This window comes from Urocitellus parryii, chromosome 6 (assembly GCF_045843805.1).
Source record: "Urocitellus parryii isolate mUroPar1 chromosome 6, mUroPar1.hap1, whole genome shotgun sequence".
Taxonomy (NCBI): Eukaryota; Metazoa; Chordata; class Mammalia; order Rodentia; family Sciuridae; genus Urocitellus; species Urocitellus parryii.
In genome coordinates this window covers 81,080,072-82,233,504 of record NC_135536.1, presented here as the reverse complement: position 1 = coordinate 82,233,504, position 1,153,433 = coordinate 81,080,072, and the positions used below count along the sequence as shown (strand labels likewise).

General features: G+C 39.0%; 12 protein-coding genes and 2 non-coding genes across 16 annotated transcripts in view; 4 read left to right on the top strand and 10 right to left on the bottom strand.

Annotated features, from left to right (window-relative positions):
- Fmn1 (formin 1) overlaps positions 1-75,674 on the bottom strand; it is a 368,173-nt gene extending 292,499 nt beyond the window's left edge. The window contains exons 1-2 of one of the 2 annotated variants that reach the window (XM_026392750.2): positions 73,814-75,674; positions 6,235-6,410 (exon numbers count right to left, since the gene is read on the bottom strand). In XM_026392750.2, coding sequence (XP_026248535.2) covers positions 6,235-6,410; positions 73,814-75,674 — 2,037 coding nt within the window. The remainder of the gene's footprint in view (positions 1-6,234; positions 6,411-73,813) is intronic. The other variant, XM_026392761.2, reaches the window with a different exon arrangement.
- A 62,044-nt stretch (positions 75,675-137,718) lies between these two features.
- LOC113183878 (transmembrane and coiled-coil domain-containing protein 5B-like) lies at positions 137,719-148,168 on the bottom strand. Its single transcript, XM_026390351.2, has 11 exons — positions 148,134-148,168; positions 147,304-147,453; positions 146,886-147,003; positions 146,531-146,581; positions 145,906-145,971; positions 144,769-144,825; positions 144,254-144,313; positions 143,702-143,766; positions 139,314-139,389; positions 139,019-139,062; positions 137,719-137,917 (listed from the first exon to the last, which is right to left on the bottom strand). Exons 1-11 carry the CDS (start codon positions 148,166-148,168, stop codon positions 137,719-137,721), a joined length of 921 nt encoding a protein of 306 aa, XP_026246136.2.
- Positions 148,169-346,483: 198,315 nt separating this feature from the next.
- Ryr3 (ryanodine receptor 3) lies at positions 346,484-711,263 on the top strand. The gene is made up of 104 exons (XM_026390365.2): positions 346,484-346,552; positions 348,762-348,881; positions 388,067-388,174; positions 412,257-412,331; positions 414,552-414,630; positions 420,248-420,360; positions 421,249-421,348; positions 424,013-424,106; positions 427,013-427,087; positions 429,014-429,170; positions 441,293-441,466; positions 444,957-445,078; positions 453,970-454,138; positions 455,482-455,617; positions 457,667-457,762; positions 459,587-459,705; positions 467,464-467,597; positions 469,359-469,600; positions 478,391-478,583; positions 488,522-488,738; positions 493,149-493,253; positions 494,759-494,862; positions 496,153-496,236; positions 498,121-498,280; positions 499,584-499,731; positions 500,558-500,763; positions 501,315-501,489; positions 508,981-509,189; positions 510,635-510,810; positions 511,715-511,751; positions 513,266-513,429; positions 516,583-516,748; positions 520,354-520,440; positions 520,840-521,066; positions 522,434-523,229; positions 525,620-525,820; positions 531,300-531,402; positions 532,199-532,336; positions 556,604-556,877; positions 558,465-558,579; positions 560,090-560,219; positions 561,359-561,462; positions 574,530-574,665; positions 586,492-586,672; positions 587,783-587,891; positions 589,672-589,792; positions 591,556-591,725; positions 593,943-594,163; positions 598,164-598,254; positions 599,883-600,023; positions 601,392-601,555; positions 603,903-603,981; positions 607,666-607,755; positions 608,970-609,116; positions 609,328-609,390; positions 610,530-610,605; positions 610,725-610,848; positions 613,257-613,372; positions 613,859-613,926; positions 614,809-614,930; positions 620,665-620,714; positions 621,130-621,190; positions 623,980-624,218; positions 625,531-625,612; positions 637,165-637,295; positions 642,413-642,733; positions 645,322-645,562; positions 655,173-655,260; positions 655,363-655,455; positions 660,061-660,075; positions 662,725-662,895; positions 663,183-663,242; positions 664,766-664,897; positions 665,551-665,663; positions 668,786-668,882; positions 670,484-670,590; positions 671,090-671,141; positions 672,060-672,116; positions 673,061-673,160; positions 673,309-673,388; positions 674,863-674,939; positions 677,558-677,631; positions 677,883-677,900; positions 678,330-678,410; positions 678,809-678,897; positions 681,172-681,300; positions 683,615-683,719; positions 685,469-685,550; positions 686,194-687,524; positions 689,349-689,407; positions 690,352-690,523; positions 691,642-691,728; positions 694,636-694,836; positions 698,408-698,538; positions 702,389-702,431; positions 703,078-703,205; positions 703,555-703,615; positions 703,931-704,077; positions 705,506-705,640; positions 707,326-707,482; positions 708,223-708,287; positions 708,658-708,758; positions 710,238-710,289; positions 711,052-711,263. Exons 1-104 carry the CDS (start codon positions 346,484-346,486, stop codon positions 711,145-711,147), a joined length of 14,631 nt encoding a protein of 4,876 aa, XP_026246150.2. The 3' UTR covers positions 711,148-711,263.
- An 800-nt stretch (positions 711,264-712,063) lies between these two features.
- Positions 712,064-871,535, bottom strand: Aven (apoptosis and caspase activation inhibitor). Its single transcript, XM_026391639.2, has 6 exons — positions 871,073-871,535; positions 838,094-838,271; positions 716,714-716,784; positions 715,370-715,465; positions 713,286-713,646; positions 712,064-712,504 (listed from the first exon to the last, which is right to left on the bottom strand). Exons 1-6 carry the CDS (start codon positions 871,316-871,318, stop codon positions 712,389-712,391), a joined length of 1,068 nt encoding a protein of 355 aa, XP_026247424.1. The 5' UTR covers positions 871,319-871,535; the 3' UTR covers positions 712,064-712,388.
- LOC113186217 (small nucleolar RNA SNORA11) lies at positions 864,095-864,221 on the bottom strand. The gene has a single exon (XR_003301246.1). It is a non-coding gene; the product is annotated as a small nucleolar RNA SNORA11 (small nucleolar RNA).
- A 16,403-nt stretch (positions 871,536-887,938) lies between the features above and the next one.
- On the top strand, positions 887,939-889,537 carry Chrm5 (cholinergic receptor muscarinic 5). The gene has a single exon (XM_026392912.2). The coding sequence runs from the start codon at positions 887,939-887,941 to the stop codon at positions 889,535-889,537; it is 1,599 nt and encodes a 532-aa protein (XP_026248697.2).
- Positions 889,538-905,684: 16,147 nt separating this feature from the next.
- Emc7 (ER membrane protein complex subunit 7) lies at positions 905,685-923,822 on the bottom strand. Its single transcript, XM_026391739.2, has 5 exons — positions 923,547-923,822; positions 919,343-919,462; positions 912,429-912,567; positions 909,038-909,118; positions 905,685-906,149 (listed from the first exon to the last, which is right to left on the bottom strand). The coding sequence occupies exons 1-5, from the start codon at positions 923,777-923,779 to the stop codon at positions 905,997-905,999; spliced, it is 726 nt and encodes a 241-aa protein (XP_026247524.1). The 5' UTR covers positions 923,780-923,822; the 3' UTR covers positions 905,685-905,996.
- Positions 923,823-952,961: 29,139 nt separating this feature from the next.
- Positions 952,962-953,033, bottom strand: Trnav-cac (transfer RNA valine (anticodon CAC)). Its single transcript has one exon. It is a non-coding gene; the product is annotated as a tRNA-Val (tRNA).
- A 6,383-nt stretch (positions 953,034-959,416) lies between these two features.
- Positions 959,417-994,669, bottom strand: Katnbl1 (katanin regulatory subunit B1 like 1). Its single transcript, XM_026391895.2, has 10 exons — positions 994,560-994,669; positions 968,450-968,580; positions 967,320-967,360; positions 965,425-965,704; positions 964,123-964,241; positions 963,492-963,542; positions 963,304-963,393; positions 962,868-962,957; positions 961,970-962,063; positions 959,417-960,598 (listed from the first exon to the last, which is right to left on the bottom strand). Exons 2-10 carry the CDS (start codon positions 968,564-968,566, stop codon positions 960,566-960,568), a joined length of 915 nt encoding a protein of 304 aa, XP_026247680.1. The 5' UTR covers positions 968,567-968,580; positions 994,560-994,669; the 3' UTR covers positions 959,417-960,565.
- Positions 994,670-1,004,749: 10,080 nt separating this feature from the next.
- Positions 1,004,750-1,010,365, top strand: Emc4 (ER membrane protein complex subunit 4). Its single transcript, XM_026392625.2, has 5 exons — positions 1,004,750-1,004,962; positions 1,005,301-1,005,415; positions 1,009,485-1,009,638; positions 1,009,916-1,010,076; positions 1,010,313-1,010,365. Exons 1-5 carry the CDS (start codon positions 1,004,877-1,004,879, stop codon positions 1,010,346-1,010,348), a joined length of 552 nt encoding a protein of 183 aa, XP_026248410.1. The 5' UTR covers positions 1,004,750-1,004,876; the 3' UTR covers positions 1,010,349-1,010,365.
- Positions 1,010,366-1,012,658: 2,293 nt separating this feature from the next.
- Positions 1,012,659-1,106,573, bottom strand: Slc12a6 (solute carrier family 12 member 6). 2 transcript variants are annotated; one of them, XM_026392617.2, is made up of 27 exons: positions 1,106,001-1,106,114; positions 1,105,333-1,105,409; positions 1,104,948-1,105,228; positions 1,057,913-1,057,957; positions 1,044,282-1,044,376; positions 1,041,458-1,041,589; positions 1,040,309-1,040,455; positions 1,038,813-1,038,867; positions 1,038,172-1,038,302; positions 1,037,242-1,037,483; positions 1,034,783-1,034,997; positions 1,033,596-1,033,754; positions 1,033,312-1,033,410; positions 1,032,995-1,033,052; positions 1,025,772-1,025,946; positions 1,025,369-1,025,487; positions 1,024,962-1,025,060; positions 1,022,772-1,022,891; positions 1,021,976-1,022,080; positions 1,021,413-1,021,581; positions 1,019,048-1,019,243; positions 1,018,115-1,018,284; positions 1,016,565-1,016,696; positions 1,015,891-1,015,998; positions 1,015,510-1,015,694; positions 1,015,014-1,015,147; positions 1,012,659-1,013,637 (listed from the first exon to the last, which is right to left on the bottom strand). In XM_026392617.2, exons 3-27 carry the CDS (start codon positions 1,105,216-1,105,218, stop codon positions 1,013,546-1,013,548), a joined length of 3,453 nt encoding a protein of 1,150 aa, XP_026248402.1. In that variant the 5' UTR covers positions 1,105,219-1,105,228; positions 1,105,333-1,105,409; positions 1,106,001-1,106,114; the 3' UTR covers positions 1,012,659-1,013,545. The 2 variants fall into 2 exon arrangements, with proteins under 2 accessions (XP_026248402.1, XP_026248392.1); XM_026392607.2 differs by lacking the exon at positions 1,057,913-1,057,957 and having other exon boundaries at positions 1,104,948-1,106,573.
- Positions 1,106,574-1,110,748: 4,175 nt separating this feature from the next.
- Nop10 (NOP10 ribonucleoprotein) lies at positions 1,110,749-1,111,536 on the bottom strand. Its single transcript, XM_026392720.2, has 2 exons — positions 1,111,426-1,111,536; positions 1,110,749-1,111,094 (listed from the first exon to the last, which is right to left on the bottom strand). The coding sequence occupies exons 1-2, from the start codon at positions 1,111,477-1,111,479 to the stop codon at positions 1,110,954-1,110,956; spliced, it is 195 nt and encodes a 64-aa protein (XP_026248505.1). The 5' UTR covers positions 1,111,480-1,111,536; the 3' UTR covers positions 1,110,749-1,110,953.
- A 2,000-nt stretch (positions 1,111,537-1,113,536) lies between these two features.
- Positions 1,113,537-1,123,971, top strand: Nutm1 (NUT midline carcinoma family member 1). Its single transcript, XM_026392996.2, has 7 exons — positions 1,113,537-1,113,567; positions 1,116,117-1,116,828; positions 1,118,834-1,118,962; positions 1,120,511-1,120,650; positions 1,121,125-1,121,402; positions 1,121,593-1,121,709; positions 1,122,019-1,123,971. Exons 1-7 carry the CDS (start codon positions 1,113,552-1,113,554, stop codon positions 1,123,969-1,123,971), a joined length of 3,345 nt encoding a protein of 1,114 aa, XP_026248781.1. The 5' UTR covers positions 1,113,537-1,113,551.
- Positions 1,123,972-1,125,138: 1,167 nt separating this feature from the next.
- Lpcat4 (lysophosphatidylcholine acyltransferase 4) lies at positions 1,125,139-1,132,882 on the bottom strand. The gene is made up of 14 exons (XM_026391538.2): positions 1,132,692-1,132,882; positions 1,131,285-1,131,427; positions 1,130,755-1,130,975; positions 1,130,321-1,130,433; positions 1,130,165-1,130,225; positions 1,129,836-1,129,894; positions 1,129,605-1,129,639; positions 1,129,016-1,129,070; positions 1,128,810-1,128,892; positions 1,128,428-1,128,553; positions 1,127,923-1,128,055; positions 1,126,264-1,126,362; positions 1,125,763-1,125,919; positions 1,125,139-1,125,467 (listed from the first exon to the last, which is right to left on the bottom strand). The coding sequence occupies exons 1-14, from the start codon at positions 1,132,803-1,132,805 to the stop codon at positions 1,125,292-1,125,294; spliced, it is 1,575 nt and encodes a 524-aa protein (XP_026247323.1). The 5' UTR covers positions 1,132,806-1,132,882; the 3' UTR covers positions 1,125,139-1,125,291.
- Between the last annotated feature and the right edge of the window lie 20,551 nt (positions 1,132,883-1,153,433).

The following is a 1,153,433-nucleotide window of genomic DNA, read 5'->3' as shown; positions in this document are numbered from 1 at the left end:
TTACATACTCATGAATGGCAAAGCCAGGATATGTATAGAATCCCTCTGATTATAAATGTTTGTTATTTGTGTTACAATGAGAAGAAGGAGAAGGAGAAGGAGCCATGATATTTTATAACATTTTTCTTTCCTATTGAAATATAGACAGGGATGAAAAACAGATCATGCAGTTACCCAAGCCAACTGCCTACTGAAGTCAGAAGAAGTTTGTGGAGAGTAGAAAGAGTCACAAAGATTGTGAATTCAAAATCAGTAATAATTCCTTGAACTTAATACCCATATAAGAAGTCATTTTAAGAGAAAAAAATGTGGAAACAGATATCACTGCATTAAGGTTACAAGGAGAAAGAAATGAGGAACTGCCATGGATCCTATTTTTAAACATAGTTAAAGAGAGAGCAGAGAAAAAATAGTAGAAAAGGCCAAGGCTGTGGTTTTGAAATGGGGTGCACTTGGGTTCATTATGAAGTATTCAGTAATGATCATACACTAGCTGTGTCACTTTAGGCAAGAAGGTAAGCTTCTTTAAATTCTTTAAGCCAATGTCCACGTGTATAAAATGGAAAAATAATAACTCAGAATTGTTCAAGAATTAAATGTGCTACAATTCCTAATCCACAGATGGCCAGTGCTTACTCTGAAGCACGTATGGTTGCAGGGATCCATGGATGGCAAGGAAAAAATCACATTTCCCCAGTTTTGAAATGTATTGCCTGTTGGTGCCATTTGGCACACCACTTTAATTGGAGATTTAATAAGACAAATATATATAATGCTGTGGTCATTTTCAACACTGGAAAAAGTATCATGAAATACTCTAAAGAAATGTTCCCAGAACCAAGGTCATATATTTTCTATAGCTGAAGAGGGAGGTTTATGATATTCATACACAAGACATGTCTGTAGTAGCTGCAGTCCTTAATATAATTTAGAAATAATGATATTAATAAACCAGAATGACATAATTAAACTCAGAAAAACCCTAAGGGCAATAGACAAATATTTAGGCCATAAAAATTGAAACTTTGTTAACATAGGCGTGTTCTCTAATGGCCTCTGTTCAACAGCTACTGCAGTTCAAATTCTCAATGGGCCATATGGGATTATAATTTTAACCACAAATTCCCACCCCATCCCCCATCTTGGAGGAGAAAGAGACCAGGGTTTAAAGAGACTATGTGAGAATCACAGTACCCTAAGTCCAATGAACAGAGAAGGGAAACTTTGGGGACAAAAAAAAAGGAGGTCAAAAATAACCACATGAATTTCAGAGAAACTGAATAAAATATTTCCACAGCAATATGCCATCTTGCTTACCTAAAATTCCCATAGAAACTTCTCATTTAAAAAAAATAAAAATCAGTTCTATACTGTGTTCTTTCAGGTTCTGAAAGTATACTACAAAGTTTTCTCTGTGTATACATCGAGAGTAGAAATTTCATATGAATCACTATTTCATGTCAGAATATATAAAGAGGAAATAAGAACAAGGAGTGTTATAAAGATCAAAGAAAAATGAATTTAACAGCTACATTAACCATTAAGTTGGTTCAGTGATTAAGTTTATTGTCCTTTTTGTTTTACAAATAAATGTGGTATGTTACCAGATTTATCATTACCATGCAGTTTGTGGGGAATACAGGTGGATGTCATAGAATTGTGGAAATGGCATGTTGACACAAAAGAGGATTTTTATTGAAGTGTAGTACCAAACCATCACAGCAATTCCAAAATTGGAACTAATTTGAGAGAGCAATTAAATTTTATGTGGATTTGGAATCATATCAGCTTGTTTTTTTCCAACTGCTTTATTATGACTTCAAGAGACAAGATTTTTTTAAAGAATCCATTAAAAATTCATCAATTGCAATTGTTCTTTTTACCTTGCTAATTCCTTGATCATTTACTGTACCACATATGTCTCTCTCTTTCTTATACTGACACACACACACACACACACACACACACACACACACTCACATATATACCCACTCCTTCAAGAAACAAGCTACTTTGATATTTCTGAATTCGTTTCACTTGCAGTACTAGCCCCATTTGCCCTGAATATTCTAATCCTAATGATTTGGGCAAGTCAATCCTGTGGCTTTAGTGGGAGGGTGATTCTCATTGGCTTTCAAAAAAGCAATACAAAGATGTGGGCCCTTTCCATGTCATGCAAAGGCACCATTTCAGAGAGCAATTTGTTACTGATGTGCTGTCTAGTTAACGCTGTGGGGATTGCCATTTAAGAGTAAAGGAAAGTGGGGTAACTGACATCTGCTTATATCCTCACCTATATGCGACTGGTACATGATGAGGGATATAGTGCCCCGGATTAGCAGCTGCAGTATTTTCACTAGTTGAGTTATGTGTGCTAATACTTGCTGTAGTTCTAACTACCTAATTCTGAGCCTGGTCCTCCATCATCATCACTGATTATGGAGTTAACCTCTACCCATTAAATGAATGTCTTTTGTTCTTAAATTAAAACAAAACAAACAGCCAACAACAATAACAACACATACACACACAAAAAAAAATAAAAACAGAAGTATCCAAGTAGTGAAGAGATAGAGGGGATTAACATTTAAACACTTTATACTCAGACCTGGGTTCAAGTATTGCTGCTGTCTTCACTGAACCCCTTGTCTGATTTGCACAGTAGACTCAATAATACTGCAGAGAACTGAACTTGGCATTAGAAAGTGATCGGTACCTCTAGATTCTTGTTACTGGCTTAGAGAATTCAAGGTTGCATGTGGAATTGATGATTATATCCTTCGGTTCATAAAGTGCAATTTATTTGATTCTGATGCTGTGTTTTCCCCAGACAATTAAGCTAATTCACTAAGGAGCATTCACAAATAAAGAGACTGATGATCCTTGTAAACTAGGAACACCAATATGAATTCAAAGTTTATATCTTAACAGCTGGCATGCCAAGTCCTACTTTCAAAGTTTCCTGCAACCAATAAGTAACTCTGATGACTGTTCACCTCCTCTGCTTTTCATAGCTCTGTTTTCAATCTCAGGCCGCACCTTCCTAGTACCTTTTCTCCCTACCCATGTGCCTTATTTATAGACATTTTACAAACTATCCTTCAGCATTCCCCTCATGGAAGCTTCAGGAAACTGCCCTTGGTGTAAGGAGTTTGGTCACTTGGGCTCTTTAGTCTCTCACCACATTCAGTTGCCTGGTTCAAGGTACAACGCAAACTGAGGTGCACAGTTAATAGTAGCTCCTAGTTTGCTGGAACATGGAAACTTCACTTTAAGGCTAAGTTCTTAATGTTTATGCTCTAAATGGCTCTCTGGGATTACTGAGGTGGTATCATACATAGATACTGTCCTAGGACAACTCATACATTTGGTGGTTTTGAACATTGTCCCAAAAGTGACACCCAGGGTTGCTAGATTTAGTCAACAAAATGCAGGACACACAATTAAATTTGAATTTCAGACAAGAATTGTTTTTTAGTATCAGGCTATTCTATACAATATTTGGTAATCGCATAATACAAAAGTGGAGGTGACAGACCATAGGGTATAGTCCTCTAGAGCTTTGTCATTTGCACAGGATCCTCTGCAAATACGCTGAAGGAGCACTACAGGGTAATCAGCCTGCAGAGCCTCTCCTCACAGCAACTTCCACAGCCACAAGACCACAGTGCTGGTTGCTTAGGAATTGAAAGACACACTGGCTGTTTGATATGGTGACATAAGAAGACATATGGATCTGGCCTTCATCTTTGGTGTCTGGCCAGAGCTCTTAAAATTATTTTATGTGATAAGTGATAGGAGCATCTTTTGTAATAATATTTGGGTTTTGGCCCCAGCTCCTAAAACAGCTCAGGAGGGATATAATGAAAGGAGCAAGTCCCTTTTAATGACACCTGAGTTTATATTAATGAGGGGATTTTTGGAAAGCCTCTAAGGATAGGAGATTGGTTTCCAGGGAAACTAACTATGTGACTGGAGGACTAGAGGCTGCAGCCTCACCCCTGATCTCCAGGGAAGGTAAAGGGGCTGAGGTTGAGTTCATCACCAATAGCCAATTACTTGACCAATCATGCCTACATGATAAGGTCTCTACAGAAAAAAAAAAAAATGGAAGGAGTTCTGTGTCCACAGGGACCCTTCCAGACCTCACCTGTATGTCTCTTCTCCCTGAAATTCATTTTTATTCTTTAAAAATATCATTTATAATAGATAGGTCATGGTAAGTAAACAAAGTCCAAGTGTTAACAATCCAAAGAAACTACTCCCTCCAATTTTTAAAAATTATAACTAATGGAAAACTAAGAAATATAAATGCCCATTTATTTTTATTGTATATTAAACAAACTTAAATATTTAGCATATAAAGACATATGTATACATGTATTACACATGCATTGTATATGTATAGATAATGCATACTTACAATATGTGATATATGACATATATATATATATATATATATATATATATATATATATATATATATAATAGGCTTTTTATGTAGTGATATGTATCAAAAGCTTAAAAATATTTATACAAAATCATTTGCCTCCAGAAATTTATTATAAGGAAATAGTTTAAATATTGAAGAAAGTGTGGCTATAGTATTTGTTTCCAAACAGTAGTACTACTCTAGAATTGAAACAACTTCAACGTCCAATAATGAAAAACATGATTAAATTTTGGCACACCATTAAGTGGAATATTATTCAATCACTTAAATAACATCTATAAAGATGTTATAAATCATGGGTAGGCAATGTAAAAGTAACTGGTTATAAAAGAAAAAAAGTTATAGAATAGTAGACTTATATTTTTAAAAAGCTTCATTGAAAATACATTATCCAAATGTATCAAATTTTCAGCTGTGGAGACTATGGGTTAATTTCTTTTTTCTAATGTATGTACATGTTTCTAATTGTCTATAAGGATTGTGTATGATTTTTAGAATTGTAAGAAATTTAGTAAAGTTAAAAAATAATTTCATTTACAAGAATAAAAACTAGGAATACATAGTTTTTTCTTTAAAAAGAAAAGAAACAACAAATAAGAAAAAGAAAGTAGCCTTTCTGTATTCTAGGGCCTCTTTCTCTTTGTCACCAGCTCAATTTAAAGTAATTCACCAATAGATGTCACTGTTACACTTCTTTCTTTAAACACATCTCAGGATGTACAACTTGACTTTTCAGGTAGGGAGGACAAAGACAAGACTTTACAAATCCCCATCACCTAAAGAACTATCAATCTGTCATCTTCCAGCTTTATTCTAAACATCTGGTTATAAAAATTAGTATCAACTGCTTTTCTAAAATAATATGCAGTGACTATGGTTTTATGGTTACGAAAAATACAAGGTTCTCCTATTCACTGGTTACCACCTACATGATGCACCTAACTCAAGAATTTGAAAACCCATGTTGCTGCCTATGTGATCATAAGTCTAACCCGTGCTCATCCTTGCATAGTTCCAGGTTGGAAAGTAATAAACCAGAGAACAAGATTATCAGCAGGGCATTGAAGCTAACAGCAGAAAAAGAAAAACTAAAATGCTTCTTGGATTCCCAGTGCTCACCCCCTCTGCCACAGGAAACTGGGTTGGGGAAAGGAGAGTGGTGAGAACCACGACAGTCTGGTCTATTCTATCAGGCCATCTAAATGTGAAAGTAGCTAAATCCCAGCCCAATGCTTTGTATTAGGGAGTCAATGCTTCTGTGTCAATGAACATACAAGTGAATGAGAAAGGAGAAGGCTATGTTTTTTAAATGGGTCATCCTGTATTCGACAGATTTCCTGCCAACCTGTTCACCTGTTATTTGAGCAGCTGGAGAGAAAGAAAGGTTTATAGATGTGCGGGAAGACAGGCTACTTGGGTTTCACTGGAGAATGCAGGGCATACCAGTCAGCTGTCAAGTGTTATTCATAAATTTTTAGTAAAATGATATTAAATGACCATCAGCAAATAAATTTTCCCACAATGAAGTTTAGACAGCAAAGCTAATGTGAGTACTCTGAAAAAACATTCAGTTAAATTATAAACACAGTCACTTTCTAGTGTACACATTTCAGATCCAAGATACAACTTGGTTTTCTACAACCCAGTGATTCATCAAAATACTGGTCCACCCACAAAATGCAGCTTTGAGAGATTTATATGCAAAATTAATATTAAATGAATGTTAGGTGAACTTGTGTTGACCACAAAGAACCACAACACAAACAAAGATTTCTACTTACATTGAGATCCAAGTGCAATTCGCTTCTGTTTGACTTCTCTCTTTCCTCGTGAAGAAGGAATGGACAGGGTGGGCCTGCTCTGTAGCCCAGGACCCATGCACTTCCATCCCTGGAGGGAAGGTCTTTAGTTGTCTGCTCATTGAAGCAGTCCCAAGAAAAGCTCTCGGAGGAGTTACCTAAACAAACAGAGAAGATGATCATTGACACAGCCGCTGAAATGAAATGGGAAACTCCTATCCATCCTTCCATATTTGGGGAACTTCTACAAGGGCCTTTTAAGACTCTCTCTCTCTTCTCTTTCTAATTTTAGAATTTGCTGTCCTCCAAAAGTGCTTCTACCAATTACTCTTTCTGGACTAACACCAACAGAAAGTTAAAATATATGCCCTCACCACAACTTAAAAGGATAAATCTATCAGCTGTACTCTATGCTTACCAACCTGGGCTTCATGATTCATGCTAGGTCAGAATGAAATCAGGAGGAGATGCTGTTAACAGAAATCAGAAGGCCTGGGCTATTGGCTTTACTACTAATTGGTGTCACCTGAACCAAGTCACTAGTGCATCTGTTCTTCAGGAGCAGGAACTGTGCCTTGCTTTATGTTTCTGGGGACAGAATCATCATGCATGGTTTGTTGAAAGAGTGAGTGCTGTATGAGTAACCTGTTTGGGACTCACTTCAGTTGTCTCTCAAATTGAGGGTACTAAGTTGGCTCATTCTTACCAAAACTGTCAGAGTGATAATAGTACCAGGCATTGTTCTTAGCCCTGTTCTTCAATTTTTAAAATAACCTATAGTTAGGTATCATTAGTATTCCCATTTTAGATGGGGAAACTGAAGCACAAAGAAGTTAAACAATGTGCTCCAGATCATAAAATCAGTAAATGGTGAAGCTAGGATTTGAACCCAGACCATTAAACACTAGAGGACATGCTCTTAGTGACTACACTACATGGCCTCTGACTGATATTCTCAAGTTGGCAACGTCTGTTCTACACTAGAAGGACTGTGTGGTCAGAAAAGCCACATGCTGTATCCCTTGGAGAGCAGGATTCATGTTTGCATACTGAAGACCTTGAGAAGTCCTTTGGTAAAGAAACATAACTCATTGTATAACAAAGTTTTCCAAACTTATTTGGCCACAGGATTCATTTAAAGGGACATCTGCATAATATGTTGCAGGCCATTTGTATTTTACTGGAACACCGTTGGGAGAATATTAGATTAGATCGGATCATCTCTAAAGTCCCAGATAGCACTCAAATTCCTAGACCTCTTTTAATACCTGTGTTCAACCTTGGCAAAATATTAAATAATTAGGTGGAAGTTAAAGATTTAGGCTCAGTGTACTTTTTTGTAGGAGAGATCATTGTTGGACATATGATAGGGTGTTTATTACACATACTTCTGTAAGAGTCTCTTTGGCAGTGACCCAAAGACAACCAACAGCTTCCACCACACTGAGTACCTGACTTACAAGTAACTTGAGCTGAGAATAAGTCAGCATACAAAGGGACTGTGGGATAACATGCTTCTCCCTTTATATTAGAGTAGCATTCTAGAAGAAAGAAAATTTGAAACTAGTAAGGCTTTAATTTTTGTTTGCTTGTTTGGTTCATTGGTTTTTAATCACATTTTCAAGTGAAAGTGATGCAGGTCATAATGTTTCTACAGGTGCCCTGGGAAGCTCTCTACTAACCACTTTGTTGCAGTCACTGAGAAAAATGAGAGTACAGGATCTCATAAGTCTATTCTCACCTCTGTAACATAGGGAGCCTAGAAGGTGAGACCTCTAGAGGGCCACATGCTCTAGAATGAGTGCATTTTCAGCCATGCCCCTTGCTACCTACTGTCTGCAGACAGACGGTTTCCTAAGCTTTCATTTAGGAAGCCACATGTTTTGGAGCAACCCTGCTCCAAAGAGAGAAAAAGACTACTGCTTAAAATTATCTCGGGAAGGGGGCAGACTACTAAGTACCTTCAATTTTTCCTGAGAGGAAGTCAGTGCCAGATGTACTTCAATAGATGAAGAAATTAAAGGTCATACCCCTTTAACATCTATGTATATGATTCATCCCCCTCCTAGGGTATTTCAGTCCATGATTGGCAAGAAAAGAGGAGATACACCTTTTTTGATGTATGATGTGCTTTGACCACACTAACTCACTTCCAAAACATTTAATTACTAATCAGACCCCTCATTTTAAATCCCTTCACTTTTTATTATTTGCTGGTTTTGGACAAGTTCACACATACTAATAAAACAATATAAAACATGATATATACATCACAAAACACAGTGTACAACACCTAAGGTAAGACATCTATATCATCAGAGGCACATTGTCTGGTGAGTTAAGTTCATCATTCAGGTTTGAGAAAGTGGTAAATTCCCATGATAACAAGGGCTTAGATAAACACATGTGCACACACGCAAACACAAGCATGCCTCCAGTGGCTATCCAATACTGCAGTAATCAGGGGAGGCATAAAATCCATTCACTCTTCATGCACAGCCAAAACAATGGAAAGTTTAAGAGGAAACAATAAAAACTAACTTGGCCAGGTGCGTGGCACACACCTGTAATCCCAGAGGCTCTGGATAATGAGCAGGACGACTGAAAGTTCAAAGCCAGCCTCAGCAATTTAGTGAGGCCCTAAGCAACTTAGCAAGATCCTGTCTCAAAACAAAAAAAAAAAAAAGAAAAAAGAAAAGGGGCTCGGAATGTGGTTAAGCACCCCTGGGTCCAATTCGTAGCACCAAAACAAACAACAACAAAATTAACTTGGATTCTAGAGATGGCCTCAGTTTTAAAGAGCCAATTTCTAATTGCCTAATATTTAACCAGACAATATCCCTATGAAGAAAACATGCAAGGTAAAACCAAGATGCGGAACAATTTTGATAAGGATATTTAAGACAGGAAAGGGCCGAGGGAAGAAACAAGTAACATGAAGGCCATTATTCTCCAAAGTCAGACAAAATCAGTTAGGACACAGGACAAATTCACCTTTCCAAAAATCATTTGTAAAGTCATTTTTTGAATGCAGAGTTTTAATCATAAAAACACAAATATTTTAGTTAAAAATAATGTGTGTCTGTAATTATTGAAATAAGTAGTATCCATGTTTCCCTCTTCAGCTGAGTAAACTTGAAAGAGAAAAATTACCTGAAATTAGATAAATATATTCAAAACAGTTAATTGCCATTTAGGTTCTATTACAGATTTTAGAGTGTTAGATTTACAGGAACCTTTTATAAAAAGCTGAAAGTGTCTTTTTTATTTAATCATGTTTTCTCCTTTAATGTGCAAATTACAAATCTGCTTTATTCAATATTTGTTATTTTGTTCCTCAACAGCTTGATCAATCACACATACACACACAGGTTAATTCAACAGCCAACCATGGTTAATACAACATACAGCACAGATACACAACAGGTAGGTGACTTACCTTGTGACCATTCTGAAAGTCTGTGCTCTTTCCAACCATTCAAATGATGAGCTGCACTTCCTGGTGCTAACCTATAACACCAGTCTGGGGTTTGGCTGTCAATTATCAAAGCAATAAAAGCAGACAGAAAGAAAAGGTAATATGCCATTCAAAACAGAGGCAGTATCTATAAACCATCTTTCCAAAATGGAATCAAGCTCTCTACCTGTGGTACACTGGATTACTGCTCAACTTCTTCCCTCCCTCCCTACATTACCATTACAGACTCAAGGCCTTTTCTATTGCCTCTGTAGCTCCTTGCATTGGAGTGAAAGTTGTAGATTTCCCCATATCATGGAAGTTGAGTCTGGTCATATGACTTGTTTTGGTCAACTGAATGTGGGCAATGTGACAGGGCACCAAAGTCATAAAAGGGTGTCTTGACACCCTGCTTTGTGCTTCTGCTATCATCATGAGACAGGCATGCCCAGGGGATCCTGGAATTAGAAATGTGCCTAGATACAAATGCAGCCTAGAACCAAGTTCAGCTAAACTCACATTAAGATCAAGTGAACCTCAGTCAATTCTTGGGCCAATAAATGGGAGCAAAAAATAGCTGTTGTAAGCCATTGAGAATTGGGGTCTATTTGTTAAAATAGTTGCCTTATATACTCTATGATCTGCCCTTAACAGCAGATCTATAACTTAAAAACTTTTAACTTTTTCACTGAGGGCTTGAAGACTATAGAATTTTTATTTTGTAATTTTGTACTGAAACCAATTAATGCATGAGTTTTTGAAAAGTGAAAACTCATGGCACACCCATTTCCTCATTCATACCAAGACTGTGCACATTTCATTAAAAAACTAATTAACCTTATTTACCAGGCATTACCCTTAATATCTCTCTCTCTCTCTCTCTCTCTCTCTCTCTCTCTCTCTCTCTCTCTCTCTCACACACACACACACACACACACACACACACACATACATCTCTAAGAGAAGTTTCAAAACACAGCATAAAATCAGAAGATCTAGACAAAGTCTCTAAGGAATAAAATTAGAGTGCCTTTCAGGCTTTCTCTTCTAATTTTCTTGTCATGCAAAGCCCTAACTTGACAGAAATGATAAAATGGTTATGCCTCCAAAAAAAGAGGGGAAAAACACCCCTCAGCTTGAAACCCTCATGAGTTTTCATTCTTATGCTGTAGTTCCTGAGGCCATCCATCATTCTTGACTTAAAATAAAACTAAAGAGGTGAAGTTTTCTCAACCGCAAACATCAGAACTGACATGTAAAGGTAGACAGGTTGACTTCCATTATGCTATTCAAACATGTTCTTATAAGGCAGAGAGACAGCAATCTGGACACACAACTAATAGAAAGTGACATTGTTAAGTACTGGTAGAGAGGGAGTGTGCCCATATGCATGATCATTCACATCTATGTCCAGAGCACTGGCAGTAATGGTTTCTATCCATTAGAAATCAATACTTGCCAAAGCCACTGCCCCCATTTTCATTCTCAGTGGTACCAGGTAACCAAACTAGCTATGTAGATATAATTCTGAGAAAATATCTTATCTACCCATCCCAGCCCCTAATTGTCCTCACAAGAAGCATTGAGGAGCAAAATTATGAGCTGGACTGACAGGTGGAGGGTGTGCTGCTAGGTAGAAGGAGGCTGTCATGGATGGAGAAGTAGAAAGGACTGGGGAGTAGGCTTCGGCAGCCGGAGAATCTGTGAGGAAGTATCACAGCCATCTCAGAATTGGAAGTGTTCTTGAAAGTCGCCCTGCCTACCTGCTCATTTTAAAGTTGAGGGAACCGAAACCCAAGAAGACTGCAACATTCCCAGCACTTCCAGTTAGTGGTAAAGACAGAATGAAAATCCTGGTTCTAGGGACATCTCTTAATGCTACTTAGAGAAGGACACTATTGCCTTGCACAGAGGAGAATGATGAGGTCTAGTACGCATGAAGGCTTGACAGCCTGGGCACAAGGCTTTGATAGGTGGCTCAGTTGTTGGCTGTGACTTTTACTAATTGTTTGACCTTGGTGAATTTACCAAACCTCCCTGAGTCTTTATTTCTTCATTAATAAAGTGAAGATAGTAAGAGCATACCTGATATTGAACCAGGCTCAATTTTTTTTTTTTTTAGGAAACTTTTTCTGGGCTGAGGGTGAGTAGATTTGGTGGGGAATATAAACAAGTCCCTGTTTTAAATAAACTAACCCATATGCGATGAGGGCATATTAACTATCACACATTCATGTGAAGGAACGGCTTTTGTCAAATAAAATAAAGAGAATAAATAAGCTCATAAGAATTCATGGAAGCACTGCAGTGCAGCAGATCCCAAATCTGTTCAAATTCTAAAAATAGAACTCACGTCATCAAGTGGAATAGCTCCAAGGAAGTGGCTGATCATCTCGGGAAACAACTGCTCCTCAGGGTCCTTCACAGACACCCTGCATTTCCTCCCTGAAGGTCAAACATATAAGCCTCGAGCCATGAATAAAACTATTTACAGGCACAGTTTTAAATGAAATAGCATGTTACAGAGGCATATAAACACACGCTATTGTGATTATAACATTCACCTTCTCCCATGGTCTTTTCCTATGAAGAATACAGATGTTAATTGAGGGGCAAATAATACTCAAGCCAAGAAACTCATTTGTGGCTGTACTTTTGCAGAATATTTTAACACCTGGAAAAAGGGGCACGTATTTGAAGAAAGGAGCAGTATTGATGCTGGAAGTGGACCGAAAGCAGGTGCAGCTCGGCAAGGTTTGGTTCAGAAAAGACCAGGAAAGCACTGAATTTAGAAGGCTGTAGGGTGCACTGAGAAAGTAGGAGCCACTGTCTATTCTCAGATAACAAACATTCAAGAAATCAGATGTTGATATTTCAAATTCCTAAATTATCAAAAAATTTGGTATATCTGCTTATAAGGAATACACTTCTTTAAAAGTATTATTGAAATGAAGAACAATGATACCGAAAACCTGTCATGTAGCATTCATTACAAGTAAATTTGAATAACATTTCTCCTTTAATGTCGAATTATTCCAGTTATTATCTGAATAGTAGCACCAGTGGGAATCCTGAGTTTTAAAGAGATATGATGTGATTATTAATTAAAGAGATATGGTAAAGAAAAAACTTCAAAATACTAAGCCTTTAATTATAAAATATATTACAAATGTTTTTTTAAACTCCAAAATGAAAGGACCTTAAGAGACTCATAAAAATATGAATATACATGACAAGCATAACAAAGAAAAAAAAGGTAAATTTATTAATATTAATGGTAAACATGTAAGAGCTAAGAATAAAATTTGACTCTGAGCACCCTTGCAAACAAAGCAACAAAATGTATTCCATTGTTTCACTGCTGTTATCAAAAAGAAGAAAAATACTGGTCCTTCCGATGATTTTTCTGATTTGAAATTCTAAGAGAAATAGCTATATAGCTGTGTTCTTACCTGAACTTTAGCTCCATCCCAGGTGTTTTGGTCAATTATCTTTACAGAGCCTTGTTGCCAGCACAGGAGATAATAAGGCTGATCTAGTTGTCTATCAATAACTTTTGTTTTGCTAATCATAAAAGTGTGAGCATTTTCTTGAGTGGCCAATAATGTAGAACTGAAGTGATACGCTGCCCAACAGTGGCCTCTACGGAACATTCAGATTCCCAAATTACCCTCTTTGGCCAAAGTGTCTTAGGTACCAGAATTTTACTATTTTCCACTAGGCATTAGTGCTTAGGAAGAGCCCTATCCTTTGCCCCAAAAAACCTTAATTAAGGACTGACACTCACTTTACCTTTCAACAAATTCTTTTGCTTAAGGATAAGTAATGTCTGATGTTTGGGACATTTACTGTATGTCACGTACTTTATAAACATTATACATTATTGAGGATCTTCTCAATAATCCTGCAAGACAGTAGTAACCCCATTTCAAAGATGGCAAAATAATAAAATAGGAAGTGAATTTTTGCTCATGATCTAATTGCAAGTGGTAGAACTGAGTTCTGAACCCAGAACCCAGAATTAAACTGCTGCCATAAACAGCTAAAAACTAAATACATATAGGAAGAAACTATATTTACATGTTCAAGTACAAGCAGTCTAATACTATAATCCTTGGGAGAGGTAAAACAAATGAGGTGAGCCACTGCCGAAAAGCGATTTCTGGACTGGAAAAAATTAACAGGGCCCCAGTAACCTACAGGACATTGCCATGCATTCTAACACATATGTCATTAGAAGCAGGGGGCTAGGACAGAAAAAAAAAATTTAAAGAAATATTGTCTTCTATTTTCCAAATATAATGAAAATTCTAATCCCATAGGACAAAGAAGCTCAATTAATCTAAAGCAAGATAAACACGAAAACACCATAATAAATAAAATTGCTGATAACCAGTTATAAAAGGAGGATTATGAAAGGAAACAGGAAAAATTGATATTATGTATTGAAAATTAAAGAAAAGAATCACAAACTTCCTATCAGAATTTGAAACCTAGAAGACAGAAGAAGTACTGACAGCACTTTGGGGGAGGAAAGGATGGGATAAAGAGTGAAATTCCACATTGAAAAAGGAGACAATTCATCAAAAAGATATAACAGCTCTAAATTTGTATTATTTGTACCTAGTAACAGAAGTGCAAAATACATGAAGAAAAACTATCACAACTGAATGGAAAAATATATAAATTCAAAATTGTATTTGGAGACTTCAACATTCCTCTCTCAGTAATTGATACAAAGGTTGACCACAAAAATCAGTGGGGTTTTAGGGAAATAAAAGAATTCAGAAACATTAGCCATCAATTTCATTTGATATTTATGATATTCTATTCAAAAATTGCAAAATACATATTCTTTTCAAGAGCATATGGAATTTATTCTCAAATATTTGGAAATTAGACAACCCACTTTAACTCATAAATCAAAGAAGAATCACATGGAAAATTAGAAAATATTTGGAATGAAGCCAATGAAGTGAGCCTTACTTAACATCCAGTGACTTCCCCTCCCATACTCTGATCAACAGCATTTGTTCTCCGGACTGTGGGATGTAAGGCCCAGCTGATGCATAGAAACAGAGGAAATGGTAATCATGTGCTTCCTAAATGCTAAATGAGGCCTTAGCTTTTCTCCCCCTCGAGGGTCCCAGAATACTTTTGAGTTCTAGGGTTAGGCAATTACTAAGACATTATTTTGGAAGAAACTTGATCAGCTCAAAAGAAAAAACCTGGATGTAATATCTTTGGAGGTTCCTCAAAAGGCAACCACCGCAGATCATGCTGCATGAAGTTCAAAGCCAATATCCTTACAGAGGCACTCGGAATAGCTTTGCAGGCCCCAGACCTGAAGCAGGCACACTGTCAAATTACAAGACAGCAGAGGAGAATTTCCCACATGAGGAACAGAGACAGGAGAGCCACAGGAGAAAGAGGCTGTGCCACTCTATCCACATTTGCTGGACCAAGAATTTAGAGGAGGCTACTTTCTTCTACAAACATAACTTACTACATGGCCCTTTTCCATGCTTCCAGCCTTACACAATACTGGTCCCTTCTTTCCCCTTCAGACCTGGGCTTGAAAGGGCTTTCTGCTGCTGCTAGCTCTGGGAACCTCATAAACCTTTGCTTGTTTTCTTAAGTCTGTCATTTGGTCACAATCTCTAGTTGTTTTCAGTTTATACCCTTTGAATGTACCATCTATTTTCTGTCAGGCTCTGACAAATACAATAATTAGAATCAGAAATGGTGTTTATTTCTTGCCCTCCAGCATGTTTGTATTTACTAAAGCATCTAGGTACTTGCTACTGAAGCTCACTGTAGTCAACTAGAATGATAGTAGCAAGGTAATGAATGAGTTTATATAATCTTCTGTGAGCTTGAAAATGATCAAACTCCTTTCAGATTATATCATGGAATAGGAAATTTATCGTGTCCCTAAAGCAAAGCAGTTATGGTTCCTTCCAGATAAAGATGAAATGATTAGTATAAAAATGAAGCATTTTTAAAAACAAAGGTGTATTAGGTCCAAGGAGCTATGTTGATACATTTGGTATGGATATCACATCTGACATAACACTTATAATTGGCATCTCCATATAATTAAGTGTATAATATTACTGTTATTCTCCAAAAGCCATCTAGTTTTTTCACTAACCAAAAGGAATTTAAGCAGAAATATGGTATGAATCACCATCTCTGCATCTTTCCTATCTTTGATGTTGGCAAAAATCTGCAATTTCTCCAGGGTTAAGCATATGCCTCCAACTAGCAGGAAAAATATGGCCTGTTTCTCCTAGAACACACTTCCTAAGAACCACTATTACATCTAATAAATTATTCCAGAATTTTCTCTATCAATGCAAACTTGGATGTGGAGGTGTTGGGGTCTTTGTGCCTAAAAGAGGTAAACTTCCAGTAGGGAACACAGCCATGGGTTCACTAATCAGGAACTGATGATACTCCTACTTAGAGGTGTTCTTATTGGGTTTCAGTGCCTAAAAAGGAATGTCTTCAGAGGAATATTTTCAATTGTGTCTAGAGTCTTAAATTTCTGGGGTGAAAAAAAAAAACTAAAAGTAGCAAAAAAGGTAAAACTTTACATTTTGAATAATGGTATAGTACAAGAATGAGTCATTGAATGGAAGTCCTTTATATCAATATTAAGATAATGAATAATCTTGAAGATTACCAATAAAAGAGTAAATTGGTCTATAACCTTGAAAAGTTATTTGGTAATATATCTCTGAAACAGGGTTGGCAACTACAGCACTGGGGCCAAATACAGCCCGCAACCTTATTTATTTATTTATTTATTTATTTATTTATTTATTATTAACACTTTTAAAGGAGGAGAAGGAGAAGAGGGAGGAAAGTAGAGGACAAAGAAAGTGGCAGCAGCAGCAGAGACCAAATAGACCACAATGTCAAAAATATTTACTATTTGACTCTATGGAACAAGTTTGCCAATTCCTGTTCTAAAATATTAAAACATGTTCTTATCATTTGACCTATAAAATTCCATTTGTTTGAATCTTTCCTAGACTAATTATCTTTGTTTTCAAGATCTGTATATATTAAGATGTCCATCAAAATAAGATACATGATAGAAAAAAAGTGAGAAACTAAATGTCATAAGTTATAATACAGCCAATATTGCGGAATATTATCAAGTTATTTAATTTTCAAAGAATATTTACGTGTCGAAAAGTATCCAAGGTATGATATGAGGTACAAAGTATAATTTTTACTTTAATTTAATGTGTGCAAGGAAAGATAGCAAAATGTTAGCACAAGTTTCATTTTATTTACATTTTTCTGTACTCTCTACATTTTTTCCAATGGACCTTTCAAATTTTATTCAGTAAGCAAGTATTACTTTATAATAAAAAAATAAGTAAAAAAGGTAAGAAATGCATTTAAATAAGCCTGACCACCAAAGAAAGGTATAGCATTGAAAATTCTTTAGTGAATTAATGCTGCATTGTGAATCAAATCTGGCAGGTCAGTCCAAACCACTGACTGTGATATATTTTTTTCAAGATGTGTAAATTCAGAAAAGTTCAGAAGGTTGCCAATGTGTTAGAGTATTCTAATTTAAAAACTATATAATTCTGTAATACTTCAAAGTAACCCCTGCCTGATACTTCGTATACACATCCAAAGTGCAAAATAAATTCTATTTTAAACAAAACTATATTTACCTGATATTCTTTGCTAATATGAGATCTAATGAGACTTTGTGTAGTTGTTTTTAAGTCCTATCCCCCCAGTCCATGATGACATTTCCCTTCTTATAAACCTTCAATGACCCTTCTTATAAACTCCCTGATGGGATAGGAGGCCCTTTGATGCTTGGTCTCAATGCACTTTTCAAATCCCCCTCTAAGACCTGGCACATGGATCCACACAGTCTCACTGGGCTGCTTTCCATTCCCATACCACACAGTATTACCTGACCATCTACCTGTATCTGAAAGACAAACCACTGTCCATCCTTCAGAGCCCTCCTTAAACCTCAGTTCCTCTAACAAATTTATTTGTGTCTTTCCAGACAACACTAATCTCCACTTTTACTTTGGCATACTCTGTACTCGTGCGCAAACTCTATCATGTTGTAGTTTGTCATGTGCGAGTTTATTTTGTGTGTCTGCTTCACCAAGAGGCTGTGAGACTTCCGAGCCTTTTCCCAATGCTGTGTCTTCATAAGCCACCTAGAACAAGCCTCAGAAGCATTTATTCTTTTATTAGAGATGGAGTTTCCTCCTTAATTTCCAGTGAAAGAATGCTATCTGTAGGAGAAGTGAAAATGTGCTGGAATGGGTGTGTAACTAGAGGAGTAAAACTTTAGGGGGCAGGAGAATGGTAACTCTCTTTCAGGCTCCATAGCTGCATTATTTTCATAAGACTAAAATTTAAGCAAACGGAAACTAGTGCCATCAGGTAGAAGGTAAATGCAGTCTTAAGTCACCCCTAAGTTTCTCCTTCCCTCCCTCCTTTCTTGTTTTCCTCCCTTCTTCCTTATTACTGTTTTCTCTCTTTTCTTGACAAAGAACTTATTCCACCATAAAATTTAAATGCTATTGGGTATCACTGAGACCAACATTATAAGATGAACCCCAAAAGTTTGCTTCATCAGGCATAACTCATGAGAAAACCCAAATGAAATGACGCCCTTCTGCTTTTTGCTCCTTCCATATGCCTTCTGAAGTTGGAGACAGAATGTGGAAACACTGTCTGACTTCAGTTTTATTCAATTTCCATTAGAGGGAAATTTATGATAAAATCTTCACATATGAGTATGCAATATTTATATATTTTTCCCAAAATTTTAAAGCACAAAACTAATTAGGCCTTCTGATCTCCTTGTTTAAAATTGATGACTCTAGAGTTTATTTTCATAGCCATCTAAGTTTTTCTTTACAGAATATATTTATATACTTGTTAATTTTGTCTCTGAGGTCCAGGGGAAAGTTTTATGGGGAGGTAGAACTTTACCTGGTTCATTCATCAGCTTCTAATATAATGACTGTTTTTAGAAGTGTATAATGATACTTATTGAATGAATTTTGCAAACATTGCATGAACAGTATATGTATAGAAGAACACCCAGAAATAAGTCCCATTCCTTTTTATCAGTTGTAGTGAGCACCTACTTTTAAATTTGATGTGGACCTTGGAATAGAACAGCCTGAGTTTGTGTCTCAGTTCCAACCTCTGACTAGCCAAAGGAACTTGGGATATTTACTCAAACCTCTCTACATTCCAGTGTACTCTGTGAAAGGATAGTTCCTGTCTTCTGGAGTTGCTATAAAGATAAAAGAGTTAACATGTGCAATGCACTCAGAGCAGGGTACTACATAAATTTTTGCTGTTAGAATTATTACTTGTTGCCAAGTGCTGAATTAGATGCTATTGAAGCCAAAAAGATAGATTGGGACAGAACTACATTTTTCCTTAAAGTTCATATTCAAGTTCAAATAAATGGTTCAATGAATGCATTCTCAAATTTTATTTTACTCACTTTGAAATATTTCTGTTGTTCATCAGCCTCCCTTCTAAGTACAATATGACAAAGGTGGGGAAAACCACTAAGGCAGCAAAGTGAGTTTCATGTTTTCATGCAGTAGAGGAGTCTTTTCAGAAGTCTTATTCAGCTAAGTTATCATGTACTTTTTCCATTTACACTTTAAATCTATTCAGTCAAACATGAAAATAACCTTAGTCACCTTCAATTTACTAACTTGTTTTTAGCATTTTATCACTATTCTGAAAATTGCCATTTTCTTCCTGAGGGGATGTTACTATCTCCAATGTGATTTTGTCATGCCTTTGGGCTATAATCCTACTGGAAAACACAACTCCAATTTAAAATACATGTCAGCATAAAAAATCAATTTGCTAAAAGAAAATTAACTTCATAAGCAAAATTTTCAGGAAAATAACTGATCCATAAAGTGAGTTAAATCTATACTAAGAATAAAATGGAATTCATCATATACTTTTCAGCCAATAAGAACTTATCAATATATTCAAGATCATGATAAACTTTCCCAAGACCAATTCCACAAAGTAAGAGTCTAGTGTTGTTGAGAAATTGTAAGTGCAAAGATAGTCAATAATGGCTTCAGAACTGCTAAGATGATTAGACTGAATTGTGTTGCACTGACAAGTATTTCAGGGGTCAAGTCTTTACTATCAGCTTACATTTTACAATTTAAAATAAGAATGCAGGTCACAAAGAAAGACAGTGGAATGAGTTTGATATGACTTTCCTATATACATATACAAACATACCACAGTGAATCTTACCATTATGTACATCCACAAGATTGGGACACTAAATAGAAAAATATATATTCCATGCTTGTATAAATATATCAAACTAGATTCTACTGCTATGTATAACTAAAAAGAACCCATAAAAAATAAAAAGAATACGGGTCACAATAGTTACTCATTGCTAGTGAATGACAGCACCAAATGTTTTATCTTTTCTTCCTTTATTTGCAATGATGATCATATATTAAAGATAGGAATGCAGAAAATTCATTGGGACAGCCACCCCCCTTTCATATGAGAAAATGACAAATCAGAGAACTTAGCACACCCAAGACAGCTCCAGCTCTTGGGAACCAAATCAGCTGAAGGAAAAGAAAACATCATTACTAGGGGCACTGGAAATAGGCATCTATTCCTGCAGCAATGTCTTCAAGCCAATTTAATTCTAAAACAGTTCTGTAATTTGCTAAGGAATCAAGGACAGTGTGAATTAACTAAAAAGAGAAAATAGTAAAGGAAGAATTGAATAATTAGATGTAAATTAGAAAAGAAGTTACTTTGCTGAAGGGACTTGACACGATTTTCTTTGCAGATTTTTTTAACTCTATTTTTAAAACAACAGTAATATGAGTCTTAATATTTGTACCAATTTTTTAAAGAAGTCATGAGAAGGTTTTAATTTCATTTATGGTGTCTGTAGTAAAAGAAGATAGAATGTTCCTCTTCCAAGGCCTCAGAAGGGTGGTAGAAGTACCCTGGGGTTCAACACTTTGTAAACTGAGGAATTACAAAGAAAATTTCTTGGGAAAATCACAAACACCCTAACATGAAGTTAGGGAAAATGACATATCAGAGACTCAGCACATCCAAGATGGCTCCAGCCACTGAGAACCGAATCCCCTATGAGCAGGGGAGTTTTCTTTAGTAGGAAGTACATGCTCTGGCCTGAAAACCAATGCACAATACTCTCTCTTCCACTGCTTAGATCCAGGGGATCAGAATGGGAAGGGCTAGTATTAAATAGTTTTATTCTGGCTCTATTGATTCTATGCCATATGCTAGGATGCTCTGGACGTTTTATTACTAAATGGAGGCATGTTCTCAGACAGCAAGAGTCATCCCTCACCATTAGAAACAAAAGATTTTCTCTGGGACATTCTGAGTTCCTTCTATCAGGAAAAGAACAGGCAAAAACAAATAAACAAACAAAAAATCAGCTAGCATGAGTTATGAAAGGGAAATATTCTGGGCAACTGAAATAATCTCCATCTCTTCTCCCTTCTACTACTTCTGCCCCTCCCACCACATAATATTCTCCACAAAGCACACAAGGGATCTTTTAAACAGTCACACCATTCCTCAGATCAAAATCCTCTAATGACTTCCCATCATAGTTAAAACACAAAGCAAAACCCTGGCCTTGAGGAGCATCCCCTACCCTGCTCCTTACTCACTCAATTCTTGCCACCTCGACCTTCTTGTTCTGTGAACATAGCAACCTCACTCCCATCTCTGGCATTTATACTTGGTGCTTCCTCTGCTGGAATTCAATCCCTACCCCGCTCCGAGATTTCTTAAGGTCATTCAGACTCCTGCCCAAATATTCTTCCAGCTGAATGGCCTTGGTATAACAGCCTTTTTGTCATCAATTTTCTCTCTCAAGTAATTTATTCATAGCACTTACCACCTCACTCTATGAGCCTCAGAGTTAGCTATAGCAATCAAAGGAATCAAACCCATTTCCATCTACTTAGATGGCTGTCTGTTTGTCCCTCTTTTTAGAAAAAGAAAAGGGAAATGACATTATATTTCAGATATGTCATATAGGCCACTCATCATTGAACTCAAGTTAACTTTTGAAGCCCAAGAGATGTGTTGTAGATGGATCCAGAAAAGAACATAGGTTTCAGATTGGATGCCATGTTGATGAGAATGAGTGGCTAGAACACAATGTGGCAAGAACTCTGAGGCCATGTTCAGGATCCATGGAAGGGTCTGTGACTTGGTAGTGATGCCTTCCCTGGCACAGGAGAGAAGAGTGTCAGGGTGTGTGCCATGTTGTGGCCACCCTTCCACGAAGCCATGTTGTGGCCACCCTTCCACGAAGCCCTAGGTTCTCATTTCTGTGTGCTTACGCTTTAGCAGTTTTTTTTTTTCTCATGGGCATCTCTGTCAGCCTAACAAGCAATCAGAAGCAATATTAAACTCAGTCAGAAAACTTAACGAAATACTTGCTACTTTGGTAAAAAGTTTTCATGAAAGGGGAAAGAACACAAAGGTAAGGAACATGCTGAAATAATCAGTGGGTGTGAATCTTCTATATATCTCTTACCCTCATGAATAGAGAACAAAGAAAATAAAATAATCCCAAATGGAATTATCCTGCTTCTCTTAAACTTAAGGAAAACAGATAAAATCATGAAAGTACAAGAGTGCAATGTGGAGGACCCATGAAGAGTCTCTGGTATTAGCAAGACATTACTTTTATTTTCTGATCATTTAACTGCTACTGAATAACTGAGCAAGGATGGGCCCAGAGAAATTTAAGATGGAGACCAAAAAAGGGGAAAAAAGTGAAAGGATAAAAAGAAAAGGTCACTGTTATCATAAAAACTACCCAATCATCCAAATTCCTCTCTCTGCTCTTAAGAAAGGTCAACAGATAGCCCTTGGCTCCTGATACGTAATTGTATCCGATTCCTCTTTTGATGTTCTCACTGAGAGGGATTTAACTGCCCTTTTCTTGATTCATGAGATGGCCACTTCAAAGAAACCCTAAAAAGACAATATTTGCCCAAACAACTCCCTTGTCTTAGTAAATCCAGACAAACCCCCAAAAGCAATTCATCCTAAATTTCACACATTATTGACTTTGGCCCCTGTCAGTGACCTCAGCCTACAATATTGATTACTACTCTGCTTCCCAATATGAATCCTTCAGATGATCAGTTTGTAGAACAGGGAGTTATCCAGTCTAATACCAAAAATGGCCTGATGTCCACAATTAACCCAAGAAGAAACCAAACAACTTAGCAAACTTGCCAGAACTTTATCTCAAAACCAAGGAAGAAATTGATCCAAATTGGACTGGAGCATTCCTCAAGATTCTAACCAACATGAAGACGGGTACTTGGTTTAGTCACAAATAAACTAAAATATTCTATTAAATTAACACATGTCTTTATTCTATCATGCAAATAACACTTGGGAGGTACCTGTGCAAAGACACCATGCAAATCCATGATGGTTTCTATATTTTTGTTAACACTTTAATAGATAATGGGCAAAGTACAAATAAGGATAAATGACCAATCAGTATGGGGAAATTTTCACTATCACTAGTAATGGAAGTAATATAGTTTAAAAGAACAATAAAATATAACACTCCCCCATCAAATCAGAATGGCTAAAACTACAAATCCATGCAATGTTAGTAACAGATTAGTGGCTTAGCCCCTGTCTACCAAGAAAGCAGGGCAGAGCCCATCATGTGTGCTAGTCCTAGTCTTCATGCAGCACCTGGACACAGAAATTCCTGATAAGCTTTGTCAAATAAATACATGAATATATGTATAAATACTCTTTAGGTAAGAATATATGGAATACAATTTGGATGAACAATTTGATAATAAATATGAAAAGGCAAATAAAATTCATTTTGATAATATACTACTTCTCCTAGGAATCTACCATAAACAAATTTTCTAAAATGCATGTCCTATGTTTATCACATTTTTAAAACACTAAAAAATTATAAATAAGCCAAATTAGGAAATTATAGTAAATGTATACTTATTCTCTCAAGAGAAGAATTCACAATATTAAAACAATGTGTTGAAAGATTTGAAAATATGTGATAATGTTTATAACAGGCTGAGCTAAAAACATTATATATTCAAGTACAGAGATTCTTTAAATGTATTTTGAGAAAATTGGATGGATATACAATTGTAACAGTAATTTTTCTGTGAGTGATGATGAGAGAAAATATTTTCTTTATCCTGCTGATGCATTTTTTCCATAATGGTCATAAAATGTTTTTTTAATGACCAAAAATAAAAAAAAAAGAATAAAATTCTGTACTAGTAAAGTGGGAAGAGCACTTTTTGAGGAAAGCTATTTTGTTGCACCCTCCAAATTACATCAATAGAGGATCATACACTTTGTATTAGAATTTCTCTTTTCTCTGTCTTTTAATGTCTGACTACATTCAAGATGGATTTCTATGTATGCAACTCAATAAAGCATTTTTGATATAAGGCATTTTAAAATAACAAATATTTTATTTTAAAATGTATTAAATCTCAATTAAAATCATTCTGCTATCCAGTAGACATTTTCTTCTTGGTAGTATATACAACTTGCCAGTATTCTTAGCTCATTAAAATTTTTCCACACAAAAATAATTTTTAATGCCTTTGCATGTAATATATTTTTATTAACCTTAATGAAGATTCAAACACAGTCCTTTACATTTTTTAAAGTTGCCTTTGGATAACACTTAAGATGATAATTATTCAGAGTAAATGGGTTAATATATATGTGCTATGTAGTTATAAACTGCTACTCAAATGTTAGTTGTTTTTTTTAATGCTATTTCTGATCTTATATTTATTTCTGATGGCACATTTCTCTCACAGTCTTTAAGCTGATTCATTTCTGTTGTTTTCTATGTGCTTTGCATATTCATTCTATAAATTATATTGATTTTAAAAACATGTGTTGTAAAATGCTTTCAACTCTACCCAGGTAATTTAAAATATGAAAAAAGTTTTTTAAAATCCTGTGAAATGCATATCAATAAAATACCACTGTATACCTAGTAGAGTGGCTATAATCAAAAAGAAGATAACAGGGCTGGAGATACAGCTCAGTTGGTACAGTGCTTCCCTCACATGCACGAGACCCTGGGGTAAATCCCCAGCACCACACACACACGCACACAAAAGGCAGATAACAAGTGTTGGTATGGATGTAAAGAAATTGGACCCCTCATACATTGTAGGTGGGGAGATAAAGTGGTGCAGCAGCTCTGGAAAACAATCTGGCATTTCCTCAAAAGATTAAACATAGAATTACAATATGACCTAGAAATTCTACTCCTTTGTATACACCCAAGAGAAAGGAAAGCGTATGTCTATACACAGACATTCATAGCAGCATTATTCATAACCACTAAAAGATAGAAACAACCTAAATGTCCACCGGCTTATGAATGGATAAACATAAGGAGCTATATCCATACAATGGAATATTTCTTTATGTATATATTATATTATTATATTATTTATATTATATTATATATAATATATAATGATTCCATTTATTTGAAATGTTCAGAATAGGCAAATCTACAGAGGCAGAAAATAGTGGTTTCCAGGGCTGAAGAGAATTGTGGGGAAACGGTGAGTACTACTGCTAATGGATATGGGGTTTTAGAGGGGGAGGATAAAGAAGATGTTCTAGAATTGTAATGATGGTTGCACAATCCTCTGAATATATTAAAACCTACTGAATTTTACTTTTTAAATGGGTTAATTGGATGGCATGTGTATTATATCTCCATAAAGCTGCTTAAAATAAAGACTGTAATTACCATTTTATTTGTATTGATAGTGTTATGTATTAGGATAATTCTTTGGAAGAAAGCATAGTATTAATAAAATATGTCTTTTTATTACTTATATTTCTATAAATTTGCTTTAAGGAAATAATCTAATAGAAACAAAAAGCTATGTGAATAAAGATATCAACCATGGTATTTTCTATTAATTTCAAGTCAGAAATAACCTAAATGTTTAATAATAGATTTAGTACCATGGTTCATCTAAATGATAAAATATTATCATCCATTATAATTTAAGAAGCTATAATTAACAAGATTACATAGAGATATTAAAGGTTTGAAGTAACCTTAGGAAGTAGTATAAAAATATAAAATAGATGGACCTTATCTGCCTTTATGAAAAGAGTTGAGGCAGTTGGGTTATGGAAGATTTAATTTTTTGTTGCCTTTTTGTTTCCTATAGTAGTTTTCCTTATATAATTCTTTTAATTAAGAAAAATATTGAAATTGTTATTGTTCCATTTAACTAGTAGTAAGCATAGCAATCCAAAAACATTTTAAAAATCCTTGGAGGTGCCTAATGAAAGGGCTACACATGGGAAGAATTTCAGATACCAGGGGGTTTAAACTCACAAAAACTCTCCAGTGACAGTAGAGGTGAGAAGGTGGTTACCAAAGACCCCAGTGCATTAGGTGACTGGCATATGCTCTACTTCATTGCTGCTCCATCAACAGAAGTTTAAGATGTCGTCTCTGTGCTCCAAGAGCCCACAACTTAGAGTTGAGGAATGGCAATCAATGTGCGATACAGATAATGGGATGGGAGTCTTCTGGCAAGTGATGTGCGCAGACGGGAAGAAATGGAGGGTACAGCACAAAGTTACACAACTCTGAAGTCCTAGAGCTACTGAGCTTATATTGTCAAAAAGGTGTAGCTGCCAGGTCACTACCGCACTCTGTAGTATCAGTGTGCAGAAATGAAAAGAAGGTAGGAAGAAGTTCACAGAACCTTTGCTCTCACACACGTTGACAATTGAGTAAAGGCTTCTCTGTTTTCTTCACAATGGCTTCAGTGTGGAGGGAACAAGGGAATAAAATACTTATGGCCAAAGCACAAACAAAATGTTTGACACCCCAAGGCATATCAACCTCTAAATTGGCTACGTCTCCAATGTCTGCATTTCTTGGTATAATTTGGAGCCCTGTGTCCAAACCTTGACCCATGTACTCTGTGGTCATTTGTTCTAACGTATACTTCCCAAAAGTCGACTGACTACTTGATGTGAATCCAGTCAACTTCGAGGTAGGAATTAAACAAAATGAGTATTTCTATGTATCTGTGACTTGGAATGATCCATTGTTTTGAACCATCCAAGCCTCTTATACCTTTAATTAGGAGTTAATTAAAATAAAGCACAAGCTGCAGTTATACCTCAGATGTAGAACATTTGCCTGGCATATGCAAGGTCCTCGGTTGAATCCCCAGTACTGAAAAAATATTAATTGATTTTTTTAAAAATGAAGCAAAGCTGCGTAGCTGGTGACATTTGTTTCAAGAGCCCTTCTATCTGTCCCTTTAAAAATTTATTATTAAGGTAGAATTTGCTTTTAGTGAAGATACAGATGAATACAAGGAAAAAAGTCAACTATAGCTCCAATATCGAGGATGACTATTACAGTATTTTAGTGGATTTCTTCTAGTCTTTCTTTCTATACACAAGTTCTGCTCTTGTTCAATATTATTTTTTACATAAAAGCTGTGAACATAGGGTAGGGTATACCCAATTATGAAGCCATCTTCTCCAATGACAGTTTGCTCCCCCATGAAGCATGGCCCTTTCAGTCAATAGCTGGATTCCTACAGAACACCCAAAACTCACCAGGCATCAGTACATGAAGGCACAGTCTACCCAACCTTAAATTAAATAACACCCACCATTATTACAGTCCTCTTTCTAGATGGGAGCCCCTTGAATAATAATACCAGCCACAATAAAGCACACATTTCCCTCATTACTTTGAACACTTTGTCTGTGATTTTTAGTGCTCCATCTCAAAGCCAGCTCCATGGCCATGGTGGTGAGTACCTTTAGCTCTGACTCCTTCTAGACCATCTCCTCAATTATAAGGAGTACCATCACCACCTTTTCAACGCAGATGGTTCTCCCATAGGCCACAGCCACAAAGCAGCCAGCACCTACTTCAAAGCAGAGATCTCTTTAACAGTGAAATCAATCCTGGCTGAAAATTGCTTCATTAATTAGTTATGCAGAATTAGTTACCCTACCCTTTAATTATTCTTACCAAGTTTTTACCCACAACTGTGGGAAACCAGATAAAGAGCCATTTGCTGCTCTTTAGCTCAGGAATTTCTCCAGGCTTGGCTCCCTGAGGTCTAAGTCAAGTCTCCTCCCTTGGCAGCTCTCCAGGGTCTCTGCAGCTAGTTTCCTACTGTCTCTTCTGTATAGAATGTCAACTTGATTTCCTTCTGAATCTGCTGTGTCCTAAAGGCCCTATAGGATAATACTGCTAGTACCTGTACTTCATCTTTAACTTCTGCAAGAATGGATAGCCCAGGCCTGTGGAGTATTGCTCCTGTTTGTCCAAGGAGGAACAACCAAGCAACCCAGGACTCTAAGCAAAGCACCCTAAGGGCCTAACCTCAGGGCAATGATATAATTAGAAATAATTGGCCTAGTGCTTCCTGAACATTGAGACCTAATCATACATATATAGAAATCATGAAAATCTGAATATTTTCCAAGACATTTTTTTTCAGGAAAGACTTGAACATGCAATGTATGGTCACTGGATTGCCAGAAGCCTGTCTGTGTCTCATCTGTTCCTTTTCTGGAACATGTCATTGTTGTTTCAACCACTTGAATCATCCAGCTGCTTGTTTGCAATCACCACAAGAACATCATGCAAACATGAGTCTCTCTTTGTCTCATGACAAAAGCACTTAGGATTTCCTTCCTCTGTTGCATGACCAACAATGCACCTTTATTGGAGAGAGCCAGTAAGTAAATACAGAGTAATGGCTGCTGCAGTGTCTCATGGGAGCTGTAAAGTCTGTGTTTTCCACCTCCTGATTACAGACAAAACCCAAAGCCTGTAAAGCACCTTAATTAAAAAATGAAAATGACTATTTTAGCTGATAAGATCATTGACTCGTGGAAGTTTTCTTCCTTCCTAATTTTGCCTATCTACGTTTGAAAAGTTGCAAACATCTCTATCTTTACCATTCAACCAACTGCTAAGCAGGCCTCAGAAGATGAACTATGACCTTTGCTCATCTTTAGTTCAATATATGATCAGTGTATCAATTTTACAAGCAATATTTACATGATCATCAAGACTTCATTTGTCCATTCAGTCAATGCTGGTTAAGCACCTAGTACACTGGGTACTGCATTATGTGATGCAAAGAGAGCTAAGACAAGTCCTTGCCTCCAAGGAGTCAGTCTCCCACAAGGAAAATGAAGAACTAAATGAGTTCTTAGAACCTAAGTGCTAAAGGAGAGTGCTAATGTGACCCAGAGTAGAGCCATCTAAGGCAGTGCTAAGAGAGAGGGGCAGGGCAGGACCATTCTCACAGGAAATAATACTTGATGCTTGCAGAATACGTACAATTTACCTGGGCAAAGCTGAAGGGACACATATGGAACGCATAAGGAATGTGTGTGTTCAGAAGATGGCATATGTTTCAACAGACTGGATCATAGGCTGCTCAGGAAAGAGATATGTAAGGCCCAAGTCCTTAAGGGCCTGTGCTCAGCTCTGATAAGGAGATCAGATTCAACCTCAACTCACAAAGATATCTTGATCAGAGACAGACTTGCTGTCTTGCCAGCCTCCCTCACATCCACCCCCACCCCCACCCCCACCTCCCTCATCGCCACCTTTTCAAGGCAGATGGTTCTCCCACAGGCCACAGCCACAAAGCAGCCAGCACCTGAGGCTCAGCTGTGGTCAGCACCTGCATCAATCAGGTGATTGGCACTGCTAACCTGTTTCCACTAGACCTGTGGTTCTTCCTCACCTGTCTGGCCCTCATGTTCCTAAACCTGCTCTCAGACTCCTGCTACTGCTTTTCTTGGCCAGATTTCAGTTACCACTTAAGGAGTTCTCTTTCTACACCACTGCTTGACTCTTAACTCTTTGTAGTCAGGAGGTTTCATAGACCTTAGTGGTTTCAGGTGACAGCATTCCCCACCACCTTAACTTCTCCCAGCAGAGCCATTTGCATCATTATATTTCACTAGGTTCTCTCACATGCCTGCTTGTAACAACATCACAATGTTTCCCAGGTAGATCTGGGCAGGTAAGAGTCAAAGAGTCTAGTTGAGGTGGACAGTGGTTGGAGTCTCTCATCTTAAAGGAATATACAAGGTCTAACTATAAAAAGGGGATCCCCAGCAGCTCTGGAGGCTGAAGCAGGAAGTTTGCAAGTTCTAGGCCAGCTTCAGCAATTTAGTGATAGCCTGTCTCAAGATAAATAGTAAAAAGAACTGGGGATGTGGCTCAGTGGTTAAACACCTCTGGGTACAGTCCCCAGTTAAAACAAAACAAAAACAAAAAAATGGGTACCAAATTTTAGCTATTACCCTGACATTTGGTTAGTGCTATGATTTTCCTTAGCCCTAAAAGCAAGTACATGAATTCCCATTTTACTGAGGAAATACTGTTAAAATGGTCATATTACCAAAAGCAGTCTACAGATTCAATGTAACCGCTCTAAGCAATCAAAGATTCAATGCAACCCCTCTCAAAATACCAATGACATTCTTCCCAGAACTAAAATGAACAGCTTGAAAATTCTAAACAAAACAAGGAATGCTGGAGGCATCACAATCCTTAACTTCAAAATATACTACAGAGCTACAGTAACAAAACTGGTGTGGTCTGGTACTGGACTCGTAGAAAACGGAACAGGATAGAAAACACAGACAAACCCACAGAGATACAATCATCTGACCCTTAACAAAGGCACCAAAATCACACATTGGAGAAAAGACAGCTATTTTTAGATTGAGTTTTTCACTGGAGTTGACCTATAGAGTTGACCTATAGACCAGAAAGCCTAATTTTATTCTTTATAACTGATTAGAAAAAAATTCCCTAAAGTGTTCTTTTTTAAAAAAAAAAAATACTAATTCTTGCTTTGTTCAGGGACATAACTTGGAAAAAATCTTCTTGTGCATTCAACCTCCTGGGATTAGATTCCTTCTGCTCACGATTAGCTACCCCATTCCTCTCTCAGACTGCCTGCAGAAGGGAACTCCAAAAACAATAATAAATTGCAAAAATAAATAAATAAAGATACAATTTTTTTTCCATGAGAAAATCTAGGCCTTGGATTCAGAATGGTTACTATCCACCTGACTTTGGGCATTTTTTTTCATGTATAAAATAGAACAGAGATTTCCCAAACTTCTTGTGAGAATTAAACAAGGTGAGATCCTAAAGCACTTTTTATAGCACTCAATAAATGGTTGTTATCAATATTACCACCAACACTATTTAATACCACAACCAATTAAGCACAGCAATGAAGTCAATGACCCAGAGTTAATATGAGGTATGGATTATCCCACAGGGGCTGAGAATATCTGGCTTGAAATTAAACTCACTCTCAGGTCCAGGTTTATCACTTATCGAGAACTCAAGAACAATGGGGGAGAAAACAAAAGGTCCAGTTTTCGGTCTGTGCTGGTAGTAAAAGGACACAGGTCTTTGCTAGCAGTTTCTGGATGATTAATGTAGGAAATAATGTTTTGACTGTTGAGTGTTGACAAAAAAATCACACCCTTCCAACAGCGCTCACAACCCCCCAGCCCCCATTTCAAAAGAGAGAGAAAGAAAACAAACCCAGGTGCCACTGCTGGAAGCTATACACCCTCAGATTCTGGCAATAGCAATGAAAGCAATTTGTAATTTCCTGCCATAGAGAGGACAATGTGGATATCCAAAATTTACCTGAGAGTAATTTAAAATCTGGAGTGAAAGGAAGCCATAGCTACATTTTGATTACTAGCATTCTGGGAAATACAGGAGCTATGAGATTTACAAGGTAGCATTCATTTCTTGGAGTATTCTTATTTAACTCAGATATGCTCTTTAACAATTTCTCCCCCAAACAAATAATTTTACTGTAATAATTGCTATTGAAAAAAAATCTCAACTATATGGATTAAGCTACATATGTTCTTGTACTCCAATAAATTTATAAAGTCCACTTCAGAGATAAGAATTTATAGAGGTGGGGATATAGCTCAGTTTGGGGATATAGCTCACCACCAAAAACAAAAAAAAACAAAACCATGAATTTATAGAGACATGGAATAACAAATGTAAAATAACAAATGTTTTGCAGTGATTCTGATAATAAACATTAATCTGTGCTATGTGCTTCACCCACATCTACTAACAATTAGCACTCATTATACAGCAAACATGTTTGTATAATCCCAATTAAGACAGAAAGGACACAAAGAGGACAATCTTCTTAAAGGAAGAACCATGAAAGCAAAACATTGGTTATAAAAAAAATGTACTCAGGGCCATGGAGCAAATTAGTTTTTGGACTAGGAATAGAATTCAGATTAACCCTGCATTTCAATGCCTACTGTTCTTTTATCATAGGTTATTGGTAATGGGATGGTAATAGGGAAGAGGAATAACAACCTTCTCTATGTTCCTAGAAAGAAAATCTTTGATATCCCAAATAAAAATACTGATACAATATGTTCTGAATTTGCTCAAACTTTTTCTTAAACTGATTCTGATTTATTTTCATCAGATGAAACTGTGTCAATTCTAAGCAAATGTGAGCCTGCATGTATCTCTAAGTAATGCTAAAAGTTCACAAAATATAGTCTGGAAACTTAAAGTTATCTTACTCATTGTCTACACATCTCTATAAAAATCTTCAGCTTTTTCTGTTTTAATTACTAGTCTCCACTATGCAATTATAACCTAAGGAATATTCTCATTTGTTTTATCAATAAGTTTTCTCATGGTTTAAAATCCACTCCACTTGTAACCATTGGAAATGCCTGATTTCCTCTCCAAATGAAGATTCTCAGGGGTATATTAAGAAGCGCATCTAAAAGATTAGAACAAACTAGAAAAAAGAGAAAATATAGACAGCCTCAAATAAGCATCAGGAAACAGAAATAGGAAAGTAAAAAATGTCAACTTTTCCCTTAAGACTGAAATTAATATATTTTACATAATTTATTTCTCCTAAGTAATTTCTCTAACTTGAACATAAAGTGAAACAGGTTTGATAGGGATGAGAGACAGTTCTTACAGGTAAAAAGAAATAGAAAAATCTCTTTCTCTTACATTCTAAAAATGCCCACATTAACTATTAAATGCAAAGAATATTATTTAAATATTAGACACAAAATGTTTTTGCATACTTTGGCTAAATGATCTAGATAAACTATCTGTCAATATTGACATAGCATTTTATTACATCAACCTGTCTTTAAAGTGTGGTATAGAGCCTTTGTATTTAAAAAGAAAGTCACGTTCATACTCCAAAGACCTTATGATGAAAACAATCTCTCCAGAGAAAGATTACTTCAAAACTTTCCTTTACAAATTAAGCATACTAATCCTTAGTTTTGTGCAATGGAATATAAGAAAAATATTAATATTCAGATGATATGATTTTTAATTGAAATCAAAAGCTCTACAGGCTATGATTGCAGGACATCTAAATTAACTTATGTGCCAGACAATGACCTTTCACCAAGAATTTTTCTTTCACAGTACAGTTCATAAAAACTAGAAAAGTAAAGAGGAACTTCAACTCTTATAATCTAGACTTATCTCCATCTCAAATAAAACTCTTCTTTCCCCCACCTGCAAGTAAGAGCAGGATTCTGCTTTCAGGCTTACCTTCCTCTGGGGTTACTGACCTCCTGAGTCGGCACTTCCAAGCCTTGGGAACTGAAATTGGCTGTCTGTACCTTGGACTATAGTGGTAGCGCGCACTCACAGTGCCAAAGGGTGGGGAGCCTGCAGTAAACATGCTGGGCTCTCAGGACAGCCTGAGAAGGAGGAATGTAGGGAGAGGACGTGCGTCCTCGGCTCCATCACAGGAGCAACTGGTACAGTGCCACCTGGGAAGAGACTGCCAAGCAGCGGTGAGTCAACCTTCCCTATGCACCGTGGGTCAGACAGGTTTCACCACTTCACCAGCATATTAATGATAAAACTTTATAAATAGCAACGATATTCTTGGAGAGCTTCCTTTTATTTTTTCCTCTTTCAGGAGATGGGAGAGATCATCTCATTTACAAAAGATGTTTTCAGCTAAACATAGAACTTAATTTTGTACTTTCACATTTTGAAACATCTCTCAAAACTAAGCTGTCTTTTTCTAAAAACCAATATTTCTACTATATCTACCCTCAGCATGTGTTAGGAATTTTATTTTCAGATTTGGAAAGACAATCTCCATCCCTGCTCTCCTAGGATGACCTCCATCATTGCATTCAGCCTTGGATATAAACCCTAAATGTGAAAAATCACTGTATAATTATCCTAATGTGACTTTGTGTTTATATTGTGTCTTTTATCTAAAGAGCTCAAAGCATTTTGCCAACATGATCTTATTAAGCATCACAACACCCCACTCAGGAATGTGACGTTAAGGATTATTATTATCAATTTTAACAGGTGGAGGAAACAAGAGATCAGCAATTAAGTGACTCAATTTGAGGTCACAATGCTAACTGAAGGCACAGTTTGATTCAGGATTCTTGACCTCTAATTCTAAGGACATACACAACTGACAGAGAGCTTCAAGTTAGAGGACAATTGTTTTGTATTTCTCACAAAGAATCTGTTCTTTTGCTCTAAGACTTTAAAGAACATTTTTTTTAAAAGACAGATAAAAATATTTTATGTTTGCAATTTATGGCACACCTGCTAAAGATAGCACAAGTGCTAATTCTACTCAGTGTATTTGCCGCCTTACCTTTCCCAAGGGCCACCACCATCTTCTGTGTTATGAGTCAGACCACAGACTGTGCTCATACTGTGTATACAGGGTGGTTAGCCAGGATGCTTTTCCATGCACCAGGGGGAAAAAAAAAAAGATTTTCAAAGTTGATCATCTTGTGCATGTTCATTGGGGAATACTAATCAATTTGGAATTGAATGATCTAAAAATGAAAAAAAAATTTTCATGTTCCCTCCCTTAGAGATTACTATTGTTTTATGAGGGGTATATAAACATATCCATGTAGTGAGAAAAACATACAGCTCTCCAGGTTGATCTAGCTGTCTTTTCATTTTCCAATATTTCTTGGTCATTATTCTTTGTTGGTTCATATATGGCTACATCATTTTTTAAAAATAGGTGACTACATACACATTTCATGGATACAGGTACAGGAATTTATGCAAATTTATTTTACCCATTCCCTCTTTACTGGATGCATCTTTTTCTCTTCTGTGAATTACAATGAACATCCTCATATATTTAACTTTATGTGTTTTTTTAAAGTATTTCTTTTTCATCTACTTCCCATTTTTGACAATCTCTAAGATTCTTGCTTCTGAAAATGTGTGGACAAACATCTGTTGCTCTATACACTGAGCTGCTTATAGTACTATGAGCCTACAGTCTGGGATGAAAATCAGGTCACCTCCTTCTTCCCATTACTTCAAGTGGAAATTGGGGCTTTTTCTGTAGGGTACTATACATATACATCTATATGTCCCCAGATATGTGAACTGGAGAACATTCTACATAGGACAGATGGAAGGATGGCTAGAAGATATTATAAGAAGAACAGTATATAAAACCAACCATCTATGATTTACAGTCCACTTTCTCCAAAGGCTTAGTTCAACAACAACAAAAATTAACTTGCCCTTTGTCAATAAGCAGAGTCTACTTTGTATTTCAGCTCCCTCAGGCCACATGGGAGACTAAGGGGGCATATTCAATTCAATGCCAATATTGTTTGCAATGTTCTGGACTGTCTATAGATCAAAGCTCAAAGGAAGTACCATATTCTCTCATCTCCAGTAGAGTTTGCCACAGTATCACATTTATTTTCCCATGATATAAAAGTGGAGATCCTCTATTATCTCACTTCCCAATAACAACATTGCTGACAAGAATTCCTTCTCAGTTTTAAGAACCTAAGAAGCAAAACAAATAGAGTTAGGGCCACAAGAAAGAAATCTAGAATATAACTAGGTCTCCATCATTGTTTTTCCTATTAATTAATTGGTTTAGGTACTTACTAAACATGTACTTCAAACAGTGTGGATGAGGCACAGTCTCTGATTTTAAGGGGCTGATGGTGCAGTCAGAGCAGTGGACTAAGGAATCCACAAAGGAGGAACAACAACCCCCAAGCACAGCAGAGGATTCCTGGGAATTATCACCACTCACCAAACAGTGAAACAAATCCTCCCTTGCTGGCAGGATGAAGCACTATGTTCTTAGTCAGCTGAAGCCTAAAAGATTTTGAAAACCCTAAGCTATACTCACCCCAAACAACTAAGTCAAGGGGACTTATTTGTGCTCATGATACTCTAATTCTATTAGTTTTTATTCTTCCTTAAAACATTCTTGCGCTTTCTGAGCTCAAGTAACTATATAATTGCACTTTTAAATAAAAATTCGCCATAGTGGGAAAGTAAGGTAGTTCAGAAATGGCTTTATAAAATTAACACTGATTCTAGGAAGTATACATCAGACTCACCCTTTCAATGCTTAGCCCTCAGTAAATTTCATGCATGCCCTCTACGTGCCTTGAGTGTATAAAATACAACAAAATAAACAACCAGGCTGATATCCTGACATGGCCTTTTAAACAGTCCCACTGGATGATGCAGCGATATTCACATCTAAGGGCTGCTGGTGACCCGTGCAATGTGAGAGAACAGTCTTGGTGCCTGTGTCAAAGCTGTGAATGCCAAGCTGACCCATGCTGGCCTATCTACTCTGAGCTTGTTTCTACAAAGAGCTAAGAGTCAGGGTCTTTGTTCAGAGGGCTGCTATGACCTTGCTTCATAATCTGACAGGAGAGGAAACTGGTTATATTTCTTATATGTAGGAACAGTGGGAGATTGGCACAGTGCAGAGTCAAGTACTAACGTTAATTTAGCATGTACCAGGTGCCAGACATTGAGGTAAAAGCTATTACATAGCTATGTCTCTATCCATCCTCATAATCACCTGCTAAGTAATTACTCATAGTTATAATTAATGCCTCATAACTGAACAGACAGTCCACGAGAGCTTAAATAGTTTGGCTACATTCAAATGGGTTTATGGCATATCCATATTCTTATCACTGAAGCTCGAATTTTAGAATTATTTAGAATCCCTTTCTTTCCTTCAATTGCAGATTATCAAGCCCTGGATCTATTTGTACAATGGTTTTCATATCCTTCACTTTCTTTCCAGCCCCCATTTGAGTTCTCAATTGCAACAATCACAAATTGACCTTTTTTCTAAACTCTTGCCACTGTTCACTCTGCTGTCTGGTTACTCTTTCTGAACCAAGGTTGGGGACATCACTCTTCTGCTCAAAGGCCTTCCCTGGCTTTTCATCACCTGTCGGATTAGGTAAACATCCCTGAACCTGGCATCCAGGTCCTCTGCACTGTCAGTGTATGTCCTTGATTCAACCCTGCCTGTGATTTAACACATGGCACACAGCTGAGCTTCTCTCCATGTGGCCATGGTTCCCAAAAGTAGTGTTATAGCACATTAAGTACTAAATTAATTTTCAGGGGACAAATAACAAGGCCTAGACTCTGTTTAGTCCTAAACCAAGCATATCCAGAAAAGGAAACCCTGAAAGTAGTAGGTGGGGGTAGATGATATGGAAAAGGTTGTTGGTCAGACAGACCTAGTGCTTTGGGGTGGGGGGTGTTTTAACAGAAACTTAGACTTCCCAGAAGGGTATGTTCCTGTCATGATTCTTCAGCCCAATAGCAACACATCATTTCCTTTGTTTGGTGTCTTGGCCCCACTGAGAAGAGTTAGTTCTAACTCTTTATATTTCAAATGACAGAAATCTAACCAAACTGGCTTCAGTAAAATGGAATTCAGGAGCTCATTTAACCCAAAGGTCCGGGATTATGGACATGGTTCAATCCAGGTGCTCAAACGCTATCATAAGGCGTCTCTCTGCACCTCTTGATTCTACCTTCCCCTTGTGGGGTCAGAATTGTCATTACAGCCTCATTACCCATTTAGCTTGGTAAACAGTTATTAAAGAAGTGTGCCAACTGGTCCAGCAAAAGAGTGGGCAGTAACTCTTCAAAGCTTAACTTGGAAAATGTGCCCATCCCTGAGCCTGTCACAGTGATCAGGTGATATAAATTTGCATTGGCCACCTGTGTCACATGATCACCTCTAGTTCCAGAGACTAGCTTCATTCTAACCACACAAAGAGATAAGGGTGCGATGCAGATCCACAAAGAAAAAGAGGGGTGCTAGCTTCAGAAGAAAGGAGAAATAAATATGGCATGGGTAAAAGAAAACATAGGCATTCACTGTGGAAAAGTTCTAAAACATAAAAATGAGGTGGAAGTGGTCAACTTTTTGCTATGCTGGTTATAGTACTGTGCCACTCACCACTTCTGACCATGTATGTCACCCACCTGTGCTTATCAGAAATGTTTCCTATGTCCCTACCATTAAGCAGAATGTATGGGGTCTTCTTTTTGGATTACTGCTTGGGATTGAGCATTGGAATTTCTTTAAAGTTCTCTTAGTTGGTCCTGATGTGTATGCAGCCAGGGTTGAGAATCAAGGGAATATAAAACAGTTTTTCTTTACCATCAACACATAAAATATTGCTTTAATCTTATAGCATCTATTTTTTCTAACTTGGATATATATATATATATATATATATATATATATATATATATATACACATACATATATATATATTGTACATTTATGAATACATGACCTGAGTAACTCCACATCAGTACAACCACAAGAATGGGAAGTTATATTCCATGTATGTATGATATGTCAAAATACATTCTACCGTCATGTGTAACTAAAAAGAACAAATAAAAAATCCATAAATCAGACACTGGATGCCACAGCATTCTTTCATTCCCTGTATTACATTCTTTGCACAGGATTAATTAACACTAATTTTTTTAAAAAGGGGAGGAGATTTGTTTTTATTTTTCTTCACTTTTTTTTTTTTTTTTTTAATTTGGAAGGTCACAGAGACTTGCTTGTCATAAGGACAACTCTTAAAGACACAATGTGTCACTGTCTTTTGCTGGGGCCTTGAAGTCTTTGACATCAGCAGAAACTCACTGAGGTTCTTCCCTGGGATACATGAAAGCCCTTTGCAAGCCCACTGCCCCCCATTGTGAAATTCTGAAATAACTGAAAGGGGCTGAATTTCCCCTTATCACCCCGTTCTCAAAAATAGCATGATATCTTATAATAAGATTACATCCGGGGAAGGCTCGTGAAGCAGTCAAACACAGAAGCTGATCCCTGTCCAGTTCCCACTAGCTGTGAGCAATCAGCTAAGAAGGTCACCTTTCATCCTCTATACACTGGAGGGAACAACCTCTCTCAAAATCTCTGGTAAGGTTTGGAGATAATACATAGAAAGTTCTGACATCTAGTAAGCTGTAAATAAATGTTAGCTATTATCACCTGGTAAAATAATTTTGTTTTAAAATTTGGTCTTGAAGATTAGTTTTAACTACAGAAAATTAGACTCTTCCTGGATTGCAAGTGCCAAAGCACTCAGACAATACCTATGAATACTTAGTTACTTAAAGGAAATATCTAGTGGGGTTTACAAATTGTGGTTTGGCTTTTCAAATCTGAATATCTGGATTACAGCTTTAAAAGGCAAATTTTATGTGGTGAAATTTTTGTAAAAGTACACACATCTCCAGTGACTGAGGACGTCTTATTTTCATGCAAGTTTGTACAGAAAGAATTTCGGTATGATGCCTCTAAACACCTAAATGTTTAACTTCCTAAGCATGATTGATTGGCTATTTACAGACCATTTTAAAAATGCCAAATTTCCCATTAAAAACCATCTCTTTTAATGATTAAATGCTATTCTTTGCAATAAGTCACTCAGTTGAAACAGTAGCTTCTAAAAATCTAAATACAAGCTGATGATGATAAGACCGACCTCACAGTGCAGTTGTGAAAACCAGACAAGATTATACAGATGAAAGGGCTTCACAAATGACAGAGCACTGTGTAAACGTGCAGGTGTGGCTGCCACTGCACACACTGTAGTTGTTGACCACAAGGAGTTTTCCCTGGTCAGGAGCAATGCACATCCTCATCAGAGACCCAGTGTATTATTAAGCACTGTGTACAGAGACACAGAATGTTCTCCTGGACTCTGGAGGAATACACGGGCAAAGTGACTAAGGAAGTGTCACCAAGATGGGGACAGGATGCCAGGTGAATGGGGAGGAAACTGAAGGGCATGGTGGGCAGTTCAGCAAAGCAGCACGCAGTGCTCAGAAGAATGAAGAGCCTTGAGGCACACAGTTTGTGTGCAGGGAAGCAGCCTGGGAGATAAGAACTGATAGGAAGGTGGGGCAGATAGATGGTGGGGAGTCGGGGCCTCTAATGTCCAAAGATTTGAGAGAGACCAAATCTACATCTACTCTCATTACTCAGGAGTACCTCCAAAACTCACTGAAGAAGTGTCATAGCTTTAGCTGAGGGTTCTCAGCACTTCGGTTTTTTCTGCAGGAAATGTGCTGAAATGAAAGAGCCGTGAATCCTGGCCCCAAGCCTGGATCGAACCGATTCGGCAGACAAGAAGAGGAGGCAATAAAAGGGCAATGCAGGCTGCAGGCAGGTTGGAGCAGAAACCAGGGAAAGGGAGGAAGGCAAATTACTGCCCTGGCCAACATGCAGGAGCATGAAACCTGAACTCCTGTGGATCCGTCTTCCCAGTGAGGCCTCTGGCCCTGAAACCTGGGGAAGGAAAACTGATACCCGTAAATAACTGTGGCTGTGTCACTGCAATGTGGGACAGAGTCTACATGTTGATTAAAGGCAAGGTGATTCCTGACAAAGAAAGAACTGTGGTTTCGAGGTCTGCGGAGAGTTTGCAAGATGCCATCATGGTGCTATGTGGGAGTCAGAGAAAACTGCAAGAGGCATGTTGCAAAAAGCCATGTTGAACTCCTACTGTTTTCCAGGCACTGTATTAGGAGCAGGCTGGCTAGGAAAGTGATGAATGAGACAGTCCTGTTGACAAGGATCGAGGAAGAGGTTTCACATTTTAGGTTCCTTCCAAAGGAGAGGCGGTCAGGCCAGTCTGTTTCCCTTAAAAAAACAATCATCTCAAAAAGGATCACATGGGGGCTGGGGATGTGGCTCAAGCGGTAGCGCACTCGCCTGGCATGTGCAGGGCGCTGGGTTCAATCCCCAGCACCATATAAAAATAAAATAAAGATGTTGTGTCTACCGAAAACTAAAAAATAAATATTAAAAAATTCTCTCTCTCTTCTCTCTTCTCTCTCTCTCTCTCTCTCTCTCTCTCTCCCCCCCCCCTCTGTCTTAAAAAAAAAAAGGATCACATGGTTGCCTGGATCATCATTAATGAACCACAGATCCTCTTGCTCAATAAATTTCAGAATAAGAACCACTCAAATAAGTAATGCTATGGTTAATGCTCCCCCAGGATCACATCAGGTCCTGAGACCCTCTAACAAACTGGATTCTGACCAGACAGAGACCTCTCACTTAACCACTGTCTCAAGAAATGGACAAGAATTAATATGTTAACAGGTGAGCCTAGATCTAATTCCAACTAAAATAAATAAAAAGAGATCACTATTACTAAATGAAATACAAGTATAACTGCTTTTTTTTTTTTTTTTTTTTTTTTTTTTGGTACCAGAGATTGAATCCAGGGGCACTTAACCACTGAGCCATAGCCCCAGCCCTTTTTATATTTTATTTAGAGACAGGGTCTCTCTGAGTTTCTTAGGACCTTGCTAAGTTGCTGAGGCTGGCTTTGAACTCTTATCCTTCTGCCTCAGCTTCCTGAGCCACTGAGATTACAGGTGTGCATCACCACACCTGGCTAGTAACTTACTTTATAAACTGAAAACTCTAAATAAAGATTTTTCACACATTGATGAAACTTTTAAGATAGAAATCAAATCTGAAAGTGTCCTAAAGCTGCTCAACTAGTATAACAGTTAAAATACAAATATTTTCAGGTCAAACCCAACTCCATCCCAAGTGAATCTCCTACTTGGGATTGTGGGCTGTGAAACACCCTCTGGGGTGTAGGCTGTGCTGAAACTTCAGGGGTGTTGCATGAAGCCATGGTTTTAAGGACACCAAAGTCACATCCACTTGCCATGTTGGAGAATGAGAGGCCACATATCCAAGACCCTATTCCAGGTCTCCTTGAGGAACTCCTGAGTAGGAGAAAGGGAAGTGAGGATGGGGCGGTGGCTGTGCTTCTGAGGATCTCACACCTCTGCCTCTCTACAGGACGTGGAGAGAGAGCGGAGGAAGGAGCAGCAACGGGACAGGAGAGCGAGAGACAGAGCGCAGACCATGCAGAATGCCCAGATGTGGAGGCCCACCAGGAGACAGGAAGAAAAGGGAGAAAGGGCTGGAAGGGAAGCCAAGAATGAGGCAGGAGAAGAAGGAAGAGGAGAGAGCTCAAGAGAAGTAGAAAGGAGAAGCAGAGGTGAACAACTTGTCCTGGAAAGAAAATTAAAAAAAAAAAATGGAGCAAACAACCATAATTTCTAACACCCTCGGAGGGAGGCAATGAGAAGCTGGTAAATTAAAAGTTTGGTCATGGTGCTGCTTAGACCAGAAGGTCAATAAAGGCTCTGACTGGTCTGCTGACTCTTATAGGACTCCCCAGCTCCCCAGCCACTCTTTGGACTCTGATCATGTGTCATTTGCTCCAGAAAAACAATCTTTCCATCTCCCATAAAAAGAATTTGTATTCACATGACATTTCAGAGTCCATTTGTAAAAAGCCTCACCAAAGGCATCCGTCATTACGCTGAGGATGAGACAACATGATATTTTATGTAAAGATATATTTTAAGGCCCATTAACATAGCTCTCGGGGAAAACAGCAATTAGGCAACACTACCATGTGATTACCTACCAGAATCTGGAGATGAGAAATGTAATCACTCAGTGAAATCTACAAATGATAGGTTATAAACAAGTGTCTTAAATATAAAAATTTATTGTGTATTTTTTTTCCAAAAGGGATAAACCACCAAACTTAAATAAATCTGGAGCTGAAAGAGCAGCAGGCATGAATAGCCATGGTGAGATTACCAAAACACTGTTGAATCTGGGTGTCTTTTGGAGCTGTCGGCACCTGCACTCTCCTCATCTGCAAATTGAAATTCTTCTTGTTTCTAACATACCTTTCAACTGACAGTTTAAACTGGCGTTTTCTGATGTCTACTTCATGGTATGCCCTGTGCCAGACACCCCCATATGTATGACTTCAGAGAGTGTCACAGACGTCTACTGTGGTAGGTGTGATTACCCCAATTCCACAGATGGGAGACTGAAGCCAGAGGTGGTTCAGGTCACAGAGTTGGTTACTGGAGCCAGGACATGAACCCAGGGCTCTGACTCTATGTCTGACACAATTTATAAAATATGAGACTGATTCCATTGTTCATACCTCTGACGAGAAAGGAGTTGATTAGTATCTAGATAGGCAGGATGCTGGAAGGTAAAGATTATCTTTTTATTCATCTATGAGCATGTCAAATATTTCACAATAAAAATATTTATGGAATACTGGTATAGGCTGAATTATGTTCCTCCCAAATTCCTACATTGAAGCCTAAACCTCCAGTACTTCAGAATGTGATCATTTTTTGGAGATAGAGCTTTTAAAGAAGTAATCAAGTTGTAATGAGGTCTTTAGAGTGGGCCTGAATCCAGTCTGACTCGTGTCCTTACACTAAGAGGAGACTGAGGTTGACAGAGACTCCAGGGGCACATGCACTCAGAGGGATGATGGTGTGAGAAGGCACCAGAGGGGCCTCAGAGGATGCTAACCCTGTGGCCTCTTGATCCTGGACTCCCAGCCTCTGTAACCATGAGGAAATAAATCCTGTTGTTTAAGATGCCCCTCCGTGGTATTCTGTTATGGCAGCTCTAGCTGACGACTACAAGTACCTACAATGTTCCAGGCACCGTGCTGACTGCTATGAATGTGATGAGTCCCTTTTCTCAGGAGGTCGAAGTTTTGTTGGAGCCACTGGAAATGAACAGGCAGGAAGAATGTGGCAAGTCTGGTGCTTAAAGGGACGAGTAGAGAGTGCCATGCCATTATGTAGGAAGACTGTGTGATCTGATACTTGATGTGTACACCACAGGGATGTCTGGAAACGTTTTAAGGGAAATAATATCTAAGCAGTGATTTAGAGAGTTCTGTCTCCAATTTCCATTGACCAAATATCTTTCCAGTCTTGATCCCTCTATGCCAGTCATGTAAGACTGCTCTGCTGGCATTTTGTTTCTATGCCTGTTATTTATAGTAACTCTGTTATTAAGAAACTCATCATGTTGGGAAGACTGTACAGAACCCAAAACATGGCCCTACCTGTGAATAAAAGTGAACATACATTTCAAACACTAAACATGTAAACATGCTTCAAATTCTTTAAGTCTGGGAATCAGTTTTTATGAAACTACTTTGAAATATCAACAAATATTTAGAGAAAAGTTGTGAACTGTACAGTAGTTTATGCTAACAAAGATTAACACAATCTAAGAAAGCAATCAGAAGCTTTTAAAAGTTATCATGAGGGGCTGGGGATGTGGCTCAAGCGGTAACACACTCGCCTGGCGTGCGTGGGGCACTGGGTTCGATCCTCAGCACCACATAAAAATAAAATAAAGATGTTGTGTCCACCAAAAACTAAAAGATAAATATTAAAAATTCTCTCTCTCTCTCTTAAAATAAATTATGATGAATTTAAACACTAGAATATATACAAACATTAGAATTGATTTTAAGTAATTTTGACAAGATGAAAATGCTGGTCTATTACGTAAAACAGTTTTATTAATATTTATTTTAAAAATCTAAATTATTAAGTGGTAACTTCAGATTTTTAAGATTTCAAGTAGTTTTTATGCATATGTTTATAAAGAATAACTTCTGAATCTCCAATATGCATACAAGGCCACACTATACTCTTCCAGTTTTAGAGTCAAAAATACCCACTCTGTCTTACATTTGAATCTCATAATTTAAAAAATTTGCACTGAATAATCAAGATCTGAGTCTGGGCTCTGTCTCTGACTAGCTGAGCTCTTTTAGAGTTTACTTCTGCCCTGGGCCTCAGTTTCTTCATATGTAAAACCAACAGTGATGCCTGTCATGGCCGTCATGCCTGATGGGAGGATCCAGCAGGAATGTCTGTGAAAGTGCACTGCAAACCATAAAGAGCTGTATTAACATGAGGGTGAGTGTGCTTATTATTTTTATTGGCTTTAGTGGCACTCTTCCTGAACAAGTCAGTGTCGGCTGAACATGGAAACAAGTTTTGAAAAAAAAACTCTCTATGACTACTCACCGATAGATATATTTGCTCATTGTGTGTCAGTGTGGTCCGGACCACTTTGGGGTGGGCTCTTGTGGAGCAGGGATCACATCTCGTAAACTGTGAATGTACTATGCCATGCCAAGAGCTTCCCTCAGGGAGTATCTTTCACAAACACCACTACCCACCGAGAGGTTCGTAGAGACAGAAAATGACGTCACTGTAGGCCACCAGCCTGAGCAGACACAGGACAAGCATCAGGAAATTAAAGAGGATGGCAGGTCAGAGCACTAGACAAGGGCAGAGTGAAAAAGGTAGTCAACACTTACTAAGTAGATGCCCTCGGGGGTGATCAGGCTCAAGTGACTGAAACACTCACACCTTGCCATTACATGCTATTTAAAGAGATGTGAGAAAAACACTCCAAGAGCCCTGCAGAAAGCAGTGATCAGATAGTGTGCAGCACTACTTTCCCACTCCTGCCCTGACCCTCTCTATATGAAAGGAAAACAAAGATAAAGGCAATCAAGGCCTAGGAAGTGCCCTGAAGTGACCTCTGCCTTCCTCCCCATCCAGGGCCATCTTTCAGGCAAAGGGCCCGAAACAGTATTTTCCACAGCTAATCAAGATCTGAGTCTGGGCTCTGTCTCTGACTAGCTGAGCTCTTTTGGAGGTTACTTCTGTCCTGGGCCTCAGCTAGATCAGAAGAGTTAAGAATTTCCTTTTCCTTCCATCTGCACCAGTAACTGTCCAACTCTTAAAAGTGTCCATTTTTTTCCTCTTCCCCTCCTTCTTTTATGACCATAAGGGCTAGTCTAAATTGTGAGTGTATGAAATATGAGCAGGGGGATATTTTTAATATGACAGCTCTTCTCCTAATCTACGCTACAGCTTCAGCATTTCTAAAACTGTACATCTCCCTCCTGCTCTCTTCCATACTCACACAGGAGATCTGGCCTCCTGGGACTCTGTCTTGATCCACTGTGGCCTCCCCTGAACTAAAGGAGAAAGAACTGGCTGTCATTTCCCAGATCTCAGCTCGCAGGCTTCAGGTAAGAAGATGCCACCTTTGTAAAAACTGGATGCTGGAAGATATGAATTGTTCACAACAACCTCCAACCACCTCCTACTCCAAGCGACGATTTCTTCTACTTTGCTGCTACCTCTGCGATTATTAAACTGCCATTTATAAAGGCAAAATAAATAAATACTGAGTGCCAAACAGAGACATTATATTTCTTCCTAATGTGCCCACATGATGTCATTTGGAAAAGGAACCTCAGACCAGAACTGGCACGACACGAGGCAGAGCTCTGAGGGTCATAGATAAGTGCCAGCCATTTGCTGAATTACTATTATAAGCATATGTGACACCCAGGACTCTCACCGTGCCTAAGAGCAGAGGGAAGTATGGCAACAGGAACATCCAAGCCTGCAGCTTCCCAGCCTGTTGTTCTTCTTGGTGTGGCCTTAACCTAAAAGGAACTTTGAGGGCCCTGGTGGTTTGTTTCCTAGGCATACTTTCAATTTCCTTTGCTAATGGCAGGCATTACAGCCACTTGAACTCTTCCACCACTGTTTCCAACCCCAGCCTCCCCCGAGTCCTGCCTGGGCTTGTCTCTTAACCACACCCTTGGGGCATCTCCACAAGGATCCAACCTGGAGGAGCACAGAGGGGCTGTCAGTCTATGAGCACATACCCCCCTCTACTGGGCAAAACACGAGACACAAACACCTCTGGAAAAGGGTCGCAGAATTCTAAAACATAAAGGGACAACTACACCTCCCTGCCCTCTCACTGTAGACAAGAAAGCTGAGGCCCACAGGAGGGCTAGGAGTCACGGACTCACAAAGGGAGATGGACGCAGAGCATCACATCTCTCAGCCTCCCGTGTCAGGCACCATCATCACATGGAACTGTGTGTCCTTCCACAGTTTAGCGCACCAGCAAGAGGACTCGGCACCTGAGTTCCTGGGAGTCTTGGTTGTGAGTTAAAACCCTCTCCAGGTACATCCATCAGTAAAGCAGCAGTGTTGTATGTCAGAACCACATGCTGGAGTCAGGGGCTGGTCTAGTCCTGGTTCCAGCACCCGTAGCCTTCGTGAGTCTAGGCAAGATGGGGGTCTCTGGGCTTTCATTTCCTCTCTGTGAGTAAAGGATCTGGAGCATGTGGTCTCAAAGGGGTCTCACAGTTAGAAACCCATGTGGCCGACGAGCACAGTCAGCTTCCCATCTGTACGTGACTGTAAGTGACGGGGCCTAAGAGCGACCACAGTCACAGCACTGTAGAGGAATGAGCATGAACTGGAATGCTGTGTCCTCATCCTGGCTCTGAGACTAATGAGCCCCTTGGCCAGAGAAGAGTCAGTTCCTCTCTCTGGAACTCTGGCTTAGGAACAGAGATGAGGCTGGAAAGTCTTCCCAAAATATATAAAATCATGAGTGATGATAACTGTGAGTACTGATGCTCTCTTTAAAGGGTCTAAACAGCCACAAGGACAAGCTAGTGCACCTACAAGATAAAGTATGGAGTATTAACCTCTCTACTGTCAGAGTTCAGAAGAACATAACAGAATGTGCTTACTTCCACCCCTCGATATAGGTGAGATGTGTGCCCAGGGCATTGCCATCAAGCTACAAAGCCCTGTGGACCATGCCACAAAACAGCCAGAAAACCTCTGCCTCCTATGAAATGATAAGTAATCCTAACAAATTTAAAAATCAGATAATTAATCCCAGTGATTTTTAGGACTGATGCAAAATTGAAAAGAAGAGACAAAATATGGTAAGGATGCCACTGGATGGCTCACAGATGGCTCAAGAAGCAGTGGAATAAGGGGTTCCTGAACTAAAAGTTCCACCTCACCCCACCGCAAACTACCCAGTAAAAGTAATCTAAATAAAAAGAGGGTGCTCTTCAATCAAATGCAGTTTCAAAGCAAGTTCCCCATCTGGCTGCATCAATACCCCACTTTGCACCCGGCTGCAGGCTGTAGCTGTCCAGTCATTCTGGATCTGCCACAAACACAAGGGGAAACAGCAGTGGATTGTGACAGCTTCAACACAAGGTCAAGTGCAAGAGCACTGGATGGAGAGGAAATGAGAAAACTGAGACCCAAACAGAGAGGTTTAACCCCCATGAGATTCACCTCTTCTGAAATATTTAAAAATACATTTGAGTCACAATGTTTTGCAACATAAAGGAAGCCTACACATGGAAAATTTTATTCCTCAAGGAAAATTCCTCAAGGAACTTCTTACGTGTTAAAATTCAAATGAAGTTGCTGTTTGACTTGCACACCAAGACCAATAAGCACTTCAAATGTTCTGAGACCTTGTCCCAGAAGTTTTGCTGTATAAATGATCTTTTCAAAAGGGCCAATATAAGAGTCTTTAGAATCTCACCCCCTCTCTTAAGTCCTCTTTTGTAAAGACAAATCCCTGAAAATAATGAGAATATCTATTTTAAACTTATATGCAAACTGAACAACAGCAGGAAGATTTCAAAGTAGATGAGTTTCAGCACAGAGTAGCCCAGTCAGAGAGGAGGAGAGGGTTGCTGTGTCCGATGCTTACTCCAGAGCAGATGGCTTTGTGCTCACAGTTTGGAGCAAAGGGGCAAACAGGTGACTCAAGGACAGTCTCCCCCCGCCCCATTTCTTTAGCAAGTTGCCCTCTGACTTGCTTCCCACTCAAGCAGAGTTGACATTATCTCTCAAAGATAGGGTGGTTAAGAGTCTCACAAAAAGTACAAGATCTTGAAGAGGCTTAAATCTCTTGAAAGAATATGAAGAATACACATTTTTATGCATATATACCACCTACTCACAAGGAGAGAAGCATAAGTAGAAACAGTGACAGAAAGAAGTGTTTGGAGACAGCTTCAAATTGAAAAGTAAGCATTCAGCTCCTAGGTCTGTAAAAGAGTTCTGACACTCTGCTTCCCAACATTATAATATACTTTAGGTTGAAAATATCCAAGCAAGAGCTTTTCTTGGCAAAAGATGTTATAGCTATTTCTTTCTGAAAACTGAGGCAAAGGTCGCAGTAAGGGTTCCATAGAGTTTGACTCTCAAGTATATCATCAATCTCAACAATTCACGCTGGTCAGTATTACCTATTGCTTTCTTCTCTAGTTTTTATCACCTGTTTAAAATACATTTTATTTGCTTTGTTGGATGCAGGTCCCTTCATCCTTTCTGGAACAAACCAAGTGAATTATACAAAAGCAAACAGAAATATACACACCCGCCTCACAGGGATTTTGTGAGAATCTGTTGACAGTGCATGTGAAACTTCTATGTAAGGTGCCCACAGAGGTCCCTGAGTTGGCCGCTATTCTTTACAGCTCTCTTCAGTCAATGCCACCCTGACTCTGTTCCAGGTTGCAGTGAGACCTTCACTTCTGCCAGCAGATGCAGCTGGGTATCTCTTCCACATTTGTCTCTTCTACTTGAGAGTTTTAGCAGCATTTTGGAGTTCCCCCTGCCTACCTTGAATGAGAGGGGTAGCTATATTTCTAAGGACAGGAAAAAAAACCCTGCATGATTTTGAATTAACATAGTCTCCAAAGAATGGATATGACAAGAATGAGCAATTAAGCCCTAGATTGATGAGCCCAAAGAACAATGCTTAATGTTGTCACCAAGGAAGTGTCCTGGCAGCTACAATGTTCCCAAGAAAGATTCTTTTTAAAAGATTTTTGTTCAGATTCCGTTCAAGAAATTACTTTTCCATAGGCCCAAATCTTCACCATGCTGACTTAGGAACCAAATTCCTCAACTGAACCCCTAAAGCACAAGAAGTAAAATCAAGAATTAAATCGGGGCACTGAGGTTGTGGCTTAGCAGTGGAGCACTTGCCTAGCATGTGTGGGGCCCTGGGTTTGATCCTCAGCACCACTTAAAAAAATTGATAAAATACAGATATTGTGTCCAACTACAACTAAAAAATAAATATTTTTTTAAAAAAGAATCAAATGGGATGATATCAAACTAAAAAGCTTCATCACAGCAAAGGAAACAATGAAAACCATGAAGAGAGAGAATATCAAATGGGAGAAAATCTTTTCCACCTGCACCTAAGACAGAACATTAATCTCTAGGGTATATAAAGAACTAAATAACTTAACACCAAAAAAACCCAAACAACCCAATCAATAAACAGGCAAAAGAACTTAACAGAAGCTTCACAGAAGAAGAAATACAAACAGTCAACAAATATGTGAAAAAATGTTCAATATCACTAGCAATCAGAGAAATGCAAATTAAAACTACACTGAGATTTCATCTCACTCCATCAGAATGGCAATGATCAAGAATAACAAGTAACAATAAATTTTGGCCAGGATGTGGGGAGAAAGGTACACTCATACATTGCTGGTGGAACTGCAAATTGGTGCAACCATTCTGGAAAGCAGTATAAAGATTCCTCAGAAAACTTGGAATGGAACCACCATTTGATCCAGTTTCCCCACTCCTCAGCATATACCCAAAGGACTTAAATCAGTATACTATAGTGATGTAGCCACATTTATGTTCATAGGAGCTCAAATCACAATAGCTGAGCTATAGAACCAACCTAAGTGTCCTTCAATAGATGAATGGGGACTGGGGTTGTAGCTCAGTGGTAGAGTGCCTGCCTAGCACATGTAAGGCAGTGAGTTTGATTCTCAGTACCACATAAAAATAAATAAATAAAACTAAGGTATTGTGTCCATCTACTAAAAAAAATTTTTTAAAATAGATAAATGGATAAGAAATGTGGTATATATACATAATGGAATATTACTCAGCCATAAAGAAGAACGAAATTATAGCATTTGCTGGTAAATGGATGGAACTGGAGACCATCATGCTAAGTGAAATAAGTGGATCCCAAAAACCAAAGGCTGAATGTGGTTCCATTCCAAGTGTATGCTGACTGACAATAGGTGGTGGTGGGGTTGGGGGGGGTTGGCCAGATTGGGCAGGGGTAATGGGGGGGAGAGAGAGGAGATGAGAATGGGAAAGTTAGACATAACCTTCCTATGTTCATATATGAATACACAATGAGTATAACTCCAAATCATGTACAACCACAAAAATGGGAAGTTATACTCCATGTATATATGATATGTCAAAATATTTCTACTGTCATATATAACTAAAAAAAATGAAAATATTTGAGAAAAAGAGTTACTTCTCCTCCCCAAAATGATCAACATATTTCCTTTCAACATACTACATGAAATGCTTGCACATTTTTTTTATAATTTGTCCTAAAAATTATAATTATAATTTTTTATAATTTGTGGTAATACATGGTAGTAGAATACATTTTGACATATTATACATAATGGAATATAACATCTCATTCTTCTGGTTGTACATGTGGAATTACATTGGTCATGCAATCGTATCTGCATATAGGATAGCAATGTCCAAAGTCATTCTACTATCTTGCACATTTCTTTTTACTGGAGTATGGCTTCTCTACATGATTCTGAGCCTTAGGGAAATTAGGAGAGTATCAGGCACTGTAGCTTTTTAAAGAGCCCTCCACCAATGGGGAAAGGGGAAATACTGGGGAATGATATTGGCCAAATTATACAGTTATATAATTATATTGTGTGGATGTACAGATATATAACAACAAATCCCACCATTATGTATAATTACAGTGTACTAATAAAAATATGGAAAAAAAATCAAATTAAATTAAATAGGGCTCAATGGATTGGCTCAATTCCGTGTCACCAGTGAACAAGAGACTGAAATTGCAGTTGGTCGGACCTAGGTTGACTCTGGGTGCTGCCACTCCTTAGCTCGGGGACCTGGGAAATTTACTTCACTTCTATGACTTTGAGTTGCTGCCTCTGTAAAGTGACAGTAATAATAACTATGGTGTAGTTCATGGTTCCAATGACAGAATATTTATCAAGTGCTCAGTTCAGCACCTGGCACCTAAGAGGTGCTGCTCAGTAAATGACTGCTGTTGTTGTCACCCATTGGGTGTCAGCCAGAGGCCGCAGCCACGGCCTATTTATTATGGCAAGGGCAGAGCAAAGCCTATGTAGGAAAGGGAAGAGATGAAGGAACACGGGAAGAGAAATAAACAGGTGGCTGTGCTGGGAAAGGCCTCCAGGAAGGGCTCAGTCAGTGGGAACAGTCATCGATTGCCACACTCCTGGGGATTAGATTCCTATCAGGAAGCCTACAGACAGTGGGTTGAGATGCATCGCCAGCTCCTGGCCCCACGCTCTGCAGCTGCTGCTCTCTATGCCCACCAGCTACCTACTGTTCCATTCTCTTCCGTCTTGCCAATGGGATGTGGCCAAAGCAGGTGTCCATATATGGTCCCCACATATCCTCCTCTGCCATCCCCTCTTCAAGCACAGCCTGCGTGTCCCTCAATGCCTCTCCTCAGTGAGACGCTGCCTTTTTCTTGTCTCACCCTTCACAGTGGACATATGGAGGTTTGTACTAGCCTAGCAATTCTGCATTTCCCTGGTTATTAGATAGCCCTCATCTTTCTAGAGGTGAGGAGACTATTGCTTTCCTTATGAAATGAGGTACGTGGTTTTGAAATACAGATGTGATGACTCTAATTACGAGGGTTCTCTAGGTGTGAGAGCTACGAATGAGGGCTCCTAGACCCACTCAGAATCAGAGTTCACACCATCACTGCATGGCCCCCTTGGCCTGAGGAGATGGGGGCCCTTGCAGTGGCAGAGGCCAGAGAAAGGGTTCAGGGCACACGCCAGGAGCAGCACTGGCCCAGAATCTGGGCCTTCGTCAATTCTGATCTTTGAGAAATAAGGACTCTCTGATTCCAAGTCCCTGGAGAGCTTCACGAAGTTCACACCACATCTGCTCTGTGCAGGATGCTGTGCCCTGGCTTCCGTCACCCCAGGACATGCTGCTGCATTTCACAGGTAAGAAGAACAAGGCTCCAGGAAACTCACCACTCAAGACCACGGGGCTGGTGAGTGACAGAGCCAGGAGCAAACCCAGGTCTTGGAGTCTCGGGCTTCTAAACTGGAAGCTTTCATAAAATAAAAAATCAAGTATTTGTTTGTTTTATTTCTTTTGTTGAAGGATTCCTCCTTATTTTTCTAAAGCATTATATGATTTCCAATTTTTTTGTGATGACTATTTTCAAACATACACAAAAATAGACAACCACATAATAAAGCCATGCATACCAAATACCCCAACTCAATTATCAATTTCGCTACACTTGCTTCATCAAATCCTTCCCTTATTTGCACTAAGTATTTTAAAACTATTGCTGTGTTTAAGATCTTGCATTCTTTCACCTCTACTTACTACCCATGCACCCCTTTGGAAATACGGATAGCTTCTTACACCAGTGATTCTCTCCTTTCTTTCTGGGCCCACTCTAGAGTTTCTTATTCAGAAGGTTTGGGGTGGGGCTGGGAATACTCATTTCTATAGTATCCCAAGAGATGCTGTTGAAGCTGGCAAGCGGCCACACTTGGAGAGATACTGTCCTTACATAATCACAATGCATTATCAAATGGCAAAAGAAAACTTAACAGTAAGTCCTTAGTATCATATAATACTAATATAAGGTCCACACTCAATTTCCCTAATTGTCTCAAAAATGCCATTTTACAGACAGCTTATTCCAAAATCTACACATTACATTTGCTTGCTATGCCTTTTAAGTTTCCTCTGTACTCTTTCCAGATAAATCAGTCTTCCTCTCCTCCCCAACCTGTCTCATTTAATACCTTACCTTCTTAAAGAAACCTAATCCCACATCATGGACTTCTGTGGTTTGAATTTTGAATGTCCCCTTCAAGTCCCATGTGTTAAAGGCTTGGACTACTGAGTGGTGCTATTGAGAGGTAGGGGAATCTTTAAGAAGCAGGGCCTTAGAGGTGGTCTTGGGGGCTGGGGTCTTGCCTTTGTAGGGAATTGTTGAAATTCTGTGCCCTCCTCACTCTCTTTTGCTTCCTGACCCTGGAGTAAATAGTTTTGCTCTGCCACATGAACCCCACCATTGACATCTGGTACCCTCACCACAGCCTTAAATCAGTGAGTCCACTGAATCATCAACTGGAACCTTTGAAACCATGAGCCAAAATAAACCTTTCCTCTCTATATTAATTATTCTCAGGTATATTGTTATAGTTAAGGAAAGATAACTAACACATGGACTTATAACACATGGACTTGTTTATTTGCTCATAGCATTGCTTAACTTATTCCTTTATCTTCCATATTTCCTGTAAACTGGAAGTTAGTTGTATATTTCTAATTACCTATATATTGCAGTTTTAGGGCAAAAAATATTCCACAAGTGGAGCTGTGCATGGTAAAATCAAGGTTTCAAGCTCCTCTGAGGGAAATGTTTGGGGCATATATTTTTAAATAATACCTATTTTTAGACTGCTTAAAAATAATTCATGCCCTTTATGCTAAAGCACTCTGGAAACTTATGGATTCCTCTTTTTTCCCTAAGAAAAGAAATTTTTTCTCAGATGCTTCATTAAGCCACATATCTGAGACCCATTTCTTGGTTATACTGAGTCATTTTATACACTCAGCCCTATAAAAGCTAACATGTGTCCCGTGAAATGCCTGCAATCTGATGAGGAAATGATTTGGTTTTTAAATAATGAAGGATGCTATCTGCAGAGACTACTGTCTTGAAACCCACATCTGTCTAAGCTACTCCAACCCCAGCAGTTCTGTCCTCCAATGTGCGCAGCCCCTCTCCCCCGCCCCAAGGTGGCAGGGTGCTGTCCTGACTTGTACCTGCCAGCTGAGGAAAAGCAAACAAGCTATTTAGGGATGAAATGTTATCTAGTGGATAAAAGTGATGAGAATTCACTGAGGAAGCAGAATTCTTGGGAATCAATTCCAATTCCTGTGATCTAAAAAGCATGGGTGGCATTTTAAGTCCCTAAATCATAGACGATAGATTAGACTTTCAAGAAAAGGGTCTATATTAACAAAATGACCTGCTTGGCAATAAAAGAATATTTACCTAATGGAATTTTTTTTAATCAGAGTATAAAAATGCAAGAAGCCAAAACTAAAACCACTATACTACACAAGAGTCCTCCTTCAGAGGGTCTCATTTCTGAGCACGGAGGACGTGACATGATGGTAGAGAGCACACAGACTCCTGAGGGTTAAATTAATTCCATGTGATTAGCCCCACACAGTCAGGGACACTGTAGTAAATGTCAACCCCTCATTCACTCTGGTTTTTCTATGCTTAGGCAAGGGAGAAAAGAGGAACTGGGCTCTGGCAGTCAATTAATTAATGATGAATAGATTCTTCTAATCTCTTCTCAGTAAATTAGAGGAACAGGAGAGGATGGAACACACATTTGTAAGTGTGGGCAGAAATATTTTAAATTGTATACTAGAGGAAAATTTTGCAGCAATTTAAAAAAACAACTTCTGGTTGTAATAATGTACTCTAAGCAGCACCAGGTCATTGATCAAAAAACTTAATTTTAGATAAGAATTTTCATGGACAAGAATAAAATGCTTTAGCAATGCAGTCATATTTGTCAGACCAGTACTTAAATAAACAGCACTACTGGAAAAAAAATTATTTTGTTGTCAGCACATTTTAAATTCTTATACTCACTGGTTTTTTTAAATTAACACTAGTATAATGCATAACCCACTGGGCTAGAAATATTCTTAATAAAGCAGCATTCTCTTAAGAGCTATTGCTTATTCTATTTTCACTTATTCTGGGAATCAAAATCTTGTTTATAACAATTAGGCAAGGCCTTTAAATCTGTTATAACAATATTCAGCAAGGGACTATCTTTAACTTATGACTTCACAAGGACAAGAGAATTATTTGACAATGAAGAACTATATACAATCATTGCACATTATCCTGAGGCAAAATACATGCAAAAAAATTGTAAGTAATATATGGTATAGTCAATTTGGATACAGACTGCTAGATTCTCTTTATGAAATACCAATTGAAACACCACTGCTTGTGTGTTTATGAGAACAGTCTTGGTTGAGGTCAAGTCTGGCAGGGAATCTAGTTCTTCAGTCATTGTTTAGATGTTGTGATCATCCCCTGCTGATGGTCTCTTGCCAGTCTTCACTGGTCTTTGTTACTCCTTTGTTTCAGAAATATTATGCATATGGGCCACAAATGATCAGTTGCTTCATATGGAATTGATTAAAGTTCCTTCTAAATACCAAATCTTTACAATCACAATTTGGAAGAAAGTTCCTTCCATCTCATATGCCCTACAAAATGCTCCTTATTCATGCTGGTTAGATGCTGGAGGTGCACACATGAAAAAGACTCGATTCTACAGTAAAGAAATTCACAAGTTACCTACTCCAGCTTCCATGGAAATTTCCTATTTGGTCTTTCTGAACACTAGCAGAAAGCTAGAAATCCTTTTGTTTTGCTATTTCTTTAGGAAGGAAAGCAGAGGGAGTATTGTGAGGATCAGAAACATATTCCCCTCTTCACCAGTTCTTTCAGTTTTTGACATTTGTCTTGAACATGCAATCAATAAGTTCTGTGAATCCCAGTGGCTCAGAAGGCTAAGGCAGAAGGATCGTGAGTTTAAAGCCAGCCTCAGCAACTTAGCGAGGTCCTAAGAAATTCAGTGAGACCTTGTTTCTAAATAAAATATAAAAAAGGGCTGGGGATGTGGCTCAGTGATTAAGCACCTGTGGGTTCAATCCCCAATACAAAAAAAAAAAAAAATCTGTGAAAACACATATGCTAGGACAGCAACAGAAAAGTACTCAATGCTTCAATGAAATCAGTAGGAGAAGAACAGCATCAGCCCCAAAACCAGAATTGTTGCTGGCAGTTATTCCACTGGGCACATCCTAATGGTGTGATTGAAGACAGTGTGACACTGCGTGGCATCTCGTTTACTTTGCATAAGAACTCTATAAAGTACATTTTGTTATTCCCATCATAAACAAAACTGAGAGGTTATATAACTTGCATTAGATCATAGCAGTAGAATTCAAATTGATTTTCTTCCATGATGCCTCCTTCAAACCTTATATTTATCTAATCAAGTATAGAGAAACCTACTCAAATATTGATTTGAACACTATATTTGGTATCAGTAAATGATAATTTTATCAATAAATGAAGAATAGAAAATACATATATGAGGGATTACTGAATGAAATTCCTAAGAACCTTTCAGAAAGACAGAATTTTAATTATATATCACTTTTCAGAAAACTAATAAACAATCCATTACATACAAAGAAATCCTTCTTTGATGCTTTAAGCAAAACTTCAGGCATAAGTTACATTTGCAATACAAGCAACATCTGGGTTATTAAAATCACAGAATCATAATATTTAGAATTAAATAATTCTCAAAGGTTGTTTGTCCCTGGAGATTTTCCCTTTTTAAGACAAATTTTACCTATGGAATGATATTTCAATTATTATATAAGATTATTATACTTCGAATCTTTATTGTAACTTAATTGATGAGCAAGTAAATATTGAATTTATTTTTCAAAACTTTGCCTCTTGCTTCTTACTGACTAAAAGTCTAAATAATTATATTGCATTGAAATAGAGGTGCTTATTTCATTGAGTTTAGGTACAAATTAAAATTAATTATTAACAATACAAATTAATTATTAACAATACAAGGCAACTGCTTGAAGGGGAAATTTCTTTTTTTTTTTTTTTTTTTTTTTTTTTTATATTTATTTATTTTGAGTTCTCGGCGGACACAACACCTTTGCTTGTTTGTGGTGCTGAGGATCGAACCCGGGCCGCACGCATGCCAGGCGAGCGCGCTACCGCTTGAGCCACATCCCCAGCCATGAAGGGGAAATTTCAAGTTTCCCAAAGTAAATACTTAAGTAGTTCTTGTCACTCAAACTCAGAGTCACCAGAAGTCCACATAAATCTCCCATTACCTTCACCCTGGAGTAGGGACAGTATATGAAGAAAGGGAAAACAATAAAATGAAGTTAGAGAATCATGTCCATGCTGTCACTCAACACTGAGCATGCTTTGGGTGAAATCTTGTTTCCATTATCTGAAAAAGAAGACCCTGGGACAGGGATCCCTCCCTGGTCTACCACTTTATAATCGCGATAAGAGACGACAAAGAGTCACCAACTTACTCTTGTACTCCCAGGCAAGTTTGTGAAACTGTCTCTGTCTGGCCTTTAAAAAATAAGTTAGAAATTGCTTAAAAATCTTAAGGGTGTATGTTTCCCAAGCCAGATTTCCTGAGGGAGATATTTTACTGTTTAAAAATATGTCAACATATTTCATCTAAGCAAAGTATACTTAAATCATATTTTTTTCAGAATTAAAAATAAGCCTCAATGGTAGTATTAGGCGGCAATACAGCTGAAAGAAAAGCAATGAATAAAAAAGAGAATCAAAACTTATGTTTTGTCCCTATGCAACTTTCCTCCTATGGGAAAAAGACTCCACGAATCCCCTCTGATTAAATTGAGGGTGGAGATCAATTTAACCACATGCTTCATTGTGGGTAACTGTCAATTTTAAGAACTCTTCAAAAGCAAAATTAATCTTGCAATGTTATAGGGTACACCAAAAAAGAAAACCAAGTAACCATCATTGAGCATTTGATTTTTTTTTCTCTCTCATTTTGAAGGGATCTGATCTTATGGAAAAATTGCTGGGGCAAAGAACTGGTGCCTTTACCCATCCAATATGTATTTGCTGATGATAAACATTAGAGGCAACCCATAAACATTCTATGATTCCTGCCACCCAGAGACTGGTAATAGTGTCAGCGATTCACAGGCAAATAAATAATTACAACAATGTTAAGTGTTTTAAAATGGAGGAAGCACAAAGCCCTATCTGGGTATGTAAGAGGAGGTGCTTCACTCTAACCAGGGAGGCTGGAGAACTTCATGGAAAAGATGGCATGAGTATTTGAAGTTCCCTAAGGGAATAGCATGTGCAAGGCACAGAAGCAAGGGAAAAAAAAACAAAGACAGTAGAAAATGAACTAATGTCTTCTAATGTGACATATATGAACTAGAAGCCAATTTTGTCATTTCCCTGATTGTTTGTGAGATTAAGGAAATTTTCATACACTCATTCATAGTTCATACTTTCTCATGAGCAAATTGATGGTCTTTGTTCATTTATTCCTCCTGGGTACTCTGTCTTTTCTTTTTCTTTTTTTATTCTTTTTCTTTTTGGCAGTACTGGACCTTTTCTTTATTAATTTAAGTAAATTCCTTTATTATTTTGGATTCTAGTTTTTTGTCACTTATAAATGCTGCAACTATCTTCTCAGATTTTCTTACTACTTTAAAAATATTATTTATCATCATAGAATGATTTTAATTTAATTCTGATTTTATGTTATTTTCATTTAGACAAACTCACCAATGATTTTTTTAATGGTTTATACTTTTAAGAAACACTTTTCTAATCCTTCTAAATTTTCTTCCAAAAACTGTAAAGTTCTTCTTTTCACATCTTGGTTCTAAATCCACCTGGGATTAATTTTGTGCATGTCATGAACTGGATTCATATTTTTGGGGTTTTTTTGTGTATATAATCAATTGTCTCAGCATTATTCATTGAAGAATTTATCCTCTCCCATCACAAATAATGAAAGCTGTTGCAGGTAATGCACCATGGTGTCAGCTGCTACAGGAAGGATTCCCTGGAAAATGGTCTCTGAGAAGAGAATAGCTGCAGGAGGTTCAATGGGGATCCCTCTTGGGAACAGCCACTGTAGAGCACAGTGAGTGAAGCAGGTTCGGACAGAGAAGATGTAGGTACAGCAAAGGCCCGAGTTGATCATAAGGAGGTCTGAAGCTGGGATGGCTTCAGAGGCATCCTGCACAAGGCACTGAGGCTGGGCATCTAACCCTTCACATCAGACTAGTCATAGGATGGGGCTGCCCTCCTGGGGGTGGGGGGGTATATGTTAACTTGATCAAGAGAGCCTCCTTCTTCAGAGGGCAGTGCCTGAAAGTGACTTAGTTCTAAGCCATCAATCAGCAACACTCAGGAGAAGAGGAAATAAGGGCCTTGCTGGAAAGGGTACCTGGGTAGAACACATATATAACTTCTTCAGTTTTTAGGCTCACTACTCTAGTGAACTCTCTTTATTAATGAAATAATTCCCAGATATAATTCCTGGTTTCCTAAATGTATAGGCCCCTTGAAACCATACTGGTGACTACACCAAAACATTCATCAGCCACTGTAGAGCACAGTAGCACATCTTCCCCCTATTATGAATATCAATTACTAATGCAGCCTTTTTTTCAATAGTTACATTATGCACTAGCTCAAAACCAATAGGTTGTCAACTAAAGCTGAAACCAAGGTCTCTCATGTCCTTTACTTGTAAATGGATATTTTAATCTCAGTGCAGGATGTTTCCATTATCCTCTTGATTTTCATCTTGTTCCATTTAGCTTAGGAAGAATTTAACAACTATGATTCCATCATCTAACACCTCTCTCCATTTCAGCTTTTCTCTGAATTTGATCAAGGATGCCAACAAGATGTTGAAAGGGAAAGATCCAAATGTGACAGAGAGCAGTGAGGAGTCTCGTGGCATGCCAGTGATACCCTTCTGCTTTGACACAGATCCGTTAATCAACCATCTGAGTATGACTGTTCAGCTGCTGCAGGCCAGTATATTTTAATACACAATCTGTCTTCTTCCTAGTCACTCGGGGAAAGGACCTTTGAGTGAGCCTGGACTTTGTTTTCTTCCTCGGCTGCAGATCCAATCAAGTCCATCCAGTTTTGAGTCTACAGAGTTTCAGAATCTATCCCTCATTACCACCAACACCAAGACAATTACAGACCTTCTTCATTTTCATCCCTGTTTTCAATGTATCACATTCCCCTATTCCCACAGCTCTTTGCCTTGAAATGTAAAAATGTTAAAGTTATTACCCTTTACTGGGCATCTAAACCTTCACATCAGACCAGTCATAGGACGGGGCTGCCCTCCTGGGGGTGGGGGGTATAATTTATTGTCAACTCTGTCTAGAAGAGTTGACAATAAATTATGCCCCTGGAGGATGAGAAAATAAGTGTAGCTTCCAAAATGTCTGTAGAGAATGTTCATTTACTCCTGGCCTCTTCCACATAGGCACTGCTGGGCTCACTAAGAATTATGGGAGGGTGAGTGCTCTTTTGGAGGCAGCCACTTATAATGATAATTCTTTACACTGTTTAATTCTTTTAATGATTCTGAAAGAGTGCTATTTTCTCCTTTTATTAAGTAAGACAATTGCAGTGGTCACATATTTCTCAATGACACATAACTAGTCATTGACAGATGTAGGATTTTAACATAGGTTTACTGATATCAAGCCAGGGGCTTCTTCCTTACCCAGCTCAATTGATTGGTGGTGTGAATTGTGGTCTGTTTAGTATACACAGGAAAAAGCTATTTAAAGGCTTGTGAGTTCTCAAAGGGCAGCCCTCATACATATCTCTAAAAAGAAAACCTTGTTCAACAGATATAATGAGGAGATTTTTTTCCCAATATCCCAGAGGTTAAAATCTAGCAGCCTCTGCAGCAAAGAGGCTGGAGGACATGCTATTCCTGACACAGGCTCTTTGCGAAATTAGTCACATGTTATCATGTGATTTTTCAAGACATTCGCCCTTAAGAGAGTTGGAAAGATGGCCACACACAGTAATATCGCTCATTAGAATAAAGCCGAAGAGGGGTACTTACAAAATCTTAAATGTTTAGTAGATGAAATCCTGTAACTTAATCAATATTTGCTGATAACATCAAGCTGGTTGTAAGAGCTACATACTAGAAGACCAGTGTGTGCTTAAATATACTTGGGAGAATAGTGTCTTGCATTGCACAGCAGCAAATAGCACTTAGCAGGCATCCAGTTATATGAAGACACTGGTAGGGAGGTCAGAATGGCACTATTATGATTAATGATAAAAAAAAAATGTGATGGCAGCAATAAATGTCAGACAGAAAAATGTCAAGACCAGTATTATACCTTCCATTGCTTCCAGTATGAAAGCAATGCATAAGAATTGGTTGGCATAAAGCTAATGGAAAAATTATAAAAAGCTTACTTATGTTCCTCTCTTTGAGTGAGCAAAGGACCTGTAAAAATGATGGCCTATCACTTCTGTGATTAGGTTACATCATCTGGCAAAAGTGAAGGAATCTTGCAGATGTAAGCATGGCCCATGGGGCTTTCACCCTGCTCCACCAGCCCAGGGCCCTAAATTCTCATACCACATCTACCCACACCTTTACTAGCCTTGGCTTCTGCATCCACTCTTGGAAACTTGCCCATAACCCATTATGTACAGATCCTGCTCTTCTAGTTAATAATAGCAGCTTTATAGGCAAATTAATAAAATGACTTAGAATGAATTTTGTGCATAGCTTTTGGAAATCAATCACATGGCCGCAACTTAATTTGCATCGTACACAAGTTTTTAGCACAGTGTTTTTACATAGAAGGTAAACTTGAACAGTGTGCATGAGACACCCAGTAAGAACCCCTGAATCACAGCCTAGAAGACTTACAGGTGCCTGCCCGGCCAATGTGTTGGGTCATAAAGTATACCTCAGTGCAAATGTGCTGGCCTTTGATCATGCATAATACAACACAGTTAATCTGTGACCAATTGAATTACATGAAACGTTAAGCCGCCCCCAGTTTCTATTCCAAGTTTGATCACTTGACTGCCCCTCGGTGACTGGCTTTTACATGAAGTGCAGTCCCATTTTAAAATGTAGGAATATTTGTTCTGATAAAGGTAATTGTGTTGTCAAATTATTCCAATAAAAAGAACAGAGTCTTTTGTTGTCACTGTTCTTGTTCACAAAAAGACTTGTCTTTGAGTACCCAAATTTTGTTTCGTTTCATTCCCATCTTCTGAGTACATTTGGATTCCAAAACCCATGCAGGGATGAATAGTTTTAAGGTTACTTAAAAACCAAAAAGGCGTAATCTACCAAAACAGAATTAGAAACACCATCAAACATTGATAGTAATTATATAAAAATGTCATGAAATCAGTTTCATCCTGTTTTACCTAGGATTAATGAGAAAACTTTGTCCCTCTTATTAATAGATAAGTTCTCTCCTCCTTCATCCATCTACTTATTCACGCATTCATTCATTTATTCAGTAAAACACTGTGTACATGCCAAGTGTCAGTGACTGAAACTGATTCCAGATATATGTGACATCAGTGTTGTTTTTGAGATCGTATTAGAAAATTAAAAATAAAAATAAAAAACATAAACATCAGTTTCAGTTCTAATATGTTCAATCACCAGCACAACGTGTTCCAAGTGATCATGGGACACAAAGAACAGGGCAAGAGCAAAACCAATTTGTTCCTCTGGTAGTATATCAGCTGAAGGAACTTCCAACGATTTTGATGGGATTCTTCTTTCACAGTATTTGGGATTAATCCAGGGTCTTGTGCATGCTAAGCAAGCACTCCACCACTGAACTACACCCTTGGTCTTTTCTATTTTTTATCTTAAGACAGGTCCCATTAAATTGCTCAAGCTGGTCTCAAACTTTTAATCCTCCTGGGATTACAAGTGATTGCCACCAAACCCAGACTAAATACTTTATAAGGACAATTTGTCATTCATAGTCACTGCTAGTCACAGTAAAAGTTGAAGTTTGTTTCTAATTAAATTCAACAATCACAAAATTTTTTTTCAAATCAGTACCTATTGACCTACTCTTTAAGGATTGCACAAGATAGGTCCTGAATTAAAAAAAAAAAAGACAATGAGAATGTTGTAAACACACACACACACACACACACACACACACACACACACACTTGTGATAAAATATGGATAACTGAGGTCCAAAACCTATTGCCTTGATGAGAAAAAGAATGATATGGAAATCAAGAGGAACAAGTTTACTATTATTGGCAGAAATTGAGAAACTTTTGTAGAGGGAAAATATGATTCAGAAATTATTGGTATGAGAAAAGGAAAGCTCTGTTTTCTTTTACACTTTCATCCTTTAATTTGGGGTTTCCTATTGAAAAGATACTTTTAAAATCAGATATCCTTTGTGATTTAATTCAATCAAAATTTTGAAGCCCCAAGTAAATTAAAAAGCTACTGAGTGGACCATTATAAACTAGACTCTGTGCTGAGTGCATCAGAGGTATCAGACACCATCCCTTTTGCTCAGTTTTTTTTTAAATACAAATTACTTAGGATATGCAATATTAATCTACAAAACAATAAGACCAATAAACATGCTGTATAAGTGCTTCAATAAACAGAAGCAAAGGTGGCAATTTTAGTCAACAGAAAATTGAAAAATTCACATGAAATAACTGGTTGTGAACTATATTATTTGTAGTACCATTTTATCTCTGAAAAACACTCCCCCCAAAAGTGGGTTATTAAAATCCTTTTTGGCCCTCTGAGGCAATAACCATCAGTGAATATAAAATAAGGTATTTTTTCTTGTGCTATCTGAAGTACATTCACTAAGATTTTTTCATTCGATTCTCATAGGACCCCTATGAATTTGATATTATTCCTTCCAACAACTGGTTGGAGTAACAGTGAGATGCAAAATTAGTATTTTGCTGACTCCACGAATTTTGGTGATTCCCCTCCCCCCACACCAATTTCTCCCAAATCCTTCCAGAAATCACTCAATCAATCCCCCCACCCCTCATCACCACTGTCCTTTTTTGCTCTGGCTACTTAAGATGCCTCTTGATGCTGCCAAAATTGGCACCAGGGTTGTCATATTCACAGGTGCCAAATGCATTGGCCAAGGCACAACTACACACCCCTCCCATTTTTCCTTAAGAAAAGATCAAATCTAATTCACTCTACCAAATCATACCTTGTCGAACTGCTTCAAAAGATGCTGGAATAGGGACTCTGCATCCACAGAGTCCCTATTGTTCATTCTGTTATGAAGATCTTGCCTTCAATGTCTTAAAGAATATTTTAGCAACACTAGTCTTGAAAATTTGGCACTGCTTTTAGCTTTTGTTTCTTTTTTTGTTTTGCAGTTTTCTCTCCCTAAGATCCAGGTGTGGGTCCACAGAGCTGGGTCAGTGGATGATCAAGGGGATGTGTGTCATGCTATTTTCAGAGTTGTCCCTCACTGCTTAAGCCAGTATCCTCCTATGTACCTCAAATCCTTGTCTTCCTTAGGATGAGCTCTGTACTGTGATGATCCTCCAAGCACTAAGCAGGAGATTCTGTTCAGACCCAGCCAGCCAGCTAATTATCCAGACATGCCCAGACAATTCTGAATCCTGGAGAGACTAGCTGCAGCTCAAGCTGCACATATTATTCACTCTCCACAATTCTTCTGGGCTAACCTGGAAATCACCAACTTTCTCATCAGTCACAGGATGATTTAGGGCTATTTCTCCAAACACAAAATTCAAACTCAAAAACTTTAAACTAGGTTTAAAAAAACAAAACAATATCATTAATGTTTTAGGAAAAACATGTGAAACCTGGATGGCCCAAGTTACTGCCTTCCTGTGAATAAAATTATGTTACACAAATTACAAAAGTCTGAATCACAATGTGTGAAGCCCTCATTCCCTTGCTAGCAAGAAGGCCAGTTGTTTCTCGGGCTCCTCCTCCCCAGGGATCTCCAGGGGTCTCATGGGTTCTTGGGTCTGAGGCCTGCTGCCCTTGTTGCCCCTCTGTTCTGTTGCTCAGGCACTCTGCTGTCCTGGGTTGTTAACAACCTCCTTCAGACTGCTGAGCCTGGGCCTGTCCTTCTGGCCCGCAGGAAAGGTTCTGCTTGTCTTCAACAAGTTTTTTCAAACTGCAAGCCACTGGACTGCTAATGACAAAATCATTTCTTCCCTTCATGCCAACGTCCCCTTTCCTGAGCACCAGGGGCACTTCTAGGACAATTACGGAATATTTGTGCAAAAGATATCTTGACCCAGACTTTTTTTCTTGGTACTTGATCTCAGGCATTGATATTTCACCCTCTTGCCCAACATCCTTCAAATCCATCTGTATCCTATCTATGCCTGAATTCCAATTTTCACCCGGTTTCAAATACTTTCCTGTAAGGCTCTGGGAGCCATAGAAAGCATCAGGTTCAATGTACTGGAAAAATCCATAACCATGAAAAATACCCTCCTAGGACCTCTGTGAGAGTAAAAAAAGAAACATGCTATGACAGAAGGCTGAGCCACTGGGTCACGTAGAGGAACTCTAAGCAGATGGTATGGTCTGATATCACAGCCCATGTGCATTAACTATGATTTGATTTCCACTTAAGAATTATCTAACAGAAGTTATTATGCACATAAGTGATGAAAAACTAGATGAAATAAGATAGGTGGAAAAAGTTATTTCCTGATAAGTTATCAACAGGAAGAGGATAGACTCAGAGTGATATTGACTGTTTTCAAAAAGCACTCTCTCCCAGAGCCCATAATCAACACAACAAAAAACACACTTTCAATACTTTGTTTTATCAATTTTATAAAATGCTTGTAATCTGATTACGCTTGCAAAGGTTTGTAATTTTTTAATGTCCCAATCGATGATATCATAAGGTAGAATGGTTGAGTTATATAAATAAACATATCCAAAAACTTCCTGCAAAATTTAATATCTATTCTTTTAAATGTGATTTTCTCTTTTAGATTTTTCATTGACTCTTCCTTTTAATCATGGTGTTAACTCTGTCACTTCTGTACCCTCTTTGGAATCACTTTAGATGGCTACACATAGCCTAAGACCACAAACTGTCGCCCTACTTTTAAATCTTGTGCTCTGGATCTAAGAATAGAAAAGAGACAAATAAAAATTTGGTAGAAGGTGTCACTCTCAAAGCACAATTTAACCTTAATCGGGAAGAAAAAGTCACATGTGTAAAGCTGGTTTAAACATTAGATTTTGGCCACAGTCCTGGCCTTTGAAACATATTTGCCTTTGAAAAACAAAGCTTGAATGAGAGAAATAATTTATTTTATAAGAAATAAATTATTTTATAGGAAAACTGACTTCAAATTCAAATTGTTCATTGGTAGAAAATTTATTTCCTGTTTCATATGCTTATCAGCTATTCTTAATTTGAGATTTCTGGGGAAGATATTTTTAAATCTTCTTTGTGTTTTCCACAAAAACCAAGCAGTCACAATGTGATATTATTGATATGTATAAAAGCTTTGTTTTTTAAAAAACTGAATTTTTTTTCCTGAATCTATAGACTGAAAGCTATATCACCTGGCATTCTAATTCATTCACTTCCTCTATGTATGAACTTTTGACAATTAATGAGAGAGTCAACCTGACTGAATTTAGAGGTAGAAGGTGATATGAAAAAGATGTAAAGATTACAGTAATCACCTAGTATCAAGATAGTCATTGCTTCAGAACAAAACTTACATCACATAAACACACATTCTTCTTTACTCGGTGTAGTTCATCTAAAGTACCATTCTTTATTTCAGTATCCACTCACTAGTAGATTGGGGGAAACCTGTAGCCACTATTTCCACTTCCCCATCACCTTCTCATCTTCAGCCTCTTGCAGATGATTCTCCGGAAATAGCCCCCATCATGGGAATTAGAGGCCAGTTCTATCTTGGTCTTCATGGCTCACTCAATTCATCTGCATCATCCAGTCTCTCATCTGCCATCAAGATCCACTCTCAACTCTTCCCACCTGCTCCTGGCCCTGGAAGATTGACCTTGAAAACCACATCCAGCAGCTAGGCTTATGTAAGGTCCTTGCTTAGCATCTGGATGGCCATCTCAAGTGACAGCCACCATTTTAGGAAAAATTTTGCTTTCCCACCCAAGGGCATTTCTGAGAAGGGTTCACCACTCCCTCATACCAACCCAAACGTTCACCTCTCACCTCTCGTATTCTCCACCCAGCACCAAGGGAGTATCACCACTCCCTCATAGTGAGGATGGTCTTAGGCCTGAGCCTAAGCAACTCCATTTTAAAAACTCCAGTTTGAAACTTGAAGTCTCACTAGGCATGCCTAATGGAGCCCTCCAATATGGCCCTCAGACACAAACAAGTCAATTCCCCCCACCCTGATAAACTCAGAGTGAAGCTCTGACAGGCTGTCCTTGCCTGATAAGAGGGAAAGGCGAAAAGCTCAGGGTGGGGACCACCATACCAGATATTTTAACCCCAGGGTAAATGATGTCACTGAGGACTGCCTCTTCAGCCGGCCATCAACTCCACCTCAGGAGAAGCCTACCTTGGTTCCGGAGCTAATACCATAGTCTGAGTGAGTGTGCATCTGCTGCACTTAGAGCCTAAGACATGAGACTTTTAATCTGACTCTTGAACTTAGCACACAGAGAGAATGTCTGTCATTAGCCTGTCATGATTAAGTATGTTTGCAATGCTTAAAATTAATTAATCTAGAATTGTTTGCTGTGAATTAATCTAGGATTGTCTACTGCAGTGCCTTGCATTTAAGATTGTCATTTTCTTGATTAAGAACCTATAGAGTGAAATTGTATTGAGTGATTTGAGTGAATAAAGCATTGAAAAGGACAGAAGCGCATGGACTTTTTTTATTTCTCCCCCTCAACTGCATAAATAGCACCTCTTGCCATGGCAACCCCACCCTTAACCTCCCGAGTGAGAACCTGCCTGGCTCTAATCCCTGAGCCTGTTCCATGAAAGTCCCGAACACCAAGCCTGTTTTGCCTCTCTCCATCTATGCAGAGATGTGCCTTTGTCAGCTTTGACAAATAAACTCTCTAGTATGTATCTCTGCCTGGTCTCCGTCTTTCATTTCTCACTCGTCTTTCATTTCTCGTCTCCTAGTTCCTCACTTTGCTTTCAACTTAGTCTTGTGGTAGGTTCTGTTAGAGGAGACAAGAGCAGAAGATCAGAGGACAGCAAGGTCACTATATTTATCTCATAGCTTCCTCTCTGCTGGGTGGCTCTACCACAAACCACTGCTGCTGCTAGATGGTCCTCTCCTAACCCCGGCTCCCTGGGTTCTAGTAACCATATCTTCCCTTGCTCCTTCGGGCCTGGGTGTGTCTGTAGAATCCAGGAACCATCTTGAATTGCCACCTTTTGTTGGCTTCTGGATTTTTCTCTATCCTCATCTAACCCTGCTACCAATCAGCTTTCTTTGGGGTATTACTTTAAAGCTCTCTAGTCACCTACATTTCCCCTTGTGACAAGGCTGTATTCTCAATGTTGAAATGGTTAAAATCACTCTTCAAATATTGTAAAAGTAACATATTCATCCCATCCAGAGAAACAATGTAAAAACATGTAAGGTAAAAAAGCCCACATTCTCCCCCAATGCTTGTGCCCCTTCCCATTCACCTTATTCCCCACTTCCACCTGCCTGACTGTCTGATAAGGTGCTCTACCTGGTCAGTCTCTCTCCACACCCATATCCATGATATTCAAATGCATACTAAACATCTGTGTTCATTGTGGAAAGAATTGATACTTGTTTCACTAAAATTTAAAAATGCTAAAAATTATTTTGCAACTTAATAGACATAAATCTAGATCAATACTCCATATGATGTAATAGTGTCATCATATTACAAACCATAAATGTACTAGAACTTATTTAACCATTTCTCTACTGGTGCACATTCATTTTTTCCAGCTGTTTTTGACAATACAAACAATGCTACAATAAACACCCTAACCCATGAATTTTGTTGTTGTTGTTGTTGTAGTTGGACACAATACCTTTATTTTATTTATTTTTATGTGGTGCTGAGGACCAAAATCAGTGCCTTGCACATGCTAAGTGAGTGCTTTACCGCTGAGCCACAACCCCACCCCCCACCATATATTCTTACTAGTATAGCAACTCAGCTAAACTCCTGAAAGTAGGATCACCGTGTCATTGTAACATGTAGTTTCAGTTATAACCCCTTTACATGTCCTATCAATTTAATTCTTAAATTCATTTTATAGACTGAATATGATATATTAATTTTGAGTCTTATTTCCCTCTTAATAATTACCATTTACTATTTACCACCTACTATTTGAATTAATTTAAGTGGCTGCATGTACCTATTAACATTGTGAAGTTTCTTTATTTTTTATCAGAATTGCAGCAAGCCTCAAAGTTTACATGGGAAGAATTCCAAAAGAAGTATTTATATTTACTTCCCATGTGTGTCCAGAGAGAAATCAAAGATTTGACAGAAGCATTAGATACAATAAAATATCACATTCATGTCTCTCAACCCTTAATTAGTTGGCATCAATTGGCATCTTTTGATAAGCATGAGAATTAGTCAAATGATCCTCAATATCAAGAAGAACTATGCCTGGGGCATGTGCTTGCCTCACCACCTCAGTGACTTCAATCAAAGGAAAAAGATCACAAGACAGTTGAAGAGCACAGGGCATCTCCCAAGTACAGTGAGCCAACTTTCATGTGATTTTCGTGGCATTAAAAGATTTTTTTTTTTTTTTGGTACTGGGGATTGAACTGAGGGGACTTGACCACTGAGCCACATCCCCAGCCCTATTTTGTATTTTATTTAGAGACAGGGTCTCACTGAGTTGCTAAGTGCCTCGCCATTGCTGAGGCTGACTTTGAACTCACGATCCTCCTGCCTCAGCCTCCCGAGCTGCTGAGATTACAGGCGTGTGCCACCACACCAGGCATTAAAAGATTTTATTTCAGGTCAAAGATAAATAAAAGCAGCAACCAAAAAAGAAATCCCAGCACCAATCCCCAAGGACACTGCTAGGCAGGGCAGGTCATCACTATTAAAATCCCTCAAGGTTTGAGGAAACTTCATGTTTCACAAAAGCTTTGGAACATTTTACCTTTGTCTCCATCACCAAATCAAAATACTATAAAACCAATTCCAAGTATGGAAGAAGTGGTGTAGCCATGAGAAGATGAATCTGATCACCATTTATAGTTATTCTCAGTTATCACCATATTCTCACATTACTACCAGATAAGAAATTTCTGTGTGTAGCTCATAGAAAGAAGAGTTAGAAAAATTACAAAACCAATAAATAGAAGGTAGCTTCTTTGGGACACATTTATGCTATTTCCTGAACAGGAAGCAATGACGTTGCCTTTACTGCTTGGTCTTGGGAGAAGTACATTGCCCTCTTGGGTAGGAACTACTCCTTGCCTGTAACACTAGAGTCTTCCAACTGGAAACAGATCTGATTACTTTTGCCAGACTTAATCTCTTACTTGAGCAGTTAATGAGAGCTTTCGATAATCTCACTGGCATCACTTGTATAAAATGCCTAGATGTTATTTCCACAGGAAATAAATGTCCACAGACCATAAACTCAATCTGGTTAATAGCTAACATGGGAGAAAGGCAGGAGTTGGCTCCAGACAAAGGGCCCTTGCATAGTGATCCGTAAATGAGCTACACTCCCTTCTGGGCTGCAGGCTACTGTCTGAGGCCTCCCCTGGGACTGAGCAGGAGGAGAAATGGAGTGAAAGACAAAGGCAGCTAGAAGCAGGAGATTCTCCCTGCCTGAACCCACCAGCTGTAGGAAGTGACTTCTAGAATAGAAGAGGGTTCCTAGACACAAGAAAGGGAAGGTAAAAAAGAGGAAAGGGGACAAGAATGCATGCTAAAGATCAAAGATACTATCTCAAACTCTCCCTCCTCCATGTCTTTCAAAGATGGGCCAATAAGAGAAAGCATCTGTCTGGGTGTCCCAGGGGAAGATATTCACATAAAAAGAAGCTATTTTCACTGGGGGGGGAAAAAAAAAAAAAACCAAAGTAGAGGGCTGGGGATATAGTTGGTGGAGTGCTTGCCTCATATGTAAAAGACCCTGGGTTCAATCCCCAGCACCACAAAAATAAGTAAGTAAATAAATAAGTAAAGGTGTGTTTCACTCTTATTCTTCTTTCCCTTTTCAAATTCTCTTTTCTTAAGGTTAGGAGCACAGGAAGTCTCCCTGGCAAGGAAACCCCATGATTCTTATGACTGATAAAATTGCTACTGAAGATCCCAAAGGAAGGCTGGGGCCAAAGCAAAGGGGCCTGCCATGAATAACTACATGGAGAGACCTCAGGAAGGTGTGACTCTCCACTCAACTTGTCCCTCAGGGGGTTCACCACTGGTCACCAACAGAACCTGAATGTCCTCTGTGTGCCTCCATATGATGGACTTTAACCAGGACACAATGGAGCTTATATAGTACTTCTATATTAAAAAGGGTAATGAAATAATAATCCTAAATCAAAGGGGAATAAAAAGGTTTACTGAACATCAATGTATTTAATGCAGTTTCTGGATGAAAAGCACACACGATCCTAGAATTCAATGTGATTTCTAAAAAAGACCCTTTGGGGTTATGGCAGCTGTTCTACACCATGACTCCAGGAGTCTCCCATTCACCTCTACAGTGTGTTTCCCTGCCAAGTATTTCCAAGTCTTCAACATTCACAGGAAGAAATAATTTTGTCACTTAGATTCTATGATATATGATATAAAATTTACAGTTCTATGCAGACTGGTTGTATTATGAAATTAGCAAGTATTACCAAACTAAGGTCAATATATTATAAAAACAGGAGAAAAAGTATTTATCACATTTTTAAAGAAACACCCTCCCCCCATCAGTGATTTGGAGATTTATGATATATAACCAGTTCAAAATAAATAGAAAGCTTTTGAAACTCCTCTTTCCTAGATAGATATTGTATCTAAAAAATTGCAGGAGAATTTTCTCTAACCTTTAAAAGATCATATATCATATTGCAAGCTATTCCTTATACAAAGACATTCACCATATGCTGTTAGAGGATGCTGGAAAAGAACATATTACCCACACAATGGCACAGAGAACCTGAGCATCAGCCACGTTAGCTTAGAAAATGTAATGAGTAGAGGAGTGGCACCTCTTACTAAACTCCCCAAATTGCTTTCATGTAACATTTTAAATCACATTAAGCACATAAGTCAGAAGAGCTCTTTAGTACCCTTTGCATGAGAAATGATAGCACCCTAGTCATAGCAGTAACCCATAAATAAAACATAACTTTAGAATAAGCAGTTACTTTGTGCTTGTTTATAGAATTAAGCAAAAAACAACAAGAACAACAAAAATTGGAACCAAGTTTCTTCAAGTTAGACTGAATTCTTCCCTTCTGGTAAAAAATTATTTTTGTCATACATGATGGCACTTATAACAGTGATTAAATACAAGCAAGCAAAAAGCAACCCCCTAACTACAGACAGATGAGCAACAACACAGCCTGCTTTTGTGCTTCTTCTTAGTGAATCCTTAGAAACGACTGTAGCAGATTGAGTGTCAGAATTAGGTCAAGGGGCCAATTACCCAGAGTTAGCATCTAGGGCAGGGACAAGTTACTCCTTCTCTCTGCCTCCTGTTTCCTGGAGCCCCTGTGTTAAGTAACCATGGAGGCAACTTTAGAGTGTGCCATAAATAAATAAATAAATAAATAAGCAAACAAACAAATAAATAAATAATAAGCACAAAGCATGTACACAGCATTGCTTCTGGAAACAACTACACCTTTTAATCCCTAAGTCAACACCACCTTCACCCTCTCCACACACCCCTGTACAAACTCCCAGTTCTCTTGCTACCCAGACAAACTAACAGGCCTAGGAATTCTGGTCTGTTGTTAATTGGTCAATCTCTGAATGACACAAGTAGACTGATAGTTCTTGAGTTGCTCAAAGATTGGTCTAGATATCTTAAACAGGACTGACCTGGAGGCGACTGATGCTGGGCCTGAGCTGTGGTCTTCCCTGGCCCCCAGCTTTTTTCCAGAGGTTCCCCAGGCACCAAGGGAGATGGGCCTGTTCTGAAGGAGGTTGGGCTGGCTCCTTTGGTCTCCGTGACCTTAGCAGAGGGGGGTAACTCCAAGGTATCGGCAGACGGGGACTCAGAGAAGACACAGCTCTTTCTATCAGGAGAGTCATTAAGAGCAGCTTCCCTCTCTCCAGGCAGTGGGGGAAGCCGGAGGATCCTGTGGTGCTGCTGGGGACTGGTGCGCCTTGGAGGTAAAGGCGAGGGAACAGGTGATGTCCGTTTGCATGCGCTGGACTGAGGGGATGAATTATTAAATACCATACCAAGAGCGGCTGGTGCTGGGGGGGATGGCCTCTTGTCAACGTCTCTGGGTTGGGAGGAGTCAGGACCTACAACACGCTGTGGATCCAGAAGCAAGGATCTGCGGCCCCTCTGAGATAGCCCAGCCCTCCTTTTGCTTCTGGTTTCTGGGAGGGTGGAGGTGGTCCTTGTGTTGAGGGGGAAGCCCAATCTTTTCCCCTCAGTGGCTTCATCTAACTTCTCACTCTCTATCACCTTCAGGAGGACCTTGTTCACAGCCCCCTCAGCACTGGCTAGGGAACTAGAAATGGATGCTGTTTCTCGGGCCAATGACTGGGATGACCTGTCCCCTTGCTGCCCCTCACCCCACCACCTGGAACCAGGAGCCCCAGCCTCAGGTCCTGGGAGCTTGAGCAAGTCTACTTTGGATATGAACTCAGCCTGGGCCTCTGGGCAAATGCCAATGCTTTCCTCTGCCTCAGGATCCATTTTAACTACTCTTTGCACTTGGGAGGACAGATCCTGGACTTTGGCCACTACTTTGGAAACAGGTTTCGTCCTACGAGTTCGCCCAGCCGATTTCCCCATTCTTCCCACCTCTGCCTCTGGACGTTTCTCAGCGTCCAGATTTTCAGGCTGACGCTCCAGCCCACCAGGACGGCTCAGTGGGCCTCCAGTGCCACCATTCCCTGCCTCTGTGGAGCTGCTGTCAGGGGGCAGTGCTCCTCTTCCAAGCCCAGTGGCCTCTGAGGCTGTCCCAGAGGTCTCGATGCCAAGGTCTGAGTCCGGTGTCCTGGGGATATCTGCAGGGCAGTGCTCTCTCCTCTGCAGGGAGGATGTAAGTGCCCTATTTGGGACCAAGTTTCCTCTTTCCTCTAGGAGCTGAAGATTAGGCCTGGCTGGAGAAAGAGGAAAGGAGTTGCTGGAACAGATCTGGTCTTTCCCCATCCAGGGAGCTGGTTCCCAGCCTCCACGCCCTTTCCTTCTTGTTCTCTTCTGTGGGAGTGCCTCAAGGCTCTCTCTCCACCCACCAAACCTCAGGGGTTGTTTGTTCCCATGGGTGCTTCTCTTACTGAGAGGGCCCACGGGCTGCTCCCCCGACCAGTCTCCTGCACTCGGGAAACAGTCGTCCTCCTGGGCCAGGCTCACCGACAGCTCCAGCAGTTTCCCCTCCTGGTTCCCCGTGGAAATGCCCAGGATGTGGTCTGAGCTCAGCAGATTGGCCAGCAGTCTCTCCCTCTCTGCTGTCAGTTTGTACAGCTCAGTTAGGATGTCTTTCGTAGGAGTCTGCTTGAAAAATATGTCGCCGGGATGTTCATTGGGCTGCTGGCTGAGGCTGATGATGTCTGGCCCCTCCCTGACTTGGTAGCAGTTTTGAAAACCTTTACTGGCTCTGTCTAGAGTTACAGTGCCCTTGTATGAAAATCCTCTGATGTCCCCTCTTGGAAGATAGAAGCTGATGTAGCACAGTTCAGTAATGGGCTTGCGCAATTGGAGTGTGCAGCAAGTACCTTCCATTATGCCTACCTAATTATTCATGCCTTGGAGATGCTGGTCTGTGGTCAGGCTTCCCAGGCTCCAGTGGTGAGGCATGTGATGGTGGCAACGCAGAGAAGGCAGCTGACAGTCATCTCCAGCAACGAGACTGCCTGTTAGAGGAACAGGGGAAGAAAGCAGCTTGTCTAACAGAGTGCACAAATCACACGCCAGCATAAATCTAAGCACAACCACCGCTTACCCTTCCTCTCTGGCTGACCTCAACCAATTCAAGGCATCTGCCAACAGCCTGACTACAGCCTCTCCCTGCTCCCTACCTTGGCCAGTGGAGCTTTTTCACAACTGAGAGATGGCAGAGTGCTCCAATTTTAGCCCCAAGTCAAAAGTCCCCCTGCCCCATGTGGGGACTCACTGTGTAGCAGGTCTCTCAACTTCTCCAGGCTGCATTTTATGCTCTTCTATAGAATAGAGCTATCAAACCTCCCAGAAACTCTGAGGAAAGAGGCCTTTGAGATGCTTAGAAAACAACTGTTTTAATGACTCGTGCTTGGAATATTGTGCAAAGAAGCCTTTGTAACCCTCCAAGAAGCACCTTTTAACTTAAAGCACAATAAGAGGGAGAGATTTTACACCAAAATTTTGAAGTTAGAGGTGAAAATTTAAATTTAAAAGATTAAAATTAAAGAAATCACTCAGGAGGTTAGATCAAATTTTCTTGGTCTTTTTGTTGTTGTTGTTGTTGTTGTGTTTTGTTTTTCCTATTTCTTGCCTACTTGAGACCAAGTAGAATGGCAGAGAAAAATACCTCTGGCCCTGATATGGTTTTTTTGTTTTGTTTTGTTTTGTTTTTGTTGTCATTTTTTGTTTATTTCTTTTGGTACTGGGAATTGAAACCAGTGCGCTTTACTGCTCAGCTATATCCCCAGCCCTTTTATTTATTTTTTTTATCTTGAGACAGGGTCTCACTAAGTTGCTGAGGCTACCCTTTAACTTGCAATCCTCCTGCCTCAGCCTTCCAAGTTGCTTGGATTATAGGTGTGCACCAGTGTGCCCAGCCTATATTAATTTTTAATCATTTCATCAGATGTCACTTAAGTAGTGAATGTGGCTTGAACATTTTCATAAATGCTTCCATAACCAGCATTCCAACACCTGGACATGGGACTTAGAGTTTTATATTGCTATGCTTCATTTCTTAAATAAGATATTGCTCAATAATCAAAACTTCCTCACTTAAAAGAAATCCCCCTAGGATTTCTTTTAAGATAAGAGAAGATATCCAGAAGAGATGGGAAGCCAGCTTTTGTAACAATTGTATATGAGATGATTCTTATTCAACTAGTCATATTCTTAAAACCATTCTAAAATGCTCACTGTAAGAGAGTCCTAAAGATGCACACATGAATAGATACCTAATAACTCTCCATATATATCCAAGAACTCACTTGAAAGGTGTTCTTTTATTATGTGATTTACAGCCATCAGTTATTAAAGCGGAGCTGTCAATATCTACTGTGCCTGATGTAAAGCATGAAGTATGAAGAGTTCAGTTTGTGAATTCTCAGAAAAGCTGAAGGAAAGCAAAAGAAATACTATTCAATTCTGAACTGTGGAAAAACAGGATGGCTTCCTCTGTTCTCAAGCACAATCCTCCTCTATCTTTTCTTACCTTCTCATATTCCCTGGATTAGAAGTGTGTGATGTGGGAGAGAAGTGAAATGAAAACTTTTTTTCAGAATCTGCTCTAAGTAGCAGCACAAAGTTTGGGCCACAATTTCAAATTGGATTAGAACTTTGTTCTGAAAGTCTGTTTCCTAAGAGGCAGAATTCTTATGTATTGAGGATATAAACACACATCCACTTTTATTTTGTTACTTAGTCAGCAAGGCTCTATTTCACATATGAGAACATTGAGATGGAGAGAGATAGTGGCTCAGCAGTAGAGCATTTGCCTAGCATGTTCGAGGCATTGGGTTTGATCCTCAGCACCACATAAAAATAAATAAAATAAAAGTATGTAGTCCAATACAACTAACTAACTAACTAAATAAATAAATAAATAAATTTAAAAAAAGAGATCAGAAACTTGTCTGAAAGGATATGGCTCAGAAGAAACAAGCTTCATAGTGAGGTCTTCCTCACTCCATTGCTTCATGGGTGATGTGGCTCCTCTGTCTTCTACCAATGAATTGATTTTTCCAGGCAGTTTGAGAAGAAGAGCTCTTTCATTTGGCTAACTTGATGTTATATAATTGCTTCAGCACTGTCTCACTTCTTCCCACTTTTGACATTTATTGGAGAGACTCAGCATGCCTGTATTACTCCCTAAAGTTATCCCTTAAATGATGAAAGTTAGAAAAAAGGGGCATGGAAAATGTCCTGGATCTGGAAGTAAAAACTGCCAAGTGGAGGCCAATGAAGATTCTGATTCAGAAATTAAGATGGAGAGGCTCTCACATAAAGGCCATGCCCTTTAGGAAGATTATAGACATGTGCTGCTCTATTGTAGGGTTGAGCACTTTTTTCTCCTGGTCTTTGTGAGTCTTGGTTATATAAATGGAGAAAACTTCATGATTAGTACTCCATATGTTATTCACAGTTGGGAAAATTCAAGTCAAGGTTTAGTGAACTATGACATGGATTTATACTAATAAATCCATAATGCAAGGCATGAAGCTATTAGTATAAACAAAACCACATCACACTACTGCCTCATCCATCCAGAAATTTCAACACAGTGTGCTCTTTCCAGATTTGTAGTGCTCATGTCTGGAGCTAAGGAGGACTTAGTTCAATAGTCCATCTTCTTACTATGCTCTTCTTTAGGTCTCCAAACTCAAGCTTCAAAATCTTTCAGTGAGTCTGTATCCAGCTAAGACCAGAATCCCCATCTTGAAAGTCAGTGTTAAATAAATAGTAACTTAGTACATCCACAATCAAGCAAGTCTTTCTTCCTTGATAGTAGCAAGAGTTATATGCTCAATTATGTGCTTAAATTATTAGATTGAACCTCTTCTATTCTCCCCTTATTAGAGATCTATTTCATTTTCTTTCTACAACTTCTTTTACTACATTTTCTTTGCAGGGCAATAGTATAAAAATAGTTGAAGTCACAAGCATGGTGTTGTATCTGCAGGTAATAATGATTCAGCTAGGGATCAAACCGTAGGGTATAGAAGATAAGAGTAGTGATTTGGGGATAGCAGATCTTAACTTTTGGCCATGTGATTTGGGGCAGGAGATGCAGTAAAAGTAATTCCTCTTGAATTAAAAACTAAAAAGGTCTCAATTTCTGGAATTCTGAAATTTAAAAACATAATCTTAGAAGTTGTTCTCTACTTCCAAGATGAAATCTTCTTCCAGGTACCAGAGGTCCAAATCCAAGTGCATGATGTGCTTCATGCTTCTTTAAGATATACTTGAGATTCCAATGGTCATATAAAAAAGTAGGGAGGTACTCCTAATTCCTCTCACTCTAGACTTTGTCATTTAACAAATAAAATAAAATAAAATAAAATAAAATAAAGCAAAAGACATCATCTGCATTATAAGGCAGAAATTAGGAAGCAGAATGAATTATTTTAATTTATAAGGTAGAGTGACTTGAAAAGAATGAGTTTCTCCTCTGAATGCATTTGTCTGAATTTGGCTACTACATGAAATATTAGAGACAACTTATGAAAGAAGGACTCTTCCCTATTTTCTGGTCCTAGCATGAGTTTTAGAAGGAGTTTTGCTACAATTTGGGACATCCAAAGTCCAAATAATTTAGGGTAGATTATTGCAAAGAAGTAAAATAGACATTTTTCATATTTTTTATTCCCTCTTTTCCATATTAGAATTTATTTTTATCAAAATAGTTGTGCACACTACCTCCACTACCATAAGAGAATATTTATAGAGCTGCCTCTGGAGCATAAAATAACTAAATTCCTCTCTTTATGAAAGAAAAGGAGTCAGCTATCAGTCTTCTATCCCTGACAACTCTGCCTATGTCTGGATCTGGAAGAACATCACATCCACTTTCTCCCTGCAGATCTCCTGCCCTTTGTGGAATGAGAAATACAATCTTTAAATTTCTAGCTTAATAATTCAAAATATTATTTAGTGAGATCTACTAGATGATCAAGAAACTACAAAACAAACAAAAAAGAAGAAACACATTTGTCTTGAGAAAACACATTCTTTGAAGAAGAAACACATTTGCCCTAAGCAAAAGCACTTCAATCTACACCCTCTGACCCACCACATGAAAAGAAGGCTTTAAGGCAGGAGGAACTTTTCACTGTGACTAGCCATTAGCATGTCAGAGTGTAGTGCTTAGTCATCACACGCATTTTCCATCTGAGAAACCAGGGGAAAAAGAACTGCAAGTCTTAGGAGGAGGAAAAAAAAAAAAAAACAAGGAAAGCAATTTGGAGTGGTGTTAAATACACCAGCACTACTGTTCCATGCTGCATTCACAGGACTATTTCAAGCACCATTTCCTCATTCTGCTTTGACTCAGATTCAGTGGCTCTGCAGGCGCCACGTGTTAAATTATACATCTTAATTCAGCCTAGGAAGTGACCTTTGCTGGCACCGCTCAATGTAAAAGCACTTTGTATCCCAGGGAGTCTCCACGTCTCCACATCCTCTTGCAAACTCCAGGCTGCCATTCTCTCTATGACAACACCGCTGCAGTGATTTATTCCTTGCCTCTTTTCCAATAAGTAAGTAGATTATTTCACTCTACCCAGATGGAAATATCTGTTGTGCTTCATCATAATGAGAAATGACTGCTTTTTAGGAGATGCTCTCCAAGGTTCATAATATATTTCACATATGTCTAAAGTAAGATCCAAGAATTAGCTGCAGTCATTCTGTCTGCTAACCGTAGATTTCCTAATTGATTCTGGTCTGAAAGGGCCAGTGCAAAGTTTTTTTGTTTTTTGTTTTTTTTTGTTTTTGCCTGGTCATGGTGTAGTCATACCCTGTGACTTCACTGGAGCCCAATACTGCTGTGATAGGTTATCTGTAACTTCTATTATTGAACTGGTAATTTCTCATTGGTCCATCCAGATTCATGCTCTACCCCTTACACCATTCTAAGCACCAGAAGACTGACTTTTATGGACTCAATCTATGATTTCTCCTGTGCTCTGGCAGCTACTTGGTTTAGCCATTGAGAAACAATAGTAGCAGGATTGCAAGGCAGACTGGAAAAGGGGTCAGGATCTTTACTCTCCAGCCTCCTTTTTCCTGGGATATGGTCTGTTGTAAGTGTGACTGCAAAGAATAAGAAAGTAGGCTGATGGTTAAATGAAGAAAATATGAGTAATAATCTAACAGCTTTTAAGGGTCTGTCTTTGCTAGGGAGATCACAGTTTCTTTTTGGGTAGCTCACCTTCAGCTGCAGCTGTTTTCTCTGGGTACCAGTTATTACTGCCTCCTCTCTCTTACTTAGTTCTAGATGCCTTTGAATTCTGCCTCTCTTATGATTTTGGCAAGTTGGTACCTGCCTATCTCCTTTCCACCCATCCCCTGGGATGGAGTACTGTGCTACTGTGTTTCAAACAGGTGATATAAAAACAAAAGAAGTTCTGCAAGTTTCCTGGCTCTTTTCTCCCTGGAGAATTTTTTTTTTTCTTCAACGAACATACACACTGCAGGAGTAGGAATAGGAATAATAGGGAAATCACAATATAAAGCAAAAAGAGACCATTTTGTAATTAAAAGAGACCCATTCTATATCAAAGGACAAACCAGACTACATCATGTTTATAAGATCAGAATAATTCTTCAGGTAGAAGAAAATATTTGAAATAATTCCTCGCTAGAAGGATTTGATAAGTAGAGATTAAGAAAATGGAACTCCAAGAAGAGGGAACATTATATAAGATATAGAAATCAGCTAAAATTTTACAAAGATAAAAATTCTCTCTGTGTTTTAGATATGTGTCAAGAGAGACTAGTCAAGGAAAACCTGGAATTGTCTTAGTTCATTTTGTACTGTTATAACAGAATACCTGAGGTGAGGTGATTTATAAAGAAAGAAAATAATTAGCTCACGGCTCTAGAGACTGGGAAGTCCAAGAACATGGCTCTGACATCCAGCAAGGACCCTATTAGTGTGTCATCCCATGGCAGAAGATGGAAGGGCAACAATGTGCATGACCAAACTTGGTTTTATAACAAACACTCACAATTAGCAAATCCACTCCTGCAATAACATTAATCTGCTCAGGAGGGTGGAGCCCTCACAATGTACAGACCTCCTGTAAGCCCCGTCTCCAAACATGTTTGCACTGGGAAATGTTTCCAACATATGAACCTTAGGGGACACATTCAAACCATAGCAAGAGGTGTAAAAGATTCGAATCCAAGTTGGGAAATTAATGCTAACTTCAAAGACAAGTGAGTCATGAAGCTACTGTGAGTTCTGATCAGGGAAATAGTATATTCAATGCTGAACTTCAGGGAGGTTAACTTGGCAGTACTGTCAGAACAGATTGGAATAAAAAGAGCTTGGACAGGAAGTCAAGAATGAGGAGTAGGGACATCAAATTCTGCAAAGAAGTGGAGAAAGAAAATAGGAGAGATTAACAGAGTTTTAGATGGTTATTTTAGTAGAGCAACAGAACACCCGACTGTATTGCAAACAGCAAAAGAGAAGACTGATGGTTAAGAGGAGGAAATACAAGTAATAACCGGTACAGCTATTAAGGTTTTGTCTTTGCCTTTATTTTTGTTTTGTTGTTTTAAGATGTGGGATGTTTTTAGGTTGAGAAGGAGCTATTGAAAAGGAAATTAGTGATGACACAAGGGAAAGATGGTGAAAAAAAATATGGGACAACAGACAGAGGTAGGTCCCAGGGGAAGGAAAAGACATGGGACCAAGGACACATGGGGAAGAATTGGTCTTGACAAGAAAGAGGTCTGTTTCAAAAGACTAGGACTAAGGAGAGAAGATAGAATGAGATAGAAAGCACTCAAATCAAGGAACTTTATAATTCTTCCAATCATTTCTGTTTTCTTCTTACAGACTCTATGACTTTCTTGGCATTCTTACAGTGTCACAAGAAGGGACACATTAAACCAGTCTATACTGCAGATGTTAAACTCCTGCCTTTGAAACTGACTTGACCATGAAATGACCAATGCTTCCAGCTAGGTCTCATTATACTGGCAAATCTCTATTAAAAAACAGAGGTCAACTTTTGGTCAGTAGGGTTATTTTAGTCAATAAAGACTTAGCCAAAGTCATCATAGAAAGCTATAAAAGGGGAACAAAAAGGGCTTCTTTTTCTTTTGTTCTTTTTTTTTTTTTTTTTTTTTGATCTAGGAAACAGCCTGCTCAGTTACAAGCTGTGAACCTTGAAGAGCCTCTCAAAGACTTTAGGGAATCCTTTCTTCATCTCTTCTTCACCTCCCAAAAGCAACATCACATAAGAAAAAAAAAATGAATACCAGTTTCCCATCTGATCTCCATGAGAATTTAGGAATTGGAGATCCTCAACACATCTGGGTTCATATTGTTACCTGATTTGTATCATCATATGGGTAAGATACATTAAGCACACTGAGGAATAAATATTTTCCCCACAATTTGAAAAAAGAAGTAGATATGAGATTCTCACTTATTGAATGATCAAGGCTTTACCAATAATGGTTGACTATAGAGTATCTAACAAGGGTAGGCTGGGTACATTCTATGTCACAGTTAGTAAGATTGTAGATAGCTTCCTTTCAAAAATTAGAAATATTTCTGTTCAGATATGTGAACTCATTCTGTGGAATATATTTTTTTAAATGGGAAATTTAAATCAGGGACAATCATTGCATATGTTAAGTGAAATCTGCATTTCCAGATTAAGGAACTTGCTTTTGAACAATAATTCTCCAATTAGACCCAACAAGGAGGTTTAAATTGTCTTTTCTGCTCAACAGACATTTTTGGTACCATTTCAGAAAGGATCAAGGACTCAGGCAGGGTGTCTTGAGGGTATATCTTACTTGAAGGTCTGCCCCAAAGCAGAGCCTCCAAGGAGGGGAGGAACATGTGAACTCAGAGGGGAAGTTGCCATGATATCCCCCTACTCTACCCACCTCTAGCCACCTCTGTTGAAAGAAAACCCAATTGTTTTACATTGTGTGTGTTTAGATTTTATAAATTCTACCAGTACTTGACAGACCATAGTAATAGAACATCTGTATAAAACTTTCAGAAGAAAGGTTGTTTGGGTTGAACTTCATTTGAGACACCAAACTACCCTCTAGGGCAAACATAACAGATGTTGTCACTCTCAGGGTTCTCACAGGAGGCTAATGGAAACTAGAAACTCTAAAGTGACTTGCCCCTGGTCACATGACTAGTGAACAACAGACATGCAACTTGGACTATGGTTCTCTTATCATTATCCCACCACGGCTGACAGTCAGTTAAAAAAATTAAAAAAGACCAAGAAACAAAATAACATTTTTAAAAACCCAACACTTACCATTGGATAGGATTTAAAATGCAATGCTGCACTACACAGAATGAAGCAAGTGGACAAAGCCACTCCTTGGTGAAGCTTTCCCATTTAATATGACTTTATTAAATCTTGAAGTAGATATCTTTTGAGGAGAATTGTATGTCTGGTTAAATATTCAGTATTCTGTAAGGGCTATAAGTTATAGGCAACAGGTTTAGGAGTATATCCGCTTCTCCTTTTGACCCTGTTGTTGTTTAAGGGGACATGTCGGTATTAAGATTTTAATGAACTCTTATGTTTGATCAAAGAAGGTCCCTTCTTCACATTAATCTAGTGTCACTTTAACAAATCCACTGTAAGAGACATTTTGCAAGATATTCATTGTCGTATAGAGTGCTTAGGTAGAGGATCTCCTTGGGAAGACCAGGACAGGGCAGCCCAGTGGGGAGAGCAGTGGCCATGAGTTGGGGGCACTGCAAGTCAATCCAGCAAGGACAGCTACAGTCCCCACTGCTATTTGCCAAGCTCATAATCAAGGGGCAGGAAGATGACATTTGAGGAGAAGCAATAAAAATTAAAGATAGGTGTGAGTTAAAAAAGTAAGCAGATTTTTGCTCTGTTAATAAGTAGGTGGAAGAAGAGGAAGTGGAAGAGGAAGATAATATTCACCAAACCTTCATGAGTTCTTAACCAGATTAGGCCCCAGACTAAGTGTGTCCCCTGCCTCATTCATTTAGTTCTCACAGTCTAAGAGGTAGGTACAAGCAATAGTCCCATCTTAACCACATCAACTTAGGGAGGTTAGGTAACATGCTCAAACTCACAAAGCTATTAAGTCACAGAACTAGAACTTGAATTCTACCTATCTTAAGGGGGTCTACATATAGAAGTTACAACATATTGTATTTCTGAAAACTTCAGGCATAAATAACTTCAGGCATAAATAAATAAGGTCATCTGGGGACCTAAGGTTCACTACAAAGGATTATATTCCTTTTCTTTAGAAAAAGACTATCAGCATAGTATTTCTATTAAGCAGGTAGCATCATAATCTATATACCCCTTAACCAGAATATAAATTACTTTCCACAAAGAAAAAGAACATACAATGTTTAACACATTCCTATTAGAAATTCTATTTTGTCCTGAAAAAAACTAGTGCCCTTGGTTTAATGTTTCTGCTACAGCCCGGAGAAGAACTTGCTCACCATGTTCCACCATGTCCTACAGTAGTTTATCTACTTAAAATGTCTCTTACACTAGATTTCTTAAAAAGAGAAAGGTAGAAGTTGGACATCAGCATTACATTTGCCTCAAGTGAAGTAAGAGAATTATGACTGAATATCCATGGTTTACTACCATAGAGGATAGAATAAAAAGGATCAGAGCACCCCCACCTTTGGCACAGTCCCCCTTGTGATGGAATCGGCTATGAATGTGGACAGTTGAACTATGTCTGCTCAAATATTTAAACCAATTCTACTTTTGACGTAAGGCTGCAATTATGACGGTAATACAGAAACTATCTCTATTTCTTTTCCCTTGGCATCAGAATTTAAAAGATTTAAAGTCTCAGTCACTGAGGGAAATTATCATCATATTCCTCATTTCAACAGCTGCTAAGATAGAGACCATCTATGACACAGCAAGTATGTTCTGACCCAAAGGCTTAGCAAAGGGGAGAGTGCCATCTTGGGATCAACAACACTGACTTCTCTTTAATAAACAGCAACTCTAAGAATTTCCCATTGGATGACCACTCACAGTCTCATGACTTTATGCAAAAGCACACCCACAATTCCTGCAGCTGGAGATATCACATGGGTGTCTAACAATTCTTTCACAGTTTCATTTGATTTTTGAAGCATTTCCAGGTGATTCCATAAATCAATTTTCAAAAATCTATTACTTGATTGCAATAGAAAGAAAAAATATAAAAAGGATATTATATCAGAAATAATAATTTTCAGTTGTTTAAATGGCAGATTTAAAAGAATCAAGGAGAACAAAACCCTCTATCTATCAGAGTAATGTAAAAACCAAAGTTTGTGATATAGACAGTTGTCCTAGAGAGTAGCCTCATGCCACAGTTAGAAACCTGTTTTCCTGGAGTTTTAAAACATATCCAAAAATAGATGAAAATTCTTTGAAAAATATATAATAGTTTAATAGAAATATTTCTGGTTTTGATATTGCTAAAACTTCTAATTTTAAGAAATAAATCCATCTAGTGAAAAACAGAAGTTGAGTTTTGAGACAATTAAGACTAGAAATGGCTGGACTCTGGTAGATCCCCCTGGGGGATCTACCAGAGTCCAGCCATTTCTAGTCTTAATGGGAAGATTGGTGGGAAGAGTGATTCCATTGCCAGTATTTCAGGGAATCCCTGGGAATGAAGGACTCTGAGCATAGAAAGATTTATATTGTCTCTGGCAAGTTTCAAAGACAGTTTGAAATAAAAGCAAATATATAAGTACAGTAAATACATTGGCACTGGTATTAGGAACGAAGAGTGAGAAGGAAACTAGGCCTGGGGCTCCAGCCTTTCATAAAAAGGCTTTCTTTTCTTTTTCTTTTGTTGTTGTTATTGTTGTTATAGCCTTGAATAAAAAGTGCCATTGGCACATCATTTTTGCTCCCAAATTGCTAAATAAATCTGTGAGCCAGATGAGGCCACCTGTAAGTAACAGTGTTCTCTAAAGTAGACGCAAGTTTGTGTGATGAATCAATTTTCCAGTTAGAAAATTCTATATGATTTAAGAGATCAAGATTTATCAAGAAAGCAATTTTGAAAGGGCCTGACATCATAAGCAGAAATATCCCTTTGGCTGATTGGGGACTTATTGAACCAAATAAATTTTCAGTTTTCATATTTCATTAGTGCATATTAATTATGCAGATGGTGGATTTCATTGTGGCATGTTGGTACTATATATTACATAATGTGATCAATTTTGCTGCCTTAATACCTTCCTATGCCCTTCTCCCTCCCCCTGTTCCCCTTCTTCTATCCTACCAGTCTCCCTTTCACTTTCCTGATGTCCTTTTTTCCCTCTAGTTTCCACATAGGAGAGGAAACATCCGATTCTTTTGAGTTAGGCTCACTTCACTTAGCACAATGATCTCCATGAAACAAATAGATTTTCAACAATCAACTCTTTCTTCTAAAAACCATGTTTCAGTAAAGGCCAACATTCATAATATAAGTAACTTCAGTGCATACTAATTCCATTAATGGTTCTTAGAGTTTAATTATTAATGGAGGAGAAAATGAACTATGGGGTTTTTTTGTTTGTTTTTAATCTTTACAGGATCCAACATTTCCCTATTTTTTTCTTCCATCTTAATTGCCTTCCCAGACCAAAGTATCACTAGTATACTATAACTGGTTAATGCTTCCTCATTCTAAGATGTCTTAAGAAAATATACAAAATGCAGTTCACAAATACAGTTAGAAACATGATGAGTTATGCAATATCAAAAGGCAAACATAGTGTTTAGACACCTGATCCAAAAAAGACAAATGTGTTTTACCTTTACGGTCCTTAGAGATTTTATGGTAATAATGAAAATTTCATGCCATTACTAAGGTATAAAGAGGTGGAACATGTGGATTTATAAGTAAATGATCAACCTTACCCAAACTTAAGTTTCTTTGAGGAAGCCAAGGCCAAGCCCACTGCCATACTCAGCTTTCTGGAAGTAGAACAGCAAGATGAAGAAAGGCATGACAGATGCTGTGGGAATGTTATGCAGATTTCACAAGCTGAGCCACAGCCAGGTGTGTAGCCAAGCAAAGCAGAGTCACCAAGGGATGGGATGAAAAGAAGATGAGGAGAAAGATATTGGTTATGCGGTTTGACAGTGAGTTGGAAATTCTATTTAATTTTTAGCTCATTTAACCCTAGTAATTAGTTTCTGCTTCAGAAGTTTGTTATTCTCATTTTGTACATCACAGTAAATGAGCTTCAGAAGCAGCTAGTGGCAGAGTTGGGCTTCTGTACAAGGTCAATATAACTCCAAAGTCGATAGTCCTCTCAGTACAGCCCATTAGAGTAAGTTGGGCTTGAAGATCATTAGTATTCCAGCTTATAAGGAAGGATTTTAAAAACTGAGAAAAGGGAAAAGAGAATGTATATAACTTCAATAAAAGTGAAGAAAATATAAAAGACAGAGAATTTTAGAATATAGCTTTGAGGAAGAAGAGGGCAGGACAGAGGAAGAAGGAGAGCCAGATCATAGAACTATGGCAGTAAACATGAGGATGATCTTCTAGGGAGGCTTTCTGATAAAAGCACATTATATATCCCACAAGACAAGGATGTGTGTCAGGGGGATCTACCAGAGTCCAGCCTAGTCAACCTCTTTGTGAAACTGATGGACAAAGATTCCTATTATAGGAGTAGGCAGTCAGGGAGATGTACTTGGGATTGAAGGAGGAAGAGGACACATTTGTTGAATCTGGAGGAAAGGGGGAGCTGTAGGGAAGAGGGATGAGGCGAGAAAGATGAAGGCAATGGTGAGAAAAGGACAAGATCTGACTTATGGGAAAGAAGGCAGCAAATTTCTTTGTGTTCATAAAAGATTTTGCAAGACCTTAGTATCAGGCAGTTCTGCTTCAGGGCCCCAGTGAGAAAGGATGTTCAGTGTGCAACAAAAGGCCATTCTCTTCTATGTGCCACCTCCTTCAGTACTCTAAGGACTCAAAAAGTCTGTTACAGAAGCCTGCTGTGCCCAATTGGGCATTGTTGTTTGCTTTTCTTTGTTGTTGTTTTTCTTTTCTGCTGCTAGAGATTAAACCTCACATGCTGGGCAATCACTCTACCACTGAGCTATTTCCCCTGTCCAGGCGGCTGTTCTCACTGAGGGAACCAATAGTAAAGCCCAGGGACAGGTGCTGTGAGGGGGAGGCTGGAGCAGAGCATGACTGATCTGATTGCTGAGCACACACAAGACCCTAAGAAATAACAGGGAGGATTTACAAATTGGATAAAGTCCTGCATAAATAGAAAATAACTAAGGATCCACATAATAGCATCTTATTATTATTATAATTAATAGGGCTTCCCTGGAACTCATACACAAGTAATTGGTGGATTAAGTTTACATATGATGAAAAAGAGATAAGTAACACAGAAAAGAAAATGAAAAAGAAGAAACCCCATGTTAAATATGGCTCATATCTTGAAGAAAGAAAATAAAATGTATACAAATGGAATGGGTCATAGGGAAAGCTTCCTACTCTTGAGCATTTTAAATGCACTTAATGACTATTTGAAGGAAATTAAAATTATCCATCCAGTTCTACAGGTCAATTGGGCTTGCTTCATACTTCTTCCTTTTCAGATTCTAAACCATGACCAGGGCCTGTTAATTTTACCTCCATGAAGGCTAATGCTTGGATGAGTTGGCCTTCAAAACCACTTCTATCCTGAGAGAGCATTTTTGTGTGTGCGTATGTTTTGGTGTGTACTTCTTGGAAAGCCAAATAATCTCTGATTTCTTAAGTTATATTCCATAATAGTTAAGATCATAAAATTTTAGTTTCCACCAAAAAATAGATTCCAATAATTATTATGTTTTCTTGATTCAGTTAGTTGGATCATTTAATTCCTCAATACATAAATTTGATCCATCAATATTTAAGGGAAAAATAAAGAGTATCCATCTAAATATTAGCTACTGGATTCTCAGGAGCATAGGATCTCTTTTCATATTCTTCTATACTACTTTCCCCTACTAACGTCACTAATGACAAGATCTCTGTGTTCAACTGACCAATATTTCAACTTACACAATAGTTGAGCAATCAGAAATATTTCCACAATTTACATTACGGTTTTCAAAAGCAAAGTGCAATGGACCAATTATATCAGGATTTCTGTTTCAAAATCTGGGTGGTAACCTGTGAGGCTCAATGGGGATCCCATTATAATAAGAAGAGCTTTCAGATGGAGTGAATTTTCCTTTCCACATGCCTGTGTTCGTTAGTAAAGCTATATTCCTTTCAGAGGAAGAAACTATTCTTCAAGAGTTAGGGTCTCAGTGATAGAAACTTCCCAGGTTATTTCTAGGAGATAAATGATACCCTGGAAAAAAAAAATGCCCTCAGTAGTTTAAGAATCATGCCATCTATTTTTTTTCCTTTCACTACTTTTGTTTTGTAAGAAATTCAAGATGACATACAGCTTCTATTATTCTGCATCTATTCCCCTTTTCTTTGCATCTAAATAAAGAAGCGTTATGGTTTATATATGAGGTGTCCCCCCAAAACTGATGTGAGACAATTCAGGAAAGTTCAAGGTAAAATGTTTTGAGTTTTGAGAGCCTTAACCTAATCAGAGCATTAATGTCCTGATAGGGATTAACTGGATGGCAACAGTAGGCAGATAGGTTATGGCTGGAGAAAATGAGGGGGGTCGCTGGGGAGTGAGCTCTTAGAGTTTATATTTTATCAGTGGCCATGGGAAGTCTCTCTCGGCTTCCTGGTTCCATGTCCTGAGCTGCTATCCTCCACCACACCTTTCCACCATCATGTTCTGCCTCATCTCATGCCCTAAGGAATGGAGTTGGATGTCTATGGACTAAGATCTCTGAAACCATGAGCCTCCAAATAAACTTTTCCTTCCCTAATTGTTCTTGTCAGATCTTTTGGTCACAGCAGCAAAATAGCTAACTAAAAAAAAAGAAGTGTCTTTAGAAATCAAACACAGAACACTTTACATGGTCCTTGCTCTATATTTGTGTCCTGACAACTGCTAGGTGAATAGCACAGCAAAAATTTAGTACACAGCAAAGCACAGACACCCTGAAAAATACCACTGCATCCCCCGCAACACACAGACTTAGAATTTTTCACATGGATGTAAAAAAATCATGTAAGAAATTTTGACCCATATATGAATCCTCTCAAATGAGTTGAAATATGAAATATTTACTATTATCAGAGTTGAACTGAATATGACCACCGGGTACAGTGCCTCAAAATTGCACAGTGCCTTATAAGTTTTTGAAGGAATCTCATAAACATTAGCTTATTTAAATAAGCAATTTATATGAAAATTCTATCAATATTAGCATGTAAAAATGTGGGACACACAGACTTCACTGAGGGCGGTTTGAGAGAAATAGCTAGTTGGAGGAACACCAGAACAAATGGTATATTTTCCATTTAAAAATCACTCATGAAGTGCCCGTTATGTGTCAGGCATTCTCCCCTGCACTGTTCTAGTTGGATAGTCTGTCTTTAAGCATCTCTAACAAGCCTTTTCACATTTCCTTTCCCTTAGTTGTAATACTTTCTTTCTGTCCCTAAGAAAATTCATTCTCAAAATATGACCAGTTACAAGCCATTTAGCTTTTGATTAAATGTATTAGCCATCATGTGATATTCTCATTTTCAAGGTCATGCTGTCAATGAAGAATGACAGGCTGTACTAATCACTAGGGTATATAAATAACTCAAAAAAACAAATAACCCAAATAATAAATGGGCCAAAAACCTGAAGAGACACTTCTCAGAAGTTGATGTACAATCAATTAATAAATACATGAAGAAGTGTTCATGATCACTAGCAATTAGAGAAATACAAACCAAAACCACCCTCGATCTAAACCCAAAGGACTTAAAAACAGCATACTACAGGAACACAGCCACATCAATGTTTATAGCAGCACAGTTCACAATAGCTAAACCATGGAACCAACCTAGATGCCTTTCAATAGATGAATGGTTTTTAAAAAGTGGCATATATACACAATGGAATTTTACTCAGCAATAAAAGAGAATAAAATCATGGCATTTGCAGGTAAATGGATGGAGTTAGAGAAGATAATGCTAAGTGAAGTTAGTCCCAAAAAAACAAATGCTGAATGTTTTCTTTGATATAAGGACGCTGATGCATAGTGGGATAGGGAGAGGGAGCATGGAGGAATCGATGAACTCTAGATAGGGCAGAGGGGTTGGAGGGAAGGGAGGGGCATGGGGTAATTAATGATGGTGGAATGTGATGATCATTACTCTCCAAAGTACATGTATGAAGACATGAATTGGTGTGAATATACTATGTATACAACCAGAGATATGAAAAATTGTGCTCTATATATGTAATAAGAATTGTAATACATTCTGCTGTCATATATAAATAAAAATTTACATAAATAAAAAATATGAAATTAAAAAAAAAGAATGACAGGCAATGAAGTCATTTAATGAAAAGAACTCCAGCTTCACTTAAACAGAAGAGGCACTGACAGGGTCTTCCTGGCATTAATGAGGTCCTTCCCCTGCTGCCTGCAGCCAAGACGCTACTTAGTGATATCAAAAGTATTTTTAAGCATTGGTTCTTACGCGAAAGATGAAGAAATACTCTGTCTTTAAATAGTTAAGATAATTACTATCACCTATTGATCACTTGCCATGTATACTGGCCATTCTTCTGAGGGTTTTACATGGTTTTAACACAATTTTCATAAAAAATTCCATAACGTAGGTAATATTATTTTTCCCATTTTAAAAGGAAGAAAATGAGTCATAGAGAGGGTAAGGACCTTGTCTGTGGTGTCACAGGTAGCAATGGCTGAACTGGGATTGGAACTTAGGTAGTCTGACCCAGAGCTAGGTTCTCAAGAACCTTTACAGGACTGACAGGGTCCCCAGTCTCATTCAGAAGACAGACTCTCTCATTTTCTAACTCCTCTTCCTTAAGTTATAGAATATGGAGCCTCCACCCATGTACAACTGGTCTGGAACTTATTAGTCTTCATATGACATAGTGTCCCTTCAGCACCGACTGAGGAAAAAGCAACATATTCAGAGTCAGAAGCCTTGGACTCAAGTGTGGCTTTGCTAATCACTAACCTCTCTTCACATCAGGGTTCTCATCTGTAAAATAACCTTTTACTCTATTTACAGTACAATTCCATAATCCTCCTGCAGAGAACAGAGACCACTCACCAAATCACCTCTCCAGATAGACAGTAAATTCAGGGCACATGGGATCAGAACCCAGATATGTAGAGTCAAAAGACACAACAAAACCGTAAGGGGAGGAAACTGGCAAATTAAATGGTATAACAAATTAAGCTGTATAGAGGGAAAAAAGCCAAACCTTCATTAGGAATACCAGAACCAGAAGAACAGCAAATGAAAGTACTGAAAATAAGTAATGGCACTTTATATAAAATTAACATGGGTGAAAATGAATGAATTAATCAAGGCATATTATTTCCACTTTCATTTATAAACAATCATTGCTAATTTAAGTGAAACCCAGGCCACAGGCACCTCCCCCCCCCCCAACACTTCTCAGGCTCCTTCCCCTGCTTTGGTCCAAATACTTTGACACTTAACATGTACCACATGAAGTGGTGCCAGTAACCACTCCCTCCTGGACCATGTATAAAAGAAAAATCTCCAATCTGAGGCCTTGTAGGGCTTTTATCTTTTGGTCTAATCAGTTTATGATGTTCCATATGCCTTTCTGGGTCTCCAACCCATTTGGCCATCTCTGTCACAATGATTGGCTCAATTCCAACCATGTCCATGAAATCAGACTTCGTGCTCCATGCTTCACACTGTAAAGGACCAGAGTATCCTCTCTCCCACTCCTCAGCACAATGTTAGGACCTACAACTGCCTAAGTTCAAAGCCTTGTTCTTCCACTTAGCATGCTAACCTAAGATGGCTATGTAATTTTTTTGTGTTTTAGTTTCTCATCCCTAAAATATAGCAAATAATGCTGTCTGATAGCTCATTTGTAACTAGAACATGGTATGTGGTTCTATATAGTAAGAGTGATATAAATAATTGCAAGTATTATTATGTGCTCTAGACCCTCATTATCCAGGAATGGAATCCCAATGCACTCTGCTTCCTATTGCCAATGAACTTTTCATAGTATATTTTTCCTAACTAATCAAAAGTTCCTTAAAAGGAGGGACTATCATCACTACCATCTTTGTGTTCCCTGTAGTACACCCTTTAAAGACAGCAGATGTAAAATAAACAGTGGATTAAAATAGCATTATTTTAAGATATAAAATCAACGTGTGCCTTTGCCTGAAAATTCAAGCATGATATTATTTGTGGTTATCATGAATGATTAATGATAACGATAACTTGAGCTTTACTTTCCAAAAATCCCAACAATAAAATAGATGATAAAATCATTATCAGGAACAAAATCAGCTCCCCAACACTAGAAAAAAAAGTTAAGTTCAAGAATCAAAGACTAGATTGATAATCAAAATTCCACCAACAATCAAGTTAAAATGTCAATAGGGAATGTAAAAATCATTTTAAAAAAAGATTTTTTAAATGTTCCCAGATACTAAACAGGGGTAGGGAAATGGATTTATAAAAACTTGACTTGTCCCTGAAGTGAAAAATAAAAGCTATGATTTCAAGATTCCAACATAAATTTTAAAATATGTTTTTACAGTTCCCTTTACCTGAACTGCCCCAGAATCTTTATGACTCAGTATCAGGCTACCTGCAGGTATCTGCTGAAATGATGTATCATTAGAAAGGCTTCCTTGCCACCTGTTATGAAACAATGCCCCTGGCCAACATCATTCTCAAGTCCCTTTCTCTGATGTATCTGGCTCCACAGAACTTGTCATGTGTCACATCATATACTTATAGTTCTCTGTGTCTTCCCAAACTAGAATGTAATCATCAGAAAAGAGTTTTTCCACTGCAATGTCCAGTGTTGGCGATTAACTAGAAAATTGCAGGATCTCAGTAAAAATTTGTCCAAGGAGGGATTCACTTATTAATACTGATATTAACAAATATATAGGTAATGCTTTTAAGAGTGCCTGGCACACAGTGAGCACAGTTATGTTAGGAATAGAAGCAGCAGTTTTACTCTTTCATCTCTTTTTGATTGCCTTGGGTGACCAGAAAAAAGTAGGAAGAGTTAGATAAGTGTGTGGACAGGAGAAGCAGCTTTGGAAATCTAGGAGTGGAAATATTCACTTCATGGGAAGTGAGAAGAGACATCTCTGAAATGTCTTTCTCCTAGCTCCCTGGTATACCTGAATGTGCTCTTGAACACATCATGGGTAGACAGCAAGCTTTATTGGAACTGGAGGCATAAAAATGTGAGAGGAAAAACAAGGCTACAACCAGGAAGCTAGGAGAAAGACATTGCAGAGAAGCCCAGGGCCAGAGTGTAGCTTGACCATGAGCCAAAGGGACCAGCTATGGGTCCACCTTCTTACCTAGATTGGCCTCCGCTTGGGCAAGCTTCAGGCGTTGAGATGTCAAAATCGTGATGCCACCAGGCCTGCATAGAAAAAATAATCAAGGTTTACCCGAAGCAATTTGCACATGGGGAGAGGGGGATATTGCCAGGTTGCCTGTTGCTTATATATGTGGGGAAGCCATTTCAAAGGGGTTTTTAGACTAGGGAATCACGATTCTGACCCTATTCCTTCCTGAGTGAGACTTGGGAAGAGAAGATCTTACATTTTCCATGAGAGAACCATGACCTTTCGCCTGCACACTGCACAGTACACCAATATGCTGGTTTGCATGATGGAAGAGTTTCCAGAAGGCAAAACTTTCTGTGCTAAAACCATTGAAGTCCAGGCAAACCAGTGCCAGTGACAACCTGCCACTTCAAACTTGTTCCAAACTTGTAGATTCTCTACTTGTCCCCACTGTAAGAAGAACAATCTTTTCAAAACAAAGTGTCTTGCCGTGTTACTTCCTCAGTCACATAGTCAAAACCTTTCAGTGTCTTGCTCTTAAGACAGACATCAGACCTTAAAATCCTGAAAGACCCAACGAGGTCAGACCCTTATCTATTTTTCTAGCTTCATTTTGCACCACCCAGGGACAGTTACCTTTTGGTGGCTCACATGCGGGCCACAACTTCCTGCTGTGGGGGTTCCACACATGCCATTCCTTCTGCACAAAATATGATTGCCACTGCTCTTTTACATTCTTTCTCTCCCAAACATTTTTTGCATATTTCACATAGTTTCATTCCTAAACATTTTTTATATCAGAGTTTTACCAACTGACACTGTTTCAGAGATGTCTCTTCTCACTTCCCAGAGCAGACAAATTCCCTCTTCTGTGCCCTGAACAGTAGCCACTGCTATTGGCACCCGCCCACATCCTCTAAATATCACCTTCACATAGAGAGTTGCTCACTGCAAATACCCATGGCTTTCTATCCAATGTCTTCGTTCTGTCCATGAGAGTACCTCCCTCACACACAGGCTAGTAGTTGATAAGTTTGGAGTGACTGGCAGAAACTGGATCATGACATAAGTCTAAATTTTGTCCTAAGTCCAATGAGAAGCTACTGGAGAGTTTTAACACAGGGAAGAGAAAAGATCTGATTACACTTTAAAAAGGTCACTTGAACTGCTGCTTTATAGAAAATAGACTATGAAAGGGCAGGCATGGAGGCACAGAGAGACTAGTTGAGAGGTTAGTTCCAAGACTACTTTTCTAGAAGGAATCATTGGAAGTGCAACTGAAAGTAGAGTGGCCTTCTATAGCCCAGCAGCGAGCTCCTTCAACTTCAGGTCAGCCGCAGGAGAGCAGATTGCCTAAAAGGGACCTTAGAAATGTTGTTCATTCAAGATGGTCCTCAGAAGGGGATGACAATTGTATTCTTTTAATGTATAAAGCAGAGATAAGCAAACAGAACATAAAAAGGATAAGCAGTTTATCTGTGGTACTAACATTTCACAAGGGGAAGATAATTAGGTGAATAATGTCTAAAGGAAAAGAACAATGAAGAGAAGTTTGAGAAACACTGTTCTAGAACATTAGGCGGCAGGCTCCTTCTTAGGGCCACCAGTTGCTATTACGCTGGCCTGGGATGGCCCCCCCCCCAGCCTCCTGGACCAATAGCCCCAAAACTGCCCTGTCACCTCATGTTTCCTTGGAGAGGTACAGACACTGACTCATTCTCCTTCTCAATGGGAAGATGGTCCAGTAAGATAAGATGGTCTATTTGCAAGTCAGCCTCTCTGAACACAAATGCTCCTGTTTGCAGACTCTCTAGAAGCACAGTGAAAGAAGTAAGTTTCAGGAGTTACATAGGGTAATGCAGATATTGTGCATCTCAGCAGGACCTCTGGTTCCATGTTTCACGTTTCTCTTTCTACAAAGACTCCTTCAACCCCTCACCTGATAAAGTTCTATGCTTTCAACAAAGTACAGGCAAAAATATCTCCTGCCCTGGAATCTGGGGGAGGGGGTATTGTGGAAAATTATTCCTTCCCTTAAGCATCCTGAGTACTTTATAAAAATAATAGGAATAGCTACTATTTCTTGAGAACTTGAGACAGGCATTATGTAAGCATTTCATCTGAATGGTTTCATTTAATCCTCCCACTATAACCCCATTTTACAGATAGAAAACCAAGGCTTAGAGAAATGGAAGCACTTGCTTGATGTCAGATAGCTAATGCATGGTAGAATGGAGATTCAACATCAAGCAGTCTCTTAAACTATAGACTCTACAGACACTGTTATATTACTCACTCCACTGAGTTTTAATCAGCAGCACATGTGCCTCTTTCCTCTATTAAATCAAACATACACAATCCAAGCCTGGTATCATAAAAACAGAAAGAGTTTTAAAATAAAACCCTTTTGTATAACTTTAGGAAATGACTTATTGAGACTCTGCTTTCTCATCTATAAAATGGAGACAATAAATGCCTATCTAATAAGTTTGTTGTTGAGACAAAATTAGATCCAAACTTCAAGGCACTTACCATAGTGACACATAGAGGCCTATTTAATTAATCATGTCTTAACTGAGTGTCTATGGAATGCCAGCCCTGTAATGGAAACAGAAATAATGAAACACCTGTCATGGAGCTCACACACCAGGAATTTAGTACATGTGGGCTGCTCTCACTCTTGAGAATAGGGACTGTGTTACTAAGCACGGGATTTCTAAAGTTCTGTAACACCTGGCACCAAGTACACAGCCTAACATCTTAGTGAGTGAATAATGATGACTTACACAATTCCAGAGACCCAGAGTACTGGGGATTATGAATGATGATGTTAAGGTTGTGGATTGATACTTATCAAACAGCAGGTAAAACACCTGAAAGTAAAGGGCAGCAAGATCACACCTGAAGGTTATATGTATGAAAGCCATTTAATTATAGAGTTACCTCTGAACAACTCTTAAAATTATATTTATGGAACAAGGTAGAATGTAATAAAATGAATGATATAGAAATAAAAATACATTTAGCAATATTCAAGAGGTGTGGTGGGGAGGAAGATTCAAAGGCATTAATCATCCCCAAAAAGGTAGTAAATGGATATTATCCATTTAAAGGACAAAGTAATTTACAAATACAGCATCATAATGACAACATTAATTTATTTTTAACCAAACTCATTATCATTTAATTTTAGATAGAGAATTTTTGTTAAAGAAATAATATGTCTTGAAATGAGGTAAAATTATTTGAAGATGTAGCTAATTCTTCCCACCAGAAATACAGATCATTGTTATTTTATTCTTGATATTTTTTTTATTTTTTGTTGCAAAGAAATTATTTCTTTAAAATGATTTCACATTTATGATTGTTTCTTTTAATTACATCTAAAAACAATAGAGTGTGTTTTTTGCTTATGCTACAAATGGTATCTTTAAAATCACTTTAAGAATCCCATTTGCCAGGCAGAAAAGATTGGTTTCTTTTGCTCTTTATAAACCAATCCACTTAAATATACAGCTAATGAATGGCCACATATATGTTTATACTTTTTAGGGTTTTTACATTAAAACTAAGAGATTATGAAAAGCTTCATGATGTTAGACTATGTCTGTTGGAGTCTTGAAGACAAGGATTTTCAACCTCAGTGGCTGTCCTTGTCCCTTCCTGTTTAAGACATTATTATTGAATGTCAACACTTGCTTGCTGTCATAAACAACAAATTGGAATAATCTAGACCTAGAAAGGAACAATAATCTAAAATACATAGCAATGACATAGATGTTAAACCTAGCTTCTACCTGATGTTTGGTTGATGAAATAGCTGAGCTACCTGTTTAGGTTTGGCAAAAGGTACCATAGCAACTTTTTTTGTTTTTGGGGAAACAGTTTGGGAGAAAAATTGGTATGGTATTCTGCACCGCTGGTGGGACTGCAAATTGGTGCAACCACTCTGAAAAGCAGTAGAAGATTCCTCAAAAAACTAGGAGTGAAACCACCATTTGACCTGATTATACCAATCCTCAGTACATATCCAAAGGAGTTAAAAATCAGCATACTACAATGATGCAGCCACATCGATGTTTACAGCAGCACAATTCACAACAGATAAGCTATAGAAACAATCTAGATGCCCTTCAACAGATGAATGGATAAAGAAAATGTGGTATATATACACAATGTAATATTAATAAGCCACAAAAAGAATGACTTTATGACATTTGCTGGTAAATGGATGGAGTTGGAAACTAAAAGTATATAAGCCAATACTCAAAATCCAAAGGCCGAATGTTCTCTGTGATATGTGAATGGGTGGGAGAAGTACAGAAGTTTGATGGATTAGACAAAGGGGAATGAAGGGAATGGAGGGAGAATAGGAAAGATAGTAGAATAAATAGGATATAACTTTCCTATGTTCACATCACAGTGAAACTCCACATCATGTACAACCACAAGAATGGCATACTAATTAGATAAAATATACTCCATGTATATATTGTATGTCAAAACACTCTGCTGTTATATTTATCTAAAAAGAACAAATAAAAAAAAGAATGAGGTGGCAACATATACAGATATGGAAAGCTCTCCAAGACATATTGTCACATTTTTAAAAAGCAAGGTACAGTGCATCACATGATGATACTAACTATATAAATCTTTAAAGTGTATTTATGTACATATGGCATTTCATTAATTTTAAGATGTACACTTTGTTTCCACTGCAGAATTTTTCTTAGAATTTTTATTTATGCAATTATACAGATATAATTTGTATTTGTGTAACTGTATAAAATTATAATCAATAATTATTTAGGTTTGATAAAATACATTGTAGGCTTTCCAGACAATACAAAATAAATTATCAATAATTAAAAAAAGAAAACCTGGTATTTTGATTTATTTCTTAGGCTAATTCAAAGAATCTGCTGAGTTCTGAATTATTACATTAAAATTACAGAAGGTATTTTTCAATTTCAGTGAACCACTAGCTGTTAAAATTTTGTAAATTCCAGTTTAGAGAATAGAAAATATATTTTTGCTTTTTTTACTTTTGGGAAATGTCTTCTCTCAAAGAAAGTTTATATGCTGTGTTTTTATAAATGAAAGAAGAAACTTTTCATAAAATTATTTGTGAAGTGCTTTAACTCTATTACTGCACTGTATTAAAGTACATTTCTAGTCTAGGAGTTAGTGATATTCACAAGGAAAATGATAGAGAGTTCTTTGTTTAAAGAAAACTCAGACATTATCCATCCTATCCCATCTCTCTCCTAAAGCTGAACTTTCTTTCATTGCAACCCTCGTGAATGGCCATCCCATCTTGCCTTAAATTCTTTATAATTCTTCTATAGCAAAGAGTTACCCACTCCAGAAGGAAGGCTTCGTGGCATTTCAGACACCTCTAAATGTAAAAGCTTATCCCTTATTTTGAGCCAAAATGTACTTTTTATTAGTTTCTTTCCAGTAGTGTTTATTCTTACTTTCAGAACTGCAATGAGTAAATCCATATTGTCTTCTGACTAATTGCCCTTTAAATACCACCAGCCAACTTGTTTCCTGAGACATCATCCTGACCAAAGCACTCAACCTCTTCAGTAAGCTCTCAGATACAACAGTTTTCATCCTTAAAGATCCTATGTATCAAATAAAAAGTACACTGAAATTTAATTTCATTCCAATCAGAATGGCAATCATCAAGAATACAAATAACAATAAATACTGACAAGGATATGGAGAAAATGCTACAGTTATATATTGTTGGTGGGACTGCAAATTAGTACACCTACTTTGTAAAGCAATATGGAGATTCCTCAAAAGATTAGAAATGGAACCACCATATGACCCAGTTATCCTTGGTCCAAAATAACTAAAATTAACGTACTGTAGTTATACATGCATACTTATGTTTATAGCACAATTCACAAAAACCAAGTTATGGAATCAGGCTAGGTACCTATCAACGCATGACTAGATAAAGAAAATGTGGTATACATACTGTAGAGTTTTACTGAGCCATAAAGAAGAATGAAATTATGTCATCGATGATAAATGAATAGAACTGGAAAACATCATGCTAAGTGAGATAAGTCAGACTCAGAACCCAGGGGGAAGGAGGTAGAGAGGGCAAAAAGAGGGGCTAGGAAATTAAATTTACTAATTTATGCTATGTGAATATACAATAATGAATCCCACTATTATGTATAATGTACCAATAAAACTTTTAGAAATTCCTGCATATCATCCAACTATTATCTGTGGTCAACGGTTTTACTTTACAAAGTAGCACCCACAGTTAAAAACAGTTCCTTTTAAAAAAATGCCAAAATTTGTTCCAGGATTAAATATAATTCATGCAACTGTCACTTTAAATCATTAGATGAACATACCGTAAATAGCTAGATATTATCTTACTATCCCTTCACGTATCTTGAGTTTCAGTTTCCCCTTTGCCATAGTTTTCTGCCTTTGCAACTTTGGAGACTATTTTTAAATTCTGATTGCAAGCAACTAAAACTGGTTTTGGAAATCTTAAAAAAAAAAAAAGCATGAAATAAGAGTAGAAAGCCAAGAGTAGGAGGAACAGGAAGTAGAGCCTCCAGGGCCTCTGCAGGAGGTTCACAGGCCATCCCCTGCTGCACCTCCCTCCCTATGACTTAACTCCAGTGACTTGTAGTCACTGTAATCCTCCAACCCAAAATGCTAACTTGGGAAAGAGAAGCGATGTGGCCCAGGTTGGATCAGCTCTCTATTCCTGGTTTAACTAGTCTTGATCAGGGACAGTGTCATACAGGGCACTCCAGGCCTACAGACTGAAGTCATTACTAGAGAAAGGAAAACGGATGTGAACAAGACAAAACCCCCAAATTGTTGTATTTCTAAAGGAAAGTAATGATCAGAGACATTAATCTATTTATTCTTATTTCTCCTTATTCCCTCCTTTTGCTTGAACCTCCCCCCGCCCCATAAGACAAGTATCAGAATTGATACTTATTGCATCAGGAGAGCTGTGTGACAAGGAGAAAAAGAGAAATAGTCATGGATATTTCTAGATTTTTTTTTTCTCAACTCCTAAATTTCTAGAACAACATAAGGAATTTCTGGAGGGATACTTAAAAAGAGAGATTTATGGGTAAGCAAAGTCTTGAAGAAATGTGAAATACAAATGATCTCCCCAGGGTTATCAGAAAAGGAGGGAGGGAGGCTTGAGGACCCTAGAGAAGAGAGCACACAGGCCCTGCTTCCTTTATACATATCTACCCTGACCCTTCTTCCTTCTCAGATGCGGTTTGGGCAGTGGTCCCTTCACAGCCATTTTAGAGTCTTCACTGGCTCTCCAGTTTGTCATTTGCCCTTGATTTTAAAATTTTGTTCTTCTTAACAAATTATGTTAATTAAGCTCTTGAATTTAACAAATGGTGATACAAATTGGCAGCTATGGATATGTTATGATTACAACCAAAGATAAAAAAAAAAAATCCCCTCCCCAAAAAGCCAAGCCCCAAAAGCTGAGTCTGGGAGTTGATTGCCCTCTTTGTTTTTTGTAGTCATCAGGGATATTACTTCCTGAAGACAAGTTGAGTGATGTACTGAACAAAGCCCAGGGAGTCGGGTGACCTGGATCTATTCTTAGCTGAATGTTTGTGACCTTGGGCAAATCACTTTTGTTTCCCCTCTCAATATTCTCCATGTATGAGAAAAAAATCTTGTCACCTACATAGAGAATAATTTAAGTACAGTAATTATACCCAAGATGTAAAATGCAAAATATTGCTGTTTAAGAAAGCGTTGATTATTTCTAAAAACAATCAATATGCTAGTTTTCCTTAAGACACTGCAGCTTTTTGGAATTTTAGTTCTTCAAATAATTATAAAAATTAACTTATGTTTTCATAGCCTAAAATTAGGGCCAGCTTAAGGCAAATCAGAAAGTGACCTTAACACAAGGACAATACCCCCTGTTATGTGAGATGTGTTCTAATCATATTTACTTGGCCGCTGTATAGGTAGAAAAGAGAGGGAACAAAAGCCCTGCCTGTTTTCTATTGGTAAAATGTTGATGATGCTACAAAAGAAAAGAGATAAATGGAGATAAGGACACTAGCAAATGAGAACAGGACTGATGCCAATTTTGTAGATGAATTCCATTTTCTGCAAATCTGTGGGCTTTTAAAAAAATTATTTGCAAAGCTTTTCAAATATAAGCTAGGCTTAGAAAATTTTCTAAAGTGGATGCCTTCATCTAAAAAGAGAAAGGATGACCATTTTAATGCTTAAATAAAAGCAACCCCTGCTTTTCACTATATCCACACCCACAATACTGCACTATATTTATGGTTTATCCTGCTTTGAACGCTTAACAATAAAATTTAAAGCCAGGAATGTTCTCTGTGGCTTACTAGGATACAGACAGAAAGTAGTATGCAAGTCCATCAGGTAAATACTATCCAGATTCCATTTAGAGCTATACCCTTGAGCATATTAGCTTCTCTGACCTCATCTATGGGTGAAGCAGAGCACCATTTGCCTATTGCACAAGAGCTATGAGCAGAATAAGTAACCTAAGGAAGGAGCTTAACTCTTATTAAACCCAAGATGGACAAGAGGGATATATAATTCATTCTCACTGCTGCCCTTAGAATAGACTTTGAGGACAATTTTCTCAGATTAGAGAACATCAACAAGTTACATGGACCCTGTGGTGTAATGGTGAGAAATCAACTTTATTAGGATGCACAAGGCTAAGATCACAAGGATGTGCTTCCAGTTAGTGAATGATTCAATGCAGCAAGGCACCCTCTGGAAACAGTGGCAAAGATTTTATTTACTGCCTCCTGGGCACTGGACACATTTAAACATAATATTTGCCAAGTTGTAATTCAATGGGAAGAGGAGAAATACCATTAAACACGATGACAGCAATTATTCCAAAATACTTTCTCCTTCCTACCTCATCAATTTTATAACACTAAAGAGCAGAAACTCTGCTCTGTAGCACTTAGAGAAACTGAGACCCTGGAAAGAGTTCTTGGGATTCTGAAGAGGAGCTCTTGGGGAACATGAGACAGTACTATGATCACATGTGTCCTCTTCAGAAGAGTCCTCACTCAGTCACATGAATGATGTGATTCATTCAACCAATTCCATATAACTTCATTTGTGCAAATATCAAAGTTAGGGGAACTTTGCAGTTCCCCAAAATTACCACAGTGAGTAGACCACTGGAGAGGCAGGTTCTCTTTCTTTTTTAAACACCTGTATTTTTCTTTCCATGTTCCACAAAGGATTTCATGAGAGAAAGCATCTGAACCTGGATGAGTATGTATAAAAACTTATGTGGGTAAAAATGGAGCAAACATGGGCTAACAATAGCATTGCTCTCTTTGATGGATTTTAAAAGTATCAGTCTTCTGGTTACTCAGGTGCTTCTTTTATAAGAGCATGCAGAGCTTAGAGCACTCTTATCTGACATGAAAAGCCTAGGGAAGATATGAGAGTACTAGGCCCTTAGAGTAGCCACATAATGGTTGTTCTGCTTTTATCTCCCCTCCCCAGTCAGCCTTTTAGCAGTGTCTGCTCCTTCTCAATTAATGTCCAGATCCTGATGGCCAAGACAAATGCTGATGCATCCTGCCTACCTTCAAAATATTTCTCCTAATATCTTGTCACTTGGAAAACCAAAAGAAAAAGTGTTTAATTTGGAGAGTGTTGATCTTTAGTAATGATCTATGACACTTTGGAAAAGAGAACTAAGCATGGTATTAATAAGAAGGAACACAAAAGAAATCAGTTTTGATTACAGTAAGGCTATTAAAAAAAACAGGTTTAAAAAGAGGAAAAACTTAACTAGAAGCCTGCTTCCTGTAGAGAATTTCAGAAGTATTGGTCATTTCAAGAAAGTGGTAGGATAAGGAGGCCCAAAAGAGGACCAGCCCTCTCCCTCCTCCCAACACCTACACATCACTAAGGCAGTATATGTTCAATGCCTAGATAAGGACAGAAATCTGGACTACTCTGGGAAATTTTTATACTCTTAGACAGAGGACTTTAAAGTCCTAAATAAGAGAGAAATGTTCATTCCCCAGATCTTTGTTTTACATGTTGATAAGTAAGGAAATTTGTAGCTTTCTTTACATCTTCCCATCATGGTAATTATTATTTTACAGGGCATGCAAATAACTGCTTTATCAGCACTTTAACACAGGCATCAAATTCAGGGATGTGTCAATTCCTTCACAAGGCCAGCCTGTTGGTGCAAGCTTATATTTGCTATACAAGAACACAATTCCCATGGTTTAGCATCTTTGCAAGATCAAGCAAATCAGATTAACAGCTGTAACTCTGTCAACACGAAGGTTGGGGCCTGCTGAGAATTAAGCTTATTTTTTAATAGAGACTATGTACCTCTAAAAATAATGACTGTTATTAAAGGTTATGGCCCAACAACATATTATGAATAACCCCCAAACATGATCCAACTACCAACAGTGGAATCACTACATGTTATTAAATATCTCTGATGAATTTTCACACATAAAATTTTAATTTAAAAACTCATTAAAGATAAGGTCATTTGAAACACTACAGCTTGGGACATGCATAAGCCAAAAGCTTTAACATAAGATTAGACTTTGAGACATGGTATATGTGGTAAGAGAGGTGGGCTTCTCCATCCTCTATCAAAGGTGTTTAGCATCATCACATCAAAGTAGAGTCTCTTCTCACTCCCCTTCCTTTGGGGATAGTGCTATCAACTATATGTCTGCATATGGAGGAAGACCAGGATATGAAACCCACTCTCAGAAAATCATAGAACCTACTGAACCCCATTCCCTTGGTCAAAGCATTTAATCTACACAGATTACAATCATGACCGTGGCCTCATCAATCAGATTTCTTTCCTGGGATTTTTCACTTTGGAGGTGGAGGAGAAAGGAGCTGACCTTGGGTAACAAAGCTAGAAGGATGTGAATCTAGAAGCTTACGAAGGTGATAAGACAGGGTCTATGATAGAAAAGAATAAGGCCAACACAGAGAAAAAAAAGAACAAACTAGATAGAATAAACAAAATATCAAGAGACAAAGAGACAGAAACTTTGAAAGTTTCTGAATCTTAAAACCCAACTGTAGGTAGACCAGCTTAGAAATTCAGACATTTGAATCTGCTTTTATTCAGTGAGGAAAACCAAAAATGCTTATTTTTGCATAAGATTTTTTTTCTGCTGAGTTTCTATCCCATATATCAGAAAGGATCTTAACTAATATAACTAAAAAAATACTCTAAATTTCAAATACTCCTCCACAAGTGGATAGAACTATTAATAGCCTTTCAGAATGAGAGAATTGATCCACAGAGATGTTCAATGATTGCTTTCTGTTTTCTATATGAATAAGGAGAAATATATTAGAAAAGAAAAATACTGTAAAATATAAGTTCTTCCACATTGGCAAGTTAAGAGTTTCTTTAATTCCCAGGAACATTTGAAGAAAAGCACTTTGGCTTCCTCTGGGCAGAAGCCAATGCATTCACTAATGATTCCATAAAAAGCACAATTAACTAAATCAGTGCACTGAGCATCCAGTGAGAAAGCTATAGCCTAAGATAGGCCCAGAGGCCCAGAAATTGTCTCTAAAGCTGCATCTTTATTGCATATTAACTGAGACCTTGATAAGGACTCGTGGTGGTAAGAGAAATTTCTGTCCCAACACATGTGACTTCAGTCAGTGTCACCCTTGCAAGATGTAGTCCTATGAGGAATCTGAAGACTACCATCCCCCTTTGCATTATCTCTGAGACCTAAAAGGGATGGGGAAAGTTAAGTAGGAAAGAATGCACACTTTTAAGGTCTTTATTATCCCTTTTGGCTAATATCATTAATGACAGTTAACATTAGTTCTCCACTTATTATTTGCCAGTAATTACTAAGCATTTTACTTACTTTATTTTCTTTAATACACACAACTTCTTGTATGAGGCAGGTAATATTGTTCCCATTTTAGAGATGAGAAACTAAAGCTCAAGAGCCAAAATCACTTAGTTAGTAAATGACTGGTCCAGAATTTCAAATTATGTCTGACAGGTTTATGAGCTTAGCCATTATGATATACTGCCTCTTGACCATTGTCCATCATATCCCCCCAGTGATGCCACTACTTCTTAGTTACTGCAGTCTCTCTAAAAACATTTTACTTTTTGGTTCTGCTACTAGATTGTAACACAGTTGAAAGGGAATTAATGTTTAGATATCTCTGATCAAGGAGACCTAGGATTCACAGAATACTCTTAAGGCAACATCTTTCACAGTGACAGTTAATTTATTATGCAATTCTCAACTTTATAGTTTTCTTCCTGAAAGAGGGTTGGTAAGTCTGAGACCCAAGAGATCTTGCAGTAAGCCCTGGAAACAACTGAGCAATGACTGTCAAATCTCAGTGATATGCCTATGAGTTGCTATTTGGTATGGGAAATTGAAACTAATTCTCCCTCTCAGGAACTCAGATCCCCCAAGGTGGAATAGCACATGATGAGACATACCACCTATGTAAACATGGACAATAAACATGCTTCGGTAGTAACTAGAGCCCCTCTGAGATAAAGTTAGATGCTCTGCTGCTTGATCTAGACCTCTTAATGGTATAAGTCTGGGCATTCACCTCTCCATGACTGAAATACTCATATTGCACAGGTCTATAGATAGGTCCAAGACTCTGCATTCAGCCCATCAGGACTGTGTGAATGCCAATGTCAAACTCTCCAGAGTCATCAAGACAAAATGTGAATGATTAAAATACTGCTTTTCCTTTGGCAATCTCAACTGCAACTGGGGATAAGGAAAATCACTGCCACCCCACTCTCACTCTTCTCTAACTACATGTCCTTGAGTTCACTGAGGGCTTGGCTTTGCCTCAGGAGATAAGGGCTTTGCTTGCTATTTGGGGGAAAAGGGGGAGGGGGTCCAGCACTTACATGCCTGAACAGAGGCTGCCTTTACAGAACCTGAAGAGCTCTGATGGAGGAAGAGAGAAGCTGTTGATGGTTGTGGTCGTGGTGGTGGTGGTGATGATGATGATGATGATGATGATGATGATAAAGAAGAAGATGGTGATGAAAACGACGAAAATCTATAAATAGGAGCACAAAGCAGCAACAGATATCCTTCTAATCATTGCCAATCATAATCACTAAACGATTTTGTTCTCAATCCAATCCCACTGCGGTGCTCGACCTCCAAGCTAAACACTTCCAGCTTCAAAATAAAGCACTGCATCCTTCCCTCCCCAGTCCTCCAACCCTTCCGTCTTTCCTTTGCCAAGCCAAGAATGAGATTGCACTGACGGGTCAGAAACTAAGACCTGAGAATTAGCGACAGGAGTTCTGTAGGGAGGAGCTTTGGGGTAACCCCCGGGGGTGCCTATCAAGGCACTTCCCAGTAGCTTGGTTGGGGAAGCTCTGAAGAGCCAACGCAGGAGAGGGAGATAATGTATGGGGCATAACCGATTTGACAGAAATCTGCAGCCAGGGGAGGTGGAGCCATTGGTCGGGAAGAAGAGATGGGGCAGACGGCCGGGAAGAAAACTGGCTTTCTTTACCTGACCAGGTGTAATAGCCGAGGCGGCTGCAGCGAGGATGCTGAGCTCCAGTCCAGAGCCAGAGCTGGAAGAGGCTGCTGCGCCGTCCTGCGCCGAGGCACCGCCCCCAACCCGAGGCACCGCCTCCCTAGCACGCGCCGGCCGGACGGGCTGTTTGGGGGAGGTGAGCAGTGGACTGATTGGCAGCGATCACGACCAATGGAAACATGCAGCGGTTCTGGGAGGTGGATGGGAAGGTGGGGCGGGAGGCGTAGGCGTCCAATCAATAGCCGAGCCGCTAGGCCTGGCTGGGGGCTCCGAGCTGCCACTGGGGACCTCCAGGTTCAGGCTGCTGGGTTGGGGGCGGTGGTCGTTAGGTTAGGTCTAAGGTGAAAAGCCAGGGCAACCACCAATCCTGACGCCATGTGCCCGTTCGCGGGCGCCTCTCAGGGCCCATTCTCTGCCTCTGGATGGTTCGAAGTAATGGGGGTCCGGAACGCCCACTGTCTCAAAGATTCCCTCACCTCCACGGAGGGGCAAGGACTGCGGCTCCAGCCCTCTGCTCGGCGCTCTCTGCCCCGGCAAGCTCAACCCAACCATTTTCCATCCTAACTGCTCAAACTAACAAAGGAGGAAAACTGAAGAAATAGAATCCAGGCGTAAACACAAACCCTTATGTCGACACCCCCCGCCGTGCGCACACACACCCCCAACCATCTCCCGCCCACCCTCCCGGTCCCCCTCCAAACCGTGATTTAGTCATAACTGCCGGGTGGCGGGTAAATTCGTTTGACTACTGTGAGTTAAAAGCTAAATCGGCTTACCAGAAAATGATCAAAGACCTTTAGCCATCAGGAAAAGAAAGACTTAGTCCGGATGTCAAGGGGCCTGGGCCTCACAAGGGAGCTTGTCTGCTTGGGTGAAAACTGCAGAATTTTTTTTTTTTTTTTTTTTTTAAAGAGAGAGTGAGAGAGGAGAGAGAGAGTATGTTGGTATGTGGTGCTGAGGATCGAACCCAGGCCGCACGCATGCCAGGTGAGCGCGCTACCGCTTGAGCCACATCCCCAGCCCAAAACTGCAGAATTAAAGATCTTGTTACCACTATTTCTGTGCTGGTGATTCAGTAGGGACCTTGAAACCAAGGCACGATGTTTTGCCCCAAATAAGGGTCTAACCATTAATGATTACAGTTTAAACCTGCAAGCCTTTTATAAGAGGATTTGGATCCCCAATGACATTGAGATTTGGTGTGATTTGGAACTTTTTGCAAGTCGGTAGGTAAGAAAGGGCATTGCCTTCACTCTTTTATAAATGTAAAATATATCATCATTCTGAATCTTAAAAAGCAACTCAATCCTGAATAGATTGTTTCAAATAATAAACGTGAAAAAAATTGAGAAGTTATTTTAAACTGATTTTTCCCCTCAAATTTTTATCTAGAAATAATAATTTGTGGAAACTCTGATTTATTCTTATTTATTGAAACATTAGCTAAATGATGATAGTCATTTTATATACAATATCTCCTTAAATTTTTACATCTACCCTGTTCAAATTCCACCTATAGATAAGGAAACTGAGGTTCCCAAGAGTCTCTCTGGGTCACATAAATAAGATGAGAGGCCATATTAGGTTAATATATCTGTTTAAAACTTATCATCAATTAGGAAAAAAAAAAGAAACATTAACATAACTCTTATTTCTTTGAAGCTTTTTATTTTTCCTGAAAACTATCCTAAAAGGATCCAGTTCCCACTGTCATTCATTCTTGAAACTTCAACCTCAGAAGCACCTCCAAGAGTGAAGCATTTCCTCTGAAATATGTTGGGAGCAATGTCAAGTCAGATTTGCTCTCAGAAAAGAACTGTGATTTGATATTGATTAAAGAAAGAAAATTTTTTTTTCCAGAGCTTTGGCCAGACTAGGTTTTAATTGATGTAGGAACTCTTTAAAGTATTCCAACAAAAAAATACTATGGTCATGGGAGCTTAGTCCTAGAAAGGAAAAAGAGGGTAATAATAACCTAAAGTCTTATTCTAGCATCATTTCAACAACCTTTCAAATAAATTTCTAAATCCTGTTCTGATCTTTACTCAAATCCAGAAATATTATACTTGATCTAAGCTTGATGGGGAGAGTGTAGGGAGATAGTGTGTCAGTCAGCTTTCCATCACTGCAGCAAAATACCTAATATAGTCAACTTAAAAGAAGAAAAGGTTATTTTGCTTCATAGTTTCAGAGATTTTAGTTCATGTCACTTGATCTTATTGCTTTGTATCTATGGTATGGCAGTCCATCATGACAGGAGCCCATAATGGAGGAGGTTGCTCGCTTCATTCATAGTGGCCAGGAAACGAGAGAAAGAGACAGGGAGGGGGGTGCTGAGGTCCAATACACTCTTTAAGGACACATTCCTTACGGTTTCACTCTTTCATAACTTCCTTTCATTAGGCTTCAACTCCTACCTCTCAATAGTGCCACAGATTAGGCACCAAGGCTTCAACACATGGGTCATGAAGTATTCCATATCCAAACTATAGTAGGTGAATTAAAGCGAAAGTAGAAAACCATATTTTCTTAAATAGCCTATTGGTAAAGATAAACAAGTTAAAAGGTGTAGATCAATACAAAGGTATAGACTATTTAACAAGTTAGTCATTACAGATTTTTGTGTGCTCCTTTAATAAACAGTTACATACCTTAGATGCGGTACTAGAATCTGGTGATACTCAGTTCAATAAAACCCATTTCCTTATTTCAGGGAAGTCTAGCAGAGGTCACTCAGTCTGGACTAGACTTGACGGAGTCATTTTGTCAACATAGTTACTGATCTTTACAACCACCCAGCAGGGTATTAGCCCCAATTCACAATTGAGAAAACAGACTAAATATCTCACTTGAGACTGCATATTTGACAAAAAGAGAGGGGAAAGGAGAAAGGAGTGAGGAATTTCTTCCACCCAAGAACTGATGTCAGAGAAGGGGTAAAATTGGCATATGGATATCAGAGAGACCAACTGGAGTGCCTAGGCTCTGATAGGAAGGAGCAATGGGAACAGCAACAGGAAAGGCATCTCAGGGAGCTCCCCCAGGGGAATGACTTGCTGTCTCCCAGAGAAGGCAGGAATGACTTCATAACAAATAATTCCTGGAAGAAACTCACGTTTCATCCTACTGACTAGTTATGTGACCCAGCCCAAATTACCTTAACCAGTTTAGACCTGTTTTTTCATCTGTCACTAACTGGGAATGACAAAGGTATCCCAAAGCACCTGCCACAGGACTAATGCTTATGCTCTTCTTTGTTCCAAGATAAATTTATACGTGCAACATTCTCCAAGATAGATTTTGCATTTATTTCAATCACAAAACAAACTATCTACAGAAGGGGAAGGCCAAACATAGGAAATATTAAACAAGAAACCAATGATCACATCCCTCTGAAATATAGGACACTAGGAGCAAACCTAATCTCTAAGATGTTTCTACCTCATTTGCCCTCAGCTGGATAATCAGCTTTTCATCTCAACACCAGATAAGTGCAACTTGCCTGCTGCTGCCATCCTCATAGAGATGCTGTTTTATGGCTCAATAGTTCCTCATCATTCCCAAATTCCTGAAAATGACATCAAAATGATGGTCTCTGCAACATATCTAAGGATCCCAGACACAGAAAAATAAGGCTTTACGCTACAATATAGTCAGTGAAAGTGGATGAGAAAAGATAAATAGACTATGGAAAAGTCAAAACTTAAATAACAATTGAAAATATTTATCTGGACCATCAGAATGACACCTTTTGAGTTGAGAGGGCTTCTTCTCTTCTGATGCATCATCTATGTTTATTTATTCCCAGCTCATTCTGAAGCGGATTTGAAATGACAAATTACCCTTGTAACATTGTGAAGTGTAGGTGAATATTGTGGAGGCTGGTAAAATGTTTGCAGACTGACAAGATTTTTTTTTAACTTGCCTACAGAAGTCTTAAAAATATCTTAAATGCCACCTGAAGCACCATATGGAGAAATTACTCTCACTTAGTTCCAAACACGATTGCATTTATGCTGTCATTTTGTACAAAGAAAGCAAGAAGTTGAATCTCAAGCTGAAACCATGAAGTCACTTGTATTAATTCCCTGAAAAAGCTCGGGTTTGACTCCACAGGAAAAGTCATGGTGATTATAACTGTCTTAGATACAGGAGTGAAGTGTGAAGGATTCTTGACAATCCTCAGACACAACAGCAGGACTTACATTCAGTAAAATCCTACTGACTTGTTATTTGCTGGCAGACAGGTTCAGAGTGTCTTTGTCAAAGGGTCATTTGTGAGTCACAAAAGCCACTAGGCTGAATCCCTGAGGGCAAGGGAGAGATAACTGCAGGCTCCCAGTCTACTTGCATTATGGTGAACAACCCAAAGTTGATGGGCAGAGCATATTCCCAGCTGTGGCAGAATTCCAGACAATGCAGCATAATCATGTTCCATGGCATAAATGAGCCTAGAACAGTAGCAGTCAGAGGAATCAGAGTCAAAAGCAGCAGCTCTGCAGAGAACAGCTGCAGCCTCAAAGGGAAAGGGAAAATATTTATAAATGATTATTTTTTATTATAAATGTATCACTTGATCATTGTGATTTGGAAAATATAAGAAAACTCAAAGGAAAAAAAGGAATAAAAATTTAGGATAATCCCATTATTTATTTATTTAATCAGCAAGTGTTTTTTGAACCCTTTCTAAATACCAGACCTTTTCCAATTACTGGAGATGCGTAAGTCAGCTCTAACCTGTTGTCTTTGAACTTGTAGCATGGGAAAGAAGACAGAGATGAGTAGCATTCACACAAAGGGGAAGATCATCATTTCCCAGGCCAAGTACCACAAGGAAAGGAATTCAGTTTCTAAAAGCAGAACATGAGGGAACCTGGCCGGACTCTGGCACATATGAGAGGAAGAGTGGTCTGAGCAGTCTTCCTGAGGAGGTGACCCTTAGACTGAGGTCTGAGGGAATATTTAGTCAAAAGAGGATGGAGAGCCATCCAGGCAGAAAGAATGACACACAAGAAGCTTCTTGGCAGGAGGAAGCGTGAAATACATTGAAGAGCTGAGAGAAGCCAGTGCCATTAACCTCATAGCAGAAAGGAGAGGGGACATGGTCAGAAGGCTAGCAGGGCCAGACCAAACAGGGCATAGTGGACTATCGTGTAAGTCCTTCAGACTTTTTATTTGTATGTATATAGTATACATACATAATACATATTTATATAATGTACTTGTGTATATGTTTGTGTGTAAAATTTACCATAAACTGTGAAGTTTTCCTTCATAAAATGATGCACCGATTTATATTCTTGAACTATCTGAATGTCGGTTTCACTTCATTCCCAACAACATTCAGTATCTTTTTTAACTTTAACATTTGATAAGCAAATTGATATCATTTAAGCTCACTTAACAGTGAATAAATATGTATTATCCATTGTTTTTTCACTCGCTTCACAGACAGCAGGACTTTCCCCTCCTTGTTGAAATGTGCACATTATTGCTCACAGGAGCTGAAGGCAGCTGGAATAGCCCCACTGTTAGAGGTAGAGTACAAAGATATGGTCTAGCTACCTAATGTTCCCTCATTCCTTGTCCCTGAATGAAGGCATTAAAGCATGAAAGCAACCCATCAATCTAGTGTTAGCTATTAGGCAGCTCAAATTAACACATGAGATTCATTTTCTCCTGACCATTTACATAAGACAGCACTGAGGGACAGAGAGAATCTACTAAGACCTGCTGAGAGGAGAGAAAAAGATCAGGTCCAGGCTTCACAGAATATGAATCAATCCTAAAGAGGTAAGGAACTATGAGACCTAAACCAGGGAACCCTGAAGGGGCTCTATGTGGAGGAGAAAGGGGCAACCAACGGAGGATGGGGTAGCAGAGAGCAGCAGTTTAAACACAAGCTTGACAGCTTCACCACTCTGCCAAGGGAGAACTGTGTTCATTTGCATGCATCATGCAAAAACTCATAGGTCTATTCATAAGTCCCTTCTGCACAAACAGATTTTGATCTCAGAAAATCAGGATTTTGATTGAGGGTGTGTGGAAGATGGTGGAAGCTTGTTCAGAAGTCACATGTGACATTTATAGTTTTGAAGCCAGAATTAACACAGGCAGTCAGTATAGATAGGTAAACTGGGTCAGATCAGATCAAGGAGGCAAACTTGGGTCTGGGAAGTTGGAGAGGGATTGAAATGTTAATGCCCTAAGAGCCCTTCCTCCACCTTTATCAACATAACCTGCTCCAACCTGTTGCTAAGGTAACATGTCCCAGGGATTGTCCCTCCCTCCAGAGAGTTACAAGAGTTGTTGTTAATGCACCTTGGACCCCCTTCCTGCCCAGATTATTCTCCCTTGGCCCCTCCAGCCTATCTGCTTCTCATTTTTTGGCCAACCCACTGGAGCATCTCCTGGGCCTAATCAAGCAGGAAGGAGAAAGATAAGGGGAAGAAAGCAGGAGAACGAAGGAAGCCTAGGACATATAAAAAAGGTAGAACGCCCTCACTTCTTGGGATATCAGGCTACCAGCTATGGCCCCCTTCTCCCTCCTGGAAGAAGTCTGTGTTACCCCTTTTTAAATAAACCCTGCTTTATATGCATGCCTCGGTTTGCTTCTCTAATGTCGAACTTCAACATGTGAGGAGGCAGAACTTGTCACCGATAATCGGCGGTATCAGTTTCTCTGGACCTAAAATCACACATCAAGGCTGGCAAAAGGCATGCCTATGGGATAGATTGGGGAGGTGGGAGAGTGGGGGAGGAAGGCTTACCTGTTTTCAACCACTGGGACACCAGAATCTTTTTTTGTTTGTGTGGGGGAGGTGTACTGGGGATTGAGGGGCTCTTAACCACTAAGCCACATCCCCAGCTCTTTTTTGTATTTTATTTAGAAACAAGGTATCACTGAGTTGCTTAGGGACTTGCTAAGTTGCTGAGGCTGGCTTTGAACTCTCGATCCTCCAGCCTCAGCCTCTTGAGCCACTGGGATTACAGGCCTGAACCACAGCTCCTGGCCAGAATCTTGATAGCAATGGTCAGAAGGGACTTAGTCTAGAGAACTTGCTGCAACATCACTGGAGTCGTTTTAAAACCCAACTTTGCGACACTGAGTTCAGACAGATCAAAAGCACACCAAACAGTGAGTTCAACGTGTTTCACTATGTAATCTATATCCCAAAAACTACAAATATGATAAGGTGTGTTTCCTACATAAATTTACAGCTCCAGCTCACTGAAGAGGCTGGTGCGTCTAGCATGTGTTCTCTCTTGTGGTCTACATGAGATTTTCTCATCTTTTGTCTGGCTGTCATTCTGTAGGTGACCTTCTGTGAGTCTCAGTTCCATATTCCACTGGCACGTCCCACTGGAGCTTCATGGATGCTTTCCCTGTGCAGTCACGCAGGGCCCTAAGTCGAAGGGCCCCACAATTTGGGTAATGCTCTGTTGTGGTTATCTTCAAATTCTTTTTTTTTAAATGCATACTCAAGAATCACCAAAGACCATTGTTTATTATGATATTAGTTGAAGGTAATTACAGACATTATATTCAAGCGAGAAACAATTTTTGGCTTAAAGATCTCACCCTTCCAATATAAGGGCAACCAATGTGTACACGTAAAATGATTAAAAGATATAGAAATTCCTGTTGGGTGGGGTAATGACACCAAATGGGCCTGTTGAATAATCTCTTGTGAATAGCCTGATACACAAGGTGACCATGTTTCCATATGTTGAAACTGTTTAGGTTTTCAGAATCCAAATCAATGGCGGTTACTGATCCCCAGAACTGATCATCCTCTAGGAGATACAGGCTCCACCAGGGCTTAGGTGCTGCCTCCAGGTTTATAACCTGCACTTCAGGGCTCCATTCCAGAAACCTCACGAAAAGGCCAATGCTTCAGGCTCCAAAACTCAGCTGCTGATGATCCTTTTGCTAATATGCAATCTTATGCCAGGCCGCTCCTTTCAATATTCCATATTAAGCCCGCCATCCAGCTTTGTCATGTTTGCGCAGTCCTCATCGCGGGACTCAGTTCTGGGTCCTTAAATCTTCGGACCCGAGGTGCCTGCTGCGGTAGGCTCCACAAAGTCCATAGTGAAAAGTCAAATTCTTAATCATTCTTGAACAATGGAACTTGCATTTTTATCTTGCATGGGGTTCCACAAATTTTGTAGCTGGTTGTGTTCCTGTTCTGTTACTAAGATTCTTATTTCCAATATAGAAAAATTTTAGAGAATTCACAATATACTGTGTACTTAGGAGAATATGTCTGAAATAAGATAGAAGAGGATTCATATCAGAGTTCTAGCATTTCCTAACAATGTGATTTTTGAGATATAAGCTATCTCTAAAACCTCAATTTCCTCCTCTGTGCCTACATCATAATTTTTCTTTTTTAAAAATAATTAAAACATGGCAAAGAACTTATCTCTATGTGGCACAAAACATGAAAATACCATAAATGATTATACACATTTTACTTTTATCATGTGTACTTATTTCACTACTTAATGAAAAATTTGCTTCCCTACAACACAATCAGCAAAATATTTACCACTAATTACCACAGTAAAAACTTGTCTGATCACATGGTCCTTTGGACCTCCAGTCTTCTTCTCCTTAATCTGCATACTTCTTTATTTGGTCAGTAACTGCTGAGATCATTCCCCATTGTGTCCCTCCCCTTTAGCATTCTGGATTTTCTTTGTGTCCATTTGAGAGTTGTTTGTAATTCTGCATCTTTAGATAGAAAAAAATCACTCATTAATTTTGATCTAAAAATAGATTGCACTAAAAATAGATACTTGAATTATTTTTTTAAAAAAATACCTTTATTTTTATGTGGTGCTGAGGATCTAACTCAGGGCCATATGTGTGCCAGGTGAGGACTCTACCACTGAGCCACAGCCCTAGCTCCAAATTCTGAATAATTAACCCTTCATATCTTCACTGGCTTCACTGCCATCCTATGACAATTCCTATATAACATCATCAAGCATCAGTCCTACCCACAGCAGTGCAGTGGCATAATTTGTTCTTATGGTTTAGATATGAGGGGTCCTCCAAAAGTTCACATGTGAGACAATGCAAGAAAGTTTAGAGGTGAAGTGATTGGGTTATGAGAGTTTTAACCTAATCAGTGCATTAATCCCCTGATAGAGATTTACTGGGTAATAACTGTAGGCAGGTAGGGTGTGGCTAGAGGAGGTGTGTCACTAAGGGTGTTCCTCTGAGTCCTATAGTTGTCCTTGGTGAGAGAAGTCTCTCTGCTTTCTGGTGTGATGTCCCAAGTTGATTTCCTCCTGCCACACACTTCTGCTATGATGTTTCTTCACCTCTTGCTGACCTAGAACAATGGAGACAGGTGTCTGTGGACTGAGACCTCTGAAACTTCGAACCCCAGATACTTTTCCTTTTCTAAATTGTTCTTGTTGGGTCTTTTCATCACAGCACTGAGAAGCTGACAAAAATACTGCGTAATTGTTTCATAATCCAAAATGTGCCAACTCAGGTATAGAAGCTTCATTTTTACAATATAGGGTGTGTGCATGAGCACACAAACACATAAAAACTGATGTCAAAAGAGTACCAAAATGGGCAACAGAAATGTTTCAGAAGTGTTCTGATGTCTGTACCTCAGATTGATGTGCATAAGAATTAAGATGGACTGATGGATAAGGGTAGATGAATAGATCTAAAAAAGCAAATACAGGTAAATGTTTCCTACAGAAACTAAGTGATAAGGACATGGTGATAATTGTATAGTTCTTTCTTCTTTTCTTTTCATTCAAACATTTTAATAATAATATGTTGTAGAGGAAAGGGTAGCCAGTCAAGTATTGTTTGCTTTCACTGTCTGATTACAATCGGAAAGTATAATAAAATCAAGATTTTTAACTTTCTATAAAAATCGAAATTCTGGCAATACTGAGCCTATATGGATGGAAATGGATGATGGCTGCCTTTGCAAGGAACATGAACTCACCAGGTGTCCAGAGTTCCTACTTCTTCCTGGTCTACTGCCTTAAGTCCTTCCTGGGTCACTCATTTAGGTTTCCCATCTAACCTTGACAAATATTTGAGTTCCAACATCTATTTTAAATGTACAACCCCTGGTAGATTGTTTATGGAATGATAGATTACTTCATAAATTAATTCACCCCACAATTCATTTTCCAGGAATTTTTAACATAAAGCCTTTAAGACTCTTCCTTAGAAATATTTATTAATTTCCTAAAATCATATTCAAAATATTGTGCTTGTGTCTTTATGTTCATATTTCTGGGAATATAGGCCATAACTTTTTATTATATTCTCAAAGAAATCCATGATTCAACAGTAATTAAGTACTCCTACAAGGAAGTGTAATGATTCAAATTTAAATGATTCATATTTTAAAATGTCATCTACACACAACCAACCTTGGGCACTCTTATCACAGATAACAAGACACCTGTTTATCTTTTCCAGAATCAGCACAGGTCAGAATCTATGTGTATGAGTGTGAATGTGTATCTAGAAGGTGAGATTTATTGAAGGTGATGGACCAGCGCAGAATAATCCCCAAGCACTCTGTGATCCCAGAATTGGACATTTTCATGCACATACATAAGGCTGACAATCTCTTCATTTTCACTTTCCTTGTCAAATTAAGCTCTTCAATTCTGTCACTGGAAATTCTCTGAATAATTCCATCTTATTGATTCTAGCTTCATTGCATTTAAGTACATCTATAAAAGTTAGAGTCTGTAATTACAGGCAGGTAAAAAAAATACTATTGGGATTTTCCAACGTTTTTCCAGTGGCAGAACAAAGACAAAAACTGGTACCTTAAAATTAAACATAACTTTTAAGAAGTGACTACACTTGGGCTGGGGATGTGGCTCAAGTGGTAGCATGCTTGCCTAACATGCGATTCTCAGCATCACATAAAAATAAAATAAAGATATTGTGTCCTCCTAAAACTAAAAAATATTTTAAAAAAAGAAGTGACTATACTTAAATGAGCTGAAAGTCTATGTAAATCCAACCAATAGGACTCCAATATACTACCTCATCTAAAGCTTATGGTTATAACTCCAACACTCAAAGGATCTTAGTACCAAATATTTCTTTACATTTCACAACAATACCTTCTGTTGTGATTTGGATCTAGAAAGATCCCCAAAGCCTCATGTGTTGAAAGCTTGGTTCCCCATGCAGCAGTGTTCAGAGGTGGAGACTCTTGGGAATTGATTGGATAGTGAGGACTTTGACGTTATCAGTATATTAATCCATTGATGGATAATAATTTGATGGCATCATTGAGAGGGGGTGGAAACTGTAGGAGGTGGGGCCTACTTGGAGGAAGTAGGCCACTGGAGCCAAGCACTGGAAGGGTATATCTTGTCTTGAACACTTTCTCCCTCTCTCTATGCTTCCTGGTTGCATGAGGTGAGCAGTTTTTCTCTGTCATACTCTTCTGCCATGATGCTTTGCCTTACCTCAGACCCAAAGCAAAGGACCCAGCCAACCATGGACTGAAACCTTTGAAACCATGAGCCAGACTCAGCTCCTCCTATAAGTTGCTTATGTCAGGTATTTTGGTTATGGTGGCACACTCTCCCACCTTATACTATACAAACTTGGGACTTAAGGTTTGGGGAAACTGATGCCCAGGCCTGTTACATAACCACAAGGGACCCCAATTACCATCAAAATCTGTCCTCTCCAAACTTCCCTACCTGTTCCTCCTCAAATCAACTAACCATCCAGGAAACACACTCTTAGTAAAACTGGCATTTATCAGATTCCCTACTGGAGCCAAACAGAAGTAAGAAAATAAATCTATAAAAGATTCTCAGTCTCAGCCCTATTGACACTGGAGGCCAGTTAAGTCTTAGGAGTGGCTGTTCTAAGTATTGTAGGATGTTTAACAGCATCCCCCAGCCTCTACCTGTTAGGTACCAGGAGAATCACTCACCACCCAGAAGTGAAAACCAATGTCTCCAGACATTGTCAAATGTCTTTCAGGGACAAAATCAAGAGTGCTTTACTATTACCTGAGTCACTTAATCTTATACCAATTTTTTTTTTAAGCCCACAGGGAAACTTCAAGATAAGGTCACAGAATGAAGACATGGAGCATGGGTTCTGTCCACATCACCACAGCAGCTCCAAAACAAGTATTTATATGTTATTGGGCTACAATTCTTTGGGCTTTTCTCTTCAGTGTTAATCCTGCTTTTTAGGGACTAGAATACACATCAAATCCTTTTAGGTTGCTGTCTCCTTAATTGTACTTACTGCTTTAATACCTCAACTTTAACTCAGAGAACCTCCACCAATGCTCACCAACAGATATCACCCCTACTAGGTGAATTTTTGGATGGATTTCACAATAGACCTTTCTTAATCCAACCTGTCCAGCTCAGTTTTTCTCATTTACACAGAATGAGCTACTAGAGTCATGTGAGGTTTAATGATGCTTCTAGTCGGGAAGAAAACAATGACTATGGAGCTGGAATTTATGATTCCCTGTGGATATGAGAAAGCAAGAGCCAGGGACACTCAAAGGGATCTGCTCTCTCTCTCCATCCACACTTGTTATAGGGTGCTGCGACCTTGAAGCCAGCAGGTGGCTTAGCTTTCTGCTGCAGTGAAAGGACAGGACATTTGTTCCTACAATACTGACAGGACAGCTGCTTACTAAATGTAATCATTAATGAAAATGCAATTCATTGTGTACCATCAGTTCACATGTAAGTATGTCTCAAAGGATTAAAAAAAAAAAAAGAAAAGAAAAGCTAGGCTTACACTTGGAGTGGAGCCAGAACTAAGGTGGCCCGATGACTCTACCAGCCATCTGAATTTTTGTCTTGCCTAGTCCAAACATCTGGTTCCCATGCTAGAGCAGAGACTCATTGACTCCTTGCCAGAGGGCACATGACTTGAACACCCATATCTTACACAAGTCCAGATATGAGAGAGGAAGAGGAAATAAATTGATAGGAAGATGGTCTTCACCCTTAAATACTTTTCTTTTCTTTCTTTTTTTTTTTTGCTTCTAAGTTTTATTTAGAAATTTTTATATCATTGATTTTAGAAGAGCACTTTGCAATTAGTTCATATTGATTATTTAAATGATAAGGATAGAGTCTTCAGATATTTCATCATGCATCATTGAACTTTTATCACAAAAGTTTTTATATCCATATGAGCTTGAATCCCTCTCTCTTCCAATCCCTTCATCCTCATCATAACATATAAGACATGATGCTGCATCTGGTCTTTTGGCTCTTGGGAGCCTGGGGTCTGCCTGGAAATCCAGCTGGGTTAAAATGCCCCTTTTGGCTTTGAAGCCCATAGGACTTAACCACACCAATAAATATGCCTGAGCTGGGAAAGCCAGTTTAAACCAGCCGTCCCAAGACCTCCAAAACCAGATTCTGAAGATGGGCTCACATGGTTAATTTGGAATACTGTCACTTGGGTAAAAACCCACTCACCAGAATTATAACCAACAGGGATATCTTGGGTCACCATTTAGCTCACTGGGTAGAGCTAGTTTCAATCTTTTTAAAATTTTTGTGTTCAGCTTTGTTTTTTAAAAAATTCTTTTTTTTTTTACTTTAGCTAAATGGGATAATCTGAATAACTGTACATCAGTTAATTATGAGCCACCTTAGAGCTTAGAAATCAGTTATGGCTAGCATTCATAGTGGAGGAGAACTGGAAGAGGAATAAACTTCTTGTATTAACAAGGCATTTCCTAGTACCCTTTAGAACTGGTGCTCTCATCCAGAGACCCTGAGAAAATAGCCCCTCAATTAAGATTAATATCAGACCACATAAAGGATAATGATTTTATTGAATATTCAATTATAAGCCAAACTCCTCCTCTCTGGTTAGAAATGCCTTCTCAACCTCACAAAGATTTTGATATTAGACAATAAAAGGCAAGGAGAAGTACAGATGAGACTATTTCATAAGAGAGGAGTGTAGAGGGGCCCTGTCATCTTTGTGAGGTTGAAGAGAAAAATTCAAGGAAAAGAGCTGGCGATGAGAGGGGAGGTGGGGAGAGAGTTTTAACATTCAAATTAGATAACAGAAGATTTTGTTTTAGTTGTCTAGGGAGTAAATGTATTCTGTTCCCCTGACTCTGGAACCATTCTAGAAATTCTTTTCCAGTTTTCCATATCCAGTTTCCATATTTAGGAAAACAGTGTGTGATCCAAGATTAACCTTCTCAGCCACCAGTGTATTTCTTTCTTTGCACTTATGTATTGTATTTACAGACTTGTGATTATGATTTACTTTAACCATTTTCTCCTGTTATATATTAATGTTTCATAATACACAATACTAAAAAGAGTAATTTTCTATAACGAATTTATTCAAAGATTTCTAGTTGTTATTTTCTTTGCATTTCATCTCCAAATAAGTCAGCCACTCCACAGTTTTCATTTTGCCGGAGCTTCGTATTGAATCTATTATCACCCCCCAAAAAAATATATGTATGCTCCTAACTATGGATCTTTGACTCCTTCATTATCTCCCCTGAATTTTAACAAGGGTTCTACTTGATGATGAATATCAACATAATCATCAGTTATGGCTAGCTAGCATTCATTGAGAACCAACTCTCTGGCAGACACTGTGGTGACTGGATGAGGTAATTGGCCATAGGCCCTGAGCACCCCTGCTTGTTTCTTGTTATGTAGCCAAGATTGCAGAGCTCCAACTACCTTTCAGTTAGGCCATTTCTCAGGGTGGGGTCTGCATCATGTGACCTTGAGGAATAAGGTAATAACTCCTCTTGAACAAAAACCAGGCTTATGTTCTTACTATGCTTACTATGAAATGGTGACTCTCCAAGCTTGGTGTTCCTTTTCTGTACTTAAGCCACTGTGTGTGCAAGCATCAACCACAAGCTTTATGTTGTCTTGGGACTCGGGTAACACAGAGAGTGAGGGTAAATGAGGATGACGCTTTGGCTCTGCTTTTGCTATGAGAATGAAGCCTTTTGTTCCTTTCCCAGCAGTTTTGTGTCTTCTTCCAACATCCTTGGCAAGATAATTTGTTAGCTTCTAAGTATGGTAGCATTACAGACCCTGCCTACAAAGTTTTTTACATTGATTGCCATATTCAGGTCCCACAGACCTCCCATGAGACTTACCTTCCACTCTTCTGAAGTTGCCAACTCTACTGATCACACTTTCCCTTATTACCAAGCTGGATCCCATTATCAGCTCTCCTGTCAGCATCCTCAACTCCATATGGTTTCCCTGGAAACTGCCAGGTCAAACCCACAAAGATGGGCAAATCCCAGTTAAACTCTTACTCTTGTTCTGTTGATAATACTCCCTCTGTCGTTAGCAGCTGAGATTCACAACGTCCAGCCCCAGATGAACCTCTAATAGCATTTATGACTTCCTTTTGCTTGTGTTTGGGCAGTTCTTCCTCCCATTTACTCCATTTACTTCACATGCTAAAACCTCACTCTTTCCTCAAAACCCCTTCTCTAACTCTTTGCCTCCAGTGTCCCATTAGATAAAAATCACAGAAATTCCCAGGAAACAATTCCCCTGCACACAGACCCTTACAGGTGGATCTATGAGCATACCCGGCACCCTGCCAGGCCCTCCTTACTTTAAAAAAACAAGCTATTCAAGTCAAATGCTTCCTCCATTCCTCCCAAGTTTTTTGATAGACTCTTTGCCCACCCAAATCAGTTAAATTATGCTCAGATTCCCACAACCTGTATTCATCCCTAAGTTTCCAAGCCTGAAAATAAAAATGTGTTCTCAAGACTCTTCCCCTGGGATCTCTTCCCCCATTTCTCTCCTTTTCGCAGCCAGGATGAGTCCTGCCACCTCCTTGCTGCCTATACTCCTCCACCAAGTCTCCCAACAATTGCACCCCACAGAAGTGCTCTGCCAGAGTTCACCTAGGAACTCCTGACTGCCCAGTCCAATGAATCTCCTCCTACTCAGCACACCTAAAGCATGTGGAGAGAGGGAGGATTAGTTAGCAGAAGTATGAAGGAGCTGGGCTGGGTTTTTCTGTCCTGGATGAAGGACACAGCCTTTCAGTGAGCAGCAGAGAAAGTAAATACCCTAATCTCCCTCTCTTCCTTCCCTTTCACCTGGTGTTGGTCCTCCATCTTGACTACACCCAGATGAAAGCAAGGGAGCTGTGTTTGCTCAGTTACGCATGTCCAACCTCCTAGGCTAGGGAGAGCAGCTGGAAAGGATGAGAGTTGACTGGAAGGGCAAGATAGAGGCTATATACCACAACCTGGGTCCTTTTTTTTTTCTGTATTTTGTAATGCCCTAAAGCCCCCAGCACAAAACATTCTATGAGAGGGTCTTAGTTGTATGATTTTTTTCAAAACTTTATTAAGCAACCTAAATTCTTATCTCTAGAGATAAGGAAAGAGAAGGCAGCATATATGGCATTCAAAATACAGTGAAACAAATGGCTTTACATTTTCTCAATTAACAAGCAAAAGCACCACTTAAAACTCTAAGAACTTCAAGCTATGTAACTGCAATGTTACTATGGATGATCATAAGTTGTTAATTACTACTGTATAAGGAGTGTGAAGAGGCTAGTGAACTATTAGATTACTTTTAATAAGTGACCTTCAAACTGAATCTGTTGGATAACTTGTTACATAGGGAAAAGAAAAGTAAAATTCATTTTTTTTTTAGTTTTTGGGTAACTTATTTGGGCCATTTTTGGAAAACATTTTCATCACATGCTTATATACCTGAGGCAGCATACAGCATTTCCATAAGAAAAGGAAGCAATCTTTGGAGAAATAGATATTTATCTTGACATGGAAGAGTCAGCTATTCCTTGACCTCATAACTTCCCTTGACTGTACTTTGTATTTAATTGTTTGAGAACCTCTTTTATTTACATGACATGGGCAGACATAAAATATGAGAGTGGAAACTGATTTTCACACCAACATTTTACAGGTGAATCTAGATATGCTACTGAAATTACCCCTGGTTAGGCACCTCTGCTGGGCCAGGACCTCAGACTCCAGCAGACCTCAGTGTTCTGACCTCAGCTTGAGTGACAATACTCCACCAGAAGAATTCCATCACCCCTGCAGTCAGCATCAGAGAAAGAGAGAGCACTCCACAGTGACTGGAAAGAGGACCAATTTGTAATCAAGTGTCAAATTCCATCTGTAAATACATTCTGTACGCCACAATGGATTTTTACACTCCCTGAATAGGGGGGAATTTAAAATCTTTTGACCACTGCACAAAACTTCATACCTTCACCAATAAAAGCCACACTCCTGACATTCAAACTATGAACTTGCTATTTCAAACTTCCTTTTTAATGTTTTCATTAGTGTATTATAATTATATGTAATATTGGGATTCATTTTGACTTAATCACACATGCACCGGATGGGATATAATTTGCTCCATTTCCGTCCCCAGTACTTCATGTTTTCCTCCTTTCCTTCTCCTTCTCCTGTTTTCCTCCCTCTACTCTACTGGTTTTTCTTCTACTTATTTATTTTATTTTACTTTTTCCTAAATTGATGATATGATATACACACATACATGGAATTCACTGTGTTACGTACATAGCATAATTTGGTCAATTTCATTCCATAGTTGTCTCTTTCTCCATCCCTCCTTCCTTCTCCCCCGCTTCCTCTGCTCCATTGATCTCCCTTCTATTTTCATGAGATTCATTCCTTTTTTTAATTTATTTCTCTGTAGCTTCTGCATATGAGAGAAAACATTCAACCCCTGACTTTCTGAGTCTGGCTTATTTCACATAGCATGATGTTCTCCAGTTCTATCAGCAAATGTCCTAATTTAATTCTTTATGGCTGAGTAAAACTCCGTTGTGCATATATACCACATTTTCTTTACCCATTTGTTTGTTGAGGGGCACCTGCGCTGGCTCCATAACTCACTATTGTGAAATTCATTTTATTGGTCAAGTGTCCGGTGTTCACGTTGATTTTAGGGTAAGAGAAATGCACGGTAGTTGCCTTCAGAGTCCGAGCTTCCTGATTAGGATGCTGGCCGACCATCTCAGCCAGCTGCCAGCTGAAGCTGGGTTGCAGCGAGTCTGATCTAATACAGACACACATCATCACCAGGTCTGTGCCATCTGTATTTATCTCAAGGATATTTACATACATCATAATCCAGTGATTTCTCCTTCTCTTTTATGGAAGGAAGAGCTCTTTATTCATTTTCTCAGCACTTGTCTGCTACAAGGATGAGCTGGCCTTAATACTCTCCTGCTGTGGACCAGAAGTCCTCCCTTTCTGGCCCCCCACAACCACCACCTCTCCTCTCAGTCCCTCTGCTCTTCCCCTGCATCCTGTTCCTCCTGCCTGAAGACTTGTGCCCTGCTCTTCTGTCTTCTTGGAGTGTTTTTCCCCTGGCTTCTCACTTGCCTACCTATTTCTTATCCTTTAGCCTCTAACTAATGTCACCTTCTCAAAATAACCTTCCTAGTTTAACTCACCTTCTTCCTCCATTACTTAGAACTTCCCTCAGATTGTTTGCTACCTCACATTTTTCACAACCTGGAAATAGTTTGCTATTTTAATTATTTTCTTGATCATTTCTATTTTAAAGGCCAAGAGATCAACATTGTTTGGCTATGAGTTGTCCCCCAGAAAGCTTGTGTGTTAAGCAATGTAGGAAGGTTTGGAAGTGGAAGATTTCTCTATCATAGCTGTAACCTCACCAGTGGATTAATCCATTGGAAGAGTGAATCATTTCAATGGATTACTGGGTGGTTACTGTAGGCAAGTGGGGCGTGCCTAGAGAAGTGGGTCACTGGGGGTGTGCCCTGGGGATTATATTTTGTCCCTGGCTCCTCACTTGCTCGCTCTGCTTCCAGCTGCTGTGAGATGAACAGCTTTCCTTGGTTGGACCTTCCACCATGGTGTTCTGCCTCGCCTCAGGCCCAGAGCAACACAATTGGCTCACCATAGACCGAGTGAAATCTCTGAAACTATGATTCCCCAAATAAACTTTTCTTCCTCTAAATTGTTCTTATACGGTATTTCGGTCACAGTGACAAAAAGCTGAGTAACACAGGTATCATCTGTCTTATTTACTGCCTCCTCAGAGATTAGAATATTCCTCAAACCTGATGTGAGCTCATTAAATATTTGCTAAAAAACCATACATGGTCTAACCCCTTGGCAGGAAACCTGGACTCCATGATCCTTCTCAGGTAACACTACTAAACCCTCTTATTTATAGCAGCCAGGATTTCCCTATTTATTCATTTCAGGTCACAAAGTCATTGGGGTCTTCAAATAGTAAATATTCCTGTATACACCACTAAATCTTTCATCCTTCAATCCCTAAGTCCCTTTGCTCGGTTTGTGAAAATAAGTTTGCTCAGCCTATTGCTTTATGGAGGGCTTTTTCCTGCCACTGAAATTACTATGCCCGTTTCAGATTTATTGAATCTGAGCTCTAAATTTACTTTTTGTCTGCTTTGTGAAAATGGATCTCCACCCTTTAAACACTGAATGCAGCCATGCACTGCATAGCATCTTTTCAGTCAATGATGGACCAGACCACATGTATGGTGGTAGTCTCCATAAGATTTATAATGGAGCAGAAAGATTCCTATCACCTAATGATACTTTTACTATATCTTTTCAAAGCTTAAATCTGTTTAGTTATGCAAACTTACTATTGTGTTAGAATTGCCTATAGTATTCACTGCTGTATAGGTTTGTAGCTTAGGAGCAATCCGTCATACCGTATGGCCTAGATGTGTAGTAGGATATACCATCTAGATTCATGTAACTACACTCCATGACATTTTCATAATAATAAAACTACCAAATGTTCTTGTTTTGGTTTGGTTTGGTTTGGTTTAATTTTGTTTGCTAGTTGTTTGGGTTTTAGGCTTTGCCTGTACAGGGCCCTGGAGACATGTTGCCAGGAAAAGGTTTTGCTCCCTGGTTCCTAGTTTGTTATTCACAGATGCATTAAAGCCTAGTAACAACAGAGAATGTCTATTTATCCCAAGGTGATAGGCAAGAGGTACTTGATAAATATAATAAATAAATAACAATGGATTTCTGGTCTTAAATTCTATTCTCAGAATTCAACAACCCAGAATTGTCTTATACGCTTGACCTGGTGCCAAATCATTTGTTAACAAAGTTTCTTCTACCTTGTCAAAATCTATTGGTGTTGCAGCAGAGAATTTGTATTCCTGGATCTCCTATAAATAGCTCTGAGAAGCACAATTCACTAGAAGGAGTCTATGGAGAGTCCCTATGCCAGAAACTACAAAAGAATGTGAGATAAAGTAGAGCTAGATACCTTCAACACAAGTACATGTGCACAGTGGAATACTGTTCAGCCTCAAAAAAGAATGTAATTCTTACATATGTATGCTGTGTGATTCCACTTATGTGAGGATTAATAGAAACAGAGTAGAATAGTGGTTACCAGAAGCTAAGGGGAGTAGGAAATGGGAATTATTGTTCAACAGGTACAGAGTTTCAGTTTGGGAAGATGAAAAATCCCTGAAGATGGACCATGGTACTGGGTGTGTAACACAGTAAATGCACTTTAAACCACTAACTTGCACACTTAAGATAGTTAAAATAGCAAATTTAACGTTATGCATACGTTACCACAATAAAAAGTAAGAATAGTGACACGTTCCAAAAGGAAAACATAAATGGACCTTCTGCCCTGACCTCCTACAATTTCAACAACAAACACATACATGCACACACCCACTCATGCACTCCATCTTGCTAGAATTTTGTAAAATTTGTAACCTTTCACCTCTGGGAGAAAAAAGGCACAAAATTGTTTCATAACTCCAGAATAAGTGCTGTTTCACTCAATAGATAAATCATTCACATGCTTTAAGGCAATGCAGAAATACAAGCTGCCTACTTTAAAAACCACATTTCAAAAGTTTAAGAAAAAGGTTTAAAAGCAAAGATAAGTAAAATTAATGTTAATATTGCCTATTATTGAACCCACCATATTCAAAATATTATCACTTCACTGTTCAATCAATAATGAAACATTTAACATTCTTTTTTTAAAAAAATCAAACTGTCTTTGAAATATCTTAGTTTACCCCTACTGCACATCTCATTTGCAGCTTGCCACATGTGGTCAGTGGCTACTGTACAGGATAGAATAGTTTTAAGGGTGATAGGTTAGAACACTTTTAGAGAATTTCATATTTTATTTTTCTAACATGCAGTGTACAGTCAACAGATGGAAAATTGGATTTCATTTACAATGTGATTTTCAAATTAGAATTCAAAATGGTGCATGTTGTGAGTGCTGATGACGTGGTACAGTTACCAGTGTCTTTGCTTCTTAATGGCACACGGCGTAATGGTGCATCTTATATTCAGTGCCATTTGACCTTCAGAATCTCAGGTTCTTCCTTAATAAACTGGGACAGTAAGAGGACCTGTGGAGCAGGGTTGTGGCAAAGGTTAGGAGAGTGTGTGTGTAAAATGTCACAGGGCTTCTCCAGGCTGCCTGCGTTCCTTGGTTCCTTCTGTCTTCAAAGCCAGCCCCTCACATTACACCCCTTCTGCTGCACTTATCGTATCTCCTCCCACTCTGCCTTTCATTTCCTCTCTCAGGATAACCTTTGTGATAACATTGAGCCTGCCCAGGGAAATCCAGAAGAATGTCCCCATCCCCAAATCCCCAATCTGCAAAGTCCCATGTGATGCAATATAGTCCCAGCATCAGTGATGGATGTAATGTTAATGTTTCCCAAAATTCATATTGAAATACTAAACACAGAGTGACAGTATTTGGAGGTCTGGCCTCTGGGAACAATTAGGTCATGAGAATAGAGTCCAGAAGGATTAGTGTCCTTATAAGAAGAGGCCAGGGGACACATACAAAGGATGCAAGCCAGTAGTCTGCAACTTGAAAGAGTGCCAAACCAGAACTCAGCCATGCTGCTACTCTAGCCTCCAGAGCTGCGAGAAATTAACATTATTGTTGAAGTGTTCTCTGTTTCTGGTACATGTTAGAGAAGTCTGAGCTAAGACAACATTTTAGTTGGGATCATTGTTCAGCCTACCACAGCAGAAAAGGACAAATTTTTGCTTTACCCTGCTCTCTGCTCTCTATACTCTCTCCACATAATAGAAACAGTCCGGCATGTTGAAGAGACTGTTTTTACCAACATGAGGTAAACAGGAAGTGTAGGCCAAAGATCAAGACCAAAGATGCCAAAGTAGTTATAAATGTGAAAGAGAATAATCAGGAAGAGTAGCCTAATGTTAAGGCCGACTTTCTCTTACTACATAAAATGTCCCTGCCTCTTCTCAGTTATTTTCCCACTTTGGAAATTGTTCTTCCTTATTTCCCTCTTATTTGTACAAAGGGTCTGGAGAACATCAAAAGTGCTTTTGGAGCAGTGGTTCACAGCCTGGGCTATACCTTGGAATCACCTAGAGGGGCTTTTCAAAACTACTTATGCCCCTAAATAAAATCAAGGTATCTAGTGTTGGGAACACGCACAGTATTTTAAATATCCCTGTGATTTTAAAGTATTACTAGGGTTGAGAGTTTCTGGTATAAAGGAATTAACTGGATTCCTTTCCCACAGACCCACAAACTGCTCTTTCTCTTCTCCGTCCTCTCTTCTTTCTCCTCTGCACATTTCACTCCCTTCCTTTTCTCTCTCCCCCCTCTCCCAACAATGCCTTAGTTTGGTCTGAATATCTCTGGATATAAAGTGCCCTTGAAGGTTTAATAATTGAGAAAGTTCCACCTGGGAGAGCTCCCATGATTATCTGGTACTTATCCTCCCTCACCTTGTGGCAATACCTAATCCATAGGAGATAAAAGATTATCGATTCCATTTTAAACTATTTCTTGCATCCCAAGTATAAGTGAATAATTAATAATGCATCTTGAACAATTAGTGATGGAGTAACTGCTGTAAGTTTTTTTTTTTTCTACAGGGAGAATTTGCTTTCAATATTCAAAGCATTGATTCTCTACAAGCCCACTAACATCTCCTAAGCCATTTATTTGAAAGCTGGGGAATATTTAGGCCTCTGTCCCTCACTTTCTCTCAGTCAAAAGGTTCTTCTACCCACAGTGATGAAAACCCACTCTCTGCGGTCACCAGTACCAAATGATGCCTCTCGCATTAGCTCCATCCTATTCCAGATGTTAGTTTTCTCCTCAGAACGTCCTTGGCACTATTAGTGGCATTTCCTCACTCCTTTGCTTTAGTTATGTTGTACTTTTCCTCCTTCCTTTCTAATAGATTATAAACTCCTTCAAGGTAATAATTCTACTATAAAATCCACAATCGTCTTGTGCCTGTTTTTCCTAGCATAGTAATGCAGGTAGGAGGAACTTTAAATTTTGTTTGACATTTTCCCTTATGAGATTGGTCAGTGGCAATTTCCTGGTATGTCAAAACCTTGGGGAGAAAATGGGGTTCCCACTATACAGGAAATCACTGGCAGACAAGGTTGCAAGCCTGTGTTGATGCTTCAATAGACCTCCTCAATAGAATGGTTAGGAAATGGACCATTCCTGGAGAGGCAGGCAGAACATTTAACATCTAATCTCAGATTTACCTCTTATTGCTAGAGTGAAGTACTGACTATGGACTAGATATATTTTAAATTAGTGTATCTTTTCATTTAAAGATGATTGCAAATGCAGTTCGATATTTAACCAGGCTGGAAGGTAAGGGAATCTCCTAACCACCTTCATTTAAAGTAGGGAAACTCTAGCAAAGGAGAGGGTTTGAATCCAGAAAATCTATTCCCTCTCTCCTCAGATTTTCTTGGACTTTCCCCACCCTCCATACCACCCTACCTCTCATCCCACCCCATCTTAGCCTTTGCTTCACAGTTCTCCTAAGAACTGCTGAAAGCCACTGATGTTTCTCCCTCTACTCTCCTGTGCTTTCGCTCAGAGGAGCTGAGAAATACAGAATCATCAGGTCGTTAGGTTAGATCTAGGCTTCTCTAACCTATCAACAAGACTCCCAAAGAAAAAAACAACCCCAACCTTTAAGTAGGCAGTCAGATTCCTGAAATCTACAGGCAGATCACACCCCTGCTGGTAAGAGTGGATGGGTCCACCCTGGGGCAACTTTGCCAGCTGACAGCCCTGAGAACAGCAGCCTGGAAGGGAAGCTGCTAGCAGCCCAAGCAAGTGGAGGGAGCAGTGTTGCCTGCTCATGGTCCCTGCCCCAGGGCTAGCACTCTTTGAGCTTTTAAGTTCTCAGAAACCTTCAGAATTCCAACTCATTGCATTTCAAGATGGGGTCTATTTGGCTGCTGTAATGAATTACTAAAGACTGAGTAACTTCAAACAGAAATTTACTTCTCATATTTTTGGGCACAGAGAAATCTAAATCAAGGTACCAGCAGGTTCAGTGTCTGTGAGGTGGCTTATGATCCCTGGCTCTGCTGTTCACTGGCAGGATAATCTCAGGCAGTTCAGCAAACTAGGAAATAGTGGCCATGTGGGAATTATCTAATGATATATGCAATAGAGTGGATGATCGATAAATGAGGAGGGTAGTAAAAGTTCTGAGCCTCCATTAAGCCAGAATTCATACTTCAGAGAAGCTTCAGAGTTACTGCTAACCTTGATGTTGAGTGCTGGGATCTGCTGCCAACTTGGGAGTTTTTGAGCGCGTGATTAATTGCTAATTCTCTAATTGCTCCTCTGCTCCTTTTCCCACATCCTACTGCATTCATTGTGCAATGTCTGGTGCCTATCAGGCACTCAATAAATGTTTGCTGAACTAAGCGTATAAACCAAACTTCTTAGCTTATTCTAAAGAAACACTGCTCTTCTGAAGAGGATAGGAATTATGGGAACATCGCCCACTGAGACTCTTGACAAAGAAACATGAGAAAGCATTTCCAGGCTTGTGGTGGATCCTCTGGGAAAAAGCAGAAGTCAGGAAAGAACTGAGGCTGCTTGGAAGGCTGAGGCTTGGGGGCTTGGAAAAAATTGCAAAGAGTGTTGTTTCTGACTAACCAAGGACCTGAGTGGAGTAGTTCACTGAATCAAAGAATATTAATATGAATGATTTAGAAACCACCCAGAAATCAGTCTCAGGCCCAGAGAGGGCATGTGTCTTATATAAAATCAGATTAATAATAACAAAGAAAGGGCCAGGGTTCAGGGTTAATTATTCATTTAGTGCTTTTTTTTCAAGATTGCGATTTTTTTTTTAAATGGTACTTTTAACATGTTTAGAACAAGTAGAAATGAAAGGGATAGGTCACTCCTTGGTGCATAGGGAATACTGTTGATAGATAAGAGTCCGATTTCACATCAGCCTTCTCTATCAAGGAAATTGATCTTTAGCATGATAAAAGGATAGTCTGAAGTAGTTAGCAGATAATTAAGTTTTAGGACAGATAACAAGATAGAGAGTGCCTAATCAATTTAATTGAATTCAAGTCTCCAGTCCCAAAGACACTCCACTTCAGGCTACCAAGAGAATTTGCACCAGTTGTAACATGCTCCCTGGGGGGGAGCCTTGGAAACTACTTTCAGGGAAGGGTTAGCCGGCTGCATGAGGCCACCAATTCCTACAAGGCCTTTCACACCTAAGCTCTCTGTATCCAACACTTCACAGTTTCCATTCTACCCGGTGTCCTGGTCACTAAGTGGGCTAGCCAATTCTTTAATAGAATAAGGGCTTAAAAATTACAACAAATAAAATGAAGCATCTAAACCAACAAAGTGAAATTTAACAGAACAATGGGAAGTCTTGCATTTAGCATTGTTTCTCAAACCTGTGCAAATATAAAACAGAAGATATGTGGAATAATCATATTCAAAATGCTTAGGAATCTTGATAGAGCATGAGCTCACTTCTTTGTGTGATACTGCCAAAATGGTTAAAAAATATCTTGGAAGCATCAGTAATGGCAGAATAAGAGGGCAGAGACTACTGGACTCTGTCAGGAAGATGTGACCTATAGTGTTCTGTTCAACTCTGTAGGTCTCCAAGGAAGAAAGAATAAAAGATAATACATGATCTGGAAGCCAGGTCATGAGAGCTTAAAGGACTTGGGGGTGTTCATTTTGGAGAACAAAAGTCTCTTCAACTGTAATAACTAAACTGTGGAGGAGGTAGTCATTTTCCTTTGTCATTTCATAAGATTAATTAGCTGAAGACAAACTTTTATCAACATAAGAGAAAGGAAATTTGCATTGGTAGAATTCCCACTGCATGCTCCTTTGTGGTACTAGTTGCTTTTTATTATTTTGTTCAAACCTTTCAGAAGCAGTTGGATATTTAGCAGGTGGTGAGTGCCCAGGCACTGGAATTCAGACCTCCCGCTCAATTCACTTAAAGCATTGCGATCCCTTTTTCTGCATCCAGGACTTGGGAATGCTGTCCAGGCCCTCTTGGAATCTGCTTAATACCTGGAGTCAGGCTTTCTAGGGCAGCAAAGGCCACTGTGCTTTTGCAACATGGATTTCTAACAGTGTCCATGTTCCGCCTGGATGGCTGTCTGTGAATGAGTGCTATCTAATCCATATTTTTCCAAGCCACTATTTTCTAACCAGTCCTAAATTTTGGAATGGTGGGATGTGTTTGTGGGAAGGAGTAGGTGTAGTGGGGAGCTGAGGAGTTCCTTTAATTATGAACAACTGAGTGGCAAGGTATGGGAATCAGTGAGGGAAGACTTAATACATTTTTTGGCCAGTTGCACCCTTTCCTTTCATGTAGGCTTAGAGTCACCCAAATGCTGAGACCCTTCACCATAAGGAATTCTCTGGCCAGTGAACAGGGCATCAGACTGTGTCCTATCCTGGCAGCAACCTCAAGTGAACTCAGGGTTCCCATGAAGAGACTTATTGAAGAGACCATTACAGAGATGTGAGCAGGGAATCAGCAAAGGAACCTCGAGGTACCAGGTGCAGTCCAACCTCAAGCTCTGGTGCCTGCTATCTCCCTCTCTGCCTCACTGCTCCCCTTGCCACTTCTACAGCTCTTTCAACTCCCTGGAGTCTTCCTTATAATGCCACCTCCTCAGTGAGCACTATGACCACACCTTCCCACTACCCCCTCCTCCCCCAGGGATAACTACCTTGTATCACTTAACAGCATCTGATATTTGTATATTCAATTGTGTTTATCATCTGCTTCTACCCACTAGACTGTGGACAGAGTCTTGTCTGTTTTGTTTATTGCTATCATTCAGGCACCTAAAACATTACATAGCCCAAAGAGAATGCGCAATAAATATTAGTTGAATGAATGAAGACTAATTGGAATTTTTAGAACACATAGAAAGAATTGCACAGAAGTGATATCTAATCCATCTTTCCCTCTTCCTTTGGATAATCACTCCTTTATGTGAAGCCTGCTGCAATGCAAAGAGCTATCTCTTGGCCACAAGAGGGTGCTGTTGATCAGCTTTTCATTTTGTAGGCAACTTAACACGGTTCTGAGATCATTCCCTCTCTTCCTCTGTAGACCCCAGAAAGAAAACTTGCACCAGGGTCATGTCTGCAGTCAATGCAAACATGCAGTGTGTCTCATCTACCCTGATGTTACCCAAGTGAAATTCAGTTAAAATTTATATCAAGAATGATCTCAAAAGAGAAAAGGTCTCTATACAAAACCACAGCATGAGAAACATGGAGAAGGAAGGAGCTGCTCTAGCCCTCCTTGTCTTCCATAGTCTTCACCAACTGGCCAGACAACCTCTTGTTTTGTGCATGTCCCTTTACCTTCCTTCCTTTTGCACCAACAACACCTTCTTGGCTGTTCTGAAAAAGTGTGGGCTCTCACAAAACAGGGTCTAGCTTAAGGACCCCAAATGTCACCTTTCAAGGACTCCTTCATTCTTTTATTAATTCCTCTTTTGTTAAGACATGATGCTAAGGGGCTGTATGGGATAACATAGAAATCAAGGGGACATAATTCAAGGTTAAGGCACCCAGTTATGACACCATAAGGCAAAAATAAGTAGGACGATAAGTTCAGAGAAGGAGTTAGCAGCATTTGGAAGAAGGCCCAGAGAAGCTATCTCTGATTGGTAGGGCTCAGAGGCGATCTCATGAAAGTAAGACATTTGAATTGGGATTTGAATGACAGATAAGTTGCACATTTTTGTTGGGCGTTATCAAAAGCCCTCTCTGATTTTACACCCTTTCTTTTATTCACACTTGAAGTTTAGAATGATTTTCATTGTAGAATGGGTAAACCAGCTATGTGCATTAGAGAGGTTAGTTTAACACTTTTTTTTAGTACTTCACACTCCTGTAAGACATAGCATAACATAAAAAGAGCTGTAGGAAGATAATGTGTTATTAAATAGTAGAAGGGAGCAAGACTTATATCCACATTGGTAGTTCTCAATTTCATGCCCCTAGCAATGCCAAAGCAGAGACTGAAGAATCTAACAAATTAACCTGTGTTTACTAAAAAACAGACAAACAAAAAACCCTGGGAGAATTTATATTATCTTGTCTTAGGTTTAACTTTTCTCAACAGCACATGTAGAACCCATGAGTGCATAGTAAGGCCCCAGGACTCACAAAACCAATATGGTGAACTCTGGTCAAACATATTCTTTATTTGAAAGAGAGATACTCCAGAGGGAAAGCAAAAAGAAAAGAAAAGATTGGATATCAAGTAGCAGCTCTGGGGTGAAGACTTCTACCTTCTTCCCGGCCCACACCTCTAATACAAGGCCACAGCCACAGCTCCTCCTCTTAGGGGTAGTGTGAGGTGCAGTGTGAGGTGCAGTGATCACCCCAGATTAGTGCGGTAGAACTTCATCCACTTCTAGAGTGAGGAAGGGAAATAAGATATCCCTTAGCCTCTTCAAACTGCTCCTACTCATCATCAGGGGCAGGGCATCCACAAGAAGGTCTGGGTTTATGTACTGCAGGTGGAAAAACACATAACCCAGCAGCCTAATGAAGATCATGACCATGAAGACAAAACCACGGAAATGCCTGCAACAAGACAGTCATCATTAGCATGGGAGAAAGGGACAGCCCAAGGTCAAGAAGTGGGAGGTGAACCTCACACTCATAAATGGCTTGAGAATTGTTTTCTTCAGGCAAAAATCTAATGGGGAAAGGCAGGGAATAAGGGTACAGTGGGAGACAGGTAAATGCAGAAAGAGAGTGAGATAGCAGACAGGAATTGAATACAGCCCCCCCCCTGACACTTAAATTCCCCCAATAGAATAGATAGATGACCATATGGAAAGTTGGAAGTCCAAAAGAAGATGACTTTCTGGGTACCATATGTGGGGCGGGCATTTTGAGGTTATTAGAAAAAGTTGAGAGCAGTCACACTGTGAGCCTCATTGCCATTAGCCCTCTTCAGGTCTTCCACAGTAAGCAGCTTTAGGGTGTGAAGGAAGATTTAGCCATCTCTGACATTGACATCCAGGCAAAATGATGAGGACTGGCTTTTTCTACACACACAATACCAAAATGAACCAACTCAAACAATAAAATGTGTGTGTGTGTGTTTTCTTATGTGCCAATTCTACCCTGACCAGTGGTCTTAGACCTTAAGTCTTTGATTGTGGAGAAATAACATAAACTGGAGCTTTTCACAAAAGTACAATACAAAGAAGCACTTCAGAATCAGTCTCCTTATTTCAAAAATTAAAAATGAAAAGGTGCAGAGTTCAAGTAGTGTTCTTTTTGCTTCTAAAAGTGCAGGAGAAGCAGCAAGAGAAGAAAGCACCCTGAATTCTCTTTCCAAGAGAGTAGAGTAGAAGGTTACCATGTTCAGAACCAAGAAAATAAGAAGAGGTCATACTGAGGGTCATTAATGGAAAAGTAAAGTGAAATGCAACACCTAGTCTTCTAAATGCAGAACTTCGCTTAGCAATAGCCACTAACTCCTCTCCAGCTATTTATAGCTCTGTGGCTCTGGTGTTAAAACTGTGTTGAGAAAGGAAGGGTTGGAAGAAATCTGGGGCTGCCCAACGTGTTCTGTTTCATGGGTATGTTTCTACCTATTCCTTTGTCCCCTATCAGGTCACCTGTAGAGTGAATGTGGCCTGACAAGGTCAAACCCAAGATTCTGCCACTTACCTGTACCAAAAGATCCTCTTGTGTTTCTTTTTGATGGCTTTCTCCTGTGGGAAGCAATAAAAACCAAAGCTGTGAATGTCCCGTGCTCACACAGAGGCAGTATAACAGGGTGGCTGGAAGCAGAGATCCTGGGTCAGGCTGCCCAGGTTCCAATCCTGACTCTGCCACTTCCTAGATGCCATGGTGGCAATCAGGGCATTAAGCCTCATTTACTAAGTTATTTAAAAGAAGAGGGAAGCAAACAAAGGAGAGGGGAGAACAGGAGAAGCCCTAAATTTAGAGAGGTAAGCCTTACCATGTTTCTTTGGATGGTCTCTACTAGAATTGACCCAGGCTTCACTATTTGGGAAGAGTTTTTCTGGGCTTTGGATCTGGGGGGAAAAAAAAAAAAGATCAGAGTCAAAAGGTTAAAAAAAAAAACAGGATCAGAATAAAAAGTCATGTAACATAATCTGAGGGCCTGATAAAACGCGCTTTTCTAACACATTCAATGTGTCTGATTTTTGTTTACTAGATACTTATTAACATTCACAATGTTCAACATGCTAGCCAGGTGCAGAGGCACACACCTGTAATTCTCAGCAACTCATGAGGCTGAGGTAGGAGGATCACAAGTCCCAGGCCAGCCTCAACAACTTAGACCCAGTCTCAACATAAAGTACGAAGGGCTAGGCATGTAGGTCAGTGGGAGAGCACCCCAGCATTTGGTTCTCCGTACTGCACAAAGCAAACAAACACAACGCCCAACAGTCAAAATTCATAATCACTCAGCATACAAAAAAACTAGGAAAATGTGATCCATTTACAAGAGAAAGACCATCTGTGAAGACAAAGCCTGATGTTGCCTGATGTTGTATTCAAACTGAAAGCCTGTCTTTCCAGGCAGCTCAAATGTCAGTTCACATCTTACCTCCTCAGCTGTGCTGCCTACAGACAGCCCTGAGCGTGCTTGGCTTGGAGATTGGCCAGAGATCTGAGCAGAGTTTAGGGGCAGAATTTAGAACTCCCCTTGTTTAGCTCTCTAGTTTCTTTCCAGCATCTGTGGCTCCCTGGAACTCTATTCTCTTTTCTTTTAACCCAGAAAGATTTCAGGTTTTCTCTTGGTTTTAGCTGCCCCTTATATACACACTTTGGCAGTTACCCACAGGCTAGAAGGTATAAAAATGGAAAAAAACCTCCTGCGGGTCTCCTCTTCCCAATGTCAACTCCTCTCTAGAATCTGCCATCCTTATTCATTCCCTGGTGTCTTCTGATCACTATTTGTTTATTTGTTGCTTTTTGTTCTCATTTAGAATCTATAGTTATTTTCTGCTGGAGAGTCAATCCCAGTAAATCCTGACCCAGTCTTCTATTTTTTTTTTTAAAATAGGAATTTCTTTTTATGATCATGAACTATAGGAGAAAGGGGAGAAATGGCACAGACTCCTGATTCTTACCATAATGAGGTAGCTTGTGTTAAAGGAGCCGACTTCCAAAGGCAACTGGACAAAATACACAACAGCTGTCTGAATACACAGGCGAATTCAGTCAGAAGTAAAGCCCACGAAGAGGAGCTCCTCATTAATCCAAGCCCCTACACCCCCGCAAGGACATTTGCCAACGTGTGATGAGCCAGGGAATAGAGTCCACGCAGCCAGTGGCAGCATCAATTGACTGAGGAGTCAGAGGTGGAGTTTAAGACCAAAGTGACTGCGATGGAGGGGAAAAAATTCAAGGGAGGTCTTCTTGATGCGGTGGCCAGCTCCTAAGCTGTACACAGGTATCTCAAGATCGCACACACACACACACACACACACACACACAAAGAAACTCAAAGAATACAGAAAGTGCTCAAGAGTTGATCAAAGGTAGTGCTGGGGAGCGGAAGTTGGAGTTCCAGATCTCTCAAACTTGAAGGGGAGACTGGCACACTTTGCAGGGAAAAAACATGATCCTTTTAATAGATACCACAGGAGCACTGAACTAAACTTAATATCTGCCATGCTGAAAACACAAAGGACGCTCTAAATAAAAGAGAAGAGTCTTAATCTGATAAAAGTGTGTGCAAGCAAGTCACAGGGCACATGTGCATCCTGGTGACTAAGTTAATACTTCACCCCTAAGTCCAGTGTCAAGTGTGTCCCCCCAGCCTGTATTACAAAGTCATAGCTGATGCATTAAAAGCAAGAAAAAGCAATAAAAAGATATAAAGATTAAGGAGGAAAAAACATAAGTATCATTCTTCATAGATAAAAAACCTACAAAGTATTAGAATAAATGGATTTAGCAAGATTGACAGATATACGTTTAATAAATGTAAAGAAGTCAACTGTATTACTATACTCTAGCAGTAATCAGAAAACCAAATAAACATATCATTTGTAGTAGCATGAAACAACCAAATACCTAGAAATAAATCTGATGAAAGATTCATTAGAACACGATAGAGAAAACAACAATATATTATTGTGTGAAATTTGAAAAGATTTAAATAAATGGAGATCTAAAAACTTTCATGCGCTTAGAAAACTATTATTTAGATGCCAATTATCTTCCAAATTTATCTACATATTCCATTCAAAATTTCAGTAATGGTTTTTCTGGTAGAAATTGAAAAATCAATTTTATAATTTATATTGAAATTCAAGGGGCCAAGAAGAGCCAAGATAATCTCAAAAAGTTAAAAAGTTACAGAAATTAAGTTACCATATATCAAGGCCAAGTATAAAGCTACAATAATTAAAACAGTATAGTAGCCGGGCACAGTGATACACACCTATAATCCCAGCAGCTCGGGAGGCTGAAACAAGAGAATCACGAGTTCAAAGCCAACCTCAATGAAAGCGAGACACTCAGCAATTCAGTGAGACCCTTTCTCTAAGTAAAATAAAAACAGGGCTGGGGATGTGGCTAAGTGGTCTAGTGCCCCTAAGTTTAAAGCCTGGTTCCAAAACAAAAACAAACAAAAAAACCAAAACAAACAAACAAAAAAACAGTATAGTGCTGACACAAGGATAGAGATGGAGACTAATGGTACAGAATAAGATATTCAAAAAACAGACTCACACATATACGTCATCTAATATATAAAATAAGGCTCCTCTATAAATTCACTCTCTCTTCAATAAATGGTGCTGGACCATTTGGACACAGAAAAAAAAAAAAAGAAATTCCAGATGAAAGTAAATGTAAGTGTAAAAGGTAAAACAATGAAATAAATCTTGGTGGAATCACAGGAGAATAGTCCTATTATGGCCTATAAAAAGCATTAGGTAATAAAGTACTGATAAATTTTATGGCTTACATGTCCTTTAAATGAAGAACTAATGTTTATCCAAAACTTCCATTAAGAAATTAAAAAAGAAAAGCCAGAGAACAGAATGCAGTACACTTTACAAAAAGGTTAAAGGAAAAAAAAAATACAAGAAACTCCTCTAAATTAATGATAAAAGACCAAAATATACCAAATATAGGCAAAAGATATGTCATGTAAATGGATAGCCAAATTTCCAAGAAGCATTTGGGAAGCCATATAACATCATTAGTACTCATTAATTATAATAATAAAATAAAATTTTATATCACTATACCTCCTGCCAGAATGGTTAAAAATCAAACAGACTGTCAATACTAATTGAAAGTGAGGATGCAGAGCAATTAGAATGTTTGTACAGTTTTGTGGGAAGGATATCAGTGTAGCCACTGTAAAAATTGTTGGGCTTATCAAGTAAAAAGAGATGTGTACCCAGTGACTGGAGAGAAATGAGTGGATAGGTCCACCAAAGGACAAGAACAAGAATGCTTACTTAAAAAAGAAAAGAAAAAGAACATTTATAACAGTTGTATTTTAATGTCCCCAAACTTGAAATAACCTGTTCATCAAAACTAGATCAATGTGCTGTACTCATACAGTGGGATACTCTACAGCCACAAAAAAAGCAACATAAGGGAATCTCAGTGAAAGATACAAAAGAGAGTACATACTGAATTTATGCAATGTTCAAGAATAGAGTTTCAAAACAATAAAAGAGTAATTGTTAGTGTTACCTTTGCAAGGAGTATTGACTGGGAAGAGGATCTAAGGGAGAAATCTAGGGTGCTCAAAATGTTCTACACATAAATGAGAATTTTGATATTTTATTTCAATGAGAGGGTGGTATTAAGTGTGCATCTGTGTATAAAAATTCATCAAGCTATATACTTAAGATTTGTGCAGTCTATGACTATTATACGTAATACAATTAAAAAGTATCGCCGGAAAGTGTGATGAGTCCTGAGACATGCAAGTCCAAGACACGGAGTTTAAAAGGGCATGACTGGGGCCTCTGGTCAGTCCAGTGGGTCCACTGTGTGTGTCCTGGGAAAGGGGATAGCACACCCACATGGAGAAACATTTCTGGGCCTCTTTTTAACTAGGATTCTTCCTCTCTGAATGTTGCTTAAGTCAATTGAAGATATGTGAAAGGAACATAAAAAAAGAGACTTTCTAAATACCAGTTACTGAGGAGGGCGAAAGAGAAGCCCGAATGCTAAGGATTTTCCAGTCTAGAACCTGGAGTCGAGGCTGCTGGGAAAGAGTTGCTGGAGGTCATTTACACAGTGACACCAACTATCCTGAGAACGGTTCACCAACTACTCCCCCCTTCAGGGATCTCCCAGGACTGTCGCCTCAGCCCATCAGGGTGGTCACTTTTCCAAACTTACATTTCCTTTTCAAGCAACAGCATTTCTTCTTCCTTTTCCATCTTCCTCAGAATTTCCTGGTATTTCTTCCCACAGGGGGAGGAGATATCATAAATGAGAATTTTGATATTTTATTTCAATGAGAATAACTCACAATATTCTAAACATGCATGGGTATGAACAAAGTAGGGAAACGTCTAATAAAAACTAAGGAGACGGTAGAAACCAGGATGGAGCTACATGAACAGCAGGAGCCCTCACTCTGGACCCTGCTTGAACCCAGATCCCAGTGCTGACACATGAGCTCCCCAGCAATGCTCCCTAAGTCTTTGAGACCTCGGTGTTCTCTTCCTCATGACAGTATCAGCCTTGCTGAGTTACTAGATACATTAAGAAAAAGACTGCATTTTTCAAAATAAAGACCGAATCCTTAACATACATCTGTTTTGTTGTTGCTGCGATTGCTTAAAAGGCATTTTCCCCAGGGACAGATCCCAGCCTAAGGAGAAACCAAGCATTCCGTGGTCTTGGGGGAAACTGCCTCTACTCTGACTTCTTCTGGAGGTGGAGTACCTTTATGTAGTGGGCCTGGTCCTTGCAGAGCTGATACACAGATTGGTAGTCACTCTCTAGCTAGAAAGAGAAGGAAATTAACAAGCTTCATGAGTTAAATCAGAACTAAGCTGTTCCCTGAAACCTGCCTGGGGGCACTGGACACTTGGCTGGTTACCTAGCAACTCCTGACTTGAAAGGAAAACAACCACCTCACAAAGAAGTGATCTCACCATTCACACAGGATCTAATTCTGAGAAAAGGAACTCGCCAGAAACGCCAGGGGATGGTACAGGGCAAATAGGACTGGGATTCAACAGTGGTATCTGGGGTGGGAAATGTTTAAGAAATGGGAAGAGCAGTACTTCTAATGGAAGTGCTCTTTCTCACCATTTGCATGTGAGCTGGAAATTCACTTGCCAGATGTTCTTGTACCTCCCCCTCCCTTGCTTCCAAGTGGTTCTGTTTTTAAGACCCTGAGAGTTCCCTCCTATTCTAATCCTGGGTAGACGCTCAGTGTGGTGACACTGCTCTACCTTAATCATTTCTTTCTCCTGCTCTGCACAGGACTCTGATGACTTCTGCAGTCTCACCTATGGAAGACAAGGGACAACAGAAAGTTAATAGCATTTCTTTGTGCAAGACAAATGTGTAAAAATCACCTGCTCCAGACGAGTAGAATGCATGATAATAACGGTTATCCTGTGTTGTGGACATGGGAGGCTAATGTAGGGTAGGCATGATTATTACTCTCATTTTACAGATGAGGAAACAAAGGCAAAAAGAAATTAAGTACATAACTGGTCTAAGTCTCTTAGGGGCAGAGCTGACATTGAAACCTCAGGAGACTGATTCCTCGGGGAGCCTACCCATCCTCCCTCCTCCAGTCATAGTCTGCAGGGTGCACACCGTGTCCTCTGCATACACAGGGAGCAAAACAGAAAGCTTGCTTCTCCTTTTCAGACAAACGCTAAGATCAGTGGGACTCTGGCACAGTGAGCTAGACCAAGTTGCAGTATTCATCACAAGAATCTGCAGAGTTTCCCAGTAGGGTGTTTGCCCCTATTGGGAGTACAACTTATTCTTTCATTCAACAAACATTTATTGGGCATTTACTATGTTCCAGCCTTTACTCTAGACATTGGGTTATAAACAACATAGTTTCAAAAATTTATGATCACATTGGTTTACCTTTTACTAGAGGGAAAAGATAATAAAATACGTTTCAAAATAAAACTTATTTGGCCTGTGAGCCATTGCTTGGAAAGTCAGATGAGATGATTAATACACTCTTATATAATTGTGGTAGTTACTATTTCTTCCTGCTCCAATACCGGTGTTAGAGTAATCCTCACTAAGATCATAAACTTCTTGAGAACATGTCCCAGTGGACATTCAGAACATGCATTTTATTAATGCGTGATGAGGACTCTGTTATAATTCCCTCCACCAGGTGGCACTGTAGTCCTCTCTGATACTAGTATAACTAATCATGTCCCTGCAAGACATGGGATTAAGTAGAGGGAATAAAGGCCACCTGCTCACCTCTGATAAGCACACAGGCCTCCTCTGCACCTTGCCACCTTGCCTAGGAGAGTTCTTGAAATAATTTCTCCAAGTGCCTGGCAGTGATACATCTCCCAGAAAATCTCTAGGATTGCTGTTCTACTCACCTTCAATTCTTCTAAAATCTGGTTTTGGGCACTGTTATCAAACTCAACATTCTTAAATCTTGAAATCTGAAATGTATTCCAAAAACTGTGAACTTAGTAAGACATACAAACATAAAAACATGGTCCAGTGGTAGAGTCAGGGGTCCCAGGCTGCACGATGGGACTATTAACTCAGATCCTGAATTAGTTCAGGAAGTTGACAATTCTACTGGGATTCCTAAGAAATGATCCTGGTTTCCAGGGTGGACTCTGCTGAGTGGAAAACAGCTCTTATGTTAGAGTACTTCTGTATTTCCACATTCTGAGTTGTGCACAGGACTCATTTCTCATGTTCCCATCCCACCTGCCCTCCCTCCTCTTTTTGGTACTGGGGATTGAACTCACTGAGTTATATCCCCAGCTCTTTTATATATATATTTTATTTAGAGACAGGATCTTGCTGAGTTGCTTAGGGTCTCGAAAAGTTGCAAGGCTGGTTTTGAACTTATGGTCCTTCTGGTCTCAGCCTCCTGAGCTGCTGGGATTAATACAGCATGTACCACCACACTGGGACTGCCCACCTTTCTCTTGAGCAGGTAGTGTGCTAGGGATCCTAGGACACCCAAACCCAGAATCCACCCCTTACCTTGTTCTGAAGCTCCTTCACATTGTTGCTGAGGATCTTATTTGTTTTTTCCTATAGGAAGAAGGAGGTAAAAGGGACAAATGTGCCCTGCTCTTGTACCTTTCCCCTCACTAGACCACTCAAATCATCAAGAAATGAGTGTGTCTTGTGGGAAAAGTGCATTCTGGGCCTCATGTTTGCAGAACTGAGACAGAGCCCAGACCTCAACTCCGTGCTGAGCACTTCACTCTTAAACCACTGCAATTTCTACAGATGCAGAAGTGATGAGCATCAACATGATGGTCCCCTGGGAAAGAGAGTGGAAAAATAGGCACAAAGGACTCCTATGGTCTTTCTCCACCAGAGGGCTCCTTACCAGCTTTGCTGACTCTAGTTCCAGGTTCCTCAGAGTATCCTCCTTCTCAAATATGATCTGGTTTAACTCCTCCCTCTCCTTGGCTTGTCCTATTGACAGGGTGATATCTCTTTCCAGACTGAAAAACATAAAGTCACCCAGGTGTGCCCCAGTCCTAAGGAAGCTGTGGAGGCCCCATCTTGAGAAGCCACTCCCAGCCAGACTTAGAGAGCAGGAGCAGTTACATATTGCAACGGCAATCCAATGTGGAGAAAATTCCCTGGATAAACCCTTTGACGGTACTACAGTTCATGTTTCAGAATTTAAATAAGGGGCAAGACTGGCTACCAAGAAAGCAAACCTTCCTCCCACCTTCTCTCTAACCCAAGGGGCATCCATGGAGCCCTTCTTTCCAACCATCTGCAAAGCAAAGCCTGACCTTTGAATAGTTTCTTCTTTCTCCTGAATTTGTCTGAGAAGAACCTGATTTGCCTCATCCAGTCTCAGCAGGTCCTTTTCAAGGTCTGAGTTCAGGTAGTCAAGGTTCTGCTTTGTCATTTCTAAGTTTGGTATGTCCATCGTCTTGTGCCTACAGGAAAATCCTCTTCTTTACTAAATTCAGGACAGGAAACAAAAAAAAATCAAGAAGACTTTCCCTTCTAATCTCATCCATTCCCATCTCCTGTTGTCAGCAAGCCTACCCAGCTCTTTATTTTCATGATAAATTGATTTTCCTATAGTGTTTTGCATAAATTCCTCAAAATCAAATTGCACTTTAATATTAAATACTGTAAGTGAAACCCATTAAAACACAAATATTTCATGAAGCAAAATAAAAGACTTTTCATATGAATAATTATACTCCGACTAACTTGTCCTTGAAAACTTTAGATGGGGTATGTGGAATCCAAGCAAAACCTAGAAAGCATTTAAAGATCTGCAAGGGAGAGGACTTTCTTCAGTCTCCTTTTATTACAAACTTGAAAGTCTTCTAACTCAGGCAGGAGTCTAGGCTGGGTAGAAGGCAAGGAGGGGGATGGATTTTTTTTCCCCCACAAACAGGACCAATTTGCTGTGTGAGACACAGCTATTTGCTATCACTTTAAACCCTGTGAATAGAGTCTCATGAAGTACAGGAATAAAACCAAAGTTACTTCTCTCTAAGAAACCTCCCCAGTACTGAGGGGAATCACGTTCAGCACTGATGAGGCTGATTATCTTAACACAGTGGTTCCTCTCCTGAATTCCATTATTGTTCCTGATACTCGCCCATCATCCAATAGATTCTGTCCAAGTTCTTCCATTGTAGATTTCCTAAAATGTTAACATACACATTTGTTGTGGAAATGAAGGACCTATTGTTCTGACCAGTGACTGGTCCAGGAAGGAGCAGGTACAAGTTAAACCCTGTGATTAAGCAAGACAGAGCCAAGAAGAGACCAAAGCCTTTATTCCTTCACTTTCTAGCATCAATTGCAACATTTCAGCAAACTAGATCATAGTTTAAGATCTCATAAATGAATCCCACTGAAATATAGAAATCTTTTTCATTTTTCAAAAGAATTCACTCTATCTTTTCCCTTTCTTGTCTATTTTTGTCCCATTGGGCAAAGTATTGGGGGTACTCATGCATGTCTACAAATGCATTGACACTTTATTTTTAACCAAAACTTTCATGGAAACAGGGAGAAAAATAATCATGGAAGAGTCAGAGGGTACCACAAACTTGACTGCCTGATTTCTGTTAGTCTATTGCCCTCCTACTTTCAGGCAAGCTCTGGATATCACAGGCCAACTTGATCCAGAAACAGCAGCACAAGCAACAAGATGACAATTGCTAGAAGGAAGAGACAAATATCAAGGTCTGAAGGGGCGTCTCCTAAGCACTGCACCAAAACAGGAAGTGCAGTACCAAATTCAATCTAAAAAAGGCCGACTGCCAAAACCTTTCTCTTTTCACATTGCACCTTCTCTTCTTTTCTCTGAGCATTGAGCTTTTTTTTTTAACCTCCTTTTTAAATTCCTTCTTTTACCTTCTTTTCCTTTGATCCCCTTCCCTACATTTCTCTCTTTTTTTTTCTGCACTTTTTTGCACACAAGGCACCTCAGGCTGTGGTGATGCACTCTGAACTCACCTTTCTTTGCCCAACTGAGATTTCCTCTGTCCCAACAGAGATTTCCAATTGATATCAGAACTTCCAGGAAAAAAAAAAAAAAAACATTTCCTGGCTGACTGAGTTTTCCAAATATAGGGGGGAATGTCCTCTCCAGCTGGGTGGGGCAGCATGTCATAGTGAGTAGGGATGGTTGGGGTGGCAACAGTACCTCCTCATGCCTCATTGGGAGCAGAGTTCAGAACTTTTGGACAGTTTAGAGGTCTTCTCAAACAGCAATAAGATCTATGGAACAAATTTCCAGGCCCAGTGTAAATCTCTTCTGAAGCAGTAATCGACTCTATGGATTGTGGTTTCATTCTCCCAAATTTCTAGGCCTAGCAATAATTGTGATCACTCTCACTTCTCTTCCATGATCTCTGTGTGGCATCTTCACAAATTTCTGCCCCCAAATTCAAACCATGCATCTCTATTCAATGCATCTAAGATCTCCTAAGTAGGAATGCCGGCAATGTTCTGAGTGAAGTCTTATTCGTGGGCTAAGTAAGTCCTCAAATCTCTACAAATTGGATTCTGGGAGCTGCAAAACAAACTCCTTTGTTTTCCCCAAACTGGCACTGCCAAGTCATTGGAAAGGAAGGATCTCATGTTTCAAAGGTGGAGTATGTGGAGGGGGAGCAGGAATAAAGGAAGAGGAGTGTTTTGTCCAGATTCCCACTCCTTCAGAACTCCCCCTTTATTTTTTAAGGTCTTAAATTACTGGAACAGCAAAGGGAATTTAACATATACCAATGTCGCTGTATGAAGCTTTCCTGAATTCCTCCTTGTTATAGTTTGGATCTGAAATGTCCCTCAAAATCTCATGTGTAGGCTTAGTCCCCAAGGCAGGTGTGTTCAGAGGTGGGACTCTGGGGAGGTGATTGACTCATGAAAGTTTTGACCTCATCAATGGATTAATCCATTTATGGTTTCATAGTTTAATGGGGCATAGGCAGGTGTAGAAACTTAGAATGTGGGGTCTCATTAGAATGAGTAGGTTCTTGGAGGTGTGCCCTTGAAAGATGCACCTTATCTCTGGTCTTTGGGCCACTCCCTCTCTGCATCCTGGCCACCATGAAGAGAGCAGCTTTGCTCTACCACATTCTTCTCCATCATTTTCTGGCTCATAACAGACCCAGCAACAATGCGATCAGTAGACTATGGACTGAAACCTCTACCCATGAGCCAAGATAAACCTTTCCTCCCTTAAAATAATTTATCTTAGGTGTTTTGTCACAATGATGGAAAGCTGATTAATATTCTGTGTGTTGCCTAAGAATATAAGACAGGATACAGAATGGAAAGACATCCATAAAGATATGTACTTGGACTTCAGATCTGTCCATTTCTGAACCTCACAGTCAATTCACTCTTCCATGATCGAAGTCCAAACCTTGTCCAGATAAATTGCAGTAATCTCAAGTCTCTGAAAGTCATTCTAGAACACACCACTACCCATAGGAATGTCTCTTCCATGCACTAATATCTGTCACAATCTTATCTAGCCTTCTCGACTCAGCTCAAATGCTGCTGCTTCTGCACCTTCTGCAATATACCAAGCCCTAGTCCCTGCAGAATAACAACAGCTGCTCTTCTCTTTTGGCAGCTTATATTATTTTAAATCTGGTCTCCATCTTACAGTTTGGTTATAAACTCCTCAGGAGAGTGTGTTTTAATTGTGTTGATTTTGATACTCCTCCCTAGTTGTGCTCCAGAGCCACTGTTTACAAGGAATTCAATGTGGGAATAAACTGGGTTAGAGACAGAATGCATCTGCCTTTCATTCTCTCCTGGGACTTTGTGGTTGCATTACCTTGAGAAAATTCCTTAATCTCCAAGAGTCTGATTCCTGACCTGTGAAATGAGCATTACTCCTACTTCACAAAGTTGTGGTGGGGATGATGGGAAAAATCATGTGCAAAGCCAACACATAGCCAGCCAGGTGTGCAGCAGTACTTCGTTCTCACCTACCTTCCCCAACACAGTGTGCACTTCATTGTCCATCTCATGTTACATTTGCACATGACACATGCTGAATGATTTCGGAATAAATGATTCATTCCACTGTCTTTGTCTAGAACAGGTGTTGCCCTTTTCTTCTTCCAATACACCTGAGAGACTCCCACCTGTACACTCGAATTAGTACACTCATTAGCCACACGGTGCATCACGGCAGAATTCTCAACAGAAGGCCACATCCCTCAGGAGGCTGATCCACAATCAGCAGGAATGTAATTTAAAAGCCTTGTTTAAACATCCAGGGAAGGAGACACCTCTGTGAGAAGCACTGATGAAGAACATATTCTTCCCACCAAACTGTACCTTCCCTAGCCTCAAAGACACCACACAAATTCATCCTGTCTGTAAAGCCTTCCAAAATGAGCACTTTCTAGGTTATTGCTGCAAACAGACAATATATACTTTGAGAGCGACCATATTTTCCTTTCTTCTTTGAAGCTGCCCATTTTTATCACTGTACTGAACGTTGCAGTCCATAGTTTTCCTTTCATTTTATTCTCTATTCTTATTTCACAAGGTCCTGATTTTAATGTATTGCCCTATCATTTTGTTAAATATGGATATAGAGATGGATTGTACAGATATAAATAGACGAGGCATGGATACCCATGTAGACATTAATATAGAAGTAGCTAATAGACAGGGATATGAGAGAGGAAGTGGGCTGAGTGTAGTGGGTAATAATATTGGCTGGGGAATCAAACCAAAGTACTTTGAGCAACTGTTCTACAACTTCCCAGATGTAAAGACTTGAACAAGTGATTTAAACTTTCTGAGCCTTGGCTCTCTAATTTACTAAATGGACATAATGTGTTCCTAATTCATAAAATCATGGTAAAGTTGAAAAAGGATGTATCATAATCTCTGACACAAAATAAATGCTCAATAAGATGAGAACTAAAATTATCATCATTATTAAAAGCATCTAAATGTGCTCAGGATCATTAATAGTTCCATCTTCACTCAGCACTTCAGGGAATTCCTCCAGTCTGTCTCCACCAACAATCATTTGTCATACCCTTTCCTTAGTTTCTGCTTTTTGTCTAGCCTCTGGCTTCACTTGACCTTCACTTGTGCCCGGACACTGCCCTTTGGCTCTTCCTTACATTCACTCCCTGTCACCCATAGACCATACTCCTTCAACCCTGTACCAGAATACAACCTGGAACTAAAAGTCCCAATTTCTTTAGGTAGGGCCTGAGGTCCATCAGATGCTTCAAATCTCTTGTGAATATGTAGGATATGTGACAGCCACTCAAAGAATGGGACATAGACCAGTGAATAAATTTATACAGTAATTGATTAAGGGAGAAAATTGGGGGATTTTATTGCTAGAAGCAGAAATTGGGGCAGGTTATGCTAATTAAAAATTGAAAGCACTCTTAATACAGAGATATTTGTGCTGGATATTTATAGCAGGTGGGCTGAGAATTTTCAGTTTGATCCAGTGTTTGGAATATCGGGATTTCTAAATGTTCTTAGTTGTTTATCATCTTCTTCTGATAGATTACTCCAAGATGATAGCCTCCTTTATTTAACTTTTTATTTTGAAATAATAAGTTGCAAAAATAGTGTTGAGAGGCAGCACATACCCATTTTTCCCGAATACCTTATGTAACTATGGTACAATATTGAAAGCAGGAAATTTACATTGGTTTAATGTGTGTGCATATTTTTATGACAGTTTGTCAGAAGTGTAGATATGTATTACCCTCACTGCAGTGAAAATTCAGAACTTTGATCTCCACAAACATCTTCCTCATGCTACTTCCTTACAGTTCACCCTCTTCCATCTCCTCCACCATCCCTAACCCCTGGATGCCCTAGTCTGTTTTCCATATCTATAATTTTACCTCTTCAAGAATGTTATGTAAATAGAGTCATATGGTATATGATCTTTTGAGATTATCTTTTTAAATATTTTTTTTACCCTTGAGACCCATCCAAATGATTTTGTAAAACAATACATTGTTCTTTTTTATTGATGAGTAGTACTCCATGTTGAGGATGTTCCACAATTTGTTTAATAGTGAAGGGTATTTTTGTTGTTTCCAGGTTTGGCTATTGCAAATAAAGCTACTATGATCACATGTATAAACATTTTTTAATGGATATAAATTTTCTTTTTCTGGGATAATTGCCTATAAATGTGATGGCTGGGTTGTATCATAAATCTATGTTTAGAGTTTAAGAAAGCATCAAACTACTTTCCTGAGAGGCCTATGCACTCTTTTACATTCCCATTAGTGAATGCATGGAAGATCCAGTTGTTCTGCATCCTTTCTACAGCTTGGTATTGTCATGAGTTTTGTTTTCATTATTTTAACAGTTTTGCAGTAACAGGCATATCATGGTCTTAATTTGAATTTGCCTAATGACTAAGAATGTTAATTAAATGTTTTTTCCCATGCTTATTTGCCATCTGTGTATTCTCTTTGGTGAAAGTATCTCATTGCCCATTTTTTAATAGTAGTGTTTTGTTTTATTTTACACTATTGATATCATTGAATTCTTCACGTATTTATATATATGAATCCTTCATCAGGTATGTGATTTGCAAATATTTGCTCTCAGTTTGTAAGTTGTCTTTTCATCCTCTTAACCGAGCTTTCACAAAGCAAATTTCTAGATATTTTACTATCCAATTTATAATTTTTAATTTTACGGATCATGTTTTTGGTCTTATGTCTACAACTCTTTGCTAAGTCCTTAAGATTTTTTTCCTGAATTTTCTTATAAAAGTTTGTAGTTTTACATTTTATATATAAATCTATTATCCATTTTTGGATCAATTTTTCTCTAAGGTGTAAGGTTATGTCAAGGTTTTCTTCCTTCCTTCCTTCCTTCCTTCCTTCCTTCCTTCCTTCCTTCCTTCCTTCCTTCCTTCCTTCCTTCCTTCCTTCCTTCCTTTTGTCTTTGGATATCTAACTGCTCCAGCACCATTTGTTGCAAAAACTATACTTCTTCCACTGAATAATTTTTGCACTTCAGCCAAAAACCAGTTGGCCAGAGCATGGTCTTTTGACAATTTCAGCTTATTTGATTTGATAGTGAGGTAGCGTTAGTTTCCATATCTCTCAAATTCTGTTGTAAGTGGAATTTTTCTGTTATGACATAGGTAGCATACACATATATAATTAAATACACTGTTCTTAGATTCTCAAGCAACTATAGTAGTCCTTAGTATATATGCATAACTAATTAGTAAAGACTTTCTGAATCTTTCTATGACATGGAATATATTTCAAAATCAAATCCCATAGATTGAAAATTTTAGAAGAACCATGATGAGTTCTTTCTCCTTGGTTTATCTCGACACAATGGCAAGTCCATGAATGTGAACCACCTGCTTTGACTACGTACAGCATTTCAGGCACTCCCTTGCCTCATTTACCTGGTTCCATTCATACCATCCCAGCAAAGAATGGTATCATCTGTACAGAGATGACAAAGACCTTACGACACTAGATTCTTTAGATGAGTCTGAAATAACCAATCCTTTGAACCTTGCATAGCCCTTTCTTCTAGTAGCACATTTGCAATAGTGCATCAGGGATTTCTAAACTTCTGCATCTTGGAGAAACAGAACTGAAGGCTCCTTTTTTTTTGTTTCATGCTCAGATTTTTTCTTCTCAACAGCTTACATTACTGAGAACTGCTCCTGTCTTGTTCTAGCACCTCAGGCTACAATGGTGGTCTATGCTAATTCATGTGGCTGCATAATGCATTTTAACCTTTTTATTTGAAATCCCACAAGTCAGAAGGGTTTGTGCTGTTCTGCTATTTTAGTTCTGTACAAATATCACATCATGACAAAGCAAATTGTTTCAGGGTCATGAATTAACTCTATCTTCTGACCAAGGAGAATTAACTTTCAGTTACTGGATTGTATAACTGGAAGAAGATCAAAAATGTAGATTTAAAATATCAATTTCAAAAGACCTTGCATTCTCTGCTTCACATGCAAGGATATGAAAAATTAAATCTTTTGAGATTTAGAAGAGATCATTATTTTGCATTTTATATAACTTCTCATAACATTAAGACTAAGTTGTCAATCAAAACTAATAGAATAAAATTAAAATATCCTATATTATTAAGAGAGTTTTTTAACAAGGTAATAGCTGAATTATACAATTCATTATAAAAATTTGTATTGCAGGATGGGAATATAATGAATAGCTTCATACCTAAAAATCAAAATATGCTTCATTACAAAAAGCTTTCCTCGTGGTAGTCTTATATCTGGGAGAGATCTATATTTTAAGAATGCCAGAATTATTATTAGAAGACCAGGATCATGGATCAAAATAAGGAAAATACTGGATTCTTGAGAACTCCAAAATCTGATTTTTCTTCTGTAATGCAACCTACAGCAGACTGTGTTAATAAAAATTTAACTAGTGCCTGCTTTCTATATTGGTTAGAATCATGGGAAAAAAGAAATTTTCAGTTGGAAAATGTTAGGTAGGTATGAACCAATAAATCATGTGAAGCAACAAGGAATCATATACACTGTCTATGTGATATGAATTGGGATAATAACAGTACAAAACAATTCAGATAAAACCACCACTTCGCAAAAACATTTTAGGAAAATTGAAAATGGCAAAATAGAACATGTACCTGTTCTATAAGCCAAACAATTTCACTATATGACATACCCTACTCTTGCACTTGTATCCCAGAAGAAAATACACAATAGTTTTTACACAATATTGCTAATGGTAGCAAAACACTGAAAGCAACCCAAAAATCTATGATCAGTAGAATGGAGAAGTAAGTTATGATATATAGCAGCACAAACAACTTATAATTATACCCCAAAACATACTGAATCTCCTAATCATAATGTTGACCAAAAGAGGCAGATCACAGAAGTTTGTATGCATTTCAGTTCAAAATATGAAAGGTACAAAATAGGAAAAGCTATTTTAGGGTACAGATGTAGGAGATAAACCTATAAAGAGAAGCAAGGGAATAATTATCATAGAATTCTTAATGGTTAATATTCTCAAGGAGAGAAGAGATGAGATCAGAATAGCAGAGAGGAAACTTCTGGAACATATTTTGTTTTCTGACCTAGGTACATGAGTATTGATTAACAGTCATTCCTTAAACACTGCAGGTGTGTCTATGCTACATTTATGTTCTACTTTGTATTAAATGTATAACCTAAAAAGGATTAAGATGGCATCCTTCTCCTCTGCCTCAAAAGAAAGTCACTTGAGGTTTGAGTTCTTGATGTCTGAGTTCCCTCTCTCCCCAGGGTGTGGTAAGTGGAAGGGGGAGCTTAAAGAAAAAATTAAGAAGGGGCCCCTTTCCAAAATGGGGACTTGGTTCTGAGGCACAGTTTGCAAACTGCCAGGGAGGAATGTGGTACAATTTGTCCATAGGCATGTTAGACTTGAATCACAAATATTCATAATTTTCTAATCAGTTGGCAGCAACTTGAAAACAGAGGACATCATGTGAAAAACTTGAATTCCACTTTTTCATGAAAAATCAAATTGGGTAACATTGGACCCATATTTAGATGAAATATTCACTCTTTACCTATCCTGGCTCTTGGCAAGTCTGGTAAAGAAAGAAGACTGAGGAAGCCAAGCATTTCTCATGAACTCTCTAAGAGTAACCCCTGAAGAAACTTGACTGACCTCCAAAAATTAGAAAAATAGTCCCCTACAAGACTACCTATATAGTCTTGGGCATCCCATGAGACAATAAAGCCAGAAACATGTTTAAAATTACATTTACACTTCCCACAGGTTATGTTATTAGATATACTTTGACTTTAGAGGCCGCTTTTATTCTACTTTATAAGCACTATTATACTTCTTAGATTATAGGATAGATTATATATGGCATTGTCTTCCAAAACTTCTGTACAACTCAGTTCATATAATACATTATAAACTAAAACTCTCACTTTTTAGGTCATACAGGTACAGTGGCATACGCTACCAACCAAAAACCATTTTTATTCAAAGGAGCCACTAGATTATCTCTATTCCATGTCACCTCACACAGGAAACTTTCTAATTTACATATGACAACTTTAACTACTTTTAAGGTTCAGAGGAAACTTTTAATAATAAAGTCTTAAGAAAAGTATTAAAGATCTTTACAGTCCATGTGCCTTTGTCACCTTGCATATTATTGATGGAATATGTAATAAATGACTATCTATACTAAAAAAAAAAATTCACTCTTTAGTTCAACACAGGCCCCACCATTCCCTGTTGGTTCATACCCAAGTTACTCATTTGCATCAACAGCCTGACTACTGAAGGATCAGGCAACTCCTGGTTTGCAGGCTCTTTGAGTGGCATGTGAATGAGGCCAGTGCTCCAGATATAAGACAAGGAACAGGAGGAGGCCAAGGGAATGCCCACGGAAGCAGGATGCTAAGTGACTTGTCTGTGAAGTCAGAGTGAAGGTACACAGGACCAGCCTGGTGTGACTCTGGCATGGAGGTCCTGGGTTAGTAGACTGCCCCTTGAGTCCCACAGCGGTCGGGACAGGTGGAGTGTTGGTAGAGTCCATGATGAATGACTACCTCTTCTCTCCTAGTTTTTCTAGACAGTGAAAGTTCAGGATCCTGGTATAATAAAAGTTATAGGTTGGATTTTCTCTGTGGTAGGGTGTAGGCAGAGAAATTGAACAATATGTCTTTGAAACTGATGCTCACACAGGCACAGGACAATGAGGATCGGGGACTCATAAGGATTATCCCATAGTGTGTAAACCAACAGATCCACACTCTCCAGAGCAAATAAGGGACTTTCATTGAAGAGAGAGGGACCTTCCCAAGCTGGGTAGACAGTGGAGCAAGTACTGATGGAGCAGATACAACTTGGGCAGGGTGGATAGTCAGGAGTCAGCAAGGACTGTAAGAGTAGTGATGTGAGCCATCAGTGCCAAAGCAGAGGCCCAGGGCTTTCCCTGGTTTCTACACGGCCTACAGTGGGATAGGGAAATAAGTCAGATGCAGGCCAGTAAACCCTGATGTTGATTTCTGCTGAAAGCATTCAATAGTTTGGGGCAGAACATTTGGGTAAATGTTTTGCATTCCCCACACCTGACCATGCCCCACTGCTGATTAGTGGGGGCTTATTTATTTGGAATTTAGAAGAGTGTTTGATTTTTATGATTGCCATGCTGTCAATCATGCCACTCCAAGTACTGGAATTCAAATATATTCAAATCAACTCATTTGAATTTTATACATATTTACATAATGCCTATTGTTTGTATAGTATTTTAATTTTGCCAATTGTGCCAATGCTGTTCTTTTTGTGTGTGTGTGCCGGGCAATTATGGTTTTTTTTTGTGCTGGGCAATTGTGTGATACAGGAATTTTCCTATATCACAGACTGCATTCAGTTGTCAGGCACTTTTGATTCCTTTTTTTATGAAGCAGTTCTGCCTTCTTGTCTTTCGTGACACTGATATTTTTGAAAAATGGAAGCCAGTTGTTGCATAGTATATTCCTCATAGTATATAATAAATGACCTTTATGTAATCTTCTTAAAGCTAAGAAAGGCAGAAACATAAGACTCTGAACGCTCAAGGGATCTGTGAAATTATTGCAATTGGCTTAATTTTTCATGAGAAAACCAATCTGTAAGTGAATTTAAATTAATTCAAAAACAGTAATTCAAGCATTAAGTTTTCAATAGTAAGTCAGCATATGAAAGTTTGGCAAAGGCTTTAGTATATTCAGAATACCCATGAAGGAGGAATCAGGAGCCTGCAGGCTGGGTAGGACTTAGATCATAGAGTATCATGTACCTTATGAGCAGGGTCCCTCTCTTTGGCAGATTACATTTTCCAAAAATGGCCAAAAAGCATCTCCTTCAAGAATCTACCACTCCATTATCAAGTTGAGAAGTCCAAGTCCCTTCTCCCTTGAATTGGGCAAAACTTGGGATTGTTAAATAGAATACAATGGAAATGATACTGAGTGGCTTCTGAGACTAGGTTAGGAATGGCCGTCAACTTCTGCTGAGTTCTCTTGGAGCTCTTGCTGTGAGGATGCCCAGGCAGCCCATGGAAAGGAATCAAGACATCCTTCCAGAGTCTTGGCTGAGCTCCTTGTCAAATGCCAGCACTAGCATTCCAGCCACATGAGAAATCTTGACAGTAGCTCCTCTAGCCCCAAGTCAAACAGCACTGGTTAATACTTTATGGATCAGAGAGCAGTGTTCCACAGAGCCCTACCGAAGTGGTAGACCAGTGAAGGAAGAAGAAGAAGAAGAAGAAAAAAAGGATTGCAATTTGTTCTCATACCCTAAGTTTGAGTGTGGCTTTCTTGCTTCATAGCTGTAGATAACCAGAATGCTATCTGATGTGCAAGTGTCACATGAGTAAAAGGAAAGGAATCAGGAACAAATTGCTCAAATCCTTTTCACAAAGAATGATGACATCAAAAAGCATCTAGCTCAAGGATTCCACAACTGAGGGGACCTGAGCGGAAGTTAGACAAGGCTCTTTGTATTTCTGGACTTCATCTGCAAAAAGTGGAGTCACACCTGAAAGGCTCCAGCTTAAAAAGCCAGACTGTCATCCATGTTCAAAGCACCAGTTCCAGAAGATTTACTGGGTTCATGCTTCCACCTCCTGCACTTTGTGCTAGTCCTTCCCCTAAACACGATAAAACTCATCTCCATTCTACTTCTGTTTATAGTGATAGTCCTCCAGTCACCCTTTTTGTCACCCTGTGATTTTAACTCCAGGTCATTGAAACTGGTGTTTGAAATATATAAAGCTCAGTGTGAATCTATACAATGTAGACCTAAACCTGACAGCCATCACACCCTGTATCAGCCCAACTGAACAAGAGCCTATACCCCCAAATACCTACAGCCTGAGAGCATCCCAGGAAAACAAAGCTACCATCTGATAGATTTCCCCAATGCAAGCTAAGGTTTCTCATTGGTTGGTAGTGGCCCTCTGACAGCCATAGAAAGAGCTCTCAATCTTTTCTAAAGTTTAATAGCAACTCCTTTTCCCTTTCTCAAGAACATCTAGGGAATAGCTTGAAGAGTTAATTGCAATTGGTAAGCTGTAATTAGGGACTTATGGTTTCCCTAGAGTTTACAGCCAAAAGCTACCGAATCTTATTAGAGAATTTAATTAATGTATCTCCATTTACATTTTCACTTACTAGCGGGGGAAACCAGAACAGTGATGAAAGACTTTTCATAGAAATAAAAAAAAGTTAGGTAAATTGCCATTTTAAAGCTTCATTATAAAAGGAAAACACTCAATTAATGAAAGCTAGCTCAGCTAAATGAGTAAAGAAGCTTTTCTGTGCTTTTTAGATTGCTATTCCTATTTTTAAAATAAATTAAAATTAATTTAATAATAAATAAATTACTCAAAAGAATATTCCAACCTCCAGTAAAATCAGTTTGTCATGGATTTGGAAAAATATAATGTTGATTGTAAGGGCAAATTGGACTAAGATTATTTTGGGTAAGGGACAACCTGAAAAATAATTACATTAATGTCTGACTACTCAAAAAAAAGGTGGGGGGAATATTGATAATTTTACACTGTTCTCTCTAGTCTATGAAAAATTGTTTTAAAACTAATGTATTAAGATATATCCTTATCAATCTATCAAAATGACTAAAATTCCCCAAATAATTATTCATTTATTAATAGTAAACTTTTTGTGGTTAAGATCAACCTATTGAAATGTCATTATTCCTGGAAAAAGTATAGCCATATATGATCATCTGGTATGTTCTTATCTTATACTTTTTGAAAAAAAGAAGAATTATTGTCTTGGAAAGCATAATCAAATGACCAGAATGGATGAAGATGTAGGACAAATATATTTTGAAATGAGAAGGAGTTTAATAGCTTTTTAGAAGATCTGGTCTTTGTGGAATGAAATAGACGGATAAAGTTGAAATTCAAGTTCAGTCTCTTTTTTTTTTAAACATTTACTTTTTAGTTATAGGTGGACACAATATCTTTATTTTATTTGTATGCAGTGCTGAGGATCTAACCCAATGCCTCACGCATGCTAGGTGAACACTCTACCACTGAGCCACAACCCCAGCCCCTCAAGTTCAGTCTCTTCATCTTGATTTTTGAGGACTGGTCCTCAACTTTGGTAGTAGAACTCAGGGAAAACTAGATTATAATTGCTTAAAAATAATTCCTGGATAAAACATAATGAAAGCTTACCTCCTCTATGTCTTCTTCTTTATCTGAATGTCCTTCTCTGGTTATTTCTTGGTAAATACCTAGTTTTTTTTCCCCCCCCCCAAGGTTTACTTTGTATCTCACCTTCTCTTGAAGACTTCCATAAATTGACCAACCCCTTATTCAACTAATTACCCTATCTTCTTTAATTTCATAGCATTTTAGATCTGCCTCCGTTATTAACATGTAACCACTTCCTAGAACACAGGTTTCTAGAATTTTAATGGTGCTGAAATAATGAAAGGATGTCTAAAGGTTAACAGGTCAAAGAAGAATTGTGGCACCTTTATTATGTATGTAGAAGGAGAATTCTTTTCCAGTTCAGATACAACCCTTAAATTATTTTTTCCTACAGAGGCTTCAGGAGCATTCAGAATAGACAGGCAGAAAACATCAACAAGATGCAAATCTGAGAAACTGTTACAAGCAATGAGTGCATATTGGCAAGCATGTTGCCAAGCTTACTTAACAAAGCAAATCTCCTAAGAAATAAAATTGATAGAAACCCTGTTACATAATGTCTGAACCTGTACATTTGTAAACTGATGAACAGAATTCTCTGAAATTAGCAACAAGTGCCTTGACACAAGGAAACAGCTATTTAATACCAAACGAGCATGAAGCAAAAATAACATGGGAGTCCAAAGAGAGGGTCAGTAGAATCTGAGTGAGAATAAAAGTCCAGAGCAGGAAAGAAAGAATGCACCAACAAACACCATTATATGGCATATTTACTCAGTCTATTTTTATCCATCTATCCAGGCTGTATTTAAGTGAACTAAATGGTAAACTATTATTCTTGTTCATGGGTGTGACTTAGACATACTTGGTCCTTAGATTAGCTTCACAAAACTTACAAATAACCTCTCAATTATTATCATACGTAGTTAAGTGAATCAATTCAATCTGTCCAAAATTGCAAATGCAACCAGACCTCAGGTGCTCAGAAAGAGTTTACCAGGTAAGTGTGTTTCCCCATAGAATCTCCCTAATGAGCATATTTCTCTGTGTGCTGTTTACACTTTAAATATGCATTCTCTTTAATGTCGTATCCTCACTTACTAGTACATTGATGGATGTGTACTATGCATCCAAAAAATATACTTTAGATGAATAAGTGAAAAAAGGATGAGCATAGCTCCTCTTAGTGAAATCCTAAAAGTAAGGAAGTTTAGTGTTTTAATGCTGGGTACATAATCTATTCAGTTGTTTATGATAAATATCATATCATAAAATGATTTGTGCAAAATGACATAAATAAAAAATAAAAGTACTTAAATACTTAAACAAAAGTAGTTTTTACTTGAGTCTTCACATCATTACACAGAACAAGTGATATGAGTGCTGTCATTTTTTTCTTTTTTTTAAACAGTGACTGGGGTTTCTGTAAGTGAAAAAAAATGTGTTCTCACAGAGCAGGTGGATGTTAATGAGTTCAATTAGAACCCTGAACTATTTTTCCCTTACTTTAAGTCTAGTTTGGAATTGAGAAAACAAATAGTAATGAAGAGAATGTATGTGGGCTTTCAGTTCATGCAAAAGAGCATTTTTCAGGGCTCAGGTAGTAGCTCAGTGTTACAGCACTTGTCTAGCATGTGTGAAGTACTGGGTTTGATCCTCAGCACCACATTTTAAAAATTAATATTTTTTTTTGATGATTAACATCAGATTATTTATTTTGCTTACACAAAATAAGGACAAGGGAACTTCATTATTTCGCCAGTTGAGAATGGCTGTTCTCCCTCCAATCCAGATTTCTCTTGGATGACCAGATATGTCAGCTTGGTTTGATTGACTCCATGTTTTATTCCCCCCCCCCTCCCGCCCCGGAATATTGTCTCTGTTGAAAAACTGGCTTCACAAAGAAGGTGGCAGCAGGAAAATTTCAGAATCCAAAGCTTAAAAATAAGTCTTGGGCAGTGTGGGGTTATTTTCTGTCTCTGGGGGGGATCATCCGGTGCCCGAGGCCTGGGGACAGGGGCAAAGTCTCCAACCACCCATCTAGGAGATGGCACTCTCAGTAACATCTGGTGTCCTGACCTGTGCTCGCCCAGGATGATGGTGGGTAAGGAGCAGCAGGTCACAGGGGCCCCCTGACCTTCTGGGAGACATAACTCTCCCTGGGCAGACCCCCGGGGCTGAGGGTCAGTGGCCAGGGGAGAATCAACGACTTTCCCTGCCTGTGGTCCCTGAGGTCCTGGGACAGGCATGAGGAGGCAGCCAGTGTCACAAGATATCCCCGTCCCCAGCCAGGCCAGGCACCTGGCTAAGTGAGGAGAAAGACAGTGTCCCTCTACAGGGCCTGGCCCCTGCGCCTGGTCTCACTTCCTCCCCTGCACCGCCTGGAAGGGGAGGAAGTAACACCCAGGGGAAGGCTGGGAAGTGAGGCCACCCACTGTCACATTCAACGTCAGGGTGTTAGTCTGCCCCCCAACAGGCCCCATACTCAGCTCCCCTTCATGGGCCACATCCCTTCTTAGAGTCACACCCTGCCCTTTATAGGCACAAGGACCCAGTAGTTCCAGGGACACGTCCATGTTTAGGCCCTCTGATCCGGAAGTTCCTCAGGCATCCATGTTTAGGCCACCGGATCTGGAAGTTCCTCAGGTGCACATCCATGTTTAAGCCCCAGGATCGTGAAGTTCTATGGGTGCACGTCCATATTTAGGCCCCCAGGATCCGGAAGTTTCTCGGGTGCACGTCCATGTTTAGGCCTTAGCATCCGGAAGTGCTTCAGGGGCACATCCATGTTTAGGCTCTAGGATCCGGAAATTCCTCAGGCGTCCATATTTAGGCCCATGGATCCGGAAGTTCCTCAGGTGCATGTCCATCTTTGGGCTCTTGGATCTGGAAGTTCCTCAGTCCTCCAAGTCTAGGCCCCTGGATCCAGAAGTTCCTCAGTTGCACGTCCATGTTTAGGATCTAGGATCCTGAAGTTCCTTTGGTGCGAGTCCATGTTGAGACTCTAGGATTCGAAAGTTCTTCAGGCATCCATGTTTAGGCCCCCAGATCCGGAAGTTCCTCAAGTACATGTCCATCTTTGGGCCCTCAGATCCGGAAGTGCCTCAGGCATCCATGTTTAGGCCATAGCATCAGGAAATTCCTCAGGTGCACATCCATGTTTAAGACCCTGGATCCGGAAGTGCTTCAGGTGTCCATGTTTAGGCCCCCAGATCCGGAAGTTCCTCGGGTGCATGACCATGTTTAGGACCCTGGATCTGGAAGTTCCTCAGGCGCACGTCCATGTTTAAGCCCTCCGCCCTCCGGCCACCCGGAAGTTCCTCAGGCATCCATGTTTAGGCTCTAGGATCCAGAAGTGCCTCAGGTGTCCATGTTTATGCCTCAGGATCCAGAATGCCTCAGACATCCATGTTTAGGCCCCGGGGGTCCGGAAGTTCCTCAGGTGCTCGTCCATGTTTAGGCTCTAGGATTCAGAAGTTCCTCAGTCCTCTATGTTTAGGCTAAAATATTAATATTTTAAATTAATTACTAATTAATTAATTAAGTTGTCCATCTATAACTAAATATTAATATTTTTAAATTAAAATATTAATATTTTTAAATTAATTACTAATTAATTAATTAAGTTGTCCATCTATAACTCAAGATTATATATTTTAAAAAAGAGCATTATTCTACAAGACATATCAGGTTGGTTTGTATGCCTTATTTATTAAACTTCTGATTTTTTAACTTTAAACCTACAGTGAGCCAGACAAAAAGCTTTTCCAAATCAAATTTAGATTGATTTGAGTCCATCTCTCAAGATTAACTCTGAGCCAGGCACAGTGGTGCACATTTATAATCCCAATGATTCTAGAGGCTGAGGCAATTAGAAGCCAATCTCAGCAATTTAGCAAGATCCTGTCTCAAAAATATAAAATGAAAAGACCAGGAATGGAGTTTAGTGGTAGAGCCTCTGGGTTTAACTCCAGAACTAAAAAACAAAGACAGAAAAAGTAGAATCTGGGTGGGGCTTCTAACGTCAGATTTTAGTTGGAATGCTGTAAGGCACGAAGTACTACCTTTCTGTGTGTATTCTTCCAAAACCAGAAAACTGGATGCTTCCTTTTCTGATAAAGACAAATACCAAAGTCATTGTTGCTACTTGAAATGGAAAAAATGGTATAAAAATTGTTTTAATTACCACTTGGCAGCTATGAATGGTCACACATATTTTTTATTTGTCCTTTTTAGATATGTATGTCAGTAGAGTGTATTTTGACATATTATGTGCATGATGTTAACTTACACTAATTAGGGTACCATTCTTCTGGTTGCACATGATGTGGAGTTTCACTGTGATGTATTTATATGTGAACAGAGGAAAGTTAGGTCAGATTCATTTGATTAAAGTATTTGGAACCAGACTAAATATCAACACAATCAGCAGTTGTCACCTTTTGAATTAACACATCAGAGTAAAATTATAACAGTGAGACCAAAGAAAAGCCATGAATGGTGACAATAAAGAAAATACTTTTATTTATTGGTAATTTGAGTGACACATAAAAATCTCTTCCCAAATTAAAGTCAGAAAAATGGTTCATGCAAAACTGGTCAACTCAAGCACCTACTCTTTTTAAATTTATATATATATATATATATATATATATATATATATATATATATATATATTACCAGGAATTGGACTCAGGGGCACTTGACTACTGAACCACAACCCCAGCTCTATTTTGTATTTTATTTAGAGACAGGGTCTGGAAACCTAACTGGATCCAGATCAGAAGGCAAAATGTGTCAGATGATTGTTGGATGTAGGTAAAACTCCTGCCTCCTGCTACCCACTCTGATCAGCAGAGAGAGAGGGTTTGGTTAATTTCCAAATTTAAATTATAATACTGAATTAATTACACTATTTTTTATTACACAGAATGGAATTTCAGTCAGCAAATTAAGAAAAATAAGGTGAATCATAAGGCACAAGAATCAACCCATGAAGGTCTCTGGAATCTGAGGCAGGTCTACAGAACGCATGCCCCTAGTTCTCTTGGCTGGTGGAGCCCACTCCCCGAGGAGTCTTGCTTTCTTGGGCATATCTACTCATCAGCCTGTTTCCTTATTTATAGATGGTAAGAGTCGTTCATACTGCATAGAATTGTTGTAAGAATTGATCGATTAATTAATTAATGGAAATAATTTAGAGCAAGGCCACATTTCAACTCAGTCATCTCTCTCTCTTCTCCAAGCATTTCTCTTTCTTTTAAACTTCCCCCACTCCCTGTCCCGTTCTCACTGGCAGCAGATGATTTGCTTCAGATTGACTGAGAATACAATAGCCATCAGAAGAGAAATTTCATAAACACTTTCACCGTATCTCTGGGGACCATGGATGCCTGTCTCTGTACCTGCCTAGGACCCACCCCCCTATCAATGCATAAGGCCCTCTTCACTCTCACATAATGACACCACCATCAGGAAGGTTCCTTTCTCCTGCTCCATCATGTTCCCTTTGTTAATGGGATTCCCATCGGTAAACAAAGTGTAATTTCTCTTATCATGAAAAAAATAAAAACAAAAAGGCCCTCTCTTGATCCACAACCCCTCTGACTACCATTCCATGTATTTCTTTCCCTTTACGAAGAAAACTTGCAGGAATTTTCTACTTTTCTAATTCCTCTTTCCCCACTATCTTAAAATCATTCCCATCAAGCTTTCATCCCCATCACTCCATCAAAATCGCTCTTGTTGAGGCTGTTAATAATTTTCACAATGCCAAACCTAGCTGGTCTCCTTTGGCCCATCTGCAGCATTTTGCACAACCGACCATTTGACTTCCCACTTCTAGTTTGTTCTCATCTCACTGTGTTCATATGTTCACTTTCATATCCTGGCTTTTCCTCATCTCCTGAATTTTTGCATAGTGGAGAGACCCAGGGATGGTACTTAGCCTATTTCCTTCATCTCCCTACATGGCCTCCTTCATCCCACACACTGGAAATTCACAAATATATTCCTATAGAAAAATTTTTTTCTTTTATGTCTAATAGGCACCTCATATGAAATATGTCCAATCTGAACAGCCTATCTTCCTCCAATAATCTGCTGTTCTGACAGTTTTCATTATCATAGGAAATGGTAAATTTATCTCTAGTTGTGCTGCCATCCTTGACTTCTCTTTCTCTGAATATCACTTCCAATCTCTTAAAAGACCTGTTAATTTTACCTTTAAAATGGATCCAATTTGCAGTCCTATCAGCAATGGAATTAGTGTATCTTTTCCACATCCTTACCAACATTTATTGTTGCTTTTATTCTGACTGGAGTGATAAAATCTTAGAGTAGTTTTGATTTGCATTTCTCTAATTGCCAGAGATGTTGAACCATATATATATATATATATATATATATATATATATATATATATATATATATATATTTGTTAATGGATTGTATTTCTTCTTCTTTGAAGTGTCTGTTCAGTTTCTTAGCCCAATTATTGATTAAATTATTTGGGGTTTTCTTTTGGTGTTAAGTTTTTTGGGACTGCACATTAGTGCAACCATTATGGAAAGTGGTATGGAGACTCCTCAGAAAACTTGGAATAGAACCACATTTGACTCAGCTATCCCACTCCTCAGTTTATACCCAAAGGACTTAAAATTGGCATATTGCTGTGAAGCAGCCATATCAATGTTTATAGCAACTTAACTCACAACAGCTAAACTATGAAACCAACCTTTGCTGTGCAAAAGCTCTTTTAGTTTGATGACCATTTTTGCTTTTGTTACCTGTGCTTTTTTTGTCATATACAAGAAACCAACTTAGGTGTCCTTCAACAGATGAATGAATAAAGAAAATGTGGTATATATGCACAATGGAATATTACTCACCCTAAAGAAGATGAAATGATGGCATTTGCCAGTAAATGGAGAATATCATGCTAAGCAAAATAAGCCAATCCAAAAAAATCAAAGACTGAATGTTTTCTCTGATATGTGGATGCTAATTCACAATAATTGAAGCTTCTAGGGAAGAATATTGTTACTTTGGATTATGCAGAGGGGAATGAAAAGAGAGGAGGGGAGTATGAGGTAGATAGTAGTATGAATCTGATATTATTACCCTATGTGCATATATTACTGCACAACCTGTGTGAATGAAAAGTTATACTCCATTTATGTATGATGTGTCAAATTGCATTCTACTGTCATGTGTAACTAATTAGAACAAATAAAAAGTTCAAAGGATATAAAAAAATGGATCCAAACCTTGCCAATCCCTTCTCACATCTTTCTTACTACTGCCTGTTCCAAGCCACCAATCACCTCTCACCTGGAGTGTTGCCATAGATTCCCATCTGCCTTCTGCAGGCCCCAGTGATCTCCACTCAACATAGCAGCCAAGTAAAAGGAATAGGAATGTATCACTCTTCCATCCCCACACTCAGGGCCTTACATTTTACTTTGAAGTAAAAGCTGAAGTCACTTGTTGTCAGACTGCCTGACATAAACGGCCCATCCCTTCCCGCCATGAACCTCCATCCTCATCTCCTCTATTCTTTGTGCCGCCATCTAGTCATTCCTGCCACTCAGGACTTGGCACTTGATGTTTTCTTTGCCTAGAATGCTCTTTATCCTGATATCCACATGGTTCATCCCTTCACCCCCTTCTGATGATTATCCAAATGTCACCTTCTCCAGGAGGCCTCCTGATCACTGAATTTAAAATCATACTCTCCTCTACACCGTTCCTTTTTCTATCTTACTTATCACAATTGAACATGCTATTTCTTTTACTTGTTGAAAAAAAAATTGCTTGCTCCCAAATAAGAATGGAAGTTTCATAAAAAGCATAAATTGTTTTAGATATTTTCTTTACTTCTACATCTCCAGTGTGTGAAGAACTACTTGGAATAAATTAGGCACTCAAGAAATATTCCAACAGTGATTGACACAGGCTAAATGCTCAGGAAGTACAAGTAATAATTATCATCTTACTTTCTTCTGATCATTTCTGTTTTCCTGAGCAGGGGACAATTGGTAGGAAAATTTCTCTTTCTTTAAAACTACTTAATTGAAGTATGATTATGTTAGATTACTGTTTATTTGCTTTTGAGCTATCAAGGTTCCTTATGTATTTTGTATATTAACCCTTTATGAGACACATGGTTTACAAGTATTTTTATCCAATTATGTTCACTGCCTTTACATTTTGCTGATTGTTTCCTTGGTTGTGCAGAAGCTCTTTTAGTTTGATGACTATTTTTGCTCTTGTTACCTGTGCTTTTTTGGTCATATACAAGAAATCACTGAAAGACAATGTTATAGAGACTTTCCCTTTTGTTTTCATTAAGGAGTTTTACTGTTTCAGTTCTCATGTTTAAATTATTCAAATTCATTTTGAGTTGATAGTGTAAACTAAGAGTCAAATTTAATTCTTTTGCATTTGGATATCCAGTTTTTCTAGCATCATTAAAAAAAAAATCTATCCTTTTTCCATCATGTATTCTTGGTATTTTGTCAAAGACCTTTAGACTGTATGTTAATGAGTTTACTTCTTGGATTTCTATTGTGTTTCATTGATTAATATATTTGCTTCTATGCCAATACCATACTGTTTTGATTACTGGAGGTTTATGAAACATTTTGAAATCAGGAAGTATTGTTCGAAATTGTTTGAAATCAGGAAGTTTTAGTATTCTTGCTCAAGATTGCTTTGGCTATTCATTGTCTTTTGTAGTTCCATATAAATTTTAGGATAGTTTTTCCTAAGGCAATAAAAAAAGTCATTGAATTTTGATAGAAATTACATTGAATCTGTAGATCACTTTCAGTAGAATGAACATTTTAACTATTAATTCTCCCTGTCAGTTATAAGGGAACATAGGTATGTTAGTTAGGTTTGCATCTCTGTGACCAGAATACCTGACAAGAACAACTTAGAGGCCATCAGAGATGGCCACAAATGTCCTACTCCATTACTCCAGGCCCAAGCTGAGGCAGAACATCATGACCAAAAGGCATAGTAGAGAAAAGCTATTCAACTCATGGCTGCCAGGAAGCAGAGAAAGAGAGTGGGGAATGGTCTCAAGGAAGATGGACCCTTCTAGGGCATGCTCCCAGTGACTCACCTCCCCCAACCATGCCCCACCTGCCCACAGTTACCTCCCAGTCAACCCATTCAAACTAAGACTGATTAATTAGATCATAGATCTCATAATCCAATTACTTTGCCTCAGATATTCCTACATTAACACAGGAGCTTTGGATATAACATACCTCATATCCAAATCATAATAATAGGCAAAGCAAATTCAGAGTTTTAACCATTGTGTCTGTGGGACACATTGCTGGTTGCCTAAATTGCTGCCATCATAGCTGACACATTTGAATTCTGCCTTGAGAAGGAAATAAGGCATGGTCTGCTCTGCCTTGTCCTCAGTCCTTCACTAGAACTGGGACCCACCTTTGGTTGGGAATGGGGGTCAGGTGGCTGATCTAAGAAAGATCAGAACAATTGATGAAAGTAGAAGCATCTGGGGCTGGGATTGTGGTTTAACGGTAGAGCGCTCGCCAAGCAGGGCAGGGCCTGGGTTCGATCCTCAGCAACACATAAAAATAAAGGTATTATTGTGTTGTGTCCATCTACACCTAAAAAATGAATATCAAAAAAAAGAAAGTAGAAGCATCTGGAAGAATCCCTAGGATCTTAATATTGGTTGTTTCTGGGAGGATATTTTATATTTCGTATATTTTGTTTGCCCCAATTTTCTGCATTATATATAGTAGAAAAAAGTTGGAAACATCTGTTTGCATATAATGAAGAAATGAAAGTTGTATTCAGAGTGTGTCTCCAAAATGTCCAGGAATGAAAGTGCCCCACACTAGGCATGGAACCTCTGACCAGGGGAACAGTTGTGAACCTAGGGAGGGAACAAAATGCATCCATCGATGTATCTTTGAACACCTGACCAGTTTCTTTTGCTGTAACAGCATTCTCACCAAGCAACATTCTGATTATAACTAGCATCCCAGGAAAACCATCTACAGGGATAGGTGCACTCATTGAACACAAGCATCCATCCTCCTAATAGTTACATTTTCTTCATTAGAAATTAATATGTTAGCTTTCTGGGTTTGGTTGTTATGGTGATGGAATTTTTTTTCAGATTCCAGCTGAGAACAATCTACCCTCAAAGCCATCTCATTCAAAAATCTTATTTCAGTCTGGCTAATGTGTTTGCCCTAGTGTATCCTGGGGTGGATGCAGGCTCTGCTTCTTGTCTGGTGATGAGGGTGGATCTGAATCCTAGTTTGCAACCATAACTAATTAGTGGAGATATTGCAAAAGATCAAAAATTGCATTGAAAGCGTGTCAAAGAATAGAAAGGTTTAATTAGAGAGGTTTTCAGACCCCTTTCACTTAAATACTATTTACTCAAAGATCATCTTGCAGAATTTTAAATTTAATTCCTTAGAATAACAGTGGAGTGAAATAAAAACCTGCAATACCAATTATGAATGTTCATCAAATCATCCAAATGAATTCCTAGCTGATTAAAAAAAAAGCCCAGATAAGCATCTCTTCTTATTTTGACAATGGGGCTTCAGGAGTGCAGAGAATGGGCAGTGTGCCCTGTTTTACTGGGTGGCTGGGATGACCACACATGTCTCCATTCATTACCTATCATCATTAGGATTATTACTATACCTTTGTTTTGGAATGTGGTTAACTTTTTAAAGTGTGAGTGTGTGGGTGTATGATTGTATACTATATAGTTATATTAAATGTAAAATTATAGAAAGTAGATACAAATAATTGATTTGTCATTTTTTTCTTATAGTCTAATAATCAGTGGCTTCCTAAGCAACCTTGGGGTTCATTGTACCACACAAGGAAAAGGAAATACTGAATAATAAAATACCATTTCCATTCTGAGGATCCACGCACTCCCTCCAACCAGCTCAGTAAATTCAGAAGTCTTTTTTTTCTTTTTTTATTTATATATGACTGTGGAATGCATTACAATTCTTATTACACATATAGAGCACAATTTTTCATATCTCTGGTTGTATACAAGTATATTCACACCAATTCGTGTCTTTATACTTGTACTTTGGATAATAATGTCCATCACATTCCACCATCATTTCTAACCCCTGTCCTCTCCCTTCCCCTCCCACCCCTCTGCCCCTATCTAAAGTTGGTCTACTCCTCCATAAAGAGAAGCTTTATGGAGCTAGAAATGGTATTTCTAAATTCCAAAGCTCCCTCCCTTCTTTAACAGATCAGTGCCGGTGTGTCTTGACCTTTGAGTCTCAGGTTAGGGTAGGCCTGTAAGAGAAGTTAGGGAAGTGATAAGCTTGAATGCTTCTGCACCTTCAGTTTTGTGCAAAGGAGAGGAAATCAAAGGCAAGCTTATAGATTAGTGCTTTAATTTTCTCCCCTTCAAGAGCCAAGACTTGAGTAAATGGGAATCATAAGAATAGATATTGAGGCACCCACAATCCAGGACTTCAGGGCTGCTTCCCAGGAAGAGGACTGGAGGAGGCTGCAGGCATCCTAGGGAGCCCAGGCACTCCCTTGGCTCCAGGCCCAACATGGCATCAGAGTGATGGAGCAGAGGAAGCTGACGGCACAGGTGAGCCTGGAGCAGTGCTTCTGGATTCCTGCTGGCCTCATCTTGCCTGTAGAGATGCCCGTGTGCCCTGCCAAAGTCATGGGAAGTGCTGGGAGAACCAGGGCACCAGTAGAATGAAGAAGCTCCCATGAGGGTATCTCCATAAAGGGCTAGGTGGCTGGGACCTGGACTCCAGGGTTGGGCACCAGAACATGACAGAGAGGGCCATATGGGATCAGTGATTACAAGTTAAGGGTGCAGATCAGATGAGCCATATTACAGCAGAGACCAGCAAGCCCCAGAGGACACCCACCACAGGAGCACTGTAAGGTGCCCTGAGGCAGGAAAAGAGGATAAATCAGCACACAGGAAGGCTGAGGATTTACCCAGAGAGACTGAATCATCCAAAATGTACAATTTACACCAGCTCTAAAAGGAAATTAAACTTTGAATAATCTGATTACTTAACCAAAAGGAGACTGTTAAAACCCTAAGAGACAGAAACTTTAATTAGCAAGCTAATTAGCAACCTTCTCTGGTACTTAGAGAGAATGGGGGCTTATAGAAAATTACCTACATCGTCTTTATATATTTGAGTATATAGTCTGAGTAATTTGTATCCCTGCTATGTTGGCTGAGTAAACATACATGAAACCCAAAGGACAGTTCTTTCTTTCCGTTTGGCTTTGATTGTAAACTGTATTTAGAAAGGTAAAGAGCTGGGTGGACCCAGTCCACCTAACTTACCCCAGTGTCTATCCGTGGGCTCAAGTATCACTGAGGGTATCTCCATAAAGGGCTAGGTGGCTGGCACCTGGACTCCGGGGTTGGGTACCAGAACATGACAGGAGAGGGCCATATGGGAACAGTGATTATGAGTTAAGGCTGCAGATCAGATGATCCATATTACAGCAGAGACCAGCAAGCCCTGGAAACACTTTCCTCACCCATAGTAAATGGTTCCTCTGGACCTCTTCCTCTTCCCCAACTCACAGTGGCTAAACAATAAGGGCACGTATTATCTTCCATCACTAGAAGTCCAGAGGCCTCGGGTGTATTGTTACAGTGGCTCATCAGTGTTACTAAGGCCATGGTTTCGTTTCATCTCTCTGCTCTGTTATCATCCCTGTTGTCTCAGCATTCTGCTGGTAGAAGATGGCTACAGCAGGTTCAAGAGTCACATGCAGAAGTAATGTCCTGAGGAAGTAAGACCATTTCTTCCTATTTTTACAAAAGCCCTCAGCAGACTTCTCTCTACTCTCATTATCAAAATTTTGTCACCGGCGTATTCCTAGCCAAAAATCAGCAAGGGAATTGAAATTTGGAAGATGAAATTAAACAAATTCTCTTCAAAAAAACATTGGTATTATGGAATCAACAACAAATATCTAGGACCCCTTCTTGATTTTCCCCACTTAGGCAATAGAGGATTCATTTCTTCTTATCCCTCAAAGTCTTGGGTATATTCTCGAAGGGAAGTCTTCCCAACCTCTTCTGCAACTTTCAAGGGGGTAGTGTCATAACAGTTTGCTGTGTTCAAGTGCCTAGTACTGAGAAGGGGGAAGAGGAGCTATAGGTCCTGAAAGTGGAGGGATATGACCTCCAACATCAGCTCTCCAGCTCACTGTATTTCTCTTTTCCTCTCAGTGTCACTTTTTTTTTCTTTTTTAGGGGGAAAAAAATCTGTTCATATGAAAACTTCTCTTCCACCTACCTGACTTTTGAAGCTTACTGTGCCAGAAGAATATCTGCCTTTCTCTAGATTTGCATTATAATGCTGTCTCCTATGGACTTCAATCACCCTTGGCCAATTTAGTGTTAGTCCTTAATTTTTCTTTACCAGCTTGACTGAAATGGTTGTAATAGGATCAAGCTGTCACACCACTTGTTAAGTTTTTACAGGAGCTGGAGACACAAAGGCTGGGAAGAGGTGGGAGCTGTATTTAAGCCAGGGCCACAGATATAAGCTCACAGGAGGAAAGAGAACATTCCCTGTCAGCAATTTGCCCAGTTCCTAAAAGCCACACTGGGTAGGGCTGGCCTCAAATTCTCCTTGGGAGTAGAATTCTAATAATTTCCCAAAGATTAAGAAATAACTTGCATTTTATTTGCACAGAGTATAGCTCATTTTACAACTACAAAGTTCAAATATGGTCATTCATGGTCAACTATAATTTTAATTCTATTTAATAGGTATAAGATATTAGCCCTGTTAGAATACACCATTTACCTTCTGTATCTACAGGTTCCACATCCACAGATTCAGCCAACCTCAGATCAAAAGTATTTAGAAAAAAAATTGCTAACCATGTGCAGACTTTTTTTCTGGTTAATATTTTCTAAACAACTCTTTACATAGCATTTACATTGTATTAGGCATTATAAATAATCTAGAGATGATTTAAGTTATACAGAAAGATGTACGTAGTGATTTGCAAATACTGTGCTATTTTATAAGAGGGACTTGAGCATCCTTAGATTGTAGTTTCTTCAGGTGAAAGGGGAATACAGGAACCAATCTTGCCTGATGCCAAGGTACAACTGTTCATAATATAATAATTAGGAGGCAAAAAAAATCACAAGAAACATTTTTCCAGTTAAGTATGTGAAACCTGTAATTTACTAAAATATTGTAAAATGCCAAAACACACCAAGAATAAAACAGCAGCAATTTTGATGCCGAAACTGCTTTCTTTGTTTGATAATGTTCTATATGTATGACATTTCCTAAAAATACACAGACATATGTATGTGTTCATACACAAATTAAAAACACAAACATATAATTTTGTAAATCACTTTTCACTTAAAAGTATATCCTAAAAAGTATATCATGAACATTTTCCTACAACATATATATTTTTTTCTTAATAATCATGATGAATATACTATGCTGTAGGGACCCTGAGGGACTATTAGAGACTTTTTTTCACCTTTCTTGCTTACAAGGTGAAAACAATGACCCAGACAAATTCTACACCTTGTATTAAATACACACAGAAATTAGTTTAGGGAAAAAAAAATCTTGACCAGAGCCCAGACCTATAGGCTCCTAGTCCAATTAGAGAAAAGAATTATATCTCTTATCTCAAATTTTCTGACTTTTTATACAAAATTGAAACTACTGACCTATCATCAGTAATAGTTAAAAGCCATTTTGATTTCTCCCCAGAAGTCCTTTGATCAGGATTTGAATGAGGATTAGGGGATCCTTTTTGGCCCAGTATAGTCTCCTGTTCTCCCTGGGATCACCATATTCTGTGCACATACAGGTCCCTTTCTGCCAAACTGCACCATTTTCATCCCTATTTTCCTACCCACTATTCTTCAGCCCCTGGCATGATATGCAAAGCACTACCATAGGTACAAAGAGTCCTCCTGGGGTCAGTGAAACAGTGAGAAAGACACCAATGGAGAGCCTCAGGTAGTCTGTGGCCCTGAAATCAAGTGAAGTTACATACTGGAATTTGTCCTAAAACTTTGACCACCTCATCATTAAAGAGCTGCCAATCATCCAATGTAATGGAGATAGAATTCTTCCTATCAGAGCATTTTCACTTTGTTATTGTGGTTGAAATACACATTCCCTGGATAGCCACGAGAGTGGGAACATGGTTACCTTAACAATTGAACACTGGGAGTTGGCCAGTGACCAGGCATGAAGGGAGCAATGGTACACCAGACTGATGTAGCACTGGCCCTAGAGGAGTCTGGTGCAGGAAGGATGCCTTGCCTACTGAGAGAGTACAACAGGGTGCCACCAGCATTAGCAGAAGTGGGGAGAGGGCATCTAGGCAGCACTCGGGAGAAAACTGAACCACCAAGCTAACAACAGGTGCAATCAGGGAAATCTTCCCAGATAATGAGAATAAAAGGATGAGAAGGATTTGTCCAGAAAAACTAGCAAGGGTTGGAGACCTGGTGGGGATTCACACAACAGAGGGAATGGCATGTGCAGACTCATGAAAGTGGATCACAACCCAGTTCCTTCTGCTTAATGAAACCAGGGAGCACCACCATCACACACTGCAGCCTGCCCCTCCCCACCTTTTTAAACTCAGAAATAAAACATGAAGTGCTCATTGCTTGGTAGACATGCAATTGAATACAATTTCTTTTCTGAAATGCTTCAGTACTAGCATTCCTAATAAGTCCAGTCGTATATCAACATTTAGATAGCACTAACTTGAGAGTTTATTTTTCATAAAACAAGTATATTCCAATAGCTAAATGCTGATTTAAAAGAAAAATCACAGCAAGTACTTTGATGAACATGCTACAGAGATGCCTCATGCCAGTGGGCTTTTCAGTTTGTCTGATGTCCCATTTTAATGGATTTTGTCTCCTTTCTTGCCATCAGAATGTCAGCTGTCCATCTCACTGATATTAGTGTCCCTGACCACAGCAATCCTTCTTTGCTCCTCTAATCATATGTGGGCTTGAAAACCATGTAATATATATTTTGTTAAAAGTAATGTAATATAAAACTATATTGCTTTTGAGTGAGAAATAAATTTCCTTTGAATAATACATTTCTGCTTGTGGGCATAAACTTTTCCAGTATATTTTATTTTCTCTACACTCAATCTCCTATTCAACTGTGTTCTAAATAAGAAAGCTTTTTTAAGTAACTGAATTTCACAAAGGTGAGGCCTTTTGTGGTCTGAATACTGCATGTAAAATCTCATGCTTTTTCCTGTTCTGCAGGCCTGTCAACTTCAGTGGGGATGGGAGCACAAAATTATAGCTAAGTCACGGGATGTAAGAAGTGAGTTATAGCCATGATGGGTTAGAGGTGGTGGTGGTGGGGTGACTAGAAACCATATCATCTGTGAAGTAAGGGTGACTTACAGGGGAGGTCATAGAGACCAGAAAAGTCAGAATTTATTCCAAATAAGGTTTTCTAATTGTGAGACACAGGACTGGAGTGAAACATTGCAAACCAAAAGACAAGAAATTAGTAATTATTCACACTTTTTTTTGGCAGTGGGGGGGGGCAGGAGATACTGTGGAATAAATAGCTCCAAAACTTAGTGGTTACAACAGTAAACATTTGCTTCTTCATCCGGTCTACTAGTTTAGTTTTGGCTCTGCTTGGGTTGACTGAGCTGTGCTGGGCTTATCTAGACTTGGGTTTGGTGCTCAGAGCAGCATGGATTAGACTGAAGTGCAGCCATCCAGCTTGGTATGTAGTTCTCCTGGCACATGACAGGAGAACAAGAGGAGAGGCAAAACAGGCAGGACCTCTGCTCTGAGCTTGTACCTGTCACTTCTCCACATGGAGGAATGGGAGTCCATGGGATGGGAAAGTAAACCTTGGGAACAAGCAGAGGAAGCAAGAATTGTGAACAAATGAGCCATTCTATCACAACAATTGATATGAGAAGAAATTTTCTGGGAAAATAAAGAGAGTGGACACCTAATCTTTCAGGATATCAAAGTGTAGATGAGAAGGTACCAGCAAATTCTGGTTTGCAGAAGCCTCTCTTATTGGTGAGGGTGGAGGATGGTCAAACAAATGTTTGATAAAGACAAAGAGCTGGGTTGGACACCAGGTTCCAAGGAGAAGACAGGTGCATATGAAAATGATGGTCAGCACCACATAGCACAGCACTTGCCCTCTTCAGAGAGTTTATCACACAACCATGCGGCTTGCTTTTCCACCTTTTGGCATTCTGCACCCTTTTCATCTTAATGGGGGATTGATATAATTCTTTTTTGGCTGGTTGCACAAGTAAAATTTTACCAGCTGGAACACAATTAAATTTAATTGGATACTCCTAACAGTAAACATTGTCCAAGTTACCTATTAAATGTCCAGTGATTCTAGTTTTAGTTCATGTCATTCTGTCACACCTTTTTCCTCAAATTATAGATTTTTTTGGAAATATCATAAGTAATTCTTGACTTTGATCATAAAATTAATGTTCCAGTCTGTGAAGGTGGTGCCCTTCTCTTGGACATCTTGACTTGAAAATTCCGTCTCCAGAGCCCACGTATCACATCTCTTGAGTGGCCAAGTTTGGGTGGCTTTACCTATGGAACATCTCTGGCTTCCTTGTCCTATCTATTCCTGCAACCACCTGGCACTTCTTACCTTTCTTGGATAATTGCATTGGCCTCTTGGGAGCCTCCTAATCAGTTACTATATTATACTGCATCACTACATTGTGTGTGTGTGTTTTTTTAAATTTCAACTTTTATTTTGACATTATTTTACATCTATATAAAATATTTGAAAAAAGTCCAATGAATTGCAGAATACCCCATTCCCAAACTTCCAGGTGTTAACCTATCACATTTACTTTTTTTTCATTCTCTCTCTCACACACACCCCGAAACCTATATGTGTGTATTCATTTCTGAACCAGTAAACAATTGAAGATATAATATCTCTTTATTCCTAAATGCTTCATTATACATTTTGCCCAAATGAAAATACTATCATACACAACCACATGTAGTTAGCAGAATTGGGAATTACCTTGACACAATATTATTTTCTATTCTCTATATCTATACTCTTATTCAGATTTTGCTAATTATTCTAATAGCAAAAAATTATTCTTATAGCAAACAAACAAAAAATTCCAGATCACATATTACATTCAGCTGTCATGTCTATTTAGTTCACTTTGTGATAGTTTCTTGGTCATTTTAAATCTTTCACGGCATTGATACTTTTAAAGCCAATTATTTCTGGTTTGTCTGATATCTTCATTTTTATGAATAACATTACTCTTTTTCTAAGCCTCATTCTGGCTAGGAAAATGCAGTTGCTTTAGTTACGGCCTATGAGATCCCCAGCAAAGTCCTAGACTTGATCATCTGACCCTATCCCTCTCTCCAATCTAACTTTTTATGCCCCAGTCAGATTGAACTGCACATTCTATAGTCATCCCTGCTTTGTTTTAGAGTATTTGAGTTTTACTGTTGTTTTCTCACAGTACTGGAGATTGAACTTTGTGTAAGCTAGACAAGTGCCCTACTGAGCCCCTCCCCAACCAGCCCTTCTGACAGTTCTTAAGATGTTCTTTCCCCCTGGATCATTGTCTCCACTCTTATTCCACCATTTGACACTGTTATGGTTTAGATGTGAGGTGTCCCCCAAAAGCTCATGGATGAGAAAATGCAAGAAGGTTTAGAGGAGAAATGATTGGGTTATAAGAGCCTTAACCCAATCAGTGAATTAATGCCCTGATGTGATTAACTGAGTAGTAATTGAAGACAGGTGGGGTGTGGCTGTAGGAGGTGGGGCATTGGGGGCAGAGTTTTGAGGTATATTTTTTATATAGCAAGTGGAGATCTCTCTCTCTGCTGCCTCATCATCATGTGAGCTGCTTCTCTTCACCGTGGTCTGCTGCCTTGATGTTCTGCCTCACCTCAAGCCCTGAGAAATGGAGCCTGCTGTCTTGAGACCTCTGAAACTGTGAGGCCCAAAATAAACTTTTCCTCCTCCAAAATTTTTTTGTGTCTGCTGAGAGCCATTGCCAAGTAGGAATGACGCATTGAAATTTCCTTGCCAGTGTACCCCATGTTGCTTAGAGGAAAGACTCTTGGACTTGCCTTGGACATTCGCTGTGACATTGCATGTATGTTTGAGAAAGGTGACCCTGCTCAAGGACCAGGGTGGATTGGGGTTTAGGGAGGATCCTACTGGATTAGGGCGGATCCAGGTTTAGGGTGTATCCTGCAGGTTTTAGGGAGTATCCCCGCTCCTTGGGTTTGGGGCTTTCCAGTTTAGGACAATCTGGGTTTAGGGCGGTTCCAGGTTTAAGGTTATTCCTGCTGGGAATAGGGCGTATCCTGCTGCCTGAGTTCCCGTTGAGTTCTCGTGGGATTCAGAAAGTATTTGGGATTCAAAGCCTGGTGGAGTATGTGAATTTTTGCGGCAGAACTTGGATTTCCCCAGAACGTGTTTGTAGAGGGCCGGTGTGAGTTTGGGAATAAAGAATTGCTGTTTGAATCTACAAGGTGTGTGGTGGCTCGTGATTCTGTGCCCAGCCAGACTTCGGCATGTGTCAGATCTTTTAGTCACAGCAGCAAAAAGGCTGACTAAAACACTAACTCTTCATCCTTGCAAAACCACCTGCAACTACTCATATTTTTCCTCAGATGTGGAATCATGATTTCCCTCCTCTTAGTTTTGCTTAGAGTTTATGTTTAATCAAAATTAGGATCAATTATGAAACACAACCCTGAGAGTACTTAAAAACGGAGCAATAATCAGTAACAGCCACAGCCTTCCCACAGTCAGGACAAGCTACATTAGCATACTCTCATTCCCTGTTGTAATAAGATAGTGGGGCTGAAGTTTCAAGGGAATACCAGAAGCATCTCCAACTGAGCAAGACATGTGACCAAGTGTGGCAGGGTGGACCCAGCATAGCAATGTGAGCTGCTTGTTAACTTCTGACAGGCCTCTAATCTCTGGAACCCTCCTCTCCTGCACCTGGGTCACTGATACCTCACCTGCAGGCTCGGTTTTGCTCTGTCTTCAGGCAAGAGGTTATTGGGTTGTCGACCCAGATCACACTGTGGACAGTCCAGCTGACTCAACATGGCATGTCTAGTCTGCTTCGTTGCTCCTGAAACCCAATGCCCACTGGTGTTTAAGTTCCAATAAAGGTTCAGTTCTTGCTTATCTCCTGTGCTTTTATATCTAGTGCTCAGCCTGGCCAATGCCCATAGTGAATGTACTAGGATACCCTTCTCTGTTACATTTTTGGTCCTTTTTTTTTTTTTTTTAACCTCTAAGACCATTTTTTGATTTTACTATATTTTCCCCAGGGAATTGCAGCCTTGCCCATGACTGGAGTTTTACCACATTATGGATTATTTTCTTGATGCTGAGTGAGCCCCCAAATATCTGCCACAGACACTTCTCTGTCCCATTCATCTATTAGAATAAACCCATATGGTATGTAATCTTTATTACCTGCCTTCTCCAGTTGACTACTTGCTTGTTGTCTATTACCATAAAATCTAGATACTGGCTGCTACCTGTTGGACTGGGTTCTCCTCAGCAGTGATATGGTATTTTTCTTTGATGCCTAGGTCCCCTTCAGCAGATGCATTTCCACACACTCACACATTTTTTATTGGTATATTATAATTTTATATATTTATTGGATTGTTGCATATTCATACATGCACTCAATTTAACAATACAATTTGGCTAATATCACTCCCTAGCATTTCCCCCTTCCGTGGCAGATGCACTTTTATATCTGAATCTCTTCCAAATTGTCCTACCCTGCCATTCCTGGCCATAAGTAACGAAACTATCTCTCATTACTGCAAAGTGTTAGCTAATTAAACAACCATATGTGTGGGCTGTGGATTGCTGGATCAATGTCAATTTGTCAGGAGATCTCTAAAGAATACTGAAAGGCTTTGGACTTGGTACCTCACTGTTCAATCTTTTTTTAAAATAAAAAACTAGAAGGAAGTTAGAGAAGGAAAGAGTGTTTTACCAAAGTTTCGGATGATCAGTAGCTCAGAGAAACAGTGAATGTAGTCCTTTAATACTTTGGGTGTATTCTAAAACTATTATGAAAGGGCAAAACAAATGATACATGTACTAAATCAACATATGCATTGGTTCTGAACTTAATTTTCTCATAAGAAAAGGGGAAAAATCTAGTTTATAACTATTTACATTTGACCATCCAGCAATAGCCAATTAAAAGTAGCACCCTTTAACATACACCATGCTGTTTCTCATTCTCTGGTTTTTTTTTTTTATCTTATTTTTTTTATTATTATTTTTTTTATTGGTTGTTCACAACATTACAAAGCTCATGACATATCATATTTCATACATTAGATTGAAGTGGGTTATGAACTCCCAATTTTACCCCAAATGCAGATTGCAGAATCACGTCAGTTACACATCCACAATTTTACATAATGCCCAATTAGTAATTGTTGTATTCTGCTACTTTTCCTATCCCCTACTATCCCCCCTCCCCTCCCCTCCCATCTTCTCTCTCTACCCCATCTATTGTAATTCATTTCTCTCCTTGTTAATTTTCCCATTCCCCTCACAACCTCTTATATGTAATATTGTATAGCAATGGGGGTCTCCCTTCATTTCCATGCAATTTCCCTTTTCTCTCCCTTTCCCTCCCATCTCATGTCTCTGTTTAATGTTAATCTTTTCTTCCTGCTCTTCCTCCCTGCTCTGTTCATAGTTGCTCTCATTATATCAAAGAAGACATTTGGTATTTGTTTTTTAGGGATTGACTAGCTTCACTAAGCATAATCTGCTCTAGTGCCATCCATTTCCCTGCAAATTCTATGATTTTGTCATTTTTTATTGCTGCATAGTACTCCATTGTGTATAGATGCCACATTTTTTTTATCCATTCATCTATTGAAGGGCATCTGGGTTGGTTCCACAGTCTAGCTATTGTGAATTGTGCTGCTATGAACATCGATGTGGCAGCATCCCTGTAGCATGCTCTTTTAAGGTCTTCAGGGAATAGTCCGAGAAGGGCAATAGCGGGGTCAAATGGTGGTTCCATTCCCAGCTTTCCCAGGAATCTCCAAACTGCTTTCCAAATTGGCCGCACCAATTTGCAGTCCCACCAGCAATGTACAAGAGTACCCTTTTCTCCACATCCTCGCCAGCACTTGTTGTTGTTTGACTTCATAGTGGCTGCCAATCTTACTGGAGTGAGATGGTATCTTAGGGTGGTTTTGATTTGCATTTCTCTGACTGCTAGAGATGGTGAGCATTTTTTCATGTACTTGTTGATTGATTGTATATCCTCCTCTGAGAAGTGTCTGTTCAGGTCCTTGGCCCATTTGTTGATTGGGTTATTTGCTATCTTATTGTCTAATTTTTTGAGTTCTTTGTATACTCTGGATATTAGGGCTCTATCTGAAGTGTGAGGAGTAAAAATTTGTTCCCAGGATGTAGGCTCCCTATTTACCTCTCTTATTGTTTCTCTTGCTGAGAAAAAACTTTTTAGTTTAAGTAAGTCCCATTTGTTGATTCTTGTTATTAACTCTTGTGCTATGGGTGTCCTATTAAGGAATTTGGAGCCCGACCCCACAATATGTAAATCATAGCCAACTTTTTCTTCTATCAGGCAAAGAGTCTCTGATTTGATATCAAGCTCCTTGATCCATTTTGAGTTAACTTTTGTGCATGGCGAGAGAAAGGGATTCAGTTTCATTTTGTTGCATATGGATTTCCAGTTTTCCCAACACCATTTGTTGAAGATGCTATCCTTCCTCCATTGCATGCTTTTAGCCCCTTTATCAAATATAAGATAGTTGTAACTTTGTGGATTAGTCTCTGTGTCCTCTATTCTATACCATTGGTCCACCCGCCTGTTTTGGTACCAGTACCATGCTGTTTTGGTCACTATTGCTCTGTAATATAGTTTGAAATCTGGTATCGCTATACCACCTGATTCACACTTCCTGCTTAGAATTGCTTTTGCTATTCTGGGTCTTTTATTTTTCCATATGAATTTCATGATTGCTTTTTCTATTTCTTCAAGAAATGCCTTTGGGATTTTGATTGGCATTGCATTAAACCTATAGAGAACTTTTGGTAATATCGCCATTTTGATAATGTTAGTTCGGCCTATCCATGAACAGGGTATATTTTTCCATCTTCTAAGGTCTTCTTCTACTTCTCTCTTTAGGGTTCTGTAGTTTTCATTGTATAAATCTTTCACCTCTTTTGTTAGGTTGATTCCCAAGTATTTTATTTTTTTTGAGGATATTGTGAATGGAGTGTTTTTCCTCATTTCCGTTTCAGAAGTTTTGTCGCTGATATACAGAAATGCCTTTGATTTGTGCGTGTTGATTTTATATCCTGTCATTCTCTGGTTTTGACTTGACTTTTCTCTTTCATTTAGGAATTCCCTCCCTGTTCCTTTCATTTGCCTAACTTCATTCATCCTGTAATAGTCAGTCACCTCCCCAGAGCCTTAGTGGACAACCTAGCTTCTATGTTACTTGCTCCTGTTCTTGGCCCCCACGTATCCCCCTCATTGTACTGAACACATTATGTAGCAGGTAGATGGCCTGCTTCTATCGCTCCAAGGAGGCTGGAGCTGGGTCTCCTTCATCTTTTATATCTAGTGCTTAGTCAAGCCATGGCACATAGTAAATGTTAAATGTTTGGAAATACTAGAACAAATTTGTTCCCCTTAACAGCTTCTTCTTCTGTGGGCTTATCCTTAGGAGACCTAAAATTGTGTCAGGTTACCTTTCTATGTCCCACCTCTGAAATTAGATTTTTATTCTTGCCTGTCCCTCATTGAAGCCATCTTACTTTTGGAACTTAATTCTTATCTTGACTTGCTCCTTAGGGAGGAAGTTTTTAAGTTTCCCTTAAAAACTTTTTTTCTGCTTAGCCTGAGCCCTAAACCCAGACAAGGCTGAGCTTTGTTCATGCCTCCAACTGCAAAACTCAGCTTCTTTCTTTGAGACCCAGCAGGTCAAGAGGCATTTCCTTAGCCAGTGCTTCCCTGCTCCCTCTCTTATGCTCTAGTCAGACTGAAGGCTGGAATGTCAAGATCTAGTCCTTAGTTAACTTTAACTTTTGGTATGAGATGAGCTGTCAGCTAGGCACTGTGGCACACGTCTATAATCCTGGCAACTCGGGAGTCTGGGGCAGGAGGAGCATCAGCAATTTAGCAAGACCCTAAGCAAATTAGAGAGAGCCTGTCTTAAAATAAAAAAATAAAAAGGGGTGGGGATGTGGCTCAGTGTTTAAGTTCGAGTTCAATCATGGGACCAAAAAAAAAAAAAAAAAGACGAGTTGTCAGTGAGACACAGAGGCTATAAAAGCACATGCTTTTGTGTGATTAATTAGTGGAAGTAAAACAAGCATCATGAAATAAAATAGACCCTTTACATTCTGAACAGACAGATCCAATCAAGGTGTCACATTTGAGGACAATACAAATTCAGTTCTTTCAAAAGAGGCAAACCAAAATGCAGAAAGATTTTTAGGCTCTATCCTGGAAAGTAGACAACCTAGGGTACACAGGTGCAAAGCTATCCTACTCCTCGGTCTGTACGCAAAGGACTTAAAAACAGCATACTACAGGGACACAGCCACATCAATTTTAAATTAAAATTTTAAAAAAAGAATGACACGAAAAAAAAAAGAAAACCTGTCATAGAAAAAGGTTTTTAGAAATAGCATATCTTTCTAAGTAAAGATTTTTGCATAATATTGGGAGAATTTTCTTTAAGAATTGTGTAAATGCAAAATGGGCTCATAGGCTCAGACCTAACGCATTATATATTATATGAAATTATCATATAATTAAACATTTAAAATTTATGTACTTAAATATAATTTGCATGTTTATATTATAGATGTTCTATATGCATTTTTTATTTTTTAAATTTTCATTTGTTATATGACAGTAGAATGAATTACAATTCATATTATACATAAAGCACAATGTTTCATATCTCTGGTTGTACACAAAGTAGAGTCTCACCATTTATGTCTTCATACATGTACTTAGGGTAATGATGTCCATTGCATTCCACTGTCTTTCCTTCCCCATCCCCCTCTTTTCCTCTCCCTCACCGTCTCCCCTTTGCCCTATCTAGAGTTCAGTTAATCCTCCCACACCCCCCCTGCCCTGCAGCACATTATGAATCAGCATCCTTAAATCAGATAAATCATTCAGCATTTGTTTTTTTGGGTTTGACTAATTTCACTTAGCATTATATTTTCCAGCTCCATTCATTTCCTTGCAAATGTCATGATTTTATTCTCTTTTAATGCTGAATAATATTCCATTGTGTATATATACCACATTTTCTTTATCCATTCATCTACTGAAGGGCATTTAGGTTGATTCCACCGTTCAGCTATTGTGAATTGTGCTGCTATAAATATTGATGTGGCTGTATCCCTGTAGTATGCTGTTTTAAAATCATCTGGGTATAGATCAAGGAGTGGGATAGTTGGGTCAAATGGTGGTTCTATTCCCTGGATAGCAGACATTCTACAGGGTACTAGTATACCATTCTCTTACCCTGTAAGAGAAGCTGAACTGCATAAAGCTTCCGAAATTCCAACCCTATGAACTTCTAAATCATCCATTTCAGTTTCTTTTCTGTATTTACATATATGGCTGTTTCATTGGTCCTACTATGTTGCAAGCACCGAGAATACAAGAATATCCAATTTAATTCACCTTTGTTCCCCTTATAAGAGCACATATGGGGGCTGAGGTTGTGGCTCAGTGGTAGAGCGCTTGTCAAACAGGTGTGAGGCACTGGGTTTGATCCTCAGTACCACCCAGAAAAATAAATAAAATAAAAGTCTAAAAAAAATCTATACATTAAAAAAGAGAACATATATAATACAATGACTTGCCCAATAATGATCTGATGAATAAATGAATAGATGGATTGATGGATGGATAGACCAAACAAAAATCATGTGGGCTATTACTAGTTTGGGAATTTGTCTGTGATTTTGAGAAATCCCTCATTTTTGTCTTGATTAAAGTGTGAACATTAACTCATGATCCTATTACCCAGAGTATCAGAGGAAATAGTTAATATATGAATAAAAAATACAGGAAACATAAAAATATTAGGCAAAACCATACTTTGAGAATGCTTTTTCAATGATCTTTGCTCCCATCTCAGATCCTTTTATTAGAAGTTTGACTTTTTTTTCAAATTATGGAGTTTTATAGCACACATTTAAGGCTCAGATGTATTTTTATCTGAGATTAATTTATTTTATTATGCTATATTCTTTGTAAGAAATCTTTACAGAACCATTCAACATTTTTGTGGCATGGATTACAATACATTAACTAAAAATATGACTTTAGTTATACTATCTAAATTCAATGTCATAGATTAAAAAATTAATATTAATTACCAATAGCAGGAACAGCAGCATACAAACATGTTTAGCAAGGCTCAAAGCTGCCTTTTCAATCTGAGTTTTCCCTTTCAGTTCACATCTATTTATTATCTGCCCCAGTGTCCCTGTTCACAGTATTCACAGAAATAGTTATACAGGCCTGGGTGGCCCCTGACCAAAGCCAGATCCATCACAAACCTTTTCTCCAAAATGTGAGTTTGAGATGATTGAATGACAGGTTCTTTCAGGGTTGTGTGTCTATAACATGACAGATTTGACATTCATGTTTGTCATATTCCCCAACATCTTTCAAATAATTGGAGGAAGTCTTCTTGTGCAGCCATCATTTTTAATTGTCTTTAAAATGTGTATGCATATATTATTGGGTCTGTGTTGACTGCAGTCTCCTGGAGAGTATATTAATTGAGACTCTTTAGGTTATAATTAACATTGGTGGTACTAAAAGAAAAAAATAGGAACTCATTTTAAGGTCATTGGGGTGCCTAATGAAGCCAAAAGCACAGAGCTAGATAGTGACAGTATCCAGACTAGAATCCTGTCTGTTGATTAAGCTTATTGCTTAGATAATTACTGAAATTCAATTATTATTTTTTTCTTACTTCCTGGATATTTTCAACAATCATTAACCATTTTTTTTCTTTTCAGGTTCATTTTAAAGTAGGTTTCAAAAGATTGTCCTAGCTGAGGTCATCTCTTTATAAACCATCGACAGTGAAAGCTTATTCATCAAACATGCTGTCAATCTCAGTGACATGGGGTCCCTGCTGACGAAATCTCTTTTCATTAGAATATAATGAATATTACTGAGGTTCCTCAAGAGTCCAACTGCTTTCTGAATTCTTTACAAGAAATGGAAAAGGGACTGTAATTATGTGTCAATTGTTTCTTCATTCTGTGAAAATTGTGAATTTGCATTTGTTACATGTAAAAACTCCGTTGAGAATATTTAAGATAAAACAGCCTGCTTTATCAGAAACTCAGTTAAGGTTCCTGCCACCAGAGGGCAGCCTAATCTAATTATGTGAATGTGTGATTCTGGAAGGACGAATTAGAATCTGGAATGAGCCCTAAATGGCTCAGAGAAAAATATTACAAACAAGAATGTATACTTAAAAAATTAAAATAAGGACACCCATGTCGGCAATCGTCTAGTCAAAATTCCTTGCTCTTAAGAAGCCTGTTTTGTTCATGAAAGACATATTTACTGTTCACTACTTGATATTTCTATGACTTGCCTTGGTTATTTTTAATTCTTATTGTCTTCCTGTTTGAGGTCTTAAATAAAGTGTGTATCTAGGTTAAAAGATTTTATAGTCAGAAATTTACTACAACATTTGCAACTTGCTACCTAAAATTGGAAGGTGGTTGAGAGCACTGCTGATGCTTAGGGACCCTCCTGAGGAATTTGTCCCATACAGTCCCTGCTCTCCTCTACTGTTATTATAGTAACAGCATTCTCATGGTCTAACCCAAATTCCTAACTCACTAGGCCCCCAGTTCCTGCTATTTTGTCTTAAGTAGTGAAGGAAACGGCTGGTTACACATAGAAATTCCCTATACTTTCTTTGGCCTTTTTCCCTTCTAGTGAAATAGTGCACTTTTGGCTGGGAGGCAATACTGGTGATTGAACCCAAGGGTGCTTTGCCACTGAACTACATCCCCAACCCTTTTTATTTTTTTTATTTTTAGACAAGGTCTTGCTAAATTCCTGAGGCTGGCTTCAAACTCACCATCCACCTACCTCAGCCTCTGAGCTGTTGAGATTATAGGCATGTGCCACCATGCCTGGCAGTATGCATTTTCTTTAGCTTCTTTCCAGACATTACTCAATGTTGTTACTTTCCAATCTTCCTGTTATTTTCATATGCTCTTCTAAAACAAGAAGAAAAACAAAATTCAGTTATTCTAGTTGACTTCATTTTTAACATCATTTTGCCTCAATCCCCTGCATTATTTTTCCTCTTTGGGGGCTATGTCAGGTCCATCTGTGTGTCATTGGTGAGATGGTGGTGTTTCATTGTTTACTCTGGTTTTAACTCAGACATCTACCAGACCCAATCATTCAGTCTGAATCTATGCTGCTTTTTATTCCTTTTGCAGGAGAACATGAAAGCAGTCCCCAAGCCCTTTTCCAGATAAACAACATATCATTGCCTGAAATCAGCCCTTTGATTCTCAAATTCAGCTCCTGGGCAAGTCACAGTCTCCTCCCTACTGAAGGCAATTTCCTGGGTAGGCCATGAACACAAAGCAGCTCGCAGGGGCTGGTAAGGGAGGAGCCTTTGAAGTTAGGTGGCTGTGTCCTCAGTGGCATGCACCTCACTCACAGTGCTCATCCCTAAGAATATCTCATGAAGATGATCTTTACTGGGAAATTAATCAAGCAGCCGCTGCAATCTGTGTGACAAGCTATGTGTCACCCTGCAAGCATGTGGGCATTATGAGTATGTTTTCCTGGCTGCAGATTTGAAAACCAACTCTGCCCCAAGACCTTTCCAAGAGCCCCAGAACCCCTGGCAAACAAACATGCTGCCCGGTCAACACTGTGTCCTTCTCTACTCTAATAAGAAACGCTCCTGTTCAAACTCAAATGAGATCCTACTGGATTGAAGGGGATTGTTGCACATGCATACATGCACAAAGTCAAAGAGGAAGCATATATATATATATATATATATATATATATATATATTTTATTTTTTTTTTGTAAATGAGTGGTCTTCTGTTCCTCTTGTCTTTTCCTCAGTCTTTTGATGAGAATGAAACAGAAGCAAGAAAAGATCTGTTTTTTTTTTTTCTTTTCTCATTCTCAGCAAGGACTGTGGCAAACAATTAGTCTCTCTGGTGCTTAGCATATTAAATATTAACTAACAAATAAGAACAGAAAGTCCATTTCCCAGCTCCTCTATTCTGCCTGACACAGAAAAGTATTATATATATATATATATATATATATATATATATATATATATATATATATAATAGTAGTAGTAATTGATATGTTTTTAAGTTTTTCACTGCGCCAGGCACTTGAGCTAAGCACTTGGCATACTTTATTATCATTTAATTTTTATGTACTATTATTATTATTATTTCCATTTTACACATAGGGAAACTGAGGCTAGCAAAGTATAAGATATTTGTTTCAGTTCTCACAGTTGACTATGAGAGGAGCTTTGAGTCAGCATTTGCAACCATACTATTATGTTTTGGATCTGAAATGTTCCCCAGAAAGTTAATGAATTGAAGGCTCGGGGGCCAAAGCAGCAGTGTTCAGAGCTGGGCCCTACGGGAGGTGACTGGATCAGGGGTTCTGACTTCATCAGTGAGTGTTTCTTACATATGGTACAGATCCACTGGTAGATTCATGGCTTAGTGGGCTATTGGTAGATAGTAGAAACTTAGGAGGTGGGGCCTCGTTGAAGGAATAGGTCACTAGGGGGTTATTCTGTCCCCAGCCCTTTCCCCTTCTCTCTCTTTGCTTCCTCGATACCATTAAGTGAGCAGCCTTGCTCCATCACTCCCACTTCTTCGATGATGTTCAGTCTCACCTGGGTCCAAAAATAAGGGAACTAGCAGACAATGCACTGACACCTTTACAAAGGAGAACTCCAGAGTCTGTTGAACTTTGTGATTCCACGGACCAAGGCAAGATTCCAGGCTCCAGAGAGCAGGTTCTGGCTTCTTGAGTGGGAAACAGACCTTTCTGCCGTCTTTATGCCCCACCCATTGAACGTAGAAGCAGCAACGAGTTGAGGCCGGGTGAGCCTCCCAAACTGCTCAGGATTTAGCCTGAGGTCAACATTAAGCTGCTTGAGCTGTGTGACAGATTCTAAGTTAATACATTTTGTACAACTGAAGATCAATGTCTATCAATCAGTAAGTATTTGTAGAGTGTGTGTCATGTGCTCAAGGCCCTTCTGGGTTCTGTGGAAGATAAAGAAGGAATTGAAAGATGGCTTCTATGTGGATTTGGCCATTAGCAAAAAGGACAGGATGCAAGGTTTTGTGGCCACTCTAAATAGATCCCAGTTCCTGAGGCCAACTAGTTACCCCTAGGCTTACATTTTGCTTCCTGTTCCAGCTAAAACGTAACCAATGAACTGTAACCGTGCTTTTTTTAAAACAAGCTTTCTGTCTTAGGATTCCTTGGACCTTTAAACATTGTGGAGAACATAAACAGCTTTTGTTTACATGGATTATATTTAATGATATCTGCCATGTTTGAAATTAACAGATGATTAACTTAAAAATAATAGTCACAAACTCATTGCATATAACATATTTTATTGTAAAATGATTGATTTATCACCCCACATTAGTGGGGGAAATCACATCATATACACATTTAAAAAAAAAATCTCTGTAATGGGTGATTTAAAATACAGCATGATTCTCATATCTGTTCCTTAGTTTGTCATGCATCATGATATGTTGTTTTAATTAAAGTATGTAAAGAAAATATACTTCACAAAAATGTCCGCTGATAAAGGAGGATGAAGAGATGTCCTGAAAGTGTTGTGGGAAACCCTTATGGTCCTCCCTCTTGGAGACTGTGGATATTTATGTGGGTTTGGGCACAGGCAGCTGTGAGGCTTGCTGGCTATGACCACTACTGGTATAGACGTGATGTCTGTGATTTGCCTGTGGCCAGTCAGGCAGCTCCCTGAGTAGAAGGATTGGAGATGCATGGAAGTACCTCCCTTTCACTGGCCTTGTGGGTGCATGAACCTCATCATTAGTCTTATCTTTGGATTAAGACATTGAATGCTTCTATTTAAATGCAAATTTATTAACCATCCTTTAAATAAAGCTGTATTGAGTGACATGAATGTGCAGGTCTTAGAGCAAGGAGTGTAAAGGTGAATAAAACAGAATAATAGAATAACTTATTAGTTCCCTGAGACGATAGAAAAATGGGATAAATAAATGTTGATGGTATAGACCAGCAGGGAAAAGCCAAGAGAGGATGTTATTGAGGACCAACGCAGACCAAAGAGGAGGTGGCCATCCTGGCATAACTTGAAGAATATCTGGAGTTCTTATCCGGAAAAATAGTACCTCTGAAGCTCTGAACTCATTTTTCCAAATTATTCTATTCTTATAAAATGAAAATGTGCTTCCCTCTCCCAACCACTATTGGCCAGTATCAGAACCATTGGATATTGCCAGCTGTGCCAGTCAGAATTCTAGCAGAGGCACAGAATCAGTAAGTTCTCTCTGAGTGTGTGTGTGTGTGTGTGCGCACGTGTGTGTGCGCACACACACACACACACAGGTTTGTTGTAAGGAATTGACTTACATGGTTGTGAAATGAGGAAAGGCCTAAATCTGCAAGGCAGGTTTTCAGGAAGAGCAAGGTGGAAGTTCTTGGGCAGGAGATAATATTGCAGCCCACAAGCAAAACTTTCTCTGTAGGAAAACCTTTCTTTTGAATGGTTTGGGCCCACCCATATTACCCAAGGTACTCTCTTTTCTATAATGTCAACTGATCATAGATCTTAGTAAAGTCTACAAGATGCTTTCACAATACTCAAATTAGTGTTGGATTGAATAATTGGGAACTCTAGTCTAGCTAAGTTGACACACAAAACTGACCCTCACAATACCATGTTGTGAACCTGTTTCCTTCGTAAGTACTTGGATAAATTAAGAATTTAAAAAACTAGAAATGAAAAAGGGAAATAGAGAATAAGAAGAAGACAGCAAGAAAAAGCTAGTCAAGTAAAAGGGGAATGGAGGACAGACACAGAATAAAAGCAAAGTGCCATAGAGAGACATGAAAAATTATGAAGGAATGAAGACGGGGACAGGGAGAGGAAGAGGAAGGTGACCGTTCCTGAGGAAAACTGCTCTCACCCCTGGCTTTAAAATAGAAATTAGAGAAATAATAATTGTTCACAAGTCTTTATCTTTCGTATCCTAAATGCTGAATGAAGGAGGCATCTGAGTTTTCTGGGTAAGGAAATAATGGCACTTCAAGTTCAAGCAACCTGAAATTTATTTATTTTAAGTCCTTGCTGATCTGTAGGCTACCACTTCCCATCCCTGCACTCTTTGTTAAGGTAGATTTATTTCTTTCAAATTTGCTATAGGGAAAATGTGTGGCCTTCTCCTCTCCTGGTCAAGTCACAGACTCTGCAGTCCGACTGTGTTGGAGGGAACCTTTCAGGCAGTCCCCAGTGGTCTCCACCTCCTGGTATCAATGCCCTTTGTGTTATGACCTCCCCTTCAGTGTGGGCTATGCCTAGTGATTTGCTTCTAATGAGTAGAATGTGTCACAGTGCCAGGATATCACTTCTGAGATTAGATTACTAAAGACTGTGACTTCTATCTTGCCAGCACTCTCTGTCTTTGTCTCTCTGAATCTTCTAACTCATTCTAATAAAGCAAATTGCCAATGTTGTAAACTGCTCAAAGGAGAGGCCTATGTAGCAGGGAATTGAGGGTGACAAGTGACTTGAATTCTATATATCACTTAACTCATTTGTAAAATTCGGACAGTAATAATAACAATGATGCTGTTGGCACAGAACTACCATAGGACTAATGGTTTAATTCATGTGAAAAACCACAACAGTATTTGGCACACAGTAAAAGCGTAGTAAATGTTAAGTTATAACTACCACCATCACCACTACCACCACCACCACCACCACCACCACTACCACTACTACTGCTACTACTACTGTCATCATCATCTTCATCATCATCTCTGAAAGTTCAGGGAAAAATCACTGGAATCCTTCTAGAGAAAGAACAATGTTACTGCTGAACAATTAAAAATAAATGCTGTCCCCAAGGCACCTAGTCTGACATTTCCAATATTAGCTTTATGCAGTTCTAGTCTCAGAATGGCAAGTCCTCATCCATAGATAGTCCTGGAGAGCCCAGTGCCTTACTGAACCCAGAAGATTTTAAAAGATTTGAAAGATTTCTTACTCTTACTGCCATTGCTGCCTACCTTAGTGTACTACAGTATATTTTGCATTTGGAGCTGAGTTGCCATTTCTTGAGAGCAGAAAGTGGAGTTAACTTCTTCAAATCACACCTAGTAGTACATTTCATGAACTGTGCTCCACAAATTGCTCTGCGAATCCCTAAATTTTTGTGAAGGTGACTCAGGCATATCACTTGGGATGAGATGACTGGGTTCACAGTTCAAGATATTTTTGAAATATCTTCCACATACATCTTATTCTATTTGGTTCTTTTCATCATGTGATGATTTTACCCAGGATTTTAGTGTCTAATCATGGAGTTACCTACTTAAAAAAAAAAAAAAATGGAGAGAATCTCTGGCTGACCTTAAATAGAATTCTGGGCAGTGTCTGCATTTGCCCTTCCCATGATCAGCTCCAGAATCTTGTTGAAACTTCTCCTCCAGGGATTCTTACTGGGCTGGCGGAGTGTTGGGGGTGGGGTTCTACAAAATGCAAAGAGCAAATGAAAGGGTCATTATTGATCATCTCTCTTTCTGTAGTTATAAATCAAGGCTAATATTTTACTCTTTCTATTTTTCCAAACTGTCTAATTAGGGATGAATGAATAAATGATTGCATGAATGATGGTATCTTTAACACATCTGTTATAGTGAAAGGAAGGCTTCAGGTAACACATCTCTTTGATTAAAAAAAAAAAAAAAACTGCCAAAACGTAACAGATGGAATCTTACGTCTTAACTGAATAAAACTCACAGTTTTGCAAAAATGGGGCTGAACCCAGATCTCAAGGAATTCTTCCACTCCTAGATATCCAAGAATGACATAAATGCACCATCTGTTGGCCAAGGCAAGGAAGCTGTCACTCAAGTGGGGCTCAATCTATTCTCTCTTGTCCCTTCCCAATGTGTTTTCCATAAGCTTTGCAGCACCTGCTAGGATAAATGCAGGCTTAGAAGTAGTCCCCATAGGTATATCAATAACGAGGGAGACTAAACAACCTATAAATATAAGTACTTTTTGAACAATCTTCAGATCTAATTTGACTAGCCCAAATTTAAAATAATTACAAGAATATTGTTTCTTCTCTTTGCCCGAACTGGAAACTTCAAAGCAGAATTATTTGGTCTGATTTCTAAGTCAAATGAGCAAGCATTCAAATGCCAGCTTAGCTGAGAAACATGAGGGAGTTTCCTTAGCTGCCTCAGTCTTGGTATTCTCATCTGTGAAATAGGGCTAATATGCCTATATCACAGGGTTGTTGATAGCTAGTTAATGACATGAAAGAGGATGTTTAATATGGCATAGGAGTGGAGAGCAATTCTGAAAGCCAGATCTGCCTCTGGGAGCCATTTTGGATGAATGGCATCACCACTGGATTTTGTTAAGCACCAGTCCTAACCCCCTGACCTTGGGCATCAACAACCAGCATCTGAATCAGTGGAGCTCTTTGGCCTCGAAAATAGTTGCCTCCTGGAAATTCTCTGCTGACTCTGTTCACCAATCTAAAAACAAGTAATCCTATAGGACCAAGCTTAATCTTATGTACTCAACGGAAGCCACTCTGACTGCCCTAGCAAGTGGCAATTTCACCCTTCCAGCAATGTCCACTGTACTCACTGGGCACTTGGCAAGCTCTTATTGCCATTGCTGCCTACCTTAGTGTACTACATTTATATTTTGCATTTGGAACTGAGTTGCCATTTCTTGAGGGCAGAAAGTGGAGTTAACTTCTTCAAATCACACCTAGTAGTACATTTCATGAACTGTGCTCCACAAATTGTTCTCCAGATCCCTAAATTTTTGTCAAGGCAACGCAGGTATATCACCTGGGATGAGATGATTGTGTTCACAATTCAAAATTCTGGGCCCTTCCTCCTATGACTCCCCCCAGGTACAGCCAGGATAGCCTTTCACCTGCCTTGCCCTTGGCCTTCGGCAGTGATGAGGACAATAGTGTCTGAATTGAGCATGGTGTCTTTGAGAACCTTACTATGATAGGATACGTGCCAGCTCTGTCCAAGGACTTTCTCTAGCACCTGGCACAGCTGGAAGCACCAGAGAATTAACACCATTGGGAGGTTTTCACTCACAGATTGACCAAAGTGAGCACATAAATAGCCCAACTTCCTTAACCTTCTAGGGTGTGATTTGAGGTGCATAGTTCTCACTAGTTTCCAGGGCTCCTCAGAAAGATTAGGCTCCACTACTCAATCCTGGTAGTTGGCTACAAACTTACTCCTTAATGGCTTTATTCTCTTCTCTGCCTCACTTCCTTACTCTTACTGTTACTTCCTAAGCTCATCTTCCAAATCCCCATTTCAGGGTCTGCTGAGACCAGACATTAAGTCGACATCTGCTCATTACCAGTCACTGTTCCAGAAGTTTTAAAGACATTGACTGTTTCAATTCTTCAATCGCCTTCTTCACATTCTTGGAAATTTTATGTCCATTTTGCAAATAAGAAAAATTGGGACAAGAAAAGGTTAGGTATCTAATGCAAGTTCACATACACAGGATTTTAAAGTACAGCACTCTAATGCAGCAACTTTGAAATCTGCTGATGCAGGTACATAGTCTGCCCACTGGTTAAGAATCATAGCTTCCTCCAGAAGCCCTTGCAAAGCTCATTTTCTCTAACTCCCCTTGTGTTTGCTATTAAATGTTTTAAGTCTAGATAACCTTGGTCTATTGTTCGAGGATAACTCTTTTTTGGAGGAGCTAGTTTTGTTTCTTATACATTTGCCTCCGTTGTGGAGGCCAGAGCAGGTGCAGTGCAACATGGAGTAGCAGTGTGTCATGGTATCTCAACTGAGTGACGCTGTTATTTCTGCTGGTTTCACCACTGTCACCGAGGAGGAGATATGGCCTTGGTTTCAAGCAAAGATGTTGGTACAGTAATTTGGAAGGGGAAGCCAGTTGGTATGGAAAAGGAGAGTTCATAGGATTAATTCTGTTTCATTCATACTGTATTTGAAGAACTGGTGAATCACAGTTGGAAACACCCAGCATACACTTAGAAAAGTGAATTTCGGACTTGGGAGAGTTGGCAATAAAGATCTGAGCATAGAAGTGGTGGTAGCTAAAGTCATAGGAGAGGAAAAGTCTTGAGAGTGCAGAGAATGAAAGGAAGTTCAAGGATGGAATCTTGGTGAATGCCCATTTCTGAAGTCAGAATGTGGAAGAGATGTTATCATAGGAGACCTACAATGGCAGAGAAGTAGAACGAGAACCAAAAGAGTATCAGGACATGGTCCCCCTGGGATAGGGAGTAGGTTCAAGAAATACTAATAAACTTAGCCAAACATAACAAGGGTCAAGAAGAACAAAGACTGGAGAGTAAAATGTCATGTTTAAGATGTCTCAGTGTATGAGACCATAGACTATGGTGTTGAGGTAAAAAGAGAAAAGAAAGGTGTGGAAGATGTGAAAAGTGGCAGGCAAGTCACGTCATTTAGTAAATTCATCTTTTGCTTTTGTGAAGGACTCTTAGTAGCACCCCAATATTCTAAATTTACTGTTTCAATGTATAATAAGTATTTAAGTAAAGAATCATAAACAATAACTTCAACCTTGATTTTTTCCTCCCTCCCTTCCTTTTTTCTCTTTTTGGTTGCTTCTTGTTATCAGTTTTAAAGAGTGCTAAATAATCCCTTACGGAACAGGTACCCTAGTCACTAGAGAGTTTCCACACATTTATTATCTATATTTAAAGAATTAGGTCATACTAAGCAAGGCGTGGTGGTACACACCTGTAATCTCAGCAGCTCTGGAGGCTGAGGCAGGAGAATTGAAAGTTCAAAGCCAGCCATGCAAAATAGGGCTGGGGATGTGGCTCAGTGGTCAAGTGCCCCTAAGTTCAATATCCGGTAACCCCCACCCCCAATAAATAAATAAATAAATAAAAAGAAAAAAGAAAGAAAGAAAGAATTAGGCTATAGGCCATAGTAAATTTACTTAACATTGCAACTTTAGAGAGGACAGAATAAGTTTATTTGGTGATTAAGAATATACTCCAGGATCTTGCTGTACATCTGTGCCATTACCCTGAACTCAATTAGAAGAAAGCAGAGGAAATAAATACTAAAATAGAAGCCCAGAGATCTGTGCTCTGGTCCCAGCTTTCATCAGTTGAGTTTACAGTTGACCTCAGGGGGCCTTAATCTCTTCATTTTAGAATGAGGGGGTTGGATTTTATCAGTGATTCCAAAATCAGTGCTGGTCCCTGATGATGTTTTCCTGTCCTGAGCAAAGCAGCAAAGGGGGAAAGAGAGAGAGAGAGAGGGAGAGAGGGAGGGAATAGAGATAGATTATGCATAAATTATTCTAAAGACATTTGTTTATTTTTAATATTAATATTTATCCTTTCTACTGTTTTATATTAAAATAGACTGTCTTTTATACAATAACAATAGCCATAAGTAGTTGGATTTTCAGTGTGCTTAATAGTAACAAATAGTTGGCAACCCCAGGACACTGATAAATTTTTTTTTCGAAATTTTTACTAGTTTATACATCTATCTACTGGATTAGAATGCTGATTTCCTCCTATATTCCAGACAGTATGTGTGTCATTGGTACAGTATAAAATCTCTGACTTTTATTTGGATCTCAGATGAGAGCAATAGGAGCCCAGAAGCACTGCAAGTCTCAACCACCGAGAGTCAAGGAGCACTCTGTCCTGCATGTTGGCAGCAGCAGTGACATACTGAGAGGGAAATTTCAAAGCATAGCTTGCATCTCAAGACACAGGAGCTCTGAATACCTACAGAAAATTATGCATCCTTGTTGTGCTAAAGAGAAGTAAGATTTGCTTTGTTAAATTTCTTAAGTTATTTTAAAGGAAATTTCACCAGCTCAAAGATACTGGAAATGAGATCTGCTCAGAACAGGCTGCAGAGATAAGTTGAACTCAGGGGTCCACTGTAGAATCATTGCCCAGGGATCACAATAAAAGTCATTTACCTATATTTTTACCTACTAAAATGTGGGTCTTGCCCTGGCACCTGAAATAAATGACCCCAAACTACATTCATCTCCTTTCCCACTGTGTTTCCACCTATTTCAGCACAAACTATTAAAACTGCAGCGAGTCAGAGTAAATTGTTGCTGGCAGCAGCTTCAATAAATCTGTGCCACTGAGCTGCAGGAAGAATTAAAATGCAGAAATTAGAAACCAAAGGCATCAGGTTTAGTGTAAGTGAGACTTATCTGATTAAGTATAGTTTCATAAACCACTAGATCCCAATCTCATAAAGCCCAAGGGAACACCGGAGGGGGATGGGTACTGACGTCTCCACCTTCCAGAGGAAGCCATAAATTTCAATATGCCATAGCAACAGAGTACAGTTCTCATTAAACATGCGGACATAATACAGCTTGGAATAAAACTCCCTAGAAACAAACATGAAAAACAAAAAATGGTATTGGTGCACACCATTAACTTGCAACACAAGATGTGCCTAGGATGTTTTGCTTATTGGGGCAGGAAAATGTTTCCTGAAATCAGAGGCATTGTGTGTGTGTGTGTGTGTGTGTGTGTGTGTGTGTGAGAGAGAGAGAGAGAGAGAGAGAGAGAGAGAGAGAGAGAGTAAGGCCTCATAAAAAGTCAAAAGAGAATGGAACTTAAGGAGAGGCAGGAACACAAACACACCCGATGTTCAAGAGCTCTCTCAGGATTTTATACTAGCACTTTTATAAGATATTCTGCTAAACAGTTTATAATCACTAAGTCATTTAATCCTTAAAATAATCTTGAGAAGTAGGTATTTTCATCCCCATTTTCCAGAAGATGAAACAGGCTCTGAGAATTTAAATCACTTGCTCATTGTGTCATACATCCTTAAATGGCATAGTATAGTCTTATCCAGGAGTCCAACCCTCCTCCTGCTGATGTCAAAGCTGGTGCTCTACACAGTGGCCAGAGCCTAAATTCATGGTTAATCAGAGGCTGACCTGGAGGCAAATGCAAATGAGATGTGATGCCACGCCAATGGTGGCTTAATCTGTTGCTTTAACATACTGATCCAGCTGGAGGCTCTTTGAAGATGAATCAGCTCAATGGATGCCACATGGAGAAAGCATGCTTCTCCCAGGCTTCTGCAGGTGTGCTCAGCTTGCCTTCAGCTCTACTATGACACATTGGCTGTGAAACCCCCTGGGACAGAGCCCCTTCTTTGAGTGGTTTAGATTTAGTAAATGTTAATTTTTGCCTTATAATGCAATCTTTCTATATTAAGATATCAGGAAAGAAGGAGGAGGCAGAGAAGGTGGAAGAGAAGGAGAAAGAAGACATTTCCATGTGTTCAGCTTCAGGGAGTTATGGGTAACTTTGGATTCTTGCCTGTATTAAGTAGTTGTGGTGTTTGTGGCTTTTTGTGTGTGAGAGAGAAAATATCATCATCAGAAGAAGAGTATTTTCCATGTACTTGTCCCCCTTCAAATGAAGAAAGAAATTAGAATTCAAACTTTTTGGTATGGTTTCCAAGTCTTTGGGGCAAAGATATGTAATAACTTAGTAGTTTATTGTAAAAGTCATGAAAACTAATGATAATCTTTTTAAACATTAAAAAAGAGACTACTGTAAAGTATGTATGCCATCTTTCCTATTGGCACCAAATCAAAAACAGGTATACTTTTAGAAGTTATTTCTGTTCATGGGGTTTATGAGTGACAATATCTTCTTGCCTGATTACCTGTAAAATAGCTTCATGATTTAAACACCTGAACAGAAAGCACAGAAAGGAATTTTTTGTTGTTCTTGCTATTTTGTTTTTTGCTAATGGACAAATAAATAAATCTTCAGTCAATATATGGATAGTATTTTTGTGTATTGCAAGATATTAAAAATGATGCTAGCTAGCAGAGTCAGCTGCCTTATCTCTACAATTCTTTCCATCATTGCCTTTTATACTTTCCCCAGGTGGAACTTGAGTCAATGCAGACCAAAGCCATGAGAGCAATTAACTAGAGAAATGCATTTTCAGCAAATGGATGACTCCTATAGGAGGGAGACTGAAATGATATAGAAGATAGATTCAGTGTTGTGTAGAGTTTAATGTGTCTCCAAAAATATAGGTGAAGGCTGTCTATCAAATACGATCTCATAGCTTCTGTGTCCCCAAGTTTGATGGGTGCTCTCTAGTTACCAAACTTAAGACTGCTCCTTCTTCTATGGCTAAATGAACAAAGATTTATGAGGCTCTTAGCCAGAGTGAAAGGGCCAGGGTCTGTGGCTAGCAAATAGAGTGAAGCTAACTGGTCCTCTGGGAATTGAATCCACAACCCTGGCCTCATTAACACCATCTTGGCAATTGGCCACATAAATAATAAAGCATAGCCAATTTCATAATTATATAACTGTGGCCATTTTTCATTAGTATTTTGAAGCTATATCAATTTTATTGGTAAAGTACGTATCAATTTTATTGGTAAAGGCCCTTTTATGTGAGAAAATCCTCAGGACCAATACGCCAAGAAACTACCAGAGGAGAAAATAAATGCATGAATTTTATTTCAATAATCAAACTTCAAGCCTTTCAAAACCATATAAAGCATTGAAAAGATAACAATGAATAATTTCTAGTTTGGCCACATAGACTTGTTACTAGAATCTTTTCGGCTGCTGTTGATATTGGCTCCAAAGTGCCCCAACATTCAAATGCTCTGCTTTCATGGATGATTTTGAACAACTTAAGCATTCCAAGGATATTTTATTGCTCTTCATTGAAGTCCTAATAAGGGTTGATAGTTTTCCCCAGGGGGCTAGAATTCTAGGAAGCTGCTTTTCCCCCTCCCCCTCTCAAAATGCTGTCTTGTTTCCACTGGTGGAGACAAGAAAAATCTTTAGTTGAAAGAAAAGAAAAATGAATGGTGGGTCATGGAGGCCAGCATGACAGGTGCCTTCCAATATGTGAAGTGCCACAATGTACAGAGGGTTTGACTCCTCCAGGAAGGCTTTAGGAGGGGCACTAGGTTCAAGATATAGCCTCTAGAAGTAAGTAGTTTGGGCAGTCAAAAGCACATTTTTCTTGGCATTTCTGATGTCTAGCAGAAAATGGGAAACTGCAGCTCAAGAAAAAGGTCTTAAGACAGAACCAAGAGATGGAGGTCATTCACAAGGAGGCTAAAATTGTGAACATATTCGGAGTTCCCAGTTTCTTCTGCCACCACCAACCTAGAATTACCACCTTCTGATATGCTTTCCATCCTGTCCACATCTCTTTCCAGTGACCCTTCTGAACATTTCCCTTGCAGGGGAGATTTTGTCCAACGGACAGAAGGGGGCACCCTGCACCCTTAGCCTTATAAGGACCCATCTGACAGTCCCCAAACGCTAGAAAACTACCTAAGCAAGGTGGGATGTCGGCAACCTCCCAAGGACCTGGAAGAGGAACTCTATGTGAACTGCCCTTTGCTCTTTTAGAGTCCACAGGCTGGCACTCTAAAATGTCAAGTAAGATTATGGGTGCGCAGAGGAAGGATTCCGATGCCACTGGTCTTCCAACTGAAGATAGAATGGGAGCCCCTAGAAATTCCCTGGGGTACAAAGAGAAATTACTGCAATCCCATAATTGGGGGGTTTGGTAGAGTGTACTTATTGGATTTTGAAGAAGGGAAAGAATTCTCTTAAGGTGCAGAAAGGGCTATCCAGGGAGTTACAAACTTTGTTATGAATGAACAGTCACACTCTCAGCACCGCTGTGTCCTAAAAACCATGGCACACCCATCTCACTCAGCCTTACATGGCTGGGGGTCTGACCAAGGCATTCGAGTCCGAATCAATTCTTTCGCGAGCTCTCTCTCTCTCCGCCCCCCCGCCCCCGACACACACACACACACACACACACACACACACACATACTCAAAGTGGGCAAAATGAGGTTGGTGCCAGTCCGGGCGCACTGGAGCTAAGCAAGTGGCCTTTGTTTGTGAATCGGAGCAGTGTAGGGGACATCCTCCTGTCGCCGCGGGGCGCGCGCCTCAGCTAAGGGTGCGGTGAGGGGGAGGCCCCATCGAGCCAACCCGGGTTCCTCGCGCTGCCCTCAGCCCACCCCACGCGCCCAGCGCTGCGCTTTCCGCGGAGTCCGTGGCTGCAGCGCACTAGGCTGGGGCGAGAGGCGAGAGGGGTGGGCGGGCTGCTTGGTTGGCGTTGGCGCTCTGCAGTGCAGTGGAGTGTTAGCCCAGCTCCCTATATGGTTGGGGATTAGCTCGGCGCTGCTGAGGCTGAGCCAGGAGCCGGAGGAGGAGGAGGAGGAGGAGGAGGAGGAGGAGGAGGAGGAAGAGAAGGAGGAGGGGGAGGAGAAGAAAGAGCGCAGCAGCAGTCGGCGCACGCCGAGCTTCTGCCAGGGGAAGCAGAGGCGCCGGAGGCTGGAGCACCGCCGACGCCTGGAGAGTCATGGCCGAAGGAGGAGAAGGAGGAGAGGATGAGATCCAGTTCCTGCGGACTGTGAGTCTACGCGGTGGGGGAGAGGCGGCCGGCAGGTGGGGAGGAGCGCAGAGCCGGGCGAGCAGGGGCTGCGCTGCGCCGCGAGGCCGGGTGCCCAGCGCGCTCTCCGAGCTCGGGGGCTGCAGAGGCGGACCAGTCACCTACCCTCGGAGCGGCGAGGGGCTGCATGGGAAGGGGCAGCTTCTCCTGCCTTTCCTTCGTTCTCTACCGTCCCTCCCATCCCAGACCCCCACCCTGTACTGCTCGCTTTCCGGGCAACTCGCTACTTGGTCTGAAACCTTTGCTGCCCAAACTTCAAGCTGGGATTGGCTCGTGGTTGCCCTGACCTAGAAGATCAGAGGTACCCCAGAGTCGGCCCTGGTCACCTCCACACTCTACCCCAGTCCCCTTCCTTGGAGGCACCCGCACGCAGTGGGGAACTGCAAGGAAGGAGCCTGAGGGACAGGGGCAGGGGCGAGAGTGGGTAGTTGGGTCGCGAAGCGAGCTCGGGTGCTTGGTCCCAGTCCTAGGAGCTCTCTGAAGGAAATTTATAAATTCATCCATCGCTGCCCCTCTCTTGTTATGCCTCAAACCGGCAAGTGCTGCCAGAACCTTATTTGACCGACCGCCCAGTGTGTCTTGCCTTGGCCTCTGTTCCCCGCCCGCCAGCCCCGCAGGATGGGAAACCCCGGTCTACAGCTCCGCGTCACTCAGGTCCTCTCCCTGGCACTGGAGGGCAATGCTCCGCCCCAGAATTGGGGGCGGGGGGCGAAATCTCTTGCAGCCTATCAACCTTGCCCCTTAGGGATTAATATAAAGACTTTCAAGGTGGACGACCACCCAGAGGGATGGGGGGCATTGGGATGCTTCCTAGAGCTGATTTCAGCCTCGTGACCTTGAGCTTGTCACATAATCTAACCTACCTAGCCTCAGTTTCCTCATGTGTAATATGGAGAAAACATAACTGGCATTTTAGGGGTGATAATAGTTAAATAAAATAGTGAACATTATGTTTTTTAAACTGTAAATTGTTTTATAAGTACTAGGTAATTTTATATGAGCTGTTTAGCTCTCATGAATTAGAATGAAATTCTCTCCCTTTCTCAAGTTCACCCTTCCCTCTTCTGACCTGGTCATTCAAGATCACAACTTAGAGCTCTTGTCTATCTTTTGGAACATGCCCTTATTGAAGTGATTACTTTCAGTTCCCTTCAGTTTTTCTCCCAGACATGGTTCCTTTGTCAAGGCTGGGGCTTGGGTCTTATTGGGGGAGATTGTGAAGGACCCTTTACTCTCCTAATATTACTTAAAGGCCAGAGAACTCATCACTTCCTCCTAGGTCTGATCTGCAAATGTAGTCTCCATTCTCATCTCTTACACTGCACACAAAATGGTCCTACACTCACAACTCATTACAACCTTTTGAAAAGCAGCCTGTACCTCCCAGAGCCCTGTGGAATCCTTTGGCTCTTCCTCCAACAGGTGTCCTCAGTATTGAATGGGTGGCTGTTCCCTTCCTGCTTTGTCCCTCCTCAATCAGTAATTTTTTTCTACTTATTTGCCATCTTCTGGGCACCAATGATGAAGAAATTCAGACAGATTGGAGGGCATCTTGGAATAGATATCCCAGAGAGTTTAGACTTAGAAACCTGGTGGTTTTCCTGAGATCTGCATCTTCACCTGTTTCTCTTGGCGTCTGTGGCCATCTTCCCTCTCCATTGGAAGTGTAAATGTTTTTTGTATACCTGTAGCCATGGCTTTTTGTAGCTGTGGTTCTTAAACTTTGTGTCGGGTGCTTCTGGCCCCAAAGATCTGAGCAGATGAACCTCTTTTAAAGCCCATTTAGGACCCCTTGTGGGATTCAATGACCCATGTTAAGAACTCTATTGCAGAATGCTGCGGGATAGCTAAAGCAACCATGGGGTCAGTGACTTCATATGTGACATTATTGATTCTTTTCCTTCTTGTAATTGCCTGAAGGGTGTGTGTGTGTGTGTGTGTGTGTGTGTGTGTGTTGATGTATTTCTCAGTTCTATACCCTATGTAATAGTTTAACTTCCTCATCTTTGGTGTACTAGGGAGAAAATAGGGGATGGAACTAAAGCATAGGCAATCAAATGACTTGGTTAGGTTGCCCAGAAAGTTTCTGATAATTGTCCTTATGTAATGTTAATTAAACCCCCACTGGAGCCTGGCAGTGAGCAGTACTCCAGAGGTTATAGTCTTAAGAATATACTGAGAACTGCAGCTTTCTGAACTTGACTCTCTTTCTGAACTTGACTCATCTATGAATTAGACAAAATGATTTATTGGAATTTTATTATCATAAGCTTTCAAACTACAAAGAATTTTGCTGCTATCTTGCTGCTTTTAAGGGAGCCAGGAATCACTGGGTTATGCTAGCAGTGGGATTTTCTCACCTGTGAATATGCCTGGGTTAGAAAAGGTGTTTCATTTTGAATTTACTTACCTCTATTTGGAGTTTCTTTCTTTTTCCCAAACAACATCTTCTAAAGCATTTTGGCCATATATGAGTCATATAATACTTCCTCATCCTAGCATTATCCTGGACCAGAAGCTGGCTATTTGACAATGGAATAAAATTATATCTTTGCAGCAGTGAACTTTACAGGATTGCTATCCCTAAAAGCGGAGGCTTTTAAGAACCTACTTTAAAAAATGGGCCACAAAACATCATTGTGTCAAGGATTCTAATCAAATTTTTGGTGACTATGGTATCAGGTGTATGATAGTGCCCTACAAATGAAAGCAGCTAGAATTATTGATGGCAAGCATTGAGAAATACTGCAGTAATCACTGTAGGTACATGTGGTGTGGCTGGAGACACTTCCTAGGTGGTGGTGTTCATCTTGGTTATATTCTTTGATAGGTTGGAAGCCCACTGTCTCCAAAGCAGGGGGCAGGCCCCAAACAAGTGGCTTGGAAGCATAAGCATATTTGTACCCCAAACCTTAGGAAGGTGGTAGAAAACTGCAACCCTCTTCTGGCCTTCTGAAATCACTAACAGTCTTGATTGCCAAGGAGAGAGTCAGACAGAAGGATAGATGGAAGAATCATCTTTAAGAAAGAACTGTCCCTCCTGCTGCTGTTGGCAGTGGCATCATCCTGCCTTCCAATTGCTCTTGCTGACGTAGCCAGTGTCACTGACGTGGCTCCAAAGCTGCTCAGAAGCAGATAAACCTGCCAGCCACTGATCTGAAAGCAAGAAGTTATGGTGAGAAGAGTGACAATTATCCTATCTTCAGACAGGCTGTTGGGCGCCTGGCACCACACCCTGCTTTTGGAGTTGACAGGGAGATGTTATCCCCCCATGTTTCCTCTTAGACTACAGTATCCATTTACAAAACAAAACTCCAAGCCTTTGCTGATTTTTCTGAGACACCCCAGTCTTCTCCTTGCCAACCCCTTTTCCACAAAGGTAATTACAACAACCCAGAGTGAGATAGACATTTGTTTCTGTAAGTTTCAATTAAAGATTGGTCCTAGATGGCCCAATTTAGCCCTCCCTGTAGAAAGTTGTTCTCCGTCACCTATATTTTCAGATCTTGTGGAACAAGAGAAGGTGCTTGAGCTGAAAGTCAAGGACTATTCCCTTTATCTGGGATTCCTGCCTTCGGGGCACCTCAGACAAACCCCTGAATTTGAGCTGGGGCACTACTGTAAGCTCATGTCCTTTTAGAGCACCTTGTCCCAGGTTGGAGTGACAATGAACTTTTACCTGGTGGTTTATAGATTCCTGCTTGCTTCTCCTCTCAGCAGAGTCCATTTACGTAACAGCAGTGTGGTGCCTGCACTTTGTAGCTTTTCCACAGGGAGCTAAGAGGGAGGGGAGGGCAAGAGTGACTTGTTTCCCTAGGCACAGCGGTTCAGGGTGCTGGTGAGTAGTAATGGAGGAAGTGCCGGAATGCTGACCCTGTCACCCAGGTGTGCTTAGCCAAGCTGAGCATGGGCTCTCTTGCTGAATTAGTTTTAATGGTTAAAATGACTAAACTGAGAATATTCGCACTGTCTGGGCCTCCCAAGGTCACTCCAGGGCTTCCCACCTTTACTGTCTCTACTCCTTTGGTTTCTCAGAGCTGAACTGGTTTAAGACCCATATCAGTGGTGCACCTACTGCACCAAGAGAAGCTGAGTCCTTTTTCCAAGAAGTGAAGTTGACTGGGAAAGTCTGCAACCTTTATCCTGGACCAGAAGCTGGCTATTTGACAATGGAATAAAATTATATCTTTGCAGCAGTGAACTTTACAGGATTGCTATCCCTAAAAGCGGAGGTTTTCCAGGACCTGGTTTCCAGGACCAGGACTGTCTTAAGGATTTCAAGATGCTGAGCTCATCCTGGGGAAGGAAGTGATGATGGCCAGAAGCTTGGAAATATTTGGAATGTGCTGTGACCCACTATAAAAGGAGTGAGACCGGCCTCAAGTCTGCAATTGAAAGACATGTGGCTGATGCCCCTGCATATTTTTTCTTATGCTAACATGATTATTAAGCAACGAAGAGCATAGTTAAGTGAAATGCTTTTAAAACGATTTTTAATTTCTTTTCTAATGTTAGTTTAAAGGAAATACACATCTCTCTAGATCCTTGGGGCTGATCTGTGGGGGTGGGGGTGGGGATGTTGGAAAAGTGTAGGAGGAATTTATCTGGACAACAAAAATCCCTGATGATTATGTTTAAAGGATTTGTATTTTAATAGGTTTTATAATATATACATTTATTTGCCTCTTTGCTTGTTTTGTGATCATTTATTTTCTCTCCTTGGGAAGGACTTTTTATTTCTTACTTTGATTTTGTCTTTATATTACTACTTAAATAATTAGGAATGCCACTGATTCCATCGTTTTCTGATTGACTTGGCATCCTTCTGACTGATTTGTATTAATCTCTTGTGTAAGGCTAGGAGGCCTTGTGTCTGAAGAATGCAACACTGTATGTAGCTCATTTCCCTCAATTCCACATCAATATAAACCCTTCTAAATTAGCTCCATCCTTAAAGCTGCCCTTAATGCAAGATTTATCCAGTAGGAGAAGATTCCTGAATAAGATATTTGAATTTAGAGGAATTCTTATTTCTAGCACTAGCTCACTATGACCTTGAACAAGTCACTTAAGAAAATCGAGATTTTGTTTCTACTTCTGCATATAGAGAGACCCTACCTTAAGTGTCACGAGAGGCAACAGTAATTCCAAAAATGCCCCAAATGAGAGAAGAAGGTGTGTTTCACAGAGTATTGTCATTGTGTCTGTGTCTGCATAGGAAAACGACCCTGCTTATGATTGTCTCTTGTTGCAAAAGCACCGCAGCAGTTGCCCCTGTCCCTAACATCATCTCCATCCAGTGTTGGTCTCACCCCAGTACCTCAGGGCCAGCTTGACTGAAATGAACCCCACTTTTCTCAAGCGATTAGTATAGAGGACATGAGAACGAAAGTCGGCCAGTGTGACGGTCTTCAGGCAGGCAGGTGGGCTCCCAGGATTCCAGCCTCTAACAGAATATTTAGTTATTTTCTGTCTTCCCAGAAAATTGCCAGAGCTACTGTTTCCCAAAGGATCACCTTTTCTTATTGAATCCCATACCTCTTCCTTTCAAAGCTATCCCTCCTGTTCCCCCTCCACTCTCTTTATGAGCCTATTCTTCCTTTTCTTTAGAGCATTGGCAACCAGCTTCCTTATAAAACCAACCAGCTTTTCCTCCCGGGGATTTCATTGCTTTACTTGCATCTGCTCAGGGAGTGGGGCCTTTGAAAAGCTCTTTTGGCTGCACCTGGATGAAGCAGATGCTTCTGTGGTGGGGAACTCAGCCTGCACTGAGGCTGCAGGAGGTGGTCTCCAGGGAGCCAGGTTGGGTCTTCCATGCCTCAGGCTGGTGTCCTCTTGACCAGTCTCTCGTTTGGGGTATTTTAGGGACAAAGACGTTTCCAGCCACTGCAGTTTCCCTTGATTCAGTGAGTTTTACCATCATAGCACCTCTTCAGTGCAGAGCCAGGGAAGAAAAAGTGCTGGCACCTCAGCCCTGATCCTGCCACAGGAATGAGTCTCCTGAGGTGCCAGGATGATTTTTTTTCTCCACCATAGGTCATATCTGATTTCAGGTTGCTAGAAAACAAAGTTCGGGCCAGTTCTGAGACTGACGATACAGTATTCCAAGACAAAGGAGCTGTATCTCCTGTCCTTCCATGCAGTTTTTCCCTTCTCTAGCTCAGAGTGTATTGCTGACTCCACAGTCATATACAGGGCTAGTGTCCTTTAATAGGGGGATACAACTCACCAATAGGAGGCATGAGATACCAGACCCTCTTTTTTCACTTTCCATCTTCCCGGACAGTGAAGTCCACATTGATTCCAAGTCTCTCAGGCCTTACACAGGCTTGTCTTTAGGAAGTCTGGTTATCACTGCATTCCATGCCCAAGAAGAAGAAAAATCAACACTCTGTTCTAAAACCAGAGTACAATGAGATTCAAAAATTACACTCAACATGAGCCCTTCCCTCTGGGGTGACAGCTGCTTGCTGCTGCTTGCTTTAGAGTGCAAAGGAGGCAGAAGAGAGCTCTGGAGACAGCGCTGTTGCCGCTGATGCAGAATCTTGCAGGTCACCAACAGTTTTTGTACTGAGGTCAGTGTATATATGGTTTTATGCTGTGGGAATCAGCCACTGATGAGCAGATAGGACAGCTGTGTGGAAAATGCAGAAATGAAAGTCTGGTTTGGTGTCAGTGTCAACATGGGTAAAAAGTATATCTTTTTCCTTGGTCTGCCTTTGGAAGAGGCATTGCTTCAAGAAATCCCCTCTACTGAAAAAAAAAAAACTGTAAAATTGTTAACTTAGCAGGAACCATTAATGATTAGCATCATTAACAGCTGAGTAGAGCCAGTTCCTAAAGGAACGGGAATTGAACCAGAGGAAGATGGAAGTACTTTAGAGCATTGCCGAGAGGGACAAGCTTGAAGGTGCACTACATTGGTTCTTGGAGAACCCTGAGTAGGAGCAGAAGCACTAGGGACCAGGAGTGTGGCTGAGGGTGGGAGTATAGAGACTTCATCTTTTTTTTAGATCTTTGAGTGGAGGAAAGGAAGCTTGAACTACCTGGACGCATTCTTTGCAGCCAGGACTGATGCTAATATGTACTTTCTTTTAGACAGTTCAGAAACAGAGACAGCATTGAAGAAAAAGAGTATCTCTGCTTTTTATAAGATGAGGTATCTCTATATCAAAGTGAGAACTAAGATGTCATTTTCCTGAAGTAGAAAAGTGTTCAACTGATAAAACCCTATTATTAGTTATCCTAACTTTATTAATGTATTTCTCCAAGTAAATAAATGCCCCAGAGTCCCTGGAACCAACTCAGAAAAATTCCAATAGAAAACAAGGAGAGTGCTGAGGGGAGCTCCTGTCTCCCAACAGAGTAAGCAGGAAAAGCTCTTCCTGGAAGGTAAAAGTCCTTGTACCCCATCAGTGACGAGGCTTGGCACCACCTCTCTGACAATTTCACAGTCAAGTTCTCTAATGGGCCTAAGCAGAGAGAACTAGTCAGTGGGACTACAGGAAGAAATGGAAACTTTTCCATCAATGGCACATAAATGTCCACAGTATAAGAAGTATTGGTTGGAACTGCTGCGCTCTATGCCATGGACCAGATCCAGACTGTAAATAACACTAGGACAACAGCAAAGATCCAGTTGTCGACAACACCACATTGATCCAAGAGCTGAATCCAACAGATCAGATGGAAATAGGGTGACCAGGATGAGGTTGAGCCTCTCATGAGTCCCTCATCTCAGCCACCAGGACACATGGCTACGGTTCTGAGCATTCTCATGCTTCACCTCCAGTCATCCTCTTTTGTCCAGGCTGACTTGAAGATGAGAAAGGTCCAGACGTGAGGCTAAGCAAATTTCATCTCTGCAAGAGGCATTTTAGGAGAGAAAATGGAACACACCAGTCAAATAGATAAAGTCAGAGCTAAAGCATTTGTTGTAATTCTGCAGTATTTCTAGTGCCAGACACCTGTAGGACTGTCTGCCTTTTCCTCAGTTTTAGTTCACCAATTTATAATGGCATGGAAATGATGCTTCCATTTCAGGGATGCCTGGAAGGGACTCCAAGTCTCCTCCAGGAGAACTAGATATTATATACATGGAAGGAGTGACTTGGACTAATAGTTGCCTGATTGCCTTAAAAAGTCCTGTTATGATTTAGATATGAGCTGTCTCCCAAAAGCTCATGTGTAAGACAATACAAGAATGTTCAGAGGTGAAATTATTAAATTATGAGAGCTGGTAACCTAATTGGTGGGTTAATCCACTGATACGGATTAACTGGGTAGGTACCATAGGCAGGTAGGATGTGGATTTAGGAGGTAGGTCACTGAGGGCTTGTCTTTGGGATTTATATTTTGTCCCTGGTAAGCAGTACTCTCTCTCTGCTTCCTGGTTGCCATGTCCTGAGCTGCTTTCTTCCACTATGCCCTTCTGACATGATGTTCTCCCTCACCTTGGGCCCAGAGCTATGGAGTCAGCCAACCATGGAGTGAACCTCTGAAACCATGAGCCAAAATAAACTTTTCCTCCTCTAATTGTTCTTGTCAGGACTTTGGTCACGACACAAAGCTGACTAAAACAGGTTCCTAACACCCTAAGGCATGAGTCATATATTACAAATATCAAAAAAATAGGGGTCTTAAATTTGGTCTGTTCCAAGTAGATTTAAGCGATTCCTTCTGTAGATTGAAGGAATCACAAACTTAAACACTTTAGGATATCAAGCAGGTAGCTAAATATGTGAACCAGCCTTTATTTGCAAAGAGAGGTAGCCCTGTTCTACACATTCAAATAAAAAATTCTCAGCACTGCCAGTCCAGCTAAACACATCTGCAGCAGGATTCTGAGCTGCCTGGCAGTTTGCAGCTGCGGCTGAACACTCAGAATCTGTTTGAATGAATGCATTCCCTAAAATGCATGAATATTTTTTATGATTAGGATCAGCTTCACAATGCCCATTAAGGTCCTTGGATGAAAATATCAACATAAAAGACAATGTATCACGTATCACAGTGTATAAAAGAGGGATTGGCAGACAGATTAATAGGTTTAATAAATGATAGTCATTTCATCAAAATGAATTCAGATTTTTCTACTCTTAAACATCCTTTAAAATTGTCCTGTAGCTAAAGACATCATGAAATTTTGAGTAAGCAGGGTATCCATTCAACATTTATTGACCAACTACTACTCTCCACCTGGCCCCAAACAAGTTTTTTGGGTACATAGATGAACAGGACATCTTAATGTTAGATACTTCTGGTAGCTCAGGGTTAAGAGAAAGCTCATTCTTTTTTTGAATTAATAAGGACATCAGTCACTCCAGAGGAATTTATAATAATTAGCTTTTTCAAGCTTCCATGATAAAAACAGTTTCTTGTTAAAATGTATGACCTTGGGGAAGTTTCTTTAACTCTGTACCTGTTTCCTCATGTGTTAAATGAGAGTAATAACAATGCCTGTTGCAAAAGGTTCTTATGAGGATTAAATGAGTTAATCCATGTAAGGTGATTGGAATACTGCCCAGCAGACAGTAAGTCCTCAATAAATATTAGTTATTAATATTGTCTCAACAAACAATGTAAACATTGATGTTAGTCCTACTAGCTATTACAAATGTCATTGCTCATTCATTTTATACTTAGAAAGTATGAAAGGACAATCCCCTGTGATTATTCCATAGTCTTGATTCCTGATATTCTGCTTAACTATAAATATAAGCAGGTCTTGTGAATGGAAGTGAGCCTGAATTGTTTGGGGCCTCAGGAGTCCAGACTGGCAGAACAGTTCTCAGAAGGTCTACTTTGCAAAAGCCAAACGGCCTCCCTGATAGCAAGTTGTAATTACCCATATCAAAGAATGGGCAACATGATTTGAAGAATCCTCAGCCACAAAAATCTCATCGTCTTGTTTGGGAAGGTTTGTTTTATTTTGTTGGTTTGCTTGTCTAGCCTATATTTTAAGTGTAGAAATTTGCCTCTGTGGGATTTCCAACAACACAAGATCATCCTACCATAAGGATCTGGCCATTCACCTTCTCTGATCCCTTCTCTTGTCTAAGAATACAAAGAATGAACCTAAATTGAAGTTTGATTCTTGTGTCCTCTACTGCCCTCCCATGAGGGGCCCTGCTGGGGGCAGTGGTCTGAACCTCTGATTCATGCTCCCTCCTCTACATCAAACATGATTCTCATCTTTGTCCTCTCTGCTTTCCATGGAACTAAGGTGGATAATGTTGATTATTTAACCATGTTAAGAATTCTTCCTTCCCTGAATGGAGTAGATGTTTCCTACACTCCTTTAGGACAGACAGGTACATAGAAAGTCTAAGCATGTGGGCAGGCTGATGGAGCCTTGTTTTTATTAGGTTAGAGACCCCTAATTGTCTCTTTATTTTACTCATAAAGCTGGCCCCAACAACTAGAAGCTTAATCAGGCTAAGTAGATGGGAAATTTAATTTTAAAAAATTATAGCATCATTTCTTCAAATAACAGAGAATGGGTAGGTTTTTTGATTTCCTTAATGAAAGGAGACTTTTTTTTTGAAAAAGTAAGTTATTTTATTAAAAAGAAACATTTACAAAATTTTATGCATGTACATATTCTCTGATGACATATTCTATACTGCTCATGTTCAAAATTATATGTTTGCTCAAGTCCACATACTACAATATTTCACATTAGATTGGGTAGAGAGAGGTGATGGGAGAGGAGGGGAGGGGAAGTGGGGATAGGAAGGGTAACAGAATAAAATAGACACTAGTATTGCTATATAAATGTGGCTGTGTAACCAATGTGATTCTGCAACCTATACACTTGGAAATATGAGAAATTATACCCCATTTGATTCAAATGTATGATATGTCAAGATCATTGTATTGTCATGAGCAACTAATTTAAAAAAAAAGAATTTCCAGCCTCCAAAACTGTGAGAAAGGAGACTTCTTATGGTACTGAATCTGGGTGTTTCATTAAGTATCAATAACTTTCACTTGAGTTGTGAATAGAAAAGCAAACTACATGGATGAGCTATTTTACCTATTCTAGCCTCAGTTTACTAATCTACAGAATGGTGAAAATTATAATTAACTCACAGTGAGGTGTCAGAATGAAGTGAATGGATTCTAAGATTATGCAGACCCTATTTTATGAGTGTGCTGCCTGTTTCCTCCCAATATCTGGTGATAAATGGCATTTGCATATATTGTCAGAGGATACTGTATAAAGTATTAAATACTATAAAGATGTCACACATTCATTGCTCCAGTTTCAAACATTCATTACTACCCCCAAATTCATTTGTTGGAAACTTAATCCCCAAATTTATACGTTGATGGTATTTGGTGGGGAGCCTTTTGGAGGTAATTATGGTTAGATGAGGTCATGAAGTTCGAGTCCTCATAATTAGATTACTGACTTAAGAAGAGGAAGAAAGATAGAGTTTAAATGCTCCCTCTCTGACTTGTGAGTGCTCACTTACCTCTTTGCGATCTTATAAAACAGCACAAAGACTCTCTGTAGAAGCTACTATCACAATCTGGGAACTTCTATCCTCTAGAACTGTGGGCCAAATCGGTGTCTATTGTTGATAATTTAGCCAGTCTATGGTATACTTTTAAAGTAGCAGAAAACAAACTAAGATGTATTTTAGCACTTGGTAAATTGATATCTGATTACATATGTATAGAACTCAGTATTCTAATTAAATAGATTTTTAGATCAAAGTTACTCTGACATTTATTTTTATACACAAATATTGTACTGGCTCATAATTAGGCAGGATTGTACACAATTCCCATGAATGATTATAATTAGTACAAGTTTTGCCTAGCTAGAACATTGATTTTTTTTCATTGACTGTCCTATTTCTTTCTCTCCTATTACAAATTTTAAAGTTGATGGTTTCTCTGGTGCCACATGCCATTTTCAGAACACTGTTGTATCTATATCAGTACAGCTTTCATATGCAGTCTCTAAAATGAATGGTAAAGAACATAAGGTAAGACAGACAGACCCAAACGTGAATTCTGGATTTGTTACTTACCTGATCTCTAAAATGAGGATATTAAGAATTTTTCATGCTTACAGAGCTGTAATGAGCAGCACAGGACCTGGCTCATTCTATGCATACATTGCCTTTTGCGCTACCATATATGATGTGGTACATAATACACACTTTAGTGGTAGATCCTACACCCAGTGCCTGGGGATTCCTTTGCCAGGATGCAGAACCCATGCTCCACCCAGGTTTTTATGAACCACTTGGGATCCTGAAGCAGCTGTTCTTCAATGGTATGGGACTGTTTGGGGGGCAGAAGATGTGCTAAAATTGTTTGTTTACTATGATTTCTAACTCAATTAATTGGGAACAAAATCTAAATAACTCTCCCACCTGCACCCTGGAAGACTTAGCTAAATAAAAACTTGCTCGTGTATGTATATTTGTGCTTGATTTCATGAATATACGAAGGTTGTGGTCCCAAGTCACACTTTTAATAAGCAACAGAAACCTGTGCTTGACTTTCAGCTATTTGGTAGGTGATGACAAATATTTGGACTGGTCCCCAGGCTGGCTGTGCTAAGGCCCTGCTGGTTCACATCTTGGTGAGGCCTCCAGAATACACAAAAGATCAAATAGATCACAAGGCCAAAGAGGCTCCTAGATCTTGTCTATAAATTGCCTAGATTAAATGAAAATTTAAAAGCATGTTGATTGTGGTTTTAGAGTAAAGAAGATTTAATGCTAACCCCTCTGTAATCCATAGGTTAGGTATAATGTATTATTGAATATAACGAGGTATTTTTTCAGTGTCTACTAAGCTAAGACAAAATTAATACCTTTCTAAAGAGCTTTAAGACATTTACAGCTAGGTAAAGAGCCCCGGCCATCATTTGTTAATTTATTCAACAAACATTTGTGGAATACTTACTATGTAAAAGGCATGTTTAGGGATTGAGGAAAATTTAAAGTTGAGCAAGACACATAATCCTATTCTCAAGGATCTAAAGTGTAGTCAGAGTTAGACATCTAAAGAACCAATGATAAAGCAGCACAAAATGTGTTAAATAAATGTAAAAGATTTCCACCCCTCACTACTCAGAATTGTACCTAGGGTTGCTCTACCACTGAGTCACATCCCTAGCCCTTTTTATTTTTTATTTTGAGACAGGGTCTCACTAAGTTGCCTAGGGCCTTGCTATGTTGCCACAGCTGACCTTGAAATTGCAATTCTTCTGCCTCAGCCTCCAGGTAAACATAAAAGTTATATACCACAGAAGGAATAGTTAGGTCACTAGGGAGTCAGGAAAGATTTGAAAAGAGGCAGATTTTATACTGTGTTTGTAGATTGCAAATGGGGTCGAAAGGGCATTTGAGACAGAAGGATCATCATAAAGAAAAACCTGGAGGAGGGTTAGTATGTGTCATGTTTGAGGAAGTATGCAGACTTCTAGGGAAGAAAGAGATAAAACTAAAAAAAAAAAACTATTTGGGGAGCAAATCAAGATTATTTGGCTTCAATTTCCTAGTTAATGGAAAACCAGTTAACATAAATACAATTTAATCTAAAAATTCCCAAACATACATGGCTACATGGTTTCGATAGAGTAGACTATGTAGATTATGTAAGAACGCTTTTTATATTGTTTTCTTCCACTCTTATATCTGATGCTTTAAGAAACTAGGCAGATCTTTAAGTAAAAATGTAGATCATTGTATAAGGAGGTTGATTCATAGTGGGGTAGGGAGGGGGAACATGGGAGGAATAGATGAACTCTAGATAGGGAGGGGGGTGGGAAGAGAAGGGAGGGGGCATGAGGTTAGAAATGATGGTGGAATGTGAAGAATATTTTTATCCAAAGTACAGGTATGAAGACACGAAAATGTGTGAATATACTTTGTATACAACCAGAGATATGAAAAATTGTGCTCTATATGAATAATAAGAATTGTAATGCATTCCGCTGTCATATATAAATTAAAAAAATAATTTAAAAAAATGTAGATCATTGGAGCAATTGTAACTGTAAAAACTGGATTTGAGAGGTCTTAGGCTATTAGTGAAAAAGAACCTCCACTGATGGAGAACTGGCCTTGTCCCATAATGGAAATGAAAGAGTCTCAGGTTGCACTGAAACTTTTCTTCATGGAATGAGAACTGCTCTGTAGCTCTAGACGATGATTCACCTTGGCTCAGACCAAGGGGTTTAAGGTGACTGAAAAAGAAGCAGGCACTTCAAGCACATGCAGAGAACAGAAACAAACTAGCTTGAAGGGCTGTAGCCCTACTAAAGGCCTTGCCGAGGGCTCTGGCTGTTGAAAGCTCCAGCAGTATCCCTCATGTCTCAAAATGTTGAACTAATATGACTCCTACACCCCTGCAGAAGTCACCACAGATGGGGCACAAGCCCTCTTAAGGTCACTAGTGCTAATGCAGTGTAACTCCTTGAATATACATTTCAGATCTCTCTGCCTGACTCTTTGAACCTACCATTTGGTCATATCTAGTAGTGAGGAAAAATAGTCAGTCAGAGTTCAAATCAACACATTCAAATTGTTATACCTTTAGTAGAGAATATAACTGGAAAGTGATTTTCACTATTGCTTTATCATCTCAATAATCTGGTGCTTCATGATGGTGCGCAGATTTGTTTCATGGTTTCCTTTTTTTCCTAGCAGGTTGTCTCCTGGGAAACATTGGGTAGGAGACAAGATGCTTTTTCTTTTTTTCTTTAGTTTTATTTCTCCCAGTTCCTGTCAATGCTAAAAATTCAGGCATACTGTGACCTAGTGGTTACTTCATTTCTCATTCTTCATTTCTGCCAGATCACATTGCTTAGGCTAGATATTCAGCAAGTATAGCTTCGGACCCTCTTCCTCCAAGGGTAAGCTTTCCCTAATTACTGAAGAAAAAGGACTCCACATTTGGAAATTACAGGCTCTGTTCTGAATAGGCAATGTGAACTTCTACATCCAAAATTTTTAAAAAGATGCGCGTGCGTTCATGAATATGTGTGTCTTAGGTTTAGTCCGGATTTTTATTATCGTTTTTTTCTGATTTGTCCCCAATGGCCAACACAGCACTTGGGCTACAGCATTTGCAAGATAAACATATGTTGAGCAATCTAGTAAACGTAAATGGAAGAAAAGAGGAGAACGTAAGTTTATTTGAAATCTGATGCCTATATTTCAACTAAACTCTAGGTCTGGTGTCTACTTGTGTAGTATTATCAATTCCCCTGTATGGGTGTGAGCACAGCTCTGCTTACAAATATCCTTATTTTCTGAAGAGCTTTATCTAATCCCTTTCAAAACTTATTATTATTGCTGTGTGCTTAATTAAGAGGACCACCTAGCATAGCTTCTTTTACCTAAGTTTCATTTGTCCCTTCTCAGATTATTTTTCTCAGGTCTGAGGTCCCAGGCAGCCTTCCAGATGAGCCCTTTCCGTGTCACTAATCTACATGGGTCATCGAAGTGACTCCATGTCACAAAAGCACTGTGCTTTTGTTAAGAACTTCATTGTACTTCTGGGAACATCAGACATAAGCAATTAAAATGCACATATTTCCTGTATTTTAGCTAAGATTGATCTGCAAACTTCCTTTCCAGCTGTTGCAGAGGTGCATCTTGGACTTTGGTTTTGTGGATCTAGTGTTGTCATTTAAAATGAATCTCTTTGCAGCTTTTTAATAAGCCCCAGATTTGGCATTCATTTGCACGTCTAAACCTGTTCCAGTACTTTATTTCTCCTCCTCCTTCTCATGCTTGTTTATTCTCTCTTCCTTCATTCCTTGCTTGCTTTTTCTTTTTTTTCATTTTTTAAATTTATGTATGACAGCGGAATGCATTACGATTCTTATTAAGCATATAGAGCACAATTTTTCATATCTCTGGTTGTATACAAAATATATTCACATTAATTCGTGTCTTCATACCTGTACTTTGGATAATAATGATCATTACATTCCACCATCATTTATAACCACATGATCCCTCCCTTCCCCTCCAACCCCCTGCCCAATCTAGAGTTCATCTATTTCTCCCATGCTCCCTCTCCCTATCCCATTATGAATCAGCCTCCTTATATCAAAGAAAACATTCATCATTTGAGTTTTTGGGATTGGCTAACTTCACTTAACATTATCTCCTCTAACTCCATACATTTACTTGCAAATGCCATGATTTTATTCTCTTTTATTGCTGAATAATATCCCATTGTGTATATATGCCACATTTTTTTTTTTATCCATTCATCTATTGAAGGGCATCTAGGTTGGTCCCAGAGTTTAGCTATTGTGAATTGTGCTGCTATAAACATTGATGTGGCTGTGTCCCTGTAGTATGCTGTTTTAAGTCTTTGGTTATAGACCGAGGAGAGGGACAGCTGGGTCAAATGGTGGTTCTATTCCCAATTTTCCAAGAAATCTCCATACTCCTTTTCATATTGGCTGCCCCAATTTGCAGTCCCACAGCAGTGTATGAGTGTAGCTTTTCCCCACATCCTCGCCAACACTTACTGTTGTTTGTATGCATAATAGCTGCCATTCTGACTGGAGTGAGGTGAAATCTGAGAGTGATTTTGATTTGCATTTCTCTAATTGCTAGCTTTTTCTACCTCGGGTTTCTCTCTCTCTCTCTCTCTCTCTCTCTCTCTCTCTCTCTCTCTCTCTCACACACACACACACACACACATGCACACCTGCTTTCTTCTTCTTCCCCTTCTCCTCCTTCTCCTTCCCTTCCCTTGCTCTCTCCCCACCCCCTCCATTTTCAGCTACTTTCTCTTTCTTTCTTACTTTCTCTGGAACCATCATGTACACACAAGTAAAGCTTAGCCCTAGAGTAAGAAGATATGCCAGAAGGGTTCCATCTAAAGGAAACCTAAGGTCAAAGTAGCAACAGTTGCTCCCTGTTCATTGGCTTTCTGTAGTTGTCCATCAACTGGTCTGCAAGCCTGGGGACTATCTCCTGCCTCCTCTTCTTTCGTACCCCTCCATTCATCCCCTGATTTAGAACAGATTTCTGGAGGATGCCTCAGGAACATGGACTTTCAAACTCTTATCCATTTGTTGCATATTAAGAACTGGTATGTAATTCTAAGCTGAATTTCTCTGTGTGGGTCAACATCATATATTCATCTCTCTCTCCTAAGAAACAAAAATGTTCCTGTCCCCAGAGAAGTCACTTACTGAGGAACATGAGGATTGCTAATGAAAATTTTGAGAGATGTATCTAAAAACTGGAAAGTCAGGCTTGAGATATACCAGGGGAATACATGTCTCAAACTGATGATCTATGTAGGGTTTTAAAGTTCATTATGCTGTTCAGTGAGTGAGGAATTGATGGGGACAAAAGGAAATTGATGTTCCCAAAAGGCTCTTTGTATCACATTCATTTGGTTGGTGTGTGAAGTGTTTCACTTTGGAGCTTTATCATCAGAAGTACCAGGATTCAATACATGCTAGGAACTCCAGCTACACCAGGGAATTCTCCCCAGTTCTCAAGATTCTCAATATTTTTTTTTAACAATGAAATCTTTTTGCCATCATAACATTATCTATGCTTACAGTTGGACAAACTATAATCTATTTTTTATTCAACACCAATCCATAGGACTGGCCTATGTTCCATATAAACAGCCCACAAGATAGTGCTCACTTGCAAGAGACTCCAGTCTGTATTGCATGTATTGCATCAGCCACTGAGCCACATCCCCACATCTCCACAGATAGTTATCATTGTATTTGCCTGTGGTAATGTAATGCCAAGAAAGAGATAATCATCATTCTCCAGGAATGGAGCCCAAGTTTGGGAATTTGGAAGGCAATGGTTGGTAGGTCAGAAGGGCAGCACAGATCTGAAAAGGGGAGTAATCCAGGAAGAAAGCACAAATCCTGAAAGATCTTAGAGGGCAGTCTTCCTACACAGGCTTGGGACACTGTGGCCCTATAGCAGTCACAAGTCAAGCCGGTCAGTTTGTCCTGTGTTACATTCTGTGGAGGCACCATCATAACCAATAACCTCATGAGTGACTGAATTCAGGGTGGTGATTCTTGATGGCTTCAATTTCAGGGTACATTTTCTTTCTTTCTTTCTTTCTTTCTTTCTTTCTTTCTTTCTTTCTTTCTTTCTTTCTTTCTTTCTTTCTTTCTTTCTTCTCCTCCTCCTCTTTCTCCTTCTTCTTCTTCTTCTTCTCCTTCTCCTTCTCCTTCTTCTTCTTTTGGTTTAGGGGATTGAACCCAGAGGCACTCAACCACTGAGCCACATCCCCACATCTCCAACCCTTTTTTTTTTTTTTTTATTTTGAGACAAGGACTTCGTAGGTTGCTTAGGGCCTCTCTAATTTGCTGAGGCTAGCTTTGAACTTGTGATCCTCCTGCCTCAGATTCCTGAGCAGCTGGGATTAAAGGCATGCACCACCACACCTGGCTTCTTTTCTATGTTTTTTTAAAATTTTTAAACTCATTTTATTTATTTATATATATTATATAATAGATATTATATATATAATATATATTTAGTTGTTGATGGACCTTTATTTAACTTATTTATATGTTTTGCTGAGAATTGAACCTAGTACCTCACATATGCTAGGCAAGTGCTCTACCACTAGCTACAATCCCAGCCCTTTTCTATGTTTTTAAAAGGAGTAATAGTTAAAATTTATTGAGCTTTACTATATTCCAGTAGGGGCCCATTTTTTTATCCTAAATAATTGTAGTACCCCTTTTTGTGGGTTCTATTGTTTCCCGTTTAGCAAGCAAACTTACCCATTCTTCTTATTTATGCCTTCTATTTTATTACTAGAACTTACACTAAAACAGAAGGGGAGTTTCTTTGTTTTTGTTATCTGTCCTTGTTACCCACCCCCCACTTTTTGAAGTAGTCTCCTCACTATAGTTGCCATAATGGTCTTTTTTCATTGTCCAGTTTCTCTCCCACAAACTGTATGTTCTAACCCACAATATTGCTCAAAGCTAGCTCATCTGCAGAGATCTTTATCTGATGTTCTAACCTTTTCTGCTCTTTTCCTCCTCCAAAGTTTACCTCTCCATTGTTCCCTCACATCACAATTCAGTTTGGCATCTTGTTAGTACTTTTATGAATTAATTTGAATTAGAATATTGAAGACTGACAGATACTGTGTTCCCAAAATAGTTGTGTTTTAAAATCATCATCAATGTTTTAATCCACATAACTGAATCTCAGGCATGGTAGTACTTAGGTGATAGCTGCAATGAAGTATAATTACTTGGAGCCACCCTACCCCCAAGACTCTTCATCCGTCTTATGGATATGGGGATATGGCTCTGAGGTAGAGAACCTGCCTAGCTAGCATGCATGAGGCCCTTGCGTTCAACCCCTGGCACCACAAAAGCAAACCCCAAATATTTCAAAACCCCAAAATGGTAGAATGAATTTAAATGCAATGAAATATTAGTTTTCACAGGATTTTCTCTTTAAAAAAAAAAAAAACAACCCTCATTTAGCTGTGGTTTGAAGTCTCAACTTTGCCATTAGTTCCACAAACTTGGTCTGTTGTTCATTCATCTCTAAAATGAATGCTTTGTAAGTGCAGAGGCCCTCGCCTCATTTCCAGGTACCTGCTTTCTGCAGGAGCAGTGTGCTTAAGTGACAGTCTTCTTCACAGTTATGTGAGCAGAGTTGAGAGAATCTATTTTAAAGGCTGATTTTCAGAACAGAGCCTCCTCATCCTACTGAATATGTTTTAATAATTCAAGTTAACTTCTTTTTAGATAAATGTACTTTGGATCTTTCAGAATAATAATTTCTTAAAATTGATTCATTCTCTTTCATATACTAATTTAAAATGTTCTTGATGCCTCAGCACTTTAGGATATATTCACATAGTTAAGAAAGTAAAATAACCTGCCCTTAAATTCATTTCCCCTATTATAGCTACTTAATTTACTGATTTTCTTATAAGGTAGAACACTAGCTAATTCTCCTTTCTAGGGGGATGAACTGAAGCATAGTCTGATTTAATTAAGTAATTTTGGGTAGCAAATTAGTTGTTTAACTAGAAATAGACTCATAGTTTCCTTGTTTCACTTAGTAATAAAAATGCTCCAAGCCATTCTGTTGAGAGATGGATAGATACACACACACACACACACACACACACACACATTTATATGTTAAATGCTGAGAGATAATAATATATTCAGTAATCTTTGAATCTTCTTCAATCATCTTTGAAGAAGGAGAAACTATATAGGATATTTTCAGACAAAACAAACCTGAGAAATTTGCCACCAACAAAACTTAACTAAGTAATATAATTTAGGTTGACCATGGTGGTGTAAACATGCAATCCTAATGACTTCCCAGGAGAGAAGGGAGGCTGAAGTAGGAGAATCCCATATTTGAGACCAACCTCAGCAACTTAGTGAGGCCCTGTCTAAGAATAAAAAGGGCTAGGGATATAGCTCAGTGGTAAAGCACCCCTGGGTTTCATCTCCAGTACAAAAAAAAAATTAGAAATAAAAGTGATCTCAGAAAGATGTTCTAAAAAAGAAGAAATGGCTAAAACAAAGTTAAATTAAAACACAATGATAAACAATTCTACATAAAAAAATAACAAATATATTTATAAATTGGGGAATTAAATACATAATCAGTATGTATTTAATTTAATCATTATGTATTTCATAATCATTATGTATTTAATCAGTATGTATTTAATGTGATTATTATCCAGAACTTTGATAATAAAAAGTTCAAAGTTCTGGATAATAATCACATGCAAATAACATGAAAAGAGGGATGTATTTGATGATAAGGAATTCTTTTTAATATTTTTTTTAGTTGTTGATGTATATTTATCTATTTATTTATTTATTTATGGTGTTGAGAATCAAACCTAGTGCCTCATACATGTCAGACAAGCACTCCACCACTGAGCCACAACCTCAGCCTTGATAATAAAGAATTCTTAAGCTCTTTTATTATTCTAGAAAAGTAAAGATAATAATACATTTATACTTTAAGATAAATATGCAAATTAAAACATCTAGAGTAGCCTCAAAGAAGGGAGGGAGGAACAGGAACAAAGGAAGGAAGGAAAGAGAAAGAAAGAAAGAGTATATGCCTTTAAAGTAAGTAAAAGAGAAAAGTGTAGTGGGGAAATTTCAATGTAAAAGAAGAAAAAAAAGGAAGAAGTGGAAATTGTATAATCAAGTGGGCAAATATGCAGACGCCATAATGACTGGTGAACCTAATGGACATACTCTCCAATGACAGCTAGAGATTCTCAGAGTAGATTTACAAACAAACAGCAGAAACTTTAAACAAAAACATTATTAGAAATGAATAGGAAAAATTCTTATTTTCCTGAGAGGGTCAGTTCACCAGGAAGTTACTAAAGGTTTAATTGGTATGTGTTTGAAGACATAAAGGAGAAATGGTCAGTGCTGCAGGAGTTTATAAATCTTCCCTTCAGTGGGAGATGTTAACACATTTCTCAGTAATTCCTTGGTCAAACAGAAAATCAATAAGGATGTAAAAGAGTTTAAATGTACAATTAATAAGACACTACATCCAACAGTTACAAAATAAAACTGTTTTCAAGAACATATAAAAAATTGGTCATGTGATAGACCAGAAATAAAATTTCTGAATGTTTTAGACAATTAGTATTATACTAATTAAACTAATCACAAAACAATTTAGATTAGAAGTCAGTTATAAAAAAGATACCTTGATAAAGTTTCATGTTTAGAAATTTGAAAAAAATCACACTTTCAAGTGACCTTAAATAATCTTCACAAATCAAAGAAATCATACCATGTAATCAAAAACACCAAGCTCAGAAGAATTATGAAAATACTGTACAGCAAAATTTGTAAGACATAGTTCAAGTTATAGAGGAAAATCTTAAAGCAATACCCTTACAGCAACAGTTGGCAACGTTTTTTTGTGAAGGAACAGATAGCAAATTTCACTACTGGGATTACTCTGTTCCATCTACTCAGCTTTGTAATTCTAGCCCCCGAACAGCCAAAGACATCAGGACAAATAATGGGCTCAGCTGTGTTCCAATAAAACTTTATTTACAGAGACAATGAGTGAAAAGAGGAGCAAAAAGCGCATGAACTGGCCAGGGCACAGCATGTGGCACTCAGGCAGGTTCACTCTGCGAGGTCTCCATCCAGGTCTGAAAGCAGAGCATGATCCCATGATCCCACACAGGCGGCCCATGCAAGAGACAGAAGGAAAAAGGTGTTGGTGGAGCTTGAAAAGCCTGTAAGATTTGTGTTGCAAACCAAAAGACAAATAAAATGTCTGGAACTCTGAAAAAGACTGATATAGAAAAAGATCCACAAGTAAGCAGCATGAGGAATAAAGATTATGTAATCGATGCATCAGATTTAATAGGTAGGAGATTATGAATCACTTTATGCCATTCATTTTTTTAATATCTTTATTTTGCTTATTTACTTTTTTTAATGTGGTACTGAGGCTCAAAACCAGTGCCTCACATGTGCAAGGTAAACACTCCACCACTGAACCACAACCCCAGCTCATTATACTATTAATTTTGAAATGTGGCCCAAGACCAGGTATTAGATCAAATTCCTAAAAAAACCATAAATTAATATAAATGATCAAACTTACTAAAAAGTCAAAATGCTCCTATAATTATTAAATAAAATGAATATTATAATTATTTCATTGTTGGGAGGAAAAGAGTTTCCTCCCAAACCACAGAGCTTAGATAATTTTATAGGCAAATTCTATAACAAAAAATTGAGCAACTTATAATGCCAATCTTGAAAACCTTTTAAAAAGAGTAGAAAAAGAAGAATGATTCTTAAATTAATGTTTAAGTTTAGTATAGCCTTATGCAAAGATTATTTAAGGAAAGTTAGAGTCTAGGTTCACTTTTGAACAAACATGCAAAAATCCTAAACAAAGTACCATCAGACTAAATTTATCAATAAATAGAAAAATTAAGACATTATGATTGCCAGTTGTGATAGCCATGTTAGAAAACAACCTGATATTACTTGGTAACATGGTGAAGTTTGTCATACACATATCCTGTGGCTCCAAAAGTTTTGCAGACAGAGCCTATAAAATTCACACATTTTTGCATCAGATATGTGTTCATGATATTGAAAATTGGACATCACATGCATGCCCATCAACAATAGAATGGAGAAAATGTGCATATTATGTGTATATATTTATAGAGAGAGCAGCACAATGAATTAGCTACAGTTACCCATAACAGTGTGACAACAATGAGGGCAAATCACAGGTACATAATGGTGAAAAAGAAAACCTTGAAAAATATGAACATGTATTTCTTCTTATAAACAAGCAAAACCAAATAATATATTATTTATTGGTATGTATACATGGAATAAAACTATCAAGAAGAATAGGAGACTGGGAAACTGCAAATTAGGCATAGCTGCTACCTCTGGCAGATGGAAGGGAAGTGGAGAGTGGGCTTTCTAAGATGGGTAATGTATCTTTCTTACATTGTCAGTGGGAATACAGGCATTGTTGTTTTGCCATACACACAAAGAAAACAAATGGGCATTTTCCAGAAGAAGTTAGGACCCTATACATACAGACCCAGGGGAGTGGAGGAGGGAGCATGCTGGATTCCCGGCATGGAGGGTTAGGCTGCTGCAGCCTGAGGAGCTAGAGTAAGGATATGGCTCAAGATCAGGTGGGAAGGGCACATCGAAAAGCTTTGTCTGAGACTAATATTTTGGAGGCAAGATTTTTGTCTGTATTATGGAGAGAATATCTAAAAAGTAGGGTCAGTGGTGAGAAGAAGACTTCATGTGTAGTCCAAGCAAGAGGTGACAAAATATCATCAAAGGTAGTGGCAGCCAGGACAAAGAAGAGTGGAAATATGTTTCAGAGGAAAAAGGAATAAGATTGTGTGCTGCCTGGATGGATGGGTGGTTATGGGAGATGAGGGAGTTGAAAATTCAGAGGTGACCTGAACGGACAAGAATTCCAGAGGGCAGAATCAGAGGCTTTATGAAATGCGATTGCTTGAGTTATGAAATTCCATTGGAAGAAGGATTTTGTGGCTCAGAAGATGACGGACTGGACTTCAGGAGTCTTCGGGGCACTTTTCTCCAGAGTTGGATTATCCACAGGGCGTGTGGCCGCTGCCCTTCCTAGAAACCCAAACCGATGTTACTTCCCACTTCTCTGAAGACAAAGGCAGCCTCCCTCCTGCCAATCAGTCTTGTCAGTTTCTCCTGACTCAGTGGCCCCTTTGAGTCAGGACCACAACTCTTGCATCACCAGTGGCAGAACCGTCACATTAGTTGCAGGTCAGGAGAACACACCTTCCGGGCAGGTCCTGACCACCTCTCATGGCCAACCAAGGGCGCCAGGAATCTCCCTCTTACTGTGTGTCACTGACAGAACCGCCTTCCGGGAGATTCACTTGTTTCTTTAGATGTTGTGGGCTTGGTCCAGAATTCCAGAATCACTTAAATAAAATCAAATCTTGACATCCAGAGAATCAGAAGACCTGGTATATTAGTCTGCCAGGGATGCCAATAATAAAATACCACAGACTGGCTGACTTTAATAGCAGAAATGTATTTCTCACAGTCCTGGAGATTGAGTGTCCAGGACAAAGGGGTCAGCAGGTCTGATTTCTCCCAAGGGCTCTCTCTTTGGCCTGCCCATGGCTGTTTGTTAATGTGTCTTCACACTGCATTCTCTCTGAGCACTCAGACTCTTGGTGTCTCTCCTTCTTTTATTAAGACACCAAAGAGCCCCACACTTATGACCTCACTTAATCTTAATTATAGCTTTAAAGGCCCTGTTTCCAAACATAGTGGCATTGTGACTTAGTGCTTTATCAGTGTCGGGGTAGGTGGAGACAAAATTTAGTCCATAACACCTGGATGCTAATCCTGACTCAGCCACACACTGGAGCAGTGGTCTTGGGCAAGTCACTTTGTACTCTCATATTTTTCATCTGTATAGGAATGTCAAGGAACTAGAAGGATGGTTCTCAAATTTTAGTGTGCATCAGAACCACCCATTGGGCATTTACACCACACATGGCTGAGCCCCATCTCCAGAGTTTCTGATTCTGTGAACTGGAGTGCATGAGATATTGTATTTGAAGAAGTTTTCAGATGCTGCTGCTGTTACTCTGGGAACTACACTTGGAATTTGGACTTCATGTTCACTTGGCCATTCCAGGTGCTCCATACCTACTTAATATGATAAATGTGTGATTCAACAGGAGAAGTAAGAGCATGCATGTGGGAGTGGGTGGGCAAGAGTTCTGCTTTCTAGCGGAAACAGCAGGCCCTGCCCCCGCAGCTGTGGTGGGGTGCCTGCTTCAGCATTTAGTAAGGTGGCATATGCTACATAAAGCCCTCCTGTTGGGAGTCTGCACTGACTTCTGGCCCCTGCCATCTGCAGATTTCCATAGTGTGGGGTTTTGAAAATCGACATTTGTTGCATTGCCTGAAAACTCAATTTTTACACTTTAGGAATAAAATACAAGATGACAGAAATTACACTCATAAATGAAATTGATGGCTGTTGAAGGTTGAGGCATGATCATCCTTTTCAACTGAATTGAGATGTAGCATTGGTGTCTTGGATGAAGATCAGAGCCCTTGATACCAGTTTTCCTTTACATATCTGCCTGAGAACTAGAGGTCCATCAACTAAATATTCAATATTCAATATTAATAGGTAGAATTTTCATAACCTGCAGCAGTTTAAATAATAATTTTCAAGGAAAGCAGATCTCTAGTTTCATGTACACAGTAGTACTCACTGAACTTGTTTAGTGTAGTAAAACCCAATTTGTACTAATCAATTTCCTCTTTTGGAATCCTTTTCCCTTCCTTCAAATTCAAAAACAGAGATAAAATGCCTTTGATTGATTGATTGACCGTACTAGAGATTAAACCCAGGGGCTCTTAACTACTAAGCCTCATCTCCAGTCCTTTTTATTATTTTATTTTGAGCCAGAGTCTCACTGGATTGCAAAGGCTGGCCTTGAACTTTAGATCCTCCTGCCTCAGCCTTCTGAGTCACTGGGATTACAAGTGTATGTCACCATACCACTTTGCACCAGCTACCTGAATCTATGCCTCAGATTTCTGGTTCACACTGCTCTTAAAAGCAGACTGTAAATTCCCCCACCATAGGCTGAGGCTCAACCTTAGAACCATTTCCAAATGACCAAAATATCTCGTTTATATGAACTCATTGTTTTGTTTAGTTCAAGCTCCATCTCTAGATCCCTCTTATTGGAGGATAGACTACAATATGTGATAAATGAAATACCTTGATACCAAGGTACCTAGATACCTTGGCATTCCATGGGGCATAAAAATAAATCACAGAGCTGGTTGTTTATTATGTTCTGTCTCATTGCAGTTAACTAAAACAGAAATGAACATCCACAATAATGTGATTTTTGATCTCGGAAATGAAAAATTGGAATCCGGGAGCATAATTTTCATACCTTCCCACTTCCCCACCATTAAAACAAAATAAAACAACCTCCCCCAAAAAGCAAACAGCCATTGAGATGGTGCATGGAGCTCCAGTGGCTAGGAGTACAGTATTTTACCACAGGCTTGAAGTCTAAGAGACTCTGTCTCCACAGGTTCTCTGAAAGTTCTGAGTTCTTTAAAAGCTCTTTGCTCCCCCTTGAGCTCCCTTTTCCTTTAACCTGCCCTTCCCTGTCAAATGTAAAGTTAAAAATCCTCCCACTTTTATTCCTGTCTCTTTTACAGTGGAACAAATACCTCCCTTTGTGTTTGTCTTTGAACTGTCTTCTTTGTGGCACCTCCTGCTGAATCACACAAGAGAATTTATTTTGGGTTATTTTGTCACTATTTCGTGCCTCCCCCACCTGCAGTTTGACTTCTCAGATGCTCTCCCTTCCCTGCCATTTGAATTTTCCTATCCTTTCCATCTTTGGAGTGATTTGTGATCATCCTTACCTATTTTTCACTGTCTTAGGAAAAGAGATTGTTGTAATCAGTGGAAAAATACCGTTTCTTTCCCTTGCACAATCTTTCTTGTCTACACATCTTGGTATTTTCAAAATGGTTTGCCATTTATTATTATTCTTAGGTCCCCATTGTTTTGATTCCATTTTTCAGATGAAGTCAGAACAAAGTGGGAGATGTCCCATCCCAGGAATGGAAAAATGATTTTGCTTGGGCGTCTGATTATCTGGCCCAGTTACACACAGCTTGACTGCTTAGGAATTCAGAAAAGATGTCTTAGGCATTTGCATTTTTTTTTTCCTATAGGGTAGTAATTCTTGAGATCTCCTGGCTTTGGAGCAGTGATTAGTGGAATGGAGAAAGGTTAGTAAGGTTTTGAAAGATGGTAGCTTCTAGCAATCTTATTTTAAGGCTGAGAAAATTCTCTGCCAGAGAAGTCTTGAAATGCTGTTGTGTGCTTAAATTCTAAAACATATGCTCACTTACTATAGTCTTTATTGTTGATTTTTACAAAGTTCCATTACTGCAGGCTACCTATCTGTACCAGCCACAGGAATTGAAAACTCACTGCCCGTATGAGAGGGAAAGTTCAATTTGCTCATGTGAACTTGAAGATGGAAACTCACCTGTTGCCTTCATTAAAGAGCTTGCATCCAGGACTGAAATTCATTTCATGGTTGAACAAATGTGGTTTGGTAACATTGAGTTGAACAATGCAGAGTAATTTCTTCCTAAAAAATATTTCCCAGTACAGACCACTTGGCAATTTAAGACTAAAATTAGGAAAATTACACCCCATCATGGGTGTATCTATGCTGATAAGTGTTTTCCAATAAAGTTTTTAGCTTTCCCTTTGCTTGTTTTTATATACTAATTCTTGGCAGACAAAATATTTTTTTCCAGAAGTTATGAAATCATCCAATTCATATAGAAAAAATGTGTTTATTTCCCCAGAAAGTGTGTTTGTTCTAACACACATTCAAAGGTTTCTCAAATGATATTTGACTAACTTTAAAGATTGGGCTGAAGACTCTGGATGAGTATAGTGATTCCAATATTTTGAAGATGGTTTCTTTAGACAACCAGATCTATTTTCTGATCATTGAAGGATAGGCCTCTCTAGCCACTACAAACTTAAAGGTAGAGTCAGGGAAGGTGATTTTGTGTAAAAAATTAAAACACCAAAACTAGCAAGATGATATCTAATATATGTAATTGAAAAGTCCTAGGCTTAGATAATTGCTCATATAGGATGGCAAAAAGCAGATGCTAAAGCTTATTTTCAGAAATTTATTACAGAAGCCTGCCTTCCCACTTCTCCTATATTTTACAGGTAGGAAATAGAAATTCACAAAAGTGAAGTGACTTCTTCAGGTTCACACAGCCGATAAATAGCACAACCAGAAGAGTACGAGCTTCCTGGTTTCTAAACCAATTCTCTTTTTCCTCCACAAATTAAATATGAAGTAACTGATACCACTGGTTATTGTGATGAGTTCTGCTCCCTCACATGTTGAAACATAATATTAGAGAAGCAAGCCAAGACAAGCATATAAAGTGGGGTTTATTTAAAAAGGGGTAATATAGACTTCTCCCTGGAGGGAGAAGGGGACCATAGTTGGTATCCTGGTATCCCAAGAAGTGAGGGTGTTCTGCCTTTTTTTTTTATATGTCCTAGTCTTCCTTTGTTCTCCTGCTCTCTTCCCCTTATCTCTCTCCTTCTTGCTTGATTAGGCCCAGGAGAGACTCAGGTGAGATGGCCGAAAGGTGAGAAGCAGATGGATGGGGGAAGGGCTGGATGGAGCTTCACAGGATACATTAATCAACAACTTTTATAGCTCCCTGTAGGGAGGGACAATTCCTGGGACAGGTTACCTTAGCAATAGGTTGGAGTAGGGGCAGATTAATGGTGGAGGAAGGGCTCTGAAGGCATTTTAATCTCTCAGGGGAAGTCTGCAACTTCCTAGACTCACTCAAATTGGCCTCCATCTACACTGACTGCCTGTCTAATTCTGGCTTCATAACCATGTGATGTCATTGCCAAAATTTATATTGTAAATTTGGGTGAAAAAAAATAGAACTGAGTGTAAGTCTACTTACTCTCAAAAATCAATGTATGCATTCAATGAATATTTATTGAAGAGCCACTATGTGTCAGGCATGGAGCTTGGCACAACTTAAAAATAGCTATAGAGGATGTCATTGAACAGCTGTTCTATAATTTTAAGCAGCTATTTAAATTTTTTTTTAAAATATGAATAAACTCCTAAGAATATAAGGGCCATCTTGTGAAGTTCTATGGTCCCTGCCTCCAGCCATTTGTTGAATAAGCACCAGCCCGGGATTCAGCACAGAGCAGAGTGTTTTCTTCAGTGGATAAACGGACTCAGTGAAATTGTGTCTGAGATTCTTTATAGTGCCAGAGGCCTCTTAAAGCTTCTATAGATGTTTTCATAACAGTTTCTACCCAGAAGAGGTAGTATGTGTCCTTGGTAAGCACAGGACTCAGGAGAGGCTCTTAGACTTTGTCATGCAAGTATGCAGCCAAGGTCTGGCAGAGCTGGAAAGAGAAGGAATACAGCTTCCCATTGACTTGCGTGCCAGCTCTGTACTGTGTCAGGCCACATAGCATTCAAGAAGAAATTCAGAGATTTTTTTTTTTAAACATCGAAGCTATGTTAATACAAAATTAACATGTTTTATCTATAAAACTTCAAACCTTACAGAAATTCCTATGTGAAAGTGGAAGTCCATGATCTGTCAACCGCCTTGTAAAGCAGTTTGGACTGCATTTCTCCAGATATGTTCTCCTGAATATATAACATATTGCCACATCTTAACAAAAATCACATTAGGTTGTGCTTCTCAACTTTAAAAAAAAATCAATTATGTTATGTACCGTTGACCCTTGAACCATCTAGGTTTGAACTTATATGCAGAATTTTGTTTGAAGATTTATAATAAATCACAAAAAAACTTGCAAAAGAATATAAAATAAATGGAAATGGAAAAAAAAACACCAAGTAAAAGGTATGTCATGAATGCATAAAATATATGTAAACAGTAGTTTATAAATTAAAATTTGTCAAAACTTTTGTTCATAAACATTTAACATAGAAGGTGTTATTTTAAGCTTAGAGACATGTAAACAAATGTAAAATGCAGCATTAAGTCATACCTGCATAAAATAACTGTAGTACATCCTGTACCACTGTAATAATTTCACATTCCCCGCCTTTGCTGTTGCTCAGGTGTTGCTAGCATCCACTTAAACAGTCCTATGTCTCTGGTTATCTCTGCATTGCAAGTTACATGTTGGAGTAAAAAGTGATCTCTCATGGTTCTTGAGTATTTTTTACCATATAAAATACATATAGCATAAAAAATGTGTGTTCACTGTGTATATTATAAGTAAGGCTTCTGGTCAACAGCAGGTTACTAGTGGTGCAATTTTGGTGATGTCAAAAGTTATATCTGGCCAGGTGTTGTGGTACATACCTGTAATCCAGCTAGTTGGGAAGCTGAGGAAGGAGGACCATAAATTCAGGGCCAGTCTGGGCAATTTAGTGAGATCTTGTATCAAAGTAAAATTAAAAAGATCTGGGTATGTGACTTGACAGTAGAGCACCCCTGGGTTTAATCCTAAGTATCAAAAAAACAGAAGGTTACATGTGAATTTTGCCTCTGTAGCAGTCGGCATCCCTAACTCCTGTGATGTTCAAGAGTCAGCTGCATTTTTTTATGTTAGAATTTGTATTTTAAAAGGCTGTATAGCATTCTATCAAGTGCATGTAGTGTAATTGTAAACAATTATTTACATTTTTTCTATTTTTAAAACAGGAATTTCTAAAGGATTGTGACCTTACAAACCTTTATTTGTAAGATGAAGGTGACTTGATTCTTAGAATAGGAGCCAGATACAAAACTTGATTTTTAAAATTGTGTTTTGGGGTAAGAGAGACATAGCAAGAGGGAGTTGGTTATAAAATGCGCTAAGTGAGGTTACAACTTCTCTGGGAGAACCTTGTATCCACCTACTGTTCCTACATGCCCACTTCGTTGGTTTCAAGGCAATGCTACTACAACTACTGGGGAAAATCCATTTTTCCTAATTTTTACCTAAATTCCCAAATGAAACTTTCACCAAAATTGTGGCAGTAACCCAGGGATCTGTGAGGACCATTTACAAGGAAAGCATAGTAATTTACCCATGGCTTCACCTCCTTTTGGAGCATCTTGCAACTGAAATCCCAATGACATCAGAAGAAAATGGTAGGCAGGTTTCCCCCATCCTCCTTTTGTAAGTACATCAGAAAAAAGAGGCAACTGGCACAATCATGTTTGTTTTATTTGAAGAGGTCCTAAAACACAAATTAGTGTTTGTTTTTTAATTAATGAATACACTGCATTTTAGGCAAGCACTCTACCAACTGAGCTATATCCCCAGTCTACACTGCATTTTAGCATAGTTTTCAATTTACATAAAGAAAAGAGCAAATAGTAGAATTTTCAAATCACTTCCTTCCCACCCCACAGTTTCCCTTATTATTAATATCTTACATTAGTATTATACATTTATTATCATGATAACCATTATGAATACATAATTATCAACAAATAACTAAAGTTTACTCACATTTCCTTAGTTTTTAACTAATAATGGTCTTTTTCTGTCCTAGGATCCCATTCAGAATACCATATTACATTTAGTTTTCATGTCTTCTTAAGATCCTATGGGCTGTGACAGTTTCTCAGATTTCCCTTATTTTTGATGTCCTTGATTGTTTGAAGAGTATTGTTCAGGTGTGCAAAGAACGTCCCTCTCTGGGCTGGGGTTATAGCTCAGCGGCAGAGTGCTTGCCTCGCACATGTGAAGCACTGGGTTCAATCCTCAGCACCATATAAAAATAAATAAAATAAATAAAGTAAAGATATTGTGTCCATGTTAAAAAAAAAATCTTAAAAAAAGAGAATGCCCCGTTTCCTAGATCATGTCTGATATTCTCCTTATGACTAGGCTGAAGTTATGGGTTTTGAAAGGAAGATCACAAGGACAAAGTGTCACTCTCATGGCATCATATCTAGGATGCATGCTACCAATGTTAATCACTGTTGATGTGGACTTTGACCATCTGGCCGACACACTGTTTGTCAGGTTCATTTACAAAAATATTAGTTCTCCAACTTCCATAATGGCCTCTTTGGAGGGAAGAAGTCACCATGCATAGAACACTTCTAGAACAGGAAGTTATGCTATACTTACTTAAGGGTGGAGTATCTATATAAATTATTTGTGAATCTCCTGAATGGAAGATTTGTCTTTCTTATTTATATATGTATAGAATCATGAATGTTTATTTTATACTTTGAGTTAAAATCCAATGTCACTCTATTTTGTAACTCATATTCCAGTTTAGGGGCATTGGGAACTCTTTCTCCTAGCTTTTACATTCTGTTGACATAACCCTATCAATTAAAAAAAACTTTTTTAATTAAAAAAAAACTTTTTTTAACACTTTCTTAATTTCTGGCACTAAAACTTACTCAAAGTTTGTCTTTTATATGTCCCACTTCAGTCTTAGAATCAGCCATTTTCCCAAGGAGTTCTTTTATTGGAGCATAGTATTAGAAATTAAGTTCTAGGGTCTAGGTATGCTGGTTGCTTCTTGGCATTTTCTTCTTTTTAGGCCCTTTTAATTGTCAGAGCAAAGCAAGATATGTGTTTATATTAACTCTGGTATTCATGCGCGCACGCGCGCACGCGCACACACACACAAATACTTTTGTCTATAACAATCTATCTCTAAAGTTAAACATGAGTGCTTATTGATATTATCAGCTTATCATATGAATCATCCTCTCCTCTTCCTTGCTTATCTGTAAATTCTTCCACAGTGAGAAATTTGCTTCCCACTATCCACCATCCATTTACTTAATTGTTTAATTCCAGTATACATAGACAGGAGTATCAGAGTCATGGCTCCATGGGAGACCATTTAATCAACTGGAGCACAGTGTGAAGTTCTCTTTGCCTTTAGTCTTGCAGACTTCATTCATTTCCAACATTTCTTAGACTACCATCTTTTCCCCCACTTACTTTGGTGAGGTTGTTTCATACAACCTTTTCAGTGCAGTTAGATTCTCTTGTCATTGCCTTCATTCTGTCTTGAGGTCTGCTGACCTCTTAAGTGATTTTTTAAATTTGCATACATTAAGGTTCACTCTTTGTGTTGTCAAGTTCAGTGAATGTTAACGGGTGGATGGTGTCATGTATCCATCTGCATAGTGTCATAAAGAATAGTTCAATCACAACTCCCACCAAACAACAACAACAATAAAAATAACAAAAACAATCTGTTTTATCCCTTTCTTCATTCTCCTGAACACCTGGAACCACTGATATTTTCACAGTCTCTATAGTTCTGCCTTTACCGGAAGGAATGTAGTTGGAATCATATATTTATTAGATGGCCTTTCTAGATTGGCTGTTTTTGTTTAGCAATATGCACTTAAGCTTCCCCATATTTTTCAGTGGCTTGATATCTCATTTTTTGTTTTGCTAGATAATATTCTACTGGGTAGATGTACCACTATTCATTTATCCATTTTCCTATGGAAATATATTTTGGTTGCTTCCTGATTTGACAATTATGAGTAAGCAACATAAATGATATTCATGTGTAGGTTTTTGTGTAGAACTAAGATTTCAACTCAGTGGGTACATATCTGGAATCATGAATCCTGGGTTGTATGGTAAGAAAATATTTAGTTTTTATAAGAAAGTGACAAACTATCTTCCCAAGTGACTGTACCCTTTGTATTTCCACCAGCCATGAATGGGAGAATGCTTATTGCTTTGCATCCTTGTCAGTACTTGGAATGTCCATTTTCTGGATTTAGCTATTCTTATAGGTGTGTAGCGGTATCTCAATGTTGTTTTCATTTGAGATTTCTTAGTGACAAATGATACTGAATTTTTTATGTGCTTTTGTCCATTTGTATATCTTCTTTAGCTAGGTGACTATTCAGATTTTTTTGTCCTTTTTACTAAGAAGTGACATTTATCATGTGTGAAATATAGGCCAGGTATTAGGATGTCTTTTTTTAATATTGATTGATTTCTTATTGTTGAGTTTTAAGAGTTCTTTTTATATGTTAGACCTTTAGCAGATCCTTATATATAGGTCCTTTGATAAATATCCTTTATCAGATACATATTTTGCAAATTTTTCTCCCTTTCATTGACTTGTCTTTTCATCCCCTCAACAGTATCTTTCATGTTTGTTCAATTTTATTGCCATTTTCTTTACTCTTAAAAGTAGTGATAGAGTTGAAGCCTCTGGTGGTAGGCAAGATTAGTCATTCAGATTCAGGTCATGCCTTCTCCCTTCCTTCCTATTGTAGTAACCCTGATCTAGACTCGCAGTGCTGGGCTCAGCCTGCCACAGTGTGGATCCTCCCTTTGTTGAAGCAAAGGGGAGGCAGGTGCATGTAGACCTGGGAGACGTGACACCTTGGTTCTGTGTCTTCATTACTACCAGTATAGCTTTATGATGATAGTAGCATTTCTCTGTGTCTCAATTATTTGGGATCTGATACTCCTTACATTAATAATGTATTGGATGTTCACAAATAAAAGATTTAGTGCCTAAGTATTTGATTACTCTCACTGAGTTTCAAAGTTGGCTACTATAAGTAGCTTTTAAGCAAAAGCCTAATCCCACTTGTGTTCCACTCAAGGAACACATGGTGGTCACTTAGAAAGCCATTGTCAAAGCTATGACTGGACCACGTCTAGAAAATAGGTTCAAGCAAATCCAAATGCTTCACTTAGCAACAGGACTATATGGACCTGTTTGCTTTTCCCTTAGTATATTGTATTTACTATAGGCTTTGAAATTTATCCAGGACCTAATGTGAACGCTCCTTTTGAATGTGCTTCTACAAATGGGGAACCAGTTTTGAGGTCTTCTGACATTTATGAGATCAAGTCAAAAGGCTTAGAGTAGCAAATTCAGGGCTGTTTCATCTTTATTCTGCTTCTCTAAGGTATACGAATGCTTTTTTACAAATATGTGTTTAGCCTGAATTTCAATGAGAACAGCCCAATTCAGCTGTGGGGAAAATAGTAATATATGCCAAGTCTGATTTTTGCCTTGGTGAGATATTTCTATGTTATTCTGTCTGCCAAGGGAAGCAATGGAAGGATTTTAAGGAAGATATCCATGTGATTTGATATCTTTTTTAAAGAGATTATCCTTGATGGTGTATACAGAAGGGATTTTAGGGGGACAAGAGAGGAATCAGGGAAACACATTAGGAAGTGATTGCAACAGGCAGAGCTACCAAATAGCTTGGACCAGCTGATGGCACTGGAGTTGGTGAAAAGCATCAGATTAGAAGTATTTGGGGGACATGGAGCTAATTATACTTGCTGATGGATTCAATCTGAGTAGAGGATAGGACAACTTACCATCCTGATATACTCAAGACTGACCTAGTTTTTTAACTGAAAGTCCCACATCCCAGAAACCCCACCTGGAATGGACAGTCTCCTTAGTGGGAGAATACCCACTCTTTAAAATTTGGAGGTGGATTCACAACTCATACACACCTTCCTAGCTTTAAACTCTTTTTTTTTCCTGGGATTTTTGTGAAGCCCTCCTGGAGAAAAATTTTCCCCAATTATTAGAAGAGCTAATAGTGATCTTGTTTTTTTCTGATAGATCCAGGATGTATGTCAGAAGAAGACATCCTCTATAAGAGGAACACACTCATCTGATAACACCTATGGAAAAGAAAGTTTTTTATTTACTTAGCTCAAAAAAAAATGGCATGTTGTGGCCTTTGGAAAGGTTCCCAAAGAGCAGACAGAACATTCATGTGTCTGATGGCTGCCCAGAATCAAAGGAAAGTTGGACATGACCTCCTAATTTTAATTCTGAGACTCTCTGGCAAAATGAGTTCTACAGAAAAATAAGTTGACAAATGAAAAATTTAATGAGTATTTATTGTCACTAACCAACATAAATTTTTAACATCCCATTTTCTCAGATACAGGTGGCATTAACGAGAATTCGTTAGAGATGCATTTAGCCTCATAGCTGTTAAATTTGGCCTCTATGCAGCATCTGCCAAGAAACCACTTGCAAAAGAACCCTGGAGTAAGATACCCATTTGTTAATGTTCCTATCTACGCCATTGTATTTCTGTCTTGGAATCTAGTCTGCCCTTCCCCCTTCTGATAAGACATTGCCTTCTGTTTGCCTTTCTTTCTATAAACTGAATGCACAAGTGCAAACATTTTGACTACTGCCATGTATGAAGCCTTGAACCTACCCATGGGGAAATACTAAGAGGCTTCTCAGAATGTGAAAAAAAGAAAAACTGCTAAGTGTCAAGTATCACTTCATAGTGCAGCTCTTGACTTCTGATTATTCAAGAATGCTAGACCTTTCATCTGCTTTGCAAACCTGCTCTGAGATTGATTTAATCAGCTTTTTGTGCATGGTGAGACTTCTGTGGTGTCCGGGCAGAGTTAGGGACCAGGTTTTCATGACTCTTAAATACACTTTTTAGAAAATCAGTAGGTCTTTCTTTTAGGGAATGCCTTATCAAGGCTGGTCTGGAAGCTTACCATTTTAACCTTTACCAATTTCTTTAGCAATTCATAAGTAAAGTAATTGGCCCATCTCTGACAGGACCAGTTTGAAATCCTTTTAGCAGTGTTTCTTGTGTGTTCTGACCACCAAAATCATGTCATTAGCTGCTTTGACAGGCTTGTCTCCTACTATTTTCCAAATGGAGCATGAGATTAGGAAAGCTTATTTTTCTTTATTTAACTGTGAAGTTTTTGAACCTATAGCCATTGTTTAATGGCAAGGAGAATAGACTTGTGCTTATAATCATAACCAGTATTTACTTAGCATCATACAATGTCTCATTTAGCAGCCTGCCTACCTGCCCTGTGAGGTGTCCCTACTGGACAGATGAGGAAAACTGAGATTGGAAAACTTTAAGGCATTCGTGCAAGCTTACATTGCTCAAAAACATTAGAGATAGATGGGTTTGAAATTACTGTGGACCATCAAAGCCATGTGTTCATCTTCAGACCTCTCTTCTGCCATATTTTCCCATATGGTCTTAGAGAGTCTTTCATCCATTCATGAGACACCCAGACTCTCTAAACCTCTCAGGTAGGAATTCTTCCCACTGCAACTTGCTCCACAGAGGCCCTTTGTCACTTGGGATGCCAGAGGGAAATGGCTACTTCTCATCCTTAATCCCCAAGGCTGGGTACAACTGATGCCCCTGATGTTCATTGTGGGTGGAGAGGAGAAGATTTGGTATTCCTGGGCCCACATGGGCCAGATCCCTGACGTGACATCCAGCTCAGATATTTCCTTTATTGATTCATTAAAAATTAAATGCCTTGTTTCTACAGGACCCTGTAGTCCATACCATCAGAGAAACAAAAGAATAATGATAATAAATTCGGATATTCAGATGGAGATTCCCAGCAGATGGATATCATGGTTACACTTGAATTTGAGAGATAGAAAAGGAATATGAGTGTGGTTTTGTAAGTCATGCATATAATGAGGTTCAATGAATCTAAGTGAAACAGCCTGATTTACTGGCAAGAGCCCAGAATTTGGAATGAGAATGTCTGTATTAGTCTCATTTCTACCTCTTACTAGATACCTGTGGCAAACTATATAACCTCAACTAAACCCATAATCCCATCTCTTAAAGTAGAATAATTATCATTACTACTTACAGCATTATTACAGAATGGCAAGAAAGTGTGCTGCATGCTTTATAAAGTGCTGTCAAAATTTCAGCAAAAGTAGATGAGGTGAACCTACCTGCAACAAGCTCCTAGTTACAATCTACCAATATTGAGGTAGGCTTAGAAGTCCAGATCTGAGTTTGAGAGCTCATCCTTGTAGGAAGCTACAGTATCATAGGTGGAGGCGATATGGCAATTAAGAGTTTATTAAAATAAATGAAACTATGTATACAAGAAGATTAAGTCACTTAATCTATCTGAATCTTGGTTTCTTCCTCAGTAAAATGGAATGGTTATATACACATTATGTGTTTGCTTTGAGGATTAAATGAGATATTTCGAGGAGTAAATGAGACAAAGCTCCTAGAATAGTCCCTAGCATGTATTAACCATCCAAGAAGTGGGCTCAATTATTGTTGAGAAGCAACCTAATGTTCTGGTTCATAAGCCCTGCCACTTGCTTTGACCAGTTACTCAAGTTTTCTACCCTCTGTTCCTTCATCTGTAGGTGATTTATTATTACAGTGCCTGGCACATAGTAAGTATTCAATAAATGGTAGGTATTATTAATAATAAATTTATGTACTTAGTGGGTGGAGAGGAAATCCAATGGAACCAAATAGGAATTTCCCATCTGTTTTTCCATTAGTAGACTGGTAGGGTGTTTCTCACTTTCTGATGTTTCCTAGCACTGGAGGCAGAGGACCTAGAAAAGACAGGAGAACCTGGAATTGCCTCAGGAGAGCTACTTGAGGATAAAGATGACAAACAGAAGTAGAAGCAAAAAAATCAGCTGAAGTTAGTGCCCAGAACTATGTAGTGAAGAGATGAGTTACTTTCATTCACTCAAAAGAATATAACCAAATAAAATTTATGGTCTTATGGACTCATTAACTTCAGTAAGCATCATAGTTATGCTGTAAACTAGCAAACACCATTAGCTCCAAAACAATAATTAGAATGATGGATGATTATAGTAAGTCACAGTTCATCAAAAATAATTTACAAAAGCTGTTGTTATAAGTTTATGTAAGGACTCTGTAGTTGTATTCATTTTGTAATATGTACTAATATTTTTTTTTGTGGGGGGGGGTCTTTCTATTATCAGTTCTAAAGTTTTTTATTGAAATCTGGTAACTGGGTGATTTCTAAAATTTAAGTGTATGAGATAATATACTGAATTGAACTGGATAAATGATAAAAATATCAGCACTCTGGAAACCTATAATCTGTTTTAAGAGATGTCATTGTGGACTAGTTTATCTAGCTTAGTCTTGACTGAAAGGAGATTCACTTTAAAAGTGAAATTAATAATAGCAACACATGCTTTCAAAATGCCAAATGCGGACATCCATCTTTAGGTCCTCAACACTGGTAGAGCTATTCTCCTAGGTGAGTCAGGTTAGCAGGGCTGAGGGTGGCAAAGGTAGAGATGACCACAAGACATGGATCAAGAGGAATGATGTAGCAAGATCCTAGGAGAGGATGACCAGCCAGGCAACCCCTTTGAAGAGGCTCCGGAGTGAGGCAGGATGATACCTGGAGGTGTGAGATCAGAGAATGTGTAAAACTTAGCTAGGGAATGAAGGGCATTGGTTCTCTGAGTTCCTGAGGAATCTCAGGTACATCTTAGGTGGTCCTTGTAGGCCTCTGCTCAAGCTCTGACATTTGGGAAGAAAAATATAAAGTCCAGAGGAAGCTGTTCGGTGAGATAAGATGAAGGTCTATTCTCTGGGAACCAGGGTGGCATTTGACTTCAGTCAAGTTCAGTCAGGCTGCTCCAAATCCTGGCTGAGTGATCACTGGCAGCTCACGTGTTCCTCTGGGTCTTGCTTCCCCCTTTGGGAAAATGAAGAAAAACATGCCAATTTCACAGACTTGTTCATGTTGGCAATGAGCAGCCAGGCCCACAGAAAGTGTTTGGTGGGACATGGACTTGGTCCTTGTGCTGACTGCTCTACTTGTTGGGTCACTTGCTGCCAGCAACAATAAGAGAAACAGGACTTCCTTCACTAACAAAATCTCTCACTCTCAGGTTTACTTGGAATCTGTTTGACTTTAGCTGACCCACAAAGACAGAGATTGAGACAAGGTTGAAATGCAACAAATTTATTCCTGCTCCACAAATAAACACTTTGTCGTGCTGCTATGTGAAAGACTGAAGAAACATAGTGAACTGCCATGCTTCAGCCCAGGACCATGATGGAGCTGAGGTCCTTAATGCCTGCCCCAGGGTCTAAAGTTCGTAAAAGAGCCTTCCTCTACCCGTTGAAATAAGGATACTGGTATTGTGAAAAAAAAAAAAAAAAAAAAAAAAACACAACAAGAATTGTTTTAATCTAAGTTTAACTATTTGTTAAGTTTTGCCTCTTTCATAGTTCCTAGCACTTAGCAGTAGTTAAATTTGTGAAATTGAGGCTCACTCAAACCCATTTTTTGCAAAAAAACAAACTTTTTTTTTTTTGTCCTGGGGGATGCTGAATGCTCTTTCACCAGAGAGTAGTGATAATCCTGGTTCATAGAGTTGATACTTACCTTTGTGCCAAGCTCTATTATGAGCATATTTCTATATTATTTTCTTTAGAATATTCGAGGTACTATTCTAAGCACCATTGCAGGTGCTTGGAGTCTGCAAAGTACTTTTTAGATTTGTCTTAGTCACCCAAGAACAAGCGGATAGGCACTCTTTGTTCCCTGTTATAGTTTGAATCTAGAGTGTTCCCCAAAGGCTCATGTGTTGAAGGCTTGATCTGACTGGATCATGATATAACCTCACTAATAGATTAATGGATTCATAGCTAAATGGACTTTGGGGAGGTGGAAACTGCCATGATATTCTGCCTCACCTTGGGCTGAAATCAAGAGAGCTAGCTGACCATTGACTGAAGCCTCTGAAACCATGAACCAAAATAAATACTTTCCCCTTTAAAGTTGTTTATGTCATATATTTTTGGTTATAACAATGAAAAGCTGACTTAACACAGTTGCCATAAGTTGAATCTGTTCTTATGCATGATTATCTGTACTTTTTCTTTAGAATATAATCTTCCTCAGGGAAGAGACCTTGCTCATTATTGTATCCCAGCACCTAGAACTCTATCTGGCACATGGAAGGACTACATAAAAATAAATTTTACTGAGATAACATTTAAATAAAATAAACCATATCTATTGAAATAAACAGTTTGATGAATTGACAGATGCATGATCCTGTGTGACCACTATTTATAATCATGAGATTAAACAGTTCCCCATCTGCCCCTTTACAGTCCATCTCTGCCTACCACCCTGTGTAGCTCCAGGCAGCTACTGATCTGCTTTCCATTACTGTGGACTAGAATTCTTTTCTAGAATTGCATATAAGTGTAATCCTACACAATACTCTTTTGTGCCTGGCTTTTTGGAATCTCAGAATAATGTGTTTTTGAGATTCATCTAAGTTATTGCATATACCAATAATTGCTTCTATTTTATTACTGAGTTGCATTGCATGGTATGGAATACCACTTCACCTGCTTATGGATAGATACTTTGGCTGTCTCTAGTCTTTGTATATGATGAATAAAGCTATTTGGAGCAAATCTTCCTGGGGACATATGTCTCCTCCTGCTTCTCTTCACTGTTTCCCCCTCTGTGCACAGAGCAAGATGGCTACACTGAGGGACGTGCTGCTGCTATATAGCTTCTATTCAATCAGAGCACATGGCATGTTTCCCTGTATTTGGAGACTCCTCATCCTACACCCAGAGGGGCCCACATGACTCAGGGATTCAGGTAATTATCTGGGCTGGGGCAGCCTAGCTACTGCACCTTCCATGGATATAGTGAGAAAGGATCTCTAGATCTCAGTTCTGTTTGGTAAAGAAAATTTTCTTCCTCACCTGGGAATGGGTGCTTGCTAAACACACAACACAAAATTGTTACTAAGGGTCAAATCCCTTAGCAAACTGTAGCCTAATTGGAAGGATAATGAGCAAATATACTAACACAGTTTTTATTTAAAAAAATTATAGAAATAAAGCCTCTTGTCTATGCGTGGCTTCCTCTCTTCTACCAGTGTAGGGATTACATGGTGGTGGCACATGTTTTTATCAGTAGGGTAGACCTCACAGAAGACAGGGAGGAAGAGGGAGTTTTAAGGATACTTAGCTTTGTGCCTTTTGAGCAGAGAAAGGTCAAGGAGACTGCAAAGATGGCAGGTGCTCTGGCCTCTGACATCATCATAAATGTAAGATGTGGGCCAAAAAAGCACTAGAAAGCACTTTCTTGATAGTGATGTGAACAGCTCCCTAACCTTGTGGAACCCCTTTATTTTGTGATGTTCTCTTTGGGAGCAGGGGCAGCTTGAGTTGTGTATGAGCCATGGTACCTAATTCCTAAAGTATGAGGCATAACCTGGTAACTTATTCAAAGCAGATTCCCATAACCTACCCCCAGTGATGTGGAGGTCATTGATCTGAGACAGGGCCTAGGAATATGCATTTTAGCACTCCCTGGATCCTTTTGATGCTTGTTTCAGGGAATCATACTTAGAGCAAGAGTGCACTAAGCCCAGCATCCTGCTCTCCAGGGAGCAGGGCTCCATGGAGCCAGGAAGCTAGCTGACTAGAGGCCAGAGGAGGTACCTGGATTCCTGGGGCTGAGCCTCCTGACCAGCAGCCAGCCCTCCACAGCCCGACATGACCCGCTTCAGAACCCGCTTCACAGTATCCCATGGGAGGCGAGTCTGACAGGTTAATGTGTTATTTATAACACATCTTTCTTGCCTCCTACAGTGTGTCGCCTCTTATTTTTTGTGTGTGCTGAATGCTCTGTAGCTCTTGTAAATAAAAATTCCCTATTGGATTGTGTTATTGCCTTTATTGTTTGATATTTTTGTCTTTTATTCTCTTTTGCCTTACTCTGTTCCAAAATGAACAGCCTGATGTTTCCCCCTCTCTGCACAACATCGAGTTGTTGGGAGAATTCAATAAGCTAATGCATGTACAGCATTTAGAAGAGGGCCTAATACACAGTAATCACTCAATAAATGTTGATTATCATCATTGTTGTTATTGTTATTACCACCACCATCATCATCTCACGAGTAAAAACCTGCACACTTGTATAAATATGCACATGTTTAAACCCTCTGTTCAAATGCCTTTAGTGACTCCCAATGTTCTACATCATAGGGTCCAACTAATTGCCTGGCAGCCACAGCTGTCCTTGGATACCTAGTCAATCTCAGCTTTCTTTTTCACACATGCCATGTTTGAATTGAGCTGAACTGCTCACTGTTCCCTCCCAGGCTTTTCCATGTCTCTTCTCATACTGGACTTCATGCTTAGAGAGAGCTTCCATGAAATATCATGCACTATGACCACCCTTCAGCACCAAGGACAAAATACAAAAGTCACCCCTCTTCTAAAGTTTCTGGGGCCCTTCCAGACAGCATTAGTATTTCCTTCTGTGACATCAGGGGCTCCCTGTGTAATCTACCTGTGCTTGCCTTACAGCATCTACCATATTCTTTCTATAATAGAATCACTGGAGCTTAAATCTTTTCTCCCATGCCAGAAAATAGAGACAGTGACTTTAAGACATGGCTATGAATTACATACTTCTTTGTATCCTCACCTTGTCTTAACTGCTCCTCCCCCAACACAGTGACCTGCATATGGTAGCATCTCCATACATATTAATGAATAAATAAAAACATAATGAGCATGGGTGCCATACATACCAGTTAGCCTGAGTTTCCAGGTTTAAAAAGAGTAGATTATAAAGACTTTCAGAGTTCTACACCAATTCTAGGCAAGATTCTGGTATAGATTAAGAAGAGAGTAGTTTGAACATTAGAAAACATTGAGAAAGCTAGGAGTCAGAATAAGTGCAGCAAAATGAGTCATCTCATTGATCATGCAGCATAGTGCCTATAGCTGACAATACTATATTCTATATTTAAAAATTCCTAAGAGGATAGATCTTATGTTAAATGTTTTCACTACAAAATTAATAATAATAATAATAATAATAATAATAATAATAATGGAGACAAAGGGAAACTCTGGGAGGTGATAGATTTGTGACCTTGGAGGTGGTGTATACTTATTCCCAACTCATTCAGTTGCATATATTACATATGCACACTTTTCCCCATAGCAATCATAACTCAATAAAGTTTTTTTAAACTAAAATGGATGGAATGGAGCATCATAGGAGGAAGAAACAAATTACCTGTCTCTAGAGGGATATAGGAATGTCAGAATGATCTTGAGTAGTTGATTTCTTTTTTCCTGTCGTGATTATTGGACTGGAATTCTGGATAATGATTTGGCTGTTCATCTGCAGTTCTTAAGGAATATAACAATGTCTTTCCTTAAAGTGTTGTGAACCAAATTGTGAAATGTAAACTGAATGGTAACAAAACTGTGCTCAGTAAATAGTGACCATAATTGAAGGACACTTATTGCTTGAAAAGAATGCATGTGGGCAGAGTTTTTATTTTGTTTCCTTCTGTTTCCATAGCACCTGTATGCTTCATACATAGTAGGTAATTGACAATTTTTTTCTAAATTAATTAATTTGAAAAATTTAGGTTGGTTATCTACTATCAGTGAACATAGATCTATTTTCTGGTCTTGTGTCATTTGCTCTTTTCTTGTTCTTGTCCATTCAACATTTTATCAATTTAATTAAGTCAAGCTAAAAAAGATGTGCTCATCAATTTGCAGATGACTTAAAGCTTTCAGAAGTACCTAACACATTGAGTGGCAGAATAAAAAAAAATGGATCTTGACAGGAATGATGGGCCCCATCTAAGAAGATGAATTTTAATGGTATTAAATGAGGTGCACTATGCTTATTTTCAAAGAACTAACCAGAGGTAGTGCTACATATGAATAAGACTGAGGGGTTTAAATTGATAGAAAATTCAATATGAATAAACAGGATGGTGTGCCTGCTGAAGAATTAATGTGAATTGGACTACACTGAGATGGACAGAGATGCATTGGAAGAGGAGGACAATTGGAATGGTGAGGAGCCTGAGTATCATGTGCTGGAAAGAACTATTGGATGCACGAGAGTGTGAAGCCTGGAAACATAGCACCTGGTTATTTACCTAAAATACAAGAGAATTTTGCTACATGTAAGAGTCTTGCTAGAAAAATGAGAGATAGAAAATCAATAAAAATGAGAGAGATGGGTTTGAGCCCAAGAAAAGGGAGCATTTTCTAAAATGGAATGTCATAGGAGGAAACAAGCTACCCTCTCTCTAGAGGGATATAAGAATGACAGGGTGATGTTGGCTATATGCAATATCAGCATGACTCATGGAACACTGAGAGTATTACATTTTATTCATTTATTTAAATGCTACTAAAGGCATGGCTGATGATTTAAAAACTATAAAAAAATGAATAACAAAGTTTTATTTTTATTTCTATAAGCAAATTATTTTCAGTAGCCGGAGGCCATAATACCCCCTAGTGGCTGTTATCGAGTCAGAAAACATTCAGTTTATTACCAGATGTTAAGTTCTGTTCCATTGCATTTCTGAACAAAATTTAGAAAATATAAAGAAAATGAACCACCCAGAAAAAAATATGAAGAGCTCCTCTTTATTTCCTCTGGATTCTCCCTTTTGTCATTGTTTTTTCCTCTTTACCTGCCTCTTCCTGCCTGTTGCCCTTGGGTAATCTTTTCTTCACTCTGTTATTAGAGTTTTTCTACACTTGGTTTGATTTAAGTGGTGGGGAAGTCAGACTGAACTAAGGAAAGCATATGAACACAGCTTTTCCAATCGTAAGATTACATATGCAGAGTAAGCTTGTGGTGAAGGGAAGGACATGGTGGGGCCCAGGCTCTGGCTAGTTGAGGACCATTTTTTAATGATCAAAATTATTGGTTGGGTACCAGGTTTGTTGGTAAATGAGTTTATTCTTAAGTTACATCATGATTTAAAAACAGCAGAACAACTAAGCCCTTTTTCATATATCAGTATAGTATGACAGACAAAGTTCTAACCTGCTTCTGACACTTGACCTAATCCCAGTAGAGGTGTTGGTTGATCTGGTGACAACATCTTCCCTAGGTTCACAAATTCTAGGTATTGCAAGGGACCCTGGAGATTCCCAGTCCAGCCTCACCATTTACAGATAAGAAAATCAAGGCCCATGGAGATAACTGACATATAAAGTCAGGTGTCTTCTCTTCAATGAATGATATTTTACATCAAAAGTTTCCCTTTGTGTTTCTTAAGAGACATATATTTTCCATATCTGATGAGATAAATGTAGGTAGGATGGAGGAGAAGAGAATTACAATGAACTCTGATTTGTTTTATTTTCGTTATTATCTGCCAATAAATTGGAAGGCCCTTTAACTTTCCTCATACAGTCTAATTGTCCCCTTTAGAAACACCAGCCTAGATACCAATGCACAAAGGTAAATTACAAAAAGATATAAGGACTTAAAGAATAAACAAATCTTAGTTTAAATTTTCTCAGCTCAACCAAATATAGATCACTAGACTCAATTCTGGGTCATAGCTTGGTTTCGCAGTTTGGGAAGGGGAGTTTTGTCTTCATGTAGGAATCTTCCCTATCCTGAGGCCTAGAACCAGCAGAGTTTTGTGGCTTAAGTGGGCAGCAGGGTTTGACTTCCAACACTCCCCACACATCTAATGTGGCTTTGCCTTTGGGGTCTTCTGAGGCCCTTTACACTGAGACTGCAGGAAGTTGGTGAAGTGGAGGGATGAGCCTCCTGATTTCAACCTAGTCAGATCCCATTTAAAGATTGTGTTTAACATAAAGTGACTACACCATTCCAGAGCCTTTCCAAGGCCTACCCTCCCAGGAGAACTCCAATGGCCCATCACTTCTGATTCCCTTGTTGGGGACATCCAGGGAACCTCCTGACCAGCCCTCTGTGCAGCATCCCACCCTCGGTCTGCAAGGAGAGCAGTCTTCCATGGTGTGGGTTCTAGTACCCTGGGATCTACAAAGCAAGCCTGGAGGCCCAAACTTATAGTCAGCTCCAGAACAGAAAGCTTTAACTACCCCAGCCACCTCAGAATCTTGGGTTTTAGTCATCACATATATTTCCCAAGATTTGGGGAGAAGCTCTGTGAGCTCTTGCTTTGCACCTGCTGTTCCTGGATTGATCACTCTCTGCTCAGGTAAGACTTCTGTGTGCCACGGACTACTTAACACATTTGAATTGTACAAGTCATTTAACCTTTACAACCCTGTACTCCCCCAGTTTGCAGAAAAGGAAACTGAGTCACCAAAAAGTCATTTGCTGAAAGTCACGTAAGTAAGAGGTAGGATAACCAGGTAGGCTGGCTCCAGGACCAAGTCCCAGCCACTGCCTGAGCTTGAGTGTCCCAGACCAGACTTTTCAGGTCTTTCCCTTCCTCCTTCAAACCTTATATCCTAGCCAAACCCAACCATGCCATTGTCCACAAGGACCTCTGACATACTTCCTCCTGTGTGCCTTTGTTCATTTCTGATCCCTGAATGTCTATGGTCTCCTCCCTGTTTGTTAAAACACTCCTCCCCACCCATGGCCAAGCTCACATGCTGTCTCCTGGATCTCTGTGCTCAGGGAGCATTGTAGTCATAGAATCCTGTCTGTTACTTTCATGGAAAGCGTTGGTATACAATCCCTCTATCGTTTGTCTATCTATCATCTGTGTATCTACCTTTCATCATAACTTTCCTACCTAATCCATCACCTTTTGCTCTGATATCTCCCTGCCCTAGACTTTAGAAGAGGATTCCCTGTTCATTTTTGTTAGCACTGGATCCACTGTACCTCTAACAGGGCTTGGACTTAGTTATATTTTGAATGAATGAATGTACAAGTCAATCAATTGTTGTACCTTTCCTTTAGTAGCTGTTGCATTCTGCCTTATGTTCTAGTTCTCCTTGCAAAATGTTTCTCTGCCAGAGTTGATTACAAGCCCCTTTGACTCTAAGTCATAGAGCATGGGCTGCATCTTACTCATCCTAGCATCCATCCCCAGCCTAATCCAATGTGCCTGACACCTAGAAAATGCTCAACAATGTTTGCTTGTTCACTTGAATTGAAGGGGCCTCATGACACTTTTAGCCATTGCACTACCACTTATTTGAATGTTTCTGTGCTACTAACAAGTGTTTAAAAATGCATGCAGCACCCCCCCCCACACACACACACACCTTGGTGCCATGGCAACCACATTGGTTTGATTTGGAAGCATGTCTTAGAACTGAAGACTTTCCCTTCTACCTGCTGCTATAACAACCACAAGTGGAGACATTTTCCAAAAAAGGCTATTGTTTACATCTGAGCAGATTTGAGTAGGTAGAGCCCTTTATCAGGCAACCCCTGACATCGTTTCCACCTGGGCTGTCCACCTCCACCTCACCCTATTCTGATGAGTTATTTTGAGGTCTATAATTACGACATCAGAAAATCAGCAGCAATCACTCTCTTGGTGCTCCTGTTGGCTGGGAATTCTAAAGTCCTGTATTCCAGGGCCTGATATGCTGCTTATAGGCTGGGCACAGCTGCACATAAGAAGGCTGGCTGTCCATTCTTTACATAGGTAATCACTGTCAAGACCCAGATGCAAAACAAATTTATGGATGTGTTACGTGTATCCAGATTTTCATTTTATAGCTAGGCATTTTATGGGAAGTGTCATGCCAGGACATTGGCAGCTTGGGTGCAAGATAAGCAAGGCTGTGAGCCAGGGTGGAGAAAGTCAAGCGAAGCATATAGATGAACCAAGGAACACTGGAACCAAGGCAGAAATCAAGGCAGACTCGGGTTCAAAGCAGCATTAGGCAAGCAGAGAGGACAGTCTTGATTCACTGGAAATGAAGATAAGTCATAGTTAGAGCAGTGGCTGTTAGAGATGGGTGTTTTGCCATTTTTGTTTTGTCTCCATCCCACTAGGTAAACATCACAGGGCAGGGATTTTGGTCTGCTCCCCCCGCCCACACACACACACTTGATCCTCAGCTGCAAGAACAGTTCTTGTCACACAGAAGGTGCTTATCCAATATTTGGTGAATGAATAAATGAGTCCAGAAAAGATAATAATGTTCATTTAATATTCATTCGGTAACATATTAAGCAAAAGCATTCCCACATATAATCGCATGGGAACCTTGCAATCTTTCTTTGAGGGAGTGTATAACTTTGCTTCATAAATGAGAGAACAGGCAGAGAGGTAAAGGAGTTGCAGGATGAAAGGTCACTTAGCTGGAAAGGGACACAAAACAGAGCTTGGGTCCCAAGTCTGGAGTTCCTTCTGCTACACGGAGTTGCCTCTCAGCAGATAATCATCAGGGAAAAGGAGAGCTTGGAAGTAGAGATAGACCAACACACAGCAGAAGAACTCCTATCCTTTTTCTGTCATCCAACAACTAATTCTCCAATTGGAGCAGCACAGTGATGGAAAGATAGTTATTCCTGATGCCTCTGTGGCTAGGACAAGCACAACCTGGGTTCTAGATTGCTACTCAGGAGCCCAAAGCATTGTCAGATGCAAATTTTGCAGAGGAAGGGTGAGTTGAGACAGCAGTGATGGCTGACTCTGCGGAAGCCTTTCTGAGAATCAGCCAGTTTGCTTATTTATCACTAGAGCCAAGATGCTAAGGCCTAAGGGACTTCAATCAAAGCTTACTTACATTAGCCAACTAGGCATTTGCCTTCATGAAATTGCTTTGAAAACAATAGCTCACACTTGCTGATGCTCACCATGTGCAGGCACTGTGCCGACTGCTCTACACAAATTATGCTCTGCAGACTTCACAGCAGTGCCATTAGGTGGGTTCTGCTGTCATACTCTGTGGGTTTCTTGCTCCATTTCTCCTATCAGCAAATTTACTCCATGATCCATTCACCTTGATCAAGTTATGGTTGATCATGCTGAGCAGATCTTCTTCCTTTTCTCTCTTTAATTACTCAGAACATGTCTGCAAATAGCTGACCTGACCAAGGAACAGTAACATCAACTTTTGTTTTTGGAATCTCCACATGGGGTTCTTATAGTGCCTGCTTATTTCCAGTTTCCTTTTCTACCTTCTCTGTATTAACATCAGAAAAGATTCAGATGATGAGATGTATTTATTCCTAATTCACCTACCAGATAGCAGACTTCCAACAAGTTAAATGACTGTTTTGAATCAGATTTCTAAATCTGCAAAATGGGCTAAACCTTCCTTCATAAAGTTGTTGCATGGTCCAAAGGAAATAATGTTTGCGAAGGGACAACATAGTAGATGATTAACCCATGTTTAGGAAAAATAGCTATTGATGATACACCAAACATGCAAAATCTCTCTCTCTCTCTCTCTCTCTCTCTCTCTCTCTCTCTCTCTATATATATATATATATATATATATATATATATATTTCTACACATTTTTCAGATATTGACACAACAGCCATCCAAGTTTTTGTAGTTGTTGTTTAATTTTTCCAGGACAAATTTCCAGGAGGTGACTTGATTTTTATGTTCTGATGTGTCTTAAATTCCACATAACCTTAGCAAAAGACATCACAGTGCTAGTTCTGTTGATCTGAAGTTAAATTGGATTCCCCCAAATAGTTCCAAAAGGATCAAATTGAGAGCTCTTAGAAGTGGAAAACATGAAGGAGAAAAAGGCAGCACCTTGTCTAATTTTCTCAGAGTCACTGGAGCTGTGTGCAAATACAGTTGATTCCATGGAGCATGAAGCAGGCAGACCTGGGCCCTGTGTTCTCCAGGACAGCATAGCCTACCCTGTGGACTCCATCACTTGTAGAGCAGAGTATGTCTTGAAGGGCCCTAATAGCTTAATTTATACACAGCATTAATAGTATGTGAGGCTGAAAACATATCGTTTTCTTCAAAAATAGCTAAAAGTTCTGACATTACAACCTTTAAAATACAATACACATCTCAGGGGGATTGAGAAAACAGCTATTTCATGGCAAGGGATTTGGCCCTGCACAGTGTCTGTTTCTGACTCTAGAAGCCAAGTGTGTGAGACCTGACTCATGCCTATCCCTAGGAGCTGCCAATATTCACAGTATTTTGTTAAAGTACAAGATGAATAAAATGGAAGGTAAAAGCATTTTTAATACATTTTGGTTGAAATAGAGAATAAGAGACCAGGAACTATAATGAGTAATTGAAATGTACAGATAATTAAGAAGGAGTCTTATTTTACCAAATGGTTTAGACTATTTCCCTCCTAATGACTTGACTCAGGAATGCTGTCAGAAAACCAAATGGACTGACTTTAATTTGGTACCTTTTTATTTCCCTGTGAAATCTCCAACAAAGCAGCTAAACAGTAGTGAAATGTTAAAATGATAGGCAGCTAAGAGGAAAAAAGATGGGTAACAACAATAGCAAATTTAAAAGAAAAAAAAAAGCCAATCTCAGAGCCTGAATTCTTAGCATTTGAATAACGGAATATTGACTGGGACTCAACCCCGGGTCAGCTCCTCCCTGGTTTAGCCAGCAACCTCTGTAACATCACATTGCTTTCCATGGCTCTGGCTCTCTTTTCACGCATGCGCCCATCAGTGCCACCTCTGTCTGCTTTGCTCTCAGCAGTCCCTGGCAAGGGGAAGTGGAAACTATCCATGACTTAGTGATATCAAGAAAGATTCCCCAACATACCAGATCACACATGTCCCTCTGGGACAGTTTGAAGTTACATCTGGTGGCCTGAACTGAATCAGGGTTAAAATTTTTACAGAAAATTTAAGCTATGGGGCTGGAGTTGTGGCTCAGCGGTGGAGCACTTGCCTAGCACATGCGAGGTGATGGGTTAGATCCTCAGCACCACATAAAAATAACTAAATAAAATAAAGGTATTGTGTCCAACTACCAAAAAAAATTGAGCTATGAATGATAATGAAATACTAACGTTTTATTTAAGAGCAGATGAAGTATACTGCACTGAACATTCAATGCATAGAAATATAATTGTGGTAGCATGTGTTGGGACTTTTGGAAATATTCTGGAGCCATCTAGAATGCTCAACAGCTGTGTTCAGCTGCTCCTTGGACTTGACTCTGGGTGGGCTTTACCCAGAGGAAATCAGGACCAGTAAATTGATGCCTCTTATTTCCAAATTAAAAAAAAATGCTGTTATTTATTTTCAAGAACTATCTTGAATATTTATTAAAATCACTGCACTATTTGTATTGTAGCTATTTTTCTTATTTAAGCAAAAAAATTAATAAACATATATTTAAAGTAAATAGTGTCAGGGTCAGAGTTATCTTTTTAATTTTTTGCTGATTGTTTTGTAACTATGAATAAATTGCAAAATTTCTCTGAGTCTTGCTTTCTTTCCTGCAAAATGGAGCCAATAATAATACCTACCTTAATGGTTTGCCCTGAAGTTTTAAGTTGTATAATGTATACAAAGCACTTGGGACGTGGATCAAGGTAAACACTGGAGAAATGGTAATTACTGTTGTTGTTGTTGTTGTGAAGTTTTCACTAGTCTGGGGGCAGTGGGGAGGGTGGTTTCTTAACTGGAAAAAGAGAAAATAGTGAGTCTGGTCATCTGGAACCTGTGGATTTTTTAAATCTTATTTTTTAACTTTTATAATTTTAATTTATAATAACAATAAAAATGCAAGTGAATGAATTTTAATAATATCTCACATTTAGCACTAGGCACTTTCATAAGCACTTCAGCTATACTAATTTAATAATTTTCACTGAAATACTTGTTGAGATTCAGGACTAAGGAAGGGGGGTTGTTTGGAGTCCTGGAGGAGGCAGCCAGAGTCTTGGAGGTGAGAACCCCAGGAACTAGTGGATTTTGAGATGGAGACATGTTGGGGAAGGAAGCTGTTTAGAGAATCTTAAAACTCCTAAAACAGAGGGGTTGGAGAGAGGGCGAGGGAGGGAGGGAGGGGGAGGGTGAGAGGAGAAGGAAAGGGAGGAATAGAGAATGCACATTCAGGCAGATACAATAATACAATTGAGGAGAATGATAGGAGAGTGGTGAGTTCCAGATCAAACCAGATAGGCATGTCTCAAGACTACACCCAAACATGGGAGTTGTGTTATGAACCACTGTTGAAATTAACTGCAGTGAATAGATGAATATGACAATCCCTAAATACATTGTGCAGGTGGTTTGGTAATCCCAGGTGTGAAACAAACTTTTTTTTATTGAGCTATAGTTTTTATACAATAAAATGCACACATCTTCTAAGCATACAGCTTGATGAGCTTTAACAATTGCATGTACCTGTGCAACTAGCACTACAATTAGGATATGGTACATTCTTGTCATCCCAGAAAATTCATTCTTACCCTTTTCCAGAAGTTTCCCCCTCCCCACCCCAGAGACAACTACATTCTACTTTCTAACATGAGAATTTTATCTGGCCTGGTGTTTCATACAGATGGAATCATACCATGTGTACTTTTGTGGGTCTGATTCTTTCATGCAAACTAATGCTTATAAAATCATCCATGACATCAGGTGTGTCAATAACTAGTTCCTTCTTATTGCCGGGTAACATTCCTTTGTATGTTTATCCATTCTCCTCTAATGAACATTTGGGATTCTGATTTATTATGGATTTCATGAATAAGGATTTTCCAGGCATTCATGAATAAGTCTTTATGGTTGTGTTTCATTTCTCATGGGATAACCTTCAAAATTGTCCCAAATTGAGGCAAGGGGACAGATCTCTGTATCCAATTTGACCAGTCACTGAATGAATGCTGCTTCTTGTGAGGCAGATCCCGTTTGTGGAAAGAAACATCTGGAGGGAGACTCAACTGTTAGCTATAGTGGCCAACACCTGCAGATGTGGGAATGAGGGTTGCAGTCTGAAGGGGACCTGGAGGTGTACCACAGCCTGCACCACAGCTAAGAACTGTTCTCTTTCAAGATCATGCTTTTGCCCATGTTTTCTTCTAGAAGTTTTATGATTCTGAGGTTCACATTATGTCTGTGTTCCATCTCAAAACTTATTTTTGTAAAGTTAGTTACTATTTGATGCTCATTTTCTTTTTTTAAACATACATATATTCAATTGTTGCAGCACCAGTTGTTGAAAAAAAAAAAAAACAACTTTTCTTTCCCTATTGAATTCCTTGGAGCCTTTGTTGAAAATCAATTGACCACATATGTGTGGACCTATTTTTGGACTCTCTATTCTGCTTCATTGATCTATTTATCCCTACAGGAGGCAGTTTTGAACAAAATCTGGTAGGAGCACTGTAACCCTTTGTTGTCAGAAAGGTAATTTGCTGCTCTAAAGACTCAAGGAAAGCAGTAAGTAGCTTCATTTAGGTAGATGTAGATAATAATGAGATCTGAGAGCTAACACCTGAGGTATATTGACAGGCCACGCCATAGTAACTACCCAACCCTGAGATCTCAGTAGCTTAACCCAGTAGAAGTTTGTTTCTTGCTAACATAAGTGCCTAGGTGGCTCTCCTGGGCAGCTTGTCTCCAAACAGTGACTCAGACACCTTGGCTACTTCATCTTGTATCTGTGCCACCTATGACTGGTGTCTTATAAGGGCCCAGGGACAAGGAAGAGGAAACTTGAGGACATTTTGTGTCTGGCCTACACATGCTCACATTATTTCCACTCATACCTAACTGCCCGGTTCCCAGACACATGACCTAATATAAGAGTAAAGAAGGCTGAAAAATGTAGTCCTTGGTAAACATAATCATCGTCCCTGCCACAGGTGAGGCTGGGAAGAAGTGGTACTGGAGCATGTTAGACCATCATAACTTTCATATGGGAGACTTCATTGCAGATTTGTGAAATGCATGCACTCCTGATCCTCTTCCTCCAGGTTCAATCTATTCCTGCCACTTACCACATGGGTGACCTTGAGCATGTCATGTACCTTTCCTGACCTCAGATTCTTTACCTGTAAAATGAAATGGCAAGAGATACTTATGGTTGCTGTGAGAATTTAAAGAATTAGTATGCATATGCACTTAGCATAATGCTTGTCATAGAAATAAACACCTAACAAATAATAGTTATTATTCCATTTAGAGGCCTGTAGGTATTTCTTGAAAGAGTTCCAATCTGGGGAAGCCAGTTCAGCACAGTATCCTCCAACTACAGCCAGTACCTTCTACAGCTCCTGGGGATTTTTGTAGAGACCAATACATCAGGACTGAAACAGTCTTTGTCCCCTGTGCTTGTCTCTGAGCCTCACACCCTAACCCTAACCCTAACCCTAACCCTAACTATTTCAAACTTCACAGAGTTGCTTTCCGGGAGAAGGTGGACAATTGGTCAGAGTCCATTCAAGTAGAAATTTTACACAGCTTCTATTCCCAAGCATCTGGGCTTGTTTGGAGATATTTTGAGGCTTTTTATAACAGAAGCTAATGTGGTTGGTAATGAGCTGGATTATAGTAACAGCCAACAAAACCCAAATTGTTTAAATAAGAAGCAAATGAGGATAGAGGTTCTTGTGTTTCTTTATGGAGAAACCAGAAAGGTGTTTGTGCCTGAGGGTTTGTTTCACTTGTTAGCATTCAGACAGAAAGCAGACTGCAAATATGTTCTAATATTATATTTAACCAAGTACAAACCTTGTCTAGGTTACTAGAAAAATAGATTCTCCTTTTCTCTTTCTAAGTGACTTGGACAAACTATTTCACCCTTCTGGGTTTCTGCCTCTCCATACTCATAAAATGAGTGAAAAATAGAAAATTCTCAATCTTCTTTCTGGTCAGGAAAAAACAGGGAGAAAAACAGGTCTAGCTTCTTCTTAGTAATCACATGAAACTGGTGTCCTCTGACATTGTAAGATACTAGAGTTTTCAAGAATTTGAGAAGCTGCTGATGTAATAATATTCAGAAATAAGGATAGAAGTGACACTTGGTTATTGTTGACTAATCATATAGCTGTTCCTTATTTCTCTCAGGAAGAGATGGTGTGAAGGGTCATGCTGGGGGATGGGGACAAAATAGACCTTGCAGTTGGGCACTGTGCCTAGTTATAGTTTGGTATTGGGGCCAGGGGAGTCTTTTATCATTGTCCTGTTAGAAGAGTCCACCTGACTTTGACTTGACTGTCCTGACACCCAGGGTTTCCACACTCTTCATTTTGTTTGTTTTTTATCTACTGAAAGCCAATGATGGGATTCATAAGTCAAGAGTAATGGAACTGAGACAGTCATTGAACTCTGCTCTGGTTTCTAAATTGGTGAGTTCTCCCCCCCCCCCCCCCGCCCCGAAGGACCTGCTATAAATGGTTCCCTGTGTCCCAGGCTTAGTGAAGGGGACTGACAAGAGACCCATTCTTGAAGGCAGGAGGTGGGACTGGGGATGGGGCTAGTTAGTAAATGCTTATTACCCACTCCATGGGAACCCTGACAGCCTTCTATTTTAAGGTATTTTCTGGCAGGGAACATTTATCTTTGAGTGACTTCTAAAGTTCTTTTAGCCATGGGAAGGCCTGACTAGAGATGGCTGAGTGATTAGCTACTAGGGTGATAAGCACTCTAGAATTTTCAAGCGAGAAGGCTAAAGATAGCAAATTCCGCAAGCCATACTTACCAGAATGCCAGGGGATACGACTCATGTTGCTTGGGCTTCATTCATCTTCTAGCCAGTCATATTCATGCACATTGCAATCCATACCCTGGGCAATGTTTTACAGCTGGTATGCGCTGTATGGCATCCCTCTGGTATGTGGGATATTCCTTTGGATCCCACAAAGCAGCACATGTACACTTAAGCCCAGCCTTATACTGATATCCCCAAATGTCTTTAGTTTACAAAGCTCTCCCCAGTTCTTCCTCTCTTGGTCAGTATCATGAGGATGAAGCTATTCAGTAAACCCAGTCAGTATTTTATAAAAGAGGGAGCTTACTGGTGGTTTCATTAAATTTGTGCTATTTACCCATGGTTATGATTCTTAGGATGCAAATCTGAACCCTTATCATCTTACACAGATCAATAATCACCTAAATTGTTTCCAGCTCCCAATTTCTCTCTTCTGTCTACAGTCTATTAAATCAGTCTTTTTACAACTCCACCCTGAAAGTGGTCTCAGGTTACAGATTCTCAGAGGCCTCCTGTAGCCCAGATGGAGTAGTCCAGGTTCCTCACTTCTACTTGGGCTACCCACATTTTCAACCTTTTCCTATTGATATTAGAATACTGTCAAGAAAAGGGATTTTAGAAGTAACCATGACCCATCTATTACAGATAAGAAGGTAGATCCAGAGCAGTGATTTACTCAGGGAATTTACATTAGGAATTAGCATTAGAACCCCCAAAGGCACCATGAGGTCAGGGACTTTATTTTGTGTCCTGCCATAACACCAGTGCCCAGAACACTGAGTACTCAATAAACATTTATTGAATTAGTTCCTGAGGGAACACCCATCTTCAGAATCTCAGTTCAGCTCTCTTTCCATCTCTGCAAACCTTGGCTCCCCTTCACCAGCCTCTCATACCCCAGTCTGATGGGCCAACCATTCTGTTCTCCAGGGATTCATTAATAACCTCCTTCCTCTCTTGACCATTCCTTTCAGTTCAACTCTTCCTTCAAGGCTTAGTATCCTCCACTGAGCTCCTGTGGTATCTGCAATCTCTGTGGCTCACTTAACCCATGGGACCTTAAACTGAGGTTTTCCTCTGTGTGCATATTTTATTGCTCACCTACTTCAGCACCCTCTGCCTGTGGGTGCTGTTCATCGGTAGTAAGTCTCACCCTCAGTCCTGTTCCTCTCTATTATGTGCTTGCTTCCATCCATCCTTTGTCTTGAGCGCTGGGTTCAGTGGCAGGTAAAACAATGACTTTGTGAGTCCATGGAGCTCGGAATGGCACAGAAATCAAGGGGGTTCTGTAGGGGGGCGTCACAGTTAGACTAGAATTTGAGTACTTTTAAAAGATTGGTGAGGGTTGGCTAAGAAGGGCAGAGGACATCACAGGAAGATGCAACCTATCAGGACAGTGTTTGGGGGAATTGCAAGTGGTTTCATGTGGCTGGAGGAAAGCTGCATATGGAAATGAGAAGGAGGTAAAGCAAGGTATGTGGACAGCAGCCAGATTGTAAGAGACTTATCTGCTGAATTTAGGTATTTAAATTTGATTCTGGATACATCGTAGTTTTCTTTCCAAAGTAAAGGATGAGAAACCAACATCAACCTACACAAAAAGATGTGAATTAAATAATATTCTATACTTCCACTTGAATATCATGCAAAAAAAATAAAGTAGATGTGTATATATTCATATGACATAACCCTTAACACAAATTAAGTAAAAAAAGTAAGATTTTATATCTATATCCATGTCTATATATAGATATAGAGATGTATTACATATGTATTATATACATTTCCATAGCATAGATTTATTCATTGAAAAAAAATTTCAATACTATTAATAGTAGGATCCTTGGGGTCTTGGTTGAGTGAAAAATTTACATTTCAAGAAAATCACCCTTCTGTTTTAATGACAAGAGTCATTATATTCCCTTTGGTAATATTTAGAAATTTAAACTTGTGTCTATATTACCGTGACTGAAAGAAAAAAAAACTGAGGTTAAAAAAAATAAACAAATTTTTATATTTGGAACCATTTGTAACCCCTGAAATATTTTAAATGAGGAACTAATATAATCACATTTTAAAAACATCATATCAATGGGCAATGGTGAGGAAAAAAGAGATGGAATAAGCGCTTAATAGAGGCAGAGAGACCTGGTGGTGTTTGGAGACTATCACAGGAATCTCAGGGAAAGGTGATGGGGGTGTAGCAGTGAGGATCAAGATCAAGTGCGGATGGAAAAGTGAAGTATGAGCTTGGCGGAGAGCTGTGTGCATGACTGCCAGGTTTCATCTGTGTGCAACTGGCTGTCTGGTGTTGCTGTCACAGAGAGGGAAAACAGCAACAACCACCACAAAAAAATAAAAAACAGAATGCATTTGGGACATGTCACAGTTTGGGAGAAAGTCACATTTGAGGATTTAATATTACTGGGCTAAGATGACTGGTGATCCTTATTGTTTTTTCTAAGAATGGCCTTCTGGATTTCCTACCCCTTGATATCAGTAAATATCCAGAATTTTCATGAAACCCAGTGTCAAAATCTTGCCTTTCAAACTATACAGGTCCTCTTTAGTCTCTAGTTAGTGTGACAGGAAGACCAAAGCAATTACTTTTGTCCTGTATAATCTGTCCCCATTTGACAGGAAGGTAAGTTTTGTCCCCTAGGTCTTAAATCTAGGTCTCCCATAGGGACTCTTGACATAGTAATCATGAAAGATGTCTGGACTGCTCATCTTATTAAGCCTAGCAGCCTAGATCATCTGCATTCCTCTGGGCATGTGACAGGGTGACAGTGAAGGAAGGGAACCATTTGTTCACTAAATAATGCAATAGGATTTTGCCTGAATTATCTGATTATTTGATTATTTGGGTAATTATTTGATTCCCCTGATTGTAATTTAGTTTTGTGGACACAAATTGAGTATTTCACACCTGTTTGTGTTTGTCATTATTACTTTTTTAGTTGACAAATATAAATTGTATATATTTATGTATAGGACATGAGGTTTTGATATATGTGTACATTGTGGAATGACTAATTCAACTACTTAATGTATCCCTTACTTTCCCTATTTATTCTTTCCTTGTGATAGAAACATTTAAAATCTACTATTTTGGCAGTTTTCAATAATATAGTATACTATAATCTCTGTGTTGTGCAATAGATCCCCTGAACTGATTCCTTCTAAAATTTTGCATCCTTAGACATCAAGTCTTCCCAGTCCACCTGCCTACCCCAACTTGACTGCACTCATTTTGACTAATGGTTTTGTAAAGGTTGATGGGAGGTGGTGTGGAATTTCAAGACTGTATCATAAGCAGCAGAATGAAAGGTAGATCTGGAAGGAGTACAAATATGGTTGTGATAAGTTGGCTGGATATCTTCCTTTCCACACTAGGTGATCCCAATAAGATGTACAAAGAGGAAAAGTAAATGGTTCTTGGAAATCTGATGTAAGACTAGCCCTCACCACAACTTTTTCTTTATTCCTTTACTTTTTCATCTGTATTAAGGCTTGGTTATTTTCTGGGTTTGTGTAATGCTCTCTATTTCACTCACAGAAGCAAGATGCTACATCATTAGTTAATAAGTGTTTATTGATTTCTTCTGGGCCTCTTGGCAGACTCAAATTAGAGCCAGGTGCTATCCCTTTGTGCTGGATAGTAATTTTTCTTTGTTGTTTTTCTGTAGAAGATGGAGAAATACATTCTCTTAGCTAACATCAGTGACAATGGAAATGTTCTTTTTTAATCCCAAATGCCAGGATACTTAAGCTTGACTGATTATTTTTAGCTGGGTGATGAGCAGTATGATTCAAGTTTTATTTATTTATTTTCCTGTAGCTGCCTCTACTACTGCTTTTATATGTAGAGTTAGGTGACTTGTAAGTTATAAAGCATCTGCCTATCTTTCTACACATACAAAAAAGCAAACCTTAAAGTGAGTTTAAAATCTGAGTGTCAAAGCCAAATACTTACTTACCTTCTATGTGATTACTGACTGTGGCAGGAATACTTTGCTTCTACATTAGGGATTCTCATGGAATATCTTACACCAATGCCCTCTTTTCACTAAAAATGTCTACTATGATTAAGTAGAAATATTGCTTCAAGAAAACAGGATTCATGAATTTAAAAGACTGACATATTTGGGAAAGCCCCTTTTCACCTACATCAATTTGTCTTAAGTTGGTAGCATTTTAAATTTATTTATATATCCTAAAATTCTTCATGTCCAATGCCACCCTCCTTGCTTGCTTTTTATTTTCTTATGAGATTTGAAATAAGAATCACAACTCATGCATTCTGAGCAGTTTTTCCAACATGCTGACCTTTCATTATTTGATGCATCAGTTTTATCATAATTAAGACCATTTCCAAAATACAGAACAACTTTTAAAATGTGAGCAAGGCCATGTTTTGGAGAAAAGTTTTTATATAAATGTACAATGCTAATATTGATTATTATCACATCCAAAATTCAAAACATTGCCACGAACAGAAACACTCAAATCAAACAAGCACATGCCAGCAGGGGCCACACTTGTGACTGCTGAGAAGGTGACAGGCGAGACCCCAGAGCTTCTGCTTCAGCGTCATTTTTAAAAATAAATCATCATAATAATTTTTAAGTGTACAGTTCAGTATTTGTAAATACATTCACTTCAGTATATTCTAACATCCAGAACTTTTTCACCTTGCAAATTTGAAACTCTCTATCCATTCAACAATAGTCTCCATTTCTTCCTCCCCTTGGTCCCTGACCAGTGAGCTTTGTTTGATTACTCAAAATACTTTGTATAAATAGAATCATTACAGCATTTGGTTTTTTTATTATTTATTTCTCATTAGGATAATGCCCCAAGATTCATTCATGTTGTAGCATGAGCCAGAATTTTCTTCCTGTTTAAGGTTGAATAATATTTGTGCTATCTATATTTCATGTATTATCTCTTCATTAATCTATTGATAGTCACTTGAGTGGTTTTTAACCTCTTGGCTGTTGTGAATAATGCTTCTATGACCATAGATGTATAAATATTTTTTGAGACCCTGTTTTCAATTACTTAGGGCATATGCCAGAAGTGGAATTGCTGGATAATATGGTAATTCTACATTTAATTTTTTGAGGAATTGTCATGTTCTTTTCCATAGCACCTAAACCATTTTATATTCCCACCAACTGTGCACAGGTATTTTATATTCCCACCCACTGTGCACAGGGGTTAGTTTCTCCACCAACACTTGTTTCATATAAAGTGTATATATATATGATAAATATGGTATTTGAGAGCAGGCATCTTGATGGGTTTGAGAAGCATCTCAGATTTTTTTGTTGCTTGATTGTTAAATACTGATTCTTAAGTAATGACCACAATATATTTGGAAAAAATCTGAAAAATTAAAGGGAAAAGAAAAAAAGAAAGCAAAACAATGAGACCTCACAGAAAACAGAAATAAGTCAGGGGAATAGGAGAATGAGAGTGGTTTTTTTTTTTTTTTTTTTTTTTTGTGTGTGTGTGTGTGTGTGTTTTTATTTTTCTCTTTTTCTTCATATGATTCCCAGGAAAATATGTGAGTAGTTTGTCTTATCCATAAAGTAAAATGTTCTAACAAGTAGCAAGGAACAAAATATCTAAAATATGACAGTTGAAATAAAAAAAGAAAAGGTAGAAGATAATGCTGAGGAAATTTCTTACAAAGTAGAATAGGCAGATACACCGATGGGAAACCTGAGAGAAAAGAAGTCACAGAGGACAAGTCTAGGAGGACCAGAAAGGAAAACTACAAAGAAAAGAGAGAGAAGGGAATTAAAAAAATATTTTTAAATAACTTTCTGAAATTGAAGGGTAAGATTGAAAACACATTTACTGCCCAGTACAAAGTATAAAACACATTGAACTCCACAGACTTATACTGAAAGGTCATAGTGTACTCCGTAAATATGTACAATTATTGTGAGTCAATTGAATTTATTTATGTTTAAAAACTTTACCTACAGAAGAAAACATGTGTTTCTGAAAGTTCTGAGCCCCCCCTGGAATAAATGGAAAGTTTTATGAGTTTGCTGAGGACAAAAACAAGACATAAAAACAGGCCACCCACAAAGGAGCGAGAATCACAACAGCAAAGGATGCAACATGCATTATTTTCAATTTAGATTCCTTTACTCTGCAAAACTATCAGGAAAGCATAAGGGTTGAGTACATATCTTAAGAGGAATGGAAAAAAGAAAAAGAGATGAGGGAATCCTGGAAATAATAATTTCAACCCAATAAAGCAATGAAGGAGAATCCTGGGATGACAGCTGGAAGGTACTGACACTCATGATTGAAAGAGGAGGAAAGACCTCTTTGGGAGGGAGGTGCCAGAGATTAGTGATAGGTGGGGGAAAGAGGTTCTGTAGATATATGACTACCCTTGATTCTTTAGATAAGATGAGGAAGCAATAAGACAAAACTACAAGAAGGAAAATAAGGCAACTGGAAATTCCAGGAAAAACTAAAAGCAGAAAGGAAATATGACTGCACTATACTAAGAATGGACAGTAGGTATGGAGTCATCATTATGTAGACACTGTTGATTCCAACTTTTAGGATCCATTTATAAACAAAGCATGAAAGACACACATGGCTACAGAACAGCATGTAAATGATATGCGTCTTTGTGTTATAAAAGTGTAAATATGAACAAAAGAATTCAAGTTGGGAAGGAAAAATGAAGAAAAGGATAGGTTACTCATAAGGTACTCTTTACCTTACAGAGTGGAGAATTATAATCCTACCCATAGTAGACTGAAGAGGAAATGAAGGGGTAAATATGATATCTAATTATAAAGAAAACCAAAACTAAAAAAATGGTAATCAATAGCTTCTAAAATCAAAGAATTAAGAAATAATAGTATATTATTTAGTGAAATGGAGGTAATCAGTAGAGAAATTAAAAACAAGAACATACCTGCAGTCCCAGCTATTTAGGAGGCTGAGGCAGCAGGATTTCAAGTTCAAGGCCAGTCTAGGCAACACAGCAAGACCCCATATTAAAATAAAGCAAAACATAAATAAAAGTAAGACAGCAGCTGGAATGTGGTAAGGCAGGGGACTGTGACTTTCTGCTATGTCATTTTTTAAATTATTTTTAACAATGGGGATAGGTTACTTTAATTATGAAATAAGAATTTATTTAATAGACATATAGTAAAACTGTATTCTAGTGCAGCAAATGATGTGATGGAAAAACAATTAATGATGTTCATGGAGAAATGTGGAAAATATTTGTTGTGTTAAATCTGAACAATGATGCACAGTATGGTCATAACTTTATAAAATATGCATATGTGTGGTTAGAGACTGAAAGATAACAAGTGGATAATAAAGGTGTTTTATGTGAAATTGTGAGTGATAGTCTCTGCAAAATTTTGTTTAATATTTTTTATATTGCTTTTTCAAGGATACAGTTTAGTATTTGTGGGTTGTTATTATAGGTATTTTATCTTTCAGGAATATTTATGAAAATATAAAGTGACAGTGAATTACATGAGAAAATGGCATCCTATAAATATGCTACCTTGGCACTAAGAAAGGTCACTTTGGCTATAAAAGAGTTGCAATGAAGAGGGCCATTTATTTAGGCTATGCAGATCAATTTCCAAGTTCTTTCATTTCAGATATGTAAATTATTGCTGAAAACATGGTTTATGCTTGTGGCAAATGGATTTTATGTCACTGGATGACTTGGCTTCATTGCTGAAAATCTGTACTTTTATTCCAAGCAGAATCTCACTGTTGAGAGAAAAGAGATGAATTCTCAGTCTTTAATATGCTTCTCAAATGAAAACTATCATCAAGAATAGCCCATTTGCATTATCCATTTCAGAGTGATTAAACAAGCCTTTGGGTTGGTCTGATCTTTTAGCTGAGCCCAGATAGACGTCAATACCCATATACCTTTGGGTGTCCAAACTTCACCTGAACTACTTAACACTAGTGTTTCCAAACCATTCAGAACTAAGTCACTGCAAAAGAGAATTCCTGTAAAATTTCATAAGTTTCTTATCTTTATCTGTTGTTCTTATGATGTTGAAAATAGGGAAAAATCTGGCTCATTTGTTTTCACAATTTATAATTCATGGGTTAATAGGTGTATAGAAAAGAGTTAGCATAAGGCTGAGGCTATTTTTAGAAAGGTTTGTTTGTAAGTCATGCCACTGGCTGGCATCTGGGAACTTGGTAATTGACCCATCCTGGGAGATAAGGGTATTCCACTATGCCTAGACTATACAATGTGATTCATGCTAATCCTCTACGTAACATCTGGGGAATCTGGAAGAGTGAAGCTTTCTAGACAGAGGGTTCACAGGTGTCCATACCCCAATGAAAAACCTAGTTACCAAGTTTCTGAAGTTTCTGATAGGATGCCTAAGTAGAAATATTGCATACCATACTTCATTTCTACTTGCTGGAACAAGAAGCCTGCTCAGGTGTGCACCTAATAGGAGGGAGCAAGAGTAAGGAAGTTGGCATTAATTGCTCAGCCTGTGTATCCTTACTATATGTCTTTAGTATTTCCTAGCCACAAGTACAACTATGTGCTGAGTCTCGTGGGCCTTTCTAGCAAATCTGCAAAGGTAGAAGTGATCTTTAGGACCCTGAAACAGTAGGAAAAATACTTATCATGCCTCTTCTCTCTCATCCTTCCACCTCCACTTCTCCACTAGATCAAATTTTTGAGAGTAATTTTTAAACATGGACATCTTTTCTAAGAAAGTTCTAGAAATGCAACCATTCCTAACAGGTGTGCTGCCATTGAGGTTTTACTCCCCACCTGGCTACCTAATTTTACTTTTGAACAACTTCAAGATTTCATGTTTAAAAGTAATTTTTAAGGGCTGGATGTAATAGCAAAATTAATTAGATAAGTAAAATAATAAATTACTTAATGAGTTAAATAATAGTGTTGAGTTTTTCTTTTAAGTCTTTACTGAAATTACACAGCCATTTTCAGTTTATTTAGGGTCCTTTGCCCAATTTGGTCACTTATAAAGGATCAAAGGAGGAATAAGGTTCCTCCGTAATGCTCCAGCCACATTTGTCTTCCCTCTGCAAGGCTGTCTCCTTAAGCCTCAGGGCTTTTATACATACTGATTCCTCTGCCCAGGATGGTATTCCACCTACTCTTTACTGCTTACTCCTACCCATCCTTTAGCCTGTGGCCAAAAGCTGCTTCCAAAGGGAAATCTTTTCTGCAAATGTGGGTAGTCTTCTTACTTTATACTCTGGTTGTATTCTGCATCTCATTTTCACAGCACCATCAATTAGGTCCTCACTTGCTTGATGTTTCTCCTGCTAGACTATGAATGTAATGAAAGGATGGTGTGTGTCTTGTTAACTGTCTCAGTCCTAGAAACTAGTACAGGGCGAGGTAAAGGTTAAGCCCTCAAAAACAACAACAAACAAACAAAAAATAAACTCACCTTCTTTTTTTGAATCAAGGAATGAAGAAAATGTAATGGTAAAAGTGTAATGGTAAACCTTTTTAGTCTTATGGTGCATGTCCTAGGTTGGACTGACCTATATGCATACCTTCACATGAGGTTGGAGTACAAGTAGTTTATTTGGAAGGTGATCCAGAAAGCACTAGCAGAGCAGTGGAGAAGTGAGGCAGGGAAAACATGAAGCCAGCCTTGGGAGAAGAAAAAGAAAATCACCTCTGTGGGGAAGTGGGACACCATCTAGCTCAGGGTCTCTGAGACTGTGGAACATGCCTCAGAGTTGTTCTGAGGGGTGCAGAACTGGGTACTTTGTGGAGAGCAGTGACTGAGATGGGGGGGGTCTCTGTTAACCTCCTGGTTGTGTTGTACCTACTGCCTGAGAAAGTTTCTGTGCAAGGGCACCCTGTGCCTAGCTGCTATGGTAACATCTTGCCTGAGGAGCTCTGTACAAGGGCCTTATCAGCTTCAACCTTGATCTCAAACACATAGCTCCCAGGGATAGAGACTCTCATGCTAGACAACCACAGTATTTCACCAGCTCTGCTCTTCCTGAGCCTATCCACTTAACAGGAATTTTAAACAATGGACCTCCTTGAGTGCTACACAAAGCTCTTAACTTACACATTACAACTGTGGAAAAGCTGCACAGATGTTTCTAGTTCTTTAACTTTCTTAAGTACAAAGAATAGTCTTTAATATAATAATGAGACATATGTAAATGAAAATTGATGACATAAATCTTGATCTGTTTCACCATTAGAGAGTAGCACTCCACACCTAATCCCATTTTTATCTTCATATCTGCGTGTATGAGTCTTTATTTTCTAATCCTCCATCGCCCCTTGCTGGTACTGTGAGTTTGGCCATGCTGGTGATGGCAGTATTTATTCACTGATTTGCTTCTATTTTGTTTGAAAGCTATTCCTGGGACCATTAACTCTCTGACACTTCCGACCTATTCTACTTGAGGGCTTAGAATCACAAAGTATCCGCCTCTAATGAAATGGCTTGGGGGTAAGGTGAGTGTGGGACCCACCGTAAGGGCCATCAGAAACCCAACTGGATGAAACCAAAGCAAGAGGAACTTATAATTATATGTCATATTGAAAGGAGGGAAGAAAATAAAATTTTGTATGTATACGCACAGCTGTGATCATTGCTTATATTTTAGGAAGTGTACAAGGGCCCTGAATTGCATGAGAACCTAACATACTATAGATAAATGACTGTGGCAATAAATATATTGGTTATAGAGTTGGAAGCTTTAAAAATAGGCTCTTCTAAAGGCCTGGAATGAGTGGCTGGTACCATCTCAGCTCTTGTCACATGGAGTCACCCCTGTTAAGAGGGTTATTGTCAATAGTATTTGTTCGTGTTGTTTTGTGATTGCTTGAATATTTTGGGGGGAAAAGTTTTGCTAGATGGATAGGAGTAAGTAGAATTTACGTAAGAGCATATCTACCTTAAATGAGGAACAAAACATCCCAGGACTGAAAGAAACTTGTTGAGTATTATCTCATAACCATTTCCTATTTTCCAAACATTAGTGTAAAAAAAAAAAAAAGTGAATTTTCTTCATCCTTGCTGACCCTCAGTGTTATGGCTATATTTCTACAGCATGATTGTTATGAAGGTCACAGGAGCCAGAGAGAGGACCTACATAGCATATGTGAAAGTGAAATAGGCTTTCTGCCACTTTGGGGAACAAGGGGTGAAAGAACCATATATTAAAAAAAAAAAAAAGAATGAGTTGGATCAATTTGTTATGTGCATGTACATATATGGCATAATGGATCCCACTATTATGTATAATTACAAAGCACCAATAAAAATAAATAAAATGAAAAATAAGGGAGTGTAAATAGGAAATGTTTACTGCATGTAGGTAGTGAAGTTCATTGTTTATGAGCCTCCTGTGAACCTGTTATTGTTGGAAAACAAGGTAAGGAAAATTGAGCCACATTGTATGAATGGTGGGGCTCATGAGTGGGGCCCTTATGGATTTTAGGTTTGGTGTGTTGCCAGTTTCTTAAGTTCTCAGAGTCACTGTTGGATACTGGTGCAGGATGCTAAGCATGAATACTAAGGCAGGCAAACTTACAGTTTTGGATCCTTGGATCACAACATGGCATTTCCTGTGGGTTTTCCCAGTCTACCCTAGTTACTGAGGTGGACCATGTGTCAGACACAACGTGAGGGGTTCTGTGGTACAACAAAATGGGGACTTGTGCAGTTTAAGAGCTGACAGGCTGCAGTTTTGCACACTGACACATAGCAGCTCTGCATACTGACATTTAACCATAAAGGCTAGCAGTGGCCAGCAGGTACCGATAACAGATAACTGCAGTAGCAGAAGCAGGAAACAAAGCAGTGAGAACAGAACAATCCCCCTTTAGGCTTAGTGCAATAAACGTCTCTAAGCTGTATGAGCTAAAAGTTCCTAGGTTGTTGATGAGCTTGTACCCCTATAAAGAATGTAGAATGTACCCTCCAATAGAATTGCACCAACTTCCTTGCTTTGATGTTCCCCAAACTTGCTTAGGTATAAAAGTAAAAGCCCTGTTATGCTCAGAGCTCAGACTTTGGGAATTATGCCTCTGGGCCATGGCACCTTGGTGTTGTTTCCCGTTCTAGGTGTCCTGACCCTCATTTCCCGCTAGTGTTCCACAATATGATACCTCATTTAATGCATCCAGCATCCCTATGAGATAGATGTTGTAGTTCCCTTTTCAGAGGACAAAACTGAGGCTCAAAGAAATCAAGCAACTTTCATAAGTTCATCCAGCTAGTAAATAGCCAAGCCAAACTTAGATGTGTCTGGTTCCAAAGTTTGTGTTCTTTGTGCAGTGTGGCACATTGGCTTGTGACCTTGGAGAGTTAGTTGAAATGTTAATATCCTCGTTTTCCATGTTAAGAGATGTGGAAGGCAATGTGTTTGACACTGCATGACAGTATCTCCTGCCTGGAGTGAAATGACCCCTGGGGTTGGCACAGTGCCAACCCTACAATAGCCTGAGATGGTGGGGAAGAAAGGCAGTAACTACAGGATACATAAGCTTTTTGACAGAGTTCAACATTTAAAAAACTATTTTCTTCAGAACCTAAAAAAGAGAGGGGAGACAGTCAGACAGGTAGTCATCTGGTCCTAGCGATCTGAGAAAAATAATTTACACTTTACTTTTGAACTTTCCATGTCATTTAGGTTGACCCAGATTATTATGTAGCTTTTGATTCCTTAGGTCTGGGCATGGGGGAAAGAGACACCTTGTTATTCCATGTTTAGTCACAAGTTGTCACTTTGGCTGCTAAACTGACTTTCTCCTTAGTATCTCTTTGAGGTGTTATCCTGTGAAAAGAACTGTAATTTTAGTGGAAGGATTCTTTCCTCCATTCTATGAGATTCTTGGCGGAAGTTGCAAACTAATTTGATGCTGAAATGATGCTGTACAGAAAGCTCATTTCTGAATCTCTAGGGCTTTTACCAACCAAACATACACCATTCTGTTTTCACAAGTCAAGCTAATTTCCAAATAATGTAGCAACCAGTTAGGGCAATAACAGTAGGGAGGGAAATTGATTTTGAAAGCCAATTCTGAGAGATGAATGGGGGGAAAATTGGGATTTCAAAGGTGGGGATAAACATACAGATATGTAGTATACTGCTAGTCATCAAGAGTTTAAAAAATACCAATGCCTGCCTCTCGGGCCTAGAGGGTCTGGTTAATGGGTATGGTATGGTATGGGTTGCAGCCTTGACCAGAATTTTATAACCTCCCCAAAGTTTGGGGAACACTGGACTGAAAATAATACAAGTTGTAATAAAATAATTTTTGAAAGAAGAACAAGAAAGATGGTGGGCAGTTTTAAGGTCTGATTGTGAGAAACTAGTGCCCACGCTCTTAAACACACATCAAACTGTGACTTTTCATTTAGTCACAAGCATGGGGATCTGTCTGGAGCCCTTACCTCCAGCAGTAGCCAGATTCTGGGAAGGCAATTCTAATGCAGAGATGACCTTTTATATTTTATTCTTTCTTACCTGTAGCCCCTAGAACACTACTATGTTTTACAATAGTTTCTTAAAAAACAGAACTCAAAATTGGAACCACCCAGGACCTTTTATCTCCACTATCTGCTACATAAAGCAGTACACAGAAGTAGTTTGACACTGGGCATTTCTGAATATCAGACTGGGCTTTCAGATGATTGACGGGCAAATGAGAAAGATAGGCAGACCATAAAATTTGAGCTGGTGATAGAATCTGTGCCAGACTCAGTGACTGACAGCCCTTTAGTGACATAGGCAGAGACTCTGCTAAGTCCTTCCCCTGTAGCTAGAGTCCCATGTTTGTCAGACATCCTAGAAATCATATCTGGCTGCTTTGTGAAGTGACAAACATGGACCTGGGTCACTCTGAGAATCCTGCCTGTTAAGTCTTCTCAGGTTAGCTAAGTGATTTATCCTGGGGACCATTTTGCCTGGAAAAGTGAGCTCTTATCTGTGCCAGTATGCCTGCCCTGCTTTGGGCTTCTGGCTGAAAAGTGAGTAGTTAAGAGGCTGAGTTCACTGTGCTGTCATTCAGGGATACAGACATTTCAGATTTACATTGGTGGCTTTTCCATAGTGCCTAAAGAGATGCAGGTGTCATCTGAAATGATCCCATATTCACTTGCTGGCCCACTTGTGTAATTATGTAAGTTGAACTTGCTCTGGCCCAGAACAGCACCCCTCACCAGGAATGCCCTAGGCAGGTCTCCTGGAGGACTGCATGATCTAGCTTAAGAGCCACAAAATAGATCCAGCCTGCCTGGGTGAGGGATGGAGACCTTCTTACCCCTTTGACATTTTGTGGCTGACACCCTGAGTGTCATCTCCTGCCTGTGCCCAACAGTGAGAGTCCCAGGTGTCACCTGAATGGTCTTCTGGCCTCTGCCCACACACTGAGAACCACTTTATCAGCTCTGAGATGACTTTATCACAAATTTTCCTAGACTTTTTAACTCTCTCTCTTTAGATCAGACGTCTCAAGCCCAGGACAACATATGTGCAAGACAGCACATGATTGAAACATGATTGTAAGAGGCTGTAGGAATACCCGGGACTGTAGCACACTGGAGAGCAGGTGACCCATCTACGGAGAACACCTGCAACTCAACTGCCTTCAGTTGTTGCCAAAAAGGAACTTGAAACCACGGAGTTTCAAGAGAAACTGCAATACAGAATATTATGAGATGTCTCCTGGTTTTAAATGTAACAACACATTTCATAACGTCAACATGCTATTTGAGACAGACAAAAACTTCAGTGGACTAGATGGGATCTGGGGATGCCATTTCCGACCTCTCATAAGCAACCTCTTTCTATGTCTCTGGGTTTCCCCAGTCCCCGACCCACACCCTGCCACCTCTCCCTGACCTTGGGACTCTAAATTAATATGTGTGAGGGATCTACTTCTAATCATAGTCAGTGAGCTAATAAATAATCTAGGCCTAGAGACCCACGGAGATGTCTATCTCTTATCCACAGAAATCCTATACTATGGCCAAATTTAGAGAGGCATCTTCCTCCAGCCCCCGTCATAGATTTTGAATCCCAGAAGAGTAATGCTTACATGATCAAATAACACTTTTCATTTCCTTGGTGAAGAAACTAAGCCAGATATATTTTGGTATTATTACTATAATAAGGCAAGGAATAATATCTGCAGAAAAATTAGAGCTAATATATGAGAAGGGAACATATTTGATTTTTGTTATATATTAAAACTCTTTATATGCCAAATATAAGATCTATACAGAATAATAAAATACTTCAACTCTTTTTGTACAGTCCCATCAAGATAAAATTCTTCACTCGGTGCTCCTTAGAAGAATGATTCCATATAAATTTAAAGGAGCTTTAAATGAGATGTGTGCTGAACACACAATGTTTACAGAAACTATTGAGGAACTGTTTTTATTGTTTCAGAATTATGTAGATCATGGAATATCGGTGGGCAGAGCAAAGTTGATAGGTATTTGTTATGAAGTTGTCAAGGTGACTATGGATCCACAATGCCTGGGGGTATGAAGCACCCTGTCCCTTGGTATACTCAGCAGTCAGAGGGATTTCTGACTTAGTAGCACCTTTACCTGCCACGACACAAGTTTAGTGAACTCTGAGAGGACAAAGTTCATGGTGTACAGCAACTTGCCATCAGAAATTGGGGGCTCTGACTCAAAAGGGTTAACAATGAAGTAACTGAACATTTTCGTAATATTAAAATGTACTATCCTGACAGAATGTCTTTAGAGGGCAATTAGACTTACAATAGTTTCACTGTGTGTAAAAATAAGAAATTTTTCTCTGCATGGGTTTTCTGGGAGTCGTTTTCAGAAAGGGCTTTCTCCCAAGCTTCTCTCTCCCAGGCACTTTGGCTGCCTGCTGTGGAGTGAGGTCCTGTAGTTAGAACCCTGTGAGGCAGCAGAGATGGGCACGGCCAAGAGCTAAGGAGGTGGTGGGAGCCACAGGACACAGCTGAGCCACTCCAGGTGATGAAGGAGTGAGGCCCCACCGGGAGGACCTCGCTCACACAGGAAGGTGAGGGTATCTCCTGTGGCCTGGTACCTGGGTGCAGATGGGCACTGCAAGATGTCACCTCACATGGTGTGCTGAGGATGGCCCTCCCAGATTGTACTGACACCTCCTGGTTCTTTAGGTTTAGTTTCTATGTACTATAGCATTACACATCATGGCTTTACACATGGGATACCATTTAAGAGGACCTCAAACCCTAAAACAGAGATGCTGTGATAAAGAGAACAGATCCCATCACACCAGGGTCTGAATCCTGGCATCACCTTTGACAAGGGCTCACCTCTTTCTGAGTCTCTCTCTTCACTTTTGAAATGGAGCCAAATGGGGGTGAGACTTACATGACAATTTGTATTTGCTTGCTAGCCAATTTGAAGACAGCATTTACAGTGCTCTTAGGTTCTGCATTGTTACAGTTTAATAAGTGAGTTCATCCAGATCCAATCTCTTTTCTGTAAATTAAAAAGTGAATCTGGAACTGTTCATGGGCCACAGCTGCTTTACCTAGACCTCTAACCCCGCAGGCAGGTAGGACAGTGCCACAGTAACTGACACCAAAATAAACATCTCTACATATAGTTCCAGGAATAGCTGTAGTTATAAATAAAGGTATGGATATATGTGTGTATATATGTACATGTATAAATGTACAATCAAATCATAAGTCTTCCTTTTTAAACTGAAGTAAGAAAAACAGGAAAATGTACATCCCATAACCACACAGCTCCATGTACCACAGCCCCTATGCTCTCCTCCCCTCACCCCCTTCCTCCAGGGAAAATTCTACCCTGACTTCCTAGCCCAAGGATAAATTGTGCGAGTTTTGAAATGTATTTAAATAGAATCACATGGATATTCTCTGTGTCTGGCTTCTTTTGCTTGCGTGCTATTTGTGAGAGTCGAGCACTCTATGCATTGGTTTTAAGTGGTCCTAACACCGAGGTAAATGGGGGCCGTCCAGGTTTATGCTGCTGCCTTGATGTAATTACTGATAGCACACCTTTTCACTCCCAGACCTGATTTGGAAAATAAATGGAATGATCTACCTTACCTACCACTAAGGCAAAGAGATGGAATCCTCTCTCCTGCATGCCCTATAGGCTGCTATTTCAGAATTTCTTCTCTGTTGGAGCCCACTCCCGAGGAAGATAATTGATTTCACCTGTCTGAATTCACATGCTGAGGTGGGGTAGGTGAGAAGGGGAGGAGCCAGGCCTATTAAAGCTGCATCCAGGAGCTGATCTCTTACTAATCTGAGCTTTTTGTGGGGTCCTTTTCCTTTGTGGTGAGCTGTGTGGAGCCAGGTAAGGGAAAGGGGCGGTTTCACATTGCTAGTGGGGTAAGGATGCTTACTCTTTTGGTAATTTTTTAAAAAATGGATTTCTGTAGCAAGGTGCCTGGTGTCATTCCACAAGGGTATGGAATTGCTCAAGGTATTCTTGGTTGTTCATTTTAATTTTTCTTTTTCTTCGAATACTGGGGATTGAGCCCAGGGGTGCTTTATCACTGAGCTACATTCCCCAGCCTTATTTATTTATCTATCTATCTTTAAATTTTGAGACAAGGTCTTGCTAAGTTGCTGAGGCTGTCCTGGAACTTGCGATCCTCCTGCCTCAGCCTTTTGAGTAGCCCTAATTACAGGCGTGTGCCACCACACCAGGTTTATCACCCTTTCTCTTCCCACAATTCATAATCCCACACATTAAAGTTACACCCTGAAAGAGAATCTCCTATAAGCCTTCTTTTATACATGCTTAATATTTTCTCACCTCTGATCTTTGAGTTACTGTTTGGATGAGTCAGTAAGATAGTCAAGACAGCCCACGCAGGTGAATCTGAAGTATATGATTTGCAAAGCCAGCAGCATACCCTCACCATCCACTGTGATCTGGTCACCCTGAAACAACTGTTGTTTCTGTGACAGGTATTTTCTGATTACCAGTACATGTTAAAGGCATTAGAAACCCTGGGCCAAATATGAGCTAATGTCTTTTTTATCTGCACCATGTGAGATGTGCCCTGGGAGAGTCTTATTTAGCAGTGTCTCCTCAGCTATTATGAGGTCTTAAAAATAGTACTGCACTGTGGAGGCAAGCATCCTGAAGGGAAACAGAGTCGAGAGATCCTTGGATGCCTTCTTCATGTGATGGGAGCATTACATGACACTCACAGGACACTTTTAACTTCTCAAAGCTCATTCAAGTATTTTTTTTTCTTATAGTCACCCCAATCGGGATAGGTGGTAACTTTCTTGTTGCTCAGGTGTCTGATATCTGGTATACTATATGTTGCATGAATTTAAGCCACCCGGTACAATCCTGTAACAGGTCTTCTAAAGGTTATATTCAGCTCTGTTCCAGCTGAATAATATGTAGCCATTAAAATGAGCTATAGAAATTCTAGAATTTTGGATCTACAGGATATATTTCACAGGGAAAAATGTTCATAATATTTTACTTGGAAATGGGTTACAAAAGTATTTATTGTAATGCCATGTGGGGAAAAAGTTAAGTCATGTTTCCTTAAGTCTAGGATGAATGACTTTTTCCCCATCTAATCTTTTTAAAACAAGGATACTTGTCATAATGTGCATGCCTCACCTCTGCAAATGTTCTAAGTGGGTAAAAAGTCTTATATTGGACAACATCTAAGAATCAATTGATGTTATCTCTTCCCTCTCAAATCTGTATCTGTATAAATAATTTCCAAGGATATTGACCAAAATGCTCAGAGTGATTCTGTACAGGCTATGGTTGATGTAATTTTCTTTTTCTGTGTTTCTAGATTTTATAAGTGAGTGCATATTAATCTTAGTAATGACTTTTTAAAAAGGTATTATGCAAGGCTCTCAATCAGGACAGTATATTCTAATAGAAAAATGATGCTCTCCTTATGAGTATGATAAAGTAGTTTATGGAAAAGTAGAGCATCTAAAATCCTTATACATGGATAGTTAGAAAAGTATTGAAGAGGTTGGTTTAGAAGAAAGGAAATAGAAATCAGCTAAAATCAACTAAGAACATTTTCTTGGTCATAGATATTTCTTTTAAAAAAATTTAAAATTTGTTGATGGACCTTTATTTATCCATTTACTTATATGTGGTGCTGAGAATCGAACCCATTGCCTCACACATGCCTGGCAAGTGCTCTACCACTCAGCTACAACCCTAGCCCAGTCATAGATATTTCTATACCTTTTAAGAATTGGATAGGAAAAAATTTGAGACATTATAAATTCATACTTGAGTCTATAGTTGATTCATTAGCAAATTCTTGATAGAATAGGGAAACCAACAATTTCCATTTTATAAATTAAGAAGGGTAACAGATAATGCAGCTGAAACAGCATGATTAGAAACCAGCAATGGAACATGAATCTTCAAATTTGATTTTTTTTTTATTCCCAAATGTTTAAAATGCAGAGATAGTTTTCATAATCCAGTTGTGTCAAATATGTGAAAAGCATGGACCAGGTGTTTGGTGTTTCTGACACCTGTGTAGATTTATAATTTGCTGGGATAAGTAGTCTTCATCAGCTTAACCTAGTCTTCTACTTAAGAGCTGATTTACAATGGAAATATAGATAGGTTGTTGCTGTTTTTGTTAATACCAGCTTGAACTTCACATATTGAACAGCTTTGCTAGACCTAAGCCACCAGCTTTGAAGATGATCTTTTCAGCCTAAATCCTGCACAGACTCAGAAGTCAGTGAGCAATTCCCTAGGCAGAGGGGCCCCACAGACTCCTCCTCAAGGACTTGAAGGCTGCTGCTAGGATATCAAATTTGTGTTTTGTTAAATCTCAGTGGGACTTGGTGCTATTTGTTGTTATGAAATCATATGCCCGATAGGACCGCGACTAATTAGGTTGACCACAGTGTCAGCTGCAGAGATGCGGGCAGGCCATTATCTTGCCACAGATGGACAAGGATGGGTAGCGCCGGCCTCTCTGCCTCAGCCATGAACCACCAAGCCCACCATCAAATGACTAGAGACATGATGACTTAAATGAGCGGTTAATGGCATTTCACTTTGGTATTTTGTTTTAGTTTGCATCTTTGTTATGAGGCAGTGTAAAAATGAGTGAGTGGCTGGCACAGCTGGTTCGGACATGAAGAATGTTAAAGACTACGTTTCTGAGCCGGGACTCTATAGAGAGGTTTGAGCTGCGGCAGCTAATGAAAGATCTTTAGTGTGTCTTTTAACTATTTGTGTTGGTATTTTGCTTTCTAAACGTGTGTAGGTGCATATTAAATGTGTGTGATAATGCTTTTTCTTTTTAAATGGTGGGCCAATAGCTTTAGTTAATAAACAAAATATTTGGGTTTTGTGAAGATGAGCAGATCTAAGCTCTTTATAAGATATATGATCAATAGTCAAGAAACGAACTTCCTACTATTACAGAGAAATGCCAATATTTAGCATTTTAGGTTTGTGGGTATCATATTTTTTAGTCATCAAAGATGAATTAAGATACTTTTAAAGTGTCAACAGCATATTTTTCCAGTAATGTATGTATATGATATAGGAAATTGACAGTTTACAAATATGTCAGAATCTCTGAAGTTTCTTCTAGGTCACATTATAAATTTCATCACAGGATAATTCTATGACAGAACTTTTAATGAAGATGCATGATGCATTTTTCTAGATTAATGTAATGGAGAAAACATAAAATAAATTATGTTTCTCTTTTCAGTAAACAGCCATAATTTTTTATTTCCCATTAGTTACATAGCTAATAATTCAAGTATTTGTGTGTCCCTGGTAATTGCTGATCTAAATCATTAGTAAGAATCTGTGTATAATCAAGCACAAAAATTCCTCCAATTCTTTCAGAATATCTTAACTCTTCTTTGGGGTTTGACTGAGTTTGGCCTTTAAATCTTGGCTGGTTTCCAAATTAAAGTCAAATAGAGTTTACTTAGCCCAGAGGAGTTGTAATAAAATAAATGCAATTGCCAAAAACCGTATGGAATATCTTGTCAACTTAGAGATAAACAGTTGTGTTGTTATGGATATTGCTTGCTTATAATAGCAAGCCACATGTTATTGTTCTCTGAGAAGTATTCCTGTTTTTCCCCCTCTGGGGCGGATGTGGTTTTAAAGTAATGGTTAGTTTGCATCTGGAGTGGTGCCTTTTGTTGGTAGAAATCATGACAGAATGTGAAAGTCCAAATATTGCTTGTGCCATATTTTGTTTCAGCTTATGCTGGTGACTATAAATGATGTGACACATTGGTGACCTTTAGAGGGAAGGAAATTTGCACTTATTGTACATTTATGTATTCCTGTACTCACCAAATCTTAACAGTCCCAACTGGTAAATATTCATTGCTTTGTTGCCTATTAAAAAGTGGGCCTCAGGATTAACTGTCTTGGCCAAGGTCACACAGACCAGGGCAGTTGTGACCTGAAATTAGCTTCAGGTCTCAAAAACCTGTTTTCAAACCTCAGGTTTTTTTTCAGGCTTTCCCTGATGTTCTCTTTTGCCAGCTGGTTGTTCATAACACAAGGCTATCATTGAAGTAGCTAATCCAGTTGGCATGTTAACAAAATAGGCACCCATTTACATTCTTAAATGAAGGATGACTATCTGCAACTGTGTGTGTGTCACTTTTTGCTGTCAAAGTTGGAAAACACTAGGCTTGAATCATTAAAAATGTAAGTTAAGCAAATTCTCAAAACTGAGAAACATGAACCACTATAACAATCTTGGTGTGAATGGAAAATGGATGAACATCATGAAAAAAGTATGAACAGGCCTGGAAAGAATTGATTTGGTATTTGAAGGCTATAGACTTAGACTAATTGTTTTTTTTCTAAATAGAACATTTACCTTTAATCTATACACATAATTTTTTATTTTAAAAATCTGGGGATATTTTTTGTGGCAGGTATTTTAGGGGCCTGAGGAAATTTGGAAATATAATGAAGAGGATGAATCCTTGAGTCAAAGGACCTGAGGCTGAGTTTTGGCTCAGCCACTGACTAGCTGTGTGACCTTGGGCAAATGGCAACCTTGGAAAGCCATAGTTGTCACATTTGAAAACAGAAATATCATCATCAAAGCTCTGGTGGGATATTTATGGAAATATTGGAAATGCATAGTGTTCTGTGAATCAAAAATGACTTTTTCCCCCCAAAACATATAATTTGGTCTTCTTAGGTGGGTGTTTTGAGTGCCGGAGGTGGTTTAGTGACCTGGGATGGCAGCCAGGGCTGTTTTTCATTCTTTAAGGCCATGATTCTGGCATTGGAGACTTGGGCTCTAATGCACTCTCCTGATACACTTCATTAGGTATGTGGCTTGGAGTTTAACTGGGTAAGATGTGACCTTATAAACTGTCTGTGTCCACTCTCTAGGGATCTTCCCTAGGCTTTCTCCCTGAGTTATTTGACCAGGACATGAGGCTGCTACATAAAATTTTGGCTCTGTCTCTCTTGGTGTTCATAGTAGAAATAGAGAATCGGGTGAGTTGTTAAATTCATTTATTCTACAGATAGTATTTATCCCATAAATACTTTCTCTAGTAGAAAACAACATAATTGGTTCATTCAACATGCTAATGCCTTGCCTGCCTATATCAGTGAAGCCTGTCAGTAATAATGTCTGTGAACCAAGTATCAGAAGTCCCAATCAAATGAGCTTGCAAAGAGGAAATCTTATTTGCTAATGTAACTAGATAGTACAGTTGGTGGTGCTGGCTTCAGTTCCAGTTAATCTGAGGATTGAGATATTGTCATCAAGACTCTGCTCCCCTTGCTTAGCTCTGCTGTCCTCTGCCTCAATTGTAGGGAGGCTCTCTATAGAGGCCCATAGTGGTTCCAAGCCCAGAGTGCCCTCCCAGATATGTATCATAGAGAAAAGCATGTGTCTATCTCTCTTCTAGGATCCATATAAGTTCCTGGAAAGGACTCTCAGGACTTCCTAGGCCACATGTCTACCTTGAGCCAGAGAATATTCAAAGGAGGATGTGTTCTTTTGATGGTCCATCCTGAGTTACCTGCTCATGGCCATGACTGAAAAGAGTATCCTGTGGCACTAGGGAGAGAGGATGGAAAAGATAGCACTTTGGTTTAGTAGAGCACTTTTTTGTTTTGTCATGGGTATGTGGAAATAGTCCTGCTGGATGCCAACGAAATGTTTTCTTTCTGCCCATTACCACCTTCTCTGCCTAGATAAGTGATTGAGGAAGAAAAATCCCAGGAAGTAGATGGACTTACAGATGGTTAACTTCCTTTGGTCCAATAGCTGTCCCTCTTGGCATTCTAGATTCTTTCATGGGAATCCTCTTTTCTCTACCTTTGCCTCAACCCACTTCCACAAAGCTTCCATCTATAAGATACACCCATGACTCTGGCTGTGAAAGTGTTGCATGAGGTAGCATTGCCTTACAAGAAATTTATATTGTAGATTTTTTTCAAAGGTATTCCTTTAAGAGCTAAGGAATAAAGAATAAAATTAAGTAATAGGCAGAAAGTCTTTATTTGAAGGTCAGGTGGTCCTGCTCAAAAAGAATAAAAACAAACAAACAAAAAAAACCTTCAATCATACAGTGTAGGCAGCCACCTCGCTGGCTTTGGGCTACAGTCTCTGGACTTGTTCTGAAGAATCAGTTTGGATGCATCTGAAAGTTAGCAGTCAGACAAGGACATGTCAGATAAAATGTGAAGAACTGCTCATCGATTGCTCAACAAATAGTTGAGTTTCAAATACAAGCCAATTCTAGACTACTAGAACTTCTGAGGATACACGGATAAACAAAACAAAGTTTCTGCCCTAATTGTTCATTTTAGTATAGGAAAGTGGGTGTATTATATGTTTGTGCTGCTATGACAAAATGCCACTAAATGGGTAATTCATAACCATAGTTTATTTCTCATGATTCTGGAGGCTGGGAACTCCAAGACTGAGTTACCACCAGGTCTCACATAGTGAGGGCTTCTCTCCGCTTCCAAGATGGAGTTTTGTTGCTGCATCCTCCAGAGGGGAGAAATACTGTCTTCATATAGCAAAAGGAATGGAGAATTTAAGTGGGTTCTCCCCAGCCCTCTTAAAGGGCACTAATCTTGCCCTTATAATTTAATCACCTCCTAGGTCCCACCTCTTAATACCAATACAGTGGAGTTTAAGATTCAACATGAATTTAGAAAAGACATTAAAATTCAAACCACAGCAGAGGGAGACAATAAATGAGCAAACTTACATCGGAAAAAAAGCAAAAGAAAGGGTAAAAGAGATAGTGCATGAGAAGGGAGGGGAGTAGTTTCACTGCACAGAGACCTGATAGAGGAAGAGAGTGAGCCACAGAGCTATCTGCAGACAGAATTCCAGGCAGCAGAAGAGTATGCTTCTGAGACAAGCCATACTTGGCATGGTAGAGGAAGAGCAGACGATAGAGTGGGAGCCAGATAACTGGGTCCTTGGAGGTCAGTATAAGGATATTGGATGGTAATCTAAGAAAGATGAAAAGACCTTAGTATACCATTCATCCAGGCACCAAACTTAAGTGTTGGGTAGCTTTGATCTTTCTGTCATTAGATGGAGTTGGATAAGATTCACATAGCTTCATAGTAGCTAAGTGGAAACGTTGGCCCATGGTAATGGGAGAGAGTGAAGTCTGAGGAAAATGGGAATGGAAGATATGGAAAAAGGCTTATTCTTGGAATGGCCTCCAGGTTCCAAGTGAACCATGAGTTGTGTATAGTTAGCAACTGAACAGTTCCCAATCGTGTGTATTTCTTCCTTCCCCTTTTCTTTCACTCAAAAGAGATAAATCTAGTAGCTTTCTTCTGTATAACATTGCTTAGGAGTAAGGTCACTCAATTTAGAGAAGAAAAAGATCACCCAGATAAACATGAGTCTTAGATAAACAATTTTTAAGTGTAAAAAGTCCAAAATATTGCATGCAATCCTGTATTATATTTGGCAATCTACTAAGCAGTAGAGAATATGAACTTGTAATATTTTTGCTCTGAACCTCAAATGCTGCTCCTATAGAATAAAAAAAATGGATCTTTAAGATTTATGGTCATCTATTTATAGTGTTCTGTAAGTAGAAAAATTCATATCTGTCAAAAGTGAGGATCCATGGAATCCAGTCTCTGTGGAAAAAATGGAAAAAAAATACACCCAAATCCTAAATATCACTTTTCATAACATGAGGTGTATTCACCTTTTGATTTCTTATCAGTGTCCTTTGTGTTGGAGAGTACTGACAGGTGGACAGTTTCCTTGAAGTTTGGTTATGTAGTTGGCTTGGTCAATGGTGTGGCTAACTGTAATCTTAGGAGTACAGACCATCTTCTCTGGCACCAGAGATGTTCTCTAGACTTCTCTCTCCTCTATGTCCTGCAAAGCCACATAAGTCTCCCCAGACTCTCAGCTTTGTCTCCTCGACTCGTGCCTCACCTAGGTGTCCCTTCCTTGTACTACAGCCTGAGATTCTCACAGGCAGAGAGCTAGAGCAGGTGTTGGGCTCACTGTCCTCCATTGCCTGGTGTCCAGTGTCTTGAAACCTTTGTTTCATATAGAGTATCCTGCCCCCGCAGCCCCATGTTTGAGGTGGGAGGCTAAATCTGATCCTTTGACTTCATCTTGGTCAACGGTGAAATTCATGTATCTTAGGAATTACACATTCATGGAATTCTGTCTGAAAAATACCCGAATTAAGAGCACTTGGAACCAAGAACTTGCCTCATAGACAGAAAGGGCACCAGGAGAGTCAAGTGGGTCAGGAACTGTCGTTCCATCCCCTCTATCCCTCAGGCCTAGAAGGGAGGAGGATCATAACCTGAGACACCTGAAGGAAAAGGAGAATTAGAGCCAGTGATCCTGGGATTTGTTTCCCCAGCTTAGAGTGGCACAGTGAGGTATGAACTCCCCAAAACGTAGAAGTCAATTGGAAAGATATTGTTTCCTTTCTTTCATTGTTTGGTTTTGAACATTAAACACACACACACACACAAACACACACACACCCATATCCTGCTGCTCGTTCACTATCGGTGGCTCTGTGTGTTGTGATAAATGGCAGCAAGAAGAGCCATATTCTTGGCTTATGAGATGCAGGCGCCTAGGGAATACACTAGCAGTACTGATTACACAGATATTTGGGCCTGATCTGCTAGCTCATCAGACTCTGAGGCATTATAGCTTCTCATGTATTTTTAAAGACCTGAATACTGATGCTTTGTTTCTTCGGGAACACTTGACAGGCTCAAGACTCCCTAGTTTGAAATCATCTGAGATGAATTGGACTGAACGGGCAGGTAGCCTCCACAGTGGAAACTAATTATTCACTACATGTCAAGATGTAGAAAATGATTTGTTACAAGTTTAGATGAATCCATCCATAATGTGTTCAAGAAGAAAAGTTTGTCAAATGAAGAAAGCCAACTCCTCAGAAAGCAATGTCAGTCTGTGTACTTGATTCTTCTTTTAATCCAATTGTTGGAGTTAGAATGGAAGCAAAAACATCTCTCTGAAATTTGTTCCCCACTGTGACTTCTTTCAGTCTCAGTGATGTAGCTGGTGTGGGTCCCACAAAGCACAGCAGTGGGCAGAGCAGCCAGCAGGATGCTATTGTCACCTCCATCCCTGGCTTAGAAATGAACTTCCTGCTGGCATCCCACTTCAGCCCCTTGTGGCTGAATTTGTCTTCCTTTGGAGATTTGAAAATATGCTTGCCTTGTGCTGAAGTTGTCTGGCTGAGCCTCTGAGAAGTTGAGATATTTACCCTACATTTGAATACTACGTTTTAAAATACATTTTCTTATGTGTATATAATACTTAGCCATCACTTTGCCATTTTTAGGATATTAAGTGACACAGGCAAATATACTTCCAGCCTTGAAGAAGTCTGGCCGATACATGTCATTGTGAGTATTAAAACGAGCGAAACTTACATTCTATTCAGATTTCCATAGGAGGAATTTCTGTGATGACACATAGTCAAGAGGAAGGAAGGTGAGATAAGATGATTGAGTTAGCAGAGTAAAAAAAGACATGCTGTTGTGTGTTTCCAGAACTGGGGATTGAACTCAGAGACGCTCTACCACTGAGCTATATTCCTAGGCCTTTTGAAATTTTTCTTAAAAATTTAGAGATAGGGTCTCATTGAGCTGCTGAGGCTAGCCTCAAACTTGTACTCCCCCTGCCCTATCTTCCCAAGTTGCTGGGATTTAGGTATGAGCCACCATGCCTGGCCAATGCTGTGTTCTCAGAGTCAACCTTGTGATTCCTCTGGAGATGATTATTTCTTAGTTGTTATTATCAGTTAATAGTTTGGCAGAGCTGCCAAAATGTGAATCATAAACTTCCTACATCAACTTAAGAATTAATTTTCCTTACTGATCAACACATAAGATCATAAGTGTGTCAGAAGTTTTGAGATTTCTGAGAAGCTGTTTACATTAGAAAAAGATGTTTCTGTACAGGTCTCTTCTGTTCGGTTGCAGAGAGCTGGCTTCTAGAGGCAATAAGCCTCAACGTGGGACAAAACTGACATCAGACACTTCACAAATGTCTGACCTGTCTTTCCTACCTTTTGCGTGTTTTCTGTAGTAATTAGCTCCATGAAGACATTTTAGGGCCAAATTAACCCCCAGGAAAGAATTTGTCACAGTTGTCTGTCACAAAATCTCATATTACCATGAGTACAATATCCAATTCAGATTCCTTGTGTGTCAGCTACACCTGTTGTTGCCCATCACTAGGCTACTTGGTGAACAGTTTCTTAGTGACTTGGAATAATGACTTGGGAAACATCAGGCTATAAGTATGATCATTGAAATGAACAGACTTTTTTCCCCTCTGAGTTTAGAGCTTGTAGATGCTGTGGACTGTGTTGAATGTAGCGTTTCAGTTTACCCTTTGGCACCACTCTGGAAAGGCCATGGGTGGTTCTGGGCACTGACTTGCAAGTGACCCTCCCAAGTGCCAGAGGTATGTTCCTGAGCTGGATTGGGGCTTTGATGCCCCTCCCAGTGGGGGAGCAAGATGACAGCGGAACCCCCGGCTCTATTTAAGGCCTTTGGAGGGACAACAGGTGGTGGTGTGTGGAGACTCATCAAATAATTTAGCTGTCACCAGGAGGCTCACTTGCAGCCATCCTGACCATGCTTCTCAGCAGAGGTCCCTCTGCCTGTGAGCAGAAGAAAGGAAAGCCCAATGATTCCCTTTAGGAGGACCTGGAGTTTGTCACCAGGACTCCAAAAGGATGAGACTTGAGCTTTTTCCTTCCCCACCGGAGATGGACCAGTCTGGGTGGAACTCTCTGGAGCCAGCAGTGTGGCTAAATCAAGCTCCTGCTCCACTGTTGCATTTGAGAACTGTCCTCCCTGTTGCCTCTTTCACACCCTCCCACTTCTGCAGCTTCCTGTTTGCAAACAGATTCGCATTTTAAATGGAGAAAACCACGTTTGTATGCATTTGTGTCAGGGAAGGAGGAGGAAAGGCAGTCTTCCTGGAGAAAGGCAGCTGGGGTTGAGTGCTGATGATGAGAAAAAGATTCTGTTCAAGAACACAGTCTTTTTCTCCATGTTTGTATTTCTATGTCCTTTTTCAAGGGTGGATCTATGCATCTCTGGACCAAAACAAGTGTGCCATTCTGAGCGTTATGATTTTGTGGTATCAAGGATATTATTTCATAGATGAGTGGCATACATATTTATTTATTTATTTTTACTGGGAATTAAACCCAGGGATGCTTTACCACTGAGCCTGGCATTCCTTTAAATTTTTTTTTAAATATATATATATATATATATATATATATATATATATATATATATATATATATTTTTAGTTGTAGATGGCCACAATATCTTTATTTTTATTTATTTTATGTGGTGCTGAGGATTGAACCCAGGGCCTCATGTGTGCGAGGCAAGCACTCTACCACTAAGCTACAACCCCAGCCCTGGCATTCCTATTTTAAAGGGAAAAATGAGGAGTTCTTGCAACCTTCTAAATTCTGGTATTTGTGTTTCTGGAAGGGGCGCAAACCAAAGCACAGATGACAGTCTAATGTACAGTGGAAGACTCATGTGAGGGAAGGAGGGGAGAGGGGACAAGAGTCTTCTGTCACTGTCACAAGCTCCTGTGCCTCCCCAGAACCTTCTCAACCAGTCCAGATGGTATCCTGTCTTTTTGGAATGGGGAGGGCAGCTGGCAGGGGAAGTTCTGTTAATGGAAAGATGTGTGTATTCTGCAGGCTTCTGACCCAGAACAAGCCAGAGACCCTTTTCCAGTCACTCTGAGAGCCAACCCTAGGCAAAATTGGGAAGTAAATCCAAGTGAGTTAAAGTGCTCTGCACTAAGGCTCTTCCCCTTGATGGCCAGGGCCCCTGTACTGTACAGTAGCCTACTTTCCTGCTTCCTGCTCAGCCTGCCTCTCCTGGGCTCCCAAGGATTCTGTGCTACCTTCCCCACAAAGCTTCCCTGTTTTGTTCTCCATATGTCTTCTCCTCCTAACTTTACACTATCACTGGTAGTCTTAGTAATAGACAGTGTTGTTGTATTTGAAATGGTTCTTTGTGGCTGTTCTTGCAAAATAAGGAAAGGGAATTCCAAGTACATAGCAGGCCCTTTGGAAGAGTTTTGGGAGTTTGTCATTTAAACATCTCTCAGATATATTGAATATGGATGCTACTATATTAGTATAGATAGACTATGCAATTTGACATGCATTTTCAATCTAATTGTTACATTATTGATACCTTCAGGAGCCCCAGATTCCTCTCCACCCCTCTTCTAAAAACAGTAATTAATCACACTATAAAACCATAATTTTTTTCATGTACTTTTGATGTGAAAATATTACCTGACAAAATTTCAAAAATCATATATTAAAGAGTAAATGTGCATTATGGAAGAAGCTAAATAACTGAAGACTTCCTAGAAAATACTGTCTCTGAGCTGGGATTTTTCAACAGTGTGGACAGTGATGTGGTGAGCTAGAGGTAGAAAGTCATGCTGTGTGCTATATTTAAGACCTGGTGGTCTCTACCTTGCTTAATTATGGGGGTAGGGGAAAAAACTGGCTCCCAAACCAGGGAAAATGGCTTCCTTAACATTTTGGTAATGGTAGAAACTAGGTGATGTTTAAATCTTGATTTAAGAGCTAGAATGGAAAAAGAAAAACACAGGTGGAGTTGGATCTCAAGAAAATCAAAGGGAGGTCAGTAGAGGAAAGGGTCAGAGTGGTGGGAGGATAGGAGGGAGCAGGAAAATGCTAGAGAGTGATATTGGCCAAATTATTTTACAAATACAATTGTTACATTTTGTGCATGTTCTAATGAATAACAACAAATCATATTAATATGTGAAAGTATATTGCACCAATTAGAAAAAAGAAATGATGCTGGGATGTGGTGTGGCTTCAGGAATACTTCCAAGTTTTAATAATGAACATTAGTGGTTTGCCAATAATATTCCAATTGTCCATATCCTGATAACTTGTGGGTAGTATACAGGCACCTCAAATATATGCATGCATTTGAAATAACCATCCACCTGCCAATATATGTGACTACTGAGCACTTGGAATATGACCATTCCAAATAGAGATGTGTGGTAAATACAAATAGTATACTAGATTTCAGAGACTTAGAATGAAAAAAAGAGAATAAACTACCTCAAGAATAAGTTTCTTGGTTATAAGTTGAAGTGATAATATTTGGATGTATTGGATTAAGTAAATATTTTATTAATATTCCCTTTTGCTTTTAATTTTTAATGTGGCTACTAGAAAAGTTAAAATTACTGTGGCTGGCAGTGTATTTCCATAGTATAGCACTAATTTGTGTATTTCTTCTCTTTCTTTTTTAATTTTTTTTTTAGTTGTTGATAGACTTTTATTTTATTACGTGCCGTGCTGAGAAGTGAACCCAGTGCCTCACACATCCTAGGCAAGTGCACTACCGCTAAGCCACAGGTCCAGCCCACTATGTATGTATTTTTGTGTAGACATCTGTAAAATTCTCTCAAATATTCCCATAGTTTCTTTTTTCTTTACTATTTGTGTAACTGAAGAGCCATGCGTTACAAGATGGCTTAAAAATAATAATCACAGTGCCACATTTAAGGGCTGTAATAGAGAATTGTAGGGCGCTGTAGGAGAGGAGAGAGAGGCGGGGGTGGGGGGAGAAAGGGGGGGGGAAGAAAGAGAGAGAGAGAGAGAGAGAGAGAGAGAGAGAGAGAGAGAGAGAGAGATGCAAACACCAATGACCTACCACTGCAAGCCAGGTTGTAGGCAAAGGTTTCAGAGGAACAAATAGTTGAGCTAGGATTGAAAGAGTAGAAATTGACCTGGTGGACAAAATGGGAAGAGCATATTCCAGGCAGAGAAAGCATAAAGGGGGACTGCAAGACCTGGAAGAACCTGACAAAGTGGGTTCCTGCAGCAGGTCATGGTAGCCAGTGAAAGTAGCAAGGGGAGGAAGGTGATCCTGGCAGAGCAGCTGGGAAAAATGGACTTGAATCCTACACAATCTTACCCTAAAGAATAAGACTGACCTATAGGGATATGTCATTGGAAGGTTTTGAAGGGGAAGCAATATCTGATTTTAAGATGGCTACCTCTGGAATCCAGTGTAACTGAGGAAGAAGGAAGGCAAATATTGCAATCTCTCTTCCAACAAGAAAAAGAAGGCCATAACTCCAGACTCTGGAAGTAAGGATGTGACATGTGACAAAATGTTTAGGTGGTATAGAAAACAGGATTTGAGAATTAAATTGCTAGCACTGAGGTAGGGACAGGAGTTGGGGAATGAATGGAGAGAAGCTTGAAGGTGCAGGAAAAAGCATAAAGGTGGCAGGTCTTGGAAGGACATCAAGCCATCAAGCCATCCTGCTGTCTGTGCTTTATGAGGGAGGCATAAGCTTTTGATGGGCAGAAGGGTAGAACCAAGTAGAAAGAGTGAGATTCAAAGTGGGAGAGCAAAGGGTTGGTGGATGGGGAAAGCTTCCAGAGGAAGCAGGGGCAAGATTGGGAATCAAGAACTAGGTACAGGAGAATTAGGTAAGTTTGAAGATGGCACTGTGGAAAGCAGGTTGATGAAACCCTCAATGTTTTGTTTTGTTTTGTACCAAAGACTGAACCCAGGGGTAGTTTATCATTGAGCCACATCCCCATCCCCATGCTCAGCCCTTTTTATTTATTTTGAGATAGGGTCTCACTAAGTTGCTGAGACTGACTTTGAACTTTTGCTCCTCCTGCCTCAGCCTCCCGAGCTGCTGGGATTACAGGTGTGTGCCACCACACCTGGCCTCTTTTGATGATAGAAACATGACTTTAAACTGCTCAACTTAAAGCAAGCATCTCAAAGGTATCAGTCCTTCTGCTTGTGTCAACTTTCCTGGTAGGGGTGGGGAAGCGATTTGAAAAAGTAAGTTGATATTGGCAACTGGAGGTCTCTGTGCCTCAAAGGAGTAGGGGGACATTGGCCACTATGGTTTCTAATCTAAGGTTTGTCTCCTGTCCCTCCTGCTTTCCTCCCTCGTTCATTCTTCTATTTTTATGTGCTATTTTAGAGAATTGTACTGGCACTGTAGGAAATGAGAGAGATATCTTATACCTTTGAAAAGGTATAAGAACTGTCTTTCTGGTGAAGGACTATGTTGAACTTTAGGCACAAATAGTACCTTTATCTGACCAGATTTTTTTGTATTTTCTGGGCTTCTTATTCTTTCTCTAAAATGTAGGCATTAGTGTAGATTATCACCAAGGCTCCTTTAATTCTAAAATTCTCGGGTTGCATGGTTCTTAGTTGAACTGGTGCCCGTTTACAAAATGTGAGACAGAAGGGAAGAGTGACACAGCGTGCGCTCATCGGCGAGGGTGCTGGTGTTGATGCACTCCATATGCACGAAATCCCCACGTAACTTTCCCAGGCATCTGCAGGACTGGGACATTATGCCTGCATAAGCAGCGTATGCTTCAGCTCAGAATACATGCCAAGCACACTTCAGAACTTGCGTATTTTGCAGCTGAAGTACAACACAGCTGGTCTCCTAAATGATTTAAAGTCTTCCTCTCCCCCAGCAGAATTAAAAAGGAAGAGACTGTTATGGTGCCTCTGAAAGAAGGCGATGCAACCTATAATTATGAATTTATCAGACAATAGGTGACTTTCCACAGCAGTCCTTAATGTGTTAACATAATCACACTTTCTCCTTTAGAGAATCAAGCCTTGTTTTTCAAGAATTTAAATTGCATGGAAATAAGGGAAGTGGGTTTGTTGCTTATCCTAGGAAGATGAAACCCTAATTGGTTCCCTGCTTATCTGCAGTAAAACATCACAGTGGCAAGGGGATGAATGTGTGGCAGGTGACCTCTGGGGCTCCAGCACAGGGCCCTGTTAGTCCCTGCAAAGCTTAATATTGTAAGGGTGCTGGTATTAGTGTTTAAGTTTGGCCTTTAGTTTTATATTGATACAGAAGAACAAGGTGAATCTGTTGGATTTCTTGTAGGCCATTCTGTTCAAAGTAGAGGTACCTCTGTGTCTCTTATTACTTATTTTCACAATATCCTGGTAAGGTAGGACTTATTATCAATTTTCAGATGAAAAAAAGTTAAGGCACAGAGAAGGCAGTTTTGGAAAAGCAAGTCCAGGGACAGATAGGGCATTAGAATTGGGTCTCTAAATTTATAGCATGTTTTTCCCCTTCCCCTTTACAAAGAAAAAATTCAATTTTAAAAATTGAACAGGTAAAAAAATAACGGAGCATGGGCTGGGGATGTGGCCCAAGCAGTAGCGCCCTCGCCTGGCATGCGTGCAGCCCGGGTTCGATCCTCAGCACCACATACAAACAAAGATGTTGTGTCCGCCAAAAACTAAAAAATAGATATTAAAAAAAAAAATTCTCTCTCTCTCTCTCACTCTTTCTTTTTTTTAAAAAAATAACAGAGCTTAAGTTTGAGTAGTCTGTCTGGTCCTTTGTCTACCTTATGAGTAAGGAAGCTGTTTGCTTCCCATAAGGTCCCATGATGGAATATGTCCAGATAGAAGAAATGAAGAAGCAAAAGTATTCTGGATCAGACCTGCCTCTGGCAGTTGGTCACATAATTTGGGGAGATGGAGAGGATGGATTCTACTTGCTGCTCTTTCCATCTGCAGTCAAGGCCTGAGGCTAAGAGAGATCCTAGGGAGTGGAAGGAGAAACTAAGAGCTGAATGTTTGGACTGAAAGCCATGCGTGAGGAGACTGGATAAAGAGGCAGAGGTCAGATACCATAAGACAAGTTGTTAGCCTCAACCATCACAAGTGCACTTGCAATTAACCAGACTGGCCTAGGGTTGGAGAGAGATGAAACAAGGCCCGGGGACCAATTCAGTGAATGGACAACCAAGGCATGGACTAGGTTACGGCACTGAGGATGGAAGTAATCAGGATGATTTGGGAAAAAATTGGAGGACTTCATGGTCTTTGGCTCTAGAGAAAAAGGCAAAGGAGGGGGACTTCAAGAATGGTATGGGGTGTCTGGATCAGAGGGAAGAGGTGGAGAGAATGTGAAAGGGAAGCTTAGAGGCAAGGCGGGGCTGAACTTGCTTTGGAATAGAAATTCAAGGAAAGATGCCTGGGAGGTAACAGATGTGTAAATCAGGGGTCCAGAGGAGAGACCCGTGATGTAGAGAGAGATCTGAGTCATCAGCAGAGAAATCAAAGCCTTTGGAGAGGTTGAGATTACCCAGGCAAGAAATAAGTACTGTAGAGTGGGATGAGTTAGAGGACCCAGGAGAGAACCTCAGGAAGAAAAGCATGTGGAAGAGATTGAAAGGAGCCTTAATAGTTGATCACTGAAAAAGACACATTGCATGATTTGCTTCCATGAAGTGGCCAGAAAAGGCAAATTCAAAGAGACAGAAAAGAGGTCAGAGGTTTTGGGGGGCAGGAGGTAAGGTGGAATTGGGGAGGGACTGCTAATGGGTATGGAGTCCCTTTTGGGGGTGAAGAAATGTAGATGGAGGTATAAGATGCACAATTCGGTGAAGTTACTGAATACCAGTGAATTGTTCCCTTTGAAACAGTAATGATGGTATGTGAATTATATTTCACTGTCTATCCTATTAAAACCTAAGAACTTCAGTAGTCCAATGCCGTCATCAAGGGAGGGGAAGGTGAGTGTGCCTGGGGTGAGAGGGCAAAGGGATGTAGTAAACTAGGTTCACTTTGGCTTGCTTTCCTTAGTCCTTCCGGGATTGGGCTAAGCCATCCTCTTTCATAGGGTTGCTAGTGCCTAAAGGTTTTTTGCTTACAATTCAGTAAATTAAGAACAACAGGCCCACATGAAAAGGACATCTCATTTCAAAACCATACGAGTGTGAAAAGTGTTTTCGTTGGTACAGTGACTGCGAAGAAGTCCCAGTGTGAAAGGACTCAGTCACCCAGTGCTTTGAATTGCTATCAGTTTTCACATCACTCCTGAGTGAACAGTATTATCTGGTTTTATTTTTTTATTTAACCACAAAATAACAGGAACCTATTCTCGAAAAAGTGGGCATTTAAAATCTTCAGCTGAAGCTAAAATTGTTTTCCATTACAGCTTCTGTGGGCTGGGCCTCAGCCTTCACTCTTTCCTGTACCCTGCTGGGCTGCTGTCTCCTGGAGGCTTCAGTTCAGCAGAGATCCCCCAGGGAGTTAAAATGGATAAGTTAAATTGGAAATGCAGCAAGGGAAATCCAGTTGTTATGGTTTAGATGTGAGGTATCCCCTGAAAGCTCACGTGTAAAACAATGTAAGACGGTTCAGAGGAGAAATGATTGGGTTGTAAGAGTCTTACCCCAATCAATGAATTAATCCCTCAAAGGGATTAACTGAGTGGTAACTGAAGGGTGTGTCTGGAGGAGGTGGGAATTGGGGCGTGGCTTTGGGCTTTGTATCTTGTGAGTGGAGTTTCTCTGCTTGCCGATCATCATGTGAGCTGCTTCCTTCCCTCTGTTGTACTCTTCTGCCATGTTGTTCTACCTCACCTGGAGCCCTGAGGAATGGAGCCAGCTTTCTGTGGACTAAGATCTCTAAAACCGTGAGCCCTCAAATAAACCTTTCTTCCTCTATAGTTGTTCTGGTGGAGTCTTTTAGTCGAAATAGCAAAGAATAAAAACAAAAACACCCTGACTAAAACACCACTGCAGTCATTGGAAGAGCAGGTATTTGGGGAGCAGATTTGAGAGCTCTGGGCTCATGAATCAGTCTTAAAAAGTGCAAGTTTCTGGCCCTTGTATTATAGTGACCCAGTCTTAGTAGTACTGTTGATTAGTCAGGTTCTCAAATATGTAGGGTTTATATGCGAGTATTGAAACCCAGAGGCTCTGACCAGTGAAGAGCAATCCAAGGCTCACACAGGGCTCCAGTAAGGAGCAGCATCCTATGTGTAGCTCACCACCTTCCCTTGCTGTGGCCTCAGCTGAGATTCAGGTCTAGCCCTGTGGGGTTGGGGAAGGGCATGAGTGAGGACTTAGAAATTGGACTTGCTGAAGAACACCTGTGAGCTCTCCTTCTCTGTCCCTGCATGTTTAGGAAGAAGCCGAACTATGTCCTTCTGAAATGAGCCTGTAAAAGCCTCTGGAAAGTCCTGATGGGATGTGCTATGGCCTTTAAGCTTCCCAGCAAGGCTGCTGGGATTGAAGCATGGCAGAGTCCATCTTTTTCCTCTTTGGAATTCTTGAAAGCCAGGAAGACATGTGCTATGGTGTCTGAGGGTACCTCCATGGGACCAGACCCAGAGCTCCATCATTTCCAAGTATTGCCATAGTGGAGCAACGATTCAGGCTTCCCCTGAACTTGATAAGAAGCTTTGAAGAAGCAGAGGAATGGGTTTTGATATTTGTGTCTATTTCTCTGTGTTATAGAGAGTTCAGCAAGCTGGTTAAAGTAGGGTTGGTTACTTACCACAGGGGAGTTGGAAATTCAGTGAACACATCCTCGTGTGATTCTTGTCCCATCAGGGCAGGGATTCTGAACAGAGTCCAAGCTATAAGTGACCAAAGATTTACTTCAAGCTGGCTGTTGGAGATGTGAATCAGTTCTTCAAAGAAATTATGGTATAAGTGGTATAAATGGGAGAATTTTTTTTAATAAGCAGAACTGGAATTGGTTAAATGACAGGAAATTGGAAAGTATAAACAACCAAGCAACTGCTTGAAGGGAAGTAAGGAGGTGACTGGGAGGAGGTCTTGCTTCATATAGTTCCTGTGTTAGTTGCAGAGAAGGGCTGATGGCCCTGATATACCACTCAGTGCACCTTTCAGTCTCAGAAGACTGAACGCTTGCTGTATGCATGCTCATGTATGCTGATTTGGACCTACTTCACACTGAATTCCATGAATTCATTCATGATTAAGTTTAATTTTTATTTAGACATCTATCTTGTGACTAAAAAAAAAAATCCTGTTTGTATCTGTTCCATCTCATAGGTAGAGCCTCAGAGAAATTTGACCATCAAATATATTTAGAAGCATAACAAGGAAAAATGTGTAGATTATTTTAGAGTCCTAATTTAGTCACATAGAACGTGGAGGACTTTTTGCTTGGAATCGGATATATTTAGAAAGGGGTCAAATTAAACATTTGAGGTTATTAGCATTGAATGATTACTCACCTCTTTATCTTTTACCTTATTTGAACAATTCTATTTAAACGGCTTCCCACTTGCCTTCTCAGCAAAATTTCCTCACCTTTCAGATAGTGTGGATGATCCTCCAGGTATAGACAATTCTTTCCAGTTTTTCTGACTTTGATTGTATTGTTTTTCCTTAATGCTGGTATTCATACTGAAATTTGGTGTCTTTTGAATGCTATCACAGAAGCATCAATGAGTGATAGCTTTTTAGAACCTGGCTGATCAGAGTCTTCATTCCCCAGCTAAGTGTTGGGCTTATTCTCTTGCCCATCTATTTATAAACTATTTATGGAGCTGGGTACAGTGGCATTTGCCTGTAATCCCAGCAATTTGGGAGGCTGCAGCAGGAGGATCACAAATTTGAGAAAACCCTCAGCAATTTAGTGAGATTCTGTCTCAAAATAAAAAGGGTTGGGGATGTGGCTCAGTGGCTAAATGTCCCTGGGTTCAGTCATTGGTACTCCCCCCCCCAAAAAAAAAATATTTGGAATACACGTTCTAGCAGAGAAAAATGAAATGTCTTATTTCCTATTCTCAGTAATAATCTAGTAGAATACAGACATGCAAATTAATGATTTGAATATTATAATTACTGTCACAAAGGAATAAGTCACAGTAATAATCATGAGTAAAAGAGTCCCAAAAGTCTGGGAAAGGCATCATGGAACTGAACTTGATTATAGATAGGCATTTGCTAGATGATAAAAGTTAGAGGTGAGGGAGAACACGAGCCCATTCTAAGCACACAGAACTACACTGGCAAGTGGAGAGATGAGGGAACAATCCACATCTTGGAATTTTTCAGTATTGTGGAAGGATAAAGTTATAGAAAACAGAGGCAAGGTGGGAGATAAGCTTGGACTTGGACAGATGAGTAGGAGCCAGATCAGGAATGGTTTGAGAATAGAAATTTGCCTGTAGGTTGGAGGAAACCAGTGAATTATTTGGAATAACATTTTGAAGGCATCTAGCTCTATTATCATTTGCATATGTTATTCTTACCCAGCATAGACCAAGTCAGACATAGACCCATGACATGACAAGACTGTGTTTATTTTTGTGGTGGCAGTTGAGGCAACTCTGAATATTAATGTTTGTTTTCATTCATTGTTTTATATATCAAGTTTGCCATTTAAACCATTTTAAGTGTACAATTCAGTGGCATTAAGTACTTTTACATTATTGGGCAACTGTCACCACTATGTATTTCTAAAACTTATCTATTACCCCAAATAGAGACTCTTTACTATATAATAATTCCCTATTCCCCCTTCCCAGCCCCTAGTGACCTCTAATTTGCTTATTCTGGATATTTCATATAATTGAAATTATACAATATTTTTCCATTTCTGTCTAGCTTATTTCACTTAGCAAAATGCTTCCGAAGCTCATCCATGTTATAGTGTAAGCATTTCATTCCTTTTTACAGCTGAATAATATTCCATTGTATGTATATACCACATTTTGTTTATCCAATCATCTGTTGATAAACATGTGGTTTGTTCCTACATTTGGCTATTGTGAGTAATGCTACCATAAACATTGGTCTACAAGTATCTGTTTGAGTCCCTGTTTTAAGTTTTTTTGGGTATATACCTGAAAGTAAAATTTCTAGGTCATGACAATTCCATTTTTAAGGAATGGCCAAACCCTTTTCTGTAGTGACTGTATCATTTTAGTTCCCTATCATCAATGTATGAGGGTTCTAATTTTTCCACATCCTCAATAACACTTACTTTCCAATTTATAAAATTGGAATGTGGAGGACTTTTTGCTTGGAATCAGACATACTTGGAAAAGAACTTATAAAACATATAGCCATCCTAGTGGGTACGAAGTAGAATTTCATTGTACTTTTATGTACCTTAGTTTTGAAATATGCAAAACATGATTTCTAGTAATACCAAGCTTTGAAGACATTTTTGTTGATAAGGCTTAAGTGTGTCTATTTTTTGCTTGGAAATACTTGATTGTAGACTTCTGTTTCCAAGGTATGGTTGTTTACATTTGAAGCATTTTTTAATAATATATATTTTAATAATATATATCATTGGTGCATTATAGTCATACATGATGATGGGATTTTGTGACATATTTGTACATACACACAATATAACAATATATTTTTGTCAATACCATTCCCCAGTATTTCTCCTTTCCCGCCCTTCCTCGGTTCCTTGGTCCCTTTACTTTTTTTTTCCCTCATGAATTCCCATCAGCATTCTTTCCCTTTTTCCTCTCTAGCTTCAGCCTTCCAAGTCTGGCTTATTTTGCTTAACATAAAGATCTTCTGTTTCATTTATTTCCCTGCAAATTACACAATTTCATTCTTTCTTATGGCTCAGTAAAATTGTGTATGCATTCCACATTTTCTTTATCCATTAATCCATTGGTGGACACTTAGGCTGGTTCCATAGTTTGACGATTGTAAATGGTGCTGCTATAAACATGGGTATGAAGGCATCAATATAGTATAATGATTTTAATTCTTTAGAATGAATACTGAGGAGTGGTATAAGTGGGTAGGAACCTCCATACTGATTTCTGTAGTAGTTGTCCTAATGAATTATCCCCCCAGTAGTGTAAAATTGTTCCTTTTCTCCACATCCACTCCATTATTTATTGTTGGTATTTCTTGATGGCTGCCATTCTGACTGGAGTGAGATGAAGCCTCAGTGTAGTTTTGATTTGCGTTTTCCTAGTTGCAAACGATGTTGAACATTTTTTCATATATTTCATGGCCATTTGTCATTTGTATTCTTTTGAGATGTGTCTACTCATTAGCCTATTTATTAGGCTTTTGTTTGTTTTGTTTCCAGGATTGAACCTAGGAGCACTTAACCACTGAGCCCCAGCCCCAGCCCCAGCCCTACCCCCTTTTTTTTTATATTTTATTTTGAGACAGGATCTTACTAATTTGCTTAGGGCTTAGCTAAATTGCTGAGGCTAGCTTTTAACTTGAGATCCTTCTGACTCAGACTCCCAAGCTGCTAGGATTACAGACATGTACCACTGTGCCCAGCTGACTTTGATTTTTTTTTTTTTTTTGGTGTTAAGTGTTTTGAGTTTTTCATATATGCTAGATACTAATCAGAAAAGTACTTAGAAAAGATTTTCTCCCATTCTATAGGCCCCTTTCACATTGTTTCTCTCACTGTGCAAAAGTTTTCAAATTTGATGTCATTCCATTTATTAGCTTTTGGCATTGTTTCCTGAGCTTTAGGGATCCTACTGAGAAAGTCATTGCCTGCTGGAATGTTAGAATGGCAATCTGTTTTCTTCTAGGAGTTTCATAGTTTCTGGTCTAATTTCTGAATCTTTGATCCACTTTGAGTTGATTTTTGTACAGGGTGAGTGATAAGGGTCTAATTTCATTCTTCTACATATGGTTAACCAGTTTTCTCAGTACCATTTGTTTTAAAGGCTGTCTTTTCTCCAACGCAGGTTCTTGGCAAGTTTGCTAAGGAACAGATGACTGTGGATGCATGGTTTTGTCTGTTCTGTACCATAGGTATGTGTGTCTGTTTCTTAAAGGTAGGTATTTTGATGCCTCCAGCATTGCTTTATTGGCTTAGAATTGCTTTGGGTATTTGGGGCTCTTTTATTCTTCCTAATAAATTTTAGAACTGTATTTTCTAGTTTTGTGAAGACTGTCATTGGAATTTTGATGGTGTTTGCTTTGGATCTGTATATTGCTTTTGGCAGTATGGCCATTTTAACAATATTAATTCAGCCTATCCATGAACATGGGAAGTCTTTCCATTTTATGTCTTCAATTTCTTTTTTTTTCAGTGTTCTGAAGGTTTCATTGTAGAGGTCTTTCACCTCCTTGGATAGATTTATTACTAGTTTTTGTTTATTTGTGAATGGGATTATTTTCCTGATTTCTTTCACAGCAGATTCATTATTGATATATAGGAAAGCTATTGATTTTTTTTTGTATGTTGATTTTGTAAACTGCTACTTTGCTGAATTTATTAGTTCTAATGGTTTTTTTGGTGGCGTTTTTTGGACCTCCTAAGTATAGGACAATATCATCTGCAAACAGTGATAGTTAGACTTCTTATTTTTATCCCTTTTATTTCCTTCTCTTGCCTAAATGCTCTGGCCAGAATTTCTACTACCAGATTAAATTGGAATGGTGAAAGTGCTTTGATTTCCTTGTCTTTTTCCAGATTTTAAAGGAAATTCTTTTCAGTTTTTCCCCATTTGCTATGATGTTGGCTTGGGGTTTTATATATAGCCTTTTGATGTGGAGGTAGGTTCTAAAGTTGAAGCATTCTTTTAAAAAAAATTTAAGAAAGTTTTGCTCTGACATACCTTCCAATGCATTCAATATTGATTTTTCCTAAATTGCAACTCTTGGTCCTTCCAAGATACCTGGCTATGTAAGTTCCAGTCTCCTTGCCCCAGCTCAGACATTTCTTGTCTCTGGGTTAGACTAGTACAGTAGCCTGCTAAGTATACTCCTATGCCTGATCTCTTTTCCTGCTTGATTTTTCTAAATGCTGAAGGCATAGGCATCAGAATTGGATCCTAGTTTGTGTCCCAGCGCACTGATACTATTGACACCTTTGACAAATTATTTCATCTCACTGGACTCCTGTTTTCTTCCCTATAAAATTGGAATGCAGTGCCTACCTGGCTGAGCAATTGAGAAGACAGGTCTTTTCAAATTCTTTTTATATTGCTTAACACATAGAGCCTGCTCAGTAATTAGGAGCTAGGGGCCTACTGCATTGTCTGTGGACTTCTCTTTCTAAAGAAAAGAATATCCATACCTATACGGATATTCTTTATTCAAACCACTTCAAATTTCTGCTCTCTCAAAACAAGATCTTAACTGGTAATCCATAAGAGGTCCCCTCCAGCCTATGATGCCAGTCTTGTTAGCTGCCTGAGACCTCCAGAGCCACTGTACAGTACAGACCAGCAAAGCATGGGGCCATGGCCCAGTGCATCTCTCCCCACTGCCTGATGGAGCTTCATGCAAGAAACAAGTCCTTTGCCCTCTGTCATCAGAGGGAGTCCCAACTGGCATGCTAGACTGGGTCTTTCCTCATGCGGAGTGATCACCTATCATCACAAGGATGTTTAGGTGGACTCCTCTGTCTTACATATCCTACTTATCATATTTACATGATGCACACTCTAGGGGCTCAATTAAAATGTAAATAAGAAAATAATTTTGCCTGTACAGTCAATGATAGAGAACAAGAAAATGGGTCTAATTTCTATCTTGATGTGGTTATTTCATGAGTGAATTATGGATAAGTCCTGTTTGCTAGGTGTTGATTCTGACAGTGTTTTTCTTTTTCAACAACTCTATTGAATACCTGGTTTGTATAAGTCACTTAATTGTCCCCTAATGGAGATGAAGAATTCTAGAAGATGTTTCTGTTAATGAGGCTTCTCAATGTTCTTACTTTTCTTGTGGTTGGTTTTGAGGAACATAAAATCTACTGGTAAAAATTATAGTTTCTATGCATTTTCTGGAGAGGATTCTGGAAATCCTGATTCCTCCTGTCATTGCATTTCCAAAATAGTTGAGCCTTCTTGCTTGGCAGATGTACAACTACTTGTAGTTCTGACTCAGCTCCTGAATTTCTGGTGGAATCTGAAACTAGAGAAACAAGAGAAATCGGTGTATGAAAGTCAAAAGGGAGATAACAATATGTAGCAATTCAGAAGCAAAGACTGCACAACAGCCTCTGTCCTCATCCACAGACTGCACCCTGGTTTCAGACACTACCCTTCTCTTTAGGTCGAGACTCACAATTTTGTCATTTTTAATCTTCAAAGAAAACAATGTATTGATGTGTTTCTTCATTATTTGTAACCAGTCTTCCTAACTCTAGTCTTATTTAAAGATCAAAGATCTTAGAGCTACAAACTTAATGGCATTATTTTAAAATGATATGCATGGAGGAAGATATATGAGTCCAGAGAAAAAGTTAGATCAAAAAAGCATTGTGTATTTTCTGGCTGGGAGTGGTAATGCAGGCCTGGAATCTCAGGAACTCCAGAGGCTGAAGGAGGAGGATCACAAGTTCTAGGCCAGCTCAGCAACTTAGCTAGACCCTGTCTCAAAAATAGGAAAGATTGGGTATGTAACTCAGAGGTAAAGCACCCCTCAGTTCAATAACCAGAACCCCCACCTCCAAAAGAAGCATAGACTAAACATTCTTGCTTAAATAGACCCAAAACTTACTTCTGAGCTTCATAAAAGTGAAGGCAAAATAGAAACAAAAGTCAAAATAGAATTGAATTAGTATCTTAAAATACTTTAGTTTCACTAAAAATCACTGAGCTGAAATTTTGTTTTTTTTAACCTATTATGTCCTATTGTCCCATTTATGAAACACCAAAAAACCCCACAAAAACCCAACAACCTTAAATTGAGCAACAAATAGACCATTTGTAACTTTGAAATGTTTTTAGAGTTCCATTCTTTTGGGAAAAATTAATAGGTGAATGAATGATTAGTGATGATCTTAATAATATGATTAACATTAATGGTAATAAATTATAAAATATCTAGACTGATTTCCAACCTATTTTAATGCACCTGTGTGAATTTCAGTGCAATATTTATAGAACTGAAAACTTGGGACTTAATGGGTTAAAAAAAAGTGGCGGAGTAGGTTATCTATGGTATGCTTTAGAGTTGAGATGATATTGAATTCACCCTTGGAAGTGAGAATGGGCCTTTATTTCTGAGACTGAAAGGTGAAGGCTGCAGGCACTATTTCTTGTTTCTATGCTTTAAATAAAATATTATAAAAATATTGCTCCTGGAAGTGGCACCTTGCCATCCTTTTGATGGTAAAGCTAATTTTTCTTTTTGTACTGAAGATAACATTATAAACCCAAAAACTACATAAGAGTTACATGGCTTATTAAATATTTTATATACACATGATACCCTAAAGTATCATCATCTGCATTTAATGGGGATATAACAGGCTGAAAGAGTTAAGTACATTATCAACTAGTTGGAAACTAAGTTCTGGGATTATGAGCTTCATTTTTTCCATTGCACCAAGCACAAAATTATTCACTGGTGTCTTAGTTCAGGCTGCTATAACGAAATACCATACATCAGGTGGCTTACAAACAACAGAAGCTTATTTTTTAAAATTCTCAAGGCTGAAAGTCTAAAATCAGGGTGCCAACATGCTCAGGTACTGGTTCTCTTCTGGTTTGCGGATGGCTGACATCTAATTGTATCCTCACATGGCATAAAGACAGTCTAATTTCTTTATCCACTTGTAAGGGTGCTAATCTTTTTTTTAAGTGATCCATTCTCATGACTGCATGACTTCCCAACATCTCAGTGGTCACAAACCACCATCATGTTGGGGATTTAGACTTCAACATGTGAATTTGGGGTGGGATTTCAAACAATTAGTTTATAACCGCTGGATTCCATGGTTACCAGCTACATGTACCTCTGATGGATGCAGGAATCCAGAAATAGTACACAGCAAGGCACTGAACTGGAGGTGTGACTGTGTGGGTCCCTGAATCAGTGGGTATGCTTTACAAAAGTAAAGCATCAGGGGCTGGGGATATAACTCAGTTTGTAGAGTGCTTGCTTTGCATGCATAAGGCCCAGGGTTAGATCCCCAGCAACACACACAGACACATACACACACAGACACATACACACACACACGATACAATAGTATCAAAATATGATGCTCTGTTCTTCTTTGGATTTGTCCCCAATCTCATTTTACATATTGGATGTTTTTAAAATGTTTCTGATTAAGGGTCAATAAAGATGCAAACCATGATGATTGGTAGTTAGTAATAAAGAACTTTGCTCCCAGCTACAATTTTTTTGTGTGTAATGAGTATTCTCTTAAGTGCAGATTTATATCTAGTATCCTTTCTTACTTGAAAATACTTTTCTTAAATCATGATCTTATTTTCTGGAACCATGATTTTATTTTCTGGAACTGGATGTTGTATTGCATTGCGTCACTGAAAGTTTATACAAGGCTCCTTCTGAAATGAATATTTATGAGCCTATTGAGAAGCTCCCCTCACATCTCCAGACAGGATCAGACACAGATCAATGATTCCCTATCAAATGATGCAATAATACTTACTCCGTGAGTGCTTAGTTATTTATAATGATAGGTGCTGTCTCAAGTTGCAAAAGCTCTGTTCAAAGAATTGAGTTTTTTCTCAATTTCCTTTGTGTAAATTGTACGCAGATATTAAGACTTGTACTTTGAAAATTTTAATAATCTTTACCCAAATATCTTGGAGAAACAATCTTGTTAAGCAATCAAAATCAAAATACCTCAGACTCATATTTTTGGATCTTCTGATATCCATTAAGGCACCACATGGGAGCAAAACCTTCATCTAAATTTGTTTTGTTTTCCCTCACCCTTGAAGAGGAAAATAAGCAAGAAAGTTTCTCTGATGTTTTTCAATTCTAAGATTACTGATTCCTTGTTTTCTAACACATAAGACCCATTCAGTCAGGAGCTTAACTTTATTTATGTTTCCCTTTTTCAAAATGATCAGTGTAGTTTCGGGGAAAAATTTCAATGAAAAACAAAGTCAAAGATAGTGACATAATTTTATAGGGTACTATTGAGTTTTTCACCAAAGTTTTTCAAATACCTGAGACAACATGACCTGCCAGGTGCCCCCAGGGGTTTGAACATCCTGAGACCTCTGTTCCCTTAAAAGGCTGCTGAAATTGTTCCCTGTGAAAGTCTGAGTATTCCAAGATCATTAGCCCAACAGGAACCTGGTCCTATAGCCTCAAATAGACCAATAGCTGGAAGGCCCTTGGTGGGAGTCTATTTCTGCTTTGCAACTCTGCCTCTCCTTCTTGTTTTCTAACATTGGTCTTGAAGTGTGTTCAACCATCTTGAAGAGTTATGCCACCAAGGTCCCCAAAGCACTTAGTTTTATTTCACCTCAGTTATTGTGTGCTGGCTTGAAGATTGGGAGGAAATGAGGAAAAACTTCTCAGCCTTACCAGTACTCTACATTAGCAAAATATGGGAGTCACTAGGATTGTTGTTAGTTCAAAGAGATTTATATTTTTTAACTCCCTTTATAACAGGAAAGGTTTAAAAATCTGAGATAATAAAATGCAGGAACGGTGCTGCAGGGTTGTTCTTTCTTCCTGTGAGCTTCTTGAAGGAGAACTCTGATTATCAGATTTGCACATTTAATGGTATTCTCATTTACTAGTTAAAACATGTCATTGATGTCCTAATGTTTTTGTTGTATTTTGTTGAATCACTTTGAAGAAGAAAATACTCCAGGGACTTCTGAATATTTCTAGAACAGCATAATTCCATATCCCCTATCTGAAAACACTATTTTATTTATTTATTTATTAAATACACAACAATAGTGGAATGCATTATACTCCTTATTACACATATACAGCACAATTTTTCATAACTCTATATATAAAGTATGTTCATGCCAAATTATGCCATTATACATTTTTGCATTACAATTCTTAATACACATATATACCATAATTTTTCATATCTCTGTATATAAGGTATGTTGACACCAAATTCAAATCTTCATACATGTATTTTGTATAATGAGGACCATCACATTCTACCATTCTTGCTAATACCCTTCCCCCTCCTTTTCCCTCCCACCCCTCTTCCCTATCTAGAAATAATCTTCCTCCCATGCTCTCCCTCCCTTCCCCACTTTGAGTCACCCCCTCCCCCTTATATCAGGAAAACATTCAGCATTTGTGTTTTTGGGTTTGGCTAACTTCACTTAGCATTATCTTCTCTAATGCCATCCATTTACCTACAAATGCCATGATTTTGCTCTTTTTTAATGCTGAGTAATATTGTGTATAAATGCCACATTTTTTTATCCATTCATCCACTGAAGGATATCTAGGTTAGCTCCACAGTTTAGCTATTGTGAATTGTGCTGCTATAACATTGATGTGGCTGTGAAAACACTAAAATGGATTAAGAACTTCTTGAATGTCTAGGAAAAAATCACAAATTCAATGAAAAATTTAGGAAGCTACTGTAAGTGACTTGATAGTTTTTACTTTTGGCTTCTTGGAAAGGCAGAGCTCTATTAGATACTGTATGACATGAACAAGACTTTTCCCGGTATTTTTTGAGAAATAGGAATAGCAGCAAAGGGGGTTGGTGGGTGGAGATGGGAAGATAGCTTTGGTTCTCCAATCTACCTTTAGGTGGAGCTTCTCCAGGGCACATAGGACCTGCAGCCTGGTGTGCTGGTGGTTGGTCTAAGAAGGGAATGAGTAAGTGAAGGAGATTTCCCACAAGCATCAGCAAAAAACTAGGGAGGTTCATACTACTTGTTTTGAGAAATGTCACTGCTAGTGAGCAATTCAACTGTTGGAAGCCCCAGAAGAGGGTCTGAATTGCTTTCTTACCTATGTTTTGAGGCTCACCATCCTTATCCCTGTTATAGTGAAGTTGGACCTAACGGGTCCAAGGAATGGGTCAGAGAGAACTGCCCTAAGTAGTTATCTGATGATACCAAGAAACTGGAGTTACTGGGGCTCTCACACACTGCTGATAGCATTAGAAATTGTCACCACCACTTGAAGTGAGTTGGAACCCAGTATTTCTCTTCATTGTATGTAGCAAGAAGTAAGCTCAAGAGTATTGGATCTTTTGCCAAATGGAAGTATTACCATATCAATGGGAACCAAGCTGTGGAGCAGTTAAAGAGAATGAGCCAGATATATCCCCAGCTCAATCTCAATACCGAGGGACCTCCAGTGTGCATTGAATATTAAAAAAAAAAAAAAGGTAGGCACAAGTGTGTGTGTGTGTGTGTATGTGTGTGAGAGAGAGAGAGAGAGAGAGAGAGAGAGAGAGAGAGAGAGAGAGAGCGCATGCCGCACATCTGCTCCTGAGAGGCCATGCAGCTTCTGTGTCTACATTAATATCTGGTTGCACATTGAGTGCATATAGGTGTGTCTGGAAGGAGACACCATTTTACCTCTGGGGAAGAAAAGTAGACAGGGATGAAGAATGGTTATTGAAAATGTAGGCTTCTCTGAAATGCCTCCCCAAATAAGTACATGTTCATGTATTACCGATCTAACTTAAAGCTTAAAACAAAAAGAGCTTGCCCATTTTTATGATGGGACTCAGAAGTTTATAGAGCCAGGGGAGGTTTTTACATCATCAAATAATAAATTGATCAAAGGGAGGGAGGAGAGAAACAAAGATACTAGGGAATGAGCAGGATCAAATTGTTCTAAGCATGTACAGATGTGGCATAATATATCCAACAATTATACATAATTATAATGTACCAATAAAAATAGGCCAAAGATAATTCTTGTCAAGTTATAGAATTGAATAAAATATGAAACACAAAAAATGACATATTTCGCTTAGCAGGCAACTAGATTTACAGAAAATAGGAGTTATTTCTATTATTGAATTGCTGGTTCCCCTTACTCATTGCTTGCAAGAGCCTTCCGTCATATTTGGCTACTTGTAAAACGCTGGGTCTTATTTAAGTTGTAGGTGCCTCACAAATATTAATTATGCAGTTTCTGGTGAGAATAATTTCATGTTCCTTTCATGGTTGAACAGTTCTTTAGAGAAAGCCAAGAAGAATGTCAGGAAGTTGTGAGGATCACAAAAGTCATAGGTGCTAATGTGAAAAGGTGACTAGTACAACAGAAAAAGAGCCAAGTGTCTGCGTTTAGTTAAAAGGAAGAACAGCTTGGTATCTTGGGAGCTCAAGGATGTTATTGAACTACATAAATGCTGTTTCCAATACAGCACACCTACGATTAACCTGCCAGCCCTCATCCTGTGGCCTCCTCATCTATTCAAGGAAATGGCTGTTCTAAAGCTTTTGCTTCCCTTAAAGACAGTGCCCAGTTCTGAGATTTGCATTAAGCCACATTTCCTGGTGACCACAGAGCAGTTTTGAGACAAAGTCAGCTGTCCTTTGCAGCAATTTCTGACCATGGAAACCACTCATATTCCATTAGATGTGACACTCCTTCTAGACTCAGTAATTTCACATCAAATTAATTAGGTTTCCAATGTCTGACTTACATGAAATAAGGATAAAAAAAAGTCAATAGACCACAACTCTTTGTCCTAAATTAATCTAAGAATGCTGGAAATAATGCCCATTGTGTTGGCTGCATCAAATTAGTTTATTGATCAACCCTTTAACTAGTGTGTCCATTGCCTGAAACCTATTTTGACTCTTTTCCTCCAATTAGTCTTTGATGCATGCAAATATATTCTATAGGAAGATAGATTGAGACTCTCCAAATCACTGATATTTGCTCTTTGGAGATACATATTATATTATACACTCCACTACATACTTTCTGTGTTAATATGTACTGAGCATAAACTTGCTGTCTGGGGTTGGACCCAGAGAACCACATGCTACTTCACTTGCTGTCTCTCACAGGAAATCAATGGATTCTGTCATCAGTATTTACGATTTTTATTGTTTATTTTTGGTATTAGTATAAAATGTTAGGCATGCGTCCTAAAGCCTTTATTCCATTAGTGGAATAATGCATCTTCAGATTTTCATCTAAAACTATTTTGATCTTTCATTGTATCATTTAGTAAATACAAATAAAGTACCCCAGACTTGACCGATAAAATGAAAAAGAAGTAACGATGTTCTCAACGAGGTTGAAGGGCAGTAGAAAAGAGAGATGTGTAAGTAAATGTTCATCCATACTTTTGGATAAATTGATATATTTCAGTTGCATTGCCTTTTCAATCCAATCTTTCAGATAGGCAAGCTCTCACACATTAGAATGACCTTTTTGGTCATAACCTCGTTCCCCTGATCTTGCCACTTAATTTTTTTCTTTTCCTGCTCCATTATATTTTTCTTCAAATGCAATAATTTAAACTGAGCACAGCATTCCTTATACAGAAGTATCTCATTCTCCAAAATCCTAGGATGAGATCGTGTACCTTTTCTGATAACTGACATTTCACTGGACCTGTGTCTACATAATAGCTCCCTAGGTCAATGTCGTCAAAAATAGTGACCCCATTAGGGCCACTTAGGTTATGCCTAAGAGAAAGTCCATCAAGCAACCAGAAGAATGTGGACTATTTCTTTAGTAAAACTGTCTCATAGCATTTGCTTGCATGAAAAATCATCAGTTGTCTGTTCATAGTTTGCTGGTCACAGCTTCAGGATATTTGCTCTCCTAATCACCTCCATTGTCTTGGCGTTTCTAATTCCTATTAATTGACAGAACTTTTGTCATTTGCACATTTAAAGATTTCAAAGTGTGCTTACTCCAGGAGGTGTTAAAACTCAGTGAACCCATCTCTAAAAAGATCTACTCCCTATAATAGAGAATAACATTGACCAATTTCATGGCACTTTTTTGGAAAATAGTTTGTGGAATACTGAAAATTTCATGGAAGATTTCCTACACATAAAAATACCTAGTGCCTATAGGAAAGGCAGAAAGAATAAAGATGAAATGGATACTTACTTACCTTCCAACCTAGGCAAAAAGGCATTACTAATAACTGATTGTCTTTCTCTCACCACTCTGCAGAGGTAAAATATGACCAAAACATACTATTCTCTTTAGGCACTGATAGCTAGAAAGATTTCTCTAAACAGTAATGTACAATATATAGGTTTGGTTTCTTCTTAAAAACATTGCATAGATATGTAACTCTGTATTCTTGAACCTTCTTTATTAATATATATAGTGTTCATCAATTTGCAACTGCCCCACAGTTTTAAATACGTTCACACAATGCACATGTCTGTGGAGAGTTTGGAGTTTTCTGTGCGTTGTTCATATTCTACTGTTATGACCATTCTTGTACTTCTGAGAATTTCTTCAGGGTCTATGCATAGATGTGAAATCAATGGGTCAGATGGGCTATACTTATCAATATTATGTAACAGAAAAATTTGTATTCCCAAGTGCTGTTTCTACAAGTTCACATTCCCATCTATAACCAACATCATCCCTTCTCTGCCACCATCTACACCCAGGCCCCAGTAACTGCCTTTCTACTCTCTATTTTGATAGTTTTTTTTTTTTCTTCTTCTACACCTAAGTGAGATGAGGGAATATTTCTTTCTCTGCTTGGTCTCTGTCACCAAATATAAGCTTAAAAATGTCTTTTTGGGTGATAGGCAAGCCCCCCCACCCCACCATCCCCTGTTCTTCTTCCTCCTTCAGGTGCATCAGCTATTCTTGCTCCTTTATCTTCCGTAATTTTTAGAATTAACTTATGAAATTACATACGCAGTAGATAGTTTCATTGTATTGTACTGAATTTATAGATTAATTTGAGAAATTATCATGATAACTAATTTTTTTTTATATTTAGTCAGATCTTCTGTTAAAATGTCTTTAAGGGTTATGATTTTTACCTAAAATTGATCGATTTAAAAACATAGTAGCTAAAAGAATGAAATAGATAGCATGGTATTTATCAGATAAATATACCTTCACATAAAACAGTAATGTACACTTCTCAAGAACTTGTCTGAGCAAATGGATATACACTAACCACTGTGGGAGGTTCTCCTATGGATACCATGGGGTTGAAACAGGAGTGACAGAATGGGTCAGTGCTGATCCATGGGCCAAGTGCTGAGGATCATTAACTCAAAAATTCAAGATGTTAACATATAATAAAATGTTCAGTTCTTCTGGGCTTTGTTGTTTTGGCTATTTAAGTCTTGTTATTTTAAAAATTGTGCTTGTAATCTTTCACTGCTCTGATAAAAAAATACTTTTCATTTTTTGCATGTTGATCTTGGCACCAGCCACCTCACAAAATTTTTCAATTTTTTATTTGTCTTTGGATTAATTTGGTCTTTCTGTTCAAGTAATTATATGGTCTATAGATAATGATAGTTTTATTTTTTTTGCCATCTTATACAATAGCATTCAATAGAACTAGGATAATAGATATACTTTGACTTATTTTAATTTTTAAAGTGGCTCTTAATGTTTTATAACTATAATTCAAATTCCCTTAAGTTTCTAGTTTGCTAGAATTTTTGTTTTTGTTTTGCTGGATTTTTTGTTTTGTTTTGGTGAGTGGGTATTCAAATGATTTTTTACATATATCTGATCATTGTATGATTTTCCTATTTTATTTCACTAATATGATTGTAACATTAGATAATATATTCATGTACTCCATCTTAAAATTCTTGAAATGTGCTCAATTATAATGTCTTCATACTCGAGAGGATTGCTTACCATTATCTTTTAAAATTTATGGTCACAAATTAGTAATCTTTTTCCATATTTTCCTATGTGTGTTGATAACATAAAAATGTGTAAGGAAATATCCCTTATTTCTAATCTTTATTCATAATGTTTGAGTAATTCAACTACAGCCATAAGGTAGATGTATGATCAGACAAGTTACTCAGCCTCAGTAAAACTCACTTTCCTTATAAGCATAATAGGAATAATAATAGCAATAATTCCATGAGATTGAGAGAATGAATTGAAATAACCCATAAGAATTGATATATTAAATGTGTAAAAATAATAGCTATAGTAAACATGTTCTTTCCTAATGGAAAACATATTGCCTTTTCTTATAGCTATATAAGCATGATTTTTTAAAATCACTAAATACAGTCTGATCAACTCTTCTAGAGCACAGTTAGAATGACCAAGCATCAGTGATCAGGTCTTTGGGAATGGGGGCTGCTCCTTGGCTTAAAACTCATTTGTTCCCATTTGATGTTAGGTCAGCTAGCAAAAAGTAGATCAAAATACATTCCCTTTAAGTTCTCAAATTATAATTCTTCATTTAACCAATTGAGTTCAGCCTCATGCAAAGTGGTGTTGGAACAAGTATGAAACTTGGTATGTGGACTATTACTGGAGCCTGCCTAACCCAGGCTGCGCATGGGTAAATGCTGGAACCTTTCAGCTTCACCTAGGCAGTTGTCACACACTCTATCCTGTGTGGGTTTAAGAATAGACTAGCTCCGTGGTTTTTAGATAGAACCAATCATGCCCCAATTGATACTTGACAATGTCTAGAGATAACTTGGGTTGTTACAACTGGACTATTGGTGGTGCTCTTGGTATCTGGTGGGTAGAGGCCAGCCATTGTGCCTGCTGGACATCATGGATTGCATGGGGGCAGTGCAATAGTAGAGGAAATTGTCCAGTCTGAAATGTCAACAGTGGTAACTAAGCCTGCACATGTACAGATGATTTTTTTTAACAGTGTCTCTGAGGGTCTTTTGACCTTATGGTTCAAAATCCCACAATTCCAGGCCTTATTCCTAGAGGTTCTGTTTCAGCTGGGTAGAGTCCCAAACCTGGATCTGTACATACAGGTATGCTTAATGTAGGAGGTCTAGGATATTTTCCGTAAGAAATACTGAATAAACAAAATAGTTTATATTATTCAAAAAAGCATATCACTACATTAGTTGAACAAGTAAGAGATGGCAATAAAAGAAAGAATGGGGAGGCAACAGGAAGAATTTTAGTGCTTTAGAGTCTTGGGTTCAGGAGTAGCCAGATCCTCACAGGCTTGCTCTTGAGTGGTAACAATAATTTCTCAAGTGGTTCCTTTTGTGTGGCTTTGTGGTTCTGTTCACAGCCCAGCTGAATGCTTTCTGTCATTATCAAGCACTTTGCACTCAGCCAGCCACATCTTCAGGGTCACTTTAGTGTGAGAATCTGCCATCGTTCTAGGTAGGCTGAAAACAAGGCTGAGTGCTGTGGATTAAATTTATAGTATCATTCACAGAAATGTATTTATTGCCATCCTGGTCTTAGGTAGGGTTGGGAATACCTAGAGGAAATTGTACATGGAGTTTTACCCTCTGTTGCCAAATTGTTCACTCTGCTTTTCTGATCATTCATTTCAACCGTAGCATCAACTAACGTCACTTTGACCAAAACGTCATTTAAAGAATCTACTTTCTTTAGTGCTTTGTAGCCAATGCTGATATAGTACTTAATTTTCCAAGTATTGTTCTAAAAATATTAAATATATTTATTTTTTAAAACAACCAGATGAAGTAGGTGCTTTTTTTTTTTTTTTAAAGATAAGGTATGTCAACGGTAACTATGTTGTGCCCTTAGTAGGGCCGTTGGTAGGCTGCTGGCTCCATTAAGGGCACAGTATAATAATTGAACTCGATTTCAATGAGGTTAAGTAATAAATAATGACTAGGGGTTTTTTTTGATAGAGGTCATTTAATAAATCAAATGTTTATAGTCTCTTTTAAAAATAGATTAACCCATTTATCCCTTGAGAAATTAGAAAACAGTACCTGATATGACAATATTAAAAAGTGTTGCTTGTCTTTTTAGATAGGGGAGTTGGAATAAATTTTTGCATGATCACACAGCTAGTAAAAGTAAAGACTCAAACCCCTGGAGACTGGTCCTGGAGTCCATGTTCTTGGCCAATTAAACAAACCAATTATCTGTTTTCTCAAAACTCTATAGTCATAAAATCAAGTTTATAAAATATTTCATGCCTTTAGAGGTTCATTGTTGAAAGATCTCTATTTCTAAATGAATTCCCCATTATATGCATTTGGATTTTTTCTTCTATTTGATCTGCAAATGTCCTAAGGACCTTACTGGTTTAGATCTGAACTACCAGTCCTATATCCCTCTATGGCCACCACATTGGATTCCAAAGAGTGTCCCTTGCTGGCAGCTAAAATATTTCCTTGAGGGAAGAGACGAGCAAAAAGAGATTAACTGTGAAGGAAAGGAAGTCATTGTTATTGTTGTTGTTGTAATATCATTCTGCAACTGAATTTTCGGTTGTTTTGGGGATTATTCATAGAAATTTCCAAATTTTATTTTTTTCTAATTCTCAGCTGGGTTGCATGTAGTTTCATCTGAAGAATGAAGTCAGAAATATTGCTGTCAGCGAGTGACTTATGAGTATATCCCACCAAATAGAAATAAGGCCAACTTGAGAAATCAAAACTTATCTGTTCCATACATTTGCATTTGAAAGTTGACTATAATGATAATCAATGTTATAATTACCTGTGCTTTTTATTTTGCCATCCAAGAGGAAATATATCTGAAAGATGGTTGTGAAAGCAATATTCAACCAAGCAGTTGAAATTTCCATTGTAAGTTAATGACAGTGTTTCATGATCTCATTTTAATATTCTCTGGGAACTGCATTAGCAATTTTCACACAACTTCCTTTTAAGCATTTGTGTTCATTGTTTACTTTGCTTAATATTAGCTGGTTTAAAAATTGTATATGCCTCTTTACTGTGCTTCTAAAATTAAAAAGTTTCAAAGAAGCATTAGATTGGAGACTTTCAGCATGAAATGGTTTTACTCAATGTTTTTGGCAGAACTAAATAGGGGAATGAGTTTTTTTTTTAAAAAGGTGACATTTAATAATGGTGATGCTGATAACAAAGACAATTAATGCCACAGGTTATGACCACCTGACTATCAGAAGATTGCATATGGCCTAAAAATGCCACATTTTATTTATTAATTTATATCCCTTCTGCAAGCCAAATAAGTTTTAGAAATTCCAACCACGCCAGTATTTCATTATCTGGAGGTCACTTATCCGGTATCTGAACATTTAAAAAGTAATTGGTAATCTAATAATAAGCAATGACCTCTGAACAGCCAAAATAGATGTTGCAAAGCCAAAACACAAAATCTATGTATTTCTTCATTAGGAATGGCCATAATAAAAATGTATTTGGTCTTATGTTAGACCAGTTCTAATTCTTCTGATAATGAAGATTTCCAAAACACAACACAATAGAAGGTAGGAGGAAACTGGGAGTTACAAATTGCATAAACAAAAGCAGAACATTTCTAGTTGACAGCTAAGAAATGAACCAAACTCTAGAAGTCAAAAATTAAAAGGGCAATGTGCCCTGGAGCTGTGAGACAGGCCATCAGCCACGTTGAAGGTACAGCATAATTATTTAACTTGATTACAATGAGCCTAAGTTATAAACAATGGCAAAATTATGTCCCATATAGGGCATTTAATAAAGCAAATGCTTAGCAATCTATTTAAAAAGAGATTAACCCATTTTTCTCTTGAGAAATTAGAAAACAATACCTAATAATGGGTCAATCTCATATTAAAAGTGTCGAGTACCTAAGATGATAAGTAAGGTGCTGCTTTGACATTGGTTGGAGTGGTAACTGTCAGGTTGTTAAGTCCTCTGTTTTACAACACATGAGACCAGACCCCAGAGTTGGGAAATGGAGTAGACACACAATAAAAGTGGCCGTTTTGCTCATTCTAAAGAATCCATAGGCTATGCACACAAAGAAGTGGGATGCTCTTCATTACACTTTTCTTATAATTCCCTCTCATTTTCAGCCTTCATCCTGCCTCCTATCATCTTTGGAGAGTTCATCTGGGATTCTCTGTAGGACAGCTTGAAAATCTGTTCCATTCCAATGTACAGTTATTGCAGGAGACAGCCACTGCATGAATTCAAGTTATCTCGCCCTGTAGGTAATATTGGAGTGATAATTGCAAGGTGCCCAGTTTGCCTAAAGTGAGTTTGAGGGTTTGTGGTTATCATCTTTTGGAAATTAGGGAAAACTATGTTGGGACCCATAGGACTGAAACTTTGGGATTTTGTTTTTATTTTATGAGGTACTAATGGGGGTCTGTGTGCAATGGCTAGGACTGGGAAGCTATCAGACTCAGTGTAGACAGGTAAGTGACACTAATTATTCTGCTCTGGAAGCAGGAAGCTTATTAGAACAGGAAGTTTTCTTAGCTCCTCAAGTTGAGCTGATTTGCATTTTAATTTGCCTTCTGAAAAATGAAAGGTTTAGAAGTATTTATTTTTGCTAATTTCACTTACTACCTTGAGAGCAATAGGAAAATTTAAATGTCCCACCATGTGATATAGTCAGTCTGTACCTGGTCAGGTTTGTTGAATGGCTTTAGCACACTGTTGATGTTAGAGATACCCCGTGCAGGAGATAAGATCTCCCAGCCCTTGCATTCTGCTGAGGGAAAGACAAACTAGTTTTTAGCAAGGATCAGGGCCCATGTTCCAATGTTGTGTTTATGATGGTATGAGAGAGTAAGGGTGGGGCTGGAGACACATCTCGATGGTATAGCACTTGCCTAGCATGTGTGTAGCCCTGGGTTCAATCCTCAGGACTGGGGGACCAAAAAATAAATAACTAGAGAGGGTAAGGGCTCTTTCAATTGGGACATCTGCTTTCAAAGCTTAGACCTGAGTAGTGAGGGAACCAACCACCCTCAAACCCAGCAGAAGAGCACTGCCGTGGAGGGAACAGTCAGCAAAATAGCCCTAAAAGAAGAAGGGATTGATGCATTCAAGGAGCTGAATGAGGCCAGAGGGAGTAGACTGGTAGGCTGGAGGGAGGATGCTGGGAGTAGAGGGAGAGATGGAGGCAGTTGGTAACCCATGTGTATTTCATAGGTGTTTGGATTTATCCTAAGAAAAATCAAGTAGTTTTTGGCAGAGGAGTGATATGGTCTCGTTTATGTTTGTAAAAGGTTCCATTTGGCTGTTAAGACTGCAGGGTGGTGGGAACAAGAATAGAAGCAGAGAGACAGTTAAAGAAGCTGTTGGAGAGCTGAGAGCTTGGGATCAAGGTGAGGGGTGAGGGTGCCACAAAGTGGACAGACGGGATGTGTTTTAGGGTGAGTGTGATGGGAACTCCTGGTGGCCTGAGTATTGGGCAATAAGGGCAAAAGAGGAACCAATAATGAATCTTAGTGTTGTAGCTTGAACAACTGAATAAATGGTAGTATTCCAGAGATGGGGAAGACAAAGGAAATGACAGTGTTTGTCTTTGAGACACTCTCGCTAAAATGTATATTAGCCATCCTAATGGAGAAATATATCTGATTTTTTTCCTTATCTAGGATCCCACTAGGGAATGTAGTTGAGAATGTAGTGGTGGGCCTTACATTATTTAGATTTCAGGGAACCTGCCCCTCACTTTCATCTTACTTTGCTACAGTTAAAAACACCTCCCACAAATGTGTGTGCACACATGCGCATACACATACTGGAAGGCCCTTAGAGATTCTAAAACTTGGGATTCAGTGAAGTGGTGTTCTGATAAAGTTCAAAGTCAACTTTGTCCTTGTTTGGTATTGGAATGCTGGATTTGTACATTTTATAGCCAAAGAGGAAAACTGATGTGATTTTACATTGTTATGAATAATGATAAAAGTCACTTCACATTATAAAAAAAGATAAACCCTAAGACCCAGAGGTTCTGGAACCCTGAGTTTCCTTGATAGGAAATGCTGTAGTCTTGCTTACCTTAAACCTCAGGAGTGCCTTCTGTGATTGACCAAGGCTAGATTACATCCTGAGGGTAGTAGAGGCAATCTCTGAAAAATGTTCCGAGCCTTAATGTTTGTTTTGTGCTTTGTAAAGTTGTAGAATTAGAGCAAGAAACTTCCACAGCCTGGAGAAAAGTCTTTTAATTACCACTGGTCTCAGCAACTTCTGGTTTCCCTGATTCTGTTGCTCAAATTAGTGTTCTCCTTATAAGGACCAGGTAAGACATGGGGGTAAAAGATTTTCTTTTTAAATGGAAAACTAAAGATGACTGAGCTTTTCTCTTCTGGATATGGAAGCTTTAGAATAAACATCTAAAGCTTTATAATAAAACATGTCTTTATGTGGGTGAACAGTGGTATGAAAATAGACTTCATTTGCCAGGGCTGCCACAATAAAGGACCAAACTATAGACCAGGGGTCTAAACAACAGAAACTTACTTGCTCATAGTTGTGGAGGCTGGAGTCCAAATCAAGATGTCACTAGGCTTGTTTTTTTTTCTGAGATCTCTCTACTTGGCTTGTAGATGGCCATCTTCTCCCTGTGTGTGTCTGTGATCTTTTTCCTTCTCATGAGGACACCAGTCATACTGGATTAGGTCTCATTCATAGGGCTTTTATAAAAGTAATTAAAGTAAAATGAAGTCCTATCTCCAAATGCATCAAATTCTGAGATACTGGAGGTAGGACTTCAACAGGACAAATTTTGGAGATGACAATTTGGCTCCTAACTGCATGTCTAACTTATTTAGTTTCCCCAGAAAACTCACTCTAGTGTAGAAACTTACAACCTAATGCTTTCCAGTTAGCACTTCAATACTGTTAACAGATGTTATCCTTCTTTCCCTTCCTACCTTGTAGAAGACAAGTTCAAGAGTGTTCTCACAGCTTTAAACTGCCTCTGGCTGTGAGAGAACTTTTTGCTCTGACTCTAACAAATGCAGTTGATTTCAGACTTTGCTGCCTTGTGATGTATTTATCACTCTGCACCCTGATTCTTGGCTTGCATCCCTAATCCAGATTAGAATGGAGAAATGGGGTTGTTTCAGTCAGATTTTTCCCCGCTCTGTGACCAAAAGACTCGACAAGAAAAATTGAAGGAAAATTTCATTTTGGCTCATGGTTTCAGATATTTGGTCCATGGTCAGCTGACTCCATATGTCTGGGCCCAAGATGAGGCAGAACATCCACGGTGGAAGGGCATTGCAGAAGAAAGCAGTTCAGAACATGGCAACAAAGAAGCAGAGAGCTCCACTCACCAGAGACAAAATTATAAACCTCAAAGCACACCTCCAGTGACCTCCTGCCTCTAGCCATACCCTACCTGTCTACAGTGACCACCCAGTTAATCCACATCAGTGAATTAATCCACTAATTATACTACTACTCTCATAATCTCATCTAATTTCACCTCTGAAAATTCTTGCATTGTCTCAAATGAACTTTTGGGGGATGTCTCATATCTGAACTATAATAGAGGTCAAAGGCTGTGTTTAACTTGACATTTTAGTGTGTAGCCTGCCATATTTAAGTGCCTAGTAAATGATAAGGTGAAATATATACAGTTGGGGATATCTTTCAACTCATGTAGTGTGTCAATAAAGCAAATCTGTTGTCCTTTGCTTAGAACTTGCTATTAATTACTTTGAATCCTTATGTTCATATTACCTGTACACAGCCAACACCCTGACTTCATTCTGCCAGTAGCTATTAGGGTGACAAAAAGAGAATAAGGATAACTGTGTACAGAGGAACCAGTATTTTTTAGAATTGGAACTGAACATCCTATTAATAGTATGTCAGAAAGGACTCCTCTCCACATACATTTCAGGTGTATGGAGTGTTATCCTCTGAGTAATACTGGGCTCTTGGAATACTCAAGAGCAGGAGGTGGTATTTTGCAGTATTCTCTGGTCAGGACTAGTGACTCCTTGTGCTCTCTGTGGGATGGGCAGGAGACTTGTGTGTCTCCTTTTGGATGATAGTGGCCTTTGGACAGTGCAGTTTTAGAGGAATCTAACTACATGTAGCTTCATAAATTTAAATGAACTGAAGTAAAAATTCAGTTCTTCAGTTATTCTAGCCACATTTCACATGATCAGTAGCCCTACATGACTAGTGGCTACCCTGTTGAACAGCACAGATTTTGACCATTTTTACCATCTGTTTCCATATTGTCCAACAGCTTAGGTCCCAACTTTAGTCAAATCATTTATTTTCAGTAGGTGATCATAACCAGTACCCTTTAGTGTACACTTATATGTGTTAGATTCTGCAAAACCTCAATATGAGGATATAAAAATATTCAGCTGACTAGGTAATTTGCTTAAGGTCCCTAAATTAGTGGCAAAGCCAGATGATAATAAAAGTATATTTTTGTATTGCTAATTTAATAGATATAAAATGGTCTGGCACTGTACTTTCAACTTGCATGTCTTTTACAGTGAAATGAAATGAGACAAGCTAATTCTTTGGGGAGGTTTTCATCATCCTGACCTGGCTTCAGGTTCCCACTGCTCACCTTGTCCAGGTTCCTACATCTAGAGACAGCAGAGCCCTCCACTGAGGAGCTCACCTTGGGCGGCTGCTCTCAGGGAAGCACAAATCTACCTGGCTAATGACCCCAAGAGAACATGGAGAGAGTTTCCCATCCTTATCTAGAAGTGAGACTTGAGTTCCATGACAGATTTTTGCTTTTCTTCCTTTTTTAGATATGAATCATGCTTACTTGGAGTAAGAACAGAATTATACAGGTTGAATAATTTCTGAAATGTTTGAGACCTGATGCATTTCAGATTTCTTTAGATTTTGGAATATTTACAAATATAATGAGATATCTTGGGAATGAGACCCAAATTTAAACACAAAGTTCACTTGTTTCCTGTATGCCCTACACACATAACTTGAAGATAATTTTACATAATGTTTTAATAATTTTGTGCATAAAACAAAGTTTGTGCACATTGACTCCGTGGAAGGTGAACATGTCACTGTCTGAGTCACCCATGTGGACAATCTGTGGTGTTGGGGGAGAAGGTAGACCTGCACTGAAGGGGACAAGAAGAGTTTCTCCCCCTGGAGATGCTGAATCCACTCTGTTGAGTGTCTGTGTTTGACTGTGACCCATCACGTGAGGTCAGGTGTGGAATTTTTCCATTTGTGGTGTTGCATCAGTTGTTCAAAAATGGATTTTGGAGCATCCAAAATGGATTTGGGGTTTCTGAACTTAGTGTACTTAACCTGTACCTTTTGCCCTGAGGCAACCCAGACTACTGCTGCTGTAAACAAGAACAGAACCCTAAAAGGGCTTATTCAAGACTTCCTGGGAGTTATCACACCTGTTTGGAGGAAACTATTGTAGATTTCTTGAAGAAATGAACAGAAATTTCTGAAGAAGGGAGTAAAGGCAGAGCCTTGAAATCGAGATGTCAGGACAGCTGAGCACTAATGAAATAATGTGCATAAAATAAAAAGCATGAGCAGGAGTTTCCACAGATGGTAACAAAGTAATGAGGGGCCTTTTGCTGCTGTTTAGCCAGAAATTGATTTTTTTGTTGTTGTTTTTGCATTGTTTCAGTATAGTTGAGCTCCTGAAGCATATCAGAGTTGGGAGTGGAAACCATGGTAAGCTGACTGTGGGCCTGCCCCATTAGGTAAAGATGGTGGCGGTGATGATTCCTTTCTCACAGCTCCAAGGACAAATTGGTTTGCATTGGCTGTCTATAACTGGGGTGAGAATGTGATAACCTGTTATCTTGGCCTTCCACAGGCTCAGTATAGGAAGTGGAACTACAGATGTTAGGTATCTGTGACTCAAGGACCCAAAAATACTGTCCTGGGGAGAGTTTCAATACTCAAGTTTCTGATACAGAGTAATGGTCTATTGCTGTATTGCAAAATACCCCAGAGTTTAGTGATTTCAAACAGCAAATTATCTCCCCCGTTTCTGTGGATCAGGAATCTGGGGTAACTTGGGTAGGTCCTCTGGCTCAGGTTTTGCCTCATGTGGCTGAATCGAGGTGTCGGCATGGGCTGTAGTCTCTTTGTGGATCACTCCTAAGCCCACTCACCTGGCTATTGGCAGGCCTTTGGTCTTCACTAGCTATTAGCCAGAGATGTCCATTCCTGACCACATGGGCCCCACCAGAGGGCAGCTGGCTGTCACCAGGGTGAGCAAATAAGTTGGCAAGAAGGAACATGAAGCAAGGAACCCTCAATTTCTGTGACCTAATCATGGAGATAATATCACAACAATTTTGCTGCATTCTTTTAATCAGAAGCAAGCTCCAAGGTACAGCCCCTACTCAAGGAGTGGGGATCGCAGAGGGATGTGAACCCAGGGAGGCAGGAATCACTGCAGGCTATCTGACAGGCTGTCTACAAACATTGTACACAGAATATGGGGTAGGATATGAATGCATTACAGAAATACATTTGTTTCCTCAGTAATATATTTTAAAATGTAGCAGTGCCATGTGTACTCCCATACTGAATTTAAAAATAACACAAATGCCATAATGAAAACTGGAAGAGTTCTGACATTTCCCTTAAGTTTAATCAGATTGATTTTTGCAATACCATCAAAAGAATGGAATTTTTGACAAGGTGTGTAGGAGTAGGTCAGACATTTTGGAGCATGGATCTCTGTTTCAAAGATAGGGTGCTCATGCTGGCATGAAAGCAAGGTACTCTGTGAGGGGGGAGCCCAAAGGACTGAAATCCTGGGGAGGGTGAAAAGAAGGGGGACAGAGACAATTGAGGACACAGAATTGGGTCCAGATGAGGCAGAATATAAATTTTGAATTTTTGCTTTGGGACTGCCCTATCCTTTCCTGCCATAACAAAGAGCAAAGTATTATAAATTCTCAATCTACTTTTCTCTTCCATTACTGAGGTTGAAGCATTAAGACCTAGAGAAAGAAGAGTTGGTAGCAGTGACTTTCTGGAAGCCATAGCAGGAGTAATATTCACATGGAGGAATGCCAGGGGCATCCCTCACCTACAAGGTCTTACAGGGAGCTGAGTGGGCTCAGGCATCTGACTAAGAATCTGAGATTCCACAATGCTTTTAGACAAAGGAAACATCCTGCTAAATGATTCTTTATTGGCTGTACTTGATTTGGGAAAACCAGCATGCAACCAAGTGATTATAACATAATTGATTCCTAAAAACCAGGAGGCAGAGAAGGGAAGGACTGGGACTGGATGCCACAGAGCCCCAAGGCACATGCTTTATAGCTCTGCATGCAGCAAAGCACTCCATCTTGCTTCTTGCCCTCTTCTCAGGCTGCCCCAAGTCAGGTGTTTGCACACAACTGTTCACAGAGTCTGGAGTGCTAAGGTGAAACTGGGGCACAGTTGCACTGTCTATTCCTGGGTAGAGCCCCAGCACTCCCTGCTCTTTAGATCTGATTTAGAAGAACTTGAGTTTGTGGGTTTCTTTTTAAATACAACGTGTGCTTGTGGACTTACTAGGTAGCCTCTATTTAGATGGCAGTCTCTGCACCATCCTTATGTTTGCAGAAACACCGAGTCCTAGATTCATGAATTTCATGGCAAGTAAATGTATTTTGGTCATACCTAGTTCACGTGTACATGCCAAGCAAGAAAGAAAAAAAACATGCAGAACACATGCTCTGAACCACAGAAAACCGGGTACGTGGTGTCCAACTCAAGTTGATTCTCCCAGCCCCAAGATGGGCATGTTTAGTCTTTCCAGCTTACAAGTTCCAGTGCCCATTTCCATCCTCTGAAGTTTGCTGATCACTGAAAGAAGCAGAAATAGGATGTCCTGTGGTTCTTAATGAGCACACTTCAGGGAGCTTCTAACAACTCAGTGGTGGCAGAAGTTAATCCATTCCAGCAGACCTCGAGTCTCCCATTATCACCACCACTTTGTGGCATTGAGTAAATAACATACTGAGTCTTACCAGTTTTATGAAGTATTACAGGTGTTATATACCACCTGTAATAACAGTCACCATTTATGTAATACCACCTATCTTCCCCTTTCCCCCAGAAGATAGCAGGGACTGTCATTACCTCTATTCAAATTGGCACCCTACTCTACCCCCCCTTCCCGCCAACCTTTCCAAGTAGTAACAGTTTCCATTTTCCTGATTGACTCCCAACAATACACTGTATTGTCTGTATTAACACCAGAGTTAGAGTATATGTATGGTACTTGCAGCATCCTGTCACAAATTGGCGGAATGGAAGAAAGGCTAGAAAATCAAGAGACCAAAGGTCAATTCCAGAGAACCCTGGGGGTTACATAGGAAGGAAGATGAGGTCCCCAAGCCATATTGTGAGACTAAAAAATAAAGGATAAGAATTTGGGTTGATATTTGTTAATGATCCCATTGCACTTTATAGTTTAGTGAATGTATCTGCATGTATGATTATGTAACTTCTCAAAAGAGTCTTTGACTTGCATGTTGTTATCTTCAGTTTATTGAAGTAAGGACCTTGCCCAAAGCCAAGCAGTCAGAGTAATCTAATTGGTAGGCAAAATGGGGTCTCTGGAATTTCATCCTGGTGCTTTTTCTGTTAAATCACCATTGCTGACTTAATGAAACTGAGGTATCGGGAGTTTGATTGAAGGACAAGAAAGGGTCTCTGTGCTCCAGTAACTAAATAGAATTTGATATTGGAAGAAGACTTTGCTAGCCAGCTGTGCTTATTTGCCTTGCTCAAAATTAGAACTGGTACACAAAGTGGGATCCTTCCCATTCTTTGATATTTTTAGTAAACTTGGTTATGGTATGAGTAGGGGCAGAAAGGGAATATTTCCTATTTTGGGGTTCAGTCCTGTGGTCACCCAGAGAGATGGCAGTTCATTGCAAAACAGAAATGAGACATTTCTCCTTTAACTTCCAATTTCCTAAAGTAAGCTGTTGCTTTGGATTAATAATCTCTGAAGAGTAATTTAGGTCATTTGGATTTAAACAAAGATAGTAGCATCTTGGTTCCTCCTGTTGAATACCTCAAGGGGGTCTCCCAGTGAAACCGTAAGATGATAATGGAGCTGAAAATTCCCTAATGCCTTGTGATGTGATAACCATCTGTGTTGTCACATAACACTCATGTACTTGTGATGCTGGTGTGTACCTACTGCACAGACAGTCATAGGGAAATGTAGCATATGCAATTATGTGCAGTGCATATTACTTGAGAATAAACAACTCTCCTGGGTTGTATATTTATTATATTTTTCATCATTTTAGAGTATATATGCATATAATATTATAAGTTAATTGTAAACAGCCTCCAACAGGTCATTCAGGGGGACTCCAAAAGAAGGCATTATTATCCCAGGAGATGGCAACTCCATACATCTTGTTGCCCCTGTAGAATTGACAAGAGGGTAGGGGTAAAGACAGTAATGTTGATGATCCTGATCTCTGTAGGCCTCAACTAATGTGTCTTTAGTTTTTTAATTTTTTTTTTACTTAAAAAAAAAACAACCAAACAACAACAAGAAGTGGGCTGGAAGTTGTAACTCAGTGGTTGAACCTTTGCCTAGCATACAGAAGGCCCTTGATTCAATTTCCAGTATTGGGGATGAGTACAAGGGAAGAACTTACTCAGTAAGGACATAAAGAAAGAAAATATTTTTTTTATCTATATAATGTGTTTGTGTTTTAAGTCAAGTGCTATTATAAAAGAATAAAAAAGTTTTGAAAACTTTTAAATTTAAAAAGTTACTATAAACTAACTGAAGAAACATTTTTATGAATTCAGTGTAGCTTGAGTGAAGTGTTTATAGTATAGAGGACAGAAATGTCCCAGGGTTTCACAGCAACTTCTAGTCTTGCAACATATACTTCAAGGTGTAGCATTTTTATACTACATAGTTGTTCTTTTTTGTTAATATTATAGAACTGTCATGTCTTATTTTATATTTCTACATTTTTTATGGACAATAAATCTATGGGACTTCCCAGGCAATCATTGAAACAGATGTTATACAATTTTTTTCTGCACTTATGTATGTTTAGATACATAAGTGCCACTGTTACAATTTCATGCAATATTTAATATAGTCACATGCTGTTTAAGTTTGTAGCCTGTAGGCAATAGGCTATACCAGATAGCCTAGATATATAGTAGACTCTAGGTTTCTTTAAATATACTTTACGATGTTTGCACAGTGAAATTTTTTTAACAATGCATTTCTCGGAATGTATCCCTATTGTTAAGCAATACATGACTGTAGTCCTATTCTGGAACAATCTGTTCATAAAATGTCTATCATTTCTTATGGCGGAAAGAGACATCTGTTTCAATGACTGCCTGGGTGAGAAAGTCCTACATACTGGTTGTCTATAAAAAAGCAGAAATATAAAGTATAGCTGTGACAATTCTGTAGATTTAATGCAAAAAGGGCCAACTGGTGTAGTATAAATAGTGGCAATTTGGTCTCCTTTAAAAAAAAAGTGTATCTGTATGTAGATCTCGACTATATGCTTGCTATACCACAAATCTGATTGTGCTTGGAGAATGAGCAGGTAGCACTGCATTGCCTTTGTGGTTCTGCAACGGTCAACACACAGGCTTTAGTTCATGATTTTTCTGTCCAAAGAAAAAGAAATGAAGATATTCTTTCTAAAAGAAGTATTGGCTTCAGGGCTGGAGATGTGGCTCAGCAGTAGCGCGCTCGCCTGGCATGCGTGCGGCCCGGGTTCGATCCTCAGCACCACATACCAACAAAGATGTTGTGTCCGCCGAAAACTAAAAAATAAATATTAAAAAAAAAAATTCTCTCTCTCCCTCTCTCTCTCCTCTCTCACTCTCTCTTTAAAAAAAAAAAAAAAGTATTGGCTTCAGAGGGGAAAACACTTAATTTATAAACAAAGGAACTCAGACTGCATAAAAATACGATTAACCTTTGACTCAATTGGTGAAGAACAGTTAATCAAACATACATTTGTCTTTTCATTGGGTCCTTCGAATTGGTAACTGTTTTAGTCAGCTTTCTTGCTGCTGTGACTAAAGGACCTGACCAAAACAATTTTAAGAGAGGAAAAGTTTATTCAGGGGCTCGTGGTTTCAGAAGTCTCCATCCATAGAAGGCCAGCTCCGTTCCTCAGGGTTTGAGGTGAAACTGAACATCATGGCAGCAGTGTGTGGCTGAGGGAAGCAGCTCGCATTATGGTGATCAGGAAGCAGAGAGAGAGAGAGAGACTCCACTCCCCAGATAAAAATATATACTCAAAGCCGTGCCCCAATTTCTACCTCTTCCACCTACATCCTACCACTTCAGTTACCACTCAGTTAATCCCTATCAGGAGATTCAATCATTGGGCTAAGACTCTTATAACCTAATTATTTCTCCTCTGAACCTTCTTGCAATGTCTCACACGCGAGCTTTTGGAGGACACCTCACATCCAACCCATAACAGTAACAGTGGACTTCTCTTTCTATCTTTTCTCTCCAATGGCCTAGACTAAAAAAAAAAAAAAAAAAAAAAAAAAAAAAAAAAAAAAAAAAAGAAAGAAATTAGCTTCTGACTACTTTGCTATAACACACCAAGTTTAAACTTGAGACTCTGGCCCAGCTAAGCTCAATCATCTAGTTGTTATGCATTTACTGGTCATATCCTGTATGCCGAGTCTTGTTCTACACACAAAGATGAATCAGGCATAGTTTGTATCTTCAAGGATTTTGTAACCAGGAGAATGGAGGCAGATAGGTAAAATGGTAGTTAAGGTACAAGGTAACAAATACAGGGCCTGAGTCCTTGGTTTCTATATGTAGTCTCTGAAGGCCCGTGTATTAAAGGCTTGGTCTCCAGCTCATGGTGGTATTGGGAGTTTATAGAACCGTTAAGAGATGGAGATTGGTTGACAGGAAGTCAGGTCATTAGAGATGTTCCCTTAAAGGGGATATTAGGACCCTGGTCCCTCTCCATTTCTTTCATTGCTTTCTGGCTACCATGAGGTGAGCAGTTTCTTCTGACACTCCTACCATGATGTACTACCTCAATATAGACCCCAAACAATGGTGCCTACTGAGAATGGACTAAAATCTCTGAAACCGTGAACCCAAATAAATCTTTCTTCAAGTTGAATATTAGGTATTTTGTTATAGTAGTGGAAAGCTGACTTACACACAGAGGTATGCATTGGAGTACTATGGAAGCACAGTGGTGGATTAGATAATGTATGTGGCAAGTGTTAGAAAATGTGTGATAGAACAAGCATTTAGGCCAAAGGAATTTCATGTGCAAAGACTCAAAGATGAGAGATAGCATGGCACTTCTGCAGTTACTGAAATTTAGCATTTGGGTGGGGAGGGGGCAGGAATTGAGGCTATGGAAAAGAGGGTAGGAACCAGAAGGGAAAACTTGGACTTCATCCACAAAGTCTGAAAGTTATGGAGAAACCATGGAAACGTTTTATGCAATAGAGTGAGGTGCTCAGATTTGTCTTCTCAGATATCTCACGACCATAAACATGGAGGACTGATTGAGAAGAGAGGAATATAAGGCTGGGCTCTTTGAGGAAGATAGTACAGTAATTCTGAGGCAGTGGTGGGACTAGGAGAAGTTAAGGAAATTCTAATTATATATGTAAAAGAGGAGCTGGGGACAACGTCAGATTTTTCCACCAATATGAGGAGAATGATGATAGCTGTCACAATATAGGAAATGCATATGGAATAATTCTAGAAAAGAAGAAAGCAGGAATCCTGGATTAATTTACTTGCAGTGAGTTGGGGGCATCCAAATGGAGAGGATCAACATCCGTTATCTTAACAATAGGGAAGTGAATCCCAGATAAGATTTAGGAGTTATAAATAAGTCTGCATTAAAACCAGTGATGTGGACCAGTCACTTGGTCAAGAGTTTGAGAAGAATAGAGGCTGAGGACAGAGCCAGGACGGAGGAACCCCAGTTGTGAAGGTGCAAGAGGCTGCATGACAAGGGAGAGGAGGGGAAGCTAATTGGGAGAACAGGACATTGCCTTAGATGGTCCCCCCCCCCCTAAAAAAAAAAAAAGGTTTCCAAAAGAAGGAAGAGGTTCAGTGTGTTGCTGCCACATACAGAAGTCAAATAAGGCAAGGTCAGAAACTGTCCCCTTGGGTAAGACAAATGGAAGGTTACTTGTAACCTAAAGTAAAAGTAATTATCTGCAGGAACAGATAACAGAGATAATATTGTAGTGGTCATCCATGTACTTTGTCACATTGTTACAAAGATGGAGTCTCTTGATATTGATCCTAAACAAAAGTATTAGGCAAAAATGTCTATCTTTATAAACAAAGAACAGGATAAGTATTTTTTTTGAAGCTTTACTTCAGGTTTTTATTTGGAAATAATTTTGGACTAAACATTTGCATATTAATGTAGATATTCCCCATGTGTTCATTATCCAGTTTCTACCAATTTAACATTTTATGTAACCATAGTACATTATCAAAACTCACTTATTTATTTGTACATAACTCCCTGCTAAAAACAGTGAAGGGAACCTTATACATAATTTATGCATTCATGGACCTCAAATTTTTTAGTGCATGAGTAATAATACTAAAATTGGGTAAATTGTTGTTTGTATTCTTTATAGCGGCCATTCTGACAAGAAATGGAATCTTAGAGTAGTTTTGATTTGCATTTATCTAATTACTAAAGATGTTGAACATTTTTTTCATGTATTTGTTGATTGATTGTATATCTTAGAAGTGTCTGTTCAGCTCCTTAGCCTATTTATTCTTTGGATTGTTTGCTGTTTTTTTTTTTTTTTTTGGTGTTAAGTTCTTTTTATATATCTTGGAGATTAGTGCTCTGACATGAGTGTGGCAAAAATTTGCTCCCATTGATTCTTTTGCTGAGAAGAAACTTTTTAATTTGAATCCATCCCATTTATTAATTCTTGATCTTATTTCTTATGCTTTAGGAGTCTTGTTAAGGAAGTCGGGGCCTAATCCCATGTGATGAAGATTTGGACCTACTTTTTTCTCTATTAGGTGCAGGGTCTCTGGTCTAATTCCTAGGTTCTAGATCCACCTTGAGTTGAGTTTTGTGCATGGTGAGAGATGGGGGTTTAGTTTCATTTTGTTCCATATGGATTCCCAGTTCTCCCAGCACCATTTGTTGAAGAGGCTACCTTTTCTCTAAGGTATGTTTTTGGCTCCTTTGTCTAGTATAAGATAACTGTATTTATGTGGGTTTGTCTCTGTGTCTTTTATTCTGTATCATTGGTCTGAGTCTGTTTTGGTGTCAATACCATGCCATTTTTGTTACTATAGCTTTGTAGTAAAGTTTAAAGTCTGGTATAGTGATGCCTCCTGCTTACTCTTCTTGCTAAGGAGTGCTTTGGCTATTTTGGGTCTCTTATTTTCCCAAATGAATTTCATGATTGCTTTTTCTATTTCTATAAGTAATGATGTTGGAATTTTAATTGAAACCACATTCAATTGGTATAGTGCTTTGGATATAATGATCATTTTGACAATATTAATTTTGCCTATGCAAGAGCATGGGAGAGCTTTCCATCTTTAGAAGATATTCTTCAACTTCTTTAATGTTCTGTAGTTTTTATTCTAGAGGTCTTTCATTTCTTTTGTTGATTCCCAAGGTGTTTTGTTGTTGTTGTTGTTGTTGTTGTTGGTTTTGAGGCTATTGTGAACAGGGTAGTTTTCCTAATTTCTTTTATAGAGGATTTATCACTGATGTATAGAAATGCATTTGATTTATAGATATTGGTTTTATATCCTGTTAATTTGCTGAATTCATCTATTAATTCTAGAAGTTTGTTGGTAAGGATGTGGGGACTTGTACATTGCTGGTGGGATTGCAAATTGGTGCAATCATTTTGGAAAGCAGTATAGAGAGATTCCTTAAAAAACTTGGAATGGAACCACCACTTGACCCAGCTATCCCGTTCCTTGGTCTATAACCAAAGGACTTAAAAATCAGCATACTATAGTAACACAGCCACATCAATGTTTATAGCAGCTCAATTTACAATAGCTAAACTGGAAGCAACCTAGATGCCCTTCGATAGATGAGTAGTTAAAGAAACTGTGGTATATATACACAAAGGAATATTGCTGAGCATTAAAAGAGAATATTATAAGATTTGCAAGTAAATGGATGGAGTTGGAAATTATCATGCTAAGCAAAGTAAGCCAATCCCCCCAAAACCAAAGGCCAAATGTTCTGATAAGTGGATGCTGATCCTTAAAGGGGGGACAGGGCATGGAAAAAATAGAGGAACTTTGATTTGGCAAGGTGGAGGGAAGTAAGGGAAGGGGGGATGCTGGTAAGAGAGATGGTGGAATGTGATGGACATCATTATCCTAGGTACATGTGTGACTGTACATATGGTACAATGCTACACAGTGTACAATCGGAGAAATGAAAAGTTATGTTACCAATATGTACAGTCTGCTGTCATATATACCTAATTAAAATATTTTTTTAAAAAGTTGGGTAAGTTGACCAAATAGAACCATTTTTAATTGCTGTTTCCATACAGTATATTTTTACAGAATACCTATCATACACACTTTAACCATCAGAGAGAGTTCTGTATTGTGTGTAAATAACTGTGATCCAATCTTGATAATTTACAGGAATGTTTAACCCTCACTTTCAGTAAATCCTCTCATATCTCATTTCAATCTTTTTTGCTCTATTTTTAGGACTATTCTGTCTCTTTCTGATCTCAGTGGATAACACATTGTTACCATCTTCCATATATCAAACCTCCCATACCAGAGGGTGAATAATGAATTTCCTTTCTGCTTGGAATTTTTCAGGCTAAATAATTATAATAAAGCCTAAAGAATTGATCTTGCAGAATGCTAAGAGGATTAACTAGTTAATGGACACAGATTGCTTGTAGGGAGAGCAGGAAAGCGTATGACAGAAGTTTTTTATCAGAAAGGAAGTGTGCAAGATAGTGTATCTTTCTGTTGACTTTTTACATGTTTTCTTTTGGTGCTTTGCATATGAATTTCTCCTCACAGAACATTTTAAACTTTTGAACTGCTGGGAGGTATGAATTCAATGACTACTGAGGTATTTCACTTCCAAACACTGATTCTACAAACTCCATTTATTCCATCCCCTGAATTGGTTTAGAGGTATATTTGCACAAAAGAACATGGTAGGGACAGAGCATGCAAATGAGGTCATGACCACCTTTTGGGGGTTTTCTGGTAAAGATGAATTTTGCTTTCAGCTGTTTCTGGTGGGGTTTGTCTGTATATTTTTTTGGTGGGCCAATCTTAAATCAGAACTCCCCAGAGTGCCAATTACTTGTAGCTATGAAAAAGTAAGGACCATTCTTTACCTTTGATCAGCTTTATCTAAAAGGAGTAGATGTTGATGCTCAGTTCCAAACTGATTCAGGGATTCATAATCTAAGATTATAAAGAGAAAGGTTCACAATTCCATGGACCTTTAAATAATGCATGATGACTAGCATTTTGTGTGTGTTAAACCTATGGATAGGTACCTATAGATAACTATGATTTTATAAATTTTCTTGGAACATATTTACTTACACATTGTTTAACATGGTGTAGTACCACCCATACACTTTCCCACATTTTGGAAAAAAGACTAAAATTTCTTGCTCTATTTCCATGTAGAAGGGAAAAAATGTGCTAAATAAAAAGTAAGGTGGACATAAATTAGCTATGTAACATTGTTTACATATTTTAACTCCTGCTACTGCAAAGAAAATGTAAATTGTGGAATGGAGAGATCTAGAGTCTCCAATATCTACCATTATACAACAGGCAGATGCATTTGAAGATTCATGTATTCCCAGTTATACAGCTCTTCCATTTTGTTTTCAGGGAATAAAAAGAATGTTATTCATTCAAAATAGTTTTATCTGAAAGTTATTTGCCCTTGGCACAGCAATTTGGGAATGAATTGGGGAAAGAATAATCACCAAGTTTCTTGGCATAGGTGGAGCCAGGTACTTTGAAAACACTCAATAAATACTTGGTAGTTGGTTGGCTAGTGTGTTGGTTGATTCTTATGTGTAACTTGACTGGGTTTAGGGATGCCCAGGTAACTGAGAAAACATTTCTGTGGTGGTGCTTCTAGAAGAAATTAGCAATTGAATCACTAGTCTCAGTAAGATAATCTATCCTCACCAATGTGGGAGGTCATCATCCAATCTGCTAGGGGCACAGATAGAACAAGAAGGCACATTCTCCTTCCCTCTGTTCCTGAGTTGGGTCATTTGTCTTCTCTTGACCTTGGCCATTAGAGCTTCTGGTTCTTGGGACTTCAGACTCCAGGAGTTACATCACCAGCCTTCCTGGTTCTGTAGTTTGCAGATGGCATATTGTGGGACTTCTTGGCTTCCATAACTGCATAAGACAGTTTGTGTGTGTGTGTGTGTGTGTGTGTGTGTGTGTGTGTGTGTGTATTATCTCATACTGGTTCTGTTGTTCTAAAGAACCCTGATTAATACGGCAAGGCTTCTGTTTTAAACCTCCAGTCCATTGTAAGTTTATGATTTCCTAGTTCCAGAGGCATCTGTGAGGTATTAATTCTTGTTGATTCACTTAAAACTGCCAGATCGTCTCCCTGTCTAGTCCCGGTATCCTCATGTATTCCATGGAGAAGTATTATAAAGGCTTTGAGAAGAAGAGAAAAATGAATTGGGTTCTGTTTTAGAGGGAATTACCTAATAAGAGAGAGGCAACTGAGAGCCTTTGGTGATTGGCATGTCTGGGGTTAGTGGTGGCTTTGGAGCCTTGATGAAAGGAAAATGAAGACCTAATGCTGGATCTTTTCCCTACTACTTTTTTTTACTACACCCAGAGTTCACTTGTTTCCCCCTGTGATCCATACCTGTATCAGAACATCTGTTAGCCTTCTCTCGCTTCTCCCACTGGAACTACTTGAACTGGGTCTATTGGGAAGTCCCCTCTCTCCACTGTGTCAGTCATCTAGGGAGCTCTTAAATACCTGAACACAGCACCTGTCCCCAGAGATTCCCATTTGCTTGGACTGGGCTAGGGCTCAGGCACCAGTATATTATTATTTTTTTAATTTTATTTATTTAATTGTCAATGGACCTTTATTTTATTTATATGCGGTGCTGAGATGAACCTAGTGCCTCACACATGCGATTTTTATGTTAACAAGCGCTCTACCATTGAGCTACAACCCAACCCAAGCATCAGTATATTCTTAAAAGTACTCCCGTGATTTTTATGTCCACATGGGGCTGTGTCCCACTGCTTTACAGTAGATAAGTTTTTTTTTTCCTATAGACTCATGGAAATAAGACAAAAATCAGAAAAAAAATAGAAGAAAAATGAGATACTTTCTGCTCCCTTTACCAGTATGTGGAGGGATTATCTGAGAGATTTGGGACATCCTTTTCCCCAGCATGAGCTAAGACTCTTATTTCCCAAAGTCACTTAAGGATAAAAGTTTGGATAGTTCTAGGAATAGCCATGAGGCTTGGACAGGTGAGGCCAGGTAGCCAAACTGGAAAGCCATGCTCCTGGAGGCTGGAGAGGGCATGGTGGGGCTTCCTAGGTGGCAGGAACCTGTAATTCTGCCCAGCTACTTTCCCAGGAAATGGTAGAGCTGTGGGGGCCAAGGTGCTAAAGACCTCAGCATTGACCCTGAAGCCACCAAGACCTTGGGAGTTGTAGTATCTGTGGCTTTACTTGCTCTAACACATTTCTGTGTTCTCAAGATCATGGTGTGTAATGGACACTCAATCAAAATATATATATAAATGAATGCATGAACAAAAGAAATGTCCATCTCACTTTGGGCAGTCACTTAACATGTGAGCTCAAGCCTGAATATCTACACCTATAGAATGGATATAAAGATAACAAGAGAGAATTTTTAGGAGTCTAGGAAATACAAAGTGTTTAAATCAGTGCCTGGAGGAATCATTAGATCTGAGCTTCTGCTGTCACCCCTTCCTTAAGTGTTATGTATTCACTGATACAGGGTGAGAAGAGCCTTTCTGTACTACAACCTTTAATACAGGAAGTTGCCACACACAATATCCAACTTATAATCCCAGACTATCCTTGGGAACTAGATATACTAACTGAGCCTTGCCCAGGAGAATGAGTTGAGAATTCCTGGCATTTCAGTTATGCTGGTCCTTGTTATCCTCAGGAGGTATGTCTTATAACCCTGGAAAGTTCTTAATTTTAATTCCTAACAAAATTTTGATACTTTAGTCTATAGGTTTCTACTCGAATTTTACATACCATACTGATTGACTATTTCTCCTAACCATTATTTTTATTCATTGAACATCCATGGCATGTTTTCCATAGGGCAGATGTTGGGAGTACAAGATAACCAAGCTGGAGATGAACAGGATGTATTCCTTGCCTTCTATGCATTAAACATCTGGAAGGGGGGATTTAAATAAGAAACCCAAGAGTTATAATATTGAGGTGTAAGTTCTTCAATAGAAACTCACAGTGGCTCAGCCTGGGGCAGAAAAGCTTTCAGGAAGGAAAGAGAAGTAGCTTGAACATCCTTGTGTTCTTGTCACTGTCTTCTTCAGTGTCCTGAATTATATCAGTGTCTTTGTAGGTCACTGCTATGCAAAGCCTGTTGGAGCCAGTGCATGAAATATTTGTCCTCCTAGAATGTGAACCCCAGGAAGGCAGGCACCTTGGCTGTCTTGTTCACTCCCAGACCACAAGACAGTCTGGCACTTAATTGAGGGTACAAATATTTCCTGAATGAATGTATGACTTAGATCTGAATGGAAGTAGAAGAAATGGGTAATTCTTTTTAAGGAACTTAGTCCTGGACAGGTAATTCATACGGCTTTATGTACCATTAAATTATGAAAACCTTCCTGTTGCCTGTACGTGACCTCATTTCCAAAGATTTACCCAGCTGAATGTCAGCCCATAAATTTCATTAAAATCCACTAACCTCATCAGGAATTCTTTTTGAAAAAGGCACAATGTTCCTAAGCTATTAGATTTGGTATGGAGATTGCTTGGTGCTTTGTTCTTGCTTTCAAATTTTACATCTGTCACTATCTTGGAGTGTTGGTGTACACAGAATATTCAGAGAGTCCCCTCTGTTGGTTATTTTAGTGTCCTTTACTTTTTTTTAACATAAAAAAGGAAATTCTTTAAAGCACCCTGTTTAAAAGTACTGCAAGTAGAAAGAATCTCAGTAGCTTAGTTATCCTCCCCGCCCCCAAACAAAAAAAAATAGTGGACATACTGAGGCCCATTCCTGGAGTCTAAGTATTAGAAGATCTGATGAAAAGTAGTCTGTTGATTTGGGTGACTTGTGTGGCCCAGAAAAAGAATTATGCTTCATCTTGTGAGTCACGGGTCCCAAAACCAATGACAAAAGATGAGAAATTGACTTAAAGAGTAGATCTAATGACATGCAAACATAAGTATCACTGTATAATTTTTCAAGTTCATTCCGTAGGGCCCTGGATGCTCTTCTGCTTCTGGGGCTACAGTGCTTAAGAGAACGAGATAAGACAAAGTCACGAACATGCATTTATGATATGAACCTGGACACTTAAAGTGTCCTAGGAATAAGTTTTTTTAAAAATAAGGTTCAGAGCAACATTAGATCAGAGACCAAAATTTTTCTGGCATGACTTTACCACCAGTCCTTGCTGCCTCTGAGGTTAGACAGTGAACATCAGGATTTGGTATAGTTTGCCAGATAGCTCCCATTCATTCTTATTCCTGGATGATGTATCTAAAGCAGAAAGAAATCAAAGAAGTGTGTGCATTTACCTGGGTGTGGTCACTCACCTGGTGTTTTCTGATTGGATGGGAGAGAAGAGTACAAAGTTATAATGTTATAGTTAGAAAGCCTCAGGTATAGCCTGAAATTCCCTGGTACCAACTATATAATTATTTTTTCCTTTTTATGGAAGAGAAATTATTAATAAGTTGACAGCTATTTCTAGGGAAATGTCGTAGGCCACTGCATTTGTTCACATCCCATAGCAGCATGTTCTGCCTGAGGGAGAATTAATTGCATATGTGAACCCTAATGGCTGTATGTCTCCTTGATCAATTTAGGGAAAACTTTCCCTTTTGCTTTTTTTTCCCTGAAACTTCCAAAGGGAATAGCCATGGGAGGCTGAGTACATTTTGCAATCAAACTCCAGCCTCTGCTTCCTTTGTCAATGTGAAAAGTTAGAAACTTTTTGCAACTGGAGCAGAAGGGGTCCTGAGACTGAGGGTGCCTCTTTTATTTCTAAGTCCCAAACATAAGTATGTAATTCTAGCTGGGACCAAGGACTATTCGGACACTTCCAGTAAAAGTATAAAAGAGAAAATAAATCCCCAACTTTTTGTGATGTTGTATTTAATAGAAAAATGACTGATCCTCCATCCAGTGACTATTTGAGTGTCCGTCATGTTTCAGGCACTGTTCTGGGTAGTGGGGATACAGCAGGGAACAAAGCAGTCGCCACAAAGGTTGCATTTTAATAGGAGGGATAGATATAAAAATACATATAATTAGAGGGTGAGTGCTAGTTTCAAAAGAAGACAGATGAACAAAATGGGAATTCATCAGGAGAATGGGGTTTTACTTTTATATTGGGCAACGAAAGAAGGCTTTCTGGCAAGGTGACGTTTGAGATAATACCTAGAGGAAGTGAGGAAGGGAGTGCTGCAGGTTCTGGGAGAAAAGCGTGTGGGTAAAACAAAGAGTTGGAGGAAGGATCACCCTTCAAAGTTCAAGTTCCAAAGGAGAGGTCAGTGTAGTTGAAACAAAGCAAGCAAAAGAGTGCTACAGGAGAATTGTAGGGAAGTGTTTAAGAGATACAACTTGATGCTTTGAGATATACGTATGTCATGAAATGATCACCACGATCAAGCCAATTGACATTTCCATCTCATGGAGTTACCTTTGTGTGTGGTGAGAACATTTAAGATCTACTCTCAGCAATTTTTAAGTACACAGTACATTATTGTTAATTGCAGTCACATGCTTTAGCACTTATTCATCTTCGTGTAACTGAAGCAATTTGACCCTTTGGCCAACAGCTCTGCCCACCTCAACCCTGGCAGCTACCATGGTACTGTTTCTGTGATCTTGACCACTTTATATAAGTGAGATCATGTAGTATATGTCTTTCTACATCTGGCTGATTTTACTTAGCATAATATCCTCTTGTCCATGTTGATACAAATGGAAATATTTCCTTTTTCAAGAACATGTGATATTCTTCTTTTTTTTTAAGAGAGAGAGAGAGAATTTTTTAATATTTATTTTTCAGTTCTCGGCGGACACAACTTCTTTGTTTGTATGTGGTGCTGAGGATCGAACCCTGGCCGCATTCATGCCAGGCGAGCGCGCTACCGCTTGAGCCACATCCCCAGCCCCATGTGATATTCTTATGTCTGAGAAAGATTTTTTATCCAACATCTGTCAATATTTAAGTTAACTTGTATCTTGTCTATTATAAACAATGCTGCTGTGAATATAGGGGTATAGATATTCCTTTGGAATATTATTTTATTTCCTCTTGATATGTACTCAGGCAGGATTACTGAATCATATGGTGTTCTATATATTGTTTTAATTTTTCAAAAAAATCTCTCTACTCTTTTCCAGAGTAGCTGTAATGTTACATTTCCACCTGGGGAACGGTAACTGGTATCTATCAAGTGTACAGGAGTTCCCTTTGTTCCACATCCTTGCCAACTCATTTTCTCTTTTAAGTAATAGCCATGTTAACAGGTATGAGGTGGTATTTCCTGGTGATTTTGCATTTGGAGGCTGGTCTATTCTTAGGACTTGGAAGGCTATGATAAGAATTCTACCTTTCCCCTAATGAGACAGGAAGCTACTGGAGGGTTTTGAGTAGTGGAATGAATTGATCTCGGGTTTAAAAGATGCTGGCACTGTGTAGAGACATGAGTGAGAAACAAAGTCAGAGGTGATTACAGTAACTGTGACAAGAGATGGCAGGAGCTGGTAGATGGTGGTGAGGATGTAAGTTGGTGCAACTTACAACTATGTTAAAGGTAGAATGGACAGGATTTCTCAGTGATGTGGATGTGAAGTGAAAGAGAATCAGTATAACTTCAAGATATTTTTTATTTTCTTTTTGCTTGAGCAACTTAAAGAAAGGAGTTTCCATATCCTGAAGTAGAGGAAGAGACAGAAGGAACACCCCTGGGGGAGACAATCCATTGGACATCCTAAACTTGAGGTGCCTCTTGGACATCCAAGTGGAGATATTGAATATGCAGGTGGAGGTATAAGTCTGGAATTCCGAGGAGAGGTTTAATCTGGGGGCACAAATGTGTTGTAAGCTATACAAAGCTTTTGAGTCATGAAACCACCATAGAGAAGGGTGCAGGAAAGAAGAGCACCTAAGGATTCAATCCTCTCTACCCCAGCATTAGAGAGGGCGAAATGAGACAGAGAAGGAGCTTCGAGAGCATAGGAGAAAAAAGTAAATTAATGTGTATTTCACAACCCAAATGATGAAAGTGTGAAAGGAAAGGGAAGCTTTATCAACTTTGATTCTTGGTCTCATGAAATTTCCCTCTTACTGCACTTTGCAATAATCAAGGATCCAGAAATAGGTGGGTAGCCATTCCAAATTTTTGATAGATGCTAAGACAAAGAAATACCAAAGGGGTAATTAAACTAAAACTAAAAAGCAAAACAAAAGCAATGACAAATTTGTCAAAAAGCTGACTCTCATCCTTGGAGAGTTGGACTTTGGACTGGTTATACACGTTTAGTTGATAAAGTTGGGTTACTTGCTAAATATTTGTGGGTGTGACCTCATTCTAAAACTTTACCCAAAAAGTTAATCTAAAACCTTAAGTTTATAATTTATAAAGTAGGATTAAGAATATTTGAATGTGGGACTGGGGTTGTGGCTCAGTGGCAGAGCACTGACCTAGCATGTGAGAGGCACTGGGTTCAATCCTCAGCACCACATAAAAATAAAGGTACTGTGTCCATCTACAAGTAAAAATAAATATTTAAAAAATTTTAAAAATTGGAATGTCTCAAGGGTCACTATAGAAGCAAATATCATCAGTACTTTAAGAGAAATCTTTATTATGTAATTTTTATGCATAAGCATTTTTGTTAATATTAGTTTTCAGAATATGATTCTTAGAGTTCACAAATGTTTCTCTGTGCAGTGCTCGGGTACTATGTTAGGCACTGAGGATTCATAGGGAAAGGGGAGATTCTTAAAACTGAAAGATGCAAATAGTAAAAACTATTCATATTTGGAACATATGAAATAGGTGACCAGTGCCATTAATCTCTGTGAAATAATCTGCAGATTGTCTCATCAATCCAAAAAGCCCATCCATTTTCTTTCTTTTTTTTTTTTTTTATCCTGGTGCTAGGGATTGACCCCAGGGGTGCTTTACCACTGAGTCACATCCCTAGCCATTTTTTTTTTTTTTTGAGAGTAAAATGCTAAGTTGTAGAGACTGACTGGAACTTGCAGTCCCTCTTTCTCAGCCTGCGGAGTTGCTGGAATCTCGGGCATGAACCACTGTCATTGGCCCCCACTTATTTTTTATTGAAGAGATGATTTGGGGTAAAGCTTCAGATTAAGTTGACATCCATGTCTTTACCTATATTTAGCAAGTAGCTCTAACTTTATCAGTTCCCTAAAATAGAGCCTGATGTTCAAGACAAGTGGGTAGGACATGTCTTCCCCTTTAAAGCAGCAAATGGTTATGGATTTTACTCTGCATTTGAACATGGACCGGGAGCTCTGCTGGCCTGCACGCGGTCCCATGTGTTCAGGCTCATGAGCTTCTCAGCACTGGTGATGCGCAGATCTAACTATAGGGCTGTCATCAGCTGCCTGATGATCTACCTTAAATAGAGCTGTCAGCCATTTTGTCTTGTCCCAGAATGTTCTTTGCTAACAACCCAGAGAGAAGAGAGAGAGCCAAGGTGCCCCACCATCAGCTCAGAAATGGCAAACGTGGCACTCTGTTGTTCCAGCCGTTGGGCTGTGAGCCAGGGAGTGAGAAGGCAGCAATAGGAAGGAATAAGCAAATTCCATTTTCAAGTTCAAAGTTCTTTGGCCAAAAGTACTTGCTTTGTCAGAGATGACCTGTGACAGTGAGATCTAAGCTGAAGGCTGCATGTCCTTGTTCAGGGACAATCACTCAACACCACCACAGGTTGAGTCTATGACTGGAGGGCCTGGCGCGTATGAACCACATAGCTTGGAGGGAATCTGACATATGATATACCTTGGATTTTAACCACTTTCCCCCTTTTATTTCACATTTTGAGCTGATGATCACTCCCTCCAGTATTGCAGTCACTGGACGCAGAAATGTTTTTATTGGCTTCAGCACTCTGGCTGTTCTCCCTGGCATTGTGCTGTATGATTTTTTTTTTTTTTAACTATTCAATGTTGTTTGACCATGTGAAAGGGCTTCAAGCTATTTTTATCAACACCATCACTATGAGCCTTAGAGACAGCAGACATGAATTCAGTTCTATTGGTAAGGTCAGTATCTTGGAGTAAGAGATCCAGTTTGGCATCATGATAAAGAAGACAGACTCCTCAGACAACCCTCAGTTCAAGGTCTGGGTGTCTCATTTAAAAACTGTGTGGCACTGGGCATTCACTTACCCTTTCTGTGCCTCACCCCTTTACCAAGTAGGGAGCATATTAGTACCCACATTCTAGGGTTTTGTAAGGATTAAACGGTTACTGTAACGCAGTGGTACATAATGACTGTTCTTTATAGATTCACTGTTATTAAAATTGCGTTACTCCTCTGAGCTTTGGTGTCCACACTTGTAAAGTGGTTATGTTGTTAGGTTGACTTAAATAATCTAGGGGGACGTATCAGTATAGAGTCTGATTGAGAAGTGCTAAATGAATGATATCATCGATAATAAGAAATGCAATCTAAACACTTTTGAAATGGACTTAAAAACCTCATTATCACTTTATTATGTCAGCATCTGTTCTCATTTGATTATTCCATTCTGGCTCATCAATGAAACAGTGACCCTTATGGGTGAGAGTAAGGAAATCTCTTGTAATCTGATTATCTGTCAGTCAGTGTGTTTTTGCCAAACATGCCATTCCCAGCTTAGATGAAAAAGCATAAGTTTTCTGCTCTCATAAACTTTAGATTATAATGTAAAAATATATCCATGCAATAAATTATAATTTGGTACATAAAATACATTAGTCACCAGAGTTCCATTGAATGGGTATAACTCTACAGAGAAGATAATGCTCTGTGATGCCATGAGAATATAGGCATGGGAGCAGGGGATGTCTCCTAACCAGATTTTAAAACAAAAAACACATGCCTGTCATTAGGGATTGTCAGTTCGCCTGATTCAGATATAGTAGGTGACATGGGACTGGGAATTTGGAAGTCCTCAAATGCTAGTTCAGGAAGTTTGTATTTGTTTTGTGAACATTGGAGAGAAAGCCATTGAGAATTTTCAGCAGGAAAAGCATCAGAACTCTGTCTCTGGAAATAGGCCAGATTAAGAATGCCGAAAGAGCCTGTCTTACCCTCAGACCTTCAATCTCCTTTTTATCCTTTGCCCATGTGCTCTGCAACAGGAAAAAGGCAGAACTGAGAAAGGGAAGATAACGTCATCCAAACCTGGTTTTCATAGTTGGAAATGCCATTAACACACATGGGGAAAAATAAAAGTGACAGACTGAAAAGTTCTTTGTGTGCATTGGGACATGTCAGTGTCCACAAATCCAGGAATTCATTTAGGAATAGGTGGAGGTTTAGAACCCTAGAAGCCCAGGTGGCTGGAGGCACCAGTCATGTGGCAACTCCTCAGAAGCAGCTAGAGGCCTGAAGAATGGACAGATTGCCAAGGAAAGGTGACAAAGACCAGTTCTTGGGAAAGCCCTAACTTCAGGGGTCTCAGGAGAAAAATGAGATGGGAAGGATTCATCAGAAAGAAGAGCTGGGAGGACAGATTGAATATGGGAATTGAGGGTTTGAAGAGGAAGCATTTTGGAAGCCTAAGCTTGACTGGGAGGCAGTGAGGCATGAGAATGAAGGGGAGAGACGGAGCCAGATGTGTTAGATAGAGCTCAACAGTGGGGGCAGATCCAGCCGAGACATTTTGACCTCTTGGATTACAAGCAGGGCATCTTTATATGATCCTGAAGATATTATTTCCTAGGGACTTAAAAGATTCATACCCCTTACCCATAAGGACAAGGGGCTGAATCTGAAAGGTCTTGTTATTCACCCCTACCTTACTGATTACCCTCCAACTTGGCACTTTCTTCTGTTTCTCTTTCTTTTAAAGATAATATATGTAGTTATTTGATATTGACTGAATTATATGTGCTCTGATTCCTACAAAAAAGAATATCTATGGTTTTATCCCAGTGAAATCAGAATTAGAACAAGCTAAAAATAAGGAAGCAGAAGGCCATAAATTTATAATGGCATATAACCCCTCAGTTTTTACTTTTTTTTTTCTATCAAAAGATCAGCCATTCTTACTGAAGCAGAGGAAATAAGTGGGGGTGGAGGTGGCTTCTTGGAACTGGAAAACTTGAAGTTGAACTTGTCTAATGGAACTGAGAGAATGAAAAAGAAAGAGATCAGTTTCAAAGAGTGGAAGAGTCTAGTTTTGATTTTAGAAATGGAATTGTTTCAGGTGATGGAAAAGAAGGTTTATCATGGTATGTTACTGAAGCAGAGTAGAAATAGTTGGATACAGAAGTTCATTTTGGACAGATGATCCACATAAACCATAAAGTTACTTGGGATGATAGCTGAAGTGGAGTAGAGAAAAGCTGGAAGCTAGTCTTTGTACCCACAAGTTCATTATTACATAATTAATGGGTCTTTCCTTATAAAACAGTGTATAGCCATAGTATCCTAGCAGGATGCTTTTTCATTGGTAGATAGTCAGTAGACTGAAGTCGTATTAGATTTTTTTTTTATTGTCATTGAGTCACATAAATGATAAGAGAAGTAGCCAAAGATGATGTGGAGGGTAGATTTTGCATACCAAAATGGAAGAGGTTTTGCACATAGATGAAGAGTAATGGTCTAAATGTAGCACTGGGACTAATGAGAGGAATGCAAGCCTCTATAGAGCTAGAAGCAAGATGCAGAAGCATTTGCAACCTCTGATTAAGGGGGGTGCCTTGGAAATGATACCTTTGGGCAGTACCCAAATTTGATTTAGAGCAAACTGAGAAAGGATGAGAAATAATTGCTTAGCAGGGAGACAGTGCAGGTCAGTACAGGCATGAGTAAATTTGGAAAGGCTGGGAACTGAAGGGGCTTGTGTTCGGTATATTAGTAGGAAATGAAAGCAGCAATGAGATCAGTTGAATTAACTCATCTTGTGACTCCAACTGGAATTTGCTGCAAAGATTTTAGTATATCAAGCACTTGAAGGTTCCAGATGTCTAGCTGTTGTAGGGAACAAAGGCAGGTGCAGGCTGCCACTCCAGGTGGTGTCAGCAGCTAGGTCAGCATTGAGCATAAGGTTCCAGATGGAATCTGGAAAAAAAAAATAGTATTAAAAGAAGCATCAGTTTGGCCAAGAACTCCACACTCACATGTGTGTCACTCAGACTGCCCAAATATAAACACACTGGGACAGGGCCGCTCCTCACAAATTGAATCAGAACAGGTTTGTTTCTTCCATCACTTTCTTGGAATCCTGTGTTTTAAGGATATGGAAAATCTCAGAAGACAAACAGACCCCAAGCAATCCAGTGCAAGGTCAAATCAAGGTGATTTGGGCACCTTGGAAGGAAAGGGAATGGAACAAGCAGTCATGGAAAGGGACCTTGAAAGCAAACTTTAAAGGGGAAACTTGATTTCACTTATTTGTGGGAAAATGTGGTCCGTAATCAGATGCTTTTTTCTTTCAAATGCCTGTTTTGGGTTCTTGTTGTCATTTGTTTGTTTTACCAGTGAATTTTGTATTTCTCAATGCAGGGTGTTCTTGGTATTTTGGAAGAAAAAAAAATAATGTACATTGAGGACTTCTTCTTACATTATAGACCATTTAACTTCCATGACCCCCGGTTCCAAATGCAAGTAGCAGCCCCCAGTAATTTTGACAACTAAGAGTATTCCATTACTTCCAGTACCCTTTAGGAGGGTCACATCAGTTCTGGTAGATACAGGATCTAGATGGAAACTCCACACAGAGAATATTTCATTCCTTTCAGGCATTTCATTGAATCCCAATTTTAGGAAGAGTGATATTCTGGAGTTTTCTTCTGTCTCAATTAAAATGAGAACCTTGAATTCTGACTTCACATAAGCAGAAGTTCTTGAATTTTTTTTACTGACTCAATATGATAATGGACAATGATATTTCAGTGCCTTAGTAAAACTCTTCCCCCCGCCCCCAGTCTTTTCATACATCTGCAATTTGTGGCTTCCCAAATTTCACCGTAGCCCCTCACCTATTTGGGGCAGCAGCAGACATTTTTGTGGGCTCTGTTAGTAGTGACCATGTTCACACTCCCACCTAGTGGACTCATTTTATTTATTGACTTGACAGATACATCACAGACAACAGTTTAAGAAACCATTTTGACTTAGTCTACCTTTCCAACACTGCTTAAGTCAACTTTTTCTCTACTGTGACTAAAAGACCTGATAATTATAGAGGAAGAAAAGTTTATTGGAGGGCTCATGGTTTCAGAGATCTCAGTTCATTGTCTTCCTTCCTTATTGGGGAAGAGTATGATGGAGGGAAGCAGCTCACATGATCAGGAAGCAGACTCCACTAGCTAGATACAAAATGTATACCCCGAAGCCACACCCCCCAATACCCACATCCTCTAGCCTCACCCTACTACCTTCAGTTACCACTCAGTTAGTCCCCATCAAGGGGTTAGTTTACTGATGGATTGGTCATAACCCAATCATTTCTCCTCTAAACCTTCTTGCATTGTCTCACACATAATCTTTTGGGGGACACTTCACATTCAAACCCTAACAGACACTCAAGGACAAACCCCAATACTGTGGGGACATGAGGAAAAGATAGAGCAATGGATGAAATAATGCTAGGGAGGAACCTGCAACCGGCTCTCCTCTGTGGTCACATTTTTAACCTAACCACACTGTAGTCTTTCTGATGTTTAACTTGATAGAGCATGAGAGGAGCAAGGATGAAAGCTTTGGCAGGAAAAAGGTCCTTTCTACTTCAGGCAGGAAGTACACATATGAGTGGAAATGGAGTTCAGACTCCTTCCTAGGACCATCAGCAAGAGGAATGCTGTTAAAGCAAGCTTTCTGAAATTTTAGGAGGGCTGCTTTTGAGAATGTGGGAAGGAGCTCCCTTCCTTGAGAATTCAGTATGGCTCTTCTGCTTGACCTTTAATTCTTCTTTCCAATTTGAATCTTCAAGGCTTCTTTTCCCACTCCCCTTCTGTGACACTCCAGAACTTTAATCCATCATTCCCAACACATGTGCTGCCTACTGCCGATGCTTTCTTCCTCCAACAAAACGTTTCTCCCACCTGAAGTAAGCTCTCCCTCCATTAATGTCACTTCAATCCAGTTTCTTCTGTATCTGTTCCCTTTTAATCCCATTTTATTGCTTTAATCCATATTTGGAAAGATTGCTTAGATTTGTTTTTATATTCATCTAAGCATTGAAGTGTTTTGCTCAGCCATATATATAGACTGTATGCCTTTTTGTGTATCTCAGAAGCGAGGCCCATGCCGTATGTAGTCTCTCCTTTCCCCAGTCAGGCTAAGTATTCTTTATCTGATCAAAATGCTCGGACTAGAAATGTTTTGGATGTCAGATTTTTTTTTTTCAGATCTTGGAAAATGATATATCTTTAGGATGAGATTCAAGTCTAAACACACAAATTATTTCATATACACATCTAATGCATAGGTAATTTTATATAATATTCTTGGTGTACCTGTGTTTTGACTGTGGCCCATTGTAGGAAGTCAGCTGTGGAATTTTCCACTCTCGGCCTTATTCTGAACTCTAAAGAGTTTTTGATTTTGGAGCATTTTGGATTGAGGATTTTCAGATGAGAGATGCTAAACCTGTATTTGCTTTGACTGACTTTACTCCAGAAGTTAGTAGCATTCTGATTCACAGCAGATGCTCAGTAATGTCATGTGAATATAAGCATGTGGATAAAAACTCTCCTTCACTAACCAGGTTTAAAACAAAAGAAAGGATGTGCCTGTCATTGGGGATTGGCGCCTGCCTAATTCTGAGGGAGACGGCCTCTTTCCACTCACACTGTGTCTCTTCTCCTGGCAGGAAGATGAAGTGGTACTCCAGTGCATTGCAAGCATTCACAAGGAGCAAAGGAAGTTCTGCCTGGCTGCTGAGGGGCTTGGGAATCGCCTCTGCTTCTTGGAACCCACCTCAGAAGCCAAGGTGAGATCAATTGCCTGTCCTGCACCTTTCCTTGTTGGCGCCTCTCTAGTCATTCAGGGGAGGAGACTGCCAAAGATGGCAATGAAGAAGAAAGTTGGAAGAAAAGACAGATTTATTTTTCAAACTGGAAGCAAATCAAAGTCTCCTAGCTTGGGAAATGGGGTAACATAGGATCCCCAAACAGTGAAGGAGTAGAGGTGCTCCTGTCTGTCAGCATTCTCCAGGATGCTGCTTGAACTTGCCCTGAGGAGAATGCCTTCTTTGTTATTAATTCCTAGAAATCTAAGTGTATATTCTTTCCTCCCAGCAGTCATTTTTGCACTATGGGGACTCCGAGTTGCTTAAGCAGCAAGCACACCCTCTTTGAGTTCTGACTAGGTGGATAGAGATTATTCTAACAATTTGCCTACTGGGACCTGATGGGGGAGAGGACCATTTGCTCTGGTCCCTCCCTTCACTGGGGCCAAACTTTTCTTCCTTCGTTTCAGCCTATTTCTGCTTTTTCATAATCTGTATGTCAAGTGGATCTGTGTGCACAGCATTTTGGGAGCATATTGAAGTCCTGACAAGACCTGTATATCAGTTAGGATTCTCTGAAGAAATGGGACCATGTGAGTGGGTGGGTGGGTGGATACAGATAGGTTTATAATAAGAAATTCATTCATGTAATTGTGGCTGGTGAGTCTGAAATCTCAAGATGAGATCAGCTGGAAACTCAGGCTGAGTTAATGCTGTAGTTAGAAGCAGAATTTCTTCTCCAGGAAACCTGACTTGTTGTTCATAAGGTCATCAATTGATTGGATGAGGCGTAGCCAAGCTACCAAAGATAATTGCCTTTATTGAAGGTCGAGTGTAGATGTTAATTCTATTCTAAAATCTACACAATACTGTCACATCAAAACTTTGATTAAATAACTGTAGTATGAACTAGCCAAGTTAACATACAACCAACCATCACATCCTCTAAGCTGTTTTTCTTAGAGCATTTTTTTAAATCAGAAAATGATTTGCACAATCACTGGAATGTCATTTCCCACATAATCATGCACAACACAAACACATAAATTTTGGTCAGGAGTGATGGCCATATCTCCCAGAAGATCCTTCCTTCATGTAGATTCTTCCCCATCCTATCTAGGACATGGATTTCTGAGGACCAGCATTGGTCAGTAACTTGTAGAACTAAGTCTACTTAAAATAGTGGCAAGACAAAGAGTTTTGTCTTTTTGGAGGTCTTAGACTTGATTTCCCTGAGCTTTCTCATTTGCTTTTGTTTTTTAGCTAGGTATTTTTCTATTCATTCTCAGAAGTCTGAGATAATAGGAAGATAATTAGATTCAAAGTCAAGAAGTTAATCTTCAACCATTAACTAATCATATGACCATGGACAAGTTTTCTCATCTGCCAAATTGGATGCAATATGGTGCAGTTGAAGGAGTGCTGGCCTGAATTGGAAACTATTTTGTAGACACTCCTGAGTAGGGCATGAGGCAATGATTTGGGGAACAGGTTCTAGAGCCAGATTGGCAGAATTGGAATCCTGCCTCCACCACTCACCAGGTAAGTCCAGACCTTGGGCAAGTATATCTCACCTGAGTTGAGTTTCCTCATCTGCCCAGTGGGAATAAATTCTTATCTACCTAACAAGCTTGTTCTCAGGATTAAAGGGGTGAATACATGTTAGTACAGGTAAATTGCCTAGCAAATGATAAGCTCTACATAATCATTGTTTAGTGTGATTTAATTTGGGGCAACCTAATTAAATTGAAACCTGGTTTCTGGTGACTGAAAATAAAGAGAAATGATATATATGAAGATTGTAGTACTAAACCTAATGTTACACACTGAATAAGAGCTAGAGTTGATGACAATACTAAGTAATATTGTTATCTTTTTTTGGCTTAAAAAGCTTATGTTATGTGAATGGCAGAAAATTTGTGAGTCAGCTTCGAACTTACAAAATCTCAAGCTTTAAAATGAAAGTCTTAAAGATTCATTTACTTGTAAAATTACATAATTCTATAAGCATGACTATTTAAATTGATCCAACTTAAACCAGATTAAAAAATAAAACTATATATTGTGACCTAACAATGCTTGTATACCCCAGGTATAAAAATGACAATTCATATCACTCTTAAGTGCCTTAGGGATGAGAAAATATTCTAAATCCCTCTTGGCTAAATGATTCTAATGTTAATGTTTTCATTCTGTATTTAAATAAGATAACAGAATGAAGACTCTTTAAAGGAGATACAGTAAATCATACATAATCTTACCACCTGGTCACAACTGTTTTCATTCTTATCTTTGTCCTCTTGCATGTATATATGGTCAAAGTTGAACTCACAGTGGCTATTCGAACAGTTCCTCATTGCTATGTAATCTTTCTCAATGTTAAAAAAAATCATGCTTGTGGTTTCATTGGTTTATTTTACCTTTCTGGAATAAATATTGAGGAATGGAATCCATAGGGTCTTGTCAGACATCTGTAGGACCCGGATACCTTTTCAAATCCCAGCATTCACCTTCTTTAATCCATAGGGTCAGGTACATGCTTTCCCAAAAGATTATATCAACTGTTACAGTTGACATTCCCACTGTCATTGTGTGTGTGTGTCTTTAAGCAACTGCACCACCAAAGTTGTCATAGAGAAATAGGGGCAAGATCATGGAAAAGATAGAGTAGGTTTTCAGATTTCCTGTTGTCATTCCTGGGAACAGCCTTGCTTAGATGAGCCCACTTTGTGAGAGCTTCATTCTTTCCTAAGATCAGCTCCAACTATGCATGCCTCTCTCTGGCTGCCTGTCCCCTCCCTTTTCACTAAATAGTTGTTCTAATTTTCTTCCCTCAAATTTCACAACCAGCAGTGCCACTCTTAGGTTCTTGGAACCTAAGATAAGTCATGCAGTGAGGTGAGAAGGTGTATTTCTGAGCTTGGTGCTGAGCATGAGGCACAGACATCAAACACCGTACTCATCAGCTGCTTATGGAAGCAACCGATGATCTTGGATGTTCCCAGCCAAGGGCATTTCAAGCTAGTTGAGACTCAGTAAAGTGAGATGAACTCTAGGGGGAAGGAAAGGATTAGAGAAAGAAGAGTTGAGATAAGGTAGTCAAAAGACCTTTTTCATGTCTGGGTCTGAAAAAAAGGAGGTCCAAAGAATGAGGTGGTAGGAAATAAGCAAATAAATATAAAATCATCATAACTGTCTAGCACTGGGGAGAGCTCTTGTGATTTGACTCTGTATGGTGTGGCCTATCCTTCCTTGAAGGTCCCCTAAATCTGCTAGTATTAGATGGTGGAAGCACAACTATTCAGCTTCCCTATCAAGTAAGCACAGGTCCAGGAATTAAAAAGGGACCTTTCCTTGTGGGAAAGACTCAGTTATAACCAGAGACCAAGACACATAAGAGGAAATGTTCTTTTATTTTCTTAATAGTAATAAATGCCATTTATGATCATTTTAAAGTAGAAAACATATCGGGACTGGTCTTCTCAAAAGTATAAAAGATGAGAACACTGGCTTCCTAGCTAGAAGTGTCAAGCAATGCTCTTATGCAGAAATCCTTGTAGCTGTTCAGGGACTGGCCCTGAATTTTCCACCCCCAGATTCCTGCTCAGGCCACAGCAGGCTTGTGTGAAAGTCACCATGGCTTAAATGCCTCAGGCACCGCAGGAGCCAATATATCTTACAACAACTTCACAAGCACAGCATTTGGGGACCCTGCAAAAGATGTCCCTAGCTACAACTGTTGCCACACTCATGCAATCACAAAGATGCGGCTGCCCATAAATTATGGATGGTCTGCCCAGGCCAGATGCAGGCTGCCAATCAGGGGTCACTTTCATCACCAGCAGTGTTCCCTGGTAACATGCCAGTTTTATCTGATTGCCCCAGGAACAAAACTGGAAAGTTAATTGGGAGGTTAAATTCCCATGCAGAAGTAGAAAACAGTTTCATAACCATTACCCCACAGTAATCTTCATTGATGATGATTACTCAACTTCTGTGGTCTTGTCGGACGTCTGTAGAACCCGGAAACCTTTTCAGATCCCAGCATTCTTTAATAATAGATCATCATCAAAAAGTGAAAAGTATATGGAACTTTTTGTTTCACTAATTTTAAAGATGAGTTAACTGAAATAGGTGGAGTGAAACAATGTAGGGTAGTTCCTCTAAGTCAGTAGCAAGTTTTCTCAAATCCTTGGGCCCTGGGTGTATGAGCACCAAGTTCTACCACCACTCCCCCTGCCACTCCCCACCTCACCCCTGCTTTTTTTTTTTTTTTTTTTTTTTTTGGTACCAGGAATTGAACCCAGGGGCACTTAACCACTGAGCCACATCCCCAGCCCTTTTTACATTTTTTATATTTTGATACAGGATCTTGCTAAGGCTGGCTTTGAACTCCCAATCCTCTTGCCTCAGCCTTCAGAGTCTCCTCCCTTTTGAGAAACACTTTGTCTTACTGATCATGGCCAATATAAACTAGAAAATCCAACTTTAAAATCCAGTTTCCAAAATGAAGGTTTTCTATTGTTTTCACCTCGTGTGTTTAAGATAAAGAATAGTCTGTTATCATTTCTTGAACGCTGTACAGGTTCTCAAGATCTAAGATTACACATTAGCTGTTGAATAACCATCATTATATAAATGACATAAATCGACAGTTTTTAGCTAAAAATAACTTTCCATTATTTTTTTAATCTTGAGTTTAGAATTTGCTATTTACTCAAAAAAAAAAAAGTCTCCAAGTTTGCAAGACGGAGGCTAGGCCTGAGGTTGTACATGTTCTTTGAACTTTTGATTTATATTTCAGTAAGTTGTATTCTCTATGGACCTGAGTATGAAAAATTAAACTACTACAAAATTTATTTCAAAAAACTCAGGTACTCGGGGCATGGTGGCGTGTACCTGTAATCCCAGCAACTCTGAAGGCTGAGGCAAAAGGATCACAAGTTTGAGGCCAGCCTCAGCAACTTGGAAAGACCTTGTCTCAAAATAAAAAGAGCTGGGGATGTTGCTCAGTGGTAAAGCACCCCTGGTTTTAGTCCTTGATATCCAACAAACAAACAAAAACACCCCTACCAAACTTTCATGTAATATGAAATAGTGAATAAGTTGAGATTGTGGTTGTCTTTTTTACATTAATTGGGCATCCTGTGCTGTATTCCAGGTACTTTAATGGTGCCTACTGCTTAAGTTTTATGTCCCTATGAAGCAAACATTGTCATCACCAAGAAGAAACATTAAGAGTTTCAATTGTTGAGTGATTTCCTGAAGATCCTTCACTCTAAACTTAAATCACTAATTTCTATACTACTCAGAAATAAAAGGTATCATACTTAAGGGTGAAGAAGCCACACTATCTTTGTAGTTAGGCTTAAAGAGTACTGGGTGCATCTTCATGCCTCTCCACAACTTTTCTACGTCTGTCCATAAATTCCTAACATCCCAAAGTTAGAACTATGCATTTAGCTTAGATCATAGAGGAACTATGAAAATATAAATGTTGTCAGCAAGCACATGAAATAGCATTATTTTTTATAACATTTTTTACAGTATACGTGATTTACTATATATTTTCTTCAAAGTTTATAAAGGCGAATAAGGCAGATGACTAAGTGTTTCTGTATCTGGGATACAAGGCACAGAAATGGAGAAATTTGGGGTGGTGGGGAGCAGACTTTACTGCATTGAGTTATGCTGGTGTGCTTGTCTGTGGGCACTGCAGTTGAGCACTGTGTAAATATATAGCACTGTGGTCAGTAAACATGACCTTGGAATCGGATGGCCTGGGCTAGTGTTTCTGCTTCCCTTAATAGCTGTGTGACCCTGGGCAAATGACTCTTTCTGCCTCAGTTTCCTCCTCTTTAAAACTGTATCCATCTCATAGAATCATTATGAGGATTCAATGGCATACTTCATGAAGTGCTTTACAACATCATTATATCAAAATTACTATTTTAAGCAGTAGCCTTTATGATCCCTATCGTAGAGTCAGACACCTACCAGGTCCTCATGAAATGTTGATTGACTCAGTTATATTGCCTGTATATTAAACTAATTAAATATTTTGAAACCCTGGATTTTAGGACCAGGAGGACATTTATAGCTTACAAAATATTGAGGAAAGTCAAAGTTAGGTGAAAAGTTTTAAACAATGAGTAGCTGGTTTTAAAAGTCAATGAGTCTGTGGAATATAGATTTTTAATTGTTCTTGTTTCCCATTTGTTTCTGTGTGGTCAGAGAACAAACTGTCTGAATTCAATCTTTTGCAATTTACTGGGACTTATTTTATGGCCCAGCATATGGTTCATGCAGCAAATGTCCCATGTGTATTTGAAAAAATTGTGTATTCTGCAGTTGTTACATATCATACTTTATGAATGCCAAGAGCATTCATAGTAGTGCTCACACATTCTATAGCATTACTGAATTATACCTACTTGTTCTATCAATTCCTGGAAGGAAGGTGATAAAACTGTTGAAGGTTGTTGTCTCCTTTTAGTTCTGTCCATTTTGTGCCATGTATCTTATAGCTCTATTGGTAGGTACATGTGTATTTAGGCTTTCTGTTTTCCTTGATGAGTCAATTCTTGTTAAATAATTCACTCATCCTTGGTCTTATAGTATACTTTGATCTTAAGGTAGGTTTATTGCCTGTGTGGTTTTGTTTTTACCATGTTTATGTATTTATATCTTTATATTTAAAATATGTACCTTTTAAATAGCATGGAATTAGGTGCTATCAGCCTCCCCATTTGGTAGTCCCTGTTGTTTAATTGAAGTGTTCAGTCCATTTGCTTTTATTGCAATTAAAAATTTATACTGTTGGGTTTTAGTCTTGCATCTGGCTTTTTTGTTCCCTCTGGACTTTGTTCCTTTTTGCTTTCTTTAGGAGAAATTGAGAATTTTTCTGTCTGGTTGGTTTTGTTTTGTTTTTAGTATTCCCTTTTATTTCCTGTGTTGCCTTTTTAGCTCTATCTCTTTATATAATTTTTGAGTAGTTCCTTTAGGAATTACAGCACAGATTAACTCATCACAATCTACCTTGAATAAGTATGATACAATGTTTTGAAGTATTCTTTATGCTATTAATATCATCAGGTGTTTTTATTTATGTTGTAAATTGTGCAGGACGTTCTCTCCTTATTACAATCAGTCAGTCATCAGAGGGCTCAGTGGTACATGCCTGTAATCCTAGCAGCTCGAGGAGGCTGAGGCAGGAAGATTGCAAATTCAAAGTCAGCCTCAACAACTTAGGCCCTAAGCAATTTGGGGAAACTGTCTTAAAAATAAAAAGGGCTACACATGTGGCTCAGTGATTAAGTACCCCCAGGTTCAAAAAAAAAAAAGAGTGATAAAGAGACTCAATTGTCTTAAAGAAACTGATTAGAGAGGAAAAGAGTCTTTTATACTGTTGACATATTTACCATTTTAAGTATTTTTTATTCTTTCCATTAGATCCAGATTTCCACTTGGCAGGATTTTCCTTCAGTTGGAAGAATTGTCCTTTAGTATTTCTTGGGGAGCAGGTTTGCTAGAGACAACCCCTCCAGCTTTTGCTGGCTTTATTGGAAATGTCCTTTTGTCCCTATTTTTGTGGGCTGTTTTCTCAGGGTATAAAATCCTGGCTGGCCTTTTTCTTCTTTCTTTCTTTCAGCACTTTAAATAAAGACGATGGCTACTTGTCCTTTGGTCTTGTTGTTTCTAATGGAAAATTAGCTCTCATTCTTACAATCATCCTTCTGTGAATAATAAGTCTTTTTTCTTGAAGGATTTCATTTGTTTTCTTTATAACTTTGATTTTTAGTAGTTTGAATGATGTATTTGAGGGTAGTTTTGTTTTAATTTATTCTGGGTTTTGCTGAGCTTCATAGATTTCTTGGTAGTTGTATTTCATCAAGTTTGGAAATAGGGACCGTGATCTCCTAAAATACTTTATCTGCTGCCTTTGTGCTCTCCTGGAACTAAGTTGCTTATGTTACGTTGTTTTATATTGTTCCATAGATCACTTTGACTATTCTTTTCTTCAACTGTTTTTTTTTCTATTCACACTTTAGTCTGCATATTTCCTATTGACTTATTTTTATTACTACTTCTGTTCTAGAATGTAAATATGCTATTAACCACTTACAGTTAATTTATTTTAGGTATTTTATTTTTTTTTATTATTGGTCTTTCAAAATATTACATAGTTCTTAATACATCATATTACACGGTTTGGTTCAAGTGGGTTATGAACTCCCAATTTTACCCCGTATACAGATTGCTGAATCACAACAGTTACCCTTCCATTGATTGACATATTGCCTTTCTAGTGTCTGATGTATTCTGCTGTCTGTCCTATTTTCTATTATCCCCCCTCCCCTCCCCTCCCCTCCCCTTTTCTCTAGGTATTTTATTTTTAAATTCAAAAATTTATTTTTAAGGTTTTTAATAGTCTCTTGAAATTATCTCTTCTTCCATTAGTCCCATTTTTTTTCCTGAAAAAAAAAATTTCTATAAAATTTACATTTGTGCATGCCTGTAATCCCCAGTGGCTCTGGATGCTGACGCAGGAGGATTATGAGTTCAAAGCCAGACTCAGCAACTTAGCAAGGACCTAAACAACTTAGTGAGACTCTGTCTCTAAATAACATATAAAAATGGACTGGGGATGTGGCTCAGTGGTTAAGTGCCCCTGGGTTAAATCCCTAGTACTCCCCCACACTCCCACCCCAACCCCACCAAATTTACCTTTATAATAGTTCATTTAAATCCTTGACTACTCTTCCAACATCAGGTCTGTCTTGTAAGTCTGATTCTAAGGACCTATTTTTCTCTCAATATTTGAGGTCACATTCTTTTTCTGTTGTTGAATTTTTTATTGTATATTGAGCATTGCAGATGGCATTTATTGTTTTTCTCGGGTCTATCACCTCCCCCTGCAGAGTGTCTTGCTTTAGCAGGCAGTTAAATTGCTGGTACATCTCCTTGGTCTTGGTCTAATTTAATTTTGCCCTTAGTTGTAGAGCCTAGTTCTTGGTACAGGGATATAACTCGTTTGGGTTTTAATAAAAAGCCTACAATATTTCTTAAAGCCATCTGATACAGCAAGATTTGAACACCCAATTTCTAAACTCCCGAACTTGGTAGCTTCTAAAACTTTTGCTGATTTTTAGCATTCAGATGTTGCTTTTCACTAGGTTATGGGGACGTTGCCCCATACAGCTCATGAGCTGGTCCAAACCTTAAGAGTAATTTGTACATCAGTATTGGGTTTTCATCATCTGTGGTGGCTCCCTCCTTTCTAACATTAACATCTTCAATTTCCAGACAGTCCACCAGCACTAGACTCAGGCTTCTGACTCCATAGCAGCCTTTTCTTATATCTACCCCTGTGGATCCTATGAAGGGCCACACCTTCCAGGGAAAACTTAATTAAACATGGATATCACTTGGCTGAATTTACAACTTTAAGAGTTCTATTTCCTCCAGTTTTAGGTTGCTCCCAGCACCTTCAAACAGTTTAATTTTTAATACTCATCCAGAATGCATCATTGTTATTGGCAGCAGAATTATTCTACTGTGTCTCCATCCTGACTTGAAACCCAGACCGCATCAATGAATATTCACAGCTCTATGAAGAAGTTGAGTATTCAAAGGAAGAAAATGGTTGCTGAAGCAAAGTCTAGGTTATTAAGAAGGAATTTCCATGATGAGAAGCATGTTTTTAGGCCGTGAGGAAAGGGGCTCTAGAAAAGAAGATTTCAAAAGAGACCTAACAGATGAGCTGATAATGAGGGGATTAAATTGAGTGCAGCTTTCTTTTCTTTTCTCTTCTTTTTTTTTTATAGTTGTAGATGGACAGCATGACTTTATTTTATTTGCTTATTTTTGTATGTGGTACTGAGGATCAAACCCAGTGCCTCACATATGCCAGGCGCAAGCACTCTGCCACTGAACCACAGCCCCAGCTCCGAGTGCAGCTTTCTTGACATGCACAAGAAAGAGGAGGTGAGGGCACAGACTCCAAAGTAACAAGGATGGAAGCTGAATGTGAACAGGGACTTTTTTACATTGGAGGAAAAGAGGAACTGGTAGAAATCCCATTTGAAATGGAGGTGAATAGAATGGCATTAAATTACATTCAGTTATGGTTTCTGGCAAAGGGACGAAGCAGGGAGGAGTCCAGTGTGACGTTAGAGTTATGGGCTATAGCTGCCTCTGATGACATACTGTGTGGTGAAATGCTGAAAAAGTACTAAATTAGGACAGAGGGTGGTGATGGCACTTATGAACTGAATTTTAGACATGTTACGTCCAGAAGGCCTGTAAGACATCCAAGAGGAAGTTTTGATAGACATCTGGATACACAGATCAAGAATTCAGATAGAGGTAATATTTAGGAATTATTAGTTTACAGATAGCAAATCAAGATGAGAGTAAATAGAAAACATGGAATAGAAGAGACAATGTCCCAGAAAATGATATTTAAAAACTGACAGGAGAAACACACTGCAGGGAATAAGCAGGAAATATCCTGAGAGACCAGAGGAAAAATGTACATGGTTATGTCATATAAGCCACAGTAATCAAGAGAATAGTGTCGAGAAAAAGTAAGAATGCAAGTCAATAGAGAAGAATGCCACATGGAGGTTGAGTAATGTGAGGTTGAAGTGTTTCCAAAGGATGCAGCAATGAAGAGGCTCATGGCAGTCCTGGTGGGAGCTCTTCAGTGGGATGATGAGGGCAGAAGCAAATTTAGAGCACAGAAAATAAGGAAATGACGATAATCAGTGCAGACCTCTCTGAGAGAGAATGAGAGGTGCATAGGGTCTCAGGATGGACAGACCTTTCATGCTGAAGGGAAGTTATAGCAGAAACAGAAGAGGAAGGAGATAGAGGAGAGGGAGGAGGATGGCTCAGTGTAATGGAATTGCTGATATGCAATGGCTGGTATTATCAGAAGAGAGGAGGAATTGAACTTGAGAAAAAGGAGGAATTCCTATGCTACTGAAAAGGAAGGATGAAGGCAAAGATGCAAGTAGATCTGTAGGTTTCCTGCAGAAAATTTTGGAGAGTGAGTGACTTAGAGTAGCAGAATTGCTAAGCAGTGTGAGGGTCGAAGGCCAGTTGAGGTTGATGACCATGAATGTTCACTGCTGCCAGTTTTCTGCATGGTGTCCCTTTCTACAGCAGTCCGAGTGCAGGGGTAAAGAGGGCGGATAAACTGAGCCAAAATAGTGCCAGGCAAGTGTGATAAATGATAAAAAGATTATGAAATTTGGGATTTAAGTTGGATGAGGCTGGAACCAAAGGCTGGAGTGCAGAGGACCAGGGAATATAAGTGGTAATGAGCCAGCAAGAGAGTTGGAAGATGAGTAGAGGGTTAGGCAGTGGGTGTCTGAGGTTGTAGAGTAGAGCAGTTTGACAAAAACAGGCTCTGGGTATGTGACCGTGTGAGACAGCAGTGGGAGTGGAGCACAGGAGACCATTAACAAAGAGGAAGCAAAATAGTGGAGAGGTCATAATATAAGACCAGTTATTCATTTATGTATTAGTTTCCTAATGCTACTATAACAAACTCCCCAAAATTATGTGGCTTAAACCTCAAGAATTTATTCTCTCATGGTTCTGGAGGCTGGAAGTTGAAATCAAAGTGTTGTCAGGCCCATGCTCCCTTTTAAAGTCTCTGGTGGTCCCAGACATGCCTGAGCTTGTGGAAGGATAACTGTGATCCCTGCCTCTGACTTTTCATTGCCTTTCTCCTTGTGCACATCTGCGTGTGTGTGTGTGTGTCTGTCTGTCTCTCTGTCTCTCTCTCTCTCTTTCTCTCTCTCTGCATCTCCCTGCCTGCCTCCATAGTGCATCTCCATTTAAAGGCCATCAATCATATGGACTATGTCCCACTCCAATAATTTCATCTTGATTGCATCTACAAAAACATATTTCCAAATAAAGTCATATCATGGGCATGGTGGGTGGGGAGAGTTAGGACTCCATAATATCTGTTTAGGGGCTTTGGGTAAACCCAGAGCAATGCGAATGCTCAAATTATCAGGAATAGGGTTGAAGAGAAGCCAGAGATCTCAATGAGGGAAGAAAAGGTCAAGGAAGTTCACCAGTACCAAGAGGAAGGAGGTGTGTGAAGCTTAACAGAAGAGTGAACAGGTTGTGGGAGGTGAATGATGTGGAGACAGCGCTGGGAGGGAGAAGGCACAGACCCTGCTTCATAAGCCTGGATTCTGTAGGTATGAGAGAATGAGCATCCTGTAACCCACAGGTCCCTTGGGAGGACCAGAATTTTCTTTTTAAGTTTTTAAGTATATTTAACTCTTGGAGAATTATAGCAAAGTTCAGATTTTAAGGGGGCAGCTTGATGATTTTTTTTTTTTTTTATACATGTACATACCCAGGTAACCATCACCCTACTGGAGCTTTCCGTGAGTGGAAATGTTTCATTCTTTTGCCATCCATTTCAGCAGCCACAAGCCCCATGTGGCTATTGAGGAAAAAATGTGGCTGGTGCAATCAAGTCTCTGAACCTTAGGTAATGAGCAGGTGGCTACCACTTTGGATGGTACAGACAAAGGGTGTTTCCATCATCTCAGAAGCTCTCTTGTAAATCTTTAAGTTGATGCCTACTAAGTCCCTCTCTTCTTCCCCAGCTCAAGTAACCACTAATCTCATTCAATCACTGTAGGTTTTCTCTTTCTACTCCTGAATTTCATATAAATGAAATTTCAGGCCTTCTCTTTGTTATTTGGATATCTTCTCTCAATATAATGTCTGTGAGATTTCATCCTTCTGGTTGAATTTAGCAAGTTTCTTTTTTTTATTGTATTCCATTTAGTGAATATATCATGGTTTATCCATTCTATTGATGAATCTTTGGGTATTTCCAATATTTGGTTATTAGGAATGGAACCACTATAAATATTCTTGTATGTATCTTTGGACAAATATGCTAATCTCTTGGGTGTATACAAAGGGATGTTACTGCTGAGTCTTATTCTCCTTCAGTGGTATAAGAGAGGTCCAGTTGCTTCATTATACAAAAAAAATTACTGTTGCATTATAATTATACATACAATGGGATTCACGTGTACCTACATATAACATTTGGTGAATATCATTTCCCAGTACCCCTTCCCTTCCCCCTTCCCCCCTTCCTTTGCTGGTCTCCCTTCTGTTTTGAGATCCCCATTTTCCCTTTTTCCTCTGTAGACTTCACATATGAAAGAAAACATACAACCCTTGACTTTCTGAAACTATGGTAGGAGCAAGGTTTTATTCAGGCTAAGAGCATGAAGTGCTCAGGGAGAAAATGGGATGGATCATAGAATAAGTCTTCCTTCGGGTTTAGAGGGACAAAAAAACTGGGTCAGGATTGGAGGGTGCAAATCTTATGGAAATGAGAATATAGAAGAAGAAAAGTGATATGACCAAGGATTAAGAGAATGGCAGTTGTCTAAAGAACATAAAGGTCTGAACTTCTGTGGATTCAGTTCTGCAATCTTCAGGATTGTAGGGATGCTGTGGTCATTCCAACAGACCCCCACATTCTTTTATTTTAGCTACCAAAGTGCCTGTTTGCGAGTCAAGCGTTGTTGCCCAGTGTCTGGTATGAATAGAAGTCCTGGGGTGGTGGCAGGATCCTGCCATCATGAGTGGGCTGGCCATATCATGGCAATATTGGAGTCCAGGGTAGATCTCACATTGAACAGTTACTCTACATTGGGTTGCTATTCATCTGGGCCAGGGACAATTATTGTCACATGTAGGCAGGACCAGAAGACTCATTTCATATTAGTTCACACATGAATTTGTCAGAGGATTGGGATACCATCCTAACTTTGCTCACATTCTGGAAACAGAGCTCCACATTCCATTTCTCCTCAACTGGCAGACAACTTGTTTTCTTTCAGCGGTTTTCCTCCCATTTCTACATGCACGCTGACTCTCACGCTCTGCTATTTCTTACAGCGAAGAAATGGAGAGGGAAACAGATATCCACAAAATAGCTTAGAAGTCACTTGCAACAGATGTCAAGTTTATTAATGCATTTGTCATTTGCTGGATCCGTAGTTTAAAAAGGGGAAAAAATAAAAGTCCAACCTCTTAACTCTGAGATCTCTTCTCATCTATCTTGTCCTCCTTCCTACCTGAATTATGAATACTGTCATGATAACTTATCTGCTAGAAGCAACACCTGCCCCCATTTTTTATTTAAAGGCAATCTGTACCTCAGTGGTGGAAATCTTCACAAAGAATTTTTCAGTGTGTGAAGTAGCACCAGAGCTCTGCTGTTCATTTGTCATTTACTTGTTCACAGCAGGCAAATGGCCCCAGGTGAATTATGAGCAGGTATTATTCATACCCGGCTCTTCAGACCTAATAGCTGCTATTTTTGTTTCGATTAGCAGTATTTTTTTTCTTTCTCCACCAATTTCTAAACTTACTAATGAGATCACAAAGGCTTGCCTTTTTAAAAATGTGATTAGAAGACATCTCTTCTCAAGTTGTTGCTTTTACACAGAAAACAATGTGTTACGTATGCATTAGAACTTGATTCCTAAGAACAGAAGCCATATTATATCTATCGTCTTTATTCTTTCTGAGTATTTCAAAACCTGGGGATCAAACTGAAGTCATGGTGTGTGATCTTTTGAAGTTGGGTGCATATTCATAATTCACAAATCACACTTCTGTTTACAAAGAACACTGGATAGTGATCCAAGAGATCTGGCTTTGCTTTCTCTCTTGCTTCCTTAAAATGTTATGCAAAATAGTTTCATAGGCCTGAGAGGCCATCTGTCATCTAAAGAGCCTTTTGTTAAGGGAATGTTTAAAATTGTTTCAGAAGTTAAGATTTTTAGAAATGAATGTTGACAACTTTATTTCTCCTTACAAATGGTGTACCTATTTAATGTTTCATGAATATCAGAAACTCCTGATCTTTTTATTTTTTTTAGTTTTAGTTGGACACAATACCTTTATTTATGTTTTATATGGTGCTGAGAATCGAACCCAGGGCCTCGCACATGCTAGACGAGCACTGTATCATTGAGCCACAACCCCAGCCCTCCTGATCTTTTTAAATAATGACCTGAACAAACTCTATGAACCAATATTTCCTTTAATCAGTTTTTTTAAATTTATTACACTTTGTTACATATGACAACAGAATGCATTACAATTCATATTACACATATAGACCACATTTTTTTCATCTCTGGTTGTACACAAAATAGTCATACCATTCATGTCTTCATATGTACTTAGGGTTATGATGTCCATCTTATTCCATTGTTTTTCCTACCCCCATGTCCCCTCCCTTCCCCTCACACCCCTTTGCCCTATCTAGAGTTTGTCTAATCCTCCCATGCTCCCTCCCAATCCCATTATGAATCAGCCTCCTTATACCAGAAAACATTCAGCATTTAGTCTTTTGGGATTGGCTAACTTCATTTAGCATTTTTATTCTCCAACTCCATCCATTTACCTACAAATGCCATGATTTTATTCTCCTTTAATGCTGAGTAATATTCCATTGTGTATATATGCCATATTTTCTTCATCCATTCATCTACTGAAGGGCATCTAGGTTAGTTCCACAGTTTAGCTATTGTGAATTGTGCTGTAATGTGGCTGTGTCGCTGTAGTACGCTGTTTTTAAGTCCTTTGGAAATAAGGAGTGGAATAGCTGGGTCAAATGGTGGTTCCATTCCAAGTTTTCCAAGTAATCTCCATACTGCTTTCCATATTGGTTGCACCAATTTGCAATCCCACCAGCAATGTATGAGTTTGCCTTTTCTGCCACATCCTCACCAACACTTATTGTTGTTGATGTTCTTAATAGCTTTCATTCTGACTGGACTGAGATGAAATTGTAGAAAAAATTTATTTGTATTTCTCTAATGGCTAGATATGCTGAACATTTTTTCATATATTTGTTGATCTCTATTTCTTCTGTAAAATGTCTGTTTAGCCCATTTATTGATTTGGTTATTTGTTTTGGGGTTTTTTTTTGGTATTAAGGTTTTTGGGTTCTTTAATATCCATGTATCCTAGAGATTAGTGTTCTATCTGTGCATGTGGTAATATTTGGTCCCAGAATGTAGGCTCTCTGTTCACCTCACTGATAATTTTTTTTCTTTTTTTTTATTGGTTGTTCACAACATTACAAAGCTCTTGACATATCATATTTCATACATTAGATTGAAGTGGGTTATGAACTCCCAATTTTACCCCAAATGCAGATTGCAGAATCACGTCGGTTACACATCCACAATTTTACATAATGCCCTATTAGTAACTGTTGTATTCTGCTACCTTTCCTATCCCCTACTATCCCCCCTCCCCTTCCCTCCCATCTTCTCTCTCTACCCCATCTACTGTAATTCATTTCTCTCCTTGTTTATATTCCCATTCCTCTTACAACCTCTTATATGTAATTTTGTATAGCAATGAGGGTCTCCCTTCATTTCCATGCAATTTCCCTTTACTCTCCCTTTCCCTCCCATCGCATGTCTCTGTTTAATGTTAATCTTTTCTTCCTGCTCTTCCTCCCTGCTCTGTTCATAGTTGCTCTCATTATATCAAAGAAGACATTTGGTATTTGTTTTTTAGGGATTGGCTAGCTTCACTAAGCATAATCTGCTCTAGTGCCATTCATTTCCCTGCAAATTCCATGATTTTGTCATTTTTTAGTGCTGTGTAATACTCCATGGTGTATAAATGCCACATTTTTTTTATCCATTCATCTATTGAAGGGCATCTGGGTTGGTTCCACAGTCTAGCTATTGTGAATTGTGCTGCTATGAACATCGATGTGGCAGTATCCCTGTAGTATGCTCTTTTAAGGTCTTCAGGGAATAGTCCGAGAAGGGCAATAGCTGGGTCAAATGGTGGTTCCATTCCCAGCTTTCCCAGGAATCTCCATACTGCTTTCCAAATTGGCCGCACCAATTTGCAGTCCCACCAGCAATGTACAAGTGTACCCTTTTCTCCACATCCTCGCCAGCACTTGTTGTTGTTTGACTTCATAGTGGCTGCCAATCTTACTGGAGTGAGATGGTATCTTAGGGTGGTTTTGATTTGCATTTCTCTGACTGCTAGAGATGGTGAGCATTTTTTCATGTACTTGTTGATTGATTGTATATCCTCCTCTTTGCTGAGAAGAAGCTTTTTAGCTTGAATTCATCCTATTTATTGATTCTTGATTTTAATTCTTATGGTATAGGAATCTTATTAAGGAAGTTGGGGCCCAATCCACCATGATAGAGACTTGGGCCTAGTTTTTCTTCTATTAGATGCAGGGCCTCCGGTTTAATTCTTAGGTCCTTGATTCACTTTGAGTTGAGGTTTGTGCATGGTGAGAGATAGGGGTTTAATTTCATTTTATTGCATATGGATTTCCAGTTTTCCCAGCACCATTTGTTGAAGAGCCTATTTTTTCTCTAATATGTTATTGGCACTTTTGTCTAATATAAGATAAATGTAATTATGTGGTTTTGTCTCTGTGTTGTCTATTCTATACCTGTCTGTTTTGGTGTCAATACCATGCTGATTTTGTTACTATTGCTCTGTAGTATAGTGATGCCACCTGCTTCACTCTTCCTACTAAGGATTGCTTTAGCTATTCTGGGTCTCTTATTTTTCCAGATGAAGTTCATAACTGCTTTTTCTGTTTCTGAGGAATGCCATTGGGAATTTGATTGGAATTACATTAAATCTGTACAGTGCTTTTGGTAGTATGGTAATTTTGACAATACTAATTCTGCCTATCCAAGAACAAGTTAGATCTTTCCATCTTCTAAGGTCTTCTTTAATTTCTGTCTTTAGCATTCTGTAATTTTCATTGTAGAGGTCATTCACCTCTTTTATTAAATTGATTCCCAAGAATTTCCCTCCAGGCTATTGTAAATGGAGTAGTTTTTCTTGTTTACTTTTCGGAGGATTTGTCCCTGATATACAGAAATGCCTTTGATTTAAGAGTGTTGATTTTTTATCCTGCTACTTTGCTGAATTCATTTACTAGTTCTAGAAGTTTTGGGGTGGCATTTTTTGGGTCTTCTAGGTATAGAATCATATCATCAGCAAATAGTGCTAATTTGAGTTCTTCATTTCCTATCAGTATCCCTTTAATTTCTTTCATCTAATTGCTTTGGCCAATGTTTCAAGAACTATATTAAATAGAAGTGGTGAAAGAGGACATCCCTGCCTTGTTCCAGTTCTTGGAGGGAATGCTTTCAATTTTTCTCCATTTAGAATGATGTTGGCCTAGAGCGTAGCATAGATAGCTTTTACCATGTTGAGATATGTTCCTTTTATCCCTAGTTTTTTTTTTATAGTTTGAACATGAAGCAGTGCTGTATTTTGTTGAATGCTTTTTCTGCATCTATTGAGATGATAATGATTCTTTAAGTTTATTGATGTGATGAATTTACATTTATTGATTTCCATATGTTGAACCAATCTTGCATCCCTGGGATGAATCTCACTTGATCATTTTTCATATGTTTTTGTATTTGATTTGCCAGAATTTTATAAATTTTTGCATCTATGTTCATTAGAGATATTGGTCTGAATTTTCTTTCTTTTTGTGTCTTTGCTTGGTTCTGGAATCAGGGTGATGTTGACTTCATAGGATGAGTTCGGGAGTGCTTGCTCCTTTTTCTATGTCATGAAATAGTTTGAAGAGTTTGGGTATTAGTTCTTCTTTGAAGGTCTTGTAGAAGTCGGCTGTGTAGCCATCCAATCCTGGGCTTTTCTTGTTGGTAGGCTTCTGATGGCATCTTCTATTTCATTGCTTGAAATTGATCTGTTTAAATTGTGTATATCATCCTGATTCAACTTGGGCAAATCATATGACTCTAGAAAATTTGTTGATGCCTTTGGTATTTTCTATTTTCTTGGAGTACAAGTTTTCAAAAATTTCTAATTATCTTCTATATTCCTGTAGTGTCTGTTGTAATATTTCATTTTTCATCACATATTTTAGTTATTTGAGTTCTCTCTCTCCTTCTTTTTGTTAGCATAGCTATGGGTTTGCCAATTTTGTTTTCAAAGAATCGACTTTTTGTTAATTTTTTCAATTGTTTCTTTTGTTTCAATTTTACTTACTTCTGATTTTAATTATTTCCTGTCTTCTGCTTTTGGTGTTGATTTGTTCTTCTTTTTCTAGGGCTTTGAGATGTAATGTTAAGTCATTTATTTGTTGACTTTTTCTTCATTTTGGGAATGAACTCCATGCAATGAACTTTCCCCATAGTACTGCCTTCGTAGTGTCCCACAGATTTCAATATCCTGTATCAGTGTTCTCATTTACTTCTAAGAATTTTTTTTAATCTCCTCCTTGATGTCTTTTGCAACCCATTGTTCATTTAGTAGCATATTATTTAGTCTCCAGGTGTTGGAGTAGCTTTTATTTTTTATCTTTGATTTCTAAGTTCATTCCATTATGATGTGATAGAACCCATGGCAGTATCTCTACTTTTTTTATTTGCTATGAGTTGCTTTGTGGCATAATATATAGTCTATTTTAGAGAAGGATCCACGTTCTTCTGAGAAGAAATTGTATTTGCATGTTGATGGATGAAATATTCTGTATGTTTGTAAGTCTAAGTCATTGATTGTATTATTGAGTTCTATAATTTCTTTGTTCAGCTTTTGTTTGTAAGATCTATCCAGTGGTGAATGGTGTGTGTTAAAGTCACCCAGAATTATTGTGTTGTGGTCTGTTTGACACTTGAATTTGACAAGAGTTTGTTTGAATATAAACACTCGATTGTTGGGGTATATATATATTTATAATTGTTATGTCTTGTTGGTGTATGGTTCCCTTGAACAGTATGGAGTATCTTTCTTTATCCCTTTTGATTAACTTTGGCTTGAAGTCTACTTTATTTGATATGTGATTTTTCCCAAACTTTCACCTTCAATCTGTACATGTCTTTTCCTATGAGATGAGCCTCTTGGAGGCAGCATATTGTTGTGTGTCTCTCTTTTTTAATCCAATCTGCTAATCTATGTCTTTTGATTGGAGAGTTTAGGCCATTAATATTCAGGGTTATTATTGAGACATGATTCATATTCCCAGACATTTTTGTTTATTTTTGGCATTTAACTTGACTTGGTTTCTCCTTTGATTAGTTTTTCCTTTAGTGTTACACCTCCCTCTGCTAATTTTCATTGTTTTTCATTTCCTCTTCATGGAATATGTTGCCAAAGATGTTCTGTAGGTGCAGGCTTTCTAGTTATAATTCTTTTAACTTTTGTTTATCATGGAAGGTTTTTATTTCATTATCAAATCTAAAGCTTAATTTTGCTGGTATAAGATTTTTGGTAGCCATCTGTTTTCTTTCAGAGCTTGGTATATGTTTTTCCAGGGTCTTCTAGCTTTCAGGGTCTGGGTTGAAAAATCTCTTTATAATATAATTAGTTTCCCCCTATATGTAATCTGATTCCTTTCTCTCAAGGTTTTTAAGATTCTCTCCTTATTCTGTATGCTAGGCATTTTCATTATAATGTGCAATGGTGTAGATCTGTTGTGATTTTGTACATTTGGTGTCCTGTAAGCCTTTTGTATTTGGTTTTCCAATTCATTCTTCATGTTTGGAAATTTTTCTGATATTATTTCATTGAATAGACTGTTCATTTGTTTGGTTTGGAACTCTGTGCCTTCCTCTATCCCAATAACTCCTTAATTTGATCTTTTTATGCTATCCCATATTTCTTGCATGTTCTGCTCATAGTTTCTTACCATCTTCACTGTGTGGTATACATTCTTTTCATGATTATATATTTTGTCTTCATTGTCTGAGGTCCTGTCTTCCAAGTGGTCTAATCTGCTGCTTATTTTTTTTTTAAGAACCTCTATTCCCCTATTAAAGTAATCTTTTGCTTCCTGTATTTGCTTGTGTAGCCCTTTATGGAAATGATCTTTTGCTGCCTGTATTTGCTCTCTTATATCATCCTTTAATTCACAGAACATTTTTATTATGTACATCCGGAACTCCTTCCCTGTCATTTTTTCTGCTGTGCTGGCAATGGATTCTAATAATGTAGTGTCTTGATTTGTTTGGGACACTTTTTTCCCTTGTCTTTTCATGTTGTTTGTCTTCTCTTCTAGCACTGCAGATCCGAGGCATTACTGTTTTACCCCATAGACTAATATGGCCCCTGCAGGATTCCAATACCTCTCCTCTGAGGGGATCCCAATACAACCTTAAACCAAATAGTTGCTATTAAGATAATTACAGTTTGGTTACAATATACAGAAATGGTGAATTCAATTATCATCTACAATATAAACAATGGGTTTGCAAAATGGTTTACTGTTTCTGATGTTGGACAAAGAACCAGCGGTAAGGTGTAGGATGATATGCTGAGGAGATAGGAGGTGAGGATATAGAGTTATTATATCTTAGGAAGTGTGGAAAAGAAATCTAAAGACAAAGGTTGGTAGCAGGAGAAGAGAGAAGAAGTAATTTGGGGCAGACAAGTGGGAAGATAGTAGAATACATAAACACAAATAATAATAAATAAAAAATGTAAAAATAGGATAAAAAGAATATACACAACTGTAATATACTATTCAGACATCCCAGTCCTCTGTATCCTAATTCAAAGTTCTTGGTTTCACATATGTTAGGGATGTGAGGGTGGGAGAATAGAGAGGGGGAAGAGAAAAAAAAATCTCAAAGGAAGAAACAAGGATTTGGTTGGAGATCAGTATCTTTCCTGCTTCCCTTCTTATCCAATAGGTGGGGTTGTCTGTTGTTAGCTGCTATCTCCGCCCTCAGGATGGTGAAGGCTACCAGTGTAGGAGGGTTGGTCCTGTGTTCAGGGCATCTGGAAGTGGGGTGTGGCACCCACTGGTCCCGTTGGGAGACTGCACTTCAGGGATCTCCTTTGGAGCCTACTCCTATGATGTGGGCACCTGGTTTTGTCTCCTCATCTCGCCTGTCAACCTCACAGTTCCTGGTCTCTAAATCGTCTTTAAGCTGCATCTCATTCACCCTCTCCCTTACTACTTCCTAATCAGGAACCTTTCTCTCTGGAGGTCTTGTGTGTGGTGCTCTGTGGGGGCTGTGCAACTGTCGTGGAAAGCTGTTTTGTATCAGGCAGTCACTGTGCCAGGTTAGTGGCTGCTGGGGAGAAGGGAGAGTTAGAAACTATGGGTACCTGGCCAGCTGGGGTTCCAAACTGAGAGTTGTCCCAACCAAAGATGGTGATGAAGGTGACCCGAGATGGGGATGGCTGCCTTCAGTGATGAGGTGTCAGGTCGGGTGGGGAGAGCCAGGTGATAGCATTGGGTGATGTGTTCAGAAATGAACTCTGTGGTATGCAGAGCTGTGTAATGTCCCCAGGTACAAACAGGCTACTTTGTGTAAAGGACTAAGGCAGTGGTTGCAGAGTCCCATGATGGAGGCGACAGGGGGAGCCCCACATTGGTAGATGGGAGTCCACACAGACGTGGTGGCTAGAGTTCCTGCACATGGGTAGTGGCCAGGCATCTGCATGGGAGCAGCATCCTGGATTTCTGCATGGGTGAGTGGCCCAGAGTCTTTCGGCGGGTGGGAAGGTGGGCTGATGCCAGTAGTCTGCTCTGGCACCTGGAAGTCCTGCATAGGAGAGTAGATGGGGGTGCTGCTCTGACACTGAGACCTGGAGCCTTCACGGCAGCTGTGATTCCTGCATGGGAGCAGCTGTTGGGGGGTGGGGGGTCCTCTGAGAGAAGTAGTATTCCCACTATTTGAGTCCCAGGTCATGGAGCGACACAGAATACTGCTTCCCTTTGGCCCACCATCTTGGATCCCCCTATATCTTTTAATCATTTGAAAATAATATATTTTTTAAATTTCCTAAAGGGCAAAAAATAACTGATTTTAACTAACTTGGAACACTGTCAATTCATGTGCTTTTCTTCACCTGCATCATTTCAGGGAATGATTTCAGTGGGTTCCTGATTATCATTCCAGGATCTAGCTGCTTTCTTTATGAAGATACTTCACATTGTTTTTTTTTTATTATCATTCCATTTCTCTTGACCTAAACTAAGCTTTGTCCAAAGTGTGTAGTGGGTGAGACAGTTGGTACAAGAAGCTGTTGTCAGCCTCTCTGCAACAGCTGCTTTTCACCTCAATAGTGGTTGACAAAATTAAGAAATCCTTGACCTAATGATCCATTTCTTATTGGAGCACTTTCATCAGAGATTGTTGCCGCAAGCTCTACTTTTGCACTTCACTACACATTCTAAGATATTTCTACTTCAAACTAGAAGGGAATCTCATCGCTTTGGGGGCGGTGCAGCTGTGCTGCTGCCTAAGAGCACAGGAGGTGGAATAATTGCTTCCCCCCACCTCCTCAATTGAAAGAGCAGTCACTTCTGACTTGAAATTTGAATTATTACCCTAATAAGCTGTGGCCTCTAGGTTCAAACAATTTCACTTCTTAAGGATGAAGAGAGTTTGGGAGATTTAATGCAAGCTATAAGAGTGAGTGAACCCAAGAAGGCTTAATATTATCCTTCAAGCAAAACCACTCATAAACAGACTATTTTTCTTTTTGTATATTAAAAGAAGAAGAAAAAGAAACCAAGAAAGGTGACATTTTGATGTTCATGAAAAAAAATTTCTAAAAAAACACCTCTCATCACCTTTCAAGTTGAAAAATGAAGGCAGTGGTTTTGCTTAGTACTTCATTGCCCAGATAAGTTGTGTCAAGAACCTTTCTCTGAAGAATAAAAGCCTGGCCAGCATCCATGGGGTCTGGCAGAGCCCATTCAGAAGGCTCCTAGTCCTCAAACTTGTGCCAGCATAGCCATCAGTTCTCATTTGTGTGTCCACTGGGTCCTGAAATCTGCTTTTATATTCTTAAGAAACTCCACAGTGATTCACACATGGCCCACAGTTTGAGAAATTGTGTCAGGGCTAAATTTCTGTCATTGGCTGTATATACCTGTTTCCTCATTTGACTGATATCCTCTATGACAGAGTAGCTCATCCGCTTAGGGGTGCTACTGTGATTATAAAATCACCTTGACTCATTAGGATCACCTTCCAGCTTACCTACAGCCTGCCATGGAAAGTTTCCAGTTGCTGTAGTAATGAAAGAACTCGCTGCCTTCCCAAAATGTACCAGCTTAACAGGAAGCCAGCCATGGCTTTCGTCTCCATCTTGCTCAGTGAAGACACATGGAAGAATGCCACTGGAGAGCAACTCACTAATTTGGAACATTTATCTTCATAGGGTCTGACAGACTTTCCTTAGGTCACCATGAGCAAGAACTTTCCTTTGTGAGGTGTGGCATGGCTCCATCAGTTTCTATCCATGTGTTCATTCTCTCTGGTGCTGCTCAATTAACCCAGCTGTGATATGTTGGCAGTACCCCCTGGCTCTCCAGGAGGGGCAAAGAAAGGCCTTCATCTGTCATGCTGCACCCCTTCCCTGCCCCCGTTGTTGATGGAGAACCTCAGTAACCTGGGTTAGATACATAGCAGTGCAAAGGCAGCAAACCCAACATGAAAGCGCAGTGATGTGACCTTGGATGGTTGGACAGCGGCAGTATTTGACATGTTTTCTGGCTGGTCTCACCAGATTCTGAGTGATGCTTGAGTTCAAGTAAGGTCCTGAAGGTTTCCTTGTGTTTACTAGAGCTAACTCATGCCTTGGGTGAAGTCTTAGTGACTTAAACTGAAGAAGCTTTGGGGATTCAACAAACTTCCACAGATCAGTGAGGATTTTGATTTTTTTTCTTCTTCCATATATAAAATTCTTCCTGAAAGAATGGCACTATTGAAGAAGAAAGACCTTGAGGAGGTGATATGTCTCTCTGTGACCACAATACTTAAGTGGTACTTATTACTGAGTGAGCATCTTTAATTCCTGTAGGTACTGACTAGCAGTGCTAAATCCCTGCCTAATAAATTATTTTTTGAATGTCTGTAATGAGTACCACATGGCCCCTTGCAGATGTCAACATCTGGTGGATGTACATGTCTAGTGTGAAGCAGTTAGAAGATTGAATCTAGTTCTCTGGAGACATAAGAGGACTCTCTCCATCTTAGAGAAAAAAATATTTGCACCATTTATTTTCACAAAGGCTTTCTACAGCTGAAAATTTAATGAATATCTATCCATGTAGTCCTGCCAAATTTTTAAAATCCAGAACTTAGTTTATAATGATAGGCTGGCTTCTTTTTTCCTCAAAGCAAAAGTGTAATGTAGGGGGCAAAAAATAAAAATTGCATGTCCACATTGGAATTTGAATTCAGCTTCAGATTGGGACAGGATGTTGAAAAAAATCAAAACATTGAAAATCTCAGCTATTGTCCTTACCATTAGTTGCCCTTAGTTTTGCCTCCACTTCCTACCTTGAGACCATGAGCCTCTAGAATCATGTGGTCAAGGCCAGGACCTCACATGCTGAAGGTGCTCCCAAGAAGGTACAGTGATGCTGATGACTGATGTGCTATGGGGACAGTTCTGTTTGTTAGCACTCTCTGTTCTCTAGGTCTTCAGTTCCAGGTTGGCATTTTCTCGTCTTTTTTGGTAGCCTCATAATTCTTTCCTCGAGCATCTCCTTCCCATTGTGTAATACAAAGGCCAACAGAGACCCTTCTTGCTACTTCTGGACACCACTGCCTTGGTAATAAAAGCCTCACAGGGTTTCTCAATGCTGTGACAGCAACTACATCACCACCCACAACTCGAAGAGAGGTTAAGTGAAAGCAATGAAGGCTAAGGAATATGTGGGAGGTGTGATGCTGGTCTGTGTGCCTCTTGCTAAAGTAAACCAAGTTTCAAAATAAACCATGACTATTAGCTTGAAACTCGACTTCCTTCTCCCTTTCCACTTACCTTTTACTCCATCTCTTTATGTTTCTGCTCCACCTTGCTTTAATTCCATCATCCTACACTCCACCTTACTCCCTTGGTGGATGCTAAGAACTCTTTTTCATGGGACATTGTGATTTTTATCTGACATTCTGCCTTGCCTATCTCCTGGTCTCTGTTACCTTTCTAATATGCAATCTATTCGTAGCACCATCTTCCCAGTTTCTCATCATAGTGCCCATTGAAAGCTAGAATCCCAGGGGTTCTAGGTCCCTGTAAAGCATCCACAGAGCTACTTGTAGTATCTGTGCTGCTCATTAAGTTACAGTTTTATTTATGGCCCTATATTTTTAGAGCCTTATAAATCAGTGTGGGTATTAGTGCTACTCATCAACGTGGCTTGTTTTTCCAGGTGCAAGTGTTCCAAGTTTCCACCTATTGGCACCTTTGTTATTTAACATGCTGACCATGTACTGCCAGGCAGGGGAAAAAAAACTTGGCTCAGCTGAGAACCAAATCAACCATCAAACTGTCACTTATGCTTTTTCCCAGCAGGCATTTTGCAAGCCAGCTGCCCAGTGTTTTCTGATTCTTTTGGCTGCCCCCTCTTCCTTATTTTAAAGAACACAGGCTTTGAAGTACTAATTTCTACCAGGCTCTATGGTAATGTTTTTCTTGACTGTGCCAGAAACAATCCCTGATTGGCAAAATATAGGTATCCTGGGCACCTCAGTGTTACTTTTCATTGGAGCCTTATCAGGTGAGATCATAAACACAGCAATCATATGGATACCAAATAATTGGGTTATTCATTTCAAAGCATGTTTGTTTTTGATGAGTTATTTAAAGAAGGGTCTAGAGTGGAAAATCATTGCTCTGAGCAGCCTGATTTTGTTTGGTCCAGTTGTTCTGACATGTTTCTCAAACACGGGTCAGACATGTCCCGCTTCAGAATCACCTGGTTTGTTCTTTCAAAGTCCCCTTTGAAGAGCACCAGTGATCTGAAATTTTAGCACTCGTTCAAAAGAATCTTGGGCCCACCGTATTTATGCATGAATACTTCCAGAACAAGCACATATTTATTTTAGGTTTTGTGAGAAATCAGAAGATTAGTAAAAGACTAATATCACTCTCGCTCAAACTGATAGAATTGCCCCAGGAGAGGATAAACTTATAGATCTGTCAGTCAGTGTCAGTTAAAACAGCCAGTATGTCTGGGCATTTGAAGAATGGCAAAGAAACAGTCATCACAAGTGGTTTTGTTTGTTATAACCTCTTTATCACGTTGGGGTTTGATTCCTCAGCATGGATTTTTGTCAAAGGATATTTGCCCTGTAATTTGGACTTTCTACTTCCAGATGGCAGCGGCACCTCCCTTACATAAGAAGCATTTCAACAAGTGCTCTTCTTAAGAAAATGTTTACTTAAGCTCCCTGGCACAAGCTTTTTATTTTATTTTTTAAAGAATCAATACTCTTCTGAAATTTGATAACCTTCCCCCTTTTCCTTGCACATGGTCAATTGATTCCAACTTTTTCCTTCCGATTCCTCCCTGTTGTATTGTTGTAAACCTTGGCCAACTTGGTATCTGTATGCTGTAATCATTCTGCCCATGGCCCGGAGCACTTCTGCTTCCTAACTCCTCTTGTGCTTCCCTATGTTTTCCACAGGGGCCGGTTCTCCCCAGCAGCTCACTGAGCCCTAGAATGAGGCAGTTGGGTTAGAATGGCTTCCTGCTGACAGCACTGCATTCCTGTGGTTGACTCCTTAGCCAATTAGAAGGGGTCTTCTGTCACCAGCTAGCCAGTCTGGCAACATGAGCTGTGCTCACAAGAGCTGGCTATATCAATAACCAAGAAAACTGCGAAGGAAGCATGCAACACAGAAATACCGTTTGCTTGCAGGAATTAGGGACAGCTCTCGACCTTAAGGGTCCACTGGAAAGAGAGAGAGCACGCCTGAGACCCTTTTTATTGAGGAGAAAAACACTGGAGAAAGTTCCACCCAAATGAGGCAAGGGATTGGGTTTCAGGGGGGGTGTAGCCCAGTCTCATGGGGGTGACGCCCACTCTCAAAGCTTTATTCCCCTGCCAAGTGGAGTGAGATCCACCTGTTTCCACAGGCAGCAGAAACCAGTCTCACACCTCCCTCACTCAAGGCTAGTATTTCTGAATATTCTGATGTTATCCCAAGAAATGTTGGTCTTGTTCAATTCCTATGTGGCAGCTCCCTGACAGTCTTCTTTATTTCATTTTGACATCTTCCTGTTTCTCTCCCCAAAAAGATTTCTTTCAGCTTTAAATTTGAATTTTGTGCACCTTACGGTTTGCATATAACAAGTTTTTGATGGTCAAGCAAAAACTTACAACTCAACTATTTTGAAATGATATATATAAGATCTTGTGTCCTTTAGCCAAATATTTTTTAAAAAAATAATTGAGGCTTTATCCATTTTTTAATCTCATTCTATAATAACAGCTCTTATCGCTACTTGGTTGGCAAAGTCTCTTAATTTTTAAAATCTGGATTATACAGCTTGAAAATTTACAAATGCATGTCTGTGATTGGTACTTGCCCCATTGTTCTCAGAGCTGAATCGCTTTTTAGAAGAGAATGTTTACATGCATAATTGGTCTGATTTTAGAACTCTGTTGATGGAATGATCATGCCCACCAGGAATCTAGCTCTTATAAAGCTCTTAATCCCTGATAGTACCCGTAAGTTCAGATCATAGTCTTTACATTCCCATTGACCATTCTAAAGTAGAGAAGTCTTCTGAGAAAGTCAAGAATCTAACATGAAGTCCTTCCTTAACTTACGTTCAAGTACAAAAGCTGGGAATGAGGCAGCCTAGCAGGATTAGAATTCTGCAAACTTGGTATAGGAATGGAAACTCTCCATTCAGGGATATTGATGCAGAATAAGTCTAAATTCAAGGTTGAAATGTTCTAACAAAACAGGGGCAAGATTATAGTTCACAATAAACTCTTACATATTTTATGAATAACCAGAAGAGAGGGGCCCAGAGGCTCCACAAACAAAATAATGAGATGAAAACATTAATTATCCTGATATTCAAAATATGTCTAATATATACTGATAATATCACACAGTATATATCATATCAGTATATATTAGACATATTTTGAATTATCACACAGTATATATCATATACATATATTAAATATACATATATTAAAATCATTCTGCCCATGGCCTGGAATAAGTGCAATTATTACATAGTAAATATCTTTTTTTAAAGTTGGAAATGAAACTGTTAACTCCCTGATTTGATCACTACACATGTTTATACTACTGTAAACATGTACCAAATTATTAGTGTATTCCATAGTTTATACAACTTAAAATAAAAAAATAATTTTATAAAAAGGGATTAAACATTCTTTCATGAAATATGATTGCAGGGGAGTTATTTTAATCTTCTTGAGTTTGTTTCCTTGTGTAATTAATCTCTCATATGAAAGGATTTGGATAAAGGTTAAATGTGATCATATTTATAAGCATTTAGTGCAGTGCGTGGCATAGTTACATAGGTTGGTACATAGTTACATAGATGTGTTTAAAATGTATGTGTCTGAATATATATACATTCTAATTTCTGTACTGCCATGTAAGATTTAGCAAATTCCTTTATATCTCAGTTGTCCTATTTCTAATGTGGTTGTAAAATCATTACCTCTTTTGTAGACATCCAGTGACTAGGCAACAGCTTCCCATTTGGACATTTGCTATGTAACTTTCATTATAAACTATCAACAACTTTTTGTAGGTAACCAAGAAAAAGCACTGCATAAAAACTTAAATGAATTTGGGCTGGTAAGGGGTGTAAAGGTTAGTTTGGTTAATGACTGCCTCTGTCTTTGAAGTATAAACACAATGCAAATAATTATGTATGATCAATAATTGATAGCTCATAATGAGCTAATGTGTGCTGTAGGTGGATGAGATAATGTCTGTAAAGTACTCAAAAGCTCTTGAAATAAGAGCTACACATCCATTTCTGAATATTCTAATGCTATCCCAAGAAATGTTGGTCTTATTCAATTTCACTCTGTACTCCATGGGGCCTGCTTAGCCTGGAACATTTTCTAGAGGAAAAAAGGGGTTTCTACCTAGATGAGGTGATTTCCCAAACTTTTCTATGTCTTTGAGTGGGACTACCTGGAGCCGTCTTACGGAGATGGTTATCAATCCTGTTGGAGGCTGGGTGATAAAATGGAATAAATACAGAGCACGTAGAAGCCAGGCCACTGGGGACTGAGTCCAGCTCTGCTTGCTACCAGTACATATAGTGCTCTTGGAAAGAAAGACTTTTGTCTACAGTTTGAAACTATTGCCATGAGAGTGAATACCAGACATATTCATTCCTGGACCAGATAGTCCCAAGCATGAATGGAGATAAAGGGGGCGGATTGGTCAATTTTTCCATCATAAACAAAATCCTTGAGGCTAAGTACCCTATAAAGAAGTATTTTTGCTCAGTTTCAGAGGCTGAAAGTCCAAAATTGGGCAGCCACATTAATTCAGCCTCTGATGAGAGCCTAATGGTGGATAGCTTAATGGCAGGAAGAGAGGGGAAATCATTAAGACAGGAAGCTGGGGGTGGGGGGGTGCAGTCTTTCTCTTTTATAACAACCTATTTGTGGGTGAACTGGGGTTCCATAAGAACTATGTAAACCTTCCTAGGGCAGGATCCCAGGGACCTCAACCCCCTTCCCACTAGGTTTCAGCTCTGTGAGGGTCCATCACCTCTCGTATCACCACCTTGGGAACCAAGTTTCCAACGTATGAACCCCTGGGAGACAAACCACAGACAAACTGTAGCAGGGGACAACTGAAACACTTTCTCCCTTATTAAAATGCACAAGTTTCAAGGATTGCTTCTGAGTAGAGCCATCTTTTTGGTGGCTGGTAAAGGAACCCCAATTTTGATCCCCTCTATGTTCTGCTATCTTGATAATGATTTTTACCATCCTGATAGCCATGCAGAAGCATATTACTTTCAGTGTTCTGGCTTGTTTGCTTACCAATTTTTTTTCTTTAAAGTAATATATTGTAACATGGCAGTTTTTTTTTAAAAAAAAATGTATTAAACACTGGAGAGTAATACAAGTAAAATAAAGATGGAAGATCTAAAATATTATGACATTCTGGCTTAAATTTTGATTGCTACACAATCCAATCAATATTGTCACTGCCCCATCCCTATTTACATAGGAGGACATGAGGCCTGCCCCAGTGTGTTACTTAGCTTCAGACCTGTCTCTGATTGGATGTGTCCATAACATTTGTTGCCTAAGAACATCCCAGTAACTATCTTGATGGTCCATGAATGTGAGATTCACTTCTTCCAGCCCCAGCTCTGCTTGCCTAGTTCTGGTTTCTTGTGCACGCTCATTCCCTATCCCCAGGTCATTAACATTGGACATAATTTCAGCTTGCAAGCATGCACCCATTGCAATAGGGCTGATCCATAGATACCATCAACAGATATAGTGGTCTCCCCTTATCTTCTGAGAATATGTTCCAGGACTTCCTGTGGATTCCTGAAACAGGCTAGTATAGAACTTTCTTATGTTTTTCTTGCACATACCTACCTATGATAAAACTTAATCCTCACTCAGCCTAATTTATAAATTAACAATAATAATAAGAGAACAATTGTAGTAACATACTAAAATAAAAGGTATTTAAAACTTATGAATAGTTTATTTCTAGAAATTTCCACTTAATATTTTGAGACCACAATTGACCTCAGACAATGAAAATTGAGTAAAGTGAAACCACAGAGAAGGGGACACCACTCTTATACCATAATACCACAGCATCTGTCTCGTGGCTCAGTCCTGGGAATGGGGTGGGAGATATAGGCAGAAAGATCAGTAAGTAGAGTTATCCAGTACTTTCTCCTTCCTTTGCTCACCACTTTTTCTCATTCACAATATCTTTGTGGTCGTGATCTTTTCTTTGAGAAGTTGGGTTAAAAAAAAGCAAAGGCAGGCGAGTATACTTAAGTCCCATAATGTAAAAATACTGCCTCAATTAATGGAATTTTAAATGGAAAGGAAATAATTTATACAATACAGAACATGGAAAAATGATTCTCCTATCTCAAACATTCATTAAACAAAAAGTTGAATTCTTACCAAGTGCAGGAACTTTTTGCTCAAGTTAAGAATATATCTTGTTCATCCCTTCAGACCAACCTCCTGCCTGGGTAACTTTCCTAATCATGACTTCTCTGAAAGGGTTCCTACAGAACTTTACATACCAAACCTCTCAATTTAGCATTAAATATACTTGCTGGTGCCTGGAAACCTCAGAGGAGATTTCTCTTCAAATAGGTAATAATAATAATAATAATTATTATTATTATTATTATTATTATTATTAGTTCACAAGGACAGAAATCACCTCTTACTTTTCTTTGTTCCTATAGCAGTTTTTAATGTATTGAATGCAAACATTTGCTAAGTTTTATTGACTGCATGATGGACATGAGAAAGGAAGTGTAGTTATCCAGATCAACTCCAGGAATTCTCTTCAATGTATGAGAGCCACACAGATTGTCCTCTTCTCCCAGATCAACCCATCTCTGCAGATATCTACAGGAATACCCATATCATCTCAAGGTTCCCAACTCTCTCATCACCTTTCTGCTGGCCCAAATGAAAGATTCCAGGGAGCACTTTGCCAAGTGTGGTTGCCGTCTGCATGGTCCTTCTGATACTTGCTGTGACTTAGTCTTGCTGATTCCTGTTTGCATTCTGACCCAGCCAGTAGAGACCTGGTCATCTTCCAATTTTTCATCATCTCCCACATCCAATTAATCAGCAGGCCTCTCTCTCTGATGTCTCCTTGAAATCCATTCCCTTCTCCGCATTCCTGCTGTTACTTCTTTAATTCAGGCCATTGTCACTTGTCTACTTTCCAGCAATAATCTCCTACTTAATTTGTCTCTTGGCCTTGGTCTAAGACCTCTTTACACTGGACCTGCAATGATCATTCAAAGTTGCAAATTTGATTGTATCACTTCCTACATAACTCCCTTTAATGCCACCCTACTGTCCTCTTCCTTAGCAAGAGGACTCAAGACCCTTCTCAGTCTAATGCCTCTTCCTCCTTCTCCCTCATTTTGCATTTCTGTAAACTCGTTCCTTACCCCTCACCTCTTACACATGATCAACTCCTTTCTTGTTTTCTCCCCTACCTCACCCATCTTCAACTGTGTTTCCTCACATGCTCTCTTACTTGAAAATTGTCCATCGGCTTCCCCAGCGTTCCTCTAGATCACACAATCCTGAAGGATAGGAATGTTGCCTTATTTTTAGGTTATTTTTGAAGTTTCTATTTTACATAAGTGAGTCTTTGACTTATTGCTATTTTAATTTCATTGCTCCATTGGATAATATCTGACACTTAGTATTTACTAGACATTATACTCTATTTTAAGCACTTTAGGCATAAAAACTTAGTTAATTCTGAAAAGTAGGTACTGTTATATCTATCTTACAAATAATAACACTGAGGCATAGAGATTATGTTACCTGCCTGATATCATTCAACTAGTAAGTTTTTGAACAGATTTGACCTCAGACAGTCCTATGCCAGTGTTCGCTCTTCACAATATGCCCTATATTGATTTCAAGTTGATATAGTTTGGATCCTGCATGTCTTCCAAAAGCTCATGTCCCCACTGGAACAGTGTTCAGTGTCTGGCTTTTGGGAAGTGATTGTAATGATGAGGGCTCTGATCTCATTAATGGACTAACTCATTGATGGGACTAACTCATAATTGAATGGACTATTGGGAGGTGGTGGAAACTATAGAAAGTGGAGCCTAATTGAAAGAAGGTATGGGGGTATTCCTTGGAACAGTATGTCTTATCTCTGGCATATTCCCTTCTTGTCCCTGGTATGGCTTGTCCCTGGCCCATCCCTTGCTTTCTCTCTGCTTCCTGTCTGCCATTGGGTAATCAACTCTGTTCCACCATACCCTTCCTGCCATGATGTTTTGCCTCACCATAAGCCCATAGTGATAGGACAAAGCAACTATGGACAAAACCCTCTGAAAATGTAAGACAAATAACCTTTTCTCCTTTAAGGTGATTGTTTTCAGGTATTTTGTCACAGCAAGAAAAAGCTTACTAACATACAGGGGGATCACTGGGACATGGCTGTATGTGAGTCAGATAATTTAACCAAAGTAAGAGACTCATGACAATGGAAGAAGAAAACATCTTGAATAACAAGGAGACCCAGTATAATTTGTCTATAGCTATAGTCACCATCAGCCACATACCTGGATGGTCTTAGAGGATACAGAGAGACTGTTCAAGAAGGTGTGGGTTGGAACTTTTACTGTTTTATGTACCAGGGACACAAAAAGCAGAACACAGCACCTCTTTTCCAAAGAACCCACAAACTCATGGAATGGACAGTTTGTTTTAGTTTGCATCGTTTTTGATGCACCAAACTATGGTTTACAGTATAACAGAGGTGACAGTTCTCCTCCTTTGTAACCAACTCTGCACTTTGTTTCCCTGAAGGCTAGCACCGTGCTGAGTGCTCAATGTGGATGCTAAATAAAGGAATGTCAAATAACCAGGAATGGGGCACTGGGTTCCCATGATCTTGGGTTCAGTACATCTTAGAAAAATATGCTGTCATGTAGGCTATGGAGCACAGCATAACACATAAACCTTCCCCTACTATTTTCTACGTAGTGGGGTTAATGAACACTGGGTTCCTGGCTTACCCAGAGCCCTGGCATCTCAAGGTCTCCTGTAGGACACTTGGAAATGAAATGCTTGTCCAGGGTGAGGACAGAGCTGGGGAGAGTGATGAGGAGCTGTTTCACAGCAGATGTCAACAGAGCCCTTTTCTTCCTGCTGAGAATCATTAAACACAAGTCCCCACCCAGCAGGCAGAGTGACTGAGGCACTGGCTCCAGAGCACAGAGACGGTGAGCTGCCTCCTGGGGTACTCTCCCAGATACAAGCAAATGGGCTTTGATGATCCAGTGGCCTTTGCTCATTCTTTAGGAGTGTGGAGGTGGAAGCTCAGGCCACTTTGGAGTTTAATTAAGGATGACAGCTGGCATGGTAGGCCCAGTGGCTGTAGACTCCATTCATTTCACAAGTTGCTAGTTGGATATTGTTTTTCTCCAGGTATTCCTATTGCCCTGTTCCCTTCCTTGTCACTGCCCACACATTGTTCTGTGTGCTGTTCGAGTGGCATGACCATAATCCCAAGAAGAGAGAGTCCAGGCAGGGGCCAGGTGCTAGAGGTATAGAAACTAAACTGTTAGGAAACTGGAAAATGGTGCTCCCATGCACACTATCCCCATGTTTCAATGTACCCATTCTGTTTAAGAGTAAAGTCATGACTACCTTGAGACTTTGAATACCTGGAGGGAAAGGGCAGATACAATTATAGCCTGCCCAGTGTCTGTGTTATCTGTCAGTGGTTCTCTATCAGAATGGAAGATGGCAGAAAAGAGAGCACCTGTCCCTGGTCCAAGCAACTAGACACAGGGAAGAAAGACTACTGATAGCCATGCAGTCTCAGAGAAGGGAAATTTAATGCTTGGAGCCCTGAAGATTTCTGTCTTAAGGAGAATGAACTGAATTTGTCTATTGTTTAGACACAAATGTTAAATGTGTCTTGTTAAGACCATTCCATTGATTAAACCAAAAGCACCTTTAAAGTACCAATCCTAACTGAAGTTATTCCTAATAGAAGAATCTCCAAATCACATGCTATAATAAAGTGAAGGAGGAAGAAAGGATCAGACCCTGGTTTTTATGCTTCCTATTCTGGGAACATAAAATCCAGGCAGGCTAAGAGTAGTAGAAAAATCTGTGTGAAATCTCTTGAGATGGCCTTACATTTGGGGAGACTTAGGTTGGGTAATGCTTATTTGCAGCATAAGGTTTAGGGAAATCCTCCATCATATAATTGTATACTACTTCATAATGATGCTGTATGTGTGCAAAAACACTTCCTGGGTGGGAGGCTTGCCCTGTATTACCAGCTGCTGCTCACCCAAGTCCCATACAAATGAGTTAATTACCTGCTACAAGAACAGACTTTGCAAACAAAGCAGAATACATGCAAAATAAAGACTGTGCTCCTCCTTGTGTTATATGGTTGAACTATTTGAATAAAGGAAATCAGAGGAATTTCCTTAATGTCAAAATTCTAGGGAGACTTATTTTTATAGTTCCTAATCAAAAAGAGACCATGAGTTTAAAAAAAAAAAGTACTTAAGTAAAAAAGTACTCACTCAAATCCATAGTAGAAATGTAAGTTGCCAATAGCCTTTGCAATAGGATTACTGTCCTTGGCTTCAAACTTTAATAAAGGGGTCTTAAAACTTTAATAAAGGAGTATTGAAGGCAGGTCCAGCAGGGGTACACCACATTATTTTTAAGGACAAGGGAAGGTATGAAGAATGTACAAACACTTGGAAATTAAAGGGAACTTAAAGATGGCAAATTTCATTATCTTTACTTTTAAAATGAAAATCCTAGTCAGAAAGGTTATCTGAGTCTTAGTAGCAGGCTAGCTTTAGCTTTTTAAATAGGAGCTCCATGGAAACAGCTCTACCTGTCTTGAAGTGTTAGGAATAGCTGTCAGTGATTTCTGGCCCACATTCCTTATTCCTTCTATTCTCCTGGTGCCAACATTCTGCCAATGGATTGGTATGCCAGACAATCGAGTGTTGTGTTCTCAGGAAAGGCGGTGTATTGTGAACTGTAAGCTCCCAAGGAACAATGATTTTGTTTTATGTCTCTTTGTATCTCTCTCATTATCAGGCACTGCACTTAAGTATAATGCTTAAATATTTGCTGATATACAGTGTTCTAGTCATGAAAAAAAATTGTAATATTTTTATTAGCAGGAACAATGTTAAGTGCATGAACTTTGGAGATAGGCTGCCCAATGTCATTCTGGCTTGGACAAATAAAATACCTGGACATCAATTCTCTGTGCCTTAGTTTCCTTTTCTATAAACTGGAATATTAAGAGTCCTTATCTTGCTGGGTGGGTTTAAGGATGAAATGAGTTAATTTTTGCAGAGCACTTACAACAGTGCCTGTTGGGAAGTGCTCACTCAGAGTTAACTATTATTAGTGTTCAGAGAAGGTCTTTAACCATTGTTGAGAAAGGTTCCAGAATAGGCACAGTTATCATGCCAGTAACTGACCACCGTCAGCTGATTCTAGGACATCAGAGTGGTTGCCGTAGAGTCACCAGTTCTTATCTGGATATTTATTGTTCAGAGCTCTACTTATACAGCTTTTAACCCCCTCTACTGCCACTTTTAATGCTGTGGCATCCAGGGTTTCTCAACAAATAGATGGATTCCCTGTTTTGACAACTGTGATCTAGAGCCACATTCTGATCTGTCCACTGCCCTCTTGTAAATGGATGAGATTCCAGGGACCTTCTTCTTTTGGTCCCACTTAGACATGGGTGTGAAGGACCCTGGCCTCATGGCCCCTCTGCAGGGACATTGGGGGTTCTCCCAAACACACCACCAGCCTTAGCTCAAACTGATCCTGACCTATTGGTCACCGTTCCCTTGAGATTGGGGCTTTTCTTTTTCTCAGCCTGAGGAATCCAGCTTAAAACTTGAATAAAAGGAAGCCATCTATTTTTTCCAAATTTTTTTTATTCTAATTAGTTATACATGACAGAAAAAAGCCATAAAAAAACTGACACATTATACATATATGGAGTAAAACTTCTCATTCTTCTGGTTATACATGATGTAGAATCACACTGGTTGTGTAATCATATATGCACATAGGGTATTGATGCCAAATTCAATCTACTATCCTTCCTACCCCCTTACCCACTCCCCTCCCTTCACTCCCCTCTGCCTAATCCAGAGTACCTCTATTCTTTCCTACCTATCCCTTATGTGAATTGGCATCTGCATATCAGAAAACATTTGGTCTTTGGTTTTGGGGGGTTGGCTTATTTCGCTTAGCATGATATTCTCTCTCCAGCTCCATCCATTTACCTATAAATGTCATAATTTTATTCTTTAAGGCTAAGTAGTATTCCATTGTGTATATATACTATATTTTTTTAATCCATTCATCTATTCAAGGGCATCTAAGTTGGTTTCATAGTTTAGCTATTGTGAATTGAGCTGTTATAAACATTGATATGGCTGCTGATTTTAAGTCCTCTGGATATAAACCAAGGAATGGGGTAGCTGTGTCAAATGGTGGTTCCATTCAAAGTTTTCTGAGGAATCTCCAAGCTTCTTTTCAGAATGGTTGTACCAATTTGCAGTCCCACCAACAATATATGAGTGTACCATTTTACCCACATCCTCACCAACACTTATTATTGCTTGTATTATTGATAATTGTCATTTTGACTGGAGATGAAATCTTAGAGTAGTTTTGATTTGCATTTCTCTAAGTGCTAGAAAGATTGAATATGTTTTAATATATTTGTCAATTGATTGTATATCCTCTTCTGAGAAGAGTCTGTTTAGTTTCTTAGCCCACTTATTGATTGCGTTCGTTTTTTTGTTTTTTTGGTTTTTTTTTTTTGGGGGGGGGGTGTTAAGTTTTTTGAGTTCTTTATATATCCCAGAGACTAGTGTTCTATCTGAGGTGCAGGTGGCAAAGATTTTTCTCCCATTCTATAAGCTCTCTCTTCATGTTATTGATTGGTTCCTTTGCTGAGAAGATGCTTTTTAGTTTGAATCCATCCCATTTATTGATTTTTTTTTTTAATTTTACTTCTTGCGCTTTAGGAGTCCTGTTAAGGAAGTCAGATCCTAAGCCAATATGGTGAAGATTTGGGCCCACTTTTTCTTCTATTAGGTGCAGGGTCTGTGTTCTAATTCCTAAGTTTCTTATTCACTTTGAGTTGTGTTTTGTGCAGGATAAGAGAGATGGGTTTAATTTTATTTTGCTACACATTGGTTTCTAATTTTCCCAGCGCCATTTGTGCCTATCTTTTCTCCAGTGAATATTTATGTGCCTGTGTCTAGTATGCGATAACTGTATTTGTGTAGGTTTGTCTCTATCTTCTATTCTGTACCATTAGTCTGCATGTCTGTTTTGGTGCCAATACCATGCTGTTTTTGTTACTATGGCTCTGTAGTATAGTTTAAGGTCTGGTGTTGTGATGCTTTCTGCCTCACTCTTCTTTCTAAGGATAGATTTGAAAAGCCATCTTTTTCTATCTATCCAATTGTCATTTTGCTTCATAGGCTCTTGCTTCTGAGATGTGATTGTATGACTGAATCCTGACTGATACAAATAACTATCTTCACTCTGGTTTTATTTCCACAGTATATTCCTCCAGATCTCTGTGTCTGCAATTTTGTGCTGGAACAGTCCCTCTCTGTCAGAGCCCTTCAGGAAATGCTTGCCAACACAGGTGAAAATGGCGGTGAAGGGGTGAGTACCTGAATTATGCCCTCAATTGGGATTGGGACTTACCACAGTTGAAAAGCAGGTTACAAATTTCATTCCTCCAGCGTGGAGCTAGAAAACCTTAGGAAACTTTGAGATGATCCATATGAAGATAGTAAATCTTTGTGCCTAAGCAGGGCACAAGACTCTGAACCTACTCCCTCTCCTTCCCCAGAACCCACCAAGAGAGGCTGAGGGAGACTTTGAGATTGAGGGTGACTGTGAAGAAGGGTTTGTTAATGGGAAAATCCGACTGGGGATTTATGACTGTTCTGATAGAGCACAAACAACTAGGCTACATGAAGTTTGGAGAGCATTTTCTATAGAATTCGGTCTTTGACATGTGCCCAGGACTCAATAGTCTCACTGCTTCTTGGTAGTGAGTAAAATGGTCTTTAAGTGTTTAACTGAGAGACGGTGCTCCATATCTACCATTTCTTCGGCCAGATATTTCAGAATAAATTTTGATTCTTCTATTCCCTAATGACCCACATTTATTTGTCTATTCATCATCAAATACTTTAATTCTACAGCCTCCGTATTTCAAATCTCCTTCTTCCAACTAGTTTTCTCCACCCTCTGTACTCTCCCACACTCCCTCATCTATCTACTGAAATATTGCAGCAATCCATTAACTGCTTTGATTCCTTCTGTACTTACCCCCTCCTCAGGCTTTCACTCAGTAATCATAATCTTCTTTCTAAAATGCAAATTCAATTATTACACTTCTGTGTTAAAAATCCTTTGCCCATTACCTTCAGGTAAATTCTAAATTCCTTAACACAACTTAATGCCCCTTATGATTTGGTGGACCCTGTGCACCTGTCTGCTCCATTTCTCACCACAGCCTACCAAGCACTTGTCTCACCCAGTGGAATTCCTTTCACTGCCTCAAGCATGCAGTTCTTTTTTCACCTCTGATCCTGCCCATCAGCTATTTCCTTCATGTGGAAGAGCTTTCCTCCTCCTCTCTTTCCTCTTATATAATCCCTCTGGATCCTTCAAGGAACCAGTTTAGGTATTAGATCAGCTGAGAAACCTCCAGTGACCCCGCAGGTCTGTTGTGTGGGCAACACTAAGTACATCCTCTGCCAGTTCTTACCACTGTTCTGTAATTGCAGATCTTATTTTCTTATTCTGGAGAGGACCCTGCCTGTGGGTAGGAACCATTTGCAGTTACCAAGTAACACAGTTTATCATTACTTTCCTTGCATGAGCTCATACATAATACAGAAATGTCTCCTTTGTGGTAGAAGAGACAGTGACCACAGAATCCATTAAAGCAATTTTTATAATTTGGTCATTTTCCAGCTCTTAATGAGATCTTAGGCAAGTCTTCTAATCTCACTGGACCACAATGTTCTCACCTATAAAATTAAAATGTTTAATTAGATCTCTAGGATCCTAAACACCAAGGGTTTGTGGTTCTTCACTCTTTTGATTTAAAACAATGTGCTTCAGTTAGTCTCCAGAAAATAGCTTTTCTCTTTCCCTTGGAGCATTAATACAGTGAGATTTTTGTTCGTTTAACATTGACCTTAATCTGGGTCCATTTCCCCCTTCCTGGCACTGACCTCAGCTCTTCACAGTTTTTACACACCCTCAAATACTTGCAGTTTAGTGAAACAGTATATTTTTATTACACTTTTTCCAAGACTCATCACGTACAGGAATCTTTGAGAAGGAAGATCTGATTGATGTTATCAAGTGATGATTATCACCCTACGTCCTTACTTCCTTAACCTAGAAATTGTGAAAGATCTAGATGCTGTACTAACTGGAGAATTATCCCTTGGGTATTATCTTATCCTGTTTGGTTCAAAAAGTGCATTTCGAAGGACTCCTTTTTCTCTAATGTTTAGCTTGAGTGGTTCAGAGAGTCCTACAGATGAGAAAGCAAATTCAGAAGTTCATTGTTCTCCTTTGTTACCAAGAATTTTAAAAAAATAGTCTTAACTGGGCTTCTCTTAAAGAGAAGTAAGCAATAACTCATTTCCCATATAGAGGGAAGAGCAACTTAATGAAATTTGAATCCTTAGCTTTAAAAACATATGAATAAGACCTACCTTAATCTCCATCCATGTTATAGTGGAAGATTTTTCAATATAGCTGTATATTTCAAGGACTTAGATAATTTACAATGTTTAGAGAGCAATTCACTAAATCTTACTGAAAATTCATATCCAAAATAAATGATCAATAAAATTTTTATTAAATATCCATTGGATAACAGTCACCATAGTGTGTCAGACTCTGAAATTACCCATGTTATTGCCTTTTTGGTGCTATTTTACCAAAGATAGGAAAAATCTGATAGTTATTTCCTGTTCTGACACATTTATTATCATTATTCACTGAGATGATTTTACAACCCATTGGCAGCTCCACAAAATAGTTACCCAGACAGAAGCTTCAGGTACTAGAACCTCTTAGAATCCTCTTAAGTACTGTTTTTAGAAGTACTGTTTTTAGTACTTTGCCATATAATCTCTTGCATCTGATTGGTTTGCTCTCTGAAGTGACTACTGTGCACATTTACTATTAGTACTTAACTTGGTTTTAGAAGATAATATTCAGCAGGGGGGGGAAAAATGGGAAGATGGAGAGAGAAGCGAGTTAACACGACAGATCATAATGATTGTCTGGAAAGCCTGGGGGTTGTGTGAGCGGGATGATGCCTCCTTTGCATGCCATTCCATTCTGTTTTAAAATAGCCATTTACTGCTTTTAAATAAGTATTACTTCCACTAATGATGATGACTGCCACCAAACGGGATACTTTGAGTGGTGCAATATTTTTTACTTCTGGTCATAAATAAGCCCTTGTGTGGTGCGTCTATTCACTGCTGTGTAGCAACTGAGTGTTTTTTTTTAAATGACTTCAGTTGTTTATTCATTCATAGAAGTCTGCAAGGATTTATGATTCTGCAGCAATTTCCCTTGCTAACAAAGAAAACAAAGGCGCTTAACTAAATTTAACACCAGAGAGGTTCTTTTTAATTTTTTTGTTTTATTATTGAAATGTCCTTAACTCCAGCCAGGAACACATGGGAGCTGGCTTTATGTTGAAAGGAGTATAAATGAGGAGGAGGACCCAGGGACAAAGAGGATTTGGTGCTTCTCAGAGCCTGCCTAGCTAAGCTCATCTTTGGGTCACTTTGCCTCTGGTCTAATCCTGTCTCATTTTCTTCTGGGGAAAATTACCAGGGGGTAGATACTTGGCACTGTGGCCAATTTCATGGCTGGTGGTTACAAGGAAAATCCCTGCATATGAATATTAAAGTATTGTCACTTTTCAGTTGACTGGATCCATAGTCTGTGTATGGGAATGTCCATTACCTTTTAGCATGACATGGATCCATTAGCGGGCGATGTCACCATTTCCCTCTAAACCCTCATTTGCTGTTCTTGTAGAAATAACTTAAGTTAGAATAAGCAGCATTCATTTGGGGGTGGGGGGAGAAGATCTCCTTAGAGTCAGGCAGATATTTTCAGTCTAGCCTATGCAAGACCAGGTGACCTCTGGTACAAGTTATTTCTCTTCCCTTCCCTTGCCTCCCACATGGTCCAAATGCAACCTATCTCATGATTGGGTGAGAATTAAATGATATCATTGCTCACAGCTGCCTGTGGGGATGGGCTCTTCTATTTCTCTCTGGTCTACTTCATCCTGTCACAGATTCTTCAGTAATATTCAAACTGCCTATAAGGAAGGAGGGTCCCAACCTGCATGACCAGGAGCATATTAAGTGGAGGGCTACATAAGTCTCAATGGATTTTGATATGAGCTAGCATAATGCTTCCAGAAATAATTAACACTATTACCAATTACATCCTTCTGATGAGCATTCTGTTTCTAAAAGTTGACTTCATTAATGAAGACTTTTAAAACTGATGTGAGAGAGAGAGAGAGAGAGAGAGAGAGAGTGTGTGTGTGTGTGTGTAATATATATATATAAAATGAACTAGTGCTGTGGGTACAATGTGAATGTTATGTTTTATCCATATCCATGCCTGACTGTAGAAGCTAAGATATCTGGCATGCTAATATACAGTCAGTCTTCTAACCTTGATTGAAAAATGTGACCTGGAAAGATATTATTTCTACAAGAACCTTTATCATAAATGTCCTCACTGAGAGATTCTTCTTTATTTCCCCGTATTACTTGTATAATAGCCATTATCTCTAAAGTAAGTTTCAGGCTCCTTTCATTCGTCCTTGTCTTTGGAGTGAGAAATGCTACTCACAGTGCAGCTGCTAGAGAAATGCTCAGGTATGATGTGGCACATTTGTCACGTGTTCCTGCTTCCTGAGGATGACATACTAGTGCCTGTCAAGAGGCGGGGGTTAACGCCTGCTATCATGTGAACTCAAAATGGCCAGTGAAGCATAAACATTCATATTTTCATAAAGTTCCTTAAGATACATGTCATGAGATACACTAATGTCTTACCTTGCTGCCAAGTTCAGGACATTTATCCATCTTGTGAAGTCACAGAAAGTTGAGCAACAGGAGAGAACATCATTTAAAAAAAGAATCTGCCAAAGGTGTTTCTATCCTGATGATGCTCAGCGATGAACAGCAAAACAGGTGTTGATGAGGGGAATTAGAAGTCCCCTTGCTTGAAGACTGAGCTCTGCCCAAACTTAGAGATTTTGCACAAATGCCCCTGGAAAAGGGAAGGCAAGAGAATCCTTGTCTCTTTCTTTCTGGCAGGATAAAAATAACATTCTGACATTGAATGCAACTGGGTTTTTGTTGTTGTTGTTGTTTCTTAATCTATGGCTTGTAGTCCACACCAACTACAAACAAATCTCTTGGGAAGAATACTCTTATGAGTAAAAGTTCATCAAAACCTGCTCTTTAAAACCTGCTCTGTTGGCATTCACCTTACAGATTTACTCATGGGAGGTAGCCTGTTTGGGGGACAAATCTGGGAAACAGGTTTAGGTTTGGTCCTAACATTGCCACCAACTGGAAATATAACCCCAGGCACATCTCGTACAGACTCTGGGCTTTGGTTTCACCATCTCTAAAGAAGGACTTCACTTAAGTGCACAAGTTGTCTCTCCTGGGCTGTGGTGGGTGTAATACACCAAGTTAGAATGGGAATGTGTCATTACCTCACTTCCTCCGGTGCCCACAGGCTGTACTCCATCACTGAATGGCTATGAAAATGTTGACTTGTTTGTTTTAGCCATTGCTTGAGACCTCAGCTCCCATATATTTAGGTAGAATGAGTCAATGTGTTTGTTATTTTCTGTTTTGTCGTGGACAAAAAAGAATATTCCATAGTCATCTGGGACAGCAGCCCTACGGCATAAGGTGTTGGTTATATAATTCTAATTTTTATGAGGCCTGATTCCTTTTTTCTTATGCAAGTAAAGGTATTCTGTAGTCTTGGTAGCATTTATTTTCTAAAAGATCCAGCCATTATTTTGGAGAAATTAAATATTATAAGTGAAGTTCCTCCCCAAAACTAAGGTTTCAATGTTTTTCCCCTCACAGAGCAAATTGTAATTAAATGTCTTTTCTCTCCGCCCTTTCCTTTCTACTCCTTACTGTTTTATATCTTGTTTTGCTATGATTTTAGAATTTTAGGCTGATATAATGGATTTTAATATTTCCTTGATAAGCTGATATTTATGAATACATGTGCAAATAACTCATATTTCATTTTTGGACTAGCCTTTTGATGACACGATTTTTAGTTAAAATATGCCATCTTGAAGATCTATCTTCATGGTAAGAAAACACCTTTTTTGATATTTAAAAAAAAACCTGATAAATTAGAGCATTTCTAAGATAAAGATGTTCTAAATTGTTATTTTGCTCAATGTTCTAATATAAATGTAATTCTGCAAAAGTGCTGTAGTCAAACTGAGGCTAAAACACATTGCTTGCTTATAGTCTCTTGATGACCTCAGCACTGTACTAAGAAAAAAGAAGTAAAGACCAACTTCTACCTCTACTGCCACTGCTAACATCTAGCAAAGTGAAATATTCACCTGGTAGGAAATCTACCCCCTTGACTCATTGTGTGTTCTTTTTCTATAGTAAACATCCATAGGTACCTCAGATAAGTTGAAAGCTTTCGGCAAAACCTGTGCACACTAAAATGTCCACTTACTGTTTTGTTTTTGATTTCGCTAGCTCGGTGACCTCTCGGAATGGGTATGTCATACACTCATTTAATATACCTGTATTTTTGCATGGAACACTGACTTCGGCTGTTTTTGTACTGAACCATGCCTTTCACTTGTGAGTGCTCAGGGCATTTCCATTCTTTGTGCCTCTGCAATTTTTGAAAAGAGACTACTGCTCCCCACATTGGATCTTGTGGAATTAGAGGTGGCTGCACACTTAGAAATCTTGGCCAACCAGCTTATTTTACCACTGTTCAATTAGGAGAATGGTTTATCTGTGGACTCATTCTATTTTCCTTTAAGACAAAATCTTTTCCTCTTTTCAAAGTCTTTTACTTCTGGTGTGGTCTAGATGGACTGTGGCCATAGGTTTCCACTTGATAAGAGGACAGAAGTGTGCAGCTTTGCCTTGCTCCAAGCTTTTCAATGCTTCAAAACCAGACCAGTACTATTATGCATCTCCAGCCCTGCTCTTCATAAGGCTGGAATTCATAATAAAAATGGAAAAAGCTAGTTGGATATTATTTTTTTTTTACTTTTCGTACAATACCCCCAAAGTGAACCACCAGAATAATCGAATGTTCCTGTCCACAATTCAGAGCAACCATGAAGGTTAACTAGCTTTTTACATTTCTTCATGTCCTCCTAGAAGCATTTTCAAACAGAAGAGCCCACAGAATGAAATTTTAAAGTTCCAGACGCTCTTGAATCTTCCATTTCCTGCATATCATGCTGCAGCCTTAGTACAGTTGTCTTTTCTTTGGTGAAGCTGGCTTGTTCAGAAGTTGGCACCTCATGCTGAAGAGCAGTGTGCCTGTGTAGCCCTGATGTGGTTTTGCAAGTGTGATAAGATTTAGCTTTGCTAATGTTACACACACTCTGGAGTTCTTTACATTCTTGCTGTGATGTCGAAATGCTCTGTTAGAATAGTTGTGTCATAGTGACTTCAATCATCTTAGAAAGCTTGAGCTTTTTCCCCAGGTTGGACTGAAGGTGTTTGGTTTTTGTATTTTAATTGCAAAAAATTTAAACATCTTCATTAAAGTTTCTTAGAGGGGCATGGAGGGATCTGGATGTCTAAGCTTTCTCTGGGACATACAATGTAGATATACCTATATTTTTCAAGGGGTTGTTTTAATGAGAGATTTCCCTGAAATTTTTTAGAGAAATGACTAATCGGAGGGCAGGGGCAAAGATGGGCTGTGAAAATGTACTTCAGCTGCAATTTTAGGAGTATGTTTCAATCCTAAATTGTAAGATATCTGCATTTAAGGGAAACCTTTTGTTTTAACACACTTGCTTGCCTTTTTAAAAGTAATACACACTTGGGTCAGGAGTGGTGGTGCATGTCTGTAAGCCTAGCTGAGGAGGCTCAGGCAGGAGGATCACAAGTTCAAAGCCAGCTTTAGCAACTTAGCAAAACCCTAAGCAACTTAGTGAGATCCTGTCTCAGAATAAAAAAAGAGCGAGAATGTAGCTCAGTGATTAAGTGTCCCTGGGTTCAATCCCTGGTACCCTCCCCTGACCCAAAAAATAATGCACATTTGGAATTTTGGAATTCAAGAACTCCTGAGAGAATTGAAGTCCTTCAGTTTATTTATTAGATATTTTCTTTGATCATATAATTCACTTTTAATAGCTACCAGAGTTTAAATTATGTATTGGTAGAGAGAGGTAAATGAACTAGAAAAAACTACAACTTATTTCCATTTTGTGAAAGATTAATAAAAGCACCAATTTTGATATTTCAGTAAAGAAAAACTGGCATCAGAGAATCCCTGATTCCCACTGTTTGGTCTTAAAATGCAAGGATCTCAGAGGATGAAGTTGAACCAATGAAAAGAAAGCACGAATAAAGGCAGGAAGATTGAGGAGACCCATGGGGTCAAAATGACCCCTGCTCAGCAGAGGGCTGGAATGGTCACCTGCAAAGGAGGGGGAAAACTGGAGACAAAATGCTTTTGTTTTTACCTGGTGTTTCCTGTGGCTGAGCTGGGGCTCCTGCTGAGAGTAGAGACATAGAAGGTGCTTTGCTTTGTTGATGGCCCTAAAGTGTTGCTCTGGTGTGAGGAAGGAAAGTGCTCCACTAGGTGGGGTTGGCCATTCTGGCCTTCCTGTAGCTACTCTCTGGACCTTGTTGTCCCCATCTGTAAAATGTGGGCTCTTGGCTTACACACTGGATCTGGGACAGATATTTAATAGCCACTAACTCTGATGAAAGGCTCTCCAAACACCAGGAAAATCAATTTATTAAGTTAACTTTATAAACCGAAAGATTTGCTTTAAAAAAAAAAGGATTTCTATGATGATAGACTGTGCCCTTTTTAGTACTTAAACAGTTTTATGGTTATAAAGTTATTTTCATTTCAGATATTATGGCAATAATGTCAGTGACCATTTTCTTTTTTGGATGCCCTTACTATGCTAATTATTAGCTTTTCTCCGGTAATTGAAATTTTACTGTTCTTAAACTTGTGAAACTTATAAACCTATTGTATAGAGCACATGAGTTCCATGTGCTAAATGGTTTTGCCCAAGTATTAGATTTATGCTTTGACTTACAAGTTGTTGCTTTAATTTTTTTTTCCCTTTGTAAAAGCCAGAGAGTCGATGCCCTTGTTGGTTGTAGTTATTTTGTGAATAACAATGGATCTTATCTCTGTGATGGAAGGGGAGAGGTGCTCTAAGTTGTAGGGGCTCTCGTGATGCCCCTTCTTTTCTTATTATGGAGAGAAACATGCAATGACAATAGCATGCTTACAGTAGTCACCTGCTTCCATTCCATTGATGACGTGCAGCTGGGGGTCAGGCGGCCCTCATGCCATATGGTGCTGCTCATCTGCTTTGAGAAGGTGAAGTGAGGTAGGCCGAAGAGCTAGAATGTTGTCCCAAAGAAGGATGTGAGAGCTGTTCCTATGTAAGTGAGGCTATCAACACAGAGTTTTCCTCCACAGAGCAACCTTTGGGGAATGTACTTTAGAGGATGCTTCATCTTGGGCGACTCCCCTGAGTCTGGCTCCTCTGGGCTGGGGTGGAAATTTGTAGTGAAACTTTTTAAAAAACTTTTTTGTTTTCAAGTCTTTGATGAGATAGTAGAATGGTAAGCTGAATGCATTACTTTTTTGTATCTTTTACAGTTGTTTATTTTCTAAAATTATGATTTGGTTTTGGAAATTTTCAGAAATAAATGCTAGGGTGCAAAAGCCTCCACATTTTCAAAGGGTGTAGGTGACCAACTTGTAATTACTGAGGCATCTTCAGTCAATCATGCAGAGAGAGCTGTGGTGCCAAACCTCTGAAACTGAACATCATACTCTACATTTTCGATTGAGAACACAGCCACAGAGGAGAAAGAGACATTTTCCCCCCAGTGCTCTGTAGTATTGTGTCCGCATACTTCAGTACCCTGGCAACTTAACCTTCTATCTTCTCTGGGGAATTTCCCATGCCATTTTGGTAAAGAGACTATTTGAAAACCCTGTTACAATTTTAGAATTAACACACATGTTGGAAATAACAATCTGAAGCAGCATATATCTCAAATTTATAACCCCTCTGCCTTAAAATGGGTTAGAACATGTTTCTACACGAGTTAAAACCTATGGATTTCCAACATTAGAAAAAGAGGGGAGTTGAACTTTTAATGAGATAGCATTTCAGAACCTCTTGCTCTGCTCAGGGTTGTCAATTTTATGGGGGTCTTGACTTTATGTTCATCTCAGCATCCTACCCAGGAAGACCTAACTCCCTGAACAGATGCTAAGGGCCTGGGAGCAGTCTAAGCAGCAGAAGCCACATTTCTTTGACCTTAGACAGTTGACCCTGGTTGCTGGGAGAATGAGCAACTGCTGTCTCCCAGTTCATTGTTCCTTCCAGGCGACCTCTCGAATGCATAGGGTAGGTGAAGCAACAGGGATACGACTCATGATTTATTAGCTCATTTCAGTCCAAGTCAGCGCAAGAAACAGAATTCCCAGACTCCCTCGAGATGTTAACCCATTATAAGCTCCAATCCCCCCTCTTATTGCCTCAGTCTTTTCCTGTGGCACAGATCCCTTCTGAACTCCTTGCTCTCTCTCTCCCCCACACGAAGCCACCTAGATTGTGGTTACCTCACCTCTAACTCTGCTCATTTCAATTGCAATTCTTTATTAGATTGACCTGTTCCCAGGGCAAAGGGGAATTCATGGTGTTAAATCTCTGATCCAAACAGATACAATTCCAACTAGTTTTGTGTGTCATCTAAATTTTTGTGTTTACAGGAATTGAGAGCATTCTTGAGTTCTGTCAGTCCCTTTCTCCCATTTGTCTGTCGATCCATAATTATGGACTCGTTGACATGTACATTTTTCTAAATATATTAACTTAATTCTAATGGTCTTTACCTCCTTTGGTATTGTTTTTTTTTCTTTCAAATGCATGGTTTATATCACTCAACATTTGGATAGGCAAGTATTTCCAATGCATCCTTGTGTAAAAGAGGAACCTATGTATATCTACCCTTTTTATTTTACTTACTGTATTCCGCCACTAAAATGTAATCCTAACAGAAGAAAAAAGCTTCTATTATTTAGATTTGTTACACTGAACTATTTTTAAGTCAATTTCTTCAATCCCTTCTTCTGAAGAATGCTCGAATTGCTGTATCTTATAAAACATGCCAAAATAATCAAGAGAGCTCCATATTTCACACGACCCTATGTTTCATTCAGTAGGGACTATTTTAGTTTATCCTCAAGTTCTATCACAAAACAGAGGTACGTCTACCTTTAGAGAGGATCCTGTTTTTAACATGTATACATGTGTGTATCCCTTCAAAGCAAAAGACCCATAGCTATAAGATCTGTTTTGTATGCACAAACTTGATCTAGGAAAGTATCACTGGCCAAATCCAATTTTTTTGTGACAAATTCCAGTGGGATCCCAAGAAGGAGGATGCTGAGTCAGATAGTAGGCCACCCCTACTGTTCCCAGAGCTCCTAAAGCTCCTTCCAGCTGGCTTTAGACCATCCAGTTTGTAACCCAGGAGGCCTTGCACAGCATTCTCTCCCAGATAGATCTGTAATTTTACAGACTGGCTTAAAAAAATAAAAGTGACCACCAAGAGAACCTGGATCACTATGATAATGAAATTGATGTCAAAACCCGAATACATTACCCCGCATTCTGAATAGCCTAATTTATGACCTTATTTTATAGTCTTCTAGTGACTTACAAATTCACTACTATCATAATTTGAACCAAATTATCCTGCTGTAAGTTTACACTGGAAATTCACAGGTGCATGATAGTGGCCACTTCATGCCATGTGCCACCACTATCAATTCACTATCATCTTGGAATCACATCTCTCTTAAAATATGTTACAAAATACAGGCATCATTTTCTCCTGGATGCTCAGACGCTCCCTGTTTGAGCCAAGGGAGCATCATTAACCTTTTGTAACATTACCACTGATGTCTTTGAGTAATAAGGGTGACCCAGGTCTATCTGAATTTTTCAGCCACAAGACATGAAATTGGACAACTCTTCAGTATCTCTGGTTTCATTTCACAGAGACTAATATTAGAGAATAAATTCTGGCATTGGGGATGTATATTTCATTGCTCCTGCCATGACCAGTCTGGCATGAGATTGGAGGAGATGCTAGTGCGACACCAGAAGAGAGGCAACTTATATCACCCTCGTGACAGAACAAGACTTTATTTTTATGAAGAACATGAATTTAACCTTCACAATGATGACTCCAATGTGCTTCTAGCCTCTCCTTTTCCCCTGCCTTGCTTACATATGAAAGCTTACTCGGCCGTTTTGCTCTCTGAGGCAACAGTGTTCCTGTGGTCCACAGCTGTATCGAACTGTGCTGCTCTTTCTCTGCTCATTCATTTTAAAAGCGCGCTGTGTCCTTTCCAATCTCTAGTTCCATGGCAGTTTTCTAGCGTCTTGAAGATTGTCTTCCTTGAATCCTATGATATCTGCGTATGTAGATATTGACAGTGTTGGCTTTCTAGGGATGGTACAACCTGCTCTGGCTCCTGTCTGTCTGTCTGTCTGTCTCCCCTCAGGCTTTCATCCCTGAGGACCATCACAAACTGCTTCCCTCAGATAACTTACTTGCTTCTTCAGAAGTGCTTCTGAGGAGCACCCCCTGTTGCCAGAGATCCCTGCCCATGGGGAGAGCAGAGAGATTGCAGTGTTCTGTACCATGTCCTCGAATGACATCAGTGATACCCACAACAAGGCCTGTGGAAAATGACTGGCTTATTTTCCCCCATCCACTTCGAGAAGACCAACGTGAACACAAGTAGTTTGAGTTTTATTAATTTTGTAGGGATTGTTTTCCCCACGTTGTAACCCATACTCGGCACTTCAGGGTTAGCCCTCCTCTTGCTCTCACAGGTGCTCTGTGGGTACTCCTTTTAATATGCTTTCTTCCCTTGCCACGGTGTCCTGTGGCTCAGGGGAAGACAGGTTTTGCTGTCAGCCCAGTAGGTTACCCTCCCAATGTCAGTGTGATAAATTTGCTCCCTGCACAAAGGGGAGAAAATAGATCAGGTGAGGCTTTCTCTGTTCAAGTCCCAGCTTCCATTCACCAATCGGCAGAGGAGGCTTTAGAAGAAAAACAAAACAAAAAAAACTACCTTTTTTATTTGAAAGAGCTAGCAGTGGGCAAACACTTGGACCTGAGCCAGGACTCTGAAAGGTGGGCTTTTGAACGCAGCCATGTCTGACTGCACCCATGCTACACGGTCACAACTCTGAGTGATGCTAGACCTGCAGAAAGGAAAGTGAGACAGTGTAAATAAGAATGCAGGTTACCAAGGTGCACCCTGAAGGGGACCTGCAAGTCATAGAAATCAGAGTAAGGACAAAAGATCAGAGGTGACCCATTCCAGGGGGGTATGTGACCAAGCAGTGAGTAGGCACAGTGCCAGTCCTTGTCCCCCAAACTTCTCTGTATTTTCCATTAACTCCATCTCTTCCCAGGTCCTGTGGAGTCCAGGTAGGTGAGGACAGAGGTCCCCACTGCCTTCAAGGCAGCTCATGAAAGGTCCAGGTGACCATCAGTTATTGTGAGGATGGGTGGATGATGATGATCAAGGTGGGTCTGTACCTCTTTCTGTGTCAAGCTGGAGTTGTCGGGGGTCCTCACTGCACATAGATTTTGTGGGAGGGATTTATGTCTTTCCATCTTCACAGGTGTATGGTAGCAGCATTGAGAGAGTTGAATATCAGCCCTACAGTTGTCAAGGCCAAGGGGAAGTGATCATATTTGTTCTTTGCTTCCGTGGGAATTCTGGAGAAATATTAAAAGGAAAGTTAATCTTGGGTGCAGAAGATGCTTCTGAGAGCAGAGTAGTACCTGCTGATCATAGTACCATACTGATTCTTGAGGTGCAGGGTCCAGTGTAGCTGTGAAAGTCCCAGAGGGGAGGCTGTCAAGCCTGGATGTGCATCAGAATTTGCAGAGAGCCCGGGTCCCAACACAGACCAACAAATCAGTCTTGGGAAGGCGGCTCAGCATTCTGTTTTGCACTTTTCTTGTTTTTCTTTCATTTTTAAAGTTCCTCTAGTGATCCTGGTCCAGGGACAGGTACAGAGTATCGGGAAGACCTGTTTTCCTCTCCACCCACAGATCCACATATACACAGAGCCCTTGAGCATCAGCTTCTCTACCCCAGACCATTGCATACACTTCAAGGGGACATCAAGCTGTTCTGCCTAGGAATATAAACTTGGCCTTGGGCTTTCTATGTAAATGTAGAAAGAACAGGATGAATCCATGTACATGCAACATAATCATAGTTGGGACGAGGACAATTGAGATAGAAAGATGAAGAAAATGGAGAGACAGTGATACAGAACATCAGGGGGGAGGGGAAAAATCTGTAGGTTTAAGGAATGCAGAAGAGAGGGAAATAGACTATATTCAGTTTCACCTTCTACTTTATAGCCCACACAGGTAGACATGTTTGCACCCAGTAAGACTTAGCAGGGATTATATGATAAAAACTTACTCTCCTTTAACTTTAAATCCCCAGGATGAACAGTGATTTTTTTTTTTTTACAAAGAGTAGAGTTAGTGTTTATTTTGTCATATCAAAGTGATCTGACTTTTCAAATGTTAGACTCTTTGTAAAAAATATTCATGTACATTACATTTAGTAAAAAGTAATGAGGCCAAGTCGTTGGTCTTGACCCTCTGTGGCTGTTGGTTCATCAGAGATCTGATGAATGCTAAGGAGAATGGGTGCTTCATATAAAAACCAGAAAAGCGAAAAACAAATTTTGCTTACGGAGTCCTCTTCTGTAAAGAATGCACTTGGAAATGTCCAACTCTAGAAATCCATCTGTTAGCTATGGGAGAGGAAAAAAACTCAGAGGAAAAGAATTGACTTACTTTTTTCCAAAGTATACTTGTCATCGGTCTAAATGTCATTAGCACCAGGACAAATCTCTCCTGTTGATTTTTAAAAGGCATCATAATAAGAAATGTGTGCCAAAGCTGCTTCTTTGTCTAACTTTCCTGTGGTACCTATGCCCAAGGGAAATCACAGGTGCATTCTAGATGACCTCAGGCCCAATTTAGAGGCATCTCAAGTCACTGTTGGCCCTCAGTGGAAAGTGCTCATCCACCTCCTTCACATAAAGTATCTGCAAAATCCTGGGTCTAATAGGGACTTCAGAGTCATTTAATTTGTTCCACAAATATAGTAAAATGGGACAGAGGATGGGAGAATGGCTGCACAAGTCTACATACATTTTCATGGGTCAAAAACTATAGTGTGTGTGTGTGTGTGTGTGTGTGTGTGTGTGTGTGTATACATGCAGAAGATTGAACCCAAAGTCTCATGAATGCTAAACAAATACTGTACCACTGAGCTACTCTAAGCCCAAAACTCTTTATTTTTGAAAACTTGAAAGGCAGGAGATCCCTGTTGTCTTCAGCCCTGCAATCATAATTTAAGTGTGCAGCGCCCAGGGGCTCTTCCTTCTCGTGACTTCAAGTGCCATAAGAAAGTATCAACTCTGTGTCGCAATCACAGCTACTCTCTGGTCCCCAGCTCACCTGAACCCTCTCAGATTTGACTCATGCAAGGGGCCAGACCTTTCTTTGCAAAATGAAAAACAAGTAGGTATTTTCCTAGAAGAGACTACCTCATTGCCATGTGGGTTTTTGCCGCAAATGATGCTCATGACCCAGAATTCAGTTTCTTAAATTAGTCTCTGGCCTTTCACCTTGTTGTCCTGAAATACTTCCGTGTAGCTGTGAAATTAATGACATGAACAAAAAGGAGATTGCACAGCCTTCTCATCCAAGAGAACTCATTCTAGCACTTCCAAGAGGGAGGGATGGCTAGATTTAATAAATTATAACCCACAGGAATGATAAGTTTGGCATTCAGGGTGGGGGAGGTTGTCTGGTCTTGTTTATGTTTTCCCTTTTTATTAGCAGTGTGCATACTTAAAAATTGAAAGAAATGGGAGAATAGGCTCTCTGTGCATGGCTTTTACAGTATTTTTCCTTCCAGGCTGTGATGTGAGGGATATGGTAGGTGTAGGAGGTGGGGCTCCCTGCAGTCAGGGACTGCTGAAGGTCCTTCTGCCATCAAATGTTGTCACCATTTCTTGAAGGGTGAGGGGTGGCCTGTTGGGCCTCTTAGCCACTGACATTTGGGCCTACCTTTTGAGGAAACCAACAGCTGACTTGCCAGGTAAGACTGCGTGACCACTGAATTTGGGACACTGGGGCTGTCAGATGCTAGCCCTTCCTCCTTTTCTCTGAACTTCAGTAAAATTCTCTTATGATTTTGGTTTTTCAAAGTATCCCAAAAGGCCTGCAAAATATGCAGGGAATGTGACAGCCCTGCCTGAAGGCTGCCTTGCTTGAGTGCCCCACGTTCACTTGAAGGCTTTTGTAAGACGGGGGAAGTCTTTGGGGGGTTCCTTCATGCAGGTTTCTATAACCAGTGGCTCAGGCACCTTCCACTGTTGATTTTAGGCTCATATTACCCCAGTGTTACCAGTAGAAAATCAAGGTGTCAAAACAACAATACTTCCTACTTTTGCAGCGTTTTTATCCATGGGGATCCTCAGGGAGTCAGAGGCATCTCTGCCCAGCTCAGGAAAAGCAGGCTTTGGCAGCTGCCTAGTTCAAGAGTGGAATGTCTGATCCAAAAAAAAAAAAAAAAAAAAAAAGGGGAGTGGTGTTGAAGTAAGTTAAGTGTCTTGCATTGGACTCTTTGGGGTTTCACACCAAATTACAGGGAGTCAGGGTGGCTGTGATGGACCTATTGAAATCCTGTTATTTTATTTGCTGGCCCTGCCCTCTAATTATGAACCTATCTGTGCCTGTGCCCCTCCTATCCTTAAATTAGGGTTTCTGAGTTCCACTGTACTACAATGAGGTCCCTTTTTTTAACTTTCATTGAGGAGGAAATATCTTCTTTGTCACCAGGTAGTTATAATCCAAGACCTGTTTGAGACATGTCCATCAGTACTTCTGGTATCTGAGTGAGACAGTTATTATACAGCCTTATCTGTCCACCCCTCATAAAAAAGTTGCTTGAGCCGGGTCGTGGAAGTTTGGCCAGAAAGGGGTGGTCCTCCAGCCTGTAATAGGTACAAGCATCCACTGGCTGGGTGAGGAAGTCTTGAGAAACATAGAACGGTGGACAACCAAGTTCTGAGCCACAAGTATTGGGATCCAAAATGAGGAGTCCACAGCAATCAGAGACTCCAAGTGGGTTTGAAACACAAGTATGAATCCCTGTGGTGAGATTTTATTTCCTATGGAGTCTGGAGCTGAACCTCATGGAGCTAAAAGAGGGACTGGAGGTGTCTTGAATAAAGGCTGACTCTCTGGGGTTTCCATGTCATATCAAGGTAAGACTAGATTCTAGGAGTCAGTTTCTAAAAGCACTCATGCGAAAAATGCATCTTGGTCTGCCACTGAGGTGAGCCAAATATTTTACTAAGGATCCTAGCAAATTAACTGCACACTTGAGCAACTGAAAATTTAATGAATAGACAAAAATCCTTCTATAGCTCCATTTTTTTTAACCCCATGCAGTATGTTCACCCCCTCCCCCCATGGTACATTTTTTATTGAAATTATGATACAGTACTAATGTTAAAGAAAAACTTAGAGAAGGATAAAGCCCAATAGTTCTGCAACCAACCAAGTAGCTATTTCATTTTTATAGGTTTCCTTATCATCTTTGTGTATACACATGGAATAATTGAAGGTATTTTGTATTCTGCTTTTCTCAATGACATGTCATAAGCATTTTTCCATTTCCACATAGCCTCTGTAATTGCAGCCTTTAATGGTTGCAGAATAGAACATCCTAAAGAAGCCCCATAATTTACTAGACAGTATTCTCTTTTGGATTTTAGGTTCTTTTCAGGTTTTTGTTTTGTTGCACTCATTATAATGCTCTTATTGCAACTGTGTGCATATATTCCTGCTTCTCTTGAGTTATTCCCAGAAGTAGAATGACTCCAGCAGAGGTTATAGACTTCTTTATGGCTCTTTTTATATATTGCTATATTGCCTTACAGAAGAGATGTACTCAGTGCCACCTTGCACAGGACCATATCAGCTAAACTGCAACTGCAACAGCATTTTCCCTCCATTTGTGCAAATTTCATAGATGTGAAATGATATATCCAAGTTCCTTTAATTGTCAGTCCTTTCATTATGGAAAGAGATTAAATTTTTTCCATATGTTTTAATTTTATTCTGATATGAATCATTCATATCTTTGCCTTCTGGTTTATTCGAGCCTTGGTGTCTTCCTACATTTCAATGAGATATTAACTCTTTGTCATAGCGATAGTCTTTCTGTAGCCTATTAAATGTTGGCGTTTCCATTGTTCTGAAGTTCAGTCATTTAGGCACAATCATTTCTTTTATTTCCTGTGAATGCACTTGTTATTTTAAAGCAAGGATAAGTATTAGGTCTGTACGGAATATAGACTATTCTATTACAGGCTGGTTGTTCTGGAATTCAATTTTAAAATGAAATATTTAATTTTCTTATCCACGCAGAATCTATGTTCTTATCATCTTATGTTTCCTGTAGCTCTTACTGAATGCTTTTCTGATTTGCTATCCACACATCAGAGACATGTGCTTAATAATCCTAGCTTCCCATTGTTGTACTGAAAATCTGGTTTATCAAATGCTACATTTTCATATGGTCAGATCTGTTTATCAGCTGAATCCATACCAGAGTGAATTAATTTTGCTTCATGTCACTTCTTAAAACTCAGTTCTTCTTAGAATAAAAATTTATTACTGTTTATATTTCCAGATTAGTTTTAATCACAGTTGAATTCCAAAATACCCTATTTGAATTTTATTTAAAACTACAGTAAAGCTATAGTGAAGTTTTAGAGAATAAGCATTTACAAATATTCATATCCTCTTTCAGTAACAAAATATACCTTTTCATTTCATTGAATCAAATTTTATACAATAATGATTTTGATTTCCTTTTAAAGACTCCTCTCACCCTAAGTAAATACCTAAAAATCTGTTTTCTAGTAGTAGAAATCATGAATAGAATCTTTCATTATTTCATCATTAGTTGTCATTTGTACGGAAAGACATGGAAACCTGGGCAATCTAAAGGGCTGCCATCAAGTTCCATTCATGTTATGTGACCTTGTAGAAGGACTTCTTTCTTTGGCCAAAGAGTGGAACAGAAGTAGGATGAGAAAAGAGAATTATAGGACATGCATGCACATCCAGACAATGACATCATAGCCTTCCTGTAAGACCTCCAAGAAACACAGCCCCTGAAGCTTGGTGGGTTATATTATATATAGCAAGGGACCTTCCTAGAGCCCTGGAATGTTTCTTAGAGCCTAGGATTCCCAAATGGAATTTAGTTTCTAGATCATAAAATGATACAGCTTAGCGATCTAACAAGTCTTGAAGCATTTATGTGTGGCTGGATGGAAGTTGAGTTACCCCCTCCTCAGTTGTTATATCTGGTTGACCTCACTGGGAGGCAGTGTCCTCTGGAAACTACAAAAAGAAATGTCAGTGTTAGAAATTAATCTTGAAATTACAGGTGAAATGATTGAATTAATGACCTAATGGAACATTTTTCCTCTGTGCATGGCATCAGGGACTTTTACCAGTTTTTTTCTTGACCAACCCCTATCCTGTGAAGTTGTATCAAATGTTCTCCTTTTTCTTGTGATGATAGATAAGATCACTCATAGCAGGGACAGCATCACCATCCCAGGAAAGTTCATATCTTGAGGTCTGGATCTCCTCATATGAATGGATGCATATAATCTTCCATGTATCTTTCTTAAAATATTATTCCATAGTTGGTCTTCAATAGTGAACAGTTACTAGAATTTGTACTTAGCCCCAAGTTCAAATCCAAACTCCCTGCTTATAAGCCAACCATGGGAAGTTTCTTAAGTTGTCCACAACTTTTTCTTTCCTATCTGCAAAATGGAGACAAAAGAACCACATCTTCCAATTATTTATTCATTCATTTAGGGAATATTTAATGTGTGTCTCCTATGTACCAGCCACTAATAAAAATGCCATGTCCTCTGCTCTATCAATGTCATGAAGCTGATATTCTAGGGAAAGAGAAGGTACATGGATATCAAAAATAACATGAATTAATGTCAGCTACTAATAATGTCATGAGGAATAATAAAGCAGAAAATCATGATAGAGTAACTTTTTTTTTTTTTACAAAGAGTGATCAGAGAAGTCTTCTCTAATGAGATAGCTGAGCATGGAAATGAATAAAGGATGGAAACTAATTATGAGATTGAGAGAAGAGCATCCTAGGCAGAGGGAAACATGTATGCAGAGGCCCTCTGGAAGGAGCAGGTTTGTCTACAATATAGAGGAAGGCCAGTATGTCTGGAGCAGAAGGAGTTATGGGGAGCATGACACTTGTAGGTGAAGTCAGAGAAGTGTAAAGGAACCAGATCATGGAGGGTAAAATTCAGCAAATTACAGCCAGCCAGCCAAATCCAGCTTACAGTCTGTTTACATACACCCTCCAGGTTAAGAATGGCTTTAAATTTCTAGAAGTGAGAGAGAACTATATTACAGTGATTGTATGTGGCCCACAGAGTCTAAAGTACTTGCTGCCTGGCCTCTTAAAGAACTTGCCAACTCCTCATGCAGGGTCTTAGGGAGAACTTTATTACTTCTAAGTGGCATTGGAAGCCACAAGGGGGTTTTGAGCAGCAAAGTAATGTGATGTGGTTGACAGGTTTAAAAGAGTGACTCTGGCTTCCCTGTTAGCTTGCATCATACCCAAAGGAAAGGCAGAGCAGGGAGCACAGTGGGAGGCCACTATGATTGTTCAGGTGAGACCTGAGATGACTACACTGGTCGCATCTGGGTACCAGCTGGTTAGACACAGAGCATATCTTGAAGATGGCATTAAAAGTTGCTTTGGATTTAGTGTGGGATATGAGTGCAAAGAGGAAGTAAAGGCAGACCTCAAAATTTTAGGTATATTCACCCCTCCTAATGTTGCCATGGAAATCAAAGGAGAAAATGATCCTTTCTACTCTGAGCTTGACTCCTCCATTAATCCACTATTTTTCAGTCTGAGTTCCTTTGATCATGACGCCATCCTTTCAAAAACCTACCTGTGTCCCTTAGCCATTGAACAGAGATAGCCTTCCCCACACTGCTGGACCAGTTGGTCTTAGCACTGCATAACCTCACCACCTACAACAGCTGTCTCCAGCTGCTTCCATTCACCAACCCCAGCGCTAACCAGTGAATGATCTTAGACTTCCATATGTGAATCATAGCTTCCATTCCCAGGCCCTCACCTGGTGAGTTCCTTGCTTCCCATCAGTTCATACCAGCAGTCTGTGGTGGTCTACCTCCCAATGAAGCTCTTCCTGAGGGCACCCATATGATTTATCTTTCTTAATAGGCACACTGTTTATATTTGTACTACAATTTTTTTCAACCATTCTTATCTCTAATCCTACCAAACTACAGAAAAGGAGACACGGTAGCATATGATTTGGTGCCCTTGCTTTGTTGAGTCCCAACTCTGCACTTGGAACCTGTATGACTTTGAGCAAGCTACTTTATTTCTTTAAGCCACAGATTGTATAGATGTAAAATTGAGATGATTACCATAGTTATTTTATAGCATTAATTAAGAAGATAAAATGAGGTGATTCGTGGATACCACTTAAAGCTAAAAACTCATTAAGTCCCAGCTCTTTCAGCTTCTCTCACTCCATGAAGGAACCGAGGAAGTGGCTTCTGTCCTGTTCTTCCTGTGCTGTGTACATTCACTTTACACACAGTGGGCAAACGAACATAAAGAGCAGAGCCAGAAAAGCCCATGTTAATATATCCCCCTGACGCATCAGCTTGATATATAAGGCAAGCTACTTTCCCCCTTTTAGCATCATATTCCTGGCATGCAAAGTGGGGGAGATCACTCCCACCTTGATGAGCTGTGGAGGTCTGTAAAGCACCTGATGTGCATCGCATGTTCTATAATAGCAATAGCATGCTGATGATCAAAGGCTCTGTAGGGAAAATTCCCTGGCTCTTACAGCACTGAAGAAGGATTATTCCATGAAAGGCAGTGGTTCTCAAAATGTCCCTGGAACAGGGACATCAGTGTCATCCAGACCTTGTTAGAAATGGAAATTATCAGGCCCCATTTCTGTTTGCGGGAGCAAACACTGTGGAGTGGGGTCCAGATGATTCTGAGGACCACATAACCCGGGATTAATAACAGGAAATGTAATTTAGTTGGTTCAGTTTAAGACATAGGTCTGGTTTTGGAGTATGCGCCTACAATATAAGCCTTCAGGAGCCTAAAAGGATCTAAGGACCAGCATCTAAGGACCATTGTCTTAGAGGAGGTAGGACCTGACATCTGAAGGCTCTAGGGTTCTGCACAGTGACTTCTCATTCAATCCCGAGGGTGGGGAGCATTTGAGTTCCTCTGCTTGTCTGGTAGCACTATAAGGAGGGTCCTGAGAGCTCAGAAGTTTCCAGTAGTGCCAGAGAAAGAGAGGAACTCAAGTTCTTCAGAGCAGCTTTTTGGGGTAAACAACTCTTGACTTATGATTATAGAGCTAATAGGAACACAAAAGAATCAGAGGACCATGTAACTCAGGGTTAATAACAGGAAATGTAATTTTAGTTGGTTCGATTTAAGACATAGGTCTGGTGTGGGAGTATGCCCCACAATATAAGCCTTCAGGAGCCTATAAGGATACATCAGTTAACTTGTAAGAATATAAGTGTGTGGGGACAATTTTGCTTAGACTGACAAGATGTGAAAATTATTTAGTATGTCTAATTTTAATGTAAGGTGTTGACACATTTGTAAATACAGAAACTGAAGTTACTGCAAATGATTTCAAGAAACTTGGAAATATTGTGAAGAGCATTGAAATTCCTACAAAGTATTAAAGTCTGAAGAACATTTTAAATATCTCCATTGCTGTGGGGGAAAAAAAAAAAGCACAGCCGCTTTTATATTTAGTTATCAGCTTTTTGGGAACATGATACCGCGTTTATCTTTTTTCTCCTCTTTAGGCTCATTGTATGACATGAAAAACCATCTCTTTGACAGAGTGATTCTGCTAATCCACGTAGAGTTGAAATAGAATTACTCAAGGCCTTAGCCAGACGTCGACCATGTCTCCCTGCTGTCTGATTCCCCTCCTCCACAATGCTCATTATTGTGATTGGAGGGAACCCTCCAGACAAGGACAGCATCTCCAACAGCCAGGCTTCTAGGCTGCAGAACTAAATAAAGGGGCTACATAAAAGATGGCAGTAGCCTATAAAAAGACAGTGTTGATGACTTTTGTCTCAGGCTTTGGATTCTCTGTGTAAGTTTGAGGAGGGCAGAGCCTTCCTAAAAGGGTTGTCTGATCAAAAACTTTGACTTGGGTCAGGTTGGCCAGAGAGGTAAGAGATGAGAAGTGTAATGCCAAAATATTCTAGATTTTCCTGCAGATTTCAGCTTTCCATGCTGCCTAGTTAGCTGTAATTAAAATAAATTATAGTTTTGTCTCATACTATTCAGTTCAGGATAACTACGTGTGAGTCAGATTAAAAGAGAAAGTAAGAAACAGACACCAATGGCTTTTTCTTTTCCTCTCACCTCTCTTCACTCTTTGGGAGCCACTGAGCGCATGTCTAAAGTGGAGCTGCCTGGTGATGCAGAGAAGGCACTCGGACGCATCAACCAGAGCGTCCATTTCTGCTTAATAGTTCCTTTTAAAGTCCTGGATTTCAGAGCCATCCCTCGTTGGTGAGATCTGTTTAAAAGGACCCATTTAAGTGAGTGGGTAGAAGGCACAGGTGCCTGGAAGGGAAAAAAGACTGCAAGACGCATAATGTGTGTGCGTGCGTGAGCTCCTGCCAGCCAGCCACTCTCCTGTCACTAGGCTGTAGTCACATCCCATTTGTTTCTCTCTCTCACTCTGAAGGCTTCTGAGAAGTTTCTAATAAAGGTAAGTAGCACCTCTCTCATTCCTGTGCTTCTCTGGTAGAACAGCTCTGGTTATCTGCTGATCCTGGGCCGGGGCCATTCATGAGAAGAGGTGTGGTCCCTGTGCTCTTTCCCAAGGATGTTGCATGGCTGTGGTCACAAGCCTTTCTCACCCATTAGCCCAACACATGCTTCTGGAATGAACTCATTGGGAGCCCTTGTAATAAGTCTTTTTCTTGGTGTGTGTGTGTGTGTCTCTGTCTCTGTCTCTCTCTCTCTCTCTCTCTCTCTCTCTCTGTCTCTCTCTGTGTGTGTGTGTGTGTGTGTGTGTGTGTGTGTCTCTCTCTCCCCCCCCAAAAAAATGTTTGTGTTGCTTTGCTGTCAGAGAGGCCACATCTGGTCCATGCTGATATTTTCCTCCTCACTCCCACAGGCAGCACAAGGGGGTGGCCACAGGACCCTGCTCTATGGTCATGCAATTCTCCTGAGACACTCTTTCAGTGGAATGGTAAGCTTATCTGTTTGTCGGCTTTCACCACTCAAGGAGGAGGAAAAAGATGAAGGGAAGAAACCAGTCACTCCAAATTAACATTAGGAACAAGTTGAAATATAAACAACTATAGTACATTATTGTCTTCCTCAATTTTTTGATTATGTTTTGTGTTTTCTTAATATCTGATACATACCCGCTCCATCAGGAAGTCAGCCATGTGTCATTGTTGTTTTCTTCACTGAGCCCAATCCAACCAAGTACACTGCCTGGTCATAGAGAGAAATAATTGTTGAATTAATGACTGATCAAATGAACATGTAGTAACTAAGTTCTTGAGTATATGAGGATAACCAGCCTAGAAGAAAATCCAGTCGAATGGATTTTTATGACATTTTCCTTCTTATACTCAGCTAAAAGAAATGGGATGATGTTCATGGCCTTCAATCCTGGAAGAAATTGGAGGTATTATGTTAATCCAGAGGGAGAAGGAAGATAAGGGAAAAGGCAGTCCATCACAGAGAGCTTGGTCAGGATATAACTAATCAGGGATTTAGAACCCAAATACCCAGAATGGAGATAACTCGGTGTTACTTGGGAAAAAACTTGCAAATGTTTAATAAATATGACTTTTGAAGTATAGCTATTACAGATCTCTTTCAGGAATGGTTAAGAATATTATGATCTCAATCAGGTATAATATGGGCCAATTCCAATAACATTTACTCTCAGTTCCTGAGTGTATTATGCTCACTTGCTAGCAAGATAAGGGAGATTTGTCTTCTTTCTCTAGCCCTAGTGAAAAGCTGACACATTAATTCAAGACTTTATTTCACACATTTCCACCTGCAGCATGATGCAAAGCTCAACTCAAAGCTTGAACTATGCAGTTGTCACAGGATCAGCAATTGCCTCTTAAATAATTTATTTATTGCTGCATTCTTTTTTTTTTTCTGGGCACTGATAAGAAGTTGACCTGAACATCCATTTGTCCTTCATGGCAAAGCTGAAACAAAAAAATGGCCAAAAAAATGGAGACCTTTTAATAGTAGGGAAATTTACGCTGCTGTCTCTAGCATTGAAAGGTGATTGCTCTTTTAGAATCTATTCTTATTCATAGGGTTAAATAAAAACCTAACACCTCTCTTTTTCCTACCTAAATAGGTTTAGCAAACTTCAAACTACACATTTATCATGGCTTCAAAAACTCAGGCTAACACACTGGTAGGGAAAGGAAGACTTATACTATTTATCATTAAGTTTACTCCTTTAAAAAAAAAATTCCACTCACAGTTAACACAGGCTCTGCACTGGTAGTTCCTTTGAAGATTAGTTCTGGGAATAAAGCTTGTGAAATATGACTCTGTACATTGCAATGATTTTCCACCTTTTTGTAGCAAACTAGAAGTATAGCACAGGAAGTGTGTCCCTAGTGAGCATCTACCTCCTGCACCATTTCCAAGGTGTGCTGCTGTGCCACCATGAGGAAGGCAGGAAGTGGCCATGGCTTCCTTTCCTTTAATAAGCTACTTTAAAAATCATCTTTCAACTTTTATCTGTACATGTTTATAATCAGAAAAAAAAGTGTAAATGCAGTTTTGAGAAATTTTTAAACTCGTAGAAAATTTGACTGAAAAATAAATGAAAGAAGGGAATCGTACGTGGTTCCCACTCCCCAACCTCCACTATCTAAACACAACTTCCATTAACCTGATGTAATTTCCTTTTAGTCTAGTTGTAAACATTTAAATTTTGCACACATTAACTATATAAATGTATAATTTTGTATATGACTTTGTAGCTCAGGGTATTGTAAACAAAGTTCCATGCTTTTATACATTCTTGATAAATACTGTTAACAACATAATATTCCATAAAATAGAAGTACCACAGTTTATCTAACTTTCCATTATTCTTGATCATTTATGTTCCATTTATGTTGTTCCCAATTTAAAATTTCCAGCATTTCACTGAACTAAAACATATTTAATATTTCAAATTTATTTCTATAACATATAGTTCTGTATGTTAAATCAAGAGAGCATCAAATAACAGCCTCTTTGAGGCTTTAAATTTATTATAGAAGTATTTCCCAAAAGCATTGTACCATTTAACCTTCCAACAGGCAAGATGGATGAGCCCATTTCTCAGGAGCTCACTGTTGAGGCTAGCTAATGATGGGGTACCAAGACCCTGTAGAAGAGTCTGACTTCAGTAGCATCTGCTCTTGTTTTGCAGTATCTAACTTGTTTGACGACATCAAGATCCCAGACAGATAAGCTTGCCTTTGATGTAGGTCTACAGGAGCAAGCCACAGGTAAGTCACCATCCCTGAGCTCCTGCCCTGTGGGGTTTTGTACTAAAAGCTTTCACTTACTCACTTGGGATTCCAAACCAATCAGGTCAAGAAACGGGTCTGGAAAAATTTTAGAAAATGAAACACTAAAGAAAGAATATGTGAGGGGCTGGGGTTATAGCTCAGGGGTAGAGTGCTTGTCTCACACAGGTGAGTCACTGCACTTGATCCTTAGCACCACATAAAAATAAAGAATGTGTGAAGTGTATGGAAACATAGAAACTAGGCGTGAAGAAGAAAATAAGGCTTTAACCACAAGTTCTTTGAGTCTCAGAGAAAAGCTAGTCTTTAGGGTTTGATACTTAAAGTAAGAACTATCATTCCTGATAAGAACCAATGTAATTGAATAACTGCTAAGAAAAAAAAAATAAAGGCAGCATAATAACAGCTTACGTAATAAAGGATAGTGTCCAGGTTAAAGGGGCAGGCCCCTTTTATTCTGCAGTGACCAAGCTATTTCTAAAGCAGTTTTCCAGCTGTTAGTCAGCCAATTCTGCCGTTCCAGTGTGTTCCCTTTAGTATCTTTTACTTCATATTTTTCTTTAAATTTACTTTCACACTTAAAATTTTATAGACCAAAATTTTATTATTCCTTTAAGTAGAAAACCAGTGTTGCTCACCATAAAAGTAAATACAGTGAAAAGAAAAACATGGTAAATAATTGAGATGTTGACAAATATTAGAAAAGTGTTAGTTTTCACTAGTTCTACATTGATTTTTCTTCAGATAGAACTAGTTTAAAAGAGAATAGAGTAGTAAAAAGAAAATTATCATGATTCAATTCCATTCCATTTGTTTTTTAATAATGGTATATATCGTAAATTTGGGGATTCTCTGGCTTTTTTTTCTCCTGAAGCAATAAAAAATATTGGTAGTCAAAATGTAGCTTCTAAGTAAGGTGGTGACCAGGATGATACTGCAGAGGAACAGCTGACCTAGGGGTATAATATGCTGTCTATGGCTGGGAATATTCATAGACAATCTCACCATCTGTCAAGGTCAGTATGGAATTCCTGCTCCATTTAGAGGTCAGGTTATTGCTCACCAGGATTCTCAGTTGCAAACAGAAACTGATTCAGGTTAACTCGAACCAAATAAGAATTTATTCAGATAAATAGAATATTTGGTAGAACGATCACTAAAGCTGGAACTCCCGACTTGGAAATTGGGATGCCAGAAAAGGACAGGACAGGAAAGAACCAGAGCAGAGGGCAAACTGTAAGTACTTCTAATTTGAATACAGTCTTGAATATCATGACATTTTCCCAAAATAGGAAGGGGCTTCCCATGTTAGATAGCCAAAGGAGGACAAAAGTCTGTGTTGTTACTGTAACATTGGGCCAGCTTATAAAGGATACACATTGTTTCAGTTCATAGGTTGTCAAAAAAAAAAAAAAAAACTAATATCTAAACCATCTTTAGCTGTTGTTTCTGTGTATTGCACAGTAGGGTCCTAAGAGTGCCCAAGGAGAGCACCTTTCTCCCTATCCCCTCTTCTGCTTTTTGAACAAAGCAGAAGACTAGGCTGCCTCCGCCCATTATGAGTTTTTTTTTTTCCCCCTGAAAATAAGATTATATTTGAATTTTTATTTGGTGTTTCTTTATTTTCACCTAAAGTGTTTTTCTTAAAATATAATTTCCTCTAAGGTGTTGTCAACTGTTGCTGAAAATTGCCAAATGAGTGAAGTGCCTCTCTCTGAATATGAGTTGGCCTCTCTGTATAAACTCACTGTCAATCTTGGAGCTTATAATTGGAAAAGTCATATATGGTCATTCTATTTATATCAGTAAAATGACTTTATACTTTATGAAAGTTGGGAAGCAATTGAAAAATAACACTTTCTAGTCATGTGATCAGGGATTCTGTTTTAACTACTAAAGCCTTCAATAAAAATGGAGGAAAAAAATAACAGCAGAGAATATTACTCTTTTGGGTACTTTTTTCTAAGCTCCTGAAATCAGACTTGGTGGGAATTATGACAGACTAGGCAAACACGTGATCAAGATTATGTCAAGATCAAGTCAGCTGATGAGATGTGGCAAGAGGCGGGGGTTCTTAGCTGGGTCTTCATGAAAATTTTAGGCCTAAAGTAGTTTACTTTTATTTCACCTGGCTCTCCACAACCCATTTCATATTCTCTTTAAATAAGGGTGGCCTGGTATTTGTGAAGGAGAAAGAGAAGCACATGCAGCCATGATAGGGATCTCCTCATCATAGGAGGAGACTCATGTGCAATCCAATAGGGTGGGATCCTGGTTCCTGACTGGATGATCCTATGAATGCACTTTGGGCAGAGAAAAGTCTTCAGAGTTGTGAACAAGTAAACTGCTTATCGGTTGAGGGGAATCTCCAGGAAAATGTGAAAGGAGAAAGTTTGGGGGATAGGGATGGAGGTTTGAACAGTTTGGAAGCTCTTTTCCCCCTACACACTGGGTAATAAATTCTAAACAGAACTGATGATAAATTTACCCTTGATTTTACTTAATTCTTCCTGTTCTCCTGTTAAAGTGTTTTATTATTGTTGTTTTATTCTTTTAAGGATTTAGTCATAACTTTAGAATCTAGACTTGGAAATAAATCTGTTTTGTTTTGTTTTTTTAAATTGCACACACTTAAAGTGCTGGTATGTATTTTAGGGCCAGTGATGGGCTCATCCTCTTAATTCAAGGAACAGCTGTCTCCCTGAGTTCCAGAGCACTCTTCCCTTCCCAAGCATGCCTGATCAGGGCTCACCTCATGCTTGAGGCCCTCCCATGGTCCACAGAGTACATAAAGGATACACATCATTTTCCCCTTCAAATATCCCCTGAGTTTAAACTTAAAGTAATACCTATGCATAGTTTAAAGAGAGAAATTGAAGCTTATCATAAACATCAGTCTCCTACCCTCCTGAGCTCCCTGCTCTGAACTGTTCATATCTGGGGTACCCACTTTCAGGTCCTTCAGTATTATTTCCCATTTTTGATGGATGTGTACACACTGCTATTTTATCATTCTTTTTGGATTAGGTGTTATCTATTGATGTTCTGATAAAAATTAACTCATATTCATTCTACTCTTCTCTATCGTCTCTCTCCACACTCCCAGTGTATTTACATCTATTTTTATGTAATGAACAAATCCACGTTAACCCTTTACATTGTCATATCTGTCACTTTTATTTGAAATAAGCCACGTAATATGCTAAGATCATGTTTATTTTATTTTGCAATTTTTTGATTGACCAGTAGTCAGTTGCCTATTTGTCAAGTTTTGGTTACCCAGTCATTTTTTAAATTTCCAAATGTTCCCACAGAACTGAAACTCTCCCCTCATTAAACTCAATTATATTATCCCTCTGTCAGTTTCATCTTCTTAGAAGTATCCACCATCATTCAGGGCCTTCCCTTTGCCTCTTTCCATGTTTCCTGAATCTTGTGGGTTTTTCCTTTCTTGGTTGACCAGTTCACCTTGGTGAAGCATGCTGCCCAGTAGCTTTTATAGCAGAGGTCCATTGGGGAGATAATTGTTGTCCGAACATTTCTTAATTATAACTTCATAAGCACTTCATAGTTTAGTTTAATTTTGTGCATAGGAGAAAAAATTTCTCCTCATCTTCCTGAAGGCTTTCTTCTAGCTTAAGGTCTGGCTGTTGAGAAATCTACATTCTGATTCCTGATGCTTAGTATGTAACTATTTTTTTCTTTTCTCAATGCTTACTAAGATCTTTTCACCCTGGTGTTAGTGATTCCACAGTGTGTCTTGTTCCTGTATCACAGGAATGGACCTTGGTGTAGGTCTCTATTCTTCATTACATGAGGCACTTCATAGGTCCTTTCAATTTGTTTGGAAATGACTATCTTTCAGCAATGGAAAAATTTTAATAATAATATTTCTTTGTTACTTTCCTCTGTTCTTGCTTTCTGAAATTCCTCTAGATGGATTTTCTAATTCTCTTTTTGCTCCTATTTCTAATCGTTTTTTTCTTTCTGGAAGAATTTTTCCACTTTATCTTGGAATCCTTTTTTTTTTTTTTTTCCTATTTTCTTTTTTTCAGGATCGAAGGGTATTTTATTTTTCTCTAAAGGGGTTCTTCAGAGAAAAGCAGAACTTTCCTCTTACCTCTCTGATATTATTAATTGTAAGATTTTATAAAGTTCTTTTTTTCTTTATTTCCTCCAGCCTTGCCCCCTTTCTGCTTTGTTCCTATCATTTTGTATTGGGGACTTGGCTCAGGTTTCTGGTGATCCGTGATCTTCCCTCCTGTTCAGGTAAAGACAGCAGAAGTTGTCTGGAAGCCAACTGTGGCTTGACATCTTCTGAGCCTCGCTCTTGTAGTGTGGCAAGACCTGGGCCTTTTGTGGGAGACCCTCGGCCCACAGTATTTTTTATCTTAAATAGTTTGGCTTCCCTAAAAATTAATCTTCAACTCTGGGCAGCAGAGCTGGGGTAGTTCCGCTTTGCAGTGGGCACTCTGGAAGCTGAGAGGTAGAAGCAGAAGAGAAGAGGTGGGCTTTTACTAATCCAGTGTAAAGTTTCAATTACTCCATCCTCAGCAGGACTCCGCTTCCTCCTCTGATGTGCCTGGTATTTCCAAGGCCAGATCCTTGGTAGTTTGCCATTTGATTGACTAGAATTCTCTTGTAGCAAGGAGGGGGGGGAAAGTCAACTGTGCAGGACAGGGAAGGGACCTGGGGATTGGATATCCTTTGAAGCTTTCAGCCAGCCCTCCCTTTTTCAACCCATCTTTAGCTCCTTCCTCCTCAAGTAAATTTTATCTCCAATCCCAGAGATTTTTTCTAAAGAATATAGGCTATATTTTTATTCATTGGTAGTTTCTTCTCTATTTATTACTCAAAGACTTGGGTGTTTGATTTCTCTTGGATAAAAGCATCTATCTGCTTTTCTTTTTCTAACAATTTCTCTTCCTTGCTTTGACCTTGTTATCTGTTGTCTTAGTCCTTATAGGTTTAAGCCTTTATGAAATCCCTTTTCTGCTGGGCATGGTGGAAAATGCCTGTAATCCCAGCATCTTGGGGAGACTGAGACAGGAGGATCTCAAATTCAAACCTCAGATACTTAGCAAGGCCCTAAGCAACTTATTGAGGCCCTGTCTTAAAAGACTTTTTAAAAGGCTGGGGATATGGCTCAGTAGCTCTTAAGCACCCCTGGGTTCAATCCCTGGTACCAAAAAAAAAAAAAAAAAAAACCCAAAAAAACTTTTCTAATGTTTTAATAGGATTTTATAAAAGGTGGGGGGCAAAGATAAAAGTGTCTAAGTGTGTAGTATACCAGTGAAATAAATTCTTGGATTTAAAAGGGAAAGCATTTTTCTATATGCTTTGAAAGCACTCTAACTTCTATGACGTCTGATCTCCAATACTCTTTGCCACACCCTGTCATTCTGGACATGAAAGATAGGTGTAATCAAGGGAATATGTGAGGCCAGCTGGAATGGTTACAGGTTAATGGAAATTTAAGACTGAGGTAGGGGAAGAGAGAGTTTAAGGGTTGTCATCAGGAGGAAGGAGAGTGAGGGACAGAATGAGAGACCCTGTCCTCCAGGAAGCAACAACTAACTCAGGAGCCTTCATGTAGGAGAAGCCTGTTGGTGGACCATACATCCTGCTTCCAAACAAAGGTCAGAGGGAGAGAAGGTTCGAATTGGCGATGACCTGATCCTCGTCAGTGTGTCCTCTGAAAGATACCTCGTAAGTACCTCGTTCAACAGCTGCTTTTCAATTCCGGAATTTTTCCCTTTAGGAGTAGAGAGCCAAGGAAAATTGAGCCTCAGCATGTTGAACAGGATAAGATGCCTCTTCACATTACACTTGGGAAATGGAAACTTCTCTCCCATACCAGGTGCTCATGGGGCCTGGAACTCAGCTGTTAGTTACCCTTTGAATTTTGTCCAGCAAACTCTGCCAACATGTCCCAGGCATTATTCACACATGAGTTAACGTGACATGAGTTTACGTGACTATGATTTTACCACATGGTTTAGCTTTTGCCCAGTAGAGAACAAATCAAAAAGAATGTCATACAGGAAAATAGCATTCATTGGAGAAAGAATGAAAATTTAAAATGTGTTAGAGCCTGGGGTGCTGCAGAAGTGGAAGATGCAGGTGAGATCTCGCAGCTGGGGATGAGAACCAGGCAGACATCACTGACACCAGCCCCCTTGTGGAGGATGGGGATGCCTAAAGAGAAGTTTTAAGCTTCTCAACAGTTTTTCATAGTCAACCCTATCAGATTTCGCTTTGCCTTGTCCACATGCCGGAGTTCTTTTTCCCATCTGTGAGTTTCCTTATCCTACAGAGAATAGACATTTTGTGACTTCACGTTGAATCAGGGATCCAGCTGAGGGGATGAAGTCAACTGATCTGCCACCTCTGAGGCTGAATACTTCCTCTTCTCCAAAGAAAGTATCCCACTTTGAAGCTGCTTCTAGATTGGGTGGAGAAATCTCCTACAGGCTATGTAGAAAAAAACAGATAACAGATAGGCTGTTTGATTTAATCCTTGAAATTGTAGGTGAGCTGCTCTGACAGGACTAGACTGGTGATTTAAAGAGTGTTTCATTTCTGTTTCTGCTGCAGCATCTCTCGATATCAAATGGTAACATACAAGTGGATGCCTCCTTCATGCAAACACTCTGGAATGTACATCCTACGTGCTCAGGAAGTAGCATTGAAGAAGGTGTGCTTTTTTGTGTGTGTATGCAGTCAGCTCTGAGCCTGCCAATCTCTCTTGTGTGCATATATTGACATTTTTCATTTCCCAGCTCCCACCAGAATGTCTTCGTATACAGGTAGCATGGTTTTAGTTCACATAAATTTATTTATCTGATGTCTGTAATGGATTTTTTTCTTTCCTTCTGATTACATGAGCATCCCGACTTTATTTTTCAATCCACCATTAGCTTAGCACTGTATGCATTCAGACTTGAATCACCACATCTTCATTTTTATATATGGTTATGAGTTACAGGTAGACAGACCTCAGCAACTTCTATTTTAGAAGTGATCTTTTGCCAAGAAGGTGATACTTTACAAATTCCTCTGCAGTAAAACTGTTTTTGGTTATTTGCTTTAACTTATGGAAGACCATTTAAAAATCAGTGAAAATTTCTCAGGATGTTATTTTTTTCCTTGGAAATAACATCATCTCACTTTGCTCTCGTATCCTACTTTCCTGAGCCAGGCAGTCAATGTACCTTGCAGGTTATGTAATAAACATACTGGCCTTGGCTCACTTGTAGTTAATACCACAGCTGAGCAGAATAATAAAATGTGAATGACCTGTGGGTTATTGCATTTCATTCTGGCACTTTAAAGCAAGATCAGAATTTTTAAAAATAGTTATATCACAGACTTTAACCCTATTTTTCTTCCTTCACCTACTAAGTTTCAAACTGGGAGTGCCCGTCAGTGCTGTGCTTGAAAATAGAAAAATAAGAGTTGTCAAGGTGATACCCCAGTTTTAGATGGCATCATAGCTAACCTGCATAACTGGGAAATGACAAGTTCTTAACTCTTTGGAAACGTGGAAAACAGTGAAAAGGCAGGGTGCATTCAGCCCCCTTTCTGGATGCTGGGGTTAACCCACCAACTTAAGTCTATTCTCAACCTTCCTCTTCCAGTCAGGAGAAACCCCAGGTTTCAATCTTCCCCTGCAAAGTTTTGACTCAATCCTATGTTAAGTTTTTCATTATCAATATAGGAATAAAATTCTCTCAGTCTCAACAGAGGGCCTATAGAGATTAATGAAGTAGCATTTGCAAATCATGTCAAAAAGGTCCTCATAGAAGTGTTGAGTGCCTTTGTGGTGGGGTAATCTGGGTAGCTCATCACTTGTGCCATTCAGCTCTGCAGAAAATGCCCTTGGAGCATCCGCTACTGAGAAATGCCCTTCATCCCTCAGGAGCATTAGCAATCCTCCTCATTATGCGTCTTTCCTGACGGTGGCACCATGTTTTAGTTAAGAAAACCTAAACCAGCACTTTGCAGTTTTCTCTGGTGAATAGGGCTGATTGAAGGAGCCCACAAACTGTTAATGATGAACTCCTAAGAGGGAGTGGCCTCACCCTCAGGAAATGAGGGAGAGTTTAATCAAGAACTTGATCCCTGAGAGAGCTAATTTTCTAAATAAAATTAAGAATTCCCTTATGAATTATTTTTAATGCAAAAACATATAGCTGGAAATATTAGTACAACAAGATACAAGATATAGGAATATTGGAAAAAGACTTCTGTATATTTTTTTAAAAGTTCAAAGAAATCCTTGCCTAGAGTAAAACAAAAAACAAACCCTGAGCTAACAAGTATTACACTGTCACTGTACCAGATGCACTGATAACACCCTTTACCCCCCCCCTGGCATGATTTCTCATTACTGTTACTGTAATCTAGCACCCAAAATAGTTCATGACAGCCCCCCCAAGTGATCTAATTATATGACTTAAAATTCTGAATCAGACATTGAGCATATTAAGTCCATGTGTCTCCTGAGAACAGAGTAGCCTGGAGAATTGGGTGGTAGGGGGTGTTGTATTTTTAATTCAGAGGAATAACAAACCCTTCTTTTTTTCTTTTTTGTGCAAAGCAAGCTCAGACTGGGGACTCACTCCTGCTTGTATGTTCTTTGAATTAAGGCTCAGAATTTATTTGAAGACTACTGGTGATCATGTCCTTGAAGTTCATTGTTTCCTTTTAGTTTCTGAGCTCCATAATTATTGTGATTCCTTTATTCTGAAAACTTAGTCCTTCTTGATAGCACCATCCACATTTGTCCACCACAGATGCTAGAGAGGACTTCTGCTTCCACCTTTGTGCTTTAGGAGTGCCATCCAGATTTGATCTACATTTGTTAAACATATTTCTCAAGACAGCTCCTTACAGCAGTTTGCTGTCCCCCTTCACAGCACCTTTCTTTCTTTCCAAGGACTGTGATTTGGATTTTACCACAAAGCTTAGACATTGAGATTGTACGAATTTATCTGGGAATTTGGTTTTGTATGTATTTACATAATAAGTAACTAGAAAAATCCTTATCCTCCTCATATTAGCAACTTCGATTTTCATTTGTTTTTCAGTGATATCAATTGACACACTATTTTCACCTCTCCTTTTGATGTTGAACTTGCTCATTTCTGAAGCTCTCTATTTAGCTTTCAGTGTTAGAGTTGTTTTGACTTTCTTGTTATTTCTGCCTGAGGCCTGAATTCGTGGAATTTATAATTTCGCAAATGCATCTCTTGGTGTGTTCTGTAACTGGCACAGACCTGCATGATTTTACCCTTTTAAACATAGTGTTCTCTTTAAACTTCCCATTAGTTCATGGTAGAATGTGATCATTTTTCAGGCTACCTACTTGGTGGACACGTGGTACGTCTTTTCCATGGTCATGACGAGTGTCTGACGATACCATCTACAGACCAGAATGATTCCCAGCACAGGTAAGTTAATAGCTGCCTCTTCCTCCTACCTGCTGCCAGCCCCAGATGACACAAACTAAAGAGTTTGCATTTGTGTTTGGCTGCAGATGAATTCTGTAGGTGTTGCTCAATTGGCAAGCCTTCCTATAGCCATGAGTTCCAGTTTGCAAAATAGGAGTGGCAGGATAGTAGCATTTGCTCACAGGAAGAGCTATCTGTGCACACTCTTATTAGGCAAGCAATTCTATAATGCTTCCCAAGCCCTTTTTCTTCAGGTGCTCCCAAGTCTAAGGAGTTTCCGGTTACATTGACTAGAGACTAAAGCACCCATTTTGGAGATGGAAATTGGGATAATCATCCTAGTAAATCTGTGTGCTTACACAAATTATTCACTGGGTTCTTCAAAGGCAAATCATCTCTATTCTTCCCTTTCCATGTGCTAAGTAATTAAGGTGGAGCTAGTTGATTTAGTTTTGCTTATTCCCAACTAGCATTGGAGAAACTCAAAGTCAGTGTCCAATAGGAACTAGATTCAGCAGGAGGTGGTGCAAGGGCAAAGGCGGTGGCTAGAGGATGCCACTGAACTGATGATCTCTTTGGTCCTCCAGTTGAACCTTGACAGATGTGTATCCAAAAAAATCCAAACCGATATAATACAAGATACTAGTTCAAGTCTTAATACTAAACTGATATATTTTTTTTAAATCAAACTTCTGATCCACATTAGACTGAATTTGGGATAACAGTGAGTGTGATCTGGTGGTAATGCTTTCTTTTCCGTTTGTGTAATGCCTATGGGAAACTTAACCACATTTCTTTTCCTTCATTGGAGACATGGGCTCACAAATCTTCACATGTTGGAGATTGTGTAGGTCAGGTTCCTGCCAAAGATTCCACACTGACTGATTTCAGATGGAAGTCTAGAAGCCAGAGCTTTTGGCTGTCCTTCAGGGCTCATTCCTTATTTGTACTAAAGGAGGCCAGAAATGCTATACTTGGATGTAATATCTGTGCCTCTTAGAAGCTATCCATTGGCAATATGAATCCCTTATACCTCTGAATCTCTTCTACTTGCTGTGTCCTCTGAATAGCATTTCATGAGAACCAAATGTGACCTAGAACAGTGTTTAGAGCACAGATCTATATCAAAAGTCATGATTAATTCACTCCCCGCCTCACCAACACTGGTCCAGTTGTTGACAGTTATTTCTGAGAAGGGAAGTTCCGTTGACCTGATTTCCCTTAGAATTAAGAATCTCCCACCCAGAGCAATGCCAGGCAAGCCTATTCAGTTGCAGGATTTTTTTCCCTTTTGTGTTAGGTAGTGAGACTATGCAGTAGCTCATTTGCTGTCTGCTACATCAAGTTTTGCAGGGAGCTAAATAACTAAAGTTTTGTGGTTGAGCTTTACTGTTATCTATATCTAAGATGGAATACACTAGAACTTCACTAGTTCTTCTTCCCATTCCTGTCCTACTTTTAAGGATAGAAATTTGGAAAAAGTGAAGTACTCACCATGAGCTCCCAACACCCTGCCCCACCCCATAGAACCACAGCCTGGGTAGAAACTAGGCTGCTTGGAGAGGTTGTCATTTGGTGTGAGCATTCCTACTACAAAGGAAAGGCAGGGCAGGTATTTGAAAGGAGGGGTGAGGAGATTGAGTTAGAGAGCAGCCTCCAAAATGGGCTTAAGGAAGCAACACGCATTCCATGACTGAGATAAGAGAGGAGGTGGCCTACCTTTGGCTTAGGACTCCATGGACTCTAATTTGTTTTATAAAAAGAAACACCAATTAAAAATAAGAGGGCTTATCCCTTTCCTTTGTAAGGAAACAGGGGGTTGAGATTGAAGCAAGTAAGCAGATATTGGGTATGCTGAAGTTTTGTATGAGTTGACGTGTCAATCAAAGTGGAATACTTTGGTTTTATTTGATGTCCGGGTGACATAAGTGGCCTTTTCCTTATCTTTTGTCAGGAAATTCCTCAGATCTGGCCAGATGGTCAGAAACACTGAAATCTGGGAGAGAATAAGGGAACAGGAAATGGGGAACATGCTGAAATTCCAGTAGCCATGAAGGCATGCTGTGGTGCTGGCTCTCCAGAGGAAATCATTTTTATTCCCTCTTAAACTCTGGGAGCAGTCAGGCTCAATAGACAGAGACTCCCAGAATGGAAACCCAAGATCAACAATATCACATTCTGAGCTCTGATCCCCAGCTCTGCCTCTGGCTTGTCAAACACCCTGGGATAAGTCATTTAACCTATTGAAGCTAAGGCTGAGCTGTCAGCCAAGCTTTCAAAAGCACCTCAGCTCACCACCCACTTCACTCCTCTCCTTGGAATTGTTTTAGAGAACAGGAACAAGTTGTTTCAACCTCAGTAACCTTGTGAGATCAAACAGATCAAGCTGCCAGAATATCCCAAGTAGGAAGAATGGATTTTGAAGAATCCTTCAGATGTCAGGAGTTAGGGGGTTCTCTAGGGCCAGCCCCTGTGCTGTCTCACCTGTGACCTAGGGTCAGCCACTTTACCTCCCCCTGAGGGATCCTTCCAGTTTTCACTGTTTTAAAAGTACAAATCCATTTATAAAAGACACAAAGCTACATCATGGAGCTCAGCCCTAAATACTTGGAGCATTCTGTGTTAGTGTCATGGTATATGACTGGGATAATTTGATCCTATTGCAGAAATGGAGATGTTCTTGTCCCCTTTTTTTACTTTACCCTAGTGATCCATGAACTGGTGAGCAGTTCCCTCCCCTTAAGCAGTTTTTAATCCCTCCTAGGAGACTGGGAAGTGTGCTTGCCTCCTTTTAAATCTTGCTTTGCATTTTGCTGACTGTGGGAAAGCCTAGACAGCAGCAGTTCTGAGCAGCCTTTGCAGGGAGCTGTTCCTCGCCTGGTGCTGATCTCCAACTCTGCTCACAGGAGAGTATTCTATGAAGCCGGGGGAGCTGGGACCAGAGCCAGGTCTCTGTGGAGAGTGGAACCCCTTCGGATAAGGTAACGGAGGCCTGCTTTTCCAGTGTGGTCCTTTCTCGCAAATATTTCATTTGCCCCATGTCACCTGGCAAACTCTCAGAAGTGCTTGGTACACAATTGAGCTCTGAAATTTCCCTGACTTTGTTTTTAAGGAACAGTGCACTCAAAAGATTTCTAAGACCACCGTTTTGTTAGAGAGATGGCTCAGCTGCTCTTATGGTAGCCAAGTAATAAAAGGCAAGTTCAGACATTGGTCGCTGAAAGCCATCAAAGTTCTTCCATTTGTTTTCTGGAACCCAGATAGTCTTCTCTCTCCTCCCAGATTTATGGACTCCAGCAGAAAGTGTGATTTAAATGAAAAAGAGACAGACAGCCTCATGGTATGGGGTAAGAGAAACTTCACTGGAAATGTAGCTATGAAGAAAATTACTTAACCAGAACTTTTCAGAGATGGTAATGTGCCCCAGTGAAAGGGGCAGGAAGCTGACTTTCCAGCCTTGACCTTGAGTAACTGCTTGCTAAAACTATAGTAACATGTCCACTAAACTCCAGACTGCTGAAGACCAATCCAGTTGAGAGCAGGGACTTTGTTTTGCTGAGCAGGTAGGAATTTGGGCTAGAATGAAATTTCTGGGAATGAGAGAAACCATCTGGTTTCCCTTCTCTGCCTTTTTCTATAGCACTCAGTTCAGCATCTCCCCGAGTACATGTTCAGAGTAAAAGTCTTTCTCATGAGGCATGTATACCCCCCAGAGGTCGTCAAGATAATCCACTGGAGATAAGAAGAAAATATCAGAACATGCACACATACTCATTCAAACTCTTACTGAGAAACCGGTTGGAGACTGCTGATTTAAAGGATACTTGGTATAATTGACAAACGGCACATATTTAGTGTAAAAGAAATACTGTTTTTTTAAGAACCACCTATTTGTTAACTAGCTTGGGGCATTTACATTCTTGTCCTGTTAAAATCTAATGGTAGTATGCCCTTTTTCTCAGGATAGTAGACCTTCTCAATTAACTGACTTTTTAAATAAGTCAAAATAGGGACATACATACAGTGTTTGTTATGGTTGTGAACTCATTGTCCCAGGGACCGAAACATGAAGAATTTAAGATTTTTATATGTGATTTGGGTCCACTGATTCTCCAAATGTTGTAATGTGTAAAGTAATTTAAAAATATTTACACATATATCTCTTAAACATCTTGTTCTAATTTAACACACCTTATTCTAATTTAGAAGATGAATTTTGAGTTCCTAGTTTTTTTGGCAGATACTTTCTCCATGACAAGCTGCCGTAATTTGGTTGAAAGCTGATCTTTTGGTGAAGGACCATGAAAAGATTTACATTCAGCACAGGATCTTCTCGATCTCAATCGCTTTATCCAACTTGACTTTTCTCCATAGAATTTATTTCCTTCTAGCACAGCACAGTGTTTGCTTACCTATTGTGCTTGTTTATTTTCTACCTCTCTCTGGGAGGCATAAGCCTCACACATTTCTTTCTTTTTTGACTATTTCTCTTGAAGATAGGACTGTTGGTGGTAGTAAAATGTTTGAGTTCAGATAACACATTTGGAAAGGCTTTGCCTACCCAGATACACATTTTCCTGAAAAGGCAAGCTTTCCATCTATTTTTGTGCTTATTTGCATTAAGATTCTTCGGTGGAGTGAAGGGAAAATTGGCAACTTGGGACTTCCAGTTATGTTAAGCCACTGACCTGCCTTCAGGATCATGTTCCTTGTCAGGTTTTTAAGAGGAAAGAGAGCGCACAGTGCTGAGTCAAAGACACATATAAGACCCTAGGCCAGGCGGAGGTTTGGTCCAATATCGTTTAATGATGAACTTCAGAGCGGGGCAGAAGTCCATTGGCATGTGTAAGAAAGCACAAGGCATATACTGACAAAGACTTATTTTTGTATCTGCTTCCTCCTCCCAGCTGGAGTGGCAGTAATATCCGATGGGGCCAGGCTTTCCGACTCCGGCATCTCACCACAGGGCACTACCTGGCTTTGACGGAGGACCAGGGCCTTCTGTTGCAAGACCGGGGAAAGTCGGACACCAAGTCCACAGCCTTCTCCTTCCGGGCATCAAAGGTAAGTTGTGAAGTAGATTTTGACCCTTCTCTAAATGAATGATCAGAAACCTCCAGGTAAAACTCTGCCTGATAAGGAAGTAAGATGAAGCAAAGTAAAATTGGAAATCAGAACTATACTAATCACTTTCTTCTGTTGTGAATTGAGTTTTTGGAGGAATATGTGCCTTTGAGTGAAGGATGAAGTCTTGAGTAAGAGCCCCAGAGAACATAAGGATCACAGGAACAGACGTTGTTTCTCAGGGTCTAATGGGAAATACCAATGCTGTATACTGCAGTCTATGTTGGCTTTAATAAATTCTATGTTATATGTCTCACTCCCCTAAAGAAATGGAGGCATGAGTGTCAGAACATTTACTTGCCAAGCATGGCGACTCACAACTGCAATCCCAGCTCAGAAGGCTGAGGCAGGAGGATTGCAAGTTCTCAGGAAGAGCACTGCCCTTCTTTGAAACAGGAACACTGAGTCTATTCCTCCCATTTTTATTGTTCTCTAGTCCTTTTAAGCAGAGAAATTCTTTGGCATGTTTTTCTTCCCCAAATTGCCCTACACTAGAATTAGACTTTTCCTACATGTATGTTTAAAACAGTGAACAATGTGAGCCTTGGCAATTTAATGAGGCCCTAAGCAACTTAGTGAGACCTGTCTCAATATAAAAGATAAAAACGGCTGAGGATGTGGCTCAATGGTTAAGCCCCCCCATCCCAAGGTTCAATACCCAGGACCCAAAAAAAAAAAAAAAAAAAAAGAACTACATTACTACCTTTACTTAAGTCATGCAATTTATTTCAGAGAAATTGGAATGATTCAAAGACATAATTCTGGATGTGACATGGTCTTGTGGTTGTATTGTACAAAGTTCTAATACCTTCTCCATCCTTTCTCACCGCAACCTCCACTCCCAAATCTCTTAACTTCATCCTACTCATCCTCAACCTTCAATAAGAATGGATCCTATGCTAGTGAGGTCAATCGAAAGCAAACAGCTTTGCCGTTTGATGTGTATATAAACACCTGTGTTTTCTTTTTCCCCCAAACCTCTCACTTTAAAGCTCAGCCAGGTTTTGATTCTGTATAACTCAGGGTTGGATATAGTTGGGTAGTCAGAACTGCATGCTGCACTAACTTCTGATGGACAGTTGGATGTTCTGCCACTTGATGATTGTTCAGGAAAGACTATCCAAGCATAAGAAGGGCTCTGTATAGATGTGTGCACAGTTATCAGAAAGTCTGTGTTTCTGAGAGGAACCCTCAAAGTCTCCTTTGGGAATTTTGTCTGTAATTTCATTCTTCTTTGCTCTTTTCCAGAATAGATTTGATTTCTGTTCTCAACATGATTTCAGGGAAGGGTTATTGATGATTCTGTTCATGCAGGCAGGCTTGGGGTGAAACTGACGGCTGAATGTTCTGTGGGGTACTGCTGTTTCCTGATGTGTGAGAAGAGACCGGTCTTTCAGAACTGCCCTTCTTTGAAGCAGGAGCACTGATCCCTTTCCCCCACCTTTATTGTTCTCTGGTTCTTTTAAGCAGAGAAATTCTGTAGCATATGTTTTTTCCCCCTCCAAATTGTCCTACATTAGAATAAGACTTTTCCTATACCTATTTTTAAAACATTGAAGAATGTGAACCTCCTGCCCATATTTTCCTAAACTCGCCTCTGATGTCACTTTCCATCTACTCCTCTTCCAATGGCCTATGGACTACTTAAATTCATTATGATTTTTTGAGCATATCTCCTTCACATTTTAATCAATACTTTTTTTGATTCCCAGCATAAGTAGGATTTTAAATTCAAATTCATATCTACTTAGTCAACATTTTGGGCTCCAGGAAGTTGTTTAATGTAGTATAGCTTATTAAAAAAAAAAAAAAGCCACAGAAAAGTTTAAGCCCAGAGTCCGGCAGAATCTCATCCTCCCCTAAGAGGCAACTGGGGTGTGGAATGGAGGTGAGAGTAGCTGGAAGGAGGTGGAAAAGGAGAAATGACTCATTATGGCTGATGACCAAGTAGGTGCCTATGTGAGGACACCAGCTTGGCCTTTCTTTACCGGAGCACTCCATCCCTGGTTCCCCACCCCACTCTAGATGTACTGGATGACTGCAGGGTCTTTACCATCTCTCTTGTAGCTGAGGAGTCAGGCAGCCTCCCAAGCAGCTGGCAGGATCCATTCATTTCTTGGCTTAGCCTTATAGAGCATGGCTCAGCACTGTGCCATAGTCTCTGGGGAAAGCCAGAAAAACTCAGAGGACCACAGGATCCTCCTAACACTCCTTCCACCTGGCACCACTTCTGGCCTCTGAATGCATTGATCACTAAAAGGCCCATTGCTTATCTCCCAAGTCCCTCCATTTCCATGCATCTGGAGGCAAGCAGCTGATAGCTGGAAAGTCCTCATGTACCATGGAGGCAACCAGCATAGTAGAGCTGGAGGTAAAAGTCACCCATGGGTCACATTGTCCTGTGCACTTGGCAGTGTGCCCACATTTCACTGAAGTCACTTTGTTAGAAGTTCTCAATAACTCTCAGTACAGTAGTGCTCAGCCCAGTTACCCTCATTTCCATTTGAAAGGAATCGAAAGTAAAATTACCTAGGCTCCAAACAGGGCACATATGGCTGTGTTCCCACAGGAAATTGGGGCTTCCTTGGGATGTCATATGGAAGGAATATTTGGCATCTTAGACTGTAAAGTTATACACAAAAAAGAAAAAAAAAAAACATGTGGGGCTCACACAACTCTGCCATACATTATCCACATTGCTGTGGGGGAGGTACCTGATTTCTCCAGGCCTTTAGTAAGGAAATTCCTGCCTCACTGGTTGCAGGAGATCTTGAGAGAACACTACTCTGCCCCCACATAGTAGTGAGGATCCCAGCTAACCAAGGACAGGAGTTGGAGACTGTTTTTCCATAATGCAAAAGCATTGAGTCGTCTTGCCATCTTCTGACTGTTACAGTTGTTAGATGACAAAATAGACAACAGAAAGCAGTCTGAGATGACACACCAGGATCTGGGTGGTGGTGCAGGAATCGGGCCACTCAGTGGGAGTAAGAGGTTGAGACAGTAAGCTGTGTCCTATGTGGGTGGAATTGGGAAGGAAGTGGGACGTTGATCTTATTCTCTCTGTAGGCTAAAGGATACGGTATACAGAAAAAGAGATCCCCAGAAAGAGCAGTATTTGGGTTCAGTCATGCGTTTTAGAAAGGCACTGTGTCACCTGAGCCATGAGACTTTTGGTAACAGTGAGCTTCCCACCCTGCCGGGTTGCATTAGCCTATGACAGCTTTGACTACTAATTTGGGGGCCATGGAACAGCTGCCAGTGCTCAGTAACATTCTTAGCAAGCAGCCCTGACAAGGTAGTAGGTACCCCTGGGAATCTTGTGTGTGCCAAATAAGATGGGGGTGTGAATGAGCCTTGCTGCAAGGTGACCACATCCAGACACCAGTCTGGCTTGGGGTGTGTGTATGGGGGGGTGTATATATATATATGTATAAAAATGCACACATATCGCACATATATACATACATAATATACATCACACATATATATTCACCTACACATACAATCATGTGTGTGGATATATATATTTTCTGCTATAACAGGCAGAAAGTGATCTAGGTCAAGATCCTCCTGCCCTCCCTTCAGCAGGATGATGCTGGTCAGAGGGAGGTCTGGGATGATCTACAGTGTGGCACCACAACCTTACTCTTAAAGTGATACTGGATGAGACACAGCATGGCTTCCTAGTTGCCTAACTCTGACCTTGACTTCATGTGCTTCTGTCAGACCTGGAACACAATTCTTAATCTGTTTGTACTTCATCAGTAGTCTGTCTTAAAAGATCCGTTCATATCTGACCTCTGCCTGCCCTACCACTGTCTCTTCCCACTTGCTCCGGGTTATTGTATTGAGCTCCAGCATACTAAATATTTATCAGTAACTGAACGTGTGATTTCTGCCTACCACTTGCCTCTAGAATGCTCCACACACCACCACTAGAGAGTTCCTTCTCTCTTCTCATGCTTCCAGACAAGTGTCATATGTCCATAGGAAGATACTGTTCGTGCTTCTGTTATAGCCGTTGTTCCTCAGCCTGATGCTCTGCCTGACAAGGACCTTACAGACTCTCCATTCTTGCATGTGTGTGTGCGCACGCACGCCAGCACCTTACACAATGTGCACCTGTGGCAAGTTTGAAAATTGCTAACTGAAGGAATGCCTAAATCTGACCACACACTGCAGCACAGAGTGGAATCCATTCCACCTTCACCTCCGTCATATTTGTGGAAATGTTCTGTCATCGTTGTGTAATCATTTTGCTGTAGAAGTCTGATCGCTGGACATGTTCAATGAGAAAGATTCATTTTGTTTTGAACATCCGAGTCAAATTTCTATGAATTTGATTTCATGTCATTTTTGCATGCTCTTGACATTGCAAGGCCGTTCCCTAAGGATTGTCAGGTAATGTGATTTAATATTTACTCTGGCATGGCAATGCTATTTAGATGTCATGTCTCAATGGCAGTTTACAACAGCAAATTCCTTTCATGGAAGGGTGAATTAATAATGTTAAAGCAGGCCTGATTACATGAAGCCATTTATTTTATAGCCACTCTAAAAGTGCTTTAAAAGGCCGCTTCAAATGACCATGCCGTAAGTCTGGAAACGACTGAGATGGAATCTCAAATTTTACCCATTGCATTGCATAAGAGCGTAGAGATGTCACTGTTTCCACTTGGAGGAAATTTTTCCTTGATGGCAAAAACATTAAATTGAATTTGGGAGGCATTTATCAAATCTCTGCTGTGTGCTCAGCACTGTGTTCTTGGCCAGGCGTGACGCTTCTACCTGCCTTTCACGTGCCCTCCAACCTCAGCTGCCTGTAGCAGCCCCAGAGGAGGCAGCTGGCTCCTGGTGCATCAGCGTGTGCATACAGTGCTGCGGGAGTAGAGCTGTGTTGGGGGCCATCCTTGCTTGTTCTGCCTGTTTCCCACAGGGATCATCAGCTGAGGAGGGGAGAGAAGGAAACGGGGACCCAGATCCGAACGTCTAGGCCCAACACCAGTTACTGCCCTTTTGCTTTAAATCAAACCTAGGAAGGATTTTTTTTTTTTTTATTGTTGGTAGTTCAAAACATTACATCTATTTTGATATATTTCACAGTTTGATTCAAAAGGGTTATGAACTCCCATTTTTAGGAAGGATTTTTAAAATGCAAATTGGTGTGCTTTCTTTAGTCTGTTGTTCTAAGCAAACTGAATGGAGAAGCAATCAAGGAAAACCAAGGGCTGTGAAGTGGAAGAAACCTGGATTTGAACCAGGGAGCCTGCAATTTGTTTTTCAGTCTTAAAGTCCCTTTTTGTAAAAATAAGGATAAAGAAGTGTGCCTTGAAGGATTTTGGTGAGGATTAAGTGAGATGAGGAAAATGACTTGTGAAGCTCTTTCCCTATCCATTAGATGGGTGTTGTGTTGCCCACTTGGAGGTGGTGGTACGGGGATTAAGTGAGAAATATGGAAAGAAGAGCCCAGCAAGGTGGCGTGGCCTCTGCTCAGAAAATGTGCCTAGCCTAATGGTGAACCTGCAGCAGGTTGTCAACAGCAGAAGGCCCCACGCATCTTTCCCCCAACAGAAGAAGCTTTGCAGCAGTCCCAGAACCTACCAGGCTCCTAATAGTGTGTGTGTGTGTGTGTGTGTGTGTGTGTGTGTGTGTGTGTGTGTAAGGCAAAAATAAGATTTCAAATTTTTGATGAGATATTCAGAAGGGGACTACATTGGTGTACAAAGGAACCCATTGGTGATTCCTCAAGGTTTCTCCAGAGACACCTAGGAAAGAGTGGGCTAACTGGGACTTTGTTGAAGGTTCAACCTGGCAATAGTGAATGGGCCCCATCTTTCCTTCTTTTCCTCTGAAACATTTTTGGATGCTTATAGTCCGTGCTGGAAAGATAGTTTCTTGACCTCTGTGGACTCAGGTGGTTTAATTGTGTTCACTCTAATGAATAAGCATGAACTAGGATCTTCCGGTCATCATCCTATGTAGTGTTGCCATAACTTAAAACTCAACCGTCTCTGGCCATGTTTCTTGCCAGTCCATCCTTCACAGTGATGCTGAAATGGCTCTTCCAAGCTGCAACCCTGGTGTCTCAAAGGCTTTCCATGAACTACCTTAGTTTTTTTCCAAAAGGTATTCTCAACAATGATTTTGTGGGGAGAGAAGCAAAATGCTGCCTTCAACAGAGCTCAGCAGGTGGCTTACTGGGGCTGTGATGATGTTGTCATTTGCTTTTTACTGTAGGACTAGGAAGAGCTTTTGCTCTTGTAACATTCTCTTGGTCTCTTAGAAGATACGACGTTTGTCTAAAGTCGTCTTTTCCCACAGAAAGAGTGTGAACTTTGTGAGTCTGAGAAGCAGCCTAATAGAGCTTCTATTTGAGTCCTTCTTGGTTTAACTGTTCTCTTTGCCACATTGTGCTCATCTAACTTGACTGCTTCCCCTTCCAAATTTCCTATTCTGCTATGGCTTGGCTATAATTTGAGTGTATCCCTCAAGGGCACATGTGTTAAAATTTAATCCCCATTGTGAGGTATTAAAAAGGTGGAAATACGTTTTTACTGTGGTGTTCAAAGAGGGGCCTTTGGGATTAAATAAGGTCATGGAAGTGGATTCCCCATGATTAAATCCTTATGGCTTCTTAAGAAGAGCAAGAGATGAAAACAAACACACACAAGTCCCTGTCCCTTGCCAAATGATGCCCTGCACCATCACCTTAGGACTCTGCCAGCAAGAAGGACATCAGTAGATGTGGGCCCTTGAACTCCCAAAACTGGGAGCTAAATAAACGTTTTCTTTATAAAGTTACCCAGCTTCAGATACCCTTTATTATAGTAATGAAAAGCAGAATAGACCTTTTTATCCTCTCTCCTATCTGAGCTCACATTAGATATATAAGACCATTCCTATGTTCCCTAGCAAAATTGTTCTACACTGGTCGTGTATTCATATATGAACACAGGAATGTTATGTCTGATTCATTCTACTGTCTTTCCTATTCCCATTCCCCATCCCTTCCCTTTGTTTCATTTTGTACTTTGAATACAAACCTTATCACCTTATTCTAATTATTGACTCATCAATCTAACAAGCTTGAATGAACCCATTCACTTTCTTCACAAGGTAATACTATGTATCTTTAACTTTTTCTTTCTAATAGCTATAAACAATTAAAACATTAATACAGTTAATTACTTAATTGTGTTAATGGTAGTAACTATTTCAAATCTATTAAAATGACAAATGGACTTTGGAATCATATCTGGTTTTGTATTCTATTCCGGTTTTTGCTAACCATGTGGAGTTAAATTTGCTGAAACTCTACATACCTGTTTTATCATCTATAAAACAGAGTAATAAAAACATCAGGGCCATTGAAAGATTTAGAGAAAATGTATATAGTACATATTGCTTTGTGGGTCCTTGGTAAATGCATGTGAGACTGTGCCGTCATACAGGACTTAGCACAATACCTGGCTCAAATTAGGCATCGAGTAAATACTAGGCCTGACTCCCCTCTCTGTCCTTCAAGCAGTCCTAAGCCAGTCGGAAGAGTAGCAACTTGATCATCTAAGCTAAATGCAAACATGACAGTTACGATGTACTATTGAGCATTTCCTTAATGAGTTGTCAATAGAGGCAGAGCATAATGATCATTGCCCTTCAACACATATTAGGCCAAGTAGCCTATTCCTTCCCAGAGTCAGCTCATCCCCTAATATAGGCGAAGCTGATGGAGATAAACAGATACACAAATCAAATGCCTGCAGAACAATAAAACAACAACAAAAACTGATTTGCAACCTAATTCAAACAGAGCGCTGAGTGAAATGCAAAGATAAATACTAGTGCTGCACTCTGAGTTTTCGATATGGGAGGGGACAGCTGATGGACCAGCAAAGGTTTCACACTCACTTTAATATGTGACTTTATAAAGACTCAGGAATGACAAAACACATAGTTTAGGAGATGGTTGGTATTAAAGAAATAATTTGTCACAGTTCCCAAAAGGACATGCCATACCACACAGGGCCATGCAGGGAAGTACCAAGATCAGTCAGAAGGCAGAGGGAACAAGGGGAAAGTGAGAAAGAATCTTTCTGTGGTTCCCATGGAAAGAAGTGGGCTAGGCAGGGTTAATGAGTTGAATAATTTCAGCAAGCTGTGGAGCACAGGGGAGAACAGTTGTCTTGGACCTAGCCACGTGGTGGTTAGGGCCTGGGGATGGTGGCCTGGAGGGAACAGGCCCAATTGGTTTTCCTGTGAGATGTATACTCTCAGGTGAATCTGTCACTCTCTTTAGGAGTTGGCTGACCCCAGGAAATGTAGTACCTGCAGGGTCTACAAGACCATGACATCAAGAGATGCCAAGGTGTCCTTCAGTTTTGGAGACAGAAATGTATGATGGATGGGATGTGATCCTGTTTTTTTTTGTTTGTTTGTTTTGTTTTTTTTAATGCAATTGTCAATCACATCCTGGCACAGAAGACAGAAGAGGCTCCAGGAAAGAAACCTTGTTGTTCTCATAGGCCCTAGCAACATGAGGCTACTCTACATGGAGCTAAGTGGAAAGACAGGTCAACACAGATCAAGAGGCGCAAGGAGACAGCCTAGGTTGTTGCCTTTGGATTCCAATGAGCAGGGCAAGATGGGTCAATGGTTTAGGATATGCTAGTTGGAATAATTGCAGAGGCCCCTAAGCCGTAGAGGTGGTCCCTATCCACTACCTGGTACCTGACCTTGGGATGCTGAAGGCAGAGCAATAGGGTCTCCTAAGGTGTGTGGGCCAGGTAGAGGTCTGGCTGTGGCTTGTTTAGTTTTCACATCAAAGATATGCATCTAAGCCCTTTGCTGTCTCTATGAATCGGGTTGCCCCAGGAAGAGCTGGCTCTCCCTAGTCAGAAAAGTTTTAAAGATACACAGAAAATTTTACAGATGTATAGATGTGCAGATGAGATTGGAGGCCAACCAGCAATGTCAATAAATGTGCAAAGAAAAGAAACATTTGGAACACTTGGGTAAATGCTCAAGATTGGGGATGTAGCTCAATGGTGTAGTGCTTACCAAGAATGCATGAAGCCATGGGTTTGATCCCCAGCTCTGCAAAATAGTATTGTCATCACCACTATGTTCTAGTAAGAACTTTGGAAGTGAGAATCATGTTCCATAAGAACTTGGAAGTTGTTGAAAGGAAGTGATAGGTTTAGCTGTATTCTTTAGGAAGGTCCCATTTCTAGCACTAGTGCAACTACACCTGGAGCCATACCGACATAAAATCTGAGAGAAACCCTGGTTTATGCTCCAGTCAGAAGGAAATCATCAACCTGCTGTCAACCAGATCAGGCTTCTCTATCACTGACCTTTTATGTTCCCTTGCTGATTCATCATTGTTGTTGTGTAGGACAGGCTGAGTTGTTTTTAGTGTTGATGTTCTTATGTTTTGGTTTTTGTTGTTAGCTATTTAAGTTAGAAGTGACCATTGTAGTGGCTACTATAGAACTTTGGGAGATGATGTTTTGTAAAAGCAAAGATACAGAGGGACACTGTGTTCTATAGAGAAAAATGACCCCTTTATTTTACTTATCCTGGAAAAAAAGATCTTGGTACTTATTTTCTTTTGAAAAAACCATACTTAAGTAAGTAAAAAAAAAAAAAAAAGTGAGAAGATAAGTGAAGTTGATAGTTGATAGTTCCTGGTTAAAACAATGCATATTCACAAACTATCAGAGAGTGATAGCAATGTAATTATTTTTAAACAGTCATAGTGTGTGTTATTTTTACTTCACTGCATTGGCTATAATTGGAAAACCAGGCTAGGCATAATAATGTTGGCATCTTATAGGTCCTATCACTGGCTTGGATGTCTATAGAGCTGTGGGTATTTGTGAGACAAAAATCGGGTATCCATTGTTTGGTAGAATAAATGCATTCTTGACCAATTGTGCACAAAGGAAGTCCTAACTTACAACTTCTATTTTCTCATTGATAAGTTTGTTATAAAAATTGGAGCTCTGTCCTCTGTATGTGTTCATTTTGAGAAATAAGAAATCATATTTAACAATCCAGGCAATGTTTCAGCACACATATTTAAAATAAAGAATTCTGATATAAAATATTAATGCTGCTCAAAATGGTACTGTAAATGTGTATGAAACAATGAATTTTACTTTCCTGAAGGCCTGAAGGAAAAGAAATGCACTGAAGTGCAAAATAAATACATGTAGAAGAAAAAAAAACTATACATGTGCATATATATATATATATATATATATATATATATATATATATCCATCCTCTCTGTTTGTTAAGTACTGATAGGTATTGAGTTCTCTGTATTAAGAAAACAAAATTAATTGTCCTGATTCTTTCATAGCCTGACAAAAAGAAAGTGTTATATAAACAAACACATTGACATTATGATGTGCTAAGTGCTCAGTAGAGGAATGAGGCTATTTCTGGGGAATACAGCAGAAGAGAGTAACTCTTCTGTTTTCATAGAGAAGATGACATCTGAGCAGGGTTTTGAAGAGTGAGTAGAAGTTGAGAGCAGTGTGGAAAAGTACAAACTCTGACACTTGACTCTTGCTCTAAATCCCAGCATTAGTCCTAGAGAGACTTAGGTTAACTTCTCATCTGTAGAACGGGGACAATATTTGTAGCCACATCAGAGTCCTTATTAGTAAGAGTTAATGCCTGTACGTGTATAGAACTTAGAAGAGTGCACTGAGCAAGGGAAGGGCTTAATACATTTGCTGCTATTGTTCTGTCATTAAGAGTGGAATGTCATTGCAAAGGGAACAGCAAGCTGCATTTTTTTTCTATAAAAAATTCAACATGATGCCTAGTTAATAGCTTTTACAAATGAGCAATTTAACGCAAGATGTAGAAAAGAAAGGGAAATAGAATAGAGTCATTCAGAACAGAGCCACAGAGGCCCTGACTGATGAAGAAGGGGAAAGTTACTGTGCACCAGGGAACTCCTTCATGACATGCTCTTGTGATAGGCACTTCAGGTTGCCACCAAGTGGTTACCTAAAATGCAACAACTCCCTTTTTCATACTGGAATGAACTAGCAGGAATTGAAGAATGAAACCCACTGACTACACACAAAAAAGCACAACTGTGGCAGCCCTGTGTTAATTTTTCATCACTGATAGTGAATAACTGAGAAAAACTGACTTAAAGGAGGAAAGATTTATTTTGGTTCACAGTTTCAGAGGATTCGGAGGATTCAGTTTATGGTCAGCTGGCCCTGTTGCTTTTGGGCCTACGTTGAGGCAGAATATCAGGGCAGGGAATGCATGATGGACAAAGCTGATGACCTCATGATCATCAGGAAGCATAAAGAGAGCAAAGAAGAGGCTCTTCCCCAGTGACCCAAGTTCCTTCCACTAGGCCGCCCCCATCTCCCCACAGAGCCACAGACTAGCAACCAAGCCTTCAACACTTGGCCTCTGGGGGACATTTAAGTCCCAAACCATGATATAACCCTAGGGACACTAATGTGCAAATTACTGTTAAGTTAAGGCACAGTAGTACCCCCTGCCTGCCCAAAGAGTCTTCTTTCTCTGTTGATTTTTTTTTCTTTAGAAAAATATATAATATGAACAAATAAATTCCCTGAGGCAAGGTAGTTTTGTAAGATAACCATTAAACTTATGGAAGATATCAATTGCTAAACAATGTTAATTGGCCAGAAAAGGGTTACTCATTAAGTTACCTAAATCAGCATGAGGAAAGTGGAAAATATAATGGAAGATTATGTAAAATCAGAAGAGGGAACCCACCAAGAGCCTCCTTTTCCACGAATTTAAACAATCACTGAAGTCTCCAAAACATGAAATCCATTGATGTACAATTAACAACAGGTAAGGGAAGCAAGCCTTTCTGAGATCCTGACTTAGACAGGCATGTCATAATTATTTTGGAAATCGCTTTTTGGCTTAAAAATTCTGCGTAAGTAATTAGTTTTATATATTGAGTTTCTATTTAATCAAGCCTGTGTTAGCGGGGTTTTTTTCTTTTTTAATTTTTTCTTTCTTTTTTTTTTTTTTTGTATGAATAGGAAATCAAGGAGAAATTGGATTCCAGTCACAAGCGAGATATGGAAGGCATGGGAGTTCCAGAAATCAAGTATGGGGATTCCGTCTGCTTTGTCCAGCACATAGCCAGCGGTCTGTGGGTCACCTACAAAGCACAAGATGCCAAAACATCCCGCCTGGGACCTCTGAAAAGAAAGGTGAAGGGTCAGAAAACCAGTCTACAATTATTTGGCACTGAATTGGGAGCAACTGGGCACTAGAAGTTACTCTGAGGATCAGGTGGACATAATTGTGCTTCATTTATGACTATTCTAAAGGGTGATTCCTTGATCAGTTATACACAGTTCCTATAGTACATCAGTCTTGGTTACTTTAAATCCATATTCAACTAAAAAATAAGTTCATTACATGGAAAATCTGTGAGGAGGGGTAGGATATGTTTAACTTACTCTAAAACCTCATCTAAATGACTTTTTAGTAGTTTTGCTCTTTGGGGATTATCCACATCATTGCTTCCTTCATTTAAGTGGATAATGGAGTTATTATGCAATTTTCCTAATACGGAGATTAAATAGTTTACGGAACAAGTGCAGAGTGCGTAATGACAAGCCCATAGGAACCTACAAGAAGAAGGCAGAGTTGTTGTGGAATGATGTTATACCTAGAGGTGTATCCAGATTTGGGTGACCCATCAACCCTCCGCAGTTGGAAACCAGCTAAAATACATGCAGAATCTTTTACCAGAAAGTCAATTGTTATAGTAGTGTTTTTGTTATTAGGAACCAGAGAATGAATGCCAAAGGAGTGATGCTTTTTGCACGGAAACCCTTTCAAAAGATGAGTTTGGATGATCAAGGAGTTCCAAAATTCTAGGAGGCACTGTATATTACTACAGTTTGGGTCTATCATCCTAATATGGTAATGTCAGAAGTTTCCAGAATGATGGTTATAATACAAAAGGATGTTGTTAATAACCCATAAGGTGATATTTCACCCTTGTATAAATCAAAACATACCAGGTAAATATCCAGAAAAGGGAAAATTAAGAAGAGACAGAATATAGAATAAATAACAGGTTGCACAGACTCTCTTGTATGCTCTCAATCTTCTAAAAACAACTACAAAGGCTAGGTAAAATACAAAGCAATTTGTTTCTATACCAAAGACATGAGCACTAATGATCACACAGAATGCACCAAGGTGAATCTACCTTCATCTTTTCTGCTCTGTATATTTGCTGATTTGTAGAATAGGGAATGGGAGGTCTCGTGTTAGCTCTAGTGCCCTGGAAGGACAGATTAGACGAAGGGTCAACCAGAGCTCTGAAACTGCAGAGCCAACATTTCAGAATAGGGAGCACTAGAGAAACATGAGCCTGAAATTATCTTAAGTTTACCACAAATGGAGTATGAAGCCAAGAGAGCAAACAGAGGCTGTAGATGCCAAGGGGAACAGCAAAGCAGAGAAGTTGATGGTATGGCAGTACTAGGGAGATGGAAGTTGGGGCTCAGGGTATCCCAAGTTAGAATGGTCCTGAAAAACCGAGTAGGCATTCAACTGAATCCCAGAGGATCCACACCCCAGGAGTGAGAACTAAACCCTGAGAATAAGGGCAAACTGAAAATAGGCTGGTAGAGAATGGGGTGGGGTCTGACATCTATCTGAATCCTCTATAGAATACAATGTTGTTTACTGCCTTTATAGTTTTTCAAACTTCCTAAAGCAATGACAATATTTAAAGAGTGGACTGTATGGATCTTATGATTCTGGGTAGGAGGGGAAATCTCCAAGGACTATCCAAATGGAGAGATCCCAAGTTGCATGGTTGATTTATTGTGCCTGTCCCTGCCCGTAGATTTGACTTGCTGCAGAACATGCAGAAAGAAATTGGGAGAGCCTCCACATGTTGTCCTATTACTTGGCCCTTGACAGGAATGCACTGCTTCATTTCCTAAGGAACAGGTTAAGTTTCCCCTCTAAAAATGCAGAGGATATCCAAATCTGTCTTAAGAATTATATAAAATGGACAACCCAGGAGCCTAGAAAAGCTAAAGAGAACAAACAAAATGAAAGAGCAAACAAATGGTAGCTAACTTTAAGGGAAACACCCCTTTCACTTTCCCACCTTTGACTTCTCTCTACCTCTGGGTGTGGGATTTCTCCATGAGGAAAAGGAACTTGTGAACCAGGCTGCTGAGATCAATAGGGGACAAAATACCAACATTCTAATCTCTCCATTTCTCCCAGTTCTCATTACTTTCTGGTTTGGCTGGCCAGTTAAAATGTGTTAGCTGAACAAGCAAAACGTAAGAATTTTGGTCTTTTGGGACCAGAAATCTGGGACCGAGGCCAAAGTAAATATGGTGGCATTATATTGTTAGATCTAAATGTGATATTGTTCACCAGTTTCTGGGATGTTCTGACAATATTTCCTAACAGGGGGTTGTGTCTAGTGCTAAGGCTTAAGCTGCAATATGTAGATGGAATGAAAAGCCTTTTTTTAAAAAAATGAATAGAAACTTGTATGACTCTGTATTCCATTTCTTATGTGACTTGATTATAGTAGGACATGCCTTCAAAATAATAAAAAGATTTTCTCATGGAAAGAAAAATAAGTTGTTCCTTATGTTAAAAATGACAGAGACCAAAACTCCTACATATATTTTTGGGAGCCTCACATTTAAATCATAATGACACAAAGACTGATTTTGAGGACCCACAAATGGTCTCTCTCCACTTTCAACCAGAGGAGACTCTGTCCAGGAATTGAATCAGGATAGAACCATCCTACTTAACATCTGCACATGCTAGATCATTTTTATGGAAAGAGTTACCCCCTCACCAAAATGGTGCTATATCCACTCAAAAAGCTGTGTTATTTCCTTGGTGATCAATAAGTAAACTTAGCTTCTATATAACCAGATATCCATAATATATTACCTCTTTTAACAAGCATTTCTTGAGCATCTATCATGTTATAGGAACCATGCCAAATGATTTACATGAAAGTCATCTAAATCTCCAAACAATCCTCTAGAACAAGTCCATTTGCAGTATAAGTAACTTGCCCAAAGTTAAACAGCTGGCAAGTAGCATAGCAGGACTAGAAGTAAGGTTGCCTGATATCAGAGCCCATGCTTTGCAATCCCCTCTCTAGTCTCCATGAGAACCCGGCTACCATCTTGAACTGATTTCCTCAATTCTATAATTAACTAACCCAGTGTAACTGTCCTTCAGTAGAGAAATCCAAATCTGACCCCAGGAGACGGTTTATTTTAAATTATCTTTGTTCTTCCCCAACTTATCTCTGGAGGAAAAAGCCCTGAACAGAGTGAGTTTTCCCGTTTTTCAAGGGTAAAGTTCTCTGTTCATTTTAAGAGAAAAATGTACTATAAAGTATGTTTTCACCCTTTAAAATTGGCCATGTAGGCCCAAGGACTTTATTGTAACTCATACCTTGGTGGCACATAAAATTTCATTTTCATCAAAGCCCCACGTCTCGGGAATGATTCACATGTCAGTAATGGGGCATGTGGGTGAAATAACTTTGTTAATGTCCCGTTTTCAAAATGAACCCAGGGGAACTTGGTTGGGGGAAGGAATAAAAAGGAAACTCTGCAGAAAATGTTGACTGCCCAGCTTGGAGTAATGCGTAACTGAGGCTTGTTTCCCTTGCCCTGTGAATAGGTCATCCTCCATCAGGAAGGCCACATGGATGACGGACTAACACTGCAGAGATGCCAACGTGAGGAGTCCCAGGCTGCGAGGATCATCCGGAACACGACGGCCTTATTCAGCCAGTTCGTTAGGTATGTCGGCTCCTGCCCTTTCTCTTCCAACCCCACCCACCCACTAGGAGTGTTTCCAGGAAATAGCTCAACACCAACAAAGAGTCTTACTAGAGAGCTTAGGGCTGAAATTTATTTTTCATGTAGGCAGGTGACCTTTAGCCAGCTTTACTCTTTGCCCAACAAACACCCAGTCCCATTCGTTATTCAGATTAATGGAATGAATAGAGAACGTGTTTGAAGGAACATTAAGGGAAAAGAGCTGGAGAGCTTTACATCCCTTTTGTATTCATGTGTACAGAAGGAAGGAGAGAATAGAAATCAATCTGCTCCTTTGTGCTATTTAGAAAGGGTCTCTACATCACTCAAATTGTTGCTATGGTTTGGACCAAAGTAGATCTGCAGTGAAAATCCTAGGTTGCCCAAATACGGCTGGGGCTTAAATGAGAGAAGCGTCTGAACTGGCTGCCTGGATGGCAATGCCTTCAGCCTAAATGGTGCTGCCAAAAGGGAACTCAATTCTCACCAACTTCTGTAAGAAACCAATTGTGCTGCAAACAGTGCAGTGTTTCCAACTATTCTTCTGTTGTAGGAAAATATCTCTGAAGCCAAGAGGTTGTAAATTACATGTGTGAATTGGCATGAAAAAGAACTTCTTAAATATATTTTCTTTCTTTTTTTTTTTTTTTTTGTAGTTGAAACTACAGACCAAATTACTGTAGTAAGGGCATAGGCTGAGCTGCTGATGTAATGCAGAATAAATTCCTTCCTCCCTCCCTCTCTCTCTTTTGGTACCAATATTGAACCTAGAGGTACTTCACAATGAAGCAACATCCCCAGTCCTTTTTATTTTTTATATTGAGTCAAGGTCAATATAAGTTGCTGAGATTGGATTTGAACTTGCAATCATCCTGCCTTAGCCTCCCAAGTCGCTAGAATTATACAGGTGTGCACCACCATGCCCAGCTTCTCTTTTAAATAATTATAGAGTAGAGGTGGTTTAGGAAAAATAAGCAGCTCAGCTTTGAGGGTTCAGGTTCCTTCTATCTTGCTGCTTTGGTATCTCCTACAGGTTCTTAAAAGTATGTGCCTGGACCAGCACAACAACAACAACCCTACAAGCTTGTTTAAAAATGCAAATTCTCAGATTTGACCTCAGAACCTATTGAATCAGATACCCTGAAAATAAGATATAGCAAATCATATTTTTATGGTCCTCCAGGGGTTGATGATGCATGCTAAAGTTGAAACTACTGCCCCAGAGTAGAGATCTTAACCTCATCTTCATGTTGGGTTCATCCAGATAGCTTTTTAACATTCTGATGTCTAGGCTGTGTCTCCATCCAATTCCATCAGAATCTCTGGAGGTGAGATCCAAATTCCAGTAGTTTATTGAAGCTCCCTAGGTGATTCTAACATTCAGCCACAGTTAGAACCACTGTCCTTGCATATTTTCTTCACCCACACAGTCAAAAATAGTGAACACCACCTTGTCTGAAATCTTTCCTGCAAAAAGAAAAAAGATGAGTGAATGACTGATAGGCTTTTAAAGGATATGATTCAGAAGTAGAGAATTTATCTAGCATTACCTTGGCTAAATCTTAGTCACACAGCCAAGCCTAGTTTCAGGGAGGCTGAGAAATATATGTCTGGCTGTCTGGCTGTGTACCCAGTATAACTCAGAGATTCTGTTACTATAAATTGAAGAAAGAGTGATAATAGAAGTATTTCTACTAAATGATGGGACTGAGAACTGAAAGTCAATCTTTTGTTTACTCTTGGCTCTGGCACCAGTTTCCTGTGACCCTGAGGAAAATATATTCTCTTTTCTATGTCTCATTACTTCCAGAACCTACATACCTCCTTCAAAAAAGGATCTAAAAATAAGTGGCTTAATACAGGCAGAAAAAGATAGCTGCAAACAAATATAAGTTATTCGTGTGGCCCAACTAGCACCAAAATCATCACCATCTACATAGGGTGGTGTTATTTATCTGACCTCCAATTTGTTCAAACGCTTCCCTTAAATCTTTTATAAATTTCAGCGGCCCCTGCCTCACATATATTCAAAAATTAATTCAAAATGGATCGAATTTAATGTGAGATTGAAAACTACATAAATATTGGTAGATGAAGATATAAACATAAATTTTCATAGATTAGGCAATGGTTTCTCAAATATAATATCAAGAGCAAAAGCAACAAAAGGAAAAAAATAGACAAAATAACTAACTAAAAATGGGCAAAGGGCTTGAATAGACATTTGTCCAAAGAAAATACACAATTGGTCAATAAGCACATTAAAATATGCTCAGCAACGTTAGCTATCAGGAAAATGCCAATCCAAACCACAGAGAGATACCCCTTTACACCTACTAGGATGTCTATAATCCAGAAAAGTTAATGAAGTGTGGAAGAGAGTGTGGGGAAATTGGAACCCTCATACACTGGTGGTGGGAATTGTAAAATGTTGTAGCTACTCTGGTAAATAGTCTGGAGATTTCTCAAAAGGTTGACCATGAGGGTTACCATGTGACCCATCAATTCAACTTCTAGGTCTATGCACAAGAGAAATGAAAGCGTATGTCCACCCATGCACCTGTACACAAATGCTCATAGCATCCCTTTTCATAATAGCCCCAAAGTATAAACATCCCAAATATTCATGAGCTAATGAATGGATAAATGAAATGTGCCATATATGTAATATGAAAAATATTTTGGCCATAAAATTCCTTTTTATGGTCAAATTCTTGAACTACTGATACATACTACAGTATGAATGAACCTTGAAAACACTGTGCTGAGAGGAACACTCACAAAGGACCACATAATATGTAATTTCACCTATATGGAACATCTAGCGTAGGCAGACCTATAAAGACAAAGAAGTAGTCAATTGTTAATCTGGGCTAGAGTCTTTGTGAGGGGAGACTGTGATTGCTAATGCATGTGGGTGGTATTTTGGAGGGCTTATACAAAAGTAGGAAAACTGGTAAGGACAACATTACTGTGAATACACTAAAAATCATTAGGCCTTGTGGCCTTTCCATAGATGGGCTGTATCATATGTGGATTATATTCTAATAAAATTTCTTTAAATCAGTGGGAGTTACATACCTGACAATGGGGAAAAAATGTTTAAACAACTTTATTTGATAAAGTTTATTGAGGTTGATTTATATATCGTAAAATTCATTTAGCTTTTAATTCAGTGAGATTTGATGTTTACAGAGCTTACAACCATCAACATTATTCAGGTTTAGAACATTTCTATCACCCTAAAAAACATCTCTTAAGACCATTGCACATTATTCTAGTTATCATCCCCATCCCCAGGAAACCACTAATTGGCTTTTTTTTCTTTTTCTCAAAGCATTAAATTGATAAATAATTTTTTTAAAAAAGTCTTCAGGATCTTTCTTTTTCACTTAGAATTATGTTTTTTACAGTTTATCCATGTCATTTTGTCCCTTTATTTCTGAGGAATATTTTTGTGTGTGTGTGAACAACTGTGAGTGTGCAGAGAGAGATGGATAGATTCATATCACACTTTGTCAGTTGTTGCACAGTTGGTTGTTTCCATTTTAGGTTACTATGAGGAATGTTTTCATAGATGTTAATCTAAAAGTTTTTGGATGTATCCTTTAATTTCTCTTGAGTAAATACCTGGGAGTAGAATTGCTAAGTGATATGCAAAATTTTTTGTATCCTTTTTTGTGGCAGAATGTATATAATGTAAAATTTACTATTTTAAAATCACTTTTTAAGTGTACAGTTCACTGACTTTAAGTACATTCGTCACTGTGTAACCATTACCACTATCCATCTCCAGAATTTTTATCATCAGTCTTTGCGTTTTTGGAAATAACTCCCAATTGTCCTCTCCCACTGCCTATGGAAACTCTTTGGTTGGTTCTTTATTTTGGTACCAGGGGTGCTTTCCCACTTAGGTACATCCTCAGCCCTTTTTTTTTTTTTTTTCAACAGGGTCTTGCTAAATAGCTTAGGATCTTGTTAAGTTGCTGAGGCTGGCTTTGAACTTGCAATCCTCCTGCCTCAGCTTCTTGAGCCGCTAAGATTAGGGGCATGTGTCACCACACCAGACTATGGAGACTTCTGTTCTACTTTCTGACTCTTCGAATTTTACCATTCTAAGTACCTCAAGGACAGTATTTGTCCATGTTGTATAATGTATCAAAATTTAATCCCTTTTTAAGGTCAAAGAATACTCCATTGTGTATAAATACCATGTCTTGTTTATTCGTTTATCCCTCAATAGACATTCAATGTGTTTAACATTTTAAGAAACTAAAACAACTTTCCAGAGTAGATATATCATTTTACAGCCCCCTCAGAAAATGTGTGAGATTCCAGTTTCTCCACATCCTTGCCCACATTTACTGGTGTGTGTGTGTGTGTGTGTGTGTGTGTGTGTGTGTGTGTGTGTTAGAGACAGGGTCTCACTGAGTTGCTTAGTGCCTTGCTTTTTTGCTGAGGCTGGCTTTGAACTTGTGATCCTCCTGCTCAGACTCCTAAGCCTCTGGGAATGTAGGCGTGAGCCATCGAACCCAACTATTGTGACCTTTTTGATTATATCCATTATAGTGGGTAGGAAGTAGTGTGTCATGGTTTTTATTTGCATTTCCAGAATGAACAATAATATTAACTATCAATTCATGAGCTTATTGACCATTCAGGTTTCTTCTTTGATAAAGTGGGATTGTTTTGTTTCTTTGAAATCAGATCTTTTGCCCTCTACTTGAGATTTGTGAATTCTTTGTATCTTCTGGTTACAAATTCTTTACCAGATTTGATTTGCAAATATTTTCTCCTAGTGTGTGGTTTTCCTTCTCATTTTCTTGATGGTGATATTGAAGTGTTGTTGAAAATGTTTTACATTTTGATAAGTTTAACATCATAATTGCTTATGGATTATACCGCTGATGTCATATCTAAGAACTCTCCCTAACCCAAAGTCATCAGAATCTTCTCCATTGTGTTCTTTTAAAAGTTTTATGATTTTAACTCTTACATTTAGGTCAGTGATCTATTTTCAACCAATTTTTGTGTAGGTTGTGAGGTAAGGGTTTAAATTAATCTTTTCATATGGGGGTCACATGGCTATCAGATTTTTCTCTGCATAATTTTCTGAAAACACTACCTTTCCTGACTGAATTGCCTCAGCACCTTTGCCAAAAATTAAATGACCATTGATCTATGTGCCTCTCAGTATTCAAAAACAGCACTCTTGATTAATATAACTATATACTAAGTATTGAAGTCACGCAGAGTTCTCTAATTTTGTTCTTTTCAACACTGCTTTTGCTTTTCTGAGTATTTTGATTTCCCATGTACATTTTTAGGGTGAAATTGCCAATTTCTGAAGAGATAAAAATGGCATGCTGAGATGTTGATAGATATTGCATTCAATTGACAGAATAGTTTCAAGAAGACTTGTTTTAGTAATGTTTAGTCTTATGATCCACAAACATGGAATGTCTCTCCATTTGTTTATTCTTTAATTCCTCTCAGACATTGTAGTTTTCAGTATATAAGTCTTAAGTTTACTTTGTAAAACTTATTCCTATGTATTTGAGTTTTGTTGGTGCTATACTACAAGTAAAATTATATTTTAAATTTGATTTTGGATTGTACATTGCTGGTGTACAGAAATACTGCTACATAGAAACTGAGTATTTAAAAATACTAATACACTTTTACCTAATGGAAATTCTTTTTTTTAGTTTTGGTGGGAGTTCTTCATTGTCTTGTTATTTTGTTTTGGAGTTTGGGGGGTGGCGGTTATGTAGTTTCTTTAGAATTTTCTACATACAGTATTGTGTCATCGGTGAATAAAAGTCTTATCCTTTCCAGAAAAGATGCCTTTTATTTCTTACATGATTATAATGGCAAGAATGTCCACTACAATGCGGAATAAAAATGTTGTGAGCAGATACCCCTGTCTTGTTTCTGATCTTAGGGGGAAGTATGATGTTGTCCCTATAGTTTTATTTTATAGATGACCTTTATCAGGTTGAGGAAGTTCCCTTCTGTTGCTAGTTGGTTCAACGTTTCTGTACCTTGAATGGGTATTAGATTTCATCAAATGCGTTTTCTTTGCCTATCAAGATGATAGTGTGTTTTTATCCCCTGTTGATATGGTGTATTGTATTACATTATCTGATTGACAAGGGGGTATGGACCTTTATAACTATTATTGTTACATTTTGTCTTCTCCCTCAATTCTGTAAGTTTTTGCTATATACTTCTTTTTTGTGTTGTTAGATATTTATGTTTATAATAGGTATATCCTCCTGGTAAATTGACTCATAATTATGAACTGTCTTTTTTTTCCTGTGAACATTTTTGCCTGTTTTTGTAGAATCATTCTAGATGTCTTACACATGAATAGTAGCAACTGCAGGCATGATAGATCATCTTCAATTCTTGTACTTTCAGCTTGAGTCTGAATCTAAAGTGTGTTTCTTGTAGACAACATAGATTGCATTATTTTTCAAATGTAGTCTGATAATCTTTCTCTTTTATTGATGTGTTTAATCCATTTATATTTAATCAGATACTTGGGTTTATGTCTACATTTTGCTTTTTTTTGTTGTTTGTTTTTTAAATCTCGCGTTCTTTTTGCTCTTCTGTTCCCCCTTTACCACCTTATTTTTGAGTCAAATAGATATTTTCTAGTAAACTATTTTAATTATTTGGTTGAGTTTCCTATTTATTCTTTTAGTGTTTTCTTTAGAGACCACAATGTCTCAAATATCTACTTTAAATTAATATTAAGAAAATAAAGCAACTCTGCTCAAATATTATTTTATTTCTCCCTCCTCCTCTATGATAATATTGCCATATATATTATATCTTCACATATTATAGGCCCAGTAATACAGTTTATAATTGATTCATGCAATTAATAGTTTTGTTTTGGTGGTGCTAGGAATTGTACCCAGGAATATTCTTCCTCTGAGCTACATCTCCAGCCCTTTTATTTTGAGGAATGCTATACCACTAAGCTACATTTATTCATTTATTTATTTATTTATCTATTTATTTATTTACAAAATAAATAAACCTAACCCATTTATTTTATTTATCTATTTACTTATTTTGAGACAGGGTTCTCAGTAGCCCAGGCTGAGATCCTCCTGCCTCAGTCCCATTACACGTGTGTGCCAACGTGTCCAGCTGTTTATTAAATCAATTAGAAGAAAAAAAGAGAAAAATACATATATAAACTTCTTTTTTATGTTTCCCTACATAATCAAAAACAGTAAGAAGGAAGAGAGAAGAGAGAAGAAAAAGAAAGGGAAAGAAAAAGTCTAGCCCTTAAGACTTTTTTCTAAAATCCTTAGGAAAATGAATTCATTCCTTCACTGAATCTGGAAGTGAAAAGTCATACTGGATTTGTGTTCCCTAGCCTCAGTCTTTGTCCTTGTTGCACTCTTTTCCCCATTAATTCTGTGTCCAGTGATATCCCAGGCAGCCATCTGCAATCACTTAACTAAGGACTTACCCCATGCCAGGTCCTATGAGGAGTTGGCTACACATTGATGGGAAGAAAATACCTCCCTGACTCCAATGAGCTTATATCCCACTGGTGATCCACACCCATGTAAGACACATGGCATTTTTTTTATACTAAGTAGGAATAATTATCACCTTACCTCCTGTGCATTTTTAGTTTGTTGAGTCTTGGCTTTAGGCTTAGAGACGACCTTTTCTTAGCATGTGTCCAGGTTAATATGTAACAGTATTTGAGTGACTAAATGCACTGTGAATGTAAAGTAGAACTCCTTAGAAATGGAACAAGGAGGAGCCCCAATGTTATTTGCATACTCAGCCAATTCTCAATCACATGGGACTTGATGATGCAATTCCACAGGGGATGGCTCCATTTTTTTCTTTCCTCTTCTCTTAGTCTTTGCCTTCAGAGAGGTTCATGGGAGTACTCCACAAGGAGAAGCGGCAATGAAGGCTCACTTTGGTATCTCTAGAGGTTTGTGGTTTCTCTCCACATCTGTGAAAGGATTTAACTGTAGAAATGTTTGGAAAGTTAAAAAGAGATCGCGAACCATGGAAGATAGAAGCAACACAACAGAGAGTTGGTAGAGAAAGTGAGGTGATGGGACATAGAAACAGAAGCAGACATTAACACAGACAGGAAAGATCCTAAGAAATGGGGGACACTGGGAAAGAGAGACGTTCCACAGATGGAATGAAGGCAGAAGCCATGTGCATGCTCACACATAGAAATATAAAGACAAAAACTCATGCAGACATTTCAGGAAACAAAGACACAGAAAGAGGTAGATGAGGAAAGAAGGAAAACAAAGATGTAGATGAATGGTGAGACCCAGTGAAGCCTGTTTAACCTATTCCAAGAAGAAGGTGTCAGGGATTAAAATAACTGTGGGTTACTAAGTTTATTATTTAAGCATTTTAGTTTAAAGAGGAAAAAAGTGTGACAGACACCCAGGGTAACTGGAAGGGAGACATCTGCTACATGTAGAAGTCACTACCTTAATAACTGCAGTTGAAATTCATCATTTAGATTACATAAAATCATTGTCACACATTTTGGAAAGGCCTGTTTGAAGCTAAATACTGAAATATTGCAGCAATTTTAATAGGATAAGTTATAAATTGGAGAAAAATGAATGTGAAAAGGAATCATTTCTCTTTGTTATGAAATAACTTTAAAATTGAATTCACATATTCTCTTCTATTGCTCTATGGGTTGACCAACCTCATTTTGTAGCTGTTGGCACAGAGCTTGCCCCCAAGAAGTGGTTAACTGTGCCCACTGTGAAGCCATTCACAGCCAGGACCAGGTGGATGCTTGTCAGGGCCCCACTGGAGAGTGGTGTGTGAGTCTGTCATCTTATGATTTTTAGTGGAAACAATCGCACAGCTGCCCCGGTCACCCTGCCGATAGAAGAGGTCCTTCAGACCCTACAGGACTTGATAGCCTACTTCCAGCCCCCAGAGGAGGAGATGCGGCATGAAGATAAGCAGAACAAACTTCGCTCCCTCAAAAACAGACAGAATCTTTTTAAGGAAGAGGTGAGTTTAAAAAAATTAAAAGTGAGATTCTCTTTGCATCCAGAGCAAAATATCCCTATGACCATAATCTAGCTTGTGCATGAACAAGTTTACAAACAAGCTGGAGAACAAGAAGCAGATGCAGAAGCTAGGAAGAAAAGGCTTTACTGGGAGCTGACCTTCCCCAGCAGCACCCCCACTTACATTAGCAGTGATTGGCACCTTCAAACTAGTTAGGTTTTAAAGCTTCAGTGCCGCATGTGTATCCAAAAACCATTTTCAGTAAATCTAAGCTTATAGCATGGCTTTGGCTGTGATTCCCAAATTTTAGAGACATCAGAATTACCTAGGAAACCTGTTTGAAAAATGCAAATGCCTAGATTCTAGCACATCTAGAGTGTCTTTTTAAAACTGGTTTGAAAGATACAGATGATGCAAGGTTTGATGTTGGAACTTGAGCATCTGAGTCACTGGGGTGGCTCCTAGATTTAGAATCACAGGCTGAAGGTTTATAAAACCTAAACACTCTCATTTTGGCCCCATTGCTAGCTGTGTATGACCTTACTCAATTCACAAACCTCCGAATTTGGACGTCCATGATCTGATGCATCATGTTTAGCTTTCCATGCAATGGGGGCAGGGATTGTCCTTTGGGCACTGCCAAAATTAGTGGTATAGCATGTGGAGCCATCCCTAGTAGGTCTTCTGGCCAAAGCAGACTTGGGCTGAGGAGGGTGCAGATTTTGTATGCTTTATAAGCTATTGAGATTGCACTTAACATCTCCCTCCTACTATTTAAGAACAGCTAGGCACAGATGGTTTTACTTGGTGGCATAGTATTGCACATTGGATGGAAAAATAGCTGAAAATTCTTTTTTTGGTTTTATTGTCTCTAAATCCCACCTTTTGGGGGGTGGAGGTGGAAAGAGGAAGCAAGCATAGTTGTCTTGTACATCTGAATGGAATTTCTGGAACTTATTTAAGAGAAAAATAGGTACTATATCCAGAACTATTTCTGGGTGAGTCAGAATCACTTCAAACCAGACGGAAAGCAAGCTTTTGTGAGACTCATTCTCCACTCCCTCTTTCTCAATATGTCCCTGGATTGAGTTAAACACAGCACGTGGGGGCAAACCCATCAGAGGAGGTTGCTGACTCATTCCTGAAATGGATGCTATTTAGGTCTCTGAGACATCAAAATGCATATTTGTTTTAAGATGGAAAAACAAAACTGCTACCATGAAAGTCTCCTTGCATCTTTCCACTGTCTACTCTAAAAGGTGAATGGTGTGGGAGGGAAAAGAGAAAGGGATCCTGCTTTCTTCATCAGGAACATTTTCCTTTTCCTCAACTCTCCTTCGCAGGGAATGTTGGCCCTTGTGTTAAACTGCATTGATCGCTTAAATATCTACAATAGTGTGGCACACTTTGCTGGGATTGCCAGAGAGGAGAGTGGTATGGCCTGGAAGGAAATTCTGAACCTCCTGTACAAGTTGCTAGGTGAGTACACATGATGCTCCATCCTGGGGAGACTTAGGGTACCTGAGGCCTCCATAGGAGCACTCAACCTGTTTTCCAGCCTCCTCCTTGGGAATCTTTTGTTAACCATTTGATTTTTAACTGAACTGTTATTAAATAGTAGCTTATTGTACTTTCCAAACTCGGAGCTGGAAGTCAGCAGCAAGTGGAAGCAGAAGTTGATCAGTTTTGCCAAAACTACCTATGAAACCCTTGACAGTCAAATTCTCCAAACCTCTGTTCCTTATGTTTAGCATAAGGAAACAGGACCAGAACAGATCTTCTAGTTTTAAATTTTTGCAAAGATAATATCTATAGCTTGAGAATTGTTATTCTCTTAAATTCTGTCTCCTTTCATTTGTCCACTTGGTAGTCAGTCACGGTTCCCATTGGTTATATCTGTTGTTTCACTTTGATGGAATGAAAACAGGCAAGAAGTAAAAATATTCTAGCACCCCCTTTCACATCACATCCTGGATGTGAGGTGATGTTCTGCTGCCTGGAATAACAGTGTCTATCCCAAAGGCCCAGCCCAGCAGCCATTCAGAGGACAGCATCAGCCTGTGTGAGAAAGTGGCCACCAGTAATGACTCAAATGCTGTATCAAAGCAACATTTCTTGGGGCTTTGTTCTGAGGTGTGTGTGTCCCACTAGAGAAGTTCCTAGAAAGTCCAGTGGGCCCAAGGAGAACAGAGACATGAATCTGGACTTGTTCTCCATATTGGGGATCAGGTTAATAGGACTCTTACCATATACTGTGTGACTTGTAAGGTCTCCAAAAACTCTAGTCTTTTGTAATGATACTGCTCAAACTTGGTAGTTATTATAACAGTAATGGCTACCATTTAAGAGGTTCTGGGTGCCAAGGAATAGAATCCCTTTTTGATCCTCAAAGCAACACTTTGAAGTATAGTTCCTGTTATTATTTCTGTCTTATTGATAAAGAGACTGGTCACAGAGATGCTCATATCCCAATATCACATATCCAGTTAGTGACAGAGCTGTAGCTTGAGACAGAGTAATCTGATTCCAGAACTCTGTGCTTACTATATTCACTGAAGCTGACCTGAATAGCAGCTCAGGAATTCTACCCTCACTGACTCTGGAGAAGCAGAATAGAGGTCTTGGAGGAGATATTTCTCTATCCTAATTTACCATTTACTAACCTTGGTAAAATCCCAAGCCCTATGAACCAACCACATTCAGAAAATTGTTTGGGGGCTAATTCATTTACATGGACTTGTTCCAGATTTGCACCTACTGTATTTGCCTCAAGGGTGGAAGGTTACATACATAGCCTTGACTGGCAAAACTCTAAGGACAGCACATTCTCTCCCTCTTTGCAGTATCATTTGCCAATGGATTTCAAGTATAAACAGGAATTAGAATCAGCTGGAGGGCTGGTTAAAACCCAGGTGCCAGGCCCTTGCCCAAGTTTTCATCTCAGACCTGAGAATGTGCATTTAGAACAGGTTCTCAGGTTATGCTGGCATTCCTGATCCAGGGACCGTACCTTGAGAACTATTGTCACACAGTGGTATGTTTCAGATATGCAATTGTTACTTGTTATCATGTATCTATTAGTTTAACAAACCTTTCCAGCTGTGTTCACTGGAACACCTTCCTTTAGCACTGAAGAATAGCAAATCCCTTGCTAGAAAACATTATAGGAAGTTGAGTTCTTAAATCAGTAAATGAGCAGATACTCAATTATTGCTTATTGCTATCTGAAGTTATTAATTTATGTTTATTATCTCTACTCCCTTCTTGATGAAGGCAGAGAATCTGCCTCTTGTACCCCATGGCTCTGTTCTCAACAACCCACTGTACCATATGTGTCAAGTGAGTGAGTGAATGCTAGATTTTCACTCTTCTAAATATAGAAACAGAATTGTGTCAAAGGGCTAAGCACATCAGATCACCATTCAGTGCTTGGTTCCTGGTCAGGTGAGGTATTCGCCAGCTTTCCGTGTGTTTATGCCCGTCGTTATGCACTTTAACCTGGGTGATCAGAACTTTCCTTGTTTGCAGCTGCTCTCATTCGTGGCAACAGGAACAATTGCGCTCAGTTCTCCAATAACCTTGACTGGCTGATCAGCAAATTGGACAGACTAGAATCTTCCTCAGGTAAGAACTGACAGAAAACGATAACTGGAGAAGATGAATTTTTTTCTTTCTGTAAAAAAAAAAAAAAAGAAAAGAAAACAAAGCTAAATCTTTTCCTCCGCCTTGCCAATAACCCTCTGTTAGTCAGCTTTTCCTCATGGTTATCAAAATACCTGACAAGGACAACTTAGAGGAGGTAACATTTATTTGGGGCTCATGGTTTCAGAGGTTCAGGCCATGGTGAGTCTGGCTCCACTGCTTTGGGCCTGAGGTAAAGCAGAACACCCTGGCAGGAGGGCATGGTAAGGGAAAACTACCAAGGTCATGGAAGCCAGGAAGCAGAGACAGCAAGAGCAAGGAGCCAGTGACAAGATATAGTCCCCAAGGCCACTCCCACAATGAACTGTTCCCTCCAGCAACACCCCACCTACCTATAGTTACCATCCAGTAGTCCATGCAAATTATTAATTCAACGAACTAATGGGGTTACAGATCTCATAATCTTGCCTCTGAACTTTCTTGTATTGCCTAACACATGAGCGTTTGGTTGTGGTGGTCACTTCAGATCCAAACCAACATTATAACAAACAGCCTCACAAAATTATTTTAACAACAAGGAACAAAGTCCCAAAGTTTCCTGATACTTATACAACTTGATTTAACTGCTGTAACGCAGCCTTCTACAATCATTCCTTCTTTAAATTTTGCTTTGGGCATTTATCTTCATCCTGGGTCCTTTAAACAACCCCATCCAGTGAACCTGGTATCCTTCTAACTCCTGCTATACTCCTATTTGCTGGACTCTGTCGTAACCATTTTGGTTACAAGTAGAATTGAAGGATGACCCTAGAATAAGAGGAAAAATCTTCACAGACCTGCCCCCCCCGCATCACCTTTCAATCACACCTGTAGCCCTTTTTGGTGACTCAGAACCTGAGCCATCTGTTGTTGGTGAGTGACCAGGCCACCAGATGCAGCAATTTTCATCTTCCAAAATAAGTACAGGTGGCACATGTAGTCCCCTCTCTGGAAAGAAAAAGGTCTTGATACTTTTCTCATAGTCCAGGACCGCACATGTCTTTCTATCCTTCTTTTCAGTGCCTTCTCTCGTTAGGTAGATTTCATTTTAGGATAAGTGATGAAAACCTTGATTAAAAACAAAATCAAAAGCATTTTTCTTAATAAAAGAAATGAAACTGTTAGCCATCTGCTTCCCTTGAATTTTTGTGACAATGTTACCTTTGTGTGTCAGGCTGCAGGGATACTTGTTCATTTTTCTTAAGCCTTCACTTGATAGGGAAAATCATACAGTGTGTCAGGAAAAGAGGAAAAGCCAAATCATTTTTATTTTGTGAACTTATAGTTTGTATGACATACTAGTACACCTAAAATACTAATAACTTCCTCTGATTCTGAGGTCAAGTTCAGAATGTTTTCTAAATTACTTGAATGACCTTTAGAATTTATACTGAAGTGTGAGAAACTATTTTTATATCTATATTTAAATGAAGTATTGTTTGGTTTGATAAAATTAAGAATTCCATTTTATAGCTGCTGCTTTATATTTTTTAGCATATAAAGATCATGCCTTTGTCCAGGAAAAGAGAGATTGGGTTAGTGCTGATTAAACTCAACTCCATATTGCACACTGCATTTCCCTTAGAGGCTCCTCAAGTCTTCCAGAGATGATTGCCTCTCTCCTCTGGCTGGGAATATTTAATAGATTCAAAGAATTGATGATATTTTGTCCCCTCAGGATGATTTTTTTCACCCTCAGGTTTTTAAATTATGGTCAGTTCTGCAAGTTATTTAATGTCCAAATGATTTTTTGTCACATTCATGTAGGTATCTTGGAAGTTTTGCACTGCATTTTGATTGAAAGCCCAGAAGCCTTAAATCTGATAGCCGAGGGTCACATTAAGTCCATCATCTCCCTGCTGGATAAGCATGGGCGGAATCACAAGGTGAGTGTGGAAAAAGGACCCAAACAGTGATTTATTGACTTTACCAGCTTTCCTGTCCCCACCACTCAGTACCCTTGTGTTACAAAGAGTATATGGACTCATTTCTTCCTTTCTTGCCTACAAGCACACTGCAAGCCTGGCAGCCACACTAAATCTCAGATGGTCTCCCTGGATTCCCTCCAGCTTCCCTAAGCCCTGTTCATCATCATTGGTCCTAAAAACACACAGCTCACAGAAGGGCACTACCCCAGGCCTTGTCCATGGCCAGCTATGCAAGACTGGTTCCTAAGGTCTAGAAGTTTAGAGGGAAACCTGGAACACCAAGCCATGTAAAGAAGATACACAGAAATTGGATTTCAAGTAATATAGAAAGGCTTGCTAAACTTGCCTTGTTATGAAATGAAATCAGATTTAATGAGTCAAACCAAGGCAAGTAAAAGAAATTCTGCATGGGCAAACAGGAAGACCCAAGCTACTGATCCCTCTCTTTGATACAAAACAGATGTGTGACTTTAGGCCTCAATCATTTCATCTGTGACATGGGGACAATGCCCCTCACCAAGGTGGCATGCCATGTCAATTTTCTGAGATCTCTAATATATCTATTTTTATGAAATTTTATCTCCAAGATGCAATGATCTATTAGGGAAATCTATAAAAATACGAGTTTTATTCTGGCTCCACACTTAGACCATATATTGAGGCTACACTACTAATTAGCAGGTAGATAAGTAACTACAGGCCAAGGGGTGCATTCTAAGAGCAGGTGACATGATGGGGTATGTGGGACAGCAGCTGTGCTTCTGCAGAGTAGAGGGAAATTAGCTCAGTCCCTGGGCCTCGCCTCTCGCCATAGTTGTTCAGAGGGCTGCATATTTGAGACATGTTTCAGCGAGTCCAGGAGATCAAGCCCCTGCAGCATTGACCACATGATGTGCAACACCCTTAGGAAACAGAAAAGCCCTTAGTCCTCAGCATCTGTGAAATTGCTTGGCAAACAGAAAGAAATATGTGGGGTCTGTAACTGCTTTCTCAAATGTGGTAAATCAAAAGCAGGCATGAGGCTCCAACCTCTGTCCAGCTTTTCTACCTTCCAACATGTCCCTTCTTGTCAGCACTGTGTAGTAAGAATAACTGATAAACCACGAGCAATAGGAGGTATGAGCCATGATCTACATACAGATGTCAGGGGAGCCCTGTGCCAGGGAAGCTGCTCTTGTTTCACTGCCCCAGGGGCTTCTCTATGATAGTACATAATGCAATCCATAAATAGTCTGTTTCCTTATGGCCTCTTTTACCCAAAGGCTCAGCTTGCAGCAAGTTGACCAGTATTCTGCCCATTCCACAACTGAAAAAAAAAAAACTGAGGCCCAGAATGTCATTGTACTTGGCTACAAATAAATACCCACACTGATAAGTTACTGAGTATACTAGGAAGGCAGTTTCCAATCTTCTAGAATCACTGCACTTTTTGAGAAATTTTGACAAGGTGGCAAAAGTTGAGACAGTGTGATTTGGGTACCTAAGATTCTCATCAAGAAGGTCCCCTTTTTATCTTTTGATGGGATTTGGGGCCAAGGCTGGTTTGCCATGACTTCAGATCCTCTGGTACTGATTATTGGATTGAATACCTTTTATTTGCAGAGAAACCCAAGCTCAAATCATCACCAGTGTGTTTGTGGTCATTTTGCAAAGAACGTACTGTGCTGAGTGTAGGCTAGACTTCCATAACATTTCATCTTTGCTTGGAAAATGCCAACAAAATGTTTTCTTATTCAGTCTGCCGTTTTCTCCAGTGATACATTTTCAGGAGTCTCTGATCATTTATGTGTTTTGTTTTTTTTTTATAAAGACAATGACTCACCATGGAGAATTCTGGAGTCATGGGGGCCCCAGAAGTCTTCATAACAATGATAATGATGATGACTAACATTTATTTTGCACTTAACCAGTGCCCATGTTCCTATGCATCCTCTTCAGTCTTCATTATGCCCTCTGGAGTAGCATCATTACTTCAACCTGATGAAGGCATAACGAGGCCAGGACATGGTTCTGAGATGATAATCCGTTTTCCAGGGGCCCCACACCTCACTAGTGATGGCTAGGACCAGAAGTTTAATTTTCTTCACAGTGTTTCTCAAGCTAAAGTTTTCAAACTTTTCAGAGCCCTACTATCCTAAGAGAATTGTTTAATTTTTATGATCTTTACTTTTATAATTATTTAAATACAGAACTCTTCACAGTAGAAAATTCACAACTAGAAGGCATTTTCAAAGAATAGGTTCTCATGGCTGGGGATATACCCTAGTTGGTAGAGTGCCTGCCTTGCATGCACAAGGCCCTGGGTTCAATCTCTAGCACCACACACACTAGCCCACCCACACACCAAAAAAAAAAAAAAATGTTCTCACACTGAAGTTTGAGGACCCCTATTATCTATGAGAGTGATCTTTGGGGTCATGACATGTTTTCCTTTAGAAAAGGTTTGTTTATCTCATGGATTTAACAATTTCATGCCACCTCTAATATGCTTAGAATCAAGACTATATAGAAGAGCAGTGATTTTTTTATACTAAAAATTGCAATTTCATACCACTTTCATTCTAAAATAGTTGGGTTGCTTCTGTGGAAAGCATTACCACTCATCTAAAGCATGATCAAATGGGGGGTCAGAGAGTTAAAGGGAAATGACAATCTTGGGAATGAAAAGGACGAGAGTGGTAGGCTGGAAACCACCCACCGCCTTTTTATCTGAACACACTCTGCCCTACGACTTCTCAGAGACTTGGCTTTTGTGGATCCTTCAGCGGCCCCTTACTCCTTTTCCAGGACCCCTCAAAATTTTCTCTAGATAATTAAAACATAAACTAAGTTTTGAAGAGCAGATACAAATTTAGGTGCCATTCCTTCCATGAAGGCTTTTCTGATCCTAGTTGGAATTGGTCTTTTCAATTATGTGATTTGTTCTTTGTTACAGTGGTTGTTCCAATCTGCCTTTCATGAGAGTTAATTTTACACATTTATTTCTCTCACCCACTGTAAGTTCCTTCAAGGAAGGTGCCATCTTTGTAATCTCCATGGTGCCAAGTTCAGATATCAAATGTAGGCATTCGTATGTGTTTGTCAGAGGTTTAATAAATGAATAAAAGATGTGAGTAGAGCCAGAAGTCACTGCTGTCTGTCTTTGAATTGATGGAAACTCATATGTACAGGACTCACCTCACTAAACAGATGCCTTATCAGTTAACACTCTGAGTAGCACTGATTTTATTGTTTGATGAAAGAATAATGTTGAAAATTATAGCAATCGCCCTGTAGTTTTTCATAGAGTAAGCTTTTATTAGTAAAAACAAAGTATATCCCCCAAACCACCCTATTCCAAATCTGCTAAAAGCAGAAGAGCCATAACAGATCATTTTTTTTTATTATCTTCTTTGTTTCTCAAGTGTTTGAAAGCCACCTGAGAGAAAAATGTATGGTAAAATTATAATATCTTGAGTCTGAAAAAAGTATAGATGAGAATCAAAAGTTTTGCCTGGGTTAGAAAGGAATGAATGCAAGGAAGCCAACTATTAACTCCTACATCTTTGCTCCAGTAGCTCCATAAAATCAGTTGAGTTTCCTGGCAGCCATGGCAATATAGAAACATTCCCACCCACTCATCTCTCATGCACAGGGAGGGCAGAATCTGTCAGAGGCTGTAGAGCACTTATTTTTCAAATATAGAACTTGAAATAATAATCACAAAAGTACAGTTAGCATTTTTTAAAATAAGACCTTTTTAAACTTTTTAAAAAATAAAAGTAGAATTCTCATCATAAGCATATCTTTAGGATAGGGAATAATGGCGTTAAAAATGAGAGGCTTTGTTTATGTTTGGTTTTTTTGTTTTCAAATAGACTATTTAATGAGATGAATAGTATCTTTTATAATTTTTATTGGTTATTTTTATACATAACAGAGTCCATTTTGATATCATTATGCAAGCATGGAATATATCTTATTCCAATTAGGACCCTAGTCTATTGGATGTACATGATGGTGAGATTCACGGTAGTGTATTCATACACGTACATAGGAAAGTTATGTCAGATTCATTCCATTGTCTTTTCTTATCTCCTTCCCTTTCCTTCATTCTCTTTGTCTAATCCACTTAACTTCTATCCCTCCTCTTATTGTGGATTAGCTTCCACATGTCAGAAAACATTTGACCTTTGGTTTTTGGGGAGTGGCTTATTTCACTTAGCATAATAGTGTCCAGATTCTTCCATTTACCAGTAAATGTCATAAAGTCATTCTTCTTTATGGCTGAGTCATATTCTAATGTATCTATACAGCACAATTTCTTTATGCATTCATCTGTTGATGGCACCTAGGTTGGCTCCCTAACTTAGCTATTGTGAACTGTATTGCTATAAACATTGATGTGGCTAGGTCACTGTAGTATGCTGATTTTAATCATTTGGATATATATACCCAGGAGTTGTATTACCAGGTCAAATGGTGGTTCCGTTCCTAGTTTTTTGTTTTTTGAGGAATCTCCATACTGCTTTCCAGAGAGGTTGTACCAATTTGAAACAGTGTTTGAGTGCACCCTTTTCCCCATATCCTCATCAACATTTATTGTTGTATTCTTGATAATTGCCATTCTGACTGGAATTAGATGAAATCTCAGTGTAGTTTTAATTTGCATTTCTCTAATTGCTAGAGATGTTGAATATTTTTTCCATATGTTTCTTGATCATTCATATTTCTTTTGAGAACTGTTTGCTTAGTTCCTTTGCCCATTTATTGATTGGGTTATTGTGTTTCTTTTTTTGTTTGTTAGTTTGGTGTTAAGTTTGAGTTCTTTGTATATCCTGGAAATTATCACCCTATCCAAGATGCAGGTGGCAAACTTCTCCCATTCTGGAAGCTCTTTCTTCATGCTCTTGATTGTTTCCTTTGCTGTGAAGTTTTTTTGTTTCGTTTTTTTAGTTTAATGTTATCCCAAAGTGAGGGGCTCTTAATGAAACGTGGGTTACAACCAGAAGCAAATGAACTCCACCAAAAGGACCGTTGACTAGGGAAGCCTACCCCTAAGGCAGACAACCCCAAGTTTTCAGTGGCTTAGCATAGATATTTAATTTGGCTCACATCACAGTCCAAGCCCAGTCAATGGGAAAACTGCTCTGTGTTCATTGAGAGAGGTGTTCTCTCAGGGCAGAGCTTCACAGACTAATGTGCTCATGAAGTTCCTGGAGATCTCTGGGCATCTTGTTAACACAAAATCCCTGGGGTTCAGTAAGAATGGGGATTCGAGCATCAGTGTTTCTAGCAAGCGCCTGGACAATCTAGTCCAGGGATTACAGTAAGGATATCCTTGGGCTGCCAAGTCCTTTGTTGAATTAATACATCTGGGGAGAGATGCCACACACACAGGGCTCTATAGGAGAATTTTTCCAGACCAAGCCTAAACGTGACGTACATCACATCCACCTACTTCCCAATGGCCCAGACTCGGTCATATAATCCCACAAACCTGCATGGGAGGCTGGGAAATGCAGTGTCCTCAGGGCTCAGGAGGAAAAGGAAATGACCATGGGTAAACACGCATCAGAGTCTGTCTTGTCTATCAAGCTTTCCAGAATTCATTGAGATGTTCCCTCTCAATCAGAAAGTACAGATGACCTCTAGGCACTGTGTGTGTGTTCCCTGTGGTGGGCTAGCCCTGCCTACATGAAATTTTTTAGAAAAGAGAATTTGCCCCCATTCCTCAGTTTAACACAAAGAAATGCCTGCTAAAAGCCTAAGCACTGTCAACCGGATTCTTTATGACACCTTTTATTTATAGGTGAGGCATTGCTCCATTAGGCTAGGTGCTTTCTGCAGAGCCTTTTTCCCTTTGCAGTTCCTATTGTATGTGGATTAAGCTCTGCTTTTCCTCTGGTTGTGACAGCAAGGCTCCTGCAGCCATCACTCCAAGGCGGAACAGATGAAAACATGTTGATAGGCCAGATGAAAAGCAGCTAATTTTCTGGCCATCTATGGCTCTTTTCTTAGAGTGAGAAATGATCCTCTGGATTTCAGGTTTCCACCGCTGCTCTCTTTCGTGGAGCGGTAATGCTAAGAGTCCCCCAGAAAACTGCCTTTGGGATTCTTTTTCTGCTTGTCCCATAAACGTGCTTCGTATTTATCTGGAACAAAATTGACATTTTGGGAGTCAGGTGGAAAATTGGTTTGTGAGAATTAAGGACACAAATGCCATCAGCAGCCTGACTCTCTCCAACCCTGCTAAGCCTTGAATCTTTGGTGGCCACTTTGAAAGACGGAATTACAGCTTTCCCTTCCCCATCAGTGCAGCCTGCCACACTGTGGCTGTTATTTATCAACTGCTCTTTGCACCTTCTCCCCTCTGGGGCAAAGAGAGCGGAACAGTGCCTGGCCCTACACGGTGTTCTCTGCCATGATACAGTCACAAAATCTGAATGAAAGACGATGTGGCACAATGAGATGGCAGATGAGATGGCAGCCTGCAGGATTAGGCCAGAGACTGGTTCTAATTCCCAGGCAGCTGGCAAACGGGAACAGAAGCAGCTTGGTGACGGGTCCTTCAGATTCATGGGCCACCTGGGCTCCTGCGGGTTTGCTTTCCTTCCAGATGGGAGGAGGAGAGCAGGCGAAATATTTTGAATGCTAATTTCTAGGAATTTAAGGGTACCTTAATGGGTTTCAATGAAATCACAGCATAAGACCCAGAAACAGGAATCTGCCCTACCAACGAAGATTTCCAAGTCTATGACAAGTAAGGACCTTATAACCAAATGGGTATCTAAAGGGCTTTCTCATTAAGACCTGTCTTAGCCCCTAATCGTCAGTGAAAAATACCATCGGGGCTGGGTAGAAGTTTGTTTGAGAAACTATGTAGAGTTTTTTATTCCTCTGCCCTGCACTTATGACTGAGCCTAAGTAGTACCTAGATTTTGTACCTTAACTGCCTCACCATACCTTAGTCCTGCCCCTGACTAGATGGTATGTCTTCAGAGGTCAGGCTTTTATCCACTGTAGTAGAACGGTGACCACAGGTAACATGTATAGATTGGAGGTATGGGGCACAAGACTAGGGCAGAGAGTCTAGAAGGAAACCATGCTTCATTTCCCCGTGAGTTAGTCAGGTTTTTATCACTGTGACCAAAATACCTGATAAGAACCACTCGGAGCAGGAAGAGTTTACTTTGACTCACAGTTTCAGAGGTTCAGCTCATGGTTGGCCAACTTAATTGCTCTAAGCCTGAGTGAGGCAGAGCATCATGGCAGAGGAACACTGCTCAGCTCTTGACAGACAAGAAGCAGACAAAGCAAAGAGCCAGGGACAAAATATATACAATCCCCAAAGCATGCCCCCAGTGGCCTTCTTCCTCCAGCCACATCTCACCTGGCTATAGTTCCTACAGTAATACACTCGAATGATCACACCAAATGGATTAATCCACTGACTGTGTTGGAGATCTCATAATCTAATCATTCCTCCTCCTGCATGAACATTTGAGCTTTTTGGGGGGACACTCATATGCAAACTATAACACCTCAAGAGGTAGTAGTCTCTAGGACATCACTCCCTCCTGCTACGCACAGAGGTAAGATTTCAGCACTGAGCTGGTTCTCTACCCATTACCCAGTCCCATTCTCTTCACTCCTGCTGCTTTCCTGTGAGGTGATTGGGTCCTACCCACTGTACACTCAGTGGTCCTGAGGTTTGGTGGGTGTGTCCTGCTTCAGGTTCTGGATGTCCTGTGCTCCCTCTGTCTCTGCAATGGGGTTGCAGTAAGAGCCAACCAGAATCTCATCTGTGACAACTTGCTGCCTCGGAGAAACCTGCTCCTGCAGACACGGCTAATTAATGATGTGACCAGGTAAGGCCATCACCATCATTCCAGATGCCAAGGAAGGTTCTTCCCCATCTTGTGAACTGTCAGGAAGGATAGGACTGCTTTGAACTCGAGTTGCTCACCCATAGTTTTCACGGCAATGCAAACATGTAAGACAACTGAGCAAACAATTGGGACAAGATCAGGTCACACCCTACCAGGTAGACTGGATCCTCTCTATCACCAAAACTGTCACAACCCCCAATCACCCTGGTAACCAAAACATCAAGATCTTCACAAAGTAAAACTTTCTGAGGACTATTCAAAGTGTAATAAACCAACTAAGGGGCAAGAAATTGAGGCAAAAATTGGGGGACTCGGTTTCCTTAAACTCCTGCTCTCTGAGCACCACACCATCCTCTCTTCCAGACAGTCCCCTCTCTTTGAGGCAGTCTGTGTGGTTTCTGTGCTGTCAGTCAAAAGTCAAAATGTGGACCTGGACAGGACTCTATGGAAGCTTCTGTGGGACCCCAAAAGCTGGAGGGGTACGCCATCCTCCTCCTCCTCTGAGAGGGCCCACTCTCCCTTGAGAGTGTGCCTTTTTTTCCCTTTTCCTATCCCTTCTAATAAATCCAAGCCATAACTCTGGGTGGGGGCGGGGGCCAATGCGCACTTTGTCTGACTAGGGCCTTGCACTCCAACCCTTTCTTCAGTAAAGTTGCTCAAACTTTTCCCTTGAACTGGCTGCAGATAGAGACTATTTCCCACATAGGGGCAAAAGTAGTTGGCCTGAAGTATCCTACAAATTTTTTGTTAGCCATCAATACACATCTTATAACTTCTTTATAATACACCAATCTTTGTTCTTAAATGTTTTAATAGAATGGATATCTCAAGTTGATACCATTATTTCTTTATCCTCTGACACATAGCCAGTTGCCCAGCTCCTACCAAAGGATTAGGCCAGGAGGAAGAGCATGGGTCCAGCGGACCTCTCACCTGATGGTCCACACATGTGGCCACATGTGAACCCTGTGAACTCCCTGGGCCTGGACTAGTTAGCCCTCAGGGTCTTTATCCACTTTCTTCCTAAGCCTGCTGCTAATCCACAATAGTGAGCGGGGGAGCCTTTCTTAGGTGTAGAGTGGCACAGACCTAAACTTCACACAGCCTTCCTTCCTCCTGGTACAGTTTTTCCTTGCCCACCCAGAGCAGGACATGGTTCCAGCCCGGGGACAGTCCATCTCTAAGAATAGGATTCCAAACATAAAAGCTCTGGTCTGTTCCAAGCTTTTAACCACTTTTCTGAACACATTAAAAACCTCTTGCCCTTAACAAGGTTGCCCACTAGTGACTTTTAAGAGGCTGTTGTTATGAATAATGCTGGGGGTACAAAGCTGCTATTTTGAAAATGCTTAAACCAATTTACCAGAAGATGGAACTCAAGTAAGTAATTTCTTTCACTTACAGAAAGACACAAAGGTTTGTAATCATGAAACTCTGTATAATGTTTTCAGCATCATTGCCCATGGTTGGTACTCAATAAATGTGTTGCCTTGAATGGAATATTTAAAGAAACATCATTTATATTTTATAGTGGAATTAATGTTGTCCTGACACCTAAGAATTTGACCTACTGTTGAAGGCTACAAGCTTTTTATACTTTCAAGCAATTAAAAAAAAAAACACATAAAAATGCTCTTGTTCTGGGTTTCATTGGACCAATGCTTCCTATTAGGTCTGTTCAACATGCTTTTTCAGTTGTTTGGCTTCTGTGGATGCCTCATGTTCTGTGTTTAATTTCAGTATCCGGCCAAACATCTTCCTGGGAGTCGCTGAGGGCTCAGCCCAATACAAGAAGTGGTACTTTGAGCTAATTATTGATCAGGTGGACCCCTTCCTAACAGCAGAGCCCACACATCTGCGGGTTGGTTGGGCCTCCTCCTCAGGCTATGCGCCATACCCTGGAGGTGGAGAAGGATGGGGAGGCAATGGTGTTGGTGATGACCTGTATTCCTATGGTTTTGATGGACTTCATCTTTGGTCAGGTGAGTTCCTTGCAAAGATATCAGCCCTTGATCTCTTACTGCAAATAACCGAGCCTCAAATTGTTCAAGCTGAAATTGCTACTATAATTTGAAATTATACAGACTCCTGGGTCTCAGATGGTTAGATGGGAAGAGCATTGAGTTTAAATTAGACTTATTTGAACCATTATTTGACAGCTTCCTAGCTACGTGGTCCAATGCCAATCACTTAACTTTCCTCAAGATCAGAACCTGTGTACAGTTCTTATTGCATAATATTTTTAGGATGAAAAGAAACATCTTTATTTACTGGGCAGAGAGCTTTACATACTTTTTATATTTTTTTCTCAGTTTATCCTCACAGTGACCCCATAAGGTAGAAAATATTGTCTCATCTTACAGATGTACAATTGAGACATAAAGATAACCTAAGAAATTCACATACTAGGAAGAACAGTGATCTGCTCACAAGTTTATAGTCTTGTCAGTACTGCTTGCTGCTTCCTGTCACGATTGCTGACAGTCTAGATCAGTTCCACACATAATAGATGTTAACCTTAAGTACTCAAAGCTTCCTTTCCTTAGATTAGTATTGATGCTTTCCCCAAAAGCATCCATGGCTGGTACCTATGGAAGAACAGATTGGTTCTACCTGGGTAAAAATGCAAGACTCTCAGGTTTTGGCCCAAAGTAAGAGTCCACCTCCCCTGTCCATTGTCCAAAGCATGTCTTTTCTGTATCTTTTGCAAAACTAGAGTTGGAGACATTGTGTCCCTTATTGGAATCACTCATGTAAACATTGTGCTGTGTTCTTCTTACATTAAGGAACCATGACACACATTCTTCCTTAAATCTAGTACGAAGGAAAAGTTGATCTCTACAAGACAAGCCTGTGTACTGTGTGCTCTTTTGTATTCAGAACCATGTAGCCAACCCTATTTTCCTTCTTCCCTTGGTTTTTAGCCTTAAAACCTAACTGCCTGACGTCAATGATGGCAGCTCAGATCCTTGCGGCATGCTTATTGTAGTTGAATGGTTTGCAGTTAGTATGGGATTTTTGTTATTTTTTGTGCTGTTTTATATCCAGTTTAAGCATTTTAAAACTTTCAGGAATGTCATAAACTTGTAGGAACATTTATTTATCCTGGATCATTTGGAGGAAATAATGAGAAAGTCTGATTATTCTGCATGTCCAAGGGAACACTGTGATCCAGAAGAAAGCAAATGCAAAATGGCAGGGTATTGGGTAAAGGGAAAATATTGCTCTCTCATCCTTGGTCTCTGTGGAAGCTATACCTTCCCTTCTTGGTTCTCATAGTCTCTTGTGGAAGCACCGAGCCTGTGACTGTACAGAAGAAACCATTTGCCTTTTTAATTAGCTGTCATAAGGTTCTCAGAAAGCTCTCTGGGGCTAGGCGCTGTGGTGCACACCTATAATTCCAGCAACTTGGGAGGCTGAGGCAGGAGGATCACAAGCTCAAAGCCAACCTCAGCAACTTAACGAGGCCCTAAACAACTTAGCAAGACTTTGTCTCAAAATAATGATAAAAAAAAAAAGGTGGGGAATGTGACTCAGTGGTTGAGTGCCCCTGGGTACAATCCCCAGAACAAAAAATCAATGAAAATCCATCTGGGGAAGTGATTTGGGATATGTCCACCACATCAGCAGCCCCTAGTAGGATTGTTTGTGAGGGAATGAATGGTTTTGACTAGTGAAATCATTTCTACCCTGCCTGTAAATTGCTACTCAAATCCTGCCACCTCGTCACCCTAACTTAGTGTTCTCTGGAACCATATAACACCTGAGAAGGACTCTGCATGGAGCTGGGTTAGGGAAATATGGGGCACTCCTAGACCCTTGGATGAAACAGACTGGACCCTGTCTCAAAAAGAAGCTAATCTTTCTCAAAGGAAGAAAATTTACTTAGCCTTTTCCAGACTTTACAACACTGCATAGGGTACTTCCTCAATCCCTGTATCCATTGGTAGACATCTGAGGAATGACTGCATCAATGAGCAGGCAGAGAACCCAGCAGTGATGTGTCAATTAAGTGCTGCTGTCTGTGCATTTAAGGACTGAACATCCTGATTGTTTATCATTCCTAAAATGTACAATTGTCCCCCTCCACCTTCTATTCTGTCACCTCTGAAGTCAAGCAAACCAGGTGCTCTGGACCCATGTTCATCATCATCCGCAGTGGCTCTGTGTGTTTGGGGAAGAGGAAAGAGGTCTGTTAATTGAGCTGCTCACTGTAGCTCTGAACATTACACACACTTGGTAATATAGTGTCGTAAAGGTATATTCAAGGGAATTCATCCCTTAGATTCTAGTATCTGATGAGTTATGAGGAAACGAGTGTCTACAAGATTTATGCTTTTCATTGTCACTAAAAAACAAAGTTTCTGAGTTTGGGCATCATTCTGACTTCTCCAGCCAGCACTGAAACCTATATCTTGCAGAAGGCACAGCAGGTAAATATGTCAGCATGTGCTCCTGCTGAAGAAATAAGGCTTCTGTTAATGACTCCCACCAGCACAGCAGTGAATTCCAGACTCTCTGATGAAAGGGTAATTGTCTGATGAAGAAATGGAATGGAAATGGCACTGCCACTTGCTGTAGGAAGGAAAGGAAGGTGATTAGGGAGAGAGTTTGGAAGCTGGTCGTGATGATTTTTCTTCTTTTCCTCAAGATTTAAATGCCCAGGCCCATTAACTTTAAAGATGTCTCTGTGCATAAATTAAGCCACTGCCTTGAACTGGTCTTTAACATACTTATTAAAGAACAACAGATGTTGCAGTATTTGGAAAGAATTGCAGTTCTTCTAATGCTTTGTCAATGGAAAGAGTTCAAGAAAAACTGACTTTGGGTTTAGGCCCGGGTTCGAATCCTAACTTTGCCACATACCGATTTTTTAACACTAGCAAATTACTTCTCAAAGACCCAGTTTCTTCAGTTAAGGTGAAGATAGAGCTTGACAGGGTGGTATGCACCTGTAATCCCAGCTATTTAGGAAGCTGAGGTGGATCACCTGAACCTAGGAGTTCAAGACTAGCCTGGGCAATACAATGAGACCTTGGCTTAAGAAGAAGGAAAAAAAAAAAAAAGCAGTGACGATAACATGGCTTTATAAAATTTCAGTGAGATAAGTCTCTGACACATCGTAGATACCCAATGAATACAGTTTCCCTCCCTCATCTCTGTAAAGTCCACTGGAGTTGTAAAGACCAACTCCAGAGTCCCAGTTACTTCAAGACCAGTTCAGAACCCGAGGCCCATGCTGAATTGGAGAAGTTCACAGTGGAGTCCTGAGCACACGTGAGCTTTTTTCCTATACCGGGAAGAGCAGCCATGGAAGCCTCTGAAGTCACTTTCAGACATCATCTGGGGAAACGGCCCCTTCTTGACCACTTCCCAAAGCCTGTGGAATCCTGGGCCAGCACAGCCCTGTGATCTCCTTGTGGAGGAATGACTATTTTGTGATAGCATCACTTTTCTCTCCTGAGAATAGCCTCCATGTGGCCTTGGAAAGAACAGTTGGAAGTGAATTCAGCTCAGAGCAGCCTACAGTATGTGACTGCTAACCTGCTAAGGAAGGCATGCCTGTCCTTCCCTGTTAACCCCCTTTTCCCCTGCAGAATTGGAGTGAGCAGAGGAATTCATCTTTCCAAGATGTAACTGATTTAGAAGTAAATGGATGGAGTAAAGCTGTGTTTCCTGATGAGTTAAATTTTCTTGATGAGTCAGTCAGTCTTATCTCTGAAGTCAGATTTGCACAAGGGAATCATGTTACCTATCTCCCTACCAAGATGAGCCCCAGGCTGTTGGTTTGTCTATGAAAACTTAGCTCAGTATAACTCAGACCTTTCCTACCCCAGTGCTGTGTGGAGATCTGAGGAATGTCTCTAGAATGGCAGCATTTTTTTGTGTCTTTGGCCCCTTTCTCCTTCTAAATGCCTAAATATTTGTGTTTATGTTACAAAGTCAAATCTGCAATACCTGGAGCTATGGAAATGTGGAGTACCACAGCTTCCAGTTATCTACAGAAGAGATTAAATCATGTAGTCATATATCCTTGGATTAATCTGATGATAGGCAGCATATGATTAAGTGGGTTTTGCCTTTATTTTAAAAGGTGCATTAGTCACATACCTGATAATGAACTCCGAGGCTTGTTTTGGTTCAGTCTTGGAGGTTTCCGTATATGATCAGATGGCCCTGTTGCTTAGCACCTGTGGAAAAACAGTATATCATGGCAGGAGCACATAGAGGAATAAAACTGGTCACCTCACCAGGAAACAAAAGAAAAGGGAAGACCAGGGCTCCACAATCTCCCCAAGAACATGTCCCTACAGACCTCCTACTGTATTAATAAGCTTTTTCTTGCTGGGCAAAATACCTGAGGAAAACCACTTAAAGGAGGAAATATTTATTTTGGCTCATGGTTTCACAGGTTTTCATCCAAGGTCAGTTGGCTCTATTGCTTTGAGCCTGAGGTGAGGCAGAAGGGCAGGGCAGAGGAACTGCTCAGCTCTTGGCAGTGGGCTCAAGGGCCCACCCCACCTAACTAGATTCTACCACTTAGTTTCCACCACTTTCCACGAATGTCAACAAATTATTAATCTGATTGTGGATTAATTCACTGATGAGGTCAAAAGCCCTCATAATCCAAACATTTTCCAAAATCCCCACCTCTAGACATTATTGTATTGGGACCAAGCCTTCCCATGAGCCTTTGAGGGGTATTCCTGATCCAAACCAGAACAATCTCAAAGGTTTCACCACCTCCCACGAGCACAACACTGGGGACCAAGCCTTTCACACACAGACTCCTAGGGAACATTTAAGATCCAGATGATAGCACTGGGTTTCATTTGACTTTTTCAAGCTCCTGGGCCCTTCACATGGGCCTGAGCCTTTAAATCGGGGCACGTTTCTTCTTCAGATTGGCAAGACTCCCTGGGCTCTCGGTGGATGTTCTCTAGGATTATTCAGTTCTTAATACACAAACAAGCAGTTGAGGCTGCTCTTAGAAAAACTCTGAAACATCACATTTCTGCTGGTTCTAAAAGCATCAAGTATATTAAGCCCATTTGGAAGTGTGAGTTTTCTACCATTATGTTTTTTTTTTATAAAGGAAGTAGATTTTAAGTCAACTTTTAGACTAAGCCCTCAATGCTACAATTTTTATATTGTTATTTTTCCAAGTATTATAAAAAGTATAGTCATACAATGTTCTGGTAAGTTTTTCTACTGTTACTCTAGTAATTAAGATTTCTGTGGTTAATGAACACAATAGTCTTTGTCATAGGTAACAACATGGCAGGCACTCTTCTGGTCATTCTATAAGGAGCAATTGATTAGAAACTCCAGCAGTTCTCTGGAGTAACATTATTATTTCCAGAGGACAGACAAGGAAACTAGAATTCACAAAATCAAGTTGATGTTCTAAAGTTACATCACTGGTGACAGCTTGGACACGAGCCCAAGCAGTCTGGTTCTGGAAACTTCACTTAGTAACGACACTATTCTGCCTTATGAGTGGTGTATAGGACATCAGTCATTCAATTTCATTTTTTATTAAATCTATTCATTTTATCAAAACCATAGGAATAACAATAATCTCTAAAACAACTGTCTTACAGGTTCTTTCTCTGCATCTTTGTGCCTGGCAGATGGGGAAACTGAGCCTCTCATAAAATCATAGGCCCAGGTTCAGGTAGCAGGTATAGAGTTGGGATTTAATTCAACAACCCTATGTGGCTCAAAGGGTCCTCCTACCCAATGCCACCTCATTACAGAGTACTTTGAAGGAACTGCATCTTATTCATTCATTCATTTGCTTGATTATTTAGATACTTGGAATTGAACCCAGGGGTGCTTTAACAATAAGCCACATCCACAGTCCTTTTTTATTTTTTTATTTTTTATTTTTTTTAAGAGAGAAGAGAATTTTTTTTAATATTTATTTTTTAGTTTTTCGGCAGACACAATATCTTTGTATGTGGTGCTGAGGATCGAACCCAGACCGCACGCATGCCAGGCGAGCGCGCTACCGCTTGAGCCACATCCCCAGCCCTTTTATTTTTTATTTTGAGACAGTCTTGCTGAGTTGCTTAGGGCTTCATTAAGTTGCTGAGACTGACCTTGAATTTGCTCTCCTCCTGCCTTAGCCTTCCAAGTTGCTGGGATTATAGATATGTGCAATCATGCCCCCACTGCATTTTGTGTAAATATGGGCTTCATTATCCTTCCAAATCATTTGGAGTCTTGAACACTCTCACAAGGGTGGAGATTTTATTCTGGATGGGGACAGAATACTAGAACAGAGTGTGCAAAAACAATCCTACATTTTCCTCATTTCCCAGTTTCACACTTTTCATACTACTTAAAATTTTAAAAAATGAAACACAATTTATTAGATGACCTTTCACAACATAAATATTATGTAAAATAGGCTTTTTTATTCAAAGAGGTTTGCCTTTGTATTGCTCTAAGCACTTGCTGAGTATATATTTTTTATCCAGTAATTATCAAGAGTCTCCCTTTAATTTCTTGGTAAATTTAGTCCTAATTCTGTATTCTCTGCAATTGGTACTTTAAAAGTAGTCTATCTGTGACTTCAGTTAGCCAGTAAGTGATCTGAGCAAATGTGCCAAGGAAACTTCTACTTGGAACCCAGCCTCTTAGAACAAGGAAGGTAAGAGGCAACATCCTTCACCATCCTTGCTCTGGAAGGCACCCGGCAGCTATGGCATGTGAAAGGCTAAATAAAGCACAGAATTCAGCTTCCAATGGCATCAAAGCACTGCTGGTAGATGAAGGGCATCCTCCAAGAAAATAGGGATATTTATCTTTCAGGGATGAGGCTCAGAAACTAACAGAGAACTCTGAGAGGATAGGGAAAAACAGCAAGGGGGTTGTTAATCCACAGTGGAAGTTTTGTCCTGGTTTTTATGGTTCTCAGAAAGGTAAAGAACCTTATAATTGGTATTTTTATCCATTAAGAATCTAGATTCTGTTAAGGGTATTTGGCCAAGGTAGCATTTCAGCTATTCCCTGGTGTTTCCCAAATCACAGATCTGTTAGGATTTGTTCAAAGGACTATAGTGATATTTTCTAGAACTTAAATTAATGGAAAGAACATTTTATGTAGTAAGATTGTTTTTAGTGGGAAAATAAGAACTCCTAGGAGCAAGACAAACATAGTAAGTTTTGCTGAATTTTAATATCATACTTTAAAAAAATATTTCGCTATAGGTGGACACGATATTTCTATTTTATGTGGTGCTTAGGATTGAACCCAGTGCCTCACACATACAGGCAAGCACCCTACCTCTGAGCCACAACCCCAGTTTCATGAGACAGTGAGCTAGGAGGATTTGGTTTCCTCAAATGGAGAAATTGGAAAGATGTTAAACCCCGAGTTTGGGTTAGTTTTGTTTTAAAATAATGTTTACCACAGGTTCCACTATAAGAAACTTGTTCCTCATTCTCAGTAGCCAAGTAAGGTATTGAGGTTACAAGGGCAGAGGGTAAGGCCATTGCTAGACTGACTGGCCAATATGCAATGAGTGCGTTGTGTCCTGTGGCTCTCCTGCTGGGCAGCTTTATTGCTGCACCCCATCTCCCTCTCCATCCCTAATCAACACATTCCAACCTTAGCAAACCAGCCATTCTGCAAATACAGCATATATTCCTTTTCCTCTTTCCTTTCCCATTTATCTAGTGCACCTTTCTTTCATTCTCCAAGTGTGTATCTGCCCCATGCTGCCAGGCAGATCTAGCAGCTTCTTCTACCTGGGGAACGCAGATTAGTAGAAAAAACAAGATATGAAATCTATCTCATCTCAGTTTGGATAAAAGATATATGTGAGTGCATATGTATTAGAAACATTTTACAGAGTTGTATTTTTTCCCTTTTGTATACTTTTCTATATAAATGACAAACTTTAATGAACATTATTACTTTCGTAATCAAGAAACTAGGTATCTTTTTATCTTGCCTGAAACCCTGTTTTGATACTTGACTTCTGCCGCACTATTGCTATCTTCCCCGTAGGAATGGTAAGCCTGGTAGGAGAATGGATGGGAGGATTATGATAACTTACTCTTAGAATTTCCAGAATAGGATGGTGTGAGATACAAGAGCAGAGAGATCTTCTCACCACTTTAGGTCATCACTGCTTCAGGAAGTGATAAATCATCTCATGAAAGAGATGAAAAAAATTAATCACTACTGCAGAATATAATTGACAATGTGTGTCCTGTTTATCTGAGATAATAAAGTTCTTTTAAGAAAAAAATCAAGCTATGCTGCAGTTTCCTGAGTATATGACCTTGCAGTTCTTCCCTTGGCTGCCTTCTGTATCCATGCTAAAGTGGCCATTTCTTTTTGAGGAAGTAGAAGAAAGCAAGGTCTTTGGGCACTCATGAGTAAACAGATTCACACACTCCTATCTCTGAAAGCTACTACACCCAGCAAAAGCTGCTATCCAATACTTCCAACACCGGAGTTGGAGTACGCATCAAGCAGGAAGAGTTCATGTTAGATTTCATTCTTAGCAGCCTAAGGGCTTCCCCTTAGACTTGTCTCAGGCATGTGTCTGTCTGTAGGCCAAATTAGAAGATCATTTCTCATTGCTCATCTCACACAGGAAAAACAAAGTTGCATCTCCAATACAGTAGCATCTCCAGACCTCCTATGTGCCCATCACACATCCCTACCTCCCAGTACTAGCCTCTGAGCTGCTTCACCAGCCTGATAAGTGCCCCAAAGTTCTGCAGCTTTCTTCCTGTTCTTTGCTCACCAGGCCGGATACCCAGAGCCGTGGCCTCCATCAACCAGCATCTGCTGAAGTCAGATGATGTGGTGAGCTGCTGCCTTGACCTTGGAGTGCCCAGTATCTCTTTCCGCATCAACGGGCAGCCTGTGCAGGGGATGTTTGAGAACTTCAACACGGACGGGCTCTTCTTCCCTGTGATGAGCTTTTCAGCAGGTGTCAAGTAAGTACTGACTGTGGTTTCTTGGAAAGTAGCCACAATCCCACTTTCCCATCACCCTCAGGAACTAAGGAGCCAGCAATCTCCTTCAGGACTTCATTCCCACAAGCCAAATTACCCCAAGAAATTGGTGGTGCTGGGTAAGAGGCAACCAGTCATTCCTTTTATACCCTTGTTGAACACATTCCCATTGCAGGGCTTATATTATATACTGAGATAATCCTGTGTTATTAATTATTCCATACTTGTCACAAAAACTTCGAAAGACACAAGTCATACAGTAAAAATCACCTGTGACTCCTATGCTTAGCTACAATCTCCTAACATTTTAGTGTATTTTCTTCAAGTGTTTTTTCTATCTACAAACATGTATACTTTTCAAATTGCAATCACATGGAGTATAAAGTTTTATGTCTTGTCATTCAACAATATGTAATGATCCTTTTCCTAAGTCATTGGGTATCCTCAAGATGATTTTTATGGCCACATAATCTCTTTATTTAGCTGTCCCATAATATAGCTATTGCATTTATTATACTTTGATGTCGATTCTATTGGTATTGTTATAAATGAAATTACTATGAACATCTTTGCACATAACTCATTTTTTTGTGTTTCTATTTTATTCCTCCTAGAAGGTCAAAAATGTATGAACTTTATAAAGTTCAAAATTAAAATTATGTGGCCAAATTGATTTTTAGGAAATTTGCATTAACACAAATATCTTAACAAATTCAAAATTCAGAAAAGTTCTAAAAAGCATAAATTTGTTTATAAGTTCATCTTGCAGCAAATCTAACCTAAACTCATTTATGGAAAAACTATTAACATCAATAAAGCTCTTTCCAGTCTTGCATTTCTCCTACTACTTGTGAATATGTTAAACTGTGGAAATATTGGTGCCCCTCACCTGACTGGAGGCTCTGGATAATATATGCCTATGCTACGTGCACTTTCTTTCTGTTTTAAACTTTGAAGAATTCTAAGTTTGAAACACATCTCCAAAGCTTTCAGATAGAGTTTGGGCCCACAATGTCATTCAAAGCAAAATTTGGAAATGCCCAACTGATTGAATCCTCATTAACCTTTACTGTTAGGGTTATTTTTAATCTTCCCAATTTGAGAACAATTGTATCTTAGAGCTTGAATTTTCTATTTCTGTAATTACTAGCATAGCAAAGCATTGTTAAGGTTTATTGTTCTAATGTACTTTTTCAACCCAGTATTTTAGGTAAATGTGTATTGGTGGCCTTTCTGATACTTATTTTTGGACAATTCTTCATGTATTAAGACTGTAAAACTATTTTCTATTGGCTTTAGATATTCCAATTTGTGATTACATTTTTATATTTAGTTTTTCTTTTTACTCTTTACAATAGTAAAAATTAAACCAGAGGAATGGCAATAACCCGTAACTGTGCCACCCAAAGATGATAAAATTACCCTTTTATATACGCATTTAAATATTTAACATTAAATTGGGCTTGTACTACACATACTGTTTTTCTATATCCTCTCACTGGGTATGAATTCACTGCCCTGTCCCACTCTCCTTGTACCAGTTGGATGCCATTTTAATTATTTTAGCTTTATTATACATTTGAATGTCTGTAAGGCAAGACTCCACAGTAACCTTTCTTTCCCAAAATTGTCATTCTCCTTTCCTATATTTTAAAGAGATCACAGTTGATTGAATGGGAGACTGGAATCAACACTTAGAATTGTACTAGTGTCTTGGGAATCACTGGACAGGGCCATGGAAGGAGGAGAGTTGTAGAGAAAGGAGCTTAGAGCTGGGACCACAAAGGAACCATCCCAGGTACCAAGTGATGGAATTTTCAGCAACTCATGTGGACTGGTAAACCAAGACATGTTTGCCTATTTTCCAAGGGGATGAAAATTTGGCTCTGTTTCATTAAATAAATGATCTAGGAATGAAGAATTATCTTTTGGAGACGATATTCAACCTCCAGAATTTGAGACAGGTATATATATGTTTATATATATGCATGTGCATATTTATAAACATACTCATGAAAATGGATATATTTTGAAATTAAGTGTTAATATTGTTTGAGATTATTATAACAAATGGTATAGCACTGTAGTAAGGCTTTACTAGAGCTGACATAGCTCCAAGCCCGGGAATCTTAAATCAGCCCAAGTCATTATGTCCTAAAGAGTTGCCGTTCTTGGTCTGTGTTCTCTGCTGAGAATATTTCTTCTCAATTCTCTTTTTTTAAATGTGGCTGGACATAATGATATCCTCTTGGACATACAGAGGAGCATGTTGAAAGCAAGGAGTGCTATTGAAAGACAGGGACACACAGCTCACTAAAGCAGAAAATGGATTGGAGTAGAGGCCTGTGGCAGTCAGGAGGAACCCAATGTAAGCCCCATTGTGCGTCTGCCCACTCCATTCCCCAGGATTAGAGAGACTAAGTAGAAGTCTAACAGCATAGCAGCATCACGGTCCCCACCCTTGACCTGTGTCTTCTCTGGAGAAACAAAATCACCCTGAGCCATTGGTGCCCAGGACCACTTTTCTTGGGTAGTTGATGACCTGTCACCCATCATTAGCATCCTTTCTGTTTTTGTTTGTTTTGGCCTCATCCTACTCACTGGTTTTTACGTATTTTCAAAGATAGTACACCTACTACCCAAGTATGTCACCTAAGAAAATTACTTAAGTGAATTCAGAACTTTGGAGAATGAGTCTTGGTCTTTACTGCTGGCTAGTGGACTTTTCTGTACATTTTGTGTGTAAAGAACAGTATATCTGCTCTTGCAGGTTACATAGTAATTCTTAATGGTTGGCTCATCCTTCTATTCCCCTTACAACAGTGAGATGGGATTTTTGTGTCTGTAATTTTTAGGGGGTGTAGGGCTTTTTTGAAACCTTACCTTGACAAAGAATTGCACTTAGTAGGTAAAGGTCTAGATGACATTTCTAGTATCTTATGTCTAGGTCAGGAGGCAATGCAGTCTTCTGACTGTCCAGATAGCACAAAGGCAAATTCTAAGAATAGAAAAATGAGAAAGTCCAACCATGTATAAGGCATAAATTCTGAGATCATTTAAGAAACTGAGGAGTCCAGATACGTTGACTAGGGTCTGGGCAACCTGAATATGCGGCATACTTTTCAAGTCTCCTCTCCCTAAGGAAACCATCAACTCTGACGCATTCCTGTCTGTAGGTTTCACAACATGATGAGGCTCAAAGAGAAGTGGAATCACAATGTTTAGGTAGTAGGGAAATTCATGTGACTGAAATACATCCAGTCCACCCTTGATGTCCTTGGTCAGGTCAGTTCTGGTCCTGTGTTGACAGTAACCAGCTGCTTTATTTTTACTTGTGAGCAATTGGGATCAATAAGCCCATACTTATTCTTACATCAACTGGTTAAGTATAATTCAGTACAGAAACCCAGAAGCTCTTTGTACTACTTTAGTTCAGTTACCCAAAAACTAGAAACAGAAACCAGGATGTTAATTGCAAGTTAATTAAAAAAATCTTACTGAAAAACAATGTGTTTAATGATAAGATTTTTTAAAATTGCTTTCCCCAATACTGTAGGACACTTGTCGGCTTTATAGCATCTCTCCCAGGGAGATGCAAGGTTTTATTCCAACCTAGAGATTGAATCTTGTTCACCTATCATACAGGCATTCATAATTATTTCTCATATTTGTTTTTAACTTCTGTATGTCTTCCAAATTAGATTTCTTTCATAGTTCCATTTCCTTCTATGTAATGATCATTAATGAGGTCATAGTCTTGAATTTTTTATAATTATTTTTATCATTACAAACTATGCTGTTAATAATACCTGATTAGGATGTCCCTGCCAGCAGCCATCGAAGAGCAAAGCCACACAAAGAGCAAAAATCGTTTTCAATTAGATTTACCTACAGTGAAGTCAAAGGCAGCATGAGTAATTACTGACAAAAATCCACAAATCGATATGTGCTCTCCTTCCTAACTGTTATGAATGTGCCTCCAGTTTTCTTCTCAACGTGGTTCATTTGTGGGCAGTAGTGAAATAGGCCTTCAGTATAACCACCATACTCCACATAGAACAGAATTTGGGAAGAGCCATATGTACCTTGGAGCCAACCCCAAAGGGTCAGGTACTTTAGACGCCAGGAAGCCCTTATTAAACAGTGGTCTCACCCACCGTCACCACAAATGGCAGCAGGACATGAATTACAGAGCATTATGCAAAAGCTACAGTATGTAGTGTAATTGAGTGTTCTTTAGTTTACAAAAATTGATGATTTATTTACTATAGCATAATATATTTTACAGCTATAAACTCCCCACAGATCCATGTAATCATCTTACATAACTCTGTATCCATCCCTTTCTAATTTACAGAAACAACATCCAAAAATGGTTGGTATTTGTGGTTGCTGTTTATTTTCCATTGGTATCCACTGGACTTGGCTAAAATTCAGGTAACCAGCAGCTTGGCTATTTCCAGCTTGCTGTGGTCAATGCTGTGGAAATTATTGCTGAGATAAATATACTTCTGCGGAGAACATGATGAGCACTGGCTGGACTGCCCTGGGCTTTCATCAGACACTAGCCAAAAAGAAATATGAATGTGGGGATATCCATAACTCAGATTGTTCTCCAGTCTTAGTGATACAGACTAAAGATTCAATTATGAATCATGACCTTAAGAGTTAAATTCAGGTCAGCAAAAGCTTGCTCATTCTTTCTGCTCTTAATCACAGCCTGTGTCCTTCTCTTCTTTGTAACTCTATCCTTCTGGGAAGGATTCCATAGCAGATAAGAGTGATAAGACATCTAATAAGACTATGGTAACTCCATTGAGCTATGAAGAATAATATTATAGCCCAAAGAAAGGAAAAGCGGTAATCTCTTTTGAGCACAGCAAAATTTTGTCTTGATTTTTACTGAATTTTTCTTATTTATGGGTCCATCTTTCAGATCTAGGTATTTGTAATAGGTATTCTCATCTTTTTGCAAATCTGCAAGCAAAAATGCACAAATCTCAAAAGGTGAAATTAAAAATGCTAGTGGGAATTTTTCAATGTAATTTGCCCTGTGTTTCAAAATTAGTGTTAAAAAAAAAAAAAGACAAGGTATTTCCTCTATACATCCCAAAACTTCTCTATTCCCAGCAGGCTACTACTGAAGCAATTGTTCATCTCTGAGGTGAAGGAATCTAAGGACACTGTCACTTACTGTCAGCACTCTAGGAAGAAAAAAACTCTTCTTCCTAAGGTGGAACATCTTATAGGAAGAATTCAAGGAGCTAACACAGGTGCTTTAATGGAAGTGATTAAACTGATTAGTGAAAAAATATTTTTAAATCTATTAATACAGGAAAAAAATCTGAGGATAAAGGACAACTGGTTTTGATTAACTCGGTTCTTAAATTCTCTTATTTTGAATTTAAAATTTGTTAGATGTTGAGAGATTTGAAAGAATCCAAGAAATAGAAGAAAATACCCAGAGAAGAAAAATTTACATTCCAACTATACATTCCCATTTGTAAATGAGTCAAAGAGTTAGGATAAATAGTTAGTGCCAGATAAACACTTTCTTGAGAGAAGTAAACTAGTAGGTTAACTTATGGTTTCTCCTTCTTCCTCTGTAAATCCAAGCCCTAGACTTCTGACCTTGGATGGATTTTGGGGTAGTTCCTGTTCATATTATTGTTCCTGTTAGGAAATAAGAATAATTTTCTCAGTCATTTTAAAATTTCATCTATTTGGTTATAAAGCCCAGAGTCTTGTTTGGTTAAGGTTTGAGCCCTGACCCAACTCTGCCTGCAGCTTGAGGTCAGCCTGCCCCTGGGCTAGCCAGCTCTTTCAGACTCCTCTGAAATAGAGCTAGAGGAGATGGACAAGGGGGTGGGCACGTCCTGTGGAGTCCTGTATTTATCATGTGGGACCTTTAGGTGGCAGTCATTACAATCTCTCCCTTTTTCTCTTCGGGAGCCATTAAGTCCTTAGCCTCAGGCTATGAGTTCCTACCACAGTTCTTTTGGCACAGGCCCTACCACTCCTGCTGGCTGCTCCCTTGAGTGGAACCAAACTCCCTCCACAACCCCCTGCCCACCTTTCCCGGCCCCAGTTTTCTCAGCCCATCCATTTGTCTTTCTGGGCAGAGGCCCTTCCAATATGGTGGACTTCAGACTCCCTCAGGGACACCAGTGCCTGGTGTCCCCCTGACAGAGGGTAGTTGGCCATATAGCCCTCCCTAGCGCTCTTTCTACTTTGTCACTAGGCATGTGTGTCCTTCACTAAATGCCAGGGGACATTATCTATGTAAATCCTTTCCTGATGCCCTCATCAGTTGGTTTCAGGTGGAGAAAAGTACCTCCTCCCTTTCTTCCAGATAGTTCTCTACAAACAAACTCCTCCCTGCATCAGTCTGAGGTGGGCGGAGGACTGAGGCTGTGACACATCATTTTTTGGTGTGTCCTGTATAGCTGAACCAGCACCTCTCTTAAGGATGTGCAAATATTTGGCATCCACTAAATAATGGATTCATAGGTCTGCCTTTGGACCTCTGCCAAACTCAGAGAACCACTTTAATAACGTGTTCCAATAATTTAAGTGGGTTTCATGCGTTTATTTCCTCCTTTTAATTTTTCTCTTCAAACTCACATTCTATCCTAGTTGTTCCTTTGGACCTCTTAACTCTGGGCCTCCCAGGATGGCTATGGGGGGACCCCCGTATTAGTGGTTGTGTGTTAGATCCCTTCCCAGATCTGGGCTGGTTTTTCCTGGCAGCTGGGAAATGAGCCCCAGATGGAGGATGTACCTGGGACCAGCTCCTGTTCTGTCACACCTGCTGGGGAGCAGGGCTCTTGTCTGGCAGGACTTCCAAAGCAATCCAGGACCTTGTCTTCCACCCAGTGAAGCACAGCATAATGGTGTTTGAAGATGAACGCTTCAATAAGCAGTAAACACTGATTTCTGCCTATGTTAAGTTTTCATTTCACAATTTTTCATGGCTGTTAGAGGAATGAAGATTTAGAACCAAATAATTGCTCTCTTTTAAATAACTGGATATTAAAACAAAGCATTGTTCTCCTTAAATATTTCATAAAACTCCCCCTGCCTCGATTTGTTATCTATCCAGCAAAGTTTAAAGCCTAAGAGACATTTCAAAACCAAACAGAACTGGCAAGAAGGCTCATGAATAATTAAGGCCATCTAGAAGTCCTTGTGAGACACCATTTATGTTCTTGGAATCCATACACTAGTGAGTAACAGAACACACTTGCTATATAAGGTCCCAGGCATTCAACTTCTCAAAGAATGATGCTCAATGAGAAGACAGCAGAAAGCTTCCCACACTAATTCTTTGCTTGAAAAGATCCAATTTTATCCTATGGTTTCAGCATGTCAGTAACACAGTCTGTTATGTTGTAATTGAATTGGAAAGTTCTCAACAAATAATTTCAAGACTTAGTCATTATTTCCTGAAGGTTCACTAAATTAGTAACACTGCAGGCTAATGACTCAGTTTCCTTTTAATGTCATTGTTCATATTCTTAATACACATAGATCATGCCCTATTACATAACACTTAATGTGGGTACACTCACAAGGGACAATTGTGGTTTTAATTCTATATCACTGTTTAGTATTTTTAAATGGGATAGTGGGCGGTTTAGTGTGATTTCTACAATTAATTTTAAAATAGCATTTTACAAAATTTGTATAAAATATCTGTTCTTATTGGGAAGAGGAAAAATCTTGACGTTTCTCACATGGAGAGATTTTTATTTTCCAGTTTCATAATTATCTATGTCCACAACCACAGTAATACAGTCAATATTGAAACTCTTACAAGGCTCTCCTACCAGAATGTTCCGGTTAAAGGAAACGGAAAGTGTCCTGCTGCGAGAGCTTTGCTAAACCATAACCTTCTTCCAATACAGCATCCCCGTCTATTCACACACCCAGTGTGTCTGTAGTTCCTAACAATCCTAATTCCAGATCAAAACTGGCTACTTGGATCACCTTGGGCCACCTCACCCTCATCTCCCTATACTACTCTAAGAGCCTTCTATGTGGTCCCCAGACCTATTTAGGGCCACAAGAAGAATCTTTCATTTCCCCACCTTAAGATTCATGTACTGCTTCCCACTTGGAATAAAATCTCAATTCCTTTCCAGGGCTCACCACACTCTGCCTGATACAACCCTACTCCTCAGGTTTCACTTCGTGACGTCAGGCCCGTGGTACCCTCACTCACACCGTCATCCTCTCTGTTGTCTGATCTACTCCAGGGCCTCTGCATTTGTTCCTCTCCATCTTGAACTCGTTGGGTCCTCCTTATCCCTCGAGATTAATCACATGGCTCCTCCTCAGAGAGGACTACCTCGATCCCCTCTCTATCAGCCACCCCATTCCCTGAGTTATTTCAGATCTCCCTCTATTCCTTCCTCACATTGTCTGCTAATCGGCAATTGTGCCTATTGGTCTTCTAGAAAACCTGTGACATCAGGGACACTGAGTACTGTGTTCATTGCTGAATCCCCAGGGCAGAGACAGATGCAAGTTGTATGGGCTCAGTACAGATTTGATGAATGGAGAGAGGGAAGGAGTGAATAAATGTTGTTTGCAAGCACTATATGTATATTGATTTTTTCCTATGTGAAATTATCGTTGAACCTGCAGGGCTATATATCTTGCTACTTTTCAATTATTTAAATCAATGGTCAAATTTCCTCACCAATTTAAGGTGGGTGCAATTCATTTGTGAAAGTTACGTTGGCAGTTACAAATCTAGGACCATATGATGTATCATTTTGAAATCATCCACTTTTATTTTCTCCAGCTTACAGGGAACACTTTGGAGTCTAACCCTAACCCTATGGTTTGCTATACATATGGAGTTGAAATTTGGCCAGAATACTGAACTGTTGGATTTCTTCTGTGTGCCAGTAATTGACCTGCCTGTCATTACTGTGAGCCCTGAAGAGTTCTTTTCCCTTTCTTGGGAGTTCCCAGAAGGGACTACTGGGGTGGACTAGAGTGTCAGGCCTGGATGACAGCAGGGGTATGGTGCCCCTGAGAAAGGCACCAGCATCCTAATGAGCAAACACTTGCCCCCTACAGTCACCACCTCAGAGTCGCCCTCATATGGCTGCTTTAGGTAACTGCAGCCTTTGCAGTGCATCCTTTCCATGTAATAACATCTGTCAGTATGCTATTTGTGGTTAATATTCTGGTGTTATTCAATATTTTGTCCTGGATATTAACATAAGAATTTTCTCTTTTCTCTAGATAGTTACACCATGTTTTCTTTAATTGATGTGTGGGTAATTTCCCTCAAGGAAATATGAAGTTGTCATCGTGTAATTTTAATGTGATCTTTACAGAGAATAATCTGATCATCATTATCACTGTTATCCTTTTCAATATTGTAGTAATATCTTCAGTAATTACATACTAGAGTAAGAATAAAGTTAGCTTTTAAAACCTAGTGCTTTCATCTATAAATAAATTTGTAAGAACATAGCTGAGAGCTGGGTGTGGTGGCATATGTCTGCAGTTCCAGTGACTCCAGAGGCTGAGGCAGGAAGATGACAAGTTCAAGATCAACTTCACAAATTCAGTGAGGCCCTAAGCGATTTAACAAGACCCTATCTCAAAGTAAATAAAAAGGGCTGGGGATTTGTCTCAGTGGTAAAATGCTTCTGGGTTCAATCTCCAGTACCCAAAAAACAACATAGCTAATGTGGGTCAGCTGAGGACCCTGCCTTCACACTCAATTATCCCTCCACTGCTTCTTACCTACTTTAGGATGTTTGCTGTGCTGAATCTGAATTCAGTCACTTTACAACAAAATGATTCAGGAAGTAAGGATTGGGATCTAATCTTTAATTTCATTTCTTTGGCCTGGGATATTTTTTGATACTTCTATTCTTGCTCTCTTCAAATGACAGAGTACGTTTCCTGATGGGTGGACGTCATGGGGAGTTTAAGTTCCTGCCTCCCTCGGGATATGCCCCTTGCTATGAAGCCTTACTTCCCAAAGAGAAGATGAGATTGGAGCCTGTCAAAGAATATAAACGTGATGCTGATGGCGTTAGAGATCTGTTGGGTACCACCCAGTTCCTCTCTCAAGCTTCTTTTATCCCATGCCCTATAGACACCAGTCAGGTAGGTTCAAGTTGCTAACAAGAGGCAACTCGCTTAGATAAAGTGAGATTAAATTCTTCTTTCTTCTGTGTTGTCTTTGAACCATTCTTACTATACATTCTGTAGAATTGTGCAGTGTGAACAACTATTCTTGTTTCTACTTTGTGCACAGATAAAAGACTTCTTAATCAAAGAGCATATTAAGCTCTTGCCACATGCAAGGCACTGTTCTCCACCATGGATAGGCAGAAATGTTCCAGTGCTCTCTGAGAATTCACAGCCAAGTTGAAGACACGAGAAGCAAATGTGTTATTTTTTTTAAAGGCCAAATGTAATAAATACAGAATGAACCGTATGCATAAATAAGTGCTAGAGACATCCTTTAGGCTAGAATATTTCTAGGAGTCTACAGAACAGATCTAATTCAGTCAGGGCTTTTAGTAGGCTTAACTGGGGTGGAGTGTCCAGGGGCGATCTAACAGGAATGAGGTGAATAAGGGTCTAGAAGCAGAAACACAAAAATAGGAACAGGTGGCAATGGAGATTCTCAACATGGCTGGACAGTTGGAGGAGGGGAACATGCAGGAGGCAAGCAGAAAAATAAAACTGAACAGAATGGGATAATATGGAGGGAATAGGAAAGCTGGTAAATGGATATTTTCTTTCTCTGCCCAGGGCCTGTATTTTTTTTTAATTTTTATTTATTTATTATTTGTACCAGAGGTTGAACCCAGGGGCTCTTAACCACTGATCCACATCCATAGCCCTTTTAATTATTTTATTTTGAGAAAGAATCTCACTAAATTGCTTAGAGCCTTGCTAAGTTGCCGGGGCTGGCTTGGAACTTGTGATCTTCCAGCCTCAACCTCTCAGGGTCTGCATTTTGAGAGACATTTACAGGGTATGACAAGGGGCATGCAACAGCTTTCATCATTTCCTACACACCAGTACTATTAGAAACATTATCCTAGGTCTTATAGAAAATGAATGAAAAAAGGGACCTTGCCTCTAAGGCACTTGGGGCTAATAGTTCGTATAAAGAATAGCTCTTTCAGCCTGAAGACCATCTCTAGTATGCATTTACCATGACCTTCATATGACCCTCTCACCTTCATCTGTATCTCTGTGTGCATGAGTTTGTTTCTTACCTCCTGTGGCTAGTGATCATGAATTCCCATAAAATAGAAAAGCAGGATTTCTCTGTCTGTTTACAGTCGATATGGCCCCTCAAATATAGAGAGGAGCTGAAAGGAAACTCAGAGGAGTTGGTGCGCTAGAGATGATCCTAGGATTTGGAAAGTCTGGTTCCTGTATTTTTCATATGTTGTGAAGGAAAAGCTTCTCTTCTACCCTCCTACCTTTTATAACTGATACCTGCAAATTAAACAAAGACTTTCAGAACAGCAAGAGAAAAAGATAAATTTTAATCTCTTAATAGAGAGTTCACAAAGGGGACTCAGGAAGGAGATTAGCATTTAGAAATTAGATGCCATTTTATTAGGGGGAGAATAAAATGTAAATAAAATATAAGGGTACTCCCTGGAAAACAGATGATTCTGGGGAGAGATAGATGAATGGGTCCCTAGGTGAGGAGAAGAGAAATGTGACTAGATTTGTGACAGAGTCTGCTTGGGTGTGGTGCTGACTTTTCTCTGGTGCTAAGAATCAGTCTTCCCTGGGAAGGAACAATTGGATTCTTTGGGGAAGCTCTTTTTTTAAGCAGATGATGGGAATTTGGAAAAAGTCCCTTCCTGCATCAGTTGTTGGCCAAACGTTTTCAATTCAAAATAAACCTTATGCCTCTGTGGCATATTCTGGACCCCTTGCAGACAAAAAGTTGAGGGCTCAAGTTCAAAGGAACTCTGTGAACAGGGTAGGGCAGTCATGCCTACACAGGGAGAAGGAAGAGAGTGAGTTACTGCACTCCTGGTTGCCTCTCCTGCTAGTAAGCAAAAACTTGGGGTTCCTAGAAGAACTGGCTCAGAGAACCAAAACGTAAGGGAGCATTTTGATGAGGGAGAGGAGGAAGGTTGCCTGAGAATGAGAAGAGTTCTCCAAACATGCAAGATTGAAGATTCAGAAATCACAGAGCAGAGACACAGCCACAAACCAGAATAACTCTGACATCCAGACACAAAGCTGAATTCAAGAGGACACCGTAACCAGGGAAATGTTGCTGGGCAATCAAATAATAGAGAAGTTCTCATTGGAAAGGTGTAATTTATTACCTTGAGTGAGACCTTGTAATTTTTTAGAATCTATCATTCTCTGAAATTACTGTCAAAGGCAGAAGTTAAATATAAGCTATTCAGGCATTTCACCCTCAGGCCTCCCGAGGGCATGTTAACCCTTGACGGTGAGGCATTGTTAACTAGAGCACTTACCACCTGGCCTTTGCAGAGCTGCCTGGGTGCTGCCCAGTCCCTTGCAGAGCACAAGGAGAGGGAGCCTAACTTCCAGCACCTCCCCTGGAAACTCTCGACTCCCAGTAGGTGGCTGTCAAGCTAGTATTGCTTTGTCCCAGGTATTATAACTTGGCATTGTTTGCAGAAGTCCCTTTCCTCCTCAACCAGTGACATTTTTCCCTTTTTGTTGGAGCATTCTGGTTCCTCTGACCTGAAAATCCACTTTCAGGCTGTGATCAATTGTGGAGCACTTATTTTATAGATCACCTTAATTAATTAATAAAATCCATGTGTGATTATTGTTTGCTGATGACTTCCCCATTTGCTCCTTATCAAAGTATCATGCTACTTACTTTGACGTTGCCATAATTACGTCAATTTCTTAAATGTTTTAAATTGAAACACAAATAGTGATGATAACACATTTTTTAAATGTGTTATTGCTACCTTTCTCTATGATCTTTTTGCTTTGTCTTTTTTAATTTATTTTTTAACTGGTACATAAAAGCATAAAAATTATGGGGGTGACATGAAGTTTCTATGATCTTTTTATACATCACCAATTTGATATACTTTATCTAAAAAATAATGTTCTCCATGAACCACACCCCCCACCAAAAAAAAAATCAGGATTCTTCTTAATAGTAGGATTTTAATAATGGACACACTAATAATAAGTAGAATAGAGCTAGGACCTTGAGGCCAGGCAGGTGATACAGAAGTGAGAAAGGCCAGGCATGTAACCCCTGCTAAAGCAGACGGTGGTTCCTAGCCACAGTACATGTGGGCCCAGCATTGGCCATCTTCCAAGTGGACAGAAGAAATTGGAAATCTGGGTTTTTGTATGCTCTCATTTTTTAACGGCTATCAACCAATAAACATGGAAATAATAACAAATTAAAGCAGGAAAAAAGAAAATGGACCCTCAGTTTTGACCTCTGAGGAGAAAGAGCAAAGCAGGAAGACGGCAGCTTTCCTTGGAGGCAGTCAGGGGAGGCTTCCCAAAGGCAGTGACATCAGAATGGCATTTAGAAGGATGAATGCTGAGGACCCTTGCCAGATTTCAAGGAGTGGGGGAGCGTGTGGTGAGGTCAAGGTAGTACGTGTGAAGCTGTGGAACGGTGCGATGCTCTGGTCTTTGGGGAGAATTTGAAGAAGTCTGGAAAGGAAGTGTTTCTGGAAACTGTGATGAGAAGAGAGCTCTGTACACCTGGCTACTAAGCCTCGTCTTGTCTTAGGAGTGTCAAGGAGCTCTTGGAAAACACTCAGGAGCAGAATGTTTTAATGGAATTTTTGTAATTGTAGACTCATCGCTCCACCTGCAGCAGCATAGATTGGTGAGGACTGAGACAATTCTGAGGCCCTTACAGTGGTCTATGGAGAAAATAATGAGGTTGAGTGATGGGAGGGGGTCCTTCAGAAAGGCACTTAGGAAATTAACATGATAGATTTTGTTTCTGATTCAGAGAGCAGGTAATATCAAAGGAGAGGTAGAAACCAGGATGAATTCCACATTTGGGGCAGTAGTGGGACCCTTTAACAAAGAGATAAAATTAAAAAAAACAGGAAGGAAAAAAAGATTTCGAAAGAAAGGTAATGAACCCAGCTTTGGGTAGCATATGGAGGTCACTTTGATGAAAAATCCTACAGGCAGGAATGGTGGATCTGAACTTCAAAAGAGACCATGGCTAGAGGTACACTGACTTGGGAGTGACCATCACTGGGTGGATGTGTGTGGTATCTCCCAAGGAAGGACCATGGAGCAAGGGATTAAGATGAGGGGCACATTCACAGATGAACCTGCAGCACAAATATCTGTAGGGAGGACCTGGAAGGAATGGTCAGAGAGACCTCAAGGAGCAGAGAGGAAGCCGAGAGAGAAAGAGGCAGGCTGGAGGCATGTGTATTAAGCAGGGTGAGGTTAGAATGCTGATGCCAGTGAATTCAAATGGGGCACCGGAGCGCTATAGATTTTATGATAGATTTCAATACAGTTCTGAATTTTCACTTGCTCCTTTTCCTCTAGGTTGTTTTGCCACCTCACCTGGAGAAGATCCGAGACAGACTGGCTGAAAACATCCATGAGCTTTGGGGGATGAATAAAATAGAGCTCGGCTGGACTTTTGGCAAAGTATGTGTTTCCGTGGAAGGGTTCTTCAAAGACTCAAATGAGTGCGGGGACCTCATGAGCCAAAACTCAACCCCTTCTTCCTACCACCTGACCAGCAGCCTGTTGTTGGTCCACCAGAAGCCCTGAAGAGACCAGTTCTCCACAGACAGAACCAGGAGTCCACCTCCTGACTTCCTTTCAAACCCTGGTTTCTTTTATTCAGGGACAACCAGGTGCAGTTGCTCAACACCCTCCTTAGGACATCCACATCTCTTCTTCCCCTTGGAAAGAGCTGTCCTCTGCATGGGTGGGGAAACCTGCCTGATTGATTGTTTTTGAATCAGAAGTTGTTTAACAGCCTCTCGGATGTAGCACTAAGATTAATGGCCACACGGGGAGGTTGGGGAATCTCTTTCACTAGAAAGCATTTTTCACAGTAAATGTAACGTAACTTTGTCCTGTGATTTGTATGAGGTTTGCGTTTGGAGGCAGAAGGACAGCTGAGTTCCAAAGCTTCCTGTGACCCTGGCACCCATGATAATGCAGCTTAGTTACTGAAAGGTCCTTCTACTCTAACACTTCTGTATTTATAGAGCTCCCATAAAAGATTCTCGTGAAGTATGACCATCTCTTTTCTGTATGCTCTTGTAATACCACACACCTTTCCTTTAGAGAACTTAGCATAATTGCAATTTTGCACTTATTCCTGTGAATATTTTGTTATAAGGCTGGGGCTGTCTGCATTCATCATTGAATTCATAACATCCAGCTCAGTGCCTGACATGTAGTTCATGTACTCAAAACATATTTGTTAATGAATGAATGAATGACTTGATGTTTCTATTCACACTCTTCAATAGAGTATGCCTGAGCCACATGTAGCTACCAAACACCTGAAAGGTAGCTAGGCTGGATTGAGATGTGCTCTAAATGTAAATTACATACTGAATTTTGAACACCTATTAAGAAAAAAAATAATAATATATCTCAACAATTTCTTACATTGATTACTTGTTAAGATGATAATATTTTACATATGAAATATATATATTGTCAATTTTTCACCTGTTTCTTGCTTTTCTAATGTGACTGCTAGAAATTTTGAAATTACAAACACAGTGCAGTTTGCAGCTGGCGTTACATTTCTGGTGGATACTGGTCAAGATTCTGCAATCCTTTCTGTTATAAGGAGTGCTGCCCTTCAGTAACATTATGGTCACTTGAATTTTAGACAAACAGAAACGTGGCTACCACACATAAAATTGCTTCTCTCAGAAAGTATGTTCTAAATTCGAACACCGGTGTAGAAATAGATCCAGGGAGCACAAGCCATTGGCAACCTGGGGACTGTGTGTGTACCATTTAATAGAGAGAAGAGCACCAGGTCACCCATCACCAAGTGGCTATCTTTGTCTTGCCTGATATGGGTTGCCCAGGCCGTGTTTCAAAGAGTGCTTATTTCTGTTTTCCAGTGCAGTGCCAGCTGTCAAAACTTAAATTATATTCTTTCTTATGTTGTCGCCTAGATACGGGATGACAATAAAAGACAACACCCCTGCCTTGTGGAGTTTTCAAAGCTCCCCGAAACTGAGAAGAATTATAACCTGCAGATGTCAACTGAAACCTTAAAGTGAGTGTTTAATTGAATTGAAGTTGGACTAAAGAGTGAGTGGATGATTTAATGCATTATAACTAAACTGCAAAGGTATGTCTCTCTTGCCGGAAAACACGACATATCCTGATAAATTAGCAAGCGTGGTGATTATTCATGCGACAAAAGGATTTAGCATAGTGAATAGCCAATCCACCATTATTATTTAGTGTGTGTACTTCTTCAGAGACAATTTTTTTTATTTGCTAGGAATGGGGAAAATGTGTAGGAGGCAGAGAAAAAGAAGAAAAACAGAAGCAAGGGACAAAGTGCCTTCTGTAGTTCATAATAATAAGATAAAGCATATCTAAAAACAAATGTGAGGGCTGGGGTTGTGGCTGAGTGGTAGAGCATTTGCCTTGCACTCGTGAGGCACTGGGTTCAATCCTCAGCACCACATAAAAATGAATAAATAAATGAAATAAAGATGTTTGTTCATCTATAACTAAAAAAAAAATGGGGAAATGTGGCTTGATTCATTAAAATTCAATTTTAAAACAACTCTCAGCTTCATCCTGGGGATCCCATCCAGGGTCCTAAATAAAACTGTCACTATTATAGTCCAAGTTTATGCTTATTGCCTATTCTGGGTTTTTTTCCTCCTCTGTTCCCTAGCTGTCCGCGCAGAACATTCTGATATCATTTTGTTGATAGAACAGTGCTCAGTGAGGTGTTTTGTCTCCAAGCTCACACATGTGATACCTTCAATTGCATTGATGCTTCTCGAGGGAGCAGCTGTGTACACCATGGTGTCAGGCACAACTCGTGGCTATACACATACACAGCAAATATTTGCTGACCTGTGGGTCTGATATGAGAATCCTATCTGTTCTGTGGAATTAGAAGCCAGCAATAATTCAAAGTGAAATTACAGATGGGAGAATGACTCACAGAGAAGCAATTAGCAGGCTTCTCTTTTGTTGTTCTGGTTATCATCTGCATCAAAAGTTGGCCAATGGTGGCCCATGGGACAGTCAGACTAGCTATCCCTATTTCTGTAAATAAAATTTTATTGTAACAAAGACAAGCTCATTGGTTTACATATCATCTAGGGCTCCTTTTTCTCTGTAATGGCAGAGTCCAATAGTTACAACAGAGATGAATGAGTCCCCAGAGCCTGAAACAGTTACTATCTGTTCCTTCCAGGAAATGTTTGCCAACCCCTGATCTAAATGGATGGTTAGTATCCATTTCTATCAGCTAAGATACATGTTAGGGTTCTCGCTTTATCTTGGAATTCACTCTTGTCTTCTTCCTCTGTTACCTCAGAACCCTGCTGGCCCTGGGGTGCCACATTGCTCATGTTAACCCAGCTGCTGAAGATGATCTGAAGAAGGTCAAACTGCCCAAAAAGTAGGTGATTTTTCAGTGGCTTCAGACTGAATTTTTAGGCTAGGGCTGGGGTGCCTGTGTCTGAAGGCAGATGACAGTCCAGGTACTTGCTAGCACCAGCTCAGGATGTTCCTGGTTACTGGTTACTTAGAAGGCACCAAGACCCTCAAGCAGAAGCTTCTGAGCAAGAAGTCTCTCAAGGTCTCCCCTCTTGCTCTTTCTTCAGATCTAATGGTTCGTTTTGAGCTACAAAGTTTGACGACCTCAGATGGTGGTACTATGTTTGGTCTGTAAGAGTGGCAGTTGGCAAAGGAGCTCGAAAATGGTTGATAGTCACAGCAGAGAGTCACTCCTCTGGCACTGGGCCAGCTTTGTAAGTCCTTTGTGGAGAAGTAAGGCTCTGCCAAGATTTCTTTGGACCACTAGATCTGTATGTGTCCCACTGTCCCTCACACCCCCAACATTTAGAGTCACACTATCTCACATTCAGACACTTGCTTATTGGCTGCCTCACTCCCTGCTCCCATGTGTGCCAGCTCTGGGGCCACACGTATTCACACACAGGTGTCATTGTTAATCTGGTGCCAAGGTAGTGCCAGCTTTACAAAAATGCTTATCTTCCCCATCTTTCCTCATAAACTCCCAAGCTGCCAGGCTCTTCACACACACACACACACACACACACACACACACACACACAAACACACACACATATACACACAACTCCTGTGGCCAAGGAGAGCACATCTGAGAGATGGCAGCTGGAAGGTCAGGCTACTAGCCCGGGTTGCTGGGGTTGGTGCTTATTCATGTATGCTGACCCTGCCCAAGAGCAGCAGGCCTGCTGAGGAGGTGGACTCTGGAAGCTGTTGCCACCTAAAGAAATTTTAGTGTTTTGTGCTTACAATAGACCCTGGATCTCATGCTGCTCTGTTTCCTGGAAAAAAATGGCCCTGGTCTATCACATTTGGCTTCTGGCCCCTGTCAGTGACTCTGAGGTCATGGGCATCTCTTAACTTGCATTCTCACATAGCTATGATTAACTTCTCTCTTGAGATACACTCCAGAGTGCCCTGGCCTTACTCCACTCACACACTGTATCTCCCTCAACCTCTGAACTCTCTTACATCTTCACCTTAGCCATGAGATTACAGACATTTGAGACTGGGACTCTAGATCTGGACAGCTAACTGCTAAGGTCACTTCAAGCTCACAGATTCTCTGCTGCCATGATTTTTTTTCCCCCAGAAGTAAAGGTTTAGCTTTCCATAAGTGAATGACCATTTTATGCTGATTTATGAGAAAACATTTGACTCGAGGTCTTGTCCTTGCCAATCTGATTTAACGTTTTATGTTTTCAAAGTAGGATGAAAAAGCTGGTGTAATATTGCAGCATGATGAACGTGCCTATCATTTTGTGAGGCACATAGAGAGTTTTGTTAAAAATAAGAGTAGAGGGGCTGGGGATGTGGCTCAAGTGGTAGCGCGCTCGCCTGGCATGCGTGCGGCCTGGGTTCGATCCTCAGCATCACATACAAACAAAGATGTTGTGTCCGCCGAAAACTAAAAAATATTTTAAAAAATTCTCTCTCTCTCTCTCTCTCTCTCTCTCTCTCTCTCTCTCTCTCTCTCTCAAAAAAAAGAGTAGATTTGCATAGACCCTCTATTTTTCCAGCAGTCTTCTCTGAAATCTATGCCATACATTGGTTAGAGTGACAATAGATTAAGGGCTTTATCTGTGAAATTGAAATAGAACTGAGTTGTCCATCAGCCACAGAAGGGAACTTTTCTGACTGTGGCTTCATTTACCCAAGTTTGTTAACCATGTGCTCTTGATCTAAAGTCTAGAATGGGAGAACCATAAAGATCTGTTCAAAATATATCTATTTTTGCATCTACTTGTAGCTACATGATGTCCAATGGCTACAAGCCAGCCCCTTTGGATTTGTCTGATGTGAAGCTGTTGCCGCCTCAAGAAATTTTAGTGGACAAACTTGCAGAAAATGCACACAATGTTTGGGCAAAAGACAGAATAAAACAAGGATGGACCTATGGCATTCAACAGGTGAGAAATGCTGGAAGAGTTAGGAAATATGATCATCCATCAAAGTGCCATTTTGCTCTGGAGAGTGATAGATGGGAAGATGGAGATTGTCCTTGCACTGTCTCTTTGACATCCAGTGTACTGGATGGAATTTGTGATGGTCACATTGATATTGACTTCAGGCATAATTCCAATTTTGTAGGAATGGATAGGTTTGCCTCCTCCCCCCACCTTTTTTCTTTTTCTTTCCCCCAGAGATTCACTCATCTGTATTGCCCTGCACATGTATCCACTAGCTGCACTTTCTTTTTTATGCCTCTTGCATTGTGTAAAGTTGAGCTTTCATTTCACTCCCCAAAACCAAGACTAGGAGCAAAATAACACCATAGATCAGCAGGATTTCTGGGATGGTTCCAACGATGAGGGTGAAAAGGGGAACCTAGCCCAGAAAGGGGGCAAACCGGCATGACCAGAAACCCGTGAGTCCTTATCTCAGTCCTTTGAACAGAGAATTCCTGGGCAGAGTTCCTGTCTTGAGAAGGAGCTTAATATCCAGGTCACAGCAGGGAATCAGGTAGTTTAAAGCCATGGTTCAGTCCCAAGCCATCTGACACACCTTTTTCCTTAAAATGCTTCCTAATCACCAGTAGTAGGTTAGTATAAGGGAAGTTTGGGGGTGACTGTGTGCACATGAGCCTCCAAACTCACAAATAATTGGGAGTCAAGAAAAGTGCAGCCATGAAAACCATAAAGGGTGGGAGAATAAGTTCAAAGAGCATGTCATGTGGGTTAGTACAGATGACTTGTTCTGCAGTTATCCCTACTGTCTTCTGAGTACCTCCTGAGGAACTGAGGACTCTATGTCAGGTGTGTACTCTTGCAATGAGATGGACCCACTCTGGCTCTGCCACCTCTTCTGATGTTCCTTTACCAGGCCTTGTTAAAAGGCTGTTGTGAGGAGGCCATCACAATCCATGGTGGCATGAATTTCTGGAGGGGAATAGTTATGCAAATCCTTTCTGCCTCACTTTGGGACTGGAGGTTTCTAACCAATTTTGTGATACTTCATTTTATTTGCAGGCTGGCACTACTAAAATGTGTTATTTAATGCTAGCTTTGAGCATTAGTAAAATTTTTCCATTTATACTCATTTAATCCTGAAGAGATGTGGCAAATATGTACATTGCTAAATATCAAGGCACATGGGGAAGAGCTAATAGACTGGTACAAGCCAGCCAGGCAGCCAGAAATGTGTGAGTGGGACGAGTTATTTGTAAAGTTGACATGCATTTTCTTGGCACTTCTTTCCTGCGACTTCACATAGGATTTGAAGAACAAAAGAAATCCCCGTCTGGTGCCTTATACGTTACTGGATGAGCGCACCAAGAAGTCCAACAGGGACAGCCTGCGGGAAGCTGTTCGGACGTTCATTGGTTATGGGTATAACATTGAGCCATCAGACCAAGAGCTAGGTAATGAGCTCAGATTATTTATTCTGAGCAAATTTTACTAAATAGGTCCTCTTCTGGGAAAGTGCTAATTTTAAATGTGTCTTACTTGTACTATTAGGAATGGCATTTTTTTTAATGGTGTATTTTCTTAAGGGGGGCAGTGGACCGTGTTTAATGTAAAGCATCATCACATTGATGTTTCCATGATAAGCCTGTCTGTGACCCAACTCCATGGGAAATACATCATCTTGTAGGGAAGCTAAGATTTTCAGAACACCAGGTCACAGAACCATGTCACCTTCTCTCTTGTTCTTTAAAGATACATCAGCTTACTTTGAGAACAAATAATCACATCTCCAAGAGTTGAATTCTAGTGATGATTAAAATCACCAGCTTATAATTGATGAACATGATGTTATTATTGTCCTTTACCCCAAGTGGTACCATAGGCCCCAGGGGCAGAATTAGAAGTGGTTTGCTGGATGGCTTTGGAATCGATCCTGGATCCAAATCTTTCACTCACTTGAATGAATGATTAACCCTCTCTGAGCCTCAATATTTATTTTTTGTCTTTAACATAAAGACAGTGTCACGTTCAGAACTATGATGAGGACAGAGAGAGATGGCCTCTAATAGATCTGCTACATAATTATCACTCAGTAAAATGGGGTCTTGCTATGAGATGATGGTGACGATTGTTGTGCTATAAGCAGGATGTGACAGTGCACAGTGGGAACTCTGTGGCCATCTTGGTTGTCATCCAGTTCTTTTGAGGAATGCTACTTACTTATTAAGACTATCTACTCCCTTTCCCTCTCACACCTTCTACTCGCTGTTCTCACAATAGCTGATCCAGCTGTGGAGAAAGTCAGCATAGACAAGATCCGATTTTTCCGGGTGGAGCGGTCGTATGCAGTGAGGTCTGGAAAATGGTATTTTGAGTTTGAAGTGGTAACCGGAGGAGACATGCGAGTCGGCTGGGCAAGGCCAGGCTGTCGGCCTGACATTGAGCTGGGGGTTGATGACCAAGCCTTCGTGTTTGAAGGCAGCAGGGTGAGTCAGTATAGTATCCACAAATCCTCAATACAAGCTTTTCTTCTCCACACCTTTCCCTGGAGGCTGGAAATACTGAGTGTCTGGATCTTAGGTCTCCAAGTGAGAGGCCCCCACCACTGGCTAATGAGCACTGAATGAGCATGGCCTAGTGATTGTTTCTTTGCTCTCTTCTGGCAAAGGTGAGGGCTATGCCCCAAATCGTTTTTATAATCACTTTCATCTCTATTTTTTCACCCAAGCCATCAGCTCTACTCCACTTGTTGAACACTATGTAACTGTTAGGCTGGAAATGTTACCAATTTTCCCTGGATACTCTCATAGATAACTAGGAATTAGGAGACTCAGGCCACCTTTTCTGATGAGCCTATGTGTCTCAGTTTCATTTGATTGTAATACAGACCACTTCTCTCTGAGTTATCTGTGTAGAGAGGTGTGATCTCATGGGATCATGTACCATGAACAGTTAGGAGACACGACTGTGTCCTTTCTCCAGTGGTGGGAGCTTCTAGGACCTCTATTTCGCTAAGCCCTGGGGTCTTATTTTTCAGGGCCAACGTTGGCATCAAGGGAGTGGGTATTTTGGGCGAACCTGGCAGCCAGGGGATGTAGTTGGATGTATGATTAACCTGGATGATGCCTCCATGATCTTCACACTGAACGGGGAGCTGCTGATCACCAACAAAGGCTCTGAACTTGCCTTTGCTGACTACGAGATTGAGAATGGTAAGTTTACTTCCCTCCCCCATCCCAACTCCATGGGGTTGAAGGAAAACCCAGGGCTGAGGGGGCCTTTTACCTCCTTATTTGGAGTACATTCCCTTTGTATATTTGAAACTCTAATGGTAAAGACTACTCCTTATGCTTTCATTTTAAAAGAATCATGACAAATAATCATGATAGATAATATATAAATTCTAAACTTCCATATAGATCTCCTTCTACTTCTTTCCACCTTGGCACTCAGGGAGTCCCAGGTTTTCCAGTATTACAAAGGAAATGCTCTTTGTATACAGATTAATGTTCTTGGCAGAAGAGAGAAATCAGGGAATTAAAGAATTATTCTTTTATTCTGATTTGAATTATCAGTCTGCATGTTTGTGTAATTGAACTTGATGCTTTGATGAGAACCATTGAAACACGAAAGTTAGACTTAGCTGTTCCCTTGAATGAAATGGAATTTATTTTGAAATTCAAACATGCTGTGAAGCCAAAGCAGAGTTGTACTTATTAATGGCCATGAATAGACCACAATCAGCACAGTGCTTCCAGCTAGACAAAGGAATAGTTAGAGCTTGTTATTTCCTGTCTACATCACTGTGTTCCGTACGCAAGATTGCTGGCACATGGGGAAAGAAGTGTTGGTCTGCAAGTCAGTGGACTTGCTCCTACCAAGCTGTGTGGCTCCCAGGGAATCTCTGCTTGAGACCTGGGTTTTACTTTCTACATCTATACTAGGGAGTAAAAGAATAGATGAAATAAATTCCAGTGTTCTTCCCAGATATGGAATTCTGTGACAGTGACTTAATGCCTGCTGTGTGCAGGCCCCAGGGCTCAGTGCTGTGCCACCTTCTGCCTCTTGCTTACAGATGAGGAGGAGGCTTCTCTGAAACAGGTGACCTGGGTTCACACCCTGCCTCTGCCCCCAACTCCTCCACACTCCCCCTGAGCCCCCAACATCCTAGTTGACTTTTTAAAACCTCTTTGGGACTCATTTCCCCCTCTGTAAATGATTAGGGCTGCTTGTAGCTCTCAATGTCTGAGACATTACAAAAGAAGCAGTCCCCACCTAGAAAGCAAGAGAGCACAAATATGAAACCATGTACATGTAATGTAAATGTTCTTTATTTGCAGAACGTATTAAGTTTTGTAAGTGACTTTCACACTTTTTGCAGAGACCCATTATTGCAATGTTCATATCCAATTATACCTTTTAAGAGCTCTAAAGATATTTGAGGGAATAGAAAGGTGGAAATTCAATATATTTTCCTAGAGGAACAAGATGACTAACACCTGATGGGGTCGTGTTTTAATGCCTTCCGAAGGGATTTAAAAATCAGAAGTTTTAAAGAAAACATTCTAATTTGGGAGACAGGTGGGGAAACATTGCTGGCAGGAGTGTCTTGTGTGCTGGTTCAGAGGTAAAGGAGAGGGAGGGCTGTAGGTGGCCATCAGAGCAGTGTAGAAGAGCCATTGCACCCGTGCAATGCTGCCTCCTGGAGGCCAGGAGGAAAATGAAAAACTGAAATGTTGGAGTTCATCCCCAACAAAAGAAGCTCCCTGGGATAGAAAGAATCAAGGACCTTTCCCTGGCTTTACCATTGAATGAACTAGAAGACATAACTTGTCTGTTAGTCTTTGGGTCAACTGTTAGGAGGAGATAAGAATTTTCTGTGCTGTGCCAAGTGATGAAAACTTTGTAAAGTCCAAGTGTGGCTCATGTCAGACCAGAATCAAAAAAATGCATCCTCACAAGAAGATGGGATGTGTATGGTCTAAAGCAAATGAAAATGCAAGTAGTAGCAGTATTAGGAGGCTTGTTTTCTGGTTGTAGACCAAATAAGATGAAAATATGAAAAGGTGATTAATAATGCAAACTTCAAATTATAAATAGCAAGTGACTACTACAGAATGAAAGTTCTGTGTGAATGATCTTTGAATTGAAAGTTGAATAAAGAGTGTGCCCTCTGTAGAAGCAAATTCCAATCAGAGGATGCCATGAGACTAATGATGTGGCATTGGGGAACTTCAGCAGAGGATAGGACAGTAGGAAAATGGAAGATTTCTGTATGGAATTCACAGAGGGTAGAGCTGGACAGGCAGATGAGGTGTAGGTTACAGTCTAAATACGAAGACTCGGACCTCCCCTCCAAGAAACTATTATCTCATCTGGGCTAAACACCCTTGGATTTCACCCTCTGGGAAACGGGGAGCTGATACGGGGTTTGAGCAGAGAAATGCTATAAAGGAAGAGATATTTCAGGGTAGCTCTGCTTTCTGCAATCATCTGTGTTATAATGAAAAAGAGATGCCTCATAGGCCCTTTGTGGATGGGGATAAGATTTGACCTTCAGAATAACAAAGTCTATTATTAGGAAGCTATTTTATAATAGAATTGTACTGTAATATGTTCATGCATTATACTGTAGCATTGTATCACACTTTAATAACACCTCGACAAGATAATTGGAAGGCTCTTTCAGTTATATGATAGCTCAGGAGTTGGCAGAGGGACAACTGAAAGGAAGATGACATGCTATTCTTTGATAACAACAGCCCAGAGGCCTGGAATAACCATAGCATCTCTGTTCTCTGCAGAATATGGAAAGAGGCAGCATTTCTTGCCTTGAGTTGTTAGGAAAACCATCTGTTGGAAATAAACATATTATGCACTGTGGCCCCCATATATGCTTGCTCTATGTGCTTACGTTCTGGTTGCTAGCACGTCAGCCTTGATTCAAGCCATTACCCCCTTGGGAAGTCGTGAGCTCTTTGGGGGAAGGACTAGGAGTCTACATTACAGTTTATGGCATTTATTTATAAGTTGTCCTCTTCGTTCTCTTCTACATCATGGATAATGTGCACTTATCTGCCTCATTAGAATTCTTCTAATCATTGCCCCATCCCAGTCCCTGTCCAGGACCATCACAGTAATGTATTGTCATGTAAAGGTATGTGGAAGCTTAGAAGCCTCCAAGGTGTCAGCCTTCTGTTTTCCTCCATTTAAAGGAGAGAAAGATACAGTCCTTCGAATTCTGCCAGGCCTTAGAATGTTGACATCTAGAAGAAGCTTCAGTGTGGTCCCCTGAGGGCCATCCTCATCCTGCTGCAGCTTCCATGTCTGCAGGGGCAGCCTCCTGGGCTCCTCCTGTCCATTGGCCTATCTGGGTTTAACAGATCCCTCAGATCTGTGGACAGCTCTTTGGGAAGCAGAAAATGAAACAAGTTTGTAGGAAGTGTCACTGCCATCTGCACGCACATGCTGGTGCCAAGGGGCTCTGCCATGCTTTCTCCAAATAGGGACTGTACTTCAGGAAGTGACTATGGCAGGGGAGCATGATGCTTCCTGTGTTTGTACAAGGGGTGTGACCATCGCTGGATTGCCCCTGAACTCCTCCTTCTCCAGGCTTAGGAGGAAATGCAAAGGGATGAGCAAAACGTGTAATGCTGGAGTGAGACTCGGAAACACCCATAAGTAGTCTGGGGCTACCACTCTCCAGGATCTCAGCTCTACCCCTACTGGTAGTGATTCCTCCCCATGTCTTTCTTCAGTGGAAAGGGAATTGAAAATGGATCCAACATGTGGGTTTTCTGGAGAACGGGTTTCTTACCAAGCTCCCAAATTATAAAAAGTTGACCAACCTGCTATGTCTCTTCCTAATTACAAAACCAGGGTGGGGCCTTGTAATACCACATTTATCAGAACTTGGCATCCTCTATGAAACATAAATGCATGTGTTCTTGCTGTTTCTTTCCTGGAACTATACCTCTGTATTTATCTTGGCTCAAGATGATGCCATTTGGAAGATTCTCCTCAAACCTCTTCAAAAGCATCAGCATAATCACATCTATTAGCCTACATAGAGGAAGGGGGATTTCTTTACCCCTTTTATGTTTCTTTTGTGTCTCCATTCTCATTTGAGGCTGTGGGTCAGTTGAGTTGTGTGCAAAATGCAAATCCTTGTTTATGACAGTGTTCATGATTTAATGCCGTATGACCCAAATGGGTCCTTTTATTCAGATTCACTTCAGAGAGTCAGTGGCCACCTGTATGCAGGTAGCCCTTTTCCTCTGCTGGGCCTGGGGTGCTCTGTGGTTATGGGTCTGCAGCTAACTAATCTAGAAGCAAACTGGTCAACTACATGACACAGGAAAAATGATTTGCAAAGGGAAGTGAGAGTTAGTCACAAAGCAAGTTGGAGTAGGTAAGAATTCAAAAACAGGCATCCTGGCTTCAGTCCCTCTTATTTCCTCTGGATTCCTGCTAAAGCAGCTTTGTTCACACACTGGTTCTATAGTTTTCCAGGTAACAAATAGGTGAGGGAATTGTTCAACTTTCTAAACCCTTATGTTAAATCATAATGATGAGTGCTGACATTAAGAAAGTGTTTGATAAATACCAGTTGTGGTTTAGTACATCACTGCTGCCCACCCCCATCTACCTACCACGCAGAGTTATAAAGTTACATGAAGCTTTAATACCTCAGGTAAAGAGGTTCTAGAAATGGAACCTCTTACCAAGTGAAGGGAGTTGTTGCAAGTATCCAGTTGTCACATCTTCCTCAGGAAAAATTGTAGCAGTGTTCTGAATTTCTCTTTTCTGACTCCTTGAGTTTAGCTTCTCTTCTGCTTCACAAAGCTTCCCCAGCTGTGCCCACTTAGCCCCCAGGAGGTCTCTAACACTTGCCTTCCATTGCTCTCCCATCCCTGGCCTCTGTTGGCCCTGCTTTCTCGCCTGCAGAGAGGACTTCTGCCTACAGGGAAAGCGCTTCACTGTGTCATGAGTGCAGCCCTTTGCCCTAGGACACAACTGCTGTTTACATCTGGTGCATTTGTCCCCTACAACATTCTCTTCCTCTCCTGCATGTTGACTGGCTGCTGGCCTGTGACTCAAAGGCCAGCAAGATCACATTCCATTTTGTCACTCACCCTTCTTGTGACCTTGGTCCAGTCTGTTGGCTCCTCAAGTCATTCATTTTTTTTATCCTCAGTAAAGTGTTATCCCTTCTGCTGGTACTTAATAGTAATGAGTTGAAGTTCCTTAGAGAAAAGACTTTGGGCAATATTAACTTTCCCTCTTACATTGTCAGTAGGTCCAAGACTGGGAAGTTATTTGTATGTCCCAAGGGAGAACCCCTGTTGCTGTTTCCCATGCAGGCCTTACACCTGATGTGCACTAATCCTGCTACCCAAGCTCATGAAGAAGTAGAGAGATTTTCTTAAGACATCCTATTCACTGATCACATCAATGCCTCTGAGATAAAACTACTATAGTAGTTAGTTTTACCCTCCTCGCCTCCCCCCCCCCCCGCTTAGCAGAACTGTCATAATCCATTCTTGTTCCCATTTCTGAAAGCTCCTTAGGATTGAAAGAGTTATTTTCTTCTTCCTTTACCTCTGTCATAGCACATGGCAGAGCCCTCTGTCCCAGTGGGGACCCAAGAAAGTTAGCTGACAAACCAACTTAAACCATTTTAAATAAACAAGTAACAAAAGTTACTTGTTTATTTAAAAAAAATTGTAGGAAGGAGATAGTTTAATCTACCACAGCCCCTAGCACAGAGCTACCAGAAGCACACTAGTGCTCAGGGTGTCAGGAATGGATATTTGTTCAATTGCCCAGTCTACCTACTGTCCTGGGTCCTAAATGGGTTTATAGTTTCTTTCTAAAACAAATCTACTAGCATGTAATAGACTTAATTTTCACTTGTACAACTTATTTACACAGAAACTTCATGCCATAGGTAATAGTATATAAGTACTTGTTCTTGGAGGAGTGCATTTTGGCATTGAGTCTTTGAAGGAAAGTTCTGTTGATTGTGACCTTAGTTCGTCTGTTGGCTCCTCAAGTCATTCAATTTTTTTATCCTCAGTAAAGTATTATCCCCTCTGCTGATGCTTTATAGTAATGAGTTGAAGTTCCTTAGAGAAAAGACTTTTGGCTTTTCTACAATCTACAATCTACAAAAAATTATAGATGGCCCCTAAATTGGCCTTTAAATTTCCCCTGAAAGAGCATACTGCCCTAGGAGCAGTGCCTCTTATTTTGGGGGGTGGGGTGGGCTTCAACCCTTGCTTTAGTCAGCCACCTCAGAGCTGTCCCCTCCCTTCTAAGCACTTGCCACAGCCTCAGCTGGCCGCCAGCTGCCCGCCTCCGACATCCTCCCAAATCCAAGATAATTAGAGCTTTCCCTGCTTTGCTGATTTGTTGGTCCACAATTATGATTTATAAATAACCCACAAAGAAGAATGCCAAACAACTTGAACTTCTGTTTGGGTCTATTCTGAATAGTAATTTTAAATATGATCAGGATATAGAAGTGAGCTCAAAGAGATGAACGTAGCTGTAGGAAGGACGAGAGGAGTTTTCTCTGGCTCTTGCGCGAAACTCTTGCTCTCCTGCTTAGGTGAGGAGGACAGCAGCAGGCTGGGAGGAGGGGAGTGGATAGACAGCAAAATTTTAATTCCAGAATTTAAAATTTCTTAGCACCATGCTCTCAGAACATGAGGGACCACTGGACCTCTCATCTCACTAAGGACGACACTGAAGCCCAGAAAAGTTAGGGGATTTGCTCCAACTCATTCTTTCTTAAAAAATAAATTTTATTGTATATATTTAAGGTATACAGCAATGTCCTGAGACATGTAAAAGGTTCTATAATTTTAAAAACTATCATGTATTATCTCTCACTTAGTTAGTCATGTCTTTTGTTTTTTGTTTTCTGCTCCATATATCGTTCTTTTGGAGGGGTGGGGAAAGGGAGGTACCAGGGATTCAATTCAGAGGCACTCAGCTACTGTGCCACATCCCCAGCCCTATTTTGTATTTTATTTAGAGACAGGGTCTTACTGAGTTGCTTAGCACCTTGCCATTGCTGAAGCTGACTTTGAACTCATGACCCTCCTGCCTCAGCCTCCGGCTCCCAAACAGCTGAGATTATAGGTGTGCATCACCATGCACAGCCAATATGTCATTCTTTAGGTTTGTTGTTTTGCTGTTGATAGCATTTAAATTTTTCAAGGGCCTATGGTCAATTGTAAATAAGTCATACATAAAGAATTTTACTTGTTCTTTTTACGAGTTTTTCTTTTCCAGTTCATTTTGATTTGCATCTTAAGAATAATCTTGGCTGGGATTGTGGCTCAGCGGTAGTGCACTTGCCTAGCATATGTGAGGCACTGGGTTCGATCCTTAGCACCATATATAAATAAATGAATAAAGGTATTTTGTCCATCAATAACTAAAAATTTTTTTAAAAAAAGAATGATCTTGGTTAAATGATGGTTTTTATCAAATCAGTTTGAAACAAACTCATTGTACTTTCTCACACACCAAAGGCAGAGGTCATCTCTAGGTGGCCTCTTGTTGACAATATGTGCCAGGAAGAAAGGTAAAGGCTAGCATCCCATCTTTCCTATTGGGATTCAAAGGTCGGGTGTCCTCAGGCTTCCTGGGACAGGCCTGTGAGCTGGAGCAGGACTCTCTCCATTCCGCAGGCTTCGTGCCCATCTGCTCTCTGGGGCTGTCTCAGATCGGCCGCATGAATCTCGGGATGGATGCCAGTACCTTCAAGTTTTATACCATGTGTGGCCTCCAAGAGGGCTTTGAGCCTTTTGCTGTCAACATGAACCGAGATGTTGCAATGTGGTTCAGCAAACGCCTCCCAACGTTTGTCAATGTACCGAAGGATCATCCACACATCGAGGTAACGTTACGCATCATGGGTGGCCCCGGCAAGGCAGGTTGGCCAAGGCACTAAGCTTCCCTAATGCTCCTGTCAAAGGCAGATGCTTACCTAAGTCCATGCCCTGGCTGCCTAACAGCCACCTCCTGCTGGCTCTCACTGCCACAGGCTGCTTACCACAGCTGCAGGCTCCTTAATTGGGACAGCTTAGTGACATCTTAAAAAAAGCTACGGCCTGTCCATTCAGATTGGTCCCCAAGTCCTGAGGCCATTTGGTCTCTGTAGACATTCCTATACTGTTATTGCCATAGTAATACGGTACCCACAGACCTTTCATAGTGTTTTCTTCTGAAGTGCAATATTTGCTCTCAAGATTACATCCTGAACAGGCAGGTTCTTATATGCTTATTGTAAGGAGCTTAAGTTGGGTCCTGGTTCTATATTTACTGACAGCTATTTTGCCCCTACCCCCTGTTTTTCCTGTGGTGAGTACGGGGAGAAAAGTGCTGACGAAAAGCTGAACAGATCACTATGTTGCAGCATCCCTTGGGGCACATTCAGTGTCTTGCTTCAGCCTGGCTCCGGGTGCCCTTAACTCACCCTCTAGTCTGAATTCAACAAGCACCAGCTCTTAACCCCCACTGCGGCTCCCAGTCTTAAATCAAGACTTTTCTCTACTTCCTCCAAGGCCATCACTTTAAAAAGTTGACTCTTTGGGAATTCATGAACCCCTTTGACAAACTGATAGAATCTAGATGCCCTCCACTTAGGAAAAAAAACACAAAGTGCACACTCACAGCCCCCATAAGAACACAGGAGAACATAAGAATGTTCTCTAGTGATCAGGAGAGATCAGATTATAAGAAAGTTATTATTACTCTAAGTCTCGGTTCACTTCCTCTGACTAACCTCCTTCTCTACACAGACAGTTTTGATCTTTCCTCTCCACCTCACTGCCTGCTGTGCTTGTGCGCCAGAATCTGGAAATGCCTCAGGTTTCAAGCAGTTCTCAGGTGGCAGCAACTGTGGCAGAAATGGGAGGCCAGCTAAGGAGGGGAGGGTATCCTCCATGGGAACTGGATGTCTCGTCTTAAGCTTCAGGCTTTCTGCATCTTCTCCCTTAGATGTTCTCATGCCGAGTGACAAGGGAAATTTTCATGTTAGCCACTTGCCCCTGCCTTTGTGGATATCATTCTACATCATCTAGTTATTGCCCCCTTTTCTGCAATTTATTCTCTACCTTTGGCCTTGAGATGAACCCAGTGGTCATGTTTTTAGATCTCTAATTTCTCCAGCCAGGGCCCAAGTAATAAGGAGAATCATGGTTCCAGTAACACTGGTGACAGTGTTCACCCATAGTTTGCAGAATGCCTTGCTGTATGTTATATATGTCAACAAGAGAAAGAGGGACAGGGTCAAGGTCAGGCCCTTCGATATGTCAGGGTTAGGACTTATGTTGTTTCCAGGTTGTGAGGATTGATGGCACCATGGATAGCCCTCCATGCCTCAAGGTGACCCACAAGACGTTTGGAACACAGAATAGTAATGCCAACATGATCTACTGCCGGCTGAGCATGCCCGTCGAGTGCCACTCCTCCTTCAGCCACAGCCCCTGTCTGGACAGTGAAGCTTTCCAGAAAAGGTGAGGGTGAAGCCTGTGGCTTGTCAGTGGTGCTCATGTGCCTGCTCTAGAACTGGCATCTGATTACTCTCCACCTGAGCTCAAGAACTCCATGCATGGTTCCCCTGCTCTGTCAGGCAAAGAAATGCAATGTGTGTGCACATGCGTGCATACAAGGACAGGTGTGTGTTGGTACACCACGTAATTTAGGGACCCATAGAACTGAACAGTCGGGCTTTGTGCAGAAATTTCAGCTCTTTTGGAGCTCCCTGAGCCCAAGACTCCCTGCTGACCACGATCCCGTTTGGGGATGAGAGGAAGGTGATTATATGAGAGGGTGCAGTGGCACTACAGCCGTGTGAAGTTAGAAGTTTCTAGAGACACACGCTGCTGCCTTTTCTAGCCCATGGGTATTGTGCAGTGCTCCAGCTGTGCAACTCACTTGTGAGCAATATGACTTCTTCCTTTCGGATAAGGAATGGATTTTTTTTTTTTTTTTGCTCTCCCCCGCCCCCACCGTTGATGTCTATTTTTAACCATTGATGTATGTCTGCCATCTGCACTTGTCCTGTCATGGTCTCCGGTAGCATTTCACTGTCTCCCAAGCTTTCAAACAAAAGCAGCCACTTGAGAGAACAGGATAATCCATCTGAGGTGTCCCTGTCTATGTTACTGCAATCTCTCCATCCTCTTCAGCTCTAACTCGTCATCTGAGCTAAGGGACGAGAACTAGAAGTCGCAGCCCTCCCTTGTGGTAGCAGCTTACAAAGGAACAAGTCCCAAGGCCAATTGCAATCACTTGTGTAGAGAAAACAGCCAGTTTCCTAAGCTTGCCTTGATCATTAAAGGTAGATCAATTGCCTGTCAGAACTGTGGGATTCTCTATACAACTGAATAACTAAAACATGGATTATCTTCCCCCCAGGAAACAGATGCAAGAAATACTGTCTCATACAACAACAGTAAGTAAATGTGCTCAATTATGGTTTTAATTATTTGATTCTTTGCTGTGCCTGGTAATAAGCCCCTTACAGCAAAGATCCGTCTAGAGATCTTCTTTAATTGCCAATTACTCTGTCTTTTAATATCCATCTTGATGATTCCAGAACATGACTGTGGAATTTCTCAAATGAGGGAAAGAAAGATAGTCATTCAGTCCAAAGCAGAAACTTACCTGGAGCTCCTAATTGGGCTTCACTTTGTACTTGGTGCCCATTTGTCATCAGAGACCCTACACTGCCTTTCTGATTAAGATGAGCATCCATTACAAGGCTCTCCATTAAACACTTCTATTTGTTCTTCTGTGTAAACATGAGTCAGCTCCCCTATGTCTCTGTACAATGCCAGCACTAATGTTGAGATAAAATGAGAAGGAGCAGAAGCCAGCCCAGAGATGGAGGCTACTTTCAATCCCTTCTCCATAGCTAGACAGAAGCCAGAAAGAATTACTTCCTAATTTTTTTCACTCTTCTTTAACATCTGCCCCTCAAAAAAAAAAAAAAAAAAAAAAAGTATGGAGGAAATGCATGTGTTGCCCCTTCTACAGAAGTTCTCCTGCAGTCCTGCAGGAGTAAGATTCCCTCTGTACAACTCACACACTTACTTGTGGGCAGACACTGTGTTAGGCACATGGTGTAACCCTTTCATTTAATCTCCATTTGATTATTTAAAGTTAATTTACTTGGCCACCCCACGAGAGAGGCTACTATGCACAGTATCATGTACAGAGAGCATGAGGGTCCAAGTAACTGACTGCAAAAATTCAAGCCTAGGTTGTTCTGACTGGCCCTTTTTCCTCCCGGTCAGGAAAATTTAACAGACTATAAGTAAAAGTTACTGGATTAAGCATAAATCTGCTCAGTCTCCCAAAGAACACAAAGAAGTCATCCCCTTCCTCTATGCTCTAGTGATGATGGCCTCACAGATGGCATGACCCTCACCAAGAGCCACTGTCCTTTCCAGCACTGTCTGTGGTTGGGCATGATGCCACACAAAGCAGGTTGCTTGGGACGGGGGAGTTTTTTTTCTTTTCCCACTTCTTTTTCAAGACTTTCCAAAGCAAACAAACAAAAAATACCTTGACTTTCTTGCAGAAGTAGAAAGGAACAGAAATGTTCTGGCTCTTCTCTCTCTGAGGTTGAGGACTGTGCTATCCTGCCCTGCAGCCCAGGGTGGCCTGGTGCCCAGGAAAGGTTAGGGTTCTGAGCTGACCATTCTGAGAAAAGATGCCACAGACTCCCCCACCAGGCTCTCCTGACCTCGTATCTGGTGTCTTTCTGGGCGACAGGTGGCAGTGTAAGTGCTCACTGCTCCAGGTGCTGCTAAGGCCAAGCAGAAAAGAGAGAAATTAGGAAACAGAGTCTCTGTTCAGCCCTCAGTCCAAGTCCAGAGTGTAGTGTGTGCCTCTTCATAAAAGAGGGCCAAGTGCTCCCCCCACACTGAGGGACTCTCGCCTCTCTCTATTGTCCCTGCACAGCAGTGCTACTATGCCATTCGCATCTTCGCTGGACAGGACCCGTCCTGCGTCTGGGTTGGATGGGTGACTCCAGACTATCACTTGTACAGTGAAAAGTTTGACCTGAACAAAAACTGCACAGTCACTGTCACTCTGGGGGATGAAAGAGGCCGGGTCCACGAAAGGTAAGGGGGTTCCCAAGAGGCAGCATTGGCCATTGGGCTCCCCACTCCCTCCTCCCAGCAGTCTTTCCCCTTCCATTCCACCCTGAAGCCCCAAAGAAGTAGGCATCCCAGCCTGCCTTAAAAGGGGAGCATGGAGTGCAGACTGAACATCCCTAAGGAAACTGGGGAGGGGGCGGTTTGCTCTGACACTGGGAAGGTGTTTAGTGAAAACCGGGGGTAATTTTATCATGCGTATAAACCATGACCCAAGGATGAGAGATAAAGATAGGGAATTGTGGTCTGAGGTCCCTCTCAGTTTTCTACGTGACTTTCAGGCAGGCCTCAGTTTCTACAACATCAGAACAAGATAGAGAAAAATCCCTGGGTGTTTGAGAGAAGCCAGTTCAGAAATTATAAAAAGATGTATCACATGACATAACCATTGATAAACTCAGAACTGCTCACCCCAAAAGGTTTTAATGACTAAACACATAAAGAATATAAAAGAGCCAGGCGCGGTGGTACACGCCTATAATCCCAGCAGCTCGGGAGGATCCCGAGTTCAAAGCCAGCCTCAGTAACAGCAAGGCACTAAGCAAATTCAGTGAGACTGTCTCTAAATAAAATACAGAAAATAGGGCTGGGAATGTGGCTCAGTGGTTGAGTGCCCCAGAGTTCAATCCCCAGTACTCAAAAAATAAAAAAGACTTAACAGATTTATTAGTAATAACCACTGAATAGACCTTAGGGCTCTTAAGGGAGAACATGTCTTAGGCACACTTGTGCCTTTCCACTGTCCATTGGTACTGTTGTCAGAATCCTTGGCTAGATGTTCCCCACAGGTCGCCTATAAGACCATATCTTATGGTCATCATGTTCCCACTTTTGTGAGGTATGAGAGCATCTTTCCTGAACAGCCACAGATAGAGATTTGATAAGTTGTTTCTCAAACTGGCCTTTCCCCCCTACAAGTCAGGAGCATTTTGCAGTCAATGTTCTTTAAATGATACTAGGGGCCAGTTGTAGCCACAGTCACTGTCCTGAGGGACCCATGTGGGCACATAGTTAAGAGCGAAGGCTCTGAAAACAAATTTACATGCTTACTAGATTTAAAACTAGATCCCAGTACTTATTAGCAGTGCAACCTTGAATCAGTCACTTGACTTTCCTGGGCTTTGATTTCCTCCTCATCTCTCAAGTGAGAATATGAGTCATAAAATTTTATGAGTATTAAATGAGTAATTTGTAGAAAAATGCTCAATGCAGTGCCTCACCTCAAGCACTCGATAAATACTATGATTGTTGTTGCCATTTTTAAATGCCCATCATGTTAAGAGAGTCAGAATAGATATTAAAAGCAACATTATGGCTTAAGTTGGAAAGGAAAATATATGAAAACAATTGACCAATTTAGGTTTTTGTTCTTCGGCCAGAAGAAAAAAAAGGCAGAAATGCCCATCTCATTTGAGTTTTTTGCTCCTGTTCCCTGGCTCTGCCACACCAGATGCACCACTTGATTTATCTGAATGGCACTGACCACATTTATTGTGACAATTAACTTTGACCTGTTAGCTCCTAGAGCAAGACCTAGTGTATGGTAGGTGCTCAGTAATTCTTGGTTCTTTGTCCTACATAATAAGCAATAGGCACAGGATCAATTTTCAGATGTTCTGGGGCATTTTTAATTTGGGCTCTTTAAAATATGTCCAAATCCTACCACTTCACATTCCTACAGATTTAATACATTATTAATTGAATTCTGTATTAGCCATCAACGTATTTAGAAATTCATTCACTAAAAAAAACATTAATAACATGACTGCAGTTTGGCTTTTATAGATGTAATGATGGCTATTACTCTTTGGAAGAGGCAGTTGGCACTGGCCCCAGCCTTCGGGCATTCGTGTTGAACAAAAGCCCCATTGCTGTTATCCCAGATTGGAGGAGAGGAATTCAGGACTATGGAGGGGATCTCCACTCCTAGGAGATCCTTGAACTATAAAAACCTTAAATAATCCAACCCTGGGTTTTCTAAATGAGAACCAGTCCAGAGAAGCAAAGCTGTATTCAGAGGGTGCTGTGTTCCAAGGCCTGTCCACCAAGACTGAATGCAGTCTCCCTCCTCCACACTGCTGAGGACCACAACAGGAAACCATGCTGGTTCACATAGATGGACCTCAGCATGTTTGAAGGGCCTACTCCAGCATTAAGTATAGAGTTCATCTCTCATTTAACCTGAGAAAAGTCACATCATGCTACTTCAAGGGCCTGGGTCCCTCCGACGTTGTATCCCAGGATGAACTTATACAGAATCAACTGCCTCTTGCTATAGCCCATCACAAGGGGCTCTGGGAATCACCTCAGCCACCACACATCTTCTCTAAAGCTCACCCAGGGTATGAAGTCCTTCAATTAAGGAGTCAGCTTTGGAGTTATCATAGTTTGTTTTAAGTGTAGATAGCGATTTTGGACAACAAGTTGGTGGATATCCAGTGGTGTGGGAAGGCAACTGCCTGGGAGATGGGAAGGTCAAGGTAATGTGGGAGGTGGAAGGACATCAGAGATAAACTGGACTGACTTTCCAGATTCAGACTGGCCATCCTAAAGAATACAGGCAGAGTTTCATATATCTCATAGAGTTTTGCCTGTTTACCAGACTGGGATTCTGAACAGATTTTTATTTCTGCATCTTACACCCAATCCCCTTATAAATTTGCCCAATTTGGAGATCTAAAAATATCAATGATTTTTCTGTGCCTTAGTTTTCTATCAACACTAAAGTAGGAATACTATCATCCTCATTATCTGTTTCACAAAGGTGAATAGATACTGAGTCAGGAATGCTCTTTGGAAAGGGGTAGCCTTCTAGACTTCCATATCCCTAAATAGAGTGGCTCACACATAAATTAATTCTTTTTTTATTATTTATTTTTTATTCTCGGCAAACACAACATCTTTGTTTGTATGTGGTGCTGAGGATCGAACCCGGGCCGCTCGCATGCCAGACAAGCGTGCTACCACTTGAGCCACATCCCCAACCCATAAATTAATTCTTAAATGAATTAATTAAACCTTCATAGGGGGGGCTTGTGGGGCAAATCACTCCTGAGTCTTGATTGCAAACCACGCAGTCCAGATCCTGTGCCTTCCCCCGTCTCTCTCTCTGGCTCCCAGTGTGAAACGCAGCAACTGCTATATGGTCTGGGGCGGGGACATTGTGGCCAGTTCCCAAAGATCAAGTCGGAGTAACGTGGACCTGGAGATTGGCTGCCTCGTGGATCTGGCAATGGGCATGCTGTCCTTCTCAGCCAATGGGAAAGAACTCGGCACCTGCTACCAGGTAGGGACAGCTTCTGGAGCTGTGACAGCATTGTCCCAGGTCTGGTCAATATGGCTGGGTTCCTCTTCTTTTCCATATGCAGTATCTTCATCACACTGCATCCAGTGGATAAGCCTGTGTGGTCCACGATCCATTTAAGACAGAAAATAAATGCAAAGCAACTCTATTTTGCACTGAGGGAAAATAGTATTTATTATCATGTCATAAAATCATATTATGCTGGTCATATCAGATCAATAAGGGGGAGAAATGTTTTCTTTAATGATGAGCTCTTGAAAGGTCATTCATTTGTTTCACAGATTTATCTCTTCCACCTTTATGTTACCTTTGCCTCTCAAGGCACAAGATTCAAAAAGTAAACAGAAACTTCTATGCCAAAAATAGAAACCTATGGAAACTAATTTGCTATGTGTTCCCTTTGCAAAAGGCTTATTCATATTCCCTACAAATACCGTACATGATCCTTTAAGAATATATTTATGTAAATCAAGTGTTTTCCTATTTCATGGACTATGAAGCTTCACCTAACTGCAGGAAAAGTTTCAGTGATACACATGTAGGTTTAAATGTCATTAACCACAAAATGCCTCATCTCTTCATCCTTGATGGCCAGATGAGCTCTTGGAAAGGCTCCTTATCACATCCTACTCTTGAGGTTTTGCACTGAATGACAGCACAGCAAAAGATTTAAGAGAGATCACAGAAAGAAATCTGTCAAACCAAGCATTTCTCAAATTATTTGACCAAGAAAGCCATTATGTTAACTTTGACAATTAGTAAAATTCTATGAACCTACAGTTCCACAGAGCCTCCCATGGGAAATGCTAAGTTGAGGAGTTGAATTTCTATGTTAAACACTTACAATGGATGCTCCAGGTTGAGATGGAAGAGCTTTCTCCCATTGAGAACAGTCAGGAAAGTATTCATTACAAGAAATCTTAATTTTTAAGAGAAATGTTCTAAATTGAAGAAATAGCCCAAGAAGCATTATGGTAATAGGGAAGCATAAGGTGTGTTTGGGAATCAATGGACACAATAGCCAGGGACTTTTATAATTAATGGTGAGAAATTCATTTGGAAATAGGTTGACATAGATAGTAATTAGGGAACTATTGAAGGTTTCTGAGCAGGAGAGTTACATGCAGTGTTTAAGGAAGCCAACAGTCTTCCAGGGTCACCAGCGGATCAAAATACCCTCTTATACGATGAATAGAAATCCTGATTCTTCAATCAGACACAGGTTACAGCCTCTCAACAGCCAGCCATCTGGCCTTGGGTTGGAGAGATGGAGCCAATGGGCAGCAAAGTATGAAAGGTCCATTCACTGAGAGGATTCACGGACCCTGGCTGGGGGCTAGGGCAGCCTGCTGGCCCCAGGCCCAGATACCTTGCTCCTCCAGCAGTCCCCATTCCTCCTCCTGCTGAAGAGTAGAATCACCCACACTTGGCAAGCTTGGTCCAGCAGCTGGGGCCCACCAGGCCATTTCCAGAAAGAGCCATCTGTGAAGCCAGGCTATGCAGCCAAAGTGAAGTGTTCTAGTACTTTCGTACAATTCCACGTCCCCTGGTCCCAAGTCCCCTGAGAAAATTTCTTATATACATTACTACCGTCCTTCAGAATCCATTAGCTTTTTCCCATTAACTTCTGAAATGAGGTGAACTGAAGGGTCCTCCCTGAGCTGCAGAGAATTATAGAGCATCTAATAACTTTTAAACCTAGTTGGGCTTTGGAGATCTACAAATATCAATGATTTTTTTTTAATGTGGCTTTCACAGCAGCAGCAACCTGCCTGCCTCAGGGAAGAGCCTACTATGTTGAGGAGATGTTAAAAAACAAGAACAGGATCTCTGCCAGCTTCATCCCATCTTTCACAATGGTCCCTGGGCTATACTAGGCTGAACGGTTGTCCTCTTTGAACTGAGCCTTGGCATCCCGCCTCCTCTACTCTATACACACAAATCTTGTTTACTCTGCTCAGTGGTCCCAGTCTTGCCTCCTGCCCTAAGAAATGCTGCTGGAGGTGGGAAAGTGTTGGGGCTCTGCCAGGGACCCTGGGGAAGCTCACACCGAGCCAGCCCCTTCTCATTTCTGGCGAGACAGTAACGTGTCCAGCCATGCATCTGGTCCCTGGCAGTGGGATCATTGTTATTCTGCAGCTGTAGCCATTTTCATTTTTCAATTATCTCAAGAGGAACAGGCCAGCAATATTGATACACTGGCTTTCAATTCAGAAAGGACCAGTCACCAAAATAATGACAGAAAGATTCCCTCAAACAATGTTTCTAGACCTCCCTATTAAAATAGTGCTGTGCAATTTGAAAACCTTTTTTCTGTTGCACTTAATGCAATCAGCAGAGAAAGGAGAACTGAAATGTACCTTCAAGAGATAATCCCCAGCGATTGCCACGCCAGCCACACACCTCCAAGGACGGAGCCAGCTGTAAGATTCAGACTCACCAGAGGGCTTAGTTTTCGATTCTGACCAGCTCCTATGCCCTGACCTTCACACATGATTAGAAACAATGTCTATTACTATAAGTACAAAACATATCAGCCGGTGATAAAAAAAAAAAAAAATGAACCTTGACTACGAAAGGAAAAATGTCCATGGTGTGTCATGGCAGCTGGGAGTCCAGGCTCACTACTCATTCCGTAGGAATAGAATCTCCTTGTCCAGCAGAGGAGCCCTTTGAGGCCAGAGGCCACCTCTATGTTAGAAATAAAACTATCCCAGGATATCCTAAATGTACTTTGTCCCTTTGGGGGTTTGGAAGAAGACGGGCCTGGAGGTTGACTGAGTTGTTTATGAAGTTTTCAGGAGCTAGTCCTGAGGGACCTGAAAACATCCCACCTCCCTCAGGATGTGGCTTCTGAACTGGTTTGCTTTAGCTCCATGTAGGAAGCCTTCGAATGCATGCACTTATTTCTCTCCCCATTAGCACAGACTCATGGGTATCTTCCCAATCCAGATAAAGTCTTCTCAGCCGCTGCTCTACTTGCTGAAGGTTACAATGGCAAGTCGTTATAGATATCACACATTTGGTATTTGAGAAATCTGGTTCTAGTTCATAGAGACAATCCCTACCTCTTAGCCGAAGTCAGAATAGCAGAACAGCCTCCCTGGCCTTGCTTGAACCATGTGGATTTGCCTTCAGAGATAAGCCCAAGTCACCACTCGCTCTCAATGGTCATCTCTAGACTGATGTGATGACCTACAATGCTGCCAGGTACCTGTGCCCTGCAAGGAACAGCACACCTTGTCACTCAACATCCAGTAGCAGGTGTCAGTGTTTCTAGACCTCCTTATTAAAATAGTGGTGAGGTAGTGGCTCCTCCCCTGACTGCCCCTGAGCATGAGCAAAAGCTGCTGGCTGCAGGTCCTTGAGAGATGAGGCAAACAGTGATGAGTCTGTTCAGTCCAGAGCAGAGAGAGTGTTGAAGGTGGTGAACAGTGACGGCTTCCACTAAGGGACACCAGGTCGCTGAAAATTCCCAAACAGGGAGAATGACAGCCTGCAGCACCATCCTCTTTCATCTGAAATTAAAATGAGAGCATTAACTGGAATAGCTCTGGGCAAACTTCTCAATTTGTTCTGGTTTCCAGGTGGAGCCCAATACCAAAGTATTTCCAGCAGTCTTCCTGCAGCCTACAAGCACTTCTTTGTTTCAATTTGAACTTGGGAAGCTGAAGGTATTTATCTGTCCCCTCATCTAATAGCCATGACTAGAGAAAGCAGTATTGACCATGAGGAGGGAAATCTCTCACTTCTCATTTGTGTCCCCCATTCCTTCTTCAGCCCCCCCACCAGGCCCTAATGTTGGCCTGTGAAATTCAGATGACAGAACATGCATTCTCATTTTCTCCTTCTCTTACCTCTTCTGGGTGTTGAAAGGATTAATTAATGCTTATAGAACCCATTGTGCAAGGTCTTAATTAATGCTGGTGAAGCCCTGAGAGGTCCCCTGGACACACATGTCTAATTTACACTCACCATATTGGTTATCATGGGCCAGGTGTATGATCCAGCAACTGAGACTCTCCATATTGCATGTGTATTTTCTTCTCTGATGTCTCTTCACCTTGTCCCAGAATGCAATGCCCTTGTCTGCGGCCATATTTAAGAGTGAAGAGAAGAATCCAGTCCCACAGTGTCCACCTCGGCTGGATGTCCAAACCATCCAGCCCGTACTCTGGAGTCGCATGCCAAACAGCTTCCTGAAAGTAGAGACAGAGCGGGTGAGCGAGCGCCATGGCTGGGTGGTGCAGTGCCTGGAGCCCCTGCAGATGATGGCACTCCACATCCCTGAGGAGAACAGGTACTAGAGGGGCCCACAAAGGAAGGGCACGCCAAGCATTCTCACTGGACTCTGCTCAGCTCCAAGATGATTATTGATTTCCCCAGTGCCTCAGCGTCTATTCTTTACTCCCCCACTTCCATTATTCATTTGGAAACAGCAGGAAATGCACTGATGTGCCTGCTACAGAGGCTTTAGTGCAGCTTCTAGTGCCTCGAATCGGGGAACATTTCTATGCCTGTCATTAAAACCAAATGACCCTGAAACAAGAATGAGGCATGTCTGGCTTGACGTAAAGAATCATGAATCAGGCTGCTGGTGTTCCCTTGTTAAAAGGCTCTCGTAGATTGTGGCCTGGGTTCAATCCCAGCACTGTCAGCTCTCTGACTGTGTGTCCTTGGGTGTGTCACCTCATGCACTCATGGCCTCGGTCTCCTCAGCCATGCTGTGAGAGAAGAGTCCACCCAAAGTATTGCTGGGAAGGAAAAGAATGAGATTGCATAGATAAAATCTAGTACAGTTTCTAGACATAGTGAGAATTAAATAAGTCTTATTGTGAATGTTGTTATCCCTTGATGTCTGCCTAAAAAGCAGAATAATATGGAGAGAGTGGCGGCATTGCTGCCTGCATATTTCCCAGTTAGATATGTCGTTGGGTCATGGGTAGCAGCAGGGTAGGCAAGTTCAGGGAAGCAGAAGAGATGCCCAGCCAAGCAAGCCAATTTCAAGGGTCCCCCATTCCATGATGAAGATGAAGACAAAATTAAGATCTAAGCAGATATCAGAATCAAAGACCTCATCTCACAAACACAGATTAAAAAAAATAGACTTCTAAAGTTGGGAAGGGAAAATTGAACTGGCTTATGACAACTTGTCATAAGAAAAGAAATTTAGAAAGTGTTTCCTCTCTGGATGAGAGTGCAGTTGAGTTTGTTTCAGGGAAGGTAGAGTGAAGTTTGTACATAAGATGTAGATACATTGACAGAGGACTCCAGGTACACATCTGAGGGACTTTTAAATGGAGGATCCACTTGAACCTACAAATAAGAGGAGCAAGTTAGCTTGTCATGTACCTAAATGTTTTTCTGCTTGGGGCTTTGGGGTTTTCCCTAATGAGGGAAACTTGCATATTTGGCAAACCAGTGTCTTATGTTTTGTAGGTTTTTTGAGAGCCTCATAGTTAGATATGGTGGATTGGTGGGGGTTAGGATGTGGACTGAAGCCAAGAGAGGCTTGATAACCAATTAAAGGAAACATGGCAGAGACTCCCACATCCTTTACCCCTCTGCCTTTGTGAGGCTAGTTAAAGCCCTGGGCATTCAGTGAGACTGCTGGATTCTGGCGCATTCTTCTTGCCATGAGGTGGTTGATTGCTTGTACATCCTCAGGTGTGTGGACATCCTAGAGCTCTGTGAGCAGGAGGACCTGATGCAATTCCATTACCACACACTGAGGCTGTACAGCGCCGTGTGTGCCCTGGGAAATAGCCGGGTAGCCTATGCCCTGTGCAGCCACGTGGACCTCTCGCAGCTCTTCTATACCATTGACAACAAGTACCTCCCTGGCCTCCTTCGATCCGGATTCTATGACCTGCTCATTAGCATCCACCTGGCCAATGCGAAGGAGAGGAAACTGATGATGAAGAATGAATACATCATCCCCATCACCAGCACCACCAGGAACATCCGCCTATACCCAGATGAGTCCAAGAGGCACGGACTGCCAGGGGTGGGCCTGCGGACATGCCTCAAGCCAGGCTTCAGGTTCTCCACCCCTTGTTTCGTGGTAACCAGTGAGGAGCACCAGAAGCAGAGCCCCGAGATTCCCCTGGAGATTCTCAAGACGAAGGCACTGAGTATGCTAACCGAGGCCGTGCACTGCAGTGGAGCCCACATCCGAGACCCTGTGGGGGGTTCTGTGGAGTTCCAGTTTGTGCCTGTGCTGAAGCTCATTGGAACCCTGCTGGTCATGGGCGTGTTTGATGATGATGATGTCCGTCAGATTCTCCTCCTGATTGATCCCTCTGTGTTTGGGGAGCACAGTGGAGAGTCAGAAGAGGGAGCAGAAAAGGAGGAAGTGACCCAGGTGGAAGAGAAGGCAGTGGAGGCTGGGGAGAAGACCAGCAAGGAGCCTCCAATCAAAGGCCTGCTGCAGACCCGATTGCCAGAGTCCGTCAAGCTGCAGGTAACTCTGAACAACAAAGCTCCTGTGTGTTGGAAAGGGCCTGGGTGGGAGAGAGCACAGCCGGGCTGTTAGGAGGGACAGTGGGCATGGGCATCAACCCACTGCTGAAAGAGTCCTGCATCCACACTCAAAGACCTGGAGCTTGTGGGCAATGCTTGTTTCTGACGTGGAATATATTCCTCATTTCTCCCCATGCCAAATGAAAATGCTGACTTGGTCAGTAAGGCAGATGTTTTAGAAATGTTTTCTGCTAATAGTGATAAGTTTGCCCTTATCTTTTAACCTCTGGGATCCAAGTGCTCATTTGTGAGATGGCTGCCTAGAGAGGGAGTCAAGCCTTTGGCTTGGAGTAACCTCAAGGAACTGGCTCACAGGGAGATTGCACCGGTCACCTGCTCTTAGTAGATGCCATGTTCTTGCAGATTGGTGTGGTCCTATGACTGCAGCATTCACATAACTTCCATCCAAGCCGAGGGCAGTCATGCTCCTAGAGCCACTCCCTGCACTGCCTGGGAGCCTTTGACACTGCCTAAAACACTTTTCCCTGTGTAAGCTAGCATCAGTTATGTACTGAGAATGATAACTTTTGTATTACAGGCACAGAGAAAAGAGAAAGGGAGATGAATCAAGTAGGCTCAGCCTATGCCACTACAGAGAAGCCTGCATCAACTATTGCTAAGATTAAGTTCTTTCATTCAGCTTTTTTTCCTCTTGTTCCCTGGCCTTAGTGGGGAACAGTTGTTCTCTGAATGCAGACTGGCTTGGATTCAAGCAATAACTTTATGATTACTATGTGCCATAGATTTTTTTCTTTTTTTTTTTTTTTTTGGTACTAGAAATTGAACTCAGGGGCACTTAACCACTAAGACACATCCCTAGTCCTTTTTATTTTTTATTTTGAGACAGGGTCTCCCTAAGTTACTGAGGCCAACCTTGAACTTGTGATCCTCCTGCCTCAGCCTCCCAAGCCACTGGTATTAGGCATGTACAACCAGCTTACTGGTTATGAGAACTTGCCAAGTCAGTGGCCAGAAGCAGCCTTAGCTGCTTATTTGTAAAATGTGAAAGATTATTACCAAATATAATATTAGGATACATTTTTATAAAACACAATATGTACTATGTTTTACCATAAACTGTATTATAATAATCTATAGAAGCTCTCATATCTGTATTCAATGGGATTGATAGGTAGCCCAAAACATTGAGTATAGAAAAATTATGTATATAAAATTATATACACCTACACCATAAGCATTTTTAAAACATGAATGCGCTATTCTGACATAGGACCAAGACTTCTTTTAATGTGAGTCCCCTGTCTAGCACATGGAGTCCTTTGTCATAGATGACACCTGGAATACAACAACTATAGCTTCCAGTTTAGGAGTTTTTAAAGTAAACCTGAACTTAGAGGTAGTCTCATGCTTCCCAATGACATTTCAGTCGGTGATGGACCACACACATGATGGTGGTCCTATAAGATTACATCACTGAGCTATGCTGTTCACATCTTGGTTTGTTTAAACATATCCTATTATGTGCTTACAATGACAAAATCATCTAATGCTAAATTTTTCAGAATGTATCACCATCATGCATGGCCTTAATTAAAAGGTACTCTGAGTGCAAAATGTTTCAAGATTTTTTTTTCACTAGAGATTGGACGCAGGGGCACTTAACCAGTAAGCCACATCCCCAGTCCTTTTTATTTTTTATTTTGAGACAGGGTCTCACTAAGTTACTGAAGCTAAGCTTGAACTTGTGATCCTCCTGCCTCAGCCCCCCAAGCCACTGGTATTAGACATGCACCATCATACCCAGCAGATATTTAATGATTTCCCCCAATTCTCTGTAGTTGTCTCACACCCAGCTTTAACTTTTTTATCTAAAAAAAATTATATTTTACATAGAGATAAGATTATCATAATAATAATCCAGAAGCACTAGTCAAAACAAAACAGTGTATATCACAACAGTGAAAGAAGGGTGAGGGATAGACATCTCAATTTTCCTTCCTCCAGGAAGTCAGCAGAAACGAAGGCAGTGCTCATGTGAGCATTTTGGCATTGGCTTCTGTACTGAGTTTCCTGGGAAAACATTTTCTTAGAAAGCTGTTCTTTTTCTTCACAGGCAGATTTACTGTGTCTCCAGTGAGCTCATTTTCCTCTTGTTCCCTGGCCTTCATGGGGAACAGTTGTTCTCTGAATGCAGACTAGCTTGGATTCAAGCAATATAACTTTATGTTTACTATGTGCCATTGAACAGCTGATTTCAATTATCTAGGACTCAGTGTTAACATCTGTAAAATGGAGATGCTGGCAGGTCCAGGGGTATACTTAGAGTGCTACTTACTACACAAACGTGTACACTTAATGCTTTTGTTACAGATGTGTGAGCTTCTCAGCTATCTCTGCGATTGTGAGCTGCAGCACCGAGTAGAGGCCATCGTGGCATTTGGTGACATTTATGTCTCCAAGCTGCAAGTCAATCAGAAGTTCCGCTATGATGAGCTCATGCAGGCCCTGAACATGTCTGCTGCCCTGACCGCCCGGAAGACCAAGGAGTTCCGCTCACCCCCACAGGAGCAGGTGAGCATCCCTCCTGAGTCACTTCCAGGTCCCATGAGAAAACTCAGCACCCACAGAGCAGGGCCCACAAATCCTTTAAGGTGTCTGGGGTAGCCTCAAAGCTTCCTCTGTGGAAGATTAAAGGAGCTCCTATGGCAGCAGGAGACAGGCCTGGTCCTCTGCAGATTGTGACCGAGCAGTATCTAGGGTGGGATAATAACCTTTTCTACACCGTACTTAGAGCAGGGCTTCCTCCTCCCTACCCTCTTCTCCCTATGCCTTTACTAGCAAGTCAAAAACAGATTGGGATTTGGCTGTCTCCTCAGCAGTGAGCCACCACTCAGAAGAATCTCTGCCAGGGTTCCAGAAGTTACTACCCCTCTTTCAGAGACCAACAGAACATGGCTAATGGGCCCCAACTTATGAGAGCGGTTGCAGTCTTCCTCATCTTACGTGTCCAAACACTCTTGCCCAGTGGGCTGTGCCTTGCTAAGAGCCTCCTCAGCCCCACGAAGTCTGGAGAACCAGATTCAGGACGTGAATCGTCATCTGCCATGTGTCATATTTGTTCTCTGCAGTACCCCACCTGTGCTCAGCCTTACCCAGATGGGAAGGCTTCTTTGAGAAGAACAAAAACCCCAGTGAGAAGCTTCTAAGTGAGGGAGAGACATCTTGTAAAACAATCATTTCCATATATCCTCCTGCTCAGCAGAGCTCTGATACCTGCAGGTTGGTTGGCCACTGCTCTCTAAGTGTCCAAAGGAGAACATAGATCCTTCAGTGAAGAAATTAGTGTGCTGTGTCTGACAAATCTAAGGATATTATATGTATTTAATAAGCAGCCTATTCGTAAGTTGTTAATATAATTACCACTATTTTATATTAATGGCACAACTACAACCTCATCCAATTACTTACCTAATCTGCTTTGCAGAACATAGATATTTATATTGATTTAAAAATTAACCACATATCTTGACTTTAAAAATTCATTTGAATGGTACTAGTCATGCTGTAGAGAAGGCAAAGCCTACCATTCCTATGCTGGACCCAAAAGGAAGAAATTCTTGGGGTTGATTGGACAGATCACTGTGCTGTGCCAAATGCACCCCACATGTGTGGTTTTTCCTATTACCTCCCAAGAAGCACTCTTGAAGACTTTATGAACCTTGCAGGCTGCTTTTAGACTGGCAGCCATGTGGATGTTCCTCATGTCACTGGGCAAATCCTGGTGCTTTTGTGTATCTGTGAATAATGGTAGGACAGATGATCTGGTGGTTACAGCTCTGGCATTAACTTGAGGCTACAGAGCTCCCATTCTGGGTGCTGGGATATTCACTGTGTGGTCTTAGTCACATGATCTCTGTCCCAGTTTCTTTAGCTGCAGTGTGTGAGTAATGTTCATACCTCCCAGGGTTCTTGTGAGGAGCCTATGAGATCATTCATTTAGATTGCTTAGTATTACTTGAGCTGCCATTGGCTTTAGGATCAGAGATGTTTGCATTTGTCTCTTGCCTTGTTCTGTGACCCTCAGTCACATCCCAGTAAGTGAGTTCACATTTTTCTTGCATCTCTTTGACCCAGGCAGCATCACGGCCATCCACCCAACATTCCTCATGGTCCTGGCTCCTGGAAGGACAGTGGTGGCTCCCACCCTTCCTTTCCCCATTCTGCCTCCAGACCTGTCTGCCCTCCACAGGGACTCCATCACCTGCCCCCTCACTTTCTTCTAAACAGTCCTCTGAGAAATCATTTCAGATCTATAACTCAAACTCTTCCTTAACTCATCAAGAGCCCATGTTTGCAATTCTGCAACTATTTCAATACAATAAGCACAGTTGCATTAAAATAGGCTGGAAATCATAAATGAAGAACATGTTATAAAATTTATTACTCATGGGATCATTAATAATATTACTAAATATCAGTAATCATTTGCTGACTACTTTTCTCAAAAAGAATAAAACTGAAAGAACTTGTTTATTTCAAATTTACCACAGATAGTACATTTGTTGCTCAATGTAAGTTTTTATGGACTGATGAGACATAATGGATTAATTATTTGACCAGCAGTTCTTGAATAAAATCACCTAAAGAGATTAATAAAAAAAGATTTCCTGGTCCTGCTTCTAGGGTCTCTAATTGGTAGTTATAGAATGAGGCTCAGGACTTTGCATTTTTAGCTAGCTTTAAGGTAATGCTGATACTGCTGGTTTCGGAATAGAGTAAAAGAAGCATGCTGCTATGAACTTCAGCTGTCTCATCTGCAGCCCACCTTGAGTACTTCTAGAGGGCACCTGCCCATTGTGTTCTCAGTGTAAGATGCGTTTAATGTTATTGAAGGTTATGGAGGATTTAGATCAATTTCAGAGGTTAGTAGTACAGAATCACTTGGAAAATAGGATGCATGGAAATTAGAATTTTTAAAATGGGAATGTTATCTCACAACCTTTGTTGTGAGAAAACAGGGTTTTTAAAATGTTTGTATTAGTGCATTATAATTATACGTAACTGGGGTTCATTTTGAAAAATTCATAAATGCCTCTAACATAATGTACTCCATTTTGGTCTCTAGTACTTCCCCTTTCCCTCCCTCCCTTTCTTCTCCTGCTCTCCTTCCTCTACTCTATTGGTCTTCCTTCTATTTATTGATTTATTTTTAATTTGGTACATTATAGTCATAAAAATGGAATGCATTGTGATATACTCATGTATGCACATAACATAATTTGGTCAACTTCATTTTCCTCCCCTTGAATCCCCTATTTCTACTCTATTGATCTCCCTTCTACTTTTGTAAGATCCCCATTTTTATTCCTTTTTTCTCTCTATCTTCCACATGTGAGCAAAAACATTCAACCCTTGATTTTCTAAATCTAGCTTATTTCACTTACAGTGTTTGCCAGTTTCATCCATTTATCAGAAAATGATATAATTTCACTCAGAAAAAATGGAGGGTTTTTAAAATTCATTTTAATTTTTTATTTATATGGGACAGTGGAATGCATTACAATTCTTATTACACATATAGAGCACAATTTTTCATATTTCTGGTTGTATACAAAGTATATTCCACCAATTCGTATCTTCTTACATGTACTTTGGACAATAATGTCCATCACATTCCACCATCATTTCTAACCCCTCCCTTCCCCTCACATGGGTTTTACTCCCTATATCCAGAGAGTTTTCAGGGTGATGAAGAACACATCCTTGAGGGATATAGCTAAGTGCAAAAGAAGATAAAACTAAGATTAGTCCCATGGTTGTTGGCAAATGAACTGGGCATAGTCAGCTGGTCTTTCGCTTCCAAAAGGACTTCATCAGAGGCCATGACCTGCAGCAGAAAGTTCTGCTCTTTCCAGTTTTCCAGCTTTCAGTTTTATGCCCTGCCGGCAGATGCATCCCAGTGTCCTAAGTGTTCCACCAAATGAAAGGTCTTTCAGTAAAGAAATAACTTTTCTGACTCTGAAGCCACCTTCAGATCTTATATTTATTTAATAAATGATTTATGTGTATATTTTGTTGATATAATATCAGTAATTTAGCATCTTGGGAAAACCACAAAAATGACTTTTCCAACCTATTTACTGGACACTATTTTATTACAGACAACACTTCTACCTACTTCAAAAGAAATGGTTATAGTAGAAGGTTTAAGTAACATTCTTCCTGTTCAATAAAGCTTATGATTTAATAGGTTGTAAACTTTTTTCAACCTAGAAATACATAATAGAGAATATACTCCTTTGCCTGGTTTGGGGGTTATAGTGACCAAAACCAGTAAAATGGACAGTATTGACTCCTATGTCTACAGTCCCTCTAAATGTTCACTGACCTGCACTGTGAACCTGTGGGAAGAAAGCCCAAGTCCAAGAACCTGGGCAGGAAATGAATAGCAGTTTGCCACTAATCTCAGATAGCGTTGCTTTTCATTATTAATGTAGGGCAGCAAAACAAGTATCTAACTTTATCACCAATAGTAATGGCACATCTTTATGTGTGACATACAGTGATTATAATATTGAGAAATGTGATTTACATTCATCATTGCTTCAAGATCACAGAAGAGTGGCTACTAAGTAGCCATCTGAGTTAATAAAGGACATGTATTACTATATCACAGATATGTTTCCTGAGTTTTTGATAAGTGGATTTTAATATCATTATTTCTCTGTAATCCTGCATGTCTTGTTCTATTTATGTAAAAACATTAATCTGGACTTCACAAAACTGTCAGAGGGGCACAAAAGTATTTAAGAATACCTGAGGGTTTGAGGGTGAGGGGTAGTATAAAGGAAAAAAATGCTAAAGTGATTGCAAACATAAACCTATATATCAAAAACAAAAGCCCTATGAACAAAATTAGGAGTTTACTAAAAATGACAAATATATTTGGAATATATATTGCAAAGAACTAAGAACTCGCCAACTAATTTTTAAAAAGATAATTACCCAATAGAAAAATGGAGGAAGAACACAAAAAATTTATAAAATATGAAATAAATTGGTCTTTGTGTGTGAGCAAACGAAGTTCAGCCTCACCAATTAAATGCAAATTAAGACACAGGTATATGATATTTTTCAACCATTAAATTGGTGAAGACTTGAAAATGTGTTACTATAATGGATATGGCAAAGTAATACTCTTGTATAAATTTGGTAATAATACAAATTATTGGGAGCTTTCTGGAGAGCAATTTGGCTCATGTTTATATCAAAGGCCATTAAAATATACAATCTTGCTCTAATCATTTTTCTTCTAGGAGTTTATCCTAAGAAAATTATTATATACAAGCCAAATTATATAAAATGAAGTTCAAAGCAACTTTTAATAAGTACAAAAAATAGACACTTCCTCATATCATAACAGAATAAATTTTATACAAATTATTATCAATAGAATGAAATGTAATGCACCTATTAAAAAATCAGGTTAATCATTTTTACTTTTTGTACCTACAAAGAAATTAAAACTGGTGTAGGGGATGTATTAGAAGATAATAATAAACCCAAATTTCTTAATCTTCATTTACTACTACAAGATTTTATTTTGTAATTTGTGGCTGATTTTTGACACTACTTCATGTGAAAAATATTAGTTTTGATTAAAATTTATTTGAATATGCAAATGTTCCAATAAATTATAAACTTTTAAAAAATCAGGTTAAAAATATTCAAATTAATAAACATAATTTATAGTAAGTGGAAAATATTGTTTTAAAAATGTATATCTAGAGTGTAGTCCCAATCGGTCTGAAGATGTTAACTAAAACACTATCGGTGGTAAAATTGATCCAGTATATTTTTTTCTTTATTCTCTGAATTTTATGCAACTAATGAATTACTTTTACAGTTAGCGAAAATGAAAGTTACTTTTGCATATTGACCCTTTTCACTAAAAATAAAACTTACACAGAGCATTAGGTGTCTAAAGCAGGATCTGAGTTCCCTTGACCAATACTGAGAACCAATTAGCCTTTCATTCTCATCCTCAAAGATCAACATGCTTCTTAACTTTCAACTGGGAGAGAACTGCCCCTGCCCAGAGGAGATCCGGGAGGAACTGTACGACTTCCACGAGGACCTGCTTGCTCACTGTGGTGAGTTGCTGAGAGGCTGGAGCCAAGAGAGTCTGCTCCCCATTCCTTCCTTAGAAAACCCAGGGTGAGGCAGGTGGAGTCATTCTTGATTTTGAATTGCAATATCAGTTGTCAAGAAGTGATTCTATCCAGACTGTGTGGGTCAGAGAAAATATAGGAGGTAACCCTAGCAGAATGTATGCCTGACATTCTTTCTACCTGGAGAAGACTTTCTGGAAATTCAGAGGGAACAGGGTCTGACCCTAGAGAAAGAAGGAAAATAACACATCATCACATACCCCTCACCCAGTTTACGACAGTGATATAGTTGGAACTCTGCTCTCCAGGAGCCCAGATTCTGATCCCTATTTAGCTATTACAGTATACATGGTCAGGGAGGCAGAAACTTCTGCCCTTCAGGATTTTAAGCCAGTGATCCCTATCTTGACACACAGCTGCTGGTTTTAAGTGGCTCTCAACATTTGTGCTGTGTGTACAGGGGTAGATTGAGTAATCTGTGGGTAATTAGCTGAGCTTTTCACTTAAAATAATGCAACGTTAAACTCTTTCTTTCTAGAGATTCTAGAATCCTTTTAAAGTTCAGATTAGTAAAAGTAAAATCCTGGGATTAAAATTACTTGATGTTCTGGTATGTAGGAAGTCATCTTTTAAAAATTTCCCAAAAGGCATAATATAGGTAAATATTCATGGGCAGCCGCCTGGGGTCCTTTTAGAAAGCTCCAGAAGATAAGCAGCAGCATCTTTACATTCTAATACTTGTACTGTTTGTGATTGCACTTTGTCTTTGGCTTGCTAGGGGTTCCCTGGGAAGAAGAAGAGGAGGAAGATGAGGACACTACCTGGGCAGGAAAACTGTGTGCCTTGGTACACAAAATCAGAGGTCCACCCAAGCAAGAGAAGGAGCCACCAACAGAGGAGGAGGAGAGATGCCCTAGTAAGTAATGTGCCTTTTAATCACAGTACTCCCAACTCTCTCTTCTGAGACTTAGGGTAATCGACTCTTTAACAAATATTGTGATGTATATGTGGACTGCTTAAACTCAAAGGAGCTATCTGGGCATTATGCTGATAGTTATTGTTATGTGTTTTGAGCTCTGCCTTTCCTCGGATTGAAGGAACTAACTTCCAGACTCTTTTGAAAGCTAAAAGATGGATTGCTGGGCGCCTGCTCTTCTCTATTTAGAAATGCTTGCAAACAGATTATCTATTCATTTTTCTCTTCTGTTTCTGTAGATTCTCTCTCTTAACCATTGTAATTTTCAGTCAGCTCTCTCTGTGGTTCCTGAGCATGGAAAAAATGCCTCAGTGAGTAAATAAAATAATAGCAGAAAGAGGGTTTGTAAAAGAAATACGAGATGGTTTGTTTTTTTTTGATTATGATGTTGTTAATGAAACATCCTAGAGGGCTTTGGCCTTCTGTGTTTCAGCAATCCTGAGTCTTGTCCAAATTCATTTCTCTAATCTTTATACTGTAGATAGTGCCTACCATTTTGACCTGTGTTGAAACAGGATCATAATTAGTCCTACAGGGCAGTCGACTATCTCTACACTATTAACATTTCAAGAGGAAGATTGTATGAATATTATATAATTAATCTTCTTGCTACATATTCTGCACATTTGTCATTTGTCTAAGAAAGAAGGGCTATCCTAGGTTTAATGCGGTTGCCTCTTATCTTGTTCCCTGTTCCTATCCATCTTGGAAACACTTTCAAATCATGCACTAGAACAATAGACTGTCAGGATATGATCGGCTTGTCTGAAAACACTACTTTGGGGTTCATACATCTTACTGCCCTTTATATTACCCTTTCATCTTTGTCAGACTCTTTTCGAAGGGAACGGGCCCTCACCATTTGTCAGCAGAAGTGTTGAAGCGTCTGGAACAGCGTGTCTAAGGCCTTGGCTCTGGCCCCTTGATCAGTCCTTCCAGTCACCATGGAAAGGGACATGCCAGCAGGATTCTAAAACCACAAGAAAGTGAACTTAGCCTCCCTTTGTGGTTACTGCCAAAGCAGAACTGAAAATAGAGCTGACCCACATGTCTCCTAAGTGACCTGCTGAGAGTCTATTTTTGAAAGTGGATGGTTCCTTCTGACCTTCTTTCTAACAAAGAGCATGTCGTGACTGGATATCATCTAACTCCATTTTGTGTCTGGCAAATGGAGTTAGATGATATCCATATCATCTGCCTCTGTGAGGTCCCTCTCGCTTTCAGGATGGGGTGCAGACTGAGGAGCACATGCTTCACTGACCCTGGGGCCTCAAGCAGACAGACCACAGTATCTGTTTTGATAGAACACGCCCACCAGAGAGCCCACCCCCAAGTGACACCTGTGTCTTCACCCCATGTTGCTTCCTTCCACAGGTGGGAACCATGAAAGTTTCAAGCTTTGTGTCCTAATTGTTCCATCCTAGGGTCTCAGAAATAGTGGGAATGGTCAGGGTGGTAGGGCATGTCTGGTTGTCAGTATATGGGTGCCCTGCTGAATGTTCCAGAGGCATGGATTCCCTCACTCAACTTACATTGTAAGGATAAATAAGCTTTGGGGGCTTATCCACCCACCAAAAATGTTTTTAACTTAATTGAAAGAAGATAATGTTAGAATAAGGGGGTCAAAGTCCTATAAATTATTGATAACTTTATCCATGTTACTGCTTATCTGATTTCTCTTACTCTTGCAATTGATAAAATAACAAATGTAGATAATAATTATGACATTCTCTAGTGAACTGGTAATTGGCCTATGCTCACATAGATTAATTAACTAACAGATGATACTGTTCCTCATCCCTTCACTGTATAGTTCAAGGGGAAAAGACTTAGAAGAATCCAGGGATACTGGCTCATTCATTAGTTATTTCTGTCCATCCTTGGTTCCAGAAAAATTATCTTATGACTCATTGTCACTAGCTCAAGGTAACAACGGTGAGTAAAGGGGTGACTTCACCTTGGGTTTCTGACTCTTTGCCTAGGCCTTCCCCCTGCATCAGGAACCTTGCCAAAGAACTTACCAACATACATATCATAAGCTTCCAACACAAAGACTCATATATAGAATGTTTTTTAAACATCACATCTTTATCTTTCCTTCTACAACTGTGAGGTGAATCACTACTGTGATGCATTGTTTATGGGGATAGTCAAAACCCAACAGAATTCAAAGTTAACAAAGCCAAAGATTTGGACTTGGAGTTTTCAGGAAAGGTAGTGGTGCACCCTCCTGCAGTTTCTCCTCCGTGAGCAGCTGGTATTGGCTACATGACCTGCAGGAGGGAAACTCAACTTGTCCAGGAAGGAGGGATCAAGGACGTTCTAAAACTCATCAGAATTCTGCAAGCTGGTTCCATGTAGCACAGATTTGCCTAAATTAACTCCAAACCATGTTGTCAATGAAAACTTGCAACATTGTCAAAGGCTCCTAAGAATGAAGAAATTAAAAAAAAAATGTTATAGCACCTTACTAAATCACATTGTTTTTATATCTCAATCTAGTAATTCCTAGAAAATCTTCTGCCTATTAAGTCTAGGCCAGTGCTTCTGGCACTCTGCATTTTAAACAGGCTTTCCTTAAATCCAATGCATAGCAATTGAGTTATAAGAAATCAACTATTTCTCTTAAACTGTAAAATTAACAATATGAAAATTGTCTATCAAATTTTACAGGTAAGATTTGGTGCACTGAATGCTTTCCCTGGAGGGAAACATCTCTGTTTCTTCTCAAAGACTATTACCCTCTCAAATAGTGTAAGAGAGGAGAGAGATGGATGTTCCCTAATGTCTTCTGGTCTGCATGCTCAGAGGCCTGTGATAAGCCAGTTCAGGCCTATGAATTGCAGTTCTGCTTTGGGTGCCATTGGTCAATAGCTGGTTTGTAGTGAGCGTGATTGAGTATGTCTGAAGGAGGTGAGCACTCCTCTTTTGTCCTTAGCCCTGTGCTGTATTCATAGAGCACTGACTGTCCTCTAATGCAGACTAGAATCAGAGGTCAGTCCAGAGGTGAGTTTTTACTCATCAAGCTCAAACACTGCTACTTGTAGCAGCTCTGCTCTGTTACTGAATAGCTAGACCAAAATTCTCCTGTAGCTGATTGCAACAGCTTTACTTCTGAGGAAGTGAAAATGTCTACTGTTTACCACCAAAGTAAGTCCTGGGTCTCTGGTAGAAATATGTGTAAAGTAAGATCATTTAATTATGGTGAATGCATCTGAGGGACTCGAGCAGTATTTCTAAGAGATTTCTCTACATTCTTCCCAAATAGGTCTTCCCCAAGATACACTGACACCAACTTCATGAAGCCTTTCTTTCAACTTTATTCTCCTACCTTCTGTTCCAGGCATCTAATGAATTTCTAGTAGGACATATATGATTTTCCTCCTTAGGTGGGATTTTTAAATACCTGTTGTTTTCCTTAATGGGTCTTACTGCCTGCCACGTCTTACTTGGTTCTACATTCAGCTCCATGGCACAAATCTTTTTGCCCTCCAGCTTCATGTTAGTTCACTTGAGGCTCATAAAGATTAAAAGATTGGGACCATGTAGATAAAGGGGGAAATGGGTTTGGATCAGTAGTTCAATATAATCATGAGGTGGAATATAATAAAAGCATAGATAAAATACCGTGGTGGTCAAGGAAGGGGCTAAGCAACTGTCTATAAAGAATCTGCCCAGGTAGATAAAATAAGAAAAGAAGACATTTTGGTTGAAAAAAAATTGATTGTCAAAAACCAAGAGGGAGAAAAGTTCTGGTCATATTCCAGAAATGGCAACAAGTTGAGATTGGCTGAATTCCAAAGGGAAATAGAATGGAACACCATGGGAAAGTAAGATGATGTTTTCGTCAGCTTTACCTCGTTGCTGTGACCAAAATACTGGATGAACAAGTTGAAGTATGAAAAGTTTATTTGGGCTCTGAGTTCAGAGGTGTAGTCCACAGTTGGTCTACTCTGGCTCTGGGCCCAAAGCGAGGCAGAATATCATGGCAGACGGGCATTGCAGAGGAAAGCAGCTCAGGAGTTGGCGGCAGAGAGGGAGGGGGAAGGGACCACAGAGAAGATAAAACCTTCCAGGCTACACCCCCCAGTGACCCACTTCCTCCAACCAATCCCCATGTGCCTGCAGTTGCTACCCAGTTTGTTCATTCAAACGAGGTTACAGTTCTCATAATCTGATCATTTCACCACTGAATATTCCTGCATTAATCAGAGCTTTTGGGGGACACTTCAGATCCAAAGCATAACCAATGGTTAGGATACATGGTGTCTCGGAAAATCAACTGATTGAACTGCCTTGTGTCTTGTAGCGTTTCCTAATTTGTGTTCCATATTTGTGGTACCCACAATATTATAATACTCTGCATTGCAGTTGAAGGAGGGGTTCACATCTGCATGGAACCCACTTTGTCCTATGCATTATCTTAGGCACTTCTGTAAATAATTCTTAACAACATACAGTAGATAATTTTACTCTTATTTTAAAATAATCTGAAGACAAAGTAACTTTCTAAAATCAAAAAGTGGTAGGATAATAAGTCAAACACTTGTCAACCTGAGGCCAATTCTCATGCACATCATTTATGTAATAGCATCTTGTCTCCTGTAAACAATGGCTATGGAAGATTCTTGAGGACTAAACCTTTTAGTTTGCTTGACTACAGTGAGGTAATTATGAGCACAGGACTTTGAAGTGAGGCTGTGTGGTCTTAAATTCTTGCTGTGCCACCTACCTGGAACACTGAACACGTGATAGCTTCTCTGTGCCTCAGTTTTCTCACCTGTAAAATGGACATGTCATGCATACTTTCCTCATTAGGTTGATGTAAGCAGTAAATTAATATGTGCAAAGTACTTAAAAGTGTGCCTGGTGCATCGGGACTCCTTCATTTTTAACTATTTTTGGCTATTTAAATATTGGCAGTCTATCAGGCTCGGATACAGTTTGTTTTAGCAAAATCATCTCTTAAGTAAGGATTTAGTCCTCAAGCACATTTTATAGTCGTTGTCTGCAGCAGAGAGGCACAGAGGCGTATGATGTCAGCAGTGCTCTGGGTGACAGCTATGAGGATTTTATGAGGGAGGTGTGGCAGGTAGGATGATGATTGCCAAAGATTATACATCCTGACCTCTGGAATCTTTGAATGTTAAAAGGCAAGGGAAGATCTAGGTTGCAGGTAGAATTAAGGTTGCTCATCAGCTGACCTTAAAATCAGGAAGTCTCCTGGATTATTGGAGTAAACCCAGAGTAATCACAGGGATCCCTGAAACAAGGTGACAGAAAAGAGCCAGGCTTGAATTTATTTGAGGAAGGGACCATGAGCCAAGGAATGTAGGCATCCTCTGGAAGGTAGGAAGGGCAAGGAAAGGATTCTCCCCCAGAGCCTTCCAGAAGGAGTTCCCCACCACACCTTGACTTCAGCCCAGATCTCAGTCACACTTCTACTTTACAGAATTATAAGATAGTAAATTTGTGGTGTGTTAGGCCACTCAGTCTGCAGTAATTTGTCGTTAGTAGCAATAGAAAATTAACACAAGTGGTGGCAAAAAGGGGGAGGGATTTGAGGGGCCAGAGACAGTAAAGGTGGGGTTGGCATATCTTGACAATCAGAGATGTGAGCAAGAGGGAGGTGTTGCAGAGAGCCTTTATGGCTGATTGATTTCATAAACAGCAGGCTAACTATAGATTCCTGCAAGGTGAGCAAATGCGTTAACAGACCTGGAGACACAGGGTGGCGTGGGCAGAGAAAGCCTTGATTTTGTTTAGCTCCATGGAGGTCACAGGAAGATTGTCCACGCTCCATCTCATTTGCCCTGAAAACCCCACATGGCAGACAAAACAGGCCTCATTTGCCCTACTTAGTGGTGAGGAAATGGAGAACTGAGGCTCTAGGCAACTGACTCAGCTCACAGAGGACAAAACAGGGATCAGGACTTCTTGTGTTTGGCTCCCAGTGAGGCATCTCACGGTGATAGAAGCAAACCAGGTATCCTGCCATGGGTTAATCAATGCCAAGCCCTCTCTCTTTGGCAGCTTGTGTTTTAGGGATAGAGAAGAGAGTTTGATTCTCAGGAGAGAGAAACTCAGACTTATTCAGTGCATCCTCTGTGCTAAGTGCTGTGCTAGACGTATCACGTGACCTCGTGTGATTTTTATCCTCTTGTTAAGAAGCCACCAGGTACCGTGACCCCTAAGGTCTGATTTCACACACTAGGCAAATAATCCTGAGAGGAGCAAAGGAATTTGGACAAGGTCTTTAAACAAATTAAAAATAGGCCAAAATCAGCCATTAGGAAGTCAAACAACAATAAGTGCTGGAGAGGATGCGGGGAAAAGGGCACTCTTGTTCATTGCTGGTGGGACTGCAAATTGGTGCAGCCAATTTGGAAAGCAGTATGGAGATTTCTTGGAAAGCTGGGAATAGAACCACCATTTGACCCAGCTATTCCCCTTCTCGGTCTATTCCCTAAAGCCCTAACAAGAGCATGCTACAGGGACACTGCTACATCGATGTTCATAGCAGCTCAATTCACGATAGCAAGACTGTGGAACCAGCCTAGATGCCCTTCAATAGATGAATGGATAAAAAAAAATGTGGCATTTATATACTATGGAGTATTACTCTGCATTAAAAAATGACAAAATCATAGAATTTGGAGGGAAATGGATGGCATTAGAGCAGATTATGCTAAGCGAAGCTAGTCAATCTTTAAAAAACAAATACCAAATGACTCCTTTGATATAAGGGGAGTAAACAAGGACAGGGTAGGGACGAAGAGCTTGAGAAGAAGATATACATTAAACAGGGATGAGAGGTGGGTGGGAAAGGGAGTGAGAAGGGAAATCGCATGGAAATGGAAGGCGACCCTCAGGGTTATACAAAATGTCATATAAGAGGAAAGGAGGGGCAAGACAAGATAATACAAATGGAAGAAATGATTTACAGTAGAAGGGGTAGAGAGAGAAAAGGGGAGGGGAGGGGAGGGGAGGGGGTACAGTAGAGAATAGGACAGACAGCAGAATACATCAGACACTAGAAAGGCAATAAGTCAATCAATGGAAGGGAAACTGATGTGATACAGCAATCTGTATACGGGGTAAAAGCGGGAGTTCATAATCCACGTGAATCAACCGTGTAATATGATGTATTAAGAACTATGTAATGTTATGAACGACCAATAAAAAAAAAAAATCAAAAAAAAAAAATAGGCCAAAATGTGAATTGTGTTCCATATCCAGAGCCTGTGCACTTCCTAGAAACTATGTAGGGATGCCGGGGAAAGGACAGTGGGTGGAGGGAAGGGATGGGAACACAGGTATTCAGGGTACCAGGCTGGTAGTTTGGCCTCCTAATCAGTTTTTGCTCCATACCGAATGGACATAGAAACTAAAAACCATATGATTACTTTCCCAGCAGGGTGGAGACGGAGGTCTCAGACTCTGTGTCCTTTGTGGGTCCCTCTCTGCACCAATTTCATTTAGGGTTTTCCCTCCTATCAGCAAACAGCATCCATCCACCCTCGCTGCTCTTTTCCCCATCATCTTTGGTCATTTAATCCCCTACACATTTTCAGAAAGTGATTGTGAAGCTGGTTGACTGGTTTCAGAAACAACAGGCTAATTATCTCCTTTTGATGGATGAGCCCCTGGGGAGCTGTAGAGAGGGCTGGGAGGATCCAGCTGGAGCCCAGAGCCCAGCTTTGCCCGGTGGCTCATGGGCTGCTGTGACAGGGAATGTCCGGCTGGCTGGGCAACTGTCCTGCAGCAAAGCATTTTCTTGTACTCTTGTCCCCATCGTTACAGGTAGGAGGCTTTGTCCAAGAGAAAGCCATTTAGGGAGGGAAATTTAGGAACAGATTTTTCAGGAATATCCAAAAGTCACACCACTAAGACAGTCTGTCCTAGAACCGGGATCAAGGACAGCCAGGCTAGTACGACCAGGATGAGTTTGTGGGGTCCATGACCCATTGCAGACCGAGTCAGGAATCTCTAAATCCTGTGGATCTTCTCCCGTGGCCACCTCAGTAGACCACCTGTTTCCAAGAACAATTTTTTTTTTCTATTCAGTTGAATTAAAGTATTTCTTTACCTAAAGAAACACTTTACCAACATTGTTAGGGAAATTTGGTTTCTACTAGTCTGTCTTTTCTGTTCTTAGGTGATGGGTGAGAGGCTTGAATGATATTCATGGACAGTATTTAATACAGAATCTGAAGCATGGGAGACTCTTTAATAAGCACTGGCTACCATTATTACACGGAGTGAGATATCCCTTCCGGGAGCTTGAACTTGTACCTTATTCCTCAGCTAAGGAAGCCAGTATAGAAGAAAACAAGCATACAAGTACCCAAATTAAGTACCCAGCTCAGCTGTGTTCTGCTTTCTGTGCAGCCTTGGGGAACAGGTGTCTGACAGTTCACTGTGCCCTAATGACACAGTAAGTGGAGGAGCTCTTTCTTGTCATCAGGCACAGTGCTCCAGGTTGTCTTCACAAGCATTTCATGTCAGAGAACCTTGCCACTGGGTTCTCAGTTATCCCTCCAGCATCCTCCTCCTCCTCTTGAAACAGGGCAGATTTGTTCCCCCTACAGAGACTGGGCCACAGAGGCCCTGGGGAAACATGGGGGAAATTAGAATGATGGATTTTCCAAAAGTCTCCTTGGGGAGCCAATGGATTTAACTTTCTCCATGACCTCCACTGCTAATAAGTAGTAGATATCTGGCCACTTTGTAATTTTGGCCTCCAGGAAGCTCTGGGACACACAGTGCGGAGGGCATGAGGCCGCCTTCCGCAAGTCTCCCCAGCTAAATCTGGAGAGACTTATACCAATGTGACCCTGATATAGGAAGTTTCCTTTCTCCCCCAGCAATCAGGACAGTCATCAAAAAGGCCACAGCTCACCACCCCCAGGTCAGTGATTAGTGGTGTGCAGTGATGCTTTGATAATGGCCACTTGTGGCAGTCAGGAACCACTAGAATTTTGAGATTTTATTTCTTCAACTTCAGGTTTTATTCTTAGGGAAAGCAAAAGGAGTAATATTGAGATAGGGCATTAAAACATGGTGGTAAAATTCTTGGTGCTTGTCTCACTCAGTGAGGACATAGGCTTTCATTTACCATTTTAATAATTTTTTACAATTCATTCAAGAGCTCAGCAGCTCAGATAGACATAGAGTCTTAGAATATTAGATCAAAAGCAATATGACTTCATAGAAGTAGACACAGAGAAGTAAAGTTACTTCTCCATGGTCACACAGCCAGAGCTAAGACAAAACACCCTAGTGCCCTGCCTGGTACTCTTGTTACTATATCACCCTTTTATTCATTTTCTTCAAGAGGAATTTTATAGGCTAATATCATTTTATTGGTAAAGAAATTGAGGCTCTGGGAAAATGAGCAATCTGAGCATCAAAAAAAGAGCTAAAGCTATTGAAGTTTCAGGACTTTATTTCTGAATCTATTTCATAGTTTATTAAGAGAGAATCTAGACAGCATGCATAATATAAATTTAAAGCATTAACAAAGATAACTATTTTCCTTGAATTTTATGAAGGTAAGCAGCTCTACAATGGTAAAAGTGGATTCTGGCAGAATAGGTTTGAATCCTAGCTCTGCTCTTTACTAATGTTAGGCAAGTTTCTTAGCCTCTGTATATTTCCATTTCCTTGAATATAAAAGGAGAATAATAATAGTACGTACCTCATGGGATGTGGTGAGGTAATCTAAGGATTAAATAAAATATTGCTCAGTTTAGTGTTCCGATGCTTGGAAGTTTACATACATCTCGGCTTCTGAGCTAAGTTTATGATGCGTAAGTCATAAGAATTTCATTCATCATTTCAGGTGCTTTTAGCAAAACAAGCAGCAGAAAACCCATTTCACACAGAGTAGCCAGTAAAGGACTTCATTAACTGACAAACCTGTGGGTTTTGAGATGGAGCCAGCCACTAAGACGAGTTGATCCAGTGGCTGTGCTCACTTTCCTCATGTCTTATTGTCCCACATTCCTGCTCTGTCCCCAGATTAGCAGTAATACAGAGGCTGAGTTTCTTGGCCTCATCTCCATCCACTACACAAGGGAAAACCAAGTTTCTCCTGCTCTGGTGTTCCAAGCAAAGATCCTGAGATCATGTTTGACTGGAGAACTTGGTCACAGGCTAACCTGTGCACCAAAGAGTGTGACCTAGAACACAACGTGCTGGAGGCCCTAAGTCCACAGAGCCCACCTTCAGCATGGAGCTGGGTCCCCGAGGAACGTGGGCCATAAGGTGGACAAGTAACCTGTACAAAACCAGGATCCTGTTAAGAAGGAAGGAAAAAAAGAGGCCCAGGTATGTGCTCAGTGTGATTCATTATGCCGAGTGGTTATCATCTTCAGCATCATTAATTTATTCAGTAGTTTATGTTGAGGTGGATCCAGTAACAGCTCTTCATGTCCAGAGGAAGAATAGAGGCAAAGTGTGTTAGGGAAACTAAAGACCATGCTGTCTGGATCTGTGCTGTGACCCCTTGGCCCACAGGTTTACCTCGGTTCTCTCTCAGCTCTGGGACCGATGTTGGCAGACCTCAGTTGTATCAGCAGACCAGTCAGATTTTCAGCTTCAGAAGAATAAAATACCTCCATGCAGGACTTACTATGGGATGGGAGATGGGAGTTTCCTAATTGCTGCTCAAATAAATGACTGTCAGCCTGGTGGTGCCACAGACAACACAAATTTGTTGCCTTAAGGTTCTGGAGGTCACAAGTCTACACAGTAGGAATGCAATCCTTCTGGAGCTTCGGAAGGAAAACCCTGCTCACTTTTCCCAGCTTCTAGAGGACTCCTGCACGCTTTGCCTAGCCAGTGGTGGCCTCCTGTCTGACTTCTGCCTCTGTGGTTCCAAGTCCTCCTCTGACTCTCTTCGCCTCCTTCTATAAGGACACTTGTGATTAATTGAGTCCAAGGTGATCCACAGCCAATCTCCTTATCTCAAGATCCTTAACTCAGTTACATCCGCAGAGTCCCTTTTGCTGTGTAAGGCAACATGTTCATAGATACCAGGATTTAGGACATGGACGTCTTTGGGGGAGTTATTATTCAGCCTACCACAGGGATGAAGAAAGCAAATGTCAAAATGTACTCGTTCTTTGCACTTAGAAATGATCTACCACCTGTTCATGCCTCCAGAGCAGTTACAGCATCTCACAAGCTGACTGTTTAATCACCTAAAATTTAAAAATAAGTGTACATAATTTAGATGCACATAATTATTTTTCATTTCCCATTGTAATGTGAACATTATAAATTGCTTTCTAAGTTTAACCTAAAAGCACAGTGCAATTTTGTTTGCTGTCTGTTTCCAAATGTAATTGGAGGACTTTTCTTCCAAACTGACCCAGATTTAAAGGCACTCACAGAGATGTAACACCAGTACAGGTGTGGGATCTATGAGCTGCGGGGATCTGCTTTGCCAGTGACCAATACCTACTCTTTGATAGGAAGTATGTACTTGATGGCCACTTGACTTTTGATCTAAATTTGGAGGAGAAAAGAAAAGTTTCTTTCCAGACCCCTTGAGCCTAAAAATGTAAACCTGAACCATGAAAATAAATGACCCTCCTTTGATGGTACTTGGCATTGGAAAGCTGGTAAACTGACCATTCAAAAGGGAGTGGACAACTGTAGCAGGTGACTCTACAGTGTTTTCCTTGTAAGGGCCACACACTGCATGCCTGAGTATCTGAGGTCAGAGGAGATTATAAAATGACCAGTGGAAGGAAGTGAACAGTTAAACAAGGGGAAAAAACCTGGACCCCCAACCAATTACTTAGCCTAGCTCAAATACGAAGACACTCAAATCCTCCTGTCATTTTACATTTTACATTTCTGACTAGTCCAGAAATCAGGAAGTGAAATAGCTATTTTTTTTAAGTATCCCGCAGGCATCAAGTACTCCTAAACAATATAGTGCCTTAGACGTATTTCTATTCCAAGTTTAGCTTAAATAATCATTTAAAATATTGCTTTTAGATTGTATATTTGATATAATTGCCTAAATGCAACTGTCGGTAATTACAGTAATTGCAAAAATGGAGTGAGATAGAATGTTAATAATAACCTCATAAATGGAGTCATTTGTAATTATCAAGGAATCCATGTACATGACTAGCTTCCCTGAGACATTCTGTTTGAGGATTTGCTTCATTTTTTTATTAGAAAACAAATGCTGGGTTGCATGTCTTTTTTTTTCCATTTTGAAATGAACATTATAGCTTTCTAAAGCATCCATCTGACATACTCAACAGAGCCTGTTCTTTAAAATTTTTTATTTGTTTTTTTTTTAGTTATACCTGACAGTAGAATGTATTCTGACATATCATACATACATACATGGAGTATATCGTCCCATTTTTGTGGTTGTACATGATGTGGTTTTACACTGGTTGTGTATTCATATATGAACATAGGAAAGTTATGTCTGATTCATTCAACTATCTATTCCATTCCCATACCCCCTTACTTCCCTCTGCTGCCCTTTGTCCAATCCAGTGAACCTCCCCACATCCCTGCCCTCCCCCCCCCAGCCTAATATAAGTCAGCATCTGCATATCGGAGAGAACATTTGGCCTTTGGTGTTTTGGAATTGCATTACTTCACATAGCATGATAGCCATAAAGAACACTGAAATTATGGTATTTGCTGGTAAATGGATGGAACTGGAGACTGAGTAATATTCTATTGTGTATATATACCACATTTTCTTTATCTGGTCATCTGTTAAAGGCCACCTAGGTTGGTTCCATAGCTTAACTATTGTGAATTGAGCTGCAATAAATGTTGATGAGTCTGTGTCACTGTAGTGTGCTGATTTTAAATACTTTGTGTATATGCTGAGAAGTAGGATAACTGGGTCAAATGGTGGTTCCATTCCAAGTTTTCTGAGGACTCTCCAAACTGCTTTTCAGAGTGATTGCACCAATTTGCAGTCCCACCAGCAATGTATTGAATCTACCTTTTCCCCCACATCCTTGCCAACATTTGTTGTTACTTGTATTTTTGATCATTGCCATTCCGACTGGGGTGAAATGAAAACTCAGTGTAGTTTCAATTGCATTTCCCTAATTCCTAGTGATGTTGAACATTTTTTCATCTATTCACTGACCATTTGTATTTCTTTTTCTGTGAAGTGCCTGTTCAGTTCCTTTGTGCATTTATTGATTGGGTTATTTGGTTTTTTGTTGTTGTTGTTGTTTTTGGTGTGTGTGTGTGTGTGTGTGTGTGTGAACTGTTTTGAGTTCTTTAAATGTTCTCGAGATTAATGTTCTTTCTGAGGTGCAGGTGGGATCATTTTTTCTCCTATTTTGTAGGCACTCTCTTCACTTTCTTGATTGTTTCCTTTGCTGTGAAGAAGCTTTTTAGTTTAATGTATTAATCCCATTTATTGATTCTTGATTTTACTTCTTGCACTTAAGGAGTCTTGTTGAGGAATTTGGTTCCTAAGCCAACATGATAGAGATTTGGGCCTACTTTTTCTTCTAGTAGGTGCAGGGTCTCTGGTCTAATGCCTAGGTCCTTGATCCACTTTGAGTTTTGTGCAGGATAAGAGAGGGGAGTCTAATTTTATTTTGTTACATATGGGTTTCCAATTTTTCTAGCACCATTTGTTGAAGAGGCTATCTTTTCTCCAATGTATGTTTAGGGTGCCTTTGCTTAGTATGAGATAACTATATTTATATGGGTTTGTCTCTATGTCTTCTGACTGTACCATTGGTCTTCATGTCAGTATTGGTGCTAATACCATGCCATTTTTGTTACTATAGCTCTGTAGTATAATTTAAGTTCTGGTATTGTAATGCCTCCTGCTTTACTTTTCTTGCTGAGGATTGTTTTGGCTACTCTGGGCTTCTTATTTTTCCAAATGAATTTCATGACTGTTTTTTCTATTTCTATGAAGAACGTCATCAGAACCTTAACAGGAGTTGCACTAAATCTGTACAGCACTTTTGGTGATATGGCTGTTTTGACAATATTAATTCTGCCTAAGAACATGGGAGATCTTTCCATCTTCTAAGGTCTTCTTCAATTTCTTTCTTTAGTGTTCTGTAATTTTTATTATAAATGTTTCTCACCTCTTTTGTTAGCTTGATTCCCCATTTTTTTTTTAGGCTATTGTAAATAGGATAGTTTTTCTGATTTCTTTTTCAGGTGATTCATCACTGATGTATAGTAATGCAATTGATTGATGTGTGTTAATTTTATATCCTGCTGCTTTGCTGAATTCATTATGAGTTCTAGAAGTTTTCTAGTGAAGTTTTTTTGGGTCTTCTAAAAATAGAATCATGTCAGCAAATTGGGCAGTTTGATTTCTTCTTTTCCTATTCATATCACTTTAATTTCTTTTATCTGTCTAATTGCTCTGGCTAGAGTTTTCAGGACTATGTTAAATAGAAGTCGTGAAAGAGGGCATCCCTGTTTTGTTCCACTTTTAGAGAGAATGCTTACAATTTTTCTCCATTTAGAATGATGTTGACCTTGCATTTAGTATATATAACTTTTACAATGTTGAGGTATGTTTCTATAATCCATAGTTCTCCTAGTGTTTTCAACATGAATGGATACAGTATTTTGTCAAATAATTTTTCTGTATCTATTTAGATAATCATGTGATTCTTGTCTTTAGGTCTATTGATGTAATAAATTACATTTATTGATTTCCATATGTTGAACCTACCTTGCATCCCTGGGATGAACCCCATTTGATCATGATACACTATTTTCTTAACATGTTTTTGTATGTAATTTGCCAGGATTCTATTAAGAATTTTTTCATATGTGTTCCATCAGGGATTTGGGTCTGAAATTTTCTTTCCTTTATGTGTCTTTGTCTTTGTTTTCATATCAGAATGATATTAGCTTCATAAAAATGAGTTTGGAAGGGTTCCCTCATTTTCTATTTCATGGAATAATTTAGGAGGATTGGTGTTCTTTGAAGGTCTTATAGAACTTGGCAGAGAATCCATCTGGTCCTGGGGTTTTCTTTCTTAGTAGACTTTTGATGGTGTTTTATATGTCCTTCTGAATCAATTTGGGTAGGCCATATGTCTCTAGAAATTTGTCAACATCTTCAAGACTTTCTATATTACTAGAGTGTAAATTTTCATAATTGTTTCTGATTATCATCTGTATTTCAGTAGTGTCTGTTGTGCTATTTCTTTTTCATCACATATTTAGTAATGTGACACTTCTCCCCCTCCCCCAAGGGTTGATCAATCTTATTTATTTACTCAATTTTTTAGATTGTTTCTTTTGTTTCAATTTCTTGATTTCAGCTCTGATTTTAATTATTTCCTGTTTTCTACTGCTTTTGGTGTTGATTTGTTCTTTTTATAGGGCTTTGAGATGTAGTGTTACATTATTTGTTGAATTTCTAACTCCTTTAATGAGTGAACTCAATGCAATGAACTTTCCTCTTAGCACTGCCTTCTTAGTGTCCTAGAGATTTTGATATGTTGTATTGCTATTCTCATTTACCGTTAAGTATTTTTTTAATTTCATCCCTGATTTCTTCTGCTATCCATCAGTCATTCAATAGCATATTATTTACCCTTCAGATATTAGAATAGCTTCTATTTTTTATCTTATCATTGATTTCTAGTTTCATTCCATTATTATCTAATAAAATGCAAGATATTATCTCTTTTTTAAAAAAATTGCGTGAGTTGCTTTGTAGCCTAAAATATATTATATTTTAGAAGAAGTATCCATGTGCTGCTGAGAAGAAAGTGTATTCAGACATTGATGGACGAATTATTCTATATATGTCTGTTAAGTCTAAATTATTAATTTTATTTTTAGTTCTATAGCTTCTTTATTTAGTTTTAGTTTGGAAGATCTATTCAGTGGTGAGAGAGGTGGGCTAAAGTCACCCAGTGTTATTTTATTGTGGTCTATTTGATTCTTGAAATCAAGAAGGGTTTCTTGATGTACATAGATGTTCCATTGTTTGGGGCATAAATATTTACAATTGTTAGGTCTTGTTGATGCATAACTCCCTTAAGCAGTATGAATGTCCTTCTTTATCCCTTCTGATTATCTTTGGCTTGAAGTTCACTTTAACTGATATGAGGATAGAAACCCCTTCTTGTTTATGAGATCCATGTGAGTGATAAGTTTTTTTTTCCCATTTTTCACCTTCAGTTTGCCTATGAGGTGAGTCTCTTGGAGACAGCATGTTGTTGGATCTTGTTTTCTAATCCAATCTGCCAGCCTATGACTTTTGTTTGAGTTTAGGCCATTTACATCCAATGTTGTTATTGAGATATCATTTTTGTTCCCTGTCACTTGATTTATTTCTGGTTTTTGTTTGAGTTAGTTTCTCCTTTGACTATTCTTCTCTGTAGTTCTTTTCTTAACTGGTTTTCACTTTTATTTTTCATTTCTTCTTCATGAAATATATTGAGTATGTTTTGTAGATCAGGCTTTCTAGTTGTGAATTCTTTTAAGTTTTGTTTATTGTAGAAGGTTTTTATTACATTGCCATTTCTGAAGCTTAATTTTGCTGGGTATGGTATTCTTGGCTAGAATCCATTTTCTCTCAGACCTTGGTATATATTATTCCAAGAACTCCTAGCTTTGAAGGTCTGGGTTGAGAAATCAAATGAGATCCAGATTAGCTACCCTCTAAAGGTGACTTCTTATTTTTCTCTGGCACCTTTAAAATTCTATCCTCATTCTGTATATTAGGTATTTTCATAATAATGTACCTTGGTGTGAGTTGGTTGTAATTTTGTATATTTGGGTCTTACAAGCCTCCTGTATCTGATTTTCCATTTCTTTTTTTTAGGTTTGGGAAATTTTAAGATATTACTTCGTTGAAAAGATTATGCATTCCTTTTCTCCGAGCTTCATCTATCCCAACAAATCTTAAATTTGGTCTTTTCAGATCATCCAGATCATCCCATATTTCTTGGAAGTTCTGTTCATGGTCTCTTTACATGGTCAACTTTATTTTCAAGATTATATATTTTGTCTTCATTGTCTGAAACTCCAAGTGGTCTGGTCTGCTGGTGATGCTTTCCATTGCATTTTTAATTTGTTTTATTGATTTCTTCACTTCAAGAATTTCTGCTTGAGTTTTTTTTTTCCTTCAGAATCTCTTTATTGAAGTGCTCTTTCATATCCTGTATTTTCTCTCTGATATCACTCCTTATTTTATCCTTTACCTCATGGGTCAGTTTAACTATGTGCATTCTAACATAGCACATTCTCAGACATTTCTTCCAATGCGTGGTGATGGATTCTGTTATTGAAATATCTTGGTTTGTTTGGGGTAATTTGTTTCCTTGTTTTTTCACTGTAGACTTACAGAGTCCCTTAAGGTTTTCAGTACCTTACCATTTAAGGGGAGAGAAATAATAACAACAACCAATGCAAACAATATACAGCATTAAACCAAATAGTTCCTGCTATGACATCTACGATGTCGTCACAAAAAAACAGAAATGATAAGTTATTGCCTATAATAAAAACAGTAAGTTTGCAAATGGTTTAATAATTTCAAATGGTGGACAGGGAGAGAATAGAAGTGATGTAGGATGTGAGAATAATGAAGGAAAAAGAGGACAGAAATAAAAAAGGAAGAGTGAAAGAGAGAATGAGATTGGCTATTAGCAGAAGAAAAGAGAAAGATTTGAGGGAAATATATAAGTGAGAGAAAAATATATAAACATTTTAAAAATTAAAAAATCAAAGAATACAAAACAGAACTGAAATATACTAATCAAATTTCCTAGTCCTTAAAAAAACTGATCCATGAAAAACAACCAATTTCAAAGTGGCAGAAATAAAAAACAAATATGAGTACATATACATGTCCATGAACCATTAAGGTCACATATATAAGCTAAGAAAAGAAAGAAGAAAAAAAGATCTCAAAATTTAAAGAATTGTTTCCATTGCAGTTAAAATATACTCAGCTTCCCTTCTCAGCAGTTAAGTGGGGTTGTCTAGAATATGATGCTTGGTCCACCTTCAGAGCAAGGTTGCTAGAGTGAGAGAGGTAATCAAGTAGGGGGACCTTGAGGAGGCAGGGTTTAAGTTTAGGTAGGCTCCAGGCTCATCACTAGATGCCATCTGGTCTGGAGACTCTAAATCAATGCACCTCCAGAACCCAGCAATTGCCAGTCCATGTTGGATGGCTACACCCTAGGATCTCCCCTGGGTTCCATCTTGTGGTGGAGGAGCAAATTCTTAGTCCATGAGGTCACCTGCGGACCCCAACTTTCCTGGTCTCTGTTTAAGGCTGCAAACTTGGTCTCTCCCACCTCTGCCCCTTAGAATTCTCAGCCAAACACTTCTTTCCCAGCCAGTCCTGCAAGCAGCCAGATTAGAGGGAGAGGAAGAGAGTCCAGTGGTTTTCCATGACCAGTTGTCCCCCAAAAGGGCCTTTTTGAAATGCCCCTCAATGAGTATGAAAATTCTGGAATTGTCCCAGTTCTGCCAAAATATCCTCAGTACATATGGTGGAGGTTCCAGGTGGGGTCACATGGACCTGTATATGCAAGAGGCAGGGCCATACATGTGGCCAGCAGTAGATTTGCCCTCTCCACCTCACCCTTATCTTATTTCTGGCAAGGCTATCCCACTTCATGCATCCTGCTTCTTGTGAATACTAAAGTGGGTATTTTTGTCATAAAAGGGCAGCATTTCCAAAGATGAACTTGGAAAAGCAACAGAAATGAAATGAGTATTTAGTTGGTGCTGTTCTGATCTCTCTCTCCCTTTGATTAGAAGAGAGATTCAAAGGTACCCCAATAAGTGACTCCTTTTCCATTTAAAAATCCTATTTAAAATGCCAGCATTTCCCCCTTAATACAAGAAAAAAAATAAAAACAATGCTGGAACTACATGTGTGAATCCTCTCTTGAAGGAAAGAATTATTCCAACATAAAGTAATACCTTTCCATCAGATTATTTCACATACCCCTTGGAAGGCCCCGTTGGCTTCATGGTAGGGGTGCGGCAACCCAGTTCTTTATCTCCACATAATGGGGACCTATATAGAAATAATGAAGAACTTTAAATAAAGGATCCTTTGGAAGAAAAGGAAGGAAGATCTTATTATTTATCTTCTCAAATTTCATTCCAATGTATGTTTTACTACAAAAGTTGTACCCTCTTATAAATTGAATTATTTTCTAAAGGTTGTGGACAACACGGTTTTACCCATCATTTGACACTTAATTTTATGCCTCATAGGTATGATTTCACTTCCTTAACTAGGCTTCTGTGGGTAATAATTATGTCTTATTAGAGTAGTTTCACAGAGAGTACTTGACAACCTTGGGCACTTAACAGATACCCAGAAAATACTGCTTGATGAGAAAGCTCATATGGAAGTGACACACCTGGAGGTAATTGAGCTATTCAGGTGAGGACAGGCAGAAAACTTGAAGATGAAGTATGTTCTGAGTCCTAGATACACATTGACTCCAGGGCAAAGCCTCTGTGGTTGACAGCCCTAGTTTCCAGTGTTAATGAGCAGAGAGTCATTGCCGAAATGTAGCTGATGTTGGGGACAAAGAATTAAGGTGTCCATCTCCTTCTGCAACCCACTTGTTCTCCATGCGTCCCACACTAGCTGCAGAGCAGAGGAGAAAGCCCCAAAGCCTCAGCATCACACAGGCCTGATTCCCTCCTGTCTCTGAAGATGGTGATCTTAAGCCCAAATTAAGGAAGAGGAAAGCATCTGGAGCCCTTCAGGCTAGCAGGGAGCACTTTGGTGCTGAATGAATAATAGCCAGAGCCCTTGACTGCAAGGATTCAATTTTCAAAAATAATGATTCTTTAATCCCCACTTTATTTCTCAATGTGAAGGATCTTACTCTTCTGCACTCACCTTTAATCCTCCTCCTATCCAGAAACAAACATGGGAAGAAAGCCGCCTGAGCTGCCACTTTCCAAGTTCAGGTCTCAGCTACTTGATGAGAACCGTGCAGCCTAAAGGAGCAGGGCAGCTTTGCCTTCCCGTTGTGGCCTCATCTCAGCACAGACCCTGTGCATCCATCAGTGGTTCTCAAATTTATTGGTCTTGGGAGCTCTTGATACTAAAATTGTGAGGACCCTGAAAAGCTTTGGTTTATGTGAGTTATACCTATCAATGTTTACTGAATTAGAAATCAAACTTGGGAAAATTGTCTAATATTCACTAAAGATAATTTTTTAAACTTCCTTATGTGTCATATAACATTTATGACAAATATTTCAAAGCAAAGTGACATGGTTTTAATGTCTTTTTAAAGTCTGAGTTAATAGAAGGCACGTGGATTTTATAGTTAGTCAAAGAACAAGAAAATTGACCTCAAATAATTGGAAGGAGAGTATTTTCATAACCTTGTCATGCAGTTGTGGATATTTTTTCTGGCAATATATCAAAATTAAGTAGTGCATTCTCAAAAGTTAGTTGGCATGTGAAATCTGAAGCTGTATTAATTTTTGAACAATGGATAAAAATCCCTTGGCTTTTCTTGCACATTGACTGGCTCTTCTTACCAATGAATATTTTTGTAACATCACACATTGGCCATGGATGATGGAAATTATTAGTTCACTGCATAATGTAGAGCTTCCAGATGTTGACATGTTTTATTATAATATATTGAAAAAGCACACTTATTAGCTTCAACAATTTAATCAGGAAAGTCTACGTATTGAGAAGCTGTCAAAGCTCACAGTAGCAGATAAACATTTTCCAAAATTTTAGTTTTCACTTGAAAGCTCAAATTTCATTATTGGTAACAAATATTGTCGGTAGCAAATACTGTCATTTAAACTTAAAAGCTTACTTTTTTCATTTTTAGGAAAATATCAGTTATCCAAGTCTGATCAACCACTGTTTGTCATTATTTTAATTAAAAATGGCACTCTATGAAACCCGGGGCTAGTTTAGCATAAGGCATGCAGGGTGAGCGCTGCCTCACCAGTTGCTAGTTTAGCAACTTAATCACGCAAGCACTTTTCTTCAAGAAATACCACTGAACGTTGGTATCCAGCATAAGTGCTTTATGTATACTTATCATTCTGTTACACAGGATGGTAAAAAGATGCAAACTCAAAGTCCTATTAATAAAATTAATGTTTTTACTGCTTTATTCAGGACATCCTTGTGTTAAATAGGGCATCTTCCCAGGAATATGGCAATAAAGAATATAGCTGATTCCTATAACTTGATTCCCACACACTAAGGCCCCAGCAGTGTTACCCATCATTGCTTTTGTACCATTACTGCAAATGTCAACACAATTAAAAAGGCAAATAGCAAACTTGAATTATTATGAAAATACATTTGACCTTGCAAACTGCCTAAAGGGTCCTGGATCCCCCGAGTCTGCAGATTATACTCTGTAACTACTCGTATTGATGGTAGTAATAGTTAACCTTTATTAAGCCCACAGTACATGCCAAACATAGTTATGGGCATTAATTATTTTAATCCTCAGGTGTACAGATACATGGGGAGCTTAACACATTCTAGAAAACATATTCTTTTTAACTTCTTAACTCTGCTGGTACATGTTGGCAGCTGTGCGGGTACATGGGAGCTAATTAAAATCTCAGAAATATTGAGCAGCATCGCTAATAGAGGTAGAAAACTCCATTTGAGGCTGGAGGTGTAACTCAGTGGTCAAACACCTGCCTGGTCTATGTTAGGCTTTAGGTCCCATCCCCACCCTGCAAAAAGAAATTAAAAAGCTCCATTTCCTCAGTCCCCAAAGTGCTTAGACCTTTAGAATTCATTGATTCTCCCCAGGTTTGCTTGTGGGTGCTATGTCTCTAGCATGTGTCAGGCCACAAAATATCTGTGCTTTTCAGGACTCCTGAGGATGTCTCTCTCCCTCAGTTTTCTTATAGTTAATTGTTTCCCTCACTTACTGGACCTTGAAAACCTGTCCAGCATAAGTGGCCTCAAATGTCATGCATTCCACTGAATACATCTACCTGTAAATCGCACACAATGATGAATTTTGTTTTCTTCTTTTCTGGTAGGACCTAGGGGCCATATTTTTAAAACTGTGTTCAAAACTGTGTTAACTTGGTTGCACAGAGGTATTGATATATCCCATTCACTTATACTTACCGCCAAAGCGAGCCTGAACTAAGAAGAGGCAGGAGATTAGATTCTGTTCTCTAGGCCATAAATGTTGATTTGGATTTCAGTTGGTGTGAGGCTCAGAGCTCACCCAAATCCTGAATTAATCTGAAAGCTGAGTCAAAGGAGAGCTAATATTTACTCAGTTCAATTATAACTGTAAAACTCCCTGTTGAAAAGAAGATGGCCCTCGAGCTGATTAACAGTTCTATCTGATCCCATCATTGCCTCTCCCACATGGCAGACTGTGATGACACGCGCATTCTCTGCGGAGGATTTGGCCATTTGTGGTGAGAACCATATTCTTTCATGCCAACATACAGTCTTCAGAGGGCGTCGTACTTACGGCACTGGAGAAATTTACTTTGGGCACAAGAGTGTCTGTTTCTGTCCTGCTTTCGTTCTTACTTTGAGTATTAACAAGGAGAAACAGGAACTTTTACATCTGTGGGAACAAGTTTCCTGAGAGGAGCCCAATCTAGCCCATAAATAACTTCCCCAGAGGGTACAGATATTATCTAAGCTGACAGATATTGTCAGCAGTCCTTGCCTAGCAAGATCTCTTAAGAACATCTGTTGGCTGTGCTTCACTCTGACTTGGGTGTCCTTTTTCAAGTTTTACAGCTTGTGTCTCCTGTCTGAACCTAAAACACCCACAGGGTTGATAGACTCAGCAGTGAGTTAAATTAATCCTTTACATCTAGATGTCTTTTAGAGCTTTGGTAACTGAGTACTATTTTTATACCCTTATGATGAGCCAAGACTGTATGTAGAGCAGACATCTGCCATATAGAGTGATCTGGAGTAGAAGGCTCGACTGTGAAGAGATGGCAAGGGCACGATCCACATTTAGTCCTCATTCCTTCACTAATGGACTCAGTGGCCTTCATCATCTCCTCGGCTCTGGTTTTGTCACCTGGTTTTAAGTTCAGGATATGAGTGCCATCCATACCTTGGAGGAACATGATAGGCAGTGCTGGATTTGGTTGAGATTGATTTACGAGCGGTGCTTCTCGCCTCTGTCATGGCATGCCCTGGAAGCCCGTATGGCATGGAAGGGTGAGCGCTGCCTCACCAGGACCTCCAATGGGAACCCCTTCCTGTGTCCTGTGCAGATCTACCCCTCCCCTCTGCTCATCTTGGGTTGCGATGCCAGCCATTCTCAGGGCCACTTAGTCTAACCTCCAAAGGCTCAGGGCTGGTTGTCATTCAGTGACCTTTCCTTTACTTTTGTACAATTGGTAGCATTTCTACATAACCGGCATGAATTCTGATGAATTCTGAATTCAAAGTCATGGAGGTTTCTCTCTCTCAATGCTGACGTAAGTAGTTCATAATGGGACGGCAGCTGACTCCTGCCAGAGCTGGGGCAAGCAGATCTGTTCCGTGGACGGGTGGTCAGGAGTGCAGGGCCAAGCCTTCAGGCCTGACGGAGTTCCCAGTCCACTCCTCACTGTCTCCTCTTGTATCATTATGTTTACATCATTTCAATTTACGATTCTTGAATCAGTGGCTTTGCTTAATCCTCTCATGGTATATGGTTATCTCTATGCTACTTGGAGATGGCACCCATGGGGAGAAATTCTGGTGCTCAGTTTGTTTTACTTTAAGGAAGTAAGCACTGGCCCATGTTTCTCTTCACCCACCTGGAGTCGGTCACTCACTGTTGTGTCCTGTGGCACTTAGAAGTACCTCCATTGTAGTACTTACTGTTTTGTATTACCAAATAAAGATTTCATTTGTTTATAGATTAAAATGTAAAGAACTGGTGTGTGAGAACAGGAGGCAAGGACAGAGTCTTATTTACTATTCTGTTTCCAGTATCAATTCAAACATTATTTCATCAAAATAGAATATTTAGTACCCTCAGTTTATAATTGTAATATTCTTTTTTTGTAGTATGGGTGGCATGTTTTATCCTTTGATGATATGCTCTACCTCTGTGCATGTTTTTCCCCACCCGCAAAACAAGAATATTTTTAATGTTAACCACTAGGTGATGTGTCTGTGGTGGCTGTGACACCCAGCTCTCTGAGCCATGACAGCCACAGCAGAAGTTCCTCCTCTTCTCCTTCCAGCAACACTGAAGGAGCTGGTCTCGCAGACAATGATCCGCTGGGCCCAGGAGAACCAGATTCAGGATGCAGAGCTGGTGCGGATGATGTTCAACCTCCTCCGGAGGCAGTACGACAGCATTGGGGAGCTGCTGCAGGCCCTGCGAAAGACATACACCATTAGCCAGGCCTCCGTGAGCGACACCATCAACCTGCTGGCCGCCCTGGGCCAGATTCGGTCCCTCCTCAGCGTCAGGATGGGCAAAGAGGAGGAGCTGCTCATGATCAATGGGCTGGGGTAGGTCATGCACAGTCGCATGCAGTTCTCTCAGGAGTGCTTCAAGTGGCAGGAGTGAGCCTCCAGTCTCTCCTCTGCTCACAGGATTGCGTCTTCCTAAATGATCAGTTTGTAACCTGAGAGACCAGACTACCTGCTACTCATGGCAAACGGGCATTGATGAACACAATGTGGAGGAGTCTTGGAGAAAAGCATTTCCATAGTTTGAATCTCGTGAAAATAGCACCAAGAAGGCTATAAAGAAAATCTGGGAGAAGGAACAGTGTATTCCCCTGAGACAGAAACAACAGGAGCACTTCAGCTTTTAACTAGATATCTTCTGAGGCTCACCTCTGAACAGTTGCCACTTGACCCCTCTATATTCTCTCACTTCTCACCCACAGAAGCATTTTGGTTAGTTCTCTGAGACACCTTTACTGCTAACAAGAGCTCATGGCTCCATCTTAGAAACCACGTAGTTATTATCATAATTATGCAGTGTAGCACTTCCAGTTCGCAGATGAAAAAAACAAGGCCCAAAAAGGATCACTGATAAGCCCACAATTTTATTTGTTTAAAATCAAAGGCAACATTACATCCCACCACAGGAGCATCACCAAGGTCCAGGAAAGGGATTTTGAGCATCCTTGGTGGGGAGGGGTAGACAGATGCATGTGCACTTTCAAACAGGAATTTAAGAACAGAAATAAAGAGACTTTCATGGGAAAGAGAAAAAGCTGCAGAATCAGTCCCTCCCCAGCCTTTGCAGCAGACATGGCAGCAATAAAAACAGGTGGTTGTGGTTGGTGTCTCAGGCAACCCTCAGAGGAGAGGAGTCGAGTCGGCAGGATGGGCACAAAATAACCACCCAGCAAGAGGAACATGGCCAGTTAACAGGCCTTTGCTGTATTTCAAAAATTTTATTTTCCTGCAGCTTCATTATGTGAATTTATATTAAATGACTTAAAGACATAATTGTTCTTCTATGTTCATGTCATTTTTTTTTAAATTGCTGTTCACAAACTTCATGGTACCTCACATTAGATAGCTTTAAGAAAGTACAGCCCATAGCTGGGGTTGTAGGTAATTGGTAGAGCACTTGCCTAGCACACATGAGACACTGGGTTCAAGCCTCAGCACCACATATATATAAATAAAATAAAGGTATTGTGTACATCTACAACTAAAAATTAGGGGAAAAAATTATAGCCCCATCATTAAGAAACTGAAGTACAGAGAGAGATACAGGGAAAAAAAAGAAGAAAACCCTGAGTAAGTAGAGGAAGAGAGAGCCAGCGATTTGGACTGTCTCCAAAACTATTACAAGCAAAAAGACCAAGGGACAACTGTTTAAATGTCATTAGAAAGAAGCATTTCCAAAAGAAAAAGCAAACACTTAGAAGTAAGGAACATAAAAATATTCCTATCCACTTAGATATTCCACATATATTCCAGCTGACCTGGTGCCTTCTTATTCTTTCAACCTGTCACTTTTACATTACTTCACCCTGATGTGTGGGTGTGCTCATCCCTAAATTTTCAGAACTTAGAAAGTCTCTCTCTTATTGCGACTCTAATAAGCAGTCTCTCTCTCATTGTTATTCCTAGGGACATAATGAATAACAAGGTGTTTTACCAGCATCCCAACCTCATGAGAGTCCTGGGCATGCACGAGACGGTGATGGAGGTGATGGTGAATGTGCTGGGTACTGAGAAATCACAGGTAATGGTATACAGAGGGCTTAGCCAGAACTTAACTCTTGGAGCAGTGGCACAAGGCTGGAGTCCGCTGTCTCAGTTACTCTCCCTGGGGAGAGGAAGGGATGTGCACACTTTCATGGGAAAGAATCAAGCAATGGGACAGCACTGCGGGAGTCCAGCTGTGGCAGAGCTCCAGTTCTTGAAGCTGGGTGCTCTTCTCACTCATCCCACTGAGCCATTCAGCTGCTAAATTTACTTTCTGTATTCTGAAGCCTTTCTGAGGTGGAATAGCTCTGGGCCCCACTCAGGAACCCAGTGTGCTTTGCTCCGAGTCAGGAGTAGGCTGCTGTACAGGGGAACAGAACTCTATAATGACCCTGGCAGTGTTCCTTCAGGAGTATTCATGTTTCCTCTGTCAGCCAAGCTTCTTGGCAGCTCCCCAGTAAGGCCAGGGGAGCTCCTGTTGGCCAGGGAAAGGCATAACTGGGTACTTATTTCAGGATGCCGAGGTCCCCCTTAGAGTTAGATGGCTTCTGAAGGCAGCAAATGGGATATGGTTTCAATGTTGAAGACTGTCAAGTGCCAAAGTCCTGGGACTAAATGCTTTCCAGGGCAGTTTCATGAATATTGGCAGGGGGGCTATGAAGGAAGATCAGAACCAAGCTCGCATTCCTTCTTACTGGTTTCCTTCTGATCTCTTGGGAAAGTTAAATCTATCCAGGAGATCCCTGGGCACACATCTGACTGCCTCAGGAGCAGGTAGCTGTAGGTTCTTAGAATATTCTCCATGATTCTAAAGGGGAAATCAAGGTCTTTCTAGGATCCTGAGCAAAGTTAACACTGACATCATTTATTGAACACTGTAGGATCAAAAATAAGATGTGGCCTGGCATAGAGATGCTAATTACTTTGTTAAGCAGGGAAGCCAAGCACAATCAACAGTAATATAAGATGGCATCTCCGTGCTAAATTGTATGAATCCGATTATAGGAGCCCACAGGAGAGCAATTATCAAGGACAAAAGTAATTGAGAGAAGGCTCACAGACAGAGCAATGTTCTTCAGGCTGTCAGAATTGTAGGACCAGGTTTGACCTGGGAGACACGGGTTTTAATATACTGGTGAGCGCTGTGTTTCTCTGTCATCCATCTGCCTTTCTGATATTTCCCATCAGTCTATTCACTCCTTCCCTGACTGGAAACAACAGTCAGTAGTCTGGTGAAGGGTCATGCAATCTCATGTGACACCCAGGGAAATCAGAACTCTCATTTAAAGTCTATATTCCTTGGGAGGAAATATATTTCAGGAACTATAGTTAGCTCTCAATATTTTTAGAAGCCTCTTCTTTGGAGTCCTCCATACTCTGTCCCTTCTATGAATAAGTCTTGGGGAGAGGGGAAAGAAAAAAGAAATTTCATTTTCCAAACTCTGCACAGTTTGCAAGGCTTCATCCCCAGACCCTTTGAGGTCAGACTTTTCAGAAAGGCCACATAATAGACCCTTTTCTCTGACACTTCCTACTCCTCCCTACAGATTGCTTTCCCAAAGATGGTTGCTAGCTGCTGCCGCTTCCTTTGCTATTTCTGTCGAATTAGCAGGCAAAATCAGAAGGCCATGTTTGAGCATCTAAGTTACCTGCTAGAGAACAGCAGCGTGGGCCTAGGTATGTAAGTCATGTTATAACTTCCCATTCGGACCTGGAGGTTGTGCTCCCCCTACTGACCAATTAGGAGATAAGGGAAAGAAGCCTCTCGCTTCTTTAAATGCAAAAGGAGACCCTGCCTGTTCTAAAGAGAAGTGCATAAAAAGATGCCTGTACTCTGCAACCTAAGTAGAGATGTCAGCATGGGTGACAAGAGTTGTGTTTGCATAGTCACACTTCTCTCTTGGGACCAGTGGTCCATGGGTTTTGAAATGGTGCCTGAAATTGACATATTCTGGGTAGTCTCCTCCCAGCGCACACAGCTGACCAGGAAGCAGGGATAATAAGACCAAGGTCATGGATCTAATCCCAATCTTGGCAGGTTGGCCGCAGGGTTCATGCCTATCCTATCAGCCAACCAGCAAGCACATCCCTTAGCAGCAAGGCAGACTGGCCAAGAGCCACTATGGATAAACAGTGTGAGTCCATCACCACCACTAGAAAAGCAGCTCAATACATATGCTTAGCTCACTGTTCTGGATAGAAATCAAATGGATCTGTAGAATACACAAATACATGCACTGGAAATCTGAAATATGTTTCCTCTATTTACCAAATGCAACCTCAGGCTACCAACCTTTTTTTTTTTTTTTTAAATGCCACCTAATAGGAGTTTTTCTAAAGTTTAAGAGCCAAGCAAACTTAAGAAAACTCGAAGACAGCATTGGTAACCTAGTGGAGCTAGATGAAATAATGCCTTTTGAGGTTATTTTTAAACTCTTAAGTGGCAGCTCCAAAATCATGTCCAAATCATTTGGGCTTAATTGGTCAAGTGCTAGCTGAGTCTTTTGAGTGATCACCAAACGGGCAACCCTACAAAATTTTGTTCAGAAAGGCTCTTGAGAACATGTTGCCCCCGCTGATTCTGTGGACTGATTTTCTAGTAATCTGTACTCATAATCTGTAATGAGACTGTGGGGAGAGAGGATAACAAACAGCTACTCTTAAGTTGGGCAGACTGCCCTGTGGAAATGGGAATGTGGACCAGGTTTCAGTGGATTTGCTGCCCTCTGCTGCCTGCTGGTGTGCACTGTAATCACAGCTCTGAGCTGGGTGGCCTTTTTTGCCTGTCCATTTCTGTTCCTTCTCTCCTTCCTCAGCCTCCCCATCGATGAGGGGGTCCACCCCACTGGATGTAGCAGCCTCCTCCGTGATGGACAACAACGAGTTAGCACTGGGCTTGGAGGAACCAGACCTCGAGAAGGTAACTGGCCCTTGGGGAAGCAGTGTGTCATTCTTGTCTATCTATAGGGCCAGCCAAGTGGAAAAAAAGCAGACCAAAGTCAGAGTTTCCATCAGAGCCTCTTATCTTAATGTACTTGCTGCAAACATGCAGTATAATATGAGTATATGACAGGAGCACAGTAATTAGGACCAAATGATCTCCTGTGGGCAGTGAGGCCAGCTTCATAGACACGAATGTGGGCGTTTATGTTCTTTGCATGTGGCAGCCCAGCCTCACTGGTCTATGTGGAGCATCACCAGATCCCTATGCCTCCTGACAAAGTTCTTGGGCATCTAATTCATAAGTTAACATATAAAAGAAAGAAGCAACCCGACAAAAAGTTGCATAATCAATGTTTTTTCTGAGTACAGAACAGAAAAACTGAGCTGCCCTCTATTGAGATTATGAATGGAGTTCCTCATGGTGGTGACTGGGGACTGACCCCTACATCTCTACCCATCCCTCTCATGGAAATGTCCTTGACTAGATAGCTGGCAAGAATGACACTGAGGGCTGAGGATATAGCTCAGTTGGTAGAGTGCTTGCCTCACATGCACAAGGTCATGGGTTCAATCCCCAGCAATACACACACAAATTATTTTTTAAAAAAAAATGACACTGAACTTTGTTTCTTTGCACAATTTTTATTGGTGCAATGAAGTTGTCCATAATGGTCTGTTGTTATATATTCATACATGCACACAATATAACCATACAACTTGGCCAGTGTCACTCCCAGCACTTCCCCTGTCCCTCCCTTCATCACATCTCCTGGTCCCTTTCCTCTACTGAACTCTTTGATTTTCGTGAGATCTCTGTCCCCCACCTTTCTTTTTCTTTTTCCTCTTTAGCTTCCACATAGGAGAAAAAACATATGACCCTTGACATTCTGAGTTTAGCTTATTTCACTTAACATAATGGTCTCAAGTTCCATCCATTTTCCTGCAAACAATATGATTTCACTTTTCTTTATGGATGAATATATACTCTATTCTGTTTATATCCCACATTTTCTTTATCCATTCATCCATTGATGGACACCTAGTTGATTTCATTGTTTGGCAATTATGAATAGTGCTGCTATAAACATGGGTATGCATGTATCATCATAGTATGATGACTTCGATTTTTTGGATACATACTGAGGAGTTTTATACCTGAGTCATATGGTGCTTCCATGCCTAGTCCTTTTTTTTCTTTTGCTTTTTTTTAAATATGTTTTTATTCTAATTAGTTATATATGACAGTAGAAAGCATTTAGATACATCATATGTAAATGGAGTATAACTTCTTATTCATGATGTACAGTTATACAGGTCATATAATCATATACGCACATAGGGTAATAATGTCCAATTCTATAATTTCTACCCCCTGCTCCCTTCCCTCCCTTCACTCCCCCTCTGTCTAGTCCAAAATACCTCTGTTCTCCCCCTACATTTATTATTATTAGCACTCTCATATCAGCCATGCCTACTCATTTTCATAGTGGTTGTACTAATTTACAATCCCACCGACAGTATAAAAGTGTCCCTTCTCCTCCACATCCTATCCAGCATTTATTATTGTTTGACATTGTACTTTCTAAGTGTGAAGGAGAGCAACCTAGTGGGGGGCAAGAAGGAGGCTGGACAGTGAAAGGTCATCATCTACTGTATAGTGGGTTCGAGAGCCTCAGGGAGAAGAACATTTCACCCTGACCAGTAGGTCAGGAAGGTTACTCAGAAAAAGTGATGACCAAGAGATAAGGACAGGCCTGTTAGCCACATTTTGGGGAAAGTGTCCAGGAGTATTGGGGCTCTGCAAGGAGAGCACCGTACACTGGAGAATCAGAGTATGACTGAAGCACAGAGTGCCTGAGAGCATGGCAAGAAACAGGCAGAGCATAAGGAATTGGGCTTTGTCAATAGTAGGATTCCCACCCAAGCAGAGCCACTCTGTGCTGGGCACACTCTCAGTCCTCCCCACAGTTAACTCTTGTGACCCTCAGAACAAACCTTTTTATTATCGCCCAGTTATGGGCAAGGATACAGAGGCAAAGAGATGAGATAATGTCCTGAGTGTCTTGGAATAAGTGGTCCCTGTCATATTATAGGGCCTCACTAGAGAACCAAAGCAATGGAAATCGCTGGAGAGTTCCAGGCAGGGCAGCAAGGCAGCACAATCTGTGCTTTAGCAGACACATCCTGATTTGAGTAAGAACTGACTCCAACAGAAACAAGATTTCAGGCAAGGAGAAAGGTTAAGAGAGACTGCAGTCACCTAAGCACAAGATGGTGCTGGCTTCAGCTAATCTTGACATGGTGGAGATAAGAAGGGCTTGAGTCCATGGGACTTTTAAGAGGACAAACAGTGGCCATTGATCAGACCGAGCCCGCCAGTTGTTCCTCCTAAGGAAAATGGGAGGTGGAGCAGATTTGAAGAGGCAGGGATGAGTTGGCTTTTGGTTGTAACGTGTGTGAAGTTCCCTAAGGCTCTCCCAGATGGCAATGTCCAGTGGGAAGTTGACTACATACGACTGAAGCTCGGGAGTACTCTCTAAGCTGCAGATAGAGTGCATGGGTGGCAACTGGGGCCCTATGAGTAGATGAGATCCCTTCAGCAGCCAGCCTGGAAGAAGAAGAGAAACACAGGTGGGCCTGAGCTCTAAGGACCACTAGTTTGTAAGGAAGACACCTATGGAAAAAAAAAAAAAAAAAACATGAGCAGGTGAAGAGGAGGAGGAAAGCCCAGAAAATGTGTCTGAGAAGCTGAGCAGGAAATATATATATATATACATATATTTTTTTTCTTCTAAACAGTGAATGTGAAGAGGCTCAGACAAGACAGGTTGAGAAGAGGAAGTAGGTGTCTCTTGATTAAATGATTACCACAGCAGGCGGCCTTTATCTGGCTGAGATAGCCACACAGGTGATGTAGATAATGTCATTGCCACTCATGAAGGTCCTGTTGGTTCAGCCTTGGCAGGGAATCCCCGTCCGGGCTGCAGAAACATGTTCCATCTATTAGGATAAGATGATAATTACCCACCAGTAATTTCCTAAAGTGTTTGCCTTAGAAAATTCTGTTTCAAATGCAGTTAACTAATAATTACTGAGGGCCCACCCTAAACCAGGCAGATAAAATGCCTGTATTTCTGCATCTGACTTCTCCCAGGAGAAGAGCTTCTATTGTGATATGAGGCTATACTAGTTTTCCAAGGCAGCCATAATCAAGTTCCACAGACTGGGTGGCTTCAACATTAGAAATTTAGTGTCTCAGATTTTTGAAGGCTAGAAATCAAACAGGGTGTTAGCAGATTGTTTCTTCTTTCCTTGGTTTGCAGATGGCCAGCTTCCCTACATCCCCATAAGCCTTTGCTCTGCATGTAAGCATTCCTGATGAGGTTTTGTATGCCCAAGTTTCCCCTTCATGTAAGGACACCACCCTGACATAATCACCTCTTCAAAGCCCTCATCTCCGAATGCAGTAACATTTTGAAGTACAGGAAATTAGGGCTTCAGCATATAAATTGGGGGATGGGGGCATAGGGGTTTGTATTTGAATTTTGTTCTTTAGGGTCTTGGCAATATCAAAGAAAAATGTTGTTTAAATGTGTTTTAGGCAGCTTGTTCGTTGCTGTGACTAAAAGACCTGACCAGAACAATTTTAGGGGAGTTAAAGTTTATTTGAGGGCTCACGGTTATCAAGGTCTCAGTCCATAAACAGCCAATTCCATTCCTCGGGGCTCAAGGTGAGTCTGAATATCATGGCAGAAGAGTGTGATGTAGGGAAGCAGCTCATATGATGACCAGAAAGCAGTGAGCGAGATTAAGCTCAGCTCATCAAATATATACCCCAAAGGCACATCCCAATGACCCTCCAGCCACACCCTATCCACCTTCAGTCACCACTCAGTTACTCCCTTCAGGGGGATTAATTCACTGATTGGGTTAATGCTCTCATAACCCAATCATTTCTCCTGTAAACATTCTTGAATTGTCTCATACATGAGCTTTTGGGGGATAGCTCACTTCCAAACCATAACAAAATGATAATAGCTTGGGGCACAAAAAATGTAAGCAAAAGCATTTTTATTATTTTGTCAAATTCAGTGAACATCGCTGTTCCATCTAATTGAGTCCCTAATAAAATATTAAGTTAAAAGGTGAAGTCAGAAAAAGAATAGGTTTATTGAGTTTGTCAAATATGATTTTTATCAATGTGTCAGCATTTCCTTCCATTTTGATGGCATAATGGAATCACCCTACTTTTGAAAATTCTGTTATGAACAGTTCCAGTCCTTATCACTTAGGGTTGATTGTAGTAAGCTCTCCTGGCTGCAAGAGGAATAAGTGAAAATGATCAGAAGAAATTTTTAGAAGTTGCTCCTCTAGGTCCCACAGCTTGTGCCAAAGGGACACTGCCTACCCCCATACAAACACCCCAAGATGCAAACTCTGTGCCATTGGTTTTGTGCATAATAGTTGTTCCCTCAATGCTGTGTCTACTCGTGGTCTCTATTTCTAGTGGAATAGACTTTAGTCAAATGCTAGTATTCATACATTTAAAGGGCAATTTTTTTAAAAAAAACTTAAGTGTTTTGTTAAAAGCAGCTAACGGGTCTCCTATAACAATGCTGTAACACAAGGATTTGAATTTCATACCCACTTCAGTCTCTATTCATCTTTTAAAATGATACTGCTCAACAAAGATGCTGAGCCTCCTGTGGAGGATGTAAGATGTGATGAGCAGAGGCGAGGAAGCCAGAAGAGGGCAGTGTAGGGATGATGGGCAGGTGGGACATCTGAAAAGAAGGATGAAGTCTGCTGCTCCCTGTGTAAGTGGTTAGGTTGGCTCAGCTTGGCCCCACCGACTTGTATTTGTTCTAATGTTGGAAAATTATCCAGGTAGGTATGAAGGAAAGGACTTCCATTGATCACAAGAAAAATTAGGTCTATTAGTATTGAACACCAACCCTACCCCAACGTATGAACAGACATACACACACTTTATTTTCCTGCCAGTAAAAGGTTCTGCACCTGTAGTCCTGAAAATTCAGGACTGGCTCCTTTGGACATTTCTCTGGCATTTTTTAAGATAAAATAAAATCTGAGCTGGAAACAGAATAGTATCTTCACTGTTTTCAGAGGGGAAAATGTAATGAAAGATTCTTAGTTTTGTCTTCGAGTTATTATACTCACAAAATAATGCAAATATAGCAAATATGACATCAGCAAACATAGTTAATTTAACAAACACTTATTGAATACTTCCTGTGTACCAGTCCCTACATATTAAAAACTGAGAATGATAGACTGGGGGTGCAGCTCAGTGGGAAAGCACTTGCCTAGTGTGCATGAGGCCCTAGATTCCATCTCTACCACAAGAAGAAGGAAAGAAAGAAAAAGATACCATTTCTAATTTTGAGGATGAACTCTCCTTTTTTATCCATGTGTATAAAATATCAAAGAAAAATTAGAATAACAACTGCATTTTAAACAAAACTTATTTGCCAAGCTTCTTGCCTGACACCTGCTGAAAAGAAGACAGAATCTATCATCTCTATAAGAATTTAGGCTGAGATTTTGTGATACTTGTCAGTTAATCTGGAAGCAAAGAGAAAACTCAAATTCTAGTTTTTACTGGGCCTCTTTTTTTTTCCAATTTTATATTTTTAATGCACACGAAATAAACTGGACACTGAATGGCATTAGATTTGTCAATTAATTAGGAGTTTACATTTTAAAATTACATTTCAATACATTTCTGTAGTCAATAATTTATGATGTATGAGTCTGCAGAAGTGGTGGCTCCCAATTCCATTTTATGGATCAGGATCATTGATTATAAGAAGTTGAGTGAAATTGGAAACATCTTGGGCTAGAATCACCTAGTTAAGATTTGAAGTGAAATTAGAGGTCACATTCCAGGAACCCTATGCTACTAGTTAAACTATTGAATACCAACTGCAATTATGTGGGTACTCCTATTTTCTATCCCCATCATTCTTTTTTTTTTGTTGGTCGTTCATAACATTACATAGTTCTTAATACATCATATTTCACAATTTGATTCAAGTGGGTTATGAACTCCCACTTTTACCCCGTATACAGATTGCTATATCACATCAGTTACCCTTCCATTGATTGATATATTGCCTTTCTCGTGTCTGATGTATTCTGCTGTCTGTCCTATTCTCTACTATCCCCCCTCCCCTCCCCTCCCCTTTTCTCTCTCTACCCCTTCTACTGTAAATCATTTCTTCGATTTGTATTATCTTGTCTTACCCCTCCTTTCCTCTTATATGTCCTTATGTATAACCCTGAGGATTGCCTTCCATTTCCATGCGATTTCCCTTCTCACTCCCTTTCCCTCCCACCTCTCATCCCTGTTTAATGTACATCTTCTTCTCAAGCTCTTCGTCCCTACCCTGTCCTTGTTTACTCCCCTTATATCAAAGGGGTCATTTGGTATTTGTTTTTTAAAGATTGACTAGCTTCACTTAGCATAATCTGCTCTAATGCCATCCATTTCCCTCCAAATTCTATGATTTTGTCATTTTTTAATGCAGAGTAATACTCCATTGTGTATAAATGCCACATTTTTTTATCCATTCATCTATTGAAGGGCATCTAGGCTGATTCCACAATCTTGCTATCGTGAATTGTGCTGCTATGAACATCGATGTAGCAGTGTCCCTGTAGCATGCTCTTATTAGGTCTTTAGGGAATAGACCGAGAAGGGGAATAGCTGGTTCAAATGGTGGTTCCATTCCCAGCTTTCCAAGAAATCTCCATACTGCTTTCCAAATTGGCTGCGCCAATTTGCAGTCCCACCAGCAATGAACAAGAGTGCCCTTTTCCCCGCATCCTCTCCAGCACTTATTGTTGTTTGACTTCCTAATGGCTGCCAATCTTACTGGAGTGAGATGGTATCTTAGGGTAGTTTTGATTTGCATTTCTCTGACTGCTAGAGATGGTGAGCATTTTTTCATGTACTTATTGATTGATTGCATGTCCTCCTCTGAGAAGTGTCTGTTCAGGTCCTTGGCCCATTTATTGATTGGGTTATTTGTAATCTTATTGTCTAATTTTTTGAGTTCTTTGTATATTCTGGTTATTAGGGCTCTATCTGAAGTGTGTGGAGTAAAGATTTGTTCCCAGGATGTAGGCTCCCTGTTTATCTCTCTTATTGTTTCTTTTGCTGAGAAAAAACTTTTTAGTTTGAGTAAGTCCCATTTGTTGATTCTAGTTGTTAACTCTTGCACTATGGGTGTCCTATTGAGGAATTTGGGGCCTGATCCCACAGTATGTAGATCATAACCAACTTTTTTTTCTATCAGATGCCGTGTCTCTGATTTAATATCAAGCTCCTTGATCCATTTTGAGTTAACTTTTGTGCATGTCGAGAGATAGGGATTCAGCTTCTTTTTGATGCAAATGGATTTCCAGTTTTCCCAGCACCATTTGTTGAAGATGCTATCCTTCCTCCATTGCATGCTTTTAGCCCCTTTATCAAATATAAGATAGTTGTAGTTTTGTGGATTGGTTACTGTGTCCTCTATTCTGTACCATTGGTCCACCCGCCTGTTTTGGTACCAGTACCATGCTGTTTTTGTAACTATTGCTCTGTAGTATAGTTTGAAGTCTGGAATCGCTATACCGCCTGATTCACACTTCCTGCTTAGCATTGTTTTTGCTATTCTGGGTCTTTTATTATTCCATATGAATTTCATGATTCTTTTATCTATTTCTACAAGAAATGCTGTTGGTATTTTGATTGGCATTGCATTGAACTTATAGAGAACTTTTGGTAATATCGCCATTTTGATGATGTTGGTTCTGCCTATCCATGAGCAGGGTATATTTTTCCATCTTCTAAGGTCTTCTTCTATATCTTTCTTTAGTGTTCTGTAATTTTCATTGTATAAATCTTTCACCTCTTTTGTTAGGTTGATTCCCAAGTATTTTATTTTTTGGGGGGAATATTGTGAACGGAGTAGTTTTCCTCATTTCCATTTCAGAGGATTTGTCGCTGATATACAGGAATGCCTTTGATTTATGCGTGTTGATCTTATATCCGGCCACTTTGCTGAATTCATTTATTAGCTCTAATAGCTTCTTTGTAGACCCTTTTGGGTCTGCTAGGTATAGAATCATATCATCTGCAAATAGTGATAATTTAAGTTCTTCTTTTCCTATTTTTATGCCTTTAATTTCTTTCGTCTGTCTAATTGCTCTGGCCAGTGTTTCGAGGACTATGTTGAACAGAAGTGGTGAGAGAGGGCATCCCTGTCTTGTTCCAGATCTTAGAGGGAATGCCTTCAATTTTTCTCCATTCAGAATGATGGTGGCCTGTGGCTTTTCATAGATTGCTTTTATGATGTTGAGGTATGATCCTGTTATCCCTAATTTTTCTAGAGTTTTGAACATAAAGGGATGCTGTACTTTGTCGAATGCTTTTTCTGCATCTATCGAGATGATCATATGGTTCTTATTTTTAAGTCTATTGATGTGGTGAATAACATTTATTGATTTCCGTATATTGAACCAGCCTTGCATCCCAGGGATGAATCCTACTTGATCATGGTGTATAATTTTTTTGATATGTATTTGAATCCGATTCGCCAGAATTTTATTGAGGATTTTTGCGTCAAGGTTCATTAGAGATATTGGTCTGTAGTTTTCTTTCTTTGAAGTGTCTTTGTCTGGTTTCGGAATCAGGGTGATGTTGGCCTCGTAGAATGAATTTGGAAGTTCTCCCTCTTTTTCTATTTCCTGAAATAGCTTGAAAAGTATTGGTGTTAGTTCCTCTTTAAAGGTTTTGTAAAACTCTGCTGTATACCCATCCGGTCCTGGGCTTTTCTTAGTTGGTAGTCTTTTGATGGTTTCTTCTATTTCCTCTATTGTTATTGGTCTGTTTAGGTTGTCAATATCCTCCTGACTCAATCTGGGCAGATCATAAGACTTAAGGAATTTATCTATGCCTTCACTATCTTCTATTTTATTGGAGTATAAGGATTCAAAATAATTTCTGATTATCTTCTGTATTTCTGAAGTGTCTGTTGTGATATTGCCTTTTTCATCCCGTATGCTAGTAATTTGGGTTCTCTCCCTTCTTCTCTTCGTTAGCATGGCTAAGGGTCTGTCAATTTTATTTATTTTTTCAAAGAACCAGCTTTTAGTTTTGTCAATTTTTTCAATTGTTTCTTTTGTTTCAATTTCATTAATTTCAGCTCTGATTTTAATTATTTCTTGCCTTCTACTTCTTTTGCTGTTGTTTTGCTCTTCTTTTTCTAGGATTTTGAGATGAAGTATGAGATCATTTATTTGTTGGTTTTTTCTTTTTTTGAGGAATGAACTCCAAGCAATGAATTTTCCTCTTAGAACTGCTTTCAATGTGTCCCATAGATTCCGATATGTTGTGTCTGTGTTTTCATTTAACTGCAGGAAGTTTTTAATTTCCTCCTTAATGTCTTCTAAAACCCATTGATCACTCAGCAACCTATTGTTCATTCTCCAAGTGATGCTTGATTTTTCCTTCCTTCCTTTATCATTGATTTTCAGTTTCATTCCATTACGATCAGATAAGATGCATGGTATTATCTCTACCCCTTTATATTGTCTAAGAGTTGCCCTGTGACATAATATATGGTCTATTTTTGAGAAGGTTCCATGTGCTGCTGAGAAAAAAGTGTAACTACTTGATGTTGGGTGGTATAGTCTATATATATCAATTAAGTCTAGGTTGTTAATTGTGTTATTGAGTTCTATAGTTTCCTTATTTAACTTTTGTTTGGAAGATCTGTCCAGTGGTGAGAGAGGTGTGTTGAAGTCTCCCATGATTATTGTATGGTGGTCTATTAGACTCTTGAACTTGAGAAGAGTTTGCTTGATGAACACGGCTGCACCATTATTTGGGGCATATATATTTATGATTGTTATGTCTTGTTGGTGTATGGTTCCCTTGAGCAGTATGAAGTGTCCTTCTTTGTCCCTTTTGATTAACTTTGGCTTGAAATCTAGTTTATTAGATATGAGTATGGACACTCCTGCTTGTTTCCGCAGTCCATATGAGTGGTATGATTTTTCCCAGCCTTTCACCTTCAGTCTATGAATATCTTTTCCTATCAGATGCGTCTCCTGTAGACAGCATATTGTTGGGTCTTGTTTTGTGATCCATTCTACTAGCCTGTGTCTCTTAATTGGTGAGTTTAAGCCATTAACATTTAGGGTTATTATTGAGATATGGTTTGTTCTTCTATCCATATTTGTTTATTGATGTTACTAACCCTGATTTGTTATCCTCTTTGACTACTTTCCCCCCTTTACTGTCCTATCTCCCATTGTTGGTTTTCAATGTTATTTTCCATTTCCTCTTCCTGTAATGTTTTGCCAAGGATTTTTTGAAGAGATGGTTTTCTAGCTGCGAATTCTTTTAACTTTTGTTTATCATGGAAGGTTTTAATTTCATCTTCTAATCTGAAGCTTAATTTCGCCGGATACACGATTCTTGGTTGGAACCCATTTTCTTTCAGTGTTTGAAATATGTTATTCCAGGATCTTCTAGCTTTCAGAGTCTGTGTTGAGAGATCAGCTGTTATCCTGATTGGTTTACCCCTAAATGTAATCTGCTTTCTTTCTCTTGCAGCTTTTAAAATTCTCTCCTTATTCTGTATGTTGGACATCTTCATTATAATGTGCCTAGGTGTGGATCTCTTATGATTTTGCACATTCGGCGTCCTGCAGGCTTCTAGGATTTGGGAATCTGTCTCATTCTTCAAGTCTGGGAAGTTTTCTCGTATTATTTCACTGAATAGACTTTTTATTCCTTTGGTTTGGAGCTCTGTGCCTTCCTGTATCCCAATGACTCTTAAATTTGGTCTTTTGATATTATCCCATAATTCTTGGATGTTCTGCTCATGGTTTCTTAGCAGACTTGCTGAGCTGTCTATGTTCTTTTCCAGTTGAAATACTTTGTCTTCATTGTCTGATGTTCTCTCTAAGTGATCTACTCTGCTGGTAGTATTCTCAATTGAGTTTTTAAGTTGGTTTATTGTTTCCTGCATTTCTAGAATTTCTATTTGTTTGTTTTTTTATTACCTCTATCTCCCTGTGAAATTGATCTTTTACTTCCTGGATTTGTTTGTCAATGTGATCTTTCATTGTCTGATTTTGCTGTCTCATGTCTTCCTTGAGACTCCAGATCATCCGAAGCATATAAATCCTGATCTCTTTATCTGACATTCCATCTGTTGCAGCTATTACCTCTTCTAAAGTTGAGTTGACCTGCATTGCTTGTGGTCCTTTCTTTCCTTGTCTTTTCATACTGCTCGCGTTTCTTTCTGCTTGGTGCAACTGTTGTGTTTTTGAAATTTACCCCCTATTTATTTATGTTGCTCTTGTATAGTTGGAAAGTCTCCCTTGCAGGGCGGGTATTGGCTGTGCTCCTCCTCTAATTATGGTGGTCTGTCTACCCCGCTGATCGGTCGCAGGTCTGCCCCCGCTGCGGGCACGGGTGGTGGCTTTGCTCTGCCCCCACTCTAATTGTGGTAACGTAACTACCACGCCCTGGGGTCGTTGGTCCTGATCTGGATGTGGGTGGCGGCTCTGCTGGGTCCCCACTCCAATTGGTGTGACGAGTCTACCGCGCTGGCAGACCTCTAGGCCGGTGGGTCGCAGTTCTGCACAGTCCTCACTCCCAATGGGGGTACCTGACTACCTCTCCAACGGGTCGCTGAGCCCCCTCCGGACCCGGGCGGCGACCCTGCTCCACCCCCACTCCAACCAGTGTGACGCGACTGCCTCGGTGTTACTGGGCCTCTTTTCTCTTGGCATTTGACTCTTGGCATTTGACTCTGGATAGCTGCTATTGATACAGAGCTTTGGTCAGGACCCCTGACTACATAGGGCCCGCCCATTATTCAGTGGCCTTGCAATACCACAGCCAAATGAATGTGGCCAGACTAGGTTCTACAAAGGGCTCTTCTCTTATCTTTCAATATGCACACTATTTAGGCTTATTTTTAAATGCCAATTCCCCATTGCATGAACAACAACAACAAAAAAAAAAAAACCTAGGAACTGACATAACAATTATAATCAATCTTATTGATTATTTGGCAACAAGTGGATTAAAGGTTCTTGTTACAAACCTACTGAATTATTTACTTTAAAAGTCTTGGGTGTTCCCTAGCTTCTAGGGAATGAAAGACCTTTTAGTTCCCAGAAGTACAGGCCTCATAGCTATCTCATAAAAACTCGGGCACTTTTTTTTTTTTTTTTGCCTTAAATATATATGCATGGAGTTTTTCCCAATTTTTTTTATTGTAGTGAAAATACATATAATACAAATTTTACTATCTTAACTATTTTTAAGTGACCAGTTCAGTGGCATTAAACTCTTTTATATGCAACCATAGCTACTATCCATGTCCGTAATTTTTTCTACGTTATAAAATTGAAACTACCCATTTAGCACTAACTCCCTGTTCCTTCTTCCCATAGCTCCTGGCAATGACCATTCTACTTTCTGTCTTTATGGTTCTGACTACTCTAACTACCTCATATAAGCAGACTCGTGTAGTATTTGTCTTTTGTATGACTGGCTTATTTCACTTAGCATATGTCCTCAAGTTTAACCTCTGTTGTAGTGTGTGTCAGCATTTCCTTCCATCTTAAGGCTGAATAATACTGCAATGCATGTATATATCACATTTTGCTTATCCATTCATCCCTCAATAATCACTCAGGTTGCTTCTACATTTTGGCTACAGCAAATATGCTGTTTTGAATACAGGGCTCTGAGACCCTGCTTTTAATTCTTTGGGGTATATACCCTAATGTGGAATTACTGGATCACATGATAATTCTATTTTCAATTTTTTGAGGAATCACCATACTGTTTTCCATAGTAGCTCCACCACTTTACATTCCCACCAATGGTGCCCAAGGGCTCTCTATTTCCTCACCAACACTAAGTCTTTGCTGTTACCTTTTTCTTTTTTTTAATATAGTAGCATAACAGGTGTTCATGGACGTTTACTTTTGTACTGTTCTTGGCAGGTGGTGACCTACCTGGCAGGCTGTGGCCTACAGAGCTGCCCCATGCTTGTGGCCAAAGGATACCCTGACGTTGGCTGGAACCCCATTGAAGGGGAGCGCTATCTGTCCTTCCTGAGGTTTGCCGTCTTCGTGAACAGTGAGTCCCATATTTTCTGTCCCTTTTATACCCAGACTGGCAAAATCACACATATGTATAAGGAAAAAAGGGGTCGTTTTCATTGCTTCCTGTTGATAAATATGAGAGGTTGTATAGGGGCTTGGCAACATGGACAGAGATCGATGTTTTTAAAAAGTGGAGTAAGTCAGAACTGAAAAGCTTCAAGGGAGAAGCTCATATCCTGTTGAAAAGATAAAGACACATCTTTATGGAGGAGCTGATGGTGGAGAGGATCTCTTTTTTTATACATGTATATTTTTATTTTGTTTGTTTATTTTTATGTGATGCTGAGTATCGAACCCTCACATGTGTGAGGCAAGCACTCTGTCACTGAGCCACAATCCCAACCCTAGAGATGATCTTTGAAGGGTCATGTTTCCAAGATTGTCTGGGAGAATCAAGCCAGACAAGGATCAAGAGTAAATCCAGAGACAGAGTCCTGAGCTATAATCCAGGTCCAGCAAGAAACTGTGCATGGGCTTGGACTTGTCACCTCTGCCTACTTCTTATACTATCAGCAAATGAGGGGCTTTTATTAATAAACCGTCTCAACTGTTTCAGAGAGCTAAATACACATGATTCTCCAGATCCCTAGAATATTGGATGTGTGGACAGACAGATGGATGGAAGGGTGGGTGGACAGGCCAATGAAAAAAATTAAAAATAACTAAATAACTGTAAAAGGTAAAACAAAATTTTTCACCCCCCTAAATAGTATTCTTCTCAGTAGAAATCACTTTCTATTTGCAGTGAATTCCAGCACTACCAAGATTCTTTAGTTTAAGCAGAATAATTTGCTAAATATTATATAAAATGAGCAGACTAGTTTCTTGAAAAGGTACCTCATCTATCAGGATGTTGTTATAGTAATAATTCACTCATATTTGCATTTGTTATAGTCCTTGTCCCTTCTCTGTTTTGGGTTCCAGGCTAATGAATCCTTCTGGCCTGGTTAAGTGCTCTCAAAGGGGGATTGCAGCTAGTAGAAAATCATGCCAATTGTTCTAAGAATTTATCTCAAAATATATTGGTGTGATGTGATTATTGTATCCACATGTGCTTTTCTTGTCTCCCTCCACTCCCATCCCACATGCTTACTCTCTTGTGTATACCTCTCTACCACCATACTGCTTCTTTTTTGTTAATTTTTTATATGATAGAATGCATTACAATTCATATTACACATATAGAGCACAATTTTTCATACCTCTGGTTATGTACAAAGTATATTCACAATTCATGTCTTCACACATGTACTTTGAATAATGATGTTCATCACATTCCACCATCATTTCTAAACCCATGCCCCCTCCCTCCCACTCCCACCCCTCTGCCCTATCTAGAGTTCATCCAATCCTCCCATGCTCCCGGTCCCTACCCCACTCTAAATCAGATTCCTTATATCAAGGGAAACATTCGGCATTTACTTTTTTGGGATTGGCTAACTTCATTTAGCATTATATTCCCCAACTCCATCCATTTACCTGCAAATGCCATGATTTTATTCTCCTTTGTTGCTGAGTAAAATTCCATTGTGTATATATGCCACATTTTTTTATCCATCTATCTACTGAAGGGCATCTAGGTTGGTTCCACAGTTTAGCTATTGTGAATTGTGCTGCTGTAAACATTAATGTGCCTATGTACCTGCAGTGTGCTATTTAAAGGACTTTAAAACACCATACTGCTTCTTAATTTGAATGATTTCCATTTTCCTGGGGCTTCCCCTGTCCCGACTGGATTACAACCTTTAAGATGCTTTGTTTTGTTCCCCTGGACTCTCAGCCAGGTTCCTTATCAACTGCCTCCTGCTTCTCTCTACATGTTCTTCACTGCAGCTTCCCATATTGATCACATCTTTGCTAAATTGCTTTGTTCTCTTCAGGGCAGTTCTAGAATATTCTCTAATAATCTGTTCCACTTCCTATCCAAATAATCATTTCAGAATTGACACAGTTATAACAGTATAGAGACACATTTTTGAATGTGTGAAATGAATATTAAGAATTCATACATCTCACTAAATTATGTAAATAGACTGTAGGGCAGACAAACTAGAACAAGATGAACCTATTTATCTAGGCCACCTTCACAGTCATGTCAAGAGTTTTATTTAGTGAAAATGTGGATATGAGTTTGAAGGTAAATGAAACCACTGGCTATACTCCATCTGTATTGCCCAAATTTCAGCACTTGCTTTCGCTAGTTGGGTACAACCATATGGAACTCAACTCTACACCAAATGTTTTATCTGCCCCCTTTACTTTCAGGTTGTTTTATATCTTTTTAACATAGTCTCTATAGTACAGTTTTAGAATGCAATTACAATTGGCCCATCAGTGGGCAGATATATGCATTTTAATTTAAAGTTTAGTGTACCTCTAAAATATAAAGACCATATTTGGTTTTGGCAAAGGAATTCAGGTTCTGCTTTCAAAGAATTTATAGTATTTTGAGGGAAGTATACATTGACAGAGATCACTGTTTTAAAAAAGTGAAGTAAGTCAGGGAGAACTGAAAAGCTTCAAGAAGGGAAACTCATATCCTGTTGAAAAGATTGGACAAGTCTTCATGGAGGAGCTGAAGTTAGAGATGATTTTGAAAGTTCAAGTTTCCAGATACAGAGATACGGAGAGTTTATCTAATCAGACAGCAGCACGTTCAGTGGCCTGAAGGCTAAAGCATACTGTTCTCAGGAAACAGTGGTTTGTCAGTCCAGAGGGTGGCTATGTGGATGGCAGTGGTCAAAGTCGGGACTTAAAAGGTAGCTAGATGGCTATAATTGCAGGCAGGACATAAATGCAAAGCTGAAAAAGTTTAGTTTTGATCTGCTATGTGGAGAACTGGGAAACCTTTTTAACAAAAGAGAGACTTATGGGTACCACTGATAGCTTCTGTGCTCAGGTTGTAACAAATTATAACAGTGAGGGTAGGAATAGACTCCAGGAGATGATATCCAAAAGAAAGTATAGACAAGATTCGTAGGGCTGGATGGTGATAATGATGAGATGCCAAGCTTAGTGTGTTGAGAGAAAAGTAGCAGAATTCACATTCTAGCTTAGAGATTTGAGGGTAGGAAGAAAATAAATAAGGAGAATGTGGTTTGGAATGAAGCACAGTAAACTCAGTTTCTGTCAGATCATATTGATTTTACAGCGACAATACTCAAATAGAGGCTTCCCTAATTTGGTTGTTAGGATAGAAATCAATCAGTCAACAGATGGATACTGAATAGATTTGTAGACCATTTATAGTTAAAATGGTTGAGAGTTTATTGTCACAGAGGCGAGCATGAAAAAGATAGATATGCAGAGTATAAAAACGTATATATTTTTAATACCTACAGGAGGAAGAAGAGTGACTCAATCACAGTAACACAGTAGAGTTTGGACAGGAGAACAGAGGATCAAAATTGGCTCTATCACTCACTAGCTGTGTGAATTTAAGCAAGTTAGTAAACTTTTCCTAGCCTCGGTTCTTTTTTTTTTTTAACATAAAACAGTAATAGCATCTACCTTACAAAGTCATTGTGAAACTTAAATGAAATAATTCATAGAAAACTAAGATTAACACAGTGACAGAAACATAGTAATCCTGAAATTATGTTAATTATTGTTGTCCATAACCTTTACAAGTAAATAGATTTGGGGGGATCTCCAAGTTTTTATACCTAAGAGATCATTGAAAAGGATATTCTGGCTACTTTTATGGCCTCTGCTCAGCAGAACAGATCCTCTGCTCATCATTGAAAGATAAAGTTGGTATGGGGGATCACAGTAGAAGACAAAATAATGTTTGTGGTGGTTGATGGTGAGTGATAGTGGGTTTTCTTATAATGAGTGATGAATGGTAATGGTAGTGATGGTTGGATATTATGGTTGGGTGGTGGTCATAGCAGGTCATGGGAGTGATCAAGGTAGGTGATGGAAAGCAATGGTAGATGTGATAATGGGTGATGGGTGGTAATGAATGACTATAGGGGTGGTTATAGTTTGTGGGAAGGAAGAAAACAGCTAACACACTGAACATTGACCATGTGTTGGGCACAGTTCAAAGCACTTTTACATGTATTAACTTTCTTAAATCATACAACAATCCAGTGGCATAGTATGTTAGTCTCTTTGGGCTGCTATAACAAAACACCATTGATGAGACATCTTATAAACAACAGAAACTTATTTTTCACAGCCTTTAGAGATTGGAAAGCCCAAGATCAAAAGCACTGGTATAGTAGATGTCTGATGAGGTTCCTGGTTCATATGTGGCACTGTCTATCCGCACCTTTCCATGATAGAAAGGGCAAGACAGCTCTCTGGGCTTCTTTCATAATGCCATTCACGAGGGCTTCATTCTCATGACCTAACTTCCTCCCACCTCTAAATACCATCACCTTGGGGATTAGCAGTTCAACATATGAATGGGAGGGGGGGGGGCACAAACATTTCAGACCATAGCAGGTAAGTAAAATTGTCTTTATCTTTTTATAGATGGAGCCCCTGAAACTCAGAGGGGTTAAATGCTTTGTCCAGAGTCATATAGGGAGGAGGACACAAAGTCAGGATTTGAGCCAAAACAGTTTGACACCAGAGACCTTCCCAGCACTGTCTCCCTGATAAATAAAGAGAAGTAGCATTCTCTACTTAGAACCTGTCAAAATTTTTGGCATTATTTAATTATTTTTAAGTGCCAATTTTTTTAGCAAAAACATTTCTAAGAACCAATCAAAAGCTTTTACTATATCAAAATAATAAATATGCAGTTTCCTTCTAACATTATTTTACAAGTATCTCAATGTTTTTGGAAAAATCTTTTCAAACAAGATTTACCTTTAAAAAAAACTTCCTAAAGCAAGTCATTATTTCCATATATATATTTTATGAACCCACTGAGAAGCCTTGGGCTGCATTTAACTCTGGGAGTAATGAAACCAAGAAGCTCCTAGTTACCTGGCAATGGCAAACTGTGTAGCCAGGCTACACACAGATGTGTCTGTGACGATTCCTTTTCTAATGTAGCTTCTCACAAGGGACAGGTTTCCTCCTAGTCTGCACAAAGGGGAAGTTATTCTGTGCTTTCTTAGAGACCTTGGCATGTTTTAGTAATATCTCCCCTAGACCATAAATTCACATGTGAGGAACATACTGTTTTGCAGCTTTGAATCTGCATACCCAGGCAGATTTGTAACCAGTGGCCATAACTTGGGCATCTGTCAGTGACATGCAAAGAGTTACATGAGAGACTATGAGAAGTGATGCTCAGGCCCTAGAAGTGCTGCCCTGAAGCAGGAAACCAAGCAGATACAAGAAGAATTATCAGAAGCAAGCCTGGCATATACTAAAAACTCCCAACCACACCTATCTATGTAGTGACACGTGACTGTTGGCATGCCAAGAAAATGCGGTTTATTCGAATCTGGTAAAGTTGGTATAGGAATGCATAGGGAAGAAAGTGGGTGTTGAATAACATCTTAAATGGGGATATATTTTAACAGAGTATAGGGAGATTATAGTGATGGGTGCTTGAGATAGGAGACAGACATCCATTAGGGTCAAGAGTTCAAAGTGCCATCCTAACTTTGAAGTCATGTAAAGTATAGATGAGATCATCTGTTTCATTTCTGCCCACATATTTGTGTTTTTAGGGTCAGAAATAGATATTGTGGTTGATACTAAAGACTGATGTTGGATAGGACTGAAATGTGAAAAACATTTTTTTTCCTCAAATTTACAATACAGTCAGAAAGATTCAGCAAATTCTGGAAAAATTAGCCAAAGTAAAGAATTTTAAAGTGTTCAAGCTGTATGTGAGCATCATCACAGTGTTGTCCTCAGGAGGCACTATGAGTACGACACTGTGATGTTGTGTATCCTGTTTCCTGCTTGATGTTTCCATTCATGGGCATCTCACGTGTTGTACACGTAGACCAATGTGGCAAGAGAAGGTAGAATACGATATTATTGATATCATCAAGTGGCTTGGAAGGTTGAGGAAGGATCACAAGTTCAAGGTCAGCCTGGACAACTTAGCAAGACCCTCTCCCAAATTAAAAGATAAAAATGGCTGGAGGTGTAGCTCAATGATAGAGCATCCCTGAGTTTAATCCCCAGTACCACCACCAAAAAAAATAGAATTAAATAGATAGTAAAAATAATATACATAATAGAAAATAAATTCCTCAAATGAAGAACCTAATGGGACCTTATGGACCAGTGTCCAGAGCACCTAAATCAGAAAATCTGGTCTGGATGAAAGGATGTCTGTTTCTTTCACACTGAGTGTATGCTCAGTAGTTCTCCAAAGTTTCTGGGGGGCTCAGTGGTGCTACTAACCAAGTGTCTTGACAGTAGACCCAAATGTCCAGAATCCATGTATATGTGGACTTTATCGATCATTTCACTGATAACAATAGCATGAAACCTGATACCTAAAAAAAAGAATTAAGTATTTAAGCTGAAGCTGAAATGGAAAAAAAAAGGAAACCTGCTTTATCAACATTATTCACACAAAATGGTATTATTGTGAGCCTGATGCTCATCACAAGTTGATCTTCATCAACTCAGAGAAAATACACATATTTATCAGGTGAGCTCTAGTCTATCAGAGCAAGCACACATCAATTCTGACTCCAGGTTTTCATCTCATTCAAGTTTTATTACACATGTTTTTAAAATGCCATGTGACTCAAAGTTTAGTCAGTGGGCAAAATTTTAGCCAGGGTCTGTGATTAAATTCCCATCCTCAGAATTCCTAGGCTCCTCCTGTACCAGTCCACCCGTATTTCATTTAGTCCTGTGGCTTTGAGTTCTACACATATGCCTAGGATCCCCAAATGTGCATTCCCAGCTTTGTCCTCTTCACTGAGCCCCAGACTTGTGTATCCTGTTGCCTGCTTGATGTTTCCATTCATGGGCATCTCACATGTTGTACACGTTAGTGATAAATCTGTAACTATCACTCCAAACCTGTTCTTCCCCCAAGAGTCCTCATTTCCTTAACTAGGACTGACAACTTTATAGCTACTCCAGCCAGTTGTCAGGTAGCATTCCTTATTCAGCATGTGTCTTATCCTCCTATCCACTTCATCAGCAAATTCTCTTGATTGGTTATCGAAAAGATTTCTGAGGTCAGTCTGCTTTTCTCCATCTCCCATCACCATATCCTGCTCCTATCCACTTCATCAGCAAATTCTCTTGATTGGTTATCGAAAAGATTTCTGAGGTCAGTCTGCTTTTCTCCATCTCCCATCACCATATCCTGCTCCAGGCTGTTGTTATCTTCCACCTGAACCACCACACTTGCATAGGAACTGAATTCCCTGCTTCTACTCTCACCCCTATTCCAGTCTGTCTGTTACATAAGAAAAATTTCATAATCTCACTGGTGTGAAATAATAAGCACTTATTTCTTATATATCTGCAAGAGAGTGGAGAGGCACTAAAACAGTTCTGAGGTCTGATCAGATGATTCTGTTCTGTTTATCTCATTCTGAGATCCAGGCTTCATGTCTTGTTCATTACTTGTCCCCCGTTCCTAGACCAGTGACTAGAGTGTAGTGCGCTCAACAGATGGTTGAATGAATGTGTAAATGGGCAAACAGTTCTGGTTTGCTCTCTATGCTATAATAGTAGTTTATGGACTCAACAGTTTATGGACCTCTCTTCTCAGACTGGAAGGCTCTAAGCTTGTAATGATGGTTCATACAAGTCTCCTGGCACCATATCAAAGTTTGCCTTTTTCCAGAAAACAGGTTTTTGGTCTGACCACCATCCTGCCCTATGAATCTCCCAGTGAATGAGAGTAACTCTAGACTCGTTCATGCTGCCCACCCCACCCCCCTGTGGTAGTGTTTTCTTCTACTACACTAGGACTTGATTGGGGAATCGCTTCCTTTGCTTGGGACTAACTCCAATCTGAGGAAATGGACAACCAGGCACTCAGAAGCAGAGGCTGACAATTGTCTGGTAATGCAGTGATGGCTTGTCACCCTCGGTTTTCCTCCCAATCATGCTAAGCTTCTGTCTTGAGTCTCAATAAAGTCTTTTCATTTATTTAAAAAATATATTTCAAATGTCTATTTTATGCCAGATGTTAGCAAGAACCTTAAGTACACAGGGCTAAATGATTCAGATGTACGAGCCTGTTCTTATGAAATACACAGTCTAGAGAGAAAAAAAGATACAAAGAATGAGTCCAGGGTATTTGAGACCATGGGGATCCCATGCTCAAGCTGTTCCTGAGGGACAAAATGAATTTACCTAGGTGCAGAGTTTAAGCCAAGGGAATAGGAAGGAGAACATTCCAGGAAATGGAACTTTGAAACAGAAACTGTAGTTAGAAGGCAGAGTAAGAAATGATGATGAGCTGAAGATAAAATCATTGCATTTCTATTCTTTGTCCCTGTGGTGAGTATGACTGTTTTAACAATGTAAAATGGGAAAATCATTTCCATTTCCATCCACCTGCTCGGGAATGTCAGGGGAAAAGATGGTAATATGAACACAGCATTGAGAACCTTTGAAGAAAGACTGTGAACATTCATGCTGTTATTAAGTTCAGTATTTATTTTGGAGCTCAAGCAAAAACATTTTCGTAAGCCCTTGGGCAAAACTAGTTTACCTCAAATCTCTCTCTCCCTTGAAAAATGCCCTCAAGGTCAATATTCAGCTTTTCCAGAGTTGATTTGGTTAGCATAAAGCTTGCTGAGCTACAGGTAATTAGGAGGAGAATGTTCTTTCTCTTGGAACATGCTGTCCTTCCTACCTTGTAAAGCTTTTGGAAAATTTTTTCCTTGTTTCCCTCTCTAATTAGCAACAATAGTTGGACTTCAGTTTCTTTCTCTTGCAGGGTACGCTCTGCATCCCCCACAGATGTCCAAATCCACATAATCAAGGGATAGCTTCCTGGTTGGTTATAGGAGCCAGCCTAATTAGCTTAGCTCTGAAGACATGAAACACAGTTAAAATAAGGCTAATTGGGCAAGTGAATTTCCATAGCAAACTCAACATAGAACCCCTTGTCCGATTTTTCAGCTTCTGTTGCACAATGTGGTTCCATATCTCCATCACACTCTACAGTGCTGATCCCTGGGGGAGAGTTAAGTCCATCATACTGGCAAAAACTGTCTGGCCCACCAGCATTTCCACCAGGTGACTAAAAGAATCACAGCACTTGAATAAGCTTGATTAAAAGGGTTGTTTTTGCCTCCATTTTTCACTCCAAAAAATTCAGTTTTAGCTTCATTATTTTTTTAATGAAAAATGACAACCAGGAGGATGGATGGGTATGCTACCTTGTAAGTATTGGGAGCCAGAAACATTTGAAAGTGGTGAACCATTACTTGCATCTATGACTTAAGAGTATATATTTTTAAATATGTTGATTCTCCTGGTCCTTCTATGGAAGTGTCCCTCCTATCAATAAACCATATCAGGTAAAAATGCTGGGTTCAATCAACAGCAAAGCAAGGTCATAAAAGCATTTTACAAACTGCACAATAACAAGGGTATAACGTAGCATCTTCACAAACTGCACAGTATCGTTCAACATTTCCTTGGCTTTTCTCTTGCAAGAATATGTTTATTCTTTCTACCATAACATTATTGTGATTATTTTACCCTGTTAACATCTCCTAATTTTTCTCACATGGATTCCAGTTTAATAAAAACTAATTTTTTTTGATGTTGTGCATTAGATGATATCTGAAGGCAAACTTCTTTACAAAACTTTTAGAGTCTTCCTGAAATATTGAACTATAAAAAGTAAACTGGTGAGCTGTTTAACTTTAGGTTAATGAAACTTCTCTTGGTATATGATTGCAATCTTGAATTTTGCCTGCAGTGCAGAAGGTTAGGTGGTAAAAGAGGATGTCAACAAGACAGGCTCTGGGACAGGATTGCAGCTGTGGTTTCAGGTGGGTGCTGCAGGGCTGGTGACACATTAGGTGTGCTCATATGTAAGGGATGGGCCCAAAGTAATTTCAAGCACTTGGACAGCAAGCTCAGACCCTCCATGCTTCTGGACATGATGGAACTATTGTCTTCTTATGGATTAGACTAACGAACTCTCTGAAACTAGAGAGAGGGTAGGAGTATCTTAACAGGGCCAATGAGATCATGCAGTGTGCATTCTAGCTAAAATGCTAGAATGAGGAGCCAGGTGTTTTGGGCTTTCCATTCTGATGTTCTAATCACAACATTTCTAATTTGATTCATAAATATTTCCTTTAATCATAATTTAAATTGATATAATGATTTTAAAATAGGTAAATTATTTGATTCTCCCTCCAAAAAATGAAGCCTAATTCTTCTGCCTTTAATGTGAGCTGGACTTAGTGAATCACTTCTAATGAATAGAATGTAGCAAAATAGTGATAGATTACCAAGTTGCTAAAAGCACTACCACATATGCCTTACTCTTCTTGGATCATTTACTCTGTGGGAAGCCAGCTTCCATGTCAATGATGACATTCCAGAAGCCCTAGGAAGAGCCCAATATGGTAAGGAATTGAGGCCTGCACCCAACATCCAGCAAGCAACTGAGGCCTCCTGCCAACAGACCTGTGTATGAGCTTGGAAGCTGATACTCCAGTCCCAAACCCGCCCACAGAAGACTGTAACCCTGGCCAACCCTGTGACGGCAGCCTCAAGGGCCCAGACCAGGACCACCCAGCTTAGTCACTCCCAAATTCCTGACCTAGGGAAACTGAGACAACAAATACTTAGCTTTAACCTGATAAGGTTTGAGGTATTGTTTTACACAAGAATATATAACACAATAGCCTATGACAATGCAAACACTATTTGGGTGTGTGTGTGTGTAAGTGTGTGTGAATAAACATAAATTTTTATATGTTTGTATAGAACAAATATATATCAATTCATATCAATATCAATCTGATAATAAACACTATGATTTAGAAAAAAACTTTTCTTCAGGTGTATCTAATATGCAATCCCAGAAAGGTTTTGCCTTTGACTCTTGGCTCAGGGATTAAATTCTCACACAAAAGTTAGAATTTCTCCTGAGACGGAAGGTATGTTTTATGTTGTTTTAACTGTAAAACTCTCTAAATGCAAGTATTAGGTCTGGCAAACCATGACTATCCCTCCCTGAGTATTCCAGTTCCACTGCTTAATCACCTGTTCAGGAAATGAGACCCTGTCTGTTTTCTATGATTTATCCAAATAGAAATGGCAACAGAACACAGTTCTCCAACCTTTTACCTTATGTCAGACATTTATAGGAATAACCAAGAAAACTTCCCCCCAGTAGATTCTTTATCTGGATAGATAATTTCAGAAATGCCCTCAAGCCCATCCATACAAACCTGGCTGTTCTAGGGTACACATTAGACTCTATGACAGTAATAATGTCATAAGCTAACATGTCACCTCCCTAGAGTTTAATTGAGCCATACCAGCTTGAGTTGTCACCTTATCTCCTTTCAAGGAAGGAAGCAAATTGATATCTCCTCGTGGAGTTAATAAAGATGTAAAGCTGTTTTTTCTGAGCCACTCATGATTGAACCGTTAGTAGACTCAGTAATATATTACTAGCCTTCTGAGATCTAAATATAGTGAAATGATCTCAGTGGTTCAAAATCCTGAGCCAAAGAGGAAAATTCTATGCTATCATAAACAGATCTTTCTGATCTTCAAATAGATATTGACCTTGGCAGTATTTCCTCATAGACTTAAGACTCGGAAACAAGCTGAATGACATGTACTGCTCAGCCAGCTCCTCGACTGGGAATAACTTCTGGGGTACCCTTTCCAGTGAGAAGGAAACGGTGCCTCTCTTCCTTAGGTGAGAGTGTGGAAGAGAACGCCAGCGTGGTGGTTAAGCTGCTCATCAGACGCCCAGAGTGCTTTGGCCCAGCCCTGCGGGGTGAAGGAGGAAACGGCCTGTTGGCAGCCATGCAGGGCGCCATCAAGATCTCTGAGAATCCGGCTCTTGACCTCCCCTCTCAGGGATACAAGAGAGACGTGTAAGTGAAAGCAGTTGCCTTCTTCAGGATATGGTGGGTGAGCTCCCAAACACTGTGAACACCCAGCTGATTAAAACAGTATCAAAAACTTGCCCCTGTAGAAAATGCATAGATTTTTTTCTTTACAGTCATTGTTAAAAGATTTAAAATCCCTTTGTCAAGTGCATAATCGTCTTGACTCTTCCAGCAAGCCTAGTGGAGTGTCTTTACCTTCTATACCGACTCCACTGGCCTCAACGGGCACATCCCCAAGGCAGCAGCCCCTTCTGGCCTCCACTGCCCCTCCCTCCAGCCTCACCACTAGAGGAAGCTGTGTGGAGGCTGAAAGGCCTGGACCAAGGTGATGATCATTGTCTAATCCAGCGCACTTCCTTCAATACTTTGACCTGCAACGTCTCACCTGTCACTTTTAAAAGCATTGCCTTCTTCTCCCTCTTCTGGAAGGATGAGGACTACTCAGAAAAGTGTTTCTATTTGATTCCTTAGTGGGAGGCACCACAGATTATGAAAAGTCATACAATTAACAACCTTGGCATTGAAAGGTGAAGGGTACAGTGGGCAGATTATCTGATCACCTTGTCACTGTCCCCTGTCAAGTCTTATGATCACTTCCCTTTCTTTGTCACAGCCTCTAGATTAGACCCCAGAATCTACAGAATGGGTATAACCCAGCAGAGCTAACTTTCTCCAGGTAGTTGGCTTTTTTCTTTGTCATCAGTTCTGGTAGGTGACCTGGTAGACTAGAAAGAACCCAAAATATGTGCCTATCCCACTTCCTCATGTAACATAAGGGGAAACTGAGGCCCAAAGTCATGTTGCTTGTTAGCACAGCAGGACATGGACTTAGCCCTCCTGACTCCCTGGCCAATGGGACTTTGCATATATGCAAGGAGGAAGAGGGAATGAATGGTGGGCAGCATCTGAACTTGTGCCTGAAAGTTCGTGGGCTCCTAGGGATGCCATGGGCAAACAATATCCACTTGTAAAGATATGAGAGGTTCCAAGGGAAAGTTGAGCAGAGTGCATGTTGCCATATCAAGCAGCTCAGTGTAATACATGGCAGCACCCGCCAGGTAACCTCACACCTCCCCATGTCGATTCTCTCTACAGCCCGGACGAGGAGGAGGAGGAAGAAGAGATCGTGCATATGGGCAATGCAATTATGTCATTTTATTCGGCTCTTATAGATCTGCTGGGCCGCTGTGCTCCTGAAATGCATGTAAGTGACGGAGTCCCTAGAAAGCAACTCTGAGAAGCCTCAGTAGAGAACACTGGAGGTTTCCTGAACTCGGTTCCCTCCTCTGTGTTTGGCATTTGCTATCATGCCTTTGTTCCTCTGAGGAGCATCAAAGTTGTTTCTATCTCAAATACCCGATTGTGCAGCTTTCTATTGGAAGGACTCCTGGGCAGATATCCAAGGGTGTGGTTTCCCTGTGGCACTAGTTGGCCACATCTACTACAGACTTTACTTCAAAAGCCTTCCAAAATTATGTTCCTCATATGCCTCAGTTTGGTTAAAATGTGACCAACTTGATTCCTGATCATGGTTATCATGAATGGCCTCGAAAGTATCAAAAGGACCCTCAGTGTATAAAATTCTCTTTTCTTGATGGCTATGGCATTTGATCCGAAGAAAGCAGTCTCTTCCCAGAGTGCCTGTCTGATTATTTATCCAAGATAGATCTTTGCACATACACACACAAAGGTGGTTCAGTTTATAAAATATTTTCTTGGACTTCCAGTTTTGATCTAAAAGCTATGTCCTTTTCTATTTGCACCCCTGCTGAGTATAAAGATTCACATCATCAGTGAGGGAGGAAATTATTGCTTTTCATATGAAAATAAAATCCAAATCTTGGTAAAGAAGGCTGAATGGAATTCTTGGAATTCCAGTTCCTGGGATGATAAATCAGGTTTACCCACATAGACCTGTCTTTCCATTTTTTATGCCTTTCAACAAAGAAAGCTTGGAGGGAGCCAGGGAAGCAGCAGGGTGTTCTGCAGTCTTGGAAGGAGAGTGTCCCCGTGTGTTTAAACTCTAGTTTTCCTGATCATCTCTCTTCCCTTTCAGAAGCAAGTCGGTTTATTCTCAGGAAGGCAGCCTGGGAAAGCTAAGCCACCACAGCCAGTTGGGAAAGAGTTCCTACCTGCTTGCCTCTGTCCCAGCACCTTACATGTGTGCACACATCTTTTCACACCCCCTCAGTGGCCCCTGCTCTGTCAGGAGGAGGAAAGATGCCGTCATTACTAACAGCCTTGCCTCTATCCACAGGAAAGGGAGGTCCCTTCCCTGGGACCATGGAGCTTCAGAACCTAGCAAGCCATCAGTGCATGTGGTGCAGATCTGAACCTGAGCTCCTCACAGTTCACTTCCTGGCAGAGGGCTCACTGTCCCTCTCCAGAGACAACACAGCAGGAGGACATGCATGCCCACTGGGTGCATGCTGCCTGGCCCATTGGTGTCTTTATGTCTTTATCCACTCTGGGATAACTCCACCAAGGCACTCAAGTTCTCTGACATTCTCTATACCCTTCTTGCCCACCTCCCACCCCAGCATTAATCAGGCTTTAGGAAATTGAGATTCATGAGCCATTTCTACATTTACTAGAATGCTGGGGTCTGGCATTGTGATCACATTGATACCACATCTGTCATGCCCATGAGAGGCCCCTGTGGTGCTCTCACATTAAGAAGCCACCTGCATGCTGTACATTTACTGCTGAGATTTGATTGTCACTTTAACTACATGACCATTTCAGCCACAGCAAAGGACTCCAGTGGCCTCCTTCATCAGTTATTCAGTAGCCCCTCTTCTTGAAAATCAGGAGCAGGCTTCTCTTTTCCTGTGGCCAAGAGTGTCTATAGCAATTAGAGGAACATAGAAGTGTACCTGTTCTCTTAAATAGACCCATGTTATTGCTGAAAGTGTGGAGGTGGGGTGGAGTGGAGGTGTAGGAACTTCATCTATCTAATCTCTTTTTCCAAACCTACCTTACAGCTCATCCAGACAGGAAAAGGGGAAGCCATCCGGATCCGGTCCATTCTGCGCTCCCTGGTCCTCACAGAGGACCTAGTTGGGATCATCAGCATCCCCCTGAAACTGCCCTCCCTGAACAAAGGTAGGGATGTAGGCAGGCTAAACCTGCCAGTCTTCCAGCAGCAGCAGGACTCCATCCCCAGTACAGTGTCTTCCATGGCCAACTTGCAGTACAGGCTGCCCAGGGAACATGCCTTGCTCTTTTTCTGGTGATGAGGAGTTTTCTCCTCTAGACTTCAGCTGGCTCCTCTCTGCATCAAGGCAACCGAATCTGTCCCACAGGGTTAGACAAACCTCACCATCCTCCAAACACACTGACCCTCTGAAGAAGTTTGGTGGAATGGGGCAAGTGGAAACTCACACCATGGCCTTCCTTCTTCCTTGTCTCTGTGCCCCAGATGATCAAGGCAACGGGCAATGGACAACGTACAGGCTGTATTCTGCCACAGTCCTGAATACCTCACAGCTGAGGATCCTAAAAAAGTTTCTTCCCCCCAAATGCTACATGGAATATTGGACATCAGTCACCTTTGCACAACTCTCACAAAAGTATTTTGTTTCTGAGTCACTCCACCTGCTTTCCTGGCAGATGGAGAAACTGTAAAGATAACATGACTGACCATTGCAATGATTCCCAAACTGATGTTTCATGGAACATTTTTGTTGGAGATGTTAATAGACAGACATATTAATAAGGGCTTAGGGTCAAATAAGCCTGGAAAGTTCTGTAGAATACATCACACTTTTGTAACCTCATGAAGCATGGTGAGATGATAAAGCCTCTGAAAAAACATGTGGTAAAGAAAAAAAGTGTTGAATTCAATGTTACCCAAGAAGTGTTTTTTGAGCAAAAAATGTTTTTGGTTTTTTTTTTTTTAACTGGGGATTGAACCCCCAGGGCTTTGCAAATTCGAGGTAAGCACTTTGCCACTGAGCTATATCCCAGCCCAAAACACTTTTTTATATCCCACAAAATAATGTTCTTTAAAACACCAAGCATATGCGAGACATCATGTCAGCCTCAGCAGCCATTCAGGCCCGAGCTGGAGGTGCTCGGTGCTCGGGGCAGGAGGACCAGCAGCTGCACCCTTCCCACCTGCCCACCCAGGGAAGAGGGTGGGCACAGCACAATATTGTATTCCCAGAAAACAGACACAATCAATACTAAACAACCTCCAAAGGATAATTTGTAGGAAAAGAATTGGGAAGTAATTAGTTATGTGTATTTGTTACCTTTTATAATATAATTGACTTGTTAGTTTTTATTTTTTAGAATAATTTTTATTGGTACATCATAATTTTACAACATAGTAGGGTTCATTGTGACATATTCATATATGCACATTATATAATCAGTTTCTTTGCTCAGTACCTTCCCTTTTCTTCCCCTCCTCCTCCCTTGATCCCCATCCTCTACTAGTCTCCTTTCTTTTAGTGTATTTCCTCATGAAAATCTCTTTTTACCCCTTTTTTATCTCTATCTTCCAGATATAAGAGAAAATATTCAACCCTTGACTTTCTGAGTCTGGCTTATTTCACTTAATATGATATTTTCCAGTTCCATCCATTTTCCTACAAATGTCACAATTTTGTTCTTTATCATGCTTGTGTAAAACTCCATAGTGCACATATATCACCTGCTTAATAATGGCCATCCATGTTTAGGAACTGGCACAGGGAATTCCTGGAACTTTAACAACCGGCTCTCCCAATCCAGTGTAAGCTGGCTCCAGCACAGCATTATGTTTTTTTTCCTCCCAAAATCCTTTTATTTACTAGAACAAGTTCTATGTTGCCTTTTGAGGCTAAGATAGAAAAACAAAAATGACATTTTCTGTCTTTCAGATGGGTCAGTCAGTGAGCCTGATATGGCAGCCAACTTCTGCCCTGACCACAAGGCACCCATGGTGCTGTTCCTGGACCGTGTTTATGGCATTAAGGATCAAACTTTTCTGCTCCACTTGCTGGAGGTTGGATTTTTACCCGACTTAAGAGCCTCTGCCTCTCTAGATACAGTAAGTTGCTAAAATAAGAAAAAAATAATTTTCCCCCCTTATTGCAAATTAGAAACATTAGACTTACAACCAAATATTTCCTACCTGTCACTCATTACATTGTAGTCTGCTTTAAAGGGTAAGAAAAAACTCAATTACAGTTCCTTAACCTTGGCACCATTTTCTGTATGGGGTTATCCTGCTCATTGTATGTTTAGCAGTATCCCTGGTCTCTAACCGCTAGATACCAATACCACTCCAATCCCTTCTCCCGCCCCTGCAAAAAATAATTTCATACATCATCAAACATCCCTGGGGGATAAAATCACCTTGGTTGAAAACATGGCTCTATTACTGATGGAAAAGCCTGACTTTTCCCTCTCAGCTGGAAATGCCCTTTCCACTCTCATGGTTTAGCATACTGACCATCAAGTAGAATAGGTGGAAAGCCAGAGATGTGGCAAAGGTCAGTACAAGAGGCCCAGGGCAAATGCATGTTTGGAAACCAAGGCGTAGGAAAGCAATTCAGCAGTAACAGGAGACCCCAGGAGTAAAAAAAGACGGAGATGCCAGCTGCCAAATATCAGAATCTCATAGAAAAACAGTGTGCCAGGAGTCCTGGGTCCAAGGAGAAAAAGCAACCTAGAGCAGCTTAATTCTGAAAAACATCTTGCTAGTTTAAGGTTGTTTTTCATCAATTATAAGTTTTCTCAAAGGCTCCACATGACGTCCAACAGAGATAGAAGTGTGTTTTTGTAGTGGGTGGTCAGCAGCAGATACTGAGGTGGATTCCCCTTGAATGGTCTACCCAGTGATAGAAGACGACAGGAGCTCCACTCAGGTGTGGAGATCTATATATGGCATGGACATGAGAAATGATGTGTCCATAAGGTGCTGGGGACATATGAATCATTTGGAGAGTAAAAACAATGCATCCACTACTGTTTTTGTTTTGAACTTTTGAGTTTCTTGATTTAAAAAAATACTTTTTTTATTTTAACTTGTGAGGCCTCCCCGAGGTTCCTGATCAAAGCATTTAATTTTTTATAGAGCAAGTAAACAGCAAATGCTGTTCCAGCATCTGGTATTCGATCACATGCTTTTCCAAGCACCATCTGCAACAAAAAAGGTTTTATATCAAATCAACTCCCCAACACAAAGTCCGTGCATTCTCATTTGAAAGCTTTTAAGCCGTTGGAATCAAAGCTCTGCTCTGACTTCCTCATTCTAACAACTCTGTCTGTGAAAATGATAAATGGGAAAGATGAGCTTTATTTTCCAGCATGATTGCCAAAAGCTTCAGGAAGACAAACTTTTGATAATTAATAGGAACACCCAGAATTGTGTAAATTTCAAAGAAAACAGCTTTTCAAATCATAAGTTACAGAAAATGTGTTACAAATATAATGGCTGTAATAATCACAGGGAATAATGATAATATTTTATCTCTGCGAATCTCAAGGTCTCTTTTGAAGTTCTGCAGTTTTCAAAGATGGGAGTTAATCATGCTTTCGCTATATTTAGTGTCACTAAATGGGTTTTCCTTGAATTCAGCCTGTCCATCTGAATGAACAAAAGAGAACATTGTAAGCAAGAATTATGCCAGAATTTTAGAGAAAGCCCTAGATTCCTATTCCTTTTTTATACTTTTTCCTGTGCAGGGTTAAGGCTCCCTGAAGTGATGAATATGTCATTTATCAGGTGGTGAACAGCTCGCAATGCTTACAAGTTAAATGATGTTGGTCAGAGTTTCACATTCTCTTTGTAAAGTTCACCAAACTGGTCAATTTGGGAGGCTGCCTGGCTTCTAACCAACCATTCACTCACCTTCCAATCATAAGAGGACAATGCAAATCCCCATAAATTGAGACAAGAGAACTAAAGTTAGAAATAATAATGTTGTAGCCTAGAAGTTGGGCCTACAAGTCTCAAGGATGTTGGGTTAAACTGTTGGTCATCTGTTTGATTTTAATAAGAGTTTAAAATTCTTCTTTGATGGAAACAGATGTTTAGAGCATCATTTGAGATCCAGCCAACTTTTGATCTTTACTCTTCTGGGGTTTTTTAATTATTCTTATTTCATTTTAAATGTAAAAGAAAAATAGGTATGTGACCAGGTAGAATGTTCACTCTGCAGCCGGGAAACAAGCTTTCTCCACCTGCAGTACAGGAAGGCAGTGCACAGGATAAGCTCTGCTGTTCTCCAGAGATTAACAAGCATATGATCCCCTTCCCTAGGTGTCCCTCAGCACCACAGAGTCTGCGCTGGCACTGAACAGGTATATATGCTCCGCTGTGCTCCCACTCCTTACAAGATGCGCCCCTCTCTTTGCCGGGACAGAGCACTACACCTCTCTGATTGATTCCACACTGCAGACCATATACAGGCTTTCCAAGGGACGATCCCTCACCAAAGCACAGAGGGATACCATAGAAGAATGTTTGCTTGCCATTTGCAAGTGAGTACCCTCTCCTGTGTTTTTCACTTCTGTGTATGTATCCATGCCAACTGAATTTAATTGTGTAATCTAAAAACTGGTGACACAGTCTGAGGAAGCTGCCAGGCCTTCCTGATCCTCCAGCCATCCCCCAGACATCTCCTCCTACAATGTGCTTGGTACCTCTATTTGCCACAGGCTCTCCCTTGAAGCTCATCTTTCACTATGGAGAAGTGGGGGACACAGCTCAGGCTTTAGCTCATGGGGCAATGAACTAGGAGAGGAGACTGTCTTTTGAGCCTGAAGCGCTCAGATTATGAACTAATTGTTTAGTTCTCAAGTAGAACAGATTTTTCCATCCTCTAAAGATGAAGGCTTGACACAAAGGCCAGACTAAGTGAATCAAAGTGAGCTACCTCCAGGCCTCCTAAGACTTGGAGCAAAAAGTCTCAAGTCACATTGGGGAATTAAGGGCAGTAGTTTTTACCACTGTAGAAGGGCATCAGAGCCAAGCAAAACAAAGGGTGGTCACCCCAAGTGTCTTGGATTCTCAGACTCTACATCAAGTCTGGTAGGAGCAAAGGAAAAGGAGGTCTTTCAATAGCAGGTCTCAGCAGCATGGTCTAGGACCACCATCTGTTTTTAAGCCAGTGTTTTTCCTCCCCACTGCATATCACAGTCACCTGATGGGTTACTAAATAAATATCCTAGCACCTAAGTCATACCCAGCCCCCCAAAATCAAAGTATTTAGGGATGGATTCTAGGATTCTAGCTTTCTAAGTTCCCCCAAGTGATTCCAGTATTCAGCCAAGGATGAGAATCACTCTCTGTTGCCCGGGAGAGGGAATCAACTGGCTTCCCCTTTAGGAACCAGCACAGCATAGTCCTGAGTCTTGCTGAATGAGTTGGTTCCCTAATCACAGGAGAGATGACTATCCATTAGAGGCTAAGGCTATCCAGAACAAACAATTCTTCAGTTCTCTTAGGATGGCAACTGAGACAATCTCAATGAGATACCACAGTACACCTATTAGAATATGTCACCAAACACTGGCAACACATTTACTGGGGAGATGATGGAGCAAATGGGACTCTCATTCATTGCTGATGAGAATACAAAATGGCACAGCTTCTTGGAAGATATTTTGGCAGTTTCTTAGAATATAATCCAGTCATCATGCTCCTTGGTACTTACCCAAAGAAAATGAAAATTTCTGTCATACAAAAACCTGTACATGGATATTCACAGCAGTTTTATTCACAATTGCCAAAACTGGGAAGCAACCAAGAAGTCCAACCAAGATGAATGGAAAGATAAAACTATAACAATGCAGATAATTGAATATTATTACTTCTTAAGTGCCAATTGCTCGTTATCTGAACGATAATATAAAACATTGAGTAAATTTTACCTTACAATTACTAGAAATGAACTATCAAGCCTGAAAAGACAGGAACCTTCAGTGCATATTACTTAAGTGAAAGAAGCCAATCTGAAAAGGCTACATACTGTAAGGTTTCAACCATATGATGACATTCTGGAGGAAGAAAAAACAAAAAACTATGGAGATACTAAAAAGATCAGTAGTTTCCAGAGGTTGTAAGAAAGATATGAATAGACTGAGCACAGAGGACTTTCAAGGTAGGGAAAATACTCTGTACAGTACTAGGTTGATAGAGATATGTCATTATGCTTTTGTCCAAACCCATAGAATTTGTTACACCAAGCATGCATCCCAGTATAAACTATGGGCTTGGACAATAGTGACATGTCAATATAGGTTCGTCAACTGTAACAAATGTCCCATGCTTAGGGGGTGGGTGCTGATAATGAAAGAGGTTATGCGTGTGGGGGGAAGGAAAATGTAGGAACTCTCTGCATCTTTCTCTCAATTTTTCTGTAAATCTTAAACCACCCTAAAAATAAAACTTAAAATATTTTTCAGAAGGGCAGTCTCACATGTTTCAAATATAGCAATGGTCTCTATATTTAAGATGCTTTATTAAGATTTCCTATATCTATTGCCTTTGGGTCTTCTAAAGCCCACAGTCTTTCGCTATCTCTGGGAATGAACTGGTCTCTACACAGTACTATTTCCCTGGGAGGGGAGTGGAGGGTGGGAAGGTGGCTTAGGCCCAAGCTTCAAAAAGGGGGTTTCTCTCGGAGATCCCCTTCTATAATCAGATCCTATACTCTGATTATCTCATCCATTCCAAGATTACCATAGCAACTGATAGAGAATTGAGTTATTTGCAATATTTTTGGGTCTTGCAAGAGACACATAGCTTGGTAGACACACAGATATACTGATAAACCTCTAGGAATCATAGGATACTAGGTTTTCCACTTTGCCATTTCAAAAGGAAGAATAATGGCCCATTCCTTGTTTATGGTGGCAAAGTGACTAAATAATGAGTTTTCACAAGAAGAAATAGTCCTGTCAGTACCAGTTCTGCATGGAGAGCTTCAGATCTAGATCTACATGAACTCAGCATGTGTCTTAGGAACCTCATCAAGCAAGAAGCCCCGCTTCCCATCACTGCTGGCTCTTCGTTACAGTGCCATGTTGAGGTGACTCATTTGAATGCAGATATTTTCAAAGATTCCAGATTTGTGGGAGAATTTTTTTTTTTTTTGCATCAAACAAAAACTCCAGTTCATAGCCCTATTACTCTACACTTAGGGTCTGGCACAATTCTCTTATTCCCACATGAGCTCTAGATAAAGCAGACAAACTGGTACTAAACTTGCCTTTTATTGTTTATTTTTAATAAGTCAGGAATCAGTAGGGCTACAGATAGATTACGTTCTTGGTTTTATTCTAATTAGTCAATCTTAGGTGCTAATTGCTCAATATTTGAATAATAATGTGAAACAGAATAATTTTACCTTATAATCACTAGAAACAGGGCTGCATACTTGGAGGTAGGTAGTCTCATCCCAGGGTTTTGATCACAGGGCCAGGTAAATACCTCTAAGAGAGGTAGGGAAACAAATGTAGTTTTGTTTTCCACCTTGTTGTAGGTACTTGAAGGATTTCTTCCCTCAGGACATTCCCTTAACATCAGAATTATTAGCCCTGTCTCCATAGCTCCTTAGGTATTGCAGGAAGGAATCCAGAGACTCATAAATTGATTTCAAGTAGCAAATTTGTGTGTGTGTGTGTGTGTGTGCGCGCGCGCATACGCACGCAAGTGTGTGTACACATGCACACATGCACCTTTTCTGGAAAAAATCCTTAGGTTCCACTGGGTTGTAAGTGTCAGCAACCTAAAAAATAAAAGCTGATCAATGTTGCTTATTTCTCCTTTGTCCACCTCAGAATTTACTTGTCCAAATACCACAGCCATGAACTCTGTAATTTGATGCATTATTCTTTAATTAACTACTGTTTGCCTTTTAAGGAGTTGTTTTGAGAACAAAGCCTCAAAATTGCCTCGATCAGTTTGTAACCAGGAGGCCTGAAGTCTCTTTCAAGTCACACCAGTAGGTGGCCTCAGATTCCACCTGTGCAGCTTGGTCAGCTCTAGCTTCTCCCTTTACAGAATTCAAAGGGCTGTGAGATCAACTGCGCCTTCCTTCTCTTAGGTTCTTTGCTCATAGTCACTGCATAGGTCTAGAACAACTGTCACATGGAGACTGAAATTTAACCTTAGGTATCCCAATTCATTAGCACAAGTCCCTCTTTCTGAACGTTAACTGTACTCAGTTTTTTTTTTTTAAATTATTTATTTATTTATTTTTTAATGTTGGTTGTTCAAAACGTTACATAGTTCTTGATATATCATATTTCACATTTTGATTCAAGCGGGTTATGAACTCCCATTTTACCCCGTATACAGCTTGTACTCAGTTTTTAAAGGGCTTTGTCATCCACTGTTCTTTACCCAAGTTCTTGTATTTAGGGGCTGATTATTTTGAGGCTAAGCCCTAATGCATGCTTACCGTGGAGTGCTTCTTTGGTTCCCTGCTTCCTGATTTGTTTTATTTTATCCTGTCTTCCTGTTTTCTTGCTGCAGTCACTTGAGGCCTTCCATGCTGCAGCAGCTCCTGCGGCGGCTGGTGTTTGATGTGCCACAACTCAATGAATACTGCAAAATGCCTCTTAAGGTAAATACCTCTAAGTGCAGTTCGTGGCTCTGGAAGTTTATCCCATATACCATGATGTCTTCAAAATCAGGGGGGCAAGGTACACACAAATATGGGTTTTATACCTTCAAGTGGCTGGTTAGCTAATAGTATGCAATCCACAAAATCAAACCCCTTTCTTGAATGTTCAGGATCAAGAGAGTAGATTTGTTATGTTCATTAACTATTCCAATTTTCTTTAATTGCTTTCTACTGGCTACCTATTTTTTAGCATGGTTGCTAAGGGGATGTGGATTTTGTGTTTTCCTGACCTGGTTGGTTTTTCAGAATATTTTCATTTTCAAAAAGCTTTGACTGTCCCTGTGTTTTTTCATTTAAAGGAACTGAAATGTCCCTTTTGCATACTCGTTTTGTGCTTTTTTCCTTTGTAACAAATGCTCTTTTTTATTTACTTTTTTTTCCCCTATTTCTTTATCGATGAAAAGAGCCCAGAGCCATCTTGTTATTCGTTGACTCATTCCTGATTTTCTTTAAACTATTTTATCATAGCACCAGGAGCATCTGGGCCTGAGTGGTGCCAGAATCAGCCGCCCACCCAGGAGAGTGGTGTTTTTGTCTTTAGTGCCAAGACTCTACCATACTTGTCTGTCCAAAAGTGTCAGCAGTGAACAGCCACACCTGAAAACCCTGCCTGATGATCTTAATAGAACTTTTCCTTCTTTTCAGAAATTGCCTAAGGATTTCAGAAAGGATTTTATTGGGATAACCAGAATTCCCTGAAATTTTTATTTCAATCCTATCTCCATGCCAGGCATACATTTTGTAAGACTGCAGAGATTCCCCAGTCCTCTAAAGCTAATTCTCTCTAACCCTAACAGCTCCTGTTTTAATCCCCTAAAGTATTTTAACTGAAAACCATGGTTGGCACAGCTTAACTTAGCATTGTTTCCTCTCCAGGGCTCTGTTAGCAGCTGGATGTCAGCTCCTAAGAGGCATTGATCCACTCAATAAGCTCATGTTTAGATCTCTCACCTGGGTGTGGGGAAGAGGCTTCTTAGAGGATGTGGATCCCACCTGCTGGGAAGGAGTCAGTACTAGTGTTCTGTCCCCTACTGGCCAGACGTGAAAATGCAATAGCATCCCTGGGCCACTGGAGGGTGGGGAAAGGCACAGAAACCACCAGTAGGAATGAATGCAGAGGAAATTTTTAGACCTATAAATTTCTGCCCACTGTCCCCTCCCCATACCAGCATATCCTCCAGGATCTTCCAGAATTATAAGCAAAGGTCTTGAGAAGCTCTTACCAAACCTGACTGGCTGGAAAAGCACAGTCACTGTTCTCAGAAGGCAATGTTTTCTCACTTGAAGTAGAAACAGTTCCTCTCCCTTTTCTAGTAACTGCTAGGGGCACATTAGGAGGCATGAGAATTAATCAGGCAGATTGGCACAGGCTAGAGCTCATTAGGCACGAGAGCAGACCTTTCCCAGCGGGATTTCAAGGGCCTCTTTGTAGACAGCCCTGCTGTTTCCAATGTTGGTTTCATTCTCATGATCTCTGCATACAATTTTATTCTCCCCTGCATGTTTTTGATGCCTGTGGATTTGCTCTACCCCACCCCACTGGTGCAATCCTGTTCTCAACCTCCCAGCTTCTGACGAATCACTATGAGCAGTGCTGGAAGTATTACTGTCTGCCTTCAGGATGGGGGAGCTACGGGCTGGCTGTGGAGGAAGAACTGCACCTCACAGAGAAGCTCTTCTGGGGGATTTTTGACTCCCTCTCCCACAAGGTAATAGCAGTGCTTCCTGAACAAAAAGAGAGGACCTCAATGACCCAGGCACACAGGAATAGTAGTAACTAGCATCTAGTTAGCTTTTCCAGCTTAGAATTGTGCTAAGTTCTTCACATGTATTCCACAATCATCCTTACCCTGATTCTCTGAAATAGGAACTACCACAATCCTCATTTTACAGGATGGAAAAAAATCTAAGAGGTCAAAAAACTGGCTAGACTCACAAAGCTAATAGAATGGAGAGCAAGTACCAGAGTAAATTATATATATATATTAGTTCCAGTCTTGATGATTTACCTCCCATTCTTTTCCTTCTGACCTGGTGTGGCTCCTGATCGACAGCCTTTACCAAGACCAAGTCAAAAGGAAAAGCCCTGACATCTTCCCTAGTGTTGGGCCATGGGATGTTCAGGAGACCTGGAAGCATTCTGGGGAGGGCTTCACAGACACTCATGTGAGAAGGAAGTTGAGTGGGAACTCAGAGACTCAGTGCCAAGCCTCATGGGTCAGTCTGATTGAAATACGAATGATTCTCAGACCTTGCTCCACTTCCCAATGTATTTAGAATTGTGAGGTCACCCACTTTAAAAGTAGAAAATGAGTAGATCTGGTTTTTGTAGAGAAGTCTAGATGAGGCATATAGCTTGTCCACCTGTGTGTAAATTAATTTTCTTTGCTCCCGGATGGATTCCTTTGGTTCATGTGTGAACAGATCAAAAGCCACTTCTAAGTCCTTATTATTTCATAGGAATTCATTCCTGACTGGGTTCAGGAGAGAATGGATTTGACATTGAGTGGACTGCTGATGATATTCACATATGACCCACATCAGCTGCCACAGAGCCTGGCAAAGCTAACTGTGCCCTCTCCTGTCTTATATTAGGATAGTTTCTATAGCCATTCTTGGTGAACAAATTTATAGACTTTTCTGTCCTCATGAGAACTGTGTTAATCTTTAGATAATCTCTTGGGATTTGTTTTTTGTACAAGGAGTTGAACCAAGGGGTGTTCTACCAAGATAAACCCCCAGACCTTTTTTTTTTTTTTTTTGGCCTGGAACTGAGATCCTTCTACTGCTTCAGTCTCTCAAGTGTCTGTAATTACAGATGTGCACCACTATGCCCAGCTTAGATATTCTTGAAATTAACTATTTCTCAATTTAAAGTACATGGTGGCTTCAGGGCTTTTTAGATGGTCATCTTGTCCTCCAAGAATGTCAATTTTCACCAGAAAGTACTGCAGGAGTTATGTGTTCTGTATTTTGGTCAATCTGGACAAATGTGTGCAATTTTTCTTTTCCCTTGATAAATGAATGGTCCTGCCTGGTAGTTTATCTACTAAGGTGGTCTCTGTTTTTCCTTGCAGAAATATGACCCAGATCTTTTCCGAATGGCCCTGCCTTGTCTCAGTGCTATTGCTGGGGCCTTGCCACCAGACTATCTTGATACCAGAATCACAGCCACATTGGAGAAACAAGTTTCAGTGGATGCAGATGGCAATTTTGATCCCAAACCTATCAACACAATGAAGTGAGTCCTCAGTCCTCTCTACACTGGTCCTATATTTTGTCCAGTAGCCACTATTTTTCTTTCAGAATGTAGCAAGAGATTTCAGTATCCCCTCTTTCCCTCCTGCCAACACTGTTCATCATTTCCTTTGATGCTGCCAGTCACAACAGGCACAAGGTTTAATCCAGCCATATCTGATTAAATACCATATCATTTATATCCTGGGCTTTTTTTTTTGGGGGGGGGGGGGTTTATTATAAGAAATAGATGCATCCATAAATAAATGTCACCTGAGGCATGGAGAAAATCACCCTGACAAATGATGCAATTAACTTATTAATGAGTTTTTTTGACAAAGTCTTTGTTCTCTGTGAACTAGACCTGTAAATTTTTAATAGCATCACCCATCAAAACAACATAAATAACACTCAGCTGAGCTCTGATGGGGCCTCAGTTGTGATGGCAGAACAGTTGGGGTCCCTTATATGAGAGGTTGGACTTGCTCTTTGCCTCATGAAGGGATGCTAGAACTGTGGGATGAGCCTGCAAAAGCAGCTTTTCATTTCTTTCAGAATTCTTTTTTTAATATTTTTTTAGTTGTAGTTGGACACAATACCTTTATTTTATTGTATGTGGTGCTGAGAATCAAACCCAGGGCCTCGCACATGCTAGGTGAGCACTCTCTACCGCTGAGCCACAACCCCAGCCCCATCTTTCAGAATTCTTCACTAATGTTCATGAGGCCATGGAAGTGTGTTTATCTTTTTTGGCCAAATATTCTCAATTTTGGCTTGTTGTACTTCCTCCCCAGTTAAGATATGTGTTATGGGGCATACACTGTCTTCATTTGCGGGTGAATTGTAAATGAAGAACTCCAAAACTGCCTGAGCAGGGAACATAAGTTTTGTCCCCTGGGACTTGTGTTTGTGGCAGTTGTTTTCAAATGAGAATCTAACCCTTCCCAGAAGGCTGTCAGTTTTGATAACATAAAACCCATCTTTGGGAAAATTAAGTACACATTCGATTGGACAGAGCCTTGAGCTAAGGGGATGCTGGGAAAAAGAATTGACCACTTCAAGGAAGAGGTGAAGGGTGTGGTAAAACTTCAAGCCAGGGAGAAAAGAAATAGGTGTTGGTTTTAGAGAACTTTGTCCTATGAAGATCTAGGCTGCCAAAGGATGATAAAGTAAGTGGTATAATAACTTAGATGTTCTTATAAACATTATAAAATAACATCACACTCTAGCAATTATGTGCGAATGATGAGTGGGTCCTTAATATTTTGATTCATTCAAATATACCTTGGGAGCTAGGGTTGTAGCTCGGTGGCAGAGCACTTGCCTAGCATGTATGAGGTACTGGGTTAAAATCTCAGCACCACACATAAACAAATAAATAAAATAAAGGTTCATCAACAATTAAAAATTTAAAAAAAAAATTTGCAATCATTCTACATTGCTGGTAAGAATAAAAAATTTATACACACACACACACACCTTGGACATCAAGTATGATTCTTTAATTCTTTAAGGAATAGGGACTGCTTTAATTCTTTAAGGAATAGGGACTGACTCTGGCTAAAATGAAAGACCTTATTACCAGGACACTGGTCATTATCAAAACCTAGTGGAAGGCTGACCCCAGCAAAGCCTACCATCAGAGCACAGAGACCAAATAGACAACCTTTGGCTATCCTCATTGCATGAATCACCTCGAAGAGTTTTCTACCCTTGTCTCACTCAACTTAAGATTCAAATTCTGGGGACAGTGAGTCTGATTTGCCTAGTCATGTTCCTGTCCTGAATGGCAGTTCATATAAAACTGTGTGTAGTGCCAGAAGACTCCACAACACCAAGGACACTCAGGTGCTATTACCAACAGAAGGGATGAGAGCTGCTGGGCAAACAGAAATGACAGGTGTCTACAATACTTCCAAAGTTCTAATAGTGATGAGTCACTGAATCCAAAAAGGTAGACAACCACTACTTTGTAACATATGGTCCTCTAGCTCTGCATTTCTGCCATTCCTACGTTCTCACTGTCTAACCTGGGCAGGTCTGGCCCTGGCTCCCAAGTGGCTCTTTGGGAGATAGGAGAACCCAGAGCAGCTGGAGGGGGCCACCTGTGCAGCCAGAGGCTTCTTCAGAGAAATCCTGTGATTAGACCTGAGGGTGTATGTGGCCTAATCCTGACCCGCCTCTCCTTCTGCTCAGTGATGCAGCTGTATAGAGAGTCACTTCAGCTTTGAGATTATCTGATTGATCACATCCAAGTTCTGCCAGCTGATTTCTAATTCTGCCTATCCTCTACCATGTCTGGATAAAGTGCCTGGGGAGGTTGTAAATTTTTTTTCCCCCTCATTTCACAGTTTTTCCTTGCCTGAGAAATTGGAATACATCGTCACCAAGTATGCTGAACATTCACATGATAAATGGGCCTGTGACAAGGTAGGGATTATCATCCAATTGACAATTGTCAGCGAGAAAAAACAGCCCAAGAACATTAAAGGGCCCATTCCTGGAAATCTGCCTAATTTGTCTAAGTGACAGACTCTCCATGCCAAGAGTATTCATTATTTCTGAGCAGCAATTCCCAGGGTTGGTAGAGGTCGGAGAAATAGGCAGTGACAGCTGCTTTGCTGCTTTTGTATTTCTCAAGAAAATGATCAATTCTGAAAGTGTTAACTTCTCTCTTAGCATTGCATTCCCTAGAGTTTGTGCTCAAGCACGTGCTTGTGTGTATTTGACATAAATGCTTAATAGGAGTGGAGAGCCCTTTATTTAATGTTTTCCTTGAATGAAGCACTGGAAAGGGGAAATGGAATTGAAAGTCTTACCCTTGCATTTTGCTGGGAAGCTGGATTTTATTCCAGGAAGGACACACAAGCATCTTCCTATGGTAGATGCACTAGAACTTCCAGACACTCCCTTATTAATAAGCCTGTCCATCTGGTGTTTAAAATTCCTCACCACATGAGGTCAGGCTGCTTAATAAGTTTAATTGCTATGTCAGCCCTTTAATGCTGGCAGACAACGTAGGAAGACTGTGCCAAAGACATCCAGGATTTCTGTGGGCAGTCAGTGAAGGATTGGGGTCATTGCTCAGCTGCAGCTTACAGCTTGGAACAGTGAACTCCTCCACAGCGAATCCACAGAAACCATCTCCACATAGTAGGCTCACAGGAACCCTTTAACCACCAGCCCAGCCTCTGTATGAATCTGGCCTCAGCTCTCATTCTGTTGTGAGTTCTTATGTGGGGCTGATAATAACAACATTCACTGAACTGTAGAATGGGCTGGTACCTTAGGAGTGTAGAGCAGGGGTTGCCAAACCTTTTCTGCAAAGAGCCAAATAATAAACATTTCAGGCTTTGTGAGCCAGTCTCTGTGGCAACTTCTTGTTTCTGCTACTGTAACAAAGAGTAGCTGTAGTCAAAACAGGGGGCCTGTGTTCCAATAAAACTTTATTTTAAAAAATGAAAACAAAGCAGGTAGTCAGCTGGATTTGGCCCAAGGGCTATGGATTGCTGACCCCAGCTCTAGTGGGTCTGGATTTTCTAAGCATCTTTTACATACAGACATTTGGCCAGTTCATGAGTCCATAGCAATAGCTTATCCATTACTGAACTGTGTGGATTTTACCTCCTGAATCTCTCTGAATTTTGTGTATCTCCTTCTGGACCTATGCCATGACTTAGTCAAGCTGCCATAATCTTATTCCCAGACCATTGTGATAACCTTCTTACTAGACTCCCAGCATGCATTTCCTCCAGTCTGTTCTCCACACTGAAAGCAAGTGATAGCTTCAATATGCACGTTGGCTCACAGGCTACCACCACTCCTCCTGGTCAAACTTTTTTCCCTATTAAAATCCTTTAGCAGCTTCTAATCCTTCTTGACATAAAGGTCAAAATTCTTAATATGGCCTGGTAGACATTGCCCCATCTCCTCTTCTCTTGTTTAATCTCAGCCACATCCCGTTCTTTCAGTGTCTCTCTTCCTCTGTATCTGTGTGCATGTGTGCACACGTCTCTCCCTCCCTCTCTTCCTCCCCACTCTCTCCCTCTCTCTCCCCCGCATTCCCACCCTCCCTCTCTCTCCCCCCTCCCACCCTCCCTCTCTCTCCCCCCCCACCCTCCCTCTCTCTCCCCCCCCTCTCCTCCCCCACATTCCCTTCCTCTCTCTGCCTCCCCACAGTCCCTCCCTCTCTCTGCCTCCCCACTCCCACCCTCTCTCTGCCCCCCATTCCCACCCTCCCTCCCTCTCTATCCCCCCTACTCCCTCCCTCTCTCTGTATCTCTCTCTCTCTCTCTCTCTCTCTCACACACACACACACACACACACACACACACACACAGTGTCCCTGAAACCCTCCTCAGTCTCAACTAGACACACACATGCACACACTATTTTCCAGCTCATCCTGCAAATTTCAATCCAACCATGAATTCCTATGATGATACTGTTCCAGGCCCTCTTAATTCCTTCCTTCATGGTATTTAATAGGTGTGTGTGTTATCAGTTATACTTTTACTAGTGTGGTTATTTGATTGATCTTTCTGACACCATACTCCAACCTCCATGAGAGCAAGGATACATGTTTTCTCGCCATTGCCAGGAGGTGAGATTGTATAACAAAGAAATGACTATTTCTCCTACCTTCAAGAACCTCTTCATGTGGGAGAAACAAGATAAAGCAGCCACAGTGGGACAGGTTGCTCAGTGCTATGATGGGCATGAGCACAGGATTAGAACACACACAGATCCTAATCAAATGCTGGGGAGGGGTCCAGTGACGCTTCTTAGAGCTGGTGACAGTATGTGTCAAAGGGGGAATAGAACTTTTTCCTCATAGGACAGTGAGTACTTTGTGGGCCTTGCTGGGTCAGCAGGTGCAGTCACTGGGAGGGAAGAGAGTTTGGTAACTCTAGGGAACCCCAGAACTGGAACATGGAATAGGGCCGGGGAGAGGTGAACAAGATCATCCTTACAGGTTTAGAGTTTGGCAATCAGAACACCATAAAGCAACAGAGTGCCCTGATCCCCTGATAGGAAGTAGACAACGAGTCTGTGGGGAGGGGGCAAGATTGGAGGCAGGGAGGCTGCTCAGGGAGCTGTCGAAAGTACTGACAAGGAAGCCAGAGAGGTAGATGGACAAGTAGGTTGAGGAGGAGGTGGATGTGTCCAGAGTGCAGAGGTGACATCCACAAAGATGTCAGCAATCCCCAATTGCTGGCTTGGAAAGTCAGTGCAAGCTGGGGCTGCTCCTGAGGTACAGGAAACCCGAGAGGAGGTGTTTAGAGAAGTGACTGCCAGGTTCTCTTCAGCATGTTGAGAGGCACCTGTACATCCAAGAAGAGCTTAAGTTGATTCAGAAATTAGGCGAGAACTCTGGTCTGCAAATACTGATTTGATGTTAGCCAGCAGTGGCAACTGAGAGTGCAGGCCTAGAGTAGATCCACCGGTGGGGGGTTTGTCTCTTGAGAAGGGACAAAAACTTGGAAAGTTTACATAGTTCACAAATGGCCAAAACAGATTGAGAAGGAGCAGTTGGGAGTCTTGGGGTATGAGGTGATGGGGATCAGGGAATCTTATTTATCTCTGCATCCACAGTGCCTAGGACAGAGTTGTGCACATGCTATAGAAAAAAATCCAACCAGTATTTGTCGAATGACTTTCAGAGTTCTCGAACTTCTGTGACTCTAGGAAACTTGTTCTGGGAGTGTGACAGGCAAGAGGTACACACCAGCCACTCTGTGCAGTGGGCAGCAGGTCCAGCACTCACATGCTTTTAGTTCTGCCTCTGTCCTTGCTATAAGTGTGGCACACTGACCTAGGGCATGTTATTTGCTGGGTCCTTTGAAACATCCTTCTGTTTTGAGTAGTGTTGAAACACAAGCGAGAAAGTGGAGAGGACAGCAACTGAAATGAGAAAGAATAAAGGGGCAGAGTTCGAGATTCAGGAGCCAGAGAGCCTGATGGCCTTAAAGGATCAATTAGACATTTTTGAGGGAAATGTCCAAGCTCTGTCAAGATCCATTATTCCACTTATGAAAATCGAAGCAGGGATTTGGGTCACAGAGCTGGGCTCTTTGAATGCCAAGGATGTTTGAACTGAGAACATTTCTACAGAGTCAGAGTGGATGGAAATATGGAATTTCCCTGGATGAAAACGTGAAGACCCACCCACTGATAAGGCCTTTCAAGACGTTAACAGAGAAGGTAAGAAACAGGTCTCTGGTAACATTCTGACCATGCTTTGTCCTTCCCTGGAAATTGTATCAGATACTCAGAGGAGCTCAGGACACAGTCACTCTCAAACCCCTTAGAGACGTCCTAGGAGTCAACAAACCACTCCTCATCTTGGCAGTGGGCAGCAGCCCCAAGACCAGTTTCCAAGAGCTTAGCCTTCTCTTCTGGTCTTTGGCACTGAGAACCCACTGGTGAAGAAGCACTGCTCAGCCCTAACAGGCTAGGACAAAATGCACCTGCAGTTCCCCTGCGACTAATAAGGAAGGGATTATGCTAGATTGTCATGGTGGGATGAGGGAAAGAAGCAATGAATTGTCAAAGAAAATTCAAACAGGAATTATTTCCAATACATGGAAGATACAGGGAGAAGAAAGTCCCTAAGAAATATAAACATGTCTCTTGATTTCTTTTTTTTTTTTTTTAATTAAGAAGTTTGATTCATTTGAACTCTGAATTCCAGTCTTGGAATCGGTAGGAGTCCTTTCTAAGCTTTAGGTTTAGTGTCAAATGTAAAGGATTGCATGTGTGTCTTTGAATATTGACCATTGATGAAATAGTGCACAGATCAAAAGAGAATTCTAAGAAATTTTAGCTGGGCACAGTGGTTGCTCGCCTGTAATCCCAGCAGCTTGGGAGGCTGAAGCAAGAGGATCAGAAATTCAAAGCCAGCCTCAGCAACTTAGTGAGACCCTAAGCAACTCAGTGAGACCCTGTGGCTAAATAAAATACAAAACAAGGGGGGCTAGGATGTGTCTCAGTGGTTAAGTATCCCTGAGTTCAATTCCTGGTACCAAAATTAAAAGTGTCTAAGAAATTTTATTTTTCAAGCTCAAAAGAAAGCTTTGCACAGATGCATCATGACAATGTCCCATCTTAAACAGTTACTAAAACTCAGGGAGCCACTCTCCTGTTCTCTTCCTACAAAGTGTGGACGCTGTCATCAACATTGTTGGTGCATTCCCTCCCAGTGCAAAACACTGTGATGTACCCAGGGTCTTATACTCATAATGAACATCAGAAAGTCTGATTCTGTATTGCAAGTGGAATGTGCAAATGGCATTTGGACCTTGTGGAGGAAGGCTAGAGCTTTCCCGTCTAATGTGAGATCCAACTTTATAGGGAGATGGGTCAGTCAGAATGCCAGGGTCCATTCTACAAAGCTCTTCTGTGCACGTTTCTTCCAGGAGAAGGAAATTTATCGCTGGCCAGCCAGAGAGTCCCTGAAAACCATGCTGGCTGTGGGCTGGACTGTGGAGAGGACCAAAGAAGGAGAAGCTTTGGTTCAACAACGGGAAAATGAGAAACTTCGAAGTGTGTCCCAGACCAGCCAGGTATGACATGCCCTCCCAGAAGCCAATGTTGGGCCAGTAGGACCCACAGGGAATCTGGGAAAGTTCTCCCTGGGCCATCATGGTGGGATGGCCTCCGATAAACAGTGGGGGCTGGGAGAACACAGCCTTGCCAGCTGCAGTGCTCGACAGGGGATGTTGATAAGAATAAGGAGAACAGTGGCAAACCCACTGACTCTCTCTGCTTCCCTAGGGCAACAGCTACAGCCCTGCTCCTCTGGACCTCTCAAATGTCGTGCTCTCCAGAGAACTCCAGGTCAGTGCTGACTCTTGCAGAACATAATGTGCTTTGTAAGCCCCATGGGATTTGGAGGGCATGTTATCCTCCAAAGAGTTGAAGGGGAAAAACAGGGGACAAGGGGGAAGAATTCCCACAACATGTCACCACCAAGATAAAACCGAAGAGGGTGATACTGTGCAGAAGCTATGGCGAAAGTCTCCAAAGAATTAACTAATCATCCAAGAAAGGGAGGCTGTGCAAGAGCGTCATAATGGGTGCAGACTCCATAAAAGCAAATTACTGTGTCAAAACCCAAAAATAAAACAGGAGAAAATCTACAAAATTTGACGCCTTGCCTGGTCCTTATAAGTCCCCTAAAACCATAAAAGCATCTTGCATATCCCACAGTGGATATGTTTAATTTCCCCATGATGGTACAGAGCAGCAGTTTGTTGCAGGACCCAGAGATTTAAAAAAAAAAAAAAAAAAAATCAAGAGGATGAAACTAAAAGCTCCCTGAGGTGCTTGCTCCCGTAGCCCCACCCCCATCCTCTGCAGAGATTGGCAGCCAGGCTTGCACCTCTTGGAGAGGCCATCAGACCAATCTCTCAGACCTTGGAGAAAGCTTCTTTCCAAAGTACATCTTTCACTCTGGGTCACTGCTATGAGTGACCTAGAAAGAGTAATTTCATTTGAGATATCTTATTTGCAGCAATTTCTACCATGCTAAGCTAAAGATTTTCAGGGATCTAAACTTTTGCTTGACCCCCTACTTCCAATCCCCCCTCTCAGGTCAGAAATATGATACTGAGCTCCTATGAGAATTGAAAAGCTACCAGCATGCAGTTTCAGCTAGAAATGTCTTTCTCATTAATGCATTAAAAATTCTCGTGAATGCCAGGATAATGAGTTGCCAGGGAGGGACAGAATTAGAAATTGCTTTCTGTATGTATGGGAAGACATAAAGCTAATGAGGTGCATAAGCATAGACTGACAAATGGTGGGAGCCTTTCAGCAGTGCACTGTTAGCATCTGGGGTGCTCTAATCTTAAGGGTGCTGCCACCCCCAAGATAATGGTGCCATAAATAACCTGTCATAAATAACCTGGCAGATATGAAGCTGCTTTTCTTGCTTGCTTTCTGTTTGACTGACATGCCCTTGCTCTGGGACACAGGGAATGGTGGAAGTAGTAGCTGAGAACTATCACAATATCTGGGCTAAGAAGAAGAAATTGGAGCTGGAGAGCAAAGGTGAGCTTAGTTCAAACCATCCCTTAAAGAAGATGGGCTAGAGGCCGGGGTCAGCATGTAGTCCCAGAAGGGCAAAGGAAAAAACTAATGTGTTGTCATCTCTTGCCTTATGACTCCAGGTGGCGGCAGTCACCCTCTTTTGGTACCCTATGATACTTTGACTGCCAAAGAAAAGTACAGGGACCGAGAGAAGGCACAAGACCTGTTTAAATTCCTCCAAGTGAATGGCATCATAGTTTCTAGGTAAGTCACCTTTTAGGTAATATTAGTGGGTTGGAGGTGGGAGTGGTGGCCGAGGTGGTCTCTCCTCCTCAGGTGTTTAATCACCTGCCTACACAACCCATCAGAATAAGTAGAGCAGTTAACTGTTTTGAAAAGGGTTATGATGAATGCATGCATTTATTCACAAATATTGTGTCCATAGGCCAAGGGTATCTGTATAATAGTCTAATAATCAAAGTTATAAACCACAGCCATAACACATGCTCAAAGCTTTAGAATTTGGGCTTCTTTAAAGAGCTATATGGATTCAAGACACATTCAAAACAATATAGTGTGGTATGCTAGATATTTTTGAAATGTCCTTCCTTTCACAGTTGTCTCAACCCTACCTAATTCAAAAATTAGGTATATGGAAAAGTTGAGGTCTTTGCAGAATATGTAACTTCATTTTCGGAGAATCAACAGTACTCTTTTATCAATATTGTCTATGTGATATTTTGTTAAATTACATAACAACAGCAAACATATCTGACAGAGTCTTTGAACAAAAGCAGTTGATTGTTATTAAGGTAAATGTCCACTGGGGAGACTGAGTGCCTCCAGATTCCCTCCACCATTATCTTCATCATTTCTAAATCAAAATCATCTGGATGAGCCGTTTACCTGAGGATGGTCTTAGCTGCTTAAGACTTGATGGTAGAACCTGTTTTATCACTGAACATACATCACTGGTGCATTGTGCTCTGTAGTGCTGGCGGAGCCCCCAAAGAATGGAAAGCAAGCGGGAGTACTCCTTTGATATAGCCATTGCTCCCCAAAGAAATGTTTGCGCAGCAAGCTACTATTTCTTCTTTTAATTTCCTACCAAATTTTTGAAACAGAATGTCAAAAAAATGAAAGTCTACCAAATATTTCTCTGGTATCACATATGAAAAAATTCTAAACTTATTTGCCGTGTTATGGAACAGTAAAGGTCAGATGGTAGGAGACGGCCTTCTGGGAGCATTGGAGAAAGACTCCCATCTCAATTTACTCCTATTATTAACAAGATGCATAGTGTAATTTGCTGATAAAGATTCGATCACAGGAACAAAAAGTCCTCCTTTAATGTGCCTAAAAAGGAAGTCAAGGAAATAGGAGAATCAAGGAGAAAGATCATTGAATTCAGCAAAGGTATCCTGAGAAATTGTTTACCATGTGCCAGGCCCTGTGGGAGGCACCTGGATGTACAGATGATCAAGGGAGGTCCCTGTCAACAGGGAGAATTCCCAGGCTTCCCTGACCCAGCTTCAGCCTCAGTCTCCTGTCTTCAGCCTCGCCATCACTTGATGACAACCCATTCTCCACTTGCTCAGGGCAAAAAACTTGATTCTCTTTTTCTCCTAACCCACATCCAATCCTTCAGAAAATCCTGATGGTTCTACCTTTAAAATATACCCAGCCTCCAGCTGCTTCTTACCCACTTCATGCTACCAGCATCCTTACAAGGATAGCCTCCCAGTGGGGCTCCCATGCCTGCAGTTAATTTTAAACATAGTAGTCAGAACGAGTCTGTTATAAAGTAAGTCATTTCATGTCACTCCTATTCAGAACTCCCAATAGCTTCCCGTTTTACTCAGTGCAAAAACAAAGTCTAAGGATGACCTGCAAGGCCCTAAATGATGTGCTCTACTGTCACCTCACCTCTCTCTGTCTGCCTACTTCCATTCCACCCACACTGGCCTCCCCACCATATTCCTTCAACTCAGCATGTGTGCTCCTGCTGCAGGACCTTAGCACCACCTGCTCCCTATGTCTGGAAAGCCCCAGATGTACATATGCCTCACCTCCTCCAGCCTTTATATTGATAGCAGCTTCCCAGTAAGACTGCCCTCACTGCCCTGTTTAATACCACCGTCTGCAAACCCTCACCCTCCACCCATGGGCTCTTTCATCCTGCTTTTCATTTTCCTTTTTTTCACACAACTTATTGACATCTGTCATTCCACATAATTTATACTCGCTTATGTCCTTTCACAGCCCGTACCTAAGATTCACAAAAACAGGATTTTTGCTTTCTTCCCTAGTATATCCCCAGCTCAATATTTGTTGCATGAATGATAAAGATCATTCTGAAAATTTTGCTCAGAAATCATTGTACTAACACTTAAATTTTTTTTCTTTGGTTTTGCAATTTGGTATGTTAAAGTTTAAAAATTGCTTTTTGCATTTTTTGGAAATTTTTTAAAAAGAAAGAAATTGTTGTAGTACAGGTAGTGTGTGCTCACAGCCAGATTCCCAGTGCAAGGGGAAAACAGATGGTGAGCCATGTCACTAAGCCAGAGTAACCATTAACACTGGAAATTAAATTCAACACGGGGAGGATGGGTGACATCCCAGAGTCACATGGCCCCCTGTTACTTCCCGGGGCTCCCGTGTTTCCACTCTAGAGGTATGAAGGATTTGGAGCTGGATGCTTCCTCCATGGAAAAGAGGTTTGCCTACAAGTTTTTGAAGAAGATCCTCAAGTATGTTGATTCTGCTCAAGAGTTTATTGCACACTTAGGTAAGTATCACTGTGAAATACAACAAAAGACTTGGCTATTCCTTTGTCAAAGAGTGGGCCATCCATGATTCATTTAGATGGCTGATTGTGTTGGTGGTGTAGGGATGGGGAGGACAGTGGCTGAGACTTGTTTTCCTCACCTAAAAAAAAAAAAAAAAAAAAATCAGTTTGGTCTGAGGCTTTCCTCCTGGATTTGAGTGACCCTTCTGTCAATATTTCATACAACTCATTCTGGTCCCTTTCCCATTGTTGTGCTTTGTGACTATGCACAAGTGGCTTAACCTCTCTGAAGCTGTGTCCTCTCTGATAGACCAAGAGAGCTGACGAAAGCAACAATGAGCCAGCACCCTTGTAAAGTACCCCATAAAATGTGTTTCATTAAATCAAACAGGTGTATTTTTGTCTTTAGAAAAGCTGTTGTTTCTAAACTGTTGTGATCTTCTGTTTCCATTCTGGCCAACCTCGTGTTACCTGGGTCGTTTTTAGAAGCCATTGTCAGCAGTGGGAAAACTGAAAAGTCTCCCCATGACCAGGAGATCAAATTCTTTGCCAAAGTAAGTGGTTCACTGCATTTAACCAAATTATCTTCTTAGGATCTCTGCTATTTAAGGTGTGAGTTAAACTGATCTATCAAAATGCCAGGGCTGCAGAGACAGATGTGCACTTCTCTACTGCAGAAAAAAGGCTGAGGTGGGCCGAGGTCTGAGCAGGTGGGCTGGCCTGTTTGGCTCCACACCATCACCCAGGGATCAGGATCTTTTTGTTTCTCCCTTGTCCCCAGAGTTGTGCTTCATGTCTACATCCCCAAACCTGCACCAGGAAAGGGGAAGAGTAGAGGGCAGGGCAGGCGGCTGCTTTTCTAAAGTTCCGACTATGGGTGGAACTCAGCCATTTTAGCTTCATCTTGCTGTCAGGAGGCTGAGTGTGCATTCTCTAGCCAGGTGGCCCACTGCCTAGGTAAAATATGGGGGCTTCTATTGCTAAAAGGAAGAAGGAGAGAACAATGGATTTAGGTACCAGTGAGCATTTTCTTCCATATACCCATGCTCAGAGGACTGAAGGCACACCGTAGCTTTGCTCTGAGAAGCAGAGACAGACACTTGAGGCCAGCAATGGTAGACGATGCCTCAAGTGTACCTGTTGATGCTGAGCCCAACAAGCCACATCTGAGAGCAGGGTCCCATAGGCGCCTCCTGCAAATGCTGAACATTTATTTGGGCTCTTAGTCAGTGGCCCTCTCCTTTCACATATCCCCCAGGTCTCTGGTTTGGGGCCCAGGAAAAGAAAGTATGATGGAAATTAGGATCCAAAACTAAAGTTTGCTGGAAATTCTAGGACCAGTGTTGAGAGACTTTTTTCTCACTGAGTATGACCTTTTTTAAAAGGAAACTAACAGAAGGACTTTGGATAGATTTTTAAAAGCTGATGTTTTCCAGGTTCTCCTGCCACTGGTTGACCAATACTTCACGAATCACCGCCTCTACTTCCTATCCTCTCCTCTAAAGCCCCTTAGCAGCAGTGGGTATGCCTCCCATAAGGAGAAAGAAATGGTGGCCAGGTGAGTCTACAAAACAGAGAAGGTCATTGTGTTAGTCAGCTTCAAGTTACTATGACACAACACCTGAGATAATGAATGTGTAAGAAAAGATTTGTGTAGCTCACAGTTCTGGAGTTCCCAGTCCAAGATTGGTGGACCAAATGCTTTGGGCCTCTGGATGGCAATGGCAAAAGCACATGGTAGAGCAAACTGCTTACTTGATGGCCAGGAAGCAAAAGAGGAAGGGGCTAAAGTCCCACAATCCCTTTGAAGAGCACCGCTTTTGACCTAACAGCCTCCATGTAGGCCTCATGTCCTAATGGTTCCACTACTTCCCAATCGTGCCACCCTGAAGACAAACCCTTTAACATATGGACATGTGGGAGACACTTATCCAAACTATAGCAGTCATGGTGCCCACAGGGTTTATTTAAGGTGCCAGGTGCCTTTAGCAGAAGTGAAGCACAGCCTGAAGTGCACAGCTCAGAGGTTTGGTTATCATCTTGATTCTGAAGGAGAGAGATTGTATTCATACCTATCTGCCTAATTTCAGCAACTGAGTGAACTATATTGAGGATATCAGTAGGCTTGGGACAGATTTCCATATTCAGTCAACTTCCACCCTGAATTGACATTCAGAAGAAGTTGAAGATCATTCTGAAGCTTTAGAAAAGCAAACACACAGCATTAAGAAGAAACAGGTGGACACTGCTTTCAATACCATTCTTATCAAGTTTACAAGATTACCAAAAAAAAAAAATGGATCTTACAAGTTCTGACGTGGATGGTCTGAGATTTGACTTTTAGAGCAACATAACATTTTAAATTTCAAACCAGAAAAAAAAAAAATGTTTTCTTCAAAGCCTCAGCCTCCCTACCCACTCTACTCTGCATAATATGTGGTTGCTTTAACAGAGATAAGAACAGGGGGGATGCTCCAGATCAGACCATTTTACCATTCCTTAGGTTCTCCGTGTGTTCGATCAGTGAAAGGCAACCTTATGGGCTAGACTTCTAAATAGCAAAGAGTTAAGACTCGACTGTTAGTCTGTGAACTCTTTATCATCCCTTGACAGTGAATAGTACCCATTGTACTTACTAAGGGCTCAGCCACTACATCTCACTATCTTGGGACGATATGCAACTTTAGGACTCAGATACTATGTTTATTAAACTCCACAGGACTAAGCACTGAGTTTGATGTTTTCTTTTTTAAAATTTTTTTCTTTGTTCTTTTTAGTTATACATGACAATAGAGTTTATATTGACATATCATGCATTCAGGGAGTATAACTTATCATTATCGTGGTTGTACATGATGTGGAGTTACATGGATTGTATGTTCACCTATGAACATAGGAAAGTTATGTCTAATTCATTCTACTGTCTTTCCCATTCCCCTCCCTTCCTCCGTCCCCCAACCCCTACTCCCATCCAATCTGATGAACCGCCACTCCTCCTTTCTCTCTGCCTATTATGAATAGCAGAGAGAACATTCAGCTTTTGGTTTTGGGGGATTGGCTTATTTCACTTAGCATGACAGCCTTCAGTTTTATCCATTTACTGGCAAATGCCATAATTTCATTCTTCGTTATGGCTGACTAAATTCCATTGTGTATATGTATCACAACTTCTTTATCCATTCAGCTGTTGAAGAGCAGCTAGGTTGGTTCCACACTTTAGCTATTGTGAATTGAGCTGTTATAAACATTGATGTGGCTATGCACTGTAGTATGCTGATTTTAAATCCTTTGGGTATAGACTGAAGAGTGGGATAACCACACCAATGGTGGTTCCATTCCAGGTTTTCTGAGGAATCTCCAAACCGGTTTCCAGAGTGGTTGCACCAATTTGCAATCCCACCCACAATATGTAGGATGCATTTTCCCTCACATCCTTGCCAACATTTATTGTTACTTGTATTCTTGACAGTTGCCAATCTGACTAGAGTGAAGTGAAATCTCAGTGTAATTTTAATATGCGTTTCTCTAATTGCTTGTGATGTTGAACATTTTTTCATCTTTTCGTTGACCACTCATATTTCTTCTTCTGTGAAGTGTCTGTTTAGTTCCTTAGCCCATTTATTGATTGGGTTATTTGATTTTTTTGGTGTTAAGTTTTTTTATTTCTTTATATATCCTGGAGATTAATGCTCTGAAGTACAGACGGCAATGATTTTCTCCCATTCTGTAAGCTCTCTCTCATGTTCTTGATTGTCTCCTTTGCTATGAAGAAGCTCTTTAGTTTAATACAGTCACATTTATTGAGTCTTGATTTTACTTCTTGCGCTTAAGGAGTCTTGTTGAGGGATTTGGTTCCTAAACCAACATGATAGAGATTTGTGCCTACTTTTTCTTCTAATAGGTACAGGGTCTCTGATCTAATGCCGAGGTCCTTGATCCACTTTGAATTGAGTTTCGTGTAGTGAGAGAGAGGGTTCTAATTTCATTTTGTTACATATGAATTTCCAGTTTTCCTGCACCATTTGTTGAAGAGGCTATCTTTTCTCTAAAGTATGTTTATGGCACTTTTGTCTAATATAAGATAACTGTATTTATGTGGGTTTGTCTCTGTGTCTTATTTATTCTGTATCAGTGGTCTACTTGTCTGTTTTGGTGTCAATTGCATGTCATTTTTGTTAATAATAGCTCTGTAGTATAACTTAAGGTCTGGTATTGTGATGCCTCCTGCTTCACTTTCTTGAGTATTGCTTTGGCTATTCTGGGCTTCTTATTTTTCCAAATGAATTTCATGACTGCTTTTTCTATTTCTATGAAGAACATCATCAGAACCTTAATAGGAATTTCATTAAATCTGTATAACACTTTTGATGATATGGCTATTTTGACAATGTTAATTCTGCCTATCCAAGAACACAGGAGATCTTCCCATCTTCGAAGGTCTTCTTCAATTTCTTTAGTGTTCTGTAGTTTTCACTGTAGAGGTCTTTCACCTCTTTTGTTGGATTGATTCCCAAATATTTTATTTCCTTTAAGGCTATTGTGAATGGGATAGTTTTTCTAATTTCTCGTTCAGTTGATTCATCACTGATATATAAGGATGCAATTAATTTCTGAGTGTTAATTTTATATCCTGCTACTTTGCTGGATTCATTTATGAGTTCTAGAATTTTTCTGGCTGAGTTTTTTGGGTCTTCTAAATATAGAATTACATCATCAGCAAATAGGGATAGTTGAGTTCTTTTTTTTCCTATTTGTATCCCTTTAATTTTTTTCTATTGTCTAATTACTCTGGCTATAGTTTCAAGGACTATGCTGAAGAGAAATGGTGAAAGAATGTATCTCTGTCTTGTTCTAGTTTTTAGAGGGAATGCTTTTAATTTTTCTCCATTTAGAATGATGCTGGCTTTGGGTTTAACATATATAGCTTTTACAATATTGAGATATGTTCCTACTATCCCTAGTTTTTCCTAGTGTTTTTAACATGAATGGATGCTATATTTCACCGAATGCTCTTTTTGCATCTATTGAGTTAATCATGATTCTTGTCTGTAAGTCTATTTTGATGTTTCTTATGCAAGAGTTATTGGCCACTTTTATAAGTATTATTATAAAACCTCACAATGTTTTAAATTCAAAGTGCTACCTGTGTTTTATGATCTTCACTTTTCAAATGGGAGACACTGAGGCTCGGTGCCAAAGTGACCCAAGTAGTAAGGACAAGAATGGAAACGCAGGCCTCTCTCCCCATTTCTTCTGAGCTGTGATTACTTATTCTCACTCTTAAGCAACAGGAGAGTCCCAAGGCTATCAAAATGAGATGCCCTTAGCATCAAGTACTGACCAAAGATCTCCTGAATATTTGCCGGATGCATCAGTCTATTTTAAGAAGCTAGGAAGTGAGAATCTAGGTGAGATATTCAGATAATCCAACAGAGGGCAGTTGTGGCTGTTTTCTTCACCTGTTTTTTTTTTTTTTTCTTGGACTATTAATTCATGGAAATGTAACATTTGTTCAACAAGGCACCATTTGTCGTGGCTGGAATACAACCTAGAGCTGATCAGCCTTGCAAATAGCTTTCAGATCCATCAGTGAGCCTGCCACCCTCCCACAGATGCGGTCGTGTCTGTCCTGAACGTGTTCATGTTGGCCAGCTGCTCTGGTTTGAATCCTTCGCCCTCGTCCCCCCTCTTCTGCACATGATGCTATTCATCAGGGGTCCCCTCTCCCCTCTCCCCTGTATTCCTTTATTATCTTGAAACTCTAACATAGAGGAAAGGTGCCCTGGGAATACTGGCCCCTCTTAACTGTGGGCTAAGGGCAATGCTCCCACTGTATCGGGCTCCATGGGACAGTCAGGAGCCTTTGGAAATGTCAGGTCCTGGCCTTAGCACGCCCAAGACAGCATTTCTGATGGGGCTTGGGGGGCGGGGGGAGAGCCACATCAGTATTAGGATCAAATCACCCAACCATCTGCTTCAACTAGAGAGAGTTTTTTGTATTTATACGGAACATGTGTCCATCCACTTTGCAGCATTTTCACCAGAAATATCTGAGTTTATCCACCCCTATTTTGGAGAACTGGGAGACTCATTCGATTACAGATGAGAAAGCTGACACACAGCAGGGGCCAGGGAAGAGCTGCACTGAGACAGCCTGGTTACCATGGGCAGAGCATGGTACCCACAAGCATCAGCAACACAGGTCACATTCCTCAGCACAGTTTGTCCTCTCCCAACTCCATCAGTCAGCAGCAGCCCATATTGAATTTCACAGTAGCTGGTTACCCAGTTTCTGATAACTTGTTATGAGTTCTTTTAAGTTCTAGGCCAGGGAGGCCCAACTTATTTCTACTACAAAAACTAATGTCTAATCACAGAACAAATTGGCTGTGATTTTCCAGTTGACAGCCCAGAAAACTCTAGGGCATTAATTGAGAACCATTTACAAGTAAGCAAGTTTCAGCCCCACCAACCCGTAGGAAGTGCGCAGCCTCCGTTTGCATTGTCTTATAAAAGGTCTCTGCCCTGTGTGAGGCAGGAGGCCCCAGGGCAAGTTATGAGTGAGAGACTGGCCATGACGTCTGCTCCCTCCCACCATGGAAGCCCCTGGCCTGTACAGGTGTTTTGTTTTTCCTACTTTCCCTCTTTTTCTCCCACTGCTTTCTAAAGGATTTGCAAAGTTCTTGTCTAGCCATGCCAGAGTTCTGAGGACTCTCCTCTCAAGAACATCACCAACACAGGTCACATGATGCCCCCAGTGCTCCTAGGTGGGTTTCTTGGTGGCATACTTAAAGACATTTATGGGGATCCTTTCTGTCTGCACAAAAATCCCCCTTTTAGGCACTGTGGAAAGCCAAGCAAGGAGGCACAACGAAACCTAATAAGAGTTCCATGGCTGAAACTGTGGGTGAAAACATGGAGAAGGATCAAAACCATAACATGCCACAGAGCTTTCTTGGTTTCCAAGGACAGCAACCTGGCCAGACCCATAAACTAATGGTCTCTCTACAAAGGGTGGTTTGCACAGGGTCAGCACAAAATACTGTAACTGTGGCAAAGAGCTGGTTTTTAGCAAGGATGGAGCTGCCTGCAAGGTACCACACACAAGGTGCCACACAACAAGGCAACATGAGCCACATGTTTTCCGAGCATGACCAAAAGATTCTTCAAAGGAACATGGCACAACTTCCTAGAGTGCCCGTCTGTGCTGTTTTATAGTATAGGAGTGGGTGAGGGGGACAAAGTCCTTGAATCTCTCTGACTTTCTGAACTGCATTTTTTTTCTGCTTCAGCCTATTCTGCAAACTTGCTGCTCTTGTTAGACACAGGATTTCCCTCTTTGGTAAGTGAATTGTCATTGAAGGCTGCATTCCTTTCTGCAATGACCCTAAACTTGTATTTTGCCTTTATTGGTGGCTCCCTCAGACAATCGGACTAAGATGTCACCTATATTTGCCATAGAAAATGGGTCTGAAGCATGATAAATGCATGATAAAAGCATGATAAATGGCCTCTCTACCCCTTTAACAGCTCAGATTTTCCACACCAATGGATGTGTTAAACTGTGCCTCTGATATCCATCATGAAGCAAAGGCTGTGTCAGGCTGCAGATAAATGCCTTGTCCCTAAGCACAAGCCTGGCACTCTGTGTGCTGTTGGTTAATTTACTGGGCTACAGCTTATGCATATGGAGAAGGTTGCATTTACAAGCCAGGCTGAGAGGTTCAGGAGTCACAGGTGATTTTTTTTTCTCCTAGGGAGTGATTCTACCACAATGGTGAGCTGTCTTCACATCTTAGCTCAGACACTTGACACAAGGTAAGTCTGCCAGTTTTTCCAATAGTTTCTCAAGACTCCCTGTCTGACTCCTCTTCTGGGCAAAGATGAATCTGACCCTAGAAGTCAGTGCTCTCTGTTTCTCATTCCCATGATGCAGAGCCACTTAAATGCACAGGCCCAAAGCTGACAGCTCAGCATTTGATCAGTTCTTGTCTTCTTCTCCTGAGAAGTTTATCTTTCAGAAGATAAAATATATAATGTGGCAAAGTGCCACTTTGTACCTAATTTTTCACCAAAAAAAAAAAGAGTTGCCTGAGGGATAATGAGACCATAAGCATACTGAGAGAGATGCACAATATCACTCACATTCAGAATGGCCAAGGACCACTAGGAGTGCCCCAGTTTCTCTACTTGGTGATGCATTGTCCTCAGGATACCCCAGGTTTGCCTTGCTGTTCCATTAAGGCAAGAAACTTAAGAAGGTATCTGCCTTCCTAGCTGTTACCAGTGACTCTTCTCTTAGTCTAGACAGTGAAAGATTATTACAGTTCACCTATGTTCTGTCAAAATCACCCTTAGGAATGTGGAGATGGTCACCATACCTGCCACTTAGGAGTGCTTCATAGTACCAAATTCAGCACATTTCTGGTCTGATCCCAGATTATCTTCCAGGTATTCAGAGAGAAACCTTAAAGACAGGCAAGACCCCAGAAAAGGGAAATTCATGACCTGAGAGGGTGTGCCCATCCAACCATCCTTGACTTCCAACTCCAGCAATCAATCAGAACACAAAGAATTGTTTTGTAACACACTTTACAAAAATGGATTGCAAGCCAGTTCCACACATGGGTTTAAGATTCCCAGTTGCTTTCAGTTAAATGAGAGCTGCTCATATTTATTACCTCAACACCAAGCCCCTGAAACAATCTTGGGGAAAGTATTCTGGCCTTCTGTCCAGAGACACTGCTTCCTGTATATGTCAAGGTTCTTTTTCTGCCTCCGGAGTGTTTTGGGGGTTTGTTTTCCATGGGGTGTATAAATTTCCATGGGGTGTGTTTATTGTGGCTATTCTGGCTTTCTTTATAGTCTCTAAAGGTGTCTTCTATTTTGATAAATAACAAGTTACAAAGCAAATAAAATATTTCTTACTAAAAAAATGGCCAGCGAGATTTGTTTTCAACAATATCAGAAACAAAGATAGTCTATGTGCCCAATGGGGAAAGATGGGTGAACCCAAAAGGAAGTAAAACAAAAATATAAACTATGGAAATATTAAATGATGAGATTAGGAAAGAGAGAAGTAGTGAGAACTGACACAGAACTTTCTTTAGAATGCACATTAAGAAGGGCCCTTCACAAAGTCAGAAGGAGGATGTACCTCCCAAGACCCCAGCACAGAAGAGAGCCATCACCCTAGGAGAGTGGCCCAAAAATGAAAAGCCAGGACACACTGATGGCTGTGTTTAAAAAAGGGAGAGTAAGAATCACTAAAATAGATTTTGTGGTTTATGAGAGAAAAAAACATGTTGTAGAGATACTAGAACTAGGAACCAAGACATCCCAGGTGACCAAAAATCCCTTAGGACTGGGATGAAGAGTCTTTATTACAAGAAACATGCAGAAAGGCTTGGGAAAGTCCCAGTTTAAAGAAATGCAAAATAAAGCCTTGGCAAGAATCCAAACAAAAAAATTTGTAAAGGAAGTATTAAGACATCATTCCCCACCAGGCACAGTGGAGCACACCTATAATACCACCTATAATACTCAACTCAAGAGGCCACAGCAGGAGGATTGCAAGTTTGAGACCCGCCTCAACAATTTAAGGAGACCCTGTCTCAAAAAAATAAAAAGGATTGGGAATGTGGCTCAGTGGTAGACTGCCCCTATGTTCAATCCCCAGTACTAATAAAAAAAGAGAGAGAGAGAGAAGAAAAAAATAATAATTCCTAACAAAACATATGATTAGAAGTTAGGAAGATAAGACATGAAAATACTTAATGAGCCAGAGCAAGCCTCACTACTGACTATATTTCCTTGTTTTTATTTTCCTGGGAGATTGAATGATTATCAGGAAATGCTGTAGATAAAAAGCATCTTTTATGGCCTTGAAGCAAAGCTGTCATAATCTTCTGAATGGGAAAGTATAGTTGACTTATAGATTTTGTTTCAATTCTAAGTTTTGAGCAGAGGACTCTGGTGCCCATAGCCTCATTCCCACAGGTCGCATTTCAACATCTCCCCTGTATCCCAGTGGCTTAATTATGCTATTTAATTTTTAAGCTGTTTTAAAGGACTAGGCATTCCTGTTTTCTCCCCTCACCCAACCTAGGACTTCCCTGCAAACGGAGACCCAAGCTTCAGCTGACTTCCTTGGTTCCTGTCCATTCTTTCCATCCTTTCTTTCCCTCCTTCCCTCCCCACCCCAGAGATTCTTCATCAGAAGGAATTTTGTTTCTAAATAGTCATAAAGGTTGCTTATCCCACAGTGAGCTGCAAGAAAAGTTCACCTTCCATCTTTTTCACTAGGTGTAAAGTTCAGCAGCCAGCAGGTGACCAACATCGCTTTCATTCTAAGTCATTCTCAAATCCTGAAAAGTTGAGCAATGGTTCCCTCAAACAAGGGCACCATTCAATCACTAGCCCATGACTTCTGTGTTCCAGGTGTCTTCCTGGATGTTAACTATTCTTCGTTTCTCTTGACACAGTGTCTTCAGGTGACTGGAGTGTTTAATGTCTGCCCAGGTTGCACTGCAAGTCGCCACTCTCGAAAAGGGGGTTGGCCAAAAGTTCAGGTTATACTTCTGGTTTTGACCATTGTTTCCTTGCAGGACTGTCATGAAGTCAGGCTCAGAGCTGGTGAAGGCTGGGTTGCGAGCATTCTTTGAAAATGCTGCGGAAGACTTAGAGAAGACTTCAGAAAACCTGAAGCTCGGGAAGTTTACCCATTCCAGAACACAGATCAAAGGCGTTTCTCAGAACATCAACTACACCACCGTGGCTCTGCTCCCCATCCTGACATCCATCTTTGAGCATGTTGCCCAGCACCAGTTTGGGGTGGATCTGCTCTGTGAGTCCTACTGCTCTTTGTTGTAGATTTCTACACACACGGTCACAGAGGGAAGTGTACAACCCAGTCACTTGTGTAGATCTTAAGGGCAGAATCAAGCAGTAATTATTTCATACTTTTTTACTTCTTAGATTTAAAAAAAAAAGTGAGGTGACAAAGTCTTGGAGGGGAATAACTTCCTTTATTTGATTATATAATATTTAATCTTTTCCCATTTTTATTCTGGACCAAAATTTCCCACCTGCTATTCTAACTCTCAGCTATTATAATGCCACTTAATTTGAAAGGTTATCTGAGTAATACAGCATGAGATGTACATTTGCTCCTAGGGATTTTCAGACACCATTTTTCCTGTTTAGAAACCTTAATTTATTCAAAGGTACCAGGAGCAAAGGAAAGATGCTAACATCTCATTATCTGAGCCTTCAGAAGGACACCAAAGCCAAGTGGTTTTACTTTACTTTGCATATGGCATGTGTCCAGCTCCACCCCCTACCTGCCGTGCCAGTTTTCTGTCACCAGGCTTTAGTTTTGCACTTTAAATATTGGCATATGATTTAATTTAACCAGTTTTCAATTTCTGTATCTTCCAAATCCCCGAACAACTGAAAATCAAACTGGGGGAGTTAATTCTGGTTGTGCCAAAGTATTCCTAGCCTAGGTATGAGATCCAAACATGTTTAGGGGCTTGTAGCCGGCAGATTAAACTCTGTGCTCCTAAACTAAAATACCCTTCCCTTAGGAAAAAAATGGTAGAATCATGACACAATTGAATTTCCTTTTGAAAAGCACCCAGCCTAGAATTTGGGATGAGCTGATTTAAGGAAGTTTGTTCTATCTCTGAAGAAGGTAGGGCTGGTTGTTCCTTCCTAGGAAATGAGCAAAAGACTCATGGAAGCTTCAAGTTTTCTGCATTTTTTTTTCTTCCAAAGGAAGAAAATATTGCACTTGAAAACATTTGACTATAACATCTCCCTCTACTGAAAAAAAGTTTCCTTATGGAAGGTTCTATTGCTCACATATGCCGTTTCCTGCAAGATATCAAGATCCTCATCAGAAGCCCCACAAGGGAACTAGGATGGTTCCGTGGAGGGGGTTTGCCCATCAGTGTTTTCTCTCCCAGTTCAGCAACTAGCAAAAGAAAATATGGGTAGAAAAAGGCTACATATGTTTAAAGAGAGAGAAAGAAAAAGAGGGCTCTTTTGGTCTTGACTGATGCCTGAACATTTTTTTTTTCCTCTATGGAGCATTCCATGTGCAGGAGGTAGAGCTGGGACTGATGTGTGATAATGACATCTCTTCTTTGTTTCAGTGAGTGACGTGCAGATTTCATGCTACCACATACTGTGCAGCCTGTACTCCCTCGGGACAGGAAAAAACATCTATGTTGAAAGGTAATGAGTGAACAAAGAGGGGAACACATTTGGGTTCAGAAAAATGTCACCTGTGGTCTTATAAACTCAATGGCCTTTTCAATCCAATAAAACTAAAGTGTTTACTGATCTGAAATGGGGATTTTTGAGCTTGGGTTATGAAATGTCCATGGCAATATAAAGAGGCCTAAGGAAGCTCTTGATACTGATGACTTCTAGGGAGGGAGCTGGTCAGTGTATGTGACCAGAGGAGCAATAAAGCCAAGCTAACCAAAACCTACTGAGGATATGTCTATTTCTTCATAATCACAGCTCCCAAACAGCTTCCAGAGTCCTGTGGTGATAGCTGGCTGGGACGCCCAAGGGATAGGTGGCAGTAGCTTGAGTGTTTAATGAGTTTCTGTGTGATTCAGCCCCAGACCTTTGCTGTTCTCAGCTGTCAGATTAGCTACAGTTTTAAACAAGTGCACACTGGGGTAGCGGAAACGCTGCTCAACAATCTTAAATCTTTTTTTTTTTTTTTTTTTTCAATTGGCAAAAGGGGATTTATTGGGGATCCATTCCAGCGCGCTGGGACTCTGTGCCCACTCAAGAAGGGAGCGCAGCTCAGAGCCCAGAGCAAAGGTCAAGCAGAGCTTAAGTACACTTTTTGGAGAGGGCGATGGGCTTTGCATACATCAGAACAAATCATCATGAGGCGCGGGGAAATTGAACAACAACTCTGAGATGTGATTGGCACATTCATTGGCGGGAACCGGCCGGGCGGAGGTGATTTGTCATTCGTAAGCGGGTTACACATTCAAACTGATTGGTTCGGGGCCCTGTGAGGAACTGCCCTAGGCTAAACGGCCAGTAGGGCATTGTTTTAACTATCTCAGGAATCTGGGTGTAACAGAGGAACTTAATAATACCTAATCTTTTACATTCAAGCTTTCCAGCTTAGAAACTTTACCCTTTCATTCCCCACTCCTTTTTCTGACTACTTTTAATCTTAAAAGTAATGAATCATAATTATTGGGGAGTCTCATTTTTTTATCTCTGTCAGTGGAGCATACTGCCTTTCGATTACCACGAGTTGTCCTGTGTTTCCTGGAATCATTTTTAGCATGGCCTCCATTTTAGATTTCACTCGGTATTAGACCCCGATTTATCTAACTACACTGACTACCTAACTTTAAATCTGGCTTCATTCCCCCCTCTAATTTGGGAACTCCTTACTGCTGTGAGGAAGGGGGACGAAGATGATCTCTCTGGCTTCTTCAGGCTGAAAAGGGACGGTGTGGGGCAAGCAGTTTGGAGTCCCCCTTAAAAATATCGGGTCTATCGAGTGGTCCATGCTAACAGTCCAATTGAGGAGTAATAGGCTGGAGGGCCATTCGAGTGATAGGTGGTCTATAAGAGAAACAAGAATCCATTAGTACTGGAACCAGATTGATGCAGCAAGAAATGCCACAGCACAGAAATATGCCAATGAGTATAATGGCCAAGACAAAGATTAACAATGTTTCCTATCAGGCAATACCAGGAACTAGGAGTTAAGATACTGTTTCCACGACAATGTTGCTGAGGACATGGCTTCTATCTGAGCATGCAAATCTTTAAGGATGTTTGTCACATTGTCAGAAATGTCAGGGATGTCAACACAACAACTAACATTTAGGGTTACAGATGTCTTTTCCCTTAAGATATAGTCCAATAATTTAATGCCATGTGATCCTGAAAAATCCTTTTACTAGTATGACCTCTGTGTTTAATAGAGAAATCTTTAATTCTGCTACTCAGGGCTGGATAACCATACTAGCAAACATCAAGCCTACCTGCGTTGGTTAGGAATAAAGGCCTTAGACTAAAACTACTCTAACAGTCCCTTTGACAGTTATCAGGCATTTCTGTCTAAAAATCTCTTTTGCAGCCTCCAGTTTACTTATTGTTGGAGGTTACATTTAACTATTATTATCATTTAAGATGTCCAGGAACAGCTGTGCTTTGGCTTTGACTGTCTTTGCTAAGTGTTTAAGATGAAGCAAGTCAAACTGACTTTGTTTCCATCTATTGGTAACAGCTGAATTATCCTGAGAGTCCTCGGGAACTTCACAGCAGCTTCTCAGTTCTGCTAGTGCCATTTGCGCTGGGATGGGTCCAGGCCTTGCTTGACCATACGGCTTCCCTCAGAAGCATCAGGGATGTCTCCCTTCTTTGATGACCCTCCTCTTCACAGCAAATGCACTGATTGGCTTTCTGTCCTCCACTGGTCTCATTAATCTCCCTGATCAGGAGCAAAGCAAAGATCAGCTTCAGAACTATAGTATTTAAGACTTATGATGAGCCCCGCCTTACTTGAGATAAGGCTCTATGTCCCATCTCATGTGAAAGTGACTATGAAAGAAGTAGGCCAGATTTCAGTGCATTTAAGGTTGTGTCCAAAAGTTGGTTTTGACACGATTGCCAGGACCTCAAACAGGGGATTATAATGTATAACTCAGCCAGAATTCAAGGTAGCTATTACATAAACTAAATATGTTTTTATCCTAGTTAGTTTTGTTTTGTAGTTTGCTTTTAGATGGTCTAAAGATTGCCTGTTAATGTTTTAAAGAAGTACTGCTTTAAGAACTCACAACCTGGGTTAACTTAAGATAAGGAGTTATCACCTACAGGATAGAGAGATAGGTACTAAAGCCCAGTACTTAATATAAGGCTGTTGAAGTTTATTTGCTAGGTGTTTAAGATTAAGTTTTAAAAATTAAAGTTAAATTAAAGGGCCAAGAAAACCAATATTTGGCTCTTGCCCTCTGAGTCAGTCTGAATCAGGGATAGGGGACTTCTCCAAAGGGCTTTGCAACTCTAGGCCACATAACCTCCTGAATCTTAAATCTTAACAAGCTTATTTGCAGAGGTGTCTGGGTTCCTACTCTGCCTCTAATCTGCCTGCCGCAGCAGAGGCCTTGGTGACCTTGCTTTTCAGCATCAAATGCCGGTGTTGTGCTGTTTTGTTTCAGTCTGGAAGTAAGACGAGAGCAGAAACACAGTATTAACAGAACTTTTCCCTCAGTCTTATCCTTGGAAGACTTCTCCCTGGCCCTCTCTTACAAGCGAGCTTGAAGGCATTCAATCTGTGCTTAAAACATCTACTCGTTGGCATCCACTTCATTTGCTGCCTGTTTATGCTGGTTTAATCAAACTAACATTAGGCCCTTATTTCATGATGAAATTGACATAAATTCAAGAAATAAAGAACGAATAAATTAAGATCATGGACTAATAACTAAAAACGATGGAAGAAATGTCTGTTTTATCATAATCACAGCTTCAAATTCAATAAATTATGGCGCACACCTATAATCCAGCATCTCAGGAGATTGACTTGCAAGAGGACTGGCAAGTTAGAGGACAGTCTGAGAAATTTAGGGGGATCCTCTTCAAAATAAAAAAATAAAAGAGGCTGAAGATATAGCTCAGTGGTACAGTGCCCCTGGGTTTAATCCCCAGTATTGGGTGGGCGGGGGTGGGGGGAGAAGAAAGAAAAATAGTTGAGGAACAAATAACTAAACTTGCTTTATGATTTTTAAGTCCTTACAATTACCTAGCGTTTCTTACTGTTTTACGTAAAATATAGTTTTGTCATGGGCAGAAAAAAGTTTTAACCATATTTTATTCCAAACTATCAAGAGAATGAATATGAGTTTTTTTCTAGTTAATACTGAATTTCAACTTAGGGAAGGTATTTTGAATTCATTTCTCTCATTGATCATCTGCAAATATTTTCTCAGTTCTTATTCTCTCAGGTTACATGTATATATGTACATTCATCTGTGTGTGTGTGTGTGTGTGGTACATTTTTTTTTTTGTAAAATTTATACATTCTTCGGGGAAAAAGAAAAGACATATTTCTGGTCTGAAATATCAAACCAAAGAGACTCCTCCTCATCTGACTTTTTGTACTTGATTCATGTGTTCACTGAAAGCTTATTATGTGTCTACTACACTGTGAATATCTGTGCTTGTGTTTTGAACTCTGTGGGTGAAGTCCCTAGGTCCAGGCTTGCCCCTATTGAATCTGATGGTTGACCAAGCAACTGAAGAATTGGGAATTTAAAATCCTAGAGTTGTGTTGTTGGCCCTGTTGATTTTTGTTTCTTTGATATTATTGTGAAAGAAAGCCATGTTTATTCAGGAAAAACAAACAAAACAGTATAAAAGTATGTAAAGTCAAGAGTCTACCATTTCTTCACCCCAGAATTCCCTGTACCTAGACCCAGTTCCCAAAGGAAGCCACTAGAGTGTTGGGTATGTACCAGTATAGGCCTCTTCTAAGTTCATAATCTGCACAGGAGATCATAACATCCATATAGCTTTGCAACTTACTGGATAAAACTAAAAGCTGAATTTCTTTATCATACAATTCATTTTGAAAATTTTTATTATTTAGATACAATATCCATAAATTTCCTACTTTAAAAAATGAGCAAATTTGATACACTGATATTTCTAACCACCTCCTGTCCTTTCTACTTTTCCATTTTTGCTATAAAATTTACTATGTCATTTACATTCTGTTCTAGAACCAATATTCCCAGAGATGTTTACCTTAATTTGTTTTAAATTTATTTGGTACATTACTTTTGCTTTTGAACAAGAACTTGCCCATTGCTAAGTTTTTTATTTTGATTTGTTTTTGACTGGCTAGATAAATCATGAAGGAGTTATTTCTGCAAGAGCTCTTAGATACTCTTGAGTTCTTGCATATTTTAGAATAACATTCCTTGACTTTTAGGTGTGAACAGTTTCCATGGCATAAAATCCTTGAGTCATTGTTCTCTTCTCTCAAATGCACATAGAAATCTCTTCTTTGTATTCTGACCAGGCATGTGTCCTGGACCAGGGGATTTATTCCACTTACACATGACTTTACAGTCAGGGAGGAAATGGCCATGCATAGAGCTCCTCAGTTTTGAAGAATGTTAACTTCAGTATGATATGTCCCCTCTACTTCCTTCCAGAACTTCATATGCCCCTTAATTCTTTAGAATTATGTCTCTTTACTTCAGGAAATTTTCATTTTATTATATAGCTTGGGTTCTCTTTCTATCCCAGTAACAAAATACCTAAGATAATCAGCCTAAAAAGGCAAAAGGTTTATTTTGGCTTATAGTTCTGGAGGTTTCAGTTCATGGTTTCTTTGTCTAATTATTTTTAGGCCTGTGATGAGACAGAACATCATGGCAGGAAGCACATTGTGAAGCAAACTGCTCACCTTATGGGGCCAGAAAGCAGAAAGAGAGAAGAGCAGGCATCCCACTATCCTCTTAGAGGGCACACCTGCAGTGGCCTGGAACCTCCCATTAGGCCCTGCCTCTTAAGGATCTCACATCTCCAACAGCTGGCAGCTACGCCTTCAATACACTGGGCTTTGCAGGACATTCCAGATCCAAACTATAGTATAGTTGTTTGGTTTGGTTTTTTTCTTATCTGTCATTCAATTATAATGTATATTTTTCCTTAATCCTCCACAGCTCTTATTTCCTCTCAAGTAACTTTTTTCTTTTTCTCTTTTTCTTTCTTTTTTTTTTTTTTTTTTGGTACTGGGGATTGAACTCAGGGGCACTCAACCACTGAGTCACATCCCCAGCCATATTTTGTATTTTGTTTAGAGACAGGGTCTCACTGAGTTGCTTAGCACCTTGCCATTGCTGATGCTGGCTTTGAACTTGGGATCCTCCTGCTCAGCTCCCTGAGCCACTGGGATTAAAAGCCCAAGTAACTTTTTAGCTAATTATTCTTTACTGTTTTGCATGTGTATGATTTTTCTCACACTTCCTCCATGTTACTGGTTCTTTTTGTTTGTTTTCTATAAATGTATAGAGAAACTTTTTTCTGCACTTTTTTCTCTAGATAATTCTTCCCCTGACTTATGTGTCTCATTTATTTTTCCATTGGTAGTTACATTGCTGGGTCTCAAGTAAGGAGAAATGGGTGAGCATTAAAGTGGAGGAGAATGAACAGGGAAGAAACAGCAGTCTGAGAAGGTGGCTCAGGCTGACCATTTCTCACTAAATTAGCAGTGTCTTTGGCATTAGCAATGTACCTATGCTCAGCCTCTGATGCCCTACCCCAGCAAAAGTAAACAGCTGGCCCAGGTGAGAGGTGGGTGAAAAGCTCAGCACATTCCAGTCTTAGGACCTTGGCCTAGTGATGGAATGTATGTTTATCCTCTGTGCAGAGCTCAAGTCAGTGACTACAGCTCTTTCCTGCCCCTGCACTCCAGGGCTGCTCCAGGCTAGGAGCATAGGTCATAGAAATGTCAGGTAGCAGGTCTTCTCTTCCCTTCTCTGCCCTATCTGCCACTTTGCAAATTGGAAGTCGGCTACACCCGTGTCATCCACCAGGTCTACCAGGGCCCACTGATGCCTTGAATCCTCATTACTCAGGAAAAACCTCAACTTTTAGCCTTTCACAACCTCCATATTTACTTCCAGAGATCTCCACATTTTTTTTTTTCACTTCCATATCCTCTGGTTTATACTTTGAAGTTATCACACATATTCTAATTTCGGTGTAGATCCAGATTTCTTCCCAATTTTTTCTCTCATTTCTTATTGGATTTAGGAAGGAAAGTGCAATAAATCCAGCATTTCTCTATCACTGAATTTTTCTTGACTAATGAACATCTTTAAGGTTGCATGGGAATCACTGAATATTTGGTCCAGTTATACCTGCAGTGTGCTTGTGGCTAGAAAAGATTTCCAACACCGTGGTGACAGGGTCAACTGCAGAGAGGAAAAGTCACTAAAATGGAGTAGTAGAACATCTTCTAGTTGAGACAATATTGAACATGTCATTGACTAGTGAGATTTTTAGATACAACATTTCAGAGAAGGTAAAGGCTTTTGTGCATTGAATCTTGCTGGATATTGGTGTTCTTTAATATGGAGATTCTTCAATTACTTTAAAAGAGTATTTGGTGACAGTTTGCTGAAAAAACTAAGTTCAGAACATGATTATACTGAATCATTTAACCCCAGTGTTATTTTGAATTAAAACTGTTTTCTCCATCACACTTTAAAGATATTTGTTCCTTCCATTGGGCCTAGCTCTCTCTGACCAATTATTTCTGATTGGACATAATACATATTCCCTATACCCCTAAGGTTACTAATACTCTTAGACTATCTCCCCCCACCCACCACGACCACTGTTTTCTATGTCTCTGCTATATGTTAGCATTCTCTGAAATATACATGATACAACTTTCAAAACTGGAAAACGCCATGTGTATAAGACATTATTGTGGTAATGACTTGTCCTAGCCTATGTTCCTAACAATAGACATTTGACAAATCCATTTTCATCAAGATTCATGGGAATAAAATTGAGAGTTTGAGAAGGAAAGCCTGCTACTTGATAAGTTAGTAAGTAATAAATACTGAAATACGAATTGAACCCTCTTCAATCTTTCACCATTGATCAAGTACCTAGTATGTGAAAAATATTATGCTAGGTAATAAGAACTGGAGAAAAAACAAAGGAGAGTTTCCTCATCCAGTGATAAACTTAAAGTATATGTTTGAATTGCTGTGGGCAGTCTTGGCAGCCCCTGCCCAGTTTGGAAGCTCAACCCATTCCACACTGCCCCCTGGGGGGGGGCACTAATAACCTAAGAAGCATTGTAAGAGCGGGCCTAGCTTAGTGCCTGGGGGCTGAGGCTATTCACTCTGGTATTTCACTGCTAGGAACATTAATTGGCAGATTTCTGGGCTTTACTTTTACCACAGCTAAGGCTACGAGAACTGTTGTGTATCTGAGAACTGTTGTGTATCTCTCTTGGCTGAGCAGCTAATTAGCATCATTGTGTGCTCCGGACTAGAAAATGCCCTTTTGAGCAACATGGTGAGACTCAGATTTGTCAGTAATTAATATCAGAGAGGACAGGGCCATGTCCCTGTCAGTGTAGCACTGGAGAACTGAGACTTACCAGCTGTCCTCTGCCCCCAAAGCTTGCTTTCTTGGCTAACTAACTTTCCAAAAACCTACTTTCATGACTTTAATCTTGGTGAGAGAAAAACAAGAATGGGTCAATTTGGCACCAAGGCAATTCAGGACAGACTGTTTCCTTTGCCTGTCTCCCTGTGCCAAATAAAATTTGCTGTCAGATTACCCTTGTCATCCCTGATTCCCTGCTAGACTTTCTCTCCTCAGTGCTCTGTGTGGCACAACTCAAATGTGTCTATTTCTCTATCACAATGAAGTTTGGGGTTGAATCTAACCTTTTGGTTAGTCCATAAGGTTGTGGGGGGGTTATTGGGTTTTTTTGTTTGTTTGTTTATTGGTAATGGTGGTACCAGGGATTGGACCCAGAGACACTTAACCACTGAGTCACATCCCCAGCCCTTTTTTGTATTTTTATTTAGAGACAGGGTCTCACTGAGTTACTTAGGCACTCCCTACATTGCTGGGGCTGGCTTTGAACTTGATCCTCCTGCCTCACTCAGCCTCCCCAATCACTGGGATTTCAGGCTTGCACCACCATGCCCAGCTAAGATAGTGGTTTGATCACATTTCTTTAAAGATCACTATAGAGTTTCCTTCACAAACCATGTCCTTATTTTCCCCTCCTCCTCAAAGGCAAAACCAAAGAGAAGAAACACCCTTTTTCTCCCTGGCCACTGTGGTTGGTAAAAGCAGTGAAACTGTTACCTGAAAACATGGTCCCTGTGGATCCTCATACCAGATATATGGAGGCCCTCCCTGGCCTTAATAGTCATGGAAGGTATTGGCCATTCCGGTCTGAAGTTAAAATGGTACCCCTTTCACTCAGCAAAAGGAAAATGAGAAGGAAATATGGGGAAACAGGTCTGGGTTGTGACCTACTCAGAAGTGAACCCAGATCTCAGCAGCCTGCTCAGTCTCCTTCCCTACCCTCCTGGTTTAGTCAGCTTTGCCTTGCTATGACTGGAAGACTCAACAACTTAGAAAAGGAAACATTTATTTTGGCTCACAGTTTCAAAGATTCAGTGTATGGTCAGCTGAAGCCATAGCTCTGGGGTCCAGGGGAGGCAGAACATCATGGTAAAAGGACGTGGTGGAGAAAAGCAGCTCCGGACATGACAACCCAGAAGCAGAGCATGAGCTCCACTCACAGGGACAAAACTAAACCCCAGAGGCACGCCCCAATGATCTATTTCCTCCAATCACACCTCCCTGCCTAGAGTTACCACCCAGTTAATCCACTGAAGTGGATTAACCCACTGAATAAATCACAACTCTCATTAACTGATCATTTCATCTCTGATTGCGTTTTTGCATTTGGCTCCCACATGAGCTTTTCGGGGCCACCACCTATCCCATCTCTGACATGCCTCTAGGAAAAACCAGGGCAGCAGTGATATGCAGGGCACAGTAGGAGCTGCATGGTACAAGGGTATTGTTCTGCTCCTGGAGCAGACACGGGTAGGATTTCAACAGTGCAACATTTACCAAAAGGTCAAGGCTGTGCCATTTCCTAGGAAGTTACAGCCTGACTGAAGACCAGTCAATCCACTGTTGCTCCTTAGGGACTGATTTGAAAGTTATCAAGTACTCAAATGCTTCAAGGCCAAAGAAGTTGTCAGCTAGTTCCCTAAAAGTCAAATCTAAGAACATAAAGAATAAAATCATGTATGTCCATTTTTATTTTATAATTAAAAAGATCACTTTTAAAAAATAAATTTGGAAACTTGAAAACTGGATGGAATAAAATAAAAATTTTTAAAAAATTAAAAAAAAAAAAACCCTGGGTTTTCCAGAGAATACACAGCTTTCTGCAGTCAGCTATCTCTCCCTCCTTCAGTTTGCTAGTCCATCAGATTAGTCTTGCATCTCAAGCAGAGATGTATGTCCCCAGGCTTACAGATTCCGATTCTATCCCAGATGGTCTTGTCCGGTCATTTTGTTCAATACCAGTTAAGATCACGTTTTAATTCAACTCCAATATGTCTATTTCTCTGTTGTAATGAAATTTCAGGTTGCCTCTAATGCTTATGATTAGTCCATAAACCTGTTTTATTATCACATTTCGTCAGTGTTCTATACAAAACACAGATTCTATCTTTAGAGTGAAAAAGAACCACCTCGAGAACAAAGGTTAAGGTTAAGACTTATTCTTCAGTGAAAAAAATGTCTCTTTGTACCCCCATAGGAAATGCTTATTATCTGCTCTCAGCAGATCTATGCTTTTGACGTTCTGGCCTCTTGGTGCTGCGGAAGTAGTTGGCTCTTGTCACAGTGAGGAGTAATTAACATAAAGTCTTGGGCACAGGTCCCACTGGGGATCTGAAGGGAGCCCTGAGGGTTGAAAGCATTTCTATTTCCACAGAATTGCAGTATTGGGGTAAGCACTGGCCCTTGGCTCCAAGTGCACCCCTTGAGCTGGCAGATGTCTCCATGGTGGTCCTATGATATCCTCTAAGGAGCAGGGACTGAACTGGTAGATGTCCATCTAGTTGGCATCAGTGCTCAAAGTGTGATGATCAGTCACAGATAAAAAACAAAATGAGGTGGGAGATGGGCTTCGATGCTGAATCTTCATTTTAGATCTACTGTCTACATTTCCAGTCATTATTGTGGTCCAACAGAGGTCCCACATTAATGATTTACTTAAAAATAAATGTCCTCTTTATTAGAAATTGACATCACATGTAACTTATAAGATAGTCATAGATGCTCTGGATGCCAGTCACCGTCTGAGAGGTGATGTTGATGGGTGGGAAACGGGTGACTCTGGTCTCTCATTCAACAAAAAGCAATAAATGTCAGCCCCCATACAGCAGCCCTTGACATGGCACTGGCACAGTATTATCTCACTAGCAGTTAGGCCCAGATCTGGGAAAGAGAAGTGCCCTTTCAGCCATAGCTCTGCTTTAACCAGCAGAGGCTTGATTCCCTGCATTTACACTTGCAGACTCAGTTACTCTGCAAGAAAGTGCAAGTCCCCTCGCTTGAAGAACTTGGAATCTGAACTTGGAATCCCAACCATTTTGCTTTTGTTTGCTTTCTTGTTAAAGACTTAAAGCCAGAGCTTATACATAGTTTGCACTGTAAAATTTGTGGAAGAGAAGAAGAGGAATAATAGCTATTAGATGTCTCTCCTCTAAATCTAGCAATATACCTCAGGGCCTATTGTTTCTATTGCAAGGCAGGTCTTTTATTTTGTGTCTTATTGTTTCTACTAGTGTTCATGGTCTCTATCTGTAGCAGAGAACAGATAAATTATACTGAAAATTTCAAAGCATTTTGAAAACAGGAAGGATAAATCTCAATTTGGACGCCAGCAGAACTTACTTTGAGGCGTTCTGGGATAGAGTAGCAAAGCTACACAACATATCACATCATCTTAGCCAGTTAAGAACTAGGTTCCAAGCAGAGTGACCATTGCAAACTGTTAGTGTCTGGAGAAAGATGGGGGCTGGGGAAAGGAAGAGTGCATGCAACCCGGACAACCCCTAGATGTCCAGTGAATTCATCTGTAGGGAAGGGGTCCACCAGTGCCTGGGGCCAGCTTGTGGGTGGCACCATTTCTAAATGGACTTCTGTGTTTACAGGCAACGTCCTGCCCTTGGAGAATGTCTGGCTTCACTGGCAGCTGCCATACCAGTGGCATTCCTGGAGCCCACCCTCAACCGTTATAATCCTCTCTCAGTCTTCAACACCAAAACCCCCAGGGAGAGGTCTAGTAAGTATCTTTTCACAGAGATCTCAATGTGTTCCATGTTCTGAGAGGAGAGTAACCAGGAAGGTGGCATAGGCAGGAGGCAACATCCCTGCAGCACTATTTTATATGGTCTGAGATGGGCCAGAAGGTTAGAGTAAGGGACTAAATTAGGGAACAAGTGAGCATGTGCAGGATTTTGTCATCATGAGGCTTTGGTTTCTTCTGTAAAATGAAGAAACTGTGTGGTTGATGTCCAAATCCTTCCATACTAAGACTTTGGGGTCTCTTGTCTGCCTTAGGTCTCATTTCTTCTCTGCACCTGGGGGTCTGATTACTTTTCTGCAGTTCTTCTTCCAGATGAGCACCAGAGGGACATATTCACACTAATTACCTGTGCTTTTAAGCATACTGACCACATATTCTCCATCTTCATGGAGGACAAGACATAAGAAAGTATCAGAAGGAATTGACATTATGCAAGAGAGAGAATTTAATTGCATCTCTGATGCACCAAGTTCTATAACAGGGATTGGCAAACTATGGCCACAGGGCAAATCTGGTCCCCAGCTATATTTGCAAATAAAGTTTTATTGGAACACAACCAGTAAATACTAGAACAAAAATCCTGGGCAGGTTCTAAGTCCTGTTTTGGAGGGTGAATGGAAGGGTCCTTCATACCTGGATTAATTGTGATTCTGCTTAAGGAAAATGGAATAGAAAAGAAAATCTTCAGTAGGAGTCTTTAACCTTGACTTAGAAGGAACTACAATGGTGAAACCTGAAGCAAATATTACCAGTAGACTTAATCAATTTTAAGAAAAGTGGGGGGGGGAATCGATAGTGAACCATTTTAAGTCAGAATCCATCCTATTCAGAACCAGAATTTTGTTAAAACATTGATGTATAGTACTAGTCAATGGCTGAACTTCACAGTGATTCCGTTTATTTCGAGTCCCTTTTCTTATATTTCCATGATGAGATCCTAAGGGAGGAGAGTTCTATGAGAGCAGGGACATGCCACACTTTTCTTTGTTCTTTTCTTTAAGTATGCAGAGTGCTGAGCTACAGCAGCTTCATCCCCACTTGCTTCTTGTTACCTCACATAAGAGAAGCACACTGCCCCCAGAAGTGATCACAGGACAAAATAAGGCTGCTAATAAAATTCTTTACTGAACTAGAATACAGTGGAGACTAGTGTTCTCAGAACAGGTGAAGAAACATTGCCAAGATGCCTCAGCGTTCCACAGTCCTATGTGAAATTTGTTAGCTAGCCTTTCCCCAGCCCCCTTACCTCATCTCACCCTCTCTCCCCTTTGACACTAGCAGAAAATTATTTCCAACCATGTTTTTCCTCTGCCCACTCATGATTCCAAATGAGTCACGGCTTGTTGCTAAAGCAGGACCTGAGCAGCAGAGCAGGCTTTAGAAAAGTTTTAAAAACGGCCGTAATATCTGCAGGCAAATGCCAGCCCAAGTGTTGCTTCTCAACTCCAAAGGATGCCGGGCCCAACTGTGACAGTTCTGAATATTTATACATCTATTCTACTCCAACCATAACTTGAGAAATAGTGGATCTCTGTCTCTGTCACCACTGTATAGAGCTGTATCTTGGGAAAAGGAGACATCTGCTCTGCTCTTCACTTCAAAGAGCATAGTAGTAGGGAAAAATGAGGAAACCTAGAATTGCTTTGGGAGGGAGGGGAATGCCTCTCTATCATTGCTCTCTTTCCCAAGGGCTATTGGGGGGGGGAATTATTTCTACTCATTTCATATGTCTTTTCACCAAGTTAATAAGACATATTTATAAATAAAAAATAAGCATCAATCATTGCTATACTCTAAAGGAAGAAAGGAGGCAAGATTTTGATTAGAGATGACAGAGTCTTTGATTCATCAGTGTGGACTCAATGCCTAAGTCCCCTGAGCCCATGTTTTTTTATCATTGGTTTAATTAGCAGAGTGAATGCTGACCATGTTCAGAGCTCTTGAAAAGTAACATTTGCATGAATATGTATTGTGGGATAACCAGGCTCACCTGAAAGATGGCATAGTTTGATAGGCGATAAGATAGATGTCATTCCTAACAAAGTGGGTGGCCTGAGGGATAAAGGAGGAAGACGGATGTCTAGGGTGACAGATGATGTGGTGTTTTAGAAATATGGTGTGAACTGATTGATCAGGCCTTCGGTCATTTGGACATCTCTATTAATTGACACTTCGTGCTTTCCCAACAGAGCTAATCATATTAGTACCTCTGATACCCTGTAAAATCCTGGATCATTTTCTTTTTCATCCCAAAATTAAAGTATATCAAGGAAAGGTTTTAATAATATTATATGTCAGTTATTCAGCACTGAATAGATTCTTTGTTATGTGTGGTAGTGGTCTATTAACCAGAAGGCTAGATTGAGAAATACATCCTGTCACTAGTCAGCTTACTTTTCTTCTGTACCCTGTTGGGTATAATCAACTACAGAAAAAAGAGGTGCAATTCCAGTGAACTCCATCTACTTGTAATGCAAAGAGATGGTATCCTGATGTTGTCTTCCTGAGGGAAGAGCTGCTGGGTGAAGAAAATGAACTTTGGAATCTAACCCAGTTTAAGAACTCTAACATGCATCAGAATCACTTGAAGGCTTGTTAAAGACTACTGAACCCTACTGCTTGTGTTTCTAATTCAGTAGACCTGGAGAGGGACCTAATCATCTGCATTTCTAATAAGTTTCCAGATGATGCTGCTGCTGCAGGAGGAGGGCCCCCACTTTGAGAACCATTGATCTAAATGAAAGGACATAGTGTTCTAATGATTCCCCCAATAGTCTTGTGGCTGATTCTAGTAGGACTCCACCAAGGCTGTTCTTCAGATGGTTACTCAGCAAGCAGAGTTCATTCAGTGGGCTTATTATGTGGCATTTGATGTATAAACACCTTCTGAATCACAAATGTTTATTCCACTCAAGGACCAATTACTGTAGGTATAAATAACTTGTAAAGGTCATTATGATGACTCCAGTTCACCAACCCCAAGCAAAAAGAAGGAAAAGAAGTGTCTATGATGATGTGTTATCTGTGTGACATTTAAACATACACACTAAGCCTTCTCATTTATAATCTTACAGCAAATAATTATAAGTTTCAGTTGCATCTGTGGCCATTGGCATTGTCTTGTGTGCAGAGCTTCAAGGCAGAAAGCTTAACTTCCATTTACCTATTCTGAAAAGATGTATAAAATTACTTTGTGAGGGTCTCCCCAGACTCCCATGCTGTTGTCAGTCAACACTGTTTTTATTGCTACAAGATGTAGGATAGACTTGTCCTCTGCAAATCACCCATATAATTCCCTTTTGGATATTACAGGAGTTCAGGGACCTTTGACTCTCCTGCTTTAAGTCTTTTTGAAGTGTCTGGATTCCTAAAACAGATTGGTCGACTCCTACATTCCAGGGCAAAGAGATCTTTAGCCTCACATGCACTGAAGGGCTATAGTGATAGCAACAAAGTCATCCCCAGGGAAAAGGCGATAGGACTTCAGTGGCCTGCTCAGCACAGAGGCTGCTGCTGGTCCATTGCTTTGCAACTGAACATCCTATCCCAACAGATGGCTTGTCTCAGCTGTAGAGTCTTTCTCTCCAACCTAGCCAACGAAACTCTGCGTTTCTGATCAATGAGAAATCAAGATAGTCCCTTTCAATTGGTCAGTGTTCCTAAAGACCACAGGATATGGTGTGGCCTCTTCTATGTGTTAACCCTTTAATTCCCATCGACCTAAAATCTAGAGAAGAGACTTCAGACTACTAGTAACCATAATAGCAAAGGGCCTTCAGACATATCTATTTCACTAGGCAAAATTTTATTTGAAGTATTCTGCTTTTTCTGTAGAAACTCATAATAACTTTGTATTTTGCTTCTAATATTAAAAATAAAAGGTGGGCACCTATAATTTCAGCTGCACAGGAGGCTGAGGCAAAAGGCCTCACATATTTGAGGCCAGCCTGGGTAACTTAGTGGGATCCTATCTCAAAATTAAAAAAAAAAAATTTAAAGGAATGGGGATATATCTTAGAGGTAGAGCATTTGCCTAGCATTATCCCTAGTATAACACACACACACAAAAATCAAAAATAATTTTCTAAAATCTTCCAGTGAAATTGATGTTACCAGAGAATGCCTCATATTTTTCTAGCTTCGTAGTACTCATGGCTCTTACCCAGAGCTTTCTGTACCTCTTCATTCAGAGATTTTGTTATCGTTCCACCTGTCAGGACCCTCAATATACTTCTAATCTTCCTCCTATCTTGCAGGAAGGAAGTTCTTTTATCTTAAGCGGAGCAGGACAGATATCCCCTGGCTTCTGTTTTCACTTTTTGAATCTGACCACCTTCCCTAGTTTGATGATGAACTATGTCTGTTTCTATTTCATTCCATCTGTCCTTATCCAAAGAAGTGACCTCAACCATTGAGAGTAAAGAAAAGATAAGACCAACTCACTATTCCATGTAAATAAGCCTTCAGAAGCAAAACAGCTTAAGCAATTGACAGGAATGCAGTGAAGTTACCAGAGGTCACTGATAGGTTCTATTGTAAAGCCAGAAATCAATGAAAGTGTGATTTTTTTTCCCTCCCAAATTTTACTTGGATGACAAATATTGTCTCTGGTCGTGATGAAGGAGTATTTGATTGGGGTGTGTCTAAATCATACAAATGCGATCCAGGTTATTGAATGAGGATTTGACAACTGATTGACGATTAGTTGCTGTTCTCATCTGACTCTGCCTTTCCTGCAGTAGATGCACTAGGATATATGAAGTCTGAGGCAGACAGGCCAGGAAGAAGAAGCCAGAAAACTGGCCTTATCACAGAGATATCTTCTAAACCTTCTCAGCTGTTTTTCTTTAGCCATCTGTTTAGGTGTTGTCACCTCAACATGGCATCTAGGAAAGTAGCCTCTGGGAGCTGCAGTCTGTACATAGACAGCTGAGAGACTAAAGCTGTGCCACATGCAACCTCACTCCTCAGAGGCTCCCGGGTGGAAATTTATATCTAAAGACCTAAAGAAGGGTGGGCAATGGGAGAGAAGGCTGTGCCCATTGTGCTTTTGAATTACTGTGCCTTTCTTCTTCTTGTGCCCTCTCGGTCAGTTCTGGGGATGCCAGACACTGTGGAAGAGATGTGTCCCGACATCCCTCAGCTGGAAGGCCTGATGAAGGAAATCAATGACCTGGCCGAATCAGGGGCCCGGTACACAGAAATGCCCCATGTCATCGAGGTGATCTTGCCCATGCTGTGCAACTACCTGTCCTATTGGTGGGAGCGGGGGCCTGAGAACCTGCCCCCCAGCACAGGGCCTTGCTGCACCAAGGTGACCTCTGAACACCTCAGTCTCATCCTGGGCAACATCCTAAAAATCATCAACAATAACCTGGGGATCGACGAGGCCTCCTGGATGAAGCGCATTGCAGGTACCCATCTCTTTTCTCCCTAGCCCCTGACCCAAGAACCAAGTAGCTGGATGCTCTTTTCATCTCTTTTGTTAATACCCAGATGGTTTAGAATAAGCTATATTCCATCTTTAAAATTCCCACCTCCCAGTTGCTTAACAGTAAACAGAATCAACATGTGCCCCTGAAGAGCTTCCTGAAACCAATGCTATTGCCCCACTCATTGGCTAATTGAGCCCCCTCAAATCTCCAGGAAGCCCTTCTTGATAAACTCCACTCTAATAATCATAGCTTTATTTGCTTTTGGTACTTAAGAACCCCATTTTCTCTTACAGTCATAATTGTCCATTGGTTTTTTTGATAAGTGATCTTGTGTGCTCTCCACACTCATAAAACTCCTATCTGGACTGCACTGAAGGTCCTTAATGTCACTCTGCATTTCACTTTATGCTTTCTAAGATCTTCCTTAATGTAGGTTGTAGTAGCAGCAGCCCTATTTTATTTTATTGGTTTTTCCTATTTTTATTTGGGTCCCTGTATAATTTCTTACATGTAATAGGCTCTTAGTGCAGGCTTTTAGCCAATTTTCTGTTCTTGAAGCAACCTCCCAAAATAAAAAAATTAGAAAGTGAATTTACTTTCTACAGTACAGAAACCATGACTATCAATGTCCTGTGTCAAACTAGAGAATGAGGAGGTAGACGCTAAGGCAAAGACATTGTGTTTGATGGACCTACAGTGTGGATACTGCCACCCATCAGCACCAGCCTCCCTCTATAATATCCCACACCATGAAATAGTATGGCTATGGGGAAGGAGGGGCAGTGCTGGAAGTGGTATTGGCCAAATTAGATTGTTACATTGTGTGCATGTGTGAATATCTAGCAACAAATTCCATTATTATGTACAGCTATACTGCACCAATAAAAAATTGTGTGGGGGGGGGGGGAAACATATAGCATTTAACAAACAGCTAAGTTAAAGGGAACTGCTAGCTCAACATGAGATAAATGACCTTTCTGGACAAATGAATAGATAGACTTCTGCAAGACCAAGGAATAAAATTCACTTCCTCCTTCCTGTCCCAGAAATGCACTGAGATTGAAATTATAAACATTTTGCACATTGATGGCTCCTAGATAATGTAGGCTTCTGTGGACATGAACAAGTAGAGCAGGAGTTCACTAATGACCCACTAGCTTTAAAGTATTGTTAACCATAAAGTAATTTCTTGATGACCTCTAGTCCAAACATCTGAATTAAGGGAAGGGAATGCAGGAAATTAAAGAACCTACCCCCTTACCTCCATAGAGGTGCTAAGGGAAAAGTAGCACTACGTGAGGGGCACTGATGGGCATTGAACTTTAGCCTGTTATTTATTCCACAGGCAAAACCAGATCTCAGGGCACTGAGTTCTTAGGGATTCAACAAAATACATTTTAATAGTGACCTCAGTCACCTATACTGGTATGGCCATTCGGATTTCAGGTCTAAACCAGAGCTGCAGCTCGGCAAGGGCTAAGCAGTCAAAATTTCTCAGTTAATGCATCTTATGGAAAGTCCCTCAACCTTCCCTTCCTAAAACTGTCTTTCTTATAAAAGAAAAATATCAGATTAAAAAGAAAAGGTTTTGAAACATAGATGGCTTCCAATCAAAATGGCCTAAGCTAAATAACCTTTGAAATATACATTTGAATGTGCATTGTCAGTGGTTCAGGACTCTTATTCATTTTATTTAACTTTTTTCTCTGATTTTCATCTTCAAAATATTCTATATCCTTGGTCTAGTAGTATAATCGATGTCAAATCAATAGAATATAAGAAAAAGCTCATTTTTAACTGTAATTAACAGTACTGCCTCCCTCCAGGCCCAGAAAGGCCTTCAGGCAGTAGGTAGAACCACAGCTCTCAAGTACTAACGGCTAAGAACTGAGGTTGGTTGGTTGTGCTTTTAATGGATTTTTCTATAAAGTAACCAGAATATGTGTGTGTGTGTGTGTGTGTATACACACTTATATATATGCATATTAATACACATAAATTAAGGTTGATTTTTAGAATAGTTTAGCTTTTAACTGACACATAATAATTGTCCATATTATAGGGTGCAGTATGCCATTTCAGTACATGTATGCAGTGTGTGATGATAACATCAAGGTAATTGGCATATCCATCACCTCAACAGAAGACATGTATTTGCTGCCTAGACTTGGCTCAGCATAGTACTGGTTCTTATTAACTAAAGTCTTCCTTCTGGGACTGCAGGTATAGCTAGTGGCCCACCCCAACATGAACCTACTGTGAAATGATGCAAGTGAGTCTGTTAGGATGAGCAGGGAGGAATGGCAGAGACTGTGTACATGTGAGTTGCAGGTGGCAGCATCTCCAAGGCTAGGAGGAACAGTGCAGGGTAGAACCTGCTTCTGCAGCAACCCTGGCCTCTCTACCCTCCCAGTGGATTTATGAGAGGCAAGTCCTGAGATCAAGACTAAGGGAGGAACAAGAGGCAGGCACCATCCTGTGGCAGTGGTTTCCCTGATTTTCTGATTCTCATCAACTGTCCGTTATTGTAATACCTGAACTGAGGAGGTGGTTCTTTGTAAATGCAGTGTTCGCCCAGCCCATCATCAGCAAAGCCAGGCCTGACCTGCTGAGAAGCCACTTCATCCCAACTCTGGAGAAGTTAAAGAAGAAGGCGGTCAAGACGGTGCAGGAGGAGGAGCAGCTGAAAGCCGATGGCAAAGGGGACACACAGGAGGCAGAGCTGCTCATCCTGGACGAGTTTGCAGTCCTCTGCAGAGATCTCTATGCCTTTTACCCCATGCTCATCCGCTATGTGGACAACAACAGGTATGGGGGAGACCTCTGAAAGCCCACCTGCCCCTCTCCAAGGTCAATCTAGGCCACAGAATGGGAATAGGATGGACAATGGTGTTGGATTATGTTGATGGTGAGATGCACGGAGGTCACAGCGGCTACCACCCGTCCTCCCACAGTAGTCTTTGTTGCAGGACCTCTGGGCAGTGCTTTTCTTGACAGTGATTCTGTATGGATTGAGGCACACATGCTCACAGGCTGCCATGGGTTGAGGGAGCTGGTAAATAAGTGTCATCAGGACCCACTTCTGCCCCTCTGCTGACATGCACACATTCAGATTCAGGTATTACTTGATTGTGTGTCAAGCACTGTTCTAAGCATTGGGGTCAGGAGTGAACAAAACAGACAAGCTCTCTGGACTAAGGAGCTTTCCTTCTGGGAGTAGAGGAGCACAGACAATAAGCAAAATACATAAATAAATTACATAAAGGAGGGTAAGGGGAATTAGGAGTGCCATGGTAGGGTACAGTGTCAGTTTTTTAAAATAGAATATTACTGAGAAAACAACACATGAGAAAAGACCTGAAGGAAGTGAATGTGGGAGTCATAAAGGTTTGGTGTAAGGGTGTTGCAGGAAGAGGGACCATGGGGTACAAGTCCTAAGGACGGTGCATGCTGAGAGGGTTGGGGCATTCCAGGGAGGCTTGGGGCATGCCAGGGAGGCCAGGTCAGCTGGAATGAGGGGTGAGAGAACAGTGGGGGATGTAGGGGAGGCAACATGGCCAATGAGTGCAGGGCCTTGGAGGCCACTGTGAGGACTCTGGCTTTTACTCTAGAGAGATAAGGCAGTGGAGGTTTCTAGCAAATATGATTTGATCTGACTCTTGGAGCACTATACCAAGGGGAAGGACAAATAGGTAAATGAAAGATGAATTGGGGGACTCACAGTGAGCCAGTCAAGAGCTGATGGTGATCTAGAGACAGAAAGCAGATGAGCTGTGCCAGGGGCTGAGCAGAAGGGAGGGATGAGGAGTGACTGGTTCATAGGCTTGGGTTTCCTTTTGGGATGATGAATATGTTCTCAAACTAGAGAGTGATAGTGTTTGCACAACACTGTAAAGGTACTAAATGTTTCTAATGACAAATTTTATGTTGTATGTAGTTTACCACAGGTTTTTTGTTTTGTTTTACGTTGATAGTGGCCAAAGCCAGGTTGAGAACAGTAAAGGCCGACAAAAGTTGTCAGATTCTGGATCTATTTTGCAGGCAGAGCCCTAGGGATATCCAGATTTGGAATAAAGGAAAGTCGTACATGTTTCTAGAGAGTGTTAGCCTGACCAATGTGGTGGCATTTGCCTGTAATTCCAGCAACTCCAGAGGCTGCAGCAGGAGAACCAGTTTGAGGCCATTCTCGGCAACTTAGACTCTGTCTCAAAATAAAAAATAAAAAAGGGCTGAGGCTGAAGCTTGGTGGCAAAGTGCTCCTGCGTTCAATCCCCAGTACAAGAAGAAGAAGAAGAAAGCTAGCTTTTTTATTTTTTTTTTTTTTTTGAGTAGTTAAATATATGAGTCCAGAGTTCAGTAGGGAGATGTGGAGTAGATACAAATTTTGGAAGTCATCAACTTTGATAATACATAATTCAGTCTTTAAGGACTATGAGACTAGCAGAGATAAATGTGAAGGATTGAAGGAGAGCGACAAGAGTTCCTAGGACTGAACCTTCGTGTCCCCCAACATTGAATTCAAGCAGAAAAAGAGGAAGCGGCGAATAAGACTGCAAAAGAGAGCAACCAATAGCACAGCAGGACAAACAATAAAATATAGTATCCTAAGGGCCAGCTACCTAAAGGGATTCTAGGAGTAGAGAATAAACCCATGCATCAAATGTTGCTGATAATGAGAACTGAGACTAGGGTATTGGATCACGTAAGAAAAATAATTTCTAAAGCAATGCCTTTAAGCAGGCAAGGGGTCAGCCTTCCGTGGTTCATCCACAGCACCAGGCAGGAGAACTGCTGGCAGAGATGTGTATACATCTACCTATCCAGATAGATTGGTAGGTACATACATGCACAGCTTGCTTGCTTTAGATGGGGGGTTGTGGGGGTCCTTTTCTGACTGCTTCTGTTTTCTCAGTGAAGTAGGAAGCAAGATCATCAGCTGGGAGTGAAGGTAGGGAAAAGGCAGTTGCTAGGGAGAGTGGAAGAGGAAATGAACCAGAGAAATGCAATATGATTATCAGGCAGCATTTAGGGCTCTGCTCAGATCTGCATTATGAATTTAAAGTGAGGCCCTTCAGCAGGTGGTCTTCTCCAGTCACGTTCAGCTGCAGCATAAAGGCCCAGAGTAGGAAGAGAGCTGTATTTAACCAGAGTAGGGGTTTTGCAAAATGAATATGACAAAAATGGGTTAGGGCATTGAGGGTATATGTAGGAGGGTAATTATAAATATTGACCTTGTTTTTTTGATATGTATGAATTATACATATTAGTGGGGTTCAGCATGGTATTTCAACATGTGTATTCAGCATACACCGGTCAGATCCAGCCCCTCTTTATCCGTCTTCCCCCTCTCTATCCTTCCCAACCTCTGTTATCACTCTTCTCTATTAATGACCATGGAGTTTAAGCTGGATGAGGAGGACATAGGAAGCTAATGTCCTTGAATAGGCAAAGGATCAAAAACTTGTAGGTCTCAGTAGCATCAAAGGATTGTTGGAGTCTGGGCATGGATAGAAGATGGTGATCACAGAGTGCAATGCATGAAAGCATGATTATGGGGTTGGGAGGTGAGTTATTGATAATGACTATGTGGTTGATATGAGGCATGTAGAGAATAGCATCCTAGAGAAGAAAACAATACCCGAACAGCCATGGTGTCGAGAGATCATGAACACACATAATTCTCATATAATGAGAACTGAGACTGGTGACATGTTAGGGGAAATATCAGTGAGACTGGAGCTAAACATAGGGATAATAACTGGGATTAGTGAAAAATTTTGTATAGCTCTGATTCAAAACTGAGAGAGACCATGGTGTATGTCTCTGTCCTAATGTGGGTATCATTTAGAAAGGAGAAGGAATATATATTTATATATATACACACACACACATACATACACACACTTATATAATGTATATTAAAATATATAAATATAAATAATGAGCTTACTAGAACCTACTGCTCCCTTTCCTTAAAACCTGTTCCCCACCTTAAGTGCTTCTAGATGGTTACCCAAAATCCCCCTCTCTCCCTGAAGCTTCACCCCTTCACACTGGATCCATGCATCCCTCCTTTTCTCTCATCAGTCACTTCCCTGGGGTTGGGGTCAGATGCTCACTCTGTACAGGGCTGCATGTCCCAGCTCATCATCATCCCACCTGTTCCACAGACTTCAAAGGTTGAAGGACTCCAGAGTCATAATTAAACAAGTTAATTCATGTAATACCAGACATTTTCTACGTAATTCACTCCTTCCACAATCTCAGTATGTTCATTTGGCATATGAAATTTAATTGAGCCATTATGAACAATTATTATGAACTATTATTTCAGAAATATGAAGGCTTGCAAGACTGTAAAATTATAATAAAGAGTATTGACAGCATGAGCACATACATTTTCATCAAATCTTAGGATAGGAAATTTAAAACCCTTATCCTTTGATGTTTTCTTGTTTGTCTGTTTTCCTAAAACTGAATGTATATCATTTTTCCACAGTGGTTCTCCATTTCTTCATTACCAGCTGGGTGTCCAACTATCTAAATTAAATCTGACACAAATACCCAGAATTAGTGCAGACCCTACAGTTCAAAGGCTCAACCCCACAATACCATACCACTTCAGATACCAGCCACAAATGGGGTGCTGAGGCTACCCACACTTCTGCGTTGAATAAAAATACAGGAGCTCCCCTGGCATCCTCCTCACACTGACATAACACTCAGGAAAGCACTTTAAGATGATTACCAGTTTATTAGAAAGAATACAACTTGAGAACATCCAAATGGAAGAGACACAAAGGGAAATGTATGGACATGGTTTATATAAACACACACACACACACACACACACACACACACACACCACATCCTCTTGAAGTTTAAAGTCCTAAGATATAAATTTGGGGATGCTTAATTTTAAGATACCCATTATAGGGGGCTGGGGTTGTGGCTCAGTGGTATAGTCGCTTGCCTAGTAATGCATGAGGCACTGGGTTCGATATTCAGCACCATGTAAAAAAATAAATAAATAAAGATACCCATTATAGACATTGAAGGGATGCAGGAATATTTGAGAGAATATTATTGACTTTTTGAGTTGTATCCCATTCTGCCATGGGAAGTAGATAGGTCTGGTTATACTTATTTTATAAGGCAGATTGTACTTATTTAAAATAGTCTACATGAGATTACTTATATTTAGCATGTTCAAAGTAAATATCTTACACTCACATACATACTTTCCCTCCCCCTCTCATTCATACATATACATAAATACATATAAATATATGTGTGTGCGTTTATATATATTATCCCCCTCACATATCTATAGAAATTCACACTTTCACAAAAGAAACCCTGCTTTGAGGGTCATGTTTTTTTATCATTTCTGGTAACATAATTATGTTAGCAGTTTAAAGAAGAAATCTGATAGGGTTTGAGGTGAAAACAGAAAAGTGGAGTAAGGTTGCTCCTGAAATAGCTCTTTAATTGGATTTGTCACCATTGACAATCAAGACAGAGTATGTTCTACTTGCACAGTGTTTGGCAGTTGCTAAAAATGGCAATGTCAGAGAGTCTTTGAGATCATCATTAATTCATTCATCCCCACTCTTAAACCTGCTCTTCTCTGAGTATAACAGCCACACGAGTGTTGCTTAGAAATCCCTTTACCTCCTTCAAGTCCTTCTTCCAAAAGAATTAGTTGACTTGCAATGATGCAACTGTGGTATTGGCAGGGAGAGTACAGTCACCTTGTGTTACCTCCGGCTGGATGGATAAGCACCCCTTCCTTTTCCTAGCAGAGGATTTCCTGCCTGTTTGTCCACCATGGTTAATGGAGGGAAATAGAGGACAGAAGACACCCTTTCTCTGCATGCAGTCACATTCCAGGCTTAAACAGTCCAAACCATCTTGAGCTCAATCTTTAACTTCTACCCGTTGGTTCTAACTTTGCTCTCTAAAGCCATACAAAATTCATCTTTCTTTTCTTTTCCTCCCTACCCCTGATTTCCCTCCCATATCAAACTTTTGTATTTCCTTAGCCCTGTCCGACAATGTTGGAAGTTTCTTTGGTATCTGGAACACTCCTCTTAAGAGAAGCTGCTTTGACTGGTCAGTGGTCAGCCTAAATCTGACTAGAAATGAGTAGGAACTCTAGGCATCGTGGAAGGAGAGCCAGTAAATCAGCTCTTCATCTCGTTCTACCAGGAGATGCAAGTCAAGCCAGAATACTCAAGTCTCTCTGTAAGAGCAACAGTTTTCTAGCCTCCTTTCCTGGAATCAGAAACATTCAAAACTTAGAGCTAAATGAACTATAGTGTGATTTTCTGAGAAACACCCTCCCACCCCCAAGCTGTCAAAGGAAAACAAAACAGAAAGAAGTTTTGAAAGTAGGCAGAGAAAAGCTCTGAGCTTCAAGTCAGTCAACATGACCCAAGAATGCAGGAACCTGGCTTTGCTTTCTTTCAAAAGTTGTTAACTTGTCTTCTTTGAAAATGCAAGTCTAAGTCACCTTACTCTTGCCATCACCCAAGATTCTACTGTGTTGGGGAGGGGGGGTGGAGGAGTTACTGGGGATTGAACCCAGGAGAACTTGACCTCTGAGCCACTTCCCTATTCCTATTTTGTATTTGATTTAGAGACTGCGTTGCTTAGCACCTCACCATTGCTGAGGCTGGCTTTGAACTCACGATCCTCCTGTCTCAGCCTCCTGAGCCACTGGAATTACAGGCATGTGCCACCGCTCCTGGCTCAAGATTATGTATGTCTTTTTTTAGTTGCAGTTGGACACAATACCTTTATTTATTTTTATGTGGTACTGAGGATCAAACCCAGGGCCTCACACTTGCCAGGCAAATGCTCTACCACTGAGCCCCAGCCCCAGCCCCAAGATTACATTCTTAATGCTTGTTAAAATGCTCAGTTATCTCAGCTACTTTGGTTGTTTCTGTCATCACCTATGTTTGGCAGATTCCCAGGCCATTACCTCCAAAGCCAGGTTTCTTCTCCGCCAACAACCTCGCATTTTCCAACTGCCTTTGGCAGCAAGCAGTGCAGATGATAAAAGCGAATCACAGAGTATCTCCAAAAGGACCAAGTGCCTAGATTTGACACAGATGGTGAATCCTCTGGAAGACTGGGAGCAGGGAGGAGAGGAGCCTCTCTTGGGGGCAGACTAAAGATGAGGGTGAGGTGGGGTCAGGATCTTCTGTTCTCCTGTCAACAGCATCTTGGGCTGGCTTCAGGCCAGGTGCAGAGGATCTATGTGCCTGGTGGAGAACTTTTAATAAGATGTTCTTTACACTCGACACTCTGGACATGAAAGAACTTCACTAGAAAAAAAAAAAGAATAGAAGAAGGCTGGTGAAAACAAAGTTTTTTTCATCTGAAACTTCATCCCCACAGGAAGGCAAAGAGGACAATATACTCTTCTTTTTCCCACCAGGAAACATTACCTAAGTTTTGTTCTTGGAGCTCTTGCTTCCTGACACTCCTGTAGGCTGTACTTTTCCTTGTCAGGATAGGATGTGACCCTCACCTCTTCGTACTCAGCCATAATACAGACCTACAAAGCTCATTAAAACCCAAACACCAAAGAATGAACAGCTGGCACTTCTGATAAAACTAGACACTTGACCCAGAAAGAGCACTCCTGAAAAATCAGTGCGGAAGAAATCAAAACGCATTATCAATCTCAAGCCTCAAGTCTGAATTGAATTTGACTGCTAGTAATGGAGACGTGACTCTAGTGGCTTAAATAGATGAGAAGTTTGATCTCATATATAAAAGAAGTCCAAAGATAGCCATTCGAAGGCCAGTGGGGTTATTCGTCATCACAGAGCCTCACTCTGTGGTCTCTACATCCTTAACACTGACTTCCTTCTCCAAAGTTACCTTATGGTATAATACACCAATTAGAGCTCCAGCCATCATATTTTCATCCCAAAGTATGAAAGCAATAGGGAAGAGGCAAAAAGACACCTTCTACTATGTAATTCCTTTTTAGAAAGATTTCTCAGGAGGCTCACTGGAAAACTTCCACTTTGATCTCATTGATTGGAGCTTAGTTACCTGGGCATCTCTCAAGGGAGGCTAAGTAAACGATCTTTAGAAGTGAGTTTTTTAGGCCGGACACAGTGGCCTACTCCAATAATCCCAGCAGCTCTGGAGAATCGTGAGTTCAAAGCCAGCCTCAGCAATGGTGAGGTACTAAGGAATTCAGTGAGACCCTGTCTCTAAATAAAATACAAAATAGAGCTGGGGACATGGCTCAGTGGCCAAGTGCCCCTGAGTTTAATTCCTGGTACCCACCCCCGGCAAAAATAAATAAATAAATAAATGCAAAAAGGGGCTGGGGATATGGCTCAGTGGTTAAGCACCCCTGGTTCAATTCCTGGTACAAAAAAAAAAAAAAATGTTTTCCCTTTTACCCTAACCTTGTGCTGCCCCTGAATGGGCAGGAAATGTGAACTACCCAGGCAATTCAGTCTGTCCCCAGGGTTTAGGGAAGGCAATTGGGTTTTTGTTGTTTTTGTTTGTTGTTTTGTCACCCAGGGCCTCATGCATGCTAAGTAAGCTGTCTACCACCAAGGTACAGCTCTGTGCCCCTCCCCCACACACACTTTAAAAAAATTTTTTTTGACCCAGGGTCTCCCTAAGCTACCCAGGCTGGCCTCAAACTTGGAATCCTCCTGTCTCAGCCTCCCAAGGAACTGGGAGGGAATTTGCTGTTGGTAGCTGTTACCCTGAATAGGACAAGAGGCATCAGATTGTTCATGTCCTTTGGGAGAGTCAAATATTTCTTTAATCTAAGAAAGACAATAAACAATTTAACTCCAGTGAGTGACAATGCGATATTGTAATACAATGTGTTTGGTCTTCATCCCTAAAACCTAAAACTCTTAGATTTTTCTGAGCAATTAGAGTGGAATGTCTTTCATCATTCATATGCCTCTTTCAATTGAGTTTATGGTAATAGGTGACTCTGGGAAGGAGAGGGCTGGTTACTAGAGAAATTAACCATGTGATTAGATGACTGAACTTTCAGCTCCATCTGTGTCCCCTGACCTCCAGAGAGGGAAAGGGGCTGGCGATTGAGTTAACAAAGACAAGTGGTATGACCCATCATACCCATGTAACTGAGCCTCCATAAAAACTCCAAACTGTGGGGCTTAGAGGCATTCTGTGTGGTGGAATTCATGGAAATGCTTGAGGATGGTGCACTTGGATGGAGGCTTGGAAGCTCCTTATCCCTTCCCTGCATCTTGCTCTATGCATCTCTTCCATTGGGCTATTCCTAGATTGCATATTTTATAATAAATTAATAGTAAAGTGATTTCCTGAGTTCTGTGAGCTGTTCTTGCAAATTATTGAACCTAAAGAGGAAGCCATCAGACCCCCTGATTTACAGCCTTGGTCAACCTGAGACTTGGGACTGGTGTTTGAAGTTGAAGCCATTTTGTGGGACTGGGACTTGCGCCTGTGGTGTCTGTGATAACTCCAAGTAGTAAATGTCATTGAATTGTAGGATGCCTAATTGGCATGTGGATCATCAGAGAATTGCATAATGAGGAGGAGGTCACATATCTGGTGTAAGAAATGTTATGGAGAGAAAAATGTTATGTTTTCCCTTTGAGCTACTCTCTGCAGATACTTGGAAATGGCAACTTACCTAACCCTTTAGAAGTATAATTTAATTCAAATATATAAGGCTTAGGGGTAAGAAAACTTAAAAAAAAAATTCTACTCAATTTAGCCACAATATCTTAATCGTAATTGTGATATTTCTTAATAAGCCTTTTTTAAAAAAAATGGCTATTTATATGGAATTTCCAAATAATTTTGGATGTCATGGGAGATATTTGGTCTCTGCTCATACACTTCAAATGACTGTGAAAAACATTGTTACGTATTTCTTTTATAAATCTGGTTTGAAAGGAAACCAGATAGGGCGTGACTTGTTTACAGTGCGCAGAATTTCAGAGGCTTGACAATGACAATTGTCAAGGGCAAAACTAGAGGTCATAGTGACCAAGACTTTCCTGGGCTTTCCACCCTTATGTATTAAGAGTTCTGTCCCCAAATTTAGAGCTTAAACTTAATCCTCTCGTCCATTTAAAAAAGAAATGAAACCTATATATGACAAATTTGAAATGTTGATTTCTGACATCTGTTTGCTAAGATAATTTTTGAATCCTTTGATTGAAAACAGAAATGGTAATTGTAGGTCCTTCAAAAATGTCTACCCCATTTAATACCTGCATCTAAGTGTTTAAGATCTTATTCTCCCTGATTATCACCTTCATGTGAGAACGCAGTTTTCACTGGGTAAGTGTCTGCTGGTGCAACTTGGAGGGTGTGACTACTGTAATCCTTACTGAATTTCATAAACCTGTTCATTTACTTTTCAACCCAGATCTAACTGGCTCAAAAGCCCCGATGCTGATTCTGACCAGCTCTTCCGCATGGTGGCAGAGGTCTTCATCCTGTGGTGTAAATCTCACGTAAGGACACCTTTGGGTCCTGGATTTAGGATGGTTGTGAAAGGCTGTGAAAGCTTGAGAGGCTTTCTTATAATGTTTGCTTTTTTATTTCCCACCATTTAGAACTTCAAGAGGGAAGAGCAAAATTTTGTGATTCAGAATGAAATTAATAATTTGGCATTTTTAACTGGAGACAGCAAAAGCAAGATGTCAAAAGTAAGTCCTTAGAAGTCAATTCCAGAGACTCTTCAACCTTGACTTCAGCCATGACTTGGATCTGTTTCATATTTTCTGGGTATTAACCCTGTACTTCATTTAGGCCAAACTACATAACCAACAGTCCCGACTGTTGTTCTCTGAAAATGAGCCACGGAAGAAACTGCTCTTCGATTAGCATGGTCATCACATTCTGTGAATAAATAGCTGCTTGTATGTCCGAAAGTTTAAGTTTCAAGACTTGCCTAAGGCATTTGAGAGGTCTCCAAAACAAACCTGCTGTTAGCAGTTTTAAAATAGAACCACTTCCTGTATGGTGAAGCTACAAAAACGCACATACTTCGAGCCACCTATTGATTAGCTAGGAGGAAATTACCTTGCTTGGATGATTTCGATAGCGGGTGCTCTTACATTGTGCTTGTTTTCCTCCTCTCTGGAACATCCAAACCTATTTTATTTCAGATATGTTGACCTCTTAATGCCTTGTATTTATTTTCCATGACAGTTGCACCCAGAAAGCCAAACATTTGTCCACCTCCCTGCAGGAAATGTTTGAAAGAGGGCATATCAGACACCTGCCTTAAAATATATCTATCTATGAGTAAGCTGTGGGGAGGAACATAGCTGGGATACAAGAGGAGGAAATTGCCCCCCAGCCCCTCCTGAGTCAGCTCTGCACAAGGCTTGGTTGTTTTGATTGGAGAGAATTCCCAGACACACTCCTTCAGGTGTAGATACAAAAGCAAAGCTTCCTTAAATGGGATGTGTTATTGCCAGCTTCTTACCCCTGACTCTGTCTCCCTAAGAAAAGTGCTTCAATGAAGGTTGGCTGTATATGTCAAGTGTAAGTCACCTATCACTCCTTAGATGCACATCTCTCTCATTGGTGGTGCAGTGCTGCCTTTGAGATTCAGGAAGGAGGATTGTGCTTGGGAACCTCTCAGAAGTGAAAGTCAGTTCTGAAAAGATGGGAGTCATGGCTTTATAGGGAAGACCTTGGCTATCTTTCCAATAACAATTTGGGATGGAGGACCTGTGTTTATGGGATTGCAGAGAAGGGAGTGGTATGACATCAGAAACGAAAATCTCAGCCCCTGAAACTTCACCAAGGGTGGAGCTAGGTCTGGTTAGCTATAGTCGCTGTGAACTTCCTGTCTCATCATCTTTTAGCAATGTTGGCACTAGCACTTCTTCCAGCATCTAAAAATTGACTATTGTATGTTTAGGACTCACTCTTAAGTATGCACCAGAATATACTTTCAATATATTTATACATTGCTAAATAAAGTTTTATTATTTAAAGCAAAATTGTGCACATACAAAGCAGAGGAATCCACATACAAAGTGGATCCTTTTGTGCTTCACATAATTTCAATTTCCAAAATTCATTTTGTATTCACCTTTTAGTAAACATATCAGCTCCTGTGAGGTGCATAAGATTGGAATTTTCAGATTCTAGCTCCCCAAGACATCTAAGATTACCTCTGCAGGGTCTTCTTACAGCCATCATAGACTCCCCTTTAATCCTGTCTTCCTACAGAAAGTCAATTGATCCCAGGCAGATCCCATGCCGTCTTCAGCTTAAGGGAGCTCCATGGGCTCCTAGGCTGAACCAGTTAGCATCCATCGTGATTGACAGGGGCTGGCAGCAAAGCAATGGAAATTACTCTGATAACAGGATTTGGATCCCAGATGAGCAGAAATGGCAAAGACCTCTCAACATTCTGGTGATGAATAGATACTCAGGACCCTTGGGTTTACATTTGGAAAGAGAGAAAGTGACAGAAAAATGACATCTCACAACTCACCTACTAACAAACTAACCTGATATTTTATTCATTCACATCATGAGTGGGGAAAGGAAGATGTTCTTTTCATCAGAGGATAGTCATGTTTGGAATCTGTTGGTAAAGTCAGGCCTCAGGAGCAAGTTCTTCCATTTCATTTCCCTGTATGTTGTATGCCAGTTATTTCTGAGGCAATTGGGATGAGGTCAAAGTTATAATGGGATTCAACTGCAGGCCCTCTGTCCATAGATGAATAACGTTTTCCCTGCTTTTCAGAGTAACAAGTGTTCATATTGTTCCTGATGCCTCAACTGTAAAAATAGTAGTAAATAGACTGTAATAGACTATTTACTAGTAGTAAATAGTAGTAAATAGACTGGAAACTGAAAGAAAGCCAGGTCCTTGGCCCCACTGTTGGTCACAGCTATAGCCTTGTACCATTCATTTAATTCCTCTGGGCCCCAGATTTGCCAATCCATGTAATGGGGCTGAACTTTTTGTCTGACTTCACAGCTCTACTAAGATGCTCTGGTTAAGAGTTAGTCTTCAACTATATCTCTAGATCAGAATAACATTTGATAAGTGCAGGGCTTTATTTAAGACAGAGAGCTGCCACACCTCCAATAAACAGTAGTCCATAGCCATTTCTGGTGTTTCTTGGATGTAGGATTACATACTGAGGAGCCAGGAGGGGGTCTTCTTCCTTACCAGTTGAATCCCTATTGCCTTTTGCTTACCTGCAATTTAGATGTTCTCTCTACTACCTGGTCAGAATGGGTTCCTGTTGCCTTTGCTTGCTTTCATGTCCACTCTGAACTGAATTCTGGTGTTGTATAAATGAAATTAGCCTTAGCTCCCATGGCAGCCTTTGTGGAGGTGTGTGCATGATGCTGCATGCCGCACACACTGAGTACACCACCGCATACTCAGAAAGGGCATGGGGAAAATATACAGTGGACTGCTCAGACTTGATGACCAGAAGGTCAGTTCAAAGATACATTGTTTTTCTGATAAGCTAACATAGATTGTTTCCTGAGAGCTCATTGTATATTTTGTTTATATAACACCAGTTTGCGATATATGTTAAGCTAAATGTAACTAAGCTGAGCAAGTGTCTTTTTTGTTTTGTTTTAAACTCGTTTTGTTTTCTGGGAAAATGGCAGCAGCTTCCTCGGAGGGGAATGGTAAGTTAGAATGTGGTTGTAACAAGAAATGCCAGTTTCTTGACCAAGGTTATAAACCATAACACCCCAGAGCTGAGGTATGGGAATGAGGGCACTTCAGGGTCTGAAGCCCTCCACCCATGGAGTGATCTCGGCAGATTTAAGAACAGGAATTATTTTAGAAGAAGGTATCTTTGAGTTTTCAAGGGCATTCAGAGCATATGAGGGAGTTTTCTTCTTGCTCTAAGCTGAAGAGCTTCTTACTCACTGTCTTCTCTCTTTCATTTCCTCCCTCTGCCTCTTTATTTTTAATTTTCTCTATTCTTTTGTTCCTACACTGCTTCATTATGTTCATAGTCTGTGTCCTCTCTATATATTTGTCCCTCCCTTCCTCCCTTTTGGTCTCCCCACCTTGCCCCTGTCTTTCTCCTTCCCTCCCTCTTTTTTCCTCCATTCTTTTTCTCCCCTCCAGCCCTCCCCCAACTTCTCTCATGGCCCACCTTCTTTAAGTGCTCTTTCCTTTCCTCTCCTCTCCTCTCATTTGTAGTCCAATTGCCAGAAAATCTCCTTGCCTCTAATGCTTGATATTTGGTAAACTTGTCTTGACTTGCCCTTTCAGTGGGGTAAGACCTTCCCACGGCACAGGTTTGCCTTTGTGCACGAGCCTGATGTGGACTCTCCCGGTTCCCTTGGTGCAATCCACCACTGGGTGCGATGCCTTCATCAAGTTCCATTATCCTGGAAGAGTCCGGTTTTTCCAAAAGGCCTATGCATAAAACCATCTGTTTGATCATAAACTACCACTGAGGGCTTATAACCTAAGTGTGGGGAAATGAAATTATGTTGAAGGTATATGAATTGAAATTAGGGAATTGCAGTGAGTTAACTTATATTAGCAATATGTGAAGAGTAAAATTAGAACCTGTAGGATGAGGGTGCGTTTGAAGGTCACAATGTAAGAAGGAAGATGCTCCATTCTTTGGACTATGGGATGATCCCAAAGCACTTTGGATATTCCCAGAGTACTTTTTAAAAAGCAAACCTTTTAACAGAAGCACAATCAGGGCTCAGTTCTCCCCTCTCTTTTGTAGCCACTGACCTGCTGGAGTTGATAATGTGGTAGGTGAAAGGAAGAAAAAATGGGGTCTTTGGTCACATAACAGATTCTCCAGCCCACCCTGGTGAACGAAGGGAAATGGATGAGGGAAAGACTTTACATCTAAAGAGGTTGTGGAGGGGAGGGGGACTAGGGATATAGCTCAATTGGTAGAGTGCTTGCCTTGCATGCACAAGGCCCTGGATTCAATTCCCAGCATCCCCCCCCCCCAAAAAAAAGAGTTCATGTGGGCACCAGATCTGAGTCCAGTGGACTGGGTCTGAGCCACACCCCTTAGAAGATTGCTCTCTAAGTTGCCCCTTCCCCAGGGTGAATTGCTGGTCTGGGTGTAAGTCTTTCTGACCAAATTAACCTCCATCCTAACCTTCCACTTGGTCTTCATGCTATGTTCACGCCCACAAAAGTTGAGTTTCTGCCACATTGGCTGAGAACTGGGACTAAGAAGCTATGAATAACATGTGGTGCTTTCTGCCTCGGACCCCTTGCTTTTCCTGACTGACTCTTCTCCTTGTTTCTTTTCTTTTGTCTTTCCACACAGGCCATGCAAGTAAAGGTACAGGTCAAATGCATGACGTGTCTTTTCTGTCCTAGTATTAGAGGTGCCAGGCTCTGGCCCCCTCTGCACTGTGATCACCATGGGGGTGGTACAGAATGGATTTTCTCACCTGGAGGTCCCCAGGCCTGCTCCAGGGAAGACAACTGCCTGTCAAAGAGTGAATGTAGGCCTACCCACCCTTGGAAAGGGGAAGCCGGGGAAGCCAGCCAAGCCTCGCCCTAACCGAGGTCTCCTTGCCATCTCTGCTCCCTTTCCCAGCTGCCCTCTCTGTTAGCTTGGTGGCCACCACACTAACAGAGATAGGGATGACTGACAGGGCTTGAGAGCCTGGGAGACTGGCTCTGCTGTGGTGCCACTTAGGGTCACAGTTCTATTTTCTGTTAGTGGCCTATTCACAGTCCACGTGTTCTGCCTCTTGTTCAAAGTTCCCATAACTCCAAGAAAGTCTTACAAGGACAAAACTCAAGGTCTGAAATCAGACAACCATGAATTTTTGGCATACAGTGAGCATATGGTAGAACAAACCCTGAGGCAGTTTTCCAATTACCCCTAAATATTATTATATGGACATTCTTCCCTCTCTGTTCAGTAATGGGTATCTGCTACTGTTGTCCCAACCCCCCTTTGCCCTAAGATGTGGTACAGAAAGGGAGCTGTAGAGACCAGGTCATATGCAGCTCTTGGAAATGGAGCCCTGTCAAGACAGACTTGCATCTGAAGAACAGCTCAGATGCATATTTGCTGTATGACCTTGGGAAAATTATTTGACTTCCCTGAGCATCATTTTTTCATTCATAAAACTGACATGTTAATACTTCAGTATTGTAGGGAGGATTTAAAATGTTTTATTTCAAGTATCAGGCCCACTGAAGTCATGTCATATGTGTAGCATTTATCATTAGAATATGACACTGGCCAAATCAAATAGAGACTGAGTAGTAAATAAATTATGTAATCAAAACTATACAGTTACACTTTTAGTATTTTACTTGATTGTATACTGTATATTACCATTTTCATTTTACATTTACACATACATGATACCACAGAGTTCATATACACTGAACCAGTTCTATCCTTGGTGGATGATTTGAAGCATCTTCAACAGTAATAGACCATAAATGAGTTTTGTCCTTAGATACAACCTTTAAATTTCACACCTGATGGTAAAACATGCAAGAAAGCTAGCAAGTGCTCAGTAAATGTTAAAACTTGAACCATCTTTGGTGAACCAACTTTCACATTTCAATCTGTTCTGGAACATAAGAAGCCTCCTTTCCTTAGTTTCATTTCTTCCTCCTGCATAATTTTTACTGCCCCTCCCACAGCTGTCCTGGGGGCTGACCTGGTGTTTTGGAGCGCTGGGCACAATGTACCTCTGTAAGTAAACAGCATTCCCAGGCAGTGTTTGGCCAGACTGGGTTTTGCTAGTCAGACACTTCACTGAAAGTGCTGCTGACCCAGGGTTGGTGGAACAAATCACAACTTTTATAAAAGTGCCATTAATGATTGCGACCCTCTTTCACACTTCGAAAAATAAGTCATGAGCCCCAAGGTAGTGTTAATTCCAACTGTCATCTTATCTTTCAAAAGCACATCTCACAAAATGAATTCTGCTCAGCCCAGGAATCCCAGGTCTTAAGTTCCAGAGGTGGCAACTATCCTCCCTTGCTCCCAGAGCCATCTATCTGTATGTCATTGTAAATCACAGTGCTGCTACCTCATTGCTACAAAGACTGCCTCTCCCTCATTTCCCTGATGAGCCTCTGTCCACCCAGCCTTCCCTGCATCAAGCAGATGCCCACTTCACAGAGGTACAGTCCGGCAAGCAGAGTACCATGTGACCAACATTGCTTTTTCTGAATCTGGCATCATAAAATTAGGGTCACTGAAGTGCCTTGTCCCCTTGACTCCACCTTGTATTGTGGGTACTGAGTGTCTTCTGTTTGTTGCCTGGGGCTGCCATTGTCCAGAGCCCAGGGGATTAGATTCCTCTCAAACCTGCTGCTCCACTGAATGAATTTTATGAAAGGTATTGAATAAAAGACAAACACAAATTCCCCTGGATCTAAGACTGCTTTCTTTCATGTCCAGTTTCTCACCTTTCTCCCAGCCAGATCCCAAAGCAGCTCTGCTCTAGAATTTTCCTTTTCCTGTGAGAATTTGCATTGCCCCATCGTAGGGAGTACTAAGCGGGATGCCAGTGCTCCAAAACACTAGCTTCAGCCCTGGAAACAGACCAATGGTCCTATAATGGGTGCTCTGGCACATTTTTGTTATTCCCCAGCATGAGGGTTCTCAGTTATTCCCTGGGGTCCTTTTATCAGTCATTAAATCATTCTTTTTGCAAAATACCAGGCTTTTGTTCATCTGGTCTAGATGTGAGTGAGCAAGACTGTAGGTGTCTGTGATATGTTGTGTGTCTAGTTTTGTGGTTCTGTGTGCATGTGCAGAAGAGAAAGCTCAGGGTTAGGGCTGGTGTTTTATGGCTTTGCTTAACACACCCTTTTGACTACTGCTCTTTGAAATATAGTAAGGCCCAACCCATATTGACAGGGCTACAAGGAAGCAGGCTACCTCTGAGCTGAGATGGTTTCTTTCAGACAGTCACTGATCCCCTCTCTTTATTTTAATATCATCTCCTAGTCTGGAGGACAGGACCAGGAACGGAAGAAGACAAAGAGGAGGGGAGACTTGTACTCCATCCAGACATCCCTCATCGTGGCCGCGCTGAAGAAAATGCTGCCCATTGGTTTGAATATGTGCACACCAGGCGACCAGGAGCTGATCTCTCTGGCAAAATCACGCTACAGCTGTGTAAGCTGCCTATCTGGTTGGGCCGAGCCACCATCTAGGAAGTAGCGGTGCTAGTAATGGTGGGTGGGTGAGGCAAATGAACAGAAATCAAAGTGCACAGAGACATCACACCTTTGTTTTAAAACTAGTTTGGGAGTCAGTAATTTGGGAAGAGTCTCTAGTTTTTCTTCTTTTGTTTAAAAAAAAATCTCAGGAAAATCATGCTTTGACTGTCCATACACCCCTGTACTCTATTTTACATTCCCATGGTGAATTCTAGTAATAAAATTTAATCTCTCTTTCTGCAGAGGGACACGGATGAAGAGGTTAAGGAACATCTGCGGAATAACTTGCATTTGCAGGAAAAGGTATGCTGAGGGAAGAGGAGAACCACATAGGCTGTGCCTTGTCACTGGGTTCCATCCTCCCACTTAGTTTAATTCATCTTTTTAAAATGTGTTCTAAAAGCAGTGTTTGATTGGTAGGACTAGCTCTTTGCCTTCCGTTTTTGTTCTTTCCTTTGCTATTATAAAGTGGATGTAAAACACGTATCTGATGAAGCATGCCTTCCCACTTCCTGTTATATGAATGTCAAACCATAGCAGGGGGGATTAGGTCTCAGAATTCACTGGCTGTGAGACTTGTTAAACAGTGAAATGGACACCTGGGGAAGTTTTAGCACCTCCCACTCAAGTGAGATTTTGAAGCAAAATAATTTTGTATCTAGGTTGGCATAATCAAAACAGAAGTTTTGTTTTAAAGGCCATTTGAGATTTTTCTAGGCCTGTGAATCTAAACAGCTCTTTCCTCAGATACATCATACCCTCAGATGAAGAACTAAGCCTATATAAAAACATCTTTCATTCTGCCCCAAATATACAAGAATGGTGGATAAAATACTCTAGGAAAAAAGGCAATAACAAGAAATCCCAAGAGCCAGGGGGGAAAAAAAGGAGATGCTCTAAATATTATTAATAAGTGAGTGCTGTGGGAGTCCTTAGAGTGCCAAATATGTAACTTAGGGACTAGGGGTTTTAGTAACCTTAAAGGTAAAGGGGCCGGGGACTAATTTCCCCCACTGGGCACAAATGCAGAGTGATAAACTTGCAAAAAATTATCCTTAAAATTTAAATTCTTAAATTTCCTGCAGAGACAACCATGAAACTATTTGGAAAGTTTTCACTTCCTCAAGTAGAGGTTCTAATGTCATTAAATAAAACTCCTCTTGAAAAATAAAGTCATGTAAAAAATTTCAAAGCATGTAAGGAAATCCACCACCACCAGAGGGTCAAGAAATGCAAAACAAGAATAATTTGAGAGATAAGGAACTATAGAAAAGAAGTTAAATATAAATGTAATTAAAATATTAGACATATAAAGGACGACATTACTTTTGAAACAGGAGGAGGGGAGATAGTTTTGGGGAAAAACCTCATAATGATTATGAAAACAGTCATTGAAATTTAAAATTCAATGTATGGATTAAAAAGATAGGCTATACTTAGCTGAAGAGAGAATTTATAAATTGGGATGATTGTTTTAAGAAACAGCATCAAAATTGAAGCACAAAGAGATAAAGTAATGAAAAGATGTCAGAAGAGTTAAGAGATATGGAGGCTAGAATGAGAATTTCCAACATAGCATCATCTACAGTGCTGCAGAAAACAATAATTGAGAGATAAGAGAGACAATAAAAGAGTCTTTTTTTTTTTTTTTTAATGGCACTGGGGATCAAACCTAGGGCTTCACACATGGTAGATAAGCACTCCATCACTGATGTACATCCCTAGCCCAAAAGACAGTCTTGATTCGTATGGAAACCCTGGTAGCCTTTTTCAGAACCAGAGGTACAAGGAATTAATTATTTTTGTGGATCTGATTTAATTTTTAGTCTGATGACCCCGCTGTAAAATGGCAACTGAACCTCTACAAGGATGTTCTGAGGAATGAAGAACCTTCAAATCCAGAGAAGACAGTGGAACGTGTACAGAGAATTTCAGCAGCTGTCTTCCACCTAGAGCAGGTATGGAGTATTTGATCTAAGGAGGGACAAAGAAAGACTACCTTGGGGAATACAAAGCTCCTCTCCACAGTCAATTCTCAATTGCAGGTATCCTTTAAAGACTGAGAATACAGGAGCTGGGGTTGTGGCTCAGTGGTAGAGCACTCACCTAGCACGTGTGAGGCACTGGGTTCGATCCTCAGGACCACATAAAAATAAATAAATAAAGATATTGTGTCCAAATACAACTACAAATGTATGTGTGTGTGTGTGTGTGTGTGTGTGTGTGTGTGTGTGTGTGTGTGTAATTTTTTTAAAAGACCGAGAAAACAAGGATCATCCTATATCATCCTCAAGTATCATTTTGGTGCTTCATCATAGCAGATCCCTCAATTCTTTTCCCTTCCACTGCTTTAAAAATTCTTGCCATTATCTCAAATGACTTTTTTTACTGTTTGTAAAGCTGCTGGTAAGCAATAAGTGGCTAACAGAACATGGGAGAAAGAAGAAAACCCAATACCTTCACAAATGGAATCATCTACTGCTATGTACATTTTTCTGACTACAGTTGAAAGCCAAAGTTCTTCCAGGGTTAAGAAGTCTGGGCTACAGGTGACTCTCCTCTGCCACTCATATCAGCCTAGCATGTACCTACTTGTGTGATCTCTTCACAGGTGGAACAACCTCTAAGGTCCAAGAAGGCTGTCTGGCACAAGCTGTTGTCAAAGCAGCGGAAACGGGCAGTTGTGGCCTGTTTCAGGATGGCTCCTCTCTACAACCTACCCAGGTATGTATTCTGTCCTTTTCTTCTGACCCATGAGCTGGCAATGGCGATTAAGTTTCCTTCCACAGCTGTGCTCTGTTTGGGCCTCTATACTCTTCACCCAAAGAATAGAAATTGGAGTTCTTGGCTCATGGAGCCTTTGGAGTCTGTAGAGTATGATGGCCTGTTAAGCAATCAAGGTAAGCCTAAAACGTGGTGAAATTCCCTAGCGTCCCATACCTGTGCAGCACTAGTACCTACTGTAAAGTCAGCCAGGTAAGCATTGAAGAGGCCCTCTTCATTAGCTGAGGTAGGACTCTTCATGAAGATGTAAAGACTTCTAGAAAAAGGGTTCTGGTTTCTAAAACACTTTATCCCCAAGTCACCAACTGGTCAAGCAATATTTTACTTCTCATGCACTTTGACACCAAAATTGCTGTTTTCTTAACAGATACAGAAGTATAACCTGGGAATCCTAATTTAGCACGGTGTATTTGCCAACAAGATGAAGAAAAGCTAGAATGCCCCAAGAGTACAATCAGGGGCACAGTGCATTTATTTGGGTGTTTTAGCCCATACTTCAAAGTTTAAACAAAAAATGCATGAAGGTTTTTATGAAAATTGTGTGAAACATTCTGTGTCCACATAAAGTATCTATGTCAACTTTCTGTCACTGTGACAAAACACCTGAGATAAATGAACTTAAAAGGAGGAAAGATTTATTTTATTTTGACTCATGGGTGTAATCCATGGTCACTTGGCTCCTTTGATCTGTGCCTGTGGCAAGATAGAACATCATAGCAGGGAATGGGTGGTGGAGTAAAGCTGCTCACTTCATGGCAGCTGGAAAGCAAAAAGAAAGGGAGGAGGCAGGGTCACAATATCCCATTCAAGGTCATGCCTCCATTGACCTAACTTCCTTTCACGAGGCCCCACCTGCTGAAGGCTCCCCACTTCCCAGCAGTACCAAAGGTTGGTGACTAAGCCTTCAACAAATGGCCATTAGTGGATATGTAAGAGCCAAACCATAACAGTATCAGTGACAGACTGGGTCAGCATTGACCACTGGGACTGACTCATTGTCTTTGGTGATTTGGAAACATCCTCATCTTCAGACTCATTGCAGAGTAGGTAAGGTCAGGCCTGTGATCAATAAACAAAGCTGGTGATTGACTCTAAACCTCTGCTTCATCAGCTTCCAAGTCACTGGGAACATCCTCACCTGGTCAGGGAAAGTAAATTGACTTGGATAAGCATACTCCAAATCCCATATACACAGGTGTGTTTTTTGGAATATGAGATCGGGGACCATTCCTCCGCTCAGCCTTTGCTTTCATTGAACTGTGGATCCTGGCCATCATTTATCCAGACTGTCTATTGCCCTGTGCTGAGCCAACTGAACTTTCCTCATTAGAACCTTCATAGATGAAGGAGAATCAGGGCCTCTGAGACACAGAACTGCTCTAGCAGTTTACTGTCTTTGGGACAGACTGAGGCATTACTAAGTCAAGTAGAACTCATGAATAAAAAGTTGAAAAAAAATAAGTCTAATAGTCATGGGCATGAAGGGTGCTGAAGTTCTAGCAGAAAGGTGAAATTCATAGCTTAATGAAAAAAGCAAATATGCATAGGATTTTTGACTTGTTTCCTAGAAATAAGGAATCATTAAAATATATTCGCTTTCCTGTCTGTGTGAGATCCCTACCTGGTACTGTGCTAACGTGGCCTCCAGAAGAGCTCAGTTCCAAGCACATGTCGCCAGAGCAGCAAGGCCAGCTAAGCATAAATCACCTCTCTCAAAATCAACCACTTTTTCCTAAATCCACTGAAAATGTTAGTATTCTCCTTTCACATTTGGGCTATTCCTTCAGTAATTCTACCACTATACAAATAAGTCCAGGAATTCACCATATCCTTGATGTGGTGTAGCTACTCCTAACTCAGAGACTTTAGAAGGGTTACCCTGGGTTTTCTCTCTAGCATGGAAGATTGTAAGTAGATTTCATAAGAGCAGCAACTAACCAAGACGCTCGTGTGGAGACAATTCCTTCCCCACCTTGTGATGATCTGAACTACACAGATTCTTCCAAACTAAAACAAGCTAAATAGATTTATTTTATTATGTGGTAACTGTTTCTCTGGTGACAGTTTTTAAAAGAAAACCTGTATGCTTTTCTCCAGACACACAATTAACAATTTCTTCCTGAGCACCTTTCAACGGGTTTGGCTGGAAAAGGTTAATGAAAAAACTCAGTATGACAGGCTTATACCCATTTTAATGGTAATGTAACCTGTGCACACTCCTCCTCTCTTGATCATGATTTAATATTACCATAAAAACACAAATTTGTACAATTTTTTAAAAGAATTCTGATTGGTCAGATTTTAAAGAAAGATGGCAAAGGTTGTGTTCTACCAAAACCGTGACTAGAGCTTAATGACTCTGGTCTTGACTTTTATCTCCTTTTCTCTCCCTCCCCCCACCATTCCTTTCATATTTAGGGGCTAATATTCTCAAAAGTTAACCCTGGCTTACAGGAAGTGGCTCATGCCAGTTACTCAGATGCCAGGGGTATAGCTAGAATCCCTGAGGCACAGGAAGATGTGCTCGTGATGTAATGTACCCATGTTTCAACTTCCTAAGTAAAAGCCAGAGTACCCCTGCTGGTGTGGTTCCTTGGAAAAGCAAAAAAAAAAAAAAAAAAAAAAAAAGCCACAGATTGATGTTTTCAGCATACTTGAAGCCAAGATTTAGATTGGTTTACCTGATCAAGTGGCCAACCCAAGGAGTGACTAAATTGCCATATTAAAAAAAAAAAAATACTTCAGGACTGTTACTTGACCTAATTAGTTGTCACTAGCGGGAAATTCAACAAAGACCATGTGAGACCAGATTTGGGTAACAGCTACTGCTGTGGCTTGCTTTAACCATTGTTTCCAGAAGGTGCTCCAGTATTTGGGAACCATCTAGTTAGAGAGTTCACTTTTCTTTGCAATGAATGCTTATGGTATGCTGCTGGTGGATCTGACCAATCAGAAGATCAGAATTGTACAAAAGCCTGTCCTGCTTACTAACCATGAACTGCCCAAACTAAAATGACAAGTCCCACAAACCCTCTTGACCTCACTCTCACCCTTCCGCTCAGGCACCGCTCTATTAACCTCTTCCTCCATGGCTATCAGAGATTTTGGATAGAAACAGAGGCGTATTCCTTTGAAGAGAAACTAGTACAGGATTTGGCTGTAAGTACTGACTCAACTGGAGCAGACATGGGTGTGAATGAATTTGATTTTGGTGTTCATATGTGTGTGATAACAGTTAAACCTTCCCAAAGAACTAAATGTATTAATTTGAAAGGAACTAACTGTAAATTCTCAGGGGAGGCCCTGCTAATGGTCATCAGAGCCAGAGGATGAATTTTCACTTGGAGGTGCTAATACTCTTTTCACTCTCATGTTCATCATCATTAGCAACTAATATTTCTTGAATGCAGCCATGTCATGGAGAATTCATGCTAAGTTAAGTTTTGAGCACCACTGGTTGCAGGAGGCCACCCCACCCCAGCCAAGACCTGACATTCCTAATCCATAGCTGTGCTTTAGGGAAGATGCATCTAAATACCTACCCTTCCTGCATTTCACATTTCTGTACTGGCCCTTCAGAAGATTTGGCATGCTCTGTCTCTAACAGACTTTATGCTCTGGAACTACTCAAAAGGACACACAAGGGGGAAAAGCATATTGCAAAGGAACCACAGAGCCTCATCCTGGTTCAGAAAGAAAATAAACTCTCTCATGGTTCTGTTTTCTCCTTCTCCCTATTTCTCCAATTTATATTTCTCTCTTATCACTTACTGTCCCCTAGTTGTACACTGTGCTTCTTATATCTACCCTTTTCCACATTTCTCTTTTCACACTATTTCTTTTCCTCTTCCCTGTTTTTTTTTTTCTCTTAAGCCTGTCTCCTTGTTTTCCTTCTTTTTTTTTTTTTTTTTTTTTGGTGGGGGACAGTCCTTGATTCTTCCCATAAATTTCTGTCGGTAAAAAAAACAATTCCTTGGTTGGCCACTTTTTCAATTTGTGTGAAGTTGACAAATGAGCATCATTTTGATCCTTTCCTCCTTAGTCTTTTACACAGTCTCTGTTGTTCACCAAATACGATCCTCCCTGCCGACTTGGCACTGCTAGGAAATTCACTTTTAACTCTGGCATCAGCTGCTATTTCCCTTCCTGTAAAAGAACAAAGAGAAAAGACTTGATAAGAGAAGTGCCAGGCTTTCAGCTCCAGGACAGTAGCTCTGGGGAACAATGAGAATTTTAGAGTAGAATATGAGATTAAGAAAGCAACATGTTTTGCTGGATTGAATGAAAGATAATACAGACCCCAAATGGCCCCAGAGCTTTGTAACTTTGCACTACTCCATCTCCAGCCCAGTTCTCCAATGGAAATTTTAAGTATTGGCCAGAGAGTGAGTCTCATAGGTAACTCTGCAGGGTTTCCCTCCTGAACTCAGGTGCCCAGAGCTTGCATGAGAGTTCTGCTGATGGGGGTCTATAGTTCTTCCCCTGTAGTCAGCTTTTTTGCTTTTTCTTTTATTTAACCTAAAATTGGAATGTTTCTTTGATTGGCTGGAAAAACATATATATATATACATATATATACACCAACCTTGCATCCTCAGGACTTCTCTCCTGAAGTAAATATGTGGTGTAGTGTGGTTTCTTTTTCTGCTTTCAGTCTGATGCCCTTTGTGCCTTGCGCTTGACCTTTTCTTTGTTCGCATGCAGTTATGTGGCTCATGCTAAGACTTGTGCCTAACACCCATGTATTTTGGTTTGTGTAGAAGTCTCCCAAGGTGGAAGAGGAGGAGGAAGAAGAAATGGAAAAGCAACCAGACCCACTTCATCAGATCATTCTCCATTTTAGCCGCAATGCTCTCACAGAGAGGAGGTCAGCACAACCAGGGCCCTCCTCCCGGGTGGCGGGGATGGTCAGGTCAATCCCAGCTCCTCCTCTTTCAGACAGCATGGGGTGGAAGGGACGTCAAGTTTGAGCTGGCCTATTTGGGGCCATCAAGAAACCTCTAGAGGAACTACATCAAGCCACAGTCCTCCTCATAATGCCAAACTCTGAGTCTGAAGATTAGACAGCCTGATGTTGTAACCTTGTCCCTTAATCCCATGTCAAGCCCATGCTGATTCAAATTTTTAGAGCAATTTCTAAGAATAGAGTGAGGAAAAGTATTTTTTAAATAATTTATCTCAGTGTGGTGGTACACGCCTGTAATCCTAGTGACTCCAGAGGCTGAGGCAAGGAGGATCAAAAATTCAAGGCCAGCCTCAGCAACTAAATAATTCACTTATAATGTAATTTGAGATTTACATGGCTGTTAGTGTTTTCTGAGAGTTCCAAAAAGTAGCCTGCTAAATATTTCCTCCATTCTTTCCAGCAAATTGGAAGATGATCCTTTGTACACCTCCTATTCCAGCATGATGGCCAAGGTACACCAGCATTTTCTGCACATTATCTCAGTCTGTCTCCTTTAGACCTCTTCAGGCATATGGAAACTGTCATGTGAGCAGGAGGATGGGGACTTGGTTAGGCATAGGTTCCAGACATTGCATGAGTCGTGTGTCACAAGGGTAGCATCAGAAATCCACTCTCCATCCTCCTCAGGAAATCCTGAAGCTTTGCAGAAACCATGGCTGCTGGTGGCTAGGCTCATGTGACAGTTCTGTAGCCAGCTAAATGGGGCTCAGGCATATAGACTATCTTTGTATGTTCAGTAGGGTTCAAACACATCTGTAGGTGAAGGAAACAGGTCTAGAAACCAGGGAGAATCTAGTGTTCCAGAAGAGGGAGAGTGTCCAGGGAGATATCACCTGGAAGGATGGTGAATTCTGGAATGAGGAGTGGATGGGAAAGTGCTCCTTCCCAGAAAACTCTCATGCCAGGCAGGAAGGAGGATATGTGGGGTGCAGGAGCACCTCTGCCTTTATCCAGCTACACCACGGGGCCACAATGGGAAAGGGCACTTTAGGATCACATCCCAATCTTATTGCCATTGCCTTGGTGCTGTGTTCAAGTCCCTGCATTCTTTTCTCCATTTACACCAGAACTTTACCAGGGAGGACAGTTCAGGTCAGTGGTTCAACCAGATAGGTGCCCATTGATTATGTGATCTCAGTGTTCCCATTTCTCATCTCTGACCCGCATGATGACTACAAAGATGGCATTTAAACTATAATGTTGCCCTGCAGTGCTCAGAATGTTCCTGGTTTTACAAACTGCTGAAATCCTGAAGAACCTGTGAATTTCAGCCTGTCCCCTGTCTTGCAAAGTAGAAGAGTTTATCGCTTATAAGACACACTCACCTTTAATTTTAATTCTGTCTCCTTTCTCTGCTCCTCGGAACCCAGAGCTGTCAGAGTGGTGAGGATGAAGAAGAGGATGAAGACAAGGAAAAAACATTTGAGGTAAGTTTTCACAAAGATTAAAACAGGGCCACATTCCCAGGCCATCATGATGGGCCTTCAGAGGTGGTGCTGGCTTTAGCATGTGGGGCTCACCCACCAAGTGTATCTGATGTTCCTTCATAAAGAACACCCACCTGTGTGTCTGTGGTCTGTCTCCTGCCTAGCAAGGGAGCAGGCAGCACACTGATCAGCAAACCACCCCACTGGGTTGGTTTCATGGGAGATATTTTGCTTCTTCCTAAATATTATCCTAATAGGAACAAATTCAAGTATCCAAAGTGAAAAATCAGAGCCATAGAGACACTTGGGTGGTTGTTGCACTACTCTTCTATAAATGCAAATCTAGGGTGTGGGACCCTGAAATTGTTAAGAGTAAACTATTTTAAATTGCTTGTGATATTTGATAGTCAATGTACCAAACAGAATAAAACAGAAGTAATGAATGTAATTACATTTCTGGAGAGCTTTGACAATCTAGTACTGAGATCTGGTGGAAAGTGTCTATTAACTGTGGTCTGAGTGTTCTAGATAAGTGGGCATTTTCCTCCACTCAGACAGATATCAAGTTGACCCCTCAGCAGGTCCCCCAGATGACAAAACATTGAAAAAACACATTTTAATCTTAGGTTGCTTACTATTAATTATAGTATCAATGGGAAAGAGATTGTTTTACCTGGCATAACCATAAATGGAAAATTCACCATCAAAACATGAAGGAATTATGGGTAGACAGTTTTGGAAAGCTGGGCAATGTTTATAAATAAACTTCAGAGGTTTATTTTATTCAAAATTATGCCTTCCTCAGGTAACTAAAGATTTTCTCACCTTACTTCAGCCCAGTGAATTTCCTAGAGGCAAATGTGGACAGAAGACAGAGATAGAGATAGGGAAGGAGCAGCAGAAGCTGGGAGACAGATATTTCCCTGAGACTTTTTTTTTTCTAGGAGAAAGAGATGGAGAAGCAGAAAACTCTCTATCAGCAAGCTCGACTGCATGAGCGAGGTGCTGCAGAAATGGTGCTTCAGATGATAAGCGCCAGCAAAGGTGATTTGCCCACTTCTGATGAACCCATGTGACTACCATAGAGAGATCATGCCGTGATACAGTCATTATTAACAAGTCCTCATAAGCCCAGAAGGTGTGATTCACCACCTGTTTCCTTGGTGATTCAATCAACTCTTCACTGTGGCAGGTGAGATGAGCCCCATGGTGGTCGAGACTCTGAAGCTGGGGATTGCCATTCTGAACGGAGGCAACGCTGGTGTACAACAGGTAACAGGATTCCAGGAAGTTGTGCAGAGTTCATGGGGTACTCCATTTGACAGCCATCAGCCTCTTCATGGAAAAGGTGTTGACTGCTGCCTAGGAGGCCATCCAGATTCACCTTGTGGGTGTTTGTCCTTAGTGGCCAATTATGTCAGAGTTGCTGGGAACACAGAGAAAACCAGGGCTTGGAGTTTACAGGCAAATATACACTTAATAAAGAGCTTTTACCCAGGGTTAAAAAAGGAACTTTGCTTTTTATCATAGATGATTTTCTGCAAAAATCTATATATACTCCAGAGGAAGTTTCCTAAGCCTTGGGTTTTTATTTTAGTCCTTTCACTTATTAGCTACTTTACAGTGACCACCTTGTCATTGTGGTTGGGGGTTTGATAACCCCACATGACTGTTATTCATTCACTTATTCCTTCATTCATTTGTTCAACAATTATTCACTGTAAGGGCTGAGGGTGTAGTGAGACAAATAAAACCCCCTGCCAACATGCAGCTGACATTCTATTAGACATTAAATGGGACAATTCACAGAAGCACACAGCAAGGGCCTGGCACAAGGCATTAATTCTATTTTTTTAATTGCATATCTATTTATTTTTGATAAATACATTAAAAGCATACATTGTTGTATTAATTCTGTTATCTGAATTGGAACTGAATGCAGAAGACCAGGAATGCATTGGTATCCCCCAGGCACTTCAAGATATGGCTAAGAGCACCTGTGTGCACCTCTTGGCAAAGTGTCCAACAGACTTTTGACATTCATGAAATTACATCCCAGAGTCTGAGAATATCCAAATCATAACCACTATATTGTGTATAGTTTGCCTAGTCTTTAACTCAGTCTAAACAAATTCTTTAGTAGGAACTGTCATTTGCTTAGTTGTGTCTTATTTTCTGCTTTGTCCACCAGCACTTGCCAACTGACTATCTTGAAGGATCTCTCTTTTTTTAATTTTTATTTTGCTTATTGAAAAAAAAAAGACAAAGTTCCTGTCTTCCCCATAACAGAGAACACAGGAGATGTCTCTTGTGAAAGAAATACTGAGCTTTCAACTAAGTTCATTTCTAAGATTTTTTTCCTGTCTGCCAAATTCATAAGCATGAGCAATTCAGATGATACCTCAGCAACATTAAGCATTACTGTGTCGCAGTCTAGTGCTCATTCCCACATATGAGTGACTTCAAACAGATCTATGAAGTCAAAGGTCTACCTGCTGCTCTAGCAGAAATACTAGTAAGCCTTTATAAAACAAGCCTAATCCATCCAAGAGATTCTCACTGTAAGTAGAGGTTCTGTAAGAGAGTGGGACTCAGACATGTATGTTTTTCTTTTGTTTTGAATTCCGTTGGTGATTCTGATACCCCTGCATCTGGGGATTTGCAGTTATTCTATTGGGATTAAGAGAATCAATACTTGTGGCATAGCTTTCATTGCTTTTCCCTTTGAAATATGTCTCCCTTGCAGAAAATGCTAGATTACTTAAAGGAGAAAAAAGATGCTGGATTCTTCCAAAGCCTTTCTGGTCTTATGCAATCTTGCAGGTAAATATGAGGAAAGCACTCAGCATTTCTTAAAATGGTTCATTATTCAAGAGAAAGGGGGACAGATGCATAAAATTAACTGGCATGTCATGGAATTATTGAAAGAAGGCTCAGGAGTCACCTACTTTAGAAAGCTGAAGGGTGGGTATGGTTCTCCAGCCTCTGGGGTTACATTCAAACAGCATTCAGAGGGGAAATGTAATCTCCGTTAGCCACAGACAGACACTTCACCACTGTTGATGTGTCCCCCACCACACCACAAACTAGGATTGAACCCAAGGCCTCTCTACCACTGAGCTATCCCCAGCCCTTTTTACTTTTTGTTTTGAGACAGAGTCTTGTGAAATTGCTGAGGCTGACCTTGAACTTGTGATCCTCTTGCCTCAGCCTCCCGAGTCACTGGGATTGCAGGTGTGTGCCATAGCAGCACATTTTTTTTCCTACTAACAGCTGTTGTCTTTTTCTCCCCTTTCTCACGTCCTTTTGCATTAGATTCTTTTCCTGGGAGGCTCAGTCTATACTTTTAGTTTCTCAAACGTGTGCCCAGAAAAGTCAGACCAAAAAGGAGTGGGGGAAAGGAGGATCCCTCACTATGACTCAAGACTGTTTTCATTAGACCCATTAGGCACTTTATTAATCTTTGTCTTTAATGATCTTTGAGTATTTTGTCACATCCATTTTGATGAGGTATATCTTAGCATAGGAACATTTTGGTGTAACCTAAAAAACAAAGTATCAACATGTCAGTTTATATTACCAAGTTGTGTAAGCCACCTCTCCTAGCTGAACCCTCTGACAAATAAATAATATAGAACCCAAAGTCATAAGATAACCACTCTTGCTCATTTCAGAAATGATCCAGAAGTCCTTCCAAGAAAAAATATCACCTTGTTCTCTAAAATTCATGTGTATTTCAAATAATCCAGAGCTCATTTGAAAAGAAATCAAAGTTATAATAATTTAGCTCAATTCCCTCTAAGTAATATGATTTAAAATGGAACATTAGGTTTTGCACTTGAAAATTTGGAGGAAGAACAGCTTTTCTTTCAGCAGACTTCATAATTTTGCTAACCTTATTTGATTAGGTAAATATTATACCCTGGCGCAATAAGGGGCTTATTTGAGCTTCAATTTGATCCCTTATTCTCAATACCATTTTTTCCTACTATTAGTTTATTATCTCTCTTAGGAAAAGAAAATGTAATACTTCTAAGTCTGCTAACTGGGAGGAAATAGTACATGTGGACTCAGAAATGGCAAAAATCAAGGCAATTGCTCATGAAATTCTCCATTAAATTTCTTAAAGTTCTCTCACTATTCCATAGTACTCAATATTGCTAAGTTTGTTTGTAAATTTTTTTATAATGATGGTAGGGAGGGACAGGTAACATACACTTAGTCGCCAATTGACTCCTAACACAATTTTTAAGATATGTTAATGGATTTGGGTAATTATAAAAATAATACATATTTTTAAAACATCTAAAAGTGGGAGAGACATTAAAACATTCAGCATTGGTGTTTAGAGATGGAGTGAAGATCAGAAATTTCATTGCAAAGATTCAAAATCAAAACAACTGGGTCCAAATGTCCTTTTCCATGTTATCCTCCCCTGACACAAAACCAATATAGAAGGATAGTTGCTTGTGGTTGCACAGGCCCTTTTTATAGTAGAATTTGTAAAGAAAACAACAAAGATAGCAATAGAAATTTCACTGTTTTCTGTTTAAAATTCACCTGGATTGCAGAACATGTGGTTCTCTAAAAAGAAAAAAGAAATACCAGTATCCTTCTAGTCCTTTGCCCAGTAGTAGGAGGAAGGCTAGGTTTTACAGAGTCTTAATGGACTCAGTCATAAACTTCCCAAGAGTTACATCCTTATAAGACCTTATGTTTTCGAAAACCTAAGTTAGACTCTTTGGGTAAAATAGGAACCCTGTTTGGAAACAATCTGATCATACAGTGCTCTTATTGTCAAGCTTTATGGTTGTTCATGGCTACATAAAATTTGACTGTAGTGGTGACCAGGAGGAGGTTGGAGAAAGTAGGGACAAAAAGACCAGCTTGTCACAAGTTCAGGAACACCTCAGAACACCACTGCCTGTGAAAGCTTACTGTCCATGCTTTTGGCTCCTGAACTATGTAGGATCATCAAAGGGTGTAGCCTTCAAAATCTGGATGTGTTAGCACTCTCCATCAGTACTCATCCTGTGCTCTGAAAGTCACAAGTCCATGTGATCCTCAGAGAAAGAAGGAAAAGGAGGGAACAGTTGATAGTAAACTGTTCCTGAAGAGACCTTAGAAACAGATCAATTCTTCCTCATTTGGGAAGCCTTTCTGAACCTTTGTCTATTAGCAAGGACACAGACTGGACAATGAGAGTTGGAGTGTTTATGACTCTTCTCCATGCTCTTGACAAGATCTGAGTCACAGTGTCTGTAAACATTGCTTGGCACAAAGCCGAGGGACTGCTGGATTTTGAACCATACCTTAATGTGTTAGTCCATCCATAATAATAGAGGGACAGGATATTCTTAGTCAATAGAGACACTGGCATTACAAATCCATTTCCCCAGCATGCATAGCCCTGAACCTTGTTTTCTTTTGTCTGTTAAAAGTGTCCTTGATTTGAATGCCTTTGAGAGGCAGAATAAAGCGGAAGGCCTGGGGATGGTTACTGAAGAGGGAACACGTAAGTAACTAATGAATGCCAAGGTCATTCTCTTCCTGATTAAAACCTTAACTCTTTCTGGTTAGAGCCCACTCTCATGGCTTCTGAATCCCCAAATACTTACTGCGTTTGAGCAAAATGTTTCCATCAGTATTTCGATAAAACCTGCATCCAGGCCGGATGTGTTCATAGAGCCAGTTTTAAGTAAAGACAACTAATTGTGGTTTTGATGAGTTTCTTACTTTGTACTCTTCTCTCTTTCTTACTGCCAGTCATTGTTCGTGAGCGTGGTAAGTTTGAGTTTCTGGCCTGGATTCCTGCCATGTGTGTGAATCCTAAGAGATTTAATTTAATTGCCTCTGCACAGACACATCTTAGGTTTGGTGGTTGCATGTCGAGTTTAACTCAGCAGTTTAAAGCTTAATTAAAGAAGTGTCTTCTGTCTGTAAAGCATGGGCTATGGACTGTGAAGTATTTATGCCATTGTTCTACTTGTTCTCATTACTGACTGAGTCTCGGGGCTAAATAATTTACCTTTGTCAAGCTCTGTGCTCTGCAGCCCCAGCTTCAGATTAATTTGGTTTCTCACCATTCACCCAGCATCTCTTCTCCAAACCATTCCTACACCACCCTTTGACATTTTTTGCAATCATTTGCATTAGAAGGTGTTCCATGTTGAGAAGCCAAACAATTGCTCACCAAGATGTTCTGTTTTCAAGGTGAAAAGGTGCTCCAGAATGATGAGTTCACCCGAGATCTCTTCAGATTCCTGCAGTTACTGTGTGAAGGACATAACAGTGGTAAGTGGAACACATTGATTTGTCAAGAGAAAACATTCAGGGGCACAGTTATAATTCAGTTTGGTGTGTGCTGTTTCAGTCAACCAGTCACTAGCCCAAGGACATCCGTCAATCCATTCTTTCATAAGAAGGTCTACGTGAGACCACTTCAACTTCATGGCTGATGTTATGAAGCACTACCAAGGCTAAACTGCTTCTAGAGTCTCCAGCCCTTTTCATCTATCCCCTTAGGCCTTCTTTAAGTCTCATTTCAGGGTCACCAGGTTGGGAGGACTCAAAGCAGAGCCCTGACCTGCAGACTTTCCCCGTGGTGTGCCTCTTCTAAGCTCAGCCGAGGAGCATGCCTGGCTCCCTCCACATGATGGGGCCAGGCTCTGACCCAGCACTGGTACTCTCAGACTTTCAGAACTTTCTGCGGACTCAGATGGGTAACACCACCACTGTGAACATCATTATCAGCACTGTGGACTACCTTCTCCGCCTGCAGGTGAGTGGGAGGGCCTTGGACAATGGCACCTCTCACCTATACTTCCAAAGGTAAAGACAGCTACACAGGATTCAGATGGCCCAGGATACAAATTCTCTTCAACTTACAAAGGGGTTATGTCCTGATAAACCCATCATATGCTGAAAATGCATTCAATGCACTGAGCCTACTGAGCATCATAGTTTAGCAATCTGGTACAACCATAAAGTATCTGCTGTTTGCCCTCATGATTGTGTGGCTGGCTGAGAGCTGAAGTTCACTGCTGTAACCCAGTACCACAAGAGAATATAATACCATATATTGCTAGCCCAAGGAAAAGAACAAAATTCAAAATTCCAAGTATAGTTTCTACTGAACTCATATTACTTTCATGCCCTTGTAAAGTTGAAAAATTATAAGTCAGACCTCGTAAGTTGGAGACCTTCTGTACAGTTCAAGGCCCAGTAAGGATGGCATTGTTATCTGTGTCCATATGCTTATGGGAAGTCAGATGCTTAAAAAGTATGTTTAACAACAGAAGCAAGGGGGAGAGATCAAATATCAAATTATCTATTATAAAATGCTGGTGTATCACTAGCAGAGAAATGCAAATCAAAACTACCCTAAGATACCATCTCACTCCAGTAAGATTGGCAGCCATTAGGAAGTCAAACAACAATAAGTGCTGGAGAGGATGCGGGGGAAAAGGGCACTCTTGTTCATTGCTGGTGGGACTGCAAATTGGTGCAGCCAATTTGGAAAGCAGTATGGAGATTTCTTGGAAAGCTGGGAATGGAACCACCATTTGACCCAGCTATTCCCCTTCTCGGTCTATTCCCTAAAGACCTAATAAGAGCATGCTACAGGGACACTGCTACATCGATATTCATAGCAGCTCAATTCACGATAGCAAGACTGTGGAATCAGCCTAGATGCCCTTCAATAGATGAATGAATAAAAAAAATGTGGCATTTATACACTGGAGTATTACTCTGCATTAAAAAATGACAAAATCATAGAATTTGGAGGGAAATGGATGGCATTAGAGCGATTATGCTAAGTGAAGCTAGTCAATCTTTAAAAAACAAATGCCAAATGACTCCTTTGATACAAGGGGAGGAAACAAGGACAGGGTAGGGACAAAGAGCTTGAGAAGAAGATTTACATTAAACAGGGATGAGAGGTGGGAGGGAAAGGGAGTGAGAAGGGAAATCGCATGGAAATGGAAGGCGATCCTCAGGGTTATACAAAATGACATATAAGAGGAAAGGAGGGGTAAGACAAGATAATACAAATGGAAGAAATGATTTACAGTAGAAGGGGTAGAGAGAGAAAAGGGGAGGGGAGGGGAGGGGGGATAGTAGAGAATAGGACAGACAGCAGAATACATCAGACACGAGAAAGGCAATATGTCAATCAATGGAAGGGTAACTGATGTGATATAGCAATCTGTATACGGGGTAAAAGTGGGAGTTCATAACCCACTTGAATCAAACCGTGTAATATGATGTATTAAGAACTATGTAATGTTTTGAACGACCAATAATAAAAAAAAGAAAAAAAAATAAATAAAATGCTGGTGTACTTTAGTTTTGCCAGTGAAAATGCAGGCACAATGCCCAAGAGCTATAAAGCAACCTGTGAATGAGAAGAACAGATTATACCAGGAAGAAGAATTAAACAAGGTGATGGGAATGATTTGCCAAGTTGTTAGTGTTGAAAAGTCACTTGGTTTAATTGTTTTGAATGAAAATCCAAATTGTATTGAGAAAATCTGCACAAATATGAAAAAAGATCCTCTTTGTTGATTCCTTATTCTGGTTTTGCCACTTTGTGGGGACCTGTAACAATCAATTTAATTTCTCTGTGTTCCAGTTTTCTCATCTATAAAATGTAGGACCTGCCTCATAGAATGATAGTAGATTGAGAACTTTACTAAATGGAAAGTGCTGAGAACCATATCTTGCATTTGAAATGTTAGCTATTGTTGCTGTTACTTTATTTGAATTATAGTCAATATTCTCTTTGGTGTACATTTCTCACTGTGATTAGATGTCCCATATCATGGTCTCCCAGGTGCTAAAGGCTAACCTGTCTCTTAGCTTTTCTTCCCTGGAGGGAAATATTTATGCTTAAAAGACTCTAGGGACCAGGTGACTGTCCTTCACAGAATCCCTGGCTCCTGTCATAGGAAAGAGGTCACAGAGTTGTAGAATTCTCTCATACTCCCACACATTGAGTTCAGCTTTACCTACTGAAGTCTGAGAATACTAAACTCTATTTGTTTGTTTTTAGGAATCAATCAGTGATTTCTACTGGTACTATTCAGGGAAGGATATCATTGATGAATCTGGACAGCACAATTTTTCTAAAGCTCTGGCAGTCACCAAGCAAATTTTCAATTCTCTTACTGAGTATATTCAGGTATGCACTAATGAGTACAGACTCGAAGACAAAAAGAACATATTTCTCATTCCCATTTTCTACAGAATATTTGGATGTAGACAGTGCACTGTGTACCCAGCCCTAACACTGACACTATTTCTTATCTAGAAGTAGGAACCCAAAGGACCTGTACTCTATGGCAGCTTAGACTTTGTGCCCCCCCCTCCACAGACACCAAAAACACACACAGTGGGACCTATTGGTGGTATTGTCATCATATTTGCATTTATTGAGTTACATTTTGCTTTCTCTCCTATACTGAAAACTTTTCATGGGCAGAATATTTCTTATTCAGTTTTGAGTTGTTAATGTCTAGAGCAATGTCTGATGCATCAGTATCTGATGTTCAGGAAATAAGGAGAATGGAGAGATTATTGATATAGTGAGTAAATAAAAGGGATATGTGATGTTATCTTGGGTAGAGACTAGAGACAATCCACACAAGCTCTGCCCATTTGTTGAAGCACATAAACTATGTCCAGTGGCAGTCTCATCTACATATGATTTTGGGGCCAAACATCTAGATCTTTCTGTAGTCCTTGTTCATAACATTCTCCATTCATTGCCTTCAGTGGTCCTTCTGCTGTGAAAAGAAACAGGTGTATTCAGGCATAATTTGCTACAAAATCAGTAGTCATCTCTTAGCCCTGTGTGAGATAAGATTCTTAAAAACAGAATTAATGTTACATTTTTATATTATCATAACCAAGAGACTCATGAATAAGATTTTCATTCATTTATTCATTCAACAAAACATTTAGCTTATACTCTAGAGTGGCTTATGAAAACAGGTATATTGCCTCTACCACTAAAGAGCTTACAGTGTAATTGAGAAATACAGGTACATGAGGAAAACTTTTTGACACAAGATGATAATTTGTGATTGAAACCATCATATCCACCATGCTTAAGAACCACATATGTGTGAGTTCAGAAGAAAGCCCTGTGAACTCCAGGGCTGAGAGTCTTCCTAGGCACATATGGACTGTGGATAGACACAGGGGAGGAAGTAGTTTCTAAGTCAGTCTTTCAGAAAAGCTGCAGAGATAGGATTGTGCATGACTTCATTAAGAATAATGTCAATAATTACATCAATCTTGCAGAAAGAGAAAAGCAAGGAAAAAAATGGAAATATTCCATCCCCTTTCTTGCACCTTCATTTCTGATTTTATGTTCCATAGAATGTGAAATACTGAAGGAGATCATTGAGCATATTTGACGAGGATTTGATTTGATCTGGGCAGAATCTATCCTAATCTTCAGAATTTCCCCTGGAGCACTTAACTGAAATGAAGCAGCTCATTTTCGTGAATGTGAATTTCCTTCAACAACCAGTTTTGTTCCAAAAGGAATATAGTGGCTTCTAAAGAAGCCACTGGTTATACACAAACCTGGTTATACACAAACTTATTTTTAAGCAAACATGTGATTTGGGAATGCAGACAATAGTTCTCCTGCTCATCTCTTTGGGAATCCTGACAAGATTTTTCCAGAACTTGAGATAGTACCTATGTCCTTTTAAGAACTTTCTTATTGAAGAATGATTTGGCAATTGGTTAAAACATAGAAAAAATACACTATAAGGAAGAGTTAAGAAGAAGCAGTGTTGGTTTAATAATGATCTTCGAAAATAGGAAGGTTATTAACACACAGAGTACAAATTAGTAATTAGGTCATCTGTGTACATTTGTCTTTCAGAAAAGATATTTAAAAGATGGTATTATAACCTGAAGTTTAATAAAAATCCTAGAGGTGATTTTATCATTATTTCAGAATTTTTAAACTTATCAGAAGTCCTGTTGTCAGCAGTTATGTGTAGCTTTGCTGATAACCAATTACTTGCCCACCTTTTGTTTTCAAACTGTACTCCACAGAACCCCTGAGTTCCTCAGAAGGCCTCTTAGGAGAAGGGGTGGGTGAGGGCAGGCAGGAGTGCCCTTCAGCTCTGCTTCAACCAAAGCATTTAATTATTTTAAATATTGTTCTTCAGTGTAAGATTTTATTTGAAGAATGCATTTCTATGCCCCCTCCCCTTCCAAAAAAAAAAAAAAAGTCTCTGAAAAAAATCACTGCACTGTGAAATTCTTGATGTTTTTTCCTAAACATGATACCCTACAACTGGGAAGGAAAAAATAAAAAAATTAACATCTTAGGAAAAAAACTGAGCTATAAAATATGAGACTTTGGGAAAGTGCTATCTGCTCATAAAAGTAGGTGTCGAATGCCCTACTAGGGCAAGTGTCAGAGCAACTTGTGATGCTGAAGTGAAATAAGGGTGTCCTGCTCTCCACAGGGCCCCTGCATCGGGAACCAGCAGAGCCTGGCTCATAGTCGGCTGTGGGACGCGGTGGTTGGCTTCCTCCATGTGTTTGCTAACATGCAGATGAAACTCTCTCAGGTACTGTGGCCTGTTCCCCGCACATTTCATTGGTGTGAAATGCTAAACAAATTCTCACCCCTTGGTTTTTCCATTATGGATGTAGCTGCTTGATCAAAGGCTAGAAAAGCCATGCAGAGTAGGTCTCATTTTTAAAACTGAGGGCCAAAACGGGAGACAGGAATAAATGCCTCCAATGGGGATCCTGTATGGGCTTTTGCATGAATGCAGCTTCCTTCTTTGTGTCCCACCAACCTGATCTTTTCGTCATTGCCTCAACACTTGCTTTCTGTGGTGCTAATCCGTTTTGCTTCCTTGTCATTGTTTTGTCAATTTATAAATACTACCTGCCTCGTCTGATCTGTCCGATGTTGCATGTCTCTGTAATCCACATAGCCCTTCTCTCTCACCTTTGCTTCCCCCTTCCCATCTCTGCCTCTCCTTTTCACTCCCCATCTCTCTGGCAAGATGAAGCAGAATCACTCAGAGCATTTATTATGGCCAAATAAATGTAGCATATGTAGAGTTGATCACCTCTCTCCATGGCAACACATGAGGGAGAACCTCGGGATGTGTGTTTCAAGCTGATTAGAGTAACATTTGCAGCATTAATTTAAATAACATGGATCTAAAATTCTCCAGGCTGTCATATCTGCCTCCTCTCTTCTGGAATGTGCTATTTAACCCTTTCATTTTTCCCCTTTTGACTCTGGCCTTATGGGAGGAGAGAGTTCTTGGGAGGGCTACAAATTTGGCAATACTCCATCCACTTCTTTTCAACTGGGGCAGTGTGGTGTAGAGACTCCAGAGACAGGAGTCCTGGCCCAATCACCTCCTCACCAGTGATTTTTAGAAAGTCACTTCCTTTTTTATTAAATTTCATAATCTATAAAATATTCTGACTTAGAATGGATGATCTCTGAGGTCTCTTCTCAGATCTAACATATCTCTAAGGTGTTTTTCTGTGTAGCTGTGACACCATAGATAAGGGAAATTTCCTCAGAAATTTGAAGGGCTAGGCAAATCACTATGTCTTTCAGAGATAGGCTATTAAATAAATGTGACCCAGAAAACATATTTTAATTTCACCCTCAGATCACTCTTCCAAGGATCATTTCTTAGTTTTAAATTCATTCTCAGATTAGATCCAAGGTTCATTTTCTTCTATGGCATAGGATATAAAATACAGAGCTAACTTAATTTCTACTACATTGCTGAAATTAAGACCAAACAGGCTGGTATCAAAACCATCTGGAGGAATAGCCTCAATCATACACTATTTTAAGGAACCAATGGCACCCAGATCACCACCAACCAGCATCAGGATTACCTAAATCAAATCAGAAGGAAAGGAAAACCCACTGGTTGACTATAACCTTGACACCATAATTTGATTGCAATAGTATTTCCATAAAGCTGATAGTAAATTTTCCAGCATAGAAAATGACAATGTGAACTACTAGAGAAACCTAAAGGCTCTCTGGTGGATTGGGTTGTTCAGTAGTGTTGGACAACAATGTATGTCTCTCTGCCACATTGTACTAATAAAAGGAGAAATGCAAAGGACACTGATAGACGAGTCCTGCTATGAGTCTCCTGATGCCTCAGACAGTGGAGGATAAGACAACCTTGTTCGCAGTGAGAAGGGAACTCATTCCTGACCTTGATGCTGCCTTCACCGACCTTTCCAGAGCAGGCTCTTCTTGCTCACTGCCTGGTACTTTGCTGAGGGATCAGATAGCTCAGGGGTATCTCCTGTTTCTGTTCTAGGATTCCAGTCAGATCGAGCTGCTGAAGGAACTCTTGGATCTCCTTCAGGACATGGTGGTGATGCTTCTGTCCCTCTTGGAAGGTTGGGCTGTTTGGTATAACTAGGCATTCACACGACTGTAATTGCCTGAGCACTAACCTGACTAATCACTCAGATGATCCTTCTGGCAGGTCACTGATGCTATATGAGATTGATTAGAATGCTAAATTTTCAGAGAGAAAAAAATGAGTGAGGGGCATATGGTCTGATGGACAAAGCCTGAAGCCAACTCATTTTATATCAATAGGAAAGCCAGAATGAACTGGGGAAAACCTCCAAGCTTTGCTCTTCCCTATCCTCTCCCTTTCCCCATTGCTTTTCAATACATCTGGCTGCCAGTGTGTATGCCAGCAATCTGGGGGGCACCCTCAAAGGCCTAAGGGGATAGGAGGGACCCCAGTATTCTGATAATGAAACTACTTTCTGGGCCCCAGGTCAAAAAAAAAAAAAAAAGGCCATGGTCCATGGTGTGGCCATATTCTTCCCTTTGTTTCTTCTCCCTTGTCTCCTAGTGGTGTAGATTTTATGGCTTGCTGCTACCTCCTACCCATTTTCCAAATCATCATGGTCAGAAAAGAGCTGACTGATTTGGCACATAAGTCCTCTAAAAGTAGCTACCTGATCAGTTGTATGATGGCTCGGGTTTATTTATATATTTGTATGTCTTTTTGAACCTGCCTCACAGGGAATGTGGTAAATGGAACTATTGGCAAGCAGATGGTTGACACACTGGTAGAATCATCTACTAATGTAGAAATGATCTTGAAATTCTTTGACATGTTCTTGAAACTTAAAGACTTAACCAGCTCAGACACCTTCAAAGAATATGACCCAGATGGTAAAGGGATTATCTCCAAAAAAGAATTCCAGAAGGCCATGGAAGGGCAAAAGCAATATACACAGTCAGAGATTGACTTTCTCCTTTCATGTGCAGAAGCTGACGAGAATGACATGTTTAACTACATTGATTTTGTAGACCGGTTCCATGAGCCGGCCAAAGACATAGGGTTTAATGTGGCTGTGTTATTGACAAACCTTTCTGAGCACATGCCAAATGATTCTCGCCTGAAGTGTCTGTTGGACCCGGCAGAAAGTGTGCTAAATTACTTTGAGCCATACCTAGGACGAATTGAGATCATGGGTGGGGCCAAGAAAATTGAGCGTGTTTATTTTGAAATCAGCGAATCCAGTCGAACTCAGTGGGAGAAGCCTCAGGTGAAGGAATCTAAGCGACAGTTCATTTTTGATGTTGTTAATGAAGGTGGGGAGCAAGAAAAGATGGAGTTGTTTGTGAACTTCTGTGAGGATACCATCTTTGAAATGCAGTTAGCATCTCAGATCTCTGAATCCGATTCAGCCGACAGGCCAGAAGAGGAGGAGGAAGAAAATGAAGATTCTCCTTATGTGTTAGAAATTGAGGGCGAGGAGGAGGAGGACAGGTCTTTTGAGTCTTCCTCTGCGTTTGCCATGGCCTGTGCCTCAGCAAAGAGAAATGTTGCCAACTTCCTGAAGAAGGCGACCGTGAAGAACCTCAAGAAGCAGTACAGAAATGTGAAAAAGATGACCGCCAAGGAACTGGTGAAGGTGTTCTTCTCTTTTTTCTGGATGTTGTTCGTGGGATTATTCCAACTGTTCTTCACTGTATTGGGAGGAATCTTCCAGATCCTCTGGAACACAGTATTTGGAGGGGGCCTAGTAGAAGGGGCAAAGAACATCAGAGTGACCAAGATCTTGGGTGACATGCCAGACCCGACTCAATTTGGTATCCATGATGATGCTGTGGAGGCTGAGAAGGTGGAAGTAACTGAGCCTGGTATCCCAGCCGAACTAGTACACTTTGTCAAGGGCGAGAAGGGAGATGCAGACATCATGTCAGACCTCTTTGGATTGCACCCAAAGAAAGAAGGTGGCTTAAAGCATGGGCCTGAAGTAGGTCTGGGGGACCTGTCCGAAATTATTGGCAAAGATGAACCCCCAACATTAGAGAGTACTGTACGGAAGAAAAGGAAAGCACAGGTGAGCATAATCTGTTTTTATCATCTTTATCCCCACAAAAAGACTCATCTTGCAGTCAGTACTGACACTCTTTGCCCAGGAGCTAACAGTGCATTAGACACTGGCTCTGCTAGTTACCCTGATCTTATAATTCCAATTCTGCAGCATCTGGGGATATCTAGACTTCGATATTGTTTCAGTGTTTAGTGGCTGGGCAGATTGTGGTTTATATTGTCGAGTTCTGACATGATGGCCTGGGACTTCACCTAGCTTCAGATTTTTGTTCAAAGGTTCACAGGTTCATTCAGTGAACTGAAAGAATAGAAAACCAACTACAATGTAGGAGGAGACTTTTCTTCTGTGACAATACTTCAGTGTCTTCAAAAGTATAGATGATATCATATGACTTAGCATAGCCTCCCAATGAAGCTGACCACATTTAGGACCCATTTATCCTTGTAATGCACCCACTATCCAGGTAGCACCTGAGCCATTCAAGCAGATGAAGCAAATAAGATGGCAGAGACCATTGGCCATGGGAGATTCTGGGTGTCTCTCTCTCTTGTCACATCCAATGCACAGTGTTATTCTAACATCAAAGACAGTAGAAAGTGTGAAGAAATCAGAGCCCAAAGACTACTTTTATTCATCATTCCATTCTTATTTATTAAAAATATAATATGTACTTATCACTCTTTTAGGTTCTAAGAACGTAGTGGTAAATGAAAAGTGCATTGTCCCTGGGGTTTAGTGAAGAAGACAGACATTGGATAAGTCATTGCAAGTATGAAGTATGCTAGGAAGGAGAAATATCAGGGACTGGAAATGTGTAGGAGAAAACACCTGGGGCAGACAGTCAGGGATGAAGTCAGCAGAACTGTAGGAATTCGTTCATTCTGCTTTGCTCCCTTATGAAGCTCATAACATAAAATGGTTTGAAACATAATAGAAATTCATTCAGGGACTATATGTGCCAGGTTGTGTTCTAGGATATGGGGATACTTTGGTTAAAAACAGAGAAACATTTTTGCTTTCATGGAGCTTAAGCTTCTTCTAGTAGGAGAAAACAGATAAATAAGATAATTACCATTTGTAATGCATGTTCAGAAAAATGACAAGCTAATGTGTTATAGAGTGGACTTGGGCCCATTCTAAAAGGGGTAGCCAAGGAGGTTTCTGAAAAGGGGTTGTATAAGCAAAGTCCTGAAAGATAACAGGCATATGGGAAGCCAAGACAGCCATACTCCAGGCAGAGGATATGACTGGTGCCAAGGCTCAAGTGCAAAGAAGGATCTGGAATGTTCCAGGAAAGGAAGAAGGTCTGATATTTGGATTTAGGAGTTGGGTCAAGCGGTACAAGATGAGGATGGAGAGAAAGGCCAAGTCTGCTCCACTGTATTCTAAGTGCAGTGGTCATCAGTCAGAGGGACTGGGGTAGTGATGAGAGGACTGAAGACAAGGCAGGAAGCCTTTCAGATGGAAGCCGGCTCTGAATTTGACTTGGCTCCACTGTTTCCCGTGTCTTACCCCATGGGGCAGCAGGACTGCTGCCGTGGGGGCCCTCACAAGGTCCGAGCACAAATTTTCTGCTTGAGTCTAAGGAATAATAATACAAGGACAATTGAGTTTTAAAGTGTGATATCTTTTTTTTTTTTTTTTTGGCATCTCTCCAGAGTAGCTTGATATATAACTTGATATATATTATATTCTGTGATCCTGAGAGAAGCTGAAACAGGAAGAGAAAAAGACTCTGGGACTTGTAACCAAGAAGAAAATGGCCAATGACACGGATCATCATAAACTCACTTCTTAAGGAGCCCTTGATTGATTGTTATTTTTATCTAGGCAGCAGAGATGAAGGCAGCATGTGAAGCAGAAGGAAAAGTAGAATCAGAGAAGGCAGAGTAAGTTCTCAGTAGCATGGACTGCTCTTATTGCTCTGGCAGATAGTTCCTTTGTTTCTGATTTTTTTTTTCCTCCACATATTTTTATTGGTGCATTATAGTTATACTTAATGGTGGGAATTGTTGTTATGTATTAGTACGTGCACAATATAACAATATAATTTGGCCGGTATCACTCCCAGCACTTCCCCCCTCCCTCCCCTTTCCCACCTCTGTTCCTTTTCCTCTGTTTTACTGATCTCCCTTTGCTTTTCATGCGATCACCTCCCACCTTTCTCCACCTTTTTTTTTTCCTTTTGGCAGATACTTCTTGATAGCATCTACTACTCTATTGCTATGGTAAATAGAAAACCTGATTTCTATTAATAAGCAATAGATATTCTGCAAGCTCTGGCTTATTTCTTTTCACCTCAGCTCTATAATGCATACATACATTCTATTTATTTTATTAACTTTATAGTTCCAGTAGGATGCTGGATTTTCACTGTTTCACCAAACACATTATCAAACCCCTACACTTAGTAACTTCATATACTATGGATAATATTTAACATTTATTGAATACCTATATGTCAGGCCTGTGCTAGGCCCTTTTATGCAATATTTTATTTAATTCCTGCCACAATCTTAGAATAATAGGCACTGTTGCTAACTCCCAAGATGGATTTCAAAAGAAAAGGGCAAATTTTCTGAAGGAGGAATAAAATTGTTAAGCCTACCTTTAGAAGAAGAATATATCACTGATGTGACAGGGATCATCAGAATGGCCACACACATTAAATAGAGATTCAGTGTCAGCCATGGTGGGTTGTTAAAGATCTGAGGTCTCCACCCTCTAGGAGCAATCCCATCTCCCACTTATCAACCCCAATTTCTCTCTAGTCTCTTTCTGGGCTAGATCTGCTTCCCTGCTCTCCAACTGAGTGGGTTTCTCATCCCTGCAGTATGGAAGATGGAGAAAAGGAGGACAAAGCCAAAGAGGAGATGCAAGCCGAGGACCTGTGGGCTGAAGTGACAAAGAAGAAGAAGCGACGACGTGGTCAGAAGGTTGAGAAGCCTGAAGCCCTAATGGCCAACTTCTTTAAAGGGCTAGAAATCTACCAGACCAAGTTATTGGTAAGCTCTAGCCCCCGTTCTCTTCCTGGTGGGGGGGTCAGACCCCGGGCAGACCTGAGAGCTACCACTGATTCATTCCATCATTTGGATGATTACACCTTCTCTCCTTTCTCATTCCTGTTCTTTTCCTCTTCTCACTTATCTACCTGTTCCTTTTGAGTTGCAGGAAAAGAAAAATGGGTTATTTGGGAAAAGCCACAGCCTTCTACACCTCTACCCAATCACAGAAGATCCCCTGCCCTGTTTCCCCCCCAGGAGAGTGGGAACACTTCTTTCTAGCTGGTCCTTTATGTCTATTAGGTGGGGACTTAGCTCATCCTGGTCTAAAAGTTCAGAAGTAGTTTGATCATTAGGAATTCAGAACGATGTTGTCCCTGTTGGGTGAAGTTCCCACACTGGTCCCTGAATCTTTACTCTTCTACAGGCAATCAAACCTCAATATGGCTTGTAATGTTCTGTGATAAGTTGTCCTCTGAGGTGCAGTTGCTGGTGGCCAGGATTACATCTTCCTTGGCACTATTAGCAGGGTCCCCTTAAAGAGAGACTGGAACCTTACTTTCCCCAACAGCTGCCACTCCAGGCCTCATTTTCTGGGGAAGATGGTGGTGAGATTGGAATAATGCCCATGAAGGAGGTTCCTGGAGCTATCACTTATAAAGGCACAAGTACTCTGGACCACAGTCTGACTGCACTAAGCGGGTGGAGGGAGCAGCAGGGGTCTTCTGTGGGCAAAGATCACTCATAATTTCCAAATCAACTACTTCCTACATGGAGTGATCATGAAAACACATACAGTACTTGCATAGCAGGTGATCCTCTATTGAGGCATGTTAGGCATTTGGTCCCCTGAGGGATGAGCCAGGACAGGAGGGTTCTTTTGAACATTATTCTAAGCAATTTTTTTAAACCAACATTTCTGGTTCCTCAAATAATTCATGCCACTGTTAAGAAGTGCAGGATTGACCTAAAAGAGTAGTAACCAAAGATTATCCTAAAAGAATGGTAACCACAGAGTAGTTACCCACATAAATTAACCAGAGCAGATCTCTTGTGTGAGGCAGGAAAGTTCTCTTTCCCTCCCAGAGCTCTTCGATTTCTGCCTGTTCTTCTCTTTGCAGCACTACCTGGCCAGGAATTTCTACAACCTGAGGTTCCTTGCTCTGTTTGTAGCCTTCGCTATCAACTTCATCCTGCTTTTTTATAAGGTGACACTTCATTCAGGGATTACTTGCTAAATATGTTATAAACTAAATGTACCATGTATGTCGGGGGAACTATAACAGAACTCATGCTCTTGATGACAGCAAAAATTCTAATGTTTAAAGAAGTTTTTAAGATTTTGAATTCTAAAAAGCATACACTGTAGCAGCGGGAAGAACAGACTGCTGGCAAGGGGAGCAAGTTAGGGGACTATTTCAATAGTTCAGGCTTGTTGTAATCATTATTTAACTCAATCTTCAAATATTATTGAGCTAGACCCTATATTAGGAACTATGGTATATATAAAAATTTAATAACAAATATAGTTCTTTCCTTGATAAATAATAGAGCCATTAGAGTTGGCCCATATCTTAGAACTATTATGAAAGAAGAATTAGCAGGAGTTGAAAAGAAGGGTACCAGTCAAGATAAATGAAGATTTTGAACAATTGGTGAATAGGTCTTGCATATTGTAGGCATGTGATAATTGTTAAGTACCACAGTCTGGCTAGGCACAAAATCACGAGCCACTCAAGCAGGAACAAACTTTATTTTTGAAATTGCCGCCAATGCCCCGGTTGCTCCCGGGAAGATTGCCCATCCACGCACACACACAAGCACACGCATTCACCCGGATCCCAAGAGAAGTTCCTCCTCCGGAAATCCCTCCTACCGCACTTCCCAAACCAATGGGAACTCTCCAGGAATCCCGTAGCAGACCGAGGTGGACAGCAGGAGTCCAATATCCATATGAATGTAAATCTTAACATAATCATATCATCTCAATGGCTATCTGGTGTCACCTTTCAACCAAAAATGCCATGCATCATATTACTTGGCTGTGGCTCTTAACATCTCCCCCCTTCTGTTTAATTAAGCAACAAGCAATGTGGCTAGGGACCGTGCCTGTTAGGTTTGTCCAATTCAACATATGGTTCTTACCCGTCATCGGAAAACTGACCTCTAGGCGTCAGCCTCCTGTCTTAGGTTGATACCACTGCAATTGAATCATACCCGTCACTGACTACCGGTCCAGCATATAGCCATACTTGTGGATAGGCCTATGCACCAGCGGGGGGGGGGGGGTGTGTGAGGTTCTTTGCCTCACCTCTGTTGGCCCCCAAAATTGGCCTTGGTGCCGGTGGCGGGGGTGAGGTTCTTTGCCTCACCTCTCTTGGCCCCCAAAATTAGAACATCACTAGTAGAAGGGAGGAGGATACAGAAATGCCATGACACCAAGTCAATTGATAGCTCTTTAGGAAAAATTGCAACACTGGTGACACATCAGCAAAGATACGCCAGCACTACCATAATTCGCTGCATCAACAGATAGAGCACAATGCATACAAGTGATACATAGTCCAGGCAAGTTTTGTAAGCAGTTCAAAGTGGAGGAATCTATCAATATGTCCATTTCCTCCCAAAATAAATCGACTCAGTGATTGAGCATTACTTGTTATTATTCATTGATGCATCATTTTATACAGTTTGTTGTGATAACTATCGAAGAAACTGTAGTTTGGTTTCATCTTTGTCTTCACCGGCACTGGGATGAAGATAGGAATTCTGACAATGATGCTAAAAAAAAATTATGTAACATTCCAACAGGTACTAAGAAAAAAATTTTTTGAACAATTTACATTATCCTGAACAGAATTATTAAATATAATGAAAAGGAAAGGTGAAAGTAAACAAACAGATCTGTTAACCTGCTTATTTGTACACATATTAAAACAATCCTCAACAGCTGTTTACCCAATTTAAATTAAACCATTAAAATCACGTGAATAATAAAAAAAATTTGGATCCTTTTATTCATGAGCGCTCCTCATATATGATATATGGACATACGCACATACAGACATACAACACAAAACAGAAGTGTGCACACGTAACATACAACACATAAGACAATAGTAAAGGCCTTGTAACTTTACCTAGGTGAAATCTCCATTGTAATGTTTAAAAACTCCACAGTCAAAAAATAAAACTGATCAGAAAAACATTAACCTAGGTCTGTATGAGCTCAAAAATAAAACAGAACTTTATGATGAGGGACAAAGCACATCACCTTTCAACCAAAAATGCCATGCATCATATTACTTGGCTGTGGCTCTTAGCAGTTAAGGGAATGAATTACTGATCCTAGATTCTTGGTATAGTCTGTAACTGGCTTTTCTATCTCTTGCCAATCTCCTTTCCTATTTAAAATCACGAATGTAATTTTCATGAGACACTGTTTTATCCACATCAACCTTCTACTTGACAAATTCATGGCTCCCTGTTGCCCACAGAAGGAGAACAGAATTCTATCTTAGGAAACGTAGCTTGGTTTTAACATACTGGGGTTGGTTTTAACATACTGGGGTTGAGGTGACTCCTGGTGGCCATGCAGATAGAAATAGCCATCAGGCAGTCAGAGTCACAGGACAGAAACCTCAAAGGTGTAGATCTGAGTGTCATTTCTGTTAAGAGTGGCAGCTGAAGCCATGATGTAAATGGAATTGCAGGAAATGTATACATGTGCATGAGCAAGTGTGCATGCCTTTTTGTGCTTACATGCATTGATGTCTCAGCCTCCTCTCAGGCCACCTGATAACCTCTTATGGCCCAGAGGTATAGTATATATAGTAAAAGGCCCCTACTTTTGTTTGTTTGTCTATTTATTTATTTATTTATTTATTTATTTTGCTTTCTTTTAAAAAAATAGGTTTTATCTCCTTAATTTTTATTTGCAATTATTTAGAATACTGGGAGATTCCTAGTAATGAGTATCTAAAAGCTTCATTTATTCAGCAAGTAATGTTGAGTCAGCACTATTTGTACAAGTTATACTAATGACATATTGTAGGGAGAGCCCAGTGGCTGAGGTTTCTTCTGATGTTTAAAAGTGAGCATGTGTCTTGGGTCAGGTCACTGAAGAACCATTAGAGGAAGAAACTGAGGATGTGGCAAACCTGTGGAATTCCTTTAATGATGAGGAAGAGGAAGAAGCGATGGTGTTCTTTGTCCTGCAGGAGAGCACTGGGTATATGGCACCAACACTGCGGGCCCTTGCTGTTGTCCACACCATCATCTCTCTAGTCTGTGTGGTGGGCTATTACTGCCTGAAGGTGAGCTGCCTGTCACTCTTGAGTCTAATCTGACTCCTTGAGGAAGAAGTGTCATTTCTGAGCCCAGCTGGCCCTTTGTCCTCTAAGACTTTGCTAATAGAGTAAGGCTCATGCAGCATCAGCACTGACCTCACTGGGTAGCTGCAATGAACCACAGAATCACAGGCTCCACCCTAGGCCTTTTAAATCAGAATCTACCAGGTGATTTGTATGCACACCCAAGTTTGAAAAGTCTTGCACTGGTAGTCCCATTTCAGACACTTCTTGTTGGATCCATAGCTTTCGAGTCATCAAGGTAAGTCACAGATGAAACTAGTCATGAGAGATTCTTCTGATCTTTGAATTAATGTTTGAATTTTTACAAAGTTACCTTTTTAGGGCTGGGGTAAAGTATTTGCCTAGCTTGCGTGAGATCTTGGGTTCCATCCCTAGTACTGAAATATGTTAATTAACTAAAAATATCTTGAATGGCTCTATCCTAATGAGAAGATATGAGAATAAACATCAACGATGTGTTACTGTTTTAGTTATGATCTATTGCTACATAACAAATGACCCCCAAACTTAGTGGTTTAAAGAACAACTATTTTATCTCTCCTGACTTGTGGGCTGACTGGGCACATTTGAGCCACTCCTCTGCTCCAATGATGAGGCTGAATCTGCAGCCATCTGGGAGCTCATTTGCATGAGAAAGGCCAAGATGGCACATTGCCCTGCTGGGGAACAGCTGGAAGGCTGGGCTCTGATAGTGTAGCTAGAGCCTCTCCCACTCTGTGTAGGCTCCCTCCATGTGGTTTCTTCACATGATCTCTCTAGCAGGGTAGCCGGACTTCTTACATGCATAACTTAGGGTTTCCAAACAGAGCACAAAAGTGGAAGTGTTAGCCATTAAGATTTAGGCCCAGGGCTGGGGATGTGGCTCAAGCGGTAGCGCGCTCGCCTGGCAGGCGTGTGGCCCGGGTTCAATCCTCAGCACCACATACAAACAAAGATGTTGTGTCTGCTGATAACTAAAAAATAAATATTAAAATTCTCTCTCTCTCTCTCTTTAAAAAAAAAAAAAATCCTGCTTAAAAAAAAAAAGATTTAGGCCCAGAGCTAGTTTTGTTTCCATCATATTCTCTTGGTTAAAGCAACTCGCATGACCAGCCCAGATTCGTTGTTGCATGGGGTGGCTACACTGGGGCATGCACACCAGGAACCATAGTTCTGCGGCTGTCCTTAGATACTACTGCAATTACACCAGTCATTCAATTTTTACTATTCTAAGGTCATTGCTATTTCTATCACAGCCTGATTTTTTTTTCCTCATAACATTTCTCATGACTTGATTCTCATTACATTTTTCTTAAGTCTCCTTGGCTATACACCAAGCCATCTTGGAGTCCAGGAAATTTATTCCTATCCTCAAGGCCTTTTCTCCCCCTGATAAACTATAGTATCATGTTGGAAGTCCAGCTACCCTGCTGCAAAGACCGTACCCTGGGCCACTAAGGATGCCACTTTATCTATGAAAGCAGGGGCTCTGAAGTCAGGCTGCCTGGCTGGGACTCACAGATCTGCCAGCTAACTTCCCTAGTCCTCTGTTTCCTTCTCTGTGACAATGAGTATCATTATAACATCTAAAGGTCTGAGGGATTTAGTGAATTAATACGTGAAAGAGTAATCACAATGCTAGATGTGTTAGCTACTGTTTGGTGGTTAGAAATCTAGAGCTAGAGAAATCAAGAAGAAACACTATATAGTGACTAACAGAAGGACTACTTACAAGGGCATACACACTCCTAGAAGACTATAGGGGAATATGTGGAGTCATTTCAAAGCAGAAATTAGTCAGAATGCTCCTGTCTAGATCTAGATTGCTTAGATCTAGAGTAAGAATAAATTTCTCTTATCCCACACCAACCATTCATTAACTAACAGCCCTCATTGGCTCCTCACCCCAGTAACCCTATCTTTAGGCTTTGCCACCTCCCTAACATTAGTCTTCCACAGTGCCCTTTGTTGCTTCCAAAAGGAAGGAAGCAAGAGTTTACTCTCTATAAATTGTTATGTAAATTTTGTCCTTTTGTTTTGGAAATAAAGGAGCAGTGGGGGGGGGCACCTGCAGAAGTTTAGAGAATTTTGGAAGAAAGTTCTGAACTTAAGATCTCAGGGTTGTCCCAAATGCTTGAGAAGCCCAGGATCAAATTTTTTTCCCACTAGAGCAGCTCTGGCTATTTTGACTTCTCATTTCTTGGTATTTCAGCAGTATTCTCTGACCTTACTAACTCTGTCCCTTATTTGAAGTACGTGTACTTAGTTAAGGCCAGTGAATTACTCTCCTATCCCTTTTTGAGTTTCCCCTTGGTGGTAGGACTTTATAGCCATGCTACAATATCTAGTCTAAAATTGAAGTTATAAATATGGTATTCCTCCTCATCCATAGTTTGTTACCCTCAGTCAAGTGTGGTCCAAAAATATTAAATGGAAAATTCCAGAAATAACCAATTCATAAGTTTCAAACTGTTGCCATTCTGAGTAGTATGATGAAATCTCACATAATCCCATTGTGTCCCATGAAATATGAATCCTCCCTTTGTCCAGTGAATCCACACTGTGTATACTACCTACCTGTTAGTCACTAGTAGCCCTTTCAATGATCAGATTGACTCTCAAGGCATCACATTGCTTATGTTCAAATAACCCTTATTTTACTTAATACTGGCAATTCAGGTATGCCAAAGAGAAACCATGAAGTTTTTATTTTAAGTGAAAAGGTGACAGTTCTCTCCCCCCACACACACACAAAAAGCCCTAAATAAATTCTGAGAGTGCTTAGATCTAGAGTAAGAACAAATTTCTATTCATTAAAGTGTGAAGAAGAAAAAAGAAATGTGTTAGTTTTGCTGCTGTCATACATCAAACTGCAAAAATTATAGCCACAGTGTAATAAGTACTTCAGATTTTAAAAAAAAAAAAGGTATTAAATTTGTGTTTGAACATATAGGAAAAGACATAGGATATACAGAGTGTGACTCCAGGCTTTTCCTGGGAATCTTAGAATGTATCCCCTGCAGATAAGGAGAACTGTGGGGAATGATAGGAAGAAACATGTGTTCTACTACCTAGCAGGAGCTCTTTATGGAAAAAAAACTTCTATTCTAAAGGCATAAGATGAATATGACCCTAGCCTTTGAAGGGCGTTGGAACACATCAACATATTTCTGTGGCTGACCAATCTATTTTAGAATAGCTTGTTGTCCTTTCTAAGTCTTGGTTGGACACCAGGTCTAGGAGTATTATTCCTGGGTCTCTAAAAATTACCTTCTCACTAGGATGGGCAGAGATGCCCAGTTTGTATTATCAATTATTTAACTGAACCCTTAAAGAGTGGCCCAAATTAGATTAGCTTTTGGAGGGGCAGGTAGAGTAGTGAAAGGACTGAGATTTGGCTTTTGTCAAGGTGCCCTAAGAACCCTAGCATAAATTTAGTGCCCTGAAGTTGGAAGGTTAATTTTGTGATGAATGTCTGGAAGCAGGTGCTTTTAATCATAAAACCTTCTCTAATGACTGTGCCCCCCATTCCCAGGTCCCTTTGGTGGTATTCAAAAGGGAAAAAGAAATTGCCAGAAAGCTGGAGTTTGATGGTTTGTATATCACTGAACAACCATCTGAAGATGACATCAAGGGGCAGTGGGACCGCTTGGTAATCAACACACCGTAAGTGTCCTTCCACCCCCACTCCCAGAGCAATACAAATCTCTGTTGTAAATCTAATGCTTCACCAACCTTTGAGACTGATTAACATAAGCCTGACTTTGGTTTCTGGGACTTCTGCCTTGCCTATTCAAAAAAGTAGTCTACTTCCCCTCAAACACTGGTGTATATCTCTGTAAATTTAATGAGAGAAGAGATTATCAGGAGGTACTGAGCTTGTTTGATTAATATTGGATTAATCTGGTATCAAACTAGGTTTCCACATTTGAGTCATATACTTCCAAGACTTAACTGGACAAGGATCTGGAGATATAGCTGAGCTTCTCCAGAGCCCCCCAGTGACACGGCTGTCCTGTGATGTGTCCTCTCTGAAATCTCTTTAAACTGACAGCTGTTTGGTAACAGACTTCCTCCCTGCATAGTATTGCGGGGCAGTTCAAACAGGCCATCTGAGGAGGTCTGCAGAGGCGAGCCTTGCTTCCTGGTGTGCACATGATACTGTAATGGGGAGAGCACTGATTCTTGAAGCAGACATCAGCTCTACAATTTAGAGGACTATGAGCTCAGGCAAGGTAATCAAGCCTTCTAAACCTGTTTCCTCTTCAGCAACAGAGGAATTGAGGATACCACCTCCTACAGTCTTGGGAGGATTAATGAACACATGTCAAATGCTTGGTACAGGCATCAAACTGTTTTCTACCTGTTCAAAAAAATAGCCATCACAATAGCAAATGGCATGCTCGAATGCCAGTACATTCCGTTATGAAAAGGAGAGTTGCAAGATAGATTATTGTCGTGAAAGTAAACAGAGGTGACTGCTGGAACTCTTAGCCCTGCCAATTAAAATATTTAAGATATGCTTAAATATTTGGAAACATAACCCTGACCCCAGGGGAAGAAAACTGCTTCTCATTTAAAGACAATCAAGCAAATTGAGAAGTGAGTGTCTAAAGGTAAAATGGTCTCTAAAAAGGGAAGGCTATTTTCTTAGGAAAACTTAGCAGTGCAAATCTGAAGTCTGTCCCTGCCTGCAGATCCTTGCCAGTCTCCAAAGAAAAACCACTAAGTGTTATTTCTGATCCTTTGTCATTGCATTTCAGAAGTGTTATACTATTAATTTTTAAGTAAGCTTTCCATAATTCTTAGTAATGTGTAAATCTGTGGTACAAGGTGATATGGCTTTAATATCTCAGTAAAAGTGCAGTCCAGTTTCTAGAAATTATTTTAATGAGACAAGTATACCAAAATTTCCCAACAAGGATGTTTTTCAAGTGGCTTAAGTACTCAGAACAATGCATGCTTTAAATTTTTTAGAGTGACTTTTTTTTTTTTAACAAAAATGTCATAGTACATGATACTTTTTTCAATTAACTAATTTTAAAAAGGCTCTTCTTAAAATATAAACAATTTTAATTGATATTTATACTTATTTGTGGGGTATAGTGTTATAATTTGATACATGTATACAATCTATACTGATCAAATCAGTAATTAACATCCTTCAAACTTTTCCCTAGTTCTTTTGAAATGTGTAATTGACTGTGGACTAAGGTGGCCCAATTGTGCTATGTAACATTAGTTCCATCGCCCCGGCACAGACACCCTGTTGCACTCTATTACACGTTATCCACCCTGGGCTGGCTTGCTTTATTTTTATATTGTTAAACACATATAAGGACATGTAAATGTGCGTTTAAATGAGTTCCAAAGTTGAAAAAAATAGAATATTGCTGAAAGTTTGAAAGCCTGTTTTCGTCCCTGATCTTATACTCCTAACTCCCCCCTCCTTCCTGCTAACTTCTTTTCTAATATCCAGTACTAGTTAATGAAGTTGATTCTTATATTCACTCGCCTGCTTTATAGTGTTCACTTAGGTATTTGTCTTTAAATGTACTGCTTTAATTCTCTTGAACTTTATATAAATGGAATCATACTACTATACAAATTATACTATCACTTGAATCTTCTGTTCAGCATTATGTTCGTGGAGCTCACTACATTAACGTGTGTAGCTGTTTATTTCCAACATGTAAGTGTATGACTTGTGTATCTGGCAGTGCATGTTTCGATTGTTTCCAGTTTGTGGATCTTAGAAACAGTGCTACAATGACCATTCCTATATCTGAAGCATAAGTCCAAGCGTTTCCCTGTAGGCAGAACCAGGTAGGGAATTTGCTAAATACTGGGATATGTGAAATGTTTATTCTAATGTACATTCTAAATGGTACTTATCAAGAGGGTTTTGTTTTCAGCAGGGATTGAACCCAGGGTAACCACTGGGCTGTATCCCCAGCCCTTTGTATTTTCTATAATGAGGACAGGGTCTCACTAAGTGCTGAGAGCCTCGTTAAATTGCTGAGGCTGGCTTTGAACTTGAGATCCTCCTGCCTCAGCCTCCTGAGTCATTGAAATTACAGGTGTTTGCCACAGTAACTGGCTATATCAAGAGTTTCTACTTCTCTTCCTCTCTGCCAGCCCTTATTGTTGTAAGATAATTTTGCTGATCTGGTAGGTGTGTACATTTCCCTGATTACAAAAGAGGATGAACATCTTATATTTTTTCCATTCATATGCAAATACATTATTCATGCATTTCCCTTCTGAAAGTCTATTTTTTAAGGAATGTTATAAAGTAAACATATGTTCTACCTTCAAGGCACTTCCTGTCCCTAGTCAAGGGATAAGAAATTCAAAATGCTCAGACCAAGGAAGAATTGTATCAGTCTAAGGGATTTAACAGAAAGGAGGTATTGGTGTGGCTTAATTTCTACGTATTTTATTTTAGATTTTAAGTACAATGTGTGTGGGAAAAATCAAATAGTTTTGGTCAACATACCTGAAGGTGGCAGTTCTTTCTTGACTCTAACAATAAGAAACTGTTTACAGAAGAGCTGGTACAAACTACAGGCAGAAGGAAGATCTCCTCTCTGGGGAGGCTGGGGCTGGTACAAAACAAGGAACCACTTCTATAGGAGACAGGGACCACCAGACTTGTGTAGGAATGGAAAATTGAGTAGAAGTGCACACTTGTTAAGAAAAACTGTATGTAAATTAACCAAAGGCAAGTCCCAGTCTGGAAACCACAAAACTAGGGACCTTGTCTATATATTCCATCACATCCTGCATCCCTACTGCCTACCCTTTTATGACCCAGCAACTCATTGAATGGAACATATGTTTCCTACTAGGTTTTAGTTCTGGTTTATACTGGGATCAAGGAGATAAGATCAAGAAACATATCTGGCCAGGCCCAATGGTGCACGCCTGTAATTCCAATGACTCAGGAGGCGGGGAAGGAGGATCACAAGTTAGGGCCTCAATCAGTTTCTGAGGCTGGCCATGGTCTCAAAATCAGAAATACACAAGGCTGGGAATGGAGCTCAGTGACAGAGCACATGGTTTAAATTCCCCCAGTACACCGAGGAACGGGGAGAAAAATAGGTATGTAGACTTCTGCCTGCAGGGAACAGTAGTGGTGGTACAGGAGACATTCTGGGGCTCAGAGGGAACCAGGGATGCATGGGTGGGCAGCCAGGAGCCTGGGAGAAACAGGGCCAGGTGTGCGTGCTGGGAAAGTTTTTAGAAAATTCCTTCTGGCTAGTCATCAAGATGCCTGGTTCTTAATCACAATTGTGAGATTGGAGAGCAGCTTTCCAAGCGCTTCAGAAGTCAATACAAAGTAGTGGAATCATAAATCAGGAGATCTATGATGACTCTAACTTCAATCACCTTGGATTCTTCAGTGAGCAGGACGGAAATAAAAAAGATCACAGGCCCAGACACTCAGACTGGTGAGTTTCTTGATGTACCTGCCTTGATGTTAAGAATCTGCCTTTTTCATTTTATTTTTCAGATCTTTTCCTAATAACTACTGGGACAAGTTTGTGAAGAGAAAGGTATGCCTTTTCAATGGGGACAAAGTCCATGATGATTATAAAGAAATGTAGTATGTTAAGTTCTCCATATATACACACATGAATAAACGTAGTGTTAGTTTTAAGATGGCATCTCAAGAATAAGTCACAGGATGGATTGTGTATGCACGTCTGTAGGTGTTTGGCTTCTCATACTTATCTGCTTTAAATAGTTCCCTTCCCCCCTCCAAATTAAGACTTTTCTCTCCCCTTTAAAAAAAAGGCCAGATGCAATGGCACACATCTGTAGTCCCAGTGGCTTGGGAGGCTGAAATAGGAGGATCTTAATTTGAGGTCAACCTCAGCAATTTAGCAAGGCCCCCAAGCAACTTAGTGAGATCCTATCTCAAAATTTTAAAAGTAATTCAAAGGGCTGGGGTAAAGTACCCCTGGGCTAAATCCCCAGTACAAAAAAAAAAAAAATTCCAGTGTAAAAAGCAGTTTTTCTTAAGGACCATTATCACTTCCTTTTTCTCAGGGCTTACCCCATCCCCATTGCATTTTGAGTCATGTCTTAAATCCACACCTTGGAAGAACTCAAAATGTAGCAAAGCTCAGAAGATGGGGAGCTAGAGAAAACATGGAGGGTGCCCTGCAGCCCCAGCTCACCTAGCTTTCTCTGCTTTAGGTGATCAACAAGTATGGAGATCTCTACGGGGCAGAGCGCATCGCTGAACTCCTGGGTTTGGACAAAAATGCCCTTGACTTTAGCCCAGTGGAAGAGACCAAAGCAGAGGCAGCTTCTCTGGTATCCTGGTAAAGAGCTTAGGCTCTATTGACCCATTTTGGATTTTAACACCTTTGTGTTTGCATTCCTCTCCAGTGTGCTGGAGGGAAAACTGCAACCATTCTTTGCTCTCCCAGGCTCTGACCTAAGTTCTAATGTACTGGGAGAGCACTGCTTTAAAAAAATGAGACAAAGCAGTTTTTATGCCCAATAGAGCTGCAAGAGAAAGACTAATTAAGATTTCAGGATATATGACTCAACCATTCTGTCTCTAGGGAACCCATATTACTTGATAAAGTTCAGAGCTGTATTTAGGTTATTAAACACTTAACTAAATCTTGACATTCTTACGTTATGAAATTATTTGCTCCTCTTTAGGCTGAGTTCCATCGACATGAAGTACCATATCTGGAAACTGGGGGTTGTTTTTACTGACAATGTAAGTATCACACCTGGAAAAACAAGATTCTTTGCCCCAGGTTCAGAGATGTCATTGGATACCTCAAGGGAAAAGCTATAATCCATCCTTCCCAGAAAGGGTCAGGAGCTGACAGCCTCAGAGGTGCCAGGGGACTCTTCTTCCTTGTGAAACAGTGAGGCAGCTGGGGCTTCCCTGGCAGTCATTGGGCTTATAGTACTATAGCACTGTGATCCCCTCTATCCTCACTGTCATTTCAAATGAGGGATTGTGGGGGGAGACAGGTTAATGAGCACACCAAACAGTACAAATGCTAATTTTCTTTCATTTCCATAGTCCTTTCTCTACCTTGCCTGGTACACCACCATGTCAGTCCTGGGTCACTACAACAACTTCTTCTTTGCTGCTCATCTATTAGATATTGCAATGGGCTTCAAGACCTTGAGGACTATTCTGTCATCTGTAACCCACAATGGCAAACAGGTATTGGGTTTATACTGATTTGGAACAGAATGGATAGGAAAAAAAAACAAGTAGTACACAGTATGTGACAGGAAGAAATGTGTGATAGCACATAACGCACTTTTGTTGGCCAAATAACTTGAACTACCTTTACAAAATGCGAGAGACACAAGACCTTGATTTAGGAGACTCTACACTTAAAGCAAGGTAATGGATGGAAATATCAGAATTGGTGTTGAAAGGATTTTTTAGGCTTTGATATATTTGCGGGGAGGGTTCTATCTATATATGCCTTCTTGCTACTTTTGATATGCCTGTATATTTGTTCTTAATTAAGGACACATCTCTCTACGTATATATAGTATGCATATGTATATATGGTTCATCTGGGAATTGAACAGACTGAAAATAGCCATATTAAAGTCATGCAAGGGCTTCTTGTCTACAGATTCAAATTGTTTAACACTTAAGAACAATTAATTATGCATGAGACATACCTTCTCACATCTGTAAACTCTGGTATAGTAGAGGAAGGAAATTAAAATCACCATGCTTGTGCCAAGTCACAGGTACTGTGACAGTCTCACAACTATCTTATAAGGTAGAGCTTATGGTCACTTTACCAATAAGAGAATTAAGGCTCAGAGGCTATATTTTACCCAAGACCACATAGCCATGACTAAGTGGCTTAGAGCAAAGTCCCTTTGCTTTTCTATGGTAGGAAGTCCAAGTTCTTTTTTTCTAAACCAACTACTTTCTGTGAGGTCTGCAGTACAGAGTTCGACTCTTCACCCCTCAAGAGGCTGCTGCACACATCTGTTTTGGTTTTTATATTGGTGTTCATGCCCATTCCCTTTAACGTAACTCCTTGAAGGCAAAGATTTGATCTTGTTCATCCTCCTATCTCCACCTCAGTCTTAGGCCCTGGTAGAGGCCCCTAATCCGCATCCATGTGGCTGAACCCTTATTTCCTAGGGATGCCATAACAGAATTACAGATCAACGACAGAACTTTTTGTCTCCAGGTTCTGGAGGCTGGAAGTCTAATATCAAGAAGCTAACAGGGTTGGTTTCCCCTCAGGCCTCGTTCCTTAGCTTGTGGACAGCTGCCTCCTGGCTGCAATTTCACACTTGTCCCTGTGTGTGCACGTGTCTGTACCCCCTCTCGGCCTCTTTGTAACTAAATAACCTCTTCAAAGGCTCCATCTCCAAATTCAGTTGTATCCCCAGGTATGGACAGTTAGGGGGAAGAGAACTCAACCTTAACACCTCATTACTGTTCTCCCACTAAGCCTCTTCCCTGGGGTCGGTTGTTCCTTTCATGCACACAGCATGGCCCCTCCACCTCTCTTCTCCCTGCTGCCTCACGCTTCCTCTGAGCTAGAGTCTCCCATGAAGCTCTGGAGGCAGAGCGCCCCGGCATTCTCCTCATCTGTCTTCTCCTCTCCAGTTGGTTCTGACTGTTGGTCTCCTGGCTGTGGTGGTTTACCTCTACACCGTGGTGGCTTTTAACTTCTTCCGCAAATTCTACAACAAAAGTGAAGATGACGATGAGCCTGATATGAAGTGTGATGACATGATGACGGTAAGAGCCTGCGCCGTGCAGTCACATGGGGGCCTGAAGAACTGAGCGCTGTGGAGGAGGAGGGACTAGAAAGGGATGCCCTGTCCAAAAAGGACAAGTGTCCTGGGAAGAGAGGAGGGAAACAACTTTCATTCCCCGGGGAATAAGTGTCTTGGAAAGAAAAACTCACCACAGTGGGGCCACTGTTCATCTCCAAAGTAAAGATGAGACAGCCTTGAGACTGGACATGCACCTAAATTGCATGGAAGTCAAGCTTGGATTCTGGTGCTTGAGAATGAGGAGCAAAGTCCCCCCAAAACGCATCTGATTCATTCCAACCAGTGGAGTTCTTTCAGAACAGCCACCTAAACGCTGAAGAACATGACACCAGCAGGAACAAATGGGGGTCCTGAAAGGCCAGGCCCTGGTGGGAGGAACAGCTTATGGTGACCCACCATCACATACACCATAACCTGATTTCAACAAAAGGACAGGTGGTAGTGAACTACCCTGGTCTGTGTGCATTTCTCTATAAAATCAATAACTTTTTTTTGGCTAAAAACTCTCCTTATGCCCTGAGACAATTGCCCTCATGAGATGGCAATACTAGGCACCAGAGCACAGGAGTGGTACCCAATTTTCAGCTGCCCTTACCCTGTGAGTTTAACCCACCCATTCAGGAGGAAAGATGGTGGTGAGCCAGTGCCCAAAGGCCTACACTTGATCAAACATGCAGAAGCAGCAAGTCTTACATGTTGAGCATCCCTTATCCAAAAGGCAGGGGACCAGAACTGATTTTTTTTTTGGGGGGGGGGCACCAGGGATTGAAGTTGGGACCACTTGCCCACTGAGTTACATTCCCAAACCTGTTTATTTTATTTAGCGACTAGGTCTCACTGAATTGCTTAGCACCTCGCTTTTGCTGAGGCTAGCTTTGAACTCGTGATCATCCCAGCTGCTGGGATTACAGGCATGCACCATCAGGCCAGGCCAGAACAGATTTGTTTGTGAAATATTTTGTATACCTAATGAGACATGACCTATCTTGAGGATAGGACCCAAGTCTAAACAGGAAATGCATTTGTGTTTCATATAAACCTATACACAGTCTGAGGATGATTTTGTACCACACTTGCTGTGCCTACATTTTGTCATGTCAGTACTCAAACTTTTATTTTGGAGCATTCTGGATGTCTGATTAGGGATATTCAACTTGTATCTAAGATTCTGCAGAAATCCTTACCAAGTGTATCAGGAGAAGCAGAAGGAAGCTTTTCTCAAGAGTTTACAGCAAACCTGAACACCAGGATGGCACTCTTATTCATTGACCGAAAACTATCATCTGGCATATGCCATACTTACAAGATATATTTAAGCCCTTATAAGTACCTTTAATTAATTCTGTTGTATCAAGTAGTTCAAAACTGTTTAACCAAAAAAAGCTGGGAATATAGCTCAGTGGTAGAGTCCTTGCCCAGTATGCACAAGGCTTTGAGTTCAATCTCCAGCAGTGCATTTAAATGTAATATCAATTTTTCTATCGTTGTAGATAATAAACTGATCAGATGGTATAGGAGACAGCAGCCAGGGACACTGCTATCACTGCAGAGTCCCTGGCTCTTGGTCAGGGCTGCCACTCTGATCTAATCACACTCACGCAGGAAACTAAAGCTTTTACTTTAATCACCACCATTTTTCTTCCCTAGTGCTACCTTTTCCACATGTATGTGGGAGTGAGAGCAGGGGGCGGCATTGGTGATGAAATTGAAGACCCTGCTGGTGATCCTTATGAAATGTACCGCATTGTCTTTGACATTACCTTTTTCTTCTTCGTCATTGTCATCTTGCTGGCCATCATTCAAGGTATGTTGCCTATTGTATTAAGTATGAACAAAATTTTAAGGAATCGAGTTTTTTTTTTTTTGCATCTATGACCTAATTGTTTTATAAAAAAGTTTGTGAATTCATTCACCGGTTAATTTAGTAAATATTTATGGAGCATTTACTCTTTTGAGGCCTTGATTACATAAAGTCAAATTTCACTCAGTCACTGTTACAAGAAACTTGAAAATCCAGAGCAGACTCCCTACTCTGAATTATAGCCTCATCACTACTTCTGCCTGGAGATCTGTGACTAGTCTTGCCTGGGTCTTTGTCCTCTTGAGATGGGGAAGGAACAGAGAGGAGCTGTGGGAATGTGAAGGGTTTTTAATAATCTTTTTTTGGGGGGGGATAAGAAGTAGTAATATTTGTCAATAGCTTGTCAGGAATTGGAAAACATTAATTTAGTTTGAGTCATCCTGTGCAATATGCAGGTGTTAAGGGCCCAGAAGCAAAGACCCTGGTACACATCCAGGTACGAGGGGCAGTAGAGGTGGAAAAGCCCATCCCAAAGACTGAAACAAATGGCCAAGCACAACAGGAAAAGGAGGGGGTGGTGGAGAGGAGAGTTTCGAGGAGCAAGGAGATAACAGCATCAGCAAGAAATGGTCAGCAGGGAGGCAGCACTTTGATAAATGGACTCTGCCACTCCCTCTTATGGCTCCCCTCCCAGGAGATCACTATGCAGATTAAGATGCTAGGTCTTTGTTTTAAAATTCCAGGTCTTATTATTGATGCTTTTGGAGAACTCAGAGACCAGCAGGAACAAGTACGAGAAGATATGGAGGTAATGCTCTAACTATTCATTCCAACCCTATTTTTATATTCCCATAGCATTTTTTTTTTAAAGGTCTGGCTATTAGTTAGGGTCAGCCCTGGGCAAAACCATAAATGGTTTTATATGCTTGTCTGGTGCCTGCTCTGTGCCCATCTACCACACCTCTGGGCATTTCTCCCCTGTGTACCTTCCCTCAGCCTGCCACACTGCTGCTTCCTCCACTGTCCCATGGTTGGGTGAGCAGCATCCTCAGCTAACCAGGCGCTAGGCAGATAGCACTGTGCAGTAAATGACTAATAACCAAAAGCACTAAAGAGAACAGCATTATTCAACAGACCAGCCTTCTTCCTATAACTGCCTTTTCTGTTACTTTTCACAGACTAAATGTTTCATCTGTGGCATTGGCAATGACTACTTTGACACAACTCCTCATGGTTTTGAGACACACACATTACAAGAGCACAACTTAGCCAACTACTTGTGAGTATTAATTAATCAAAGTGAATTCTACTGTCATATAACTAATTAAAACAAATAAATTATTTAAAAAATACAAAAGTGAGGGGAAAGGGAATCATTAGGCTAAAAAAGAATGCCCAGGTTTCTCTGAAACTATTTGTCCATATGTGCTGCATTGCTGTAGGCTGTCCCTGTTATACCACAGGCATTCCCAAGCTGTGACAAGACCCCCACCAATTTCTTTTTCCAGTGGAGTTTCCACACTTTTCAATCCTGAAGAATGTCCATTTTTATTTCCAGCTCTTGTCCAATGAGTGAGCAGCATCCTCAGCTAAACAGGAGCTAGGCAGGGAACTTCCTAGGCTCCCTGTCTGTACTGTTTCCCTTTACATTCTCCTATGTACCCCTTACTGAAAGGCCTTCCTCCTCAAAGAGGCCAGCGATCTGTAGCCAATTTTTGGGCCTCATCATCCCATTAATACAACTCTATGAGAGTGGCATAATTCTGGGTGGCTATGTTTTCACACTGTCGTGTCTGTACAGCAACATCTGGGCAACCCATAGAAACAGTAAATGAATACATGGATTTCTTAGGCAAAGGATTTGCTCAAGAACAAGTTATTTCAGCCTACCATGTAATTATGTGATCTGATAAGTGACTTTATAACTGATCATTTTCAAGGACCTTGTCTGTCCTACCTTTTATTGTTTAGAAAGTCCTAATCTTTCTGTAGGAAGGAACAGGTCCAGCCTTTGGGAAAGTTAGACTGGAATTTCTATTTGTTCCTGTACATTCTCAGTACTTACATCTCAGTGGAGGTGATCAAGATACATGCCTAACAGGAAATGAGCACTGGCCTCAAGCTCGCATAGCGGGAGTACAGAAGCATGTCGGTGCTGTTCCAGGTGGGGCCTCCCTGCTGAGACTTTTGTGGGATAGATTCCAATTACTTATGTTTGATCTTCCCACCTAAAATGATGTTTTTTCAATTTAATAAGTGTGCTAGGGGAGCAATGATGATGAAGACACTGGCCCTGCCTTCTTTAGGGAAGGCGAAACTAACGTATCTAGAGCCATCCCTCTAAGTACAGCACCACCCTCAGAAGGATATTCTTTCTTCCTTGCCATCAGCCTTTTCCTGAAGGGCACAAGGTTAGTTCCTTTGGAAATTGTCTCTGAACTTGCGTAATGTGAGCTGAGAGTTCAGCCCTCAGGATACTCATGTGTCAGAGACGGACACAAATCTTCCACATGGATCATAGGTAGAACAAGTAAAACCACACTGGGATTTCCGAGTTGTCCAGTATAAAAAACAAAACTAGATTTCTGGAAGCATGAACGCACCTTAAGGGAATCAAATACTTTCAGCCTTTTTCCTGCCTGACACCCTATGATTTCAGGTCTACATTTTCATTAGATAAATCAGCTGGTTAAAATTTTATGGTAAGAGAACTTTGGTTAAGACACCTTTTTCTCATCATGTCTTTTTTTTCCTTCAGGTTCTTTCTGATGTATTTGATTAACAAAGATGAAACAGAGCACACGGGTCAGGTGAGAAATAAAATGTCCTTAAGAACCCTACCTGTGTTAGATCTTCCCTGAGTTTTAAGAGTCAATATCCAAAAAATGACCCCACTATTCTCTTGCATTTTTTCCATGCCCTATCTGACTTAAGGAAGCCCAAATTCTACGGGGACCCTACCTATTTCCAGAGTCCTCCTGCTGCACACTGACATTTCCTAAACCATTGCTCCTACTGCTTCAGAGCAGAATAACTGGGGGTGGGGAGAACTTTAGAGGAAATGACAATGAGAAATGGAGTCAGAGAACGACCTTGTGTGGGGGTGACAGTGGGAATGTGGAGGTATGTGTGAAAGAGGACAAGTGAGGATACTTTCTGTGACTATGAGAAAAACAGAATAAGGGATGAAAACGGTTAGTCAATATCGAAACATCACTGGATTTGTAGGAAAACTACAGCTCCCTCAGTGAAGGAAGACATGGTCGGTACATAGACCTGTGCTCTCAGGCATCTGCCTAAGCCAGCACAGAATGCACCCCAACAAGTGCATTCACTCTTCCCTCCACTTACAAATGACATGGGACCAGCCTCTCTTGCAAAATCTTTTTTGGGGGAAGGGGCAGAGGATGCATTTTCCTCCTCCCTGCCAGCACTGTGGGCTGGGGTAGAGCAAGAAGAAAGTGCCCTTTTGGCTTTAGGTGTATCTGCAGAAGTCTTCCTAAAGGGAGCAAGAACTGGGTTTTTACTTACGGTGGTGTGAAAAGAAATACCCTTTGTTCACATTATTTCAGGAATCTTATGTATGGAAGATGTACCAAGAAAGGTGTTGGGATTTCTTCCCTGCTGGCGACTGTTTTCGGAAGCAATATGAAGATCAGCTCGGATAAATCTGAGTGAAAGAAGTGATTCTGGATGGTCAACCTCTGGGGAAACGAAATCCTTTCATAGTTCTGCAACATGTTTGTGACATTTTCCACATGCTTCCTTTATGAGAAAGTATTTAAAAATCTGACATTTGGAAATTGATTTGTGCCTAATGGACAGACATCGTGATAACCTGTCAAGATGTTAATAACAAGGGATGGTGAGGAATCCAATATGTTCAAGTTTTCTTAGTTCTAAAGCAACTAGTGTGGGGGATGGCAGTACCGCAGAAAAGGTCAGAAGTATCAATTCTTGAACACCTGAATATCATGTGACAGTATCCCACTATGACTCATGGTCTGAACTACACAAAATTACATTAACTGCAGTCCAATTTTTCCCATGGTATGTGCTAGTGACGATATCCAGAATCAGCCTGAAAAGCTTTAAGCAGTTAATGAAATAGAAAACAAACCAACACTTTGTCGACACTGAAATATCGATTAAGTGCCTTAAAAACCTCTTTAGATATAGCTATGCAAGTTTTTTATGTTTGTGTTCCAGAAGGACAGTTCCATTAAATAGTTGTGCTGATCTTTTTACTTTATGAAACTGCACTTGAAGGTTATTCATAATTTTTTTTTTCAGTAACAGCTTGTCACCTGCTGTTATTAGAAGAAAAGTACTGTACTGAGAAAATTCAGAAAAATCTCAATCTTATGCCAAAATTGAGTAATGCTTTATGGTCCCTTGTAAGTAGTGGAGCTGCTAATGTTTAGGTGAATCTCCAATAAAATGAAGTGCCCATTGCAATAAAGTAATACATACCAATCCATGGTTTGGCCTCTCGTACCACTTCTGAATGATTCTATAACCATGCTGAGACTGCTGAGGAAAGGGACATAAGACAACAGCAACTTCACATAACAAAAAAAAAAATCCATGGACCAGAGGGTGTTTATTTTGGCCGAATGCATGCCTTTTTGATTGCATGTAAGTGGGCAGCACCTGCTATGCTGTAAACAGAGGAAGGAGGCTATAAAATTCTCTGCCCCTAAGGAAATCTATTAGATTACTAAGCCAGAATGCAACTAGCCTCTGATATGTATTATTTCCAATGCTGCCAAATAAAGAGGTAGGCATCAACTGCTGTAAGCATTCAGGAACGCATGGGGTATACTAGACAACTGAAGGACAGCCTTGTGCCCACCCTGAAGTAGAAGGCAACCAAAATTGCTTCAGGCACTTTTTCCCCCCTTTCTCTTTAGGAAATCATGCTGTCCAGCCAGTCTTCCAGTTCTTCCTCGGTCACATTTTTTGATGTACTTGGTTGCTCAGATTCCACGTTCTTTTCTTCAGTCACAGATGGTTTTGCAGGAACTAGGGAAATAAAAGCAGTATTAATAACCTTACATTAGTCCCAGCATTGACAGCTAAAGCTTCCCCAGGGTTTGTTCCAGGATATAATTCAGCTCTAATTATTACTTGCCTTATAACAAGGGGAAACATTCTCATTATTTGTTATTCCCAAAGATGATACAATAATTTCCAAACAAATTAATAAATGGGGGAAGAGATTTGCTTTTATCTTTATTCTGAAGTTAATAGTAAAAAGTGAAATCTTTTTTAGACCAATAGCTCTGTCTTTCCATGGTTACAACAATCGTGAAAAATCATTAATGGCTCTCAAATGCAGTATATGGAGGTGGCCTTCACCACATAAGATGGGATACCATCTCAAAGTGTGCACAAATTACTAAGTATTCTTCATTAAAAAGATGAAAATAGCAAGAAAGTATAAAGAAAGTTGGTTTACAAGCCTGTTCAGACAGTCGATTAAAAGGTCTGCTGCTGAAAAGCTGAGCGCTACAAGTATCTTAATGCCTTTCCATAGCACAGGTTCAATTTGCAGCCCTGGGGTTAGTGCTGCAGTCAGGCAGGCGGCAGCTTTAGAAACTCAGTGTATCGAGTAAGAGGAAGGTTGTCAGAAAGGTCAGCTCAGGGGGAAGCAGAGACGTGAGCACAGGAATAGATGTCAGGGACAACGCTGGATCAATGTCAGACACTGAGAGGGCTGTGTACGGATGTGATGCGGGTGGGGCTGTTCTCACAAAAACACCAGAATCAAGAGAAAGGATGGGGAATAAAATATAAAACATACCTTCTTCCTCTTGGGCCATCTGCCCATCTCTCTCAGATTTCATGTCCTCAGATGTCTGGTCTGGTAAGATGTTATCTCTTTCTTTTACAGGTGATTCTAAATTAAGCAACAGATCTAGTTCTTCTTCCAAATGGTCTGCTGCTGACTGTGGTGGGGAAGTGGGTTTCTGAGAACTCCCTGAAGGATCTGGTAGTGGGCTGTCTTTGGCCAGGGACCCAGGGCAGCCAGCAGTGGAAGATCTCAGCTCAGAGAGGGGCCCCCTTCCTCCAAGCCCCAATGGCCCCTTTAACTGCATGCCTAGTCCCTTGCTGTCATCACTTCTCTTTGGTTTCACCTGAGGAAGCTCTAAAGGAACTGTGGCCTGAAAGAGAAACAGAATAACTGAGTTAAAAAGGCCCATGTCTTTTAATCACTAGCCTGAAAGCTAGCAGTGCCATTAATCTATTTGAATTTATACTTAGATCTCTAATGTGACATAAGTATCTGTAAAAGTCAATGAGAAATAATTACCATGAACAGATCTGCTTTGCTATGTAAATGCATTAACATAAAGGTACAGAACAAATTCCCCAAGGAGGAAAGAATGACTCTGGGCAACACTAAGTAAAAAATGTCAGGCATGAAAGAAAACGTGATTTCACTGTATTTGTAGGAAATTCAAAATAGGCAAAACTAAATATTAAAAGCCAGGACAGTGGTAATCTTTTGAGCAGAGACTTGAAGAGGAAGTAGATGGTGATTTCCATGGGGTAGGACATTCTGATTCTTGATCTGAATACTGATTTCATAGTTCTATGTGTACAATTTTCTGTATGTTACACTTAAATGAAAGTTAAACACTTTCCTCATGATTGCAAGGTTACAGTCTAAGGATGAGAATCCCTCTCTAGAGGGAAGGCTGTGGAGCAAGTGGGCCTCACAGTGGATAAGTTCAGAAAGGTTCAGCCCCTATCAGGGGCAACAACCCCTTGTTTTCACTTCAAAGCATTGTTGACAGATCCAGTTTGCTAATAACTCCTTGGGGCAAGGAAGGACATAGATAAATACAGATATTTACAATATGGCACCATAAACATAAACTGGGCTAAATGTCTAGCCCTGTCAGTTATACAGAGCAAAGCTGGGATTCTGATCCTAGATTTGACCTGGAATAGGTACCTGGCTTTTTTTCCTTGTTTGTTTTTAATTTCCCAGGTGAATCTACTATGCACGCAGTATTAGAACTTAACTGCATGGGTGAAATAAGGGGTGGTTCTTCCTTGACTGTTCTCTCTCCATTTCCAATATAACCCCCAAGTCCTGTTCATGTCACCTTAGAAATACCTCTTGATGAACTCTTCTTTGCCATCTGTACCATGATTGAGTCCAGGCTACAGTTTTTCTCACCTGTCCCATGTGACAGCTTTCTACTGTGCCTCCCTCTCACTCTGCCCTCATGTAAGTGTACACACTCACCCATGAAGACACATGCTCCAATCCCGCAGCCTGCTCTCCATTCTATAGCTTGAATGTTCACTGTTGTCATGACCATTTTTGTGAATGCAGACCTGATTGGACCACTGTCCTTTAAATTCCGGCTCAAATATTAGGTCTCAGCTTATCTGTGGCTTCTTTAGAAAAGCCATTCCTAACCACACCACAGTCCAGGTCCATTAGTACAATCTCTCATAGCACACTGTCCTTCGTAGGACTTACTATAATTCATTTGATTATTTGGTACCCCTCTTTCCAACAGATTAAGCTCTAGGGAGGCAGGAACTATATGTCTGCTCACCAGCATTCCTAGTGCCCATCGCAGAAAATGACACAAATATTTTGAATAAAATAACAGCCAGATTTTATATTTTATATTCTTTCACTCAATTCCATTACACTTGATCCTTTAAAATGGTGCAAATATAAAATGTGAAAGAGGGATTTAAATTCTTTTGTTCTCTAAACTTCATAAGAAAATCTTAACACAAAACTCTGTATGAAAGGAAAAACTGAATCTGAGATATCCTGAAAAGGGCCATTTCTCCTCTGGTTCTTCCCCTGCCCTGATAGAATCCATAGCAGTTCACAGATACCTTCAGGGTTTTTACCTGGATCAACTCAGCAGCAACGTTGAGTCGGAGTGAGAGCGGCAGTTCTTGAAGGGCTCGAACGAGTGACTCACTGTCCACATAAAGTGCCGAATTCTACACATGTATATGTGTATGTATATATTTTTTAAAAGAAAGAAAATATCAGGGAATGAGTAAGTATAACTTTTTGGAAATAAAAGATCAAAGAAAGTCACTAATTTACTAGAACTACTTTTGACTGGGAGTAAGATCGTAAGTCACACTAGAGGGATCACAATCCTTGTCTCCACATTAACTATCTTCTTGGGTCACAGCTCACCCTATCGGAACAGCAGCAGAGCAGTGTTCCACTCGCTTCAAGATGCATAGTAACCTGCAAACCATGAAGCTTTTTGCAATTACTGTCAAGTTGGAGAAAAAACATAAGCATTTAATGAACTCTAACTGGACATTTTCCCTCAATTCACACTGCTGGCCCTAGGCAGGAGAGGGAACGGCTGACTAGGCAGGGAGATGGGATTGTGGGTAGTACAGTCTGCTTCTCTTAAACCGAAAAGTGGAAAGGGGAGAACCCAGAAACACCCTCTCTCCATCCAGCAACATTCCATGTGGAACCATCACTCAGGGCTTTCTTTGGCTACTGTAGTCACTCAGAAATAAAGTAATATCAATGCACCAGCCTCTCAAACTTAACAATATTTGGGAAACATTCCAGATGACCTCTTGGTGTCCTAGCCACCAAAGAGAAACAAAACTTAAAGGTGATACCAATGACCTGTGAAACAGGAAAATACCACTCACCACCTAAATCTGCCACTGTCTGTCACAGGGACAGCTAGGATCATGCCCTGACTTCAAGTGGACAGAAACCCATCTCCGCACTCCAGTGCTCAAATGCCTCACACATCAATGGGTTTATAATGACCAGACACAGAGACACTACTGGTAGACTCAAGCAGTGCCCTGCCACTCCAGACCCACATTAGCCACCAGTCCTCACATTAATAGTACATGGAGATGGACAGAAATGACCTGACTTTTCAAGGTCATTTTCACTTTTCTGAAATTGTCCCAAGAGGGCTACTAGCTCTTGGTAAGCAACCTTGGCAGCACCAAATGGGATCTTTTGCTAAGTCTGTGAGTAATTCACACAGATAGCCAGTGAAAAGGTGAGCTCAAGCTTGAAGGACCTGTATAATTTTAGTCCCCTGAAATATTCCTGAACAGGTGAGGGAAGTAAGAATCAGTTACACATGAATGACAACTTCTCTCCCCATGATGATCCCTTCAACAATAACAGAAAAGGTGCTAGCATTCAGTCTTAACAAAAACCATTCTAAGTTCAAAACCAACTTATCCCACCTGCTTTGGACATGAAGCTTCACCATCCCATTCTTTCTCCTCAGCAAACCGGAACTGTGTAAAGGAGTCCCCTAGGAATAGAAAAAAAAAATTAATGAAAATAAAAATATACAAAGGATATCACCCAGTTTCTCTAATTCCTTTTTGAAATAAATGTGCCATTTCTGAAGAGCTACCATTCCCAAATTTAGCAATACCATCCTGCAAGGTCCTGGCTCCTACACCTTGACACAGACATCCCTGCATGGTGGGCATTCAAAAGTACTGTTAGAATTTACGTTGTTTCATTCAGTTCTCTGCAAGCCACCATCCACATGCTTCCCAAGGGACAATTAAATAGTTTAGGACTGCAGGAACTGCCAGCTGTCCATATTTAACATAGTTTCATTTCATCTGCTTGATGTATGCAAGGAAAGTGATTTGGGGAGGGGCAAGGCAGAAAAGAGAAGAATGGGACTGAAGGAAAGCAGTTCTAGACCAATTCACAGCATAACAGAAAAATTCTCTTCAAGAAGAACTTACTTACACTATCATTCCTAATATCACCTGGGCAAATGTCAAATGCAAAATAAAATTCAAAGGACGTGTATTAGATCATGATGTAAATCATGGTGCACTGCTCCGAGCTCTTGGAATAAGAGAATCTGAACATGTAAGATCAACATAAACAAGCATCGAAGATGATCCTGTGTGACAAGCTCTGTCACAAGGCTTACTTTATAAACAAGTACATGTCTGATAATTTGTATTAAGAATAGTTTATATATAAAGAATTCTTCCTCTGCCTAGCTCTCACAATTCTCCATTTCATTAACCCAGAGTTATCATGTATTTCTTCAGACTTCTGTTCCCAAGTCAGGATCGTTTCATATTTCATACATACTTCAAACTCAAAACCCCATCTTTCCTTTTCTTATCCCTTATGTGCTTCTACCCATTCATCTCCTATTTCTATTTCAAGACTCAAGTACAGGCTCACTCACACCCTCTGATTCCTCCCAGGTGATGTAACCACAGAATGTGTTCCTTTCTTTTAAAGTAACAGGGTGGGGGTGGAGGAGAATAATATCTCAGAGATGGATGAAGGTAAAATTAGAACGTACCTCCAACTCCACAGTGTTCAAGATGCATGGATCACATCATTAACATGATAAGACAAATACAAGGACAAAAGACTAAGAAAAAACATGTAAAATCACTACTTTTAGTCATTGGTAAATCAATTTAATCCCTCAAAAATTGTAATAAAAGGCTCTGAATAACTATTACTAAGGTCCTGTGTATGTATGTGAACACACACGTGCATTTATGTATTCTGATTGTGTGAGCACACTTACTATAAAAATGTCCGTGCAACATTAATTTGTTTAAAGTGACCTTAATAAGACCACAAAAACCTCAAATTCTAAAATTTAGCAGTCATAAGCCATATTCACTGGTGATAGTAAGTAAAACATAAATTAGTCAAAAGTAAAAATAACCAAAACCATTTAGAAATTTTAAAATTCTCTTCCAGGACTTTTTATTAGGACAAATAAAACTATAGAATTAAAATATAGAAAAATAAATTAATAAAAGTCTACCAATAAGATGTGAGTAAAACTGTCCTCAGCTAAAGAGGTGAAGTCTCAATTACTTCATTACTGATAAGGAATGCACAAAAAGAAAGGAGTCAATTGTTTTACCATGTTAGGAAAAAAAAGAAAAAGAAGCAATAATTTTCTTAAAATTGAATAAGCAAACACACCAGTCTTCCAGTCTTCTTATCTAACTAACTAAAAGTCAGGGGGACTAAGCTTAAAGATATAAACTAATACCATTGTTGTCTGTTTTTGAAAGAACAGTCAGTACGATTAAAGGAGAGAGAGAGTGAAGATGTTATCACTAAAAAAAAGTGGATAAAATATGATAACTTGAATAAACTCAAGTACCCTGGAAAACTCAAAGGAATCGATGAAAAAGGATTTAGAAAGGTGGCCCAGTTCCAAAATATACATTAAAAAATAAAACAGTTCTCGCAAATAAAATCCAGATGAAAAGCCAACTGGAAGAAAATATTTCATTCATGATAGCAATAATATACACAAAATCTTTAGGAATGAACCAGGAATAAACATTTACTGAAAGAAACTATTTCTAAAATTTTTACCAAGAGAGATGAAAAACTCAACAGTATAAAGATTACAAGTTTACTTAATTTAACTTAAAATTCAACGTTGAATTCAAATCCCAAAAGGATTTTTTTCAACATCCAAATTGCTCAAATTCATCTTAAAAATATATAAAACTGGGCTGGGGCTGTAGTTTAGCAGTAGAGCGCTTGCCTTGCATGGGTGAGGTAGTAGGGTCTATCCTCAGCATCACATAAAAATAAATACATAAATAAAGATATTGTATCCATCTACAATTATATATATATATACATATATATATACACACACACATGCACACACACAAATATGTATATTTGTATGTGTGTCTATATATACATGTGTGTATATAACTGATAGGCTTTTTCAAATAAAGGGGGGGGTGAAGAAATTGTTTTATTATATAATGTATTCCAAAGCCTCAATGAATAAAATAGCAACTGATGAAAAAAAGTGATGAGTGAAAGAAGAAAATCTAGAAATAGATCCATGTATGCAGATATCTATATATCAGAGGAGCAGCCTATGATATCTGTAGAGAAATAAATTATTTAATAGTGTTAAAGCACCTGGCTAGCCATGTAGTAAATTAGGCTAGAGCCCTATGTCATGTTCTACATGGATTAAATATTTAGACATTAAAAAAAATAACACTATTACATGAAAGTAGGCCTGAATTTACTATCTTGAAGTGGTGGGAGTATAAATTAAATACTACAAAAATACATAAAAATGAAAATATTTTACCATAATAATTTTAAAATATATATATAGTATATATTACAGATAGAACACGAGCTTCTGCAAACCAATCAAAATAAAGCAAAATAAAGCCTTTTCAGAGGAAAATGACACTATCAACAGCCCAATATTATGTCTACAATTTTTCCACACACTATTCAAAACTGACTAAAAACCATCATGCATACCACCAGGAGATGAGACTAAAATAACCTAATGCTAAGAGAAAGAAAGGATGAAAGGAAAAAAGAAGAGACAATAGAAAAATATCCACATAGATTAAGATAACTGTAGATGTCACACACGAATCTTGTAATTTACCACATCCAAGTTTAAAGACAGAAAAACTAGAAAATCATAAACAATGACATTCGTGAAGTCATAAAGTCCCCTTTGAGCTACACTAAATAAAGGATACACATTAAGAAGAAGGTTAGAGAAAACCAAAATAACCTCAAGCACATCGTTTTATGTAATCAAACTTCAAAACAATACAATTTGAAGAATACTTTTTAAAAAATGACTACTATAGAACATTAACCTATCTAATTCTGTCATTGAGGATAAAAGAGTATTAGGACTTTTCAAAACATGAATCCTAGGACCAGAAGTCCTTTGGGAAACATTACCAAAATATTTTCTGAATTATATGTAACATGCACAAAAAGAATGGTGGTATTACCAAGTGACCTATTGCTGTACCTTACACAGACACATGGATGTGCATACACAATCAGAGACCTCCTTTAAATAAGACAGTGTTTTCAATTCTGCTCCAGTTTAATCCAGTTGCCAGAAAAGTTCCTGTCTCTCACACTAATGTAGCAAATCTGACTAAAGAGGTCTAGAATAGAAAGTCTGTCATGAACAGTGACAGTCAACTGTTGACAATGGAACAAACATGGTGAAGTTTGTCTTAAGAGTCATAAGTGCTCATCAGAAAGTAATTACAGCACAATGTAATAAACAGAAAGCACAAAGGGAATATACCACTTTCTTCCTGTTTCTGCCAATGACTCACTTCATGACTTAGCGATTGCACAATGGTCTTGTGTACTTATACGATATCCTCAAATAAGATGAAAAAGAAGATCAAGCCTGTTAATAGCCTGCATGAACAATTAAATCCCATAATATTCAACTTTGAAGATTAAGAATACCAGGCCTACTAAATCCAATGATTACTTATTAAGAAGGTATTTAGAGAACCTGCTTTAAAAAAGGAAGCGAGATGGTAAAACTGATTTACAGCAAGAGCTCACATTTTCCTTACATGATCAAAGGCTCCCATTATTCTATTCCAGCAGCAGTGTTCAAAGTGGACGTATGCACACAAAAGCTGAGATGCAGGAGATGGTAAGGCATTACTGTTGTATTCTAAAAGTTAACTATGTTGCTCTATTGACAGCTTGGATCATTTCTACAGTCAAAATTAATGACTTTTTTTTTAATTCAGTAATTGTGTGAAGTATATTAGAAATAAAAAACATGTAAGATTTGAAAGCAATCCTAAATGTGTTTCTGTAAATAGTCAAAAAATGTTTCAAGCGTGACACAACACTTCAATTTCTGGGGTTCCCACAATACCACTCCTGACCATTGAACAGACCTCTAAGTCTAGGGGTTGATGAGTCTTTACCTGATCAGTTACTGAGAGGATAGCAAGCTTAACTGTGGAAAAACAACACTGCCTCACCAGGACTCCATTCTGGCAGAGCTAATCAAAGTATATTACTCCTCTACCCACCATCATTGAAAATTGGCTCTATTGAGTATATTGAATATTGCAAATGCATGGTATATATGTGAGCCCATCTAATAGCTGGCAGTAGTGAGAAATCAGAAGGCCTATATACTATCAGAATGAAGCCTGGCTACTAAAAATTTATAATAAAATTTCAAAATAGTTCTTGAAATTTCAGATTTTTTCTTATATCCCCAAAGTCCTTTCTATAACTGTGATATTTGACTTTAACTTCAGCCAAGTATGTTTAACACCTGACCATTTGAACAAAATGTATTTTGGTGAACCAATATTCAGTTAAGTGACATTCTATGAGAACATTTAAACTATTTAGGTAGATTATTAGGTACTGACCCAGAAAGATACCCCTCATCTCAATTGCACAGGAAAAAAGCAAGTTTTAGGTCAGTATAAGATAGTGTGTGTGTGTGTGTGTGTGTGTGTGTGTGAGAGAGAGAGAGAGAGAGAGAGAGAGAGAGAGAGAGAGAGAGAGAGAGAGAGAGAAATACTAATTTATGCATTGAAATGAGTAAAGACAATTAAATACCTATTTTAATACTGATTATCTCTCAGAGGGTGGTATTAAAGGAGACTTTTCCTTTCTGCATAATACATTTTTCAGCTGAATTTTCCTTTGAAAAAAAGCACACATTACTTTTGGAACTGAGCCAAACAAAAGTAAGGAAATCTAGGGAGGAAAAAACCCTGAATTTTCTAGAGTACAGAGACATATTTGAAAATGCACTTAGGATAAAATATTATAGATCACAAAATTTGGACCTAGAACATCATTCAATGTAACCCATCTTCAGTCTCACCATGCCATGAAGAGCCTCAGGTCTAGGGCTCAATACCACATACATAGCCAGCTCAGGGTTAGACACCAAGACCTTCTGGCTCTTAGCATTTATTATTGTACTAATGTTAGTAACTTATTAATAAAGGTCTCTCTGCTGCTTCTACTAGGGTCTTCTGAGCCTCTGGAACAAAAACAAATGCTCAAATATTTTATAATATTTGGTATCCTAATGTTTGATATGTTGACATGTTTGAAGATAGGAAAATCTAAACTAAGAAAATAAATCCTAACTTTAGGAAATCACCTCAGGGATTTCTTAAATAATGCCTATAGTACATTATGAGAGAGAGAGAGAAGGCGGGGGGCGGGGCGTGAAGGAGAAGGAAAGGGAAGGGGAGGGAGAAAGGTGGGGGAGGGAGAAGGAGGGAGATAATAAAAGAATGTACTAGGTATTGAACCCAGGGATACTCTACCACTAAACTACATCACCAGCCTTTTTTGTTTGAGACAGGTCTCTCATTAAGTTGCTAATTAAGGTCCTCCTGCCCCAGCCTAGTCATTGGGATTACAGGTGTAAGTTTCCACTAGCTCTAAAAGCCTTCATAACAGAACTCCAAGTATTCCAAATATGACAGTGTTGATGAAATAAAGGAGATATACGAACCCCATCCTTGCATTTATAATATCCTGGGATATAGTAAGAATTCTAACTTCTCAAACTCATTTAGAATTCCAAAAGCTTACCATCTTGTAGATAACACTGCTTTCAATTTTAAGCTTATCCTTTCAACCCCATCAGCAAAAAATTAAAAACAAACAAACAAAGAAACACTTCATGTCAAACAAAAGCACTGAATCATAAAGCCTCCAGGGACATTCAGATAGGACTATCAGGAAAAATCTTTATCTGCACAAAGATTGTGTGTTTGGACAGTATAGGCCAGGTGTACGTGATGAATGACTGTGAAAGGTAGAAAACCTGCCCAAGCTTCATACAGTTCCTATAATCTGGAATTGGCAACTCCCATAACTCATATCCTTCTTGGCTTCAGATCTTCTAATATAGAACCAGATCCTTGAGGTACCTCCCACCTCTAGAAAGCAAGAGGATGTAAACTAGTTCTGGATAAGTACTTCATTTTAAGCTCCATTTTCCTGGCTCCTCTGTATCATGATCACCTTCCTTTACCCCACAGCTCATAGGATATGCCTTCAGCCAGGATGCAAATCTCTGAGAAAACACAAATGAACTTTATAGGCCAACAAATGTTTAGGAATACAGTCAACCATGACTCTGCCAGAGAAAATGAGACATTCAATTTTTTCTTTCCTTAAGTTCCCTGTTCTCATCTATGAAAGTAATATTTGGACGGTCAGGTGTCCATAGTCTGACACAGATCAATACAGAGAAGATCCAAGTTCAGCTTATAGGACATAAAAATCCTCACCACTCCCAATTTCTAACTTCCAAGGATGAGCCTTTTTAGATGCAAACTGTCCTTCACTTTAACCTAAAACAAAACATACCCAATATTGTCTTTGTGAGGAAGACTATACAAGCAGCTAGGATGGCTATTTTAGAAGTTAGGTTGAGCTAAAAGAACAACAGAAGTAATAATCTCTTGGTCTACTTAATAGTGATTCATAACTAGCTTTCTCACCAGCTGTGGGGCCCCAAAGGTCCCTGAGCATCAAATATCCACATTGAGCTTTACAGGATAGGATTGCCTATCTTCCCAATACCCCTAAAACAGTTGTTTCTCATCGAGTATGTGAAGGGAAAAGCCAGATACACTCAGTTACAAGAAAAGGGGTTCTAGGCTTTATGAGAACAGGCTGATGCTGGCATTCTGGAATTTAGAATCTATTCTCACCCAAGTAGTTGGTGAATACTCTGTGCTAATCCTGCAGAACTACAGACAATCTAGCACAATTTCTCAGATCAATCATTTTCAGAAGGAAGCCAACATTAAACCCTGGCATAGAACACCAAGATAAGAGGAAAATAATTTGACAAAGCTAAAAAACAAGGGAATACAAAGATCAATCTTTAGATGGACAATGAAGTCAGAAGATCTTAGAAGTGATCTGTACTGTGGTATGTCAGTTAGGATTAAGTCTGGGTGCATGTAATAAAGACTGGATAACCACAGCAGACAAGATACAAGGTTGCATCTCTGTCAGTTAAATGATGTCCAGACTCGGGCAGTCAAAGGTATAGTGTGGCCCAAGCCACTCATGCTCTGCCATGCCAGAGGAGGCCCTTATCACCACCAATCAAGATGACACCCAGGACCTTGCTATCCTGTCAATTCCAGGCATCAGAGAGAAGAGGATTCACAGAAAAAGGGGCTAAAGTCTATACCATGTGTTGTTTCCCAGAAACAACAGCAGAACATTTGCACTTATGTTTAGGCCAGAATATAGTTTTATTGAGCCATAAATTATGCAGGATAAAATTTTTTCCAGGTGGTCTTGTGACAAGATAACAATCAGGGGTTCTATTTTCAAGGAGAAAAAGTAGAATGAATATGAAGTAGGGGAGCAATATTCCCCAGACTCTTAAGGAGAAGGTTCTATTTGGGATGTGGGTGAGCTAAGGGTGAGCTTTGAGGGTGGGGAATTTGCTCATTAAAGTATGAGCTGCCTCCTAGTCATTTCATTAAAATGTGATGTTTAAACTTTTAGAATTTTATATAACATGCCTTCAAAAAATTTGTTTTCAATTCTGATTTGGGCTAAATGTGGAATAAGATTCTAGTTTCCAGCAAAATGCAAGACTGTTTACTACTATTCCAGGGGAAATAACATACTCCCTGCTCTCCTTGACCTTAAAACCCAGCTTGAACAAGGCAAGAACTATGTGAGACAGGGGAGGAAAAAAATCTAAAGTCAGTAATTTTTCATGTATCAGTATTTTACGGACTAGGATGTTTGATTACTATATTGTTATATCGGTTTTGTTTTGACTTTTTTTTTTACTTTTACTTTTACTTTTTAAATTATACTTTATTTTCTCTCACTTATCTGTTTCCTTTGATTCTCTTTCCTTCTGCTAACAGCCAATCTCTATTATTCTTTCACTCTTCCTTTAATTACTTCTATTATCTGTCCTCCTCCCTCATAATCATCACATGACATCAATTCTGTTCTCTCCATGTCCACCATTTGAAATTGTAAACCCTTTGCAAACTTACTGTTGTCATTGTGGGCAATAACTGATCACATCACTTATGCCGATTGTGAAAATTAACATTGTAGATGTCATAGCAGGACCTATTTGGTTTAATGCTGAACATTGCTTGTATTGGTTGTTGTTGTTATTTCTCTCCCCCTAAATGGTGAGGTATGGGAAACATTCAGGGACACTAAATCCACAAGATAGAAACTCTACCACCTCAGACCCACACTGTTAGATGGGTAGTCACAACACAGGCTGTAGCTGTAGCTCAGAGGTAAAGAAAGTGCTTGCCTCGCATGTGTGAGGCACTGGGTTTGATCCTCAGCACCCATAAAAATAATGATGCTGTGTGTTCATCTACAAATACATAACTTTTTATTATTTTTTTATTTATATATGATAGCAAAATGCATTACAATTTTTATTACACATATAGAGCACAATTTTTCATATCTCTGGTTGTATACAAAGTATATTCACACCAATTCATGTCTTCATACATGTACTTTGGATAATAATGTCCATCACATTCCACCATCATTTCTAACTCCTTACCCCTTCCCTTCCCCTCTCACCCCTCTGCCCTAGAGTTCATCTATAAATAATTTTTTTTTTAAAAAAAAGCAAATGGACAAATCACATACTTCAATAACAAGATACTTCAATAACAGAATCCACAAACAGCACAGTGGAAGAAATGTCAAAGAAAGTTTAGAATGTTTATACTTAAATTGATATGCAAGGTAAAGGATAATGTAAGGAGTGAAATCAAAGAGAAAACACAGAAAGTGAAAGATGAATAAAATCAAGCAGAAATCCTTGAAATGAAGGAATCAATAAACCAAATTAAAAATTCAATGGTAAGCATCACTAACAGACTAGACCACTTGGAAGATAGTTTCAAACAATGAAAACAAAATATATAATCCTTGAAAATAAAGTATACCATGAAGAAGAAATGTTAAGTGACCACAAACAGTACTTCCAAGAAATATGGGATTACACGAAAAGACCAAATTTAAGATTTAATGGGATAAATCTCAGAGATACGAACAAAAAGAATGCACACAATCTTTTTAATGAAGTAATACTGAAAAATTTCCCAAACCAAATGGAAAAATCAAATACAGGCTTATAAGACCGAATATACAGAATTTTAACAAACCTGTACCAAGTCACTGTATTATGAAAATGCCTAACATAGAAAAATAAGGATAGAAAAACTACAGGTCACATTTAGAGGAAAATCTATCCAGATCTCAGCTAATTTCTCAACCCAGACCCTCAAAGTTAGGAGGCCTTGGAATAAGATATGCCAAGCTCTGAAAGAAAATGGATTCCAGCCAATAATTCTATACCCAGCAAAATTAAGTTTCAGAATTGCTTAAATAAAAACTTTCCATGATAAAAGTTTAAAAAATTCACAACTAGGAAGGCTGCACTACAAAACATACTTAGTAAAATATTTCATGAAGAAATGAAAAATAAAAGTGAAAACCAGCAAAAGGAAAAACTAGAAGAACAGTCAATCAAGGAGAAACTAACTCAAAAATCAGAAATAAATCAAAATGACAGGGAATAAAAATCATTTCTCAATAACAACATTGAATGTAAATGGTCTAAAGTCATCCATCAAAAGAACAGACTGGCAGATTGGATTAAAAAACAAGACCCAACCATATGCTCTCTTAAGACCTAAAAATTCCACCAGAAAACTTCTAAAACTCACAAACTCAAAGTAGCAAGATAAAAAATTAACACCCATAAATCAATTGAGTTCCTATACACCAATGATAAATCAACTGAAAGAAAAATTAGGAAAACCATCTCATTCATAATTGCCTTCAAAAAATCATGTACTTGGGAATCTAACAAAAGAGGTAAAGGTTCTCTACAATGAAAACTATAGAATACTAAAGAAATTGAAGGAGAGCTTAGAAGATAGAAAGACCCCCCATATTCTTGGATATACAGAATTAATATTGTCAAAATGGACATACTACCAAAAGCGCTATACAGATTTAATGCAATTACCATCAAAATTCCCATGTCATTCTTCATAGAAATAGAAAAAGGACTGGGGTTGTAGCTCAGTGGTAGAGTGTTTGCTTGGCACATGCAGGTACTGGGTTCAAATCTTCAGTACCATGTAAAAATAAATAAAATGAAGGTATTGTGTCCATCTACAACTAAGTATATATATGTGTACACACACACACACACACACACACACACACACACACACATTTAATAAAGAAAAAATAAATTGAAAAAGCAGTCATGAAACTTCCAGGATAGCCAGAACAATTCTTAGCAAGAAAAGTGAAGCTGGAGGCATCACACTATCAAACCTTAAATTATACTACAGAGCAACAGAAACCAAAACAGCATGGTATTGGCACCAAACAAATATGAAGACCAATGGTACAAAATAGAAGATAGAGACAAACCCACATAAATACAGTTATCTCAAACTGGACAAAATTGCCATAAACATACATTGGCAAAAAGATGGCTTCTTCAACAAGGGGTGCTGGGAAAACTGGAAATCCATCTGTAGAAGAATAAAACTGAACCCCATCTCTCACCCTACACAAAACTCAAAGTGTAAAAAGGATATAGGCTTTAGACCAGAGACCCTGCGCCTACTAGAAGAAAATGTGGGCCCAACTCTCCATCATGTCAGCTTAGGAACCACAAGAGTCAATAAATGGGATGGTAACAAACTAAAAACCTTCTTCACCACACACAAAAAAAAAAAGAACGTGAAGAGTGCCTACAGAATGGGAGAAAATCTTCGCCACTTGTACCTCAGAGCATTAATCTCCAGGATATATAAAGAACTCAAAAAATTTAATACCAAAACAACAAAAAACCCAATCAATAAATGGGCAAAAGAACTAAACATGCACCTCACAAAAGAACTATGAATAGTCAACAAATACATGTAAAAATATTCAATGTCTAGCAGTTAGAGAAATGTAAATAAAAACAACACGGAGATACCATCTCACTCCAGTTAGCATGGCAATTATCAAGAATACAAGTAACAATAAATGCTGGTGAGGTTGCGGGGGAAAAGTTCACTTATACACTGCTGGTGGAACTGCAAATTGGTGCAACCACTCTGGAAAGCAGTATGAAAATTCCTCAGAAAACTTATAATGGAACCAGCATTTGACCCAGTTATTCCATTCCCCAGTTTATACCCAAAGGACTTAAAATTGGCATACTATAGTGATACTACCACATCAATGTTGATAGCAGCTCAATTTACAATAGCTAAACTATGGAACCAACCTATGTGCCCTTCAACAAATGAATGGGTAAAGATAGTGTGGTATGTATACACAATGGAGTATTATCCAGCCACAAATAAGAATGAAATGGCATTTGCTGGCAAATGCACGAAACTGGATAATATTATGCTAAGTGAAATAAGGTAGTCCTCCAAAACCAAAGGCCAAATGTTTTCTCTGATATGTGGATGCTAAAGCACAACAAGGGAGGGCAGGAAGGGGAAGAATAGCAGTTCACTGGATTAGAAGGGGAATGAAGGGAAGGGAGGGAAAAGGAAAGATAGCAGAATAAATCGGACATAACTTTCCTATGTTCATTTATGAATATATGACTAGTGTAACTCCACATTATGTACAACAAGAATGGAATATTAGAATGTTATACTCCAAGTATGTATAATGTGTCAAAATACATTCTACTCTCGTGTATACCTAAAAAGAATTTTAAAAATCTTTAAGTGACATGACTTAAATTTTAAAGCTTTAAGGCCACATTATCCAAATGATGGTGGCCTTTTAGTCTATGTCATATATCCACATATCAGAGAAAACATTTAACCTTTTCCCACCACTGCCAAGATCATTTCTGTCAGTATCCAGCAGCTTTGTATCTTTTACAATTCTTCCCACTGTTGACTTGGAAAGTCTGCTTTATTTTGAACATGCTATGAGCTTAGCTGAAAATGCTAAAATAATATTAGACTAAGAAGTTCATATTGTTTCTTGAGTTTTCCAGTCTCACATACTATTTTAGTCAGCATTTTGCTGCTATAACTAAAAGATCTGACCAGAACAATTGTAGAGGATGAAAAGTTTATTTAAGGGCTCATAGTTTCAGAGGTCTCAGTCCATATCAACCAGGTTAATTCCCCAGGGCCTATAGGTGAGGCTGAACATCATGCTGGAAGAGTGTGGCAGAGGGAAGCAGTTCACATGATGATCAAAAAGCAGAGAGACAGGTCTCCACTGCCAGATATAAATATATATCCCCAAGCCATACTCTACCACTTCAATTACCACTCAGTTAATCCCTATCAGGGGATTAATCACTGATTGGTTTAAGACTCTCACAACCCAATCATTTCTCCTCTGAACCTTCTTGCATTATCTCACATGTGAGAGCTTTTGGGGGACACTTCACATCCAAACCATAACACATACCAATGTAAAAAATTATTTGTTCCTCTGCCTCTTCCCTCTCCTTTCACTCTAAAGAGTGTGGAATATATTTATGCATGAGAGGAAAAAAAAAAAATCAGCATCCAACTTGCTTTCTCATCCCATTAGATTTTTTTTTCCTTTTTGTGCCAGTACAGTAGATTTTCTTTTATTATTGATTTTGAAAAGCACTATTCAACTGAGCTGTGATTAAAATGGGCAAATATGATATGCAGAATAATTTTAATCTTAAAAGGTTTTTGTTTAGGCTTCATGTCAAAAATCAGAGCAAATAACATGCAAACTGGGATTTAATCTTCTCAGGTCATGTCCTTCGAGACTACAAGGCAACTATTGCTCTTTGTTCTAGTGTACAAAGATACACAGAAAATCTCACATACCATTTGAAGGGGGTAGTCCACAAAGCTTGGTTGTGAAAATGATGTGTGAAAAAATGTGCTTTCCACCAGTGGGGTGGTGACATGGTAAAGGATGCAAACCCAATGTTCTGCAATACCAAACTTCATGTAAAGCCATGTTCCTCTCACAGTGTGCCAAGCTGGTCCGATTCTAGTGATATCTGTGCATCTCAGATAGCATCTGGGGTTCCCAAATACCGAGAGTTTTCTTTTTTACCCTTGAGGGAAGGGAGTAATTCATGTTATTTGTTGAGTAGTTTGCAGTACTTGTAGGAGTTGCAGAAGTGTGCTACGATTTGAACTTTGTGGGGCTGCATGCCACCCTGCTTCAAAGCCAAGACAACTTCTACACTTTATATACATCTCAGTCTTTATCACAAATTCCTGGGACAGTGTAATGCATGGCACACAACAGGCAGTTAGTAAATATGTCCTTAATATAATTATGCATGAAACTATGCATGGAAGAATGAACAAATTAATGAATGCACAAATCTAAGAATGGACCAAAAGATACATTGTCTATGTGACATGAAGGAGTAGGAGACAGAGAAGTAAAGGGAAAAACATTATTTTCATGAATCTTGCCAAATATATGGGCAAAAATATAAAACAACGTTTGTAATCAGAAATTCCTGGTAAATCAAGGACCTCAAGTAAGAACAAGCAGGAAGGAAAAGAAGGTGGCAGAGATCTTCAACTGGAATTTCTCTTGAACCAGTCTCAAAAATGGAGAAAGAGGAAAAGAAACTAAAGATGGATCTTGAAATGCCAATTTCTAATAATTACAATTGTATGAGTGAACAATACCAATCTATGAGCTGGTGAGCTATCAACATGATCATCAAAAAAGGGGAGTCCTGAAACAGTTACCCAAAACACAGCTTTAAAAGATTCCCCTCACAAGAAGCAAGTTTTAGAAATTCATCCCAGGGAAATTTTAATATATAGGAAGAGATTTATACAAACATAGGCCTCGCTTACATTAGAAAGTAGTATTTTCCTGAGGATTGTCCGTTTTTGAATTATTGTTTGCAGTGCATAATGACCTACTATAAATTCTTTAGAAACTCAGTTTTGTTCTTTTTGTACTTTTCCCAAATAAGAACTGCTATCAGAACTACCAGGAAAACACAATCTACAGTCTACCTGAGCCATCAATTATGGGAACAGCCAGAAGGGGCTTGCTGTCCAGGAGTTCCTTATTAAGTGACTTACTCAAGTTGCACCTGATCCGCTGCTTCTGGCTCAGATAAAATATGCAACAAATCCAAAGAGCAGGTGGAAGGGAGAATGGTCACAGTATTCCATCAATGACACCAAGTTTCTTCCCAAGTTTTTTCCAATAGAAAAGAATGGGAAGAAGGAAGAACCCCGGTACCAGATATTTTAAACAGCTCTTAAGCAGCTGCTAAAAATGGAGAATTGGGAAACAACTAATGAACCCTGTCAAACCACCAACAGGAGCCTGCCCTGAATGGTATGGCCACAGAATAGTGAGGCACCAAGGCTTTACCAGCATCTTGGTCTTCTTTTATTCTTATCATATATTCCCCCAAATGGAATTCTTGGGTGCAAGGATAAAATATACACAATACTATTTTCGTATATTACCATATTCATTTACTTTCAATTCTACTTACAATGCATTCATCTACTTTTACACAAATATGTATTAAGCATCTACTATGTAAGAGACTAGAAGCTAGAGATTCAGAATGTTATACAAAGTCCCTGCTCTTGTGGACTTCTTAAATGCCAACTAAAGGGAGAAGGCTATTTAAATAAATTTACCGATTTCTTGAAATCTATATCTTTTCTACTTATATTTACAATTTTCAATTTTCATATCAAGTACATTGAAAAACAGTTTACTTAAAACAATGATTTTTAAATTTGTCTATTTATTGCTTATAAAGTTCTCCATTGACCACATAATTCTTACCTAATTTGTTTATCCATAGATGCTAATCATTGTATGTAATCTGTGTAACTAAAAGATGACATCTGCAAATTAAACCTTGGGCCATGTTTTGGGTCCTCTGATTCTCTAACAGCAAAATCCCAGAATGTTCCTTCATTGAAAGGTTTCTTCTTGAACTTCCCTCCTGTTCACAACTCTCATATCTACTCAGGTTTTTGGATCCTGCCTCTGGCAACATCCTCTCTGAATTCACAGCTAGTTTACTCTTAACTCCTTCGGATGACAATACTTTAAAAAAAAAAAAAGCAGACCTGAAATTAAATATACTTTCTATCCTTGAAGCTTAACTTCTTGGTTTTTCATTGTTGTGTTCCTTTGGTTCATATTTTCTGCCTTACAGATAACCAATGGTTTAAACAAGGACACCGGTTTTGTTATATTTTAGTAACAGGCATGAGTTTATTTCAAGGGATAGGAAAGGGAAAAGGGGGAACTTTCAAGGGAGAGAATGGGTAGAGGGGGCCAGTATATCTCTCCTGCCCTCACATTTTATGGGGGTTCAGGGAAGTTTCCAGAGTCCTTTGATTTCTGACTGATAGCACAGGAACTGCATGGACCACCTCAGAGAGGATGGCATTTGCTTTTTTAAAGGAAACTGAGTCCCCCTGTTTTTGCCTCAATTTCTGGCCCTTGTAATCAGTTTATTGTCCTCTGAAGGATCCTGAGAAAGCTTTCCTTGTAAGGGTCTTGATGTTCTAGATGCCTGGGTGACTGGGTGTGATATGTTTCAGTGATAAGGCAGAGTCCAGGCTACCTGGTAGGGTTTGACATGATCTTGAAACAACAGTTTTAATGGCCGGTAGACACTGTTTTCAATCCATATTGATTGATTCCCTGATATCAGTTATCCAATTTTCTTAATTAGATTATTATAGTGTTATCCCAACTGGTTTACCTACTTCTGATATACTGTCCTCAGGTCCCCAGAAACTACACCAGAAAAGCAGAACAATTCATTATATTATATTCAAAATGATCTTTTAAAACTGCATATTTGAGCTGGGTGCAGTAGTGCTCACCTGTAATCCCAGCAACTCAGGAGGCTGAGGCAAGAGGATCACGAGATCAAAGCCAGCCTCAGCAGAGGCACTTACCAATTCAGCAAGACCTTATCTCTAAATAAAATATAAAAAAGGGCTGGGGATGTTGCTCAGTGGTTAAACGCCCTGGGCTCAATCCCTGGTACCCCCTCACACAAAAAAAGTGCATATCTGATCCTTCCAGTCCATTATTTAAACCTTTCTTCAATTGTACCATGTTGATTTTAGGTAGTATAACAACTCTTGTTTTCAGGCCAAATAAAAGTAGCAAGGACACAATTTATTCTACTCCGTGAAACTACCAAAAAAAAAAAAAAAAACCTAACAAAATGTAAGAAATAATGGCTTTCAAGACACCAGATAACTAAGGTCAATCCAGCTTATTGGTCAAAGTTTTCTGCTATTATGATGGCACAGGGAACTAAGCAGAGTCCAGCAGACTACCTGAGTTGGGAGATGGAATTAGAAATACAGGGGGTGTTGTGGAGGCTTATGGTCTGCAGGAGAGAATACCTGAGAGGACAGAGCACACAGAGACAGACCTCTGGAGATCTAAAGAGACTCCCTTCAAGAACCCAACAAGGTAAAACAACTTACCTGGCATGCAAAGCAGCAGAAAAATATGATCTCTAATAAGAATGATTTATCAAATTAAAATGATATGAAACCTAGCAGAAAAGGTTATAAAGGCTTGTTAACATGGCATACATCCCCCCAAAACAATCTGGCCCCCACCTAATTCTCCAGGACTCAGTTTTTCCCCCCTAACATTATGCTTCAACTCTACTGAATTTATTTTATTTCTTCAAAAATGCCACACTGTCTTGTATTCTTCTATTTCACCTGGCTATAATGCTTGTCTACCCAATGGCATGCATGGAAACCTTAGGGGAAGGAGGGAGTTCTCATTTAATGTGTTTAACAATATCCATGGTGTAAACACGCCCACCATGGCCAATTTCAAGTTACCAATGGCTTAACCATCAGTTTACCAAGTTACTAACTTTTTAAAAATCAACTCATGAGCTGGTACAAGCCTGTATCCACCCCTCATCACCTGCTTGGACCCTTATTATCCTTAGTTAGGTCCCAAGTTAAACGTTAGTCCCTCTAGGAAAACATCAATGATCCTTCAAATCTAACTCAAACTTCCTTCAGTATTCCCATAATACACTGTACTTATGCTATCACAGCACTTAATGATACTCTATTAGAACCTATTTGATCCATAAGCCCCAAGAGGATAAATATTGTGCCTATGCATTAATTTATCAGCAGAGCAAGCATGCAATGATACTTAATAAAAGTCACCTGAATGGCGAACAAACCACTGAGAGGTACAACAACATAGATGACTCTCTAATGCATTAGGTGATGAGAAAGTAACTAGGTACAGAAGGCTATGTGCTATCTGATTCCACTTACATGACATTCAGTAGGTGACAAAATCCACAAATCCATGGTTGCTAGGAGAGAACTACAAAGGTATGTGGAGGAACTTCTGGATTGGTGAAAAATGTTCTCTGTCTTGATTGTGGTAGTAGTCACAGACTATGCATCTATTAAAATGGCATGCCTAAAAGGGATCAATTTTACTTAACCTCATTTACTTCTCAATAACTATGAGCTTATTTTTTTCAAGTGACAGCAGAATGAACCAATTGATGAGCAGATAATGATGAATAAAATACAGCCCAAACTCTTAACCAGTTTACAGCGTAATGTCAGTGGAGGAACCGAGATTAGATAAACACTGTATTTAGTTTCCTAAGGTTGCCTTTAAAAAGAACCACAAGTGAGTGGTTTAAAATAAGAGAAATTGATTAGCCTGGTTCTGAAGGCTAGAGGACTAAATCCAAGGCTCTAGAAAGACCCCTTCCTTGTACCTCTCTGGCATCTGGAGTTGCCAGCAATCCTCAACATTACAGGGTCTATGGCTACACCAGTCCAATGCCTCGCTGGTCACATGGTCTTCCTCCTCTGGGCCTCTCTCCTGTCAATCTTTGTGTGCAAAATTCCCTCTTCTAAGGACACTAGTCATGGGATTGGGGCTCTCCCTAATCCTGGATGTCTGCATCCTAACTTCATTCCATGTGAAAGACCATGTTTTCAAATAATATCACATTCACAAAGACGGGGGGGGGGGGCTAGAACTTGAACATATCACACAAATAGCTGTCAAACAGGGCCAAAATATTAAAAAGACATAGCTTTTTCTGGCTCAGAAGCCACAGAAAGAGCCAAGACTGGTCTTTTAAATTGTATTTAAAAGACCCTAAAAAGGAGGTGTAATTTGGGCCAGGAGACACGAAGGACAATAGGAGAGTGCAAGTAAAGTGGGGGAAGATTATGATGCTATAGGACAGAGGCAAGAAAGAGTAAATAGCAACCAGGATGGGCCTGATCTGATGAATGCATTAACTGTGTGGTACACTGGAAAGGTAGGTGGGAACCAAGTGGTAGTCAAATGCCTAAATAAGGAGCCTCCACTTAGTTCCCTAGTTTCTGGATAGCCACTGAGAGGGTAATCTTGGTTAAAAAAAAAAAAGTCTCCTTTCCCTCCCCTGCCCCTAAAACATAGTTCATAAAATGTGACAAGGGACTGTAATATTACCCAGATAGCAATTACTAATGTGCAAGCTGAGTTTTCTCTATTGATGGAGTGGTATTAGAATTACAAACAGTTGGAGAGCCCCCAAAGACTGCCACATCCATTTCATTCATCTGCTAAGATAGTATCCTCTTAAAAATGCAACATTGCTTCGAAATGTTGCTTCAACATTGCTTTCACTAAAGCCTTTTCTCTTGCAAGCTGGCCTACAAAATTTAGTAAGATTTCTGACTCACAGAGAAACTATTCTCCTAGATAATTCCTCTCTCCAAAAAGTGTGTTCCAAGAGAACAATTCATTATTTTACATTAAAAACTAAAGAACCTCAGATCAGAGTTTGGGTATTTTTCCACACAAGTAGAAAGTCATCTGCAAATAAGGATACAGAACAAAGAATCTAAATGACAGGAGTTCTGCTGAAATTCAGTGAGAATGCCAAGGTCACAGTTATTTCATGTATTGTTCTAGCAGCTACATTGGTATTTGTATTTAAACCACCCTCCTCCCCAAGCTCTTTTCTAGGACTCTTATGATTGTTCTATTGGAAATGAGTCCTTGAAACCCTTTGGTATCTAGGACACTCTTTCCACAAAACCACATTCAAATGTTCGCAACAATCTGAGATTATAGCCACTCTACCTGGTGTAGAAAAGTGGATAGAGATTCAAAAATCAATTTAAAAATCTTTAAATACAAAAAATCTGATTGTATAGCCACATATATCAAGAAAATATCATTTTGGTGTGTTATTTCTTTTTGAAAACACAATAATTACCTTAAGGTCTGAAATTTGACGTTTAGCTCCAGGTAACAAGTTCAAATCAAATTATGTTTCTAATTCCTAATTGATTCATTTCATAAATAGCAATACTTGGTCAACTTCATTACCAGTGAATAATTTCTCATTTTTCCCTCAGTAGTAGCCATGAGACACCTTTCCTACCTTTCCTACATGGTTTCCTCAGTACCAAGTTTGAGTACTGTTCTATAATTTCAAAAGCAAATGCAAATAATTTAAGGGTAAATTGCTGATTTGTGCCTTTCCTATCCTAAACTGAAAATCCTTTTTCTCACATTTTTCTAACTTAATTGTTTTTTGTTTATTGTTTTTTGGTGGAGGTGGGGGGTTGAAGAGGGTTTTGTTGTTGTTGCTGTTTTTTGGTAGTTCTGGAAATGGAATCCAGGACCTTGCACATGCTAGGCAAGCATTCTACCACTGACTACACTCCCACCCTTTTTATGTTGTTAGTAACAACTATATTGAGATATAGCTCACATGTACCTTTCCACACATTTACTGCACATTAAGGTTTTAGTATATTCAGAGTTGTGCAAATCAATTTCAAAACATTCTCATTATACACAAAGGAAAACCATACCTATCAGCAGCTATTCTCCATTTTCTCCTTACCCCTCAATCCTAGGCAATCATTGATCTATTTTTGTCTGTTAGATGTCCCTGTTCGGTAGATTTCATATAGATGGGACGATAAACTTGATCTTTTGTGACTGGCCTCAATCACTTAGCACAATGTTTTCAAGGTTCATCCATATTGTCTGTTATTTGTACTTTTGATCGTTAACTGATAATACATTGGATGCTATCCTAGTCATTTCAATTCTATAACAAAATACCTAAACTGGGTAACTTATACATAACAGATATTTTTCTCAGAAGTGGCTGAGGAGAGGCTGGGGTTGTAACTCAGTGGTAGAGCATTCGCCTAGCACATGTGAAGCATTGGGTTCGATCCTCAGCACCACATAATAAATAAATAAAATGAAGGTAAAGTGTTCATCTACAACTAAAAAATATTAGAAAAAAATAAAAAGTTTTTTTTTAAAAAAAAGAAATGGTTGAGAAGTCTATAATCAAAGCACTGACAGATTCAGTGTTGGTGAAGGCCCATTTCCTGGTTCAAAGATGGCACCTCCTTGGTGTCTTCACATGGTGGGAGGAACAAGCAAGCTCTTATAAGCTATAAAGACACTATACTATTATCTGGCCTCAAGACCTAATCACCTCCCCAAAGGCCCTACCTCCTGATAACATCACCTGGGGAGTTAGGATTTCAACATAGGAATGGGAAGGGGCTAGGAAACACAAACATTCAGACCTTAGCATATGGTTATGCTGAACATTATTTTTCCACTCACTGATGTAGCTTTACTTTCTTTGAACTCAAATTGTGCTTGATTTTACTGAATTTTTTAAAAAATAGATTTTATTGTATACATTTGAGGTTACCACATAACATAGGAACACATGGAGAGTAGAATAGTTATTATAGTGAAGCACATGACCACATCAATCATCTCACATAATTTTTGTATATGAGAAATAAGAGCAGCTAAAATCTACTTATTTAACAAAATTCCCTAAATTACAGTCCTCATGTTGTAAATCAGATCTCTGGACTTATTCATCCTATGTATCTGTTACTTACAATCCATTGACTTACAGTTCCTTCTTTTCTCCTGCCCCTAATAATCATTGTTTTATTCTCTATCTCCATATACTTGACCTTTTCTAAAATTTCTTATTTTTACAATACACATGTGATTTCATATAATATTTTTCTTTCTCTACCTGCTTATCTCAAAATGGCAGGATCTCTATTTTCCCATTCTTATTGAAATACACATTGAGATTAATATGCCACAATTGCACAAATTGAGTTTATCCAGTTGGTACACTCACAGATTTAGCACTTAGATCAAGAAACTGAATATTACAATATGCCAGAAGTATGTCAGGGTAAAATAGGGTCCTGATGAAATGAGTTTCATCTGTTTTCATAGTTACAGTCCTGGGAGTATATAATATAAACTCTTCATATCTGACTTTTTCACTCACTATACTGCTCACAGGGATTTCATTCATGATTGTACAGGAGTGGAGAGTAGAATGGGGTAACCTGAGGTTGTGGAGAATATTGTGGGGAGGCTGATCAATGATACTAAGTTACATGTAGAAGTTCTAGTGTGCTACTGCACAGTAGGGCAACTATAGATAATAATGAACTCTACATTTCAAAAGAGAAGAAATTATTTTGAGAAGTTTCACTATAAAGATATGATAAAAGCATAAGAAAATAGATATATTTGACTTGATTTAAACATTCTTTTATAAAGCCAATTAGTATTCGCGTGTGTGTGTGTGTATCATATTTTATCTATTTGCTCATCAATAGGCAGATTGTTTCCATATCTTGGCTGTTATGAATAATGCTATACGAACCCCAGAATACAGACAACTCTTAGACATACTGATTTCAAATATTTTGGGTACATATCCAAAAGACTGATTCCTAGGTCATAAGGCTCCTAATTCTTTTAGGAGCCTCCATACTCTTCTCCATAATGGGTATACCCATTTTGCTTTCCACCCAAGTACCTGCATAAGAGTTCCCTTTTCTGTATACCCTAACAATTTGCTATCTCATCTTTTCAATAATAGTCATTCTAATAGGTGTGAAGTGATTTGTGGTTTGAATTTGCACTTCCCTGATGATAAGCACCCTTTCATATAGTATTGTTTCAGGGTCTTTGATTTCTTAAAAATCAGATTATTTTCCTACTACTGAGTTGTTATAATTAATTATAAATTTTGGATATTAACTCTATCAGATATGTGGTTTGCAAATATATTTTCCTAATTCATAGGTTGCCTTCATACTTTGATTTTTTTCCTTTGCTGCCCAGAAAGAAGTTTTTAAGTTTGATGTAGTCCCATTCTTTTATGGAATAAGACAAAGGTCTGAGTGCATTCTTTTGTATGTGGAAACTCAGTTTTCCTAGAATTGTTTGAGACTATCCTTTCCCAAAGATACTTTCCCCTTTGTTGAAAAATAGTTGACCAAGTATGTTTGGATTCATTTCTGGGCTATTTTATTTCACTGGTTTATGTTTCTGTTTTTATGTCAGTACATATTGTTTTTGTTATTGCTACTTTGTACTATAATTTTATAAGTACCACGCTAAACGATTGCACCACTAGAGCTCCAAGTACTATAATTTTAAATCAGGAATTGTGATACCTCCAACTTGTTTTTCTTTTCGATACTACTTTGGCTATTCAGAGTTTTTCCTGGTTCTCTCTGAATTTTAGGATACTTTTCTATTTCCGTGAATAATGCCATTGCAATTTAGATAAGAGCTGTTAAATTTGTATATTGCTTTGAATAGTATGAATATTTTAACAATTTTAATTCTTTTGATCCTCAAACATGGATCTCTTTCCATTTACTCATGTTTTCTTCATTTTTTTCATCAATGTTTTATAGTTTTCAGTGAAGAAGTCCGTTACCTCCCTGATTCAATTAATTCTTAGGTATTTTATTTTTTTCTTCTTGGTCATATTATTGAAGTAGACTTGTCCCTGGCACTCAAAGTTGGTTTAATGTAGGCAAGTCAATCAGTGTGCTACACCACAGTGACAGAATGAAAGACAAAAACACATGATAATTACAATTGATGCAGAAAAAGCATTTGATGAAGTTCAGCTTCCTTTAGTGATGAAAGCTCTTAATAGTTTAGGTTTAGAAGGAAATTTCCCCACATAACAAAGTCCATGCATGAAAAACCCACAGGTAACATCATAATCCATATAGAACAACTAAAAGCATTCCCATGAAAATCCAACAAGGCAGGGATGCCTATACTCACTAATTCTATTCAACATAGAAATGGAAGTACTATCAAGAGCAGACAAGGAAAAAAAAAAAGCAATCAAATCAGAAAGGAGTAAATTATCCCTAATTGTAGATGACATGATTCTACACATACAAAACCCCAAAGATATCCCCCTACACACAAACTATTAGAACTAGTAAGTGAAACTGGTCAAGTTTTCAGGATACACATGAAACCTAATAAAAATAAGAGGCATTTATAAACACAAATAACAATATGGCTGAAAAGGAAATCAAGAAAACAATCCCATTTACAATATCACCCAAGGTATTTAAAAGAATAAAGCTTATAGTTTACTTAAACTAATCTCTTCTTGAATTGCATTCATCTTTAGCAATCTTTATTGTATTAAATAGAATAATACAATAACATTGTATTACTTCTATTTATGACTTACCTAGAATAGTATTCTCTGCTGTGAAACAAATATTTTTATTGTATTATCATATCTTTTGACTCTTATAGATTTTGGCTAAACAGATGCACTCCATTTTTATATATTTATACACATGTTGTATCAGAGTTTTTTTTATCCCAAGATTATAATAAAATTTGCCCATTTCCTTCCAGACTTTTAACCGTGTTTTCCATTTTTATATGTTTCTTGAACATAAGGATTATTCTTGGGGTTGGAAAGCTTGTGGTTTAAAATAGTATAGTGGGGCATTCTAGTGTATGTTTCAAGGATTATTATGACTTTGGGAACCAATCTTTGCTCTGATTCTTATGTACTGCTAAATTGTAACTTGTTTACAGGTGTCAGAATGGAGAGCAGAGGGGAATGAAAGACACACTTCTAAGGCAACCAGCAATGACATGGCAATTATGAGGACTTAGCAAAGGACTGACCAAAAGCAAGGTTACAATTCCTTCCCTTCTCCATGAGCCAACTTTTTTTTTCCCTCAAATGTGTGAAAAACATGGAGCAGAGGGCAACATCCTTTAAGAAACAATGTTTTCTTTAAAAAGCATAATCCAGTTTAAGCAGAATAACTGACCTTGAATCCTAGACTTTTCACTGAAATACCCTTGAAGTCCTCAGAGCACATCATGGTAGCTGGCCTTGGGTTGCTGCCCTTGAGAACAGCAGGATCTGAGTAGGGACAGAGAACAGCCTACATTTGTATCATCTGAAGTCTCAGCTACAATGAGTAGTCCAATTAAGTTGGTGCCTAGAAGGGTGGTAAAGAACTAGAATTGGGTGAGCAGGGGCATACCTTTGCAATATTTGGAATATTGTCCTGTTTACCAGAGCTGGTCCAGATGCTGATATGGAAAGGCATTACAAACCCATAATTATTTTCCTTTTCATTCATGATTTTATAGATCATCAAGTAGAACTTAGCCTTAATCCCTGTTCTGATACTAATTAATGTTGGAAAGTCAATGAATATGGCTCTCCCTCTAATAGGTGAATGCATTTATTTTCATTGTGGTAAGATGTGTATAACAACACTTACAGTTTAAATCATTCTTAAGTGGTATTGGATTTATTCACATTACTGTAAACCATCACCATCAACCATTTCTAGAACAGTCTTTATTTTCTCAAACTGAAATTCTACACTCACTGAACAATAACCTGCATCCTTCCCTCCCTCTAGGTCCTGAACCACCATGCTTTCTGTCTCTGGGAATCCGATTCCTCTCAGCACTTCATGTGGAGTCATATAGTACTTGTCTTTGTTTCTGGCTTATTTCACTTAGCCTAATGTCCTCAGACATTCCGTGTACATCAGAAGTGTGTGTGTGTGTGTGTGTGTGTGTTTGTTACATTTTACTTATCCATTTATATGTCAATGAATATCCAGGTTATTTCTACCTTTTTTGCTACTATATACAAATCATGTTTTAAAAAGACAAATAATCCAGCTAAAGGACAACAGTACGGCAGGTGTGGGGCTTGATCCATGCAGAAGGCAAGAGAAAAGATATACCAGCAAAGAGGGTGGCAGTCAAGTGGGTCCAAGTGACAAAGCCAGAGATCTGAAGCATGACCAGCTTCCCATACATGATTTTGGCTGAATTCTGAAGCTGCTTCAGAGGTTAACCATAATGCATTGTGCATTGCTGATGCTCTTCTAGTATTAGAGCCTAGCTACCTGCCTGCGTTCTCACTCAAACCATCTGTCCATATGTTAGTTTGGGGTCTGGTTTGTGTTTGTACTTAAGTTTGTTGGAGAGTTGGTGATAAGGCTATGTAAGTTCTGAGTGGCTGATCCAGCTCTGGTTTCTCTCTTAAGCCTTGATATTTTAGTATGCAATTTTATAGAACTCTAGGTCTCTCGGAAAGGTATATAGCAAAAACAACTTTATTTCTACACCTGGGAACAAAGCAGACATTTTGTGCCTACTACCTTAAAGAGATGAAGAAAATTAGGTAAAAGCCTGGCATGTCAAAGAAAAGACAAGAGTAAAATGTGCAGGAGGAAAAAACACAAGAGCTCTCATATGAATCAATTATTTGCCCATTTGCAATGACAAAGGGATTTTATACTATACTGATGCACTACCTGTAAAACATGGATAAATACTCGTGTTACTGTTTCAAGGTCTGAACAAGAAAGCAGGCAACTTTTCTTCCAGTTAACAATAATGCTTGCTGTAAGAAACAAAATTGTCATAACAAAAGTGAGGCTTCCTTTTTTTCCCTTCTAAAAGAGAGAGAAGTGTCACAGTAGTATGGGTAGACAATGGGGAGGGGAGGGGAGGGGAGGGGGAGATAGGGAAGGCAGCAGAATACAACTGGCACTAGGATTGCTGTATGTATACACATGGATGTATAACCAATGTGATCCTGCAATCTGTACACGTGGAAAAATGAGAATTCATACCCTATTTGAATCAAATGTATGATATGTCAAGATCATTGTATTGTCTTGAACAACTAATAAAAAAATTAAATTAAAAAAAGTGAGGCTTCCTAATTGTAGACACTATCACCACACTGTCCATTGGAATTAATAATTCAGTGTTAGAAATAAGGTGTCAGCTACAGTTCTCCCCCAACCACGCCATCAGTTAAACCCAAATTATTTCATTTTTCAAGTGTTTAAAATCAAAACCACTTTAGAATAACTAAAAGTATTGTAATCAATCAGGTTAGAACACCATCAACTCTACATTTATCTGGGATATTTTTAAAGCATTAAAAACAGCTGGGTGTGGCTACACACCCCTGTAATCCCAGCTACTCAGGACACTGAGGCAGGAGGACTGCAAGTTCAAGGCCAGCCTGAGCAACTTTTGAGGTCCTATCTAAAAATAAAATGAATAGGGCCATGGATATAGCTCAGTGGTAGAGCTCCCCCCCCCCCACATACCCAGTTCAAATCCCAGTATCCCCTATATACACACATACACAAATATTCTCTCAAAAATATTCATGGAAGTTAAATAAATATTATTTCTGTCAGTAAAACTCTAGCACTCCACCTTTTCTCATCACTGCAAGTATCGAAACCACCTCTGTGCAAATGTGATATTAAGGTTCAAGCAAAATCCATGATTAAAACCCATTGCACTGACCAGACAGCACCACTGAGGAACAGACAAAGGCCAGCTAGAGATGTCTTGAGAAATACAAAGGAGACAGCTACACTATGCCAACATAATCAAGAGCACCACTAGCTGTTCTCATCTGTGTTTGGCTTCTTTCGTTTTCCTTTTGAAAAGATACATTTAAATGATCGAATCTGTTTGACACTACACACCTTTCCCTCAAAGTGACTTTTTGAACTTATACAGTGCTTAGCAAAAAGAGGTATACATCTTATTCAGTACAACAAGAACAATTTGGGGACTCTTTGTTAAGAGAATAAATTGCATTTGAAATGCAAGGTACTCCTGGGACAAGTGTAGCTAAATAAGAATTTCTAAGCCATGAACTGAAATCATTAAAAAGCTAAAACACAATGGTTAATAATACGGAGCTCTGAAAATAAAAGAATATATTATTTAAGCATTAGAAATTCATTGTGTAGTTGTCTAATTGGCAATATAAAAACAAAAAAAATCTAGTTTGTTATAAATTACACAGGAAATTAGAATAGGCAATTAAGAATCATCTCAGCAAACTTCCTGTTACTTGGAGGCTGACAACTAGCTAGTGACTTATACTGTTCCTTTGCTTCTTAGTTGTATATTCAGAGAGGTGTTTGCTCAACGTGCACAAGAACTTTCAGAGAGAGATTGAGGTAGGGGGAGAAGAGCTGAATGGCAAGTTGATCAGTATGCTGGATCTTCTAGTAACTATATTTGATAAAGGGGAAAGTAGGGAGCCCCAGGCTTCATGGAAAAATTTGTGTCACCTACATATCCTCTGCGTTGTATAGATACCTTCGAATCTTTGGAAGCAGTATGAATAAGGTAATGGAAATCAAAGAGATATATTTAAAACTCAAGCTTTGTGATTCATTAGCTTTGTGACGGTAGGCAAAGTTAATTAATGTCTCTTAAGTTTCTCATCCATAAAGTAAGATTTAATACTATCAGCCTCATAGAGCTCTATTAAATTTAAATGAAAGAACACATGTATGTCCTTTAAAAGAGGCATAAATATTAGTGCTCCCGCCAGGTTCTCCCTGTTTGCCATTTGCAAAGGCAATAGACTATCATGGAAAACACCCTCAGGCATTCTATGCTGTACAGTAGTGTCTGCTTAATATTAAAAATTATCAGCTACGAAATGGTGGTCATTAAAATTAGGTTTATGAAGAGTTGTTTAAACATGGAGAAATGTTATAATGGGAAAGTGTGAAAAATAATCACAACTATATAGAATATAAAGAAACTAAATAAGAGTCTGCACAAAGAATCTTCACAAAGTTAGGATCTATAATGTTAATGACAGCTCTTGCTAAAAAGGCAAAAAGTACAATATCAAACATCACCAAGTACAGACGTCCATCAACATGTAAGGATCCCTCTCAAAGAGAACACATGGGTTGAAGTTCTGCCCATTTAAAATGCTAAGCTGTTCTAATCTTGGTTCTAGCATGTTCTCTCTTTAAGGATAAGCCTATCCTTTGCTGCTAAATGATCTATCATGCAATGTGACTCATGACTTATAACATTCATGTGTACTATATTCCCACTGTTGACAAAAAAAAAACTGAGCTTCTACAGGCCAGTGACAAAATTCCTCATTTAACAAGAACTTCATAAACAGTCCTTGCTAAAAATTAACCCTACTATTATAGACTGGAAATATTGTTTAGAGATCATCATGTAAAATGCATGACAGGAAAAAAAAAGAATGCAAAGGAACTACATTATATAAAAAGGCTCTAACTGAAACACCACAGCCATGCCTCTGTTCAAAGACTGAAAGACTTTTAAACTGACTGGATATAAAGGGGATAGAAATATACATACAGATCCCAAATAATACTAATTCCCAAACAGTCAACACTAAAGGTCTATTAATGAAGAATATAATAGACAACCAAAACATTATTAATTTGGTACTGTAGAGAGTATTATGGAACATAAGAGGCTTTGAGCCGATTTATAGTCCTAATTATGTTGTGCTTCATCTAATATTAAAATCACTTTGCAGTATTTCCTCATGGTGGAGGTGACTGATGACATGCTGAGTGACAAACACAGTGAGCCTGGGATAAGAGCTAACACCAGCAGCCCTCTCATACAAATTACTTTCAGGTATTAAAGTTGATGCATTTCTTGTAAAACCATGATCAAATGAATCATGATCAACTTATCAAGAATATAAGTAACCTTAGTATGCTTTCCCCATAAAGCAGAAACAAGACAAGAAGTTTCTCTCACAAATTCTAGATTTTCCTTGTACACAAAAGCAGACTTCGACAATGTCCCTTGCTCAACATCCAAGGACCCATACAGAACTCATATCTACAAGAATCAATGACCATTGCTGGAAATGGTAAATGGAGGGGGATAGATAGAACGACAATTGTTCTCCTCTAATTTTTTCAAAAGACAACTGACCACCTAAACACCTCAGGTGGGGTACATGGTGTACAAGTTAACACAAAGAATCCCTGGGGAGGGGCAGGTGACTGAGATTATAAGGACACCAGATGCTCACCTTTTAGGAGTAGGAAGAGTAGAATATCCTTAAATTAACTTATAATTAGAACAGAAATTCACCCAAAATTATAATGAGCTCTCTTTATAAAGAATGACTAAAAACTATTATAAAGTTCAAATGTAAAAATAAAAACAAGAATAGCTAAGAACATATTGAAAAGGAAGAGCCACAAGAAATATTAAGATACATTAAAAGCCTCTGATTAAAACAGCATATAGCAGCACACGCATACACAGAAATACCAATGGAATAAAAGTCCAGAAATAAACCCATGTTTAATATATGATAAAAATACACCAATATATGATACAAGTACAACACTGAGGCAAAAAAAAATTTTAATAGGATTCGTGCAACTGGATAGCAAGTTAGAAAAAAAAATTAGATCCCTTCCTTACACTTTTACATTTTAAATCTAAATGTAAAATATGAAACTCAACAAATATTAAAAGAATATATAGGTAGGGGCTGGGACTGTAGCTCAGTGGTTGAGCACTTGCCTAGCATGCATGAGGCACTGGATTTGATCCTCAACACCACATAAAAATAAATAAAGATAAAAAAGAAAATAAAGGTAAATTTCTTTTTAATATGAATATACAGAAAGGCTTTCTATGATTTAAAAACAAAACAAAAAACCCAGGCCTGGGGAGGGAGAAGTTTAATGGCTAGAAAATACTTCCAAATAAGCAAAGTCAAAAAACAAATGTGAAAATATTTCCAAAAATATAACAGAGATAATTCCAATATACAAAGAAAAATTAGCCAAAAAAAGAGAGTTTGCAAAAATATACATACACTACCCTCAAAATGTGAAAAGATGCTCAACTTGACTCACAATAAGAGGAATGCAAGTTAGAATCATAATAAATGCCATTTTCTAGTAATCATAATGGTAAAAATTTAAAAGCCTTATTTTACTGAATGCTTTCCCCATAAGTCAGGAACAAGGCAAGATGGACCAACAAGACAATAAACTTTGCTGGCAAGATATTGGGGAGGCAGATACTCATATTCACTGCTGGTAAAAATATAAAATGAAACCACCTCTGTGGAGAAAATTTGGTAATACCTAACATAACTGCTTATGCATTTTCCAGAGGATCCAGCAACCCCACTTCTAGGAATAAACCCTGAAGAAAATAATGTGAATATATACATGCATCCATATTACATCCACTGGAGTTCTGTTTATAGCTGAAGAAGGCTGAAGGGTATCTAAATGTCACAAATAGGAGACAAACTCAGTGAACTGCTGCACATACACACAACAGCACCAAGCCACCATAAAGAAGAGGAACTATCTCTGAACTATTATGAATTGATTTCCATTAATCACAGTTAAGTGTAAAATATGCAAAGTACAAAGCATACATATACCACTGTTAAAAAAAATAGCATTACTTTAATAGAGGTATAATTTGTGTACCATACACAGCATCCACTTTTAAGTGCACAATTCAAAGACTTTTTAGAATATTTGGAACTGTGCAACCACTATGCTAGTTTTAGAACATTTTCATCACTCCAGAAAGGAACTCTGTAGTTACCAGCAATCACTTCTCATTTCTGCCCAACTGCCCTAGCCAACCATAAATCCACTTCCTGTCTCTACCAATTTACTTACTCTAGACATTTCAATAGTATATAAGATGGAAGGCCAGCAACCCAGGAAGCTGAAGCAGGAGGATTGCGAGTTCAAAGCCAACCTCAGCAATTTAGTAAGGCCCTAAATAACTTAGCAAGACCTTGTCTCAAAATAAAATATGAAAAAGGGCTGGGGGTGTGGCTCAGTGGTGGTTAAGTGTCCCTGAGTTCAATCGCTGGCACCAAAAATAAAAGGAACGGGAAAATAAGAGGGCATGTATATGCTAATGTTTGTAAGGCAAAACATGAGAAGGATAAGTCAGAAAGCAGAAGTCACCTACAGGGATGGAGGGAAGTGGGGGGCATAGGAGGGAGCAACACTTTTCCGGGTATCTCTTACATGGTTTTGAAAAGTCAAAACCATGGGAAGCATCTGTTATATTTATATACATATACATTTTTAAATCAATAAAGATGGATGAGGAAGAAAACATCTAAAAGTGATAATTTAAAAACATACATACTCCAGTGTATTTCAAATGAAGATATAACTACACAGAAGGTGGGGGAGAAAGAACTAATTCAAAAACATATGAACACCATATTTGACTTCTGAATTGTGGTGAGAACAGCAAATAAATTTTGAATTCACTCTAGCAACATTTTTTTTTGTAATGGAAAATGGGAGATGTATTTTGGAATTATTTTAGATGAATAATTAGGACTGAGCAAATAAGTGACTGTGTCGATACTGCCAAGTGTCAGGGTTCTCGTTATAAAAGAGACACACAGACATGGAACAGGAGAAAGTAAGAAAGATGCATAGAAAATGGAAGCACTAGTGTGACTCAGTTTTTTTTTTTTAATGTGTGTGAAAAGATATACACATGTGCATGTGTATCAGTACACATAGATGCACACAGACCCATATGCATGTATTCCTTAGCTGTGACCACTTCGCAAGGACACCTCAGGAGCAAAACTCAGCACCCATATTGTGGTCTTTAAATCCATTCGAACTAAAATGGAACAGGGCTCCTGAGAGAAAGGACTGATGCCAGTGTTGGACAGGGTAAATACAGATGAGTTTGCAATACCCTAAATGAGAAGGTAAAGTAGGACCCCTCCCCCCCCCCAAAAAAAAACACACATGGGGCATGTCAAAAAGAGCCTGTTATGAGAGGCCTCCACCTAGCTGAATCTGGGCAATCGAGGATGTGCTACTGGTGTTAAATACATACCAGATTTCACACTGGGGAGTGATATTAGCCAAATTATACTGTTATATTGTGTGCACAGATGAATATGTAATAAATCCCATCAATATGTACAACTCTAATGCACCAATAAAAAATGTGGAAAAAGTACATATATAACAGATTTCAAAACTTTGGTACAAAAGAAGAATTGGAAACATCTCAATTTTTCTATTGATTACATGTTGAAATTATGGTTTTGGATATATTTAGTTAAATAAAATATATTAATAACATTAATTTCACTTTCTGTTTTTTATAATGTGGCTACTAGAAAATGACACATGACTTTAAACAATGCTGCTATAAATAAAAAGCTTAAAAACACATCAACTAGGCTGCGATGGGAGGATCACGAGTTCAAAGCCGGCCTCAGCAACAGTGAGTAACTAAGCAATTCAATGAGACCCTGTCTCTAAATAAAATACAAAATAGGGCTGGGGATGTGGCTCAGTGGTTAAGTGTCCCCCAGTTCAATCCCGGGTACCAAAAAAAAAAACAAAAAAAAAACAAAAAAAACCACCACACATCAACTTTTTAAATGAACTATAGTGTCAAGAGCCATGTTTAAAGATAAAACTATTTTTAAAAACAAGAAGTGGGGCTGGTCCTATTGCTCAGTTGGTGGGGTGCTTGCTTCACATGCATAAGGCCTTGGGTTCAATCCCTAGCACTGCCAAAAAAAAAAAAAAAAACACAAAAACAGAACCATGGTAATTAGGAGAAAGAGGGATGGAGCTGGACAGAGATGTGCATAAAGAGTAGTCCAAAGTTCCATTTCTCAACTTGAGTGGTAATTATAAGGATATTTGCCTTCATTGGGTGATAAATTTGTACTGTGTAGTGTTTTTGTTGTTGTGTTTATTTCATAATAAAATTATACAAAAGCAGAAATAAGTTGTTTTATTTTAAGCTTTCTGATATAAAGTAGATTCTTACAAGTATCTCAGAAAATAGCAAATCACCCCTATTATTGACAGGAATGGAAAAAAATTAGCCAGCCTTTAAAAACTGCTTGACAATTCTTTTAGATGACTGTTAGTTATTCTTGTCAGGTATTTCGGTCATGATGAAAAACTAAGAGAAGGGAAATTTATTTTAGTCTCAAAATTTCAGAGATTCACTCCATAATCAGTTGATTCCATTGCTCTGGGTCCGAATGAATCAGAACATCGTGGAAGAAGGGAATGGCAGAGGAGTGCTGTTCGCTAGTGCAGAGTGACCAGGAAGCAGAAAGAGTAGAAGAGGACACAGAAAAGATGAACCTTTCTAGGGTTTCAAGTGTCCCCTCTTCCAGTCATGCCCCACTACCTACAGTTACCACCTAGTCAGTCCATTCAAAGTAGGATGAACTGATTAGAGGTTATAGCTCGGAAAATCTAATCATGTCACCTGAATTTTTCTGCCTTAATACCAGAATCTCATAACCAAATCACAACAATCATCATAAAATTTTGCTCATCTAGCTTCCATTTTATACTTTCAAAATCAAACTCATAATATAAATCTAGCAATCCTTTTTAAAATCTTGTCTATTAAATAATTTAGAAAACATAAGTTGAATATTACTATAATTTGTTCAAGAAAAATAGCATTTTATAAAATTTAATGAAGCATGTTTTGTCTTCCCAATCCTAAATTATATCACCATTTTATAATTAAACTTTTTCTTCAATTATATGGTTTTGAATGACTAAACAATTTCTCAACATGGAGAAAATTAATCTACCTTTTTAAATGGAGGTTAATGCTGTCGACTTCTCACTATACATATAAAATAGCCCATGCCCCTGCTTTTTGTTTGTGCTTTTAAGAAATAGATCTGTACTAATATCTTGCTGACATAATTTTCCTAAGAAGAAAATAAATCCCAGACATTACTCCAAACTTAATGTCTAAAAACATTAGATAGTGGAAAGGCAAATATAATAAGATAATTCTAACCTTAAACAAAATTTAGTCATGCAACTCCAATGTGTATCAGAATTATTTGAGGAGCTTATGAAAATACTAATGGGTATACCAGAGCCTGGGAAGAGGGTGGGGGTAGTTAGGATAATTAATGGATATAGAGGCACACCTGGATAGGAGGAATAACTTTTAATGTCATGTAGTATACTAGGATAACTAGAGTTGACAACAATTATTTCAAAATAGCTAGTAGGGAGAATTTTGAATATTCCCAACATAAACAAAAGATAAATGTCTGCAATGATAGATAATACAATTACCCTGATCTGATCATCACACATGTACTGAAATGTCACACTATACTCCATAAATATGTACAACTACTGTATGTCAATTAAAAACAAATATTTTAAAAATAGAAATGCCCAGGTCCGACATCAAAGCAATGAAACCAGAATCTAATAGGGTGGAGTCAACATCAATAATTTTTCCTCCAGACTTCAGGGGAATATCAATGAAATATTTTTAATTGATATATAAATACCTCACATATCTGTGGCTCAGAATAAGGCCAAACAAGGAAAAGAGGGGCAAGAAAAAGGCATTTTCTCTCACTTCCAAATATATGAGAATCAATATGCACATGTTCATGATTAAGAATTTTATTGAGGGGCTGGGGATGTGGCTCAAGCGGTAGCGCGCTTGCCTGGCATGCATGCGGCCCGGGTTCGATCCTCAGCACCACATACAAAGATGTTGTGTCCGCCGAAAACTAAAAAATAAATATTAAAAATTCTCTCTCTCTCTCACTCTTAAAAAAAAAAGAATTTTATTGAGCACACTCTAGGTATCTAGCTTCATTCTCTAAATTATAACAGAGTACAAATAAAAATAATTCTAACCAACTTTAAGGTGTTCTCCATCTAATGGGAGAATTCAATTCATAATGAATATAGGTAACTACCACTACCACTTCCACAGAATATGTGAATTTCTACATCTCCTGTCTCTAGCATTTTCTTAATATACTATTAGTCCTCCATATCTATGTGTTCAGTGTCCACAAATTCAACCCTCCTTGAATTGAAAATATTCAGAAAAAAAAGTTGTGTCTATTCTGAACATATGCATACTTTTTTCCTTATCATTACTCCCTAAACTATTAATATGATAGGAGAACAATTTACAGAACATTTAGGAAGTAAAAGCAATCTAAAGATTGTTTAAAGCATCTAGGAGGATGCACTTAGGTTATATGTAAAGGAATTGGACATCAGTGGATTCTGGTATCCAAGAAGGGCCCTGGAACCAATCCCCAATGGACATTGAGGAACACTGGCACACGCTCTATAAGAGCCTTTCCTAACCTCTTATTCCTTCCCTACTCACTCGCTACCCCAAGACTAGCCAACCACATACGCCTAGTTTCACTAGCACCCCTTACCTTATTCTATACTGACCTGGCAAAACCTTAACCCTAAGTTCATAATGTATTTGCTTCTATATCCAACAGGGTTTTGTAGATTTGTCCTTCTACTGTGATAAAATACACAAATTAGCCATCTTAAATATTTTAAATGTACACATTTCAGCAGCATTAAGTATATTCATATAGTTGCACAACCAGTCTCCAGAACCTTTTCATCTTGTAAACCTCAAACTCTATACTCATTATAACACCCTATTTCCAGTATGCCCAGTCCTGGCAACCACCATTCTACATTCTGTTTCTATGAATTTGACTTCTCTACACATCTCACATAAGCAGAACCACACCATATTTGTTGGTCTGTGACTACCTTATTTCACATGGTCCTATCATTTTTGTCAAAATGTTATGTGCAGAGGCTGGGGGGTGGTGTTGCATGCCTGTAATCCCAGCAACTAAGACTGAGACAGGAGGATCAGGAGTTCAAAGCCAGCCTCAAGCAAAAGCGAGATGCTAAGCAACTCAGTGAGACCCTGTCTTTAAATAAAACACAAAACAGGGCTGGGGATGTGGCTCCGTGGTTGAGTGCCCCCAAGTTCAATCCCCAGTACCCCAAAACAAAACCTTATGGCATTCCTTTCACAGGAGTCTCATTCCTAAATCTGATGTATATCTTCCCTCTAGTACACTTTAGTCTTTCTCCTAAAAGACACATTCCTGTTCTGATTATAAAAGTAATTGATGTTCAAAGCAAAATACTTGAAAAACAAAGAAAAGGGCAAGAGCTCCTGAATTCCTACTATCTAGAGATAATCACCATGAGTGATGTTATAGTCTCAATAAAGTCCTCACAGTCATTGTTTTCTGCCTGCTTCTGTGTATACAGCGGGTATCAAAATACATGGTAGGTTTTTCTTTCCTACTTTTGTCAATCACACTACAGATCTTTGGTCTTCTCTCTGTCCTGGGCCTCTCGTGTTTTACACTCTCATTCCACAAACATTAACTGTCCTTTCTACCTTTAAACTTGTACCTCTTGAGCCATATTTCATATATTCCATCAATGTCTTCCTAGTTTGTAAATCAATTGTCACTCCCTTACCAGTATGTAGGAAATAAAGTCCAAGATTTTTAAGACCCCACGGAGCACTACCCTGTCTTCTCCCTGCCTACCTTATTAAGCTTGACCCCACCCAATTTACACTCCAGCAACTGGTCCTATTACCCCATACTCCTCCTCTGGGGTATGTCTCTATTTCCTGTTCTGACCCTTTCTGTTACTGATCTCTGAAATGACTGAATGAAATTCTTCACCAAATTCTTATATATTTTTAACATTAAAAACTTTGTGAACTACAAATTGTATTTATAGGGTACCATGTGATATCTCAATATTTGGATACATTGTTCAAATCAAGATAAGCATCACTGCCTCCTTTATGGTGAAAATTTTCAAAATCCTTTCTACCAAAGTGAAGCAGGAGGCATCACAATGTCAGACTTTAAATTATAATTCAGAGTTATAGTAACAAAACAAAAATGGCATGGTATCCACATCAAAACAGACATGAAGATCAATGGTACAGAATAGAAGACACAGAGACATACCCACAAAAGTACAGTTCTCTCATACTAGAGAAGGCATCATAAACACACAGTGGAGAAAAGATAGCCACTTCAACAAATGGTGATGGGAAAATTGGAAATCCATTATGTTGCAAAATGAAATTAAACCCCTCTCACCCTGCACACAACTCAACCCGAATTGGATTGAAGACCTAGGCATTAGACCAGAGGCCCTGCACCTACTAGAAGAAAAAGTAGGCCCAACTCTCCATCATGTCAGCTTAGGAACTACAACACGACTCCTAAAGCACTAGAAGTAAAATCAAGAGTCAATAAATGGAATGGATTCGAACTAAAAAGCTTCTTCACAGCAAAGGAAATAATCAAGACTGTAAATACAGAGAATGGGAGAAAATTGTTGCCCCCTGCACCTCAGATACAGCATTAATCTCCACAATATATAAAGAACTCAAAAAACATCACACACACACACACACACCACACACACACACACACACACACACACACACCAATCAATAAATGGGCAAAAGAACTGAACAGATCCTTCTCAAAAGAATATAATCAATTAATCAATATATAAAGAAATGTTCAACATCACTAGCAATTACATAAATGCAAATTAAAACTACACAGATTCCATCTCACTCCAGTAAGAATGGCAATTATCAAGAATACAACAATAAATGTTGGTGAGGATGTGAAGAAAAATGTACACTCACACATTGCTGGTGGGACTTCAAATTGGTGCAACCACTCTGGAAAGTAGTGTGGAGATTCTTCAAAAAACTAGGAATGGAACCACCATTTGACCTATTTATTCAACTCCTTAGCATATATCCAAAGGACTTAAAATCAGCATACTACAGTGACACAGCCACATCAATATTTATAGCAGCTCAATTCATAATAGCCAAGCTATGGAACCAACCTAGGTGCCCTTTAACAGATGAATGGACAAAGAAAATGTAGTATATATACACAATGGAATACTACTAAGCCATAAAGAGAAATGAATAAGTGGGTGGAACTGAAGACTATCATGCCAAATGAAATAAGCCAATCCCTAAAATCAAAGGATGAATATTATCTCTGATAAGCAGATGTTAAGGAAGGGAGGGAAGAATAGAAGTTCATTGGATTGCACAAAAAAAAAAAAAAGAATGAAGGGAAAGGAAGAGAAATGGGAATAGGAAAGACAGTAGAATGAATCAGACATAATTTTCCTATGCTCACAAATGAATATATGACCAGTATAGCTCCACATCATGTACAACCATAAGAATGAGAAGTTATACTCCATGTATGTATAATGTCAAATACTCTACTGTCATGTATATCTAAAAAAGGACAAATAAAAAAATCCTTTCTCCCAGCTTTTTAGAAATATATAATACATTATCAATATCTGTATCCACCCTACTCTGCAACAGAATACTAGAACTTCTTGCTTCCAATTAACTGTAACTTTATTGCCACTGATCAACCTCTCCTTATCCTCCTTCCCCTATTCTCCTCAGCCTCTGGTAACCAACATTCTGCTCTCAATGTCTATAGATCAGCTTTTTAGATTCCACTAAGGAATTCAGCTTAGGAACTGACTTCCTCAACGAGACTCCTAAAGCACAAGAAGTAAAATCAAGAGTCAATAAATAGGATGGATTCAAACTAAAAAGCTTCTTCACAGCAAAGGAAACAATCAAGAACGTGAATACAATGTGAGATCTGGCCTGTCTTCTTTCACTTAATGTGCTCCAGCTGCATCCATGTTGTCACAAATGACAGGATTTCCTCTTTTTGTGTGGCTGAATAAGCACTCTAATATATATCTCCCACATTTTCTTTATGTACTCATCAACTAATGGATACTTAGGCTGATTCCATTTCTTAACAATCATGAACAGTACTGAAAATAAACATGGGTATGTCTTTGGCATATGGATTTTATTTCCCCTTTCGATAAATACGATCAGTGGGATTGGTAGACCGCATGGTTGTTTTTTTAATTTGAGGGACCTCTATATTGTTTTCCTTAATGGCTGTACTAATTTACATGCCCACCAATAGTGTGTGAGTATTCCGATTTTTCCACATCCTCAACAGCACTAGCCACAGTTAGGTGATCATCTCTTTGTGGATTTGATTTGCATTTCCCTGATGATTAGTGATGCTGAGCATTTTTTCATACACCTGTTGCCATTTTTGTCTTCTTTGGAGAAATATCTAATGACTATTTTTCAAACAGACTGTTTTTTGTTTGCTATTACGTTCCTTGGATATTAACCCCTTGTCAGTTTGCTTACATTGCTTCCCAGTCTGTAGGTTCTCTCTTCACTCTGTTGATTCCTTTGCCATGCAGAAGCTTTTTAGCTGTATGTAATCCCATTTTTCTATTTTTACTTTTGTTTGCTGAGCTTTGGGATCTTAGCCAAAAAATCTTTGCCCATTTCCATGTCCTGAACTGTCTCCCCTATGTTTGTTTTCTTTTAGTAGTTCCAGGTATTATATTAAGTTTTTTTGGTACCAGGGATTGAATCCAGAGGCACTTAACCACTGAGCCACATCCCCAGCCCTTTTATTTATTTATTTTAATGTTGAGATAAGGTTTCACTAAATTGCTTAGGGCCTTGCTAAGTTGCTGAGGCTGGCTTTTGAACTTGCGATCCTCCTGCCTCAGCCTCCAGGGCTGCTGGGATTTCAAGTGTCTACCATCATGCCCAGCTTGAGCTGATATTTTTTTTTTTTGGGGGGGGGGTAACCAGGGATTAAACTCAGGGGCACTTGATCACTCAGCCAAATCCCCAGCCCTATTTTGTATTTCATTTAGAGACAGGGTCTCACCAAGTTGTTTAGTGCCTTGCCGTTGCTGAGGCTGGCTTTGAACTTGCAATTCTCCTGTCTCAGCCTTTTGAGCCACTGGGATTACAGGTGTGTGCCACTGTGCCCAACAGATTATTTTAAGAAGTGTTAGAGAAGGTTCTTCTTCATTCTCTAATATGTGATATCCAGTTTTCCCAGCACCATTTATTGAAGAGACTGTCCTTTCCAATGTCTATTCTTAGCACTTTTGTCAGAAACCAATTAACTGTAGATGGATACATGGTTATACTTCTGTCACTTTGGTCTATGTCTGTTTTATGTCAATACTGTGCTGTTTTGATTACTACAGCTTTGTAGTATTTTTATATTTCTATGATTCTTCTACATATTTAAAAATCAACCACCATCTCCTTTCATTAACCCCTTCTACAAAGAGCTCCTTTTGCCCATCCAGTCTCAATTTATTTTTCTTGTCAGAATAACAGCCTGGGCATTCTTCTGTCACTGGACTGACCACACTTTCCTAATTATTCATTTGTGTGTATGCATCTTACCACTAGATTGTGTTCTTGACAGCAAGACTGCATTTGATTCATCTTTGAATATCTAGCACAATGCTCAAATGTTCCATAATTTTCCAAACATACTTCCTCATTTTTCAATTTCCAACAGCAAAACTTATATTTGCCCTTGATAATATCTTAATGCTTCCTTACAAAACATTAAACTGCTAAACTACTTCTTATGGCCATAATTCCCCCTCCCCAACTGAATTTTTGGGTTACTTTTTGTTCTTTTTAGGTGGCGTTCTCTACATTAATACTCTTGTTCTCCTTAGGCTGCTGAGAAGGAGAAGCAAAGTCCCTATCGCCAACCTCTCTGGAGATTAATTTCAAATCAAGAAACATGTACTGAACACCAATTTTGTGCCAGGATAGACTGATTGCTGGTGAATCATTGCCTAGGTTAGCGTACATCGACATCGGGCCATTAGATACCCCAATGGCAGGGGGCTCAGACTATAGGAAAGAATAGCTATTCAGTTCTTATTAACTTCTTCCATAGTAATAGAGGTAAAATGGTTATTTTTAAAAATTGATACAAAAATTATATAAGCTAAAATTACCCATTTTTCAGCCATCTTGTAATAAAATGCACTTTGTTTTCATATAGCCATATCTGTGCTTATAACTCTATACACTCTAAGTCCACCATTTAAAAATGAATATTAAATCACAAGTGTGCTCTAATATCACATATGGTCTTTTAAGACCCAAACTTAATAGCTTTCTAATATTCCTTTTCATAACTACCCCACAATTTTAACTATTGATACTAGTGAAAATTTAGATGGTTTGCCATTTTTTACTATGAATAATGTTGCAATTAACTTCCCTATGCATTAATCTTTATCTGATTCTCTATGCCTTTATTATAGATTTCAAACAGAGTTACTAAAAGGGAGAACAGAATTTTTTTTAGACCATTACACATTACACACATGTATTGACTGACATCATGCTTTAACCCATAACTATTTAAAAAAAAAAAAACCTATTTTTTTAACTTTTTGTCTGGAAAAGTTGCTAAAATGCTTTCCCTATATATTCTATCAATTTATGTTGCCATTAACTATGTAATGAGAGCATCTCTCACACAATACATGTCACCACTGAAAGCTATCTTCTCATTTGTACTTGTTGATTTAATGGGAAATGGTATTTTACTTTTAACCATTTTAATCCAAATATTATCAAATATATGATAATAATATCCAATCACTAGTTAACAGTCATCTGTCTCTATTCCTAATAGTGTTTTTTGAAACCTAGCTCCAAAAAGAATAATCAGAAAAATTTCATTTAGTTAGAAGCTCTGATAACACCTATCCTCTTCTCTCACCCTAATACACTCTGAATTTTATAAAGTTTTTATTACTGAATAAAGTCTTCAAAATTATAACTACATTTTAATCAACTGTGACATAGTCCCCACTCTTTACCAATCCACTTCATCTAAGTGAATATGGATTCCATTATCCATAAGTCTATTTCTTTCTCATACTGATCATTCTCAGATACTAATATATAATGTTCTAATAAAACTTTAATTTAAAAAGCTGGAAACAGCCTTCAAGAAGAAGCTTGCCTATCGTGAAGCAGATCATCTATCCCCACTTACTATTTACTGAACGCCTAAAGCATATAGGGCACTCAAAGGATCAGGGATATGATTTTGAACTATCCAACAAAAAGCTACACAGTAATATAAGACAGTACCTCCTGAGCCTTAACAAGTAGGGAAGACAATGTATACAACACTGAGGAGTCAGGAATGCACCCAATGTACTTGAGGACGAGTAGCTGATACCTATAACAAGCAAGAGAGAAAAGGTTGGAGAAGTCTCAGAACAGGTTTCATGCTGAAGATATTTGGGCAGAGGGCAATATTTACTCTACAAAGTTCTCTTTTACTGGGGATTATAGATAATTCTAATTGAATATACTGGAAAATAAATAAATTTATGCAGTAAATTTTTCTGGTGCATGTGTGCATCGTATCAAGTTCATAAAAGTAAAAATCACAACGCTCATGTAAGCACTTAATAAATTAATGCTAAATTCAGGCTATCAGGAGAAAGCAAGCAGGGGACAGACTGAAGATAAAAGACAAGCGATCTAAAAAGGCATAAAAGGAGATAATCAGGGTGAAAATACAGGGGGGGAAAACCCTTTAAAGTGATCATGAAAGTATGACAAAGGCATAAAGGGAACTCAAGATAGGTGAGAAAATGCAGTAAGATGTCCAGAGATATACATCAAGAGGAGGCAAGGTCATTTTCTCGACCTGTACATGATTGTTAGGCAGCTAATGGCAATTATCAAAAATACAAACAACAATAAATGTTGGCAAGGATGTGGGGGAAAAGATGCACTTTTATAACTGGTGGGACTGCAAACTGGTGCAACCACTCTGGAAAGCAGTATGGAGATTCCTCAAAAAACTAGCCACATCAATGTTATAGCAGCACAATTCACAATAGCTAAGCTGTGGAGCCAACCTAAGTGCCCTTCAACAGATGAATGGATAAAAAAAAAAAAAATGTGGTATGTATACACAATAGAGAATTACTCAGCCATTAAGAAGAATGACTTTATGACATTTGCTAGTAAATGGATGGAACTGGAGACTATCAGGCTAAGTAAAATGAGCCAATCCCAAAAAATCAAAGGTTGAAGGTTTTCTCTAATATGTGGAAGTAACCCACAATAAAAAAGGGAGACAGAAGTTCAGTGGATTAAACAAAGGGAAACATAGGGGGAATGAAAAAAAAAAGACAAAGTTGGGGTTGTGGCTCAGTGGCAGAGCACTTGCCTAGCACATGACAAGCACTAGGTTCAATCCTCAGCACCACATAAAAAAATAAATAAAAGGTATTGTGTCCATCTATAACTTAAAAAAAAAATTTATAGAAAAAGGAAAAATGGTGGACTAAATCTGACATACCTTGCCTATGTACATATATGAATATACCACAGTGACTCTTACACCATCATGTACATCCATAAGACTGGGGTTCTAATAAGAATAAGATATATTCCATTACTGTATAATTATATCAAAATGGATTCTTCTGTCATGTATAACTAAAAAGAACTAATAAAGAAAAGAACCATTAGATCTAACATAACTTTAGAGCGGCACTGGCTAGAACTTTCCACAATGATGGAAACATTTACACCTATATTGCCCAGGATGCAGTCTGTACAGTTTGGTGGATTTCTTGGGAATCTCTCAATATCCAAATGAGGGTACTCCAATGTCTGTTGATATGAAATCATACCTTAAATTATGCCCATCCTTTTTAAATGCTTCACTGTACCTGTCTTATACTATTTTATCAAATATGTTCATGGAATTTTTTAAAGCATTTTGAAGTATTAAAGTTATATAAGACCTCGAACACATTCCTACTTCTCTTTTAGAATGCTTCATTGTTATCATGAACCCATAATTACTGACATTATTTGGAGAAGGAATATAGGTAACAAAAATTGAGAACACATGGTTCCTAGTCTAAATTAAATATAGAATCTGTAACTATACATAAATATATTTTAAACTACAAATGTTTGCAACATATATTATAAAACTGGCTAAATGTACTATTAGAATTCATTTTGCCTTATTTACAAATACCTCTATGTTATCAAGATTTGCTTTACAAAATAATTATTCCTATCAGAATTAGAACTAAAACTCATTCTTCATTAAACTGTTCACCTTCCTCTCATCCCTTGTGCTTTTCTCCTTATAACACTCCAAAACAATTCTCAGAAAAAAGTACCACTATATCTCAACCTAACATTTTTGCAGTGTCCCAGAGATAACTGATTAGTGCCAACAGTGGATAGAGAAAAATCCACCCCAAATCTCCTTTTGATACTTCCTCCCCTTCTCTAAGAGAAAACTGGGACTGTTTCTGATTCCAACAGAATTGGCAATCAAAGAAAGAGCTATTTGGTTGAAGATTTTGTAGAGGACACTTTGGTTGAAGCAATGGGGAAAAAATAATGGGACACTAATGTTTGAAATATGATATGTCAAGAGCTTTGTAAGGTTTTGAACAACCAATAAAAAAAAAAAAAACTCAGTCCCATTAATATTCCTCAAAGTCTAGCAGCACAGTGGTAGCAAAACAGCTCTGAGAGTTCTAAGGCAGTACTTTTAAAAATGGGCATGTGGATTAAAGGCTATTAACTGCCCAAGATACTTAAAGGTAACTCTGGGCAGGCACAGTGTTGTCTGCCAGCCACTCTGGAGACTGGAACAGGAAGTTTGTAAGTTCAAGCAAAATAACAAGACCCTGTCTCAAAAATCAAAAGTGCTGGGGATGTAGCTTGGTGGTAGAGCACTTGCTTAATGTGCATGGCCCTAAGTACTCTCATCAGTAACCTAAACACACACACACACACACACACACACACACACGTAATTCCTGGCCAAAAGTATGGTGACAACTGAGTATTAATTAGTAAAACAGCAATTAATGAGATGCATAATTTAAGAAAGTTTTCCCAACCAGCTAAATTAAGGTTAGTTACATGCCAAGTCTATTGCAGTGAGAGAAAGAATTCTGAATCATAGCTAGAAGTGAACCCCAAACTTATTTGAAATGGAAAGCTTTAATCATATTTTTATACCTTTAAAGACTAAAATTCTATATCCCCTTTTAGAACACTGTTCTGATATTATCATTAAGAAAGCATTCCTTATGTTTTATCAAACTCTCCCTGTAACATTTAATCTGTTTTCTCTGATTAGTCCTTTTCAGTAAATGAAGGCATCTGACCATGTTCTTCTTGCAGCAAGCCTTCAAGTGCTGTTTTCCCAAGATGCCATTTCCATTTGTACCATCAGTTGAAACACAGCTTTTCAGATACAGTGAGGCAAACATACTACATCATGTCTAGACATCAGTAAAGCACATATTGACTAAAAACATTAAAAAGGAAAATAGACATGTTTCTCAGAATCTAGAAAACAGCACAATTAAGTAGTTGTTTCCCTTTTGTGAGCTAACCAGTGTACATGTGTGTTTTCTCAGGAAGCCTAATTATCACTTCTTTCATTTTAGCTTCCCTTCTATGGATCTTCTTTCTTTTTCACAGTTTCCCAAAATAGGAAAAGCAAAAGATATCTACACTAAATATACTGGGAAGGTCACTCTCTGACCTTGAGCATCAGGCGAAGACTCTGGTGGCTCCTGCCTGAGACTGGATGGGGTGAAATGGGGCTGGAGATGCAGACATAAAGCCTGAGCTTTAATCCCAGCCCAACTTATTACTGGATGAGGTGGGCTACTCAAGGTGCCTCTGATTTCTCTTCTTTAAAATGAATAATGATACTGGACCCTTAGGGCTGTCCTAAGGATTAAATGATATAATGGGGCAAGTGTTGCTAACAGTGCCTGGCACATGGGAAATGCTAACTAAATGTTTGACATTATCATCAATAATAATGGTAGTTATTCATTTCAATGAATTCTCCAATGCCAACTATATACATAAGACACTTTAAAAAGTGCTGCTCCAGACCATACTTTGATATGGCACTCTAATCTATTTTCTATCATAGAAGATAAAGCCTAATCAGGCAGTTTATACAAAACTAATCAAATAAACTTCAGGGCTCCTCACTTGCCCAGGCCTTAGCAATATATTCATATGGCCATATGCTTTTGTAGTTTGCAAAAGTATGATATTTTAACTGCAATCTGTTAGAAGCTTTCTTTCTTTCCACTCCAACTTCATACTTGCAGTGGTGTGACGTGACTGTAATGTGAGGCCCTGGGTCCTTAGAAGATCTGGATAACAGGAATTTGAGCTAGGGATATATTTACGTGGCTTTTGTAGTGCTAGATATCTTGGTATAGAAATAGCTTTCAGGAATTGTCACTGCTCACTGTGCCTACTTTGCATAAGGACACAAAGGTACAGAGTAGAGACCACTGTGTGTGATAAAGTAGATGGAGAATAGAGAAGAAACCAGGTCTGACATAAAAGCAGAAGCTAATCCATGCAAAACTCTTCCAACCTTCAATTCAGTTCTCTTAAACACCTTTTAAAAATGAAATTCCTCTGTCCACTAATGCAGCAAAGTACTATGATTATTAGAATGGCACATAAAAAGCATAATAAACCACTACAACAAAGACAGAAACAAACTGGTTTCTGAGAGCTGTCAATTCAAACATTAATTCTAAAAAAGAAAACTTGAAAGCTCTGAAATCTATAGTTCATATTATGAAAGAAAATGGAGAGGCGTTTCTAAATTTGACAACAGAAACCAGGACAGCAAGGTGAAACCAGAGATTTAAGGCAGATGGTGCTGTAGAGTTTGTGGGCAAGGTGGCCCAGAAGAATGGGAGTTAAGGCTGTAATGCAGACAGCCGACCTCCAGCCAAAGAGCGCCTGATGAGGACTGATAAACTGTACAAGAGGTTGATGTTGAATGACGGAGAACCCCCTAACAGGAAGAGTGCTTTCCAAGAAGCAGCTGAATGGGGGATAAAGAAGGAAATAGGGCCTCTGCATCCATGAATGGGCCAGGATATGAACAGCATGCCATACTGTCTGACAGCTATCTATGTCTGAACCTGATACATGAGGAGAGGTTGGCTATCCTTCCAGAGGCATTGGATAGTTGTCAACAATCAGAAAAATCATGCTGGAGAGGTGCACCAAGGCCTAAAGTCTTAAATACTCTGAGAGCCCTGCACCTACAATAGGTACAGATAGGTCTTCAAAGGGCACTTGCCTATAGATGAAAATTAATACAATAATTAGTAAAACAGAATTCCCTCATCTCTATCAGCCTGGGTGTCATCAGTTGGATGAATGGATAAAGAAAATGTGGTATATATACACAATGGAATTTTATTCAGCCATAAAGAAAAATGAAATCATGGCATTTGCAGGAAAATGGATGAAACTAGAGACCATCATGTTAAAGGAAATAAGTCAAACTCAGAAGGTCAAGGATCATATGTTTTCTCTCATATGTGGAAACTAGAGAAGAAAAAGGAAAGGTAGGGGTGGGTCTCCTAAAAAAAAAAAAAAAAAAAAAAAAATCTAAGGGACATTAGTAGAGGAAAGGGACCAAGGGAAGGGGGAAGTGCTGGGGAGTGATATTGGCCAAATTATATTGTTATTCTGTATGTATGTACAAATATGTAGCAACAAATCCCATCAATATGTACAACTATAACACACCAATAAAAAAAAAAAGTTGAAAAAAAAAAAAGAATTCCTTCCTTTTCTTCACTGATGCAGTGCTAAGGGATAGTAACCACTGCAGGACACTACCAAAGATGTTCTTAGATACACTCATCTAACTGAAATGGCCTCAAGAAACTGTAAGTGACAGCATGTAGAACAGAATAAAAATTCTTAAAAGGTCCCACGATAGTTACACCCATTGCTTCTTGCTTATGGAAAATTTGCTCTTGTTGGAGTTTAGAATCATAGAACTGGAGAACAGAATAACAAACCACAGTAAGTGTATAAAGTGCCCATGTTGTACCTCTTTAGCACCCAAATCTTAGTTTGCTCTCCGACACATTCTGCTTTCCACACCCCATCACCATGTCAACTGTGAGTCACTAAGGCACAGGAATGTTAACCCTGGTCACCAAGGAAGGCTACAGCCAAACTGACAATGTCCTGACTTCATATTTTGAATGATGATTTTAAGTATGGTTCCACACTTCATATCTGCAGACAATCTTTCAACTGACAGGACTGGGGCCAACATCTGGGCTAAGGGAAAACAGAAAGATGATCTGTAGGACTAGTGCTGGCAAAGGCGGCAAGTTTTCCAGGATGCTAAATCCACACAGGCTTCAAGGACTCATCAGATTTTTAACTGTTTTAAACAAATGATGGAACTAACTCAAGAATTCTCTAGCACAATTACAAAAGCAAGCAACCTAAATTTGCATACAAAATGAAAGAAAATAGCCATTACTGTGACTAATTAGTCTTTACTATCCTTTTAAAGATAGATCAAACATTCTTTTACAAATGTCAATTTAATTTTACTGCTAAAGATTAGCAGCAGGTGATAAATGGGAAACACACATGATAAATGATAAATACACAAAGCAGCAGTTTAGCTAAATCTTCACCTATCTAAGAAGGGAAACTAATTTATAACAAACAGGAACATAAGGTATTAAACTACTAGGAAAAAAGTTTATAACAGACTGATAAGAATGCTCAGTTATAAGTGGTGTAACAGAAGGAATTCTGTTTTACTGATTAAAAAGGTTTTTTTTTTTTTTTAAACTGCTTTAAAAAAAAATCCATCCAGTTTTTTCTTCTTAAGTATTGCAAGTCAGTCTTTTGAGAAATGCGGTGTCCTATCAATGCACCAGCATCTTGAACACATTAGGAAATTGTTGCCACAGTCTGGCTGGGCACAAAATCACGAGCCACTCAAGCAGGAACAAACTATTTTTGAAACTCCCCAATGCCCAGTAGGCTCCTAGGAAATATGCCGACCGACCGACACACCCAATGTTCTCCCGGGACACACTACCCCAACAGGAAATCCCTCCTCCGGAATTTCCTCCTACCGCACTTTCCCAACCAATGGGAATTCTTTGGGAGTCCCACTAGAGCTCCAAAGTAGCAGGCAGAGGTGGACAGCAGGGGTCTAATATCCATTTGAATGCAGATCTTAACATAATCATATCATCTCAATGGCTTGCTGGCGTCACCTTACAACCAAAAATGCCATGCATCATTTTTACTTGGCTATGGCTCTTGGCAAATTGTTCTAACACATGGTAAATCTCCAAAGCAATACAAAAAATTAGCAAATTCCTTCCCATCATTTTATATATCATCTTCTGCCTTCTTTCTCTGCCCTTTGTCTACAGTTTCTGAATCTTTTAGTAGTGCACAGAGCTATGTCCCAAACTTGAGAAAATTTTATTAGGGGAACGAACACCTGACAGCATCCTGACATCTATTCACCCAAGACCCAAGACAACAAGTAAAGCATTGTTCTGAGTCCACCTGTGACAAAAATCACTTTGGTAATCCTTGAAGAGAGTTAACTGAATACTAATCACAAGTCCAGTTTAAGCCAAGTAAATATGAGGTCCTACATATAAAGAGGTACTCAACAAAAGAATGTAAACATGAATAGATATGCATGAATTATAACCTAGAATTCTTTTCTTGAAGACGTGAGGCTAAATATTCTCTTCCTTCGTGTGAAACAGTCTATACAAACTTTCTTACTAACTGTAAATGCTATGGAAAAAGTCACAGTCAATCCAAAAATATGACTGTTAAATATGAAATTCAGAATGTTATAATTTAAGAATTATTGAGGGCTGATAGCTGGGTAACCATGATTCCATAATTTTAAAACATTCCCTTTCTTTTTCTGGGCAGACTGCATACATTACTTGCTTATCCTCCTACTCCTTAGAAGTGATGACTTCCTGTGGGTTCTTTTCTTTCTTCTTTCAGAATGACTATGATGACAGGCATGATGCACACAATGAGGAAATTACCTGGAGTCTGAATCATAAACCATTATACCTCTTAAGAAGGTAGCTTTCAAAAGCTGACATTTAAATATTTAAGTCCATTTAAAGGGATATTTATATGATCTATTTGGCAGTTATTTCAGTCACTTCCTAACCTCCAAATAAAAGGACCTCTAAAAATCTTTATTTGCCAGAAAAAAATTTGAATATTCTCATTAAATTCATTAAAATGAAAATTGTTACTGCAAAACCAAGTAACTAGGGGCTAGGGTTGAAGTTCAGTGGGAGAGTGTTCACCTAGCAATTGTGAGGCACTGGTTTCAATCCTCAGCACCACATAAAAATAAATAAAATAAAAGCATTATGTTCATCTAAAAAAAAAAATTAAGAAAAAAACAAGTAAGACAGGCATGGGGGCTGAGGCAGGAGGATTGCAAGTTCAAAGCCAGCCTCAGCAAAAGCAAGGCACTAAACAACTCAGACTCTCTCTAAATAAAATACTAAATAGGGCTAAGAATGTGGCTCAGTGGTCGAGTGTTCCTATGTTCAGTCATTAATACCCCAAAAAACAATAAAAACCCAAGTAACTAATTTTAAATTATATTATTTCATCTTTTTGTCTTAATAAAGAGGCTGGTTCTTACAATTCATTTAGTAAGCAACAGGCAAGATCCAATGGATTAGAAAGTTCCCTTTCTGATGGCTCAAAGTTCAGCTAATTTGCATACAGAAAACAGTCTGTCATAGTAAAAATAATCCCCCCCCCATAGAAGACAGGCAGGGATCAGAGAAAGAATAAAACACCCAGAGTCTTCACTCTCACTTGGAAAGGCTCAATTTGGAGATGAGGCTGACCTCCAGGGTAGTAAATCACAATAAGTATTATCCAGAATCCCATACAGTTAGTCTGAACAGATCCCAGCATATAAAAATTAGATACCCTGGAAGGTATTAGGAGGTCAACATGCAGACCACCAAAAGTAGCACCAGATGCCATAAATAAGCTATAAATGCCAGGGCAAACAATAGAAAACTGAAGAATAAAAACAAATTCTGAGAATCTCTGGCTCTTTTAATACATACTACTTAATTACATACACCCCATTTGGCAAGTTCATAACCACTATCTTCAAGTCAACAAAATAATGTGTAGCCTCCACTTCTGCCAGTGAACATGCACACTGGAAAACCATACAGCAAACCTGTCGGTTCTATGTGCAAAGCCAGGAAGAAGACATGGTACCCAGGACAACTTGAGTATGCTGATATTACTATGTACACATTTTTTTTGTGAGGAAGTTAAACTGTAATGAATAAAATGCATCTGCAAAAGATGATAAATGATCTCTTGAGGTCAGAGTTATTTTTAAATTGTGAGTTTTGTTAAGGCACTGGTTGGGTAAGTCAACATAAAGGGTGTCAGCATTTTGAAATAGAAGAAAATAAAAAGCATTGCATGTAATAAATAATAAATGAAAGATTTATTTCATCAATCTTGCATGCAGCATTGCACCCAGCTAAACTACATCTTATTTGGATCCTACTCAAACAGTTTGGAAGCTACTGGCTCAAACATTGCCTCTATAAAACAGAATGTGATTAATCAGAGCTTGAGATGAAAAAAAATCTCAGAGAACTGCATTCCCTCTCACGCATGCCAGCTCCAAAAATCACAAAGGTTACTCTCTGCAGGTCACAGCTACTCTGTGCCAGTACCAAGAAATGGAAGACATGCAAAAGACAGTCCAGGCTCTCTAAATCTGCATAGTGCTGGAGTCTCCTGGTCATTTGTAACCAGGAACAAGGTTGTGAAGCTCTGAGGGAGCATAGTTAGAACTGAGTGATCTGCCCAGCTTCATGTAAAGATGCAGAGAAATGAATGTGAGAGTCTTGACTGCACTAGATGGCATCTCCCTATGAAGCACACCAGTTGAATAAGGCTCAGGAAGGAGGCTGGCTTGGGCTCTCACGATGCCACCAAACACACACACACACACACACACACACACAAAAAAAAAAAAAAAAACACACACACTCCTTCGCATCTGCCCATTGGAGTTTTGTTTCTTTTTTCTCCTCCTCATGTTGATGGACTATGCTTGGTTCTATATAAACTGAGTTAGAAAAACAGTCTCACCCTAAGCCCGGACTCTTCACAACTACAGAGTTGTCAATAACAAAAACCTTTACTATTTCAATAATCATTAAAAGACAGGGTGCTGCAATAGAGGAAGCTAGTTTGTTATCATAAGGATACGAAGAACATCCGTCTATCTCTAATAAATGGCTGTGAATCTGGCAACTCTAAAATACAGAATGGAAAATGAATGTTTTCCAACTGCAGGGTTCAATCTGTTAAGATGACTTTTTTCCCTGCAGAATCCTCCCTACTCCCCAGTTATCTTTACAGAAATGATGAGATGTTGCCTACGGTTCATTTACTTCCTAGCATCACTACGTCACATATGAATACTGGTTGTGATAAAGGTCTCAGTGAGAGACCATCTGTCCTTCTTCCAAGTTAAAAGTGGAAAAAAAAAATCAAAAAGAAATTCACTAAAACTAAAATACATAGACTCAAAACATGGCATCTTTCAGAACAAAGTCAGCTGAAGAAGGGGAAGTCTTTGTTTTAGAGGAATCAAATGTCCCTGCCTCCAAATTAACCCAAAAATGCAAACCTGTTGAGATAGCTATGAGACACGGATTTCCCCCATCAGAAAACAGATCAAACAACTGTGCAAATCTGCTAAATGTGTATGGCCAACATATTTTTATGGCTGTAACATTAAACACATCCACTCACAATGACAGAAAAGGTTCTAGAAGTTATTTGAAAGAGAAAGTAATGAAGCCTCCAATTGTTATTTGAACTTAAATCACCAAGTCAGCTAATAGGTGACTTCTACTTGTAATGAAGATTTGGATCACAAATTATTAAGACAAGATCGATACCTTCCAACATTTAAAATTAAAATCAGCATCAGCAAAAAGATGATAGAACAAACCCATCATGGTACAAGATTGGGAAAGAACTCTCTGTTCTCACTGCTAAAGCTCAGTCTATTGCTTAGCACAAATACCTAATAAAATTAAGACACTGTGATTAGAAAGATCTTTGATGTTAGAGTCCAGGTAACTTTTTCTAGGAACCAAAAGAACAGAGAAGACTTTGTAAGGGATGGGGGAAATCACACAGTGTTATTTATCCCCAGGTTATTTATTTTGTTTTATACTGATCCCTTGCTTAGTAACTATGGACCCATATTCCCAGCAACACAAACATCAGCTTGTTCCTTCCACTGCTGTCCCTCAGCTAAGTGGCCTCTCTCACAGCACCCTAACATCCCCACTGAGGAGGATGACTAAGTGATAAATGAGAACTCTGCTTCACTCTTCACACTGAAATCCACACACTACAGAAACAATTGGAAAACAATGTATTTACCTGGTGTCCTGGTTACTGAGAGGAAGGAACTTAGGAAGAAGAACATGGGCTCTAGAACCAGGCAGAAGTGATCCCAAACTCAAAGTTCTGGCACTTTCTGTCATACAGCCTTAAGGAAGTTATTCACCCAAATTCTAATTATATGAACAATATATATAAAGCAGATAACACACTGCCTGGCATGTTTGAGGCCTTTAGCATTATTTACTTTAAAAATAATCTTTGTCATCTCAAATCCCAGGAAATACTTGTGATATTCAGCTTGTTCATCTATAAAAACAGGGAACCAAAACAGGTGATCACTTAGGCTCCTTCCACCAGTGGTAAACACAAAGTGCCATGACCCCTTGGTAATGTGTAGACAGCATTCATATTTTGATGGCTTGATTTTCTACCTTGAACCATAAACACACAAAGTGACTGGAAATCTTAAGACACTTAACTGAAGAACACTCCATCATGGATTGCCATAAAAATGATTTTCAGGGCATGGAAAATCTGAGGCATACTAGTCCTTTTATTAGGACTCTTCTCATACAAAAATGCTTGCCCAAGTTGGTAAAGACTTGTGTTACACTTGTTTTCACAGTCATCATTATAATAGTAAAAAAATAAAAATAACATCCCTGAAGAATGTCTACATCATGGTATACCATGCTGCTAAATAATGCTGCCTTAGAAACACTGCAAAATATACACAGCATGATCCACTTGGGTATTTTTAAAAGGTTTTATGTGTGATTATAAGTTGTCAGTCTACTTTCTCTGTATGCAGAGGGAAAAAAGAAATAAACAATATGCATGAATCAGTTAAGTGGTTACCTAGAAAGAACTGGAGACTAAGAATCTTCCCTACCTCATAAAATATAAACAGAAAGTTTTAAAACAGATTATAACTAAATTTTACTTTCTTTAGCATGCTTTAGAGTATTTTATAAATTTTCTATACTGCATTATAGATGCTTAAGACTGGAAGGTCTTCTTTATTTTAAAAAAGTTATCCTCACTTGTTTCCATATGTTCATTTATATGCAATTAATTTTGTAATACTATAGGCAAGAAATGTGTTAAAGAGTAATCATCTAATTTCCTGGAACAATCACAAAAGGAATCACTTTCATTGAGATAATTTCTTTCTATTCTTAATTTTGAACACTTATCAAAAACCTCTAGCAAACATACTCATTGGTGAGATTTTAGAATTTTTCCCATTAAAGCAAAAGCCAAAACAAAGATGCCCTCTATCACTGCCTGCATTCAACAACAGGCAAAAGAAACCAAGGCAGAAGTGAAAATGATAAGTAGAAAGGGAGAAACAAAACTGGCCTTGTACATAGACAACACAGCTGACTACATAAGATATGCAAATGAATCTGAAGATAAACTGCAACAATAAGCATTCACTAAAGTTACTGACTGGATCAGCATGTTCCACTGACAACTGAAAAATATAACTGATTTTAAAAATCCTATGCATGACACCATGTCAACAACATTATAAAGTACCTAAGAACATAATAAAACATGTCAAAGACCTTCATGGAAAAAATTATAACATTATTCTAAAACACAGAAGACCTGAACAAATGGAAAAATTGCCATGACTATGGATGAGAAAACTCAACACCCCAGTTTTCTCCAAATCCTCTATTATCATAATGCAAATCCAAGCAAAAACTTTTTTTTGGCTTATCTTTGTGTTGGTGTAATTTGATAAACTACTCCTAAAATTTGCATAGAAAGGACTAAGAATAATCAAGATAATTTTTGAAGAATAACAAATTGGAAATGTTGACATTGCAGATATTAAGACATTACATAATTTTAATTATGACAATTTCATATTGGTGCATCTAAAGAGAAAACAGTGATAGAAAATTAGGAGTCTAAACACAGACTTTCTATCATTATTAATCAGTGGGAGATGGCTGGTTCAATTAATGACACTGGAATAACTGGTTAGTTCTCGACCTCGACCTGTGCAAACAAGACAGACTGGGTTTAAACGGGCTGGCTACAATATTAAGCTAAGAAAAAACAGGCAAAAAAATCACACATCACAGAAATAATTTTGCAATCAAGGGTAGGACAGCTCTTTGACCTTAAGGGTCAAGCTTCCAAGCTGGGGGGTGGGTGGGGGAGAGCAAGCACAAACCCGCATTTTCTTTATTTTATAGTGGGGACTTCAGACGCAGGGATAAGGTTTCAAGGGTGGAGTCTTGCTTCCTGATGCATTGTGATCAGCAGATTGATTGACATCTTGGCAAGTCACACCCATCTCAGGTGCTGAGTGGGATCTTAGGCAGAGATGGTGGGGGGAGCCTCACCTGCATCATGCAATCTATCCCTGAGGGGGTGCTATAGGGAGTTTGCAGTGCCAGACCTATCCCCTCAGGAGGCAACTATGGGCAACACAATCCACACACAGCCCATGGATGGCTTATGACAGTCACATTTTCTTTATTCTTCATTTATATTCTTTAGTACTGGGAATTAAACCCAGGACCTTGCTCGGCAATCACTCTACCCCTTAGCTAGCTATATTCCCAGACCTTTCTATTTTGAAACAGGGTTTCGATAAGTGGTCCAGGCTGGCCTTGAACTTGCCATTCTCCTGCCTCAACCTCCCTGGTAGCTGGGATTACACGTGTATACCACTAGTTGGTTAGTCACATTTTTAAATTTTAAATTAAACCCTCCTGACTGAATTGTGTCTTCCTCCCTCAAATTTATATATTGCAGCCCTAACCCCTAAGGAGAGATGAGGTTGTTGGAGAATAATGAGGTTTGGATGAGACGGTGAGCACCCTGCTTTCATCAGATGGGATGAGTACCTTATAAGAGACAGCAGAGCTTGCTCATGCACCCTGCTATGTGAGGATGCAGCAAAAAGTGGGTCATCTACAGTCCAATAAGAGCCCTCACCAGACACTGACCATGTGGCACCTTGCTCCTGGACTTCCAGTCTCCACAGCTGTGAGAAAGTAAATGTGCTATTTAAGCTACTCAGTCTATGGTATATGTTACAGCAGCCTGACCTGACAGATGGACCAAAGGAAGGAGAGAAAAGGAAAAGAATTCCAAGTGAATTAAAGTACTAAATGTGAAAATAAGTTAATGTAAGACATTCATGAAATCCTAGGGTTCATGCCACGGTAACATTTGTGGGGCATTCCTTTTTGAATAGTACCTATTCCCTTAATGTCTTCTTCTAGACTCACATATATGTGGCAAAAGAACAGCTCCATGTTTTCTAAAAGGCCTACAGAATATACATTGGGTACCTATCCTCTTGCCCTTTGTGTTTGTCATTTTGAAGAATTACTGGAAGATGGCATTTCCAGCCAAAAGGTTGTTCCGTATCTTTTAAATCAAGAATTCATCGATTGAGGAGGTTTTCAAGATGGTGGAATAGAGGAGGTCAGCAACTTTAGGTGGGTCTTCGAGAGTGTGATGCTCCATTCTCTGGATTGCTAGATTAAGAGAGATAATCCCTTATTCAGAGTTACTAGAGGTAGGGTCTAGGTTTAGGCAGGTTTCTGGCTCTTTGCTGAATGCTAATTGGTCTGGAGATTTTAGATTGGCACACTTTCAGTACCCAGTACTTGCTGGTCCATGCTGGAAGACTTTACCCTATGGGTCGCCCATGGGTTGTGGTGGGTAACCAATTCTTAATCCCCTATGTCACCTACAGATCCCACATTTCCTGGTCTCGGGTTCAGTATCTAATCTCCTGGCTGCTCTGTGGAGTGAAACCAAGAAAAACCATAGGCAGCTTCTCAACAAGGTGGGTGAATTAAAAAATACAAAAGCAGAGGATATTGGAATTTAAAACTAGACAGTCAAGGCAGATGGGAGACTTAGGAGTTGGGATATAATAAAATAAGGAAGAAATCACAGCCACTGCCACAGCCAGGTTGGAAACTCCAGCCAGAAAAATCGAAGTCATTTAGAAAGACACACTACACAGCATCCATGTGTGAGGAAAGAAGGAATCATTTTGCAGCCACTGCTGGGAGCAGGAGCAGCAGCAACAATGGGCCAATTCCTGCCAAACTCAAGTTTGGCCGGAAACACAGGCCCAGTAAACACACACTGTACAACTTAGAGTGTGCCTAAGACCAGGGGAAAATCAAACATGGAGAGAGATTTACACAGGGGGTAACTGGTCATGGAAACCCACCTGGCTCTACCCCTCCCACTCCAAAATCCGATTCATTGCAGAACCAATTAGGAGAAACGCATCTGGCCAGGAAGTTAGAAGGGCAGGGGTGGGAGAGATTGAAGACTGAACCAAGACCAGGAAACGTGGGATCTGTAGGTGACATAGGGGATTAAGAATTGCCTATCCACTACATGACTGGAACCCAGGGGAGATCCGTGGGGTAAAATCTTCCAGCATGGACCAGCAAGTACTGGGCACTGAAGGTGTGCCTATCTAAAACCTCTAGACCAATTAGCGTTCAGCAAAGACCCGGAAGCCTACCTAAACCTAAATAAACCCTACCTCCAGGAACTCTGAATAAGGGATTACTTCGCTTACAACAGGGTGAAGCATCACACTCCCAAAGACCCCACCTAAAATTGCTGAGAAGAGAAGCTGAGAATATCTTGAACTCCAACGGAAAGAGTTTTTTTTATTATTATTATTATTATTATTATTATTATTATTATTATTATTCACTGTTTAATTGTGACCTTAATGGCACATGTACATTTATACAGTCTCCTATTTTCTTTTCATCTCTAGCATTTTTGAAGCCAGTTAGTTTACAATTACTTTGTGAACTAGAATGTTTGATTAGTATATTTTAGTTGTTTGTATTCTTTTTTAAATTTTTAAAAAATCTTTTGCTTTATATTTTTTTCTCCTGTTCCCCTTGATTCTCTTTTCTTCTGCTAACAGCCAATCTCTACTGTTCTTTCACTCTTCCTTTAATCTTTTTCTTCTGTCCTCTCTCCTCCTCCCTCAAAATCATTACATTCTTTATCAATTCTGTTCTCTCCCTATCCACCATTTGAAAATGTAAACTTTTTGCAAACTTGCTATTTTTACTATAGACATAATTGATCAGATCATTTCTGTTTATTGTGATAATTAACATTGTGGACATCCTAGTAGAAACTATTTGGTTTAATGCTGTAAAATTGTTTGCATTGGTTGTTATTATTTGTTTCCCCCTAAACAGTGAAGTACTGTTTAGGGACACCATAAGTCCACAGGAAAACCTTCAGGGACACCGTAAGTCCACAGGGTAGAAATTCTACTGCCTCCGATCCATACTGTTAGATGGGTAGACACACAAACATGAAAAAGCAAGGGAACAAATTGTCCCAAGCAAACCAAGATACTCCAATAACAGAATCCACAGACACCACAGTGGAAGAAGTGTCAGAGGAGTTTAGAATGTACATAGCTACACTGAGAAGTAAAGGATACTGTAAAGAAAAAACAAAATATCACTTCAGTCAAGAGATAAAGATTCTGGGGGGCGGGGTAAAAACACAAACAGAAATCCTTGAAATAAAGGAAACAATAAACCAAATTAAAAATTCAATAGAAAACATCACCAATAGACTAAATCACTTGGAAGACAGAATCTCAGGCAATGAGGACAAAATATATGATCTTGAAAATAAAGTTGACAACACAGTGAAGATAGTAAGAGACCATGAACAGAACCACCAAGAATTATGGGATAACATGAAAAGACCAAATTTAAGATTTATCGGGACAGATGAAGGCACAGAAATACAAACCAAAATAAATGCACAATCCTTTCAATAAAATAATATCAAAAAAATTCCCAAATCTAAAGAATGGAACGGAAAAAAAATCAAATATAAGAGGTTTACAGGAACCCAAATGTGCAAAATTACAACAGATCCAAATCAAGGCACATTATAATGAAAATGCCTAGTATAGTATACAGAATAAGCAGAGAATTTTAAAGCTTGTGAGAGAAAAATATCACATTACATATAGGGAAAAACCAATATAGATCTCAGCTGATTTCTCAACCCAGACCCTCAATGCTAGGTGGTCTTGGAATGACATATACCAAGCTCTCAAAGAAAATGGATGCCAACCAAGAATCCTATATTCAGCAAAACTAAGCTTCAGATTTGAAAATGAAATAAAAAATCTTCCATGATAAACAAAAATTAAAAGAATTTGCAACCAGAAACCCTGCACTTCAGAATATTCTCAAAAAAATATTCCATGAAGATGAAATGAAAAAGAAAGAAAGAAAGAAAGAAAGAAAGAAAGAAAGAAAGAAAGAAAGAAAGAAAGAAAGAAAGAAAGAAAAATCCAGTGAAGGGAAGAACTACACTAAAGACATAGTCAATCAAAGGAGAAACTAATTCAAATTAAAAACTATAAATAAACCAAAATGACCACCACAGTGCAAGAAATGGAACACAAATAATATCTCAATAATAACCTTCAACATTAATGTCCTAAACTCATCAATCAAAAGACATCGACTGGGGCTGAGGTTGTGGCTCAGTGGTAGAGCACTTGCCTAGCATGTGTGAGGCACTGGGTTTGATTCTCAGTACCACATATAAATAAATGAATAAAATGAAGGTCCATCAACATCTAAAATTTAAAAAAAAAAAAAAAAAAGACAGACTGCCAGACTGGATTAACAAACAAGACTCATGGCTGGGGTTGTGGCTCAGTGGTAGAGGACTTGCCTAGCACACTTGAGGCACTGGGTTCAATCCACAGCACCACATTAAAAAAATAAAATAAAGTTACTATATCCCACAACAACTAAAAGTAAAAAATTAAAAAGAACAAGACCCAACAATATGCTGTCTCCATGAGACTCACTTCATAGACAAAGACATCCACAGACTGCAGGTAAAAGGATGGGAAAAAAACATATCACTCACATGGATTGTGTAAACAAGCAGAGGTTTCTATCCTCATATCAGATGAAGTAGACTTCAAGCCAAAGTTAATCAGAAGGGACAAAAAAGGACACTTAATACTACTTAAGGGAATCATACATCAACAAGACCTAACAACCATAAATATTTATGCCCCAAACAATGGGGCATCTACATACAAACAAATCCTACTCAATTTCAAGAATCAAATAGACCACAACACAATAATATTGGGTGACTTTAACACACCTCTCTCACTACAGGATAGATCTTCCAAACAAAAACTATAGAACTAAATAATACAATCAATAATTTAGACTTAACAGACATATATAGAATATTTCATCCATCAATAACTGAATACTTTCTTAGCAACAGGTCCTTCTCTAAAATAGACCATGTTATATATTTATATAACACATATATATCACATATGTTGGCATACATATATTTTAGCATCTGCAGGGTTATTTTGATAGTTCCCTTTACATTGATTTTAATTTTTGTGTTCTTGCTTTATTCTTGAATAGACTTGTTTGATTTTTATCAAATTTAGCTGTATTATTTCTTCTCTATTTCATATTTCTGCTCCTGCTCTTATATTTTCCTTCCTACCATTTAATTTGAAAATAATTTGATTGCTATTCTAGCTTCTTTCTGATACAAGTACTTAAAGTTATAAATGTTCATCTGAGTGCTGTTTCATCTGAGAGATCCTGATATTTTAAACTTTTATTATCACTTAGTTCAAAGCACTTTTTATTTACTTTTCTTGTGCTTTCTTAAGTGCACCATTTAATTTTGAAATAGCTAACACGGGGTGAGGTTTTAAATATATTAAGGTGATTGATTTCAATGTAATAAATTATACAGGAAGCACAGTCCACATGATTTCAAATTTTAAAAAAACTAATGGAAATGCTTTTTATATTGATTATATTGGTTACACACATGTCAAAACTGATCAAATTGCATACTTCAAATATGTGCATTTTATTGTACTTCAATTTTACCTCAATAAAGCTATGGAAAAAAATTTTAAAAACCTCAATTACCCAGTGTGACAGGGCACACCCGTAATACCAATGATGCAAGAAATTAAAGCAGAAGGAGGGCAAATTCAAGGCCAGCCTTAGCAACTTAATGAAACCCTGTCTCAAGAAATAAAAAGGACTAAAATGTGGTGTAGTGATAAAGCGCCTCTGGATTCAATTCCCAGATCTAAAAAACAAACATCAATTAATCAGAATAAAAACTGTAACTTACAACCCAGATGTCTAAACACAAATGTATTTTTCTTACCAAACCAGCCCACAGATACACAGCACCCATTCTTTCAATGACATTGTCAGTCTCCCAGTCACTAAAGCCTGGAATCTTTCACTTTTCCACTTCTATGCAAAGTGTCACTGAATTCTCAATGTGGACAAGAGAACTTAGCCAAGTTTTAATAATCAATTATAATTAACAAATTGGGAGAGTATATAATGGCACCATTTTAGGAGATATGGGCAGAGACTATAAATCAAATCCATTGCCATTTGTGGTATAAAATGTACCACTGAATACGCCAAAGACAAAGTCCCCTATAGTGGTAAACTCTAAAGAGACCACAAATTTTTATATGCACTGATACTACCGCAGTCTGGCTGGGCACAATTCTGGAGCCACTTGTCAAAGAAACAAACTTTATTTTTAGAACCACACATGCCAAACAAAACAGCTCCTCGGGAAAACCTTCAGAGCCCAACTGCCACCACCGGCTTCCCACAAGCCTCTCTCCACCACAAGCCTCTCTCCACCACAAGCCTCTCTCCACCTCCCACAATCCTCCTGCTCTTGAGGCCGATTGGCTGGGTCGTGTGGGCGGAGCCAAAAAAGTCCCCCAATGAGCAGCTCCGTGGTCTGAAAGAGCAGGGAAACAGCCCAATGAGCATCACCACAGAGGAGCCAATCAGCTAGATGTTGCTGGGGCTGCTGTGAGCCAATCATCAGCTGGCAGTCTGAAAGGGCGGGGAAACAGCCCAATGAGCATCACCCAGAGGAGCCAATCAGCTAGATGTTGCTGGGGCCGCTGTGAGCCAATCATCAGCTGGCAGTCTGAAAGTTTGCTGGGGCCCCTTCGGCTGTGGCTCTCAACATGATACAGAAATATCTTATCACTGCAATGGAAATTGAAAAATGATGAGGAAAGAATATCAAGTCAGAAATCAGAGGTCCTGATTCTAATCTAAATCCTGCCATAAAATAGTTATATATTAAAAGAATGATATAATATTCTAGTCTTTGCCTTACTCATCCTCAAAATTAGGATAAAGAAATCACTGAAAGTCCTTAAAAACTCTAAAATCAATCTGGGTGCAGTGGTGCATGCCTGTACCCTAATGGCTTGGGAGGCGAGACAGGAGAATTTCAAGTTCAAAGCCAGCCTGAGAAACTTAGCAAGTCTTTAAAGCAACTTAGAGAGTCTCTGTCTCTAAATGAAATACAAAACAGGGCTGGGGATATGGCTCAGTGGTTCAGCACCCCTGGATTCAATCCCCGTACCCTCCCTAAAAAAGAAAGGGGAAAAAAACCTGTAAAATCCTACCCTCTGAATGTTTAAATCCCACTAAAATTCATGTTAAATGGGATGGTATCAAATTAAAAAGCTGCTTTGCAGCAAAGGATATAATCAAGAGTATGAAGGTAGCATCTCATGGGAGAAAGATCTTTGCCACCTGCATCTCAGAGCATTAATCTCCAGGATGAATAAAAAACATCAAACAACAAATAACCCAATCAATAAATGGGCAAAGGAACTGAACAGCAAATTAAGACTACACTGATATTTCATCTCACTACAGTCAGAATGGCAATTATCAAGAATACAAGTAATAAATAAAATAAATGTTGGTGAGAATGTGGAGGAAAAGGTACACTCACACATTGCTGGTAAGATTGCAAATTGGTGCAACTACTATGGAAAGCAGAATGGAACTACCATTTTGACCCAGTTATCCCACTCCTGGGTATATACCCAAAGGACTTAAAAATCAGCATACAACAGTGACAATTCCACATCAATGTTTATAGCAGCTCAATTCACAAAAGCTAAACCATGGAACCAACCTAGGTGCCCTTCCACAGATGAATGGATAAAGAAAAGGTGGTGGGCTGGGGTTGTAGCTCAGTGGTGGACTGTTTGCATGGCATGTGTGAGGCACTAGGTCCGATTCTCATCCCCACATATAAATAAAATAAAATAAAGGTATATTAACAACTAAAAAAATATTTTTAAAAAAGAAAATGTGGTATATATCCACAATGGAATATTACTCAGACATAAAAAGAAATGAAATTATGGCATTTGCTAGCAAATGAATGGAACTGGAGAATATCATGCTAAGTAAAATAAACCAGTTCCAAAAAAAACTAAAGGCCAAATGTTCTCTCTTATATGCAGATGCTAACTCACAATAACCAGGTTGTGAGGTATAGAAGTATTTTTGAATTAGACAAAGGGAAGGGAGGGGGAATAGGAAGGATAGCAAAATGAATCAGACATTACTTTCCTATGTTCATATATGAATTCACAACTAATGTAACTTCACATCATGTACAATCAGAAGAATGGAAGTTGTACTCCATGTATGTCAAAATACATCCTGCTGTTATGTGTAACTAAAAATAATTTTTTAAAAGTCAATAAACAAGTGTAGATGAAAGGGATAACGGGGTGGGGGCCCTCATATTAAAACCCTACCCTCTAATGTGATGGTATTAAAAATGCAGTTTTGGGGGGATAATCAGGATTGGATGAGGTCAAGAGGAAGAAGCCCTCATGGAAAGGATTAGCATCCTCATAAAAATCCTGAATGAGTTTGCTTCCTCTCTGCCAGGAGAAGACAAAGTGAAAAGACAGCTATGAACCAAGAAGCAAACGCTCAACAGAGCCAGGCGTGGTGATGCACACCTGTGATCCCAGCAGCTTGGGAGGCTGAGACAGGAGGATCACCTCAGCAACAGCGAGGTGCTGAGCAATTCAATGAGACCCTGTCTCTAAATAAAATACAAAATAGGGCTGAGGATATGGCTCAGTGGTCGAGTGGCCCTGACTTCAATCCCCATTACCCTCCCCCCCAAAAAAAAAACCTCAACAGACATGGAAATCTATTGCGACCTTAATCTTGAAATTCTCAGCCTCTAGATCTGTGACAAATAAATATTTTTCATTTAAGCTCCACTCCTGCTCCAGCCCATTTTCTGGTACTTTGTTACAGCAACCCAAGCTAAGACACCCTTTTTCACAAATAGGGAAAATGAGCTGGAAATAATTTGAACCAAACAGGTAATACATATCAGTACCCATTTCCTTTTAATAACCTTGAAAAACCATGAGGGTACCTCACTACTTTTCAAACTCAAGCAATACTGAATATTTCAATACAACTTATTTTTTTCCTCATCTTTCAACCTTTCAGCTCCTCCCCATTTTCTGAAGTGCAAATACAATGCTATGAGTTACCAACTGGCTGCAGAGCTCATCCCCAGCATTCTGTCACCAAGATGAATGTTCATGACACCTGCAAAACTAGGGAGCAGGAATCACACATGAAATCTACAATGTAGGAGATTCTTACCTTGAGCTGTGATTCAACCTCATTTGGACCATACATACTTCCTGTAACCACTAATAAAACTATGAGTCTAGTAATTCCTAATCCATTGTTCCACAATTCAGTTATAGATCATTAATCCTGCCAGGTGCTCTAAGAAAAAAGAATTCCACAAACATCCTAGAAGTGCTTCATGCTATTCCTCATTTTAAATAAATTCACAATGAAAATTCATATTAAGATTCTGAGAAGTGCTAGCATTAAAAAAAATCTGATCTATACTAATGAATCCAGAGTTCTTAAGTGACTATAAGTCTTTCTTCACAGAAAAGAAACCCACAAGACCTAGCTCAGTGCTGACAGCCTTTGTGCAGTGAACTAACAATTCGGGTGTTCTCGTCAATTACCTGCTAAATGGTAGGGGGAAAGTGGAATTTACTTGAACTGAGGTTTCTCTGGACAAAGTTTGCATAACAGTAAGCACAAAGAAAAATACCTGCATGTCAAATGAAATTCAATCTTACACACACACACACACACTCTCTCTCTCTCTCTCTCTCTCTCTCAACCAAAAGTTCTTTTGTGAGCAAAAACTAAATAAAAATTATAGAAATGCTTTTCCATTAAAGCAGATAAATAGAGAATCTTTAAGGTACATATTAGCCTGGAACAGCAGGGAGAGACTCTCCATAGCAACAAGAGTGAGAACAAACTGTCCAGTGAAATAGAAATATGCAACCCAATGAAACATAAAATTCATGGGTGAGACAACTATAAAGAAATTTGTTATTACAAATTCCAACATTTTATCCATCAGACCAGATGAACTCAGTTCTGAGCAATGTCTATAATCACAGCACACAGAGCTAATCCCTGAATAGCAATGACCCATGCTGCTTTCTGGTGAGTCTTTTTGTATACTGCAATGTCAATTTTCCCATAAATCCTAGGATTCCGTCTCTGGGTGCAACCACAAGAGACACTTAAGTCCACAAGAACAAGCTCACCCTCCTGAACAATGGCATATCAGCTGGTCACACGTTACCACAGAAACAGCTTCACCTCTCAGGAATCTGATAAAATGGGCATTATGGGAAAAGGTGCTTTCCTCCCTCAGTGTCTCTTAAGCCTTCATCATTTCTGGATTGTTACACAAGCCCCCTACCTGGCCTCCCTTCCTCCAGTCCTATATGCCTCAGATCCTTCCTAGTTTATACTCAGACTTAATTTTTCTAAATTCTAAAACTTATTGTGGTATTCCTCTGCTTAAAATATTTGATGGCTCACAAAGCCTGCAGGATCTCAGGCATGACATAGGAGACTCAATGATATAGCCCCCACATGACATCCTTAGAAAAATTTCATCTTAAAATAATTTCATGTTTATAGAAATATTGCAAGAATAATCCAAATTCACTATTTACTAACTTCAATGAAAACAGGAACTGTATATTTTATTCATAGTGTCTGGCACAAACTTGATATTCAGAATACATTCAAGAAAGAAATTACCTGTAGGTGAATGAAGGAGGAATTAAGGAAGGTCCCAACTTCTGGTAAAACAGAGTGGATGGAATGCAAACTTTACCTATATTCCTTCCTGAACTCTAAAATAACTGTCAAAGACTGTTCTAGTCAGGGTTCTCTAAAGGAACAGAATCAACAGGAAGTATAATTATAAACGGGGACTTATTAGATTGGCTTATAGGACCAGAAGCTGGATAGTCCATAATGGCTGTCTGCAGGCTGGAGAGCTGGAAGAACCAGTACCTGTGCAGCCCAAAAGGCTGAAGCCCCAGAACAACAGGAAACAACAGTGCTACCCTAGTCCCAGGCCAAAGGCTTGTGGAGAACCACTAGCAGAGTCTGCTTTGGAAGAGTGAAGAAGCAAGAGTCCAATATCCTCAGATGATGGCAGCAGCAATAAAAATAAAAGCTTCCTCGCTTTTATTCCATCCAAGCCATCATCCTCTTGGACAGTCTGCCCACACTTAGGGAGGGTTCTCCATTTCAGTTGACTATCCCACATGCCAATCATTCCTAGACACACCCTCATTGACACATCCATAATCCCCTTAATCATCCGCATCTCTTAATTCAATCAAGTTGACAGTTCAAATTAACCATTAAAAAGACATTTTCTAAAGCATAATCTGTAAGGACAAACAGAAGCAATAACAGCAGACAAAGTTAGGAAGGAAAGTGGTCTGGCAGGCTTAGTCATATGACTTCAGACAGTTCAGAAAAGCAGCTTAAGAGCAGGAACACAGGTGTCTCTGAATATGTGGGTGTAGGAAGGGCTGAAAAGAAGGCAGCCAGCTGAAAATCTTAGAAAGAACAACTAAGACACACCCCCTTCCCCATCTCCTGCCAACACAATACAACTGACAGTCCCTCCAATACCAACAGAAAGTATTCTCTAGAAAAATCCACTTAGCTGACAGGCTGTGAGCAATTCTGGTTGAGAAGGGGAGACATTGGTGAGAAGACCATATCTAGGATGTGTAGATATTCTGAAGATATCTTAAAGATATTTAAATGTTTTAAACATCCATGTACACTCTTTCTTTGGACTTGTGTCTCCCACAAAGTCTCTTGTCTTCCCCAACAAACTTCTAAAGCAATAAGCTACACCCACTCATCCTTCATTCATCCTTCAAACCCCATATATTTGGCCTCTGCACCTATGGCTCCACTGGAACTGCCTTCACCAAGGCAATTCCCATGTCAGAATTGATTAATTTAAAAAATTTTTATCTTGGCTATGATATGGCTCAGTGGTACAGCACTTACCTGGCATGCAAGAGGCCCTGGGTTCCATATCCAGCACCAAAAACAAAAAGAAATAAGGAACTAAGGAAAGTTTTTATCCTGCTTGACTTCTCTGCAACATTTTAAATTGTTTCTCACTTTCTCCTTGAAACTTGCCTTTCCCTCTGCCACCACACTGGTCTCTCACCAATGTCTCCCCTTCTCACATCTTCCTAGTCCTCCTCCTGTACACATCACTTAAATATTAATACTCTCTAGGAGTACCTCTCCATACAAGTTTCCCTGAGGAGAATGTATACTTCTTTTGTTCTCATACACATTCTGTGTGCCTCTACCAGATGTTGCCATCTGCTTACAAATCCTTCCACTCCAGAGCCTGGAAGCTCCTCACGGGTAGGAAATGGGCCTTATTCCTCTTTGTACCTCCACTTACACCCCCAAGTTTCAACCAAAAACACAGTGCTGCTCAACAGAAGTTTCTAGAATGAGAAATCAGTAACCAAAAGTTAATACAAGTTGTATTTTTTAATGTGTATACACATAAAGATAATTTCGCTTATGCTTTCTAAAAATGGAAATTTATTTTAAACAATAAAATTAGTGTTTACAGTTCATCATAGTTACCTCTACAGTACCCAGTTTATCAGATCTCAGAGACTTTTACAAAGAGTTATCAGGTACTCCTTTTATCAAATGAGACAGAGTGACCCAACAAGCTAAATCTACACCATGCCACAAGACAAATCTCTCTAGACCCCTTAATAGGAGTATAGAAAATTTTATTATTTGACTACTCCTACTTGACAGAGGAATGATGGGAGGTAGTATACCTACCCAACTGGGGTCACCCTAGAACAAGCCAAACAAATAAGGGAGAAGATGGTGGGAAGGACTACTTCCTATGTTCTTGAATCATGTCTATTAGTACAGTAAGATACATCTAATGAGCACAAAATAATAAGAAATTGTTAAGAAAGAAAGACCATTAATAGTGCAGGAGGAAAGTCTGATGAATTCAAAGTTAAGGAAAAACATGCATTCTAACTGAAGAAGATACATCTATTCCTCAGAGAAATCATTCAACTTTATCTATAAAGCTGGATAAGATGAAGGCCAAACATTAATTTCCTAAACATCACACATAATTCATCATTCCTACCAAGTACACATAGCTTTAGAGTTCAGAAATCCATTCAATTTCTATAGCAAGATCTCTAGATTATTCAGGAGTTACATAGCTGCAGCAACAAAAGACATTTTAAAAATCAAAATTGGGCTTAGCTTTAGAAAAAAAGTCTGTAAAAATTGTGGCCATATAGAAAACAGCAACTCATAAATTGAGGTGGGGTTAGCAATTGATTTTGCAGTTAACAAAATCATTCAATCTGTTTTCCACGTTGAAAAAAGAAATAATACCAGGCCCAAGTGACATATCTGTAACAAGCTGAAACAAGAAGGATTGCTTAAGGCCAGCCTGGGCAACACAGTAAGACCCCATCTTTTAAAATTAAAAAAAAAAAAAAAAAAGAATGAAAAGAAAGTTATTTTATTTTTATTTTTAGAAAGAAAAAAATTCACTCTAGGCTTCAGGAGTACAGATGTGAGGAGCTAGAAGAAGCAGAGCACAGCCCATTCATTCCCTGAACTACCAGAAGACAACCCTAAATTTGCCCTTATTTGCCTATCTAGAAAGATGTTTGTCCCTAATTGGTAACACCTGTAGTATTTATGGGCTTAGAGGGAAATGTGAAATTAAGGCTCATTCAGATGCATACATGTTCAATGACAAAAATTACAATAATCTCTGAAAAGACACAAAATTACAAAAATGATGAAAGAGAATTAATTTCTTTTTTTTAATTGGCTCCCTAAACAGGATAAAGGAGAAAATAGAGATTAAACATGCATGAGTTTTTTATATAACAACACTATTTCACCTAATTTTCTGAGAGAGTTGAGCTAGGAGTGGAAATGAAACTCAAATCCAGGAAAACAATGACCTACAAATAACATGTGAACACTTAATAGGGCACCGGGAAGACACCAACACACACCCCAACACCAAGCTTGGTAATGACTTGTCCATAAGATAAAAGGAAAAAAAAAAAACATACTTCAAGGGTTATCCCAGTAGTGCTTCTAGTCCCACAAACTCAACTCTTCAAGTGGAATAAATGATACCTGAGGGATGGGGTTATGGCTTAGCACTTGCCTAGCATGTGTGAGGCCCTAGGTTCAGTTCTCAGTACCACATATAAGTAAAGGTTCATCCACAATGAAAAATAAATAAATAAATGATACCTGAGTTATCAGTGTCAACAGTTTCTCCATTATGAGATTCTCTACATAGAAAAGTCCTGAAATAACCACTGAAAAGTATCACGTAGCTATCATTCCACAGCTTTGCCCAGGTTGCCCTGGGCTAATTACAAGGCGTCCTGACTCTACCTGTACAAGAATTCAGCACAAAACAGCAAGCTGCCTCTCACACACACCAGAGGAACTAGTTACTCAACTTCACAGTAGTGACATTTAAAAAAAAAAAAAAAAAAATTTAACAGACTCTACAGCCTTACCTATTAGAAAATACTAGGGATCTATCCTGTTCAGTATTCAAATACTCTATTAGGTATACCTTTGTGCTTAAGTTTTTGACTTAGTGACTCAACTGGACTACTGAAATATACCTAGGCATTTAAAAAAAAAAAATCTAGATAGCAACCACATTGTGAATGAGAAGAAAAATGTAAAGTAAACTTTTTGGTTTAAGCACATAATTACATTCTTTATTAGGAATGGTAGTGGACAAGAATCTCATTAAATATTTGCTGCCCTGTTTGCCCCTAATATGTATAAATCTGAAGGTACAATCCACAGCATGCAGCATTTAAAGCTATGGCGTAACAGAGAATGGTAACGTCCTAAAGCCAAAGGCTTCTCTAGCAGTTACCCAATCTAACCTTGCCTCCAAAACTAAGCTAATTAGAAAGTGATAGTGACTTCATCTTAAAAAATATTATGAATTTTATAATTCTGAGAGTATAATAAGCAGTTAAGTAGAAATATCCTTCTTTTTTAAGGATAAGAAACAGAGGGGGGAAGGAATGGGAATTAAAAGTTGCTTTTCCAAAACCAAACATGAGTACTTCATCTCTCTCCTAATCCATCAATTATGCTACCTATTTCTTAGAACCAAAAGGAGACAGAGGAATACCTGGCCCCTTTTGTCCTAAACATTCAGGACAAATGCTCCATCAGAGAAGCTAAGAACAGTAATAAACAACAAAACCAGTAGAGATTCATTTCATTTGTTCAACATCTACAAGTATATTCTCCAAAAATTAAATTTGATGTAATAAATTATAAAGATATTTTTAGTTATAAGTGCTATATTTTCATTTAATTTAAAATCTATTCTGATGTTTTCTGGAGATGATATAATCTTTCATGGTGACCCTGATCAAGCATTATAAAGTGACCCTCTTGAGAATGATACCAGTCAGGCTGTGTGCCTCCTCACTGACTAACCTTTCCAGCTATTGCTTTGATGTGCCTAGTTCCCCACTCCTCCCCCTTGACACAGTTTTGCCAGCTGTTACTTCTTGCTACTGCTAGCTCAAGGGCCCCTACTTACCTTTGCCTTCCCTGTTTTAATGGCTGGCCTTATGTTTTAGCCTCTATCACTCTGTTCCTGGTGTTACCCTCAACCTGAAATGCCCTCTTACTTCAACACTACGCACCCACCCTTGCCAACAATGTCTCTCAAATTTTCTGATTGTCAGTTCAGTAGCTGAAAATATGTATTTGTTTAATTTGCATTTTTCTTATGAGTAGGTTGAGCATTTCTCCAACAAGTTTGAGTCATTTGCATTGCATTTTATATGAACAGTCTGCTTACAGCCTTTGCCCATTTTTAATGAGGTTGTTAAAAGTCATGATATACGCTAGAAAGCAATTCTCTGTGATATGAATTACAATCAATCCTACCCCCCACACACATATCCATACCCAGTCATTTGTCTTTCAGTTTGGTTATGGTGGGCTTTTCCATGCAGAAATCCTTAATTTTTATATAATAAAATTGAAGTCTTCTTTTTTTGGATTGTATATCATATTATTTTTAAATATCTTTCTCACTCTGACATTAGAAAAGAGTGTCTATAATTTTTTCTAATACTTTCATGGGTTCATTTGTTTTACATTAAACTTTCTCACACACACACACACACACACACACACACACACACACAGGTTTCATCCTGTTACACAGTATGAGGTTTGAATTTCATTTTTTTCCAGTAAACTGAAGTAATTTATGTTATTGTATTATTTATTTTAATTTTAATGTTATATATGACAACAGAATGCATTACAATTCATATGAAAAATTGTGTTCTATATGTATAATATCTCTGGTTGTACACAAAACAGAGTTGCATCCTTTGTGTCTTCATACATGTACTTAGGGTAATGATGAACATCGCATTCCACCATCTTTCCTACCCCATGCTCCTCCCTTTCCCCTTTGTCCTATTTAGAGTTCATTTCATCCTCCCATCCCCCCACACACAGCATATTATAAATCAGCATCCTTAAATCAGAGAAATCACTCGGCATTTAGTTTTTTGGGATTGGATAATTTTACTTAACATTACATTCTCCAGCTCCATCCAGTTACTTGCAAATGCCATGATTTTATTCTCTTTTAATGCTGAATAATATTCCATGGTGTATAGATACCACTTTTTTAATCCATTCATCTACTGAAGGGCATATAGGTTGGTTAAACAGTTTAGCTATTGTAAATTATGCTGCTATAAACATTGTGTCCCTGTAGTATGCTGACTTAAAATCCTTTGGGTATAAACTGAGGAATGGGATAACTGGCCAAAGGTGATTCCATTTGTAAGTTTTCTGAGGTATCTCCATATTGCTTTCCATAGTGATTGCACCAATTTGCAGGCCCACCAGCAGTGTATGAGTTTACATTTCCCCCCACATCCTTGCCAACACTTGTTATTTGTATTCTTAATAGCTGCCATTCTGACTAGAGTGAGAAGAATCTTAGTTTTGATTTACATTTCTCTAATTGCTAGAGATGTTGAACATTTTTTCATATATTTGCTGATTGATTGTCTATCCTTTTCTGAGAAGTGTTCAGTTCCTTGGCCATTTATTGACTGGGTTTTTTTTTTTTTTTTTTTGGTGTTAAGATTTTTGAGTTCTTTATATATAGTAGAGATTAGTGCTCTATCTCACGTGCATGTGGTAAAAATTTGTTTCCAATTAGTAGGCTCTCTATTCAGCTCACTGATTGTTTCTTTTGCTGAGAAGAAGCTTTTCCGTTTTCTACTTCCCACCCCACCCCCAGATGGCAATTTCATTTGGACCAATATCATTTATTAACAAGTGCATCTTTTTTTCCAATGATTTGAAATGCTCTAGAATTTTTTTTTCTTTTCTCTTTTTTTTTTTTTGATCCATCTTGCTTAAAATTTCTCAAGAGTCACAAAACTAGGATTAGGAGAAGTTTATATTTAAGGCACTATCTTATATCTTCTTAGATTATAAGAATTTATCTTGCTTGTGAGTTCTTCAGCAATGGTATTAAGAAGTATGTACTTGGGCTGGGGATGTGGCTCAGTGGTCTAGTGCCCCCGAGTCCAATCCCTGATTCAAAAAAAAAAAAAAAAAAAAAAAAAAAACAACAACACTATGCACTCTTATGTGAACAGCTTACAGTAAGTGCTTAACAAATGTTCTCTGAATGATAGTGAACCACATTATTTAATGACAGCTATTGCTGGCACAGATTTCGATTCTTACAATTTCTAAGATTGCAACACTGGTAAATCATGCTAATATTCCAATGGGTAATCATGCCAAGCTGCCCCATCTACCACAGACTTTTCTTACTTGACAAGTCCTTCAGTCTAGTCATTATCTAGGAACCTCACTAGTGCCAATGAAAATTTAATCACAATTTGACACATTATAACTACTATGGAAAATGATTTGTCTGTTTGTAAAATTAAGTATAAATCCATACTCTAACCCAGAAAGTCTACTCCTAGGTTTTTACTCAAGACAAATGAAAATATTGCATATGAAGACTTGTGTTTGGGAGTTTTATTTAAAATAACCCATAACTGAAACTATAACAAATGTCTGTCAATATGAGAACTGATAAAAATGAACTGTGCTACAGCCACATGATAGAATACTGGTCATCAATAAAAAGGAATAAGCTACATGCAACATCAGTGGGTCTCAAAATCACTATATTATATGAGAAAAGTCAGACATGACACTATATAATTCCATTTGAATGCAGCTTAGGAATAGGTAAAATAATAATGACAGAAATTTGAACCATAGTTGCCTAAAGAGGAGGCCAAAAGTGAAGCGGCCATTCCAGAGTGATGGTGATATTTTATATCAGTGTTTTCAAAGTATGATCCCTAAACCAGAAGCACCTAGGAACTATTAGAAAATTTATATTTATAGAAATTTATATTTCTATCTCTGCTCCAGATCTACTGCATCAAATTCTGGAGGTAAGTGTAACAATCTACGGTTTGTTAAGCCACCCAGGAAATTTCTGATACATAATAAAACTGAGAACCATTATTCTATAACTTGTTTATAGAGGTCAGTACATAGCTGTTAAAATATTATCATTAACCCAAATCTGTCTTTTCCATTTATTTCCTTTACCTTGATAAATGGCAAGGTAAACTTGAATAAGAAAACTCCCTCTAGAGCTTCCCCTCCTTTGCTTTGCACCTCAGTTACTACTTCTGGTAAATTTACTTCTGAAGCATCCCTCTCCTCTTCATCCCTACCCTCAATGTCTAATTTTTCTAGTTCAGACACTTTATGTTCTCCACCTCATCTAGTGAAACAGCATCCATCTCTCCTTCCCCAATTCATTCTCTAAATCATTTCTCCATGCTATAGGTCTTCTCCATATCTTTCTGTAGCTTTTTTAAAGCTTATGGTTCATGACTCCTATCCAGAGCACAAAATTCTCTCCCCCAACTTAGTGGGGCACTACGACCTTTGGCAACCTGGTCCTAGCCCATCATATCCAGTCCCCTCAGAGCTTACACTATGCCAACACCAAGTCAAGATTTTGCTAATATGCTATGCCTGTCCTTTTCTCCAATTCTTCATTCAAGCTGCTTCTCATGTCTAAAATGCCATCTGTCCCACTTCCCTGACCACTGTAATCATAGCTATATTGCAATATTCACTCCATATTGAAAAAGTTGCTAGCCATATAAGATAGAGGTTTGCTAAAACTTAATTCACCAGTAACCAGAGTTGACACAAACACAGCCTTTAAGCAACCTACATTGTTGCACATAGGTGGAAGAAGCATATGGTCTATTAATGCATATTTTAAGATGGCCATCTGTACCAAACCAAACTGAATTATAGAACCCTCAGGAAATCTGGATGGTGTATACCTGTGACTTGTGATAAAAAATTTTCATATTTAAACTTTATTTCTTTACATTATGCTTCCTGTTAACTCCACAATAGAAAATTAATAAACATTAGAAGAAAATTTTCAAATGCAAAATTTTTAAATAATTAAAATATATGATGCAAATTATACATTTCAGACACCCTGAGAATTTCATAAATATGCAAAGATTCACAAACTACAATAATATACTGTTTTAATAAGTAGTTGATGCTACTGGGTTATAAAATCATTATAATAAAGGAGTAATTGCAAATCATTTTTGTAAAAAGCAATTAAATTTTACTAGTTAATACAAATAATCTAAAGATGATTTAAAATATACAAGAGGAAATACATAGAGTAAAAGAAAATGGCACTGATTTTCATGTAATTTTTTGTTCTTTTTAGTTATGTGATAATAGAATGTATTTTGACATATCATATATACATGGAGTATAATTTCCCATTCTTGTGGTTATACGTGATATGGAGTTACACTGGTTATGAATTCATATATGAGCATAAGAGATTGATGTCCAATTCATTCTGTATTTCCCATTCCCATCCCCACTCTCTTCCCCTCATTCCCCCCTGTCTAATCTAGTGAACCTCCACTTCTCCTTCCCCTCTGCCTGTTATGAGCCAGCATCCACATATCAGAGAGAACATTTGGCCTTCGATTTTTAGGGACTAGCTTATTTTACTTAGCATGATAGCCTCCAATTCCATCCATTTACTGGTAAATGCCATAATTTCATTTTCTTTATGGCTGAGTAATATTCCACTGTGTATATATACCACATTTTCTTTATCCATTCATCTGTTGAAGGGCACCTAGGTTGGTTCCATAGCTTACCTATTAGGAATTGAGCTGCTATGAACATTGATATGGCCTATAGTATGCCAATTTTAAGTCCTTTGGGTATATACTGAGGAGTGGGATAACTGGGTCAAATGTGGTTCCATTCCAAGAAAAAAAAATTCTTGATTTTATTTGCAACCCTTTGTTTCTAGTTTCTTAAATGTCCCTTTAAAAATCCCTTGCTGACCCCAAGGAGCAAAATGGACAACAGTCTTCATCTTCTCCATCAGTTGACTTTTCAAATAAAGTCATCTTCCTGGCCTCAACTGTCTCTCTCAACTTAATTGGCTTATTGTATGGCAAACAGATGGACTTGGGTTCCTTAACAGCCACCCTTTAAAATCCAGTGGAAACATCACTTCTCTGATAAAATTTCCTTATCACCTTACTCCTGGGAGAACGAATTGCTCCTTTTCCCAGTGCTTACATTTTTCAACTAGATAAAACGTATATTGACCTAGACTGTACTTTTTCATACAAATTTCGGTCTTCAAGGACCTGAACTAGTAGTTTTAGATAATCTCTGAATATCATTCCTTTATTTATAACCTTTCAAAAGGTACTTATTACCACTAGATAAAGTTCAAGTTCCTTAGCAGGAAGTCCAACACAAGTCTATCTTAATGCCTCTTAAACACCTCCCTCAGCACTCCTAGCCTTCAAGGCACGAAATCCCCAGGTGTTTCCGTGTCTTCCCTGCCTGAACTCCCTCCTTTCCCTATCCCACCATTCCCCTTTCCCCATCTCAGGTTCTGATTCAAGTCAAACTAGAACACAATAATAACAGGTCCAAGGTCTAGGAATAAGCAAGGAAAAAAACGGTCAGAAGCCAGGCAAATTGGAATGAGAGTGAGCAGTAGCAAAACTGATCCTTCTCAGCAAATGCTGGAGAAACCACCAAGAGAAAAGTATCATATCTGCCCTGTGGAAGCTCTTTCAGTGGCAGCTGAACAGAAAAAAAAATCTCTACAATGCAGCATGTGACAACAGAGTGCTAGCGTATATATTATACTACATACCTACGGACACACTCATATGCACAAATACAAAGAGATACATTTTCAAATAAATTAAAGGCATGCCATAATGGGACTGAATCCAAGATCAAAGACTGTTAAGCAGAAGATGCTGAATTCCAATATCTGTGCTGCAGAGTAACTCCTACTAAATTCCTGTTGAATGATTTGTCCCTAAGCCAGTTGTTTAACCCTTCAGAGCCTTAATTTGCTTATTATGAAAGAAAGAATCTTGATGGGAAATAGAAGTTTCTTTAGCAATATTCATAATTAACAAAAGCACAATCCTAGACACCAAATGTATGCTCCTTTAACATGGTGGGTAGGGAGTGAGTTCTGGAAATCTAACCATGGGGGAAAACTGAATCAACAGATACATGAACTTCATATGTCACACCCTGTGAATGTGACGTTGAATTTTAAAACCCTGAAAATTGCAGCTTATAATGGAACTGCTGACACAACCTCAAACACACTAGCAAACCAGAACCAGGTTGTTATGGCAACTAGAACACTTGGATTAAGAGAGGGAGAGAGAGGATCTTTGTGTGTCAGATTTTGTTGCCATTTCCATTAGAAATACTAAAAAATGTTTATATATAGTCTCAGAACTACATTCATCATTTAGCAATAAACAAGCTTCTTATTAACCCTTTGGATTAAAAAATAAATAAAATGGGTTTTGAAACATTAAAATGTACTCTTCCTCAGGGATCCCTAATCAATGCTTGCCATCAACTTAGGTTTGGCACACCTCCCTGATCTTTCCACATTGAACTAGCTATTCCTCCTTTGCGTGAGCCATTTTACCTACTATTCTGTAGATACTTGAGTGGCTATCACAGTGAAAATGACATTATGCCTCATATGCCTGTCTCACCAACTCCACCTCAGCTGCTGGAGGGCAGAGTCCAGCACTTAGTCACCTTCAAAAATCAGTGCCAAACTGTTCATTCGACTGAAGATTAAAGCACAAATCTTTTCAAATTATAAATATGAAATCTCTCTACATAAATAATGTCACTTATTTTACCATGTCAAATATACTTCTTATAAAACATTTCATCTTTCTTATTATGTTTGTTAAAAAAGAAATTGAGAAGTAAATGGTACATCTCATGGAAGGAACAATAGGCTACAATTCCAAAACTTGGGCTATTGTTCTGACCCATCTACTGTTAACCAATTGAAAGATCTGCATCCTTGGGTAAATTCCATCTTCTCAGATGCTCAGTATTCTTGTTACCTGAGACCCAGGGCAGAGGCCTGACTCTAGGGTTTTAAGAAATCAGATCTAATAATTTGCAAAAAAAGCAAACAGAAAAGATAATGGTGACAAGCAAGAAAGGAATCTTAACCAAAATGGCCACACTGGGAAGGCAAAGTGAGATCCAGCATCTCAGCCGTCTTCAGGGCATTGCCATGACCTTTAGGTTTAAGAAGGAGAAGAACTGTGGCAGCAACAAGCAGTATGCATAATTAAGCAGTCTTAGTCAACTGTGGGTCTGTTTGATCAGAAGTTTGTTTGATCTGGAGGTAGCCTCCACAGAAGTCCTCATCACTTGAAGGGGCAATTTCCATTTGTTGCTCAGAATGTTTATCTATCACACCTGTGATCATGGAAGGAGGTAGTTTGGTACCCTACGAGATAACTGCCCCTATTTAGCCATCTTATCATGCAGTAATGTGCCTGCAAGGCTCTGCTCTTCCAGAGAGGTGTAGGACAAGGACTGGAGACTTCTTCTAACTGCTACTCCAGGGGTGTGAGCAGGATACTGCAGAGGTCTCTGTCAATTTTGCCTCCCTCCTTAAAGGGAGATGAGATAGGAGAAGTAAATTTAGTGCTAATAAACCTTGTATTAGCCGTTTTTAGATGAATATTTCTGAAATGATTAACATACTGTGTTAGTTAGATATTTTGGTCAACAATGAAAAGCTGACAGGAACAACTTAGAAGAAGAAAATTTTATATTGGCCGCTAGTTTCAGAGATCTCAGTCCATGATTGGCTGACTGCATTGCTCTGGGGTTAAGGTGAGGCAGAACATCATGCCAGAAGTTGCAGAGGAAAAGTTGATCGTTTCATGGCAGCCAGGAAACAATGAGAGAAAGGGGCCAGGGATAGATATAGCCCAAGTTCACGCCCCCACTGACCAACTTCCTCCAACCACACACCACCTCTTACAGTTACCACCCAATAGACTATTCAACTGTTTACAGAAAATGTATTAATGTATTGATGAAGTTAGAACCCTAATCCTTGCCTAAAAGCCCCACCTCTGAACTTTGCTGCACTTGGGAATCATGCTTCTAAAACATGAGCTTTTGGGGGGATGTTCTACATCCAAACCATAACACATGTCAATGTGAAGAGCTAAAAAGGTCACAAAGTTGTGATTTTGTGTCTAGCCAGACTGCGGCACGAGCCACCACACACCTTGTAGATTCAAACAGCAACTCTTTATTCTCGAACTGTCACTGGCACTCTACACGCATGTTCTGGGGAAAATCCACCGGCTCTCTACATCCCAAATACTCTCTGAATCCCGAGAGAATTCAACGGGAACTCAAGGAGTGGGGCGGGTGCCTGAGGCAGCAGGATACGCCCTATTCCCAGCAGGGTCCACCTTAAACCTGGAATCGCCCTAAACCCAAGGAGCGGATACTCCCTATTCCCAGCGGGATACTCCCTATTCCCAGCAGGATCCTCCCTAAACCCGGATCCACCCTGGTCCTTGAGCAGGGTCACCTTACTCAAACAAGCCCATTTCCACAATGGAGAGTACTCCCTCTAAGCAACATGGGGTAGGCTGACAAGGAAATTGCCAGCCTACCCCATGTTGCTTCATTCTTACTTAGCTATGGCTCTCAGCAAAGTTGTAAGTAATAAAGGAAGCCGAGACAAAATGAAGACAGAGATCCCCAAGTTTATACTGCTTTTATCTTCTCATTGGACATCAGCAGGCCTGAGTAAAGATCACCGCTTTTAGCAAAGGTAACCTAAGTCCTATTAGAGTTGCATCTAGAAAATGAGGTGTCTGATCATCACCGCCCTGCCTATGGACCAGTGAAAGGGTAAAGTTTCTAAGCTGCAAAGCCTGAATTAAAATGTAAAAGACCGGGCATGGTAAAGTTCCTCTGCTACACCCAGCTACACCCAGAACCTGAAATTCCTGAGATAGTTAAAACAACGCCCTACTGGCCATTTAGCCTAGAGCCCTGTGCAGTTTGTCACGTAAGCATACAGAGCCCGAACCAATCAGTTTGAATGTGTACCCCGCTTAGGAGTGACCAATCACCCCCCCGCCCGATCTGTTCCCGCCAATGAATGTGCTAATCATGTATGAGAGTTGTTGTTCAATTTTCCCTCGCCTCATGCTGATTTGTTCTGATGTATTCAAAGCCCCCGCCCTCCCCCAAAAATGTACTTAAGCACTGCTTAGCCTCTGCTCTGGGCTCTGGGCTGCTCTTGCTTCTTGAGTGAGCCTAGAGCCTCAGCGCGCTGAATTGGATCCTCAATAAATCCCCTTCTGCATTTGCATAAGTCAGTCTCTTGGTGGTCTCTTTCTCCGGACCCTTACACCAGTATCACCAATAAAAAAAAAATCTTAATTAAGGAAATATGATGCATCAAAAGCTGCTCATTAAAGATTTTAAGAAATGACCAGGTTTGAGCAAGCGGCCGAGTACAGCATATTTATTCTTAGAGTGGCTTTTCAAAGTGCACCCCATACAGGAAGATTGATTTATCAATTCTTTCCTACTTTTCTGGAATACTTGCAAGGAAAGAAGTTATGACTAGTATGTGTTACATGTAAGGGGTGGAGACAAGAGAAAATATTAGATTAAAAGCCATCATGAAGGGCTGGGGTTGTAGCTCAATGGTAGAGGGCTTGCCTAGCACTGGGTTCAATTCTCAGCACTATATATAATAAAATAAAAGGTTTACTGACAACTTAAAAAAAAATTTTTAAAGCCATCATGAAACAAAGAAATAGAGGGGAGGGAGGGGAGGGAGTTATTTACAAAGCTAACATACAAGAGTATGATGATCCCCACAAATAAAGGTTAAAAAGTATTCCTTCGCATTTCTCTAGTATTTGAAAGGGTAAGAACTACCAGATCCACAGTATAAGTTGTTCAATATGTTGTATTGATGTTCCTCTTCCTAAACCACCTCCTATCCAGTTTCCCCAATTTCAGCATATTTTTTCTCTGCCCATGGTTGCTCCAGCCAGACTTCTGGGGGTCATTCTCAACACTTCACTCCCATCATACCCAGACATCCAATTATCAACAGATTCTATCATTTATACCTTCAAAATATCCCACTAATCTGTCCATTTCCTTCCTCTTTTACTCTTATCATCTTAGCCTAAGGAAGCATCTCACATTTTGCCTGTATCACCACAATAAGCAACTGACAGACCAGTGAGGAGGTTAATTTATGAGAAGGCACTCAAAGCAATCAAAATTTCTCTGCTTAAAAATTTTCTGTAAGTCCCCCCATCTTACTGTATGTCATACAGTGATCAAGGCTGTTCTTATTTATTCATTACTACACCAAGATGCATCTTCCATTTCTCACAGAGTTCTACCCTAGAAATTATCCTGTAATGGCTGTATGTATTATCTACCTATTCTTGGAACTCTACTCTTCTCTTTTGTCTTTCAAATAATATATGAAAGTGTTAAATGAAATCTATCCCAACTCACAGAATCCCCAACACTCCCTTACTTCAAGAACTAATGTCTACTCTTATAGTTATCTTGCTGGCTATTCATTTAATGATTCCTAGAGCTATTTACAGATTTAGCCATATATTGATGCTTTTAAAATAGACTAAGGTATTAACTTTGTTGAAATATTTTTTGAATCTGAAATATAACCCTCGTTTTTCTATTGATCCACATAGTTATGTCTGATACCATGCTATCTTTTCTTGATTGTTTTATTTACTTAAGCATTCAAGGATTCCACATTCTGTATATGTCTGTGTTTGATATATTTTTCTGAGTCCCTATTGGGTGGTTGTATAGATTATTTTCACTTGCTCACACATATAAATAATTCTATAATTAACATCTTTTCATCAATATCATGGCACTGGGGTTAAGAACATAGAACACTTAGGTTTGCATCCTAGCTCTGCCATTTACAAGCTCTAAAAACCCTGGACTAATGACTTAACTTCCATGTACCTTTAAGAATTCTATTTTTTAATACTTTTAGCTGATCTACATATAAAACATTAAAATTATATGTATCAATGAGGTACCATGTAATATTTGATACATGTATACACTTCATAATGGTCAAATTAAAATAAACCTATATATCCCTAAAAACATTTACCATTTCTTTATGGTAAACTTCCAAAATCCTTTCTTCTGGTTTTTGGAAATGCACCACACATTATTGTTATTTATAGATAGCCACTATGCAATGGTTCACCAGAGTTTCTTGCTCTTACCTAACTAAAACTAAGTTACCCATTGATTTAACTTTCCCCATCCCTCCCCACCTCACTACTTTCCCCAGCCTCTGGTGACCACCATTCTATTCTCAACTTCTGAGACCAACTTGTTCATATACCGCCCCCCACCCCATGTGTGAAATCACACCATACTTGTCTTTCTATGCCTGGCTTATTTCACTTAACATAATGATCTCCAGTTCTACTCATATTGCCACAAAGGATAGGATCTCATTGTTTGTATAGCTGAATAGTGTTTCATTGGGTATATGTACAAGGCTTCTATGCTTTAAAACTAGATCCACCATCCAGAAAGTCATTAATGTTTAGTTTTCAGAATTTCCTACAGAGCCTGTTATAGATAAGAGTCTGACAAATGGACGAGCTTTCTACATATCACTAAATGTTTACCTTTTAATATTTCTGCTCATTGCTTTCTCAATATCACCCTTAATTTCTTTTAAAACTGAAAATTGCCATTAGTTCAAAATATTTATCTACTTAAACAATGCTATAAAACAGTATTGTAAAGCTGATAATGATTACACCCAAATTTTGGCCTAAAATGGAAGCACTAAAATACTCCAAACAGTTATGCAACCTATATAAGAGCACTAAAATTTCTTTAAATTGGGTGGCTGAACTACACTGTCTCTTCCGTCCCTTGCAGAAATAACATTAAACTAAGTTCCTATAATAATGACAACAGCTGCCGACACCTATTGAGCACTCACCCTTTGTGTACCAGGCACTGTGTTCCATGATCTTCATGGGTCATTCAGAATACATTTATAAGTGTGCTACCATGAGATGCTTCTCTCTTTAAACACCTTATCAGGCAACAGATCAACTAGGACCTAGACTTCTTATAAATATTTCTCTAGAAGAAAGCAAAATGGAGGCTTCCAAACCTCGGTTGAGACCATCTTGTTCACTGGCATAGGAAAGGAGGGGTTTTGCTTTGTTTTGCTTTTGTATGAACTGCTTCCCCAAAGATTAGATTCCTTGAGCCGCTGAGAAGGAATCAGGGCAGGCTTGGGGGTGGGGGTAAGAAGCCCAGTCAATAATCCTACATGCCAGAAAGAAAGGTTCCTTCCCAGACTGATGAAGATGCAGTGTCAGAGCTTATCAAGAAAGCAGGAGTGATCCTGCTGGAAATGAAGAGCTCCGGGGAGCATCAATGGAGATTCAACAAACCTGGAAATCTCAAGGACCCTAGCAATTAGGATCTAAAAGTATATGATGTGGGTAGGCCTAATATGCCATCCTGTAACCACAAGTTCAAATGTCTGTGACTCACTAGATATCAGTGCTCTTGGGGGGCAGGGACCTTGTTATTTTTTTTTCAACTTTCCCCCCAGGACATAGCATAGTTGTTTGACCTAGAACATAAGTAGCATTTAATAAATCTTTAATGGGAAATATTAGTAAACAATCTTCCCTGGAACATATCAATTCCACTTACAGGGCAAAGCTAGAAAACCAGAGCTTTCCAAGGTGTGGTCTGGAGACCTCTAGTGGTTGTCTGCTGTTTACCAGAAGTCTTAAAATCTGAAGGACGGGAAAAGGCCCAATACCAGAACATAGGTTATAAGGCCCAAACCACTGAAAACAAATAGATTCTATGATAGAGAAATACACTCGATTTTTCTTAAATCTTGAATTAGAAGATAAAAATGGAATATATTTACATGAATGTGGTACAAATGAAAGAAGAATTGTTTTCTAAGTTTTGTTGTCAAGTATTATGTATCTAGTTCATTTCCCCTCACATAGAGCCACATTTAGTCTTTTAAAATTGAATTTTTAAAAAATTGACTTAAACACAAATGACTAGTATTTTAAACAATATTTCTGTTTGAGAGACCATAAAAGAATAGAGTATATAATTTGGGGAAGTTAAAAAAAAAAAAAAGACACTCCTGGCTAAACAAAGTATGGAAGACAAGAAGAAAACATTCCTTCTACATTAATTTCACTGTACCTTTCTTAAGGATAGACAATTCTCGGGATCACATATAGAGCATCTGAGATCTCAAAGAAACAGCAGATCTCCATTTTGGTAGAATGGTGGTCATACTGAAGAGGAGCCAAAATTATACTGGGAGTCCCACACTTCAGTGATCTGTATTCTCAGTAAGGAATCATGTTGGACCCTGGAACCATCAGGCCTGGATTCATACTACAATTCAATATCTTATTAGATGAGTAAACCTGAGTAAGTGACAACCTCTCTGTACCTCAGTTTCCTCTTTTATAAAGTAACAATCTCTAGTCTGTGCCTCAGAGGTGTTAAAAGTAAATGCATTATACACTAAATGCAAAGAATCCAGAGCAGTGTCTTATACCTAGTAAAGAATTAATGAGCACATTTATTTTAGAAAAAGTAGACATGGTTCTACAGTTCTCTTAAAATTTTAACTTTTCCCCTTAGTTTAGTAACTAAAAAATAATCACATTCAATTGAGATAATGAATATTTGAAATACCCTAAAAGGAAGTAATTGTCACAGAAGACATAATTAACCACAAACTTCACTTAGTTAGGAACTTCAGAACATAAAGAGGACTCTTTTACACACACACACACACACACACACACACACACTATAAAAGCTGTTATAGTTTTACAAAGACTCAAACATCTATGAGCATACTTACTTCTAGGTATGGAACAAATGTTATAGCAGGAAAAAAAGGCTTGTGGGGGGATCATCTTTCTTATAATATATAAAGTTATTTAAAAACTTATGAAGCCTATGAAAACTTTTGAAGTTGTTTAGACAACTTTAGAGTGGAAATAGGAGAATGCAAACTAAATATGAGAATAAAAGGAGGTATCAAAATAAAAGATGGAAATATAAAAAAAAACCCACAAAAAAATAAATAAATAAAACCATTCTTTATTATAGGCATCAAAGAACAACACTATTCAGAGAGGCAACGTCTTGCTTTAAATCACAAGGTTTGACCAATAGAAAGTAAAAATAAACATAGGTTTCTATAAACAAGATCACCATCAGGGACACCAAGAGCTAAGTCACAATGGCTGAGGTGCACCTCTTTTGGTTTTAGAACTCTCTAGATCACCAACTCAGTTTTTTTTCCTATTAATTCAGCATATAGCCAGGTTACCAAAGATAATGATTCAAAACAGAGTGGGAATTTACACCCCAAGTACACTTACCACCTATTATTCTAGCTCCTTACATAACCACAATTTCACCAGCCATACAAAGTTCTCCAGTAGAACCTGCATGTTTGCAAATACTTTTTTGATGTTGACATTACTTTATAAATGATTAAGGAGAAAAATTACAGAGACAACTTACGAGTTGAAGCATCTGGGCTCACCTTTTACGAATTACCCCTATATTATGGTCATAGTTGGTAACCATTTACTAAGCTTTCAAAAAGTGATTTGCATTTAGGTAAGCAACACACACACACACACACACACACACACACACACACTCCTTGTTTAGCAAGATTTAAGAAAGAAGGCATAATTTAAGAACATCGAAAAACACCAGAGTTTCTAAACATTTTTGCAATAACATATGATAGGAGTCATAGCCACGACAGAGCACCTGTGATCTAGGAGCATGTTAAGAGAGGAGCATTCTATAGCTCTTCATAGAAATGGGAACACAGTTCTCAGTAGCGGCATTGAGCCTACAAGGGCACACAAAGATATAATTTCCATTCATGTTCTTTGAATGGCTCCCCATATTTTAGGACCTCATGTTCTTGCAGGCTGGAAAAGTTAGACATACAATCAAATTTTATCAGGAGCTAGGAGTTCATCCTTATAGGGAAAATAAATTTCATGGGGGCGGGGGTTGATATCAATGGAAAAAAGCATATGTTATAGTCATTGGTTCACATGAACACAACAGCTCCATTGGACAGATTTTTTTTTTTTTACTTTTCTCATTTTAGATCTTCACAGAACTGTCACATTCAAATGATGAAGTGCGTTAAAACTTAAATTTATTGTAGGGGCTGGGGATATGGCTCAAGCGGTAGCGCGCTCGCCTAGCATGCGTGGGGTGCTGGTTTCGATCCTCAGCACCACATAAAAATAAAATAAAGATGTTGTGTCCACCGAAAACTAAAAAAAATATATATATATTAAAAAATTCTCTCTTTAAAAAAATTTTATTGTAGAAGTGTTCCACTATATTTGATAAGGTAACAAGTAAGGTAGTTCATTCAACCATAAAGTAGAACTGATCCTGGAATGCATTTAATTGAGTTTGTCCAGCCCCAAAGATAGCCTTAAGAGCTTGAGGCGGAATCTCAAACTACATCCCCCAGACCAAGTCAAGAAATACTTACAGAAAGCAACAAACCAAACCATGGCCCCTCATTACCATATAAATTGACATTACTTTGTGGTATCATGCAGTATTAAGTGGAAAAAGACCAATAAAATACTCCAGAGATATGTTCTCTTGGGTATTCATATTACAAATGTATACAGAAGACAACTATAAAACTAAAATCTGTTTTTTTCATGGGATCATGGAAGTCAGTGTTTAAAGTTCTAATGCCTATCAAATATAAAAGGCATGCTTTAGATTCTTACTTGAAAAAGAAAGCCTACATAAAAAGACAGTTTGAGATACAGGAATTTAAAATGGACTGGATAGTATGTAGCCCCAAGAATTATGCATTCTTTTAGGTGTGATGACACAGTGGTCACACGTAAAATAGTGTTCATATTTTTATATACATATATTAAAGTGTAAAGAAGTAAAATGAGATTTGCTTTAAAAAATCTTGATAATTATCAAGTCAGGATAATGGGTTTATAAGTATTCATGTATTGGTTTTCAGAATTTTGTGTAAAATTAAAATGCCTTATAATAATTCAAGTATTTAAAACATTCCATTGTCTAGAGACACTCCTGAAGACTCTACAGACAAGTAGAAAAAGATGTTCTTGCCAGATTTTAAAAAACTGAAGTACAAAAATTCTGAAATTGACATTTTAGAGCTATGTTTTATATAGCCAATCAGAATTCCATCTAAGAAAAAATTGCAATGAAGACCCTGTTAAAATTTTATACCAAATGATGACTCATAACACTTTATTCCAGAGCAACAAAATGCACGTGTCCAATAGATAGATAAAAACAGGTCTCTCTCTCATTTAAGAAATAGCCTTTCCTGGCTACAAACCTTTAAAACTCAATCAATATAGTCTTTCCATCTTGAACTTCTTAAAAATTATTTTCCTTTTTTAAGAAAAACTATGATGAGTAAACAAGTCCGCAAAATTTCTGCAAATAATGCACAGCAAAGGGGGGTGGGGGGAACTTCCAGCCAAAAGGACTCACAAAGAGAAATAAACATTTTTCAAAAGCATTTTGGAAGCTCATTCCAGCTACCTCTACACCAAGCTCTTTTTCCTCCCCAAATACGTCATTTAACTGTCAAAATGACTCTTGCCCATTCTACCTGATCACACTCTAAGCTGCAGCTTTTCCTGGCTGGATTCACTTCTCAGTGACAAGCTGCTTGGAGAGCACCTATCAACACGAATGTGATCATCTGTTCCTTTCCTCCTTCCTTTCAGGGCATACTGCTGTCCATCAGAAGTAATTAATGGGTTTGTTATGTATGAAAGCGTCATCGCATCAGTTTGCTGTCTGGTTTGAATAGCTCATATCAGCTCTTCATTCATGCCAAGTGTGCTCACTGTCCGAAGATATGATAAAGCTGTACTTCCTCTTGGATTTTTCCCTCGCTATTCAAAACAAGTGCACAACTATGTGTTACAGAAGCACAAGGAGGACAGAAGAAACCCCTTTACCCTCTGCAGAAAGCAAGCTAATGGACTAAAAAAAGTTGGTAAGGAGAAAACCAAGGGAAGCAAGAAGGTACAAGAGGACATCCATGCTTCTATAGATATTAATTTTAAAGCAATGCGATTTGGGAGTGTGAGAGGTTCTGAAATACAGACCAGCAGAACTTTTCCAGAGGGTAAAACATCTAGAGAAACAACCAGGATTTCTCACTGCTGAAACATTCAATGAATTTTTAATAAGTTCCGAACACTGTGGTCAGATCAACTGCTATTATCTGATAAAGGCAAAATTCACTTTGAATTCTATAATCCTATCCAAATGGAGTCTTCATCTGCTGTGTGCTGTCCTGACTAATGCTACAGGATTATCAGGAATACAGGCAGAGACACTGCAAGAAATAAGACACACTGATGTACGAACACACACCAAAGGGGAGTGAAGAAGGTATTCGGGTACTGAAACTGCTATTTCCAGCTGGAGTTCAAATTACAGAGCTTCAAACCAACCACTGCCAGGTAAGGTTTGATTTTATGATGTTAATTTATAGCTTGACTACTACAATTAAATCTGCTGTTGCTGTGAATGAGCCAGAAGATTTAAATTTCATGCAGTTCTCTCTGAAGCTTTATGTAGATTTAAGTCTTCTGAGGTAAACACTTGTTTCTACTTATGTTGTATAAATGAGTCACTTATAACTAGATAAAACATCCCCAAAATCCCATTTTTCACTGGATTCATCCCATCTTTGTCTTCATTTTTTTAATCCCAATTTTTATTTAGAAGCTTGGAAAAAAATGCGTGAGGCGAGCCCAGAATGGTGCATAAGAACCATTCACAGATGCTTTTTAAACAATAAAAAGAATTTTATTTTCCAGGGCATTTGGTAAAACAAAAAAATTAACAAGTATCTTAATATTTCTGTTAGGGTAAAAGAACAAAGCTCAATGACGAATTTTTATTTTAAGGGGGAAAATAAAAAGAGCTGTGATGTCACTCATTCACACTAAAGGAAACCAGGGTCTAGTAAATGCACACTACTAGAATAGGGCTCATTTACCCTAAAGACACTAGGATGTATGTGTTCATAGCAGATTAAATAAGGACAATTTTCTGATTTAACAACAGAAAGATGTCTGATACATTTAAATCTTAAAGTTTTAAATCGGTCCAAACTGTAAAATGCAAAGAACTAGGGAAGCCATCAAAGAACTTTAAAGGACACACTGCCTTTTTAAAATTCCCTAGAAATTACTCAATGATGAGACTTCTGCAGACTCTTGGCAAAAACAAAGGAATGGCAAACCTTTTCACCCTAAAATTCAACACATGTAACCATTTTCATATAAGTTCAATTGAAAGAGATTCATAATGTAATCTTATAAAGAAGCCCTATAACAGATCTTATTTCTGTTACCTCTTTAGAAGAGATGAAGAAAACAATGAAAGCAAATCCCACCTAATTATGGAGATCTTCTAAAGTAAAAAAATTTTACTTTAGAAATTATCAGAAGTAGTACTTGTCCTAAAAACAGTCAAATATGAAATTCTTTTCTTATATTTCACTGAACTCTTTTTTCAAATTTTCATTAAAACAGTGAAATACATGATCCCTTCACTCTTTTCAAGACAGTCTACAGAAGACCTTAATCTCATAAACCCTTTGCTTCTGAAGTCACTACAGAATTCACCTGCCATTTTCCAGTACTAACGAAAAACAGCAATCTACACACAAGCAGTGATTGTACACTATACCAATTTACTTCAAAGATATTTAGATATTTCATTTGTGTACCAATGCCACTTTCAAAAGTAAATTGATTTTTTAAACCTGAGACTCACCCGAACCCTTAGGGTTTTGTTTTTTTCTGTTTGCTTATTTTTTTTCATCTACTTCCTCCTTCATGTATAAAATGGTATTTTATAAATTAACATGCTTCAACAATGTGTATTTTAAATTTAAAAAAATATATATATTTCTAATAATTAAAGGCAGTTTATATCAACATGGAAAAAAGAACAATTTGTTTTTAATAAATATAATTAAAGGGGACATAAAATAATATTCCAGAATTTTCTGGATTTTATTTACTCATTGTGATGTAAACAGAGACTCATGTCCCACTGGATTGGGACTTTACTTCCATAGCTCATCCTTTGATAACAATGGATACAACAGCACCCCACTTTAATCCTTGTCAGCATTGGTCCCAGTGAATCTCCACTTTCTCCTGTCTAAATGGAGGCTTTTCTCTATATAACAATCCATTCTGAAAATGGATATTTGCAATTTCAGCAATAGCTTTCAAAAAAATATCCTAATTTGGAATAATCACATTTTCTTCATATTGGTGAAAAATTGGATAAAGACATTAGCTACTTTTTAACATTGATAATAAGGTTTATCAATATGTTAAAAAGTTGATAATTCCTTCAGTTCTAGCACCTCATTGGTTAAATGGGTACAGGATTTTAATGCTACTACCTGAAGATGTGATTTGGGGGAATTTTCCCTTGGGGTGGTATTGGTAGATTTAATAGATTCTGAACATTCTTGGAAAATATTCAATGACTGCTAATTGTTTCTATAATTTAGAATGTATTATGTAAAAGTAATAATTGAGTGTAACAGGTTTCTTTCACAGAATTGAAGTAAATGTTTTGGTCACAATATTCTTATAGTGATATCACAGTTTATCCTTAGATTCTGGCCATTTACAATCATCTAAAAGTTATAAGCTTTATGTCTACTGTATGAGAAAATAAAAATGGATATATGATCAAAATAGAGCACATTCATTTTAGTGTCTTTGTTGACATACCAAACTTTAAGTCCTTTTGTCTGAAATAACAAGCAATATAATTTTGAATATAAAATTGAAAATATATCTAATATCCATTTTTATTCACTAAGAATTAAAGAGACTGACCCTACATAATATTTTTAAATATACATGTTTACTTGTGTTTATACTCTTTTGACTTTCAATTTTTATTTTTAAGTTTTGAAAGACTTTTTCATTCCAGTATAATGGTAAAATGTTTTAAGTTTAATTCAATAGGGCATTTCAACTAGCCAGTTTACTTGTTCCTTCTTATGGCTAATTTTCTTCATGAAGTGACCAAATTTGAATAAGGATGTAGTGCAGCATGAAGATTCACCTCCTCTCCAGCGTTTTCCTGCTGGGAGAGAATAATCTTTGGTTTGTGACATCACAGTCTGACTGGGGAAGTGGCTCTGATATCAAACAGATGATTATATCCTTTCAACGTGAACAGGCTGAGAAGAGATGTGAGCACTCTCATTTCAAGCCCTATCTCCAAGACACCAAGAGACCATGACAGGAACTAAATTAGAGAACGAAGCTTTTATTGCTTTTGCCACTTTCTCAGTATCAACTATTTAAAGATAAAAGTACTATTTCACGGTTTATTTCATTAATAATTTAAAAGAGGGAGTAAGCATCGTGTTAAATTCACAGATGAGGATAAAATGAGAGTGAGGAAGACACCAGTTAGCAAGCAGATAATAGTGAAACAGTATACCAGAGAACCAAGGAAGAGGTACAAAATTCCCCTGGGTTCAAACAGAAACACTAATGCTACTCAAGAAATTGAAAAAATTATCAATATACAGAAAATGGGAGGGACAATGAGAAAGATATCCTGAATATTGATTATAAAGTGATCTCATAACAGATTAATTAGCATGTTACTTATAAACTCATAATGTAACATTAGGGCAGGGAGAGGACTGGTTAACATGCTTCCAAGAAAACATGAATTCATAAAAAAGGGAAAAACTACTGTGTTCTATGAAACTCTTCAACAAAAACTTGGAAAAATAAGTCAGAAGTAGGGTTAAACACCACAAACAAAAATAAGAGCTCTTCTTACAACACAGCCCTCTTTTTCATTATCTTTGTTCATAGCTATTAGCTAGCTGCCAAAGGACAAAGGAGACCAACCAACAGCTCCAATTCAAACTACCAGTATCTGTGACAGCCTCCTAGACTCAAAATTACATTAATATTATGTGTACATGGGGCTGGGATTGTAGCTCAGTTGGTAGAGTGTTTGCCTTGCATGTGAGAGACACTGGGTTCGATCTTTAACACCACATAAAAACAAATAAAATAAAGGTATTAAAAATATAGATATTATGTGTACAAAACAACCACACAATTACAAGCCAAGCTGGGGTCTTGTTAACTATAGTTACACAGTTTACTTGAGAAGATGGTGTGTTAGAGAAATTTTAGAGTATATATCTACTTATCTACTCCTATGTACTAGGTAATTACAACAACCGGCATTATTCAACAGTTGTTGGAAGATTCTGACATCCTCTATTTTTCACATGGTGCTGGAAATATCAGTGAAATAACTCAAGAATCCAGACCAATCAAAAAACACTTCTATAGATTTGTCATTTAGTCTCACATTATTGTCAGAAGTAGTGGATTTTCCCATTTATTACTACTATAGAAATCTAACACTAAATAATGTGCTCTTAAGAGTGCAAAAGCCACAATGTCCAGTTCAGTTATCCCAATAAAAATCTAATTGTTGGGGCTGGAGGTGTGGCTCAGCGGTAGCGCGCTCGCCTGGCATGCGTGGGGCCCGGGTTCGATCCTCAGCACCACATACCAACAAAGATGTTGTGTCCGCCAAGAACTAAAAAAAATAAATATTAAAAATTCTCTCTCTCTCTCTCTCTCTCTCCCCTCTCTCACTCTCTTTAAAAAAAAAAATCTAATTGTTCACATAGCTTTATTGGTACAATAACCAACATGGGCTGGTTGATGCATAACTGAAATCTATCAGGTTTAGTATGTAGCATGGTACTATTCTAATACTTAACCCTTCATCAACTGTTTATCTTCCTTCATTTGTGCTGCAAGGACAGTCCTCTATATGTAGAAACTTTGGGATAACTTGTGGTAATATCTATAGAAGAGTCTTTCATGCCTAGAAACTTCCTTAGTGCTTTGAAAATACCTCTTTTATAACACTTTGATTACACTGAAAATCTACTCACATATTGATCTGTGAAATTATGCATTCCTTATGCATAAAGAAGACAAGAATAAAGAAATTTGTCTATTTTCAAGTAAGCTCAGAACTAGTTAATCAATAAGTGTGCTGATTTGAATGTGAAAATCTATTTTAATATAGACTCAAGTACAATCTCAAACAGGCAGAAAAACACTGATCCTAAAATACGCCTCAGTTTCACTTCAATGGTAATGGGCAAGTAAGTCAACCAAAGAAAGTCTCAATGGGTGTGTGTGTGTGTGTGTGTGTGTGTGTGTGTGTGTGTGTGTTGGGGGGGTAAGGGGGAAGAGGGGAGCAGTCACAGTGAAATAATAACTATATGGAGATCATATCTTTTAAAGATATCACAATATTATGAGGTGTGCAAATACAAGATAGCAAATTTACCCTCTATACTTTTTGTATACTTGACATGTAGAAATCACATGTGCAAGAGCATATTATGATCTAGAATTTCACCAATAGTTCAAAAGGATCAAAATTGGTCTTGATATTTAAAAAGTAATTATAGGAGAATTTAGATAAACATTTTGCAAAAGAAATTGAAGAGATATCATAATTGGCTTTCTCCTGAGAGAAGAGTGGGGAAAGTGATACTTTACATTCATTTTTATTTTCCTCTTCACCCTTGAAACCTATTGAAGTATCCAAGCTGGGAGATTTGCAGAAACTCAAAGGTGGACTGTTTCTGCTCCTGTGTGGAAGGCTAGAGTAAGAAAAGGGAGAGGAGGAGGGAAGGATAGGATAACAAAGGCAAGATCAGTAATGTAAAAGGAGATGGAAAGGCAGGGAGGTAATGCAGAATGAATCCTTTAAAAATCATGTTATGAACACATATAAGTACACCACAGGGAACTTCACCTTTATACATAGGTAGCAAGGGCAAATCAAATATAAATAGACAAGTGAAATGAAGTCTAGCAGAGAAAGGAATACAGGAGAGCAGTGTGGAGAGGGGAGGGAAGACCAGAAGGAAAAGTGTGAGGGATAGAGAATATCATCAAGTGAAATAGAATTCCATGCATGCATGAGTTCTTGAGCATGAACCCAACTAATATGTATAACTATGAAGTTCTAATTTTAAAAAAAATCTCCTGAGTTTGAGTCACATTAGACCTTCAAGTTTTTCTATTAGTTAAATCTATGCCAACAATGGCGATCTCTTTAAAAATAAGGACAAAGGCTAAAGCCTAGGTTGTGCCCATTCTCTGTGATAGAAAATGAGAAAAGCAGGGCTGGGGATGTGGCTCAAGCGGTAGCGAGCTCGCCTGGCATGTGTGCGGCCCAGGTTCGATCCTCAGCACCACATACAAACAAAGATGTTGTACCCGCCGATAACTAAAAAAAAAAATAAATACTAAAAATTCTCTCTCTACCTCTCTCTACCTCTCTCTTTAAAAAAAAAAAGAAAAAAGAAAAGAAAATGAGTAAAGCAGTGTTGCCATAGGCCATCATGTCAGAGAACACACTAAAGCATGTGTTGCTTGGGATAGAGTCATTCACAGTCTTGGGGTGCTCAGGGCTTATGAATAAATGCACCCAGGAGTCCAAGAAACCTGTGGTTTGATGTTGGTGTGCACCACTCAAGATCTAGAGCTTTGACATCGTATCATTTTTAGCAGTGCTACTTCCTTTCAAACAAGATCTCAGGCAAAATATCAATGTATAAAGCACATAAAATCTGATCCATCCTGATTGGGCTGAGAAAGCCCATAGCCCAGAGGCCCCTTCTCATCTGTCTCCCCTGCACTGTTCCTGAACACCTCCTACACTTCCTTCCTCTCACACTTTCTAGACACCACCTAAGGTATATTTGTTGTAACTGTTCTGCCATTTAGAGGATTCACAAAAGTATACGTCTCCATTTTAATACATGTTTTTGATTCCACATAGACACTGCCAAAGACTCCAATCAAAGATTCTTGGTATGAATTATGTCAAGAAATAGTATTTCTAGACCAAGAGGGCATAAGTTGTAAAATAGAGCTACTTTTAGACATGTGCAATGCTACACATTATTCTGTTGCCTCAACAATGATCTAGCAATCAAGACCTAGAATTCAAATTGCAAGTTGATTTTTAAAAAAACTAGACATCCATAATTTGGGTTGGAATCTAAAATTAACAAAAATCTCAGAAAATTATATCATTTGCCATCAAGAGGTAAAGGCATAGAAATGAAACAGTGAAAATTTGGTATGACAGGACCCAGAATCAGTGTGAGAAATCAAGAGAACTCAATTATTGGAAATACAATAAGCAAGACCCCATTTAATATTCTTTCATATAATATAATAATATTGTGCCAAACATAACTCTGCAATTTACTCGACTTGAGCTAGAGCTCAAGTATTTAAACTTGAGTTTCCATGTATAATATTATAGCAAAATACAGTGAATAGAGGTTTAAAAAAAAAAAGAAAGAAATACAATCTTCCATTCAAAAAAATGTTCCAATTACCATATTGTAACATACTGGTTTTTCTTTGTTTTCTTTGTGGGTTTTTTTTTTTTTTTTTTTGGTGGGGGGAGGGAGGTTGTTTAGTTGGTTAAGTTTTTGAAATTTTGTTGTTTTGTTTTTTGTTGTTGTTGGGGGGAGGGCATGGTGTTGGGAATTGAACTCAGGACCATGCACATGCTAGGCAAGCACTCGCCCTCTGAGCTCCATCCCCAACCCTCTGCTGGTTATGAGATAATTTATTCATTTCCATTCAGGGATACTCTCCAGCACCATCCTATTCACCAAGGAATTCTCATAATTTTGTATTACAAAATTTCAAATGATTCCTATTTTAAAGCCAATCTCCTAAGTAGACAATGTCTTTTTCCCAAAAAAAGTTTTTAAATATTTTAAAATATAGAGATGCTATTTAATTTATTTTATGAACAACTTCAAACAGAAAATCAGTATACATGTTGTTATGTTATCCAGTTTTAACATATATCAATTTTTGACACTCTTGCTTCAGATTTTTATTATGCTCTCTCCATAAACAGATTCAGAAAGAAAAATTCTAGTAGGCAACATATATTTATTCTAAAAGTATATGAAGAGTTGAATATAATTTATATTCTTTATCATGATATTTAAGGATCATAATGAGCCAGATGCACCAGCATATGTCTGTAATTCCAGCAACTCAGAAGGCTAAGGCAGGAAGATTGCAAGTTCAAAGCCAGTCTGAGCAACTTAGCCAAGCCTTGAGCAACTTAGTGAGAACCCCTGTCTCAAAATTAAAAATTCAAAAAGGGTTGGGGATATGGCTAAGTGGTTAATCACCCCTGGGTCCAATCTCAGGTATATCCCCTACCAAAAAAAAAAAAAAAAAAATCAGAATGAACTTTTGTAACCATTATTTTTCAACTGTCTTTGTTACAAATATTTTCCATAAATGCAAATACCAAGACAAAGAATTTCTTAAACTCATTATAGCTTGCCCATCTCAGATTCCTAGCTGAACTTTTGAAACAAATGTCCTGGACAACAAAGCCATAGGTTACCCCCCACACACACACACAAACACACACTCTGTCCTGCTGCCTCTGAGCTGGCCTCCTGTGGTGCCATGTATCCTGATAAAAGTAAAATAATCAATATTACATGGTCCCTTGGGGGAAAAGCAAACTTTCAACAGTGATTTCTTAATCAAAAAAGAGATACCTAAACTCACGGTCACAACACCATGAACTAGCTTGGGTAAGATGAACACCTTGTACAGAAAAAAGAATTTTTGGTTCTTTGGTTGGTACCAAGGAGCTAGGAAACTTGAAAGCACCTGTCTCTTTACTCTAATGACAGTCAGAAAATCCACCCACTACCTTTTTGGAATAAGATGAAACAGAACCCATAATAACTACTACATTTAAAGGAATACAAAAGCTTGGACTTCTAACTTGAGACAGGAAGTTGACATCAGGATAGCTATTGAGAATGAGCTGCAGTCCTGTCATCTTAAGAGGAATTATTTCTTATATAGTGCTACCACAAAAGATCATCTGATTAACATTTCAAGAACGTGGAAGATGAGACAGATTCAAACAAATCCTCTCCTCATCACCTCCTCCTACTCTCCTTTACCTCTATTCACACGCACATAAAATATGCACATCACAGCAAATTCTAATTTTGTACATTCACACATTTTCGCTCATGAAAAGGCTGTGACTGTCTACTTAGATTCAGGCTGTTGCATCCAAGCCCAGTGGACTTACTCTTGTACTCTCCTTCAAGGATGCTTTGAAGAAGAAACAAACAACAAAAAAAAGATTGTCCAAGCATACTTTTCTTGTCATTACAGCCCTATGTCTGTGGAATTTTGAGACTTGAAATTCTTTCTACTCTACAAAGGGAGAATCACAAATTCTCTATTATACTTAGGTTTCTAATAATATGATCTTGGGGCAAGTTAGCCCTTCCTGTTAAAGCAGCTGGACTTAAATTAAAAAGGACTATTGCAAAATTCACTATCCCTGTTTAAAAGTACAAATGAACTAATCTAGAAAAAACTTAGACAGCCAAGTAGAAAGAAGAAAATTTCTCTTGCAAACCCACTGTAGACAGGGAGGATTCTTAAGGGATTTATTTGAAAAGAATCTTTTTTAAAAAAGTAGAAATGAAAATTACATTGTACAAATTGGTCCCTGAGGGTCTGAGAAAAGCAGAAATCAGCCTTGGTTTTTCCTTTTCCTATGGTTTCTATACATAAGAATCATCAAAAGGATATAAATCACAAACAGAAAACAGAGAGCAATACTCACTTGAACCCTGAAGATACAAACCTAACAAGAGCAAACGTGAGAAAAGGATACAGGAAGCAGATATATGACCATGTCAGGCAAGAGTAAGGAGTAGAGATAGCAGAGTAAGATGAACCAAAAAGAGACATTAGTTGTGATCTACGGGCTCATATAGAACTCTGGGGGTTTTTTTTGTTTGTTTGTTTTTTCATCCAGTGTGGATCTGTTTCAGAAAGTCTATGTACTTGAGAATATCCCAAATCTTAATTCTGGAGAAAAAAAAAATCCCCAAAATTCAAATGGTCTGTTGCACTCATTTTAGAGACTGCAATACCCATGAACCTACAGAAAATATTCTTCTTTGAGCAATTCATCTCCAACAGGCCTTAGATTAAACCACAACCTACATAACCTTCAGTTTCCTCATCTGAAAAGTGAAGATTTGAGCCAAATGATATGTAAGATTGTTTTTGAGATGAATATTGTATAATACCTGAGGAATGAGGGGAAAGATACCAGTAGTTTATAACATACCAACCTCATTCAGCTAAGTAGCTAACACTCAAGAATCTTAAAGAGCATATGCAGACAAGCAATAGGTACCTCTGGTGGTCAAAGAAAAAGCAACTATACATGGTGTATATTTTTCTTATATCAGTTGTTGGTCATTAGAATAACTGGGACAATGCAAGAGATTTAAGATTGGTAGTAGAAGAAATTGTTCAGGTGAACACTAACTTGTTCTAGCTATGAATTCAACATGTAATGAAAGCTTTTAATTCTCTATCCTCTGGGTTGCAAAACAAAAGTCAACTCATTTTTTCACTGTTACTATAGATTTCAAAGGGGAGGGGGAATAAGAATAATGGGTAGAAGATTTAATGCATCTTCTTAAATAGGTTGGATGCATGTTATTTTTCAAAATGATCCCAGGGTATATCAACATGACTCACAGCAACCAGCCACAGCATAGATGTACAAGGTAATCAAATGGGTACAGCTAAAGATACATTATTTTAAAGTAATATCAGGGGCAACAAATTCTTACTTAGAAATTATACTACATAGCTGACAGACATACACACTCCCACACAGATTTAATAATTTTTTGTTAACAGCACACCTTTCAAAATTCATTGCCCTGGGAAAGTCTTAGCTTGACAAGACCTCACTAAGACAGCCTGCTCTAACGCTACTGCAGTGAGCCTATTGCTATATATATATAAGGATGCTCTAGTATAGTCAACACTCCAAACGTATTGCCTCCCAGGCAATAAATACTCCCTCTGATTTCTCCAGTTTAGGGCGGATGACCATATACATCATGATCACAAACTAAACATTAAACATACACATACAGGTTTCCTGGGAAAAGTGCCCTGAAAGAGCCAAAGTACAGATGGGTACATAAAACCCTGGGCATTACAGTAGGTAATCAAGTGCCTAAATAGGAAAGAAAACAGAAGAGGCAAGATCTATAGACCAACTTGTCCTTCACTTGACCAGTGGATCATTATCTGTATGCAGAGAGAGCCCAAACTTACTTCCTGCCCCAAGCAGAGATTCAGGCAAGTATCTTAAGTAGTTCCTGAGTCCCATTTATACTCCATTTCATTTGGTATTAAAATTACTAACTTGCAATACTATTCTGATTTCAATATATAAGGGGAAAAGCAGCTCTCATATAGCTAAATCTAGCCTACCTTAAACATGGTATCACTAGAGCCTCTGATGAAAAGGATTCCAACCCAGGATTCAGAAACACTTCACAAATGAATATTTCATTTTAAAAGGGATTGGTGGGGGAGGCTGGGGTTGTGGCTCGGTGGTAGAGTGCTCACCTAGCACGTACGAGGCACTGGGTTAGATTCTCAGCACCACATATAAATAAATAAATAAATGTATAAAAAAATTAGGGATCATGGGCTGGCATTGTGGCTCAGTGGTAGAGTACTTGCCTAACATGTGTGAGGCCCTGGGTTCGATCCTCAGCACCACATAAAGGTCCATCTACAACTAAAAAATATTTTTAAAAAAATAGGGATCATAAGGTTTTTAAAATGCTGTGTTCTACTGAGCTATATAATCATGGCTTTTTCTAAACCTCCTCCAAATCTTGGCATCAATTCTTCTTGATTTTCTCTCAAAATCATAAGGGGAAGATATCTAAGTAAGAAAGCCAAAAGGTAATATGAAAGATATTAAGAACACTGGTGCCTTATCAGTTTTCCTAAAAAGTACGAAGCAGATGAATTTTATTTAACTTTCATCACCACAACTTGTAACACATAATTATCTTTTTGCTTGAGTTCATAATTATCAGCAGTCAAGAAAACCTCATTTCCATGTTAGAGCTCTGTCATAATATTACAAGTCAGAATTGAAATAAATCCAGATTTTTCAGTGTAAATGAAACAGGTAATAAGTAATAAGAGTAATGTTATCGATCCTCAGCACCACATACAAACAAAAGATGTTGTGTCGGCCGAAAAATAAATAAATAAATAAATAAATAAAATAAGATGGACACAATATAAAAAAAAAAAAAAAAAAAAGGGCTGGGGATGTGGCTCAAGTGGTAGCGCGCTCGCCTGGCGTTCGTGCGGCCCGGGTTCGATCCTCAGCACCACATACCAACAAAGATGTTGTGTCCGCCGAGAACTAAAAAATAAATATTAAAAATTCTCTCTCTCTCTCTCTTTCTCTCCTCTCTCTCTCTCTCTTTTTTTTTTTTTTTAAAGATTTTATTTATTTATTTATTTAGTTCTCAGCAGACACAACATCTTTGTTTGTATGTGGTGCTGAGGATCGAACCCGGGCCGCACGCATGCAAGGCGAGCACGCTACCGCTTGAGCCACATCCCCAGCCCTCTCTCTCTCTCTTGAAAAAAAAAAAAAAGAGTAATGTTATCGTTGTCATGATCAGATCAAAAGGCACCAAAACAACATTATCAATTTTTTTTTAAAATAGCCAAAAGTTTTTTGTATTTTTAACAGATACTAAAAAGGGGAGAAGAAAGAATTCCAAACTGAAATGATTGGTTTTCTATACAACATACCAAGAGGACCTATTGCTACACTGCCGACTGTGCACATACTGCAGAAGGCACTATAATGACCCTAAAAATTAGAAATGCTGTGCTCTGCAAAAAAGCAGGAAATAAGGAAAGTATTTCTGAAAATAACTCATTACTGGAATCTGTTCAGGAGCAAAGCAATAGTGTGTGGTTACGAAGCCAAAATCAATCCCAATGGTCAAATTCAATTTTATTGATTGCTATCAACCCACCACTTTCAAATCTTGATTAAAAACAAAAGAAGAAAAAAAAGATTTTACAAAATATAGAAGCTACTATAACTTCTTTTTTTGACATACAAAGGATTGAATCCAGGGGCATTTAACCACTGAGCCACATCCCCAGTCCCTTTTCTATATTTTACTTAGAGACAGCTCTCACTGAGTTGCTGAGTCTGGCTTTGAACTCATGATCCTTCTGCTTCAGCCTCCGGAACCACTAGAATTACAGGAGTGCGCCACAATGACTGACCTAAATCTGTACCCATATTTAACACTGCATCAATTACTATCACTCCTGACTTTCAATTACAAAACCCAGAAAATGTAAAGAAAAATCTATTCAGATTATGGAATTACAGAAAATGGCAAGAAGGACTAAACGATTAAATGATTAATGTCATACATCAAAATATCATGAAACTTTTCACCTTGTCCATCTAAAAGCACATTAACCACATTACCTCTCTGAACCAGGCCATTTGGACAACACCCCAAAGCATAATGTTAATGTAGTCATTGTTGCTAACTTCCAAGGGAGATCAGCCAAAAGGTGAGCATATGTGGGGATGGCTGCCAGAACACTGAAACATGCCCATTTCTCACCCATCAGCTCCTACTGAGAAACTTTAGTGTACCTTCTAATTACATGGACACCATGACTATCTCTTGACTAATAAGCAATATTAGGCAGGCTTTTCTGAATAATAGATTTTAGACATATAACTATATATACACACACAAATATAACAATATTCCAAGTGAGATATCTCTCTATATATCAATGTATCTTTCATATATCTATCTCTCAATATCTACATATCTATATATAGATATATCTCATAACTATCAATATATCAGTCTGTTTCTCACTTGGAATACAGTTAATCACACACACATATACACATAACTGATAGTCAACAAATGCTGAAAGATAAGCTTCTTGCAACTGATAAGAAATTAAAAATCAATTATTGATATTTTACCTTAATTCACAAACATATCATCATTAATCTGATTCAGTTAATAAACGCTTCCATTCTTAAAAAAAAATTGATAGCAGGGAGAGCTGGGTCAATGACAAAAGAAAACTGCCCCTTTTGGAGGGCAGGAGGCTCCTGGGACCACTGAGCTACATCCTCAGTCTTTCTCAGGGGGGTTGGTGGGGTAGTTACTGGGGATTAAACCCAGAAGTGCGTAACCACTGAGACATCCTCAACTTTTTTTGTGTGTGTATTTTATTTAGAGACAGGGTCTCACTAAGTTGCTTAGGGCCTTTCTGAGTTGCTGAGGCTGGCTTTGAACTTGAGATCCTCCTGCCTCAGCCTCCTGAGCCACTGGGATTACAGGGGTGCACCGCCACACCCAGCCCCAGTCCTTTTTTTGTATTTTATTTTGAGACAGGGTCTTCCTAAGTTGCTGAGGGTCTAAGTTGCTGAGATTGACCTCAAACTTGCAATCCTCCTGCCTCAGCCTTGCAAATAGATGGGATTGCAGGTGTGTGCTATCATACCCCACTAACACTATTTATGGCACAGTTCTACAATAAAGCATAAACAAAAGGTCAAGTATTTAGTTATTATTATAGCTTGTTCACTGAGATAATTTTTTTTGGCCTCATTCCAAGAGAACTGCTTCCCTGCACCTTAAGAAGAAACAGGATATTAAGCCTAAAAGTATCTCACACCAAATATTTTTTTACTATCATTATTTAACATTTCCACAAACTCCTTTACACCTCTCCTTTAGTAAGTGAATCTTAATTCCCATCTCCTTGAGTATGAGTGGGACTTAGCAACTCACCTCTAGTGAACAAAAGGAAAAAAGAAAAATAGAAGAAGTTGGGGTTGTAGCTCAATGGTAGAGCTCTTGCCTAGCATGTATGAGGCACTGGGTTCAATCCTCAGCACCACATAAAAATAAATAAAATAAAGGTATTGTGTCCATCTACAACTAAAAATATTTTTTAAAAAACAGAAAACTTATAGTGGGGATACATAACAGATAACTTTGCTCACTTGATTAACATGTTAACATCATCATTGATAAGTCATGTCCATATCATGTGTTTACAGGCATGATCCAGAAAGAAAGGCACATCATTTTGGTGATATTACTCCCCAGAATCACAATGTGATCATGATAGAATATCATAAAAAGCCAAATTGAGAGGCATTCCATAATATACCTTTGCACTATTCAAAAATGTCCAATTCAAACAGAGTGAGAAACTGGCACAAATTAAAGGAGACTAAGTCATGAATACAGGCAACATGAAAACTGGAGATGGAAAGGAAAAAGGATGGATATCAGTGGAAAAAATGGGAGAAACTCAAATGAGATGTACAACAATGTTGATTTCTTAGTTATGATACAGGTAGCATGGCTATATAAACACTATAATAGAGGAAGCTGGGTAAGGATACATGGGAACTTTCTGTACTGCTTTTGCAGCTCTGAGAAATCTAAAACTATTAGTAAAAAGTTTTTTAAATAAGTAATTGAGGCTTAATGTCACTATTAAGTTGATCTACATACAAGATGTTCTACAAAGTTACCACTTTCCTCATGTGTTGGAATAGATTCATGCTAGGCTACTAGGTCAGTTGTTTTTTCACTGAAAATTTATCTTCCCACAACTTCAGGTTTAAAAAAGTAAATGAACATTAATAAAAAAAAAACACATGAACTTTTTTTTTTATGGGAATTTTACTATGTTGCCCTAGCTGGCATTGAACTCCTAGCCTCAGGTGATTCACCTGTGTCAGCCCCCCAAATTAGCCAGGACTACAGGTGCATGCCATTGCACAGGCTCAATGGACTTTGATTCAGCAAGTCACACCAACAGCCTCAAATAATAGTTTATTTATTCATTCAGCAAGCTTCATAATCAGGAACCATATACTGTACCATACACTCAGGATACAAAGCTCTACACTCAGTAGATATACAATCTGATATTAGTTCATGAGAAATGGACTGAGAAAAACCTTCCTGACTATTATACCAAACTGAACAAAGTATGCTCTTCAGCGGCCCTACAGCACTCGGTGCCTGCCACATTGAACTGTATTTGTCATTCTCCTCATCTGTATCACCTCATAAGTGATATTTGCCAAAAATTATGCAGGGTCTGGATTTTGCTTCATCTATAAGTTAGTCTGTTACTGTTTTGTGGATTCTGGTAGAAGACATGATTCACCTGGGTCAGAGACAAAGGATTTTATAACTCATAGCAAAAGCAGTTGTCAAACTCCATGTTTATTTCCACTGATTCCTCATGCCCCATCAGTCCCAGAGAGGTAATTCAAAGAGTCCATCATAAATATCACAAATGTTGTGCATTAAATTATAGAAAAGGGAACACTGAGCTTAGGGGACTTAATACCCTCACAATAAGTGAACACAAACCCTCTGTTTGCTTGGGGGAGCATTATCTCATCTCTCACCCCTTGGGACTGCTTGCTGAAAAGAGAATGGTAAAAAACAACCCCAAAGAGCAGTCAGGAACTTTCATTCTTGACATAACCAAGCAAGAACACTTGGAAAGCTCAGGCCCATGGTGGACAGATTCATTCTCCCAACAATAGTCTCAAAGACAGGGAGGAAGTATGCTGTAAACACAGCACCTCCAGCACCCAGTAAGATACACCAGGCTCCTTAGCATTTGTTAAGTGACTACCAGCTAGAAATCCTGAATTTGAAGTCAAAGACTACCACTCCTAATTTTGTGACCACTTAATCTCTTTAATCTTCATTCCCTTAATCTCTAGGAAATGTTCAATAAAAGAATTATCTCCCAGGATTCTAAAACAAAGTTTCTACAGTTCCCTGAACAGCCACATGCCACAAAGTCCAGGTGCCTGACCATCTCTCTGATAGGTATGACTCATATCATAAAATTCCTACCACAGAGATAGAAATTCATCATAATAAATTTAGAGTCATACTAAGTTAATTTATGTTATTCAAGATTATTCACAATGCTCAGTGTAATGGCAAATGCCTGTAATCCTAGCAGTTTGGGAGACTGAGGCAGGAGGATCACAAATTCAAAGCCAACCTCAGCAACTTAGCGAGGCTCTAAGCAATTAAGACCCTATCTCTAAATAAAATTATATACATATATATTTTTAAAAGGTCTGGAGATGTGGTTCAGTGGTTAAGTGCCCCTGGGTTCAATATATGGTACCAAAAAAAAAAAAAGATTATTCATAATAATCTCATACTTCATTGTCAATTTTCATAAAAATTAAACTCTTTATATAAACCAAGATAGAAGATTAACTACAAGTTAAAGGTAAATACTAAAGCCATAGTAAATTGTCTACTTTAACTTCATGATTTTAAAAGACCAGTCCTACCTTTATTAAAGATTGGATATTTCCATTCAAAGGCAATTAATAAAATGCAATATTTAAGGAGAAAATGATCACAAGGCTGTCAGGTTCCTTTCACAAGGCCAAGTAAACAAATAAGATATATATTTAATTTTTTATACGAATTCTCACCAAGCTGGTACAGTGGCACACACCTGTAATTCCAGTGACTCAGGAGGCTGAGGCAGGAGGATCACAAGTTCAAAGCCAGCCTCAGGAACTTTGTGAGCCCTAAGCAACTTAGCAAGACCCTGACTCAAAACAAAAGGAGCTGGGGATGTAGTTAAGCACCCTTGAATTCAATGCCTGATGCCAAAAAAAATTCTCACCAGATTATGAATAGCAGGATGCTGGCATCCTCCCTTTTGGGGGGATGTACGCATATATTCTACATCAATAAATTAGGCAATATTCAGTGACATTTAATTAGCATCAATTCCATTCTTAGGTCATTGAAAATTTGGGGAACAATGTATTCTTACAACAAATCATGTGAGGGTATTCCTTCCATTCCAGTTCAGGTTTAACAATGACATTAAAAATATATAAGATCATATCCCTTATGTTTCTTCTTTTGAGCATGTCACCTTTCAATTTGAAGGGGTACATCTGAAAGCTTTTTCATCTGATAAATTTATATTAGTTTGTGGTATTGGTGATTTTTCTTTTAACAACAAAAAAAAAAAAAAAAAACCACAGGCAATACACAAACAGTCTCTTGCTTGAATAGTGTTGCAATGTAGCAGACCTGCAGACCTAGGGATGTCCCCAACCCATAATCACCCTCTAACCTCTCTAGCTCAGCCATTGGGACCATCTCCTTGCCCACACTTTCTTCTCAGATTTGCTAACTTTGTGTGCACACTGTGTGTGTTTAGCACCTTGTCTAAAACCAACCAAGAATACCCAGATGTACCACAATTGTTCCATATAGGTTGTGGTTGCTATTGCCTGCCCAGTCAATGTGTCTCTGTGAACCTCCTCCCACACCTCTCCAGGCTTCTATTTCAGCTGCAACAGGGTGCTCCCAGAAAGCAGAGACTGATTCTTTCACAAGTTGGTGAATAAGAGTGCCAACAAGCCTGAAAATTCAAAACCAGCTCTGCGTGCAGAAGCTATCCCAAAACGAGTGGGATCACACCCCAGGTGCCTAAAAAGCTGTCCTGGCCCCAGAGAAAACCCTGAACCAGGTCCTAAGGATCTGCACACCCTGGGTTCTGACCACACACAACCCCATCCTTATGACTTCCTAAACAAACACTTCCTGCACAATGAGGTGAAACACATCCAGGACAGCTCCTGACCAATCCCTGCAGGCCAGCCCGGGGAGGACTAGGCAAGGCCTCCTCAAAAACCTCATCACCCTTAAACAACACAAGCAGGGGCCTCCCAGTGCCATGAACGGAGGCCTGGCTGCACTCACAAGTCTCAAGACTTCTGCCCCAATTTCTGCCTTAAGTCCAAAGGCAGCTTCTTTAACCAACTGCAAATCCTTGTCCAACTTGCAGACCAGGTGTAAACAATAAAACTTTTTGCAGAAACAAACCAAGAATGTATGTCTCAGTGATGTAGAATATAAGTAGATTTTAATGAATAATATCAAGTAGGAAAAACATAGCAACTTTGAACCCAAGCACACTAAATTTGAATCCTCCCTCTGCTACCTATTAGATATGTGATTTTTTTTAAGAAAATGATTTCATTTCTCAGCTTAGTTTATTTTCTTAAGTTCTATTTCATTCCGACAACAACAGTATACATTTGTAGGACACAATGTGAGGTTGATATATGATACATCGTGAAATGATTAAATCAGAATATCTGCCACCTCAAATATTTATCATTTCTTTGTGCTGAGAACATTTTAAATCTTTTGCCTCTTTTGAAATGAGCATTATTATTAACTATAGTAACATGTTGTGCAATAGAACACAGAACTCATTCCTCCTATGTAACTGGCTTTATACACATCAGCCAATGTAACCCTTCCTCTGTAACCACAGTCTACTAGTTCAGCATCCTAGATTCCACATATAAGAGGGATAATACAGCATTCGGTTCTTTGTGCCCCACTTATTTCACTTAACAGTGTCTTCTAGGTTCCTCATGTTGTGAATGACAAAACTTACTGGTTTTGTTAAAACTAAATAGCATCTCATCATGTGTACATACAACATTTTTTAAATGATTTATCCAATGATGGATATAGGTCATTTCCATAACTTGGCTATCATGAATTACACTACAATAAACACAGGAGTACAGATACGTCTTCAGCAAACTGACTTCAATTATATACAGAGAAGAGGGACTGCTAGATCATATGGTTATTCTGATTGTTTTTTAAGAGCCTGTTTTTCAGTAGCTGCACTAACTCACAACACCACCAGCAGTATATAGAGGTTCCCTCTTTTCCATATTACCAACACATTTTTTATCTTTTTGAAAACACAGATATGAGCGAATATCTCATTGTGATTTTATGTCACATTTCTCTGACGATTAAAGTAGTTAAGCATTGTTTCACATATCTGTTGGCCATTTGTATGCCATCTTTTGAGGAAATGTTTATTCAATTCCTTTGAGCATTTTTTAATACGTTTTTCCTATTACTGAGTAGCTTGAGTTCTATATACATTTTGGATATTCAGCCCTTAACCAAAGTATGATTTGCAAATATGTTCTCCTAATCTGCAGTTCTTTTCAATCTATTGATTAGTTTCTCTGCTGTGCAAAGAGTTTTATTTTGATGCAATTCCGTTTGTCTATTTTTGTTTTCACTGTCTATGTTTCTGGAATCATATGCAAAAAACTCTACCCAGATCAATGTCAGTTTTTCTCCTGTGTTTTCTTCTAGTAGTTTTATAGTTAAGTCTTTAATTTTTTAATCCATTTGAGTTTATTATTGTATGTGAAATAAGTCTATTTTCATTCTTTTATATGTGAATATCCTGTTTTCCCAATGCCATTTATTGAAGAGACTGTCCTTTCCTCATTGTGTGTCCTTGGCACCTTAATCAAAAATCAGTTGACTGGGCTGAGGTTGCAGCTCAGGTAGACCACTTGCCTAGCATGTGTGAGGCACTAGGTTTGATCCTCAGTACCACATAAAAAAAAATTAAAGGTATTGTGTCCATCTACAACTTTAAAATTTTTTAAAATCTGTTTACTAGGAATAGGGATATAGTTCAGTGGTAGAGCACTTAGCTAGCATGCATGAGGCCCTGAGTTTGATCCCCAGCACCAAAAAAAATAATAATAATTAATTCAATCACTGTGTATGCATGGGTTTATTTCTGGCTCTCTATCCTAAGCCATTGATAGATATGTTTTTATACATGTTGTTTTGATTGTTGTAACTTTGAAATATATTTTGAAATCCGGTAGTGTGATGCCTCCAGTTTTGTTCTTTTTGGTCAAGATATATATACATCTTATGAATCTCTCCTAGTTTGTTCAATTTATTAGTATATAGTTACTCATAATAGTGTTATGATTCTTTTCATTTGTTATCACTTATAATGTCTTTCATTTCTGATTATCTTTTTTCTATCTACCTAAGACTGTCAATTTGCTGAGATTTAAAAAAAACTAACTATAAACTTTGTAGATCTCTTCTATTGCTTTCCTAGTTGATTGCATTCATTTTTGCTCTGATCTTTATTGTTTCCTTTGGGTTAGTTTGCTCTTTTTCTCGTTCCTTGAGAGGTAACATTAGCTTTTGAAATCTTTATTTATTGATGTAGGTGTTTACTGCTACAAACTTCCCTCTTAGAAGTACTTTTGCTGCATTCCCTAAGTTTGGGGGTGTTGTATTTTCATTTGTCTCAAGACATTTAAATTCCTCTTGAATTTCTTCTTTGACCCAATATCTGTTCAGAAGTATACTGTTTAATTTATACATATTTGTTAACTTTCCATGATCCCTCACTACTTATCTTGTTTCACATACCATTGTACTGAAGAAGACCTGACTTCAATCTTTGTAAAATTGTTAAGACTTATTTTATGGCCTAACATATTATCCAGTACTAGGAGGAAAGGTAGGAAAAGAAGATTGCAAAAATTCATGGAGAAAAAAATAACTCGTGGAGAATCAACAAGAATCCCTAAACAAATAGGAACCAAAAGGTCACAGATCTAAAGGAAATAACATTTCCCAGACCACGTCTGCTACGTAGTAGGTATAGTTTCAGGGCAAGAAAATGAAATTTGACAGAAAGGAACATGATGAGAATGGTACATCTGGACAGTAAAAACCAACAAAGCAGCAGCACCCAAACAACAGAACACACAAAGGTGCTTGGGACCTGTGGTTGAGCAAAAAAATTCCATGTATTTCAGCTGCCCTTATCTTTGTGAGCTTTTAAAAGAGAATCAAATTTGACCCACTTGAGGGCTGGAGTCGTAGCTCAGTGGTAGCTCACCTAGCACATGGGAGTCACTGGTTCAATCCTCAGCACCACATAAAAATAAATAAAGGTACTGTGTCCACTACAACTACAAGTATATTCTTTTAAAAAAAAAAAAAAAAGAGAGAGAGAGAGGAGAGAGAGAGAGAGAGAGAATTTTTAATATTTATTTATTTATTTTTTTAGTTCTCGGCGGACACAACATCTTTGTGTGTATGTGGTGCTGAGGATCGAACCCGGGCCGCACGCATTCCAGGCGAGCGCGCTACCGCTTGAGCCACATCCCCAGCCCTACAAGTATATTCTTTAAATAATTTGGCCCACTTCAATATTCAACTGCAAGAAAGAAAGGATTGTTTTGTTATGGAAATTTGGGAGGGTTATCCAAATTAAACTTTTTTAATGTGTGTTATTTCAGAAGATTCACATGCCAAGGAGAAAGTCCCTTACTAAATTACCTTTGTAATTTAAAAAATATTTATATAGTTAGTACTAATATACAGTCTCAATTTACAAACATTAGATTTAAAAAGAAAGAAATGAACCAAATCAATGAAGGTAAATAAAACTGTCCTCCTGCTTCATGGGAAGCAACAGTTCAAGGTTTATGAGTACAGGCTGCTACAGTGACATCCTTTCTTTCCCTTCCAGTTTAATTTCTGGCTCACAGCCACAGATAGGGGGTAAAAATCAAATAGCACTACAATTTAAATCTACATTAACTTTTTCATCAAGTTACATTATATGAATTGCTTTAAATGAAAATATATAGACAACTGTACTAACCAAACTCTATAATCATTTTTATTTGTTCCACTTAAAAATAAATAGCTTATAAACTTGCACAAGGATCCCCTATGCTTGCTCCAATGCATTCTGCTCACACTGTAAATACTGTTCTAACTCAGATTCTCTGGCATCTTGAACAGACATTGCCTATGACATGAATTAACAATTCACCATTTAGGCAGGAAAAAGTGTTGGGGACAGGAAAACTTGTTTAAAGACCTGCTGTTGATGCCTAAAGGCAAGTGATATTAGGGAACTGTAAGAACACTGTTCAAAAACAAAAGTGAGGCACGATTACCTGTTTAAGAGTCTTACAGAAAGAGTAGCAGCTAAAGACTTTGAACAAACCATTCCCTTCTCTATAAGATCCATAAATTAAAAACAAAGATACCACCACCCGTGGCTGGAACTTGAAGCAGCCAGTACCTACATGGTACCAGTTAAAGACTGCTAGAAAGGAATGCTTATTATAGAGGATCTGTTAAAAAAATTTAAATGGATAATACTTATGAACTATTTTAAAAATAATTGTTAAACAAGCATAATAACCATTACCGGGGCCAAGAAATAGAATACTGCCAACATCACAGAAGTACCTGCCCTCAGGCTGGGGTTGTAGCTTAGAGGTAGAGCGCTAGCCTAGCATGTGTGAGGCACTGAAATTAACATATAAGTAAATAATATAAAATAAATGTCCATTAACAACTAAAAAATATTTTTTTTAATAAACATTTTAGGGCTGGGGTTGTGGCTCAGCAGGAGAGTGCTTGCCTAGAATGTGAGAGACCCTGGGTTTAATCCTCAAGCACCACATAAAAATAAAGATATATTAAAAAAAAAAAAAAAAAAAGCACCTGCCCTCCACCACATGCTGTATATCCCTCCCTAGTCATTACCCCTGGTCTCTCCATAGATGCCACAATCCTGATTTTTGCAATAATCATTTCCCTGATTCTCATTTTATCATTAAGGAATCCCTAAATAAAGTTTACTTTTTTCCCTGTATTTGAACTTTCTATAAGAATCATACCGAGGAATTCCATGGCTAATATTTCTTTTATCCCATGATGCTTGAGAGATTCATCCACTTATCTGTATATTCATTCCAATATTAATGAATATCTGAGTTGCTTACATATGAGACTTTTCTAAGCAATACAGTTACGAACATTCACATCTGTGTGCTAAAATTTCTCTAACAACCTGCCAAGGTCAGAAGTGCTGGATCCTTCTGTTTTGTACAGGCTATTAATACCCAGAATATACAATTAAAAAAAAAAAAAAACTTAACACCAAAAAATAATCCAATTAATAAATAGGCAAAAGAACAGACACAAATGGTCAACAAATATATGAAAAAAAATGTTCAACATCTCTAGCAATTAGGGAAATACAAATCAAATTTACATTCATATTCCATCTCACTCTAGTCAAAATGGCAATCATCAAGAATACAAATAGTAAATGTAGGCAAGGATGTGGGAGAAAAAGGAACACCCATACATTGTTGGTGGATTGTAAAGTAGTGCAACCACTCTGGAAAGCAGTATGGAGATTTCTCAAAAAAAAAAAAAAAAAAAAAAACTAGGAATGGAACCACCATGTGACCCAGCTATTCTACTCCTTGGATTTAAAACCAGCACAGTACAGTGACGCAGCCACATCAATATTTACAGCAGCACAATTCACACTAGTCAAGCTATAGAGCCAATCTAGGTGCCCTTCAACAGATGAATGGATAAAAAAGATGTGATATTTATATTTACAGAGAGAGAGAGAGAGAGAGAGAGAGAGAGAGAGAGAGAGAGAAATGGAATATTAGTCATAAAAAAGGAATGACATTATGGCATTTGTTGATAAACGGATGGAAATGGAGACTATCATGCTAAGTGAAATAAGCCAATCCCAAAAAGTCAGAGATAGAATCTTTTCCCTCATATGTGGAAGCTAACCCAAAATGAGGGGTGGGAAGGGTAATTTAAAAAAAAAAAAAAGGAAAGAGAAAATTTCATCAAAATAGAGGAAAGATCAGTAGAGCAGATGAATGAATCTGACCAAACTTATGTACATACATGGATGTGGTATAGTGGGTCTCAGCGTCAGATATATCCACAGGACACTAACCAAACTTTCAATGGGTTGAAAAGGGATGGGTGGAATGGAGGGAGGAGAGAAGGGTTAGGGGGAAGTGCTGGGGACTGAATTGGAGTAGGTTGTATTCTATGCTTCTGTGATAATTTCGGGCTGTATTCTTATGTTGTACAGAAGTAAAAAAAAAAAAAAAATGCTAGATTCTCAACTTTAATAAAAAAATGGCAAACTATCTTCCAAAGTTCATATGCTAACATATGCAAACATTAACTGGGTGGACAGAAACTCATTCCTTAATAATGAGTCTTCAAAAACTTGCAGCTACATGGAAATCCTACTTGGAAGCCACACGTTCAGCTAGGTGTGGCTAGCTGACAAAAGGTCTGTATTAGAAATGGCATTTGAGAATTGGACAACGGGGCATACACAATCCAGCTAATTCTGGCAAAAAATAAATCAAATATAGTCCAGAGCTGAGCATGGTGGTACATGACTATAATCCTAGCTACCTGGGAGGCTAATGTGGGAGGATTGCAAATTCAAAGCCAGCCCTGGCAACCTAGTGAGACCCGTCTTGAAATAAAAAATAAGAATAGTCTAAAACAGAGCCCTCGTCTTTATGGAACCAAGTCTGGATTACACATCACAGTGATGGCAATGGTCTTCCTTCAGGGCACATGGCAGACATTGAGATGAGGGAGAAAAGAGATGGAACAATTCCCCAGATGGAAACAACCATAGTGGGGGAGGAATAAACATTAAGACCTAACCTAAGACCAACTTTTTAAAACACGTGGATTCACAGCAACACTGATACTCCATGGAGATTGCAGTCAATGGTAGTATATCAAGGATTTTCATTTTTCAGAAAAATGAAGATATAGGCATTCTGTTGGATACCAAGAACTCAAGAATAAAAAAAAATTAAGCTTTGGCTTTACTGAATATAGATAATTAAATTTCTATAAACAAAATTTCAGATCGCTGGGGAGGTGGCTCAAGCGGTAGCGCGCTTGCCTGGCATGCGTATGGCCCGGGTTCGATCCTCAGCACCACATACCAACAAAGATGTTGTGTCCGCCGAGAACTAAAAAATAAATATTAAAAAAAAAAAATTTCAGGGCTGGGGATGTGGCTCAAGCGGTAGCGTGCTGGCATGGCATGCGTGCGGCCCGGGTTCGATCCTCAGCACCACATACAAACAAAGATGTTGTGTCCGCCGAGAACTAAAAAATAAATATTAAAAAAAAAAAAAAAATTCAGATCAACACTCAATCCAGGTGTTATGTTTACATGTTAAGCCAAACTAAAACCAACGGTAATTTGAGGGAAGATGCTGGCATAACCAAATCGATCACTGTCACTTCCTCCTGTTCTTGCTTTCTGCAGGGATGGTATTGTTTAAGGTTAGATCAAAGCATGCCAGATTAGAATTCAAATCCAGATTTGCTTCTCTTAGAGGCCTGGGCTCCTTATAAACCATACTGTCAAAAGAAAGATCAGAGTGGGCTGGGGTGGTGACTCAGCGGTAGAGCACTTGCCTCGCCCGTGCAAGGTCCTGGGTTTGATCCTCAGCACCACATATAAAATAATTAAAATAAAGGTATTGTATCCAACTACAACTAAAAATAATAATAAATATTTTTTAAAAAAGAAAGATCAGAGCTAAACTCAAATGTTCCCTATTAAAACCCAACATTTTCAAGGGTGATACACTGCTTCTAATTTCAGCTACTTTGGAACTCAGTAGATAAATTATGTACTAAGAACTAAAAAAACAGAAAAGGGAATCCAAAAGGTTACATACTCCTCTTTAGAAGGTTAAAATACATAGAAATTATGATACTTCATTCTACCAATATAAACTGGTTATAAAAGAATGTAGTAACTGATAAATTTTAACACTTCAAAAAACTAAAGCAAAAGTTGAACTTTAAGGAGAAAACACAACAACTTTGTGATCTTGGAGAAACGATGAATTTCTCAAGGCATAAAACAACATAAACAACGAGAAAATTGATAAATTACATGAAAATTTAAAACTATCCCAAAAAAGCCCACATAAAATATGTGGAAGAAGATATCTGTAAACACAAACATTAAAAGGTAAGTATCAAGAACATTTTTTAAATTTATGAGTCAAAAAATTAGACAAATGATCCAAAAATGAGAGCAGATGGTTCACAGAGAAGAAAGCAAGAATAGCAAATACAAATATGTTCAATCGTAGCAGCACTTAAGGAATTGCAAATTAAAATCTGCAATGACGGGGCTGGGATTGTGGCTCAAGTGGTAGCGCGCTTGCCTGGCATGCGTGTGGGCCCGGGTTCGATCCTCAGCACCACATACAAAGATGTTGTGTCCGCCGATAACTAAAAAATAAATATTAAAAAAATCTCTCTCTCTCTCACTCTCTTTAAAAAAAAAAAGAAAGAAAAAAAAATCTGCAATGACCAGGTCCCCCACACCATCTCAAAGCCAGGTACACCCATGCTAGACTATCACTGCTGTCATCTACAACCATTAACCAACAAACCCAAAACAAGCACTCTGGTCTACAACCACCACTTCCCACCTTTGCAACTCATACTCCCTGGAAGGCAACCATCCTGCCCAGAAGAATCCATAGTCCATTCATCTGCCTTTACTGCCCTCACCTGTTCTCATGCCTTCACTAATGTCACTCATTCTAATCACCCTTTTCCCCCCCTCTCATGTCCCTGCATTTGCTTGGTTAAACTACCATCATGATTAAATCCTTCTCTCATCCCTCTGCCTGCACCACACACAGAATGTGAATGGGGGAGAAATACACCTGTCCTACTTTAAATTCATCAATACCAGCCTCAGTGGGCACCTATTACCATCCAGACACCAAATCGTATTTTCCTGTTTCATTCACTCCCTGCTTTCTTACCTTCTATTCTCTCACACTTCTAATATTTCCTCCCCGCCCCCACCACTTTTTATTTCACAAAGAAAATGAAAGCAATTAGGAGAGAACATCCTCAAGCCGCCATCACCTCTACCCACCCGCCAGCAGGCATGTTCACATGCTCTGCCCTTCCCATTACAGCTGATGCTAGCAGTGTGCAATATGTCCACCTGGACTCCAGATCCTGTCACCTCCTGTCCAGTGAAGACCAGATCCAGCAATTCTCACCCTCCCCACATTATTCCTATTCATTTTTATCTGGTCAATAATATGTAATTATTTCTCCTACTTTTTAAAAAAGGTCTCAACTTGCTTTTCCCATGGATCCCTTATTCCCCCTTCCTTTACAACAAAACTCCTTAAAATTAAGAACTTCTTGATTTGCTGTCTCACATGACTCTCTTCCTATAGCCTTTTTAAATTCAAAAATAAAAACACATCCCACCACTCCAACAAAACTGCACTTGTAAAGATCAGCAGCAACCAATGGCAAATTCAATGGTCAATTCTTGGTTTTGTCAGCTGCATTTGAAACAAATACTTTTCTTCTCCAAAACACCTGAGGATGCTACACTCTGATTTCTCCTTCTATTATTCACGTTCAGTCTCCCTTGGTTTTGGTTTTGTTTTGTTTTTTTCCTCATTTCTTTAAGCTCAACACACAGAGGTGCCCAGGCCTCACCCACTTTTTTAGATACAGGTTGAACATTCTTAATCCAAAAATCAAAACTTCTGGAATACCAACTATGCCTCAGTAAAACATTCCACACCTGACCTCATGTAACAGGTCTCAGCCAAAATGCCAGGTGCACTATAAATTTTGTATAAAGTTATCTTTAAGCTATGTAAGATGTATATGAAACAAATCAATTTCATGTTTAGACTTGAGTTTCATACCCAAGATCTCTCATTATGTATATGCAATCATTCCAAAATCTGAAACAGTCTGGTCCCAAGCATTCTGGATAAGGGATACTCTTACTTACAGTAATTCTCTAAGTCGTCATATATGTTTTCATAATGTCCAACATCATCCACAGGCTAGCCCCCCAAACCTCAATCCCGAGCTCCAGATACCTTCACCGAACAGCCTGTTTCATGTCTTCTACTGGATGTTGCACTGGGTCTCTTCTACTTTGCCACTCCAAATTTACCTTCTGCCTTTCTCCATCCTGCCCCAGGAGGTAGATATATATTATATAAAATATATCAATCACAGCAACAACTGTTTTCTGGCTTCTCGTAGGTTAGGCTTATGGAAGCCTTAGAAGGAGATTGGCAAAAAAAAAAAAAATAGGGTGCCACTCTGACCCTAACCTCAGGGGGGTGGTCTTGGCTGGTTGTGTCTCCTGACCAAAGATGATATTAATCTTCTCAAGGTAAACCCGATATGAATCTCTCCTTCAAAGTTCCGGTAACATCTCTGCTGCTACCTGCCCTCCTGACACTGTATAGGAGGAATTTTACCTGAGGAACCATCTAATTATAGTAAGCATGCCACTTATTTCTTACGGAAATTTTGACATACATCCAACTGGCATCTCGATTTTAACATATGCAACACCAAACACCTCCTATAGTTTACCCATCTCAGTTAATGGTAACTCCCTTCTTCTGGCTGTTTGGACCAAAAACCTGGCATTATCCTTACAAGTGTTTTTTTTGTTTTTTTTCCCTTCATATCCCACTTCCACAAGTCCTTTCTGCTCATCCCTCAACACAGATACAGAACTCGACCATATTTCACCATATTTCAACTATATTTCACTGTTACCATCCTGGCCCTACCTGCTACCATTGCTTGCCTACATTATTGCAATAACCTAACTGGTCTACCTGCTCCACCTGCTCCTCAACCCCTTGCCTATCTTTAGTTCATTCCACTATGACAGAGTAATCCTGTTAAAATACGAGCTGGCTATATCCCTCTCTCCAAACCTCCAATGTTTCTCATCTCACTTGTTGTCAAAGCCACCATCTACAAGTCTCCACATGATCTGCCCACATGATGTCCTTCTGATCCCTTTGCCTCCTTGCTCACTTTGTTTCTGTATGCTGGCCTTCTTTGCTATTCCTATACCCCCATCTCAATGTCTTGGAACTTTGCTGTATTTGTTTGGAACTCTCCTTCAGCAAATATCCTTAATGCTTCTTCCCTCAACTTCCTCAAGTCTTTATTCAACTATCATCTTCTTAGTAAGACCTTCCCTAGCCACTCCTTATAGAATGATAAGAGCCCCTCCCCACTGTATTTCTATCCTAAGCAATTACTATTGAACATTGTAGATACTTCCCTTTTCCTTATTGCGTGTCTCCATCCACAAGATAGGTGATTTTGTCTGTTCTGTTCACTGCTATATCCCTAGCCTCAGAGACAATACCATGAAACAGTGGGCACTTAAATATTTGTTAAATAGGCCACAATTAGGTATCATGCAATTATTTGGTTGCAATTTAAAAGTTTACGGTTCTACATGTTGGCAGGGATGGGGACCACTAGGAATTCTAGTTCATCTCTATTTTGGAGAAGAGTTTGATAATATCTTTAAAAGTTTATGATATGTGCACCTAAGAAACCAGCAGTATTTTTATGAGTTGTATCTTTATTTACACAAGTAATATAGTATACTAAAAATCAGAATCATTCTAAGGAATGTGGTTAGCCTATCTAGAGGATACTTAATATTTTATGATCAGAGAATGAACTCTACCTCTCAAAAGAGAATCAATATAGTTGTACTGAAACACATACAAAGAGCATGGCAGTTATTAGGATTATGCTATGGTGAGAAGAAATCAATAAATCAGCAGCAGAGAGAAGAAATATTAAGTGCATAGCAAAAAATATGACAATTTTGGGGCTAGGGTTATCGCTCAGCGGTTAGAGTACTCACCTCACACCTGCAAGGCCCTGGGTTTGATGCTCAGTACCACATTTAATAAAATAAAGTTACTGTATCCAACTACAACTACAAAATATAAATTTTTTTTAAAAATATGACAATTTCAATCTCCCAAGAAAATAACCACAAATAAACAAGCCATTTGAGAAGAAATCAAGAGACAAGAAAAATAAACTTAAACCATGTGCCAAATTTTAACTTACATCAATAAAATGCTAAAATAACCAACCAAAATCATTAACTAAAGGGCATGCCTACTGGGTTACACAAGAATGTTTAACTGCATTCAAACATTTACAAAGTATCTCTTGTTGCCAGATATTCTCCAACTACTGACTATACAATTGATTGCATTAAATCCACATGTAGTGCATGATTTCATTGCATTACTTTAATTTTCTCCTCCTGGATCTTTTGGCCAAATGGTTTATAAAAACTGAAACTAATCAGCCACATTTTATGTCTATTCCGTTTCTCCCACCTTGAATAAAGGAGCTTATAAACCCATAATTGACCAAAATTCAGGTAATAAGAGCAAAGTACTCATTTGGTGAAATTCCTTAGGGTTACCAGTACTTGAACAGTCAATGAGTTGAATGCCATCTGAAAATCTATTCCTTTGTGCATCACCTATCAATGACACCAGACTCAATCTTACAGTTTTGACTCACAATTAATATTCTACCAATTCTTTTCCTACTCGGAAGTTCATTCCTTTAATCTTGGTAAAGGATGCATCAAATTACTATTCTTGGTCTGGCAATGATATTCAAAAACAACATACGAAAAAAAGGAAGAACTCAACCGCAGCACAGAGTTGTGGGGAAGAAAGAATTCAAAACAAACTGAAATATTTCCATTTCATTTCTCTCCCCACATTTGCAACCTTTAAATATTTTAACCTGGAAATGGATTTCTATTGTAGTTATTCACATGTTGTTGGAACAAAATAATTCAGAGATATCTTGTACACTTTACCCAATTCTACCTATGCTAACATTTTGCAAAACTACAGTATAATATCACAACCAGGATAGACACACAAGAACATTGATATGATTTGCCAATCTTATTCAGATTGCCCCAGTATTATTCATACTCATTTGTGTATATTTGTGTGCAAGTTCTACACAATTTTATCACTTTTATAGGTTTGTGTATCTGCCAACCCAATCAAGATACTAAACCACACTCCATCACAAGGGTCCCTCATATTACCCTTTTATAGCCAATTCACCTTTACCCTCAGCTTGGGACAACCACTAATCTCTCCTCAATTTATCCTTGAAATTGTCTCGTCATATCCTAGTAGGGAGTAGCAACTCCCAACCCTCCTCCACTATTTCCTATTACTATTCTTCAGTCTCACAGATAAGAGCCAATCTTTGATAACAGCTAATCATGGAAGGGATGGATTGATATTATTGATAGAGAAGATGATCCAACACAAAAAAGAAGGTTCTGGTGTTCAGGGGCTCTACTATATACATATCCACTTAATATGCATACTTCAGGCTACAAAAGAGAAAAAAAACATATCCTAGAAACTGTAAGTACTGATTTTTCTAAAATCAAAGAGAAAACTTATTTTTCCTGAGACACCAAATTTAGCCACAGAAAGGGTCAGCATTTTCCACTTACATAAAGTATTTCATCCACCTCAGAGATTTTAGTCATTCTACATCAGTACATGTAAACCCTGACTTCCACTTACACATCATTTTCCCCCTTGCAAACTATTAGAAACACTCCTTTACTTGAATTTAAAATCCAAAGAAAGAAGGATGAACTACTAGTTATAAAAGTGCAATTTAAAAAGCAACAACAAAAAAATGCCTATGCAACTACTATAGGACTAGTCAAGTGTAATTCATACCTGCAGAGCTCAAGAGGACACTAAAATCTGTCCCCCTCTGTGATTCTCCACTTTCATTATTGATTTCTTTTTCAGTATCTTGATATCGATCCCAGTTAGAGATGATCTTTCTTCTAGAATAATTTCCCTGTTCGTAGTTTTCTTCTCTAGAGGTTTCTGTATCACTGTCATCTTCAACCTGCAATCATTAGAGACAAATCAATAAACAGGGGAAAGCTTGACCTCAGTAGTATTTTAAAAAAATAATTTTTTAAAAAACACACAGGTATCACAATAAAGAGTAAATGTATAAACCAAATTGTCAGAGGATATTAAATAACATTTTCAACAAACCCCATTATATTCAGGGTAAACTTTTTAGTAAGTATTGAAAAGGAAATATGGCAAGTTATTGCGTGAACATTTGTGTAACTGGTCCCTCTAAAACCTATCCCTATGTCATATCTCAACAGCTGTTTCATCTAGTTGAAATAATCAAGGCTGTAAGAGTCTTCAATTCAAAGGACTTTAGGATAGAAATTAATTCTTTCAATTTACAAATGTTACAAACATGTCATAAATATGTTTTATAAACTTTATTTTTTTTTTTAGAGAGTGAGAGAGGAGAGAGAGAGAGAGAGAGAGAGAGAGAGAGAGAGAGAGAGAGAATTTTTAATATTTATTTTTTTTTAGTTCTCGGCGGACACAACATCTTTGTTGGTATGTGGTGCTGAGGATCGAACCCGGGCCGCACGCATGCCAGGCAGGCGCGCTACCGCTTGAGCCACATCCCCAGCCCCTGTTTTATAAACTTTAAATGGAAACCCTGCTCAGATAAATTCTAGAGAAGTTTCCAGTCTTGAGTATCTAGTTAAGAGAACATTTTTTTTTTTTTTAAAAATGCAGATTATGAGAAATCCTGGAATAGAAAGGGCCCAGTTTCATTGACAAATAAATTGCAAGGGAAAAAACAGTGGGGGAGAGGATGGAAATCTATAGATTAAAAGAGTTTCATGGGCTGGAGATGTAGAGCTCAGTGGTAGAGGTTTATCGGCATACACAAGCTCTGGGTTCCATCCCAGCACTGCAAACAAAAGGATTAGGGTGCAATGGACACAAGCAGTTGTGACATCAGGAACTCATCTGTAGTCCGACTCAAGCAATCTAACCAGAGACAACTGGGGCAATGTGAACAATGACTTGATAATCAATTACATTAAGTATATACTAGTAATTTTATTATTTGTTTGGTGTTAAACTATGGATGAAAAGATATGGACTTGGAATTTGCTTCAAAATTGTGGGTAGGAAGAATAGCAAGTAGAAATGAAAAACTCCACATGATTGATCATTGCCAAACGAGGATAATGGACACATAGAAATTCATTATACTATTGTTATACGTACTTTTGTGTGTTTGAAATTTTCCATAACACAATTTTTTAAAAAGAAGTGCACATGAAACCTAAAGGCACAATTCAGATAAGTTTCCCAAAGATTGTAAAATTCTTATTAAGTTAAAAAAAAACTCGAGGGGCTGGGGATGTGGCTCAAGCGGTAGCGCGCTCGCCTGGCATGTGTGCGGCCCGGGTTCAATCCTCAGCACCACATACCAACAAAGATGTTGTGTCCGCCGAGAACTAAAAGAAAAATAAATATTAAAAATTCTCAAAAAAACAAAAAAAAAACTCGAGAAATATTAAAGCAACCCATCTATACAGAACAGGTTAGCTATTAGGTTAGCTTGAGGTTTCATGTTGTTTTTAAACACAGAAATAAGTCATGTTCATTTAATTATGAGGGGAAGAGAAGCAAAACTAAAAAGCCTTGCATTCCCAACACCCAAAGCACCAAAAACCTTAGGGTACATATTTCCAGATCTTTTTCTCTTATATTTACATAAACTTTTTGGTCACCAGATTTTATTAGAAATCTATATTCTCCACCTCTCCATGTCAATAAATTTCATTTCATATAACATTCAGACTATTTTCAAACCCCCCAAAATTCTTTACAGCTTGTTTTTCCAGCCAAGTAACTCAATTCACAATTATGCATTATATCTGATTGCTCATCCCCAAGGTTCTTTGAATCTAGCACAATCCCCATTTCTATGACATTGATTCACTGACAGGCCAGATACAGTGTGGAAAAAAATCTCCTGTTCAACTACTACTTTATGGTGTTATTGACAAGACTTTTTAAAATCTCCATTATTACCTATAAACTAATCTTTAAAAATCTAAAGCTCAATAGAGTCTAGTTAAATAATTTTAGGCTAAAACACATCATAGATCATCATCTATGATGTGTTTTAGCCTAAAAACCTTCTGCCACATTACATCAGATGACAGATAATAGCTACACCAACCTAAGTAACACGGATTGCCCAAAGGGTTTGGGTAATAAAGTCTGACCCATACACTGCACAGATCTATCTTCTTTCTTGCATCTATGAAATTCTGTATGGTGTCATTTTGGTCCTTTAAATGTCTAGTTACCCATTAAGCATTCACCCAACAAATTTAACACTAGTCAATAGTCCCCCCCTGATTCAAATTTCATAAGCTTTCATGAAACTATGGATTAATTGGCCTTTCAAGAACACTTTCAGCCCTTAAGTATTATCAGCCTCCTGTCCAAACAAGAAAATGGCAATCTATATCATCATCTAGGGACTGCAAAGATAGTATAAAACCTAAAGGTTTCCTGCCATTTCTGAAAATTCTGAGAACCAGAAGATGCTCGTGGAATAAAAATATATGATTAAATGGCATCTGATGTATAAATTTCAAGTACCAGGAACGTTAGGCGGAAAAAAAAAAAAACAGCTTTATAACTGATGAGAATTTAGGGGATAGAACTAGAGCTGAAAATACTGATAGGGCTTAATCTGGGAAAATCCAATATTCTTTTGTCGTCCTACTGGGTAAATAAAGCTCAGGGAGGCTTCTCCGGTTAGTCCAAAACCTCTAAACAGAGCTATGACACATGGCAAAAATGGACACCTGGGCAAAATAATTATCTTGATCTAAAAGCAAATTATGATCTGAAACACCCTAGGAACCATTGCTGCAGTGAAACAAGCACTAAAATGGAAGGCAGGAGACCTAGATAGGATTAATGGCCCTGCCATTACCATCATTTAATACTTACTAAGTGTTTATAATAGCCTGGACCTCATGCAGATGAATGACTCACTAATCCCCAAATTAGAAGAATCCCTAAACAAGGATCTCATTACCCCCACCCAAATGCAAACACAGAGTTTTAGGTCTCCATCAAAGAGATTACTAATAAGTAATAAAACAGAATTTAGAAGATAGTTATAAGTTAGAGAAAGGTATACCATAGAATTTCCAAGAGATTTCATTATGCAAAGATCTAGAACAAAATTAAAATATGCCAAGCCTCAAAATGGAGGGAAAGGACAGAGAAAATGAGAAAATACTGATGAAAGTAATGTGAAAACTAAATATAAAAGGCATTGCTTTTATGTTAACATCATTTTGAAATGAGTATGGTAATTTTCACTTTAACATTTCATACCTGGGCACGGGTCATTGGTTGCAGTGTTCATAAAGTAACAGGAAGCCAATTAGGTTAACAGGGGGAAAATCTATTATATGATCAAATTACTGTTGAGCTATTATCTTGTCCAATGGCACCAGAAAAAAAAAAATCCATTTAGAACAAATTGAGATTCTCAACCAGAAAGGATAATTTAATGTTTTGCAGTTCTTCTAATAGGCAAGGGTCAATTTGACTTCAAACTTCAACTACCCTACAGAATAGAGGTGGAAAAAATTATTCCATAGATGACTAGGCAGAGATGACAATAATCTAAAACTCAAGGAAGGAAAGCCAGGACAAGAACACAGAATCTGGCATCTGTGTATACTCATATATAGGTAATCAGTCTCTGAGCCTACAAACCAAACAAAAGGCTACTCTAAAATTCTACTGAAGAAAGCACTACATTACCATAAAGAACTACAGCCTATATTCAGTCATCTAAGTCAATGAGATTCAAACCCATTAAATTCACAAAGATCTTAAAATGTAACCATAATCAATAATTATAACCTTCTTTATCAAACTACTTACCAGCATAGCTAGTCGAGTATAAATTTGTCTTACCACTTCTTTTGGCCAGGTGTGGTGGGGTACACCTGTAATCCCAGCAACTTGGGAGGTTGTCAGGGGATCAAGAGTTCAAGGCCAGCCTAAGAGACTTGGCAAGGCCCTAAAAACTTAGTGAGACCCTGTCTCAAATTAAAAAAAAAAAAAAAAAAAAAAATGGATTGGGGAAGTAGCTCAGTGGTAAAGTGCCCCTAGGTTTAATCCCAAGTACCAAAAAAAAAAAAAAAAAAAAAGTCTTATCACTTCCTAAGTCATTTTCGGTAATGTCATTTAAAAAAAAAAAAAAAATCAACAGATAGTCAAAAAAAGAACAAAAAGAAAGATAAGACTAGATAATCAATTTTCCAATAATAGTGAATGACATAATAACTATTTCATTGGTAGGAGAGTCAACAACCCTCTACACACAAACACTGTACCGCAGAACATAACTCAGCCAAGGTCTCTTTTAAAAAGGCTTGCTTTTTCCCCCATTGACCAATGCTATGTTCCTCATTTCTATCTGAGACCTACCCAGAATCACCTTTGATGTCCATATTTCTGTCAACAATCTCTTCAAGGCAATTTAGGCTTCTTATGTATTTCAGAATTCTTCCAGCCACTACCCATTTATACAATTCCAAAATCACTTCCACATTTTATGGTATAGGTTACATCAGCACCCCACTTCCCAATACCAAAATCTATATTCGTTTCCTAGGGCTTTCTAACAAAATATCACAAACTAGGTAGTTTAAAACAAATTTTTTCTCATGTTCTGAAGGCTTGAAGTCTGAAAACCAGGTGTTTGCAGAGTTGGTTCCTTCTAGAAGGAACCTGCTCCATGACTCTCTGCTAACTTCTGCAGACTGCCAGCAATCCCAGGCCTCTGTTGGTTTACAGACCCATCACTCCAATCTCTACTATTTTCACATGGAATTTTCTCTTCTGTGTGCATGTGCACACCTTGTTCTCGTCTTATGAGGACACCAGTCATAATGGACTAGCGTTCATCTTAGTCCAGTAGGACTTCATCTTATCTTGATTTTATCTGTAAAGAACCTACTTCCAAATAAAACTACATTCACAGAATCTGGGAATTAGGAATTCACTGTATCACAGTTTTCATGGAAAAAATTCAACACACAACAAGAATAAAAATATTTTGAAACATAATGGCTAAAAAATTTCCCAAAGTTGATGAAAAATCTTAATGTACATAACCAACAAACTCCCAAGTAGTATAAACACAATGAGATCTATAGATACAGAATAAAAATTCTGCAAACCAAGAAGAAAATTTATTAGGAGGAGAAAAAGAAAAAAGAAGTATTAGGAGAAAATGATCATTACAAAGCAACCCAAAAAAGACTGATGGCTGACTTCTTATCAGAAACAATAGAGGCCAAAAGGCAATGCTGTGACATATTCAAAGTGCTGACAGAAAACTGTTAACCAAGAATCCTAAATCAAGCTATCTTGCAAAATGAAGACAAAACAAAGGCATTCCCAGATAAAAACTAAAAAGATTAGTTGTAACAGACCCACTTTACGAAATATACTAACCTAAAATCACAAGGCTGAAAACAACTGATTCTAAACAGCAACTCGGATCCAAATGGAGGAAAAAAAAAAGTGCCAGAAAAGGTGATAAACAACCATCAAAGACAATATAAATGCATATTTTTCCCTCTCCTCCCTTAACAGATTTTAAAGCAATTGTCAAACAATCTGCGTGCGACTATATTGCTGGGCCAACATCATACAGAAATCTCTTTGCCAGTAACAGTACAAAACCATATTAGACTAAGGAAATGACTCCAGAAGGCAGCTCAAATAGGAGTGAGGAGAACTAGACATAGGATATAATCTGATAAAACAAATGGCTAACGTAACAAAAGCTATAAATATATGCTCCTCTCCTTCTTTAAAAAGAAAAATCATAAAATAGTAATTAAAACAATGGTTTTGTAACATAGGTGTAGAAAGTATAATAGAAATGGTGAAAGGGAACAGGGTAACAGCTACATAGTGTGATATTTCTATATATCACAGGAACTAAGTTAGTATAAATCTGAAGCAGATTTCAATAATTTTATATATATATATATTATATATATATATGGTAAGCTTACAGAAATTACTCAAGAGGGGGAAAATCATTAACTGAATTAAAATTAAAATGTTACATTAAAAATATTTGTTTAGGGGGCTGGGGTTGTGGCTCAGCGGTAGAGTGCTCATCTAGCAAGGTGCTGGGTTCTAGCCTTAGCACCACATAAAATTAAATAAGTAAAATAAAGGTTTAAAAATATATATTTGTGGGCTGGGGATGTGGCTCAAGCGGTGGCGAGCTCGCCTGGCATGCGTGCGACCCGGGTTCGATCCTCAGTACCACATACCAACAAAGATGTTGTGTCCGCCGAGAACTAAAAAATAAATATCAAAATTCTCTCTCTCTCTCTCTCTCTCTCTCTCTCTCTCTCTCTCTCTCTCTCTCCTCTCTCACTCTCTCTTTAGGAAAAAAAAATATATATATATATTTGTTAAGTATAAAAAGGCAGTAAAGGATTAATCAAGAAATAAAGTATCCATGAGAATTAGAGAAAACAAAAATAAAATGGAAGCTGGGTATGGTGGCCCATGCCTGTTATCCCAGAGGCTCAGGAGGCTGAGGCAGGAGGATGGAGAGTTCAAAGTCAGCTTCAGCAACTTAGCAAATCCCTAAGCAACTAGCAAGATCCCATCTCTAAGGATGTGGCTTAGTGGTTAAGCACCCCTGGGTTCAATCCCCAGTACCAAAAAAAAAAAAAAATTCAGCAATATCAATAACATTAAATGTACCAAAATAATAGAATATTCAACAATATCAATAACATTAAATGTGAATAAACAATTCAAACTAAAAGGCCAAAACTGGCAGAATGGATTAAATAACATTTGATGATATGCTCTCCACAAGAGACATTTTAGAGTCAAAAATAAAAATATCAGTAAAATAAAAGGATGGAAAGTTATTCTATGCAAACAGTAACCAAAAGAGCAGGAGTGACTATAAAATGTCAGACAACATAGACTTAAAGACATACATTGTTATAAAAGACATTATACAAAAAATAAAAGGGTCAGAACAATATAACAATTATGAACATATAAATATATTAACAGATCCCTGCAATATGTGAAGCAAAAACTGACAGTTGAAGGGAAAATGGATAATTCAACAGTAACAGCTGGAGATTGCAGACACCCACCCACCCCCCAATCTTTCAATAATGAATACACAAAAGGAACCACAAGTACAAGAGAATCAACAAAAAAATTCACTCACTGAAGCTGCTGTCCCATTTAACTTACAATATTTTCCATTAATTTTCCATTATAATCTGTTTAGGTTAACTGGCCAGCCTATAAACACCACATTTTGGCAGCATGATGCATTAAATATCTTACTTTTTCTTTCAAAAAGGCAAGTCTGGCCGGGCGTAGTGGTGCATGCCTGTAATCCCAGCTGCTTGGGAGGCTGAGAGAGGAGGATTGAGAGTGTCAAACCAGCCTCAGCAACAGCGAGGCACTAAGCAACTCAGTGAGATCCTGTCTCTAAGATACAAAAAAGTAGTTGGAGATGTGGCTCAGTTGTCAAGTGCCCACCCCAGTACTCAAAAAAAATTTTAAGAGGCAATTCTGCCAAAAGAATATTTAAAGATGATCTTTATCACCAAGAGTCCTCAGATAAGCCAAAAGAATATGGGAAATCACTGAGACATAACAGACCAGAGATCCCATGAAAGGTTTTTTCAACTCAAGAATCTCGCTTCTGGAGATCCCTGTTTACTTCTGAAGCAAAGGGCCTCATCAAGCCCAATAAGGCTTCAACATTCAACAACCTTTTAAGTTCCTTACAAAATGTAAATTACATCATAGAGGGGAACATATAGGAAAGAAACTAGAACACAATTAAGGAAACCCTCCAACAGAAAGTCACCAAAACTTAGTATCAGGGATTAAATACTGACATCAAACACATTAAACCAAAAATGCTACAATGTGAACTGGAAAATTATATTTATCCTACTTCAAATTTTTAAATATTATTAAGCTTTAAAATGCACTCTCATTGACCAATAACCTAATTGCTACCTCTTAAGGTCATTCCTCAGTCCCAACCCAGGGTTCAGTGAGTTAGGTCTCACCACAAAGCACTCCGCCACTGAGTTACACCCCCAGCCCATTCATTTTACTTTTGCAATAGGATCTCACTAAATTTCCAAGGCTGGCCTCAAACTTGATATCCTCCTTCCTCAGGCTCAAGAGTAGCCGGGATTACAGGCCTGCACCACCACAACCAACCTAAGGTGATTTTTATCATTTAGACCCTAAGCAGAAACTTATATTTAACTTTAATAGTGAAAAAAGTTGTCAGTGGGCACAGTGCCTGCCTTTAATTCTAGGTACTTGGGAGGCAAAGGCATAAGTTCACATTTGATTATTCAAATACCACAGTCTGGCTGGGCACAAATCACGAGCCACTCAAGCAGGAACAAACTATTTCCAAACTCCACCAGCACACTCCCCAGGAACTCTCCCGAACGCCACCCACGTGGCTCCTCCAGGAACACACCACACACCAACCGGAACTCCCTCCTCCCGGCACTTCCCCAACCAATTCGAACTCTCCAGGAATCCCCTAGAGAACTCCAAAGTAGCAGGCCAAGGCGGACAGTAAAGGTCTAATATACAATTGAATCAATCCAGCATCATCTTAATGGCTCGCTTCTCAACCAATACTATTGGCAAAATGCCAGGGGCCATTCCGACTGGCTGTGGCTCTCAGCATTCAAACTCAACTGTTTCTCTAGCAAGACAATTATATGAAGCTGCCCTTCCATGCCATCAATATATGGAAAAGAATGGGAAAAACTGCAGAGAAACTGGGAACCCCACCCATAAAGCAGCTGTTCAGTGCCTATTCTCACAGCCTTTCATTCCATCCAGTTCTTCCTCCAAGGTCATGTATGTGTCAATTCGATTCAGAAAATGGACCAAAAATGGGCAGCACAGAAATGTAATTACAACCTGCTGGCAGCCCACACTAGGGCTAGACTAACTAGGGATAGACTATGGGATTTCTTAAAGACTTGAGAATTCTGTGCTTTAATGACTGAAGGGTATTTTGGAAATTAGACTGGCCTGATAGTTATTTCAAACTATATTTTGTGGAACTCATTTATGGAGTACTTATAGAAAAGAGAGGAAAATGATAAGAGAATAAGTTTCATTGTATCTACTTTACAACAAGAAAAAAAATCTGTTCAAAGGATTGAAAATTATAAAATTAAACCATCTTATAAGTCCCAACTCCCAGGTAAAATTCAATGAAGCAGATTAACATCAACAATCTTTCTAGTAGAAAAAGCACTGAACAGATGTATATGAAAACAATTTGCTCCGTCGTGTGGCTATGACCAAAGAGAAAAAGATAGTTTTGCTTTGTTGATTTGATCAGAGCACAAAACATCCCTCACCCAACCCAGAGCCAAAGGCACTGGCTTTTCCCTCTGGGTGAGCCCCGTTTCAGGTGTACCCACCCCTGTGTCCCACCCTTCCTAGAATTTCACTGCATGTGCTTAATGCTGGAAATGCTGGATTTCCTCCTGATTCTGTTTCAGGTTTTCATCTTATCCACTAGCACAAGCCTGGTTTCCTTGGAAACGCAGGTTTTAATGTCATCACCTTCCACTTTGCAGAAAAGTCACAGACTATTAAACAGCTGTTGTTTATCTGGACAACTTTAAGACATTCCCAAAACCCTCAAGTCAGAGGGGAAAAATTGATAAATTACTCATCTAGGAAGAGCCTAGGTCATCCTGGTCCAGGCTCTGCCCCCAAGCAAGAACATGTAGAAATCACAGGGTAGCAGCTTATGCTATGCCTGGGCTCCATGACTGTCTTATTCTTTACCCAAACTAACTGTATTTCCAGCTGTTATTGTCGGTTTGGTTTTTTTGTTTGTTTTTGTTGTTTTTTTTTTTTAAATAATTATCATTGCTGGTTTAAAGTTTCTTAAAAAAAAAAAGGTTGTAGAGAATTTATCAGCAATTAACAAAAATTCAGCCTACTAAGGATTTGACCAGTGTTTCCTCTCTACCACAAATTTTAAAACTAAAAGCCGGTCACCTTGATAAATTCCTTTTGAAGAAATGCATCTTGAAAAGGAACTAAGTGGAATTTATCTTACCATTTGTCTATCCTGCAATACACCCAAAGGGTTGCTTTTGTTCCTGGCACTGTTATGGCCATTTATTCAACAAGTATTTTATAAGTAGTTACTAAGTGCTGGGCAGACACAGGCCCTGGAAAGATAGACAAAAAAGACACAATCCCCAGGCTTAAGAACTCACATACGGGCTGGGGATGTGGCTCAAGTGGTAGCGCGCTCACCTGGCATGCGTGCGGCCCTGGTTCGATCCTCAGCACCACACACAAACAAAGATGTTATATCCGCCGAGAACTAAAATATAAATATTAAAAAAATTCTCTCTTTAAAAAAAAAAAAAAGAACTCACATACTGTGGAAAAGTGGAGAAGTGAACATAAATAGCGTAATCTGTGCTGCTTACTATGTGATATTCAGGTTATAGGTGGAAAAAGCACCACCAACAAAGATGGGTAGATGGGGTTGTCTTCAGGACCCTAGAGCCAGGGAGAAGCAGGAGGAGGAAGGCATCTGAGCATAAGGGAACTGTGGATGCATGTGCCCGTGGGCAAGAAAGGATTTATCTCCAGCCTTGGCCACATGGCCTCAGGCTAATAAAGAAAACAGCTACAGCTCCTGCCAGAAGGCAGAATGGAGGGAATCCTCATTTTCTAGGCCCAGACCTATGACCAAGGGATGAGAGCTGTTCAAAATGAAACCCAGGAAGGTCATCAACAGGAAAATCTGAAAATATAAAAACATTTGAGGATGTGGGGATGGTAGCATTAGCGAAATGATTTTTCAGTCTGCCCAAATTTCCCCCTTAAAAACATACCGAGTAAAGAGGATAGCAAAATGTAAAATCTAGGGAAAACATTCACAGAAAGCTAGCAACAAATTTTTCCATAAAGTCTCAAATATGAGTGGGTAGAAACAAATCACCAAAAGTCACAGGCTGTGAAAGTGAGGTTGCAACACACATAATAGGAAGCCAAGGTGGGCAGCAGTGGGGCAGCAGATTGAGCTTCCCAAGGTAAACGTGAGGTACTCACTGAAAGCTCAATGGGCCCATCAGAGAACAGCAGCCGAGTATGTCAGGTCTAACTCCAAAAGCCATAATACAAGGAGGGGCTAAGCCTGGGCCCTGTGAACTCTGAAAACTAATGGGCCAAACCCCACCCTCAGGAAAATCCACACTGAACAGAATAAAGATAAAGGAAAAGGAAGGGCCAGATACAGATGGGACCAGTGTCCAGTGGGATATAGCCCTTATTTTCATACACCTCAGAACAGAAGGTGTTCCAGAGCATGACATCTAAAGAGCTGCCCTAACAAAGTTGCCCTTCTAAGAGTTGGGAAAACTGATTTCAGATGAAGATGATAACAGCATTTTTATAATGAATTCTACAAAGCATCAAAAATGTTTTTTCTAGGGGCTGTGGTTGTAGCTCAGCAGTAGAGCACTTGCCTCACATGTACAAGGCCCTCAGCATCATGTAAAAATAAAGGTACTGTGTCCATCTACAACTAAAAATATATTTTAGGAAAAAAGTGTTTTTTTCTAATACAATCCCACTGTTTATATATCTAACTAAAAACTTCACCCTCAGTCTCAAAGGCATAAAGAAAAAGTCAAGTCTCAGTACTGCTCAGTAGCATCAAAACAGTTCCTGGGAAAGAAAGTGGGGTAGAGAGAACCTGGGCTTAAAGGGAAAGGTAACCCATTCACAAAGCTATTGTTCCCTGGCGCCTCAGTGTTGTCACACCATTCCTTTCCTTCTCCTCATTCTTACATCTTCTCATAGGTGTTATTTTTATTGAAAGTGGTTGATAAAAATGAGACATGAAAAAGTAATTACTATCTGTTAGCAGAATCAAGAATCTGAGACAGTGCACCTGTTCTCTCCATTGCCAGCTCCTTGGACATCAACTTGCCTTCAATAGTGTTCCCTCAGATCTGAACAGTAACCATTATGTGGACATAAAACTAGGAAGAAATTTTGTTTTGTTTTGTTTTTAATCGAATAATACTACCTGCTCTTAATTTCATCTAATAAGTTTAAAATTCTCTACTAAGAATCATTAATAAATTTTTCATATTCTTATGAAAGGCCTGATATCATACCATGGTCTATCTCTTTGGAAGCAAGGACAGTTTTTCCACACAGTCTACATCATGTAATTTAATGGAGGAAAAAAAATCCATGTTTCTCCCCCCTCCACCACAAACCCTGAATTTCTTCAATCTATAATGAATGAAACACATTCTACACTAAGATCTATACTTCTTATTGGAACTATTTTTCTTATTTGAGGTTTTTTCAGATCCTGAATTTTTTCTAAATCTACTACGAAATAACACAGGATTGGGAACATTGGCTCTGAGATAGACCTTTGCTGATGAGAAAATACAATCCCATTGAGGAAATTTACCTGAATTTACCTGAATCCCAGTCTTTTCAGTATTTTTAACATTATACTTACCACCTAGAAAAGCAAATCCAAGTAATCATCTGGGTTGAAAGAAAAGAGTTACTGTAATGTAAAAGTCCAAAAAAGTCAAATGGTGCTACATAAGAATTTTTGTTTCTTTTTCTTAGGAAAAAGGAGTTACACAGAAACTTCTCTTTTTTTTTGGGGGGGGGAATGTGAGGGGTGGGGGCCTCTACTCTTCTATGTAGAAAGTTGAAGGCAGGTCATACTACAAACTCTCGGGTCCATCACACCTTAACTAAAAAACTACCTGTGCTACTTCTAGCTTTGGCCACATGAAAAACTAACTCTACTGTTCTATAGGGCTCCACAAAACAGGATGAATAAAACCGTAATACAGCAGAAATTTTGATTTCCTAGATTCTTTATCAGAATGAAGTACACATGGCAATCAGAACATCAGACTTCAAAAAATGTATTCTAGGGTAGCACGTGCGAGGCAATGGGCTCAATCCTTAGAACCATATAAAAAGAAATAATATAAAGGTATGGATCCGACTATGACTAAAAAAAAATATTTTAAAAAATGTATTTTATAACCAAACTTTTTATAATACTGATAAGCCACTGGGGGCCATAGTGTACGCCTATAATCCCAGCAACTCAGGAGGCTGAGGCAGGAGGATCATGAGTTCAAAGCAAGTCTCATCTTAAGGTCCTAAGTAACTTAGGGAGACCCTGTCTCTAAATAAAACAAAAAGGGCTAGGGATGTGGCTCATTAGTTATGCACCCCCAGGTTCAACTGCCAGTACAAAAAATAAATAAATACTGACAAGCCACTGAGGTGGTCTCTGATAGGTGTTCATCTATCTTATCTTTCTCCTACTTGACTCTTGACATGTGGCAGTCCCTTTATTTTTACAAGTTTCCCCCTTTTCCTTTCATCCCACACTTCAATAATATTTATTTTCTGGGTACAAAATGCAACCTGAATCTTTTATAAAATATTTCTAACAGGAGTTTTTGACCCAATCAACAAACTCCATCAAATATGACACCACTGTTAAACCCAAATGTCTGTCCTTGTACAGACAGAGACTTGGAGCATGTAACAGGGAAGAAACCATGTAAATATTCAGAATTCCCTCCTTTGGTGACTAGCTCCATTTTGAAACAACCTGTTTGTTTTGTGAAAGACAAAGGGTTTGTTTCTAAACTGGTTATCATGTTGCACACCTAAAGTCCCAACAACTCAGGAGGCCAAGGTGGGAGGATCACTTGAGCCCAGGAAGGGCAACATGGCAAAAAAAAAAAAAAAAAAAGTGGGGGTTTCTTTTACGTTTAGAACACTGAATGTAAAGGAGGTTTAGAACCCTACTGCCTTCTAAATCATCTCCTGCTCTTATAAAGAGACCATTTGCCAACATCTTCTCACCTACAATGAATCCACGCCCTCAGCTTATCTGTTAAAAATTCATCAAAAAGCCTAGAACTGAAAAGCTCAGCTTCCTCCTACAAAATGAACAAACCAAACAACCACCATCACCTGCCATTTTCAATAGCATGGAACTCTCATCTACTAGTTAAGCAGCTTCCCAAAAAACGTTTCTTCTCACCATAGATTTTGAAAGATTTTTCACATAACATCTACACAGCCATGTAGCTATCAATTTAGTAAGATGCCAATTACCATGACAAACTTACTGAAATCACTTAAATTTCAAAAACCATTAAAAACTCTGTAACTTGGTTACCATTTATTCTAGTAAAACTTACAAAATAAGAATCACAATGTCTTATTACAGTTCCTTTGTATGCTATTGCACTTTATCCAAAGCACACAACAGGTTCAATTGAAGTGGCACCCCCTTTCTCCACAAAAAGTCTTAACTGGGCTTCTCCAGAAATCTTCACCGTGGCTGATTTTAGGACTGCCAGCAAAAGATCTCTACAAAAGAGTTCAATATTGATAAACTTCCTATTTTCGTGTTGCCCTATCTTAGTTGGCCAATGGCAGGGAAGAAATCAGCATTCCAGGTGCTGGACACCCCCTTACTAGTTTTTCACAAACATATCCAGTATAGAAGTTTGTAGCAATGTGCAAACAAGGCCTATGGCCTTGAGAACTGGGCTTCACAGAGATGTCTACATTTTTAAGATAAGAGAATATACCAATTGGGCTCCACAATAATAGCTGGCAAGGGTAGGAAAGAAAGGGGAGAAGAATCTCTCCCCTTCCCGGGTGTTGTCCTTGAAGTGTTAACTTGCCCAAAACAGTAAAAGAAAAAGCTGCTTTTATGTAAACTTCTGCAGACTGTGAACTTCTGAGCCCCTCCCTTTACATGCTGGGTATAAAACTCTGAAACTACCTGGTTCAGGGGATTAATTGATTACAGCAAAAGCTGTGCCCTCTGAGCCTGGCTGCAGCCAAATAAAACTGTTTCCTGCTATCTTCAGTGCCTTGCCTCATTTGTCCCTACAACACAATGAATTCTTGATTTTTTTAAAATGCCTGTTCCATTGCTCAAAATAGAGGTTATACTATTAGATAATATTCTTTTCTACATTTAAAATAGACCTCCTTGCCAGGCACAGTGGTGCATGCCTGTAATCCCAGAGACTCTGGAGGCTGAGGCAGGAGCATCACAAGTTCAAGGCCACCCTCAGCAACTTAATGAGGCCCTATCTCAAAACAAAAAATAAGGTCTGGGGATGTGGTTCCATGGTAAAGGGGCTCTGGGTTCAATCCCCAGCACTAATTATTATTATTATTATTATTATTATTATTATTATTATTATTATTATTATAATCCTCCATACTTGATGGCTTACAAGTTTGCTCCACCATAGTAATCCAAGGAAGCAAAATGGAAAGTAGAGGTTGAAACAATACTACTTCCCTTAGAGCATCCTTGTTCTGGTTTAACTCCCTAGGCTACAAAGATGAGGTTCAGAGAGGACTTGCCCAAGATCTTATCAGTAAAGGCAGAATAAAAACCTCTTAAAATGCAATCCAGCACTTTTGCAAATGAATCTTCACTGAGTATAATATTGGTAAAAGTTAATTCTCAGGGCTGGGGATACTGCTCAGTTGATGGAATGCTTGCCCTGCATGCACAAGGCCCTGGATTCAATCCCCAGCACCTCAAAAAAAAAAAAAAGTTAATTCTCTGTGTAAAACATCTTAGTACCTAAAGCATTTGTGAAAGTTCAGCTCAAAACTCATGACTATCAATGGAGAAAAATGAGACCTTAACTGTCAGGAGAGAGATTGCAAGACAGACCAATCATCCAAGAATTATCTGTTTTCCCCTCTTGCTGGGGATCTCATCTAGGGACTCACTTGTGGTAGGTAAGTGCTGTACTACTGAGCTATATCCCCAGCCAAGAATCATCTTCTATCATGTGAAACTACCTTTCTTACATCAGTGACATCTTCTCTCTTCAAAACTCATCCTTTTACGTATCTTGTCTAACTTCAATAACAACCTGGATGATAGGCAGGATCTTATTTACACCTAATTATACGTAGACAGATGAAATCTACTTGAAACAGGTAATGTATCCACTCCATAAACTTACCAACCACACAAGTGAACAAACCTAAACCAAAAACTTGATCACTGAAAACAGCAAGGTTCACAGAATGAGGAAATGTTTTGACAGTAGGAAGACACAGCAAAAATACCAAAATACCTCAGAGCAAAGTAAAATAGAAGTCAGATGCTAACAAAGGCAAAATATGAAGAAAGGAACCTATACAACACAGGTGTGATCCAAACCTCGTTCCACCTATTCTTTTAATCAAGGTTTAATGCCACCATCTGGTGGGGCACCCACCCTCCTCACACTATAACTCCAAGGGGAGTTGCATTCATTGCACCCAGTCTAAGTCACAGACGTAATGCTGGACATTTTGTGTGCTTTTATAAGAGCTCCTCACAGCATGTCATTCAGTCTCCTGACTAAAGTACTATCTTACTCTCCCTCTTGTGACCAGTGGCTATAAGTTTAACTATGAGATCAAATTTCACAAGATTCAAGTTACAATCTCCACATAACAGTTGTCTTCTTAGACAAGGGCCAAACTCAAGCTGTAACCAAGAAAAGATGTTTGATTTGCCATTTCACATTAGAGAAAAATGTACCTACCAGAATTCTTCAAGTGTCACCTTATATTAAAGTGACAGCCTGCATACACACTGCACCATGTGAGGATTAGATCAATCATCTGAGAAGTCTTTCTTTGCACATGGATTCTACCTGACTCATGAAATTTCATATATGCTCCACCTTCTGTAGCTACCCAGAACCTGAAGATCCTCTTTTGAATTCATCCTCCTTTTCAGTTTTTCCCAAATGGATAAAGGCTATAAAATGCATATCTTTTTTTTCTTTTGTAGGCTGGCTAATTTTATATTCAAATTTTCCTTCATCTTCTAAAACACTAAAAGAATGTTGAGTTCTCACAATACCTGTCAGTGGTTACCTTAAAGTCTACAGAAATCAAATGACAACTACTGCAAAAACTGTATTTAGAGATTTCAAGTAACAATATTTTATAAATGGAATAAGATCGTACTGTTTGCAACAAAGACAAGTACATGCATTATATTTGAAACTTACTTTTGCCATGACCTTTGAAAGGCACTAGGCTGGCACTTTTCTGACTGAACTGCTTTCTCTAGCTCCCCAGCCATCAGCTGAATGACATCATGGTTGCTGTCAACAAAAATCCCTCCCTTCTCTGTCCTTACTTTAACCAGAATAGAGAAATAAGAAAAAAGAAAATGCACTTTCCAGAGACAGAGCAATTCAAGAGATCATTTCCCCTATGACAGGATGGAATAATGTAATCTGCATTTCCCTTCTGCAGCTTTTTAAGTGTGACCTTTAGGATGCTTTTCCAACACTAGGAAAGGAAAATTTTAATTAAAAGAAAGGGCAGCAGAGACACATAAGGAAGGAGAAAGCTTTTACCTTGCATTAGAGAAAGATGGATCTTCTCAAAGCTCCTGATCCATAAGGACAAAATGCAAATCCCAGGATTAAGATTATGTGGTCACAAAAGCCAAGGACTGGGCCTTGTAAACGGGAACCTTCAGGTGTCAGAGAGGCTCCCTTGGAGTTAGCAATGCTAACATTACTTGTGCCTTGCCTTTAGCCCAAGTATGAGGTTATCCTTCTCTGCTTCATAGAAATTTAAAGCAACATTTAATATCTTCTCTAGATTCCCACCAAAACAGTCTCCAAATATCCAAATATTCTTCGGAGAGGAATATGAATTGAATACTAGTATTGTTTACCTCTAACAAGGAGGTCAGTGAATTTAAAATTGTAATCCAAACTCTCAAAAGGAATAAACCTGACAAAACTAAATCCTAACAGGACACAAACTGTGGCTTTGGCAGAAAACATGGGATCTTGTTATAACGTAATTAGCACCAAAAAAAAAAGATCATCTGCCTCAAAATAGGGACCCCACCAATGGGATTTCTACAGAGGTAATGACACTAGACTGGAAATTCAAAGTTCTTTGAGTAACACACTGTTACACAATTTTGACAAGGAGAGAATAAATGGAAATTCAGGAGTATGATATATCATCAAGATAGTTCTGAATGGGTTATTATGAAGTTAGCCCTCACGAATAAAAGGGGTGGGAAAATGCTGAGAGACAGGGTCTGTCCTAATGAAAATGTCACCATCAACAGCAAAGCAACTCCTGCTTCCTTCTAAACAAACCCCAAGACTCTTCCTCAGTCATTATCCACAGCAATTTGATGCATTAAAGGTTAAAAAGAGTGGGGAGGGGAACTCTTCCTTTTCTTGTATCTAATGATCCTGAAACCACTCAAAACACAGAGTGATATTCTATAAGAACAGAGTCCTTATTCAGACAGGCAATTTTCAAATGCTGGTGTTACCGCTGTTGGCCGGTGAGGAGTCCTTGCTTCCCCAATGTTGAAGAATAACACCAGAGAAGCACGCCGAGGCAAGGTCAGAGTAAAAAATTAGAAGTTTATTAAAGGACAGCAGAAAAGACTTCTCCTGGAGGAAGAAGGGGACCCAAGAGGTGGAATCCGTGGAAGTATGGTTGTTTTCCCTTTTTATAGTTCTTTCAGTGATGGAATGTAGGTTGGAAGGCCCGAGGGGTGGGACAAAGGTGGGGCAAAGAAGTAATCTGGGCAGGAAGGACTTCATTAACACTTCTTTGGGATGGGCTACCTCCAAATCTGTTGGGGGCTGTTTCCTGGGCTCCATTAACATTCCTTTGGGAAGGACTTTGGGCCTAGGACTTTTTTGGGACTTCATTAACATTTCATGAGTTGTCCTGCGTTTCCGTTTCCCGGGTTCATTCCCAGCATGGCCTCCATTTTAGATTTCACTCGATATTAGACCCGATTTACCTAACTACACTGACTACCTAACTTTAAATCTGGCTTCACTGGATCAACCAGCACTGTTTTTTAAAAAAGCATTTTTTAAAAGAATCACAGGTTTCAGGGCGGCTGAACACACTATTCTCTCCTTGTCCCTGAAGAGGGCCGAAGACCTACCACTGAGATAGATGCCAAGGTATTTCATGTGAAAACAGTCTTCTTGGTCTAAAATACTTACCCTTTTAGAATCTAATAAAAATCAAAACTAAATGGCAACTCGGTAATTATTTCCTTTGTTTAACTTACACAGAGAAACAAAGCTCTACAATTTTAGATAAATGAATTCAAAGCTCTACAATTTAGATAAAAAATATAAAAATTCTTTTCTGAATTAATTTATTTGTAATTGGACACAATACCTTTATTTATTTTATGTGATCAGGTAACCACCACAAGCAAGATACACAACAATCCCCTCATCTCACAAATTTTCCTCATGCCACTCTTTGTAACTAACCTGCCTCCATTTCCAACTTCAACCACTGGATACCATTTCTATTATTTCTCCCTTCCAGAATGTCATATAAATGAAATCATACAGCACATAGCTTTTGGCACTTTCTCCCACGCCCCCCACCCCCCCCCCCGCCCCCTCAGCAGAGTACATTCCAGATTCATCAATGCTGATGTGAATAACAGTAGATCATTCCTTTTATTGCCAACTAGTATTCTATTGTATAGATGTACTGCAGATCATGTATCTATTTATCGGTTTAAAATCACTGTTGTTTATGGTTTTGAGTATTTTAAAAGCCACTATTAATATTCATCCAAGTTTCCATTTCTTTGGGTACACATATGTACCTAACAGTGGGATTCCTGGCTCATGTCTTTAACCTGAGGAGAAACCCGAGGCTTTAGTGTTATCAGGTGTTTATGCTATTCCAATAGACACATAATGGTTTCTCACCGTGATCTTAATTTGCCTTTCTCTAATAACAAATGATGTTGAGCATCTTGTGCTTATTTGCCTCCATTATATCTGGTGACCTCCCCCACCACCCTGTACTGGGGATTGAACTGAAGGGCACTTTACCACTAAGCCACATCCCCAGCCCTTTTTTAATTTTTAGACAAGTTGCTATTAGTTGCTAAGTTACTAAAGCTGGCTTTGAACTTGCTAGCCTCCTGCCTCAGCCTCCCCCTTTTCCATTTTTTTTAATTTCTTATTTTTATTTTTGTAGTTTTTTTGTAGATGGACAAAATGCTTTTTTATATTTTTTTATTTGTAATTGGACACAATATCTTTATTTATTTTTATGTGGTACTGAGGATCAAACCCAGTGCCTCACACATGCTAGGCAAGTGCTCTGCCACTGAGCTACAGCCCCAGCCCCCCCTTTCCATTTTTTAATGGGTATTTATCTTATTAAATTACACAAAAATATGCTGATGCTCAGTTCAATCTTTTGTTGGATATGCCATTTAAAAATATTTTCTCCCAGGCTGAGACTTATCTTTTATTTTCTCTTGAATGTCTTTCCCAGAGCACAAAGTTACCTGTTTTGTTTTGTTTTTCTTCTATGGCTTGCACTTCTGGTTCCTTAAGAAATCTTCGAATAACCCCAAGTCACAAATGTTTTCTCCTACTTTCTCTCCTAAAGAGCAACTATCCTTCCATTCATTTCAAAACAATTTAACTCATGTAGTGTATTATATATAATACCTGCTTTAATATCTGTCTGCTAATTCCAATATCTGGATCATCTTAGGCTGGCATTCATTGTCTCTCACCTCAAAAGTTGGTTACATTTCCCAGGTGTATAGTGAAACATTTGAATTACATTCTGAATCTTAAGTTCTTGGTCTCTGGGTCCCATTAAAGACAGTTTTGAACCCATAAAGATAGTTCACTAGTAATCATAAACAACTCATACAGCTGTTCTTGAGTATGTTCATTTCAACTACAACGACCTAACACTGGACCACTTTCTCCAAAAAGTACTGTGGTTTTGTTTGTTCCATTTTGTCAGGCCATCAATCTGGTTAGGTTTAAACAGCAAGTGGGTGACAGTTCCAATATCACTTTAGTTCTCAAGGCTTATTGCTATGCTGCTTTGGGTCTGTCCCATGAAAACAGCTCGAGCCTGGGCCAGCTCATACACAACATAGGAAGTGACCTTTCCCCAGCTCTGTCCCATAGACTGGGGCTTCTTTGGGGGGTCTAGCTGCCTGTGTTGCCCCTCAGGAGGGACACCCTCAGAGAGCCATACAGGGGGCAAAGTAAAGAAAGAAAAAAGAGAAATCAAAACAGGCATACTCCCGCACTCTGGCCTTTGATTCTTTCAAGGTTCTCTTGCCAGAAGGAAATGATTTCTACAGGCCCAGGAACTCTGTTTCTCCAAGGTATCCGCATACCGTGATTCAGTGAAGAGGCCATTCCCTCCACTCTCTCTAGCCCACAAATCCTTGGTCTTCTGGCCAGAAAGCTGGGATTTCTCTTAGGTTTTAGCTACCTCTGAACTCCCCTCCTCCCCCCACTGCAGCTCTGCTGAGAGCCCTTTAGCCAGAGAGAAAGACCAGAGAGAAAAGAAAGGCTACAAGAAACTCACCCAACTGTTCCACAAACAGTTCACTTCTCCAGGCTTCCATATCTTCCCCATCTGCCAGATTTTCTTTATTTTTTGAGTCCTCGGGTAATTTGTCCATGGATTTTGGTAGTCAGCAACAGACACAAGCTTCAGTGGACTAACTTCACCTTAGCCACAACCTCAATATTAAATACTGAGGCAGTGTCTCTCTTAAATAGTCAAACAATGAGTGCCCACATTCACCTGAGCTGAGCCCCACCCTTCTCACCTTCCTCTCTGTGTCAGGGTGGAGCAAACCTGATCACTGTTTCTTACAAACTTAGGACATTCATACTCTTTTTTGTCCTCCTCCTAGGTGTCACTACTTTAGGCCCTACAGAAAGAATGGAAGGAAAGAAAAACAAAACCACCTGACCTCTGCAACAATGTCCTATTCTAGACCCACTCTGTCAGCCCTTCAATCATATCAGACTTAGAGTCCAGGTGGTGGTTAATGACTCCATATCAACAGCCTGAGCTTCCCTGGTGCTTCCCATTATCATTAAGAAGACCTAATCCACACAGCTGCAGGCTGTTGAAGGCATCAAAGAAAGCTTGTGTTATAAATTCTGACAGATATCTCTTTCTTTGGCATTGGCACTCATTCTGGCTTTTTTCACTGTTGACAAAATAGAAAACTACATAGAGAAAGGAGCCCAGAGAGTAGAGTTGGGTTCAGATGCATGGCCCACCTCTCCTTCCTTCACTACTCTTAGTTGTAATTAGGAAAAGCACAAAACGTGTCCACAGAAAATCAATGTGAATATTTCTACAATATTGGAAGTAATCCTTTGCTTAAACAAAAACATCTACTACTTAAGCATGAAATAAATATCTACTGAGAGTCTATGCTATGCCAGGTGCTGGCCAATGTGCACAAAATACAGCAATGAGCAAGACTCCTGCCCTGGGGAGTTCAATAGCTCCTGGAGGAGTCAAACAACAAATAAGTACATATATAATTTTGGTATAAATACATAAAATAACTGCTAAGAGCCATAGCTGAGTAGGAATGACACATGGCATTTTTGGTTGAAAGGTGACACCAGCAAGCCATTGAGATGATAATGATTATGTTAAGATATGCATTCAATTGGATATTAGACCCCTGCTGTCCGCCTCCGGCCTGCTACTTTGGAGCTCTCCCAGGACTCCCGGAGAGTTCCCATTGGTTGGGGAAGTACGGTAAGAGGGACTTCCGGAGGAAGGATTTCCGGTTGGTGTGGCCCAGGAGAAAACCGCATGCGTGGCATTCGCGGAAGTTTTGGAAATAAAGTTTGTTCCTGCTTGAGTGGCTCATGATTTTGTGCCCAGCCAGACTGCAGCAAATAACAATGTCAGGTAGTGATCAATGCCATCGAAATAAAGTAAGTAAACAGATGGAGAATGAGGGGCCAACCTTTGAGGAGATGTCTAAGTGGAGAACCAGGTAGAACTCAGGCTCAGGCCAGGCAAAGACGTAGAGACAGAAAGGCAGAGAAAGCTCCAGGCATCAAGGGCCCCAACCTTCAAGAAAAAACAACCCTGACACATTCAAGGAAACTCAGTCTCATGGCTAAACAGGATTAAACTAGGAAGACAGAGTGAAGAAATGAAGGTCCAGAAAAAACAATATCATGAAAAGCCTTTCAGGGTGTGGTATAGGATTTGACTTTATTTTAGAGACAAGGTCTTGCTATATCGCTGGCCTCAAACTCATGGGATCAAGTGAACCTACTGCCTCAGCAGCCTCCAGAATAGCTGGGACTACAGGTTAGTCACTGTGCCTGCTCTGATCTTATTCTAACTATAATAGGAAGACAGACCTACAGAGACATGAAAAATGCAAGATTTAATCTGACTATCTTCCTCACCCTCAAGCCCAACCAAAAGAATCACATTTTAAGAATTTACAATTTAAAGAACAATTAATAATTTAAAGAAAAAAGAATTGCCTTCAAATTCACAGCAAAACCTAATGTTCAAATCCATGTCATCCTCAGTCCTAAGAGATCTAGGAGACACCAATACAAAGTCAGATCACAAATTTAAAGATGAATAAGTGTGATTCATCTATTTCTAAAATAACATTATTTATATTTCATAAATAGTACTTTCAAATGTTAAATTATTCCTTTTCTGTTAAAGAAAAATGAAAGACTACATTTAGCCTTTTAATTTGTATTTTTATTACAAAAATCAAACATGCTATACATGAATCCCCAGATACCAATAACCCCCTTCAACATTTACAAAGAATTTGCCAATCTTATTTTGATCTATCCCCCTCTGACTTCCCCAAAGCCTACACAGTGATGAAAGTGTGAAAGAAACTATAGGAACCAAATTGAAAAAACTCCCTCCAGTGGTCAAAACTGGAATAATCAGGTCAATAAAACAGTACAGGCTTATAGCACATGATATAAAATAAACACCTGTGGGTCCATACTAATATAAATGACTGAGTCAGTAAGTCAGTGGAGTAGAAAAATCTCCCATGCAGAATGCTAAACAAATGACACAGACACTCTGCCCTCTAGGAGGGTGCCCTGCAGTGTGACCTTCCAGAGAGTATATCTGGGAAGCAGGTAGGTGGCAAGGAACTTTGATAGTGGAGAAACCTAGCAAGTACTAATTCAGCCAGTGATCAAGGTTAACATCATGTAGACAGAGGCGCATCCTACACCAGGTCTGACCAGAACTCCTCAAGCTATCAAGGTCATCGAAAATAAGGAAAGTCTAAGAAATTATCTCAGCCAGGAGGAGCCTAAAGGAGACGTGATGAGTAACCATGATGTGGTCCCCTGAATGGGATCCTTCACACTAGGTAAAATCTAAGGAAACTGGAATCAAGTATGGGCTTTTGTTAATAATAATGTACCGGGGCTGGGGTTGTAGCTCAGTGATAGAGTGCTTGCCTCACATGAGCGAGGCAATGGGTTCAATCCTCAACACCACATAAAAATAAATAAAATAAAGGTATTGTGTCCATCTACAACTAAAAATATATTTTAAAAAATAATAATGTACCAATCTTGATTTATTGATTGTAACAAATGTGGCATGCTAATGTGAGATGCTACTACTAGGGGAAACTGGGTGCAGGGTATATGGGAATTCTCTATTCTAGTCTTTCAATTTTTCAGTAAATCAAACTGTTCTAAAAATCTATAAAGAATATATATATATATATAGATATATATATATACACACACACACACACACACACACACACACACACACACACAAACATATATGAGAGAGAGCGCCAGCCCTACAGGATGCATGTGTTGAGACCACATACCTTATAAAAGCAATCACTTTATTCCACTGCTATGAAATGTTTCAGTTGATACAATAATGAGACTAAAAATTAACTCCCAAACAACTTTGCAATTGAGACTCTAAGTCTTTCACTTTTTCTGAACAAACTTTATCTGTACTCTACCTCTCTCTTAAGTATTTGAACACAACTACAAAATATTTATTAGGGTTTACCCCCCTCAAATAAGCTTCCAGTAGCAATATTGTTAATTACTATCATGGGGAAATGGTTTTGATGACAAGAATAAAGCAAATATTACAGAGATGCTTAAGTCAGAAATAAGTGAAAACACTATAGCCAAGACCCCAAAAGAATCCCCCACGTCTAAAACCATGGCCCAGTTGTAGGCCACATATAGGTGTGATTAACTTTATTCAACTAAGGAGTTAAGGGGACTTGGTTATGTAAATATTTTAGGGAGAAAAGTTTATTACTGGCCATAGAAAAAAACAAAATTTCCACATTTTTTAAAAGAAGACATGTTTTAAAAGGTTGAGAAACATTCACAGGACACACCATGCTCAGCTTTGCAAGTATTCCACAGGTCAATGAATGACTGAAGCAGGAAATTAACGTTACTCCCATTTGGAAAAATGCTGAACTACTTACCCCATCTGCTGTTCACAGATAAAACTGGGCTTTGGTTGCTGGTTTCATCTCAGCTGCGAGCAAATGCATTCCACACAGCAGATGATGTCCAGAACTAACCTAAATTCTTTTTTTTCCCCCTGGGCTGAAGATGGTACCAGGGGCTTCCTGCACACAAAGCAAGCACTCTGCCACTCAGCTGTCCCCCTGCCCTCAGCCTGAAGTGAGCTGCTCATTGTTTTGGATCTAGGAAAGTGATTTGGAGTTAACCGTTCAATTTTCATTTGACAGATAAATAAATTGTCCTTTATTTGAGTAAGCCAAAAGGCACTTGCATTTTTTTTTTCTTTCTTTTCTTTTTCCCTATATGTAGGGCATTTGTTCATAGAAGGACACATATCTTGTGCCCCTCCTCACAATGGCCCCAGATTCCTATTGGGTGTGTTATAAACAGAGCAGCCACTCTTCAGGCCCCTGCTCTGAGCACACCCCATCTTAACACATTTGCTTTCAACTCTAGTATTCACTTTTTGAAAGAAAAATCCTTCATCAGGCCAGGCATGGTGGCACATACCTGTAATCCCAGTGGCTTGGGAGGCTGAGGCAAGAGGATGGCGAGTTCAAAGCCAACCTCAGCAACTTAGCCACACCCTCAGCAACTTAGCAAGGCCCTAGCAACTCAGCAATACCCTGTCTCCAACTAAAATATTTTTTTAAATTCTGGAAATATGACTCAGTAGTTAAGTGACCCTGGGTTCAATTTTTGGGTTCCCAGTACCCCCAAAAAAGTCCTTAATCAGAAACTTTTTCAAAGAGAAAAGAAGCATCATCATTTCAGTCACTTTGAATCAATCTGCACTTCCAAAATGTGTACCTATGGAGCGCACTGAAACCAACAATTAAAAAACAAAACAACAAAAATAATCTATAACTTTGATTAAATTGATAATAAACCACAATGATGTCATTCCAAAATCCTAAAACTGATTGGTCCCTTAAAGTCTTTTTTGTTCTCAAACAGAAATTGAGAAAGGCAGGCAAAAGGAAGTTTTCCAGTCTTTTTTGACATCATAAAACGTGAAAACTTAGAAACTCTGATTATTTAAACTTTGAGAATGGGAGGAAGGCTTGTACAGCTTTGGTAGCTTTGGTAGCACAATTTGGGGAAGTCACATTTCTAGGACTGGGGATGTAGCTCAGTGGTAGAGCACTTGCAAAGGGTATGGGCCCTGAGTTCAATCCCCAGCATGGGGGTGGGGGGGGGGTGGTGAAGTCACATCCCTGACTTTAGGAAATTGGACAGAGACCTTGATTTCTAAGTTATTTGATGGAAACTTTAAATAATTTACATCTCCACATTTTACACCTAAGATACATATTGTATACACTAGAAAAGCCCAAGTCAACAAACCTAAAGGATGAACTACACCCAACAAACAGCCTGACCATCTTGCTATATATTAGAAAACATACACATGCTTGATGGGAAAGCATGAACAGCAGTTCATAAATAATTATTCTAGAAGGGAAAAAATTAAAAATTTTTCCAGTCACTTGTTAATGAAAAACTAAATGTCATTCTGGAAATCAGAAACATCAAGTTCAGTTATTAATCCCACCAACAACTAACTGGCTATATCCTTTAAAAGGCCTAAATCCACCCAACTATTATCTCTTCATCTGTAAAACTACATTTAACACAACCTGCCTCCTTCACAGGTAAGTTCTGGCAATATTTTATTTTTAAAATTTTTTTTAAATATTTATTTTTTAGTTTTAAGTGGACACAATACCTTTATTATATTTATGTGGTACTGAGGATCAAACCCAGTGCCTCATGCATGCTAGGCGAGCACTCTACCACTGAGCTACAACCCCAGCCCCAAGTTCTGGCAATATTTTAAATGTGAGGACTTCCTTTAGGACCTACTTCAAAGAAGCTGTTGTTTTCAGTTAGTTTCATTTTTTATTATTTAACTTGGTTTTTTTTAATCATAAGAGTAACACATGCGCATTGCAACAAAATAAAAATTCAAATAGTTCAGAAAGAAAAAGAGAATCTTCTTCTGCCTTTTCTTCTAATCTTGTTTCAAAAAGGTAATCGCTGTTTCCTACAGTCTTCCAGAATGTTCTAAGCATATGTATAAAATTAGAATACTACTATATAACTTTTCTAAAGTAACTCTTTCTCTCTGTATTTGACATTTCCCCATATCTACCCTGTTCTTTAAGAGCTGCTCAGTATTCCTCCCTTTCCAGGTAGTCCTTATATTAAACAATGTTGCAATGAACATCCATCTACTTACTTGGTAATTTGTTCACATTCATCTGTGCCATAATTAGTCAGACTTAGAATTACTGGACCACAAGCTAAATTATGATGTCAATTTGTCTCTTATACATTTTTGTCACCTCTCACCAAGAGAACAGAGGAGTAAACTCAAAACACATTGGAAATGATCAATGCTTTGTTGAAAAACAAAACTTAAATGTTTCTTCTGCATATAGTTTAATGAGAAAGTCTACCGCTAAAGGAATTAACATATTTTTAAATGTTTTAAGAAACATAATTTATGTTTCCACCATCTCTTTGAAGAAAAATAAGAAACTACAATTTCTATTTGGCAAAAGAAACCAAAGTATTAATAACAATGAGACACAAGAAATGCTCTCTCCTAAGTTAGGCCTGACCTACTTTTATATCCATAAAAGAACACTACTAAAATGAGAGTGTACTTTCATTCTTCTGTGAAGTTTAAAAAAAAAAATTTATCTAACTCCATTACTCTATGCATAAAATAAACATAGTATGTATTTATAAATAAATTCTAGTCAAAATTTAACAAACTAAGTAGTTTCCTAAATAGAAAAACTTAAAGAAAAAAACTGAAAAAACACTAAAATTTCTATTGGAATCTATATTTCAAATATCATTTGAATTATATAATCAGATAACAACAACAACAACAAAAAAAACCTTTCTGGGCTGGGGCTGTAGCTCAGTGGTAGAGCGCCCGCCTCACACATGTGAGGCACTGGGTTTGATCCTCAGCACCACATAAAAATAAAGATAGATATTGTATCCATCTACAATTAAAAAAAAACTTTCTGGGGCTGGGGATGTGGCTCAAGCGGTAGCGCGCTCGCCTGGCATGCGTGCGGCCCGGGTTCGATCCTCAGCACCACATACAGACAAAGATGTTGTGTCCGCCAAATACTAAAAAATAAATATTAAAAATAAATAAATAAATAAATAAACTTTCTATTTACTGACTGACCCCCCCAAAATAGTAAAGAATCCAAAATATAGTTAAAATAAGAATTAAACTTGCATGATATGTAAAACAAATTAGTTTAAAACCAGTAATAGAACGAAATAATATGAAGAGATGCTATAGCTATAAAACCTCTAGATACTATCATTTCTGTTTTATTCTCAGGTGTTTTAAAAAGCTGTTATTGGCATTAAATTAGAAAACTATTAAGACTTAGACTTTTTATATCTAACTTAAAACAATTAAATCTTAGAACAGGAAAATATAAAATCCAATGCAATTTAAAGCTCTTGTATATATCTGGTCTTTGGAAGAAGAGTTATTTTAGTTAATGAGCCTTCAACCACCAAAAGAGTACTTTAAATAATGTAACAAAGGCAAATAAAACATAAGGACTTCCCTACCTGAACTCCAAAAAGGACACTAAGCTAGCTTCCCCATCTACCTTATAAAGTACCTTCCAAATGCTATCACTCATTCAGCAAAATTTACCAAACTCTTTCCAAAAAAATAACAATGCTATTCAATTCATGTTATTGAATCATGTACAGGTTTTCAAGTACCTTGAAGTTAATAAAGAAGACATACAAGTAAATGATTAAGTGTAATAAAATAAAGAATGAAAATTAGTGCTTTATTTACAAAGTACAAAATTACTGAGGAAAATGAGAAGCTTCGCAAAGAAAGGTGGCATCTGAGCTGAGCTTGTGAAGATGAATAAGATTTTGAAATATGAAAAGTGTAGGGAATAAGTAATACACTAGAGTTGGCTACAAATTATAGAAACCAATTCTGGCTAATTTAAGCAGAAAATGAATTTTTTGAAAGAATTTTGTAAGATTGACAGGACGTCTAGATAACCAGGCTGAATTAGAAGCAGGCAGCTGCAAACTCAACAGTAACCTAATAGACTAGCTAAGATGCGTGGTGACTGCCATCATGAAGGAACTGTCCCTGCTTCAATATTCAGAGCCTAACAAAGGACATTATTGCATCAACTGGTAAAAGCTCTATAAGGTTAGATGACAGTATTGTAATAATGTTAATTTCCTGTTCTGATTACTGTGCTATGGTTATAAGAGATTTCCTTGCTTTTAGGAATACATAACCAAGTGTTTAGGAGCAAAGGGACATCATCAAAACTACCTCTTAATCTTAAAAGTTCAGGTTGGGGAATGATGGGGTATGACTATGGAGAGAGAGAGAGAGAGAGAGAGACAGACAGACAGACAGACAGACAGAGGAGAGAAAGGGGAGAGGGCCAGGTACAACCCATCCAAGCTCAAGTGACCATCTTCCCTTCTGTACTTCTATAGTGAAGGACACCACAGAATCCCACCACCCAGAGATAATCCCTACAGTCTTTATGTGCATTGTCTTGCCTGTCTTCCTTATTTTATAATCAAAAGTATACTTGTAGAATCCTTTTTTCAAGACAGATTATGTTTCTGGCAATACACAACCATAAAAAAATGAATAAAGGGAAATAATCTATTTTCCCCCACTCAAAACACAGATTGTTATGTATTCCTATATGTATCCTTTCAGAATTTTAAATGCATACATGTACACACGTCATAATTTTCATATCAATATAATATTGTCTTTTTTTAATTTAAGTCTCATGACATCTTTCCAGTTGTACACGGAAAAAAATGTACATCAAAATGTTAACAGTAATTATTTCTGGGTGATGATATTAACAGTAATTTCTATTTTCTTCTTGATAATTTTCTCTTAACAGAAAAGATGAAAAATTTAGCCCCAGGATATAACCTTTAACCTTAGGACATGACTTCCAAACTCTGATATAAAAGAGGAGGAAAAGAAACAAGAGGAAAGTATCTGAGAGGTCACCAATCTAAAATATTATGAAAGAATAACCTTTCCTACATCCCTTCATCCAGCTGTAGCTGAAAACAGGATGATGTGTTAAGATTGGTAGCAATGATGGCAACTGCAGCTATCTTTATGTCCCAGGCTCTGTGCTGAGCATAGACATACACTGACACATCTAATCATGACACCACAACATGAGAAAATACTAAAAGAAAAAATAAGATGGAATTTTTAAGACTATTCCAACAAGGGATAAAAGCCTAAAATTTTAATAGAATGGGTTACAATATCAGCATAAATTAAAAAGTCATATCATTGTTTTTCTAAATGATTTACCATCATTTTATTTAATATAGTTCAACAGAGATGAATAAGGCAGGACCTTCACTCACTGAACTGAATAAATTAAACACATTTATCAATAAAGGCTTTGTTCCAGATACTGTAGTTAGTATCAAAGGTCCTATTACTACAATTACTACTAAAGCCTAATCCTTTTTTTTTTAAGTATGTTGACACCCAATTCGAGTCTTCATACATGTACTTTTTTTTTTCCTAAAGAGAGAGAGAGAGAGAGAGAGAGAGAGAGAGAGAGAATTTTTTAATATTTATTTTTTAGTTTTTCGGCACAACATCTTTGTTTGTATGTGGTGCTGAGGATCGAACCCGGGCTGCACGCATGCCAGGCGAGCGCGCTACTGCTTGAGCCACATCCCCAGCCCTAAAGCCTAATCCTTACAGCCAAGTTGCAGCCACAGTACTTTGTCTTCAGTAAAGGTGCAAAGGGTTCACAACAATGAAAGACATAAAACAGAGTGGATTCAAGGGCTGCTTTGATTAAATCCCAGCTCTCCCACTGCCTATGAAAGCTGAAGCAAATCAGTTAAAGCATAAAAATGAAGATTGTATGTATATATTGTTTGTATTATATATATACACATATCATATAAAATAGAGTTATTATAAGGACAAAATGTGATAAATAGTGGGCACTAGGCTGGTGTTGGTTTCTATCATTTCCTTCCTCAAACTGGCAGGTAAGCTGACCCTAAAATTTTTTTGCTTGTTACCTACTTTAATCCTAACAAGGTTTAGGTTTTTACACTTAATTAAGTTTTATAATTTTTCCGGCTTCATATGTCTGTATACAACTACCATCTTTAGAGATATCTTACCTACTGTGCCCTTAGGATATTACAAATTTAGAGCTGAGGTGAGAAGGATAGCTCAGTGTACAGCATGTGGCATGGCCCCAGGTTGTATCCTTGGGAGTGGGGTGTTGGAGAGATATTGCAAATTTCAGTAATAGGAAATTTTGCCTGAATAAATTTTTAAAAGAATTTTTAACCTATGTCTTACATAAGAATTCAAAATACAAACACAATTTTGCACTACAAATGTAAAAATAACAGAATAGCTCATAAAAAGACAGTATTTCTAACTACAGTAGCTGAGATATGGTTAAGAGTTGGCTCATGTATATACCATTCCCTGCTCCAATCTGAGAAATTTCGTCTATGAATTTAACACTAATCATATCAAAACTCACACCTGACTGATTGAATATTCAGTGTGTGAATGATTCAAGAGACAAGGCAAGTAACCCCTGATTACACAGGTAAGTGTAACAGGACTACGCTTTAAATGTCCGGAGCATTCTTTCATTCTAATTATTATTATTATTATTATTATTATTATTATTATTATCATCATCATCATCATCCGGAGCATTCTTTCATTCGACTTTTTACCATCATCATCATCATCATTATTATGCTCCCGCTGCAAGCCAGACACTGTGTGGGGAGGAACAAAGCCACCCACCCCTTGGATCCTCAGACCCGGAGCCAAGGTGATAAAACAGCTGGGGGTCTGGGTGCCTACAGACCAAGCCCTGGCCACGCCTCGCCTGCGGGAGTTAAGCAGGTGACAGCAAGGGACCCAAAACGCCCTAGACCAGCAGCCAGACGCGCAGCCTCCGCCCTGGGTCTCGAACTCCAGAATCGCGACCGCCGGGCCAAGGCGGAAGCCCACAAGACTTTACCTCCCGCAGGAGGAAGCGAGAGCCACCTCGAGCGCACCTGCGCGCCACCGCCACCCTCGCATCCCGCGCAGGCGCACCGCTGCCGGCACGCGCGCACCCGCACACTCGCCCGCCTTCCCGACTGGGCCCCGGCGCAACCAGGCCTCGCTGCGTGCCGCCAGATCCCACCAGCCATCGCCTCTTACCGGCGCGCTAGCCCCGGCGCCGCGGCCTCGCGGTTCCCGGCGGCCTCCTCGCGGGGCTCCTCCTCCTCGGCTGCCGCGGCCTCCGCGGAATCCCCGGCCGCGACCCCGGCGGCCGCCTCCGTCCCCACCGCCGCCTCTCGCCACCGCTGAAGCGGCCCCGGCCTGCTCGCGATCGCGATCCCCGCTGGGCCGATCGCGGCCGGGCCGCCGCCCGCGGCCGCCCCGAGCTCCTCGCTCCGCCTGCATCTGGCCGCCGCAGGCCGAGCTGAGCGTGCGGGAGCCGGGCCGCCGCGGAGACGCCCTGGCCTCACCGGAAACTGGCCGCACGGAGCATCCGCGAGCAACAGGCCCCCGGCGGCGGCGAGGCGCGGGGAATGGGGCCCCGGGTGGACGCGGGGCGGGGCGGCCCGGGGTCGGCAGGTGGGGCGGGAGCACCGCCAAGCGAAAGCCTGGGGATTCGGTGGGAGCTGCAGTGGGGGACCGGGCCGCCTCAAGGCCAGAGACTGGTATGGGGTGGCGTGGTAAATTAAAAGATGCCCTAAAACGTTTGTATAATAGAACTCATTTGTAAAAGAAAAAAATCCATTTGCATTAGAAAAAGTCTAAACTAGTATATACCAAAATGTTGGTTAAGTGTTGGATTTCCATTGAGTTACATCTGTTTAATTTTCATTTATTTAATTTCCTAATTTTCAGGGATGAATTTATTTTTAAATTATACTGAAATCAGTTTAGAAAGGTGTAGGAACCCGGTGGGTTGCCCAACTGCAGCAATTGGGAGTAGGAAGCAGATTATTATATGTAGAGAATAGAAGGGGCCGTTAGGTCTTCAAGAGAAATTTTGTGGAAATAATCTCAGTGGTTGGGAGAAAATTAAGTGTTCATGTACTCAGTAAGTGTAAGCTGTACTGTGAAGCAAATGCTACTGAAGCCCTTATTTTTCAGGTACCATAATAGAATATAAGACATTTACTACAGTGATACAGCTAGATAGTGATGAAACTGACATTCTAACTTGGACAGTGCCCTCCAAAGAGAAAGGGAGAGCAAACAGTTGGTTATACAGACTCATGGGAGCCACTTTTAACCTTGTTCTACAGAAACCACATGAAAATAATGAAAACAAGGGTAAAAACGTCAGCCTAGCAAAAAAAAAAAAAGGTGTTTTTTCTTGGCCAGTCCTTTGTGGCCTTTCCTTAAACCCACATATAGTTAAAGGTGTTCTTTGCTTCTAATCATCTGCTCTGCACAGACACGGTGCTATGTCCTGAATTTTTTAAAAAGCCATTAACCCTACCCTGAGTAGCTCATTCCCAAAAGGAAGATAATCCTATGAACCGATTATTACAGTCCAGTGGGCCAAGTGTGTGAGAGGTTCAAGATCAAGAGCCAAAGAAGTATGCCCAACAAACAGGCTAAAGTCTGTTGGGTGAACAGGAGTTGGACTTTTTGATAAGGAGCTTTTCAGGGTGAGGGAACTCCTGAGGACTGTAAATTTGAAACAATCTTAAAAAATAGTTAACACTTGGCCATGGGCAGTAACACACACCTGTAATACTTGGGGTTGCAGCCAGCCCAGGCAACTTAGCAAGAGCCTGTCTCAAAAAGAGTGGTGTTGCTGAGTGATAGAACACTTTTCTAGCAGGCTTGACCAAGCACCTAGGTTTGATCCCTAGTACTGCAAAAGGGAGAAAAAAAAAAAAAAGGTAACAGTATTACTGCAGAAGGAAAAAAAAAAAGTAACACTTAGAACACTGTTCTAAGTACTTCCCATATGTCCCCTTGTTTGAACCTCAGCAGCCCTATGAGTAAACTGGTGTTATAACATCTAAAACACTGATGTTAAATAACTTTAAAGATCACACAGCTAGAAGCTGTGAGGTCAATGGTAGAGCACTTGCTTAGCATGTGTGAGGCCCTGAGTTTTGATCCTTCATCCTTTGCATCTCAAAACCAAAATAATTTTCCCATTTTGTGTGTGTGTGCTCAAGGGGAAGAACTATTGAATTTGAGAGCTCAGAATAGGGATGACTATCTTAATCCTGAGTGATATTGGCTGTCTTAATTTCACAAGCAGACAAGAACTAGCTCCCCTCTTCCACAATGTGAGGAGAAAACTGTTATGACAAGAAGGCAGGCCTTCACCAAAAATTTGCAGATGCCTTCTTCTTGGACTTGACAGCTAGCTCTCTCTGGGATTTCTTTTGTGTGGGCACTAATCCCATTTGTGAGGGTCCCACCCTCAGGACCTGTTGCCTGCCAAAGGCCTGATCTCCTAATACCACCACATTGGTGATTGAATTTTAAGTGACTTAGAGGAGACAAACATTCATACTACAGTAGGGAGAAAAGGACATGGAAGAAAGTGGTTGAATATTTACCAGCATACCACTGGTTGGGGCTCCCACCAAAACAGAGATCCACATATTAATTTCATCAATATTTATACAAATCAGAATACCTCACATGACCTTGGCACATTTAGAGCTTCATAAAATTTTTGTGGTGGCTTAATCTCTGTGAGAATGTGCTGAGGGCCATTACCAAGTAGGTATGACGCATCGTAATCCTTGCCAATGTACCCCATGTTAAATGGACTTGCCTTGGAAATTTGCTGCGACCTTGCTTGTGTGCTTTAGTAAGATGACCCTGCTCAAGGTGATCGAGGGTGGATCCAGGTTTGAGGAAGTATCCTGCAGGTTTGAGGAAGTATCCCGGTCCTTGGGTTTAAGGCGTTTCCCGGTTTAAGAATATGGGTTTTAGGGAAGTTGAGGTTGAAGATTATTGCTGCTGGGATTAGGGTGTTCCTGCAGTTTGTTGAGTTCTCGTGAGATTAAAATGGGATTTGGAAAAAGCCTCGTGGAGTAGGATTTGGGATCGGACATATTGGAATTGCCCCTGAACGTGTGTGGAGGCTGGTGTGAGATCGGGAATAAAGAATTGCTGTTTGAACCTACAAAGCTGTGGTGCCTCCTGATTCTGGTGCCCCCCAAGACATCGGCAAATGGTGGCCCGTACGGGGAATGTTTAATAGCATCCCTGGCCTCTCCCCACTACATGCCAGTGTCACCCCTTCTACCCTAAGTTATGACAACCAAAAATGTCTCCAGACTTGCCAGATGTCCCCTGAGAAGCAAAAATTATGGTAGATGAGAATCACTAGAACAAATCAATATAGCTATACAATAGTTTTCAAGAAATTTCCAAAAGTATGAGGTTGAAAAGATCATTGGCTTTCAAATTAAGCCAACTTCATTAGAACACAATAAATATGCTTGATACTTTCATTTAGCAGTAACACTATGAGAAGGTATTTACTAGGCCTGTTTGACAGACTTGTGGAGAGTGGTATAACACTTATTCATTTAACATTTTGCACCTGACACTATTCTAAGTACTTTACACATATTCATTTAATCTTCATAATACCCATAGAAAACAATGCCTTTATTACCCCCACCACTTTGTCTCCCTACTCTCCAACTTGGGGACATCTCTTAAGCAACTCTTTCTACATGCCAGTTTTTAAACTTCGGAAGGACAATTCACATTACCATAAAAACGTATTATTTCCACCCTTTTCTTTGTAAAATAACTGCCTCCTAATCCAGTTTTCACTCCATTTCTCTACCCCCATTATAACAAAGCTGCTCAAAAGAGTCATCAGTTCTCCCATCCACTTTCTTTTCCAGGAGGCTTTCACACTATTTCACCATAACAGTGTATCAAGATTCATTATGAGCTTAGGGCTGGGGTTGTGGCTCAGCAGTAGAGCATTCACCTAGGATGTGTGAGGCCCTGGGTTTGATCCTCAGCACCACATAAAAATAAATAAAATAAAGATATGGCGTTCAACTAAAACTAAAAAATAAATATTTTTAAAAAGATTCATTATGATCTCATGTAACTAAATCCAATGATCAGCTTTCATTCCTAATCTTTATTTATCAACCTCATATGATACACTTGATCATTCCCTCCTCCTTAAAACATTTTCTTTTTGTTACTTGCAGAACAACATGCCATCCTTGGAAATTCAAAGATAAATAAATAGTCCTTGTCCTTAACTCTGTTGGGAAGACTTAGGGAATAGTGAAGGGCTTCTGGATGTTCCACTTCATCTATAAATCTGTTGTGGCGCTGCTTCCAGACTTCTTCATATCAAGACATATATAGAAAATAATAATATTTAAAATGAAAGTCATGATCTGGGATAACAAGACTGTTTCTAACAGAGGGGGACAGCCCTCTCCACCCCCACCCCCAGCCTCAAGGCCTGGGAATACAGGATATGCATTAAGTGGCTCCAGTTTTTGCCTTCATGTAAAAAAAGTCTCATCTGTTTCCTTGTCCTACACAAACAATGCAATCATTTAATGTCCTCCATAACAATCACATCAGTTTGGTCTAAAAGTTCAACATTATTCCTAGATCCTCCTTTTTAGAACTGAAAAAGACTTAACTCCTTCAGTTCAAGGCCTGTCATGTATCTCTTTCATATGATCTACAGAATCTAGTACAGTGGTAAAAGTGGCAAATGTTTTTAAAAGAATGTCATGTTACAATCTTGCTCCAGATTCTGTCTCTTCAGAGACACTGAGAAATCATCTCCTAATTGCCAAATCTTTAGATAGCACTTCTACTCTATCTCATCAACTCAGAAAGCTGAGACAGAAGGAGCAAGTTTAAGCCCTGCCTCAGCAATTTAGCAAGGCCTACAGTAGCTTAAGGACACCCTGTCTCAAAATAAAAAATAAAAATGGCTAGGCCAGGCATGGTGGTGCACACCAGTAATCCCATGGCTTGGGAGGCTGAGGCAGGAGGATCACAAGTTCAAAGCCAGCCTCAGCAAAAGTGAAGCACTAAGCAATTCAGTGAGACCCTTTATCTAAATAAAATACAAAATAGGGCTTGGAATGTGACTCAGTGGTCTAGTGCCCCTCAGTTCAATCCTTAGTACCAAAAAAAAAAAAAAAAAAAAAAAAAAAAATGGCTGAGGATGTAGCTCAATGGTAAAGTGCCCCTGAGTTCAGTCCCTAGTATCAAAAAATAAAATAAATTTAAAAATAAGTAAATAAAATAGTTACCAAGTCCAGAACATCCCTTTCTTGTACTTTTCTCATTGGAAGTCCTTTCTGATACCTAACCCATTGTTACCACATGTGTTTTAAGCCTACTTGCTCTGGATTTGTTCTTGAAAAGGAAGAGGAGCTCATCAACATTTTCCATAATAATGACATGAGCTGGTTCTGTTGATGTCCCAAAGTCAATGGGCTATAGACAAAAAGTTTTCCACTGCAGGCTGCTATAGAAACAAAGAAACACAGCAAGGACAAGTTGAGGGATAAAGCTCTTCAGAGAGAAGGGATTTCAGAAAATCAAGGCCTAAGTTCACTTATGCAAAGTCTAGGAAGTCAAGGCCACTCTCCAAGGAAAGGAATTCATTTAGGACACAGTGTTCACCTTTTGGTTTTTATGTTGTTTTTCTTCTATTGTAATTCATTGACTACAAAGAACAAAGACACAAACTGCTAAGGTTGGGAACACAAAACATTTTATTCGCCTGCTCTCTGCTAATGCTGGCACCCTAGAAATAAACATTCTCTGGACAGTGGGTGAAAAGTAAGGACTTTTACAGTTGGAGTAACCAAGTAAGAGTCCGGATCCCACACCCAGATAACCAGTTGCATTTCATTTGCCTCCTTTTACAACTTCTCCACTATCAAAAAAATAAGAGCTACTCCTCCATAAACACAGTCTTTTACTCAAGAAGTTTTTTTGTTTTGTTTAATGATTCAAGAAATGTATGATGGAAACTGGGCATCCCAGCAACTAGAGAGGCTGAGGCAGGAGGATTACATGTTCATGACCAGCTTCAGCAACTTAGCAAGTACCTTAGTGAGACCCTGCCTCAAAATAAAATATTAAAAGGGCTGGGATGCAGTTTCGTGGTTAACTACTCCTGGGTTCAATCCCTGTACCAAAAAAGAAGGAAAGAAAAAGAAACATCTGGTGGAAAACTCTCATGCTTGAAACAGTCTTCACACTCAACTATGATCCAAATAAAGAAATCAGTCCTTCAGTTATAGAGCCTTCCTCATGTCCCAAATGCCTTTGTGAAAGGATCTGTGGCGGCCCAGTAACCTAGGAACCAGAAAAAAACCATTCTCCTTCCCAAATGAAAAGAATAGAGGTAAGCAAAGTTGGAAAGATTTATTAATTTCAAACAGGAAGAAAAAACTCAAATGACTTTATAAGGTAGAAGGAAATACATATGTTACTGTGCATTTCAATTTAAAATTTCAGTTTAACAGCATCTTTGTGAGCTATGGTTTGCCTTTTCTAGGAAGTTGAGAAATTATTCTTAGCCTTATATTTTAGGGGATCACAGCATCAAGAGTACTCAGGCTTTTTTAAAAAAAAAAAACTATGGAATTGCAAGCCCCATTCTACAACTTAACAAGTTCCACCAGGTAATTTGTATACATGTTAAATTTTGAGAAGCACTGATTCTAGTTGTAGGGATTACTCATTTATAAAGAGCTACCAGGTGATGCCAGCGTTGCCCTCTAATAACTTCACCTGGCGCATCACTGGTTTTCCCCCTCTAGCTGTACATGAGGATCACCTAAGGAATTTGAAAATGAAATTATACCCAAGTCTCTCTCAAGTAGTTTCTGAGTTAACAGGCCAGTGATGAGGCCCAGACATTAATACTTTTCTAAAGCTCCTGGGTGGTTTTACTGAGCAGCCTATGATGAGATCTGCTTACCTAGATCAACCCTTCATTTTATAGGAATCAAACCTCATCCCCAAACTCACTGGTGGAGGACAGGGGAGGGGGAGGGACAGGTTCCCATGTTCACATGTTAGCAGGGCCTGGTGAGTCTGAAGCTAGTGGGCAGCGTGGGAAGCCAGCAGGAATTGATGTTGTCCTCTTGAGTCCTCCACCTGGAGGCAGAAATCCTTCCTCTTCGAGAAGTCTCAGTCTTTTCACTTACAGTCTTCAAGTGATTGGGTGAATTCCATCTACATTATGAATCCACTTCTGCTGTACTCAAAGTCTACTGATTCAGTGTCAATCATATCTGAAAAGTACTTTCATAGCAACATCTTGATTGATTTAATCAAACAACTGAGTCCTGTAGTCTAGACAAGTTGACACATAAAATTAACCATCACATTAGATAATGCAGATTCAAATTTACAGAACTATAGTTATCTTGGATCCATTCCATTGTTGAGTTTTCTTATTTTTTCATATGGGAAACCAGATGAGAGAGAAGACACATCCAAGTTACACACACACATTCATGGGGTTCCTGCCCATACATACATACAACTGGGTCACGTGTGTCCAGTGGCATGCTGTCCCCTGCTATTTACCTGTTTATATCCCCAAATCATGTCTTGAGGCAGAGTCTTGTCTTGTTCTGTGGTATCTCCAGCATTTGAATCCATCACATAATAGACATTCATTAGGTATTTATTGGGGGAAAGAAAGAAGAAAAGGAGTAATGAAAAATAAAGGGAGTTCTATAGGCTTTTTCTTGCACTGGGTAACTTAGCTCTGGCAACTAGAAAACAGCCTATGATGGTATTTGCCAACAAAATTATATGGTGTAGTGTAACTTTATTCACCATTTTCAGGTGCCAGGAAGTCTCTGCCTAGTGACCCAGCATCCTTGGGACTTGCGCTGATGACTTTTAGGGTGTTGATAATACCAAGCAGTTATAGATGCAAGGTAACAAGAGATACATCTAGAAAAGGGAGACTGGGAGCTTAGAGAACAGATTTTGGGGAAGACAAAACCTACTTTTTACCCTTTTGAACTTATCAAAACCTTTATCACATACATGCATAGTTTTTTTTTTTAATTTTGAGACAGGTCTCACTAAGTTGCTGAGGCTGCACTTGAACTTAGGATCTTCCTGCTTTTCCTGAATTGCTGGAGTTTCAGGCATGTGCCAATATGCCCAGCTATGTACAAAGACTTTTAATCCACAAAGGAAAATTTTTCTTTTAATTTTAAAGTTTAAATTGTCAACAGATAATTGATTTAAAATACCCATTTTTTTTCAAACAATTATTAATTTTTATTTCAGCCTAAGTATAACAGCATACATAAATTCTCTGGGATTAAAGATTAAATCCATATTTGGGGTCTGGGGACATAGCTCAGTTGGTAGAGTGTTTGTCTCCTATGCACAAGGCCTTGGAATCAATCCCCAGCACCACACACACACACACACAAAAAAAAAAAACCCTCCCATATTTGGCCCAGTTGTTACAAGCTATTTGCTCAGTCTTCTATGTTTTTTTATTTTGTTTTTAAATTTTTTTATTCTAATTTGTTATATATGATAGCAGAATGCATTACAATTCATATTACATATGTAGAGCACTATTCTTCATCTCTCTGCTTGTATACAAAGTATATTCACACCATTCATGTCTTTTTCATATATGTACTTAGGATAGTGATGTCCATCTCATTCCACCATCTTTTTTACCCACTGGCCCCCTCACTTCCCCTCCTTCCCCTTTGCCCTGTCTATAGTTTGTCTAATCTTCCCATGCTCCCCCTCCCAACTCCACTATGAATCAGTCTCCTTATATCAGAGAAACATTCGGCATTTGTTTTTTGGGGATTGGTTTATTAGTTTATTTCACTTAGCATTATATTCTCCAATTTCATCCATTTGCCTGAAAATGCCATGATTTTATTTTCTTTCATTACTGAGAAATATTCCATTGGGGATATATATATATATATATATCCCCAATGTGTATGTATATATATGTATGTATGTGTGTGTATACACACACACACACACACACACACACACACACACACACACACCACTTTTTCTTTATCCATTCATCTACTGAAGGGCATCTAGGTTGGTTCCACAGTTTAGCTACTGTGAATTGTACTGCAATAAACATTGATGTGGCTGTATCCCTTTAAGTGTTTTTAAGTCCGTTGGGTATAGTCCGAGGAGAGGGATAGCTGGATCAAAAGGTGGTTCCATTCCCAGTTTTCCAAAGAATCTCCATACTGTTTTCCATATCGGCTGCACCATTTTGCAATCCCACCAGCAATGTATGAGTGTGCCTTTTTCCCCACATCTTCGCCAGCTCTTATTGTTGTTTGTCTTCATAATAGCTGCCATTCTGACTGGAGTGAGATGAAATCTTAGAGTAGTTTTGATTTGCATTTCTCTAATTGCTAAAGATGTTGAACATTTTTTCATTTATTTATTGATTGATTGTATATCGCCTTCTGAGAAGTGTCTTTTTAGTTCCTTGGCCCATTTATTGATTGGGTTATTTGGTTTTTTGGAGTTTGGCTTTTTGAGTTATTTATATACCCTAGATATTAGTGCTCTGTCTGATGTGCAAGTGGTAAAAATTTGCTCCCAAACTGTAGGCTCTCTATTCACCTCACTGATTGTTTCTTTTGCTGAGAAGCATTTTAGTTTGAATTCATCCCATTTAATTAATTCTTGATTTTAATTCTTGCACTGCAGGAGTCTTCTTAAGGAAGTAGGAGCCTAATCCAATATGATTGGGGCCTACTTTTTCTTCTATTAGGCTCATTGTCTCTGGTTTAATTCCTAGGTCCTTGATCCACTTTGATTGAGTTTTGTGCAAGGTGAGAAATAGGGGTTTAATTTCATTTTGTTGCATATGGATTTCCAGTTCTCCCAGCACCATTTGTTGAATAGGCTATTTTTCTCCAATGTATGTTTTTGGTTCCTTTGTCTAATATAAGATAACTGTAATTATGTAGGTTAATCTCTGTATCCTGTATTCTGTACCATTGGTCTACAAGTCTATTTTGATGCCAATATCATGTTTTTGTTACTATTTCTCTGTAGTATAGTTTAAGGTCTGGTATAGTGATGCCACCTGCTTCACTCTTCTTTCTAAGGATTGCTTTAGCTATTCTGGGTCTCTTATTTTTCCACATGAATTTCATGATTGCTTTTTCTATTTCTATGAGGAATATCATTGGGGTTTTGATTGGAACTGCATTAAATCTGTATAGTGTTTTTGGTAGTATTTTCATTTTGACAATATTAATTCTGCATATCCAAGAACAAGAGAGTTCTTTCCATCTTCTAAGGTCTTCTTTAATTTCTTTCTTTAGCATTCTGTAGTTTTTGTTGTAGAGGTCTTTCACCTCTTATTTAGGTTGATTTTCAAGTTTTTTTTTTTTTTTGAGGCAATTGTAAATGTGGTAGTTTTCCTTATTTCCCTTTCAGAAGATTTGTCACTGATATACAGAAATGTCTTTGCTTTATATGAGTGTTGATTTTATATCCTGCTACTTTGCTGAATTCGTTTACTAGTCTAGAAGTTTTCTGGTGGAATTTTTTTGGGTCTTCTGGTACAGAATCATATCATCAGCAAATTTGATATGATTTGTGCTAATTTGAGTTTTTCTTTTCCTATCTATATCCCTTTAATTTCTTTTGTCTAGTTGCTCTGGCCAGTGTTTCAAGAACTATATTAAATAGAAGTGGTGAAAGAGGGCATCCCTGTCTTGTTCCAGTTTTTATAGGGAATGCATTCAATTCTTCTCCATTTAGAATAATGTTGGCCTGGGGTTTAGCACAGATAGCTTTTACAATGTTGAGATATGTTCCTGTTATTCCTAGTTTTTCTGGTGTTTTGAACATGAAGGGGTGCTGTATTTTGTCGAATGCTTTTTCTTTGTCTATTGAGATGATCAATTGATGTGATGAGTTACATTTATTGATTTCCATATGTTGAATCAACCTTGCTTCCCTGGGATGAACCCCACTTGATCGTGGTGCACTATCTTTTTCATATGTTTTTATATTCAATTTGCCAGAATTTTACTGAGAATTTTTGCATCTGTATTCATTAGAGGTGTTGATCTGAAGTTTTCTTCCTTTGATGTGTCTTTGCCTGGTATTGGAATCAGGGTGATATTGGCCTCATAAAATGAGTTTGGAAGTGCTCCCTCTTTTTCTATTTCCCGAAATAAATTAAAGAGTATTGGTACTTTACTTTAAAGGTCTTGTAGAACTCAGCTGTGCATCCATCTGGTCCTGGGCTTTTCTTGGTTGGTAGGCTTCTGATGGCATCTTCTATTTCATCACTTAAAATTGATCTGCTTAAATTGTGTATATTATCCAGATTCCATTTGGGCAAATCATATGGCATTAGAAATTTTTTGATGCCTTCAATATTTTCTATTTTATTGGAGTATAAGTTTTAAAAATATTTTCTAATTATTTTCTGTATTTCAGTGGTGTCTGTTGTGATATTTTCTTTTTCATCACATGTGTTAGTAATTTGAGTTTTCTCTCTCCTTCTATTTGTTAGCATGGCTAAGCATTTATCAATTTTTTCAAAGAACCAAATTTTTGTTTTGTCAACTTTTTTTCAGTTGTTTCTTTTGCTTCAACTTCATTGATATCAGCTCTGATTTTAATTATTTCCTGTATTCTACTGCTTTTGGTGTTGATTTATTCTTCTTTTTCTAATATAATGTTAAGTCATTTGTTTGTTGGTTTATCTTCTTTTAAGGAATGAACTCTATGCAATGAACTTTCCTCTTAGTACTGCCTTCATAGTGTCCCAGAGATTTCACTATGTTGTATCTGTGTTCTCATTCACCTCTAAGAATTTTTAAATCTCCTCCTTGATGTCTTTTGCAACCCATTGCTCATTCAGTAGTTTATTATTTAGTCTCCAGGTGTTGGAGTAGCTTTTATTTTTTATTTGATTTCTAATTTTATTCCATTATGGTCTGATAGATGCAGGGAAGTATCTCTACTTTTTTGTACTTGCTAAGAGTTGTTTTGTGGTATAATATATGGTCTATTTTAGAGAAGGATCCTTGTACTGCTTAGAAGAATGTGCATTCGATTGTTGAAGATAAAATATTCTATATATGTCAATTAAGTCTAAGTTATTGATTATATTATTGAGTTCTATAGTTTCTTTGTTCAGCTTTTGTTTGGAAGATCTATCTAGTGGTGAAAGAGGTGTGTTAAAGTCACCCAGAATTACTGTGTTGTGGTCTATTTGACTCTTGAACTTAAGAGTTTGTTTGATGAACTTTGGGGGAATATATATTTATAATTGTTATGTCTTGTTGATGTATGGTTCCCTTGAGAAGTATGTAGTGTCCTTCTTTGTCCCTTTTGATTAACTTTAGCTTGAAGTCTACTTTATTTGATATGAGGATGGAAACCCCTGTTTGTTTCCACAGTCCATGTGAGTGGTATGTTTTTTCCCAACCCTTCATCTTCAGTCTGTGGATGTCTTTTCCTATGAGATGAGTCTCATGAAGGCAGCATATTATTGGGTATTTTTTTAAATTCAGTCTGCTAGTGTATGTCTTTTGATTGGTGAGTTTAGGCCATTAACATTCAGGGTTATTATTGAGACATGATTTGTATTCCAGCCATTTTTATTTATTTTTGGCATTTAACTTGACTTGATTTTTTCTTTGATTAGTTTTTCCTTTAGTGTAACACCTCCCTTAGCTTATTTTCCTCATTGTTTTTCATTTCCTCTTCATAGAATATTTTGCTGAGGATGTTCTGTAGTGCAGGCTTTCTAGTTGTAAATTCTTTTAATTTTTGTTTATCATGAAAGGTTTTTATTTCATCATCAAACCTACAGCTTAATTTTGCTGGATATAAGATTTTTGGTTGACATCCATTTTCTTTTAGAGCTTGATATATGTTGCTTCAGGATCTTCTAGCTTTCAGGGTCTGGGTTGAAAATCTGCACATAATCTAATTTGTTTTCCTTATATGTAATCTGATTCCTTTCTCTTGTGGCTTTTAATATTCTCTCCTTATTCTGTATGTTAGGTATTTTCAGTATAATGTGGCTTGGTGTGGATCTGTTATGATTTTGTACATTTGGCATCCTGTAAGCCTCTTGAATTTGGTTTTCCAATTCATTCTTTATGTTTGGAAAATTTTCTGATATTATTTCATTGAATAGATTGCTCATTCCTTTGGTTTGGAACTCTATTTCTTCCTCTATCCTAATAACTCTTAAATTTGTTCTATTTATGCTATCCCATATTTCTTGAATATTCTGCTCATGGTTTCTTATCATTCTCACTGTGTTGTCTACATTGTTTTCAAGATTATATATTTTGTCTTCATTGCCTGAGGTTCTATCTTCCAAGTGGTCTAATCTGTTTGAGCTTTTAATTTGGTTTATTGTTTCTTTCATTTCAAGGATTTCTGTTTTTTTTTTTTAAGTACCTGTATCTCCCTATTGAGGTGATCTTTTGCTTCCTGTATTTGTTTTATGTAGCTCTTTGTCAAAATGATCTTTTGCTGCCTGTGTTTGCTCTCTTATATCATCCTTTAATTCACAGAGTATTTTAATCGTGTACATCCTGAATTCCTTCTCTGTCGTTTCTTTTGCTGTGCTGGCCATGGATTCTAATAATATGGCATCTTGATATGTTTGGGGCACTTTCTTCCTTTGTCTTTTCATATTGCTTGTGTGTCTTCCCTTCTAGCACTGTGGATCTGGGGTATTACCATTTTTAACCCTATAGGCTTATAGCGCCCCTGTTGGGATCCAATACCTTTCCTTTGAGGTGAAGGACAATGTTATCAGATCCAAATATAAACAGTATTCACACTGAAAATAAATGTTTGTGATTAAGACATTTACAGTTTCATCACAATATACAGAAATGGTGAATTCAATTATTATCTACAATATACTCAGTAGGTTTGTAAAAGGGTTTACAGTTTCTGATGGTGGACAAAGAACTGAAGGTGAGGAGAAGGATGATATGCCGAGGAGGTAGGAGGTGAGGATATAGTTATTATATCTTAGGAAGTGTGAAAGAGAAATCTAAAGAAGAATATTAGTAGCAGGAGAAGGGAGAGGAAGTAATTTTGGGTAGACAAGTAAGTGGGACGACAGTAGAGTACACAAAACAAACACACATATATATTGAGAAAAATTTAAAATGTGAAAATATTAGAAATTGGTGGGATAAAAGAAAATACATTTATATTCAACACAGCTACAATATCTTTTTTTTTAAAGAGAGAGTGAGAAAGGAGAGAGAGAGAGAGAGAGAGAGAGAGAGATAATTTTTTTTTTTAATATTTATTTTTTAGTTCTCGGCGGACACAACATCTTTGTTGGTATGTAGTGCTGAGGTATGTGGTGCTGAGGATCGAACCCGGGCCGCACGCATGCCAGGCGAGCGCGCTACCGCTTGAGCCACATCCCCAGCCCTGCAATATCTTATTCAGATGCCCCAGTCCTCAAAATCCTACTTCATGCAATGTACTTGGTTACACATATGTTGGAGATGTGAGGGCAGAACAGGGAAGGGGGTGGAGGAAAAAAATCTTAAAGGAAGAAACTGGATTGTTTTGTCGGAAATCCGAATCTTTCCTGCTTCCCTTCTCATTCAATAGGTTGGGTCATCTGTTGTTAGCTGGTACCTCTGCCCTTGGGGTGGTGAAATTAACCAGGGTGTCACTGTGCCAGGTAGTGGCTGCTGGGGAAACAGGGGAATTAGAACCTGGGTATCTGACCGGCTGGAGTTCCAAACTGGAACTGAAGAGAGTGATGAAGGTGGCCATGCTGCTTTCAGCAGTGGGCTGTCAAATTGTGTGGGGGGGAGCCGACCAATGACGTTGGAGGATGAGTTCAGAGACAAGCTCGTGCAGTGTGTGGCTGTGGGCTTACTTCAGAGTCTGTGTGAAGTTCATGGGTGCAGGCAGGCCACTTCGTGCAGTATCTCCACCGTTGCAGAGCCCCAAGATGGCAGCGACTGGGGGAGCCCCCGATGGGGGTCCACACAGGAGTGGCGACTGGAGTTCCTGCCTTGTGGGAAGTGCCAGATGTCCTGCGTGGGAGTGGCTTCGGTGATTTCTGCTGGGGGTGGGTGGCCAATAGTTCTGCACAGGTGTTGATGGTGCCGACGCGGGTACCCGATTGTCTTGCGTGGGCAAGAAGTTGAGAGACCTACTCTCAAATATACCCATTTAAATAGAATAATGTGCAGCTGTTGGAATGAAAAAAAAAAAAGGTAGCTCTAGATGTATGGATACAGAAGCTGTCTGTGATGACAAACAAAATTCAGGGTGTAAACATTAAAAATGTACCTCTAGCCAGGCATGGTAGCACACGCCTGGAATCCCAGTGACCTGGGAGGCTGAGGTAGGAGGATCATGAGTTCAAAGCCAGCCTTGGCAACTTAGTGAGGCCCTAAACAACTCAACAAGACCCTGTCTCTAAAAAATTATTAAAAAGGGCTAGGGACATGGTTCAGTGGGGAAATACCCCTGGGTTCAATCCCTGGTAACAAAAAGAAAAAAGAAAAAGAAAATGCACCTCTAAATAGGTATTAGTATATGCATAGTGGGGAAAAAACTGCCAAAATTCACACTAAACTTATTGCACTGGTTACCCAATAGCAAGATGAGATTAGAGGAGACATTTCTACATTTAGATTTTAATATTGACTAAACTCTTATGAGGAGTGTTATTACTTATGTAATCAGGAAAAAAAGATAAGACAATTCTATGATATTGATAATAGTCAAGAATGGAGAGAGGGTTATTATCTTCAGGAGTGGGCAAATTTCAAAAGGTGCAAACCAGGTCTGTATGTGGAATTTGCACATTCAGGCAGGGAGAAGTGTTGCATGCCATGTTGACTCACAATAGTGCCTCAGTAACCCTTAATAATTAAGACTGGAAGTATAGAATAGATACAGTTTGTCTTTTTCTCCAGTTCACCACAGTCTAGGTACTTATTACCTGTCCCAACCAGCACGGCCAAACTATCAGGTTCCAGCAAGGGGCTATGGGAGATTGGAAGAAATCAAGAGTCAATACACGCAGATCTTGAAGATAAAGCGGGGGTCGGATGGAATGCTGCTCTCTGATGGAGAAGCAGGTCTAAAGAATTACACCAGCAATCTTTATTATATATGTCTCTAAATCAGATTAAAGATTATGCAGGTATTATTCTTTGTATTCATGAAAGTTACAGAGTTAGCAACAGTATGCAGCTGTTTCCTCAGTTACATTCTACAGTTGCAATGTGCAATGTTAGGAGAATTATGCAGCTCTCAAGAAAGTTCATTGTTTAAAGTTACTAATTCAAGGGTAGATTCAGGAGCAGCGGAACTGGTAAAATGTTGTTATTTTAGCAAGGAAGTTCCTTCATTCCCAGGAGCTGCTGTGCCTGAGATTAAGGTCGAAGCTGATAAGACTCTAGCATGGAGGACATCTCCATAGCAACTGGGCAGCCTATGCCTTTGCACAAAAACTTTCCCAGTCACCAAGTATGCCACAGCCATTAAGTCATCAGGGACCCCAATCTCAGACACTGGTTTCCCAGTCACTGTCACCACTCTCCACAATTGCCCAAAGCTCACAAAACAGGTTTTGTGCTATGAGGTTATTGCAATGTAAGATCATTTAATATTCCTGCTTATTGCTCCCAGATAATCAGTTCTCTCCTGTTCCTTTTCCAACATCTTCTCAGTCAGTTTTCAAAAAGTGGACACAAGAGGGCAGCAGGTTCACATAGAAGGAGAGCACTCATGCATTATCATAAAAAGCAAAACGGTAATGCCTTTATAAAAATATCACCAAAAGTTTAGAGAGTTCAGCATCTTGCTCTAAATGTATGTGCAACCACATTTGATATTCTGTTAGAAAAGATAAACAATGGGTGGAAAAGAGTCATGCTGGTGAGAGGAGCTAATGTGTTTCTTTCTCTTCCAGATACTGGCCAATAAGAGGTGAGATAGAACAGAGAGCCATCTAGGTAGAACCTAAGAATTAATCCCAATGCAAATTCTTGCACCAGGATGGAAGGTGAATCATACTTCAATGCAACCATGGTTAACAGCACCCTGGTAAATCACCAGCCTTTGGAGCGCCATGAACTATGGGAAGTTATTACTATCGCAGCTGTGACTGCTGTGGTCAGCCTAGTCACCATCGTGGGCAACGTCTTGGTCATTATCTCCTTCAAAATCAACAGTCAGCTCAAGACAGTTAACAATTACTACCTGCTGAGCCTAGCCTGTGCAGATCTCATCATTGGGGTCTTCTCCATGAACCTCTATACCACCTACATCCTCATGGGACGCTGGGCTCTTGGGAGTCTGGCTTGTGACCTTTGGCTTGCACTGGACTATGTGGCCAGCAATGCTTCTGTCATGAACCTTCTGGTGATCAGTTTTGACCGTTACTTTTCCATCACAAGACCCCTGACGTATCGGGCCAAGCGTACCCCAAAGCGGGCTGGCATCATGATTGGCTTGGCCTGGCTGATCTCCTTCATCCTCTGGGCCCCAGCCATTCTCTGCTGGCAGTACTTGGTTGGGAAGCGGACAGTACCACCAGATGAGTGCCAGATTCAGTTCCTCTCTGAGCCCACCATCACTTTTGGCACGGCCATTGCTGCCTTCTACATCCCTGTTTCCGTCATGACTATCCTCTACTGCCGAATCTACCGGGAAACAGAGAAGCGAACCAAGGACCTGGCTGACCTCCAGGGTTCTGACTCTGTGGCTGAAGCCGGGAAGAGAAAGCCAGCTCACAGGGCTCTGCTCAGGTCCTGCCTTACCTGCCCTCAACCTACTCTGGCACAGAGGGAAAGGAACCAGGCCTCCTGGTCATCCTCTCGCAGGAGCACTTCCACCACTGGAAAGCCATCCCAAGCCACTGACCCAACCACTGACTGGACCAAAGCTGAACAGCTCACTACCTGCAGCAGCTACCCCTCCTCAGAGGATGAGGACAAGCCCACCACTGACCCTGTCTTCCAAGTGGTCTACAAGAGTCAGGAGAAGGAAAGCCCAAAGGAAGAATTCAGTGCTGGAGAGACAAAGGAGACTTTTGTGAAAGCTCAAACTAAAAAAAATGACTGTGACACCCCAAAATACTTCCTGTCCCCAGCAGCTGCTAATAAACTCAAGAGTCAAAAATGCGTGGCCTATAAGTTCCGATTGGTGGTAAAAGCTGATGGGACCCAAGAGGCCAACAACGGCTGTCGCAAGGTGAAAATCATGCCTTGCTCCTTCCCAATGTCCAAGGACCCTTCAACGAAAGGCCTTGATCCCAATCTCAGCCATCAAATGACCAAACGAAAGAGAATGGTCCTTGTCAAAGAGAGGAAAGCAGCCCAGACCTTGAGTGCCATTCTCCTGGCCTTTATCATCACATGGACTCCTTATAACATCATGGTCCTGGTGTCCACCTTCTGTGACAAGTGTGTCCCTGTCACCCTGTGGCACTTGGGCTATTGGTTGTGCTATGTTAATAGCACCGTCAACCCCATCTGCTACGCCCTCTGCAACAGAACCTTCAGGAAGACCTTTAAGATGCTGCTTCTCTGCCGATGGAAAAAGAAAAAAATGGAAGAGAAATTGTACTGGCAGGGGAACAGCAAGCTACCCTGAAGAGTTCACATCTCCCACAAAAGAATAATGACCATGTCTTGTTTATGTGTTTTTAAAATGTCATCTGTCATTTTGAGTCCCTGAATAGTTTTCTAAATTGCCAAAAGAAAGGTGTTACAGGAGGTAATTGCTGCGAATACTAAAAGATTCTTGCCTATCACCACTAGAGTTTACCAATGAGGTAGACAGAACCGTGACCTTTCACTGGAAGCACACTCAGGTCACAAGGAACAATGACCTATGGAAACATTTATCTAGTTTTCTGTGGGGAACATCAGAGACCAGATGGAAACCCTCCCCTGTGGAAACCTGTTATAGAGTTTTGTGCAATATTTGTCTACGAAGTTGTCTTGTACCAGTAAGAATCAGGAGAATGTCAGTATCATCTATTAAGAAGAGTGATATTCAACTGACTTCTAAGAATGTCTTCTTCATAAACTGATCAGTATTTATTATGCAGCTATTATGTAGACTCTATTGTGTTATGTTTTCCTGACCCTACATCTGAAGGAAGCTATTGCTCTTTCCTGTCATGACCATGCCAATTACTGTGCCCACTCAAACCATGCCAATCTCCATGGAACCATTGTTCCTCTTATGAGTCCAGAAAGATACTGGGACCTGTAAATACCCAGTGCTTTAGAGGGGCACCTATTCTGCAAATAAAGATAATTTAGTCTCTACAGTCAGTTATTTTCATTTTTACCAGTGGGATTCTTTTAGATAAAGCCAAAAATATATATTGTGTATTCTATTTTGTGCCCATATGAAGCTATTTACTTGTGCTATGTTCGTAGGAGGACTAGTAGTATAACAGCCTTCATTGGTAAAGATCTTCTCTAGGATATTTAATCATGGTTCTTTTATACTGTTTTTCCAGAGCTTGCTTTATAATTTCTTCACAAGACAAAACTGAAGCAAATTGGAAAAATAGATTCGGTTTCACTTTGGGCTTTTGAATTTCTCTAGGAGCCCTTTGGAAAGTCCCCAGTTTCCCTCATGCAGACCCCTAGATGACATTCAGGCACAGGCAGGTCACTGTGCTGCCTCCAGGCAGAAGTGCTATGTAGGGCACACAGAAGAGAAAAGCTTTATTTTTCTAAAGGTCCTTCAAACAGGGATGCAGCAATTATTTACTTATTCATTCCTTGCCAAATACAGTCAAAGATGAGAAGCCCAGAAAAGCCCAACTGAGGTTCATCGGAGCCAACTTAAAAACAAAATTTTCAGCTAGAGGGGTGTTGCTCTGTAGTAGAGCACTTGCCTAGCATGTGGGAGCATTTGTCTAGAGTTAATCTCCAGCAGCAAAACATAACAAAAAAGTGAAACCTTCATCTTTAAAAACAGGTCATAGTAATGCATAAAAATAAAAGTTACACACATTAGAGGATTGGGATCATTAAAAACCAATTTAACTGAAATTTATATATATATATAAACAAACTGAATCTTTTTTTTTTTTTAAGAATAAGGCATTTTTATTTTTAAGAGAGAGTGAGAGACAGAGAGAGAGAGAGAGAGAGAGAGAGAGAGAGAGAATTTTTTAATATTTTTATTTATTTAATTTTTTTAGTTTTCGGCAGGCACAACATCTTTCTTTGTATGTGGTGCTGAGGATCGAACCCGGGTCGCACGCATGCCAGGCTAGCGTGCTACCTCTTGAGCCACATCCCCAGCCCAAACAAACTGAATCTAAGATGCTTCTTTGAAGCTTCTGAAAATAAAATAATGTATAAGAAATTGAAACTATAAAATAGATCATAAAATTAATGAAAGATCCACAAAGAAATCAGCACAGTGGTGCACAAAGAGTTCAGAGATGAGGCACTCCCATCAGAAGCCCAGTCTTCAACAGGTTGACTATATCAGCTGCTATGAGTGAAAAGCTCCAGACTTCATTTGACTTAATGTAGGCTAGCTTTTTTTTCCAGCTTCATTTGCTAAGAAAATGGAAGAAAGAGCCCCTTTAGTTGTTCTGGGAGTTAGTTATATACTTGAATACAAGGAGAGCTTCTACCCCTGAAGAGTAATCCTCTAGGTGATGTGCCAAGGAGGCTTCAAGGTGGGAGACTCTCACGAGGACAAGGCTGGTCCACCCAGGCCTTTCTTCCAGCCCTGTAGGGACTTGACCCTGGGATGAAACAGCTTGGAAGCACCATAGCTGCTGAGGCTTTGTGAAGGGCATGTTAAGACCTGCCAAGAATCTAGTGGAGAATATTAACTAATTGGCTCAGTTCTTCAGAACAGAGGCTCCCAGGCCTACATGATATCAACAGGGTGAGACTTCATAAGCAAACCTACTCCACCAACTCTAGATAAATGGTTGATTCTTTCCATTTAAGGATTTGGTTCCTGACAAAAATGAAAATCACTCCATGAGAATAGCAGTTTAAGCCCATATTGGGCATTCATTGTTCATAGTAGAGAGATAAGCCAACTCAAACAAAAGAATGCAGAACTGGATCAGGGATGGTGTGCTGTATTCCTTCTTTATCCTTGGCTTTGGAAGGCCCCAGTTTTGCAGAATATCCATGCCCCTTGATATAGACAAAAAAAAAAAAAAAAATGCCCCAAACTACTAAGGAAAACTAGACTTCTCTAGAGTAGGTCCTTGAGTGGAGTCCCCAGAACGAACAGATCCAACTGTAAACAAAAGGGACTGGGTGCATATGTGAATGGGGCTTGAGCTGACTTCAATCTTAGGCCTTCTATGCCCCCAGTCTCCCAAGCTCTGCCTACCGTAAATACAGCTTGACGGTCTGCTGAATGTTGTTTTGTTGCTAACAATGTGATTTGTTTCTCTTCAGCTATGAATGTGATGGCCTGTCATGGAATCTTTGTTTTCTGTACAACTTTTGGTTAAACAAAGCATTTAGTCAATATCCCTGGCCTCTGCTTTGCTCCTTTGGTGAATGTCCTTTGAGGTGATGTTGGCTTTTTGTAATTGTGAAATCTGCACCTAAACCTCTGCATTGGAATATCCAGTTGTCTTCTGTAAATACTGGAACTACAGCAAAACATTTGTATTGTCCTAATAGTATTCTGGATATTAAAGAAATGTAACCACACAGTGGCCAAGTGCTAAGTGTTTAAATAAGAAGTCATCATGTTAGATCCATCCATGTTAGGGTCCACACCTTTGTATGCCCACACCTTTATAGAAAGGAAGGAGTATGAGTGTCTAATATGGATGTGTGTCTCTCTTGCTACCTGTTGTAATTCCCAGTTTGTTCTTCCAACTTACCAATGACCAATTAAGAGTAAATAATGATGATGAGAGGTCTGTAACTAAAACACTTCCTGTCCCTCCACAAGGGAGGTGGGCAGACCTTGTACGATGGCCCTTTATCAGGTAAAGAAGATACGGAACAGCCATGTTTCCTGTTCAGTCAGATCATTATAAGTGATACTAAGTGATACTAATTTCCATCTCCCTCATGTCACTTCACCAGTAAAGTTCAAGATTACATAAACTCTCAGCCACGAAAAGCCCAGGTTGAGAGTGGGAGGGAGAAGGAAAATAAATGTGTCAGGGAAGAAACCAGAAACACATTTTTTTAAAAACAAACTTTTTTGAAATAATTTTGAGCTTGCAAAAGAGCTGTAAAAATAATACAAATAACTCTTACATTCCTCACCTACATTATGCACTTAACATTTTGCCACATTTGTGTGTGCATTCTCTCCATGTGTGTACACATTTGCCTGCACATCTTTTTCCTCAACCATTTGAGAGTAAATTCAGACATTATGTCCATTTACCTCTAAATTTCTTTCTTTTTTTTTTAAAGAGAGAGTGAGAGAGGGAGAGAGAGAGAGAGAGAGAGAGAGAGAGAGAGAGAGAGAGAATTTTTAATATTTATTTATTTTTTTAGTTCTCGGCGGACACAACATCTTTGTTTGTATGTGGTGCTGAGGATCGAACCCGGGCCGCACGCATGCCAGGCGAGCGCGCTACCGCTTGAGCCATATCCCCAGCCCCTCTAAATTTCTTAAGAACAAGGTTATTTTACAGGCCAAATGCAGTGGCATACATCTGTAATCCCAACTACTCAGAAGGCTGAGGCAGGAGGATCACAAATCTGAAGCCAGCCTGGACAATTTAGAAGACCCTGTTTCAAAATAAAATTTAAAAAGGGCTGATGATGTAGCTCTGGGTAGAGTGCTTGCCAAGCTTGAGCAAGGCCCTGGGTTCAATGACTAGTACCACAGAAGAAAAAAAAAAAGAAAAAGGGTAGCGGGGAGAAAAAGAAAGAAAGGCTATTCCACAATACAAATATGAAAATCAGAAACTTTGACTTTGCTACAGTACTATTATGCAATCTATAATCCATATTCAAATCTTACCAGTTACCCAAAGGATTTTTACTTTAAGGATGTCTTTTCCAGTTAAGGATCGAATTCAAAACCTCAGAGTGCATTCAGTAGTTAGGTCATGTTTAGAAACCTTTAATCTGGAAGAGGTCCTCAGGTTTTCTTTGTCTTTCATAATATGGTTGTTTATAAGAGTACCTACAATTCAATTTTTATAGTATTGAATTTTAGAGTTTTCTCCCATAATTGTAAATTTAATTTTATTTTATAAGTAAAATATTTGTATGTTTGTAAACTATACAAAAAGATACATTCAAAGAAGTGTCACTGCATCTTCTACTTCTTTCATTCCACTTCTATCTTCCTTATAGGTAACATTTTTTTTCAGTCTCCAGTTTTCCCATTTTTTAAAAAAAAAAAAATTTTGATTTAGTCGTAGTTGGACACAATACCATTATTTTATTTTTATGTGATGCTGAGGATCGAACCTAGCACCCCACCTGTGTTAGGCGAGCAATCTACTGTTGAGCCACAATCCCTGCCTCCAGTTTTCCCATTTTTGTTTCTTTTTTATTTTAATAAACTTTTAGCCATTTTTAGGCCTTGTATCCACAGTAAAAATATCATACATATACTTTTATTTTGGTTTCTAAAATTTAAGAAAATATTTACTGACTTTCTACTATGAAAAATAAAGAATTGATTCTTCCATGGTGATAGCTACTTCCCAAACATCCATCCCTCACCTTTCAAAGCTATGCATACATGGGTATGGGTACTACTATGAGAAGACCTTTTGTTGGGTACCATATGCTCTCCATCCAGCTAAAGATGTGGGTTGTAGGGAAGAAGACATAGTTTGCAGCTTGTTGGAGCATCTGCTGTTACTCAGAGCATCTGCTGTTACATCAAGTAGAACAAGTTGGACAACTCTGGACACATTGAGTAATAACAGGAAAAAGACTGACTCAGTTATATATTCACATTAATCTCAAAAAGGGCACAGTCAGCATCATCCTCCAATAGATTGCACTTTCCCTCATCTCCCATCATGATTCATTAATTAATATACATGTTGATGGTGGTGGAGGAGGTGGGGTACAACCTTATATGTATCTGTGACCTGTGCTTGGGCAAAGAAAGCCAAGCCTGATTTTGCTCATTGCACTTGACTGTCATTCTCACCTGTCTATCTGCCCCAAAGTCCTAATTTCTTATTTTACATGGCTCTTAAACAAGTCTCATACCACTAGATTTCCCCAAGGATACCCTTATGCTCCCTTAAAAGCAGTTGTCCAAAGAGTATTCTTTTTCCCAGTCCTTGGCCGTGATTTTCTGGAGAAATAAATGCATCTGTCCTGGAGTCCTAGTAAATCAATGGCCCCTCTCCTTCAACAAAGAATGGTTCACACTTGACTCTCTTAACTGCAGTATCACAAGCTTGGGAATTTGGGCTCATTTCCCATGTATCCAAAGACAGATACAGTCCAGCCACTTTTGATCAAAATCCAAGAAGCTATTGATCATGATATGCTAACTAGACTTCCTACTGAACCATACAGTAGACTGCCATGGATAGAAAGTCCTTTGACAGGTCTGTTAGTACCCAGAAGGTAGAGTCTATTCAGCAAAGTCATAAGAAAAATAAAGTCTTAACTCAAAAAATGATACTAGCCAGGAACTGTGGTGTATGCCTATAATCCCAGTGACTTGGGAGATTGATTCAGAGGATCACAAGTTCAAGGCCAGCCTCAGCAATTTAGTGAGACCCTTCTCAAAATAAAATTTTAAAAGGGCTGTGGGTATAGGTCAGAGGTAGAGCACTTGCCTAGCATGTGCAAGGCCCTGGGCTCAATCCCCAATACCCAATATATAAATAAATAGACAAACAAACAAAGCTGATACTAACTTTTGTTTTATATTCACTATATTTTATAATAAAACAATACATATTTGCTTGGAAAACAACTAAGCACACAACAAAAAAGTACCAGTAATTCTACCAGTCAGAGATACCTCTGCCAAACACCTTAGCATCTATCCTTGTGTTTTCTTTCTATGTTTTACAAACACAGACTTCCAAAAACTCTCAGAGCTGCTAAGGGCTATTTGGCAATTCTCACACAGAAAATATCTAGCCACTCAAACTGTTGAAAGCTGAAAGTCATATAGATATTTCTAAAATCTTATTTTTAAAACAACTATATTAGTTTCCTAGGGCTATGGTAATACCATTCCACAAACCGAGTGGCTTATAAAATAGACATCAACCATTTCACAGTTCTGGAGGGCAGAAATCTGAACTCAAGGTGCCACCAGGGTCCTGTTGCTTTTGAAGGCACACAGGAAGGATTTGTCCTAGGCCTCTCTCCTGGCTGTGGTGGACTCAATTTGTTCTTTGGTTTTTAGATAACCATCTCCTGCTTGTGTTTTCTCACATCATATTTGAAAGAAAACTGGCGTAGGACTGATCACACAGGCACTCCAAAGATAGAAGCATAAGCAGATTTATTGTCAGGCTCCTGACAGGCTGCTCTGAGTAGAGAGAGAGAGAGAGCAGCAGGAGAGGAAGAGCAGCAGCAACTCCCCCTTGAGTATTACCTTTTATAGTCCAGAATCATGGCCGCCTGTCAGGGGCAGTTTTAGCCCTTGCTACTGGCATAGCAAGCATCATCTGATTTTGTGAAAGGCAAGTTACTGTTTCTTGAGAACAGAGAAGAGCAACTTTTTATCTCTCAAGGACAGAACAGAGAACAGCTAGTCTCTTGAGAATAAGAATAGTATTCATAAAGTGGGGCTGGGGAAAAGATGATGGCTGTAGTTACGCCAATAATATTCATCTTTGCATGTCTTTTTCTGTCCAGATTTCCCCCTTTTGTAAGGACACCAGTCACTGGGGTGAGGGCCTACCCTAAAGCTTCATTTTAGCTTTATTACCTTGCTAAAAGACCCTATCTCCAAATAAGGCCACTTTCTGAGGATCAAGACTCTAACATATATGAGAACCAAGCAAGAAAAATGATGTTCTGTTTTATAGATGAACTAACTATGGACCCAATTCTGAGTAGCATTGAATGGGAAGGCTTTTAGAACTGCTACTGAGAAAATATGCAGTGTCCTTAACTCCATCATAGAGACCTGGCAGAATAGGCTTTTCCAGATAGGACAGGTATTGTGTATTCTTCAAGTAATATTGGCACTGATCTCCAGGCCTGAAAAAAAAAATACAGGAAGCTAAGGATAGGAACACAATATTCCGTGCTCCTTCTAGGTATGCAAGAAGACCTCTGGAGACTGGAGGCCCATATATCTTGAGTCTATAACTAGCTGAAGGTGTTCTCTTTAAGAATCTAACCTGAAAATCTGGAAAATCTCTCTCTCTCTCTGTTTGTATTGGGAATCAAACCCAGAGCCTTTAGCATGCTAAACAAGCATTCCACCACTGAGACACACCCTTCCTAAACTTCCAGAATTGCCTTTCTGGGGCCCTGTAAGTTTAACTATCAAAATAGGATAAAATCAAGACCTTAGGCTTTTAATTTTCTATAACCAGTACAAATGGACCATGATCCTGACCAATTTCTTAAAATTTTTAATAAAAGCACTAAGGTTTTTCTCCCCATAATGAATAGTTTTCTAAAATCATTAACTCTTGCTTCAATTTTACTCACAGTGATTTCTCTTTCCTCTACTCGTCACTGGATTCACCTTCTCCAAATGCCTCAAACCTTTCCATTCTCTTTCCTTCACCATGTATTTAGATCCAGGAATCACCATTCAGGCAACTTGAGTGCTCCTATGTTTGGTTACTCATTTGTTCAGCAAATAGTTATTGATAAACGTGGAAAGCTTGAGGATGCAGATGGGTATATGATACTATCACTGCCCTTCAAGAACACAGACAAACAGAATGATGGATGGAACAACTATAGGACAAAGAAAAATCACTCCAGTGGTGGCTGAAGGCCCTGCTCCTCCCTAAGCACGAGTATTTCTCTTCTTCAAGCCTCTTTCCCTCTGATTTTTATCACAAAAAGGGAATTAGCCCTGAAGCCTGAATACAAAGGGTAGTAGCTTATGTGTTTGAACAGAGGGTGATGGATTGACAGGTACATTGGATCACCTCCAACACTCACTAAGAAGTTCCCATGAGTACAATTTTTTTTGTTGTTGTTGTTTTTTTCTTTTCCTCTTTCTTGGTTTGGCTCCCAATTCATGGGCTACATGCCTAGGTACTGTATTTTTCAGAAAGGAGACTTACCCTGTCTGGATATACCCTAACCTTTCTATATGGCGGGGGGGGGGGGGGGGGGGAAGGGCGTGAGGGGGTACTGGGGATTGAACTCAGGAATGCTGCTGTCTTTAACACTGGGCTATATCCCCAGCCGTTTTTTTAAAAACAGTATCTCACTAAGTTGCTGAGACTGGCCTCAAACTTGTGATCCTCCTGCCTCAGCCTCTTGTGTTGCTGGGACTATAGGCGTGTGGCACCACACCAAGTTCCTAACCTTCCTAATCTATAATCCAACCCCTCAAGGGAGGAGCAGAGGTCAGGTAGGAATGCAGAAATTAGAGTTATACATAGAATTCTGCAATGATTTCTTCCAACTCAAATACCAATAGTCACATGCATACTTACAAACATATGATTTGAAGCAGTGAGAACAGAAAGAAAATTATCAAGGTGGGAGCAGATAGTTCAGAGTAGGAGGGCTGAGTCTACCCAGAAAAAGCAGCCCTCAGAGGTCTATAAGAAAAGCAAACACCTTTCCAGCCAGTTCCCACCAGCTCAAGAGGATGGAGAAAAAGAGAAGTGTTTATGACACTGGTTTCTGCTGGGCCACATTATCTAAAGATTCAAGGCTGGGCGGAGGTGGGCAGGGAGTAAGGTAGGAGGGGAAGGCAAGACTTGTTTTTCTTCCACTTAACATAGTCTCTCAAAGTTTCTAGGACTCTGATATTTTTACTAAAGATTGTAGGCTTTTTGGCAATGATTTTCATGCACGACAGTTTACTCAGAGTCATATTATGAGTTATGGCTAGGTGACTGTAGCCAGGTGACCATAGCCAGTTCACAGCCAGGTTCACACCTGTATAAAGAGGAGTATTATAACATTGCCATTTTGCTTTAATTATTATCATTATTTTTGTGCTGGAGTTTGAGCTCAGAGCCTCACACATGTCTACCAGAGCTACACCCACTACCCCATTTTACTTTATTCTTAAAGTTCATTAGCGCTAGCCACTGTATCTCAAGATTCAAACCCAAGTCAGCCTGACCCCAATCTGTGTTCAGTGCTACTTCATTGCCTCAAGCATCCTGGAACCCCATACACAGGGGTCTCTTATGATCTGTCCTAAAAAGACGAGGTGAATGCGGGACCATGATGCATCTGCCAACCTCTCCAGTTACTTGCCTCTCCTCTGGAAGCACTTTTGGTTCCTTTGAGAGTCACCATTCACACACATCTATCAACTCAAACTAAGAATCTCCTCCTTCTTACCCCCTTATTCTCAGGTGAGTTGAGAAGTCTTTAGTCTTTTAATCTTACCTTGTAAGTCACTTTTTCAAGAAAGTGTTCCTACACTTGCCTCTACCCACCCAGATAGGGTCCCTGTTCATGAGCTTTTATAAAACCTTGGACTCTTCCGCAGTAGCACTTATGAAGGTTTTCATTAGACATGTATGTATTTGATTGACCAATATCTGTGTCTCTGGCTCAACACTAAGCTCTGAAGCCAGAGTTCATGTGTGTTTTGCTCATTCATCATTGTGTCCCCTCAACTAATAGTCCTTGGCACACATGTACTATAGGTACTTCACAATGTTTTGTTTTTTCCAGTGCTAGGGATGGAAGCCAGGGCCTTGCATATGCTAGCTACTTCTGAGCTGTGCCCCCACCCCTCAAAATGACTGTATTCTTTACTAAATTAAGTATGTACACACCTGAGATATGAGATAGTTGCAAAGCAGTTTCCTGGGCTCTATGGGTTTGTTTGTTTATACTGGGGAAGGAATTAAACCTGGGGCACTTTACCACAAAGCTACATATCCAGTGCTTTTTATTTATTTTTATTTTACAATGGGGTCTCCCTTAAGTTGCTTAGGACCTACTGTTGTCAAGGCTGGCCTCAAACTGCAATCCTCCTGCCTCAGCCTTCTGAGTCAGAGAAAACAGGCATGTGCCATGCCACTATGCTCAGCTAGGGTTTTGTGTCTGTGTGTGTGGTTTTGATTTTTCCTATAGTGGCTGGTATCTTTGTGTCTCCTAAGAAGTAGAAATGTAATTCACCATGGTCACTGATCTCTATCCATGCTAATGATTTGAGTTGGAATCCCAACAATATGATACAACTTTATGTGTGACGAGTCCCCTACAACTGTTTTAAAGGAGGGATTAAGATTCCTCCTACCATCCCTTCAGCACAAAACTACTGTACTACTGGTGCCTTATACTCCAAGGAGCTTAGGGCCCAGGAAGAAGAGAGTAAGCAAGTAGTTCAGTAATAGAAGAGCTATTATATAGTGAGGTAAGCTCAGGTATGAAAGAGATCAGAGACTTAGTCAAAGCCAGGGGCATCTGGAAGACTTCTGTAGATGATTTCTACACTAAGTCCTGAAGAAAAATGTAAAAAATAGACAAGGAAATGGGATAAGTTGAGGTGGAGAGTTAAGAGGACGAAATATTTTAAAAGGGCCAGGGTGAAAGAGTGTGAAGAAGTTTCAATGAGAAACTATGAATGATTCAAAATATATATGAGAAGTTTTCCAGAAGTGATTCTGGAAGAACTGAAGTCAGGAATCAAGAAGTTTACCCTGAAGTTCTTAGAAAATTAACAAAGGGTTTTAATAGATGAGTGACCCCATCAAATTTACCTTTTAGAAACATCTTTAGGATTATAAATTCTGAAGCTCCAGGCACTAGAAACTAAGACTAAAACTATTTTCTCACAAAAGTAATTTTCTCTTGACTATACCACCCCTTCTTTCTAAGAAGTGTTTGGAAAGAGAGGAAGGAGCAAGGTGAGCAGGTTGGAAGAGATGTGTGGCTATGAGTTGATTATGGGCACATGAATGCTTAGTTTTTAATTTTTGAGTTATAGGAAGTAGTAATGGTTTGCTTTAGATTAAGACCCACTTGTGAGCTTGGAAAATTGTGTAACCTCTGTTTCCTCCTCTGAAAAATAAGAATACTAATAATTATAAACTTATTAAGGATTTATATGTAAGGCCTCACACAGAATCTGAAAAATAAAAGCTGAACTATAAAAACAGAGAAATTGTGGTTGCCAGGAGCTGAGCTGTGGGAGAAATGGGAAGATGTTTTATCAAAGGATAAAAACTTTCATTTATAAGATGAATAAATCCTGGAGATCTAATATACAGCATGGGTAGTAATGGATGTGTTAATTTGGTTGTGGCTGTCAATACACAATGTACATGTATAAAACCATCACATTGTACACCTTGATCATATTCTATTTGTCAATTAAATATTTAAAAAATTTAAAGGAAATGGAATAAATTATTTATATGGAAAATTACTTTCCGAATTACCTAAAGAGGTGCAGATACACATCTTCAAAAATTACAAATTTATTAAATTTCTGTGGAATTAAATGCATTGTCAACTTGTTTTGTATTGGAAATGTTGTTCATAGCTAGTTTTGATGCCTCTACTCATTCTTCGTATTACTTGAACTTCTTTTTTTTTTTGTTTAAATATTTTTTTAGTTGTACATGGACACAATATCTTTATCTTATTTATTTTTATGTGGTGCTGAGGATCGAACCCAGTGCCTCACGCATGCAAGGCAAGCTTTCTACCACTGAGCCACAACCCCAGCCCCTTACTTGAACTTCTTAATTTACTCCTTTCTCTTCTCAGACTTGCCTGCCTGGCTGACTCATCCTAGTAGGCAGAAGCCACCATGGAAAGCTTCATTTCTCCTGTCCCATTATAAAGTTGGGCTATTGTATACAGTGGTAAGAGATTATGTTAGCATTTAATTCTATTTTGGGGGATTTTTTTTCTAAAATGCCTTTTTTTTAAATGCCTCATCATCCTTTTTTCTAAGAATATAAAAAAAAACCCATAATTTATAGGCAACATCTGAATTTACAAAAGCTACTTTTCAAAATCTCCTGAATATAAACATTTTAACCAAATGAATATTCTCACATATCTCACAAGTTAAATAAATGAACTAAATAATGAAAATAATCACACCTAAAATGCAGAAGAGCAAAGTACAACTAGGTCCTCACTCAACATACCCCTTAAATTGAATTAAAGTGCTCAGCCACTAGCTACCATTGATTGTATTCCCTAAAAATGAATGCTTAGCAGAATTTCAATACAAAATTGTACATAAGTGGTTGCAACCAAGCAAAAGTATATGACCTATATATGACCTGAAAGCCAATTAACAAAAATGAAAATGGTTGTTTCAATTTTTCTTAATAGTATTTGAAATTTTAAAAACAATGTTTTTTTGAACAATTAAGAACTTTTGAATACATGCTTGTCATACACACACACACACACAAACTTCCTGAAAGTCTAAATGACTACATAATTTAAAAGTTCTCCTTTATCTTTATTGATATCCTTCATCAAGTCCTTGAAACCCTTTAGCTACCAAAAAGTACAACGGCTATGTGGTTGCTTCTTGCCTCCTATCAGAGGAAACATAAGGGAAAAATGATAAGATACTGCTCTGAGCAGGTTAGGTAAAATCTTTCCTTTTTTTCTTTTGGTTGAACCCAGGGGAGCTTAACCACTGAGTCACATCTATAACCTTTTCTTTAAATTTTTGAGACAGGATCTCACTAAGTTACTTATGGCCTCCCTAAATTGCTAAGGCGGCTTTGAATTAGTATCCTCCTGCCTCAGTCTCTCAAGTTGCTGGGATCACAAGTGTGCCTCACCACACCCACCTAAAATCCTGAATCTTGTCAAAATGCTAATCACATCTAGAATGAATCCTCAGGTTTCAAGCCCTAAAAAACTGTATGAAACCTGGCAACAGTGGATCCACCTTTGAGAAGTCACCCTGGAGAGAGTGGGTGGACAGCAAGGATTTGTTTTGCACTATTCAGATTTCTTTTAGTAAATGTGAAAACAATTATAAAAAACATAACTCACATTTAAAAGGAGGTACATGTAAACTGAATCCAACCAAAGCGCTAAAGAGGAAAACAAAAACAAAAACTTTATTCCAATTTATACTGAGGAGACCTTTTATTTACTCATTCAACAAATATTGTTGCACCTACATACTTCATGCTGGAGACACAAAAAGAACAAAACATGGTCTAAGGAGAGAAAGTGACTTGCTCAAAGTCACAAAACAAGTCAGTAGCTAAAGAGCAGCTCTTTGCACTAAATCCTCCCATATTGCCTAATAATATGCAATCATTTCTATACCGGTAAATACCCTAAGCATTTGATGACGCTTCTATGAAAAGATCTCCATATACAATTGACATAATAACATTTTTATAATATGATAAGGGGCACATATTATATTCAGATGCTGTTAGAATCTATATAAAATAACTACACAGTTTCTTGGCTGGCATGTGAAATGGTATGTGAAATTTGCACTTGGGAGTGCAAATTTCGACAATCCAAATTATGAAAATTTTAAAAAGGATTTCTGGTCATACAACTAAGACTTACTATGTTCTGTTTCCTTTGAATCACAATGAAGAATGTCATATTCTTTTACTTACTGTTTCAGCTAGGGTTCTTACATTCATTTTCAATAGATAACTCTATTTTAAAAGACCTTAGTTCTACCATTAACCAGCTAACCCTAATCATTCAAAGCTCAGCCAGTTTGGTAACCTTAAGGTAAATAATACAAATAAAGATACTTAATAAAATGTCCTGCATTAGAACTTAAAAAAAAAATTGGGGGAAGGCTGGGAATTAAACTCAGGGGCTCCTATATGCTAAGCATGTGCTTGACCACTGAGCTATATTCCCAGCCCCCAGAATCTATTTCTTTAAAAGAAACTTATGAACCTCATTTCAAAATGAACAATTGGCACCTAATACAAAAGAGAAAATAAAGCTTTTTTAAAAAACATTTTTTAGTTGTAGATGGACACAATACCTTTATTTTATTTACTTATTTTTTACATGGTGCTGGGGATCGAACCTAGTGCCTCCTGCATGCTAGGCAAGCACAGTACTACTGAGCCACAACTGCAGCCCGAAAATAGAGTTTTTAAGCAACAATTTTTTTGTTCTGTTTTCTGATTTAATAACCTTAAGAAAGCAATAGAGGTGTTAACACAGGAGAAAAAAGAAACCCTTTACTAGAAGCAACACTTCTCTTTAATTAAAATAACCTAAGAGGAAAAGGTGTAAATTTTTCACAACTTATTGAAATAAAAAGTGATATTGCTAATTAGAAAGTAAATTTGTACTGCAAAAGTTCTAAGAATCAATGATGTGCTATGCCACCAATATTATAAGTTTGATTTTTCTGTTCTTAGACTCTGGAAGGCTTTCCTACTGCTGCACTTCTTTCCCCTGGGTATTCATTATCTGTTATTATTTGTCCTCCCATAATAAGTTCTATTGAGACAGGCGATTGGATAATACCCATCTCTGCATTCTATTCTGGATCACAGCACACAGTTGGTTCAAAATAATTGTAAAATGAATATAATAAATGGTAACCAGTGCTAGGAGCCACAGCAAAAATATTGATACAGGCACCTTTGGGCTTAGTGACTGCCAGCCAGCCATTGAGATTATGATTATGTTAAGTTACATTCATATGGTAATTGGACTCCTGCTGTTTACCTGGGCCCGTTATGGGACTCAGGTTACTCATGTCACTCTTGTAATGGGAGAGTTCCCATTGGTTGGGAAAGGATGGTAGGAGAGTGTTCCTGGGGAAGTGGAGCCCCCGGCTCAGGTAGAACACACGTGTGTGGACCAGCTTGTTAGGGGACGCACACGGCCTCTCACAAAATAAAACTTTGTTTCAGTTTGACTGGCTTGTGTTTTTGTGCCCAACCGGTTTGCAAGATTGCAAGCCAGCATGCACTGACATCCCAGCAGGAAGGCGCCCAGCAGGAAGGCAGCAGGCGTGCTGGGCGACAGCAGCGGCAGGAGCGGAGCTCGGGAGAGCCCACAGGGCCGGCCGGGCAGCCTGCAGCAAACCAGAATTTTAGGGCTGGGGCTGTAGCTCAGCAGCAGAGTACTTGCCTAGCATGCGCAAGGCACTGGGTTCAATCCTCAGCACCACATTAAAAAAAAAAAAAAAAAGCATTCAGTCCATCTACAACTATAAAAAAGGAAAAAAATATTTAAAAATGAGTACAATAGATGGTAACCAGAATTTTAAAAATGATTAAGCTCTATTCTGATTAAAAATGATTAAACTCGACTAATATATCCATACTATGGAGCTAATTATAATAATAAAAACTACAGCTACATAAGAAACAGTTTCCACCTCACATAAAAGGGAATATGAAATGGCAAGACACGGAAGCTGAGAATTTTTTTTTAAGTTGTCGATGGACCTTTATTTTATCATTTATATGTGATGCTGAGAATTGAACCCATTGTTTCACACATGCCAGGCAAGTGCTCTACCACTGAATCAAAACCCCAGCCTGGAAGCTGAGAATTTTTAAAGGTTTCAGCTACACAAAAAACCATAGCACGTGCTACTGTAAGGGTAACAAACCACTTCTTTTTAAATGGAAAAATTCATTTCAAGCCTCAGATAATAAAAGATAGAAAAAAAATGTTAGGAAAAAGAAACAACAAGTGAAAAAAATGACAGAAGATAATTTGATCTCTGGATTAAGACTTATTTTAATATCATAATGCATAGTACTTCATATAATTTATTAATGTCATTTTCTATAGGACACTGTAATTAATTCAGTGACATCAATATTGACCTCATACAGACAAAGGATGAAAGTTGGGTTTTCTTGTGTACCAAATACAAAACACCTGTTAAAAAGTTAACATATACAACAGTTGTAAGAGATCAACTTTCAGGATGACTCAAGTGTACAGTAGTTGCTTCACATGGTTTTCCCTCAAGACTTGGATGCCACCCAGTGTTGCTATGTTTGTGCAAATGCCTGCTGTGAACGACCTGACTACCTCCTTTTGCCAGCCCCACTTTTGCCTGCTTTACTGCTGCCACTGCTAGATTTGCCAGATGACTTTGAAGAGAAGAGTCTTGTCATGAACTCAGATACATCAGGCAATTCATGGTTGGAATTCAGCATATTCATTGACTGCTCCATTTCCTGCAGGGAAGAAAAGCACAAGGTATGAAAAGGACACTGGCAGCTGGGTATGGTGGCACACACCTATAATCCAAGCTACTGGGGAGGCAGAGGCAGGAGGATCTCAAGTTTGAAGCCAGCTTTGGCAACTTAGCAAGACCCTGTGTCAAATAAAAAGTATTGGGGACATAGAAGTAGTGGAGAGCCCTGGGTTCCATCTCCAGTAGTAATGGAGGGAAAGATGAGCACTAGGATCTTTCAAGTTATTTAACTCTAATACTTCCTATTAAGGAAGAAGGAAAGGAGTAGAACAAGTAAAAAGCAATATTTTTGAGCAACAATATAATGTCATACTCAAGCGTATTTTATCAGACTGGGAGTGGAGCCCAGAAGTAGAGCAGTTGCCCTGGGTTTGATCCGCAGATCAAAAAAAAAAAAAAAAAATTAAAGTCTTAAAAATAATATTAGTAACCATGTTCCATATCTCCTTTACTCCAGTAAACATTATGATCTGTGGCAAATGTCAAATAAATATTTGCCTAGGGTTTGTTTGATTCAGTCTGTTTTAATAAAGGACTTTTTTTCTGACAATGGATATATTTGATCATATTTCTTTCTTATTTTGTTTTCTGATTAATATGTTTTCATATTTTTTGTTTTTGTTTTTATTTTTGTTTATTTGATTTTTGGGTACTGGAGGTTGAACCCAGAGGCAATTAACTGCTGAGCTATATCCACAACACTTCCTTTCTTTTTTTTTTTTTAAACATTTTTTTTAATATTTATTTTTTAGTTATCGGTGGACACAACATCTTTTGTTTGTATGTGGTGCTGAGGATCGAACCCTGGCCGCACGCATGCCAGGCGAGCACACTACCGCTTGAGCCACATCGCCAGCCCAACACTTTCTATTTTTTATTTTGAAGACAGGATCTCAATAAGTTAGGGCCTCACTAAGTTTCTGAGGCTCACCTCAAAATTATGATCTTCCTGCCTCAACCTCCCAAGCCAATGGGATAACAGACATGTACCACCATGCCTAGCTTCATATTGTTTGGTTTATTTATATTTTTTTTTTGTGTGTGTGTGGTTGTAGATGGACAGAGTGCCTTTTTATTTATTTATTTAGTTTTATGTGGTGCTGAGGATTGAATCTAGTGCCTCACACGTGCAAGGCAAACACTCTACTTCTGAGCCCCAGCCCTAGCCCTTATATTGTTTTAATGCATATTTTTAGGCTAATGTTTTCTTCAGATGCATGCAACCAAAATATCAATCTTCAACTATATATCAAGGTATCAAGAATGTTTGGAAGATAAACTGCAGCAAAAGGTGCTTTTACAATTAAGGTCAGAAAAAAGAAAAATTGTAAACATAAGTAAAGTATGTTAAAATGCCTTACAATAAAAAAATTAAATATATATGGTAATAGGTCTTGAGTTCCTATAAAAATATATCATCCATTCTATTTTTGAATCTGTTCAATTCTGAAACTCTTGGAGCAACCACTTTCTATAGTGTCTACTTTGTACAAAAGCACTTTGTAAAAAGTGAACTTTTTAAATTTTTTTAGTTGTAGATGGACACAATACCTTTATTTATTTTTCTTTTATGTAGTGAAACCAGTGCCTCATATATGCTAGGCAAGCACTCTACCACTGAGGTACAACCCTGGCCCAATAAGGAGTGCAATTATAATCAAATGTGACTACTGGTGTTTCCTTCTACTGATGTCACAAACAGCTAATCAGCTCAACAGATTCAAGGATTTGATAGGATATATTATCTTTTGCAGGATATGGCAAAGATGCCAAATTCAACAATAAAACATTTTGAAACACAAACTTTTTTTTTCATAAAAGTTTTTCTGCCAGTCCAGCTGGGAATATCTTACCTTTTATATAACCTAATCACCTACAACATTAGGAAATAGTTTTATTCGTTTTATGTCTATCTTATTTTTCCATTTAAAAAAGGGGAAAAAACCCACAAAATCTCCTGATGGCTAGAGAATATTTTATAAATTCATTCTATTTCTTACATTTAACTGAACTAGCTGACGATAGAGATGGACTTGTTGACAATAAAAATGGGCTTTAATTCATTTTTGTATCCCCATATCCAGAACCTAATTCAATAATGAATAAGGTTATCGATACATTGTTTTTATTTTTGTTTGTTTGTTTACTAAAAACAATAGAGAATCTTGGTACTCAGAAGGTATTTGAGTCGTTGTTAGATGCAAAAATGGAACTATTTAACGAAACAATGAAGGGCTGGAGATGTGGCTCAAGCGGTAGCGCGCTCGCCTGGCATGCGTGCGGCCCAGGTTCGATCCTCAGCACCACATACAAACAAAGATGTTACGTCCACCGAATACTAAAAAATAAATATTAAAAAACTTCTCTCTCTCTCTCTCTAAAAAAAAAAAAGAAAAAAGAAAGTAAAGAAACAATGAAGATTTTATATGGAATCCAATATTTGAAGAAATGAAGTGGTGACATTAAATTTGAAGCATCCTCATTAGCAAACCCTTTCCTCTTTACAGAAGTAGCAAGATTTTGTGTTACGGAGTTTAAAAGCCACTATTCTACTTATCCCCCCTTGGTCTACGTGAGTTTTGTTTGAACACAAGAACTGAGTATGTGCTCTGAAGACACTTTTATTAAGTAAAGATAGATTAAAAGAGCAATAATTTTACAAAATATTTGGATTAGGTATACCAGGATTATTGTGCATTTCAACTACTAACAGATAAGGCACATAAAGCAGCTAAGACTAAGTAGATTATTTTAGTTATGCTAAAAGATATGCTATGCTTTTACCAGGCAAAACCATTGGAATTTATATTGTCCAGTGAAAACAACTAACTAAATACCAAGAACTGTGTTTACACAAAATCACCTTACCCGTCTCATGTCAGGATCACTTGTGTTGACCACTTTGGGCAGAAGCACAAATATCAATAATGGAAGAACCATCATCATAACCTGTAGAAGGAAAAAAAATTAGAAATTCCCTTTCCTCCATTTTACAGTTTGTGAAACAAAAACTGAATTTAACAATGAATGATAAAATTTAAAGATTCAAATATAGAACTTGCAGCAATCACATCAATTCTAGTGAACTAATTCTTTTTTAGAATATTTTTTATTCGTTTTAGTTAGTTACACATGACAGTACAATGATCTTGACATATCATACATTTGAATCAGATGGGGTATATTTTCTCCTTTTTCTGAGTGTACAGGTTGCAGAATCACATTGGTCATGCAGTCACGTATATACACACAGCAATAATAATGTTTATTTTATTCTGTTGTCCTTCCTTTCCCCCTTTCCCCTTCCCTCCCCTCCCATCACTTCTCTCTACCCAATCTAATGTGACACACTCCCTTTTTTTTCCTCACATCGTCATACATGTATCCTGTATAATGATGAGGGTCTCCTTCCATCTTCTATGCAATTCCCCTTCTCCCTCCCATCTTTCTTCCCTATTTAGTGATAATCTTCTTCCCATGCTCTTCCTCTCTTCCCAATTTTGAGTCACCACCCCCTTATATCAGAGAAGACATTCAGCATTTGTTTTTTGGGGATTGGCTAACTTCACTTAGCATAATCTGCTCTAATGCCATCCATTTCCCTTAAATGCCATGATCTTGTTATTTTTTAGTGCTAATATTCCATTGTGTATATATACCACATTTTTTTAATCCATTCATCATTGAAGGGCATCTAGGTTGGTTCCACAGTCTAGCTATTGTGAATTTTGCTACTATAAACATTGATGTGGCTGGACACACCCTGTAGTATGCTGTTTTTTTTCACCTTTCTTTTTTTTTTTTTATTGTTGGTCGTTCAAAACATTACATCTTTCTTGATATATCATATTTCACAATTTGATTCAAAAGGGTTATGAACTTCCATTTTTACAGATTGCTGAATCACATCAGTTACATTTCCATTGATTTACACATTGCCATTCTAGTGTCTGATGAATTCTGCTCTCTATCCTATCCTCTACTATCCCCCCTCCCCTCCCCTCCCCTCCCCTCTTCTCTCTCGACCACCTCTACTGTAAAACATTTATTCCACTTGTATTATTCTTCCCTTACCCCTCACTTCCTCTTGTATGTAATTTTGTATAACCCTGAGGATCACCTTCCCTTTCCCTGCAATTTCCCTTCTCTCTCCCTTTCCCTTCCACCTCTCATCCCTATTTAATGTTAATCTTCTTCTCCTGCTCTTCGGTCCCTACTCTGTCCTTAGTTACTCCCCTTATATCAAAGAAGTCATTTGGCATTTGTTTTTTAAAGGATTGGCTAGCTTCACTTAGCATAATCTGCTCTAATGCCATCCATTTCCCTCCAAATTCTATGATTTTGTCGTTTCTTAATGCAGAGTAATACTCCATTGTGTATAAATGCCACATTTTTTTTATCCATTCATCTATTGAAGGGCATCTAGGTTGGTTCCACAATCTTGCTATCGTGAATTGTGCTGCTATGAACATCGATGTAGCAGTGTCCCTGTAGCATGCTCTTATTAGGTCTTTAGGGAATAGACCGAGAAGGGGAATAGCTGGGTCAAATGGTGGTTCCATTCCCAGCTTTCCAAGAAATCTCCATACTGCTTTCCAAATTGGCTGCACCAATTTGCAGTCCCACCAACAATGAACAAGTGTACCCTTTTCCCCGCATCCTCTCCAGCACTTGTTGTTGTTGGACTTCATGATGGCTGCCAATCTTACTGGAGTGAGATGGTATCTTAGGGTAGTTTTGATTTGCATTTCTCTGACTGCTAGCGATGGTGAGCATTTTTTCATGTACTTATTGACTGATTGTAAGAATCGTGTATCCGGCGAAATTGAACTAGTGAACTAATTCTGATGACAGCAAGGTGCTACCTGTCTGAATGTTGCAGAGTTTGATATGATTAAAGAGTTTTATCTATGTGTTTGGACTTTATTGACATCTCACTTCTTTCTTGTTCCACCTGTCTATGTTTGTGCAGAGCTTACAGTATTATCTAATAAAAATAGTTTGCAAATGGAACTATCTATTGATTTTCTTCAACCTGCAATCTGGCATTAGGATTGGAAATCTCAATACCCCATTGGGCTGCTCTTCCCAGATAACTCTGTGGTTCTTGGAGAAAACACTGTATTAATCCCTCTCATTAATATACATCCTCTAGAGCCTGCAATACAGTACTGGACAACTACTTGAGCAGATCAGTTTTGAAAAATATCCTAGAATTCTCTAGCATTGAATATGTCTATAGAATTTCAGTAATAAGAATAAGCAAAATGAATAAGCTTTGAAGACTTACTGCTGATTCCTCCCATTCAATTTATACTTCTGCCTCTTTGTCTTTGATAACAGATTCTAGGTACTGATTTATTCCTCTCAAAAGAGGTATAATCCCCAATTAGTTCCCTTTGTGATCTGAATAGGTATTAGTAAGAAATATGATTAAAACATATATAATTCTCAGATAATAATTCAATTTTCAAAAATAATTTTTTAAAAGGGTAAAATTTGTTTCAAAAGCAAGTATTCTGAACTGATGGATATGGCACATGCCTATAATTCTAGCTCCTTGGGAGGCTAAGGTGGATGGAGCACAAGTTCAAGACCAGTCTTGGCAAAGACCCTGTTTCAAAATAAAACAACAAAAAGGGCTGGGGATTCATTTCAGTAGTAAAGCAACTCTGGGCTATTACTCCCAATACTATACCCACTAAAAGAATGTATTCTTTTAATGTTTTACTGTTAGTGTCAGTTTCATGACCAACTACTTAAATTACCAGAGAATAACTTCTTTGTTTACCACATGTACAAAAAGGAGAAAGAACACCTTACTTGTGCCAACAACAGGGACTGGTTAATAAATGATGGTTATGTTTATCAATGGACTAATATGCAAGTAGTAGGATGGATGGGATATCTCCGTATATGGCTGCATACTCTCTCTATATTTGAATTTTACTTTTTTTAATCAACATTTTTTATTGATTTTTAAAAAAATAAATGACAGCAGAATGCATTATTTCATCATAAATATTTTTCCAATTCCTGTTGTATACTTCAGTGTCAAATCTATAGAGCCATTCTTACTATATTCTTTTCATTATCTATTCCTAAAGCCACTGTTTTCCTGAAATCCACAAATTACTCCTAATAATCCTTTCATCCAACAATCTAACCTCAATTTTCCATCTCACAAGAGTTTGAGTTTTCAGCTGCCTAGAAATAAATTAGGGATTAGTAAAATGTTTTATTTTAGCTTGATACATACCATTGGATTCATCAGAAAGTCTGTCCAGCCCCAAGATTCCCTTTTAATAAAGTAAGAAGGTGGACCTGAAGATTTCATTTGGAGAGGATAGGGCAGTCTGACTACTTCTGATGTTTTGATATAATTCACATATCTTGCTCTGATAAAGAAACATGAGAAAAGCAGCGGTAATTCTATGAAAACCATGGTTAATTAAAAGATCTGCTTACAATATGTTAGCAATAACTCTTCCAAAACATCCTGGCATCTAAACTTTTGATCCTGAAAATCTGATCAATTTTTATATGCATATCTAAAATATTGGGTAAAGCTTGGAGAAAGAACACTATGCTTGGAATCTTTTAATTGCAACTGTCACTACCTATGTGGTTAGGCAAGTTCCTTAACTTTTGTTTATATCAAAAGTTCCTTTAGAATCCTTCTAGTTCTAAAGCCCTTTGTAGTGAATTTATATGATTATAAACAAAAAAATTACTGAATGTTATTTATTTTATTTCTTGATGATCTAAGATGTATATTATTGATACACCCAAATTTTAAAGCTACTCTGTAACAAAAACTTGATTCAAGAGAGTCCTACTGGGGCTGAGGTTGTAGCTCAGTGGTAGAGTGCCTGTCCAGCACATGTGAGGCACTGGGTTTGATCTCCAGCACCACATAAAAATAAATAAATAAATTAATTAATTAAAGGCATTGTGTCTACCTATAACTAAAAAAACTATCAAATTATTTTTAAATTTATTTATTCTCATTTGTTATACATAACAGCAGAATACATTTCAATTCATAGTATACAAATAAAGCACAATTATTATTATTATTATTATTATTTTTTTTTTTTAGAGAGAGTGAGAGAGGAGAGAGAGAGAGAGTGAGAGAGAGAGAGAGAGAGAGAGAATTTTAGTTCTCGGCGGACACAACATCTTTGTTTGTATGTGGTGCTGAGGATCGAACCCGGGCCGCACGCATGCCAGGCGAGCGCACTACCGCTTGAGCCACATCCCCAGCCCCAAAGCACAAGTATTATGTCTCTGGTTGTACACAAAGTAGAGTCACACCATTTGTGTCTTCATACATGTACTCAAGAGTATTGATGTCCATCTCATGCCACATCTTTCCTACTACCCCCATGCCCATTCTCTTCACCTCCCTCCCCCTTGCCCTATCTAAAGTTCCTCAGTTCCTCCCATGCTCCCCACCCGGGCCCCTATTATGGGTCAGCATCTACATAACAAAAGAAAACATTAAGCCTTTGGTTTTTGGGGATTGGCTTACTTCACTTAGCATAATTTCTCCAACTCCATCAATTTACCTGTAAATGCTATAATTTTATTCTCTTTTAATGCTGAGTAATATACCACAGTTTCTTTATCCATTCATCTATTGAAAGGCATCTAGGTTGTTTCCACAATTCCCCAATATTGTGAATTGTGCTGCTATAAACATTGATGTGGCTGGGTCACCGTAGTATGCTAGGTCCTTTGGGAATAAACCAAGGAGTGGTATGGCTGGGTCAAATGATGGTTCCATTCCAAGTTTTCCAAGGAATCTCCATACTGCTTTCCAGATTGGTTGCACCAATTTGCAGTACCACCAGCAATGTATGAGTGTGCCTTTTCACCCACATTCTCACTAACACTTATTGTTGTTGGTATTCTTAATAGTTGCCATTGACTGAAGTGAGATGAAATCTTTTTTTTAAAAATATTTATTTTTAGTTGTACACAATACCTTTATTTTATTTATTTATTTTTATGTGGTGCTGAGGATCGAACCCAGGGTCTGGCACGTGCTAGGCGAGCACTCTACCGCTGAGCCATAATCGCAGCCTGAGATAAAATCCTAAGAGTAGTTTTGATTTGCATGTCTCTAATTGCTAGAGATTTTGAACATTTTTTCATGTTTGTTGATTGATTGTATATCATCTTCTGAGAAGTGTCTGTTCATTTCCTTGGCCCAATTTATTAATTGGGTTATTTGTTATTTGTTACGTTTTTTGAGTTCTTTATATATCCTAGAGATTAGTGCTGTATCTGATGTGGTAAAATTTGCTCTCATTTTGTAGACTCTCTTTTCACCTCACTGAATGTTTCTTTTACTGAGAAGAAGCTTTTCAGTGAATCCATCCCATTAATTGATTCTTGGTTTTATTTAAATTATTTAAAAATAAAAAAGAAAGCCCTAAAACAAGGTGGGTGTGGCAGTGCATGCCTGTAATTCCAGTGACTCAGGAGTCTGAGGCAGGAGAATTTCAAGTTCAAGACCAGTCTCAGTAAATTAGTGAGACCTTGTCTCAAAATAAAAAATAAAAACGGCTGGGGATGTGGCTCAGTGGTAAAGTGACCCTGGATTCAATTCCCAATACCAAAAAAAGAAAGAAAGCAAGAAAGCCCTACAAGAATGCTTTGGTAAACATCTCATTTTCAACTAAGACGCACTAAGGAGATCAAAACCCAGGTGTCACTAAATTGCTGAGGCTGGCTTTGAACTTGTGATGCTTCTGACTCAGCCTCCTGAGCTGCTGGGATTACAGGTATGCACCACTGTGCCTGGCCAGGTATATAATTTCTTACAGCAGTAAATCTTTATTTCTTTAAGCACTTCCACTACACATTAAATTATTTTATAGTATATATTCAATAATTCTACCATCTTAAATTTGGAGGCAAGATTCATTTGCTGATTTAATGTAGACCATTTTCCTGGGTACTCTGTAAGGTGAGTAGAATTTATCCACTTAAGTAAATAGATATTAGGACATCTCCCTCCAGAGAGATTACACATTTGTCTGTGCTAGTAGTCCAGGGATTATAAGCAGGGACCATTTTGTTAGCTTCTCATCTTAGAAGTGCTTAGATTTTGCAAGAAGTAATAAATTCATACCTTGAATTTTAATGAGAGTAGAATTGCTACTATCAGATTTCACGGGAGACTTTTATCCAAATAGCAAAATCAGATTGGGAATCTGTCCTTTGGGTTTTAATATAAAGGTTAAAAGGGAAACCAAAACTTAGATCTAATTCTGACCCCAGGCAAACCCAAGACTTGCCTCCTACTTACACACTGCTAATAAAATCTAAGCTTTTTAGCTAGAGAACATCATCAAAAACCTCAAATGGGGAAGTGGTTTATAGTTTATCCCCTAGGGATTTTCCTTCCTTTGGGGGAAGCTATGCATTTAAAAGGAAAAATTTGCTTGGTACAGTGGCACATGCCTATCTATACTCCTAGGAATTCAGAAGGCTGAGGCAGAAGGACTGCAAATTTCAGGCAAGCCTAGGCAATTTAGCAAGAGCCTATCTCAAAATTTAAAATTTTAAAAAGGGCCAGGAGTATAGGAAGTGCTTGTCATATTTTGTCCAGTATTTCTAAGATTTTTTTCATTCAGCTAAAATGTCATAAAAGGAAGTTTCATATATATTTGATGCTAATTTACTGTGCATGTATAAAACACTGATCAAAATATTATGCCCTTATATGAATATGAATCCTACTTTGTTCACTACTCTGTCCCACCCCTAATTATTAAAATGATAAGGGCCTCATTTTTTCCCCCCTGAAGTCTCAGATTGAAAATCTGAGATCATGCACAGTCATACCTTGCCTGCCACTCATCAAGCTCCTGAGTAACATATTCTGTTGGATACTAGTCAGCTGTGAATCTTTCACTCTCCAAAACACACATTGACAAAATCCCTGATTGTCAGCTGCTCTACCATCCCACACACAACTTAATGTGCTGGGGGGAAGGAGCCTCATTTTTTATTATTATTATTTTTTTAAATTTATGCTTCAGGAATCCAATGCTCAGAAATGTATCTGAGATTATGAATCCTGCAACCAGTTCTTAAATGTTCAAAAAGTAGTTCTTAAATGCTCTTTATCCATTGTTAAAAGGAAAATAAGCATTGGTCCCCAGTTCAATCACTAACACTGCAAAAAAAAATTAATTAAAACTTTATGTTTAGAACAATATTTTTCCTATTTACTAGAACTATTTCATTCATAAATTTAAAGAGAGCAAAAGGACAAATAAAAACAACATGTTACAGTTCTTAGTAAGCAAGAATCTCCCCTTATTTAACAATTTTCATTACTTCCAATATTGTGTTTTTGATATTAAAAAATTTAAATAAGCATACATAATGTATACTGCAATCTACATACTTCTTATCTCTAACTGTGCCATTTTAAAATATATAAAAAAGTCATATGTCCCTTAAGATTGAGATTTAAGCCAGGCACAGTGTCCCATGCCTGTAATTCCAGTGTCTAGGGAGGCTTAAGCAGGAGGATTGCAAATTCAAGGCCAGCCTCAGCAATTTAGTGAGAGCCTATCTCAAAATAAAAAATAAAAAAGGCTGGGGATGTAGCTCAGTGGTAAAGTGCCCCTGGGCTTAATCTCCACTACCAAAAATAAAAAATAAATGAGATTGAACATAATAGAACTTTACCTACATATATATTTAAAAATCCTTATGTTTCTAAAATGATATATGAGAAAGTCAATACCCAAGGAGTTTAACATACTTTGAAATAATCCATGTATTCTATCAAAAAAATATTTATAGCCAGACGCAGTAGTGCACGGCCTGTAATCCCAGCAACTCAGGAGGCTAAGACAGGAGGATCATGAGTTCAAAGCCATCCTCAGTAATTTAGCAAGACCCTATCTCAAAATAAAATATAAAAAGGACTGGGGATGTGGCTCAGTGGTTAAGTGCCCCTGAGTTAAATCCTTGGTACCAAGAAAAAGAAAAAGAAAAATTTATATTTATAAGGTATTACCTTCCACTGAAGCTTTGCCGCTGCTCTAAATAGCCAAAAACAAGAACTATGATCAGAACTTAAGCAAAGTAGAATATCTTTAGCTAAAACCTTAACTTCAAAAATAGGAGGAAAGGGCTGGGGATGTGGCTCAAGTGGTAACGTGCTCGCCTGGCATGTGTGAGGTGCTGGGTTCAATCCTCAGCATCACATAAAAAGTAAAATAAAATAAAGATGTTGTGTCCATCAAAAACTGAAAAATAAATATTAAAAAAATTCTCTCTCTCTTTAAAAAAAATAGGAGGAAAAAGTAATTTGTTTCTAAAAAATGTATTTATTAGTAGCCCCATAGGATTGGCTTTAATGATAATATTAAGAATTTATTTTAGGGGCTGGGAATGTGGCTCAGGCGGTAGCGCGCTCATCTGGCTTGCGTGTGGCCCGGGTTCGATCCTCAGCACCACATACCAACAAAGATGTTGTGTCCGCCGATAACTAAAAATTAAATATTAAAATTCTCTCTCTCTCTCTCTCCCTCTCCTCTCTCACTCTCTCTTTAAAAAAAAAAAAAAATTCTCTCTCTCTCTCTCTCTCTCTCGCTCTCTCCTAAAAAAAATACTCAGCACCATGTAAAAATAAAAAATAAATAAATAAAGGTATCATTAAAAAAAAAAAAGAATTTATTTTATTTATAATTATCTGTTTACTATATATACTAGAGAAATAGAGGAAAAAAACATTACTTATCCCTCAAGAGGAGCTGATTATAAAAATTATGGCAAATCCATCAACAAATACACAGGTAATATAAAGGATGAAGCAGTTCCATATATGACTCATTCTATTTTAATTATTGCAAATTTACATATTACATCTTAAAATCTGGCAATATCAAATAAAAAAACAAAGAAAGAAGACAGAATTTTAGAAGTAAACATGACTCAAACATAATATGGCACTTAATGAACATATTTCTAGTATGTCAGCTCAATTTTCAATCTCTACAAATTAGGCTAAAATATGCTTGGCATTCAAAAAAGTGCTGAGCAATAAACTGTAGTTTATAGCTGTAAACCCCAAAATGGTTTTTGCCTTTTGCCTGTGGCAACATCGAGTAATGTTGTGATAGCGCAAACAAACAAGAGACATTTTCACTTAAAACTGCTTCATCTACTGACTGGTTAGATTAGACCAAAAAGGATGTTATTGCCATGAGACAGTAAAAAAAAATTAAAAATGAATAAAATAAGTGTTTTATTATGAAAGGAAAATCTGAAGATTGTGAACAACCTCACAACTGTCCTAACTTCAAATGGGTTTTGCTATCCATACCCACAGCCTCAAGCAGAGCAAAGGTTTTTTTAAATTTCAACTCAATTTCAAGCACATATTCATTTACTCAGAATTCTGAAATTCTTTCCTATTCTGCCAGCCTCAAACATTGTGCTTTCATCTTTTATTTTTATCATGATCCTCACTTTGAGAAAAACTCCACAATGTAATCTATTTTTTTCACTACAAGTACTAAATTTCCATGTGCACTAAATATTCCAGAAAAGTGGAGATGTAGAAATTCAAGATCAAGGGGCTGGGGATGTGGATCAAGCGGTAGCACGCTCGCCTGGCGTTCGTGCGGCCCGGGTTCGATCCTCAGCACCACATATAAAACAAAGACGTTGTATCCGCCGATAACTAAAAAATAAATATTAAAACTCTCTCTACTCTCTCACTCTCTCTTAAAAAAAAAAAAAAAAAGAAATTCAAGATCAAGTGTTTCTAAAATATTCCAGTGAAAAATAGTTGAAAGAAGTATTTCTAATTTAGAAAACTTAAATTAGAAATAAAAAAGTTAAATCCAACTTTCAAAACCCCATTTCAATAACTAACACAGTGCTTTTGCTCTTATAGTAAGTAATGCTAACTTTTCTCTATATAATCATATTAGAGCTTTAAAATAAACTTCAAGCCAAAGAAGGAAGAATTTCAACTTCATGATTTTATCAATGTTCAGATGAAAACACTTTAAGTGTTTTAAGGAATTAGTGTAGCTTCAATAGGAAACTTTTCACCCTTATATTCTGAAATGAATATACAATGAGGTATACAATAGCCTAAACTTTGGTAAAAATTAAATCAGGTGCCCTCACCTCATTTTTCCTTTTGAAGTGATATCAACTCGGACAGGGTCAAATTTATAAGCTGGAGAAATAACTTCCACTACATAAGATCCAGAAGGTATATCATGAACCACAAAACTCCCATCTGTCCTGAAAAAAAATAAAAATTATATTTAGTCACTTTGGCTTAGTTTTTTGTTATGTTTTAAATCATGTTAATTCTAAAAACAATGCCCCCAAAATGACATTAAACAAAAAGCTGAAAATAAAAGAGTGGCAAGAATTGTCCCCCACTTCATCTTCCATAATTAACACTGAACAGGTTCTGAAAATACCTGAAACCACTCCAAAAGAGCAGAGAACACTGACATAGAAAATACTTTCTTTCTGTGGATAAAGTTAACCAGAGCACAGTTCTAAATACAAGTATACATTACATTATTATTACATAAGGGTCCCAATTTTTCCAATCCCCCAACAAACTCTTAGTGTTAAGAACAACATTCTGTTTCAGTTTTAACTTGTATTTTCTGGATTTTCTCTTTTTTTTAATAAATGATAAAAAATACTTAAGAATTATGTGTTTCACTTATTACAGACAGTCCCATTTACTTTAGTTCTTTTTTGGGTATGCATATATTTAAAATGTTTATGTAGTTAAAACATCTCATCTTTTCCTTACTTTTACAAACTTAGTAGATTTATAAAACCATTCTATCAAGAGCTAAGTCAAAATTAATCTGTTTGGAAAACAAAAAACTACTCCAAGGAAAAAAGAAGTTTCTGTTTTAGGAAAACAAGTGGTTCAAAAAGGATCAGCTGTTATCAGGAAATCCCCAGTATCATAATAATATATTAAAATAATGCCTCATTTTTAAAATACTTAGGCTTTTTCATAGTCAAAGCAATAACTGATCGTGATCACATTCATGTATTCACTAAAAAGATGAAAAAGTGTTCCTTGTTACCTCAAAGTACACACTAAACCAAAACAGAATAAACATAAAAACATCAAGTTAGTTTATTCTTGAGATGGACATCTTCCATTTGCCCTCCGATCCATCTCTACCTAGTATAGATCCCCCACAGCTTTCTCATTGAGAGTTCACCTGACTGGCTCTATTCAGGAACACAGCTCCTCCAAATCAGCCCTTTCTTCAAGTTTACAGTAACCTGTATTCCCACTCCTCCTTCAGGCTTAGAGGTGGTAATAGTCTTGAGGTTGTAAGTTCTAGAGTACTGCACCACCTGGTTGTTTTCCCTATAACACGACTACACTATTTAATGCTTATTAAACCCTCTAAATTATTAATTTTTTTCTGAGTTAATCTAAATCTCAGTGTGTCTTCTGTTTCTTGTTTTGGTTTTTGGTACAGGGGATTGAACCCAGGTTCACTGAGCCACATCCCCATCTTGTTTTGTATTTTGAGACAAGATCTCACTAAATTGCTTAGGACCTTGCTAAATTACAGGGGCTGGCTTTGACTTGCAATTCTCCTGCCTCAGCCTCCCAAACTGCTGGGATTACAGGTGTATGCCATGGCGCCCAACTTATCTCCTTTTTATTGATGGGACCCTGACTGAACCAATTTCAAACCATCTTTCTGGGTTAAAAAAAAAAAAAAAAAACTCAACAACTGATGACTGCATGAAACAAATATTATCAGAAGTAATTTCCTAAAGAAAAAGCAAATATGTATTTTATCTAAGATAAATATTTTTAATAAAAAACTTAAAATTTGGCTTTAAAAATGTACTTTGTAATGTACAGGCTTTGTTGGATCCTGATTTAAAAGAATTCCATAAAAGCATTTCTGAGATAACCAGGGAAACACAGAAATGAACTGGGCATTAGATAATACCAAGGCATTATTATTTATTTTTTTAATTGATAATGGTTTTTGTTTAAGTCCTTACCTTTTAGAAAAACATAATAATGCATTTACAAATAAAATTATATTATGCTTAGAACCATACAAAAATACTCAAGAATGAGATATAGGTGGCTGGGGTGTGGCTCAGCAGTAAAGCACTTGCCTCCCACGTGTGAGGTACTGGGTTCAATCCTCAGCACAACATAAAAGTAAATAAACAAAATAAAGATGCTGCACCATGTACAACTAAAAAATATTTTTTAAAAAAATGAGATACAGAGAACATATGAAATAAAACAGTAGACTGTGATGAGTATCCAAGAATTCACAAGGCTATTTTGTTTATTTTGTAAATGTCTGAAAATTTCTATAATAAAAAGTGTAGTACATAATCTTAATATATTAAAACTAACACCTGAAAATTGCCTAAATGTCCCAAATCAGAGGACTTGTTAAATAAATTATGGCTTATCTACTTACTGATGATAGTTTAAGAAATGGTCTGAGTAATCTTAAGCTCCAACTTTCCGTATCACCGTTAGCTAAGTCCTAAACCACTTCCAAAAAAAAAAAAAAAACCAAACACAGAAGCCAAAATTGTGTGCTAGTTTTTCACAACAGTCACAAGACAAATTACCTACCCTTTTACAACAAGATTTTCACCATAAATTCTTCCTATTAATTCTCAATCATCCTTTCTACGTGCAAATGTTTAAAAAATGAAAATAGTTTCAAAAACTTCACAAATATTAAGTGAAAAGGGCAAGTTATAAAGCCTTATGTTTTATCATTGTAAATAACTCATATGATTCTAAAAAAAAATGAGAAAAGATACAATATTAAGAGTTGTTATCTGTTTGAAACTTTCAAGCAGAAACTTTCTTGTTTACATTTTTTCAACAAACATTTTATTAATATTATTTAAAAAATAAAAATAAATGCTTTTCAAAAGAAGTGTGTGCTGCAGAAGGGACGTCAAATTGTCAATTAAGGCTAATTTCCCAAAGCGTAACCATTAAACCATCATAAATTGTGGTAAAGTCTAAAGAATGCCCTAGTGCCAGATTGTTAACGCCAGATAGCATTAACTTACTGGTTGTAAATTTGTTGTCATTTACTAATCTGAGGTTGAATTTCTCAAAAGGGCACCTGGCTGATATAAACAAATCTGCAAATGAAATTTAAACGTTCACATTTAAGGTTTCTGGTTTTCGGATACCACTGCTAGTCCACAAACCCAACAGAGAATCACTTCCTTTCCTAACTATTTTCTTTCAGTTCACAATTTCATTTTCCAAACAAACAAGTAGTGATGGAAAGATTTAAAAAGTCATACTTGGGCTAGGGATGTAGCTTGGTGGTAGAGCACTTTCCTACTATGTGTGATGCCCTAAATTTGAACCCCAGTATCACAAACAAACAAAAGTACACTTGTGCCTGGACATCTGAAAAGCAGGCTTCTGCCAAAGGAGAGTGCTAACAAACTCATCCCTTTTAATATACACAGAAATCACATTTCTATTAATAGCTAGAAGGTACAGGAATGTGTAAGCATTTTTGAGAAACCCTAATATCACTTAAATGACAGTCGTGATACTGAAATCCCTCGACAAATTCAAGTGTAAAAAGAACAATAATCCCAATGCCGGGCCAATAAAAAAAAAAAAAAAAGTGTGGTTTGATTAGGGATTTCAGGGACCATTAATTTTAGAAGCAGTGACATTACTCTCCCAGTCTGTCATCACAGGAAGCCCTTTGGGCTTTGAGAATTCCTACTTGTTTAGTATCTTTCTACACAAAATCAAGATATCAAAAGGCTGAAATGGGGGTTGGGGATGTGGCTCAAGCGGTAGCGCGCTCGCCTGGCATGCGTGCGGCCCGGGTTTGATTCTCAGCACCACATACAAACAAAGATGTTGTGTCCGCTGAAAAAAAATATTAAAAAAATCTGCTGCTTTAAAAAAAAAAAAAAAGCTGAAATGAATGCAAAAAAGCGACCAGGTTTTAGGGAAACCAAATGAGATGCAAATGAAAGAATCCAGCAAGAGGGTTCACCTGTTCCCAGGGCGCAACAGCCATCGGACCCAAACCGGGCCAAAATGGGATTGAAAATAAGTGGTTCCACTGCTTTGGCCTTGGGGCGAGGGCCTGCCGTCCTTATTTCTGAGGTACACGGAAAGGAAAGAGGAAGGGGAAAGCGTCTGACAGCCTCCCAAGGTCTCCTGGCAAAGAGCGATAGTGGAACCTGCCACTTCACTCTGCGACAGCGACGCTGTCCCGTCCTGACACTAAGCTCTCCAAGCGGGATACCCCTCCGGCGTCCCTCCCGACTGCTTTCCTGCTGCCCTCAGGATGCTCACTTAAGGAAGCCGACGTGCTCTTCTCCGTCTACTAGCACTCGGGCCGCCGAGATCCAGTCCTGAGGCTTCACCCCTGGAACAACCGCACGCCCCTCAATCTTGAAACGATCGCCTAGGCCGACCCCGCTCCCTCCAGACCCCTCGGCCGCCGCCCCGGGCACCTCCAAGCTCTGGGCATCCCCTGAGAGCAACAGCAGCAGGATGGAAAAGAAGCCGCACGGAGCGACCGCCATGACAGCAGCTCTCTGCAGTCAGGACGACAGCCCGGAAGCCTTCCCCGCCCCCCAGCCCCCGTCGCCGCGGCCACCGGCCCGATGTCGTCATCACTGCGCGCCGGACCCGGGACCGGCTGAGGGGCTCAAGCCGAGGAAGGACAGCTGATCGACCAGCGAGGCCGAAGGGCTGACCCAGGCTCAGTCGGCTCCGGGCTGGGGGCCGGTGTGCAGGGGGTGTGTCAGGTGCCCTTAGAGGGGGCCGCCCACCGAGGCAAAGGTGGTGAATTCTGTGTTGCTCTGGCTGCCACAGAAGCTTCTCGGGAGTAAAGGAGGATGAGATCAAGAGGGGTAGCGATCTAAATTAAGACTCCAGTGTCAGGCAAAACAGTTCCAAAGAGAGCGTTTAAAAAAAAAAAAAAATCAAGAACTCCCCAAGATGTATGACATGAAAAGGTGCTCGTTTGTTGGTGTGTGATGGAAGAAGATACCATTTCCGCTTAGAAAGTAGCTGGAAAAAGACAAAGTGTTGGGCTGGGGATGTGGCTCAAGCGGTAGTGCTCTCGCCTGGCATGCGTGCGGCCCGGGTTCGATCCTCAGCACCACATACCAACAAAGATGTTGTGTCCGCCGAGAACTAAAAAAATAAATATTAAAAATTCTCTCTCTCTCTCTCTCTCTCTCTCTCTCCTCTCTCACTCTCTCTTAAAAAAAAAAATGAATGACTGCCAAAGCATATACCTAAAAGTGCTTTTAAAAAAAAAAAAAAAAAAAAAGACAAAGTGTTAACCAAGGGTTGTCTCTGGAGAAAAGCAACTGGCATTACCACACTGCTGTCATTCCAAACTCAGAATCTACTAAAGTAGAAGGATTTTATTTGGAGTCTTAGGAATTGTAGTTTGGGAAGTACGGGTTTAGATAACTCCGAATCACTGTTCCGAAGAAGGCTCTGGGAGCTTAAACTGGCAAGAGTATACAAAGCAGTGAAGATTCCTTTGTAGGGAACTTCTATTGATATTGACAAAAACAATAACAACAACAACAACAAAAACCCACAGGTGTGGTATGACAGGAGCTAGCCAGCAGAAAATAATATGTGTAATTTACATTAGAAATGTCCATAAAACCAGAGTCATCTGGTTTCTCCATGGGCATCTTAAGTTTCTGGACACAATACAATTATCTGTTCTAGTTGCCTGCAATCAAAGGGTGAAGATGACCACAGTTCACAGTCATAGGCAGCAGTTTGAATCCTTCCTAAATCCTGCTTCCTGATGGCCTCCTAGCTCCATTTTGAAAAGCTCTTTCAATGTGGTTTTCATCATAATTTTTCCTTTTCTTTTCACAGCAATCATCCTATTGTGAATGATTTACTGAGCCTAACAAAGTTCAGAACATGGCAGAGGGTGTGGTGGAGGAAAGCAGCTCAGTTCATGGTACCAGGGAAGCAGGATTGGGGGAAGGGTCCAGGGAGAAGACACACCTTGCCAGGGCATGCCCTCAGTGACCTATCTGCTCCAAGTAGGTCCTACCTCTCAGTCATCCATCCAGACATCAATGGATCAATCCACTGATGAGGTCAGAGTCCTGATGATCTAATTACTTCCCAAAGCCTCACCTCTGAACATATGAGACTTTGGAGGACATTCCAGAACCAGACAATAACAAGGACTAACCATGTGCACTATAATTATTACCAGTAAAATAACATTAGAATTGCTAGATCAAAAAGTTATTGCTGTGGCAGGTGGATTGTGAGTTCAAAGCTAGCCTCAGCAAAAGCGAAGCACTAAGCGACTCAATGAGACCCTGTCTCTAAATAATAATAATAATAATAATACAAAATAGGCTGAAGATGTGGTTTAGTGGTTGAGTGCCCCTGAGTTCAATCTCCAGTACCCCCCACCAAAAAAGTTATTACTTTGGCCAGTCACAGTGGCACCCATCTGTAATCCCTGTGGCTCAGGAGGATCACGAGTTCAAAGCCAGCCTCAACAATTTATTGAAGCCTTAGGCAACTTCTCAACCCTGTCTCAAAATAAAACATACAAAGGGCTGGGAATGTGGTTAAATGTCCCCTGAGTTCATTCGCTGTGGCAATGGGCAAAAGGTGTGACTTATGCAATTGAGGAGGAACAATAAAAAATGTCCACAAGCTTCTGCCCTTTTCAATGCTTTATTCACTCAAATCACTCAATATAATTTCACTCTATAGGTTCTTAATCAAGAAAACGACAATCCTTAATGCTAGGCATTGCAATAGACATAACCAATTCACAGCAAACAATTCTATATTAATTAATTCACAGAAAATAATTCTAGATTAACTAATTTTAAGCACTGCAAACACACTTAATCATGACAAGCTAATGACAGACATTCCCTCTGCATGCTAAGTTCAAGTGTCAGATCAAAAGTCTCAAAGCCTTAGGCTTTAAGTCCAGTAGATGCACACTCACTCAGAGTGGTGATAAGGTTGGAACCAAGGCAAGCTTCTCCAGGAGTAGAGCTGACATCTGCTGAGGAGGCGGTCCTAGGGAGAAGTTGCAGCTCTCACCAGGGTCTAGATGTGGCTGTAGAGTTTGAGAGCAGTGAGGAAGATGCAGATGATCAGCAAAGGATGACAAGTGATGGGATGTCAGTCTAGGTCCTCATCAGGCTCTCCAGCCTGTGTGTATCAGTATCGGCTGGCTGAATATCTGTTCATTTGCTCTATTATTTATACTAAATTTGGGGGCTTTTGACCCCCCTTTCAATCCTTATCAGCTACCACCAGATTTCTCAGTGACATCATTTACCCTGGGGTTAAAACATCTTGTCTGTCGGTCCCCACCCTGATCTTTTCGCCTTTCTCTCTTATCAGGCAAAGAACAGCCTGTCAGAGGCTTCACTCTGAGTTTATCAGGGTAGGGGGAAGTGACTTGTGTCTGAGGGCTATATTAAAGGACTCCGTTAGGTGTGCCTGGTGAGACTGAAGGTTTCATACTGGAGTTTTTAAAATGGAGTTGCTTAGGCTCAGGCCTAAGGCCATCCTCACAATCCCCTGTGCCAAAAAAAAAAAAAAAAAAATGTTTGTGTCTTGTAATTTGACTACATATTGTCAGATCTGCTTCCAAGAAATTGTTCCAATTCTCATTCTCATCAGCAATATATAGGATGTCTTGTTCTTCCACATTCTCATGAAAAACAGTGTGCAATAGAATGTTATCTTTGCCAAGTGGATGGGTTAAAAATGATATCTCAGCTGTGTACAGTATCACATGCCTATTATTCCAGCGGGAGAATCACTAGGAGAATCACAGACTCAGTTACTTAACAAGATCCTCTGCATTTAGCAAGAACTTGTCTTGAAAAATAAAAAGGGCTAAGGATGTAGCTCAGTGATAAAAGTTCCTCTGGGTTTAACCTCCAGTACTTAAAAAAAAAAAAAAAGATCCTGCTGGGGTCCTAGCTCAGTGGTAGAGTACTTGCCCAGCTTGTGTGAGGCACTGGGTTAGATTCTCAGCACCACATATAAATAAATAAATATAAAGGTCCACTGACAACTAAAAAAAATTTTAAAAGATCCATTTTAATATATATTTTTCTTATTATAAATGAGGCGGAATGTTATATCAAGTATGCAGGAGCTGTTTTAGTTACTTTTCTAGGACTCACTTGTTTTGTTGTTGTTCATTATGTATTGGATTTTTTTTCCTTATTGGTTGTGTTAAAGTTTGGATCTGAAATTTCTCCCAATGGATCACGTGTTCAAGACTTGGTCCCCAGTGAAGCAATGGTCAGAACTGGGGTCTTTGGAAGGTGTTTGGATTGTGAGGGCTTTAAATGCATCAAGGAATTAATTCATTGATGGATTCATAATGGAACAGGCTATTGAGAGTTTGTGGAAACTTCAGGAAGTGAGGCCTAATTGGAGGTAGGTCACTGAAGGCATCATAACTTTAAAGGTATATCTTGCCCCCACCTCCACCCTCCCTCTCAATCTCTTTATTTTCTCCTGCCTACCATGAGGTGCACAGCTTTGTCCACTACCCTTGACTCCGTGATGTTCTGCCATATCACATGCCCAGAAACAATATAGCCAAGTGACTACGAACTGAAACTTCTGAAACTGGGTCACAAAAAATCTTTCCTCCTTTAAGTGTTTTTCTCAATGGTTTTGTTTGTTTATTTGGTTTTTTTTCTTTTTTGTTTTGTCACAGCAACAGAAAGCTGATTAACACAATTTCACAGTTTGGAGGAACTCTTGAACATTAGGGAAATGATGTCTTTGTAATACAGGTTGTAAATATGTTTTTCCTTGTTCTTTGCATTTTGAATTCTGCTCTACTTTTCCATCCCCCATTTTCTAATAAAGGCATAAAATTATTAAAAATAAATATAAGCTGGGAAAAAGAGGGCTGTCTTCATTGGCATGGCCCAGAATGAAAAGTGAGCAGTTGAAGGTACATTTTTTTTTATATGAGACAGGCTTTAAATACCCCTTGAGATAATGCATCTATTATGGACTGAATTGTGCTCCTCCAAAATTCATATGTTAAAGCCCTAATCTTCCCCCACTCTGTTTGGATATGAGGTCTTTTTTTTTTGCATAAATCAGTAAATATATTTATTTAATTCTTACATACTTATAAAAACATCAACAAATACTCTAACCATTTATATTAAAACCTGCATAAAATCAATAGCATTCAAGTAAGGAAAGCCAAAAGGCCAAAGAAAGAATGGTCTAAAGTAGAAAGTGTGGTGAAAATTGATGAAACCCTCCTGTATAAATCTAAAGTGTGAAATTTGAAGATATCTTTATAATTTGTGACATGAGATTCAGCAATGAAGGCCAATGTTATCAGGATATGATATAATTGATATGAGGTCTTTCTTAAATTTATTTATTCTTAAATTTGTTTTATCTTATTTTTTATTTATATATGACAGTGGAATGCATTATAATTCTTATTACACAGAGGCTATAGAGCACAATTTTTCATATCTCCCGTTGTATACAAAGTATATTCACACCAATTCATGTCTTCATACATGTATTTTGGATAATAATGATCATCACATTCCACCATCACTTCTAACCCCATGCCCTCACCCTTCCCCTCCAACCTCCCTGCCCTATCTAGAGTTTGTCTATTCCTCCCATGCTCCCTCTCCCTATCCCACTATGAATCAACCTCCTTATATCAAAGAAAACATTCGGCATTTGGTTTTTTGGGATTGGCTAATTTCACTTAGCATTATCTTCTTTAACTTCATCCATTTACCTGCAAATGCCATGATTTTATTCTCTTTTATTGCTTAGTAATATTCCATTGTATATATATGCCACATTTCTTTTATCCATTCATCTATTGAAGGGCATCTGGGTTGGTTCCACAGTTTAGCTATTGTGAATTATGCTGCTGAAAACATTGATGTGGCTTTGTCCCTGTAGTATGCTGTTTTTAAGTCCTTTGGGTATAGACCAAGGAGAGGGATAGCTGGGTCAAATGGTGGAGGATATGAGGTCTTTAAAGAGTGGTTAAGTGGTCATAATGATGAAACTCTTATCCAATAGAACTGGTTTCCTTATAAGATGTGCACGCCCAGAGAAAAGGCCATCTGCAAACCAAGTTGGAGGCCTGAGATAAAAACAACCCTGCCAATACCTTCATCTAGGACTTCTAGCCTTCAGAAGTATGAGAAAATAAATCTGTTGTTTGAGCAACCCAATCTGTGATATTTTGTTATGACGGTCCTAGCAAACTAATATAGCATCTTTGACCTCCTTTCCTCCACTTTCATCTACAGAAGTACTATAAATGAGGTTCTCCCTCCTGATTTTTATCCATCCTCAGCAACACAGTGAATTAAATCCAAGTTGTATTACAGGATTAGTAGGAAGCAACTAAAAGGAACAAAGCCATGTGTTCAGACAAGAATATTTTTCAACAAAAACAAATGCTTCAAATGCCAGGTTTAAAATACAAGGCTGTGTACACTGTGTTCATTCCCCAGGATATGTTGAGCTAAAACTGGAGACAGCTTCAGTCTTGTTTCAGACCCAGCCAGGGCAGGAGTAAGTGTTCTTGGAACCATAGTAGAAAGATCATACTGTGCTACAACCCTCCCCATCATTACCACTATCTAAAGTAGGAAATAAAATTTAGCTTTTCTAATGTGATTAAATAATTTGTAAATACGTTGAAATAAAAATGATTTCACCCCAAATTTTCTGATTTTTATTTCATATATTTCTTGGTGACCCTTCTTTGTTGTTATCTTAGACACATGTTCAGTTTGTAATAAGTAATCAACATTGGTCTTGATACCCCAGGCAGGAGCCAGGAAATATACTTTTTAATAATTTTTTGTACTTGTAGTTGGACACAATAGCTGTATTTATTTAATGATGCTGAGGATCAAACCCAGTGCCTCACACATGCCAGGCAGATGCTTTACCACTGACCCATAACTCCTGCCCCAGGAAGTATATATATATTTTTTTGTGGGACAAAAGGTAGAAGAGGACCAGTGAACATCAACTGTACTGTTTGTGTCCCCATATCTTCTTTACTTTCCTCCCTTGTCTGTGTCCATCATACCCATGTGCCCAATGCTTTGAACTCTTCAAATGTCATGTTTTTACTTCTTTGGGTATTAGATGAAGGAGAATGTTTTCAGATAGTGTAAAATTCTGTTTTCTCTGCTATTTTCCAAGTAGACTACATAAATTACACAGGTGTTTAATTCCAACTTATACAAGAGGTATTCTATAATGCCTTGGGACTCAGGTCTTATAAAATAAGATAATTTCAATGAAATATTTTAGAAAGATTTTGTGCTATACTTGCTGTGTTTGCCTATTCAGATCCATCCTCTACCCATTACCCTGCTTTGTGCCTTGGAAGGTTGGCTTTTGGAGGACTGCAAAAACTCACTTTCCCTCCCTTCTGGCTTCTAGTTGGGTTTTTGCATTATCTATAGGACATCTCTTTGAATTCCCCTTAACATCACCCCTACTTCAAAGAAAGTTTAATGAAGAGCTAATTTACAAACACCCTTTTCAAGTGTTCCAAGACCTGACCCACATAGATTTCAAGCAGCATTATTGACCTTGATTATTGTAAATAGTGTTTAAAATGAGTCCTTTTACTTTTTCCTCTTATTGGTGCCTGGCTCTTCACTACTTTACAACATGGCCACAAGGGGGTGAACAAGGCTAGGGACAGAAGCAAATCTCAAAACCCTGACTTTAGGAATTTTATAAATGTTGTATTATGCCAACAGAGTTTAACTCTGGGATTTCATATTTCTTCTCCTTTAAAATGTGTTCTTGGCTGGGGATGTAGCTCAGTGATACAGGGCCTGCCTAACAAACACAAGTCCCGGGGTTTAATTTCTAGTGTTGAAAAAGAGGGGGCAAGTGGAATTTCTTTATATATCTGATTTTTGCAACATTTTTATAGTCAGGAAAATATAAAGCTACTTTTCAAAATAAAGAAAGAAGCTAAGATGGCTAAAATATAACATATAATAGAATTTACTTTCTACTCTTAAAATTTGAATTAGTCAAAAAACAAACTTCCTCCCTCTATGGAGTTTTCATGATTACTAAAAGTGGCATCTGTGGTGATGGTTTTGGGCTTTCTCCTCTGTCTCAGGATTCTGTTTATCAACACCTTTTGGTGTCACAGTGTTTCCCAAACTAAATTTCACACATTAAATAGAAGAGAGTGTAGGTGATAAGGTATGACTACAAAGTAATAACAATCATGCCTTTAGCTACTTCTCTTTTATATTTTTTTATTAGTTGCTCAAGATAATACAATGACCTTGACATATCATACATTTGATTCAAATGGGGTATGAATTCTCATTTTTCCACGTGTACAGATTATAGGATCACATTGGTTATACAGCTACGTATAGCTCAGCGGTTCCTTCGACACAGAATATACAACCTCTTTTATATTTTTTAAATATTTATTTATTTTTTAGTTGTAGTTGGACACAACATGTTTGTTTTTATTTATTTATTTTTATATGGTGCTGAGGATCGAACCCAGTGCCTTGCATGCGCTAGGCGAGTGCTCTACCACTGAGCCACAACCCAGCCCCTTTCTTTTATATTTAAGTCAAATTTTTAAATTGGAGTAACACTAGCAGGGTGCTTGGGAAACTTCAGCTGTGCTATTTATTTTAACTGAATTTTGGCCTTTGAGTTTTCAAATCTCATTTACTTGAAGTAGCTTAGCTCATCTGTTTTACTCAAGTAAATTGTAGCCGATTCCTTAATGTTATAAAATGCCTGTCATTCATTAGGGCCCTGGGTTCAGGTCTCTATAAAATCATCTGATATGAAAGGGGTCATCAGAGTTTCAAGAGAAATTCTAACTTGCTTTAATATCTTGTAAAAATAAATTACACTGGAAATATTTTATTTTCTTCATTTGATTCTGAGTTCTCATTCCTTTTTATTGTGCAAAATAAAATAATGGGGGAAGTGTGAAAATATGTTAAATAACTTTTGATATTAAGAAATGATCCAAAATTCTAAATATCCTGAGATATTCTAGCTAACGTACTGTGTAAATGCTAAAATGTAAATATGATTAGTTACTGTATTTGAATAATAATGACCAAGAAGCCACAGTCTTAAGAGAAAGGAGTTATTTTATAGTTTTTTGTGCTTTTGGGGTCTAAAAAAAAGAAAGAAAGAAGTGAAGGGACTCATTTGAAACACTATTTACACTTTTCAATGACCTACACATAAGAATGTTCAACATACCACAGAGAGTTAGGCTAAAGGATGGTCACAGAACCCGAGAAATACAGCACAGAGGTTGAACACCAGCATCAGACAGGTATCTCCAAGTCCTCCCTGCATACACATAACAACAACCCTTACAGGGCATTAGCCCTCTATTCACATCTGTCCTTAAATACAAAAGCACACACTTTTAAAAAATGCTGTAAAATATACATAATATACAATTTACCTTAACTATTTTCAGTGTACATTTCAGTAGTATTATGTATATTCACTCTGTTATAAAAATCTCCAGAACTTTGTCTTGCCAAACTGATACTATGTTCATTAAACAAGTCCTCATTTCCACCCCCAGCCCCCGCCCCAGCCTCTGACAACATGGTCTTTCTGTTTCTATAAATTTGACTACTTTAGATGGCTCATATAAGTGGAATCATATAGTAAGTGGCTTTTTGTGATTGGCTTATCTCACTCAACACAGTGTCCCCAAGGTTCATTCATGTTGTAGCACGTGTCAGTTTTCTTCCTTTTTAAAAGCTGAATAATATTCTATTATTATTATATATTAGATGTGTATACAGCATCTATTGAGTGTGTATACAGCATCTTGTTAATACATTCATCTGTTGATGGGCATATGTTCCAGTCTCTCTACATTTTGTCAACATTTGCTATTTTCTGTTTTGCTTTTAATTTTTTTTAATAGTAGTCATTCAAAAGGGTGTGAGCTGGAATCTCATTGTGGTTTTGATTTGCATTTCCTTAATGATTAGTGATGATGAACCTCTTTTCATATGCTTCTTCGACATTTGTTTATCTTCTTTGGAGAAATGTCTCTTCAAGTCCTCTCCCAATTTTTTAATTAGATTTTTGTTGTTGTTTAGTTGTACAAGTGTTTTATGTACTTTGGATATTAACCCCTTATTGATGATATTATTTGAAATTATTTACTTCCACTCTGCAGTTGCCTGTTTATTTTGTTGATCCTGTTCTTTGATGTACAGAAATATTTCACTTTTATGTAGTTCAACTTATCTATTTTAATTTTGTTGTCTGTATTCTTGATTTCATGTTAAATCCTAGATTAGGAGGCTTTTCCCCCCCTTTTTCCTAAGAATTTTATAGCCTTCTTACTGTCTTTGTATGTCTATCTTTTCCAAATTCTTGGAAGATTTTTCTCCTTCTTTTGGGGTCCAGAACTTTTGTCCTTTTTGGGTAGAATTGTTGGTCAAGTTTTTTTTTTTTTTTAAACACAATCATATTACTTTTGGATCAGTTTTAAATATTTTCCTAGTTATAGATTCTTCTAAAATTGACAGTGCCTTTGCATTTTTGCATGCATACAAATCACATTCTGATTAGGAAGTTTTGGGTTGGGTTTGGGGTTCTACATCTCATAAGCTCCTTCATGCTACTATTTCATGGGTCATCAGAGAATGGTTCTTTGTTTCTAGGCAGAATGTGAGGATGCTTCAATCCATATGCTAAAATATAAGATCTTTCTTTAGTTCTTATGATCACATGACAGGCAGTTCTATAGAGTTCATATAGAACTAAATGTGATATTTTGTGTTATTAAGGACCATTAAAATTTGGTGTCTGTGAGCTGGGGTTGTGGCTTAGTGGTAGAGCACTTGCCTAGCATGTGTGAGGCACTGGGTTCGACCCTCACCACCACATGAAAATAAACCAATAATATAAAGGTATTCTGACCATCTACAACTACAAAAATTTTTTAAATAAAAATAAATATAAAGAAAGGTATTGTGTCTATCCTACAACTTAAAAATTCTTTTTAAAAAATTGGTGTCCGTGAACTATATTAGCAGGTGATTAGAGTTTACCATAGGGCCACATTATGATTTGGGAGTTTGTAGGCACTTTTGCCTTTGTAGATCACTTCTTACACACACACACACACTACATTGTTATAAAGACAAATATAATATAGGCAGATTAATGACTGTAAGCATATTCATTAGTTGTAGTTATTTCCTTGTTATTTTAAAATAAGACTTTTTTGGGGGCCCTTAAATTACCCTGAGCCCTATGAACTGTATTTACTGTGCTTAAGTTGTCCTTGGTTTATAGAAGTCTAATTCAGAATTCCACAAGTAAGACTGGCAGCCATACAATAGTTGGCAGGTTGCTGAGCTCCCACAGTTAATGGACAGAGGCAGATAGTTCAGATTCCTACAATTTTCAGGCAGGATGCCGTCTGAAACACTGCATCAGCAACATTGTTGTGAGTTGGTTATGATTTTCTTTTCTGAAAACTTTTTTAAAATTGTAATTTGTTACATATGACAGCAGAATGCATTACAATTCATATTACACATATAGCACACAATTTCTCATATCTCTGGTTGTACACAGAGTCACACCACTGTGTCCTCATACATGTATTTAGTGTAATGATGTCCATCTCATTCCACCATCTTCCCTTCCCCCATTCCCTCTTCCTTCCCCTACAACCTCTTTGCTGTATCTAGAGTTCATCTAATTTTCCCATGCTCCCCCACCCTCAACCCCATTATGAATCAGCCTCCTTATATCACAGAAAAAAAAATTTTGTACTTGTTTTTTGGGAATTAGCTAACTTCATTAGCATTATACTCTCAAACTCCATCCATTTACCTGCAAATGCCTTGGCTTTATTCTCTTTTAATGCTGAATAGTATTCCATTGTGAATATATACCACATTTTCAGTATCCATTCATCAACTGAAGAGCATTTAGGTTGGTTACAGAGTTTAGCTATTGTGAATCGAGCTGCTATAAATATTGATGTGGCTGTGTCCTTATAATATGCTGTTTTTAAGTCCTTTGGGTATAGACCGAGGAGAGGGATAACTGGGTCAAAAGGTGGTTCCATTCTCAGTTTTCCAAGGAATCTCCATATTGGCTGCACCCATTTGCAGTCCCAGCAGCAATGTATGAGTGTGGCTTTTCCACCACATCCTCGTCAACACTTATTGTTGTTTGTATTGTTTGTATATAGCTGCCATTCTGACTGGAATGAGATGAAATCTTAGTTTTAATTTACATTTCTCTAATTGCTAGAGATGTTGAACATTTTTTCACATATTTGTTGATTTATTGTATATCATCTTCTGAGATGTGTCTGTTCAGTTTCTTGGACCATTTATTGATTGTATTATTATTATTATTATTATTATTATTGGAGTTCAGCTTTTTGAGTTCCTTATATATCCTTTATATATATGCATATATATTTATATATCTTAGAGATATTTTATACATATATATTCTTTATATATCCTAGAGATTAATGCTCTATCTAATGTGTGTGTGGTAAAAATTTGCTCCCAAAATGTAGGCTCTCTATTCACCTCACCTTTCTATTCACCTCACAAACTTTTTGTCAATTTTTTCAATTGTTTCTTTTGTTTCAATTTTATTAATTTCAGCTCTGATTATTTCCTGTCTTCTACTAATTTTGGTGTTGGTTTGTTCTTCTTTTTCTATGACTTTGAGATGTAATGTTAGGTCATTTTTTTTGTTGTTGTTATTGTTGACTTTTTCTTCTTTTAAGCAATGAACTCCATGCAATGAACTTTCCTCATAGGACTGACTTTATAGTGTCCCAGAGATTTTGATATGTTGTATCTGTGTTCTCATTTACCTTTAAGAATTTTTTAATCTCCTCCTTGATGTTTTTTGCAACCCATTGTTCATTTAGTAGCACATTATTTAGTCTCCAGGTGTTGGAGTAGCTTTTATTTTATATTTGATCATTGATTTCTAATTTCATTCCATTATGGTCTGATAGATGCAGGGAAGTATCTCTACTTTTTTTGTACTTGCTAAGAGTTGCTTTGTGGCATAATATATGTTCTATTTTAGAGAAGGATCCTTGTACTGCTGAGAAGAATGTGTATTCGCTGTTGAAGATGAAATATTATATACATATATATATATATTAATTAAGTCTAAGTTATTGGTTGTATTATTGAGTTCTATAGTTTCTTTGTTCAACTTTTGTTTGGAAGATCTATCCAGTGGTGAAAGAGGTGTGTTAAAGTCACCCAGAATTACTATGTTGTGGTCTATTTGTCTCTTGAACTTAATAAGAGTTTGTTTGATGAACTTTTGGGGGCATATATATAATTGTTATGTCTTGTTGATGTATGGTTCCCTTGAGCAGTATGTAGTGTCCTTCTATGTCCCTTTTGATTAACTTTAGCTTGAAGTCTAAAGTTAATAAAAGGGACATCCTGGGCTGGGGTTATGGCTCAGTAGTGGAGTTCTTGCCTTGCATGTGTAAGACCCTAGGTTCAGTCCCCAGCACCATATAAAAATAAATAGAAATAAAGATATTGTGTCCATCTACAACTAAAAACTATTTTAAAAAAGGACATCCTTTGATATGAGGATGGAAAACCCTGCTTGCTTCCACAGTCCATGTGAGTGGTATGATTTTTCCCAACCCTTCACATTCAGTCTATGGATGTCTTTTCCTATGAGTCTCTTAAAGGCAGCATATTGTTAGGTCTTCTTTTTTTTTTTTTACCCAATCTGCTACTCTATGTCTTTTGATAGGTGAGTTAAGGCCATTAACATTCAGGTTTATTATTGTGACATAATTTGTATTCCCAGTCATTTTTGTTTGTTTTTGATATTCAACTTGACTTGGTTTTTCCTTTGATTATATTCTTCCTTAGTATAATACCTGTCTGCTGATTTTCATCATTGTTTTTCATTTCCTCTTTATGGAATATCTTGCCGAGGATGTTCTGTAGTGCAGGTTTTCTAGTTGTAAGTTCTTTTAACTTTTGTTCATCATGGAAGGTTTTTATTTCATTATCAAATCTAAAGCTTAATCTTTCTGGATATAAGATTCTTGGTTGGTATACATTTTCTTTTAGAGCTTAGTATATGTTGTTCCCTGATCTCCTGGCATTGAGGGTCTGGGTTGAATAATCTGCTGATATATGAATTGGTCTCCCCCATATGTGATCCGATTCTTCTCTCTTGAGGCCTTTAAGATTATATTCTTATTCTGTATGCTAGGAATTTTCATTATAATATGCTTTGGTGTAAATCTGTTGTAATTTTGTACATTTAGTGTCCTGTAAGCCTCTTGTATTTGATTTTTCCAGTTCATTCTTCATGCTTGGGAAATTTTCTATTATCTCATTGAAGAGATTGTGCATTACTTTGGTTTGAAACTCTGTGCCTTTCTCTATCCCAATAACTCTTAGATTTGGTCTTATGATGTTATCCCATAATTCTTGGATATTCTGTTCATGGTTTCTTACTATCTTCACTGTGTGGTCAAGTTTATTTTCCAGATTGTATACTTGCCTTCATTATCTGACATTCTATCTTCCAAGTGATCTAGTCTGTTGGTTATGCTTTCTATTGAGTCTTTTATGTGGTTTATTGTTTCCTTTATTTCAAGGATTTCTGATTTTTTTCAGAGTCTCTATCTCTTTCTTGAAGTTATCTTTTGCTACCTGTATTTGCTCTCTTATCTCTTTGTTGGAGTGATCAGTTTTTGCTTGTATTTTCTCATTTAGGTCATTCTTTAATTCACAGATCATTTTGATATGAACATTCTGAACTCCTTCTCTGACATTTCATCAACTTCACTGTCCATGGGTTCTGTTATTGTAGTTTCCTAGTTTTGGGGGGGCATTTTCCTGCCTTGTTTTTTCATATTTTCTAAGTGACTTCCTTTCTTGCTGTGGGTATCTGAGATATTATAGTTTCTACCCTATACTCTTGTAATATCCATGCAGATTATCATACCTCACCTTGATGTTGGGCTTCCAGACCCTGCAGGTGTCCCTCAATGTATGCTACTACAACTAAAGGTGAAGGTGGCAATAGTGGTGGTGGTGCCCAAAGATGGAGGCAACATCTTTCAGAGATGGGGCTGAAAAGGTGGGCCTTACACTGTGTTTGGAATGCCTGCTCCAAGATACAGTTGCTTCTAGGCCCTGTCTGTTGTCAAAAGGTAGAGGGTACTGTGTAGGGAAGGCTATGGTGATATCTTCAGTGTCCCAAAATGGATGTGGGTTAGGCCTATGCTCCCAGGGGAGGGGGATGGTGGACCTACCCTGGACCTGGATCCTGTACAGGTCAGCAGAGGCAGTTCTGTGCCAGCACTTGAGCTCTGGCAGGTGTCTGCCAGTGGTGGGATGGACCTAGGCCTACCCTGGGCCTGGGTCCCACACAGGTTAGTATGGGCAGATCTGGGCCAGGTCTGACCTCAGGTGGGAATCTGCTGGTCCTGGTCATGATTTTTAATTGTTGCTCTTCTTGCTTTTTAAATATAAAATGCCATAGATGTTCTTTATCTTATAGTTTGTATGGGGTTAGCTTTCAAATTTAATGATGCCATTCTATAAATATTTATTGTAATTTTCCAAACAACAGATTTTAATACATATGCTATTATGGTTCAAATGTTAATAATTTTGCCCTTATTGCTAAAGCAGGGACTTTATATATAATGTTACATATTTTATATATGAAATTTCCCACAGGATTAATTTTTAGTTGTTAGAGCATGTCTATCAAGTTCATAGTCTTCTCTTATGAAATAAATACAAATGAATCACATGTTCCCTTTCTGTACTTTGTTTTACATCTGTGGAATTAACTTGAATGTTGAAGATGTCAGCAATGATGGTAAAAGAGTAGGTAGAACCAGAGGCCAGAGAGGTGGTAGTAAAAAAAACGTTGGACACATTGACTAAAAGCGACAAAAAAAGAGATTACTAGGACATCGGAAAATAAGATCCATATTGGAACAAAATTCTGGAAGCATGAGGAGAAATAGGATAATGCTGGCTTCTCATCCTACCATAGGAAAAAGAATATTGTAGAAGGGACTGTCTCCTGGGTTCATAAAAACTGACTTGACCGTAAGTTATAATGGAACTGCAAATGCTTTTATGCTATAAACAATGTTGTTTCTTAACTGTGATTTTCATATTGTAGTCTCACTCTGGCTGTTCTATCTGAATGGTCACAGTAGTAACTACAATTGTTCACTTTTTCTTCTAATATTAACTTCACACCCAAAGGTACCTAAAGCAAGGAGGACTTACAGGCATTTTCTTGATTTGTTAATCCTAGGATTAACCTGATTTGTTATCTTAGTTGCTACATTTGACTCTAATTGGATCCAGAGCTTTGAATGTTCACATTCAGTTGGAATACTAGTTAGTGTTGCATTTGCCATTATCTAGGGTTCCAGGTCAAGTTCTGGTCTGTGAGAAAGGGTGGTTAAAAGGAAGTGTATATTCCTAGAAAGGAGTGTTAGAACCAGAAGTTTTTAGTTAGTGATGACACAAATGTTCTTTTTAGCTTCAAAGGAGCTCATAAATCAATAGAATCTGATGTAGAATATATTTATCATTTAAAAGAGACATATGTCTCTTTTAAATGATAAATATATTTATGTTTTTTAGAAGGTTCTGAACAACTCACAGAGAAAGCAAGAAATTTCTCAAAGTTTAAATATGTTTGCTAACATTATATTATTCTAATGATATTAATATAAATGGAACACTTAGAATATTTCGACAGAATGTAAAGTTGCACTGCTTTTTTTGCCATTTGGGCATCTCTCTATAAATATCCCATAATAAAACTTGTTATATAGAATTACTGAAACTTTTACAAAAATATCAATCCTGAATTTAGATTTATGTCCCACAATTATATGTGCACCTGGTCATGGGAACAAGAACAGCTACTTGTCAAATAGTGAAGTATGCCACCAACCTCCAGAAAACAGCAAGCAATCAGGGAGTCATTTTCTTGAGCAAAGGTTTTGGCTGATTTAAGTAAGAATTTCTGACAAGGAGATTAGAAATAGAACTAATATATGGAAGCTCTAGAGAAATGAATTTCACCTTCTTGTAAGGAAGAACCTGCTTGGTTAGATAGAATAGACTGTTCCTGGCTTGGGCGGGGGGTAACTATCTAACAGGATGAGGACAATTAGTCACTTGGTGGAGATGCGGTAAAAGAGAATTTAAGTAACACATGGCTGTGCATTATGACTTTAATCTTGGGATTTTGTGATTCTTTATTTGGAGTGTGAACAGCTGTTGTTTTCAACTGCTTGAGATTTTATTAATAGTGGTTACAGGAAAACAACCATCATTTTTCACATGCCAAGTGAAAAAAGTCTAAACACATGTTAAATAGAGGGCTAGCTATGGTCATTAACATACAATATTTAATGTAAAAAAATGAAAATTAAGCAACAATCATTCCATTAACATAACAGCCCAACTGCCCTGATGCAGTGTCTGCAGTCTCAGCTACTGGGGAGACTGAGGCAAAAGGATGGTAAGTTTGAGGCCAGCCTGAGCAACTGAGCTCAAAAAAAAGGGAGGGAAAGGGGCTGGAGATCTAGCTCAGCAGTGGACCACCCCTGGTACCCATAAGTATAAATGGGTTCAATTCTCAGTACCACCAAAGTAAATAAATAAATAAAGGTCATACAACAATTCGCCAAATGACAGCTATACTATAAATTTAGACAGGATGATGGTTCAGAATTAGATTTAGCTATTTGAAAACTTTCTGTGAGACCATAAGTAAATCTGCAAACCTCAGAAATACTATTCTCCGAAAAAGAACAAAAATAAAAGCCTTCTGTTCTCAGATAGAGCTCAGTGATCTTCAAACTTCTAAGTATGCATCAGAATCACCTGGAGAGCTTATTAAACATCACCTGCCTGGTCTCCACCCACGGAGATTCTGACTCAGTGGCTCTGGGCAAGGGCCTTTGGCATGTGCACATTTACAAGCTCCATAGGTGATTCTGATGTGCACCAAGTTGAGAGCTGTTGACTGAGAAGACTAGCATTTGCCTTAAGTAATAAGTAGTCTATTAAAATTCTTAGAAGCCAGGCACAGTGGCACATGCCTGTAATACCAGAGACTCAGGATGCAGAGGCAGGAGAATGGCAAATTTGAGACCAGCTTGGGAAATTTGTTGAGACTTTCTCAAAATTAAAATAAAAAGGGATGGGGATGTAGCTCAGTGGTAAAAGGCCCCTGGGTTCAGTCTCCAGTAAAACAAAACAACACACACACACACATACACACACAAAATAAACAACAACAACAAAAAGAAACCTCTTTAAAAAACTAAATATAAATGCTGAGCTTAAACACAACGCTTCTTACTTGGCTTAGTCATTAGCAACTTTCCAGAATCAGAAATTAAATGTTCACAATAACAAACTTGTGTCCTGCTGCTACTCAACACTTAAAAACAGTGTAGGAGTCAAACTGGAGTTTGAATCCTGGCTATATCAGTTACCATGGCAGCTTGGCTGAGTGGCTTCACCTTGCTCAGCCTCAATTTCCTCATGTGGAAGAAGGAATTACTTATTCATGTCTGTAGGGTTGTTAAAAGAATTAAATGAGATCATGTAAATGAAGCAGTTGGCATAAGCTATAGGCAAGTGGAAAACAATCCATAAATGAATGTACTATTATTATTATGGTGACTAGTCACTAAATTATTTCAGTGTCATCTTGTGATTAATGCAGGATAAGAAATAGGATCAATTTAATAAGCTGTATGTAACTATATATTTTACTTCAGGGGTAGGTGGAGCACACAAGTGTTTCCATTATGCATGCTACAATCAAATATTTTATCTATTTTAAAATAGATAAACTATTTGATTGTATTTGGTCTCTCCTATTCTTCATTTGTTTACATTGCCTCCCCAGAAATAAACTCTCCTATAATCATATAGCGAGATCATTTTACAGGGGAAAAAAATACCTGAAATGGCCAACTGTGTCACATTCTAGATCACACAGCAGTTACAAGTTATGGAAACCCAAGAGTTGAGAGATTGATTTTATATCCAAGGCCAGAATGCCCTTCTAGAATAAAAAGAAAATAGTTCTCCAGTAGTAAAGGCATATGTCTTAATATAAGAAAGAAGTAATCAGCAGTAGTCTGTTGTTTCACATTAAATTGAATATGAACATCTTTCCAGATAAAGAATCGTCAGCAATGACCTTCATGCCAGATTTACTGGTATAGATTCTGATGAGCTGCTGGAGGTACTGTGGATATGATTATAATTATCAACCCACATCTCTCAAACAATAAAAATGTAAAGGGTACTGTGCTAGATACCCATATTGAGCAATACTTTATATTAATTCTGCAACAAAATATGCAGTCTTATAATTAATGATCCATGTAAGTCAATGAGTCCCTGATGGCAGTAACAGGGTTTTCAGATGTGTTCAGTGACAGCATGGCAGGGTTTTGTTTCACTCCTTTTACTAAATGAATCTTCTCTTGATAGAAAAACAGATGCTAGTTGGTGGCTACAGCCAAGGATGGATGACTGATAGGAACAGGCACTTTGTTCTTGTCTGAACATTCTGGTTTAGTACAAAAACCCAGTAGCTCTGATTTTTTATTTAATAATTTATTCAACAATTTTATGTTGAACACTTATTTAGGCTGTATAGAACTGGGAGCTGGAGACACAATGGTGAGTTTGACAGACACTGGGCCTGCCAAAGAGGCTATGGACATGTAAATAAGTAAAATTAAATGTAGTCAATTGCATTGTACCATGATGGAGGGTGTACAGGATACCTTCAGAGCACAAAGGAGAAAAGGCTGGACACAAACCAAAATTGGAAAGAAAAGATAAACTAGATTTGAAGCCCCAAGGAAGTGGTTTTTAAAAAAATCTTATTAGTTGTTGATGGACATTTATTTATTTAGATGTAGTGCTGAGAACGAACCTAGTACCTCACATGTGCTAGGCAAGTGTTCTACCACAGAGCCACTTAACCCCAGCCCAGTTTTCTTTTTTCTTTTGGTGCCAGGGATTGAGCTCAGAGGCACTCAACCACTGAGCTATGTCCCCAGCCCTATTTTGTATTTGTGTCTTTAAATAAGTTGCTAAATTCCTCACCATTGCTGAGGGTGGCTTTGAACTTGTGATCCTCCTGTCTCGGCCTCCTGAGCAGCTGGGATTACAGGCATGCTCCACTGTGCCCGGCCCATGTGTTATTTTTTTTTAAATATATATATTTTTAGTTGTAGGTGTACACAATACTTTTATTTTTATTTTTATTTGATGCTGAGAATTGAACCCAGTGCCTCATACATGCTAGGCAAGTGCTCTACCACAAAATAATCCAGAAGAATTATTCTGAGAGTATGTGAAAGGAAAAAAGCACAGAGGGGTTTTCAAAAGAGGAACATTAAGTGTTAAGATTGGCAGTGAAATTGTAGGTGGACCAGACGTTGGCTGACGAACACTGTGGTACCCGGCGGTGTGTGTGTGTGTGAGAGATGTTGAGCTGAGATGAGGCTGGAGAGGAAAGCGAAGCCAAGAACATGAAGGGACTACTGAGTCAGGGTAGGTGATTCACCCTTTATGTTCAGATGATACTATCATCTTCCACACTGAAAATATTCCTCCAATTGTATCTTATAAAGGACAAAAGATGACAGTGATTCTTTTAAACTCCTGCTTCAAAGACAACTTGTGAAATAGTTTTATAAAGTTTTATCATCAACATAGTAGCCTATGGTATTTTCTAATTTACTAAAGCTAGATTAAAGTGCTAGGAAGTTCCAGTTAGGTCACTAACAACAATGAGTCCAGGTTATTAAATCTAAGCAATTCCTGGGCCAAACTGAAGGGAGTTAGGCAATATGTTTCTACTATAGGCTTTGGTGCTTTCATTCCTTTTTATCTCTCTAAGGCCTATCTATCCCCAACTAACTAAAATATGAGGCACACAGCAGTTTTGTGTACATCAATAATAAAACTCTCCCAATTAGAAGACAATGATGAAGGAATTCTTTCCACAGGAAACTTATGAAGTCTTTGTCTGAATGGATCTGGTATTTGATATATACTGTATGAAATTGCTAGTCCCAGTGCAGAGACCAGGTTTTCCCAGATTTTTTCAGACTGAAGTCATCGACTCCTATCCAGCTGTACTCACCAAAAAGAAAAACAGAAACAGCAAAAACAATCTGGTGAAAACTGAAGGGAGAGCAAAGGGATAAAGGGGAAGGACAGGGGGAGGGGGAGAGGGGAAGGACAAGAGGAGCAGAAGAAGAAATACTAGGAAACAGTATTGACCAAATTATATCATGTGCATGTATAAATATATAAAAATGAATCCTACTATTATATTTCATTATAATGCATTAATTTAAAAAAAGAAACAACACTTATACAATTATACCCCACCCAGGGGCTTTATGGAACCTATTTTCACTTTTTTAAAAAACATGTGTGTACCTTTTTACAGAGCCTACAAATTTTGGACACAGCAGGGACATGTAACAGAGTCTTTTTCAATAAACACATTTAAAAAAATTTTTTTTTAGTTGTAGTTGGACACAATACCTTTATTCTATTCTATTTATTTATTTTTATGAGGTGCTGAGGATGGAATGCAGTGCCTAGCACATGCTAGGTGGGTGCTCTACTGCTGAGTCACAACCCCAGCCCCAAATACATGGTTTTAAATCTCTGTTTATGTGCATAACAATATATTAGCAGCAATACATTAATATATTTGATTAATTCAGAATCGATATCTTTCAATTTATATGTTGAAAAGTAATAATAAAGTATAATCAGATCAGAGGCTGGGGCTGTGGCAGAGTGATGGCCTAGCATGTGAGAGGCTCTGGGTTCGATCCTCAGCACCACATAAAAATAAATAAATAAAATAAAGATATTGTATCCATCTACAACTTAAAAAAAAATTTTTTTTAATTCTAATCAGATCAACCCAAAGGATTTCACCCTCAAAACAGAGAAAAAAGAGTTGCTAGAGAGTCCCTAATTATGCTCATGTTTCCCTCTCCATCCCAAAATAGTCTTTTAAAATACCTGAAATTATCATTTGTGTCCTTGATAAGTACATGACAGAACCTTCGGCTTCTCATGATGCTGTGGCATCTCCTGGCCTAAGCTACATTCCTTTTCTATTAGAGCAGGTCACATGGGAAACCTAACAAAACAGGCTGGTAGAGGGCTGTCTTCCTGAAGCACAAGAATGTTCTAGCCTTCATTCTCCTGCTGCTTCTCAGGAAGAGATGCATGCTAATAGCTCATTCCTTATTTTAAAACCTCAGTAAAAAAATAAAACAAACCAAGCACAAAATTCTCTTTCGGAGAGAATTCTAATACTATTTCATTTCACATTTTCCTTGTATCTTTCTCCAAAACTCCAAATAGGAAAGCCTGATTTGAGGCATTTTCCCATTTCCTTGATGTAAATATTCCCATGACTCAGTATAACTACCAAAGTGCTAACTCTGAAAGTGGAGTTGGGATGTGCACACCTGGCTGTCTTGGAAGTTGGTAAGAGCTGGTTCTAGTATACTCCTGCAGATGACCAAAGCTGAGCCCAGATAACTCTAGCCAGCATGCACCACCATACCAGTTTATAGTAAATTTTGAAATCAGAAAGTGTAAAAGTCCTCCAACTTAGTTTTTTTCCCCAAGACTGTTTTTGGTTCCCCCACATTTCCATATTGTGTTAACCACAAATTATTGAGGTCATCAACTCTAAAAAATTTATTTTATATCAATTTGGGAGGTTCCAGCCCATGATCAGTTGGTTCTGTTGCTTTGGGCCTGTGGTAAAGCAGCACAAGAAAGAAGTATATGGTGAAGTAAAAATGCACACTCATCACAGGGCAGGGAGCAAAAGAGGGAGTTAGGATTCCACAACTCACCTCAAGGGCATGTCTCCAATAACCTAAAGACTTCACTCTAGACCCCAATCCTTAGAAGTTCCACCTATTCCAAAGAGCATCCTGGGGATCAAGCCTTTAACAAATGAAGTTGGGGGAGGGGTATGTAAGATCCAAATTACAGCACAAATTCTAGGATCAGCTTTTCCATTTCTGCAAAGTCAACTGGGATTCTGATAGGGATTACATTGACTCTATAGATCAATTTTGGGAATATTACGATCTTAATTGCTTCAAGCTATTTAACATGACCATTTTTATGTCTTCAATCATTTTTTTCAAGTTGTTTCCAGAATATTATTTTGTTACATTTATTTCTAAATGTTTTATTCTTGACCATGTTATAAATAATGTTCTTAATTTCATTTCTGGTTTGCTCAATACCACTGTACAAAACTGCAGTAAATTTTTCTATGCTGATCTTGTATTTTGTAACCTGGCTGATATGCTAGTTAAGTTTTAGGACAATAAATAACTGGAACACCAATCATTCACTTATTCCTGCAATGTCCACCTTAACCTCTTATTATGTTGCTTCTGCTTTAGTTCTAGGCCCCAGCCCTATGGCCTGGGTCACCCCCCTCCCCATTTGTGTGTGAGTATGCACGCATGCTGGGGATTGAACCCAGGGCCTCATACATGCTAAGTTACTGAGCTAAACCTCCCATATCCCCCATCCCACAATTGTCTTTTATTTTTGTGGTACTGGGGATTTAACTCAGGGGCACTCTACCACTCTACATCTCCAGACCCCCCCAACCCAAAGGTCTTTAGTAGACCTTCCTGCTGCCATGGAGTCCCCTGCAACTCTTCTTTCACATTACTTGCGTAAATCGGTTGTCTGAAATAACAAGCTTGCACGCAGTTGACCTGCTTTAAATCATTGATATCAACTCCAATATGAAGACTCGAATTACGAATTTTAAAGCTCACAAAGATGTTTATTATCTGGCCTCTCATACACTACTTCTGTTACCATTTGGGGGTAACTTTTACTTCCTAACACAAACCTTCAAGCACTATTTACTTTGCTGGGGTTATTTTTCCTCAACTCCTACTCATCTTTCTTCAACTTGTAGATCTGTTCCCTCTTGTCTTTTTCCCCACAGTTTGGATTTTCTACTTTGTGAGTTCACAAAGTCCTATATTTCCCTTTACTACTGAGCCAAACATACTATGCTGAAATTGGAGATTGTGTGAAGGCAGAGACCAAGCCCAACTTATTTTTGTATTTCTGATACCTAGCTTCCAGTAAAGATTAAAAAAAAAAAAAGAAAAAAAAAGAGGCCTAAAATTCTATCCGAATAAGAGAGGGTAAGAGAATGAGACTTGAAAATGATTTAACTTCAGAATCCAATCTCCTGACTCACTTTTAGGGGATGATCTAGAAGATGGAAACATAATTGATTCCCCTTCCTGAAGCTTCCTGCAATTAAAGGAGGCAGCCTTTAGTGAAACTTGGATTCATTCTCATGAAATGTGTATCAGAGTTCCCAGGAAAATTAAGACTTGTGTTCATTTTAAGAATATTACTGGAGATGGGGAGATCTAAGTTTCTAAATTAGGGAATTAAGATTAGGAAGAAAGCCAGTATATCCTCTCTTAATTTTAACTTTAGCAATCTCATTTTCATTTTGCGATTCTTACTATGGAGTGCCCTATTTAGAAACATAATGAGGAAAGAGTTTTCTGTATACTTTGCTTATAGATGTTCTGCTTTATGGTTACATTTTGAACAATCCATACCTTCTACATATAACAAAGAATGTGCAACAAAACACACCTAATAAACTCTAGTAAAAAAAACTACTTTAGATTTAAAACACTTCTGCAATTAAGGAAAAAAAGATTTTGCTAATTTTTTAGTAAAATCAACTTTAAATGGAATTTGTAAATTTTTTCCTGCTCTATCTGAAAATGGAGAGGCATGGTTAAAAGAATTATCTAACAGGCATGAACATGTAAGATGTACTGTAGATTGCTATCAAAACACCTGGCACTTAGTAGAAACTGACTAAAACACTCATATAAGACTTAGTGCCTCACACAAATTAAACAAATATTAGACATATCCCGAGAGAATAAAATAGGCTCTCTGAAGAATCATGAAACTTGCATGAATATCATATTCAAGGTGAAATTCTGTCAAGACTACCCTACTTCCACTACTTTTTACTCACCTTTCTTTCTCTTGGATTTGCAGTGATTATACACATATATGTTCAAGCCAAATAATTAGAAAAATATTCATTAATGAAACACCAACAACTTGGGAGAAAAATAAAGGAGGGAGGGGAAAATCACCTCATATTGTAAAGCTCTGATTTAGGCAAGCTGTCTTAGGTACAGGTATAAAATGTTGGAAGAGCTTTTGAGTGAAAATCAAGATTTGAATGTAGAGGTAAAAAATGTGCCACAGGAACACAATAAGTGATCCTAAAGTTCTGAATAGATCACAAACTTAATCAAGTGACTCAGCAAATCCTGTTAGAAGGCAATGCATTTACTGAGTGCTCATCCAAATACAGTGTTGTAATGTTTCTAAAATACAGAAATCCAAAGCTTACAACCAAGCAGTATTATATACTTATTGAGATCTTAAGTATATAAAAAAGGGCAGGGCAGGCCATAGTGAAAGCATTTAAGTTTATTAAGGATTAAGGATTTAAATTTGCTTCTGGCTCAGTCTTCAGGAATATAAAAGAGTTTCAGTTGATATAAAATATTGAGTGAATATGTCAAGACAAATTTGGTGTAGATTTGTCCAGGTAATTCTCCACTTTAGTATCAAAGCAGAAGTTGTATAATACACTGGGAACTTATTAGACCAGGGCTAATTATTATTTGGAATATTGAGGTGAAGTCAACTTATTTCTCATAATCCAGGTAAATAAAATCTATTTCACCTGATAATCACTCTGAGCCCCAATTCTAAATGCTTACAACTCAGATTACCTGATCTTCCCTAGCCCAATGCTCTGTCTCCTTCTAGCACAATATTTGTGACTCTGCTTATATTAAAGAACATTTCCTTCTGGATCCTTAAGAAAAACTTGGGGCTCCTGTTTTCTAAAATCGTGAGGCATTAGGTTCAACCACAAGCACCAAAAAAAAAAAAAAAAAAGGAAAAACTCAAATTACCTGGGTCATAAGTGACTTTGGAGGTAAAAGTTCAATAATTTTATTTGAGACAGTTCAGGGAGTTAATTTCTTCTAGGCTAACCACACCCCTACAAAAGGAGTGCTTCTGGGACAGGCCTTCATTTTGTGTTAGAAATGAAATCTGCAGTAATTGCATAACCACTATACATTGCCAATTTCACTATGTAATGATAATTTTAGTTAAATTGGTATTAAGGAGGAGAAAAGTAGGAACATTTAAAAACTATGGTTTTACATAATTTATATATATTTTTTTCTATGAAGATATCATAAACTTTTAAAGAGGCACTATGCTTTTGTGTATCATTTATAATTAAAATGCTAATTTTCTCTGAAGAGCCAAAATCAGCAGTTTAGAAAGAATGTTGCTGCAACAGTAAAGAAAAAGTGGAAAACTGATATTTAGAATTTACCTAGAGGCCATATATTCAGTATAATTCAAGATACATGCATTTAATAGTATGTAGTCTAACAGGTTTACAATCTAATTACATAGGGAGAAGGATTTTACATGGTATGTAGATGAAAATAAAAATGTAAATATCAAAAAGGAGAAAAAAGCAACTTTATTTTAAGCAAAAAGCTGAATTTCAATTATATTAACTTTCTTTAAAGGAACATTCACCTCTGGTTTCCAAGGAGTAGAATGGTGCATGCCTGTAATCTCAATGACTTGGGAGGTAAAGCAGGAGGATCACAAGTTCAAGGCCAGCCTCAGCAATTTAGCAAAGTCTTTTTTTTTTTAAATATTTATTTATTTATTTTAGTTTACGGCAGACACAACATCTTCGTTTGTATGTGGTGCTGAGGATCGAACCTGGGCCGCACGCATGCCAGGCGAGCGAGCCACCACTTGAGCCACATCCCCAGCCCTAGCAAAGTCTTAATAAGCAATTTAGCTAGACCTTATTTCAAAAACAAGAAAACAAGAAGTACTGCTGGGGATGTAGCTAGCTCAGTAGTAAAAGTGATTCTGGGTTTAATCTTCAGGCAAGAGGAAAAAAAAAAAAGGTCTTTTTTTTTTTTTAAGTTATTGATAGACCTTTATTTATTTATATGCGGTGCTGAGAATCGAACCCAGTTCCTCACACATGCCAGGCAAATGCATTACTGCTGAGTCACATCCTCAGCCCAGAAGTAAGTTATTAATGACTCAGTTCTACAAGTCATAATATGTACAGTAGAATTAAAGAATGTAAGACAAATGTCCTTGAAAGTTATTCCTTGATCCATTGGATGCCACTATTCTCAAAAGACACTGCCAGGAATGGTGGCACAAGTTGGTGATCCCAGCAGTTCAGGGGTGGGCTGAGACTAGAGGATCCTTAAGTTCAAAGCCAGTCTCAGCAATGGTGAGGTGCTCTGCAATTCAGAGAGACACTGTCTCTAAATAAAATACCAAATTAAGCTGGGGATGTGGTTCAGTGGTTGAGTGTCCCCAAGTGTAATCCTGGGTACCCCCCCTCCCTAATGTGGACAACATGCAATATGTAAGTATGAATACCATATATCTAATTAATTTTGTAATTTTTACTAATTTTTTGTTGTTGTGTTGGGGATAGAACCTAGAACCTTGCACATGCTTGGCAAGTGCTCTACCACTGAACTCTACCAGTCCATTTACATATGTAACTTATAAGTAGGGATGACCACAATCTATAAAATTCCTATTAAATCTAATTATCACTTGAATTTTGATATAAAGGTCTACTGATACCAGTGCAAAGGATTTTCTTTTTCTGCAGTGAGTCATTTAATACAAAGCAAATGCACTATATAAAGAAAAACTGATTTTAAAATGTGCAATACATTTTATATTTCAGTACACAATTACTTAGATCTACCTCTTCTTAAAAGAATAGGTAAGAAATAGGCTTCTGAACACTTTCCCAAAAATTTGGTTTTAGAACTATGGCATATCTAGCATTTCAGAAACAATAGCATAAAACAGAACCTTAGACATACTTACCAAAGGTCCTTTGGATGTAAAATCACGTTTTTAATTTTCCAATAAAACTTTTGAGAAATTTATGACTTTAGAGAATTATAGAACTAGAATGACAGGAGAAAGGAGATCAGTTGAGTCTAGTTTGAGAAAAGTATTCCACAGATTCTAATTGAATTTTTAGCTTCCAATATTTATATACAACTTAATTATTACACAATTAAATCATAAGATACCAAAGAAACATTTGGTTCAACATTCAATAATTAAGTTCTAACAAATGCAGCTCAACTGTATTTGTTACTACTTAATTGTTGAATGCTAAACCAAAGTTTCTTTGTTATCTTTAGCAGCTGGCATATAATGGTATGGTTCCACACATATATTTCTAAACTCTCAATGTTACAAGTTACTGAAGTCACTACTAATAAACATTACTGGAATGTACTTGAGGAAGCTTTTTCTAGTATACAGTCAGCTGTTGTTTTTTCTTAAAAGATGGAACAAAAGACTGACTGAGATAAAAGTAGCAGAGCAGAAACTCAAATCACATGTGATATAACAAATGGGGGTGCCAGCTGCTACAAGTAGCTCATGGAAGCTGTGTATATTTTACAAATATCATTTAATTAAAGTATTTGATTTCAAAGATATAATATAGTTTCTCAAGTATCACATTAGTCAACAGCTGCATTAACATTTGAATAAAAGCATTAAGATTTATGTCATTAAAACATAAAAGTTTTATCTCTTACATTAGCTTATCTGAATAAAATATATGGGGTAACACTATTCCAAAACATTAGCTACTCTCTTGAAGAGTATAGGGAACACATGTCAATTACTATAATCACTACAGCTTTCCCTTTCATTTCAAATTCATGTCTTCAAATAACTGATGACATCAACTACAATTTAAATAATTTTATAAATATAACTTCTACTTATCATTTAAAAGTTATCAAACTTTTACTATTTCATATTTTGAAGTTATCAAACTTTCACTATTTCATATTTTGAAGATTTGTTGAATGAATTCATTATACTCACAACATGGAGTCTGACAAAGCAGAAATGGTTAAATTATTAGACTAAGAAAATAATAACGTGAATCTTTTTTTTTTTTTTTTTTTGTGGTGTTGAGGATTGAACCCAGGGCCTTATGCATATGAGACAAGCACTCTGCCAACTAAGCTATATCCCCACCCCCTAATAATGTCAATCTTTACTGTTAGATAATACTTAAGTTTTTACATGTTAGGTTAATTTTGTTTCTTTTTCTTTCTTTTTTAAAGAGAGAGTGAGAGAGGAGAGGAGAGGAGAGGGAGAAGGAGAGGGGGGAAGAGAGAGAGAGAGAGAATGTTTTTAATATTTATTTTTTAGTTCTTGGTGGACACAACATCTTTGTTGGTATGTGGTGCTGAGGATTGAACCCGGGCCGCACGCATGCCAGGCGAGCGCGCTACTGCTTGAGCCACATCCCCAGCCCCAAATTGTCTTTGTTCACCCTAATCCATTATAGGATTGAGGCAAATATTGTTTTCATGAGTGTTTTTTGCTTTTGTTTGTTTGGTGGTGCTGGGGATTGAACCCAGGGCCTCATGCACGTGAGGCAAGTGCTCTACCACTGAGCCACATCCCCAGCTCTTTAATTTTGTTTCAATGGCTATAGTTTTGTGTAATTACTTTGTTAACAAACTAATTTTAACTTTTCTTTAAAAAGCTCATAAATAACAAAATTGTAAAATATTTTGATTCTTAAAAATTATTAGCATCTATGCAGATCCAGGATAGTATTCAGACTTCATGTGTGTGTGAAATTTACACATAATTATTACCCTTACCTCAGTTCCTATTAATCATCATTAACTAATTTTTATTCATTCCTTAGTATAGAGTGACTTTCCTCCAGTACAGAATGAAAGGATTATTTTAAAATTAAGAAAAGAGGGCTAGGGATATAATTCAGTTGGAAGGGTGCTTGCCTTGCAAGCATAAGGCCCTGGGTTCAATCCCCTGCACCAAAAAAAAAAAAAAAAAAAAGCTAAAATTAAGAACAGAATCTAATGATCACTATTTAGGCAGGGGAAAAAAACTGTTGAGTTAGAAGAACCTTTAAAAAAAAACCTCTTTATAGAAAATATTGTAAGAGAGGTCAAGATTATTAGGAATTGATTTCTTTTAGACAAGGATGAATCCTTAATATTGACTCAATATTCAAAGCATTGCTTAATGCTATGTTATCTTTATACATAAAGACTGAGCTGATGATACTCATTTAGAAAATTGTTGATGGCTTGGGAAACAGATCATGGTATAAGTTGGAATTTGGCTCCCAAATACTTAGGATCATCCTATATGCTACTTTTCAAAATATAAAAATGGCATTATTTTCCCTTATAAGTCCTCTCCCTAATATATTAAAAAAAAACAGATAAAAATTATCAAGAAAGATAACAGAATCCTATACTAAGACTGCTTCAAAAGTAATTCTCAGAAAATTTTGGTCTCCTCCAATTTCTCCAAAGAAATTAATGGTAACTGCTCAGACAATAGTTTTAAAAAATTTTATTTTGGGGTAGTTGTGTATGGAGAAAATGTCTGTTTATTTTTACTTGATGCTAAGGATCAAACCCAGTGCCTAACACATGCTAGGCAAGCACTCTGCCACTGAGCTACAGCCCCAGCCCCATACAGTTTGTTTGTTTGTTTTGGTACTGGGAATTGAACTCAGGGGCCCTTAACCACTGAGCCACATCCCAAGACGTTTTTAATATTTTATTTAGAGACAGGGTCTCACTATCACAAACACCTCTGAATTACTAAATTTCTTTTTTATACAATTTATGTCCAAACATTCCACACCCTTGCTTTACTCAAAAAGAATAAATGCTAACTATTTGCCAGGCTTTGTGCTAGGCACTGGGGAAGTGAAACAGAACATGGTTATCAGTCCATGAAGACAAATAGGCAATTACACTATGCTGGCAAGTACTAGTAATAAAAGAAGGCTGATGAGAGTGTATGGCAGAGCACTGTAACAGAAAGGCTACAGACTTTCCAGGGAAACTGAGACCTGAAGACTAAGAAAGTGATTAACTGGTTGAGTTAGGGAAATATTGTTCAGATGAACAAAGCATTTGCAGAGGAAGTATGATTTTTTAAAATTTATTTTTCAGTTTTCAGTGGATACAACATCTTTATTTTTATGTGGTGCTGAGGATCGAACCCAGCACTCCGTGCATGCCAGGCGAGCGCTTGAGTCACATCCCCACCCCAAGTATAATGTTTTCCACAAATTTAAACAAGTCCTGGCAGATGGGGAGATGTAAGCCATACACTATGGTTTAAAATTTCACGTGTTTGAAACCACCCCCAAATTCATAGTTAATGTTATTTGGAGGGAGGGCCTTTGAGAAGGACTTATGATTAGATGAGGTCATTAGGGCTGGTCCCCCTCGATGGCATTAGTGGTTTTATTCAGAGAAAGACTAGAGCTAGCATACTTGCTCTGTCTTACCATGTAATAAAGTTCGCTGTTATAATAGAGGGAGAAGGCCCAAGTAGATGTTGAGCAGATGCTTGTACCATGTTCTTGAAATTCCTTACCTTTGGAACTATTAAAAAAAATTTATATATATATATATATATATATATATATATATATATATATATATATATATATAAATAACTTTGTTTCAGGTACTTTGTTAAAACAGAAAATGGATTAAGACACTATACTTTTTAGATTCTCCTAAAAGGCTTTAAGGAATAATATGGTAGGATTTATACTTTAGAAATTATTCTGGGGCAGTATGTATAGAGTGCATTGTAGGGATGTAGGACCAACACCAGAGAGACTAGGAGGTCTGCTGCAATAATTTAGGAAAACTGCTGGGTTAATGGCAGGAGAGAAAGAGAGGAAGAAAGATGAGAGAAAATAAGGGGTTGTACCAATAGGATTTGGTGATTCAGAAATGTTTCAAGGATGATTCAGAGGCTTGCAGCTTGATACCTGAAACTTCTTGGGGGAAAGTCATTTGGACTGCTAAGGGAAAAGGATAAGCTCTCTGAAAGCCCTGTGAGTTCTAGAACTTGCACACAAGAAAGGTACCAACCTTCACATCTACTGTTGTTGAAGCTAAGCTGCAGCTGTACAGAAAGAGCCTGGCAAGTGTACTTCAAGGAAAGAAGGTCTTTTCACTTGTTTAATTTTATCCAAAGACCTAATGAAGTTTTTATTTTTTTAAAAATAGAAGCAGAAAAGTAAGTTGATGTAAACTTTATTTATGATTTCTAGAAGGTGAGTTCAAATTCTAATCCAAGCTCCATGTTGCACATTTTTCTTATAAATACAATAATTCTGGAAGCAAGTAATTCTGGTGATTCACTGTATTCCAAGACTCACAGTAACTCCTTCTTATCCTGAAAGACACTTTGGATCAACTCTTTCTAGAGCTTTGGTGTAAATCTGGCATTGTAACAGTCTCAGGTGGGTCCAGAACTTTTTTTTAAAAATCGAGTTTAACTATGAATAAGAATACAGAATATTTTAAGGCTAAAGAATCAAAACAAATGCAAATGGAGGCTGAATCCTTATTTGGACTCTTAGCATCTCCCATCTGAAAACTTGTTAGTTCAGAGTAATAATTCTGTATATCAAAGCAATAATATATAACAAGTTTTGTTTAGAAAAACACATTGTATCTGTGGGTTACCCTGGTAAAGTGCAACTATATTTTTTTGCTTTATGACTAATTCCAATTTGCAAAGCAAAATACTGTGGTATATATATATGTTTTACTTGTACTTAATATTTATTGAAGTTTGGTTTTAAAAGGTACTGTTAATGACTCAACCCAGAGAAATTTATAATGAATATTTTAAATAGTATATTACTTAAAATACAGCATTGGAAAATGTTATCAGAACAGTGGGTAAAGAATATGCAGTATTTATTTTGATTATTAATAGTTGGTGCTGTTCATTAATCAAATTAGAAGTATATAATGTTTAGGGATAAGCTATTTATTCTATGCCCCTACTCCAGAATAAAAAGGAGGAAAAATAGTATGCCACAAAGTTTTCTTTGACATCTTTGTGACTAGAAGAATTAGAAATTAAGGGAGAGCCTGGTGTGGTGATGAACACCTATAATCCCAGCTACTTGGGAGGTTGAGGCAGGAGGATCACAAGTTTAAAGCCAGCCTCAGCAACTTAGCAAGGCCCTAAGCAACTTAGCTAAACCCTATCTCAAAATAAAATATAAAAGGGGCTGGGGGTGTGGCTCAGTGGTTAAGCACCCTGAGTTCAATTCCCAGTACCAAAAGGAAAAGAAAGAAAGAAGAAATTATGAGAAAAAGAATAATATAGGAGTAAATATCCATTGACATATAATACTATTTCCATCTAAAATAATCTAGAAAATAAAAGTCTGTATTGAAAAATAAGTAGTGTATCCAATGGGTTACTCCAGGTGAACTGAGTCAGCTGCTTATAATTTTAATTTTTTTCATCAAATTAATAAAGGAAATTGGCATTACTATTTTATTCTTTTTTTTTGAGAGAGAGAGAGAGAGAGAGAGAGAGAGAGAGAGAGAGAGAGAGAGAGAGAGAATTTTTAATATTTATTTTTTAGTTCTCGGCGGACACAACATCTTTGTTGGTATGTGGTGCTGAGGATCGAACCCGGGCCGCATGCATGCCAGGCGAGCGCACTACCGCTTGAGCCACATCCCCAGCCCTATTTTATTCTTAAATATTAAGATACCTGGGAATGACTGATACAATATTAACTTAAATCTTATTTTCTCAGACTCCTTGACTAACGTAACTAGCACTTAAATATGATTTCTACTGTCAGCATTCAATAGTTAATAGTCACTCAATTAATTATCCATTGACGTTAATTTTATCAACTTGCAAAATATAGAAATAATCTGTTTGGGAAGACTGTTTCAAAGGCTAGAAATGGAGCACTGAACATATATACCCAACCATGTTTACCATTAGGATATGATATGTACCAAGTATATTCATAGTTGTTAGAATTTAATTCCTTAGTAGCAGTTAATGTTTACTGACTCCTCTGTGGATTTAGATACTTATATCCAAATATTCACATCTCAGGATTTATATAAATAATCAGTGCCAATTATCTTTGAAATTACCAACAAAAATTAATTTAAAAAAATCATTTGATAACACTGGTTCCCTGATTTTTAACCCTTATTCTGGTCTTGATCACTCATTACAAAATCCATTCATTTTATCTCTTGTCGATGCAAATTCCTTGATTATAATTCTCTATCACCTTAATAAACTATCTGTCCCTATACTTGCAAAGTTAGCAAAGTATAGAAAACTTAAGAAAAGCTAAAAAGGCATAGAGACCTGAGGACCTGAGGAAGTTCCTCAGTTCTGTATATTGCTTAGCAGCAGTGCAACAAATGAGCAACTACAGACAGTAATTGTCTTAAACTAGGTCAATACAACAGCCCAAACACTTTGTAAACACTTTATTTGGCTCTTTCTGGAGATCAACACCGTTCTAATTAAATGCTGTAGCACAGAAGAGCTTAAGAACAACAAAAGTGGTCAACGATAGTTATTTATCTAACATCCTTTATCCAAGAATCTTAAAAATTAACCTAATTCTAATCAAACTCAGTAACTGGGAAAGGTAAGTACTAATGCAAACTGTAAAGGCCAAGAAGAGAAATTAGAAATGTGTTTCTGAATATCTCTGTGAGCTAGATTCTGCAGTCATCTAGTTCTGAGTATATAAATGAAGTATTATTTGCCTTCAACAAACCTAAATTAGGCATAATAACACAGTATTAAAAGCATAATACTTCTTACTATATTTCATTTGTGTTTGTATTTATATTTTACTGATATTTGATTTACTGAAATTTGATTTTTAAAATACTGTAGTCAATTATCTGATCCAATTATTTAACACTGTGAAATTCAAATTTACAAGATTTCTTATTTTGAATATTTTATCTTAATATTATAAGTCTACAGCAGCACACACCAATCATTTTACTTATCTTTCCATTTGAAGGCAATGGTTTATGATAAACTATATATACCATCTTCCTTATGACCTACAGTAGACTGTGAGATGGACACGGAGCGAAGGTACAATCTGTAGCCATGAACTCATTTTGTGCATGAGTAATGTTAACAAACTTATAAAAAGATAAGACATACACTTAGCCTCATTACCACCATAGTCCAACTCTGCTAACTTGTTCAAACTCTTAAATGAGATAATGATAACTGAAGGAAAAGAAACAAAAAGGTTGTACTTCACCATCTTAAGGTTTCACAGGGAGGATGATGCAGGCTTATAATTCAATTCCCACATCCTAAAAAGTGACTTTTCAAGTCATAAAAGTATAGTAATCTGGAATTTTTATAATATAAAGGCTTAATAACCAATTACTACAACTGATATTCATTGTGAGGAATACATAGCTATATGAAATATAGCTTACACTCACAATAGAATTCAGCGAGGTAACCTTTTAAACATTTTTACAGGAAGAAAAATGCTAGAGATTCTTATCAGTAGTTACTAACTAGGTAAATGCTGAAGATCTGCATTCTTAAGATTACTGAAGAGGAATTCAATTTTATCTTTGCTCAAATGTCTGTTAGGCTTATTAAAGATAAGACGGATGTATGAACCACCAGTAGTGGTATTAAACCCAATCACTTTCAAGACAGGTTAGATATAGAGGTATCAAGAGATTTCGCGAATTTGGTTCATTGACAGTAAAAATGGAATTTAAAAAGAAAGACTGCATACAGTCTGCTGGCATTTTATACTAACCATTAGCAGAGGTAGTAATGTAAAGTGTTGGAATTTAAAATACAAGGTCAACATTAACTGTAAACAATTTGAAAATATAAGTAACTCTTCAAAATAAGTAGTAAATAAAGAATCTGTCAGTATACTGATAAATAAAGAATTAAAATTCATGTAAAATCAGAATTAAAAAAGCAAAAAATAGAAATATTTAGTGAATTTACTCAAATGAAGAAAGTTTACATGATACAGAAATGAAAAATATTAGAAATCTATATACAATAAAAAGTGAATATAAATTAGCCAACTCCATGAACATTTCCAGTTAAACATTAATACAAATACATATTCACCTTTTTCTTTACAGAGATAACACATACGTACATGACATGAACATTCTGGCCAAAAAAAAAAAAAAAAAAAAATATCAGAGCTTCTAAAAACATTCTCAAGTTTCAAAACTAGTATGGAAAATGTTTCAACAGCCTTCTACATGAATGTAAACCCCTGATTTAATTAATTTCATGATTTTACGATGCCAGAACTATGGTTGTTTTTAATTTTTTTTTGTACTGGGTATTGAACTCAGGAGTACTTTGTCATTGAGTTATATCTCCAGCCCTTTTTAATTACATATTTTGAGACAAGATCTTGCAAAGTTACTGAGGCTGGCCTTAAACTTGTGATCCTCCTGCCTCAGCTTTCCAAGTGGCTGGGATTACAGGCATGTACCCACCATGCCTGGTGGGTTTTTTTTTATTTTTAAAAAACAGATATTGGTATCATAACACATTGGCTTATTAATAATTAAGGCATTTATATACACAGTATCTCAGTGTGGACAGAACATTTTTAATATTGATTATTTACTATGATGTTTTAAACTTTGAAATTTATTCAACATAAGAAAATAGCTGCACACATTCAAGTGTTTTTTTTATAAAACACAATAAAAAATTAATAATGATTGGTCTTTGTGGTTCCTAGTAATAAGTCCTGCCTTATTTTTTCACATAGTATAAATTATATTCTTATGCAGGACTGCATTAAGACCAATAGTTCTTAAACAATGTTACCAGATAACCACATAAATCCCAAATGCAGCAAAGGCGAACAATCTTTGTAGTGCACTTTCACCTCATTGAAGTTGAAGCTGCTCCGTTTGGATATTTTTCCACTTCAATGTGAAGTAGATTGTTAGGTTTTCATTAGTGGTTTCATTATGTGGCTTTTTAAAAGAAAAAATGGTTTCAGTTTCTTCCACAGTTCATAGTTCTCAGAAGAGACTTGTTTTTGTAAATCATATAATCCAGGATGTTTTGAATAACCAAATGCTCTTTAGTAGACGAAATATCTCAATGCAACTGTAATAAATAAGCATCTACATCCTTAGAGGATAAAACAAAAACATTCCATTAGCCAGCATGGTAAATACAAATACATACAACCCATTTTCTCTTCACTTTTGTTGATTGATTTGCCTTAGTTTCTCTTTGTGGCCTGTAGAAGTTACAAGTCAAGTCTTATATGATATTTTTATATGCATTTGTTTAGCACAGGGCCTGGCACACAGCACACATTCAAGAAATGCCAGTTAAGTGCTGGGTGAATGTTTTGGTTCCTATGCTCAGACCACTCTGCTTTCGTGGTTAAAACTGATAGGAATTTGACCAGCGCTATGTAAACTCAAGGGCTGGAGCTTGATGATAGCCCTCTGTTTTCTACCTCCAAAAAATTACAAATTAATTGAAGGTTTAATTTGGTTTATTATTGGCCTTTTAATATACTGGCCATATTTCACTCAACAGTCTTCAATAATAAGCATAATACCTTGAGACTATGTTCACTATAAAACTTTTCTTAATGTAAAAAATTTAAAAAAAAATTTAAAGCAAATTTTTAAAGAAAGGATCATTTTTTTCAGTTGTACTGTCTAAAATGCAAGGCCTTCTAACAGAAGTGGATATGTATATTCTATTTGAAACAACAAAACTAAATTGATTTGTTTGTATTATCATTAAGAATTCTATAAAGTAAAATCACACAATGTGATAACACATTTGGTTAATGTCATTTTTTTTCTGTTTCTGAATGTATCCAAGAAGAATCCATGATATAAATTCTCTTATTTAGACTGTTTTCTTAAACCAATGAATACATTTATAATTTTGGTTAATGTTCACTTATGATAGTAGTATGCCCCCAAACAATGTTTCTTTACAATAATTTCTTCTGTAATATAATTACCAATGATTTATGGAATTTAAATACTGAAATCCAAACTGGCAACATACCTTTTCCTTTAAGAGACAAATCAATAAAGATCAATGTCAAATTCATTCTGTGAATTAAACTATTCACTTTTTCAAAAAGGATGATATAAAAGCAAAGTAAAAATGAACACTCCAAAACCATTTAATTGTACTCTTCATCTTTTATTTCCTGAGTGTCATTGTCTTTGGTTTGATGTTGTCTTTATCTGAATTTTTAACTTTTTTCAAATATTGCTGTCTGATTGGAACTAGATTATTAAATGCTGTCTGGCACAACATTTCTATGGTTATTTATGAAACATATAATGGCTAATTCCTGTTCTTACTGCCTAGGTCACTGATACATCCAGAGGACTTTAAGCATTTGCAAATATGAGACTGATTTCAGAACTTCTTAGAATAGTACAAAATTATCTGAATAGTTTGTTTATAAATGTACAACAGTATTATTTTTAATGTCTAACATTAAATTTAAATATAGATTACCTTAGCTATATTACCAGTATATCCTGGAACCAAAGTAAGATGGTTTTCTTGTTCCCACAAGCCACTTAATTGTTGTTTTAAAATCTGAATATTTCTAGGAGGAAAAAAAGAAGAGAAACAAATAGTGGGATATGAACTTTGACAGTAAACACAATCTAATGAAAAGAATTTTTAATTTTGTTAAATTTTACAAGGAGAAAACTACATTATTTAAAGTCAAGTAACTATTTAAAATAGGACATGTCAATCACAGAAATTCAAGGTTATTTAGCTGTCCAAGTAGATAAGAAAACAACTAAGAATTTACAGCATTGGACAATCTGTTCTTGGGTATGAAATGGGAAATTTTGAGAGCTTATAGAGAAAAATCAATGGGTGTTAAGGAAATTAGGAAATTTTTGCAGCTTCATGACAATCTGGCTCATTTAGTCAATACCAACACATTTTTACAGTAAGATAATACTCAAATTATGATTATAATATAGTTTTTACAATTGTAATCAACATCAGACTCCCAGGTTAATGTCTAGATAACCAAAGAACCCTGCAGAATTCCTCCATTCCTTATTCCCCTCCCCTACTCACAGAATGGATATGGGGGTTAAGCCACTGTTGTGCTTTTTCTTTCTAAAATGAAGGGTAGGTTCTGCTAGGAGGGATATAGGGGATTACTGGGCTCTGGAATTTAATTTCCATGTGTGATTTTCACAAATGAACAGTGTTAATATTTCTTTGAAAATGAACAGAATAAATATTATACACTGATGATCATGGGATAAAATTACCACCTTGTTTAAAGTTGCTTTCCTGAAGAAAACTTAGCAAAAAATTATCTTTTTGCTATTTGTGGTGTTGGGGATTGAACCCAGGATGAATTTATCTTCAAAGTCATACTCACCCATCACTTATAATTTCTGTTTTGGATGATAGTTCTGACCACCACCTTTTTATTACAGCTTGAAGCCAGTTTAAACCAACTATCACATATCTGAAATGACATTATATTACAAAATTCGAGTGTTTTCATCCAAGAAGCCTTTATAAAGATGATACTGTCCCCCCAAACACACATACACACTGACCTTGCCCCTTTTAAAAAATTTCAGTACTTTTATGTCATATTTCTTAAAACTATATTTTATGTAACTTGTTTATAGAAGCTTCTATAATTGTTCTTCAGTCATTTCACATTCTTTTCCTAATTTACTATAAGCTCCTTGAAAACAGAAACCATGGATAGTCCATGGAGCCAAATCCACTACTATGTACTCAAAACACACAAAATCAAGGATGTTGAAAGAGAAAACTGAATTAAAATTTAGATTAGCACTTACTCTTCAAATTTGCTTTTAAGTAATGACTTTACAAGAGGCAATAAGTCTACACAGCAGCCAAGTGAGATATATTGTTTTTCTTCCTGTAAACTAAAAGAAATCCTTAAGTTATGAAATTATAAACAGGCCACAAATTGTCCTTCTTTAAGCTTACATTACTTTTTTTTCCTAAAAAATACTAATTTTACCTATTAGTGAGTACAGGCAGGCAATCTACCACAACTCCAAGATCTTCTATCCTGGGGGTACAAAAAGGATAGCATTGCTTAGAGAGCCAAATTCCTTATTTACTTTCATATTATAATCATCATACTGGCTTTTAGAAATTTATTAACAAATAATCCCAGTGTCTATGATGAGTCAGATATTGAAATACAGCAGAAAACAAAGAGATAGGACTTGCATCATTCCACTTCTGTGTGTGTGTAGGAGGTAGGGGTGGGCTTGCAGAGATAGATAATAAACAAACAAGTAGAAATATACAAAGTTAGGTTGATGATGATAAATGCTATGGAGAAAAATAAAACAAGGAGGGAGACAGGGAGTTAAGAAATAACTATTTTTAAATAAGATAACTGAGGAAGTCCTCCAAAAGGTAACATTTGAGAGACCTGAATAAAATGAAGGTAATATACAGAAGGTTTTCTGTATTCTGATTACTCTTAGACTGGTGATGAATGTAATTTAAACCATACTGTCTCTATGGAAACTAAACATAGAAGTTTTTAGCTGATAAAAGCATAAAAAAAACAAGAGGCATTTCTAATATCACATTGAAAATTACTTGTACTGAACTAAGAGCATAAAGGGCACACTTACCTCACCAAATAAGCTACAAGTTCACTTATACTTCTCTTTCTCCAGAAAGTTAAAGCTACATTCAGTCTCAAATTCCTGCTAAACAAAACTTGGGCCATTGTTTCATGATCCTGAGAAACCTGAAAGGCAATAATCTAGTTTGTTAAAAAGCACACTGAAACATGATATTAAACTATTTTTTTCAATGGAAACAGTCTACTGACATAGTTTTAAATTATGCAAAGGTGACTCCTTATACTGGGCTCAAAAAAGAATACTGCAGTTGAACATAGTAAACAAATGATGTGAACAAATATAAAGTCTTTTTTTTTCCTTGCTACCATTTTTCTTTTAAAACCCAATAATTTATATGACAAATTACTTTTAGCTATTTATAAGTGTGAATAAAAGGAAAAGGTAAGCATAGGCTAGACATTAACAACTGAATGGTATAAGAAAGAAACGACAAAAATTTAGTTCTGTGACAAGCAATATAATATCATTTAAATGTGTCTACTTCTATGTAATAAGGCAATACAATTATATTGTGAGAAGTTTAAAACAGAGCTAAATAAGATCAAAACTGGATACTCTCTACTGGCCTACAAAAACATTCAGTTTCACTCCCCAGAAATAATCACAGCTAATAGACTGGCATGTATCTTTCTGAACCATATTCTGACAAATAGGTACATATGATTATACTCTGAAAAAATAAAATAAAATCTACATTTTTTAAAGCCTTGCTTTTTCACTTATATGAACAATTTCAACATCAAAACATAGACTGACCTCATTTTTAATAGCAAATTCTCCAGTCTTTATATATCATGGTTTGTTTAGATTGATTTTGGTTTTTACTATGTATCAGTGAACATCCTGATGTATGTAAATATGTGCACTTTTATTATGATTAATTTTATAATTAGAACAGCTAGCAGGTTTGCCTGAATAAAACTTCTACTAGGCAATTCTGAGAGCTCAACAAACTGTGCCTAGATAATAGGCTTTGGTGATCCACTTTTTAGGCAAGATTTGTCTTTTTCCTTTAGTTTACACCTCTATTGGCCAACCTGTCATTCTGGATATTTACAGCAGCTTGTCAAGCATTTCACTAAATCTTATATATTGCTAGATTAGAGAAATGGAAGAAATCATTGATTCAAATTTGGTTAATCTAGAAAATTATCTGAGGGAATTACTATCACTCAAATAAGCCTGTATTCAATGAGTGGTAAATTATTATGATAGAAGAATAAGCCAAACAAATAGCCAATAATATCACAGGAATAAAACTAAACATGATTTAGAAAAATTTCTTACCTCGGAAAAAAACCCACTGTATTTAGATGATGGGCTTTCTGTCTGTGAAGTACCAGAGTCACTGGAGTTAACCAAATATGTTCGACTATCATGGTGTAATTTTTCAGGTAGGTGGCCTGCACAAGCCAGTTCATTTTCTTTATTTGCCATGTCACAGCCCCCACTTATAGGGGACTGTTTTTTTCTGTAACAAGGATTTGGAAAAGGATGCTGAACTTTCTTTCTGCGATAGATCACCTTTCGTAGTTTATCTGGGCTTTTCACAGCTTGGCCAACTGTTCTGTAATAAGAATTTGTTTTCTTAAGTGAAAAAAAATATAAAAACTTTTTAAGTTTTTAAACAGAGATTTAATAGGCCATGTTTTGTGACTGTATTCTAATAAAATTAGAAGTAATTAGAATTTAAAAAGTGTTAACTATTAGTTATAGAGGAAAATAAAAAAGAAGTTACAAATTACATGGAAAACAATGAAAAAAAAAAGACCAGATGAAAATAAAGACATAACTAGATACTTTTTAAATGAAATAGTAAAAGGCCATTTGGGAAAAAGAAAATTACAACTTTTTTGAGATATCTACTCTTTCTCTGACAAAGTGATAAACTGCCAGTTTGAATATTTTTAACATAATTTTGATAAAGGAGAAGTATATTTAATTTGAGTATGACTGAACACAACAGAGCAAACCTTACATACTGTGGTCCTCAAATGTTTTGGTATCAGGATGCCTTGCACTCTTAAAAATTTTCAGGGCTTAAAAAAATTTTTTATGTGGGTAATATGTACTAATATTAATGGTATTAGAAACTAAAACTGGGAAAATTTAACTCATTTTAAAAATAATAGACTTATTACATATTGTTATGGTATGAATCTTAAAAGTCCCTCAGAGGCCCATATACTAAAGGTTTGGTCAATAGGCTGAGGTGCTATTAGGAAGGGTTAGAATCTTTACAAGGTGGAGGAGCCTGGTAGAAGAAAGGTCATTTGGAGAATGCCCTTGAAAGTGATATTGGGATCCTGGATCCTTCCTCGATTTTTCCCTTCCTAACTGCAACAAGACAGTTACTTTTGCCACATGCTTCCCACCATGATGTACTGCTTTGCCACAGACCCAAAGGCAACAGGGCCAAATGACCATAACCTCTGAAATGGGAAGCCAAAATAAATCTCTCCACCTTATACCTTTTTTATTTCAGGTGTTTTTGCTGACCAACATTCTTCTCACAGAATATTTTACCAACCCTTTCCCCTAAGCAAACAAACAAAAACAAAAACAACTATTTTATAAATCAAAAAACAAACAAAAACAAGTGACAACAATGTTTTACGTTTTTGCAAATCTTTAATATTTGGTTTAAGAGGAGACAGCTGTATTCTCATTTCTGCTTCTGCATTTAGTCTCTTATGATATCAAATGTCATGTCACCTCTAGAAAACTATCATACCATTTTCAGGAGAGTGAATATAAAGAAAAATATGTTTTAGTATTGTTATGAAAATAGTTTTGACCTCACAAAGTCTCTGAAATGATTTCAAGATCCCTAGGTTCTTGGATCACACTTTAAAAACCAGTGCTTTTGTAGGAAAGTCATTTTAGAGTTAGGCAGATCTAAAAATGTATGCCATGTTTACCACTTTTTGACCGATCCTGAACAAATCAGTTTTCTTATCTGACCTTAAGTTTTCTCACCATTATGGGTAATGATACTTATTGAGTAGGATGTTTGAAGGGAAAGGAGATAATATTGATATCTGTATTAGTGTAGCCTGGAACAAAGGAAGTGTTTAATAATAACTTAACTATTATAACAGAATATTTATTTTCCCCATATTTTCATTGTTCCCCAACTTTTGATATTTGCTGTTGCACACAAACTTTAAAAAAGTTCTTACCTATTTATATAAGCAGCCAACTGTTTTGGAGATTTCTTAACCTGAAAAAAAGAAAGTAAACAGTTGTGGCACATTAAATTCTTTAATAGGGTTATATGTCAACTTTATGACTGATGTCAACAAAATTAAAATTCAATAGATATATTTTTGAAGTTAAAAGCTTCTTCTGTCCTAACAATCATTAGGCACAAGCTGGATGCAGTGGTGCACATCTGTAATCCCAGTGACTTCGGAGGCTGAGTCAGAAGGATCATAAGTTCAAAGCCAGCCTTGGCAACTTAGTAAGGCCATAAGCAATTTAGTGAGACCCTGTCTGAAAATATAAAAAGGGTAGGGGATGTGGCTCAGTAGTAAAGTGCTTCTGGGTTCAATCCTTAGCACCAAAAAAAAAAAAAAAAAAAAAAAAAAAAATTAGGTACAACATTGTAGTTAGGTATCCGTGACAAAGCAACACATCCATCTCCCTATTTTTCACACCACTAGTCACATATTATGCTTATAAGGGGCTTAATATGTGAGTTGAGGTTTAGTATTATTTAAAAGAAATTATATCAATACTAACAAACTTTGTAATATTGAACAAAAGGAATCCCAGAGCTTGCTCTTTTTTTTAGAAAATATATTTTAGTTGTCGATGGACCTTTATTTTATTTATTTGTTTATATACAGTGCTAAGAATCAAACCCAGTGCCTCACCTATGCTAGGCAAGACTCTACCACTGAGCTACAACCACAGCCCTTTTATTTGTTCTTTATAGTTATACACAAGAGTAGAATGTATAATGTATTTTGACATATTATACATACATGGAGCATAACTTCCCATTCTTATGGTTGTACATGATGTGGAGTTACACTGGTCATGTACTCATATATGAATATAGGAGAGTTATGTGCAATTCTGAGCTTCCTCTTATACCAAAATATTAGAATTATAGCATATCAAAACAGTATACTTAACAAAAAGTTTTTAGAGCTTTAGGAATGTAATGGCTATACTTCAATAATTCTACTTAATTCTAGCATATTAAGCAAAATTATTACCCTCCCATTAAACAATTTAACCAGAACAATCTATAGACCTGACTATTTAAACTGACCTGCCCATTTCTTAGAAACCATGGACTTACCTCCTTCATGTTCTTATTAGTGAAATTAGAGATCTTTTTTCTAGGAAGATCAATGGAATGATCCTCAATATTATTAGAAAAGTTTCGTTTTTTAACATTGTGGGTTTCAGATGCCATAATCTCTTAAATACCTAAGGAAAATAATAGAAAGTACAAAAAAGAAAAGAATATGATCATTTTTTGTTAGCACATAAACATCAACAGCTTCACACTGTGTAAAAGAGGCATATGAGTTAAACAGAAGACTATCTTATACATTTTAAAACTTTAAACACAAAGGAAACATAAGACAGGGTATTCCAGGAAATTTTTTCTGTTCTCATTTTTTTTCAGTCACAACCAGTTGCAATAATATTATATACTTTTGCCAAAGCAATAGTCAATCTCCCCATTTCCCGTATCACTAGACATTTTGAAGAAATCAGAATTTAGGTCCGTACATTTAAATGGTATTTATAATATCCAAAGGTACAGAAACCTAAAATTTTGGAGCCACATGACTGTAAAATAAAAAGAGAAAACCCTTTGCAACCAGAGGAACCAAAATCAGATTACATACATAAAGTTGACCCCCAAAACAAGTAGACAATCTGACTTGCCCAATGCCTAATCTTTAATTTTTTTTTTCTTATATTCTTGTAGCCTGTTCTCCAAAACTGTCCTTTTCTTTTGGGGGGGGGAAATCAAGCCTCTATTATTTCCTGAATATCCCAAAGTGGTGGAAACAGATGATATCACTACATTTATAAAAAGAGAAAATCAGTGATTTCCCTACTTGTACATTGGTTTTACACAGGAAATTTATTTTAGGTCATATCCTGACCATAAACTCCTCCCTAATTCTTTCTTTATATATTAAAAAGCATTCACTATATGCCAGGTCCTGGAGATAATAGGATTATACTCAGAAATCCTGTTCTAAAGAATCATTTAGGAAGTTTTTTTGAAAACACACCTTATTGAGCCCTAATTTTAAAGACTCTACTCAGTAGATCGCTGGAGCAGAGCCTAAAGCAACTATAATTTTTAAAAAGCTCCATGGGTATTTCTGATGCACATTCCATATTTTCAAAAAATATGCACACACATCAAATTTTGCAAATAATTTTAGGTTATTGTAATATATCCTGCAGCTAAGATAATGAACAGCCTTCCCACCTGTATCTCTAGATTAAGAAACCTTAAGGGTGAGTTTTTTAAAAAAATAAATAATTCCAATAATACCATAAGCATTCTGACAGAAAGGACCTAGACAATCAGCAAAGCTGAAAAGAGAGGACAAACAACATAAAGAGAAAATAGCATGCATAGAACTGAGAGGTATAAAGGAACATGGTTTATTTGGCAATCACTTAAATAGATACATGTGGTTGGGGCTTAGGCTGGAGGCCCATTGGAGCAGAGCGAGATATGAGGCTAGAGAAATAGGCAGCAGATAGACATAAAGGGTTTCTTGCACAATGCTAGCCTTTTTTTTTTTTTTAAATAAAAAAAGGTACTTTTGGGGCTGGGGTAGTGGCTCAGTGGTAGCACGCTCGCCAAGCATACACGAGGCACTGGGTTCGATCCTCAGCACCAAATAAATGTAAAATAGATTGTGTCCACCTAAAACTAAAAAATAAATATTAAGAAAAGGTACTTTTAAGTTAAGTATAATGGACTGAACACATATGATTACTTCTATCCTTTCCTAAAAGCCATTAAAATAACAGTAGAGTTTTTTTTTTTTTGAGAGAGAGAGAGAGAGAGAGAGAATTTTAATATTTATTTTTTAGTTTTTGGTGGATATAACATCTTTGTTTGTATGTGGCGCTGAGGAGCGAACCCGGGCCGCATGCTACTGCTTGAGCCACATCCCCAGCCCCATAAAAGGCATAAAACCTATGAGGACAAAGAAAACATGAGATGAAAGCAACATTTACAAACTGCAAAGCCAAAGTGGTCCTTGACTTGGCAGATCTGAGAAACCCAAATTCTAAATCTGTAAGAAAGGTGAAAAGCAGAATTCCTTAAAGCAGAATTGACAATAGAAGCAGACAGATTGAATATCTATTTAAGACACATTTGAGAAATCCAAATCCTGAATCAGCAATGAGGAAAGGTGAAAAGCAGAACCCCTTAAAGGGTTAGGAATTGGCAATATTTACTCAAGAAGTGGGGAAAAAGGTAACCATAAAAAAAGTAGATGGATTGAATATTTAATGCATAGTTAGTTTCCTTCTCCATTCTAGAAAAAGACTAGAGTTTTATTCTACAGGAAATGTAAATCAGAGTCCTTGGGATGGGAAACACCAAGCATAAATATGGTTAAGAGGAACATATTCTGAATCAGAGGAATCAATTAAAAGTTTATATGCTAAATGATCAATCATTTCACCTTTTTTCTATCACTGAAAAAAAAAGAGGGCAGAAGATGCTTTGGGAACTCTGACAGCCCTATAGGAATAAACACACATACATACACACACACACACACACACACACACAAAAAAAAATGTCATTATGGTGATCAGAGCTCCCAAAGAACTGCTCTACATCTTGATTATGGTGGTTGTTACCTGTGAAAATTAATAGAACCATACACTAAAGGAAGTAATTTTTTCTTCTCTTTTCTTTCTCTCTCTCTCCTTTTCTTTCTTTCTTTCTTTCTTTCTTTTTTTTTTTTTTGGTGGCTCTGGAGATTGAAACCAAGGATGCTCTACCTCTCTCTGAGCTTTACACCCTATAGCTCATTGTAATTTTATTTTGAGACAGGGCCTCATGAAGTTGCCTCTGCTGGTTTCATACAGTTGATCCTCCTGCCTTAGGCTCCTGAGTTGCTGGAATTTCAGGTCTGTGCTACTCCCTGTAGGGGTGAATTCAAGGATGAATTTTAATTTTGCATAAATTATACTTCAATAAACCTGACTTTAGAAAACACTTTCAAGAGAGAATATGAAAATATATCCATGAGATGGAAATGAGAAAAAACAAACCAACAAAATGATTGTTGGGAAATTAAAAACAATAATATAGTAGAAAAACTCAACAGAAGATGGAAGAGAAAGCCAAGGATCTTTCCTAGAACATAGGGCAAAAAAGATTAAAAACAAGCAAAATCAGAAGTTGGGTTTTAGGGATCCAATAAAGGAATATGATAAAGAGTAGAGAAAAAATAAGAAATTTTAAAAGAAAACTGTACAAGTTTGAGTGACATGAATTTCCCAATAAAAAAGGCACGCTTTGAGTTATATAATGGAAGAAAAGGCACATCACTGTCAAATTTCAGAGCACCAGAAAAAGGTACAGAAGGTGAAAATCTATAACAAAATGAAAAATATGCCCTCAAATTCAAGCCTGTTCATACATAACTGATAAAGATAAGGAGCAATGACTAAAATTCTCAGGCAACTTAAAATTTTACATATAGCCAAATTATCAATCAAATCTGAGGGATGAAAGAACATATCTGCAGATATTCAAAGCTGGAAAAAAAAATTCTTCCCAGTAAGCAATAAAGGGAGGGCGACAACAAGAAATGGAGGTGTAACAGGAGAGATGGAATCGACTTCCCAGGACAGTCATAAAGGAAAATCTCAAGATAAAAAGGTTGTTCACCAGGAGTAGAGGACAACCAGTCTATATCAGAGCAGGTTAGGATTAGAAGAGTAGTCGCCACAAAACAACCACCTGATGTTCACTAGAGATGGAGATAACTGGGAAAAGTCAAAAGAAAGCAGTACATATTTTTCAAGTGCTAAAAGAAAAAAAATGCAATCCAGAATTCTGTAGGCAGAGAAAATATTCTTCAGGAATGAAGGAGAAACCAAAGCACTCTAAGATGAAAGAAAATTAAGATGACTTCTCACCAGCAGACAGACCTTAAAAGAACAGTTAAAAGAAGTTCTATTCAGTTGAATAAAAACAAAAAGGAAATGATAAAATAATAAATATTAGAACATCAAGGAGGTAGAAAGAAAATGGTAACTGAAAAAATACAGGTAAATGCAATAGACTTCTGTTCTCAAGTTTTCTAAATTACTTTTGATGGCTGAAACAAAATTTATATGATGTGGTTCACAACATAAGCAGATAAAGTATTTAAGACAATATGGTGGAAGAAAAAAAGGGACACTTTGCTCAAACTAGTAAAAGGACAAACACCAGTAAATTGTGTTAAGATATGCATATATAAGGTACTATCTTATGAATTAATTGTATGATGTCTATAAGAAATTCACTTCAAATATGATTTAAACAGAAAGTAAAAGGGAAGAAAAAAATGTATAGTGTAAATGTGAACTTCCAAAAGCAGAAGTGGCTATATTAATATCACATAAATATGTTAGAGAAAAGAAAATTACCAGAGACATAGAAAAAACTTATCGAATGACAAAAGGGCTTATCCATCAAGCAAGCATAGCAATGTTACATGTGCACCAAATAATGCAGGTGAAATATACATGAAACAAAAACAGGGCTGAAAGGAGAAAGGGACAAATTCACAATACTTGAGGACTTCAATGTCCCCTCTCACCAACTAACAGAACAACTGAAGAGAAATTCTCATCACATAAACCAACAGGATCACATCAACATTTATAGAATATTCCACCCAATACATACACATTATTTTGAAATGTGATAGGACAAATACCAAGATAGAATATATCCTGAGCTATAAAACAAACCATAATAAATTTATTTCTGTGGAACATAGCTAAAATAGTTCTGAGGGAAATTATAGGACTAAAATGGATATAAGAGGAAATATCTGAGATCAATAATCTAGGCTCTTACCTAAAGAACCTTGAAAAAAGAAGGGCAAAAGAACCATAGGCAAGCAGAAGGAAGGACACAGTAGGGAACAGAAATCAATAAAAGTGAAGAAAAATAATCAATGAAACATAGTTGGTTCATTGGGAAAAAAAAAAAAAAGGAAAACAAAAAACTAGCAACCTCCAGGGAGACTGACAAAGAAAAATAAGAGATATGAATTCCCAGTGTCAGGAATGGACAAAAGATATTACTACGGGCTCTACAAATATTGAAAGGCAGTAAGAAAACACTAACTAGTCTACAAACATAAATTTGCTAAGTTAAAGGAAGAGGGTTAATTTCTATTTAAAAAACAACAACTAACTGGATATGGTGGTGTACAACTGTAAAACCAATGACTTGGAAGTCTGAGGCAGAAGGATCACCAAGTAAAATGCAAGCCTCAGTAACTTGGTGAGACCCTCAGCAACTCAGCAAGACCCTGTCACAAATCAAAAAATACAAAAGACTGGGGATGTTGCTTAGTAGTAAAACACCCCTGGGTTCAATTCCCAGTACCAAGAAAATAAAGTTTAGAAATAAAAAAACTACTACCACTCATATAATATGAATAGCCCTGTAACCATTAAGGAAACAAACAAAACACACAGATACAGGCAAAAATATGTATGTGTTTTTTTTTTTTTTTTTTGGTGGGGATGGCGTGTGCTAGGGATCAAGCCCAGGGGCTAGGCATCACTCTAACACTGAGCTGTATCCTTAGCCCCTTAAACTTATAAATTTAAAAACTATCAACAGAAATCTCTAAGCCCAGATGATTTTGGGGGAGAAAATAGAAGAGCAGGGAAGATGTCCCAGCTTATTTTATTAATTTAATATTATTATTCTGATACAAAAACAATACAAAAAGGGAAAACTTAAAATATTAGCAAATGGAAGTCAGCAATACAAAAAAAAAAAAAAGGAATTACATTGCATAACTAAGTAGGATTAATTCCAAGGATGCAACACTGGTTCTATATTCAAAAACCAGTCTGTTATTTATTATATTAACAAACTTAAGAAGAAAAATTAAATAATCATATCAACTTATGCAGAAAAGGCATTTGACAAAATTCAGTACCCATTCATCATAAAATATTTTCAGAAAAATAGGAATAGAGAAGACCTTCCTAAACTTGATTAAAAAAAAAAAACACAAATAGGTGTAAACCTAATAAAACTATATAATACTTGTAATGCTGAAAAATACAAAATTCTGAATCAGAGATCTAGTAGAGAAAAATTATGTTCATGAACTAAAAGACTCAAAATGGTAATCAATTTTCCCCAAACTGAAATATGGGTTTAATGCAACTTCCATAAAAATTCCAGCAGGATTTCTTGTAGATATCAACAATATTATTCTAAAATTTAATGGAAACATAGGGGATTAGAATATCCAAAACAATTTCAAAAGAGAAGAAAGAGGAAGTAATCAGTCTACCCTATTTCAAGACTTACTATGCAGCTTCAGTACTCAAAAGACTGTGATATTGGTGTGAAACAGATACACAGCTCAATGGAACAGATAACCCAGAAATACTCAAATAGATATATTCAACTGATTTTTGAAAGCAGCACAAAAGAAAACTAATGGAAAAAAAGGAGTCTTTTCAACAAGTGGAGAAAGGAAAACATGTCTACAAAAAATCTTGCACATGAATTTTCATAGTATCATTATTTTTAATAACAAAGGAAACAACCAAATACCCATCAAACAATGAACAGATAAACAAAATATGATGTCCACACAATGGAATATTACTGAAGTACAGAAGCAGAATAACATAGATGAATGTTTAAAACATTATGCTAAGTGAAATAATTCAGTTACTGAAAGGCCATATCGCATGATTCATTTATATAAAAGGTTTAAAATAGACAAATCTATAAACAGAAAATAAACAATTGCTTTTCTATGCATTTAAATGTTTAAACTATATGATAAATGAATTATATCTTTGTGTTTTTTTTGGTACAAGGGATTGAACTCAGGGGCACTTAACTACTGAGTCACAACCCCAACCCTTTTTTATATTTTATTTAGAGACAGGGCCTCACTAAGTTGCTGAGCCTGGCCTTGAACTCACAATCATTCTGCCTCTACCTCCTGAGCTGCTGGGATTAAAGGCATGTGCCACCACACTTGGCAAGTGAAAATATCTTAATAAAGCTGTCACAAAATATTTTTTTAAATGGTGAAACTATCAGAAAAAAGAAGAAGAAAGTATTTGGGATCTTGGACTTTAAAAAAAAGGCAAATTGGTCTTTAAAAAAATTCAAAAGCATGATCCAAGAAAACATGATAAACTCAATTTCATAAAAAATTAAAAACTAAATGAAAAATTATATCCCATCTGATTCAAATGTATGATATGTCAAGATCATTGTACTGTCATGTGTAACTAATTAAAACAAATAAAAAAAAGAAAAGTAAAAAAAATTAAAAACTTTCGGGCTGGGGTTGTAGCTCAGTGGTAGAGTGCTTGCCTCGTAAGCATGAGGTACTGTGTTCAATCCTCAGCACCACATTAAAAAAATAAATAAATAAAAACAAAGATATTGTGTCCATCTACAACTAAAAAAATTTTTTTAAATTAAAAACTTGCTTGGCAAATGAGAACTTGGTAGGAACATGAAAAGACAAGCTACAGACTGGCAGAAAATATTTGCAAACCACATATTCCATAAAGGACTAGTATCTTGAATATATAAAGAATTCTCAAAATCAACATTAAAACCTCCAAACATCCAATTAGTAAATGGGCAAAGAGCATGCTAATTCTAAATATACATTTTTTTCCACCAAAAAGAGGGAAGAAAAAAAAAGACACTTCACTAAATAGGATATAAACATGGCAGTTAAGCATATTCAATATCATTAACCATTAGATAAATGCAAAAAAAATGACATATTGCTACACAGCTATCAGAATAGCTACAATAAAATAAAAATAGTGACAATACAAAATACCGACAAGGATACAAAGAAAAAGGATTTCTAGTGGAAATGCAAAATGGCATAGCTAAACATTTTAGCTATTTCTTTAAAAAATTAAAGACGTAGCCAGGTAAGGTGGTGCTTGCCTATAATTCCAGCTACTCTAGAGGATGAAGCAGCAGGACTGCAGGTTCAAGGCCAACTTGGGCAATTTAGGAGACCCTGACTCAAGATAAAAAACAAAAAGGGAAGGGGGGTGTAATTCAGTGGTAGAGTGCCCATAGATTCAATCCCCTGTACGGACAACAAAACAAACAAACAAAAAACCCTGCCTAAAAATGTTAACTACCATATGATCCAGCAATCACAATCCTGAAAATCTATCCCAGAGAAATAAAAATTTATTTCACATAAAAATTCATCATGGCTGGGAATGGTGGCACATATGTGTAATCCCAGCTACTCTGGAGGCTGAGGCAGAAGGATTGCAAGTTCAAAGCCAGCCTCAGGACTTTAGCAAAGTCCCTATCCAACTCATCAAGATGCAGTTTCTAATAAAAAATAAGAAGGGCTGGGGATATGGCTCAGTGGTTAAGAGCCCCTGGATTCAATTACTGGTTAAAAAAAAAAAATCATCATGAATGTTTCTAGTGGTTTTATTCATAATAGTTTAAAACTTCAAACAACCTAGATTTCCTCTGATAAGTAAATGGCTAAACAAATTCTGATAGATCAATACCATTAACTATAACCCAGCAATAAAGTAGAATGAACTACTGAAATATATAATAACTTGGATGAATCTCCAGAGGATTATGCTGAATGGAAGAACTTAGCCCCAAATGGATTCATACTACATTAATCCATTTATAGAGCATTTGTGAAACAAACAAACAAAATTTACAGAAATGCATTAGTGGTTGCTAAGTATTAAAGGGAAATTTATAAGTACCTCAAAATAAATTGGTTAATTAAAAAAGTGAGCTGGGCATGTGGTACACACCTATCATTCCAGCAACAGGAGGCTGAGGCAGGAGGATTGCAGTTTGAAGCCTGCCTAGGCAACTTAGTGAGAATGTGCCTCAGGGGTAGAGCACTTGCCTATTATGCACAAAGCACTAGTTCAAGCCCCAGTACATCAAAAAATACAAAATAAAAAAGTAATACAAATTATAATCAGTATAAGCTGTTAAAATCCGTTAGATGAATGTGTATTACAAAAAACTTAGAATTAATATACTGACTTAAAAATATTCTGAATTCCCTAATACCAAAACCAAAGACATTGTAAGAAAACTATCAATTTCTCACGAACACTGATAAAATACTCAACAAAATATTAGCAAATCAAACTCAACAATGTATAAAAGACTAAATACATCATAACCACACTGAATTTATCCTAGGCACAGAAGATTTGATCAGCATTAGAAAATCAACTAATGTAATCCATCAACATCAACAGGTTAGAGAAGAAAAATTACATAATCACATCCAGAGATGTAGAAAAAGCATCTGACAAAATCCAAAAACCATTCAGGACAAAAACTTTTGGTAAAACAGGGGAACTCCCTCAACTTGATAAAGAACACCTAAAAAAACCTATAGGTATTAAGGGTATACATCCTTAATGGTAAAAATTATGGAACTTTTCCACCAGGATTAGAAACAAGGCAACAATGCCCCTCTCACCACAGCTTTTCAATAGTGTATTAGAAGGCCTAGCTAATGCAATAAAGCAAGAAAAAGAAATAAAAAGGCATACAGATTGCCTTTTTCTTTAAACTAATTTCAGTAGCACCGTAAAGAAATATGACTACCTTTGTTCACAGATAATATAATTATCAATAGAGAAAACCTGAAAGAATCAACCAAAAAAAAATCCTGAAACTAATAAGGGATTTACAGCAAGTTATCAAGATACAAGGTTAATATATGAAAGTGATGATTTCCCTATTTACCAGTGATGAACAAAGGGAATTTAAAATTAAGAATCATGACCACTTATATTAGCACTCTCCCCTAAAACAACTGAATTCAAACTAGATCTCCTGAGGAATGACAATAATAGTCAAAACTCTGTTCTCTCAATGAAGTAAAAATGAGCAAGGTATTTAGGTACATTGAACCAAAATAATGACGATAAACATGTTTAACATTATAAGTCTTTGAAACTAGAGAAATTAGAGAAAAAATAAATGAAAGGAACCAACTGACTCAACTTCCCTCTTCTCTTTATCTATAATGTGTGTGAAAGTTATGGTTAAGTGAAAGAAGCCAGACACTTTTAAAAGAGCACATCTTATATTACATGATTCCATTTATATGAAATGTCCATAAAATTAAAAATTTATAGACCAAAATTAGATTAGTAGTTATTTTAGGCTGGAGAGGGAGTGGGTGTAACTGCATATGGGCACAAGCTAAAACTATACTGGGGATGATAACTGTAAAATCTGTTCATCTATACAATGAATCAAATATTTAAAACATTAATTTTATGGAATATATGTAATACTTCAATGAAGTTTTTTATTTTAAGTGGAAGAAAATTATCAAAATTTTAATAATAAAACCTCATTGCAAATTCATGTTTCATGAAATCTGATAGCATCTTTTAAGGGCAGTAATATAGGATTATCCTTTTTCTCTCAAGAATATTTACGGTGCTACTGAAATTAGTTTAAAGGTCTCTATATGCTGCTGACATTCTATCTGGTAATAGAACAAAAAAAATCTGAAATGGTCGGCTGGAGTGTAGCTCAGTGATAGAGTGCTTGCCTAGCATGTGTGAGGAGCTGGGTAAATGAGATATTCTGGGACAATATTTAGGGTTTGGGGTTATTGATTCATACCTCCTACATTCAGGTTGGAGCAGTGATTATAGAAAATATAAAGGATGGTCTTTTAGTGAAAAAAGAACAAAAGAAATAAGGTCCTAAGAGAATAAAAACAGACAAGGAGGCTGGGAAGGGACCAATATGCTGACTTAAAACTATTCTGAATATTAAATATTTTCCTAAAGATTATAGTATTTTTCTTGAAAAATAAAACAGCAGTACACAGAAGAAATTGAAAGGATGAATTTTCTTTATATAGTAGGTTTTTCCCACCAGAAAGATAGAAAGGAATTTATTCATATAATCTATCCTGATGGCAGCCAAATCAAGTGGTTAAACAGCTTTAAATGTTCAGAAATTCACAAAGAGAAAAATTCATCACATAGGAATAAAATATGTCTGGACTTTAGTCTATATCTTAAGTTGCAACTCAAGATCAAGCTAATTTAACTTTCCTACATTAACATACCACAGTATACTATTTATATTGTACTTAACTTTGTAATTTCACTAGGCAATTTCTTCTTGAAAAGTTAAACATGGTTGTCTCTAAAGACTCATTCTCAAGTCACCACCATAGTCACTCCTATTATTACAAAGGTGTTTTCTATTTACTTCCTTGAGGATAAAGACAGTTTATAAACACTATTATAATAACAAAATAGATAAGAAATAAACAGGTTTCAGAATTTAAAGCTCCAATCAGCTTTTTTGTTTAACCCCAGTATGCCAAGTAACACATCCAAAGATATTAGCCAGTCAGTGATAGAGCATAAAGCATAGGATGCCATTCCATCACATCTGTTTTTGTTAATTGAAACAAATTATTTTCAAATAGAGTTCAGTCAGCATTTTCAATCTGAATAATCAAATATTAATGTTTTATTCAAGCCAAATGAGTACTAACTTTTGAGAAGACAACAAATGGACAGATAAACATAAGCTATAAGCTTTCTCCCACCCTTCCCTCACTTTATTTGGGTAATCCAAATCTCCTATGAGGAGATTTATAGGACTTAAAGACCAACAAGAGGCAGCTGCCAACCAAAAAAATGACAGGGAAAGATAAATACAGACTTTTTCCCTCAAGAATTTCAGTGAAGGGGAGAGGAGAGAGAAGGTAAAAATGAGATATTCTGGGACAATATTTAGGGTTTGGGATTATTGATTCCTACCTCTTACATTCAGCTATCAGAATCATGCTAACTGCTATGGTAACTGAAATATTTAACAATGAAATTTGGATTAGATTAGAAAACAAGGTGATAAAAACAGACTTAAGAAACCAAGGCTGGGGGCTGGGCATGTGGCTCAAGTGGTAGTGTGCTGGCCTGGCACGTGCAAGGCACTGGGTTCGTTCCTCAGCACCACATGAAAATAAATAAAGATATTGTGTCCACCTAAAACAAAAAAATAAATATTAAAAAAAAAAGAAACCAAGGCTGATCCACATGGGATCAGTGCCTACAATGGAACATTAAAAACACTATTTTCAAAGAATGTTTTTAAAAGTGGAGGAAGGGTCAAACATAATGGTTTTTTAAAACACAGGATATGGGGCTAGAAGTGTTTGCCTAGTATGTGTAGGCCCTAGATTTGATCCCCAGCACGCAAATATAAACAAACATAAATAAAAATAAAACAATACTGAAGGCAAAGTAGGATCCCGGTTTTTCAAACAAGATATAGATAACATATATCCATTCAAAAAGCTCTAAAGCAAAGGAAACAAAAGCAAAAATAGATAAATGTGATTATATTAAACTAAAAAGGTTCTGCAAAGGAAATAATCATCAGAGGGAAGAGACAACCTGCAGAATTTCTGGCCAGGCTTGGTGGCATATACCTGTAATCCCAGCTACTTGTAGGCCGAGACAAGAAAATCACAAGGTTAATGGCAGCCTGGGCAACTTAGCAAGAGCCTGTTTCAAAATGGAAGAGGAAAAAAAGTAGGGCTAAGGATATAGCTCAGTGACAGAATGCCCCTGGGTTCAATCTCCAGTATCCTCAAAAATATAAAAATAAAAAGGGCTAGGGATGTAGTTCATTGGTAGAGTGCTTGCCTAGCATGTACCAGGCCCTGGGTTCTATCCCCAGTACCATAAAGAAAAAATTAAAAATCAAAAATAGTACTACCACATGAACCAGCAATCCCACCACAAGGTATATATCCAAAGCAAATGAATGACAAAAAGATATCTGTACTTCCATATTCATCATTGTGGTACTATTCACAATAACCAAGAGATAACTATTCACACACTAATGTGTCCATTAGTTGGTGACTAGATAAAGAAAACATGTACATATATACAATGGAATATTACATAACCATAAAAAGAATGTAATTGTATAATTTGTCAGGACAGGGATAGAAATGGCGATCATTACAGAAAGACAAATAATGCAAGATCTCATTCATATATGAAATCTAAGAGTTGATCTCATAGGAATTGACAGTAGAATGGTGGTAATCAGAGACTGGAAAGAGTAGGCAGCAGGAAGGAACAGGGAAAAAATTGACCAATAGGTACTAAGTTACAGTTAAATAAGAGTAAGAAGTTCTGGTGTGCTATTTCATAGCAGGGTGACTACAGATAACAATAAGACTGTACTTCTCAAAAGGCTAAAAGAAAGGATTTTTAATGTTTTCACTGTAAAGAAATTATGAATATTTGAGTGGACAGGTATGTTTAACCTGATTTCAACATTGTACAATGAATACATGTATCAAAACATATGACACCTCATTAACATCTAGGGTTTTTAAAATATTTTATGTCAGTTAAAATACATATAATTAATTTAAAACTGGGAGAAAGCTCTATCCAAACATTAACCATGGACTGAGGGTGTAGCTTAGAAGTAGAGTGCATGCCTAGCATGCATGAGGCCCTGGGTTCAATCTCCTATGTCCCCTTCCCCAAACACAAATTAACTGAAGTTCTTTATTGTGGGTGGGACTACAGGTGATTTTTCATTCATTACAAGTTTCCCTATTTTCTACAATGAACATGAATTATTTTATTATTTTTATAATCTGAAGAAATAAGTATTTTAATGAGATTACTGTTTTAAAAAAGCGACTTAACTCTAAAAGTAATCAAAATAAGATGGAATTACCAACATACAGAGGTAAAGTTTCATTAAAACAATCTATTTTAACTTTTCCAGAATTAGGACAGCTTCATCTAATTTTCTCAATTTTGCCTTTTTACTTCAATTTAGATTTTGCTCCCACTTTTTAAAAAATCTTCAGTTTCTTCCTTTGAACTGATTTCTCCCCATCTGCTTTCAAACATGCTCAGGTTTCCCCTATCAACTCCTATACCCTTTATCTGTTTTCCTTTCCTGCCAAATTTCTACAATGAGTGCTTTTTACTTCCAATTTGTATTTAATCCTTTACAATCTTGGTTTTCATTTTACTCTCTCATTTGAAAAGTTGCATCTTCAACATCACTGAAAGCTACAGCCTTTATAGCAGCAATGATGCTCATTCAAGGTCAGCCACACCAACTCTAAAGACTGCTCATTATTCATCATCAGTTAGCTCTTTCATCACTCTATGACTCTTCCCTGATTTTGTTTAAACAGTACAGCTCTGCTGACTCTTCTTATTGGTTTACCATTCTCTGGGTTTCTTTTCCTTCAGCAACTCCTTTTTCTATCCTAAAACAGAGGAAGTATGATTTCATGGCTTAAGCTATTTCTCTAAACCCAGTCTTTGCCCTAACTTCTTTGGCCTTGGCTTTCTGGTCTGCCTGCCACTGCTAGTTTCCAGTCAGTGTGCCTAAAACCTATTTCGTCTCTTCAATGTTCACCTGGGCTACCACATTTGAAATTAATGACATCAAAATTCTCTTAGACTAGAATGGGGAATTATTTTTGTTCCTCTCCATCCTTCTAATAGTCACAAAGTCTTCTTAAATCTTCTTTCAGAATAGTTCATGGATTCATTCATTCTGACTTTCCCTCTTCCACTATCAGAACTACAACCCCATCAATTCGAGCCCAAATTGTTGTTTTATTTGCTTTCCTGCAAAAAGTCATTTCCTGGTCCCTACATTATCCTATACAACATCTGCCTTTATTAATTGTGGAAAAACATTACTGAAGATTTTTCCAAGGTATGTTTAAGGCATCTATATACATTTTAATGGATGCTTTACTCTGTTCAAGTAATTGTGGATATGCTGCATGTTAAACCATTTCTTGGAAATTAAATATATTAAAAAGTCCCTATGATTAAATATTTTTAAAAGGGATTCATAATTGGGTACCAACTACTGAAGGTTAAAATTATTAATTTTTAATTAGAGGGGAAAACACAAAGTACTCTTATATTTTTTAAGAGTGGGAGGTTTTATTTTGGGGGAAGAGAGGATTTCACTGCATATTAAAGGCTGGGGATACAGTTCAGTGGTAAAGTGCCAGCCTTAACGTTCGTAAGGCCCTGGATTCAATCTTCAACATCACATAAAAAAAAAAAAAATTTTACCATAACCAAGGCACTGTGTGCAACACTGCACCCAGCTCCATTACCTATATTCTCCATTACCTATAATCAATACACTATACTTCCTCCCAATAAATATAAGAGATTAAGGGCCAAATTAATTAATTAATAGATATTGCAAAGACCTTAAGATATACACTGTAGAATATACGGAGCTTCTAGCTCATGATTTTTAGCAGGTCATTTATTCTAATCTGAACGTTTCCTCAAATGCAAAATGAGATATTGTTGTAAAGATTAAAATGAGATTACATGTTATTACTGCTACAATGTTTATATAAAATGTAAATATGCATATTACAGTATCTTGGAAAGTAATTTAGGCAAACTGGAAAGTAAGCGAACTATAACCACATCTTGCTTAGACTGGAAATATAATTGATCATCCAAACAGGAGTCTTTGGGAGTGAAAGGAGGTACTATTAAAAATTATGCTGGAGCAGGGCATGGTGGCACTGGCATGTAATCCCAGTGGTTTAGGAGGAGCCAAGGCAAGAGGATTGCAAAGTTCAAAGCCGGCCTTAGCAATTTAGTGAGGACTTAAGCGACTTAAAATATATATTGCAATTGAACATAATACCTTTTTTAAAATTTATTTTTATGTGGTGCTGAGGATCGAACCCAGCACCTTGCATGTGCTAGGTGAGAGTGCTCTACCGCTGAGCCACAACCTCAGCACCACCCCCCCCCAAGCAATCTAATGGGACCCTGTCTCAAAAATTAAAAAGGGCTGCGGATGTGATTTAGTAATTTAGGTGTCCCTGGATTCAATCCTGGTACCAAAAAAATAAAAAATAAAAAATTATGCTGGGATAATAGGCAGAAGCCAAGTTCATCTTAAGCAAAATTAGAATGCATGGACATCCCATCACAGTTCAAATGTTTAATTTCCTAGATCAATTTTTCTACAGTTTCTTTCTATAAAAATTCCCAACTACTCAGCAATAAAAAAGAACTACAGATCCACATGCAGCAATGGAACTCAACTGCATCATACTACATGAAAGAAGCCCAACTTGGAGGGATACATGCTATACAATTTTATTTGTTTGATATTCTAGAAATAGCAAAAATACAGCCTGGGGGGAGGGAAAAGTTGACTACAAAGGGATAAGAGGAAGTTCTCTGATAGAGGGCCACATTTTATATCTAGATTGGTAGTGACTTCACAACTGTGTGCATGTCAAAACTCAAAGAAATGATACCTCAGTAACCTGACTTAAAGAAATTGGGGTCCAGAGCACTAGGGACTTGTTTGACAGAGCTGAGAAATTATGATTCCCTTGGGCCACTCCCATTCCTTTCCCTGGAGGAAACTGGTTCACACTTCAGTCCTGGAGGTTTCAGAACATTCCTTAAAACATCTGGGATATATGCTTTTTTTTTTTTTTTTTTAGAGAATTTTTTAATATTTATTTTTCAGTTTTCGGTGGACATAACGTCTTTGTTTGTATGTGGTGCTGAGGATCGAACCCGGGCCGCACGCATGCCAGGTGAGCGCGCTACTGCTTGAGCCACATCCCCAGCCCTATATGCTTGTTTTTAATGGCAATCACCAAGACCAGCCCTACTGGTTTTGTGCACTCCACTCAGCTGTGTGGGCTGGGTCAGCTCTGCAGACTAAGCTGGAGATGCCCTAGGTGCCCTGTGCATGCAATAGCTTGAAGTGAGTATTCTCACTTGGAGGCCTGTGGGAGTTAAAAGCTTCATCTGCAAAGGCCTTGGGGACTCCTGCTGCGTCTCAACTCTCTGGAAAGCTCTGTGCTATTTAGCAGGTATCACAACTTACTAAATGGTTAAAAAAATTAAGATTCATTCAACCTTAAAGGCTGGTATAGCTTGAAGATTAGGTCAAACAAACCCATGTTCAAATTCCCAGCTTTCCCATGTATCTAGATATATAACATTGGAGATAGCTGAGTCTCACTTTCTTCATTGATGAAAGCAAAAATGTTTATATGTCTACCCAGCCTTACTTCAAAAAGAACGAAAAAAATCTGCAGATAATAAAATAGGATTTTTTTAAATACATTTTTTTTAGATGTTGATGGACCTTTATTTTACTCATTTATTTATATGTGGTGCTGAGAATCAAACCCAGTGCCTCACATATGCTCTACCACTGAGCCACAACCCCAGCCCCTAAGACTTTTGGTTTTTAAATAGAGGAGGAAACCAGGATAAAGAGAAATGGGAGTAAAAAAATTAACCAAATTGTTGAAACTTGAGGAGAGAATATTTTGAGTGTCAAAGTGATTTCAAAGCAAAAGGCAAAGTTTGGCAGAATGCTGGTATATCACATAGAGATCAACGAAAAAGATGGCAAAAACTTACAAAACTGACACATTAAATCTTTTACAAAAGGAAATAGGAGAAGTGTAAACCATTGTAAGCATACCTGAACTTCATAACTTTGGATCTTATTTTCTAAACTTTGCAATTAAACTTCCTGTCTTTCCTAATGTTTCATTTTTATTGAAACAAAATGTTTTTACTCCCTGAAATACTCCTTTCCTATTCATGAAAGTTTCTCTTATCATTATTGAATTCAAATTTCTCTCTCTGAAGCACTTCTCTTTTCTTTATTTTTTAATAGTACTAGAAATTGAATCCAGGAACTCTCAACCATTGAGCTACCTCTCCAGCTCTTTTCTCTTTATATTTTTTGAGACAGGATCTCACTGAATTACCAAGACTGGCCTTGAATCTGTGATCTTCCTGCCTTTCCCTCCTGAGTCGCTGGGATTATAGGTGTACACCACTTTGCCTGGCTCTGAAACATTTCTTTTTTCTTTTAGAGAGAGAGAGAGAGAAAGAGAGAGAGAGAATTTTTTTAATATTTATTTTTTAGTTTACAGCAGACACAACGTCTTTGTATGTGGTGCTAAGGATCTACCTGGGCCACACGCACGCCAGGAGAGCGCGCTACCGCTTGAGCCACATCCCCAGCCCTCTGAAACATTTCTTGAGTATTGTTTTAATTGTTTTTTTTTTCTTCTCTCTCTCTCAAAACTACAGATTTTTTTAAAATAACTATTTTATTTATTTATTTTTATGGTGCTAAGGATTGAAACCAGTGCCTCCCACATGCAAGGCAAGTGATCTCCCTCCCTCTAAGCTACAACCTCAGCCCTCATTGTTCTTTTACTTCATCATCTCTTTCTCTTTTAAAAAATTTTTAAGTTATACATGGGTACAATATCTTTATTTTTGTTTATTTATTTATTTTTAATATTTATTTTTTAGTTGTAGTTGGACACAACACCTTTATTTCACTTGTTTATTTTTGTATGTGGTGCTGAGGATCGGACAGGGTCTCCCAAATGCGAGGCGCTCTGTCACTGAGCCACAACTCCAGCCCCACCATCTCTTTTTGTATTTAGTTAATATGGCACAATTTTAGTTCTTTCACAAACAACAAATAACTGAGGACCTAAATTGAAGATATGACTGGCTACTAATGGATTTAGGTGTGTCTCTTCTTGCAAAACTAGACTGCAAAACTTCTCACAGGCAGGAATTGCATTTTTCTAGCTTAACATAAACAACCTAAAAATCAATTCAACAACTATTAATGTAAACACATACATACACCCTTCAGTGAGCAAATGAATATCATCACAAAGTACTAGTATTTTAAGATTCATTTTTAAGCTATTAAAAGAAAAAAAGCATATGTATTCAACTCAATGTATTAATTCAGCAAGTACTATTTTTCAGGAGATGAATAATAACTACATGTCTTATTTCTCAAGAAGCTTACAGTCTCGAGAGGAAAAAATGACAAGAAAAGATATATAATGAATGCTATAAATGAGGAATAGATAGTACAGACTAGTAGAAACACAGAAGCAGAGCATCTAATTTGAGTAGAATATACATTTACCAGACCTAAGTCTTTTTTTTTAATTTAGTTGTTTACTTTATTTATTTATTTTTATGTGGTGCTGAGGATTGAACCTAGTGCCTCACGTGTGCAAGGCAAGTGCTCTACCACTGAGCTACAACCCCAACTCCAGATGTGAGTCTTGATGACAAACAGGAAATTATAAAAATAAAATGAAGGAAAGCTCTCTAATTAAACAACCACAGTAAAATTCTTGTATACTCAAAAATCCAAATCTAGAGCTTTTTCTATTTCGATATTTTGAGGTGAGCAAGAAAGAGTAAGCACAGCATTTGATCTGGAACAGAAAAGTCAGGGCTGGGGTTGTGGCTCAGTGGTAGAGCACTTGCCTCGCACATGTGAGACTCAGGGTTCAATTCTCAGCACCACATAAAAATAAATAAGTGAAATAAAGATACTGTGTCAAACTACAACTAATATATATATATATATATATATATATATATATAAAAAGAAAAAAAGTCAAAATTATTCCTCATTTAATTTGAAAAGTATATTAGAAACAGTTATCCAATCTGGGCCTGAATGGAAAGCAAAAGCAAAGGTGATAGGAAACTTTCAATGGACAGAGCAGGTTGATGAAAACCAAACCACTGATCAATCTTAGCATCACAACCAGACACTATATGCCCCCTGATATAATACAACAGGAAATACACACTAGTAATAAATATTTTTGCCAAAAAAATCTAACCTGAACATAATTACCTGGTAAAAGTTATCATCTTAAATAAAATACTGAAGAGAAAGGAATCTGTTAAACACCACCATGGGGATGCAAATAGAAAAATCTAAAAATGGAAATTCTTTGAACATATGACTCAGTTTCCTCAATAGAAATTTTGCAAGAAAAAAAGAAGAACCTATATATTACAAGAGACTTAAGAACTACATCACTTAAATACAATGTAGGAATTATGATGAAAAGCTGTTCTTGAAGATTATTTATATTCCATTTGTGGAATTAGAATGACTGAAACAAGATGACCAAGAGTTGCTGGGCACAGTGGTGCATGCCTGTAATGCCAAAGACTAAGGAGGCTGAGGCAGGAGGATCTCAAGTTTGAGGTCAGCCTCAGCAATTTAACAAAATCCTGCCTCAACACAAAAAATACCAAGGACTGGGGATGTACCTCAGTGGTCAGGTGCCCGGGTTTAATCTCTAACACTGGTCTCCCTACCTTGGAGAAAAGTCAAGAGGGCTAGTTTTTAACTGTTGTGCCATGAATCCTCCATTGATAAAAGACCGATAGTTTACAAATATGTAAGATTTATTTGTGACAAACTGTTAATGATGATGATATTGCTAGCATAAGGAAATGTCAAGTACACACTCAAGTAAGATCTGGTGATGGACAAAGTGTACTTTGTGATTAGGTGGAGCATTCAAGGCAGTAATTGCTTAAAAGTTCTGAAAGGCTACCAAGTGAACAATGGATGCTTTACTACTACTAGGCAGCATTTTTTATACTGTAAGAGTGACTGAACTGTACTCCAGTTGGTTTGTAGTCTGAGTCCTTTCAAGGTACTAGGAGCATTTGTGTGCTGCTACTCTAGCAAGTTTGTCTTTCCCTGACAACTCATTCCTTCACATCTTCACTCATTTCATAAATATTTATGTATGTCATGGGCTAATTATAATCCTAGGCACTGGGAAAACATCAGTAGACAAAACAAAGATCCCTGCCTGCCTGATGCTTATAGGCTAAAGAATTTAAATTCCATTCTAAGATTCCTGAGTCTATCATATGGAAATAACTTGTACAAATGCCTCTAAAAGAAATCATCTATAATTAATGTACAGTAAGACATGAACAACTTAACAATTGCCCTATTCTCCAAAGGTTTCTCCTTGAAAAGTAACCATTTCATAGATTCTCACAGCAGGACCTTGAAGATAATTTCAATTTACAGATGAGATTAAGTGACTTGCCTAAGAACACGCAGTTACTAATAGAAGAGCCAGGCTTAGAGCTGTGACTTCAAGTACCAGTGCCTTTCCCACCATAACACCAAACCACAAGTCTTAAATTAAAGTTGGTGAAAAAAGAAGATGCTGGAATAAACATTTCATGACTTACACATAGGTGGTAGGTTCTGGGTGACTTGTTCATAGCAAAAAGAATTTCAGGCAGTGTGTAAAACTCAAGAAAAGAGAGGTGGTTACACATGAAAGCAGCCAAATAGGGTAAAGAGTGTTCTGAAGAGTACCCTATCTCTACTCTCATCATGCCTCAAGAATAAGAATGGTAAGTTTAATACAAACTTCTCCAAAGTAAATGGATACAAAGCAGTTAGTGAGAAAATACTTAGAGGTAAGCAAGAAAGAGTAAGCACAGCATTTGATCTGGAAAAGAAAAGTCAAATTATACTACATGTAATTTGAAAAGTATATACTTCTAGTAAACACTTTTCACATTATGCTTAAGGTATTTTTAAAAAATTTACTTTCCTAAATATATTTTCCAGAAAGCACCAAATTAACAATTATTATTAATATCTTCAACTATTTTCTGCAGCAATTACAGAATACCAAAGACTGGGTAATTTGTACAGAATTTGTTGTTGTTGTTGTTCAGGAGGCTGGGAAAGCCAGGATCAAAGGGCCCCATGGAGTGAGGGCTTTCTTGATACATCATAATATGGTGGAAGGCAACACAAAGTTAAGAGAGACTGTATGAGGGAAAAAAGTAAGCAAGAGAGCAAAAGGGGGTCAGAATTCACCAGAATTTAATCACTAACCTATTCTCATAATAATGGCATTAATCCATTCATGAGAGTGAAGTCTACATGTGCAGTCTGGCTGGGCACAAAATAACCGAGGGGCCACGAGGCACTTGTAGGTTCAAACAGGAACTACTTTATTGCCCGAACTCTCACCTGCAGGCACTTCATGCGCACTCCTGGAGAACTCTCCCAGCCCTCCACGAGGCTCCCAGGAACTCATAGGGAACTCTGTGAGCAGGTGCCTGAGGCAGCAGGAGCCACCCTATTGCCAGACAGCAGGGGTCTATATACAACTGAATACACAGCCTGTTTCAATCCAGCATCATCCAGTCACAGCAATTATACACATGTTAACTTAATTATCGTCTTAATGTCTCGCTGGCACACCTCTCAACCACTCCTTCTGGTAAAATGCCAGGCGCCATCCCGACTCGGCTGTGGCTCTCAACACACATGATCTAAATACCTGACATTAGACCCACCTCTTAATAATCTTACAATGGCAATTAAGTGAGTTGAGGGGATCATTCAAACAACAGCAACCAAGTATAATGACTGATAAAAGATCAATGTAATATTGATTGGCATTTGTAAAAAAATTTTTAGTTGTAGATGGACATATCTTTTTAAAAAAAATTTTTTTTAGTTGTTGATGGACACAATACCATTATTTTATTTATTCAGTTTTCCAAGTGGTGCTGAGAATCGAACCCAGTGCCTCACACATGCTAAGGCAAAAGCGCTCCACCACTGAGCCACAACCCAGCCCTATCTTTCCTTTACTTATTTTCACATGGTGCTGAGGATAGAGCCCAGTGCCTCACATATGCTACACAAATGCTCTACCACTGAGCTACAACCCCAACCCCTGGTCAAGCACTTTTAAAAGATAATGCAAACTCCCTTGAAAAAGAAGTAAGTTACACTCACTTCTTGTTCGTAAAACTGTAGTGATTTGTACACTTTTTTTTTTTAAGTCAAATTAGTCCTTTAATCTTTCAAAGTGAAGATTCATGACCAACGAACTAAAACCTTATTTAGGATTTTAACAGGAAGAAAGTATTTGTAAAACTTCCCAAAAAAAGGGGAAAGGGAAAGGAAGAATCTTGTTAAAAAAGAAATATAAGCTTTGTATTAAAAAAGAAGAAGAAAGAAGAAAGAAGACGACGACGACAATGAAGACTAATTTAGGAGGTTCAGGAAAAATGTAAGTTGACAGATACCAAGGGTCTTCATTAAAATCTCATTATAGGTTTCTGTGAACTGCAGTTTACATTTCTTTTCTTTTTTTTTTTCTTTAAAGAGAGAGAGAGAATTTTTTAATATTTATTTATTTTTTTAGTCTTCGGCGGACACAACATCTTTGTATGTGGTGCTGAGAATCGAACCCGGGTGGCCACGCATGCCAGGCGAGCGAGCTACGGCTTGAGCCACATCCCCAGCCCTGCAGTTTACACTTCTAAAATAAAAATTACCACAAGTATTCTAATTTAGTTTAGTGGTTCTATTCTCCTTTTAGCTTTAAATTTCATTATGACATCTCTGGATATAAAACCTTGGAGATGCCATAATGACATTTAACTCCATTGTTTTTTTATAGTTAATCAATTATTGTGTTTTAATACTTCTTCCTGGGGCTGGAGTTGTGGCTCATCGGTAGAGCACTCGCCTTGCACGTGGAAGTCCCTGGATTCGATCCTCAGCACCACATAAAATAAACAAATAAATTTAAATAAAGTTATTAAAAAATACTTCTTCCTTTAAAATGTTTATATTTCAAATGAAAAGATACATTATCACTTGTACTCATGCTCTGGAAATTCATCATTCATACTTATCTATAAGCACATGCAAGCAGAGGCTGACCATACAAACAATCAAAATGGGGTTCCTCAACCTCAGCACCAACATTTGGAGTAACCATTTCTCATGGAGGGGCTGTCCTATTGTAAGATGTTTATCAATCTTGCCAAATTGCCAATAGCATCCTCTCCCCCACACTGTGCCAAATGTCCCCTGGAGGGGAAAAATGCACCAGTTGAGAACCACTGACAAAGTTTTAAAACTTTCAAAATCACACCTTGCTCTTTGCTTACATACATATATTTCAAATGTGTGTCTTGTACAACACTTCTTAGTCTTGCCTCACACAATCTTACTCAACAATAACTTTCCAAATAGACCATACTTACTGTTCCCAAGGAAAAAAAATTTTTTCATTCCCAATTCCAAATCTCTGAATACTTTGCTTCCTAAAATCCCCCATCTACCTTTCTCTTCAATGCCCTACATAAATCCTTCAATTGTTGGCTCTTGGCTGAGCTTTACTCAGTTCAGTTCAGCATATAGCCAATGTACTAATGAATAGTATCACGTTCTTTTTGTTGTTGTTGTTTCTGTTAATCTCATCTCCCAAACTAGACTAACCTCCCTCAAGTTTGTTGCCTGGAACATTTCTTTTATACAATTAATTGGGTTTAACACTGTGCTGGGCACAGAAGCAATCAAAAGTTTAGTAATTAAAAATAAAATTTAAAAAGTTCTGCTGTAAATAAGTATAAACTACTAATTTTTTTTTTTCAAGTATTGGGAGTTGAACCCAGCTGGTCTCTCCTATTGAGCCACACCCCTCAAGTCTGTCTATTTTATTTTGAGACAGGGTCTTGATAAATTATTGAGGCTGGCCTCAAATTTGCAGTTATCTTGCACAGTCTCCCAAGCTGCTGGGATTGCAGGCCTGTTATGCCACGCCCAGCAAACTGTTGATTTCCTATGAAGTGATTGTTCTTTTTTTATTTTCCCCTCCATGGGGTTGAGAATTAAATCCAGAGTCTTGGGCATGCTAAGCAAGCACACTGAGCTACACCTCAGGCCCACTAAATTGCCCAGGCTGGCCTCAAACTTGTAATTCTCCTGCCTCAGCCTCTGAAGTATCTGGGATTAGACGTTTGCACCCTGGGGTCCAGCATATACAGGCTTCTAACTGTTCTCTACACTTGAGAAATGATACAAAGATATTAAAACTATAAGCAACAATACACACATGAATATTGATCAAATCATTTAAGTTACATTGATTTAATCAATGTTTTGTTTGCACACAAAACATGTACAGTCAACACCAGAAAAGAACTCAACTAAATATTATATGAATTAATTTATGTGTACACAAAGGCACACTCTCACAAATGTCTCCAAAGTTGACATAAATGAAGAGTCACATATAAAGGAGGCAGCATAGCAGCACAGTTAAAAGCCTGGATCCAGTCTGCTTGGATTCCAGCTGCATTCTCTGTGTAACCCTGTACATGTTACTTGACTTCTTGATGCCTCAGTTTCCTCATTGTCAAAATGGGGATAATATCACTAACAGACCAAAAGCAAAGTTCTTAAAACAACGCTTAGCACATAGAAAATGCAAAATAAATATTACTTATTATTTCGCTGCCAATTATTAGCCAAGTAAAATCCTCAATGTATAAAGTGCTGATTCAGTCTGAAGTAGGTTTAACACATACACATGCGCTCACACACACATATCCCAGGATGCTTATTTTATGCATAAGTTTAAGCTATTAGGTAAACTAATTCCTCAGATTTTCACAAGTACTAAATTGGTGATTAACACAGAATTAATTTATCTCCCATTTTTTCCGAATCTGCACACACACACACATACACACACACAAAGGCATAGATACCTGCCACAGTCTGGCTGTGGCTCTCAACAGATACCCTATTTCCAATGAACTTTATGAAAGAAAACGGATCAACTCTTCTTTATCTTCATAGGTAAACTCATTTAATAGGTAAAGTCTAGGTACTGTTACAGAAGTATTTTTCAGAAAATACAATGGAGGTTTTAAAAGTTGCAATTAGCAGTTCTTTTGCAGTTATGTTCCATGAACAAAAGCTCATCCGTCTGGGAACCAAAGACACATCAGAAAATAAGGAAATGCCTTGGCCAGGCCTAGGCGGCTCTCGGAAAACCTGTCCACAAACAGCACTCCTCACACGCGTGTCCGGTCCTCCCCGCTCCCCGGGGTATAGATGTCGACTCCACCCGAAGATAAATAAGTGACAGCAGGTTCCGTCCCAGGCTCTCCCCGACCAGACCCCTCGGGCCTAGCCCGGAGCGTCTCAGAGCCGGCGGCCCCAGCCTCCTCCACCTCCAGCAGGCCCACAGTGCTCCACAGCGAGTCAGCGGCCGCACCCCGGCCCGCGCCCCGCCCCGCGACCCTGCAGCCCGTCGGGCCCGGCCGAGCGAGGCCGCTGCGGGGCCTGCAGGTGGGCCCGGGCAGCTCCAGGCCAGCGGGAGAGGCGCTGCCCACTCAGGCAGCGGCGGGCGGGGTCCCTCACCGGCTTGGCCGTCACTTACCGGCGCCTCATGGTACCGCAGCGCCTCACCCCAGCGCCGGCGCTGGCAAACTGCCGCGGGACAGCCTAAAGCGTCCCTCTATTGCAGGGCCGGGCCCCACTCAGAGCCATTCAAACGCCGCCGCGCGCGCAGCCCGCCGGGATAGCGCCCCCAGTGGGCAGTGCAGCTCCGCCCAACGCTAGCTCCGCCCATCTCCGTCTCGGCCTCTCTCCCATAGCGGAGGAAGGGGGAGGGGGAGGGCGTGTGTTCGCGATGCCCCCTGGTGGCCACAGGTATGCACCGAAGTCTTGCTGTGGCTTGACAAGTAATACTGCGATGGGGACTGAGGGTGTCAACAAATGATCCTGCTGGCTAGGGACAGTCCAGTGGGAGAGGACTTGACTCACAATCTGCTAAAGAAAGATTAAATAATTTGCTGTAAAAATATGGTGCAGGGATGAGGCTGCGGTTGTGGCTCAGTGGTAGAGGGCTTGCCTAGCATGCGTGAGGCATTAGGTTTGATTCTCAGTGCTACATATAAATATAATAAAGGCCCATCAACAACTAAAAAAAAAAATTAAAAATATGGTGCAAGGAGAGATATAGTCATTCACTCCTATTTAAATGCACTGGGGAGGTATTTAAAAGCACTGGACTCTGAGCCAGGCGTAGAGGAGCACACCCACAATCCCAGTGACTGGGGAAGTTGAAACAGAGGGTCACAAATTCGAGGCCACCCTCAGCAAATTAGTGAGATATCATTTAAAAATAATTTTTTTAAAAAAGGGGTTGGGGATGTAGTTCAGTAATAAAGCGCCCCCTAGGTTCAGTTCCCAGTGCCACAGAATGAAATGCATGGATGGATGGATGAATTGCCCAGGCTCTGGAACTATGTGCTCTTTGGCAAGTCACAAAATGGAAGTGATAACATATCTGCCTCTTAGTGTGGTTGTGTTAAATGAATTACCTTATATAAAATGTTTATAGAAGTATTTGGCACACAGTAAGCACTACATAACTGTTAACAATCACGCTTTAGTTCCCAGACTCTGCTAGACTTCTTTATTTTTGTGGCATACGGGATTGTACCCAGGGCCTTGTTCATGCAAGGCAAGCACTCTACGAACTGAACTATATCCCTGGCTCTTTTCTAGACTCTTGAGAATATAAAAAATGCATGTGATGCAGAACCTATCCTCAGAAAGCAGGTTCTGGGCTGGGAATACGAGAATATGAGATTAGGATTGGTTCTGTCCCTGATATACTCTTAATTAATGAGGGTAATTCTCTTCATCTTACAGAAGCCAGAGTTTACTCAGCTTCATAGTAAGCCCGTGGTCAAGGTTAATCAAAGTGTGACAAAAACAAGTCTGCCAAGTAGTCCTCTCCCTGCCAACAGAACCCAACGAAGCAGGACATTTAAAGGAACTCTTCCTTACTACCTGATTGTGTACATCCTTTGGCTTACGGTTTTTTTTTTTTTTTTTTGGTGGGGGTGTTTGAGGGGGTAACCAGGATTGAACTCAGGGACACTTGACCACTGAGCCATATGCCCAACCCTTTTTTGTGTTTCACTTAGAGGGTGTCACTGAGTTGCTTAGTGCCTTGCTTTTGCTGAGGCTGGCTTTGAACTCTTGATCCTCCTGCCTCAGCCTCCTGAACCATTGGGATTACAGGCATGCGCCACTGCACCTGGCTTTTGGCTCACTTCTTTAGGCACTCTTTAGAATTCTCCAGGACTTGCCTAAGGAAAAAGTGGGGAGTTTGGTTCAACAATATTTTGAGGGCCCTCTATGTGCCAGACATATCTCCAGGTGCTAGAGATAGTCAGAAGCAAATCACAATGGCTTAGAGAAATAGGGAGAGAGATCATTCCAATACACTACAGTGAGTGCAATAATAAAAGGTATATATCCTGAATGCTGTGAGAGTTGAGAGCAATGGATGGAGGTAGCCTGTCAGATAAAATATTCAGAGTTAAGATATCATTAAGTGATTATAACAGTGTATTTTTCTTCCCTAGTAACAGGGTCCTTATTTAATCCAAAAAATTGTAATAATGAAAATTTAATGCAGCACTTTAGGGCAGTGGGAACATATTTTTAGAATATTTGCATGAGCAATAGCTTTGAGAACATCTCAGATTGTACCAAGCACAGGCAGGTACATGCCTGTGTGTAGGGCCACACCTACTAACAGTTCCAGCTGGGTGAGTGAGTGAAGGGAGCTAGAGCCCGGAGTTATGAGGGCGTATTACAAAGAATATTTCCTGAGTGTGACTTCTACTAAGTAGGTGTGTTATTTTAAATAAAATTAAACACATGAAGTCACTTTCTCTCAAGCTCTTTCTTCATCATCGTAAACAGGAATTTCTTGATGGCCTATTATGCAAAAAACATCATTGCTGGACCTTTACCAGAAGAGAATGAAAAGAGTGCAAGACATGATTTTTAACTTAAGGATGTGGTAAGACAAGTAACGGAGTCCTATGACTCTAGAAAAACTGCTGTGTTAATACAGAAAAAAGCTCAGCTAAAACAAGGTTTCTGGTTGTCTAAAGGCTAGAAAAGAACTTCAATATTCTCATTTCCAAACTTGTTAGAACAGAGTCTCAAGCAGATTCTTTTCCAGACCCAAGTTCTAATATTTGCTTCATAAGCCACCAGCTCCCAGATCTCATAATTTAGCATAATCTACATTTGTATTGCTACTTTTGAAATATACACAAACATTGCCATTTTAGTGATGAAAACATATTAATACTTTTCCTATCAATAAAGCTGAAATATTTTCCCTTAGGGCTCAATGGAGTTTAAGTTTTTATTTAAAAATCAGTAAGTGCAGCCCATACATATTTTTTTTTAAATTTCTGTATAAGTGCTTGTATTCAAAAAGTTCGTTCATCACAGGCCTTCCAAAGGAGTCTTCTCATTCCTTCTGAGTGAATAGGCTAGTAAGTTAGCATTCCTGCCTCTCATCCTGCTAAGGGAGTGCAGAATTATCCAGGCACTATGTATAGGTATCCAAGACCCATAAACACCCACCAAGAAAAGAACTCTAATGCAAAGTCCTATGTAGTGATGAGAAAAGGTACAGTAAAGGAGGATTTGAGATGGGCCTGACAAGCTAGACAGGATTTTGATAGGGGAAGTATAAAATAAGTTCCAAGACCACTGTGGTGTGCAAAGAGCCTTAGAGACTACCAGGTGCAAAGAATGAAAATGTATGTAGGCATCTGGCAAGTTGTATGAAGACCTGGAATTATTAAGGAACAATATTTGGAGGCAGCGAGGACACAACAGGGACCATTAGCAGGGGAGTGACAAAGTCAGTACTTTAAAAAATTGATCTGTCATCAGGAAGGATTCAGGAAAACTAGGGTAAGGTAGGGAAGGAAGATTGGTGGCAAGAACCTTAGGTATGAAAGTTCAGACTGGAGGTTCAGGGAACCATATAGTATGTGCTGCATTAATGTCACTCTCATACCCTCAGACCCATGCTGGGCCTGATAGATGACGATGCTAGAAGAGGTCTAACTCACAGCAATAGTTCATCTGTTCCATAAGTAACAACATCTACTGCTCACCACCAGTACCTTTGGAAAATTCCAGACAACTGACTTTGGCAAAATCAATCCCCACCTTCCTGTGCAGGCTGTGGAAAAAAGTAATGGCACTTTCAGATAAAGAAGTAGCAGTGGATATGAGCACATCTCACTCCTGGTTTACGGGATCTGCAATTGTTTTTAAACACAACCATAATACTATGCCCTGCTTGGGGGAAGCAGTAGTTTTGTTTGGGATTTTTTTGGGGGTCAGGGTGGAGAATGATAGTGGAAATGGGGTGTTTAGTGTTTGAGGATTCTATCAGAAAGAGTTTGTTTCTGATAAATCTACAGCTGTTATACCTCTACAACTGGGAAGGTGAGCCAAAAACACTTGGTTAACCCTTGGAAGTATAAATAAGTACATGTTAGAGGGCCCATTTGAGCCTATCAACATTTTAAACTCTATAACCTCTGTGGTAAGCAATTCTAATTGTATTACTGTCACACAAAACTTTGTTGACAAGTACTCAAGGATGTTCATAGTGATATATTTTTTTAACAGTGAAAAATTGGAACAACCTAAGTGCCCATAAATTGGGGACTGATTAAATTATCATATACTATACTATGTATCACTGCAGAAAAAGAATGAGTTAGATCTGCATGAGGTCGGTGTGGTGCACGCCTGTACTCCCAGTAGCTCAAGAGGCTGAGGTAGGAGGATTGCGAGTTCAAAGCCAGGCTCAGCAAAAGCAGGGCAGTAAGCAATTCAGTGACACCCTGTCTTTAAATAAAATACAAAATAGGGCTGGGGATGTGGCTCAGTGGCCGAACGCCCGTGAGTTTAATCCCTGGTACCCCCCACAAAAAAAGTCTCATGACACGGAAGATATCCAAAAAGAGAGTAAGTTAATGGACAATATTTAGTGTATTCCTGTCTATGCAATGAGAAGATTAAACACACTACTTTCCTGTACATGTGTAAAGGGGTGACTTTGTCTTTTAAGTACTAAAAAGTACCTATTGTTCTCCTCCAACTCTTTTGAATCACACTTCATCTTTGTATTAATCTGCTTGAGCTGCCATAGCAAAATACTGAGTGGCTTAAACAACCAAACCTTATTTTCTCACAGTTCTGGAGGCTGGGAGGTTTGGATCAAACTAAGTTTTAAATCAAACCTAGTTTGGGCTTCCCTAGTTAGGGCTCTCTTCATATCTTGCAGATGTTTGCTTTCTCACTTGTGCTCACATATGGGGTTTCGGTGAGGTGGGTGGGGCAGAAAGTTCTTTGATGTCTCTTATAAGGGCACTAATGCTATCATGAGGACTCTAGATTTCACCCAAACCTATTTACTTCCCAGAGGTCCCATCTCTCTAAACACCATCACACCAGGGATTAAGTTTTCAACATAAGAGCTCTGGGGGTACACAAACATTGAGTCCATAAGAATCCTTCAAAGTCTAAGGTTATTAAGCAATGCTTTATATGTGAACTGATACCCAGGAAATTTTTTTCCCAAAGGATCTAGATTGCTCAGATGCTTGATTTAGAGACGGTTTAGCCCACTTTCAAGATAGCTGAAATTAATCACTAGAAGGAATGGATGAATCCAGAGTAACCAAACTTGGAAAGACCTGTTAGGCCACAGGTACTACATCACTATGACTCATGCTATGGTTGTCATTCTTATCCTTTAATGGGATCTGTGGGAATGGCAATCTTCCCAGCTTCCTAAGCCAGTGCTGGAGGGAAGCTTACTATAATGGGAACCTGTTAAATGTGAATTGCACAACAGCCCTTCTGAAATAAAGAGAAGGCAGTTGCTAAAAAAGAATGGAATTACTAAACCAGCAACTTCTCCAAGCACCACACTACTAGTGCACATATTTACTGATAGGGGCATTTTATGACACTGCAGATCAATAAACCAAAATTTGAAGAAAAAAGCTATGGAATCATGCTTTCTTTATCTTTTACTTTCTTTAATTAACATCATTAATTAATATGCATAGAAATTACATGGCAACCCAATAGTAACTAACAAGGTAGAACTGAACAATTTTTTTCACTAAGTGGGTTTGAAAATACAAAAAGAATAAATGGGAGGGGAATTTCTTCTTGTTAAAGCCCTGCTACTGACACAGAATAAACTTTTCAGAAGGCAATAATGATAGTAGAGTTAAAATATCTAGAATTTGCAATGGAAACCCATTTTAACTGGAAAAGTTTAGGAGATTCCAGAGCCAAATTTGTTGGACCAGGAAGAAGAGCAAACTACAATTTTTATAGAGATAATGTCAAACTGTATAGATTAAGAAAGACTTTTCTCCCCATAACCAAAAGGGATCTGTTCTTGCAAATCAGATACTTTGAATAAATAAAATTCATTATTCAGGTTTCAGCTTAAATGCTATTTGTCAGAGGAACATGGCATTAAATAGCTTCTTTGATTCCTAGGAAGGAGTATGAGATAAAAAAATAAACACAAAAAATGTGTAAATGGCACAAATAACAAAAGTCAAATGAGGAAATTCATGACAGCTATGGAATCATGCTTTATCTTTTACTTTCTTTAATTAACATCATATTTGCTCAAAGGCATAAAGTAAATTTAATATTTATTTTAGTTTCATATTCCCATTATCTTCCAATTCATGTTTAATCCAGTTAGGCACATAATGAGGCTCTCAAAAACTGACCATTTGCTTGAATTACTCTTTGTAACTATTCACACCCTGTTATTTTAGAGCAATAAAATGCCTTAGGTGAGCAATTTTGGATCCTTGCTACATAGCAATATCACCTGGAGAGCTTTAAAAAATACTGATGTCCAGCCAGGCATGGTGGTGCATGCTTGTAATCCCAGCCAATTGGGAGGCTGAGACAGAGGATCAAAAGTTTAAGGCCAGTCTCAGCAATTTAGCAAGACCCTGTTTCAAGATAAAAAACAGTATGATTGGGAGTGTAGCTCAGTGGTAAACCTCCCCTGGTAAAAAACCAAAACATCTGCTGCTGCCCAGGACCTGCTCTAAGCAAAACAATCAGAATCTCCAAGTATGGCCTAGGTATTGATATTTCTAAAAGCTCTTAAGTTGATTCTCAATAGAGAACCACTATACTTCTGGGTTTAGATTTTTTATATAATATAGTTATTTTTATAATATTATAACACCTATCTTTCTAAATCCAATAGTGGTACCTGAATAATATAGAGAACTAGGAAAAGTACTGGAAAGAGCAATTTAAAAAGATGATCTGAAATCCCACTACTTCACTGTGTCTATCATTTGAGTCTTTTCTAAGGGAACATATGTATGGAAAGGACAGTAGACAAAACATGTTAGCTTTTAAAAGCAAGCACGGTATATTCTAGAACTAGAATACACCTTTAGACACCATCTATTTTAAATCCCTTGTTTTATGAAGAAATTAAGAATGAAGAAATTAAGGTCAAGAAAGTACCTAACTCAAAGTGATTCTGGTAGTTCATTTGGAGTTGATTTTATAATCCAGGTTTCCCAGGCTTATGAAAAATCATACTAATTTCCTTTTCTTTCCAAAGAACACTGTGCAAAAATTGAATTCTCAAATTTCAACCTGAACTCCATTTTCACAAGAGATTGTTTCTAACGACTTTCTGATAATCTTTTTAAAAGAACAAACAGCACTTTATAGGGAGGACATTCATCTTTTTCATGAAGAATCTGAGCATGCATAGAGGAACTGTCCCTATTGTGTCCTGGGGAAGAGTCCATTAAATGAAAACCATTACCCCAATACAATATTAACATTTTTGATGTATATCCTCATTTTTATAGTTTTGCTTTACATGTGTAATTATAGCACACTCATATATTGTTATCATATTTATTTTCAATTTAATTACTCACAGTCACTAAACACTTATTCAGCATAGCAGCTCCCCACTACTCAATCCACAGCTTTGCTTTTCATAGATTCATTATCCATACTCAAACTATGGTTACCCTACTTTCAACCATGTTTGGAAAATATTAAGTGAAAAATTCTATTTTTTTCTTCTTCTTTTGTGTGCTAGGAATCAAATCCAGGGCCTCAAGCATGCTAGGCAAGTGCTCTACCACTGAGCTACATCCCCAACACTGGAAAAGTCCAGAATGTATGCTGTTCTGGTTAGCATAATAAAATCTCGTGGTGTCCTACTCTATCTTACCATGGATTTGAATCATCCTTTCCCAATGTATTCCTGCTGATTATGCCATCTGCTATTGGTCACTTAGTAGCCTTCTTGGTTATCAGATTTGATTGTTTCCTATCAAAGGGCTTGTGTTTAAGTATCCTTTATTTTATTTAATGGCCCAAAGTACAAGAATTGTGATACTAGCAGTTTAGGTATGCCAAAGAGAAGCCATAAAGTGCTTTCTTTAAGTGAAAAGATAAAACTCTCAGCTTAATAAGAAAAAAAGTATGCTGAGATTTCAAAGACTTACTATACTGAGAAATTGTGAAGGAAAAAGGGAATTTGTTAGTTTTGCTGCCACATATTAACTACAAAAGTGTGTAATAAGTGCTTAGTCATTTACCTCACTTAATCTTATCAGGTAGGCATCTTACATCATCACAAAAAGGGTGAGTATGGTCTAAAAAGCTACTTTGAGAGAGGAAGAAATCACATCCACATTTTATAACAGTGTAGTGCTATATTTTAATTTTCATTATTGGATACTATTGTTAACCTCTTAATATTTAAAGTGCCTAATTTACAAATTAAGAATGTGTACTAGGTATGTATATATAGAAAGAAACAGTATATACAGAATTCAGTACTACCCACATTTTCAGGTTATCTACTGGTGGCCTTGGAATGTGTCCTCACAGATGGGGGTGAGAGGGACTACTGTACTTTGCAAGTTGGAGGCATTAGGCTGTGGAACCAAAGATAATTAACATACAGCTACTGTCCTCAAGTAATTTAGCGTAGGGCATGGGGGTTAGAGGTAAGTGTTCAGGGTATGATAACACACAACAATGCCAAGTGGTTAAGTGCTATTAGGCAATATATACTGGGACAGAGGAATGTCCAGTAGGGCCAAGGCCCTAGTGAAGCTTAAGATGAATCTTAAAGGTTCATCAGAAACAACGTGGTAAAGCAGAAAAGAAGGCAATCAGGGAAGGCAATCTACATGCTGGGTCTTCCTATGATCAGATGGATACACATTTTAGAATGGATTGAAGGGGGAAAGACTTTTCTATTTCTGCCTTAAACAGTCTGCTATTAAACTTCCAATTTGTAAAATTGGAAAACAAAGTGGGGGTGAAAATCTTCAGTGTTTTATATTACCATCATCTTCAAGCATCCAAATTCTTTAATTGGCCAAGGAGGCTCTTTTCAGTCTTACCCCCAACCACACTCTCACTGTACCCCCTTCTGTCAAATTCCAGTTGTCAAGTAATTTACGAAGAAATACAAATTTTAAAAAATACAGTACTATTTTTGAACAAAGACGGTAGAATGTCAATGATGCCGATTTTACTAGTGGGCATTTTAAATGAAAATGAAAATTCTTTTAAAATGTGAAAGCTCTTTGATGTAGCAAACACAGTCCCTGGGGGTATAACCTAAGGAACTAAGACAAGATGTACTACAAGGATGCTCAGTAACATTGGTTCATAAAAGTGGTAGGGAGATAGGGAAAAAACCTAAATGTTCGTCTGGTGCAGTGGGGCATGCCTGTAATCCCAGCGGTTTAGGAGGCTGAGACAGGAGAATAGAGTTCAAAGCCAGCCTCAGCAATGGTGAGGTGCTAATAAACAATTCAGTGAGACCCTGTCTCTAAATAAAATACAACAACAAAAAAAATTATGACATGGGTACACAACTGAATACAGAATCCATTAACTAGGAATAATGATGTAGATTATGTAATGATACTTGAAAAACAAATTAGGCATCTGAAGAAGTACAATTTAATCTGACAACAAACCTTGAAAATAGGAAGAATTAATTTTTACATACGAGGAAGTTGAAATAATGGATTTAACTTGCCAAAGGTGACAAAATTAGTTAAGTGGTGAAGCCAGAATTCAAATGGAGGTCATGGGAATCCCAGTACGGTGGCCTACGCCTGTAATTCCAGCTACTCGGGAGGCTGAGGCAAGAGGACCACAAGTTTGAGACCAGGCTGGGTAATTTAAGAGAGATCTGTCCTTAAAAAAAAAAAAAATAAAAAAGAAAAGAAAAGAAAAAGGCGGGGGGGGGGGGGCTGGCCACGTGAATCCCAAGCCCGTATACCTTTCCACTGCCACTTTGCTTTTGTGCAGAATGGAGGCAGATCTACTTAGCAAGTACACCGTGGACAAGCAGTATTTGGAATCTACTAAATAACTCGCTCAAGGTCACACAATTAGTGGTGGAGCCAGGATTTGAACACTGTGTTCACAGGAACACATAGGAATGGAGGTCAAGAGCTTTCCATGACTTCAATTCCTAACACAGGAGGTATGAACTTTGCTTGTGCACTGTAAAGTGCACCTCGGAGATCAGAGAACACATAACAAGTCTACTGGAGAAGCTTTCGGAAGCTGTATATCTTGCCTCTCTCCTGATTTTCTACATCCAAGCTCCTAGTCGTCAGTCTTACCCGGTAGCCAATTTCTGGGGGCGGAAGTGACGTCTATATCCACACGCCGGAAGTGAGCTTGCCGAGGGAGAATCCGAGGTTAGAAGCCGGTGGGCTACGCCGCTAGTGGGTCCTGAGCTAGGAGTCAGCTTCTGTTTGAGGCTTCGCAACCTTAGGAAGTGGCCGTTGCCATGACGGCCCAAGGAGGCTTGGTGGCCAACCGAGGCCGGCGGTTCAAATGGGCCATTGAACTGAGCGGGCCTGGAGGAGGCAGCAGGTGAGCGCTTGGATCAAGCTCGACTTTAGAGTCGTCACCAGCTTTAGAACTTTAGAACTTCCCCAGCCTCATCCTGAGGCGCATTCTCTGAAAAGGTTGGGTGGTAGACAGACGTCACCTGGGGAGGTAGCAGCTTCTCTATCGTGCAGGTTACTTTTCCCTAAGGATATTTATTTTAGTCTTCCCAATTGGCAAAGGGACTGACGAGCCCATCTGAGCACTTGGCCTAATCTGGGTAGTGCATCTGAGGCTCTTTATTATTATGATTGGTAGAACAAGAACTGAAGGATATAAAGTTTGGGAAGTTGCAGCTTTAGTCTCTTGGTTTGGTTCTTCAGGGGCCGAAGTGACCGCGGCAGTAGCCAGGGAGACTCACTATACCCAGTCGGTTACTTGGACAAGCAAGTACCTGATACCAGCGTGCAGGAGACAGACCGGATCCTGGTGGAGAAGGTACAGAGGTATAGATGTTACCCTAGTCCTGGAGCCAGTCAGGACCTACCCGCCTCTCCCAAGTAGTATTACTGTAGACCCCATTTATAAAGAATGGGAGCTACACTGCATGCAGTAAGTGTTACAGTAGTTTACATAACAGCTCCAATAGTGCTTAACAGTTGGAAAAGTAAAAGACATTCATTAAGGCAAGGTATTAGGAAATAGTTGCAAAATGATCTGCTGGTGGCAAGGCTTTCCAGCTTAAGTCGTCGTTTTTTATGCTAGTTCCCTGACACCACGCATCCATACTGTCAAGATATTACCTTCAAAAAAGATCCCAAATCCTATTACTATTTTTTTAAGGAATTGAATCCAGGGGCGCTTAACCAGTGAGCCACATCTCCAGCACCACCCCTCCCGCCTTTTGTTTTTTATTCTAATTTGTTATCGTGTCTTCATACATGTACTTAGGTTACTGATGTCCATCTCATTCCACCATCTTTTTTACCCTCTTGCCCCTCCCTTCCCTTTGCCCTATCTAGAGTTCCTCTAATCTTCCCTGCTCCCCTTCCCAATCCCACTATGAATCAGCCTCCTTATATTAGAGAACATTCAGCATTTGGTTTTTAGGGATTGGCTAATTTCACTTACCATTATATTCTCCAACTCCATCCATTTACCATGATTTTATTCTCTTTTATTGCTATTTTATTTTTCCTATTTCTCCATATCCAATGCCATGATTTTATTCTCTTTTATTACTGAGTAATATTCCATTGTGTATATATACCACATTTTCTTCATCCATTCATCTACTGAAGGGCATATAGGTTGGTTCCACAGTTTAGCTATTGTGAATTGTATATTGTGAATAAACATTATGTGGCTGTATCCGTGTATGTTGTTTTTTAGAAAAAAATTTTTTTTTGAGAAATGGCCAACTTAAGTTGCTGAGGCTGGCCTTGAATTTACCATCCTCCTGACTTAACCTTTCTAGTTACTATGATTAACAGGCTTTCACCACCAAGACAGGCCTACTGCTTCTTGTCTTTATCATCCTGGTCCTAGCCACTATCTCTCATTCAGATTTTTTTTTTTAAGATTTATTTTTTAAACCTTTATTTATTTATTTTTATGTGGTGCTGAGGATCAAACCCAGTGCCTCACACAAGCTAGGCAAGCACTCTACCACTGAGTCACAACCCCAGCCCTCTCATCCAGATTTTTGCAAGAGACTAAAAAAAATCAAAGATATATGATAAAATATATATGTACATGTAAACTCTTCCAAATTGTAGTTTATGTACAGTAAACTGCATTCAACTAAAGCATGGTTTATCAACCTCAGCATTGTTGACAAGTGGTGGTTAATACTTCTTGTTGTGAGGGCTGGGGATGTAGCTCAAGCGGTAGCGCGCTTGCCTGGCTTTTGTGCGGCCCGGGTTCGATCCTCAGCACCACATACCAACAAAGATGTTGTGTCCGCCGAGAACTAAAAAATAAAAATATTTTTAAAAAATACTTCTTGTTGTGGGGGAACTGTACTGTGCACTGTAAGATGTTCAGTATCCCTGCTCTACTTATTAGATGGCAGTAGTGCCCTTCCCTAGTTGTGACAATTACACATTTCCAGCATTCTAAATGTCTCCCAGGAGACAAATTGCCCTCAGCTGGGAACCTCTAAAGGGTAATATTTGATGAGCTTTAATAGTGATGTTCTCTTAAAAGAGAACATATTTTTCATCTCCAAAAAATCTCTTGTATTCCTTTTTTGCAGTAGAATTCTAACTGGTCTTGTTACTTATACCTAGACCTCTGTAGTTTATTCTCATTACAACAGTCAACATCATTTTAAAATATAAGTCAGATCATTCCTATTCTGAATCCTCCTATAGGTTCCCATTTTTTCAACATAAAAGCCCAGTCTTCATAATGTTCTACATAACTCTGCATTGGTCAAACCCCTGAAATATCTCTGACCTCATCTTCTATCCTTTATTGATTATTGATTTCACTTTAGTCATAATGGCTTCCCTGCTGCTCTCTAAAGACAGCAAGACAAGTGCCCATGTCAGGTTTTTTGTATTTGCTCTTCCCTATTTTTGGATGCTCTTCTTCCAGATCTTCTTGCCTATCACCTTTACATCTCTCAAATGTTTTGGTCTTAGTGAAGCCTACCCTTATGGTACTCCCTATCTTGTTTTCCTATTTCTCCATATCATTAACATATGCTATGAATATATCATATAATAGTTATTTTTTTTATTGCCCATTGCCCTTATCACTCTTGTAAGCTCCATGAGAACGGGATTTTGTTGGATATATCCTAAGTGCCTAGAGTAGTACATAGCACTTTCTTTCCTTTTCTTACTTCTTTCTTGGCCTTAATGTTGCTCTGCATTACACAGTCTTTGTTCATGCATTCATGAAATGCGTGTGATCTTTACAACATGAAAATGACAGAGCTATTATCAATCTTTTCTCAATACGCATTATTTATTTATTTATTTTTGCACAGTATTGGGGATCAAACCCAGGGCCTTGTGCATGCTAAGCAAACACTACCACCAAGTCACATCCCTAGCCCATTAATCCTGTAATTTTTCATCTTGGTACATTAAAGTGTATGAATACATGATAGCAATTGTTTTTTTTCTCTAACTTTAGCCAAGGGCAGCCGTGCATGCATGTAATCCCAGCAACTTGGGAGGTTGGGGCAGGAGCTTCAGTTTTGAGGCTAGCAATTTAATGACACCCTTTCTCAAAATAATAAAAAGGTCTGGGGATGGCCATCAGTGGTAAAGTGCCCATGGGTTCAGTCCCCCAGTACCAAAAAAAGTCTGTTTTTTTCCCAAGTTTCTTTGTTGTTCTTTTTTGGTACCAGGGATGGAACCTGCTTAATCACTGAGCCACATCCCTAGCCTCCCCTCCCCTTTTTTAAATTTTGAGACAGGGTGTCAGTAGGTTGCTTAGAGCCTAAGTTGCTGAGGCTGGCTTTGAAACTGTGATCATCTTGATTCAGCCTCCCAAGTCACTGGGATTATAGGTGTATGCTACCATGCCCAGCTAGCTAGTTTGTTCTTTTTCTAGCTTTTTTTTTTTTTGTACTGGGGATTGAACCCAGGGTGCTTTTCCACTGAGGTACATTCCCAGCCCTTTTTGAGACAGAGCCTCACTAAGTCTTCTGATATGTATTTAAGATTATAAATATATTACAGCTCTAACTGTATACAAGTTTTAATGCAGCATTTTTGTTTCCAATTAACATTTCTATTTTCCATTTTGATAGCATTCATGGATTAGTATACATTTGTTAATTTCTAAATATAAGGGATTTTCTAGTTACCTTTTGATTTCTAGCTTAGTTGCATTATAGTCAAAGAACACTGTATATTTTGAGTTCTGTGACATTGAGATTTTCATACATGGCTCAGCAAGTGGCCAGTTTTTCTAACTATCTGATGTTTGAAAAGAATATGAATTCCGTAATTGTTGGGTACAATGTTATATATGTGAAAGTTCGTTTGTCATTCAAATCGTCTGTGTCTTGACTTGCCTGTTATCTTTTCAAAACAATTTTTTCATAATACCTTTGTTTTATTTATTTTTATGTGGTGCTGAGGATCAAACCCAATGTCTCACACAGGCTAGGCAAGTGTTCTATCACTGAGCTATAATCCCAGCCCCTGCCTGTTCTGTTGTTGAGGTGTGGTAATCTTCCAGCATGTGGAGTTTTCTATTTCTTTAGTTGTAGCTGGAGTTTTCTATTTCTTTAGTTGTAAAAGGGACAGTGATATATGCAGAAGTTCAAGGACAAAAGCAGGAAAATCTTTTCTTTAGCCAAAATCACAAGAAAAAGATGACTGGAAATCTTATGGGGAAAACTAACAGATGGTGAGGCTATCTTATACCTTTAATGGAAAGGAGCTTCCTGTGGCAACATGGAGAAAGGAAGAGGTGGTGGAATTGAGTCAGTTTAGTCAGAAGCAGGGAATTGGGAATTCTGTTCATTTGACTTTAGCATCACTGATGCAGTAAATGTGGGATTGATGGTAATGATGAAAGGTTATAACTGTGCTTGTTTTAGCGCTGCTGGGACATCGCCTTGGGTCCCCTCAAGCAGATTCCTATGAACCTCTTCATCATGTACATGGCAGGAAATACTATCTCCATCTTCCCTACTATGATGGTGTGTATGATGGCCTGGCGACCCATTCAAGCACTTATGGCCATTTCAGCCAGTAAGTATTTTTGAAATAATAAACCCTTCCCTATGTTTTAAGAATTTAAAGTCTTAGGCATAATTTTTTTTTTTAACCAAAAGGTATGCAGGGTGGTGATGGTAGTAGTGGTGAAATGGAGGGGAAAACAATGCTGCTCACAGTATTCTGTTCACCTTTAGTGATCCTATTTGCTATCTTATTTTGGGTTTATCTATATTAATATGTATGATTGATTTGATTCATATTGAAAAAGGAAGGTTGTTTTGTTTTTGACAGCTTCTGTTATCCCCAACAGCTTTCAAGATGCTAGAGAGTTCAAGCCAGAAGTTTCTTCAGGGTTTGGTCTATCTCATTGGGAACTTAATGGGTTTGGCATTGGCTGTTTACAAGTGTCAGTCTATGGGACTACTGCCTACACATGCATCAGACTGGTTAGCCTTCATTGAGCCCCCTGAGGTAAGGTAAAAGAAAAGTCAAATTTGAGGCATTTGTACAGTGAATAGCTGACTCATTTGATGGTAGAGAATTAAGAGTTGGTATTAGAATTCATTTCTTAAGTAATAAAAGTTCTTAGGGGTTTGGAAGATTTTTTTTAATGATAAGAAATAATAGAACTTGTGATTAAAATACTGATTCAGAAAGTTATTTCAACACTTATTCACCACTCAACCGTTTACTGTTTCTTCTTCCAGAGAATGGAGTTCAGTGGTGGAGGATTACTTTTGTGAACCTGAGAAGGAAGCACCAGGTGCCTATATATTTGGCCTCATTTACATCCTTCTTTAAGCTAAATGGCTCCCTAAGTATACTTTTTTTTTTTTTTTTTTTTAAGTATTCTCACTCATATTGAAAAGAACCAAAAAGCTCTCTCCTCCATGGTCAGGAGACAAATCATAGAAGGACAATGTGTATATTACTACAAACACAAAGAAACTATACCACAACCCCTGGCTGAAAATAATGTAGAAAACTTTATTTATGTTTGCAGTACAGAGCAAAACAAATAAAACCAGAACTCTATGTAAACAAAAGAGTGGTTGCTGCTAAATCAAAAGCCATAGCAGCATCTCCTTTTAATAAATTAAATGGTTGAAAACAATACTTAAAAGTTTCACAAATTTCCTTTAATAAATCTATTTTCCTTAATAGATCACTCCTATTTAACACAAATTGGGACATAAAAATTCTGTTGGAGACACTCATGGATGGAACTAATGCTGGATTTAAATTATACATGATGAAAAGAAAAATAAACCAGAAAAAAGAACACATAAATATGCTTACAGTGTAATTGTTACTTTAATACAATAAAGAATTTTTAACATGTTTAGGGGGAATGAGGATTGGTGGAATCCCTGGGGCCACAAAGATCAGAGGCAATGGAGGATAAAGAGCAGTGATCTTTCTCCTGCCACAAGGAACCTGTCAAACAGACACTGCAGTTCAAACTTCAGCTTTTAAGATAGCTATGGAAGGCAGAGAGCCAGCAGTAGGAGAAATTATATATTATCCTGTCCTGGTAAAGTCATAGGTAAGACTTAAAAGCTGGATCTTGCCCAAAAAGCAGGAGGTTTTAGTCTTCCCTCTTGAAACAAAAGCCCCTTCCCCTAAGGTGCATTCTCTCATCAAGTTTTCAGTATTGCTTTATTTGCAGTGATTAAACCAGACAAGACATTTTGTAGACAGACAACATAAGCAACACATAGACGTGAAATGCTCTAGACAGATGAATATAAATCTGGCCTAATAACCATTTTTCCATGTAACAGTGATTTCGTATTTTAGGGATTAAGGTAGTAGCATTGTTAATAAGTCACTAATTCCCTCCTCCCTTTAAAAGATTCTTACAGAGTTCCAACCACAAATAGCACTTCTAAAATTACCTTATTTTCTGCCCATATTTATTCTGTATAGGAAAAATGTGTATCACTTTGGCCAGGAGTATGTGTAAATTTTGGGAAATTCCTGGGCAGGATGACCTTTACAGTATTGGAGTCTTGAAGATCTTAGGTCCTAGGCGACCTGACCCATTACTACTATACTCAACTAAGCAGTGTAGTGTTGCAATGGGAGTTGTAAACAAAATTTCTATTCCCCGCAGGAAGGAGCAGAAAAAAAGACATAAGATACTGTCTGCTTTGCTACCCACAAATGGGCCTGAAGTTTGAAAGAAGAGCAAAAGGAACAAATCAAAATGACTTAATTTCTTAAGCCATACTGAACGATTTTCTTCTTTGTCCCTGTGTGTCAAAAGAATTATTTGAAACTGAGAGCTTATTCCAAATCTTACTGGGTAATCAAAAAAGAGTGGCACTATTTATCATTAATAAAGTGAAATTAAAAGCAGCTGTGAATATAGGCAAGAAGACAGTTTCTTAAATACCCATCTTGTATAAGAAATGAAAATTTCACATATTTGGAATTACTGCTTAGCCACACACATAGTTTCCCTATGCTGGTAAGCCAAGTGTTTTGTGATCAGTAAATTAGTAAATAAAAAGATGAGTTTGTAAAAGTATTTCCTTGGCACATTTAGAACTTTCTGGGAAAAAAAAAAAAAAAGACTGGTGGCTTGGATAATACTTTAGAGCCAAATTTCTTCAGTCAGAATGAAGAATAAAAGGAAAAAGGGGGAAATGCTCATATTTGGGCCATTTAAGTTGAGTGCCTCAAGTCTTAACTATAACCTTAGGGATGAGGCCATAGATTACTTAGTGAAAACAAATTTTCTTGAATCAGGCCATTGTCAATTTGTATGCATTTTTAAGTAGGTAAGGAGAGTAGCAGCTTGATAACTTTGGCACTATGGAAACAGTATGGCTCTAGAACTTCCAGTTCCATTGCTGAATTCCCCCTTTTAAAGACAGTCCAGAGCTTTCAGAGAATGATATTAGCCAGTCTTCCTAGTATTTGTTCCTTAAGGGTTCTTGATCCAGGCCTAGTAACTTGAGGCATAAAAAGAAGGAAAGGAGAACCTAGTGGCCAGTGTGCATCATGACCTGTTTCTACAAAACAGCTTGTATATTTTGCCCTTGTCGCATAGATAACCAGAGACTACTTGGGTAAATTTTAATAGCTACTCCTTGGAATTTCCTTAGTTTAGCCATTTAAAGAACCTGAAAGAGACCAATCCTTACCTTTGTGTGTGTGTGTGTGTGGTAACAGTGCCTGTGTTACAACCACAGATTTTGTTTTGAGCTAAGAGAAACAAACAGCTGAAATATACACGGACACAGTGTAGATACTTAAACCTGACATTCTGGGGCAATCTTGTTTTTGAGGGAGAAGGAGAGGCTGCTGCCATGTTTCGTGTTTTGTAGCTATGTACCCTAACAGAGTCCTAGAGAACAGAAGGTACACTAAAGAAATAATTAGCTATAAAAGGTTTACATCTTGGCTTGCCACTGGTTATTTTCACAAGGCTAATAGGCCCCCATACACCTAGCCACAAATTCTTTAGTAAGGTGAGGCTGTCTCTGGCAGTTACCCCTGTGGTGTTATCATTGAACCATGACTTCTGAGACTCATCTTTAATGTTGGCTATGTACTTGCTTTTTGTCTTTAGTTGAAATTTTAGCATTCCTTTTATCATGTTGCTGTCTTCAACAGTGCTAAAAGGTTCCCATTTATTGGCTTTGTTAATCCTAACTTTCCTTCTCTTGGTACTGAATGGTTTTGGGGCTTGATCATTCTTCTGATGTTGAAGGAGTATCTGCTGCTTCTGTCATTATAAGGGAGCCAAGAACAGATCTATAAGTATTCTTGAAAAAGTACTGGATGCTCAGCTCATCAAAAGTTCAGTGTTATGTGTACAGAACACAGGACTCTAGTTGAGTGAGTGTGGTAATAAAGAACCATCACTTTTCCATGGAGGATGGAAGCCTTTTAGCAAATGAGAGACCAAGCAGAGTCATTCAGGAGCAGATTATGAGTAAATGGTGATCACTTCACTGCCACCACCCCGGACAAGGAGGACTCGTTCTAGTCCCTCGGTGAGTACTTCTAGAAACTCCATGTCTTCAGAATTTGTCAAGGAGACAAACAGGCAGAAAAGTTCACTTTACAACCTGGCATCTCTTATCTGGTATTATCTGATAACAGCATGCTTCTTAATTATATAGTCAGACTTGGAGAAGTCTGAACATTTGTTTTGGTTTGTTTTGTTTTGGTACCAGGGGTTGAACTCAGGGGCACTTGACCATTGAGCCACATCCCAGCCCTATTTTATATTTTATTTAGAGACAAGAGTCTCACCGAGTTGCTTAGCACCTCTCTTTTGCTGAGGCTGGCTTTGAACTTGCAATCCTCCTGCCTCAGCCTCCCGAGCTGCTGAGATTACAGGTGTGTGCCACTGTGCTCAGCTAAGTCTGAACTTTTTAAAAAAATTTGTTTTATTTTTTAGGTGTAAATGGACACAACACAATGCCTTTATTTTTATGTGGTGCTGAGGATAGAACCCAGGTCCCACCCATGTAGGCGAGTGTTCTACCGCTGAGCCACAAATCCCAGCCCCAAGTCTGAATTTTTGATTCATTAACGCTGTGAAGTAATCCAGGGATATAATACCTTTGCATCTATAAGATTCTTCTATTTATTAGATATTTTCTAATGTTATTAAGAAATGAGGGAGTCCATAGTAATGTTATTCTAAATGATAAAAATGCAAAAAAAAAACCCCAACCACCCCACAACAATCCAGAGAGCACCCAATAATTTCTACGTGAAGCCATTCAAGTCAGATTTTCCTGCCACTTCTTTTTTCAATTTTTTTTTTTACTTGTAGTTGGACACAATACAATCTATTTCGTTTATTTATTTTTATGTGGTGCTGAAGATCGAACCCACGTGTGAGGCGAGCGCTCTACTGCTGAGCCACAACCCCAGCGCCCTCCCTCTTTTTTTTTTTCCATTTTTAAACCTCTTTTCTGTAATGGCAGGAATGGGCTAGTCTGTGTTGTTGCAATGCTGAAAGTTTCCAATTAAAACAATTCTGGGATGAAAGTATTAGGGAAAATCCCTTTTTTCTTTCTTAACTTTGAGTCTCCATTCTCAGCTGCTTCTCTGCTAACTCCATCCAAAAGAAAAAGGCTTTACAAAATGGATAGAAAAAAGAATGTGGATATTCTGTCTCTAGGATGGTCATTTAATATAAGACACCAACTAAAAAGTCTTTAGGGTTCAGAGAGAATATATTGCACCCCCAACTTTCCAAAAGAAGATTAATCAGTCTTACCACTTTGTAAGAATCCTTGCCTAAGACTTTAAAAGTCTGAGTTCCTCAAAGAGGGAAAGTGGGGCATAGACAATAACTTTTATGGTTTCCTAGATGTCTCATCTAAGAAATGAGCTAATAAGATTTTCCCAACTGGTGGTTCCACTTTCAAAAAGGATACAGTTTTCATCACCCTCAGGGTTTCGGGGTGGCCCTGGCATATTCAACAAAACCAGCTTTGCTTCATGGGACTTGTTAACTATAACCTCATTGAGCTTCACTGCTGTATGCATTCGTCTTACATTGGACTGGTCCCTGGGTGGGGAAGAAACAGACAGTTAAAGCAAAAAGAAAATAGTTACAATTGAATTTTAAAAACTTGAGGTCCAAAGCTTTTTTAACTTAACTATGGATAATGTGGTAAGTAAAATAATTTCCTTATGATAGTAAATCCCGAGTTTTCTCATTTAATAAGCTAACAGTATGGAGATGAACTATGTGAAGAGAAAGAAGATGGTATTGTGTATACTTGGGAGCTAATATGTATAGGCAAACAATAGAGAAATGGCTGGATGTGGGTGAAATGAACAGAATTCATCCTATGTGTTCAGTCAGTCACATCTGTGTCACTGACTAGGATACTGTTTTACATGATAAGCTTCTGAGAGAAAACTTACGGACGCATGTTAAGTAGGTCTTGGAATCCTTCCATTGACTTGGCTTTTTGTCCCCGGGATGCCATGTACTTGTCTTTTGTCCAAGTCATGTGCACCTTCTCCTGATAGGTTTCTGTCTCTTCATCCTCATCAGAGCCAATGCTGGTCAGTCGTAGCATTGAATTCCGGTCTTTCACCAACTGTGCCTGGGAAGGTCCAACAAAGTTATTCTACCTAATATTCTCTCATGCTTCAACTATTTTGAAAAAAAAATGGGATTTTATTGGGATAACTAATACAGTGAGAAGGAAAGAATTTGTCATCCTGTGAAAACAATACAGTATCATCCCTTTCACTGAGACTTCACAGAGCCACGATTAGATCAATGCAACAAAGTCTCACCTCCCTGTCCCGTTCTGTTTTGGATAGCCTCATGTGCCGGAGCATCTGGGACCGTTGCTCCATCATCAGCGTGCGCTCATAAGTATAAGCTGATATATCACTGTCGTGCTGCCACAGACATCACACAAAGTGGGCAAAATGCACAAAGGAGAAAGAAGGATAGACCACACATTTTTACTTCCATTCAGTATCTTAAATCAGAAAATATATCACAATATCAACCTTTCACCTCTATTCTGCCTAGTCTCTGATCTACAAAGACACATTAGTTTGGGGTTATAAATCAAATCCAGAGGCTTTGAATATTTTCTGTAATCTATCTATTACATGTGTTTCCTTGAAACACAAAACACAAACTCTAGTCTGTATTTTTCACACATAAGTCTCACTGTGAATTTAAGAATGAATTAAAAATTAAAAATATATTAGGCAGAAAAGAATCTGGCAGAAATAATAAGAGCTATATAATAAATGGAAAGCAAAACCAAAAAGTATTACCAAACATACATTATGTATTCTACTTATTTAAGTCAACAAATTAGAATTTTATTGGAAGTAGGGGATTAATTCACATTTATAGGTGAATAATTTCCCAAACCAAAAAAGGTTCTAGGAAGATAGGGTTGGGGTTGGGGGAGTAGTGGTCACCTCTATCTCAAACTCCACTTTCTTACCATCTCCACCACTTCCACCTCTGCTTCAATGCGCAGATGATACAGGAAGGTGGCCAGGTCTTTTTTCATCTGGATACTGTTATCTTCTAGTTGAGCTACTGTGAAGATCCGTATGCTGCATTTTCGCCACACCTGACAGAATGCCATATGTATATGGAAAACAGATGCAAGGCAGAATTAAAGTTATTTTCTAAAACATGAGGCATTTTGACTTAAAACAACCCTGCTATAGGCATGAGGATATTTGTTCCTTGCTTGGTATGTTATTGTATTAGGGCAAAAGATTAACTAAGAAATACATTAAATATAGTTTTAAGGAGTTCTTGATTCCATAATAAGAAAAAACTGACAAAGAAAGAAAAGATGTCTCTTGTGATATTGTGAAATATACACTATCTGTGTATATGTCACTATTTCTTAGCATATGACTCCTAAAATCCTTTGCATCTTCATGGTGCTAAGTATGTTTTTGTATGCCAATGAGTTGGTCCATAGCTAGCAGCCTCTGCATAGCTTCAGAAGCAGGGCAGGTCACCAGAAAGACTGAGGCAGATTAGTGGGTTAGAACTTTCAGCCCAAATCCACAACTACTTAGGAGGACAGAGGGATAGAAGGTTAAATCGATCACCAATAGCCAATGATTTGATGAACAATTCCTATGTAATAAAGCCTCTATGAAATCCCTAAAGAACTCGGTTCAGGGAACTTCTAGATAGCTGAACATGATGGCTTCAGAAAGGGCATGAAAACTCATGCCTCTCCTCATATGCCTTGTGCATCTCTTCATCTGCATCCTTTGATTATAATATTCTTTATAATAATCTAGTAAATGGAATAAAGTGTTTCTCAGTTCTGTAAGCCACTCTAGAACAAGGAGGGGGTCATAGGAACCCTCATTTATAGCAGGTCAGTCACAAGCATTAGGTAAATCAAACCTGGGGCCTGTAATTAGTAGAAGAAATGGGAGGGTCATTTTGTGGGACTGAGCCCTCAATATGTGGGATATGATGCCACCTCTGATTGATAAACAGTGTCAAAGCTGATTAGAGGACAATCAGCTATGATGGGTGCACTGAAGAAATGATTTCTTATTTGATGTTTGAGGAAAATAACATATCAATGTATCCTCACTTGTGATACATTAAGAGGATGCTTTATTCAGACAGTACATTAATGATACAAGACTAATTTAATTTCAATCTACCTAATCTTACCAAAGAATGAGTACCCCCCCCCTTTCTCTCTCTCTCTCTCTCACACACACACACACACACCTTATACTTCCTTTAGAAACTTTTCTTTTTAATATGTGTTCACACATTACTGTTTTTTCCAAAGGGAAACTTTATTTTCTGACTTACATTTGAAGTTAGATTGTTATCAATTATTAAAAAAAAACCTATTTCTCGTAAAGTTTGAAACTGGGTTATGGAAAACTCAAGAATAATGCCGGACTTTTTGATTTTAAGCCACAACACTACATAATCAAGAAAGAATTTGTATAGTCAAACAAGACAGAAGGGAGAAAGACTTAAAGTTGCCTAAAATACCTTGTGCTGTTTCAGTAGGAATGGTAAAAGCATGAGCATCCCCCCATCATGCACAATCCACCACACATCAATATTGCCCTCAGAAAACTGTTCCACATTGCTGGGAAAGAAGGAGATGTTTTTAGCTACCAACAGGGCAAGATGGGCGGCAGTTGTCACTCGAACTGTTCCTAGGGAGAAAAAAAGAGAAAATCAGGATAAGCAGAGAAGAATCCTTAGGTTTGCTTTACTTCCCACTGGGTCAGGAAAATAAGGATTACATTTCTTTTTTTAAAATTTTTTAAAAATTTTTTTTAAAAGAGAGAGAGAGAGAAATTTTTAGTTTTTAGCAGCAGACACAACATCTTTGTTTGTAATGTGGTGCTGAGGATCGAACCCGGGCCACACGCATGCCAAGCAAGCATGCCACCGCTTGAGCCACATCCCCAGCCCAAGGATTACATTTCTTTGAGCAAAAGATGCCCAAATACATAGTATAGTATAGATTATACCCCATTAAGTAACTAAACTCACTGAGAGAAATCTGAATAGCTAGCTGATTTGGATTGAGGATCATGGTTTACTTTACTAGATATACTCTTATTACTACAGTTTCAAGGAGGCATAAGTGAAGTTGGGAGATTTTGATGCTGAAGGACCATCCTCCAATTCATGTGAGGATATAAGTACGAAAAATCATAAGTGAAAACATGGCAATTTTGGAGATAATTCCTAGCCCAATACTTGATAGAACTAAACAACTCATGAATATAAATGTAAAGCTGGAGAGGATAGGTAAAATCAGGTCATTAACACTAGTAGTTTTTTAGGTGGCCATGCTTCAACAATGGCATAATGCTTACTTTAGAAGGTTAGGGGCTAAGGTTGGTGTAAAAGGGATTCAACTCTATTCCCAATTTGGGCCTTTAGGTTAATATGGAAAATGTTTTGTACCAATAAAAGTCTTCCAAGCACGAGCATCTTCACTTTGCCGCCAACCATTGGGCCAGCCCATCACCACTGTGTTGTGCTTCATGCCCCCAAGGCCACATGATTGGATAAGGTGGGAAATGCCTTCTCTCAGCTTGGCAGCCACCACCAGCTGGCAGAATCCTTTTACCTTCTCTGCCTCCATTAGGTGCTTAATGGTCTGAAAGAAACACAAAACCTCAATAATGAATTGCTTTTCCCTAGACCATTAAAATCATTATTCCTTCTCCATATGATACTCCTCATCTCTTTTTAAATGTTTAAAGTCCAAAAAATTAAAATTATTCCACTGAAATATCATCCTTTGTCCTTTTCACCTTTCAGTGCTGGTAGTCTACTGGGAGTTTCACTGCTTTTTTCTCTATTCTGCTTTTCTTCCTTTATAACATATCAAAAACTTGAGAATAGGAAGCCCCACAAAGCAAATATTCAACAAAGCAAATACTCAAACTACTTTCTTAATGACCAAGAGAGTTCACTAGTGTGAACATGATCTCTTTCCTTTCTCAGTTATAGTAATGCACTGACTTCACTTTCAGAAATTCAATCTGATGATTCAGTATTTCTTCAGGATTTTCCTAGGTAAGTTTTCCTTGTTGCTTCTCCCATTCTGTATCCTTTTTGACATTTCAATGGTGATTATTACTGATATTTTTATTCCATTTAACCCTCTTTGTGGAAAAGGGAAAGGAATAATGGTGTAGAAGATGGATCTAATTTTTCAAAGCAAAGATTAAGTCAGTGGTATAGGAGGATAAGAACTGTGACTTGCAATCTTGTGCTCTTTTTATGAATTTTCACCATCATTTTAATGTTTCTTAGTATTTCTGGTTTTTAGGGTTTCAAAGCATTCTGAAATGAAATCCAGAAAAAATTCTGAAATACAGTTGAAAATTTTCCAACAACAGGATTAGTTCTGTCATTTACAATAAATATTAGAGCTGGGGATGTAGCTCAAGTGATAAAGTGCTTGCCTAGCATGTGTGAAGCCTTGGGTTCAATCCCCAGGACTGGAAGGATAAAAAAAAAAAGGAAAAGGCTGGAAAATATAAATATTAGAAAACTACTTCCTTCTTCAGGTAGAACTCAGATATTCAGTAAACAGAAATGATAAAGGAATCTTGCTTATGATATCACGTAAGTTGGTAAAGTGGAAGAAGAGTTGTTCCTTTCTCCTCGTCATAAGATTTAGGAACTGTTCCTACAGTTCAAATGATAGATTTAATTATTTAATTTCTCTCAGTGATCAGATCAATGTTTGGAATCTATTTGGGAATAATTTTCAGGGTTAATAATCTACAGCTTACTCATGATTTAAATAGGAAGGAAGAATAGGCAGTTGTCTTCTGGTTAAACTTATTATCTGGAAGAATATAACTGTTATGGTTTTGATATCAGGTGTTCCCTGAAAGCTCATGTTTGAGACAATACAAGAAAGGTTAGAGGGGCTGGGGCTGTGGCTCAGTGGTAGAGTGCTCACCTAGCATGTGTGAGGCACTGGGTTCGATCCTCAGCACCACATAAAAAATAAAAACAATAATAAAATAAAGATACTGTGCCCACCTATAACTAAAAAATAAATATTAAAAAAAGAAAGGTTAAAAATGAAATCATTGGATTATAAGAGATTTAACCTAATCAGTGCATTAATCCTATGATGGGGATTATCTTGGTAATAACTGTAGGCAGGGTGTAGCTGCAGAAGGTGGGTACCTAGGGGTGTACCTTTGGGGTTTATATTTTGTCCTTGCTGAGCAGATTTCTCCCCTACTTCCTGATGCCATGTCCTGAGCTGCTTTCCTCCACCACACTCTTCTGTCATGGTGTTCTGCCTCACCTCAGGCCCTAAGAAATGAAGTCTACTGTCTGTAGACAGAGACCTCTGAAACTGTGAACTCCCCAAAAAACTTTTTTTCCTTAAAATTGTTCTTGTCATGTCTTTTGGCACAGCAGCAAAAAAGCTGACTAAAACAATGACTGTTCAAAAGTCAGCACTGGTAGGGCATGGTGATACATGCTTGTAATCCAGTTTGGGATTATGTGGGAGGTTGAGGCAAGGGGATTGCAACTCTGAGGCCAACCTCGGAAATTTAGTGAAATCCTGTATAAATAAATAAATGAATAAGAAGGGCTGTGGAATGCCTGCCTAACTTGCAAGACTCTGAGTTCAATCTCTAGTACCACAAAGAAAAAACAAAAAAAGAATTAGCCCTAACTGGGAAACCTAGATCACACAGGAAATGAATTGATTTATAAGTCTGAACTTTTAGTACCAAACATCACAATGCTTACACTAAGTTCTATCAAGTTAATAAATCTTGACTCTTACCTGCTCAGCAGCTAAAGCTTCACCATAGTTCTCCAGGAAGTTCCCCACAATGACAGAACCCACAATAGTGAGACCCTTTCCTGCTTTGAGCTGTGAGGCAAAGGTGAGGAGGCGAGGATGCTTGACATGTAAGTCTTCATCTAGTTTCAGTAATACAAGCAACTGAGGCCTGTGAAGAGGTTAGATGAGGGTGGAGGAAGAAAACATTTTGGATTTGGGAAAAGAATGTCAATTCCCACTTTAATTCAGGAGATCTGTATAAAACATGTAATTTGATAATAGGAAGAAGTCAGAGGAATAAGATGAGGGTACTGAGTTATTTTGAATGCTCTCAGTATTATCTCAAATTTATCAGTCTTCAAGAGAAAACAACAAATGATAGAAATCTAGATAACAAATCACATGATGAAAAGGCAATAAAGATTTGAGATAGTTAAAAAAAAAGGTCCATTATTCCAATTCCTTGAGCAGTGTGATTATCTTATCCTGTAATCAACAAAGCACATATTTTTTTGTGCATTAACTATGTGCCAAACACCACTAGGCCTTGTTGATTTCTTTACCTCCAGTTTTTAGTGTGTGGAGGTCCTTCCTCCAGCCGAAGCAAAGCAAACCGGGCTGCACTGAGGGACAGCCCACGGATACCATCGCCCCATTCCTTCTCAGCTCTGGAAGAAAAAGGAGAAAAGAGCAGAGACAGACTTAAACCAAGTAAGTATAATTTCAAAAAATAAAGTTCATTTTTTTAAAATCTAAAAGTACAAATGCACAAAGAAGAAGATAAAACATATTAATGATTTATATAATGTTCTTCACTAACATAATGAATCCACTGACAGCAAATGAACACCACCCAGCACCACAGATTGCACTGCACAAATGATTCAGAATAAAGACTGGAAGGCCACTTGCTTAGTCCCTATGTATATTTAAAAGCAGTAATATAAAATAGTCTTTTGGATTAGGAAAGTGTCACAGACCAAGAACTTAAATTATTCTGAAAATACATGGGAAAGTAAAATTCAATGTAATCTTCTGAATCAAAATGTTATGAAGTCTCTCTTTTAAGAAAATTATTTAGGACTAATTTAATTTTTTATTTCACAGACAATTCCTTGACTTCAGTGTTATATTGTGCTTAGTACCTCTCATTATTATTTGGCTATATTCTTTTAGTTATTTTTCATTGAGCTATTCACTCTTTCTCGTAATTAAAAGTTTATTATCTTCTGTAAGATGATAAAAGAATCAGGGATGCAAAATTTAGTTAGGGACAAATGAAGTTACCTGGATCCTAAATTAATTTTCATTGCCAGTCTTAATACTTTTAGCAGTGATCAAGGTGAAATCCACACTCACCCTTGGTACTCAATGTACTTGTAGATCATACCAGCTATTACCATAGCTACAATGGCATAATACCAGGAAGAAATGAACATCAGAGCTAGACAGATACTCATTCCGATGAAAGAGAGGGCCCTAGAAAGTTGAAAACAAAACATAAATAAGGATCTTTTAAGCAACAAAAAAAGACGACTGTGCTAAAGGTACTTCTAAAATTATTTGTGGTATGGGTTTATTATTTTTTAATCCATTACAGATGGAACTTTTGTAGAATGCAATAAAAATGCATTGTTAGAAAATTTATCTCAAGCAGGGAATGTTATGGCAATGTGTTTTTATTTTCTTGTGGTGCGGGGGAATGAACCCAATTCCTTGAGCATACTGGGCAAGTACTCTACTACTAAGCCACACCCCAAGCTCATGTGGCAAGCTTGAGTTGCTATAAAATTTCTAAATACTTATTCCCAATTTCTATAGTTGTCGTATCATAAACTGATCACAAACAGCTGGTAGATCTGTACTGAGCCCCCAAAGCATCCTTTGTAATAGAGGATTTCTCCCCATGGCTATAAAAACATGAGAGAACAGCAACTCTACAAACATCATCTGTAATGAGGAGGACAATTAATACTAATTTGGCAAAGCAGATATTGAACATGCAGTCAGAAATGTTAATAACTCTATAGTCTAAGATTTTTTCATATAAATATTTCTGAAAATTTTATGAACATTTCATTAGCATAACTCAGAACCCACTGAGGAAAATTTGCTGAGTTTCCTTACAGTACATAAGAGAAACTTGGTAGGGAATAATGAAATACTTGTTTTTTTTTTAATATGCCTCTTTAAAATAAAGATCAGTCAGTCAGTCTGTCTGTCTTGTCTGTCTGTCTGTCTATAACGTATGTAGTACTGGGTGGGCTTTAAACTTAAGGAGTCAAGCATGCTAGACAAGTGCTCTACCACAGAACCACAGCCCCTACCTGAAATATGTGCTTTGATCAAATAAAATTAGATAACTACATTTCCTGAAGCTCTTCTGTGTGCAGAATGAACATCCTAGCTCTGTGACTAGGAAATTTTAAAGTGAGACTAGGAAAGTTATTAACTTAGAGAAGATCTCATAAAAATAAAAAAAATAGAAGCTAGCAAAACAAAAATGTTCATAATGAATTTTAAACTAAATTTAAGACTAGAAAGAAGATCAGAAGTGTTAAAATCCGTTGAAAAGTCTAAAAAATTTTTGTCTACCATATCACTTCCCACCATTGGTAAGTGAAGCCAGAAAAGGAAAGCTAGCAAAGAGGAATGAAGTAACAGGTACATATAAAATATAACTTAAAAACTCTTCGGTTATGAAAAAGAAGATGGGATGGCAAGCAGAAAACTTGGATGGCTCCTTCAGGACAGGGGAGGCTTAACCACAACAGTAGCAACACCATTTCATTAAGAGCTTTACTATGTACCAGACACTGTACTAAGCACTCCAGACTTATTAGTCCCTTTTACAACAAGTAAAATGAGATTTTACATGGTTATGTGCTTTGCTGAAGGTTACAATATGAGGAAGTAGTTTTAAGCTATGAACTTGGATCACCTGAATCCACAGTCAACATTCTTAACTACTAAATGAAATTCTCCTAAGGAAGAAAGTGAGTGAATGAAAACTGATGAGAATATGAGAGCAAAATAAAAAGGGATGAAGTTAAGTGCTTAGCTAAGAGGAAAATGGGAAAATAGAATTGTAATGGAAAAGTTGTTTTAACCTAAAGAATGAAAATGCCTGGAAATAATGTATATTATAGTTATCTTTATTCTTAGAGTGATATTATAAAGTGATCAAGTTATTACAATGTGATTTAGAAAAAAAATTGAATAAAAAAGTGAAGATCCGCATGAGAACTAAATGTTAAAATAACTTATAGAATGGCTGGCCAAGAAAAACAAATGTATCAAGAACCCAGAATCTGGGGGCTGGGGATGTGGCTCAAGCAGTAGTGCACTCGCCTGGCATGCATGCGGCCCAGGTTCGATCCTCAGCACCACATACAAAGAAAGATGTTGTGTCCATCGAAAACTGAAAAATAAATATTAAAATTCTTTCTTTCTTTCTAAAAAAAAATTAAAAAAAAAAGAATCCAGAATCTCCTAGTTTTCTAGCTTAGAAATATTTCCTCTCCAAAAGAAGAAAACAAGGAGACCTACCAGTGGTAGTAGCGGAATCGGGGCCTCCAGTTGGGTGTTCGAAGTAATGTTTGCAAGGCACATGCCAAGTTCACAAAGAGGTAACACATGAGAAAAAACCTGGAAGAACAATAAGGACTAGGGTTATAGCTTAGTGGTAGGTGTTTGCCTAACATTCCCTGGGTTCAATCCCTAGTACCATTAAAAAAAAAGAGGGGATAGGAAAAATTCAAGTTGTATAAGTAGAGAAAAACCCATGGTAATTTATAAGCTAGCCTTACATGAAAGTTCTCAGGAATATTATTTAAGTGAAGTAAAACCTGTATTTAGCCCACTATGTCACTATAATTACTGTTAAATGATTTGTGGAAATCATGTGTTATATGTCATTTAAGCAAGAATAATTGAAGAGAACACCTGGCTCTTACATGGAAAGAATTGGGGCCACAAGATCCAGGGAGGCAATAAGGATTCCCAGCTCTGCAATAGCAGCAGTTAGAAGTAAAGCCCAGGTAGGTTCCCCATTGGCTTTGCTGTGACCAAAAACCTATGTATAGAAGGGAAAATATCAGTCATAGTCATAGTTAGTCAATGTGCCCTCATTCTTGTAACCTACAATTTGACATCTGAAAAATAACAGTGTTACAAAAGTGTTGTCTTTTAAACACCCTTACAGCAAACATATATAAACTCATACTAGAATTTAGAGGGTCTTGTACTAAAACCCCACATTTCCATATTTATGAGCTAGTAATACCTAAGCCCACAAAGACCACACTGTTTCTCTTAAAATGTGGAAAAAAGAAGAGGACATAGGAAAAAGTCACTCACCCTCAGAAATGGTATGATGTTATCCTTGGCAATAGCCTGAAGCAGCCTTGGGGCACCTGTGAGGCTCTGAAGTCCAGCCCCACATGTTGAAAAGAAGGAGCCAATAACAATCACCCACGGGGATGGCCAAGATAATGTGCCCACCACCAAATTACCTTTTACGGCATCCCCAAACCTAGATAAAGAAATAAACAGTAGGGAAATTTAATTTGGAAATAACTTTAGACTTTAGAAAGAGATAGTTGCCCAATTTTTTTTATTTATAATTTTTGAAGATAAAAATTGAGGCAGATATGAATACCAAGAAATACAAAGACAGAAAGCTTTGATTGAAAGGCACTGATGGAGAAGAGGGGAAGAGGGGAATGTAGCTCAGGGGTAGAGTGTTAGCTTACCATGCTGGAGGTCCTGGGTTCAATCCCTGGTTAACCCGACAACCCCTGCCCCCCACTCAGAAAAAAAAAAAAAAACAAAGACACTTATAGGGGAAGCTCAGTAGTAGAGCACTTGTCTAGCATGCCCAAGGCCCTGGGTTTATCCAACTACCCACCTACACTACAAAGGCACTGCTGACCTGTATTAAAACACACACACACACACACACACACACACACACACACACACACACACCAGCAAAAACTAGTAGGGCCAGAAAATAAGATAAGCTTTGCTTGTAGCTTTCCCCTTTGGATTATCAAAATATTTGCTTTTGAGGGGAAATTGTTAAAGGGCAAAAAAAGTGTGTGGGGGGGAATCCATAATCTTAACTGTTTACTCTGCGTATTTTAGAAAATACTCTTGCACAGTTTAAACATTTTTTAAACACTGATGAGATCTTAATGAACCTATAATTCTGTATTTTTTTTTTTATACTGGAGACTAAATCCAGGGTCTTTTTACCACTGAGCTACATCCCCTATCCTTTTTATTTTTTATGTTGAGACGGGGTCTCACTAAGTTGCTGAAGACCTCACTAAGCTGCTGAGCTGGCCTCAAACTTGTAATTTTCCTGCCTCAACTTCCCAAATCCCTGGATTATAGGCATGAGCCACCATGCCCAGCTAATTCTGTATTCTTTTGAAGCATATTCATTTTACTGTGTTATGAAAAAACATGAATAAAAATTCAGTGGTTTGAATAATATAATATATATTAATAATATATATTATCCATTCTTCTAATCATATAAAATACATGTTAATTAATGTCTTTAATGCACATACTACATAGATGTACCAGATTTTTTCTCTTATAGCAGATTCCTGAGGGAAAAACCATGGATGGGTGGGGGAGGGACCAATATATTTAATCATTTTCAAAATCACAAACTGCTTTCCAGAAAGGTTATACTTATTAGATGCATGTGAGGTTTCAAGTCTTATACACATAACATATTCCACACAAGATGTGAGTATTAAAATTTGCAAATTTAATGGGTGAGATATGATAATCTCTAATTATTTTCATTTTAAAATTAAGTACTACACACAAAAAATAATGTACAAAACCCAAATGTATATCTCAATAAACTTCTACAAAGCAAATACCCATGAACTACTATATAGGTAAAATAAGAGAACACTTCCAGCATCCAGGTCTTTCTATTCCCAAGCACAAGCCCTTCCTTCTTCTCCACTTTCCATTACTCTGTTTTTTAATGCTATGTAGTTCTATATGTTTTTAAATTTTATACAAATGAAATACAGTATATACATTTTGCATTTTTTTTTTACTCAGCATTGTGGAAATTCTTTTTTCCCCCCTATATCCTTGTGGTTATTTTACCTTTTACAAATATTTTTAGTTGTACATGGATACATACTTTTTGAAATTTTCATGCAGTGCTGAGGATCAAATGAACCCAGAGCCTCACACATGCTAGGCAAGGGCTCTCCCATTGAGCTACAACCCCAGTCCAGTTATTTTACTTTTATTTTCCATTGCATGAATATATAATTTATTCATTACCTGGATTATTTTGATTTTGGTATTTAAAAATACTATTACTGTAACTCCATCCATTTACCTGCAAATGCCATGATTTTATTCTCTTTTATTGCTCAGTAATATTCCACTGTGTATATTTAATATATTTTTTTATCCATTCATCAACTAAAGGGCATCTATGTTGGTTCCACAGTTTAGCTATTGTGAATTGTGCTGCTATAAACATTGATGTGGCTGTGTCCCTGTAGTATGCTGTTTTTAAGTCTTTTGGGTATAGACCAAGGAGAGGGATAGCTGGGTCAAATGGTGGTTCCATTCCCAATTTTCCAAGAAATCTCCATACTGCTTTCCATATTGACTGCACCAATTTGCAGTCCTACCAGCAGTTATGAGTGTACCTTTTTCCCCACATCCTTGCCAACACTTACTGTTGTTTGTCTTCATAATAGCTGCCATTCTGACTGGAGTGAGATGAAATCTTAGAATGGTTTTGATTTGCATTTCTCTAACTGCTAGCGATGAAGAACATTTTTTCATGTATTTGTTGATTGTATATCTTCTGAGAAGTGTCTGTTCATACTAAGTGAAGTTAGCCAATCACAAAATGCTGAATGTTTTCTCTGATATAAGGAGGCTAATTTATAGAGGGGTAGGGAGGGGGAGCATGGGAGGAATAGACGAACTCTAGATAAGGCGGAGGGGTTGGAAGAGAAGGGAGAGGGGGCATGGAGTTAGAAATGATGGTGGAATGTGATGGTCATTATTATCCAAAGTACATGTATGAAAACATGAATTGATGTGAATATATTTTGTATACAACCAGAGATAGGAAAAATTATGCTCTATATGTGTAATAAGAATTGTAATGCATTCTGTATCATATATAAATAATTAAAAAATACTATTACTGTGGGATTGTGGCTTTGTGGCAGAGCGCCTGCCTTGCACACGTGAGGTACTGGGTTTGATCCTCAGCACCATATAAAAATAAATAAATATAATAAAGGTACTGTGTCCATCTACAACTAAAAATTTTTTTTTTAAAAGAATAAAAATAGGTCTGGGGTTGTGGCTCAGTGGTAGAGTCCTTGCCTAGCATGCTTGAGGCACTGGGTTTGATCCTCAGTACCACAATCTTTTAAAATAAAGATATTGTGTCCACATAAAACTAAAAAAAAATAAAATAAAAATAAAATACTATTACTGTGAGAAATTTTGTGTATGATTTTTTATAACTTTATTATTTTTTTTATTCTTTTATGTGGTGCTGAGGATTGAACCCAGTGCCTCACACATGTAAGACAAGCATTATACCACTAAGCCACAACCCCAGCCCTGCATTTTTTTTTCCTTTTTGTTTTATACTGGGGAATTGAACTCAGGGGCACTTCACCACTTAGATCCCTTCTCAAATTTGGTCAGATTTATCCCACTGTTTTCCCCTATCCTATCCCTTATCCTTTCCCTTCATTACTCTTTGCCTATTTAATAATTGCCATTCTGACTGGAGTGAGATGAAATCTCACGGTAGTGTTAATTTGCATTGCTCTAATTTCTAGAGATGTTGAATATTTTTTCATATATTTGTTGACCATCTGCATTTCTTCTTTTGAGAAATGTCTGTTTAGTTCCTTTGCCCATTTATTAAGTGGGTTATCTGGGGAATTTTTGGTGTTCTTTTGAGTTCTTTGTATATATTCTGGATATTAGTGCCCTACTTGAGGAGCAGGTGGCAAAGATTTTCTCCCATTCTGTTGGCTTTCTCTTTGCACTGTTTCCTTTGCTTTGAAGCTTTTTTAATTTGACTAACTTTTGATTTTATTTCTTGGGCTCTAGGAGTCTTGTCGAGGAAGTCAGTTCCAAAGCCAACATGTTGAAGTACTGGGCCCACATTTTTTTCTAGCAGGTGTAGGGTTTCTATCTAATTCCTAGATCTTTGATCCACTTTGAGTTCCATTTTGTGCAGGGTGAAAAGGGTTAAATTTCATTCTTCTACTTATGGATTTCCAGTTTTCCCAGCATCAATTGTTCTTTTTTTTTTTTTTTAAAGGCTATCTTTTCTCCAATGTAGGTTTTTAGCACCTTTATCTAGTATCAGATAACTGTACTGAAGTGGGTTTATTTTCTATTCCATTGGTGTTCTTCCTGTTTTGGTGCCAGTATCATGCTGTTTTTTTTTTAAGGGATTTAAAATTCTTTTCTTTTTATTTATTTATTTTTTTATATTAAGGTATGACCTGCTTGGTTTTATTTATTTATTAATTTTTTTTTAGATTTGATGGACCTTTATTTTATTCATTTATTTATATGTAGTGCTGAGAATCGAACGAAGGGACTCACACATGCTAGGCAAGTGCTCTACCACTGAGTTACAACTACAGCCCTTCTGTTTAGATATACATGACAGTAGAGTATATTTAGATATATTATACCCACATGGAGTACAACTTCCCATTCTTGTGGTTGTACATGATGTGGAGTTACACTGGTTGAGTATTTACATATGAACATAGGAAGGTTATGTCCAATTTATTCTACTGTCTTTCCTAGTCCCATGTTCTCCCTTCCTTTCATTCCTCTTAGTCTAATCCAATGAAATTCTACCCCCACACTTGTGTGTTAGCATCTGCATATCAGAGAAAACACTCAGCCTTTGTTTTTTTGGGGGGGGGGGATTGGCTTATTTTACTTAGTATCATAGTTTCCAGTTCCATCCATTTACCAGCAAATGCCATAATCTTATTCTTCTTTATGGCTTAGTAATATTCCATTGTGTATATATACCACATTTTCTTACCCATTCATCTGTTAAAGAGCATCTAGGTTGTTTCCATAGCTTAGCTATTGTGAATTGGCGTGCTATAAACATTGATTTGGCTGTGTCACTATAGTATGCTGCTTTTAAGTCCTTTTGGTATATATCCAGGAATGGGATAACTGGGTCAAATGGTGATTCCATTCCAAGTCTTGCTGAAGAATTCAGTTCCTAAACTGACATGATGGAGACTTGGATCTAAATTTTCTTCTAGTAGGCACAGGGTTTCTGGTCTAATTCCTAGGTCTTTGATCCACTTTGAGCTGAGTTTTGTGCAGGGTGTCAGAGATAAGGATTCAATTTCATTCTAGTACATACTATGGATTTCCAGTTTTTCCAGCACTATTTGTTGAAGAGGCTATCCTTTTCTCCAATGTATATTTATGGCACATTTGTGTAGTATGAGATAACTGTATTTATGTGGGTTTATCTCTGCTTCTAATCTGTACCACTGGTCTTTATGTATGTTTTGGTGCCAAAACTATGCTGTTTATAGCTTTGTAATATAATTTAAGGTCTAGTATTATGATGCTTTCTACTTCACTTTTCTTGCTAAGGACTGCTTTGGCTATTCTGGGCCTCTTGTTTTTCTCAACAAATTTTATGACTGCTTTTGCTATTAAGAATGTTATTGGAATTTTAATAGGAATTGCATTAAATCTGTATAGTGCTTTTGGTAGTATGGCCATTTTGACAATATTAATTCTGCCTATCCAAGAACATGGGAGATCTTTCTATCTTCTAAGGTCTTCTTCAGTTTTCCTTTAGTATTCTGTAATTTTCATTGCAGAGGCCTTTCATCTCTTTTGTTAGATTCATTCCCAAGCATTTTTTTTTGAGGCTATTGTGAATGGGATAGTTTTCTTAATTTCTCTTTCAGGAGATTCATCGTTGGAGTCTAAGAATGTGATTGATTTATTGGTGTTGCTCTTGTATCCTGCTACTTTGCTGAATTCATTTGTGAATTCTAGAAGTCTTCTGGTGGAAGTTTTTGGGTCTTCTAAATATAAAACAAAGATAATTTGAACTCTTCTTTTCTATGTGTATCATTTTAATTTCCTTGTTTAGCATAATTGCTCTGGCTAGAGTTTCAAGGACTATGTTGAACAACAGTGATGAAATCGGGCACGGTATACTTGATTCTAAGCAAAGGAAACAGATTAGAAAAAGGTGTATATATACAGAGATCTGAAACAATAAAGCACATGTAACTCTAAATTACGACTAGAGCATAGGGAGCTTATGAAGGAATGGTGAGAGGTAAGAGCAGAAAGAGGTGCAAAGGTACAGATCAAAGTGGTGTTTGTCTTTTAAAATTATTTTTTGCAGTATTAGGGACTGAACCCAGGACCTCACATTTACCAGGCAAACACTCTACCCCTCAGCTACACCTTTAATCCAGTAAGATTTTTTGAGACAGGGTTTCTCTAAATTGCCAGGCTGGCCTAGAACTTTTGATCCCCTGCCTTAGCCTGCTGAGCAGCTAGGACTACAGAAGTGAGTCCAGTTCATCAAAGTGATAGATTTTAAGGGAACTTGGCAAGTTCTAAGCAAGGAGATTTACGTGAACAAATTTTTGTGCTTTAGAAAAATTGTCCTACTAGCAGTGTGAAAGTAATTAGAAGGCAGTAAAACTGAAAGGGAGATTATTAAAATAACATAGGCCAAAAATCCTGAAGGCCAGTACAAAGTGATGAGAATACAGAATAGGGGAAATAATGAGACCAGTTAAAGTGAAAGGGTGGAATTTACAGGGCTTAGAAACCACCTGAATGAGGGAATTAATGGCAAAAGCCTAGGATGACACCTAGATTTCTGTCTTGAGAGAGAGGTGAAAGGGGAGGCTATTAACCAAGATGGGAAACATGAGAAGCAGCAGGTTTCAAGGAAATATTTGCTTAGAATTATCTGGCAAAAACACTGTTTTAGAGAAGAGAAAAAGATGGCAACAAAACAGCAGCATTCACAGAGGAAAGAAAAAATTAACAGCTTTTATTTAAAATGACAAACAATTATCTCACAAAGGAAATGCTAGACACTTCAAAGTTGTTTTGTTTTATTTGCTCTTCCATACTTTTCTGGACTATTTTCCCAACAGTTTTTAAACTGTATAAGGAAATACTTATTCAGGCAAATTCACTGCTTTTTTTGAAGAGTGATATTCATTGCATCACACATATTTATAACACACTGATCCTTATTATTCATTAATATTTTGGGAAACTATATGCATATATTTTCTTTTAAGTGCTGGGGATTAGAACCCAGGGTTCTTGCACACGTTAGGCAAGTGTGCTATTAGTGGTCTTAACTTACAATTCAATACATACATTTTCTTATTGTTAGTCATGATTTATACCTTTGGATGGATTTTTGAGATTACAACTGTCTTGGAGCTCTGTTGGATGATCAGATGTCATAGAAGAGACATATGATTATTACAAAGAAATTAACTACTCACTTGTCTCTGAGAACAGCACCTTCAATACACGCACCAAAAAGGATAACGTTGCTTAAATCTACCACACTTAGTCAAGGAAACTGCTGTTTATCTTCTAACATCAGATAAGAAGTAGACACTCAGCATTATTTTTCCTATCAATAAAATGAGTGGCTAAATATACTAACCCTATAAAATTCTTCTTGAATTTTTCATATAAGGTAGGTAGATCATCTAGTAATTAGTGAGGTCATAGAAGGAGATCATTTTATTCACTGTAAAAGCACTGATTGTCCTACTTCTACTGGATGTTCCTCTAAGACTCATGAAAAGGATACAGACAAAGGACGTAGTCAGGATGGCAAGGATAGTTCCAATGGGAATAGACTTCTGAGCATCTTTCAAATCTCCAGATCTATTAGAACCAGCCATGATACCTTTTAGAGTGGGGGGAAAGCCCAAGTTAATTTCTTCAGCTCCTGGAAACCTTGATATTCATATTAATACCCAAGACAAAGGCAAATTGAGGAACCTTGAAAATATAATTCTGTCTCTTTAGGAAAAAAAAAATCACTCTGTAGGTCTGACAGCTTTTAAAATATAAAACAGTGTATCTGCTTACCTGTGACAGAGGGAAAGAAGATCCCCACTAGGAGTGTGAAGGAGGTGGTAATATCAACAAGAACATACTCATGATTTAAACTTCCCAAGACATCAAATGATTTGGCTGAGGGTTTTTCAATGATCTCTCCCTTGGGTAGATAATTACTCCAAAGATTCTCTGCAGTGGGAAAAAAAGAGAATATAGGCAACAGCAGTATGGTAAGAATATAATTAGGTAATTTCCTACCCAAACGATATTAAAAATCAGACTTTGCTTTCATATAGTATTTATTTATTTAGAATCAAATCCAGTGCCTCACACATGCCAGGCAAGCAATCTGCCACTGAGCCCCAACCCCATCCCCTTATCAAAGTTTTAAAAGGGCTGACTGTTTCTTAAATTTTAGCATATAAATAAACACCGCAGAATAAAATACACATAAATAAAAACATAATGCCTTTTCTCACTTAATTTAAATATAACTTGACAAAATGCTTTGATACAACAATGCAGTCAAACTGAACATCTCACAAAGTCCATTATTTTTTTTATTAGTTATCAAAACTATTTCTAACACTTTAGTGTGAGCTTGTTTAACATGCAAAGAATTCATGAACCAAACATTTAAAGTAGATGTCACTTAACGAGAGTTTTGAGAATTTAGCTGAGTTAGGAAAACACATGTGTGGATGTAGTGACATTAAAACAGTTCTATTTTAACTGTCACTGCTGGGGGAACACTGGCAATTTTTCAGGAATACACAAAGCTGGGTGTGGTGGCATGTGCCTGTAGCCCCAGCTACAGAGAAGATCGTTCAGGAGGAACATGTGAGCCTAGAAGTTGGAGGTCAGACTGCAGAACATAGCAAGACCCTGTCTCAGAGCCAGAAGCAGAGAGAGAGAGAGAGAGACAGAAAGACAGAGACACAGACAGCAGACAGAGAATATCCACAAAATATTTTAGTCATCTCTGTCCTCAGAGGGACATATATTTTAATAGATAACACTCTGCAAGGGAGTCTTAAGACAATTTTTCTAAGAGGAAAGTAGAAATATATTGAATTAAGAGCTGTGTGCTGAGAGCTTAAGACAGGAAGTCCCATCATGGCCATATGTCTTCATGGACAATAAAAGAATATAATATGAAAAAAAGTCTGTTTTCCTAAGAGAAGAATAAAAACATGTCTAACAACCCACTAACTTACCTGTAATTATACCACTAGCCAACCCAGGAATGCCCTGGATTGAAGTGACATTATTGTGAACAAAGTATTCATCACAGGTAGCATTGAAAAATTGACTCGAGTTACAGAAGAATCCCCACAACTTTGATGGTACCGTCATATTGTTAATTTCCTTGGTCTTAGAGCAAACATCAATGTGTCTTGATGAAAGGGTACGATTACCCAGCATGCAAACCCTAAGTGAAAACAAATGGGGAGAAGATCAACAAGAAAACTCACACACACATTTTTAAAAAAGGAAACATGTCAGTAAAGGGGAAAAAAAATCTCAGTAGTGAGAGCTTATTCTGTCATAGGTAGGAGAGGAAATGATATTTATTGAGTAGCATTGTGAATGATGACTTATAGTTACCACCAAATAATCCTTATAGGGATCTTGCAATGTATTAATATTTCTGTTCTGTGGATGGAGGAACTGAAGTTTAAGGCAATACAATATTTTGCCCAAGGTCATACAAGTGATTGGTGGCAGCGATACAACTCAAACAAGAACAATCAGAAGACAGTATGCTGACTCATCTTCCAAAAAATTTTAGGCTACAAATCAATTGTTAAATCAGAAAGAATCCTAGAATCTTTTCATTCTTATTTTTAAAATGGTCTTTTTTTTTTTTTCATTTTTCGCTTAGTAAAGTCTTAAATTCTTAACATCCTCTTGGAAACGTTAAACCTTCTGGTTATGGTTGTGAGGAAGACAGGTTGTCTAAAATTAAAAAGCACATCCCTCTGTGGCCTAAAAGAAAACTGTTTTTGAACATAAGCCTAGACCCAGTGGGAGAGAGGATATTTAAAGGTAATATAAATATTTTTTCTTCCTTTCTAATTTACTTTTCTTCTATCCAGAAAAATTAATACAAATAAAGAATAAATATACCCATGGTTAAAATACCTATTAGGTAGAACTTTTAAAAACTACAAAGTGATTATACACACACACACACACACACACACACACACACACACACACACACACTCTCTCTCTTCCATATACTTGTTACTCAAATTCAACAACTCTCAACAGTTCCCAGTTTTGTTTTAGGTATTTCTCTAGGTTTTTCATTTTGTTTTGCTGAATTTTAAAGAAAATACCATGCATTATGACTTTTTTATTAACCAAAAAAGATGGGTTAAGAAACCCCAAAGGATAACCTGAGGCAAAATGAAATTTCCCAAGGTAAGACGCAGAATAATATTGCCTTTAGAACTTCTATGCCTCTAAAAAAGATCTTTAGCTATTTTATAGTACCTAATAAACAGAAGAAAATTTTTTGATGGAATTTGTTACTGACATCATGTAGCATGACAAAGAAGTAATACTGGACCAAAGTTGGGAAATCAGGTTTGTTTTCTTGCTCTGACATTAATTATTTTGGGGGCAAAGTCATTAACTTCACTGGACCTGTTTTTATTTTTTTTCAACATATAAAAGCAATTTTTCGGGGCTGAGGTTGTAGCTCAGTGGTAGAGCGCTTGCCTCGCATGTGTGAGGCACTGGATTCAATCCTCAACACCATATGAAAATAAATAAAGATATTGTGTTCAGAAAAAAAAAGAGTTAAAAAAACCCCCTAATTTTTCTGTATTCTTGTTAAATCAACATAGAACTAAGGAGTTTGATTTCTAGAGAATCCAGATAATTCTTCAAATTATTTTCAAAAAACTAAGATTACAAATACCCTCAAAACTTGTGATCTTTCTGCCTCAGCATCTCAAGTCGCTGTGATTATAGGAGAGTGCTACTATTCCTGGCTCTGTTTATTTTATTTTATTTTAAAGAGAGAGGAGAGAGAGAGAGAGGAGAGAGAGAGGAGAGAGAGGAGAGAGAGAAGAGAGAGAGGAGAGAGGGAGAGAGAGAGAGAGAGAGAGAGAGAATTTTAATATTTATTTTTTAGTTTTCGGTGGACACAACATCTTTGTTGGTATGTGGTGCTGAGGATCGAACCCGGGCTGCACGCATGCCAGGCGAGCGCGCTACCGCTTGAGCCACATCCCCAGCCCTCTGTTTATTTTATAACTATAAATTTTTAGCAGGAATTTATTCTAAGATAGGATAAAAAATTAATTAATTAAACAATTTAGAGTTCTTTTGATTATTGATTTTTCAACAAAATTAAATACCTTAAAGTTTGCTGGCAATGACTACATTTTTAAAGTCCTTCATGAATAGTTCTAATAAGTGCAATCACTACTATTGTGAAGAAAACCTAATATTTATTTGAATGATGACCATATCTGCTAATTTTATGCTTAGGCATAAGGAAGATGATCAACAGGACTTAATTTTCTGGGAGGCTTCCTGACAGATAACTGGGCCAACAGAGAAATCTCAGGTGACTCCATGAAATTCTGATTTAAATTATCACATCATCAGATACTGTCAATGACTACCCAGTGATGACTAGGCCAAGAGACAGACATACGGGAAGTGTGGTGGGGCAAAAGAAGACTTGATGGCTCCAGCGTAGATGGCCAAAATGGACACAATGACACAGGCCAGGAAAAGTGAGGCAAACTTGTTCACATAGCGTACGCCGATGAAAACCACCAATACCATGAGGACCAAAAAGGCTGTGCCATAGACACGCATGTTATTTAGCATGGCTGCTGATTCCTTGAGTGCATCATCACTGCGAAAGATGGCAGCCCGGGGGACGATATATACCTGGTAGGCCAAAAAAAGTAGAAAATGAGGTCATTTCGAAATAATCACATAAAAGACCTGAAGGAAAAGCAAAGCTAAAACAAAAAATGACTGGAGAATTAGCTTAATTCCTATTTGGATCTAAAATGCCTATAGAAGTGGGATATCATGAATTTTTTTTCCTTGAATAATTATATTTCCAAATGGAAAAAAGGAACAAGTTGATATTTTTTATTCAAAGGAATATATAAAATAATTTTTATTTTGAGCCCTGCTTCTTCTATCATTACTGTAAATAAAAAAAATATGTCTCAGTGAATAGAGAAATTGAAACATTTTATTTCACTGGGAGATATATTTTTATTTATTTCTATATATTTAATATATTTATTATATATATATTTAAAAAGCTGCATTTTACTATTTCCCCATTGGCACTGTTTTGCCTCCTGTTTCAATTAATTAATTAGACATTAACTCCTTGACTGAGGCAGCAGAGTGGCAGTGATCAAGTGGAGGGAAGGGATAAGCCGGCAAAGAATACCTCAACTTTTCTGCCTCCCATTCATAGTGAGAACCAAGAAATGAGCTAGTAACCACCTCATTGATTTCCATAACTGATGTCTTGAAACACTGATACTGAATAACAAAATAAGCCCAAATCTATATCTTTTCTATACTGTAGACTACAAGTTAAGACATTACTTACCAGAAAAATTTCAATGGCACCAAGGATGTACATGGCTGCTGCAAACGTGGTACCAAGATAAAAGCAGAGGCCGACAGCCCCGCCAAACTCGGGACCCAGTGCCCGGGAAATCATAAAGTATGAGCCCCCAGCTAAAAGACAAAATAGAAGATGAACAGGATAAAGAGAAAGTATTAGTAAAAGGAATATAAAAAGTTATTAATAGGAACAATAAACATACACATGATCCTTCAAATGTCTCAAGCTTTTGAAAATCCTAAATGTGAAAAAAAAAAAAAAAGATTTGCTAGAGGGAAGTAATAGACAAAGCCTTGATTGTAGGATATATATTGACATCTAATGCCAGTATAAGGAAGAAATTAGGGATTTTACTTCAGATATGAGATTGTCTAATAAAATACATTCTAACTAGAAGAAGCTAAGAGTGTGACTGAAATTAAAGCAACTGTCTAGAAAATAAATTTTAAAGAAGGTACCTTAAGGTCAAACAGTATTAGTTTCTATGACCTGTAGACTGTTAACTCTATTGTAGTATAGGACAACAGCCTAAAGAGTATTCTGTTCCTTGGAAGTTTGCACCTCTGGCTTAATGCATACAGTAATCACCAACAATCACTGAAATCCAAGCTTGGCCTACTGACCTGGCACTACTCCATTAGTGGCAATGGCACTCATGGAGATAGCAGTCAACATTGTCTGTAGAGAAAGAGAAAGGAGAATATTGTTATGGGGCAAGACTGAAATTTCTATAATACTTTCCTATCTATAGCCCTCAAGGCATGTATTAAACATTTAACTATTTTTACTTTTATGGGAGAAGTTGCTGTATACCTAATGGTTTGGAAATTCGACAATATGGTTCAACTCATTCAACTCATTACACTAATCACACTACTGTTATTTGGCATGTACAGTTAATATGTCCTTAACATTGTACTCAGTAGATAAGATGCTATTAAGAATAACTGATCCCACCCTGGATCTCCTAATTAAACAGAAAACAAAGCCTACATAGCAAATTCAAAAGAGTAAATTAAAAAGAATTTACTATGGAAAAAATTTTGGAAAATAGCTTAGAACCTGACTACAGTTATGATACCAAGCTATTTTGTAGCTATGATACCAAGAACAACAGTCAATAAGAAAGAACTGACGAAAACTTTTTGAGCATCTAAGAACTGATTAAAAACATTACCTAGTAGCAGAATGTAGAATGGCCTGCAGATAGGGAGTACCTGGAGGCAGAGGGACTGGTTAGTAGGCTACTGCATAAGTTAAGTGAGGAATAAAACTGCAATGGTGGTAGTGTAAATGAAAAGGAAGGGTTGCACCTAAGAAATTTAAGAGAGTGATTGCTCTTTGTAGCTGATTAGATATAAAAGGCAACCAAGGAGTCAAAAATATGGTATTGACATTTCAAGTCTGTGAAACTGAAAAGAAAAAAAAGGTAGTACCATTAAGTTATTAATGATATGGACTATATCCACTTAACCTGCTTTGTATAATACTCAACTACTCAGCTAAGCATGATGCACTGGAAGGGCATAATGGTGACAGGAATAAAAGACGACAGTAGAAACCTATAATAAAATTGATAAGTATGGCTGGGATACATAAAAATAGGAGTTTAAGTTAGTGGAAGATCAGGATGTTCTCAATATAGAAGGAAAGAAGACCTGGAAAGAACAACTGAATTTCTAGGAAAGTCTCTTCCCTTTTGGAAGAGACTTCAAAACTAAACCAAACCCAAACCAGATACACCTCACCCCCACTCAAATAATTGTCAGTATTTTTTTTCAGGACATATTGGAATAGTTCATCAAAGAAGATGTTTTCTAAAACATCTTCTGTCAAAACTTTTGTGTTATTAAGCTCCAATTATTTAGATTCTGAATTCTTTGAAGATAGGGACTTTTATCTTCTACTTCCACTTGAGGTCTTGTTTTGTAATTTCTAGTACATCGGTGAATAACAGACACTAAATAAATGAAAATCATTTAATATCAGAATAATCCTACTGTTGAGATCATGATTCTTTCCAAGTATTCTTTATTTTATTCCCAAAGAAGTCAAGTGCATACACTCCTGAGAACTCGAAGTGCCCTAAGTGACTTCCAAAAGCCAATGTGGGACTTACACAGCAGCAGCAGATAAGGACAATTGCAAATGCCTGAAGAACTCCAGCTGTGCCCACCACCCATGTAAGGCGTAGAAAGAGAATTACTCCAAAAATGTTTTGTAGACATGGGAGGTAGACACCCATGAAAGTACCCATTTGGGGAGTCTGGAAAGAAAGATATAGACAAAAGAAAAATTATATAGTCAGCCATGAGATGTTCTTATTCTTTTACTTTTCTTTTTTGCAATTTGCTACCATTTTATTTTTTAATCTTTTCTATAAAAACTTGCTTCCTAATGACCATGTTTATCTTAAAGCAGAGATAATAAATTTAAGTAATATCTTCAAAAAGGCACATATAAATCTCTAGAAAGGTCTGTCACTGTATTTCTAATATTCTTAGAGATATACATTTTTATTTTGCCTAGGTTCTCGTGTGTTTATTATATTCAGGAATGTGGCCCTCAACAATTTAAAAATTTCTGTTCTTTAGAGCTGTTAGATTTCTCTTTTCATTTAAAAACGGAATGATGTCCTCATGGAAATCCTTTCGAATTGGGTAAAATTCATTATAGTAGTTAGAAAATGAAACAGATGGAAAAATGAAGATCATTTTATCCCTTTCAAAGAGCTGAACAATTAGAATGTTAAATTATACATATTGTCTCATATTTAAGAAAAACTGGTATTTAGTATTTAAAAAACGCTTCACTACAGATAGATGGCTTTGGCAGATGTGTGTGGACACACTTGATATGCTATTTGCTCCCACATGGCTCATTCCCTCCTATTAGTTAGGTCTCTGTTCAAATATCACCTTCTCAGAAGGACTTTCTCTGTCCAGCTTACCTCAATTAGCAAACTCATCTGTCTGGCTCCTTTATCAGTCTTAGTCTCTGTAACCTTAATTAAACTTTTAAAAGCATTAATCAACACTTAATATGTAATATACTTTAACAGAGTTACAACAGTTGAAGGACTATCTCCCTACATAACAGCAGGGACACCACATGTACTGCCTGTGCTGACAACAGTGCCCAGAATAGTTCTGATCATATATCAAGCATTTAATAAATAATTATTGAACACAGAATGATGCCATGGATCTTTCCCCCTTTCTTATGTATAGGGCTTTTAAAATTTATCCTTGTTATTCCAAGGCCTCACCTTGGTGGGCTTCTTTTTCCCCTCAGTGATGTTTTCTGCTTCTTCATGTTCCTTTGCTCCTTGTGTTAGATTAGTGTAATTGGCCATGCGGTTAAGGAGAGAAGATACTTTCGGTCTGGTGTCCATTTCTTCCTGTAAAGTCAGAAATATGGAAGAAATGAGTTGTGAAGAACACTGACAATAAGGATCAAAATAAACTTTCGACCATAAAACTGCAAAGAAAATGAGAAAATATTTCACATGTAAATATTTTAAGAAAATTTATTAATGAAACTATTTGTCCCTCATATTTAAAAGATCACAAAGGAGCTGGAAAATGTAGCTCAGTGATAGAGTACTTGCCTTGCATGTTCAAGGCCCAGGGTTTGGTCACCCAGCACCACAAAAAATAAAAACAAAACAAAAAGCAGTATTTAATTAATCAGGTCACTAAATCCTTATAAAATTATTTTTTAAGGGATAAATTAAAATTTTATGTACTTATGGGTAACATGTTTTGAAATGTGCATACATTGTGAAAAGATTAAATCAAGCTACTTAGCATATACATTGCCTCAAATATTTTTTTTGTGGTGAGACCATTTAAAATCTGCTGAGAAATTTTTTTAAAAAGTTTTTTTTTTTTTAGTTGTAGATGGACAGAATGCCTTTATTTTATTTATTTTTTATATGGTGCTTAGGATCAAACTCAGTGCCTTACATATACTAAGCAAGTGCTCTGCCACTGAGCTACAGCCCCAGCCCTCTTGAGCAATTTTTGAGAATATATTTACTATAGTCATAATGTTATATAAACTAATCTGAAAAACTTATTCCTCCTGTCTCACTAAAACTTTATACTCTATGACTAACATCTCCCTGTCAGTCCTATCTCTGCCCCAGGTAACTACCATTCTGTTTTGTACTTCCCTATGAGTTTGACTTTTTCAGATTCCACATTAAGTAGTATTGTATAAATAGACATTATGTAGTATTTGTCTATCTGTGCATGGCTCATTTTATTTAATATAAGGTTCTCCAGATTCATCCATGTGACCAACGACAGGATTTCCTTCTTTTTTATGTAAATAGAAAACTATTACATTGTGTATGTATACCATATTTTCTCTGTCCATTTGTCCATTGAGAATACTTAAGAGTTGATTACATGTCTTGGCTATTGTGAATAATACTATAATGAATAGGGAGTGCAGATATCTCTTTGGCATAATGATTTCATTTCCTTTGGAATATATACCCAGAAGTGGAATTGCTAGATCATGTAAGAATTCTATTTTTAATTTTTTGAAGAAACTCCGTGCTGTTTTATGCTTAGAAATTTTTATTTTATTTTGTGGTTTTGGTGATCAAACCCAGGACCACATGCTTGCTAGGCAAGTGCTGTAACATTGAGCTATACCCTCAATCCCCTACATATAACACTCTTAAATGAAAACTCATTATTCTTTATAGTAGCTATGAAACTTTATTTACAGTGCAAACAAAATAATGCAACCTAGAAAAGAATATTGGTAATATGATCCTTAACTATAACACCCCCTTTTGTGGGGGCTACTAACATTTATAGCAATTACTATCATTTTATTTATTTATTTATTTGCTGTGCTAGGGATGGAACCCATGGTCTCGTGCATACTAAGCTAATGCTCTACCACTGAGCTATATCCCCAGCCATATGGTAATTATTCTACCACCACCTTTGTCTGGCTTTGGACAGTGATTCAAGTGTCATATCTCCTAATATATTTTTTTAAAATAGTATTTCCTTTCAGCTTCCTTCAAACAAAGGTCTGAGGTGAATATTTTGTTTAATCACAAACGTTTGTCCTTAACCTATAAGACACATAGTAAAAATATAATTAGATTATATTTTATCTTAGATAATCTTATCTAAGTCCTTTTCATTATGCTAAGTGAAATAAGACAAATACCACATGACCTTACTTATATGCATAATCTAAAAAAGTTGAACTTATAGAGTAGAATGGTGGCTACCAGAGACTGAGGGCAGAAGAGGGAGATGTTAGTCACAGGGTAAAGCATAAAGGTTCAGTTAGACAGAAGGAATGTTTTCAGATCTACTACACAACATGGTAACTACAGTTAATAATAATATATATTTCAAAATAACTTAAAAAAATTTCAAGGTTTGTACTATAAAAAATAAGTGTATAAGGTGATGGACATGTTAATTAGCTTGATTAAAACACTTCCCAATAAATCAAAATATCATATTTTTACCCTCCAAATATATACAGTTATTTGTTAAGAGGATATATAGGTCCTACTTAACTTACAGCCTCTTCCTCAGTGGTTTTTGTTTAATTATAAGATAAATAACACTTTCTTCAAACAGCATTAAGAAATACACTGCTTTATACTTAGAAAATTATTCCAATGTAAATATTTAAATCATAGAAAAGCTAGACTGCAACATTCTTCATGTGACTTTTCTCCCTTACTTCATAGAAATGTGATTTAATGGGTACATGCTACAATTAGATTATACAGACAAAATTAACAATTACAAGTTATAACAATAACTACTGTATTTTAAGAAAAAATTTAGTTGTAGATGAACACAATACCTTTATTTATTGATTTATTTTTGTGGTGCTGAGAATTGAACCTAGTGCCTCACATGTGCTAGGCAAGTGCTCTACCACTGAGCCACAACCCCAGCCCTAACTACTATATTTTATTTTAACATTGTTTATTATATTATCCAGTTTGTACTATTTTAAAACCAAATGGGACAGAAAATGGCTTATCTTGAAATTTCTGTTCCTTAAGTCTCTGTCCATAGTTTTCTCCAAAGTATTACCTCAAAGAGTGCCAAGTTTTTATCAAAATATTCATCTCCTTCTTCAAAATTGGAATTATTGAGGTAAGCATTTCGAGCTTTCTTATGCCCATCATCTGGAACAAAGGGTAAACCAAGTTAGTTTCTCATTAGCATTGAAGAAGTATCAGTACCAAATACCTGTGTGTTGCCTCTGTATTAATATAACTAATTTTCACATTCAGATTTAATGTAACAGAATTCAATCAGCATTGCGTGGAAAATGTGGCTATCTTTCCAAAAGGAGTAAAAGAAAATCTTTAATAAATAAATGTGGGTCATTCCTTTTTTGATACAAAAAAAAAAAAAAAAACCTTTGGAGACACTATACTTTGAGGATTCTAGCCTATAATGACTCATTCCTAAAGTTGCCTCATTCCAGGATGAGAAAAAAAAATACATTTATTAAGTGCCTACTCAATGTACAATACAGTACTGGGCTACTTTACACACTAGTTATGGTTTGGATGTGATATGTCCCCCAAAAGCTCATGTATGAGACAATGTAAGGTTTAGAGGACAAATGATCGGGTTATGACAGCATTAACCCAATCAATGAATTAATTCTCCGATGGGATTAAGTGAGTGGTAGCTGAGGCTGGTAAAGTTGTCTGGAGGAGGTGGGTCATTAGGGGCATGCCTTTGGGGTATATATTTTGTATCTGGTGAATGAAGTCAGTCAGTCAGTCTCTCTCTCTCTCTCTCTCTCTCTCTGAATGAAGTCAGTCTCTCTCTCTCTCTCTCTCTCTCTCATCATGTGAGCTGCTTCCTTCTGCTACACTCTTCCACCATGATGTTCAGCCTCACCTGGAGTCCCAAGGAATGGAGCCGGCTGTTTATGTACTGAGATCTCTGAAACCATGAGCCCCCAAACAGACTTTTCCTCCTCTACAATTGTTCTGGTTAGGTCTTTTAGTCACCGCAGCAAAAAAGCTAACTGAAATAACACTGTTACTGTAAATAAGGAAAGAAAAAGCTCTCTGACTTATTTGCTTATTTTTGGTACTATGTATTGCATCCAGGGTCTTGTACATGATGGGCAATTACTCTACCAGTGAGCTATACCCCCAGCCCTTTCAAATTTTATTTTGGAACCAAGTCTTGCTAAGTTACTTAGGCTGGCCTCAAACTTGTCATCCTTTTGCCTCAGCCTCCTGTAGCTGGGGATTATAGGCATGTGCCACCATGTATGGAGTTTCTTCCACTTTTTTTTTAATATTAAAAGAGGCACTCAGTGGAAATTTGATGAACCAGCTGTGAAGAAAAAAAAATACTGAGCGCCCAAGACAGCAAAATTTGTGTTGATTATCTCCTTAACTTTGTTTTTCATTGTGTAAAAGTTATATAATCTAGCAGGAGAGAATAGAAAAATAAGGAGTCCTAGTGGCCAAAAGTGGGATAAGTACTAAAAAAAAGAAATGATCTGAAATGCAGACAAAAGAAGTATCCAAAATGATAATTTAAAAAATTAATCACCTTTGCAGAGTTGTTAATAAAACAACACAGAACTCTGAAAAACAGTAGAAGGAAAGAATCAAGTAATTACACTCTCTTTCTTATTCCAACTGTACTTCAGGATATCTAAACTGCTAAAAGAAAACTTCACTTTAGAAGCATTGTAGCTAATTTATGATAGATGGAATGATAAGACTTAGAAAAAAAGAGAATAATTTGCAACCCCTTTGAAAATAATAGATCTAGGGAAGGATTATCAATAGTTGCTAAAATCATTAGGGAAAGGGCTGAGGCAGAACCTTACAATTGGTGGACCAGGGTGGTACAGAGCCCACTGAAAGTAGGACAAGACAATGTCTTACTGTAACACAATGAAAAGCACACTGTACAACCTATGCTATATTATGAAAAGGATGGAAATTGAATCTAATTAAGCCTGCACATCTAACTACCAGTTTTCTCTTGCACACAAACACATGCACACATATACACACACCACAAAGGATGAACATGTTAAATAAATTCCACCACAAGGATATAATCATCAAATTCATGACAAATATTATTTCTTCAGCAAATGTCATTAACCAAAAAAAGTGAACTCTCACAGATTTGAGATATAACAATCAATTATTAAGATGTGAACCTTGGGGCTGGGGCTATAGCTCAGCAGCAGAGTGCTTGCCTAGCGTGTGTGAGGTCCTGGGTTCGATTCTCAGCACCACATACAAATGAATAAATAGAATAAAGGTATTGTGAAAACATTTTTTTTTAAAAGATGTGAACCTTGCTAGATTCTGACATAAACAATTCAAATATAGAAAGATACTTTCGAAACAGAGAAATCTGAATACATACCAAGTATTTTTTAAGGGGGTACGTAAAACCATTTGATGTCTGGGATTTTCTTTAATATTCTAGGCAGCATACTACAGTGATACATGTACACCCATATTTACAGCAGCACAATTCACAACAAATTATGGAAGCACCTAGGTGTCTGTCAGTGGATGAATGGATAAAGAAAATGTGGTGTATATACAGAATGGAGTTTTATTCAGTTATAAATAAAATAAAGTTATGCCATTTGAAGGAAAATGAATGGAACTTGAGAACACATGTTAAGTGAAATAAGCCAGACTTAGAAAGTCAAGGGTCAGGGCTGGGCTTGTGGCTCAGTGGTAGAGCACTTGCCTACCACATGTGAGGCACTGGGTTTGATCCTTAGTACCACATAAAAATAAATAAAATAAAATAAAGGTATTGTGTCCATTTACAACCAAAAAATATTTTTAAAAAGTCAAGGGTATGATGCTTTCTCTCAAATGTAGAAGCTAGAGGAAAAAAAGGGGGTGGGGGAATCTCATAAAAATATAAGGAAGACTAGTAGAATATAAGAAGATCAAGAAGGAGGAGGAGAAGAAAAGGGGAGGTACTGTGGGACAAAATTAACCAAATTATATTGTTAAATTGTATACAAATATATAACAATGAATCCCATCATTTTGCATAATTATCATGCACCAATAAAAAATCTGGAGAAAAAAATATTGTAGGAAAAATATAAGTGGAAGTGTGAAAAGCTTGGAAATGCTGCTAAAGCTGGGTAATGGGTTTATGGAAGTTCATTAAGGTATTCCACTTTTCTATACCTTTGGTATTTTCCAAAATAAAAAAAAATATTAAAAAAAGGAAAATGTAATTTCTTTCTTTCTCTAGTGGCTACTGAATGACACAGTTTAAATGATTACCACTTCTGAATGATTCATTTATTCAATTAAATCAAATATTTATTAAATTTCTATAATGTGCTGGGTGCTATTCTGGAGATATAGTAGTAGACAAGGCAATGAGACCCTGCTTTCACTCTGCCTATATTGAAGTTGCAGAAGACAGAAAATATACAAGTTTAAAAAGCATTTCAAGAAGTGCTAAATTCAATGAAGAAAATAATGTAACAGGTACTGGGGTAGACCATGACTGGGGGGATTGGGAGGAGGGCAACTTTAATCAAAATCATTAGTGTCTTCTAAAGCAGGCTCTCCAGAATAAAAACCAACCAAGCAACCTATCCCAGATTTATAATATCTGCCAATTTCTGTAGGGTAATTACTCACACATAACCGATTTCAAACTACTTATGTGAATACAGTAAAAATTGTTTTGAGAAGAGATGCACACAACTGTCTCTTGTGAGTGGATATGAACAGGCTGCAGCACAATCTTAGCATAGGATGGTAAGGGAAAGCCTGCATTTCAGGCAAAGAGAAAAGCAATTTCAAAAGATCTTAAAGCAAAAAAAAAAAAAAAAAAGAAAAAATCTTGGTAAATTCATTAAACAGGAAGGATAATATAACTGAAGTAGAGTAAGGAAAGGAAAGTGTAGTTAGAAAGGTGCGAAGGGAGTCAGATCATGTAGTTAGCCAACAGACAGCTCTTCCAAAATCACTTATTGAATAGTTCCCTCCTTTTCTACTTCCTTCCTTCCACCCCAAACACCTGGACTCAAGTGATCCTCCTGCTTCAACCTCCCAAATAGTTGGGACTATATTTGCATGCCACTGTGACACCTGCCCCTCTCTTTCTGATAGATCTATTCTAGAAAATAAACATGAGGGAGGTTGGAGCCAGGAGAGAGTGATATAAGAGTGTGCTATTGTTTTTTTTTTTTTTCTTCATTATTTGGGTTAATACATATGGCTTTTTGTCAAGTAAAAATCTTATAGAGAGGCCGGAAAAATGGGACAAATAATTTAGGATAGCAAAATGATTCAAATATATCAGTATTACCAATAATTATAATAATGTAAACAGACTAAATTCACTAGTAAAAAATATAAAGATTGATGGATTGGTTTAAATAGCAAAATCCAGACATGGTGTTTATTAGAGACATAATATAAGGACATACAAAACGTTGAAAGTTGAGTTACACCACACAAATACCAAAAAAAAAAAAAAAAAGCTGGTATAATTTTGTTACTCAGATAAACCTGTGTTCAAGAGAAAAACTTAAAGATTAGAAGATAACTAAATAATAAGGTCTAATTTGCTAAGAAGGTACAACAATTTAAAAACATACATGCATTGTTCAGTTATTAATTTCTGTGCAAAAAACTGCCCCCACAATTATTGGCTTAAGCACTACACACACTTATTATCTCATAATTTGTTCAGGTAGCATTAAAAAAAGATTTTTTTTTTTTCTGTAGTGCTGGGATGGGACCCAGCGTCTCACACATGCTAGGCAAGTGCTCTGCTACTAAGCTATATCCCCAATCCTATTAAATGTATGTGTGTGTTTTCTGCTGGGGACAGAACCCAGGGCCTTGCACATGCTAGGCAAGAGCTCTACTCTGAGCTAGATCCCTAGCAGTTAGGCAAATTTTTAGAAATCTGGAAACCTTTTTAAACTGTCACATTACTAATACATACGGACTAGGTTCTACTATATTTTTCTTTTTTTTTTTCCCCAGGAATTTTTTTCCTTTTTATATATGCACAGGAATAATAAACAATAAAAATCTATGTCCCAATAAGTCTAAAAAGAGATTTTTCAGCAAATACAAAATAAAAATTTGAAGTGATTGAGAAAGTATTGTTTCTTTTTAAAAAAATTATTTATTTATTCTAATTTGTTATACATGATAGCAGAATGCAATTCACTTCATACTATACATATAAAGCACAATTTTTCAAGTCACTGATTGTACACAAAGTATTTTCACACCATTTGTGTCTTCATATACTAAGGGTAATAATGTCTAACTCATTCCACCATCATTCCTACTCCTTTGCCCCCTCCCTTCCCTTTGACCTATCTAAAGTTCCTCCATTCCTCCCATGTTCCCCCCAGCTCATTGCCATTATGAGTCAGCATCCTATCAAAGAAAACATTTGGCCTTTGTTTTTTTTGGGATTGGCTTGCTTCACTTAGCATTTTATATTCTCCAACTTCATCCATCTATCTGCAAATGCCATGATTTTATTCTCTTTTAATACTGAATTAATGTTCCACTGTGTATATATACCAAAGTTTCACTATCCATTCATCCACTGAAAGGCATCAAGGTTGATTCCACAATTAGCAATTGTGAATTGTACTACTATAAACACGGAAAGTGTCTGTGTCCCTGTAATATGCTGTTTTTAAGTCCTTTGGGTATAGTCTGAGAAAGGAATAGTTGGATCAAATGGTGGTTCCATACCCAGTTTTCCAAGGAATCTTCATACTGCTTTCCAGGTTGGCACCAATTTGCAGTCCCACCAGCAATGTGTGAGTGTACCTTTTCCCTCACATCCTCGCCAACACTTATTGTTGTTTGTATTCTTGGTAGATGCCATTCTGACTGGAGTGAGATGATATCTTAGAGTAGTTTTCATTTACATTTCTCTAATTACTAGAATGTTGAACATTTTTTCATGTTTGTTGACTTATTGTTTATCCTCTTCTGAGAAGTGTCTGTTTAGTTCGTTGGCCCATTTATTGAGTTATTTCTGTTTTTTTTTTTATTTCTTACATACATGACAATAGTGTAATGAATTACAATCATAATTATCCATTCACAACACCATTTTTCGTAACTCTGTATATAAAGTATGTTCACGCCAAATTATGCCATTATACATGAGCTCTCTTATTATTTTTTTTTGCATTACAATTCTTAATATACCTTTATACCACAATTTATCATATCTCTGATTGTATATAAGGTATGTTGACACCAAATTCACATCTTCATATATGTATTTTGTATAATGATGAGGGTCTCCTTCCACCATCCATGCTATTCTCCTTCTCCCTCCCCTTCCCTCCCACCCCTATTCCCTATCTAGAGGTAATCTTCCTCTCTTGCTCTCCCTCCCAACCCCATTTTGGGAGGGAGAAGACATTCGGCATTTGTTTTTTTGGGGGGGATTAGCTAACTTCACATAGTATAATCTTCTCTAATGCCATCAATTTCCCTGCAAATGCCATGATCTTATTCTTTTTCTTTCTCTGTTTTATTTTCATTCTTTCTCTGCCACTCTCTTCCTTTCTGAAATTTTTGGTCTGTTTCCCTCTTATTCCATTCTTTTCTCTAGTTCCTCACTCTATTTCTATCCTTTTAACTATTCTCCTTAAGGTTTTACTTAAGGATATATTTCACTTAAAACAAATTATTAAATGAGACTAAACAATAATGTTCTCCCAAACCACATGAAGACTTTTGAGCCCTTCAGTTCCAACTCTCTTCCTAACTTATCCATTATTGCTATCCAATATTTATAGAAGTATTTTAAACCTCACAAATAAGATATTAAAATTATTTTATAGGGTAACAATTATTTGTGTTCAAGGTACACGTCTACCATTTCATTTGTTCAGTGCTCTCTGCTGTATTTCAGACTACTAGGCTTTTGGGATCACTTTCCTTTTTTCCTGAGGTACATTCCTTGGAATTACTTTAGGAGGAGGTTTCTCAAGCTTACTACTGAATGTCTGAACTAAATAATTATTTGGTATAAGGACAGTCTTATAGGATGTTTAAGAACATTCTTGGCCTCATATGCCAGTTGCATCTCCAAGTAGTGACAATCAAAGATGCCTCCAGGCCAAGTGTGGTGGCACATGCCTGTAATCCTAGCCTCTTGGGAGGCTGAAGCAGGAGGACCCCAAGTTAAAAGCCAGCCTCTGCAACTCAGCAAGATCCTATCTCAAAATAAAAAATAAAAGGGCTAGGGATAAGTGGTTAAGCACCCCTGGATTCAATCCCTGGTACAAATCATCATCATCATCATCATCATCATCATCATCATCATCATCATCTCCTGGGGCTGTGGTTGTGGCTCAGTGGTAGAGTGCTTGCCTCGCATGTGTGAGGCACTGGGTTCGAGTCTTAGCACCACATATAAATAAATGGATAAAATAAAGGTCCATCAACAACTAAAAAAAATAAAATAATAAAAAATCTCCAAACAAGACAGGCACAGTGGTATTCACCTATAATTGCAACTACTCACGAGGATCACAAGTTGCAGGCCAGCCTGGTAGTACCTATCTCAAAACAAACAAGTATCTAAACATTTCTAAATATCCTGGGGAGGCAAAATTTCCCCTAATTGAAAATCACTACTTTAGAGCAAACCTGATTGTTTGGGACATCTGACAAGGCCTTGTACAAAGTAGGATCTCCGAAAGCCTTGGGCTGCTTCACCCCATTCCCTGAGATTGAGTAGAGAAAAGAGTCCACTTTCCTATTTAGATTAGATCATGACATTTACTGTAGCACAAAAGCATCAATCTTTGGCCAAAGTGGAAGTTTGTTTTTATTTTTACTAGATCTTTTTAGTTATATGCACTATTAGGGCTCCTTTTGAAAAAAAATAATAAATGCATGGAACATAATTTACTCTAATTCAGTCCTTTTCCTTCTCCTTCCCCATTTCTCTCCTCTCCTCTACTAATCTTTCTGCTATTCCTTTAAATTAATGTCATGTGGATATACACAAAGGTGAGATTCACTGTGGTACACACACACACACACACACACACGAAAGTTAGCTCTGATTCATTACACTGTTCTTCCCTTTTCCCATCTCTCCTCCCACCCCTTCTTAATTCCTTTCCTCCATTCCACTGATCTCTCTTCTATTTTGATGGAATCCCCCATTCGCATTTTTCCCCTAATTTTGTACTAGCTTCGGCATATCAGAGAAAACATTTGACCTTTACTTTTCTGGGTCTGACTTATTTCACTTAGCATGATGGTCTCCAGTTCCATTCATTTACTGGCAAATGCCATAATTTCATTCCTATTTATGGCTGCATAATACTCCATTATCAAGTGTTGATGAGGATGTTGGGGGAAAGCTACACTAATACATTGCTGCTGGCCCTACAAATTAGTACAACTGTTCTAGAAAGCAGTATGGAAATTTCTTCAAAAACATATGGAACCATCATGTTACAAAAGATAAAAAATCTACATACTATAGAGATACAGCCATATCAATGTTTATAGCAGCACAATTCAATACTGCCAAACTATCGAACCAACATAGATGCTTATCAACAGATGGCTAAGGAAAATGTGGCATATACCTACAATTAATTTTGTTCTTATTCCTATTTTGATAATCACAATTTTAGGTCAATAAAAATTCTGTGCACTCTTAGGTTTTCTAGTTTCTGTGATGCTGCTGAGCTTTCTTTCTTTTGTTCCTTTGATAATCTGTCCCTTCTCCTTTGGCTGCATCATAGTGTAGCCTTCTTTAGTCTTGGTCACTACTGTGACGCCAGGAAACAAACCAGATGGTGTGGAACTTCCAGGATTTCTGAGTAATACATAATCCCTAACTCTGCATGAACCAAGAACCTAAATCCATATTCTAGGGCTTTTAGGATTATCTAGAATACTAAGAAGATTCCTTTGGAGGATACTGAGCCTGGCCTTGGTAATGTTTTAAATTAAACACTGCATCAGATCACTGTTGTGTTTCATTTTACTATCTAAATAATGCTGATATTATTGAAAAACTACTGTTTTATTGCATAATTCAAATGAAAACAAATAGAAGAACCATTGGTTCTACTGAAGATTTCATATGTCTATCTCTTTTTTTTTCTTTTCTTTTGATGCTTAGGAATTGAACCAAATCCTTGCACATGCCAAGCATATACTCTATTACTGAGTTACTACACTCCATACATTTTTTTTTTTTTTTTGCAAACAGGAAAAAAGTATACCAAACACTCATTTTAAAACATTATTTTGTGGTACTGGTATTTCTACAATGTTCTTTTTGCCAATGAACACACTATATTTGGGGCCCAAGATAAATCTCCCCTAAGTCTCCTGATCTTGTCAAATGGTCTTTGCTGGCTGGAACCAAGCAGTAAGAACATCTAAAGCTTCTTTGGTGTAGGTTTGGATTTGACCTAAGCATCTCCACAAACTTGAAAGGTTTTCTCAAAAAATGCAAGTTATGTTTTTGATTTTATTGTTTGTTTGGATCAGCTACCAAATAAGAGGAATATATTAGGATTAGTTGTTACACATCTTATATTTTTGTCTCTTTTTTCACCCTTGCAGCTTGCTAAAGAAATAATTTGTTCTAAAGAGTTTTTTGTTTGTTTGTATGTTTTTTAGTGGTAGTGAGTACTGAACCCAGGGGCACATCCCCAAACATTTTTATTTTTTATAAGGTCCTGGTAAGTTGCCCACGTTGGTCTTGAACTTGGAATTTTTCCCGTTTTAGTCTTCCACAAAGCTGGGATCCCAGGCATATACAACACTGCCAACTGTCCTGGAGAGTTTCTGATGGGCTAGATTTGATGATAGCACTAATGTGGTATTGGTTAATGGGTTCTGTTGATTATAGGAAATACCTGTTGTAATTACAACAGAACCTATTAGGTGGGTATAGAGGCTTAAATCACATCATATTCAGTATTTTTAAGGAAAAGAAAGGAAAACTACATCATAATGGCATCATAATGGCAATTGTGATTTTCTATCAGGAGGTATATGCCATCTGGTTGTCTTTCCTTTTGAGACATTACTAACAAATGTTATTATTATGTATTAATTTATGAGAGGTAAAAAGAGTGATATTCTATTATTCTTTCCTCACTTATTAGCTGAAAAACTATCAAATAGATATTCCCTTTAATCTGCTACTGGGTTACCCAGTGGTACAGGTAAAGACAGATCCTTCATTTCCTTTATTAACCAGTCCTCAGAATAATGAATTGGTTCACTACAATACTCTGATGGTGACCAATTCATTTTAAAAATATCATTATGAATTAATAAATGTTAATATTGGGTTTGTTTTGAATAAAAAACTTTTTGTATGGGCTGTGGATATGGCTCAGTGGTACAGTGCTTGCCTAACATACACAAGGCCCTGGGTTTGATCCGTAGCACTGTGAAAAAAACTAAAAAAACTTTTTCTATATCTCCTTTAATCTGTTAATATAACAAATTATATCAATTGATTTTCAAAATTAAGTCAACCATGCACTTTCAGCAGAAACCCCAACTTGGCATTAGGAGCAATTGAAAAACAATATTGCTTGATTCAGAGTGCAAATATTTTGTTTAGGATTATACATGTATTCATAAGTAAGACTGGCTCATACTCTTCTTAACTTTGAGTATCAAGGTTATGAAAGCCTCAAACTGATTCAGACACTGTTTATTTGGTTTTCTTTGCCTTGAGAAAGACTGTAGAAGACTGGAATTCTTTTTCCTTGAATGTTTGGCAAAACTTCTTGTAAAACTGCCAGGACTCACTGCTTGTTTGTTTTCTAAAGTTTTTTTTAATTGAAAAGTATACACTTACACACACAGGGAAGTTCATAAATTTAAGTATAGAGCTTGATTCATGGTTATAATAGCAGTTTCACCCTCCCATACATCTCCTCAGCCTGATCCTGAGTTTTGCAAGAGACCAGATGAGTCAGTGGGAACAGTACCTGCAGTCTTTTGACAGGAAAAGCATTTAGCAGGTCTGGAAGATATAAATCCAATTCAGCAGAAAAGTCTGAAGGACTCTATTATAAATTCAAGTTAGGAGGCAAGGCAAATTTTACCTACTAGACCAACTTATTCTAAAGGAGGTTTTTAGAGAGCTGGGATTTTATACTTACTTACTTACTTACTGTGGTGCTGGGGATCAAACCCAGGCCCTTGCACATGCTAAGCAAGTGATCTACCAATGAGCTACACCCTAAGCCCAGAGATCAAGGAGGTTTTCATTCAAGCTACCAATGCCTTTTCTGAGAAACAATACAATTTTTAAAAAATAGCAAAAAATAATCTTTCATTATTTTGATCAGTTTAGTAATGGTGGAGCTGCATCAACTCCATTTCATTTGTAAAAATCTGACCCACCTCCACTTCCTCCTGTCAGGTAATAAATAACTAACTTCTCTGCCTACCAGGTATGTATCAGGAACAGAAGCCATTTAATAGTTTAGATGTGCTTTGCACGGTCTGGCAAAAATTAATGAAATCTTAACCATTCTTGATTTAACTGTGAAATTTTTACATAGAGAAAAACTAATTTTGATCGGCATAACTATCCATTATAAAAATATAAAAGGGCCAAGATTTTAGCTCAGTGTAGAGTGCAGGCCTAGCATGTGCAGGGCACTGAGTCTGGTTCCCAGCACTACAAAACAAAAACAAAAATTGAATAGTGATATCTCCAATACCCCAAGGCTAGGACTCTAGTGATCAGATTTCCATGTTCATGTCAAAACATTTATTTAATACATATATTCTGGGTGCCTACAGTGTTAAATGCAGTTCTAGCACATATTCTCACTCAAAGGAATGAGAGTTAAGATTTCATTACCTCTTCTCAATAACTCAAGGTCCCTTAACATAAAAAGAGCAAAAAGGAGTATCTGATTTCTTTAACCAACACTCTGAAATCTCCATAAGCAAACAAGACAAATCAAGTACTTTCCCTACTTTGGACTTTCTGGTAACATATTTTCCACAGCTGCACTGCAAATATTCAACCAGCTAAAAGTTTAGCAATATATGAATGAAAAAACTCACACACAAATATACAAACAACTGTTAATATATTAAAAATACTCAACCTCACTCATAATTAAAGTACAAATATAAACTAGAAATGTCATCTTCACCTATCAGTAAAAATAAAAACTTAAGACTGGTAACATCAACTTTTGATAATAGACAGCCAAACATTCCTCCATACATCTTATTGGTGGAAGCTTATGATGACTTATCTTTTTGAAGATGTACTTACCTTTGCTTAAGTAACTGTACTGTTAGAAATTTATCCTAAAAATATACTGGCAATGAGATTACAAGGATATAAGTATAGTATCCTTATTGTAACATAATTTATAGCATAACACACCTAGAAATGACCTAAACATTCATGAAGAATGAATTGGCTGAGTAAAATTACAGAAAAAGAGGACAAAAGTATACTATCCCACTGTAAACAAAGGAATGAGGCAGATCTTTATGTAGTGATATGAGATGCCTAAGATAAACTATTAAGTGAAAAACAGTCTATATGATAGAACAGAATAATCTGTAATAATATAACCAAATTGATATAAAAAGGAAAAAAAGATACAATACAAAATTTATAATAATTTCTAGAGTTCCAAAGAAACTGTCTAAGTACTTTGGAGAAATGGAGGTGAGGTAGTAGGAAGAAGAGATACTTCAAAAGATCTTTGCTTTCTTTATACCTTTGTATTGTCTGGATTCCTCAACTAGAATATGTCTTGTGTCTTTATTTATTTATTTACTTATTTTTTAAGTTGTCAATGGACTTGATTTTATTTATTTATATGTAGTGCTGAGAATCAAACCCAGTGCCTCACACATGCTAGGCGAGCACTCTACCACTGAGCCACAATCCCAGCTCGTGTTTTTTTTTTTTTTAAGTTTTTTTTTTAGTTGTAGATGGATATAATACTTTTATTTATTTTTATATGGTGCTGAGCATTAACCCAGTGCCTCACCCATGCTAGGCGAACACTATGCTACTGAGCCACAATCCCAGCCCTTGTTGTTATATTTTAAAAATTTATCAGTTTTGAGATTTTGTGAAATTCTTGTCAAATTATAAGTTTCCTGCTATTTATTTCTTTTTAAATTAACTTTCCTGCTCTTTAAATATGCAATATCCAAAAGAAATCCCTGCACTTCCTTAACTTGTTTCACAGATAACTGAAACAGTAATTTTTATGGATTAGTTAAGACCATGCTATTTATGAAGTACTTCCAGTAATAAAAATAAAGTTGTCAAAAGACAAAGAAAAATAACAAAAATGGGTAAAATAAGCTGTGAAGTCCAAGATATTATAAAATATTATATTTTCTTTTCAAAATTTCTTGGAAAAAAAGAAGTTGTAAGCTTAGAGTACTTTTTCACCATATACTATAAAATTACTTTTTAATATAACTAAATTGACTTTAGTAATCAATTAAAGAAGTCATTTCCTAAAGCTTACCAACTTGGAAAGAGACACAGCAGGGAAAAAAACCTAAAGAATGAAAAGCAGAAAAGGAGTCGACCAAAAATAGAATTAGAGAAGGGAGTAAGTAATGTCGGTTAGTACAAATGGGTAAAAAGGTGACTTTAGAGAGTCAATTCCCATAGTAATACTATACCTAACAGCTGGCTGTGTTCCCCTGTGATGGAGTTCTGATTCGGGTCTGAAAAACAAACAATTGAAAAGAAAAGAAAAAATGAATGATCAAAACAAATAAGTTTTTTAAAATTCAGCAACAAAAGTCAACCCAGGAAACAAAAATTAAAAGAAAAAAACTTAAACATTAATGAAAGGATAATAAAAACAGAATGAGCTATTATAAAAAATGATCATGGGGCTGGGGATATAGCTCAGTTGGTAGAGTGCTTGCCTAACATTCACAAGGATCTACGCTCAATCCCCAGCACCACTAAGAAAAAAAAAATTAAATAAATAAAAATTAAAAAAAAAAGATCACATTGCTCAAAAAGTTAAACACTGAATTACTAAATGACCTAGTAATTCCACTTCTAAGTATACATGCCCCCCCCAAAAAAGTGAAAACAGGGACTCAGATATTATATGACAAAGTTTATAGAAGCATTCTTTCCAAGTCAAAAGGCAGAAACAACCCAAGTGTCCTCCAACAAATGAATGAATAAATAAAATGTGGCATAAACACAGACTGGAATGTTATTCAGCTATAAAAAAGAATAGAATTCTGATATAATCTAACACACTGATAAAACTTGAAAACACTCTCTAAGGGAAATAAGCCAGACACAAAAAGACAAATATTGCATGATTTAATTTACATGAAAAGAAAGTTTAGTGTTTAATAGAAGTTGGGTAGAATGTACTAAGGAGTGTTATTGCTTAATGAATACAGCTGCTGTTTGGGATGATGATAATTTAGGAAATAGTGAGCAGTAATGGCTGCACACCACTACAGATGTAATTAATGCCACTAAATTGTACACTTAAAAGTGGTCAAAATAGTAAATTTTGCGTTAATTTTACCACAATAAAAAATAAATTCAAAAAATTATCACACAAACACTACCCTGCAAATTTCCACAAAGTATCCACAAAGTAGGATGATTCAGGGCCTATGACATGAGTTACATTTTCTCTTTAATGACAAAAGAATATATTATGAAAACAGCTTAAAGTCAAGGCATAAATAAAGCACTCATTACTGCTAGAAGGGATGTTCTGATTTTAAACTGGCTTTAAAAAATATTCATTTCAGTAATCTGAAATAAAGCCAGTGGCAATAAACTGAGTTCCTAATGCAAGAGCTATTGATAATCACCATTTAACAACCAACCACTTGCTTATTTTAAAGACTTGAAAAGCATTAAGGGCTAAATATGGAAGAGACCCCGAGCTCCACCTTCCTCAAAGATTAAATCTCTTGAAACATTGAGGATTATATCTGGCTTCCCTGAATGTGTCTTAGGGAATACAAATAATTTTAGATTGAAGGGGTCTATGAACAATAGGGAAAAATTACATCTTCATTTTCACTAACTTCTAATTGTTTAATATTTTCCGCAATTATGATGTAGACAATGAACTACATAAAAGTACCTATGATTTCATCAACAATAAATATCAGATATTTTTGTATCATATTATTGCTGTCTTAGAAAAAATTCAAATACTATTTTCCATGGTCCATGTATGTATTTTATACATAATTTAATTAAATCTAATGCTTTAAAATATGCATCCCAAGGCTGGGTATATATAGGTCAGTGACATAGCATTTGCCTAACATGTGTGAGGCCCTGGGCTTGATCCCCAGCACTGCAAAGTATTACTTAATTAAAATATGCATTCCAGACAAAAAGAAATAATCAGAATAGTTAAAAAGTTCTGTTTTCTGATGTCTGCTGTAGTATACCTTACTACATCATCAAAAACAACAACAACAACAAAACAAAACAAAAGATAGACACCAGATTTCTAAAACGAAAGTTTTCTTGCTGTCGAACATTTTAAAATATAATCTCAGAAGATTTTCTTCCTTAATTTGGTTTTGAAAAAGAGAAATTCCAAATTTTCTACTATAGGACGCTTCCCCCAAAACACCAGAAAACTAATTTCCAGCTTTTATTTTAAACTTGTCCTATAGTTCAGTTAAAAAAAAAGTTATTGGTTGTTTTTGCACATAAGACTAAATAGGAATAACAATTCTACAGTAAGCTGATATATTAGATTCTCCCCCTTCCCATCCTTTGGTAGGGGGAAAAACTATGCAAGTGTATTGGTGGTATGCAAAGAAAGGCAGAAGAAAAAAAATCACAGAATTTTAGAAATGGAAGAACTTTGGTCTTCACCTAGATCTAGTAGTAGATTTAGAGGAAAAGCTGGAGTGGAGTATCATATCATCTATTTTTCCTCTTAAAATTCTACCAACACCTTAATAGGACACCCATAGCACAAGAGTTAACAACAAGAATCAACAAATGGGACTTACTTAAACTAAAAAGTTTTTTCTCAGCAAGAGAAACAATAAGAGAGATAAATAGGGAGCCTACATCCTGGGAACAAATTTTTACTCCTCACACTTCAGATAGAGCCCTAATATCCAGAGTATACAAAGAACTCAAAAAATTAGACAATAAGATAACAAATAACCCAATCAACAAATGGGCCAAGGACCTGAACAGACACTTCTCAGAGGAGGATATACAATCAATCAACAAGTACATGAAAAAATGCTCACCATCTCTAGCAGTCAGAGAAATGCAAATCAAAACCACCCTAAGATACCATCTCACTCCAGTAAGATTGGCAGCCACTATGAAGTCAAACAACAACAAGTGCTGGCGAGGATGTGGAGAAAAGGGTACTCTTGTACATTGCTGGTGGGACTGCAAATTGGTGCGGCCAATTTGGAAAGCAGTTTGGAGATTCCTGGGAAAGCTGGGAATGGAACCACCATTTGACCCAGCTATTGCCCTTCTCGGACTATTCCCTGAGGACCTTAAAAGAGCATGCTACAGGGATGCTGCCACATCGATGTTCATAGCAGCACAATTCACAATAGCTAGACTGTGGAACCAACCCAGATGCCCTTCAATAGATGAATGGATAAAAAAAATGTGGCATCTATACACAATGGAGTACTATGCAGCAATAAAAAATGACAAAATCATAGAATTTGCAGGGAAATGGATGGCACTAGAGCAGATTATGCTTAGTGAAGCTAGTCAATCCCTAAAAAACAAATACCAAATGTCTTCTTTGATATAATGAGAGCAACTATGAACAGAGCAGGGAGGAAGAGCAGGAAGAAAAGATTAACATTAAACAGAGACATGAGATGGGAGGGAAAGGGAGAGAAAAGGGAAATTGCATGGAAATGAAGGGAGACCCTCATTGCTATACAAAATTACATATAAGAGGTTGTGAGGGGAATGGGAAAATAAACAAGGAGAGAAATGAATTACAGTAGATGGGGTAGAGAGAGAAGATGGGAGGGGAGGGGAGGGGGGATAGTAGGGGATAGGAAAGGTAGCAGAATACAACAATTACTAATTGGGCATTATGTAAAATTGTGGATGTGTAACCGACGTGATTCTGCAATCTGCATTTGGGGTAAAATTGGGAGTTCATAACCCACTTCAATCTAATGTATGAAATATGATATGTCAAGAGCTTTGTAATGTTGTGAACAACCAATAAAAAAAATAAACAAAAAATAAAATTCTACCAACACCCCTTTCTCACGATTTTGATTCCCAGCTATCAGTTAATGGGAATGTCTTGTATCTCTTACATGTGCTGGGTCAGAAAATGTTGAAAACTTTTTACTTGGGTTAATGGTCAGACACATTCACAGTACTGCTAAAAGAGAAAGGTTAGATTATTGTCCTCTCTTTTTCTTTTGGCACTGCTGTAGACTGAACCTAGGGCCACATATATGATAGGAAGGTGCTCTACCAATAAGCTACACCCTAGCCCAAAATATGTGTTATGTTCATGCTCCTCAACACTCTATATTTATATTTTTTTTTGTTCTTAAACCAAGGACAGCAGCCTAAAACAAGTTATATGGAATTCATGGAATATATTATGGGAATAGATAGCTCAGGCAAAGTAGAATGATTTTAGGGAGGAAAATAAAAATGACTTTATTAGAAAGAATTAGCTCCTTCTTTACTATATATATGCATATTTTTCTGAGTTATGCATGCATGATGCATGTGCATTCTTTAGTCAAGCCAGGACTCTTCCTTTGAATAACTTCCTCTATCTAAGTAGAAACAAATCTTTTATGTGATTCCCTACAAATTCAACTTAGCGTTTTGTTTTTGGTTATTATAATTAAAGGCTTTCTAGGCAATCTTTGTTACTTACTTGGTAATTTTTTATTCTAATTTGTTATATATGACAGCAGAATGCATTACAATTCGTATTACACATATAGAGCACATTTTTTCATATCTCTGTTTGTATACAAAGTATATTAGCATCATTTGTGTCTTCATACATGTACTTAGGGTAATGATGTCCATCTCTCCAAAAATCATTCAATATCTTTTTTTTTAAGTGAAAATGGCAAATCTGGGAGTGAACAAGTTTATGAACCCACTAGAATGAAACTAGCCATGACTTAAAAATCACAGTTGGGGCTATTGTGAATGGGGTTGTTTTCCTAATTTCTCTTTTAGCTTCACTGCTTGGAGTATAGGAATGCAATTCATTTATGGGTGTTGATTCTGTATCATGCTACTTTGCTGAATTCATTTATTAATTCTAGAAGTTTTCTGGTAGAACTTTTTGGTTCTTCTCAATATAGAATCATGTTGTCAAGCAAACAGATAATTTGAGCTCTTCTTTTTCTATTTGTATCCCTTTAATTTTTTTCTTATGCCTAATTGCTCTGGCTAATTTCAAGGACCATGCTGACTATAAATGGTGAAAACAGGCATAACTGTCTTGTTCCTGGTTTTGGAGGGAATGCTATGTTTTTGTCCATTTAGAATGATATTGGCCTTGGGTTTGTAAATGAGTATCACCCACAATCATTTTTTGTATCTATTCTCCAAGGTGCTTTTTACAATAGATTTTACAATGTTGAGGTATATTCTTTTTATCCCTAGTTTTTTCAGTGTTCTACACATGAATGGATGATGTATTTTGTCAAATGCTTTTTCTGCATCAATTGAGAAAATTATGTGGTTCTTGTCTATTGATGTGATGAATTACATTTATTGATTTCCTTATGTTGAACCATCCTTGCATCCCTAAGATGAAATCCACTGGATCATGGTTCACTGTCTTTCTATTGTCCTATATCTGAACTCTCCCATTTAGTATTTTTCCTGCCTGTCACTGGTAAAGAGACACACAAGTTTGCTTAAGACTGGGAACTGTCCTAAATATTATTCAAAATTACATTTATTTTAACCAAATTATTTCCTGTAATAGGAGTCATGTACTGATAATATACTTTTACCCTTTGATGACCTTCCCAAACTAAGCTACATCTAGGCTATAATATAACCAGGTTATAATCAGAAGCCCAAGATACTCTATAAATCAAAATGGTAGTTCCAATAATAATAATAACAACAACAGAGAAACAAAACATATACCTTTTATTAACATCAAATAGATACAATCAGAAAAATGAACTGAAAATATTTTCTATAACTAAGAATTTACAGTAGTAGTTTTATAAACAGGCATGTGCTTAATTAATACATTTATCCTAGGTAAATGGTAAGGAATGAAGATTTAATTTAGTTTCTTGTCAAGCACCTTGGAGAAGAGAGAGATTTAAAAAATGACTGTGGGTGATACTCATTTACAAAACTACTTTTGTGAAGTTTTTCTGAAGGACTTTAATATTTTTCTTAGATTGCCCATAGGAACAGCTTTTTCAAAAATTCCTTTGAGAATCTCTTCACCTACCATTTATAGTGGAGAATTTGAAGTAAATTAAATGTTAGCCTATGTCTTGCAGCTCAAATTCAGCACAAAAGTCTTGATTAAACCCATTAATTTCATTTAAATAACAATGTCAATTAAGAACATACCAAGGCTATAAACATCAGTACATTTACAATATTATCCTATTGACTATATTATCTATACATACAAGTCATTTCAAGATATCAAACACCTAAAATAACTAGCCCTAATGTAATATACTTATAATTTTCCAGACTCCTACTTTTTAAAAAACTAAAGCATCATTATCCTAAGAAATCATTTTGACTCAATTAAGCAAAGATGATTAAAGATGAAACCCAAAACAACTGACATTATTATTCAATTTACTAGATTCTGCCTCTCTATACAGGAAGGTTTTCTAAGTGGGGACAAAAATTGAAATAAGGTAAAGTCTAAAAAACAAACAAACAAACCCTATATTCTTTACATAACAGATTCTGAACTTTCTGCAATGAAACTAAATAGATCCAGAAACACTTACATAATATTATTTTAATGGGGTTGAATGAATGGGATTGTTTTCCTAATTTCTCTTAGTACTCACTCAGTACTATTTTAAATAAATAAAAATAGAAAAATAGTAATTTTAGGTAAAGTAATTAAGTGATAAGATGGAAATGTAAACCAATGAATGAAAAATTAATAAATCATTAGTTTTTATGTTTTTAGATTACCCCATAGAGTCAAAAGATCCTTACCTGAAATTTTAATATAAGAGAAATATAGTTTTAAAAAGATATACAGAGGACTCAGGATGTAGCTCAGTTGCAGAGTATTTGCCTAACAAGTGCAAGGCCCTGGGTTGAATCCCCAGCACTGCGGTTTAAAACAAACAAACAAACAAAAACTACTTAACTACTTATGCCAAAAATAGATCATTTAGCTGATATTTATATTGTGGTCCATACTATCTGCCATATCAATGAATTTACGTCTAGACACCTAACCACAGATAGAATAAACTGCTATCGGAGCACAGAACCATGAACTATACTTTATATATGGTACACAATTACTTAGCACGTAAGTGCATATTCCTTAGTATACCAATAGGGATTTAGTGAGAAATGGGGTAGATATGTTAAGTGTTATGGTTTAGATATTAGTGTTCCCCCCAAAAGCTCATGTGTGAGACAACACAAGAACCTTCAGTGGTGAAATGATTGGATTATGAGAAAGCCTTAACTTGAACAGTGAATTAATCCCCTTGTAGGGATTAACTTGGTGGTAACTGTAGACTGGTAGGGTATTGCTGGAGGAGGTGGGTCTCTAGAGGTTTGTCTTTGGAGTATATATGTAGTGAGCTTAGTGTCTCTGCTTTCTATCATCATGTGAGCTACTTCCCTCTGCCACACGCTTCTAACATGATGTTGTGTCTCACCTTGAGCCCCAAGGAATGGTACCGCTGTCTAAGGACTGAGACCTCTGAAACTGTGAGCCTCTGAATCAACTTTTCCTCCTTAAAATTGTTCTTGTAATATCTTTTAGTCACAGTAGTGAAAAAGCTGACTAAAACAATAAGTAAACTTGGCAAATCAATTTAATAGTTAAGTAGGCTTCTGTAACTTAATTTCTCATACCCTTCAATATGCTAATGGCTGCCTAATTAATTCCCCCAAAGAACATAACATTAAGCACTCCTAAATGTATATCAGAAAAGATAACTCATTTTGCATCAAATACCTTGTATAGCTAGTCTTATGTGATATACATTTTGGGAAATGTCAAACTAATTAATATCAAGATACTAAGGTTAAAGGATAACTCCCTATATCCTCATTCCCATTTCATCACTCACTCACTCAGTACTATTTCCATTAAACCAGTATTTTCTAAATTTGCCTAGTCAAAACAATTATAAAGTATTAGTTATACTACAAATTCCTGGATCACAAAATTAACTGTCATTACTCAATTTCATGGGAGGATCCTCAGATTCTATAGCTTTACCAACAGCCTTAGATGACTACAGCATCTCAGAGATACTGTGCATTGGTTCCAGGAAATAGTAATAAAGTGAATATAACAATAAAGTGAGTCACACAATTTTTTTGGCTTTTCAGTACATGTGAAAATTATTTTTACACTATAAGTGTATAATAACATTATGTCCAAAAAACCCAATATACATACTTTAATTAAAATTGCTTTATTGGGCTGGGGATGTGGCTCAAGCGGTAGCGCGCTAGCCTGGCATGCGTGGGGTGCTGGGTTCGATCCTCAGCACCACATACAAATAAAATAAAGATGTTGTGTCTACTGAAAACTAAAAAATAAATATTAAAAAATTCTCTCTCTCTTAAAAAAGAATTGCTTTATTGCTAAAACAATGCTAATTGTTATTGAAGTCTTCGTGAGTTGTCAACTTTTTGCTGGTAGAGAATGTCACCTCAATGTTCACAGCTGCTGATAGATTAGGGTAGTAGTTGCTTAAATTTCCTTCTTCCCTCCCTCCCTCCCCCCCTCTTCCTGCCCCCCCTCTTTCTTTCTTTCTTTCGTGTGTTACTGGGTATGAACCCAGGGCCTTGTGCATGCTAGGTAAGCACTCTACCACTAAAATACATTCCCAAAACCTTTTATTTGAGACAGGGCTTATTAAGTTGCCAAGGCTGGCCTCAAATTAGCAATCCTTCCACCTCAGCCTTCAGAGTAGGTGGGAGAATACCTGGCACAGTTTACTAAATAAGACAAATGATGATGTTTACCATAATGAATTCTTCTTTAATGAAAGATTTCTCTATAGTATGAGATGCTGTTTGATAGCATTTGATCCACAGAACTTCTTTTCAAATTGTAGTCAATCATCTCAAATCCTGCCACTGCTTTATCAACTAGACTTATATCATTTCAAGAAACTACTCTTTATTTATCCAAAAAAGCAACTTCTCATCCATTAACATTTTATCATGAGGTTGTAGCAATTCAGTCATCTTCTCCGATTCCAATTTTAATTCTAGTCTCTTCTTATTTCCACTACATCTGCAATTAATTCCTTACTAAAGTCCTGAATCTCTCAAAATCAAACATGCGGGCAGGAATAAACTACTTCCAAACTCCTGTTATTGTTGATATGAATCAGAATTTCTTAATGATATCTAGAATGGTGAATCCTTTCCAGAAGGTTTTCATTTACATTGCCAGACACATCAGAGGAACCACTATCTATAGAAACTATGGACTCAGGAAATATATTTCTTACTAAGTTTTGAAAATCAAAATTATTCCTTCACCTCTGGATTTCAGAATGGATGTTGTATTAAGCAGGCATGAAAACAACTTTCATTGTCTATCAGAGCTCTTAGTTTATCAGGTATATTGTAAATGAACAATAATATTTTGAAAGAAATCTTTTTTTCGGAGCAACTCTTAATAGTGGACTTAAAATATTCAGTAAACCAAGCTGGAAATAAATGTGCTGTCAACAGGCTTTGTTGTTCCATTTAGATAGCAACAGGCAGGACAGATTTAGTATAATTCTTAGGGGCCCTAGGAATTTTGTAATAGTAAATGAACTTTGACTTTACTAGCTGCATTAGCCCCTAACAAAAGAGCCAGCCTGTTCTTTGAAGTTAGGCATTAACTTCTCTCTAGCTATGAAAGTCCTAGGTGGCATCTTCTTCCTATGTAAGTTTTTCTGACTACATTGAAAATCTGTTTAGAGTTGCCACCTTCATCAACTATCTTAGCTAGATGTTCTGTTCCCAGGTTCAAAATTGCTGCTTGCTGTTTTACTTTGTACGCTTACATTACGGAGATGGCTTCTTTAATTAAAACTTATAAAACAACCTCTGCTAGCTTCAAATTTTTCTTCTACAGCTTCCTCACCTCACTCAGCCTTCACAGAATGGAGATAATTCTAGAAAAATGATTTCATGTTTCTTACCCTAAATTTACTATTTATGCAACTATGTTGCAGAAAACTGTTAAGGATTAAAGATAGTAGATACTCATTAAATGGTAAGTATAAAAAAAAACTGAGGTAAGCCATGGAATCATTCTCATAAGAAATAATAAAAATTGCAGCGCTGCAAGTATCATGGTAAAAATTAGCTTTTTGGTAACTGGGCATATTTTCTAGAATTCTAAACATTTTGTACTTTAACAATATGAGGAAAATATGAAAGTAATATGTCTGAATCCTTGGCACACTGACTTAAAATTGTACAGCTATGTGATAATAATAGTTTGATTCTCCAAAGTTTGGGGGTGGGTACAGGGAATCTAATGAAAATCAAAGGGAGATCAGTAGAAGAAAGAAAATGGAGGTGAGAGGCAAATTATATTGTTATATTGTGTGCATGTATGAATAAGCAAAAACAAATCCCATAATTAGATACAACTAAAATGCAACAATAAAAAAATGAAAAGGAAAAAAAGATATTTCCCAGCCAAGTATGGTGATGCATGCCTAAAGGCTCCAGCTACATGGGAGCATGGGGTAAGAGGAACATTTGGGCACAGGGGTTCCAGAACAGGCTGGACAACACAGAGACACTGTCTCAAAAAACAAAAACAAAATATGAACAAACAAAAAATATATATATTTCCTGATGTTAAGAAGCTCATAATTACTGGGCAAGGTGGTGCATGGCTGCAATCCCAATGGCTCAAGAGGCTGAGACAGGAGGATTGCGAGTTCAAAACAAGCCTCAGCAAAAGAGAGGCGTTAAGCAACTCAGTGAGACCCTGTCTCTAAATAAAATACAAAATAGAGCTGGGGATGTTGCTCAGTGGTTGAATGCCCCTGAATTTAATTCCCAGTACCCACCCCCAAAAAAGGGCTGGGGATGTTGCTCAGTGGTTAAGTGCTTCTGAGTTCACTCCCTAGTACCCCAAAAATAAATAAATAAAAAGCTCATAACCTAGATGAAGAATCAAATTCAACTAAGAAACTAAGAAAAGTGGTAATATCTTACATTTAATAACATTCTAGTTTTTAAAATGTTTTCACACATCATTTGATTCTCATGATAACCCTGGGATATGTGTAGACAGGAAATATATAAAGAAGCAGCCAAAGCAGTGGGGCTGGGGTTGTGGCTTAGTGGCAGAGCACTTGCCTACCATGTGTGACGCACTGGGTTTGAATCTCAGCATCACATATAAACAAATAAATAAAGGTCCATCAACAACTAAAAAAAAATATTTAAAAAAAAAGTCAAAGTGAAGTTAAGCTCAATGGTTTGGCCAAGGTGTATTGTATGTACATTTCAAGGACTAGTTTGAAACTGGATTCTGACTTGTCTAATACATTATGCTGGTTGTTCATAAAATTTGGGTACAAGAATAAATGTAGGTAACTTACAAGTCATCAAAGTAGTTATCTAGAGACACAGTGACCACAGATGGTCATATTGTTATAGTTCAGAAACATCGCCTACTCAGATAGGATGGCCCCCAACACAGGACATGGTAAATACAGGGCAGCTTCTGTGGTTAGGAAATCCAATAAGGACTCAGGATGAAAGGGTAGAGAAAATTAAGAAGACACAAACAACATTCATCTCTACAACAGTAAGTATGCTTGTGTTTCAATATTTGGGGGGGGGGAACCCTTAGCAACCAAACTATTTTATTTGTGTTATTTTAATACGTTGGTTACATCTATAAGAATACAAACATTCATAAATATTTATAAAATAAACTATTCATAAATATCGAAAGTGCTTGTAAAATTCATTTTATACTAAACATCTCAATAAGTTTTAACTGTGACTTTAGGTTTCAGGATGTGATTCTACCTTTGCACCCCTATCCTGACATTAGTCCAGGTAACAGAAAGTTGAAGCTCTTTATAAAAATTATTTGTAACTTCTTTAATTTGAATTTCATTATTTGGCAGTTGTGAGGATGGAACCAGGGTCATACACATGCCAGACAAGTCCTCTACCACTGGACTATATCCCCATCCCTAAAATATCATTTTTATATGTGTATGCTAGAATATCTTCAATATCTCTTAAAATTTTGCTAATCTCTCTCTCTCTCTTTTTAAATCAGGTTTAGATCCTATGCTTAGCAATAGTATCTAACAAGATTAATAAAGTTTGTATTGTATCTATTTTTAATTTCTACTCTATGGCAAGAATGCTGATATTTTACTTTGTGACAAAGTTTCCTTTTTAAAGAAAACCATGGAAGTAGTGACTGAATTACAGAAAAAAAAAAATAAAATAAAATACAAGATGATCCATGAAAATGGGAAGATTATAAAAGTAGTGTCTAAAATGGCTGAATTTAGGAAAAATTCCTATCATCATTATATCAAATCTGCTTAGCAACTCTGCAAGGAAGAATTTATTCCTGTATTCCTGAAGAAACAACTAATTCAGAGAAAGCAGAAATTATTTGGCCAAGGTAGTGCAGCTGATGCAGCTAAGGGAACAGAGGCAGAGCCAGATCTCAACCATGGTCTTTGACCACTTACCTTGCAGCAGGAGGTGCAAGGGTCCAAAGGAGAACAACATGGATTGAGCAATAAGAACTTTAAGTAGGACTTATAAAAAACCTTAATAAGCATGAAGGACTCAAAACCAGAAAGAAGGAATAAACATGGCACTATCTAGGACACCAAATAGAAGACTAAAGAAATTGGAAAACAAATGAAATTTTCTAAGTAGAAGTCCAAAAATGGAAGCAGTATTTTAGGAAAGGAAATATGAATGCAATATGCAAAATGAAACAAACTCTAGATTTATTAGGCAGGCATACTCATTACCAGATCACTATAATTTGTTCACGTGCTAACAGCATTTCTAAGATGGTCTCTAGTCTCTAGGATAGCAATAGTAGTAATAATAGTTGTCATTATTTTTAGATGGGGTCTCCCTATGTTGTCCAGGCTGGTCTTGAACTCCTGAGTGCAAATGATCCTCCTCCTGCCTTGGCCTCCTAAGTAACTAGGACTATAGGCATGTGCAGCTTTTATTATTAATTCAACCACTACTCTGAATGTGTATATATGTCAAATACATATTAGGTAGTATGGATAACAAAAAAACAGTCCTTTGTTCTCAAGAAGTCTGGAGAGCAAAAAAATACACAAACTTGCAGGCATGGTGGCACATGCTTGTAATCCCAGTGACTCAGGAAGCTAAGGCAGGAGGATTGCAAATTTGAGGCTACCTTAGGCAACTTAGTGAGACTGTCTCAAAATTAAAAAATAAAAAGAGTTGGAGGTACAGCTCAGTGGTAATGTGCCCTGGGATCAATTCCAGGCACTGCCCAAAACACACACACACACACACACACTTATGAAATAATAAAATGATTGTTATAGTGCAAGTAAAAACACTTTTCAAGAAAAAAAACACACAAAATAAAGCAGTAGTCAGATGGGATGGTGTCAAGCAGACAACTGAGCTAAATCTTGAAGGATGGATAGTTCATCAAAAAGCAGAATAATGGATGGGGAAATGGAGAAAAAACAATCTAGTCAGAGGAACTGAAATTAGGACACAGCTAATGACAATGTCCTAGAGATGACAGGGTTTAATAAACCAAACTGGTAATAAAGGAGAAAAAAAAGAGAGTAGTCACTGACCTAATGAGTTAAATAGGCAGGACCAGTCAGCATAGGCAATACTGACTTGATTCTTCCCCCTCTATCATCCTCCACATTTAGTCACCAAATCCAGTCAACTGTGACTTCACTATGCTTCCATACCAATCTTCTTTTCCACCACACTTCCATCATTTAGATTCATATTTTCCCATTTGGATCATTAAAGTACTTCAATTATTCTCCTTGCCAGCAATTCTCCCATCTTAAAACAATCCATATTAATGATCCCTGAATTCTGTTTTTTTCAGGTTACTTCACTGCTTAAAAAACAAAATGCTTTCAAAGGTTTCCAATGACAGTTCCAGGAGTTTCCAACCATTTTTATGAAAAGAAAATAATTTGGACTTCTTATTTATATCCACATATCTGCTCATATGTGGGGTACTAATTTGAAATTCCTAAGGAAAGGAGACCTGCCTTTGCAGGCTCTACCTCTGTTCCTGCTTTGAATCCTCAGGAAAGGGATGGTGGTAAAGGCTAATGGCTTAGACATCTGTAAATACATCCTGGCTTACTTATTTGGACCTCTTGGTTTATAGGAGGAATTCCAAAAAACTGATCCTGGCATTCAAGTCCCTTTATAATCTAGCAGCAGTTTACTCAGCTCTAATATCATGTGAAGTTCTTAGTCAAGAAACTTCTGGCCACACTCTCTAGAATATACCGTGAGCCCTGACTGTAAGACCCACAATCTTTTCACTGAAAATTTCCTTCTCCTTCCTCTTTATTTACCTGAGCTCTACTTTCTTCAAAGACCCAACTCAAGTGCTTCTTTTCATAAGGTTCAATTTTCTAACAAGTTTAATCTTCCTCTGAACAGCTGGATACATGCTGCATTATATTATTTTTTAATTAATCAACACATATTTACTAAGCACCTTTAAGTGTGAGTCTATGTACAAGGTGCTGGGGATACACAAAGATGAACATAGCAGAGTAGCTATCCTGAAGGAGCTATTAGCACATAACAGTATGACAAGTGATTAGCTGGGTGATTAAAGTACTATATCAGAGGTGTAGCGGAGAGGTATGGAAGTACAGACTTGTTACAGTCCCTGGAACAATCATAGAAGTCATTAAGGAAGAAGTGATTTTGAGCTCATCTTGAAAGGAGGAAGCACTTGTTAGGTAACTATAGGAAAGAACCCTTCAAAATATAAAACAGGCATGATGAACCACAGAAACATTTGAGTACATTTGTTATATCTGGAATGCTGTATGTATAAAAGAATAATGGAAGCCAGGTGTGATGATGCACATATCTATAATCCCAGCTACTTGGGAGGTTGAGGCAGGAGGATCGAGGCCAGTTTAGGCATTTGAGCGAGGGTGGGGCGGGGTGCACATGCCTGTAATCCCATTGACTTGGTAGACTGATATATGAGAACTGCTAGTTCGAGGCCAGCCTCGGAAACTAAGAGAGGTCCTAAATAAAAAGGACTGAGGATATAGCCTGCAAAGGCAGTTCTCCTTTCCTTAGAAATTTCAAATTAGTACCCCACATATGAGCAGATATGTGGATATTTTACCCAGTGGTAAAGCACTCCTGGGTTCAATCCCCATCTTAAAAGGGGGGGGGGGGGCGGGGATACAACTCAGTGATTGAGCACTTGCCCAGCATGTGCAAGGCCCTGGGTTTGATCCCTGGTACTACAAAAATAAATAAATAATAATAAATAACAGACAAGGAAGCTATTAAGTTAGGATGTTCTAGATTATGAAGTACAAACTTTTCTCTGTGGACAAAGTGGAGACATTATAGGGTTTTAAATGGGAATGAAATGATAGGGATGAGATTTACATTTGAGAAAAATTCCTCTGGTAATTACTATAATGAATGGTTTTAAAAGCCAGACAAGAAGTGACAATAGACTAGCACAGTAGTTTGGAGACTAGTGAGGAGTTTTGGGAACTATTTGGGAGACTAAATGAGCAACAATTAGTGAGAAAGACAATGAAAAAGAAAAGAAAGGGAAGACAGAAAAAGATCAAATATTGTAAAATATATCAAGGAAAGAGGTCAATAAAGAAGTAGAAAACAGCTCTGTGGTTCCTAGATGACATGAGCTGAGAAGCTTTCTTGCCCCACACCCTTCCACCATGATACTTCTGCCTTGAAACCAGCCAATCATGGACTGGATCCTCAGAAACCAATATGAATGATGAGCCTCCTATATGCATAGCATTTGGAAACTGGGATTTAAATTTTCTTTTATTCACTTAAACTGTTTAGACAAAGTTTTTCCACAAGAATGTCTATTCAATTACAGGAGAAAATGCAAATAAGTCATACTTTAGAGACCAGATGTTGATCTTCCTTCTCTGGCCAGTTGGTGGAATTTAAGATGTATTTCAAAGGATTCAATACCCTATGAGTTTTCAGTTGCTTACTGAAGGGTAATGAATTAGAAGGAAATAAAATTAATGTGCTGACAGCTACTACTTACAGTCATAATTCATGTGCTTCCCTGGACCACAAAATGACCATTTTCTTCCTCAAAAACACTACAGCTACAATTACTACTTCTGTATTAAAGATTTACCCAAATTACTAGAGCCCTGATAACTGGTTTCCTGCAGTACCAAATATAACAGAAGCTCTCTTTGTGATGTTCTTCTATACTGCTGCATGGTGCCTCTTCAAAGATGCTTCTACCTGTTCAAAATTATCTCCTTATTGTCACAAATATCGTTAGTCAGCCAAGTCTCATTACCAAGGAGCTAGAAGGCATGAGTAGTAATGCCAAACTAAACACAAAACCAAATTTATTGCCTGTAAATCACTGAACATTAAGTTTATTTCTTCCTTTTTTTTTCTTTTGTCAGTAATGGATATTAAACACAGGGCCTCATACATGCTAGACAAGAACTCTACCATTGAGCCACATATCCATCCCAGACATCAATAGTTTATGATGGACATACAATTGATCCTAATAAGAAGCAGAACACAGTATCAAGGGATGGGGATGTAGCTCAGTAATTAAGTGCCCCTGTGATCAGTCCTTGGTACCAAAAATAAATAAATAAATAAATAAATAAATAAATAAATAAATAAATAAATAAAGATAGATAGATAAATTAAGAATAAGAGGTCACCAAGAGAAAACTTGGAATTGGGAATATGCTGGGAGTGGTGTATCTGCCTATTACATGTGCTTTGAAGGCAATATTGTCTTAATATTGCTATGACAATTACAACTTTTTGTAACGTAGAGCTTTGTATATTTTATAAAATGTTTAACATCCTTTTAAATTGACTCATAGTGAAATTACTTTTTAAATCTATCCAAAGAAATAGAAATTTGAGATTAGTTCAATAAAAGATTAATGATGGAAATAAAGATTTCAAAGTCATCATTAAAACAGAGTTAAAGATAGAAGGTTGAATTTTTCTAAAATATAGGCAGAAGCTGAGATCAAGAGCTGGAAATACTAAAGAATACTCATTGAAGGAACCAGGAAAATATCATTGGAAGAGCTATGAATGCAATGTTATTCCTGTTTTCCCCAAGAAATCCACATACTGAAAGGAAGAAAAGGTAATCAAGGTGGAATAATAATTCAGAGCCAAGCCACCTATGGGAACAAAGAATATGACACAAAAGTCCTGAAGAAGTTTATGAGAATTTTCTTTAGCCATTTTCCCTCTGGTCCATCTGACTTATTGTAAGGAAAAGATGACCAGACAATAGCAGCCAAGTAGCTGGAGTAGACAAGGGCCAGTCCCTGGTTCTTATCCAGTTCACTGAAGCCCATCTCCTGCAGCAGGGCTCCACTATAGTACAGGGAGGTGGTGGAATGACAGCACAGGGGAAGAACTATTGGACTTCCAGCAGGAAGAGGTGGAGAGAAATGGCAAGAGGTATAGGCAGATCTACTGCTAATACAATCATCTGTAAATACTATTCCACTGTCTCATACTTTCTAGCATTGTGGATTAGAATTCTGATGCTAGTCTGATATTTTATAGGCATAACTTGTGCTATCTTAAAGCTTTTGGGATGAATCCTTGGAGCTCAAAAATTTTATCAGGATATCCCTAGATGTGTGTTTTTCATCACTTTTACTCCCTGGGATTTCATTCTGCATCTGGAGTCTTTTACTCGGGAATTTTTTTTCTATCTTTAATTACCGCTTTTCCTTCACTTGTTTCTTTCTCTTCTTTTGGGTTTATATTTGCCGCTTTTAAATGTCCTGAACTGAAATATTTCTTTTACTTGGTCTTCTAGATCAATAATAATCACATTAATTCCTTTATCCATTAATTATTTATCAGCCTATTATGTGCAAGACAGCATTTTGGGCATTAGGTGTTGACATAGGTTAGCAGTGTATATAAGTAATAAAATTTCTGCTTTAATGATGTTTACATTATAGTGGAGATTTTAGTTAAATTATTTTTTCATTGGTTCTTAGTTATACATAACAGAAGAATCAACTACAAAAGTAGTTGTAGTTGGACACAATACCTTTATTTATCTATCTATTTATTTATTTAATTTTATGTAGTGCTGAGGATTGAACGTGCTAGGTGAGTGCTCTACTGCTGAGCCACAACCCCAGCCCTAGAATCCATTTTGATAAAACTATACAAGCATGAAATTTATCAAGTTTTCTTTTTCTTAGGAGTGTGTGCATGAATCAAGTCAGGTAGTAATAAGTAGCTAAGAAATCATGTTTATTTTTTTTCTATAAAGTCTTTTTTGCTTCACTTTAACCTCCTTAAATACTCCCATTATTATTTTCATGTCCAAGTTACTGTCTACTGCAGCATTTCTATTTAACTGGTCCAACAAACTGTTTATTCTAAGCAATTTTTCTCTTTTTGATTTCCTGGCTGGGTTTTTGCCTGGATGGGTTGTTTTTCTTTGTCATCTCATAAGAGCTTACATTTGTTTGCTGGAGGACCACAAGTGATGATAGTCTCAAGAAAATAGAAGGCTGGTTACACTGGCACATGTATAAAATTCTGGTTTCTTAGAAAGCTGACAAGAAGGATCACAAGTTTAAGGCCAGCCTAGGCAACATGGAGAGAGACCCTGTCTCAAAACAACAACAACAAAAAAGAACAAAGGCAAAGCAGTCTCCTCTCTGTAGGCAGGCAGTGTTGCAGCAGGTAAGTCACCAACCAGGTGGAGGCTCAGGAGGAAGCCTCTCTGCTCCTGAATCTTCCTTACCTTTTCAAACTTCAGGGATAGGGAGATTTCAGTGCCCTGACTCTTTAGCTTTCTCTCTCCAGGAGTCCATGGATCTCCACCAAACCAAGCTCTTTCCCAGATCTGCCATTCTTAGCTTCACCCTGAGAACTCCAGGTTCTTGTTCCACCCTTAAGGAATGAGTTCTGTGTTAGCGGTCTCAAACAGAGCCAAGATATCACTTGTACCCATTTCATTAAATACAGGAGGCTTTTTGCTCAAAAGAGGAAGATAAAAGCTGGAATTAGGAATTGAAGGATCACAAAATATTCTAGTAGCCACCTTTCTAGAACTTTCTGAAAATCAAGTTCAGTTTACAGACAATCCTCAAAACATTCTAATCTTGGCAAACAGTGAGACAGGATCTCACTATATTGCCCATGCTGGCCTTGAAATCTTGGGCTTCAGTGATCCTCCTGCCCAACCTCCTGAGTAGGCAGGTCTACAGGCCTACCTACACATTACCACACCTAGCTAAGTAAAAAAGTTTAAAGATCCTCTGTGAAGTCCAAACTAACAAAAATTAAGCAATTTTCTAAAAAGTATTAAAACACCATCCCTCCCCTTCATATAATTAATGATACAGTTGAAGAGAATTACAACATGATTACAAATTTAAGGCACACTGCAAAGTATATTTGAGGGCTAACAGATACTGACAAATGGAATAATCAAAGTTGAAAAACAATATTAGGTAAGTCATCTTGGAAGAAATACAAACCTGATCTTGAGGTGATGATGTTAAGTGTGAATGTGTGTAATGTTTTACAGTAGGCAGAGAATGAAAGCACAAGAGTTCAGATGAAGATATTGAGGTGGGAAAAAGAGACAACTTTAGAGGAGAACTCTTACTACAGATTCACCATTTCTAACACAAGGATCAGAATCTTCTGTCACAAAAGGTTATGTGTTACAGTGGAAAGAACACAGCAAAGGAAATGAGACCTACTTCATCATATGGTGTTTTAGAATAGATTAAAATCACTTATGGAGCTGGGGATATACCTCATTGGTAGAGTACTTGTCAAGTATGCATGAGGCTCTGGGTTTAATCCTTAGTACAGAAAAAAAATGTGATTATGTACCATATTCTAAGTAATAAAATCCATAATGAAATACATTAAAAGAAATATATCTTGCACACCTTCAGTGAAGAATATGTATTCTGAAGTTATATTAAAGTCAATTATTTCACTAACTCCATTTTTAAGTTTTAAGTCTCCCACTCCCCTTCCCCTCGGTACCAGGGATTGAACCAAGGGGTGCTTAGCCACTGATCCATAACTCCAGCCCTTTTTTAATTTTCTATTTTGAGATGGGGTCTCACTAAGTTGCTTAGGGACTCACTAAGTTGCTGAGGCTGGCTTTGAATTTTCAATTCTCCTGCCTTAGCCTCCAGAGCTGTTGGGATTACAGGCATGTGCCACTGTGCCCAGCTAAGCCTTCTATTTCTATATCACTGATAAGTAGGAATCTTCCTAGAAATGTGAGGAATGGAAGGCTTCTAAAGGTTTGTCAGATTAAGCTAAGTTAAGCCAAGTTCTATGCTCAAATTTCACAATTTTTAGCATTATTTCAAAGAATATTCTACATTTAGAAATATTCTTTTTTTTAAAGAGAGAGAGAGAGAGAGGAGAGAGAGAGAGAATTTTTTAATATTTATTTTTTAGTTTTCGGCGGACACAACATCTTTGTTTGTGTGTGGTGCTGAGGATCGAACCCGGGCCGCACACATGCCAGGTGAGTGCGCAACCGCTTGAGCCACATCCCCAGCCTTTTAGAAATATTCTATACTAAATTTGTAGAAAGCAATCCAATACTTGAAATAATAGAGGAAGAAGTTAACTTTAATTTTAAGAAATCTACAATAATAAAGAAATAGAGAATACGAATTAGTAACTATTAGGGCTGGGGTTGTGGCTCAGTGGTAGAGTCCTTGCCTAGCATGTGTGAGGCATTGGGTTAGATCCTCAGCACCACATACAAAAAAATAAATAAAGGTCCATTAATAATTAATAAAAACACTTAAAAAAAGAATTAGTAACTATTAAGAGAGCTGCCTAGTTGCAGGAAACATAAAAAATTATGTGTGTATTTAAAGCACAGGGGCCATTTGGTGTGGTTAAAAACAAACAAAAAAAGCTTTAGAGCCATATATATTTACTTTGAATTCCAAATTTGCTACTTAAATCATCTAATTTCTTGACAATTTATTTTCCTAATATAGAAAATAGCAATAATGGTTTCCTGTCTTGGTGGTTGTGATGATTATGTGAGCCAATATTTGTTAAGTGCCTAGTTTGAACACTGGCTCTTCTACTTACCATGCTCAACAATAGTAACTAGCCGGGTGTGGTGGCACATGCTGGAATCCCAGCAGCTTGGGAGGGTGAGGCAGGAAGATTACTAAGGCCAGCCTCACCAACTTAGTGAGGTCCTAAGCAACTCAGCAAGACCCTGTCTCTAAATAAAATATAAAAAAGGGCAGGGGTTGTGTCTCTGTGTCTCAGTGGGTAAGCACCACTGGGTTCAATCCCTGGTATCAAAAAAAAAAAAAAAAAAAGAAAAAGAAAAAGAAAAGAAAAAACAAAAAACCTTCAAAAAACAATGGTAGCTAGTAGTATTATAACTTAAAGTTGACAACATGTTCATGTAAAACTGTTTCCTTTTTCAACATGGCAAAAACAAGAAATGATACATTCCTCAGAGTTTACCAGTTAATAATCAATTTCTTAATCCACGCCATATAGCCAAATTCTATCTGAAATCTGAAAATCTTTTAAATATTTTACAATATGCTAAAGTTATATATTTTACACTCCTAAATATTTAGAAAATAAAAGTAACTAGCAATTAAGCAACATGTACAGTGTATGAAGGGGTTTTGTTTAGTTTTTGTTTTTGGTACTGGGGACTAAACTCAGGGGCTCTCTCCCACTGAGCTACACCTCAGCTTTTTAGTCTCGCTAAATTGCTGAGGCTGGCCTTGGACTGCTCAGTCTCCCAAATTGCTGGGATTATAGGCATATACCACAACACCCAGTTTGTATGCTTATTTTTTTAAAAAAAATTATAGAATTCAGTTAATTTCAATCTGGCAAATCTCTTTGTGGGGCAAAAGCAGCATATCCTACACACAGGGTTGGTGTGCTAAGCAAGAAAAATTCTGGGAGAAATTCTAATTAACTGGTGAAAATAGTGTTGAAATACAAAATTAAAATGTTCAAGACTGTCAGAATACATGACAAATAAGAGTTACAATCTACACGGTTGTAAGATGTAAAGAACTGAAAGATTACAACCATGCACATGCTTGTAATCCCAGTGACACAGGAGGTGACAAAGGAGGATCCCAAGTGCAAGGCCAGCCTCAGCAACTTAGCAAGGACCTAAGCAACTTAGAACCTGTCACAATAGAATAAATAGAAAGGGTTGAGGATGTAACTCAGTGGTAAAGTGTCCCTGGGTTCAATCCTTAGTACTACCCCCCCTTTGCCCCCCCCCCCAAAAAAAAGAACTAAAAGGAAACAAACTAAATTGTGTATTCTTGTATTAAGGTCTTACATACAGTAAAAATCACGATGAAAAGAATTGGGATGAGGCTGGAGTTGTGGCTCAGCGGTAGAGTGCTTGCCTAGCATGTGCGAGGCCCTGGGTACAATCCTCAGCACCACATAAAACATGAAGATATATGTTTGTTAGATGGATTGGGAAAAGGCCCACACAAATAATTAAAAGAACAAACAGCTGGGCATGGAGGTACACTGAGTCAGGAGGATCATGAGTTCAAAGCCCAAAGCAGAAACTAGCAAGACCCTGTCTCTAAATAAAAATATAAAAAATGGCTGGGAATGTGGCTCAGTGAGCAGCCTTAGGTTCAATCCCTGGTACCAAAACAAACAAACAAACAAAAAAGGCTTTTGTTTTTAATTCTTGAGATGTGGTCTTCCTATATTGTCCAGGCTGGCTTTGGAACACCTGGAGTAATTCTCCTGCCTCAGCCTCCTGAGAAGTTGTGACTACAGGCACGTACTAGTATGCCTGGCTATAAAAGGCTTTAAAATCCTCACTATAGAAAATAGTTATATTTACACAGAGAAAATCTCTTTAGTTTTCTATCTCAATGTTATCTCAATAAAAGAAGGTAGTCTATCTATCTCAATAAAAGAAGGTAGTCAAATATCCTTTTTAGAATGTAAGATTTCACGGGTAATGAGCAGAATTAATGTTTAGCTAACAACATATTAGTAATACAATTTGAACTTTATTACTTCATTTGACAAATTGCTCTCATACTGTTTGTACTGCTGGTGAGTTAATGTTTGTAGCTGCTGTTCAATACCAATGTAGGTCCACTTCTGAAAATGTCCTCAGAACTATTCTAAGGTCCAGTATTGTGGCGTACGCCTATGATCACAGAAGCTCAGGAAACTGAGGCAGGAGGATCCTAGGTTTGAAGCCAGCTTCAGCAACTTAGTGAGGCTGTAAGCAACCTAGTAAGATACTGTCTCAAAATAAAAAGGGCTGGGGATGTGACTCTTTTACCTTGGGTTCATTTTTAATAAATACCCTGTTTGGGGGGTATTTATTAAAATGATACAAGGGTGTCTTTTAGAGTCAAAGAACACACAAAGGGTAAAAAAGAAAAATAAATAAATAAATACCCTTTTTGAAGGGAAGGGAAAAGAGAAATCTTCCAATCTATGTCCAATGAAGGCAATCCAACAGTATGAATCTGCCTAATCCACAGACACTACAAGTTGTTTTTTTTTTTTTTTTGGCACTAGGGATTGAACCCATGTGCATTTACCCACTGAGTCAGATCGCCAGTCCTCCTTTTTTTTTGGTTACCAGGAATTGAATTCAGAGGCACTTGGCCACATCCCTAGGCCTATTTTGTATTTTATTTAGAGACAGGGTCTCACTGAGTTGCTTAGCACCTCTTTTGCTGAGGCTGGCTTTGAACTCATGATTCTTCTGCCTCGGCCTCCCAACCACAGTCCTTTATGTTTTATTTTGACACAGGGTCTCGCTAAATTGCTTTGGGCCTCCCTCAATTGCTGAGGCTGGCTTTGAACTTGCCATCTTTCTGCCTTAGCATCTGAAGCTGCTAGGATCACAGGCATGTGCCATCACGCTTGGCCAATAAGAAGATTTGAGGAGGAGGGAGATAATCTGGAGCAATTATTTCATAAAAATACTTACACAAATTTAAATAAATACTTTAATAAAAGAATAACTAATTGTAGGGCTGGGGGTGTGGCTCAGTGGTAGAGCTCTTGCCTAGCATGTGTGAGGCACTTGGGTTCTATCTTTGCACCACATAAAAACAAATAAATAAAGGGATTATGTCCATCTACAACTAAAAATAAAAAAGGATAAGTGTAGCATTCACATCTGATTAAGTAAATTCAGTAAACAATAAAACTGTTATATTGGTCCTATTAAAAATTAGTTTTGATAATACTTATCAAATCCTGTGGCCCTTCCACATTAAGATATACACTAACTTTCTCTCTTCCTTTTTTTGTAGTGGGATTAAACGCAGGGGTGCTTTATCACTGAGATACATCCCCAGTCTTTTTTATTTTTTGAGACAGGGTCTTGCTAATTTGCCAAGGCTGGCCTTGAACTTGTAATCCTCCTGCCTCAGCCTCCTGATAATTGTTTTTTAATGACATATAAATTTGTGGTATGTTTTGAATTTTATGATGCTGAGCATGTTCTGCACTAGTGCCAACGTCTAATACAATTATATATTTACAAATATACCTGCTACCCAGTGAAAAGTATTAATTTAGTCCATATGGATCATGGACCCCTTTTGAAATTGCAACTTACACACTCTTAAATAAGCGTTTAGACTTTTAAGACTCTAACTCATATCTGAACATGTTTATAAATCTCTTGATTTCTAACATATTATAGAAACCACCAGCAATTAAAAAATACTCAAGTTCTACTCACTGTTGGCTACTGTTACTAGAGAACACACAGCAGTATCTGGTATGCTACAAGCTTTTAAGATGGCTTAAACTTGAAAAATTTGTTCCATTAACTTTATCTGATGGAAGTGAATTTGCTACCTAGTTCACTTTGTGTCAACAGATAAAACTGTGAACTTAACTTTCTCTTATTGCTGGGTAATAACTGAAAATAAAAGATTCATGTTAAAAAAAATTAGGCTTTTCCTGAGGCAAGTCACTTACTATTGTCAACAGTCTAGGTTTTTAAATCTCTAAAAAGGCAATAACCACGTGAAGTCCCAGAGAGTTTGGATAACACTTCACTAAATACCCTCAATTTACACAACCCCCCCCTCCCCCGCTTTTTGATACTGGGAAGTGAATCCAAGGGAGCTTAACTACTGAACCACATCCCCAGACCTTTTTTGTATTTTATTTAGAGACAGGGTCTCAGTTACTTAGAGCCTTGCTAAATTGCTGAAGCTGGCTTTAAACTGGTGATCCTCCTGCCTCAGCCTCCAGAGCCTCTGGGATTACAGGTGTGCCCCACTACGCCCAGCCCCTTCATCTCTTTACCACATGCCCAATGTGCTATCTATAGCTTGGAATGTGGCTCAGTGGTATTTGCATGAGGCTCTGGTTCAATCCTTAGTACCCGAAAACAGTAACAACCACAACCAATATGCTAACCACCCTAAGTATTTGTTCCCCACAAGTGCATCATCCTTCTTGAATATCTTCAAATTGTTCCTATTATCTGTCATCTTCTTTTCCAGGTCTCCAAGAATCAGTGATGTCCCCTCCTGAGACACCTGCTCCAGGATCCCCACCATGCCATTTATTATTCTTTCCATCATCTGCTATCCAAATCTGTTTTTTTTTTTTTTTTTTTTTTTTTTTTAGTGAACCACTAATCACACTGTATAAATAATGGGTAGTTCTTATTTTTTTGAATGCTTGGTCACACGTGTCTCTCTCTCTCTCTCTCTCTCTCTCTCTCACTCTCTCTCACACACACACACACACACACACACACACACACACGGTATCCTATGCCCTCCTTATAACCACTTTGTAAAATAGGTACTGTTATTCCCTTGGTTTTATCAATGAGGAAAAAAGTTGTTAAATAGCTTGCTGAAAGTCACTCAAGTACTAATTATTACAAATTAACACTACTACTAATTAGTAATAATTAGTATGACTGGGATTCACAGCCAGGTCCCTGACTCCAATGCCATTCTGCTGCATTTAGTGGGGAACTTGAAACTTCTTACACCCTTGTAGCCTTAGGAAAAAGAGCACAAACAGCTGACACCACATTTGGTGAATTAAAAAGGCAGAGAATATGTCTATCCACTGATTTGCTTACTATGTTGCTAAGAACCTGGAAATACAAAATTGATATTGTAAGATCTCTGTCCTCAAGGAATTTATAATCAATCAGTCTGTTGGGGAGACAGAAACAAGTAAACAGATACTGAAATACAGTGTGTGATAAATGCTATTTTATGGATAGGTTGCTGAGAAAACAGAACAGGGAGGAAGAAAACAAGAAAAATGTTATGGAAATCTGAATTTTTCCTTTTTCTTTTAAAGCCCCAATTAAGCAGGGTTCTACTATATTGACTTTCTATTGTAGTTTGTATGGCAAGGATTATGTAGTTTAAAAAATTAGATTACCTCTGTGTTTGTATTTCTATTTTATCTAAAATTATTCACTAGTCTAATTCAAATACATATATTTTAAAAACCCGCTTAAAGGATGATATGCTTTCTAAATATGTTCCATTTATACCATTATATGTATTTTTCTCTCCACAGAGAAGGAAAAACAAAGGAAAATAAAACTACTGGTTACATAACTGGCCAGAGTTAGAAGTACTTGCAACAAAACCACAATGAAGGTAGGATTTTTTTTTTTTTTTAACTCAGGAGGGGTCATAAAGGGGCCAAAAAACAAAACAAAACAAAAAATCCTGACCCTTTATTCCTAGGTTGAAAAAGGAAGAAACGACTTTTAGACTTTCCCCTCTCTCCTTCCAATTTAACCCTACAACTAAGGTAATTTAGATAATATATTCCTAGCAGTTGTTCACTTGCCAAACAATAGTTTATTCAAGTGGTGACTTTCTGGGGCTGTTATGGAAAACAACAAATGAAAATCCTTATAAAATTCAAATTAGATTATATCTGTGACTTATTTCTTGTTCAAAGCAATTACTATGGAAGAAAATAAGTTAAGCCTAATAATGGCACTTTCTTAAAGTTGGGTACTCTCAAACTTTTATGGCTTTCCTAGGTGGTTGTTCGTAGAGTAAAGCTCTGTTCTAATCTGAAGAGAGTTACATTTCTCCAAACATAATGGGACTAATAAAGACGAAAATAAAAGAGTAGAGGTGGTGGAGAAAGGAAATAGAAGTTTGCATTTGTGAAATTAATGAAGATGACAATAAAGACAAAGTTCTAAAGGGAATAAAATCTAAGCAATTAAGAAAATTCATCTTGAAATACACACAGGCCCGAGAGAAAGAATTATCTAACTTCTTTGAGTTGAAGTTGTAGAGTTCAAGTTCAAAGTCGGTTAAACTTGTTTTCAGCTTCTTATCATCCTGACTATTCAGCAAAATGAAAATAACCTAGTGGACAAAGAATTTACATAAAACCTTTTTATTTTCTCCTAATAAATTTTCTCTATCAGGAAAAAGCATATAAAAGAAACATTTTTTTTTAACTAGTCACCATCTTGAATAAGTTAAAGATTCTTTAAAATTCTCTAAAGCTTGGAAAGAAGCTGAGATAATCAACAGCTGTTTACAGCAAGGAACTGCAATGTGTTACTTGCTATAGAAAAAAGTTAGAATCATGGCATCACAGAATTAAAGGGAATTTTGTGAGTTTCCCTTAGACTTTATTCACATACTAGAGAAGTTGCTGACAATTTACAGATTAAAAAAAATAAGGGGCTTCAAACTATGGCTATATTTGATACCATAATATTAACTTCAGATTTTAATTGCATGCTTAAGACTCCAAAACCACAATTCCCCTAGAAAGTATAACTGTTACCATTTAGAGAAAATAATAGGGATAAGTATATTCATCAAGTAACTTTATTAAACAGTGATGCTATGCTCAGTCACCATAATGACCATCTATTGTACTTTTCTTTCATTAAAAATTTCTTAAGAGTATTCACTACTGAATTACCGTTTATCTTGTAAACTGAGGCAAAATTTTAAGTAACTATAGAAATCACAAAGTCCACATTACAAAATTAGTGAACCATGCTCCCTCTTTATATAATATTCTGTAAACTGCTAAATTTAAATGTTGTTCACTCATTGGGTTTAGAGTATTTTCTGGATATAACCTAAACTGTGTAAGTAAAAAGTAATTTTACATTGACTTTTACTGTGCTCATTTGTTTGAAAACTCTTTTCATACGCTGCCATGATTCAATTTCACCTGTTTGTAACGAACACAGAACTCATTGTGGGTGAAAACAAACCAGTGTGTGAAAAACGTAAAAGAAGTTATCAGATATACAAAGGAGTGAAACAATTGAGTGAAAAATACTTCAACCACAACACTTTTTCTCAATCCATAAGAGGGCATTTCAATTTTGATATCTAGTGACTATATTTTCTCACAAAATCTTCAGAGATTCCAAAAACTCCGAAACTGGGGACTCACCTGGATCATCTGAATCCCGAATCCGGGCTTTTATTTCTGTTAAACTGGGCTCTTGGGAGACCGAAGCCGCTGCCCCCTCCTCTGGATCCTCTACTTTAGTCACAGTAAAGTGTGGCATCGTTATAGTTCGAAATGCTTCGCTTTCTGTGTTTAAACTTCCTCGCAGTCCGCTCTGCCTGCCTGCGCTTTCCACCTTTCACACTGAGCACTGCCTACGGGAGACAGTGGCTGGGAATCGGGAAGTACTTGGCGCTCACGTGACCTGCAGGGAGTGAGGCTCTAGAAGACACGCCTTCCTCAGTGTTTATCATTCACTTAAGAGGATTAAGCACTCCACCCCTTACGTATTGTTATTACCCTAAAGAACCCCAAGAACTGTTCAGGCTGCTTTTCCAGAGCCGCCAAAAGCTGGAGACGGCAGAATTTACGAATTGCTGTCAACTGTGTGTAGGTTACACTCGATTCTTTCACTTAAAGCACTGCCATACCTTTGTGCACATCAGGATCTCAACCTCTGCCCTCATATTTCACATGAAAGATTGGGGAACATCATTTCACAAACAAACTGTATCGACTTAGAAACAAAAGATGGACTATTTGTTGGGCTTTTGTTGTTGCTTTATTTCAAAGCTCATACAAATCATTTTTTTTTCCTTCAGGGGGAAACATTCATTTAGCAAATATTTAATGACACCTACATATTTTATATATCGTTCAAGATGCTGCAATGTATACATCCAAGAAGCGATATTAACTTTCCCAAAATACAAGTTTGTTTCAAAGAGCAAACTATATTTAAAGGGAAGAGTTCAGAACTTTGTTTTGTACAAGAAGCTTAAACACGTTTAAAAGAAAAAAGAAAATCCAAAGAAATCCTTCTGAGTAAGAAGTATACAGCTCCTTCAGCATATACCTAAAATAACATACTCAATTAACTCTTGGGTCTAGTTCATCAGTTAACTGTATCAAGTTCTCAGTTGATGACTTTAACTACAGGAGTATGAGGCCAACCTCTTCACTCAGCCAGGGAAATCAGTAAATTGAGCCCTGTGTTAATTTCCATGTTGATGATGTAACATAAAGGCTTTGTTAAGAATACCTTCCACCTGACATGTAAACTATGCTGAATTTATTTAACAGTGAAGGAATGACAGTTTGTAATCCTCAAAGAGATGCCACTTCTAAGACAAGAGGAACCCGATATTGTCAAAGACCTACTTTGTTCTCTGCATCGCACTAGAAACTTTACACCATGATTGTATTTAGCCAAGAAACTTGCCCAAAGTCACAGAGCTTGTAAATGGTGAAGCCCAACTTCAAAATCTCCAATGCCCTTGTGGTATGCAACCTGGAAAGTTTAAAAGAAAGCTCATATACATTTACCTAAATTTTATTTCCTGTGTTCCTAATAGCACTGATTTGTAATATTGGCTGCACACTGGGATTATGTGGGGAGCTTTTAAAAATACTAATGCTGAGCTGGGTGTGGGTGCATGCCTATGATTCCAGAGACTTGGGTGACGGAAGCAGGAGGATCACAAATTTGAGGTCAGCCTGGGCAACTTAGTAAACCCCTGTCTCAAAATAAGAATTTTTAAAAAGGATGGAGATGTAGCTTGGTGGTAGAATGGTTGCTTAGCATGTAGGAAGTCCTGGGTTCATTTCTCAGTATCACAAACAACAACAACAAGACAAGTGTGATGCCTGGGTTCCATCTTCCCTTCTCAGATTTTCTAACTTGTTTTGGAACACAATCTGAGTGAAAAGACTTTTTAAAAATTCCTTCAGATGGTTCTTATATGCAACCACTATAGAATTACTATCATACAGGAAAGAGGTAACTTTAAAAAAAAATTTTTTTTAGTTGTAGATGGACACAATACTTTTATTTTTATGTGGTGCCGAGCATCAAGCCTAGTGCCTCACACTTGCAAGGAAAGTGCTCTACCACTGAACCACAACCCCAGCTCCTCAGGTAACTATTTTTATTTTTTTAAAGAAATTAAGTGAGGATTGGATAATGTACTTTTACAACTATCCAATCCTCACTTAATTCCATATTTACAACTCATTTACTCTACTAATTTATTTAAAAGAACTTAAGAGAACAACCAAACTGTAGATGATTTCAATAGTATATTCTGGATTCCAGTTTGTTAATACTTTACAACCAATAGATATTTCCAGTTGGATCTTGCCTTTTATACTTATTTTATAAAGAGGATCAAACTGTGGCTAATCTTCTATATTTGATAGAAAACAAAGACTTGTGTTCATAAATCTGTGTATGGCTTGTGTGTATAAGTCTATATACAAATATTATTCTGTCACCCTTCCCCTCTTAAAAAAAATTCTCAAGCTAAACAACCAGTTAATGTATTTTAGGAGTAACTTATTTACCAACTTGATGCTTGGATACCACATTGGTCAGCAATTTAATAATAGTTCTTACCATGCACTGTAAATAAAAGTGCAAGGGCATAGAAAATTGAAGGCAAAGTTAAAGTAATATAGAAAAAGCTGGAGGTGGGAGAAGTAGTACAGAAAAAGTTGAGGTGTGTATAATATATATGGGGAGTAACTAGATAAAGGTGGCAGGATGTAAGAAATAGATATTTAAAGTACAATATTCTGTTATGATGAGATACCACTACACCCCAAAACGGTTAAACATAAATAAGGCTAACACCACCAAATATGGCAAGAATATGAAACAAAATGAACTTTTGGGGAGTGTGAAACTGTTAAACCACTGTGGAAAAAGGGTCCAACACTTTTCCCTACAAGTCAGCAATTCCACTCCTAATTATTTACTCCTAAAAAGGAAAAGATATTCCCACAAAAGGACTTGTACAAAAATGTTCATACCAGATAAAATAAGAAAAAAAATGTTCATATCACACTCCCAAACTAGAAACAATTCAGGTGTATATCTGTGAGAGAACAGATACACAGTGATACAGTCAAACAAAGGATTACTATTGAGCAGTAACAAGGAATGAACTACTGACAATGCAACCACAGGATGAATCTCAAAAACATGCTAAGTAAAAGAAACTTCAACCAGAAAAGTATATCATGTGTGAATCCACTGTTATGAGGTTTTGGAACAGGCCAAAGTAAACGATGATGCAAAAAATCAGGAAATGGTTGCCTCTGGGGGGATGGAGGCAGAATTTAACTGGAACCAGACATGAGAGGACCTCCTGGAGTGACAGTAAATTCTACATCTTGATAGAGTTTACGGTTTCACAGGTGCATGCATTTGTCAAACTCAGCCATTATTCACTTAGAATTTTGCACTGCATGGTATAAGAAGTTTACCTCAAAAGAAAACAAGTTGCAAGCAAATTCTGAGTTCTAATAAATAATATGCATTTTGAAGTACTTGGGGGAAATGAACTGATACCTGCAATTTACACTGAAATACATATAATAGAATATATGGATAGATATGTGAAAGGACAAATATAATAAAATGTTAATGATCAGCCAGGCTCAGTGGTGCACGCCTGTAATCCCAGCAGCACAGTAGGCTGAGGCAGGAGTACCTCGAGTTCAAGGCCAGCCTCAGCAATTTAGCCAGACCCTGTCTTAAAATTAAAAATGGGCTGGGGATGTTGCCAAGTGATAGAGCGCCCCTAGGGTCAATCACCAGTACCAAAAAGTAAATACTAAAGATAGAACTGGGTGATGAGTGTATGAATGTTCACTATAAACTTTATGTTTGAAGTCATATAAAATGTTGAAAAAAATGCAATGAACTGACTCCACTATGAAAATGAATAAGTTATAGATTGGAAGAAAATATTCACAAAACATATTTGATAAAAGAATTGTATGTAAAACATACAAAAATCCCTTACGACTTAATCATAAAAACACAAAATGGGTAATGGTTTTAAATAGACAATTGTTAAAGGAAGAGATACAAATGGCTTATAAGCACTTGAAAAGACGCTCAACATCACTGACCACCAGGGAAATACAAATTAAAACCTACAATATAAAGACTATTGGCAAAGATGTAGAACAAACCTTATAGGGGAAATAAAATAGCAGAACCACTTTGGAAAAAATTCTGTCTTTTTTAAAAATAAATCTAAAACATACATCTACCCTATGACCCAGTCCTTCCTCTTGATATTTTTAACCAAGAGAAAGAAAAGCATAAGTCTACCGAAAACATTCAAACAAGTATTTATATAGCAACTTTATTTATAACAGCCCAAACAAGAAATAGCCTAAGTCTCTAACAATATAGGATAAACAACTATAGTATATTCAGACAATGGACTCAACAAACAAAAACTACAGAAACAATCAACATCATCAATGACTCTTAAAACATTATGCATTATAAATTATATATAACATTCTTCATGTGCATACTACAATGGTTAGTGGTGAAATATCCTAATGTCTCCAACTTAACTTTGAAATGCTTCAAAAATAGATTAATGGAGAGATAAATATGGAATAAAACACATAGAAAACTGTTAATTGAAGCAGATAGGAGATAAAAATTAATGAATTCACAAAACAATTCTTTCAAATTTTCTGCACATTTGAAAACTTCCATAATAAAATGTTGGAAAAAAATACTATAAAAATGAAATTCTTTGAAACCTAAAGATCTTCAGGCCTCAGTATAAAGAAAGGCACTTCAGGGTCAAATTCCATTTCACATAAAAGTTAGGAAGCTGCACAAATCTTTTCTTATACTTTGAGTTTAAAGTCTTGAAGTGAGTCATCACACAGGTTTAAAATAGTTACACTGTCACATTAAAAAATAGTTTTTTTTTTTTTTAAATACTGGAAATTGAACCCAGTGGTACTCTATGACTGTGTCATATGCCCAATCTTTTTTATTTATTTATTTTGGGTACCAGGGATTGAACTCAGGCACTTGGCCACTGAGCCACATCCTCAGACCTATTTTGTATTTTATTTAGAGACAGGGTCTCACTGAGTTGCTTAGCACCTCCCCATTGCTGAGGCTGGCTTTGAACTCGAAATCCTCCTGTCTCAGCCTCCTGAGCTGCTGGGATTAAGTATGTGCCACTATGCCCAGCTACCCTTTTTATTTTATTTTATTTTATTTATTTTTTTTTTTTAAATGTAGCAATTTCTTTTTTTTTTTTTTTTTTAAAGAGAGAGTGAGAGAGGGGAGAGAGAGAGAGAGAGAGAGAATTTTTTTTAATATTTATTTTTTAGTTCTCGGCGGACACAACATCTTTGTTGGTATGTGGTGCTGAGGATCGAACCCGGGCCGCACGCACGCCGGGCGAGCGCGCTACCGCTGAGCCACATCTCCAGCCCTACCCTTTTTATTTTAAAACAGAGTCTTGCTAAATTGCCCAGACTGGTCTTGAACCTGTGATCCTCTTGCCTCAGCCTCCCATGTAGCTGGGATTACAGGAGCGGTCCAACACAACTCATTAAATATATGGTGTTTTAAAATACTAAGGCATAAAGAAAGGCCAGAACAGGGCAAAAGGGTTTAATATATTAGACCAAATAGTATACACATTTATTTTGCTAACTAGTTTCAATAAATTTGTGATAACCAGTATTGTTTTATTCAACCCATTTAATTAAAAATAAAGACAAGTTAAATAGAGTAAAAAAGATTGAAACAAGGGTAAGTCAGTGAAAATTTATTTTCAACATAATAATTAGCTACTTTTTTTGGGGGGGGGCGGTACTAGGGATTGAACTTTGGGGGGCACTTAACCACTAACCATGTCCCCAACCCTTTCTATTTTTTATTTTGAGACAGGGTCTCCCTAAATTGCTGAAGTTGGCTTTCAATTTATGAGCCTCCTACTCCACCCTCCTGAACCTCTGGGATTATAAGCATGGGCCACCACGCCCAGCTCTGTTAAATTTTTACACATTGTTATTCTTTATCCTGAGAAATCACTCAGGTTCAGACCAAACCCTATGCATTTTTTTTCTCTTATTCTTGGAAACTGAGAACTATTACTATACAACTGAAAGCTAAAAAAATAATCTAGAACCATATAATCTTTTTTAAAATTTTTAAAATTTTTTGGTTCTGTCCCTTAAACCCAGGGACACTTTACCACTGAGCTACATCCCCAGCCCTCTTTATTTTTTGACACAGGGTCTCACTAAATTGCTTAGGACCTCAGGCCTGGCCTCAAACTTGCAATCCTCTTGCTTTAGGCTTTCGACTTGCTAGGATTATAGGCATGCACCACTGCATCTGGCTAGAACCATATAATCTTATTGCTGAAATGGTTCTTAAAAATTACCCAGTAACTGGGCTGCTGATGTAGCAAAGTGGTAGAGCACTTGCCTAGCACATGTGAGGCACTGGGTTTGATCCTCAGTACCAAATAAAAACAAATAAAGGTATTGAGTCCATCTACAACAACAAAATTTTTAAAAATTATCCAGTAACTATTCACAATGAATCCCTGATACAAGAAAACTTCTTTAATAAGTGAGTACTAAGCAAAATACCTGGAAATAAAAGCTACATGTATTTAGAAAATATGAGTTGTGACAGACATTGTTCTGTTCATTCTTGAGAATATCCTATATGATGTTGAAGTTGGGCACAGTGGCACAAGACTTCCATCTCAGTGTCTTGGGAGGCTAAAGCAGGAGCATGGCAAATTTGAGGCCAGCCTCAGCAACTTAGCAAGACTCTGTCTCAAAAGGAAAAATAAAAAGTGCTGGGAATGTAGCTTAGTGGTTAAGCGCCTCTGGGTTTTCAATCCCTGGTACCAAAACAAACAAACAAAACAAAAAGGGGGGGGGTCTAATGTTAAAAATTTTGTTAATATGTAATAGCATTCATTATAAAAATAAACATGGAATTAAATTTTACCAAAGGTACCAGGATATTATTTTAAAAATGAACAAGTATATAAAACCAGGACTATAAGTACAATACACTATAAGCAAAGAAAGAAAAATAAGGAAAAAAAAAGATTTACAGATATTTGGGTCAAAACATAACTCTTCATTAACTTTAGGACAGAAACAACATAACTAAATCACTAGTTGTCCTTGTAACTCAGTACTAATACTCTGCCCTAGGCATTTGCATATGATTTGTATAAATGACAACGAAATATACATCTTTAGCCAGATTTCTTTTGAGAAACAAAGAACCAGAGTTTACCAGGGAACATGTCACCATCTTTTCCTTTAAATTTTTCCTCTAATGCTTCAAATGCCACGCAAAATAACAGCAAACATATCCTCAGAGTATAAAAATTATATTTTTTTCTTAGAATGGCTTTTTATTTTTTAATTCATTTTTTAAAAAAATAAATGACAGTGGAATGCGTTACAATTCATATTACACATATAAAGCACAATTTTTCATATCTCTGGTTGTATATAAAAATTGTATTTGTTTTAATGCTGCTTCTCTGCTATACAACTGTAGTTGAATAACTGAGTTCAATAAGATTAACCACTAAGAAAAAACATACTATTAGAATCACACTTGCCCAGTCTCAAATCATTACTCTTTGATATATTACTTGTACAACCTTGGGCAGGTTACTTAACTGTTGACTGTTTTCTCCTGGATAGAAAAATTTCAACTTAGTATAGAAAATAATGACTTGTAGGGCTGGGGGCATAGCTTGGTGGCAAAGCACTTGCCCAGTATGTGTGAGGTCCCAGGTGTAAACCAGCAGTGCAAAAACAAACAAAATAAGATACTGACTTGCATTCAAGTGGACAAGTATCAAAATTGATGATTTTTCAAGATGGGGGAAAAAATTAACTTCCTCTACTAGGGAGGAATTATTTTTTTTAAATTTCCTACTGATTCTTAAAATTTTTATTTGGAATGTAGCACACTGCTAAACTAGGAAAAAATTTACCAACCCAGCGTAATCTTTTGAATGTTTCCTGGTATAATTAGCTAAATCGTGAAAATAAGTATTATTTTTGTCTGGAAAAAAAAAAGGAACTCAAAAGAGTGTAGCACAGAGGTGTAGCACTTGCCTAATAATATGTGTGAAGCCTTAGGATCAATGCCCAGTACCGGAAAAAAAAAAAAAAAAAGAAAAAAGAAAAAAAGTCTAAATATGGCTAATGCAAATGAGCTCAAAATAAAATAAAGGGAAATTTTAAATTGGATTCAATTTCTCATAGCTCCTCAAAGTGAAAATGTACAAACGTATTCAAGAGTTTTTACTTATTATATGGGCATGTGCACCTGTAATCCCAGTGAGTCCAGTGGATGCAGAAGGATCAAGTTCAATGTCAACTTCAACAACTTAGTGAGACTCTATCTTAACACTTAAATGTTGATATAGGGATGTAGCTCAGTGGTTAATTGCCCCTGGGTTCAACACCCAGTACCAAAAAAAAAAAAAAAAAAAAAAAAACAGAGAGAGAGAAAGAGAGGGGGAGAGAGAGAGGTTTTACTTATTAGTGTTTTTTTCTCTTTTTCATAAACTAGTAATATGAATAATGAGTAGTCTTACCTCAGAGTGAAAATAGACCTGTCAAAATGGGAGACACTCAAGTACCATTTAGCCAAAAACTAAAGGTACATACCAAAACTTAAGAAAAACTGCCACTGCAAAACTTAACAAAAACTGCCAAGTGAGTATGAATGCTATCAGCTGAATTTCTCAAGGCCAGTAGAAACAACAAGGAACTAAAGGCAGTGATGCACACAGGTAATCCCAGGGACTCTGGAGGTTGTGAGGCAGGAGGATTATAAATTTGAGGCCAGCCTCAGCAATTTAGCAAGGACCTAGATAACTCAGTGAGACCCTGTCTCAAAATAAAAAGTAAAAAGGGCTGGGGACTTAGCTCAGTGGTAGAGTGCTTTTGGTTCAATCTCCTGTACCAAAATCAAACCAAACCAAATAAAAACCTAACAACAATGACAAAAAAACAGTAACCAGGATTAGCAATGCAGTAATAAAAATGCAAACCAAAAGCTGCCACTGATTAACAAGGAAACTGAAGTCTGAAACCAGCTAGCTCTGGGCTAAAATGACAGGAATATTTAAATAAGGGAGGGGGGCTAAATTAGGACTGAAACCTAAATATACCTACCATATATTAATACATTTTTTGCTTTGTTTCTATGCTTTTCAACTACAAAAGCTTCCATCTTTAGTTAAGATGTCTATGGTAACAAAACTTCGGGTTTTACATAGCTTCTCAGACTAACTTATTTAGATTATTGACTCGCTTCTGAAATCCTGTTAACTGTAGGTTTTTCCACTAATTTGAGTAATTAAAAAAAAATTCTTCAGCTGAGTGTGACAGCACATTCCTTTAAACCCAGCAACTTAGGAGGCTGAAGCAAGAGGATCACAAATTTCAGGCCAGCATGGGCGATTTAGCAAGATACTGTCTCAAAAAAGCTTGGCAGTTCAACCCAATGCCGCCTTGCCCCCATAAATAAATAAGAAATAAATTCTTGGGCTGGGGATGTGGCTCAAGCAGTAGCGCGCTCGCCTGGCATGCCTGAGGCGCTGGGTTGGATTCTCAGTACCACATACAAATAAAATGAAGATGTTGTGTCTGCCGAAAACTGAAAAATAAATGTTAAAAACTTCTCTCTTTTAAAAAAAGAAAGAAAGAAAGAAATTCTTCAAAAGTAAAATGTGGGTTTGTGGGTTTGGGGATGTCTCAGTGGTAGTACTGCTTCTCTAGCATGCCTGAGACAATAGATTTTATCCCCAGCTCTCTAGCTCTGTCAAAATAAATAAATAAAAATAAATTAAAAAATAGTAAAATGTGCCTGAGTATGTACACCTTAGAGCTGAGCAAATATTAAAATATTTTCTTTTAATCAACCATTGAACTTCTGCAGTTAGCCAAAGTGCTGTGTTTATATATCTGTATGTGCTGTACATTTTACAATTTTGTGTTCATACCTTCAAATGTAATTGCTGAGATTCTACAAAACACACCTAAGTACTAATCAAAGTTTTTGTTTTGTCTTTTTGGTACCAGAGATTGAACCCAGGGGTACTTAACCACTGAGCTACATCCCCAGCCTGTTTTTTATGTATTTTATTTAGAGAAAGTGTTTCAATGTGTTGCTTAGGGTAGCTTTGAACTTGGGATTCTCCTGCCTCAGCCTCCTGATCCACTGGGATCACAGGTGTGCAGCATCGTACCTGCCTTAATAAAATTTTAATAGAGATTATGTTTTTCTTTTTCCATTTATATGTAATTTATAAAATGTAATTAAAATGATATTTTTAACATTCACAAAACAAAATGTTTTCATAATTCCTACAATATAGTTCTCCAAACTTTCAAACCTACTGTAAGAAACACAAATTACCAAAGACTTAAACACATATAATTTGCATTATTCTTAAACAATAAGCCCACCAGATACAGCTGTGCACAAAGCCAGTGGCCAAAAGGCAGGAAGACTGAAATTCAGCTTGCCCTTTTCCAGTGAAGCAATGAGCTTAAAGTTCTTGGCAATCCAGAGGTATTTTATTAGGCCCAAAGGGCAAAAGGAGAAACAGACAGGATGCAAAAGTTTAGAGCAAAATATTCTCCTCATAGAGTTGGGGATATAGCTCAGTTGGAAGACTGCTTGCCTTTCATGTGCAAGGCCCTGGGTTCAATCCCTAGTACCACACACAAAAAAATAATAATGTCTTCATAGATCATGACAAGTTGCCTTAAACTTCAGCATTAGAAGCATTCCCCTTGGAGTCAGGCATGGTGGCACCTGCCTGAAATTCCAGCAACTTGAGAAACCGAGGCAGGAGGATGGTAAATTCAAAGCCAGTCTCAGCAATTTAGCAATTGCAAGCCGCAGCCTTTGGAGTGGCTGGGATTACAGGTATGTACATGATGCCTGGCCTTAAAGTTTTTATTATAGACATTTTCAAACAAAATAAAAATTGAGAAAATAGTAAAAGCTTTTACTCCATTTCAACAAATTATAAACATTCGCTCATCTTATTTTGTCTATCCCCAACATTTTTGAGGGGATGGGAAGTAAGGGAGCCAGAGGAAAGGCAGCTGGAGTATATTTTATTTCACATGTAAAGACTTAATATGTATCTGTACAGGTGAGGGCTTTACATCACCACAATGTCATAAACCTAAGACAATGAACAATAATTCCTTAATATTATTTAATACCATGTATATATTTACACTTCTTAAACTCAAATGTCTTTATTTTTTTTGAGTATCAGGTATTGAACTCAGGGGCACTCAACCACTGAGCCACATCTCTAGCCCTATTCTGTATTTTATTTGGAGGTAGGATTTTACTGAGTTGCTTGGCGCCTTGCTTCTCACGATCCTCCTGCCTCAGCCTCCTGAGCTACTGGGATCATAGGCATGCACTACTGTGCCTGGCTCCAAAAATGTCTTTTTAAAGTTGTTGTCCATTCACACAAGGATCCAAAATAAATCCACACACTGCATTTGGTTGATGGCCTCTTTTTATCTGTAATAGTATTCTCTCCCTTCTCATCACATCTTCCACCCCATGCCACTTACTTGTTGAAAAATCTAGTTATTTAATAAAATCTCCCAATTTCGCATTTGGTTGATTGATTCCTGAGGTGTAAAGTAGTATTAGTATATTATAAATTTCTTTTGGGAGTAATCTATACCCAATTTAACTTTACAATCAGTCAATTCATCAATTATAGTCCGTCCATCCCCTCCCTGTGGGCTGTCTTGAGAACTCTGTTGACTTCCTGGTATGGGATCAATGTATTAACAAGGACATTCTTGCCTGGTGACACATTCCTGTAATCCCAGAGGCTCAGGGGCCTGAGGCAAGAGTTCACAAATTTGAAGCCAGCCTCAGCAATTTAGTGAGGCTCTAAGCATCTTTGTGAAACCCTGTCTCAAAAATAAAAAGAGCTGGGGATGTGGTTCAGTGGTTAAGCACCCTTGGGTTCAATCCCTGGTACCAAAAAAAAAAAAAAAAAACCAAAAACAAAAACAAAAAAAGCCCCCACAAACCCAAAGAAGACATTTTTTGTTTTCATTTTTTGCAGTACTGGAGATTGAACTTGGGTGCTTTTATCACAGAGCTACATCCCTAGCCCTTCTTATTTATGGCCCCCCCAATCTGTTGAGATTGGCCTCAAACTTTTGATCCTCCTGCCTCTCAGCCTTACAAACCCTTGGGATTACAGTCATGCATCACTGTGCCCAGCAAAGACAGACATTCTTTAAGCAAAAAGAGGCACTATGCATGTTATATGCCATATGGATATGTCACAATGAAACCTCTTGATTTGTACAATTAATTTGTGCCAATAATTACAATTGCAAAATCTTTGTAAAAATAAAAAAGTATAATCACTGGCTATCAAGTATAGAGAAGAGTAAGAAAAAATTTGTGGAATATAACTAAAATGTTTTGGATAAATGTTACTGAAAAACTCCCCCTACCCTTATTTTTAAATCAGAAGATGCTATCAGTTAAGCTAAGGTACCAAATAAATGTGTTTTTATAAAGCTATATATCTTACACAATGTAACAGTTCAATATTAGAGAGCCAAAACATAAATAGCATTAAAAATACAATATAAAAAGTATATGCTTTATACTTTATACCACTATGCTTTAGTGGTCACCGGTGATTGGCAATATAAAATATTCACTTATTTTGGTTTGGGACAAAAAAAATACTAAAAACTTAGAAGTTCATTTGAAAAGTATATTTTATAAAAGTGCTTGGTATTTTGAGATCATGTTCTTATGAAAAGCAAAATACATAGCTTTCCAAGTTTCTTAGTCAAACAATCTGCTTTAACTCTAGCATGAGAGGGTAAGACTTACTGATAACATTATAGAATAGGTAGATCAACAGAACAGGCTAAACTTTCAAGTGTAACGTCATGGCTATGAGGGCAGATATTCTGTTAAGACCTACCTACATTTAAAGAAAAAAGCCTGCTGTAAACTAACCAATGGGGGAATTTCTGCTCATCCTTCAAAGCTCAACTCAGCTGGAAAAGTTTTTCCTATGCATGTAGCATTAATCACTCTTCCATTTTAAGCTGTGGACAACACTGACTTCATTCAATTCATTTGAAGAGATTAAAAAAAAAACTGATGAGGGCTGGAGTTGTGGCTCAATGGCACAGTGCTTGCCTCATAAGTATGAGGCACTGGGTTTGATCCTCAGCACCACATAAAGAATAAATAAATAAAATAAAGGTATTGTGTCCACCTACAACTAAAAAAATATTTTAAAAAGCTGATGAAAGTCAATCAGAATCTATGAGGATGGCACCAGAATAGAGGGTATTTTTTTTAATTTTAATATTTTTATTTTTTAGTTTTCGGCGGACACAACATCTTTGTTTGTATGTGATGCTGAGGATCGAACCGGGCCGCACGCATGCCAGGTGAGCACGCTACCGATTGAGCCACATCCCCAGCCCTAGAGGGTATTTTTTAAAAAGCTCTCTAGAAGCCAGGTGTAGTATGGGTATACTTCTGTAACCACAGCTACTCAAGAGGCTGAGGCAGTAAGATCACGAATTTGAGGCCAGCCTCAGCAACTTAGTGAGACCCTGGATCAAAAAATAAAAGAGGGGTTGGGGTGGTGGCTCAGCGGTAGAGTGCTGGCCTAGCATGCAATGAGGCACTGGGTTCAATCCTTGGTGCCACATAAAAACAAACTAATGTATCCACCTAAAACTAAGGAAAAATAAATATTTAAAAAATAAAAAATAAAAGAAACAGATTATTCCACCTGGATCTGGTGGCACATGCCTGTAATCCCAGCATTTTAGGAGGCTGAGGCAGGAAGATCACAAGTTCAAAGTCAGCCTCGGCAACTTATCGAGGCCCTAAGCAATTCAGTGAGACTCAGTGAGTTGAATACAAAAAGGGCTGGGGATGTGACTCAGTGGTTGAGTGCCCCTGAGTTCAATGCCTGGCACTGCCCCCCAAAAAGATTATTCCAATAAAAAGCTCTCTACATTATTTCTATATACAGCCTGATGAAACATCTACTCTGCTGTCATACACACCTTTAATTTGCCTTTAATACAGTGTATTTTTGTCTCTTTTTTGTTTGGAAGCTCCTCAACTCAACATTTACTGAATATAAATTATGCGGGGCACCACACATTATACTAGGTGCAAATAAATAACTCTGTGTCCCTGTCCTTAAAACCTTACAGTTTGGTTGAGAAAGATAATCTGAAAATAATAACAACAAAGTGAAGTGATATAGGTACTATAGTGTCTCAGGAACACTAAGACTCAATTTATTCTTTCTGGGTATGGTATTGAATCAGAACTTATAGAAGGGACTTACAGAAATATTTTTGCATCTCTAAAATCCCTCAAAAATACTTGGTAAGGACCATCTGCAAAGGTGGCATATTTAGATCTCCTTGACTCACCTGGCTTTTATTTCTATCCATTTCAAGACTCTACTCCCAAGTCTGCTTACTAGATCATGTTAACATAGATATGCTCTACCTCAAACTGTTCACTCTAATATTCAACCCATGACCACAATATTTAATCTTTTTACATTTTTCACCATAATTTTACCTCATCAAATCCTCCACTTTATCTCAGTTCATTTTCATTTATTGTATTTTTGCATATTTCTATTGTTGTAATTATCCAGCATTCATTATTATATAAAAATGTGTCTGCTTTTTCTATTAGATATAACTTTCTTTAGAACAGATAATAGATTTTCTTTCTCAGTCCTGCATCCTTAACATCCAGCACAGTGCCTGACCCAGAAATACTCAATAAATGTTTAGTGAAGGAATAGAGTGTTCTGGCCATTTTTGCCACTACATTATGAGCTCCCCAAGACAGAAACTGTATTACCTGCAACTACCTATAATTCACACCAGAGTGCCTCACACATATCAAAAGCTCAGGTAGTATTTATTGAATTAGGGCCTTTATAAGGTTTTAAATGTTCCCTGATTTTCAGTATTATTACTTTAACAATAATTTAAGTTAACCACATAGTTATTAAGCAAATGTAAAAAGTTTATCACAAGAGATAGAAAGGCAAAATAATTTATGAAAGAGCACTATGTAAAGTCAGGAGGTCTGGGGGCTGAAGGTGTAGCTTAGTGGTAGAGTGCTTGCTTAGCATCCATGAATGAGGTAGGTGCTGGGTTCCATTCCCAGTAAAACACACATGCAGTCGGGAGGCCTGTACTTCAACTTTAACTTTGCTACTAACCATGTGATCTTCAAATAACCATCTCTGAAAGTCTTAATTTTCTTCTATATTAAAAAAAGGGTTGATCAGAATTAAGAGTCTAGATTATCATCTCCAACTTGCTAAAAAACCTGTATACAAGTAAAATATACAATATAAAAATTGAACCAGGCTAGGCACAGTGGTACACACCTGTAATTCCTAAGACTCAGGAGGCTGAGGCAGGAGGATCACAAATTTAAAACCAGCTCAGTAACTTAGTGAGACCCTAAGCAACTTTGTGAAACCCCGTCTCAAAAACAAAAAATAAAAAGGGCTGGGGATGTGATTCAGTTGTTAAGTGCCTGTGGGTTCAATCTCTGGTACAAAAAAAAATTGAGCTGGGTGTGGTGACACAGACCTATAATCCCAGCAATTTGGGAGGCAGTGGCAGGAGGATAAGTTCAAAGCCAGCCTCAGCAACTTAGCGAGACCCTAAGTAATGTAGTGAGACTCTGTCTCAAAATAAAGATAATAAATAAAAAAGGGCTGGTGGCTCAGTGGTTAAGTGCACCAGGGTTTAATTCCTGGTGTGTACACACACAGGCACATATAAAAATTGTACATGCCTTTGTGAATTGTTTAGGTAAAAAAAAAATTCCACTTTCAACTCTGTTTTCATAACTCATTTCCCAGAGAATCCACTCTCAAGTGTATCTCTAAGGCATTCTTTATGCATAAGCTAATGCAGTACTGCATCAAGATTCTTGATTATACCAAGTGGACAGGTCTATAAACTCTCATAGAAACTTGCCAAAAATGAAAGAAAAACTATAAATTCTTTGATTATCTATTCAGAAGGACAAGAGTAGAAAAATTAAAACAAAGTATTTAAAATTTTATGTGTCACACTGTATTTATGTAATATGTAAGTAAAAGGCATAATGAGAAAACAAACTAAAGGATGTTTGATCCAGTGGTAGAGCACTTGCTTAGAATGCTCAAGGCCCTTGAGCACCACCAAAAGAAAGAAAGAAAAAAAAAGATGAAAGAAAAACAAAGGAGAAGACAAGAAAAAGATTCCAGATGTAAAGTTCCTTTACAGAAAGAAATGTAGAAGGCATGGGAACGGTGGGTAAAGGAGAATCATATCGATGTTACAACCACCAGATAATACAAAAAGAGCCATAAAATTCACAAATTATAAATAAAATAGCAAACACATCTTTTAAAAACACAGAGCTTAAGGTTAGAACCAATTGTACAAAAGGAGGTAGCTGTTTTCCTATACTAAATTCAGTCCAGAGACAAATATGGACTAACATTAGGTCCTCAAGTCTCTTGATAACAGCATCCTCTGAAGATCTACATCTAAATCTAACCAGATTAGTGAAATAATTATATTTCCAACCAGCTGCCTGTAATAGTGGTGAAAATATATCACAAGATGATAGTTATCCTGATAATTTTTTAAAGTATAGAATGAATGAGAAAAAGCAGGTTACTGAGGAACTAGGAAGCTAGATTCCCAAAAATAGGAAAAAATGCTATCTAATAGCAGAACTGCTAATTTCCCTTTCATCTGGATACCAAAGAGTAGGGAAATTTAAGTAAGGAATGTGTTACATAAAGAGCTAAGCTTTAATTTCTGAACCCACATAAACAACATAGATTTCACCTAGACAGGTCCCCAGTTTTACCTGAAGAGTGTAAGACTAAACTGCTCTAGACTGCAAGGAATGCTTAAAGATAACAGGAGCCTGGAGAAGGATCCTCTTCTGTATGTCTAACACATTATTCAGAGAGTCCACTTTTTAAAAAGAGAGTAAAAATACAATTCTATAACATGTAAATTACAAGTCTAACAACATTCAACCATAAATTACCTAATGATAATTATGATATAAACAATTAACACTGTTATAGTCTCTACTTGGTCTTTACCTGGTCTTTTTATCCTGATATGATGAATAAAAACTAAAAGTACAATTTAGAATTATTTGGAGAGACAGAGGAAATGACAAATTATTTTTTATTCCATAATATAATTTTAACACAGTGTACATATAATTGGGTAAGGTTTGTCAAGAAGTTGAAGAGAGTTAAGTCCAAGAATCAACCTGTAGTATTTTCATAAAAGAAGAAATGAGTGGGCTGGGGTTGTGGCTCAGTGGTAGAGCGCTTGCCTACCATGTGTGAGGCACTGGGTTTGATTCTCAGGCACAGCATATAAGTAAATGAATAAAATAAAGGTCTATCAAAATCTAAAAAAAAAAAAAAAAGAAGAAATGAGTGAATTCTAGAACTACAAGCTTTACCAAATCTACCTTATTTTTAGAAATTAGACACACATACAGAATTAAGGAACTAAACTCATTCTGGTTTCCTGAACTCTTTAGGTTAAGAGGAATAATATTTTCTGACACCAGAAAATGTTATGTCACCCTTACTTTCATAAGTCAGTGGCTGAAGGTATGGTTTTCAAATTTGAGTAGAATATCCTTTTGTTTGTTTGTTTGTTTACTTTTGGGTACCAGGGATTGAACTCGGGGGCACTTAACCACTGAGCCACATCCCCAGCCTTTTTGTTTTTCATTTTGCGACAGGGTCTCCCTAAATTTCTTAGGGCCTTGAGAAACTGCTGAGGCTGGCTTTGAACTCGCAATCCTCCTGCCTCTGCCTCCAGAATTGCTGGATTATAGGCATATGCTACCTTGCTTGTCCAGTCTTCAATTCCTAAGGGAAAAATTTATTACTAGAAAGATTATGTTAGAATACAATATAAAACTGAGTATAATAGCAGTGTAGCAGTTTCAACTTATTTACTTTGGAGTCTGAAAAATGTTATGATCACTCCATTCCCATTAAATCAAATGAAAATTTCTAAGTTAGCTGACAGGCTGGTTTAAGAAGCTAAAATTCTGCAATGGTCAACATGACCCAGAGGTAGATTGTGTGCTACTTTCTGACTACAAAGACTCAATACAGTACTCAGGTCATTTCACCTCAAGCTCAAAGTGACAAAAATCAAGTGGGAATCTAAAAGCCTCCTTAGAACTTCTTCATTTGGCAGTGACAGGACATCAGATATTTTCACTACTGCCCTGAGTGACCTTAGCTACTTGAACCACTGTCTGTATAAAAATATAAGTTTGAAAAAAGGAATTTTGTGATGCCCATATTAAATTTTTGAAAGAAAGCCACTAAGATATGATCAATAATTTCTCCTTGTAATTGACCTTAAAAGCAGACTATAAGAGTTAAAGCCTCAAAGCTGGCAAGAAAGCACATCTCCAAATCACTAAATTTTACCCTTTAGGATTTTCTTGTAAAAAACAATTCGTTTTCACCAAAATAACCATTTCAATTCTAAGGAGGCGAAAATGAGGAAGTCAAAATATGCATTTACTTTCTTTCTTGCTACACACCTTCCCACATAATAAACTACTACCGCATTGACCCATTATGGTAACCATTATTCCAAAGGGCCATAAGCATCACAAAAAGAGGAGCCATCATTGGTTCCTAATGATTACAGTAAAATGGGAAAATGCCCTCCCAGTAGATGGTCACCCTGCATAAATAACCCCATAATAAAAGTATCCTATTCTCTTGAGTTTCTACTTACCCTCCGAAACATCCTGGGGGTTAGAAGTCCGATCACTGGCAGGATCCAGGGCAACAGTTGCCAGTGAAGTGGTGGCCCCAGACATCTCACTCATGGGCTCACTACGGCTTGTTTCAGGCACACTCTCCCGAGAGCTAAATCTTACTCGAGAACTAGATCGAGAGCTGAGATCCGGGCTGGTATCTGACAAACCTGGAATGTCATCAATCTTTGTTGGTGTCACCATGAACCGAACTGAAGCCATTTTGGTGGTGGTTTCTGGAGGATGCATTTTTCTTTTCCTTTTTAACAAAGAATAAGGAAAAACCTCACAAAAATCTTCCTCCCACACTAGCTACTTTTGATTGCAAAAAATAGAAAACTTAAAAAAAAAAAAAACAATTACCTTGATTCACATCCCACAAAAAGCCCCGAATAAGAATCCCACGCAGAATTCGAGCTTAGAAACTGCACTACCAACAGCTGAAAATATTTTGAGAAACAAAAACATAAAAAACAATGTCAATCTTGTGTAACTTTGCTCCTTCAGAATGAAGAGCTTCCTACCTATCTCCTCTGGTTCAGAGCTGAGGGCTCAGTGCCATGGTCTCACAGCTGCAGGTGAGGCCTTCTATACCCCTCAACCCTGGGTTTCTCTAGAGCTAGTTAGTCTTTTATCTGGTGAGTGTTCCACAGTCCTAGCTGAGCAAAGTGCGTGCAGGCCCACCCTAATCAGGAGAATACAGCGTGGATCAGATTGAGAAAAGGTGTGCACCCGGCCACCTGTTGTGTATCAGGTGAATACCCCACAGGTCTGGCTGGGAGGAGGTGTGTGAAGAGCCACCCGATGTTTTTTAAGTCGATAATCCACTTGGGTCTGGTGGAAGAGGTGCGCATGCATAACGGGGAAAATAACCCACACAGTGTATGGAGAAGAATGAGAAGAGAAGGGTGAGAGAGCAAGATGCAGGGCAGAGCGGATTCCTGCCTCCAAGAGGTTGCGGGGGTGGCACGCCCGCTCTTCTTCGGAAGACAGGTCCTTGGGATCTGTAGGAGGCAAACTAATCAAGACACCTCGGACAGTAGTTCGGGGTCGTGGCAGATCGTTGCTAGTCCGCTGAGCCCACAGTCAGCTCCTTGGGTCTCTGCTGCATGACAAGACGCGCCACCCCTTGGCCGCAGACGCTTTCTCCACCCCAGCGCAGGTCAGCCCGGTCTTTCTTGGGTCCTACCCCGACGAGACGGCCACGCAAAGTGGCCTTGACTGGGCAGGAAGGGGCGGCAGGGCTGAGCAAGACGAGGTCGCAGGTGCGGGCTCCAGCGCCAGCTGATGCGGGTGCGCGCGCAGCTGTTGTTTACTAGCCGGTAACTGTTTCGGAGCCGCGGTGCTTAGGAGGGCTCGGGCTGCGGATAGGGCGCCCCCTCCACGTCCAGACGCCAGCGTGGCCGTTACGTGACCTCGCCGCCCCCCGCCCCGGGCCCGGCGGGCTGTGCCCGCGCCGCCGCAGCCCTCCTTTTCCCTCCCCGCTCGTTCCTCATTCGAGGTTAACCGTCCGGAGAAGCCAGGGGAGCAGTTGGAGGGCGGCACCGTCCCGCGGGCTCCTGGAGCCCCGCCCAGAATCTTCAGCCAGCACAGCGCGCAGCGCGCCTGCGTCCGCCCGGGCTCAGCGACGAGGGGCACGCCGGGAACTGCAGTCCGCCGCCCTGGAGGCGTGCGGGGGAAGTTACGCCTCCCTGCGGGTCACTGAGGTGCACACTCGCTCCCAAGACCTCAGAGAAGCAGGCGAGGGCCCTCAGACTCAGGTCCTAGAGCTATTTCTCTCTTCTAAGAGCGTCTCTGACAACCGTTTGTGAATCCTTACACTTAAGCCTCCCTGTACCTATTCTTAGGTATGACCCTCATTGTAAGTTTTAGGGAGAGTTCTTTCTTTTATACTCGGGATTGAACCCAGGAGTGCCTTATTACTGAGCTACATCTCAGGCTGGCCTCTAACTTGAGACCAATTCGCTGAGATTACAGGCGTGCACCTCATGCCTCGGTATGTAGAGATCTTTCTAAAACATTGTATCACATATACACAATTCTGTATGCTTCATCGCCGCCCCTATGTTTCCGTCCTACTATTCAAAACTTTCTATGTTCACCTACTGGTCAGATTTAAAATTTTATTAAAACAAACGTCTTTAGAAAAATCATTGAGATATTTTCTCTTGAATCAATTCCCAATGTTTGTCCTATCACATTTACTGTCTCTGGACTATTTTTCTTATTTACTTAATGCATTAATGGCGACTTAATAAATATTGGTTCATCAATGTTTTGAATTTTTTCTATAACTGATCAAAACGTCTAAACTTCAGAAACTAGCCCCCTTCTTTGTCTGGGTTCTTGCTCCTTATAAGTGTAAATATTTAAGTAGTGTCTGCTTTAAGACCTGACCCTGGAAATTCCGTTTTATAAAATGACTAAGTCCAAAGTCTAGGTAAAAAGAATCTGGTAACAAAAAGATAAATTCTCATTTAAAATCTAAACCTGGGGCTAGGGCTTAGTTTGGTAGTACAGCGCTTGCCTGCTATGCCGCAGCACAGGATGGGGAGTAGGGGGATAAAAATTTCCTCAAACTCAATTCTTTACAGAGCCTGATTTTTAATTTAGGCTTACAGCTTTCTAACTTGAGGAAGCAAGAAATCCGTCTCCCAGATGGATCATATTTTTTTCCTCAGGCCCATTATTGCTGATGCAAACCTCCTAGACTTTCTTTTAAGAAAGGAATGCTGGATCTTTGCCTCCCTTGGTACCTGGAACTGAATCCAGCAGTGCTTAACCACCAAGCACATCCCCAGCCTTTTTTATTTTGAGACGGTAGTCTTGCTAAACTGCTGAGGCTAGCCTTGAATTTGCTATCCTCCAGTCTAAGCCTCCCCAGCTTGTGGGATTATAGGAATGGCCACATTGCCCGGATTGAAATGCTGGATTTTTATACTCAATTTTTTTTCTTTATCATAGCCTACTTGCATTTCAACCTGCTTACCTCTAACCAGCAGTAATCAAGATCTATAAATAAGGCTTGGCTGGGCAAGGCTGTAATTCCAGTTATTCTGAGGCCGAGGCAGGAGTATTACAAATTCCAGGACTGCCTGAGCAACACAAAGACAGTGTCTCAAATTTTTTAAAAAATAAAATAAAAAGGGCTGAGGATGTAGCTCAGTGGTAGAGCACTCCTGGGTTCAATAATCCATAAATCTCATGTTAATACCCAGGGGACTCTTTTTTTTTTTAATTAACAAAACTGGGGATTGAACCCAGAGCTTTATGCATACTAGGCAAATGCTCTACCACTGAGCTATATCTAAAGTCTTTTTATTTTGAATCAGGGTCTCACTAAATTGCCCAGACTGGCCCTGAATTTGGGATCCTCCTGCCTCAGCCTCTGGAGTAACTGGGATTACAGGGGTGCTCTGCTCCTAGGAGATCTCTTAAACCCTTGGTATACTCATGCCAATTTGCCTTTTCTATATTTATTAGGAATATATCCAGATTAAATTATTTTTATTTCAGTCTATACAACTGGAGGCATAGAACAAAGCTAATCTTTTGTTTTTTTAAAAAAATATATAAGATAAAAACATAATTAGCCAGGTGCACTGGCACAGGACTGTAATCCCAACTACTTTGAAGATTAAGAGAGGAGGATCCAAATTCAAGGTCACGCTGGACAATTTAGAGGGACCCTGTCTCAAAAAACAAACAAACAAACAAACAAAAAAACCCAGCTGTATCCCAGCAATGCAGGAGGCCAACGCAATAAATTAAAAAAAAAAAAAAATGGGCTGGATGTAGTTCAGTAGTAGAGCATTTGCCTAACCTGTGAGGTACTAGTGGGTTCGATCCTGGATACCAGAAAAGACAATTTGGACTGCATTCAATATTGAAAAAAAACTGGCAGAATTTACCTATTAACTTTAGTTGTTAAAAACTTCCACTGCAGATCCTTTTTCTAGTCATCTGCAGTTTTTAACACTTCTTTTTTTGTTTTTGTGATCCTGTGGATTAAACCCAGGGCTTGCTGGGTACAGTGGCACAAGCGTCACCTGTAACCCCAGCAGCTCAGGAAGCTGAGGTAGGAGGATCACAAGTTCAAAGCCTGCCTCACCAAAAGCAAGTGTTAAGCAACTCAGTGAGACCCAGTCTCTAGCTAAAATACAAAAAAAAAAAAAAAAAAAAAAGGACTGGGGGTGTGGCTCAGTAGTTGAGTGCCCCCTGAGTTCAATCCCTAGTTGGCCCCCCAAAAAACCCAAAACCAAAACAAAAAATAGGGTTTCTCTACCACTGAGCAACACCCCCCAGCAATTTCTTTCTTTTTTCTTTTTTTAAATTTTGAGACAAGATCTAAGTTGCCCAGGCTGGCCTGAAACTTGTGCCTCCTGCCTCAGCCTCCTGAGTTTCTGGGATTATAGGAGTACACCGTCATGTCTGGCTAACACTTCTTCATCCCTTTAACAGGAAAAGATTAATTTTAAATCTCTCACATGCAATGCTAAAAACCCTGTAAATGAACCAGCTAAGAAATAAAATTGCAGACAGAGACAAATATCTCATTTCACCATTCTTGTACTTGAAAATCATGTCTTCTGTTAGTCATGGTCCAAATCCATAGATTTTTTTTTCTATTTCCCATTAGCACTCAACAAATATGCTGAACTTTTTTTTTTTTTTTTGCCTGAACGGTTATTCAGCAGAGTCCAAGACAAACACATCTACTCCTTTCCAAGGTCAGTCTTCATAAATGACATGTGTGCTAATTTAAGTTACATCTGCTTCTGGAGCCCCGACTTTTTATGTGGTTGAAAAAGATTGCAGAATTACAATACAGTCTCCACAAAGCAATTTAAAATCAGTGGCATTAAGCAAATATATTCAGATCCAGTATCAAAAACCAGGAATGAAAAGACTGGGAAATAGTTGATTAACTTGAGGATAGGAATAAGCAAACTAACATTTCTTGACTGTCCATATAATATTTTACCTCACTATCACTCTAATATGAACTAATATGATAAAAAAAATTGCTCCATGATTGAAGTTCAAGTCCTGAGAAACTTCTAGCACTCTTTTTAAAATTAAGCCCCAACAGTAGTTTGAAAAACAAAAATCCCTGCTTGAATCTCTGATACTTCATCTTTTAAATTAAAATATGTGGGAAGTTCCACATAATTCCTAGCTGCCAAAGAGAAACTAAAGGTAGGTGTGTGTAAAAAAAACAACTAGAGAGAACTAAACCTAGGAGTATTTCCAGAGGGAGAACAAATAAGTTTAAAGTCATCCCTATTTATATCAACTGGACAAACACTGTAGATACATTGAGATCCACTACTAAACCCTTTCAATTTCAAAGTTGGGAGAGAACTTAGAAAATAGAGAAAAAGAGAACTAAATAGGTTAAGTAACATTATCAAAGTTATACAAAGAGAGGAGAATAATATGAGTGGCCTGACTTCCAACTGACTGCCTTCACTCTAAAATACGTCTAAATATTATATTTTAAAAAAACTCAGTTTGAATCTAAACAATGTTAAAGGAGCAAGAAATTACTTGGATATTTTTCAGTGAATACTGACATTTCTGGGAGTCTTTCTCAACCTCTTCTCCATCCCTAAACTGTCCTGTCATTCACTGAACACTGCACTACAGTTACAGGCAATAACTGAAATTTTTCTTTCAAGTCGTCTTTTTATAACTACCAGTGGTAGTCTCTCCCTCATCCTCCTCTCATTAAAAATAAAAATTACCAACCTTTTCTTCAACAAAACAGAAAATGAGCTCTTTCAAATCATTTTATTTTTAATAACGTGGCAATAATTCAAAATATGAAAAACGTGTTCCCTTTAAAGAGGATGCCACCATGATGGCCTCATACAAGCATGATCAAAGGCAATCGGAGAAAACTGGATTCCAAAGGGCATGGGTGGTTGGGTTACAGATTCTTCGAAGCAGGCGACAGACGAAACATGAAATTTAAGGGACCCTCAGAGAACAGGGCGCGGTTGCTGAGTCATGAGCACCTTGAACCGTTTCTTGATGGTGATTCGGTGTCGCGAGTATTTGTCGTCCGGGGAGAACCGAGCAGGATGGGCTGAGCAGGTCTGTTGTCCCATAGGGTCAAATTTCTGCTCGAGGAAAAAGGAAAATGATCTCAATACAAGAGTGATGAAGTAAGCCTGGGGATACAGCTCAGTTGACAGAGTGCTTGCCTTGCATGCACAAGGCCCTGGGTTCAATCCCAGCACACACACAAAAGAGTGATGGGACTTGGAGAGAGCAGCACCGAGACACGACGGTCAGATGGAGAAGCTGCGCACTGCGTTTCTACCCGCCTCGGTGCCAGACTTTCTGGTACCCCGCACCCAGACAGGCAGCTCGGAGGCTGGCCTCAACCGCTCTTCCCACTTACGAAAAATGTTTCTCGTCATGCCCACTTACAACGTTTCCTCTTCTTACCTTCAGTGTGTAGACTCGATCTCCTTGCTCATTGAGATAATACTGGAGAAACATGACCACGTTTAAACCTGAGGCTCCAAGTCGGTCTGCAACACGTGTCTGTCAATTTCCTTCCTGTGTCGCCGGAAGACTGCACCGAGGGATGCCGGGAAATGTAGTCCATTTTTTTGCCTTATATTCAGCAGGCCAGAAGAGGGCACAATGGTGCAGCATTTGGCCTGTGACGCCAGTTGCAACCTTGCAGGCTTTCTAAGACCCATAAAGTGTGCCCACTGTGTGCCAGGTACTAGTAGTCGTTTGAGAGAAAGGTAGGGATGGATGTGAACTGAATATTGCTGTGTGCAGTCCTGTCTTTATCTAAAGATGCACACCCATTTCAGAGGCAGTGCCTTGCTAGTGTCTAGAGAAACAAGGGCTCTGGGATTCAGAATCCTTTTAACCCTAGGGAAGAAAAAAGATCCCACTTTTACATCCGGTTCCTCCGCTTCATTTCAAAGTATTGGCGGTAAAGAGTGCATGATGGGTATTCGATATTCTGCAAAGCGAAGAGAGCGTAGTAAAGTTATTTTATGAAGTTGGTGATGTTCTAGTAGTCGAACCAAGATTCAAACTCAGGCCTCTTTACCGCAAATTCAACGTTCTTATAGTGGTGAGTAATGAATTATAGTGTCCATTCTAGTAGTATATCAAACTTTTAAAAGAACGTAGAAATTCTTCTTATAGGATTCTAAAGAAATAAAAATTGGAACCAAGTTGTCATTTCAGAGATGATGGCAAAGACGTTGGGACATGTTGATTTTGTAACCAGAAAAAACTGAAAAAATATTACTATTATTATTATTATTATTATTATTATTATTTTGAGACAGGGTCTCACTAAATTGCCCAGGCTGACTTCAATTTTGAGATCCTCCTGCTTCAGTGTTCAGAGTCGCTGAGATTATAGGCTGTAGGCGAGCGCCACTGCACCGGTCTAAAGAATAGAGTTCGCATTTGCTTGTAGTTGCTTAAAATATCTTTGCAAAGATCCACAAGAAACAGAAGATATTGGTTTCCTTTGGGATAGAGAACTTGGTTTCAGGGGAAAGTAGTGGGCAGAAGACCTTGAGGTATATTCATTTTGCACAGTTGACTTTTGAACCATGCTAATGTGCTACCTATATAAAAACTGTAAATATAAAGCGAAACAAAGGAAATCGGGGTGCCGTGGTGCATGCATATAATTGCAACGACTTAGACAAGTTCCAGGACAGCGTTGGCAATTTAGCTAGCTATGTTCTTTAAAAAAAAAAAAAAAAGGTGGGGGAGAGGAGACAATTGGGAATGTAGTTCAGTGGTAAAGAGTCCCCCCCCCACACACCAAATTCAAACACCATGTTGAGGGGAGAGCAGTAATTTAACAAAAAGAAGTACTTTCTGGACTTGCAGTTTTAGTATACTTGGTTTTATTAAGGCTGTAGTGTCTGTGGACTGCAGACCTTATGGTAATGGGTTTTTGGGGAATACAGGGCAGCTTTCAAGAAAGTAATATGTTCACAGGAGTTGAAGGAACACCCTGAATCATTTGGGATGAGTCTAATTTTAAACAATTAGTTCCCTTGATCCTTTAATTTTCAGAGTGTGTGCTTTGAATTGGTTGAGGAACTATAGTCATCCTTGAATTAAGCCAAGGGCTTATGACAACCTGCTATTAATAGGAAATCAGTTACAGAACTGATGGTGGGATTGAAGGGCATAGAATTAGATATGTTGGTGAAGAATTGAAGTACACACAGTTGAAAGGTAAACTGCACTGTGTTTGGCATTTGAGAAGGTATATTTCAAATTGCCCTAAAGAGGTACACATCAATGTGTTGCCAATTCTAGTTTGGAGGAAGTTCTAATTTTTGCTACTTACTAGAACCCTTTGTGGAATATCTCCCTGCCCCCACTCCACCCCACAACTCCCTCCCCTTCCCCCACTGCAGAATACTTGAGTCCTAGATTCTAGTTCTATTTTGATCAAATCTTTGCCCTCCCTTCCTTGGATACCTGTGTATCTGTTGGTGCCAGTCACTCTCTGGGACCTGGACCTGTCTCATTCTGGAGGCTTCTAGACAGACACAGTTAGTGCCCAAACCTGGGAGATGGCTTCAGATGGAGGTAAGTTTCAGGTGGTGGGGGAGGATCCCTTCCATAGGCTAACATCCTTGGGGATTCAAATTTGCCCCTTCATCTGGGGACTAGCTCTTTAGGCTGATCTGGAGCTACATGAGATTCTAACACCTCCCCACCCCTGCTGCCACCAAAGGCTAGGGAAGAAGATTTTGCCATTAAGATTAGGGACTGAGGAAGGAAGAGGGCCTCCTTGGAGGTGAATCAAGGCTCCTCAGAGGAAACATTCTGAGTATAGGGAATGGATGGCAGTTAGTTAACAGCTTGATTCTCTGAAGAGGGACCACTTCAACATGTATCTGTATGGTGAGGGAAGAGCCATGTGCAGCAGCAGTGGCACAGAAAAGATCCAGGGAAAGGCCCAAGTTCCTGTATCTTCTTTAGGCTACTGGAGCCCAATCTAGAATCTTACCTTGAGAGAATAGAGCTAGGGTTTCTCTTTATGTCATGACGGGAAGTAGGATGATAGGTGTGTGTGTATGTGGGTGGGTGTGGGGGCAGAAGTGATTAGGGCAGGGAGAATTAGCTAAAAAACTGTTCAGAGGTGTTATCCATTGTAGGAGCACATACTCCTGAAATTGGGGCTGGAAGGTATATAACTGCCCCTGCTCAGAGCTTTACAATTCCTTCCATCCCGGGAGGTGGCTTCTCTTTCAGCTCAGGGTGTAGTCTTTATTGATTTGTCAGGGCCAGAGGAGGTGGGTCACTTCAGCCATGGTGAAAGCTGAGGCTTCCCTGAAATACTCTTGGTGTGTCTACCTCTGTGGAACTCAGGCCTTACACCTATTTCATCGTGGTTGGTACTTCATGGCAGGTCTTGGTCTCCTGTTGTATGGTTAAGATGAGTTTGAATATAAGTTTGCTCATATCCATTTCTACTTCCTGGTCAAGAAGCAGAAGTGGAGGGTTGTTGGTTTGTTGTTGAAGTATCCTTTGTAAGAAGGGGAGGAGAGGACTGGGGTTATGGCTCAGGAGTAGAGCGCTTGTCTAGCATGTGTGAGGCACTGGGTTTGATCCTCAGCACCACATAAAAATAAATAAATAAAGGTATTGTGTCCAACTACAACTAAAAAATAAATATTACAAAAAAGAAGGGGAGGAGAGTAACTTGAAATTAGGCTACTTATGTTCTATTATTATTATTATTAAAAGTTCCAGAAGGTATAGGTCACATTAACTCAGTACACATTTGTGTGCTTATCCCTGGTTTCCTTGACTGGAGTCCACATGGCTCCTCCTCTGCAGAACCTGTGTTCTGGACTTCAATTGTGCTCTCCTTAGCACAGACTCAATATCATGTTCCTGTTGTGCCCTAAGTTTCTGATATTAGGAGCTCTAAATAGAAGAACTACAGATAGTCTGCATCACCATATTTTAATGTGTCCAGCATATTACTTACAGCTCTAGATACTTCCTTCCCCCTACTGCCCTCCCTTCTCCATTTCCTGGTCCTTATCTAATCCTCTCTAGTTATCCCTGACTGTTATGTAACAAAATTTCTGGGAACCAAACATCAATCCACACATCTCCTTCTGGGAACTGCACTTCCACAGAGCAGCTGGGAGCAGGAGGTTTGAATGTCTTGTTTGGAGTTGGTGGGAATGGTGTATGCTGGGCAGGATGTGCTGTAGGGTCTGAACTTCATGACTCCTAGAGTCAGTGCTCCTCATCATAGATTGCATCTTTCTTCTGTTGCTTTAGATTAGGAAAGGAAGTGAAGGAGATTGTAAGGAGCATCAGGAAAAGGAAAAGGAGGAGAGGTTGGGCCAATAATCTTTTTGGAACCACCACCTTCTTAAGGGCTCTGTGGGAGGAGCCAGAAGTTTTCTTGGACTAGTTTCTTTACTGCACAGGTGTCAACTCAGATCCTTGTCTTAGTAAATAGCATATGGGGCTCACAGGGAAGGTCTGCCAGGAATGTTCCTAAAGAAGCTCTCAGAGGTGGTGATGGTTTGGGCTTGCCTTTTCCTGGCAGACAAGGGTCTGTGTGCCTTGTTGAAAGAAAGCAACGTCTCTAGTTCAGTAATTCTCAACTGGGAATAAGAACATCAAAATAATTTGGGGACTGAAATCCCAGCAACTTGGGAGACTAAGGCAGGAGGATCACAAGTTCAGGGCCAGCCTCAGCAACTTTATGGAGACCCAAGCAACTTAGTGAGACCCTGTCTCAAAATAAAAAAATAAAAAGGGCTGAGGATATGGCTCAGTTGTAAAGCACCTCTGGTTTCAATCCCTAGTACCCCCCCCAAAAAAAAATCACTTAGGGGACCAAGTGATTTTAGGAAGCAAGCTGCACAAATTCATCCATATCTTTTCCTTCACCTGTTGAGAATCAGTTCTCTGATTTTTTTTTTTTTTTTGTGGTGCTGGAATTTGAACCCAGAGTCTCATGCATGCTAGCATGCTAAGCAAGTGACACTATCGCTGAGCCACGTCACCAGCAGTGCTCTGATTCTTATTCTTTAGGGGTTCTCAGATGGCCTAACTTCTGGCCTCCTTTGTCCTACTTCATTCTCTCTTTTTCTTTGTCTCAACAGCATCTCCACTTCCGGGACCAGATGTGACTATGAAACCTGGTGCTGCCCTATCTCCTTTTACTGCGCTTCCCTTTCCCCCACCTACTCCTGGCCCACCAGACCAGCCACCCTGGGAGCCATCTCCACAGCCCTCCCTGACTTCTGCATTCTCTCCAGGCAATCCTCTGGTGCTCTCTGCTTTCCCCAGCCCGCTGTTGGTGACTGGAGAAGCCAGCTCTGGCCCCAGTGGGGCTGGGACTGCGACTGGGAAGGTCATTGTCAAAGTCAAGGCAGAAGGGGGACCAGCTGAGCCCTCTCAAACTCAGAACTTCATCCTTACTCAGACAACCCTCAGTTGGATTCCCTCAGGTGCTCCCTGTGGGGGCTCTGAGGGTCCTCCTGCCCAGTACATTACAGCTTCTAACATGAAGCCCATCCTGCCCACTGAAGCTGTTGGGGTGAGCCAGGAGGGTCCCCCAGGCCTTCCTCCTCAGGCTCCACCACCAGCTGCCCAACTGGCCCCTATTGTGCCTCCAGAAAAGGCTTGGCCAGGGCCTCAAGGGGCACTTGGGGAAGCAGGTTCTGCATCCACCCAGAAGCCCTCACTAGGTGACCTGGCCTATACTTCCAAGGGCGTTTATGAGAATTTCCGTCGCTGGCAGCGCTACAAGGCCTTGGCCCGGAGGCACGAATCCCAAAGTCCTGATGTAGAAGCTCTTTCCTGCTTTCTTATGTAAGTGAGGAAACCTGAGATGAATTATCCTAGGGCTTTTAAATAAGGAGGACTTTGGGATAAACATAGGGGATTAGGCTAGGGGTTAGGACATGAGAGTGAGGAGATGCTTGAGAAGTCAAAAAACAGTAATAATCAGCCTCTTTACCCTCTTCCCAGTTTACAACAAGCTTTCAGATGTCTTCTTTCATGTGTGTTCAGGCAAGCATTTTTATGGTAATCCTCAGCTTAGAGACATGTTTCTTGTCCAGAAAGCAAGGAGCAGTGGTTGATGCTTAGGTCTTTCTCTCCAAGTATCAGGGTCCTCTGGGTCTATCTCACTGCCCTTCAACATTGAGTTGTACTATACAAACCAGAGGGAATGAGGAGTGCTGGGCTCTGACTTATTCTTGTAGGGGGAGGAGGTCAATGCTCTGCCAAGCAAAGGACTCTTGTGTGTGCCATTCCCCCACTATACCATTATACTCAGAAGTCAAGTTGAGATAGGATGCGGAGTTTGCTAGGCTTCACAGATTTGTGATCCTGGGCAGGACATTTCACACCTTTGCCCCCAGTTTTCTCATCTAAAAAGGGGATAACTGTACCTACCTCAGAAGGTTGCTGAGAAAATGAAAAGTGCTTGGCAGAGTGCCTGGCATAGAGAGTGCAATATTTTTTTTTTCAGAGAGAATTTTTAATATTTATTTTTTAGTTTTTGGCGGACACAACATCTTTGTTTGTATGTGGTGCTGAGGATCGAACCCGGGCCGCACGCATGCCAGGCGAGCGTGCTACCGCGACGAGAGTGCATTATTAGATAGTAACTATTTTATTATTATTATAAAAAGGCAATCTAAAAGAGGAAAAGAGCTCACAAAAAACCAAAGTGTCCTTGCTTAAGAGTGAACATATGTTTGGCCAAGGAGCCTGGGGTCATAAGCTGTTTAGTTTATAAAGCAGTCATTAGTCATCTGGGGAATTTTTCCTCCTTCCCAACCACACTGGCTGTCTCTCTCAATTTGTGCAAACCACTATATAACACATACCCCATCTTACTTACTGGACTTTGAACAAACTTAGTTACTCTTCCAGTGCCATAATTCCTAAAAGAATCTCTCCTTTCAACCTGGAGTCCTAGATAAGCTAGTTTACTGATTTCCCTCTATTTCAAGTTCAGAGTTTTCTCTCGGAAGCTACCAGGCTGAATTTACAAATCTTGAGCCATTCTGGGTTTTCAAAGTTTGCTTGGGATCGGTTCACTTTTGGTCCTAGCCAACTTCTGCTGTCCATGTTCAGGGACCCTGGGAAGGTTCTCCTGCCAAGTGTAGTCCAGACACTCTACAACAGTCACCTGGGAAGCTGGTTAAATGCCCAGTTCTGGGATCATGGGGCGCTGCAATCCGTGTTAACAAGCTTCCTCAGGTGACTCCGGTACACAATAATGTTTGAGGACTCAAAGGAAAACTAGAGAGGTAAAGATGAAATCCTTACTTTAGTCTGGGCTCTCACTCTCTTCTGGATCAGAAAGGGTTCAAGAGCCTTCACAAAGTGAGGGTCTAATATTATATTGGAATGTCTGAAGTTGTCTGAAAAACCAATGAAGAAAGATACCAAACATCCTTTAGGTAGAGATTCATTTGGATTAGTGAATGTCTTTCAAAATGCAAGAGGCTCTGAACAGGGAGAGTTAAGCATACTTTATAGTGAGTATCATTCATTTAGAAACACAAGATATTTTCTTTGTAACGTTTAGTTGAAGATAGCACTGTGAGAATTAGGGGTAGTTTCCTTGGTTGATTCAAAAGGTGAGAAGAAGAAGAATCTATTTTATTTTGATTTACAAATCTCAGTGGGAAGAGAGGTGAATATAGGACTAGATGGGAGGTTGGAATTCTGGAAATCTCATCAGAAGTGGGACATGAGAGGGCCTGAGGGTCATGCTGGATTTGATGAGGGACAGGGGATATGGACTGAGGTGTGCAGGGGACCAACTTTTGGAATGCGACTGACCCAATGGGGGTTTTAGCCCAGTGCTTCGCTCTCTGGCCCGCCTGAAGCCTACCATGACACTGGAGGAGGGACTGCCGAGGGCTGTGCAGGAGTGGGAGCACACCAGCAACTTCGACAGGATGATCTTTTATGAGATGGCGGAAAAGTGAGTCTAAATTTCATTCTCTTGAGGGGACTGTGTGGCCGAGAGTGGTGGGGCAATGGAGAGTGCCTGTGTCTAGGTGTGGCAGAGATTATTAACAGGGGTGTCAGGAGGGGAGCATAGGCTAGGATAGAGTCCCATGGATCCTTGCTTCTCCCTCCACCTTGATTCTGTGGATTTTTCTATTCTACCTATGTTCTTTTGAAAGCATCATCCCCTCCCCCCAATTTCAGATCTTAGATTTACGGACATTCATATTGAAGGTCTTAGGATGGGACTGGAGCCCAATATGTGTAAAAATTTCATGCTCAAGGGACTTAGTAATGAGGAGGTGAACCCTACTGGGTAGGTTTTCTCAGCTGTCCAAGTAGCAAGTGGCTGTGATATAGGACTTTGGGACCACCTTTCTTTTGGAAATAGTGGCACAGAAAATCCTTTCCTCTTCATCCCAGGGAAGGACTAGTTCTGAAGAGTTTGGTTAGGGGAAGCCAGGGTGCTGGCTCTTACCATTTGTCTAGGACATCTTTGGTTAAAAAACAAACAACAACAAAAAAACTCTTAGCTGGGCTCAGTGGCACATTCCTGTAATCCCAGCAACCCGGGAGGCCGAGGCAGGAGGATCACATGTTCAAAGCCAGCCCCAGCAGATTAGCGAGGCACTTAGTAACTCAGTGAGACCTGGTCTCTAAATATTATATTAAAAAGGACTGGGGATATGGCTCAGTGGTTGAGCACCCCTGGGTTAAATCCTTGGTACCAAAACAAACAAAAAACCCCAAAACTTGCTGGGCATGTGGTGCATGCCTGTAGTCCCAGATATTTGGGAGGCTGAGGTGGGAGGATAATTTGAATCCAGGAGTTTGGGACCAGCTAGGCAACTAGCAAGACTCCATCTCAGAAAACAAAGCAAATGAAGCCTTTCTTCCAAGCTTAGCTTCTACCTTCTCTCCTGTCTCGACCCATATTTCCTAGATTTACCCTTCCAAGGCCTCAGTCCCAGCTTCAAGGTTCCTGGATCTCAGCATTGCTTCCTGATGGAACCTGCCTTGAATTGCAACCAGGGTCCTGATTCAGGAATTCTGCCATTTTCTAGGATTGTGGAATGGGTGGGGGAGGTAAGGCCTTAAAGAGGAGCCCACTTGTAAGGTCCCAGCAGGCTGTTGCATAGGCCCTATTTAATTCAACAAGCCTGTATTTAGTATTACTGTATAAAATCTGTGCAGCTGGGAGAAACGGATATAGAAAAAAAGTAAAGGCTATATTGTTCTGTCCTGGAGGTTATAAGCTCTAGTTCATTCACTTCCTTAACAAACTTCCTAAGTGAACACTGTAGGTAAAGGGATGATGTAGTAATCTTACAAGGTTACCCCAGAACCATTACTAGGGTGCCTGTGAGCAGCTTCTCCCTGGGTGACTTGACATAGGCAAGACTTTGCCTAAATGAGGGCACTTCCTTTCTTGGCCATGCTTGGTTGCTGCCTGGTGTCTGGATTCCTAATGGGCTGGGTTTCCTCCACACCACCCGTACCTTAGTCACCCTCTACAAAACAGGTTCATGGAATTTGAGGCAGAAGAGGAGCTGCAGATACAGAATGCACAACTGATGAATGGTGCCCAGGGACTGCCTCCTGCAGCCCCTTTGAAATCTGATCCTCCAGGGCCACCAGTCCCTGAGGTTTGCCAGCAGCCAGGTAAGGCTGCCCAATGCCAATAGTAGAAATGAGCCCAAGGCTTGAAGGGAGGCATACAGAAATCAGCTATGGATTAGGGAAGGCACGGCCTTTGCTCCTGCCACTCTTTCCAGGAAGTGCATTTTATATCCCAAACAGAATGCCCCCTCAGGAAGCTGGGTTTCAGATTGCCCTTGTCCTGAATTAGGTATTGATCTCAGTCACATAAACTAATTATTCTCTCATCTAGACTGCAGATGAACTCCATTGTACCTTATCTGCCTAAGAAATGGGGAAAGAGTTCCAATACTGTGACTCTCTCTCATAGCCTCCGGCTTTTAAATCTTCTCGCATGGTCTGTACTTTTTCAGCCTGGAATCATTTCAATGTACCCAGATTGCTGCCCTTACAAATAGAATTGGGAGGTAGAGGCCAAGGCTTCCTTGCCACTTCCCATTCCCCTAGTGCACAACCTGTACCACTTCCCACCCCTAGTGTACATTCCAAAGAAGGCAGCCTCCAAGGCACGGGCTCCCCGCCGGCGACAGCGCAAACCCCAAAGGCCTCCAGTTCCTGAGGCACCTAAGGAGATTCCACCAGAAGCTGTGAGAGAGTATATTGACATCATGGAAGGGCTGGAGGGGAGTCACTTGGCCACTGGGGAGTCGGATGGAAAAAAGGAGGAGCAACAGGAGGAAGAAGCAATGTATCCAGATCCAAGTCTCCTGGGCTACATTGATGAGCTGTGTTCTCAGGAGATCTTTGTCTCCAAGGTGGGCTGGGCTACTTTCTAGTAGGTCCTAGGGGTGGGCATGATGGGATACCAACCATCTGGGGTTCTGTCTAAGGCAGAAGGTAGGCTTTATTCTTTAACTGGTGGTAGTCATGGCCTTGTCTCTGGAGATCTTTGGCTCACAGGTTACTTCATCAAGGATTCACATCATTGTTCCTTCTATTCTCCAGGTGGAGGCCATTATTCACCCTCAATTTATGGCAGATCTGCTGTCTCCAGAACAGGAGAGAGATCCTTTAGCCTTAATGGAGGAGCTGGAACAAGAAGAAAGACTCACTCTTGCACAGGTAAACCTGGGAGGTAGGGAGTATTAGAACAAGATGTTTTCAAGATTTTTTCTTAGAACAGCTTCAGGATTGGGCTTTAGGTGCAGAATAGTTATAGGACTGTGGAAACACAGGAAATGAGAGAGTAAGGGGTCCAAGCATGAGAATAAGGCATGAGAAGGTAGGAAGAGCTGCAATTATGTCTTTGATACCATCACTTGAGCCATAAGCTTTTCTTCCCTGTTCTGCCCAAATACCGTCTCTACTGCCCACTCAGCCACCTCTTCTCACAACTATGTATAGAACTGGTATTTGTCCATTCTCTTTCAGCTGGTCCAGAAGCGACTCTCGGCCTTGGAACAGGAGGATGTGGAGACGCCTCCAAATTGCAGTGCAGTTCAGTTGGTCTCGAGCCATTCTGTTTCTGATAAGGATGAAGGTGGGGGTGGGAGGCCTCGGACCTCACCTGGGCCACAGGGGGGTACTGTTTGCCTTGGAAAAGCTGTTTCTTCAGGAAAGCAGGCAAGAGAAATGCATGGTGGGCAGCAGCGAGCTCTAGATGGTTTAAGGGGAATGCGCAGAGAGGGGAACACTCTGCCATCCTCGAGTAGCTGGGACCTGCAGGTAGAACTTGGGGCTTCACAGGGAACTCAGACACTCTTGGGTATGGAGAGAAAAGGGTCTAGGAAGGTCATAAACCAACTGTCACCACATCAGGAGGGCCATCTGGGAGGTGCTGGGTCCCCTGGGCACTGCTTGGCAGCTGACAGGACTTCAGAGGCTTTGCCCCTTTGCTGGCAGGAAGGCCCCCAGCCCAAGAAACCCCCTAGTTTGGATGTTGAGCTTGAAAAGCCAGCTCGTCCAGAAGGACAAGGGTTAGAAAAGCAGGATCTGGGGCTGCAGACAGTACAACAGATGGGGGAACTTGAAGTGCTTCCTCAAGGGAAAGAGCCTTCAGCAGCACTGCAGGAAGGCTCCTCAGGAACCATGTGCAGAGATGACAGAGGTCCTCCCATGGTTCAGAACTGTGATCAAAAACCTTCCCCTGGAGCAGCTGGGGACAGGGACAGGACCTCTCTTAGCCCAGGACTTTGGCTGAGCAGTGAGATGGATGCCGTAGGCTTGGAGTTGCCCTTACAAATTGAAGAAGTCATAGAGAGCTTCAAAGATGGGGAATGTATAACTGAGCATCAGGAACTGGGCTCCAGGAACAGCATTTCTCTGGGTTCTGGAGAAACCACGGTGCCTAGGGATGTGGGGAGCAGTGTGGTTCCCTGTGGAGAAACAGATGCCACAGCTGCCCTAGAAAAGAGAAACTACTGTAGCTTGTCAGTACCTCTGAGAGCCAATAGCCCAGTCTTGGGACCCAATAGAGAACAGGACAGTGATCTCTGGGCTGAAGGTTGTTCTCCACTGCTGGAAAGCAGAGTTGGTACCTCCACATTGGGGTCTTCCAAAGAAACTCTGCTGCCTGCATGTCAGGGCAATCCCATTATTCTAGGGACCCAGGATGCTTCCTCCTTCCCGGAGGGCAGCCAAGAGGCAGGGAGCAGAGGCAATCTCTTTTCTCCTCTGTTGGAAACCACAGAACATGAAAACATACTAGATGTTAGAGATAACTGTAGCCTCCAACTAGGGGTCAGCAAGGATACCTGTCCTACAAATTTTACTTCTGATGATCCTCAAGGAGTGGGCAGGGAAGACAAGGGTTTGTCTAAGCAGAACGACCTTGTTCCTTTACAAAGCAATCAAGACACCTTGACACTCAGGGCCTCCAAATCAACATCTCCTCACCAGGGCCTACAGAGCTCTTCCCCTAGATGGGGAACCAGGGATGCTTTAGTCCTGAGAGAAACCTCTCCTATGAATAAAACACACACCTCAGATGTGATAAAAGGAGGGGAAAAGGAGGAGGGGGAAGATGAGGAAGATGAGGGGCTCTCTAACTTTGCCTACCTCTTGGCCTCAAAACTCAGCCTGTCTCCGAGAGGGCCTCCCCTCAGTCCTTGCCAAGCCTCAGGAAGTCGGTCTATCCAAAGATCATCCTACCCCTCCACTGAGGAAAGAGGCCTTAGCCAAGCTCCATATCCTGTCAAGTCTGGAAAGCGGGCTGTAGTTGGAGGTCCAGCTGCTGCTGAAAAGAGACCCCAATCAGGAACTCAACTTGGGGTCCCTGGGGAGAAACCCCTGGCTCTGGGAGCTGTGCGACCCTCACAGCCTCGTAAAAGGCGGCGTGACAGTTTTGTCACAGGCAGAAGAAAGAAACGACGTCGTAGCCAGTAGGAAGCAGAGGGACCATCCTGACCCACCTGCCAGTCCCAGAGGTGGGTGCCCCAGAGTAGATTTCACTGCTGCTGCTGCTCACAGTGGAGAATCAGCCTCAGCCCAATGCTGTTATGTTCTGCAAGAGTGGTTGGTGAGGGAGGCGGGAGGTCAGATTGACCAGGTTGCAGGTGGTTCCATAGTTGGAAGAACCTTTGGAAGTTGTTGTATGGAATAAAATAAAGGTTTCTTTTGTTGGAGAATGCTCTCAATGTGCCCTTCTTCTACATGAACACCTTTGCTGCTAGATAGGGCAAGATGTTGTGAAAGTAGGTGGGGGTAGTTCTACAGTCTGGATCTAGGTACTTGACCGTGCCTCTCACCTTAACTTGGCTCCCTGCTTCCTTTTGGCAACAGATATTTAGGTTGTGATAGGGGCCCAAAACAAGAGTTTTCACATGATCAGATCACTTTATTCATTCCATCTACACAAGCCTGGACTTGGCATCAAGAGGGCTTTTCTGGATATTCTACTGTTACTTACCTTTCCTTTGCTTTTTTATATATTAATCTCTAGGACAGAGATCTAATTTCTTAAATCTAATTAGTTTTCCTTATTTGTTTCTAGGGGCCTTCTTTTCTTCCTTGAAAGGATGCTGAACAGAAAGGACTCATGTGTCCTCAGCTCATCCTCTGGCAGGGAAACTGACCCACATGGTTGGTCTGCCCTGTAACTGGGAGGCTGCTTCCTTACTGACATAGCTCTCTGCTCCCACTATGGGTGATGGAATCAAGTCTCAGTAGGATTATTAAATATGGAATGGTAGTAAGCTATTTTAATCTTTAATGAGGACAGAACAAGAGGGAATGGGCTGAAAAGAGGTTCATGAACTAGTCTATTAAAATGTGCATATTTAGGAGGTGATAACATAAAGGGAGGGTATGAGATTTCTCTGTATAATTTCTGTACAGGAAAGAGCCCTGTCTGGGAGTGAGAATACTCCTCCAGCTATGGCTAAGAGGACTGACCTTTGGAACCTTCTGGGTCTTCCAATGGGCATCCTGTAACCATTCATCCTTTTCCTTCCCAACTAATGATGTCATCCATGTGACTGAGCTTCACTTTTTTTAAATAGATATATATTTATATTTATATATAAAATAGTTTCTTACAAAAAAACCCAACCAAACAAAAAATTAAAATCAACTTAAAAAAACAACAACAACCAAAATCAAACAGGAGCAGAGATGGGGTTGAGGCATAGGGTAGGTCCCTGGCGCTGCCCTGAGTCTGCGGGGCTGGATTTGAGCTGAGGAAGAAGGGGTGGGTGACTGAGGCTCTCAGTCATCCTTCTGCTTGGGTGCTTGCATGGTCCCATTGGCCAGAGCAGTGGGGCTGCCTGGGGAGATGGCATTTGGTATTTGGGAGGTGCCTCGAGGGGTGTGTGGGGGGCGCAAGTAGGTGCTGAAGAGCTTCCCATAGAGTGGGTCATGGAGGGAGAAGTTCTGGAACTGACCTGGACAAACAAGAGATGGAAAAAAGTCAAGACCCAAGAATGAGAAGACGCCCCTGTAATCTACTCAGAACCAAGAGGTCCCGCCCCTCTTATCTCTGTTTAACTTCTCAAATCCAGGTTTTTGTCTGCTCTTCCCTTTCAGCCCATTCTTCCCAGCCTCAGCTCTCAAGACAGAGGTTTTATCCTCCAAACCAGCCACTAACCCTTGTTCCCTCTGAACCCATGCTTTCTTCTCCAAGTCCCTGGTACTGATGGTGCCTGAGTGCCCGAGCAGGCCGAGAAGGCAGTGACTCACAGAGGGAGAGGCCCTGGCTGGGTGCCTCCTGGCACAGCTCAGCATGCAAAGTTGAGGCAGCAGGGCGAGGTGAACCCAGTAGCAGGTGCAGGATGGTGCTGAAACCGTCTCTGTACAGCAGGCGGCCAGGCCCCTCTGCCTGCTCTTCGGCAAAGAGCTTGGGAAAGAAAGGGATGCAAGTCAAGCTGTATCCCCAAGACACTGAATCATCTTGCCCCACAGGTCTGCCTGATACGCTCCTCCTCTTCAGAAAGCACTTTGCATAGTCCCCCTCTGACCTTTACAGATCTTTTTGCAGAACTGTAAACTTTATAGCTTTTGCCCTCTTGTGGTTCCTTGCTAGACCTCAACAGAGACACCAGGGCTCTGTAGCTTTCGGAAGTGTGGCATGTGGTAGGACACCAAGTGCCTACCATCTAGAAATTATTGAGAATTGTGCACAACACCAGCCTCCTGATATGGGATGAGCATAGCCACAAGTGCCCCTCACTTCCCAGGTACCTCAAAGGCTAGGCGAGTCAGCTCCTCCAGGTTCCTGCCCCCATCCAGAGCTGCTAGTGCAAGTGCCACATCTCGGAAATCCACCAAACCCTTGGCATCCTGCAAAGAGAAACCAGGGTGAAGCAGGGCACCCTCCCTCCTGCTCTCTGGATTGGGCTCCTCCCTTTCCTAAGCAGGCATGGTTGTGATGCCTGTGAGCTCTAAACTCTGCAGGATTCCTGAAAGATTAAGAAAGATTGTAACCTGAAGGAACTATCTCAAGTTACTTGGTGACAAAGATCTCACAAAGAGATCTCCTAGGAATGTTAGGGAATCCCTCAGGAATGCCAGAGTTACTTACCATCAAGTATCTGACATACCACGAAGGCACTCCTGGCCCCCAAGCTGGACAAACTGGTTCTCTCCTCTGACTCAGCGTATGTGAGAGAACTAGTCCCACAGATTGAAAGGGGACCACTGGCCTAATTTCTCACAAAAAAAAAAAACCCAAGCAGGATGCCTGCTATTCAAGCTGTATGGGAGAACCACATAGGAGCTCCTTTCAGGAACACACAGTGCTTCAATCTAAGGAATCTACAAACTTGATCACTCTGTCCCTTCAGAGAATGTTAAGAGCCATAGTCTGTGTCTTAAATAAAAAAAAGAGCTACTTGGGGCTACTGTTGTTCATAAACATTAATAATCTTTTAAAATTATAACTTGACAGGGAAACTTAGTTGTATACCAAGGAAATTCATGGTTTGCCAAGATTCTTTTTTTTTTTTTTTTAAAGAGTTTTTTTTTTTTTAATATTTATTTTATTTAGTTCTCGGCGGACACAACATCTTTGTTGGTATGTGGTGCTGAGGATCGAACCCGGGCCGCACGCATGCGAGGCGAGCGCGCTACCGCTTGAGCCACATCCCCAGCCCCTTGCCAAGATTCTTGAGACTATTCCAGAGTCTCATAGAGGAGTCACAGGCTATTAGAAAAAATCTGCCCCAGAATTGAAAATACTCCTGGATCTCAAATTCTCCACTGTCTAACCTATCAGTGGTGTGAAGATCCTCACTCAGTGCCCCATACAGTCATATGATGCCCCCATCTCTGCCAATCTCTAAAGTAGCTTCAGAAATTGATGGACCTCAGTTATGGTTTATTTTCCCACTTGTTCCTCCTGACAATAATTACAACACTGATCTTATGCAGGGCATAGTGACACATGCCTATAATCCCAGTCGGGAGGCTGAGGCACAAGAGAATTACAACTTTGAGGTCTACCTCAGCAACTTAGTGAGGCCTAAGTAATTTAGGGAGACCCTGTCTCAAACTAGAAAATAAAAAGTGCTGAGGGATATGGCTCAGTGGTTAACTGCCCCTGGGTTCAATCCTTAGTACCTATAACAAAACAAACCACTGCTCTTCCATGCACTGGATACTCACCAAAAAAAACAAAACAAAACAAAACAAAACAAACAAACAAAAAAAAAAACAAAAAAAAAAAACTTCCAATGGATCTCCGAAGATAATCATCTGTCAAAGGTGGTCAGAATACCCAATGGAGACTCTCAGCTGGGCATCCTACTGATATAGGCCAGTAGGATATCGCCTCTAATGCATGAGTATGTCAGCCTGGAGAGCAAGCCCTGGCCTCTGCCCTTTGCATTGTAGCTCCTTTACCTGCTGGAAGTAGCTGAAGGCACCAGCCACCGTCTGAGGGTCTGAAAGCTGTAGCTGTCTGGCAAACTCCTCCTGGCCAATCATTCGACTCCGGCTTGGCTCTGCCCCAGTGTCCACACAGCCAGGGGACAGCCTACAACAGAGTTGAAGGCAGAGCTGGATCCAGGATATACCTATATACCATGCAGTAGCACCCTGGCCCAGCTCCACACATTCTCCCAACATAGGTTTAGCTGCTGGATTTTTTTTTTCCTCCTCTGGCACAGGGAATTGAATCCAGGGAACTGACCCACTCCCTTGAAAGTCCTTATTTTCCTCACCTGTTAGTAGGTATCCTGTTTCTCCTCCCCCAGTTTCTATTAATCCTTTTACTTAAGAAGCTCCTTTAGCATCCCACTTTTTTTCTTAAGACTTTCCTTTCTCTCTCCTACTTCTCCCTTTTCTTTTTATTTTCTCTTTCTCTGTTTATGACAATGCTTGTACCTTCATCTTCAAGGTCACTTACCCTGCTTTCCGAAGCACCTTTCCCAGTTCCCAGAGCTGTGGCTCCAATGCCACCTTCAGCCGGCCCACCACAATCACAGGCAAGCTCCCTACAAACTCACATTCAGTGGCTGGAATGCCCAAGGCCCTATGGGATGAAGAGGGATGAGTGGAGAGGGAAAGAGGAAGCAGAAGAAATTCTGAGGGTTCATTATTAACTCTGGCCTACTGACCTAGGAGGGGTCAGGCTCCTTTATCTTTCCCCTTCTTAGCCTCAGCTATTCAATAGCCCTTCCCACTGCCAGGCCCCTAATCTTTGCCTCAAGACCTCCCCCATTCTCCCCCTCCCTGAGGTTCCTTTTTGCTGTGTATCTACTCCAGGAAATACTTTGTGGAACACTCACTGCGCCATGACCTTCTGGACATTGTTGGCGTAGAGGGTGGGGTCCTTGCTCTCCTCAAGGCTGGGCTGATACACAGGGAGGAACTAAAACAGACATGCACAATTCTTAGCAGGACCTCAAAAGGAGGGGTGACTATTCCTACTCTTTTCCCATGGCTTTAAAAGTCCATGATGCCCTTTCTCCCACTCCACCCACTGGGTTCATACCTCCACATCCACAATGCTGCAGGGCTGAGAGGCTGTGAGCCAGAGAACTTTGAGTCTAGGAGAAGAGAAAACACCATGTTCACATATCTCCAACTATGGGATTCTCCTACCTTGAGAAAGGGAAAGTTCTACACAAGGATATAAATAAGAATAAACCCCTAGCCACACAGTCAGCTGGGTCAATGTGCAGTTGAGAGACCATGAAAAGGTCCAGGAAGGTAGCTGGGAAAGACAGAAGAGTTTCAGGAGTGTGCCAGAGGAAGAACTGCGGGCAAGAGGAAGTTTGGGTAACAGAGGAAAAAGGCAAGAAGCAGGCTGGTGGTGGTGTCCTAGGGGACAACTAAGGAGGAAGATCACTTAGAAACATAGGAAAGTGAGGGGCTGTAATCACAGTAGGACTGATACAGGTGGGACAGGTGAAAGCACAGCCAGATGATACTGAAAGGTCAGAGGGAAACAGGGAAAAGGGTCTCTTATCCTCTAGCTCTCCCAGTCTTAGAATGAAAAGGGCCATTCACCTTGTCTTAAGAGTAGATGGCCCAGGAATACAGAACCGGCTCCCCACCCTCACCCCAGGAATACAACTCACACTCCAGGCCCCCTCCACGCCCAGCTGGTAGTGTCCTATGGGAGAAGTAGAGGTGGGAGCAGAACATTACTTTCTTTCCTAGAACCAGCCAATCTTCTTTGACTTGGCCCTAACTCTGCCTCCAGCCCCATCCCCAGATGCACCTCCCCACATGGCCCCAATGTTTTTCACTTATTCCCATTAGGGTGGATTCATGCTCCCCCTTCCACCCTTCCTTGGACTAAGACTCACCAGACTGTTGGGGTAGCGGATGAGGACAGGCTGCACAGGCACCCCTGCGATGAAAGCTCCTAAATCCCATTTCCACCCCCACCCCAGGGGCAGAGGTTAGTGCATGAGACAGCATGAGGCGTTGGGATCTGGGACCAGTTCCCAAATGAGACCTAGCCTTCTCCCTTCGTTTTCAGTTTTCTGACTCCTCAACTTGTCATCATTAGCTAAGCAGATCCCTGTCTCCCTTTTCCCCAACACTCCCCACCCTTCTGCTGTGCAGATTATTCCTCCCCCAAACTGGGGCTCATTTTCCCCACTGCCTTACCACCCACCATCATTTTATTCACCTGGCTTGAACTTAAGCAAAGCCTTCTTGTTAGAACAGGTGCCTTCGGGAAAGAATAGCACCTGGGGGAAAAAGAGCAGAATGAGGTGGGGAGGAAAGGAAAGACTCTTCAGGAGCACAGAGAAATGGAGGAGAGGGTCTCAAGACCCTTACCCACCTGGGGCCACTTGCCTCCTGAGGTGGCCCGCCTTCGGACCTCCTCCACCACTCTACGACGAGAAGCTGGGTCATGCCGGGAAACTAGGATGGCTTGATTGAATCGAAGAAGGGCTGAGGGTGGCAAAGGTATCAGGAGAAATCTTTTGGTCCCTTCCCCAGGGCAATAACACCTGCAGCCTCCATTTGTTCACAGTATGAGATGTTCCTTAGTTATCTCTTTGCCCTGGGCACAATTCCTTTATTGGACCTTGTCTTTTCAAAGAAGTGATCAGCACACCCTCCAACACATTCTCAATGCCTCAGCCTTCAGTGTCTAAGACACCCAGTGACAAATGATGTTGATTTACATTTCATTTGCCAGAAGTCAAAATCCCTCTCTACCAGAGCCCAGAGTTATCATGCCCCACCCTTCACTGTATTGCACTTTCTCACCTCCAATGACAGGCACCGAAAGGTTTTCAGCTCTGGACACAACCTTAGGCAGGTCACAAGGCAGCAGAACAATGGGGTCAAAGAAAGTGGAATGGGGGGCAGCGACAAGGACAGGGGCTTGGAGGCGAGAGGCCCTCTGGCCTCGAACCCGAATCCGGAGGAAGCCCAGTAGGAAAAACAGCAGGCGGCTCAGGCCCAGTACCCCGTTGTGGCACACAGTCCTGCCAGGGCAATGCTGGGTATCAGTGGGGGCAACAACTTGACCTTCACCCACTCCCTGGGGTTTGGGTACCCCTCCTTTCTTCCCTCAACTACTTTGGCCATGGGGCTGACATCTCTAGGCCCTCTGGGACACCTCAGGGCACATCACTTAGAGGTGAGGTCCTGGGTACCGGGTCTGGACTTGGCTGACTAATCTCACCTACCCAGGTTGAACAAAATAATTTCAGAAGCCTCCTTCTCCTTTTCCAAGAGGGGGCAGAATGGATAACAGGGAAGAGAAGTAGCCCCAGGGCTGATTCCCTACTTACTTCCTCCATCCTGTAATTGGCTCTTGAAGCTGCTCCTCAGTAAGACCTGCTACTTGAAGCCAAGCAAACGGCCAGAGGAGAAAGAGGACAATAAAGGCCAGAAGCACTCGGATGGGGGCCAGCAGTGCCCCCAGGAGGCAGAACTGCAGAGAGTGGGAGAGAATGTCATTTAGAGCTGGGAGATGGTTTCTTCATGGCATCCCCTCTCCCGGGAGGATGGACTCAGAAGCAAGCAGCCATCATCCTTTGCAGGTGACTGGCTGTGTGGGAACAGGAGAGGAGACTAGGTTCCCAGTGGGATGAAGATATCAGTGAGGACAAGAGGATCAAAAATTATTAGCACCAGGAGCCTCATTCTCTCTCTCTTGGTTCCCACTCCACCTATAAAGGTGAATGTCATAAAACACACCTAGCATTTGGAAAGGCTATTAAGAGAAATTAATGAGAAAAAAATGCATGTGAAAGTGCCCAGCACTGTGCTTGATGTAGGCTAAAGACAGGTCCTCCTCGCCCACATCCCTTTCCACAAATAGTTCTTATGTCAAACAGAAACCAGGTGCAGAGCTCTTTCCACTTTGAGCCTGGGATGCAGAGTGGACTGAGAGGTCCACTTTTCAGACCTCGGGTCAGTCTTTAGTACTACCCAAGAGCAAAATCTTTATTATTGGGGGAGGGGGGGAAGAAAAGGTTTAGCCCTACTCTGCCAGACAAGGGTTGCTAGGAGCCAAGAGCGATTCCAATAGGCTGCCCTGGGGAGACAGCAGGTAAACAAACCTAGCTAGTGAGTCTGCCTGGGGAGGTGATGACAGCAGAAACCTTGGACACTTCCTCCCGACACCAGCTCCCTGATCCCCCAGGCTGGTGCGGCCCTCTACTTCCTGTAGCCAACCCCCTTTCCAGCTTCCCTGCCCCCACCGAGAGGTGCTGCAGTGCGGGGGGGGGGGAGAGGGCAGAAAGAGGGGGTGTTGGAAGGGCACAGGGACGCAGTCTCTGGGCCCAGGTACGTGTTCTAAGTCAGAGCCCCAGGGAATCACTCAGCAACCCCGGCCCCCAGAGCCTCCAACTCCATCCTAGCTCGCCAGCCTCCGCAGGATGTAATCCGCATTCCCGAGTGTCCTCCATCTCTCCTACCCCTGGGTCCCCTGCAGTGCTCCATCCTCACCTACTCAATTCTTCCACACCTTCAAGCTTGTCTATCGCTCAAGCCCGCGTCCTAACCAGGGCTCCTCGCCCACCTCCGGCCACCCCCACGTGCACACCTCCCGGCTCCAGCTCCACAACCCTATCAGCCGGGTCCTTCTTGGATTCCCGTGCCCATCCTCTCCATGGCTCTACACTGCCCATTTTCGCATCTCCACATTTGCCCATCTCCGCGAGTCCTCCCGACGCCCCCTGCCCACACCTTACCTTAACCCTCTGGAGGCGCGAGAGATGTAACTCGTGCACGAAGGGGTTGGGGGGCGCTGGGGGTCCGGGGGTGGGATCCAGGGGGGCCCAATCCCCCGGACTTCCCTGGCTCATGGCGGGAGAAAGTGGGAGGGTGGGCCCCGGCCCCAGCCCCGGGCCCCACTCTGCAGAGGAGCGGCTGCTCCAGCAGCGGCGGTGGCGCTCTGGCCCGGCCCCGCCTGGTGCGGGCCGCCGGGGGCGGGGAGCAGGCGGCGCGGCCCGGCCCGCTCGCGTTGTCAGGGCGCCGGCCGAGGGGCGGGGCTTGCAGCGCCGGGCGCCTCCGCTGTTCCGCGGCTTCCGCAGCCCCTCCAGCCATTGCGCCGCCGCGGCGGGCTGTGAGGTGCGGGCTGACCCGGGCCTCGGCTTTCTGGCAGTTACTCCCTGAAGACCTGGTCGGCGTTCCCTCGCGCACTACCGGCACGGAGCGGGAGTGGGGCCGCGAGGTGGGCGCGCCGCTGAGAGCGACCTCGTCCCCGCCTGGGTACCGCGGTCACCCCAGGAGCGCGGGTTGGCGTGGCCCTGGGGCTGTTGGGAATGGAAAGGCGAGAGCGCAGGACGCCGTGGCCGGCAGGTCCAGGAAGGGGCGGACCCTCCTCGCCCTACCCGCTCTGTGGACTCCCTGGCCTCAGCTTCCTCTTCTCGGCGATGGACCACCTTCCCTTCCCGGTGGGGAGCCGCCATCGCGCGAGCACTTGCGCTCGCTCGCCCTCTGGTGGCCGTCCTGCGCCTCGCAGCTCTCGGCCTCCGCGTCCTGCCGGAGCTAGGCAGGACCGGTCCTCCCGCGCGAGGGCGCCGTAATCTGGGCGCCATCAGCCCAGGTGCGCTGGCGGGTGTGCCTCCCTGGAACCCCGAGGGGCCGGTTGGGGGAGACTGCGGCGGTCAGTGTCGGTCTGTCTCTGTGGTCCACAGAAGACCCAGTAATCTCCGTCACCCACAATTCCCAAACTACTCTAGAAAACAAGCGTCCTAGTGGTCAGGCCGTGGAGGGCTCAGGCACCAGAGAATTGCGTGGACTTTGAAATCCAGCCAGGCACACAATCAAATATGTAATACACAGAAGAAGAAAGTGGCTTCTTTGCTTGGGGAAAGAAATTACCTTCAATTTACCTCTACTTCTGCCCAGTGAATGGTAGAAGATGAAAGTGAAGAAGAAGGGAGAGGACTTGTAACTAAGAGTATTTGCCTCTACTTGTTTCTTTACATCCAGTTCTGAGTTAATGGGCTCCAGGAAATTTTCTGAGCCCAGGTTGAAAAGCATGGGCTTTCTATCCTATTGGGAACAGAGAATTGCCACTATATTTTTGTATACAACATGGAGCTCTTAAGACAAATCCAAGCACAATTCTTGAACTTGAAAGCAAAACAAAACAAAAAAATCAAACCAGATTTCATCTTATACATTGTCACCAGAAAACAAAAAAGTTCAATTTAATTAATTAGTCTCCTTTGCCTTGCTTTTGGGAAGAAGAAATTTTAAGGACTAGCATAAAGTTTGGGAGTTACCCAGGTTTGGAGACTCAAGAAAGGCTTTATTCAGTAGCCAAAGAATGGTGAGGAGGGAACTCTGTTTACAAATCAGCTTCACAACTCCAGTGGGGTTGAAGGGTTACAGGTATATGACAGGAATAATGAGACGGGGAGGATAGGCTAATAATAAAAGGGAGGAATATTCATGTATTTTTTGAAACTAGGTGGAGAGCATCTGGGAACTTGAGTGCCGCCTTGTAACAGTGGTCTACTTTATGCTTTGAATATAGCTCTTGCTGTTCTGCCACTGTAACTTTTTTTTAAAAAAGTTTTAAAAACTTTTATATGGACACAATTCCTTTATTTTTATGTAGTGTTGAGGATAGAATCCAGTGCCTCACATGTGCTAGGTAAGCGCTCTACCACTGAGCTACAACTCCAGCATCAACTGTGATTTATTTTTAAAATGGACATGTTTCTTCTCTTCCTCTCCTGCTCCTCCCTATCTCCTCCCTCCCTAATCTCAGAGTAAACAGGATTACCTTTCTTTCCCATCCTAGGAAGAGTTATCTGTCTTTGAGCATATACCTAACACAGGAATGAAGTAATTCAGGCGTTGGGAATGGCACAGAAATTGCTATCTCCCAAATTAACAAGAAGTGAATTATAACTCTGGACAGAGAACACATGGAATGTAGCCTTTGAATCACCTCTTTAAAAGCCCCCTGTCCCCCTGATGGGCAGAATTATAGCCTCTGGGACCGGACAGTTTCCTGTGTTTCTCCTTCACTAGCAAAAGCCATGTCCTCATTATTGGACAGACATTGGGGACAAGGACTGAGCTTTTGGTAACAGTCTCTTTTCACTACTTTCATGGGCTAGTGTTTCAGGTCATGGCAGCTGGAAGGTATCTTTAGCCCTGAAGGATGGGGGTAGGGGACTGAAAGACTTGGCAAGTCTAGGTCAAGTTAGCCCTGTATAATAGTTTCGGACAAAACATCTCTTAAATGCTCATCTCTTATCTGCATGCAGAGTTGAGTAGAATCTGACCCAAAAGTTAAGGCAATAAAGGAGAGAGGCACACTTTGAAGACAGAAATGCCAAGTGTTTTGATCCTGTTCCAATTGCCCATCAGACATGTTAGGCCCGAATGAAGAATCAGTGTGGCCTTCAGATCCCTGAAGCTACTGTTACCACCATAGCCCACGTGTTAGAGATATTACCTACAGCAAAGCTAGAGAAAGGGCTATGTATTATCCAGTTGTGTGACCTCCCAAATTAGGGATTTGAAGTCATTTAAGAACAAGTGAAGGGGCTAGGGCTGTATGTAGCTCAGTGGTAGAATGATTGCCTAGCATGCATGAGACACTGGGTTCGATCCTCAGCATCACATAAAAATAAACAAAATAAAGGCATTCTGTCCATCTACAACTACCAAAAATAAATAAAAGAAAGAACAAGTGAAGGGGTTGGGGATATAGCTCAGTTGGTAGAGTGCTTGCCTTGCATGAATAAGGCCATGGGTTCAATCCCCAGAACCACAAAAAAAAAAAAAAAAAAGTGAAGCTAGGCATTTATGGCATACACCTATAATCCTGAAGTAGGACAGAAGAGACTGGACACCTGAGGAATTTTCAGGAGTCAGGTTTCTTGACTGCAGGGTTCAGAAGTGGCTCCTGCTAGGAATTCTTCCTCTGAACAATGAGTATAGAAATTCTTTGAACTTTGCGGGCAGGGGGCGGGGTGAGGGTGGGGTGAGGGGATGAGTTCATATGACAAGTTCATTTCATTCCATCCTCTAGACTGATAGGGATTTCACAAGTTTTTCCTGCAAATCTGGCATTTATAAACAAAGAGAAAGTTACAAATCTGCCTTCTGCAGATTTTTACTGATAGCTGATGTCCTGTGCAAAAAGCTCTCTGATAAGAGGAAATTTCATGCCACAAATATGGTAGGGGGCTTTCTGCTCAATTATAGTAAGGGGTCTTCTGGGTGTGGGGGGGTCTTTGGCCTGCTTCATTTCCCCCTTTGATAATCGTTATTAATTATTTAAATCATCATCCTCCTCCTCTTGGCTTAAAGCTTTATATAATGTCATAATCTTAGTTGTTGTCTTTTTTCAACAGCTGCTTCTATAGTAGACCCAATATTTCTAATGTAAAGGGGAGCCAAATATGGGAGCAATTAACAGGTCAAGAGCAGAATACTACTATGCCAATTAAGCTTTTAAATTCACCAACAGTTGAAAAACATCCTCCAAACAGTAAGGTTGGATACCAAGCTTTAATGCGCTTCAAGATTTGAACTGGCCCATGTGCTAATTTTCTGATATTGATGGCTATGTCTTTAACTGCCTGTTCATTATCTATTTGAAATGTGACAGTCTGAATTGTTGAACTTTTTACTATCCACCCCCCTCCCTTTTTTTTTTAGCCCCCTGATTTGAACTGATTGGTTTCCGAAGCAGTGGTCCTGAGAAGTGAGTCCCGGTCCTTTGTTCAGTGAGATTTTATACATTGTTTTTGGGATACTCTGTGTGTCACAACATGACACAGCAAATCATTCCACCCCGCAGAAAAATCAAACAACAACTCTTTTTAGCCAGTAGGTAATCTAATGTCATGTGGTTTCGATAGATAGCCACACACATCTGGGTCTGTTATGTGGTTAGGAGATCAAAGGTTGTGGCAGTTTGATTAGTAATAATTTCCAGTACAGTTTGTAAGTGAATAATCCTGTTTAGCATGTAAATAGGAGTTTTATAGCCCCAACTGTCATCTTGTGTCCAGGAAGCAGGACTATAAGTAGCAATAATCCTCTGGGGTGGCCAGTCATCTTCACCCCAAGTTTCTTGACGTCCTAGATTAAGTTTCTAATGGACCCTTTTTTCCTTGGCCCTGTAAGGCCAGATTCCTGGGACCCCAATAGACCTCCAGGAGCTGAATCCGATGCAATCACATAAGAGTCTTTATTGCAAACTTGAGCCTGGACTCAAAACTGTTTCCGACGCAGCGGTCCCAAGGAGTGAGTCCCGATTCTTTGTAGTCCCGATTCTTTGTTCAGTGAGATTTTATACATTTTTTGGGGGATACTCTATGTGTCACAATATCACACAGCAAATCATTCCACACCGCAGGAAAATCAAACAGCTCTTAACATTGATTAGCACATTCACTGGTGGGAACAAGTTGGGAAGAAATGATTGGTTAGTACAAGAGGGGGATTCATTTGAACTGATTGGTTTAAGCCGGGAGGGGTGTAAGTGCTAAACTACATGGTTTCCTAACATGTTATGAATTACCGAGAGACTACTGGGGGGGTCATCTGGCATCCCAGGTATTTTCCCTGTGTCATGCTGATTGGTGGTTGCTAGGGGGTTGCTAGGGGGTTGCTATGGGTCCTCATCTAGTAACTGACACCTGGCGCTGCAGATCTCTTCTGTTATTTGTAGACAAACAACTCAGCAGGGTGGCTATGTGCCTAGGAGTGCTCTGTGGGTTTTTCCAAGGACAAGGGTCACCCCCCACACACCCACCCTTGGACAGGCTTTGCTCTGAGGTAGAGACTGGTTTCTCAAAAATGGAGTCACATCAGTTTCTCACAGCCAGCCTCTGAGTGACTGAAGCAGAGCTGTTGGCCTTCTGATTCTTGAGGTTCTCCAGAGTTTCCTTCCTCTGGATGGTCACCTTAAGGAGTGCAGCAGGGTCTGGAGTGTACTCCTGGTCCATGGCTGTGGGCTTGGGTCTGGTATAATGAATCTAGGGACCTATCTCTGTTACCTTTACTGCAGTTGGGTTGGATAAAATAACAGTGAAAGGGCCCTTCCAAAGAGATTTCAAAGGTTGAATATTCCATTCTTTGACCCAGACTGAATCTCCAAGCTTGAAGGAGTGGTCCTTTGTTCAGTGAGATTTTATACATTGTTTTGGGGATACTCTGTGTGTCACAACATCACACAGCAAATCATTCCACAGCAAATCATTCAAAGTTACTGGCAACCGATTAGTTGAGAGTCTGTAAGGGTTTTCCTAAGGCCTGAAGCTGTTATCTAAATGTTAATTTCCTTAAGTCTCCTGGTAAACCCCTGATTAGTGGGAGAAGCCTCCATACATTAGCTCCTAGGGAGAGAATCCTTTCATCTTAATGGAAGTGGATCTAATCTTTAACAGTGCAATAGGGAGGATTTAATCCCAATGTAGGTGAGTTACCGGACACAGTTTACCTAAAGTCTTATCTATCTATCTATCTATCTATCTATCTATCTATCTATCTATCTGATATTTAAACTCTTGGCCAATAATTATATCACCTCTGCCACAAAAGCTGGCCCATTGTCTGAGCCAATGGTTATCGGAATGTCATATCTGGGAATAATTTCCCAGAGGAGCACCCTGGTCACCTCTCTAGCCTTTTTATGTTGGGTTGGAAAGGCTTCCACCCAAATGGAATAAAAACACATGAAAACCAAAAGATATTTATAGCCCCATGAGCGTGGTAGTGCAGTAAGGTCCATTTCAAAGTCCTCAAAAGGTGCTCCTCCTATAGTTTGGATTCCTTGTAGAAGCCTTGTTTCCTGGCATGGGTTGTTGTGGGCAAGCTTTGCACTGTTCATAGATCACCTAGGAGATGCTTGTGAACTGGGGACAGAGGAATGATGACTCAGAACAGTGTCAAGTGTCATTCAGCCAATGTGTATTCCCCTGTGGAACGGTCTATTTAATAAAGTCAGGGGCTAGAGTCTCAGGATGGCTATTCAGCCATCAGAAAATCTCCACCATACACTTGGGAGATACCTTCCTTTTTCAGTCTTAAACCAATTACTTTCATGTTAGGAATATTTTGACTCCTGTTCTGTTAGAGGATCAGGCAGAAGGACAGCATTTAAGCCTGAGACTAAATTTCCTTCCTGTTTCTTGCAGGCAGCTAACCTTGCTTTTCTGTCTTTTCTTTGGTTGCCCTTAGCAACCACAACAGCCCCCTTTTTGGTGGCCCTGGGAATGTATAACTGCAACTTTATTTTTATTTTTTATAGTGCCCATACTACATTTAGAAGATTAAGAATTTTCTGTCCATGTTTTATGCCCTTTTCTCCTGTGTTAATTAGCCCCTTTTCTTTATATAAGGCTCCGTGATCATGAGAGGTGGTGAAAGCATACTTCTAGTCTGTATAGATATTTACATAGATTTCTGCTGCCAATTGGAGTGCTCCGGTCAGAGTAATAAGTTCTGCCTTTTGTGCTGAAGTTCCCTGAGACAGAGGCTTTGTCTCAATGGTGGAGTCCAAAGTGCATATACCACTGCATATCCAGCAAGATGAACCCCATCCTTTATGAAACTTCTTCCATCTGTGAAGTACTCCACATCAGGGTCCTTGAGGGGCTGGGCTATCAAGTCCAGTTTACTGGAGAACACTTTATGACCTCAATGGAGTTGTGATCGGTTTGCCCAGTCCCAATGGGTAGCAGAGTTGCTGGGTTTAGATTTCAGATGACTTTAATGTGGACATGTGGATTTTCATATAATGTGCCCTGGTATCTGATCATCTTCTCATTAGTCAGCCAATATTGTCCTTTATACTCTAACATGTCAAAATTAAATGAGGAACTCTGATGGCCAATTCTTGTCCCATAACCAGTTTATCAGCTTTCAACACCAGCAGGGCGATGGCTGCCAGGGCCATGGCTGCAAGGGCCTGTAAATAAGGTGGCCAGCTTTGGGCTCCAGAGTCCAGCTGTTTCGATAGATAGACCACTGGATGGTGCCATGTCCCCAGCATTTGAGTCATGACTCCTACAGCTATTCCAAGCCATTCATGGACATACAGAAAGAAGGGCTTTGTGAGGTCAGGGAGTCCTAGTCCAGGTGCACTGGTGAGTGCTTGTTTAATGTCCTCAAAGGCCTTTTGCTGTGCTGGCCCCCACATCAGAGGATCCTGTTCTTCCACTTTGTGGCTTCATAGAAAGGTTTTTCCAAAACTGAAAAGTTGAGGATCCACATATGAAAGAATCCAGCAGTCCCCAAGAACTCTCTGATCTGACAGTGGGTTGAAGGGACCAGAATTGAGCAGATAACCTGTTTAGTTTTGAAGCACAGTTGTCGCTGCTGCTGTCCCTGAGTCAGATAGAAACCAAGGTACTTGACTTTTTCTTGACAGATCTAAGCTTTCTTCTTTGGAACTTTGTAATCCAGCTTTACATAGGAGAGTGTGAAGCAACTGTGCCCCTTTCATGCAGTCCTCTCCAGCCAGCAATGGATCATCTACATATTGGAACAACATGCACCCACAATGTCTTACAGGAAAGGCTTTAAGTCAGAGGTCAGGGCTGTCCCAAAGATGGTTGGTGAGTTTTTGAAGATCTGTGGCAGCCTGGTCCAGGTCAATTGACCTTTAGTTAAGGGCATTCTTTCTTCCATTGGCCCTTTAGATGGAAGTAGGCACATCAGTTTAGTCTCAGCTTAGTCCCTGGGTTAGGTGATTACTTCATCTTCATTCAGACCTTCTGTTGGCCTTGTATTTAGCTCCAGTTTTGACATTTGTTTTGGTCCTGGTGGGACCACCCCCCCCCCCCCGGCTTTGGGTGACCTCTGGATTTGCAGTGAGGGAAGCCACAGGAGACCATTTCTTTTTTCATATTTTGGCCTGCCTCTCGTTGAGCCTCTTGGTCTCTGTTGATGAAAACTGTGGTGGCCACTTCAATCAGCTCACTGGCATTCTTTTTAGCAAGGTCCAGCAAAATTCTCTAGTTTTTGGAGCTCTTGGTGAATGTCTCTCTGGGCTTGTTTTACTTGCTGGTTATTTGGTGTCTCAGAATCAAAGGGAAGGGAGGGTCAAATGGTCTCACTATTCATGGCACTGGCTGGGGCTTTCATTGGGCTTTTGGAGTATTTATGAAAGCTTGTTCATGTTTAGGGCTCTCTTTTCCCCTTCTTTTAGGCTGCCTTTGAGGGTCTCTTGATATATCTCTATCTTTAGATCTTCCTCTTTGTTGGGGTCCTACCCTGCATCTGTGTTGGGGCATTGGGCCTTGGCATAGGCCTGGATGTTGCCTTGTGTGTCTGGAGCATGTCCCTTTAGCCACATTAAAGCTGCTCATGTCACCAGCTGCATTTTTCTGTCAACCCAGCTGGGCTGGTGGGTTTGGATAATGGATTATACCAAATCAATCATTGCCCAGGGCTTCTCTTTGTAGAAGGGAGTATGAGTTTTCAGTTCAAGAGATCAATGGTAGGCTGGGGATGTGGCTCAAGCGGTAGCGCGCTCGCCTGGAATGCGTGCGGCCGGGGTTCGATCCTCAGCACCACATACCAACAAAGATGTGTCTGCCGAGAACTAAAAAATAAATATTAAAAATTCTCTCTCTCTCTCTCTCTCTTTCTCTCTCTCTCTCTCTCTCCTCTCTCACTCTCTCTTTTAAAAAAAAAAAGAGATCAATGGTGGTGAAAGGCTGGCATACAAAACTACATTTTTTCCCCTCAGATGTTTCCTTCCTGGTCATCATAGGCAGGTCCCCTTTCTCTCATAGGGGAATCAGGAGAACTCTCATCTGGGCTGTGGTCTTAGGACAAGTTTTCTGCCTTGGTCTTGGAGGGTGGAGGACTGTCTGGCTCTGGGGAAGACTTTGGCACTGAGAGCATTGAAGAGGAAGGAGTAGCCAGTGTCAAGGGGTCACCATTTGTTTCCTCTGGGGACAAGGGGGCTGAGGGGACAGTTTGCTGTCTCCACCTATTTCCTTTCTGTCTTTCCTTTGTCAGGTTTTCTCTGTTTAGTTTCCATTAATTGGGTCTTAGAGGCTGCTATAGTCTTGGATTATCCTTCCAGACAGGCTCTCAACCAAGGAGGCTATTTCTATACTATCTCTTTCCAACATTGGTCTAGAGGCCAAGGGGTTCTGACAATTTAAAAGGACCTCACCAAGGACACTTTTGTCTAAAGGTCCTTTTGTTGGCCTTCCACCTCAAGACTGGCCATTCTAATTTGCAAAGTATATAACCTTTGTGGAGTGAGCTTTAGCCCACAGTTAACTTTAAAATCTCCCTTAACACTTTGTGGAGTGAATTTCCCATAGTTGCCATTAAAACCTTTCTTAAAGTTTTATAACATACATTTCAAAAGACTCAGTTTCCTTTGTGTGCCTCTCATGTTCTACCCTGCATTGGTATTGCACACTTAGGACAAGACTCACTTTGTCTCTAGCTATTTCCCTTGTGGGGACTTAGGGTCCTCTTAGCCTTGCAGGTTGGTATCAACCCCTGACCTGGAGCTTCCACCTAGATGTTGGTTGGTGGACTTCTGCCACATTGTATGAGGCATCACAGAACCGTGGACTGGGAATCTGGATTTGCTTTGGCCCTTGTGTTGGGTGGGAGCCTTTCCCATGGGAATCCTTCCCTCTGTCTCATTCACACACTTTCACACAGACATGGTCAGAGCAAAATTTCTATACCATCCAAATCCCCAAAATATCACTACCAAAAAAGGAGTCACTGACCCAGAACTGCTTGGGTGACTCCCTGGGTTTTTTTTGGCTCAGTTTCTATGAAGCTTACTCAGGATCCTCAGAGGTTGATGAAGCCTCTTTCCTACCTACTTAGGCCTCTATGGGGAAGACAAGTGGGCTACCACCTTTTGTCTAAATGTCTACTACCTTTAGACAAAAGGACACTTTTGTCTAAAGATCCTTTGATCTACCTCCTCAGTCTAGCGGGTGCTCCAAGTTCCCTAGTCCTGGTTCCTGTTCCTTATGGGTGGGTCCCATTGTGCTCCAGGGCAGCAGCTCTGGGGTGCCCTGTGAGTCACCTCACCTACAGGCACAGAGTATCCTGTGGTGCACTGAGAAGTGTTGTCCTCCAATGTTCTGGGGAAGCCAGATCTGGAGACAAGAGAGGCAGAAAAGCCATCTTTGCCTCCACTGTACCATCTGGGTCGCCAAATGAAGTAGGACAGAAGAGGCTGGACACCTGAGGAATTTTCAGGAAGCAAGTTTATTGACTGCAGGATTCAGAGTTAGTTCTCACTTAAGAATTCTTCCTCTGACAATGAGTATAAAAAGTCTTTGAACTTTATACCCAGTGGGGGGAGGGCTAAGAGGTTCATATGACAAGCGCATTTCATTTCATCCTCTGGACAGACAGGAATTTCACAAGTTTTTTCCTGCAAACCTGGCATTTATAAACAGAGAGGAAGCTACAAACCATAATGCCTTCTGCAGATTTTTACTGATAGCTGATATCCTGTGCAAAATGCTCTCTGATAAGAAGAGGAATTTACATGCCACAAATATAGTGTGTGTGGGGTTCTGCTTAATTATGATAAGGGTCTTCTGGGTGGGGGGTCTCTGGCCTGCTTCAATCCCACTGACATGGGAGGCTGAAGCAGGAGGATGACAAGTTTGAAACCAGCTTCAGCAATTTAATGAGGCCCTAAACAACTTAGCAAGACCATGTCTCAAAATAAAAAAATGAAAAAGGGCTGGGAATGTGGCTCAGTGTTTAAATATGCCTAGGTTCAAATCCCTGGTACCAAAACAAAACAAACCCAAGTGAAGCTAGAAAGTTTATAGATTTTTGCTAACCTAACAAAGGGGTGGGAGAAAGAAGATGAGAGGATTCAATGAACATAATCAAGTACCTCTGTAGGGCCAGGGTTTTATTTTATGTTACTGGGGAGTGAATCCCCAGGAGTGCTCAAACACTGAGTCAAATATCCATCCCTCCTTTTATTTTTTATTTGAAGATAAGGCCTCACTAAATTTCTTATATAATTGGAATCATAAGTCTCTTTTAAGTCCTTTATTTATTATTTTAGTACTATGTATTACCCAGGGGTGTTTTACCTCTGAGCTACATCCCCAACCCTTTTTAAAAACATTCTTTTATTTTGAGACAGGTTCCTTGTAAATTCAGCAGGCTGGCCTCAATCTTGTGATCCTCTTGCATCAGCCTCCTGAGTACCACCATACCTGGCATCTTTTTAAAATTTTATTTATTTATTTATATGCGGTGCTGAGAATCGAACCCAGTGCCTCACACATGCTAGGCAAGCGCTCTACCACTGTGCCATAACCCCAGCACCCCTGGCATCTTTTACCTACTATTTAAGTAAGGCCAGGTTTCTGTTATCTTCTGTGTTTTCCAAGGTAGTTCCACGATTTTTATAATTTTATTTTTTCAATTGAGGCAATTCATAGATGCATGGTTAAACATTTGATTTTTATATTTTTAATATTTTTATTTTTTGTTTTTATTTTTGCACCCAGGATTGAACCCAGGGGCAGTTAATCACTGAACCACATCCCCAGCCCTTTTTATTTTTTATTTAGAGACAAGGTCTCATGAAGATGCTTAAGGCCTCACTAAATTGCTGAGGCTGGCTTTGAACTTGTAATCCTCTTGCCTCAGCCTCCCAAGCCACTAGGATTACAGGTGTGCACTATGGCATCCAGTATACCTTTAATATTTTAACAAAATTTAACAATTTTTAATGATGTTATTAAGTTTAGGACCCAAATCCAAAGAGTAACTATAATTACATACAAATTACTATAATTAAAATTTGATTTTTAAAAAATTTCAAAAGCTGAGCAGAATATTTCTAAATCATCATAAACAGAACAGTTTTAAGACTTTAAATTTTTTTTTTAAACTGGGGATTGAAGCCAGGGATGACTTAACCTCTGAGCCACATCCCCAGCCCTTTTTATTTATTTTCTTTTATTTTGAGGCAATTAATTTTGTAAAAAATGGTTTATCAATTCCATTTTTCTATAAAACTTATGGGAGAAACTTCCAATCAATACACAACTGTCACAACTTGAAAAATGTACTTTATCAAACTTTGAATCTAAGAGCATAAAAATGTTTCTTTTAGCATGTCTACAGTAATTGTCTATGTCTTTCTTTCCTTGTAATTCTTTTTAAAAATTCCACATATCCCCATTGTTATCTTCTGTTCCAGTTACAGGAGAAGGACTTGGAGGAAGAGGGTTGTAACCAACCATGCAAGTAGTTTTCTGCTGTCCCTTCTGTCCAGAGACTTGTAGTTGTGAGGTATCACACTACCCCCAATAATGGAAGCTTTGATAAGAGAATTCAAGTCTTCATCACCACAGATTTCAAGCTGCAAGTGATGTGGAGTGATGCTTTTCTTTGAGATGTTTAGAGGCTTTACTTGCTGGCTATTCACATGTACATCACTGTACATGGCAGCAGTGACATCCATCCTTCTTTGGCTTGTGGTGTGAGTCTCAAGTGTCTGTGGATGTGGCCTATAGAAAACTGAAGTTCAGCTCTTTGTGAGCCAGACACTGCCTTTGCCTTGCCACTATCCTTTACAGGTTGTGCCTTGGACTTGGTGTTGAGAGCCACACCTGAATTGGCCCCAGCAAACTTCCAGCTGATTGGCTCCTCTGCGGTGATGCTCATTAGGCTGTTCCCCTACCCTTTCAGACCATGGAGCTGCTCATTGGGGGACTCTTTTGGCTCCGCCCGTGTGACCCAGCCAATCGGTCTCAAGAGCAGGAGGAGTGGGGGGTTGAGAGGCTCGCCGGTGGTGGCAGTTGGGCTCTGAGGGAATTCCTGAAGAGCTCGTGTGGTGTGTTGTGTGTGTGTGTGTGTGTGTGTGTGTTCTAAAAATAAAGTTTGTTTCTGCTTGACAAGTGGCTCGTGAATTGTGCCCAGCCAGTCTGTGGCATTTGGTGGCTTGCACGGGGAACAACTGAGGGTAAGTGATAAGGTAAACTGCTTGCCCCTGAGGGCAGAGCGAGAATGGGTAGCCATTTTAAGATTTTTCTTTCATTTTGTTTCGCTTTTGTTTTAAGTTGCCTGTCGCTGGAGATGGGTGAGATGGAAGAAAAACCACTCACATCTGAGGAAAAACTATTTGCATCTGAGGAACACATAGGGAGAAAGGATGGATGGACATTTCAGGAGGATAGAAAGGCTGATATAATGAATTTTTGTTCCATTTTTGTTTCATTCTGTTTTGGTTTTGTTTGGTGTTACCTTGTTGGGTTGTGTTATCTTTATAGTAGAAATATGGGATCAGAAATTAGTAAAAAACAAACCGAAAGAGTGTTAAGTAAATTGTTAGAGGAAGGAGGCATCCCAGTAAAATCAAGAGCAGTCAGGGCATACGTTGATACAATACAAAAATGTAGCACATGGCTTTTTAAGGAGGAGTTGTTAAATATATCACAATGGAACCATCATGGTGAAGATTTTAAAAGAATAGAAAAGAAAAGCCCAGGGACTCTGTCAGTTGGCACATTGCCATTGTGGACGTTCGTATCTTGTTTGCTTAGTCCAAAGCCTTCAGTTCAGACAATGGTAGAGGAAGGAGAAGACATATTGATTCAAGTAAAAGAGAAGATCTCTCAAGTTAGTCAGACAGAGGAAAAGATTCAAGTAAAAGAGAAGGTCTCTCGAGCTAGTCAGACAGAGGAAGAAAGTTTAGAGCAGAAAAAGCCATCAGGGGAAAAGTTACAACAGGAGACTGCTACTAACAACTTTCTATCACCAGAGGGTGTAAGGGTCCAACCAACAGCGCCACCTCTACAGGAGACTGCTACTAACACCTTTCTATCACCAGAGGGCGTAAGTGTCCAACAAACAGTGCCACCTCCATATGCTGGGAGGCCCTCAACCCCCGCAGTTGATAGTTGGGATCCTGAGACAGGATCTCAAATATTAACATGCCCTGTATTTGAGCAGGCAGGAGGGCAGCGAATTCACCATGCTTTAAATTTCAAAAAAGTGAAGCAGCTAAAAGAGGCTGTAACAACCTATGGTCCTCAAGCACCCTTCACTGTAAGCATGGTCGAATCCATTACCAACTTGAACATGACACCAGCAGATTGGGCTAATATGTGTAAAGCTGTGCTAAATGGAGGACAATACCTGTTATGGAAGGTTGCCAATGAGGAATTTTGCAAGGAGTTGGCTAGGTGAAATGCAGCAGCTGGTTATCCTCAGAGAAATCTAGATATGTTGTTAGGAAAGGGACCTTATGAGGATCATCAGCAACAAATTGCATATGATCCTGGCGTATACATACAAATTGCTGTAGATGCAGTTAGGGCATGGAAGACTTTACAAGGACATGGAGATTTACAAGGTCAATTATCTAAGGTAATACAAGGAGCTAATGAACCTTACGCTGAATTTGTAGATAGGCTTATTCAAAGAGCTATCAGAGTTTTTGGAACAAGCAATGCCATTAATAAAACAACTGGCTTATGAGCAAGCAAATCGTTGGCGCAAAGAGGTCATTAGACCATGCAAACATGAAGATTTAAACACATATATTGAATTATGTAGTGACATTAATGAACAAGGGCAAATCTTGGCAGCTGCAGTACAACAGGCTTTAGATGCCAGGCCAAAAACATGCTACAATTGTGAACAAACAGGACATTTTAAAAGGAATTGCCCCATAGAAGGAGGGTTTAACAAAACTAGGTATCAAAGGAGTAGAATACTGTGTATTTGCCCATGATGCCGTAGAGGGAGACATTGGAGAATGCCATTCTGAAACCACCATAGAGGGTACTCCGTTATAAAAAAAGACAAGGACCAGGTGTTTACCCATGATATCATGGAGAAAGGCATCGGGCTCCATTGCCAAAAAATGGACAGGGGGACCCAATGCTCCGGGGCCCATGACCACAAATATATGGGGCACTGGAGGAACCCAGCAACACCATCAGGGTAGTGCCCAGGACACATTATCCATTAGATCCCTCACTAGACAAACCAGAGGAAGCACAGGATTGGACATCTGCACCTCCGCCAGAGCAGTACTAACTTCAGAGATGGGAGTTCAAATCATTCCTACAGGGGTAAAAGGGCCTCTTCCCTAAGGAACAGTAGGCTTATTATTGGGACGCAGTTCTTCTACTCTAAAAGGAGTTATGATAAGTCCTGGGGCAATTGATCCAGATTATGAAGGTGAAATAAAAATTATAGCCAGTTCTCTAAGGCATATATCAGTAATTTCACCAAGAGATAGAATAGCACAGTTATTAATAATACCCAGCCTACATGATAAATTTTCCAGTCATACTGTAGAAAGAGGTTCCAGGGGATTAGGCTCCACAGATGTAGATTGGGCTATGCTTTCTGCAAATTTAGATTCTTGCCCCATGCTAAAACTAAATATTCAAGGACATGAATTTAATGGGCTACTGGATACAGGTGCAGACCCTAGCATCATCTCTCATCAAGAATGGCCAAAACATTGGCCATTACAACAAGCCACTCAAACGCTTAGATGCCTAGGAGTGGTGACTAATCCCCATAGAAATGCAATGGTATTACATTGGAAGGATCCTGAAGGATGTAAAGGAACTATACAGCCATAATGTATTGGATCATCTTCCTATAAATTTATGGGGATGAGATGTCCTAGACCAATTAGGACTAACATTAACAAATAACATCAATTCAAATGTGTCCACTATTATGGCTAGACAAGGTTTTAGGAATGGAAAAAGATTAGAAGAACAAGAACAAGGTATAGCAGCATCAATACAAATAGATCAAGGAACAGACAGACATGGATTGGATTTTCAGGAGGGGTCACTGAGACAATAAAAATTACTTGGAAATCAGAAAGACCAGTATGGGTTCCTCAGTATGGCCCCTGACTAAAGAAAAGATACAAGCAGCCCATGACCTGGTCAAACAACAATTAGCGGAAGGACATATACAACCTTCTGTATCTCCCCATAATACTCCCATTTTTGTCATTAAAAAGAAATCTAGTAAATGGAGATTATTGCAAGATTTAAGAGCCATTAATAATGAGATGGTTATTATGGGGCCTGCTCAATCAGGTATTCCTCAATTGTCTGCTTTGTCAAAAACCTGGTATGTTTTAGTTATAGATATTAAAGATTTTTTTTTTCAATTCCAATTCATCCTGAGGATAGTCCACGTTTTGCATTTACTATCCCTGCACTGAATCATGAAGGTCTTGATCAGAGACATGAATGGAAAGTACTCCCTCAAGGGATGGCTAACAGCCCAACTATGTGTCAAATTTATGTTAACAAAGTAACCCAGCCACTTAGAAATCAAAATCCTGAACTACAAATATTTCACTATATGGATGATGTATTATTAGCACACAAAGATAAAAACACATTGCTAGAATATTATGCCACACTTACAAATTTATTAAAAAATTATAATCTAGACATAGTAATAGATAAAGTACAATTAAATTTTCCAATTAAATATTTAGGAGTTCTATTATCCTCAACCATGGTCCATCCACCAAAAATTCAAATACGAGTAGATCAACTCAAATCACTTAACAACTTTCAAAAGTTATTAGGGGACATAAATTGGATAAGGCCATATCTAGGCATACCAACAGGAGAGTTGGGACCTTTATTTGATATCCTAAAAGGTCCATCAGATCCAAATTCACCCCGGATGTTAATGCCTGAAGCAAGAAAGGCATTAAAAATTATTGAAACATATATGGAAAATATGCATTTGGTAGAATTGATATGTTTGCCTTTATTATTTATTGTACTCCCAACAAAAAATATTCCTACAGGAGTATTTTGGCAATAAGGTCCATTATTATGGATACATTTATCTTATTCTCCTGACACTATTCTTACTAAGTATCCTGAGGCTGTAGGACAATTAATACTCAAAGGAATAAAAGCAGCAAAGGGAGTGTTTGGAATTTCTCCCAATAAAATTATTACTCCATATACTATGGATCAAATTGATGAGTTAGCTAATGAGTTAAATACTTGGGCAATAATCATGTGTAAATCTAATGTTTCATTTGATAACCACTTACCATCTAATCCTTTGTTGTCTTTTTGGTCTTCGCAACCTGTAATTTTTCCAAAAATGACAAGAAAAACACCTATCATGAATGCTCCAAATAACGATGAGTCAAATAATGGTACAGCAGCAGTAGTTACCCCTGGTCAAACTTTTACATTTTTAGTACCCAGACAATCAGCTCAAAAGGTAGAGCTTAATGCAGTATTACAAGCTTTTGTGATGTTTAAAGATTCTGTATTTAATTTATTTTCCGATAGTCAGTATATAGTTAAAGCTATAGTATCCCTTGAAGATGCTGGTAGGATTTCCCCTTCCTCTACTGTTTTCTCTTTGTTTTCCACTATACAAAGTCTAATCTGGGACAGAAAAGATCCATTCTTTATAGAATATATCAGGGCACATACAGGATTGCCTGGAGCCCTTAGTTTGGGCAATGATTTAGCAGAAAAAACTACACATGACATACATATTTTCTCTACACTAGAAGAAGCTACAAATTTTCATAAAAGGTTCCATGTCAATGCTAATACTTTATAAACGCATTTTAAAATGACTAAGAAACAAGCTAGACAAATAATAAAACAATGTCAAAATTGTGTGACCTTTTTACCACAAGTTAATCTTGGAGTCAATCCTAGAGGACTGATACCTAACCATATTTAGCAGATGGATGTCACACACTTGCCAGAATTTGGAAAATTAAAATATTTGCATGTTACAGTTGATACTTCTTCTGGATTTTTGATGGGCTCCCTTCATGCCGGAGAAAAAACTAAAGATATTATAGCTCATTGCTTACAAAATTTTGCCACTTTGGGTGTTCCAAAACAGTTAAAAACAGATAATGCCCCTGGTTATGCTTCTACATCTTTTAAACAATTTTGTTCAACATTTGGCATTACTCATATAACAGGAATCTCATACAATCCACAGGGACAAAGCATAGTTGAAAGAGCTCATCAAACTATTAAAATGTACTTATTAAAGCAAAATGAGGGAATTGGGAAGGGGTATATATCCCCCAAAGATAAACTTAAAATAACCCTTTTTACTCTAAACTTTTAAAATTTGGATTCATCAGGGCTTAGTGCTATGGAGAGGCATATGTGTCCAAAAAATGTACATAAGCCTAAGGTACTTTGGAAGGATATTCTAACAGGACAATGGAAAGGTCCTGACCCAGTAATTGTCTGGAGTTGGGGGTCTATTTGTGTGTTTCCACAGGGAGAACAGCAGCCGATTTGGATTCCAGAGAGATTAACTAAGGTGCTGACCCAGTGATTGTCTGGAGTCAGGGGTCTGTTTGTGTGTTTCCACAGGGAGAACAGCAGCAGATTTGGATTCCTGAGAGACTAACTAAAGTGATTTCTACAGACCAAAAAGAAGATGATTTGGCTCAAATCCATAACAGCTGATATCCAGAACTCCAGTTTGGCTATTCTTATATTTGCGACAGTGGTTCTCTTACACCTGGAGGCTAATTAAACCAGGATATTTTAAAATTTATTTATTATTTATTTATTTATTATTGCCCTTTCCCACATCATGAAGTTCTATTTTGTTTTTTGAGCTCATACAGACCTAGGTTAATGTTTTGCTGATCAGTTCTATTTTTTGACTATGGAGTTATTAAACATTGTAATGGAGATTTCACCTGTAAAAAGTTACAAGGCCTTTACTATTATGTTATGTGTTGTATGTGTTATATGTGTGCACACTTGTGTTTTGTGTTGTATGTTTGTATGTGTGTATGTCCATATATCATATATGATGAGCGCTCATGAAAAAATGGATCCAAATATTTTTTTTCTTATTCACGTGATTTAAATGATTTAATTTAAATTGGGTAAACAGCTGTTGAGGATTGTTTTAATATGTGAACAAAAAAGGAGTTTAACAGATCTGTTTGTTTACTTTAACCTTTCCTTTTCATTATATTTAATAATTCTGTTCAGGATAATGTAAATTGTTCAGAAAATTGCTTTCTTTTAGTGCTTGCTGGAATGTTACATAATTTTTTCTTTAGCCATCATTGCCAGAATTCCTATCTTCATCCCAGTGCCGGTGAAGACAAAGATAAAACTAATCTACAGTTTCTGCAATAGCCATCATTAGTTTTATCTTTGTCTTCCACAGGGAGAACAGCAGCTGATTTGGATTCCAGAGAGATTAACTAAGGTGCTGACCCAGTGATTGTCTGGAGTCAGGGGTCTGTTTGTGTGTTTCCACAGGGAGAACAGCAGCAGATTTGGATTCCTGAGAGACTAACTAAAGCGATTTCTACAGACCAAATTGTACCACCGATGACACCATCAGCAAAAATACGCTGGCACTACCACAAGTGGCTGCACCAACAGATAGTGATAGCTATTGCAGAAGCTGTAGTTTGGTTTTATCTTTGTCTTCACCAAACTACAGCTTCTGCAATAGCTATCACTGAACTGCTTGCAGAACTTGCCTCAACTATGTATCACTTGTATGCATTGTGAACTATCTGTTGGTGCAGCCACTTGTGGTAGTGCCAGGGTATTTTTGCTGATGGTGTCATCGGTGGTACAATTTTTCCAAAAGGAGCCGTCAATTGGCTTGGTATATCCTCCTCCCTTTTGCTTGTGATGGTCGTTCAGCTAAAATTTTGGGGCCAACAGAGGTGAAGCAAAGAACCTCACCTCCCCATTGGTACAAAGGCCTATCCACAGGTGTGGCTGTATGCTGGACAGGTAGTCAATGATGGGTAAGATCCAATTACAATGGTACCAACCTAAGACAGGAGGCTGATGCCTTGAGGTCAGCTCATCCAATGACGGGTAAGGACCATATGTAGTATTGGATAACCTAAGGCAGGCACGGTCCATAAGCCACATGCTTGTTGTTTAATTAAATAGAGAGGGGGAGATGTTGAGAGCCACAGCTGAAGTGGCCCCAGCAAACTTCCAGCTGATTGGCTCCTCTGTGATGATGCTCATTGGGCTGTTTCCCTACCCTTTCAGACCATGGAGCTGCTCATTGGGGGACTCTTTTGGCTCTGCCCGTGTGACCCAGCCAATCGGTCTCAAGAGCAGGAGGAGTGGGGGGTTGAGAGGCTCGCCGGAAGCCGGTGGTGGCAGTTGGGTTCTGAGGGAATTCCTGAAGAGCTCGTGCGGTGCAGCATGTGTGTTCTAAAAATAAAGTTTGTTTCTGCTTGACAAGTGGCTTGTGAATTGTGCCCAGCCAGACTGCAGCAACTTGGCCTTCCCACTTTCCTTTCCAGGTTGATGAGATACTGTTATAGCAAGAATTGCTTTGCCCCAGCAATGTATCTGCTGCCAAATGGGATGTCCTGTCTGATCATAAGAGGGGAGACTACTCTTGTCTCCAGGTAATAAACTAACAGTGTTGGAATCTACTGCCACATCATTTGTGTCCAGTAGCTTCCATCTTCCATGGGC

What these genes read in the sequence shown, in the direction of transcription:
- Ryr3 (XM_026390365.2), top strand. Translation starts at nt 346,484, where the DNA reads ATGTACATTGAGGACTTCTTCTTACATTATAGACCATTTAACTTCCAT. An exon ending in TGCTCTCCAGAGAACTCCAG is followed by an intron (nt 609,391 to 610,529) that starts GTCAGTGCTGAC and finishes TCTGGGACACAG; the next exon opens with GGAATGGTGGAAGTAGTAGC. An exon ending in TAACCCACAATGGCAAACAG is followed by an intron (nt 704,078 to 705,505) that starts GTATTGGGTTTA and finishes TCTCCTCTCCAG; the next exon opens with TTGGTTCTGACTGTTGGTCT.
- Slc12a6 (XM_026392617.2), bottom strand. Translation starts at nt 1,105,218, where the DNA reads ATGCATCCTCCAGAAACCACCACCAAAATGGCTTCAGTTCGGTTCATG. An exon ending in CCCCCAGGATGTTTCGGAGG is followed by an intron (nt 1,057,958 to 1,104,947) that starts GTAAGTAGAAAC and finishes TTTGTTTTTCAG; the next exon opens with ACCCGAATCAGAACTCCATC. An exon ending in TTTGCCCCACCACACTTCCC is followed by an intron (nt 1,034,998 to 1,037,241) that starts GTATGTCTGTCT and finishes GTTTTCACTTAG; the next exon opens with GGTTTGCATGCTGGGTAATC.
- Nutm1 (XM_026392996.2), top strand. An exon ending in AGGAGATCTTTGTCTCCAAG is followed by an intron (nt 1,121,403 to 1,121,592) that starts GTGGGCTGGGCT and finishes TCTATTCTCCAG; the next exon opens with GTGGAGGCCATTATTCACCC. An exon ending in AAAGACTCACTCTTGCACAG is followed by an intron (nt 1,121,710 to 1,122,018) that starts GTAAACCTGGGA and finishes ATTCTCTTTCAG; the next exon opens with CTGGTCCAGAAGCGACTCTC.
- Nop10 (XM_026392720.2), bottom strand. Translation starts at nt 1,111,479, where the DNA reads ATGTTTCTCCAGTATTATCTCAATGAGCAAGGAGATCGAGTCTACACA. An exon ending in ATCGAGTCTACACACTGAAG is followed by an intron (nt 1,111,095 to 1,111,425) that starts GTAAGAAGAGGA and finishes TTCCTCGAGCAG; the next exon opens with AAATTTGACCCTATGGGACA.
- Chrm5 (XM_026392912.2), top strand. Translation starts at nt 887,939, where the DNA reads ATGGAAGGTGAATCATACTTCAATGCAACCATGGTTAACAGCACCCTG.
- Aven (XM_026391639.2), bottom strand. Translation starts at nt 871,318, where the DNA reads ATGCAGGCGGAGCGAGGAGCTCGGGGCGGCCGCGGGCGGCGGCCCGGC. An exon ending in GCGCCGGGGCTAGCGCGCCG is followed by an intron (nt 838,272 to 871,072) that starts GTAAGAGGCGAT and finishes TAATGATTGCAG; the next exon opens with GTTGAAGATGACAGTGATAC. An exon ending in AAGCTTCATGTCCAAAGCAG is followed by an intron (nt 715,466 to 716,713) that starts GTGGGATAAGTT and finishes ATACATGTGTAG; the next exon opens with AATTCGGCACTTTATGTGGA.
- LOC113183878 (XM_026390351.2), bottom strand. Translation starts at nt 148,168, where the DNA reads ATGGAAGAACTTGGACAGAATCTATTGGATGATGG. An exon ending in AAAGAAGAAACTATTCAAAG is followed by an intron (nt 147,004 to 147,303) that starts GTCAGGCTTTGC and finishes TATGTTTTTCAG; the next exon opens with TCTGGAAAGAGATATCACCC. An exon ending in AGGAGAAAGAAATGATTAAG is followed by an intron (nt 144,314 to 144,768) that starts GTAGAGCAGTGT and finishes TTCTCTTTCTAG; the next exon opens with CTAGAGAGTGACTACCAATC.
- Lpcat4 (XM_026391538.2), bottom strand. Translation starts at nt 1,132,805, where the DNA reads ATGAGCCAGGGAAGTCCGGGGGATTGGGCCCCCCTGGATCCCACCCCC. An exon ending in CAGGAGGCAAGTGGCCCCAG is followed by an intron (nt 1,130,226 to 1,130,320) that starts GTGGGTAAGGGT and finishes TTTTTCCCCCAG; the next exon opens with GTGCTATTCTTTCCCGAAGG. An exon ending in TGACTCGCCTAGCCTTTGAG is followed by an intron (nt 1,125,920 to 1,126,263) that starts GTACCTGGGAAG and finishes TTCTTTCCCAAG; the next exon opens with CTCTTTGCCGAAGAGCAGGC.
- Katnbl1 (XM_026391895.2), bottom strand. Translation starts at nt 968,566, where the DNA reads ATGGCATCTGAAACCCACAATGTTAAAAAACGAAACTTTTCTAATAAT. An exon ending in CTAATAAGAACATGAAGGAG is followed by an intron (nt 967,361 to 968,449) that starts GTAAGTCCATGG and finishes TCTTTTTTTCAG; the next exon opens with GTTAAGAAATCTCCAAAACA. An exon ending in ACAGTGGGTTTTTTTCCGAG is followed by an intron (nt 964,242 to 965,424) that starts GTAAGAAATTTT and finishes ATTGCCTTTCAG; the next exon opens with GTTTCTCAGGATCATGAAAC.
- Emc7 (XM_026391739.2), bottom strand. Translation starts at nt 923,779, where the DNA reads ATGGCGGTCGCTCCGTGCGGCTTCTTTTCCATCCTGCTGCTGTTGCTC. An exon ending in GAGCACGTCGGCTTCCTTAA is followed by an intron (nt 919,463 to 923,546) that starts GTGAGCATCCTG and finishes ATTTTTTTTCAG; the next exon opens with GACAGATGGGAGTTTTGTGG. An exon ending in ACTTCAAAAGGAAAAATGAG is followed by an intron (nt 912,568 to 919,342) that starts GTGAGGGCACCT and finishes TTTCTTTATCAG; the next exon opens with AGCAAGATATGTGAATTATA.
- Emc4 (XM_026392625.2), top strand. Translation starts at nt 1,004,877, where the DNA reads ATGACGGCCCAAGGAGGCTTGGTGGCCAACCGAGGCCGGCGGTTCAAA. An exon ending in GGGCCTGGAGGAGGCAGCAG is followed by an intron (nt 1,004,963 to 1,005,300) that starts GTGAGCGCTTGG and finishes TTGGTTCTTCAG; the next exon opens with GGGCCGAAGTGACCGCGGCA. An exon ending in CCTTCATTGAGCCCCCTGAG is followed by an intron (nt 1,010,077 to 1,010,312) that starts GTAAGGTAAAAG and finishes TTCTTCTTCCAG; the next exon opens with AGAATGGAGTTCAGTGGTGG.